The sequence below is a fragment of the Schistocerca nitens genome, chromosome 3 (assembly GCF_023898315.1).
Source record: "Schistocerca nitens isolate TAMUIC-IGC-003100 chromosome 3, iqSchNite1.1, whole genome shotgun sequence".
In the NCBI taxonomy this organism is placed as follows: Eukaryota; Metazoa; Arthropoda; class Insecta; order Orthoptera; family Acrididae; genus Schistocerca; species Schistocerca nitens.
Window position 1 is genome coordinate 986,266,768 of NC_064616.1, and position 1,153,433 is coordinate 987,420,200.

Sequence of the window (1,153,433 nt, forward strand, 5' to 3'; positions counted from 1 at the left end):
CTGAAATTAGGAGATGTTTGCGCGTCTGTGTGCTATGCAGCATGACCCAAGGCACATCTGGGTGGGTGTTTTGTGATAGTGTGATAAATATAACCCATGCCTAAATAAAATGTTCGAAAATAAATAGAGTGCAGTCATTCCTTACTCTCCCTAGCAGGCCAGAGCATGCTGAGTCGTTTTCCCTACCCACGTTGGTTTACGTCAGGAAAGGGACAACAGCGTCCTCTGCTGGTGGTACTGAGTACTAGACCTCATGGAGAACGTACTGTTTGCTGCCACCATGGATAACTGGACTTGAGCCATCAGTTGGTGTCACGGTGGCGTCCTCTGATGGCGACGAAATGTACTAGGACCGTTGGGGTCTGGAGCTCGTGGCGAACCCCCTAGGTGGCGCCATCTTAGATTACGGTACTTGCGTCACTACAGCGTCCTCTAGTGGCATCGATACGACCTAAGTTACTTGGGCTATGGACTCATTGGTGATTACACTTGGTGGTGCTGCTGCCTCTAATTGTTTAAATAAAGGTTGGTATATGATTTCGACTGTTGACGATTAACAAGCAGAGTATTTTAGTTGAATTATTATTTTGAGAATTTAAGAGTTGTTTGGCTATCTGGATGTAAATATATTGCATTCTTTATGAATGGTTCGCATGTCTGTAGGTTGTGCAATGTGTTATTTTTGACGGTTTACAATTAGGAAGAGTGTGTGTAGAGCCTTGTACATGAGTTATGTAGGTCTAGTTTTCTTATCTGTATGCTGTGGGGCATATCAGAGCATGAGTTCTGTGATAGATATACTCCATACATAAACAAATTGGCCCCAAATAAATAAAGTACACTCATTCCTCTCTCCATCAGCCTAGTCGGGGGCGTGTACTTCCACCACCCACACCTAGGAAGAGGTGGCGGTCTGGCGACCTAGGTTAGTGATTGTCATGAGCTCTGTTTGCAGCCATTTTCTTACGTTGGTAGCGGATACGCAAGTGACCCTTGTTTACTGGCAGAATACAAACTTGGCGCTGCTTCCTAGAGGAAAGTGGCAGTAAGGTGGCTGAGGTTAGTACAAGTGTCCTTTCTTTCCCACAATTTTCTTAGTTTGGTAGAGAAAGTGCATGTGACCTTTCATTACTGCCAGAATTCAAACTCGGCGCCCGTTCCTAGGAAGAGGTGGCGGTCTGGACCTTGAGAAGTAGTTGAAATTAGATAGTTGAACGCCTTTTCATACTTACATGAAATTGTAAATTGAATCATTTAATATGATTAAATTGAAATGCAGTTAAGTACTTAGGTAATTGAAAGGTTAGATGTGCAATGTGGGTGTTAGCATATTTACAGAAGACTATGTCAAGCGCATGTATGGAGGTGGTGGCTGAGGGTGTGTGATGTAACCGGTTGGACGCCCTCAGGGCGGTGGAGCAGTGCGTGTCCGGTTATAACCCACGTGCGTGGGAGAGAGAGCAGACGATCTTGTGTCAGTTAACTTAGCGAGAGCATTCTTTGTCGAGCAAGTCACGTGGTGGAGCAGTAGTTGTGTGACATCAGGGGAGCTTCCACTGTCCACAAACAACTTTGGTGTCAGCTGACGTAAGGCTGTGACTTAAGCGGTCGGACGGTTGCGGGCCGGTGAGGCGGTGCGAGAGAAAGCAGACGTCACAGTGGTGCCCACTGGTGCAGGCGATATGGAGTAAAATCTGGACCTTGTGTTGGTGGTGGACGCAGTGGGTACAGCTATCTTTCATAACGGTACATGTGTTATGTTCTGATGTAAGGGTGGGACCCTCTGCTGACGAGAATATGAAGTAACCCAGTTGGAGCCCGGATCTCATGGCGAACACACTGAAACGTCCCCTTTGAATAATTTTACAAGACTGTGCTTAAACTGACGCACAATATTTTTAGCGCAACGCAATCTGACTTTCAATAATCTCTACAAGAGAATGGCCCTGACTAACATTAACCTGTACTTTTCACAAATCACTTACCTCACAAAAATCTTGGTTACTCCCACTACTGCAATACAGCAAGCGCCACTACTGCCAGCTACATAAAAGATTCAAACTATGGAAGGCACTAACTACTGATAGGGATAGTTAGCAAATGAAAGATATTAATAGAGAACAAACAATGTATTTACCTTGATATCATCGTGTATATATATATATATATATATATATATATATATATATATATATAGAGAGAGAGAGAGAGAGAGAGAGAGAGAGAGAGAGAGAGAGAGAGAGAGAGAGCAGTTCATGACAAATTTCAAAACTCCGCCATCTCTCTCCCCACATCCACCACTGCTGGCGGCTCACCTCCAACTGCGCAACGCTACGCGCTGTTCACAGCCAGCTGCCTAACACTACAATGGCGAGTATTACAACAATGGAAAGCAGCCACAGACTGCACACAGCACAGCCAGTGATTTTCATACAGAGGTGGCGTTACCACTTAAAAAACCTAAACAGCCTACTTACATAGCCCCCATGCTCCCCACAAAAAATTTTACAAATTGTTTTTGGCACTGGGCAATACATATTTGTTAAAATTTTTCATAATCGTAATTACAATAACAAAGTAATCAAATGCACACACTTATTGATACAACGTTGGTCAAAAGCTAAAATTTTCTCACAGTCCATAAAGATAGTTCTGATCATTCATCATAATAGTAATTACAGTTTTTTTTTCACAAAGTCTCATTAGTAAAAGAATTGCACATGGAAGTAGTGGATTTCCATGCAGTCTTGAAGAAGTAGTGTTGTCCTTCCAACGGAAAGACAGTGCTGACTCGACATGCAGACAGGTAATGGGCCACAACAGAGTAAACCCACAGCAGAGTCAGTCGACGTTTTGAAGAACATTGGTAGGTAGGTCATCACATAGTAGACCCACTGTAGTCCTGGTAGAGATTACGGTACTGGTGGGCCACCAGAGGTGCAGACCCACTGTAGTCCTGGTAGAGATGGCCACCAGCCATCTGTTGTGACTGTGCAGGTGCACAATCACCATTGAAGGGTCTTGTAGATAATACAGCAAGTCCATAACCACCACTTGTGCACTCACAAATTGTTTGGAATTGTCCTTAGAACCAGCAGTGCTGTTATCCAGTCCCTTGCTGAATTATTAACACACATGCAAACACTAACAGTCCCTACTTCTCACATATTGTCCATATACTATGACCAACAGAAACGTGTGCAGTGAAAGGGAACTTACAAGTTACTTAATTTGATGACCTGGTGTCAATTACAATTTTATAACATAAGAATACAATTACAAAGGTACAAAATACATCATTAAAAACATAATAATACAGATAACATTTGTAGTAATATGAGCTTTACAAAAGAATCGAAATAACATATACATCAGTGTTACAGGAATTATGACATAAGTACATACATAAAAGATCACAATAATTATTGAAACATCACCTTCACATATGAGCAACAAAACAGAATAAATAACGTCTCAATATCTTTACACAGTAAATAACATAGTATTAGGAAAATTCTACAACATAGCTCTCATCAGCTAAACACATAAAGACAGGAAAAACACAAATATACAAGGGTACACAAACATATAGAGGGATGACACAAAAGGAAAGGACAGGGTTTGTTTTACTGCAGTATTTTGCATGGAGATCTCCCTTTGTTCATCATTATTCCCAAAAGTACTATCTAAGCCGGCTTTCTGTATTCTGTTCACATCCTCTTTCAAAATAGTTTTTCTCCACTGTACACTACCTTTTTTTTTTGGCCAAACCATTTTCTTATATCTTCTCAATGCATTTCTTCCAATTCATCATAGTTAGTTTCTTATATAGTCTACCCCCTCTTAAGCTAACTTAAATCTACTGAGCTCAGATGCTAAACTAAGGGACGAGGCAATGCAGCAGCACAAAACAATTAACACAAACAGCAATGATCAAAAATACAAATGGCGAAGCAAGCAGCATAAATTACAACTAATATAAGGCAATGAGCAGCAAACAAGAAAAATAAATCAGTAGGAAAACTGGCTTAACAGCGTAATACAAAGTCAAATTCAGTAACATTATGCCTGGCAAACAGCAGCAGAAAATGAAATACCTAAACATGACATAGCTCAAGCAGAAAAAATATTAGACTAAAAATGTCCATGTCTAATACCTATGTCACATCTTAACACTACAGTGATGCATCACGATAACTTACTCTACCAAAAAAAAATTACCAAGTAGTTGAAATGAAAATTATGTATGCAGTTACTGTTATTAATCCCTTCTTATTGTTCTTTCCATTCCAAGAGCTCCTTTTTTTTAAGAATGTGGATTACAAAATTATTATTTAATAGATCTGTTGACAGAAAGTGTTCACATTAGCAAATGCATTTTATTTTATAAAAGCAATGCTGCAACACAGCTGGAAACTAGATATCAAATGAAATAAGCAACTATGAAAAACAAAGCATAAAAATATCATTCAATAGTCATGTGACATTTCATAAGTTAGTAGAAATTCTCTCAACTCTCCTAGAAAGACACTTGTCCTAATCAGGTGTGCAGTTGTACGAATATTTCCCATCAATTCATAAGCATTTCAGTAAGTAGCACAAAATACGAGTAATCATATGTTTCCAAGTAATGAGCGTGTCGTATTTGCGATGCTTTCTACAAAGGAATGTCAATAGCGAGGTTAATGGCCTCTTTTTTTTTCACCTAACGGCTGTTTCTCCAGGTGGCTGGCACAGGTGGCCGCTCAAGACGCATTACGTCAAGGTCACTTACCTTTCTTACCGAAATATTTGCGACAACAGTTTCCACTACAGTGGCAGTCTCGTATAAAAATATTTCACAGGTCAAGAATTTGCGTTACAAATCTGTAGAAACAAAATCCTATTGATATAACAGTGTCCAAAAAGTTTTCATCGGCATTGTGATACATTCACGCATTTACATACATTTCATAACTCTTAAAGTACGATTCTTGGTTTCTAACAACCTGTTTCACAAACCAGAGTGAGTCCCTAACCACTACTCATTATTCCTTACCTTATTCGTCGACACTTCTTCAATATTTTATGATAACACATACATAGCATACTCAGATAACTCATATAGCATCAGCTTATTGATCATAAACATACCGCAACAGCATAATACACATAGTCATCGTAATAATATCATAACACCTCAGTCAACACTCAAAATCGTCGTAGCTTCCACCAATAATTTCAAAACCTAAAAAAAATTCTCTGCTCATTTCAATAGTGTCATCTACCTCAAATGTACTTCAAAAATCGTGATCCCATACCAAATACATCACTCAAAGCTCTCATAGTATCACAATGGTTCTGAAAAAATATGAACAGTTCACAAAGTACAAACAACATACAATTTCGTAAGTGTGAAGTTATCCAACGGTGTAATTACGTAAACGTCTGTCACTGATGTAGTAAAATAAATGTTTATCTCTCTCAGGTAAATAATCAGATAGCTGTGTAATTCTGTGTTAGAGAAATATGGTACCGATGTGTAAAGTTGTATAAGCAAATACCATATTGGCTAGGGCTCCTTGTGCTTGCCAAACACATGGTACACAAAGTAAGCGTGTACCCCCCTGAGGATTAATGTAATTATACCCTCAGGTGTTACAGATTACAGCAATGGAATGAAATGTATCACGGAAAACCTTCTTTGCAATTCAAAAATCTTGAAAAATAAATGGCTTAAGTACAAAATTAATCTCTCAAATGCGTGTCCTGTAGCGCTAAATGTGCGTCTTGCTGTAAGATAATTCTGTGGAAGTGTCGTAGTTATCGTCCTCTGTAAGCAAAGTTCTGCTGAAGTCAATGTACTTACCTCATCATAAACAAAAGTGAAATGCTTTGCGTATCGATATCTTAGTTATTACGCTTATTGTTGTGATGAAGAAAGTACTGTACTGTAACGTATTGTTGTGCTACGGAAAAGGCTGTGTCATTGTAGCTATACCACAAAAGTTGCTACTAAAACATGTTTTACTTTCCAGAATAATGCAGAAAAACTGTGCAGATATAAAACAGAAACACTGCAAAAGCAACATTGTAAATTGTCACTCACTAGTAGCGTCGTGATAAAACCGTGTAGTTGTCACCTAAATTAACCACTGTGTCGTCTGGTATCTCACAGAAAGTACTTTAAATCCAGAATGTATTTTCAAGTAAACCAAAATGTTGCATTAAAATTTCATTAGCAGTGCCAATATATGTTCTAAATATGTAAGCCTTATAGTCGTTACGTAATCGTGCAACTAACAAGCAAGAATGTACACAGACAATAACACTGTGTCGTCTGTTCCCAATAACAATGCATTCGTAATTTCTGTTTAAATAAGTTCTCTTGGTTCTTGATTGGATATCTAACTTCAAAACATTGTTACATGTTAACAGTCAGTGTGACAAAGCATACTAGAAATGTGAAGTGAAAAGTTTTATGGCAAAGACTAAGTTAAACAGCAGATTATCATTCAATAAACGGTTTTACATGTGAAGTGTGGTGCAATCCTTTACTCTTCATAGTACTCAGAGTTTGAACTTGAATGCAATTATCAAGTGGTATACCTCGGTAAAGAATACTGGAATTTTTCTCAAGGTTAGCGTCTATGTTATTTTTCTCTGAGCCAGCCGGCGCACGCCGCTGCCTGCGGTGCGAGTCATTGTCTGTCCCTTTGTTGGCGCGCGTCGTTATTGGGATTAGGAGACCTAGCTTCTACAAATTCACGTTGTCGAAAGTGCCCTGCTCTGTTTGAATCCCACCAGTTCTGATGAAATTCAGGTCTGTCGTTATGATTATCTCGTCTGTCGTCATGTCGGTAGATTTTATAATTTCTTTCTTGTCGGTCATGTGGTGGAGAATTTCTTCCTGAATCGTAACTGTGCGCTGAACTGTTGCGTCTGAAGTTATTCTGTCTCCCTTGATAATAATTGTTTTGGTTCCTATATTGTCTGTTTCTAATCTCTGTCACATTCATTACTACGGAAATGTGATCTTTCTCTGTAACTATTATTACTCTGCCAGTGGTTGTCATATGGGTGGTGTCTGTTCTGGTCACGATTTGCGTTGTAAGAATAGCCTTGTCGTGTCCAGTTATTGTTTCTGTCGTCACGCAATTGTGATGTATGTGACCTGTAGTGATTGTTTTCCTGTTTTCGCATCCGGCGACTGTCTGTGTCAATTTCTAATTCTTGTAGGAGTCCCTGAAAAGCTTCAATGTCGTCTTTGCAACGTCCTGCTAAAATAATATGTCGTAAATGTTCAGGCAATTTGAGTAAGCAAATGCGGATGAGTTCTGAGGGGCTGTATGGGTTTGAAAGATACTGATTCTTATGCAACATGTCTTCAAAATATTTCACAAGACTGGAAAATTCAGATTGTTCGAAATGTTTCATCATTATGATGCTATGTTTTACTCGGTCTTGTGTGGCTTGAGAGTTGAGACCAATATGTTGAGAGGAAGGCATGATAAAATTCTCCTTCACTGTGGCAATCGTGAATGACCGATCGCATTCTCACAGCTGGTTCATTCTCTAAATAGCCACACATAAATTCTAATCTATGCTCTAATGACCAGTTGGGAGGAAAACAATGAGAGAATTGATGGACCCACGCTTGTGGATGAATGTCGTTGCCAGAATTCTTAAACGTTTTGAATTTACGTGTAGTAATGAACAGCTTATAGTCAAAATCATCATGTCGGCGATTCGCATGTCGGTCATTGTTACGTCGTTTCGGCGGTTCCATTTCAAAATTCGGTGTGCCTTGCCAATTTCTTTCATAATTTCCGAAGTGTCCTGTGTTATTATTTTGTGGTTGTTCCGTATTTCTAAGTCCCTCTTCCCGTGTTGGAGCGCGAGTGTCCTCTGAAATATGTAATTTTTGTATTACTTGTGCCAACTGATCTTGTACTTCCGGGATTTCTCTTTTGTGTTGCGTATTAATTTGATTCTGATTTTGTTTGAATTTCTTAGTTTGTTCATACTCTTCTGTGTCAGTGATGGCTACAGGTCTTGCGTCATTCAGATCATCATCTACCTTTGTAGATAAGTTAGTGAACTGATCTGAAAGTTCGGCTACTTTCTCCGATAGTGTACTTATTTCCTCAGTGTGTTTTTCTGAACCAAGTTTCAGAGTATCTACTGTGTCCTTTAAGTTTTCCTGAGTTTTTGCAAGTTGTGTAACCGAATCGGTAGATGCAACTGAGTCAATTTTAGCTTGCAAGGTCTCATGATTTTCATGAACAATGGTTTGCAGTTCTTTTATGGCTGCTTCGTGATTCTGTAATGCATTTTCATGCCGCGAAAAAATGGGTTGAAAATGCTCACAAATTTGTGTTTTTACGTCATCACAGACTTTTTGACATTTCGATTCAATGTTATGTAACTCACTAGTTAAATCTTCACGTGTTTGTTCAAGTGTGGTGTCTAACTTTTGAAGCTTTTGCTGTGTTTGTCTCTGATTTTGTTCCATTGTGTCTAACTTTTTAAGATTTTGTTCCACTGTGTCTAACTTTTTAAGATTTTGTTCCACAGTGTCTAACTGTTGCTGTGTTTGTCTCTGGTGTTGTTCCATTGTGTCTAACTTTTCAAGCTTTTGTCCTATTTGTTGCATTAACTGTAATAACAATGCACTGGTGTCTGAAACATGTTCCTCAGTGCTTTTCGGCAGTGAATTTGCACCGGCAACATTCACATTTTGACAAGCGGAAAATGTGTCTTGACTCATTTGAGAGAACGGTGACAATCCAAAACCTGAGACTACAGTAGTTGCAATATTGTGTTCTGTCATTCCCGATTCCTGAGGCGAGCTGTTGCCGACCGATCGATCGATAATGCTTCCCTCTTCACTAATTGTTTCACTGTCCACGCCATTGTTTGCAGCCCGCTCCATTTCCCTATGCACAGTTGCCAAATTACTACTTTGAACGTCTGTTAATTCATTACACAGTGGTGTTGGCAAGCTACGCTCGTCGTCACTATTATTTCTCAGTTTACTTTGGAGCCTAGTGTTACGTTTTTCACACGCCATTATTGTCACAATATTTCATACGACAACACAGAAAAGCACAATTTGAAGAGCAAAAATAAGAGAACACATTAACATAGCACTGAAAATAATATCTAGTTAATTGCAGCTGCGAAATACTTGGTGCAAATCTACATGCATGCCACACCTGTTTTACTGTACAACAATGAAAGACTGCAACTACAAAGGAGATTCTCTCCACAATTACGCGCTAGCAATAAATAAAATCTACACTAATTACACAAACTACAAGAAAAAAAATCAGAAGATTCCAGTGAGGTATCCTAGGCTAAGGGTCGACATATGAAACGTCCCTTTTAACAATTATACACGACTGTCCTTTAACTGACGCACAATATTTTTAGCGCAACGCAATCTGACTTTCAATAATCTCTACAAGAGAATGGCCCTGACTAACATTAACCTGTACTTTTCACAAATCACTTACCTCACAAAAATCTTGGTTACTCCCACTACTGCAATACAGCAAGCGCCACTACTGCCAGCTACATAAAAGATTCAAACTATGGAAGGCACTAACTACTGATAGGGATAGTTAGCAAATGAAAGATATTAATAGAGAACAAACAATGTATTTACCTTGATATCAGTTCATGACAAATTTCAAAACTCCGCCATCTCTCTCCCCACATCCACCACTGCTGGCGGCTCACCTCCAACTGCGCAACGCTACGCGCTGTTCACAGCCAACTGCCCAACACTACAATGGCGAGTATTACAACAATGGAAAGCAGCCACAGACTGCACACAGCACAGCCAGTGATTTTCATACAGAGGTGGCGTTACCAATAAAAAAAGCTAAACAGCCTACTTACAACACCTGCATGATATTGTTCAAATAATAATAAAGAAAAGTTCGTTTTTCCCACCATTTTCGTAGGTGTGCCGCATTATTATGTTGGAATTTGAACTTCCCGCCATTTCCTGGGGGGGGGGGGGGAGGGTAGTTAGGTTAATGGAGGTAGGCCAAGTGTAGAATCTTACACCACATGGTGGATACACTGGGTGCAGCCATCTTGATTGGCATCACAGTCGCCATCTTGGATAACGTCACGGTGGCGTCCTTTACCGGTGGTGCTGTGTACGAAGTCAGTTGGAGTCCAGAGCCCGCATCTCGTGGTCGTGCGGTAGCGTTCTCGCTTCCCACGCCCGGGTTCCCGGGTTCGATTCCCGGCGGGGTCAGGGATTTTCTCTGCCTCGTGATGGCTGGGTGTTGTGTGCTGTCCTTAGGTTAGTTAGGTTTAAGTAGTTCTAAGTTCTGGGGGACTTATGACCACAGCAGTTGAGTCCCATAGTGCTCAGAGCCATTTTGGAGTCCAGACCTCATGGTGAATACACTGGTTGTCGCCATCTTGGATTACATCACAGATGTGAGCGCCCTCTGGTGGTGGCGATGTGTACTAAGTGAGTTGGAGTCCTGACCTTGTGGTAAACACACCTGCATGGAATTGTTTAAATAAAGTCTTATGTCCAAATCCTTTTCTCACAAATCCTTAGTAGGTGGTGGCAGTTTGGTGACTGAGTTTAGTAAAGTGTCTTTTCTTTCACGCCATTTTGTTAGCTTAGTAGACATATGGGAATTGAATTTTGTTTACCACAAAAATTACAAGTTGGTGGCAGTTCGTAGGAAGAGGTGGCGGTCGGGTGACGTAGGTTAGTGGAGGTAGGCCAAGTGAGCTATTTTCCTGCGATTTTCTTTGCCTAGTAGAGATAAGAGCTGCGTTGGACCATTATCTTGTTGGAATTTGAACTTATCGTGCGTTGGACCATTATCTTGATGGAATTTGAACTTATCGCGATTTTCTAGGGGGTTGGGGGTTAGGTTACTGGATGTAGCCCAGTTTGCCTATTTTCCCGCCATTTTCGTGGTGTGATGCATTATCCTGCTGGAATTTGAATTTCCTTCCAATTTTTTCTGGAAGGTTAGATTAGTGGAGGTAGCCCAGTTGACCTATCTTCCTGCCAAATTTCAAACTGCCCACCAAAATCCGCCATCTCGGATGACGTCATGCGCTGTTGCCAAGTCTACAGGCCGCCATCTTGGTTACATCTGGCAACAATGGAATGTGGGGTGGCATTGGTGTAGCCCCACTACTCACGATTTGTGTGGGTTTCCAAGTATGTTATGAATATGTAGATATGTAATTGTTTTGATTTTCCCAGTTGTGCTTTGACATCAGTGTGCATCGAAAAGCGAGGAAAATAAAAAATTGGAGATTTAGCATCTCTCAGTTCAGCAGCAAATATAAACTAAGGTCACTCAGCATTTCAGAAAAGTGATGAGCACCACAACAACTGTAGACTCAGAAGTTTTTCTCTTTGTGCCAGTGCCTTCAAACAAGCAATGAAAGCTCGGAAACTGGTAAGCGTCATATTTAGAGTAACAGAGATATGTGTTTCAACTTCCTAATATGGTCGTTTAGGTGTGTAAAATCGGATATTGAAGCTGATTTCGGGATCGGTAAAATAATTCGTGATTGGCGAATCATTTCTCATTGACATAGCTTAGAAATTAAATACTCATGTAACTCCAGAGTCTTGAGATGGTCGCAGCTCCAGCTACAGCTCTCACAGCGCTTTTTGTGCAAGTGTGCTTCGAATAGTAGTTTTATGGTATATTCAATTTGTGAAGCGAATTGTTATTTAATATTTCCTATGGCATATCTTGTGAAGCAGCAGCATTTCAAGAGTTTTGTGATATCTTCAAGATATGTGTGTGACAACATCTGCACATTGCTTGGACTCCAGATTTAATAACTCCTGACGCAATTCATGTTCAGTGACAAGGGGTATCCGTGTGCCACGAAGAAAGAAGGTGCGCCAGGGATCAGAATGTTGGGGTATTCCCCACGTGACAGGTAGTGCTTAGTGCTGCCATGCATCGGACCTTGGCGCGTGTCGCAAGACCAGTACATGGCTGCTTCCCGTGGGATCGATTGCGGTGGATAGAGTGCACACGAGAAAGTTTTTCAGATATGTTTAGTGCCATATGTGACTGTGTAATTACGTGGTTACTTTTGCTATCAGAATTTAAAAAAAGGTATCACAATTGCGTAACATCATCTACACTGCTTAAACACCAGCATCAATTTCGAGGTTTATTGCGATTTCAGAAACAAATAAAAAATATGCTTAAACAAATTCTTTAAACAATGACTTATTCAGGAGGATGACAGTTCAAACCACCATTCTGCTTTAGGTTTTGCATGATTGCCCTAAATCACTTCAGGCAAATTCAGGATGATGCCTTTGAAAGGGCACAGCCAACTTCCTTCCCAGAATCCGATATGAGCAATGATGTCGCTGTTTGGTCCCTCCCCCAAATCAGTCAACCAACCAATCCTTTATGGATGCTATATTAGCGTATCACCGTGAGGTCCTCCCAGTCCAGCAGCTTGACACAGACGGAGGGAATTTTCCGCCATTTTTCCTCGGGTCGCCATCTTGGATGATGTCACAGGAGGGTAAGGGGTTGGGAGGGGGCTAGGAGTTCCCTGAGGGGTCCCATATGCCAACTGGGGAAAACCCATGACGTAATCTGTGGGTTAGAGTAATTAATTCATCAATTAATTTATTTGTATAATTAATGTCAATTTGATATCAAAATTGTGCCAGAACCCCCTTTGTCTCACTGCTCCTGGGTCCCTCAGGGATACTGCACCTCCAGTCCCTCGTTCCCTCACCTTTGCGAATGTTCTGCAGTCTGCTACATCCATGTAGTTTGTACGATTCCTCTTATCGTGCATCTTCTCTATCTCATGTTGTTTTGTATTCTTGCACATCCCTTCTTCCACTGTATTCACAGTGTCTGCATTCCTTCTAATTCTGGGATATTCTGCACTACAGTAGAGCTTTGCCAGGCCCCATTGTGCATTTCTCTCATGGTGTCAGTGGTCATCTCGATCTTCTGGTCCCATCTTTCATGCATGCCTTCACATGATGCTGCATCTATACTCCTCTCTAATTGATCTCTAAGTGTCACCATCTTTACTCCCCAGCTTTCCCGTGTTTCTTGCTGTCTTTCCAAATCGTCGATTTTCTTCTGTAATCTAATTATAGCCTCATGAGTTAATGCTTCTCTTCTTTCACTCTCTTCTATTGCCTCCAGCGCCTTCCTTTTTAGCTGCCAGTGCCTTATTTTGTACTTCCTCCGTTATCCTATTCTTTTGTACTACCAGACTGCCCATTTTCGTGGTTTTTTCTTTAATTTCACGAATCTCGTCTCGTAAACTTTCCTTTGTAGCCTTATTTCATTCCTTATATTTATATTTTCCTATTTGATCGTCTCCCCCATTTCTTTATTTTCACTCCTCATGTCCTGATTTTCTTTCCTCGTCTCTATACTTTCCTGTCTGAGCTTCTCCCCCATGTATTTGTTTTCTGTCATCATTGCTCTTAAAATGTTAATTAGGTTGAATTCATTGCCTTCTGACTCACTACTTTTCTCAGGAAAAACTGCTCTGGGTTCTACTTCGTCGATCTCTACTGCATCCTCATTTGATTTGCTGATGCTTTCCTCCTGGTTAGTTCTAATTACCAGATGGGCATGATCTGTGGCGTTTTGTGGAGACTTCCTTCGTCTTCTCCTGCTCTACGATTCTTCCATTCTTATTTGCCAGCCTCATAGTTCTCCCTGTTTCCAACGCTTGTTGCGTCACTGTGTCTCTCCTGCTGCTCCTGGTCTCCGCAGCCTACCCATTCAGATCTAATTTGACCTTCGCGACTGATTTGAGTTTCATTCAGTTAATAAATCGTCTTAGTTTTTTTCTTCTTCAGAGTAGTGCGTGTGAGGTTCCTCCTAGGGCTTCACACTGGATTGAAAATCACACCACGCTGCATATGCACTAAGTTCACAATTCACGCATCCGAGAACAAGTATTGTAAATTCTGCTGCCGTGATGTTTACCACTCTATTTAGTGCAACAAAGTACGAAACATATGTCATGAAATATTCATCTCCCTTAAATCCCTTGATCGTAATTCTCCTCATGCTAGATTATGTTTTTACCTTGACTTAATGATACCAACAACAACTTCAGATTTCCCGATAATTCCTCGCTGACCACGAATCTGCGAACCGCAAAGCTTTTAACGTTCTCACGTCATATCACACTAAATGTTCCTTATGGCTCTCTGCCAACGATGCTTCTCTTCCAAACTACAGTGAAGAGCCAAAGAAGCTGGTACACCTGCCTAATATCGTGCAGGGCCCACGCGAGCACGAGGAAGTGCCGCAACACGACGTGGCATAGATTCGTCTAATATATGAAGTAGTGCTGGAGGGAATTGATGCCACGAATCCTACATGGCTGTTCATAAATCAGTAAGAGTGAGATGGGATGGTCAGTGGAAGTGTTTAAACTCAGAAGCGTGTTCCTGAGTGTGTGGTCACATTAATGTGAATTGAGCATGTGTGATGGAACGATTCCGCAGTCGTCTCTGCTCTGCTTACATACTTTTCTTTCAGTGATATGTGCCCACAACGCCACCAAGCGGCATTCAGTTGTGGGGAGGCAGTGTGTGCATGTGTGTGTGTGTGTGTGTGTGTGTGTGTGTGTGTGTGTGTGTGTGTGTGTGTGCCTTTGGATCGCAATACAGCAGTGTCTCTACTTGTTATTGATTAAAGAAACTCCAAAGGTATATATGTATATATCCCATTGGCTTCGAGATGGAATAAATTTAGAGAACCATTTTATGAAAAAAAAAGATTGACATCTGTAAAAAGAAGAGAATAGGCAATAATGCAATAAGAGTATGTCAGTAACATTTAATTGGTGAAAATCAGAAATATATAATTTTTTCTAAACAAGCATGAATGTGTGATTGCAGTTTACAAATTACTACATGCGATATTTCACTGAAGATCCAAAGAAGCTGGTAGACATACCTAATATCGTGTACGAGCCCCGCGAACATGCAGAACTGCCGCAACACGACGTGGCATGGACTCGACTGCATAAATCCGAAAGAGTACGAAGGGGTGGAGATCTCTTCTGAACAGCAAGTTGCAAGGTATCCCAGATATGCTCAATAATGTTCATGTCTCGGGAGTTTGATGGCCATTCGAAGTGTTTAAACTCAGAAGAGTGTACCTGGACCCACTCTGTTGTAATTCTGTACGTGTAGATTGTCACATTGTCCTGCTGGAATTGCCCAAATCCGTCGGAAACACAATGGACATGAATGGATGCGGGTGATCAGACAAGATGCTTATGAATGTCACCCGTCAGAGTCGAATCTAGACGTATCAGGGGTCCCATATCATTCCAACTGCACACGTCCCATGCCATTACAGAACCTCCACCCGCTTGAACATTCCCCTGCTGTCGTGCTGTCATCACTGGTACACAAGTGGGCCTTCGGCTCTGAAACCCCATATCGATGATGTGTCGTTGAATTGTTTGCACGCTGACACTTGTTGGTGGACCACCATTGGAATCTGCAGCTATCTGCAGTAGTGTTGGACTTCTGTAATGTTGAACGATTCTCTGGACGCGCGGGATTAGCCGAGCGCTTTAAGGCCAGTTCCCGCTAGGGCTGCCGCACGTCAAAACCGCGCGGCAGCGGCGTGGTTGCCATGGAAAAGGCCGGTTCCCAGTAGAGCGCAGCAGCGCATCCTGCGGCAACGGCAGCGGCAAGCGTTTTCCGCTTTCACACGGTGGCTCGCGGAATTGGCGTTCCCATCTGGAAGCGGCAGACGCTAGCATTAGCCAATGACGGACAGCCACTGAGATACGGGGTGGGACCCACTGAAACGCCCGGTGCGTTTGATTAACTATATCTTACACCTACATGAAGGAAAGACGAAGTTGGGTGAAGACATACCAATTTTTCATTTTCTGTACAATGTACTCTGTCACATATTTCATTATTCATGTTTTCTCATTTCACCACAAACAGATTTCTTCACTACCGTTCATAATTGTTCACTATCTCCTAACACATTGAAACAATGTACAACAAAAGAGATTATTCAGATAGTTAAGCGAGACAAAAATTTAAAATGTGATACGGTAGCAGGTACATGGAAACAGTAAGAACACAACAGCTTGGGGGAAGGGATGAAAGTGGAAGGCACCTGATAGAATTTCATACAGAGCATAATGTAATCATCACCAACACCTCGCTTAAGAATCGTGAAATAATAATACATATTTGGAACAAAGTTTTCGAAACCAGATTTTAAATTATAAGACATTTCCCGGCGCAGACGCAAACCTACAATACTTAAATGGTTATGAGCTGCAGTTTACAACTAAAGAGACAGTAAACGGTAGCAAATTAAGGAAATGGAAATTGAATAAGTCAAGACCCACAGTTTTTCGACAATCTTAAAGTTACCGTAATGCAACGACTGACTGAAACAGAGGAAGGAATCAGCTAGAATACGAATGGATATCTTTGAGAGAAGAAGTGGTGCATGCATCAGAGTATGTGAATGGGAAGAAGGTGCTGTAGAAATCGTTAGATAAAACGTGATATATTAAATTTTACAAGAGGGAAAAATATAGAAATGCAGCAAATAAAGTAGGCCACGGGAAATAGAAATGTCTAAACATGACGTTGACAGAAAGTCCAAAATTGCAACGCGATTTTGCACTTGGAAAACATAGGGGAATGAAAATGAGAAAGAACAAAGAAAACTTTGCTCAAAGGAGAAGCAACTGTCAAGAACTTATTTGGCAAGCCAGAACTAAGCAAATAAGAGAAGGCTAGAAAGTGGAAGGAATATGTAGAGAGGAGAGGGGAAGGGGTTGTACAAAGTAACACAAGTACAATGTTAGATTCCTGTGAGATGTCTGAACACACAAGGCAATACTGATCCTCCCACTTTGCTGAGTAGACACACTGAACAACTGCGAAACTGTGTTTATAGCATTTGCATGTTTTGACAATCTTAATTAAAACATTCTTTGAAGCTCTGGCGATGTCATCGATAAAACACAGGGCCACAAGATTATCTACAACTTGTACAGAAACCAAACTGCATTTCTAAGACTTCAATGACTTGAAAGGGAAGCAGTAATTGAGAGGGCAGAAGTAAAGAGAATATAAAATGAAGACTGTGAATAGCGGGAAAAACGTTCTGAAAAAGTAAATTTGTTCACATCGAATATAAATTCTAATGATTGGGTACTGTTTTACAAAGGTTTTTGTGTGGAGTGCGGTATTTGTGTGGAGTGCAGCCTTGTATGTAAGTGAAACGTGGGCAATGAACAGTTCAGTCAAGAAGACAATGGACACTTTCAAAACGTTGTGATCAATAAGAATGTTGAAGATTAGATATGAGGATCATGTAACTAAAGAAGAGGTAGAGAATTAAATAGAGGAGGAAGAGGAAATTATGGCGCAACTTTGACTTCAAGCGGTGTAAGTTGACAGGGCATATTATGAGGCGTCAAAGAGTGAGGACAAAGGGGTTGGGTGATAGTATTCTGATAATAATCATCTGTTGAAATGGTATTCTACTATTTTATCTATTATTGTAAGCAGTGAATTTACTCTTCCATGCACTCCTCCACAAAACATTTAAACCGAATCTGAAGTCAGCTGAACACCAAATCTTTCAACCACTATCTGACAACTATTGCATTCACGTTCAAGTTTCTATAACTATCACTGACTAGCCACACACACATACAGATATAACGAGAATAGAAATAAACAAACATTAGTTTTCAGCATATAATTCTTTAGGTTGGCAACATGTACATAAACAAACCAAACAGGAAGGGATATGAGGTGAACTCACTGTAGTTACGACTTCAAATCACTGTTTTCGGTAAAATGTCTACAGCTAATGACATAAGGAAAAAGAGCGAACATGAAAATGTGCTATGTTTCAGAATCTAAGTTTTAGTTCAACCTGCAGCATGTGACCAGGTGAGGGGAAACGCAGATGTCCGCCAGAAACTCGATTCACTGTAAGTAATCAGTTATTCACATAAAAAAAGATGTGAACTGTTTCATAATCTGCAAGTATCACATATCAAAACAAAACTGAATCATTCTACATCCCACCGAAGATGCCTTAAAGTAAAAGGCGAAACGCGTCTTGAACCAATAAAGTACACTGGATAAAGAAAAAAAAAGTTTGTTACTTACCAAAGGAAGTAATCAATAGCTGTAGATACTTAGAAAATTGCATCTTATGACAGACTAGCAAATTAGTTTCGGTTTAACTTCTCATTCCGCATGCTATTAAATGCCGTTTAAAAAAAATTCATCTATCTCTTCTGGAAAACTATAGTTACTTTCATATCTCGGTAGATAAACAGATTTTGAATATTTATCATGCAACAAAATACATGACTTTTTACAAGTTATCGTTTTGCAAAAAAAAAAAGTTTCGATTACTTGAACCTTTTACTAAATTTGCGGTTGATACAACCACATGGTTTACTACGAGAAGCCGGCCGGAGTGGCCGAGCGGTTAAAGGCGCTACAGTCTGGAACCGCACGACCGATACGGTCGCAGGTTCGAATCCTGCCTCGGGCATGGGTGTGTGTGATGTCCTTAGGTTAGTTAGGTTTAAGTAGTTCTAAGTTCTAGGGGACTTATGACCACAGCAGTTGAGTCCCATAGTGCTCAGAGCCATTTGAACCATTACTACGAGAAGGACAAAGTATCGGGAGCGTCGCGAGCGACCTGCGCGCGGTCACCGCACAGCCCGTCCGCCGACATATCATTCAATATCTCGGGAACGGTGATAGCTATCGTTCTGCTCTCAGCTTTAAAAACAATTTCGATATGTTGACTAAATTTCATACGCAATAATGTATTACCTAAAATGAACTGTACGCAAAGTCCACGCAATGCGTTTTTACCTCTGCACACTCATTAAAATTTCGTGTAAAGGCGTTTAGGCCGGTTCCCACCAGGGCTGTCGCGCGTCAAAACCGCGCGGTAGCGGCGTGGTTGCAATGGAAATGACATCAGCGGCGCGTCGCGGAGGGCTCTGCGTCGCGCTTTGACCATGTCGAATCGCTTCCGCTGCCGCGTGCCGCGCTCCAGGTCCGCGCCGCCAATCACAGAACGCGCTGAGCGTGACGTCAGGAACGGAACCGCGGGCCACACGAACTTTCGCCGAAGGGCTGGCGCGGACGCGGCGGCAGCTATGAAATCCTTATCATCCGATTCCAATGAAACTATTCGGTAGAAAAATCTGATTCTTGGGCATGTTACAGCCTGATATCTTCTCTAGATAAAGGACCGAATTTCTTTTCGTTATTCTTCGTGGTTACTTGCTGTATCGCATTTATGTAAACCTTTACAAGAAATTTTAATGAGTGTGCAGAGGTAAAAACGCATTGCGTGGACTTTGCGTACAGTTCATTTTAGGTAATACATTATTGCGTATGAAATTTAGTCAACATGTCGAAATTGTTTTTAAAGTTGAGAGCAGAACGATAGCTATCACCATTGTCGGGATGTTGTTGTTGTTGTGGTCTTCAGTCCTGAGACTGGTTTGATGCAGCTCTACATGCCTGTTCTCGAGATATTGAATGATATGTCGACAGACAGGCTGTGCGGTGACGGCGCGCGGGTCGCTCGCGACTCGACCGATACTTCGTCCTGCTCGTCGTAAATCATGTGGTTGTCTCAACTGCAAATTTCGTAAAAGGTTCAAGAAATCGAAACTTTTTTTTTTGCAAACAATAACTTGTAAAAAGTCATGTATTTCGTCGCATGGTAAATATCCAAAATCTGTTTATCTACTGAGATACGAAAGTAACTACAGTTTTTCAGAAGGGATAGATGAATTTTTTAAATGGCATTTAATAGCATGCGGAATGAGAAGTTAAACCGAGACTAATTTGCTGGTATGTCATTAGATGTAATTTGCTAAGTATCTACAGCTCTTGATTATTTCCTTTGGTAAGTGACAAACTTTTTTTCTTTATCCAGTGTACTTTATTGGTTCAAGACGCGTTTCGCCTTTTACTTTAAGGCATCTTCGGTGGAATCTAGAATGATACATACTTGCAGATTATAAAACAGTTCACATCTTTTTTTTACGTGAATAACTGATTACTTACAGTGAATCGAGTTTTCGGCGGACATCTGCGTTTCTCCTCACCTGGTCACATGCTGGAGGTTGAACTAAAACTTAGATTATGGAACAAGCACATTTTCATGCTCGCTCTCTTTTCTTCTGTCCCTAGCTGTAGACATTTTACCGAAAACAGTGATTTGAAGTCGTAACTACAGTGTGTTCACCTCATGTCCCTTAGTGTTTGGTTTGTTTATGTACATGTTGCCAACCTAAAGAATTATATGCTGAAAACTAATGTTTGTTTATTTCTGTTCTCCTATATCTGTATGTGTGTGTGGCTAGCCAGTGATCGTTATAAAAAGTTGAAAGTGAATGCAGTATGTATGAAGACAGCAACTGTTCTCGAAAGAACAGAATACTGTTGATGACCGTGCAGCTTTTCCCTGGAATAAATGATGACTAACTGAAACCCTCAGCTGCCGACAGGTATTGTTGATATACCTCAATGTGGACAGCTGAAAATGTGTACCCCGACCGGGAGTGGATGGGCAAATGTCTATAAGGTACATTACATTTGTAGAATTGTGGACAGTTGGGAATGTGAGTCTCACGGGAAGTGTGCAAGGGATAAGTTACTGCAGTCGCGCTATTCATCTGTGTCCTCGGTGGCTCAGATGGATAGAGCGTCTGCCATGTAAGCAGGAGATCCCAGGTTCGAGTCCCGGTCGCGGCACACATTTTCAGCTGTCCACATCGAGGTATATCAACAACACCTGTCGGCAGCTGAGGGTTTCAGTCATGGTGAATGCAGTAGTTGTCAGACAGTGGTTGAAAGATTTGGTGTTCAGCTGATTTCAGTTTTGGTTTAAATGTTTTGTGGAGGAGTGCATGGAAGAGTAAATTCACTGCTTACATTAATAGATAAAATAGTAGAATACCATTTCAACAACCTTTGCCCTCACTCTTTGACACCTCATAATATGTCCTGTCAACTTACCCCCCTTGTAGTCAAAGTTGAGCTGTAATTTCCTCTTCCTACTCTATTTAATTCCATACCTCTTCTTTAGTTACACGATCCTCATATCTAATCTTCAACATTCTTATTGATCACCACATTTTGAAAGCGTCCATGGTCTTCTTGACAGAACTGTTCATCGCCCACGTTTCACTTACATACAAGGCTGCACTCCACACAAAAACCTTTGTAAAACAGTACCCAATCATTAGAATTTATATTCGATGTGAACAAATTTACTTTTTCAGAACTTTTTTCCCGCTATTCACAGTCTTCATTTTATATTCTCTTTACTTCTGCCCTCTCAATTACTGCTTCCCTTTCAAGTCATTGAAGTCTTAGAAATTCAGTTTGGTTGCTGTACAAGGTGTAGATAATCTTGTGGCCCTGTGTTTTATCGATGACATCGCCAGAGCTTCAAAGAATGTTTTAATTAAGATTGTCAAAACATGCAAATGCTATAAACACAGTTTCGCAGTTGTTCAGTGTGTCTACTCAGCAAAGTGGGAGGATCAGTATTGCCTTGTGTGTTCAGACATCTCACAGGAATCTAACATTGTGCTTGTGTTACTTTGTACAACCCCTTCCCCTCTCCTCTATACATACTCTTTCCACTTTCTAGCCTTCTCTTATTTGCTTAGTTCTGGCTTGCCAAATAAGTTCTTGACAGTTGCTTCTCCTTTGAGCAAAGTTTTCTTTGTTCTTTCTCATTTTCATTCCCCTATGTTTTCCAAGAGCAAAATCGCGTTGCAATTTTGGACTTTCCGTCAACGTCATGTTTAGACATTTCTATTTCCCATGGCCTACTTTATTTGCTGCATTTTTATATTTTTCCCTCTTGTAAAATTTAATATATCACGTTTTATCTAACGATTTCTACTGTACCTTCTGCCTGTTCACATACTCTGCTGCATTCACCACTTCTTCTCTCAAAGATATCCATTCGTATTCTAGCGGATTCCTTCCTCTGTTTTCAGTCAGTCGTTGCATTACGGTAACTTTAAGATTGTCGAAAAACTGTGGGTCTTGACTTATTCAATTTCCATTTCCTTAATTTGCTACCGTTTACTGTCTCTTTAGTTGTAAATTGCAGCTCATAACCATTTAAGTATTGTAGGTTTGCGTCTGCGCCGGGAAATGTCTTATAATTTAAAATCTGGTTTCGAAAACTTTGTTCCAAATATGTATTATTATTTCACGATTCTTAAGCAAGGTGTTGGCGATGATTACATTACGCTCTGTTTGAAATTCTATCAGGTGCCTTCCACTTTCATCCCTTCCCCCAAGCTGTTGTGTTCTTACTGTTTCCCTGTACCTGCTACCGTATCACATTTTAAATTTTTGTCTCGCTTAACTATCTGAATAATCTCTTTTGTTGTACATTGTTTCAATGTGTTAGGAGATAGTGAACAATTATGAACGGTAGTCAAGAAATCTGTTTGTGGTGAAATGAGAAAACATGAATAATGAAATATGTGACAGAGTACATTGTACAGAAAATGAAAAATTGGTATGTCTTCACCCAACTTCGTCTTTCCTTCCTGTAGGTGTAAGATATAGCTAATCAAACGCACCGGGCGTTTCAGTGGGTCCCACCCCGTACCTCAGTGGCTGTCCGTCATTGGCTACAGCTAGCGTCTGCCGCTTCCAGATGGGAACGCCAATTCCGCAAGCCGCCGCGTCACAGCGGAAAACGCTTGCCGCTGCCATTGCCGCGCGACGCGCTGCCGCGCTCTAGTGGGAACCGGCCTGTAAGGTGCTGCAGTCATGGACTGTGCGGCTGGTCCCGGCGGAGGTTCTCCCTCGGTCGTGGGTGTGTGTGTTTGTCCTTAGGGTAATTTAGGTTAAGTAGTGTGTAAGCTTAGGGACTAATGACCTTAGCAGTTAAGTCCCATAAGATTTCACACACATTTGAAGATTTTGAACGATTCTCTTCAGTTGTCATCGGTCCCTTTTTCTGGTCGCAGCGATGTCGGAGATGTGATGTTTTACTGAATTCCTGATATTCACGGTACATGCGTGAAATGGTCATACGGGAAAATTGCTTTATCGCTATCTGGGACATGCTGTGTCTCATCGCTCGTGCACAACGCTCAAACTCATTTAAATCTTGATAGCTTGCCATTGCAGCAGCAGTAACCGATCTAACAACTCCGCCAGACACTTGTTGTCTTATATAGGGGTCGCCGACTGCAGAGCCGTATTCTACCTGTTTATATATCTCAGTATTTGAATATGCATGCCTCTGCCAGTTTCTTTGGCGCTTCAGTGTATAACACTAGCCGAAATCGGTATCTGTTAACTATCACTACACCACCCTTCCTCATCCTCTACTGTCTTTTTCTCTTAGAGAACCATGCACAGCTCTCACACTCCTCAGACAGACCATACTGTGTGCACGTTCCACAAATTACTTGTTTCCTTTGGCTACATGGTGAACTGTATCCCGTGAGATTGCACTGGCTAGATTCCGTGTGGCGCATCTTTTTAGTTCCTCATCAGTTTCCCTTGAATTCATAGAAATCAGGCTTCGTACTTTCACAGTCTATCCAGACTCGAAATATTGGTTATTGTGACATTGTACTGATGCATTGGGAATCTTTGTGCTTCTCAGCACCTACCACTAAATTCCAAGCTCCACTAACAGAATACAAACATCCACGGCCTGCGAACAACAGAAAAACAAACTAAAAGTTTCCATGATTGGTCTTGACCTTCCTCCACACTGAATTATTTACGGCAAGGTTATACATATAGAGCCCATTCACAATATTCACAACGCTGTTTGCAACGTAGGTGCATTGTCGGGCCGACCGCGGTGGCCGAGCCGTTCTAGGCCCTTCAGTCCGGAACCGTGCGACTACTACGGTCGCAGGTTCGAATCCTGCCTCGGGCATGGATGTGTGTGATGTCCTTAGGTTAGTTAGGTTTAAGTAGTTCTAAGTTCTAGGGGACTGATGACCTCAGATGTTAAGTCCCATAGTGCTCAGAGCCATTTGAACCATTTTTTTTTTGCATTGTCGGATGTGGGACAGAGCCCACAAAATCTTAAATTAGAATCTATAGGAAAGAATATGCATATTAGTAAATTGTGCCATATGTCACTACAAATACTACAATACGATCTGTTGTTTGTCATTTTAGTGACCAACACGTATATAAAAAGTGTAACTGAAATTACAGGTGTCCATAAATTGCGATAATTCTGCAATTAATTTGACTGACTGCTTCCCGGAGAACCGAAGCTCGATCCTGACACGGATTCCTCATATATGCAAAACACCTGTCGTACCGCGCGAGGTGGAGCAGTAGTTAGCATACTTGACTCGCATTCGGGTGGACGACGGTTCGAACCCGCGTCCGGCCATCCTGATTTAGGTTTGTCGCGATTTCCCTAAATCCCTTCAGACAAATGCCGCGATGGCTCCTTTGAAAGGGCACGGCTGACTTCTTTCCCCAACCTTCCCTAATACGATGGGGCCGATGACCTTGCTGTTTGCTCCCGTCCGATAAATTAACCAACCAACCAACACCAGTCGTGGTTATATTCCCAACCCCTCGAAACTAAATTGTATTCCCAGCCACTCCCTGAAGGCCTCCCCTTAAAATTTCAATTGCGGGCAAAGTTAATTGGATAACACGAAATCAGAAACGTGTGATTTGCGACTATTTAGGCTGGAACATAGCATTGGGACATTTAATTTGAGAGTTCACAATCATGTTTTAGGCAGCAAAAATTGCTTTCCATGTGTGTGAATGTGTGTGTGTGTGTGTGTGTGTGTGTGTGTGTGTGTGTGTGTGTGTGGAAATAACATTGTGATACTTGTTATAAACATTGAATTTTTTGTGTTCCTAGTGTATTTTTGCAGACGTGTTAGACGTGGAAAGAATACTATGCACTTAACAACCGTCATAGAACAATTCAGATGTGAAATATTCGGTCTGTTTTGCCTTGCACGAAGTATGATACATTAATCGAACTTTGGGTGTAACAAGTGTTGCTTTAGTTATAAGTTCATGGTGTAGCCATATGTCTCTGCGTGTGTGTATGTGTGTGTTTTGCTGGCACGTTTTAAATGTGGGAATACTTCAAGGTACAGCCTTTACATGATTTTTTGGATAAATACTTCTGAACATGACAGAAAAAGTTCAGACCGTTCGGATATTGTTCATATCAAAGACAACTAAAATACTACTTTGTCATTAGCTGTTTCATTTTAATACTACAGTGTTATCGGCTGAGGCAGAGAGAGGAACCAGGAGGGGAAGTGGGAGGATGAGGTGGATTGCCACATCATGATGACGTCACTGATAAGGTGGACGTGGTTTGTCATGTCATGTGTTTGATCCTGCACGATGGCAACCCACACTAGGGCTTGCACTTGTCATCAGTAATACAGCAAATTTCAAAACTGCATTTAACTCGAAAGTGCGCCTGACTTCCCAAATATACACCACTGACATGCAACTTTAATCTAGATTTGCAAATATTTCTGCCGTCTGTCAGACGTGTATTTCGATGGATAGATTGCAAAAGAGTTTTAAAAGTATTTATTCCATTCCTTTTCTGAGCGAATGTTTGGTTCACTAGGGTCAAGTGCAATGCATTTGTCCTTTGTATTGTATTTGCCATATGTCTATTACTCTCAAACTGCAATAGATTGTCAAAAAAAAAAAAACGGTTCAAATGGCTCTGAGCACTATGGGACTTAACTTCTGAGGTCATCAGTCCCCTAGAACTTAGAACTATTTAAACCTAACTAACCTAGGGACATCACACACATCCATGCCCGAGGCAGGATTCGAACCTGCGACCGTAGCGGTTGCGCGGTTCCAGACTGTAGCGCCTAGAACCGCTCAGCCACCCCGGCCGGCAATAGATTGTCCACACCAAATTTGATTAGTGAATATATGTGCTGTCAGTCTGTGGTTAATATTCCTAATTGCTTGAACAGATGCCAGTGAGATGTTCACGTGTGAACACCAGACGTATATTTAATTACTTCTCATGTGCAATGAATGCCTAAGTTAGGGTTTCCTCAGAATATTATCTCGCAGGATACCAGTGAACTAATATACACTGATCAGCCACTGACACACTATCGGTATAAAGCCGTCCGGGTGACAGCAGCGTCACCTGGCGAGGAATGACTGCTGGTCAGACACACACCTGGTGCATATAGTATCAGTGAGCGTGCTGTCTGTGTGCAGAATGGGGAAGTCGCGTGATCTATCTGAGTGTGACCGAGGGCAGATTGTGGTGGCCCGGAGGCTTGGAACGAGCATTTTGGAAACTGCACGAGTTGTCGGGTATTCGAGGAGTGCTGTTTTGAGTGTCTTCAACACGAGGCGAAACCGAGGTGAAATCACGTCCAGAGTGGTGGTATTGGGCGGCCACCCCTCATTACAGATGTCGGACGTCGTAGGCTGGGCAGACTGGTAAAACAGGACAGGCGCGAACTGTGGCGGAACTAACATCAGACTTTAATGCTGTGTGGACTTCAAGTGTGTCTGAATGCACAGTGCCCTGAACACTCTTAACGATGGGCCTCCACATTCGATGACCCATGCATGTGCCAACGTTACCACCACGATATCGGCAACTAGGACTGAAACAGATACGTGACAATTGGCACTGGACGTTGGCGCGGTGGCAGAGCGTTGCATAGGATTAACTCATTGACACCTGTACTGCATGGCGAAGATAAACTGGCGGCAGCTCCATTATGTTCTGGGGAACATTGACGTGGGCATTCATCGGTCCAGTGGAGCTCGTGCAAGGCACCGTGACGGCCAAGGAGCGCGCACACTGGTTGCGGTCCACATACATTCCTCGACGTTGAATATGTTTCCCGATGGCAGTGACACTTTTCAACAAGATAATGCGTCATGTTACAAGGCCAGAAGCGTGGTGGAGTGGTTCAAAGAACACAGCGGCGAGTTCCAAATGATGTGGCCCCTCCATATCACCAGATCTGAACCTGATAGAACACATCTGGCATGAGATTGAACGTGGCGTCAGAGCTCATCACCCTCCTCCCCGGAATTTTCGAGAGTTAGGTGACTTGCGTGTGCAGATGTGGTACCAGCGCCCTCCAGCGACCACTGCTTCCATGCCACGACACATCGGCCCTGGTATCCGTACCAAATGTGGGCATACCGGCTCTTAGAGAGGCGGTCATAATGTTCTGGCTGATCAGTGTATACAAGATATATTAACATACTGATTACTATGTCCCCAAAGTTGGTAAATATTCGTATAGCAGGATTAACTGAACCTAACGTTTCAACAGACTTACGAGGGGAGAGACGGGTAAAGTGGCCACGGAGGGCATATGGTTGTTGGAGTCTAAGGAGCCATAAGTTGCCTGATGTAAGGTAAGTGGTCACTGCGTTTATTCATTATTGAGAGGGAATGCCACTTACGCCGTTTTAATGAAATTTCATTGAAAGTTTCATATCTTGTCTCCATAATCCTGCTTTAGTTACTGAAATTTCGATTATGCTGTTAGACGGTATGCAGCTTTTGTGTGAAGGCGTCGATGCGGGCCGACGGGGAGAGCCGCGCCGACCGAGACAAGGCGACCGCGCGGCTACCGATCGTGCTCACCAACTCTGTACACAGTTTGACTTTTATTTGTGAAAAGTTTAATTCGAATCATATTTCACAATAAAATATATTTAGTTCTTTGTTAAAATTGTTTCTTCATCCCTTACTTCTGAGTTTAAAGCTAAGGGGCCACTATGTGAAAATTGAATCGTTGAAGTACTTGTTGTTGTTGTTGTGGTCTTCAGTCCAAAGATTGGTTTGATGCAGCTACACATACTATTCTATCCTGTGTACGCTTCTTCATCTCCGAGTAACTATTGCAACCTACGTCCTTCTGAATCTGTTTAGTGTATTCATACATTGGTCTCCCTCTACGATTTTTACCCTCTGTGCTTCCCTGCAGTACTAAATTTATGATCCTTTGATGCCTCAGAACGTGTCCTGCCAACCGATCCCTTCTTCTAGTCAAGTGCACAAACTCCTCTTTTCTGCAATTCTATTCAGTACCTCCTCCTTAGTTACGTGATGTACCTATCTAATCTTCAGCATTCTTCTGTAGCATCACATTTCGAACGCTTCTATTCTCTCCTGGTCTAAACTATTTATCGTCCATGTTTCACTTCCATACATGGCTACACTCCACACGAATATTTTCAGAAAAGACTTCCTGACGCTTGAATCTATACTCGATGTTAACAAATTTCTCTTTTTCAGAAACACTTTCCTTGCCATTGCTAGTCTACATTTTAAATCCTCTCTATTTCGACCATCATCGGTTATTTTGCTCCCCAAATAGCAAAACTCATCTACTACTTTAAGTATCTCATTTCCTAAAGTAATTCGCTCAGCATGACTTCTTCTGATGTGACTACATTCTGTTATCCTCGTTTTGCTTTTGTTGACGTTCATCTGATATCCTCCTTTCAAGACACTGTACATTCCGTTCAGCTGCTCTTCCAAGTCCTTTGCTGTCTCTGACAGAATTACAATGTCATCGGCAAACCTCAAAGTTTTTATTTCTTCTCCATGGATTTTAATTCCTAGTCCAAATTTTTCTTTTGTTTCCTTTACTGCTTGTTCAATACACAGATTGAATAACATCTGGCATAGGCTACAACCCTGTCTCACTCTCTTCTCAAACACTGCTTCCATTTCGTGCCCCTCGACTCTTATAACTGCCATCTGGTTTCTGTACAAATTGTAAATAGCCATTCGCTCCCTGTATTTGACCACTGTCACCTTCATAAATTGAAAGAGAGTAATCCAGTCAACATTGCCAAAACTTTCTCTAAGTCTTCAAATGCTACAGACGTGGCTTTGCCTTTCCTTAATTTATCTTCTAAGATAAGTCGTAGGGTCAGTATTGCCTTACGTGTTCCAACATTTCTATGAAATTCAAACTGATCTTCCCCGAGGTTGACTTATACCAGTTTTCCATTCGTCTGTAAAGAATTCGTGTTGGTATTTTGCATCCGTGACTTCTTAAACTGACAGTTCGGTAATTTTCACACCTGCAAACACCTGCTTTCTTTGGGATTGGAATTATTATACTGTTCTTGAAGTATGAAGGTATTTCGCCTACCTCTTACATCTTGCTCATCGGATAGTTGAGTTTTGTCAGGGCTGGCTCTCCCAAGACTATCAGTTGTTCTAATGGAATGTTGTCTACTCCCGGAGCCTTGTTCCGACTTAGATCTATCAGTGCTCTGTCAAATTCTTCACGCAGTATCGTATCTCCCATATCATCTTCATCTACGTCCGCTTCCATTTCCATAATACTGTCCTCAATTACATCACCCTTGTATAGACCCGCTATGTACTCCTTCCACCATTCTGCTTTCCCTTCTTTGTTTAGGACTGGTTTACCAACTGAGCTCTTGATATTTATACAGGTGGTTCTCTTTCGTCCAAAGTTCTCCTTGATTTTCCTATAGGCAATATCTATTTTACCCTTAGTGATATATGCTTCTACATCCTACCGCATTTTTATATTTTCTCCTTTCATCAGTTAAATTCAACATCATTTCTGTTTCCCAAGTATTTCTACTAGCCCTCTTGTTTTTACCTACTTGATACACTGCTGCCTTCACTATTTCATCTCTCAAAGCTACCCATACTTCTTCTACTGTATTTCTTTCCCCTGTTCTTGTCAATCTTTCTCTAATTCTCTCTCTGAAACTCTCTGCAACCTCTGCTTCTTTCAGTTTATCCAGGTCCCATCTCCTTAAAATCCTATCTTTTTGCAGTTTCTTCAGTTTTAATCTACAGTTCATAGTCAATAAATTGTGGTCAGAGTCCACATCTGCCCCTGGAAATGTCTTACGATTTAAAACCTGGTTCCTAAATCTCTCTCTTACCATTATATAATCTGTCTGAAACCTTCCAGTATCTCCAGGCCTCTTCCACGTATACAACCTTCTTTCCTGATTCTTGAACCAAGTGTTAGCTATGATTAAGTTATGCTCTGTGCAAAATTCTACCAGGCGGCTTCCTCTTTCATTCCTTACCCCTATTCCGTATTCAGCTACTACTTTTCCTTCCCTTCCTTTTCCTACTATCCAATCCCAGTGCCCCATGATTATTAAATTTTCATCTCCCTTCACTATCTGGATAATTTCTTTTATCTCATCATATATTTCTTCAATCTCTTCGTTATCTGTGGAGCTAGCTGGCATATAAGAGGTGCGACAATAAAGTAATGAGACTGATGTGAAAAAAAATGTTGCTTACCGTTTTAGTCAAGTTTAGTGTTGTCTCCTTCAAAGTAGTTTCCTTCTGATTGCACACACTTTTTCCGGCGCTTCTGCCATTGAGGGTAACATTTCTGGAACTCATCTTCTGTAATATCCTCCAAGACACTCGGCACAGCTTTTTGGACATCTTGTGTTGCTTGAAAATGCTGTTCCTTGACCGCCGTTTTGACTCTTGGAAATAGAAAAAAGTCGCACGGAGCGATATCTGGTGCATAAGGTGGCTGTGGTAGTACTGACATTTGTTTAGAGGTTAAAAATTGTTGTACTGACAGAGCATTATGGGATGCCGCCTTATCGTGATGCAAAATTCAATTATCAGCAATGTTGGCGTGGACACGAAGAACTCTTTTACGAAGTCTTTCTAAAATTTATTTGTAGTAATATTGGTTAACTGTTTGTCCAGAAGGCACCCATTCTTTATGAACAATTCCCTTGGAATCAAAGAAGCACACAAGCATGCATTTCACTTTTCTCTTTGACATGCGACCTTTTTTGAGTTTGGGTGATCCATTTGGCGTTTTGTACTGAAAAAACTAACTATCATCACCAGTGATAACACGGTTCTACGATTCTGGATTGATTTCCGTTTGCTCTAATAGATCGGCTGCCTCATTGTTCCGTGTTTCTCGCTGTTGTGGTGTGTGATTTTTGGGGACCATTTTTGCACAAATCTTTCTCATAACAAGATCTTCTGTTATTATTAGACGAACCGTTTCTCGATTGATGTTCAGTTCCTCTGCAATCATTTTCACGGATAATCTTCGATCAGATCCTACAAGTTCATGCACCCTGGCCAAGTTGACATCTATATGTGAGGTTGATGGTCGTCCACTGCGGTCTTCATCTTCAACATTCGTTCTGCCTTCACTAAACATTTTATGCCAACGAAAAACTTAAGCTCTTCACATAACCTCCTCTCCAAAAGTCTTCTGAAGCTTACCGTAAGTTGTAGCGTTTTCACCCAATTACACGCAAAAAGAAATGGCATACCGTTGCGCAGTATTATGCTGTTCCATTTCAGTCACAAACACGTGTTAACCTGTTACAGCACAACTCACGACTGAGCAATTGCATCTATGTGCCGCTTGGACTAGAAGCAGCTCATAGACCAGGGTCAAAGATATTGTGCTTATGCAAGCCTGTAGGGTTACCACATCTTGCAAAGAAAATCAGTCTCATTACTTTATTGTCGCACCTCGTAAACTTGTACTACTGTGGTTGGCGTGGGCTTCGTGTCTATCTTGACTACAATAATGCGTTCACTATGCTGTTCTTAGTAGCTTACCTGCGCTCCTATTTTTTTAATTCATTATTAAACCTACTCCTGCATTACCATGATTTGATATTGTATTTATAACCCTGTATTCACCTGACCAGAAATCTTGTTGCTCCTGCCACCGAACTTCACTAATCCCCACTATATCTAGCTTTCACCTGTCCAGTACTTAATCTGAACCTAAGGTGATAAAACTATTCGCCATCATGCGTCAGTAGGTGTGGATTATAATCACTGATTTCTATGCATTTCGATCGGTTGCTATTCAGCTCAAAAATAGGAATACTTTAGCCCGGCCACTTTGCCCAGGTTCCCCTATTTGGTTTTTCCGGTTTCGGTATTCTACTCTGTGCTGTGCAATACATTAGCAAGAGGCGGAATAATTTTAGCTTTGTAAGACTGGATTAGTAATGTTCTTTTTTTCTTCGAAATTTAAAGCACATTTCTAACATCTGTGGTATTCGGTGTAGAATTACGTTATTCAGATGCACTGACGGAAATGGTATGTTTTACACTATGGAGCAACAGTTTCACACTTAGCAAAATGTCTGGAGATATTCATCACATAACGGCTATTATATAATTAAACTTGCATTCCATTCGAAACTGATGTTCATCAACTCGAAGTGTGATCTCGAAGGGCATTTACATCCATTGTTGCATGGAAGCAAACAACCTTCAAATGAAATAATGAGTAATCGTGCTGTAATCGAGTTTCGAGTTCGCTCACACATCGAGCATCCTCTCCTTGAGCATGACAGTGCCAGACTAAACACAAACGCTGCAACGTCTGCAACAATTCGATGCCTTGAATTCACTGTCATCGATCATCTTCCATTCAGTCCCGATTTGGCCCCATACTATTTTCATCTGTTTCCAAACCTTAAAGAGAACCTTCGAGGACTTAACTTTAATAGTAATGAAGCGGTGCAAGCAGAGGTGAGATGGCTGTGTCAACAACTTCAAAAAACTTGTCTCTCGTTGGGAGAAATGTGTTCGTCGCCAGGGTACCTATGTTGAGAACTAAATATGTAGACATGAAGAATGAAGATTTAGAATGGTAATAACGTTTTTATTATTTAAAAAGCTTTAAGACTTTGCACTTAAAAAATTCTGAGGCATTACTTGTCAGTACGCCTTCGTACATGCCAATCATGGTTTATGGGTGACATAACAGACCAGTCAAAAATCTGTACATTCCCCAATATATTTCTTGTGTGGCGTCGTGCATTATCCTGCTGGAATATGTCATTTGGTACCCTGGTCATCAGTGCTATGACAGAAGCGTTTACTGTTTTTGTTACACACTGGCGAGCACTTAGCTTACCCTCTACAAGTTAACAAATCAGTCTTGTTGTCATATTCAGTAGCTCCCTTTACCATGACTCCAGAAGTTGAAGAGACATGGAACTCAGGAATCGCTATTCCCTGTGACCTTTCATCAGGTCGTCGGTGGACACGCTGGTTTCCAAAAATGGTTCAAATGGCTCTGAGCACTATGGGACTTAACATCTGAGGTCATCAGTCCCCTAGGACTTAGAACTACTTAAACCTAACTAACCTAAGGACATCACACACATCCATGCCCGAGACAGGATTCGAACCTGCGACCGCAGCAGTCGCGCGGTCCCGGGCTGAAGCGCCTAGAACCGCTCAGCCACCGCAGCCAGCGCTGGTTTCCACATGACCGCCACAAGCAGAAGCGAGAGTCATCGCTGAACACCACAAAATGCCACTCAATGCCCCAGTTGACTCTGGCCCTACGCGATGCAGGTCTCTGTTGTCTGTGGTGTAACGATAGTGGTGAACTCAACACAGGGCATATTGTCACTCTATCAGCGACCTGCGCTCGGATTGCAGCTGCTGACATCTGTCTATTCGCTGGAACCGGTAGAATAACCCTTCGGTCTTCCCGTGGTTGAGGTCTTTTGGTAGGATCTGTACATACTCTTGTTGAAACAGAGTTGCCCTGAATCCATATCGTCAAAAGTCATTCTGCGTTCACGGCACGGCAGCCAGCAGTCTATCAACGATTCGACCTTTCTCAAAGTCCAAAAGATGACGTTAAGAGATCTCCGCCTGGAACGTAGGACATGCTCTGTAGCAGTCGTGCACTTACGCCGTTCTGCTTTTGAGGAATAGCTTTTTCTGCATTGAAAGTATTGAAATTAAGCTCACGTAAGGATGAAATTTTAACCATGATGGCCCACAGAGACGGAAATACGGGAGTATCAGTTTTTTAGGGTTCGGTCAAGGTATTCGTGGTTCCGTCAGTTCAATTTAAATGTTCGAATCCATCGTGTCTGCTTACGAAATGAGACAAGACGTGGCCAGTTTCCAGGAGTACGAGTGGCGTGTAGGAAGATCGGGACAGCTTTGTCATGCGGCATCTACGCCGGCCCTTTCCTGCTGCGCGCTGGCTTGTCGCATTATAAATACGGGGGTACAGTAGCTAGCATAAGTTGCAGGTTTCTGCGCTGCCGTTCTAGGCACTGTGGTTCTTCAGAAAGTCGCCTGCATTTCCACGTATCTCACAAATTTGAAAGATAATATATACTAGCCACCAACTTTTAAGCGTGCTCTATACAAAGTATCTGTTACTACTTCAATAAATCAGTACACTCGGAACGTTTGCTGTCTATTTGTAATTTTTCCCGTTTTAAGCACATCCTAGATAGGCACGGTATTTTACGTTCACAACAATGATGAAACTTTATCAAAACTCTTCCGCCGAATAATCATCGTCCACTTGCATGCATGAGTTAGATATCTACCTGTTCCGTCTTCAGAAACTCTATGTCCACTGTCTGCTTGGTCTACCTGTACCTCTGTTTCTTTCGGACTGTAATTCACGATTTTCCTCGGTAGTCTTTAATCTCAACGCGTCTTGCCATCTAGTCTGTATGAACTTACGCTCATTAATAGCACACACGTTCTATCCATTTCGTGGGCTTTCATTTATTATTAAATCTATTCAGGAGCAGCCCTCAACTCTCCTCGTGAATCTCATCTCTATTGCCTGTATTTTGATGTCATATTTATTTTTATTTATGCAACTCTCGCTTCCTTACGACATTAATACTGTTTACAGAATCCTGATTCTTGTATCTTCCTGTGTTTCGTAGTTAAGTGTTCTGTTTCTTGTTCCACGTACTGCGTAACATCAATAAAGCTTCTAAACTATGCCATCGTCACTATCGCAGCTCGTCTCACAACGCAGGTATTAAACATGTGAAAACTAATCAATTATTTTATTGTTAAATACTCGGTAATTGCAGTCGTGAGACTCTGGACTCGTATTCGGGAGGACGGCGATTCAACCTCCGTCTGATCTTCCAGATTTAGGTTCTTCGTGGTTTCCTTAGATCGCTTAAGGTGAATACCGATATGTTTTCTTTGGAAGAGCACAGTCAGTTCCCATCGTGTTTCTAATGTCCTCGTAGTCGACAGGACGTTGAACCACAATTTTCTTCCGCTTTAGATTGCGTTTTCTTCACATTTGTTTTAGTCGATGCACTGCTAGCTGGAGCTAATCTTCACGTTGATCTATTATTAATGTACCTGCAAATAGTACTGTACTTAGTTTATTTACCGAATTCAGTTCACGGATGTAATTTTCTGATTTTCACTTTTTAAGAATGTCATCAATATAACTGTTAAAAACAATAGGTCAAAGAGAACAGCCTTTCTTCGCTCCTTGGTTGATTGTTACCTGGCCCATCCTTTTCTCCCCTGTATATATTACAACTTTTGTTTCGCAGTATACATTCTTGGGTTACTGTGTGAGAAGTGGTGGGTAGCCACTTTACTAGCTCGTTATTATCCATTACTTATTTCTGCAGGTGTATCAAAAGCATCCTCAAAATCTGTAAAATTAAGTTTGGATTCTAAGACTGAATACTGAGCGAACGTCTGCATCTAAATCCGCTTGGAACCGTTAAATACATATCAAGTACGAGACAAAACAGTACAACACAGTGTGTCGGTCATAAGGAATTAATAGAAATGTCTGCCATACAGAACGAAACCTTATCTTTCATAACCTAGATAGCAATACGAACCGAAGTCGAGACATTGCCTCATAGCTTTAGTTCATTGTTTCCTTTCTCTATCCATGTTCTCTAGAGCTTCCAGGGCGTCCATATCTTTCCTGACACTATAATACCATCTCAGCTTTTGTCTATGGAGAAGGCAAAGTAGCACCTTTTTTACCATTATTTTTGTCCTTCTCAGTACTTGTCCCATCCTTTCAATTCTCCTGCTCCCTGTCAGGGGTGTCAAGTGCAGCTCAGTGTACAGTGAATGGATTTCTGTATTTTTTCTACTTCCGATACTTCCGTGTTCAAACACTGGTCCAAAATTTATTCTTAACATATGGTTTTGAAAGGAAACATTTTTTCCCCCATAGTCTTGTTCAGTATTCATTTCTCGAACCCAAATGCTAACACCAATCGCATAATATTGTCCTGTAAATTCGGAGTCTAGATGTTCCACTTAACAGTTTACTGGCTAATAGTTTATTCATAGCAAAGATGCATCACTCTTAAGATTTTATAAGGATAATTATCGCCTTCCTTGTTACTATTCCAAGTAACAATACTTTCTAATACTGATGAAAATTAATGAATACCGATTCAGACTAATACATCTACAGTAGGACCTAAGGACGTACGGTATGTGACTTCACACTGACCGGCAAGAAAGTATCCTTCACATATGGACATCACGTCAGACAAGCGCTGTTTCTGAGGTATTGTGCTCTTCGCTGTTTCAGTTGTCCGCTGCAGTTCTTTACCAGTTCATGCATTTCAGGCAGCTGAAAACGAAGAGACGAGCATTGAAAGAAATAATAGAGTAAAAATAGGTTTGGATCATTTAGGATAGTCCATACCATATTCAAAACTGAAATGCCAAATTGCCTGAAAAGGAAATTCTAAGCAGTGTGTACTGCCAGTCATATTTTACTGGATTGAAACATCGGAAACTACAAAATTTAACAATGGACATCAGCGAGAAGTACCCTGCGGGTAACGTCTATATATATATTTGCTTAATTACATGCGCTGCAAATCCCTGTTAAGTGCGTGGCATGGGCTATTTTTTATTCTACAATAAGTATAACTTTATTCGCATTACAATGGTCGATGGGGTGTGGAATGAACAAGGGGTTTCTATGAGCTTTTACTTACCTGGTTTTATCTGCACGATAGTAGTAGAGCAACCTTTGTGTCACCCCACTTTCCATTGTTGCCAAATTTATTCAAGATGACGTTGCTGACATCATCCAAGATGGCGGCGTGTAGACTTGGCAACAGCGCATGACATCATCAAAGATGGCGGCTTTTGGCGGGAAAATAGGCCAATTGTGCTACGTCCACTAACCTAACCCCCAGAAAAAATGGTAGGAATTTTGAATTTTGGCGGGAAAATGGGTCAATTGGGCTATGTCCACTAACCTAACCCTCCAGAAAAAATTGGCGCCAAATTTGAATTCCAACAAGATAATGCATGCAAAACCTTACCTTTCTTTATTATTATTCATTATCATTTATTATTATTCATTATCATTCATTATCATTTATTATTATTTATTATTATTGGCCTACCTCCACTAGAAAATTCGCGCCAAATTCAAATTCCAGCACGACATTGTCTCGAAAACCGTACTTCTATTTTTTGTCATTTATTATCATTTATTATTATTATTTAGTCAAGATATCCGATTTTTGCGGTCAGAAAGCCATTTGCGTTACATCCATAACATAAATCTATCACAATTTAAAATCCCAACACCATAATCGATCACACGTACGAACTTTCTCGGTCACTTATCTTTTTCCACTGGTAACCTATCAAAATCGCGTCAAATAATAAAGTGCACTTATAGTAACCTAAGTCACGTCCTTTGATTTTGTATGGGGGAAAGGGATTGAAATCTTTATTTGAAGCAGTACGGTCATCACTTGTTCTCCAACACAATCAGTACACATCTTTGAGATGACAGCAATGCCCAATGCATTCGCCACGACGTCCGCGCTCCAACTGAATTAGTTCAAATCGTCACCACCGGCCAGGGCGCGGGCTGTGTCCTACGGTGGTGACGTGATGCAGCGCGCTGGGGCCGGCCCGCACTAGCCGCTGGACCGGCGATTGCTCCCACGTCATAAACATGTTTTCGCTGGACACGCTGGAACTTGCCGAGGTTGACGTCACAATGGTCCCTTGTCCGTGCACCACGTGTATTCGTCGCCTCCGCACGTTTCCCGCCAAAATTGTTTCCCTGCGAGCTGAATCACACAACGGTCGGCCGTTCGGCTTAGCACGTGGTTCGACAAAGAACGCCCTGCCACACTTTTGGCGCGAAAGTTGTTTTCCTGGGCACGTTCAAACCTGTCGACTGCGACCGTTCACCACCCACTACATGTCTTTGTACGACTGAGAACGCCGTGCTACACTTTTGGCCCCAAAGTTTGCTCAACAGTTGAATCCTCCATGACTGTACAAGAGCACGTTTGGTCGCCACAAGACCCCTCGCTAAGTTAATTCACTCTCTCTCAGGCCGCCCCACTTACGTCACACACCCTCGATCGCCCCCTCCATGCACGCGACAGACATAGTCTTCTGTAAATATGCTAACACCCACATCGCACATCTAACCTCTCAATTACCTAAGTACTTAATTCCATTTCAATTTTAATCATATTAAATAATTCAATTCACAATTTCATATACGTTTGCAAAGGTGTTCAAGTACCTGCTTTCAAATACTTTCAGAGGACCAGGCTGCAACCTCTTCCTAGGAACCCTCACCGAGTTTGAATTCTGTCAGTAAAGAAACTTCACTTGCGCTTTCGCTACCAACCTAAGAAAATTGCGAGTAAAGAAAGCGCACTTGTACTAACCTCATCCACCTGACCACCACATCCTCCTAGGATCAGGCGCCAAGTGTGAAATCTCCCAGTACACAAACCTCACTCGCATCTTCACTACCAACGTAGGAAAATTGCTGAAAACCAAACTTACCAAATCAAATGGTTCAAATGGCTCTGAGCACTATGGGACTCAACATCTGAGGTCATCAGTCCCCTAGAACTTAGAACTAGCTAAACCTACCTAACCTAAGGACATCACACACATCCATGCCCGAGGCAGGATTCGAACCTGCGACCGTAGCGCTCGCGCGGCTCCAGACTGAAGCGCCTAGAACCGATCGGCCACACCAAGCTTACCACCACCACCACTTCCTAGGGGGCCGATGGTGGAAGGACTCAGCCCGCACTAGGCTGATGGAAGGAGGAAGGAGTGTACTTTATTTATTTAGGGATGGAGTATATGTATCACAGAACACACGCTCTGATATGCCCCCACAGCATACAGACCTGCAAACTACCCCTACATAACTCATATATAAGGCTCTACACACACGCTTGCTAATTGTTAACCGTCCAAAAAGTCACTGCACAGCCTACAGACATGTGAAGCACACCTAAATAATTCAAAACATTCACGCCCATAGAACCGAACAACTCTTAATTTCTCTAAATATTAACCCATCTAAAATACCCTTCTCCCTAATCATCAACTTTTCAAAATCATACACCTGTCTTTATTTAAACAACTAGAGATAGACAGCACCACCACCCTCTGTATTCGCCACTCAGTCCACCAGTCCACGGTCCAGCTGACTTAGTACACGGGACACTCCCTCCCCCCCCCCCCTACATCAGAATATCTGAATAGTTTCACAGCCGGCCGAAGTGGCCGTGCGGTTCTAGGCGCTGCAGACTGGAACCGCGAGACCGCTACGGTGGCAGGTTCGAATCCTGCCTCGGGCATGGATGTGTGTGATGTCCTTAGGTTAGTTAGGTTTAACTAGTTGTAAGTTCTAGGGGACTAATGACCTCAGATGTTGAGTCCCATAGCGCTCAGAGCCAATAGTTTCACATATCTTTTTGAAACGTTTGCATGTCATAGGTTTGATATGTAAGGCTGACCTAATGCAGGTTCTGAACTCCAGTAGTGCACTACACTTGGCCACACAACCACACCCATCAAGATATTCATTCCAGTCCAGGCCTGTAACTCCTCTACAGATAAATTTGTCCAGTTATTTGTTGATTCACTTACAGTCTGACCAGACGGCGTTTTTGCGCAAAAACCGCTCATACTGCCCTGTGCTGCTCGGGGAAGTAAGGGAGGACTGCACCCTATTTATTTCGAGCGCTTTTATTTAGGCATGGAGTATATTTGTCACAAAACACCCGCACTGATCTGACTGTGGTCATGTGACACAGCCCACAAACATGTAAACAACTCCTAATTTCACCACACAATAGCAAACTGCTCTTAAATAATGCAGTACACAATATCTGTAGACGAGCTCTGTACTCTTAAACTCTCCAAATAACGCACAGCACAGTGCACAGACATGCTCGCAAAATACTGCAACAGACGCACCCAAACACCCTCACCCAGTACCCTGCCCCAGCTGCCAAAGCGACCAAAAGTCTCTTCTTGGCCTCCCCCAAACATGACCTCCTCACAATCCCATTCGCGCCTAACACCGGAGAAATTCATATCACCTATGCGCCTTAGATTGCGCTCCAAGGCAGGCCCAGGACGCGCGCTTGGGGTCCGCGGGAGGGGGGGGGGGGGAGGGTTCCAGAGCCTCCAGCCAAGTTCAGCTTCCGCGCGCTGGTGACAGACGACGAGAAAGGGCGCTCTCCTCTGACACATATGAAAGCTGCTTTGTTCTTCTCATGTATACCACCAGTGTCTCAGGTCTGGACCTGCCTTCACGTCTATTGTCAGAATAGTCCATAGCTCATTGACACACACGATTAACGCCGCCGCAAAAACACTTACTACTCGTCTGCAACCTAGATGGTGACGGAAAACCAATCACTCTGATCTGCGCTGAAGGGGCGTGTAATGATTTTCAGCACTCTATTTTTTCAAACAACTTATTTTAACAATACAGTATATCTATCACAAAACACCCACCCAGATGTGCCCTGGGCCATGTTGCACAGCCTACAGACACGCACCCAACTCATAATTTCAGTACACACAATGACAAACTGCTACTAAACAATTCTTCACGCAGATGTGTAGATACGCTCAGTACTCGTAAACTATCCAAACAACGCATAGCAGAGCCTGCAGATAGCAACAGCTGAGCAGACGTGCGCAGGTTCCCCGCACCGCACCACATGTCCACAGAATCAGGCCGCGAACAGCCCCTGCAGACACAGACGTCCGTCCAGGACCCCGATCCGTCACAACCCCGAGCCGTGACCACCAAACTGGGGTGAAAGTCAAATTTATATCAACGTAGCATAACTCCAAAGCGCAGCCTCCATACACGAGCCACATCATAGCAGCAGCACATGTCTTTACCTCCTATGACACAATAGCACACAGCATTGCTTCTGACACGACATTACAAGGCCCTTTAATTAAACATAGCTACACACCCCTGCTCTCATAGCCATCTAAAACCTTCTCAATATTATTTTTAGTTTACAACATTTTTTTAAAAAATGAGCTCTAATTTACTCCTCCCACCGCACCTAACCTCACACCCGTCCCACCACCAACATACGCAAACGTCCTCAACCCTATCTTGATGCTCATATATCACCCCACAAACCATGTCCATCAATCAATTTACCATTCTCACCCCCTCTTTTCGAATTACAAACGTAGCCTCTATCTAAACACCAATCAAGTCATCTTTCTCGAACTTTCGACAGTAAAATTAATTTTACAAATAGCTCGAAATACCAAACGCAATTAAAGAGTCAAACTTTTATACAGACCATCAAGCACATACCACACTCACACCAATATTCAAAGCCTGGTCCATATTTACCACCTCCAACTTGAATTACATATTATTACCATTGCCCCAACATTCAGCCAGCGCTCGATTTGGACCTATTTTTCCGCTCTTTACTGTTGTTACTAGCGGTCCAATATCACTATCTATAGATTGCATAAATTTCCACAGAAAAAATTTCGTCCAATTATCTATGTCATCAAGCTGCACCCTCTCACGATAGCATACAAACTCATCTTCTCTAGTCATTATATAACTTTTATCAGCGACACGCCTCAGTCGCTATCCCCGATAGTGAATACCCGACCAGCGTGCGTAAGGCCTGTGAAGACATCGCCGACGCGGGTTTGTGTACTGTAATCATCACCACATTTCAGTGAGCAACAAGGAAAGACGCGAATTCGCTCGTCCTCGATGTTCTAATGTCTCACTCCTTCCACCATACATTACACTTCATCCATTCAACATACACATTCATTGGTGCCGCCGTTTAGAGACTCCTATATCTGAACACATACCATCATTCAACAACTATCACTTGCTCTTATCTAATAACTCATCCATCAGGTCTGCGAGATGTTCCCTAAATAAATTCAAGGACCGTTTTTCAATACAGAGATGACGAATATTATCCAATGGCTGCCAGTTAAGTGCATTTAACGTTTCTGTTACATACTCTCGCCAGTCAAACGTGGCTACCACAGTTTGCACTGTCGTTCTCTGCATACGCTCCATGCCTCTCCGTGCCTCAACCTGTTAGGTCTCATACACGCGAGTGGTATTCGAGCTTATGTCTTCCAAACAGCTAATAGCACCCTGTTATCTAGCCAACCCACAATTGAGCGATTATGTTTTTTCCAAATTTATCTCTTCACATTATTACTCTCAAATACTTTGTCAGAAAAAAAAAAATTAGTACATCTTGAAAGACGACTTAGATTTTGATCCGATGACGGTATATGCCACCTGCGGCATAGTAGACGAAGTTATAACGGTTTTAAAGTCGTCCGCCAACAGATAACGTAGTGGCATAGCTACCAGAGCACCATCTGTATCTACCCTTCAATAGGGAATGCTCACAGCCAGAAGACGCAATACGGTCCAACCGTGTGAAGAAAGAAGGCAAGCGTGCCACAGAGATACTCTCGTGCATCCTACAGCAACTTCGAAAGGGGTCAAATTGTGGCCTTCGGAGTGTCAGGATGGTCCTTTCAGAGAAATGCTACACGAGTTGGACATGCTGCGTGCAACGATGCTCGTATCTGTGGTCACGTGAACATTTTCCCACTCGTAGATGAGGGTCTGGACGTCGACGCAGTACAGATGCCCGCCAGGATCGTCCTACTGTAAGGGTAACAGTGGCAGATCATGCAGCTGCCACAGCAAAGGTAACACGAACTGTTGTGAACCAGTTATTGGTACCGGCACGCACTCTACTAGAGCATCGACCTGCACGGCTAGATGACGCCGTCAGAGGATCACTTGGAAGGTGGACTGGCGCACCATGCTCTACAGTAGATTCTGCCTGCACACAAGTGATGGTCGTTCGCGCGTGCGACGTAGACCTGGTGAGCGCGTCACGTAGAACGCATTCTTCCGAAACACACTGGCCCCAAGCTACAACTCTCGTTCACCTTTGATGTCTGTGGAGAGGACACTAGCCAGCGCTCGGTACGTGCAGAATTTTGTTGCTCTCGTTCTTGCAACCGGAAGGTGATATGTTGTTCCGGCACGATAATGGTTCCCACGCGTTGCCCGTGAAACTCGACGCGCTCTGCTAGATGTACAGCAACTCCCACGGCCAGCATGACCTCCGGACTTGTCTCCAATCGAGCACATGTCGGATACGATGTGACGCGAAGTGACTCGTGCAACAGGTCAACCGACAACTCTTACAGAACTACGAGAACAGATCGAGCAGGCGTGGCATAACATATTCCACGAAAGTATTCGCCACCTGTACGACCGACCGGATGTCAGAGTCAGCGCCTGCAGTGGCGCCCGGGGAGGTTACACCACGTACTAATATGGATGTTTGAGCACGGGGCAATGGCTGATACCTCGGAACAGCTTGCGCTATAGCTCTGTAAATGTAATCATTTCAGGTACTCTGTATGTACTGTTGCAGCACTGACTCTTGCGTAAATTGAAAATGTATTAATTTTTCTTCTGGCTGTGTATTTGTATGGCGTGACCAGTTTCACTTACTGTCAAAGGATACTGCACTTTAATGTTTCTGCGGCTCGTGTTGATATTTTGTTGACATCCAACTCGTACTGAAAATTTTACCAGATACAGTTTCACCATAGCTTAAACTAACGCCTGTGATTACGACTAAGACCATCCGCTAAGTCATTAATGCATTGCGTGAACAGTAACGGACCTTTTATACTCTCCTGTAGCAGAATTGTTGTTGTTGTTGTGGTCTTCAGTCCTGAGACTGGTTTGATGCAGCTCTCCATGCTACTCTATCCTGTGCAAGCTCCTTCATCTCCCAGTACCTACTGCAACCTACATCCTTCTGAATCTGCTTAGTGTATTCATCTCTTGGTCTCCCTCTACGATTTTTACCCTCCACGCTGCCCTCCAATGCTAAATTTGTGATCCCTTGATGCCTCAAAACATGTCCTACCAACCGATCCCTTCTTCTAGTCAAGTTGTGCCACAAACTTCTCTTCTCCCCAATCCAATTCAATACCTCCTCATTAGTTACGTGATCTACCCACCTTATCTTCAGCATTCTTCTGTAGCACCACATTTCGAAAGCTTCTATTCTCTTCTTGTCCAAACTAGTTATCGTCCATGTTTCACTTCCATACATGGCTACACTCCATACAAATACTTTCAGAAACGACTTCCTGACACTTAAATCTATACTCGATTTTAACAACTTCCTCTTTTTCAGAAACGCTTTCCTTACCATTGCCAGTCTACATTTTATATCCTCTCTACTTCGACCATCATCAGTTATTTTACTCCCTAAACAGCAAAACTCCTTTACTACTTTAAGTGTCTCATTTCCTAATCCAATTCCCTCAGCATCACCAGACTTAATTCGAATACATTCCATTATCCTCGTTTTGCTTTTGTTGATGACATCTTATATCCTCCTTTCAAGACACTGTCCATTCCGTTCAACTGCTCTTCCAAGTCCTTTGCTGTCTCTGACAGAATTACAATGTCATCGGCGAACCTCAAAGTTTTTATTTCTTCTCCATGGATTTTAATACCTACTCCGAATTTTTCTTTTGTTTCCTTTACTGCTTGCTCAATATACAGATTGAATAACATCGGGGAGAGGCTACAACCCTGTCTCACTCCTTTCCCAACCACTGCTTCCCTTTCATGCCCCTCGACTCTTATAACTGCCATCTGGTTTCTGTACAAATTGTAAATAGCCTTTCGCTCCCTGTATTTTACCCCTGCCACCTTTAGAATGTGAAAGAGAGTATTCCAGTCAACATTGTCAAATGCTTTCTCTAAGTCTACAAATGCTAGAAACGTAGGTTTGCCTTTTCTTAATCTTTCTTCTAAGATAAGTCGTAAGGTTAGTATTGCCTCACGTGTTCCAACATTTCTACGGAATCCAAACTGATCTTCCCCGAGGTCCGCTTCTACCAGTTTTTCCATTCGTCTGTAAAGAATTCGCGTTAGTATTTTGCAGCTGTGACTTATTAAACTGATAGTTCGGTAATTTTCACATCTGTCAACACCTGATTTCTTTGGGATTGGAATTATTATATTCTTCTTGAAGTCTGAGGGTATTTCGCCTGTCTCATACATCTTGCTCACCAGATGGTAGAGTTTTGTCATGACTGGCTCTCCCAAGGCCATCAGTAGTTCTAATGGAATGTTGTCTACTCCCGGGGCCTTGTTTCGACTCAGGTCTTTCAGTGCTCTATCAAACTCTTCACGCAGTATCTTATCTCCCATTTCGTCTTCATCTACATCCTCTTCCATTTCCATAATATTGTCCTCAAGTACATCGCCCTTGTATAAACCCTCTATATACTCATTCCACCTTTCTGCCTTCCCTTCTTTGCTTAGAACTGGGTTGCCATCTGAGCTCTTGATATTCATACAAGTGGTTCTCTTCTCTCCAAAGGTCTCTTTAATTTTCCTGTTGGCAGTATCTATCTTACCCCTAGTGAGATAAGCCGCTACATCCTTACATTTGTCCTCTAGCCATCCCTGCTTAGCCATTTTGCACTTCCTGTCTATCTCATTTTTGAGACGTTTGTATTCCTTTTTGCCTGCTTCATTTACTGCATTTTTATATTTTCTCCTGTCATCATTTAAATTCAATATTTCTTCTGTTACCCAAGGTTTTCTATTAGCCCTCGTCTTTTTACCTACTTGATCATCTGCTGCCTTCACTACTTCATCCCTCAGAGCTACCCATTCTTCTTCTACTGTATTTCTTTCCCCCATTCCTGTCGATTGTTCCCTTATGCTCTCCCTGAAACTCTCTACAACCTCTCGTTCTTTCAGTTTATCGAGGTCCCATCTCCTTAAATTCCCACCTTTTTGCAGTTTCTTCAGTTTCAATCTGCAGTTCATAACCAATAGATTGTGGTCAGAGTCAACATCTGCCCCTGGAAATGTCTTACAATTTAAAACCTGGTTCCTAAATCTCTGTCTTACCATTATATAATCTATCTGATACCTTTTAGTATCTCCAGGATTCTTCCAGGTATACAACCTTCTTTTATGATTCTTGAACCAAGTTTTAGCTATGATTAAGTTATGCTCTGTGCAAAATTCTACAAGGCGGCTTCCTCTTTCATTTCTTGCCCCCAATCCATATTCACCTACTACGTTTCCTTCTCTCCCTTTTCCTACTGACGAATTCCAGTCACCCATGACTATTAAATTTTCGCCTCCCTTCACTACCTGAATAATTTCTTTTATCTCGTCATACATTTCATCAGTTTCTTCATCATCTGCAGAGCTAGTTGGCATATAAACTTGTACTACTGTAGTAGGCTTGGGCTTTGAGTCTATCTTGGCCACAATAATGCGTTCACTATGCTGTTTGTAGTAGCTAACCCGCACTCCTATTTTTTTATTCATCATTAAACCTACTCCTGCATTACCCCTATTTGATTTTGTATTTATAACCCTGTATTCACCTGACCAAAAGTCTTGTTCCTCCTGCCACCGAACTTCACTAATTCCCACTATATCTAACTTTAACCTATCCATTTCCCTTTTTAAATTTTCTAACCTACCTGCCAGATTAAGGGATCTGACATTCCACGCTCCGATCCGTAGAATGCCTGTTTTCTTTCTCCTGATAACGACGTCCTCTTGAGTAGTCCCCGCCCGGAGATCCGAATGGGGGACTATTTTACCTCCGGAATATTTTACCCAAGAGGACGCCATCATCATTTAATCATACAGTAAAGCTGCATGCCCTCGGGAAAAATTACGGCTGTAGTCTCCCCTTGCTTTCAGCCGTTCGCAGTACCAGCACAGCAAGGCCGTTTTGGTTAATGTTACAAGGCCAGATCAGTCAATCATCCAGACTGTTGCCCCTGCAACTACTGAAAAGGCTGCTGCCCCTCTTCAGGAACCACACGTTTGTCTGGCCTCTCAACAGATACCCCTCCGTTGTGGTTGCACCTACGGTACGGCTATCTGTATCGCTGAGGCACGCAAGCCTCCCCACCAACGGCAAGGTTCATGGTTCATGGGGGGGGGGGGGGGGGGGTGTAGCAGAATAGTAGTTGCTAAAGTAGTAGCAGTTTTATTCATTACAGTTTAAAAACAAAAAAACTTAAAAAAAAGTACGTAAAGGCATAAGGGTCGAAGCAAGGGAGTGGCGAGATAAGTCCCTGTCTGGACGCCGGAACAGAGGGTGCACGAGAGAGACGGGTTCAAAATTAGCCGGGAGAGGTACGTGAGTTCTCCTACCCGTTGTGTTCCTGCTTTCTGCCTTCGAAAAGAAACCTTTCCCTACGCCCGCGACGGTAAAAGCACGCTTTTGTCACAGTGCCATTTCTACAGTGTTAGTTTACCCGTGCAGCATCATAAAGAAACGACAACTACCGAAAAGGTGTTTATCGCTAACATGGCTTCTGTGACAACATTGCGCTTGATTGACGTAGCTGCTGACTTCACAGCTCTCATATGCTCGACAATGAAGACTTTACAGATACTTCGTTCGCTACAGTATTGTAGGATCTCAAAGGCATCTAATTTTTGTCAACTGAGGATTGGAACGAGACCCAGCAGTGGAGTAACAAGCAAATAAAGTAGACTGGATAGGTAATTTACTTGCCCCTCTAGTCAGTTTTAGATTAGATTAGATTAGTTTTTCGTTCCATAGATCCGTGCTGAGGAGATCCTCGTGGATGTGGAACATGTTAATTTTTTTTTAAATCTGAAATAACAATACTAATAGTATGAATATATACAATACATCATTTGTTTCTATTAAAAAATTCGTCAATGGAGTAGAAGGAGTTGGCCACTAGTAAGTCTTTCAGGCTCCTTTTAAACTGATCTTTATTTGTAACTGAATTTTTTATGTTTACTGGCAAATTATTGAAGATGAGTGTTCCTGAGTAGTGGACCCCTTTTTGAACTAAAGTAAGTGCTTTTAAGTCCTTGTGCAGATCATTTTTGTTCCTGGTATTGTATGTATGAACTGAGCTGTTTGTTGGAAAAAGAGATATATTATTTAGGACAAATTTCATTAATGAGTAAATATACTGAGAGGCAGTAGTTAGTATACCCAGTTCTTTGAAGAGGTTTCTACAGGATGTCCGTGAATTTACTCCACAAATAATACGTATTACACGCTTTTGGACTCTGAAAACTTTTGTTTGACTTGAAGAGTTACCCCAAAATATTATACCATATGACATTATGGAATGAAAGTAGGCAAAGTATGCAAGCTTTTTCATTTTTATGTCGCCTATGTCTGCTAACACTCGAATTGCAAATACAGATTTGTTAAGGCGTTTCTGCAGTTCTGTGGTGTGCTCTTCCCAACTGAATTTATTATCAAGTTGTAATCCCAGGAATTTAAGATTGTCAACCTCTTCTATCTGCTCTTCTTCGTATTTTATGCATATGCTGGGTGGAAACCTCTTGCAGGTTCTGAATTGCATATAGTGAGTCTTTTCGAAGTTTAATGTAGTGAGTTGGCTTTAAACCATTTATTAATATCCATGAAAATATCATTAGCAGATCTTTCTAGAACTACAATTGACATACTATTTATTGCAATACTTGTGTCATCTGCAAACAAAACGAACTCTGCTTCTGGCAGTGTAACTGATGAGAGATCATTAATGTACACAAGAAAAAGCAATGGCCCTAAGATGGCTCCTTGTGGGACACCGCATGTAATTTGTTCCCATTCTGATGATGACTGATGACTTAATTCACTAGTCCCTTGCACTGACACCCTTTGTTTCCTGTTAGTGAGGTATGACTTGAACCATTTTGCGGCACTGCCCGTGACACCATAGAATTCTAATTTACTTAAAAGGATGGTGTGGTTCACACAATCAAATGCCTTTGACAAATCACAGAAAATACCTGCTGCTTGTAATTTGTTATTTAATGAATTAAGTACATTTTCACTGTAGGTGTAAATAGCCTTCTCGACATCAGAACCCTTCAAAAATCCAAACTGTGTTCTTGATAATATGTTATTTGTGGTCAGATGTTTGAGCAGCTGCCTGTACATTACTTTTTCTAAAATTTTTGAGAATGCTGGCAAAAGTGAAATCGGTCTGTAGTTTGATGGTATCTCCTTATCCCCTTTCTTGAATAGAGGCTTAACATCTGCATATTTTAGCCAGTCAGGAAATGTCCCAGTTATAATTGACTGGTTACACAAGTAACTTAGAATTGTACTAAACTCACAAGAACATGCCTTAATTAACTTTGTTGATATTTCATCATACCCATTAGAGTGCTTTGTTTTTAAAGATTTTATTATGGAAGTTATTTCTTTTGGTGAAGTGAGTGATATATTCATGTACTTGAAGCTATTTGTGAAGGCTAGTTTAAGATATTCAAGGGCATTATTTAATGATCCTGAAAGTCCCATTCTATCAGTAACGGATATAAAGTACTTGTTAAATAGATTTGCCACACTATGCCCATCAGTTACTAATGTGTCATCTACCCTTAGTGCTATTTGCTCCTGTTCCTTTCTGGTTCTACCAGTCTGCTCTTTCACTATATCCCATATTGTTTTTATTTTGTTCCCTGACATTGCTATCTTCTTCTCGTAGTGCATTTGTTTAGACGTCTGAATTACTTTTTTTAATGTTTTACAGTATTCCTTGTATTTATCTAAATCATCAGCATTGGAGCTATTCTTGGTCGACAGGTACGTTTTCCTTTTTGTCTTACATGAAATTTTTATTCCTTGTGTAATCCATGGTTTTATTATAGACTTCTGTTTAATTTGAGTAACTTTTAGAGGAAAACAGTTTTCAAACATGGTACTGACATTGTTCATGAATGTGTTATATTTTTCATTCAGTACTTCTTCAGATCCTAAGATTCGGTTGGTACGATCTGCTGTGTAAATAAAAAAGAATTCAAGAATAAGCCTTCTGTGGCTGATTAATAATGCACTCAAAGACAAAAAATGACGACGCATCACGAAGGAATCATCTGAATGGGACGGAAACCAGTATATATAACGTGCGTGAACAAACAAACAAACAAATGGTTATAGTTTCAGAAAAAATGGCTGATTTATTCAAGAGAAAGAGCTCCACAATCTGAGCAAGTCACTAACACGCTGGTTCACCGCTGGCCCTTACGTAAGCAGTTATTCAGCTTGGCAGTGATTGTTTGAACTGCTGGATGTCCTCCTGAGGGATATCGTGCCAAACTCCGTCCAATTAGGGCGTTAGATTGTCAGAATTTTGAGCTGGTTGTGAGGCCCTGTCCATAATGCTCCAAATGTTCTCAATTGGGGAGAGATTCGGCTACGTTACTGGCGAAGGTAGAGTTTGGCAAACATGAAGACAAGCAGTCAAGCAGTAAAAACTCTCGCACTGTGTGGGTAGGTACTAAAAACTAAAACTAACTCCGTCTACAGGCCGCAAGCGACCCATCGGGACCATCCGACCGCCGTATCATCCTCAGGTGAGGATGCGGATAGGAGGGGCATGGGGTCAGCACACCGCTCTCCCGGTCGTTATGACGGTTTTCTTTGACCGGAGCCGCTACTATTCGGTCGAGTAGCTCCTCAATTGGCATCACGAGGCTGAGTGCACCCCGAAAAATGGCAACAGCACGTGGCGGCGGGATGGTGACCCATCCAAGCGCCGGCCACGCCCGACAGCGCTTAACTTCGGTGATCTCACGGGAACCGGTGTATCCACTGTGGCAAGGCCGTTGCCCGTGGGTAGGTACTATGTTTCTAAAATATAAGTCGAGGATGGATTGCCACGAAAGGAAACAAAATGAGGCGTAGAATATCATCGACGTACCACTGTGCTGCAAGCAACCAGATCAACCAAAGAATTTGTGCTGTGAGAAGTAATAGCACCCCAGACCATCACTCCTGGTTGCCAGGCCGTATTGTGAATAGCACTCAGGCTGGTATACCGGGGTTGTCCGAGGCGCCTCCACACATGCCTTCGATCATCATCGAGAATAGGAACCCTATTGACTGGAGTACAGTTGTCTTCAGTGACGAGTCCTGCTTCGAAATGAGCCCCATTGACAAGTAAAGACGTGTCTGGAGACTCCCCAGACCGCGGAGGAACAACAACCTGACAGTCTCTCATCATACGGTGTGACAACCAAGACTGAGGGTCTGGTGTGCCGTTTCATTTCGGAACGAGACACGTTTGGCTGTCATCCGTGGCACCCATACAGCACACAGGTATGTCGACGATATTCTGCGCCCCATTTTGTTGCCCTTCATGGCAAGCCATCCTGGGCTTACATTTCAGCAAGATAATGGCCGATCGCACAAGGCGAGTGCATGCGAAATAATAAAGACTTATGTCCAGCACAGGTCGAGTCCTCTCCCCGCCCTTTCCTAGGACTAGGAGGCGGTCGGGTGACTTAGGTTAGTGTAGGTAGCCCAAGTGCCCTTTCTTTCCTGCCATTTTCTTAGGTTAGTAGAGACAGCCCAAGCGACCTTTCTTTACTGCCAAAATTCATACTTCCTGCCAATCCCTAGGATGAGGTGGCGGTCAGATGACTTAGGTTAGTGGAGGTAGCCCAATTGACCTGTCTTCCCGCCAAAATGAATGACGTCATCGCCGCCATCTTCGCTCCCAGCTTCAGGTAGTGTTGGCTTCGGTCACACAGCTTGAGGTTGTTGCCAATGGGCATCACTGTGGGGGTCCGGACTGGGGTTTGTCGGGGACGGCCAGCTCGTCCCACGCATCCCCCGATCGGACTAAGACTGTGGTTGCCCGGGATACTGCCCGCATTGAGGCTGATCCCTCACCTATGGTAGAGTGGGAGGTCGTCTCAAGGTGTGGCAGGGGGCGAAAGACATTCCGGAGGGCTGAACGGAAGGCCTCTCCAGTTTGTCTGACGAACCGGTTTCAGGCTCTGTCTCAGGCTGATACTGATCTTCGGCCTGACATGGCTGCTTGTTCTGTTCCAGAGGTTGCCCCTCAGTCTGCAAGATCCGGGCGGTCGCAGAGGGTGGGCTTACTGGTAGTTGGGAGCTCCAACGTCAGGCGCGTAAAGGGGCCCCTTAGGGAAATGGCAGCAAGAGAGAGTAAGAAAACCAATGTGCACTCCGTGTGCATACCGGGGGGAGTCATTCCAGATGTGGAAAGGGTCCTTCCGGATGCCATGAAGGGTACAGGGTGCACCCGTCTGCAGGTGGTCGCTCATGTCGGCACCAATGATGTGTGTCGCTATGGATCGGAGGAAATCCTCTCTGGCTTCCGGCGGCTATCTAATTTGGTGAAGACTGCCAGTCTCGCTAGCGGGATGAAAGCAGAGCTCATCATCTGCAGCATCGTCGACAGGACTGACTGCGGACCTTTGGTACAGAGCCGAGTGGAGGGTCTGAATCAGAGGCTGAGACGGTTCTGCGACCGTGTGGGCTGCAGATTCCTCGACTTGCGCCATAGGGTGATGGGGTTTCGGGTTCCGCTGGATACGTCAGGAGTCCACTACACGCAACAAGCGGCTACACGGGTAGCAGGGGTTGTGTGGCGTGGGCTGGGCGGTTTTTCAGGTTAGATGGCCTTGGGCAAGTACAGAAAGGGCAACAGCCTCAACGGGTGTGGGGCAAAGTCAGGACATGCGGGGACCAAACAGCAATCGGTATTGTAATTGTCAACTGTCGAAGCTGCGCTGGTAAAGTACCGGAACTTCAAGCGCTGATAGAAAGCACCGAAGCTGAAATCGTTATAGTTACAGAAAGCTGGCTGAAGCCAGAGATAAAATCTGCCAAAATTTTTACAAAGGTACAGACGGTGTTTAGAAAGGATAGATTGCATGCAACCGGTGGTGGAGTATTCGTCGCTGTTAGTAGTAGTTTATCCTGTAGTGAAGTAGAAGTGGATAGTTCCTGTGAATTATTATGGGTGGATGTTACACTCAACAACCGAGCTAGGTTAATAATTGGCTCCTTTTACCGACCTCCCGACTCAGCAGCATTAGTGGCAAAACAACTGAGAGAAAATTTGGAATACATTTCACATAAATTTTCTCAGCATGTTATAGTCTTAGGTGGAGATTTCAATTTACCAGATATAGACTGGGACACTCAGATGTTTAGGGCGGGTGGTACGGACAGAGCATCGAGTGACATTATACTGAGTGCACTATCCGAAAATTACCTCGAGCAATTAAACAGAGAACCGACTCGTGGAGATAACATCTTGGATCTACTGATAACAAACAGACCCGAACTTTTCGACTCTGCATGTGCAGAACAGGGAATCGGTGATCATAAGGCCGTTGCATCATCCCTGACTATGGAAGTTAATAGGAATATAAAAAAAGGGAGGAAGGTTTATCTGTTTAGCAAGAGTAATAGAAGGCAGATTTCAGACTACCTAACAGATCAAAACGAAAATTTCTGTTCAGACACTGACAATGTTGAGTGTTTATGGAAAAAGTTCAAGGCAATCGTAAAATGCGTTTTAGACAGGTACGTGCCGAGTAAAACTGTGAGGGACGGGAAAAACCCACCGTGGTACAACAACAAAGTTAGGAAACTACTGCGAAAGCAAAGAGAGCTTCCCTCCAAGTTTAAACGCAGCCAAAACCTCTCAGACAAACAGAAGCTAAACGATGTCAATGTTAGCGTAAGAAGGCTATGCGTGAAGCGTTCAGTGAATTCGAAAGTAAAATTCTATGTACCGACTTGACAGAAAATCCTAGGAAGTTCTGGTCTTACGTTAAATCAGTAAGTGGCTCGAAAGAGCATATCCAGACACTCCGGGATGATGATGGCATTGAAAGAGAGGATGACACGCGTAAAGCTGAAATACTAAACACCTTTTTCCAAAGCTGTTTCACAGAGGAAGACCGCACTGCAGTTCCTTCTCTAAATCCTCACACAAACGAAAAAATGGCTGACATCGAAATAAGTGTCCAAGGAATAGAAAAGCAACTGGAATCACTCAACAGAGGAAAGTCCACTGGACCTGACGGGATACCAATTCGATTCTACACAGAGTAGGCGAAAGAACTTGCCCCCCTTCTAACAGCCGTGTACCGCAAGTCTCTAGAGGAACGGAGGATTCCAAATGATTGGAAAAGAGCACAGGTAGTCCCAGTCTTCAAGAAGGGTCGTCGAGCAGATGCGCAAAACTATAGACCTATATCTCTGACGTCGATCTGTTGTAGAATTTTAGAACATGTTTTTTGCTCGAGTACCATGTCATTTTTGGAAACCCAGAATCTACTATGTAGGAATCAACATGGATTCCGGAAACAGCGATCGTGTGAGACCCAACTCGCTTTATTTGTTCATGAGACCCAGAAAATATTAGATACAGGCTCCCAGGTAGATGCTATTTTTCTTGACTTCCGGAAGGCGTTCGATACAGTTCTGCACTGTCGCCTAATAAACAAAGTAAGAGCCTACGGAATATCAGACCAGCTGTGTGGCTGGATTGAAGAGTTTTTAGCAAACAGAACACAGCATGTTGTTATCAATGGAGAGACGTCTACAGACGTTAAAGTAACCTCTGGCGTGCCATAGGGGAGTGTTATGGGACCACTGCTTTTCACAATATATATAAATGACCTAGTAGATAGTGTCGGAAGTTCCATGCGGCTTTTCGCGGATGATGCTGTAGTATACAGAGAAGTTGCAGCATTAGAAAATTGCAGCGAAATGCAGGAAGATCTGCAGCGGATAGGCACTTTGTGCAGGGAGTGGCAACTGACCCTTAGCGTAGACAAATGTAATGTATTGCGAATACATAGAGAGATGGATCCTTTACTGTATGATTAAATGATAGCGGAACAAACACTGGTAGCAGTTACTTCTGTAAAACACCTGGGAGTATGCGTGCGGAACGATTTGAAGTGGAATGATCATATAAAATTAATTGTTGGTAAGGCGGGTACCAGGTTGAGATTCATTGGGAGAGTGCTTAGAAAATGTAGTCCATCAACAAAGGAGGTGGCTTACAAAACACTCGTTCGACCTATACTTGAGTATTGCTCATCAGTGTGGGATCCATACCAGATCGGATTGACGGAGGAGATAGAGTAGATCCAAAGAAGAGCGGCGCGTTTCGCCACAGGGTTATTTGGTAACCGTGATAGCGTTACGGAGATGTTTAGCAAACTCAAGTGGCAGACTCTGCAAGAGAGGCGCTCTGCATCGCGGTGTAGCTTGCTCGCCAGGTTTCGAGAGGTTGCGTTTCTGGATGAGGTATCGAATATATTGCTTCCCCCTAATTATACCTCCAGAGGAGATCACGAATGTAAAATTAGAGAGATTAGAGCGCGCATGGAGGCTTTCAGACAGTCGTTCTTCCCGCGAACCGTACGCGACTGGAACAGGAAAGGGAGGTAATGACAGTGGCACGTAAAGTGCCCTCCGCCACACACCGTTGGGTGGCTTGCGGAGTATAAATGTAGATGTAGATGTAGATCTTGGATACATCTGACAACAATGCAGAGTGGCTCAGAATGCAGGTTGTCCTATTACTTTGACAATGGCAGGAAAAGTTACAGAATTAGTGATGACAAGGGTGTTTGTTAGAACAAGGACTGAGAAGAAACGGATACGTAACACAAATCATATATAAGAAGATGACGATTCCAAATTTATGTAAATATTTCGTTCTACTACTTTTCGATCTCATGTTTGAGAAACTGGAGCATACGAATGAAATTTGAAACTATTTCGTAATAGTAAACTTTTTGCCTGTAGTAGGCCTAATAATTATTTGATTTTGGTATTTTGTGATTTGTATTCTATCGTGTTATTTATGTAAATGAGGAACATAAAAGAGACCATTTGTGCCAAAAGAGTCTTGCTGATTTGATGTGTTACAATGGCCACAATATTAAAGAGCTATTTCGTTTCATCTAGCAGATAGCGGTAAACAGACGTAATCAAATCGAGAAACCACACCAGTCTTAGGTACTATTCGCATTAACAGCTTTTTCAGTATAGGAATAACAACATTCTGATTTTTCATGTTGCAAAAAGTTTGACGAACTTCGATGAGGTAACAGATTCTTTCGCAGGAAGCAAAGCACACCGTGTAAAGCTGTAGCAAGATTAGAGAGAAGAAAATGCTGGGAACTAAGGATTGAAGAAACGTGTACTGTCTTGCTTGTCTCTTGTCTTTCCTGGTTTTATCTTCCCTACATTGAATTTTATGTCACAAGAAACAGAAAGTTATTAGCTAATAGGCAATAAAGAGAGAAAATTATCTTAAGATTTGTTATTCTTCTGGTCACAAATAGTCCCACCCATTATTAATTGTGAGTTTATTTTAAGGGGGTAGGATGTTAAACTGGCCGACTGGTAGCAGAAGATTTCCAGTGTCCTGAATATAGGTTTGACAGCTTCCATAACAAAGTATACACATCTGAATTCCATAGAGCGAAATACAGTGACGTGCGATAGAAGAATGCTTTGTGAAGGGGTGCAGCACTGCACTTTGAGCACACTTAATACCAAATAACATGTCTTACATTTCCTCCAATGTTTATGTTTCATGTATCAAAGTCTTCAGGCAGATGTGCTCTACAAAATAAACATATTTTTGAAAAATCTATTTAATTTTAATTTTTGACGTCCTATCTCAAACTCTCGATGGAGAAGGGGGGGGGGGGTGGCACAACTTCCAGGTTTTTGCCCCTGTTCAGAAATATCGTAGATCCGCGGCTGAAGTTTATTGTAGCATTGGTGAACTCACTCAACCAGGATAACATTTCGTGTTAGGGCTTCGCAAGTTTCGAAACCTCCGAGTGCACAATTATTTAGACCAGGTGCAGATAGGTGCTTATATGTCCATTAATTGTCACGTCTTCCGGGAGTGCAAGTGAGAGAATTCAGCGCTAAATAACTTGCTCAAATATTCTTTCCGTTATTGTGATGTTTCTGCCCTATAACTAGCGTTAAAAAGATGTCACCATCAACTTCCCTGCATTATGCAGCTCATGTAGACAGATTTGTTGAAAGTGAGGCTGGTTTCTACATTATTCTTTAACGTGCTCGAAGTATTTAAACTTAGGAAAGTAATTCAAAATGGTTCAAATGGCTCTGAGCACTATGGGACTTAACATCTGAGGTCATCAGTCCCCTAGAACTTAGAACTACTTGAACCTAACTAAGGACATCACATACATCCATGCCCGAGGCAGGATTCGAACCTGCGACCGTAGCAGTCGCGCAGTTCCAGACAAGCGCCTAGAACCGCCCGGCCACATCGGCCGGCCACAAGAATTCATCTTTTCACTATTTAAATAATGAAACACTGCATCAGTTACATATTTTTTCATCCAGAGCACGACGCTTTTCGAGAATTTATTCTCATTGTCAAGTTCAAATATTTACATTGGTATTTTTTGTAATGTTTGCGTGTGTGTTACTCTGCCTCTCTTGCCCTGCAGTCGTCTCTTTGTGTTTTTACTGCTACTTTAAAATCGGAAAATACAAATCTTGTGAATTTTTACTCATTAATGTTAGAAAACAGTATTTTTTTGGCTTCCTACTTACGGGTACTATGGCTCTTTGGTTGTTCAGAAATCCACACACACGCACACGCAAACCATCACTCACACTATTACCTAAAATCAAAATGTGGTATAAAGATATCATGACAATATAGTTTCCCAAAGAATTTGATACAGGCAGGAATGCTGCATTTTTCGTGAATTGTATTATTTACATCGTGTTGTCAATTATAACATCTATCCTAGCAATTATCTCCTGCTCTCTAAACTCCGTCCGAACAGGCCTTGGAAGGCCCACGGTACCGACCGTCCGCCGTGTCGTCCCCTCAGCCAAGGGGTGGATACGGAGGGGCATGTGGTGAGCACACAGCTCTCCCGACCGTTGTCAGTTTTCGTGACCGGAGCCGCGACTTCTCAGTCACGTAGCTCCTCAGTTCGCCTCACAAGGACTGAGTGCACCCCACAACAGTGTTCGGCAGAGCGGACGGTCACCCATCCAAGTGCTAGCTCAGCCCGACAGCGCTTAACATCGGTGATCTGACGGGAACCGGTGTCACCACAGCGCCAAGGCAGTTGGCATTTATATTATTTATTATACTTTATTTCCTGTTTGATACTATTTTGTTGCAAATATTGAAAGGAATGTATGGAAGACTGAGCATATTTATTGATTCGGTATAGTTGTTATATACAGGAGGAACATTTGAAAAAATTAATCGATTCACTACGTAGCTTTTCATTGGGATCTTTTTCTCCTTCCATTTTGTGCTGCATAAAAATTTCCAGCTTCTCCATTAAATACATTGTTTGTGATTTCTGGAAGAGATGGGTAATTTTACGATCTTCTCTGTTTGTGAATGAGTTTTCAGTGTTTTATGTGTGTCACTATGACTGATTTTGTGAATCGTTTGTGTTTGTAACGGTTGATGTGTTCAGTATATCTAGTAGGAAAATTCCTACCAGCCTGTCCTAAGTAGAAGGTTGATCCATTTATACGTGCGATTTTGTATATCCTTGAGTCTGAGAATTTACCTTTTTATTGTTTAACTTGTGAACTAATTTCTGGTTTAGTTTGTTGTTTGTGTTGAAAGCTACTTTCACTTTATGTGACCTAAGCAGGTTTGCTACTTTTTCGACAATGTTACTACAAAATGTATGCTGGCAATAATTTTGATTGCGTTATTAATTCCTTGAATTTCCTTATTTTTTGCTATTTCCGTATGCATTTTGTTTATTACTGAACTAGAGAACTCATTGGCCAATACAATTTGCTCAATAATGTCTAACTGCTTCTCTCTATTCTCCGTGTTCAAAGGCATTTTCTTTACTCTGTATACTATCTTTTTGTATACAGCTAATATAAATATTTGCACTTGATATTGAGAATAAACGCATCGTTTTATGCACGAAAAAGTACTTAACTGATACAGTGTTTAATTAGGTAAATCATGAATGACAAAATTGCAGGCTTTCTAAAAACAATGTTTACAGTAAATGAAAATTTTATCCCTTGTTAGCAATTTTTGCCTGTACAATTCGGTGTTAAACCAACCGAATAAGCAACCGTTAATTTACCATCACTTTGCTGGCTCCGTATGTGAGACTTATATAGCTGTGTCTCAAAAATCGTTCAAACCAGAGAGATCGTATCTACGATGTTTTCCCTTCAGAATGACTCGTACCATCACTCCTAAAGTATGTGTTTTCCAACATGAAATACACCTGAGGAGCTATGACCATTCGTTCATGTTGACTAACGTAAAACACATCTCCTAAGTGTTCATAGATGTTAAGGTAAGCACCTTAGAGCCCACATTTATTGGACATTTTTTCTTGTTTTTGTCCATACTACCACCTCTGAAAGTTACCAACCCCACACTCTTCGCAACACAAGAACCCGTACATGTATTCAACTGTCAGAAGTGTCAGACCGGTTTTCATTTATGACTTTCGACTCGTTCGTTTCCGGTACAGGGATCCTTACTTCAAGTTAATACATGTATCGTTCTCCACCGTCCTAGAAAGTCTGTAACATCATCACGGAATCACCCTGTGAACACGTACATTTACAGATGCCCGCGCCTATTAACTTTGACGCCCTGTAGTCTCGTTGGGTGACGTTTCCGGACATGGGTTCCTATTCAAAATACGATGTACTCACTCCCTTCTACAAGCCGTAGAAGTCTGTAGCGGGAATTTCCAACCACCCTGTATATACGCTGATTTTTAGGTGATGGCGTGGAAGAGTGATAATGCCTCAAAGCGGGTGTGATAATGCCACACGCTGTTGGAAAAACAGGTACCAACAGTACTTAGGATTTAACAGAAAGGCACAAAAATATATCATCCGTCAACAGTTGTGATAAAAGTAATGAACTGCGTTTCATCTACATGACGCCACAAAGGACGATTTTATGACGTCACAAGAACTGTCATAAACCGGCCCTCGTAGCCTTACTCGCTGATGTACTCTGGGACGATACCAGATGCGGATTTCTTTAAGTGGCAGAGGTCTGCACTGAAGGAACAACAGACACGAAGCTACGGGAAGATAACAATGACTGCTATGCTAATAATTGTGGTAACTCTTGGGAAGATTCTGAACATGAAAATCACAAATTCCTTTCAGCGTTCTCTGGTCGCTGTACTCCAGCAAACGCCGAACGTAGTAGTGATGATGGTCGGATTTTCACCTTATTTCTCAAATCGCAGCAGGAAAGACTTCCTCGTTCCCATATAATCGACTGGACGCATCCGGTTAACGGTTACTTAATAACCGGCTAGCACGTCTACCGTGCAGTAAGCACCGACTGGTGGCAGATTTGGATCAAATAAGTTTGGCAGGTAATAGCTGGAAAATATTCAAACTTTTCTTATTCGACATCGTGACTTTGTTACTTCAGTTCATGCTAGCTTCTGAAATAATAGTAATAATTTGCTCATATAAGGTGATCTCTCACAGAGAAAGTGAATTTTTGGTATCAGCCACTTTATAAATGTTTTATTTCGATATGCACTACGCGTTTCGAGATTTCATTCTCTTCTCAGGTGCTTTTTCTTACATACTTTTATCTATGACCGTTTAGTTGTGTTTTATTCCCAGACGCGGTGCTACATTTTACATTTTGATCCGTTCTTTTTTGTTTTAAAGCGAAGAACTAATCTCAAACCAATATTTTAAACAATGTAAGTCTACAACTAAAGTAATCCAGTGTATAATAGATGTATAACTGATGCACAGCGTGGTCAGAAACAGTCTGAAAAGCTTATAAGGGTGTTGCAGGTTAGGTTGTCCTGAGGAATAATTGTTAGAAAACGATACGATGCATTGCGCAGTTTCCGACCTAATTAGCATGAAGTCAGCCAGTCAGGGCATTAAATTCGAGCAGCCTGGCACAGACAGTGTCACTGAACGTGATCTTCGTTTGCTTTTCTCGAACCGCACACACGTAGCTTTTATCACATCCGGAAAAGGCACATTTTAGCTGGTAACGTGCATTGAAACACGTGGTAGCTCACGGACCCACAGATGTCTGTGCATTACCGAATTTAGTGCGTGAAAGTGCTTGATTTTGGGCGCTCAACGACCTGATTGGGTAACGTCAATGCTCAATAACTCAGGAAGAGTGCAAAGTATCGAATTTTTTCTTAACGATTATTTTCGAGCACAGCTATCCCGAACACCCTTTTATTCTTTTCGGACTGTTCCTGACCACCCTGTATACTACTGTATAATAGTTACCTGGTGCCGCAGTAACTCGCTTTGGCGTGCCCATGGTCATTGTTTTAGGTGCGCCAGTATTTCTCTCTCACTGTAGGAAAGTCTTGTTGGCGCTGAAGCTGTGAGGATCGGGCGCGAGTAGTGCATAAATATCTCAGCTGGTAAGAATATTTACTACGAAAAGGAAGTTTCTGGTTTCGAGTCTTGGACAGGTATACAAGTTTAATCTTCCAGGTAGTTTCAAAACAGCGCACACTGCTATGTGGAATGAAGGATTCATTGTGGAAATTTTATATTCAAACAGTCACATGCTTATCCACAACCACAGCATAATACATAAAATGAAATTTGCTAGTGATTTTTTGAAACCATAATCTTTTCTTAGTTATGGAGCAGCATCTCTGTATATCCCCAGTTTCAATCATTAACAATAATTTATACATAATGAAACTGCAAAGTTTCTGTCCAGTCATGAGTTTTTTATGATAGGATAATCTCTGACATGAGATGTGCATTAACGTTCTTTATTTCTCAACAGTAAAAAAGCAGATGGAGTTTTAGCACCTTTTCACACTATATATTAATGTGAAGTACACCAGTGCGCAAAAATTAAGGAGGAAAGTAAGTTTAGCATGACGTGTCACTGCCAAGTGACGTAACTCCCATGAGTAGTGTGGTAAGGGGGTTCCTGGGACACTTTTGATAACAAACTGATGTGCAAATTAATTAAATTGATCAATTAATTACCTGAAGAAGAAGATGAATACTGTTCAGCACATAATGACTCTGCAGCAGAATGGTATTAATATGCATTCTGCAAGTCATGCAGACTGATGTTTTTGTTATAACAGTTTGAGATTTTTGAAATTCAGAGTTAATTTTCCACCTCACAAGAGACGTCTGCTGCCAATCCAGAGGTTTAGGCAACTGGTCTAGTTCACAAATATGCCACCAGAGGCGCTTGAAATTGGCAGTAGCCAATAGAAATGCAGCATCCAATCACAATGGGAATATACGGTAGGCCCAGCAGCTGTGCAGCCTCAGTTGCAGTCAGTCAGGCACACGAAGTGCCAGCTGAGATCGCCCAGCGCTGGCCCAGCTGCAACAGCACCAGAATAGGAAGAGGCTGCGGAAGAGTAAGTACTCCTTGCTTAATGTCTGTGTTTACTGTCGTTGCTAGTATCGTTTGTAACAGTTTTTCTTCTTTGCTCGCCAGTGGGCCTGTCAGTACCTCCAGCAGCGACATGTCCCAGCCTGTGGGGACCTGTAGCGGTGGCAACATCCAGCGTACTGGGATACACAACAGTGGCAGCACCTTGGCATCCTGGAGCAAGGCAATGAGCTGTTATAGTCGGCTGAAGACAACCAGCCAGTCCCTGACTCGCAGAAGTGCACCGGGGGTCCGAAACAGCGTGACGCAGGTTCGTATTGGACCCTATCGTACGCGCCATTGCAGAATATTCCAGTGATACTGCATGGACAAAGTGAGGGTATAGTGGATGAGAAGATACCAATTACGCCTTGCACCCACTACTGTTCGCTTCAGTGTATAACTTAACAACTAGTGGTTCGAAACATTTACGTATTGGTATAGAAACATCCGCAGACAGAGACTGGCATGTTGTGATAGAGATCCAGAATGCAGCTAAAAGTGTGAAGATACAGTTTACAGAGGTGGAAAAAAAGCGCCTATGTCAAGCAACAGTTGGCCATCGAGTGTCATATGAGCTGTCTTCCTCCAGATATTTACTGTGCTGTTATAACTCTATCCATTACAAGAGTGTACAATGACTCTGCACTTTGTATGAAATTGGGCAACACATCTATTTAACTACAGCAATCCACTGTTATAAAATTGTTTGGTCTACAAATGGTGCTATCCATTGTGTTGGAAAGACTGAACAGATGGTTGCCTTGTGTTAAAGCCGTGTATAGGGACAGTGCAAAGTATCTCCATATGAACTGTGTACTTGTAGATGACTTCGAACAGTGGGTCAGTAAGCTGCCAACGGAAACTAATGCACTGCTAATAAGTTTGAGATAAATACATGCTAAATTCTGTGCTTACAAGAGGCTTTATTTTGTATATTCTGTACTGTTTGGATAACCATGTGTGTGTTTTTTCCTTATCTCTCATTATATTGCAAATACTGAAGATAATGGTGCATGTACTTCCACTGCAATTATGCGACAGCATAAAATTATGTCATGTAACTAAATTCTCTGTAAGATCCTACTGCTCGCAAGCACCTGACGTAGTTGGTATCACGGCAGGACATAGTGCTGATTATTTTCTACAAAAACCCATTGCAGGCCAGTCCATGACATAGTATCATGGCAGGGTGGATGACGCATCAAGGCTTTGATGTAAGCGACTGGAGCTGTGACGGCATACAAGAAGACTGGAAGAAGAGTAGAGTTCTCCTTCCTGACAATATCTGTGCAATAATTGCCGCGCAGGATTAGCCGAGCGGTCTAGGGCGCTGCAGTCATGGACTATGCGGCTGGTCCTGGTGGAGGATCGAGACCTCCCTCGGGCATGGGTGTGTGTGTTTGTCCTTAGGATAGTTCAGGTTAAGTAGTGTGTAAGCTTAGGGACTGATGACCTTAGCAGTTAAGTCCCATAAGATTTCACACACATTTTCTTGCAGTAATTGTAGGTCCATCCAACCATTGCAAGACAAATGTTCTCATGTCGCTGTAAAACACTACGATAGAGTCTGTTTTGAGCATGTATGTGTATTTTCAGAAACACTGTTTCAGCCCAAATACCAACTATTAAAGGAGATATTGTCGGGTGTAGATGGTGTGACATACACAGCATTCAGTGAGAACAGTGATATCCCTCCACTAGAAAAACAAAAAAAAAAAAAACAAAAAACAAAAAAAACACAATGTTCATATTTGAGGATGTTGCTGTGGAAAACCAAGATCAATTTTGACGATATTTCTGTTTTGGTCGCCTTATGGCTGCTGAATCTCAAAACAGCTGGCGAAGGATAATTGAAACCTAATTATAGCAATCAAACAGAACAATATGAATTTAAAACACATTCACAAGGCCCGTGTGGGAACCAATATGTCGTTCAATGAGTTTGTAAAGATATATGCAAATTGCTGGAATCACTCTCAGTATGGGTTTCTCATTAGTAGCAAAACAAGACAACTGAATGGTGGCGGATATAGATGGAGTTTCCTGGAGATCCTATAGGTAAGGCCATGGAAAGAGGTGGGTATATCAGTATACGCATCATCATGGATAAATTGACATGTATACCGGGTGCTCAGTCTGATAGGATGGGTGTGCATAGGCAAAACATTTTCTTGTACATGGGCGTGAAAATTAAAACTCTCAAACATGGATCTGGAGGTGTACGCAAGGAACTAGAGACGTAGTGTCATACCCTTCTGAGACTGAACAATACACTGAATGATTGGGTGAATGCAATTGAAAAGAAAGTAAATGGCTTACCAGTAACTGAAGGGGAGATAGTTGTTATTGAGAAGCGGACATTGTATGAACAGGTTAATGCAACTGAAAAGAAAGTAGGTGACTTAACTGACGTGAAAATAGCTGTTACTGAGAAGGGAAGAGTAGCATAAGAAGAAGAAGGAGAAGAAGAGGAAGAGAGGATATATAAAGCCTCACTCTGCACAGAAGTCCGATTAGTATACAACGAGATGTCGATTAAACATAAACTCATGGCTGTACAGAAGGCCGTTCTAAAGAAATTACAGTTGCTGAGGTTAGAACATTTGGATCGAAGAGCAGACACTGTGAGAAACCTTTAAACCAGTTACTGAATCTCTCGATGAACTCTCAGCGAAATTACACTACGACGACGATGACGCTATTGCCGGTTTCATTAACCGTCACATCGATACTAGGATAGACAAAACACTCGGTGTCAGTGGTGAAAAACCATACATGTTGGGCACGCAGCCCATAACTTTAAATGAAAAAACAATATAGGTGGCAGACAGGGAATTTCAGTGGTCTACTGAACCTTATTTTCCTAAGACCTACAAAAACTCTAAATTATTCGCCTAAAGATCAGGAAATGTGTCGTGAAATATTGCATTTGACTGATATGGATAAGAATGCGAAAAGCCAAAGCAATGTGAAATACAAATCCATTATAAAACCAATACTGGGTGACGAAAAAAATAGCAGTGGTGACGGTATGGACATTCAGCATAAAAGAGTAAGCAATCGACTCCCGCGGTATACATATTACGATGACCCCAATGAGCTAACAGACTGGCTATGAATGTTTATGGCATCACCTGCCGCTGGTAATACAACTTATTCAAATGAAGTTGTTTCAATATTTTCTGAGCTTAGAGAGAGAGGTATCATCGAATAAGTATGGGAACTGTAGTTCGAGAACTGCACAAACCAGCACGCAAAACGTGTCCTCGTAGGTATGTTACGATTAAAGGTTTGGTTGACCTGTGGGAGGAGGATCTTGTCGACATGAGGGAATATTTACGTGTGAATAATGGCTTCAAATATATTTTAACGGTCATTGATACTTATTCTAAATTTGTCTGGTTATTACCCATGAAAGCGAAAATGGGGAAGGATGTCGCACATGTGTTTGAGAGATTGCTACAGATGGGACAAATCGGAGCCTGTAATCTCTGACACAGTACTCGTTAAAGCCTGTGCTATGGTAAGTGAACGGGATTCACCTTATGAGAAAGGATTTTCGCATAGATATCGACCGCGTGTACCTGAATGGTGGCAAATCAGACTTACATCCACTCTGTAATAACAATGGTCCGTCAAGTAAGTCCGAAATGCAATCACATGTCAGGATGAATCAAAAGCATACCAGAAGATGCTACCAATGTGACAATAATATGGTCGCCAGCCTAATTAGGCATTAACTGAGTTTCTTCCCTGTACACGTTGGTATATATTCATGCAAAACAACAAGTTGTAACACTGCGTAATATTGTAGAATTTTATAACCAGAAAATCTATTGAATTGATAGTTTCACGTTCTGTACTGATATGGAAAATCATGAATACATAACACAACACTATAATGTATACTACAAAACTTTATACTGTCTATTAATCTGATTAAAATCGGGCATAGGTTACCCTAGAAATTGTACTTTCATGCCACGTACAAAATGTCAATTTTGATAAAGATAAAACACTAATAAATTTTGACTTTTATATTGACTTTAACTTTTGAAACTTCCTGGCAGATTAAAACTGTGTGCCCGACCGAGACTCGAACTCGGGACCTTTGCCTTTCGCGGGCAAGTGCCCTACCAACTGAGCTACCGAAGCACGACTCACGCCCGGTACTCACAGCTTTACTTCTGCCAGTATCTCGTCTCCTACCTTCCAAACTTTACAGAAGCTCTCCTGCGAACCTTGCAGAACTAGCACTCCTGAAAGAAAGGATATAGCGGAGACATGGCTTAGCCACAGCCTGGGGGATGTTTCCAGAATGAGATTTTCACTCTGCAGCGGAGTGTGCGCTGATATGAAACTTCCTGGCAGATTAAAACTGTGTGCCCGACCGAGACTCGAACTCGGGACCTTTGCCTTTCGCGGGCAAGTGCTCTACCAACTGAGCTACCGAAGCACGACTCACGCTCGGTACTCACAGCTTTACTTCTGCCAGTATCTCGTCTCCTACCTTCCAAACTTTACAGAAGCTCTCCTGCGAACCTTGCAGAACTAGCACTCCTGAAAGAAAGGATATAGCGGAGACATGGCTTAGCCACAGCCTGGGGGATGTTTCCAGAATGAGATTTTCACTCTGCAGCGGAGTGTGCGCTGATATGAAACTTCCTGGCAGATTAAAACTGTGTGCCCGACCGAGACTCGAACTCGGGACCTTTGCCTTTCGCGGGCAAGTGCTCTACCAACTGAGCTACCGAAGCACGACTCACGCCCGGTACTCACAGCTTTACTTCTGCCAGTATCTCGTCTCCTACCTTCCAAACTTTACAGAAGTGCCCGACCGAGACTCGAACTCGGGACCTTTGCCTTTCGCGGGCAAGTGCTCTACCAACTGAGCTACCGAAGCACGACTCACGCCCGGTACTCACAGCTTTACTTCTGCCAGTATCTCGTCTCCTACCTTCCAAACTTTACAGAAGTTTGGAAGGTAGGAGACGAGATACTGGCAGAAGTAAAGCTGTGAGTACCGGGCGTGAGTCGTGCTTCGGTAGCTCAGTTGGTAGAGCACTTGCCCGCGAAAGGCAAAGGTCCCGAGTTCGAGTCTCGGTCGGGCACACAGTTTTAATCTGCCAGGAAGTTTCATATCAGCGCACACTCCGCTGCAGAGTGAAAATCTCATTCTGGAAACATCCCCCAGGCTGTGGCTAAGCCATGTCTCCGCTATATCCTTTCTTTCAGGAGTGCTAGTTCTGCAAGGTTCGCAGGAGAGCTTCTGTAAAGTTTGGAAGGTAGGAGACGAGATACTGGCAGAAGTAAAGCTGTGAGTACCGGGCGTGAGTTGTGCTTCGGTAGCTCAGTTGGTAGAGCACTTGCCCGCGAAAGGCAAAGGTCCCGAGTTCGAGTCTCGGTCGGGCACACAGTTTTAATCTGCCAGGAAGTTTCATATCAGCGCACACTCCGCTGCAGAGTGAAAATCTCATTCTGGACTTTAACTTTTGCTGGTCAAACCAATTTAGAACACTTCAGAATTCAAATGAATGAAGGGGGGACCCTGAAACTGTTATGATCGCTGTATTTTAAAAAAAAATGATTACTGAATTTATTATTCATTCAAGATTTTCACTATATAAGTTACTACTCTTTTCATCTTATTTACTGCTCATTTAAATGCCTTTAAATCTGTCTCGAAATAATAAACTTCATTACTATATCAATACTAAAGTTATCTTTCGACTTCGTTAGACCTTCACTAGTCATTTACTGGTTCATTAACAAAAAATTTCTTTAAACACCATTCTAATATAGCTAGTTCTGCAAATAATTATTATTAACACAATTTTTAATTTTCATTTCGGGACACTCGGATTGCACAACGTTTGGAAGGGACCCTGTCTAGGTTAGTTGTGAGGATAATTAAATGATGGAAAAGTTCTGGTAAAATTTAGGTTATTGTTGCACCAAACAAACACAGTTCACTCTCTGATCCATACGAATACAGTACCAAAAGTTTCAACCTGCTAGTATCGATGCGGCGGTTGGCGGGCGGCAAGATGGTGAAGCACAGAGCACACATACAACCACAGCTATGGCACCTTAATTCTTCTTAGCGTCGCAGTTCTTTTCCATTTAGTGCCTATGGAATTTTGTCATGCTGTGTGGGCGTTGGAGCGGCATACCCGACGCTCAGTGAAGCTATGTCTTCCAGGAGAGCCTCCTCGCCCCAGAAGGTGTTGCTCAAACCAGTGCCAGACTCCAACCACTACTGTGCCTGTTGTGCCGTGCAGTGCCCGCGCGCATTTTCCCGCGCTCGCCTGCCATCCACCTTTTACCGCTCCTTGACAGGCCGGGTATTCACCCGAGGTTTTGCATTCTACATATCCTAACACATTGCCTACGTATGGACCAGACACACAGTTACAATTTTAAACATCTTACAACAGTTTCGACATTTGTTACATTTCAATTCTATTACAATATTACTTGACATTTGACATAAGCATTAATATTCACATTGAAACTTATTTACAGTTTTCTTAACATAATGGCACGAAACAAAAAGAAATGAAATCAGAACATCAATTACACAAGTTTATCGTAAAATCAGACGAAAAGAATTACTTATATGTACAGTCATGCTCAAAAGTATCCGATCTGAATTGCATTTCGCCTGATTCGAATGCAACCCACATAGCGCAGCTGTCTAGCAGGTCCTCTAATCGCCCCTCGGTACAGTTGTTTGACTATTGAAAATGGTTCCAACAAGTCACCACTAGGAAACACTACTCCGTATCGCAATAACTCAAGATGTAAAGTAATACCAAGGTACTACAAATATCAGGGAACATCTTATCACAGATAAGACGGCCCCTAAGGCTTGTAACCTCACATTTATTACAATAAATGACATACCTGAAATGTTACCCTCTCTCTATTACGCCAGATGGATAATTCACGTAGTAAGTTCGTCGTATTCATGATTTCCTCTTCAAAGTAACATACCGTACTGATTATTTAACACAAAATTACATTAAAAATTTAAGTTATTCACGAGCTGCTAGTTGAGAATATTTATGAACTTCAAATGACACGACGAACCGTCTCGTTCTGCATATGGATTCAAACCCAGGTCATGCAGACTAAGCAAAGACTTCGTGACTGACGAAAACTATCAGTCATTCCTGACTAGGCATACAGTGAGTGATATACCTCGATTTTAGACAGTATCAGTTAGCAAATATCAACTTTAAATTACATAACGTAATCATTTTTAACGGACGCGAATTCCTACTCAGTGTGCTACTTAACGAACTACGAGAGATGTTAAATATTGCTTCTTCACAAGTAACTTACTTGAAATGCCGTGAGGTAAAGCTTTGTGTTGGACAGGGATTCGAATCCAGAACCCAATTGGATTGTCATTGAAGCACAATCAACTGTGACATATCGGATTTTCTCGGCAGTAGCGAGATGTTTTAACTGAAATGACGAGACGAAACATTAAATTTTTCTTTCCCAGGACTCCAACCTGGCGCCTATCGCTGTTATATTCTAGAGAAAATGAACGTTAAAAATGGGTTGTTACACCAGCAGCGACATGTGAGCATGTTTGAACTAGAAATAATATGACGAAGAGTTCAGTGCTGACTGGGAATCGAACCCCACACATATCGTTGTTGACTGCACACAAAAAAACGTCAGCTACCGGATTTTTCTCCACCAACAGCTCGGAATAACACCCGTGAACTTACAGTGATCTCGCAGACAGTTCTGTGTCCCACTCGGACTCAAAAAAGTCAGATATCGTTAGTGTTGACAACGAATGAAAATACATTAAAAATCTAAATTATTATCCACCAGCAGATAGGTGTTCTCATGCTAGAGCTTGATAATACACAATGAAAGCTTTAGTGCCGGGCCAGGATTCGAACCCTTTCACGCGCAATATGTGGAGATGTTGAGGAATCTGCAACACGAAGGGATCAAATTCCGCGTTAAGGGCGGTCTGAGTTGCATTCCCAGTTCAGAACCAATTTTATCGACATACAGAAGCTCGAATAAAAGATGGAATAAGTGTCCTGTGACCCTACATAGCGTTTGTTTCGTCACTAGAAATAAATAACTAGCATAAGAAAGGTTACTGTTGATACAGTTTCTACGTGTCACGACTGCTAACTTTACTGTGGTTCAACCTAACGTCTAATTGGTAGAGAAGGAATATCATGTTTAACATGAATGTCAGACAACAATGCCATTATACCTTCTTCACTTGGCGTAGCCAGAAGAGAACAGAATCTGTCTCTCCTTATCAAAAACCATAAACCATAAGCAGAAGTTGGAATCGAACCCATACCATAGGTATATGAACCTAGCATCAATCCAAGAGACCACCAAATTCTACTCTGCATCACTCAGTTTTCTCTCATAATAATGTTGCGCCACACTGGATGAGAATTCTACCCAGTGCATACATTCGACTCTATTTTGTAATCACCGAAATAAAATCACGTAACTGACACTTACACAGAACTGCCAACAGTTTACGATGCAGAAATTTAAATAGGAAGTGTTCCTTTCGACTTGAGCTACTCTATTGCGCTATCTGTTTGTTGAAAACGCCGTGCAGTCAAGCGATAATAACTCAGATTATTCAATGGAAATGACAGGAATAATCAAGTGAACTTTGAGGCTTAATTCCGTGCACACCAGGAAGTAACTCGTCGATCACAGAGTTGCCAAACATACCTTGCCTTGTTGCCAAATCTCAGTTACATTACCAGCAGGAAGAAGACGAACCGATGTGATCCTACAGTGGGCTGGAAAGTGACCATAGCTGACGTCTCAAAGATGCGGCTACTACGGCCTGTAATACGTAATCCGTCTGATTCACATTTCTGTAACTGGGTTTAGGGACTGGAGCGAGTTTCTAATAATACTCAGAACTGACTGCAAACTAAGCTTCATAAATCAATAACTCTCGTAGTTGTTATTATATTTATTTCGTAAGTGTACTCAAAACTAAGAAACTCATTGACGAACGTTTTCGTGCCTCGCCGATATTCGAGCACAACAAACAAATATAAAAAAAAGAATGTGTGTGTGTGTGTGTGTGTGTGTGTGTGTGTGTGTGTGTGAGAGAGAGAGAGAGAGAGAGAGAGAGAGAGAGACAGAGAGAGAAAGAGAGAGAGAGAGAGAGATGAAAATAAATAGGAATGAGAGAGAGAGAGAGAGTAAAATATTGTTGCTAAGAAACTGAATCATGGTATGTAAAGAAATCTTTCATTAAAATGACACGTTCCACATCATTACGAAATGTCGCATTCATAATCTATAGAATAATTAATCTAATCTAATCATATAATCTTGCTGACTACTCACGAAGAGGCACGAATTACAGAAATTTTCGCCAATATCAGTAACCAAATCCAAACAGAAAATAAAAAAACAACAGTTTTTGTAATAAACCGGGATTCCTATAAAGACCCTTTCGTCCCTGTTAACTAACCACGAAAGATGTGTGATATACCTCCATTCAGAAGGAACAAAGTGGTCATGCATTTAAAGATGAAGCGCATGATGTGAAGTTCTGTGACGGAGATACGAACCCAACACGCAATCTGATTGTTAACTAAGTAAAATCAAATGTTACGTATCGGTTTTTCTTACCAGCAGCTAGATGCTTGAATCTAAAATAAGGATACAAATTTTTGTGCCTGAGCGATAGTCGAGCCGCACACCTACCGTCCTTCTTTCTCATCCCCGAACATAGCTTAAGTAACACTTGCTTACTCACCAACAGTAAGATGTGTGCGTGTTTGACCAGAAATAACGACACCTATTGCGATTGTTGGCAACACATGAACAGACATTAAAAATGCACTTTAATTTTCTCTAGCAGACTGGTATGCACATGATAGGGCTTGAATATTTTTGTACTATATCAGGATTCGGACCCACATACTTACCTTCGGAAGAGACCTAGAGAAGATTTCAGTCTTGGGAAAAGGAACGAAAATTTTGAGCTTGGATAGCTTAGAATGAAAATCTTTGTTTATTGCAAAGGAAAACAATTGCTTTTCTAAAACATTCTCTGCCATACACAACTTGAAACAGGTCACGTCGACCAAATTATGTGGAAGAACTGACAGCAACGTATATCGGAAGGCAGTAAGATCCTTGGGATTTTGGTTCAAATGGCTCTGAGCACTATGGGACTTACCATCTGAGGTCATCAGTCCCCTAGAACGTAAAACTACTTAACGATTCAGAAATTATGCTATGCTCGCATCAGTCCTATCAAACGATCGTCAGCAACCGCGATATATTATGAGGAAATATACAAATGCGGAGCAGCGGCGTTTGACATTTGAAAGTACACGGCATGCTGCACTAATTCCGTGAACAGAAGATGGTCTCTTCTACACACTGGAGTTTTCTACCAGGTGACGTTAGCAAAGCTTTTATTGTTCGTAGTTTCACTATTTTGGGTGTTAAAAAAAATAAGGACGAGAGGGAGAAAGGGAGAGACAAACACTGTTCTGTCAACAAAGACTCTGACACCGTTAAACTGTCGTACTTCAAGGGAATTAATCCTAGGAGTACTATATAGGGAGTTAGGACGTGTACAGGTGATATTTATAGACAGTCATTAGGCATTAATGAATTGTAGATGGTCTGAATTTCGTTGTGCAATCCACATATACTCTGCACAGTTGTGAATATCCACCTGCACGTTAGTGCGCTAATTTTCTAGTTGTGATAACTGGTTACCTAGTCAGTGACGGGTGGAGGAATAGACAGTCTTCTAACTAGTGAAACAGTGCTGTCAGAGCGTGTTCGTATTTCGAGACAGTTAGTAGGAGTCTATGACGTGGCGGGGGACATCTCTTATTCGTGAGAATACGGTAGGTAAGCGATACTCTGACGAAAGGGGAGTTGAGAGGTGAGCTATATACCGTTATTTTAAGTATTGTGGGCAAACATATCACAACCTCTCACTTACGTTTCGTGAAGTGACCACAGTGAGAAAATTATGGGCTAATACGAAGGTTTTTACCGAGAGAAGGTCCGTCTTTCATTTTCTCAATAGATTAGAGACGTCTTTCTTCAGTGAGTTTTGTGTGCTTATGGATGGATGTAGTGACATCATGATAGGTGAACTAAATTTACATCTACATCTATATGCATAGCCTGGCAGCCATCGTACGGTGCGTGGCGGAGGGTAACCTGTATCATTGCTAGTCATTTCCTTTCCTATTCCACTTGCAAATAAAACGAGGGAGAAAATGACTATCTTTATGCCTCCGTATGAGCACTAATTTCTCGTATCTTATCTCTGTGGTCCTTAGACGAAATGTACGTTGGTGGCAGTAGAATCCTTCTGCAGTTAGGTTCAAATGTCGGTTCTCAATAGTGTTCCTCGAAAAGTACGTCGCATTCCCTCTAGGAAATCCCACTTGAGTTGTCAAAGCATACACCCACTAATTTGGCGGAAGCCAATAGGAATGCTTCTACAGGCGTGTATTTTGAGGAAGAGCCATGTCTGCTGGCTCGTACACGTTTGACGGTGGCGGCAGTGTCTTCTGTTCACATGGGGACCGATGGCGGCGGAAGTGGCGCGGGGCAGGGGTGGGGGTGGAGACTTTGCGAGGGTGGAAAAGTTAGTGAAACTTCCTTCTGCCCCATAGACCGACAGGTCTCAGCAGGGTTAGTTTGGGAGCAATATTCCAGAATTAGTGACTTACTTCCACCAGCCTCGCAAGACAACTGACAGATGGAACGGGGTTAGCGTTGAGTATCTTCAACTATTTGACGACGGTTACCCCTCATTTTGGTGTCGGAGTAAGTGGCTATCCAGTATGTGGGAAGCCCAGAGAGGTCACAAAAGTGTCTGTAAAGGTTACCTGACGAGTGTAATCCGACTACATGAAAAACATTTCTCACCATGAAGAGGCAATCTCATGATCAATTTGATATCAGTGATGTGACAACAGGCGTGTGAAAGCGAGAGCGAGAATACCACGAATACTATTCACGCGTTGGAGCGGTAATCAGGCATTTTTTCATTTTGGTGAGATCTTTTAACGAAATTTCAGTCTCTCATCTACAGAGGGAGGGATGACCATAGGACCGGATTTATAAAGTGATACATAGTATAAACCATATATTTACGACTCCTCTACGCTGCTAACGTAAGAGAATTTGTAGGTGACGAGGCGTTTGGTTACTTCAAGAGAGTTCGAAAGTGAGGAGTTCTGTGACAAAGGCAAGCTTTTAGCACTCTCTCATGAGCCAAAAATGAGCTTAATAGCCTAGTACTGTGATGCAAGATGTAACAGATATTAAACTGATGAGAGCAGATTTTTTTTTTTTACCTGATGAGAGGATACGGAAATGTAGCTTACACAATACCAGATAATTATACATCCAAACCACACCTGCGTGTCTCGAAGTGTGCCGCTGTCGAAGGCAGGCGTGGTTGACCGGAAGCCACAGCTTAGCCTGTAACAATCGATTAGTTACAAAGAATGCTCCAGCCTGTCGCCTCTCGTCCACAGCCATGGGGCCAAGTCCCAGCAGCGGAGCCGTCAGGGTGACTGAGTAGCGAAGTAACCAGCATGCTGATTGAGTGATGACAGGAGCGGACGTGTATGTGAGAAGACTGAATATGGGGAGTGTTTCCACTGGACTATTATTCCCCCATGTAAATTGATCAGTTGACTGCTTCGTGGTCACAGTGATAATTTCTCTGGCGTGTGAGCGTCTGGTATTGCTGGAGATGTGCACACTACTGCCAGCATGGCCATTGCATGTTTGGACCTCTCTCGACTGACGCTGTGTGGCTTCCCAGCAATCGGTGGACAGCATGTGCTTTGGGATCGTAAGAGTGTGCGACTGAAATGAGTTTTTCGCCAGAAATATTTAGTGGAAACGTTGTGTTGGAGTAGGGTGCTTGTGTTCTCAAACGGCAGTGCACTGAAGACCTCGGATATATTTGCGGCGGAAATTTTTATTACTTGATTTGCAAAATGTTTGCGTCTGATTCTCAAACATTGCAGATATGTTTTGTTAGGAAGAAGAATCATTGTAAGGTGGTTGTGAGTGTTTTAAGCGATCTATTTGACTCCTGTGAATTGTCAAACAATTAATGTAATATAGTAGTCCCGCTGTTTTTGATATCGTAATTGCGTCAGCTTTCCCTTTGTATCCAGCCTTAGGCAATAGGAACACAGTATTCTGAGGAGGGACGAAAACCTCCATCTGTGTGATTGGACATGTTGACTCATGCATGTGCTCACACAAAAGAATGTAATCACTTGGGAGAATCGAAGACAGAAAGCGAGTCCAGAATTTCTTGATCAAAGGAATGCCGCCACCTGATGCTTTGTTCAGAGGCTGCAAGAACATGTGGAGGTCCCTTGGGTGGGTTGGCACATCATCTTGGTCTACATGTTTGAGGAGCAAGTGTAACAAAAGGAAATAGCCACTTTAGACAGAGCAGAGGTGGTTTCCCAGGTATCGAATCTCAAAGGACGCCGACTTGCAGTTAATTGTTGGTGGTATTTAGTGTCAAAAACGGCGGCAAAAAAACCGCAGTTTATTTAATTATTTGGTGTTTACAGTTATTATGTCGTGGGAAGTGTGGCAGGGGGTGCAGATGTGAGCTCTACCCAAGTGGTGGAGCCCTGTCTCCCACATACTGATTAAATAACGGATATGCACCAATATATTATTGATAATTATTTGAATTTTGTGTTGTGAAATCCTTCCTCTCCAGCACAGACTTAGGCTCTTTCCCACCCATTTCCAGATGGGGTGGGAAGGGGGAATCGGGTAGAGGAAGCGGTGGGCTGACAGATTTCCCATGAAGGGGAGAAGTGGCTCTGAACTAAACTGGGGAGAAACGACAAAAAAAGTGTCTCTTTTTCCAGAGGGCTGGGGGTCGAGGAGGGTGAGGAGGTGTGGGGGTTTCCCAGAGGCAGGTATTATCTAAAGGGGGCTATAATTCAACCCTCAGGGGGTCATAAATCAGTTAGCATTACAATAGATTTTAGGGAGGGGAAAGGTCATAATGTGCCCCTGGATGCATGCTTGCCCCTGAATTTATGGCATCTGCACAAACAAAATGTACCAAAACTCTCTTTGCCCAACTACTGACCTTGCTGGCGAGGGTACGGTTTGGGAAGAATTCAGACAAGCAGTAGAAACTCTTGCCGTGTGTAGGCAGATATTCTCTTGCTGGAATTTATGCCCAGGATGGCTTGCTATGAAGGGCAACAAAGTGGGGTGCAGAATATCGTCGACATACCGCTATCCTGTAAGGATAGGAATCGCACCCGAGAACATCACTCCTGGTTGTTGGGCCTTGGTGGACGACAGTCAGGTTGGTATCCCTCCACTGTCTGTGGCATCACCAGACACGTGTTCGACCAGGACTCTCATTGCCTGGAGTAGAATTGTCTTCAATGCTGACTCTCGCTTCGAACTGTGCCCCGATGACCAGCAAAAATGTGTCTGTAAACGCCTTGACTGTCTCCCACCATATGGCCCAGCAGCCAGGCGTCATGATCGCGGATGCCATTCGTTTTGACAGCAGGGCTGTGGTTGTCATTTGCGGCATCCTTACGACGACGATTTCTGCCCTTGTTTTATTGTCCTTCATGGCAAGCAATCCAAGGCTTACAGTTCAGGCCGCGCGGAGTGGCCGCACGGTTTGAGGCGTCGTGTCACGGACGGCGTGGCCACTTCCGCCGGAGGTTCGAGTCCTCCCTCGGGCATGGGTGTGTGTGTTCTTATTAGAATAAGTTAGTTTAAATAGTGTGTAAGTCTAGGGACCGATGACCTAAGCAGTCTGGTCCCTTAGGAATTCACACAAATTTTCTTACAGATCAGCAAGAAAATTCCTGCCTGCACACGACAATAGTTTCTACTGATTGTCTTAGTGCTTGCCAAACCATATCTTGGTTAACAAGGTCGCCGGATTTCTCCCCAGTTGAGAACGTTTGGGGCATTATGGGCGGGGCCCTCCAACCATCTCGGGATTTTGACGATCTAACCCCCCCCCCCCCCCCATGAACCATGAACCTTGCTATTGGTGGGGAGGCTTGCGTGCCTCAATGATACAGATAGCCGTATCGTAGGTGCAACCACAACGGAGGTTGAGAGGCCAGACAAACGCGTGGTTCCTGAAGAGGGGCAGCAGCCGTTTCAGTAGTTACAGGGGCAACAGTCTGGATGATTGACTGATCTGGCCTTGTAACATTAACCAAAACGGCCTTGCTGTGCTGGTGCTGCGAACGGCTGAAAGCAAGGGGAAACTACGGCCGTAATTTTTTCCCGAGGGCATGTAGCTTTACTGTATGATTAAATGATGATGGCGTCCTCTTGGGGCCCGCATCTCGTGGTCGTGCGGTAGCGTTCTCGCTTCCCACGCCCGGGTTCCCGGGTTCGATTCCCGGCGGGGTCAGGGATTTTCTCTGCCTCGTGATGGCTGGGTGTTGTGTGCTGTCCTTAGGTTCGTTAGGTTTAAGTAGTTCTAAGTTCTAGGGGACTTATGACCACAGTAGTTGAGTCCCATAGTGCTCAGAGCCATTTGAATCGTCCTCTTGGGTAAAATATTCCGGAGGTAAAATAGTCACCCATTTGGATCTCCGGGCGGGGACTACTCAAGAGGATGTCGTTATCAGGAGAAAGAAAACTGGCGTTCTACGGATCGGAGTGTGGAATGTCAGATCCCTTAATCGGGCAGGTAGGTTAGAAAATTTAAAAAGGGAAATGGATAGGTTAAAGTTAGATATAGTGGGAATTAGTGAAGTTCGGTGGCAGGAGGAACAAGACTTTTGGTCAGGTGAATACAGGGTTATAAATACAAAATCAAATAGGGGTAATGCAGGAGTAGGTTTAATAATGAACAAAAAGATAGGAGTGCGGGTTATCTACTACAAACAGCATAGTGAACGCATTATTGTGGCCAAGATAGACACAAAGCCCAAGCCTACTACAGTAGTACAAGTTTATACGCCAACTAGCTCTGCAGATGATGAAGAAACTGATGAAATGTATGACGAGATAAAAGAAATTATTCAGGTAGTGAAGGGAGACGAAAATTTAATAGTCATGGGTGACTGGAATTCGTCAGTAGGAAAAGGGAGAGAAGGAAACGTAGTAGGTGAATATGGATTGGGGGCAAGAAATGAAAGAGGAAGCCGCCTTGTAGAATTTTGCACAGAGCATAACTTAATCATAGCTAAAACTTGGTTCAAGAATCATAAAAGAAGGTTGTATACCTGGAAGAATCCTGGAGATACTAAAAGGTTAGAAAATTTAAAAAGGGAAATGGATAGGTTAAAGTTAGATATAGTGGGAATTAGTGAAGTTCGGTGGCAGGAGGAACAAGACTTTTGGTCAGGTGAATACAGGGTTATAAATACAAAATCAAACAGGGGTAATGCAGGAGTAGGTTTAATAATGAACAAAAAAATAGAAGTGCGGGTAAGCTACTACAAACAGCATAGTGAACGCATTATTGTGGCCAAGATAGACACGAAGCCCACGCCTGCTGAAGTAGCAGAAGTTTATATGCCAACTAGCTCTGTAGATGAAATTGATGAAATGTATGATGAGATAAAAGAAATTGTTCAGGTAGTGAAGGGAGACGAAAATTTAATAGTCATGGGTGACTGGAGCCGGCCGAAGTGGCCGTGCGGTTAAAGGCGCTGCAGTCTGGAACCGCAAGACCGCTACGGTCGCAGGTTCGAATCCTGCCTCGGGCATGGATGTTTGTGATGTCCTTAGGTTAGTTAGGTTTAACAAGTTCTAAGTTCTAGGGGACTAATGACCTCAGCAGTTGAGTCCCATAGTGCTCAGAGCCATTTGAACCATTTTTTTGGGTGACTGGAATTCGATGTTAGGAAAAGGGGGAGAAGGAAACAACGTAGGTGAATATGGATTGGGACTAAGAAATGAAAGAGGAAGCCGCCTGGTAGAATTTTGCACAGAGCATAAGTTAATCATAGCTAACACTTGGTTCAAGAATCATGAAAGAAGGTTGTATACATGGAAGAACACTGGAGATACTAGAAGGTTTCAGATAGACTACATAATGGTAAGACAGAGATTTAGGAACCAGGCTTTAAATTGTAAGTCATTTCCAGGGCAGATGTGGACTCTGACCGCAATCTATCGGTTATGAACTGTAGATTAAAACTGAAGAAAGGGTGGGAATTTAAGGAGATGGGACCTTGATAAACTGAAAGAACCAGAGTTTGTACAGAGTTTCAGAGAGAGATAAGGAAACAATTGACAGGAATGGGGGAAATAAATACAGTAGAAAAGGAATGGGTAGATTTGAGGGATGAAACAGTGAAGGCAGCAGAGGATCAAGTAGGTAAAAAGACGAGGGCTAGTAGAAATCCTTGGGTAACAGAAGAAATATCGAATTTAGGGTGAATTTAATTGATAAAAGGAGAAAATACAAAAATGCAGTAAATGAAGCAGGCAAAAAGGAATACAAACGTCTTAAAAATGAGATTGACAGGAAGTGCAAAAGGGCTAAGCAGGGATGGCTAGAGGACAAATGTAGGGGTGTAGAGACTCATCTCACTAGGGGTAACATAGACACTGCCTACAGGAAAATTAAAGAGACCTTTGGAGAAAAGAGAACCACTTGTATGAATATCAAGAGCTCAGATGGCAACCCAGTTCTAAGCAAAGAAGGGAAGGCAGAAAGGTGGAAGGAGTATATAGAGGGTTTATACAAGGGCGATGTACTTGAGGACAATATTATGGAAATGGAAGAGGATGTAGATGAAGACGAAATGGGAGATAAGATACTGCGTGAAGAGTTTGACAGAGCACTGAAAGACCTGAGTCGAAACAAGGCCCCGGGAGTAGACAACATTCCATTAGAACTACTGATGGCCTTTGGAGAGCCAGTCCTGACAAAATTCTACCATCTGGTGAGCAAGATGTATGAGACAGGCGAAATACCCCCCGACTTCAAGAAGAATATAATAATTCCAATCCCAAAGAAAGCAGGTGTTGACAGATGTGAAAATTACCGAACTATCAGTTTAATAAGTCACAGCTGCAAAATACTAACGCGAATTCTTTACAGACGAATGGAAAAACTGGTAGAAGCCGCCCTCGGGGAAGATCAGTTTGGATTCCGTAGAAATGATGGAACACTTGAGGCAATACTGACCCTACGACTTATCTTGGAAGCAAGATTAAGGAAAGGCAAACATACGTTTCTAGCAATTGTAGACATAGAAAAATATTTTGACAATGTTGAATGGAAAACTGTTTTTCAAATTCTGAATGTGCACGGGTAAAACACAGAGAGCGAAAGGCTATTTACAATTTGTACAGAAAGCAGCTGGCAGTTATAAGAGTCGAGGGACATGAAAGGGAAGCAGTAGTTGGGAAGGGAGTGAGACAGGGTTGTAGCCTCTCCCCGATGCTATTCAATCTGTATATTGAGCAAGCAGTAAAGGAAACAAAAGAAAAATTCGGAGTAGGTATTAAAATCCATGGAGACGAAATAAAAACTTTGAGGTTCGCCGATGACATTGTAATTCTGTCAGAGACAGCAAAGGACTTGGAAGAGCAGCTGAACGGAATGTACAGTGTCTTGAAAGGAGGATATCAGATGAACGTCAACAAAAGCAAAACGAGGATAATGGAATGTAGTCGAATTAAGTCGGGTGATGCTGAGGGAATTAGATTAGGAAATGAGACACTTAAAGTAGTAAAGGAGTTTTGCTATTTGGGGAGCAAAATAACAGATGATGGTCGAAGTAGGGAGGATATAAAATGCAGACTGGCAATGTCAAAGAAAGCGTTTCTGAAGAAGAGAAGTTTGTTAACATCGAGTATAGATTTAAGTGTCAGGAAGGCGTTTCTGAAAGTATTTGTATGGAGTGTAGCCATGTATGGAAGTGAAACATGGAAGATAAATAGTTTGGACAAGAAGATAATAGAAGCTTTCGAAATGTGGTGATACAGAAGAATGCTGAAGATTAGATGGGTAGATCACATAACTAATGAGGAGGTATTGAATAGAATTGGGGAGAACTTGACTAGAAGAAGGGATCGGTTAGTTGGACACGTTCTGAGGCATCAAGAGATCACCAATTTAGTATTGGGGGGCAGCGTGGAGGGTAAAAATCATAGAGGGAGACCAAGAGATGAATACACTAAGCAGATTCAGAAGGATGTAGGCTGCAGTAGGTACTGGGAGATGAAGCAGCTTGCGCAGGATAGAGTAACATGGAGAGCTGCATCAAACCAGTCTCAGGACTGAAGACCACAACAACAACATCCATCAGGAGGACATCCAACAACGCTACCAATCAATGCCATGCCGAATAACTGCTTGCATAAGAGCCAAAGGTTGATTAACACGTTACCGACTTGCTCAATTTGTTAAGCACTTTCTCTTGAATAAATCACACAATTTTTCTGAAATTGTAATCATTTATTTATCTACACAGACGCATCACATGCACCCATTTGCGTCACATTCGGACAATTCCTTCGTGGTGCGTCCTTTTTTTCTTAGAGTGTGTTAGTCATCCCCATTGTAGTGGGCTGTAACTGGTACCTGGCAGACATGTGACTGTCTTCCGCTGAAGGAAGCAAGTCATGCAATGAATTGGTGTGTATGTGACAGGCGGCTGTAAGATGCGGCGGCGTGGAGTCGTGACAGGATGGCGTTATCGTGTTTAGACGTGCTGACGACCGAAATGAAAATGAAGTTGTCTGCTTTGTTGGTTTATCAGAGCACATTGTTTAACACGTGTACAAGGAATGGTATACCACTCTCAGTCATGTAAAGAGATATAAGAACAGTGGTCGTAAGAAGTTTCTGGCCGACGGGGACCGGAGACGAGAATCACGCCTTGTCACGGATAACCGCCTTCAGACCTGACAGGAATTACTGCTCTCAGTGAATGCATATCTATCTCGACGAATTTTCGAACAAATGTTGCGGAGTAAACTGCACACATTTAACATTTGGAATAGAGTACCTCACAAGAAGCCATTGCTCGCACAGGTACGTAAAGCTGCACATCTTCTATTGGGAAAATGAACTAGAAACTACACAGTAACTGACTGGAATTGTTTACTGTGCTCCAAAGTGTCACAATTTTGCTTCTTTTCCAATCTTGCAAGGTGTCGAGCGCATCGACAGTCCAATCAGGTGTTTACCTTACAGTGAGTGGAGGGTGTAGTTCAGGTCGGAGGTGGTCCTGTGATGTTTTGGGTTTGTTATTATCATACTATGACCTGGGCAGATTCATTGAGATTCCTGTGAAGGGGCCGGCCGCGGTGGACAAGCGGTTCTAGGCGCTCCAGTCTGGAATCGCGCGACCGCTACGGTCACAGGTTCGAATCCTGCCTCGGGCATGGATGTGTGTGGTGTCCTTAGGTTAGTTAGGTTTAAGTAGTACTAAGTTCTAGGGGACTGATGACCTCAGGTGTTGAGTCCCATAGTGCTCAGAGCCATTTTTGAACCTGTGATGCTTGTTTCAACATTCTCGGTGATCGACTGTCGCCCTTTCTTCCGCACCTTGGTGGCGAGTATGCTGTGGACACTTCTGTCTTCCCAGACGGCAACAGGCCTGTTCACAGCGCTGCACGCATGCGTTCCTGGTCCGACGAACACCGAGGCACCTCGACTGACATGCACAGTCACCTAACATTAATGTCACAGAAAAGATTCGGACGGTTTGCAACAGCGTATGAAACATAGCAATGGGCATCCCCGCAATTTAGTAGCTCTAGGGGTCGAAACACCAAAGAGTAAATTCATCTAGATCTGGTATACGTGAAAAATCTTGTGGACCCTCCTGCTCGCCGAGCAGATCGAAGCTAGAGGTGGTGCTATACGGTATTAGCGTTATGTCTTCTGGGGATGTTCCCATTTTGCTTATGTTGTGTGATATCACAGCCTGATTTTGTGTACCATAGTAGGCAGTGCATAACGTTACTCGCTCACTTGTGCGATCAGTAAGCTGGTGCCCCGCTCCACCCGAGCTGCCGCACCTAATGGCTTATCGTTTGAAGGGAGGTGCGTTTGTAATGACTGTGGTTTATCACAGCCTATTTTTATCCGTTCTCGTTCAACTTTACAAGATGATAAACACTGACATTATGTCTCGTGTTCTTTTTCTCGTCGCATCGCATTCACTTTGTTCTCAGTAATATGTTGACTGCTTCTTTAAGTTGCGTGTTTTTGTACTGGACCATAATATGTCTGTGTCTGAGCACACTTTCAATATACTTTTGATAGAATATGATGACACACACACATGTTTAACACATCTCACACAAAATGAAAATGTTTACTCGTGCTATTGAAGATGGACGGAGTGCCCGATATTGCTTGAGCAAGACTGTACTTATATATTCATATTATGCAGATTCAGTCAATATTTTTATATAAAAATGACCTTCAATCACGAAGAAGGTGATTTACTACTTGATGAACAGTTTTAGATATTTCAAAAGTTCGATAACAGTTTAAATGCACCTGATCTATCTCTTCATTTGTTATTAGGCTTCACCTGCAATCGTACACTTATAAATTAGCTTTTATAGTTAATACGCTAGTTACACATGGGCTAATTTGCTCATAACAATGTAGTTACATTGGACTCTAGAGTGAGTGAAACTACCTACTACAGTATATCAATGAATGTACTGAGAGACGGGATACTGTATCTGAAATTCCGTATGAATATCAGTGTATGTGCGTCAATCTAAACTTCTCACAAATACGAATAAGATATATCTCGGAAGAGCTCTACTATGCGTCTAGTATGACGTTATGCTTACGTCTGTATAGGTACGATTCAAATGATACTTAGTATAGATACCAATTCGAATCACCGTAATAATATCTCAATACTACAGCAGTAAACAATGTCACAAGGTACTGATTGATTGTTTTATGTATTGCTAAGCTTTTATTTATCAAAAAAGTACTTATTTACGAGAAGAAATATGGAAAGTATAGTATATTTGCAAGAACCAATATGAGTATTGAATCAAAAATATACCAGGTGATCAAAAAGTCAGTATAAATTTGAAAACTTAATAAACCACTGAATAATGTAGATACACAGTTAAAAATTGACACACATGCTTGGAACGACATGGGGTTTTATTAGAACAAAAAAAACTATTGCTAGACGCGTGAAAGAGCTCTTGCGAGCTTCGTTTGGTGATGATCGTGTGCTCAGCCGCCACTTTCGTAATGCTTGGCCTCCCAGGTCCCCAGACCTCAGTCCGTGCGATTATCGGCTTTCGGGTTACCTGAAGTCGCAAGTGTATCGTGATCGACCGACATCTCTAGTGGTGCTGAAAGACAACATCCGACGCCAATGCCTCACCATAACTCCAGACATGCTTTACAGTGCTGTTCACAACATTATTCCTCTACTACAGCTATTGTTGAGGAATGATGGTGGACATATTGAGCATTTCCTGTAAAGAACATCATCTTTGCTTTGTCTTACTTTGTTATGCTAATTATTGTTATTCTGATCAGATGAAGCGCCATCTGTCGGACATTTTTTGAACTTTTGTATTTTTTTGGTTCTAATAAAACCCCATGTCATTCCAAACATGTGCGTCAATCTGTACCTCTATAGCTACATTATTCCGTGATTTATTCAGTTTTCAAATTTATACTGACTTTTTGATCACCCGGTACTCCTTGACTTAAATTTAATCCTACACAAACGTGACTTTATTGCAAGCAAAACTATTAACCTATTGAAAAGTCACGTCTATATCAATCATTATTTTTCTGATAAGCTGTCTAAAAATATATAACTCTTTCCTTTACCTACATTTTCTTGTCATATACTTGATAACATGAACCACTTTTCCAATGCATTCTAAATATCACTGGTTTATGTTGTTGAAAACTGATATACTTATTACAGAATGCGCATGATATGTAGTTTTTGCTGCTGCAGTTGGATTTCCTTTATGCTACATAGGTACTGCACATATTTTATTTCTCATTTAACTGATAATGCAAGGTTATTATGTCAACCCACACAATTCCATACTTCCGATAGCGATACTCACATATTTCTTACGGTACTACTATGTTAGGCACCAAAACAAAAGTATTGCTACTGTTATCATTAATATCGGAACGTCGCTGCTCTGTACTTCGCCTACGCGCCAGACAACATGCAACATCAAACTGTGATGCGTGTTGTCTCTCCCCCAGGAGCGCCTGAAAGGCTACGTTCGTTTCCTGCTCCACAACAAACACTATTCTGCAAGGTGGACAAATTCTACTTTCGTGTAATCAGGAAACTACTGTTGTAACGAAATATTATGTGATAGGAGTAATTTTATTTTAATATCGTGGTTGAACTCAAATCGCGTTGGATTAGTGGAACCCTCGGCATTTTTTCTATCCTAAACAACGATGCCAAAAGTTTCCGGCATCAAAGCGAGAGTGCTCCTTGGGATATATTTCTTTGAATGTAAGTGTAGGAACATCGCGTTACATTTGTCACAGTGAGTCAGCAATAGATATGACTGTGTTCTGATAGGACAGGATTTCAGAGTCCACGAAGACCAGTGTTCCTCCTGACATATCACGTCTCCCAAACATCTGTTAATAATGTTATTGCTAGCTCAACATGTCAGGGAAGTAGTGAATGCATAATTGCTCCTGTAGCACTAAGAAATTAAGTAACTGAAGACGCTGATCCCTATGGTTCACTGTAACAACCAATCGCCATACGTCCTTGTCAGCGAAATAAATTAAATGCACTGAAATGAAAAGAATGGGTGGATGGGGATGAAATCAATGAAGATGAAGTGATGTCAGTGCAAACTAGTTAAATATTGTAATGAATATGCAGTGCCAGATTGGATTTCTTGCCTACAGCAAGCATCCGCTTTAACCATTATGCTATCTGAGTATACCTCGAGGCCTGTCATATATTTTCATTGTTTCTGGCATTACCAAATAAAATGGAAACTCAGATTCCTGACTGGATGAGCACTTGCTGTCCCGACTGACATGAGTTCAGCTATGCTTATTCTGACATTGTTCAAGATTATTTATCTTTGTTCTACAAGAACTTGAAGATGTGGAAACTATGTAGTTGTCACTTCAAAGCTGGTAGTCACCACATGGCAATTCCTATAATAACAGCGTCAGTTGCCAGAAATAAAAATGCCGGACATCAGTTTAAGAGATCTTTATGATTTATTCGAGCATCTGATTCCGCATATAACTCAAGGTGACAAACGTTTCATCATATTTGGCAATATTGCGCAACATTACGGCGTAAGAGATTTTTACAAAAGAATGTCTACATTCAAGTACATTGAAACTGTGGTGTCACCGCCAGACACCACACTTGCTAGGTGGTAGCTTTAAATCGGCCGCGGTCCGTTAGTAGATGTCGGACCCGCGTGTCGCCACTGGCAGTGATCGCAGACCGAGCGCCACCACACGGCAGGTCTCGAGAGACGGACTAGCCTTACATAGGAGCTGCGGTGGTGTCAAGTTCCTAATCACCAGGCGAGGCGCCAATTTCCTGAATGAAATCCCAGGCCCGTCTTCAGTGTCAGTGAGGGCATATGACACCGTTGATGGTGCTCTATCCTTCAGATGGGGACGTGAAACCTGGCGGTCCCTCTGATGCTATTCTAGATGAGTAGGTTATGTGCTAGCACTGGGCTTCACATTCACCCTTCCTGCAACATTGTACGACAAAACCATGAGCCAGTATGTACAACCACTGCAGTCATCTAACCTCAACAAACACACTTAAAACTAATCACTCACCGTGAGGAAAAGAGCCAATGTGCGCAGGCTAAGAGAAGCCTTTCCGATTAGGAGCTGAACCTGCCACTCGTGGTCTCCCAGCTGACAGTGATGTATGCTCTTTGCTTACTTTCTGAACGTTACCACCAGAAGTTCTCTGACAGTGTATGTGGGAATCAGGGTTCGAGTTCCAGTCTGGCACAAAATTGTCATTACATTGCTGTTTCAGTATATCTACATGGTTTGCTCTAACATTATTTCATGTCAGTGCATCTTCACTGATTTGATCCCCATTGAACGCTTCAGTGCATTTATCCATTTCGTATTAGGGTGTTTCAAAATTACACCGACAAACTTCGAGGGGGTGTAGAATGTGGCTTAAGAAACAAAATGAGAATAGGACCTCGTGTCCTGGAACGTAATCCAACGATGGTACAGAGCGTCAAAGCTATGGACGCTGGAGCCTTCCGTTATGCCTCCCCAGGCGTGACGCTAGACAGTGGCCAGGTCGAGTCCTATATCTTTTGATATTCGGTGATCGCGACTGATTGTGAAACATATGCAGGTAGCTGACGCGCAGACAGGTCTTGTGTCTTACGAATGCGATGCTCTTTTGCCGTGGTGGCTGACGGTGCCGGACATGGGCTTCAATCCGCAGGGAACCTGTATACAGTCTCCGATGTTTGCAGTATAGTATAGAGGATGTAACAGACAGAGTCCTATAACGTCGAAATTACGGGGTCATACGCCGGCCTACGTAGCAGGCATCGTCGTCTACTCCGCTGGAATGTGCAGCAATCGGCCGCGTTACGCGAATAACGGCAGACATTCTGAGACGTCGGCGCCTTTACTAAATTTAAAGGACAGAAACCACGATTACAAGAAAACGGACAGGAACCATATATGTAGACACTGTGGCAATCATCAGACAACAAGGTCCAAGGAATGTACATTAGCATTTATTCTGTTGGTACATGAAATTAAACACCTTGTACAGAGTAAACAACAAGTGAAGCAAAGGTCAAAAACTAATCGTTGCATTTCGATAGAGACTTTTATCTTCACTCGTTTAATTTAGTTTATCGGACCGCTGGTATTCCCCGCAACAATGCTTTCACCACTTACGAATTAAATACAATTAGAGTAGGCCCTCAAAATGTGTGCCTAAAGCGTCGCAGAATGCCTGGCATCTGCGTCCATTGACTGCCGTACTCGCTCAAAGCTACTTGGCATGGTGCGAACAGTCTCACACTCTGCACGTAGCCTCGCCGCTAGAGCTTCTGCTGACTCTACCGGGGTTTCGTACACCACATTCTTCAGATGGCCACACGAGAAGATCTGGGTTCTGGCAGCTCGACTGAAGCGTGTGGGTGCCCCGTGGTGCTGGAACCACATACGTCGACCGACTGCAAGTGGCACCTCCTCCAGTAATACCGGCAGCACTTGCCAGATGAAGGTTGTATAGCTGTCGCATCTGAGTTGAGGGGGAAGCATGTAGTGGCCAATCACTTTATCCTGGACCGTGCCAACCCATACAGTGATGGTTAACTTTCCTTCGTGACCTCGTCCGTCGGTGGCGCGGGGGTTCGCCTCTGCCCACGCTTGGCAACTGTGGGCGTTGAACACATTCACAGGGGTGAAGGACGCCTCGTTCGAGAATAACATAGCTGGCGCAACGCTGCACGAACCACTGCCCGAACTCTACACGCAGAGCAAAATCGTGGGATAACAGGGCCCGTGTCTTTTAAAGATCTAATGGATGTCTTCCCTTCTCGTGCAGCACCCGCCAAAACACTGAGTGGGAGCTCTGCATTGCGTGTGTAACAGAACGGGTGCTTTCGAATGGATATGCGCTGTATTTCTCTAGTACGTCCTCCGCAAATCACGCGTGCATACGTTTCGCGCGCGACCTTTGTCGTGTAAACAGCCTGGGAAACCACCCGTTTCACAAAGACGCCGATCGATGGTCGCAAACGTAGAGTTTTGCAGCAGATTCCTATTGGGCTATCGTTGACCACAGATGCGTAACGCTGTGAGCCCACTGCCATTCGCCTCACCGTACGCAAAATGCACTTCGGGCTGCTCGGTCTACGTGAACGCTCCACGATGCGGCACTCGCACGAGACAAACGACGAGCGAGCGCCATGTTTCTGTTGCATATGTTTGTATTTCCCCGTTGTTAGCTGTCTCTACAGTGTCGGTGTGACAGCCGTGGCTGCGTTCAGCGCCATCTAACGTCCAGACTGCTGTCGGATACACTGTCCACATACGATGCCACGCCTACTGTTGGAGGGGAGGCCTACTGGTAGGCACCGACGCCTGCAGCATCGTTGGATGACGTTTCTGGACACGAGTTCGTATCCTAATTTTGTTCCTCAAGACACCTTCAGCATCCCTCGATGTTTGTCCGTGTAATTTTGAAACACCCTAAACGTAGACTTTCATCTGGAGTGAAAATCAGCACAGGCCCGTGTTAGGTTGCTTCCACAATGGCAGTGACAATGGTCATCAGAGACCGTCGCTCGATAACATTGGCCGACAGCGTGGTCACGGTGCGTCCAGTCTCTTTCGTCGGTTCTTAATGGGGTCAGGTTAGGTTAGGTTAGAATTTATTCTGAATATATATTAGGTTAGATTTTAACCTCATGGCATGGGATGGATACCACGACGCTTACGTGCTGGAGGAAAGTGCAGCATTGCGGCTTTTGTTTTTAGAAAGACTCCGAATGGATGTGAATGAGCAAAAGAACGTGGCGAGTGTTGTACACTCTGTCCTCAGTTATAGGAATAATCAGACAAGTCTTTCTAATATATGAGTAAGTGCGAGAAATGTTCTAGTAGAGATGATTCGTGATGACCTTGAAAAACAAGATTTCAAACACTCTTTCGCTGTATTTATTTAAAGTTGTGTGGATACAAGTCAGTTAACCTTCAATGACTGTCATATTGCATACATGTGAAAGACATGCATAAAATTTAGCATAAGATTCTTTGTACACCCGTGGCACTGAAAAGTGGAAGTACATTGACAGAAAAAAAAAATCGCAACACCAAAAAATAATTAATGGAGAGTAATGAAATTTCGGGAATTTGTCTAGACAACATATTCAAGTGATTACCACTACAAGATCACGTGTTAATGTAAACACGAGATAAGCCATTCTAAACGGGTAATGCTGGCACATTAATAACAGGCGTAACCACCAGAACGTTGAATGCAAGAAAGCGAACGTGCATGCATTGTGTTGAATAGATGCCAGATGTCGTTCAATTGGCTCTGAGCACTATGGGACTCAACTGCTGAGGTCATTAGTCCCCTAGAACTTAGAACTAGTTAAACCTAACTAACCTAAGGACATCACACACATCCATGCCCGAGGCAGGATTCGAACCTGCGACCGTAGCGGTCTTGCGGTTCCAGACTGCAGCGCCTTTAACCGCACGGCCACTTCGGCCGGCGCCAGATGTCGTATTGTGGGATGGAGTTCCGTGCGTGTTGCGCTTAGTCGATCAATACAGCGATGGTTTGTGGATGACGCTGAAGCTGTCGTTCGATGATATCTCATATGTGCTCGATTAGAGACAGATTTGGTGATCGAGCAGGCCACGGAAACTCTGTAGACTCTGTTGGGTTACAGCAGCGGCATGTGAGCGAGTGTTATCCTGTCGGAAAACACCCTCTGGAATGCTGTTCGTGAATGGCAGCCAACATGTCGAATCACCAGACTGATGTACAAATTTGCTGCCAGGGTGCGTGGAATAACCACTAGAGTGCTCCTGCTGTCATATGAAATCGCACCTCAGACCATAACTCCAGGTGTAGGTCCAGTGTGTCTAGCACACACGCTCGCTCGTTGCAAGACCTCAACTGGTCTCCTTCTAACCGACACGCCTATCACAGGCACCGCAGAACAGAACCAATTTTCATCAGAAAACACAAAAGACCCCCACCCTACCCCCCTATGAGCTCTCGCTTGACACCACTGAAGTCGCAAATGGCGGAAATTTTAGGTCAGTGGAATGCACACTAAAAGGTGTCTGGCTCAGAGATGTCCTTGAAGTAATCGATTTGTAACAGTTCGTTGTGTCACTGTGATCCCAACTGCTGCCCAACTTGGTAATGCAGATGTAATACCATGCGCACCGTACACGACATTTGCAAACCATTTCATTTAACGGAATCACCAACCTATTAGCATAAAAACGCCAGTAAGCAGTACATAGACAGCTAATGCCAACCTATCACATTCCCAAAAAAGGTCCACTACAGTAATTGTAAAGATAAGATTCGGCTACCTTCTCACTTTAACAAACTTTTTGCTGAGGTTCAAATTTCCAATAAAGATTTTGCCTACTTGTGGTTTCCAGGAAACCTGCGATTCAGTCCATAGATTCCGACCTATATCCCGAGTATGATATTTTCATCCTCAGGATGCCACAAAGTCACTTTCTTGGACTGAGCTTATCCGTTTCTGACATTCCATATTTTGGGTGAGATAACATCGGTCGATTTGCCTGACTGTATGGGTCAGCCGAGTACTGCTGGCAAGCAAGGTGGACTCAGCCCTTTTGAAACCAACTGAGTAATTTGATTTAGAAACAGCGGCGCCAGTTACGAATACTGACAATGGGCCGGAGAACAATGTCCTGACCACATGCCCCTCCATATACGCGTCCGGTAGTGCCTAAGTGCTGAGGATGACATAGCAGCCAGTCAGTACCATTGGGTCTTCACGGCCTTTTTAGATTGTGTACTTTTTTATTTGACTCCTGTAAATTTTTAAACAATTAATTCGATAGGATAGTGCAAATTGACTATTTCCCTCTATTTTTGACATCAAAATTCCTTCACCTCTCCCTTTGTCCCTGACATTAGCCAATAGGAATACAGTATTCTGATGAGTGATGAAAACTTCCATCTGTGTGTTTGAAGACATCAGTTCACATGCAAACAGGAAGTAGCGACTTGAGAGAGAGACGGTGACTGGAAGTGAGTCTGGAATTTCCCAATCAACAGAATGCCACCACGTGGTGCTTTGTTCAGGGCCACAGGATCAAAGGAGTTTGACATCCAGTGCGTGGTTGGTGGAATTCAGTATCGTGATCTGTAATTAGGACACTGGTCGGTTTTTGACCTCTGTGGCGGTGCCCAAAAGACGGCTAGTATAGCGTACTTCATTCCATTCCTCAGTGTTTGTAGTTATTACGTCATGGGAAGCGAGGGTGGGATATGCAGAAGTGAACTCTATCTAAGTGGGGAGCCCTGTCTCCCACAAACTGATTAAATAAAGAATATGCATCAACATATTATTGATGCATTATTTTTTCTACTAATTTTGAGATAGGGTGGGGAAGAGGAGTTGGGAGGGGAAGGGAGGGCGGGTGATTTCCAAGATGTGGAGGGTTTAGTTACTTTATTGATATAATTAATCAGTCAATTAATTTTATATCAAAATCATGCTTGTATTGGCGAGGGGTAAGGGTGGGATTGGGTAATTCCCATTGGGGTGGGGGAGGAGGAAAGGGTAGGGGACAGGGTGAGGAGTTTCTTAGAATGTGAATTGTCCACAGGGAGTCATAAATCAGTTAGCATTACAATTTGGTGATGGGTGTGGAGGCGGTGTAGTTTGGGGTTTCTCAGAAGGACAGATTATCCCAAGGGGGACATAAATCAATTAGCATAATAATAGTTTGTTATATGAAAAAGCAGTTAGTGGAAGAATGAATTAAGGTCATAAATCAGTCAGCTGTGACAATTTAATTAATTTGCATATCAATTTGATATCAAAAGTGTGCCAGAAAGAACTTTGCCCTACTACTCTCCCATACCATTTCTCTACACATCCTGATGTGTAGCGGTCCTGCTGTAGCGTTTTTGGTGAGGTTCAAATTTCCAATGAAGATTTTGCTTACTTATGGTTTCCAAGAAACCTGCGATTCAGTCTATAGATTCTGACCTATATCCCGAGTATGATATTTTCATCTTCAGGATGTCACAAAGTCACTCTTTCTTGGACTGAACTTATCAGTTTCTCACAATCCATATTTTGTGTGTGATAACATCGGTTGATTTGACTGAAGAAAACAATCTGATTTAAATTTCACTGATTGTTGTCCGAAGTCTCCATGTTCGGGCGATGATATCGGTTAAATATTAGTCAGAAGTGTTGGCAACTCTGAGGCCAAAAACATTTTCTGCTGTGTTCTTGCTGTTGACAAACGAAACATGTACCTTGCCAAAGTGGGATAGCTTGTATGCTCAGTGAAACACATAGCCATGATGCAACTAGAATGCAAGGATTTTATTGGAGAGGTCATACTAACTCATGGTTCCTAAAGAGGGGCAGCAGCTGTTTCACTACTAGCAGGGGTAACAGTCTGGATGAGTGACTGATTTGACCTTGTAATATTAGTCAATATGGCCTTGCTATGCTGGTATCGTGAACAACTGAGACCAAGAGGAAACTAACTACAGTTGTTATTTTTCTGTGGGGTATGCTTCTCCACTGCACTGTTCAATGAGGGTGGCTTCTTCTTGGATACAATATTCTGGATGTCAAACAGTCCGTCGTTCGAATCTACAGGTGAGTAATGCTTCAGAAGATGTCACCACCAGCAAAAACAAACCTAGCATTCTACAGGTCAGTGTATGGAATGTTAGATCACTTAGTTGGATAGGTGGCATAAAGAATTTAAAAATGGAAATGCAGGGGCTGAAGTTATAGATAGAGGGAATTAGTGAAATACGGTGGCAGTAAGAACAAGACTTCTGCTCAGGTGATTACAAGGTTTTAAATACAAAATTATATAGGGTAATGTAGGAGTAGGTCCATTATGAATAAGAAAATAGGAAAGTGGGAAAGCTAGTAAGAACGAAATACTGAATGCACTACCACAGGCTGGACAGACACAGAACTAACACCCATCACGTATGCCAGTTAGCTCCACAGACAATGGAAAGAATGAAAGACTTTGTGATGAGATAAAAAAAACTGTTCAGACAGTTAAAGTAGAGGAAAATATAATTGTGACTGGGGACTTCAATTCGACAGTAGGACAAGGAACAGAAGGAAAAATAGCAGGTGAACAGGAATGAAAGAGGAATCAATGTGGTTGTGTTTTGGGCAGAGTTTAATTTAATCATCACTAATTCATGATCTACAAAACGTGATAGATGGTTGTATACATGAAGGAGACCTGGAGCCACAGAAAGTTACCAAATAGGTTGCATAATTATAACATTGAATTTTCCGAAGCAGATTTTCAATTAAAAAACGTTTCCAAAGGCATATATGGACTCTGACCAAAATTTTTCTTCATGAACTGCAAATAAAAGTGAAAAAATTGTACTAAGATAGGAAATGAAGGAGGTGGGATCTGGATAATTTGAAAGAACCAGAGATTGTTGAGACTTTCAAATGAAGCGTTAGGTTGACTGAGACAGGAGTAAGGAACCCAACAGAAGAGGAATAGGTAGCCTTCAGGAATGAAATGGTGAAGGCAGCAGAGGCTCAAATAGGCAAAAAGACAAAGCCCAGAAGATATCCATGGATAAGGTACAACATAATGAATCTAATTTACGAAAGGAAAAAACTGCAACAAATGTAGCAGGCAAAAGAGAACACAAGCGTTTATAAAAAAAAAAAAAAAAAAAAAAGACTGGAAGGAAGTGCAAATTGTCAAAGCAGGAAAGACCAGACTAGAAATGCAAAGATGTTGAAGCACCTTTAACTAGGGGAACGATAGATGCCGCATATAGGTAATTTAAAGAGATGTTTAACGAAGCCGGCTGGGGTGGCCCAGCAGTTCTAGGCGCTACAGTCTGGAGCCGCGCGACCGCTACAGTCGCAGGTTCGAGTCCTACCTCGGGCATGGTTGTGTGTGATGGCCTTAGGTTAGTTAGGTTTAAGTAGTTCTAAGTTCTAGGGGACTGATGACCTCAGAAGTTAAGTCTCATAGTGCTCAGAGCCATTTGAACCATTTGTTTAACGAAAAGAGAAATATTTGTGTCAATATCAAGAGCTCAGATGACAAGCCAGTATTTAGCAATGAAGGGAAAGCTGAAAGGTCAAAGGAATATAAAGAAGTGCTATACAAGATAACTTGAAGGTAAATATTATAGAAAAGGAAGAAAAAGTAGATGAAGATGAGTTGGGAGATGTGATACTGTGAAAAAAAAAATTGACACAGTACTGTAGTAAGCGACATTCACTCAGTATTATTGACATCGTTAGGAGAGCCAGCCTTTAGAAAACTATACCACCTGGTCTGCTAGATGTATAAGACAGATAGAACAGTGTGAAACTTCAAGTAGAATATAATGATTCCAGCTCCAAAGAAGGGAATTGCTGACAAGTGGGAATATTACCAAACTATCAACGTAATAAGTCACGGTTGCAAAATACTGACATGAACTATTTACAGAAGAATGGAAAAACTAGAGGAAACCGACATAGGGAATGAATAGTTTGGGTTACAGAGAAATATGGGAACATGGGAGGCAATGCTCACCCAAAGACTTATCTTAGAAGATGAAATAAAGAAAGACATGGGTGGTTATACCATTTATAAAAATTTATAACTTTTGACAATATTGACTGGAATGCATTATTCGAAATTATGAAGGGAACAGAGATAAAATAGAAGGAGCAAAAGGTTATTTGTAACTTCTAAGGAAACCAGACTGAAGTTAAAAGAGTCCTAGGATATGAAAAGGAACCAGCAAATATGAAGGGAATGAGACATTTTTCTAACCAATGTTCGATGTTATTCAGTCTGTGCATTGATCTATCTGGGAATGAAACCAAGGAGATTTTTGGAAAGGGAGTTCAGGTTTAGGGGCAAGAAATAAGAGCTTTGAGGCTTATCAATGAAACTGAAATTTTGTCTGTGACGATAAAGTACTTGGGAGAGCAGTTGAATGGAATGTACAGTGTCTTGGATGGAGGTTATGAGATGAACATCACAAAAGTTAACTCAGGGTAATGGAATGAAGAAGAATTAAATCAGGTAAGTTATAGGGCAAAGTTCGTTCTGTGCCACTTTTTTTTTATATCAAACTGATATGAAAATTAATTAAATTGTGACAACTGATTGATTTATGACCTTAACCTAATGTTCTGCTAAGTGGTTTTCCATGTAACCCCCACTCCTCCTCGACCCTGGGGTGCCTTCACCTATTGTTCTGTTAGTAGTTTATGACTCCCTGGGATAATCCATCCTTCTTAGAAGCTCCCCTCCCCACATCCCCCTCTCCCTCCTCGCCACCCACCATCTGGAAATTGGTGGGAAAACAACTCACTCTGTGCTGGAGAAGAAGAGCCTCACGAGACAAAATTCAAATTAATGTCAATAATATATTGCCGCATACTCTTCATTTAATCAGTTAGCACAAGACAAGGCTCTTTCCTGGTTGAAATAACTCAAATGTGGTACCTCCACTCTTGTGATGTCACCTCATATCCTGTTGGTGGACACTGCTGTAGTTAGGTCAAAATCCTTACTGTGTCAGTCGCACAACCCATCAGTTCCCTGGAAATGCCAAGGCACTTTAGATTGATTGCTTGCCTCATTGGCAGGAAATATCTCATCAAATCGATTGACAGTGCGGAAATTGCAATCTGCAAGAAAAACACTTGTCATATATCTGAGGTATTGATTAAGCAAGCACCATGCTCCAACACCACAAACCACATCCGGTTAAAAAACCTGCCATTCACGTCTTTGTGTCGACCACAGGACAGATGTGCTGGGAACAGCAGTCGCACCAGCCGTCTCATGTATTCCCATACTTACAGGGCTGGCTCATGTGATGTGCAGACTGGAAATCGTGCTAATCCCTGAGCAAAGCGTCAGGTGACAGCAACCCTTTGCGCAGTTGCAGGTAAGAGGTGGTAGGAACATTAGCTTTCCAATGCTACAAATATCACACATGATGTCGTGCCCTGATTACAGTGATACAGATTGGCGGAGGAGTAACATATCACAATAAAAACATTGCCGATAAGATATTTCATGTAAAAATACAGCATCCAGCCACTGTTTAATGCGTTTTCATTTATGCCAATATGCATTTCGGGTTTGTACCTATCTTCAGCTGGCAAATTACATGGATCTTCAGTTACTACAGTAGTACAATCTCGACAGCATTTATACAAAGCAGTAATCCATAAATTTACAATATAACAAAGATAGAATAATGGTTACAATCCAAAATTAATAGATGAACTAAACTCTAAGATAAATCCCCACATAAACAAATACAATAACACAACAACATTAAAGAATACCACAACACAGCCAAAGGAAAAATACGTAAGCTTGCCATTTGTAGGAAAGCTGTCATATAAAATAGCAAACCTGTTCCGAGGAACAGATATCAAAATCAGCTACTATACAAATAACAAAATAAAGGACAAAGCTATCCATAACATTAAAAATAATACCAAACCGTACAATCAATCAGGAATATACAAACTTAACTGCAACTCATGTCCAAAAACATACATAGGCCAAACAGGGAGAAACTTCAGCATACGGTTTCGAGAACACATGGATGCTCTTCGTTTAAAAAACTTAAATAAACCCACATTCGCACAACATGTAGCAGAAGAAGAACATCAAGTAACAGACATATCCCATAACCTACAAGTTCTACACCTAGCCGACAAAGGAAAAAGAATGAACCTCCTAGAAGAAATCGAAATTTATTCACATAAACATGCATCCCCTTCTGACATACTTAACGACCAAACAGAGCTGCCAAACCGAATATTTCTGAAAAACTTCAACACTCTACTTATCAAACCACTTACTAAGCACAATCAAGAAATAACATAATCTAATATAAACCCAACAAATGCATGTAATAATATAAAACATAAAAATCTTAATTCTATCTTTGCTATATTGTAAATGTACGAATTACTGCTTTGTATAAATGTGTTATGTTAGTTTATTATCTTCAGTATTGCAAAAAAAATTGTATACATCGTACTTAGAATACTTCTATCACCCAAGTCAATGTTTAGAAAACAGTACCTTATCTTAGAACCTCAAAACTTTCGTAAAATATAACTCTGTCCATAGATAAACCGTTTGTATGTGAACAAAAACAGTCAGTCGACAACATGACGGATAACGCAGTGCGTCTGTGTAAAATGCGTGATAAAAAGTGTTTGTGTTGTTGCAAAAAAGAGGAAAAGCCAAGAAAAAACAAGGAGAGGAGAATGTAAGTAAAATGAACAACTGATAGTGCATAACTTTAAACTCGCGAAATGGAAGTAAATGATTGGAATCGTTGCTTTTGCACAGGCCTGCTGCAGCATCCAAACTGCTGTCGAGATTGTACTACTGTAGTAACTGAAGATCCATGTAATTTGCCAGCTGAAGATGGGTACAAACCCGAAATGTATATTGGCATAAATAAAAACGCATTAAAAAGTGGTTGGTTGCTTTATTGTTACATGAAATATCATTACCCACGGCCACGGAGCTCAACAGTCCAAATAAAATGGACAAATTGTTATTGACACTACCAAGCCAGGTACTAAGAGCTATATATGACTTCAGAAAGTACAAAATTAAGTTAGAAAGAACAATTCTTAGTATCAAGTTCAATAAAAAGTGTTTAAGTGCGAATGTAACTCCAAAATATGTCAAAGTGAACATCAACAGTCAAAGCAAAGCAGCGAAAATAGCTAAAGAAAGAATTGAAATTATATGGCTCCAATCTGAAATCCGAAACCAACACAGAAAGAAGCAGTTTTTAAACCACCAGTTATATAGATTACATTTAGAGCTAGGTAAACAACTTACTCCCACACAATTCAACCATGCATTACATTTTGTCAGTATAATAGCTATGAAAGAATAGCATAAAGTCAGATGTAGGCATAACAATAAGCTGAAAAAGCTTATGTCACAAATTCCAACGGTGAATGACAATGTACCTTCCACTAAGCATAAATTCTCCAAACGTCTAGTAAATTCAACTAACATCATCTTCAGTGATAAAGAAGTACGTTTGCTGAATAAAGGGCTTCAACATAATATCACCCCATCTCTGACTGAAAATAATATTAAAGAATTAATAGTAGGCACCGAAATAGCCTGTGATACTGCAAAACTAACTCAGAATGACCAGATTGCCATAGGCCACAAAGTTAACAATTTTATCACCAAACAAATAGAGAAAGCAAATAATAATAATAGTATAAAGCACCATGACAGTACAATACTTAAAAGTGTTAATAAGAAACTAAGTGACAATAAAGCTTTAGTAGTAAAAGCAGATAAAAGCAATGCTATTGTAGTAATGTATGATAGTGAATATGTAAGAAAAACCATTGAATTTTTCAGTAACAATAATATGGTAGAAATTCAGTCTGATCCCACTCTTAAGTTACAGACTAAACTTAAAAATATGATGAAAAAAAGTGATTTCCTCTTAAATGCAAAAGATATACATGAATCCACTGTTATGAACCCTTATTAGATTAGATTAGATTAATACTAGTTCCATGGATCATGAATACAATATTTCGTAATGATGTGGAACGAGTCAAATTTTCCAATACATGACATAATTAAGTTAATTTAACAACATACTTAAGTTAATATAACAACTTTTTTTATTTTTTGTGTTTTTTTTAAATTTTATTTTCATAATTTTTTTCTTAATTTATATCTAAAAATTCCTCTATGGAGTAGAAGAAGTTGTCATTCAGAAATTCTTTTAATTTCTTCTTAAATACTTGTTGGTTATCTGCCAGACTTTTGATACTATTTGGTAAGTGACCAAAGACTTTAGTGGCAGTATAATTCTCCCCTTTCTGTGCCAAAGTTAGATTTAATCTTGAATAGTGAAGATCATCCTTTCTCCTAGTATTGTAGTTATGCACACTGCTATTACTTTTGAATTGGGTTTGGTTGTTAATAACAAATTTCATAAGAGAGTATATATACTGAGAAGCTACTGTGAATATCCCAAGATCCTTAAATAAATGTCTGCAGGATGATCTTCTGTGGACTCCAGCTATTATTCTGATTACACGCTTTTGTGCAATAAATACTTTATTCCTCAGTGATGAATTACCCCAAAATATGATACCATATGAAAGCAATGAGTGAAAATAGGCGTAGGAAGCTAATTTACTAAGATGTTTACCACCAAAATTTGCAATGATCCTAATTGCATAAGTAGCTGAACTCAAACGTTTCAGCAGATCATCAATGTGTTTCTTCCAATTTAATCTCTCATCAATGGACACACCTAAAAGTTTGGAATATTCTACCTTAGCTATATGCTTCTGATTAAGGTCTATATTTATTAATGGCGTCATACCATTCACTGTACGGAACTGTATGTACTGTATCTTATCAAAATTCAGTGAGAGTCCGTTTCTATGCCATCGGTGTTTGCTAAAGTTATCGAGAGGGTTGTATATACAAGGTTACTGCAGCATTTAAATTCACATAATTTGCTGTCAAATGTACAGTTTGGTTTTAGAAATGGCTTAACAACTGAAAATGCTATAGTCTCTTTTCTCTGTGAGGTTTTGGACGGATTAAATAAAAGGTTGCGAACGTTAGGTGTTTTCTTTGATTTAACGAAGGCTTTTGACTGTGTTGACCACAAAATATTACTGCAGAAGTTGGAACATTATGGAGTAAGGGGAGTAGCTTACAATTGGTTCGCCTCCTACTTTAAGAACAGAAAGCAGAAGGTAATCCTCCGCAATATTGAGAGTGGTAATGATGTTCAGTCCCAATGGGGCACTGTTAAATGGGGCGTTCCCCAAGGGCCGGTGCTGGGGCCACTGCTGTTTCTTATTTATATAAATGATATGCCTTCTAGTATTACAGGTGATTCAAAAATATTTCTGTTTGCTGATGACACCACCTTGGTAGTGAAGGATCTTGTGTGTAATATTGAAACATTATCAAATAATGTAGTTCATGATACAAGTTCGTGGCTTGTGGAAAATAATTTGATGCTAAATCACAGTAAGACTCAGTTTTTACAGTTTCTAACTCACAATTCAACAAGAACTGACATTTTAATCAGACAGAATGGGCATGTTATAAGCGAGACGGAACAGTTCAAGTTCCTAGGCGTACGGATAGATAGTAAGCTGTTGTGGAAAGCCCATGTTCAGGATCTTGTTCAGAAACTAAATGCCGCTTTATTTACCATTAGAACAGTATCTGAAATAAGTGACATTTCAACACGAAAAGTAATATACTTCGCATATTTTCATACGCTTATGTCATATGGTATTATTTTTTGGGGTAATTCTTCTGATTCAAAAAGGGTATTTTTGGCTCAAAAACGGGCTGTTCGAGCTATGTATGGTGTAAGTTCGAAAACCTCTTGTCGACCCCTATTCAATAGTCTGGGAATTTTGACATTGCCCTCACAGTATGTATTTTCTTTAATGTCGTTTGTTGTTAGCAATATTAGCTTATTCCCAAGAGTTAGCAGCTTTCACTCAGTTAATACTAGGCAGAAATCAAATATGCATGTGGAATGCACTTCCTTGACTCTTGTGCAGAAAGGAGTGCAGTATTCTGCTGCATCCATTTTCAATAAGCTATCACAAGAACTCAAAAATCTTAGCAGTAGCCCAAACACTTTTAAGTCTAAACTGAAGAGTTTCCTCATGGCTCACTCCTTCTATTCTGTCGAGGAGCTCCTGGAAGAGCTAAAAAATTAAGCAAATTCCAGTGTTACATTCTCGATTTTCTTTATTTAAACTAACGACTTGTCGCCTGAATATGTTTCTTATATTTCATTTCATCTGTTTCTACAATCGTGTTATAATTTCATGTATTGACTCGTTCCATGACCATGGAGACTTCTCCTAAATGTGGTCCCACGGAACAATAAATAAATAAATAAATAAAAAATAAATAAATAAACAAGGAACCACTTAGCAATTTTCTGAAAGACAGTATTGACAATTTCATCAGTTAATTCTTGTTTGTCAGGTGTGATTACTATACTTTTATCATCAGCAAAGAGAACTAACTTTGCCTCTTCATGAATATAGAATGGCAAGTCATTAATATATATTAAGAACTACAAAGGACCCAAGACTGACCCTTGTGGAACCCCATTCTTGATAGTTCCCCAGTTTGAGGAATGCGCTGATCTTTACATATTATGAGAACTGCTTATTTCAGCTTTCTGCACTCGTCCAGTTAGGTACGAATTGAACCATTTGTGTACTGTCCCACTCATGCCACAATATTTGAGCTTGTCTAGCAGAATTTCATGATTTACACAATCAAAAGCCTTTGAGAGATCACAAAAAATCCCAATGGGTGGTGTTTGGTTATTCAGATCATTCAAAATTTGATTGGTGAAGGCATATATGGCATTTTCTGTTGAAAAACCTTTCTGGAAACCAAACTGACATTTTGTTAGTACTTCATTTTTACAGATATGTGAAGCTACTCTTGAATACATTACTTTCTCAAAAATTTTGGATAAAGCTGTTAGAAGGGAGATTGGACGGTAATATGCACCACATCTACGAGCACAACCCAAGACCCATAAAGTTAACTATCCCATACGTCCAATTGTTAATTTTCGGAGCAGCCCAACTTATAAAATCAGCAAGAAACTGAATGAGATCCTTAGCAACACATTCAAATTTGAAGAGACATACTCAGTAAAGAACAGTTATGAACTTATTAATTGTCTAAAGGAAATTCAGATTCCTGATACTGCTAGTTTTGCATCACTTGACATCACAAACCACTACACAAACATACCGGTCAAAGAAACAATAGAAATAATTAAAAACAATTTACTTAAACATAAAAATTTGGCATTATCAGAAATATATGAATTCATTGATCTATTAACACTTGTACTATCACACAACTATTTTTCTTTTAATAACAAAAAGGTACCAGCAGAAAGAGGGCCTGGCTATGGGTAGCTGCCTTGCCAGTTTCCTTGCAGATATTTTCATCAATAACTTAGAATGTAAATCGTTTAAAGAAAACCCCCAGATAGTAAACAAGATAATTTATTACAAAAGGTATGTTGATGATATAATAATCATATTTGATGGCACAGCAGAAGATATTGATAATCTTGCAAAAGAAATGAATAAAATGCATCAGAACATCATCTTCACTGTAGAACACCAAACAGAAGTAGGTTTGAATTTTCTGGATCTCTGCATAAGTAGCTCCAACAACAAACACAAATTTCAAGTATACAGGAAACCAACATACACAGATAATACAATTAATAAATCATCTTGCCACCTGGATAAACATAAGACGGCTTCATACAGAGCAATGATAAACAGAATGCACAAAATACCACTAGAACCAGCTGACCAAATAGAAGAACTAAACACCATCAAAGCAATTGCTTACAATAATGGTTACAATTCAAAATTAATAGATGAACTAAACTCTAAGATAAATCCCCACATAAACGAATACAATAACAAAACAACATTAAAGAATACCACAACACAGCCAAAGGAAAAATATGTAAGCTTGCCATCTGTAGGAAAGCTGTCATATAAAATAGCAAACCTGTTCCGAGGAACAGATATCAAAATCAGCTACTATACAAATAACAAAATAAAGGACAAAGCTATCCATAACATTAAAAATAATACCAAACCGTACAATCAATCAGGAACATACAAACTTAACTGCAACTCATGTCCAAAAACATACATAGGCCAAACAGGGAGAAACTTCAGCATACGGTTTCGAGAACACACGGATGCTCTTCGTTTAAAAAACTTAAATAAACCCACATTCGCACAACATGTAGCAGAAGAAGAACATCAAGTAACAGACATATCCCATAACCTACAAGTTCTACACCTAGCCGACAAAGGAAAAAGAATGAACCTCCTAGAAGAAATCGAAATTTATTCACATAAACATGCATCCCCTTCTGACATACTTAACGACCAAACAGAGCTGCCAAACCGAATATTTCTGAAAAACTTCAACACTCTACTTATCAAACCACTTACTAAGCACAATCAAGAAATAACATAATCTAATATAAACCCAACAAATGCATGTAATAATATAAAACATAAAAATCTTAATTCTATCTTTGCTATATTGTAAATGTACGAATTACTGCTTTGTATAAATGTGTTATGTTAGTTTATTATCTTCAATACAGCAAAAAAAAAATTGTATACATCGTACTTAGAATACTTCTATCACCCAAGTCAATGTTTAGAAAACAGTACCTTATCTTAGAACCTCAAAACTTTCGTAAAATATAACTCTGTCCATAGATAAACCGTTTGTTGCAAAAAAGAGGAAAAGCCAAGAAAAAACAAGGAGAGGAGAATGTAAGTAAAATGAACAACTGATGTGCATTACTTTAAACTCGCGAAATGGAAGTAAATGATTGGAATCTTTGCTTTTGCACAGGCCTGCTGCAGCATCCAAACTGCTGTCGAGATTGTACTACTGTAGTAACTGAAGATCCATGTAATTTGCCAGCTGAAGATGGGTGCAAACCCGAAATGCATATTGGCATAAATAAAAACGCATTAAAATGTGGCTGGTTGCTGTATTTTTACATGAAATATCATTATCCACGGCCACGGAGCTCAACAGTCCAAATTAAATGGACAAATTGTTATCGCCGATAAGAGCTTAAAAATTTAACAAAGATCACAAAAACACTGCCTCACATATATACCGCAAATAGATTCCATAAACCATGACCGAGTTAACGGCTCTGAACAGATACACGCTGCTAGTAAAATTACTCTCTACTGCACTTCACTGGGAACGTCACACGTCAGCTTCCCATGGTGTCCTCAAACTTTGTGCCCCAACTCACAAACAACTAGACAAGCAATCCTAGCGCCCCAGTGACATCGGTGGGAATTACTGACTGCAGATCACAGCACAAAGACTGACGTACATCCCGACAGTCACTTCACACAGACATATGTGTGACGTTGCAATAGTTAGAAGTAGCGCTGTAGAGCTCACCTCCCAACTAAGTATCGCTTTTTTGCCACTTTCTCACGGATCTTCCAGTCTTCGATATATAGCATTTGTATCCACACGACTTCCGCGAGCAAGGGATGTCCCAGCCAAGACACAGGCCCCTGCCTCATTCTTTCGAAATCCCATCAATTTCCGACAGCTCTGTTCCATTAGTTTACCACACCAGAAATGCGACAGTGTAATGTTGTCAGAGTCTTCATTGACAGCACAGTATCTTTCTCTCTCTCTCTCTCTCTCTCTCCTCGCTGACAGCACAGCGTCTCTCTCTGTCTGTCTGTCTTTCTCTCTCTCCCTCTCTCTCTCTCTCTCTCTCTTTCCCTCTCCCTCACTCTCTCTCTCTCTCTCTCTCTCTCTCTCTGCCTCTTTCTCTTCGTTATTTTTGTAACATCCAGCGGCGTAAAACTACAAACTACAAAAAGTTCGCAAACGTCACCTGGTAGGGATCTCAATAAGATTTTACCGCTTCTCTCCCTTCCGATATATCGGAAACAAGTAAAGTCAGCGTGTTGACATCGACAATTTGTGGTCATCCCATTAAATACGGCCAGTGACTAAATCGCTTCCACGGACTTGTGTAAAGTTTTGTCTCCTACACTAGACATTTTGTTTTTCTAACATGACTTTGAGGTCTGTGTCAGATGTCCATTGGCTCGCACAGAATGCTGGACATCACATAGTGTAAACTAAGCTGCTCCTATAACACACAGGAAAGTTGAATAAAAAACAGAGACGATGTTTCTTATTGACAAAAATGTCGAAGACATCGCAACATATGCAAAATGGAGGAGTTTGCGGCATTGTTAAGCGTTTCCAAGCAGCTGTCCGGAGGTGATGTCCTACACATTTAATCTTATCTTCCACAGTGACAGCATAGCAGATGTCTCGGTGATCAAGAACTTTCATTTCCCATATTGGTGGTGCATATTGCACCCAAGTATGTGATCACTGTTTCAGTGTCCGAGCTGGTCGTCATCCTGGCCTCCAAATCTTTCGACACCACGTCTTTTACTTTTATAGCTTACAATGCATAACAGAATGTGGAACAAATGGGTATTCTTCAGGACTTAAATCCATAGAGCATAGATAGTATGCACTGTCAGTTGTCAATCACACCGGTGGAAGAATGGAACGATTTTCATACACCCAGGCGACATGTAAGTTGCCTCATTCCTCCAAATTTTTGTCGTATGCACATCAATTTCACTTATTTCCATCAATTTCTGTAATTTTAGAAAGTTGTCCGTAATTTCAACGCATTTTACCCAATTACTCGAGGTCCAGACCACTACTCTAGACAAGATGTCACGTCACCTCACGTCATATAAGTACGAAACGGAATTTGCCTTGCCTTCAGCTACCTAGTTTCAACTACTTTTCAAGGTCATCCAAGTACACGCCAACCTCATGAGAAATAAATGCTCATAGATAATCATAAATAGGGAAATTCTTGGCGTTTGTATTAGGCTAGCGAATAAGACAAGTAAATAATCTCGTAAAAGGGCCTTATTAATTTACACATATACATTTACACACTGAAAACACCTCTTTCTTCATTGGACTCTTCTAAAACACTCCACATATTCTTGGTTGTACGATATCACCTCTTCTGCCGCACAGTCCTATAGAATTTCCGTACATAATTGTATGTTTACAACATCTGCAAACGAGTGATCATAAAATACTGTTATGACGTCGGCTTTAGGCTCTAAAAACGGTTGTTCTATTGTTAAGTGCACATCATCCAGTCCAGCACACTTAGAGACAAGGGAACCGTCCTTTTGAAGCAGATCCAGGTGAGAATGAGGCTTCGTAAACAGGTTTCTCATGCGTCCCTTAATGTAGTAACAGTGCTCCAGTCCATCCTTTTGGGCCAGAACTCCAACATATGGCCATTTACCACTGCTTTTCACAGTAAATGCAGATATTTCATATTCTCCAGTGATAGCCAGATTTCGCCACAAACCGTGTTTAAAGTGGTATTAAATTTTGTGTGCGCATTTGCAATAACTTATTCGTTTTTCAAATATTCCTCTTTTATGGCAATTGTCTAGGCTATATACTGCAGTTTTCTATTTTTGGCTTTGATCTCTTCTGTTTGTAGTTTTCTTTTTCGTACACACAACACATTAACTGCACTGAAAGCTGTAGTTTCTTTAATGGGGAATGGAGTAAGTTTGTGTGAGACTTTTACTTTTTTTCTTAGGACTTGTGGAATAGCATTGTTTGTGGATACCAGTTCTGATTCGGCGATTCTCTACCTCACGGTAGAGAATCTGTATTATACTTATATTGTCTTTGTTGGAGTCAGTGTTAAGAATCTCCACGTAGTGTACAGCTAGATAATTAAAACTGTATGCAGACAGTCCTCGATTAATAGGCTTCTCTCGGTCTTGAGAGTCTGGCGGACTTACTTGTACACCAGTCAATTTTCGGGTATTCTTCTTATTCCCAGCAGACAAACTGCAGAACACCACACAGCAGCTGTTCTGTAAGTTATTAGTCAGCAGACACAACACGGATGCGATTGGCATAGAGTACAATGGGTCACATCATAAATGCTGTTTGTTAGGGTTTAAAGCACTTAAACAGTTTTCACAGGGTCGAACACACGATGCATTCTGTAGCTTCATATTGTAGCCTCCAATCTGGTAATACCATACTGTTTAACCGAGGAGGACGTAAAAGTTTCTCGTTGTCTCATGTCTGGACACATGTCACTTTCTAGATTTGGTTGTATTTGCAAAGCAGTCGTAATCTCCTAGCCCGACTGTGCTATTTTGTCCGTGGGAGGGAGGGAGACTGCCCCTCGCTAGCACCACTCTATCGCGCTCCGCACAATCCCGCGGATACAACGCTACACTATTCCATCCAGCTATTGCGCTGTGCCAACCCGCCCGAAACCATGTCCGGGTACAGCGCTATACTCTACTGTGCGAATGCTGCGCTGTACCACCATGTCCGACCCTGCGTCATACTTACTGAGTGGATATTGCACTGTGCTATACTGTCGAAAAACGCGTCCAAGCACAGCGCTGTACTACACATCCCGGCTGTGCGTCGGTTCTATTCCATACATAAGGGTAGTATTCACGAGGGGCAGTCTCCCTCCCTCCCACTGACACCTTGCACACAAAATAGCGCAGCTGGGCTAGGAGTTTACAATTTAATTGCAAATACATCCAAACTTAGAGTGTATGACTGGAATATTACTGGAAGTGCAGCCATCTTGGATCTTTAGAGTATAAAAGGAGGCCTGACAGCCGCAACCGACCAGTCTTCTCTGGTAGTTAAAAACGTGAACACGAATTCCTCAAAGTGTTTAATATGCCTCAGCTATTAGGTGGAGGGTGAGACCAACCGGCGAACGCTTTCGTTTATGGTTACTACTGGAGAACCTGGACAACATGTATTGATCTTAGCCTATGCGTCCGTTGCTACTGACTGAGTCAGGTTGTGTCAGTCAGTAGCAACGTATGCATAGGCTAAGATCAATCGGGATACTTGTCGTGCACTGCATACTTTGCTGTGCGTTTTGGCACCATGTTATTTGAATAATTATGGCTAACAGCAAGGTGTGTGGTTTAAAAATGGGCGTGTCAGCCCGGAACTAGTAACCACTACAGATAAATTTTATATAAATGCAACTTAGAAGGACGAAATAAAAAACAATTTCCGACTTTCTCAGAAGGAGGAACAGTGGATAAAATCGGCAAGGAAGCATTGGAAGCCATTTCGAAGATCAAGTGGTTAAACCATACAAAATGGAATTAGCTGACGTTAAAATGGATATCATAATTGAGGGGCTGCCTGGAACATTGCAACAGCTACGTGTAGACGACTATTACTTTTGGGTTTGGACGTAACGTAAGATTTCGCCGGGATTTTTTAATAAAATCGATATGTGCGACTACCTAATATCAAACCACATCTGCATGAAAGGAAACCGTCAGGCAAGCAGCCTATACTTGAGTATTGCTCATCAGTGTGGGATCCGTACCAGATCGGGTTGACGGAGGAGATAGAGAAGATCCAAAGAAGAGCGGCGCGTTTCGTCACAGGGTTATTTGGTAACCGTGATAGCGTTACGGAAATGTTTAGCAAACTCAAGTGGCAGACTCTGCAAGAGAGGCGCTCTGCATCGCGGTGTAGCTTGCTCGCCAGGTTTCGAGAGGGTGCGTTTCTGGATGAGGTATCGAATATATTGCTTCCCCCTACTTATACCTCCCGAGGAGATCACGAATGTAAAATTAGAGAGATTCGAGCGCGCACGGAGGCTTCCAGACAGTCGTTCTTCCCGCGAACCATACGCGACTGGAACAGAAAAGGGAGGGAACGACAGTGGCACGTTAAGTGCCCTCCGCCACACACCGTTGGGTGGCTTGCGGAGTATAAATGTAGATGTAGAATGTGATTGTGGAGAATGATAAGGCAGTTGGAATAGATTGTCTGACGTGGATGACCTACAAATGAAGAGTAAAGACATATAATAAATTTATAAGTCGAATCATAATCCCAGTCGTGAACAAAGTTACCGGTAACCATCTTATAAATGCTACTACGAGAAACTTTTACGTCCTCCTTGGTTAAACAGCATGGTATTACCAGACTGAATAACAAAATGTATGGCTGTGTACACATCTGGTGTATGGTCTACCCCCAGTGCAGGGGACAAAACTTTACACAGCTCCGTGGAAGCAACTTTGTCACTGGTCGTCTGGTCTAATGGACCAATACATGTATATTTAATGGGATCACTACATTTGGACGATGTCAACATGCCGATGGTACTTGTTTCCAATGTATCAGAAGGGAGAGAGAAGTGGAAAAATCTTATTGAGGTCTCTACCAGGTGTTATTACCGAAGTTTTTTATAGTTCGTAGTTGTATGCCACTGGATAATCCGCCAGGTTAGCCGAGAGCGCTAATGCGGTGCTTCCTGGACTCGGGTAGGCGCGCCGGCCCCGGGTCGAATCCACCCAGCTGATTAACTGGATGTGGTTTTTAGGCGGTTTTCCACATCCCCCAAGGTGAATACCGGGCTGGTGCCCACGTCCCTCCTCAGTTACACGACTTGCAGACATTTGCAACACGGTCACACTATTTCATGATTTACAATAGACGCAGACAGCTGGGGTACACGTTCCAGGGGGTACCGGATGGCGACAGGAAGGGCATCTGGCCACCCCTTCAAACCCACATAGCCAAATCAGATTGTAACCACGCCGACCCTGCGCAACTGCGGGACAAAGGCGTAAGCAAACGAACAAGAAGTTTTACGCTGCTGGATGTTACAAAAATAACGAGGAGAGAGGGAAAGAGAGAGAGAGGAAGAAACTGTGCTGTCAGTGAAGACTTAAGACTCCATTACACTGTCGCATTTCTAGCGTGGTAATCATAGGAATAGAATAAAGGAGATTAGGACATGTACCGGAGTTTATTTATAGACTGTCATTCGGTATCGATGAATTTTAGGTCTTATGCTTCTGAATTTCTTTGTGCAGTCCGCTTATACTCTGCATGGTTGTGAATTTCCTCCTGTTAAGTTAGTGTGTTATTTTTCTCGTTGTGAGTCTATTTAGCAAGGACTAGATAGTCTCGTAACTAACGGAACAGTGCTGTCGGGAGGTGATGGGATCTCGAACGAGTTAGCAGGTGTCTGTGACTTGGGGGGAGATATCTCTTACTCTTGGAGGGTACGTAGATTTAAATGCTATATATCGAAAACCAGAAGATTCCTAAGAATACGACTGGTAAACGACGCTCTGACGAAGGAGGAGATGAGATGTAAGCTCCATATCGCTTCTTCTAAGTGTTGTAGGGAAACGCATTAAAACCTCACACATATGTCTCGCGATGTGACTGCAGTGGGAAAACCGGGGGATAATACGAAGATTTTTAGCGAGTGACAATCAGCAGCTGAAGCTCCGTCTTCTGTTTCCTCGATAAATAAAAGACCACAATCTTCTTTGAGTTTTTTGTTCCTAAGAGTTGTTGGGCCGACATCTTAATAGATACGTTTATATCTGCATCTATATGCATACCTCGGAAGCCATTGTACGTTGTGTGTACCACTACTAGCCATTTCCTTTCCGATTCCACTCGCAAGTAGAGAGAGGGAAAGAAACACTTTCTATACGCTTCCATATGAGCGAATTTTTTTTGTATCTTATCTTTGTGGTCCTTACGCGAAATGTATGTCGGCGATGGTAGGGTCCTTCTGCAGTCAGCTTCAAATGTCAGTTCTCAGAAGTGTTCCTCGAATATCCCTTCAGGGATTCCCATTTGAGGAGTGAAAGCTGACTGTAGGAAAAAAATTAATCACCATGCAAAGGGGCTCTGATGATCACATTAATTAATTATGCAATCAATTTCATATAATGACATGCCGCCGGGTGGGTGGAGGTGAGGGCGAATGTGCCACAGACGTGATTCGCGGTTTGGAGCGGTAATCGGGCGTTTTTTCGTTGTGGTGAGATCTTTTAACGAAATTTCAATCTCCCGCCTACACAGGGAGAGAGGGTCAACGTAGTAAAATCAACTATATTAAAGAATTTATAGAGCAATTCTTAGTATTATCCTGGTATTTACAACTCCTCTGTGCTGCTACTCTTACAAAAATGGCTCAAATGGCTCTGAGCACTATGGGACTTAACATCTATGGTCATCAGTCCCCTAGAACTTAGAACTACTTAAACCTAACGACATCACACAACACCAGTCATCATGAGGCAGAGAAAATCCCTGACCCCGCCGGGAATCGAACCCAGGAACCCGTGCGCGGGAAGGGAGAACGCTACCGCACGACCACGAGCTGCGGACAAGCTACTCTTACAGACTCTGTATGTGTCGAGGTATTTGGCTAGTTTACGAGACTTCGAATTTGAGGAGGCAACCTGTAAAAAAGGTAGAACATGCTCTCGGCCTTCTGTCTCGAGCCAAAAATGAGTTTAATATTTTTTAAACTGAGGAAAGTCTACGTTGTGGGTGGAGTTGCAGTTAGAAGCGTACGTCCAAGTCGTGCCTGCCTGTCTCGCAGTGTGCCACGGCCAGTGGCCGGGAGCGCGCTGAGACTTCAGTCAACCAGAAGCCGTTGCTTAGCCTCTGATAGCCGGTTAGTTACTGACCTGTCAGCTCTTGCCCGCAGCCACGGAGACAAGTCCCTGTGGCTGCGTCCTCTGCACGGCTGAGTAGCAAACTAGCAAGTGTGCTGTGATGAAAGCAGGTTCAAAAATGGCTCTGAGCACTATGGGACTTAACTTCTAAGGTCATCAGTCCCCTAGAACTTAGAACTACTTAAACCTAACTAACCTAAGGACATCACACACATCCATGCCCGAGGCAGGATTCGAACCTGCGACCGTAGCGGTCACGCGGTTCCAGACTGTAGCGCCTTTAACCGCTTGGCCACACCGGCCGGCATGAAAGCAGGTGAGAAGATTCAATATGGCGAGTGTTTCCCCCACGTAAATCGATCGGTTGACTGCTCGACGGTCGTGGTGACAGGCTGGTACGGCAGCGTGGCCAGTACAGGTGCGGGTACGGCTACCTGGTAGTCAGCGGATGGCGTGCTCTTCGCTATCACCAGTGCGAATGTGTGAGATCAGAAGATTTTTTGCTATATATATATTTGTGGGAAACGTTGAGCTGGAGAATGGTGCTTGTGTTTTTAAACGTCTCTGCATACAAGGCCCTCGGTATATGCCGAGTATTTTTGGAATTAATTATTTGATTTGATTTTGATGTCTAATCACATGGAGATGGACCGTGTCACTCTTTGTGATATGAACACCAGTCAGTAGTTCCCACCAATATCACTTGGGGCTCCGGGATCGCTCGCTAGTTGTCTACAGGCCTGTGCGAAAGGCTTTCAGATACGATGGGCAGCAGTGTGTTGTCGTGACAGTCCCAGTGAAGTGCAGTAAGGCAGTTATTTTTGTAGCCCCATGTGTCTCCGTGTATCTGCTCTGACCTGTTAGTGGGTGTGTGTTTTATAGACTCTATTTGCGGTATACGTGTTACTTGGAGGTTTTCTCTATCTATGTGGAATGTTTGGGTATTCAGTAGCGATGATTTTTTTTGTGATATGTTATTCCCACGGTCAACCTGTAGCACTATTGTCACAGTAGGACATCACATCTGTTTGTGTCAGCTGAAAGTTAGAGCTTCCTACCAAATCTTACCTGTCGGCAGAACTGCACAGAGGGTAGCTGTCATCTGACGCTTTGTTTGCGGATTAGTCGTGATCGGCAGATTTTTTTCGCCGGATGTGGCTTGTGATGGTGGAGCAGAGTTGTTGTGTAGCCAAGCGTCGGTGCATTGAAGACTTTGGATATATGACGAGTGTTTTTCCCACAGACTGCAATATTCCGCAGAGTCAATTAATTTGATGAGATATTTCCCACCAAATATGTAGACAATCAATCAGAGGTGCCTCAATATTTCCAGAGAACTGACGGGTCGTGGCCTCTATGCAGTGAGAATTTTGACGTAATTGCACCGGTACCCACCAACAGAATATGAGGTGACGTCATAAGTGTGGAGGTACCGTAACTGAATTATTTCCCACCACAGGGAAGCCTTGTCTCCCAGAAACTGATTAAATAAAGAATATGCAGAAATGTATTATTGACACTGATCTGAATTTGAATTTCGTGTCGTGAGATCCTTCCTCTCGAGCATAGATTGAGTCTTTTCCCACCAATTTCCAGATGGTGGGGGGGGGGGGGGGGAGGAGTGCAGAGGGATGGGGTGTGGTGTTTCTCATGATGGATAATCCTCAGGGGGCCATAAACCACTTAACAGAACAATAGGTTAAGGAGCTCCTGGGTCAAGGAGGGCTGGAGATTTCATGGAAAACCATATAGCAGAACAATAGGTTAAGGACATAAATTAATCAGCTGTCACAATTTAATTAATTTTCGTATCGGTTTGACATCAAAATGGCGTGGAACAAACTTTGCCTTACTGCTCAGGTAATGTTGAGTGTATTTCTTTAATAAATGAGCCATAACAAGTAGGCAGTAGAATATGTGATGATGCCCGATGTAGAGATGATTCAAAATGCTGAATGGCTGCAGCAAAGCACAGCATTTCTGAAAAAGAGAACTTTTTATCATTAAGTATTAATTTAAGTGTTAGGAAGTTTCTACTGAAGATATTTGCGTGGGGCATAGTCTTGTATGGAAGTGAAACGAGAACGACAAACAGCCTAGATAAGAAGGGAATAGAAAAAGCTCTTGGAATGTTGTGCCACATAAGAATGCTGAAGATTAGATGTGTAGGTAGAGTCACTTAGGAGCAGATATTGAATGTAATCGGGGAAAAAAAATGTGGCACAACCTGAGTAAAACACGTCACCAGTTGATACTACACGTCCTGTGGAATTAAAAAACCGTCAGTTTGGTAATAATTTCGTAATTGTGGGAAATTATTAAGTCGGGGGGGAGGGGGGGGGTGGAGTGTCTGTCGTTAATCAACACAACTGTGTTGAAGCAGGAAGCCTAGTGGCGTTGCGGATACGTGACACGTTATGCAAAGTGCGTAAGCGGAGAAGAGACGAATGGGTAATGACGCTAGCAATATTATAGTCCACAGATGGGGAAATCCACTGATATAAGCAACTTCGGCAAAGGGCAGGTTATTATGGACCGGCGCCTGGGAACGAAGTTCTCAGAAAAAGCGAGTCTCGTGTGCAGTTCACTGTTGTGAACATTCTGCGGAGTGATTAAAGGACGGTGAAACCACGTATTCGTGCCTCATCGCAGGACTTGGAAGTCAGAGGTTTACCCACTCCATAAAGTAGGCGACGATCCGTCACAGAGTACAGTGCTGGTGCAGCCAACAGTGTTTCGGAGCAAACCGTTCAGCGCACATTCTTCAATGCTTGTCTTGGCGCCAAACGATCCTCACGTGTTCCCAAAACGACATCGTCAATTACGACTGCAGTGAGAACGGTTTCATCAAGATGGGTCCGTAGATCAACGGAAATGTGTCACCTAGTTGGACGAATTGCTTTTCTTGTCGCAGCAGGTGGATGGTCGTGGCCCGATACACCGTCATCAAGGCGATCGGATGCTCGAAACGTAGACAGCACCAGCAGAGGCAATATACACTGAGGTGACAAAAGTCACGAGCCAGAGATATGCACGGCGGTAGCACTGCCTACGCAAGGTATGAAAGGGCAGTACACTGGCGGAGCTGTCAAGGAATGGTAGCTGGGGTTAGACACATGGAACATTCCATTTCGTAAAGCGTTAGCAAATAAAATATTCCGAGATCCACAGTGTCAAGAGCGTGCCGACAATATCAAATTTCAGGCTTTACCTCTAACCGTGGACAACGCGGTGGCAGACGGCCTTCACTTAACGACCGAGATCAGCGGCGTTTGCGTAGAGTTGTTAGTGCTAACAGAAGAGTAACAGTGTGAGAAATAACTGCAGAAATCAATGTGGGACGTAACACGAATGTAACCGTTAGGACAGTGAGGCGAAATCTGGCGTTAATGGGCTATGTCAGAAGACGACAGACGCGACTGCCTTTGTTAAAAGCACGACATCGCTTGCAGCATCTCTCCTGGAGTCGTGACCATTTCTATTGGAGCCCAGATGAGAGGAAAACCGTGACCTGGTCATATGAGTCCAGATTTCAGTTGGCAAGAGCTGATGGTAGGGTTTGAGTGCGCTCAGACCTGTCGAAGCCGTGATCCGAGATGTCAACAAGTGACTCTGCAAATTTTTGGTGGCTACAAGATGGCGTGGGCTGTGTTTACATGCAATGGACTGGGCAATGTTGTCCAACTGAACCTATCATTGACTAAAAATGGTTCAAATGGCTCTGAGCACTATGGGACTTAACATCTGAGGTCATCAGTCCCCTAGAACTTAGAACTACTTAAACCTAACTAACCTAAGCACATCACACACATCCATGTCCGAGGCAGGATTCGAACCTGCGACCGTAGCAGTCACGCGGTTCCGGAATGAAGCGCCTAGAACTGCACGGCCACCGCGGCCGGCGATCATTGACTGGAAATGGATATGTTCCGCTACTTGGAGACCATTTGCAGCCATTTATGGACTTTAGATTCTCAAACAACGATGGGATTTTTATGGATGACAATGCGCCAGGTCACAAGGCCTTCCATGGGACTTGTGGCTGTAGTCGAAGGCACCCTGACAACTGTGTGCTACGTGAAGATGACTGCGGACCACTTGTACCACTTGTATCTCTTCGTACTTGATGTCTTGCCCGACGACTATACCGTCTTCCAACAGGATTACAGTCCGTATAACAAGGCCACAACTGTACTACATAGAGTTGAAGTGCCCGGCAGTTAGCTCACGTTGGTATCTTCGCCACCAAGTTTTCCCGATCCAAACCCGATGGAACACATACGGGACACAATCGAGCGCCAGTTCCACGGCCACAAACCACCATTCCGTAATTTATGGGAATTGCGTGACTTGCGGGTCACCTGGCGCCAGATATCTCCAGAAAGCTACAAAGGGCTTGCTGAACCCGTGCCTCGCAAAGTCGCTGCTGTGTTGCGTTGTAGGTGGTCATAATATTTTCACTTATCAGTGCATGTCGCTAATGTTAATGTGTTTTAGAATTGTGAAACATGTTATGTAATGGGGTATTATAAAATTTTTGGAGAACGAATATCTCCTTTGTAGGATTCAGTATGCTATACGCAAAGAGAAGTCTTGCTGAACTCAGCTTGCTCTCTTCGTCCACGAGATACAGAGTAGTAGACAATGCCGCTCAGATCCTTCCTTGACTTCTGGAAGGCATTCGACACAGTCCCGCACTATCGCCTAGTGAACAAGGTACAAGATTACCTACTATCAGATCAGCTTTGTGACTGAATCTAAGACTTTCTTGCAGAAAGCACAACACGTAGTGTTTAACAGGACGTGAAAATGAAATGATGGTATGGCAGTGACGGCCGGGAGTCATCACCTGGAGTATCTCAGGCGCCGAGTTGCAAGCTTTTCAGTTGACGCCACATTGGGCGACGTAACATGTTGATGAGAATAAAATGAGGAGGACAGCACAACACCCAGTCGACGATTGGAGAAAATCCTCGACCCGGCCAGGAATCGAACCTGGGCCCGCTGCATGGCAGTCAGACGCCCTGATCACTCAGTTAAGAGGTCAAATGTTATTTTGGGAATACCCGAAAAGAATGGAGTGGGAGCGCTACTGTTCACGATACATGCATATGACAGCGGATACAGTCGGAAGCTCAAGGAGTCTGTTGGCGGTCGATGGTAGTGAATATAGGAAACTTACAACGCTAGAAAATTTTAGCGTAATGCAGGATGTCGTGCAGAGTACCGACGATCGTTGCAGCTTACCCTCAGTGTTAATAAATGTAACGCATTCCGCATAAGTAGGTGGAATGGCCCATTATTGTCTTATTACTCTACCGGTGACCAAGCGTTAGAATCAGTATCAACCGTGAAATTTCTACTAGTAACCGCCTAGAGAGATATAACATGGAACGACTACATAAAACTAGTCGTACGAAAACTAGATACTACGCTAAGGTTCTTTGCAAGGAATAAATGAATGTTTCGTCCTAACGGCGACTGTTGATAAATACAAATGAAACAGTTTACTAGTTACTTCGGAGTGACAGTGTAAAAATAAGGTGCATTGAAGAGCACAAGCAACAAGTAGCAGTAAGGTGTATCCTTTCGACTTCACTTTCCTTCAAAGGGCGAAAGATAAGCTGTCATGTACTTGGTCTGCTGCTGTGAAAAAGCCTCTGTGCTTACAAAGAATGTAACTAAACAGTTCTCCACCTAAAGACGTTGGTGTGAACCTTTGGAACCCATGGTGGTAAAATAAACGAGTGATTGACGCAGTAAACGGTTTTATTTATCATTGCAAGGATCCTAAGGAAACGTAGTTGACCTAGGAAAAAGGTACTTACAGAAATCTCATTCGACCGATTGTTGAATATTGCTCGTCGGTCTGAGCTCCTTACCAGTTGGGATCAATAGAGGAGAGAGTGAAAATCCCAAATAGAACGGAGAATTTTATCACCAGATCGTTTAGGGAGCGCGGAAGGGTGGGATGCTGATGAAACACCAGTGGCAGAGGCTACAAGACAGGTTTTGTACATAACGGAGAGTTTTATAGTTAATGTTCCTAGAGCTTAAATTCCAGGAACAGTCAGGTGAAGCATTATTTCCTCCCACATACCTCTCTCGAAATGATTACAACAAAACAACACAGCAACTGGAGCTCATACGGAGGTTTACTCACAATCGCTCTTTCCGAGGGTCATTCGTAAATGGAAAAGGAAAGGGGGAAATGAGTCGTAGCAGAAGTATCCTTCGCCATGCACCATCTGCATCTACATCTACATCTACATACAGACTCCGCAAGCCACCGTTCCCTGTACCTCTACTAGTCGCTTCCTTTACTGTTCGACTCGCAGAAACAGCGAGGGGAAGACTACTGTTTCTATATTTGCGAATGAGCCCTAAATTCTCGTATCGTAATAAGGGAAATAAGAGCTCGCACGGAAAGATATAGGTGTTCGTTTTTCCGTGCGCTGTTCCAGACTGGAATAATAGAGAATTCTCGTGAAGGTGGTTCGATGAATCCTCTGCCAGGCACTTTAAAGTGATTTGCGTAGTATTCGTGTAGATGTAGATCTTCGTGGCCCTGATGCGAAATGTACGTTGGCGGCAGTAGAATCGTTCTGCAGTCAACTTTCAATGCCAGTTCTCTAAAGTTTCTCAATATTGTTCCTCGAAAAGGACGTTGCCTTCCATCCAGGGATTACTATTTGAGTTCCCGAAGCACCTCCGTAGCACCTGCATGTTGTTCAAACCCGTAGGAACACTCGAGCAGTACTCGAGAACAGGTTGCACTAGCGTCTTATATACGGTCTCCTTTACAGATGAACAACTCTTTCCTAAAATTCTCCCAATAAACTGAAATCGATTAATCGCTTTGCCTACCAAAGTGTTCGTTCCATTTCGTGTCACTCTGCAACGTAACCCCGAGAAACTGGTTTGTTTTTCCTTCTCATCCGCATTCACTTACATTTTTCTGCGATTAGAGCCACCTACCATTCATCACACCAATTAGAAATTTTTGTCTAAGCCATCTCGTATCATCCTACACTCATTCATCTTCGACACGTTCCCGTACACCATTGCATCATCAGCAGAGTGCCCATCCTGCCAGCCAAATCACAAAAATAATAGTGGCCTTATCACACTTCCCTGGGGCACCTCTGACGATACCCGTGTCTCTGATGAACACTCGCCGTCGAGGATAACATACTGGCTTCTAGGGTGACTTGTGGAGCATAGATGTAAATGTAGCTGTAAATAAGATAAAATCTAACGGGGGGAGGAGCATTACATACGCTGTGTTGGTGTTGAAATCGTAATATCTCGTAGATCGGTGCGTTTCTCAGTGCATTTTGCAGTGTTGCTATGCGCTTGGCCTTCCCTCCCCTAGCAGAGACTGCGAGCCCGGGGCTGGGCGGAAGCAGCAGCGCCGGCCAGGCGGCAAGGTGAATCAGCCAATCTGCGGCAGGAAGCGCCCACGTTTATTAAACCCTGACCCAGCGGGATCGATTCAGGTTCCCCCTGGCGCGCATGCGACCGAGCCCCGGCCGTAGCTGCCCTCGTCACAATAAACATTCACGGCCGGCGCGCAATCTGCGCCCTCCTTTGTGTACACGAGTGAGCGCATTTGATTAACTCTCAGTCCGCATTAGAGGCTCGCCTCCTGTTGCGAAAAGATTATATTGGCTGAGTCGTATAAGACGTAACACCCCTTTCATTACCTGAATCGTGCAAGATATCGAAACACAGTTTTTTTAGACGGACGAAAGTGGTATGTGATGGATTGAGGTGATCCGAAAAACGAGCTCGATACATGCGTTGTGCAGCTCTACCGTTACGTACTGTGAAGCGCGAGATTCGAATGTGATACGATCTACAAACGGTACATCAGACACGATTCTTCATCAAAACTTGATTTACTAAGTCTTCTCTACATCTCGGAAGACTGTAATAGGAATTATGAAACACCCCATATATACGAAAATGGGTGCTGTTTATCTTGCACATAAGGATAACTATTACTCATATTTTGCAACTAAAATTTTATCTTTTTCCAACGAAACATGTTTTATCTGACTGAGATTGGCATTTTCCGTCGTCGTTAAGGAAAAAAAAGAAAAAGAGAGAAAATTATTTATTTAACGAAGAATATTTGTCACTGAGACACATGGTGGTGTTCCATGGCAACAGTTTTAGGTTATCTTATTATTTACGTTATTTATAAATACGGGGATCGGAAGAAAATTCAGAATTTAGCGTCCCGTGGAAAGTGTCTCCCACGCTTTACGCGTTTCCACTGGCTCTTTTACGCTGGAAAAATGCAGTAAGTTTACAAAAGAGATTGCCTAGAGAACACTCGGGTGTTGCATCTTAGGATATTTCTGACGTGTGCAGGACATATATCAAATAGTGCTAACAGGGAATGCTGAACTTCTACAAAGAACGGCACCGCAAATGACCACAGATCTGTTTAGACCACGGCAGTGCTCGAAGGAAATGCTGAAAACTTGAATTGGCAAACGGTTTAATGCAGCCTATTTACAAAGCTTAAAGATTCAGTATTAACTGAAGACTCTAGGAAATTACACACTCACACATGATTCACTCCTGTAGGGACTGCGAAGACAAGATTAGACTAACTTCAGTACGCACATAGGGATTTAATCCTTTCCAGCCCAAATTTTATGTCGCATTAGAAAAAAATAAATAAAACGTTATTCTTGACTTGTAAATTCTTCTAGCAACACATTAAACATGATTTCAATTTTTTTTAAATTGGGGAAATTTTTTTCTAATGTACATTATTCTGATGGCGCTGTCATCTAGTGATGTAGTTTACACAATGGAAAGCAATGGTGCCATGTGGAACCAATGGGCTTTCGTAGTTATTGCAGAATATCTAAAACCTATAAGGGGTCCAAACGGATCCACTAGGCTGGGAAAGGTTCGCCAGTCATTTTTTCCACGCTCCTTACGTGAATATAATCAGAGGAAAACCCTGATTTGCCATGTAGTTCAGAGTGGTTTGCAGAGTATCTATGTAGATGTAGAGGCGGACTGTATAGGCACTTGATCACCCTAAAAAAATAAAACATGTATCTGAAACGAAATAAAAACACACACACACACACGCGCGCGCGTGCGCGAACACGAATACGACTGGAGTGCCCTTACTGTCAGAAGCACACCAGCCACCAACCACCCCTCCTCAGCCAGCAGCGGATTTGGTGGGGACAGACCCCAACTCCAGGGGAGGTTAGGGAGCCTGGCATAATCCCCAATTCCGCATTTCTTCTTTTTTTTTACATGTACCGGCTGTTGTCACGTTATTGGGTCGTATGAATAAAAAAGAGAACATTCTCTGTAGAGCAAAAGAACATTCTCTGAGAAAGTTCTCAGTTTCGTATGAATAAAAAATTCGAAACATACAGTATTCTCCGACGAGGACTTCCTGTTCACTACCTTCCCTCCTTGAGAAGGTTCTCGGTGAGTCTTCTCTGCTGTGACCAGCACGGAACGCAGGCGTAATGTTATATTTCATTCAACTCGCTCAAACAGGCAAAGTATTCAGTGTACAAATATGGAACTGGCATCAATGCGTTCTGAATGAGTTTCACTACGTTTCGAGTTTACTTTTATGTCCGGGAACAAACTATTAAGACGATTACGGATTGTTTACGAAAATGCATTTTATTGCGATGTTACCGAATTTTCTGCATGTGGGAAACTTTTTTGTTACTGAAGTTGTGTGAACACATTATGCGAACGAAATCTTAAGATTACATGACATTTTCATCTACTCCAAACCGGACCTCTGTCAGAGTTTTCTAACACGAGATAATTTTGGTTAAATACGACGCATAATGGTCTGATCGTGTGTCAAGTACGGAAGCGGCCGCCCGTGCAGTTCGTTACTAGAAACAGATGGCTAGGTTTATAATAAACCAATTATTAATTTTTCTGATCCACCTACTTCTTTCTATCATAATAAAATATAATATTTATGCTGAAGACAAGATGATGAACATCCGAAAATGTCAGCGACACAGTTGTTTGGTGTATACCTAAGCCTTCTCGTACATCAGCCTGAAAACGTGGGTCTGCTAAATAACAACACAAATGTTTTAATTTTCACTTCGTTTGAAAGGTACCCCCCGCCCTTCTTTCAGGACTTTCTGGAAGGAAGTTCTGAAGGTAAATAAAGTTTTTATTGTTAAACCCGTGTAAACTTTTACAGCTTCTCTCTTCAGTATTTCTACGGGCTACGTAAACCTTATTTGCCTTCCAAACAGCACTCATTCTGCCATTACTACCAAAAAGTCGGTAAAACTTAACGTCAACAGAACGTATCTCGTAGTATGCTACAGAGCTCACTTCAAAAAACGGAGAATGGTCTCCGCCTGTGAGAACCTCCACTACCTTTATTGATATGAAATCGGATAATGTTCTTTGTTCTGAACAACTTCCCCCACCCTTTTACTCAACCTGAGAACCTTCTCGGCTGAAGTGTATTCCCCGACTGGCTTTATTCATTCGAACCTGAGAATGTTCTCTGAAATTTCGAGTGGAAACTACGTTCTCGCTTTCATTTATACGACCCATCCTTGCGAAATACCGCCGTTCCCTCTAGTACAGTGTCGGTTTCTACTAGGACTATTAATCTTCTCACTATATGTGAACGATTTGTAAGATGTTGACTCCAGCATAGTCATATTGTTTGCCTACGGTGCTTTTGTTTATAGGAAATGTTCGTCTCTGATCTATCGTAAGGAACGCCACAAAGAGTTCGACAAAATATCCAATTACAAGGGAAACTTCCCGTCGCCCCCCCCCCCCTTAGATTTATTGGTAAGCTGACCGGTTAAATAGCTCCTCAAAACCTGGACACAGATCAAGCATGAAAACAGGAAGAAGGTGTACAGAACTGGGGGAAAAAGAAGCAAAATATAAACAGTGAACGGTCCAAATTTAATATGTGCAATATTCGTCGTTGTGTGGGCACGTTATTAAACTGCGAAGGTGGAGATGTGGGTTCAAATCTCCCTCGTACCATTTTTTCCACATAATTACCAACTGTCCGTCCGGTCATTGACATGTCTGTTCGCTGTATTCAGCTTTGTTTATGTGTGGTGGTGTAATGTCAGTTTGCAACAGCGACGTGTAACGAAGGGACCTCCAAATGTACGTACCTCCTATTTGTTCTACCACGTACTACATTTTATGTCTCGTGCGTTCCGTTTTGGAAGTTTTAATTCCTGAATTCCTTCGTTGTAACATAATTCAACCCGTTTATTTGTTGTTTTCATATCTGTGAGAGGTCTATGCGGCGTCTAAGCTGCTCTCACTATTCACCACAGAATATGAGTCCTGTGGTAAGAACATATTACCGTCGCAGTAAATGCGGACGGACAGTTGGTAATTATGTGGAGAAAAGGGTACGAGAGAGATCTGAACCCAGATCTCTCCCTTTCCCAGCCTAACAACGTGACCACACAATCACCAAACGACGCTCGTTAACGTCGCTCGATGTTGCACATATTAAATTTGGACCGGTCGCTGTTTCTATTTTGCTTCTTTCTTCCACCGTTCAGTACACCTTCTTCCTGTTTTCATGCTTGATATGTGTTCAGCTTTTGATGGGCTATCCTATAGGTCAACTTACCACTAAATCTGAGAGGGTGCGACGGGGAGTTTCCCTTGTAAGTGCAATGATTGACCGGTCTTTTTAAAGGTGAATAAGTGGAAGAGAGTGACCGTAACAAAGAGAACGAACGCGATACGACAACAAGATTAGTGGTGAACATCTGGAATACGTCACTCCGCACAAATATTTATAGATAATACTGAGAAGCAATAAGAAGTGGGACGAATATGTAACAGCAGGAAAGGCTAATGGAAGAGGTTAATGGAAGACATATTTATTAGAAGGATTCAGAGAATATGCTGTGCTTCTGCGAGGAAACTCGCATACGCGACTCAAGTATGACGAATCAAGTACTTCAAAGGAAATCTTTGGAAGAAAGGTGATGTTGTCCTCGCGATTATTTAGAAAACCTGTTTTCGAGGAAGATTGTGCTGCAAATCTGCTTCAAGACAGATACACATTGATCGCTTCTGGTGATATGATCAAGCCATAACTGGTAAGCAGTAGGATATCACTGGGCATACAAGATGACTTTGACCTTGAGAGACAAGGTAAGGAATTCAACTGTCAAGTTAGAGACTTGGGCGACTTATATTCTTGGTCAACCCCACTCGATGCTGGCCACGCAATATAAAACTGGTAAGAAATAATATCACACAGTTCCTATCATATTTTTTAAAACACACCAGCCAGAGGCCAGTAAGGTTTTGACACGGTCATGCGCCTCTGTCCTCAGAGAGCTCCCACAGGACAATAGGCGGGCTGTGTGTGATAATGGGTGCCCAATGCTTCTACATGCTCTACAAGGCTCTTTATGAACCCTCTCTGCTGGAGTAAAAAATTATTCTCACTACCTTGTGTACATCTACATCTACATCTACATCTACATACATACTCCGCAATCCACCATACGGTACGAGGCGGAGGGTACCTCGTACCACAACTAGCATCTTCTCTCCCTGTTCCACTCCCAAACAGAACCAGGGAAAAATGACTGCCTATATGCCTCTGTACGAGCCCTAATAGTAGTTGAGAATTGGGAGACCTAGCGCATTTTTCATATAATCAAAAAATCACAATAAATCAAACATTTCTCGTAATTCACACACAAAAATCAGAAATAAATCGATTATTTTTACTTTTAAAAAATCTCGATTTTTTGCGCCAGCCAAGCCTGCACGAAAAATCGCAAAATAAAAGAAAACAAGGAAATTAATTAAAAATAACATCAAAAACCTTAAAAAGTCATCCATTTAATCAAAATTTGAAAAATTACCCTGCACAAGCCTGCATCAGCCTGAACGAGCCTGCACAAGTAAATATATAAGTAAAAGAACATCATTGATTCATTCATTGGATAAAAGTATATCATGCATTGGTTTACCAGTTTTCGTTTCTTTTAAACCTTTATATGTGAAGAAAATATTTTTTTCGTCATTCACTGCTTTCAGAGTATGTTTGTCAAATATCTTAACATATCTGTCTGGTAATGTAATTTTAAATTGTCCATCTAGGATACACTTAACTTTCTTACCGAAGTTAGTATCAGAAATTTCAAAGTTAGATGCTTTATACTTTCTATTAATCTCAAGTTCATTCAGTTTTATAAACTCATATGAGTTGTTTAACTTAGCGAACAATTGATTATTCATTTTTGTTTGTATTTATATAGGAAAAAATTTATTAAATATTTATTAACAAATTTCTTTCTTAATAAATGGAGGAAAAAAGTCCACTGTCAGTGAAGGTGTGTAATAAATGTGGTGAGACCAAGAGCTTGGACTATTTCTATAGAAATAAGAATACAAAAGATAAACGTTCCACTGCATGTAAAACTTGTTCAGATGAGATACATAAAGAATACTGCAGAAATAATAGAGAAAAAGTTCGAGCATATTTTCATAACTATGTAGACAGACATCCAGAAGGGTATGCAATCACGAATAATTAAAAGCAAAAAAGATACCATGAAAATAAGGAAAAATTGCTTGAGAAAGTTCCTTGTGAGTGTGGTAAATATATATGTAAAACATATCTCAAAAAACATCAACAAACACGTGTCCATATGGAGAGGCTCAAGAATATGGAGAAAATCAAGAATATGGAGAACACTAAAGTTATTGAATAATTATTGAATAAATTTTCCCCTAATAAATGGAGAGAAATCTGAGAGCTCAGAATCTCAACACTATGAGAGTTGTTGATCTTAGACCTCTAGCTAGGTCTCTTGGTATAAGAGGATATTATAAAATGACAAAAGATGAGTTAATCAGAATTATTGCTAGACATTATTATAATGTTAACCAAGTTAAGAAAGTAAATTTTGATACTCTACCATTTCTTGATGCAGATATAAAAGAAGAATATAAAGCAGAATCGAAAGATCTGAAGAATATATTTCCATTCTCTACAGATGTTTTTCTAGAGCCATCAAATAAAGATCTGAAGAATATATTTCTATTCTCTACAGATATATTTCAAACAACAGCAAAGAAGGAGTTGAAGGAAATATTCCCCTTCTCAACAAATGTATTTGAAAAGCCTAGAACAAGAAATACCAACAGGAGTTATTCTGTTGAGAAAGCTTTTTCAAACAGATTGCAAACCATCAATATTGAAAATACTAACAAGTTGATAGATCCAAGGTATTTCCTTACTTCTGTTGAAAAGGATGTGTTTCAATTAATAAAAGATAATTTAAAGATCCACAATGGCTTAAAAGTGAATATGCAATTATTCTGTGAATTTAAACTACCCAATAACAATAAAACTCAAACATTTAAATTTCAGTCATACAATCATACAATTACTCATGAGAAAGATATTAACAAAGTTTTAAAGAATTCAAAAAGAGAACTGTTACCAAAGCTAACAGAGTTTCAAGCAAGAGGATCAGGATGGACATTAGAAAGGGTTATTGGATTACAAATAGCAATTAACAGATATAATCCTCTAAGAGGATCATCTTATATTGAATTGCCAGAGGAAATAAAAAATAAAAAAGCATGTATTAATGTGAAAAATAGTGACCAAAAATGTTTTCTTTGGGCTATTAAATCAGCATTATATCCAGTACAAAAGGATCCACAAAGAGTGACCAAATATAAAAAAGTTGGACTTGAAATTGATGAAAAACTAAATAAATACCAGTATCCAATTAAAATAGAAGACATTAAAAGATAGAAAATGTTCTGAATATCTCATTTAATGTATATTCTTATAATGATTTCTATTCTGTCTACCCACTAAAAGTGACAGGAAATAAAAGAGATAAACATATTAACTTACTATATTTTAAAGAAAAAGACAATGGACATTATTGTTGGATTAAAGACTTACCGAAATTAACATCTATGCAGATTACAAAACACAATGGTAGGAAATTCATTGTGATATGTGTTTACTCCACTTCAATTCTGAAGAAAAATTGAAAAAACATGTTCCAGATTGCTTAGTAAATAAACCGGTTAAAATAGAACTACCATCTATAGGAGATACAATCACATTTGAAAATTACAAGAATAAAATGAAAGTTCCTTTTGTCATATATGCAGACTTTGAGAGCTTGTTAAATAAAATTGACAAATGTCAACCAAATCCAGATGAATCATATACAATGAAGTATCAGAAACATGAACAATGTGGATTCTGCTATTATATAAAGTATGCTAATGGACATTATAAAGATCTGGTTGTATATAGAGGGCCAGATGCAAAAAGCAAATTCATTGAGGTGATTAAGAAAGAAGTGGAGGTGATAGGTGATATTTATTCTGAAAAAGAACCAATGAAACCACTAACAACAGATGAAAGAAAAGCATATTCTAAGACAGAGATATGTCATATCTGTGAAGGTAAATTAAATGAATTACCTCCTTTATTGATGAGATTAAAACATTCTATAGAAAATAAAATAAAACACATTAATGGTCAATTGGAGTCATTAAGGAAAAGAAATATAGATGAAAGTAATGAGAAGGTACAAAGATATAAAAACTCATTAGAATATAATAATAAGCAATTAGCAGCTTTCAATGATAATGCAGAAGGTAATATCAAAAAAGTTCATGATCATAATCATTAACTGGTTTATTCAGAGGTGCTGCACATAGTTACTGTAACCTTCGTTATCAGTTACCAAGATTTGTCCCCATTTATCTCCACAATCTATCAGGATATGATTCACATTTATTTGTAAAAGAACTTGGATATGATGATAAACCTATAGATCTGATTCTAAATAATGAAGAAAAATACATAAGCTTTGGAAAATGTACTAAAAATATAAAGATGAAGTTCTTAGATTCATTCAGATTCATGGCTTCCTCTTTAGATAAACTCTCATCTAATTTGAAGAAAGATCAAATGGAAAATACCAAAAAGTTCTTTCCAGAAGGTAAAGTGGATCTGGTTATCAGAAAAGGTGTTTATCCATATGATTACATGGACAGTTGGAAAAGATTTGAAGAAACACAATTACCATCAAACACTGAATTCTATAGTAAACTAAACGACTGTGACATAAGTGATGAAGATTATGAACATGCGAAATTAGTTTGGGAAAAGTTTAATATAAAAAATCTTGGAGAATATCACGACTTGTATTTAAAAACTGATGTTCTATTACTAGCTGATGTATTTGAAAACTTTAGAGAAACATGCATGAAAGCATATAGTTTGGATCCAGCATGGTACTATACAGCACCGGCATTAAGTTGGGATGCAATGCTGAAAATGACTAAACATCCACATGATTTATTACATGATTATGATATGATATTGATGATTGAGAAAGGAATTAGAGGTGGAATATCACAATGCTGTAAGAGATATGTAAAAGCAAATAACAAATATATAAAAGATTTTGATAAAGAAAAGGACTCAAATTATTTAATGTATCTTGATGCTAATAATCTATATGGATGGGCAATTTCACAATATTTACCTTATGGTGAATTTGAATGGTTGAATTATCCTCAATTTCATGTAAACTATTGGAGAAAAAACATTATGAAAATGGAAGATAATTCTGAATATGGATACATTCTTGAAGTGGATTTAGAATATCCAGAAGAATTACATGATGAACATAAAGATCTTCCACTTGCTCCAGAAAATAAAATCATTCCAGGAACAAAAGAGTCAAAATTAATAACAACATTACACAACAAAACAAAATATGTGATACATTACAGAAATTTAAAACAGTATTTAAAACTGGGGATGAAGATGACAAAAATACATAGAATTCTCAAATTTAAACAGTCAGATTGGTTAAAGAAATACATAGATTTGAATACTCAAATGACAACTAAGGCAACAAATGATTTTGAAAAAGATTTCTATAAACTGATGAATAACTCAGTGTTTGGGAAAACGATGGAGAATATAAGGAACAGAGTGGATATAAAGTTAGTATCTGATGCTGAAGTATGTGATATATTAATAGCTAAACCGAATTTCAAGTCTAGAACAATATTCAATGAAAAATTGGTTGCAATACACATGCAGAAGATAAAAATACAGTTCAATAAGCCAATATATGTGGGTATGAGTATTTTAGACTTATCAAAAGAACTGATGTATGATTTCCATTACAATATTATGAAACCGAAGTATGGGGATAACATTGAACTGTGTTATCAGGATACTGACTCATTCATATATAACATAAAAACAGAAGATTTCAACAAAGATATGAAAGATATGGTTGAACTATTTGATACAAGTGACTATCCAAAAGATAATGAGTATGACATACCACAAGTTAATAAGAAAGTTTTGGGTAAGATGAAAGATGAATGTAGTGGAAAAATTATGACAGAATTTGTAGGGTTAAGAGCTAAAATGTATGCCTACAAAGTGGATGAAAAGAGAATAAAAAGTCAAAAGGTGTGAAAAAATGTATAGTAAAAAATAAAGTAACGTTAGACAATTATAAAGATTGCCTCTTCAATAATAAGGAGCAGTATAGATCAATGAATTTAATTAGAAGTGAGAAACATGAAATATATACTGTGGAAGTGAATAAAAAGGCTCTAGGCCCACATGATAATAAGAGAATTGTTTTAGAAAATAAAATAGATACCTTACCATATGGCCATTACAGAAATTCAACAACATGAATATTGAATAAAAAATAAAATAAAAAACTCCACTTCTCCAAATATTAGAAATAATAGAGGTAAATGGCTTATACTTTATCTGAAGTCAGTATCTCTATATCTCTGAGTAAATCTTGTAGTGTTTTATCATTTTTAATCTGAAAGTGATTGAACTTACAATCAATATAATCTAATGATTTTCTCATTCTCTCAAATAAATTAAAAGCATTTGGATCATATTTCTTCTCTAAAATAATTTCCATATGAGGGTATTTTGCTTTGAGACGATCAATACTTTTCTTGTAATTACTTCTTATAGTTCTTATGAAATAATATTCTCTCACAGGGTTTATACTGTTCTTTCTGATTATTGTATAAGTGTGATATTTAGCAGATTTTCTTGTTTTTGGTGCTACATCTTCTTTAACTCTATTGATTGTTGATTCTAGTTCTTCATTTTTTATCCTTAATTGATCCATATTTTTAGTTACTTTTAAAATCTTTCCATTTAAGTTATGTATATTGCTCTCATATATAGTTCTATATTCATTTGCAAAATAGTCAAGAATTATATCATTACATTTATCATAAAAATCAACTGATATCCAACTAGCAATTGCCAATATTAATTGTTTAGAAACATACTGACCAGTAATGATTTTTCTTATTTCATCCTTATTATCTCCAGAAACTTCATACATAAAGCCGGTGTTCACATCTGAGTGGCGGCTTTTATTTTCATAATATTCAACTAACTGCTTAGCAGAATCTAATAGCTTCCAATTTCTAAACCTTTTTCCAGCCTGTTGACACAATTTAGAAGCATCGAAGTATCCAGTGTTTTTATCTATAATCAATTTAAAATCACCAAACAAACCGTAATAATAATTATCTTTAATCTGTTCATAACAAACATCTCTAAGTGAAGACATCTTGATTTATATTTAAATAAAATTATTCAATACTCAAAAAGTTCTTTACAACAATGAAATAGAGAAAAATAAAATAGACAAGACAAAAGAATTACAATATAAAATTACTCTTATTAACCCAACTATTGTGAGAATTATCAAACCCCAACCACTTAACATATACTTTATCACCTTTCTTCTTCAATATTTTTTCAACAAGATATACATCTGGATAATTTGTCTTCTGTAATTCATATTCATAGAAGGAACCTTTTATCTCCTTACCACTGCTGTCTTTTAATTTATATGTAACTGGACTGGATAACACAACATCTGTTATTTCAAATATCTCTGTTAACCAGTTAGCAGTATATGCCTTCTCAAATATTCCTTTCAGTTTACTAATCCTCACTTTATCTCCAACTTTATACTTATTTTTCTCAAGGACTGTAACAACACTCTCCAGTTTGTAATTCTTATCAACTTCTTTTGGTTTCATTTTTATTGTCCTATGCTTTGTGTTGTTGTATTCATCAACCAATTTGGAGTCTAAATCAATCCACTTATAATTACCTTGAAGAGCAAATCTCTTCCACATTTTCTCTTTTAGTGTTCTGTTAAATCGTTCTGCAACTGATGCTTTCATCTCTGAAAAAGTAGAGTAATGATTAATACCATACTGCTTCACGAGTTTTTCAACATCTTTATTATAGAATTCTTTACCATTATCTGTTTGTAGATGTTTAGGATACCTTTCATTGAATATTCTTTGAAAAGCATCAGCTACATTTTTACCTCTCTTATCTGTAACTGGAATAGCCCATGTGTACTTTGAGAAAACATCGATTACAGTTAATAAATATTTATATCCTCTATTTATTTTTGAAATTCCTTTCAGTTTTCCAGAATCAATTTCTACTAAATCTGCTTGCCATAAATCATCAATACCGAGTGAAATAACCTCTCTTCTGGGAAAATTTTTCCTCATTGGTTTATGCAATTCATTTATAATTTCTTCACGAATATTAACAGTTCCAGAACCAACTTTACTTTGATCTAGACAAAAATTTTTTTAATGAATTTACTCTTTTTGCTTTGACATACTGTGCAAATACCTTCAATCCTGTGTCTTCCATTTTTAGTTGTTACTGTTTGAGGACGATGTGTCTCTGTATACTTCTTACACTTTAAACACCAAATGTGATCATTCATTTATATAGAAGAAAAAATACTAACGTTCCAAGCTATCTTCATGAATACAATGTTCTACTTTTCCAAATATGTATAACTTTACTCGAATAGGAACTATTGCATCTGTGATATTTACACACATAACATCATCAGTACAAGTAGTAATAGATACATTATCTATGTTTCTAGAGTCAACTGATTTGCTTAAATGTCCTTCATGATAAAACTTAAAATTCAAATCTATTTTTATTTATTCACCAATACTGCTATAAGCTCTTACAATAATTTTCATAATTTTAGTGTCATAATCAAACACATGATTCAATATATCACCTTTCTTTCTAAAAGTGAATTCAATAAACTGTTTGTCAATGATTTTATTATCTCATTTCTCAATCTGACTAATGTATGGTTGCAAATCTGTTTTTGTAAAGCAATCTGAGAAAGCTTTCTCAATTTCTTTCTTACTGTAGTAGTTACTAAACTGTGTAAAAAGACTTGTATATTCAGATTTTTGAACTAATTTCTCTATCTGTTTCTCTAAATATTGTTTTGTAACTGCATCATAGCCACTTATTGGATCAGCTATATTAACTATTCTTCTTCCCAGAAAATTGATATAACTCTTTGATTTCTTAAGAAGATCTGTAAAATACTTTTGAAACTAGAGAAAATTCTTTTCCACATCTCTGAGCTTGTCTAAATCAGGTAACATTATATCACTTGTCTCAGCTATCTTATTTCCAAAAATGTCCATTTAATATATTTAAAATTTCATCAAACTTATAACCATCAGAGAAGAGCATTAAAACTAGTAAACCTAAGTGTCCACAGATATATTCATCAAATTTTTGAATCCTTTCTACATTATAATACAACTCATCTGATCCTAAATATTTAACCAATTCTGTTGGAATATTTCCTCCAAATGAATCAAACACATACTTCTTGTTACTGCTTTTATAATAACAAATCCAGTGTGTGCCAACATGATCTGATGTATCTAAATTTACGATACCACATTCAATTTTATTTGGCTTTAATGGAAGTTCATCAATCATGAAAACACCTCTAAAGTTCTTAATTTTCAGTTCTTTTACTAATTTTTCTATATCAAAATTACTTAAAGCGTGTTTATAGTTCTCAATTATTTTTTGAAATTTTTTTTTAATCCCAGTACCTTTCTTCTTCTCCATCTCCAAATTATGTCTCTTTTGTTCTACCAATTCAGCATCTTCTTTCTTTTTCTTCTGAACTGCACTTGTAATTGCTGCAGCACCTCCTGCTAATGATCCTAATGCACCTAATGCCGCAAATAATAGTGGGAGAAAACCTCCTTCATGTTCATTTAAACCAGAACATTCTTTCTTTTGTTTCAAGTATTCAAAGATCTTTTTAATAACTGGAATACCTAATGTCAGAATAAGAGAGCCACCTTTTTTAATCTGATTAGACTTTTGTCTCTTCTGAACATCAGTTAAATAATTATCAAGGAAATCATATTTATTTAATTCATCTCTGGATAATTTTATCTTTACAGATTTTGGTTTAGTTTTACCTGCAGGAGTAATATTATAATCAATTGAAAATGACTTCATTTATATAGAAAAAAATTTATGTTATAGTCCCCAGCCATTATCATCCATTTCAATACCCATTCCTAATTTTCTTTTTCCATACATTATTCCTCTTACAGCAGTTGCTGCTATTTTCTCTTTCAAACCAGCATCTGGACTGTGCATTCTCTCTTTTGCTTTAAGTTGTAAAATTTTATCTGCTTCATGTCTATGTTCTAAATCTTTATGATCTCTGTATGCAATATCATGTTTCTTACAAGCCTCATCTAATGGATTGATTCCTTTATCCCCTCGTGCCAATCTTTCTTCTAACTTCGTAAAGGGACCACAATATGAATATCCTGGAATATGCATCTCAGGAAATGGTGCATTGTTTAAAACCCAGTTGACTAATCCTTTACCATATTTCTCTGATTTCCAGAATGTGTGTGGTAAATTATTCAAAAATCTGATTAAATATGGAATACCTTTAGGATTATTAATTATAAAGTCATTAAATTTGTTTGTCAACATTTTTGTTATTGCCACCTTTTCATCATGATAATTTTTATTTCCAGCTAATTCTTCTCCATGAATAACAGTTAATCGATCGATTAAATCTCTCACACCATTCATCCAAACATATTCAACAGGTTTCTCTGTATACTTTTTTATCAATCCTTCACCAGATCTTTTTGGGCTTGATTTGTTTCTCAGTTTCTGCCATATTGGTTTAATTAATTCATTATATTTATCACTTACACTGGATTTGGGTTTCTTGGAATCTGGGTCATTGTTTTGAAATATTGCATTAGTTAATAGTAAAATATCTTCATATGTATCTAAATCTTCTTCATAATATCCATCACCATTAACAGTATTTTGAGTTAAGAGATTCATTAAATCATCTGTTGCTTTGTAAACCTTCCCTTTGATTAAAATTGTGTCATTATTAAATTTAACTTGTGAATCGCCTATATAATGTTTTCCATTTTCAAATCGTAGCCCTAATACTCTGTCATTAAGAGCTCCAAGGTATTTTGATACTGTTGGACCAATATAGGTAGTTGGAGGCAATAATTTCTCTGTACTCATCTTTTGTTTTTCTTTTTGTTCTACACTTTACAGCATTTGTTCAAGTTGTTTCTGTTTTTGAGGTGATGGAGTAGAAACACTTGGAATGTCATCATCTTTAGGGAATAAACTTTTCTCAAATGATGTTTCAGTTGGTGTTGAAGGAATCGGAAATATATCATCATAATTTTCTTGATGATGATGATGGTAAGGAACCATCTGTTTTTCATCTTCTCTGTTTTCTTCAATTGCTTTCAACACATTATCACCTAAGCCCTCAATTCCTTCCATAACTTGTTGAATTGCATCAATAACAGGCTGATCTTCTTTTTTATATTTCTCATACTCTGTTCTCGGTTGTTTCTTCCATGTTCGAAAAGCTTCTTTCAACTCTTCTTTTTTCTTTCTATTTCTCTTTGCTTTCTTAACAATTTCAGGATCATAACCACTATGCTTACTAACCTCCTTAGAGTGATCGTATTTTGCGAACATTTATTAAGGAGAAAATATTGTCATTTCTGTCGATGTTTATTAATCATCTTAAACATACGTGTTTAATATTCACGTTGATGTTGATGTTCATGTTTGATGTTTATTAATCATCTTAAACATACGTGTTTAACATTCACGTTGATGTTGATGTTCATGTTTGATGTTTATGTTTACATAGCAAGAAATTTTTTATTCTATCCCTGTACTTTCCATCATTCGCTTTCCTTGTTAAATCTATTGTAATAAAACCAAAATCATCATTCCAACATTTACTACACATTTCTTTAAACTCATCAAATTTCAGATCTCCACCTACAAACTCGTGATAAATGTGATTCAAATTTGTGTCATCCTGTCGAAATATATTCAAGAAGTTGAGATTATCTCTCACTAATTGTTTTGGAATCTTGGAATATGTCTGAGCTAAATAAAAACAATCTATTCCTTTATGTCTACCTCTAGTAAAGTATTCTCTAACAATGTCCTGATTTTCAAGAATGAAATCGTCAAACAAAACAACTGAATTATCTTCACATTCATCTAGACTTATTGAATCTTCATTGTTATCAATGAAAGTAACAATTTTGTCATCAATTTTTTCTTCAATTTTATTACACTTTTTTATAAACTTTTGGTATTTTGGCTGATCCAAACTTTTAGAATAAACATACAAATGATTTATTTTATCCCAATTTAACCACCCTGGAGCTAATATATAGTTATCGATCATTAGAGTTGTTTTTCCACATCCACTTGGACCAATAATTGCACATCTTATTGAGTTAGGTAATAATTCCCATGCTTATTTTTCGTTTTCTTTTCTTTTAGGCGTATTTTCGGTTCCCAGTCAGTCATTTATTTAGATAAATTTTTCATCATTTAAATGAGTAGACTATTTCTATTGAATGGTAAGACCTCAGTATTGAGAAAACGATTAAATGTTCCATTAAGAGATCAGTTTAAACAAGTTGCATTAGTTGGCTTTTATTCAACATTTCTCACACCAAATGTTACAGCTAAAAATAATAAACTGTATTGTGATGGAGAGACTATTGTTATTCCAGAAGGGCAGTATAGTTTGAAAAAATTTGGAAAGATTTTTTCACATGAACAAACCTAATATAAGTATTAAACCAGATGAAGTTTTAAATAGAGTTGTTATTGAAAGTGATGTTAAATTATATATGGATGTAAAGGATGGTATTGGAAGTCTGTTAGGCTTTAGTAATTAGACTATTAATGCAAATGAAAAGACTGTTGCTACTGATGTTCCCAAAATTATTCCATTTGAACTGATTAATGTAAGCTTTAATTTAGCTGATGGTATGTTTGTTAAAAATGGTGATCATTTTCACAGAGAAACAAATATTATTGCTTCATTTAAGCCGAATGTTGAGTTTGGTGCTCCCATTATTTATGAACCGAGTCATCCATTATTTCTACCAATACATGATAAAGTTCAGGATATAGTAATAACTGTAACTGATGAGAATGAAGAAATAATCGATTTTAATGGAGCTGATGTGACAGTTATTTTAGAAATGAAATAAGAGTATTTTTAATCCTATATAAATGAACAGAATCGAGAGCTATCAGTTTCAGTCGTTTCCAGTAAACGAGAAGAGTAAGTTTAATCTGAATGTTCCCAACAAAGATGTGGAGATTAATATCAATATCGGTGATGGTTGGTTACATCCTAATCGAGCTCAGCTGTATATTAGTTTTGATGTTATTCATGAAGATGGAACAGATTTTTCTGAATATGGGGGTAAAACAAACGCAAAATTAATTGACAATTTTGTTACAAAGCTTTTTGATTTGATAACAATAAAGAAGGGGAATAATATCCTTTCTAGAATTGAGAGCCGGCCGCGGTGGTCTAGCGGTTCTGGCGCTGCAGTCCGGAACCGCGGGACTGCTACGGTCGCAGGTTCGAATCCTGCCTCGGGCATGGGTGTGTGTGATGTCCTTAGGTTAGTTAGGTTTAAGTAGTTCTAAGTTCTAGGGGACTTACGACCTAAGATGTTGAGTCCCATAGTGCTCAGAGCCATTTTTTTTAGAATTGAGAACCCTTTTATTTCCTCAACAGTTTTACTTCAGTTAACTTCATCTCTTTCTGATAAAATATCTTTGGAAGGTATTATAATGAACAATGGGAAAATAATTAGGAAGAAGAATGAAGTTCTATATCCATTAGAACTGCTTGGTGGATTCTTCAAGGATTATAAAGAAATGATGTGGGAAGGTGATTTAACTATATCTTTTACATGGAGTTCATCTGTAACTGATGCTCTTCTTAGATGGTCTAGTACAAATGCAGATGGAAGTGTAGTAGCTGGAACACTTCCAAAAGAAGGTAAAATAGTTGTGAAAAGTATGGAAATTAGAGTTCCAATCGTAAAATATGAACCTGAATATGAACTTGAATTAGAACAAGAAAGACTTAAAAATCCAAAGATTCCAATATCTTTTTATGATTTACAGACTCAAGAGGATGCTGGATTAAGTGGTAGCAAACATTTTGAATTAGACATCACAAATTATTATAATTCAATGGAATTTGATATGCCTTACTTCATATTTGTAGTATTTCAAACAGATAGAAAGAATAATCAGCTTAAAGATTCGTCACTATTTGATCATGTTAAACTGCAGAACATTTATCTGAAGAATGGAAGGAATGAAGTTTTTCCTCAGGAAATGTGGAATTTGAATCCACCAGATAACTTTATGAAAGCTTATGATGCATTTAGAGATTTTAAACGTGTTACACAGTTGAAGGGTAATATTGATGTTAATCCATATAATTTTATTACCAACTGTCCTATTTATGTTATAGATATGACCCGTAGAAAGAATGTATTAGCAACTCAGAAAACAACAATGAAGTTACGTGCTGTCTTTAATGATAAGATACCTGATAAAACATTAGCTTATATAGTTATGTATGGGAAAAGAAATTTGACATATGACTCACAACACAGAATTCTTACCGAAAATTTTTAATGAAATAAATGAATAAAAAATTAGAGAAAGTCGTTGATGTATTCACAGCATGTTTATATTTCATTGTGAAATATTTTAAGAAAGAAAAGTGTGATAAAAATGAAAAATTTTGAAATCTCAAGTTTAAGATAATGTTTCTTTTATTTTTTTCTTATTTTATTAGATAGCTCTTTTAATGTAGATTATGTTAGCACTTTGAATTTTTAAAATCGGTTGATATTTGTCTGAGAAATTAAAGAAGCAATTTTTACCCCTTGCCCCTGCGAGTTATGCAACCCTTCTTACTTCCGTGTATTGCAGGTAGCGGTTTTTCAGGGGCAATAGTGCTGTCCAAAAATGCAATCAGAATTTGTTTATCTCTAAAAATAAAAAAGTTATAACAAATTAAATTTTACATGCCTGACATGCCAACTGAAGTCGAGAGTTGTGTGGAATATCTTGACAGGTAGAAGTGTTTGTGGATCATGTTGAGTAGAATATCTTTACAGATAGAAATGCTCAGGCTCTAAGATCAAGTGTTTCCTGACTTACACAAGAGATGGCAGCACATACATACATATAGGGAAAATATAGGGGCACAACTCATACTTTTAATTTGATTATTTCTTTAATAAGTAAAATTAAAACCTTTCTCTTACTCAGAAGGTGTTCATTTTAATTCATACTAGGAAACTGATGTGTTATAAATACCATAAAAAGTCTATTACTTCTTAATTTTTGACTTAAATTTAGCACATTTTAGAAACAACTTCGTCAGTCGAATACCAACTATATATACAATGTCCGAGCTTCTTACTGTCAGTCAAACTCTGTATAGTGCGCTGACCGAAGGGAGTGGCCATTACTGGAGGTCATTAAAGCGTTATGTGCAGAGAGAGCTAGCCATTTGGCTAAAACCTTTCCACCCTCGCCTTTGTATGACTCATCATCACCCCCGGCGGGCTTGAAACCCGTCTTAAAGAGGAGTGCTCTGTTAACTCAGAGATGGTCTCCGTGCAGAGCTGACATACAGAGGGACAGAGACCTGAAACAGGGTATTTGGTGAGGATGTTTTGCTCCTCCATGCCATGTTGACATAAGGAGGGTCGATCCAATGAGTGACTCAATGATGTTCTTTTACTTGTGTATTTACTTGTGCAGGCTCGTTCAGGCTGATGCAGGCTTGTGCAGGGTAATTTTTCAAATTTTGATTAAATGGATGACTTTTTAAGGTTTTTGATGTTATTTTTAATTAATTTTCTTGTTTTCTTTTATTTTGCGATTTTTCGTGCAGGCTTGGCTGGCGCAAAAAATCGAGATTTTTTAAAAGTAAAAAATAATCGATTTATTTCTGATTTTTGTGTGTGAATTACGAGAAATGTTTGATTTATTGTGATTTTTTGATTATATGAAAAATGCGCTAGGTCTCCCAATTCTCAACTACTCCTAATCTCTCTTATCTTATCTTTGTGGTCTTTCCGCGAAATATAAGTTGGCGGCAGTAAAATTGTACTGCAGTCAACCTCAAATGCTGGTTCTCTGAATTTCTTCAGTAGTGATTCACGAAAAGATCGCCTCCTTTGCTCCAGAGACTCCCACCCGAGTTCCTGAAGCATTTCCGTAACACTCACGTGATGTTCGAGTATAATGACTTTTCTGGAGACTAGAAATCTACTCTGTAGGAATCAGCATGGGTTTCGAAAAATACGGTAGTGTGAAACCCAGCTCGCGCTATTCGTCCACGAGACGCAGAGGGCCATAGACACGGGTTCACTGGTAGATGCCGTATTTCTTGACTTCTGCAAGGCGTTCGATACAGTTCCCCACAGTCGTTTAATGAACAAAGTAAGAGCATATGGACTATCAGACCTATTGTGTGATTGGATTGAAGAGTTCCTAGATAACAGAACGCAGCATGTCATTCTCAATGGAGAGAAGTCTTCCGAAGTAAGAGTGATTTCAGGTGTGCCGCAGGGGAGTGTCATAGGACCGTTGCTATTCACAATATACATAAATGACCTTGTGGATGACATCGGAAGTTCACTGAGGCTTTTTGCAGATGATGCTGTGGTATATCGAGAGATTGTAACAATGGAAAATTGTACTGAAATGCAAGAGGATCTGCAGCGAATTGACGCATGGTGCATGGAATGGCAATTGAATCTCAATGTGGACAAGTGTAATGTGCTGCGAATACATAGAAAGATAGATCCCTTATCATTTAGCTACAATATAGCAGGTCAGCAACTGGAAGCAGTTAATTCCATAAATTATCTGGGAGTACGCATTAGGAGTGATTTAAAATGGAATGATCATATAAAGTTGATCGTCGGTAAAGCAGATGCCAGACTGAGATTCATTGGAAGAATCCTAAGGAAATGCAATCCGAAAACAAAGGAAGTAGGTTACAGTACGCTTGTTCGCCCACTGCTTGAATACTGCTCAGTAGTGTGGGATCCGTACCAGATAGGGTTGATAGAAGAGATAGAGAAGGTCCAACGGAGAGCAGCATGCTTCGTTACAGTATCATTTAGTAATTGCGGAGATGATAGATAAACTCCAGTGGAAGACTCTGCAGGAGAGACGCTCAGTAGCTCGGTACGGGCTTTTGTTAAAGTTTCTTCACCGAAGAGTCAAGCATTATATTGCTCCCTCCTACGTATATCTCGCGAAGAGACCATGAGGATAAAATCAGAGAGATTAGAGCCCACACAGAAGCATACCGACAATCCTTCTTTCCACGAACAATACGAGACTGGAATAGAAAGGAGAACCGATAGAGGTACTCAGAGTACCCTCCGCCACACACCGTCAGGTGGCTTGCGGAGTATGGATGCATATGAGATGCAGATGATCAAACCTACTAGTAACAAATCTAGCAGCCCGCCTCTGAATTGCTTCTATGTTCTCCCTCAATCTGACAAGATAGGGATCCCAAACGCTCGAGCAGTACTCAAGAATAGGTCGTATTAGTATTTTATAAGCGCTCTCCTTTACAGATGAACCACATCTTCCCAAAATTCTACCAATGAACCGAAGACGACTATCCGCCTTCCTCATAACTGCCATTACATGCTTGTCCCACTTCATATCGCTCTGCAATGTTATGCCCAAATGTTTAATCGACGTGACTGTGTCAAGCACTACACTACTAATGGAGTATTCAAACATCACGGAATTCTTTTTCCTATTCATCTGCATTAATTTACATTTATCTATATTTAGAGTTAGCTGTCATTCTTTACACCAATCACAAATTCTGTCCAAGTCATCTTGTATCCTCCTACAGTCACTCAACGACGACACCTTCCCGTACACAACAGCATCAGCAAACAGCCGCACATTGCTATCCACCCTATCCAAAAGATAATTTATGTTGATAGAAAACAACAGCGGACCTACAACACTTCCCTGGGGCACTCCAGATGATACCCTCACCTCCGATGAACACTCACCATCGAGGACAACGTACTGGGTTCTATTACTTAAGAAGTCTTCGAGCCACTCACATACTTGAGAACCAATCCCATATGCTCGTACCTTAGTTAGGAGTCTGCAGTGGGGCACCGAGTCAAACGCTTTCCGGAAGCCAAGGAATATGGCATCCGTCTGATACCCTTCATCCATGGTTCGCAAAATATCATGTGAAAAGAGGGCGAGTTGCGTTTCGCAGGAGCGATGCTTTCTAAAGCCGTGCTGATGCATGGACAGCAACTTCTCTGTCTCAAGGAAATTCATTATATTCGAACTGAGACTATGTTCGAGAATCCTGCAACAAACCGATGTTAAGGATATTGGTCTGTAATTTTGAGGATCCGTCCTTCTACCCTTCTTATATACAGGCGTTACCTGCGCTTTAAGTTGGGCAAGAGATTCGCGATAAATGCAAGGTAAGTAAGGAGCCAATGTAGTAGAGTACTCTCTGTAAAACCGAACTGGAATCCCATCAGGACCTGGCGATTTATTTATTTTCAACCCATTCAGCTGCTTCACAACTCCCGGGGATGTCTATCACTATGTCCTCCATACGGGAATCTGTACGAGACTCAAACGGCGGTATGTTTGTAGAATCCTCCTGCGTGAAAGATTTCTCAAATGCTAAATTTAAAATTTCAGCTTTCGTTTTGCTGTCTTCCGTTGCCAGGCCAGACTGATCAGTGAGTGACTGAATGGAAGCCTTCGACCCGCTTACCGATTTTACGCAAGACCAGAATTTCCTTGGGTGTCTTTTGCTAAGGTATGATGGTGGTAGTGATTGTATGCTTCGAGCATCGCTCTTTTTACAGCAGCACGAATCCCTATTAACTTCTGCCTTTCCTCATTCTCCCGATTTCCTTGTACCGCGAGTGCACCTGCCTTTGCTTCCTGAGGATTCTCCGAATTACGCTGTAACACCACGGGGGGTCTTTTCTGTCCGTAACCCACTTTTTCGGCACATACCTCTCCAATGCGTGATTTACAATGTGTTCAAAATTTTCCCATAATTCTTCCACGTCCATCGTACCGGAAGTAAATGAAGTCGATTCATTTAGTAAGTGGGATGCTAACAACTGATTATCTGCTCTTTCTAGTAAGAATACTCTCCTAGCCTTCTTGGCCGACTTTTTAACTTTCGTAACCATAGTCGTAATGACAACAACATGATCACTAATCCCAGTCTCAACACTGACACCGTCGATGAGGTCTGGTCTGTTCGTGGCTACCAGATCTAAAATATTTCCATTACGTGTTGGCTGTCGATTTAGCTGCTCAAGACAGTTTTCGGATAATGTGTTCGAAAGTAATTCACACGACGGCTTGTCTGTACCACCTGTAATGAATCCATAGACATCCCAGCCTGTACTAGGTAGGCTGAAGTCGCCTCCGACTAATATAGCATAATCCGGGTACTTCTGCGATACAGAATGTAGACTCCCTTTGAATGATTCTAGAACTGTCACGGTGAGACCTGGTGGTCGGTAATAACACCCCACAATTAGCTTTATTTCCCCTAGCCGTGTTAAACGTGTCCAGATAACTTCACAATCACACTCTGCTGCGACCTCAGTAGACACAATATTTTTGTCAACTGCAATGAAGACTCCACCTCCTACGGCGACTAATCTGTCTTTCCGATGCACGTTCCAGCCCTCACTAAATATTTCAGAACTTCCTATCTCAGGGTTCAGCCAGGTCTCAGTCCCGAGAACAATTTGCGCGCCACACGCTTCCAGGAGGAAAGTAAATTCAGGAACTTTATTCCGAACACTCTGAAAATTTACTGCTAATATCTTGATAGCTGAAGTGTCTATACACTGAGCGCGTCCTGATTTCCCTGCCTGGACTTCGACTGGTGAGTGTTCATCAAGACACCTCACTCTACTGCCTAGCCTAAAAAACCCCCATGTGCACGCCACAAGTACTCTGCTACCCAAGTAGCCGCTTCCTTTGTGTAGTGCACCCCTGACCTATCTAGGGGTGTCCTACAATTCCGCACCCAATAGCGCAAGTCTAGAAATCTGCAGCCAAGACCGTCACAGAGTCGACGAAACCTCTGGTTGAGACCCTCCACTCGGCTCCAAACCAAAGGACCCCGATCCACTCTGGGAACGATGCTGCAAATAGAGAGCTCAGCTTGCACCCCGCATGCGAGGCCAGCGGTCTTCACCAAATCCGCCAGCCGCCTGTACGAACTGAGGATCGCCTCAGAACCCGAGCGACAGGCATCATTGTTGCCGACGTGAGCAACTACTTGCAGACGACTGCATCCCGTACGCTCGATAGCCGCAGGCAAGGCCGCCTCCACATCTCGGATGAGGGCCCCTGGCAGACAAACCGAGTGCACTTTGGATTTCTTTCCAGCCCTGTACGCTATTTCCCTAAGGGGCTCCATCACCCGCCTAACGTTGGAGCTCCCGATAACCAGCAAGCCTTTGCCCCCGTGTGCCTGCTCGGGCCCTGCTGAAGGAGCGGCCACCTGCCCACTGACAGGATGAACGGGCGAGGCCAACCGGCCAGCCTCCACATTGACCCTCCGCCTCGAGCGACGCGAACGCGTTGCAGTCCGCCACTCACCCTGAGGTGAGGGCGGCCCCAACGCGCCGGGTACACTAGAAGGTGCCTCGGCGGCTGAGTCAGCGGACGCAGCAAGCGACACCTGGGGTGTCTCAAGCGACGCGCCAGATCCTCCGCCGTCGCTGCACCTCGAGGCAGCAGCCTGAAGGCGGCTGACCGTGGCCAACAGCACGCTCAGCTGCTCGCGAACCGCGGCCAGTTCCTCCTGCGCCCGGACACAGCACGCACATACCCTATCCATCCTACTGTTAATATCTAACGACTCCGCGAATTTATACTCTACGGCTATCAATAAGCAATATTACTCCTCTCAAATACGAGAATACGCAAGGATTTTCTGTAATTAAATACGCAAGCGCACAAACACTCGGAAAGAAATTAAGAATCAAACTACAAAAGAAATATGAAAGCTAAATATGCGACTCGCTGCTGCACTGATACTTCTCCAGCGGCTCACTGAGCTGTGTCAAAAGAGCACTGGCTTTCAACCATTATTATTGCCGTTATTACTATTTGTATTATTATTATTATTACTGTTATTACTGCTGTTCCTGTCACTATTATTATTATTACTATCGTTATTATTAGTAGTAGTAGTAGAAGTAGTATTGTGGGAGCGATGTGTAGTGTGATAGCTCCCGAGCTCTGAGCAACACCTGATGCTTACATAGACAGTTTCTGCACTAGTGGGCACCCGCAAAAGGTGTATTACTAAAATGTATACGTTATTCTTTGACATCGCCATCAGGTGCCCGGTTAGGAAGCTGCAGATACTGGTCAGAGCATGTATTGAGCCTCAAAGCATCATAAAAATTCTTGTTCTCGTTGAACCACGGGGGAAGAGAAGCAGTGTCAAATAGCACGCTTGAGATCAGGCGCCATCTTGTCTAAAAGAACATCACCACAAATAAGAATACTTGTTTCCTTTTGGTTGTAATAAGCGAAGAAACGTGGTTTTCGGCTGTGAATTTCGTTTCAGTGTGAGAAGTCATTCCAGTTTGAGACTTGCGAACAGCAACATCAACAGCGCCGATAGAATTAGCGGAGATGAAACACCATAATGGAAATGACGGTTTATCAGGGGCTAATAAGTGGCCCCGAATAGACTCCAGTGACCTGACAGGTATGTATTTAGGACGATTATCTTTTCTTTTTGTTTTCATGTTTGGGTGTGCTCGTTATATGTGCATTCTGATAGTTAACTCTCTCTTCTTCTTCTTCTTCTTCTGTTGCTGATGTGTCAGACGTGTGTAGACTCAGATATGTGCCCTGCAGCAACTACTGCATCACCTGTCAAGGTGATGGTGCGTTTGTCGCCCCAAATCAGTTTACCTATGATGTAACCACAGCACAGTCCACCATCATCACCACGGTATGGGCTGATGACTTCAGTTCATTTGGCAACGCAGCTGTGCCCTGGACCATCTCTCAATCATCGTGGGCCTTCGTTTTTCAGTGCACACGACGATAATATTGCAGTGGATCAGCAGGATATGATATTACAAGCCATTACTGGAAATAACGATGTTATGAGGGGTTTTTGGACTTATTCAGATGCTGCTAATTAGGTGAGTAAAACTAATAAAGATTCCTGCATACATCATTTTTTAATTATGGATTATTTATCAATATTTTTCTTTCTTTGCAGATGAGATGGAGGCCATATGTAGATTCAGGCTTGCACCTGCAATAACTCCATGAATGAACCCGACCGTGATGCATTCATTGTACCAGCCCAGTTCATCGACGCGCCTGCAGGCACCACCACAGTTGGGTCCATCATCGTCATCAGTGCGGTATAGGCTGGTTCATTTGCTGCACTCTGGACTGTCTTGCAATCGTCATGAATCTTTACACCAACAGACGTCTCTTCAATATTACTCTGGGCCTAACAGTAGCAGTACCTAAGACCTTTATGTTGCAGATCACGAAGTAAGTCCGGCAACTGCATTGGACTACTACTCCAGCGCCTATGAAGACAGTATCTCACAAGCCCACATTGATAACTTGAATGTGTGCTACCGAGGTCCTGCAACTTTTCTCAATGCCTGTCAAGGTGTTTTGGAAAGGATGCTCTCCAAAATTGTCAACTATCCGTGGTATCTTGCCATTAAGTGTAACACAGCTCTATTCCTCCTCCTCTATTCCACGTACCTCCCCCTCCCCCCTCCCCAAAAGAGGGCAGTGTTCCTGGCAACGAGAAGAGCATTGTCCAAATTTGGGGAAGAACTGGCATGATATCATGGGGATATGAGACGTTCAGAATTTTTGTCACGAGTGTCATACTCGACCATTTTTTTCCAACAGACAGGAAACAGGTTCGGATGAGGCACTCAGCTATGTACACCATCTTGACATATACTCACATGTCTATGATCCAATTAATGGGGGGTCCAGTTTCATTCCTCTTTCATAAGATATTTCACCTAGAAAAGCATGCATTAATGTCAAAACTCTAGATGATAACGATTTATATTGCTTTGCACGGTCGTTTCTAGCTAAGAAATTGTAGTATTCATCCTGAGCATACAAGTAAATATAAAACATCTCATCTCCACAAGCATTATAATTTCAAAGGCATCTCATTCCTTGTAAAACTCCAGCACTTACCAAAACTCTACATCTACAATTACATCTACATGGATACTCAGCAAATCACATTCAAGTGCCTGGCAGAAGGTTCATCGAACCACCTTCACAATTCTCTATTATTCCAATCTCGTATAGCGCGGAAAGAATGAACACCTATATTTTTCCGTAAGAGCTTTGATTTCCCTTATTTTATTGTTATGACGTCCCTTCTTATGTAGGTCGGTGTCAACAAAATATTTTCGCCTTCGGAGAAGAACGTTGGTGATTGGAATTTCGTGAGAAGATTCCGTCGCAACGAAAAACCCTTTCTTTTAATGATTTCCAGCCGAAATCCTGTATCATTTCTCTGACACTCTCTCCCATATTTTGCAATAATACAAAACGTTCTGCCCTTCTTTGAACTTTTTCGATGTTCTCCGTCAGTCCTATCTGGTAAGGATCCCACACGGTGCAGCAGTATTCTAAGACAGGACGGGCAAGCGTAGTGTAGGCAGTCTCCTTAGTAGGACTGTTACATTTTCTAAGTGTCCTGCCAATAAAACGCAGTCTTTGGTTAGCCTTCCCCACAACATTTTCTATGTGTTCCTTCCAATTTAAGTTGTTCGTAATTGTAATACCTAGGTATTTAGTTGAATTTACGGCTTTTGGATTAGACTGATTTATCGTGTAACCGAAGTTTAACGAGTTCCTTCTGGCATTCATGTGGGTGACCTCACATTTTTCGTTATTTAGGGTCAACTGCCACTTATCGCACCATTCAGATATCTTTTCTAAATCGTTTTGCAGTTTGTTTTGATCTTCTGATGACTTTATTAGTCATATGCAAACAACCGAAGACGGCTGCTCAGGTTGTCTCCAAAATCGTTTATATAGATAAGGAACAGCAAAGAGCCTATAACACTACCTTGGGGAACGCCAGAAATCACTTCTGTTTTACTCGATGACTTTCCGTCAATTACTACGAACTGTGACCTCTCTGACAGGAGATGACAAATCCAGTCACATAACTGAGGCGATATTCCATAAGCTCGCAATTTCACTACGAGCCACTTGTGTGGAACAGTGTGAAAAGCCTTCCGGAAATCCAGAAATACGGAATCGATCTGAAATCCCTTGTCAATAGCACTCAACACTTCATGTGAATAAAGAGCTAGTTGTGTTTCACAGGAACGATGTTTTCTAAACCCATGTTGACTGTGTGTCAATAGACCGTTTTCTTCGAGGTAATTCATAATGTTCGAACACAATATATGTCCTAAAATCCTGCTGAATATCGACGTTAACGATATGGGCCTGTAATTTAGTGGATTACTCCTACTACCTTTCTTGAATATTGGTGTGACCTGTGCAACTTTCCAGTCTTTGGGTACGGATCTTTCGTCGAGCGAACGGCTGTGTAATATTGTTAAGTATGGAGCTAATGCATCAGCATACTCCGAAAGGAACCTAACTGGTATACAGTCTGGACCAGAAGACTTGCTTTTATTAAATGACTTAAGTTGCTTCACTACTCCGAGGATATTTACTTCTACGTTACTCATGTTGAGAGCTGTTCTCGATTCGAATTCTGAAATATTTACTTCGTCTTCTTTTTTGAAGGCATTTCGGAAGGCTGTGTTTAGTAACTCTGCTTTGGCAGCATTGCCTTCGATAGTATCTCCACTGCTATCGCGCAGAAAAGGCATTGATTGTTTCTTGCCACTGACATATTTCACATACGATCAGAATCTCTTTGGATTTTCTGCCAGGTTTTAAGACAAAGTTTCGTTGTGGAACCTGTTATAGGCATCTCGCATTGAAGTCTGCGCTAAATTTCGAGCTTCTGTAAAAGCCGCCAATCTTGGGGATTTTGCGTGTGTTTAAATTTGGCATGTTTGTATCGTTCTGTGTTCTAACCGGTTTTGTGTATCAAGGAGGATCAGCTCCGTAAATTGTTAATTTATTTAGTATAAATCTCTCAATTGCTGTCGATACTATTTCTTTGAATTCAAGCCACATCTGGTCTACAATTATATTATTAATTTGGAATGAGTGGAGACTGTCTCTTAGGAAGGCTTCAAGTGAATTTTTATCTGCTTTTTTGAATAGGTATATTTTTCGCTTATTTTTCGAGGATTTGGGGATTACAATATTCAGTCTCGCTACGACAACTCTGTGTTCACTAATCCCTGAATCAGTTTGATGCTCGTTATTAACTCAAGATTATTTGTTGCTAAGAGGTCAAGTGTGTTTTCACAACCGTTTACTATTCGCGTGGGTTCATGAATTAACTGCTCGAAATAATTTTCAGAGAATGAGTTTAGCACAATTTCGGATGATATTTTATGCGTACCTCCGGAATTAAACCCGTATTTTCGCCAACATATCGAGAGTAAATTAAAGTCACCACCAACTATTATCAGTAGAGTCGAGTACGTGTTTGAAATCAAACTCAAGTTTTCTTTGAACCTTTCAGCAACTGTATCATCTGAATTGGGAGGTCGGTAAAATCCAATTATTATTTTATTCCGGTTGCCAACAATGACCTCTGCCCATACTAAGTCACAGGAAGAATCTACTTCAATTTCGTGACAAGATAAACTATTTCTGACAGCAACAAACACGCCACCGCTAACCGTGTTTAGGTTCTTCGCAAAAATTTCGGCTGAGCCTATATCCGGCTTTAGCCAGCTTTTAGTGCCTATAACGATTTGAGCATCAGTGCTTTCTATTAGCGCTTGGAGCTCTGGTACTTTCCTAACACAGCTACGACAATTTACAACTGTTATACCAGTGGTTCCTGTATCTATGTTCTTCCTGTGTTCAGCCTGCACCCCTTGTGACTGTTGCCTTCTTGTGTTTTTCCCGAGACCCTCTAACCTAAAAAACCGCCCAGTCCACGCCACACAGCCTCTGCTACCCGCATAGCCGGCTCCTGCGTATTGTGGACACCTGACCTATTCAGCGGAACCCGAAACCCAACCATTCTTTGGTGCAAGTCGAGGAATCTGCAGCCTACACGGTCGCAGAACCGTCTCTGATTCAGACCCTCCACTCGGCTCTGTACCAGAGGTCCTCAATCGGTCCTGTCGACTACGCTGCAAATGCTCTGCTTTCATCTTGCAAGCAAGACTGGCAGCCATTACCACTTCTGTTAGCCGCTCGAAACCAGAGAGAATCTCTTCTGATCCAAAGTGACACACATCATTGGTACCGACGTGAGCAACCACCTGCAGTTGGCTGCACCATGTGCTCTTCAGGGCATCCGGGAGGACCCATTCCACGTCTGGAATGACTCCACCAGGTATGTACGCGGAATGCACATTGGTTTTCTTACCCTTCTTGTCAGCCAAGTCCCTAAGGGGCCCCATAACGCGCCTAATGTTGGAGCTCCCAAGTACCAATAATCCCACCCTCTGCGATTGCCCGGTGATGACCGATCGGAGGACTCTGGCGTGCTGGTTGTCCGTTGGATCCCCAAGGCCGGCCCAGAACAGTGGTGCCCATCCACTGCAGCCTCAAGCTGTGTAACCGAAGCCATCACAGCCTGGCGCTGAGAGCGAAGTGTCACCAACTCGTCTTGCATCCGTACATAACAGTCGCAGTCCTTGTCCATACCAAAGACCGTGGAAAACTAAACTATGCGGATAAACAGACTATCGGCACGTGCTGCGCAACTCTACCCTAGACCCTGACGGAAACGCACGAACTGTGTCTAGTAATACGCAGATATTCGAAAACTTAACTACCGAAGCACTCAGGTGAAACTAAATAATTTGCCCCTGATTAGGAATTTGCAATATATCACAAAATCGGCAAACGAAAACGCGACAACTGTGGCTATTAGATATTAAATTTACATGCAGAAACTCAAGAAACTAAACTATTAAAGCACAGAGATGATACAATAAAATTCTCTCCTGGTTAGGAACCCGTAAATGACACAAAAGCGGTTACTTGGCAGAAACCTGATTATTCAGCTCATGTACATACCCTACACGTTGAAGATTGCAATCCAGAAGGTGACCACGAGCACACTGTGCAGAACAAACAAATTAATCGTAAAGTAGTTGCCAAATTATCTAGAAAGACATCTCATTGATTGCTTGATCCAGGAACTGATATGTGTGGCAATACCTACAGATGTAAAAAATTCTTAAAGAATGCTCACTACAAGGAGCGATGTTCCTTTGTCGTTCGAGAGCCTCCTAGCTTCTGTGATGCTTTGTGAAGGCAACCACTCTGCCTCTCATACAACTTCCACAAAAAGGCCTCTGCCATAGGCGGCAGCATATCAGGTTGTATGCTAGTATGACTCCAGTTGCAACAAAAAAAATGGTTCAAATGGCTCTGAGCGCTATGGGACTCAACATCTGAGGTCATCAGTCCCCTAGAACTTACAACTACTTGAACCTAACTAACCTGAGGACATCACACACATCCATGCCTGAGGCAGGATTATTTTCGTGGGTACTTGATGGGACTTATCACAACAATATCATCATGACATATTCACAGGAGAATGATGACCTGTACGAGCAGGCAATTAATTGTCATATTTGTGGGCTGCCTTTGGATAGAGAAGTGCAAACTCCACCTACAGTCCATTGTCATTTAATGGGGAAGTCATCCTTGACAATTTTGAGAAGTTCATTTATTTTTCCAAGAGAATCATGCCAAAAACAACTCACCCCTTACTGGATTCACTTCGTTTCATGCACATATCTGTCCAGAAATTTGCTGAGATGATGCATCAGGAGGACACAGATATCATATATCTCGATGATGCAAAGTTTCAGCTTAAGAATATCTGGATTCGATGGAGAGGCTCTAGGACATTGCTCAACATAGCTGCATTCTACAGTAGATGGGCGGTGCCATAACAGATGCAGAGTATGAGTGTGGATGAATGTTTGGCAGGAGTTTGGCATCCCTGATATAGGAGAACATGCAAGTCCATACATGAACTCCTACGTACACCTACACGCTGACATTTCCGAGAAGTTCCAGATTGTATACCTCGACACATACTATCTGGATACTGCCTTCTATTACACTGCACAAGGACTTTTGTGGAACACGATATTAAGAATGCCACATGTCAGTATCGAATTGCTGACCAGTTTTGACATGCTGCTATTCGTCAAACGTGGGATGTATGGGGGGGGGGGGGGGCTTTTCCAGTATGTGCACAGGCACGCCAAGGCGAATAACTCGCGAATTAGCTAGGAGAAGTACAGGCCATCTGACGATTCAAGTTATATTCTTTACGTGGATATAAATAACCTCTAGGTGTATGCTATGCAGCAAAGTTTACCGTTTGAAGGTTCAAATGGCTCTGAGCACTATGGGACTCAACTGCTGAGGTCATTAGTCCCCTAGAACTTAGAACTAGTTAAACCTAAATAACCTAAGGACATCACAAACATCCATGCCCGAGGCAGGATTCGAACCTGCGACTGTAGCGGTCTTGCGGTTCCAGACTGCAGCGCCTTTAACCGCACGGCCACTTCGGCCGGCTTACCGTTTGGAGGGTTCTGATGGCTGAATGAGTGGGAAAACGTCAGTCTGAAGGAAGAGATCCATGATGTGGCTGAAGGTGCTGGTGCAGTATAGGTTCTGGAGGTAGAACCTACCTGCACGACGCACACAGTGACTTTCTGCTATGTCTGGAGCACCTAGTCCCACGAAATGGTTCCATCCTGAAGCTGCTGATACCGCTGGGGAACAAGCAGCAACATTTTCTGCCCTACGGAAACCTCCATCAGTGACTATGGTTGGGGACGGAACTTGTTAGCATCACCCATGGAATCTCCTTCAAGCAATGTTGCTGGTTGAAGAAGTACATGGATGTAAACACCAAACAGAGGGCTGTAGCAATGTGTGACCTTAAAAAAAGATTTTTACAACTTACTGAATAGTTTAGTTTACGAAAAACTATGGAAAATGTTGGAAGATATCATGAATTCCATTTAGTTTGCCACTGGGGTTGGGTCGTTTTGGTGCAAGATATTACATCACTACACCAAATTTCAAATGGGTCAGCATCCTCAATGAAGGACTAGTCACTGCGGAGATGGACAAGGTTTCAGTGTAGTTTAAGGAACATGTATATATCGGTGTGTTCCTGACCTTTCCAAACTCCACATGTACTGCTTTCACTATGCAAGCCAAAATTCTCCCGCCTCAAGTAACTTTATATGGATACAGACAGTTTCATGTACCGGGTGGAAGGCTGTGATCGATGTGAAGTAATTAGGTACAAACTCGAAACATTTGACACGTCTAGATACGAAGCCGATAGTGCTTTTGGAATACACCTCAAAACCACGGAGGTTGTCAGCCTGACAAAAGATGAGGCAAATGGCTCGCAGATTTTGGAGTTTGTGGGTCTTAGTTGAAAGATGTATGCATACTATGTAGATGCAAGTGCCAGCAGAGGCAGGTTAAGGATGTGCATCATGTGGCCTGAAAGACTCCCACGGCGGAAGGCTGCAGGAGGTGTTGCTTGAGGGTGGTGGCGCTACTCCACATATGGTACGCCACGGTATCTTCCGATCAAGATGCCATGAGGTGTATATTGTACTGCAGGTGAAAACAGGGCTCTCACGTAATGATGACGAATGGTTCATCCATGGGGACTGGATCGGCACCCTCCCATACCCACACTAGTTGTTGGAGTGACTGAGTGTGTGGCTGTGTATTTATTTATTTTTAAGTAAATGATATGTATGTGTGAGTGCGTGTGGAGCAGTAGGATGAACCACTTGCTGTAATTGTGTGCGTGTGAGTATGCAAGCCGTTTGGAGTGGCCGCGCCGTTAGAGGCGCCATAACATGGATGGCGCGGCCCCTCCCGCCAAAGGTTCGAGTCCTCTCTCGGGCATGGCTGTGTGTGTTGTTCTTGGCGTAAGTTAGTTGGTTAAGCAGTGCGTAAGTCTAGGGACCGAAGACCTCAGCAGTTTGGTCCCTTAGGAATTCACACATATTTGAGTATGCAAGCCTCATTGCGCACTGTGTGTGCATATATATTGTGTGCACACTATGGGTGCATATATGTAGAGTGCACACTACATATCCATGTAAATATTGTATTCATATTTCTGTGTATGTGTGTGGTTGTTTCTTCACCAGATGCTGAGCTCCCGTTTCCCATGTATATATTGTATATGGAAAGATGTGACTGAAATATAAATAGAAAGAAACGATCAGAAATGAAAATACTGTATATAAAATGATGAAAGCAATCACAGAAAATGTAAATCCTGTAGATACACATATAAAGGGAAATGTAGTAAATAAACGAAACGTATATATGTGCGCGTAAGTGTACCGAAAAATTCCAAATTGTTGTATACAAGAAAACGGCTTCAAAAAAGACAGCGTGAATAACATATAGACATGTAAAAAAACATTGTTCATTAACAAATGATTGTAAATAAAAAATACACCATGTGTGCAACAAACAGCATTGCATAAATAATAAATTGTTAATAAACAACAGATGATTGTAAATAATGTATTGCAAAAAAGTACCTGTTCATAATAAACTGTTGGTTAATTCATAATACCATTCTTATTATTTCCAAACCCTGCCACTATTAAATTATTATTTGTAACAAGCCTGTATCTGAAACTTCCTGGCAGATTAAAACTGTGTGCCCGACCGAGACTCGAACTCGGGACCTTTGCCTTTCGCGGGCAAGTGCTCTACCATCTGAGCTACGGAAGCACGACTCACGGCCGGTACTCACAGCTTTACTTCTGCCAGTATCTCGTCTCCTACCTTCCAAACTTTACAGAAGCTCTCCTGCGAACCGTGCAGAACTAGCACTCCTGAAAGAAAGGATACTGTGGAGACATGGCTTAGCCAATGCCTGGGGGATGTTTCCATTCTGGAAGCCTGTATCTCTCTCCAAGATGGTCAGGCCTCAAAAGAAGGGGCCTACACAGTTGAGCAAGTTATAAAGGACGATAAGGGGGATGGGAGCTTGTATCTTATTGGTCCATGGGTTTCCCGCCATTTTAATATGCTCCCATTGGTCCAGCGGCTCCCTACATATTTTACATAACGTAGCCAGCATCGAGTTACGTCATGACGTTGAATATAAGACGTCTGAAAGACCTAAGTCGAAACAAGGCCCCGGGAGTAGACAACATTCCATTAGAACCACTGACAGCCTTGGGAGAGCCAGGCCTAACAAAACTCTACCATCTAGTGAGCAAGATGTATGAGACAGGTGAAATACCCTCAAACTTCAAGAAGAATATAATAATTCCAATCCCAAAGAAAGCAGGCGTTGACAGATGTGAAAATTACCGAACTATCAGTTTAATAAGCCACGGCTGCAAAATACTAACACGAATTCTTTACAGACGAATGGAAAAACTGGTATAAGCCGACCTCGGGGAAGATCGGTTTGAATTCCGTAGAAATGTTGGAACACGTGAGACAAAACTGACCCTACGATTTATCTTAGAAGAAAGATTAAGGAAAGGCAAACCTACGTTTCTGGCATTTGTAGACTTAGAGAAAGCTTTTGACAATGTTGACTGGAATATTCTCTTTCAAATTCCGAAGGTGTCAGGGGCAAAATACAGGGAGCGAAAGGCTATTTACAATTTGTACAGAAACCAGATGGTAATTATAAGAGTCGAGGGGCATGAAAGGGAAGCAGTGGTTGGGAAGGGAGTGAGACAGGGTTTTAGCATATCCCCGATGTTATTCAATCTGTATATTGAGCAAACGGAATGGACAGTGTCCTGAAAGGAGGATATAAGATGAACATCAACAAAAGCAAAACGAAGATAATGGAATGTAGTCGAATTAAATCGGGTGATGCTGCGGGAATTAGATTAGGAAATGAGACGCTTGAAGTAGTAAATGAGTTTTGCTATTTGGGGACCAAAATAACTTATGATGGTCGAAGTAGAGAGGATATAAAATGTAGACTGGCAATGGTAAGGAAAGAGTTTCTGAAGAAGGGAAATTTGTTAACATCGAGTATAGATTTAAGTGTCAGGAAGTCTTTTCTGAAAGTATTTGTATGGAGTGTAGCCATGTATGTAAGTGAAAGATGGACGATAAATAGTTTAGACAAGAAGAGAATAGAAGCTTTCGAAATGTGGTGCTACAGAAGAGTGCTGAAGATTAGATGGGTAGATCACACAACTAATGAGGAGGTGTTGAATAGATTTGGAGAGAAGAGGAGTTTGTGGCACAACTTGACTAGAAGAAGGGATCGGTTGGTAGGACATGTTCTGAGACATCGAGGGATCACCAATTTAGTATTGGAGGGCAGTGTGGAGGGAGACCAAGAGATGAATACACTAAGCAGATTCAGAAGGATGTAGGTTGCAGTAGGTACTGGGAGATGAAGAAGCTTGCACAGGGTAGAGTAGCATGGAGAGCTGCAGCAAACTAGCCTCTAGACTGAAGACCACAACAACAACAGCCAGCATCGATTTACGTCACGACCTTGAATATAAGTAGTCCACTTGCCTAAGGTGCATGGGGATTCCTCTGGATGGTGCTGAATTTAACTCGCACACCCTCTAAGGTGTGTGTGTTTGGGGGAGGGGGGGGGGGGGTTCTCCTGGATGACTTTGTATGCCTCACATATGCTGATGATACCATGGAGATGGAGGGATGGCTACGTTTATCTTATCTTACCTCTCAGAATCTAACATCACATATGCCTACTGATAACCAGTTACAGTGTTATCATGTGTCGCTAAACGTATACCTGTATAAAAACCTGCCCTTGATAACTACTGCCCTATGAGCGTAGTTGAAGGTAAATCAATTGGAGGAGTTAGACCCCTTAATAGGGTACTAAAAAATTATATTGTGTCCGCAACTTTCCTTTTTCTCGAAATTCGAGGATTCATTGTCAAAAATTTACAAAAAAATTGGTGCTGAAAGTATTGCACATCGCTGTCCACTACTTTATCCCATTGTTTGTGCAGCATACGAGTCCTACTGCGGAAGAACTGCACGTCTTTTCAAGATTGAAGCGATACAATTCTGCACTTGTTCGTATGATCGCATGTGCTGGTCAGCCAAGACATGTTACTTACGATATTATAGTATCGCTGGAAGTGATGTGTTATCCAACGTATACCTATCACAGAAGTGGCACTTGATAACTACTTATGGTCATTCCACTTCATATCTTCATACACTGTTGTTCCCATATGTTTGTTACTCCTGTAGTGACTCTGACCCTGTCGTCAAAGGACATCAAGCTTTTACGTTTCGTAGCTGTATATTTTCGTTTCAGATACTTTCCAGTTTACACCATGCTCATACTCTGTCTAGGCCTAATTCCAATTTTTATTGGACAGAAGTGCCTCAAAAATAACTGCATCACTGGCAAAAGGCCCGCTATTGCAACTAGTACTACCTCTAAGTCATTAAAATCAAACCTGCAATGACGCTGTTACAGTCCCTTGGGAAGAGCAAACATTACTCCTTTGACTATAGATGAGCCTTCCTCTAAGATAAATAAGATAATGTGCTGCGTCCTGCATGGTGTAATGACAAAGGGATTAAAAACAAATCAGTATAATTAATTGGAAAAGGAAGAAATGAAGATCAGGGTTTAACATACATTCAACGGTAGGATCATTAGATGCGGAATGTTGTTGTTGTGGTCTTCAGTCCTGAGACTGGTTTGATGCAGCTCTCCATGCTACTCTATCCTGTGCAAGCTTCTTCATCTCCCAGTACCTACTGCAACCTACGTCCTTCTGAATCTGCTTAGTGTATGCATCTCTTGGTCTCCCCCTACGATTTTTACCCTCCACGCTGCCCTCCAATACTAAATTGGTGATCCCTTGATGCCTCAGAACATGTCCTACCAACCGATCCCTTCTTCTGGTCAAGTTGTGCCACAAACTCCTCTTCTCCCCAATCCGATTCAGTACCTCCTCATTAGTTATGTGATCTACCCATCTAATCTTCAGCATTCTTCTGTAGCACCACATTTCGAAAGCTTCTACTCTCTTCTTGTCCAAACTATTTATCGTCCATGTTTCACTTCCATACATGGCTACACTCCATACAAATACTTTCAGAAAAGACTTCCTGACACTTAAATCTATACTCGATGTTAACAAATTTCTCTTCTTCAGAAACGCTTTCCTTGCCATTGCCAGTCTACATTTTATATCCTCTCTACTTCGACCATCATCGGTTATTTTGCTCCCCAAATAGCAAAACTCCTTTACGACTTTAAGTGTCTCATTTCCTAATCTAATACCCTCAACATCACCCGACTTACTTCGACTACATTCCATTATCCTCGTTTTGCTTTTGTTGATGTTCATCTTATATCCTCCCTTCAAGACACCATCCATTCCGTTCAACTGCTCTTCCAAGTCCTTTGCTGTCTCTGACAGAATTACAATGTCATCGGCGAACCTCAAAGTTTTTATTTCTTCTCCATGGATTTTAATACCTACTCCGAATTTTTCTTTTGTTTCCTTCACTGCTTGCTCAATATACAGATTGAATAACATCGGGGAGAGGCTACAACCCTGTCTTACTCCCTTCCCAACCACTGCTTCCCTTTCGTGTCCCTCGACTCTTATAACTGCCATCTGGTTTCTGTACAAATTGTAAATAGCCTTTCGCTCCCTGTATTTTACCCCTGCCACCTTTAGAATTTGAAAGAGAGTATTCCAGTCAACATTGTCAAAAGCTTTCTCTAAGTCTACAAATGCTAGAAACGTAGGTTTGCCTTTCCTTAATCTTTCTTCTAAGATAAGTCGTAAGGTCAGTATTGCCTCACGTGTTCCAGTATTTCTACGGAATACAAGACAGAATTGGGGGAGGATTGCGCAGAAAATTCGACGTTTCACTTCAAAGGAAACATCCCAGCATTCGCCTTAAGACCAGTCAGCTAAGTACAAAACCGGTGCAATAGGGGGTAAAATTCACGCAGTCGAAATTTTTGGTACAGTGGTAGAGGAGAGTGGCGCGAACAGCATACTAAAAATCCCGACCAGTGGTGTGTGGGCGGGAGAGTAGAGCTCAAAGGTCACTTTTTTCTGCTTTTATGAAATAATTAGAAAACCACTGCTTCTAGCGCAAATATTTCTCGTTACAAAATTAAAATACTCTAAATGTACTACAAAAAAGGTCGTTTTATTTTTCTGCAGACCAAATAGTTTCCACGTTTCAGGGGAGGGAATAACGGCAAATTAGTAAAAAGAGTCCTTTAATGTCATAAAATCAGTGTTTATTGTTAAATGAAGTGTGTTAAGAACAAATATTAAATACTGTATCTAAATGTAGTAGAGCCGTGTGAAGGGATAAAGTGTGTTCTGGGGATGTAACAGAGTGGTGGGGAGGAGGGAGGAGGGGGGGGGGGGGAGGAACGGTACTAGCGCGAAAGAAAGTATGTCACTGGGTGTGGTCATTCATTGCCCTTCTTCATATGTCAGCAGAGTGAACAATGAGGACGGGATTCCCCACGCTTTCCACACAGTTATGTCACAAGAAGCACTAAAGGGTGTTTCACAAAGTTATACCGACCCTCCGCTGTGCGGCTTACGAATCACTGGCCACAAATTGCTCAGACGTGCCAGGAGAATATTTATTTTTCTCAAAGTGCGTTAACGCTACATGCGATATAGATATGAGTTACTAATACTAACGTAAGAATAGTATATGGACAGAATGCACGCTCTTCTGCATTGCTAGAGGGGAAACTGATTCTTAGCCATTCTGTACGACAGCTGCCCACAGCATTTCCTGTCCAGTTCTTTTGTGTAATGGAAAAAATAACTCCACTGAGCTCGTGTTTATACAGTGGAGCTACACTGAAAAGCCAAAGAAACTGGTACACCTGCCTAATATCGTGTAGGGCCCCCTCTAGCACGCAGAAGTGCCGCAACACGACGTGGCATGGACTCGAATAATGTCTGAAGTAGTGCTGGAAGGAATTGACACATTGAATCCTGCAGGACTGTCCATAAATTCGTTAGAGTACGAGGGTGGATCTCTCTTCTGAACAGCACGTTGCAAGGCATCCCAGATAGGCTCAATAATGTTCCTGTCAGGGAGTTTGGTGACCAGTGGAAGTGTTTAAACTCGGGAGAGGGTTCCTGGAGCCACTGTAGAAATTCTGGACGTATGGAGTGTCACGTTGTCCTGCCTGAATTGCGCAAGTCCGTCGAAATGCTCAATGGATGTGAATGGATGCAGGTGATCAGACAGGATGCTTACTTACGTGTCACCTGTCAGACTCGTATCTAGATGAGTCAGGGGTCACATATCACTCCAGCTACACACGCCCCACACCATTACAGAGCCTCCACCAGCTTGAACAGTCCTCTGCTGACATGCAGGGTCCATGGAGTCATGACGTTGTCTCCATACCCGTACACGTCCAACCGCTCGATATAATTTGAAACGAGACTCGAGTGAGCAGACGAGATGTTTGCAGTCATCAACAGTCCCATGTCGGTGTTGGCGGGGCCAGGCAAGGCGTAAATCTGCGTGTCGTGGAGTGATCACGGGTACACGAGTGGAGCCTATGTCGAAGATGTTTCGTTGAATGGTTCGCACGCTGTCACTTGTTGATGACCCAGCATTGGAATATGCAGCAATTTGCGGAAGGGTTGAACTTCTGTCGTGTTGAACGATTCTCTTCAGTCGTCGGTGGTCCCGTTCTTGCAGGATCTTTTTCCGGCCGCAGCGATGTCGGAGATTGATATTTAACCGGATTTCTGATATTCGCGGTACACTCGTGAAATGGTCGTACGGGACAATCTCCACTTGATCGCTACCTCGAAGACGCTGTGTCCCATCGCTCGTACGCCGGATAAATACCACGTTCAAACTCACTTAAATCTTAGCCTGCCATTGCAGCAGCAGTTAACCGATGTAGCAACTGCGCCAGACACTTGTTGTCTTGAATAGGCGTTGCCGACCGTAGCGCCTTATTCTGCGTGCTTACATCTCTCTGTATTTGAATACGCAAGCCTATACCTGTTTCTTTAGCGCCTCAGTGTATTTTCACTTTATTAAGCGATTATTTATTTGCTATTGTTAAATAAGCTATTATGCAAATAGGCTCAACAGCTGTAATTGTCAACTGTCTGCTACACTGAAGGGCTTGTCCCAAGTGTAATGTGCTGTCACTATGTATCCAACAACATCGATTTAATTGTATCATTGGCTGGAATATTTTGCACAACATGAGGGTTCTCAGATGCTGCTCCTTATCCTCAATTCTCCCAACATTCGAAGAGGCCCAGGGACTTGAATTGCCGGCCGAAGTGGCCGTGCGGTTAAAGGCGCTGCAGTCTGGAACCGCAAGACCGCTACGGTCGCAGGTTCGAATCCTGCCTCGGGCATGGATGTTTGTGATGTCCTTAGGTTAGTTAGGTTTAACTAGTTCTAAGTTCTAGGGGACTAATGACCTCAGCAGTTGAGTCCCATAGTGCTCAGAGCCATTTGAACCATTTTTTTGACTTGAATTGCCTCTCTGTACAACAAAAGTAGAGCACATAGGTGTTATGCTTGCTGTTCAAGATCTGAACGTGATGAATCTCATTCCATGAGATATATTCACACTCACCTTGGAAGTCATAAGGTTGGTGTGTGGTAAGTGGCTCCTCTCAGTGTAGCCAACACTAAAAATACCGGCAATTCCCGAATCGAAGAGTTTTATGCAGTTTACCAGAACACAGCTAATGGTGAGAGAACTCCAGTTACTTTCTGGTCATTCATTTATTCAGCGCCAGATTACTGCAACGTAATTACACGGCTTTACGATGCGCGGAGTGGCCGCGTGGTTAGAGGCGCCATGTCACGGGTTGCGCCGCCACTCTCGCCAGAGGTTCGAGTCCTCCCTCGGGCACGGGCATGTATGTTGTTTGTAGCATAAGTTAGTCTAAGTAGGTTGTAAGTCTAGGTACCGATGTCCTCAGCAGTTTGGTCCCTTAGGAATTCACATACACATAGCTTTACAATACGCTGCCAACGATAGAAAGCAGCATGAGGCCACGTTTACCAATACAATCCCTTTCCTGACAACACTACGTAGGCCACTGGCAACATCACAGTTACATACTAAGTACTTCTCAGCCATTGTTTGTAGGAATGTATTTTAAATAAAAGCCCACTTAACAACGTCAAATAAGTACACACTTAATAAACTGAAAATGACTCCACTATACACTTTTACGACTTGAAAGAAGCGAGCAGATAATTTTTGAATTGGAACCCACGTTCGGAAACGTACCATTTCCGTGCTACAACCATTTGCAAACATGTTGGTAACGTCAGCACATTCACAAGTAATTTATTACGCGTGACTTAGGTCATCACTTGTTTTACAGTTCCACTCATTAATAAATAACGAGAGATGCGCAATTGCTCGTGTACTCGTTGGCGGGTTCTCTTGAGCAAGATGCAGTACGGCCCCTGCCAATTCTGGCGTGCGGCTGCTCACGGTGAGGGCACCCCTTTCTCCAAGTCGTTGCGTAAAGTAGGAGTAGGACGTTGTGGATAACGAGCTGCTCTTCCACTACCGTCAACTGCGGCATACAGAAGGACCGTGTCACCATTTCTGCAAACGTGTACTCAACCTCACAGACACGTGAATGAGGCTCGAGCCAGGTCAGAGAGGTAGGACAGACGTCAAATGATATCAGCCGATCCGGCGGAGGCAGCCCCCATCATTACTACCCTGCTGCATACCTACCTCGCAGACATGTTTTCAAGCGGCTGCAGCAAGGAAACGGTATATTTCCGGACTCGGGTTCCAATTCAAAATATTATGTACTCACCCCCCTCTACACGTCCTAGAAATTTGTAACGGGAGTTTCAGAACACCCTGTATAAAAATTAGCTCACTGAAGTTACTTTGTGTGCTTGTACAAGAAAACTGGGTAGAAAATAGTGAGGAGGTATAGTATGTCTGTAAACTGAGAAGCGAACAGCACTCGTGATACGGTCAGTCGCCTTTCCTGGAAGAATCAGTTTCCCCTCTAGCAGTGTAGAAATGTGAGCACTCTGTCCATATGCGGTTCTTGCGTTAGTGTTAGTAGTAAATCGTATCGGTTATTATTCCATGCCCTGAAACACAGAAATTATTAGTCGTCGAAAAAATGGCTTTTTATCAGGAAAATTAATATAGTTTAATTTTGTATTGGGAAATATTTTCACTAGAAGCGGCAGTTTTTCAGTTATTCAAGAAAAGCATAACAAAATGACCACCAGAGCCCACCCCCACACCACAGAGGTCGGGATTTTTAGCGTATTTTCCATGGCACTCCCTCCTACCGCTGCACAAAAGTTTGCGACCACCCGAACTTTTCCCCTAGTGTAACTTTGAACCTCTGTATATTGGAATCGGATAAAGATATCAATAAAACTGTCGAGTTTGTTCGAGATCAGGTTCTTACGAATACACCGTCAAATAACTTCAGCCGTGCTGTGCTTAGCAGTCTTGGAATCCTCGGCCAGGATTTGGTCCGCTGGTGACGGCGAAAATATAGTAAAAAATCCCTTTTTGTGGGGTTTTCCGAGGAGCAGCCTATGAACTAATACTGCCTTCGTAAGTTCTATCAAGCTCACCGTAGACTACTCAAATGAAAAAAAGAACCAACCTATTTGCTCCATTTGCCTAAGCAGGAGGAAGTGTGCGATATTCATACTTTGACCCTGTAGTGTAGGATAGTGACACTAATACGATCCTTCTGTTGGGTATACAAATGTTCCCTAGTCCAAGGGATGTCCAAAACATTTGACCCTACCTATTTACCACCAATAGAACCGGAGATATGAGCACCGGAATTGCCCATTTTTATGTGCGGAGTTTTGGAACATAATTAGGTGCGCATGCGGTCGCATTTATACCGAGAAAGCACAGATGTCGATAAATAATCTAAAATTTTCCAAAAATAATAAAAGTAATAAAAGTAGTACATTGAGAAAGACTAGATCTTATTTAAATCGGTATACGGCAGCTTTTTGAGGGTTATACAAATGTTTAACTAACACCTCGAAAAGAAAGCTGCGGCCATGAAACTTGCTGATCGTGTTAGTCCTCCTCTATCCACCCTTCAGTGCGACACACTTTTACAAACGATGGGTGACTTGGTAGAGATCTACGCTGCGGTAGTCTCTATTTCCTCTGTCTGTCCATCTTTTCAGAGATGGATGCGGGACTCGACTGTTCAGTACAGGATGTCAAGTGAAACACCTTTCAGCCGTCTAATTTCAGAACTGTTATTTTATTTGGCTACCAGTTTCGGTGATTTAATACGCCATCTTCAGGCCCCGTGAACGACGTGTAGAAGATTTCAGCCTCGGTATCTGCTGTCAGATGATGGTTGAAGTCCAAAGAAGTCACGTGTTTGACTGTGGACCGTAAAGTGTAAGTTGGAGCATTGTCTTGGAGCAAAAACAGCTCAGATCGGAGAGCTGCTCATGACGTTTCGTCTCGACCGCCTCCGGTAAGATACTCGCGATACGTCAGTAGTATGCTCGTGTGACTTTTTGCCCCTTTGTAGCATAATCTGTCAGCACCACAACATGGTAGTTCCAAAACATACTCAGCGCCACCTTGCCCAGCGACGGTTGGGTCTTGGCCTTTTTCAGTGGTGGTAAAGTCACATGTTTCCACTAATCTCGGGCTCCTAGCGACTTACTATATCTAGCACTCATCCATGCCGATTACGCAGATAAAAAAGTCATGTGGGTTGGGTTGGGACAGCTGCAACATTTCCGCGGCTGACTCGGTGTGCACGGCTTTTAGAATGGGTGACGGTAGTGGCGGAACCGAGCGGCCGCTGACCTTCGCAGTGTTCAGAATGTCGTGCGAAATGTTGGACACTAATTTTCACTTTTTCCAAAATCACCTCGATTGTAATACGTCACTTTTCGAACACAAGGGCCGCCACCTCTGGGATTCCCAGTTCTTCACGAAGAGTGCGTATGCCACTTCTTTCTTCGTCATTCGGACTTTTTTGCCAAATTGCAAGAGTCTGCGCCATTTCACCACTGCGTCATATGATGGTGCATTGATGTTTCCACTTCCACCGGCTCCTTGTCGTGAGCTGCAGCGTTTTCTCCCTCCAAATGGACTACAACATGTACCAGTGTAGTGGGACGCAAAACTGAAGCGTCACCCGTCCACCAGTGTCAGCCCAGTTTGCAGGTGAATATGAGTTTAATTTAGTGTTTTGTTTATGTATTTTGTAATATTTGTAATGTTTGTGAATTATCTAAAGTTTTGTATTTATTTTTATGTTTCATGTACGGAGAGGGCGGCGCAACGAACGGAGACAGCATCTTCACTGCCGGGACCAGAGAGAAAATTGCTGGCCACTATACGTCGCGCGTCGACAGCCAAAGAGCAACAGAAGATCCTGAAACCGAGTTGTTGCGTCGTGCTTCTAAAAACTGAAAAAATAAGAATTTGTAATGTTTCTACAACAATGACGTCATATAAAGTTTAATCATGTTGTAAATGTTCAGTCCTATCTTGTCAAGGGTCAGGTTCACGTCTAATGGTTCAAATGGCTCTGAGCACTATGGGACTCAACTGCTGTGGTCATAAGTCCCCTAGAACTTAGAACTACTTAAACCTAACTAACCTAAGGACATCACACACATCCATGCCCGAGGCAGGATTCGAACCTGCGACCGTAGCAGTCGCACGGTTCCGGACTGCGCGCCCAGAACCGCGAGACCACCGCGGCCGGCGTTCACGTCTATATGTAGTATATAGGAAGATAATAAACTAGTGTATACTACAAAAGTTTAAATACGTGTTCCGAGAATTTATTTACGAATATTATATTAAGGAGGAAGTATTACTGATTTATTTGACAAGATTATTAATTTTTGACAACGTTCATCGCGAGTTTGAGACTTAAAAGTTTATTCAATGTGGTTTTAATATTTATTAAAGCAGATAACTTGCATTAATATAATTAGTGAGAAGAAAAAAACGACATCTAAATTGGAAAATGTTTGCGCAAACCAATTGGACTGAGTGGCGTAATTCTGCGCATACGACTCAAAGGATGATGTTTTAATTACAGTTTCGTTCAAGAACCATTCAGAGACAATTTTAAAAAGAGTTTAAATAATTTTGAAGTGTTTTGTAACTGACGTTGGTGACGAAGTCTGCACATGGTCGTATGTCAAAAGAAAATCATTTATACAAAACTTACGTCGCTACACTACACCAGTACTGCACACATTTACCTGCAAGTAAACAAAAAAAACCATAACATGGGTTTTGTGTGGGGATAACTAAAACTTCACAACTAACCCTTGTATATGTGGACAGTAGCAGATTTAACTGCGCTGGTCGGGCCCCAGTTCTCAGATGGGAGGACCGGTAGTGGGTCGATGCAATCCCCACGTTACACACTTCCAGAGACGATTGTTTCAAAGTATTGCTAATGATGAAGTACTTAATAACTTTACAAAACAAAATGCATGAAAACTTTTATAAATATTTAACATCGGTAATTTCGATAAAAATTTATCACTATTCACATTTTCGATGTAGCTCCTATTTAACTCTAACAAGGGAACCTCCCCAACGCACCCCCCTCAGATTTAGTTATAAGTTGACACAGTGGATAGGCCTTGAAAAACCGAACACAGATCAATCGAGAAAACAGGAAGAAGTTGTGTCGAACTATAAAAAAATAAGCAAAATATACAAACTGAGTAGTCCACGCGAAGATAAGCAACATCATGGACTTTCCAAGATAAGGAGCGCCGTGGTCCCGTGGTTAGCGTGAGCAGCTGTGGAACGAAAGGTCGTTGGTTCAAGTCTCCCCTCAAGCGAAAAATATTTCTTTATTTTAGCAAAGTTATGATCTATCCATTCGTTCATTGACGTCTCTGTTCCCTGTAATAAGTTTAGTGTCTGTGTTTTGCGGCCGCACTGCAAAACCGTGCGATTAGTAGACGAAAGGACTTGCCTCTCCAATGGGAACCGAAAATTTTTGATCGCAAGGTCATAGGTCAACCGATTCCTCCACAGGAAAACACGTCTGTTATACTCTATACTACACTAGTGACGGCATGTGCGTCACATGAGAGGAATATGTTGTCGACCCACCTAACTTGTACACTTGGCGAATGGGTAAAAAGATTCTTCTACGTTGCCCGATTTAGGTTTTCTTGTGGATGTGATAATTACTCCCAAAAAAGTGATGAAAACATAAGAGTTTGTCACATAAACTGCAACAAATGAATCCAAAAGTCTCACACTCGCACACTTTTCGCTGTGCTCTGTCAAAACATATGTTTTTTATGTTTTCAAATTTTTCGTGTGTATACCGTCAAATCCTGCATATGTCCAAGCAAATCTGAACATGTCCTGGAATTTTGGAGAGCGAAGTTGATTATGTGTTAGTGACTGAACTTTGATAATTGACTGAAAATAAAAAATTAAACTTTTTCTTTGAAGGAAGACTTGAACCAAGAACCTCTTGTTCCGCAGCTGCTCACGCTAACCACGGGACCACAGCGCTCCTTTGTTCTGTCGGTCCTTGATGTTGCTTATCTTGCGCATGGACTACTCAGTTTGTATATTTTGCTTATTTTTTCATAGTTCCACACAACTTCTTTCTGTTTTCTCGATTGATCTGTGTTCAGTTTTTCAAGGTCTATCCACTGTGGCAACTTATAACTAAATCTGAGGGGGGGTGCGATGGGGAGGTTCCCTTGTAAGAAGAAAAAAAACGAAGCACCAATTATACGGATTGGATCTCTTCCTGAGGTGGATATCGTGCCAAATTATGTCCGATTGGCGCGTTAGATCGTCAAAATCCTAAGATGGTTGTAGGACCCTGCCCATAATGCTATAAAGGTGCTCAACTGGGATGAGATCCGGTGACTTTGCTGGCCAAGGTAGTATATGTGAAGCACGAAGACATGCAGCAGAAATTCTCGCATTGTGCGGGCCGCCATTATCTTGCTGAAACGTAAACCCACGATGGCTTGCCATGAAGGGCAACGAAACTGGGCGTAGAATATCGTCGACCTACCACTGTGCCGTAAGGGTGGCGTGGGTCACCATCAAAGAGGTCGTGCTATCAAACGAAACTCCTGGTTGTCGTGCCGTCGGCGGGCGATAATCTGGTTGGTATCCCACCGCTGTCTTGGATGTCGCCAGACACGTTTTTTGCCTGGAATCTCATTGACTGGAGTGGAATGCTCTTCAGTGATGAGTCCTGCCCCGATGATCAGTGAAGACGTCCCAGACAGTGGAGGGATACCAACCCGGCTGTCGCCCACCTCACGGCCTGTCAGCTGGGAGTGATGATCTGGGGTGTCATTTCTGTTCATAGCAGGACCGCTTTGTTGTCATCTGCACCCTTGCAGCACACCGGTACGTCGGCGATATTCTATGCCCCATTTTGTTGCCTTTCATGGAAAGCCATCCTGGGCTTACATTTCAGCAAGGTAATGCCCGCGCACTGCGAGAGTTTCTACTGCTTGTCTTCGTATTTGCCAAATCCTACCTCGGCCAGCATTGTCGCCGGATCCCTTCCCAATTGAGAACGTTTGGAGCATTACGGGCGGGACCCTCCAACCAGGGCGTGATTTTGACGATCTAACGCGCCAACTAGACAGAATTCGGCACGATTTCCCTGACAAGTGCATCCAACAATTCTTTCAATCTAATAACTGCTTACATAAACGTCAGAGATGGATCAGCGTGTTATTAACTTGCTCAGTTGGCGACGCTATTTCTCCTGAAAAAATAATCCAATTTTTCTGAAATATAAATAATTTGTTTGTACATGTAAATCACATTTACCAATTTTCATCCCATTCGGGTAATTCCTTCGTGATGCGTCGTTTTTTTGTATCTTAGAGTATATATTGAGATGCTTCTATAACTTACATGAATAAGGAATGATTCACGCTAAATGATAACAGCCAAACAGTTGCAGGATAAATATTTATTAAAATCCTTGACCACGGTTTCGGTATATCTAAATACACCTTCATCATAAGTAAAACTGTTTTATGTATCTCCACTGCAGGATGTGATTTTAGTGTATTTTATCATCATGAAGGCCCTCTGCTCCTTCTTCTGCCACCTTTGCTACTGGTCTCAATTATACTTGTGTTTCCACACTACGAATATGTGCATCGTCTTACTCTAACACAAAACCCTGCTGGTACGTCGTACTGAAACGTGAAAGTGAAAAATTGGTGCAAAATAATTCAGAACACCCACATTATGGTTTGTCATCCTAATTCCATGGAGTTTCTTTCCCATTTATGTACACAGTCATGGCATAGTTAACGTTTTTAAATTCACGAATCTTTTATAAAAATTAATTGATTATAGAAATGCATGAATCTGTTTTCTTGTTTTAGGAATAGGAGAATCAGAAATGGTTTCACTCTTATTTGACTAACGTAGAACCTCTGGTGCAGTCACAGGTTCTAAGCAATTTTACGTAACTTCTCCCAAACAATTACATCATATTCTTTAAATACACTCAAAAATCTGTTCAATACATTGTTATGTTTTTCCCAGTTCTCCTCAGCAGTTAACATGTCGTCAGCATAGATGGTCCATATTTTCATCAAAACATTTGTCAGAATACTGCTAAAGCCTCAAACAAATAACCCAAAGCAACGTTCATTCAGAAAAGGAAACTTAGAAGATTGTTGACAACGAACATAAAACAAAAATGCCGTAAATTTTCGACAGGAGGGATGCAACACAATATGCTAATAACTCGTTCTTAAATCAGCGGAGGACATAACTAACAGCACGAAATGTATGCAGAAGCTCATTTAACGTCAATGGTCTATCAGTTTTGCTAGTCAAACCGTATTTATCTGTCTTCAATCTATCACCAACTGAATACCATCTCCTTTCTTTGGAACTACCAACAAGAGATTATTATAGGAACTGGAAGCAGGATCGATTACACCTTGCTGCAACTGAAGCTGTACTCTTAGGTTCCTATCTAACTACACCATCGGAAATCGCAGTATATTCGGAAAAGGTGACCAAATATTTGTGAGAAATGGTTCAAATGGCTCTGAGTACTATGCGACTTAACTTCTGAGGTCATCAGTCGCCTAGAACTTAGAACTAGTTAAACCTAACTAACCTAAGGACATCACACACACCCATGCCCGAGGCAGGATTCGAACCTGCGAGCGTAGTGGTCGCTCGGTTCCAGACTGTAGCGCCTAGAACCGCACGGCCACTCCGGCCGGCATTTGTGAGAAGCAACGAATATAATGTTACTTCTAGTCGTTTCACTCAGAGCAATTTCATTTTACGTGTTTTAATCAGACAGGTCACAAAATCGTTGAAACTCATACCTGAGTAAGTGCACTGCTAGACCTATAAGTAAATAACATCGAATATCGAAGAACGCACTTTTATTTAATTAATAATCAGGTGACAGTACCTGTTACGAATACGAAGAGAAGAAAAAGTATTACATCAGGACGCTAATCTGATTCATTTGAGTCTGTAGCTCATCGTCCCTAGTCGCTAGACAACGATGAACACATACAATTCTCACCAATATTAACATTCACGTTCATGTGTTTGCGTCAAAACTTCAGTGCGCTGTTTCCTTAAAATACCACACTGACGTAACAATCAAAGTATAGTACGAAAACAACAAACTACGACGAAATCGATATGGCATCTCCAAAGATGTTGAATGCAATTGTCACATCGAGTGACATCATTTTCACGTCAGTTCCGAGTAAGCCATGCGTGTCACAAAAGCCTTCCATCGGTAATGCACGGATAGCATTCCGATAGGACAAAGATGGACGAGAGACACTAGCTTGTAGTTCCTGAACGATGCTGTAGGTATAGTTCTGTGTATGCAGCTTGGTGCTGATATATTCTTATCAGAGAAGACAGATGTGCAAAGGTGCTATGAAATAGGCTATTTTCCTGTGTTAAAAATATGATCCAGATTATTGTTATTTCGATGGATTATAACATTTGAAGAGCACTTACGGTCAACATTCTCACAAAAATCTGTTCTTTTTATGTAATTAAAGCTTAAAAATCATTAAATACCAATATCTGGTCACGTGATCGAAAACGCTCTGTTATTGTCTGATGCTCTGTTGACGTCGCAGGCTAGGAGTAAGACGAAACTGTACTTGTGTTACAGGAGCGTTAGCTGAAGTTACGAGGTTTTTACGTAATTTTACTGCAAACAGTTTAACTATTTTGTGATGTAAAAGGTAATTACAGCTTTTAAATAACAATAGAAAGGAATTTTGTGAACGCTGATAGTGGAAGCCTAACGAGAGTTGATGCGTTTATTCTGCACCCATTTAGAGCCGCTTTGCCCTGCTCCCTGCAACATTATTAAACTCGCTCAAAACTAAGGGACTGTAGAACTTTTGCAAATGAGTCCGTATATTATAACTAGATTGTCGACTATCAGTCATGAGCTACGACCCAAAGCACAACAAAATTATTCTTCGCAAAACTTGGTGCTGATTTCCTCTGTAGAAGACACTCAGCAGATAGACTCTGTCTGCCAGACATTTTGTGGTGCAACGGATAACGCATTCGTATGCCGTTAAAGAGGTCACATGTTCGAGTCCTGAAAGGGTTTCGTATATTTACAAGTTTTACATGAAATGCGAAAATAGCTTTAGCAAGAACTGATTGTAGCAGTTGTTTCGACTGTGGGATGTATTATACAGGGTGAGTCAGGAGGAAAGATACAGGGTTTGAGGGCTGATAGTATAAGTGATTCTGAACAAAAAATTTCATATGGACATATGCCGTATTGCGAATGCTTTCCGAATTAGAACCTACGTAATAATACATTGTTGCTTTTTTTCTGTGTTATTCAAACATCGTCATTGTTCACAACATGCGACGGTAGTGTAGAGGGAGCTGAGGCGAACAGTTTGATAGAGGGCGCTTGTGTTCCATCAGGTCGGGAAACTACAGGGTGATCAGAAATTCAGTATAAATTTGAAAACTGAATAAATCACGGAATATTGTAGATAGAGAGGTACAAATTGACACACATGCTTGGAATGACATGGGGTTTTACTAGAACCAAAAAAATACAAAAGTTCAAAAAATGTCCGACAGATGGCGCTTCATCTGATCAGAATAGCAATAATTAACATAACATAGTAAGACAAAGCAAAGATGATGTTCTTTACAGGAAATGCCCAATATGTCCACCATCATTCCTCAACAATAGCTGTAGTCGAGGAATAATGTTGTGAACAGCACTGTAAAGCATGTCCGGAGTTATGGTGAGGCATTGGCGTCGGATGTTGTCTTTCAGCATCCCTAGAGGTGTCGGTCGATCACGATACACTTGCGACTTCAGGTAACGCCAAAGCAAATAATCGCACGGACTGAGGTCTGGGGACCTGGGAGGCCAAGCATGACCAAAGTGGCGGCTGAGCACACAATCATCACCAAACGACGCGCGTAAGAGATCTTTCACGCGTCTAGCAATATGGGGTGCAGCGCCATCCTGCATAAACATCGTACGTTCCAGCAGGTGCTTATAAGCCAGGCTAGGGATGATGCGACTCTGTAACATATCGGCGTACCTCTCACCCGTCACGGTAGCAGTTTTGCTGTCCAGCGCGATCTGTCGGACATTTTGTGAACTTTGTTTCGTTTTTTTTTTGTTCTAATAAAACAACATGTCAATCCAAGCATGTGTGTCAATTTTTACCTCTCTATCTACATTATTCCGTGGTTTATTAAGTTTTCAAATTTATACTGACTTTTTGATCACCCGGTACTTCAAATTGGGCTACAAAAAGTACCTAAGCTACAGCGCAGGTTTTCAGTATCCTCGCGCTGTCTTTGGGCAAACTGTAAGCTCTCGAGAAACATGAATCGGTCCTTTTTTTGTAGGAAACTGAATGTAATTTTGTACAGCGACATGTATTCGCTGGAGAGTGCAGGTTTCGAGTGATTCAAGAAATCACAGAAAAGTGATGTTACATGTGTTCTAGCTCGGAGACCATTCGGAACATTGCATTTGCCCATATGAAGTTTTTTGTTCAGAATCACTGACGCTATCATCCCTCAATGTATACAGGGTGAGTCACCTAACGTTACCGCTGGATATATTTCGTAAACCACATCAAATACTGACGAACCGATTCCACAGACCGAACGTGAGGAGGGGGGCTAGTGTAATTGTTTAATACAAACCATACAAAAATGCACGGAAGTATGTTTTTTAATACAAACCTACGTTTTTTTAAATGGAACCACGTTAGTTTTGTTAGCACATCTGAACATATAAACAAATACGTATTCAGTGCCGTTTGTTGCATTGTAAAATGTTAATTACAGCCGGAGATATTGTAACCTAAAGTTGACGCTTGAAACCTCCGACGTTCAGTTGCGTGTTGTAACAAACACTGGCCACGGTCGGCGAGCAGCATCTGCAGGGACATGTTTACGATGACGACCGTGTTTACGAGTGTGTCTGTAGTGCACTGTTGTGGTTTGGTCTAGCTGTCGCAGTGTCCGCATGTAGCGCTTGCTACTATTGTTATTCTGCATTCGTCTCCGCACGCAGACCAACTGTAGTACACCGTGTTACCAGACGTCTGTGATAGTGTAGTGTTGTAGGAACTGTGACCACGGTGTATTGGAACTCTGAAAAGGCGGAGATGATACTCATCTATGGCGAGTGTCGACGAAATGCAGCTGAAGCCTGTAGGGTGTATGCAGAACGGTACCCGGACAGAGAGCATCCAACGTGCGCACATTGCAAAACATCTACCGCCAACTGTATGCAACAGGTATGGTCGTAGCACGCAAACGGGTCCGTAACAGGCCCGTCACAGGAGAAGCGGGTGCAGTTGGTGTGTTAGCTGCTGTTGCCATGAACCCACACAAGAATACACGGGACATTGCGAGAGCTGGTGGACTGAGTCAAAGTAGTGTCATGCGCATACTGCATCGTCACCGCTTTCACTCGTTTCATGTGTCGCTACATCAGCAATTACATGGTGATGACTTTAATCATCGAGTGCAATTCTGTCAATGGGCATTAACAGAGAATGCGTTGCAGTTCTACCTATTTACCGGTGAAGCGGGTTTCACATACCACGGGGCAGTGAATCTACGGAACATGCATTACTGGTCCGTGGACAATCCTCGCTGGCTCAAACAGGTAGAGCGACAGCGACCGTGGACTGTAAATGTATGGTGCAGAATCATTGGCGACCACCTTATTGGTCCTCACTTCATTGTAGGGGCCCAAACAGCTGCAACATACATCGCGTTTCTACAGAATGATCTGCTAACGTTGCTTGAAAATGTCCCACTGGAAACGCGTCGACATATCAGCATGATGGTGCACCTGCACATTCCGCAATTAACACTAGGCTGACCCTTGACAGGATGTTCGACGGGCGTTTCATAGGACGTGGAGGACGCATAAATTGGCCAGCCCGTTCTCCTGATCTTACACCTCTGGACTTCTTTCTGTGGGGTACGTTAAAGGAGAATGTGTACCGTGATGTGCCTACAACCGCAGAGGATATGAAACAACGTATTGTGGCAGCCTGCGGCGACATTACACCAAATGTACTGCGGCGTGTACGACATTCATTACGCCAGAGATTGCAATTGTGTGCAGCAAATGATGGCCACCACATTGAACATCTATTGGCCTGACATGTCGGGACACACTCTATTCCACTCCGTAATTGAAAACGGAAACCACGTGTGTACGTGTACCTCACCCCTCATGGTAATGTACAGTCTTAGACATAAAAACTGGCCGCCGGCCGGCCGCCACAGAGACTAAGTCCGAGTCGTTCACTTAAGGTGGCCAATAAAACTGGCCGCCCCTGACAACTCTAAGTCCGGCCATCTGCACAATCTGGCAACACCGTAAGATGCGGAAGTGTTAGGAGGAAATGTTGTCTACTTCCGATGTATGCTCGCACTGTGTGAGCCCGTGGTCTAGCGGTAATAGTCGCGCATTCTAAACTGATAGTCGCATATTCGCGTCCACATATATGTATACATTTTTTTTTTACTACATTTCGGCCCTCGTATAAAGTTATGAGTCTGATTGAACATCGAAGATAATTCGCTTGACATTCTACCCACCAGCAATAACAAGTATTCCAGAAACAATTCCGCAGGACAGCTCGTGGCTGCGTCGCGATCATAACAGCTTCCGCTCGAGCGTTTCCTCGCGCTGCAGCGGCTACCGGCCACCGGCCAGACGCCACCCGCCGCCTGAAATCCGGCGCCGCCTATGTGAACGCGGCGCGACGCGGTCAGTATATGTTTTAACTGTCATCTTCGAATTTGAAGTTCTAGTTATCATCTTGCAGTTAAGCATTGCATTTTGCATACTTGAAAATCATGAACTACGGTTAAGCATTGTAAAATTGAGTCGCAAGTGGAAGAAGGTGTAACATCTGCAACACAACGTTTACTTTTGGTATAACAGAGGGGTGAATGCAGAGGAGGCAACTAGAAAGATTTGAACTGTGTGTGGAGCGAGTGCTTTTGGGAAAAATACGCCAGAAAAAGATATTCTTGTTTCAACAAAGATCGTTCTGGCATGAATGATTTTCCACATTAAGGAAGTCTCGACTACTGATACATGTGATAGATTACCATTTCACCATCATGCGACATTTGCAATCAACAGGCAAAGTTCAGAAGTCTGGCGTAGGAGTACTGCATGCTCTAATTCGAAACAACAAAAATCATGGAGTGACTATTATTGAACGTCATCAGGTCGCTCATTGAGCATTCGTATGCAGTACTGTTGTTGGTGAGGTGTTATGATGCCTTTATCGTTAACTTCCTAAGAAGAAATGAAAGGCTGAGCCCCACCAAAAGACGTAAACTCGAGCAAAGAGTAGTGTGAACATAATATTTTACATCTGATAGCTCCAAAAGTGTGTTTTGGGCTACGAATTCTGCCCCACGGGATGTGTGCAACACAGCTGGAATTTGTTGCCAACAGTTAAGACACCTTTTGGTGGCAGTGTAAGGAAATCGAGCAACAAAACTACATCACCTGTGCTACTGCATGATGACGCACTCTGTTGATTTGAGAAACAAAACTGTCCAGTAGATTGATAGTAAAGTCGTCTCTCAGGCATTTGTATTGATAGGGAAGTCCTCTCTCAAGCACATGTCCCTCTCGTCATATATTCGTAAAAATTTACCTTTCCCGCTCTTGATCGATCAACCGTCAAGGCAATTCATTTCTAGACGAAAATACTCTTAAAACTACACTGGTTTAATGACATCGTTAGAACTAGTGGGTTTCTACGGGCGTAGAATTTGTAAACAACATTAGCATTGTCAGATTGTTTTAGATATCGTGAAAGAAAATTGTGCTCCTGATTAATTTCTCTTTGGCGGTTACTGATGCGTTTAGTAAACTAATGGAAAATTTAATTAAAATATTCACTGTACTAATACAAATTAAATTCAGCTTACTACAGTAACAACACGACGGCAGTCTATCTTAATAAAACATTAAGTGTCTATAAGATGATTGATCCTATTTTAACGCGAATTACTAGGATATTACCGACTTTTGACATCGAAAAGATCTGTATTTACTTCATTTCGTGTATCATTCGCAAGTATTATGAAAATGTGTCATTTCATAGATAAAATTATGTATTCACAACAACAAAAAATTGTAGGTAGAAAACAAAAGTTGCATTATGAATTTGGCAGTACCGTAAGGTTTTCGTTCTGACACTAACAAGGGGAGGCCGCCAATTGTGAAATTCAGATTCGATTCATACTGCGCATAATAAAAGCTCATGGCCAGAGGTGTAATGTGGCAAAGCACCAAGATGCACTTCTCAGCCGTTGTCGAGAAAATCGACAGTTAATAGAAACCGTTGCGGTGAAATACTCTCTACGAGGTATAACTTCCTATAGCGTCGTGGCGCAGCGGTAAGTGCTTGGGGTTCGCAAATCAAAGGTCGCCGGATCGAATTTCGCACCATGCAATTTCTTTTTTAGTATTTGTTTTTTGTTATTCAACTATATATATATATATATATATATATATATATATATATATATATATATATATATATACTCCTGGAAATGGAAAAAAGAACACATTGACACCGGTGTGTCAACCCACCATACTTGCTCCGGACACTGCGAGAGGGCTGTACAAGCAATGATCACACGCACCGCACAGCGGACACACCAGGAACCGCGGTGTTGGCTGTCGAATGGCGCTAGCTGCGCAGCATTTGTGCACCGCCGCCGTCAGTGTCAGCCAGTTTGCCGTGGCATACGGAGCTCCATCGCAGTCTTTAACACTGGTAGCATGCCGCGACAGCGTGGACGTGAACCGTATGTGCAGTTGACGGACTTTGAGCGAGGGCGTATAGTGGGCATGCGGGAGGCCGGGTGGACGTACCGCCGAATTGCTCAACACGTGGGGCGTGAGGTCTCCACAGTACATCGATGTTGTCGCCAGTGGTCGGCGGAAGGTGCACGTGCCCGTCGACCTGGGACCGGACCGCAGCGACGCACGGATGCACGCCAAGACCGTAGGATCCTACGCAGTGCCGTAGGGGACCGCACCGCGACTTCCCAGCAAATTAGGGACACTGTTGCTCCTGGGGTATCGGCGAGGACCATTCGCAACCGTCTCCATGAAGCTGGGCTACGGTCCCGCACACCGTTAGGCCGTCTTCCGCTCACACTGAATAGTGCACGGTACATCCAAACCGTCATCGAACCCATCGTTCTACCATTCCTAGACCGGTAAGGGAACTTGCTATTCCAACAGGACAATTCACGTCCGCATGTATCCCGTGCCACCCAACGTGCTCTAGAAGGTGTAAGTCAACTACCCTGGCCAGCAAGATCTCCGGATCTGTCCCCCATTGAGCATGTTTGGGACTGGATGAAGCGTCGTCTCACGCGGTCTGCACGTCCAGCACGAACGCTGGTCCAACTGAGGCGCCAGGTGGAAATGGCATGGCAAGCCGTTCCACAGGACTACATCCAGCATCTCTACGATCGTCTCCATGGGAAAATAGCAGCCTGCATTGCTGCGAAAGGTGGATATACACTGTACTAGTGTGGACATTGTGCATGCTCTGTTGCCTGTGTCTATGTGCCTGTGGTTCTGTCAGTGTGATCATGTGATGTATCTGACCCCAGGAATGTGTCAATAAAGTTTCCCCTTCCTGGGACAATGAATTCACGGTGTTCTTATTTCAATTTCCAGGAGTGTATATATATATATACACACACACATATATATATATATATATATATATATATATATATATATATATATATATATATATATATATATATCATGGGGTCTCTAATTCGAACGTTTGACTTACACTATACGTATTCGTTTCGGAATATCGTTTCTACGTCTTCCGTTAACTGCACATGTAAACATTATGAAGACAATTAATAACATTTGTGAAATACAACTTTGTTTGCAGAAAACATAATCATGTTCGAAGTCGCCAGTTTTTCCACGACAAACGACTTTCAACAACTTATTATATGCATAATTGTTGCAACTGATTGCCGGGAATTTTATTTATATATATATTAATTACAAATAACAAATACTAAAAAAAGAAAGTTGCATGGCGCGAGATTCGATCCGGCGACCTTCGGATTACGAACCCGAGCGCTTACCGCTGCGCCACGACGCTGTAGGAAGTTACAAATCGTAGAGAGTATTTCACCTCAACGGTTTCTTTTAACTGTCGATTTTCTCGACAACGGCTGAGAAGTGCATCTTGGTGCTTTGCCACATTACACCTCTGGTTATGAGCTTTTATTATGCGCAATATGAATCGAATCTGAATTTTACAATTGGCGGCCTCCCCTTGTAAGGGTTCCTGAAAGTAGCAAGACCAATTTTGCTCGAGCGTTGTCTTACGATTCCCTTATTGAGTTTGTATCTGCCTGCTTGTAGCTCTGCTACAAAAGAATTAAAAATCTGGCTTTCAGCGAGTCTCGAAAGGAGAACGAAAGCAGCTTGCACCTGGTAGCCAAGCACGTTACCTCAGAACTGGTTTTTTCCTAAAGTGGGAAGACATCCTTTTGAGGTTCAATTGTTGGCAAATGTCAGTCAGACATGTGCCGTTGGTCTAAACGTTTCGGTGTGTTGAATTTGTACCAATGATTTTTCTACAGGTTTTTTTCTGTTCCAAATAGAGAGTTGAAGTCTCCCATGAGTATTTTCACGTCATCTTGGTGAATTTTGCTCATAGTATTTTGAGTGTGTTCCAGAATTTTTCGACATTTTCGGTGTTTTTCTTATTTTCGATGTTGGTGGGGACATGTGCATTGATGATTTTATATTTCTTACTGGGGCTCTTAATGGGCATAGTCATTAGTCGGTTGTTGATGGGCAGGCCGCGGTGGCCGAGCGGTTCTAGGCGCTTCAGTCCGGAACCGCGCGACTGCTACGGTCGCAGGTTCGAATCCTGCTTCGGGCATGGATGTGTGTGATGTCCTTAGGTTAGTTAGGTTTAAGTTCTAGGGGACTGATGACCTCCACTGTTAAGTCCCATAGTGCTCAGAGCCATTTGAACCATTTCATTGTTGATGGGTGTGATTTCTTTGACAGAGTTGATGATAGATCTGTGTTCGAGAAATTCAGTGCCAAAGATTGGTACGCCTTTCGCTACCTTTTGTTGTATTTTGCTCTTGAAGATTCAATGGTTTCCGTAATGCAAGGATTCATTGTCAGTTAGTCGTGGTTCTTGAAGAGCAAGGGTGAGAATTTTTTGTCGGTCGATTTCTTATGTGAGATTATTTATTCTTCGTGTTTGGATCAATGTATCGATGTTTAGTTTTCAAGTGCATGTTTTCTGCTAGTAGGGAAATTTACCAGAGATCTTCGATATTCTCTGCCGTGCTAACCTGGACTCGCCAGAATCCGAAAATCCGACTGCCGCCTGTCGACAGGCGGGTTGTGTACCACCTGGGGTAATGTTGACATTGCTTGCATAGTTCATGTTTGTTTGTGTCTCATTGGTTTGGCCTGGGTGATTCCAGGACCGGACAGGACCATAGGGTGTTGAAGCCTTTGCAACCAAATATTTTCAGCTGAGCTCATTGAGCTGACAGACGGTGACCAGAGTAGCGGTGATTTTCACTCAGACGTGTCTGGATTTTGGGTTCAACGGATTGAGTAGCCGTTCAGGATTGTGTTAGTATTTGGTTCACCCCAAGTATTTGATTTCCTCGGTACCACCCATATGGGGGAGGGTTTCCCCTATCCGCCACACTGGATTATTATTATTATTATTATTATTATTATTGTCATTATGTAATCAGCAAATCCGATATGGTGTATCTTCGAACCACTGAAATAGATGTGTATTGTTCGATTCAGTATTTCCATCACATAAATATGGGTTATAATTACGTTACATTGCTGCTAGTAGACATATTTCTCACTTTATCTTAGACAGTTGCTACCTGTTACTCCATCATAGGAATTTATGTGCGCAGCATTGTTGCAATACAGTCGTTCAAAAAAATGGCTCTGAGCACTATGGGACTCAACTGCTGTGGTCATCAGTCCCCTAGACCTTAGAACTACTTAAACCCAACTAACCTAAGGACATCACACACAGCCATGCCCGAGGCAGGATTCGAACCTGCGACCGTAGCAGTCGCACGGTTCCGGACTGCGCGCCTAGAACCGCGAGACAACCGCGGCCGGCCTACAGTCGTTCAAATTATACGATTTCTGTAGTTTCATTTCGATACCAGATCGTTCTAATCGGATTCAGTCAGTCAGTCTTAATGTGGATATTCGACTACGACCCTCATCATATGATAGCCTGGGTAAACCACATTCTTAATCGGACTGTTGAATTTAGATCACTTATCTATGACAGGGCCTGAATTCTTAAACACTGTGGAAAATAATAATCCAATGTGCTTATTACAAACACGTTATTTAAATATAAATATATGAACTAACGAGATAACAGTTTATTTACAGGAGCAGAGACCCATCCATCATAGCAGAGCAGTGCGAGATTGGTTTCAGGGCCAAGAGAGGATAAAGCTGTTGCCGTTTGTTGCACGATCGCCGAACATCAGCCAGATAGAGAATATGTGGGTAGAAGTAACAAGGTCATTGCCATGTGGACCTACAAATGCAAGCGACCTTTGGACGAATATAGAAATCGTATGGTGGGAAGTAAACCATCACGCTACACTGTCGACAACTTAATGAAATCAATGCTCCTACGCCTGCGAGAAATCTTACGTAATGGCCGTTGGTCGTTTGGTTACTAAAAGTATAGTCCACAAAACCCACGTGGACAATTTTCTGATAATCGGTCAAGCTTTGCTTTGTCGCAGCTCTTTAGCACAAAAGTCCATTTACTTTCAGTCTCCTCCTTACAATTCTTGCAATGCAAGGTAATTGAAAAATCGAATCCACTCGACGCCAACTGAGGAATTGACTGGTGCATGTGTTGTTCAATACACAGTAGTTGTCACCCTCACTGGAATCAATGACTGTTTGTGCGTGTGTGTGTGTGTGTGTTTTCGTGTTCACGCACAATCTGAATCAATACTACTAACATTAGAGAGACAACCAACAATAAATATTGCATCAAATATGACTGTAAAGTATTTTAGTGCGATGAAACTGAATTTTTACCCAACCCACGTCCTGCGTATTACGTTAAGTAAGATGACTTAACTCCATAGTATCGTTGGCAGAGACAGTGCGCTCTTGTTGTCGAGGCTCGCGACAAGTACAGCGATTAGCAGTGCCCAATGCCGCCGCGCTTTGTTTATGCTGGCTGAGCGTGGACACTGCAGCAGACGCTTCGCCATAAACACAAGGAAATCACCTTGGCTCTGACAGCAGTGAGCGGATATCACTGCCTGCGTGGTTCAAATGGCTCTGAGCACTATGGGACTCAACTGCTGTGGTCATCAGTCCCCTAGAACTTAGAACTACTTAAACCTAACTAACCTAAGGACATCACACACATCCATGCCCGAGGCATTATTCGAACCTGCGACCGTAGCAGTCGCACGGTTCCGGACTGCGCGCCTAGAACCGCGAGACCACCGCGGTCACCCACTGCCTGCGTGTTCTTATAGTAACCAACGTGAGACTCTACTCACAGGTTCCATGGAGCAATTGCAACGGGTATCATGTCATTAGTCATCAGAATATCAACCAGTGATGAAATGTCCACTCTATTTGAATCCCACGAAAACAGGAACCTTATCAGAAAGGAATGTGAGGTGGTATTAAAATTTATCCAACATACAAAAATTAACTGCAGGGTTTTCATGTATGCAGTAGTAGCACACAAGGAAATATTATGTCTGGGAAGCGTATATTTCATTTCCTCTTCTCATAGTAACGCCCTTGTTTTAGTATGAAGTGAGAAAATAAACACGAAAAACTAAAGTTCCTGAGAAGTATTTAAGTCATTATCTCTTCTCATATCACAACGTTTGTTTTAGTATGAAGTAAAAAAATAAATAGTTTAGGGTTATGAAGCATAGTATGACACCAGATTCTTATCGTAGGCGCTATCGGAAACGCAAAAACAGGGAGCTGTCCATCCTTTTGTCCAACAGGCTGTTTCCTTTCATGCCTTACTCTCGCTAGGAGATTCTTATTTAAGGACTTGTGGGCATCAAGTTCTTCAGCAGAATAAGCCTTATCTTATTGTGCTAATTACGGTACGGAAAAAAATGCAACAAAGACGAGTTCCCCTGAAGCAGTGAGGATATTTGCACATGTCTGTATTCAGCAATGACTGCCAGCTGCCACAACACTTCACAGAAACCATGCGGCAGGCAACACAACTGTGCGTGCGCTTCAGACTTCATTCAGTAAGCCGTCAGGAGATGGATGGAAACGTCAAATTAACGTCGCTTTCCGAGGCGTACTCAATCCAGAATGAGGTGTTATTAAGGTAGCTGAGCGTTCTAGCAATTACACTATCATAATTCCAATATGAGTATCCCGACAGCCAAAAGAACCCGTTAGTGTGAAACCATCGGGAACTGCATTAATAGCAAACTGCAAGAACTTGAGGCAATACGTCGACTCTTTTCTTCGCTGGGTGACCTATTACTGTTATTTAGGATTCTCTGTGTCCTAGTCGTAATGCAAATGGAACTTCAGAGGCGCTTTCCGCTATTCTTGACAAACATCAGCAACTTGTAATCACTGCGAGTTACAACTGCGTGAAGATAATGGTTCAGGTTGTCAGTAGTTGTGGTGGTGTTATGCTGTCAAACTGCTTACAGTAACGTTAATGTTGGCGCACATAATTTAGCGCTGACTACCTACTTAAGTAAAGATAGTGTTGTAGCGTCGTCGCTTCTCTTTATTTATCCTCAGCTTGAGTAATACAATTTTACGAACATACTACACCATTCGCGAGCTGCTAATGATACAGTATGACTACAGAGGTCATCGTGCGGGTATTACATTAATTCTGCATTGAATTGCTTAGCAAATATTACCCTCAGCTATGCAGCTGGAATTACTCATTACACAGGTACTCTATGTTACATTTGGTTAAGTGACCAGTTCGCTGCAATCCTGCTTCTACTGTTCGTAAATACTACTATATACTTAAAAGATGGTTCAAATGGCTCTGAGCACTATGGGACTTAACTTCTGAGGTTATCAGTCCGCTAGAACTTAGAACTACTTAAACCTAACTAACCTAAGGACATGAGACACACCCATGCCCGAGACAGGATTCGAACCTGCGACCGTAGCGGTCACGCGGTTCCAGACTGTAGCGCCTAGAAACACTCGGCCACCCCGGCCGGCATACTTGTATGCTGACCATCCGTTATTTGACTAAATATGAACTACAATCTGATTCGCATATATATGACATGGGTTATCGCCGGCACAAAGCAATGACTAAGGGTTGGATGCCGTTGAAGTCCCGTTACATTGATGGCAAGACAAATGTTCGCAAATCTCCTGTGCTGCCTCAAAAAGCAATTGCATCTTAAATATCGAAGGACCGACGTCCACACTGCCACAGCGCGTTGATTAAATTTTGTGACGTCTGGGCTTCGAACCTGGACCTCCTGCTTACTAGACAGAAGTGCTGATCACTGCACTATTATTAATTTTTTTTATAGTTTGAGAAGACTTTCAGCACCAGGTAGGCGGAGGCAAAGAAGGCAGGTGTCGCAGATCCGAGGCCTCGCCGCAATGCTTCCCCCGTACCTGTCACTGAGCAACTGCATTAATCCCATGTATTCCATGTTTGCGCCTATATATTCCTTTAAATTGTAGAACAACATTGAAGTAGTAATTAAGGTAAAATAAATTACAGTTGCCGCCTCCAATGGCGTGCATTCCTTGTAGAAAATAACTTATAACAGTGAAAAAGGTGACGGAAAAATACATGACAAACATTCATTCTGAAATATATTCACAATTTAGGTTATTATGCACTGGATGCATATGAGGTCTGTAATGAAGACATATATTTATCAACAAATGAAAAACGTTTCGGAGCCGGAGGTGTTTTGCCAAATTAGAACAATTCTAATTTTAGGACCAACGTAAAAGAATATTCCGGGAATAAAAAAGTGAAAGAATAGTATTCTGCTTCTAATAAAAAAACTGTCCCCCTTTTAGTAGCTCACATAAAGCAATAGATAAAAAAATTGATAGCATTCCTTATATTTATTATTCTTCTTCAGCTTAAAATGTTCTTCTGCAATATAAAGCATGTACTCTTCTTAGTTCTAAGTTTTGCTTGTTACGACATAAAACCCAAACGATCGCAGATACCACGAATAACTGCTATTCGTAGCATTTATAGTCGGGTTGTAAAGCTTCCGTTACTGGTATATGACATTCTGCGGTTCTGTTGATAGTGCTAATTTCTTCCTAGTCCAGTTCCAAATTCTGATTCTATTTTTGCATAAGATGTGCGCTACAGTTTCTACCAGCCGACATTTGTGGCAGTATGGAGATAGTCTAATTTGATTTCGATAATCGTTCCGCTGTGGGTATGGTTTCGCACCATACCGCACTGACTCTAGTTGGCAGAATTTTATTGTTGATATTTTTCCTGACGTCCCTCCAGTTTGTTGTGGGTTATTATACCGGAATTGGTTTTGTGAAGACGATGTCTGGTAATATAATAATCATAGACGGTTCCAGTGCTGGTTTGTGCTGGTGGAAGTCTTATACAACTCCAATCGCCATAGTACTTTCGGACGTAATCTAGGCTGGCGTGCTACATTAACAGGAGCGTTCCAATCCCCAGGATCTAACGAGAGGAACATAAGTTTCGTGATGCCTGTCTTAGTGGCATGTATTAGTTTAAAAGCACATCTTCAATTCCAAGTCCTCCGGTTTGCCTCTGCAATGTCGCCGTGTGGAAGGATACTTTGAAGATATTTTGTTTCCACACATACCAAGAGGCTACAGCTAATAATTTATGTGCAGTGACCTGCGGTATCGGTAAGACTGCTGCGACAAGATATATTTTGCTAAGTATGTATGTATTTATAAACTGAACTTTCTGCAGTCGGTCTAACGATCGCATTTGGTTGTCCTTCAACAAGGTTCCGATGACATTAAGTTTGCGCTTCCAATTGTTCGTAACCATGCGCTTGGGATTCGCCCTTAACCACAATCCGAGTTCGAGTCTCCACTCGCTCGCGGATACATTGTATTCCCGCGATGGTTCGGACGATGACGGGCGTCTAGCACTGAAAACTTTCGATTACCCGTCGAGACCCAAATAATCATACAGGATGTTTCAGGAGGAATAGTAAATATTGTAGGAGGCGGTAGTATAGACAAACTGCAGAAAAAAGCCATATAACATGTGTCCAATTTTTATTGCGTACATATAGCTGGGTTCAACGCATTTTCGTTTCGTTTGTTGGTCCTTACGGCACCCTGTTGTCTACAGTTCCTTGAAAATGAGCTTCCAGCGTTATTGGAAGAGTTTCATTTGGCTACAATGATGCGTATGTTCCTTCAACATGACGGGGCTCCTGCACATTCTAGTCGTCAGGTGACACAGTATCCAAACCTAATATTTCCTGTAAGATGGATCAGTAGATATGGGCACTTTCTTGGCCTCAAGGTCGCTGGGCCTTATCGCTTTGGATTTTTGCCTGCGGGGATGGTTAAATGCGAAGTCTACAAAGGAAAAGTAAACCCAAGAGCCGATTTGATCGTTCGGATTATGAATAGTGCAGTCCTCATAAAAGAACGCAAAGACGACCTCAGAAGAACTACACGTGGTGTTATCAAGAGAACTCAAATGTGCATTGAAGTTGGTGGGGGAAGTTTTGAAAATCAACTCTGAACGTCCTCATTTGCCTTTGCTTTGAGTTTGTTAGGGTTACGTACTAACAGCTGTATCTCTGTACTCAATAAAAAGTGGACGCATTTATTTGGAATTTTTTATGCAATTCGTCTGTATTACCACCTGCTAAAATATCTATTGTTCCTCCTGAAACACCCTGTATATGGATATATGTGTGTGGTCTGTTCTTTCGGACATGTCCGAAAGAAAAGACACTACGAATCCGGGTTCGAACCTGGTCAGAGACAAATTTTCATCTGACGCCGTTGTTCTATTTTAATGCCCATGACAGCCTGGACATCTGTCTTTCAATCTTTAATTGTTTAACAAGGCTGTCTATTTCGATTCGTAGTGTCTGTTCTTTCGGAAATGTCCGAAAGAACAGACACACACACACATACACACACACATTTTTATCTTAAGTGCTATTCGGAAAATGTTCGGCAATTCAGTGATAGTGCCGGACTGGAGCTGCACCAGCCTACTCATTTCACTAGATATAGTTGTAATTTTCTGAACAATTCCTGTTTAAAAAATGACAGCGACAGTGCCTCTCATCGTTTACTTTGTCGGAAACCTGCTTCTTTCTGCCCTAGCCTATACTATAGCAATGAGTGATTGCTCACATTCTTGATACCTCACTGGACGTGCTACTGCAACTGTAGCCAAAGATTCAAATCCCGCTGGATAAGTATGTTTCAAGTCAGATGGTTTTGCTCCTCCCCTTTGTCACTGAAAACGATCACAACGAAATTAAGTATAGGTATCCTATGAAACCCTTGAGTTCATATTGCGGTGCTGTGAAAATGGAAAAAGTAGTTTTTCACAATTATCAGATGACAGATGGAATTTTTCAGATTCCACTTATTATGATTGCATTATTAACTGTTAGTTCACAGGCGCTTTTCTGCCGCTAATTGTAACTGTTATTTGAATGTTAGAACTGGAAGAATAGAAACATCAAATTTTCGCCATATGGAATGGTCGAATTCACCTTAAGTCTTCACGTTTCGAGCAAAGGCAGAATATCCGTCAGGAAAGCTGACAACAATAAACAAGGCCATGCCTGTCTTCTGGGGGATATGCCAATGACAGTGATCTCAATAACAATATTGTACAGCAAAGAGACATTGCCAACTCAACCACTGGAGAAGCTCCAAAATTGTGAATCGTGTCTGGTGAATACGCTATCAAGGTTTCGGTCCGATGAAGACAGTAAAACACAAATAATTGTCGCAGTATTAATTTATGACATTTAGTTTGCATTCAGTACATCGATGTATTACAAGTAATTGCATTCTAGCTCCAAAACCTAGTTACAGAATGTGAATAAGACTCATTGACATATAATGAGGGTCTTGCGGCCCTAGCCACCCGCAACTTTGAGACGAAGCTACAGTCACTTCTGAGGTCACTCACAGAACACATCAGCTGGTATCCTTCCTGGCAGTATAACTGATACTTGGCAACAGCGCAGAATATGTTTGGCAACTCTGTGACCGACGAGTTACTTCCTTGATGGCATAGAACTATCCTGCTAAATTCACTTGATATTATCGTGTCATTTCAATTGAATACTGTGAGTGATTTTCTCTTGAGATGTGACATAAGGAGATCAGTTAATGCTTTTGAGTCAACGAAAGTGGTTCCACATGGGAAATACAACTACCCTCGTATCTTATGTTGCGATTTATCTGTCATAGCGGCTACTGAGCCAGTAAGTACAGCAAAGGCCCGCACCTGTTCGCTAGCTCCTTGGTAAAGTGCTTGCCTGTCAGGTGCACGCTGCCTTTCTTCGCCTTTCAAGACTCGCTGAAAACCAGATTTTTAAGTTCTTTTGTAGCAGAACTACAAGCAGACAAATACAAATTCAGTGTGGGAATCGTAAGACAACGCTCTAGCAAAATTCGCCTTGCTACTTTTAGTAAACCTTAGTCTCAAAGCAAAAACCTTACGGTACTGCCAAACACATAATGCCACTCTTGTTTTCTGCCGACATATTTTTTGTTGTTGTGAATACGTAATTTTATCTATGAACTGCCACATTTTCACAATACTTGCGAAGCAAATCATGTGAAGTAACACTTCACCAACTTGTTGGGAAGGTGGAAAAAGCACTACCCTTTCTGGATGCTCTCTGTATCTTCCTGGATGTCGAGGGGGTTCTAGTAATACGATCTTCGAGTAAGTGGTTAGAGATGCAGAAGCTAGTGGTGAATGAACTCATAGATGAACTGAATGCGAGAGACTGCTCTTGAAAATAATAAGCAGACGATTTATTCACAGTAAGACTCAGAAAATTTGCTAGTACTGTTAAACCTATGTGCACTGAAGTTTATGGAAAAGTATTTAAAGACGAGCCCCACGAAAATTGCTGTAGTATTATTTATGGAGAAGCATGTCCAGCACACATACTGAGAAATTATGTTTCTCGATGAAACTGTAGAGAGACTTGTAGCGCATCTAGCGGTAGCCCTGGATGGAAAACTATTATGAAACCTCACATAAAGAATATGTTCTACTGCGAAAGATAATCGTATAAGCACTAGAAGCTGCTGTAGGGTAAACTGGGGTCTAAACCCAGTACGTACTGCATATACACCTCTGCAAAAAGACCAATGATAATTTGTTGGCCGACAATAAGAACAAAGTTGAACAGAAGGTGGCTGCTAGGGAGTCTGACGAACCACAGAGACTGCCGTGCTTTCACAAACAGATGGGATTAGCAGCCCTCTTAAGATGGATATTATGCTAGACGTGCCTCCAATACACCTGTGGCTTAAAATGGAGGCAGCGGCAGGGACATAAAGGCTAAAAATTGGGAATAACTTGATATAGTTAGAATATACGGAATCCCAAATCAGTATTGCTATGGCTGGGGAAATGCCGACTAAGTATACAATAGCTTATAGCTGTTTCAATAAATCTTGCCATGTAATAGTTGGAAGCAGGGAGCAGTGGAAGAACGAACCACAACACCGTGCAGGAGACGTAATATAGTGGTTTACTGACAGGTCGAAAACAGATGAAAGTACCAGGTCTGGTGTACTGCCTAGAATCTCTTTAGGGAAGATGGCCACAGTACTAACGGTATCTTCTATCAGCATGTGCACGGAGGAGAATTAGAGTAGACCCTACAAAAATCGTAACATCTACTTTTATTCAGGCAGCCAAGAAGCTCTGAAATATCTATCAGCCCCTGCAACTAGATCGAAGGTCGTTGCAGAATGCCATGAAGCATTTTCTTTCGGACATGTCCGAAAGAACAGACACCACACATATATCCATATGCAGGGTGTTTCAGGAGGAACAGTAGATATTTTAGCAGGTGGTAGTGTAGACGAATTGCATTAAAAATTCCATATAAATGCGTCCACTTTTTATTGCGTAAGCCTGCCGCGATGGTCTCGCGGTTCTAGGCGCGCAGTCCGGAACCGTGCGACTGTTACGGTCGCAGGTTCGAATCCTGCCTCGGGCATGGATGTGTGTGCTGTCCTTAGCTTAGTTAGGTTTAAGTAGTTCTAAGTTCTAGGGGACTAATGACCACAGCAGTTGAGTCCCATAGTGCTCAGAGCCATTTGAAACATTTTTTTTATTGAGTACAGAGATACAAGATTATCTATTCCTCCTGAAACATCCTGTATAATTACTCAGGTCTCGACGGGTCATCAAAAGTTTTCAGTGCTAACCACCCGTCATCGTCCGAAACCTCGTGGGAATACAGTGTGGCCTCGAGAGAGTAGAATAATGGACCGGGGGAATTTGCGTCTGACGAGGAGCGCGTGTAGATAGGTGCTGCAGTGAGGTTGGCTGCTGTGTCCCGACAGTGTCCACCGTCGGGGGTTCGAGTCATCCGTCTGGCATGGGTGTGTGTGTTGTCCATAGAGTAAGATAGTTTAAGTTAGATTAACCGATGAATTAAAGCTGCTTGGTCTCATAAGTTCTTACCACAAATTTGCAAAACTGTAAATCCAAAATATTGCATCTCGGTTCTTACAATATTGCATTAGGTGCGCCCTGGTTAGATGTAACTGAAGAGAGACTCAAACTCGGATTATGGTTAAAGGCGATTCCCAAGCGCATGGCCACGAACAATTGGGAGCGGAAACTAAATGTCATCGGAACCTTGTTGAAGGACAACGACATGCGATCGTTAGACCGACTGCAGAAAGTTCAGTTTATAAATACATACATACTTAGCAAAATATATGATGTCGCAGCAGTCTTACTGATACCGCAGGTCACTGCACATAAAATATTAGCTGTAGCCTCTTGGTATGTGTGTGCCCGCATCTCGTGGTCGTGCGGTAGCGTTCTCGCTTCCCACGCCCGGGTTCCCGGGTTCGATTCCCGGCGGGGTCAGGGATTTTCTCTGCCTCGTGATGGCTGGGTGTTGTGTACTGTCCTTAGGTTAGTTAGGTTTAAGTAGTTCTAAGTTCTAGAGGACTTATGACCACAGCAGTTGAGTCCCATAGTGCTCAGAGCCATTTGAACCATTCTTGGTATGTGTGGAAACAAAATATCTTCAAAGTATCCTTCCACATGGCGACATTGCAGAGGCAATGACTTGCTGAGGCAGAGGGCTTGGAATTGAAGACGTGCTTTTAAACTAATACATGCTACTAAGACAGGCGTCACGAAACTTCTGTTCCTATCGTTAGATCCTGGGGATAGGAACGCTCCTGTTAATGTAGCATGCCAGCCTAGATTACGTCCGAAAGTACTATGGCGATTGGAGCTGTATAAGACTTCCGCCGGCACAAACCAACACTAGAACCCTCTATGATTATTATATTACCAGACATCGTCTTCACAAACTAATTACGGTAAATTAACCTACAAAAGACTGGAGGAACGTCAGGAAAAATATCAACAGTAAAATTCTACCAACTAGAGTCAATGCCGTATGGTGCGACGTTGTAAACGAAACCATACCCACAGCCGAACGATTATGGAAAATCAAATTGAGACCATCTCCATACTGCCACAAATGTCGGCTGGTAGAAACTGTAGCGCTCACGTTCTTATGTGAAAATAGAATCAGAATTTGGAACTGGACTGAGAAGAAATTAGCACAGAACAGCAAGAAGTCAGATACCGATAACTGAAGCTTTACAATCCGACTAGAAATGTTGCCCGTCCGCAAAGAATAACAGTTATTCGTGACATCTGGGATCGTTTGGGTTTTATGTCGTAACAAGCAAAACTTAGAACTAAGAAGAGTACATGCTTTATATTGCAGAAGAACATTTTAAGCTGAAGAAGAATAATGAATATAAGGAATGCTATCAATTTTTTTATCTATTGCTTTATGTGAGCTACTAAAAGGGGGACAGTTTTTTTATTAGAAGCAGAATACTATTCTTTCACTTTTTTATTCCCGGAATATTCTTTTACGTTGGTCCTAAAATTAGAATTGTTCTAATTTGGCAAAACACCTCCGGCTCCGAAACGTTTTTCATTTGTTGATAAATATATGTCTTCATTACAGACCTCATATGCATCCAGTGCATAATAACCTAAATTGTGAATATATTTCAGAATGAATGTTTGTCATGTATTTTTCCGTCACCTTTTTCACTGTTATAAGTTATTTTCTACAAGGAATGCACGCCATTGGAGGCGGCAACTGTAATTTATTTTACCTTAATTACTACTTCAATGTTGTTCTACAATTTAAAGGAATATATAGGCGCAAACATGGAATACATGGGATTAATGCAGTTGCTCAGTGACAGGTACGGGGGAAGCATTGCGGCGAGGCCTCGGATCTGCGACACCTGCCTTCTTTGCCTCCGCCTACCTGGTGCTGAAAGTCTTCTCAAACTATAAAAAAAATTAATAATAGTGCAGTGATCAGCACTTCTGTCTAGTAAGCAGGAGGTCCAGGTTCGAAGCCCAGACGTCACAAAATTTAATCAACGCGCTGTGGCAGTGTGGACGTCGGTCCTTCGATATTTAAGATGCAATTGCTTTTTGAGGCAGCACAGGAGATTTGCGAACATTTGTCTTGCCATCAATGTAACGGGACTTCAACGGCATCCAACCCTTAGTCATTGCTTTGTGCCGGCGATAACCCATGTCATATATATGCGAATCAGATTGTAGTTCATATTTAGTCAAATAACGGATGGTCAGCATACAAGTATGCCGGCCGGGGTGGCCGAGTGTTTCTAGGCGCTACAGTCTGGAACCGCGTGACCGCTACGGTCGCAGGTTCGAATCCTGTCTCGGGCATGGGTGTGTCTCATGTCCTTAGGTTAGTTAGGTTTAAGTAGTTCTAAGTTCTAGCGGACTGATAACCTCAGAAGTTAAGTCCCATAGTGCTCAGAGCCATTTGAACCATCTTTTAAGTATATAGTAGTATTTACGAACAGTAGAAGCAGGATTGCAGCGAACTGGTCACTTAACCAAATGCAACATAGAGTACCTGTGTAATGAGTAATTCCAGCTGCATAGCTGAGGGTAATATTTGCTAAGCAATTCAATGCAGAATTAATGTAATACCCGCACGATGACCTCTGTAGTCATACTGTATCATTAGCAGCTCGCGAATGGTGTAGTATGTTCGTAAAATTGTATTACTCAAGCTGAGGATAAATAAAGAGAAGCGACGACGCTACAACACTATCTTTACTTAAGTAGGTAGTCAGCGCTAAATTATGTGCGCCAACATTAACGTTACTGTAAGCAGTTTGACAGCATAACACCACCACAACTACTGACAACCTGAACCATTATCTTCACGCAGTTGTAACTCGCAGTGATTACAAGTTGCTGATGTTTGTCAAGAATAGCGGAAAGCGCCTCTGAAGTTCCATTTGCATTACGACTAGGACACAGAGAATCCTAAATAACAGTAATAGGTCACCCAGCGAAGAAAAGAGTCGACGTATTGCCTCAAGTTCTTGCAGTTTGCTATTAATGCAGTTCCCGATGGTTTCACACTAACGGGTTCTTTTGGCTGTCGGGATACTCATATTGGAATTATGATAGTGTAATTGCTAGAACGCTCAGCTACCTTAATAACACCTCATTCTGGATTGAGTACGCCTCGGAAAGCGACGTTAATTTGACGTTTCCATCCATCTCCTGACGGCTTACTGAATGAAGTCTGAAGCGCACGCACAGTTGTGTTGCCTGCCGCATGGTTTCTGTGAAGTGTTGTGGCAGCTGGCAGTCATTGCTGAATACAGACATGTGCAAATATCCTCACTGCTTCAGGGGAACTCGTCTTTGTTGCATTTTTTTCCGTACCGTAATTAGCACAATAAGATAAGGCTTATTCTGCTGAAGAACTTGATGCCCACAAGTCCTTAAATAAGAATCTCCTAGCGAGAGTAAGGCATGAAAGGAAACAGCCTGTTGGACAAAAGGATGGACAGCTCCCTGTTTTTGCGTTTCCGATAGCGCCTACGATAAGAATCTGGTGTCATACTATGCTTCATAACCCTAAACTATTTATTTTTTTACTTCATACTAAAACAAACGTTGTGATATGAGAAGAGATAATGACTTAAATACTTCTCAGGAACTTTAGTTTTTCGTGTTTATTTTCTCACTTCATACTAAAACAAGGGCGTTACTATGAGAAGAGGAAATGAAATATACGCTTCCAAGACATAATATTTCCTTGTGTGCTACTACTGCATACATGAAAACCCTGCAGTTAATTTTTGTATGTTGGATAAATTTTAATACCACCTCACATTCCTTTCTGATAAGGTTCCTGTTTTCGTGGGATTCAAATAGAGTGGACATTTCATCACTGGTTGATATTCTGATGACTAATGACATGATACCCGTTGCAATTGCTCCATGGAACCTGTGAGTAGAGTCTCACGTTGGTTACTATAAGAACACGCAGGCAGTGGGTGGCCGCGGTGGTCTCGCGGTTCTAGGCGCGCAGTCCGGAACCGTGCGACTGCTACGGTCGCAGGTTCGAATAATGCCTCGGGCATGGATGTGTGTGATGTCCTTAGGTTAGTTAGGTTTAAGTAGTTCTAAGTTCTAGGGGACTGATGACCACAGCAGTTGAGTCCCATAGTGCTCAGAGCCATTTGAACCACGCAGGCAGTGATATCCGCTCACTGCTGTCAGAGCCAAGGTGATTTCCTTGCGTTTATGGCGAAGCGTCTGCTGCAGTGTCCACGCTCAGCCAGCATAAACAAAGCGCGGCGGCATTGGGCACTGCTAATCGCTGTACTTGTCGCGAGCCTCGACAACAAGAGCGCACTGTCTCTGCCAACGATACTATGGAGTTAAGTCATCTTACTTAACGTAATACGCAGGACGTGGGTTGGGTAAAAATTCAGTTTCATCGCATTAAAATACTTTACAGTCATATTTGATGCAATATTTATTGTTGGTTGTCTCTCTAATGTTAGTAGTATTGATTCAGATTGTGCGTGAACACGAAAACACACACACACACACACGCACAAACAGTCATTGATTCCAGTGAGGGTGACAACTACTGTGTATTGAACAACACATGCACCAGTCAATTCCTCAGTTGGCGTCGAGTGGATTCGATTTTTCAATTACCTTGCATTGCAAGAATTGTAAGGAGGAGACTGAAAGTAAATGGACTTTTGTGCTAAAGAGCTGCGACAAAGCAAAGCTTGACCGATTATCAGAAAATTGTCCACGTGGGTTTTGTGGACTATACTTTTAGTAACCAAACGACCAACGGCCATTACGTAAGATTTCTCGCAGGCGTAGGGGCATTGATTTCATTAAGTTGTCGACAGTGTAGCGTGATGGTTTACTTCCCACCATACGATTTCTATATTCGTCCAAAGGTCGCTTGCATTTGTAGGTCCACATGGCAATGACCTTGTTACTTCTACCAACATATTCTCTATCTGGCTGATGTTCGGCGATCGTGCAACAAACGGCAACAGCTTTATCCTCTCTTGGCCCTGAAACCAATCTCGCACTGCTCTGCTATGATGGATGGGGCTCTGCTCCTGTAAATAAACTGTTATCTCGTTAGTTCATATATTTATATTTAAATAACGTGTTTGTAATAAGCACATTGGATTATTATTTTCCACAGTGTTTAAGAATTCAGGCCCTGCCATAGATAAGTGATCTAGATTCAACAGTCCGATTAAGAATGTGGTTTACCCAGGCTATCATATGATGAGGGTCGTAGTCGAATATCCACATTAAGACTGACTGACTGAATCCGATTAGAACGATCTGGTATCGAAATGAAACTACAGAAATCGTATAATTTGAACGACTGTAGGCCGGCCGCGGTTGTCTCGCGGTTCTAGGCGCGCAGTCCGGAACCGTGCGACTGCTACGGTCGCAGGTTCGAATCCTGCCTCGGGCATGGCTGTGTGTGATGTCCTTAGGTTAGTTGGGTTTAAGTAGTTCTAAGGTCTAGGGGACTGATGACCACAGCAGTTGAGTCCCATAGTGCTCAGAGCCATTTTTTTGAACGACTGTATTGCAACAATGCTGCGCACATAAATTCCTATGATGGAGTAACAGGTAGCAACTGTCTAAGATAAAGTGAGAAATATGTCTACTAGCAGCAATGTAACGTAATTATAACCCATATTTATGTGATGGAAATACTGAATCGAACAATACACATCTATTTCAGTGGTTCGAAGATACACCATATCGGATTTGCTGATTACATAATGACAATAATAATAATAATAATAATAATAATAATCCAGTGTGGCGGATAGGGGAAACCCTCCCCCATATGGGTGGTACCGAGGAAATCAAATACTTGGGGTGAACCAAATACTAACACAATCCTGAACGGCTACTCAATCCGTTGAACCCAAAATCCAGACACGTCTGAGTGAAAATCACCGCTACTCTGGTCACCGTCTGTCAGCTCAATGAGCTCAGCTGAAAATATTTGGTTGCAAAGGCTTCAACACCCTATGGTCCTGTCCGGTCCTGGAATCACCCAGGCCAAACCAATGAGACACAAACAAACATGAACTATGCAAGCAATGTCAACATTACCCCAGGTGGTACACAACCCGCCTGTCGACAGGCGGCAGTCGGATTTTCGGATTCTGGCGAGTCCAGGTTAGCACGGCAGAGAATATCGAAGATCTCTGGTAAATTTCCCTACTAGCAGAAAACATGCACTTGAAAACTAAACATCGATACATTGATCCAAACACGAAGAATAAATAATCTCACATAAGAAATCGACCGACAAAAAATTCTCACCCTTGCTCTTCAAGAACCACGACTAACTGACAATGAATCCTTGCATTACGGAAACCATTGAATCTTCAAGAGCAAAATACAACAAAAGGTAGCGAAAGGCGTACCAATCTTTGGCACTGAATTTCTCGAACACAGATCTATCATCAACTCTGTCAAAGAAATCACACCCATCAACAATGAAATGGTTCAAATGGCTCTGAGCACTATGGGACTTAACAGTGGAGGTCATCAGTCCCCTAGAACTTAAACCTAACTAACCTAAGGACATCACACACATCCATGCCCGAAGCAGGATTCGAACCTGCGACCGTAGCAGTCGCGCGGTTCCGGACTGAAGCGCCTAGAACCGCTCGGCCACCGCGGCCTGCCCATCAACAACCGACTAATGACTATGCCCATTAAGAGCCCCAGTAAGAAATATAAAATCATCAATGCACATGTCCCCACCAACATCGAAAATAAGAAAAACACCGAAAATGTCGAAAAATTCTGGAACACACTCAAAATACTATGAGCAAAATTCACCAAGATGACGTGAAAATACTCATGGGAGACTTCAACTCTCTATTTGGAACAGAAAAAAACCTGTAGAAAAATCATTGGTACAAATTCAACACACCGAAACGTTTAGACCAACGGCACATGTCTGACTGACATTTGCCAACAATTGAACCTCAAAAGGATGTCTTCCCACTTTAGGAAAAAACCAGTTCTGAGGTAACGTGCTTGGCTACCAGGTGCAAGCTGCTTTCGTTCTCCTTTCGAGACTCGCTGAAAGCCAGATTTTTAATTCTTTTGTAGCAGAGCTACAAGCAGGCAGATACAAACTCAATAAGGGAATCGTAAGACAACGCTCGAGCAAAATTGGTCTTGCTACTTTCAGGAACCCTTACAAGGGGAGGCCGCCAATTGTAAAATTCAGATTCGATTCATATTGCGCATAATAAAAGCTCATAACCAGAGGTGTAATGTGGCAAAGCACCAAGATGCACTTCTCAGCCGTTGTCGAGAAAATCGACAGTTAAAAGAAACCGTTGAGGTGAAATACTCTCTACGATTTGTAACTTCCTACAGCGTCGTGGCGCAGCGGTAAGCGCTCGGGTTCGTAATCCGAAGGTCGCCGGATCGAATCTCGCGCCATGCAACTTTCTTTTTTTAGTATTTGTTATTTGTAATTAATATATATATATATATATATATAAATAAAATTCCCGGCAATCAGTTGCAACAATTATGCATATAATAAGTTGTTGAAAGTCGTTTGTCGTGGAAAAACTGGCGACTTCGAACATGATTATGTTTTCTGCAAACAAAGTTGTATTTCACAAATGTTATTAATTGTCTTCATAATGTTTACATGTGCAGTTAACGGAAGACGTAGAAACGATATTCCGAAACGAATACGTATAGTGTAAGTCAAACGTTCGAATTAGAGACCCCATGATATATATATATATATATATATATATATATATATATATATATATATATATACACACTCCTGGAAATTGAAATAAGAACACCGTGAATTCATTGTCCCAGGAAGGGGAAACTTTATTGACACATTCCTGGGGTCAGATACATCACATGATCACACTGACAGAACCACAGGCACATAGACACAGGCAACAGAGCATGCACAATGTCCGCACTAGTACAGTGTATATCCACCTTTCGCAGCAATGCAGGCTGCTATTTTCCCATGGAGACGATCGTAGAGATGCTGGATGTAGTCCTGTGGAACGGCTTGCCATGCCATTTCCACCTGGCGCCTCAGTTGGACCAGCGTTCGTGCTGGACGTGCAGACCGCGTGAGACGACGCTTCATCCAGTCCCAAACATGCTCAATGGGGGACAGATCCGGAGATCTTGCTGGCCAGGGTAGTTGACTTACACCTTCTAGAGCACGTTGGGTGGCACGGGATACATGCGGACGTGAATTGTCCTGTTGGAACAGCAAGTTCCCTTACCGGTCTAGGAATGGTAGAACGATGGGTTCGATGACGGTTTGGATGTACCGTGCACTATTCAGTGTGAGCGGAAGACGGCCTAACGGTGTGCGGGACCGTAGCCCAGCTTCATGGAGACGGTTGCGAATGGTCCTCGCCGATACCCCAGGAGCAACAGTGTCCCTAATTTGCTGGGAAGTCGCGGTGCGGTCCCCTACGGCACTGCGTAGGATCCTACGGTCTTGGCGTGCATCCGTGCGTCGCTGCGGTCCGGTCCCAGGTCGACGGGCACGTGCACCTTCCGCCGACCACTGGCGACAACATCGATGTACTGTGGAGACCTCACGCCCCACGTGTTGAGCAATTCGGCGGAACGTCCACCCGGCCTCCCGCATGCCCACTATACGCCCTCGCTCAAAGTCCGTCAACTGCACATACGGTTCACGTCCACGTGTCGCGGCATGCTACCAGTGTTAAAGACTGCGATGGAGCTCCGTATGCCACGGCAAACTGGCTGACACTGACGGCGGCGGTGCACAAATGCTGCGCAGCTAGCGCCATTCGACGGCCAACACCGCGGTTCCTGGTGTGTCCGCTGTGCGGTGCGTGTGATCATTGCTTGTACAGCCCTCTCGCAGTGTCCGGAGCAAGTATGGTGGGTTGACACACCGGTGTCAATGTTTTCTTTTTTCCATTTCCAGGAGTGTATATATATATATATATATATATATATATATATATATATATATATATATAGTTGAATAACAAAAAACAAATACTAAAAAAGAAATTGCATGGCGCGAAATTCGATCCGGCGACCTTTGATTTGCGAACCCCAAGCACTTACCGCTGCGCCACGACGCTATAGGAAGTTATACCTCGTAGAGAGTATTTCACCGCAACGGTTTCTATTAACTGTCGATTTTCTCGACAACGGCTGAGAAGTGCATCTTGGTGCTTTGCCACATTACACCTCTGGCCATGAGCTTTTATTATGCGCAGTATGAATCGAATCTGAATTTCACAATTGGCGGCCTCCCCTTGTTAGTGTCAGAACGAAAACCTTACGGTACTGCCAAATTCATAATGCAACTTTTGTTTTCTACCTACAATTTTTTGTTGTTGTGAATACATAATTTTATCTATGAAATGACACATTTTCATAATACTTGCGAATGATACACGAAATGAAGTAAATACAGATCTTTTCGATGTCAAAAGTCGGTAATATCCTAGTAATTCGCGTTAAAATAGGATCAATCATCTTATAGACACTTAATGTTTTATTAAGATAGACTGCCGTCGTGTTGTTACTGTAGTAAGCTGAATTTAATTTGTATTAGTACAGTGAATATTTTAATTAAATTTTCCATTAGTTTACTAAACGCATCAGTAACCGCCAAAGAGAAATTAATCAGGAGCACAATTTTCTTTCACGATATCTAAAACAATCTGACAATGCTAATGTTGTTTACAAATTCTACGCCCGTAGAAACCCACTAGTTCTAACGATGTCATTAAACCAGTGTAGTTTTAAGAGTATTTTCGTCTAGAAATGAATTGCCTTGACGGTTGATCGATCAAGAGCGGGAAAGGTAAATTTTTACGAATATATGACGAGAGGGACATGTGCTTGAGAGAGGACTTCCCTATCAATACAAATGCCTGAGAGACGACTTTACTATCAATCTACTGGACAGTTTTGTTTCTCAAATCAACAGAGTGCGTCATCATGCAGTAGCACAGGTGATGTAGTTTTGTTGCTCGATTTCCTTACACTGCCACCAAAAGGTGTCTTAACTGTTGGCAACAAATTCCAGCTGTGTTGCACACACCCCGTGGGGCAGAATTCGTAGCCCAAAACACACTTTTGGAGCTATCAGATGTAAAATATTATGTTCACACTACTCTTTGCTCGAGTTTACGTCTTTTGGTGGGGCTCAGCCTTTCATTTCTTCTTAGGAAGTTAACGATAAAGGCATCATAACACCTCACCAACAACAGTACTGCATACGAATGCTCAATGAGCGACCTGATGACGTTCAATAATAGTCACTCCATGATTTTTGTTGTTTCGAATTAGAGCATGCAGTACTCCTACGCCAGACTTCTGAACTTTGCCTGTTGATTGCAAATGTCGCATGATGGTGAAATGGTAATCTATCACATGTATCAGTAGTCGAGACTTCCTTAATGTGGAAAATCATTCATGCCAGAACGATCTTTGTTGAAACAAGAATATCTTTTTCTGGCGTATTTTTCCCAAAAGCACTCGCTCCACACACAGTTCAAATCTTTCTAGTTGCCTCCTCTGCATTCACCCCTCTGTTATACCAAAAGTAAACGTTGTGTTGCAGATGTTACACCTTCTTCCACTTGCGACTCAATTTTACAATGCTTAACCGTAGTTCATGATTTTCAAGTATGCAAAATGCAATGCTTAACTGCAAGATGATAACTAGAACTTCAAATTCGAAGATGACAGTTAAAACATATACTGACCGCGTCGCGCCGCGTTCACATAGGCGGCGCCGGATTTCAGGCGGCGGGTGGCGTCTGGCCGGTGGCCGGTAGCCGCTGCAGCGCGAGGAAACGCTCGAGCGGAAGCTGTTATGATCGCGACGCAGCCACGAGCTGTCCTGCGGAATTGTTTCTGGAATACTTGTTATTGCTGGTGGGTAGAATGTCAAGCGAATTATCTTCGATGTTCAATCAGACTCATAACTTTATACGAGGGCCGAAATGTAGTAAAAAAAAAAAGTATACATATATGTGGACGCGAACATGCGACTATCAGTTTAGAATGCGCGACTATTACCGCTAGACCACGGGCTCACACAGTGCGAGCATACATCGGAAGTAGACAACATTTCCTCCTAACACTTCCGCATCTTACGGTGTTGCCAGATTGTGCAGATGGCCGGACTTAAGAGTTGTCAGGGGCGGCCAGTTTTATTGGCCACCTTAAGTGAATGACTCGGACTTAGTCTCTGTGGCGGCCGGCCGGCGGCCATTTTTTATGTCTAAGACTGTACATGTGCGTCAGTGAAAAAGACCAGTAAAAAGGTGTTAGCATGTGGACGTAATGTGCTGTTCCAATCTCTTCTGTACCTAAGGTCCATCACCGTTCCCTTTGGATCCCTACGTAATTCGGTGCTCTCCGATAAACAAGATCGAACAGCGGAGGAGTGGTACTCAAGCGTCAACTTTAGGTTACAATATCTCCGGATGCAATTAACATTTTACAATGCAACAAACGGCACTGATTACGTATTTGTTTATATGTTCAGATGTGCTAACAAAACTAACGGGGTTCCATTTAAAAAAACGTAGGTTTGTGTTAAAAAACATACTTCCGTGCATTTTTTTATGGTTTGTATTAACCAATTACACTAGCCCCTCTCCTCACGTTCGGTCTGTGGAATCGATTCGTCAGTATTTGATGTGGTTTACGAAATATATCCAGCGGTAATGTTAGGTGACTCACCCTGTATACTTTTCCTCTTGACTCACCCTGTATATAGCTTCACATTAGTCTTAGTTTGAGAAACGGACAACAGAGAATAAATGCATTTACTTTGCTGAAAAACAATTCACGTTTTTGGAAAGCATTTCTAGTAGTGAAGATACCACCGTACGTCCACAGTACAACGTGTTGTATGACGATGAAGTTATACGGACAGGTATGAAGCGTGTACAACATTCATGTGACACAAACGTAAGGGCTGTGATGTTTGTGAGTTAGCGTCTGAAGCAGACTTACTTCATCTTTGTGTAAGATGGTGAAACTGCAGAAGTTTAACCAATAAGGATCCTAGCTAGACAGTACGAAGATAAAAACATTGTGTAAACACAATAATGTACTGTTTCTGACCGGTGTGGTGATTTGGTTTTCGTATGAGAGGACTGTCGAGCCGTTTTACAAATAAGTTAAAATGTGCCTTTGCTTTAGATTCGAACCAGCGATCTATGGACATCGTCTTATAAAATTCTACTGTTTAACGCACTAACAACTAGGCTACCGAATAAGTGAAGTGTAGTTATGTAAAACGACAATTTTCACTGGGAGTTGAATTTCGTTGAATGACGCTATCCTTCGTTGTAACAGTGGGGGAGCATATCTGGGAGATAAGTTAATGTTAACTTCACAGTGCAACACATTTTAAATTACGTTAGTGAACTTGTGCGTTGACGTAGTGGTTATTTGCCGGTACAGTGCAACCTCATTTTTCGCGTCTTTTCAAACTCATGGAACGCTGAAAAACAACTTTTCAGGAGTTTTTGTAGATGTATTTGTACAGTATGATACTACATACCATTTGTAATCCATTTTCCGAAACGTAAACTCCAAAACAAGACATCACTGTGAATTAGCGTTTTGGTAGCAGCAGCAGCGAGCTAGCCATAGGCGTCACAGCATCACATGACTCGACTGCAACGTTTCAGCGGGCATTCAAATTATTTGAATTTCATTTCCGTTTTTATAAAAGAATACTGAAATGGAAGAGGAAAAAAGTATGTTAGGAGCATAAAATGACATAATTCATCATTTAAGGCAGTTTCCAGAAAACAGTCAAATACCCTATTGCTTTCAGCATACTCTTGTATTGAGCTATGGGTTATGGTGAGGTAAAACACAGTGCTGCGCAGCTTAGAGTATTAATTAACTGCGACGATTTCAGGTCTGTAACGAGTCATTATGAACGGTAGCACTCAACCTGTTTTATACTGTGAGATTCTATCTCGATTCACTTTGGTCATAAATCAGTTTCTCAGTAGTTCATCTGAATCGTTGCCGAGCTGAACAAATCACACTCTCATTCATTTAACTATTCTTGACTTTTATGGAGCATTCTTGAACAATTTTCGGATAAATTCTTTATTATGTGATGGCACAGAATGTTGCTTGGTTCATATATGAATAATTGTATTCTCCGTTGTACTATAAATTGTGTCTTGAATAAAACTCTCCGAATTTATTTACATTTCCTAGCCACTGTTAAAGTGGTAGTTGAAGCAGAACAGTTCTACGTAATAGCCTTGCTCCTTGAATTCGTACATTTTGCAATTAAGCAGCTGTAGAAGCTCTGCTACGATCATTTGCCTTCAGTAAAAATGTTCTTTGGAGGTGCTTGAACAGTCAGCATTTATTTGTTCAGCAGCACAATTAGTTCAAGTTTCTCTGCATGATCTTTCAGGTTTTTAAAGGTAAGCTGTGTCAAGATCTTCGTAGAAGCCAACGATACCTCATGCTCCATTCAGTGTTAATTTTAATACATTATAATATCAGGCAGCGTGTACGAATTGGTTAAGTTAGCAGACTGGGTCACGTAGGCTAATTGCACATGCCTCTGTCTATAGCAAGAAGCATTTACATGTGTCGTAAGCCAGGTCATCAACTTATTGATAGGAAAGTTGATCGTTGAAGGTTATTTAAATGTTCATTTATGCCGATTGGTCAACACATTACGCAAAGTAAACTTTCCCCTTGTGAATTTATTCTTAAAATGTAGTCAGATAGCGTTTAATAAATATTTCATGGGTCAAAAACTGTCATGTTCTAAGAGGACATTTTGAACAAGGCAACTTTCTGTAGGCATTCTCTCATGTGCTCATTATTTACCAACACAGGAGGAGCTTACGAACTGTCTCAGTAAATGATACATTAGTTCTCCTTATGTCTGACTCCGCAGCTGATTGGTCAGCACGGCTGACTGCTATGCTTTTGTGGAAGAACTGATATGGAGTGCACTAAACTTCGTGAGGCCGACTCAGGAGTTATTCGACCGATTAGTAGCTGTTCCAAAGCAAAAAAACCGAGAAAGACCGGGAGAGCTGTGTGCTGACTACATGCTCCTCCGCACTGCATCTATATCTAAATCGATACCCCGCAATCCATAGTACGGCACATGGCCGAGTGCCCCGTACCACTACCATTCGTTTCTTTCCCCCTTCCTCTCGCAAACAGAGCGAGGGAAAAACGACTGTCTATAGGCCTCCGTATGAGCCCTAATTTCTCGTATCTTATCTTCGTGGTCCTTACGCGCAACGTATGCTTCAGGTGCTGGTTCTCTAAATTTTCTCATTGAAAAGAATGTCGCCCTCCCTCCAGGATCTCCCATTTGAGTTCCCGGAGCAGCTCCTTACCACTTATGTGTTGTTCAAACTCAACAGTAACAAATGTAGCAGCCCACGTCTACAATGCTTCGTCGTTTTCTTTTAATCCTACCTGGTACGCATACCACACGGTCGAGCAGTACTCAAGAGTAGGTCTCCTTTCCTAGAACTCTCCCAATAAATCGAAGTCGACCATTCGCCTTTCCTACCACAATCCTCACATGCTCGTTCCATTTCATATCGCTTTGCAAAGTTACGCTCAGATATTTAAACGACGTGACTGTGTCAAGCAGGACACCACTGATGCTGTATCCGTTACTCATCCCCATTAACATATATTTTTCTATAATTAGAGCTAGCTGCCATTCATCACACCAACTAGAAATTTTGTCTTAAGTCATCCTGTATCCTCCAGCAGTCCTCGGTTACAATAGTAGGTTTCAAAAACTCTTTCCTCTTGACTGCAGTGCAGGCAGTTGCGCAATTAATGCAATGTTTCTACCTTCCTCAGGTCACCGACCAGCGTTGTTCTAAGAAAGTATTCGTGACGAAAACATCGGTCTTAAGAACTGGACTGCTGTAACGTAAAAGTGTTTCCTGCGTATAACTGTCCTATTGCGTGCCATTTAGTTACCACTTCAACAGCAAAGTACGTATACTGAATGAATTTTTTCGGAAGTGTCCGAACTTGTGACAGGAGAGTGTTAGTGCGGACAACCTTGCCAAAGAAAACGTTTTGGCTTTAAGGATCAGTAAGTTTTATCCCACGTTTGTCTCATGTTGTAACGCAAAATAACTATCTTGGGTGTTCTAAAATAAAAAAAAGAGAATCACCTTACTTAGTTTAGAGCTATTTGCTTACTGTACGGAAAAAAACATTGCCCTAGCCACAATGCAGCCCGAGCGTGAATGCTCTTCGAGAGCACCTGGAAGCTGCCCTGACTGCTGTCAACAAATTGAAAGCTGTTGCGAGAGGTCGTGTTGGGCGGGCTACCGAGAAAGGGCGGTGTTATTCAATGCTAAATGTAAATGTCATGTGACTAGGGCCTCCCGTCGGGTAGACCGTTCGCCGGATGCAAGTCTTTCGATTTGACGCCACGTCGGCGACTTGCACGTCGATGGGGATCAAATGATAATGATTAGGACAACACAACACCCAGTCCCTGAGCGGAGAAAATCTCCGACCCAGCCGGGAATCGAGCCCGGGCCCTTTACCAGTGGTGTAAATGCACGTAACAGGAAAACATGGTGCCGAAGCCGTAACACGCGGACTATGGAGCAATGGAAGAAAGTCATTTGGTTCGATGAGTCTTGTTCAACACTACTTCCAACTTTCGACCGAGTTTACGTCTGGCTTACACCGTTCCAAGCGAGCGATGCAGATGTATTGCTGCAATGAGTGAAACATAGCGAGGTATCGGTGACAATATCGCAGCCATGTCGTGATATTCCACAAGCCTCTTGGTTACTCTGCAAGTTCGCATTACCGCCAAGGATGATGTGGTCATTTTGGCTGATCAGGCCCATCCCACGGTATAATGTTTACTCTCGAATGACGAAGATGTGTTCCAAGACGAGACGGCCGCCGCTCACACAGCTCGCATCGTCCACGACTCGTCTTGTGAACACGAGAATGAATTATCGCATCTCACCTCGCCACAGCATTCGCCATATATCAATATTATTGTTCCTCTGTGGTTTACTTTGGAGAGAAGGAAGCTGATCGATATCCACCTCCATCATTGTTACCTGAACTTACGACTCATTTGCAGGAAGAAATGGATACGATTCTCTTGAAAACCACACAGAACCTGTATGCACGAATTGCGAGACGACTGGAAGCTGCTTTGAATGCCAACGATTTCCCTACAGTGTATTGGGCATGGCAATGTGTTGTTATTCTGATCTTTCAGTGTTTTTGTTCATCACATCTATATCTTCAGTACACAAAATAAAGGGATGATTGCGTCATATCTCAAGGAGGGACCAGAAAAATTCAGTTCCGGGTAGGAACATGCAGACGAACTGTGGCCCAAGTTTAGAAGAATAGTTTACTAAGCGCTGTATAGATACACTGAAGAGCCAAAGAAACTGGTACACCTGTCTATTATCGTGTGGGGCCCCGCGAGCACGCATAAATGCCGCAACACGACGTGGCATGGGCTCGAATAATGTCTGAAGTAGTGCTGGAAGGAACTGACTCATTGAATCCTGCAGGACTGTCCATAAATTCGTTAGAGTACGAGGTTGGAGATCTCTTCTGAACAGCACGTTGCAAGGCATCCCAGATAGGCTCAATAATGTTCCTGTCAGGAGAGTTTGGTGGCCGGCGCAAGTGTTTAAACTCAGAAGAGTGTTCCTGGAGCCACTCCGTAGCAATTCTGGACGTATGGGGAGTCGCATTGCCCAAGCCCGTCGGAATGCACACTGCATACGAATGGATGCAAGTGATCAGAGTGGGTGCTTACGTACGTGTTACCTGCCAGAGTCGTATGTAGATGTATCGGGGGTCCCATATCACTCCAACTACACACACCCCACACCATTACAGAGTCTCCACCAGCTTGAACATTCCCCTGCTGACATGAAGGGTCCATAGAGTCATGAGGTTTTCTCCATACCCGTACACGTAAATCCGCTCGATACAATTTGACACGAGACTCGTCCGACCAGGCAACATGTTTCCAGTCATCAACAGTCCCATGTCGGGGTTGGCGGGACCAGGTGAAGCGTAAAGCTTTGTGTCGTGCTATCATCAAGAGTACACGAGTGGGCCTTCGGCTCCGAAAGCCCATATCGATGATGTTTCGTTGAATGGTCCGCACGCTGACACTTGTTGATGGCCCAGTACGGAAATCTGCAGTGATGTGAGGAAGCGTTGCACTTCTGTCACGTTGAACGATTCTCTTCTGTCGTCGTCGGTCCCGTTCTTGCAGATGCTTTTTCCGGCCGCAGCAGGGAAGACAATCAGGTAGAAGTACTGTTTCGTGACTTCTAAACAGCATTTGACTCAGTACCACACCAACATTTACAAACGAATGTACGATGATTTGTGGTACTAATCGAAATTTGTTTCTGGACTGAGCTTCCATGATAGGAAGGACTCAGCATGTTATCTTGGGTGCAGTCGTCGACAGATGCAGAGGTAACATTAAAGGGGCCCATGGCAAGTATGTTCGGATCCTTGCTCTTCATGTAATATATTAATGGCCTGATAGTAAACATTAATAGTATGTTCAGACTTTCTGCAGATGTTGTAGTTATCTACAATGAAGTACTGATTACAAAAGCTGCACCAATATTAAGAAAGTCTGGACGTGTAAAATTGTGCACTTCACAAAATGCAACAATGTATAAGGGATGTTCGGGCGTGAGCACAACTATTGCTCTGTTCCACAAGCCTGTGGCTGTGACAGGACTTGCAGCGCTTCCTTTTGAGATGTTTTTTCAGCGGAATAAACACATGGAGGTCGCAAGGCAGCATGTCTGGGCTATAGGATGGATGCTCAAGCTGCTCCGCCACCGCAACACTTTGTGTTAGTTAGTCTACAAATGAGGTTATCCACAAGACACTCGAGCAATCTATCCTAAAATTAAGTGAAAAAGGCCCATACCAAATAGATCTAACATGGGATATTGAGTGCATGCAGAGGGGCGACACAGACGGTCAAAGATTTGAATGAGCTACTGAATGTCGTCAGGGAAACACTGAAAAACTGAGCTGACAGACACTTAAAGATAGACGTCAATTATCCCGGAAAAGGTTCAAGAAACATATTAAGTGAGTTAGCGAGAAATATATTACAGTCCTCTACGTATCACTACCGTAGGGATCACGAAGACAAGATTAGAATAGTTACAGCGGGCACAGAGACCTTTAAGGAGCCGGTCTTCCGGCACTCCTCCCACGAATGGAACAAGAAGAAACCTTAATTCGTATTACATTGGGACGTTCCCTCTGTCATGAAATTCACTGTGGTTTGCAGTGTATGGCTGGCCGGTATGGCCGAGCGGTTCTAGGAGCTTCAGTCTGGAACCGCGCGACCGCTACGGTCGCAGGTTCGAATCCTGCCTCGGGCATGGATATGTGTGATGTCCTTAGGTTAGTTAGGTTTAAGTAGTTCTAAGTTGTATGGGACTGATGATCTCAGATGTTAAGTCCCATAGTGTTCAGAGCCATTTGAACCATTTTGCAGTGTATGGAATTAGAACTAGGTAACATTCAGAGAAAGAAACAATCAGTTCAGACCACTAGACTTAAATATGTAGTCCAAAAGCCTTGGAATCTCTTGGGGGAGGGGGGGGGGGGGGGGGGGGGGGAATGGAGGAGGATGGGAGTAATACTCGCAACGTAGTGGTTGATAAGGCCAAGTCAAGAGTCAACGGAAAGTCCATATCAACTTTACTCATTTGAACTTTTTGAAGCACTAATTTTTAATTTACTGTACTTCTTCAAACTCTGAGGAATCCAGACAACGGTGGCATTCACTTGTTATATGAAATAGAACGTTAAACCGAAAAATGTGTTTTAATAAAATGACTACAATATTAGATCATGTATACTTTATGTTTGCATTATCACGACCCACAGAATTCCTGTAAGAATCGTTCCACTAATTTTCACAAATTATTACGAAACCGAAAGAGGCTATAAGTTATTTTGAAAACAAGTTCTAAAGAAATAATGAAATTGTTTAACTTACAGTTTATATCCAGAGTTAAGTTCTAAAAAATTCTTCTCCTTTTGTTACAACTGAAAAAATCAGTTTATTATTTTCCCTACAAATAAACGCGGCCTTTGTTACGGACGCAGGCACGCTACATATTCATATCGAGAACAAAGAGCCAGTTGCGTGGCTGAAGCGAATAGTGTCCAAAGCAGCTAGGCTGTACTGACTAAAATTTCTCGGCTATGTCTCCCATTCCTTTTTGTTCTCGAGATCGAAGTACACAATTCTTTGAAGTTCTCGAGTCTGTCACTACTTCAGAGGTAGCGGCGCAATGACTTAACTACCAATCTGACAGTTACGATTTCTGTTTACGCGGTTACCCTCGATCCTATGAGGTGAATTGTAGCACGTTTCCCCGTTTTATGCCTCCATCATCCATGGGACATACATTTCCCATCAAGATATTGGCTTTCCAGTACCCGTAGCCAGAGAAAGGTCGCACACCTCTGTGGTGCTACGATATGTTGCTGGGTTTACGAACAATCTGAATCAACCAGACCCATTCTGTGAAGCTTGAATCGCAGGGTCTCACTTTGTCGTTACAATGATACATCGAGTACGTTGTGTAGAGGCAGTTTCCGCTGTTATAGTTTCTCGTTTGTGAGTAATAGTGATAGTGAAGATATTTATTGCGTTTCTCACGTTGTTTGCCACATATACTGCCTGAAAAAAATTATTACACCCTCTTAGCATTATCCTTCCTGCTGCAAGAACGGCAAAAGAACAAGTCTAGAAGCATTCTGCACGTACTGAGCGCTGGTTAGCGTACCATCCAGAAGCACCAAAGGTGAACAGGAGGTGAGCTTATCGTGGGGCCAGTGCGTCTGCGGTCTAGAAGACAGTTCTGTGTCGTGCACGCAAAGCACGCGGCCAGAATCTGAAGACCAGCCTCTGACAGTACAGTGGAGCCGTGCGCATCGGTGAGTGGAGAACAGGCTAGTAGTGTACGTGCTTGTAGTCCCACTAATAACTGATTCGCAACAGTTCGTGTTGACACATCTGGGCTCACGAGCCCTCTTATCTGTGCTGTGGTAGATGTAACGTCTGTCACTATTGCCCTTACAATATGAGGATTCTGGCAGGCATCTGTGCTGCACGGACATCAAGAACCTCACCTACAGTTTGGGAATGTCCGCGTGACCACTGATACTAGCATCGTTCCACAACTGACGCAGAAAGTCCAACCTGTGTGGCAGTTCTCCTAAAGGACCATCCCGCCACTTGCAAAGCCACAATTTGACCACTGTCAAACTTGCTCAGTTAGCTGTAGGAAACACGAGTGCATCTCTGTGGCACAGTTACCACTAGTGGAGCAAGAAAGCGTCACCCCACTCTCCATTGTTGCCAAATTTATTCGAGATGGCGGATCCGAGATGGCGTCGATAGATATGGCAATGTCGCAATGACGTCACGGTGGGAAGTTCAGATTTTGGCCGGAAGATAGGTCAATTGGGCCACCTCCACTAACATAACCCTCTCCCCTCCCCCCTACCCGCCCTCCGCCAGAAAATGGCGGGAAGTTCAAATTCCAGCAGGATAATGCAACACACCGCGGCTGCCTCCACTAACCTAAGAAAATGGCGGGAAAATAGGCCACTTGGGCTACCTCTACTAACCTAACTCATCCAACCGCCACTTCTTCCTAGGAATTCATGGGAAAAGGACTTAGCCTCTGCTGGATATAGTGGATGTAAGTCTTTATTTTGCAGGCAGTCTTTATTTAAACAATTCGAGGCAGTACTGCCATCGAGTGTGTTCACCACGAGGTCCAGAGTCCAACTGATTTAGTACACACTACCGCCACCAGAGGGCGCCATCGCCCCTCCCGTGACGTAATCCGAGATGGCGGTCTGGAGGAGGAAAAATGGCGGGAAAAGGACTCGGCCAGAGCTGGGTTACCGGATAGGATGGACGTAACTATTTTGCAGGCACTCTTTATTTAAACAATTTGAAGCAGTAGATCCGACCACCGTATCCACCACGAGGTCCGGAGTCCGACTGACGTAGTACACGGTACTGCTATCGGAGTGTGCTTTCGTCCCGTGGTGGTCTGGAATGGAAAAATGGCGGGAAATGACTCAGCCTGTGCCGGGCTGCTGGACAGAGGGAGGAGTGAACTTTACTTATTTTCGAGCAATTCATTTAGGGACGGATTTGACATAGTATATTTATTACACTGATGCAAAACATTCGCCCTGACGTGCTTCAGGTCACAATACACAGCATACAGACACGCAAACGACTGGTAAAGTACCGAAATAATCCAGTACATTGATGTGCAGAGACGCAAACAATTCCTAAATTGTCAAAATAATACATGTAAAGCGCTCTGCGGACACGCTTGCTAATCGTTGAGCACCGAAATAATGCATGTGTAACGCTATTCAGACATGCTCACAATGGTTAAACACCCGAAAATAATGCAGTGGACAAACAGTCAGCGCCAGCCGGACACAAACCAGAGCTGTGGCGCCGCTGACGATGGCAGCTGAAAGTCGAGCCTACAGTTAGAGTTCTTCGAGTGTTATACTGACGTCACATGTCTGTCTAAATAAGAGCCAAGTCACCCTTTGGGATGGGCGCACGTGGTCACTGCTGCTGGCGCGCTCCCTCTCCCTACCTGTGGTCCAGCGAAGATCTAATTGCCGAGAGACTCAACCTCGCAGACGATGCAAGAGTCCATTCCAGAACAGCACAGGCTGCAATGTTCCTACCGATCCTAATAGGACATGCGAGCTGCGTGTAGCCGTGCACGTGTGCTTACCTTCCGTGCGCGGCTGACGCATCGCCGCGGAGTGTTCGCGCCGTGACTGGTACCTGTTTACGAAATTAGCACAAAATAACAGCCATTACATTCTTCCCGTTGGTCCTAACGAGACATCACATGTTCCCTTCCAGGAGATCGTGACATCCTGCTGTCAACATACGTCTCAGAAACGTTAAACGTTCTCACCGCCGAAACGCTTCATCACGTCTGTGCACGCTCGCGAAAACACAGTTAATCATAAAAGCATTCTTGTTGTTTGGAAAGAGAGCACTATCGAAGCACAGACTGAGGGGGGGGGGGGGGGATGGTATAGAAATCAGAACAATTACGCTAACATAATTCGAAGCACTGTCCTACATAAAAGAAAACTGGCGGGAATTTTCGATTTGGCCAGTGTTATGGAGACACGCCCTTTACTTCAAGTAACGATTCGGGAGCAAATATATTATTTGGTAGGTTTTTTAAACTACTTTTGGCACACTTTAATGACTGCATTCCAACAAAGAAATTCAAAGTAGGGCTAACCAATCGAGTCCTGAAAACTTACATTCCAAAAAGACAAAATACGTGGTATACAGAATAGCTGACCACTCTGAAAAACCAAATTATGTTGTTGCACAATGTTTATTGTAGATTGAAAACTAATCAAGGAATGAATATAAAAAAACGATCATAGAAGTCAAAAAAGCTCACATCCCAGAAGTATTGAGAAATCCACCAACAAGTGCAAAGCTGCTTGGAAGCTAATAAATAGTGGTGCTGAAGATGAAAGAAGTGTTACAATTAATATCTCTCCCCAAATATTTAATGATAATTTTGTTAAATCAGTTGAAGAAATAGGAAGTAGTATTTCTAAACCCGAAATCAGTTCATCACGGGTACTGCCAAAAAATAGTTGTAGATCATCAACAAATACAAGTATCTTCAGTTTCTCTGGGGTCTCAGCAGATTTTGTATTAAGAATAGTGAAACAGTTAAAATCATCAGACAGTGTAGACATATATGACTTATCCTAATACATACTGAAGAAAGTCATAGGCAGGATAGTGTACCCCTTAACACAGTGTGTGAACAAATGTCTACCTGAAGAATTTTTCCTGATGAGCTTAAACTGTCTAGGGTAGTTCCAGTTAATAAAAACGGGGATAAAGACTCTGCCTCAAGTTACCGGCCAATTTCCATAGTCCCATCTTTTTCTGAAGTTCAGGAATGCACAATTTACAAACAATTATCTGATTACTTTGATAATATAGGAATTATTAGTGGATCTCAATATGGTTTTAGGAAAAACATGTCAACAACTGATGCAACAGATGCTCTTCTAAAATACAGCCATAAAATATTTGAGGGTAAAGACTTCGCTCAAGTCACTTTTTGTGACCTAAGCAAAGCCGGTGACTGTGTAAAACGTAAACTACTACTTGAAAAATTGGACTTTTATGGTGTTAAGATCATTTTTACAGAACTGTAAGAAAGCTGTCTGTGTTGGTAAATAATTGTCCAGTATAGAACTAGTTAAGGTAGGTGTCCCGCAGGGATCTGTACTGGGCCATTCCCTGTTCCTAATAATGATTAACGACCTGTCGTCACGTATTACATCAAAAACTGTATTATATGCAGATGATACAACTTTTCTGAACAGCAGTAATGACCACAATAGCCTTAAAACTTGTGCAGAGACAATTGCTCAAGCATCATACTGGTTTAAAGCAAATGTATTTTTGCTTGATGAAAATAAAACTCAGCAAATAGTATTTAGTCTAAAAGACAAGCCACCACCTGACGATCCTAGTTATGTTACGTTTTTAGGGGTATATTTGGATGACAGATTATCTTGGAGTCAACATATCAAGTATCTTAGTGGTAAGTTGTCTAGGGTAATCATCTGTTAAGGCGACTAATGGATTTTGTACCTAAAAATTATGTTAGAATATCCTATCTCTCATTCTTCCAAAGCATAATAACCTATGGTATCATTTTATGGGGAAACTCCAGTTGTGTGAGTGACATCCTTCTACTGCAGAAGAAAGCTATTAGGGTAATTACAGGCTCATCATATAAGGCACACTGTAAACCTTTGTTTTCTGAGCAAAAAATTATGACAGTAGTAAACCTATATATATATATATATATATATATATATATATATATATATATATATACCATGTCTTAATCTATATGAAAAAGAAGCTACCTGAAGCTAAACGCAGAGAAAATATACATTGCTACAACACTAGGATGAATAGATGTATTTATACTCCATTCCACAGACTCTCAAAATCACTGAACAGTTATGAACTAATGGGTCACACATTATTTAATAAACTTCCACTAGGTATGCAATATTTACGAGAGCAACCATCCAAACAAGCACTGTATGATTGGTTAGTTGCCAACCCATTCTACGACAAAAAGGATTTCATCAATTGTAATATTATACTGTAATAACAAACCGCTTACTCTTTTGCAACAGGAATTACACTATTGGCCATTAAAATTGCACGAAGAAGACGTGCTACAGACGCTAAATTTAACCGACAGGAAGAAGATGCCGTGATATGCAAATAATTAGCTTTTCAGAGCATTCACACAAGGTTGGCGCCGGTGGCGACACCTACAACGTGCTGACATGAGGAAAGTTTCCAACCGATTTCTCATACACAAACAGCAGTTGACCGGCGTTGCCTGGTGAAACGTTGTTGTGATGCCTCGTGTACGGAGGAGAAATGCGTACCACACGTTTCCGACTTTGATAAAAGTCGGATTGTAGCCTATCGCGATTGCGGTTTATCGTATCACGACATTGCTGCACGCGTTGGTCGAGATCCAATGACTGTTAGCAGAATATGGAATCGATGGGTTCAGAAGGGCAATACGGAACGCCGTGCTGGATCCCAATGGCCCCGTATCACTAGCAGTCGAGATGACAGGCATATTATCTGCATGGCTGTAACGGATCGTGCACCCACGTTTCGATCCCTGAGTCAACAGATGGGGACGTTTGCAAGACATCAACCATCTGCACGAACAGTTCGACGACGTTTGCAGCAGCATGGACTATCAGCTCGGAGACCACGGCTGCGGTTACCCTTGACGCTGCGTCACAGACATGAACGCCTACGATAATGTACTCAACGATGAGCCTGGGTGCACGAATGGCAAAACGTCATTTTTTGGATGAATCCAGGTTCTGTTTATAGCATCATGATGGTCGCATCCGTGTTTGGCGACATCGCGGTGAACACACATTGGAAGCGTGTATTCGTCATCTCCATACTGGCGTATCACCTGGCGTGATGGTATGGGGTGCAATTGGTTACACGTCTCGGTCACCTCTTGTTCGCGATGATGGCACTTTGAACAGTGGACGTTACATTTCAGATGTGTTACGACCTGTGACTCTTCCCTTCATTCGATCCCTACGAAACCCCACATTTCAGCAGGATAGTGCATGACCACATGTTGCAGGTCCTATACGGGCCTTTCTGGATACAGAAAATGCTCGACTGCTGCCCTGGCGAGCACATTCCCCAGATCTCTAACCAATTGAAAACCTCTGGTCAATGGTGGCTTAGCAACTGGCTCGTCACAATACACCAGTCACTATTCTTGATGAACTGTGGTATTGTGTTGATGCTGCATGGGCAGCTGTACCTGTACACGCCATCCAAGCTCTGTTTGACTCAATGCCCAGGCGTATCAAGGCTGTTATTATGGCCAGATGTGGTTGTTCTGGGTACTGGTTTCTCAGGATACATGCACCCAAACTGCGTGAAAATGTAATCACATGTCAGTTCTAGTATAATATATTTGTCCAATGAATACCCGCTTATCATCTGCATTTCATCTTGGTGAAGAAATTTTAATGGCCAGGAGTCTATATAGTAATATATGTATGACTTTGTAGGATTTCGCCAATCGTAATATTACACTGTAATAACAAACTTATTGTTCTATTGCAACATGAATGATATTGTATTATATGTTTGACTTTGTCTATTGCCTTGATGGCCTAACGACAGTAAAATTATTCTTTTCTATTCTATTCAATTCTATTCTATCCTATAGCTACTGGTCTGGAGATATCCTAATGCCACAGTGGTGGATGAGTGACGGCATCCACGACAGAGGTGGATGGTCTGCTTCAACTTTTCTTTGAACACTTGCTTTCTCAGAACTCTCTGTAGGTGCCTTACTTCCATCTTGTTTGAATCAGTTTGTAGAGACTCCTATGTCTAGGCGCAAGGGATGGCTTGTGAATGAATGGAGCATTATTATTGGCTCTTCTTGAATTTCCCCGCAGAAATACTCATGCCACAGGCGTGGAACACTGCCTGCCTTTTTTTTCGTCCTGCAGATGAGTCATTCAGTGGAAAAAAACTATTTTGTACACATCACCATATTGCACCAGTAATTAAACCTTGCAAAGTGGCCTACAGATTGTCACTGAGGGCGGGAGATTGAATATTAGAGCGTGAAACCGATCTCCAAACCAGCAATATATCACCACGTACCGTGTTGATGTAGTAAACATGCAATTCGTATCCTGCGCAATACAAAATCGCCCCATTTACATCATTCTTATAGCTATCGACCGCCAGACATTCGTACATATACCATGAAGACAGACAGCATAAGCACATGCACCGTAGGTGTACTCCTCGCTGCACTAGATATTTTCCCGCAAGGTCGGTCAGTTCAAAAAAATGGTTCAAATGGCTCTGAGCACTATGGGACTCAACTGCTGTGGTCATAAGTCCCCTAGAACTTAGAACTACTTAAACCTAACTAACCTAAGGACAGCACACAACACCAAGCCATCACGAGGCAGAGAAAATCCCTGACCCCGCCGGGAATCGAACCTGGGAACCCGGGCGTCGGAAGCGAGAATGCTACCGCACGACCACGAGATGCGGGCCCGGTCAGTTCAAAATGGTTCAAATGGCTCTGAGCACTATGGGACTTAACTTCTGAGGTCATCAGTCCCCTAGAACGTAGAACTACTTAAACCTAACTAACCTAAGGATGTCACACACATCCATGCCCGAGGCAGGATTCGAACCCGTGACCTTAGTGGTCGCGTGGTTCCAGACTGTAGCGCCTAGAACCGCTCGGCCACTCTGGCTGGCCAGTTGGGCAGTCATCCACTCCTGATGCATGACCAGAGCGCCCTCAGAGAACCCAAGGAACTCTCAGAACAGTTCTACAAATTCGGGTTTGGCTCCCCTCAGCACAAAAGCATTACTGCTTCTGGACCCAATCTGCTTGCTTGCTTGCTTTTAAACACCCATCACCAGACTCTGGGACTAGAAAAGCATACATAATTTCGTATGGTTTGCCAGAATATCATATCATTTTCGCGATTCCTCTCGATATCAATCACATAGCAGTATAACTTGCATAGCAGATTCGCTCATGCAACATAATTCCGAAGATATAGACTGGAAATTATTTCTCTAGAAACCCAAAACTTTAGCGAGGTGGAGCGTGCTGTAAACTACCAAGTAACTAGAAACGTATCCCGTCTGCAAAGACCTTTAGGTGAAAACTCGAAAAAAAAATAGGATTAACTGATATTTAGACTTGCGAATACCGATGTTGATGATGTAACAGATTCCAAATCGTCCCTATAATTTGCAAAGTCAGCTAAGGTGTTTCTCATGTCTAGAGAACCAGCAAATGTGTCTTCCACCTGTCTTTCACCTGCTAGATGCACACATCACAATCGATGTTTCCTCATCTAAATAAACGTGCAAAATCTGCAGAAGCGATCAATCAGACAATATACATGGGAGGGAATGATGTTCCAGCACATACACACCTCCATATTGGATGTTCTCAAGTTTCCACATGATCGCGAAAGCTGCCCAGCACATACTAAGTATTAGTTCGCTATTCGGCCGTCTAGCAGACGACACGGTTAAGTCAGCTACATTCCTGAATCCTAACAGGCCTTTCCATTCGGATGGCTCCTGCTGTTAACGAGAAATGTGAATCGTTCCCTCCACATGCCACCGGCGCTGCACAACAAGCACACATAGGCAGAAACATCATCCTAGGAAATCGGTCACATATATACAGGGTGATTCAAAAAGAATACCAAAACTTTAAAAATGTGTATTTAATGAAAGGAACATAATATAACCTTCTGTTATACATCATTACAAAGAGTATTTAAAAAGGTTTTTTTTCACTCAAAAACAAGTTCAGAGATGTTCAATATGGCCCCCTCCAGACATACGAGCAATATCAACCCGATACTCCAACTCGTTCCACACTCTCTGTAGCATATCAGGCGTAACAGTTTGGATAGCTGCTGTTATTTCTCGTTTCAAATCATCAATGGTGGCTGGGAGAGGTGGCCGAAACACCATATCCTTAACATACCTCCATAAGAAAAAATCGCAGGGGGTAAGATGAGGGCTTCTTGGAGGCCAGTGATGAAGTGCTCTGTCACGGGCTGCCTGGCGGCCGATCCATCGCCTTGGGTAGTTGACGTTCAGGTTTCATAACTAACCTTTTTCGTAGGACTCTCCATACAGTTGATTGTGGAATTTGCAGCTCTCTGCTAGCTCTGCAAGTCGATTTTCCTGGGCTGCGAACAAATGCTTGCTGGATGCGTGCTACATTTTCATCACTCGTTCTCGGCCGTCCAGAACTTTTCCCTTTGCACAAACACCCATTTTCTGTAAACTGTTTATACCAACGTTTAATACACCACCTATCAGGAGGTTTAACACCATACTTCGTTCGAAATGCACGCTGAACAACTGTCGTCGATTCACTTCTGCCGTACTCAATAACACAAAAAGCTTTCTGTTGAGCGGTCGCCATCTTAGCATCAACTGACGCTGACGCCTAGTCAACAGCGCCTCAAGCGAACAAATGTACAACTAAATGAAACTTTATAGCTCCCTTAATTCGCCGACAGATAGTGCTTAGCTCTGCCTTTTGTCGTTGCAGAGTTTTAAATTCCTAAAGTTGTGGTATTCTTTTTGAATCACCCTGTATTTGATTAGTATACTTACAATTAAAAGTTATGATTGCAGTACCTGTTGATTACATTCCACAATGAGCGAAGTATCGGAAATACACCCTGCTGCTGGCTGTGGCTCTGGAAGTAGAAATATCTGTACCATTCTTATGACTAGACATACTCTTCCCTTTGCTATCACAGTATTCTATATCAAATCCATCCCTTCCTTATGCCTGGATATAGTCACTACTTTGCAAATGTCGGAACACACAGACACATACTTTATAAGCCTGATGCTCAAGGCGAACCTATCACACATCCCCTACTACTAAGTATAATACTTGTACAGTAGCTGATTGCCATCGATACAAAATAATACTGACCGAAAATCAACGATGGTTAGACATGTCTCATAAGTGTTCTTTCGAGCGGTACCACTGTGTCTTAGAAAGAGAGACGTAATCGTCTTAGAAATCGCCAGATGTTAAAAAACTCAACCATATTACTGTCACTAGTAGTCTTAGTTCTACAGGTGCATACAAGTATCCATGTTAAAAGCAATACCGGCTTTATAAATCGAGGTATGGCATTACATACAAACAGCATGGTTTTTCCAGACAAATACCGTGACACTGAACACAGATGGTGATTGTAGGAGTGCACATTATCAGACCAGCAGTACAGTTACACGTTGCCGACGGTACACCCTCGTAATAAAATTACCGAATTTTGAAACTTCAAAAATGTTCAAATGTGTGTGAAATCTTATTGGACTTAACTTCTAAGGTCATCAGTCCCTAAGCTTACACACTGCTTAACCTAAATTATCCTAAGGACAAACACACACACACGCCCATGCCTGAGAAAGGACTCGAACCTCTGCCGGGACCAATTTTGAAACTGATTCGGCTAAGGAGGGGGGCATGAAACAAGGCATTTGCAACTCCCTGAGGCCAACACTAGATATTTCTCCAGTATTTGTAATGCATTCTGTCTCAATGCCATGTCAGAGGTTGAGTGACATATCGGCTAGGTTATAGGCGATGGTTGATTGAGAAGGGTCACAAACAGCTTGCAGATGGTGTGCTGATTGAGGTCGTAAGAAATGTACACTAGCTTTTCAGATCTCTAGTGCTACGCTTGCAGAAGTGATGCTGTCTGGGATTTGCAATCAAGTCTTTCCATTCAACCACATACCTGTGTTGTATCCAATGGAGAAGTCCTTTAATGATTACAGCCACTAGTGAATCATGTTTCTGGAGTATCATATCTCGAAACGAGTCACCTTTTGCGAACCTATCTGCTACAGCAAAATTCCATCATGGTTTTTGGTAGTCCATATGCATTTTGCAACTGCCCCTCAGACTCTGCGCCACCATCCCTGCAGCTCTGTGCATGTGATTGTTCTAATTTAAGTCGGAACTGAGCAGAAGTTGGAGAGGGCCATATCCACCAACTCCTGCAACCCGTGTAGAAACAGAGTCACCTGAGTTAGTGTGACAGGTCAATGTTTTGACCATTCAGTGGAAATGGTAACAAGTTGTCGTAGCTCTGCTAATAGTGTACGACATGTATGGTCAGTGCCAAACAGAGCCTGCTCCTGCAGCACTAGATAGTATAAAAGACACTACGCTCAGGTTGCTCTGGTCATGTGTCAGGAGTGGATGACTGCCCGACCTTGTGGGAAAATATCTAGTGCAGCGAGGAGTATACCTATGGTGCATGTGCGTATGCTGTCTGCCTTCACAGTATATGTACGAGTGTCTGGCGGTCGCTAGCTATACAAATGATGTAAAAGGGGCGATTCTGTATGGCACAGGATACGAACTGCAAGTTTACTACATTGACACATTATGCGGTGATATATTTCTGGGTTGGAGATCGGTTTCACCCTCTAATATTCAAGCTCCCGCCCTCAGTGGCAGAGCAGTGTAATTGAGTAAGAGTCTTTATGTATTTGATGATCTATAGGCCACTTTGCTAGGTTTAATTGTCGGTGCAATATGGTGATCTGTGTAAAATAATTTTTTGACACTGAAAGTATCGTCTGCAGAAAGGAAAACACAAGGCAGACAGTGCTTCCACACCTGCAGCATCAATAATTTGGCAGGTAAATTCAATAGGAGCCAATCATAATGCTCCACTCATTCACAAGACATCCCTTGTGCTATGACATAGCAGTCTCTACAAACTGCGAACAAGATGGAGGCAAGGTATCTATGGAGAGTTCTGAGGAAGTGTTCAAAGAGAAGTTGAAACAGACCATCCATCACTGGCAGGGATGCTGTCACTCATCTGCCACTGTGGCATTAGGACATTTGCAAACCAGTAGCTGTAGGATACTGAAAATTCCCACCAGTTTTCTCTTCTGTGGGACAGTGCTTCGAATTCTGTTTGCGTAGTTGTTCTGATTTCCTCCTCCCCTCCCCAGCCCCAATCTGTACTTAGACAGTTCTCCCTTTCCAAACAACAAGATTGCTTTTATGATTAACGGTGTTTTCATGAACATGCACAGATGTGAGGAAGGCTTTTAGCAGTGTGAACGTTTAACGTTTCTGAGACGTATGTTGACAGCAGGCCATCACGATTTCCAGGAAGGGAACACCTGATGCCTTGTTAGGAAAATCGGAAAGAATACAGTCAGTCATATTCTGGGCTCTTTTCGTAAACAGGTCCTGGTAGCTGCGCGAGCATTTTGTGGCGATGTGTCAGTCATGCTGGGTAGGCGAGCACACATACACGGCTAGACACAGCTTGCATGTCCCGTTAAGATCACTAGGAACAATGCAGTCTGTGCTTTTATGGAATGGGATTCTGCAACGTCTGCAAAGGTGAGTCAGTCACTCGGCAATTAGGTAATTGCTGGACTGCAGGTAGAGAGAGGGATCGCGGCAGCAATGGTGAGCATGTGCACCCATTCCAGAGGAAGACTTGGCTCTTATTTAAATAGACTACTCTAATTGTAGATGTGACTTTCACCTGCCATCAGCAGTGGTGTGACAGTGCTGGCATGTGTCCAACTGTCCCTGCAAAGCGCGTGCGCGCATTGGAACAGTTCGCTGATATGTTGCGTTTTTTACGTGCACTGAGTGTTTGTGCACTACATTATTTTCGGTTGTTTAAGCGTTGTGAGCGTATTTAAATAGCGTTACACATGCATTATTTCGGTGATCTACGATTACCAAGCATGTCTGCAGAGCGTTTTACAATATTTTGACGATTTAGGAATTGTTTGCGTCTCTGCACATCAGTGTACTGCATTATTTTGCTGATTTACGAGTAGTTTGCAGGTCTGTGGACTATTTACTGCAACCTCAAACATGTGATGGCTAGTGTTTTATACCAATGTAATAAAGAAACTACGTTAAATCCATGCCTAAATAAATTGTATGCATTATTTCGACAGTTTATAATTAGTGAACGTGTTTTTACATCAGTGTACTGCATTATTTCGGTAAGTCACGAGTTGTTTGTGTGTCTGTATGCTGTGTATTGTGACCCCAAGCACGGCAGGGTGAGTGTTTTGTATCCGTGTAATAAATATGCTACGTCAAATCTGAATTTGAACACCCCGCCATTTTCTGGTGATGGGGGAGGGAGGGGGGAGGGGAAAGGGAGGGTTTGTAGCTTAGTAGAGGTACCTCAATTGACCTATCTTCCCGCCAAAATTTGAACTTCCCACTATGACGTTACTGCGACTTTACCATATCTATCGCCCCCATCTTGGATCCGCCATGTTGAATATGTGGCAACAATGGAGAGTTGGATGATGCTCTCTTTGCTCCACTACAGTTGCCTGCATGCTTAGCATACCTGCGGCGCAATGAGTCTTCTGATTTTTTTCTTTATTGTTGTTTCAATTCCCCACAAAGAGGTCTGCCTGACAGTCGATGAAAACCTCTCTTCAGCCAAAGGTTACAAAATCTGCATTTAAAAGGTAGTTGCAATATATAGACGGCGACGATAACAGGTGACTTTGTAAAAAACACATTGGTGGACGAATTTACGATTATTACTTAGAAACAAGAGGCAATATACAAGATTCTTTAAAGTACACCTACATAGAAAATATTGACGGTTTTTAAAACTCGTTTGACGATTTTAGATCATAGTTAAAATTTAGTCATGGTGTAATGGTGATGCTACGTGATACATGAAAAAATTGTCATGATGAAGCTGCAGTGATGAATATGACTATGGGGCTCTGTAGAGCCGCAAGTAGCGACTGCAAGTCGGCAAAGTGGGTGAAAGGGGAAGGAGATAATGAAAAGATAGTGAGATGTGGATCATCATGATTAGTGTTGGAAAGAAGGGTATATCTTGAGACGGATTTCGTTGTTAGGTTGTAGCAGTTGGTTTAAACTCCTGCAGAAGAGGACAGACAAGGCATGAAGATACATGGAAGGTGGAATATGGACATAGTTGTGCAACAAGGTACCTGGATTCATTATTGGTGGGTGGGAAATGGGGAGGCCTCCTGGCTGTGAGCCTTCCATATTAAAGGGCAGACACAAACGGCGCTCTGGTACCTATGCCACTAGTCTGCCTGTTGGTGGACGACGTTGAAACCATTATCTTGTATTCCCCAGGTGACATATGCCGTCATTTACAAACATACCTACACAATAATGCCTTGATATTCTGACAGAACTATTATACAGAGCAGTTGTCAACCCAGTACAAGTAGAAGACATAAATTATGCCACCCAAACAAGTCTGCAACAAAATTATTTACAATTTGGAGGTACCCTTTATAAACAACTAGAAGGATTGGCAATGGGGTCCCCTCTCAGTCCCCTCTTAGCTGAAATATTCATGGACATTTTCGGAAAACAGTTCCTAGAAAATGACCCCCTTAGTAATAATATTAAATACTGGTACAGATATGTTGATGATGTACTGTGTATGTGGACAGGTACCAACAGACAACTGAACACATTACTAGAACATCTAAATTCACAACACAAAAACATACAGTTCACCATGGAGGTAGGAGAAAAATCCATTAACATTTTAGACCTTAACATAGATATCACCACAAATACATATACTTTCAAAAATTTACAGAGAACCCACAACAGACACAATAATACCCTCATGTTCACAAAACTCAATAACACACAAACATGCAGCCTTCCATTCCACAGTGCATCGCCTCACATCCATGCCAGAGTCAAATCAAAATTTATAAACAGAAGTAGACACATTTAAATACATTGCATATAAAAATGGCTATAACCCTGAATTAACTGACAAAATCCTGCGCAAGAAACAAAGAAGGAAAATCTTGCCCTACATTTATGTCCCCTCCGCAATAACAACCACACTAAAAACCAACTGCTGTACTATTCCATATCTAGGTAGGCTATCAGACAAACTAGTCAAAACACTGAAATCCCAAAACTATAAAACATCATTTCATGTAAGAGGCACTACAGCTAATTTCCTATTCAACAGCAACAGATAAACTAAACAACAGTGGTGTCTACAAAATAACCTGCACTGACTGCAATAAACTGTACGTTGGTCAAACGGGCTGGGCCATATCAAAAAGGCTGACTGAACATGAATGCAGCTGGAGATTAAATAAATCAGACTCCACCTTTGCTAAACATGTGCTCAAAGAAGGACACAAATATCTAACACACACAGAAGTGTTACATATAGCCAAAAAAGGCATAAAACTCAGCCTAATAGAAGCACTTGAAATTAACAAACACTTAGCCCTAAACCCCAAGCTGGTTCTAAATTTTCAATTGCAACTGAGCACATGACCACTCTTAAACTTTACACAATACAGTAAACCTGCTACTAATTACAAAAAGTGCCAATAGTAAACAAATTCAAACCCCAATACAATGTAATATCCCTTATGTGTTTACATTCCTAACTGTAAGTCAACTGTAACAATGTAATATTTGGTATTTATTAACGCACGATTTTTCTAATCAGAAAATGTAACACCCAAAGAAAGCATGCTGTTATACAATCAACAATTATTGTCCAGTACAACTGTTCACAACAAATACCAAAAAACTATTGTAATTTTGTAATAATATGTATTCTAAATAATTCTAATTGTTGTTATACATGGTATTGACAAACCACAAAATGTTATTTATTATGTGAAAGAAAAGTTGTACAGAACAAGAAGACAAAAGGCCCGTTTGACAATGCCAAAGAGAATTCCACAACTAAAGATTGTATGTAAGTGCGTTGTATCTTAGTCCAGAATGTTTGGTTCGTAACAATACAAGCTCCTTGTAAACAACAGCCAGTAGTTATCTGAAGATGGCCTAATAAGCCGAAAACTAGATCATACAAATAAAAGTCAGTAGAACAAAAAACCGCCCAAGTGTTATTCAACCCTTAAATTGTTGTTTATTTCTCCAATTTGCATGTAAAGTTACTTCAAACAATGTATCAACACAGCACAGAATACATCTTGTTCATAAAGAAATTGTATTTTTACGGATACAAATTCACACTGATACTACCATCTTTTAATTTATTAATTTGTTTCCGATTCCTAGCTTAACGTATTTCATTTAGAGTACGTGTTGATAACTGTTCAGTTTCGCATCAAAATTTGTACAACTTTGTAGGGATTGCATTTCAGTACAATAAATGTCTTTTTTTTTTAAGTGGTTCAGTGGTAAAAGGCCGAAATATGATTCCAGAGTTCTTGGTTTCGATACGCAGTCAGTATGAATAGTTTTATCAGTCACTTACCACTTCTTTCAACGGTGGCAATGTTGTAGACGCGAAAAATTCAGTTTGCACCACGGTTCAGAGCCTTTGTTAAATTGTAAGGATCCCTATAACTGTACGTGTATGTCACGTCATAAGATCGCGGAAGGCAAGAGCGTACCACTTCCAATAAGATCGTTCCTAATAAATCACTGTGTGTGCCATACCGGACTACGTGTTGACGATAGTTTTATCATACCCTACAATGAAAGGAAGTGGGGCAATTCTGACATTAAAAAACTGGGTGGGAAGTCTTATTTAGAATTGAAAGCTAGCCCATTTGTGCATTAAGAGACAGCTGGAAACAAACGGAAAGGGGTGCAACATCGAGAGCTGATAACTTTTACGAGAACAAGCAACAACTGTTCCCGTTCTGGTCTCGGGTGCCGCCGACACGGGCAGATCCTCAACGTGAAACGGGAGGCCCTATTCTCGGATGTGGTATCCGAATGCTCGACATGAGTTCTAGAGAGAACTTGCGAATTGTGTGTTGTGGCTGCTGCGACGCCGGCTGGACGGGCTGAAGGTCGGCGCACGGCATCGATCTCTGGCCGGCGGCGGCGCCACGCGCTGGGCCGCACGCGTCGCCAGTACTCGCCGCAGTTCATTACAAAATGGAAATGGTCGTGTGGCGTCAGTGGCCGCGAGTTCCGCCGCCAAGTGCAAGTCTTATTGAGTGCCACACCACATTGGGCGACTTGCGCGTCGACAATGGGAATAAAATGATGATGAGGACAACACAAAACCCAGTCCCTGAGGGGAGAAAATCTCCCACCCTAGCAGGGAACCGAAGCCGGGCCCCCGTGCGTGGCATTCAGCTAATGGGAATTCATGATCGTTTAACAATCTTGCATAGGGCCCCGCAATGGGGTAAGATGGAGCAGTTTCCCCCTCCTGGAACTTGCGAAAAAAATTCTAGCGTACTTTTGGGATTCTAAAAGAACCCTAGATTTTCACTAACCGAGCACGACACAAAAAAAAAAAATTACTTTAGCAATCGCTACATAATTTGCATTATTCGTTATCATACTATTGACGATAATTTCCCCCCCATGAACAACAACAACGAACCATGGACCTTGCCGTTGGTGGGGAGGCTTGCGTGCCTCAACGATACAGATAGCCGTACCGTAGGTGCAACCACAACGGAGGGGTATCTGTTGAGAGGCCAGACAAACGTGTGGTTCCTGAAGAGGGGCAGCAGCCTTTTGAGTAGTTGCAGGGGCAACAGTCTGGATGATTGACTGATCTGGCCTTGTAACGCTAACCAAAACAGCCTTGCTGTTGTGGTACTGGCAACGGCTGAAAGCAAGGGGAAACTACAGCCGTAATTTTTCCCGAGGGCATGCAGCTTTACTGTATAACAGAATTGGGGAGAAGAGGAGCTTGTGGCACAACTTGACTAGAAGAAGGGATCGGTTGGTAGGACATGTTCTGAGATATCGATGGATCACCAGTTTAGTATTGGAGGGCAGCGTGGAGGGTAAAAATCGTAGAGGGAGACCAAGAGATGAATACACTAAGCAGATTCAGAAAGATGTAGGCTGCAGTAGGTACTGGGAGATGAAGAAGCTTGCACAGGATAGAGTAGCATGGAGAGCTGCATCAAACCAGCCTCAGGACTGAAGACCACAACAACAACTACGACGATAATTTATGTGGTTTTCTTGGCATAGAGGCGGTTTCCAAGCAGTCAATGCGAATGCGAACCTTTAGAACACAGAGCCGAAGGAATTTTCAAACTTGATGAATAGCTCTTATTTACCTGCAGAAAAGCACCTAACGCGAATTTCGACGTCAATTCCGGTATCTGTCCCCAATTCCCACAAGGACAACGGTAGTTTACATCTTATCCATTGGCGAACAAAGCCCGTGATGGTTTACAGAAAGTATATTCCATTTCACATAGCAGAATGATTGAAGCAGACCCTGAAGCAAATGACCATGACACATTGTAAGTGTAGTTATGCATGCTTCATATTTGGATCCAAATGCAACAGTCGGAATAAGGAAATGCCGTTTTCTGGTCAAGGTAAGAGAAAAAGTCCGAAATTTCAAGTTCAAAGAGATGGTCTACCCTGAAGTTGCCACCTTCTATGAGGAGCAATGTGTGACAACATACAGAAACAGAATTATAAATTCTGCATCCTACTTTTCATCGCTACATATTATGTCATACCGTGGGTACCAGGACGGTCTAGATTCAAGCTGAGGATGATTTTCCACATTCATCTTGTCGAATGTTGGGACTGGGATATACTTTACACAAACAATCTAAAAAATAACATAGCTTAAAAACACATTTAGTAAAGCCTTTAATCATGCTAATAGACAATAAAAAGTAGAAGGCATGAAAATAATGCAATAAAATCACTAACATGATCAGATATGGAGCTTTCTAAGGAAAAATTAGCTGAACTTGAAAAAGTGTGTTTAAAAATTATTTCATGTTTCTTTGAGGGATATTAATGATATACTTTTCTAATTATTCTTATTGATATCCAACTGTATTTCCTCGGTCATTTCGATTTTTTTCCATTTCAGTTTTTTAATTTCAGGGACGACCTCAGATTATTAGTATATGAGTAAATCTACCTTTTGTGAATATTTTCTACCTTCATTTTCTAACTCGATGGACGCTCTGCATTTTATTATGTAGGGATGTGATTTACAATCATTATCTCAAAAAAATATATTATCCAGAATCTTATTAGTAATATAAAAGAAAATGCTTTGCACATTCTAATTAAATATGTTTACTTTTTAGGTCTCACAAGTGGAGAACTATTACTCCTATGAGACACAATGAGCGAAGTTTGTGTTGCAAGATCTAGGTCTTGAGACACGAGACTTTTCAGGTTCACGGAATCAGTAATATAAAAGAAATGGTAAGTTTAATTAATGTTTCCCCCTCTGGGATAAATTCCTGCGGACGCCATGAAGGCATGCGCCACAAAAGAGGAACGCTTTGCTTGCCAATTATGGCGGCAAGTTAGTGTTCCTAGTCGCGTACACCTTCCTGCCACTAAACAGGCACTAGCGGAGCATCGCCTATGTGTCGTAAAACGGATTCAAGACAAGCATGCTACGAAAATCGTCTCTATAAAACTTAAGGTTTTTCATAGCGGCATCCGTACATCTGCGTGCAGTCAATATTTTAACGTACATTCTTTTCTGTCAAAAGTCAGAACTTTTCTTTTTGTGCAGTTGGTGAGGCACCTATAATTCTAAAGATAAAACATATAGTTCTAAAGACAAAATATTGTAGTTTATTTATTTTCGTTGTTTGCTCGAGCGCTTCGTTTCAAAGCCAGCAGAGAAGACCAACCTTACGTTAGCGACATCTCTCAGCTTTTCGCCACTCTTTAGTTGCGACGCTTCATTGATAGACAGCGGTGTCAGTCAACGTGACCGTTCACAATTGATGAGGGGGCACTAACAGTAAGTCGCCAAAGTGACGTCAAATCGAAAGGCTTGCACCCGGCGAACGGTCTGCCCCACGGGAGGCCCTAGTCACACGACACAGGGGGCGCTGCACCGCGGAGGGGCGGCAGGGTGCGAAGTAATGAATAAGAGAGAGCGAATGCACGCGCCCTGTGATTGTTCTTTTAATTACTAACGGACAATAATGTATACGAATTTAATTTCCAAAGTAACTGATACGATAATAAGCATTCCAAACAATAAATGTGTCACCTCCATGAGATATCATACTGTACTAATACCGTGAGACACGCATATGACCTTCATCATGGTCTCATTCCGGTGACGAAGGGAGTCCACAAATTTCTTCATGTACGCTATATCCAGCTACAATGCCTCGGTGTTTATTGCTGTGTTTCACACACTGTCTCAAAAGTCTCAGACATTTTCTACCACATTAACAACGTGTTATTTAGGGAGCGATCGAGGCCTACGTGTTCGTCAAGTCAGGATACTTTGCGTGCAGACCAGTGAAAACGCCTGTTGTCATGTTGGAAGGCTGACGGCTATCAGTTCAACTAAATACTTGGGAATTAAAGTGACGAATAAGTTAAATAGGAACGATCACATAGATAATGTTGTAGAGAAAACGAACAAAATGCTAAGTTTTTTGGTAGAACACTTTTTTATTTTTTGTACTGTATTTTTTTATGTTTTGTTTTTTATTGGCTGTCTGGATGCGCTCATACAGCAAACTCAACAGTGGAATGTCATTTATGACGATACGAACGTAAGAACAACACAAAACCTATTCCCCTAGCAGAGAAAATCTCCGACTTGGGCAGAACACTTACACATAAACCTCCCGATGTCAAAGAGTTAGATCGATACCAAACGTTGTATATCGATAGAGTATCAACCAAAACACCAATACAGATTGTGCTATGCGCTGTCATCCAGCAGAACGTGCATAAACGGTAAGTAATAAGCACCACATGACCTACATAGCGCCGGCCGCGGTGGTCTCGCGGTTCTAGGCGCGCAGTCCGGAACCGTGCGACTGCTGCGGTCGCAGGTTCGAATCCTGCCTCGGGCATGGATGTGTGTGATGTCCTTAGGTTAGTTAGGTTTAAGTAGTTCTAAGTTCTAGGGGACTGATGACCACAGCAGTTGAGTCCCATAGTGCTCAGAGCCATTTGAACCATTTTGAACCTACATAGCACAGGAAAAGCATAATTGTGAGTATCTGTCTTGTGGAGCTCCAGCCGGGAAGTCGGTGGAGTGTTAGTCCGCGCGTACCGAGGGTACTAGGTTTGAGCCCTGGTCATGCCAGATTTTGTGCTCTGGTACGTGTGAAATCGTTCTATGGACAACATGTATCTCACCTGTAAAAGGGCTGTTGGGAGTGTTTAGATGTACGGCGGTGCTGCCATCTATGAGGGTAATCCCAAAAGTAAGGTCTCCTACTTTTTAATAAGTACATAGACCCGTTTATTTCTACAATGATTTATGTCAGTATACAGCTCGAACATGTAGCTATTTTTCGACATAATCACTATTTCTGTCGATGCTTTTTGTAGACACTGTGGCAGTTTTTGTATGCCCATGTCATACCAGCTGGCCGCCATGCTGTTTAGAAAGGTATGAATTTCTTCTTTCATCTCGTCGTCGGAGAAGCCAATTTAAGGACGTAACAGGAATAAAATCGCATTACTGTGTACTTTTTTATTTGCATTAGTTAACTGCAACTACCATCACTGACACAATGAACGTACCATTTGTACTGTATCTTACAAAATGTGCTCAAACTGACGGCCATCAACCTCAGCGCAAGCAAGACATCGGCGAACAAGATTCTGACGCACCATGACAAATGTCTCTGGCGTGTTTCGAATCACATCACAAGTAGATCAAATTCTGGCAACTAATTCCATCTCCGTATCCACTGGGGTCTCATACACTAATAACTTTAGATATCCCCATAGGAAATAATCAGGTGACCCAGCTGGACATGGAATAGGACCTCCCCCTCCAATCCAACGACCAGAAAATGCAGCACTGAGATGGTTGTAGACTTCCACACTGTCATGCTGTACCCACATCCTCTCACGAACAGTCAAGGGTACATTCTCCAGCAACTCAGGTAGAACTATTTGCACGAACCTCAAGTGCAGGTGGCCATTCAGACGGCCAGGTAGAAGATAAGGCCTAATGAGATTGCCGCCTTCAATCCCGCCCAAATATTCACAGCGAAACGTACTTGATGGTGTGACTGTACTACAGCGTGAGGGTTTTCCTCATCCTACACATGGCTATTCCTGCTGTTCGAAATGCCATTGCGATCAAATGAGGCCTCGTCAGTAAACAGCACTACTTGGAGGTAATCTGACCGCTCAATCCACTGTTGGAGCAACCTCTGAGACAATGTGACCCTCGGTGCAGAGTCAGTCACAGGACTGATACGGATGTCATTGTTGTTCGCGGGGTACTCGCCATGCTCGCGCCCATTTCAAGTGCAATACGACGAGCGCTTGTAGTGGGGTCCGCTGCAACACGTTCTACATCTACATCCTCATCTACATGGATACTCTGCAAATCACATTTAAGTCGCTGGCAGAGGGTTCATCGAACCACCTTCACAGTTCTCTATTATTTCAATCTCTTATAGCGCACGGAAAGAACGAACACCTGTATCTTTCCGTAAGAGCTCTGATTTCCCTTACTTTATGACGGTGATCGTTTCTCCCTATGCAGGTCGGTGTGTGAGTGGTCCTCGTGGTCCCTCGCTTCTTCTGTCTAATGAGCCAGTCTCCCGCATTCGTCGATCCAGAGAAATAAACACTCGTCGTGGCGGATAATACCTGTTAACAAATTGTTCCCTGTACAGCCTTTCAGCAGAGAGAGCATTGCAACGTACTTCACCATACCCAGTTCTGCGAAACTGTACCGATTCTACTCCATAGTCTCTGAATAGCACTGAGTAATAAATGGGCCTTTCGTTGATTCATAGCACCTTCTGTTATGGGGCACTGTAAATACTATACAACATAGCCATCTTAATGGGCAAGTAAGGTAAACAAAACCAGCATCATGACTTCCTAGTGATGAGGCTCGTCCTTGTTTCCTCGCAGGAAATAAAGAACGTACTTGTAAATAAAGAGCACAGTAGGCGTAAACTTTTATGCATGTTGTAAATAAGCTGGTAAGCAGTAGTGCTGGACAAAGCTTTAGACAAGTTGACTTTCAAATCTGCTGAAGCTAGCTTCTCCGACCCCAGGTTCCCTACCTGAAACTGTTCAGTGGAGCGTCCCGATGTGCTGTTACATTTTTCCACGCTCTTACGGAAACACCCTGTGGATGGAATTCCTGACCATCGTACTGATGTTTTCAGAAAACTATATCTAGACTCGAGTTGCCGTATAAGGACAGAAAATAAGAACACCCCTTTCTCCAGCATTCTGACAAGAGTCAGACAAGGATGCACTTTGTCACCATACTTGTTCGTATTACTCATAGATTTCATAACGAGGAAAACTGTGACAACTGTATCGTGGGCATACGTTGGACTCAGCAATCTAGGATTACGGATATGAATTTTGCTGATGATGTCGTTGTTCTAGCGGAAACACAGCAAACTTTGCAATTAATGAGTAATAAGGTGAATAAAATGGCCAAGTATTTATGGCTAAAAATAAATGGAGATAAGACAAACACAATGTGCATAAAAAGTGGAAGTGTATCTACTCAAATTACAGAGTAACTAAAGGAACTACAAGATGTTGACTGATTTCCATATTTCCGCAGCCTTACCTGCAATAACAGGGAGGTAGATGCAGACAGCACCAGCCGAATTGGGAAAGCTATGGCAGAAAAGTGAGGATGCGCTAGATGACGATCAGTTTGGATTTAGGAAAGGTAAAGGCACGAGAGAGGTAATTCTGACGTTGTGGTGAGTAATGGAAGCAAGACTAAAGAAAAATCAAGACACGTTCACAGGATTTGTCGACTTGAAAAAAGCTTTCGACAATGTAAAATGGTGCAAGATGTTCGAAATTCTGAAAAAAGTAGGCGTAAGCTATAGGGAGAGATGGATTGTGGTGTCACCGCTAGACACCACACTTGCTAGGTGGTAGCTTTAAATCGGCCGCGGTCCATTAGTACATGCCGGACCCGCGTGTCGCCACTGTGTGATCGCAGACCGAGCGCCACCACAAGGCAGGTCTCGAGAGACGTACTAGCACTCGCCCCAGTTGTACGACGACGTTGCTAGCGACTACACTGACGAAGCCTTTCTCTCATTTGCCGAGAGACAGTTAGAATAGCCTTCAGCTAAGTTAATGGCTACGACCTATATACCGCAAGGATAGGATAAACGCCAATGGTGGAGGAGTATTTATAGCAGTAAAGAATTCAATAATATCCAGTGAAGTTATTAGCGAATGCGAATGTGAAATAATCTGGATTAAGTTAAGTATCAAAGGTGGGTCAGATATGATAGTCGGATGCTTCTATAGACCACCTGCATCAGCAACCGTAGTAGTTGAGCGCCTCAGAGAGAACCTGCAGAACGTCGTGAAGAAGTTTCGTGATCATACTATTGTAATAGGGGGAGACTTAAATCTACCAGGTATAGAATGGGATAGTCACACAATCAGAACTGGAGCCAGGGACAGAGACTCTTGTGACATTATCCTGACTGCCTTGTCCGAGAATTACTTCGAGCAGATAGTTAGAGAACCAACTCGTGAAGCTAACGTTTTAGACCTCATAGCAACAAATAGACCGGAACTTTTCGACTCCGTGAATGTAGAAGAGGGTATCAGTGATCATAAGTCAGTGGTTGCATCAATGACTACAAGTGTAATAAGAAATGCCAAGAAAGGAAGGAAAATATATTTGCTTAACAAGAGTGATAGGGCACAAATCGCAGAATATCTGAGTGACCACCATCAAACGTTCATTTCTGAGGAAGAGGATGTGGAACAAAAATGGAAAAAATTCAGAAACATCGTCCAGTACGCCTTAGATAAGTTCGTACCGACTAAGGTCCAAAGCGAGGGGAAAGATCCACCGTGGTATAACAATCATGTACGAAAGGTACTACGGAAACAAAGAAAGCTTCATCATAGGTTTAAGAGTAGTCGAATCATAGCTGATAAGGAAAAGCTGAACGAAGCGAAAAAGAGCGTAAAGAGAGCAATGAGAGAAGCATCCAACGAATTCGAACATAAAACATTGGCAAACAATCTAAACAAGAACCCTAAAAAGTTTTGGTCATATGTAAAATCGGTAAGCGGATCTAAATCCCCTATTCAGTCACTCGTTGACCACGATGGCACCGAAACAGAGGACGACCGAAGAAAGGCAGAAATACTGAATTCAGTGTTCCGAAACTGTTTCACTGCGGAAAATCGTAACACGGTCCCTGACTTCAGCCGTCGCACGGACGCCAAAATGGAAAATATTGAAATAAACGATATCGGAATTGAAAAACAACTGCTATCACTTAGTAGCGGAAAAGCATCCGGACCAGACGAGATACCCGTAAGATTCTACAGTGATTATGCTAAAGAACTTGCCCCCTTTCTATCAGCAATTTATCGTAGATCTCTGGAAGAACGTAAAGTACCTAGCGACTGGAAGAAAGCGCAGGTCGTTCCCATTTTCAAGAAGGGTCATAAATCAGATGCGAATAATTATAGGCCTATTTCGCTTACGTCAATCTGTTGTAGAATAATGGAACATGTTTTATGTTCTCGTATTATGACGTTCTTAGATAATACAAATCTCCTTCATCATAACCAACATGGATTCCGCAAACAGAGATCATGTGAAACTCAGCTCGCCCTATTTGTCCAAGAAATTCACAGTGCCGTAGACACTGGCGAGCAGATTGATGCCGTATTCCTGGACTTCAGGAAGGCATTTGATACGGTTCCGCACTTACGTTTAGTGAAAAAAATACGAGCTTACGGAATATCGGACCAGGTTTGTGATTGGATTCAGGATTTCCTAGAAGAAAGAACACAACATGTCATTCTTAACGGTTCAAAATCTGCAGATGTAGAGGTAATTTCGGGAGTACCGCAAGGAAGCGTGATAGGACCCTTATTGTTTACAATATACATAAATGACTTAGTTGACAACATCGGTAGCTCCGTGAGGCTACTTGCAGATGACACGGTTGTCTACAAGAATGTAGCAACATCAGAAGACTCGTACGTACTCCAGGAAGACCTGCAGAGGATTAATGAATGGTGCGACAGCTGGCAGCTTTCCCTAAACGTAGATAAATGTAATATAATGCGCATACATAGGGGCAGAAATCCATTCCAGTACGATTATGCCATAGGTGGTAAATCATTGGAAGCGGTAACGACCGTAAAATACTTAGGAGTTACTATCCGGAGCGATCTGAAGTGGAATGATCACATAAAACAAATAGTGGGAAAAGCAGGCGCCAGGTTGAGATTCATAGGAAGAATTCTAAGAAAATGTGACTCATCGACGAAAGAAGTAGCTTACAAAACGCTTGTTCGTCCGATTCTTGAGTATTGCTCATCAGTATGGGACCCTTACCAGGTTGGATTAATAGAAGAGATAGACATGATCCAGCGAAAAGCAGCGCGATTCGTCATGGGGACACTTAGTCAGCGCGAGAGCGTTACGGAGATGCTGAACAAGCTCCAGTGGCGGACACTTCAAGAAAGGCGTTACGCAATACGGAGAGGTTTACTATCGAAATTACGAGAGAGCACATTCCGGGAAGAGATGGGCAACATATTACTACCGCCCACATATATCTCGCGTAATGATCACAACGAAAAGATCCGAGAAATTAGAGCAAATACGGAGACTTACAAGCAGTCGTTCTTCCCACGCACAATTCGTGAATGGAACAGGGAAGGGGGGATCAGATAGTGGTACAATAAGTACCCTCCGCCACACACCGTAAGGTGGCTCGCGGAGTATAGATGTAGATGTAGATGTAGACCTAGCAAGGCGCCATTAACCATTTGTAACGTTGCATGTACCTCAAGATAGAGTCTCACTTGTATCATCCAGAATGTTGTATACCAAAGGACAATATAAAAGTTAAGTGTTCTAGTAGCTACGTTCTTTTCTTTATCACATTCATTACGAATGCTGTTCCAGACTTAGCGCCAGACGGCGTGAGTTGACGCGTGCCCTTTCGGCCACTTCACTGTGGACTGGCTGCCTTAACAGTCCACTACATGGATAATATACAATATGTACGACAGTCAAGAGGGAATAATAAGAGTGGACGACCAAGAGCGAAATGCTCGTGTTAAAAAGGGTGTAAGACAAGGCTGTAGCCTTCGCCCCTACTCTTCAATCAGTACATCGAGGAAGCAACAATGGAAATAAAAGAAAGGTTCAGGAGTGGAATTAAAATTCAAGATGAAAGGATATCAATGATACGATTCGCTAATGACATTGCTATCGCGAGTGAAAGTGGAAAGAATTACATGATCTGCTCAACGGAATGAACAGTCCAGTGAGTATAGAGTATGGATTGAGAGTAAATCGAAGATAGACAAAGGTAATGAGAAGTACTAGAAATGAGAACAGCTAGAAACTTAACATCAGGATGGATGGTCACGAAGTAGATGAAGTTAAGGAATTCTGCTACCTAGGCAGTAAAATAACCAATGACGGACGGAGCAAGGATGACATCAAAAGCAGACTAGCAATGGCAAAAAGGACATACCTGTCCAAGAGAATATCGGCCATAATTTGAGGAAGAAATTTCTGAGAATGTATATCTGGAGTACGGCATTGTATGGTAGTGAAACATGGACTGTGGGAAAACCGGAACAGAAGAGAATCGAAGCATTTGAGATGTGGTGCTACGGACGAATGTGGAAAATTAGGTGGACTGATGAGGTATGGTATGAGGAGGTTCTGCGCAGAATCGGAAAGGAATATGTGGAAAACACTGATAAGGAGAAGGGACAGGATGATAGGACATCTGATAAGACATGAGGGGCCGGCCGCGGTGGTCGTGCGGTTCTAGCGCTGCAGTCCGGAACCGCGGGGCTGCTACGGTCGCAGGTTCGAATCCTGCCTCGGGCATGGATGTGTGTGATGTCCTTAGGTTAGTTAGGTTTAAGTAGTTCTAAGTTCTAGGGGACTGATGACCTAAGATGTTAAGTCCCATAGTGCTCAGAGCCATTTGAAGACATGAGGGAATGACTTCCATGATACGAGAGGGAGCTGTAGAGGGCAAAAACTGTAGAGGAAGACACAGACTGGAATACATCTTGCAAATAATTAAAGACATAGGTTGCAAGTGCTACTCTGAGATGAAGAGGTTAACACAGGAGAGAAATTAGTGGTGGGCCGCATCAAACCAGTCAGAAGACGGATGACCAAAAAGGCAAAAGAAAAAAAACTGCAGTCCGTATAGCAATTAACTCCGTCAGTATGTCCACAAAGCTTAGTTTGTTCGCCTCTGGCATCCTACCGATGGCCATTTAAGCACGTGAGACCTGGAAAAGTCAGTAAAGTCAGCACATACGTTCAATGTTTTTCACCGACGATGCTTGGGGCGAATTCTGAAGATCAGTTACCGCAACCACGTTTTAAATGATAAAGGGCTGAGAAGAAGTGGTGTACGCAGGCTGCACAGAATCTTTGGTGAAAGAAGACTGAAGCTCGTGGGGTATGTTCTACGTGTGAAAGATGGGAGAATATCCAAATCAGCACTTTTGTGGAAACAGATAGGTACAGATGTAGAGTGCGACCTCGCAAAACCCAGAAACGAAGTCTTCTAAAGGATCTTCGAGGCATGGACATAAACTGGGAGAAAGCTGAAAAACTGGCAGCTGATCGAGTTTGCCGGAGGAAACTTGTTGACCGATATGATACTTACGTTGGAGGAACTAAGTCAAAGTAATCATTTCCACAATTAACGTTAATATGTTAGAAGTGTCAAATTTTACAGCTATGTTTTCAGTATTATTTAATCTGACTTACAAGGGGAGGCCGCCAATTGTGAAATTCAGATTCGATTCATACTGCGCATAATAAAAGCTCATGGCCAGAGGTGTAATGTGGCAAAGCACCAAGATGCACTTCTCAGCCGTTGTCGAGAAAATCGACAGTAGAAAGAAACTGTTGCGTGAAATACTCTCTACGATTGATAATTTTCTACAGCGTCGTGGCGCAGCGGTAAGCGCTCGGGTAAGTAATCCAAAGGTCGCCGCATCGAATCTCGCGCCATGCAACATTTTTTTATTATTAGTTTTTTTGTAACTATTACTGAATTGCTTATGCATGTTGGTGAAGGCGGATCGCTCTCCAATTGTACCGCCTCCATTTTTCCGTTTGTTTAACAGGGTGTACCAAAGCTCTCACGTCCGCAATGATTTTCGACGATGTTATAAGTTGCGCTAGGGACCGCATCTACCTTCTTTCGAAGTTAGCAGGCAACTACGCTGTTATGCGGCGGCTCGTTTCGGCCCATTCAACATCTGTCCTTCAAGTGTAACGAGCGAGTAACGGAGTTTATATTTCATACCTGCCACAGCAAATTTGTGTTCGTGGGGTTTCTATTCTAATTCGAACGTTTGACTTACGCTATACGTATTCGTTTCGGAATATCGTTTCTAAAAAAATGGTTCAAATGGCTCTGAGCACTATGGGACTCAACTGCTGTGGTCATTAGTCCCCTAGAACTTAGAACTACTTAAACCTAACTAACCTAAGGACATCACACACATCCATGCCCGAGGCAGGATTCGAACCTGCGACCGTAGCAGTCGCACGGTTCCGGACTGCGCGCCTAGAACCGCGAGACCACCGCGGCCGGCAATATCGTTTCTACGTCTTCCGTTAACTATACGTGGTTAACATTATGAAGACAATTAATAACATTTGTGAAATACAACTTTGTTTGCGGAAAACATAATGATGTTCGAAGACGCCAGTTTTTCCACGACAAACGACTTTCAACAACTTATTATATGCATAATTGTTGCAACTGATTGCCGGGAATTATATATATATATATATATATATATATATATATATATATATATATATATATATATATATATATGTGTGTGTGTGTGTGTGTGTGTGTGTGTGTGTGTGTGTACACAAATTTGAATTGAAAAAAGAAATACTAAAAAAAAAAAAGAGGTTGCATGGCGGGAGATTCGATCCGGCGACCTTCGGATTACGAACCCGAGCGCTTACCGCTGCGCCACGACGCTGTAGTAAGTTATTAATCATAGAGAGTATTTCACGCAACAGTTTCTTTCTACTGTCGATTTTCTCGACAACGGCTGAGAAGTGCATCTTGATGCTTTGCCACATTACACCTCTGGCCATGAGCTTTTATTATGCGCAGTATGAATTGAATCTGAATTTCACAATTGGCGGCCTCCACTTGTTAGTTAGAAAAAATGACACTTTATAAAATTTCATTGCAATTACATTAAAAAATATGTTTTGGACATAATTAAATTTAATTCGTCTTAATATAAACTTATTATGTATAAAAACCTTCCCATTTTTCCAGCTGCGATGTGTCAGTTCGTTGGACATAATAGGACTTATATGCAAGGTAAATGTTGACTGTGTTTCAACTACAAAGACGGCTGCCAGCCGGCAGCAGTTGAAACACTGAGTGAGGCTTGCCCGACCACGCACTTCTGCTCGAATACTACACTCCTGGAAATTGAAATAAGAACACCGTGAATTCATTGTCCCAGGAAGGGGAAACTTTATTGACACATTCCTGGGGTCAGATACATCACATGATCACACTGACAGAATCACAGGCACATAGACACAGGCAACAGAGCATGCACAATGTCGGCACTAGTACAGTGTATATCCACCTTTCGCAGCAATGCAGGCTGCTATTCTCCCATGGAGACGATCGTAGAGATGCTGGATGTAGTCCTGTGGAACGGCTTGCCATGCCATTTCCACCTGGCGCCTCAGTTGGACCAGCGTTCGTGCCGGACGTGCAGACCGCGTGAGACGACGCTTCATCCAGTCCCAAACATGCTCAATGGGGGACAGATCCGGAGATCTTGCTGGCCAGGGTAGTTGACTTACACCTTCTAGAGCACGTTGGGTGGCACGGGATACATGCGGACGTGCATTGTCCTGTTGGTACAGCAAGTTCCCTTGCCGGTCTAGGAATGGTAGAACGATGGGTTCGATGACGGTTTGGATGTACCGTGCACTATTCAGTGTCCCCTCGACGATCACCAGTGGTATACGGCCAGTGTAGGAGATCGCTCCCCACACCATGATGCCGGGTGTTGGCCCTGTGTGCCTCGGTCGTATGCAGTTCTGATTGTGGCGCTCACCTGCACGGCGCCAAACACGCATACGACCATCATTGGCACCAACGCAGAAGCGACTCTCATCGCTGAAGACGACACGTCTCCATTCGTCCCTCCATTCACGCCTGTCGCGACACCACTGGAGGCGGGCTGCACGATGTTGGGGCGTGAGCGGAAGACGGCCTAACGGTGTGCGGGACCGTAGCCCAGCTTCATGGAGACGGTTGCGAATGGTCCTCGCCGATACCCCAGGAGCAACAGTGTCCCTAATTTGCTGGGAAGTGGCGGTGCGGTCCCCTACGGCACCGCGTAGGATCCTACGGTCTTGGCGTGCATCCGTGCGTCGCTGCGGTCCGGTCCCAGGTCGACGGGCACGTGCACCTTCCGCCGACCACTGGCGACAACATCGATGTACTGTGGAGACCTCACGCCCCACGTGTTGAGCAATTCGGCGGTACGTCCACCCGGCCTCCCGCATGCTCACTATACGCCCTCGCTCAAAGTCCGTCAACTGCACATACGGTTCACGTCCACGCTGTCGCGGCATGCTACCAGTGTTAAAGACTGCGATGGAGCTCCGTATGCCACGGCAAACTGGCTGACACTGACGGCGGCGGTGCACAAATGCTGCGCAGCTAGCGCCATTCGACGGCCAACACCGCGGTTCCTGGTGTGTCCGCTGTGCCGTGCGTGTGCTCATTGCTTGTACAGCCCTCTCGCAGTGTCCGGAGCAAGTATGGTGGGTCTGACACACCGGTGTCAATGTGTTCTTTTTTCCATTTCCAGAAGTGTATTCGTCATACTTATTTTCGAGAGGATCTGCTGGTGCTTTCTTTAAGCAAAATAGTCCTCGATTCTAATTCTCCATAGGAACAAGGAATTGCAAGAGCCACATACAATTCGATTAAACTCTCATCATGCTCTGTGTATTGGAGCCTTACTCCCCTTTGTCTATTTCATTTATTATCTATTTTCAGTGTAACAGCTAGTACGAGTAGCGAAAATCTTCGACAGTTTTAAAGAATAGTCACGCCGAACCAATTAAAAGCAGTAATATCTACAATGAACTTCTATCGAGGCTCACTTCGACTTCATTTTATTTCTTATTCACTCATTCCTTCTTCGGTTTTCTGTGACTGACATTCAACAATGTCTTTATTTTACCTGAAAAGGTATACTTTACCAAAAAACTGATTTTGAGAGCCGGCCGGAGTGGCCGAGATAGCCGGCACGGTAGCTCAGCGTGTTCGGTCAGAAGGTTAGCTACCCTCTGTAACAAAAAACTGAGTTAATCGATCAACGATTAATTTAAACGGGTGTCTTACAACGTCCGCCCCGAACAGATGCAACGAACGAAAACGAACAAAATGAGATTAAAAAAAAAAAGCGGTTCTAGGCTCTACAGTCTGGAACCGCACGACCGCTACGGTCGCAGGTTCGAATCCTGTCTCTGGCATGGATGTGTGTGATGTCCTTGGGTTAGTAAGGTTTAAGTAGTTCTAAGTTCTAGGGGACTGATGACCTCAGAAGTTAAGTCCCATAGTGCTCAGAGCCATTTTTTTTATTTTGAAAAGGTATCAGTATCACAGAGATCTGGAAAAGAATTACAGTCACCCATATTGACAGATCTCTACATTTCTTCTTTCGTGAGCAACAATCTCTGATATTAATCCGGGAAGGACAAAGATTCGGCTTAGAGTCATCGTCTACATTTACATCTATAAACTTCAAGTCATCTTACAGCATGTGGTGGATAGTACTTCTGGTAGCGTTATGATTTTACTCCTTTCCTGCTCAATTTGCGAAAGATGCTGGGGAGGGGGGAAGCAAGAGGTACGAGTTAAAAGTTTCTGTATGAGCTCTAGTTTGATTCTTCCATCGTGGTCATGGCTCCTCTTGGAACGCACGCTCTTCGAATATCAACAATAGTCCTATTCATAATGAACACTGCGCCTCTCACTGGAGTCTGATGAGCACCTCCATAATGCTCTCACGCTTACTGAGTGAAGCCATTAAGAAACGCACCGCTGTTGACTGTGTCTTCTCAGGACGGTTAACCCCCTTAAACCCCAACAACCCTTATTATTATCTTCATTGGACTTTCTCTATCAATTCTACCTACCTGATGAACAGTACTCAACAATTCGTCGACCAAGTGTTTCCTTAACTATTTCTTTCACTTGTGAATTACAGTTCTTTAGAGTTCTCCTTTTGATTCTTTAGCATCCGCTTTTCTCATAATTAGTTTTATGTGGCCGTTCCATTTTGGATCTGTCCAGTCAATCCCATATAGTTCCGGGTTATGACTGTTTCAAGCGATTTATCGCCAATATTCCAGTCCAACATAAATGAATCTTTCAGCCCATTTATAAGTAATAAGTTATATTTATTTGCTCTTAGCATCAACTGGCAGTACCTGCGCCAAGCATTTTCTGGCGTTATACCCAGCCTCATGGAGCTTCCTACGTTGCCCACCAGATCATTTGTACACGGTGATAAAAATGTTCTGTCTTTTGAGAGGTAGTAGCATGGATCAAGAAAAAAAAATTCCCGTTAAACATAGTCTCTAAAATGTATACCTTCATGTTTGCTATTGTTAAACGCGTATCTTCTACTGCGATCTCTTTGCTTTCCATGTTTTGAGAGACGGTAGTACGGACCAAAACAAGAAAAAGGATCTAGGTGATAATCTGAGCAGCTCCTTTAGATTGTTTGCAGATGACGCTGTAATTTACCGTCTAGTAAAATCATCAGACGATCAATTCCAATTACAAAATGATCTAGAGAGAATTTCTGTATAGTGTCAAAAGTGGCAATTGGCACTAAACAAAGAAAAGTGCAAGGTCATTCACATGGTTACTAAAAGAAATCCAATAAACTTTGGGTATACGATAAATCGCACAAATCTAAGTGCTGCCAGTTTGACTAAATACCTAGAAATTAAAATTACGAGCAACTTAAATTGGAATGACCACATAGATAATATTGTGGGGAAGGCGAAAGAAAGACTGCGCTTTGTTGGCAGAACACTTAGAAGATGCGACAAACCCACTAAAGAGACAGCCTACATTACACTTGTCCGTCCTCTGCTGGAATATTGCTGCGCGGTATGGGATCCTTGCTAGGTGTGATTGACGGAGGACATCAAGAAAGTGCAAAGAATGGCAGCTCGTTTCGTGTTATCGCGCTATAGGGGTGAGAGCGTCAGTAATATGATACACGAGTTGGGCTGGCAGCCACTGAACAAAGGAGGTTTTCTTTGCGGCGAGATCTATTTACGAAACTTCAATCACCAACTTACCCTTCCAAATGCGTAAATATTTTGTTGACACCCACCTACATAGAGAGAAATGATCATCATAATAAAATAAGAGAAATCAGAGTTCGAACGGAAAGATTTAGGTGTTCCTTTATCGCACGCGCCATTCGAGAGTGGAATGGTGGAGAAGTAGTATGAAAATGATTCGATGAACCCTCTGCCAGGCACTTAAGTGTGAATTACAAAGCAACCATGTAGATGTAAATGTGCAGACACTACACACCAAACCCCAACATTCTCATCATGCAGTGGTGTTTCGTGGAAGTTATGCGGATTCTCCGCTGCCCAGAACCTATGATTCTCTTGAGTTGACATAACCACTCAGGTGAAACTAGGCTTCATCAGACATGAAGAACAGACCCATGCCCAAGCCATTCATTGTAATCTCAGAAAACTGGAGGCACTGAGGAGCATCTGCTGGTTTTAATGCCTGAACAGCAGACACTCGGTAAGGAGGCATATGCAGGTCCAGGTAATCGTCCGCATGATACGCCGGTCTCTTGCGACAGGCAGCGGGTTGATTTGGTAGGAATATGAACCATTTTCTGGTGAACTGCAGTCACATTTTCTGGTGTGCGGGCACGTTACGGAATATGTTTTGACTTGTTCAAAAAAGATCCTGTCTGACGCTATTATCGGACCAAGCACTGCATGACACTCTTTGCTGACATTTTGACTCCATTAAAGTTCTCAGCAATCACCTGACCACATCCTTGTCACGTAACTTTCGACAACGAACACCCGCTGCTCCACTATGAGTACCATCAGCCCCTGTGCACTACTCCAGCCACCACTACGCTCTAAAACGATGTTGATCTTGTGGTGGGCGTACACGTGATGTGTGCGTCACGGGTGTGGTTATATGCATACATTCACGTCCAATCGTATCCACTCGTCCGGGCCACCTTTATTTGCCCCAGCTTGTAAATGTGACGATTACGCTCCGTTAAGAACAACATGTTGAAGTCTATCTGCTACAAAGTTATCTCTCGTAGACAGTTTTTGTATGTCGAGTAGGTTCAGTGTCACAGCGTTTGTTTATTCATGCTGGACAAGTATCATTTGTAATAACTCAAAAAGCTATTAAAATTACTGTACCAAACGGCGTTTCGACTACGACGTCTTTAGGCAGAATGCACAAATTTTCTCGTACAAGGAGAGGATAAGAAATTGGTTGTGTCATTTGTAAAGGAATCATCACGAAATCAGCCCTAAGCAATTTAGGGAACCACGAAAATTTATATCTGGAATGCCACTCCACAATGTCGTAACAACTGCGCCACCTCCCTCTGTAGTTTCACAGCTTCACATACGGGTAGTTCAGCACAACAAGTGTTTCTGAGTATAGAGCAAATCAACCCGATCACCAGCCCATGTGTTGGCGTTGTAGGTCGATAGTCAACGTGTCATTGAGTCAACTATGCTGCGTTCTTATGTAACCTTCGATGAGGAAAGAATTGGGTGGAACATAGCGTGTGATATTTGATGTGGTTATTGAGCATAAGTACATGGGTGATCTTGAGGTGTACGCTGAAACAAGCGTGAAGTACTGAATGACAGTGACAGAGGTTGGATGGTATAATAGAGATTTGATCTACAGAAAGGAAAGGATAGGGGACCCCGACTTCACCTAATACGACTGGCATGTAACAGCGGAAGATTCTGGTTGAAAAGAGGAAGCCTGACCAAAAGGCCATAGAATACGATATGAAGTATGCTGGGAAGGAGGGAAGGATATAGTTTTATAGCCTGAGACAATAGGGTTTCATTATTCAAGTTTATGGGTGTTATAAGATATAGAAAGATAGCAAGGAGTTGTGGGACGTGTAGGAATACGATTGGCAAGCAGAAAGGGACACTGGATGGGGAAAGCACGGAAGGAGAGGGAAAGGGACTGAGCAGGATCAAGTCTAGAACAATCTGCTCTAAAGCAGTGTTTGAGTTATGAAATATCTGAAGTTCCATAATACTTAGGTGATCTGCTTCTGTTGCAAATGGAGACAATTAAAGTCTCTTAGCCTCTTTAGATGTGGGGAGAGCTGAGGTTGGGGTGATGCATTTGATACCCTCAAACTGCGAGAGGTATTCCAGCGAGTAATAATAGAGACAATTAAATCAACAGTGCCTAATACATGCTGACAGCATGTTATGCTTTGGGACGGGTGGTATAAAGTTGATTGCTTCAACTGTTGACTTTTTTTTACATAATATCTCACTTAACAACTCAAATAAATACTCAGACTAATGTCTGAAATAGTGCTGGAGGGAATTGACACCATGAATCCAGCAGGGCTGCCCATAAATCCGTAAGAGCACGAGGCGGTGGAAATCTCTTCTGAACAGCACGTTGCAAGGCATCCCAGATATGCTCAATAACGTTCATGTCTGGGAGTTTGGTGGCCAGTGGAAATGTTTAGACTCAGAAGCGTGTTCCTGGAGGCATTCCCTAGCAATTCTGGACGTGTGGGGTTTCGCTTTGTCCTGCCTGAATTGTCCAAGTCCGTCGGAAAGCACAATGAATATGAATGGATGCAGGTATCAGACAGGATGCTTACGTACGTGTCACCTGTCAGAGTCGTATCTAGATGAGTTAGGGGTGCCATATCACCACTACTGCACACACCCGACATCATTACAGAGCCTCCAGCAGCTTGAACAGTCCTCTGCTGACACGCAGGGTCCATGGATTCATGAGGCTGTCTCCATATCCGTACATGTCCATCCACTCGATACAATTTGAAATGAGACTCGAGCGAGCAGGCAAGATGTTTCCAGTCATCAACAGTCCAATGTCAGAGTTGACAGGCCAAGGCGAGACATTATGTTGTGCAGTCATCAAGGGTACACGAGTGGGCCTTCGGCTCCGAAAGCCCATATCGATGATTTTTCGTTGGATGGTTCGCGCGCTGACACTTGTTGGTGGCCCAGCATTGAAATCTATAGCAATTTGCGGAAGGGTTGCACTTATGTCACGCTGAACGATTCTCTTCAATCGTCGTTGGTCCTGTTCTTGCAGGACGTTTTTCAGGCCGCAGCGATGTCGGAGATTTGATGTTTTACCAGATTCCTGATATTCACGATACACTTGCGAAATTGTCGTACTGGAAAATCCCCACTTCATTGCTACCTTTGAGACGCTGTGTCCCATCGCTTCTGTGCAAACTGTAACACCACATTCAGACTCACTTAAATCTTGATAATCTGCCTTTGTAGCAGCAGCAACCGACCTAGCAACTGCGCCAGACACTTGTTATCTTATTTAGGCGTTGCCGACCGCAGCGCCAAATTCTGCCTGTTTACATACCTCTGTATCTGAATACGGATGGCTATACCAGTTTCTTTGGTGCTTCAGTGTATAAACACGAGCTCAGTGAAGTTATTTTGTCTACTCACATAAGAGAACAGACGGAAACGACGAGGAGATGCAGTTTGTCTGTAAAATGAGAAACCATAAGCATTTGTGTTTTTGGAAGTTGCTTTTCCCAGGAGAACACTACAGCTGTTGTAGAGGATGACTAAGAATGAATTTACCCTGTAGCGTGTGCAACAGTGTGCAGAGATTTTCTGTCCATGTGGGTTTCTTGCATTAGTATCATTAGTAAGCCGTATCTGTATTCCATCTAGTTTTATTGCACTTTTGCCTCCCACATCCCTCACCACCCAGACATGTCTGCTCACTATGTCGCCGTGCTGTGGAGGGTCGGCACGACTTTGTGAAACACCTTGTAGTTGCTTCTTGTAATATAGTGGTGTTGATACAGGGGGGAATCACCTGTTCCTTTTCAGTTTGCAGATCTCTGAAGGAGGGAAGTGCAGTGACCTACCTTCGCTCGGAATTCTACCATCTACATGAGTGCAGTCCCTGACTCCTACAGAGCCAGGAAGGACGCAGTGGTGAGGACCTAGAGCGGTGCAGCTGGCAGCAGCAGCTTCCGTTCAGCTCGACTCGTCATTCCATAGACGATCGAAGACAGGTGTGCTGTCGCTCAACCTCCATAGCCTCCCCTCATAGTGGATTGCTGCAACTGACTCACGGGCTGGACTATGTACTGGGTAGTCGGTAATCAGCAACCAGCAAGCAGACATTTATTAAGAAGGGTGCGGTATTTATGTTTGTGTTTCGCGTGCGGTCTGCGGCGATGGGGGTGACAATGACATCATGTGTCCTGGTTTTTTCGCTGTAGTGACTTCAATCTTTCGCAACTTTATCTTTCAGAGGCTCTTTTCAGCTGGTTCGGCACCTGAATGCTATTGTTTTGTTGTACCCAGCCTAACTTACGAAACACTGCTTCGTCACTCGTATTTAATATTATATATTAAATAGAACTTCTGTACATTATTTATATACATTTTGCACTTTTTGAACTGTGGAAAATAAATCACCATCTTTAAAAAAACATTGTTATTCTCTTCTTTCGACATCAGCCCTCTTCATTATTCTGTAATACTTTCCAAATAATTGTTTTGTTGTAGCCCTTAAATTCAGTATGTATTTCATGCAAACCAGTTGGAGTACTAACAGACTTAGGAATGCTACCTGCAAACTCCGCTTGTATTGAATTTCTGTTTATAGGAGTAGTGGTTGGTTCAAATGGTTCTGACAAGGGAACCTCCCCTTCGCACCCCCCTCAGATTTAGTTATAAGTTGGCACAGTGGATAGGCCTTGAAAAACTGAACACACATCAATCGAGAAAACAGGAAGAAGTTGTGTGGAACTATGAAAAAATGAGCAAAATATACAAACTGAGTAGTCCATGTGCAAGATAGGCAGCATCAACGACAATGTAAGCACAGGAGCGTCGTGGTCCCGCGGTTAGTGTGAGTAGCTGCGGAACGAGAAGTCCTTGGTTCAAGTCTTCCCTAGAGCGAAAAGTTTAATTTTTTATTTTAAATTTATGTGACAAACTATTATGTTTTCATCAGTTTTTTGGGAGTGATTATCACATCCACAACAAAACCTAAATCGGGCAAGGTAGAAGAATTTTTTTACGCATTTGCCAAGTGTACAAGTTAGGTGGGTCGACAACAAATTCCTGTCATGTGACGCACATGCCGTCACCAGTGTCGTATAGAATATATCAGACGTGTTCTTCTGTGGAGGAATCGTTTGACCTTTGTTTTCGGTTCCCATTGGAGAGGCACGTCCTTTCGTCTACTAATCGCACGGTTTTGCGGTGCGGTCGCAAAACACAGACACTAAACTTATTACAGTGAACAGTGACGTCAATGAACGAACGGACAGATCATAACTTTGCTAAAATAAACAAAGTAAATTTCTCACTCGAGGGAAGTCTTGAACCTAGGACCTCTCGCTCCGTAGCATCTCACGCTAACCACGGGACCACGGCGCTATTGCGCATACGTTCTCCTTGATGTTGCCGATGTTGCACATGGACTACTCAGTTTGTATATTTTGCTTATTTTTTCATAGTTCCACACAACTTCTTCCTGTTTTCTCGATTGATCTTTGTTCAGTTTTTCATCGCCTATCCACTGTGCCACCTTATAACTAAATCTGAAGGGGGTGCGATGGGGAGGTTCCCTTGTGAGCACTATGGGACTTAACATCTGAGGTCATCAGTCCCCTAGAACTTAGAACTATTTAAACCCAACTAACCTAAGGACATGACACACATCCATGCTCGAGGCAGGATTCGAACCTGCGACCGTAGCAGTCGCGCGGTTCCAGACTGAAGCGCCTAGAACCGCTCGGCCACCGCGGCCGGCCATAGGAGTAGCACCAGCAGACTTAGGTATATGACAAATACAAACAATATTCGCCCATTTAACTTATCCTCGTTATTGTGATGTTCATGTTTCAATAGACAGCTGACAGTATCATTGAAGAGTTGTTTAACATATCTTGAACATAGAGCGAGTCTCTCCATGGCGATCCCTGCTACGTCGTACAGGCCACGCAGGTTGGACATTTTAAATATAAACATTGCGTTTGGTCTTGAGATGCTAACTTCAAACAAACATGTTGATGATGGACGCGTTGTTCCTGCAGAAGATATTGATTTTGCTCAGTTGCCATGTAATCTTCGCTGTATTTCATCTTGGTGCATACTTGATCCCACTCTATGTCATTGATCGGCACCTTTGTACCTTGCCAGACATTCTCTATTTCTACTATAGCTTCGAAGTACTAAATCAAAGTCAACAGACTTCGATCCGCTGGTAGTCAGTCGATAAGTAGGGTTGAACAACAGCAGTCTGTAACGACTTAGGCGAGGCTGGATGGTTGGTGCAGACGTTGGATGTAGTGGGAGCTCAGAGTCTGGAAGCAATTCCATGTCCTACTCGAGTATATTGGGCGATGCATCAGAGAGCTTGTCTACATGCTGATTTATGGGTGTCGGTGATGGATATAGCGGAAACTCAAAGTGTAGAAACAGTTCTCCATGCTGACTTATTTCCACTCCAGCGTGTTGGGGTCAGCATCAGTGAGCTTATCTGTGTGCTGGCCTGATTTCTGCTTATGCCACTACTACTGCTCAGATTATCAGGCACTACATCAGATATGTCAGGGAGCTGTTGAACTGAGGTAGAAATAAAAGAAAACCTCGAAAACACAAAAATACACATATACACACATGACAAATAGTAAACACTGACAGAGGGGAATGGTTTCATACTTACAGTTGACTGTATGGGTCTTTTTTCTCTTTTCTCTACCTGGAGGAGGTACATCTGTGATGACATTTCATCATAATGGTCAAGCTTTTACTATGGCGTACAGACCGCAAGTCGCTGGTCCAACACTTGTAAGTACAAGACTTTTACTCTACTTCTGCTAAGCTACAAATTGAAGCCTTAGAAAAGTGACTATGTGGACCATGATTGCTATAGGTTGGATACAAACCTCTGTAAAACCAATTTCAAAGTAAAATTCGTCGTTTCTGATGCAACATTCAAAAATCAATTTGCCGCATCCTCACTAGACGTTAGAGTGCATCAAACGATGATGCACGTAGGATGACGTGAAGTACGCCGTTTCCTTGTCACATCTTGGATATAAAATGAGTCGTTCATCTTCGTAGCTGCAGTGACTCTAAGTCAGTGACAACAAGTGATGAGGTTCTGTCAGCTCTATGCATACGTTTCTCTAGCCAGTTGGTTCACACTTATTCTGTAATGGAGAGAGAGATCAAGGTAAGCTAGGGTTCTGTTCTCTTCTTGTTCACGACGTTAGAGCAGCATACCGTTTAAGTTCGTGCGTCAAACACTGATGCCTTGCATTCGCCTGTTTCCAGCATGTAGTTCGTTTTCATTCCCGTTTTCATCGTGCTGGCTATTGAGAAGTGTATTGATAGTAGTCGGTATTTTTGCAAGAATAACTGCTAACAAACTGTGAAAAGCTGGTAGTTTGCCACAGACGATGGTTCAAGCCAAAAGCATGCTTGAAACGCCTACGTATTTGAGACGAAGTACCATCCTCGAGACTTACAGAGATCTGAAAGGTACACGATCAACAAATCAAGTGCTGTTTGTAACGACTGTGTGTGTACAGGACTTTCACCCTTCTTCTGTTAAGCTACATTACTGTAATCTTACATGGTGTTCATCAGAAATGATTTAAAAGTCCCTCAGGAACGTTTGTTGTCTATGTCTGTCATTTATGTATATTGAGATGTGGGACATTTACAATATTATATAACGAGCTGTGTTCTGTGAATTGCAGGGACTGCCCTACTGTGAAAAGCTGTATCAAACTCCTATGTAGGAGGGATGACTGCAGTTTTGTGTGTTCTGCAGACCACTACAGAACTGCTGCATTGATTTTACTTTAATATACAGACCTAGGGACTGTTGGATGCCGTTAACTCATCATCAACACGTTCGGTTTTGTGTGTTTTGCACTCATACATTGTGTGCATATGTGTGATTCATAGGAAGAGTTTTCATCTGAGTATATTTCACTCAAGAAAGACGAAAAATGATCTAACGATTCAAAAATGGCGCATTTCAGTTCTAGTCAACCTGTCAAGATCTTGTCCAATCCCTGTACCACAGAATAGTGACTCTGTACTGGGTGCGAAAAAAGGTGGACCAACACGCTAGTAAGCAGGCATGGCCAGTTTTCAAGAGCTATCATCGAGCTGATATATCTCTAGGATCAGGCAGGCGTTCAGTCTTATGTTCTTTCTAGAGACGGAATAACGTGCACATCATGAACTTTGTGTAGAGCTCAGTTCACTCCGTTCGTCGACAAGACCCAAATGCGATAGGTACTATGTCCCTTATTTTTGTTCGGTGTCAATATAGTTCCAAGATGTCATCACACGAGTAAACTACGGAATATCACCCGGGTTTTATGACTGAATTGAAGAATTCCTAGCAAATAGCACACAGTTCTTAACAGTGGTGGAACTAACTCTGTTCGTTCATGACCCTGGATGGCGTAACGTTTCTTCTACACCGATATCAAATTTCCACACCGAGGCATATCTACAGCGAAAATCAGTATGTTCGAGGAACGTGTGAAATTATCATGTTATTCCAAGCTAAAGACTTTCACGCTGTTTCCGCGAAGCTACAAGCCTTAGAAAAGCGACTATGTATACTATGCAAGCCTTTATGCAGCGCCTATGGAGTATGTCGTATGTCACTGCTAGTCATTTCCTTTCCTACTACATTCGCCTGTAAACTTTCACTTGAATACTTCGTGATGGAATCGGTGGTGTATTTGACTAGGCTGAGGTACTGGTTACCGCTGCTGGCCGGCAGACGCTACTGTCAGATACCGACTCTCTAGTCCAGACCGCACGATCCATAACTTCACTATTCTGACAGCGTCACGTCCCATTAGACAGATTCTTGGGAGCTCTATTCGCCTGCAGTCTCCACACCACGTTGCCATGTCAATGGGGTACGCTGTGGTCTGGCATCCGACACTGGCGACTGTTTTTTGTGTTGAAATGCCACACTTAAGAAAGCGACATATCATTTCTCTCGTAAGACGACGTCGTTTCGTCATATACATTTGTCGCCGCTGATGATCATTTTATAGGACGAATGTGAACATACACTGACCAGCCAGAACATTATCCGCCGGCCGGTGTGGCCGAGCGGTTCTAGGCGCTACAGTATGGAACCGCGCGACCGCTACGGTCGCAGGTTCGAATCCTGCTTCGGGCATGGATGTGTGTGATGTCCTCAGGTTAGCTAGGTTTAAGTAGTTGTACGTTCTAGGGTACTGATGACTTCAGAAGTTAAGTCCCATAGTGCTCAGAGCCAGAACATTATCATCACCGACCTACTATCCATATAAGCCCGTTCAAGCGATAGAAACGTCACCTACAGAGGAATGACTGCTAGCCTGATACACGCACGGTGCATACAGTGCATGTAAGCGTGCTGACCGTGTGTAGAATGGGGAAGGCGTGCGATCCATCTGAGTTAGACCGAGCGTAGATTGTGCTGGCCCAGAGGCTCGGCACGAACATTTCCGAAACTGCACGACTTGTCGGATGTTCGGGGAATCCTGTGGTGAATGTCTTCAACACGTGACGAAATCGAGATGAAAGTACGTCCAGACGTCGTGGGATTGGGCGGCCACTCGTCATTACAGATGTCGGACGTCGTAGGCTGGGCAGACTGGTAAAACAGGGCAGGCGGGTGATCTGTAGCGGAACTGACATCACACTTTAATGATGGCCAGAGTACACACAGTGCACCGGCCACTCATAACGAGAGACCTCCGCAGCCGGCGACCCACGCGTGTGCCAATGTTAACACTACGACTGAAATGGGCACGTGAGCATCGGCACTGGGCGTCGGTGCAGTGGCAGAGTGTTATGCGGTCTGATGAATCCCGATACCTTCTTCATCGTGGCGGTGGGAGGGCGCGAATCCGTCGTCTTCCAGGGGACCAGCTCTTTTATACCTATGCTGCGGGACGGGAACAAGCTGGCGGCGACTCCCTGATGCTCTAGGGAATGTTCTCATCGGCGTCCACGGGGCCAGTGGAGCTCGTGCAAGTCTCCACGATGGTCAAGGAGTATCGTACACTTGTTACAGACCACGTACAACAAGATAACGCGCCATGTCAAGAGGTCAGGAGTGTGATGGAATGGTTCGAGGAACACAGTGGCGAGTTCCGATTGATGTACTGGCCCCCAACTGGCCAGATCTAACACATCTGTGATTTGATTGAATGTGACGTCAGAGTTCGTTACCCCCCCCCCCCCTCCCCGGAATTCACAGGTATTAGGGGACTTGTGTGTACAGATGTGGCGCCATCTCCCTCCACCCACCTACTAAGGCTTCATTGCTTCCGAGCCACGACGCGTCGCCGCTGTTATCCGTACCAAAGGTGGACGTACTGGCTGTTAGATAGGTGGCCATAATGTTCTTGCTGATCAGTGTACCATAATTTCCCAACCGTAATTGGACTGAATTTCGTAAACAAGTGACATTTTGCAGCTCCAGAAACTTACGAATGGTTTGTGTCAGACAGAATCGATCTTTTATTTGACGTACGAGGTAGTAGTTTCACCCCCTTTAAGTTTGCGAGTGTAGCGTGTGGAACTTGCTAGCTGAATGTACCGGTATGACAGGCACTGGAAATAGATTTCCTACATTGGAATGTTAACAGAGTAGCATTATAGAATACTAAGAGGTCAGAAACTGAGCAGTTGTAAAATTACAAGTGTAAAATTGTGTAATCTTAGGAATACGTCTGAAAGCTGTGTCGTCTTACAGAGTGAGTAGGCTGTGTTGGGGAGACACAACCTGTATCGGACGAAAGGTGGCTTACGTCCACCGATCCTCCAGGCTGTATGAAGTGACAGCGACTGCTCTAAACACACAGGTGAAAGTAGCAGTGTATTGGAGGGCCCTGTAACGCTCCGAGCTTAGTTTGATGTGTTTAGCCAGCCTGAGATGATGACTCGCATCGTGGCGCAGCGAAGCACCGCGCTGCTGGAGCTTACGTGAGCCAGCGCACGGGACTCGAGCCGCAGAGCTTAAAAACAGATACAAAAGAATGCCTCTCCTATTCCTTTCCCCACTACACACGGCAGTGTCTACTGTTTGACAACCGTGCAGTCTGCAGCAGTGAGTCACACAGTGGCAAAGTTAGGACAGCAGACATACTATCCTTCATTTTAATCTTGGGACAAGCGGATTTTGCCTCGATTTTGAACTGGTGTGGAGATGGGAATCGTTTAAACTGTAATATGAGAGAGCTGGAGGGGAGACTGGTCGAGCACAGCACAAGCGCACTTGAATAAAATGTAGACTCCCAATTTTTGAATTGAAATATTCGATACTGTACGAGATATGTGCTGATCAAACTAATTTGTGACATCAGACAGTAGTTGCTTAAAGTACGGCAGGCAAGACGGAATTCTACGCTTGGAACTAGCGACCTGACTGCTATAAATAGCCTCACTGTCTCTACAGGATTGAACACTTTCTAGCAGGCAAATTACTTCCCTTTTTTCTAGCACCTCGGTTTCTGATGTCATAGATCTGCACCAGTATTCCAGCTCACCCATCTCGAATTCTATATTTAGCACAAGTGACCTACTTTCACTAGTACGACAATGTGCCACCTCAGATTTTTGTATTTCCCAGCACTTTATATCAGGACAACAGCCCTACTTCCAGAGTGACATCATAGGTGTAGTGAGGAAATTTGAATGGTCCACTAAAGTGTCAATTTCCCGCCAAAATTTGAATTTCCCGCCATTTTATACATTGAGCAATTGGCTATCCCAGAAATCTGGCAATGGCAAATGACATCATCATAAATCTGGAAACAATGCAGAATGGGCCCAAACTCCCTCTGTGTATCCGCTGATGTCTTCAACTTTTGGACATGGCCTACTAAAATGAAGAAAAGCAGACGGGACCATAGAACATGAAATCCACAGAAAGAAGACCAACACAGATATTACCTAAATGCAACAAGCTGTCATCATCCGACGCAATGTTTATTGTTCTAACGACTCTGGTACAAAGTTTATGTGTCATTTCTGACAAAGACAGCCTCCCATCTGAGCTGCAACATTTCAGAGATGTTTCACCAAAATGGGTACAGCGAAACGCACACGAGATGTGCACCGAAGTAAACGACTCATACAGCCATCCGAAAACAAGAGGCAGAGTAAGAGGAAGAGAAACTCTCCTTTATCCCCGATGACGGATCTCTCTCAGCCAAAATTATGAGGGTCCTCAAGAGAAACATTTTTCGACCACAAAGAGAAATGAAAGATATGCGTGGCTCGGTAAAGGGCAAACAACTGCAAATATCTGGTGCATATATAAGGGGCAGTCAAATGAAAACGAGACAGATCGAAAAGAGATAAATAAACTGTTTATTATTTTAAAAGTAATTGTCATATCTGTTAATATATTCGTGCTACTGTGAGACAATACGGTCAATGCCTTCATGGAAAAATGTTTGCTGTTGCCTGTGGAATCATGATGTACCGAGGCATGCACCCCTTCATCCAAAGCAATTCGACGGCCCCACATGTCTCGTCACGGGCTCCAAAAATATGAAAATCGCTTGAGTAGACATGGGTAAAGAGGATGTTTAAGGGCTTCTCAGTGAAACTTCAGCAGTGTACTCGAAACAATCTTGGCAACATAAGCTCTTGTCCACACTTCCCAGTTGTTAATTATGTGCGCAGTCTTAAAACTGCAACATAAATGAAAGGATATGCATCTTTTATGCCAACTGATGCACGGGTAGATGGCTGGTGAACCCACGACACACACACACACACACACACACACACACACACACACACACACAAAATAGAGCAACTGAGCTACTGAGCTAGAAGTTTACAATTACGTAAGTCATTTTAGTCTATATAAGACGCTTCTATAGCTCCAGTTGGTCAGTGTTCTGTGTTATCAACATACGAAAAAGTAAAAAATGACTGTCACCTTTGTTAGGAAATCATGGAATGGAATTTGTAAGAACTCCTAAGCACAATTCTGTATTTAAGATAGCCAAAGTTAGCACAGCCTACTTCTGCATCTACATTAACATGATTACTCTGCAATTCACAGTTAAGTGCCAAGCAGAGGGTTCATCGAACCATATTCAATCTGTGTCTCTGCTGTTCCACTCTCGAACAGCACACGGGAAAACCGAACATTTAAACCTTCCCGCGCGAGCTCTGATTTCTATTTTATTATGATGATCATTTCCCCCTATATATTTATCATTCGGAAGGGAACTCTGATGACTGAAATTTCAAGAAAATCCACACATGTATTCCACGTACTGCAGGTAATCTGACTTACAGTCTAAAGTGCACTGAAAATTTGCATCTTGGAATGCATAGCAATATGGTCAGGATGTAAAAGTTTTAGGGAAGGTGGAGTTGTTTCTCTCATCTTTTTACTCATTCTGGGTTCAATTGCCTCAATGGTGTAAAATCATCATTATTTATCTAAGCACTTCGTATTTCTAGGTAAGACTTAATGCACTCATGCATAACTTATCACTGAATCTTTTACTTCATTGACTTTATCCTACGAATGTGAGAATAATTTGTAACTCTTACCCACATAGAGGGAGATGACAAATCGTAATAAATTCTTACCGAATTTATAAACTTTACTTACACTTTGCGATGTCCAGCTTTCTGTGAGAGCCGATGGATCGAAAATTTTTAATGATGGTTTGGCACTTGACACAGACCTCAAAGTACGGTTGAAAAACAAAATGTATAGCATACACGGCTTTTTTTCGTAACGCAGAAAAACTGTGTATCAAAGTAATTATGAAAAAACGACACAGGAACCCTGCTTTGTGATTGACAGTGTGTGGGACAGGGTCCTCCCACAGTACAGGCGACAAAACTTTACACACCGACTTCGACCACTGTCCACCCGCTCCAGTGGAACAATAAGTGTATATTTGATATTATCACCACATATGCTCGATGTCAACACGGAGATGGCATTTGTTTACGATTCATCGGAAGAGAGGGATGCTGTAATATCGGGGTGATGTTAGCGTAGTAATTACAGTTCGTAGTTTTATTCTGTAAAAAGTAACCAGGAGACAGAGAGAAAGAGAGAGAGAGAGAGAGAGAGACCGTACTTTCAACGAAGTCTCTGAAGCCATTACATGATCGTATTTTTAATGTAACAATCATAAGAATATGATAAAGGAGATCAGGAGAAGTACAGAGTGATATTTATAGACCGTCATTTGATATCGATGAATTAATCGTGTTATGCTTCCGAATTCGTCTGTGCAGCCCGCCTATACTCTGTATGGTTGTCAATTTTCTTCTTTCCATCAGTGTGCTGTTTTTCTCGTTGTGATGGCTCTCTACTCAGTCAGTGACGGGATTCGCCACGATTTATTCTCTTGTGTCAATCTGCAAGTGTTTGGGAGGAGAGGGTATTCCCCCTGTAATTTTTTATCTCATGTGAAACGTCACCGTTTCCGGGCATACACCAAAAACGTAATGCTCTTATCTTTCTCCTCCTCGTTTCCAAGAAACGTGATCTCAAAAGCATGTGTGCCCTGAACCATCTCCACTCTCAGCGGAGGTGTGCTGTATTAAATTTTATATTATAGAAAACTAATCATAGCGAACCAGATCAAAAAATCAATTTTTATATATATTATCAGGTGAAATACACAACCCACAAAGAATTTTAGAGGCAATGACTTCATCAAGACGATGTACCATATGCTGCAACATCAAGAGTAGCAAGAAAGAAATATGTACTACTAGTGTGTTGGAAAAAATAAATAAATAATATTGTTCTTATCTTGAATAATGCTGGTCAACCTGTCAACTGACTATCATTCGTGATGGTGAGTGCAATTGCATTTCAGAAGCACAGAGCAGATGATCTTGACAGTTTTTGTTTGGATGTCAAGCGAGTAAGCGTGCTTGTGGTAAGCAAAACCATCGTGCAGTTCACATTTAACTGCTTTCAACTAACACACTATAGATTACACAATATCAAGGTAAGCCCTACCTCGTGGCACGTTGTTGTCTATTGATGATTTTAAACAAATAGGATAATAGGAGTTACCTGTAAACTGACCACCATTCTCCACAGACCATTATTCTCCACTGACCGTTATTCTCCATTGATTATCATTCCCCACACCGTAAACTGACCATCATTGACCCCATAATATTAACTGTTATATTTCAGGTGGGTAGAAGGTGGGCTTCAGAAGATGGCAAAAATAGCTATTGCTGTAGGTTTATCGATTTGAAAGGCCGCTAAAAAATTTTAAATACCTTTCGGCACACGGCAAATCAAATTAAATATTTCCAATCAGATCCACTTCTCAACCACTATATAAATTGGGATAGAAATTCCAAAAACAAGACACACCAGAGCGATAATGTTAAAGCGAACGTGTTTGTGGAAGCAGGAGGTGGAGAAGAACAAGAAGAAGAAGAAAAAGGAAAGAATGATTGTCATGATGTTTTCAACAATCACAAGCAAAAATCGACCTGAGTGAAATGGCAGAGCAATAAGTTTCCTTGTTGGCTTCGAAAGTTGTAGACAATAATTAACATGATAGTAAAATAATATATATTAAAGAAGAGCTTTGAGAAGCATCGATCATTGCTTGAAGTTGTGGAAAATGAAGTGAAAGGTTCAGTGATAAGTTGTGCATGAGTACATTAAGTCTTACGTAGAGAAACGAAGTGCTTAGATAAATAATGATGATTTTACACCATTGAGGCAATTGAACTAAGAATGAGTAAAAGATGAGAGAAACAACTCCATCTTCCAGAAAACTTTTACTTCCTGACCATATTGCTATGCATTCCAAGATGCAAATTTTCACTGCACATTACACTGTAAGTCAGATTACCTCCAGTACGTGGAATACATTTATGGATTCGACGACCAATTTTTGCACATCTATATTAATTAAACGTGTGGTACACATATTAAACTGTGTTTGCAAGGCATGTGACATCTTACATATTATGAGAAATAATACGTTTATTTTTTTATTTTTATTTTTATTTTTATTTTTTATTTTTTTATTTTTTTGAAGGGGTCTGTAATTATACTTGTGTACTGAAATATGCAGCCTGTGTGTGTCTGTGTGTGTGTGTGTCTGTGTGTGTGTGTGTGTGTGTGTGTGTGTGTGTGTGTGTGTGTGTTTGTGTGTGTGTGCAATTCAGAGGCAAATATCTTACGCCATTTTATGCCAACGTCTTTGAACGTAGGGCAATTCAAAGGGAATCTTATGTAATTTTTTTAATGTGGAAATACTGTAGCATAACTGAATGTAATGCAAAAAAATGTTGTGCTCTCATTGGCTCTAAAATTTTTACAGCCACCACCATCTAGCACGGCGTTAGACTGAAAAATATTTCCCACCAGCTCCATCTTGCATTATTTACAATGTACCTTCATCGTCTTTAATCTTTAAATTTAACATCATCTTTAATTTTTTAAATTTCCCTACCATCCGCCATCTTGAATTTTTAAATTTCTCAGCATCTTGATGCCGTCATTGCTCATGGCCTTTAAGCCAGCCCAGCCCATGCGTGTAGGCAACCCAAGGGCAAAGATCAAAGTCCTCCAGAATCGGCATAGCCAGTATTAAAAGTCTGAATTGATCTAATGTTCACGTGAGCGGATAATTTCAAATACAGTTACCGAAATTCATAGGGTAGTATTCCCAAAGATCATTTAAAAAAAAGAAAAGGGGTTTCAATTTTATTCATACAGACTGTTTAATGAAGGAAGCATGTCTTGATTTCATTCACACAGACCGTTGAAAAAACGGAAGGGGTTGGAACGCTTTCCCTTGTCAGATTGACCCAAGATTCGGACAAATATGGACCAGAAAGCATAACACGCACAACATTCGTCTCTAGAAATGTCTTCGGAACCTCGAAAAAGTAAAAATACACAAATATCGGCAGTAGAATACTTCCTCCAGCTAGCTGTTAGCCAAACAATCTAATAGACGATTACCATTAAACAGTAAAACCGAATCGTTTGTCGTACATCACTAGAGGAGACTCTTCGAAAAACGTCACCTTCGGAAATTGGAAACGCAACCGCTACTTCAACAAATGACGAATATTAAGAACCTTCCAAAATGGTGCGCTGCCAACGCGAAGACATAGTGAGTTCCGTGCACCTCGTGAAATTACTCAGCATTTCGCTCTTACAATCTGTCAGTGCTTTTATTACAGATTAACTGACTTTGCCACATTCACCACATTTATTGTTAACCGCATTTCCCTTCTGTGTCATGCATTCTATTAAAATCTTCCTATTAAATATTTTCCCATCTCAATTTCTCTGATTTCAAGAATAAACCTTTGAGTGTGGAAATTTTCAGCTCATCATGTAAGAACAAAGGAAGCATTCCCATGAAGCTATTCCAGAATATTTCACACACACACACCGACGAGAGCTGATCGCAGTCTCCTCGGAAAGATAAGATGTATCTTACGAAGTTATTGTATTATCTTCTAATCAAGCTACCTGCGTATAGCGTATCATCTCAGATGTGCAACTGGATTTGTGATCGCCCGACAGAAAGGTCACAGTTGGTAGTACAAGGGAAAGTCCCCTAGTGAAACTGAAATTATATCTGTAAGGTTCTCTGAGGAAGCGTCGTAGGAAATCTGCTGTTCTTGATCTATAAAAACCATTTAGAAGACAAAATGAATTGTGCCCCCTCCCCCGCAAGTTGTTTGAAAATGATATCATTGTTCAGCGTCTAGTAATAAAAACGAGTTACAAAATCATTCAGACAAGATATCTGTATGATGCAAAAAGTGGCAACAACAAAACGTCTAACGTTCTCCATATTAGTACTAAAAAAATTTAGGTTACAGCATAAATCACACAGAGTTAGTGCACAGATAAATACCTAGGGATTAAATTTACAAACTTAAATTAAAACCTTTAGGTCGCAACTTTTTTGCGGAAGACGACTCAAAGACCATATTTCACCGACAAATCACTCAGAAGGTGCAACAAATGTATTAAAAAGACTGCTGTCTCCACTCTTGCCCTTCCTCTTCTGAAGTATTATTGTTGGAGATTGTTGCGTGTGGAATCCTTAGGAATCAGTCCAAAGATAGATAAAGAGAAGGAGGGAGAAAAAGAGAGAAAGAGAGGTGGATATGATAAGCGATTGAGGGTGGAGGGTATTAAACCTTTTCTCTCTGGCGAGGTCTTTTCACTAAATTTCAATCATTAACTTTATCTCCTGAATACAAAACTGTTTTACCCCCTCCTACATACGAAGAAATGACCAGAGAAATCAGAGCAACCACTGAAGGATTTCGATAGTGAGAAATATTCTTGGGAGTTGCGTTGGATAGTAATGTCTAAACTGAGCAATATTTTTTAGGAGGTTGGTATTCATTATCTTCCATTCTGTTCTTTCTCATTCGTTACACATTGCGGTTTGATTATAACACATTTTCTCTAGCAAATTATTGACGATACTAGATGACACCTTCTGTTCGACCTTAAGTCTTCCAGCTGAGTTGATCTGGTTAGCCATGATTTCCTGTGCAGTAATCTCCGTAACATAAAATTTAATACCTGCATCACCACTCCTTGTTTCTCGGCGGAGGTAGCGGTGGACAGCTATTGGCTGGCGGTGCCCCAGTGATCAGCTGCTGAGGGCAGTACGATGGCATTATCCGAGCTTGTCAGACTCACTTGCACGCAGACTTAGATTATCCCACGCGTCTTAAAGAGCACTAGTTAAATAATTTTTACTGCAAGATGGTGGTCATCCACATCACAGAGATGCAGAGCCATTTGTACTCCTTGAGTACACATACATCTTCCGTGTTTTGAAATGTAGAGATACAACACGCATATTCGAGATTAAATCTCCTTGATTACGTATAGCCCTGAACTTGCATTTCTCCGAAATCATGTTTCTTGCTAGTATCGGAAACCGGAATATTATGTCGCTTCAACAAAATAGGACTTGTCGCTTTCTTGCCTATTGGAACACGCATGGAAACTGGTGGGAACCTTATGAGTCGACGTGTCACACGAAATGAGAAAGTCCTCAAATGCGCAGGAGCCGACTCTTTCCCTCTCCACCGTTTGCTGACTCTGCAGGCAGGTAGGGTTGTGAAAGTAGTAGTCTGTCAACATCATTCAGTGCTTGTCATATAGGACACATCCGCAACAAAAAATGTAAGTCTGACGCATACATATTGTTCTTAACGATCTCACATCTTTCACCTACTCATTCTTCTTCCTCTTGAAACGTTTCTGCTTATGTTCAAATGTGTGTGAATTCCTAAGAGACCCAGCTGCTGAGGTTATCGGTCCCTAGACTTACACACTACTTAAATTAACTTACGCTAAGTTCTTGCCCGAGGGAGGACTCGAACCTCTGGCGGGAGGAGCCACGCGATCCGTGACATGGCGCCTCTGACCACGCGGCCACTCCGCGCGGTTGCTGCTTATGTAATTCATTGACAAAGCCTCTTCCAATCTTTCCTCTTCTCCCACAGTCTATCTTTCAGGTATTTGTTGCACACGTTTCTGATTCACATTCCTCGTCATATCTATGAATACAACCAAATGCTTGCTGTAATTCAAACATGCTTTTCATTCAATACTGCAGAATCTGCTACCAGCTGTCATATGGTAATTCAAGCAGCTGCACGATTGAGCAGCAGAGGACCTGCAGCAGTTGAAGTACCAGTATTTGTCTGAGGAACTAGAAGAAGAATAATATCTCTTGGTAGAGCACATCATCGTCATTCACTTTGAGGCTAACCTGCTAATATGTCATGTTCGTAATAACAGATCAACCAGCACCCAAAACACATTCAATGAAGTGCAATATATGATCCTGAGTTGGTTCCTGTTGAGTCTGCATTTAGAAGTCGAATATACCATGGTGTGATAGCTATGGAAGACGGTATTTCTCGGACACTTATTTTCACGTTTCTTAGAACAGAGTTCATGTAATTAACCAGTCTCTTAAAATCCAATATTTCCTAGTCTGCAAGTTACTGATGTCCAAGTCAGATGAAGAATTAAGAGATGAATGGTGCTCGACTAAGCACATTCTTTAGCTGTTAAAGAAACTTGAGATTTTTCAGGAGAGAGATTCTGGATAAACGTTGAAGGAAATACACTGCATCTCATGTAAATGAAACAAGAAATTTTATGCAGGAGTATACATGACACTGCACGAACCGACAGTTTCACCTGCCTCATACATCTGGCTGACGAGATGGAAGAGTTTTGTCATGGCTGGCTCTCCCAAGGCTATCAGTTGTTCTAATGGAATGTTGTCTAATCCTGGGGCATTCTTTCGAGCTCTGTCAGATTCTTCACGCAGTATCATATCTCCCATTTTATCTTCATCTACGTCCTCTTCCATTTCCATAATATTGTCCTCAATTACATCACCCTTGTATAGACCCGCTGTGTACTCCTTCCATCATTCCGCTTTCCCTTTTTTGTTTAGGACTGCTTTTTCATATGAGCTCTTGATCTTTATACAGGTGGATCTCTTTCGTCCAAAGGTCTCTTTAATTTTCCTGTAGACAGTATCTATCTTACGCTTGCTTAGTGATATATGCTTCTACATCCTTACATGTGTCCTCTAGCCATGCCTGCTTAGCCATTTTGCACTTCCTGTCGATCTCATTTTTGATACGTTTGTATTCATTTCTGCCTGCTTCATTTACCGCATTTCTATTTTTTCTCCTTTCATCAATTAAATTCAATATCATTTCTGTTTCTCAAGGATTTCTACTAGCCCTCTTGTTTTTACCTGCTTGATCCACTGTTGCCTTCACTATTTCATCTCTCAAAGCTACCCATTCGTCATTTACTGTATTTCTTTCCCCTGTTCTTGTCAGTTTTTCTCTAATTCTCTCTCTGAACCTCTCTACAACCTTTGCTTCTTTCAGTTTATCCAGGTCCCATCTCCTTAAAATACTACCTTTTTGCAGTTTCTTCAGTTTTTATCTATAGTTCATAGCCAACTTATTGTGGTCAGAGTCCACATCTGCCCCTGGAAAAGTCTTACAGTTTAAAACTAGGTTCTTAAATCTCTCTCTTGCCATTATATAATCTATCTGACACCTTCCAGTGTCTTCAGGGCTCTTCCACTTATGCAGACTTCTTTCAACATTCTTAAACCAAGTGTTAGCTATGATTAAGTTATTCTATGTGAAAAATTCTACTTCCTCTTTCACTCCTTACCCCTATTCGGTATTCATCTGCTACGTTTCGTTCTCTCCCTTTTCCAACTATCGAATTCTAGTCCCCCATGACTATTAAATTGTCGTCTCCCTTAGGTATCTGAAAAAAAAATTTTTTTGGTTGTAGCTTTTCCGCTTTCCTATTTTGTTTTATTAAACCTACTCCTGCATTACCACCACTTGATTTTGTATTTATAGCCCTGTATTCTCCTGCCAGCGAAGTTTACTAATTCCTACTATATCTAACTTTAACTTATCTATTTAACCTTTTTAAATTTTCTACCCTACCTGCCGGATTAAGAGATCTGACATTCTACGCTCCTATCCATAAAATCACAGTTTTGTTTCTACTGATAACGACGTCTTCCTGAGTAGTCCTCGTCCGGAGATCCGAATGGGGGACCATTTTATCCCCAGAATATTTTACCCAAGAGGACGCCATCATCAGTCAACCTTATAGTAAAGCTGCATGCCCTCAGGAAAAATTACAGCTATAGTTTGCCCTTGCTTTCAGCCGTTCACAGTATCAGTACAGCAAGGCTGTTTTTGTTAATGTCACAAGGCCAGATCGGTCAATCATCCGGATTGTTACTCCTGCAACTACTGAAAAAGCTGCTGCCCCTCTTTGGGAACCACACGTTTATCTGGTCTGTCAATAGATACCTCTCCGTTGCGGTTGCACCTACGGTACGGCTATCTCTAGCTTCTCTATTAGCAGATACTGTAAGGGGGGCCACAGTCACACAAGGGGTGATACTTGTGATTATTGGGGCCAGGCAGACAGGTTTTCTTAAAGCCAAATTCCAGACAGATAACAAACAAGCAAAATAGAAGAAAAGAAACTTCATGCACAGCAAATATTGATAAAGCTAAGGGTGTATCAACTTACTTCAACAAAATTCAGGAGAATAAAAAATAAAGTAGATAAGCCGATAATGTGTTTAGATGATCTCAAAAATGAGAATGAGATTGATATACTTTCTCCGTCTGAGCTCCATGTAACTGTCGGGATGGAAAATGTCAGTATAAATGGGTTCAATTTAGCATGTTACACTTGTAGATCTAGTATGGGTAAAGGAGGAGTTGCCATTTTCATAAAACAAGAGTGTAAATACAGAAATGTTGGAGTAAACAAATTTTGTGTTGATCAGCACTTTGAGGTTATTTGCATGTGAAATTCAGCTAGATAATGTTGTGTTGATATTAGCAACAGTGTACAGGTCTCCACTAGGAGATTGGGAGCTATTCATAAAAAAGTTTGATTCCCTATTATTCTGTCTGTCAGACAAAAAGAAGAAGTTATTAATCTGTGGTGATTTCAATGTTAACTTTCTAAGCAATTCTGATAGGAAAAATGAACTAGAAGTGTTGTTAACAACATGTAACTTAGAATCAGTGATCAATTTCCCTACACGTATAGCTCAGGACAGTAGTACTCTAATAGATAATGTATTTGTACAGCAAGAGGATGTAGAACAAACACATGCTTTCACTGTGGTGAATGGATTATCTGACCATGATGTACAACTAATAAACTTACAATACCCAACAGGGTGTACACGTCAGAAACCATTAAGTAAAAGTATGAGGGTGCTCAACCCAGTATCTATAGATCACTTCGGAGAAAGTTTAGGAAATGTAAAGTGGGAAGATGTATATAACGAGCCAAATGCTAATGATAAATGCAGCATATTTCTTGATTAATTTACATCCCTCTTTGAGCATTGTTTTCCAAAGAAAATTACTAAATGTAACACCACAAACTTTTCAAAGATACCTTGGTTTACTACACGTATTAAAGTGTCTTCAGATATAAAAAGAAAACTTTATGACACAGCAAGAACCAGTAAAGGTCCCAAAGTAGTTTTACACTATAAAACTTATTGTAACATACTGAGAAAAGTTGCAAGGAAATCATGGAATATGTATGTTAGAGAAGAAATTAACAACTCCAGCAATAAAATCAAATCAATATGAATGTTGTTAGAAGGGAGACAGGAAAAGTAACCACTGAGGTAGGTAGTTTTACTGTTGAAGAGAATGAGACCATCTTAACGAACAGTACACAGGTATCCAATGTATTTAACAATCACTTCTTAAGTGTAGGAGAAAAAATTGGTGAGAATAGTTCAAAAGAAAAAGTCAGGCATTACATGGAAGAGTCAGTTTTGAAAAATTTTAGTCAGATCAAGTTTCATCTAACAACCTCTCGTGGAATAAGGAAAATTATTAAATCTTTGAAAAATAAATGTTCTGTTGGAGTAGATGATATCTCTAACAAGTTATTAAAACAATGTGGAGCATTTACAGCTGATGTTTTGAGTCACATATGTAATGCATCACTGACTCAGGGTATTTTTCCAAACAGGTTAAAATATGCCATTGTCAGGCCTCTCTACAAAAAGGGGGAAACCACAGGTGTCAATAATTACCGACCAGTATCCTTGCTTACAGCATTTTCAAAAATCTTTGAGAAAGTCATGTACTCAATAGTGGTTAGCCATCTCATCAGTAATGGGATACTTAGTAAATCACAGTCCGGATTTCAGAAATGCTGTTCCACTGAGATAGCAATATACAATTTCACTGTCCACATAATTGAGTCTTTAAATAGTAAAATGTCACCAGTAGGAATAATCTGTGACTTATCCAAAGCATTTGATTGTGTGAACCACGACATTATGTTAGAGAAATTACAATTCTATGGTATAAATGGAACAGCATCTGAGTGGTTTAAGTCATATCTACAGAAAAGGAAGCAAAAAAATCTCTTTATATGCTTCAAGTGATTAAAATGAGTTTGCCACTTCATCTAACTGGGATGAAATTACATTAGGTGTTCCACAAGGTTCGATCATGGGTTCTCTCCTGTTCTTGATATATGTGAATCACCTCCCTTCTTATGTGAAACAAGATGCTGAACTGACACTGTTTGCTCATGATACATGCATAATTATTAATCCAGTAAAAGGAAGTCCGATAGAAAATGATACAAATAAGGTCTTTGGAAAAATTATTAGTTGGTTTTCGCGCAAATGGGCTTGCTCTGAACTTTGAAAAAACACAATACATCCAATTTTATGCTGCAAAAAGTATAATTCCTTCAATAAACATACCACATCAAAAGAAGTCAGTAGCCAGGGTAGAGAATACTAAGTTATTGGGTGTACATATAGATGAGAATCTTAATTGGAAAATTCATATTTTGGATCTCCTAAAGCGACTAGGTTCAGCAACTTTTGCAATCAGAATAATTGCCAATTTTGAGGATGTAGTAATCAGTAAACTAACATTACTTGGCATACTTCCGCTCTCTGATGTCATACAGAATAATATTCTGAGGCAACTCAACACTTAGGTAAAAGGTATTCACTGCACAAAAGAAAGTAGTTAGAATAATGTGTAGGTTTCATAGTCGCACATCTTGTATGCATCTGGTTAAAAGGTTAGGAATTCTTACAATAGCTTCACAGTACATTTACTCAGTAATGAAATTTTTTCTCAACAACATGGACTAGTTTAAATATCAACAGCGACATTCATGATTGCAATACCAGAAAAAAGAAAGACAAACACTATCCTTTGCTTAACCTATCTTTGGCACAGAAAGAGGTAAAACATACTGGTATAAAACTGTTTTATAAATTACCAGATGAAATAAAATGTCTGACAGACAGCAGTAATAGTTTCAAAACCAAATTGAAATAATACCTCCTTGACAACTCCTTCTATACCATAGATGAATTTTTGAATATGAGTAAATAAATCTGGAGATATAATAGATGCATTTTTTGCCATTTAAGGGAATGGGATAGATAATAGAAATATTTCGGTATAACATTATAATGTAGAAAAAGAAAAGAAAAACCTTGTTTCCTGTGCGCATTTCTTGTGCATTTGACACGTTCCACATCATAACGGTTTATCCATGCTATTGATCAATGGAACACGTAACTAACTATCGCAGAGGCACGTAAACCTCCCCACCAACGGCAAGATCCGTGGGCCTTAGGGGTTGGGGGGGGGGGATTACAATCGTATTTTCCATATGTAAACAAATTAATTTTCGCAAACATACCGTTTCCTACCGAGCTGAAACATGTTAGCATTTTCGAAAAACCGGACGAAGACGGTTGTGTAAACGTCTTTGGCATCCATTATTATCGCTATGATGTCTGGTTGTGAATGACAAGAGAGATGCTGTAGAATTTTGAGTTTCACCGCTGTGTATGACAAAGAGCCGTCGTGAGAACGGCATAAATCAATTGATGATTCATCTTACTAATACAGATTTATCTCATTTCTATTACATAAAAAACTTGTCGATTGCAACACATAGTAGCATTACTCTCTCTCATCAACATATTGTAGTATGTGAACGTGATTTGCACTATTTTTTTCCAAAGAAAATTTAAATGCATACTCTGTTGACTGCGCACTGTTTATACCAGTCAACAGTGTCATGCGTAGAACCAACAACAAGTTTATAAAATTTACCAAGCTAAGCAATAAACTGACATTTGCAAATTTTGATATAGAATGATTGTTAGCACCTGTTGCTACTTGCTGTCGCAGCAGTGACTAGTGTTCATACATTTCCATAAACCATTACCATAGCCTTCTACGTATGACAAGGAATATTCTGAGTTTAAACTGTACAAAGGCAGTGACTGCAAGGAATGATCCCTGAACAGTTGTATGCAGTTGTTGCTGAAAGTGTGAATGAATTTTTATTGCAAAATAAAAACGGTAGAAATAAGCTCTGAAGAGGAATTAGCATTTAACTCGGCAGATGTCTACGATATTCGTTGGAAGACTTTTGAGGAAGCCGATTTTAAACACAGAGACCACTATCATTTCACCTGTGAGTACCGAGACACAGCACATCCCATTTGAAATGCCAACTACAGACCTTACCATACAGTCCCAATCGTATTCCACAATCTAAGCAATTACGATGGCTATTTCTTGACCACAAAAATTTACAGATAAAAGACAGCAGACGGTGAAGAAGAAGCTAAATGAAATCCAGGCCGCATTTCTTATCTACCATCGAATATGGAGAAATATAAACCTTTTACCAAAAGTATTGCAACATTGCGTCAATTTATCGATCTACTAAATTTACTGACGTGCTAACTTGGAAAGTGTGGATCATGCCTGCAATGAGACGAACTCAAGATAATGTGGACATATTTTTATGATGATTAACAGTTTCTTCTAGTATAGCAGTGGGTAACTTATCTATAAGAATAAGTGAACTATGAATCGTTTTTACTGGAAGATCATATACCTCCAACTGAAAAGTTAAAAAGTTTTTTTAACAGTTGAAATGGTAACAGAAGTCAAGTACCAAAGAACATGAAACATATGAAATGTATTCAAGCATACAACACATGGAAACTACGCCGATTAATATTTCAAAGTTGGCGTGCTGCTCCTTGCTGTCATGTTTGAAAACTTTCAGAGTTTATGTCTTAAGACAAATGAATTGAATCATGTATATTACATTGCTTCACCTGGATTCGCATGGGGTGTTCTGCTCAAAATTATTAAAGCAGAATTACAGCATATTAGCAATAACGAACAACTTCAGTTTGGTGAAAGAGGGATTGGTTGTTCATTGTTCTTTCAGAGCTGCCGTTGGAAACAGTAAATTCAAGACCAATTATGATGACAAAATCAATTAATATTACATCATATATCTTGATGTGAATAGCCTAGAAAGCTAGGAGATATTGCCCTATCGTTCGGTGTGCAATTTTGTATTCCCTTCTCCAGAGAGTGTTCAAATTCGGTGGTGGAGAATGTGCCAGACGGTTCCGACATTGAGTACAGTTTAGAAGTGGATTTCGAATATCGCAAGAGTATTCACGATGGTCATTCCATTCTGCCCTATTATGTGAAAAAAATGTCACCACCACTGACAGAAACTTAAAAATTTATATTCAAAAAATGGTTCAAATGACTCTGAGCACTATGGGACTTAACATCTGAGGTCATCAGTCCGCTAGAACTTAGAACTACTTAAACCTAACTGACCTAAGGACATCACACCCATCCATGCCCGAGGCAGGATTCGAACCTGCGACCGTAGCGGTCACGGGGTGCCAGACTGAAGCGCCTAGAACCGCTCGGCCACTGCCGCCGGCAATTTATTTTCAACCTTATATGATAAGGACTATGTAATTCACTACAAAAATCTGAAACTATGTTTGAAACAGGAAATTGTGTTAAGAAAGATTCATCCAGTTGTATCATTTAGGCTAATTCTCCGGATGAAGCAACACATTGAAATTAATGCACAAAAATTCATAAGTGAAAGTAAGGATTTCGAGAAGAACTTTTCAGACTAATGAATAACTGTGTGCCTGGGAAAACCATGTAAAAATTTGAAAGCAATAAAAATAGCGACATCCTGGGTAGCCAGATATGGAACAACTGCATTGATAACTGCCAAGCTACATTTTCAAAGGAGGAGTCATTTTTAACGAAAATGAAGTCGCCACTGGACCGGAAATGTTTAATGTTGTCTCTGATAAACCCATTGCAGTAAGAATGGCCATTTTGGATATTTCGAAAACCCTTCTTATTAACTTTCGTTGTGGACAAATCATGTAAAACTGTACTACAGAGATACCAGTGAGTTTATCTGTCACATTACAACTACAAATATCTACGACAATTTCACGAATTACGCCGATACAAGGTTTTGTATTCCACTGGTGAATAAAAAAGAGGTTGGATTAATGAAAGGCAAATTAAATGGTGTACCTGTTACAGAATCTGTTGGTCTGCCAGCAAAAATGTATGCTGTCAAGACCGAGCTTGGACTCATAAAGTGCAGCGAAAAGGATTCATTGATGCTAACACTAATCACGTGTACTTATCCCGTAAACTGACTCGTTCTAGATCATTTCGATAAAGAATTGTTCAAATGATATATGGAAGAAATAACGAACTAACTATAAATCAGTCTTCTGTTAATAGGTAACCATTGATGATTACCTGAAAATCTGTAAATAATATAAAATGTGTGTGTTTAAAAATGTAAATAATATAAATACCTGAAAAATGTGTATATGTGTGCGTGTGTGTGTGTGTGTGTGTGTGTGTGTGTGTGTGTGTGTGTGTGTGAGTGTGTGCGTGCGTGTGTGTGCGTATGTGTGAAAAATGTAAAATGTAGATTGTAATTGTAGACTGAAGCATGCGCTCGCTACCAACTTTGCAAGTGATGTGAATTCACATACCAATATGGAAATACTCTTTTCTAATCAACGAGATTAAATGCAAGAAACATATGTTTCCATTAACATTATTTCATCTGATTTCAAGTAAGATGTATACTTTTTGATGGAAGTTACATAATTGAGTTTGTTTCTGATCAATAAATTTCTGTTATAATTGCTACAACAGTGAGTTATAATTGCTCCAACAGTGAAAACGTAAAAATATTTAATGTAGAAATATTGTACAATTTAATCTCTGTATATATTTTGTTGTAGCTAGAATGTATGTAATACACTATGCAGAAAGTGTACATAAACTTTGTACGCAAAAACATGGAATATAAAAACACTGAATGTAGAAAAGTGTATGAAAATATAAGAATGATAATAATAATAAATTTTATATCTAGAGATGTTTTTGCTTTTCGTCTCCCTTTCTCTGTAATATCTGTTTGTGTTTACTGCAAGAGAGGCAGATGGAACTTGATATGCATTTTGTCTCTTAGCAGCCTGGTGGCTGTGTTATCAGACACCTCTGCCACTGAGATGTGGAGAGCTATTCCTTTCTCTCTCACACTAGGCCTCCACAAGATAGGTCTCCCTATCAAGTGGTTGCACCGATGTCCATAGTGTGTGTGTGTGTGTGTGTGTGTGTGTGTGTGTGGGCGCGCGTACGCAGTAATGAAAGGTAGATATTTCTTCACATGACACAAATTGATGCAAACACCTTTGACCATCCCACCAATTCAAGTGAAGCTTAAGTAATTTTGATGGAAATATTGCATTTTTTTTCACTTAGCGCCATTTTTACGCAATTCTAATGAACCTTATTTAATGTCGCATCTAGAGTCTGAATGGCTGGCTCTTTTTAATATTACACTGAAGTTGACTGGAAGGAGAGGAGGAGGAGCAAAGATGAAGGGAATAAAAAGCCCATCTGGGCTAGTTCTGACATCTTGGATTATTAAATTTCTCGCCAGCACCAACATCTTGCATTTTTCTAATTTCACATCATTGCCATTTGGGATTTTTGAATTTTCTGCCGCCACCATCTTAGATTTTTCTGCGACTGCTGCGCTGAAGAGAAGAGGAAAATTAAACTGTGGCCCAAGTAACTGGTAGCAATAATACTGGCTTGGTACCCATAAGCTCTCTGAGCAATGTCAGACCGTTTTAATTAACGCAAGAGAATATATTGTTCATGAGTAACTTACCTCACACATTTTTCTGTCATATTCAATAAACCAATGAAAAGCTGTATTAAAATATACATTACTCTACTACAGATGAATTTCAACTTACCGGCATAATCTCATGAAAATGTCTAATTTAATAAAACAAATACTATCAACAATACGTGCCATTCAAAACTTCACACATTAGTAACGGAGGATACACTTTGACTTTGATATAGTCTGTGTGAAGTCCTGTGTCCCACCGAAGAAAAAGCGTTTTGGTCTATCACGAAAGTATGTAAAACTGGCAGTGAAAATAGACAAAAGAAGGAATCCATCTAACGAATTATTTAGTGCTACAGGTATATCAAATTGTGTATTCATAGAAAACTAAAAAATATATCGCTATAAACAGAAAAATGTAAGTTTAAATAAGTGTGCAATGTCGCAATTTCTTACGTTTTTTACCTCTGGATCTAGGGGTATTAAACGAAAGTTGTGAGAAGACTTAATTTGGAGAAACTAAGATTTACCGGGTGATCAAAAAGTCAGTATAAATTTGAAAACTGAATAAATCACGGAATAATGTAGATAGAGAGGTACAAATTGACACACATCCTTGGAATGACATGGGTTTTATTAGAACCTAAAAAATACAAACGTTCAAAAAATGTCCGACAAATGGCGTTTCATCTGATCAGAATAGCAATAATTAGGATAACAAAGTAAGGCAAAGCAAAGATGATGTTCTTTACAGGAAATGCTCAATTTATCCACCACCATTCCTCACCAATTGCTGTAGTCGATGAATAATGTTGTGACCAGCACTGTAAAGCATGTCCGTAGTATGGTGAGGCATTGGCGTCGGATGTTCTCTTTCAGCATCCCTAGAGGTCACGATACACTTGCGACTTCAGGTAACCACAAAGACAATAATCGCGGCTGAGCACGCGATCATCACCAAACAACGCGCGCAAGAGATCTTACACGCGTCTAGCAATACTTTTTTTTTGTTCTAATAAAACCCCATGTCATTCCAAACATGTGTGTCAATTTTTACCTCTCTATCTACATTATTCCATGGTTTATTAACTTTTCAAATTTATACTGACTTTTTGATCACCCGGTAATTACTGATTTTCGATCTGGAAGCTTGTAGCTCTGTCAGAGAAGAAGTAAAAACATGACAAATTGTCTAAGTCTTAAGTGAGATTAGAAGCAAATGCTAATGTGTCTTCCCCTTCACAAAGTGACCGTGTTACCACTGAGTTACCAAGCCCGTCCTTCCTGCAGTATGCGCTCATTGCCAAGGTGACTGGTGAATTCTGACAGGAAGAACACCTTTGCTGAGCTTCAGCTTGGTAGCACTTGGGAATCTCGTGCTTCGAAGATGCTGTAACACTGGTGCCACCACATTGACTGTCGACCAAAACACCTGAGGTACAGGCTAATGAGTTTTATTCTCGTTTCTGTTACTATCATTTGGGTCAAAAGGATAGTTACGAATGTAATCTTGAAGCAAAACTGTCATTTGGTCTACAAAAACCGAAGGAATGTTGGTTTCTCCAGTACAGCTTTTTACATTTGCGGTAGTACAGTACCAGAAATTTTTTATGTAAACTCTTTATGTTACTTTGACCTCTCTCTGTCTTAAGATGTCTGAAAATTGAAATGCTCATTCATCAGGAGCTTTGAGGTTTTAGTACAAACCATCACCACCAGTTATATTTTAATTGTAAAAAGTAGTGACATTCTACATTCCTTTGGTTTTTATAGACCAAATGATAGTTTTGCTTAAAGATTACATGTTCAAGACATTACTGTCAGCGCTTTGTGTTCGTTGTTCCACATTACCATCACAACTACTACTTCCATGTTATCAGAAGCTGGATTTGAACTTGCACTGCGCTCACTTACTTGTTCCGTTTTCTTCGCGGTATTTTGAGCCTTATTTTTCGATTGTTACGTGAGATTTCCTTCCACAGTTCGCTGTTTTTGATTTGAAACTATATTTTATTCACAGCGAAACTGTATGTTATACACAGACTTTGAAATTTCATTGCGGACATTCATGTTTTGTAATCAGCATTAAGTTGTCTTTTCATTTGTGTTATTATCTATTTGAGGTGGTGGGAATGAAAACACACTACAAGAAAACTGTTTTTAAGTGTATAATATTACAAAGAATGTAATTTCTTAGTAATATTGAAAGTATTTGGTGATGCTTAAAAAGCGAATCATTTCCGGAAAGTGATAATTTTAGCTTGTAATAAACTTAAGATAGAAAACTAAGAAAAGGTATCATAGGTACTGAAGAAGAGAATCACCTAAATAACTTCCCCTCTTTTACTTATGATGTTTGAATTGCAGTTAGTGCATTTAACTATGCTTTTGACACAAACCATAGTTACAAAAACTAGCATAAAACTCATTAGCACATACTTTAGGTGTTTTGGTCCACAGTCAATGTGGTGGCACCAGTGCTACAGCATCATCGAAGCACGAGATTCACAAATACTATCAAGCTCAAGAAACACTGAAGCTCAGAAAAAGTGTTCTTCCTGTCAGTAGGCTAACGAGGAATCAACAACACTGTAGAATACGTTTGGCAACTGTGTGGCCATCGATTTACTTCCTGGTTATGTTTAGAACTATCCTGCTAAATTCACTTGATGTTTTCTTGCCATTTCCAATAAATAATCTAAACGATTCTGCCCTAAGTAATCATATTGTGTTATCAAAACTGTTGGTCCCAGGAAGGTTATTACATGCAAAATATACATCTAATCACGCAGTTTATCTGTGTTAGCTGTCACCTTGGCAATGAGCGCATACTGCAGGAGGGACGGGCTTGGTGACTAAGTGGTAACATGGTCATTTTGTGAAGGGGAAGACACTTTAGCTTTTGGTTCTAATCTCACTTAAAACCTAGACAATTTGTCATGTTTTTACCTCTTCTCTGACAGAGCTACAAGCTTTCAGATCGAAAATGAGTAAGTAAATCTTAGTTTCTCCAAGTTAAGTCTTCTCACAACCTTAGTTTAATACCACTAGATCTAAAGGAAAAAAATGTAATAAATTACGACATTGCACAATTGTTTAAACCTACATTTTTCTGTTTATAGAGACATAATTTTTAGTTTTCGCCTCTAATGAAGTCGTCTATGGGTCGTTTAACTCTAATGGTCTCTTCTTTCTTTTCCCCCATCATTATCCACTGAACGCAAGTTTCTCACGAAGGTTAAACTGTCGCAGTTCATCATATCTGCTAATAATCGGATATATAGAAGTGGACCATAGTGGTTACCATAAAAAGGTGCTTCATCAAAGCCTGTAGGTCTACTTAAATGTGGAAAATATTTCACGTGAAAACCATCATCATTCAAACGAGAAAACTATTTTCTGATGTTATATTTTCGATGCATGTACTTCATATACGGCACAAATGTTTCCAACTGCCTCTACTGCCTGCAGCTGTCCATTAAGCCCGAAGAAAAAAATGTCACGGATGTCAGAGTTCATCCGTTTCAAGCTCCGTTTGCTAACGCTTAAACAACGTTCCTCATAACCTTCAAGTCTGTCACATTCAAGAAGTCACGGAAGAACAAGTCTAGAACGTCAAATAAGTAATGACGATCACCCCATGGATCTGTCACGAACGCTCATTTGAAGCAAGAAAACTTCACAGGGACACAAGCCCTATTCTGAATAGTTTCCGAGATGGAACGCATTTAATGAACGTTTCTTTTCGGGTATGCCTCTTACCCGCCCAACCACTTTGACATTTTATTCTAGCCCAACTTACCTCGTTGCTTTCAAGCTGTATGCTCGGGTGGATAGATGAAGTCTGAGGTGTACAACGAAAGCTGAATACTCGAAACGAACCACTTGGTTGCATCATAGGCGTTGTTGCCCTCGTTAGGAAACGTGTAGACGCACTCAGACAAGCAACGCAGCATGTTCTCCCACGAGTGGACAAATGCACACAAGTTGACGGTGAGATATTCAAACATCTAATGTGAGCTGTATAACACACGTAATGTGATGTGTACGGCCACGAATATCTTTCTTCAGGGCTCCAAAAATATTGGAAGCGCACGGGGAGAGATCGGGACTCAATGCAGGTTATATCAGGACTCCGCAGCAAAATTTCTGCATCGTGGGCACCCCCCGACTACATTCCATTATCCTCGTTTTGCTTCTGTTGACGTTCATCTTATATCCTCCTTTCAAAACACTGTCCATTCCGTTCAACTGCTCTTCCAAGTCCTTTGCTGTCTCTGACAGAATTACAATGTCATCGGCGAACCTTAAAGTTTTTATTTATTCTCTATGGATTTTAATCCCCCCCATGAACCATGGACCTTGCCGTTGGTGGGGAGGCTTGCATGCCTCAGCGATACAGATGGCCGTACCGTAGGTGCAACCACAACGGAGGGGTATCTGTTGAGAGGCCAGACAAACATGTGGTTCCTGAAGAGGGGCAGCAGCCTTTTCAGTAGTTGCAGGGGCAACAGTCTGGATGATTGACTGATCTGGCCTTGTAACATTAACCAAAACGGCCTTGCTGTGATGGTACTGCGAACGGCTGAAAGCAAGGGGAAACTACAGCCGTAATTTTTCCCGAGGACATGCAGCTCTACTGTATGATTAAATGATGATGGCGTCCTCTTGGGTAAAATATTCCGGAGGTAAAATAGTCCCCCATTCGGATCTCCGGGCGGGGACTACTCAAGAGGACGTCGTTATCAGGAGAAAGAAAACTGGCGTTCTACGGATCGGAGCGTGGAATGTCAGATCACTTAATCGGGCAGGTAGGTTAGAAAATTTGAAAAGGGAAATGGATAGGTTAAAGTTAGATATAGTGGGAATTAGTGAAGTTCGGTGGCAGGAGGAACAAGACTTTTGGTCAGGTGATTACAGGGTTATAAATACAAAATCAAATAGGGGTAATGCAGGAGTAGGTTTAATAATGAATAAAAAAATAGGAGTGCGGGTTAGCTACTACAAACAGCATAGTGAACGCATTATTGTGGCCAAGATAGACACAAAGCCCATGCCTACTACAGTAGTACAAGTTTATATGCCAACTAGCTCTGCAGATGATGAAGAAATAGATGAAATGTATGACGAGATAAAAGAAATTATTCAGGTAGTGAAGGGAGACGAAAATTTAATAGTCATGGGTGACTGGAATTCATCAGTAGGAAAAGGGAGAGAAGGAAACATAGTAGGTGAATATGGATTGGGGGGAAGGAATGAAAGAGGAAGCCGCCTTGTAGAATTTTGCACAGAGCATAGCTTAATCATAGCTAACACTTGGTTCAAGAATCATGAAAGGAGGCTGTATACATGGAAGAAGCCTGGAGATACGGACAGGTTTCAGATAGATTATATAATGGTAAGACAGAGATTTAGGAACCAGGTTTTAAATTGTAAGACATTTCCTGGGGCAGATATGGATTCTGACCACAATCTATTGGTTATGAACTGCAGACTGAAACTGAAGAAACTGCAAAAAGGTGGGAATTTAAGGAGATGGGACCTGGATAAACTGAAAGAACCAGAGGTTGTAGAGAGTTTCAGGGAGAGCATAAGGGAACAATTTACAGGAATGGGGGAAAGAAATACAGTAGAAGAAGAATGGGTAGCTCTGAGGGATGAAGTGGTGAAGGCAGCAGACGATCAAGTAGGTAAAAAGACGAGGGCTAATAGAAATCCTTGTGTAACAGAAGAAATATTGAATTTAATTGATGAAAGGAGAAAATATAAAAATGCAGTAAATGAAGCAGGCAAAAAGGAATACAAACGTCTCAAAAATGAAATCGACAGGAAGTGCAAAATGGCTAAGCAGGGATGGCTAGAGGACAAATGTAAGGATGTAGAGGCTTGTCTCACTAGGGGTAAGATAGATACTGCCTACAGGAAAATTAAAGAGACCTTTGGAGAGAAGAGAACCACTTGTATGAATATCAAGAGCTCAGATGGCAACCCAGTTCTAAGCAAAGAAGGGAAGGCAGAAAGGTGGAAGGAGTATATAGAGGGTTTATACAAGGGCGATGTACTTGAGGACAATATTATGGAAATGGAAGAGGATGTAGATGAAGACGAAATGGGAGATAAGATACTGCGTGAAGAGTTTGACAGAGCACTGAAAGACCTGAGTCGAAACAAGGCCCCGGGAGTAGACAACATTCCATTAGAACTACTGATAGCCTCGGGAGAGCCAGTCATGACAAAACTCTACCATCTGGTGAGCACGATGTATGAGACAGGCGAAATACCCTCAGACTTCAAGAAGAACATAATAATTCCAATCCCAAAGAAAGCAGGTGTTGACAGATGTGAAAATTACCGAACTATCAGTTTAATAAGTCACAGCTGCAAAATACTAACGCGAATTCTTTACAGACGAATGGAAAAACTGGTAGAAGCCGACCTAGGGGAAGATCAGTTTGGATTCCGTAGAAATGTTGGAACACGTGAGGCAATACTGACCTTACGACTTATCTTGGAAGAAAGATTAAGAAAAGGCAAACCTACGTTTCTAGCATTTGTAGACTTAGAGAAAGCTTTTGACAATGTTGACTGGAATACTCTCTTTCAAATTCTGAAGGTGGCAGGGGTAAAATACAGGGAGCGAAAGGCTATTTACAATTTGTACAGAAACCAGATAGCAGTTATAAGAGTCGAGGGGCATGAAAGGGAAGCAGTGGTTGGGAAAGGAGTGAGACAGGGTTGTAGCCTCTCCCCGATGTTATTCAATCTGTATATTGAGCAAGCAGTAAAGGAAACAAAAGAAAAATTCGGAGTAGGTATTAAAATTCATGGAGAAGAAGTAAAAACTTTGAGGTTCGCCGATGACATTGTAATTCTGTCAGAGACAGCAAAGGACTTGGAAGAGCAGTTGAACGGAATGGACAGTGTCTTGAAAGGAGGATATAAGATGAACATCAACAAAAGCAAAACAAGGATAATGGAATGTGGTCGAATTAAGTCGGGTGATGCTAAGGGAATTAGATTAGGAAATGAGACACTTAAAGTAGTAAAGGAGTTTTGCTATTTAGGGAGTAAAATAACCGATGATGGTCGAAGTAGAGAGGATATAAAATGTAGACTGGCAATGGCAAGGAAAGCGTTTCTCAAGAAGAGAAATTTATTAACATCGAGTATAGATTTAGGTGTCAGGAAGTCGTTTCTGAAAGTGTTTGTATGGAGTGTAGCCATGTATGGAAGTGAGACATGGACGATAACTAGTTTGGACAAGAAGAGAATAGAAGCTCTCGAAATGTGGTGCTACAGAAGAATGCTGAAGATAAGGTGGGTAGATCACGTAACTAATGAGGAGGTATTGAATAGAATTGGGGAGAAGAGAAGTTTGTGGCACAACTTGACTAGAAGAAGGGATCGGTTGGTAGGACATGTTTTGAGGCATCAAGGGATCACAAATTTAGCATTGGAGGGCAGCGTGGAGGGTAAAAATCGTAGAGGGAGACCAAGAGATGAATACACTAAGCAGATTCAGAAGGATGTAGGTTGCAGTAGGTACTGGGAGATGAAGAAGCTTGCACAGGATAGAGTAGCATGGAGAGCTGCATCAAACCAGTCTCAGGACTGAAGACCACAACAACATGGATTTTAATACCTACTCGAATTTTTCTTTTGTTTCCTTTACTGCTTGCTCAATATACAGATTGAATAACTTGGGGGAGAGGCTACAACCCTGCCTCAATCCCTTCCCAACCACTGCTTCCCTTTCATGCCCCTCGACTCTTATAACTGCCATCTGGTTTCTGTACAAATTGTAAATAGCCTTCCGCTCCCTGTATTTTACCCCTGGCACCTTCAGAATGTGAAAGAGAGTATTCCAGTCAACATTGTCAAACGCTTTCTCTAAGTCTACAAATGTTAGAAACGTCTGTTTGCCTTTTCTTAATCTAGCTTCTAAGGTAAGTCGTAGGGTCAGTATTGCCTCACGTGTTCCAATATTTCTACGGAATCCAAACTGATCTTCCCAGAGGTCGGCTTCTACCAGTTTTTCCATTCGTCTGTAAAGAATTCGCGTTAGTATTTTGCAGCCTTGACTTATTAAACTGATAGTTCGGTAATTTTCAAATCTGTCAACACCTGCTTTCTTTGGGATTGGAATTGTTATATTCTTCTTGAAGTCTGAGGGTATTTTGCCTGTCTCATACATTTTGCTCACCAGATGGTAGAGTTTTGTCGGGACTGGCTCTCCCAAGGCTGTCAGTAGTTCTAATGGAATGTTGTCTACTCCCGGGGCCTTGTTTCGACTTAGGTCTTTCAGTGCTCTGTCAAACTCTTCACGCAGTATCATATCTCCCATTTCATCTTCATCTACATCCTCTTCCATTTCCATAATATTGTCCTCAAGTACATCGCAATTGTATAGACCCTCTATATACTCCTTTCACCTTTCTGCTTTTCCTTCTTTGCTTAGAACTGGATTTCCATTTGAGCTCTTCATATTGATACAAGTGGTTCTCTTTTCTCCAAAGGTCTCTTTAATTTTCCTGTAGGCAGTATCTATCTTACCCCTAGTGAGATAAGCCTCTACATCTTTACATTTGTCCTCTAGCCATCCCTGCTTAGCAATTTAGCGCTTCCTGTCGATCTCCTTTTTGAGACGTCTGTATTCCTTTTTGCCTGCTTCATTTACTGTATTTTTATATTTTCTCCTTTCATCAATTAAATTCAATATTTCTTCTGTTACCCAAGGATTTCTACTAGCCCTCGTCTTTTTACCTACTTGATTCTCTGCTCCCTTCACTACTTCATCCCTCAGAGCCACCCATTCTTCTTCTACTGTATTTCTTTCCCCCATTCTTGTCAATTGTTCCCTTATGCGCTTCCTCAAACTCTGTACAACCTCTGGTTTAGTCAGTTTATCCAGGTCCCAACTCCTCAATTTCCCACCTTTTTGCAATTTCTTCAGTTTGAATCTACAGTTCATATACAATAGATTGTGGTCAGAGTCCACATCTGCCCCCTGGAAAAGTCTTACAATTTAAAACCTAGTTCCTAAATCTCTGTCTTACCATTATATAATCTATCTGATATCTTCTAGTATCTCCATGCTTCTTCCACGTAAAGAACCTTGTTTCAAGATTCTTGAACCAAGTGTTAGCTATGATTAAGTTGTGCTCTGTGCAAAATTCTACCAGGTAGCGTCCTGTTTCATTTCGTATCCCCAATCCATATTCACTTACTACGTTTCCTTCTCTTCCTTTTCCTAGTATCTAATTCCAGTCTCCCTTCACTATCTGAATAGTTTCTTTTATCTCATCACACATTTCTTCAATTTCTTCGTCATCTGCAGAGCTAGTTGGCATATAAACTTGTACTACTGTAGGAGGCGTGGGATTCGTGTCTATCTTGGCCACAATAATGCGTTCACTTTGCTGTTTGTAGTAGCTTACCCGCACTCCTATTTTTTTATTCATTATTAAACCTACTCCTGCATTACCCCTATTTGATTTTGTATTTATAACCCTGTATTCACCTGACCATAAGTCTTGTTCCTCCTGCCACCAAACGTCGCTAATTCCCACTATATCCAACTTTAACCTATCCATTTCCCTTTTTAAATTTTCTAACCTACCTGCCCGATTAAGGGGTCTGACATTCCACGTTCCGATCCGTAGAACGCCAGTTTTCTTTCCCCTGATAACGACGTCCTCTTGAGTAGTCCCCACCCGGAGATCAGAATGGGGGACTATTTTACCTCCGGAATATTTTACCCAGGAGGACGCCATCATCATTTAACCATACAGTAAAGCTACAAGCCCTCGGGAAAAATTACGGCTGTAGTTTCCCCTTGCTTTCAGCCGTTCGCAGTACCATCACAGCAAGGCCGTTTTGGTTAATGTTACAAGGCCAGATCAGTCAATCATCCAGACTGTTGCCCCTGCAACTACTGAAAAGGCTGCTGCCCCTCTTCACTACTGAAAAGGCTGCTGCCCCTCTTCAGGAACCACACTTTTGTCTGGCCTCTCAACAGATACCCCTCCGTTGTGGTTGCACTTACGGTACGGCTATCTGTATCGCTGTGACACACAAGCCTCCCCACCAACGGCAAGGTCCTTGGTTCATGGGGGATATTTAATTTAATTAAACATATATCAAAGGAATAGAACAGAAATAAGCCAGTAGCGTAATGTCAAATGGTTCAAATGGCTCTGAGCACTATGCGACTTAACTTCTGAGGTCATCAGTCGCCTAGAACTTATAACCATTGCAAATAGGCAATTTCGGCTTCTATTGAAGACAATCGGGGTATACCACCAGTCTATCCTAGCATCAGTCGTAGGATATGGTGCGAGAGTCTTGGCTCATAGACCGCAGTGCTAGTGCTAGTGCTAGTGCTACTAAGATTAATTGGCGCCTACCGCACTACTCCAAAGGACGCTTTGTTAGTAATTCTAGGAATATCTTCTCTGGACTTGAAAATTAGGAAAAGGGCAGCCTTTTACTGGTCAAAGAAAGGCACTCAAATGGAAGTACGAACCATATACAAGTTAAACGCACCAAATAGATGAACAAACAGAGAACAAATTCTGTAGTGTTTGTAGTAGATTAGTAGCTGAGTAATTGGTTATAGGTTTTAACGTAGTTTTGCAGTAGTAAAAGTAGTTGCAGTTTTTCCTCTGTTTTCTTTTTTTAAAAATTAATTATCAGTAATAAATATTAAGACTTAACTTACAACTATCCAAGGCAAGGCCTGTTTTAGCGTTCCAGATAATAGTCTGTAATTATAAATAATAAATAAATCAATAAATAAATTCACCGGACCAAAAGGATATCGCCAACGCCTCCTTGGATCATTAACAGTGGTTCTATGCCACAGGAGATCATGGTGCTCTGGAGACAAATGAAGTCCTCCACTTGCTGCCTCAGGCCCTCGACGAAAATGCGGTGCTGACTCTCACGGATCCCCTAACAGCGGAGGACGTCGCTGGCACTCTCCGCAAAGGGGAGAGCAACAAATTGTCGAGACCAGATGATCTCCTGATAGAGTTATATTGTATATTTCATGATGTTTTGATGCCCCTATGAGTTACAATGTATCAAGAACTGATGACCCCTGTGGTGCAAATGCCACTTGCCTTTGTCGATGGTATCCTTACGTTGGTCCCCACGCCCTCTGCTGGAAGGAGAGCTGACCATTACTGGCCTCTTATTCTAGAGCCTTACGAGGATTCTGGCTGCCCACATTCGGAGTGACCTGCCCCAAGTCGTTTGTATGGATCAGACGTGCGTCAGTGGTAATAACAACATGCAGACAGCATTCAGTGATTACCGTGATTTCATGGCTCTTGCAGATGCATGTTGCATGTGTGCTGTCTTGGTGACTGTGAATTTTGAACATGCTTTCGATAAGGTACACTATGACTATCTTGAGAAGGTGTTGAGGCAGCTGGACTTACCCCAGACCTTCATTAATACCGTCATGTGTTTTCTGCAGGTTACAATTAATTGATGTAGAGTGGGCACAACCACTGTCGCCTACCCTTTGAGACGAGGTTGCCCCCTCTTGGTGGTTATGCATGCCATTGCCATGGAGCCGCTTTTACATGGACTATGATGCCGGCTGCTGGGACTTACGTTGAGAGATTATACCTTTGTCTGTCACACATACGTGGACGATCTGATATTGTTAGTGCATATGCCAGATGAAGTCCAAAGATCACTAGACTGGATTGACCAACACAGTGCTCCAGCTGGAAGCTGTGTGAACTTGGAGAAGTGCGGAGCGATGGTCATCGGCAGATGCCTCCCAGAATGGAGCTTGATCCCACACTCACTTCAGGATACAATAAAATGTTTGGGGGGTCATCTTTATGCGCGACAGTCAGTGGACAGCACACGTTACCTATACTCGTCTTCTACAAGGCATACATACAGATGTCTCCAGCCACTTCCTGCAGTCATTGAACATGGTCTAGCAGGTGGCTTATGACAACGTCTGGGATCCTCCATCGGCCCATGGTCCTCCCAATGCTGAAGACGATAGCGCGCACTCTACAAGCGCCTTTCGTTACTTCACCAGTGAGGGAATGATTATCAATGTGCAATACGATAAGCTCACCCTATCATAGAGCGTGGTCTCGCAATGGTCAGTGTGTGGGTCGGAGCAGCTGCTTTATATATCACCACGATGATGAACATGTGGACTCGACGATAGCGCAATTTCATGGGAACTCTGATCGAAGAACTGGCCCCTGCCTTTCACAAATCACCAGATGCAGTGGCGCATATTTCCCCGACGCTATCTCACCTTAAGGAGTTTTTTGTGGACTTCAGTTACGTCAATACCAACCAGCCGTTTGAGCAGCTGCAGAGGGTCGATGACATATATTGCCGGATGATGTGAGTCCGTCCCCGAAATCCGATTGAAAGCTATCTTCTCGCAGTTACACGGTCGGTGGTCTGGCGTTCAGTGTATGGCGCTCTCTTAGACTCAGATGCCAGAGCGGCCTAGTATTTGGTAGTCAACCACAAATATATGAATCGCCAGATACTGCGTTCCATACGTATGGCACACTATCAATTATGTCATCAACCTGATACGAATGAACACCTTCTGGAATGTGGGTCTGCCGTGGAGGTTGACGAGATTGGTGTTGGCCCTTATTTAGTACACGACTCCAACTGCAGTGACTCCGATATCGGTTCTTATCTCGGATACGGCGTTTTATCCACATGCTATTGTATCTTAACTGGAATGGTGTCAAGCACTTTATCGATTTTTAGACTCTCCTACTGGAACAATTCACTTGGTTCCGACGCCAACCGCGCTCCCGCCAATATTTTGCTATCTGGGTAGAATCTTGTCGGACCGTCTCCGCAACTGTAGTGCGCCGGGTTCTTTCATTTGTCTGTGTTCCAGACGTGTCGTCGTATGGTCGTGGATCTTCATTTTCGCTTCCCAAAATACTATTTGGTGGCAGATATTTTTAATCTCATTAGTCTGAAAATGAAATCATTTGCTTCCATCTTGATTACTTACACATGGAGTCAATAGATCTGCATCTATATTTTTACTCCGACAGCGACATTACAGTATGTAGCGTAGGGTATTATCGGTAGCGTTATCACCCCCCCCCCTCCACTTTCCAGTTTCATTCGTGAATGGTGTGTTGGAAGAGCGAATGTCCGTAAACGTAAGTACGGGATCTAATTCCTTTAATTATCTCTTCGTGGTCATTTAATGACATATATGTAACGGGAAATAATATACTGCGCAACTAGTCTCGGAAAGTACGATCTCGCAATTTTAAAAGAAAAGCTCTCCGTTCCACACAGCGGATTTCTGACAGCGTTTGCCACTGGAAGATTAGCATCTCCATAACGCTTTCACGCTATTTTAACGAATCCATGATGAAACGCGCTATTCTATTTAAGATCTTCTCCATCTTCTCTACTAATCTTGTCTTGAAATAGGAAGGAACGTTAAGGTTTTGTGTCTCGTCGAAGACGAGGTCGTTCGAAATGGAGCGTACGACAGAACGCTACTGGAGAAATTACTCAGCGTGTTCATTTAAGCAGGCGCCACGATCGAACAGGAAAGTTTCAAAGAACAGAAATCGAAGTCCACTATATATGATAAAAGTCAATGATTTTAATAAATCCCAATCTATCCAAACATTGTCAGACATATTGGTATTCGTTCTGCTTAGAGAGCTGAGTATGATGCAATTTGTTTGGTCCACGTGGACTGACAGTAGATTCTGGACCAAGCCGTAAAACGCAGTAAAATCGGTGAAGCATGATACCCACAAATTTGAATACACATAGAGTATTTGTTCTACTCAGTGAATTGAAATCTATTCGATTAACCAGTTTCCTAGTGGGAAGTCTTTACTGAAATCCACGTGGAAGTCGGTACTACACGGAAATACAAGTTCATCCTGAAAAGCCACATGGGAACCTAAATTACAACTACGATCATTAAAATTGAAAACAGAAGTTACAGATAATTCGCTGGAAGTCATCGATTTGCTGAAAGACCTGAAAATTTTTCACAGTGGTAAGCCAGTACAAACGACACTTGTTTCATAAAAACAAGGAAAATTTACTCAATATTCACTCCGTGAAACACATGTGTGTGGTCATTACCAATGAACATGGAAGCAAGTTCTGAATTTAACTAACGGATGTGCTGAAGGTATGTGTCCAGTATCAGACCTGGAACAAAGCACTAACAGCAAAGTCAGCATTATACAGACGCGGTCAACTGATTCGGCTCATATTTGGCTAGTCGCTAGACCTAAAACGAAACCGAAAAATTTACAAATTGAAAAAAGAACTACGGAATGCAACTGGGAATCGATCACAAGTTCTCTGCTTCCCAGCCAGCTGCCTCGGTCTCTACGCAAACGGTGGTTTCGTTTAACAGCGCATACCTTATGGGTACATAAGCAGCAGTCGAAAAAATTTCTTATTTTAGTTACTTTAGTGAAAGCTTAAAAAGCGCCAAAATGGCTGTTAACAGCCCGCCTCCTTCCGGAAACTGTAAATTACCGTACATATAAACAAAACAAGTTATCTTACACAATGACTCCAACAGTGCTGAAACAAAAGTTTAATAGAACCAAACACACATTTTTAAATGGAACAGTTACTATTTTCACTAAGGAAATGGGAGTGAAATTGTTGCTCGAAATTAATTAAAGCTAACTTTCAGAAGACTAACAAGTAGAATATCAAGTAATTGTGACATAAGTGTCACTCCATAATAAAAACAAAAAAAATTGTATTGTTATCGTACGAGGAGACTACATTTCTGTTTGATTGTTCTGTTCGTAATAATGGCTGATGGACCTAATTGTGAATCTTATCCAACGAGACTACCATATTCAGTGGTACGTTCCTGATGGACTTTAACGTTCAATAACGTCAGCATTAGTTCAGTGTAATAATTATATGAATGAAATCCGTACTTCGATGATACTATTGTATGATCTAAGTGTAGGATACCCAAATACATCATCCATGAAACCAATCAATTCACATTTATCTAGCCGTTGATATCGTAGGAGCAGTTGTTCTCTCCAGTTAACAATCATGATTAGCAGAATATTCCTTTGCCTTACCAAACTGCGAGCTTTTGCTTTTGAGCCGTTACTACTGAGTGCGGATCTGGTTGAAGATACTGCAAAGAAAACCGAAAAATTGAAAGTATGATTGTTCGCTATGGAAAAGGCACAAATGACAGCGCTGTTCTCTGACAAAAGAAATTATAAGGCAAATGTATAATACAGTTTACTATTGATGCGATGACAGTACACAGAATTTTACAGCATGTCCTGTAATTTGCATCGGTGATATCATGAAAGTCGTTGGACTGCTTTGGTGTGACGTCATAAGCGAGTGACTGAATGTAAGATAGCTCTCTAAGTTTTTATATGTTTTTAGGTTTCAGATACATATTTTAACGGGTTTTGTGATAATATTTACTATATAAGTGACTTATTATTGGTTTCTTCATTCACCTCTGCCTTTCTTGTGTTGTGTCCTGATATTTGTGAGTGTTTCGTATCGAGCAACTTAACCTCTTGCCTGTGTTTACATTCTGCGCTGACCAGTTGCAGCTGTAGCGGCGCATCGAAAGCTAAGTACTAATTAATTGTGTGTGTATAGTGGTTTATTTAGGAACTTTAGTAGTCTTTAGCTGGTGTTCTTGGTGTTTTCTGGTGAAATAAATTCAGAAGAACCTTTTGGGAACTGTTTTCAGTTTCGTTACTGCGTCATTAGACGTTTTATTCTCTTTCGGTATTAGTCTTTTGTTATATTTTCATTTGTTGTTGATTAATACTGTTAGTAATAATAGTTACTTCCCTTGTAGAGTAAGTTTGTGATTATTGTACTCAGGTTTTTAACATTTTCTTATTGAAGTAGCGGAACTTAGATAAAGTAGTTTTCTTCTGTAAAATTTTACCATGAGTGAGAAGTGTGGGCTTTGCCGTAGGTTCGTCAGTATTGGATTGCGATGTGAGACTTGTTCGAAGTATTTTCACTGGGGGGAATGCAGTGGGGAAGCCAGTGGGCATTCTGGTGAGATCCTCTCCTGGAACTGCAGGTTATATAGCAAGAGTAAGTTGATAGAGGAGCAGGAGCGTAAGATATGTGCCCTTCAGGTTCAAAATGGTTGAAATGGCTCTGAGCACTATGGGACTTAACTGCTGTGGTCATCAGTCCCCTAGAACTTAGAACTACTTAAACCTAGCTAACCTAAGGACATAACACACATCCATGCCCGAGGCAGGATTCGAACCTGCGACCGTAGCGGTCGCGCGGTTCCAGACTGTAGCGCCTAGAATCGCTCTGCCACTCCGGCCGGCTCCTTCAGGTGCAGTTGAAAAATGCACAGGAGGAGCTAGATAGGATGAGGATGGAGAAGGAGGTTGGGGAATGGGAGCTGGGTGTTGGTAAGAGATCTGCTAGGAGAAGGAGATTTTCAGATAATTTTACTATTGGTGTTTGCAATACATATGACCAACTGTCAGAGTCTAGTGGAGAGGAATCTCTAGTAGCTGTAGATGTAGGAAGTATGCAGCAGACCTCAGCAGTTGTGGTGGCTAGGACAGTTGCAAAGTCGAAGAGGAAGAAGAAGGTTCTGCTGTGAGGTAGTTCTCATGGCAGAGGTGTAGGCCAGCAGTTGCAGGAAGTGAGTACCAGGTCACCAGCATTGTGAAGCCTAAAGCAGGATTGGCTCAGGTGACTGTTAACATAGGGGGGTTATGTAGGGATTTTACTAAAGAGGATCAGGTAGTGATTGTGGGTGGGGCTGGTAATAGTACTAATAGGGATGGGGAGTATGACATAGGTGGTGACCTGGAAAAGATAGCCACTCAGACTGACAACACGAATGTGCATTTCGTGGAACTGTTTCAGCGTCACGATCGGCCTCATCTTAATACAGCCGTCAGGCGTAATAACATGAGACTTGGGGGTGCGCTGATTAAAGAAAGCATGAGTCACATTTCAGTGGTGTCGGTGGAGTCTATCAGCAGAACGGGTTTCACTAGACATGGCCTGCACCTCAACAGGTATGGGAAGGGGAGGTTGGCAAAGCTTATAGGTGACAGCATAGGTGGGGTGGTGGGATCACTCATGGGAAAATTCCTGCAGTAGTGGGTGTTAGAGCTGCACCTTTTTTAGACTGAAGTCAGCTGATAGGTATTCCTGCTTAAGGGAAGTCTCTCTAACAAAGGAACCACTTTTGACAAAGCTTAGGTATCCGAGTAATGAGGGAATTAGTATATTTCATCAAAATATACCAGGTATTAGAGATAAAGTTAGTGAACTGCTTATAGATGTTGACTCTGAAATTATTGGTATATCTGAACACTTCTTAAATAAGGAGGCAATTCTGAGGCTTCCTTTACCAGGATACAGGTTGGCTGGCAGCTTTTCTAGGAGCTCTTTGCGGTGTGGGGGGAGTAGCCATGTATGTGAAAAACGGCATCCCATTTGAGTCAATTGATGTTTCAAAGTACTGCACTGAAAAGGTGTTTGGATGTTGTGCAGGTGTGGTTAAATTTAATGAAGCTAAACTTCTAACTGTTGTTATTTATAGATCCCCAGACTCCGATTTCACAACATTTTTGCTAAAGCTAGAGGAGGTTCTTGGTTCACTTTATAGGAAATACAAAAAGTTAGTTATATGTGGTGACTTCAATATTAATTGTATAAGTGATTGTGCAAGGAAAAGGATGCTGGTAGTCCTCCTTAATTAATATAATCTTATACAAACTGTATTCTTTCCAACGAGAGTGCAAGGGAACGGAAATACGGAAGCGTCCGATCCCATCCGTCTGCTTTGACCCATGACGTCACAAATATGCCGGAAACGACCATAAACCACGATTCCAATATGGCGCACATAAAGTCGGTACGTACACGTTATAAGGACGAAAATACATCGAAAAACAAACACACACACTTTCCACAAAAAGCCTAATGACACCAACGGGACAAGGGCGGAAAATGGGGTGTTTTTGGGTGGGGGCAAACTAAATATAAACAAATTTAGACACCCACCCCCATACAAAACCACACAAAACGACGAAAAATACGACTTCACAAAACTCCCCAAATACCACTAAACACAATATCATCTGGAATCGGACACTTCCCTTGACCTATTAGCTCAAGAGCAGCTCCCGATCCCATAAATTAGGATATCAACGGCAGCAGAAAATGGTATAACAGGTGTAGGATTCGTTATGAATAGGAAGGTAGGGCAGAGGGTGTGTTACTGTGAACAGTTCAGTGGCCGGGTTGTTCTAATCAGAATCGACAGCAGACCAACACCGACAACGATAGTTCAGGTATACATGCCGACGTCGCAAGCTGAAGATGAACAGATAGAGAAAGTGTATGAGGATATTGAAAGGGTAATGCAGTATGTAAAGGGGGACAAAAATCTAATAGTCATGGGCGACTGGAATGCAGTTGTAGGGGAAGGAGTAGAAGAAAAGGTTACAGGAGAATATGGGCTTAGGACAAGGAATGAAAGAGGAGAAAGACTAATTGAGTTCTGTAACAAGTTTCAGCTAGTAATAGCGAATATCCTGTTCAAGAATTACAAGAGGAGAAGGAGGTATACTTGGAAAAGGCCGGGAGATACGGGAAGATTTCAATTAGATTACATCATGGTCAGACAGAGAATCCGAAATCAGATACTGGACTGTAAGGCGTACCCAGGAGCAGATATAGACTCAGATCACAATATAGTAGTGATGAAGAGTAGGCTGAAGTTCAAGACATTAGTCAGGAAGAATCAATACGCAAAGAAGTGGGATACGGAAGTACTAAGGAATGACGAGATACGTTTGAAGTTCTCTAACGCTATAGATACAGCAATGAGGAATAGCGCAGTAGGCAGTACAGTTGAAGAGGAATAGACATCTCTAAAAAGGGCCATCACAGAAGTTGGGAAGGAAAACATAGGTACAAAGAAGGGAGCTTCGAAGAAACCATGGGTAACAGAAGAAATACTTCAGTTGATTGATGAAAGGAGGAAGTACAAACATGTTCCGGGAAAATCAGGAATACAGAAATACAAGTCGCTGAGGAATTAAATAAATAGGAAGTGCAGGGAAGCTAAGACGAAATGGCTGCAGGAAAAATGTGAAGACATCGAAAAAGATATGATTGTCGGAAGGATAGGCTCAGCATACAGGAAAGTCAAAACAACCTTTGCTGACATTAAAAGCAACGGTGGTAACATTAAGAGTGCAACGGGAATTCCACTGTTAAATGCAGAGGAGAGAGCAGATAGGTGGAAAGAATACATTGACAGCCTCTATGAGGGTGAAGATTTGTCTGATGTGATAGAAGAAGAAACAGGAGTCGATTTAGAAGAGATAGAGGATCCAGTATTAGAATCGGAATTTAAAAGAGCTTTGGAGAACTTACGGTCAAATAAGGCAGAAGGGATAGATAACATTCCATCAAAATTTCTAAAATCATTGGGGGAAGTGGCAACAAAACGACTATTCACGTTGGTGTGTAGAATATATGAGTCTGGCGACATACCATCTGACTTTCGGAAAAGCATCATCCACACAATTCCGAAGAAGGCAAGAGCTGACAAGTGCGAGAATTATCGCACAATCAGCTTAACAGCTCATGCATCGAAGCTGCTTACAAGAATAATATACAGAAGAATGGAAAAGAAAATTGAGAATGCGCTAGGTGACGATCAGTTTGGCTTTAGGAAAAGTAAAGGGTCGAGAGAGGCAATTCTGACGTTACGGCTAATAATGGAAGCAAGGCTAAAGAAAAATCAAGACACTTTCATAGGATTTGTCGACCTGGAAAAAGTGTTCGACAATATAAAATGGTGCAAGCTGTTCGAGATTCTGAAAAAAGTGGGGGTAAGCTATAGGGTGAGACGGGTCATATACAATATGTACAACAACCAAGAGGGAATAATAAGAGTGGACGATCAAGAACGAAGTGCTCGTATTAAGAAGGGTGTAAGACAAGGCTGTAGCCTTTCGCCCCTACTCTTCAATCTGTGCATCGAGGAAGCAATGATGGAAATAAAAGAAAGGTTCAGGAGTGGAATTAAAATACAAGGTGAAAGGTTATCAATGATACGATTCGCTGATGACATTGCTATCCTGAGTGAAAGTGAAGAAGAATTAAATGATCTGCTGAACGGAATGAACAGTCTAATGAGTACACAGTATGGTTTGAGAGTAAATCGGAGAAAGACGAAGGTAATGAGAAGTAGTAGAAATGAGAACAGCGAGAAACTTAACATCAGGATTGATGGTCACGAAGTCAATGAAGTTAAGGAATTCTGCTACCTAGGCAGTAAAATAACCAATGACGGACGGAGCAAGGAGGACATCAAAAGCAGACTCGCTATGGCAAAGAAGGCATTTCTGTCCAAGAGAAGTCTACTAATATCAAATACGGGCCTTAATTTGAGGAAGAAATTTCTGAGGATGTACGTCTGGAGTACAGCATTGTATGGTAGTGAAACATGGACTGTGGGAAACCGGAACAGAAGAGAATCGAAGCATTTGAGATGTGGTGCTATAGACGAATGTTGAAAATTAGGTGGACTGATAAGGTAAGGAATGAGGAGGTTCTATGCAGAATCGGAGAGGAAAGGAATATGTGGAAAACACTGATAAGGAGAAGGGACAGAATGATAGGACATCTGCTAAGACATGAGGGAATGACTTCCATGGTACTAGAGGGAGCTGTAGAGGGCAAAAACTGTAGAGGAAGACAGAGATTGGAATACGTCAAGCAAATAATTGAGGACGTAGGTTGCAAGTGTTACTCTGAGATGAAGAGGTTAGCACAGGAAAGGAATTCGTGGCGGGCCGCATCAAACCAGTCAGTAGACTGATGACCAAAAAAAAAAAAAAAAAATTTGGATCCAACACTTCCCTTGGCCTATATAGCTCAAAAACATCTCCCGATACCAATATCAACATACATAGCCACACATTGGGATCGAACACTTCCCTTGACATGCACACTGTTAGTTTTATCCGTCATATCCATTCCTGAACAAAAACAACAATCGATTAATTTTACTAAAATTACCACACGATGTACAGCGAACAACACTAAATTAACCTTCACACAAAATCGTTAACTCACTGAAACGAATTCCACTACAAACACAGCCGACACTCGAACAATTCTGGATAATGAGCAAAAGCAAACTGAGCCCATTACACCACACAAACGAAAATCCTGAACATACCACAAGAAACCACAACAAACCACAACACAACGTCATCTACAAACACGCCACACTCTAAACCAAACTCCGCACCGTCATGACGTCACGGGTCAAAGCCGACGCGTGGTATCGGACGCTTCTGTCGACCCAAGGGAACAGTAGAACAACCATAGACAACATTTTTGTTCATTCCTCATTACTAGAAGGGCATTCTGTTAGCAAAAAGGTGAATGGCCTTTCAGATCATGATGCACAAATTTTAACCCTAAAAGATTTTTGTGCTGCAACACATGTTAAATATAGTTATCAACTTTTAGGGAAAGCTGATCCAGTTGCTGTAGAGACCTTTGTAAACCTTATCAAGGAACAAGAGTGGCAAGATGTTTATAGCACTGATACATTAGACGATAAATATAATGCTTTTCTCAAGACTTTTCTCGTGCTGTTTGAAAGATGCTTTCCGTTAGAACGTTCAAAACAGGGTACTAGCACAAACAGGCAGCCTGTGTGGCTGACTAGAGGGATAAGAATATCTTGTAGAATAAAGTGGCACTTATATCAAAACGTTAGAAACACTCAAAATCTAAATGCAGCAGCTCATTACAAACAGTATTGTAAGGTGCTTAAAAACGTTATTAGGAAGGTATGCAGATAGAATAGTTAAGTCTCAGGATAAAATTAAAACCATATGATCAGTCGTAAAGGAAGTGGCTGGTCTGCAGAGACAGGTCGAGGATATAGAATCAGTGTGTAGTGGGAATGTCCATGTTACTGATAAGTCACATATATGTACACTATTTAATAATCACTTTCTGAATATAGCAGGTGAACTAAATAGAAACCTAGTCCCAACAGGGAATCATATAGCGCTCTTAGAAAAAAGTGTTCCGAGACTGTTACCTGAAATGCTCCTCCATGATACTGACAAGAGGGAGATTGAGTTAGCAATTAAATCACTAAAGACCAAGAACTCTCATGGCTATGACGGGGTATCTAGCAGAATACTGAAGTACTGTTCTATGTATGTTATCCCAGTACATAGCCATATCTGTAACTTTTCCTTTAGGAGTGGTCGGCTTCCTGACCGATTAAAGTACTCGGTAGTGAAGCCACTTTATAAAAAGGGAGACAGGGATAATGTTGACAATTTTAGACCTATTTCTATGCCATCGGTGTTTGCTAAAGTTATAGAGAAGGTTGTATATACAAGGTTACTGGAGCACTTAAATTCACGTAATTTGCTGTCAAATGTACAGTTTGGTTTTAGAAATGGTCTAACAACTGAAAATGCTATATTCTCTTTTTTCTGTGAGGTTTCGGACGGATTAAATAAAAGGTTGCGAACGCTAGGTGTTTTCTTTGATTTAACGAAGGTTTTTGACTGTGTTGACCACACAATATTACTGCAGAAGTTGGACCATTATGGAGTAAGGGGAGTAGCTTACAATTGGTTCGCCTCTTACTTTAAGAACAGAAAGCAAAAGGTAATTCTCCGCAATATTGAGAGTGGTATTGATGTTCAGTCCCAATGGGGCACTGATAAGTGGGGCGTTCCCCAAGGGTCGGTGCTGGGGCCATTGCTGTTTCTTATTTATATTAATGATATGCCTTCTAGTATTACAGGTGATTCAAAAATATTTCTGTTTGCTGATGACACCAGCATGGTAGTGAAGGATCTTGTGTGTAATATTGAAACAGTATCAAATAATGTAGTTCATGAAATAAGTTCGTGGCTTGTGGAAAATAATTTGATGCTAAATCACAGTAAGACTCAGTTTTTACAGTTTCTAACTCACAATTCAACAAGAACCGATATTTTGATCAGACAGATTGGGCATGTTATAAGCGAGACGGAACAGTTCAAGTTCCTATGCGTTTGGATAGCCCATGTTCAGGATCTTGTTCAGAAACTAAATGCTGCTTTATTTTCCATTAGTACAGTATCTGAAATAAGTGACAGTTCAACACGAAAAGTAGTCAACTTCGCATATTTTCATACGCATATGTCGTATGGTATTATGTTTTGGGGTAATTCTTCTGATTCAAAAAGGGTGTTTTTGGATCGAAAACGGGCTGTTCGAGCTATATGTGGTGTAAGTTCGAGAACCTCTTGTCGACCGCTATTCAATAGTCTGGGACTTCTGACATTGCCCTCACAGTATATATTTTCTTTAATGTCGTTTGTTGTTAGCAATATTAGCCTATTCCCAAGAGTTAGCAGCTTTCACTCAGTTAATACTAGGCAGAAATCAAATCTGCCTGTGGAATGCACTTCCTTGACTCTTGTGCAGAAAGGAGTGCAGTATTCTGCTGCATCCATTTTCAATAAGCTGCCACAAGAACTAAAAAATCTTAGCAGTAGCCCAAACTCTTTTAAGTCTAAACTGAAGAGTTTCCTCATGGCTCACTCCTTCTATTCTGTCGAGAAGCTCCTGGAAGAGCTAAAAAATTAAGCAAATTCCAGTGTTACATTGTTGATTTTCTTTATTTAAACTTACGACTTGTCGCCTGAATATGTTTTTTATATTTCATTTTATCTGTTTCTACTATCGTGTTGTAATTTCATGTATCGACTCGTTCCATGACCATGGAGACTTCTCCTCAATTTGGTCCACGGAACAATAAATAAATAAATAAATAAATAAATAAGGACTTTTCGTTGGCCTTGTTCGTACTGTCGTTTGTTTCTTGCAGATGAGCTACACGAATTGATTGCCATTACGTAATTTGTCACATAACGAACCCCACTCATGTTGGTCGCAAAAATATCTGTGACACTGTGTCTCTCGTATATAGCCAAGCAATTAATAACCGGCAACGAAAAACTGTTGAGACGGCTGACATTCAGATAAATCACCGATGCTGTTCTTTATTCTGGCCCAGACTGCAATAAATTCACTAATTGACCCTGGCAGAGATAACTACAGCCAGAGGCACATTGTCTCTGCGCCAACTGCTTGATTGCTCTTGACTCACAATTCACATTAAATGATACGACCTCACAAATCACAAACGAAATGTCTGAGTGAACGTACTAATAAAAAGATAATGTAGAGGATCACCATTATCGTAAACAAAAGAGCCTTTAACGTTACAAGTCCTGGTTTAGCTTCGTTTCTGCTTCGTAAGGGATATGCATTTTCTTTGTACAGGAAGCTATACTGTCTAAAGTGCCTACACCTGGTGTTGTAGCGATTACTTCAGCGGGTACTGCACAAGAAAATGCTTCGTGGGTTCCACGCTAGGCACCAAGTTATGTAATGGTTACTTTTGCACGCCCCACGACGGGGAAAGAGACTGCTGAAGAAAAAGTAACAACAATGAAATTTGTAGTTTCGAACAGATTGTATGAAGGAAGAGAGAGAATCCACGTAAGCTCACCAGACAAAATATTAGTCACGGTACTTATCGTTCTGGAGTGCTTTAGAACTGGTACCACGTGGTCAAGTTACTCTCCACCGCTGACGCAAATAATAGCAGTGAAGTAGTGTGTTTGGGCCAGTCAGTCACGTTTAATCAGCACAGTAAGGTGGGTCCATGTGCAGGCTTGACAGAATGGAAGAAAGGAGCTACAGCGTTTCAACGTGCCCATGAACACATCCCCGATTTGTAGGTGTACACGCGCAGATTGTCCGGTGTAGAGTACCACCCACAGCCATGTAACACGGCATACGAATAGTTTGGTCATTTAGAGCAGCCAGTTGGTAGCTTCAGATCGTAGCGTGCCTGTGTTCTGTGCGTTGCGTTAAGTGAGTTGGTGTTTATATAGCAGCCTGATCGTTTCGCCTCAGAAGCGCGACAGTCCAGTAATTTTCTTTTTTGTTGGGGCTGTTTTTATATTTTCAATTACTCCTCACTACTTTGTTTCTATTTTTGAGATCTTATTCAGTTTTCTTACACAGCACGATATGGCTAGGGACTTTGCTTGTTGTGAACGGACACAAGGAGAGTTGGCTGGTGTCAGTAAACAGCTGGAGGCTGCGTTGAGCACGGTCGACAGGATTCTGGCTGCTGCTCAAAACTGCAGCGATACAAGGACGCCAGTGGAGAGACCTGTGACACCCTTGGTGCCGTTGGAATCCTCTGGTGACCTGGTAGTCACTGCAACGCCTGACTGGTTCGTCTTCATGTGAGAGTGAGTGGTGACGGCAACTAGTATCACATGCAGGGTGCAGCTAAAGCTGACTGTCTGTAGCATCCTACCTCTCGGTTCTCTGGTTTGGAGATAGTGGAAGGTTTAGACCAAAGGCTCAGACGACTCTGCGACGGTATTGGATGAGAATTTCTTGACCTCCGCTGTCAAGTGCAGAATTGTAGGACTCCCCTTACTAGTTTAGTCGTGCAATACACGCAGGAAGCGCCTACTAGCGTAGTGGGGTAAGTATGACGTACACGTTGGGGTTTCTTAACTTACAGAATCCTTGCCCCCTCCCCCTTGGGATCAGAGACGAATTGCTGCCAAAATCTAAGCTACATGAGCAGTAGGTTAATAATTGGCTTCTCTTACCGAACACCCGACTCAGCAGCATTAGCGGCAGAACAACTGAGAGAAAATCTGGAATACATTTCACATAAATTTCCTCAGCATGTTATAGTCTTAGATGGAGATTTCAACTTACCAGATATAGACTGGGACAATCAGATGTTTAGGACGGGTGGTAGGGACAGAGCATCGAGTGACATTATACTGAGTGCACTATCCGAAAATTACCTCGAGCAAATAAACAGAGGACCGACTCGTGGAGATAACATCTTGGACCTACTGATAACAAACCGAGCCGAACTTTTCGACTCTGTAAGCGCAGAACAGGGAATCAGTGATCATAAGGCCGTTGCAGCATCCCTGAATATGGACGTAAATAGGAATATAAAAAAAGGTGTAGGGAAGCAGCCTACTCACGCTGTAGTAAATTCACATCAGTCTTTCCATTGTGTGCCAGCCAGTCCGCTGTAACTAGCTCTGACGTCATAAATGTTGCACAATACTTTAAAAAATCAAGCAAATAACCTAAAACATTTCTAGCATGTCAGGATTAATACTAAATTAATGTGTATTGAATATCAGTTCGATAACTTTAACCATCTTCGAAATTTGGACGTTTTTCTGTAAAAATCATTGGCGCAACAGAAAAGAGCTAGAGACGTAAAAATTTATATTTAGGTTCATTTTTCATAATTATTTAATAAAAACAGTACTTTGGATTTCACAAATTAAAATTTTAGTGGAAATTCATGATTTTCTGGTTTTCGTCTTAAAACTTAAGGAAGCAAGATAGATTAAGTAGGCTAATAAATAAGGCTAGGATGTTTATATTTAAGTAGAATGGAGACTCGCTATCACCATAAGGATGTGAGAAGTTTCATTTGAACACCTATAAAACTATAGCGATAGCGTATCTCCAAAGGGCCAGTTCAGAGTTCGTCTACTACGTGCAGAGTAATTAAATTAATTCTCTCGCCCAAAATATTTAACTTAGCCACGTCAAAATTTTATTATCAATACTTACCTGCGTGCTGAATGCACATTTAAATTAAGAGCTTCATCGGCCATCAGCAAGAGAAGCTATGATTTATTCGGTAACTTAATGTGGTGCATTACTAGCCCAGCGGCTAGTCGGGAGAACCGATTTGATCAGGCGTTCCCTTAGCCGTCCGCACCGCGGCTTTATATATAAGAACGCTGCGCGAGGAAGCAAGGCCCCAGTTCTCTCCAGACGCTGAATAGCACGCCATATGTGTCGGGAGTCGCGTCGCGTCGGTATCATTGCTACAAACAGCCTCGGATGCCGTATTAAGTTACTCGGGATACGCGTAACCATGAAATCATTTTCAATTGAAGTGTTAATTCTGGGATGATTTTCATTATCTAGCTTCAGTTTGCGTATTGTCGTATTTTCACGTGCCGCCGCGGGACAAACATTCTACCATTATTTAGCGTGGCGTTTGATGAACCTAATCATCAAATTATGGCGAGCATTCATTTAAATATTCAATTTGGACAATTATAGTTGCATCAGCGCATTAGACTCTGAACTGCTCTGTTAGGTTGTGTGGATTCTTTTGTTTTTCATCTGTGACTTTCAGAATATACTCAACTATTTTAAAAAATCGTTTTTGATTATAAATCCCGGACAATCTCCTAATTCCTCAGAGCTATAAGCTGTAACTATAAGTGTATTCTCAGATGAAGTGGGCACTAGGACTTCTAATTACAGGCTTTACGTTTTGCTAATCACTTTCTGGTAGCCAATATTGTAGTTAGAGAGCCAGTGTTGAGAACGGCAAACAACAGCAAAAATAATAGGAACATTTTTAAGAACAATAATTTCACCCGCCGCCCCACAAAGGGAGCAAGTTTTATCTGTTTAGCAAGAGTAATCGGAGGCAGATTTCAGAATACCTCACAGATCGAAACGAAAATTTCTGTTCCGACACTGACAATGTTGAGTGTTTATGGAAAAAGTTCAAGGCAATCGAAATATGCGTTTTAGACAGGTACGTGCCGAGTAAAACTGTGAGGGACGGGAAAAACCCACCGTGGTTCAACGACAAAGTTAGGAAACTACTGCGAAAGCAAAGAGAGCTTCACTGCAAATTTAAACGCAGCCAAAACCTCTCAGACAAACAGAAGCTAAACAATGTCAAAGTTAGCGTAAGGAAGGCTATGCGTGAAGCGTTCAGTGGATACGAAAGTAAAATTCTATCTACTGACTTGACAGAAAATCCTAGGAAGTTCTGGTCTGACGTTAAATCAGTAAGTGGATCGAAACAGCATATCCAGACACTCTGGGATGATAATGGCATTGAAACAGAGGATGACACGCGTATAGCTGAAATACTAAACACCTTTTTCCAAAACTGTTTCACAGAGGAAGACAGGACTGCAGTTCCTTCTCTAAATCCTCGCACGAACGGAAAAATGGCTAACATCGAAATAAGTGTCCAAGCAATAGAAAAGCAACTGAAATCACTCAACAGAGGAAAGTCCACTGGACCCGACGGGATAACAATTCGATTCTACACAGAGTACGCGAAAGAACTTGCCCCCCTTCTAACAGCCGTATACCACAAGTCTGATTGGAAAAGAGCACAGGTAGTCCCAGTTTTCGAGAAGGGTTGTCGAGCAGATGCGCAAAACTATAGACCTGTATCTCTGACATCGATCTGTTGTAGAATTTTAGAACATGTTTTTTGCTCGCGTATCATGTCATTTCTGGAAACCCAGAATCTACTCTGTAGGAATCAACATGGATTCCGGAAACAGCGATCGTGTGTGACCCAACTCGCTTTATTTGTTCATGAGATCCAGAAAATATTAGATACAGGCTCCCAGGTAGATGCCATTTTCCTTGAGTTCCGGCAGGCGTTCGATCAAGTTCCGCACTGTCGCCTGATAAAAAAAGTAAGAGCCTAAGGAATATCAGACCAGCTGTGTGGTTGGATTGAAGTGTTTTTAGCAAACAGAACACAGCAGGTTGTTCTCAATGGAGAGACGTCTACAGACGTTAAAGTAACCTCTGGCGTGCCACAGGGGAATGTTATGGGACCATTGCTTTTCACAATATACACTCCCGGAAATTGAAATAAGAACACCGTGAATTCATTGTCCCAGGAAGGGGAAACTTTATTGACACATTCCTGGGGTCAGATACATCACATGATCACACTGACAGAACCACAGGCACATAGACACAGGCAACAGAGCATGCACAATGTCGGCACTAGTACAGTGTATATCCACCTTTCGCAGCAATGCAGGCTGCTATTCTCCCATGGAGACGATCGTAGAGCTGCTGGATGTAGTCCTGTGGAACGGCTTGCCATGCCATTTCCACCTGGCGCCTCAGTTGGACCAGCGTTCGTGCTGGACGTGCAGACCGCGTGAGACGACGCTTCATCCAGTCCCAAACATGCTCAATGGGGGACAGATCCGGAGATCTTGCTGGCCAGGGTAGTTGACTTACACCTTCTAGAGCACGTTGGGTGGCACGGGATACATGCGGACGTGCATTGTCCTGTTGGAACAGCAAGTTCCCTTGCCGGTCTAGGAATGGTAGAACGATGGGTTCGATGACGGTTTGGATGTACCGTGCACTATTCAGTGTCCCCTCGACGATCACCAGTGGTGTACGGCCAGTGTAGGAGATCGCTCCCCACACCATGATGCCGGGTGTTGGCCCTGTGTGCCTCGGTCGTATGCAGTCCTGATTGTGGCGCTCACCTGCACGGCGCCAAACACGCATACGACCATCATTGGCACCAAGGCAGAAGCGACTCTCATCGCTGAAGACGACACGTCTCCATTCGTCCCTCCATTCACGCCTGTCGCGACACCACTGGAGGCGGGCTGCACGATGTTGGGGCGTGAGCGGAAGACGGCCTAACGGTGTGCGGGACCGTAGCCCAGCTTCATGGAGACGGTTGCGAATGGTCCTCGCCGATACCCCAGGAGCAACAGTGTCCCTAATTTGCTGGGAAGTGGCGGTGCGGTCCCCTACGGCACCGCGTAGGATCCTACGGTCTTGGCGTGCATCCGTGCGTCGCTGCGGTCCGGTCCCAGGTCGACGGGCACGTGCACCTTCCGCCGACCACTGGCGACAACATCGATGTACTGTGGAGACCTCACGCCCCACGTGTTGAGCAATTCGGCGGTACGTCCACCCGGCCTCCCGCATGCCCACTATACGCCCTCGCTCAAAGTCCGTCAACTGCACATACGGTTCACGTCCACGCTGTCGCGGCATGCTACCAGTGTTAAAGACTGCGATGGAGCTCCGTATGCCACGGCAAACTGGCTGACACTGACGGCGGCGGTGCACAAATGCTGCGCAGCTAGCGCCATTCGACGGCCAACACCGCGGTTCCTGGTGTGTCCGCTGTGCCGTGCGTGTGATCATTGCTTGTACAGCCCTCTCGCAGTGTCCGGAGCAAGTATGGTGGGTCTGACACACCGGTGTCAATGTGTTCTTTTTTCCATTTCCAGGAGTGTATATAAATGACCGATTTTATTTATTTTTTATTTACACGTCAAGTTCCGTAGGACCAAATTGAGGAGCAAATCTCCAAGGTCATGGAACGTGTCAGTACATGAACTTACAACATAAAAGTAATAACAGATAAAAGTAAATGTTCATGAACCTGAAAAAAAAGTCAGTCCATAAGTTTAAGTAAACGCTATCAGGAATACAACAAGGATCAGCTTAATTTTTCAAGGAACTCCTCGACACAATTTAATGAGAGACCTGTGAAGAAACTCTTCAGTTTTGATTTGAAACCGCGTGGATTACTGCTAAGATTTTTGAATTCGAGTGGCAACTTATTGAAAATGGATGCAGCAGTATACTGCACACCTTTTTGCACAAGAGTTAAGGAAGTCCGATCCAAATGGAGGTTTTATTTCTGCCGAGTATTAATCGAGTGAATGCTGCTTGTTCTTGGGAATAAACTAATATTGGTAACAAAAATGGTTCAAATGGCTCTGAGCACTATGGGACTCAACTGCTGTGGTCATCAGTCCCCTAGAACTTAGAACTATTTAAACCTAACTAACCTAAGGACATCACACACATCCATGCCCGAGGCAGGATTCGAACCTGCGACCGGAGCAGCAGCGCGGCTCCGGACTGGAGCGCATAGAACCGCACGGCCACCGCGGCCGGCTATTGGTAACAAGAAACGACAATAAGGACCTAGTGGATAGTGTCGGAAGTTCTATGCGGCTTTTCGCGGATGATGCTGTTGTATACAGAGAAGTTGCAGCATTAGAAAATTGCAGCGAAATGCAGGAAGATCTATAGCGGATAGCCACTTGGTGCAGGGAGTGGCAACTGACCCTTAGCGTAGACAAATGTAATGTATTGCGAATATACAGAGAGAAGGATCCTTTACTGTATGATTATATGATAGCGGAACAAACACTGGTAGCAGTTACTTCTGTAAAATATCTGGGAGTATGCGTACGGAACGATATGAAGTGGAATGATCACATAAAATTAATTGTTGGTAAGGCGGGTGCCAGGTTGAGATTCATTGGGAGAGTCCTTAGAAAATGTAGTCCATCAACAAAGGAGGTGGCCTACAAAACACTCGTTCCACATATACTTGAGTATTGCTCATCAGTGTGGGATCCGTACCAGGTCGGGTTGACGGAGGAGATAGAGAAGATCCAAAGAAGAGCGGCGCGTTTCGTCACAGGGTTATTTGGTAACCGTGATAGCGTTACGGAGATGTTTAGCAAAGTCAAGTGACAGACTCTGCAAGAGAGGCGCTCTCCATCGCGGTGTAGCTTGCTGTACGGGTTTCGAGAGGGTGCCTCATCTGCAATCTGTACATACAACATAGATTCATTTTACCTCGTGTTAACGTAAGTGGCACCCTTTTGACTTCACAATATGGGTGAACTAAGTCTACAGGAATGGCCTAAACTTAACTGATTCTTCTAACCTACAGACATCATAATTAATCAATTTACAGATTTAATTGAATGAACATGCATTTTTTTTTACAGAATTGTAAATAATTCTTTCTTTTTCGGTGTCTCATGTCTGTAGTATGTTGTTTGTATGTTGTTCGGTACCTGAACAGTTAAAAATTTATTTCGTATATGCGTACAGTATATTTTTTTAAAAACATGCAAAGTTATTATTATTACGCAGGAAGAGGAATGAGGGTATAGGATATATGGGATCTTCGTGCGCATGATGATTTGTCGCCAAGGTGGTCCTGTGAACAAAAATCAAGCAGAGACACCAGCTCTCTCTTGTGCCTAATTCCTTGATTAGTATTTTAGTTATTCTGATGTCTTGCCGATCGTGGTTGTTACCCTTTTTTCCTTGTCCTTACTACAAAAACTTATTTTCGTGATTTAGTTCTTCTTCCAAATTTCTTCTTCAACTGGAAGCCAATGTGGTTTCATCTACATTTGTTTCCGTAATTGTGACTCGTTGGGCCTGATGAACAAAGAGAGCGATTAACCGTACAGTATTTGCTTTATTTAGATTACTTTTCTCTGCTGACATACATTGTTTCTTTTCGAAAGTCCTTCCTTCCTATGCAACACCACGTCATGTCCCGAGTCACTTCCGACTTTTCATAAGACTATTCTACCTTACTTAGCATCCTGTACCCTTCTTTCGGGTTGATCTCCGCTCTCGCACCCGCGCTGAGCTTTATCCCATCAACCACAAATAAAACACCAATCTCGCAACTGCGCGAAGCCCTCTGAACGCATTTTTCCCCAGTTCATGTCACCCTGACGATGAACTTCTTCACATAATTTTGCAGGTCACTCTGACCTTGCTGGTACGTACCAAATGCATAAAGAAACTCGGTATAGCTTCATGAAAAACCTGTTCGGTAACCCCTTGAACCAACACTCGTTGCGTTTTTCTCGTCTGTTTCATCGAACTCGCTCGTCAAGATGTTCGCCACAGACTCAGCTACCTAATCATTTTTCTGCTTTACTGTAACCGCTAATTTCTTTATTGAAACTTCCTGGCAGATTAAAACTACGTGCCCGTCCGAGACTCGAACTCGGGACCTTTGCCCTTCGCGGGCAAGTGCTCTACCAACTGAGCTACCGAAGCACGACTCACGCCCGGTACTCACAGCTTTACTTCCGCCAGTACCTCGTCTCCTACCTTCCAAACTTTCCAGAAGTAAAGCTGTGAGTACCGGGCGTGAGTCGTGCTTCGGTAGCTCAGTTGGTAGAGCACTTGCCCGCGAAAGGCAAAGGTCCCGAGTTCGAGTCTCGGTCGGGCACACAGTTTTAATCTGCCAGGAAGTTTCATATCAGCGCACACTCCGCTGCAGAGTGAAAATCTCATTCTGGAATTTGTTTATTGTTTGCCCAACATTCTGTACATTTACTGATGACTATAACGTCGCTTGAAACACAAATTACTGACTTATTATGGACAGAACTGTAGGTAATGTCTGCCTAAATGTACCACTTATTTACTAAACAACATATGCACAAGAACATACCACAACAATAATATTTCTAACATCTAAGTAACACTAACATTATTTACAAAAAACGGAACAACATGGTCTAATCCCTCATAGGGCTTCAACTGCGTGATGTGGTGCACTGCCAAGGACTTTCCGGTCTTTAGGCTCTCTAGCACCACGGCATTGGGATGGGGACTTCTTCGCACCCGCCCAGGGCCATGATACAGAGCGAAGAACTTTTTGCACACTTTCTTCTGTTTATTAGACAAGCGGTGAGATTTTACCAACACTTTGTCATTGATTGAATATTTCCCCACTACTGTCGACTTGTCCGATCTCACCTTACGCGAGTGTGCAGCCACCTGAACGCCTGGCGTACAATCTCCCTTTGTCTTAATGTTGGGCATGGGGGGAAAATCTACAAACTCCGAATTCTGTCCGGCGGATAGGTGTTCTTAAGCACTGTCACCGGGGGAAGAAGTGTGGTGCTATGGAGGATTTCACTGATGGCGTCCTCAAAGTCTTTAAGAAAGACGTCCCATGTTTCATGTCGTCTCGAACAGTACATGCGGCACATCGCTCCCATCTCCTTCATCGTTCGTTCGGCGGGGCTACAACTTGGTTTGTACCGAGAGATGTAAACAGGCTTGATATCGTTTTCCCGGAGTGTTGCCTGCCACTGTTCTCACCTGTATTGAGGACCGTTGTCAGATATAATCCGGTCGACACGCCCAACTTGCTTTGAAAACTCTCGCCGCAAAGCCTGACTGACACTGACACCCGTAGCCCTTTTCAAAGGTGTCAGCGTTACATACTTCGACGTCAGCTCAATTACTACCAGTATGTAGCAGTAGCCTCTCCTTGTCCTGTTTAGGGGGCCTATTAAGTCAGACGCAGCAGTCTCTCGTAGCTTTGTAGGGACAATTGGATACACTGGTGCCTGCATGGTGACCGTGCTAGTTTTCTCTTTCTGGTAAACCTTACAGTAACGCAGCACCGCCCGCATTCTCCTCTTCATGCTACGGAAGTGGCATACGCTCCGCAACTTAAAGAAACACTTCCGAGCGCCGAAGTGGGCATAGCTAAAATGCGTGTACCAGATAACCTTGTTGATCAGCTCTTCCGGCACAAATACTACCCATAGGGAGCTGTCGACGTTCCTCCGATAGAAAGTCACACTCTTGCGCATCAAGTAGTGGTGCCTAAGCCCTACTTGTGTCTTATCTCGGTATTTTTGTTTGATTGTCAACAGGTGCGAATCCTTATCCTGTTATTTCTGAATATCTTTCATCGAAACAGCCACGTAGTTCTCAAACGCCACCTTCTTCATGTAGTAGAGAGAAAACGGTTCGTCATCTCTCTCCCGTAGCTGGGTGTCATTTCCACCCATTGGCGATCGTGACAACATGTCAGCGATGACGTTTGATGACCCCGGTACATAAATGGTTGTAAAGTTAAATTCTTGTAACAATAAAATCCACCGGGCCAGTCGACCATGCGTGAGCTTTGATGTTTGGAGGAATTCGAGCGCTCGATGGTCTGTATACACGCGGGTTCTACGGCCAAACAAGAAGTAACGAAATTTTTACAATCCCCAAACTATCGCCAAAGCTTCCAGTTCCGTTACAGAATAGTTCTGCTCGCTCTTGCTGAGCACACGACTTCCGAAAGCTGTAGTTTTCTGTATCCTCTGACCATCCTGCAAATAGTCTTGAAAGATCATGACTCCGAGACCCGTCTTCACGGAGTGAGTGGCCATGCAGAAGTAATGTTCAAGATTGGGATGGGCGAGAATAGGAGCCTCAAGGAGTGCCTGCTTCAGACTCCTAAATTCCCCATCTGCTACCTCGTTCCACACAAAGCCGTGTTCTCCCCTGTCAGTGCACAGAGCCGGAGTGTGGCTAAATTCCCTATGTGTATGAATCGTTTAAAAACGCTAATTACTCCGAGGAGCCTACGTTAACTCTTCCGAGAGTTTGGAGCAGCCAATTGGGCTATTGCTTCCAATTTCTGAGGATTGGGGGTGATCCCTTGTGCCGAAATACGTGCCCTAGGAAGTCCACTTCCTTGGTTCCGACACACTATTTCTCGATGTTTGCCATGACGCCATGCTCTCGCAGTTTGTCCAGCAACATCCCTAACGCCTCGTTGTGCCGTCCCCAGGAACTTTCCCCTACCAAAATGTCATCTACATAGTACGTGACGCGCTCCTTCAACGTGTCATTCAGTATCGTTCCCAGACCGCGAATGAATGCAGCGGAAGATACAATTAGCCCGAAAGGTAAACGTCGGAACTGGTAACATCGGCCGAATGCTAGAAACGCTGTATATTTGCGACACTCTGGCGCCAACTCTGTTTGCCAAAAACTACTTCGCAAGTCGATCGAAGAAAAGATCGATACTCCGTCAAACTTTCGCAACAGCTCTTCTAGCGTCTCTGGTCTATCCGTTTCTGGAATGATTACGGTATTAATTTGACGGGAGTCTAGGACCAGGCGGATTTTTCCATTCTTTTTCTCTACTACATGCCAGGGGCTGTTGTACGTGGAAGTAGCCTCTTCTATTACTCCGTCTCTTAGCATCTCTTGAAGTTGGAGCGCCAGCTGTTTCCGATATACCAGCGGTATGTGATAGGTAGGTACACGGAAGGGAACATGCGTCCTAACTCTAAACGTATATTGAAACCCTTTTATGGCTCCCGGTTTCGGAAGAAATACCTCTGCATTTCTTCTTAGCACTGTCTCTAATTCTATTCTCTCTGCAGCGGCTATGTCTTCCAGTACCGCCACTTTTCCTTCTATTGCCTCATGGATTTCTGTCAGCATTTCGTCTCTATCCTGACAGCTCGTTTGTTATTGGTCCTGTACAGAGTGCGGTCGCACACTCTGACTCTGGTCTCCGGTAATCAGATTCAGACAATCCACTGGTAGTTCATGTTTCGTCATTTGTTCTGCGAACCTAATGCACGTTTCGCCCTTTCCTCCTAACGTCAGTATGCCTTGGCCCATATTGATTATAGTCTTTTGTTGGGTCATAAAATCAATCCCAATGATCATCTGAGCCGCGAGGTGTGGGACGATGAAAATATTTCCGCAGAGTACATACCCCTGACAACTAAACTCCAGTCTTGTCTGATGCTTAATTTCAGTGTGTTTCCCTCTGACAGCACCTCGGATTTTAATCTTATGGACCTTTTAGTGTCGGAGGTTTCAACATGTTGCATCTCTTAAGTAGGGTTTCCGAGATCGCTGAAATTTCGCTCCCGTTATCTACACTCCTGGAAATGGAAAAAAGAACACATTGACACCGGTGTGTCAGACCCACCATACTTGCTCCGGACACTGCGAGAGGGCTGTACAAGCAATGATCACACGCACGGCACAGCGGACACACCAGGAACCGCGGTGTTGGCCGTCGAATGGCGCTAGCTGCGCAGCATTTGTGCACCGCCGCCGTCAGTGTCAGCCAGTTTGCCGTGGCATACGGAGCTCCATCGCAGTCTTTAACACTGGTAGCATGCCGCGACAGCGTGGACGTGAACCGTATGTGCAGTTGACGGACTTTGAGCGAGGGCGTATAGTGGGCATGCGGGAGGCCGGGTGGACGTACCGCCGAATTGCTCAACACGTGGGGCGTGAGGTCTCCACAGTACATCGATGTTGTCGCCAGTGGTCGGCGGAAGGTGCACGTGCCCGTCGACCTGGGACCGGACCGCAGCGACACACGGATGCACGCCAAGACCGTAGGATCCTACGCAGTGCCGTAGGGGACCGCACCGCCACTTCCCAGCAAATTAGGGCACTGTTGCTCCTGGGGTATCGGCGAGGACCATTCGCAACCGTCTCCATGAAGCTGGGCTACGGTCCCGCACACCGTTAGGCCGTCTTCCGCTCACGCCCCAACATCGTGCAGCCCGCCTCCAGTGGTGTCGCGACAGGCGTGAATGGAGGGACGAATGGAGACGTGTCGTCTTCAGCGATGAGAGTCGCTTCTGCCTTGGTGCCAATGATGGTCGTATGCATGTTTGGCGCCGTGCAGGTGAGCGCCACAATCAGGACTGCATACGACCGAGGCACACAGGGCCAACACCCGGCATCATGGTGTGGGGAGCGATCTCCTACACTGGCCGTACACCACTGGTGATCGTCGAGGGGACACTGAATAGTGCACGGTACATCCAAACCGTCATCGAACCCATCGTTCTACCATTCCTAGACCGGCAAGGGAACTTGCTGTTCCAACAGGACAATGCACGTCCGCATGTATCCCGTGCCACCCAACGTGCTCTAGAAGGTGTAAGTCAACTACCCTGGCCAGCAAGATCTCCGGATCTGTCCCCCATTGAGCATGTTTGGGACTGGATGAAGCGTCGTCTCACGCGGTCTGCACGTCCAGCACGAACGCTGGTCCAACTGAGGCGCCAGGTGGAAATGGCATGGCAAGCCGTTCCACAGGACTACATCCAGCATCTCTACGATCGTCTCCATGGGAGAATAGCAGCCTGCATTGCTGCGAATGGTGGATATACACTGTACTAGTGCCGACATTGTGCATGCTCTGTTGCCTGTGTCTATGTGCCTGTGGTTCTGTCAGTGTTATCATGTGATGTATCTGACCCCAGGAATGTGTCAATAAAGTTTCCCCTTCCTGGGACAATGAATTCACGGTGTTCTTATTTCAATTTCCAGGAGTGTAGTATAGCCGTAGCTGTTATGTCACCTAGTTTAATCTTAATGACCGGGTGCAGATCTCGCGTAACACCTTCCTCCCTCTCTTCTAAGAGCGATTCCCTAATATCCTCATACTTGAGCATGTAGCTGTGACGGTTTCCGATACGTGGTGCGGGTTTTTGTGCCACCGTCCCCGCAACGCTGGCTAGTCATGGCTGTTCGGGCACCTCTTCTATCTGTGCACGCCCAGGATTTGGCTCCCTAATATCTATTGTCTGCGGATTGTTTTCTCCTCTTTTGTGAGATGCAAAGTTGGGTTGTGGGTGTCCTTGCGACCACGGCTGGTTGTTGCCTCACTTTTCTTTCCTCGGCCGGCCGGTGTGGCCGAGCGGTTCTAGGCGCTTCAGTCTAGAACCGCGCGACCGCTACGGTCGCAGGTTCGAATCCTGCCTCGGGCATGGATGTGTGTGATGTCCTTAGGTTAGTTAGGTTTAAGTAGTTCTAAGTTCTAGGGGACTGATGACCTCAGATGTTAAGTCCCATAGTGCTCAGAGCCATTTCTTTCCTCCATTTATTACCGTTATTCGTTTTTGCTTCCTGTTGACCGTTATGCGTTTGCCAGCTGTTACTACTATGCCATTGGTTCACCCGTTTTTGATCTGATTGTGCGTCTAAATTCTGTGACACAGCTTTCGTTTCTCTATCTCTTTTACGGTTACGCGCCAGCTCCTCGTTCAGCGCGAATTCGACTTCTTTCAGTATATTCCTGAAGCCCTCCACATCGTCTCCGCATTTACCTATCAGATTTTGTTGGTAACGTGTCGGCAGCTTCATGTATCAAATACGGATAATCTCGTTATGCGTATATGAGGTGTCTAGGAACTGATTTTTCTTGAACTTCTGGTCAAAGAATTTCACTGCGCTTTTTAATCCTGCAGTTTCTATGCCTTTAGCCACAATCATTTCGTGTTTTATTCTGGTCTGAGTACTTTGTGACCAGTATCGATTGAGAAATATTGACCGAAATTCTTCGAACGACTCGCAAGACTTCCCAAATTTAAGCATCGTTTCTGCCACCAACGCTTCTAAATATGCACATACGAAGTCGATTTGTTTCCGCTCTGGCCTTTGCGGTGGCAATGCTTCTGTGAATTGGGAGATAAAAGTTCGTAGGTGCATAACATTGTTCTCTCGATAGTGTTGGAATCTTCGTAGGCTTAATAAGTACTTTTCACGGTCGAACTGCTCCTCGTATCTTGGAGCACGTTCATTTCCATGACTCTGATGTATACAGTAATGTGTAGGCGGTGTACCGTCTCCTCCGTTCGTACCGGAATCTCCGCTCTGCGAGTTGCTCCGTTGCAGAGGTAAACAGTTCTCACGGCTGCTTCGTACTGACCTCGGCTCTGCAACTACGAGTGCCACCGTATCCTGCCCCATGACGACCTGTCTCGCTGCTTGGTTCGCAAGCGGGAGGTGGAGGACCTGACGGCTTCTGCCCGTGCTGCTTGCGCTGCCTCCGCTGTGTGCCTGGTTAGCGGCGTCACATTTCCCGCGCTCTTGTGATTGCACCGCTTCCCCAGTTATCTGCGTGCGAAGATTTTCGCGTTCTTGCTGCACGATCTGCGCGACCCTTTCGTCGATGGACTTTTCCATCTGCGCCACTCTCTCTTCAACTACTTCCTCGACATTAATCTGTAATGACTTTCCCGCAACTTTCGCCGGTTTGTCCAGGCGATGTTTCGGTTTACTCAGTTCCTTTTTTCCGACGGAGGTCGCCGTCTTAGTTTGCTCGCGAGCCTCTTGGGCAATCCGTTTCGCACCGCGTGCGACTTGTCTCGCCAGTACCGCGTCCTTTTTAACTTCACCTAACTCTTTCTTAATTTCTTGCGCGAAGGAAAGCATTTTTGTTTCCAAACCTGTACGCATCCTGTCTAATTTCTCATCGGTCTTTCTGTTTTGTGCGTCTAAATTTTTCTTGATATAATTCTTGTTTTCATCCATGTTCCTTATCAATTGCGCGAGCGACCACTCATTTACCGTCACAGTTCCTCCAGGACTTCGCGGTCTCCGCGAGTGCCTAGCTTTCTCTACCCGGTGATCGTTATGGTTAGATTCGTGTCTGGTTGGTCTTACAGTGCTAGCCCGACTTGTCCCAAACGCCGGAGGCCCACTGTAGGAACGTCTGGTTGGTACCGGACTATAATTCTCCTGCCGGTTCAAATTAATTTTACTACCACAGTACTCGAGTTCAACTTCAGATTCGTAGTTGTCTCCATCACCACTAGTATAACCATAACATCTGCTACCACAGTTATCCATGCTGGATCGTTCTGCCTGCATTTGCTCTTGCTCAAACGGAACCTCGTGAACGTCTGCGGAGACCAACATTTTATTTTCCTCACTATGGCCTTCCATATTTCTCTCACAAGCCTGCGTTCGCTCTACCGTCTTGGCTTGGCTACGCGTCCTCATGTACTAACGATTATTGCCCCAAAATAACAATTAACTACACAAAAATGCAGTAAAAAAACACAAATCAAATCACAAAAAAGTATTCAAATGAAACTTCCAGCAAAAGGCAAGAAGAAGAGAAAAAAAATTTCGACGATTTCGCGAAAACTACACTTATGCACGGTATAGGAAGCCCATGAAATGCGCCATTTTTCTGCCACCATCCCACCAACATTTCAACATAGTCGTAGGTTACTCTCTCGAATCAATACGTATACAAGAACATACAAACTACATTGTATATCAAATATCCTAAAAAACAAAAAAAAACAAAAATAAGATTCACCACGATTCAGCAACAACACAAGAAATTATTTATCTTATATCGCACAATTGCTGCGTCAAACCCTGTGCCTTATTCAGTAGTGAGTGTTTCCAACACCACAACAAACAGCCGAAATTAGGGTCGCCTTTAGCAAACATTTAGAAAATCCGATTGCGTCAAAAAATGCCTATTTATGAACAATACTGGCAGCGATCGCCATGTGTAAGCTTATTAGTCAGTCGCTGACATAGAAGATCACAAACCTTCTTTCCTTCCCGTCTGGGCAAGCTGTTCAGTGACTAGGGTACATGTAAAGCTTGCTGGTACAGGTTAAATGCTAGCTACAATGAAGTCGAAAATTCGATTGTAATACTGGAATTTAATTTTGAGATTTCCCATATTGACAAAAATTACAAAAATGTGAATTTTCTTCTACCACACACTCCTGAGAATGGCACATTAACTAATTTGCAGTTACGCGCCCCAATTACCGGCAGCTACGTTGACGAATACTCGGCACCTCGCAAGGATAACTACAAGATCAAGAATACTATGTAAGTTGTTGGAAGTGGTTAAGCGTTGGTGCAAATCTCGCTTCTGAGCACACAAAGAGCTCTAAGCGCAGAACTCTGCATGGAACGCGCGTTGGTGCACCGTTTTTGTGCCGCGCTGAATCTCGTCGTGTAGACCTAAAAAAATGCGAAATCCTACACCTGTAGTGAAGGCAATCACTCAGACTGGCCCTGTGTTGAAGATAGCGATAATTCGAATGGCTCTGCCGTCTCCGAATCACAGTACTCCCAGTCTGATGTAATCTCAATTGAAAGTTACTTCCACCCCACATGACAGCACAAATAGTGCAAGTTAGAAATCAGATGTCAACTTTCTTTTGTCAAAACCCGTAAATCGAATACGAGAAAAATCCCTCTCTGCACTATTCTGCACAGAGGAATAATTCGTGTCTTAGATCTCGCGGGATGCGTCCTAACTCGCCGACGTCCAAGTCGAAGTCCGCTCCCTTCGAAGACGATGGCCAAGACGCCGTCTCCAAGTCCGTACCGTTCGATGGCTGAAGGCGAAGTCCTCTTTCTCCACAATTCTCCCGTCTTCCACGCGTACGGGAACGCGGTGGAAGAATACTCAGTTTTGGCCAATGTCGTAGGCTCTAACATCACCGAAATCCGTCCAACGCCATTTTTAAGATTCTACCCAATGATAGTGTCGGCCATATCGCCCCTAGGCAAACAAAATTGCGGTCTTCGCCACGTGCTACCCAGCGCAGGTGGCTCCAAAGGCCGGCCTTCCCCCAGAGGCGCCGTACTCTGCCACGTTTCCGGTGACCGCTACCTACCGGCCACGGCGGCCCGGCTAGCTAAGGCCAACTGCAGACTTTATATTCCACAGTTCTTAACTTCGACACTTTTCATCAACGCTTTAAGCTAGTAACTTAATCATGCAGACATGCAGGGAATACTACTCGAGAGTGCCTCATACTCCTCATAATCATGACCTGATGCCCTTCCCAGTCCCTTTATTTTTAATACTAATGTTGGCAAGCTAACGTGTAAGTGCCCAAATCCTGGCACCTTACAGTAGCAACTATGACCGCGGGTTTTAGAGAGACAGTTAAGAAACGTACGAAATTATTTTCGCTAAGCAACAATGACTGGATACAAATTGCAGAGTGTCTGTGTAGTCAGCATCAAATATTCAGTGCTGAGGGGAAGATATGGAGCACAAATAGGAAAAAAATTATAAAGTATCGTTCAATATGTCTTAGACCGTTATGATGCAAGCAGTGTCTTATGGGATGGGAAACACCCACCGTGATTTTTTGGAGTTTCCATGGGACGAAACTGATGTCATCGGTCCCTAGGCCTTAACCTAACTTACGCTAAGGACAACACACACACCCATGCCCGATGGAGGACTCGAACCTCCGACGGGGGCCGCCTTAGGCCGCACGGCTATCGCGCGCGACATCGTGATTTAATAGCCTTGATAGAAAACTGATCCGTCAACAAAGAGAGCTGCATCTCAGGTTCAAGAGAAGTCAAACCAAGCTGACAAACAAAAACCGAACTAAGTGAAAATCAGCGTAAGGAGAGCAATGAGAGAAGCATTCAATGTCTTTCAAAGTAAAATTTTGCGAACTAATCCGTGTAAAAACCCTAAGAGGCTGTGGTTTTACGTAACATAAGTAAGCGATTTGAAACCATCTATTCATTCACTCGGAGTTGATACTGGCGCCGAACGGAAGATAAAGAGAAGGCCGAAGTACTGAATTCATTCTTCCGACCTTGTTTCACCGCGGAGGATTGTAATACAGTCTGTCCTTTCAATCATTGCACGAACGTCGAAATGGCAGATATTGACATAACCGATGGCGGAACAGAAAAGCAACTACAATCATTGAATAGTGGAAAGGCATCAGGTCCAGATGAGATACCTGTAAGATTCTATAAAGATTATGTGAAACAAATTGCTTATCTTCCAGCAGCAGTTTGCCGTAGATGGCTAGAGCAGCGAAAGGCACTTAGCGAGTGGAAAAAAGAGTGGATCATGCCAGTTTTCAAGAAGGGCCGTAGTTCAGATGCACACAATTATAGACCTATATCGTTATGTCAATCTGTTGTAGAATTGTGGAACGCGTTTTACGCTCAAGAATTTTCACGTTTCGGGGGAGAACGAAAATCTCCTCTATAAAAATCAATAGGGATTCTGCAAACAGAGATCAGAGATCTTTCGGGAAAAATCAAACTATTTTTATTCTTCTATTTTAACGACCTATGCTTCACTACCATTCAATTACTACGATATCATAAATATGTTTAAGCATAGTATTTTATAATACGCATGACCGGTGGTTTATTCTCAAATAGTAATATTTTAACTTAAGCTACGTTCTGAATTTAGTTCAAGACATTGAACAAGGCAGTAATGAAATAAGTGAACAACTAATTTTTTGTTATGTTCAGGGAATAATAAGAACATTTAGAAAACAAACTAACGATCTGATCCGGCATCGCAAGGGTAGCACGGTTAGACTACTTGTCTGGAGTAGAGGCATTAAATTGTATCCTCACGAATGAGTGTGCCTGTTAGTGAAAACCGAATCAAAATCTCTACAGTAGTTTCTGAGATTAGCCTCCAAGTACAGACAGGGAAACATGACAGGGGACTTTAATCTATGATCCTTAGTGATAGTGCTAGAAGCTGTACAAATTCTGTTCAAACTTGGCTGCTCTGTGGAGTTGCAGAGCCTGTTTATTACACCGTTTTTCCGCCAGATACCAGCCCCTCAGAGCTGACCGTCTCGTAGCTCCCATCATTGGCCCAAAATATCACTTCATACGCCAATTAAATATGAAACAGATAGCCATATACATATTCATTAGCATTGTAATTATAAATTCCTCGTGAATCAGTGTATCTATTAGCGAAACTCGTAGCAGAGTTCCTACAGTAATTCGTGCGATTAGCCCTCACATACAAACAGGATGCGGAGCGGTGACATTAATTTAGTAATATGTAGAGATATTAAAAAAGAAAAGAAAGAGATAACATTTTTGTCACTAATTTAAAATTAATTTACATTCGAGTGAACTTGTTAAAATCCGTAGTGAATTTCATAAAATAAATTTGCCACAAGTGATTAGCAGTTTGTGAAGTTTACAATCATAACTGACTACACAGTCCAATCACATCAACGTTACCACCGCCTATATACGAGGTGCATTCAAGTTCTAAGGCCTCCGATTTTTTTTCTAATTAACTACTCACCCGAAATCGATGAAACTGGCGTTACTTCTCGACGTAATCGCCCTGCAGACGTACACATTTTTCACAACGCTGACGCCATGATTCCATGGCAGCGGCGAAGGCTTCTTTAGGAGTCTGTTTTGACCACTGGAAAATCGCTGAGGCAATAGCAGCACGGCTGGTGAATGTGCGGCCACGGAGAGTGTCTTTCATTGTTGGAAAAAGTCAAAAGTCACTAGGGAGCATGAGGAATCAAAATGGTTCAAATGGCTCTGAGCACTATGGGACTTAACATCTATGGTCATCAGTCCCCTAGAACTTAGAACTACTTAAACCTAACTAACCTAAGGACAGCACACAACACCCAGTCATCACGAGGCATAGAAAATCCCTGACCCCGCCGGGAATCGAACCCGGGAACCCGGGCGTGGGAAGCGAGAACGCTACCGCACGACCACGAGCTGCGGACATGAGGAATCACTTCAAAGTTGTTATCACGAAGAAACTGTTGCGTAACGTTAGCTCGATGTGCGGGTGCGTTGTCTTGGTGAAACAGCACACGTGCAGCCCTTCCTGGACGCTTTTGTTGCTGTGCAGGAAGGAATTTGTTCTTCAAAACATTTTCATAGGATGCACCTGTTACCGTAGTGCCCTTTGGAACGCAATGGGTAAGGATTACGCCCTCGCTGTCCCAGAACATGGACACCATCATTTTTTTGGTGGTGGTGAATCTGTGTGCTTCCATTGAGCTGACTGGCGCTTTGTTTCTGGATTGAAAAATGGCATCCACGTCTCATCCATTGTCACAACCGACGAAAAGAAAGTCCCATTCATGCTGTCGTTGCGCGTCAACATTGCTTGGCAACATGCCACACGGGCAGCCATGTGGTCGTCCGTCAGCATTCGTGGCACCCACCTGGATGAGACTTTTCGCATTTTCAGGTCGTCATGCAGGATTGTGTGCACAGAACCCACAGAGATGCCAACTCTGGAGGCAATCTGTTCAACAGTCATTTGGCGATCCCCCAAAACAATTCTCTCCACTTTCTCGATCATGTCGTCAGACCGGCTTGTGCGAGCCCGAGGTTGTTTTGGTTTGTTGTCACACGATGTTCTGCCTTCATTAAACTGTCGCACCCACGAACGCACTTTCGACACATCCATAACTCCATCAACACATGTCTCCTTCAACTGTCGATGAATTTCAATTGGTTTCACACCACGCAAATTCAGAAAACGAATGATTGCAAAAAATGGTTCAAATGGCTCTGAGCACTATGGGACTCAACTGCTGTGGTCATAAGTCCCCTAGAACTTAGAACTACTTAAACCTAACTAACCTAAGCACAGCACACAACACCCAGCCATCACGAGGCAGAGAAAATCCCTGACCCCGCCGGGAATCGAACCCGGGAACCCGGGCGTGGGAAGCGAGAACGCTACCGCACGACCACGAGATGCGGGCAACGAATGATTGCACGCTGTTCAAGTAAGGAAAACGTCGCCATTTTAAGTATTTAAAACCGTTCTCATTCTCGCCGCTAGCGGTAAAATTCCATCTGCCGTACGGTGCTGCCATCTCTGGGATGTATTGACAATGAACGCGGCCTCATTTTAAAACAATGCACATGTTTCTATCTCTTTCCAGTCCGGAGAAAAAAAATCGGAGGCCTTAGAACTTGAATGCACCTCATACGACGTCAACGTGCAATAACCATTCACAGACAACTAACTGGTGGCTGCACTAACAGTCGAGGGTACATAAAGGCCGGCCGAAGTGGCCGAGCGGTTCTAGGCGCTACAGTCTGGAACCGCGCGACCGCTACGGTCGCAGGTTCGAATCCTGTCTCGGGCATGGATGTGTGTGATGTCCTTAGGTTAGTTAGGTTTAATTAGTTCTAAGTTCTAGGGAACTGATGACCTCAGTAGTTAAGTCCCATAGTGCTCAGAGGCTTTTTTTTTTTTTTTTTTTTTTTGGTACCTAAAGCGTGTCGGGTGGAGGGGGGTAAACAGTGCAGTCGTTGCCGTAAATCGGAAACGGAGCGATTTATTTGACGTCGAAAAGGGCACGATCATTGGCTTTCGGGCCAAGGGCGGAAGCATTTCCGACATGGCTAATTTTGTAAATCGTTCGTATGCCGCTGTGGTTAAAGCATACCGTATTAAACGCGCAAACAAGGTTGACACTCGGGGCGCTGACTGATGAGAGCTGCTGTAAATGGGAAATGCCTTTCCAGTCGCTCCCATCAGCCACCGCACCGAGAGTCAACTTTGTTTGCGGTTACAATACTTGGCAAAATGGCGCTACCTAAAATTGGCACCGAGGCAACTTGGAGCACCGCGGGCCACAGATGACAGATGTGGACGATGGTTGTAGAGATTTGTATGGAAAAATAGATGTGCAACTGTCGAGCAACTGACCGCCCCGATGAACCGAGGGGCTACCAACAGTGTCTCCTCGACGAACGTTCATTATGCGTCTCTGCAGCAGAAGCCTGGTCTATGCACCCGTGCTGACTGCGGCTTATCGGCGACGAAGGCTGGAATTTTCACCTCAACTGGACGTCTGCTGAGTGTCGACAGGTGGGCTTTTCAGTTTAATCGTGTGTTATGTCCCATCGAACGCATGGCGTTTACAGTGTGAAACGTCTCAGAGCAAACACCCTGCGACAGGAAGCATTCAGGCCAGAGGAGGGAGCTTTATGGTGCGGGGAATGTTTCCGTGGCATTGTCTCGGTGATCTGCTCGTTCTGGATGGTGCAGTGGATCAACACAAGAATACATCTATCCTTGGGGACCATGTCCTCTCCTGTATGCAGCTTGTTTTTCCTCGTCACGATGTCATTTAACAGCAGGACAATGCAACGTGTCACGCAGCTCGCATTGAACGTGTGTGGTTTGAAGAGCAACAAGATGAGTTTACCCTACTTTCTTGGCCACCAAACTCCCCGTATTTAAATTCCATCGAAAATCTGTGGTACCACTTCGATCGGGCTGTTCGCGCCACGGATACTCGCCGAGAAACTTAGCACAAGACCATAGCACTGGAGTCAACATGCCTAAATATCCCTGTCGATACCTCCCAGAATCTCACTGACTTTCCCTGTATGTCTCGCAGCGGTCTGAGCTGCAAAAGGTTGTTATTCAGGCATTTGACAAGGCGTCACATTAATGTGACTGGACAGTATATATTATTCAATTATTTCCAGCATATTGCAGAGGGCGTTCAAAAAGTTTTGCACAGTCGTCTCTAATTTTTTTATTTCTAGCAGGAGGAGAATGATTTTTTTTGTGAACATACTTGGAACATTTAGCTATACATTGAGACTACTCAATGTAGCCTCCATCAGCTGTGCCGCATCTGGCCCAACGTTCTTTCCGTGATGTAAATGCACTTTGGTAATATTCTGGGGATTGACATTTACACCATCGCTTGACACAGGAAATAAGGTCTTTCTCACTATCAACTGTTTTACCTCGCAAGTGGGCCTTCAGACGACCAAAGAGGTAAAAATCAGACGGAGCCAGTTCTGGACTATAGGGAGGATGAGGAACAATTTTCCAACCCATTTTCCTGATTTTCTCCTGCGTCATAAGGGTTGTATGGAGTTTGGCATTGACGTGTTGTAGTCTGATGAGCTGACCCTGAAGCTGTGGTCTGTGGGTCTTGATGGCACGTCGCAGCTTGTCCAGTGACAAACAGTAACGGTCCCAGTTAAATGTGGAGCCAGGTCCCAAAAAGTCAATGAAAATGACACCACACTGATCCCAGAAGAAGAAGGCCATCACCTTTCGGCCTGCTATTCGTGAAAGTCTTGGTTTCTTCTTCCGAGGGAACCCAGATGATGCCACTAAATGGACTGGGTTTTGCTCTCAGGATCGGACAATAACAATCATGTTTCATCCTGGGTAATGACGCCGTCAAAACACTGGTTCCACTCTTCAGTAAAGGTCTTCATGTGACCCTCGCACACATTCTTCCTCATAGTTTTCATTTCTCTTGTCAATAATCTAGGCACCCAACGTGCTCAGATTTTTCTGTACCCTAGTAACTGTACCAGTGATACCACACTCCCCAATGACAAATGAGTCATTTCATCAAGTTGTCGTGTCGTCACACATCTGTCATTTTGGAAGATTTGATCAGTGGTCTAGTTACTCACTGCCGTCGATGGTCTACCGCATCGTGGATTGTCCATTAGAGAGAGATCACCTTCTTTAAACCTCTGCAACCACCGCGGGATACTTCTGCGATCCACTGTGTCCTCCCCATAAACAGGGAGCAGTTTCCTGTGAATCGACGTGGCAGAGTCATCGCCGGTCTTGAAGAGGAGCTGCATCACCTCTAACATTCTGCGTGGTGTCTCTATTGTTCTATGTCGTGTCTCCCTACCACTTTCGCGCAACGACGCTCTGAGCGTGTTTTTTAGGGAATTGACTAGTTTGAACCTGGGACCTGTTGCTGGTAAGGAGACGCCAGACCACACATGACATGTAGAGTTCAGAAGAGTTCAGTGAGACTAGCGATGATATAACCAAATACTTAATGATTTCAGCGTCAGCTCCACTGCACTCCCTGTAAAAGAATCTTAATACTAACTAAGTTTATTGGAAGGGGTTCAAGGCCTTCCTATTTTTAGTTAGCTGGTAAAATAACGTCGAAAAAGCAGTTAAGTTTACCATTGGAAATTTTATTCTACTCACAAAACATTGTTTATAAACTGCACTATTGATAAAAGGAAATGTTTTAATACAGGATGATAAAAACCAACTTCGTTCAACAAAAATGTGAACGAATATTCCCTGAATGGGTTTCCAAGTTCTACAATGGATCGAAAGATGACCTATGCCATATCACATCTATAATCTAGGTTTAAATTAAGTTTCACAAAAGAGAAAACTATCAAAATGGTCTACAATGACCCTCAATTATCTTTAATTACTTATCTAACTTGTCGTAAATTACAGTGGCTGATGTGGCTTCTCAATAATTATAAAACAGAAAAATCATCGCGTTTCAGATTTTAACTTACGTAGCAAATGTGAATACCATGAGCTTCAATTGACGATCGACACTAGTATTACGTATAAAGGGGATGTAACAGATGAGACTTCTGCAGTTCTGAGTGAAGCCTTATGCTCTCAAAAATGCGGCATCGCGTGCGTTCATTACCTTGTCGGTGTTCGTCACGGGGTGGTGGCCGACGCAGCTCCATACAGCTCGCCGTCTCAGAAGCAACTCTCTCCTAACTTCTCCTTACTACAATTTACCGAAGTTGGTTTTAAAAAAAACTATCTGGCTGTGTTTTCATCTGACCAATCATTCGTGGTGGGGCAATGTTTTTTAAGTTTGCAACGTAACAGAGAAGCGAAAAAGTCTCACGCTAAAACTTGCAGCTGGTGTGGCCCTTTTAGTGTTATTGTAAGATCTATACTGTTCTTCTGGAGGGTTTTAGCTTTTAACATGGGCTGGGGGTGGTCCTGGTGGTTAGCTGGCCACGTGGGTGTCCGTCCCTTATCGTAGGGTCTTCTAGCTTAACACGGTTCTGCTCTCGGCTTCTGTTCTCGTTTCTCCCCTCGGAACTGCGTCTGTCTCACGGTGGGAAGGTATGACATGCATTTAGGCATTCTTGTGTTAGTCTGTGGTATTCCATTTGCTCACTCGTAACTCGTATTACTTTGGTTAATTTAATGTCACGATTTATTCGGAGCTATGTGACATACTACTGGATTTGCTTATCATGTCAGGGTTTTCATGGAAGGTGTTGGATTTGCCTGACACCTTACACTTACACACCGACCGTTGTCGCAACCTGACATCTACTTCAAGGCTCATTATGGCTCACCTGTAAATAAAAGAAAATACTTTTATATACAGACTTATAGCTAAGTGTTCCAAGTATGTTCACAAAAAGTTTCATTCTCCTCCTGCAAAAAAAAAGATACAAGAATTAGAGACGACAGTGCAAAACTTTTTGAACGCCCTTTGTACATGGTTTCTGGTATTTGAGTGTAGTACTAACGTGATTTCGTCACGATTATACAGTGCTTTCGTTTTAAGGGAAAGGATGATTAATTTTTAACGTCCCGTCGATGACGAGCCACTGGCTTTAGCTCGGATGAGAGATGATGAACGAAGGAGGTCGGTCGTGCCCTTTGCAGAGAACCATCCAGGCTTTCGCCTTAAGCGATTTAGCGAAATCACGGAAAACCTTGCACACTGGTCTCGCATTCCGGAGGACGACGGTTCAACCCCGCGTCCGGCCATCCTGATTTAGGTTTCCCGTGATTTCCCTAAATCGATTCAGGCAAATGCCAGGATGGTTCCTTTGACAGGGCACGGCCGACTTCCTTCTGCATCCTTCCCTAATCCGATGAGACCGATGACCTCGCTGTTTGGTCTCTTCCCCTCAAATCAACTCAGTCCCAACAGAAAACCTTAATCTTGATGCTCGGACGGTGATTTTTAACCATCTTCCTCCGAAATACTTGTCTGGTTTCTTGCCATTGCGCACCTGGCTCGCGAAAGTAATTTCATAATTATGAGCAGTTTGTAAGGTTATGTACACCGCAGTCAGTTCTTACAGTGAAGAAAGCGGACATATTTCAGTGACGTCGAGCTTCCAGAGTCTTGTATATTCAGTCATAATCATTTGCGATGCTCTGTTAAAATGTTTCTTACAGAATTTTTTTTTGTGAAATACGATGGCCGGCCGCGGTGGTCTAGCGGTTCTGGCGCTGCAGTCCGGAACCGCGGGACTGCTACGGTCGCAGGTTCGAATCCTGCCTCGGGCATGGATGTGTGTGATGTCCTTAGGTTAGTTAGGTTTAAGTAGTTCTAAGTTCTAGGGGACTTATGACCTAAGATGTTGAGTCCCATAGTGCTCAGAGCCATTTGAACCATTTTGAAATACGACGGCTGAAAAAAAAGTAAAGCAACCGGAAGCCACGGCTGGATGTTAATGAAATTTCGGACACGCACACACCATCGGAGGATTCGCGAGCGATTTGAGCTGCAATTCTTTCGGAAAAGGTAGAAAAGCCACCACTACGCATTAGGACCCTTCCAAGCTCTATCAGGTGAAGATAGAGCTGTTCAACACAAGAGGTCGCTGTTATCTCCGCGTCCTTCGCAATGATCACTCAATATCTAAAGTTGTTCAACATCCTATGTAAACACGAACACTAAGACGCTCCAGTGGCCGTCCCATCTGTCACAGAGAACTGCAACGCTCATTATTTACTGCCGATGGTGTGTACGTTTACAAAGTTACAGCAGCCCATGTCTTCTGCGTGCGTAACTTTTTTTTCTCAGGCAGCATGTATACAGGGCGTCCCAGGAGAAGTGGTCATTTTTCAGGGATATGATAGAAATTATCGTTCGGAGCAAAAAATTCTAGTAAACATGGGCTCTAAAACGCATACCTTCCCAGCTGTGAACAGCCGACCGGAGTGGCCGAGCGGTTCTAGGCGCTTCAGTCTGGAACCGCGTGACCGCTACGGTCGCAGGTTCGACTCGTGCCTCGGGCATGGATGTGTGTGATGTCCTTAGGTTAGTTAGGTTTAAGTAGTTCTAAGTTCTAGAACTGATGACCTCAGATGTTAAGTCCCATAGTGCTCAGAGCCATTTGAACCAGCTGTGAACACTTCATCATCTTTGATAATCTGGCCATAAACATGAGGATTGCTGGCGGACGACCTAAGGCTCGACGTTTACCACTAACGTGCAGTCCCCGCCCATCGGATCTAGCCCCCCACCCCCCACCCCTCCCCCGATCAGCCCCCTCAGGCCGAGCCTGTTCGTGTGTGGCAGTGTGGCATAAATCGGCGGATTTTCGTGATTTATCGCGGACGCAGGTCTCCCTTGCATACACACAAAGCCATAGGCCACAGGCGACAGATTTCAGCAGTTGCGACTGTGCTTCACACTCGAAAAGTATATATCTTAGAGAGAAAATATGGAAGATGCTAGGAAGAAAATTGCGGCAGTCGCTGACCGCTTAAGTCTTTGTAAAGTACAGTAATACGTAATACCTGTAAAATAATATAGCGTTCGTTTATACAACTAATCCCCCTTTTAGGCTTCTCTTTATGCGCTATCATTTGCCAAAACCTCGTTTCTATATCGCAAACCGTTTCTGAGATATGAGGTTTGTTACGAGTGTTTCATTCTAGCTTTATTGCTGGCACACTGCGACAGCAAATTTCCTCGAGATCATTGATAGATAGAGACCTCCTCAAAGGTCTAAAGAAAAATTCAATATGATAGCTAAATTTCATTCGCAGCAGTATATTTTCTAATATGCGCCAAACGCAAATCTACATCTACATCTACACTCCGCAAGCCACCCAACGGTGTGTGGCGGAGGCACTTTACATGCCACTGTCATTACCTCCCTTTCCTGTTCCAGTCGCGTATGGTTCGCGGGAAGAACGACTGTCTGGAAGCTCTCGTGCGCGCTCTAATCTCTCTAATTTTACATTCGTGATCTCCTCGGGAGGTATAAGTAGGGGGAAGCAATATATTCGATACCTCATCCAGTAGCGACTCCTATTTTTCAATGCAAACAATAACTATGACCATTAACGGAATGATAGGCACTTCATTATGAAGCTGTCACAGAAATTTGTAACTGTCACGAAAACCATTGTTTTACCGAATAGTTTCTTTAAAATGGTTTGAGAAAGATTGTGGGGTAGCCGACGTGAAAGTGCCGTTCTGCCCGAGTAACGCGTCAGCCACCGGCTCGCTCAAACTCACAGACTAGAATGAGGCCCTTCGCACAAATCCGCCCGTGCATGGCCAGCTTCTGAAACAAATCTCTTCTACTACAGGCTCTTTACTTTCCATGTTTTGGGAGGAGGTACTATGAACCAAAAAAAAAAAAAAGAAAAAATAATTTGTCTGGTAAACATGAGCTCTAAACAGCATAACCTAAGAGCTATCAGCACTCGATCAGGAGAAGAGATGTTTTGAAGAGATTTGTTTCACAGTATCGAAGATGAAGAAGTGATCATAGCTCTTCGGGTATGCATTTTAGAGCCCACGTTTACATTTTAGAGTCCGTATTTATAGGACTTTTTTTGCTTTGAATAATTGTTCCCGTCATATTCCTGAAATTGACTATTCCTCCTGGGACATCCTGTATGTGTACTGGTTCTGTTCTCTCGGCCTCTATGCGGGTTTTGGATAGCAAGGGCCCAATTTGCCGAGTTATTAGCAATTTTGTAACAGGTGACGCTCAGCATGCCGGCCGCTCTGCCAGGGTGTACAGAACCTCTTCCTCAGAGCGTTTGTGTGGGTTATCCAATGCAGTTTGTTGCATCGCGTTATTCCTCGGAGAAATTTTCAAGTGTGTTCACATCAATAATAAATACTTGAATCACGAGTATGTTGAAAGATGAGATGTACTGTTGCGCCTTTGCGGGTAAATTAGCCGCGTCCACACAGGACGCTCCACGTCACGCCACGCCGTGCGGCGCAGCGCGGAGTATTTGTAAGTGCGCAGCAATGTTCCAGTGTCCACACGCGCGTCTCAGTAACAATGGAAAACGCCATCCGAACCGAGCACGCACCAATGGACCACTTCATTTGGTATACCGACACAGCGCGGAACTTGTTCCTTGTTGCGCAGAGCGGAGATGTTTGACACACACAGATGCTGCGCCAAAGGTCTTTCCACGGTTTTACTCGGTGCGGTGCAGCGCGCCGCGGCTAGTGGTCACGCGGCTAGCTTTGTACTGTAATTATGTACAGGTTTGTTCCTTTTTAGCTATAGTGGTTTATTAACAACAAACTTCGTGAGGGAATAAATGTACTGTGAAACAGTAGTCGCCCGCATCTCGTGGTCGTGCGGTAGCGTTCTCGCTTCCCACGCCCGGGTTCCCGGGTTCGATTCCCGGCGGGGTCAGGGATTTTCTCTGCCTCGTGATGGCTGGGTGTTGTGTGATGTCCTTAGGTTAGTTAGGTTTAAGTAGTTCTAAGTTCTAGGGGACTGATGGCCATTGATGTTAAGTCCCATAGTGCTCAGAGCCATTTTTGAAACAGTAGTCAGAATGCCCAACTCCTTAAACAGATATCTACTAGATGATCGTGGGCTAGCACCACATATTATTCTTGCACCACGTTTTTGATCAATAAAGATTTTCTTTCTTAAATAAGAGGTATGCCAGAACTTTATCCCATATTACATTATTGAAAGATTTGCAATGATTCTAAGTGCAAATGTGACTGAATTAAGTTGTTTTAGGCGTTCCAAAGCGTGCTTTTTCCATGTTAAATTCTCATCAGTAAGGACACCTACGAATTTTTAAATTTCCCCTACATTTATTATTTCTTCAGCATATGTTACCCATACCAATGGTGTAGTACCGCTAGATGTACAGAACTGAATACGTTGTGTCTTTTTAAAACTCAGGGTGAGACCATTCGCAGAAAACCAGTCAATGACACTTTCAAGAACATTGTTTATCATTTCTTCTGTTTCTGTATGTTTGCTTCGATTGATTACAATACTAGTGCCATCTACAAAAAGAACTAATTCCGCTTCTTGTGTACTAAACGTAAGATAGTTTACATATACGGGGAACAATAGTGGACGTAAGATTGAGCCTCGGGGAGACCCATAATTAGGTGATTTTTTCTCAGTCATAATTACGCAAATAGACTCTCGGTCGGTCGGCTGTACTAAGCTCGTGGCCGCGTGCCATGTACGCTAAACGGCAAATTTGTATATTTTGATTTCCGAATATTAACTCAGTGTGAACAACAACTAACTCTCTACAGCTGTCATCATTCATTACAGTCCGAATGGATCCGAACCATTATGCCGGCCGAAGTGGCCACGCGGTTCTGGCGCTGCAGTCTGTAACCGCGAGACCGCTACGGTCGCAGGTTCGAATCCTGCCTCGGGCATGGATGTATGTGATGTCCTTAGGTTGGTTAGGTTTAACTAGTTCTAAGTTCTAGGGGACTAATGACCTCAGCAGTTGAGTCCCATAGTGCTCAGAGCCATTTTTGAACCGAACCATTATACAGTGTTCATACATTCACAGTCCTCCGGTAACACTTAAGAGTTTTCATTTCCGTTTCCGTACGCTAACATTTTGTTCCTTCGGTGCCGGGTGTGATGGATTCGACGAAGTAGTGTGCAAAGGCTGCCATCCACCGGCGAGACGGTAGCGAGTTTCACCAAAGCAACACGGAGTCACAGCCAGCAGCGTCGACGGAACGCATCTAAAAGCTAAGTACTTATTCCGTTTCCTGTAATTCCCACTCGTAGTACCTCTGCCTGCCACCGCTAGCTTTCCATGATGGACCAAGTCTTAAGAAAGAAACTTGTTACCACACGCCCTGCGGCGAAAGCAAGCCTCTGCACCATCTCTTGTCCATTTCTATTATGTGAATAGATAAAATAAGCTCACTGAGCACGTGTTTATACAGGCCCGTCAGAAACAGTGTGAAAGGCTTAAAAGACTATTAAAAGTTTTCCCTCGTCTTTCTTAAACATTATAGCTTCACATCTACACAATTATACTCGCATTCTAGCACATTAATATAAACTAGTTTTTATGTTGTTTATATAGGTCTTTTTTTCTTAAGACTTTCGTATAACTGTGAAATGTTCCTTAGGGAACTGCTAGACTTACATATATTTCAATGGGGTAGTCAGAAACAGTATGGAAAGTTTGTCAGTGTGTTGCCGTGAAGAAATATATATATATATATATATATATATATATATATATATATATATATATATATATATATATATTGCGCCGCTTCCGAGTTAATTATCACTGAAGTTAGCTAATGAGGCAGTTGCGCGTGCAAATTCGAGCTGCCCGCCAAACACAATTAGTGCCCTGTTGACCTCATTGCGTAGATGATAGCGCACGAGACTGCTCAGTCCTTGGCTCGAGTTCGAGCCCTACTGACGTCCCATCTCCAGTTCTTAGAACGCTTCCTTGTTCGGATTTAGGAAACCAAACGAACAACAAGTTTGGCGACATCGTCCCTGGCGGCCGGACTGGCTAACTTCAATGCTAACTCGGAAACCGCGAAACGTACCGACTTTTTTCTTAACAATTACTTCTCAGGACAACCTATCCTGCAAGTCCCTTGCAAGATTTTTAGGCTGTTTCTGTCCACATGACCACACTGTACAGTGGAGTTACAATTTAAGTGAATCTTAAGTGAGCTTTTATGTATAATATTTTCCTCTAACGTAATGGTCGAGAAACATTTAATTTGTAAGAGTGATGTCAGTATACTATCTAGTGTAGGCGGTAAAGCGACTGGAATGGTTAAGTGTGGCACCTTGCTGCCCTCTATCTAACTGTGTTGTAGTCACTTGGTATTGAATTAACGAATGGCCAGAAAGTTACAGGACTTCTCTGTTCATTAATCGTGTTACTGGCAGATTCAGGAATTGTAGGCACTTGTAGAGTGGGCTGCACTGAGAGGAGCCACTTATCATTCATCCACAGTATATCTTCCAAGATGGGTGTGAATATGTCTGATGGAATGGAAATGGTCTTATTCAAGTCTAGAATAGTAATTTGCTGTAACGCATTGATCGACATACGTTGAAATATCTAATGTTGCACAACACCTAGATAAATTACTTTTGTAGCAGATTGAGTCAGTTTGAGTCTCTAGTACTCTAGTAGTACCCAGTCTTCAGACCACAAGTGGCCCATCAGGACCATCCGACCGCCGTGTCATCCTCGGGTGAGGATGCAAGTATTATGGGTGTGTGGTCAGCAGACCGCTCTCCTAGTCGTGATGATGGTTTTCATGACCGGAGCCGCTACTATTCGGTCAAGCAGCTCCTCAGTTGGCATCACGAGGTTGAGTGCACCCCGAAAAATGGCAACAGCGCATGGCGGCTCGGATGGTCACCCATCCAAGTGCCGGCCACGCCCGACAGCACTTAACTTCGGTGATCTGACAGAACCGGTGTATCCACTGTGGCAAGGCCGTTGCTGTTTAAGTCTCTGCTGTGAAAAAATTTCCAGTCAGTGATAGTGAAGACAATGAAACCGACATTGCCGAATACTTTTTGACAGCCTGATACACTTAAGACAGGCTCTTTAGTGTGACAGGCAAGTGACAGCTGCAGCTGTTGAGCTTTTCAGCTTTTTTACATGAAAGCTCACTTAACTACTGCAAATAAGTACTCACGTAAGTTTTTAAGATGGCGCTCGAGTCTCACTGGGGGACTGGCTGTGCGAGTGCACGATAGAGACTCGGTCGCCGTCTCTAAAATGTTCATGACTGAAAATATCTCCACTACATAAGGACGAGCTCAGTGAAGTTATTTTGTTTATTCATATAGAACTCGACTGGGAAGGCTTGGTAGGTACAGTACGTCTGTAAACAGAAAGGTGATCCGTGCTCGCGGTGGAAGAAGTTGCTTATTAAGAAGAACACTACAGCTGCTGTACGTGATCACTAAGAATTAGTTTCCCCTGTAGCAGAGTAGAACAGTGTGCAGTGATTTATGTAACCTCTGGTTGTATGTTGTTGTGTTATTATTGTTAGTAGCTTGTATCTGCATTCCATACAGTGTTAACGCAACTTGCTGGTGATAAACTACCCACGGGCATGGAATAATTTTTACTGCTGCAGTCACTTTTTACTAATATTTTATTAGCACAATGCATTTCGGCAGCATGCTCCCATCATCAGGTGCATTATACAGTTAATTACACATCAGCTGATAGCTTATGTACATTAGCTGTGTGTGCCAGTGGGGTTAAGAATCGAAAAATAAACCTGCATGGAAGGATAAATCTGTTACAGTGTGTACATTATGTGAATAGCATGATTACGTAATATATTAATACGTTTACTTACATTTCTGTTGGCTATTTCATTTTCTGGCACTCAGAGCACAGTAACAGGCAAAAAACAATGGATAAATAGGCACATCTTGATGAGCTCAGCATAATAAAACAAATAGCTTCAGCAAATGGCTATGATGAAGTATTAATTGATAACCTTACACACAAAAGAAAAGAAAACAACAATAAACCATCTTCCATACATGAAATGGAAAAGAAACCCACGGCTTGCATACCTTTCACAGGCAAACTCTCCTACAAAATAGCAAACATTCTCAGACCATACGACATTAACATTGCCTTTACATCACACAACAAACTGCAACACACACTGAGACACAATATATACACACAGACGGATATACACTCACAATCAGGCATCTACAAAATAGTATGTAATACCTGCAGATCCCTCTATATAGGCCAAACTGGAAGAGACTTTCAAACAGGATGTAATGAACACATCAATGCTTACCACACTAACAATTACAATAGATCAGCAATAGCCACCCACATAAAAGACACAGACCACCCATTCCATGATATTGCGAATGACCTTAATATATTACATAAAAAGAATAAGGGAACCAAATGGACTTATATGAAGAATTGGAAATCTTCATTCATGGCACAGCACATGGAGATGTATTATTAAATGGTAAGCTTGAAGGTAATAATAACGTTAACTTGTTCAAAAACTCCTCCAACATTAAATGTTTATTTCATTGACAGAATAGTTTTCATTAAGTATCCATGTAACATTCTCCATATTGCCAATACATCTAGACAAAAGTCCTCATCTTCTCTACAGGTATATATTACTGTGTTTGAAATTGAAAGTAGTTTAGCTTAGATTTTATAACTCTTTGGAAAGATGTAAACAGATGTTTGTGAAAATGCTAAGTTGTGATTTACCTATTACTGTGCTCAGTGTGCCAGAAAATGAAATCGCCAACAGAAGTGTAAGTAAACGCATTAATAAATTACGTAATCATGCTATTCACGTAACGTACACACTGTAACAGATTTATCCTTCCACACAGGTTTATTTTTCGATTCTTAACCCCACTGGCACACACAGTTAATGTACACTCTTTGACATAAAACTTGACCGGCGGCCGGCCGCTGCAGAGGCTAAGTCCGCGCCGATCGCGACATGGGACAAATAAACTGACCGACTCGCTAATTCTCTAAGTCCGATTATCTGCACAATCTGGCAACACTGTAGACTGCGGAACTTCCTGGAGGAAGTCTTGTCCCATGATAGACAAACCCCAGGCTGCGGACGCCTATGGTCTAGCGGTAGCGTGCGTTGTTGCTGTTCACACTGTCTGTGGATCAAGAGCAGCTGGCACAAAGTATTTTTATAGCCTCTTCAGTCTGAATGCTGCAGATGTGAATGTAATGGTAGCGCAGATTCAATATATTTTACTTTCGGACACACCGATATCAAAATTTTATCCAGTAACGATTTGTATCCATGTATGGATTCATGAAGTATCTAACGTTGATCGCAATGATAGTTAAGGTCATCAGATTTAAACCAGAAAAATTTATCGTTTTGGAGGTTTCAGAGAACGGAAAGGAATTGATAACGCCGGTGTCAGAAAACGTCTGCAGTTAAATGCTATTGCAAAAATTTAGAAGAGAGGGACTATATTAATCAACACGTGCACTTCATAAACAACCTCCTGACACGTTAGACCTATATGACGAACAAAGCTCAAATTCGTATCGTTGACAATTGGTTTGAATCTTTTCAGGAACTATTTTACAGTGAAGCAACTTGGCATTTGCAAAGCAGACTTCCATGACATTAACATAATTTACTAAGTCGAAATTGCACGAAGATTGATGTGTAAAGGCATTCTTCAGATTTCGTATAAGGAATTTTTACTAGCAGTTTGCAACTCCATTAATTAAAATGGAAAATAAAAGACTGTATTCAGAGGCTTTCACCGATACTGGAACTGCAATCTTAAATAGCACTAGCATCGCAACGCACAAGGGGACCACTGAGCTATCGACACACTGGCGGCAACGGGCGGACTATAGTCATTGCGATATTGCCTGAGCCTCAAAACGCAACCTTAAACACACAAACAGGTATTACTTATGTAAAGAACGTCGTTGTTGGAGTCCAAAAATTAAATATACTCTCTAGGGGTCTCTTCTTACAGTGGATTATATCGTGTGAGACTTCGATGTGGAAAACGAATGTCAAGTGAATTCAGCGAGGTGATGCCGGGCTACACCCGGAAGTAAATACACTATCACAGTGTTGACAAATACTTGTTACGACGCTGCCAATTCTCGGCTCTCTTACGAGGCAGCTCTTTAGCGAAATGCTTGTCGTGATTGTCCGATACGGTTCTTCAGAGGGCAGACGCGCGCGCACGTTTGCTTTTTATGCGGCGTTCTCCCCTGATAGTTTCTGAAGTCGCTTTGTGGGCTACGTATACATTTGAGGCATTCAATTATCATTAATCCAGAATGATATTAGTTCCAGTTTCCGGCGTGGAAGAAGGCTGTTGACGCCGACATTATATCATTTCAACTTAGGGAAAGCAAAACGGATGATTCAGTGTTTCTCATTCAGCATAAAGCATGTGAGATAATTTTCCGTAACGTTCATAATCATCTCAAAATACATACGAAGTAAAAACACATCGGAAGCTTATTTGAATTGAATATAATGTAAGATATCAAACGCTTTGCATCTAGATGTCGAATGTGTCTACGTGCAATCTTTAGCAGCATTCATGTAGAATGTCACGATTACCACGAGAATGAAGAAATATGTTGGTAGGGATGGAAGCAAGAAGAGACGCAATCAACAAATATTCGATTCCTCATGGCATTCATTTCATTTGAGATGTAAGAAGAGGTAAAGCGGGATATTACTTCCGTTAACACGAGAGATATGCCGCACATATAGATAATGAGGAAGTCTGTGTCTTCATACGTTTCCTCCTCGAAATCTGTTCAAAATGGCTCTGAGCACTATGGGACTCAACTGCTGTGGTCATCAGACCCCTAGAACTTAGAACTACTTAAACCTAACTAACCTAAGGACATCACAAACATCCATGCCCGAGGCAGGATTCGAACCTGCGACCGTAGCAGTCGCACGGTTCCGGACTGCGCGCCTAGAACCGCGAGACCACCGCGGCCGGCTCGAAATCTGTATACTCTGTTATATACTAAGTAGACTGATTATTGTTTCCGTAATATTACCCTCTTGTTTGGCCCCTTAACGATGAACAGATTCCAAATGCATGTCTCTGCATGAAAGTAGGTGTTCGAGCCCTTCCTGCGTTGTTTTTTGTGTTTTTTGCGGGGATTTCATGAAGCAGACCAGTGTGCCTCCGCCCCTTGAGGGTTAGGTCTCAAAACTACCCTTGAGTCAGCTGCTGGTTAGAGTGTTGCAACTGTAAATGGAAGGCTTTGTTTGATATTCTTGTGCTGATGCTGTCTAAATAAATTTTTTGGGTAGTCGAGTGATGTGATCATGGTCAAGACTGACTGATATTTCTACATCACAGTTGCTGCCGCAGCGTTCCTGTTTCGTCAACACAAACACCACGTGACTGGGCACACTGCTCATGACGTCACATGCTGTGAGCAGCTGTTTCAACAGGGCGCAGTGTTTTTTCAACATGTTACTCAAGTAGTAAGTTAAATGGATTACATGAATATTATAAGTGGGACAGAAACCTTAATTAACCTTTTATTGCATATTTGTGGGCTGACTTAAATGAACAACAGCATCGTTCAATATCTTGCCTAATGGCTCTGAGCACTATGGGACTTAACATCTGACGTCATCAGTCCCCTAGAACTTAGAACTACTTAAACCTAACTAACCTAAGGACATCACACACATCCATGCCCGAGGCAGGATTCGAGCCTGCGACCGTAGCGGTCTGGCGGCTCCAGACTGTAGCGCCTAGAACCGCTCGGCCACCCCGGCCGGCTCTAGCCTAATGGTTATCGTTTCTTTCTTAATAGTGATTCTTGACAAAGCATTTCAACGAAGTTTATATTTTTGTGTGTCAGATAAATGAAAAAAGATATTCTTTTATTTTGTCAGTCTTTGTTTCTCAACTGAGTTGTAAATGGTTCTCTTTATAAAACGCGCGTCAACGTCACAAGGGCGACAGTCGCAATGCAGTCCCAGTGGAATCGAGAGAGTAGGGTGCGTGTGGTTGCGCTGATTTAGCAATGACTCGGCATCAGAAGCTGGAGCCGGCCGCGATGGCCGTGCGGTTCTGGGCGCTGCAGTCCGGAACCGCGGGACTGCTACGGTCGCAGGTTCGAATCCTGCCTCGGGCATGGATGTGTGTGATGTCCTTAGGTTAGTTAGGTTTAAGTAGTTCTAAGTTCTAGGGCACTGATGACCTAAGATGTTAAGTCCCATAGTGCTCAGAGCCATTTGAACCATTTTTTCAGAAGCTGGAGAAAAGTGTGGAGTACCGGCAAGAACAGCTAGACGCTGGTGGAAAGAATACCAGGAAAGGGGCTGTATAGGGTGGAAAAGAGGAAGTGACCGGCCCCGTGTGTCTATTGCAGCAAATGATCAACGTGTTTTGGAGAATATATGTGCTAATCCATTCCTCAGCTGCCGTTTCCTGAAAGAGATATCTCAGTTTTCCGGTAATGCAAAGACTGTTGCGAGGAGACTGAAAGACGCCGGATTATATTGTCGGAGAGCTGCTATAAAGCATAGACCAACTATCAGAGGATTGACCGCATGGCTTTTGCAGCACAATATATCGACTTTGACTGGAGTAGAGTAATCTTTTCGGATGAAAAAATATTTTCTTCCTCTAGCGACGCCCCTGTTCAGATGAGCACGAAATTTTCTCCATAAAGTTATTAGTTTATGCTGTTAGAAAAAAAATGGTTCAAATGGCTCTGAGCACTATGCGACTCAACTTCTGAGGTCATTAGTCGCCTAGAACTTAGAACTAATTAAACCTAACTAACCTACGGACATCACACACATCCATGCCCGAGGCAGGATTCGAACCTGCGACCGTAGCGGTCGCTCGGTTCCAGACTGTAGCGCCCAGAACCGCACGGCCACTCCGGCCGGCATGCTGTTAGAGACTTTACATTTGTAGTAGGCACAAAATAATAAACATAAACAGTTCCCAATATCACGATTTTAGTAGTTTATCCCTGATCTGGTATGTAAATGTGACCCCTGAATTTGTGAATATTTGCATTAACACGCAAATGTTTTTTTGCGTCAGGTATACCGCCCACGAGGACAACGCTTGCAGCCAATGTACCTTAACGAAAGACAAACAAGTGGACGGTTGCCTACAATAACATACTGAATTCCATTATGAAGCTCAGTGCTGAAACGCTGTACCCAGACGATGAAATATACCTTCTGCAGGTATGAAAAGAGGACGTGTGGAACAATTAAGAGTATTTCCGGTTTTTCCTACGATTTATTCATTACTTTGATAAGCTCTACTTCTTATCGAAGCGACTACTCTACTTTGTCAGTCGTATAATTTTTATTTCACCACCTTGCTTTGATATTAATGGCCGTGAAATATAGCTTTCCCGGGCATCATCTAAGCTTCTTCCTTAGTGCCTCGTTCCATAATTGTATGTGTAAGGAAGACGCCGTGTATAAGTAACTGATATATATAAATTTCATTTTCCTACTTACCTTTTCACTTCTTAGGCTTCTCTCCACAGCTACTTCTTATACTACTCTGCGATTTGTTTCTGTCTCCTTCTACCTTGTTTAGGTCAAAAAAATGGTTCAAATGGCTCTGAGCACTATGGGACTCAACTGCTGTGGTCATAAGTCCCCTAGAACTTAGAACTACTTAAACCTAACTAACCTAAGGACAGCACACAACACCCAGCCATCACGAGGCAGAGAAAATCCCTGACCCCGCCGGGAATCGAACCCGGGAACCCGGGCGTGGGAAGCGAGAACGCTACCGCACGACCACGAGATGCGGGCTGTTTAGGTCATTTCACACTATATTCAGTATCCTGTTACCTGTAGTCGGACCATACTTAATTTTTTCAGATCCAGTCTTTCACTTCCAACGAAAAGAGTACTCCACATCATTCATTTTGCAGCGTTTTTCTATATTTCTATCAATTGTATGTTTACTTGAAAGAATATTATTCGTAAACATAAATGGTTTCCTAGCGCTGTTATTCGCTTTATTATCTCTCTCATTCTAGTCCTGAAGTGACTGAAGTGTTGTATTTTTAATGCCATCAGTTTTTATTGCTGTGTTCATATGTTTTTTTACTTTTTCTCATTGCCATTACCATTTGTTGTTGTTCTTACATTCCAATGTTGTTATTACCTCGATTTTCGGATAATACCTGCAAAATGTTGTTCATTTTGTTTCTAAATCTGGAACTATCAGTAAATAGTTAACATATGTGATGTAGAGGATCTTTTTATAATTGAATTTAACTGTTCATGTTAACTGTTCCGTTGTTTGTATTGCTTCTGTAATATATATACACGGTGTTAAGGAAAGTGGTATTCCATACTTTGCGAGTCGATAGTATGGACTGAAACAAGACAAACTGCATATCGTAAGAGCTACACGTACTTCTTCAGTACAAGAGAAGTGTTCTAAGTAGAACAACAGATGTGTTTCACAGTGGTAAAGGTGAAGAAGTGCTCATTGCTCTTAAGATATTTATTTCAGACTCATTGCTCTTGTTTACTCGATATGTTTGCCTTGTTTCTGTCCATTCTATCAGCTCTCGAAATATGGATTACTTGTTTTTAATACCCTATATTCGAAGCAGATATGTAGACAAAGGACGTCCTCGCTTACTCATTTCCAGACGTTATATTCCTATTTTACTCCATTTGTATTGTTTATTGGGGCTCTGATGTATTCACAAATTGGAACTAATCATGCCAGTTTTTTTTATAATAGTAAAATTATACCTTCCATTTCGAACGGACGAATGGAAAAACTAGTAGAAGCCGACCTCGGGGAAGATCAGTTTGGATTCCGTAGAAATACTGGAACACGTGAGGCAATACTGACCTTACGACTTATCTTAGAAGAAAGATTAAGGAAAGGCAAACCTACGTTTCTAGCATTTGTAGACTTAGAGAAAGCTTTTGACAATGTTGACTGGAATACTCTCTTTCAAATTCTAAAGGTGGCAGGGGTAAAATACAGGGAGCGAAAGGCTATTTACAATTTGTACAGAAACCAGATGGCAGTTATAAGAGTCGAGGGACATGAAAGGGAAGCAGTGGTTGGGAAGGGAGTAAGACAGGGTTGTAGCCTCTCCCCGATGTTATTCAATCTCTATATTGAGCAAGCAGTAAAGGCAACAAAAGAAAAATTCGGAGTAGGTATTAAAATCCATGGAGAAGAAATAAAAACTTTGAGGTTCGCCGATGACATTGTAATTCTGTCAGAGACAGCAAAGGACTTGGAAGAGCAGTTGAACGGAATGGATGGTGTCTTGAAGGGAGGATATAAGATGAACATCAACAAAAACAAAACGAGGATAATGGAATGTAGTCGAATTAAGTCGGGTGATGCTGAGGGTATTAGATTAGGAAATGAGACACGTAAAGTAGTAAACGAGTTTTGCTATTTGGGGAGCAAAATAACTGATGGTGGTCGAAGTAGAGAGGATATAAAATGTAGACTGGCAGTGGTAAGGAAAGCGTTTCTGAAGAAGAGAAATTTGTTAACATCGAGTATAGATTTAAGTGTCAGGAAGTCATTTCTGAAAGTATTTGTATGGAGTGTAGCCATGTATGGAAGTGAAACATGGACGGTAAATAGTTTGGACAAGAAGAGAATAGAAGCTTTCGAAATGTGGTGCTACAGAAGAATGCTGAAGATTAGATGGGTAGATCACATAACTAATGAGGAGGTACTGAACAGGATTGGGGAGAAGAGGAGTTTGTGGCACAACTTGACCAGAAGAAGGGATCGGTTGGTAGGACATTCTGAGGCATCAAGGGATCACCAATTTAGTATTGGAGGGCAGCGTGGAGGGTAAAAATCGTAGAGGGAGACGAAGAGATGAATACACTAAGCAGATTCAGAAGGATGTAGGTTGCAGTAGGTACTGGGAAATGAAGAAGCTTGCACAGGATAGAGTAGCATGGAGAGCTGCATCAAACCAGTCTCTGGACTGAAGACCACAACAACAACAACAACAACATTTCGAACCATTCCTAAATCAATGAAGGAATTACTTCTTTATTCGGTTCATTTCTTCTCTTTTCACTAGCAGCACATACAAACCTGTAATTGATTTGGTTATTCTTACTTTGTTCCCGAATAGGCCTGCGCCAATAAACCGATCTACATTTCCTTTTATTAAAATTGTACGGTACTCGTACGTTTCTTGGAGGCATGCTGTACTTTTCACTGTTAACAGCATTGGCTGATTTTTCTTTTAGAGTTAAGCATAAGATGAAATATACTTTATAGTACTTTACTAACATTACAGTCATGATCTATAACATATCCCCCAAGGTATACATTCTTTTTCTCCAGGTCACTTCTCGTAACTTAGAATATAATTGCGCAGTAATGTCCACATGTAAAATTAAAATGTGTTCAACGTTTTGGTAAGTGTATTTCCTCACTTCCTGGCATGGGTGAATGATAACACATCTGTGAAACAGGAGAGGCGAGTTCTGTATCAACTAATCCCAGGTCGTTCGCGTTCGTTTCTGCAAGCCACTTTGACATTGGATGTGCGTAGTGACAGGGCTAGGAATCGGAGAGTGAACGTACTGGTGACGTAGTTTGAGGTTCCTGGTGTCTCAACCTAAAGACGTTCACCTGTCAGGAAATATCGTCCTTGAAAAGTGGGCAGGATGGTTTTCTCATTTTTTGAAATTGTGAGATAGCCGCATCAGCACGTTTCCAGGATAGTACACAGTTGTTCATGGGTTCGAGATTTGTTTCTCGTATATCTTTTTCTTTATTCCTCCTTTACATTCAATTTTGATATCAGCTGGCAACTGCCCGCATTGCCTTGATTAAAAATTATATGACAAAGAAGCAAATTATTTTCGTGCTTAATATTCCGTAGGTGCACGCAAATATATGAATGAGTTTACGATTTACAGATTTTATGATCTTAGTCATAACAGCAACGTTGCATGCACGAATTGTTCTTGAGCAATGAGCATTACATAAAGATACGTACTCGTAGTGGTATTTAGTTCTCACTAATAAGAGGGGAAGACTTATTTTATTAACATTCCGGAAATAGGCTATTTATCTCAACTGTAGGCGTTTACTCCGAGCGCGGGGAAGCGTTGACACGAGGTGTGAACAGGCGACGTCAGCGGCCACGGTCGCCTTCCGTAAATGCAACACATTGAGCGAACGAGCACGCGTAAAGTTCGTAGAGAATATCTCGCTATAAAACAGATTTGTTTCTTCTATATATCTTTGTCAGTGGAAAGATAGAAAAAAGAGTTCTATAGTGACGGCTAGCAATCGTTTTGAATAAGCGAAGCAGATTAGCTTTACAACCATGCAACCGAGTCTAACAGTTCAACAGACTGCTGCACTGTATTGAACAAATAACAAACCCCACATCGTCATTACCAAAGGATAGGAGGGCGGTATATTCTCAAAGAAGGGCTACCTGCGTGTTATAACTGGCGCCTTAAACTACACTCCTGGAAATTGAAATAAGAACACCGTGAATTCATTGTCCCAGGAAGGGGAAACTTTATTGACACATTCCTGGGGTCAGATACATCACATGATCACACTGACAGAACCACAGGCACATAGACACAGGCAACAGAGCATGCACAATGTCGGCACTAGTACAGTGTATATCCACCTTTCGCAGCAATGCAGGCTGCTATTCTCCCATGGAGACGATCGTAGAGATGCTGGATGTAGTCCTGTGGAACGGCTTGCCATGCCATTTCCACCTGGCGCCTCAGTTGGACCAGCGTTCGTGCTGGACGTGCAGACCGCGTGAGACGACGCTTCATCCAGTCCCAAACATGCTCAATGGGGGACAGATCCGGAGATCTTGCTGGCCAGGGTAGTTGACTTACACCTTCTAGAGCACGTTGGGTGGCACGGGATACATGCGGACGTGCATTGTCCTGTTGGAACAGCAAGTTCCCTTGCCGGTCTAGGAATGGTAGAACGATGGGTTCGATGACGGTTTGGATGTACCGTGCACTATTCAGTGTCCCCTCGACGATCACCAGTGGTGTACGGCCAGTGTAGGAGATCGCTCCCCACACCATGATGCCGGGTGTTGGCCCTGTGTGCCTCGGTCGTATGCAGTCCTGATTGTGGCGCTCACCTGCACGGCGCCAAACACGCATACGACCATCATTGGCACCAAGGCAGAAGCGACTCTCATCGCTGAAGACGACACGTCTCCATTCGTCCCTCCATTCACGCCTGTCGCGACACCACTGGAGGCGGGCTGCACGATGTTGGGGCGTGAGCGGAAGACGGCCTAACGGTGTGCGGGACCGTAGCCCAGCTTCATGGAGACGGTTGCGAATGGTCCTCGCCGATACCGCAGGAGCAACAGTGTCCCTAATTTGCTGGGAAGTGGCGGTGCGGTCCCCTACGGCACTGCGTAGGATCCTACGGTCTTGGCGTGCATCCGTGCGTCGCTGCGGTCCGGTCCCAGGTCGACGGGCACGTGCACCTTCCGCCGACCACTGGCGACAACATCGATGTACTGTGGAGACATCACGCCCCACGTGTTGAGCAATTCGGCGGTACGTCCACCCGGCCTCCCGCATGCCCACTATACGCCCTCGCTCAAAGTCCGTCAACTGCACATACGGTTCACGTCCACGCTGTCGCGGCATGCTACCAGTGTTAAAGACTGCGATGGAGCTCCGTATGCCACGGCAAACTGGCTGACACTGACGGTGGCGGTGCACAAATGCTGCGCAGCTAGCGCCATTCGACGGCCAACACCGCGGGTCCTGGTGTGTCCGCTGTGCCGTGCGTGTGATCATTGCTTGTACAGCCCTCTCGCAGTGTCCGGAGCAAGTATGGTGGGTCTGACACACCGGTGTCAATGTGTTCTTTTTTCCATTTCCAGGAGTGTATATTACCATTCGCTCTGTATTCTGATCTCCGTCCCAGCACCCTCACCTTGTCAGTGTAGGTTTTTGTCAACAGCTATCAGCAAAGTATTTTGGAATGTGGAATCCTCCGAATAATTTATAAACCTGTAGCTTAGACTAAACAGCCATTGCAGTTGTCGAATTTTTTCACAGTATGGAAATTAAGTATTCACAGTGTTAGAAGTATTGAATTTCTAAGTTAATGGATGATCATTTCTTTACAGGACCATAGCCCGATTCATATCAGATCCTTCCAGAACTGGATCCAAGGTCAGCAGAGAATAAAACTTCTTCCTTTCATGCCAAAATCACCAGACCTCAACCCCATTGAAAATATGTGGGCGGAGGTTACAAGGTCGTTACCACCTGGGTCAAGGTATTCAGAAACTCTGTGGGAAAATATAGAGAATACACGGTGGGAGATAAACGACCATCACAATCTCTAGAGGAATTTAGTCTTATCACTTCCCAGACGCCTTCGAGCTATTATAGGAAACGAGGGAGGTGGGTAGGGTACTGAAAGAAAAATAAAGGCCAAACCAGTTGCGAGGTCCTAAAGTGTTCTGAAAACCTACTAAAGCTAAATGGTCTCTGTGTATTCTCATTAAATGTGTCACTGCGTGATTCTTCCACATAGCAAATACTAATTAAATTCTTTACTCAAAGAAATAAACAAATGTATGCACAACGGATAAATGTTTGATTTAGTAGTATTAACCCCTAATTTGGTACACTGTTAATCAACCGACTGTGTAACTGGACCTGCATAATAACTCCTTCTTCATTCTGTAAGCTATTTCTTTTCTTCTGTCTTACTTTCATGTCTCAAAACATAATAACGGTATTACCAGTAACATACAGGATTAAATTGCCTAACAGCTGATCTGGTAACAACACATATAAACATATTTCTACTTCCTATGGTCTCTTACGAAGATAACCTTTTTATCAGCCACGGGAAGGAATGAAGGATAGCCCACAATGCTTGATTCATACCGTCACAGCCAGACACTATCACTCTTATTACAATTGGGCAAAGCAATGATCGTATCTTCACGCGGACTAGTACTAGAAAAATTCTCTAACTTCTTCAGTCACTGTCTTATCCCAAAAACACCTTTCACTTATTGACGTGCATCGATGTTAACTAAGTCTCGCGTGGTTGGAAAGTTCGCGCGGTCGCGATTATGAAATTTACGTTCCCCTCATATTCGTGCGCGGCACGTTACTGCAACTGAAAAAAACCCTCCACAAGTTACTTAGACTGATTTCTTATTATATCTCGGCACCATTAAATAATATACCATCCAAAACCTCCCCTCCAAAAGATACATAAATACACACACATAACTTTTCACAATACTTACAGTTCGTGTATAGCGTGAAAAGCATGGCTACACGAATTACTATTATGCTGTTTCCCCTTTATTTATTACAGGAAAGCGATCTCACTGATTCCCACGTATCTTTCAAATCCCGTTGTTCTAAAAATCAGCTTCACACGTAAATTTCACAAAAGGTGACTTCTTATTGTTTCATATTAAATTAGCATCCTTGCCTTTATCCATGAATTTCTGAAACTCATCAAATTACAAATTGAAACACATGCAAGCTACAAATATTTTCTTTGAAAACTATTTCTTTCAGATCAAAATTAAGAGCATTACTTTCTACCACGAATTTCTGTTAGCAGCTCGATTAGTTAAACAATCCTCGCTGGCTCAGACAGGTAGAGCGACAGCGACCGTGGACTGTATATGTATGGTGCGGAATCATTGGCGACCACCTCATTGGTCCTCACTTCATTGCAGGGGCCCAAACAGCTGCAACATACATCGCGTTTCTACCGAATGATCTGCCAACGTTGCTCGAAAATGTCCCACTGGAAACGCGTCGACGTATGTGGTTTCAGCATGATGGTGAACCTGCACATTCCGCAATTAACACTAGGCTGACCCTTGACAGGATGTTCGACGGGCGTTTCATAGGACGTGGAGGACGCATAAATTGGCCAGCCCGTTCTGCTGCGACATCTAGATGCAAGGCGTTTGATATCTTACATTATATTCAATTCAAATAAGCTTCCGATGTGTATTTACTTCGTATGTATTTTGAGATGATTATGAACGTTACGGAAAATTATCTCACATGCTTTATGCTGAATGAGAAACACTGAATCATCCGTTTTGCTTTCCCTAAGTCGAAATGATATAATGTCGGCGTCAACAGCCTTCTTCCACGCCGGAAACTGGAACTAATATCATTCTGGATTAATGATAATTGAATGCCTCAAATGTATACGTAGCCCACAAAGCGACTTCAGAAACTATCAGGGGAGAACGCTGCATAAAAAGCAAACGTGCGCGCGCGTCTGCCCTCAAACCATACAAAAATGCACGGAAGTATGTTTTTTAACACAAACCTACGTTTTTTTAAATGGAACCACGTTAGTTTTGTTATCACATCTGAACATATAAACAAATACGTAATCAGTGCCGTTTGTTGCATTGTAAAATGTTAATTACATCCGGAGATATTGTAACCTAAAGTTGACGCTTGAATATTAAACAATTACACTAGCCCCTCCCCTCACGTTCGGTCTTTGAAATCGGTTCGTCAGTGTTTGATGTGGTTTACGAAATATATCCAGCGGTAACGTTAGGTGACTCACCCTGTATATCTGAGGTTCAGGAAACCTTCTCTGAAAGTTATTGACAGCTTGTTTTCAGTAGACATATAGGTAAACCATGGGAGGGCTTTGTCGTCATCCGAATCACATAAATGGGAATAACAATCAGAGGGTTATTACTAAATTGTAGGAACATGGCCACATCACATAAAATTTGGAGAGCAGAATCTCTCGCGGTAGATTGGACGTCTGGATCCAATCATGAAATATTCAGGCTACGAAAACACGTTCTTCTTGCTGTCAGCGTAGTCCAGACTGCAACGTTGCAGGCATCCTTTGGCAACCCTGTTGGCATAACAATGATTTGCAGCTGTGGGACAAATGTATCCTTCTTTCATAGCCACTCTTCATGGGCATCGATACCAAATAGGGATGTGAAAACCCTTGCAAGTGAGAGAATGACTAAAATAATCGTAACAAGAACAACCATATAATGAATGAAGTTTATTGCAATGCAGAACGAGAATGGTTGTGAAAGCAAAAAATCTATAAAAACAGGTTGATCGTTGAGTTGGCACAATGCAAATATCTTCTTAGAATTTTGTTACTGAATTTAGTTCTGGATGATTGCAGCGTAAAAGGAAAAGTCGGTACTTCTCGCTTGTGTAATATAATATGAACCAGCTTGGGGTTTGTCTATCATGGGACAAGACTTTTTTTTTATTTATTTGGCCTTTGAGTGTGTACTCAATTTAGCCATCGGCAACACATAGCGACAATGTAGACATAATTGAATAAACAAATACAGAAATGCATATTTACAAGAATAAAAAGCTTAACTGTTACAGTTTTGTACATAATGTTTTAAAAATTGAATTGAATTTAATTGGAAAATAATTAAAAGTGTCTTGGCTTACAATTCACACCAATTCTGAGATATCTTCATCAGCAAGACATATTTATAATTTACGTACACCATTAAAACCTACATATTGTAACCAGTACTCTTGATGAAGTTAACTATCACTTTATATAGACGAACGTCTTTAGTACACAAAAGAGAAGAAGCTGATTGAGGAAGATGGTAGCCCATACTCAGCAATGTCTTGAGAAAGACCAACCGTTCACGGTCAAACTTGGGGCACATAAATAAGATGTGGTTGACATCAGCTTCCGACTCAGGATCACACTCACATGCTGGTGAACTGTAAACGTTGATCCGATGTAGATGTTGTGGGAAAGATGCATGATTGAAGCGGGGTCTTATGATGGTAGAAATCGTGGATCGGTCCAGATGTGTCCTCACGAACCACGGCTGTGAAGGAATCCGAGGTTGTAGCACTGCGTAATAACCGCCTATTGTCTGTTGAGAAACGTTCCACATTTCCTGCCATTGTTGTCTTGCGTGATCCTTGACTTCACGTAAGTAGTCTGTATAAGGAAGGTGCAGATCCAGGACAGTGCCTAAGGTTGCCGCTTGTTTGGCTAATGCATCAACTTCATCATTATTGAGGATACCAGAGTGGGAAGGTACCCACAACAAATGGATCGTCCGGCCCGTGCGTGTGCTGCGAATATATTCAGATATCACATCCAAGATATAACTGTTGGTTGTTTTGTTCCATCGACTGTATTGAATGTTTTTAAGAACGCTTTGCGAGTCAGATACTATCAATATCTTGGGGAAGGAAGTGCTAGAGACAAACTTAAGTGCTTCCAAAACTGCCACTGTCTCCGCCGTAAAAATAGAAGTGCTCGTAGGCAGTTTGAAGGTTTTGCGGATCTGGATCCGAGGGCAGAAAAAAGCGCATCCTGTACACTCTTCTTGCGGAATTTTGGAGCCATCGGTATATACACAGAGAAAACCCGGCCATTGTGCTTCAACGAGACGATTGAAGCCAACGTTGACATTACTACTGTCCAGCCAGGTCGTACTTAAATAATGGACTGGGATCTCGGAGCAGAGCGTTTGAAGATCATATTCAAAAACAGGTAGATGAGCTGAACGCCGTATAGAATGTATGACAGGTGACCAAGTGTCAAAGCTGGCACAAACGGCTGGCACTTTATTCCTTCTGTGGGATGCAATCCACAGTCGATAAATGCAGTCTCTACTTTGATAGACGGAACTGTCCATAATGGCCATGCCTCGAATGTAGAATTTGTCCGATAACATTTGGAGCCTAATGCTCGAGGGCATCTCCCCTGCTTCTATTAAAAGGGCGTTGGTGGGCGTCGATCAATGGCTCCAAGACAGGTACGAATGGCTCTATATTGAAGAGTATCTAATTTGGAGAGATGAATCTTTGACGCAGTGTGGTAGAATTGACAGCCATAGTCTAATCGAGATCGAATTATCCCTCGGTACATGGTGAGTAAAACACTGTGGTGCGCTCCCCACCAGACACGAGTGAGTGATCTGATTACATTTAAACCTTCTTCACACTTGGTAACGGTGGATCGGATGTGGGGCGCCCAGCTTAACCGAGAGTCAAAAACCATACACAGAAATCGAACGTGAGATTTTATTTGGAAGGTGTACTTGCCACAGGTAATGTGATCTTCAGTGTGGGCTGTCGTCGACTTGGAGAAGGGAACGACTGCTGATTTCTCAGCCGAGATCTCCAGCCCATTGATAGAGAGCCACTCATCGATGTGTGCGATGGTTGTGGTTAATGCCGTTTTGGCCTGAAGAGATGAAGCAGCAGTAGAATAACCACATATATCATCAGCATACTGTAGGAGTTTTGTGGGGGGAGTAAGTATGCGTTCTAGGTCGTGCGTATATAGAGTATACAGGAGAGGACTTAAAACTGCATCTTGCGGCAAGCCCTGGGAGACATAAAAAGGTCCGATCATGGTACCTTTGAAACGGACGTAGATCGTTCTTTGAGTAATCAGGGTACTGATACCGTAGATCATCCGTGAAGGAATTCCGAATCCTGCCACCTTGTCCAAGAGTATCGGTATTTGTACGTCATCATATGCACCCTTAACGTCAAGAAAAGCTGCCACTACTGTCTCTTTCTTTTGAAAGGCTGACGTGATATCCATATTAAGCAAAAACAGGTTATCCGTGGTCCCTTTGCCTTTTCTGAAGCCGTATTGACTCCGAGGCAACAAATTACTTTTTTCAAGCCACCATTCTAGTCTCCTTTCTACCATTCGTTCCAGTGTTTTTGCAACACACAACGACAAGGAAATAGGTCTATAATTAGTACCGACATTTGGATCTTTACCACTTTTGAGAATTGGAATTATTACTTGCGTCTTCCATGTTGACATGAGGTCTTTCTTCATCCAGTACAGATTAAAAAAGTTCAAGAGAAAGTCTTTCGCTTCTATAGGCAGGTGTGCAAGCACAGAGTAGTGTATATGATCAATGCCAGGGCAACTGTCGCTCGATACTTTAATAGCTTCGTTGAGTTCTTCTATAGAGAAAGGACGAAGGAGAACATGATAGCGGTCTTCTTCAGCAGGGAACCGATGGTTTAAAAATGGCACCGTGGGAGGAGCGATTGTATCTATGAATTCCTCTAACCAGGCCGTGGTAGCAGGAGGGGAGGAAGACAGTCTTCTTGTTCTAAAAGCTTTTATTTTATGCCAGATGCTTGCCATACTGGTTTCATTATTTAGGGACAGGCAAAATTGTTTCCAACTGTCCTTCTTGGTTTTCTTCAGGAATTTGTTAACTCGCGCATCCACTTTTTGCACAGCCAAGAAGTTGTCCAATGAAGGATTCTGACGATAGGTTTTCAAGGCGAGTCGTCGCTTCGCAACTTCCCGGGAGCATTCGGAATTCCACCAAGGAGGAGAACGGTGCTTCATTACTGTAAACTCTTTTTTCTTAAGGATGCTGATGACAGCTGCGACGTTCATAGCATTGAGTAAAACTGTGTAGGCATCTTCGTCCCGTAAGTCACGTCTCGTATTTGCGAGTGCCCGCCGAACCGTTTCCTTATAAGAGGCCCAATTGGCTTCCTTGATTTTCCACGTACTATTAGAGTAACAGATGTGCGTAGTATCGACGTTGATGTTAATGTGAAACTCTATTGGGAGATGATCGGATCCCATTGAATCCTTTTTAACGCACCAATTAGATATTTCAGTAAAGAAGAGGGTGCAAAAAGTTACATCAACTGCGGAGGGTCTACGGAGAGGTGAAGTTATCATAGTAGGAGAGCCATCGTTGAGTATCACTAGTATCTTCGATAAGGCTTATCAAGGTCCTGCCGTTCCAGTCTGTCACGTCTCCTCCCCACGCTACATGGTGGGCATTCACGTCTCCAGCTACGATAAAGGGAGGACGAAGCTGACTTATTAATTGTCTCCAGTCATCTTCCACGATACTGTGGTGGGGAGCGTTATACACCGAGACAACTGTAAAGGTTTTGTGGGCAGTTCGTATCTCCACAGCAACTAATTCAAGGTTGGTGACAGGTACGTGCAACTGGTGTGGTCGATGCGGCAGCGAAGTTTTTACCAGTATAGCTACGCCGCCCCACCCATCGAGACGGTCTTCCCTTACTATAGAATAATTTTGAAAGCGAACAGTTAGTTCGAATTTGAACCAAGTTTCACATAACAGAACGATATCAGGCTGACTTAGGGACAAGACTTCCTCCAGAAAGTGCCGCAGTCTACAGTGTTGCCAGATTGTGCTGATAATCGGACTTAGAGAATTAGCGAGTCGGTGAGTTTGTCCCATGTCGCGATCGGCGCGGACTTAGCCTCTGCAGCGGCCGGCCGCCGGTCAAGTTTTATGTCAAAGAGTGTACATAACCTATCAGCTGAGTTAGTTATTTAGTTAGTTAGTTACGTGTTCCATTGATTAATAGCACGAATAAACCGCTATGATGTGGAACGTGTCAAATGTACAAGAAATACGCACAGGAAACAAGTTTTTTTTACCTTATAGTGTTATACCTAAATATTTCTATTATCTTTGCCATTTCCTTAAATGGCACAAAATGCATATATTATATCTCCAGATTTAGTTACTCATATTCAAGAATTCATCTATGGTATAGAAGGAGTTGTCAAGGAGATATGATTTCAATTTGTTTTTGAAACTATTACTGCTGTCTGTCAGACATTTTATTTCATATGGTAATTAATCAAAAAGTTTTATAGCAGCATATTTTACCCCTTTCTGTGCCAAAGATAGGTTAAGTAAAGGATAGTGTAGGTCTTTCTTTTTTCTGGTATTGTAATCATGAATGTCGCTGTTGATTTTAAACTGGTCCATGTTGTTGAGAAAAAATTTCATTACTGAGTAAATGTACTGTGAAGCGGTTGTAAGAATTCCTAACCTTTTCAACAGATGCCTACAAGATGTGCGACTATGAGCCTCACACAATCTTCCAGCTACTTTCTTTTGAGCAGTGAATACCTTTTGCCTATGTGTTGAGTTGCCCCAGAATATTATTCCGTATGACATCAGAGAGTGGAAGTATGCAAAGTATGTTAGCTTACTAATTTCTACATCCTCAAAATTGGCAATTATTCTGATTGCAGAAGTTGCTGAACCTAGTCGCTTTAGAAGATCCAAAATATGACTTTTCCAATTAAGATTCTCATCTATATGTACACCCAAAAACTTAGTATGCTCTACACTGGCTACTGACTTCTTTTGATATGTTATGTTTATTGAAGGAATTATACTTTTTGCAGCATAAAATTGGATGTATTGTGTTTTTTCAAAGTTCAGAGCAAGCCCAATCGCGGAAAACCAATTAATAACTTCTCCAAAGACCTTATTTGTATCACTTTCTATCAGCTTTCTTTAACTGGATTAATAATTGTACTTGTGTCATCAGCAAACAGTGTCAGTGATGTATGAGTAACTGTATAATGCACCTGTTGATGGGAGCATGCTGCCAAAATGCATTGTGCTAATAAAATATTAGTAAAAAGTGACTGCAGCAGTATAAATTATTCCACATAATCTTATAATACAGTCGCAGACCTTAAACAACATCCATATAATATGGATAAATTTAAACCCACGGACATGTCAGTGGACTGCGTCGCTAGTGATTCATAAGGCGTGATGTGCAGGGTCGGTATCAGTTTGTGCCACACACTGTAGTTACTTATTGTGACGTAGTGGGGTAGACAGAGTGGGAGATCACGTGCTCGCTCTTCAGTTTGGCAGACGTACGAAGGAGGCAAGTTCGTGACCACAATCCGGCGACTTCTACGCTCCACCCCCTGTTCCATACTGTTACACCCCCAGAAAACAATCTCTCCCTTAATACGGCTCTACTGCACTTATATGTGGTACAGACATATAATATTTGTTCATTTAAAATAAACACTGATTTACACTATGTGATCAAAAGTATCCGGACGCCTGGCTGAAAATGACTTACAAGTTCGTGGCGCTCTTCAGCGGTGATGTTGGAAATCAGTATGGTGTTGGCCTTGATGACAGCTTCCACTCTCGCAGGCATACATTCAATCAGGTGCTGGAAGGTTTCTTGGGGAATGGCTGCACTGAGGAGAGGTACCGATGTCGGTCGGTGAGGCATGGCACGAAGGTGGCGTTCCAAAACATCCCAAAGGAGTTCTAGAGGATTCAGGTAAGCACTCTGTGCAGGCCAGTCCATTGATGATGATGAGGTTCCACACTCCTTGACAGAGCTTAGGGGACGATGTGGGAGACTCGCACAGCCGTACTAGGCAAGGTCCTAGCGGATGTGGATTGCCATTGCCTTCCTCCAACAGTAATGGGGATGAATGATAATGATGAGGACGACACAACACCACCCAGTTATCTCGAGGCAGGTGAAAACCCCTCACCCTTCCGGGAATCGAACCCAGGACCCCGTGCTCGGGAAGCCAGAACGCTACCGCGAGACCACGAGGTGTGGACGGTCAGTCCATTACAGGGATGTTATTGTCGTGTAACCACTCCGCCACAGGCCGTGCATTACGAAGAGATACTCGATCGTGTTGAAGGATGCAATTGCCATACCCGAATTGCTCTTCAACAGTGGGAAGCAAGAAGGTGCTTAAAACATCAATGTAGGCTGGTGCTGTGATAGTGACACGCAAAACAACAAGGGGTGCAAGCCCCCTCCATGAAAATCACGACCACACCATAACAGCACCGCCTCCGTATTTTACTGTTGGCACTAACATTCTGGCATTCTCCATGCCCACACCCTGCCATCGGATCGCCACACTGCGTACCGTGATCCGCCGCTCCATACAACGTTCTTCCACTGTTCAATCGTCCAGTGTTTACGCTCCTTAAACCAAGCGAGGCGTCGTTTGGCATTTACCGGCGTGGTGTGTGGCTTATGAGCAGCAGCTCGACCATGAAACCCAAGTTTTCTCACCTCCCGCCTAACTGTCATAGTGCTTGCAGTGGATCCTGATGCAGTTTGGAATTCACTGTTATTTATAATCCGTCTTGATTGCAAAAAATGTTTATTCACATGACCGGTTTCGGTTCCTCTAGAACCATCTTCAGAGCTATAACAGTGGACAAACCAGTGATTGCGGTTATCCCATCAAACATTGTCTGTTTTTGCAAAGTAGTCTGGAATTCCTGTGTGATGGTGTGGATAAATGTCTGCCTATTACACATTACAACCCTCTTCAAGTGTCGGTGGTCTCTTGTCAGTCAACAGATGACGTCGGCCTGTACTCTTTTGTGCCGTACATGTCCCTTCACGTTTCCACTTCACCATCACATCGGAAACAGTGGATCGAGGGATGTTTAGGAGTGGAAAAATCTCGTGTACAGACGTATGACCCAAGTGACACCCAATCGCCTGACCACGTTCGAAGTCCGTGAGTTCCGTGGAGCGCCCCATTCTGCTCTCTCACGATGTCCAATGACTACTGAGGTTGCTGATATGGGTACCTGGCGGTAGGTGGCAGCACGATGCACCTAATATGAAAAACGTATGTTTTTGGGTGGTCCGGATACTTTTGATCACGTAATGTATATCGTTAAAACTATACTTTAATGCAATATTGCAGTGTCTGTGTTATTCTTAATTACGATGCAATGCTATGAAATACATTAAATGTACTTGCGGCCAAAGGGAGGGGTGGGAGCAAAGTGGGCAGGGGTTGTAACACGAGGCCCGGCCACTATGTCCCGTTCCCACCCTCCAGGAACCGAGGAAAGCGTAGCGAACGTGGAGTAGAGATTCAATGAACATTCTTTATTTATTTATTTTCCTATTTCCTTTTCTTATTTTTTCGTGTTTAATTATTTTTCTTAACATTAATACCCTGAGAATATCAGGAAACAGGTGTCGCGAGAAGGAGGGCGCAGCAAGATGTCAGTCTCACAGACTATCGACATATAGCTTTTGCGAGAAGAACATTCTGATGACCAGATAATGTATCGGTTTTAAGTGTGGAAGAGGCGGGGATCAACTCTTCATGACAGGAACACCCCAGCTCTGGGGCGGGTTAAGGAAGACACTGCGAAGGAAACTGGAGAAAAATTGTCCGTATTTTGGATTGCGGACAACTGCACAATGGCGTTCATTAAGGAACTACCAAAAATCAATGGTACTTTTCTCGCCATCTGCAAACAAGTAGTCAGCTGGATGTCCACAAATCCACTTTACAGAGTTCGTCTTCGCTTGCGGGAAGTATCCTGCGTCCGGAAAGAGGAGCAGTTGAGTAGGTATTTGATGAGGACTTGTACGGGTGATTAGGGACAGCATTTGTCACACCAAACTCTTGCCGATCTGCACACCAGACTGTTTTCGTCTGTATCCAAAACATCACAGGCAACACACAGGTGAATCCTGCGAATGCGTGGCCGGCATACGTGTTTCCCATTGACAGTATGGTACCATGTAGAGTGGACGTCACTGTCAAATAAGGAGAGCACACCGACACGCTAGTCGACCTGCGGGCGTTTCCCCTCAACCACACTCGGTGACCTGTGTTGCGGAAGGAAACCATTGATCGCCTTCGAGGATGTCCAGTGCGCTGGCAGTATCACAGAACGGGCGTAGCTCAGTTCGAGGAAAACGTGGCGGAAGTAAAAGAATGGCAGCTGGACTTCCGAAAGCTGGATAGGTGCTGACAGAGAGTGTGGTGCAAGAGCCTTCAGGAAAAGGCTGGTAAGGCACGTAGGGCTACGGCGCGAGAACTCCATGTGACAACCAATGAAAAGGGCTACCGCCCTGTCTGGCACATGATACAGGTCTAAACCGCCATGTACCGAGGTATGGTGAAGGTCTCGTACAGCAAGCCGCGGCAAACAAACGAATCACATGCTGCTAGCATGCGGCTGGCCACGGATGGCTGAATAGAAGTGTCTGTGGCACGTGGGGGGTGCGTGACCCCAAATATACATTATCGTACTGTGTCCGTTGCAATAGATCGAGTGCCCGTAAACAGTGATCTAAGAGCCCAGCTCGTAGTTGGGAAAGTAGGCGTCGTCAGTTAAGGGCAATTGTTCGCCACAGATCACTTGCGAAATCGAGTCCTAAGCATCGGATAGTATCAGCTACACTGTCCGCAGGAAGCCTCGCAACTAAAGCTATTGCGCTAGATTCGCGGACGTTAAGGCAGCTGCCAGAAGCTCCGTCGTATGTGGTAACTCATGCCGGTGACTCCCTGATCTCGGCACTGCTACGAAGGACTTTGACGAGACCGTCTGCATAAGCATTGCAGCTGAATACATAGTCACCGAGAGACAGCCCAGAGAGGCGTTGTCGGAAGCCGCAGAGCAAAGGTTCCATGGTGAATGCATACAACAGTGCAGAGAGCGGGCAGCCTTGACGCACTGATCCACGGATCGAGATGGGAGGAGTGAGACGGCCATTGTAGAGTACACTAGACGTAGCGCCACGAAAGAGACGCATTACGACCTCGACGGTAGTATCAGGGTAGACCATATTGCGGAGCACCCCTTCTAGGTAGTCGTGATGACCCGATCGAACTGAGGCGTAGCGCCATATAACGATCCTGCCTTGGAGGCGGTTAAGTGAGAGATGTGTTGCAGAGCTGGAGAGTGACAGATGGTGACGAGAGACTGGATGCGCACGTAGTTTGTGTATCAGCCGATAGAGGACAGTATTGGATAGGGGACTGATTTAGTTTCGATTGTGCCCAGTAGAGTGCACTAAAGTAATAGAATGTTTTTCATAAGCTGTTATAGTATTTTCATAAAGTGTTATTATGTCTTTTTGTGTATGTAAAATGTTATAAATGTGTTTTAGCAGTCTGAATGATGCGTGAGTGTGGTTTAAGGTTAATATGAAGATAATTGTTTAACGAGTTATGTAGTGGTATTTAGTGTGGGAACATTTCGAAGAAGTATGGATATGGACAAAGGGGATTTTTCTAGAACAGATTTGTAAAGTAAGTTTATCGTAAAGGGAAAGTTAACTCAGGTATAAATAACAATAGTAAATAACTTTATGCATAAGCAAAACTTTAGCATATTAGATAATTAGGTCGGTAAAAAGTGCAGTCGTTAGGTTTACTATTTTGCGATTGGTTATTGATGAAAAGCGCGGATTGACGCGGGAGAATGTTGTTTTGCTATTGGCTGTTGAGTAAACTGACCAGTGGTAAAGCAAAATTCCTCGCGCGCCTTTCTCTGCTGGTAGAGAAGGCTTAGAGTATTCTAGAGGAGAGTCGCAGCCTAGCCATGAAAGGGATCTAGCAGTGTTTCATAAATTAAAAGTGTTAGAAAGTGACGGCATAATTATTCCGATGTGTGTGTAGAAATTTCGGAATTTTTAAGTGAGTTTTGTGACGAGATAAGACATACTGTATATTCCGCGTGGCGTATTGAGCAGGTCGGTGGCTAAAAACTGTGACTGCATTTGGTACCGACAGACTTAATATTTGGCGAGCATTCTCAATCAAAAACAATCAGTATTTTTGTAGCTATTACATTTTCGGGAAATACAACACCATAAACTTGCTAACGTGAGTGAAAGGGATTGTGAGTGACTGTGTTAAGACAAGCACGGGCTTGGCAGTGATACTTGTTCACCTAAGTTTCAGAATATATTAATCGAGAACAAAACGTAGATTAGTGTCTTAAATTGCAGCGTGGTTCACGTCGAAGTGCAGTAGGTTTCACTCGGCTTTCCTACTGATGATCTGCTGAGACAATGTTCACAGGTAGGTGCAGGTCCGTCGTAAAGGGATGGAAAGAACCGCGCCGCCGCAGAACGTCTGGCTGAAGTCAAGAACTGCCGAAAGTCCAGGCATACGACGAGCGTGAGCAAGAGCTATTAACCAATGGGCTGTCCGTGTACGATTCATGGCCAGGCTCAAACTTCCATGTGATGTCAACCTGTAGTCCTGAAAGTAAAATGCCTCGCCTGTATGGGAATATACATAATGGATGTATGAACACAGTTTTTAGGCACATGGTTGACGACAAATGGAAGTTTGGGTCTGATCGTAAGGCGACCACTCAGCGGGAAAAAACGGGTTCGAGATGTATTCTGGCACAAATTTTCATCGTCGGCATTCCATTCTACAGCTGATGTCTGTATTCGCAATAGCGAATACAGTTAATGAAAATATTTTGATGATATGCGATTTTTCCATTTACTACAATGTGGAAAATATTAGTTCTACAGAGAAAGCGAATAGGACCGTTTCTGTGGGAAATTTGATGTAGTTTAATTTTGTACTGGGAAGCGTAATCACAAGAATTAGCGATTTTCGAGTTATTCGAGAAAAACATAAAGAAGTGACCTTTAAAGCCCCGTGCTCCTTTCCGTACAACCCAACGCTCACACACCATCGGTCAGGACTTTTGGTATGTTGCTCATTACCACTGCGCAAAATTTTGGAACTACACAAATTTTTACCCAGATAGATCGTTTCTGGTCGTCGTTGAATGGGCTGCAAGGAAGTGCGATGCCACTAACCGAATGTACTGTAATATTTTTAGACCATGCGGCATCGGACGTCTGGAAAGCAGCTGTCGCGTGTAATAAGCCTGAATAGCTTTGCTATGTAGTTCAGACTACTACACGGAATTACTGAATAAATATTGGCGATGACGTACAAGAAATCGAATGTTAAATGAATTCTGATTTACATTAACAAAAATAACCTCTTTGAAGTGACTGAACAGAATGCACTAACTGGTGTACGTTAATCACGTCTAGCAGGCGAACAACATTTACGTAACACGATATAAACACACATATGATAAACACTTGAACTTGCTGTAAGTTAGATTGATCTACACCAACTGTCAGTAATGATTTTAATGTTACTGAATTTGCATTGTACTGAAGGTACAATTAGTACTGTGGTGGCAATAAATTCTTTGATTGAATAATCAATGAACACTATAGAACTGATGGTTACTAGAGATGTTAGAAACATTACTTTAGAATCGAATTGATAAATACATAAACTGGTTCGCTACAGATAAATGTACTTGTTATGGCGGCGGCATAAAATGCACTGTTCATAAAAACACTGTCGTGCGATAACTACTAGTTCGTTGCTTGTGCCGGCGTGAGCTCATCAATGGACCTCATATGGTAGTAAGATCACATTGCAACATTAGCTGCAGACACTGGTCACTTCATACCTTGCTGCTGGTCGCTACAGTCCGTCGTAAATTACGCAGACTTCCACAAGGTGTGCCATGTGCTTTTTGAGCGGGAACAGCAACTATATCGCTCACAAGCCGTCTCCGTCGAAATGTTGCATCCTGCAAGCCTTATTGTCCATTTGACTTGCTGACACACCATAAATCCAGTTCGTGTTTGTTGTAAGCTCACTTTTAACTGTCTATAAGCAACGTTACCGTACCGTACTTAAACCGTAACTTTCGCGCCGTGTAATCTCTGTTCTGCATCTGACCAGTTCCAGAACACATCTCTCTCTACTGCCAAATTCACGCACCAACCTGCATTGTCTGCGTTCTCGGGGATTTCCCTCACATTTAAACATTAATTTACACTATGCCAAGTTCTCTATTTACAAATGGACATACCATAACATTACCATATTCAATTACAGTCATTATATATATATATATATATATATATATATATATATATATATATATATATATTAAATTAATATTTTTACTATACGTAATAATATTATCCCAGTTTAATGCTTCTTTATTTCGTCGTCCAAGCACAGCACTATTCAGATACTGTCTTACTCGTAGCGCTATTTCATTTGAGTGCCGCCAGGCGGAAGCACCTGTGCTTTTGTTTGAGCAGCTCTCCAACAGATGACATGAGCGTTCACTTATTCAACTGCTGCGCCTTGGGTATGCTTTGTTGAGGCATTATAGAAGGAGTGTCCAAGTGGTAGGGAGTACAGGCATTATGGCAAACATCCAATTTAGTACATCGAGTTATCGTTCACTGAAGGTCCTGGCAAACGAGTGCTCCTTGCGACAGTGATAATGAAGTTCCAAGACATCAGTGGCAAAAGGCAGATTTGTCGTATTCTATTAGATTGTCACTGACAGTCATGCTTCTTGTTGGGATCATGCACACAAATTTCAAAGGTGGCACATCAGAGTACCGATTCAAGGAATGGGTGCAACCCGCTCAGAAACAAAGCACTGTGTCTCTGTGCAAGAGGGCCCCCACATAAGCGACTTCATGTTGTCTGTCGAATGTTCAGTTTTGCCGAAGATGGCTGACACCTTGCCCGAGCAAATAATTGAGCCGAGTATGAGGAACTTGTTGAATTTACAACTTGTGTACCCAGAGTTGTGGTCATCTGACTAGGTAGACATATTGTTAGGAGCAGAATTTTTTCCGTACTTCAGAAATTAAGGGCTATCTGCATAGGAGCTGATCATCCAGTGATTCAAGAGAGACAACTAGGTTGGGCCATATCTGGACCGTATCAAACTATAGATAATACCAGCTCATCACAAATATTTGAAGAAATTCTGGAGGAAGAGAATTATGTCAAGGCACAACGATGGAAGAAGAGGAACAGTACGAAGCACACTCTGTAGAATACACAACGAAATATTCCACATGTAGGTTCTTGTCTGCCTTCCATTTCGCAAAGAGACGATTCAGTTAGGTAATTCCTTCGACAATGGAGCAAACGCTTCTCTCAGACTGAACAGAGACGAGTGAAACAACCGTAGCTTAATGGAAGGTACGCTGAGTCAATGAGGCAATATGAAGACATTTGTGGGGAACTGTGTGTCAGAGGTACAGGAAAACACACCTGCCACGAATGGAATCATATATCTACAATGGAGAAACCAGATCATCTGTATTAGCGATAAGTGTCTCCTGCAGACCTGCAAGATAACAGCCTGTGGTGGGAAGGACCAGCGTGACTTAAAGAAGACGTTACTTCATGGCCTGTAACAGATACCTCTAACGATTCTGCATCTCAGGAATTGCGCGAAGGAAGAGCTAATGTCCTGTGTCACATGAGCAGAGCAATCCAAGATGATGGAGACATTAGTTGGCACTTCATTCCTATAGCATCAACACATTTGGCAGGCTATGCAGAGCGGGACTGAAATCTTTCAGATAGCATTGGCAGTGGACACCATATGTCCAACGTTCTAAGAGTGGACAATCTTGACTTGCCAAATTGCGGCTTGCCTGAACTCTCGTCCTCTCACACCAATATCTTGCGATTCTACTGATTCCCAAGTCCTCACCCAAGGTAATTACCTGACTGGAACCACAATCACATGCATCACTTAGCCAATTTTAGATACAGCCAAACTGAGCTTCTTCACATGATGGGAACAACTGCAGCAAAGGATCCAGAAGTTTTGACGGCACTGGTTATTTGAATACCTGCATAATCTACAGCAGATGGCCAATTGTACAGTCCCCAGTCAGAATCTGCAACCTGGTGCATTGGTCGTAGAAAGGGAGAACAACCTGCCACCCGTATATTGGAAGCTGACCATCATTGAAGAAGTACCCCCTGGGTGCAATGAAATGGTGTGACTAGCTACTATTCGCCAACCTCAAGCGGTTTTCACAAGACCAGTCTGCAATCTATGTCTTTTACCGAGTGAATTTATAAAAAGTGAACAATGTATGCCTATTTTATCTTATATGTTTTCTTTTCTGTGCCCTGTGTGTATCTTACAGCATATTCAGTGTATTTCGACATTTTTTAAGTTTCAGTGTATTTTTGTTTATATAAGTGTGATTTTCACGCAACGGCCTTGCCACAGTGGATACACCGGTTCCCGTGAGATCACCGAAGTTAAGCGCTGTCGGGCGTGGCCGGCGCTTGGATGGGTCACCATCCCGCCGCCACGTGCTGTTGCCATTTTTCGGGGTGCACTCAGCCTCGTGATGCCAATTGAGGAGCTACTCGACCGAATAGTAGCGGCTCCGGTCAAAGAAAACCGTCATAACGACCGGGAGAGCGGTGTGCTGACCCCATGCCCCTCCTATCCGCATCCTCACCTGAGGATGATACGGCGGTCGGATGGTCCCGATGGGTCGCTTGCGGCCTGTAGACGGAGTTAGTTTTTAGTTTTTTTTTATAAGTGTGATTTTCAGGCACCAGTTAAAAACTCTATGGACAGAATGCCTGGTTGAAAGACACTGTGATATGTTTATTTACTTATGTCATGGACAGAATGCCTGGTTGAAAGACACTGTGATATGTTTATTTACTTATGTCATTTTTCATGATTTAGCAGTATTTGTATTTCTTGTATTAGTTTGGAAAAAAATTAATATTTCTTTGGCGGGCAGTATGTTCGGTCGCTACTCTCTCCCAAGTCATGGAGAGAGCTGCCATCTCTGGAGGTACTAGCACCTGAGGCACAATGGTCAGCAGACCAGCCCTCTAAGGGCACCAATGGTACACTCACCACTACGAGGGTGAGAACAGTTGTGAACAGACTGTAGGTAGAGCGGCTCTCCTAAGCTCGTGACGGCGTGCATGTACGCTAAATGAAAATTTGTATTTTTTGATTTCTGAATGTTAGCTTAATGTTAATAATATGTAATGACCGATGTCGTCATTCATTACAATCTGAATGGATCCGAACCATTACACGAGGGGCGTTTGAAAAGTCCGTGCAAAGTCCGAGAGATGGCACCACCGGCGTGTATGGAGGTCATGTTTAGTTAGTAGCATCTTTGGAAAGAACGCACACAAAGTTTCAGCCTTATTGGTCTATTTCTTTGTGTTTGGCATTCGCGTGAATCAAGGAAGTCGAGTGATTGTCAAAAAACGGACGAAAAAGAATTTCGTGTGGTGATTAAACATTACTTCAGGAAAGGTAAAACGCCTCAGGACACTAAAGAGAAGCTTGATAAATATTACGGTGACTCTGCACCTTCGATTAGAACAGTTTATACGTGGTTTCAAAATTTTCGGAGTGGCCATAGTGGCACAAGTGATGCAGGACCTTCTGGACGCCCTGTGGAGGTTACGACTCCAGAAATCATTGATAAAATCCATGATATGGCGATGGATGACAGAAGAGTTAAGGTGCGTGAAATTGCTAGTATCTCGAATGAACGGGTACATAATATTTTGCATAAACATTTGGACATGAGAAAGCTATCCGCAAGATGGGTTCCGTGATTGCTCACGCTTGACCAAAAACGGAATCGTGTGAAGTGTTGCAAGATGGTTTGCAGCTGTTCAGAAAGAATCCGCGGTGTTTCGTCACTCTGGATGAAACATGGGTACATTATTATACTCCTGAGACCAAACAACAATCTAAACAATGGCTTACCAAGGAAGAATCTGCACCAAAAAAGGAGAAGACCATTCCTTCAGCCAGAAAGGTTATGGCGAATGTCTTTTGGGATTCGCAAGGGATAATCCTCATCGGCTGTCTGGAAAAGGGTAAAACTATTACAGATGAATATTATTCATCGTTATTGGACAGTTTAAAAACCGATCTGCAAGAAAAACGCCGGCGATTAGACTGCAAAAAAGTCCTTTTGCATCACGACATTGCACCAGCACACACCTCAGCAGTTGTGGTCTCAAAATTAATGGAAATAGGATTCCAACTCATTTCATATCCCCCCCCCCCCATTCTCCAGACTTGGCTCACTCGGACTACTATTTGTTCCCTAATTTGAAGAAATGACCAGTAGGACAAAGATTATATTCAAACGAGGAGGTGATTACAGCAACTAATAGCTATCAGCGCACACTCCGCTCCAGAGTGAAAATCTCATTCTGGGAACTAACAGCTATTTTGCAGACTTGGAGGATTCCTATTATTCGGAAGGGATCAACAAATTAGAACAGCGTTGGACGAAGTGTATAAGTCTAAAAGGAGACTATGTCGAAAAATAAAAATGTTTACCCCAAACACGTAAGTAGTTCTTATTTTTGCATGGACTTTTCAAACGCCCCTCGTACAGTCCTGTAGTCATGATCCTCTGGGAACGTTTACGGTTTACATTTCCGTCTGCGGACACTAACACTATTTGTTGTATAGAACTGAATATAGTGTGTTTTTTCAAGAGCCAACTTTCAGAGGATCATTTAATAATTCTTTGAAAAACATCATTAACAGTCTCTTCTGTAAATTTCTTTCTAACGGGATTCATTACAACACTAGTATCATCTGCAAAAAGTACCAATTCTATTTGATGAATGTTATGTGGAAGGTCATTCACCTACATATATGGAACAGGAGTGGACACAAAACTGAATCCTGTAGACTCCCTTCGTGATTTCTCTCCAGTCACCAAAATTTTCTCTCTTTTCAACTTTTCGCATCCTGTTTGCAAAGTATGATTCAAAACAGTTGTGTGTAAAACTGCGAAGTTCATAAAACTTAAGTTTTTCTTAAGAGAGTAACAATATCATCTACCCAGTCAAACGCATTGGAAAGGTCACAAAAAATACCAAATGGCGATATTTCATTATTTAACGCTTTTAATATTTGGTGAGTGAATGTGTAAATACGATAGGGTGCTGAAGAGTAATACCTCGAAAATTTTTATGCGAAACCTCTTAATGCTTTTCAAATAAAACAAACTTTATTAACTCTGTGCATCTTTATCATCTTTATTATTCATATCTACATTTTTACAGCCCTCTGTCGCTACAGGGCTCCGAAGTGTAGTGTGTAACATGGCGACGTATAACGTGACTACGTCGGTCCGTGAGAAACAGCGTGCTGTAATCGAGTTTCGAATTTAAATAGTTTATCCACACATGGAGTATCCTGACCTTCAGTGTGACAATGCCCGACCACGCACGAGCGCTGCGACATCGCAACAGTCTGACACATTGGGTTTACTGTCATCGAACATCCTCTATGCAGTCCCGATTTGGCCATACCCGATTTTTATCTGTTCCCAAAACTTAAAGAACACCTTCGAACACTTCACTTTGATAGTGATGAAGAGATGCAAACAGAGGTGGTGATGTGGTTCCCTCAACAAAGTCAAACATTGTACACTGGCGGTATAAACGAAGTCGTCTCTTGTTGAGAGAAGTATGTTCCTCGCCAAGTAATAACGTTGAGAAACAAGTACGTAGACAGGATGTAGAATGTTAATAAAATTCGTTTTATTTAAGAAGCTTTGAGAGGTTTCACGTATAAGTTTCGGAGGCATTACTTTTCAGCACGCCCTCGGAGGTTTCTCTGTCGAGCATCCGCTCTGAAATCCAAACTTTGATATGCTAAATAAATTGTTTCTCAAGTTATATAAAGGTCAATACGGCCTTTCGCGGCTGTAATAAATGTCATATTAAGACCAAACGCCTTTCGTTTTATTTGAAAACTTCTTCAGTGATAAGGGTTTTTTTGTCTCTCGTCATTCTTACCGTTCTTTTACACATATGTGTTAGATTTTTTGTTTACAGCACTTTCACTGACAAGGCCGTAAAACAAAGAAGTTGTTTCTACTTAAATGTGAGACTACTTTTGAGTACATTATGTCTTCGAAGATTTTGGTAAAAGACGTCAATAAGGCAACTGGACGAGAATTATTTGTTTGTCTTGTCACCTTTCATATAAAGAGGTTTAACAAAAGCACATTTTAATCTGCCTGGAAAAACTCCATGTGCCATTAATGCATTATATATGTATTATGTCAGAACAACTCTTCAGTATCCTGTTTGAAATTCCATCAACACCATATGAGCATACGTTTTTGAGCACTTTGAAATTTTATTAATTCCGGCGAAGGATGTTGTTGCCGCTTTTAGTTTCTTAAAGTTTTGTAGAATGACATTTTTAATATATTTTGTTGCTTCTGCAACTGAACCATATTTTTGCTGCTACTCTCAGAAAGTGAGGCAACCTGTGAATTATCAGTCACAAAATTGTCATCTAGTTTAATTGTTGTAGTATCTTGTACATTCCATGTAGTTTTAATCTTATTATATCCATTATTACATGCTGTCAGGAGGTGCATATTTCTCGACGTCTTAGCGACTTTCTTTACAATACTATAGTACCTGTTTGTACAGTTGCAATGGCGCAGTTATTTGTGATATGTCCTACAGAAAACATTGTCACTCACCTTGCGATAATTTCTTCTTCTGCAATTTGGTCCACACACCTTCCCAATTAAAGACGAATGATGTTCCTCTACTAGAAAACCTTTAGTAGAACCAGAAGCACTTTAGGAATCCAGCAGGTGCAACAAATGTTTTTCAGTGTCAGGTTAACTGAGCGATTAATTGAAAGGTATTTTGTCAGTGAACACTAATCATAAGTTCCAGTTTCAGCACTCACGCACAATCATAGTCACTCGTAATAACCAGCGTATGGTATCAAACCAAACCCAACACCAGAAAGGATTACAAAACTGATTATCTGTGACAGAATGCTCGCACAGTTATTACAAAATCTGAGATCAGTGTAATTGAGTAAGAGTCCTTCTGTATTTCACGATATGTATGGCACTTTGCGAGGTTTAGTTGTCGCTGCATTGTGGTGATCAGTCTAAAATAACCGCTGAAAGTCTCGTCTGCAGAAGGAAAAACCGGCGGACGGTGCTTCGATACCGGCGGCATCAGTAATTCGACGGGTAAATTCGATGAGAGCCAATCATAATGCTCGATTCATTCACATCCTTTGTGCTGGGATATAGGAGCCTCTACATAGTGGTGAGAACAACAGCATATGTTGAGAGCAGGAAGGCTATCACGTTAGCAGGCCTAGGAAGAGTGCATTCAATGTTATTTTCGTAAACAGATTCTGTTAGGGCAAGAATTTCCGTGCATACAAGCTGAGACATCAAGAATGCGAGCATTACCTATTTCTGGAACACTATACAATTCCCAAGAGGTCGACTTGGCTGTAAATTTTTACAAAGACATTTGACATAAGAATAACATTGAGAACGTTTTAAATGTTCCAGAATAAATAGAGTGCACTGCTTCCTTACTCTCTGCAGCAGCCCAGCGCAGGCTGAGGCATTTTCGCACCATTTTCCCCCTAGAGACCACCATCTCGAATTACGTCACAGGAGGGATGACAGCACCCTCTGGTGGCAGTATTGTGTACTAGGTCAGTTGGAGTCTAGACCTCATGGTGGAGACACTGCCTGCAAAATAAAAAATGTTCAGCACAGCAGCACAGGCAGAGTCGTTTTCCCGCCATTTACCCCCACCACACTGGATGACATCATGTGCTGTACAGGTTAGTACATGTTAGTACACATTAGTGCACATTAGTACAGATTTGTGCATATTAGTACACATTAGTACACGTTAGTGCACATTAGTTTCACTTAGCCTGACAATGTGGGTGGTAAGGAGACGTGGCGGTCGGTTGGGGATTGTGGTGAAGATTTTACCTATTTCCTTCCAAGTCCAGGTGGGCGTGGCACACACGAAAATTCATTCCAAGTCCATGGTAGCATTCTCTGGTGGTGTCAATATGTACTAGGCCTTGTGGTGAACACACTGTTTGCCGCCATCTTGGATTAAGGTACTTGCATCATCAGCTGATGTTACAGTAGCGCGCTCTGGCGGTGGCGCTGTGTACTAAGTCATTTGGAGTCCTGACCTCGTGGTGAACGCACTTTTTGCTGCCATCTCGGATTACGTCACAGATAAGAGCGCCCTCTGGTTGTGGCGATGTCAGTTTCAGTCTAGAACTCGTGGTGGAAACACTGGATGGCCCTACTCCATGAAAATTATTAAATAAAGACTTATGTCCAAGTCCTTTTCCCATGAATCCTTAGGAGGAGGTGACGGTCGGGTGACTGAGGTTAGTACAAGTGTCCTTTCTTTCGCGCAATTTTCTTAGCTACGTAGAGATATCCGAATTAACCTTTGTTTACCGCCAAAATTCAAACTTGGCGCGAGTTCATAGGAAGAAGCGGTCAGGTGACGTAGGTTAGTGGAGGTAGTCCAAGTGAACTATCTTCCCGTGATTTTCTTAGCTTAGTAGAGATAACCACGTTGTGATGCATTATCCTGTAGGAATTTGAACTTCCCACCATTTTTCTGGGGGAAGGGGCGTGGCACTTTCCTGCCAAAATTCAAACTTCCCACCAGGGGGGTGTGGCACTTGCGTCATCAGTGATGTCACGGACGTCATTTGGGGTTACCTACTTTGAAGGGGGGGTGCCTGTGACGTCATGGCCGCCATCTTGGGGGGTGTCATTTATTTATTTATTTATTTATTTATTTATTGTTCCATGGGACCAAATTAAGGAGAAGTCGCCATGGTCATGGAACGAGTCAATACATGAAATTATAACACGATATTAGAAACAGATAAAATGAAATATAAGAAACATATTCAGGCGACAATTCGTAAGATTAAATAAAAAAAATCAACAATGTAACACTGGAATTTGCTTAATTTTTTAGCTCTTCCAGGAGCTCCTCAACAGAATAGAAGGAGTGAGCCATGAGGAAACTCTTCAGTTTAGACTTAAAAGAGTTTGGGCTACTGCTAAAAGTTTTGAGTTCTTGTGATAGCTTATTGAAAATGGATGCAGCAGAATACTGCACTCCTTTCTGCACAAGAGTCAAGGAAGTGCATTCCACATGCAGATTTGATTTCTGCCTAGTATTAACTGAGTGAAAGCTGCTAACTCTTGGTAATAGGCTAATATTGCTAACAACAAACGACATTAAAAAAATATATACTGTGAGGGCAATGCCAGAATTCCCAGACTATTGAAAGGGGTCGACAAGATGTTCTCGAACTTACACCACATATAGCTCGAACAGCCCGTTTTTGAGCCAAAAATACCCTCATTGAATCAGAAGAATTACCCCAAAAAAAATACCATACGACATAAGCGTATGAAAAAATGTGAAGTAGACTACTTTTCGTGTTGAAGTGTCACTTATTTCAGATACTGTTCTAATGGTAAATAAAGCAGCATTTAGTTTCTGAACAAGATCCTGGACATGGGCTTTCCACAACAGCTTACTATCTATCCGAACGCCTAGGAACTTGAACTGTTCTGTCCCACTTATAATATGCCCATTGTGTCTGATCAAAATATCGGTTCTTGTTGAATTGTGAGTTAGAAACTGTAAAAACTGAGTCTTACTATGATTTAGCATCAAATTATTTTCCACAAGCCACGAACTTACTTCATGAACTACATTATTTGATACTGTTTCAATATTACACACAAGATCCTTCACTACCATGCTGGTGTCATCAGCAAACAGAAATATTTTTGAATCACCTGTAATACTAGAAGGCATATCATTTATATAAATAAGAAACAGCAATGGCCCCAGCACCGACCCTTGGGGAACGTCCCACTTATCAGTGCCCCATTGGGACTGAACATCAATACCACTCTCAATATTGCGGAGAATTACCTTTTGCTTTCTGTTCTTAAAGTAAGAGGCGAACCAATTGTAAGCTACTCCCCTTACTCCATAATGGTCCAACTTCTGCAGTAATATTTTGTGGTCAACACAGTCAAAAGCCTTCGTTAAATCAAAGAAAACACCTAGCGTTCGCAACCTTTTATTTAATCCGTCCGAAACCTCACAGAAAAAAAAGAGAATATAGCATTTTCAGTTGTTAGACCATTTCTAAAACCAAACTGTACATTTGACAGCAAATTACGTGAATTTAAGTGCTCCAGTAACCTTGTATATACAACCTTCTCTATAACTTTAGCAAACACCGATGGCGTAGAAATAGGTCTAAAATTGTCAACATTATCCCTGTCTCCCTTTTTATAAAGTGGCTTCACTACCGAGTACTTTAATCGGTCAGGAAACCGACCACTCCTAAAGGAAAAGTTACAGATATGGCTATGTACTGGGATAACATACATAGAACAGTACTTCAGTATTCTGCTAGATACCCCGTCATAGCCATGAGAGTTCTTGGTCTTTAGTGATTTAATTGCTAACTCAATCTCCCTCTTGTCAGTATCATGGAGGAGCATTTCAGGTAACAGTCTCGGAACACTTTTTTCTAAAAGCGCTATATGATTCCCTGTTGGGACTAGGTTTCTATTTAGTTCACCTGCTATATTCAGAAAGTGATTATTAAATACTGTACATATATGCGACTTATCAGTAACACGGACATTGCCACTATGCACTGATTCTATATCCTCGACCTGTCTCTGCAGACCAGCCACTTCCTTTACGACTGACCATATGCTTTTAATTTTATCCTGAGACTTAGTTGTTCTATCTGCATACCACATACTTTTTGCGTTCCTAATAACATTTTTAAGCACCTTACCATACTTTTTGTAATGGGCTGCTGCATTTAGATTTTTACTGTTTCTAACGTTTTGATATCATTGCCACTTTGCTCTACAAGATATTCTTATCCCTCTAGTCAGCAACACAGGTTGCCTGTTTGTGCTAGTACCCTGTTTTGAACGTTCTAACGGAAAGCAACTTTCAAAGAGCATGAGAAAAGCTTTATATTTATCGTCTACTGTATAAGCGCTATAAACATCTTGCCACTCTTGTTCCTTGATAAGGTTTACAAAGGTCTCTACAGCAACTGGATCAGCTTTCGTAAACAGCTGATGACTATATTTAACACGTGTTGCAGCACAAAAACCTTTTAGAGTTAAAATTTGTGCATCATGATCTGAAAAGCCATTCACCTTTTTGCTAACAGAATGCCCTTTTAGTAATGAGGAGTGAACAAAAATGTTGTCTATGGTTGTTCTACTGTTCCCTTGCACTCTCGTTGGAAAGAAAACGGTTTGCATAAGATTATATGAATTAAAGAGGTCTACCAGCATCCTCTTCCTTGAACAATCACTTATACAATTAATATTGAAGTCACCACATATAACTAACTTTTTGTATTTCCTATAAAGTGAACCAAGAACCTCCTCTAGCTTTAGCAACACCTGCACAACATTCAAACACCTTTTCAGTGCAGTACTTTGAAACATCAATTGACTCAAATGGGATGCCATTTTTCACATACATGGCTACTCCCCCACACTGCAAAGAGCTCCTCGAAAAGCTGCCAGCCAACCTGTATCCTGGTAAAGGAAGCCTCTGAATTATCTCCTTATTGAAGAAGTGTTCAGATATACCAATAATTTCAGAGTCAACATCTATAAGCAGTTCACTAACTTTATCTCTAATACCTGGTATATTTTGGTGAAATATACTAATTCCCTCATTACTCGGATACCTAAGCTTTGTCAAAAGTGGTTCCTTTGTTAGAGAGACTTCCCTTAATCAGGAATACCTATCAGCTGGCTTCAGTCTAAAAAAGGTGCAGCTCTAACACCCACTACTGCAGGAATTTTCCCATGAGTGATCCCACCACCCCGCCTATGCTGTCACCTATAAGCTTTGCCATGTCTGTGACATCACAGCCGCCATCTTGGATAATGGTACTTTGCGGTGACGTCCTGATCTGGGGTCACCTACTTTGGGGTGACGCTCTCCTTGGGGTTGGGTGACGTCATCAACGCCATCTTGGATTTGGGGTGACGCCCCTGTTGTCGCTCTACTCTTCTTATATCCACATCCGAACACGATCACGGCGGATATCCGAATTGTCCTTAGGCTTTGCAAAGCAATTCTCTTAGCTCACAAAATACTCGAGAAGAAATTGATGAAATTTACAAACATCAAAACAGCTCTCTCTTTAAATAGTAAAATTATGGTTAATTGTTCATTTTTATGACCCAAAAACTGGCTAGTTGCACTTTACAATTTCCCCTGAATATGATTCTCTCTCTCAGTACACAGTCCTCACGCCAACGAATACTCAGTTCATAGACACATAACAATATTCATTTATGTAATGATTCCCATTCACGCCATCATTCACACTAATAATTAAACAAATTAGAAGAATGTAATGGAAGTCAAATAATGGCAATAAATACAGTTTTTTTCCAAATTATACCGTTTTACCTACTTGATCATTTCATAGTCTGTAAGATGCTGACACCTTTCGGCCACAGCCAAAACTACTTGCAGCTAGCTACTGGATCCGAGCGCATCTGTCATGCGAGAAATGACATGTATGTAGTAGCTGTCTGCCTCCCACCGACTCTTCTATATGCGCGATGCAAGCAGCTACGCTTCAGAATGCAAGTAAAGTTAAATCTTGAGTTATTTTGGTCCCTATATCAATTTCCCTCTTCCTCTTACATGAAATTATCATTCCTTTAGTTATCCATTTGTTACTTGTTTCTTTAATGTACTGTACTTGTCAGGAAAGGTACTTTCAGATATTGACAGAATTTACTATGGAAAATACTGAATTTAACATTAGCATCTCTTGCTACACATACCTCGTCCCACACCGCCTCATTTAACTTATTCTTAAAACAATGTACCCTGTTCTAATTAATAAACCTCACTGCTTTATGGGAACATGCCTCTAAGCTCTAATATGCTACATTTTTTTTTCATTGGCTGTGGACCACGACGAGATAGTCCATTAAAATTTGGGTACACAATTGTATTTACCCTGAGCACTGTCTATAAAAATGTTGTCAATGAGGATCCTGCAATCTTGCTGCACATATGTTGGAAAACTTACCACGGAAATCAGATTGAAATAACACAATATTTATTGCAGCTAATTTTCCCTGACAAAATCTTTTAAGAAATCTGTTCAGAAATCTCAGAAAACTACTAACAGTTTCTTTTTGTCAGACAGGTAGCTCAATAATCCGTTCCGACTGCTCTGTAAATAGGTGAAAGTTTCCTAGAGGGAATCTGATGACAGTTACAACTTCAGGAGAAATATTGTGCACCAACATATTACATGATTCTGTGTTCTGATCTACGCAGAAATTATTTGTTTCAATGTTTTTGCCTTTGTGTTCAACCATTAGATATGCCGTAACTTCTCCTTTGTCCATATTAATTCTATAAGAAAACGTGTACTCTTTAATTCCTGATATTTAACTTCTCTGTCCCCCTAATGCTGTGATGAAGCAAATTAATTTCACTTTTCAGGAAACTGGTACACACTCTGCGGTCCTGTTGTGCTCAGATTTCTTTCAGAACTGATTGTCTATAACATGACTCCAACCCAAGAAACATGTCCCTCTGCCGCACGGTCTAAGGGCGCCTTGCCACGGTTCGCGCGGCTCCCCCCCCCCCCCCACCACCCCTTCCGTGGAAGGTTCGAATCCTGGGTTGGTTGTGTTGTGTTGGGGGAAGAGACCAAACAGCGAGGTCATCGGTCTCATTGGATTAGGGAAGGACGGGGAGAGAAATCGGCCGTGCCCTTTCAAATGAACCATCCCGGCATTTGCCTGGGGCGATTTAGGGACATCACGGAAAACTTAAATCAGGATGGCCCGACGCGGGACTGAACCGTCATCCTCCCGAATGTGAGTCCAGTGGGTTCGAGTCCTCCCTCGAGCATAGGTGTGTGTGTCGTCCTTAGCGTAAGTTAGTTTAAGTTACATTAAGTATAGTGTAAGCCTAGGGACCGATGATCTCAGCAGTTGGGAACTTAGCGCCACGTGTCTCTCTGACTCCAGGAATCACAAGGATTTTGCCTCGTGTTCTTGTGCCCCTCCTCAACTAATCTTTCCTTCGTCCCACATCTGAGGTGCAGGCTACAATTTGTATATCACCATCTCCCAATTGTAGCAACAGGTACAGCGCAGACATGAGACTTTGTTCCAGTCAAAAGCAATCCAATCAGCTCTCTGTTTACACGGCTGACACCTGTGTTAACCGAGGGCTGGTCATGGTGCTGCAGAAACCTCCACTAACCCCACATGAGTGTGTACTACTTCTACATCTGTTTCCTCACGATCATATTCAGCACTACATTCCAAATGCTAGCCAGGCTGTTTTCTGCTCGTCCTACTATGAGTACCTGATTTCATGAACATCTCTGCACAATGCCACTGTGTTCTCTGCCACGTGGCTAAGCTTCGCGCTAGGTTTTACAATGCTTATGACCCTGTAGTCTACACCTAGCGTTCCCTGTAGCGTATGGCCTACGCTCCTCCCATCACTGCTACAGTACTCTGTTCTTTCTACTTGATGTACCTACCGATTTGGCATTGAAATGCCTTCTTGTTTGCACCACGCAGAGATAATGTACAGGTCTCTTATTCCTTGTACGTTATTTCTGCTTCTATTCGTTCCGATCGTGTTTGTTACTGTTTTAGAGCGTGGTAAAGGTCTCCTGACAAATGTTGAAATAGACAGATTACAGAATTATTATGGCTTGATCATAAGAAGAAATGTTGTGAAGTTAGAAAACATGAAAAAATCTGTATGGGCTATCTTTTTCCATAAACTCTCCACAAATGAAAGTCCTCAGCACCGTCTTTGCCAAAATGATACTGACACTTGGTGTAAATACAGGAGAAACGCAACATACAACTACAAACATTCTCTATCAGCAGCAGTAATGACCGAAATTAAACCTACATTTAGAGGTCTTCGTAAAGATACTTTGTTGAAGAAGTGTCTTCCCGGAAAAACGCAAAATTTACGTTAATGTGTTAATTCTGTCATTGGGACCCTGTTACCGAAAACTATATTTGTTCAGATTGCAATATGGTGCAGTAAAATATTAGTGGTAAGTAACTCTCATCAATAACTACACTTAAATTGCAATACTAACCTTTAAATATATTTTTCTCAAAGTTACATTTTTTGATTTTCAGATACCATTATTTTCTAAGCTAATTGCGTTAGAAATATGAAATTTGACCAATTTATACTCAGGAGAGTAATAAGTTATCATAACTGAAGTGGGAAACACCAACCCAACAGAAACTGTTTCATAATAATGTATTACAAAAGTGAAATTTCGTTAGTGACAGAATAAAAAATTTTGTCTTCAAATCCATAAGAGATATTTTGTTCATTTTACTTGTAAATTCAGGCGCATATGTTGTATACATTCAGTAAAAATTTCATCGTCTGAACACATATAGTTCTTTTGAAAAGTGTACCTATTCAAAGGGTGAAATAGCATTGGCAGTATAGGGAAAGAAAGTGCCTCCCACCTCCCCTTAAAGTATTAACAGCTATAGCAATATAATGCATGAAATTAGATAATTATTACTTTGATTACCTCTCGTGGCTGTAGTGATGATAGTGATAGTGGTGATGTCCTTACCCACTTGTTCACTGGTGGGGGCTCTGTGGACTATCTTCTGGAATATGCATGGATGTGTCTCGAAAAGTTAAATTTTGTCTTAACGATAACTATCAGCCTTACTTTTCTCATTCCCCGTAGTTGAGGGTTATCGAAATTCTCTTATACTGTAAAGGAATATAAAATCCTGCATTTAATATTTTCCCCCTAATTTATCTTACTTACTGCTGATTAAGGGTTTGAGCAGACAAAGTCTAAGGTAATCAAAGTAATAAATGAAAAGCACCAGTTTCCTTTTGTTCTACAATATTGAAGAACAGAAGCAAACTGGTGCTTTTCATTTATTATTATAATGTTGTTCTACCAAGAACTGACGGAAGATTCTGTTAATACGGTAATCAAAGTCTTATTCACCCCCTCCCCCTCACAGGCTCACTAATTTACCTTGTTCCTGTAACTTGTAGGGAACCAGCTTACTCACGCCGTATAAAATTCACATCAGTCTTTCCATTGTGTGCCAGCCAGTCCGCTGTAACTAGCTCTGACGTCATAAATGTTGCGCAATACTTTAAAAATCAAGTAAATAACCTGAAACGTTTCTAGCATGTCAGGATTAATACTAAATCAATATGTGTTGAATAGCAGTTCAATAGCTTTAATCATTTTCGAAATTTGGACGTTTTTCTGTAAAAATCATTGGCGCAACAGAAAAGAGCTAGAAACTTAAAAATTTATATTTAAATTCCTTTTTCATAATAATTTAGTAGAAACAGTATTCTGGATCTCACAAACAGAAATTTTAGTTGAAATTCACGATTTTCTGGGTTTTGTCTTAGAAATTAAGGAAGCAAGATAGATTAACTAGGCTAATAAATAGGACTACGATCTTTAAATTTAAGTAGAACGGAGATCCGCTATAATCATAAAGATGTGAGAAGTTTCAACTGAATAACTATAAAACTGTAGCGATAGCGTATCTCCAAAGAGCAAGTTCAGAGCTCGTCTACTGCGTATAGTGTAATTAAATTAATTCTCTCGCCCAAAATATTTGACTTAGCCACGTCAGACTTTTATTATGATTACTTACCTGTGTGCTGATTGCACATTTAAATTGAGAGCTTCATCGGCCATCAGCAAAGGAAGCAATGATTTATTCGATAACTTAAAGTGGTGCATTACTAGCCCAGCGGCTAGTCGGGAGAGCAGATTTGATCAGGCGTTCCCTTAGCCGTCCGCACCGCGGCTTTATATGTAAGAACGCCGCAGGAAAGGAAGGCCCCAGTTCTCTCTTAGCGCACCACCTGTGCCGGGAGTCGCGTCGCGTCGGTATCATTGCTATAAACAGCCTCGGATGCCGTAATAAGTTACTCGGGATAAGCATAACCATGAAATCGTTTTCGAGTGAAATGTTAATTCTGGGATGACTTAAATGATCTATCTTCAGTCTGCGTATGTCGTATTTTCACGTGCCGCCGCGGGACAGACATTCTAGCATTATTTAGCGTGGCGTTTGATGAACGTTATCATCAAATTATGGCGAGCATTCACTTAAACATTTAGTTTGAACAGTTATAGTTGCATTAGCGCATTAGACTCTAAACTGCTCTGCTAGTTGGATTGTGTGGATCCTTTTTGGTCTGTGACTTTCAGAATATAGTGAACATTTTAGAGAAAATGGTTTTTGATTATGAATCCCAGACAATCTCCTAATTCCTCAGAGCTATAAGCTGTAGCTATAAATGTATTTCTCAGATGAAGTGGGCACTAGGAATTCTAATTACAGGCTTCACGTTTTGCTAATCACTTTCTGGTTGCCAATATTGTAGTTAGAGAGCCAGTGTTGAGAGCGGCACACAACAGCATTAAATAATAACAGGAACATTATATAACAAAAATTCCACCCGCCGCCCCACATATGGTGCATCGGCCAGGAAAAACAACACATTTAATAACAACTATTCCACCCGCCGCCCCACATATGGTGCATTGGCCGGGAGATGCATCTTTTCTATATTACAAAACATTTAATAACAAATATTACCACCCGCCGCCCCAAATATGGTGCATCGGCCGGGAAAAACAACACATTTAATAACGATTATTCCACCCATCGCCCCACATATGGTGCATCGGCCGGGAAATGCATCTTTTCTACATTACAAAACATTTAATAACAAATATTACCACCCGCCGCCCCACATATGGTGCATTGGCCGGGAAAGTAACTGAGTAAAAGTGAAAGTGATTTTTAAATTTCGGATTCGGAAGTGAAATGCGACACACAACTGAGTAATAGAACAGTGATAGTGTTACGTGTGCATGTGGACGACGCTATTGGATTACGACGCATCTGGATTGACGGAGCTGGCACTGAGTCTAGCGGCGCTGCCGGCATCGCGAGACGCCTGTTTTGCCTCACCGCAGTCATCCGCCGGAGCAACCGGAGCCGCGCCTGCAGTTGCGGGCCACGCAAACACACAGCAGCCATCGAAGTGCCATCTGCAGTTCAACGCGCTGTGTCGCATCAGTAATCCTGGTACGCCGCGCCGGCAACGCCATACATCGTGCAGAAGGAACTAAGTTAAGTGAAAAGCTGTTAAAATTTTTACTAACCTTCACTAAAAGACTGTCGGCGATGGAACCGCCAGAAGAAACTGAGGTTAAACTTAAATCAGAACCTATGTCTGTTGAGGGAACTATAAAACCAGACAACGGTTCAAGTGTAGATATGCATGAAAATAGTAATGTTAAAGTGAAATATGAAGTATTGCCTCCTGACAGTAGTGTGAAAAGGGGCAATGATTCAATAATAGAGACCCCTGTAGTAAAGCAGAAATCAGAAATGGTTAATTTATTGGATGATAGTTTATCTGATGAGTTAAAAACGAAACAGTCATCAGAAGTTTCATTTAGTTTTGATGATTCTGGTATTGGAGCTAGTTTTTCGTCACCTGAGTGTGATAAAAAGCCAGCTAGTGAGCAACCCAAAGATACTGGGGCTATTGATTTAAATGTGATATTACAAGCAATAGCTGCCAGTAATGCAAAAATGTCAGCCAGTAATGCTAAAATGACAGCTGAATTAAAGTATGAAACTGTGGCCAGACAAACTAATTTTAATAAATGATTTGTAGGGAAGCAGCCTACTCACGCCGTAGTAAATTCACATCAGTCTTTCCATTGTGTGCCAGCCAGTCCATTGTAACTAGCTCTGACGTCATAAATGTTACGCAATACTTTAAAAATCAAATAAATAACCTGAAATGTTTCTAGCATTTCAGGATTAATACTAAATTAATATGTGTTGAATATCAGTTCGATAACTTTAGCCATGTTCGAAATTTGGACGTTTTTCTGTAAAAATCATTGGCGCAACAGAAAAGAACTAGAGAATTAAAAATTTATAATTAAATTCATTTTTCATAATAATTTAATAAAAACAGTACTTTGGGTTTTCTCAAATTAAAATTTTAGTGGAAATTCATGATTTTCTGGTTTTCGTCTTAAAACTTAAGGAAGCAAGATAGATTAAGTAGGCTAATAAATAAGGCTTCGATGTTTATATTTAAGTAGAATGGAGATCCGCTATAACTATGAAGATGTGAAAAGTTTCATTTGAATACCTATAAAACTATAGCGATAGCGTATCTCCAAAGGGCCAGTTCAGAGCTCGTCTACTGCGTGCAGTGTAATTAAATTAATTCTCTCGCCCAAAATATTTAACTTAGCCACGTCAAAATTTTATTATCAATACTTACCTGCGTGCTGAATGCACATTAAATTAAGAGCTTCATCGGCCATCAGCAAAAGAAGCTATGATTTATTCAATAACTTAATGTGGTGCATTACTAGCCCAGCGGCTAGTCGGGAGAGCCGATTTGATCAGGCGTTCCCTTAGCCGTCCGCACCGCGGCTTTAGACACTCCTGGAAATTGGAATAAGAACACCGTGAATTCATTGTCCCAGGAAGGGGAAACTTTATTGACACATTCCTGGGGTCAGATACATCACATGATCACACTGACAGAACCACAGGCACATAGACACAGGCAACAGAGCATGCACAATGTCGGCACTAGTACAGTGTATATCCACCTTTCGCAGCAATGCAGGCTGCTATTCTCCCATGGAGACGATCGTAGAGCTGCTGGATGTAGTCCTGTGGAACGGCTTGCCATGCCATTTCCACCTGGCGCCTCAGTTGGACCAGCGTTCGTGCCGGACGTGCAGACCGCGTGAGACGACGCTTCATCCAGTCCCAAACATGCTCAATGGGGGACAGATCCGGAGATCTTGCTGGCCAGGGTAGTTGACTTACACCTCCTAGAGCACGTTGGGTGGCACGGGATACATGCGGACGTGCATTGTCCTGTTGGAACAGTTCCCTTGCCAGTCTAGGAATGGTAGAACGATGGGTTCGATGACGGTTTGGATGTACCGTGCACTATTCAGTGTCCCCTCGACGATCACCAGTGGTGTACGGCCAGTGTAGGAGATCGCTCCCCACACCATGATGCCGGGTGTTGGCCCTGTGTGCCTCGGTCGTATGCAGTCCTGACTGTGGCGCTCACCTGCACGGCGCCAAACACGCATACGACCATCATTGGCACCAAGGCAGAAGCGACTCTCATCGCTGAAGACGACACGTCTCCATTCGTCCCTCCATTCACGCCTGTCGCGACACCACTGGAGGCGGGCTGCACGATGTTGGGGCGTGAGCGGAAGACGGCCTAACGGTGTGCGGGACCGTAGCCCAGCTTCATGGAGACGGTTGCGAATGGTCCTCGCCGATACCCCAGGAGCAACAGTGTCCCTAATTTGCTGGGAAGTGGCGGTGCGGTCCCCTACGGCACTGCGTAAGATCCTACGGTCTTGGCGTGCATCCGTGCGTCGCTGCGGTCCGGTCCCAGGTCGACGGGCACGTGCACCTTCCGCCGACCACTGGCGACAACATCGATGTACTGTGGAGACCTCACGCCCCACGTGTTGAGCAATTCGGCGGTACGTCCACCAGGCCTCCCGCATGCCCACTATACGCCCTCGCTCAAAGTCCGTCAACTGCACATACGGTTCACGTCCACGCTGTCGCGGCATGCTACCAGTGTTAAAGACTGCGATGGAGCTCCGTATGCCACAGCAAACTGGCTGACACTGACGGCGGCGGTGCACAAATGCTACGCAGCTAGCGCCATTCGACGGCCAACACCGCGGTTCCTGGTGTGTCCGCTGTGCCGTGCGTGTGATCATTGCTTGTACAGCCCTCTCGCAGTGTCCGGAGCAAGTATGGTGGGTCTGACACACCGGTGTCAATGTGTTCTTTTTTCCATTTCCAGGAGTGTATATAAGAACGCTGCGCGAGGAAGGAAGGCCCCAGTTCTCTCCAGACGCTGAACAGCACGTCATCTTTGTCGGGAGTCGCATCGCGTCGGTATCATTGCTACAAACAGCCTCGGATGCCGTATTAAGTTACTCGGGATACGCGTAACCATGAAATCATTTTCAAGTGAAGTGTTAATTCTGGGATGATTTTCATTATCTAGCTTCAGTTTGCGTATTGTCGTGTTTTCACGTGCCGCCGCGGGAGAAACATTCTACCATTATTTAGCGTGGCGTTTGATGAACCTAATCATCAAATTATGGCGAGTTTTATTTAAATATTCAATTTGGACAATTATAGTCGCATCAGCGCATTAGACTCTGAACTGCTCTGTTAGTTAGGTTGTGTGGATTCTTTTGTTTTTCATCTGTGACTTTCAGAATATACTCAACTATTTTAGAAAATCGTTTTTGATTATAAATCCCGGACAATCTCCTAATTCCTCAGCTATAAGCTGTAACTATAAGTGTATTCTCAGATGAAGTGGGCACTAGGAATTCTAATTACAGGCTTCACGTTTTGCTAATCACTTTCTGGTAGCCAATATTGTAGTTAGAGAGCCAGTGTTGAGAACGGCAAACAACAGCAAAAATAATAGGAACATCTTTAAGAACAATAATTCCACTCGCCGCCGCACATATGGTTAATCGGCCGGGAAGTGTTTCTACATTCTACAAACTTTTATACAGTAAAAATTTTCCCTACCCGCCGCCCCACAGATTGAAGGTAATGGACAATACCTTCAAGGCTGGTTGCAATAAGTTGAAAGAGGATCTGGACAGTTTGAATTATAAAATTGATTACAATCATGAGGATATTAAGAAAAAGATTGCTCAACAATTTTCTGAAATGTATAAAACAGTATAAGTCGAAGTTGCTGAGGTTCGCAGAGACTTCCAAATGGAAGATGCGAAGCTGGAGCACAAGTTAACAGAAAAGATCGAGGCGGAGTCTGAACTGTGCTCAGATAGGTTTAAAGATGTTAATATAAAAGTAAATATATGTCAAGCAGAATTAGACGCAATCAAAACTAATACTACTCATATTGTGCAAAGAGTAGATAATGTTGAAATGAGAGTAGAAAATATTAGTACTAACATTGCTAACATTGAGAGTAAAGTAGCTTTAGTAACTTCTGGTAATGGTAGTATACAAGAAGTTGAAGCTGCAAACGCCGCATTTATCGGATGTCGGCAGTTCTTGCGGTTCGATCCAGATAAAAATACCCACCCGCTAGATTTCTGGAACGAGTTTGAAGATGTGATTCCACCATCTTGGTCTGAACGAGATAAAATCTCATTTATTAGAAGCCATTTAGCAGGTGACGCCATGCGTTGGTCAGCTGATGTTATGTTGAAGTGTAAAACATTAGCGGAATTTAAAACAGCTTTCATTAATGAGTATTGGTCTAGTAATAAGCAAAATGAAGTGTTGAGAGAATTTTGGAGTGGAAAAAGCTTCAATGTAGGCAAGGAATCTATTAAAGAGTTTTCTGTGTCATGGATCTCACGTTTGTCACATTTGGCCAAAAAGCTAAAACCTGAAATGATAATACTAGGTCTTGAAGCCAAACTGCCATGGTATTGGCAAACTAGAATTATATCTGCCCCTAGAGACAATCTGGATCGTTTCATTGAATATTTGGAACGTGTAGAGCGTGCCAATGAGGAGCAAGCACGTAATAACAGAAATGCTAATAACACTAGTAGTAATTTTAAGAACGAGCAGAATGGTAATGTAAACATCAGAACAGTAGGTGTTCGCCATCCTAAGAGAGGTAGGAATTGGAGAAATAATTATCAGAACTAACAATGGCATCCAAATGATAGTAATTTTGTTCCGAACAAAATTATGCAGGTAAACAACAGTGCGGAAAGCAATGCTGTGCCAGTTAACTATAATGGAAATAAAGGAAACAATAGTAGGCAGAGGCAGGAAAACTAGTTCCCGTCTATGAGGATACTGGCGCTCTCCAGGCGGTTACTTTTCCTAAGCCAGTAGTTACGGTAATTGGTAAGACAGATCAGAATACTCAGACTGAACATGTGGATGAAGGGTCGGTAGCATCTAAGGATACAACAGAAATATTAGATCACTCACAGTATTTGATAGATACCGTGTTAGAGACGCTTTCTAAGTGGGAAGAGAAAGAGAGGGCGCAGCAGTGTAGTGATAGGGAGGAGCTACAAAATACTGAATTGTCAGGTGAAGAAGCAGAAGAAATGCATGCTTATATTTACGATGAGGGTGATGTGCTCTTATCTAAAGTGCCTGTGCAGGAGGTTGATACTTTACTAATAGATTTAGGACAGGAGGTAAGTGAGAATGTAGAGGGTAGCGTGTTGGGGGTCGATGAACCCAGTAGCTGTGACCAGTTGTCACTTGAGAAGGAACCCGACGATAATAATGACAGTGGTTTAGCTGTAACTAGTGTTATGCCCGGTCTGGAGGCGCAGAATCGCTCAGACTACAGTAATTTGGGTCATCTTCAGCAAACTAAATGTAATGAAGTCGTGCGGTGTTTCGATTTGACATTAATAGACCGACTGGAAAAGGCAGCTGAAAAAGTAATTGAGGAAACCCCTACACACTTTGACCTAAATGTAATGAAGACAGATGTCGATCACTTTAGTTGGAGACAAATCCAAAAGGAACTATTGGATGAGTTTGAGGAACCACCTGTACACACTAGAATAAGCCACCCTATGATTATGGTGAATATGTTGGGTATCAATGTACGTTGTCTCTTAGACAGTGGAAGTGAGGCGAGTGCGATATCTCAGTCCTTCTTTGATGCATTACCTGGTAAAGACAAGCTTACAGTAATGAGGGTATCAGGACTAAGAATAATTGGTGCTACTGGCAAGGTGTCAAAAACAGTAAGGCAAGAAGCTTTGCTGCCCTTTGATATTAATGGTAATTTAATTGATCATCCATGCTTAATTATAAACAATCTCAGTATTGAGGTTTTAATTGGCATAGATTTCTTGTCAAAATATCAGAGTGTTGTTGACTTTGAAAGAAGCCAGTTAAAAATGGTCTTGCCGATAACCGGAGTAATTACGGTACCTTTTATTGATAAACATGTAGTAACTAATGATGAAACTTGGGAGCTGCCTATACGAGTTCTGAAAAATAGGAGATATTGGGACGAAGGTGTTAATCTTAGTAAAAGTAAGCTAAACACAGAAGAAGAAGAAGTAATTATTTTGGACAAAATAGAAGCTAAGTTGCAGGAAATCGATAAAATTTCAGCTAATGAGAAGGAAGAACTGAGACAGGTTTTAAAAAGGCATCATAAGATATTTTCAAATCGACCTGGGGTGGTCAAAGGTTATGAATGTCAATTAAAGGTGAAACCTGGCCAAGTGTTTTTCAGGAAGCCATACCAAATACATGTAGTTAGGAAGGAGGCGGTTCGAAAGGAGATACAGAGAATGCTAGAGTGGGGTGTGATTGAAAAAGCGGTCAGTGAGTTTAATAATCCTCTTGTTGTTGTACCAAAAAGAGACGGGAGTGTCAGATTGGTCTTGGACGCTCGTTGGTTGAATGAAATAGTGGTTAGGGAAAGTGATAGACCGCAGAACATGGACGAGTTATTGCAAAAGTTCCGGGGAGTAAAATTCTTAACTTCTATGGACATCACGTGTGGATATTGGAATTTGCCATTGGCGGAAAGTTCAAGGAAGTACACAGCTTTCTTGTACGAAGGAGTTTGTTACCAATAACGTGTGGTACCTTTCGGACTTAATATCTCTGTTTGTGCCTTCGTACGTGTGATGTGCCATGTTTTAGGACCAGCCTTAATTAATAAAATCACAGTCTACGTAGATGATCTGTTAATAGCAACTCCTACCTGGGAAGAACACAGTTTTATTAGAGGAAGTGTTAGAGGCTATTGAGAGAGCTGGCATGAAACTAAAGATTGAAAAGACAACAGAGTGCGTTAAAGAGGAAATAGGTTTCTTGGGATATATGATAAGTGGAAAAGGTATTCTGCCTGACCCAGGCAAGCTAGCAGTCATTGAAAAATTTGAGGCTCCCAGAAACAAGAAGCAGTTGAGATCGATGTTCGGACTTTTCGGCTTCTATAGGCGTTTTGTTAGTAATCAGGCTTTTAATGCGCCCTGTCTCCACCTCCTGCTGAAAACGAATACCCCTTGGGTTTGGACAGCAGAATGTCAACAGCCGTTTGAGGTGCTTAAACAATCTTTAATTAGTAGTCCTATTTTACATCATCCTGATTTTGAAAAACCATTCTGTATGTCTGTTGATGCTAGTGGCTATGGTATAGCTGTGGAGATATTCCAAGTAGAAATAGAGAACGAACAAGAAGTGCACAAGACTATAGCTTTCGCAAGTCGCTCTTTACAGGCAGCAGAGAGAAATTATGGCATCTCAGAACTGGAAGCATTGGCAATTGTATTTGGGGTACAGAAGTTTGAGCAGTATCTATTAGGTCACAAGATAATTGTTTACAGTGACCATAAGGCGTTGACCTTTTTAAAGACATGTAAGTTGAGGAATGATCGTTTGGTAAGATGGTCATTGTATAACCTTGAGGTTAGATATATTCAAGGGAAAGACATACTGGTAGCTGATGGGTTATCTAGAAGTTCGGAGCTATGTGATGACGCGGGAATTATAGCAACTGACCTAAGTGAAGTACGAATGTTTGCGTTGCACGAAGTAAAGGGAGAAAGTGCATTAAAGAGGGTGATTAAGAACTTGAGACGTGAGCAGAATGCAGATGACCAGCTGAAATTAGTAAAGAGCTATTTAGGAATACGAACTATCCTAAGGTTTCGCAATACTATTGTCTGCATAAATGTATTCTGTTTAGAAGGAAAAATGTAGGAGTTTCAGAGTGGAAGCTGTGCTTTCCCTCACAACATGTAGACTTACTAATCGACTATGTACACCTGAGGTATGGGCACTACGGTGCAAAGAAGTGCGTTGCCAAATTAAAAGAGAAGGTTGTGTTTGACAACATGTATCGCCGTGTTGCCAAGCGTCTAGCATCTTGTGTAGTGTGCCAGAAAGTCCGTGCTGCTAACACCAGAATACAAGGGGATATGCATTCAGTAGAGCCAACTGAAACCCTAAAATTACTGGCTTGTGATTTGTTTGGCCCTCTTCCTGCTTCGAGAGGTGGGTGCACCCATGTTTTTGTTGTTGTGGATGGATTTAGTAAATATGTTAAGCTATACCCAATTAAAAGAGCAAATGCAAAAACGTTGGTAGAAAAGTTGGAAAAAGATTTCTTCGTGAACGTTGGCGTTCCGAAGAATTTGCTGTCAGACAATGGGCCTCAATTTGCTTCTGATAGAGTTAAAGAATGTCTGGATAAGGCCGGAGTGAAACATCTGAAAATATCTGCGTATTTCCCCCAAGGAAATATGAGTGAACGTATTATGAGACAATTGAATAGGCTTTGCAGGACTTATTGTGCTCGGAAACACTCAAGTTGGGCAGAGCACATGAAGTATTTTGAGAATGTAATTAACAACTTAAGGCATGATGCGACTGGTTTTGCGCCTTGCGAATTGATGTTTGGCCAAGAACCGCACAATGTGATTGCAGATATGGTAGAATTCCCTATTCTAACGCAAATATCCACAGACGAGAAGAAGTTAAAGGCTAGGGCAAATATAAGAAAAAGAGCATTGGAAAGGAAGAAGCGGCATGACGCAAAAGCTGTACCCACCAGTTTTGAAATAGGTCAGTTGGTCCTTGCCAAAACCAAGGAAAAATCAAAGAAAATAAATGCAGAAACATAGAAATTCATGTTCGTATACCAAGGACCTTTCAGGATCATAGGAAAACCACATGCCAATGCATATAGGCTAGAGTACCCTAAGAGTAAAAAGCTATTAGGTCTCAGGAACGTGATCGACCTAAAGAAGTTCATAGGTAGTGAATGAATTCTGTAGGGAGGAGGTTGTTCTGTAACCTCTACACAGTGTGGCAGCTTTGCAGTCCAAGCTGTGTGAGATCTTCTTTCCTTTTCAGGTCTCACTCATTCTTCATCTTTCCTATCCACCATAGTTTCGACTTCTTCTTTGCAATACAAAAATTTTCCGTCATGGCTATCAAGCCATGAGTTCTGTAACCATTCTATCCACCGATTAGTGAAAAAAAAACTAATGTGACAAACCTAACAGAGACATAAACAACAGAGAAGTATGACGTAATTAAGATACAAATATATTTGAGTAACAATTATGTATAGAACCCTGGTAATATTATAAGTAAAAAGTTGTTGTTTTATTGGAAATGGTCCACCAACAGTAATTTAAAAAGATATACAAATTCGTGTACAAGCAGAATCTGAAGTGGCAGTGAAACCTATTGTATGCTGTAGAGCTAACTAATTAATAGTAAAAGAGATTGCTTAGTGTTATGAAAAATGTGCAGATAAGTTGTAAGAATGAACTCACCTTGTGTAGCAAGGAATGGCAGTGTAATAGAATTGAATAGAGTTTGTGGTTGAGACGTGAAGGACACGTCCTTGAAATATTTATAAGGTTGGAGCTGGCCGTTATTTGGTGTAGTGTGTGACAGGACACACCTACACGTATTGAGGTTATGAGTTGGAGGCGTGAATGCGACCATAGGTACCCTTACGTTAGATGAGACAGAGCAGCTCATGGTGTCCTATAGGGTTAAGGAATTTAGCATTACGCTCGTCCATAATTACTTAATGCACTTTAGTGGTAGGTCGAGAGAGACTAGCTGTGGTTTCAGCATCCGATCGAGTGGAAATGGATTGCCACGTGAGCAAACTGATCAGCTGCAATACACTATAGACATGAAACAAATGTGCTATCCTATGCGTTAAATGTTAATAGAGTGAGTGTTAAATAAGTACATACACTAGCAACATAACTGATTAACATAATGGCAGACGTGAAACATTTTTTATGTTGTTGTTGTGGTCTTCAGTCCTGAGACTGGTTTGATGCAGCTCTCCATGCTACTCTATCCTGTGCAAGCTTCTTCATCTCCCAGTACCTACTGCAACCTACATCCTTCTGAATCTGCTTAGTGTATGCATCTCTTGGTCTCCCCCTACGATTTTTACCCTCCACGCTGCCCTCCAATACTAAATTGGTGATCCCTTGATGCCTCAGAACATGTCCTACCAACCGATCCCTTCTTCTGGTCAAGTTGTGCCACAAACTCCTCTTCTCCCCAATCCGATTCAGTACCTCCTCATTAGTTATGTGATCTACCCATCTAATCTTCAGCATTCTTCTGTAGCACCACATTTCGAAAGCTTCTATTCTCTTCTTGTCCAAACTATTTATCGTCCATGTTTCACTTCCATACATGGCTACACTCCATACAAATACTTTCAGAAAAGACTTCCTGACACTTAAATCTATACTCGATGTTAACAAATTTCTCTTCTTCAGAAACGCTTTCCTTGCCATTGCCAGTCTACATTTTATATCCTCTCTACTTCGAGCATCATCGGTTATTTTGCTCCCCAAATAGCAAAACTCCTTTACTACTTTAAGTGTCTCATTTCCTAATCTAATACCCTTAACATCACCCGACTTACTTCGACTACATTCCATTATCCTCGTTTTGCTTTTGTTGATGTTCATCTTATATCCTCCTTTCAAGACACCATCCATTCCGTTCAACTGCTCTTCCAAGTCCTTTGCTGTCTCTGACAGAATTACAATGTCATCGGCGAACCTCAAAGTTTTTATTTCTTCTCCATGGATTTTAATACCTACTCCGAATTTTTCTTTTGTTTCCTTCACTGCTTGCTCAATATACAGATTGAATAACATCGGGGAGAGGCTACAACCCTGTCTTACTCCCTTCCCAACCACTGCTTCCCTTTCGTGTCCCTCGACTCTTATAACTGCCATCTGGTTTCTGTACAAATTGTAAATAGCCTTTCGCTCCCTGTATTTTACCCCTGCCACCTTTAGAATTTGAAAGAGTGTATTCCAGTCAACATTGTCAAAAGCTTTCTCTAAGTCTACAAATGCTAGAAACGTAGGTTTGCCTTTCCTTAATCTTTCTTCTAAGATAAGTCGTAAGGTCAGTATTGCCTCACGTGTTCCAGTATTTCTACGGAATCCAAACTGATCTTCCCCGAGGTCGGCTTCTACCAGTTTTTCCATTCGTCTGTAAAGAATTCGTGTTAGTATTTTGCAGCTGTGGCTTATTAAACTGATTGTTCGGTAATTCTCACATCTGTCAACACCTGCTTTCTTTGGGATTGGAATTATTATATTCTTCTTGAAGTCTGAGGGTATTTCGCCTGGTTCATACATCTTGCTCACCAGATGGTAGAGTTTTGTCAGGACTGGCTCTCCCAAGGCCGTCAGTAGTTCCAATGGAATGTTGTCTACTCCGGGGGCCTTGTTTCGACTCAGGTCTTTCAGTGCTCTGTCAAACTCTTCACGCAGTATAGTATCTCCCATTTGATCTTCATCTACATCCTCTTCCATTTCCATAATATTGTCCTCAAGTACATCGCCCTTGTATAGACCCTCTATATACTCCTTCCACCTTTCTGCTTTCCCTTCTTTGCTTAGAACTGGGTTTCCATCTGAGCTCTTTATGTTCATAGAAGTGGTTCTCTTATCTCCAAAGGTCTCTTTAATTTTCCTGTAGGCAGTATCTATCTTACCCCTAGTGAGATAAGCCTCTACATCCTTACATTTGTCCTCTAGCCATCCCTGCTTAGCCATTTTGCACATCCTGTCAATCTCATTTTTGAGACGTTTGTATTCCTTTTTGCCTGCTTCATTTACTGCATTTTTATATTTTCTCCTTTCATCAATTAAACTCAATATTTCTTCTGTTACCCAAGGATTTCTACTAGCCCTCGTCTTTTTACCTACTTTATCCTCTGCTGCCTTCACTACTTCATCCCTCAAAGCTACCCATTCTTCTTCTACTGTATTTCTTTCCCCCATTCCTGTCAATTGTTCCCTTATGCTCTCCCTGAAACTCTGTACAACCTCTGGTTCTTTCAGTTTATCCAGGTCCCATCTCCTTAAATTCCCACCTTTTTGCAGTTTCTTCAGTTTTAATCTACAAGTCATAACCAATAGATTGTGGTCAGAGTCCACATCTGCCCCTGGAAATGTCTTACAATTTAAAACCTGGTTCCTAAATCTCTGTCTTACCATTATATAATCTATCTGATACCTTTTAGTATCTCCAGGGTTCTTCCGTGTATACAACCTTCTATCATGATTCTTAAACCAAGTGTTAGCTATGATTAAGTTGTGCTCTGTGCAAAATTCTACCAGGCGGCTTCCTCTTTCATTTCTTAGCCCCAATCCATATTCACCTACTACGTTTCCTTCTCTCCCTTTTCCTACACTCGAATTCCAGTCACCCATGACTATTAAATTTTCGTCTCCCTTCACTATCTGAATAATTTCTTTTATTTCATCATACATTTCTTCAATTTCTTCGTCATCTGCAGAGCTAGTTGGCATATAAACTTGTACTACTGTAGTAGGTGTGGGCTTCGTATCTATCTTGGCCACAATAATGCGTTCACTAAGCTGTTTGTAGTAGCTTACCCGCGTTGCTATTTTCCTATTCATTATTAAACCTACTCCTGCATTACCCCTATTTGACTTTGTGTTTATAACCCTGTAGTCACCTGACCAGAAGTCTTGTTCCTCCCGCCACCGAACTTCACTAATTCCCACTATATCTAACTTTAACCTATCCATTTCCCTTTTCAAATTTTCTAACCTACCTGCCCGATTAAGGGACCTGACATTCCACGCTCCGATCCGTAGAACGCCAGTTTTCTTTCTCCTGATAACGACATCCTCTTGAGTAGTCCCCGCCCGGAGATCCGAATGGGGGACTATTTTACCTCCGGATTATTTTACCCAAGAGGACGCCATCATCATTTAATCATACAGTAAAGCTGCATGCCCTCGGGAAAAATTACGGCCGTAGTTTCCCCTTGCTTTCAGCCGTTCGCAGTACCAGCACAGCAAGGCCGTTTTGGTTATTGTTACAAGGCCAGATCAGTCAATCATCCAGACTGTTGCCCTTGCAACTGCTGAAAAGGCTGCTGCCCCTCTTCAGGAACCACACGTTTGTCTGGCCTCTCAACAGATACCCCTCCGTTGTGGTTGTACCTACGGTACGGCTATCTGTATCGCTGAGGCACGCAAGCCTCCCCACCAGCGGCATAAATACACTTCGATGAAGTAAGTACATAATTGCAGATGTGGAACTGACACAGCAGCAGAGGACCAATAAGTAGATTTAGTAGTCAACTAAACGTAGTGTGTTTTGAACACTCAGAACTGTACTATTACCACAAGTTACTCACATGTACAAAGAAGCTGAGAAGACAACTACTGTCAAATATACTCATACTATCTCTAAGAATAAGGTAATCAAAGATGAGTCAGCTAAATAAATAAAATACAGATTTGTCAGGAATGTACCGAGCATTGGTTCAGTGTTCCGGCCCAGAAATAATAAATTGAGATTAAATAGGATTTATGATTGTATGCCTTGAGCATAAATTTTCTCTAGTACGTGACTAACGGCGTTTGGAGCCATTTGTTTACCGATTTTATGACAGTTAAGTAACCGCGAGAGTAAAATTGAAAAAGTTCTGTTAACTTTGTTCCAATAACAAATTGAAAGATAAAATGTGTATATCCCCATTTCATTGTGACCCACCCTTAGATATTAAGTAAACAGAGTCTGAGGCACTCTTTTTGTTTGTTCTACAGGACAAACCAGATAATGGCAGCCTGGTAGCTGCGTGAAAGCGTGGAGTGACTTGGACACAACTCACAGTGACCCCTCCCCTTTCCCCATGTAATTTAGAGTGAACGTGAAGGACGCACTCCATAGCAACTTCCCCTCCTCTACCCTTGTGAATGGAAGTGTAGAACGCCAGCCAAAGCGGCTACAACCACGTGTGTAAAAATGAAATTGTCATGATTTGTGAAATTTTCTTTCAGGTTTAGAAAAGACTGCTAAGATATAATTATCTGTTTATGTATCATGAATAACTGTGTTATTTTTTTAAATTTGTGTATGTAAAAATGCATTTAATGGATTTAAGATTTTCATAATTTTACATATTTTATGTGTTTGTCTGTCTAAGGCAGTATGTATGCCAAAGTGTTTCATTGATTTTGTTTAAATTTTGAGTGATAATGTTGCTTATTAAGCAGTGAACATCCCAGCAAATTAAATAATTGAAGTAGGTAATAAGTTTACTTTTAATACTTCAATATGTTTACATTTAAATTTTAATTTTTCAAAGGGAGTTAAGCTGTACTCTTGCTTCCCTTTTTGTAATTATTTTTTTTCCATTTACATTAAAAAAAATTAAGTAGAAGGTGATGTAGGGAAGCAGCCTACTCACGCCGTATAAAATTCACATCAGTCTTTCCATTGTGTGCCAGCCAGTCCGCTGTAACTAGCTCTGACGTCATAAATGTTGCGCAATACTTTAAAAATCAAGTAAATAACCCGAAACGTTTCTAGCATGTCAGGATTAATACTAAATCAATATGTGTTGAATAGCAGTGCAATAACTTTAACCATTTCCGAAATTTGGACGTTTTTCTGTAAAAATCATTGGCGCAACAGAAAAGAGCTAGAAACTTAAAAATTTATATTTAGATTCCTTTTTCATAATAATTTAGTAGAAACAGTATTCTGGATCTCACAAATTGAAATTTAATTTGAAATTCACGATTTTCTGGTTTTTGTCTTAGAAATTAAGGAAGCAAGACAGATTAACTAGGCGAATAAATAAGACTACGATGTTTAAATTTAAGTAGAACGGAGATCCGCTATAATCATAAAGATGTGAGAAGTTTCAACTGAATAATGAGAGCTCGTCTACTGTGTATAGTGTAATTAAATTAATGCTCTTGCCCAAAATATTTGACTTAGTCACGTCAGACTTTTATTATGATTACTTACCTGTGTGCTGATTGCACATTTAAATTGAGAGCTTCATCGGCCATCAGCAAAGGAAGCAATGATTTATTCGATAACTTAAAGTGGTGCATTACTAGCCCAGCGGCTAGTCGGGAGAGCAGATTTGATCAGGCGTTCCCTTAGCCGTCCGCACCGCTGCTTCATATGTAAGAACGCTGCGCGAGCAAGGAAGGCCCCAGTTCTCTCTTAGCGCACCACCTGTGCCGGGAGTCGCGTCGCGTCGGTATCATTGCTATAAATAGCCTCGGATACCGCAATAAGTTACTCGGGATACGCATAACCATGAAATCGTTTTCGAGTGAAGTGTTAATTCTGGAATGACTTAAATGATCTATCTTCAGTTTGCGTATGTCGTATTTTCACATGCAGCCGCGGGACAGACATTCTAGCATTATTTAGCGTGGCGTTTGATGAACATTATCATCAAATTACGGCGAGCATTCACTTAAACATTTAGTTTGAATAGTTACAGTTGCATCAGCGCATTTGACTCTGAACTGCTCTGGTAGTTGGAGTGTGTGGATCCTTTTTGGTCTGTGACTTTCAGAATATAGTGAACATTTTAAAGTGAATGGTTTTTGATTATGAATCCCAGACAATCTCCTAATTCCTCAGCGCTATAAGCTGTAGCTATAAACGCATTTCTCAGATGAAGTGGGCACTAGGAATTTTAATTACAGGCTTCACGTTTTGCTAATCGCTTTCTGGTTTCCAATATTGTAGTTAGAGAGCCAGTGTTGAGAACGGCACACAAAAGCATTAAATAATAACAGGAACATTATATAACAATAATTCCACCCGCCGCCCGACAAACGCATTTGTTGAAATTACATCACTGTTAGGTCCGTATGTCGCTGATCAATGTAGTGAAGTATAAATATGTCTACTAACACTATTTTCAGAATCGCAGTACGGTACATTACATTACTTATTCATTATTACATATGCATTTAAATTTTAATTTGTCTTATTTAAACTGTGGCCTAAGTCAGTTGTCAAAGTCACTTAAATAATACAGTCAATGTATAATTAGACAATACTTTGAAGCTTGAAAAGTTATGACAACAATGAACCATGTCTTATTTTTATCGAGCCATGTCTAACTGAACCTCTGAACCAATGGAAAACGTGTAGTCACTAGGAAGTTAATTGTAAACCGTCGACAGTCGACATTAACTGTTTATTGTACGAAGAGGATTAACGTCAAAGTAACAATATCTGATTTACCCCCTAAGCGTGTTGGCTTAAAAGGATGGTAAAAGAAGTATCTACGGCTAGCAAGCGTCAGTAACACTTTATTAAAGAAGAAATGCGTAAAAGATAGATTTCTAATGAACTCTGGGGAAAACGATCTGAAATAACTTTCATCCACATATATGCCAAAAATCGTATTGAGTAATATAGTTTAAGTGAGTAGAGTAAACTTCACAGTTTTTTTTTTCGTTTACACTAAATTTATTAACGTAAGTTTTCTAATTACTACGTTGTACCTGTCCTTCGGTAATAAAATAATAGACGATCGTGGTAAGAATTTTGTTCCCTCTTAGGGTGTTGTAGAAAATGGCAACCATATCTGTGGTCATCCATCCTTATTAGGCATCCGCACCACTCTGTTAGCCGAGGTTGACCTAAATTGCACTGCATATAACGCAGGAAAAATTTAAACATAATCAAGTTTAATACTGCAGTGTTCTAATTCATCAAGAAGGACTGGGTCTAATAGTTTATCAGTCTTAAGCGAATGATGGAAAAAATTAGTTGTGGTGCCTATCAGGTAGTGTTGTAAAAATTAAAACACGCCACAAATTTCAGTTTATATCTGATAAACATGAAACTTCCTGGCAGATTAAAACTGTGTGCCCGACCGAGACTCGAACTCGGGACCTTTGCCTTTCGCGGGCAAGTGCTCTACCACCTGAGCTACCGAAGCACGACTCCCGGCCGGTCCTCACAGCTGTACTTCTGCCAGTACCTCGTCTCCTACCTTCCAAACTTTACAGAAGCTTCCACACGCCGATGGGAGGTTCGATTGTGAGTTTGAAGAGGATTCAGGACACACGTAACAGCTCAAGAGCGATGCAGTTAACGTGGCACGAATTCTTCAAACAACTTTTGACAACGCTAGAGAAGCTAATCGAAGCTTGAACACGTGGACGGATGCTGGAACTTTGTTAGCCGCGATGCGATCATTTTCATTTCTATGTTTCTCGGTTCTCTGGCAACCCGTGCTGCGTGAAGCGAATAACGCCTAAAATTATGTGCAAACGGAGGGACTTAACGTACATCAGCGCGCTCCGAAAATAATCGCCTTACAAACGGTACTGGAAGATGAAAGAGAGGAATTCATAGTCAAGGCTTTAGGTTACGCTTAAAGCTTCAGCGAAGAACTTGACATTTTCATTGAACCTGCAACACAAACTGGGAAAAGGCAAATTTATGGCGACGGAAGCAGAGAAGCTTGCCTATCGCACCAAGACAATTTAAAACGAAAAATGTTTTCTCCATTAGACAATGTAACTAATGAAATTCGAGAAAGGTTCCAGCAGCTCCAGAATTTGACCGGAAAATATGCCTTCCTATAGCCTGCAATAATATTGGGCGTCGATGATCAGGAATGCAACCTGGACCAAGCTCCTCAGGATATTGACAGAAGAGTTTAAGCTTGAGTGCGTGCGCCTTTGATCTTTCGTAAATGCAACAGACTGTAAGAAGTAGTTATTGGGTCTGGTCCACTGGGTTTATTCAAGTTTATTTTTGAGTCCAAACTTGAAGGAGGCTTACCTAACATAATTATAATGTTGAGATTATTCCTCACAGCTGCCTTAAGTATTGCCAGTAGTGGAAGAAACTTCTTTAAATTGAAACTGAGAAAAACTATTGAAGATTTACAAAGTCCACGTTGTAATTAACAAATCTAACTATTTTGGCAATCGAACAAGAGGCACAAATCAACGTTGACAAATGTACTGAAAAGTTTGTGTTGCAAAAATTATGCAGGATAAAATTTTGATTTAAGAAAAACGTTTTATTTTTAATCATCTTGAAATAGTGGCAGAGCATGACACATTTTTTTGCTTAATTGCGAAAATAGGGAGCGGCAGATTTAGGGTTCGCACCTGCTTGCACAAATCCACACTACGCCACTGCACAACGTAATAATTTTGAAAACTCGCAGTGTAGGTCTTAAATTTGCTTACATAAAGTGGCTTGTTTAGTGATAAAATGTCTTAGCATTACAGATGCGTGAAGAAAGACAGCTACTATTACCAAGCATCACGTTGAACTGTTACCAAACTGTAGGTTTACTACTGCTGAATATGTACTTCATTCACTGTGCTACAGTAATTAGTTTCCTTTCTATGAAACTCCTGAAAGTATTTCTCTTTAAGACAAAATTACATTTAGTGCTTTGTTAATGCTTCAGATGAAGACGATACAGATTCAGTGGAACACATATTAATTTACTTTGTTTCCAGTCCCTCGTATGTTACAAAAATGATTTTTGTTTTTACTGTATTACAAACGTGTGGCCTTAATATTTCTTTTGCCTTATCCTAGTGCATGTATAAAATATCCTTCATTATAGCGGCAATAGAAGCTTACATGAAAAATCCATGGAGCAGCAATAAGTAAAGAAAGCACATAGTCTGAATAGACAAACTGACTCGAATGTGCATAAAAAGAATGTTGTCTGTGAAACTGCGTTGTGTGTACTGCTGTTCTTATTGTAGTTATAGATGAATTCCACATACTCTCTAATATAACTAGCTTTTAGAGAAATTTCAGTTTATATTACAGACATTAACGCAGTAAAAATGTATAAGTGCTTTGGGTTATTGATATTTGTGAAAACGAAATCTTTTTGCAAATTAGCAAGAGCATCTTATTAATTTTATCACTTGCCTGAATTTTATAGTGGCAAACAAATTTCAGTTTTTGCAACTGATAAACAAGTGAAACATGCTCTCTTAAATTTATCAGGTACGCCAACTGACACAATGGGGCCTCAGATCTGATCATCTCACATGCAGCGGTTTCTTTCCTTTAGTCGTCCTTCATTTCAAATTTTACGCCGTAAACGTGTTAATAGGATGGGACAGGGGCCAAAGAAGTGGAAAAGCGCGGCAACATAAGGTCGACAACAAGGCAACGAGTTTAGTGCGTGTAACGTTGGCAGCCATCGGCGCGTTGGAGGGGTGCGACGGTAGCGCCTCTAGCGGGTTGGGGTTGTGGCAGGCAGCAAGCAGACGGGCCTGGCCGCTCGGCGTGGACGGAGCGGTAGTGTGTCGCGGTGTCGCCGCCGCCCAGCCAGCCAACCAGCGGACTCGGACTCTGTGCGCCTGCGTAAGTACCGCAGCTCAGCTGAGCGCCGCGCAGCACCAGCTGCTCACGCGCGCGCCAAGCAAATTCTTTCGCGAGTGCCATCGCTTCCTAGAACACGCAAAACAGTCACCAATGACTCATTTCTTTTTTCGCGGACTTCCCACTGCTAACGAAATAGCCGCGGTTACTTGCTCGAAATTTGCAGTCACATACACTGGAAACTTCTGCGGCAGTAAGTAGATTTACTTACACGCTGCATACACCCAATTTATCACCTGACAGGGTCATCAGGTTATACTTCTGCCACAATTATTAAATTGGGGAAACAATGTAATTCGTTTTTTGTATGCAGTACCTGGGTTTTTCCCGCACTCATCTGTGTAACACTAACGTAAGCCAGTTTTATCCTGCACTTTCCTTCAACTGAATGGTCTCAGTGGCTCTGAAATTTTACGCGACAGAAATTTTCAGTTGTCGCTCTACTTTCGGTATGCCGGACAGAGTAATATGACATTATCTGATGCTGATGTGCGATCTCTTGGTGTCGGTGCGTGATTTACGTTTGTGTTTAGGTTGTAAACAATTTTTCCTCTTCCCGTTACCGATTATAATAACGGGATCGGTGAGGACGTCGTCGTGCTTTGTGCATATCTTCCTGTGACAGTTATTTCAAAGTTTCATTTTTTTTTCGGTAACGCTTGCAAAGCATCGTCCAGTACTTACAGGAGAGTGATATTGTGCCTTCTCGAAATTGAGGTTGCGATATCAGTGAACTGTAACGTAGCCCAAGGTCTAGGTTTGATCGGAAGATGACAGTTCGATTGCGAATGGGCGAAACCAACGAGTGAGAGTGCGAAATAAAAGTTGTGGTACGAGACTGGTCTGTAGCGAAGTCCGCGGTCCATATTTAAGGCACTTTTTTTTTACAGGTAATTAAACCTACGAGATAAATTCATTAAAGCTGAATTATATATTAGATAAATTTCCGACGAGTATTTTGGTGCATACTACGTTCATTAAACATACATTAACTGTGGAAAATGAGAGGATAGGCACTACGGTCGCAGGTTCGAATCCTGCCTCGGGCATGGATGTGTGTGATGTCCTTAGGTTAGTTAGGTTTAAGTAGTTCTAAGCTCTAGGGGACTGATGACCTCAGATGCTAAGTCTCATAGTGCTCAGAGCCATTTGAACATTTGAGAGGATAGGAGATGCTACATAACTCCTATCGTGCACATGAATTAACAGATTTCGCCAAATGTATGGGTTGCTAAGTTGACGTCAGACTAGCAGTTGTGCCCACTGTGCACAGTTTAGATGGTTTCACGTCTGTGGTCCAGAATTTCGAATAACTCCGGCTGTGTTTCATAGAGCAACAGAGTGGATATCGTGTTTCGGCTATAATTACTCTGCTCCTTAGAAACTCAACTGACGGAATTAAAGTATGGTGTAAACAACATTGCAACAGCTCGTGACCGCTGACTGAAGGGGAGCACGCGTTCATCCCACGTCCTTGTTCCTGCAGATGTGGGCCTTGTCTTCCATCTCGTTGGTACTGTTTCGTAGTTATACGAGAAAAGAAATTTTGCAAATGTAAAGTGATTATTGGCTAGATTAAAATGTTCTAGTTTGGCATACATGTCACTGTAGACAGGATAACTACATTTTAAGAACTGACGCACATTTACATTCTTATATAGTTTTGTTAACGAGAGAGGGAGAAAATAACAGCCACATCCAAACTTCTCCGCAGTAATTCGAAGAAAACCGTTGTTCGCATAATCCACAACACGTTGTGTTCCGGTAGAGACAAAACGTGGCCAAAAACGCCTTGGACTTTTTCGGCATATATGTAGTTCGGGAAGTAGGCAGAATACGATCTGAATTTTAACTAAGGCATCATCAGGCTACTGTGTTTACAGGGACTGCAAAAGCTCTACCGTCATACTGATTTAGTTTTAATCCTCTTTCGGTTTTCCCTGGTGCGTTCCATAGATACCGATGTAGCTCCCAAAAGTCAGCGGGTGGTTTGAATGTAAAGGTAATGATTATATAGTCCACTAATTTCTTAATAAAGTGTTCTCTCACCGGAGACCATATGATATCTATGTGTATAACGTTTCGACGCTGTTTTTGGTTTTATAAAATACAATACTTTGGAGAAAAATTTGAAGTGTCGCTTATAGAAATGTTAAGGTGCAATTTTGCTGGAATTAAGCCACCACGCTTTCATTAGTTTGTGATATAACAACCAGATACAAGCGAAATTGTACCAATTTTCCGCGCTCCGCATCTAGCGACGATTTGTGGAAATATCAATAAATCAATCTAGTAAGTTTCTGTTAACCTGGCTTCTTTGTCATCCGTTCGCTATATACACTCATTGTGAATTTCACATTTTAAATAAATTAAAATATGTGCTTGTACTGAGTAAATCTCTGACCATTATCAGCTGGTAATATACCACCAGATAATTACGGACCAAATGACTGGTTTTTCAGATACATGAGGTACATGAAGTTAGCACTTCATTTTTATCGCAGTTAAATTACATCTTTCTATCAGCTAGTACCTGACGTTGCTGTTGTGTCTGACAAGCCTGAATAATGACAAGAAAATTAGTTTTGTCACATTTTATAGGTTATTTGGACACCCAGTAATCAATATCAACATGTTTTCTGTATCAAACAATTGCGTTATTGCATAGTTGCCGTTGCGAATGCAGCACTTGGCCCGCAACACTTATTCCCAAACAGCATTAAGAGTTTTTAGGTACTGATGCAACCGTAATAGAAGCAGCCGAGAGCTGCATGGTGTGGACTAGGTGATGTCCTCGCAACTGAAGTATGTTTTGTACCAATCTCTTAAGACAATCAGGTCTGAAATGCTGATATTCCTGTGAATTTAAGTTCACGGTAACTGTGCTTATATTCGATCATTCACAATTATTGGCTTTTATGACTGAAGCAAATCACTGTTTGTCTCGGACAAAACGCACCTAAGACAGAAAAGTGCTGAAGTGAAAATATGCATTTGAGTTAATAACTTCCCCTGCCTCTCCCCCTTCCTCCCCCCCCCCCCCCCCCCACACACACACACAACATACAAACGTGGTATGCATTTTAGGGCCTATGTTCACTAGACAGTTTTTTCTTGTTTTGTCCATACTACTTACTCCCAAAACATGGAAAGCAAAGACCTTGCAGTAGAAGAGAGTGGTTTCTCAGTATAGAGATGCAGCACACACTCGCATCGGACAAGCATGGGGAAGGATATTGACAGCATTCGTTTCATAACATCCACTTTGGTATTCATCTTAAGCAATTTCTGAAAACCAAGGAAAACATAAGTCTGACACACCAGTCGAATATTTGAACTCCGTCGCTAGCTCCCCACCGAACCCCCTCCCCCCCCCCCTCTTCTCCCCGAATGCGAGTTAACCACCTCTCCCATTCGGATGAAACTGCATTAGCAGTAAAATGCTGGTTCCGAACTTCCTCTCTGTACCCGTGCAGTATACTGGTAGCAACAATTACCCAGTTGCGATTGAGGTATTATGATAGGCTAGCCTTGGTGATACGATACAGACTCGTGCAACTCTGTAAGCACAGAAGAACTCTATTTCCTTCAAGCAAGCACAGTGGGTAATATGTGTATAACGCTGATCCTTTTCAGGACCCTTCGCCTGTTTTCAGCGCAGCTGTTAATTAATATTTGAAGTTTACGTACAATTTTGAAGAATATCTCTGAATTACTTTTTGCGGCACTACATGAATAACATAGTCCATAATATAAGGGGCAGTCAAATGAAAACGAGAGACAGAAACAAAATTAAGTAAACTGTTTATTATTTCAAAAGTAGCCGCCAGAACCCTTAATGCATTATATCACACTCTGAGACAAGACGGTCAATGTCTTCATTCAAAAATGTTTTCGGTTGCTGACGGAACCATGTTTGTACCCAGGCATGCACATCTTCGTCCGATGCACATCGACGGCCACTAATGTCTTTGTTCAGGGCTTCAAAAATGTGAAAATCGCATGGGGAGAGATTAGGATGTGTAAGGCCTTCTCAGCGAATCTTTTGCAGTGTAGTCGAAACAATCTGCACAACATGTGGGCGGGTCCACAACTGTCTCAATGGCGCACTGAAAATTCTGTTTTACTGGCGTTGAGTATTCGTCCGTGTAACCACAGAACACTATTCCGAGAAGTATATTATCCAGCGCACAGAACGTAATAACGCAAACTTCCCAGTAGCTGGCGACACGTGCACGACTTGCTTGCTTCTCATTAGGGCGCTGGGTGTTTGATTGGCTAATTTAATTACGAGCCAGAGTATGTCACGTTAACTAGCCAGTTGTGAGGGGAGAATGGGTGCCAATCTGCCTAAATGCGCTTATTATGAGGTTGCAGTGCTAATATGAAATCAATGGAAAATTTGGCTCATATACTCTGCCTATATTCACAGTTAGCTCTGGGGTGTAAATAAAAAAATTAGCATCTCAGCGCCCCTTCGTTTATGTCATGCTAACTACTGCAGAAGGTACAAAGTTACGCCAGTATTTGGTCTTCCTTAGAACTTTCGTGAAGGACACTTAAAAACAAAGACTGTTTCCCGACCCAGATATATGCGCTGATGACTAAAATTTTATCTTTGTTGTCATTGTGCGGGACGTCAGGAAAGCAGTACGATCTTAGATTCGTCACTGAAGTCTCTTTCACGAACCTTAAGCGTGGTCATAGAACGCAATAAACTTTTTTTTTTTATTTTTGTATATGTTTTACGGCTGTCACTAATATTGTGTGACACGTCACATTCCTGTGCTGATCGGGAAAATAATCTCTTACAACATGTCGACCCTCGACGGATCCTGCAAACCAGGACGGTACAGATAGATGAGCCGCAAATATTTCATCATACACGACCTGTAATTTTGTAGCAGCCTCCGAAGCGCCGCAGTTTATTCTTTAGGAGGACCCTTTTAGGAGGAGAAGGGTTCAAATCCCCGTCCGATCAAGATCCTGATTTGTTTCCCACGGTTTGTCCAAATCGCTTCAGATAATTGCCGACATTGCTCCTTCATCAAAGCTGTGCCAATTCCATCCTCCATTCTTGTCCCACTGCGGCCAATGACCTTCCTATCCACATGCTGCCCTTTGTCTCGCCAACAACTCATTCGACCTTAGCTGCTTCAGACGGTCACTCTTGTGTATTGGACGCGCATTGCTGAGTCGAGAGCTTTGCTGCCGATGTGCAACAAAGATATCCTACCTGCGAGAATTACGTAGTCAGCTTCCTACAGCACAGCGAGATTATAAAAGAGCAGACTTTTCTCAATTACATCAGTTACAATTTGATCCTGAAAGTTAAAACGTGATAGTTAAGTTGGTTTTAACAACGAAGTCATTAAAGACAGAGTTCAGGATTGGGAAATTTTTGGGGAGGTTTTGACGAAGGATCTACCACCGAATTTGTTTGAAGTAATTCAGGGATTCAGGGACATGACAACAGACAAAAATAAGATTAGCTTAATAGCTCGATTTTAAAATTCACTTTTAAGAAATTGTTCACGCAGGAGGATCATACAAACATACTGTCGGTCGGCCATTGCACAAACTCCCGTAGGAAGGACATAGTAATAAGCGAATAGAGTTGAAAACATATAAGTTGTCAGGTCCCGATGGAATCACAGTCAAGAGTTTACAAAGAGTGCTCTACGGTATTGGCCCCTTACTTAGCTTACATTTATCGCGAAACTCCCGCCAAGCGCATAGTCCCAAGCAACTGGAAAAAAGCGCAGGTGACTCGTGTATATGAGAAACGTAAAAGAACTGACCCCCAAAATTACAGACAGTATCCTTAAGATCGGTTTGCTGCAGAATTCTTGAATGTATTCTCAGTTCGAATAAAAAGTTCGTCGATACGGAAAAGCTCCTGTTCACAAATCAACATGGTTTTACAAAACATCGCTCGGGCGAAACTCAGTTTGCCCTTTTCTCGTTTTACATCCTGCGAACTATGGATGAAGAGCAACAGGCAGATCCCATTGTCCTAGATTTCAAAATGTTGAAATGTGTGTGTGAATTCCTAAGGGGCCAAACTGCTGAGGTCATCGGTCCCTAGACTCACACACACACACACACATACACACACACACATGCCCGAGGGAGGACTCGAACGTCCGGCGGGGCTGCGCAATCCGTGACATGGCGCCTCTAACCGCGCGACCACGCCGCGCGGCTCCTAGATTTCCGGAAAGCGTTTGACACTATGCCCCACTGCAGGCTGTTAACGAAGGTGCGAACATACGGAATAAGTTCCCAGATATGAGAGTGGTTCGAAGATCTCTTAAGTAATAGAACCCAGTACGTTGTCCTCGACGGCGAGTGTTGGTGCCTTAGGAAAGTGTGACAGGACCGTTGTTATTCTCTGTATTCATAAATGACCTGATGGACGGGAGGAGCAGCAATCTGCGACTGTTTGCTGATGATGCTGTCGTGTACAGGAGGACGCAAGATGACGTGTGATGAATGGTAGCTAGCTCTAAATGTAAGTTGATGCGGAAAAGTAGGAAAAATTCCGTAACGCTCGAGTTGAGCATTAGTGGTGCTTGACACAATCAGGTCGATGAAGCCTCTGCGTGTAACACTGCAAAGCGATATCAAATTGAGAGAGTTTTTGGAAAGTGTTGTTCCGCTGTAAAAGAGACCGCATATGGGACACTAGTGCGATGCATTCTCCAGTACTGCTCGTGTGTTTTGGATCCCCAGCTCGTCCTATTAAAGACAGCGAAGCAATTCAAAGGTGGCCTGCTAGATTTGTTGCCGACAGTTTCGATCGACACCCAAGTATTGTGGAGTAGCTTCGGGAATCCCTAAAGGGTATGCGACGTTCTTTCCGAAGAACACTATTGAGAAATTTAGAGAACCGGCATTTGAAGCTGACTGTATAACGATTCTAATGCCGCAACGTACATTTCGCGTAAGGATCGTGAACGTAAGCTAAAAGAAATTAGGGCTCATATGGAGGCATATAGGCAGTCGTTTTCCCGTCGCCCTATCTGCAAGTGGAACAGGACGGGGAATGACTAGCACTGGTTCAACATACCCTCGGCCACGTATCGTACGGTGGCTTGCGTAGTATGTAGGTAGATCTAGAGTTTTGAAAATTGATCTACCGTATTACAAGACCACGGTTTTACTAATACATTACGTCGATACAAACACTACACGTATGTTATAAAGGTGTGAAACCGCCTAATTTCGGAACACGTTCCTGCTCGATCACCACGGATTCCGATGAACTTTTGTGTGAATATTTGCAGTTGTCCCCAATGGAGATTGGTAAAGCTTGACGTTCGTCGAAGCAATACTGGCCGAGATATGGTCATCTGTTTGAATCCGTGAGCGACTTTGCCCAGAGCAAACGTGAATTTCCAGCGAATTTGAGCTGTTAAATCTCGGGCAATAATGCATAATCAAATACACTTTCTTGCGGTACAGGGTGTGTCTTTCTCATAAACCCAGTTAAGAGAGTTTTATAGAACACAGTTCTAGATGAGTTGACGTGGAATGACCGAAAGAAGTATTTGTTTCACATTCTGCGTGCACACTGTAGTTTATACTATCTGCTATCTACAAACAACTGAAATAAGTTGCCAATACATTGGAAGCAGTTCCCCGAAGGTGGATTTTCAGACCCTGAAACGAAGGTTAGGTGGTATTTCTAAGACTGTTATCTTTGTATTAAGCCCTTAAAAGCGACTTCTGCAGTGAAAAATAATTTTTTTGCTATTGCTTTTACAAAGCACGTGCTTTATCGACCATATGCCTGCCCCGTAAGTATCACTCATTTCAGACTAATGTGTTGTTTGTCTGTTCGATGCTGCTACTGATCCCCGCTATGTCATCGTAGATGTCTCGCCACCTGCTTCTGGGTCCTCCTCTTCCACGTGTTCCATATACACTGGTGTCTGAAACTTAAAGGTGAAATTAATTTTCGCACGTTTCACTGCCGAGTAATATAGCTCGATGAAACTTGGACCGTGCACAGCAAGAACCGCTAGGGTATAGTACAGAAGATACGCAATGAGGCGAATAGAAATGACGTATTCAAAGACAATAATTACATTGAAGTCACTACAATTTATGACGGTCCCTCGAATATTACAAAAGACAAAATACGGTTCTTAACAGGGTGTGTGATCGCCACGGACGGCAATGCAATGCAACGTTCTTCCTTGCTATCCACAATGCAGGTCAGCAGTTTTGTGATAGGGCGTTCCACCAGCCCAATGGTCGTTGGTGCACATGGTCGTGCTTCAGCGTGTTTCCCCAACACGTACCACACATGCGATCGATGCGACTTAAGTGAAAGACCATTCGCCAAATATCCTCTCGTTCCAAGAGCTCCTCCACCTGCTGTCAGGCATTGCCTTCCATCAAAATGAAATCAGGGTTAAATGCACTCTCGAAAAGATGCACATGTGGAAGTAGTCCACGATGAGTGTACCGTGTGCAAAGATTTGGTCAGTATGCCTCTACACACCACAACGAACATGAGTGACAGTGCTGGACGTAGCCTCATATGGCGAGAGGTGGGAACACGTAATGCAGCCAGGAACAGTATGGAACATGGCTGGTTTGGTCCAAGTGTTACGGTGTTGTGAGGCATAATGAAACATGGGTGTGCTGAACTCGAGGACTCCTGGAACGAAACGATATGGGCTGGCCTGCCCGTTCCCCAGTCTTGAATCGCATCGAGCAATTGTGGGAGGCACACTGAAGCACGTCCAACGACCATCCAGCGGTTGTGAACGACGCTGCTGGAGGAGAGGAACACCCTACCACAACAACTGCTGACCTACATTGCGGCCAACATGGGAGTGCGTTGCAGAGCGTGCCTCGATGTCCGCGGTGACCACCCTCCCTATTAACGACCATTTCCTGTCTTTTGTAGTGTCCCGGGGACAATCAAAAACCGCTGTTAACTTCGATGTTATTAACGTCTTCGAATGAAGGCGTCATTTCTGTTCGTCTCACTATGTATTTTTTTTTCATCATTTATCCTCAGTACAATACTGTAGTAATTTCTATGTATGGACCCAGTTTAGTCGAACTATGTTATTTGGCAGTGACACATCTTGCGAAAGTTGCTTTCGAAGTTTTGTAGACTAGTGTATTTTTCGAGGAAATGCTGTATTGCCGACCCTCGAGCATTGTAACCCTGACAGCACAGCTGCATCTTATTTTCTTAGACACCGTGACGACTTTAGGGACTTTGTCCAATTCACTTAGTTCATTTTTTCCAATCCTACATTCTCTAATATCTCTACTGATGTAAGGTCCAGAGTATTTTTTAAATATTTTTTTCCATTAAATATGACGTCCTTTCTTTCGGACATGCCCTGAGTTATTTCAGTGCCCCAGTGCATCAAAAGCCTGAAATTTCTTTAGGGAAGTATTTCCTTTGCGAATGTTAAAAGCATATGCTCGTCTTTCCTAAACTTTAGTGCTTCACATCCATACAATTATACCTACATTATAGCACATTAATAAAAACTAGTTTTCAAGTTGCTTATGAAAGTTTTTTTTATTTCTTAGGAGTTTCGTATAACTGTAAAGTGTTCATTTGGCAGCTGCTAGACCTGCATATACAGGGTGGTCCATTGATAGTGACCGGGACAAATATCTCACGAAATAAACATCAAACAAAAAAACTACAAAGAACGAAACTCATCTACCTTCAAGGGGGAAACCAGATGGCGCCATGGTTGGCCCGCTAGATGGCGCTGTCATAGGTCAAACGGATATCAACTGCGTTTTTTAAAAAATAGGAACCCCCATTTTTTATTACATATTCGTGTAGTACGTAAATAAACATGAATGTTTTAGTTGGATTACTCTTTTTAATTTGTGATAGATGGCGCTGTAATAGTCACAAACGTATAAGTACGTTGTATCACGTAACATTCCGCCAGTGCGGACGGTATTTGTTTCGTGCTACATTACCCGTGTTAAAATGGACCGTTTACCACTTGTGGAAAAGGTCAATATCGTGTTGATGTATGGCTATTGTGATCAAAATGCCCAACAGGCGTGTGCTATGTATGCTGCTCGGTATCCTGGACGACATCATTCCAGTGTCCGTGCCATTCGCCGGATAGTTACGTTATTTAAGGAAACAGGAAGTGTTCAGCCACATGTGAAACGTCAAACACGACCTGCAACAAATGATGATGGAGAAGTAGGTGTTTTAGCTGCTGTCGCGGCTAATCCGCACATAAGCATCAGGCAAATTGCGCGAGAATCGGGAATCTCAAAAACGACGGTGTTGAGAATGCTACATCAACATCGATTGCACCCGTACCATATTTCTATGCACTAGGAATTGCATGGCGACGACTTTGAACGTCGTGTACAGTTCTGCCACTGGGCACAAGAGAAATTATGGGACGATGACAGATGTTTTGCACGCGTTCTATTTAGCGACGAAGCGTCATTCACCAAGAGCGGTAACGTAAACCGGCATATATGCACTATTGGGCAACGGAAATCCACGATGGCTGCGACAAGTGGAACATCAGCGACCATGGCGGGTTAATGTATGGTGCGGCATTATGGGAGGAAGGATAATTGGCCCCCATTTTATCGATGGCAATCTAAATGGTGCAATGTATGCAGATTTCCTACGTAATGTTCTACCGATATTACTACAAGATGTTTCACTGCATGACAGAATGGCGATGTACTTCCAACATGATGAATGTCCAGCACATAGCTCGCGTGCGGTTGAAGCGGTGTTAAATAGCATATTTCGTGACAGGTGGATTGGTCGTTGAAGCACCATACCATGGCCGGCTCTGACGTCCCCTGATTTCTTTCTGTAGGGAAAGTTGAAGGATATTTGCCATCGTGATCCACCGACAACGCCTGACAACATGCGTCAGCGCATTGTCAACGCATGTGCGAACATACGGAAGGCGAACTACTCGCTGTTGAGAGGAATGTCATTACACGTATTGCCAAATGCATTGAAGTTGACGGACATCATTTTGAGCATTTATTGCATTAATGTGGTATTTGCAGGTAATCACGCTGTAACATCATGCGTTCCCAGAAATGATAAGTTCACAAAGGTACATGTATCACATTGGAACAACCGAAATAAAATGTTCAAACGTACCTACGTTCTGTATTTTAATTTACAAAACCTGCCTGTTACAAACTGTTCGTCTAAAATTGTGAGCGATATGTTTGTGACTATTACAGCGCCATCTATCACAAAGCGAAAAAAGTTGTCCAACTAAAACATTCATATTTCTTTACCTACTACACGAATATGTAACAAAAAATGGGGGTCCCTATTAAAAAAACGCAGTTGACATCCGTTTTACCTATGGCAGCGCCATCTTGTTTCCTCCTTGAAGCTAGAAAAGTTTCGTTGTCTGTAGTTTTTTCGTTTGACGCGTATTTCTTGAGATATTTGGCCCGGTCACGATCAATGTACCACCCTGTATTTCTACATGGTGATCAGAAACAGTCTGGAAAACTTGTAAGGGTGTTTTAGTGTAGGTTGTGCTGAGGGACAATTGTTAAGAAAAAAATTCGATACGTTGCATCGTTTCCGAGTTCATTAGAACTGAAGTTAGGCGATCAGGCTACTGTGTGCGCATATTCAAGCGGCCCGCCAGATACAGTTTGTGTAAGTTGTTCCCATAGCATAGATGAGACGTGGGCAACCTTTTGTGACCCGCAGGCCTGATACGCGTACTTACTTAAGCTCGCTGGCCGCCTCGCGACACGACTGAGCGCTTCTAGCGCATAAAGTCAAAACTGTAGCGTCCGTGACGTTAAATGGACATAGGGCAACGAATCGATACGAATGGTGTCCCTTTCCCAACACGCCGCAGTAACAAACTATGCCTCAAAACACGAGTTACCAGAGTATATTCATTTTATATTCACCTCAGATCCAAATGTGGGCATTTATTTATGCGTCGTGAACATTATTTCTTTACGTACGAATTTTGACAGTAGATGTCTTAAAAATTTTCTGTGCAAAATTCTGCAACGCCGGCAGTGAAGGAATAATGTTCACGACACGTAAATAAATATAAACATCTGAAATGGGATGCCAGGCATCTTGAAACGTCATCAGGGAAAAATAACCGGCTATAAAGGCAGCTGGTTGCAGTAAATTCATTACTTTCAGTTTGAACAGCTGCAGAGTTGTAATAGCAGCCGCGCGCTGTGGCCGGGCGGTTAGAGGTGCCATCTGTCTGCGCTGCCCCTCCCGCCGGAGGTTCGAGTCCTCCCTCGGGCATGGCTGTGTGTGTTGTTCTTAGCGTAAGTAGTGTGTGAGTCTAGGGACCGATGACCTACGCAGTTTGGCCCCTTAGGAATTCATACACATTTGAACACATTTTCTAGTAGCTCACAACAGACAACAAACATTATCTACTTATGATAATTCGGGAAAGAACAGTAAAACAAAATGCGGCAGTGAGATAGGAATCCCAGTAGGCAATCTATTGAGAGTATCTTCACCTTTTTTGGCCACAGACACGTCATTCTAGTGTTTGAAATTAAGCGTGTTAATATCCGCTAATACTATTAGCAAGCATTTTTAATTATTTGTCCGAAAGTATTTTTGATGATTGGCCTCACAGTCACGGATTGTTCCTGTAACACTAAATACATTAAGCCATCAATTCTTTGCTCATTATAAAAACTTCGAAAGTCTAAATCGCTTGAACCTAGCATACATCAGCTGTATTATACAGAAGCGGAACTGGAAAGATGCGAATTACAGAACGGCGAAATGTCAAACGAGTAATACTCGCCCTGACACGCTCAGTACATTTTGATAATAGTGAAAATATTTTGGTTGGCATCAGTAGTCTTTGTTATATTTCTAGTACGGACAATATAGTAATCTCCCTCATGTGGTACTTATACTCAAATATTGACGATAATATTGAACGTTTGAAGGCCCCATAACTTCCGCGTGACATTTCTATCACGGATGACAGGCACGAATTGTATATTGTTAGCGTATGCAATGACCGAAACTGCTCAAACCCCTGATTACAGACTATGGCCAATAGGAAAGCAGTACCCTATAGCGAGCTGTATACCTGTATCCTAAAATGTGTCCCGGAACGAGTGCAACCGTCCACCTCGCTCTAGAGGTCGGATTGCAACGAATCACGTGCTGGCCTGCGGAGCGCAGCTTGCCTAGGAATGGGAAAAACCGACCGCTTAAAACCGATACCGGTATTTTAGCTCTGAATAGCCGCTATTTTGCTATATTCGTTTGGTTTAGTTTATATCAGGTGATTTTTATTTTTTACTAATGTTGTTGTTGTGGTCTTCAGTCCTGAGACTGGTTTGATGCAGCTCTCCATGCTACTCTATCCTGTGCAAGCTTCTTCATCTCCCAGTACCTACTGCAACCTACATCCTTCTGAATCTGCTTAGTGTATTCATCTCTTGGTCTCCCTCTACGATTTTTACCCTTCACGCTGCCCTCCAATGCTAAATTTGTGGTCCGTTGATGCCTCAAAACATGTCCTACCAACCGATCCCTTCTTCTAGTCAAGTTGTGCCACAAACTTCTCTTCTCCCCAATCCTATTCAATACCTCCTCGCCGGCCGAAGTGGCCGTGCGGTTAAAGGCGCTGCAGTCTGGAACCGCAAGACCGCTACGGTCGCAGGTTCGAATCCTGCCTCGGGCATGGATGTTTGTGATGTCCTTAGGTTAGTTAGGTTTAAGTAGTTCTAAGTTCTAGGGGACTAATGACCTCAGCAGTTGAGTCCCATAGTGCTCAGAGCCATTTGAATACCTCCTCATTAGTTAGGTGATCTCACCTTATATTCAGCATTCTTCTGTAGCACCACATTTCAAAAGCTTCTATTCTCTTCTTGTCCAAACTGGTTATCGTCCATGTTTCACTTCCATACATGGCTACACTCCATACAAATACTTTCAGAAACGACTTCCTGACACTTAAATCTATACTCGATGTTAACAAATTTCTCTTCTTCAGAAACGATTTCCTTGCCATTGTCAGTCTACATTTTATATCCTCTCTACTTCGACCATCATCAGTTATTTTGCTCCCTAAATAGCAAAACTCCTTTACTACTTTAAGTGTCTCATTTCCTAATCTAATTCCCTCAGCATCACCAGACTTAATTTGACTACATTTCATTATCCTCGTTTTGCTTTTGTTGATGTTCGTCTTATATCCTCCTTTCAAGACACTGTCCATTCCGTTCAACTGCTCTTCCAAGTCCTTTGCTGTCTCTGACAGAATTACAATGTCATCGGCGAACCTCCAAGTTTTTACTTCTTCTCCACGGATTTTAATACCTACTCCGACTTTTTATTTTGTTTCCTTTACTGCTTGCTCAATATACAGATTGAATAACATCGGGGAGAGGCTACAACCCTGTCTCACTCCTTTCCCAACCACTGCTTCCCTTTCGTGCCCCTCGACTGTTATAACTGCCATCTGGTTTCTGTACAAATTGTAAATAGCCTTTCGCTCCCTGTATTTTACCCCTGCCACCTTCAGAATTTGAAAGAGAGTATTCCAGTTAACGTTGTCAAAAGCTTTCTCTAAGTCTACAAATGCTAGAAACGTAGGTTTGCCTTTTCTTAATCTTTCTTCTAAGATAATTCTTAAGGTTAGTATTGCCTCACGTGTTCCAACATTTCTACGGAATCCAAACTGATCTTCCCCGAGGTCCGCTTCTACCAGTTTTTCCATTCGTCTGTAAAGAATTCGTGTTAGTATTTTGCAGCTGTGACTTATTAAACTGATAGTTCGGTAATTTTCACATCTGTCAACACCTGCTTTCTTTGGGATTGGAATTATTATATTCTTCTTGAAGTCTGTGGGTATTTCGCCTGTCTCCTACATCTTGCTCGCCAGATGGTAGAGTTTTGTCATGACTGGCTCTCCCAAGGCCATAAGTAGATCTAATGGAATTTTGTCTACTCCCGGGGCCTTGTTTCGACTCAGGTCTTTCAGTGCTCTGTCAAACTCTTCACGCAGTATCTTATCTCCCATTTCATCTTCATCTACACCCTCTTCCATTTCCATAATATTGTCCTCAAGTACATCGCCCTTGTATAAACCCTCTATATACTCCTTCCACCTTTCTGCCTTCCCTTCTTTGCTTAGAACTGGGTTGCCATCTGAGCTCTTGATATTCATACAAGTGGTTCTCTTCTCTCCAAAGGTCTCTTTAATTTTCCTGTAGGCAGTATCTATCTTACCCCTAGTGAGACAAGACTCTACATCCTTACATTTGTTCTCTAGCCATCCCTGCTTAGCCATTTTGCACTTCCTGTCGATCTCATTTTTAAGACGTTTGTATTCCTTTTTGCCTGCTTCATTTACTGCATTTTTATATTTTCTCCTTTCATCAATTATATTCAATATTTCTTCTGTTACCCAAGGATTTCTATTAGCCCTCTTCTTTTTACCTACTTGATCCTCTGCTGCCTTCACTACTTCATCCCTCAGAGCCACCCATTCTTCTACTACTGTATTTCTTTCCCCCATTCCTGTCAATTGTTCGCTAATGCTCTTCCTGAAACTCTGTACAACCTCTGGTTTAGTCAGTTTATCCAGGTCCCATCTCCTGAAATTCCCACCTTTTTGCAGTTTCTTCAGTTTCAATCTGCAGTTCATAACCAATAGATTGTGGTCAGAATCCACATCTGCCCCTGGAAATGTCTTACAATTTAAAACCTGGTTCCTAAATCTCTGTCTTACCATTATATAATCTATCTGATACCTTTTAGTATCTCCAGGATTCTTCCAGGTATACAACCTTCTTTTATGATTCTTGAACCAAGTGTTAGCTATGATTAAGTTATGCTCTGTGCAAAATTCTACAAGGCGGCTTCCTCTTTCATTTCTTCCCCCCAATCCATATTCACCTACTATGTTTCCTTCTCTTCCTTTTCCTACTGATGAATTCCAGTCACCCATGACTATTAAATTTGCGTCTCCCTTCACTACCTGAATAATTTCTTTTATCTCGTCATACATTTCATCAATTTCTTCATCATCTGCAGAGCTAGTTGGCATATAAACTTGTACTACTGTAGTAGACATGGGCTTTGTGTCTATCTTGACCACAATAATGCGTTCACTATGCTGTTTGTAGTAGCTAACCCGCACTCCTATTTTTTTTATTCATTATTAAACCTACTCCTGCATTACCCCTATTTGATTTTGTATTTATAACCCTGTAATCACCTGACCAAAAGTCTTCTTCCTCCTGCCGCCGAACTTCACTAATTCCCACTATATCTAACTTTAACCTATCCATTTCCCTTTTTAAATTTTCTAACCTACCTGCCCGATTAAGGGATCTGACATTCCACGCTCCGATCCGTAGAATGCCAGTTTTCTTACTAATAACCTAGTAAAAATCACAATTTCAATTAGCAATAGCAGAAGTGCTAAAAATAGTAATTTTTATTTGAAAAATATTTTCATAGATTTGAAATACTAAGTTATTATAGACAAATGGGAAAATCAATCAGTTCTATTTTAATAACAATGCCGACAGAAACGAACAACAAACACTTGACATAAGAATTGATACAGCATTGCTGAGACAGTAATGCATCTTTTTCCACGTGGCATTGCCTGTTAGCTGGTATGCGTGTACATGCTGTGTATAGGACTTGCCCCATCTGGTATGTGCGGTGGAAAAATTTTGAAATTTGTGGTAAGATCTTATGGGACCAAACTACTGAGGTCATCGGCGCCTAAGCCTACACACTACTTAATCTAACTTAAACTAATGTACGCTATGGACAACAAACACACCCATGCCCGAAGGACGGGGAGAGCCGCATGGACCGTGACAAGGCGCCCAGACCGCGCGGCTACCCCACAAATTTGCGGTGGCTTCTCGCTGTTGTCAACGGATATAATTTGCGTTACAGTATGGTATCAGCCTTACTCAGGAAATATTTTACGAAGTGTGGTATCAATGACGTACACCGCTCCATTTGCTTTAAAAGATTAAAACCGAGAGGAGCCACAACAAAATTGCAGCATCATATAAAGAGAATGCTTAAAACTTACCCATTCTTTCACAGTTTACAATAAGAAGGGAAAATAGCTGTTCTGCTGCCTGTGTCCACATAATATACCTTCGTCTGCTTGTAGCCCTTGAAAACGAAAAATAGGTCTTCAACTTCATTTTTCACGCTTTAGCACTGACTATTCGAAATTCCGAGCAATGGTATGGTCCTCTATTACAACTTGATTTTTGAGCAGAGTTTCAAAAAATTAGAATCAATAGGAAGATACTGGTGATCTTTTGTGGTTTTCGGCCACTTATTGCTTTTCGAGGAAAGCACTGAAGAGCTGGCGGACTGTGTTTTCTTTTATTTGCCTATTTAATTTAATATTTTGATTCTATGTATCTTGAAACTGAGGGAGTCAATTTTCCAGTCTTTTGTACGATTTCGACTTTTATTACAGGAAATAACAGGGATAAAAAACAGAAAATGTGTTACTTAAGAAACCGGTCATTTTGAGCAGCTTAACAGTCAGGTTCAACTGGCGTTGAAAGAAAACGGTATATTTCTAGAATGAGATTTTCACTCGGCAGCGGAGTGTGCGCTGATATGAAACTTCCTGGCAAAGTTTGGAAGGTAGGAGACGAGATACTGGCAGAAGTAAAGCTGTGAGGACCGGGCGTGAGTCGTGTTTCGGTAGCTCAGATGGTAGAGCACTTGCCCGCGAAAGGCAAAGATACCGAGTTCGAGTCTCGGTCGGGCACACAGTTTTAATCTGCCAGGAAGTTTCAAAACGGTATAACCGAAAACCGGTTGTTTCAGCGATAACAGTCGATCACTACGGCTGCCCACCCGTGACGTAGCTGATAGTGCACGAGGCTGCTCAGCCTTCGGCTATCGTCCGACTGCTCAGCCTTCGGCTATCGTCCCATGTCCAGTTTTTGTATCGCTCTCTTGTTCGGTTTTAGGAAACCAAACGAAAAAGTCCTTTTGGCAACACCGTCTCTGGCGGACCACTTGAATTCCTGCGCGCAACGGCCTGATTGTCTAACTTCAGTGCTAATTAACTCGGAAACGGCGCAACGTGTCGAATTTATTTTCTTAAGAATTATTTCTTCGCACACCCCTACCCTCAAACACCCTTACAAGCTTTTCAGATTGTCTCTGATCACACTGTATATCTCTGTACTCCCTAAGTAATTCGAGTAATCAGCTTTGTTTACAGTTAATCCGTCTACGGCCAAGGGAGTAATTCTACCGCACACTGGAAAAATAATTTCAACAGTTCTACTGATTTGTTTAGTCTATTAAGATTCCAGACATTGTTTCCTGAGAGCATAAAAAGAGCTCATAAAATTTAAGAAAAATAATGTGATGTCTCCTCACATACATAAATCACGGCTGCGGTTTCGTTATAAGTATGCGCATCAAATGCTTGTTAGCCTCCCTTTACAAAAACCTAGTTTAGTTAAGAAATTACACAGGATGTTACCAGAGCAACACTTTCCGAACTTCCAAACAAAGTAAATCGTGTCATAAGTTTGCCGTGAGGATGAAACGCCTTGCACAGTGTCAAACAGGTGCATCTTGTTCTAAGTAGCGCAGAGTGCGGCCGGGTTCTCACTGATAGGCTTCTAGGAAAGCCCCACAGCGCCTTCTTCCCAGAGGCCGGGTGCCCGGGTTGCTCACTGGTAATGGAAGTCTACTGTCAGACACACCGCAGGCATCTGTATCTATGCGCTGCAAACAGCTGCGAAGTGTATGGCCAGGGGCACTTCGCATTGTACCACTAATTAGAGTTTCTTTTGACTCCATTCGCTATGGATCGCGGGAAGAATTAATTATTGCTTCAATGCCTATGTGCGCGCTGTAACTAATCTGATTCTCTCTCTACGACACATAGAGGTTTGTAGTATATTTCTACATGGCTCACTTAATGATGGCTCACACTATGGTGACAAAAGTCATGGGATACCTCCTAATATTGTGTAGGACCTCATTTTGCCCGGCGTAGTGCAGCAGCCCTATGTGGCAGATTAGATTAGATTAGATTACTTTCGTTCCATAGATCCGTGCTGAGGAGATCCTCGTGGATGTGGAACATGTCAATTTTTTTTAAGCTGAAATAACAAAACTGATAGTATGAGTATATACAATACATCATTTTTCAATAGTATGAGTATATACGATACATTATTTGTTTCTATTAAAAAATTCGTCAATGGAGTAGAAGGAGTTGGCCATTAGTAAGTCTTTCAGGCTTCTTTTAAACTGATCTTTATTTGCAACTAATTTTTTTATGCTTGCTGGCAAATTATTGAAGATGAGTGTTCCTGAGTAGTGGGCCCCTTTTTGAACTAAAGTAAGTGCTTTTAAGTCCTTGTGCCGATCACTTTTGTTCCTGGTATTGTATGTATGGACTGAGCTGTTTGTTGGAAAAGGAGATATATTATTTAGGACAAATTTCATTAAGGAGTAAATATACTGAGAGGCAGTAGTTGGTATACCCAGTTCTTTGAAGAGGTTTCTACAGGACGTCCGTGAATTTACTCCACAAATAATACGTATTACACGCTTTTGGACTCTGAAAACTTTTGTTTGACTTGGAGTTACCCCAAAATATTATACCATATGACATTATGGAAAGAAAGTAGGCAAAGTATGCAAGCTTTTTCATTTTTATGTCGCCTGTGTCTGCTAACACTCGAATTGCAAATACAGATTTGTTAAGGCGTTTCTGCAGTTCTGTGGTGTGCTCCTCCCAACTGAATTTATTATCAAGTTGTAATACCAGGAATTTAAGACTGTCAACCTCTTCTATCTGCTCTTCTTCATACTTTATGCATATGCTGGGTGGAAACCTCTTACAGGCTCTGAATTGCATACAGTGAGTCTTTTCGAAGTTTAACGTCATTGAGTTGGCTTTAAACCATTTATTAATATCCATGAAAATATCATTAGCAGATCTTTCTAGAACTACACTCGAAATATTATTTCTTGCAATACTTGTGACATCTGCAAACAAAACGAACTCCGCTTCTGGCAGTGTAACAGATGAGAGATCATTAATGTACACAAGAAAAAGCAATGGCCCTAATATGGATCCCTGTGGGACACCACATGTAATTTCTTCCCATTCTAATGATGACTGATGACTTAATTCACTAGTCCCTTGCACTGACACCCTTTGTTTCCTGTTAGCGAGGTATGACTTGAACCATTTTGCAGCACTGCCCGTGACACCATACAATTCTAATTTATTTAAAAGGGTGTTGTGGTTCACACAATCAAATGCCTTTGACAAATCACAGAAAATGCCTGCTGCTTGTAATTTGTAATTTAATGAATTCAGTACATTTTCACTGTAGGTGTAAATAGCCTTCTCGATATCAGAACCCTTCAAAAATCCAAACTGTGTTCTTGATAATATGTTATTTGTGGTCAGATGGTTGAGAAGCTGCCGGTACATTACTTTTCCTAAAATTTTTGAGAATGCTGGCAAAAGCGAAATCGGTCTGTAGTTTGATGGTATCTCTTTATTCCCTTTCTTGAATAGAGGCTTAACATCTGCATATTTTAGCCAGTCAGGAAATGTCCCAGTTATAATTGACTGGTTACACAGGTAACTTAGAATTGTACTACACTCACAAGAACATGCCTTAATTAACTTTGCTGATATTTCATCGTAACCACTAGAATACTTTGTTTTTAAAGATTTTATTATGGAAGTTATTTCTTTTGGTGAAGTGAGTGACATATTCATGTAACTGAAGCTATTTGTAAAGGCTAGTTTCAGATATTCAAGGGCATTATTTACTGATCCTGACAATCCCATTCTATCAGTAACGGATATAAAGTACTTGTTAAATAGATTTGCCACACTATGCCCATCGGTTACTAATAAGTCATCTACCCTTAATGCTATTTGCTCCTGTTCCTTTCTGGTTCTTCACTATATCCTATATTGTTTTTATTTTGTTCCCTGACATTGCTATCTTCTTCTCGTAGTGCATTTGTTTAGATGTCTGAATTACTTTTTTTTAATATTTTACAGTATTCCTTGCATTTAGCTAAATCATCGGCACTGGAGCTATTCTTGGTCGACGGATACATTTTCCTTTTTGTCTTACAGGAAATCTTTATTCCTCGTGTAATCCGTGGTTTTATTATAGACCAAACATCTTTCCAGTTCATATCTTTGAGCAGTTTTCTAAAACACTCAATTTTTGGTTGATTGACTACTCTCCTGTACTCAGATTGAGCAGTCTTGATAATCTGCTTAGAATTTACATCTAAAACAAGGAGCTGCATTCATCATCCGATAGCCCATTTATTACAGGTTACTGCATGGACTCAACAAGTCGTTGGAAGTCCCCTGCAAAAATACTGAGCTCCTATATAGCCGTCCATAACTGCGAAAGTGTTGCTAATGCAGGATGTCACTGGCCTCTCGATTATGACCCATAATGTTAGATGGGATTCATGTCGGCCGATCTGGGTGACCAAATCAGTCTCCCTAACTCTCCACAATATTATTCAAACGAATCGCGAACAACTGTGGCCCAGTGACATGACATCGTTGTTTGGGAACATGAAGTCCACGAATGGCTGCGAAAGGTCTTCCAGTTGCCGAATATAATCATCTCCAGTCAATGATCGGATCATTCCATGTAAAGACATCCCACACCATCATGGAGCGACACCAGCTTGCGCAGTGCCTCGTTGACAACCTGTTTCCATGGCTTCGTGGAGTTTGCACCAGATTCGAATCCTACAACAGCTCTTATGAACTGAAATCAGGACTCATCTGAGCAGGCCACGCTTGTAGAGTCGTCTAGGGTCCACCCGATAAGATGACGAGCCCAAAGAGGCGCTGTAGGCGCTGTCGTGCTGTCAGCAAAGGTGCTCGCTTCCGTCGTCTGCTGCCATCGCCCATTTCACCGTACTGTCCTAAGGGATACGTTCATCGTAGGTCCATATTGATTTCTGCAATCGCTGTCGGTCTTGTAAGTGAAGGCCGTCGCGCCACTGCGTTTTCGTGGTGAGAGGTAACGCCAGAAATTTGGTATTCTCGGCATACTCTTTGCTTGTGGCTCTCGGAATATTGAATTCCCATGCGTTTAGCTCCAACTACCATTCGACGTTGAAAGTCTTCGAGTCCCGTCATGCGGCCATAATCACATCGTGGATCACCTGAGATGTGTACGCGATACTACCGCCATCTGTCGCTATCCCATGGCTTCCGTCACCTCAGTGTATGGAACTTGTGTATGATTTCGCGGGGCTCTTGACGTCTATCTTCAAATGTCTGCCACGTCCTGTTTTTCAATATTCCCGTGAAACTGTCTACTGCGTCAAATTAATCAGTTACTATTGGTGCTGTCCTTTATTGTACACATGACATATCTCTAGTCAGAGGTATTGGTTTTGGGCCCCACACGCTTGAGCAAGAATATAGGACAGGTCGAACGAGTCCTTTGTAGACCAACTGCAGTTTCCCACTAACCTACCAATGAACTGAAATGTGCCACCTGCTTAACGTACGACACAGCCTGTGTGACCATTCCATTTCATATCCCTACAAATTTTCATATCCAGGTATTTCTTTGAGTTGACTGATTCCGTTTCTCTCATAGATTTTGTAGTAATAGGATTCCGCGTTTTTTTCGTTTTGTGAAGAGTGTAGTTTTACACGTATGAACATTTAAAGTGCATTCTCTGTCTACACACCACTTTGAAATGTTATTAAGATGGCTAAATATATTTTTTGTGTTCCACAGCTTTGATAAATTACAGAAATTACATCAGGTAACACTGTGGCTGCTGTTTAATATATTATTTAATGTGCTATCTGTTTCGGAAAAAGACCATTATCCAGGACCTGTTGTACACACCCGTTATAGGTATAGGAAAATTTCGGGTGAAGTGGATGTCTGAAAACTGTAGTAAAAATACGAGCATTACTCGTACATTTTTGTTAACAGCTAGAATTACACATATACGTCAAAAACACCATGTCAGAGACATAAAATTTATAAATTGTGTTTACCCATGCAGAGGTGGATGCATAGAGTGCCAATTACAGACAGCATCCAAGGAACACAAAATAAAACGGCAGTGTATCACGAACAACTGTTAGCGTTAAACGCCGCCAACCTCTGAATGCCGTAGTCATAATTCCAGTCAGTTGCCTCTCATGACCGGTACTGTCTTTGTAACAAGATATCCCGAAAATTGTCATTAGATATTTTTGTTTCCCATTTGATTTGTTAATTCAAAACGGAATTTGGTTCTTTAGATATATCTATCTACATTTCTCTGCCTGATGAAACGCCGGCCGCGGTGGTCTCGCGGTTCTAGGCGCGCAGTCCGGAACCGTGCGACTGCTACGGTCGCAGGTTCGAATCCTGCCTCGGGCATGGATGTTTGTGATGTCCTTAGGTTAGTTAGGTTTAAGTAGTTCTAAGTTCTAGGGGACTAATGACCACAGCAGTTGAGTCCCATAGTGCTCAGAGCCATTTGAACCATTTGAGCCTGATGAAAAATAATAACACTATTTACAGTTTTATGCACTACACGCTTTTCATCTCTTGAATGAATAGGTAATGTAGGCGGATTGCTTTTGTTGGGGTTACGATATTACTTGCAGTACGTGCTTATTTTTCTGCTGGTTTGTCCAATGTACTAGAAATGCAATCGTTGCACTACGCTTTAAATACGCCCGATCGTTGGTAGTGGGGTATCGGTTCTATATTGGACTGAATCGAAGTGAATTGTATTTTCAGTTGTAATGAACAGTAGGGATCGCCTTGTTCGTCACACAACACGCATTGAACGTGAGCGTGATAATGTTCACGTTAGTGGTGCATCAATATATTTCTTGTATATTACAAGTAGGAAACAGAGTTGTTCATCTAAATCTACATGAATATTGTGCAAATCACACTTCAGTTCTTGTCAGAGGGTGCAGGACGCCAGTTTCAAACTGTCCCTCTACCGTCTGGATCGCTAATAGCGTTTGGGAAAAATGAGCGTCTAAATCGTAACGCGCGAACTTTGATTGCTCTTATTTTATCACGATGGTCATTCCTCCCTATGTATCTGGGAAACAATAAACTATTTTAGCATTCTGAGGAGAAAGTTATTCTTAGAAATCTCGTGAAAATATTTCGACATAATGAAAAACGCCTTCCCATATCCGTGCATCTCAGCAGTTTTCCGAGGACGCAAAACGAGCCGCCCTTTTTAGAACTTTTCCAATATTTCTGTCACTCTTATCTGATAAATATCTCGCCCACACTACGCTGCTATACTCTATAAAAGGACGGAAAGCGTAGTATAGGTACGTACAACAAATCTACCAAAACTGCTAAGTGTTCCGCTGATAGAATGCAGTATTTGTTTCGTGTGTACACTCGCGTCACACATAACATCTAGCCTCGACATTCGGGCGTCATACACGGGAAATCTTCAAAAGGAGCAACCCTTTCCATGACTTTTAGCCGCTCAGTTCATAACAGAAACTTACAGTTGCTTGTACACAGCGAACTGGAAATGTGTCTCAGGAAGTGTTTTAAATTTTTCGACATACGCTTAGACACCTAAACGTCCAACTGAAAGTGGTCGAAACTGCAACTGTAATGTCTGAAATATATTTGACACTCAAAGGCGAAAATGTTGTCCTTCAAAAACTTCTACATGACTGTAAAATCTTTATAAGAAAACATTTGTGAAGTTGTTCATCAGCATGCAGTAGACTCCGAGGCAATAGTAATTTTTTGTTTTCACGATGATCTTGTTAACTGAATACAGGCTGAAGGGTACTGTGGAACATTCGTAGTTTGTGTTATTCTTTGATCTAAACTACGGTTCCTTGATTCATGTCTTAATTCCAGAGTCCTGTTTCTTTTGCTTGAATTATAACTGTCGTTTAACTAAGTGACATCCGTATGACAAGCTGGATAGTCAGACGTCTTTTACGATTTAATGACTGATGATTTAAGCGGATGCTGTCGGGCTATAGCGGCAGTTTAACGCCGGAGATAAAGGCTAAACATCAGACTCACAGAAACGAAGTTGAATACACACGGCAGTTCCTGGAATCAGCACGAGGAAGCAAGAGTGATGACACGAGTCTGAAAGACGAGGTCGGAAAATAAGAGAGGCGAGTTGTTAGGCGCTGAGTGAGAAAAGGTCTCGCTTGTAATCTCCACTGCTTCACACTCGCCTTTGCTAATGCCGTTCTTTCACGGGACGAAATAGCTAACGTTGACGTAGAGCTGTCATTTGTTTGACGACTTCACGTTCAGGAGCCATTGCCTCGAGTGAAATACAAAAAAAGTTCTGCGATATTTCACTAAAATGCTATGAAATGTTGAACCAATAACAGGCAAGAACGCTCTTACGTCACAAGCACGAACTGCGAGACGCAACAATGTATTTGTCGTTTTCAGGTGAAGCCCTTATTTCGTGGGTTTTGTAACTCGTACCCTATGAATATACGCTGTTTCTAAGCATCAGCACGTTGAAGATCTCTAGAAAACGTGTCGTTTTTGGTTCGACTTGTAACAAAATGACGGTAAACCTCATGTTGGTGGTTAAAGAATTTTTGTATTTAGTTATTTAGTGGTATACTTCGCTTGTTATGAAAGTACACCGTTTTAAGGCAACGCCACACTGAATATTCATCAAATACGCGTCATTCTTGGTAGGATTTACTATAATGAAATGTCAGTTAATAACATACCGGCGATTAAAGCTTGCAGAACATGGTAACATAAAATATAGGGTCGGTCGTTGCCGAAGGTTAGCGTTAGATAGCTAATAAAGGTGCAGAGTTGCGAAACAATGTGTAGCGGATTCAACGTACTTTTTTTCGCCTTTCCAGTTTCTATAAGGTTGTGGGACTTTCTCATTAAATTAACGAAAATATTTTCTGTAATATCCTATGTTATGTAAACATAAGTGCACTGTCTCTCTCAGGAGTGAGTGTGCCTGATTTTTTGAACATTTATAAGCTGATGTCCTTACTGACTGGACATGTAACTTCCCTTTTTGTCTTATGACATATCCGTGGAAAGTGAAATTCTTATTCATCTATATTACGGACAGAACAACATAACTAGCATATGGACAACGGAGGAAATGAGCGTTGTAATAGAGCTAACGTAGGAACTTTACGCACGTCCATCTTCGTAAACAAACTGGGTGGTTTTCAAGCCAGATACAGAATTAGGTTAGTTAATGATGAAGGAATGAGATTAGGAAATGATATGCTGTAATTGGCGAACGAGTTTTGCTAATTGAAATAATTGACGACGGCAGGAGTAAAGATATAAACTGAAGACTGGCAACAGGAAGCTAAAAACTAATATGTTACCATCTAAAGCAAGCTTTAATTTTAGGTAAGTCTTATCTGAAAGCATTTGTTTGGAGTGTAACCGAATACGGAAGTGAAGCATGGACAATTAACAATAGACTCGAGAAGAGAACAGAAGATTATGAAATTAAGCACTGCAGAAGAATGCCAAAGATTAGATGGGTAGATCGAATGACTAATGAAAACATACTGAATATAGGTGGGAAGCAGACGGGTTACGTTGACAGGACACATCCTGAGGGATCAAGGAATACTTAATTTGGTATTGGAGAGAGGAATGTGGAATAAAAATTGTAGAGGAAGAAAACACTAGAATACAGTAAGAACGTTCACATGGATGTAGGGTGAACTAGTTATGCAGATACGAAAAGAGCTGTACAACACAGTTTAGCATAAAGGATTGCAATATCCTAATTTTTAGACTAATAACTAGAAGAGCTTTCCTATTTTGCGCAGTATTTAACGAGCAATGGTTGCCCATTATGCTAAATCCCTGTTTTCTCCAAAGTCTCACATTCTTCTAGAAGCACTACCCACTTTGATTTAAATTTTTAAATTCAGTTTAATTTAATTCTTCGGATTCCATGAGACAAAGTGAGCCAAAGTTTTCTGATCATGGAACGAATCACTGAATCTATAGAAAACTGGTAAAAAGATTTAAAAAACAAAAGTAAAACAATACAAATGAAGCAATGAAAAACTTAAAATACGTATCACAAACAATAGGTAACGTCGGAAGGCTCTAAACTACTGCGAGAAACTCTTGTACGGAATGAAAGGAGTGTGCCACAAGGAAGCCTTTCAGTTTATAGTTAATCACTCAAATGTTTCACTTAATCAGGATATCAACTGAAAATAAAACCTGCAGAATACGCACATCTTTCTCTACAATGATTAAAGAAGTGCTATCTAGGGAAAAGTCGTTTTGCCGCCTAGTGTTCACTGAGAGAATGTGACAGGTCCTTTTGAGTGAGTTCAGTTATAAACCACAAATCCCAAGTAAGCATTTGTAGGGGGATGAATTCCGACACGCTTGAACAACGGCCTACACGAAGTTTGGCGGACTAACGTCGTTCCATAATACGTGGAATTTCATTACTCGCGTCAGAGAAGACGGACGACAAGCAATGTCTGCAGGTTAACGAATTGCAGTCTGTCACGCAATGCACTTCCGCCCAGGAGAATCACTTCGTGTACGAGCAATATGGGGTGGGATTACGTTCGTGAATTAATTATACAGTCCCTTATCGTAACTTGTTTGGAATTATACATTTCAAAATCTCAAAGCGAAAAAGGAGGAATATCTAATTATCTGGATAAAACGACATTCATTCTGTGTTTAGCAAAGCTGCTCTTTGTAGTTTTGTAAGTGATTTAGTTCTTGATTCTTACATCTTCCAACGGCATTTGTAAATTTAGTAACTTCTGTTAGGTGAAAATGTACGTAACAAGCGTGTTTAGAAACACACAACCCTGGAAACTGCTTCGCTGGATAAAAAGAAAAGAAAAGAAAAAGAGAGACGGGAGGTGTATAAGAGGAAGATGAAGTAATTCTCCATCAATGTCGCTTGCCAGCTACCCTTCCATTCCAGTATAGCTGCTGTATCTTACATCATCGACTAGATGCCTTACGTACCCATACTTTCTGCTTTCCATCAGGAGATGCTTTCATCCAAGCATTCCTTCAGCTACAGCAATGACTCGTGTCGTAATGTGTAATACCATTATGTCTCTTAGTTTGCTTATGTGCTTCATTAGGCATTTATCTCATTAATTCTTTTTCAGGCCATCATTCCTTATTCGATCACTGTGTTCGATCTTCAGTTAGTTTTACACCGAAGAGCCAAAGCAACTGGTGCACCCGCCTAATATCGTGTAGGGCCCCTGCTAGCAGGCACAAGTGCAGCAACACGATGTGGCATGGCTGGGATCTGAGCTCTATGAGACTTAACTTCTACATCACACAACACCCAGTCATCACGAGGCAGAGAAAATCAGAGTAGTACAGTTTGTTTAAAATCAAAGGTACACCTGAGACATTGTTGTATGATTCATTTGTCATTTGCAGTCGATCACTATTAAATTATGATGCTTACAGCGCCATTTATTGCTACATTTTGTAACTATTTATTTTTCTTCTGCGATACATTTTTCCTCCTTCTCTGAAAATATTCCGTCGCAATTTGACGTCATTCTGACCAATGGTGTTATTTGTACAGCGGTTTGAAAGTTTAATTATAATCACCCGTATATCTCACGGAGCATCATGGCAATAAGATAAGGGAAATTAGCGTACGTACAAAGCTAGGCATATGCTCATTTTTCCCGCTCATGACGCGAATGGAATAGGAAGAAAAATCATTATTATTAGTACAATGTATCCTCAGTCATATACTGTAAAGTGTCTTGCCTAGTATATTACAAGCGGCGATCAAAAGGTTTCCTTTTGAGGGCTCGCTTCAGTGTATATGCAAGTTGATGATTAGTGTTTTAGGGCGCACAACAACGAGGTTATCAGCGCCAGCGCAGCTGTGATGCGATGCGGGTATATAAGCACCAACATGTAGGAAAAGGGGTAGCGTGGTCTTCGAACGTAAACTTTTTGATCTCCTCTTACATTTAGATGAAAAACAGCAGAGGTGAATCTGTGACGGTAGCCAGGTATCGCCGAAGCCCAAAAGCCAGGCGGATTCGTGCCACTCGGCGAGACGCGCCTCCATAATGGCGACAAATCCCGCTGTGCCGGTCGTGAAGTCCGGTGAGCTCCAGTTCTCGCAGTCTACGGCCTTAACAGCCATCGTCTGTTGATTAGTGCTCGGAGTCAGACAGGGTTGCAGTACTGTTTATATCTACGTGACGAGAAATTTATTTAATCGCGGCGGCCTTTAGATCGGTATGTGTTCCGGCTCTGAAAGACGAGTATGGAATTCCCCAGTCGATATTGCCGCAGATTATGATCAGAGCTGCTCACCAACCAAGAGATCCGTTACAGGCAGTTTATAGGCAGGAGAAAACTCTGTAGCGCGCACACACACATACACACACACACACACACACACACACACACACTGACATCCCCCCCGCCACCCTCTCTCTCTCTCTCGCTCGCTTGACTGTCGTCAGGACCCCAGATCGAAAACGCCCGGCAGATTAACGACGGGGGCCGGTAGCCGGTCAGCCTGAATATGGATTTTCAGTGGTTTCGTCACATCCATTTAGGTAAAAACCGGGCTGGTACCCACGTTCCGCCTCAGGTAAACGTTATGCAGACATTTAGAAAACGTTCTAGACGCAGATGGGGTACACGAATTCTGTCCGGGGGCAAGTGGTGGCGTCAAGGAGGACATCGGCCACCAAATACCATTGACGTTGCCGGAATCCATATAACAGGGCAAAGGAAGAATTGCAGATGCTACAAGAGGCTTTGTGCCTTGCGGAGAATCTTCGTGTTAAATTACCGAGAGTCCGTGTCCGTAAATCACGGAATTTCCGTTAGTCTTTCTTGCTGAAAGCCAAAAGTGAAACAGGTGGATGCGTGGAGAGGGGGCAATTCCAATGGTGCAACATGTACATCCTCCGACACTCACAGTGAGGCGATAAGTCGAGTACACATGTGTACAGATTGACGAAATATTCGCACACTTTCATTTTACAGTACGATTCATTCTATATTAGCAACAGAAAACTGTCTGGAAGTAAATTTTGTCCTGTGCAAATTTTTGGTAGTAAATACGCAACAAAGAATGGCCATTCAACATCAGTATAATGACATGCACCGCGCGTGTATCCGTACACTACGGTATAACGGAGAGGTGGCGCAGACGTAAGGCGATGGACTCGCATTCGTGATAACGGCGGTCCAGCCAACCAGATTTAGGTTTACCGAGATTTCTCCAAAACCGCCTAAGGTAAATGCTGTGACGGTTCATTTGGAAAGGATACAGCTGATTTCCTTCCCTGTACCACCCTAACACGGCGTCCCTAATGACCTCGTTGTTGACTGTACGTTAAACCTTAATCCTCCTTCCTTCCAACGCTGCTGCGCATTTAGTGCAGTGGATTGAGTTTTTGGGCTAGCAAGTTGGATGCAGATGGTTCCAAGTTGGGTGTAGATATATTGTTTTATTTTATTATTTTCTTTGGCATGGTGTGGTATCTGCCTCCTTAATCGTTACGCATTAATTACGAATTACGGCAGATATCGTACAAAATATGTGTGAGTACCTAATACTAATAAACTAATAAAAAGATGTTATTCTTATTATTTCACTTTTAAATACATAATTTGCTGTTAAGCGTTCATTCTGCTCACTCACCACGCACCATATTCTTTCATCATTTCCAGTGCATTGTCAGCATTGCTTCCAACTTCTTCAGTTATATCCGTTCATCCAAAGTAAATAACGAAAAGTTGTAGACGAGTCTGGAATTTACCTGTAAAGCAGGTTGTTAGTCTACTGATGACATTAACCTCTAACTTATCATAATAAGCAAAAATGATAATATACATTAATAAAAAGCCCAGTGACAAGAAGGTATACCCGAAAGTGAATTCAAATGTAATGTTGGAAGTGGTGCACAAAGATACATTGTGGGTCGGAAAAATACACTTAAATGATCTGGCTGTGTGAGTCTTCAGCTTGAAGGGAGCTGCCTAGGAGCAGTATCACTTTAATAGTGGAGGCTAAGAGAAGAAGGAGTAAACCAAGAAAGAGGTAGTTGGAGCTGGTGTTTCTTATGCTGGACCGAAGCGTTTGAAGGACCGTTGTGTGTCAAAAGACAGCAGGATGAACGCTTGGATTAAAAATATATCTTTTAAAAAACGATTGTACTCCGATATGTGTGTGAGTATTAAGTAATTACATATGTCTTGTACAAGACCTACTGTAATTACTTGACAACGATTGAGAGGCCAGATACCACACCATGGCAACTAAAAAATAAAATAAAACAAATACTCGTACAACCGGAGTGGAATCCCCCACTCTAAGCTTCCTAACCAAAAAATCTACCCATTATTGGAAACTTCGTATTTAAAGTTGTTGTTTTATTTATTTTTTCGCCCTTCTTACTCTCACCAAAATGACCTTCATCTGTCCTAGCCTGTGGTTAGTAGACAAGTTTCCTAACGGAAGCAGTCCAATGACCCCTCTTGATTTCTCTGCAAACTTCGACACAATCAATGTGATCCCACATAAAAGGAAAGTCAAACTCTGGAAGGGGACGGAACACCAACAAATGTGAAAAAGAGAGTAAATCAAAGCAAACTTGATAAGGTGTTCCCAAGAATCAGTTGATAGTATGCTTTACAAACTGTTCAGTATCTCGTAGCAGGTTTGAAATGCTGTATCGGAGAAGCGAAAACAATCTCCCAATACAGCGAAATCAAAAAGTTTTAAAAAAACTCAAGGTAGGAATAAACAAAACAGAAAATCGTGGAAAGAACATTCATATTTTTCGTTTGGCATTGAAACAGTTGCAAATGCTGATTTGTTAAATAGTGTAAGAAGTAATGTGATCGAGATACTTAATTGTGCAGTGCGTAGAAAGTAATCTGGCTGTTCACACACATGCCATTTGGGTGGTGGGAAATGGCTCCAGTATGGTCGTAGGATAAAGGGCAAAATGGGATCAACCGTGTGATAAAAGCCACTTTCTTCCGATACCAGTTCCAATCTATTATCTGATTACCGCACACGAAAGTGTGTGCCACTCATTCGAAGATATGATATTTGTCACCGTGCAGGGTAAGGTGTAACAATCTTGAAGAAGCAGTGTTGTACCGAATGTCACGCACTAACGTGGCTTCGTTGCCATAGGCTATTGAATGGAGATACTTGTCGTTCGTGTGACTACAGTCCTGCGAAATTATTATTTTTTCCACGTCCATTTTCTTCCTATAATAACCGCAGGACGAAATGCTGGTACAGACATTACTGAGCTGGTAGTATGCAAGCAATCGTGAATTTTTCTTCGTCCTGTATGTACACCGTCCGTCAAAAAAAGTTCTGAGACAGATTTATTTTTCACGCTCCTGAGCGACGTTAGCGGGTAGCAGCTTGAACTAACAGCTGTAAACAACGGATGTGCATACGACCAGTCAGTTGTGAGCAGGCAGTGTTAAGTAGTGGATGTGCGGCCGCAATGTGTCAGTGTTGGACGTTCTACAAAGTGTATTGAAGAAAACTTGACTCTTGAACAAAAACAACGACGCATGAACGGTTGCTGCGACTTGATTGATACGCAAAATACGCACAATTCTTTTCTGAAAAACAAAAACATCGCGTGTAAAGAGACTGAGTGTTACCAATAAGAACCTACCACAAAACGACAAAGTGTACAAATTCACATGAAGGGTTATGCTCTGACGACGTAACCGACGTTAAAAACATTGTGACGCGCGAGTTGAATAAAATCCCAGAGAAGGACTTTTGTGGCTGTTTTACATGGTTATATGAGTAATCTGTGCGTTTGGTGGGGAGGGGGAGGGGTGGTGAGGAGACAGTGTAGAATATCTGAAACGTTAAAATCACCATCTTAAATTTTCTTTATTTTTTTATTAATCCAGTCTAGAACCTTTTTGGTCTGAACGGAGTGTATGTTGTCCGCGAGATGGGTGAACAGGGGGCACTGATTTTCAAGTTGCGACAAAGTGCAAATTTAGAGGAGATTGCTCAAAACCGGCCTTCATTTGGTTTTTGTTCTTTAAAAAATATAAAATAGAAAATAATCGTGTTTTAATATCACGTAATATTTGCTTCATAATGTTGTGTACCATTTACAATTTGCACGTAGAAAATGAGATTAAAATATATTATGAAGAAACTTATTTTCGAAAGTCATACGCTTCGAGAGTTTGTAAAATAGTTGGCAAACTTCTACCCCTTTTAAAAAATAATCAAGATAACACTAAATAAAGTCAGAAAAGGGTACTAAAAAAGAGAAAAAGTAATCCAGCTTCAAAGTACTTTTAATGTAACATCTACTAGGAGATATAGGGTGTTCCTGTAGGCATTCTTTCTGATAGTTTGGTTTTTCGGCATTTAAGAAAAAAACACTAACCTGCTTTTTCCCAGGAATTTCGTCTTTGAAAGAGTGTTCATTGTTATTTCTCTTTGACAATTGTATGACCGTTCTTCACGAGTCATTACATTTAAGCCCAAAGAAAGAAGCTTCCTTAGCAAGACAATAGTTAACCAACTGTTCTTTAAGATCTTTACCTTCTTTTTGTGTTTGCTGCTTCCTTGGGTGTACTGTACTTAATGGATTTTAACTGAACATCAAGATGAAACAATTTAATCATAAACATTTACCTTAAACCTTACTATTCGAGGACACATTTAGGATGAAAGGCTTACCTGACAATATTTAGGAGAAATAAACGAAAAACGTAGCACTATATAAAAACTTTTTCCATTGTCAAAACGTGTAATAGTGAAATGTTTAGTAACAAGTGAAGCGGGCGACTTACGCACTCCGCTGCAGACTGATAGAAGCCTAAAGTACTATTTCCACTTAGTCCCGCTAGAGTTCAAGAGCATGCAGAGCCAAGAGGTGGGAGGGGGGGGGGGAGTCCGTTTAGGGCACTTTCGCCTGCAGGTAAATGCATTTGGGTACCGCTACAGCTAAGAAATGTGTGTGTTCTCCACTTGCAGGCCAGGAAAAACTATCAGCGATTGTGAACTACATTCTACGTTGGTATTCGCTAAAAGAGAAAGTGAAATTTTACGAGGATGTAGCCACTAGTCCGATTACAACTTTACACACACATCGAACATTGTCAAGTAGGATAACGGTAGACATCAACATTCTTGGAATTTGTTGACAGTTGTGCGGAGTGGCATTTGGGTGGATATGGAATGTGTAGGCATTTCTGCGGAGCCCGATACACTTCAGGTATTTTTTGCTTTGACATACGATGACTTCACCAACTCACAACCAGTCTGTCGCCTCCCAAGCTAATCTTGCTTCTGGTTGCTTTCTACATCTACATCTACATCCATACTTCGCAAGCCACCTGACGGTCTGTGGCGGAGGGTACCCTGAGTACCTCTATCGGTTCTCCCTTCTATTCCAGTCTCGTATTGTTCGTGGAAAGAAGGATTGTCGGTATGCTTCTGTGTGGGCTCTAATCTCTCTGATTTTATCCTCATGGTCTCTTCGCGAGATATACGTAGGAGGGAGCAATATACTGCTGGACTCTTCGGTGAAGGTATGTTCTCGAAACTTTAACAAAAGACCGTACCGAGCTACTGAGCGTCTCTCATGCAGAGTCTTCCACTGGAGTTTATCTATCATCTCCGTAACGCTTTCGCGATTACTAAATGATCCTGTAACGAAGTGCGCTGCTCTCCGTTGGATCTTCTCTATCTCTTCTATCAACCCTATCTGGTACGGATCCCACACTGCTGAGCAGTATTCAAGCAGTGGGCGAACAAGCGTACTGTAACCTACTACCTTTGTTTTCGGATTGCATTTCCTTAGGATTCTTCCAATGAATCTCAGTCTGGCATCTGCTTTACCGACGATCAACTTTATATGATCATTCCATTTTAAATCACTCCTAATGCGTACTCCCAGATAATTTATGGAATTAACTGCTTCCAATTGCTGACCTGCTATTTTGTAGCTAAATGAAAGGGGATCTATCTTTCTATGTATTCGCAGCACATTACACTTGTCTACATTGAGATTCAATTGCCATTCCCTGCACCATGCGTCAATTCGCTGCAGATCCTCCTGCATTTCAGTACAATTTTCCATTGTTACAACCTCTCGATACACCACAGCATCATCTGCAAAAAGCCTCAGTGAACTTCCGATGTCATCCACCAGGTCATTTATGTATATTGTGAACAGCAACGGTCCCATGACACTCCCCTGTGGCACACCTGAAATCACTCTTACTTCGGAAGACTTCTCTCCATTGAGAATGACATGCTGCATTCTGTGATCTAGGAACTCCTCAATCCAATCACACAATTGGTCTGATAGTCCGTATGCTCTTACTTTGTTCATTAAACGTTTGTTAGCTTCTCCAACTGAAAAGCAGACTGTCAAATTGCAACCTAACCTAGACCTCGTCCGAAAATGCGCAAACCAGCGGGAAACTGGGAAAGACAAAATAATTTATCATAAAAAAGTGACCGGTTGTCGTTTTTCCAACCTTTCGTTGTATATTAAAACTCCTCACTGGGAACGTTATTTCGAAAAATTTTGCGACAAACGAAAATTTTTTTACTCTTCCTGGAGTAAAAATAGACGGGGAGAATTGCAGTAATTGGGGATGTTGTCTATTTCTCGTAGCACTGCGTGATGCGGTCATCGCCCGTCTGGATGTGTGGGCCAGGTTCAAGGCTGTAAGGCGTATGACGTGCTGCGACCCCTCAGAATAGACAGCCGCCGATGGCCACATATGCCAACAGTAAATTTAGTGCGCTCGGCCAACGCGAGGTTCTGCCAGAGACAGCAATGCTGGCCACGGATGGACAGCTCTCCCAATCTGTTGTTGGGAGCGCAGCACGCTCGAATGTTTCCACGTAACACATCGTGGGCGCAAGTTAGGCTAGTTCCCGTCATCAGTTGGTTCGAGGCTAACGATTTATCTTTAACTCTGGACAAGACTCACAACATAAAATTCAGTACTTCCCATAGAACTCCTCCAACTACGAAATAATTTACTCAGACACTGAAATACATGATGTAGGTTGTGTTGACTTTTAGGGATTGCAAATGGATCACAATCTCAGCTGAAAAATCCCCGCCCCAGAATTAATGAAACGCCCTTCGTTCAGCTACATTTGCAAAATGGTTCAAATGGCTCTGAGCACTATGGGACTTAACTTCTGAGGTCATCAGTCCCCTAGAACTTAGAACTACTTAAACCTCACTAACCTAAGGACATCACACACATCCATGCCCGAGGCAGGATTCGAACCTGCGACCGTAGCGGTCGCGCGGTTCCAGACTGTAGCGCCTAGAACCGCTCGGCCATTACGGCCAGCCCACATTTGCAATATGCATTGTTTTTTCTGTACATTATGTAAGTGAGAAGAAATTCATTTATTCCTCGTGTATCTGTTTTGCATTGAACTTGAATGTAATGTATTCCTTTGACTTCTTTCGACATCCCACGAACCTTTCACCACGAGATCCATAGAATATGGCTGCAGATTCTTGTATGACTCTCTGTTCAGCGTTAAAAACATTACATTTCAGTATAACATTTTATCCTTACTTGATTTCAGGTAGTCAGTATTTCTTCAGAACAATACCGTTCTTTAACAATCTTTTTGACTGGCTTGATTGTGGGTGTGTAGCGAAACATTATAAACGTAAAGGCCATTCTTATGTTTCCTTCTTAACTGTTTCTCACAAGTATTCAGTTTATTATATCTATATTATTTCAAATGAAAATACCATTTAACACCTTTTTTCTTTATTTCACAACTTTCTGTTTAACACGACCAAGCTTCACGAAACAGAGACCGTGCAAAATAAAATAAAAGACTTCTGTGAAACGTAGGCAGAAAACTGTTATCTTTTGTAATTATTTGCGTCTGATTATTATTGTGCTAACCTTTGAAGTGCTGTGTTCTTTCCGCCTGGAACGACACAACATTCCCCATAGTTACCAATATGCTTTTTATGAATACTAGTCGCAGAGAGAAGTGGAGCAGTGATTAAGTCACTGGACCACATTCTATCTGCGAATTGCTGTGACATCTTGGCAGAGGGTATCTTTTATTTTACCTCGAATTGTTTCTACCCTTTCCATTCGTGGACAAACCTCATATTCCAACTTTATTCACACAACCTCTGCAGGCTAGATATGCAGCGGATTGGACAATATTAGTAATTTCTGCACTGGAAGATTGTTCTTGGAGTTCTCTGACTAGTCTGTCGCCATATGCGCGGCGTTCTTTCTTTGAGCGCCTGTCAGTTAAGATTACTCAACAAATGTTATATCCTCTCGTCACTCAGACATCGGCGTGACCTGTTTAAGGAACCAACCTAGCCTTTATTTGGAGTGCTAACAGAAAGTAATGACAGTCTAATTCTAGGTAACCAAATGTCTATTTAACCGACAATTTCAACGGTAGAATCTACTCTGGTTAAAACAGATTGTGTTGGCATTAAAGGGTACTCAACTGATACAAATACATTGGTGTAACAATTTGTAGGGTTATGAAATGGGACGACCACATAGACTTACTCGTAGATAAAGCAGGTGGCAGACTGCAGCTTGTTCGTAGAATACTAGGAAAATGCAATCATTTTACAAAGGAGATTGCATACAAAAAACTCATGTGACCTATCCTAGAATATTGCTCAAGTGTTTGGGACGAGTACCAAACAGCACCAACAGGGGATATTGAATGGATAGAAAGAAGAGCAGTGCAGATTGTAACAGTTTTTTTCGGCCACGCAGATGCCGAAAGAACTGAATTGGTAGACGCCTGAAGATAGATACAAACTATGCCATGAAAGTGTATTTAGAATATTTCTAGAAGCAGCTTTAAGTGATGACTCCAGGAATATATTACGACCCTCTCATGCACCGCCCCCGCTGGCCTCACGAAGACAAAATTAGGCTGATTACAGTGCGCACAGAGACGTTTATGCAATCATTCTTGGCGTGCCATACGTGAATGGCACGGGGAAGTGCCCTAATAGCTGGTATAGTGGGACTTACCCTCTGCCTCGCACTTCACAGTGGTGTGCAGAGTATAGATATAGATGCAGACTACGACCAAAAATAAACCCATTTTAACTCAGGAAACACATTGTTTCACCGTCACATGAATAACGTTTCTCCTTGCAGTCCTACGTGTTGCAACAGCTTTCTGGGGATGTACTGCTTCTGGCTGCGGAAAAGGAAGCTGTTTGCGTTATTCACACCGAGAGCAAACAAGACTGGGGCCATTCGCACCAATCGTGTTTGTATACCTTCGATCCATTTTGGCAGTCCGTTCTGATACAGGTCTCCAAGTACTTTGCCCGCAGTCTTCTTTGTAGAGAAAGCGTAAATATCTTCTAATAAATCGCAGCGTGCCATTTTCTTTACTTACAACCAAGCCTGTGTGATCCTCCCGGTTCATCTCTTTACACACTGGTACTAACAAACATTTGTGTGGTGTTGTTGACTCTTTTTGTGATTTATTAATCCTGTAGTGTAGTTAAAGAATACCACGTTTCTTCATGTTTCGTGAAGAGCGCCGGCCGGTGTGGCCTGGCGGTTCTAGGTGTTTCAGTCTGGAACCGCGCGACCGCTACGGTCGCATGTTCGAATCCTGCCTCGGGCATGGATGTGTGTGATGTCCTTAGCTTAGTTAGGTTTAAGTAGTTCTAAGTTCTAGGGGACTGATGACCTCAGATGATAAGTCTCATAGTGCTCAGAGCCATTTGAACCATTTTTTCGTGAAGAGCGCAACTACTCGTTCTCCTACATTAGGAAGTACCTGTCAGTCTTTGCACCAGGATTGTTTTTTCTTTGAACAGGATGTTACTGTAGTTTTCACTGAGCAGAATTCCTTGGTAGATGACTACATCTTCTTCGAATATTTTGAGACTGCAGGTTCCCGCTGAGTCAATAATGCATGACGTGTACGATAATGGGCCTATTACACTTGCCTTCGGCACGCAGTTTTTATAGTAACTGTAGATTTCTCCGCACTCAGGTTTACATACAGCGTCCTGCCTATTAAGACGTCTTCGATCCAGTCGCAAGCGTGGCTTTCCTCAACGAAACTTTGTCTCGAAACCTGGCAGAAAATCCAAAGAGAGTCTGGTCGTATATGAAGTATGTTAGCGGCAAGAAACAATCAATGCCTTCTCAGTGCGATAGCAATGGAGATACTATCGAAGGCAATGCTGCCAAAGCAGAGTTACTAAACACAGCCTTCCGAAATGCCTTCACAAAAGAAGACGAAGTAAATATTCTAGAATTCGAATCGAGAACAGCTGCCAACAAGAGAAACGTAGAAGTAAATATCCTCGGAGTAGTGAAGCAACTTGAATCAGTTAATGAAAGCAAGTCTTATGGGCCAGCCTGTATATCAGTTAGGTTCCTTTCGGAGTATGCTGATGCATTAGCTCCATACTTAACAATCATATACAACCGTTCGCTCGACGAAAGATCCGTACCCAAAGACTGGAAAGTTGCACAGGTCACACCAATATTCAAGAAAGGTAGTAGGAGTAATCCACTAAACTACAGCCGGCCGTGGTGGCCAGGCGGTTAAAGGCGCTACAGTCTGGAACCGCGCGACCGCTACGGTCGCAGGTTCGAATCCTGCCTCGGGCATGGATGTGTGTGATGTCCTTAGGTTAGTTAGGTTTAAGTAGTTCTAAGTTCTAGGGGACTGATGACCTTAGAAGTTAAAGTCCCATAGTGCTCAGAGCCAACTCGACCACTAAACTACAGGCCCATATTGTTATCGTCGATATGCAGAAGGATTTTAGAACATATATTGTGTTCGAACATTATGAATTACCTCGAAGAAAACGGTCTATTAACACACAGTCAACATGGGTTTAGAAAACATCCTTCCTGTGAAACACAACTAGCTCTTTATTCACATGAAGTGTTGAGTGCCATTGACAAGGGATTTCAGATCGATTCCGTATTTCTCCCGGAAGGCTTTTGACACTGTACCACACAATCGGCTCGTAGTGGAATTGCGTGCTTATGGAATATCGTCTCAGTTATGTGACTGAATTTGTGATTTCCTGTTAGGGTTCACAGTTCGTAGTAACTGACGGAAAATCATCGAGTAAAACAGAAGTGATTTCTGGCGTTTCCCAAGGTAGTGTTACAGGCCCTTTGCTGTTCCTTATCTACGATTTTGGAGACAATCTGAGCAGCCGTCTCCGGTTTTTGCAGATGACGCTGTCGTTTATCGACTAATAAAGTCATCAGAAGATCAAAACAAACTGCAAAACGATTTAGAAAAGATATCTGAATGGTGCGAAAAGTGGCAGTTGACCCTAAATAACGACAAGTGTGAGGTCATCCACATGAGCGCTAAAAAGGAACTCGTTAAACTTCGGTTATACAATAAATCAGTCTACTCTAAAAGCCATAAATTCAGCTAAATAAATAGGTATTACAATTACGAACAACTTAAATTGGAAGGAACACAGAGAAAATGTTGTGAGGAAGGCTAACCAAAGACTACGTTTTATTGGCAGGACACTTAGAAAATGTAACAGACCTACTAAAGGAGACTGCCTACACTACGCTTGTCCGTCCTCTTTTAGAATACTGCTGCGCGGCGTGGGATCCTTGCCAGATAGGACTGACGGAGTACATCGAAAAAGTTCAGTGAAAGGCAGCACGTCTTGTATTATCGCGAAATATGGGAGAGAGTGTCACAGAAATGATACAGGATTTGGGCTGGAAATCATTAAAAGAAAGGCGTTTGTCGTTGCGACGGAATCTTCTCATTCAATTAAAATCACCAGCCTTCTCCTCCGAATGCGAAAATATTTTGTTGACACCGACCTAGATAGGGAGGAACGATCACCACGATAAAATAAGGGAAATCAGAGCTCGTACGGAAAGATATAGGTGTTCATTCTTTCCGCACGCTATACGGGATTGGAATAATAGAGAATTGTGAAGTTGGTTCGATGAACCCTCTGCCAGGCACTTGAATGTGATTTGCAGAGCATCCATGTAGATGTAGATGTAGATATCCAGTGGGATGTTTTCGGAACCCATCCTGGTTACCATGGATGAAGTTATTTTGTTCCATGTGGATCAGTTCCGGGAAGCTGGCTTCAAATCAGCGACAAACCATCCAGGTTTAGGTTTCCCATGGTTACGGCCGTCTCTTATAGAAAATTTCTGAATGGTTCTTTAAAAAAAGAACACTTACGGTTTACTTGTTCGCTCCGAGCTTGAACTCCGTGGCATGGGTGTGTGTGTTGTCCTTAGCGCAAGTTATTTTAAGTTAGGTTAAGTAGTGTGTAAGCTTAGGGACCGAAGACCTCAGCAGTTTGGTCCCATAAGACCTTACCACAAATTTCCAAATACTGAGTGAATATATTCTGATTGCGCGCGAACAGTTACGCTGCCCCAAGATGTATACACGACTTCTAACTGGAATACAGGTACTTGTCTTTTGTGTTAAACCCCTAGCATAAGATTATATTTCTTAATGAGGAGATTATGACACATTTCACGTTTTTAAATTAGGTCGATAACTATCTGACATACTGAAAAACAAATTTTTGTTGCCCTTAAAAGCCGCCATGTAAGCAACCTGTAACTGGGACTTCTCACTAGTGACCGTGAACCTGTTTAGGTGTCTAATAATATAGGTACCAAAGAAAATATACAGGATTCTTTCCTGTACGTGTGCAGGCAGACTTTCTCTACAGTCAGACCAAACTAACGGTGCTCGTCCTGTCTTCCATGCGACGCCCAGTTCAAATGGTTCAAATGGCTCTGAGCACTATGGGACTTAACAGCTATGGTCATCAGTCCCCTAGAACTTAGAACTACTTAAACCTAACTAACCTAAGGACAACACACAACACCCAGTCATCACGAGCGACGCCCAGTTTCGACGGAAATCGTCTGTATGTTTTCCGTTAGAAGCAAATTGATTTTTAAACGGGAGCTTTCCGTGCCCATTCGGTAGAGCAGTCCTAAACTGGTCTAGCACGTTATTTCTTTTGTCATCGCGTGTTATGAGGGACAGTAAAACGTAAAGGATAATCAGTACTGCAGCAGCTGCAGAGCATCATTTCTGCGTGTCGACATAGGCCAGGGCCGTGCTGCCACTGTTGGAGCACTGCCTTTTCTTCGGGTTTTGCCGTCCCTGTTAATACCTATCGATAAAACAAATATCGCACTAGAGTGATTTGGAACTGTTCTGTCGAATGGGCACGTAAAGGTCCTCTCTAAAAATCGTTTTGTTTGTAGCGGGAAACAAACCGTCGACACTGAGCATTGCACGAAAGACGTGACGTGCAGCAGCTGTTTAGGTCGACTTAAGGTGCACATTACAAGAACAAAATTGCAGATACAAGGCGAAACACCAGAGCAAATGCATCTGGCGACTCTCAGGGGGACACCCGGTATATTACTTTCTCAGTTTAGAACTTCAGTTGGGCTCGAACTTTTCGCTGACTATTGCGCTATCCATAAGAGAGGATTTTTTCGTAATTAAAATAACACCTAGCCACATCTTTATAAGTAGTGTCTGTGGTCGGGTTCGGTGATGCATGACTGCGCGGTGGTTGCCGGCTAGAAGGTAGCTGATTTGCCATCTCGTGGAGGAAGAAATTTTCATTGCCATTATTTGGCCAAGAGGAGGAGGAGAGATGGTAGCTTACAGTTCGTGGCCAACAGACTTTGAACCATTGTAATGGGTTAAATCTCTAACCTGTGAGAGCATGTGGTAGTTTTTGTGATCTATCGTTAAGATGGGGAGGAGTGGGCAACATACCGGCAACGGGTCCACCTTATCGCTTCTCACACCATCATAATTAATAATACAACCGTGACCAGCTCTACACTAACTCATCGACAGATCCACTTCAGACATAACATTCGCACTTCGCTGCTGAACTACTTCTCCCAGTGAACACTACACATGTTTACACGCTTTACACCTTTAGGAAATTACAAGCAGATCCAATAACTGGCATTTCGTTTTATGAAGCAAAGTAGCTTTGAATACAAGATTACTGCGTCACAAAAGAAGCAATCGTGCCATACAAATACGCGAAAATAAAAACCCCCGGGGATAAGATATATACTGTTAAATTGAATACAGTCGACGATAAATCAAATGGCACGTGACGATTCTGTGGTAGTATATAGGAAAATTGTGGTCTATCAATTTAAGAGATTACTTATAAAACGTTTGCAAGCACTATACTGGATTGCTGATCACGTATTTCAGGTCCGTAACCAAACCAACTTACTTCGGTTCCATGACCAGCCCAACAGTATTGAAAAATTAAAAGAAGAAAGCGCTGATAGTCACAGGCTTGTTTGACTCACGGGAAAATATAGAATTGCTGCAAAATTTGGACTGGAAAAAATTTGAAGACACAAACAGTATCACACTAGAACTTTTAAGAACTGTGAAATCTTGTTTAGATTTTCTGTGATGAGAAATGAATCTAGCAGATCGCAGATTCCTCCAGTAAGGGCACACCGTTTCATCCCGTTATCCGTGAACAAGTGAGCTACTTCTTAGTGTCTGATGACCTCTTTGAACCGGAACCTTAGTGTAACAGGACATCGTCAATGACTTCCCAGTTGCAATGATTCCGTCACATGTCTGCTGAAGCAACTGGCGAATGTGTGTCATGCACTTCATTGAACACTGCAGGTTGGGCAGGGGCACCAGTCTCGGATTGACTTAAGTGGGTCTGAAAACCTTGAACGTTCCCCGACGATGGCCAGTGTGTGAGTCGCTACCTGATAGCCTGGTTTCTGCGAAACTGGTCGACGTTACAAGATGAAACTTCCTCAAAGCAGGCATCGTGTGAATGACTTGTCATTGAGTTTAGAAGCAGTGGTGTCAGCTACAGATTTAGAATTTGAGTATTTTTCCGCTGTCACTCTGTACGAATGGTCGGCAGTTTGTTAAGCGAGGCAATGGTCAATTGGTGCGGCGCTGCTTGCCAGTTATGGTCCGTCCCTGACGACCTACACGGCCCGCGATCGAGACGACTTACCAGCGTTTTTCAGCCACACCTGGTCGCCGCACATTACTTGCTTCTAGTTGCTTTTCACTTGGGACATCGCGAGCTGCTGTTGCTCTTCCAATACAAATATCTTGCGAATAATAGTGTTACTTCCTGATACGTGTGTAGTTATAATGCAAGAAGGTGGTCTGAAAAGTTCTCGGCTTCGTCCGTAGGTCGCAGCAGTTAAGTGCGTGATTTTTTATCCAGAGGTTGGTACACGCTCCGTGTGAAATTGCAAGTCACTCCGCCCAGTAAGGGGCTGTGCGCAAGTGTCTGAATAAGGCACGTTGCGTGGATTCTCGGAAATGGAGAAAATTTAGCATTGTGCAGTGATAAATTTTTAAAAAGGTGCTCGACACCAACTGAAATTTCTTAGAGATTAATAAATGTGCACGGCATCTCTTCTTCAGTTTCCACCGGATGCTCTTGGAGGACGTCCGAAAAATGGAACCATACCAGAAATCGTCTAAAAAGTGCACAATATCATCGTGGAAGATCAGCGTTAAAAGGCACATGAAATTATCAAAATTATATAGACTATGTATGAAGAATTGTACGAACTAAACTTTGTGCAATATGGGTGCTGCGCCTGCCCTCTGCAGATGAGAAGTGGTTTCGCACGACAATTTCTGAACAGTGTTCGGTGCGTTTTCGTAAAAAGAAAGGTTTTTCTGCATTGGTATGTGACAATACTACAAACCAAAATCAAAACAAAAATCGAAATAATGGAACAAAGCCGGTACTTCAGCTCGAAGGCAGGCGAAGACGATGGTAACAGCGCGAAAAGTGGTGATGGTATCGGTGTTTCGGTCGATATTTTCGTATGCAAAAGAAATTCAGTTGATTAACTTCAAAAGATGAAACAATAACCGAGGAATATTATCCTATCCATCGGAACCGGATGTAAACGTTCGAGAGAAGAGTTTTGTAGAAGTAAAGTCACCTTTCATCAAGACAATGCAACTGCCTACAAAAGTGTCTTGACAGTGGCAACAGTGAGGAATGTGGGCCATGGAATGTTGGTGCAGCTGCCCTATTCCCTAGATCTGGCTCCCTTCAGACTTCCATCTCTTTCCAAAACCTAGTCTTTCTTGCTGGTCAGTGTTTCTCGTCCGGCCAAGAAACGACTGCAGTTGTAGACGAGTATTTTGCAGCATTCTGCAGAAAGAATAGAGGAATTGATAGTCACTGGAACACCACTGGATGAAGTTTGTTAAAGGTGATTTCGTTTAAAAATAAAAGGTTTCTTGAAAAAATTCTCTTTTCCACTGTCAGACAGGTAACTTACCAAACCACCCTCGTATTACGGGCACATGTCTGTTGACCAGTCCGAAGATATTTCTAGAAGGCGAGAACAGCAGATATTTTATTTCGTAACGCTTACCATTTGAGCAGAATTTGGTATAAACCTTGAAAGTGTGTTCATTCAGAATGAAGCGGTGGAGTGTGCTCTTTTTCAACCTTTCGTGACAGATTAAAGGGGCTCAGGCCCAGAATCTCGCATTTCACGGAATGTGTTGTGACCGACTCAGCTATCCAGCCGTATCTCACGACAGCTTGATTTCTGTCACTAAATCACTCGGTCTGGCACACAGGTCTAAGAGCCTGTAAACAGCGTACTCTGCTGCAAAGTGAAACATTTTCTCTGGAAACAACCCGTAGCATATTTCTTAGCAGTATCCTTTCTTCCAAGAGTGTCAGTCCAGCAAGGCGTGCAGGGGAGCCTCTGTGAGGTTTGGAAGGCAGAGGAGAGGTGCTGGCTGCGGGTCGTGTGATGTGACTAGATCGCCGGGTTTCCCGCGAAAGTCAAGATTCCGGGCTAGAGTCCCGGTCTGCCACACAGTTTTAATCTCTAGGGAAGGATACGGTGTATTCATTGTTTAAATGCGGTTAATCACTATGCTGAACCGTCCGCTCGAAACAAGAATGGGGGTTCGAACACTTGCGCTGAGAGACGTTTTGCGAGGCATGGGATTCTTGCAGAGATAAGCGTCTTTTCCCAGGTAGCATACAGGCCCATTAAGAATCTGTTCCCTTCTGGCAGTGTAGCATAGCATGCTGCAGCCTACGACCCGTTTCATTAGTAATTAGTTTTAATATATGTTGAAAGCTTGAAAAAACTGTAACCAGTCGGCTTTTTAACAATTTATATTGCCTCTATCAGATTCAGGCTGATTTGTTCATCATCAGACAAGGTCTACGTTAGGTTGGAGTGCGGCACTTTGGACGTGAGTTGGCAAAGCCAACGAATGTGAAAGCAAAAATCTACCTGAAGTGTCTAGGGCTCGGCATAAATGTCAACACATTCCACCTCCACCAAAATGCCACTCTTCACAACTGTCACAAACCACAAGAATGTTCGTGTCTACCATTATGCAACTTGACAGTTTCCGATTGTGTGTGTAAAGTTTTAATCGGACTAGTGGCCACAACATGGTAAAATTTCACTTTCTCTTTTAATGATTACCAACGCAGATTGTAGTTCACAATCACTGACAATATGTTCGGGCCTACAGGTAAGGTACACACACCTCTCTTAGCTGTGCAGGTGTCCAAATGCATTTACGGGTAGCATTTGCGGTGTTGCTCACAAACTTAAAGTCAGTGCTCCCCATTTTGCCACACACTTTTCTTTTCTTCAAAACGTGCTGCAGAAGGTCTTAAACACTTGATTTAGAGAGGTAGCTCGATTATGATTTGTGACACAACAACGGCCGTACAGCTGCTACTTAACACTGCTTGCTCACAACTGACTGGCCGAAGGATCATTGTTATTTACAGTTTTTAGTCCAAGCTGCCACCTAGTTACTGCGCTAACGTCGCTTATACGACAGTAAAAGAATCCGTCTCGGAATTTTTTGGACCAACGGTGTACAAACAAAGAAATTAACATTTTATGACGATATCATGGATTATTTAGTTGTTCATTAGTACGTCTGGTTGCGCTGTTCTCATACGTATGAAAATACAATGTACAGACTTTTTTTCCAAAGTCAAAGCTCACCTTTGCCTCACGCTCTTCAACAATTACTTCCGCAGTGTAACATCTCTGGTGGCAGATTGTATCGCTTACAAATTGAATCAACTAATGCACGCACAGCTGTTTCTGATTGTTACGGATGACTGTAGTGCTAAGAGACTGAGTGCTAGTGGCAGTACTTGGCCAGCTCATATCGCAGACTGTCCAAGTGGCAGCAGAGTGACGTCCCAGTTCGACGGCCCGATAACCATCGTCGGCGCCTCATGGCCCCACAAGAGATTACAAAGAGGTTCGGATCTGCTCATGTACGCTAGTTTACAACGTGGTTCTTACAAGGGAACCTCCCCATCGCACCCCCCTCAGATTTAGTTATAAGTTGGCACAGTGGATAGGCCTTGAAAAACTGAACACAGATCAATCTAGAAAACAGGAAGAAGTTACGTGGAACTATGAAAAAAATAAGCAAAATATACTAACTGAGTAGTCCATGCGCAAGATAGGCAACATTACGGATAAAGTGAGCTGAGGAGCGCTGTGGTCCCGTGGTTAGCGTGAGCAGCTCCCGAATGAGAGGTCCCTGGTTCAAGTCTTCCCTCGAGTGAAAAGTTTACTTTCTTTATTTTCGCAAAGTTATGATCCGTCCGTTCGTTCATTGACGTCTCTGTTCACTGTAATAAGTTTAGTGTATGTGTTTTGCGACCGCACCGCAAAACCGTGCGATTAGTAGACGAAAGGACGTGCCTCTCCAATGGGCACCGAAAACATTTGCTCGCAAGGTCATAGGTCAACCGATTCCTCCACAGGAAAACACGTCTGATATATTCTGTACGACCCTGGTGACGGCATGTGCGTCACCTGACAGGAATGTGTTGTCGACCCATCTAACTTGTACACTTGGCGAATGGGTAAAAAGATTCCTCTACCTTGCCCGATTTATGTTTTCTTGTCGATGTGATAATCACTCCCAAAAAAGTGATGAAAACATAAGAGTTTGTCACATAAACTGCAACAAATGATTGCAACAGTTTCACAGTCGCACAGTTTTCCCTGTGCTCTGTCAAAACATACGTTTTTAACGTTTTCAAATTTTTCCGTGTGTAGACCGTCAAATCCTGCATGTGTCCAAGTAAATCTGAACATGCCCTGGAATTTTGAAGAGCGAAGTTGATCATGTTTGAGTGCATGAACTTCGATAATTATCTGAAAATAAAAAATTAAACTTTTCACTCGAAGGCGGATTGAACCAGTGACCTTTCGTTCCGTAGCTGCTCACGCTAACCACGGGACCACGGCGCTCCGCATTTCACGCGTTTCTTGGTGTTGCCTATGTTCCGCACGGACTACTCAGTTTGTACATTTCGCTTATTTTTTTCATAGTTCTACACAACTTCTTCCTGTTTTCTCGATTGATCTGTGTTCAGTTTTTCAAGGCATATCCACTGTGCCAACTTATAACTAAAGCTGAGGGGGGTTCGATGGGGAGGTTCCCTTGTTAGAAACCATGCGACAAGTCAAACGGCTGGTGTCAAATTCCGATAAGGAAAATTTCTTCTATCACATAAATCCAAATCAGCTGTCTCCTACTAGGAAAACACTTGGATTTATAGATCTTGACTGTGCCCGCGTGTATAATTCGCAACATTATTGACATTCCCACATTTGCTTTGAAAACTGTTGAGGAGACACTCCAACGTATTTTCTACATATCTGTTCACCGCTCAGGCTTGTAAGCACATGTGGAAACAGATGAAATCTGGGACGAAGAGGTAATATGCAATGGCGTTTCTGGTAAAAATCACATTTTGAGGTATGCTGACAGGCATGATTAGAATTATTGATATATTATTGGTGCATAAACAATTCACACTAAAAAGTGCATATTTCCTCACGGAAATAAGGTAATATTATGGCGGTAGCGAGTATGGCCATAAAAGTACTCCTATTAAATGGTAAAAGAAAGGCGCGTCAGGAATAGCGACCCATAAAATGCGGGCACCAGAAGACAGCAGTAAGTAAGGAAAGTCGCTGTATTGGAGCTTCTAGCGTTACACAGGCGGTCATAGTTCGAGTAGCACAATCATTTCAGTTATGCGGGTAAGCAGTGTGCAGCTTGGCGTTATTGGACTTCATCTACACAATTTGACTCCGTGCACTTGTCACCTTATCAGTGACATGCTCGATTAATACAGATATATTCATGCGAGATAGTATTTACCACTACAGTACAATTACGTGACTACTAGTCTACAGTTCACACTTAGTGCCTGGTCAGGATTCATGGAACAACTTTGACACTATTTCTCTACCCTTCCACTAGAAGAGGGCGCGATGAAAACGAACACTTAAATCTCTCTGTGCGAGCTCTGATTTCTCTTATTTCATTATGATTATCATTTCTTCCTGTGTAGGTGCGCATCAACAAAATATTTTCTCATTCTGTGGAGACAGAGGGAGATTGAACTTTCCCGAAAAGATCTCAGCGCATCGAAAACGCCTTTGCTTTAATCGTTGCCGCCCTAGGTCGCTTATCATATCCGTGACACTCTCTCCCCTATTTCGCGATAACACAAAACGAGCTGTCCTTCTTTGGACTTTTCAATGTTGTCCATTAATCCTAATTGATAAGTATCCCATACCCTAGCAGAGGACGGACAAGCGTGGTATAGGTAGGCTCTTTAGCGGATTTGTTGTCTAAGTGTTCTGCCAGTAAAACGCAGTATGTGGTTCGCCTTCACCACAATATTACCTATTTGGTCGTCGCAATTGAAGTTGTTCGTACTTGTTATCTCTAGGTATTTACTTGAATTGACAGCCTTTAGATTTGTGCGATTTATCGTGTAACCGAAATTTAAGGGATTCCTTTTAGCACTCATGTGAATGACTTCGCACTTTCCATTTTTTAGAGTAAATTACAATACAGATATCTTGTCTAAATAATTCTGCAGTTGTTTTTGATCTGATGACTTTACTGGTCGGTAAATGTTAGCATCATCTGCAAACAGTCTCAGAGGGCTGCTCAGATTGTCTCCTAAGTCATTTATATAGATTAGCAACAGCAGAGGGCCTATAACACTTCCTTGGGAACGCCGGACATCACTTCCATTTTACTCGATGACTTTCCGTCAGTTACTACGAATAATGTGCCGATAAGCGTAGAGATATCATGCTGTGCGTTTACTACATCGTCTTCTCAATCATTTTACTCCTTCCTATTTAGCTTCAACTCTTACGCTACTATCTGAACAGCACAGCTGAAATATTCGTTCTCAACAAAGTAAAATCCTCTCTGTACCAATACGCAACACTGTCATGTTCCCTAAATCATTTTCCGTATCAAGAACCCTACTTTGGAACAATCTTCCTGAAAATAACAGAGAAATTAGAATCCTTTCAAACTTCAAAAGACAGCAAATGGGCCACCTTCTATCATAATAGCTATCTCTTCTTGCAGCTCACTCTCACCCACTACTTGTCCCTCCCCTTGTCTACAGAGTTCTGTATTGAAATTCTCTTCTTTCCTAGCAACCATTGTCACTTTCATTTCAATCCTCTCCCCTTTCGTTATCTGTTACGCTTCTTCCAATACCAAAAAGGGCTTAAATAGTGTAACTATTATTATTAATGCTCCATTATTTTTTATTATTGTTATTAGTGTTACTGTTATGATTATTATTGATAATTATTATTTTTATTAATATTACAAACTATTATCATTGTGATTGCTGTGTAATATTTTTGTATGCGGTTTTCCTGGTCAGATGTAATAAAGGGCCTTAAGGACCTAATATGGTCAGGCTAAATAAGCAATTAATACATAAATAAACAAATAACGAAATCGATGACAAAGCTGAAAAGGTACTGCATAGGCATGCAATTTCATTAGAAGCTGCTTGTGAGGAACGGCATCAAAAACCTTCTGGAAATCTAAAAATAGGGAATAAATTTGAGAGTCCTTGTCGCTAACAGTCATTACTTCCTGAAAAGAAAGGATTAGTTGTGTTTCACAAGAACGTTATTTTCTGGATCCGTGCTGACTGTGTGTCAATAGAACACTTTCTTGGAGGTAATTCATAACGTTCGAAAACAGTGTATGTTCCAAATTGCGGGCTTTCAAATAATAAAATGAAGTGGTGAGTGGCCCTCAACTACGTACCCTCTGACTCAGAGTTGAAATATTAAACGTTTCGGCTGGTTTCGTTGTCTATGGGCTGGGATACGTAGTTGCCGCATTACAAGCCAAATACTGCTGAGTATACAGTATACAATAAGAATATACACATAAATCGAATGGTCGAAGGCTCCTAGCACTCGGCAATTGCGAATAATGAATGCCATATAGAAATTTATAAATGAAAGATTACAGTTAAGTAAAATCTGCAGGTACTATTTTATCGATTTTGAATGATGAATACGATAGCAGAAGTACCTTTAAGAATGCCCTACATTACTGTAAAACACTTATTGGTGTCAATGGTCCAGCAATTAAATAAAATATAAGTTGAATAACGGGGAAACAATAGATTCCTACTTCAGGTAATTAGTTATGGACAACAACATAGCTCACGAGATATTCACTTCTAAACGCATACTACGTCTTCATTGCAGAAGCCACAGAAGTGCACTACGAAATATTTCTATCTTCCGCAAACTGCTCCACTCTCCAAGGCTTTCCTGCGACCGTGAGTCCATCTCGCCGTACTGTCCAGGACTCTCCTTGTCCTGTGCGACTGTCCCTCGCGCCACACTGTTCAGAACTGCCCCTCCATCACTTCTGTACGGTCTCTGGACGTGTCCTTTTTGGAAACGATCGCTGCGATTGGCTAGAGCGCTCCCGCCTTGTCTCCAAGCCAACGCACACACACAAACATAATGAAATACATTCGAAATACTGGATTTACATTTAAATAACTTTAATTAAATAAATATTCCTACTGCTGGACCATAAACACGCTGTAACACACATTATTAAATACATAAACAAATTGTTGTTGTTGTTGTGGTCTTCAGTCCAGAGACTGGTTTGATGCAGCTCTCCATGCTACTCTATCCTGTGCAAGCTTCTTCATCTTCCAGTACTTACTGCAACCTACATCCTTCCTAATCTGCTTAGTGTATTCATCTCTTGGTCTCCCTCTACGATTTTTACCCTCCACGCTGACCTCCAATGCTAAATTTGTGATCCCTTGATGCCTCAGAACGTGTCCTACCAACCGGTCCCTTCTTCTTGTCAAGTTGTGCCACAAACTCCTCTTCTCTCCAATTCTATTCAATACCTCCTCATTAGTTATGTGATCTACCCATCTAATCTTCAGCATTCTTCGGTAGCACCAAATTTCGAAAGCTTCTATTCTCTTCTTGTCCAGACTATTTGTCGTCCATGTTTCACTACCATACTCTCCATACAAATACTTTCAGAAACGACTTCCTGACACTTAAATCTATACTCGATGTTAACAAATTTCTCTTCTTCAGAAACGCTTTCCTTACCATTGCCAGTCTACATTTTATATCCTCTCTACTTCGACCATCATCAGTTATTTTGTCCCCCAAATAGCAAAACTCGTTTACTACTTTAAGTGTCTCATTTCCTAATCTAATTCCCTCAGCATCACCAGACTTAATTTGACTACATTTCATTATCCTCGTTTTGCTTTTGTTGATGTTCGTCTTATATCCTCCTTTCAAGACACTGTCCATTCCGTTCAACTGCTCTTCCAAGTCCTTTGCTGTCTCTGACAGAATTACAATGTCATCGGCGAACCTCAAAGTTTTTATATCTTCTCCATAGATTTTAATACCTGCTCCGAATTTTTGTTTTGTTTCGTTTACTACTTGCTCAATATACAGATTGAATAACATCGGGGAGAGGCTATAACCCTGTCTCACTCCCTTCCCAACCACTGCTTCCCTTTCGTGCCCCTCGACTGTTATAACTGCCATCTGGTTTCTGTACAAATTGTAAATAGTCTTTCGCTCCATGTATTTTACCCCTGCCACCTTTAGAATTTGAAAGAGAGTATTCCAGTCGATATTGTCAAAAGCTTTCTCTAAGTCTACAAATGCTAGAAACGTAGGTTTGCTCTTTCCTTAATCTTTCTTCTAAGATAAGTCGTAAGGTGAGTATTGTCTCACTTCTTCCAACATTTCTACGGAATCCAAACTGATCTTCCCCGAGGTCGGCTTCTACTAGTTTCTCCATTCTTCTGTAAAGGATTCGCGTTAGTATTTTGCAGCTGCGATTTATTAAACTGATAGTTCGGTAATTTTCACATCTGTCAACACCTGCTTTCTTTGGGATTGGAATTATTATCTTCTTCTTGAAGTCTAAGGGTATTTCGCCTGTCTCCTACATCTTGCTCGCCAGATGGTAGAGTTTTGTCAGGACTGGCTCTCCCAAGTCCGTCAGTAGTTCTAATGGAATGTTGTATACTCCCGGGGTCTTGTTTCGACTTAGGTCTTTCAGTGCTCTGTCAAACTCTTCACGCAGTATCGTATCTCTCATTTCATCTTCATCTGCATCCTCTTTCATTTCCATAATATTGTCCTCAAGTACATCGCCCTTGTATAGACCCTCTATATACTCCTTCCACCTTTCTGCCTTCCCTTCATTGCTTAGGACTGGGTTTCCATCTGAGCTCTTGATATTCATACAAGTGGCTCTCTTTTCTCCAAAGGTCTCTTTAATTTTCCTGTAGGCAGTATCTATCTTACCGCTAGTGAGATAAGCCTCTACATTCTTACATTTGTCCTCTAGCCATCCCTGATTAGACATTTTGCACTTCATGTCGATCTCATTTTTAAGACGTTTGTATTCCTTTTTGCCTGCTTCATTTACTGCATTTTTATATTTTCTCCTTTCATCAATTATATTCAATATTTCTTCTGTTACCCAAGGATTTCTACTAGCCCTCGTCTTTTTACCTACTTGATTCTCTGCTCCCTTCACTACTTCATCCCTCAGAGCCACCCATTCTTCTTCTACTGTATTTGTTTCCCCCATTCCTGTCAATTGTTCCCTTATGCTCTCCCTGAAACTCTGTACAACCTCTGGTTTAGTCAGTTTATCCAGGTCCCATCTCCTTAAATTCCCACCTTTTTGCAGTTTCTTCAGTGTTAATCTACAGTTCATAACCAATAGATTGTGGTCAAAGTCCACATCTGCCCCTGTAAATGTCTTACAATTTAAAACCTGGTTCCCAAATCTCTGTCTTACCATTATATAATCTATCTGATACCTACTAGTATCTCCAGGATTCTTCCAGGTATACAACCTTCTTTTATGAGTCTTGAACCAAGTGTTAGCTATGATTAAGTTATGCTCTGTGCAAACTTCTACCAGACGGCTTCCTCTTTCATTTCTTACTCCGAATCCATATTCACCTACTATGTTTCCTTCTCTTTCTTTTCCTATTCTCGAATTCCAGTCACCCATGACTATTAAATTTTCGTCTCCCTTCACTACTTGAATAATTTCTTTTATCTCATCATACATTTCATCAATTTCTTCATCTGGAGAGTTAGTTGGCATATAAACTTGTTCTACTGTAGTATGCATGGGCTTCGTGTCTATCTTGGCCACAATAATGCGTTCACTATGTTGTTTGTAGTAGCTTACCCGCACTTCTATTTTTTATTCATTATTAAACCTACTCCTGCATTACTCCTACTTGATTTTGTATTTATAACCCTGTATTCACCTGACCAAAAGTCTTGTTCCCCCTGCCACCGAACGTCACTAATTGTCGCTATGTCTAACTTCAACCTATCCATTTCCCTTTTTAAATTTTCTAACCTACCTGCGCGATTAAGGGATCTGACATTCTACGCTCCGATCCGTAGAACGCCAGTTTTCTTTCTTCTGATAACGACGTACTCTTGAGTAGTCCCTGCCCGGAGATCCGAATGGGGGACCATTTTACCTCCGGAATACTTTACCGAAGAGGACGCCATCATCATTTAACCATACTGTAAAGCTGGATGCTCTCGGGGAAAATTACGGCTGTAGTTTCCCCTTGCTTTCAACCGTTCGCAGTACCAGCACAGCAAGGCCGTTTTCGTTAGTGTTACAAGGCCAGATGAGTCAATCATCCAGACTGTTGCCCCTGCAACTACTGAAAAGGCTGCTGCCCCTCTTCAGGAACCATACGTTTGTCTGGCCTCTCAACAGATACCCCTCCGTTGTGGTTGTACCTACGATACGGCCATCTGCATCACTGAGGCACGCAAGCCTCCCCACCAACGGCAAGGTCCATGGTCCATGGGGGGGGATATGCAAATTAATTAAACATATATCAAAGGAATAGAACAGAAGTAAGCCATTAGCCTAATGTCTCTGTGCTTTCTAAAACACAGTAAATAATTGGCCAATTTCTTGATGAATAGTATATATCGGATATAAACAAAGTCATAGATGAATAAATATATTTATAAGCATGCTGCTACCGTTTTCTTATTTTTTTATTTTCTTATTTTTTTTTCGTGTAACTGTGGAGTACTTATGGCCTGACGCGATCGATAGTAATCGGCCACTTTGACCTCCAATAACTCATGAACTATTCAAGTTACATGCCTGTAATTTATACCAGTTTAGGTGTACACTAATAGACACGTCATTCGACAAAATCGGATGAACCGTTTAGATTTTGGAAATTCGTTTCTGGGTGTTACTTGCATAATTTATCGTTAGATACTAAACTTTAAACTAATAAAGATATTGAAATCTGATTACACCATGAGAATCGTCGTGCAGATAATGGTAATGTACATGTTTCTTTTTGAGGTATCACGATTCATCTGGCTACTATTAATTTCTATACGAACTGAGAAATGTCTGCCATTAAGGTTTCACAAAGTCCGCCATCTTTGGCACTCCCGGCATGTCTCCTTCATCGACACAGCGTCACCATGGGATTGCCAGCCATGCATCAGCTGGGCCCGTGCTGGGGCTACCCCTCTTGCTCAGCCAACGTTCGGCACCACGTGGTTATTGCCGGGTCCCGGCTTGCCGAGCGGCCCATGCGGCACGCCAACTCCGAACTTAGAATATTTTCAGGTCAACACAGCTCGCCCGTTACCTCACAAAATTCTTGTGCAAATCTACGTCAGTGATATGAGTCTGTAATTCAGTGAGGCGCTTCATTCTGGAACCGCGCGACCGCTACGGTCGCAGGTTCGAATCCTGCCTCGGGCATGGATGTGTGTGATGTCCTTAGGTTAGTTAGGTTTAAGTAGTTCTAAGTTCTAGGGGACTGATGACCTCAGATGTTAAGTCCCATAGTGCTCAGAGCCATTTGAATCAGTGGATTACTCCTCTTTCCTTTATGAGTACTGGTGTGACCTTCGCAATTTTCCAGTCCTTAGGTACGTATCTTTCTTCGAGCGATAGGTTGTATTCGATTGCTAGGTATGAAGCTATTATATCAGAATACTCAGGAAAGAATCTAACTGGTATACAGAAAGGTCCAGAAGACTTGCCTTTATTAAGTGATTTTAGTTGCTTCTCTACACCGATGATAGCAACGTTGTTCGTGCGACTTTGAATTGTTACATCACTCTATAGGAAGGGGCCATGATGTGCGTCCAGTGTGGGTTTGGTGAAAGAAACATTATGAAGTAGTGTTCCTTAACAAAACCACGTTCACTGATAACAAATCAAATACGGATTTCTTAATTCTGATATTGTAATATTTAGTCTGCTGTCGTACTGAAAACTGTTATTCCTGTAGAGAGGTGGCTGGTTATTTACCACAAATTTCATAACTGAACAGCCTTGGACACAATGCAGCTATCATGTAGTTAAAATAGGTAGTTTCAATCGCTTTAAAACAGGTTTTTATGGTATCTAGAGCAGTTTATCACACAACAATAACAACCACGTCATTCTTTTTAAACTAGTGTTATGACATTACTACAACCAAGGCGTCAGGGAAACCAATAAAAACTTTGTTGCTGGAAGAAGTTTCATCGACATTATTGAGTATAAATTGAGTATCTGGAACATAATCAGGTATTCTGTATACCGTAGCGTTTGTTTCCGTTTTCCACGCTTGATGAATCGATAACAGGGAACCGTTATCGCCAGCTATTGTGTTGCCTGCACTAATGAAAGCTCGCCATAAGCGAAATTTCGGCATGAAAAGCAGAAGCTAAACATAGAGTTTTAAATGTTTGGCAGCTCGTCGCTCTCTTACATATTTCTTATTTTATCCTTGGGAACGTTCACAGTCATATTCTTAGCGCAATCAGGCATACAGCTGCATAATCAAAAATCCGAGCTGCTGCAGGCGTGTAAATAGAAACTTGACAGTTAATGCGCCTGTAGGTAACACAATCTAAATTGTCTCATTCGCTATTTTGCGATTTAGTATTAGAGTAGGTGCAGTTTTGAGAATTGAAAATTAAAAAAATGTGTTCGAAGTAAGGTTTCTCGTAAAATGTTGTTTGCATCCAGTGGAACCTGATAGAACCGTTGCGCGTTAAAGCCTTTCGTTATACACATACCAAGGTACACAGAACGAGGCAAGGAGTCACTAGCTGTTAGAGCGTCATGGAATCGTGTTGAGGTGTGATGAAAAAAACTTTTTTAGCTAATTTATCCACAATCAATCGAAGAACAGTAGTCTATCACAACGGCCCAGCCACCAGATTTTGTAAATTGGGGAAGCAAACCTTTGCCGAGATGACTCCATTAAAAGAGAAACCGACGTCCCTAGGCTTGATAAGTCATCCAGGTTTATAAAAGGACTTACTATCTTACAAAAATATATATTGCTTCCGGAGATGGTGTTCAAAGGAATGAAATCTGACAACATATGACAGAGAGAAACAACACACGAGAAATTGCTATATGGCCTCTGTGTGAACAATATATAATACTTGCAACAGAATTTTTGAAATATGTGAGAAGACACTTAGTTGACAATAAACCAGAAATATTATCGGGCCTGGTACAGTTAACGAACAATTTCAACAGTTAGTCATGAATATGAAATGCTATTTTAATGTTAAACATCATCGTTTATAACTGCATTCTTGAGAAAATTGGAACAACTAAATAGCAGAAATTCCAGCTAGTAACTTTGACGGAGATGTAAAATTAAATTGTTAGTAAAGTAATAAACTACATGAATTACCTGCAGTAGCGACAGTAAAAGTGTCAGTAACAATACATAAGTAAATTTCATACTGAAACTTGCCTTTTGAACTTTTTTGTGTAGTGTGACCAACCAAAATTCACACTATTATCGACCAAAATTGTGTAAAGTTTTTTTTTCTGTGATTCATTTTCATTCATTCAGTATATTACATCACAGGGTAGTGTTGATAATTTACCACTCCTGTTTGGTAGTCGAAACATAGGTTGGGAGTCGTATCGCAGTAATTCCGATCAGTGCGAAATTGTCAACTGTATCGCCAGACTGCAAAATAGTGTACGGTACTAACGTTCAGTTGCATTGCAATAAGGAATTACAACGGCTGTCTACAGCATTCGTTGCGGCACGCGAACAACGAAACGGTCGTGTGAGGTGCGCTTGCGTGCGGCGAAAACAAGATGCAAAATAATTATTCTCCGGAGAAATCGCACTGATTGCAGCAACTGCCTGTTCCATTTAAGACACGCCAGAAGCGGTCAGAGTGGTAAACGCACTTCCAGTGACTCAGGATAAACCATTTTCTTTCATTTCTTCTGTTTTGAAGAGTTTTAATTGCAATATAATTGTCATGCTGTCAAATACAGAAAGCGTGCGCAAAGATTTCACAAAGATCTGGTGAAACATTTGCGTGTCTTGCGTAAGGAACTGTCTCGGCAAGCAGCCCAGAGTGGTTAGCGGAAACGGCGTTAAATTTAAACTTTGTTGGCTGCACTTTAGTGTGAAGCACATCTCTGCTTACTACGAATTCGCGTTTTTGATCTCTGCCACGCAACTGCGCAGGTGCTAGAGATCCTCTCGCCAAGAGAGCATCTGTTGCCTACAGGATCACTACTTCTCACGGACTTCCGAGTCCTGTCACTGTACAAGTGTTTACTCTTAATTTGCATCTTTCAAAGCGATATAAATTGGAAACGTAAAAGACTTGCCAATTTTCATTGAAGTCAGGCATCAAATTTCTGTAATATAATTACATGAAATTTCGTACGTTTTTATTACTCAAATCTCCCACAGAGCACTGATGCGCATGGTTCAAATGGTTCTGAGCACTATGGGACTTAACATCTGAGGTCATCAGTGCCCTAGAACTTAGAATTACTTAAACGTAACTAACCTAAGGACACCACACACATCCATGCCCGAGGCAGGATTCGAACCTGCGACCGTAGCAGTCGCGCGGTTCCGGATTGAAGCCGTAGAACCACTCGGCCACCGCGGCCGGCAATGATGCGCATGCACAGTCTGTTAAATATCATCTGGGGGGCGGGGTACAGAAACTGTTAACTGTCCCCCATAGCTGTGCAAAACTTTTAATAACAGCATCTTGGCAATATCTGGCAAGGTGATTCAATTCTATTTAACTGGTGTTGAAAAAATTTGCAGAACTTTTACAAACTGTTTTCGCAAGACACGCGTGTGAAACATCTACAAGAAACGAGCAAGGAGAAAACTGACTCAATTATTCAAACACTGAAGAGTGAAGACTAAAATGTGTAGAATGGATTGGAAAGCAGGCTTACGGATGTCAGTGCCCCGTGCTGCTGTATTGTCACTTGTGCGTCGTGTCAGACGCATTATGTTTTCAGGCGGATGAAAATACTATTCGCTAGAGCAGCTTTGCAGAAAAGAGGTAAATGGTTAGTGTAGTCTAGTGCAGGCCGATTTTTTTAATATTAGAGTTTCAAAACTTTTTGAGAAAGTCTTTCGAAACCATTCTGACGATGAGAAATTAACCAGTCACTACACAATCAGATCAAAAGTATCGGAACGTCCATTATTGGACATTAATATGGAGTGCGCCCACAATACTAGTTTATGACTGCTGGTGATACTGTCCGTGAGGTTTCCGAATGCCTATAGATGAATGGCAAGAATGGAGACTGGGGTATGAAGCGAAGTGTACGTTCTACCCGATCCAAAGGTGTTCCATTGAGTTCAGGCCGGCTGGTGTGGCCGAGCGGTTCTAGGCGCTTCAGTCTGAAACCGTGTGACCGCTACGGTCGCAGGTTCGAATCCTGCCTCGGGCATGGGTGTGTGTTATGTCCTTAAGTTAGTTAGGTTTAAGTAGTTCTAAAGTTCTAGGGGACTGATGACCTCAGATGTTAAGTCCCATAGTGCTCAGAGCCATTTGAGTTCAGGTCGAAACTCTGGGCAGGCTAGTCCATTTCAGGAATGCTATTGGCCACAGAACATTACCTCACAGATGTTACCTTATGACAGGGCTCAGTTCACGCCTGTAAAGTTGTCGTCTCTGGAATATTCCTGTACTCTGTGCCGTACACAATGCTGTAAAAAACCTGCATTTACCACACCATAGCCACGAAAAGCACCCCCATAAATTAACACCACGTCAAACTGTCGGCACTACACGTGATAGCAGTTAACGTTCTGTGGGCGTTCGCCAAACCCAAACCCTTCCACAGGGAATGGCGTGATTCGTCGCTCCAAATCGTTCGTTTCCAGTGACGTCGCCCATTACACCACTGTAGAAATGTATGGCTTATGAGTAGCTGCTCGACCAATGTACCCCATTCTTTTTAGCTCCCTAAGCACAGTTGGTAGCAGTTTGCAACTAACGAATGATTCCTTCCGCTGATTTTATGCGGTTTTTTACAGACGCCCTCCGAAATGCTCGACGATTCGTGTTCGTCAGTACACGAGATCTCCTTAGCTTTTGGTTTAGCTGTGGTTGTTCTTTCGCGTTTCTACCTCACTATCACATTACCAACAGTCGTAAAATTTTTGAAATTTTTGAAAACATACTCAGCGATCTTAAAATTTGTTAAAATTAAAATTTAAAGCAGTCTCGATCGCAATTCTTTTTATTGGCGCGAGTGACCGGTTTCGACTCTTTCACAGAGTCATCTTCAGACTCCAGAGCGGTGGACGGACACTGCGAGATGACCCTCGACGCTCGTCTAACTGCTCAAATTACACGAGCGCCGAGGGCCGACGAAACTCGTCTCGCAGTGTCCGCCCACCGCTCTGGAGTCTGAAGATGACTCTGTGAAAGAGTCGAAACCGGTCACTCGCCCCAATAAAAAAAATTGCGATCGAGACTGTTTTAAATTTTAATTTTAACCAACAGTCGAGTTGGGAAGCTTTTGAAGGGTTTTGTTAGTCGGGTGACATCCAGTAGCTAGTCCACGTTCGAGATCACTGACCGACCCATTCTGCTGTTGCTGCTCCTCTGCTGACGACGCTATACTGCCCGCCTCTCGTGACGTCTAGTGGTCGATTCCCCATTACGTAGTGGTGTCCGCATACTTTTGGTCAGAGAGCGTACGTATTGGCGGTATTTGCTCTCGCATTGTACTGCATAAAGTCACCGTAAGACTTTTCGTTAGCTCTCTACAGAAAGTTACAGTACATTGATTTTGTACCTATCATGTACGCCCCCGGTAGCTGAGTGGTCAGTGTGATAGCATGTCAACCCAAAGGGCCCGGGCTCGTTTGCCGACTGGGTCGGAGATTTTCTCCATTCAGGGACTGGGCGTTGTGTTATCATCATCTCATCCCCATCGACGCGCGAATCGCCGAAGTGGCGTCAAATCGAAAGACTTGCACCCGGCGAACCGTCTACCTGACGGGAGGCACTAGTCACACGACATTTTTATTTATACCTAAGTTACGATGTGGAAAGAGATCGATCTAATAATTCATGTCTGAGTAACTGTACACCACACTTCTGTTTTCCGATCATTCGGAAACTCGTGATTCAACAGATATTCATTTTCAGAACTCCAGCGTCGACTGTTCTGCGAGTTCACGTAACGCCATAAATGCAACCATGCTTCATGAGAGAAAGAGAGAGAGAGAGAGAGAGAGAGAGAGCATTTGAAGGCGAGTCTTTCCATTATGAACAGATTGAAAAAGCCAGTTGTAGTACTGACGGCGAACAACAGTATCTGAATTAGTGAGTCGGTGCATTACCGCTCCTTTGTAAGGCTTCTGTTTGATTTTGTGCACAGCTTTTTGAGCCCGTGCGACTGGCACATGAGTCTCAAGTGCTAAATGGCGCAACGATTTTCTTGGCCACCTTTTCAAGGTCGCTCCTAACTTGTCCAGTTCAGTTAAATCCGATGGGTCACCTTTTAACGTCCAAGAAACGGGTAGGTGTGTACGCATCAATCGGAGTCTTCTTCCTAACTCCACCACTTCCCCAGGGACGGAATATGGCTATCCCATATGTATACGTCTACAGTAAATCTCATGTTCAAGTATGAGAAAGTTTTCTAATTGTTTCCATAGTGTGTATCTGAGACGGGACGTGGATACCAACCAGATATTTACCTAAGTGGATGAGGAACACCGCCTAAAAACTATATTCAGGCTGGACGGTTCACCATCCCTCGTCGTTAATCAAACTGCAATCAGAATGTGCCTCCCCTGTATTGGTTCCCGTGCAACGACGGAGACAGAGCTTGCTTCGCACCTGAAACACTAAATATTCTTTAATAGAAACGTTTGATTGTGTGGAGCATGATATATCTTTGTGTAAATTGGAACATTTTAGAACAAGAGAAAAACCTTATTAACATTCTTTAATCTTTAGTAGAAAGATATTAGGGGGCTGTTCTCGCGTTCGTCCTCCACAACAAACACGGCACAAATTTGGATGTGACTGAGGTGCTATGAAGTAGAAACTGTTGCAGGTTCTAGGGCCAGTGTTCTTCTTAATGCACATCAACGATCTACCACTAAGAAAACATGTACATCTGTTCTCTGAAAATCACTGTGAAGTGCCTGGCAGAGGGTGCGTGTGAATGTACCAGTCATTAGCGCTTCTCCCCGTTCCATTCACGTATGGGGCGCGTGTGGACTGATTGCTTAAACGCCTCTGTGCGCTCTACAATTAGTCTGATCTCGTCTTCGCTATCCCGAGCGACACGTAAGAGGTTGTAGTGTATTCCTAGATTCATCACTTAAAGTTGGTTCTAGAAAGTTTCGAAGTAGACTATCACAGGGACGATTTGCGTCCATCTTCAAGCGTCTGTAGCTCAGTTTCTTCAACATCTTCATGAAACTCTCCCACGGCCCAAACAAACCTGTGACCATTCGTACTGCGCTTCTCTGTATTCGTTCAATATCTCCTGGTATCCTATTTGGTACAGGTCCGACACATTTCAGTAATATTCTAGGATGGACTGCACGAGTGATTTGTATGAAATCTCCTTTGTAGCTTGATTGAATGTCCCTAGTACTGTACCAACGATTGGCAGTCTATCACCTGCTTTACGCACAATTAACTTTTCTCATTTTACGAGGACCAAAGGAGCGATCTGTTTACTTGATAAAAAATGCAACAGCCTAGATCGCATAAATATGTCTTTGTTTAAGACGACTGGTTCCGGCAGATTTTGCTGTCGTCTGCAGGTTATAAAAAATCTTCTTCTTATGACACGGGTTCATTTTACATTGGAAATCACGCCAAGATGTCATGTGGACAAAGATAAGCACATTATAAAAGGTATGTCATAACTAAAATATTTGAAAATTACGTTTTCAAATATTTTAGTTAGTATAACAAACCTTTTATAATGTGCTGATTTTCATCCCCAGACAATTTGGCGTGAGGTCCAACGTAAAATGAACCCCTCTCATAAGAAAATGTAAGGATGTAGAGGTTTGTCTCACTAGGGGTCAGATAGATACTGCCTACAGGAAAATTAAAGAGACATTTGGAGAGAAGAGAACCACTTGTATGAATATCAAGAGCTCAGATGGCAACCCAGTTCTAAGCAAAGATGGGAAGGCAGAAAGTTGGAAGGAGTATATAGAGGGTTTATACAAGGGCGAAGTACTTGAGGACAATATTATGGAAATGGAAGAGGATGTAGATGAAATGAGAGACAAGATACTGCATGAAGAGTTTGACAGAGCAGTGAAAGGCCTGAGTCGAAACAAGGCCCCGGGAGTAGACAAAATTCCATTAGATCTACTTATGGCCTTGGGAGAGCCAGACATGACAAAACTCTACCATCTGGTGAGCAAGATGTATGAGACAGGCGAAATACCCTCAGACTTCAAGAAGAATATAATAATTTCTATCCCAAAGAAAGCAGGTGTTGACAGATGTGAAAATTACCGAACTATCAGTTTAATAAGTCACAGCTGCAAAATACTAACGCGAATTCTTTACAGACGAATGGAAAAACTGGTAGAAGCCGCCCTCGGGGAAGATCAGTTTGGATTCCGTAGAAATGTTGGAACACGTGAGGCAATACTAACCTTACGACTTATCATAGAAGAAAGATTAAGAAAAGGCAAACCTACGTTTCTAGCATTTGTAGACTTAGAGAAAGCTTTTGACAATGTTAACTGGAATACTCTCTTTCAAATTCTGAAGGTGGCAGGGGTAAAATACAGGGAGCGAAAGGCTATTTACAATTTGTACAGAAACCAGATGGCACTTATAAGAGTCGAGGGACATGGAAGGGAAGCAGTGGTTGGGAAGGGAGTGAGGCAGGGTTGTAGCCTCTCCCCGATGTTATTCAATCTGTATATTGAGCAAGCAGTAAAGGCAACAAAAGAAAAATTCGGAGTAGGCATTAAAATTCGTGGAGAAGAAGTAAAAACTTTGAGGTTCGCCGATGACATTGTAATTTTGTCAGAGACAGCAAAAGACTTGGAAGAGCAGTTGAACGGAATGGACAGTGTCTTGAAAGGAGGATATAAGATGAACATCAACAAAAGCAAAACGAGGATAATGGAATGTAGTCAAATTAAATCGGGTGATGCTGAGGGAATTCGATTAGGAAATGAGACACTTAAAGTAGTAAAGGAGTTTTGCTATTTAGGGAGTAAAATTACTGATGATGGTCGACGTAGAGGGGATATAAAATGTATACTGGCAATGGCAAGGAAATAGTTTCTGAAGAAGAGAAATTTGTTAACATCGAGTATAGATTTAAGTGTCAGGAAGTCGTTTCTGAAAGTATTTGTATGGAGTGTAGCCATGTATGGAAGTGAAACATGGACGATAACTAGTGTGGACAAGAAGAGAATAGAAGCTTTCGAAATGTGGTGCTACAGAAGAATGCTGAAGATAAGGTGGGTAGATCACGTAACTAATGAGGAGGTATTGAATAGGGTTGGTGAGAAGAGAAGTTTGTGGCACAACTTGACTAGAAGAAGGGATTGGTTGGTAGGACATTATTTTGAGGCATCAAGGGATCACAATTTTAGCATTGGAGGGCAGCGTGGAGGGTAAAAATCGTAGAGGGAGACCAAGAGATGAATACACTAAGCAGATTAGGAAGGATGTAGGTTGCAGTAGGTACTGGGAGATGAAGAAGCTTGCACAGGATAGAGTAGCATGGAGAGCTGCATCAAACCAGTCTCAGGACTGAAGACCACAACAACAACAACTCATAAGAAAAAGATTTTTTAAGACCTGAAGATGACAGCAAAGCCTGTCGAATGCGGTCGTCGTATATAGAGAAATATTTATGCGATCTGTCTGTTGAATGCTTCTTTTTTTAGCTACGAGTGAGACTATGAGATCGTTCCGTTTCATAAAAATGGTTCAAATGGCTCTGAGCACTATGGGACTTATCTTCTGAGGTCGTCAGTCCCCTAGGACTTAGAACTACTTAAACCTAAGTAACCTAAGGACATCACAAACATCCATGCCCGAGGCAGGATTCGAAACTGCGACCGTAGTGGTCGCGCGGTTCCAGACTGTAGCGTCTAGAACCGCTCGGCCACCCCGGCCGGCGCTCCGTTTCATAGCCTTGCAAATTGTTACATTCAGGAATTTCTATCAGCTGAACCGATTTCAACCACGCCTAACTGATATTTTACTCATATGATACAACGATTTTCGTTTTCTGAAATACATAATTACACATTCCTGAACATTTAAAGTAAGTTTCCAATCTTTGCACCACTTTGAAATTTTATCAAGATCTGTCTGAATATTCGTGCAGCTTTTTTCAAACAGTACATTCGTTATTGATAACTGTATTATCTGCAAAAAATATGAAGGTGCTGTTAATATGATCAGCAAGGTCATTAATATACAACATGAACAGCAAGGGTCCCAGCATACATCCTGTCGATGGCTCCCCATCCAAGATAGCATACTGCACCCTTCCTAGAATCCCGTCACAACTCTCGCTTGATACACCATATAAACGTACTTTCGATAAAGGTATGTCTGGTACTGCGTTCCGGAAGTCAAGAAACACTGTATCTATCTGACTGCCTTGATCCATGGCTCTCAGGGTATGTGAGAAAGTGTGCGTTGGGTTTCACATGATCGATATTTTCGGAAACCATACTGTTCGGCATGGAGGAGGTCATTCTGTTCCGTATAACTCTTCATTATATTTGAACTAAGAACATGTTCTGAGATTTCACAACAAATGTATGTCAAGGATATTGGACGCTAGTTTCATGGATCACTTCTGCTGCCCTTCTAGATAGGTGTGACCTGTACTTTCTTCCAATCGCTGGACACAGTTTTCTTGTTCGAAGACTCTTCGGTAGGACATATATTACGCTTAAAAGAGGGGCTAACTCACCCTCAAATTCAGTATAGAATCTGACAGAGATTCAATCATTTCCCGGATCTTTGTTCAATTTTAGCGATTTCAGCTGCGTCTCAACGTCACTGATACTAATATCATCAACAGTCATATTACATCCACTGATGAATAAAAGTATCCGCTTGATTTTGACATGCATTGCGCTCATTAACTACGCACATGCATGTCGTTTCTAGATGTTTTCTAATGTGATCTACTCAGCTTTCATTAAGCCAACGTCTCTGTCATCTTGTTATCCCTTGGAATCCTCAAAGAACGTCTTCGGTTCATCTATCTGGCTGCAGCTTCCGCCCACCTCATTTTGATTCTTATTACAAGCTCCCATTTCAGTCTATTGCTTATTTATTATTTGGTTTCCTCTGTCTGCCAGTAATTCCCAATATGCGTTACTCCGCTGTTCGCTGAGCAGTGCTTTGTTTTTTAATGGTTGTTGGCATTAAAAGTAACGTCTCAGGACCGTAAATATAATCGGTAATACACGCTGAATTTAAATTCTTCTATTCAGACTCATAGTTTGCTTAGTTTTGAAAGTCTCTTTCGCTTACCAAGAGTTTACCAGGGCGCTTTTACTCTTTATTTGTTACTTTCCTGTCCATGTAGTCGTTGCCCTAAATATTAAAGAAATATATGTGTGACTTCGTTGTTGATTTGTACTATTTTCTTTTCGATATGCTGGTATTAATAATAATAATAATAATAATAATATCGTCATCATCATCGTGTGGCCCTATAAAATATTCACGCATACACTGATCAGCCAGAATATCATGACCACAGGCCTACTATCGACATAAACCCGTCCAGGCGATAGCAGCGTCACCTGGCGAGGAATGACTGGTAGTCACACACATGTAGTATCAGTGAGGGTGCTGTCCGTGTGTAGAATGGGGAATGCGCTGGATCTATCTGAGTCTCACCGAGGACAGATTGTGATGGCCCGGAGGCTCGGCACGAGCATTTTGGAAACTGCACGACTTGTCGAGTGTTCGGGGAGTGCTGGGGTGCGTGTCTTCAACACGTGCCGACACCAATTTGAAACCACCTACAGAAGTAGTTGGGTTTGGTAGCCACCCCTCATTACAGATGTCGGACGTCTTACGCAGACTGGTAAAACATAACAGGCGGAACTAACATGAGACTTTACTGCTGGGTAGACTACAAGTGTGTCTGAACACACAGTGCACCGAACACTCTTAACGATGGGCCTGCGCAACCGACAAACCATTCGTGTGCCAATGTTAACACCACGACATCGGTAATTACGACTGTGATGAGTACGTGACCGTCGGCACTGGACGTTGTCACAGTGGCAGAGCGTTGAATGGTCTGATGAATTCCGACACCTTCTTCATCATGCCGATGGGAGGGCGCGAATCCATAGCCTTCCAGAGGATCACCTGTACTGCCGGCTCCATTATGCTCTGGGGAACATTCACGTGAGCACCCGTGGGTGCAGTGGAGCTCGTGCAAGGCACCATGACAGCCAGAGTATCGTTCACTGGTTGCAGACCACGTATATCCCTCCGTCACGATCATATTTCCCGCGGTTAGTGACATTTTTCAAGATAATGCGCCATGTCACAAAGCCAGGAGTGTGATGGAGTGGTTCGAGAAACACAGTGGCGAGTTCCAATTGATGTGCTGGCCTCCCATCTCGCCAGATTTTTGGACATTTCTGGTAAGGTTCTGTGGGATCAAACTACATTCGCATAATTGATTCGCCTAGGTGTGCAATGGATCCACCTTCCTCATTGCGGATGCACAAGTATGTCCGACCTCCTGCGGGAATCTCAGAGTAGCGAGCATGGAAGAAATGGACAGGGACTGCGGACAGGTGACGCACGGTGGGAATGTAGTCGTGGTAAGTTCTTATGGGACCAAACTGCTGAGTTCATCGGTCTCTAGGCTTACACATTAATTAAACTAACTTACGCTAAGGACTACACATACACCCATGCCCGAGGGAGGACTCGAACCTCCGACGGGGGAGCCGCGCGAACTGTGACAAGGCGCCCCAGACCGCACGGCTAGCCCGCGCGGCCATCTCGCCAGATCTGAACCCGATCGAACACATCTATGATGTGACTGAACGTGGCTTCAAAGCTCATCGCCCCCTTCCCGGACTTTATGGGAATCAGGTGAGTTGTGTGTGCACATCCCTCTGGCGACCTACCCAGGCCTCATTGCTTCCATGCAACGACGCGTCGCCGCTGTTAGCCGTGCCAAAGGTGGACATACCGGCTATTAGGTATGTGGTCACAATGTTTGGCTGATCAGTGTTTATTGCAACCCCCTGATCGGTGTATACATGCCGCGCGGTTTGAGACGCCATGTCACAGATGGCGCCTCCCTCCCGCCAGAGGTTCGAGTCCTCCCTCGGGCGTGTGTGTGTGTGTGTGTGTGTGTGTTGTTGTTGTTGTTGTTGTTGTTGTTGTTAGCATAAGTTAGTTTAAGTAGTGTGTAGGTACAGGGACCGATGACCTCAGCAGTTTGGTCCCTCAGGAATTCACACACATTATGGTGTATACATACATAATGAATTGTCAGGTTAATGTTTACAGTCGATAACCACATCGTGGCACTCGATGTTTCTTCAGCCATGTCGTTCACACCACTTTTAAAAGCGTGGAGTGAGCAACTCTCGACAGTATGTTATATTGTCTTCTCCTCTGCACCACAGTCACACTCACCAGCGTTACGCAGCAACAGAGGATATGTTGCAGTATGATGTTTTACCGACGTATTTCTAACGTGTAGACTTCTCCAACTGCACAGGAGTGCTCAGAGCCATTTGAACCACTAACCTTTAGAATATACGTATACACTGACGAGCCAAAACGTTATGACCACTGGCCACCGCGAGGTTACATGCCTCCTGGTGATGTTGCTGGCACGTGACGCAATAAGGAAAGAACGTTATCGGAAGAGACGAATGGGCAAACATTACGAGGGTACGGGCCGCAAATGCGGAAATCCACTGACATAAGCGGTTTTAACAAAGGATGCATTGTTGTGGCGCTGCGGCTCGAAACGAGAATCCCTGAAACAGCGAAGCCGGTCGCCTTTTGGCGTACTACTGTGGTGAGCGCCTGTGGACACTGCTTCGGGATGGTGAAATAACGAGAAGGCCATATAGTATTGGACACCACGTCTCATCACAAAACGTGGAGACCGGAGGATAGGCAGCGATCTGTGGCGGATCTGACGACAGAGTACAACACTGGTGCCGGCACAAGTGTTTCGGAACACATCGTTCAGAGATCATTGTTGAACATGGAGCTTCACATCACACGACCCTTACGTGTTCCTGTGTTGACCCAATGACATGGTCACTTTTGATTGCACTGGGCACATCGTCACTGAGTTTTCACCGTGGATCAATAGAAATGTGTCGTCTGTCGAATGAATCGAGTTTCTTCTTACACCAGGACAATGGTTGGGTCCTTACACGCCGTCATGCAGGCGAATGGCTACACGAAACATGCACCACGCCACAGATGCAGGCCGGTGACGCCAGAATTATGCTGTGGGGTATAATGAATTGGGCTTCCATGGGATCTGTGATGGGAATCGAAGGCATCATAAGTGAACTACGTGATCACTCTTGCGGACTACCGGTATCGCTTCATGGTTGAGGTCTGCCCCTACCGCTCCAGCGTGGAACCACGCGACCGCTACGGTCGCAGGTTCGAATCCTGCCTCGGGCACGGATGTGTGTGATGTCCTTAGGTTAGTTAGGTTTAAGTAGTTCTAAGTTCTAGGGGGCTGATGACCTCAGATGTTACGTCCCATAGTGCTCAGAGTCATTTGAACCATTTCAACCAACTGCCCCTGCGGCAATGACATCTTCCAGCAGGATAACTGTCCGTGTTGCGAGATCAAAATTTTACTACAGTGGTTTGAGGCCAGCAGATGTTCCTGCTCTGTACCCAATGGAACACATATCGGGCGCCAGGCTGCGAGCCCGTACCATCATCCCGTAATTTGCGGAAATACGTTGACCTGTGCGCAGGCATCTGGTGCCACGTACTTATAGAATCTCCACAAGGACTTGTAGAATCCATGTCGAGTAGAATCTCTGTTGTTCTGTGTTTCAAAATTGAACAACACATTATTAAACAGGCCGTAATAATGTTTTGGCTCATACGTGTGTGTATGCATTAAAGATGGCCGATTGTTCTGTTTCCAGATAATAATAATTCGATGTGTGTCAGCCACCTGATGCAAACTTTACGCGTGGACGCCACTTAGCGACTTGCGTGCTCCGAACCTAGTCCAGCTGTCTTACCGGTGAAAGGGGACCTATGATTTAAAGTGAATTCCGAGTCTCGTGGTGTTCCTGACGAATCTTCACGTCATTGAGAGATGAAAGCTACGTTAAAGGCAGACTGATATATTCTATGGGCAGTCCGGGACTCGATCCTACGACCTTCTCGTTTTCAGGCACGCGCTGCACCGCTACACCATCAGGCTCGACTATTTCCAGATGTTACAACTGTATTCGTAACATATGAGATATAGTGTGTGTGATTTATCAGATTCCAGTTAGTGGCTTAGCGAGAAACTACAACAAAACACACCAAATACGTCTTTGACGCAGAATTCTCCACAAAGCGAAACTTATTAGTGTAGAAAGAGCAGATAATTTAATACGTTACCTGGCTGGTCCTAGCCCGTGAACTGTACAAAATCAAAAGACATATGAATGAAATGTGCGCCTGTGGCAGTGTGGGCACTCCGAGACAAAGTCGTGGGACTGTACGGTCTAAGAAGATACAACGGTTCATGGTCGAAAGGCATTAAGAACGCTGAACCCCAAAGCAGCAGTGTCTGATGCGTCGACCTGCAGCAGCCTCAGCATCCAGGGAGGCGATAGAGGAGCCACGTGATAGCATGCTGCCATCGTGCGTGGGAGAGAACTGAGGTAGACGTTCAAAGAAGAAAATGGTCTTCGAGACTAACCATCACTTTAGTGATGCGTTCAGAGAAATGAGGATTCTGGCCGGCTGGGGTGGCCGAGCGGTTCTAGGCGCTACAGTCTGGAACCGCGCGACCGCTACGGTCGCAGGTTCGAATCCTGCCTCGGGCATGGATGTGTGTGATGTCCTTAGGTTAGTTAGGTTTAAGCAGTTGTAAGTTCTAGGGGACTGATGACCTTAGAAGTTAAGTCCCATAGTGCTCAGAGGCATTTGAACCATTTTTTTGAGGATTCTGATATTCATAGAGAATCGTGGAACTGATGACAAAGTGATGACGCTGCAGACGTGCCGTCCAAGGAATCAAGCAAACAATGACTCGTGCTTTTTGAGTGGATCCAGCAGCGAAAATAACTTTGTTACTTCCCCGAGGGAAATGTGACCCAAATGAAGGATAATGAAAAACGTGCAGCGATTACAGTCATAAAAGCAGTAGTAAAAACGTTAGTACTAGTAACTGGATGACTGGTTGTATGGTCAATACTAGCTTTGTATTGGTAGAAAATAGATTTCCTTCTTTTCTTTGTTTTCGCTTTTCTTTTTGTAGTGTCAGTTTTTTCTTACAACATTAGCACATAGCGAGTAATAATAATTGTACAATTTTGTACACAAATACTTTGGTTTTATGGCCTATTACAGCTATCCACATAATAGGCTGTAATTTTGAAGAATAAACGAATAAAAAAGTGATTCAAATCCATGTTCACCCATCAAAATATGTGTTTACGATTTGTCCATAATTCGAAACGAGCATGATCGATTTCCTCAGCCAACTTTCTCCTGTCGGAATTTTGGTTTGTCACTAATAACCCTGCCGGCCGCGGTGGTCTCGCGGTTCTAGGCGCGCAGTCCGGAACCGCGCGACTGCTACGGTCGCAGGTTCGAATCCTGCCTCGGGCATGGATGTGTGTGATGTCCTTAGGTTAGTTAGGTTTAACTAGTTCTAAGTTCTAGGGGACTGATGACCTAAGATGTTAAGTCCCATAGTGCTCAGAGCCACTAATAACCCTACCGTCAATATCCGTGGCTGAGGTCGATAACGCATTGCCGCTAGGTCTAGAGTATGGCCATTTCTAATCCTGGTGTGGAATGATTTTCATTGATGCTATTTGTTCGGCAGGGAGAAGTGGCGTCAGTGATAACACGTTCAGTTAAATTCCAGGCCTCGCTGCGGTTTCTCGTGTCTGGAATACTGCTGATGGTGATGCGCCCTATTGCTGTCCTATGCAAGCTCCAGTCGAAGGTGGTGACCTCGTATTACGAGATGTCACGTGTGCATCTGCATCGTATAATATTGATTACCTTTGCAAATATCTATTGTGATCTAGTTCCAGTTATTCGCTGACTTTCAAGCATTATACATAGATGGACTGCCTCCATAGGATCGATTACTCACTCGTCCGGGCTGGAATGTCTTTGTCTCATAACCTAAATTTATATTGCCCACAAGATAGTTCTGACAGGAACTTAATTTTGCTCGTAATTTGCTGATTTATTTGATATAAGAGACACTAAATACATTTTCTCGTGTAAATGTCTGTGAGTGAATCCAATACACACGACCAGTTCTCAGTTTTCCGTACACCCCAAAAAATATTAGCCGTTACTGCAATACAGAACGACACATAGTTGATTGTGATATAATAGGCTTTGTAGAGGATTTATCACACTTGCATAGGTGGTATTGTATCACTTTGATTACATCACGTATCGGAATGATTATGCTATTGCAGACGACGCGTGGTATCTGACTACCTCTGTGCATGCAGTCGAATGCGTGGAAAAGGCTACATTTTGACTGATATGCAATTAATTAATATGTCTATGTAAAAATATTTATTCGTGAACATACAGTAATGGAATATATTAACGGAACGTCATTTACATACAAAATAAAATTGAGTGCCACGTGTGCGAAAATTATTTTTACAATTTTATATTTGAGGAGAAAAGAATTTATTTTTATATTTAAATATAACCCATATTGTCTTATCCTTGAAAATCCAGTTCAACCAAGTAATTATAAATAATTATTCCAAACCAAAACAACAGGCATTCTGCGAGGAATACTTTTTACTATTGTATCCAACTTATTTATGTTTGAATCCCGTCTTCAGCCAACAACAGAGACAGTGACTTTTAACTCATGATTGATGGCGTAGATGCTGCTATCTTTAAACAGAACTGTGGTTTCGCCGTGCCCTCATGCGTGTGTACCATCACCACATGCTTGATAATTTTTCTTGGTGTTTCTAGGTTGACAAAATTTAGCCATATTGCAAGTAAGGTGTCTGGTTGGCTGCAGAAGAAACACGCAAGAAGATGACAGTGTTTCTTTAAATTGATGAGTTAATGCTCAACTACCGACTAATTCTCAAAAAGCGATGTAGTGTTCGATAGCGTAATCACGGGATGAAAATACACAGTTGAAGTGTATTCATGATATGTTGTCGAATAATGAAATTATTGGAGATCCGTGGTTTTATATGACGCAAAATGTTGAGAGTATAAAACAGCAACCACACACAATTTGATTTTTCTTTACTTCACACAACATACATATTTTTTTTATCAAAACAGGTGGACGTTGTTTTAACGGTAAGTTGAACCACAAGGAACATAAAAACAAATCTATCTGATAGTCATTTTGAGGCAACTCATCTGTAAATAACGTCTACATGTTTGATAAAAGGCTGTAATCCATTCTTTTTTTACGGAAGGGACATCTGAAGGTAGAAATAAACATTTCGGCCTTAGTTTTCCTACTCTCTATTATGGATCCTGTCTCGACCACAACTGTCTGGAATCTGGCGGAGTATGTGACACGGGCAGCCTTAACATACGAACAAAATTTCGTAGGTTTTTGAGGCAGTTCCTGTGATATTTTGCGACTATCGTTATTGAAGGCACCATGCGCTGCCTTTCTGACAGCCAACGCGTTTCCATAAACACTTGCCCATCTGCGGATGTGTGTTTTGTAGCTATTGTGTGGTTGGCGTTATTTAAGACGCCTTCTGATATTGTATACCAAGAGGGATCATTACCAAATTTAATTATTCTGGTAAGTACATGTTTTTGTAGAGCTCAGTTGACTGTTGGTTTGAACTTGAGCCGTATTTTCTCTACATGTTCACTGCCTCAATCGAATGTTTCTAGCTCCTGTCTGAGGAAAGAGATAACCTACTCCTTATCCACTTTATAGAACGCTAGTTTCAGGAAGGCGAACAATAGTTTTTCTCAAACGCACTCGGTACGTCCTCGCTGCCTACGTGTGCTGAAACCTAAAGAGTTGCAATAAAATGTCTTTACGCGAAGGGCGCGTCCCTGTGGAGCACAAAGTTGCTGCATCTGGCGTATGTCGCGACCATGTAGGCGAAGGACTGCGACGACGCAGATATTTATACCGCAATGGAGGCCGGCGTCGTTCCTTGTCCTTCGCAGGCGCAGCAAGCGTCTCACATCGCCGATGGCCGCCTTGTCTTCCAATAACGCTGAGCTTCTCAGGGAGTGGTTTCGCACCCAAACTGTGAGTGCGATTCCTTCCGTGAGTTCTGTCACTGAGTTAACAGTTCAGTTCCGCGAAATGTTTGGACGTATTGTGGTCCACTTTGGGTGGTGGCAGTGCTGACAGACGTTGATGCGGAAGTCCTGCGCGGCGAAAGGTTGGTTACCCTGAATCTCCTCCCACTGATCTCAAGAACTCTGATTATGAAAATTTACGTTTCACGTGGGAAGGTGCATGTTCATGTATTGCTGGAACCTTCTAAGGGAAAATTTTCTGTGGATTTCGCGTCTTTAGTATGAGTCATCAAAAACACAGAACGTGTTCAGTATTAGTACAAAACTGAAATTTGATGCTTACATAATCGCAGTACCTACGTAAAGAAGAAATGTAATCTACTATGTATTTCATCGAGGCCTGTATTTTGAGGGTTGCTACAGGCAATTCGATATAAATGAAACAGATCCCTGCATCAATCACTTATTTTATTCACATCACTACACGTTTTGACGGTTGATACAACAAACACCAGATGGAAAGTCACGTGAACAAGGGACTAAAACATTGTAGTTTTAAGAAATTTTTCATCCGAGGATGATGGTATGAGCCATCTAAAAGTGTTGCAGTATTAATAAAATACGTGACTGCTGCAGAACCTGTTTCATTTATATGATCTGTAGATGCTGCCTTTGTCGTGAGATTTGTCTTTCGGACTATCCTGTATATACGACAGGAGCTGAGTGTGTTAGGAGTGCTAACGGTGGATATATACATTTCGAGGTTTTCTTAGTAAATACACGCTATAAAACACATGCGATATCTGGACAATTGGTACACAAGTCCATCTTTCTTCGACTTAGTCGTTGTGACCACACGGAACTTCTTTTATGTGGCCATATCTGTAGGTTCTTTGACTGATCGGTGAGGTGGAACATGGGAACTGTAACTCGTGAAATATTAATTCACTTTCTTACATTAACGACTGAAATATTTACTTAACTTTGACACACTTCTTTGCCACAGAAGTACTGAATAATTTACAGCTGGCATTGACTAGAAAAGCGTCACTTGATGCGCTGAGTAACAAACTGTTCTCTTGAGGTACAATGTTCAATACTTACTAAGTTATATTTCATCAGAAACTTTAACGATTGTTCTGTCCTGCACGATGACGTGGACTGCTGTAGCGGAGGTCACGAAATGGGGTGAGCTCTTACGTGCTCCACACTATATTAACCCCGGGCCGGGTCGGGGATTTTCTCCGCCCGGGGACTTGTCCTCATCATCTCATCATTATCCGGATAGTGGCGAGACTGGAAATGGACAGATTGGAACTTGTACAGGGGCCGAGGACTACAATGAGAAGCGTCCCACACTCCAACATCTTCATCACGCTACGCTGAGAGGGGAGCTGGTCTTCCGGAGTGCTGCCCATCGGTTGTTGCGGATTGAGCGAGCCTCGCTAACGTCTGTGGTATCGATTCGCGTTGCATAATAGCTACAGTCCACATGAACAGGAATGATACGCCAAAACTTGAAGCCAACATGTAAGGAGGTGAGATAGAATTTAGGTCAACAGACACTAGGATGGCTTCGAAGTGGCATGACAAAGAGATGTATGTATGTTGATGACATGCCATTCATCTTCAATGAAATCAGCTGTGAAAACGGACCGCCAAACTAATACCGTAAAATGTGAACCGAATTATTTTTTGGATTACGTCGAGTCTGAGTTCAGTGGACAAATACGACATGCTACTCAGATCAGCGGAATGTGTGCGCCAAACACTGGATTAGTACAAGAGACTCTTTTTTCCCTCCTTAGACGTACGCAAACATGTAAGGAGATGCAGCATACGGAGAAAAAGAGAGAGAGAGAGAGAGAGAGAGAGAGAGAGATTCGCGTTACTGCTGTAAACAGTGTGATATGAGACAGTGTCTTGTGTCTCGTTTCGAAATATGTCACAGAAAAAAACTTTCAGAAATATACTTCTTTGTAACGTTATCTTGTTTTAGGACCTTCAGCAATAAAGAATGTTCGAAGCAGAATTTATTTTAAGAACTCATTGGTGGGAAAAATGCAGAAAAGCATGCGATGATAACGGCACTGCGCCATATCGTGGCCAGCCCGGCGGCCACTGTCGTGTGGAGTGTTCTACTGTTATGGCGCACTCAGCAGTGAAAGGATTCATTGTACCAAACAGTTCGTTGCTTCTACATTTCAGGGGCAATATCTCTTTTCTTCCTTCAACATTTTCTTTCGTAGATCGTAATTATAGGGCTTTCGTGAAATCTGAAGAGTAAGTTATTCTATGCGAAATTATTTTCCCTTTGTCACTCCAAATTCGAGATCTACGGCTTCAACTCAGTGAAATCAGCGGCCTCAACTCAATACCTTTTAGGTTTTTAAGGTGTCACACGACCGCTACGGTCGCAGGTTCGAATCCTGCCTCGGGCATGGATGTGTGTGATGTAATTATGTTAGTTAGGTTTAAGTAGTTCTAAGTTCTGATGACCTCCGATGTTAAGTCCCGTAGTGCTCAGAGCCATTTGAGCCATTTTTGAGGTGTCATGAAAATTTGTAACGTATATTTTGCTGTTGAATTCAAAATCTTTGTAATGCACAGAACGAATACAATAAAACGCAGTTGCGAATGAAAACTTGTTTATACTTAATTTTTTTTAATTTTTAGGAGCCGTTTACTATATCCTGCACTGTGGCTTGCGCCCTCGGTAGAAAATGTACAAATGTGTGTGAAATCTTATGGGACTTAACTGCTACGGTCATCAGCTTACACACTACTTAACCAAAATATCCTAAGGACAAACACACACACCCATGCCCGAAGTAGGACTCGAACCTCCGCCGGGACTGCCCTCGGTAGATTTTATTCTTTTATTTCCAAACACTATTCCACTATTAGCTGCGGGTTACACACAATACACAGGGTAGTCAGAAGCAGTATGAAAAGCCTGTAAGGGTGTTGCAGGGTAGAGTTAATTAGCATTGAAGTTAGCGAATCAGTCCCTTGCGCTGCGCAAATTCAAGCGACCCACCAGAGACGGTGTCGCCAAACGTGTGCTTCACTCGGTTTCCTAAAACCGAACAAGAGAGCGATACAAACATCGGCCATCAGACGGTAGTAAGGATGGGACCCGAGACAAAGGCTGGGCAGTCTCGTGCGCTATCATCTCCGCTATGAGAACAAGTGACACTAATTATATCCGGCAGGCTGCTTGAATCTGGGCGCGCGACAACCTGAAAGGCTAACTTCAAAGCTAACTAACTCGGAATCTCAGCACAACCTACCCTACAACACCCTTAGCTTTTCAGACTGTTTCTGATAACGCTGTATAACAGTACGTACAGCAGGACGAAGTGAGTTTAGATTGAAGATTTCGATTTCTCACAGTACTGAAATACAGAACTCGAGATGGCCTACACGATAATACACGAGATTTTCTAATTAGAAAATTCGAACCAAATGATTGTGTGTCTTATCAGCAGGAAATCACACGAGAACTCACAGCCCAGCGCAAAGTAAAACACAGCTGTCGTACTCGGCATAGGCGGGATTTGAACTGCCGCTCGGCCATCGTGATTAGGCTTCGTCTCCCAAATTCATTTAAGGAGGAAGATGAGGATAATACCAGAGCTGAGTGATTCGTCTATCCTAGTAAAACTAAATTAGGAATTAGAAAGAAGTGCCGCTAAGGTGTAATGAATGGCAGTCGTCTTTAAATGTGGATCCATTCAAGATAATTCCTTTAACAAAGAGAGAGAACCGATAGTATGCGATTACAAGATTATGGAGACATTTTGAGCACGTAACAACGTACAAGGCGCGTGAGAAAGGTAATGAGACTGACAACGCTGTGTTGTTCTGCTTGTATAGACCGGTGTTCATCTCTTCCTGAAGCTCAGTCTGAGTTTCAGTTCCATGCAGCCCTCACGCCTCCTTATGGAAAGAAGACCTCTCAGTATTTGCGGAAAGCGGGCCTCTCCGTATTCCTCGCCAAGAGCAGGAGCAGTATTGCTGTAGCTTTGATAAAACAGCTTTACAAGTAAATCCCTGCTCAGTCTGTCCAGACCCAAGCTAACTTTCTGCAGCCGTGTTGCACATTGATGCGTGTGTTTCAACTCCACGTCGTCATACGAGTACTGGCGCCTGACTGCAAGCCATGACACTACTACTATTAACAACGCGAATCCCTAGCGCGCCGCTCAATATCAAGTTGGCTATCTATACGATAAACAGTTTTCCGTCTAAGCCGGCTAAGGCAACGATATTTTAATTACAACAACCCTATATGTAGATGTAGTGAACTCGCAGTCTATTAGACACCACTTTCTTGTAATCTCTTTTCATTCAGGCATTCGCCTCAAGTGAAACAAAAAAAACCTACTTACTTGTACAGTATACTTCCAGGCCCACGTTCAGGATTTTCTTTCCGTAGTTCCTCATTAAGAAATAATCTCATTTCTGAACATTATCTGTTGGGGGCAGTAGTTAGGGTCCTGTCTAGATGTTGATAATCGTTTATATGGTTTTTATGGCGTTGCATCCGACATGCAAATATTTATTAATTTGATAGACCTTCATGACTTCATCCCGTCTTTTGTAGGAGTTCTGTGTTTGTCATGTACTTGTACATACAATGTGTGTCGCTTAAGAGGTAACGTCCGTATTGATTGGCGAACGAGGTATGGAAACGAAGTTTTCGGCAATGACAGTACACAGAGGAGAACGGAACACGTAATTTTTGATGATTAATACTCGTAACTCGTGTGTCAAGGGAGATAGTGAATGAAAAGGCGAGTACTGTGGAATAACGTTAATTAATACTGGCGCTGAAACGCTCTGCAGTGTGTCTGAGAACTGAGCTAAATTTGAGGCAAACATCGGCAAATGGGGCTCTAATGCCAAGCTGCGTCGCTATGTTGTAATTCTAAAAATAAGGACATAGACGTATGTGAAATATTTTTCCTAATCAACGTCCGATACCCTAAATATTAACATACAGTTCTGTTTCAAACAAACTCTAGCTCTGTCGTACAAAGAATGGCAAGAAGGGAAATACATCTCAGTAGCCTTGACCTATCCTACTGCTGCCTCGTACTGTAGCCCCGACTGAATCTGTTTATATGGCTACAGCAGGTTCCGGGCGTCGTACCTATAAATTTTTGCGTATTTCTCATATGCTTCTATCAGTTTGAAAGCCAAATTAACAAGCGATATATGAATGTATTTGTATTTTTAGTAGATTTTGAATGCCTTTAAAAAAGAATATACCGTTCCGTATACAAAAAACGCCACACTTGCAGAAATATCTCGGTTATTTAGAGTTAATAGGTGGAATTAAGTGTCCTTTCGATTACTATCGTTTGCCGAAAAGCCGTTTCGATGTCTTGAATTTTACAGGAAATAAATGAGGTGTTACATGAAAGACACTGTGTGCTTGACTCTTTGTATCAGTATGTTGTACTTTTTATTTTATCCACTACCTACTGCATGTTAATGTATGTAATTGTAATGGTTGTATCAACATAGTGGCTCCCTAATCGAGCATTAGTCCCCCACGCAGACAACAGTTTCACGCTTTTATAAATATTTAACTACCAGGTTACCGCTGTAATTCGCTTATTTCATCGCAATATTTTCGCAAATTAATAAGACCAGAAAAATTGAGGCTTATAGCCGTGAAGTGTTGAAACAGCTTGAAGTTTTTTGAGCTTTCTTAGAAAGTTGAAGCCCGTGGAAAGTAGGAAAGTGAAATTGGGTACATAGAGCAAGTTTATGCAGAGGTAGGAAGTATTTTTGCCACTGTGGGTGCAAGGCTTCCAGTCATGTCATTACAAGTAATGTTGTAACGATTTTTTACATGGTACTCATCATCTTAAAAATGGATGAACAGGATTCAACTGGGCTGTTAATGTTCCTACATGATGACAACTGAACGGGGCATGTTAAACTATTGGATAAGAGAAGAAAAGAAAATTGATTATACGCTATAATTACGTATTATAGTAATACGTATAGTAAATACAGGATATTTAAATCTTTTGTACAGTAGGGTACCAGTTGCCGAGCAGAAAGGAGATTTTTCTGTCATATCACGGAGCATAGAGACAAGAAGCGCTAATTTGTAAAGGACTTCGGCTTCTCGGTGGTTCGTGCACGAAATATTCCACAGCCTCTTGAACTGGAGACTTCAGAGTTGTCTAATTAGCTTGACATTTTGTAAATATTTGTGCGATGTGTTTGTAGTAAGAGATAGATCAAGTTCATTTGACAGAAAGTGCTTGCTTATTCAGTTGACATAAAAACAAAATTTGTCACAATGAGCCCATCTCGTTCTGTTTCGTTCTTTTCCGAACGATACAGTGCCAAATAATTAATTAGTGTGCCTAGCTGCAGTTCTCAGTCTGATACTATTTTTAGTGTGAGAAATACTTTTACTTTTATATAAGAAGTAATTCTTATTATAGCTGCCAGTTTCAGTAGATTAGCAAATACGGGTCATGAAATTCGTAGATAAACCGGTACGGTGACTATAGGTTGCATTATATGCAACGATATGATGAAGCTGATAGTTGTATCCTGACCCACAGCTGGCATGGAAACTTGCTGGCAGATTGAAGCGGTGTGACGGAAATGGTCTCGAACCTTTGCATTTCGTGGAAAAGTGCTCTACTGACTAAACCATCGAAGTACGCCTCACGAGCCTTCCTTATAGTTTCACTTCCGCCAGTACCTTATCTCCTACCTTACTAACTTTACAGAAATTCTACTATATATTTTACGAGACTAGCTCTCCCGGAAGAGAGGATATTGAGCAGACATGGTATTTTCACAGCTTGTTTCGAATTTGCCCCCAGGCTGTGGCTAAGCCGTTGCATCCCAGTATTCTTTCTTCCAGGAATGCAAATCCCGCAAGATATGCAGGGGAACTTCCGTGGTTTGGAAGGCAGGAGATGAGGTACTGGCGGAAGTGAAGTTGTGAGGGCAGGTTTTGAGTCGCGCTAGAGTATCTCAGTCAGTAGAGCTTTGCCCGCGAAAGGCAAGGTCACAGGTTCGAGTCCCTCTCCGGCACACAGTTTTAATCTGTCAGGGTATTCAGAACCAGAAGATTTCTTCTAGAGACAATTTTATTCAATCCTAGTGCAAACAAAGACTCGTTCAGTGATTGATCGTTGTCCGCTGTCCACATGAATCGAGTGTTGTAACTCGACTGGAAATAGGTCTCTATTTACGTAGTGCCCATTAGGTATTTTGTTGTTATTCTAGCGCGACGAGTGCTGAAGCATTGAAAGTGATCAGTGTTTTTGCTAATCACCGTGCTAGTTGTTTAACTCGTGTAGTACATGTTTCAAATCTCAATCGCCAGTCCTTTTTCTGTCCTGCCAGTAGCTCCCATATGGGCTTGTCGTTAGTTCGTGCAGTGAAAATGAGTGAAGTTAATTCATATTCCGCAGTAGCACATGGTCCTGGAGAAGCGTTATAAAGCAGCTAGAAACAGACGACTCAAAAGAAGAGAAGACGATAATAGTGCAGCTGCAGCCTGGGGTGGATCCCAGCGACCGGTTGGGAGGGCAGGGAAGCTTCGCGTTAAATGCCCCATTAGGGCAACGCACTATACATTACTTATAGTAGATTTGGACTTAAGTTGAACAACTGGCCGCTCATCACACTCAGCGATTGCTCTTCAGGCTGAATGCACCTACACCAGATATGACGCCTCTGGAAATTAGGCCCTACTTCTGTATCACATATGTCGTTGTTTTTTATCGTGGATTACGCAATAAAACGATCAAAAGCACTGGAAACCGTCACTGTTTTACCAGTCACCCGGTTAAATGTTTAACTCACGTAGCTCTTGTTTCGAATCTCAATGGAGAGTCGCTTTCCCTGTCCCACTAGTCACACGCGACCTGGTAGTTCTTAAGGGCTGTGAAAGATGTCCGTCACATGCTCAATAATGTTGTCAAACTGTCAGTATATTGACGGCCTGGCGGCTGTCCATATATTCACTGTCTGACGGCGCATATTGATGTATTGCCAGTACTAGAAATAATGACAAGCAGTATCGATGATACTCGGTATATTCTCCGTATTGTCAGTATGTCGTACTGAACGTGTGAGGTCAAGTATGACGGTTTGACAATATTCTCCTTGATAGAGCTTCATGAAACAGCTTTTTGTTCTGCAGTTAAGATCTGTTAATACTAAAGATATAAAAATGCGGCAAATGAAGCAATCGAAAGGGAATGTAGGCGCCTAAAAAATGAGATTGACTGAAAGTGCAAAGTGGCTAAGCAAGAATGACTTTTATAACTGATGATGGCCGAAATAGAGAGGGTATAAAATGATTGACAATGGCTAGAAAAGAGTCTCTGAAGAAGAGGAATTCTTTAGTATCTAATATGAATTTAAGTATAGGTAATCTTTTCTGAAGATATTTGTGTGGAGTGTAGCCTTGTATGGAAGTGAAACGCGGACTATAAGCAGTTCAGATAAGAATCGAACAGAAGTTTTTGAAATGTGGTGGAACAGAGTAACGCTGAAGATCAGATGGGCAGATCACGTAACTAATGAGACGAGGTACTGAATGGAATTGGTGCGAAAAGAATTTTGTGGCATAGCGTCACTAAAAGAAGAGAACGGTTAATAGGACACGTTCTGAGACATCAAGGAATCGTCAGTTTACTACTAGAGGGTAACGTGGGGTTAAAAATTGTAAATGGATCCCAAGAGTTCTATATGGTTTTGTAGCGTGATAAGTCATAAAACCTTTCTTCGGACTGAAGACCGCCATAACAACACCGATGTCTGCCGCGGACCCCAGTCGCAGGGTCGAGAAAGGTGGGGGGCGGGGGTGGGCCAGGGAGCGCAGCTGCAAGTTAGGGCAGAGGCTGTACGACAAACGTCACGCAACAGTCTTACGTACGGAAATGTTTCCCACAACTCGTGATTTACCTCCAGTGAGGTAACAACAAACCTGGAAGAATGCAAATAGCAATGAGACTTCCGTCTTAAGTATACGATGGGCAGTGTACTTGCGACGTTGCAGCATAAAAGTACTCTTGCAATCGTAAGCGACTGTAAAAAACACGGCTGCGTCCTATACCTTCCACGGAAGTGAGAAACCATACATAGCACAATGTTGACTTACAGTTTAAAGACTGAGATGAACAGAATATACAAGACAGTCGTGTACACGCACGAAATCTGCGGCCTGCTACGTCTGCGCAGTGTGTGCGGCTCGTGCACGTGCAGCCTTTCAGTCTGCTCGATTCGGCGAATAAGATGAAAGCGCAAGGAGGTGGGGAAGCCCGTCGGAGCTAGCAGCTGCCGCGCGCGGCCCAGCTGCGAGGCCACGCGCTCAGCTGACGTCAAGGTCGCGCGCGGCTCCCAGTCCCCACTTGCCCTCAGCCTTCCTTCAGGCTGCCTCCTCTACCACAGGTCTCAACTCTCCCAGTATGCTGGCAGCTGTGTGCCGCCGGGACACGTATGGCGATGTAATGTCTCACAAATAAAATTTACGCAGCAGTAAATAAGCGGAGCTGTATAACTAGTGAAGACTGGTCACAATGGCATCGACTTGGTAGATTACGACTACGACCGACATCGGCCGAAGAAGGCCGAGCTTGTCAAATCAGTATGTCATTACAATAGTGCGCTGTGAGAATGCAGCCGATCTCATCGCGCAAAGGTACTCACTACGGACGATAATCCGTGAAATGCACATCAGTTTGTCTTCTTCGGTAGAATCGGCCGACGTTCTCTCATACGAAATATAGACTATAAGAAACTTGACAAGTATAGTTCAAGAAAAAAGGAGTTTGTGGAACCCTGAAGATCAAAAATATAATAAAGTTAAAGGTTCAAATTTTCGAAACCCCATAACTGTCTCCCATTCCGATGCGTAAGTTTGAAATTTGGCTCAATGGTGCCTACAGTCTTCCACCGTAGTGGTGCAAAAGCGTGGTGCCCTACGCCGTCACTCCGGCGTTAAACAACAACGTGCCGACACGAGCGAAAAAAGACCACAGGTCAGAAGTTCGTTCGAGCCTTAAGGTGGGTTAACGACGTACATTGACACCAAATTTCAATACAATTCTGCCCAACGCCACCGTAGACGCGTCACACGGTGGGAACACACGTCTCACCCGTACTTTTGCTGCCTCTGCGATCGAGGTCAGCACCGCGACACCCAGCGTTCAAAGCACGCGGTTTTCTTATGGGAAACGTTTCAGACACACCGTCGCTCAGTAAAGGCCGCATAAAGGGCGTCAGTGAAACCATTCCTACCCTCGGGGCGTTGATTTGCACACATTTCTCTGTCAAATAGACAGTTTGTAGTGCGATGAGAAACATGGTATATGGAGTGGAAACACTAGGGATCGTTCAAAATCATTCGACGAAACTGGAACGTGATCCGAAACGAAAAGGGATCTCGCGCTTTTTCGGAACTTCTATTTTGCGCCCTGCTACGATGTGATCACAGGAGGTTTCTGCATTATCATACGCGCGAATAAAACGGGCAGCGGCTCGCTCTGAGACCCCACAAGCTTGGCAACACCTTCGGTGTCACCCCCGCACCTCTGTTGAGCACCGTAATGTACCTTTCTGAAGCTCCGACACCAGTTTAGTCTCGCTGCTGCTCTAACGGCTAACGGTAGGCAAATCGCGTGCAAGTGGTGTCAAAAGGTTGCCTAACCCTCACGCATTATAGCAGCCACGGTGCTGAATTTGTGTCGGGGTTTCCGAAACGTGTATTAAGGTACTCAACAAAAATGCGTCGATTGACAGAGTTGTTCGAAGTCGTCCTGAAGGATATAGTGCCAAATTCTGTCCAATTGCCGTATTAGATAATCAAAATACCGAGATGGTCGGATGGCCTTCCCTATAATGTTCCAAACGTTCTCAATTGGGGAGAGATGCTGCGTCCTTGCCGGCGAAGGTACGGCTTGGCAAGCACGAAGACAAGCAGTAGAAACACTCGTCGTGTGCGGGCGGGCGTTATCTTGCCGAAAAGTAAGCCCAGGATGGCTTGCCGCTAAGAACAACAAAATGGTGCGTAGAATATTATAGACGTGGTGTAAGGGTGCCGCAGATGACAATCGAAGGTGGCCTGCTAGGAAAATAAGTGGCACCCCAGACCGGCACTCCCGGTTGTCGGGTCGTCAGGTGGGCGACACACAGGTTCGCAGAGGGGCATGTCTTCGGCCTCGAATCTCATTGACTGGAGTAGAACTGTCTTCAGAGATAAGTGTCGCTTCCAACTGAGCACCGACGGCCAGCGAAGAGGTGTCTATAGACGCCCCGGACAGCGCTGGGATGCCAACCTGACTGTCGCCCGACAACCCAGAGTCACGGTCTGGCCTGCCATTTCTTTTCATAGCACGGCCCTTTTGGTTGTCATCTGCGGCATCGTGGCACGCAGACAAAATTCTACGCCCTATTTTGTTGCCCTTCACGGCAAGCCATCCTGGGCTTACATTTCAGCAAGATAATATCCATCCACACACGACGAGAGTTTCTGCTGCACGTCTTCTCGCTCGCCAAACCCTATCTTGGCCATCGAGATCGCCGCATCTCTCCCCAATGGCGTACGTCTGGAGCGTTATGGGCAGCGCACTCCTACCATCTCGGGAAGATCTAACGATGTCACTCAGGAGGACATCCGACAACTCACTCGATCGATGCCGAGCCGAATAACTGCTGGCCTAAGGGCCGTAGGTGGACCAGCGCGTTGTTCACGTGCTCAATTAGTGAAACTCTTTGTACCGAATAAATCATCCAAATTTTCTGTTTGTGTAGATCACATCTACCGATTCCCGTCACATTCCCACAATTCTTTCACGGTGCGTCATTTTTTTCATATTGTACGACGATGCCAATTTCATCAGCCATTACGACACTATAGACCTGCGGCTACCTTGCTCGCCGTATACACCTCCCGCTTGCGATACTTTCCGCTGCAGCAGTGGGCTGTGTCTACTTCGGCAATTCCCAATCGCTACATAGGAATCGTATTTACGGCTCTGCGCACACTGGCTGCCAAGTTGTAAGACTAAAACTGATGTGTCGGCAGAAGTGCCGACACCGTGTGGTTAGAGAAGACCGAAATGCACGCTATAAGCTCACGCAGGCTGGCGTGAGGTCTGAAACAGGATACGTAATGAATGCTATAAAGAAAAGTACGTAGCTTCTGGAATACTTAACTTTAATTCATAATTGTACAAAATCGCTCTTGATGATACAGAAGTATTATAGCAATTGAATACGGCGCCTTGCTAGGTCGTAGCAATTGACTTAGCTGAAGGCTATGCTAACTATCTTCTCGGCAAATGAGAAAGTCTTCGTCAGTGTCTGTTGCTAGCTACGTCGGCTGTACAACTGGGGCGAGTCCCAGGACGTCTCTCTAGACCTGCCGTGTGGTGGCGCTCGGTCTGCAATTACTAACAGTGGCGACACGCGGGTCCGACGTATACTACCGGACCGCGGCCGATTTAAAGGCTACCACCTAGCAAGTGTGGTGTCTGGCGGTGACACCACAAAAACACTGGGACGATATCGTATGACCAGTGTCAGCCGGCAGTTGTAATTTGCTTAGGTGAAAACAAACCTACCAAGGCATAAACAAATAGGACACTAAAATTACAAAGTGCTACTTAACGAATTTTTACACCAACTATGGCGTAAATTTTGTCCGTACACTGTGGACAGTACTCAGAACAGTATCATTCATCAATAGCGCTTCAGCACAATTCTAAAGTGTGCATCCACAAAAACGCTAAAAGCAAATGGAAGCTATCGTGGGCGGACGTGCCCGTGACCTCACCTCTAATGAAGCTGCCCCAATTTATTGCTGTATCAGTGCGAACAGTTCATCGTGTCTACAAGTTGTGATTTACCATTCGCAAACATGTAACACGGCGTAAGAACAGTGGTCGTAAAAATACCCCAACCGACAGGGACCAGAGACTACTGTTGCACTTCGTCAGTTACAGTCAGTATCAAACAAGAAAGAAACTGCTTCTGTCAGTGAATGTAGGTCCATCTCAGCCAATTTACAAGATAAAATTGCGAAGGAAGCTACATGAAATAGGCATTCGGAGTCAGGTACATCGCCAGAGGCACAAGAGACTTCACGTGTGCAGCGGGACAAACAATACAAGAACTAGACATCAGCTGACTGGAGGCGTGTATTGTGGTCCGACGACTCACTATTTTGGCTCTTTTTGAAGAGATGCGACGCATCGAGTGCACCGACGGGCCAATCAGACGTTTAGCCCACAGCGTGCAGAGGGCGCGCTTGTAGCCGGAGGTGATTTGTGATGTTTTGTGGTGCTGTGACCTGGGCCCACTAATGAAGGTTACATCTACATCTATACGCAGCAAGCTATCTTACGGTGTATGGCGGAGGGTACTTTGTGACCCTTTTAACGAGCTTTCCAGGGGCAGAGGGAGTTCCGTTTGGGAAAAATGAGAGATTTCCAGTTGCTGCATTTGCCTTACTACCAACGGAAACCTCTCGGGAACCTTAGTCGGAATAGAGGGATTGTGGAACTATATTAATTTTTTTGCTGTATTTATATGATCTCTAGCTGCCCAGCTATTTAGCCAATTACATTTTTATTCATTACATTTAGAGATTACATATTAATTCGTTATGTTTATAGTGAAATTTGAATGCATCTCACGCATTATTAATTACATTTACCACTTCAGACAACACAAGAATATAACCTTTCTTATCCTTATTATTTTTAACTCTAAAGATGTTAATAATTGACGCTCTTCAGTTTTACGGGTTTCGTCACTATAGATAAATAAGTAATAGGGCTAAGTATTAACACTGCACAAACTAAGTCAGTTATGTAAATGATGCAGATGGTTTATTCTTCCGGCACCAGTTAAATAGCGTACACATGTGGGGTAACTAGTAATGCTGTTGCCGTGTCTCGGTGTCGTCACATCTTGGAATTTAGATATTCTCAGTGTGATGACTGCCGTAGGCCGTAGTGAAATTTTCCGTACTGAATGGCGCGTATATTTTAAATTTACTCCTGGAACAATTATGTTCATCGTCCCAGCAAAGGTTTCTGTGTGTGTGTGTGTGTGTGTGTATACATGTGTGTGTGTGTGTGTGTGTGTGTGTGTGTGTGTGGGCGCGCGCTGTGTGAACAATTTTTTCTGTTCTTGCTGCGCGCAGAAAAACTCTGCTCTGCTCAGGACTTCTTTACAGTGGTGTTTTACGTCCCACTGAAATTGGGGTCATTAGAGCAGGGCAACTTGCTCGCTCTTAACAGGTAACGAGGAACGAACAACCTAGAACATCTGCATGAAGAACTTGGGGTAATCCAGGAAAAGTCTAAGCACGGATGACAAATGAAGACGTGACTCACAGCAATGTCTACTCGGCCTCGTGCCCTCACACTGGCACAGTGACTAGGGCAGAGTTCAAATCCCCGTCTAGCCATACATTTACATCTCTACTCCGCAAACCACGCTACGAGGTGAGGTGGAGGGTACTTTTGCCACCACTATCTGGTCATTTGGCGAGACGTTTGCCGGAGGAAGTAATACGTTGCCAGACTCTTCCCGGAACGTACACTCTTGGCATTTCAATGCTAAACCTCTCCACGATGCGCAGCGCCCGTATTGTAGCGCTTGCCACTGTGCAACGATCCCGTGACTAAGCGCGCCGCTCTTCGGTCGACCTTGTCTATATGTTCTGTATCCCCTTGACAAATCCGTGAAGCCACCGGAAGACACGGCCGGATACCGACGTTAACTTCGCACAGGTACTCACCATCGCTGGGTATCTAAACGATTACAGCTGCTATTGTCTGTGACAGGTAGAACGGTTACCAGAGAGCATTAGTGTTATTCGTGTTTAGTGTTGTAGGGTACATAACAGGCGTGAATAGCGTAAGATGCTGAGTGATCACTAGGAAGGACAAGAAGATGTCGCTTACTCTTATGAGACAACATTATCAGCACTTGACAGTTTAGAAGGGGCCTCGCTGTGGCTCTCCATTCTTCTAACTGGAAGAATACCTGTGAGGCATTCAGAAGTGACTGCAGACAGAGAACAAGTAATGGACTCCTCATTCCGCACCATTGGTAGGAGACTAGCAGCACCAGGATTCGGGAATTATCGTTGCATGCGCAGCTGCCGTTGACACCACAACACAAACGGAGTGGTGCTTTGACCGGGAAGCGTGGACTGATGATGAATGGCGTTCTATTCAAATGGTTCAAATGGCTCTGAGCACTATGGGACTTAACTGCTGAAGTCATCAGTCCCCTAGAACTTAGAACTACTTAAACCTAAGTAACCTAAGGACATTACACACATCCGTACCCGAGGCAGGATTCCAACCTGCGACCGTAGCGGTCGCGCGGTTCCAGACTGTAGCGCCTAGAACCGCTCGGCCACCCCGGGCGGCGTTCTGTTGTGTTCGGCGATGAATCTCAGTTGTGCTCTACCACGAATGACCATCGTCGGCGGGAACAGTGGCGACTTCGGGAGAGGTCCCATCCTTCCAATGTTTTGAGAAGTATAGTGGCGCCATTGTGAGGGGAGTCACTGAGGCTGATGGCACAACGGCACGTCACGAACGTATTGCGTCCTCGAGTGTTACCTCTTATGTGACACTATCGTAATGCCAATTTTCAACAGAAAACTGCTCGTCCACACACGGCATGTGTAGTTATGAACATTCTGCACGATTCTCAGGTACTCCCGTGGCCAGCAACATCTCCAGATCTGCCCTGAGAGAACATGTATGGGTCCAGCTCGGACGTCGACTCCGTCCAAATGTCAATACCTGGATATCAACGACCAGCTGCAACAGTCGTGGGCTACCTTGCTTCGGGAGAAGATACAACGGCTTTATGAAACCCTTCCCAAACGAAACACTGTATGCATCCAGACTAGAGGAGTTCGACGTCATACTGATGAGCGGGCTTGTACTGCCGTAAATTTGCCTCGAATTGTAACCATTGAGGAAACACCACGTAGTCTCTCAACCGGGAAAGTTTCATTTCGTTTTCTTCTTCCCTTCTGGGTGCTTCAGTTTTTTTGTCAGGCAAGGATCTCAGACTGTTGATTAGTACTGAAGAATTGGCCTTTCGTGGATGAGTTACATTTCCTTAAGAATCTCTCAGAAAATCTCAGCAAGGTCTTTGCTTTTCCTAAAGTTAGTTGCATGAGGTCTTTTCAATTTGGGTCGCGCTTGGTAGTTACTTCTGGTTTTCTTACGGTTGTTACGATTTCGAGTGATTTGTCGCCAATATTGTAATCGTACAGTAATGGATTTCTTCGATTATTTATGTGCACCACGTTAATTTTTTTAAAGTTTAGGATCAATTCCTGCAGATCTGCCTGGAATTGGCCACGCGCTTCTGGCGCTGCTCCCTTTCTGTAGACAGCAGCATTATCTGCAAACAGCATTATGAAGCTCCCAACGGCATCCATTAGATCATTTATGTACATTGTAAACAGTACTGTCTTGTCACACTTTCTCGGAGTACTTCTGAAGTTACCTTTACACCTGCCAGTTTTGTTCCGTTAAGCGCAACGTGTTAGTAGATATTGTGTGCAAAGATGTCTTGAATCCAGTCACAGGTCTGGTCCAATATGCGGTAAGCTCGTATTTTTTTTCACTAAACGAGAGTGCGAGACTGCCAGATGCCTTCCTGGAGTCAAGGAACACGGTATCAACCTGAGCGCGCATGTCTACAGCGCTGTCTTCTTCGAATACAGGTTCTCTGAATTCCTCCAACAAGGTTTCACGAGAACTACGGCGTCGTTTTTCCAATTAAGTTCTTCGCAGCATTTCTGTTTCACTTTAGTGTGAACTAAACCCTTTACGATCCTAGGTTCGCCTCTCTGCATTAGTTAGACGTCTGTCGTAATCCCCACGCTCACTGGATGACGACTCCACGCGATGGAACAACGCTAGATTTTGTCAGACTAGCGTCATATCTGCGATTTTCTTTACAGATGCATTGATCTTGACTCCTCGCAAAAAACATAAATTTCCATTCGCCTTCTCTGAGTCTGATTTTTGCGATCGACCGTTTTCATGCCGGTTCTCAGGAATAATACGATGTGATGTACTCAACGTATTCACCACTAATTTTGTAATATAATACTGTCGTGTTCTTTCTTTTCGTTGTAGGCATTTTCTTACGCTTTTCAATACTGAAAGTGGAAATTTGCCCCAATCTTTTTGCATTTCGTTACAATTGTACATCGAAGGTGCTTTAGTGTTGGTTTGTAGGAGAACTGAGGCTATTCTAGAAACGCTTACATGTTGACGAGTTACATATTTACACGGACAGAACTGTTGTACATTTATAAACGAAGACTTACAGGAAATGGGTGTATCCACCAACGACAAAAGAATTTGGAAACAAAATTCTTGTGACTGGATCTAGTTGATTCCGTCTATGACTAATAAGGACATACCTGTGGACTGTGATGATGCGCAATAGTACGTTGAACTTCTGTTTGTCAGCGGAAGTAGTCATCAAACTTCTTTTGTTGTATGTAAACCGCTTTATCGTCGTTTTAGCGCATCAAAATGTTGGTCTCTCCCTGTGTGGGGGTCACGAAATGTGCGGGCGTAAGGGCTGTCACTCCTTGACAAGTTTGGATTGGTCCTGGGGGCGTGCTCGGGTAGACGAAGTTGTTAAGACGACCACTCGCGATAAGCAGAAAATCCGGGTTCATGTCCCGGTACGGCACAAATTTTCGTGTGTCGCAAACAATTGACATCAATCAAGATTCGCAAAATGTGAATCCATTTTGTAATCTCAATTTTTATCAAAAAATCCGAAATTTTCATAGCCGTCATACGCGAATGATCATAAACTTCTGCCGATCTATCATATTTCTCCAAATAATCACTGTTACTCGGTTTCAACAAAAATGCTTAGAGCTACGGGATTCCTGACCTTGGACGTGGCCTGAATCACGCGTGAAACAACCCCCGCAGTACAAAGCGCGGGAAAGATCTAACACTAGCCAATCAGGTTCATATTTCGATCCATATAACCCAGTTCTTTCCCTGTTTGGACCAGTCGCCATTTCGAATCAACTGAAATAAAATTACATAACAAAACATTCCCAAAAACCAATAAAAACTAACTCTGTCTTTAATGGTCTCAAGGATTGGTGCAAGTTTTATGTTTCTACTATACCGAAACCTGGGTGTTTTACGGTTAGCATTTCTCCCCATGTATGCAAGGCTGCATTATCAGATTCCCACGCACACTCACACTTAGTTATTCATAGTTTCAGTGATTCCTACTTGACACACGTGCCGCAGTCATTCTTCGTTCATTCAGAGACCATAACATACCAAAGTAAAACTGTCAAACACACTGAAAAATTAATTTTTGGGAACTGAGAACGCAACATATTTTATACTGTGAAATAAAATATTGTTTTATCACCTGTTTTGGTGACTAACTATTGAGTCTGTCATCATTTTATGTATTTACAAAAGTATATTAAAGTTCCTGAATACTGAATGTAACAAGAAGTTACAAATTAAGTTTTTTAGGTAATTTTAAATATTTCCTAAATTATCTCAAATACGAATGTGAGACTCATAAAATAGTTACCTATTGCTATTTTGGAAGGTCCTCTAAAATTTAATGTCAGTTGCTGTAAGATAAATGTCTGTATTAATTCACAGGTTGGTGTGTAACGTAAGAGTCTGAACGATCTGTAAAGCATACACGTTAGCCTATGGCTGCAACAGCAAGAGAGCACAGGGTGGCAACTCGTTAGGCAGCCACTCAGACAAGTCTTACCGCTTCCTAAGCGTCAGTTCGTATCGCTACGCTACAGCCTGCTGAGCAACGTCAACTAGCGATCATTTACTACAACATACACAATTACTTTCAAAAATGTCATCAGAGCCGATTTATTGCAATTACCTGTACTTTTAATCGCTACACTGTTTCCTAAACAGCGATCGTTTTCCTCTATAAACCCATATTGTTAGTATGCTCCTATGCAAAGGGAGAATTGAGACACATGTAATATCGTTCACTGGAACCAAGTTCAGTAATTCTGGGCTTCAAAGGCTGCTATCAGCTCCCTGATTAGACATAGCCAAATAAATAAGAAATAAATATGTCAAAAATCCGCCTTAGTTGCGAAATGTCGCTGGTCTTTACCCTGGTTTCAGATAGAGTAATCTAGCCTTCTTCAGAAGCATAAAATAAACTAATACTTGCCAGAATAAGGCACGGTCAAACACGAAAAGGAACATTACTTAGCTGAGGAACAGTCCCGGCCCCACTTAGTGGAAAGCGGTCGGTTAGCCGCGGACGCTACGTTGGAACTGACTGTGGCACGCGGATATGTACCTAGCAAGACGGCGGATCACGGAAAATCAAAGGTGCCTGCCATTGGCTGTCTTTATGTTATGTACTGGGAAATGACCTATAATGTTAAGCCGTAAATTTGTGAGATAACAAATCACTAAGTAGATACAATCCCGATGAGCGTTTACTGTAAACCGAGACCTTAGTAACTGATAAGAAATTTACTTAGACATTAAGTTCAGCTTGTTAGATTAAAAACCACTTATGATCACAACTATGTTGTATGGCTCCGCACGATCTCATGCGGTGGGTGAACAAGGTTATAGGTCTGTGACGCGAGAACTTCTAAGGGTTAGGAGAAGGTGGAAATAAAATAATTTCAAGAATACATGAAGTAGTACTCAATTTATTAACGCGAAATTTGACTAACGTTGTTATGTTATGGCACTACATTACTACACATTTATGATTGACTGGGTGGGTAAAGCTTAGGGCATCATTTATGACTTTATGCACAGATGGTCAACGTTGTGTTTAGGAAACCTGTAATAACTTAACCAAACATACACTAACTATTAATATAATATGTACGACCGTCCACTATATGTAGTCACAAGGGTGGTGTGGAACAAAACTCTTAAGGGTAAAGGTTAAATATTACTTAGTAGTCGCCGGCCGGTGTGGCCGAGCGGTTCTAGGCGCTTCAGTTTGGAACCGCGCGACCACTACGGTCGCAGGTTCGAATCCTGCCACGGGCATGGATGTGTGTGATGTCCTTAGGTAAGTTAGGTTTAAGTAGTTCTAAGTTGTAGGGGACTGATGACCTCAGATGTTAAGTCCGATAGTGCTCAGAGCCATTTTGAACTTAGTAGTGGGTTCAAGACCCCTATGCATTTAAATAGGTTATGTCACCCTAATTGCCGAAAAACACACTCTAGTGTAACAGATATTAACTATTTACGGCATTGCTTATAAGGCTATTAACTACACTGCTGGCCACCGTAAATGCAACACCCTGAAGGAAGCATCCGAATCAAGTGATATTTACACCATGAGTTTGCAGCGATGAGATATGCAACTGATTAGAATTTCAGCGCAGACGCACATCACGCGCACCTGTGGCGCCACCTCATAGCGCCATTTAAGCCTTGGCTATTTCGACGAGTGTACGTGTGGCACGTGTGTTTACCTTGTGGTTGTTTCACAAGACGATCAGTTATGCCTCGTAAACAACAGCGAACATCTTTTGATCAAGTTTCCGAGTTCGACAGAGGAAGGATAGTGGCTTACCGAGATTGTGGATTATCATACAGAGAAATCGCTAGTCGTGTTGGACGAAACCAAACAACTGTAATGCGGATTTGTGACCGTTGGATGCAGGAGGGTACGACGGACCGACGTGGTCGATCGCATTCACCTCGGTGCACCACTGCACGTGCTGATAGGCAAATTGTGCGCATGGCAGTGACGATCGCTCAGTGACATCCCGAACCATAGCACAGCACATTGCGTCTGTAACGCATCATCCAGTGTCTGCGCGTACCATTCGACACCGTTTACAGCAGAGTGGTCTGTCCGCAAGACGTCCATTGCTTCGTCTACCATTGACGCAGAACCACAGACGTCTCCGTCGCCAATGGTGTGATGACAGACGGATGTGGACGGCAGAATGGAATGACGTTGTCTTTACTGACGAGGCACGCTTCTGTCTGCAGCACCACAATGGTCGGATTCGAGGGTGGAGACACTGTGGAGAGAGGATGCTGGACAGCTGCATTATGCACCGCCACACTGGTCTTGCACCGGGTATTATGGTATGGGGCGGTATTGGATATTACTCTCGCATGCCTCTAGTACGCATTGCCGGTACTTTAAATAGCCGGCGCTACATATCCGAGGTGCTGGAGCCAGTTGTCCTTCCTTACCTTCAGGGCTCGGCCAGAGCCATATTTCAACAGGATAACGCGCGACCACACGTGGCACGCATTGTCCAAAGGTTCTTCGTCAATAACCAGATTGAATTGCTTCCCTGACCGGCTCGCTCTCCGGATCTTTCGCCGATAGAAAACATGTGGTCCATGGTTGCTCAACGAGTGACCCAGATTACATCCCCAGCTGCCACACCAGATGATCTTTGGCAACGTGTGGAAGCTGCTTGGGCTGCTGTACCCCAGGAACACATCCAACGTCTCTTTGACTCAATGCCGAGACGTGTGGCAGCGGTGATCTCCAACAATGGCGGCTACTCTGGCTACTGATTCTGGCAGGAACCACATGTCACAGACGTCTGTAAACGTAATCATTTGATACTTGGTCAACATGTTATCTACAAAATAAATCTTGTTGTGCTACCTCTTGTCTTTCTTGGTGTTGCATTTACGGTGGCCAGCAGTGTATTTCGGATAAGGATTATTGTGAGCGTGGTGGAATTCTCACTTAGACTACCAAGAAATAAGGACCTAATATTTAAAGTAGGGTGTGTCAGGGCGTACAACGCCACTGCCAACACCCTTATATACTATTGTCCGACAAAGGTCAAGCCAATAATATGAACATTAGCTGTATTCTTCCCTTTTGAACGGGAACATAAATTAAGGATATGGTCTAATAGTGAGCAAAGTGTAAGTGTCTCACATAGGTTAATAGCATAAATGAGAACCGAATATTTAAAGTAGGGTGTGACTGGGCGTACAACGCCGCCGTCATCACACTTACGTACTGTTGGCCGACATAGGTCAAGCATTTACAAAATATAGTCTGCAAACTAACCTTTGATACGAATAATATCTCATAGGTTACATTGTATACAGCATCGCGGCCAACGCTATGGTTTCCATTAAAAAAGATTCTTTAGAGCAACCTAGCTCCATCACCTCCGAATCAGCAATCAGCAACGTGTCAACAGCAGTTACCAGTCGGGAGCTTGTAGCATTTACAGTAGTTTCTATCGTTCACTCACAATGAATGTGCTCCGCGAGTCCGTCTGCCATAATGCACCAAGCTTTAACGCGACGTCCGTGATTTTCATTTCTCTTTTTCGAGAGGTTTAGCTCTCGGCATTGTTTCTCTCTCTCTCTCTCTCTCTCTCTCTCTCTCTCTCTCTCTCTAGATGTTGGTTTTCGATTTTGTTGTTTTATTGAACTTTTGATGTGTTTGTTATGTGCACTACCTGACCTACAGCAGGAAGGTAGATGTCAAATTGTTGGTAAATGCTAGTAGACAAGTATAATGGTGTGGCAGGGCTACCTCAGTCTGTGTTTCCTTCGAGCTCACAATATGCTTTCACGCTTAACTTCTCTGAAGGCTTTTCACTTACTGTAGCTTTCTTCCATCCCTTTTTTACTGACGATACCATCGACCAGAGTCAGGTCTGTTCACCGATCTACTCTTGGGAGCTGGTTCGCGCTCGTGTTCCACGGAAGGAGACAGTACAAACTGCCCTCACCGACGTGTTTCACATTGCCAGGGTGTGTAGGGCACGACTAAACCCTCAAAATATATAAACATAAAGACGCAACTGTCAACCGTTTTCGAGAAAATCGAGTTTGAAAATTTTAGGCGTGCATGTATATTTTACACAGGCGCTACCATGCAAGGAGTCCGCAGCCGAGTAAGTGCTTAAGGTTCATAAGTCCCAGGTCTCTGGAGAGAATCTCGCTGCTGTTTTTCTTTTTTTTTTTTTTTCGTTCCCAGGTGATGAATACCGATTTATTATGAATGTGCAAACTATCAGTACCTAATGAATCATTTATTATTCTCATGACCTTTGTCTTGAAAATTCGGGTTTTTCACTACTATTTTGGTAATCGGTTCCCATTATAATCGTATACGCCGTTCGTTAAATGTGCCGTAAGTCGCAATAATTATTGTTTTCTTTGTTTCTACGATCAGTATCATCCTGATTCGTAGAGTTCTTCATAGGTTTCATATTACACTTGTCACAAATGTAGATACAATAACATAAATAAAATGACTATACCGATTTGATCGAAAATCCCCGAGTATCCTTTTTTATTTCCGATTTACTTGCGAAGTTTTTTCTCCTTTTTTCAAGATAAAGATTATGAAAATAATGAATGACTGGTTAGATATTGATAATTGGTACAGTCATAATAAATGTGTTGTTAGAATTACGTGGGAATGAAGAAAGAAGTACCGGCAGCGAGATTTGATCCAGAGACCTCATACTTACGAAATTAGTCGCGACTTGCTCGACTGTAGAGTGCTTGAATGCTAACGGCCATAGAAAGGCTATAAGCACGTCTAAAATTTTCGAACTCAACTTCCTCGAAAACGGCTGAGAGTTGCGTCTTCACGAGAAACTATTGTCAGCGAGTCTATTCTACGACCACTAAAATTTCTGTGGACATGTATCGCTTCACGGTAGCTAATTAAAGCCTTACACGGCAACTTTATTTTCTAAAACTGTTGCATTGATGAGAAATGACAATGAAATGAAACGTACATTTATTTTAATTGATGAGGTAAAGAACATGGGACAGCTAAGTATGACACATGGTATTTGTTGCGATTGATGTAGTCTTACGATGAATGTCTTTTCAGAAGAAATTTAAATTGGCCTGAGCATGTATTCCGTGACTATTTTATTCACACGTTAAACATGCAATGTTTCACTAAAGCATCAATGTCTTGTACCACTTTTTGACGACTATTTTCGAATCGACTGGTTCATTCTCAAGCCTGGTCTACTGGGGCTGCAATGATCTTAATGAAAACCATCTAAAATTGGCAATAATTTCACCATACAGTGACGGTAGATAAGTGCCCCAATATACGTACGCTAACTTCACAAATCGGAATGAAACTGAAGGAAAACATAGCGAAGAGTTGGCTGTTTTTTGTAGGATTCAGCTAGATCCAGGCTCTACCTAACCTTCATAACATAACTGATTCAAATGTTGTATTATCGAGAAATGTGATTGTGTGTAAACTGTCGTGTGTATATGCTACTCAGACCATTGCAAAGAACAGATACACTCGTCACAGTTTCATAAACGTTAGAAATCTTGCACAATGTTCTACTGATGGCCAAATTTCATTCTTCAGTTGTTACTAAAAGTGAATGATCTGATATGCTAACGGAGGAAATTTTCTCTTAATCTAAAAAAATACAAAAATGTTATGTAAAATGAAAAGGATCACAACGCAGAGAAACGATAAGACCTAGAAGTGTAGTCTACATCTACATGATTACTCCGCAATTCACAATTAAGTGCCTGACAGAGGGTTGATCGAACAACCTTAAGCTACTTCTCTACCCTTCCATTCTCGACTAGCGTGCGAGATAAACGAACACTCAAATCTTTCAGTGCGAGTTCCGGTTTATTTTATTTTATTACGATTTCTCCCTATGTGTATGGGCGCCAACAAAACATTTTCACACTCTGAGGAGAAAATTCGTGACTGAAATTTCATGAGAAGGTCCTGCCGCGGCGAGAAACGCCAGTGTTGTAATGACTGCCGCCCCAATTCTTGTATAATATTCGTGGCACTCTGTCCTCTATTTCGCGATAATACAAAACGAGCTGCCCTTCATTCAACTTTTTCCATGTCCTCCGTCAATACTACCGGTTGTTGAAATTTGTCCGAACGGATGACGACCAGAGATTAGGTGAACAAATAAAAACTGATAGATTGCTGGATAATGTAGCACAGCGAATTATCAGAACAGTAACTGCCGTTGCTGTAGTTTATTGCGATAGGTGGTGGGTGCGAAGAAATTTGAGGTCTGAGTCGAAGCGCAAGGCAGACGGAGCGTTGAAGCATACGCTGCGTACCAGCCAATGGGATAGCTGCAACATGCCTAGGCGATATCTCGCAGCGATCAGAGATAGAAAATCAATGGCGCCTACGTGACAGCGTGGCATGAGCAGGGCGAAGCACTGGTGCAAGTCGGACGCTCACGTTTTGGCCGACTGCCCGTAGCAGACTGTTTTTGATAAAAACGGTCAACAAGGCTGCTCTACTGGAGGTACCATTACCTGCCTGTCAACCAACCATCGCGTGGTGTGACGTTTCCTTCAGAATCCGCACTTTCTTTCCCTGCTATTTTTTTAGCGTTATAGCCAGTCACGTCCAGAGCCTAAGTGAAGTTTTATTTAAGAGACACGTACAGGAATGTGCTGTAGGTGGCCGCCTCGTTAATTACAGGACAGACCGAGCGCAGCTGACTTGCTGCACCGGTAAATGGCTGAATTCACTGTGAACGAACGTTGCAACCACAAGTGCTAAGCATGGCGATGCAGCTACTGTAGGCATCGAACTAAATGTTTTGTACTTTGTTATAACATAAGCAACCTACGGAAACTAACGAATACCTCAAAGAAAGTCACTTTGTCAGTTATAAGTTGTGACAAAGCAGGTTGACTCCCACTATTCTACTTTGTATGCACTCCTATTTCATGTATTAAGGTCTATATGAAATTTTCGCAAATTTACTTTTCAAAATTCCGATGTTAAAGTTCCTGATTTAATCACATGTTCTGCAAATTATAAAAATTGTAGAAACAAATTCCCCCCACAAAACTTCGCTATTCAGACCATTCAGTTTCTTCTCACGGTTGCAATGTGACAATTAGTTTCGTCGGAACTGATGGCAATCAAAAGTTGTTTCAGTTATAAAATGGTGTACATCGAGCCGCAGGGAAAATCTTACGAGCTAATTGGAGAATTCGGAAAGAAAGATCACGTCCATATTAAAAAGTTATTTTTTCCCTTTTCAACAAACTGTTTACGTTAATCGAAACTGAATTAGCTCGAAAGATGTTGTTAATTAAAGATTTCACCTGGTTTAAACTTTCAGTGCAAATTATAGCCAGACTACTGTATATTCCCGGGATCTGTTGACATACTTCCGAACACCTGATTTGTCTGAATCTGTTGGCACCCACATTAAAGAGCAAGAATAACTAATTAAAAGTTACTAAATTTTCAATAACTAAATTTTAGTGTACAAGACGTGTCTCATAGTCATAAACTGGGGACTCCCATTGCATAGGCATAATTTAGTACTGCATACTTTATTACATGCTGCTCATACCATGTATATATATAAATAAAATATAATAATAATCTTGTTAGCCAGTGAAAGACAAACATTCTTACCTATAGAATTAATAAACTATTATAGGTTAAAGAAGTTGAACAGTATCCGAGAGGGAGTCTTTATAAAACCAAAGTTGGCGCCATTTTGATTTGATTTGATTTTATAAGGGAAGCAAAAACAACATTGGTGAAGCCCGCTGCTGGCCGCACCGAAACAGAGTTTATTGTGCGGTATCGTTCGTAAAGCCAACCAGTGCCCTTGAACAGTGCAACGAGATCCTTTACCAGTGCTTTGACGGACACAATTTCTTCAGGTCTGATTGACCCGAATATTCTGTGTCTTTTACTCTCCAATGTATCGCATTCGAAGATCAAATGTGATTCGGTTTCCTCGCCCACACCACAGTCCTACATTTGGGGCCTTCTTCTATTATCCCCATTGTATGTAGGTGTTTTCTGAAGTTCCCACGGCCTGTCAATAGTCCAACTATGAGTTTAATTTCTCTCCTGTTCGAGCCCAGGATTGAGAGACTTCTCTTAGAACGTGGCTTCGGCATCAATATCTTGCCATGTTTTTGCTTTTGAACCTTAGCCCAGTATTCTACATGCTGTCTCCTTGTCCAGTCTCGTAGTTTTATTTTGATCATCGCCTTGGTGGTTGTCAGGACAGGTTCCGGTGAGTCAGCCTGCATTTCCCCGACCGTACCTATGTCTACCTCACTCAGTATTTTAGTTTGACAGCCTGGATCCCCCAGTGAGTTCCAGGTTGTGCCAGTCTTTAACGTGTGTGCTGCAGCTACTGCCTCCATCTTTACCCACAGGTGTAATGGGGGCATGTCCAGCACGGTTTCCAGCCCAGCAGTAGGTGCGCTGCTAGTTCCACCTGTAAGCCAATCTGTGCACATTAGCAAGCTCCTTAGCAGCTACGTGCTGTTCTACCTTTTTCCACCACACTGTAGCCCCATAGGCGATCGTAGGCCTTACTGTTGTGGTACATACTGTTGGGGCTTGAGCCCCAGCTCTCCTGGTACTCATTAGACTGCTTTCGCCTCGGAACAGGTGCTCCTTACGTGAGCGGTCCACGATAGTTTCTCGTCCGTGGTTACCCGTCCATATTTCACTGTCCCCTTCACTAGTAGAGTTTCATCGAGAAGCTTGAGATTCCAATATATGTGTTCGATCTGCTTCCTCGTAAATGGTAGGGTCTACTGTCTTCTTAGCACTGACTCTTGGGTCCTGTTTCCTGCACCTGTTTTGCACAATGTTCAATGCTCCTTGTGCCATAGCACTAACTGCACTTGAAAATTTAACAAGTATTACTATGACAAAATCGTCTGCGTACCCCTGGCAAAAGTCGTGTCAAGAGCTTAATTCTACAATGAGTTCGTTCACCACAAGGTTCCAAAGTAGAGGGGACAGACAGGACCCCTCCTTGCGGACAGGCTCTGGTGGTGTTGATTACCATTTTTCCTTGCATCATGGTGGATTCTACCTTTCTACCGCTAAGCATGGCTCTAATCCACCTGCAAATTGTGGTCTCCAAGCCATGCACCTCTGCTGCCTTAACCATCGATTGGAACATCGTGTTGCTAAATGCCCCTTCGATGTCCAAGAAGATGCAGAGGGCTATTTCCTGAAAGTGTAGTGCTTTCTCCACCTTCCCAACAAGTTGGTCGAGTGCAGTTTCACAACATTTTCCTGGTTGGTATACATGTTGGTTTATGTGTAGAGAGATCCTAGTTAAGCTCCTCTCCTTAACATGCAGTCTGGAACCGCGCGACCTCTACGGTCGCGGGTTCGAATCCTGCCTCGGGCATGGGTGTGTGTGATGTCCTTAGGTTAGTTAGGTTTAAGTAGTTCTAAGTTCTAGGGGCTGATGACCTCAGATGTTGTCCCATAGTGCTCAGAGCCATTTGAACCTAAAATGCACGTTGACCAGTTTTTCTAATATTTTAAGAAGAAACGAGGAGAGACTGATTGATCTCATATCCTTGGCACGATCAATTCTCCCTGGATGTGGAATGAAGACAACCTTTACTGGCCTCCAGACGTTAGGAATGATTCCTGCTGCTAGGCTAACCCTAAATAACCTCCATAGGAATCTTATTAAGTTTACTCCTGCTTGTTGCAGGAGAGCTGGAAAAATTCCATCTGGACCAAGTGACTTGAACGGTTGGAATGTTCCCACCGCCCACTGGATTTTACTATGGGCAACACATTCCCTGGCAGATTCCCAGTTCTCCCTTCCTACCTGAAAACCGATATCTCACAGGGATCTCGTCCTGGTCTATGTTGACTGCCAGAGTACATTGAGGGAAATGAGTCTTGAGGAGTCGCGCCATTTTAGTCAGTCTTACTTCAGTTTTCACTCAGGCTTGTTGCCGGTTGCATACAGTGCTAGTCTTGCCTCTGTCTTTGTTCAGTTTAGCCTCCGGACACATCACAGTTAAAATTTAGATTTGTTTCATCAAGACTGAGTGGTTATGCTTTATAGACAATCCGTTAAAATATGTGGTTTCGGTTTAGTTGAGAAATGTTGGTGATGTGTGCCGTATTTACTAAATTGTACGTAAAGCAATCTCTGATCACTTTTTCTGCGCTGTGTGCTCTTTTGGTTTCTGACGATATAACAGCTATTAAGCTCCGCATATGTCCGTACTAACTACCTGTTCATTAACATTAAAAACTGTAAGAGATCTTGTCATCACCGGTAGGATCTTAAGGACGCAATTAAAGATTGATGTACTTCCAACTCTGAACTTATAAAAGTAGCTTCTGGCTATTCATTTTAAGGATAGATCCTACAACAGCAATTTTAGGCGGTGATCCAACGAAACTGCGCACCTACCGTAGGCTTACATCGCAGCCGGTATGTTTAGTAAAATCAAAATACCCGCGGTATCGAGTAGGGATCAAACATGTAAGAGGCTGTACGATAGTAAATTTGAGGTCACAAGGACTAAACTGACTTTACAAACGAAAAGGCAGTCTTCACTCAGACGCCGTCTCATTCACGCTTCATCTGTCTCATTTTGTGGAATATTATCGCGAGTACTTTCAATCTTGCATTAACATACGCACTTGATGCGGCTTCGAATTAATACAGTGGTCTAAGAGCAGCGCACATCACTTGATGGTAGTTTACCCACATTCCAGTCAAGCTATCTGTTCTTGTATTTGCTTATACATTCAGGCTGAGGAGGAACTGAGCAGTTCTTGGTGGTAAATTGTAAGACACCGTTGGCTGTAGCAATACACAAGAATGCGCCCAAAAGTTCGTTCGTAACAGGAAGCTATTGCTGTGTGGGGTAGATTCTAAGAGATGGTATTGGATGTATTACAGTAGAACACTTCATAAAGCAGCAGTTATATTAACCGATGAATCAGCTACAGGAAATTCTACGCTCTATGACCGAAATAAGTTCCTTTTACGAAATGAATTCAGGCGAAAGCCATGATATTTTCTTCAGCAGAGTCACGGCAGATAGCCTAGTATTTCCTGTCCCTGCCATGTTTCAATCTTTTGCCTTTCATAAATATTCTAAAGAAATTCGAAATAATATTTAAGACCTGCAGAAGATATACGACGTAGTTTGGCTGCACCTGTTGTGCATAAAGTTCCTTGTAGTTGTTGACTAGTATATATTGACACCACGAAAAGAAGTGTCAGCACCTGTTTAGTTGAACATAAAAGGAACTACCGTCTGGGCGTCATGTCGAAAACATCGCACTATCATGAGCGCTTGTATAGAGAGGCTATTGAGATTTGTAAACACCGTAATAATTTTAACATAAAAGAGGAAGATGTCAAATTAGGTAAAATATGGATGTCAATTTTGTACCGACAGAATGACTATCGGTTACTGTCGGTCCAGAGTGTTGGCACTAGCAGAGATAGTCTCGTAGCCGACGTCACGTGATGGTCTGTGGTGCCCTCACCGAAGACTTACATTAGGGGAAAGTTTTACATACCGACCACGGCCTATCAGCCCGGAAGTTTTAATTGAAAATGGACAGGAATTTTGTGAAGGCTGATCGAGGAAACTTTCCGAAAGTTGATGCGTTTATGGTCTCGTCGTTCTTTAAAAACAATCCAGATTTTAATATTCGAGAAATAAGAGACTAGAAAACTACAGTGCACGGCGGCTATAGAGGGGGTGCTGTGACAAAGCAATACGTTTCAGAACTTTCTTAAAATGAAGGAATCTGGAACTGGATTGTTTGCTCGGACTACGCTGAAAAAGTTTTCTGTGGCAATAAAACACAGTGTAAAGTTTTTCATTCAGAAGATAATTTGATTGTTAATTTTTGAGGTTGCTTCCAGAACTACTTCTGTTTCCCAAGGAGCTCTTTTTTCAATTTTCACATTTTCAGACAGCGTGATAACTTTTTTGGGGAACTGCAGAGCATCATTGTGTTTGTCTTTAACAGCTTTATATATTGCAATTTTTCTCTTCCTCCAGGTCATTGATATAAACCGAGGGAAAATGACGTCTATAAAATATGCAATTGAAGCAGCAGAAGGTTAAAGTATCTGTTATTCCGTTGCATACCGAAGAGCTGCTGAAACACTACACTGAGGTGACAAAAGTGCAGGGATGGTGATATGCACATATACAGATGGCGGTAGTTTCGCGTACACAGGGTATAAAAGGGCAGCGCATTGGTCGAGCTGTCATTTGTACTCGGGTGACTCGTGTGAAAAGGTTTCCGACTTCATTATGGCCACAGATGGGAATTAACCGACTTTGAACGCGGAATGGTATTTGGAACTAGATGCGTCGGACATTGCAGTTCGTAAATCGTTAAGGACTTCAGTATTCCGAGATCCTTAGTGTTAGGAGCGTGCCGAGAATAGCAAATTTCAGGCGTTACCTCTCACCACGGACAACGCAGTGGCCGACGGCCTTTACCTAACGATCGAGAACAGTGGCGTTTGCCTAGAGTTGCCAGAGCTAACAGACGAGCAACACTGCGTGAAATAACTGCAGAAATCCACGTGGGACGTACGCGTTAGCACAGTGAGACAGAATTTGGCGTTAACGGGCTGCGGCAGCAGACGACCGACGCCACTGCCTCGGTCACAGGATGTCAACGCCTGCAGCGCCTCTGCTGGGCTCGTCACCATACGGTTGGACTCTAGAGATTGGAAAATCGTGGCTTGTTCAGATGAGTCCCGATTTCAGTTGGTGAGAGCTGATGCGAGGGGTCGAGTGTGGCGCAGACCTCAAGAAGCCACGGACCCGAGTTGTCAACAAGGGACTGAGCAAGCTGGTGGTGGCTCCATAATGGTATGGGCTGTGTTTACATGTTCATTGACTGGAAATAGTTGTGTTCGGCTACTTGGAGACCCTTCAGTCATTCGTGAACTTCATGTTCTCAAACGACGATGTAATTTTTACGGAAGACAATGTGCGTGTCTCTGGGCGGAAGTTGTTCGCGATTGGTTTGAAGAACATCCCGGGCAGTTCGAGTGAAGGAGTTGGCCACACAGATCGCCCGACATGAATTCCATCGAACATTTATGGGACATAATCGAGAGGTCAGCTATGGGGCGATACAGGGAGTATAGCTGAGTATTTCTGCAGGGGGCTTGAGTCGATGCCAAGTCGAGTTGCTGCGCTATGCCGGGCAAAAGGAGTTGCGAGACGATGTTAGGAGGTGTTCCGTGAGTTTTGTCATCTCAGTGCTTAAGCAGGACCAACTTTCATTTTATCGTAATGCTCTCATCTTACGGCACCTCCTCGTAGGTTTTTCTCTTTGTCAAAATCGTACAGCTTTACAACATGCTCAGTGGAGACAGTTGGAAGTGACATATTATTGTCTACGACGACATATTTGGGAAGAATAATGTGGTCAGAAAATTTGAAATGGTTTCTCAGATTCTTCAGAATAAGAGCTACGTCAGGCATGAAATTTAGTTTCTTAACACCACCCTTGTGATTCATCTCAAGTGTAAAGTGAAGTTAATAAATGAAGGTAGATATTAAAATGTAATTAATAGAGAATTTAAAGCTATTACACAACTGTATTACGAATAAAGTAAACATAGGAAGACAGTAGTATTAAGCGAAGAGAAAAGGAAAGACAGAAAAAGGAGAAAGGAAAAAAGGCCCAAGCGAGAATCTGTCTCGATAAAATGCACCGGAAGGCCAGCATGCTACCTATTCCGCTGTTAGCGACAACGTGTGAAGATCAAGTGTTAACTTACATCAAAATTACCGTCGCAAAAATACACACACGTAGTAACCACTTTGTCATTTGGATCTGTATGAGCGAGTTGCAATCATCTTCTCATTCGTTAGAACACTCAAAAACAGCTTTTCAGGCATTTTTATAGATCTCTTTGTACAGTATGGTGCTACACACCATTTATGACACATTTTCCGAAACGTAAATTCCAAAACAAGATATCACTGCGAATGAGCTTTACGACAGTAGGGACAGCGAACTAGTCAGTGACGTCACATGCATCACATGACTCCAGTGGAACGCTTTAGCGAGCTTTCAACGTATTTGAAATGCATTCACGATTTGTTTTAAATACTGAGACACGTGAGGGTAAAAAGTATGTTATGAGCATAAAATGGCATAATTAACGATTTCCAGAAAACAATCAAACAGCCGATTTTAAAAACACGCTAGAGTGTGCGTACAATCGTGAATTAGGGATGTGATGCGGAGATATGGGATATGAGGCAATGACACATTAACGTTGAGAAATACATATATTGAAGCATCGAAATTATGCATAAACAAAGCAAAACGTAACTCCGCGATCAGCTCCAGAGGGGCGGGATCCTCTGCCAAATGGCGTTGTTTGGATGCCGTATGGAGGAGCTTTCCAGGCCTTGAAACCATTACTTCTGTCTCAAGTAGTTCCTCAACTCACCTCACGAGGCTGGTGCACCTCTTTCCAGTCCTCCCACCACGGAAAAAATGCCTAGCAGTACTGGGAATTGAACCAGGTCCTCCGCATGGCAGTTCAGTTACGGAGGTGGACAGCAACTAAGCATCGACAGCCTAAAAAAATACTTGCATTCGGCTGACTGAGTGAAAAAAAAATTTACCTCTCCTCATAGAGCTAGTGATGTGGGGCGCTTCGCCTGAAAAGCTCAAGACACACGTTATGAGAATACGAGATCTGTTCTATGTCAGGGCGAAGCTTAAGAAAACTAGAGGATAGAAAAGTACCTTATTCCAAACAGGAGAACGGCATGACTAGCACAAACGGGTAAAAGCGGACAGGCGTCCAGGCAGGTACTCAGCGGCAGCGACCAGAACAACCCGTGTGAGAATGCGGTCTAGGATCGTCGGGATAGGAAGACGGCCGGCTCTGTCAGCAGCCAAGTGTGGAGCAGGCGGCCCTGGTAGACGTTGGCAAGCCTACCTGCTAATCAGCAGCGTCTCCACTTCTCAAAGACTCCCACGGACTGTCCCGACCCCTTCCTCCCCCATCTTAATCTCATTTGTTTCAGCCGTTGTACGTGCTCCAGCCAGTGGTGTATAGCGTTACAAACCAGGACTCTTTATTCATGCCGCTAAACACGTTGCCATCGGAATTCTGATGTTTGGCTGTCACATACTGCTTACCACGGCAAAGTTCCTTCTCCACAGCCAGGTTCGAATCTACTCGTATCTTCACTGTAGTTGATTTGTATTGCTGCAGTGCACGCTACCAGTATCCAGGTGGACAACTCGGGGCTTAATAGCTCACAGTCGTATGTGAGACGTCTCCCCTTCTCACGAGATGCCGTCGTGGAACTGAATCGTACCCAGTGCCTGTACCAGTGAATGGAATCCAGTCACGCGCAGCTAGAACCACTCACATATTAAATCACTTCACTCTTATGTTTATCAGCAGTCCTATCTTTAGTTAGCGTTAAACACGTCTAGTATAGGCTAAATTGTTCTCTATATTTTGGAAATTTATGTTTATTTAACTTTGGGGCAGGTGCCCTTCCTGTCGCTTAGCCGAGGAGAACTCACGAGCGTCACCTGTCTGTGAATTATGTAAACTTTGTTCTGCGTGTGATCGTATTTTAACGATGTGCGTACTGTACTTTCTGAGATGAAAAGTGGGGAATAACACAATATTTGCCCAAAAGGGCATGGGAAACCGTCTAAAGATCACTCCCTGTCCTGCCGGTACACCAGCCACGGTCGTTATACCGCCGCGTAGATTCGATCCTAGGCTGCCTGCCCTTGCTGTCTCGCAAGCCAAGGCGCTGCCCGTTACAAACAAGTCTACGTTTACTGCCACTTAAATACTTTGTCGTCTTTGCATAATATCAGACTTTCAATCCTGAAACATACAGTGCTCAAAAAATTTGATTGCATCACCAAGGAGTTGAGCGGCATAAACGAAAGTTGGCAGGCGTGTTTCTAGAACCGAAAGATAGTGAATTCAATTTTCGCACCAGTCACGTAGGAATTGCGCTAGTTGCGCGACTATGATGGTGCAAACCAAGTTTTCTTTAAATACACGCTATAACGGTCATGTAATAGGGCTGGATGATCCTTCTGCGATATTGCAGGAATGTAGCCACCGTACATGATTGCTGGCTGCGATAGTCGCGAGAACCTACGGTCGCAGGAAGTCCGGGATCCGGATGGCCATGTGGTGCCATCGAGAGGGCGCATGGCTCTGGCGCCTCGTACTGCATCTGCAGCAACAATTTGAGCAGCAACTGCCACCACAGTCACATAACGAACTGTCACTTCAAGGACTGCTCCGAACCAGGCGCTCTGTAGCGTGCATTACACTGACACCAAACCACAGCCATTAGCGACTTCAGTGGTGTCAATGAGAGGTCAGTGGAAACCAGGGTGGAAGTTTGTTTTGTTTCCTGATGAGAACTGGTTGTGCCTCGGTAGTGTGCTGGTTATAAGGAGGCCAGTTCAGGGCCTTACGAAGTAATGGTAGATCATCGAGCGACCGATTCATTTGTTCCTAACCGTACAGCAAGTAAGTGATCAACAATGACGCCCAAGTGGCATCCCCTCGTGATACACTCCTAAACGAATTCGTAAAAAATCACAGAACGTGGTGTGCTTGCTGTAGTCGAGCACATTCTTGATAACATAAGCTTAACTTGGTACAATGTACCAGATCTTTGCTATTATTGCAATAGATGCAGCGCTAAACTGCGCCCTACTTGAACGCACCTCAAAAGAGGTTTATAATAACACAAGTAATGGATCCTTCCACTACTAACCGTACATGTTGGCTCTCGTGATGTTTCGCGTTAAACTTGAGTTTCTGGACTCCGGGTTAGCCACATAGAGGGCAGTAGCGGTGCGGAAACCGAGAACGGCCGCACAGCTATCCAGAGTTGGATACTGTACCTGGCCAGGTGGCGCAATATCGCTAAGTGTCGCTGGAGTGCCGGCCAGAGTGGCCGTGCGGTTCTAGGCGCTACAGTCTGGAACCGAGCGATCGCTACGGTCGCAGGTTCGAATCCTGTCTCGGACATGGATGTGTGTGATGTCCTTAGGTTAGTTAGCTTTAATTAGTTCTAAGTTCTAGGCGACTGATGACCTCAGAAGTTAAGTCGCATAGTGCTCAGAGCCATTTGAACCATTTTTTTTTTTTTTTTTTTTTTTTTTTTTTTTTTTTTTTTTTTTTTTGTCGCTGGAGAAACGAACAGTCGTCGAGGCGTACTCGCTATACAGAATATGGACATAACGTCCCTCTCTCACCTTTCCCTGCATTCAGTGGGATTTCCGTCCAGAAAATGTATATAACTACACATTAAAACACACTTTTGGATCTATACTGTTTTCCTCCTTCTTTAGTCTTTGTTCCACAACGGTCCAAGATCGGCACGATTAATTTGAGGAGTGGCGGGATACCCTCCCTGTCGCCACCCTGCTACGGGATATGTCTGCTCCAACCGTCTATGTGTACTGTTATTCCTGTGAAAGTGTGCGAGCGTCTTTTTCTCAATGTTTACAAATCATGTAACTGAGGCGGGACTTGGGTATCAGCGGTCTATATAATGTATCTAAATATACAGAGAGGTCAGAAGCAGTCTGAAAATCTTGTAATGGTCTTGCAGGGTGGGTAGGCTGTGCTGAAAAATAATCGTTAACAAAAAAAAAAAAGAAAAGGATGCGTGGCGCTGTTTCCGAGTTAATTAGCACTGAAGTTAACCAATCGAGGCGTTGCGTGCGCAAATTGTGATGGCCCGCCAGATACAATTGGTGTCGGTTTCTCTCATAGCGCACGAAACTGCTGAGCCTTTGCCTCGGGTTCGATCCTTCCTACCTTACTGATTCCAATTTTCGTATCGCTCTCTTACTCGGTTTATAGAAACCAAACGAACATCACGTTTGACGATACCATCTCTGGCGGGCTGCTTGAATTTCCGCGCGCAGCGGCACACCCATTACATCTAATACAAAGTCATTTCTTAGCAGTTAAATGTATATTCAACAATGATAATTGTTACGAACGAAAACATTTGTAACAGAGCAAAGGCACACGCTCAACAAAATTAGCGTCTCGGTCCGTATGTGGCAACACATATTAGCTTCTCCTGCTTAGCCACGATGCCATCGGTTAGGTGTATCCCGTCGTGGTAATCCCCAGATCTAGTGGATTCTGGCATGCTTGGCCACAACGGCGTTTCTCAATGCCAGAGTATGGGAGTCCTGTTTTTATGAAGCTGCAGGCCCCTGTGCTATACCACTTCGTACATTTGCAAGAAATAATTTTCAGTAAGCAGTCTGGAGCGGCGTTTTACATTGTGGAGGGTACCGACTACTTCGGGTCTCCCAAGGACGCCGGACACACTACTGTCCACCCCTAGCGGAAATAAATATTCCTTTTATAGAGGGCTTCTCGGTGTTGATAAACAGTGACCATTAGTGGCACGTCCCATTATGATTTTAAAAATATATTGGAAAATTATAGTTATAGTGTTAAAAGGTGCCCAGTTTGCAGTTTGTTTCATGACCTGAGAAAGCTCTGTATCTTGGTACCATCTGGTTTACTAAGACGTTTATCCAAACTGAAAATAGTAAGAAATTTAACATCCTACAAGAAAGGACCAAGCCCTCTTTGTCGTGGATCGCAAAGGGGAGAAGTTATTGACAAAATACTTAAAAAGTGCCTGTTTCGTGGTTTTTCAGTTTCCAACAGGTAGCACAGGGTTCTCGAGCTCGAAAACTTGGAGTCTACCGTATAGATCACCTACGTACAACATAATTAAAGTTCACAGAATTCAGACCTTATGTAATAACCTTATGTAATATCACCCCCCTTCCCCCTTTTTTTCTGAGTATATTGCGAATAGTCCACACTACTCCAAAAAAGCTTGAATTCCAGAGTGGCACTCGTAGTTATAGGTTTGTCTTATTCTTTTTTATTGGCGACGTTATCTCTCTTACTTACCATTTATTTCTTATAATGGTAAGAACGGTGGAATATTTCAATCCATGTTTCTTTAAAAAATGTTTTAAAATACAGTTCTAGGAGACGTAGTATTTACCCTCCCTTTCCTGGGCTGTCTCTTTTAGTTAAGTCTATTGTTACAGGAGAGGGGTGTTCCCTCACGTTTTCTACCCAGTGCCTTCGTATTTCTCCTCGCAAGAACATTCTAGAAGCTTCCATGCCGTGGTACTACGGCCCCGCTTTGTGATTGAGGGACTGAAATGCTGCATCACGTTTCTGTAACGACTAAAAAATTCGTAAGTCATGCGACGCGGGAGATCTTTTCAACTGAATGTATACTGTGACGAAAAGAGGTTGTGACATGAACAACAGTAAAAGTAAAATAACGGGAAATGTAGCGTAGTCGAATTAAGTGAGCTATACTGGGGAAATTAGATTAGAAAATAATGCGTTAAAAGTACCAGAAGAGTTTTGCTATTTGGGAAGCAAACTGACGACGGCCGAAATAAATAGGATATAAAATGCAATGTGACAGTATAGTTGTCTGGAGTGTAGCCATACGCGGGAGTGAAATGTGTACAGCAAATAGTTCAGACAAAATGACAGTCGAAGCTTTTGAAATGTGGTGCTACAGAAGAATGCCGAAGATTTGATGAGTAGATATAAATAATAAAGAGGCACTGAATAAAATATGTGAGGAAACTAAACTCGTGGCGCAACTTGACTAAAACAAGGGATTAGTTTATATGACATATGGTGAGGCAGCAAGGAATACTTAATTAGGAAATGAAGGATGGCAGAGGGAGACCAAGGGCTAAATATGTTTAAATGCGAGTAATTTAAAGTAGTTACGCAGAGACGAGACTTGCACAGGAGAAACTAACGTCGAGAGCTACACCAAAGCAGCCTCCAGACTGAAGACAACAATAACAACAGCGTTCTGCTAACTTAACCTGCACATGGTGCATGCCCCAACAGTGTTGCCACATGTCCGAAATAAGAGTTGATGCGGCGATATGCTTGTCCCTTTCGCCATTTAGCCGTTTGTAGCATGGCGCGGAAGATCGTAAAAGCCGGCGATTGGTTTCGGTCATACTGCGAAGTGACTGGCCAATTACGGAGTTGTACCACTGCGTACGTGCAAGAGTGTTTAGTGAAAAAGGCTGATTTCCCGACGTCTAGGAAATTTGTCAGAGATGCAATCGAGAGATTATCGTAATAGTGTGGGTTTGTCGGTGTTTGTACCCGCTAGTGACTGAAAGCAGGGAGGAATTACGGAAGATGACAGTGCTGTCCATTCCTGGACACTTTTCGGGGGGGAAGTGATTTGAAATGCGACATCTGTTTCATATTTGCACGCCACAAATCCATTACTACTCTGCCTTCAAAGTTTCCCTGAACAGTCTCGACCGCAAGAAACCATTATATTTGTGGTTGCCGGTTTCGGTCGGTTACTGACCGAAACCAGTACCAACAAAAATAAAGGTTTCTTGCGGTCGAACTTTTTATGTTCATTTCATAGTACGTACAAAGAAAAACCGCCGTTCCCCACCAGAAATGTTCTCAAAAATAAAAAATAGAAACGTGTTGTGTACTGTAACGACTTACAGTTATATTTGTGTGTGTTGATACTAGATACCTAGAAACCTCATTCAAGGGATACTGCAAGCCAGAGAAAACTATTTTGTGATTTATAAGTGTTTTAATTATGCGCAAATTAGTATTTTGGTTGCTATTTCAGGCACCCGGCTGCTGTACAATCAAATTTTAGTGTTTATCATCATTTTAACGGGACCCAAAACGTTACTATCTTTGTGGCCTGAGAGGGAAAATAGTCGTTTACTCAGATGAAAATATAACTACTTGGAATGAACATTTCACAGTAGTCACACATCTGCACTGGCCAGAAAAGTTCCTGGGTTTTGGACACTATTGGAAACCTCTCCGACTGTCTGAATCATCAAAAACTGCTGTAACCTCCCCCTCACTTATCGACCTTAATGACAGTGAAAAATTAAACCGCGTTTACCAAATGGAAATTTGGGAAAAGCAATCGTCACCGAAGTTAATCTGTCGGTAAAGAGGGAGGAAGGGTTACATCTAAATGAAAGGAAAAATGCAAATGAAATTGGTGGAAATTAATTTTGAAAAAGGGTAAAGTTGACAAAGAAAGTAAATGTGCGGTCGTTACGGTAGCAATTAACTGACGTTAATTAGATATTTGAGATTTGGGGAAAATTACGGTCGCCAGTCCTATGGATAACTAGTACAATAACTGAAAAATAAAGGTTAATGCACCTATAATTAGCACTAAAAGCGTGGCAATTGAAGGTTCACATGTGTTGTGTGGAAACTGAATGTTTGTCAGAAGTAATAAATCTCGCTACACTCTGACTTAATTTAGCAAAAGAATTAATAAAACCGGAAAATTGAAAGTTAATTTAGTGACTGAAATTAATAGTGAACTTTGTTTCTGAAGCCCTACGAAATAAAATAAGGTTAGTCTTGGGCTACCTCAACAACCATCTCAAAAGCAACTTGAATCTATGCAGTTTAGAAATAAAAGATTTAACTTTGAACTTGAATTAAATGATTTTGAACAATTAAGAATAGTAAAATTTAGTACGTACCAAGCTGAGCTGCAGTCACAGATAAGCTAAAATATGGTAACAAAACTCATACTCTTAATTTTTGGTTGTGTAATCTAAATATAGTTCTGTGTGTTTATTGTAGCCAGCTATGAATACTTTAACTGAACTTTGAAATTAAAGCAGTGAAATGGAATGATATGACTTTAATGCTGGCGTTTGAATTTCAACGACACTCTGGTTCATTCCAGAAAAGGAAGGAACGCTGCTTGGTAATGCAATTGGGACAATGAGCAACAAAGGTTCATGCTAAGTTGCTGTATTTTAGTGATGCAAATGGAACAGTTTGAAAAGCTGAGGTCTGCCATACAGTTCTAGAACCTTACGCGTTTTCAGTCTTTCTTGTTGGTTGATTGAAGGTTTGAAGCCGTCGATCGAGGAGGTGGCGACAATCACTTATTGTCGGCCGTCGCTGTTGCAGAAGCTGGATGTTGGCGCACCTTCTTCTCGACACGGTCAACAGGCGAAACGGGCTCTTGATGTATGCCAGCTAATGTTTCCCGTCCGCGACACCGTGCCAAAAACTGTCATAGCAAGTCGAGAGCAATTACATGCTGCCAAACCCCGAAAGCGCGGCAACTCGCGGGAGCGTCACACAACACACTTGCTCCACCGCCCTACTCCAGCCAGACTCCGCTCTGCCCGCGCTCCACGCGGCGGAGTCAACACTCCTCAAGATCCTAAACACTTTGGTTCTCCACACGACCAATCGATGTAATCGTTCGATAGCATAGGTTTCCCTAGGCAAGACCCAGCGTAAAAATACAAATAATATCTACAAAACAAACCAATTATACATCGACATAAATTGATAAATATATATATACAAATTGTAAAACAATTACAATATATAAAGACTCAGAAATGTCATATCTTCAGGTAACAAAATAAGGAAAAAAGTTATAGTACAATAGATGGAAATAGGAGGATATGCATTTCCGGCATTACACTACTACTTATCAGGATATTTATTCGTTAATAAAATGTGTCATACAATATGTCTTTCTGTCAGAGAAACATCCCAGTTCACAGAATCAATGCCAGTAGTAAGAACCGTCTTCATAGAGTCTGAGTCACACACTTTTGTACAGAAATGTCTATTATTCAGTAACATTCATGTTCAATAGCTTGTCAACAACCATGGAAAATTTACCTACAGTCCTAATAAAGCACAGTTTAAGAGGAGCCAAAAGGATTTTTTGGTGACCAACCATTCCTACTAGATAGGTGAATTTCTTAGCGGAACGAACGAACTGATGTACTTGTTGTTAACTATACAACATTACTGCTGTGTAGTGTCTGCCTTGGCAGATCAGTGTGTGGTATCATCTGTTTAGGTTAACCTTTTTTTCGTTTTGACAATGCTCAGCTACAGTAGCATTCGAAGGGCTTATGCTCTTTGGAATGTATACATCCGAATGTTTTGGTAAGCTTTTTAATTAATGTATGAATGAAAATACTGTATAATTTATTTTACTTTTTCCACATCCGTGATTACTATATTACTTAGGGACTGTGCAAGGAACATTATTACATCATTTCATTTATTAATGTTTATTTTGTGTTTCTGACAAGTTCCTCATCCTCGAGGATCTCCTTTTATCGATATATGCAACGAATTACTAAAACACCGTGTCAGGTGCGGTATCGAACAAGTTTGGATATGTGGAGCGGATTTTATTGGCAGGAGTGGCTGGTAGTTGATATCTCCTACAACCAAAACCTTGTCTAGTCCATGCCTTAGACAGCTCATGGAGATTATACGTGCTTAGAGCCCGTGACGAAAGTTACGACGAATTAAATGGAGTTTACAAAAATCTGACTACTTAACAGTTTGTGTCGGTGACTTGTGACAGTCTTTAAAAAGAGTATATTAGCATCCTGTTTATGTTCAGGTTATTAGAGGCAGCTCAGGCAGCCTTTTTGGTCTCAGATTTTGTTAATTGATTGCCTGAAAGTCACTGGAAGGATTCCCCATTGGAAGAGGTTTTATGTGTGACGTCCGAACATTGCGGCTAGATGAGGCACACAGCGGGGGTATAAACATGGTTTCAGAGAAATTTATTACAGATAGGCGTGTGATGAGCTTTTCGGCTTATCGCGAGTTGATCGACTTTGAACGCGAGATGACAGCCGATGCAAAACGCAGCATATCGGAGATCACAGAAGATCTCGGGTTTCCGAAATAAACAATGTCCAGGGTAGATCTTCAGTACCAAAGAGACAGTGTTTTTATACGCGGAAAACGCCGTCAGGACGACCACAAGCGTTTGACAAATCTACATCTACACACATCAAAAAAAGTTTTGCATCACCTCGGTTCCGAGAGTTCCGGTACCTGTACAGAAAATTGGAATAGAGATCAACATAAACATCATTTCCGTCCTTTTTACTGCTCATAAAAACCACACATTGCATGTTGTACCACCATACAGCGAGACCTTCAGAGGTGGTGGTCCAGACGGCTGTACACACGGGTACCTCTAATATCCAGTAGCACGTCCTCTTGCATTGATGCGTGCCTGTATTCGTTGTGGCATACTAACCACATGTTCATCTAGGCATTGTTGGTCCAGATTGTCCCACTCCTCGAAGGCAATTGGCGTAGATCCCTCAGAGCGGTTGGTGGATCACGTTGTCCATAAACAACCATTTTCAATTGATCCCAGGCACGTTCGATAGGGTTCATGTCTGGAGAACATGTTGGCCAATCTAGTCGAGCGATGTGTTATCCTGAAGGAAGTCATTCACAAGATGTGCACGATTGGGGCTCGAATTGTCGTCCATGAAGACGAATGCCTCGCCAATATGCAGCCGATATGGTTGCACTATCGGTCGGAGGATGGCACTCACGTATCGTACAGCCGTTACGGCGCCTTCCATAACCACCAGCGGCGTACGTCGGCCCCACATAATGCCACCCCAAAACAGCAGGGAACCTTCACCTTGCTGCACTCCCTGGACAGTGAGTCTCCAACGGTTGTCTGGTTGAAGGTATATGCCACACTCATCGGTGAAGAGAAAGTGATGCCAATCCTGAGCGGTCTATTCGGCATGTTGTTGGACCCATCTGTACCACGCTGCATGGTGTCGTGGTTGCAAAGATGGAACTCGTCATGGACGTCGGTAGTGAAGTTGCGCATGATGCAGACTATTGCGTACAGTATGAGTCGTAACGCGACGTCCTGTTACTGCACGAAATCGTTATTCAGCATGGTGGCGTTGCTGTCAGGGTTCCTACGAGCCATAATCTCAAGGTAGCGGTCATCCACTGTAGTATTAACCCTTGGGCGGCCTGAGCGAGGCACGTCATCGACAGTTCCTGTCTCTCTGTATCTGCTCCATGTCCGAACAACATCGCTTTGGTTTACTCCGAGACGTCTGAACACTTCGCTTTTTGAGAGCCCTTCCTGGCACAAGTAACAATGCGGACGCGATGGAACCGCGGTATTGACCGTCTAGGCATGGTTGAACTACAGACAACGCGAGCCGTGTACCTCCATCCTGGTGGAATGACTGGAACTGATCATATGTCGGACCCCTCCGTCTAATAGGCACTGCTCATGCATGGTTGTTTTCATCTTTGGGTGGGTTTAGTGTCATCGCAGCCTGCCGCTGTGACCAAGCAGTTCTAGGCGCTTCGGTCCAGAACCGCGCGACTTCTACGGTCGCAGGTTCGAATCCTGGCCTTGGGCATGGATGTGTGTGATGTCCTTAGATTAGTTAGGTTTAAGTAGTTCTAAGTTTTAGGGGACTGTTGACCTCAGATGTTGAGTCCCCTATTGCTCAGAGCCATTTGAAGTGGCATCTCTGAACAGTCAAAGAGACTGTGTCTGTGACACAATATCCACAGTCAACGTCTGTCTTCAAGATTTCTGGGAACTGGAGTGATGCAAAACTTTTTTGATGTTTGTATATACACTACTGGCCATTAAAATTGCTACACCAAGAAGAAATACAGATGATAAACGCGTATTCATTAGACAAATATATTATACTAGAACTGACATGTGATTACATTTTCACGCAGTTTGGGTGCATAGATCCTGAGAAATCAGTACCCAGAACAACCACCTCTGGCCGTAATAACGGCCATGGTACGCCTGGGCATTGAGTCAGAGCTTGGATGACGTGTACAGGTACAGCTGGTCATGCAGCTTCAACACGGTACCATAGTTCATCAAGAGTAGTGACTGGCGTATTGTGACGAGCCAGTTGCTCGGCCACCAATGACCAGACGTTTTCAATTGGTGAGAGATCTGGAGAATGTGCTGGCCAGGGCAGCAGTCGAACATTTTCTGTATCCAGAAAGGCCCGTACAGGACCTGCAACATGCGGTCGTGCATTATCCTGCTGAAATGTAGGGTTTCGCAGGGATCGAATGAAGGGTAGAGCCACGGGTCGTAACACCTCTGAAATGTAACGTCCACTGTTGAAAGTGCCGTCAATGCCAACAAGAGGTGACCGAGACGAGTAACCAATGGCACCCCATACCATCACGCCGGGTGATACGCCAGTATGGCGATGACGAATACACGCTTCCAATGTGTGTTCACCGCGATGTCGCCAAACACGGATGCGACCATCGTGATGCTATAAACAGAACCTGGATTCATCCAAAAAATGACGTTTTGCCATTCGTGCACCCAGGTTCATCGTTGAGTACATTATCGTAGGCGTTCATATCTGTGACGCAGCGTCAAGGGTAACCGCAGCCATGGTCTCCGAGTTGATAGTCCATGCTGCTGCAAACGTCGTCGAACTGTTCGTGCAGATGGTTGTTGTCTTGCAAACATCCCCATCTGTTGACTCAGGGATCGAAACGTGGGTGCACGATCCGTTACAGCCATGCGGATAAGATGCCTGTCATCACGACTGCTAGTGATACGAGGCCGTTGGGATCCAGCACGGCGTTGCGTATTGCCCTCCTCAACCCACCGATTCCATATTCTGCTAGCAGTCATTGGATCTCGACCAACGCGAGCAGCAATGTCGCGATACGATAAACCGCAATCGCGATAGGCTACAATCCGACCGTTATCAAAGTCGGAAACGTGATGGTACGCATTTCTCCTCCTTACACAAGGCATCACAACAACGTTTCACCAGCAACGCCGGTCAACTGCTGTTTGTGTATGAGAAATCGGTTGGAAACTTTCCTCATGTCAGCACGTTGTAGGTGTCGCCACCACCGCCAACTTTGTGTGAATGCTCTGAAAAACTAATCATTTACACATAACAGCATCTTATTCCTGTCGGTTAAATTTCGCGTCTGTAGCACGTCACGTTCGTGGTGTAGCAATTTTAATGGCCAGTAGTGTACATACTCCGCAAGCCACCGTACGGTGTTCGGCGGAGGGTTTCCCGTGCCACCACTAGTCATTTTCCTCCCCGTTCCACTCATAAATAGAGCGACGCAACGACTGTCTACATGCGTCCGTACGAGCCGTATTTTCTCTCATCTTGGTCCTTACGCGTAATATACGTTGGCGGCAGTAGAATTGTTCTACAACCGGCTTTAAATGGCGGTTCCCGAAGCACTCCTTAACGGTAACAAATCTAGTAGCCCTCCTCTGAGGTGCTTCGATGTCTTCCTTCTACCCGACCTTGTGCGGATCCCAAATACTCGAGCGGTACTCAAGAGTGGGTTGTACTAGTGTCCTATTTCGGTCTCCGTTCAGATGAACCACACTTTTCTAAAATTCTCCCAAGAAACGGAAGTCTACTTTTCGCTGTCCCTACCATGAGTACATTCGTTACGTGCTTAAATGGACGTCACGTCACCTCCACAGAGCCACGCAGGGCGATGGAGCATCAACTATGAGTCAGATCACAGTCGGTTTGAATGTGGGGCGACAGAGACCCACTTCAGTCAGGATCGTGCGGAGCGAAATGTGCCGCAATGGACTCAGCAGCCGACGATTGACTTGTGCGCCCCGTGTTGACGCCTCGACACAGAGCACAAATACTAGTGTGAGCCCCCGCACATGTTTACTGAACCATACAAAGGTGGCAGTGTGTAGCATGGTTCGATGAATCCTGTCTTCAGATGTACTGGCCTACTTGACGCTTGAGTGTGGCGTATGCTCTACGAAGCTATAGATCCAGAGCGTCAATGGATGTGTCTCGTCAAGAGGTCGCTCAGTTAAGGTCTGGGGTGTATTCATTAGGCACCATTGCCCTGCTGTAGGAACCAATGACAGGTGCACGTTATGTGGACATTAAAAAAAAAAAGAAAAGTATCTACAAACCTTTCTGGCATTAGAGTACGAAGATGACGTTGCCATGTTTCATCCGGACAATTCCACACAATAGTGCCCTATGCCGGAATGAATTTTCACTCTGCAGCAGAGTTCACGCAGTTTTGAAATTTCCCTGACAGATTAAAACTGTGTGCCGAACCGGAATTCGATACTAGGAATTTTAACTTTCGCGGACAAGTGCTCTACCGATTGAGCTATCCAGGCATGACCAGGTTCGAGTCCCGGTCCGGCAGATAGTTTTAATCTGTCAGGAGGTTTCAAATCAGCGCACACTTTGCTGAAGAGTGATAGTTCATCCTGGAAATATTCCAGTAGGCTGTGGCTAAGCCGTGTCTACACAGTGTCCTTTCTTCCAGGAGTGGTAGTCCCGAAAAGTATGCGTGAGAACTTCTGTCAACTTTGGAAGATAGGAGATGAGGTACTAGTGGAAGTAAGGCTATGAGGGCTGGTCGTGAATCGTGTTTGAATAGCTCAGTTGGTGGAGCATTTTTCCGTGAAAGGCAAAGGCCCAGGTTCGAGTCCTGGTCTGGCACACAACGTTAATTGCTCTGTGATGTGCACGCAGGTGGATTGATGAAAACAGCAGTGAATTCACAATCATAACTTGACCCTCCAGATCACAAAATCGTAACCCAATTGAGCATTTACGGGATGCTGTCAATACCCGCGTGTGGTGGATGAATCGAGCACGTATTAGATATGAATCAATTATAAGCAGCATTTTCCGATGCGTGGATCAAAATCTCTCTAGAACAATTTCACAACCTTGCAGAGTCCACGCCTCGACATGCAGCTTCAGTTTTGGCTGCTCGCGGGGAGCGACTTCCGTGCAATTCCAAGACTTTTGACGACTCGGTGTATATGCTAAGGTTTCCACGGATGGCGTCGGTGGCACTTAAACAGGCTGATTGGCCGCCGTCCAACTGGTCTGCGTCTCAATCCCGACGTTTCGCATGGAGCTGTGCTGGGCGTCTTCAGAGCTCTGGTGTTCCTCCGACGGCTGTTATTCGCCAGACAACAACCGTCGCAGACTTGTGAAGCTCCCTGGCACAGACCCAGGCTAACGTCGGGCGTGGTATGCAGACCAGCTGGGCCGCGGTAAGCTCTTTTGTTCACATATTTGTATCAGCGCTGGTCGTACGTGAAATTAGTTCCGTGAATTTCGATGATGCAACTTTTTCAGGCAAAAGGGTATAAACTGAATTTTTCGAAAATCAGTGGCTGGCAAATATTTCTTGATTAGGCACAAATATTGTTCTTTATATACGTAAAAGGTCTGACGGATTGACTGAGAAGAAGTCTGCGACTCTTTGCTAATAGGATATAGGATGACTTTGACAGAATTTTTATTTGATGTGATGAATGGTAGGTTGCTATAAAAGTAGAAAAATGTACGTTAATGCAGATGATTAGGAAAAACAATCGTTGAATATTCGAACACAGTGTTAGTGATGCGTAGTCATGTCGATTAGACATGTAGGCGTAACGTTGAAAGCGACATGGAATGGAACTAGCACGTTAAGGCCAGTAGTAGGGTAGGCGAATGGTCGAGTTCGGTTCAGTGGGAGAATTCTAAGAGGTGTAGCTCAACTATAAAGGGGACCGCGTATCGAATACTAGTCCAACCCATTCTTGAGTACTGCTGGAGTGTTTGATAATCCCTCCAGCTCGGATTAAAAGAAGACATCGGAGCAATTCAGAGGCATGCTGCTGTATTTGTTGTCTCTAAGTTCGATCAGCACGCGAGTATTATGGAAATGTTCGATGGATTGAAATGGGAATCCCAGAACGGAAGGCTATGTTTTTTTTTTTTTTTTTCGCGAAACACTATTGCACTACGGCAATGAAGTGAAAGACTGCGTCTCTTACTAAATGTAGTCAGTGATAGTGATGCAATCCCGAAGTGAACACAATATATCAGACATTATGCATCAACATCTGTCAAATTTATGATAACACCATAACACCTACGAAAAATAAGCCAGCACGACACCCAGTGAATATCAACAAGAACAATTTATCCACTGTATGTGAAATATCGTTGTCACCTGGATCAGATCATGCAGAATAATGAAGGTACCACAGTTGAGACAAATATGTATTATGCTCGTACATTAACATATTAACATGCTGAATGAGATTTTCACTCTGCAGCGGAGTGTACGCTGATATGAAACTTTCTGGCAAATTAAAACTGTGTGCCGGACCGAGACTCGAACTCGGGACCTTTGCCTTTGAAAGGCAAAGGTCCCGAGTCCGAGTCTCGGTCCGGCACACAGGTTTAATTTGCCAGGAAGTTTCATATTAACATATACATGTAGAGTAAGATGTAACAATAATTGTCACATGTTTTAATGCAGATATGAGCTATCCCAAAAGTGTTATGACATAAACAGAACTGTCCACAACAAATATATTCCAAGTATACAATAGGCAATTAGTTACCATATGGAGCATATTATTACTGATACCTTTATAATCCACATTTGGCGCATCCACTCCTAACAACTTTTGTTCTCTGTAATAGGTGGCTTGTTAAAAAAGGCAGTCAGTCAGTAAATAATTACTAGCTTCGGTGTAATTAATTAAAAATATCTTTCCTTCAATATTTGAGAGTCGCAAGCGCGACGTTCTGAAAGCTTTTATACTAGTGAAAAAATTTTGAAAACCGGCATTTTCTGCTGGCCGCGGAACGATACTGCTGCCGTCAACGTATATTTGGCGTAAGGCCTGCAAGACAAGATAAGAGAAAATGAGTCTCGTACGGAGGCTCCTAAGTGGAACAGGAAAGGCAATGGCGAGTAGTGGTACAAGGTATTCTTTGCCATGCACCGTTTGGTAACTTTCGGAGTGTAGTGGTAGATATAGACGTGGTAAAAAGCGTGTAGTTGATTTTATAGCAGACTATAAACAGGAAATGGCGCGCTGGAGGCTAATTGCTTGTGACGCCAGACTTTCCGAGGAAGCGCGGTTCAGCGTACGCTGTGGCTTACCTGGAATTACTGGCCTCCTGTTATTACCTACAGCAAGTACTCGAACTCCCCACAACGTCGCTGGCCGCAGAAAGAGTGTAGAAGCTGTTCTGTATGAAACCTACTGCCGTACAGTGCGTAAAGTCCACGTTTCCCTGGCGGCAGTTACTCCGCCGCTGTCAGGTCTTAAAGGTAAAAATTGTCTTGTGTACGTCACTGCTTGTAATGATGTACGAATCTATTACAACAAGCTGTTAAATTTGTCATGCGGACTGAAAGGCAATGCTGCTTTAATTTTTTCGTCGTTGTGGATTTAATATATAACTCTCGTTCTGGAAATAGATACGGAAATTTGTAAAATTCCAATTTTGGCAGTTTTATTAGATTACCCCATTCGATCCGTTTGACCATACTGAGGACATCCTAGAGAATGTTTAACGTATCGCAAAAACAAACATTCATAAAAAATATTTATAAATGAACTTTGGCTCAAATGGCTCTGAGCACTATGGGACTCAACTGCTGAGGTCATTAGTCCCCTAGAACTTAGAACTAGTTAAACCTAACTAACCTAAGGACATCGCAAACATCCATGCCCGAGGCAGGATTCGAACCTGCGACCGTAGCGGTCTTGCGGTTCCAGACTGCAGCACCTTTAACCGCACGGCCACTTCGGCCGGCCTATAAATGAACTGATATGATAGTTTTCTTACCACAGATCCTTAATAACATAGTCCTCAAGGACTATCTAAAAGTGCCGGCCGCTGTGGCCGAGCGGTTCTAGGCGCTTCAGTCCGGAACTGCGTTGCTACTACGGTCACAAGTTCGAGTCCAGCCTCGGGCATGGATGTGTGTGATGTCCTAAGGTTTTTAAGTAGTGCTGAGTCTAGGGGACTGATGACCTCAGATGTCAAGTCCCATAGTGTTTAGAACCATTTGTGACGAATAAGGGTATTTACGCGAAGTGATGTAAGTACCTGGCGTATAAACAAAATAAAACGTTAACATGTAAAGGTAAGCGTGGCCATAAGAGTAAAACAGATAATCTGAATTCGTGGCTTCAAATACCGAACACAGAAAACGTGATCAGTTTTCAACAATTCAACAACAGTTGTTCAGAACAACGTGGGTGTAAACACACCTAGAGTAGTGAACAGCGACTTACAATCACAGTCTTTATTCCGTGTTAGGCAAATGCTTATTACAGTCTTTTGTAAACGAAAATAATGCGTCGACTGTTTCTCTCACCTGAAACAGTGGAGGAAACCAGTCGGTCCATGTGGCTATAAAATATGTCAGCTTTTCCAGAATGCATCGTCGTTCACTGTGCAGAAAAGGGGGGCGGGGGGAGTTAGCAGCACTGACAGCTTGCAAGTCGTTCCTGAATAGTTCAGTCAGTAAGACTGCTGCCTGCGGTGGGGAAGGTTGTGGCTTCGAGTCCCAGTTGAGCAGAAAATTTTAATTTATCAGAAAGTTTTAATTACTGCGTAATTTTGAATGGAACTCCCCAAGATAAAGGACGGGCAAAATTATAGGTGTTTCGCAGTAGCAGTTTGTTTACAAAACGCGTTTAATTGTTCAAAAGTGGCCGTTGCGTCACGTGTTTCTGTTTCCAGGTGGAATTAATCGATATGAACACTAAATGTTTATTCTTGTACCTATCATTTGTTTAACAAGATATGTGTTTCGCCATTGAGATTAACGTAGCGGTGCGGGGAGTGACTTAACCTGCAAAGAGGAATGTAACACGAACTGTTATGACGGTGGCATTCTCAGTATTTTACGAACATTACAAAACTAGTTTCGCGCAGGTACCACTAAAGTATCTACGGCCAGTCGACTTGTCTGGCGTAGCGATAATAAATTATACACAGAAACATTCCTCGTGAATCACACATGTTAGACAAAAGATTAGCCTTCCCATTCAGACAGAAAAATTTGGCGGGCAATTTAACTAATAATATGTATAGGTAGACAAGGCGAGGTCTGACGAATAAGCAGGAAGACCGTCATTATGAAAGGGTGTAATAGAAAAGTGATGGTACCGTATTTTAATCATTTGGTGTGGTCAGTACATTAACGCCAGTGACAGTGTGCAGTTGTGGGACACTTCACTTTATTAAATAAATAAACTGTCCGCTCTAGACTGAAATGGTTTGTACTTTGAAATCTACCTGCAAAGAAAAATGCAGGTAATCAAGACTGAAGAAAAGAAAAAACTCGTATTGTAAACAAAACGCTGGTATAAAACGCCTACAATTTTGCAGATACGCTAGTTCACGTGTAAGCTTATTTGTCCGTCGCTGACATAGAAGACCGCAAACCTTCTTTTCTTCCCGTCTGGGCAAGCTGTGCAGTGACTAGAGTACATGTAAAGCTTACTGGGACAGGGTAAATGCTAGTTACAATAAAGTACATAATTCGATTGTAATACTGGCATTTTAATTTGATATCACCCACAACCAACAAAATTTACAAAAACGTGAATTTCTTTGTCCACCGACACACTCCTGAGAATGGCACATTAACAATTTGCATTTATGCGCCCCTATTACCGGCAACTACGTTGATAAATACTCGGCACCTCGCAAGGATAACTACCAGATCAAGAATATTAGGCAAGTTGTTGGAAGTGGTTAAGCGTTGGTGAAAATCTCACTTCTGAGCACACAAAGAACTCTAACCGCAGAACTCTCCACGGAACACGCGTTGGTGCAGTGCAGCGATACAGACCGTATATCTCCCTTCGAAGACGATGGCCAAGACGCCGTCTCCAAGTCCGTACCGCTCGATGGCTGAAGGCGAAGTCCACTCTCTCCACAATTCCCAGTTTCGGCCAATGTGGAACGCTCTGTCATCGCCGAAATCCCTCCAACGGCATTTCTGAGATCTACCCAATGATCGAGTAGGTCATAACGCCCCTAGGCAAACGAACTTCCCGTCTTGGCCACGTGTTGCCCAGCACAGGTGGCTCCGGATGCCGGGCTATCCCCAGAAGCTCCGTATTGTGCCGCGTTTCCGGTGACCGCTACCTGCCGCCCACGGCGGCCCGGCGAGCTACGGCCAGCTGCAGACTTTACATTCCACAAGTCTCAACTTCCGACGCTTTTGACCAACGCTTAAAGTTAGTGGCTCAATCATGCAGACATGCAGGAAGTACTGCTCGAGAGTGCCTCATATTTATCATAATTCAATACAGTCATGATCTGATGCCCTTGCCAGTCCCTTTATTATTAATAATAATGTTGGTAAGCTGACTTGTAAGTGCCCACGTCCTGGCACCTTAGCCGGCCCTGGTGGCCGAGCGGTTCTAGGCGCTACAGTCTGGAACCGCGCCACCGCTACGGTCGCAGGTTCGAATCCTGCCTCGGGCATGGATGTGTGTGATGTCCTTAGGTTAGTTAGGTTTAAGCAGTTGTAAGTTCTAGGGGACTGATGACGTCAGAAGTTAAGTCCCATAGTGCTCAGAGCCATTTGAACCGTTTGAATCTGGCACCTTACACACAGTCAGGTAATTTATCACACTTCGAACGGCGAAGCTCCAGTCGGAGATACCCGTTCTCAGACTTTCTACCTCAGTCCAGAATGAGATTTTCACTCTGCAGCTGAGTGTGCGCTGATATGAAACATCCTGACAGATTAAAACTGTGTGCTGGACCGAGACACGAACTCCGGACCTTTGCCTTTCGCTTCTGTGAAGTTTGGAAGTTAGGAGACGAGGTACTGGCGGAAGTAAAGCTGTGAGGATGGGTCGTGAGTCGTGCTTGGGTAGCTCAGACGGTAGAGTACCTGCGAAAGGCAAAGGTCCCGAGTTCGAGTCTCGGTTCGGTACACAGTTTTAATCTGCCAGGAAGAAGTTTCTTCCTCAGTGTTTTCTTCGTGGTAGACCTTGAGAATGCTGATGAACACCGCCCTGTCCTTACTGCAGCGCGAGGCACTTGATACCTATGTCAAGCTACGATTCACCCTCGTTAAAGTTCTGATCTCGGTAATCGTGGAGCTATCGTTCGATTCGCTTGATTACCCAACCGTGAACGACTCGGGTTCGGGCGACACAGTCGTCAAGGTTACGCAGACGCGCTAACGTCGCTGACTTGCCGCTCGTCTTCCTCGGGCTACGCTGAGGTATGTGGACTGGTGCGTCAGTTTCCGCCGGAGTAATTGCTCAAAGGCAGCACGGCGTAGCATCATTTGGTGCTGTGTCTGGTATTACCTCACGTGGCGGCTTCCAGACACACTGGGCTGAGAAAAGTCAACTGATAGTGGTCGCCACGTAACCGAATGTTATAATACCACAATGCATTTCAGATAGTTGCCTTCATACGAACCGTCAGTGGAACGTCGTCACGTCGTCCGCTGCGAGGCCCACGAGAAAAACAGGCCGTGGAGCGTTCATCACAGCACGTGACGCTGCAGGTCTTAGAAGTGCCAGCAGTCCTCTCCGGCTGGTTTCAAAAATGGCTCTGAGCAATATGGGACTTAACATCTATGGTCATCAGTCCCCTAGAACTTAGAACTACTTAAACCTAACTAACCTAAGGACATCACACAACACCCAGTCATCACGAGGCAGAGAAAATCCCTGACCCCGCCGGGAATCGAACCCGGGAACCCGGGCTCTCCGGCTGGGAGCAAGTAACTATTTCAGACAACTTTAATAATATTCTTGACTGTGTGTTTAAATGTATGTAATTTCTCGATACGATACAACAAAATTGAATCTTTTAGTCGGTACCCGTTCAATTAGATATTGATTTCCCATGAGCCCTCCACGGAGCCGAGCGTTCGCGAAGCGAAGTTTGGTGGATAAGCCGACTAGTGTGACGTCAAAAGTTCGTTGCAGGGCCCGTATTTGTCTCGTTGGCCCCGGTCCACTGGCATAGCCAACTCGTGCGTTACTGTAATGGAATTTATGATTTCGTGACTTCTTAATTCCTTTTTTTGACTGCTTTCCTTAGGTTTTGTGACATACTGCAAAGATATCGTGAGGACCTCGGATTTTTTTTAAGTGTTCACCCACAAAAGATACTCAGTATATGAAAACGAAAAATTATTTCGGTTTTACAATCCTTCATCATGCGTACGTTACAATATAAACAGTTATTTTCATTGTAAATTGCTTCAACTGTGAAACAGTCAGCTCCATTGAAGGGAAAAATATTTTTGTTATCACGATATTGTTAATATTTGCAGTTATTTTCCCTCTGTTGCCGCTTAAGTTGCGCTTAGTCATACACATAAGGAAAAAATCTGTCTTTAACTAATGAATGTTTTATTTGTGTCTACCAAATATGTTTCGCCTATTCGTACTAGGCATCATCAGTTGTCTGTAACAAAAGGAAAGTTGTTTAATTATGCATTGTTTCTTGTACTACGCAGTTGGGTGAGGGACTTTTTATACAGTGGTGTGCAAAAGTTGAGGATGAAAGTAAATTTTGCATAACGTATTACTGCCAAGTAACGTGACTCGTTTGAACTTGGACCGTACGTAGAAAGAACTGCTGCATCTTAGACCAAAAAGCAACTGAAAGAAATACTAGTGATTAATGACAACCACATCAGCTGTATAATTACACATTTATTGTGCTGCGGGCAGTACCATTCTTAGAACGAAATACGCAATGAGACAAACAAAAATGGTTCAAATGGCTCTGAGTACTATGGGACTTAACTTCTGAGGTCATCAGTCCCCTAGAACTTAGAACTACTTAAACCTTACTAACCTAAGGACATCACACACATCCATGCTCGAGGCAGGATTCGAACCTGCGACCGTAGCGGTCGCGCGGTTCCAGGCTGAAGCGCCTAGAACCGCTCGGCCACCCCGGCCACAGAAGTGGCGCTTTTATTCAAAGTGAAGAGTTACGCTGAAGTCACAGCCATTTATGATGGACCCCTAGACGTTACAAAAGGCGGGACGCGGTTCATTATAGGGCGTGTGGTCACAATGGGCGGCGATGTATTCTTTACGACATGGTCTCGTGCTGACCACGAGATCGGTAAGAAGTTATTGTGGTAGGCCGTTCCATTCCTCCGCTGCATGCTGGTTGGTGCATGTGCGTGTGCTGCAATACGGCTCTCCAATGCACCCCACAGGTGTCGGACAGGAGAACGCGAAGGCCAGTCCAGTCGGCGAATATCCTCTTCTTCCAAGAGCTCCTCCGCCTGCCCATAAAAATACCGCCAGGACCGAATGCACACCTGAACAGACACACGTGGCGAAGGATTTCGGTGTCGTAACTGTTGCGTCTAGGAATCTGCCTATTCGGTTCGCTAGACAAACAATCAAACAACTCGTATTAATGAGTTTTATTACAAAAGACAATTACAATGCTTAACAAAGGGCGGCATACAAAATAGCCAGTGTAGATAAACACAAGTCTGTGTTACATAGAGATTCCTAACGTAGTAGCTAACGTTGACGCTGCTATACAAGTGGGCCGCCACTAGTCGGGCGCGGCGCTAATGTCCTCTTCAGCTAGGGGCCGTTGTCGTCCTGGAAGGGGGTCGGTCAACGTGCTATTGGCCGACTTCTTCTCACAGTCGTTCCCGACAGGCGTTTAATCGCTGCCATGTTCAAAGAGTTGAAGTCAGTACGACGATGCAGCATTATACCCCCCACATAACAACAGCTGGACCGCCAAAATCATCATGTTCGACAATGTTCCTGGGTGCATTATGTACTCTATACGGCCAGAGGGGAAACACGGGAGCTATGTTACTTAGCTGTGACACATCGTGTGAAAGTTACTTCCGTCGTTAAATTTTCAAAAAATGGTTCAAATGGCTCTGAGCACTATGGGACTCAACATCTTAGGTCATAAGGCCCCTAGAACTTAGAACTACGTAAACCTAACTAACCTAAGGACATCACACACACCCAAGCCCGAGGCAGGATTCGAACCTGCGACCGTAGCAGCCTCGCGGTTCCGGACTGCAGCGCCAGAACCGCACGGCCACAGCGGCCGGCGTCGTTAAATTTTGCTCACCAGTGTACGTGGTGCAGGTTTGCGGTGGAAATACGTGACAGCCAGTAACAATATCGTTAGTACATTGACGAAAAAAAATCGCAACACAAAGAAGGAGTTGTGTCATAAACGAAAGTTGGTAGGCACGTTTCTACCACTGAAATATGATGTCTATTCGAATTTCACGCCAGTCACATAAGAGTGGCGCCAGCAGCGCCACTATGAGGATGAGAATCAGGTGTGGTTTAAATACCCGCTGTAACGGTCTTTTGCGTTAGTTGCCTTTGAGATTTGACGTGGTAAGTTGACGTAAGTCGAGAATGCCTTTAAAAGCGACAAAGACGCCATTATCAACACCTCGCCGATTTTGAACGTGGTCGTGTAGTAGGGCTACGAGAAGTTGGTTGTTCCTTTTGCGATATTGCAGAAAGACTTGGCAGGAATGTAGCCACTGCGCACGATTGCTAGCAGCAGTGGCCACCAGAATGTACGGACGGCCGCGTGCCACTACCGAGAGGGAAGACCGTCGTGTTCGGCGTACAGCTCTGGCGCATCGTACAGCAACAGTCATACATCCAACTATTACAAGTCGGTTATTTCGAGGACAGCTCCGAGCCAGACGCCCTGTAGCGTGCATTCCACTGACCCCAAATCACCGCCATTTGCCACTTGAGTGATGTCAAGCGACATCTCAATTGCAGGGCAGGACGGAGGTCTGTTGAAAGCCGATTATGCCTCGAGGATAGTGACGGCCGTGTGTCGGTTACGAGCAGGTCAGCTGAGGGCTTGCGAGCAAATTGTCTGCGTGTTACGCACACTGCACCTACACCTGTAGTAATGGTCTGGGGTGCGATTTCGAATGACAGCAGGAGCACTTTCGTGATTATTCCGCGCACTGTGATTCCAAATTTCAACGTCAATCTGACGATTCGACCCGTTGTGCTGCCATTCGTGAACAGCGTGCCAGAGAGTGTTTTTCAACAGGATACCGGTCGTCCACATACCGCTGGTGTAACCCGAAGTTCTCTACAGTGTGTCGACATGGTGCCTTGGCCTGCTCGACCACCAGATCTGTCTCCAACCGAGCACATATGGAACATCATCGGACGACAACTCCGCCCGCCGTCATCCACAACCAGCATTATAGCCTGTGTATGGACCGACCAACTGCAGCAGGCACGGAACTCCATTCCACAACCGGCACCTGGACAATACAATGCATGCACTTTTGCATGCCTGGAGCACTGGTTATTAATGTAGCAGCGTTTCACATTTACAAAGGCTTATCTCGCGCTTAAATTTACCTGTCATTTTCCAAGGTTAATCACTTGAATATGTTACCTAGACAAATGTACTCCCGACATTTTATTACTCTACATTAATTATTTATTGTTGTTGAGGTATTTTTTGCCGATGTATTTGCAGCTGTAGTCCATTGATGATGGTGTCTATATTAACAATATTATTACTGCTTGTCAAGCATTTCCATCGCAGCTGTACGCCACTGATGATGATCTCTATATTAATAATATATTTACTGCCTGTCAAGCATTTCCATCGCAGACCTACAACACATGTAATAAGACGGTCATCCAACTCCCCATGACAAGAGACAATGTAGAATTAAAAATGTTCTGTATGTTATAGTTCACTGATTATGGGTAGCATGAACAGACGAAATATGTTTGAAAGCAAAAATAAGAGTCCGTTGCAAAAGACAGAATTATATATATGATAAAGTTCTGAAGTTTTGTTGTCCTTATTTGGCAATTACGAAAAAACTAGACGCGTTAAATAAAGCTAAAAGATCATTTCATTGCCTTGTAAATACCGTTTGTGTGTTTGTATGAATATACTTTCTCGAGAAAATAAACGTTGATTTGAAATGTTTGTGAGATACTTTTTGCAAGATCTAATAAAACCAAATTTATGTGTATTACGTTCTCAGAGATAGTGTGCTAGGTGATTTTTTGTCGTTGATCTATATAAATGATTTAGGACACAGTCTGGGCTACCCACTCCGACTCTTTGCAGATGATACCATAGTTTACTGTCTAGTGAAGTCGACGGAAGATCAAAACTAACTACAGAATTATTCAGAAACTATGTCCGAATGGTGTGAAAAGTGGCAGTTGACAATGGGTAATGAAAATTGTGAGGTATTCCCCATGAATACCAACACAGCCCCGTTGAGTTTCTGTCAACCTATAAAAGATACGCATTTAGAGATTGTAGGTTCAACTAAACATCTAAAGGTTACAGGAACGACTGTACAGAAAATGTTGTAGGGAAATCTAACCAAAGATGGCGTGTTATTGGCAGAACAATTAAGTCAAAGACTCCACTGAAGAAACTGCTTACACAACGCTTGCCCGTCTTGTTTTAGAGCAGCGGTTCTCAACGAATGTGCTGTGCGGCGAGATTAGTTGTGTGCCGCGATATTTCTGAGGGGTTGCGATATTGCTAATAAAAGTAACTGAAGTAATTTCGCAGAATATTCAGTTTTTTAAAAAGGACAACAGAATATATAATAATCTTCCAGGACTTGAACTAGGGTCATTTATTGGCTTACGCTTTACAAGTTTCAATTATTAATGAAGAACTTGATCCTGCCGCATCTTACACAATAGTTCAGTTCGTGGTGGAACTGAAGACAAGCAAACACGCATTTGCTGTTCAACTGAGAGAAGTCTCTCGCGTTTCTTGTTTGTCTACGTTCGTTAATGCCGAAAATCCCAGCTCGCACAAATGGAACAAGTGGAAAAATGCAATAGGGGATTAACTGTTTTTACTGCTATTACTGAGTACTCATTATTCGCTAACGTCCAAAACTAGATAGGTGGTAAATCACCATACTTTAGTTGAAATGTACAGTCTGTCTGATGTTCAGCGAGCTGCTCTTCTTTCTCCAGAGAAAGATCGGTGGTGGATTATGGAGACATGGCATAATGATTGCGCGTCCAGTTATATCTGTCGACAGTGATGGAGGGAGAATATTGTGCCATGTTATTTCCAGGAACCACGAAGTGATTTCAAACAAGTTCGTGGATTATGTCACCATGTGGATCTACCTCGAAAGTAAGAGGAATCACCTTAAGATTTTTATTTTCTACGTGTGATTTCCATATTAAGTTTTTTAAGGACTTGGTGATTTAATCGCTTGACTTCCCCCATTTTCTTCTTTTCCTTGTATATTCTCTTTCAGGTCATTTAAATGGCGGAAATGTCAGTCAGATAGGGCACCTTTGCACACGATTCCTCGAAATTTAACTGAGATGCCAAGTCCGGCTTTTCGGCGCTAAACATATTTAATAGCTCTTTTCTCAATTCAGAAATTCTTTCCAGAACTCTACCTTTTGACAACCATTGGATCTCAGTATACAGAACCAAAGTGTCATGCCGAGACCGCTTCATGGCACAGTTTGAGTGGTCTACTCTTTAGAGCCCCATACATAATGAAATTAATCCTTGTTAATGATTGAATCTAAAACACTTTTCAATTCTGTTGGAATAGTATTCACCACCAGAGCCTCACGATGTATGAAGCAATGTTTCAATGTATGGTCGGTAAATGTTGTTCTAGTCTTGCAACAAATCCTCTGAATCTTCTAGTCACTGCTGGTACACCGTTTGTGCAAGTAGAAAGACAACTTTTCCAGTACAGCCCTTTTTGTTCCAAGGTGCTGCATAGAGACTTATACACGTCGGAACCAGTACACGAAAGGAATTGCTCAGTAATCCAATCCTCATCAACGAATATTGTGTAACACAGTGACTGACTTTCTTATTTATATCAGATGAGTCGTCGAGCTTTAGTAACAATATACGACCGTCGCTTAGGTTTTCATGGACACTGCACTGGATATCTGAAAATATGTCTTCAATGCGCCGGGAACCGGTATCGTTTGACAGTGGAACTAAAGACATTTCCTTCTCGGCGCCATCACCTAACATCGATCACACTGTTTCGTTCCATGCAGAAAAAATTACCCCTCTGCAATAGTATGGGCTTGCATTTTTCTCTCCTATTGCGGCAGAATTATACCTAGCCATTTGTGCTTTCTCAGAATTAGTTGCTCTTCGTACCATAACTTTGGCTTGCTTTGCTGCCGATGAACTCAGTCGGTTAAAATGGGTCTTATCTTTCCCAGTTAAGTAATCATGTTTGCTATTGAAATGTCTTTTCAGTGTTCTAGGAACACGGATTCATTGCTCAGTTTTCCCCCACACACGGAACATTGTGGCAAGGGACAGTTTTTATATCCATTGAACGTAAAACCAGAGTTTAAATAATTTTAGTGGTATACAAATTCTTTTGGTACTTCCACTAGGTTGTACTGCTTTCACGGGACTTACAGTTGAAATCGGTTCATTCTCATTTTTGTTACTGTTATTTGTTTCTGTCACTGAGTCATCTTCAACTTTCTTCCTTTCAATCAAACATGTATCAATACTGAAAAATTAATACATTAACAGCACAATTCATGCAAGTGTGTAACTAAAAATCAGCCTCAAAATATGCCACAACACGTATCGCATTAGGACTGTGATTCTACGAACAAGTGACTAGTGAAGACAAGCTGTGCTCTCGTATTCATGCTGACTCGTACGTTAGCCCCCCTCTCACAGTTGCCAACTTATATGTCAGTGTGCCACAGATTGTATAGTGTGCCGTGAACAGAAAAGATTGAGGATCATTATCCTAGAGTACTGCTGCTTAGTATGGCATCTTCACCAGATAGGACTGGCAAAAGACATCGAAGGGGGACAGCTCGTTTTGTGTATCACGACGTTTCTTGTTGCGTCGAAACCATTTCACACAACTGCAGTATCTCAAAATCAGGGTTCACACGGAAAGATTTAGATGTTTATTTTTCCCACACGCTATTAAGATTGTACCACAGTACAGATTTAATTAACAAATCTATCTTGCACCCCTGCCAGGTACTGAAATGTGAACTGCAGTGTAATCATGTCGAAGTAGGTGTAGATGTCATCGCAGGAGACTCTCCCCCTGACCCCTAGAGTAACTAATTTGGCGTTAAACTCAAACCCTCATTCTTCCACATTAAGGAGGAGCTATTCCGTGCAGGATCTCTAAAAGGTAAGCTAACTAGGTCGAGTACAGCACTGAGCAGCGAGTTTGATGCCGGACAACAGCCAATGGCCGAAATGAGGGAAAGTAGGATTGACACTTAACTGGCTGGAGTGTGATCGCTTTTTCCACAGCACAAGGGAAAGAATGGGAAAGATTTTCAAAAATGATCATTATTTACGTTGACATGAAGTGAAGCGAGTACGTTGGGTCAGTTGCACGTAATGTAAATGCCACACTGAGATTCATTAGTAACATGCCTACGAACAAAACAAATGTACAACCCATGCTTTAATACTGCTCAAGCGTCTACGACCCATGTAAGGTCGAATTAACGAGCGACAGCAAGATGATACGAAGAAGGGCGACTCAAATGATCACATGCTCGTTTGCTTTTGCGAGAAAGTGTGATATAAACGTCGATAAATTTTATCGCGCAAGCACCTCAAAAAAGACACGGCACATCTCTTGATAAACTGCTTAGAGAATTCGAGAACCGCGGATGAAATCAGTCAAATGCAGCGAGCACTGAGAAACACACTGCTAAATGAACCCTTAATACACGGTATAATAAATAATACCCTCTATCACACACTTTAGTGATTCGTAGAGTATAGAAGTGGATGGTTACTGTATCCCTTTAGACGTTTTGTGGATTTCTGACTCTGAAATAAGAAGGGGAGGGTACGCGGCTGACTCGTGCGGAGGACCTGGGTTCAATTCCCGGTACTACCAGGGATTTTTCCTTCGTGGGAGGTCTGGAACGGGATGCACTCAGCCTCGTGATACCAGCTGAGGAGATGCTTGAATGAAAAGTAGCGGCTCCGAGGTGTGGGAAGTCGAGCCGCGTGCTGGCCCTATGCCCCTCCATACTGCATCAGCGTGTCTCCACATGGCAGAAGGTGACACCGCGGCAGGCCGGCATCGCGTGGTGCTCAGGGAGTGGTCGCGGAAGGAAAAAGAGCAGAGGAGGGAAAGCAGTAACTTGTAACCGTGTTGTATGACTTCGTGCCGCCGCGCGGGATTAGCCGAGCGGTCTTAGGCGCTACAGTCGTGGACTGTGCGACTGGTCCCGGCGGAGGTTAGAGTCCTCCCTCGGGCAGGCGTGTGTGTATTTGTCCTTAGGATGATTTAGGTTAAGTAGTGTGTAAGCTTAGGGACTGATGACCTTAGCAGTTAAGTCCCATAAGATTTCACACACATTTGAACATTTTGAACTTCGTGCCGGATGCTGTGACGATACAAGAGAGAGAGAGATGTACACTCCCATATAACTGTAATTCCCTCAAACTACATCACCGAAATACTTGGGGAGAAAAAGTTGGTCGATAGACAGTGTTGCTGTAGATTTCATCGGCACAGATGAACTTGTGGCGTATAAAGCGAGAATAATACTGAGAGAGGACAGTAAAGAGGGATAGCGGCTTCCTCCGTGTGATTCCTGCAGTCTCCTATTTTATAACAGTGCACCTGAAACTAAACACACAATAAAAGAAGCAGAGTAGTTTAGAGGCAGATTCAGAACTGTCTACCAAATTTACCGGCAGCATTTCGCAACGAGAAACTCTTCTCTCCTTAAGTGAGATCTCTAAGCTTGCGTCGTAATCTCATGTTTTATCAACTGACTGGTCACAAAAACGCTTTGATTTTCCACTGCACTTCACCTTTAGTGTAATCAGGAATGTGTCGCTAGAAAACTTCGTACCATACCTACGTTGCAGCTAAATATAACCATCTTATTTATATTCACCGAATTGGTATTCGTGACCTGCTTTCAGTGTTGTGACGCGCCCTGTTTCTTGTTGTTGCTTATGAGCATTATTTTTAATTCATGCATAGCTGAAGTGGGTTTCTACTTATTAAAACACCGAGTGGGTGCTTTCTAAGCTGTTGCTTATGTATTTGCGACGAATGTCTGGCCAGGATTCATTTCTACAAACATCAGATATGCATCTGTCCGGAAGTGCTATTCAGACCAAGAAAGTAGTGAGTTATGTACACTCTCTGTCAAAAAAAGTGAACATCGTACATCGTACACGTACACGTAGTCGGCGGGTTCGTAAACGCTTAGAGCTGCAGTTGCCTGCGACAGGTAGAACGGCACCCAGAGACACGAAGATGCTCGGTACTCGTCTGAGTCAGCGTTATCAGGACCTAGCAGAGTTTGAAAGAGACCTCACTGTAGGTCTACGTTTGGCAGGCTGGACGATTCATATTTGTGGGGCATTCGGATGCGACACTGATCGGATGTTAGGCTGCACGGACCCTGAGAGCAGGCCTACTCGTCTGGTTTCCGGCCGACGACGCCTGGACACCACAAGTGAGGATCGCCGCATTGTGCACCAACTGCTGACATCTGCGCCTGCCATACGAGTCTCCCTGCAACATTCTGTGTCATCCCGCACCACTGCAGCAGCAGCACACTAGCAAATGAGCGCACCATTCTTAGGCTGTTGTTAACACCACAACACAAGCGGTTGCATTCGGAGTGGTGCCGTGGACTGCTGAACAGTTGCCTCGAACTGTGTTCAACAATGAATCGCGGCTCTGCACTACACCGGATGGCCATCGGCAACATGGTGAGAGGTCCATTCTTCCAACGTTCTCGAGAGATAATGATAATGAGGGCATCCACTCGCTGAAAAATACTATCGGTAGTGCGGCGTGACATTCCAGATCGTGCGTTATCGACCAACGACATCCGTTCTTCCTCGAATCGCTTGTGCCACGCCTCGATCCTTGCAGCGGACATGCAATGCTCTTGGCACACTTGTGCCACTCTTTGATGAATTTCCGTTCTCCGCACTCATTACGCTGTGAGGAAACGTACTACATCTCTTTGCTCTTCTTCTGAAGCCTGTGTTTCTTTGTTTCCGGCACTTCTGAGTGCACTGGACTGTAGACACGTGCACGTGCTAGCTGTGTCGTCACGTGGGATCCTTTTAGCGGTCAGTTTGGAGCCTCAGCGCCTTTATAGGGACCACATCTCCTTCCCTAGACAATGGCATTACGATCGCTTCGGCGGTTTTCATTTTACAGCCTCCGGCGCGTTTCTTTTTGAATGATCCTAATAACATTGCATTCCCGCTCAACCCGTGAAGTTTTATTCTGTTCCCTCCTCCCCTTCCGTATGTTTACTTTTTTTGTCAGGCAGTGTAAATGGTAATATAAAACCCAGGGTTGACACTCTGTCCTGTAGTCGGTCGTTCTCTTCGATCCCTCCACAAGTGAGCGATTTACCAAGCAATTTCAACCAGTATTCTGAACGTCACGGTGTTGCTTAGTTCTGCTATGCAAAATGAACTGCTATGTTTATCAGCGGCAACAGTGTCAGTTACGTTGAATTTTTAAAAACTTGTTTTGGAACCCTTTTCTTGGACGAACACAGACCTAAAAACCGAAGCAAAAAAATTCTATGGAAATTTCAACGAAATTCTCATAAATCTTTAGTACTGAAATACAGGGTGATTATAATTAAAGTTGAACTTTCAAAACGCTGTAGAAATAACACCACTGGTAAGAATGACGTCAAATTGCAACGGAATATTATCGGAGAAGGGAAGGGGAAAAACGTATGGGAGAAGAAAAGAAAATAATGTGAAAATTGATCAATAGATGGCGCTGTATGTGTCAGAATAAATAAATGAAACAACCTGTCATGCGCACGACCCAATGAAGTTGGTATAAGCACGCCGGGTACGCGGCTTTTCCTCCTTTCGCGTCTGCGACGTTCGCCGTGACTGTCTCATTGCAGGATCGCGCTCTGCTTGTAAAACTGTATTACAAGAATGATGACTGTGCACACGTCGCTCTGCAGAAGTTCCGGACATTGAAGGGTTTGAAAAAACGCGTTGCTCCGATGACTCCTGTGGGTCTGGAGAAATTGACTCGGAAATTCGAAAAGATGGATTCTTTTGGTGTGCAACCTGGTAGAGGGAGGAAACAAATTGATTCGACGTCATTGGAAGCGGTGGCCACAGCAATGCAGGAGGAGACGAGTGGTGGTGTGTCAACGGGTAGTGCACGGAGAATTGGCCGTACATTGGACATACCCGTGAGCACGGTGCGTAAAATCCTACGAAACATCCTTCTTTGCTATCCGTTCAAAATTACCCATGTGCACGAGTTGCTTCCTGTTGACCTGCCAGCAAGAGAGACCTTTGGTTTAGAATTTCTTGCTCACATGGAAGTGGACATGATTGGTCGTGGCAGATTTTGTTGACAGGATATGTCAATACACAGAATTGTCGAATATTATGAACGGAAAATCCAGACGCAAATCAACCAGGACCACTTCATCGTGAAAAGGTCACCGTGTGGTGCGGGTTAACCCCATCGTTTATCATAGGGCCATGTTTTTTCGAAGAGACAGGTGCTTCCGGTCCTGTTACCTGAGTGTCTTTGGCGCAACCACGTCATTCCAGATCTCCAACAGCGTGGATGTGTGGAAGGGATCATTTTTATGCATGATGGCCCACCTCCGCACATTGCAAATCCAGTGAAGCAGCTGCTGCTAGAAAATTTCGGAAATGCTAGAATTATCAGCCGCCGTTTCCCTACAGCCTAGCTGTCGCGATCACTTGATCTTGATCTGTGTGACTTCTGGCTGTGGGGCTGTCTGAAAGATGTTGTGTTCAGTGTTCTGACTGCAAACTAAGCTGCATTGAAGGCACGCATTGTACAACACAGTCTGAACGTTAGCCCGGAAACACTTCCATCAGTTGTGCAACATGCTGTTTCTCGATTTCAACTTGTTGCCGAAAACGGTGGACAGCATATTGGACATGTTTTGCGCCAGTCACACGGAAATTAATAATTCGATTTGATTTTTATTGATGCTTTTTATGCGGTTTCTGGTCTCAGATCAATTAAAAACCGGCGTGATTGATGCTTTTTATACGTTTTTTGGCCTCAGGACGATTAAAAACGGATTTTTCTCATTCGATGGGATATGACCGTGCCGTGGTATGGATGGTCTTATGCAACTAACAGTATCACGCCTGTACACCCACGCACACTGAATAGTACAGTTTGTTTAACGTCAAACGTATACCTTAGGCATTGTTGTACTTTTCATTTGTCATTTGTCGTCGACCACTATTAAATTATGATGCTTACAGCGCCATCTATTGCTACATTTTGTAACTATTTATTTTTCTTCTGCCATTCGTTTTCCCCCTTCTCCGATGATATTCCCTTGCAATTTGACGTCATTCTGACAGTGGTGTTATTTCTACAGCTGCTTGAAAGTTCAACTTTAATTATAATCACACTGTACATTTAGAAATGTCGTTTATACAGAAATCATAATTTAGAAATGCAATTATCTTATCTAAGAAATAAACAATCAATGTAATTGGATGTTAAACATAACGCCAACGACAAGTACATAATATCCGAAATTAATATGCTGGTTAAAATTGTCATATAATTAGATACTTACATGAGTGTTATTGGCATTTCGTGATATTGACGTCTAGTAAGAAACCAATTTACGTATAAGGCAAGTTAAATGATATGAAAAAAACAGTCACGTTAAATAATATGAAACAATGTACACTACAGACAAATGTATTTTGACATATATTTTGTCTTCTATAATATAGATCGCGCTGATGATGGGTATTGCGCCTGGTTGCATATGGCATATTTCTGTAACATTTTTCTCCGATCCCAACTGCGTTGAAATCAGCTTTCCAGTCTGTATTTCGTAAACAAATATTTTCATTTATTAGTATTTACACGATGACTTTGCAGTCTCGACGTCTCTGTGAATATGGTACCAGTATCATCAGTGCCCGTTCCCATAATGGAGACTGTAAGTTGTATGTGTAAGTAGGCTGTTCAGGCCTTCTTATTGGTAACGCCACGTAGCGCTCTGTATGAAAATCACTGGCTGTGCTGTGTGCAGTCTGTGGCTAGTTTGCATTGTTGTCTGCCATTGTAGTGTTGGGCAGTTGGCTGTTAACAGCGCGTCGCGTTGCGCAGTTGGAGGTGAGCCGCCAGCAGTAGTGGATGTGGGGAGAGAGATGGCGGAGTTTTGAAATTTGTTAGACTGGATGTCATGAACTGCTATGTATATTATGAGTTTTCAACACTATTAAGGTAAATACATTGTTTGTTCTCTACTAAAAATCTTTCATTTGCTAACTATGCCTATCAGTAGTTAGTGCCTTCCGTAGTTTGAACCTTTTATTTAGCTGGCAGTAGTGGCGCTCGCTGTACTGCAGTAGTTCGAGTAACGAAGATTTTTGTGAGGTAAGTGATTTGTGAAAGGTATAGGTTAATGTTAGTCAGGGCCATTCTTTTGTAGGGATTGTTGAAAGTCAGATTGCGTTGCCTTAAAAATATTGTGTGTCAGTTTAAGCACAGTCTTGTATATTTGTTCAAATGGGACGTTTCATATGAGGGAGATATAGTTCACATGTAATGGCAAGAGACTTACGTAAAGCTCTAGAATAGGTATGCCCTAAAGATGTAGGTTAATATCTCCACTTAATATTACCCCGTTCTGTAGTTAAAATTTTAATAAAGCCTAAAGCTGTTTCATGAATACATAAAAATCACCGTCTGGAAACCTGGTGTGATTATTACTATTAACTTTTCCTGAATTTCTACCTTTAAGGCACAAGCATGCAAATGTTCCAAGAAATAAGGAAGCAAATAGGCAGAAAAGGTTGCAATTTGCAAATCAATATGTGACCAAGGACTCAGAGTTCAAATGGCTCTGACCACTATGGGACTTAACATCTATGGTCATCAGTCCCCTAGAACGTAGAAATACTTAAACCTAACTAACCTAAGGACATCACACAACACCCAGCCATAACGAGGCAGAGAAAATCCCTGACTCCGCCGGGAATCGAATCCGGGAACCCGGGCGTGGGAAGCGAGAACGCTACCACACGACCACGAGCTGCGGGCGGACTCAGAGTCCTGGAACAGAGTTATTTTCTCTGACGAGAGCAAGTTCAGCCTTTTCCATCTCGATGGACGTATTTTAGTGTGGAGAAGATGAATACCAAGTTGAAACCTACTAATATGGCCTGTACTGTAAAACATGGTGGTGGCGGTATCATTGTCTGGGGGTGTATGGCTGCGCCTGGTGTGGGGAAACTGGTGTTTATTGATGGAACTACGGATCACTATATGTATCTGGATATTTTAATGAGAAATTTGAAAGTCAGAGCTGAAAAACTGGGTTTGAATACTGAGTACCATTTCCAACAGGACAATGACACCAAACATATAGCATGCAATATACGTTTGTGGATTCTGTATAATACACCCCCCTCCCTCCCCCAAGCACACACACACACACACACACACACACACACACACACACACACACACACACACACCATCATACAAACACCACCTCAGTCCCCAAGACATGAACTCTATTCAACATTTGTGTGACGAGTTAGAAAGAAGAATCAGAAAACATATTTCCAGTAAAACACCACTGAAGGAAGTGATTGTTTAGGAATGGGGCAAGATTGACGCAAGAGTAACAAGAAAGCTAGTACAATCAATGCAGGGCAGGCTGAAGGCTGTTATTATAAGCAAGGGAATGAATACACGCTAATAGATGTATGCAGCTAAATCAAACAGTGCAACGTAAGTGAATGTGTGAATACTTATGACCATCCATTATCACAGTACAGCTAAGACTTTGATTTTCTTTTCGGAACAATATTAATGATTATTTATGTTTAAGTGTGGCTAAACGGAAATACATGGAGAATAGACCGAAATCGCTTAGGAGGCTATACATTTCGCCGATATTACACTCATTCACCGGTTGTGATCCATAGATCCTATAAAAAAAACCCACAAAAAACAAAAAAACACTACTTAAACCTAACTAACCTAAGGACGTCACAGACATCCATGCCCAAGGCAGGATTCGAAGCTGCGACCGTAGCGTTCGCGCCGTTCCAAACTGAAGCGCCTAGAACCGCTCGGCCACATCGGCCGGCCCTGTCCCAAAACGGAACATCCAAAGATGAGGGACGAATGAAGGTATACATTATCAAAAATATGCAAGTATTACAAACTTATTCTGAATGCTGTATTACCAACTGTCTATACCAAATAATACAGTCCGCTCACTCAACTAATCATGCACATGATGTATAGTCAGTATATATTTAGAAAGTTTATGACTGAACAGAACACTTAATTAGTAAATAAAAAAAGCTACTACTTTAAGAACCATAGAAAGAGAAGCTCTTTTACTCTTGTATTTTTATCTGCTGTTGATGTAACGCTACATACTTCATGAAACTCCAGAAACTATAGTAACTCGTGTCCAGTAAGAATTGCGCCATATTTTACTTTCATTATCCATTACAGAACTTACAGGGATTAGTATGCGCAGACATTTCTTGGCATTCCTAATTTCTTGTCTTGCATCGATGGAGAATGTGTTACGAAGTTCTGTGCCACAATTCAAGTTTAATTTAACCATAGATAATGATTAAAAGATGGTAAACTTCTTTCACGAAGTGGAAACCCAGCCCGTGATGGATTTCTGAGTTTAAAAATACCTAATCTTGACTCGTTTTGTGGTTTGTTACGGCTGTGATGCCGTGAAATGAACATAAATTATGTAGTTAGTCACTTTGAAATTAATTCTCAGGTCAGCGCATGAAAGCACTAATAGAACAAATTACGCGTCCTGGAGATCGATTTTGAAAGTCTAGAGCCCGTCACAGTGTGTCTTGCAACAAAACATTAAAGTCTTTTGCTTAAATTTCTTTCATAGTTTTCTTGAAAGGGGGGAAATCCATTAGTCTACGATAATAGATCCTGTGCGCTCTAAACACTATCACAACAATGTTGTTAATAATAGATATTGGTTAATTCTACGGTCAATAGACAGTAAACATTGAAGCTGCCATCTTGATATTGACACCAGTATTTCCTATACTGCTGCAAACAGCAACCTCCAGTGTCAGGAATGTTTAACTTGTGCACACCGCATCTGAAGATGATCTCGAGAATGCTCGAGAACTATTTAATGAAAATACACAAATATTTCATTGTTGATTTATCGCAGTTATCTGTATTTATATTCCATTTATATACCGTCAGCGTGTTCTACAATATCGATAACAGATTAATTTAATTTTGTGAATTTCCTTGCTAAATCTTCGCCGGAAGATGATTAGACAACTCGTCGAAATGTCTCATCAAGATTAAGCAGGCAGTCTGAAGCCAGTATTATCATCAGTGAAAGTTGCTGAGAAAGCGTGGTTTCTCATAAAGACGTTTACAATCCAGGACTTTATTTCCCTTTTCCGTCTGATTAGTGTCGACACGACGCTTCGAGAGACCTCAGTGTGCGCCTCGGAAAGGGAAGTAGACGGAACAGGAAACAAGGAGTGAGGCGAGTTATCAGTAGTAAGTTTGCACGCGCGGCAGCCTTGGACTGCGGCGGGGCTCCGTCCCCCAGCTGGCCAGACGGGCCGTTGCTGTTGCATTCCCCCCAGAGACCGTTGCTGTTGCAACCCCCCACCACTTCCGCCGCTGGCTCCCCTGCACGCGCTTTGATGGCAAGCTGAAAATTCTAGGCGGCCCCCGATGGCGTTGATATACAGCAAATTTTGTTTTATTACTATGGCGCGTATTGCGTAATAATGTACCTCGAGTGTCAAGTGTGTTGTACACAATATTTTCTTATATATGGCTTTCATAGTACTCGTCTTGTAAATGGATGGACGGGAATACTGTGCCGCTGTAAGATTTTTGGATTAATTTCCGTTGGTGGTACACTGTCCAAAATTAAGGCTGTAGGAAGTCTGCTTATGCTCCTTCATTTCGAACAGTTAAGGCAACCATCTTGTAATTATGCTGTGATTTTACTGTGTGATTACGATCAATAAAGTACATATACGAATGTGAGAGTGAAAAGTGACTTTAAAACGGTCAAAAACAGTGCAACACAGCACTCAACGAAATGAGAAACTCAACCATCATAACAGCCTGACGAAAAACAGGCAGTAAGTTATAGGCAATTGTCCGCATCTCGTGGTCGTGCGGTAGCGTTCTCGCTTCCCACGCCCGGGTTCCCGGGTTCGGTTCCCGGCGGGGTCAGGGATTTTCTCTGCCTCGTGATGGCTGGGTGTTGTGCGCTGTCCTTAGGTTAGTTAGGTTTAAGTAGTTCTAAGTTCTAGGGGACTGATGACCATAGCTGTTAAGTTCCATAGTGCTCAGAGCCATTTGAACCATTTTATAGGCAAAATATCGGCACAAAATATTTATAGAGCATGACAATCCAGGTTTTGCCAAGAAAAGCCCCATGTATGATTCCCGATTTCGATTACGATGTAGGGAGGTATACAGACCAAGACTTCAACGAACTGAGAAAAAGCCCAGAGATTAATTTAATTATTAGCATTTTTAACATAAGCATTTGATACTTGACAGTGAACGCCAGTGGCTCGAAACGCGTCGTAAATAAACCATTTTAAGCAACGGCAAACAAATATTCATCTGGTCAGACCAGAGATAATATACCACCAACATGGCAAATGATGTAATTAAGACGTCCGAGTTCTAGATGACCGAATTCAAACGTAGCGGTACTTCTCTTGAAGATGATCCACATGAAATACGTCGCAAAACCACAACCATAGCTGAAAACATTGATAAAGAAGTAATCGATGATCATTCATTGAAGGTGAAGGTGTGTGAGTTGACGCAATGATTATTAACTATGAGAAAGCTTTGTGGAAGATGGGTACTCAGTATGTTCAATTCTGCCCAAAAGCCAACGAGACAATGATATTTTTCTGAAAACTCCGTACCATAAAAAAGAAGAGATTTCGTACGCAGATTTGCTATTGCAAATGAGACACTGCTTCAATGCAAATGGGATTCTCGTAGTCTATTACCTTGTAAAGGACCAAAAATATATGGCGAAGGTTTCTGGAACCACTGGACTAAAAAAAGTGTGAAGAGACCGGAATTGACGAACGCCAAACTCAGGTCAGTGGCCCTGCTGCAAAGTTGCTTTAGCAGTGGGGAAATGGGGAATTTAATTATGAATTATGAGAGCTATATTAATCACTAAATTTGGAACCAGCTGACCTACACTCGTTCCCACATTTAAGGAAATTTATGTCTGAGAAAATTGTTGAGTCCAGCAGCTGCAGCTGAAGTACTTTGTGAACCTTTCAGAATCGCACTTTAGGGAGACAGTCTACTGATGGACAAAGTTAATTGACACAAAAGTGTGATATGCCTTAAAGTAATCTCGCGGTTCTAGGCGCGCAGTCCGGAACCGTGCGACTGCTACGGTCGCAGGTTCGAATCCTGCCTCGGGCATGGATGTGTGTGATGTCCTTAGGTTAGTTAGGTTTAAGTAGTTCTAAGTTCTAGGGGACTAATGACCACAGCAGTTGAGTCCCATAGTGCTCAGAGCCATTTGAACCATTTGAACCTTAAAGTAAGTGCTATTTTCACCTGTTAAAAGTCTCACTGCCAAGCCGGCAAATTTGACCGTGACTCCATCACATTCTCTACCAGCAAGTCTCGTCGCGTGTGCGAAGCTCGTGCATCTCGCGGTTGCGTAAGGAACTTTTTGCCCTACTTTTTGTCCCTCCCTGTGTTTCCTGTTATACCCGCCATTTTCAGACCCAGTTACACTGTGGGCACTATTCTGCCCTTCAGCTGTACTGTGCTCTACAGATGTGACACATTTATTTTAAACGAGTAATGAAAGATTTATGAAAGATGATAAAAAAGCATTGTAATAATTGAAAACGTAGACGTTTGCTATTTGGTTTGGTGTCTCAGTGGATAGTTGCCAAATAACAAATTCAATGGTCCGCGGTTCGATCCATGGTAGGGCCTCAGGTTTTTTTCTACACAATGAACGTTGTTTCAGTTCATTATCACGCCCTATTACAGTAAAGTACTCCTTTTTATTACATCACTTTTGTTGTAGCACACTATCACCCAAGGAAATTCCGCCACACCGAAAACCAGCGAACGTTGCGCGTAGAGCATAAGCTAAATGTAATTTTAGGCGCAAACAGCCTTCTGACGAGCTTATCGGTTCGAAACAGGAAACAGCGCAATTTGCTCTTAATAAAAAGCATTATTACTGGTGAATGATTACCGTTTTTACTTTTTTCTAAGAATTAACCTGTATTTGACACAGTAGCAGTCATCCAGAATGAGATTTTCAGTCTGCAGCGGAGTGTGCGCTGGTATGAAACATCCTGGCAGATTAAAACTGTGTGCCGGACCGAGACTCGAACTCGGCACCTTTGCCTTTCGCGGGCAAGTGCTCTACCAACTTTTTTTTTTCTTTAATCTCATTTTGTTCGTTTTTAGTTCGTTGCATCTGCTCGGGGCAGACGTCGCAAGACACCCGTTTCAGTTCGTTGTTGATCCATTAACCCAGTTTTTTTATTACAGAGGGCAGCTAACTCTCTGACCGAACACGCTGAGCTACCGTGCCGGCTTACCAACTGAGCTACCGAAGCACGACTCACGCCCCGTCCTCACAGCTTCACTTCTGCCAGTACCTCGCCTCCTACCTTCCAAACTTCTTCCGTATCAGTTTCTGATAAGCTCTTGCTTAACGTGCAAACAAACAGGGTTGTAGCCGTCAATAATGAGGCCACCACATATTTAAGAAAACACTGCGTATACTAGAACCACTTTTTCAGTCTGAAGTGTGACGCTGTGAATAACGTCTTTCGGAAATGTTATTGTTTGTTGCAGCAGTTAGTCACACTCGTGCACTAGGTATGGTCCGCCAAGGCGATTTAAGCGCTCATTCAGGCCGTGAAGCTGCAGATGGTAAGGTGACAGGACAAGTTAAGTGGGTCGGTTGTGTGGCTGGGGAAAGCGCCAGGGCAAATGATGGAACGGAGACGGCTAGAGATTTCTGCAAGGGAGCACTACAGAAGAGGGATTAGTTGTATTTGGCGGGATGGGTACATTTAACGACGGATATCGGTTCTGGGAGGAGTGGAGTGTCTGATCGTCGAGAGCGTGCCCAGCGGAAATGTTTGCTGGGCCCTAAATATCAATCATTCACTGCAGTTGCGGTACGATTCCAAAAATTAAGTTGCAAGCGCAATGCCTGTAAGTTTGGCTGCGGAAACAGAAAAAAAAAAAAAAACTTGGGCGAATCAGTGCCGATCACACCCTCTTCTCTGATGAACTGCTTGTCAGGAAATTGTTAATCATTAACAATTTATAACTTTCGCGGAGGATACGATATATTTGATCACCAGAAAAGCAAATATTTATGACCCGAATTATTATGTCGGGAATCAAAAGAAATGATAAAATCGAAGATCAGCGAGATTTCACGCGAATGATGCTTTTATATAAAGAAAATCGGCAATGCTAGAAAATTGCAGCGAAATGCAGGAAGACCTGCAGAGGATCGACACTTAGTGCTAGGTTTGGCAACTGATTCTCGAAATAATCAAATGTAACCTGTTGACCATAAATAGACGGAAACAGCTGTTATTGATTTATTACGCGATTACCGAGCTATCATTGGAAAGTCACACGATTGTATATGTGGGAGTATGCATACAGAGAGATTTAAAAAGGAGATACCAGACAATCATTGCAAGAAGACTCGTCTAGTCAACCAAAAAAGCAGGTAGCTACAAAATCCTGTTTCGACCGATCCTTGGGTCTGGGACCCTTAACTGGTAGAAATGATAGAGGAAAAAGAGAAGACCCATAGGAGAATAGTTACTAACGTCACGGTTTATTCATTAAACATAAAAGCGTCACGGACAGGATCATCTAACTCCAGTGGCCGATGCTACAAGGAAGATTGTAACTCTAATGTAAGATATAGGCATTACCTCTTTTATGTAACTTCGATGTTTTCTAAATTACGTTAACGGAATTAATTTGTGAATGTATTTTTGAGAGCTATGTTCGTTCAGAATGCAAATGTGTTGTATTGCATGTAAAACTTGTTCATCCGTAGGGAATGAAGGATTGTATAAAATGTAAAACCTGGAGAGCAGTCCCTTCGCCACAAAAAGCTTACGGCGGGAGTGTAAAACGTGGTTTGGTGCGAAGTACCGCAAGCAATCTCTGTGGCAGATATAGTCGGTGGCCGGCACCCGACCAGTTAACGTCCTGGGTGCTTAATGAGGCAAGAACTGTAGCAAGATTGGCTTAATTATGCCCCGGATATGGATTTATATTGGCTATTAGATAATGCCATTTACGTTTTTGCTCTGAATCGTAAAATTCCGACGCCAAGAAGACATTTTACACAGCACTTTACATCAAGAGACACGATTGCCCCTCGTCAACTTATGCATTAGTGCGACAAAAGATTATGATCATCTGTTTAATAGCTTGTTTGTCCGCCTTTGGAACGAAATACATCACTAATTCTGCGTATCAGAGATCCGACAGTTTGTCGGTAGGTTTGTGGAGGTTAGATGTCAACACACAGGTCATGTAATGTGCGTAAATAACGGGCCGCTGATTTGCTTGCGCGATGATGGCGTCGATAGCGACCAAGATGTGTTCCATAGGATTTACATCAGACGAATTTGGTCGGCGAGACATGAACGTGAGTTCACTTTAATGTAGCACGGTTGTGGCTCACTTATACTGCTGAAAGACGACATCGCCGTCGGGCAAGACACCGATACAGATGGTTCACTGCTGTCAGCGTGTCTTCAGATCCCAGCCAATGTCTCCATTAGCACACTGCTCCTCCCCCAGTCTGCGCCCGTGGCGTGCCGCACGTTTCGAGTAGGCGTTCACCTCGATGACGGCGTTTGTCAATACGACCGTCGACACGTTTACATCGATGGACGATCGAATCCCGACGGTCCCGTGCCCACTGCAATCGTAACTGACGATGTCGTTGGGTCAACGTGTGAAGCGGAGCTCCGTGTTCGACACTGTGCTCCGAAACACTTGTGCGTGCACCACTATTTTGCTCTTTCGGCCGAGGTGCTACAGATCACCATCTATCCTACTTTAAAGGGCACACAAGTCTCCGAACCCCACATTCTGTGAAGAGTAGTGGACGCCCAACCGTTTAGCGCCTAGTGGTAGTTTCACTGTCCATCTACCTCTTTCCCTAGACGCTCACGACGGTACATTCGACGAGCTTCGCCGTTTTCGGTATACTCGTTCACAGACTCTGCGTAATCATAATCTGCCCTTCGTCTAAGTCGCTTATCTCAATGGATTTCCCCATACCTTCGCTAGGGTGATCCTCCTCCGCTCACATAATTTTGTTAATGTGTCACGTGCCCGAACACCACCGCGCAGCATCCAGTGTCATAATGTTTTGGCTGATTAGTGTACTTTCGCCCTAGAAGATCGCCACAGCCACCAGCTTCAGAGCAAGTAATGTTTACTATTGTATTTACTTGTACGGACCAGTAATTTGCTGAACATATAAATAACTATCTTAGAGCCTGCTACTTGGCACGCGTAGTCTGTGTGATCTGCACAGATTTTTTTTTTTTCTGTAACAAAATTTTTATGTTGTTCACAAACTGCAACACCTTCTAAACTTTTCACGCTAATTAAGTCCATAGGAGCAGTGTACTTTCCGAGTGTACTTCTGACGAAAAAGCGATTCTGGTAGCAGGAGTCCAAGGTTTTTGTTAATCTTGCCATTTGCCTTCTCGTGGTGATGTTTGCATAGGAATTTTCATCCCCCAACACATATTTCCTCCCATGTAACCGAGAAAGGTAATACCAATTTTCAGAGATTTCGGTTTTAAAATTTTTTAATGTAATGAAATATTTTCTAAGTAATTTTCACCTCCTAAGGGTTTGAATTTCCTAAAACAGTGAAACACCTATTTTTTAATTTCTAACAGATAGGTCAAATACAGATTTTCATGAATTTAGCTTTGAAAACGTTTATTTAATTTCATAAGACTTTTCATCCCCTATTTCACTCACTTAAGGGGTTGAATTTCCAAAAACACTGAAACACATTTTTTTAATCTCTAAACGAGAAAGCAAAAGCCCAATTTCGTAGATCTACTTTTAAAAATGCTGAAATAGTTTCATACATCATTTCACTCCCTCTTTCACCCCCTTAGGGGTTGAATTTACAAAAAATTGCGATACATGTATCTTTTATTTCTAAGCGAGATTAGCTTTGAAAGTGCGTTCATAATGAAATATTTCATAAAATTCTGAAACATGTCTCTTTTTTTGTGGTCGAGAAACCAAATACCAATTTTCGTAGTACTGACTTCAAAATTGCCTTAATAGGGACATATTTTCAAAAATATTTCATCCCCTATTTCACCCCGTCAGGGCTGGAATTTCGAAAGTTCCTTTGTTCAACGAGTACTGCAGTGTAAGATTAACACCCTCTCCAAATTTCAACTGCCTATTCGTAGTAGCGATTTCGGCTGGGCGATGTGAGCCAGTGAGTCAGTCGGGACATTGCCTTGTATATATAGACATAATTGTTCCATTCTTAACTTTGTGTCGAGAACATTGATTTATCCTCAGTCACTGACCTATATAGGTTTCTCTACATAGCTTCTAGTGAACTATAGGATCATTATTGTTCCAAAACGTTTATTAACTTTCGTCGAGTAATAATTTTCTCGGCTGTTTGGTTAGTATTTTGTATGAAATGTTCCACGTGGTCAGAAAATGAATAGTTATAGTATTTCAAATGGATGAGTGCAAGGCAAAAGGCTTCGTTATAGTGACTGTTAAAAGCTTTCCTCAATAATAAAGGTAACAAAATAGAAATCTGATTATAAAAACCAAGTACAGGCCATAAAAGTTCAAAGGCCTACACAATCCTTATTTACTTTACACGTTTTCAATTGTGCTCCTATTCATATATTTATGTTTATGTGTGTATATCAGGGTGCCTTGTTAGAAGTGTTAGCCCTAAGCCTGCTATTTACAAGGTACTGAAAGTATTCGAGAAACATTTGTACAATAAAAGTCATAAATGGCAACAGCTCACTAAAACCATAACAGACTCAGGATCCCCCTTCTTTACTCATGCACGGTATAATGCAAAGACTTACAGGGTGTTTCAAAAATGACCGGTATATTTGAAACGGCAATAAAAACTAAACGAGCAGCGATAGAAATACACCGTTTGTTGCAATATGCTTGGGACAACAGTACATTTTCAGGCAGACAAACTTTCGAAATTACAGTAGTTACAATTTTCAACAACAGATGGCGCTGCGGTCTGGGAAACTCTATAGTACGATATTTTCCACATATCCACCATGCGTAGCAATAATATGGCGTAGTCTCTGAATGAAATTACCCGAAACCTTTGACAACGTGTCTGGCGGAATGGCTTCACATGCAGATGAGATGTACTGCTTCAGCTGTTCAATTGTTTCTGGATTCTGGCGGTACACCTGGTCTTTCAAGTGTCCCCACAGAAAGAAGTCACAGGGGTTCATGTCTGGCGAATAGGGAGGCCAATCCACGCCGCCTCCTGTATGTTTCGGATAGCCCAAAGCAATCACACGATCATCGAAATATTCATTCAGGAAATTAAAGACGTCGGCCGTGCGATGTGGCCCGGCACCATCTTGCATAAACCACGAGGTGTTCGCAGTGTCGTCTAAGGCAGTTTGTACCGCCACAAATTCACGAAGAATGTCCAGATAGCGTGATGCAGTAATCGTTTCGGATCTGAAAAATGGGCCAATGATTCCTTTGGAAGACATGGCGGCCCAGACCAGTACTTTTTGAGGATGCAGGGACGATGGGACTGCAACATGGGGCTTTTCGGTTCCCCATATGCGCCAGTTCTGTTTATTGACGAAGCCGTCCAGGTAAAAATAAGCTTCGTCAGTAAACCAAATGCTGCCCACATGCATATCGCCGTCATCAATCCTGTGCACTATATCGTTAGCGAATGTCTCTCGTGCAGCAATGGTAGCGGCGCTGAGGGGTTGCCGCGTGTTTGAATTTTGTATGGATAGAGGTGTAAACTCTGGCGCATGAGACGATACGTGGACGTTGGCGTCATTTGGACCGCAGCTGCAACACGGCGAACGGAAACCCGAGGCCGCTGTTGGATCACCTGCTGCACTAGCTGCGCGTTGCCCTCTGTGGTTGCCGTACGCGGTCGCCCTACCTTTCCAGCACGTTCATCCGTCACGTTCCCAGTCCGTTGAAATGTTTCAAACAGATCCTTTATTGTATCGCTTTTCGGTCCTTTGGTTACATTAAACCTCCGTTGAAAACTTCGTCTTGTTGCAACAACACTGTGTTCTAGGCGGTGGAATTCCAACACCAGAAAAATCCTCTGTTCTAAGGAATAAACCATGTTGTCTACAGCACACTTGCACGTTGTGAACAGCACACGCTTACAGCAGAAAGACGACGTACAGAATGGCGCACCCACAGACTGCGTTGTCTTCTATATCTTTCACATCACTTGCAGCGCCATCTGTTGTTGAAAATTGTAACTACTCTAATTTCGAAAGTTTGTCCGCCTGAAAATGTACTGTTGTCCCAAGCATATTGCAACAAACGGTGTATTTCTATCGCTGCTCGTTTAGTTTTTATTGCCGTTTCAAGTATACCGGTCATTTTTGAAACACCCTGTATATGGTTCCCAATAAAACAGATAGTGTCCATGTTAGTTAAGACAAGTTTGTTAACTGTTTTAATATTACTGTCTTTCAGTAGTAAAATACTAAAGCCATCTCATGTTCAATTTTTCTGTGATTATTCCATATTAATTAGTTCTTTATAATCATCATTATCTTTCATGCTTTAAGACAGACATTGTACGTTAGTGGGAGACAGTTTGTTCCCAATACATTTTAAGGCTTTATCTGTGTTACTCGTGGCTAGCCACTTTACCAATATGATAGGGCGTGCTGTTGTTTTCGTCCCTGGTTTACAAAACAGATTTATGTCCCAAGTAAAGTTACATACAACAGTTAGTTTACTTGATTAGCAATATATTTACTTCGGATTACTTTGCCCAATTAGGCTGCCGACCGTATTCATTTGCATGATCACAGATTTTACAATCTTTGACACCGGTGGTTCGATTACCGCTAAAGTAACTACTGCTCTCTTTCGATACATAGCCCCTGTGGAGACGAAACAAGTGTCTATAACACACGATCACGGCCAAACTTTAAATTCTTGTTGAAGGAGCAACATAATTGGGGACTTGCTGTCGTGGTAAAAACCGATAGTGCTACGTATGGCTTTTCTTGTAACAGGACTAGTGTTGTAAGACTTGCATGGCTGTATGGTTTTATGTTAAAATTCCGAGAGCGTACGTTCGTAGAAGGGTCAACCTATGTATTGCTTCCTCCTATATGTATCTCGCGAAAGGACAATGGTGGTAAAATTACAGATATTCGACATACTCAGAGCCATACCGACAGTCGTTCTTCTAGCGTACCGTTCGCTACTGGAATTGGACAGAGGGAAGAAGACAGTGGTACACAATTTACCCTCCGCCACACACCGTGAAGTGGTTTGCATATAATAGATGTACATGTTGACCTATACTTTCCATTCGTCTCAGGAACTGGAAACGGATACTCTTACGTCTTCGTATTAATTACTAATTACTTTGCGGTATCATGAAAGGGGAAAAAACAAACAACTGGTTGGGGCAGAGTAGGGTGATTCTGAAAAACGCAGGAATCGTGCTCAGCTGATGGCAGCCGGCCACGTTCCTGACACGGTAGCATTCAGTACTAACGCCATCGGAGTGTTGGACACAGCCTCACGCGCGCTGTCAAAGCGTGAGCTGCAATCGAAAACAGCCTGCGTCGCTCAGCTCGACAGCTTCGCATTACACTTGAGATTTCCAGCAGAAAGTTTAGACGGATTTTACGCAATCATCTACACTATCATTCTTACGAGAACCAAATTTTTCAGGCTGTTGAAGGAACACATTACGCGAGTCGAAAACGGTTCTCTGAAGGAATGCTGACTTTAATTAATGAAGACGAAAACACTGTAAACAACTTGAGGATGAGTAATGAGACCCATTTCCATTTATCCACTAACAACAGCATCACCTACCTCTCCATTCCACAAACGTTATTTCATCAGGGATCATATGTCCCACTTTTTTCGATGATGATCTAGGGAGTACGGTGAAAGTCACCTTACAGTGATTTGCAGATGTCATGCAAAACTTCTTTTTACTCCACAACTTTCTTGGTTAGAAGTGAACGAGGAGACAAATTTTTTCATCACAATAGAGCAACCTCCCATACGCAAAACTAAGCATTAGTGTTGTTAATGTTTTATTTCCAAATCACCTGATTTCTCATGCCTCCCCGTTCACTGGACTTGACGTGTGACTTTCTTGTGTGGTTACCAGAAGAGAGAAGCGTATCGGGATGAAGCAGCACACAGGAGGTCACTAAAAGAATGGCGGTTCAAATCCCACAGGCTGTGCTGCATAGTGTGATGCGCAACTTAGAGGGTCTCCGCCTGCACCTTACTCTGGTTATTTTTGAAACTTACTTACATTTACTTAATTTTCGTAAACACTTTTTAATGTAACTTTAGGTGTTAAAAATACAGTAGGAGAAAACTGATTTAACTTTTCCACAGCCTTTTGAAAAACACTTTTTACTCTGCCCTACCTTGTAGCCTACCGGGATACAATGTTATAAGAGCTGCAATTACAACAAGCGCCTCTTTGTTGCAGGTCGTAGGCCACGCCTCTTCAACCTTCGCGTGGGACAGGTGCTTCGTGTAACGGCCTCCAGAGCACTTGGTAAGAGTTCACTGGCGTACCTAATATGCTTACGCTTCGACACATTTGTGCAGATTACACACAATCCAGAGTTTTCACATGTCAGCCACATCAGAATAATACAACTTCAGTTATTTGCTAGCTCAGACTTAACAAAAAGTTTTGAGATATGTAACTTTAATAATATTTTCCCCGAATATTGGAAGACGCGCGTAGTTTATAGCTTGTGAACAATGTTCTTCGTTGATTTGTTCTTCCCTTGTGTAACTGCAGTTTTTCTTACAGAGATCCTCGTTCAGCTTGCTATTACTGAATTTGTGATTTCTCAGGTTTTCTCTGTGATGTCGCTAAATAGTATGCTTTCAGATGTTCAGCCGATTTGCCGATCCCATGATTATGCAGTAAGTACGCATAATAACATAGGTCATGGCACGGCAAGACAGGTGGATCGGTTGTCGAAATATCGTGTAGAACCGTGGATTCAAAAATTCGGCTCTACTCTCCGAAGCACGCGATTACTTACTGAATTTCCCGTGGAAGAACTATTCGTTGCATGAACTTCCCCCTATCAGCTCATAGGCGGTCTCTGCTGTACGAATATGGGGAAACGTTATGTCCTATCAGTCCTACCGCGAACAGTGCTTCCAAACTTAAAGCCAATGCATCTAAGAGTGAGTTTTATGTAAGTCGGTTACTTTGCAGAAGCAGAAATGAGAAGACTACTTGGTATCAGTCGACGTCTACAGCTATATCTACATCTACATAATTACTGTGCAATTCACAATTAAATGCCTGGCAGATGGTTCATCAAACCACCTTCAAGCTATTCCTCTTGTTTTATTATGATGATCATTTCTCCCTATGTAGGTGGGCGCCAATAAAACATTTTTGCACTCGGAGGAGAAAGTTGATGACTGAAATGCCATGAGATCATGTCGCAACGAAAAATGACTTTGTTTTAATGATTGCCACCTCAATTCACGTATTAAATTCGTCGACCTCTCTCCCCTATTTCGCGAAAACAGAAAACGGGTTGCCCTTCTTTGAACTTTTTCGATGTCCTCAAATGGTTCAAATGGCTCTGAGCACTATGGGACTCAACTGCTGAGGTCATTAGTCCCCTAGAACTTAGAACTAGTTAAACCTAACTAACCTAAGGACATCACAAACATCCATGCCCGAGGCAGGATTCGAACCTGCGACCGTAGCGGTCTTGCGGTACCAGACTGCAGCGCCTTTAACCGCACGGCCACTTCGGCCGGCTTCGATGTCCTCAATCAACCCTATCTGATGCGGATACGATAACGCGCAGCAGTACTCCAGAAGAGGGCGGACAAGCGTGATGTAAGCAGTCTCTTTAGGAGACCTGCTGCATTTCGGAAGTATTCTGCCAGTACAAAGCAGTCTTTGGTACGCTTTCCAGACAACATTATCTATATGATCGTCCCCATCTAAGTTATTCGTGATTGTAATCCCTAAGTATTTAGCTGAATCGCAGCCTTTAGATTTGTGTGATTTATCGTAAGTAATATAGCAACGTTCGCGTCACCCCAGTGACGTCATCCAACATGGCGGCCGTGATGTCGGCTGATTAGGCAAGTATCGATATACAAGATGGCGGCTGTGACGTCACCTGAAGACGCGAGTGATGTCTTCCAACATACGCGGCCGTGACGTCAGCTGATGACGCGAGTACCGTTATCCAAGATGGCGGCTTTTACCGGGAAAGTAACGCGCCCCCCTGGCAGGAAATTTGAATTTGTGCGGGAATTTGAATTATGTGCTTCTACAGGTCCCCCGCCCTCCCTTTTCGACTTTTTGCATGATGGTGCGTCATCCCCTTGCAAATTTGGGAATTTCGAATTTTGGGGGGAATTTTACTCTAAGAGCTTACTCCTGCAGCCGATTGGCGTTAGTATGGTGTTGCGCCCACTAGAGACTGCTCTTGATGTCATTCAATTCGAATGTAATTTGTTTAAATTTCTTATGTACCTATGGCTTAGTTTGGTATTACCACCACAAGAGGCTGAGATATCAGTGTTTGTTGAGCTGTTGGTGTTCAGTTAACGAGATGTTGGTGCCAGGCAGGGGGAGTTTTAATAGCAGTATTACATGCACTCATTCAGCCGAGGAGTGCATCGACAGATCACTGCATGAAGAATGGAAGCGAGAATTAATGCTTGAACATATGAAGAGAAAGAATACAATCCTGCAAATAAATGCTTTGCATTAAAGATACATTACACAATGCATGGAAACATCTGTCTCTGCTGTAATGGTCTGTCATTTCTAAAACCTATGTATAAGCTCCCACCACACAAGAGACAACTGCTTCCGATCCATCAGACCAAAGAACGGAGGTTGCTGGCGAATTCACCGCTAGAGGGCGCCACGAAAGGTCATGTGATGATGCAGTTCAGTCCATATGACACAGCATCATGATGATGTCAAGTGTTTCAATCAGCTGCACATCTGCCCCAGCCTCCTCATCCCCCTGGCGGTCTGGAGGGGAAAACTGGCAGGAAATGGAATCAGCCTGTTCTGGGCTGCTGGAGAGAGGAATGAGTGTACTTTATTTGTTTCTTGACAGTTTATTTAGCGACGTATTTCACCTAGTTTATTTATGACGCTGATACAAAACACTCATCCTGCCGGCAGTCTGGAGGACGAAAACTAGTGGGAAATGGAATCAGCCTGTTCTAGGCTGCTGGAGAGAGGAAGGAGTGTACTTCATTTAACTTTTTAACAATTTATTTAGCTACGGATGTCACCTAGTTTATTTATTACGCTGATGCAAAACATTCATCCTCACATGCTTGGAGTCACAATATATAGTTTACAAACCTGGAAACTACTCGTAAATGATGCATTACGCTGATAGGCAGAGACGCAACCAACTCGTAAATTACCGAAATAATCCAGTTCACAGTATACATACGGGAAAACTACTCGTAGATCAGCGAAATAATGTATGCATACACGCTCACAACACTTAAACACCCGAAAATAATTCAGTGCATAAACACTCAGTGCACGTAGAAAAAAAAACGCAACTTACCAGCGACTCGAACCCTGATTCTACTGGATGGAAAGCCTAAGTGCACCCCCCCCTAACACATGGAAACTGTCCAGATGCAGGAGAGGACGGTTACGTTAGTGTACTTCATTTATTATGCTCGGGAAACTGACGCAAATATCCATCCTAATTACGTAATTAATCACGAAGATCAGTAATAATTACACAACTATATGCATAGCGCTGCACAAGAACGGCTTAAAATCGCAAAAAAACTAACTATCCATACAACTGGTCGTATCCTGCTTGGAAAAAATGTCGCAATACCACTGTACACTGACGCAAATATCGATCCTAATTACATAATTAATCATAAAGATCGGTCCTAATTAACAACAATATGCACAGCGCTGCACAAGGACGGCCTAAAATCTCAATACATCGAAAAAACTGACTGTACCATACAACTGGTGTTATCCTGCTGGAAAAAAAATCGCAATTCCACTCCAAACTTAGGCAAATATCGATCCTGATTACATAATTAATGATAAACATCAGACCTAATTACACAACTATATGCATAGCGCTTTACAAGGACGGCAATATGTGGCAAAAACGGACGATACCATCCAACTGGTGTTATCCTGCTGGGATAAAAATCTCGCAATACCACAAGAAACCAGCGACAGAAACACTCAAACTCAACCCTACACCTACGAGCTAGGGGGGAAAAGGCTGGGGTGTAAGGTACAACCTTTATTATTTTTGGTGGGAAATATGTTCAACTGACTAGATGCTGGTGATGGACAGAGAAGAGTTTAAAAAAAAAAAATTGTATTACGTGCAAGCATATAGCATCTGCCCCTGTTAGACGTCAGTGTTCACCACACATGCCAGCTAAAAATCACCCTACAGCCCAACTAACCGAAGACAATACATTCTGTCGCAGCTGATGGAAAAAATGCATCACAGTTATAATTACACTCCGAAATTGTCGCGAAAAAAACCAGCACTCGTATTGAACGGGTCATAATGTATCACATGTACTGGGGAAAATCGTCTTCCTAAAAGACTGCAGTTAAACGTGTATTCTCCTCCATGTACAATCACAACCTACGGGATGGAGCTACTTAGCTGAAAGCCTCGCAGCCCATGCTAGCCACCACCCGGAACGATATAATTGCGCTTCGCCAATACAAAAGCAGGTATAGTTAACTAGAAGATAAAAGGACGGCTTTCCCCAAATGCAACTTGGTAGTCTAAAGTATAGTGGCGCAGCCAACTCTAATGGCTAGGAGGCGCCGCTGTCACAGACTAGACAGGTCCCCAGCGCCTCTCATTCTGGGGTGGAAAACACTTTTGTCTGTCGTCACGTAGGACACTTCAGCAGGGGCCGTTCTCTCTTAGGGGCCTCGACAGCTGTTCTATGGTCAATAACTTAACATCAACTAGACTCCTATTATAAAGCTAGTATTAAAAAAACGTTCACGATGATAATAAATCTCCTCTTTTCACGAAAACAGACAAAGTCCACTTTCATTTAGTTTTATGAGCAAAATCGGTATAGTTTTTCACATTCGACTACACTCGCATCTTATTATCTTCTGACGTCCAGCAAAGTGTATCTCCACCAATCACAAATGATCAGCAGAGAGACTCTTACCTCATCTGCAGAGACCTTCATGTTGAAACTCGAGAAAAGAAAATAGAGGAAACTGATATTTCCACTTGCGAATACCAATGTCGGTGACGTAACATATTCCAAATCACCCCTACAATTTACAAAGTCAAATAACGTCTTTCTCATGTCTAGAGAACCATCAAACACGGCTTCCGCCTGCTAGATGCACACATCACAATCGATCTTCTCTAAACTAAATAAACACACGAAATGTGAAGAAGCAGTCAACCGAACAATTTACGTGGGAGGTAATAATGGTCCAGTGCAAACACATGCCGATATTTAATCTTCTCAAATTTCCACATGATGACGAAAGCTGTCCAACACATACTAAGTATTAGTTTGCTAGTTGGCCACAGGCCACTGCCACGCCAAGCACGAATAGACAGAATCATCCTACTAAATCTTTCACACACACACACACACACACACACACACACACACACACACACACACACATATAGGGTGTTACAAAAAGGTACGGCAGTACTTTCAGGAAACATTCCTCACACACAAAGAAAGAAAATATGTTATGTGGACATGTGTCCGGAAACGCTTACTTTCCATGTTAGAGCTCATTTTATTACTTCTCTTCAAATCACATTAATCATGGAATGGAAACACACAGCAACAGAACGTACCAGCGTGACTTCAAACACTTTGTTACAGGAAATGTTCAAAATGTCCTCCGTTAGCGAGGATACATGCATCCACCCTCCGTCGCATGGAATCCCTGATGCGCTGATGCAGCCTGGGAGAATGGCGTACTGTATCACAGCCGTCCACAATACGAGCACGAAGAGTCTCTACATTTGGTGCCGGGGTTGCGTAGAAAAGAGCTTTCTAATGCCCCCATAAATGAAAGTCAAGAGGGCTGAGGTCAGGAGAGCGTGGAGGAAATGGAATTGGTCCGCCTCTACCAATCCATCGGTCACCGAATCTGTTGTTGAGAAGCGTACGAACACTTCGACTGAAATGTGCAGGAGCTTCATCGTGCATCAACCACATGTTGTGTCGTACTTGTAAAGGTACATGTTCTAGCAGCACAGGTAGAGTATCCCGTATGAAATCATGATAACGTGCTCCATTGAGCGTAGGTGGAAGAACGAAACTAAAATGAGCTCTAACATGGAAATTAAGCGTTTCCGGACACATGTCCACATAACATCTTTTCTTTATTTGTGTGTGAGAAATGTTTCCTGAAAGTTTGGCCGTACCTTTTTGTAACACCCTGTGTGTATTTGATCGCTATACTTACAATTAAATGTTAGGATTGTGGTTTCAGTTGAACGGCATTCGACAGTGAGACAAGTATCGGAAATACACCCTGCTAACGGCTGTGGCTCTGGAAATAGTAATATCTGTATCATTCTTATGACTTGACATACTGCTCTCTTTGCTATCGCACTATTCCACGTCAAATCCAAACCTACATTACGACTGGACATTTCCTTTGACACATATCGGAACACACACACATACTTTATAAGCGTGATGCTCAAGGCGAACCTATCACATATCCCTTACTACTAAGTATAATACTTTGTCAATAACTGATTGTCAGCGATGCGAAATAATACTGACCGAAAATCGATGATGTGTGGACATGTCTCAAAAGTTTTCTTGCGAGTGGTACCACGGTGTCCTAAAAAGAGAGGTGTAATCGTATTACAAACAGCGAGATGTTAAAACACACAACCATGTTACCATCACAAGCGATCTTGGTTCCACAGGTGCATACAAGTATCCATGTTAAAAGCTATTCCCGCTTTGTAAATTGAGGTATGGCATTACCTCTGAATGGTTTTCTTCCCAGAGAAATACCGTGACACTGAATAAAGACCTCGATCACCGGAGTGCATAGTATCAGACTGACAGTGCAGTTACTCATCGCCGACGGTACAACCTTGTAACAAAATTACCGAATTTTAAAAGTGATTCGACTAAGGAGCATGGTATGAAACTGGTATTTGACGATTTTCAGGAAGACAGAGAACCATCCGCCTTTAAACTTACAGGCATCTGCATTAGAGAATAACAGAGAATGGACAGGGTGATCAACTGAGATGGAGCTGTAACGAGGTACGATTTAATGGTAGACTGATGATGCATTCTAGAGAGGGAGAAGTTGCTGCAGGTCAATTTTTCGGCTGATCTGTCAGGGTGCATCAGTCGCGTGACATAGCCTGCATTCGACTCGTATACAATCATGTGTTCTGTATGTGATTTAGAGCACGGTCTACTTGCAATCGTTAACGACATCAGAGGACTTCCATCTCATGTGTGATGAAACGTGTGAGGCACTGCAAAATGGTTCTGAGCACTATGGGACTTGACTGCTGAGGTCATCAGTCCCCTAGAACTTAGAACTACTTAAACCTAACTAACTTAAGGACATCACACACATCCATGCCCGAGGTAGGACTCGAACCCGCGACCGTAGCGGTCGCGCGGCTCCAGACTGCAGCGCCCAGAGCTGCTCGGCCACACTGGCCGGCGAGGCACTGCAATCCCCGTGTATAGATTTGCCTGACAGATGTGCTGTTTGCAGAACTAGTGGTGGAATGACTTGTGATTTCAGATGTTGAACACTGCTGCTACGCGTTTATCTGTTTTCTTGTAAGAGGTATTCTCCGTTACTAATGATCGTTTTATATAGAACTGATACGGGCATAGTATAATTTCAGAACCATGATCGGATGTGAACAGTGGACGCTATACATCTCGGGAAAGCTGTATTGTGCTCGTATCACACAGAGCCGATGTTTTAAGGATGTGGTTTTTTCGTTTTACATTTCGATAAGATAGATTATCATAGAGAAACCGGGAAGAAGGATGTATGTCATGTGCTTGAAATATATTTTTTACAATCGAATATAAACGATGCTGTGTTCCATATGAATGATAGGTCGGAAACTCAAGAGATCTTACATTACAGCTCGTTTTAATTGTCGAACGTTGTAGCCTTAGGCGTACGTGTGTCTATGTTCTCTCTTACCAATACCTTCCAGGTAATGATCCAAGACTATGAAATAATACTTTAAAATTGATAGCTTGGTTGATTTGCGTAAAAATGCTTCGAACTCCATCCGTCTGGAGCTCCATCAGGCATAAAAATCACCCATTTCCTGTTCTTCTTAACCGTCTGCTATTACATCGCAACACTTTCAGATCTGTACATCGATAAGGAGTGCTAACCTCCTCGACATGGTCACATCTCAAGAAATCTTGTGCACTTGGATGGGTGAGGACTCGGCAAGCTCTATTCATTCACGAGACCTGGAATGTAGCGGTCTACTTCTGGTCAGCTGCAGATTAAACCGGTAATGGCGCTGCAGGATGGGTTGGTCAGTGAAGCGTTCAGTGAATTCGAAAGTAAAATTCTATGTACCGACTTAGCAGAAAATCCTAGGAAGTTCTGGTCTTACGTTAAATCAGTAAGTGGCTCGAAACAGCATATCTAGACACTCCGGGATGATGATGGCATTGAAACGGAGGATGACACGCGTAAAGCTGAAATACTAAACACCTTTTTCCAAAGCTGTTTCACAGAGGAAGACCGCACTGCAGTTCCTTCTCTAAATCCTCGCACAAACGAAAAAATGGCTGACATCGAAATAAGGGTCCAAGGAATAGAAAAGCAACTGGAATCACTCAACAGAGGAAAGTCCACTGGACCTGACGGGATACCAGTTCGTTTCTACACAGAGTACGCGAAAGAACTTGCCCCCCTTCTGACAGCCGTGTACCGCAAGTCTCTAGAGGAACGGAAGGTTCCAAATGATTGGAAAAGAGCACAGGTAGTCCCAGTCTTCAAGAAGGGTCGTCGAGCAGATGCGCAAAACTATAGACCTATATCTCTGACGTCGATCTGTTGTAGAATTTTAGAACATGTTTTTTGCTCGAGTATCATGTCGTTTTTGGAAACCCAGAATCTACTCTGTAGGAATCAACATGGATTCCGGAAACAACGATCGTGTGAGACCCAACTCGCTTTATTTGTTCATGAGACCCAGAAAATATTAGATACAGGCTCCAAGGTAGATGCTATTTTCCTTGACGTCCGGAAGGCGTTCGATACAGTTCCGCACTGTCGCCTGATAAACACAGTAAGAGCCTACGGAATATCAGACCAGCTGTGTGGCTGGATTGAAGAGTTTTTAGCAAACAGAACACAGCATGTTGTTATCAATGGAGAGACGTCTACAAACGTTAAAGTAACCTCTGGCGTGCCACAGGGGAGTGTTATGGGACCATTGCTTTTCACAATATATATAAATGACCTAGTAGATAGTGTCGGAAGTTCCATGCGGCTTTTCGCGGATGATGCTGTAGTATACAGAGAAGTTGCAGCATTAGAAAATTGTAGCGAAATGCAGGAAGATCTGCAGCGGATAGGCACTTGGTGCAGGGAGTGGCAACTGACCCTTAACATAGACAAATGTAATGTATTGCGAATACATAGAAAGAAGGATCCTTTATTGTATGATTATATGATAGCGGATCAAACACTGGTAGCAGTTACTTCTGTAAAATATCTGGGAGTATGCGTGCGGAACGATTTGAAGTGGAATGATCATATAAAATTAATTGTTGGTAAGGCGGGTACCAAGTTGAGATTCATTGGGAGAGTGCTTAGAAAATGTAGTCCATCAACAAAGGAGGTGGCTTACAAAACACTCGTTCGACCTATACTTGAGTATTGCTCATCAGTGTGGGATCCGTACCAGATCGGGTTGACGGAGGAGATAGAGAAGATCCAAAGAAGAGCGGCGCGTTTCGTCACAGGATTATTTGGTAACCGTGATAGCGTTACGGAGATGTTTAGCAAACTCAAGTGCCAGACTCTGCAAGAGAGGCGCTCTGCATCGCGGTGTAGTTTGCTCGCCAGGTTTCGAGAGGGTGCGTTTCTGGATGAGGTATCGAATGTATTGCTTCCCCCTACTTATACCTCCAGAGGAGATCACGAATGTAAAATTAGAGAGATTCGAGCGCGCACGGAGGCTTTCAGACAGTCGTTCTTCCCGCGAACCATACGCGACTGGAACAGAAAAGCGAGGTAATGACAGTGGCACGTAAAGTGCCCTCCGCCACACACCGTTGGGTGGCTTGCGGAGTATAAATGTAGATGTAGATGTAGAGTGTGAGGGGGTCTTTCAGCCTCTAATTTTATCCTAAGACTGCGAGAATGCTCTGTGACTCCCATCAGCATGGAGACAGATTGTAAATTAAGCACTATGCTCGAGGTGTTAGAAATATGTAGAGTGCTGTCTGGTACACTTTGATGATGTATGTGTTCGAGAATTAACAATGAATGGACGCACTGCACAGTCATCTATCTACATTCGCAATGATACTCGCAAAGTGGAGAAGGAGTTGTTTAGCCGTGATACTGAAATTGGGAAACATGTTGTTGCATGATTGGTCGGTGCTAAAATTACTATAAAATTGCTAAAATTGTTGGCACTAACAACTGCGATGGTTATTATTTCAGTACATCGACGGTGTCTTTTGCATCCCATCCTTCCACTGGCATGCTGTTGGTTACCACATAATGCCTGTTTGAGTTGGAAAAAGAGTTTTGTGGAGGGTAACACCTTCTGGGGATGGCTATCACCGAAACAGTGATCACGTACATGACAGCAGTATGAGGAATCAGTCGAAATGAAAAACAGAGCCATCAGCTATTCCGTCACTGTGACAGATGAGTTTAAATGTACAGCTCGTCAATCACCTTCGGACTGTAGTTTGGAAACCCTCCGCAACGCTGCAAAACTCTTCCAATTTCCTTATTTTGTAAATGACTTTTATTTAAAATCATCCAATGTGTGTGTGGTGTGTTATGGTAGCAGCAGTAAAAACATGATTTTACACCATGCAACACCTAGTTTTCTGCGAGAGGCCATGATTCAGAACATGCTAATGGCAGATTAGAACATGGCACAGACCTCAAAGTCATGGAGGAAAAACAAAATGTATGACAGTATACAAAGCGTGTTACAGCAGAAAAAAAAAAACGTTTCAAACAAGGAGACACGGTCACAGGGAGTGTCTCTTGCTACTTACAGTATAGTCCGCGGGATATGATCAGCCTCCTACAGTAGAGGTGATGTATCTTTAAACCGGTCTGTGCAGTGGATCAATACTTGTATATTTAATAGGATCGTCACATGTGTTCGATGCCGGCATGCATTTGTTTTCGATATATGGGAGGAGAGAGATGAGGTAAAAATCTTATCGAGTTCTCTATCGGATGAAGTTAGTGGAGCTTTCATAGTTCGTAATTTTTCTCTGTTGGATAGTACAGAATAACGAAGATAGCATGCTGGGGAGTTAGATGTGAATGGATGCGGATCTGTAGTACTTGTATGTAGATTGGGGACGCGACACAGTGCAGTAGCAAAAATCCTCGTCCTTCTCCCAGTTCCTGTTTCCATCGAATGGTCAAAACATAGTCCTGCCACAGTAACGTAGCTTAGCCTGTTTCTACATGGGTTGCAGAAGGTGGTAGGTATAGTTTTCTCCGACTCCTACTCAGTTCCAACTTAAATTGGAACGATCACATGTGTAAAACTGCAGAAATGGCAGCAGTTGCAAGATGCATGGGGACTACATGAAACGAGGTTGGAATTTTACTGTAGCAGATAGGTTCGAGAAAGGTGACTGACTTCTCCATAGGATCCAATGCAGGTATGTGCTTGAATGGGGAGACTTGATTCCAAATCCCAGGTAGCATTTCTACCGAAAGCATAGCACTAGAGATCTGAAAAGCTAGAGTATATTTCTTATGACCTCAATCAGCACACCATCTACTGTTTGTGATCTTTCTCAATCAACCATTGCCTCTAGCCCAGTCGATATATCACTGAACCTCTGACATATCATCGACACAGAATGTGTTACAAATACTGGAGAAATATCTAGCAGCGGTGGCGTGAGGGAGTTGCAAATACCAGTTTCACACCACTTTCCTTAGCCAAATCACTTTCTAAATTGGGTAATTTAATTACGAGGTTGCACTGTTGGCGACGTGTAACCACACTGTTGGTCTAATAACAAATACTCCAGTGATCACCGTCTGTCTGTATTGGCTCAAATGGCTCTGAGCACTACGGGACTTAACATCTGAGGTCATCAGTCCCCTAGAACTTAGAACTACTTAAACCTAACTAACCTAACGACATCACACACATCCACACCCGAGGCAGGATTTGAACCTGCAACCGTAGCAGTCGCGCGGTTCCAGACTGAAGCGCCTAGAACCGCTCGGCCACCGCGACCGGCCCGTCTGTATTCAGTGTCAGGGTATTTGTCTGATCGAAAAACCACCTCACGCAGAGGCAATGTCGTACCTCAATTTATAAAGCAATTAAAGCTTTTAACATGGATACTTGAATGCACCTGTAGAACCTAGACCGTTTGTGATGGTAATATTGTTGTGTTTTTTAACATCTGACGGTTTGTAAGACGATTACGCCTCTCTTCCTAAGATACAGTGGTACCACTCGCAATAAAACTTAAGCGACATGCCCACCAATCGTTGATTTTCGGTCAGTATTATTTCGTATCGCCAGCAATCAGTTATTGACGACGTGTAATACATAATAGTAGGGGATATGTGATAGGTTCGCCATGGGCATCAGGTTTACAAAGTATGTGTTTGTGTTCCAACATGTGCAAAAGAGATGACTATGGCCAGTCGTAAGGAAGATATGGATTTGACGCGGAATACTGTGATAGAAAAGGGAAGAGTATGTCAAGTCATGAGAATGATACAGATATTTCTATTTCCAGAGCCAAAGCCATCAACAGGGTGTATTTCTGATACTTCACTCATTGTCGAATGTCATTCAACTGAAACCGCATTCGTAACATTTAATTGTAAGTATAGCGGTCAGATATATATGTGACCGATTTCGTAGGATGATTCTGTCTATAGGGATCGTACGAATGGAGAGGGCTGTTGCAATCTAGGAATGTAGTTGACTTAACCATGTAGTCCTCTAGACGTCCGGATAGCGAACTAATATTTAGTATGTGTTGGACAGCTTTCGTGATAAAGTGGAATTTTGAGAAGATTCAATATGGATGTGTGTTTGCACTGGGCATTTATTCCCTCCCATGTAAATTTTTCTGTTGACTGCTTCTTCGCATTTCACGTCTTTATGTAGTTGAGAGAAGATCGATTGAGGTGTGTGCATCTAGCAGGTAGAAGACACGTTTGCTAGTTCTCTAGATATGAGAAACACCTTATTTCACTTTGTAAATTATAGGGGTGAATTGGAATCTGTTGCATCACCAACATCGGTATTCGCGAGTGGAAATATCAGTTTCCTCTATTTTCATTTTCGAGTTTCCACGTAAATGCCTTTGCAGACATGATAAGTTTCTCATTCGAACGTAAAAAACTATACCGATTTTGCTCATAAAACTAAATGAAACTGGACTTTGTCTGTTTTCAATAAAAGAGGACATTTATTATCTTCGCCAATGTTTTTTCCCATTTTGTTAATAGTTGCTTTATTATAGGAGTCCAGTTGATGTTAAATAATCCATCGCAGAACGGCGGGTGAGTCCTGTACAATACTGTGGCTCTCGTCCGGTACCTGCTGGAGCATCCTACGTGACGTTAAGCAAAACTGTTCTCCATCCCAGAACGAGAGGCGTTGGGGACCTGTCTAGTCTGTGACAGCGGTGCCTCCTAGCCATTAGGGTCGGCTGCGCCACTGTACTTTAGACGACCAAGATGCATTTGGGGAAAGCCAGCCTTCTTTCTCCTAGTTAACTATGCCTGTTGGAGAAGCGCCGTCATATCAAGGCGGTCCGTTGCCACCACGGGCCACGAGTCTGTCGGCGTAGTAGCTCCGTCCTGTAGGTTGATTTTCGTACATGGAGGAGAACACACGTTCAACTGCAGTCTTTTAGGACGACGATTTTCTCCTGCACAGGTAATGCAATCTGACCCATCCAATGCAAGTGCTGTTTTTTTTTTCGTGACAGTTTCGAAGTGTAATTATAACTGAGACGCATTTTTCCATCAGCAGTGATAGCGTGTATTGGCTTCGGTTGGCTGAGCTGAAGGGTGATTTTTTGTAGGCGTGTGTAGTGAACTCTGATGTCAAACAGTGAAAGATGCTATGTGCCTGCAGGTAATACACTTTTTTTAAACTCCTCTCTGTCCAACACCAGCATCCAGTCAGTTGAACATATTTCCCACCAAAAAGAATAAAGATTTTACCTTACACCCTAGCCTTTTTCCCCTAGCTTGTAGGTGTAGGGTAGAGTTTGAGTGTTTCTGTCGTTGGTCTCGAGTGGTATTGCGAGATTTTTACCCCAGCAGAATAACACCAGTTGGATGGTATCGTCAGTTTTTGCAGAGTATTGCCGTCCTAGTGAAGCACTATGAATGTAGTTGTGTAATTAGGTCCGATCTTTGTGATGAATTACGTAATTAAGATCGATATTTGCGTAAGTTTGGAGTGGTATTGCGATTTTTTTTTTCTCAGCAGGATAACATCACTTGTATGGTATAGTCAGTTTTTGCGCTATATTACGATTTTAGGCCGCCCTTGTGCAGCACTATGCATATAGTTGTGTAATTAGGACTGATCTTTGTGATTAATTATGTAATTAGGATCGATATTTGCGTCTGTTTCGAGTGGTATTGGGAAAGACCAGTTGTATGGTATAGTTAGTTTTCGCGATTTTAAGCAGTTCTTGTGCAGGACTATGCATATAATTGTGTAATTAGGCCCTTTCTTTGTGCTTAATTACCTAATTAGGATGGATATTTGCGTCAGTTTCCTGAGCAATTTAAATAAACTACACTAACGTAATCTTCCTCTCCCACATTTGCACAGTTTCCACGTGTTAGGGGGTGCAGTTATTCTTTCCATCCAGTCGACTCAGGGTTTGAGTCACTAATAAGTTGCGTTTCCTTTTACGTGCACTGAGTGTTATTTTGGGGTGTTCAAGCGTTGTGAGCGTGTCTGCATGCGTTATTTCGGTAGTCTGCGAGTAGTTTACACGTCTGTATGCTGTGTACCGGATTATTTCGGTAATTTACGAGTTGTTTGCGTCTCTGTACATCTGTGTACTGAATTATTTACAAATAGTTTACATTTCTGTAAACTGTATATTGTGACCCCAAGCATGTCAGGATGATTGTTTTGCATCATCGTAATAAAATAACTAGGTGAAATCCGTCGCTAAGCAAATTGTTACAAAAATAAATAAAGTACACTCCCTCCTCTCTCCAGTAGCCCAGAACCAGCTGATTCTTTTTCCTACCAGTTTTCTCCTCCAGACCGCAGGTGGGAGGGGGGAGGGGGGGCGTGGAGAGGAGGCTGGGGCAGACATACAGCTGAGAGAAACATGTGACGTCATCATGGTGCTGTGCTCCTAGTGCTCCTATGGACTGAACTGCACGATCTCGTGAACTATCGTGGCGCCCTCTAGCGGTGAATTCGGCAACAACCTCTGTTCTTTGGTCTGATGGATCGGAAGCAGTTGTCTCTTGTGTGGTGGGAGCTTATATGTAGGTTTTAGAAATGACAGGCAATTCCAGCAGAGACAGATGTTTCCATGGGTTGTGTAAAGCATCTTTAATGCAAAGCATTTACGTGCAGGACTGTATTCTTCCTCTTCATATGTTCAAGCATTAATGCTCGCTTCCATTCTTTATGCAGTGAGCTGTGGATGCACTCCTCGGCTGAATGAGTGCATGTAATACTGCTATTAAAACTCCCCCTGTTTGGCTCCAACATCTCGCTAACTGAACACCGACAACTCAACAAGCACTTATATCTCAGCCTTTTGTGGTGATAATACCAAACTAAGCCGCTACTGCTGTAGGTAGATAATAAATTTAAACAAATTATATTCGAATTGTATGACATCATGAGCAGTCTCTAGTGGTGCAACACCATACTAACCCCCTCAGCTGCAGGGGTAAGCTCTTAGAGCAAAATTCCCTCCAAAATTCGAAATTCCCGCCCATTTTCGAAGAGGGTTAGGCGCCATCATGCAAAAAGTCGAAAAGGGTGGGGCGGGGGACCCGTAGAAGCACATAATTCAAATTCCCGCAAAAATTCAAACTTCCTGCCAGGGGGGCGTGGCAGGCGGGGCGTGGCACTTTCCCGCCAAATGTCGCCATATTGGATCGCGTCTTCAGCTTACGCCACGGCCGCCAACTTGAATTACGTCACTGGGCACTGGGGTGACACGAAGGTTGCTATACTGCTATCGTATAACCGAAATTAGTCGATCCCTTTCAGTATTCATGTGGATGACTTTACACTTTTCATTATTTAGCCATTGCCACTTTTTGTGCCATACAGATACCTTGTCTAAATCATTTTGCAATTTTTTTTTGAGGTTCTAATGACTTTTCTAGATGGTGAATGACAGTATCTTCTGTAAGCAAATATCATCTGTAAAATTGGTGCTCTGATTGTCTTTTGAATCGTTCTTGTAGATCAGGAAAATAAGAGGGAGTATGAGACTTTCTTGGCTAACACCAGATATTACTTCTGTTTTACTCAATGACTTTCCATCAGTTTCTACGACCTGTAAACTTTCTGCCATAAAATCACGAGCCCAGTTGTATAAGTAAGACGATACTCCATTGGTATGCAATTTTATTAGAAGTCGTTTGTGAGGAGCGGTGTCGAAAGCTTTCTGGAAATCTAAAAGTATGCAATCAATTTGACATCCCCTGTCGATAGCACTCATTACTTCGTGAGAATAAAGAGATTCATGTGTTTCACAAGAACGATATTTTCTGTATCCGTGATGACTATTTGTTAGTAAATTGTTTCGTTATGTCTGAACACAATGTTTATTCTAAAATCCTACTGCGAATCAACGCAAGTGATATGGATTTGTACTTCAGTGGTTTACTGATATTTCCTTTCTTTCAATTGAAAAACGACTGAAACCTCAAGTTACGGAAAAATGTGGTGGTTGTGCTCTGGTGGGCATTGAGCCAAAAAGCGGTCCCCCTTCCAATGAGAAGGCTCTAGGAAGAAGTAGAAAGAATGCCACAACTGAATTTCAGTGCTACCGCTTCCTCGACGGAACTGCACTATGTAATCAAAAGTATCCGGAAGCCCCAAAAAACATCACTTACTGCCAGGTACTCCACATCAGCGACCTCAGCAGTCAGTAGACATCGTGAGAGAGCAGAAAGGGGCGCTACGCGCTCACAGACTTCGAACGTGGTCAGGTGATTGCGTGTCCCTTGTTTCATACGTCGCTACACGATTTTTCCACACTCCCAAACATCCCTATGTCCACTGTTTCCGATGTGATAGTGAAGTGGAAACGTGAAGGGACACGTATAGCTTAAAAGTGTACAGGCCGACCTCCTCTGAAGACTAACAGAAAAAAAATGGTTCAAATGGCTCTGAGCACTATGGGACTCAACTGCTGAGGTCATTAGTCCCCTAGAACTTAGAACTAGTTAAACCTAACTAACCTAAGGACATCACAAACATCCATGCCCGAGGCAGGATTCGAACCTGCGACCGTAGCGGTCTTGCGGTTCCAGACTGCAACGCCTTTAACCGCACGGCCACTTCGGCCGGCGAAGACTAACAGAGACCACCGATAGTTGAAGAGGGTCGTATTGTGTAATAGGCAGACATCTATCCACACCCTCACACAGGAATTTCAAACTGCATCAGAATCCACTGCAAGTACTATGACACTTAGGCGGGAGGTCATGGTCCAGCGGCTTGGTGTAAGGAGCGTAGACATTGGACGATTGAACAGTGGAAAAACGTTGTGTGGAGTGACGAATCAAAAAACGTTGTGTGGAGTGACGAATCACGCCGGCCGCGGTGGTCTCGCGGTTCTAGGCGCGCAGTCCGGAACCGTGCGACTGCTACGGTCGCAGGTTCGAATCGTGCCTCGGGCATGGATGTGTGTGCTGTCCTTAGGTTAGTTAGGTTTAAGTAGTTCTAAGTTCTAGGGGACTGATGACCACGGCAGTTGAGTCCCATAGTGCTCAGAGCCATTTGAACCATTTGACGAATCACGGTACACAATGTGGCAATCCGATGGCAGGGTGTGGGTATGGCGAATCCCCGGTGAACGTCATCTGCCAGCGTGTGTAGTGTTAACAGTAAAATTCGGAGGCGGTGGTGTTATGGTGTGGTGTGGTTGTGTTTTTCATGGCGGGGGCTTGCACCCCTTGATGTTTTGCGTGGCACTATCACAGCACAGGCCTACATTGATGTTTTAAGCACCTTCTTGCTTCCCACTGTTGAAGAGCAATTCGGGGATGGCGATTGCACCTTTCAACACGATCGAGCGCCTGTTCAAAATGCACGGCCTATGGCGGAGTGGTTACACGACAGTTACATCCCTGAAATGGACTGGCCTGCACAGAGTCCTGACCTGAATCCTATAGAACACATTTGGGATGTTTCAGAACGCCAACTTCGTGCCAGGCCTCACGACCGACATCGATACCTCTCCTCAGTGCAGCACTCCGTGAAGAATGGGCTACCATTTCCTAAGAAACCTTCCTGCACCTGACTGTATTGATTTAAGTGTCAGGAAGTCGTTTCTGAAAGTATTTGTATGGAGTGTAGCCATGTATGGAAGTGAAACATGGACGTTAAATAGTTTAGACAGGAAGAGAATAGAAGCTTTCGAAATGTGGTGCTACAGAAGAATGCTGAAGATTATATGGCTAGATCACATAACTAATGTGGAGGTATTGAATAGAATTGGGGAGAAGAGGAGTTTGTGGCACAACGTGACTAGAAGAAGGAATCGGTTGGTAGGACATGTTCTGAGGCATCAGGGGATCACAAATTTAGCATTGGAGGGCAGCGTGGAGGGTAAAAATCGTAGAGGGAGACCAAGAGATGAATACACTAAGCAGATTCAGAAGGATGTAGGCTGCAGTAGGTACTGGGTGATGAAGAAGTTTGCACAGGATAGAGTAGCATGGAGAGCTGCATCAAACCAGTCTCAGGACTGAAGACCACAACAACAACAATGGTTAAGTTTTATTTGCAATGTCATATCTCCACTGAGGCTGTCTGTTACTCCAATAAAACTTTTATTTGTCTTATCTCACTTATCCACTGTCATCGGGACACTACAGTGGCGAATACAGGGTGGGGGGGGGGGAATGAGGGTGTCTGGGTCTGCAGCCCCTCCCCCCATTACTATACCTGTTTCTTCTTGAACTGAAAATAGAGAGAGAGAGGAAAAAAAAAACATTCTTCGTAGCATAGCTGTGTGACTTAAGTCTCTAAAAATTTTCTGGCTATTGTAGTCGGTATTATAATAGATTCACACCTTCGTATACCCCAGAGAATATGGAGATGGCACGCTGATAAAACTATGACTTTAGCCTCCTCACATCTCTCCCCCCCCCCCCTTCCCCAAAGACCATAACTCCTGAATTTGACTCAGGACACTATATCCTTTATTGCACGTCCAGCCTTCTGATGGAAGGTTTGAGGGACTTTGGCCGTTCAGTTACGTAATAAAATGTAAAATGGAACACCTGCAGTCGTCTTTTCGATGTTATTTATTATATAGCTGCCAGTTTCGGTGATACCATACTCCAGCTTCATGCCTTAACTGACGCTGAGGGAGTTAACTCCAATCGTATACACAGCTCCATCAGTGGTCAACGTCTATGGACTGTTTTCTGTAGACTGTAACAACGATGTTGTGTCTCCAACCATCAACTGAGTCAGTTGGTAGTTAGTGGCTGGAGACACAACGTCGTTGTTACAGTCTACAGAAGCCAGTTCACAGATAGTGACCACTGATGGAATTGTGTATACCATTTGAGTTACACTTCAGCGTCAGTTAAGGCCTGAAGATGGTGTGCAGAATCACCGATACTGGTAGCTATATAATAAATAACATCGAAAGGACGGCTGCAGGTGTTCCATTTTACTACATATCTTTTGTTATTCTGTTCAGTGCACACACAGGTGAAACCTTCGATTTTCCCTAACGAAGTTAGTCCAAAAGCTATCTTTATTTGTGTTCATAACTCTGGCGCAATCCTTTTAGTATCGTGATATTGCATTTCATCAATCCCCCTGAAAACAAACTGAATAGTAACTGATGTTTCCTTGACAGGATCGAATGAGAAAGGCGCATGGGACGTTTTTGAATGTAAATCTATTCATGTAACAATGGAATGGTTTTAAAAAGTGTTTTTCTGCTTCAGCAACACTTCCTGTATTTTAGAAAGCAAGTTGGCACGATGTGTTTTGGCCGCGTGCTAGCATATTCAGCTTCCCAGATGTTACTACATTAATTCATCTTGTTGTGACCATCTAGACGCAATGTTTTTGCTAGGTGTGCCAGTGAGGTTTCGGGGCGACAGGTCTCACGTCTGGTCCATTCCTGGCACATTGAGCTCACAGACACAGTAAGATTGTGTTCCGTGAAAAGCTCTCTCTGTTGGCTAGAGACGAAGAGTGTTTCATAAACGTTACAATAGGCTCATTAATGTCTATCTGAAAGATACTTTCTCAACATTAACTATGCTGTACACATTAATACAACCAAACCAAACATTTATTCCGTGTTATCAATTGAATAAAATGTACGAGGGAAATCAAATGTATTACCTTGGCTCCCCTTTTGAGTTTTTGGTTCATGAGCTTGCCAGTATGGAACTCGCTGGGTGCACCTAACTAGCTCGCTCGTTATCCAAGTCCACAGATAGTCGTGATGGTTACAACACAGCAACAAAAGGAGTTTGCTTTCTCCGTTTCAACAAGTAGATTCATGTTTGTGTTTTAATACGGTGGATTTCAGTGATAACTGTGCGACGCGATTTTAGTCCAGAGTACGTCCTCAACGATGACTCTACATCTACATACATAACTGGCAAGCCACCGAGTGCTGTACGGCGGAAGGTACCATGTATCGCTACTAGTCATTTCCTTTCCTATTTCCTTCGCAAACGGAATATGCCTCCGTGCTAGCTCTAATTTCTCTTACCTTGTTTCCGCGGTCCTTACTCGAAATGTACGTTTTCGGCAGTAGAATTATTCAGCAGCCTGCTACAAATGCATCTTCCCTAAACTTTCTCAACAGTGTTTCGTGAAAAGAATGTCGTCTTACCTCCAGGGATTCTCATTCGAGTTCACAAAGCAACTACGTAACACTGGGCTGGTGATGGAACAAATCTGGCAGCACGCTTCTCAACTGGTTCCATGTCTTCCTTTAATCCGACCGTGTGAGAATCCCAAACACACGAGCTGTACTCGAGAATGGGTCGCACAAGTTTTCTGTGCACGGCCTCCTTTGCTACACTTTCCTCAAACTCTCCCAATAAACGGAAATCGAACATTCACCTTCCCTACTACCGCCCGAACGTGCTAATTCCATTACACATCGCTTTGCAACGTTACGCCTAGATATTTAATCGACGTTTGTCAAGCGTCACACTAGTAATACTGTATAGGAACGTTATAGGATTGTTTTTCCTACTTATCTGCATTAACTTACATTTTTATAGGTTTAGAGCGAGTTCCCATTCGTGACACCAGAAATTCTGTCTACCTGAACCTATATCCTTCCACTGTCACTCAGCGACGATAATTTCCCGTCATTACCAAACAGTGACAGATTGCTGCTCACCCTGTCCGTCAGATCGTTTACGTACACTGCGCAAAAGAGTGAAAGAATCACGTTTTTATAAACCTCACATTTTTCCCCATTGCGTCGCAGAAGTTCGAAATTTGCCTCAAAGGTGGCTACAACATTCCTCTGTAATGGTGCAAAGTGTGGCGCCCTGCCACGCCACCCTCGGAATCGGCGACGCTTCAAACAGTGTGGAAAAAAAGGCCAAAGCTCATAAACTCAGGTGAGGTGTAAAGTGGATTAATGGTTTCACATTGGCACAACATTTCTTCACAGTTCTGCACAACACCACAGTGGTCGTGCCAAACGTCAGCTCTCCACTGTCACCCACATTTCAGCCCTTCTTTTGATGACTTTGCTATGGAACTCAGAACCGCGGCGCCCAGCATGAAAATCACTCGGTCTGCTTTTGGATGACCGACAAAACATTTGAGACACACCGCCGCTCAGAATCGACACGGAAAGTCGTGAGGGGAAGGATAAAGGGCATCAGGGAAACCACTCCTTCCATTGGGTCGTCTGTTCAAACACATTTTGCTGTCGAAGGCGATCGTTTCCAACAGAACGCCGTTTCTTGACCACTTTTGACACTGCTGACACCTCCTAGACTTTTCAGTCTTTCTCTAAGGACGTCGTGGCGCTGCAGTCGTGTGTGATCAGATCCCTTTGGAGTGTAGCTCAACCGAAATTTTTACTCTCAGGTTGGAACAGATAGACCCCTTCAAAACCATTCGACGAAGTTTGAACGTGATTAATGTCTGTACGTTCATTTAGCCCTCCTGTTTCGCACCCTCCTGTAACACGATCACGATGGGGCACGACTTTGACACCCATCTGAATAACGAGCTAGTGCTTGCGCTTTCGAACTAGAATATCTCATTCGTACCACCAATCTATCCCAGTCTGGCAACACGCTCGATTCCACTCGCGCACAATTGTCGAACTCTTTAAAAACAAACCTGTTCAGTGAGAACCCTTGACCGATTCCGAAGTACCTGTGGGGAGGCGACCCTTTGACAGCCGCAGACTGCGTGTACCTGCTAGCAGGTGCTGAGCAGCAGCGCAGTTCCAGGCCGAGGCCCGCAGCTGCCTCGGAACTTGCTTTCCGCCATCGTATGTTTACGTCCCTGCCGCGGCGCTTAGCGCGTACGCGATTCTTTACTTCGTGTTAGCCTTCGCTAGTGCTTGCGCTTTCGAACTACAATGGCTCATTCGTACCGCCAATCTACTATCGAGATCTGCTTTAATAATGAATTTGCACGACCGAGGCACTCGAAATAGAACGATTTATACGTGAAGAAATTAAAACTGAACCACAAGATACGATTGGCATCCATTTCTCTATCCCAAGCAGTGTGGTGTGCCTTCAAGCTGATCGACGACACGGTGTGTGACAAGATCGTACGCGACCACAAAGATGGACTTAAACATCCAGACGGCCGGTTTGAGAACTAAGAGTATTCGAGCTACCATTTGAGGTTCGGGCCGAGGTCGTGGTTAACGCGCTACAACCCTATGGAAGGGTACTTAGTCACATAGCAGAAAAATGTGTGTGTGTGAAATCTTATGGGACTTAACTGCTAGGGTCATCAGTCCCTAAGCTTACACACTACTTAACCTAAATTATCCTAAGGACAAACACACACACCCATGCCCGAGGGAGGACTCGAACCTCCGCCGGGACCAGCCGTACAGTCCATGACTGCAGCGCCTGAGACCGCTCGGCTAATCCCACGCGGCCAGTCACATAGTAGAGAAATGGACAACCTTTACCGCGTACCCGGTACTTAATGGTATGCGACAAATACGGGTCCGCATCTCGTGGTCGTGCGGTAGCGTTCTCGCTTCCCACGCCCGGGTTCCCGGGTTCGATTCCCGGCGGGGTCAGGGATTTTCTCTGCCTCGTGATGACTGGGAGTTGTGTGATGTCCTTAGGTTAGTTAGCTTTAAGTAGTTCTAAGTTTTAGGGGACTGATGACCATAGATGTTAAGTCCCATAGTGCTCAGAGCCATTTGAACCATTTGACAAATACGGACAGAGCTATCAAAACATGTGCCGTCTTACCTCACAATTGTAGGCTGCAGAGCGATAGTCATTTACGACGGTCAGCCGAAAACTTGCTCAGGTTGTGGTCAAGAAGGCCACGTTCGCTCAACGTGTCTCCAAAGAAGAATTGCGCAGATATCGACAGGCGAATGTGTAGCAACACCTGTGGCAACGTCTCTCACTCTCACATCTACCAGTGTGTTCCGGAAGGCCGGCCGTTGTGGACGAGCGGTTCTAGGAGCTTTAGTCCGGAACCGCGTTGCTGCTACGGTCGCAGGTTCGAATCCTGCATCGGGCACGGATGTGTGTGATGTCCTTAGGTTAGTTAGGTTTAAGTAGTTCTAAGTTCTAGGGGACTGACGACCTCAGATGTTAAGTTCCACAGTGCTCAGAGCCATTTGAACCACTTTTTTGTTCCGGAAGGACGCCCGACAGCTCGACAGGCCAGTCGGAAAGCACGGTGGCTGCAGCGACGCCCCCCACCGAGCAGCACCGGCCGATACCACCAGCACAGAGATCGGATGAGCAAATGGTCATCGACAGTCGCACTTTGCCAACGGCTGCCTTCGTGTCCGACTGCAGTGGTGACAGAGACACCCACCCAAATTCGGATACGGAAACTCACACGCGTAAGCAACGGTCTCCGAAACTGCGCAAGAAACTCCGTCAGACGACTCCTTAATACGTATGCAGGGCGACGATCCAGAAACGACCGAGGAAGACGGCCTCGTTACGGAGGGTCCGGAGACTCCTGATCCAGAACATCACCGTCTCGACAGCAGCATACGACGAGAGCGACCTGAAAAAATTGACGACGCGCGGCAGCCAGCAGTCCACTGCCACTCCTAAGTATGAGAAGAGGAGCCAGAGAGAGACGGGGCTGGCGAGCCCCGGCCGACGGAAAACTTGTCCCGAGGAGACTCGGCAGGAACCACCGACAGTCGCAACAGGTGGCACGGCGCTCCTCTAAACTTCAACTTATAACCGACGTCAGCGGACAGGACGGGTTCACGTAACGTGCCAGTACACCAGCAGACAGTGTAAGCCCCCATGACCGATATACATGCGACGAAACGAAGCATATCGGCTCGCTTCTATCAATATCAATAATATACGGTCACAGATTAAGATGTCCTTACTGAAAGACATGCTACAAGCAGTGGACATCGACATCGTCCTCCTACAAGAAGTGTACGTCGATGTATTTCCTGTCATGTACGGGTACGTATCCTACGTATCACACGCCTCCGAAACTGGCAGCGGCATAGCAATACTTCTTAAAAAAGGCTTCACGGCAGAGGGTGTACTGCACCTACCGTCGGCACGGGGATTAGCAATGACAGTACTTGATGTACGACTCATCAACATCTATGCACCGTCCGGTACCGACAGGAAGCGAGAGAGTTCCCGCTTCTTCGCAGACGAAATTGCCCCGCTCCTCCGAGGTCGGCACGATCGATTAATCCTAGGCTGCAATTTTAATTGTGTACTTGCGCCGAAAGACCAATTTCCTCGATATGCCCCGTGTCCAGGATTACGAATTTTTGTGCAGATTGTGCATCTGGGAGCACGTCCGTGGCCTCCGTCCTGAATACACCGTACAATGAGTCATTCCGCTAGCCGTCTCGACCGAATATAGGTCACACGCAATCTTAACGTTGACGTCCTCGGAGCAGAGCTGCGGCCTACAGCGTATACCGACCATACAGCATTAATGTGTACATCTCCCTCCGGCGACAGCAGGTGTGGCGTAGCCGCGGTCCTCGGTAAACGAACGTCACTCACCTTCGGGGCCCAGTTTGTCGAGACGTCACCGAAGATGTTTGGAGATCTTGCGAACGACGCCTTCGGTCCTAGGTTGGTGGATGGGTTGCGCCAAACCGGCGATGCGCCGTGCAATGATGACACATGGTCGTGAGCGACGTCAGACGATGGACTTCTATTTCACGGTGCTACGGGAATGCGCCGAACAACTGCCTTCTCCGGAGGGGCAAGAGGCGGTTCGACGAGCAAAGGCCAAAATTATATCCATCGTGCGGCGCCACCTCGAAGGTACGGTAGTCAGGGCGCTGACACTAGATCGGGTTGCGGGAGAACACATCGTAAACGAAAACAAAAGACGACGAAGAGTCCTAGTACATGCCGTGGACACGATGATGGCAGACACCTAACATCGCAACAAGAAATAGATAATGCCTTTGTAGAACATTACACTCAACTTTACACCGCAGTCGATACCGATATGGCGGCTATTAACGAAGTCACGCTTACGATTTTCGACACCATTGATCCAGAGGCGGAAGCACAACTGATGGAGGAAATTGCAGAGGAGGGAGTGATGGAGGCCATTGGTAGGGGAGCGGTGAACAAATCGCCGGGACCAGGTGGCCTCCGTCTGGAATTCTACAGGACCTTTAGCTATGTGATCGCACCACGATGGACTACTATCTGCCGCGAATTAATGTCGCCTGACGTGCCCTTACCGTCGGCTTTTGCGGAGGGGCTGATCATCCCGATACATAAACCCTCGGGTGGTACACGGATACGGGACTACCGACCACTGTCGCTCCTTAACTGCGACTTTAAAATATTCACCAGATTATTAGCAGCACGCGTCCGAAGAGTATTGCGGCAAGTACTCTCACTTGATCAAACTTCGCTCGGCGGAGATAACAACATCCAGACGGCGCTTGTTGAATATCGCGATTTGATCGCCTTAGCAAAGACGTGCCGCCTCCGTGTAGCACTAGCGTCAATAGATTTTGATCAAGCCTTTGATAGAGTTAGCCACAACTATCTCGCAGAAGTTTTGACACACATGCGATTTCCACGGCCATTTATAGCTGTCGTGATGCGGCTGCTCAACAATGCCTCCTCCAAAGTGCTCGTCAATGGACGTACGACAAAATGTCTCGTGTTAGCGAGATCGGTCAGACAAGGATGTCCCTTATCCTCTCGACCCGTTACTTTGCGGCCTACGACAGCGCTTGATAGGACTGACTTTGCGAGGATACACTTTTACGTGCAAGTCATATGCGGATGACCTGCTGCTGATAGTGCGGAATGAAAACGAAATGAGTGTGGCTTTAGATTGGATACGCAATTATGGAACGGCCACAGGCAGCCGTATAAATATGGACAAGTCTGTAGCGATGAATATTGGTGTTGGACTGACGGAAGAATGTGTAGCACCCTTACGGCTCATTTATACCTCGAAATGCCTCGGTGTTGTTTTTACCAACGACGTATGTCGCACAGCAGGGTACAGCTATAAGAGACTACTACAGTCAGTTCGGACGGGCGTAATAGGGAACATCACACGGACATTAGACATGATCCAGCGGGTCTCGTACGTTAACACCTACCTGGCGTCACGAATTCCGGATTTTGTTGAAGTACTCCCAATGCCGGTGACGATAGCACGACGAATACTGGCGGCGTTTGGTTCCTTTGTGAGTGCAGGTCTACTGTTTAAAATAAGATACGACCCCTTTACCCTCCCTCTTAGTAGGGGCGGACTTGGTCTTGCGCTATGTTCGTGATCGAGCGGCGGCACTATATATCAGTACAATGTTAAAACTGTGGAGGCGACATCAGACCTGTCTGAGAGGGATCTTAATATAAGAACTAGCACCAGTTTCTCGATTGGCGCCAGCGGTGGTCCAGCACATTTCCCTGTCACTCCAGCATACTCGCACGTTTTTTATAGAGTACAGCTACGATCAGACGGCTCTGTCGGAAACCAGACCTGCAACGGCGCGTGACACATATCGGATACTAACGACCGGACAACCCAGCAATCCTATTGAGAGGAAGCATCCCCATATCAATTGGCAAGTAGTATGGCGATCGATACACCATGTTTCCTTAGACACGGAGAAACGTGCAACGTGGTACCTAACAGTTAATGGTAAAAATGTCACCCGCTCCAGACTCCTTGCGATTCATATGACAGATTCACCATTGTGCCCGCAGTGCCAAACTCTGGACAACGATGAACACCGCCTCATATGCGGCTCCTCGGCAGAAGTGTGGCGTTTGGCGACACAAATGATCGCTTTCTTTCTCCGAACGGGACAATACAACATTGAACCACGGATTCTATTCTTCCCGGACGGGACTTACTACCCACCCACCAAAACGAATGCCGTAACCTGGCTTCGAGGCCAGACGGTGTTCAATTTGTTCAGAGATGGCCCAAAGAATTTAATGGACTTTGGGACCTTTTTACAGGAACGACATCAAAAGATCGTGATCAATCCGAAATACCGGCAGTGTTTCTCTAACTTCCTATGGAGTGCGTTTCAAGAGCCCCCGCATAGCTGGAACTTCCAGGGTAGGAGAAGTTAAATTATCGATGCGAGGAAAGAATGAATGGAAGATAAAACTCGATGGATACCTTATACTTACGAGAAGACATACGCGGATGACAGTACAGGTGGGGTATTGGAAATACGATTCTCCATTGTGATGTGTTGGCTCTTTTTTATGTAATGCGAGAATAATGTTCAGTTTACTAGTTTCAAGCAATATAGAAATATTATTTGTGGTATGAAAAGGCAGTGATTGTTACCGAAATTTCACTTTACTTAGCTGTTATATGTGAACCTGGATTTGCTTCAATTTGTGATAGGTATTCATTGAAATTTGAAGCATAGTTGGAGAAGTATTTCTTTTTAAGGTAAAAAAAAAGGAACCGGTCATGGGTTGTGTCTGTACAGGTATATTTTCAAAGTGCTCAACAAAGGTTTGAGGGTAACGGTGTACGTAACTGACATTGCATTATTGGCCGCCAAGGTCATCTAATCTCACAATATGGAATTTTTTATGGTGGTTGTATGAAAAACCGCATCTGTGCCTCACTTTCCAACAACTTCGGCTGAACTGCGAAGCCGCATAGCAACAACAGTGAATGCGGGGACTCGAGACATGCTAGCAAAAGTGTGGTATGAGTTTGACTACTGTCTGAATGTTTGCCGTGTGGCCAGTGGAGGACACACTGAATGTTTGTGAAAGGGAAATGAAAACTAAGATCCTATACATAATCGTAAAAAGCACTCCCCGTTGATTTGTGCATGCGTGTAAAGTATACATCCTTCTAAAATGCACAAATAATTTGAACAGCAATACTTTGTTGTCCCACGCGTAAGTTAAAATTCAACCCCTTCATTCATGTAGAAGTTAGTCGTGTGAGATCAGATGAATATTTTAGAAACACCCTGTATTTCAAAAGTGTTCCACAACCAATAACCTATTCCACTGATGAAGAATATTGTGTAATAACTAGTACATGTTGAAAAATAATACAGATCGTTCATTGTAGTTTCTGTCGTAACGTTCGGATTTATGTACAAAATTTGCATCCATAGTAAAATATCGTGGCAGTGAATATCTCCTACCATTTACAGTTCCTAAAATATAAACATCTTTGAACATTTTGTGAGGTGATGTTTTGAGGTGATGTTTTTGTTTATATTTTAGTGCTCAGTAAACCAGAAATGGACCAGACAGTCAACAACACACTTGGTACTTCACCATCTCGACTGACTCTCACACACAACAAAAATGTGTGTTCTGAAAGGAATCTGTAAAACTCAAAATAAATCATGTGAATATGTACTGATAACTGAAAATTTGTGCCAGGACTCAAACTAGGATTCCTTGCTTATCGCTAGCAATCGCCTTAATCATTTAAAAACAATCAGAACCATTAGGCTGTTCGAGCTCTCCTCCAGACCTTTCTAAGGCTTTCATTTTCACTGATGTTTCCACTTATGACCAATATTCATAACATTGCAGGTTCAGCAGATCTGAAGAGTTTGCACTGGCGTAATTTCATGTCTTTCTGTCTCCACTGATGCATTAACATCATTTCAGTCTATTTAATTCATTTAATACAAGATTAATTATTGTAATAATAACACATATTCATCTCAATATGGCAGCATGCTGTCGGCAAGTGTCACGCTAACTAATTTCGCGAAATAAGCATAACGTGGGTAACAGACGCAGAAAAGTGTGAATTTTCTAAAGGTTCGTATTGTGTTCGGTATAATCATTCTAAATGTCCTAGAAATGAATTTTTCAGGTTTTCTGTAGTTCTGTATGTATCAGATCACGAACGAAACCGTGTAGGAAAACATAAGTTTCAGAAATTATTTGCCTTGGTGCTCTCAGCGATACTTCGACTTGGGACACTTACACCTTGGGAGATTTAACCTGCAACAGTCTTACTTCTTAAGGCATTTATATGAGTAGTGAAGCCACGCGGAATAGCCGCGCGGTCTTGCGCGTCCTGTCACGGTCCGAGTCCTCCCTCGGGCATGGGTGTGTGCGTTGTCCGTAGTTTGTGTACAGTGTAAGCTTAGGGACCGATGATCTAAGAACTTTGGATCCATAAGATCTTACCACAAATTTCATTTCAGTAACGAATTAGCTGCTGATTTTTTTCAGCAAGAAATTGTCTCCTGTCCACTTCTATCATTAATTCTATAGCTTTTTGTGTAAGACCTGATTTGAACCTGCAAGAAATGGTGCCTATAGAATCATTTTGGCGTATGGTGTAAGCGGAAGATCTATACAATAACGGATACTGAACGCGGAAATCGTAGAGGAAGCTAAAGCGACTGCTGGTGAAGTTTTCTCACTGTTGACCATTAAAATTGCAAAACTGAGACGTGTCTAACAAAATATTAGTTATTGTGCATATACAGTATAATAGGTATAACAGGCATTCGTACAGGGAGCGAAATGTAATACACCAAGCTGCCATCTCTTCAACTCTGCGCCAGTCGATGTGGGTGGCGAGTGGTGACGTGCCGTTTGAAGTTTTCTCTGCCTTTCGCCTTCTGGTGTTGCAATTTTAATATCCCGTAGTGTATTTTATGGAAAACGTTCATCCAGGTAGATTTTAACAGTAATGAGCTACGATTTACGTTTGGAGATTTGACATGTCATTCTGTAAAACGTCGGTCGGATGACACGACAAAATGCTTTGTCCAATAAGACGGCCTCTGAACTTATCGACACAAACTTTCAGCACGAAACGTTTCTCTAACTTCCTTGAACATAGCTTCATGGTTGCCGCTGGTATGGCTGTCAGGACTGCCACCTCTTATATTCTCAGCAAACATCTTGAATTTAGAAAGATTTTTGTCATCATAGAAGTGTAAAGAACCTATTGGGAAAAAAGTAGTGAGCAGCAGGTTTTCAGTATGTAAACGATGATGGAGATCTGGGTACTTAGGACTGTAAATCTACAATATGTCCTTTAGTATCACCGATTCTTAAACACTAATGTTCACACTGTGACATTGTGCAGATTCCTAACCGTATAACTGATTTTAGTGCTCTCAAGCAACGCGGATTCTAGTACGCACTGTATGAGCCGTAAGAGTCGCAATGTATTTTAATTGGCAATATTGTTGTTAGTTTTACATTGGATATGCACTGTTAACAACGACTATCGTTATAGCGCCGTATTTTGTCACGAGGTGGCGATGATTTCGTAATGATGATGATATCAACTTTCAGGGATCATGCGCAAGGGTGAATCTATCTATCTGAGGGTGTTGTGTCATGTCCTTAGGTTGTTGTTGTTGTGGTCTTCAGTCCTGAGACTGGTTTGATGCAGCTCTCCATGCTACTCTATCCTGTGCAAGCTTCTTCATCTCCCAGTACCTACTGCAACCTACATCCTTCTGAATCTGCTTAGTGTATTGATCTCTTGGTCTCCCTCTACGATTTTTACCTTCCACGCTGCCCTCCAATGCTAAAGTTGTGATCCCTTGATGCCTCAAAACATGTCCTACCAACCGATCCCTTCCTTTAGTCAAGTTGTGCCACAAACTTCTCTTCTCCCCAATCCTATTCAATACCTCCTCATTAGTTACGTGATCTACCCACCTTATCTTCAGCATTCTTCTGTAGCACCACATTTCGAAAGCTTCTATTCTCTTCTTGTCCAAACTAGTTATCGTCCATGTCTCACTTCCATACATGGCTACACTCCATACAAATACTTTCAGAAACGACTTCCTGACACCTAAATCTATACTCGATGTTAACAAATTTCTCTTCTTGAGAAACGCTTTCCTTGCCATTGCCAGTCTACATTTTATATCCTCTCTACTTCGACCATCATCGGTTATTTTACTCCCTAAATAGCAAAACTCCTTTACTACTTTAAGTGTCTCATTTCCTAATCTAATTCCCTCAGCATCACCCGACTTAATTTGACTACATTCCATTATCCTCGTTTTGCTTTTGTTGATGTTCATCTTATATCCTCCTTTCAAGACATTGTCCATTCCGTTCAACTGCTCTTCCAAGTCCTTTGCTGTCTCTGACAGAATTACAATGTCATCGGCGAACCTCAAAGTTTTTACTTCTTCTCCATGAATTTTAATACCTACTCCGAACTTTTCTTTTGTTTCCTTTACTGCTTGCTCAATATACAGATTGAATAACATCGGGGAGAGGTTACAACCCTGTCTCACTCCTTTCCCAACCACTGCTTCCCTTTCATGCCCCTCGACTCTTATAACTGCCATCTGGTTTCTGTACAAATTGTAAATAGCCTTTCGCTCCCTGTATTTTACCCCTGCCACCTTCAGAATTTGAAAGAGAGTATTCCAGTCAACATTGTCAAAAGCTTTCTCTAAGTCTACAAATGCTAGAAACGTAGGTTTGCCTTTTCTTAATCTTTCTTCCAAGATAAGTCGTAAGGTCAGTATTGCCTCACGTGATCCAACATTTCTACGGAATCCAAACTGATCTTCCCCGAGGTCGGCTTCTACCAGTTTTTCCATTCGTCTGTAAAGAATTCGCGTTAGTATTTTGCAGCTGTGACTTATTAAACTGATAGTTCGGTAATTTTCACATCTGTCAACACCTGCTTTCTTTGGGATTGGAATTATTATATTCTTCTTGAAGTCTGAGGGTATTTCACCTGTCTCATACATCGTGCTCACTAGATGGTAGAGTTTTGTCATGACTGGCTCTCCCGAGGCCATCAGTAGTTCTAGTGGAATGTTGTCTACTCCCGGGGCCTTGTTTCGACTCAGGTCTTTCAGTGCTCTGTCAAACTCTTCACGCAGTATCTTATCTCCCATTTCGTCTTCATCTACATCCTCTTCCATTTCCATAATATTGTCCTCGAGTACATCTCCCTTGTATAAACCCTCTATATACTCCTTCCACCTTTCTGCCTTCCCTTCTTTGCTTAGAACTGGGTTTCCATCTGAGCTCTTGATATTCATACAAGTGGTTCTCTTCTCTCCAAAGGTCTCTTTAATTTTCCTGTAGGCAGTATCTATCTTACCCCTAGTGAGACAAGCCTCTACATCCTTACATTTGTCCTCTAGCCATCCCTGCTTAGCCATTTTGCACTTCCTGTCGATTTCATTTTTGAGACGTTTGTATTCCTTTTTGCCTGCTTCATTTACTGCATTTTTATATTTTCTCCTTTCATCAATTAAATTCAATATTTCTTCTGTTACCCAAGGATTTCTATTAGCCCTCGTCTTTTTACCTACTTGATCCTCTGCTGCCTTCACCACTTCATCCCTCAGAGCTACCCATTCTTCTTCTACTGTATTTCTTTCCCCCATTCCTGTCAATTGTCCCCTTATGCTCTCCCTGAAACTCTCTACAACCTCTGGTTCTTTCAGTTAATCCAGGTCCCATCTCCTTAAATTCCCACCTTTTTGCAGTTTCTTCAGTTTCAATCTGCAGTTCATAACCAATAGATTGTGGTCAGAATCCACATCTGCCCCAGGAAATGTCTTACAATTTAAAACCTGGTTCCTAAATCTCTGTCTTACCATTATATAATCTATCTGAAACCTGTCAGTATCTCCTGGCTTATTCCATGTATACAGCCTCCTTTCATGATCCTTAGGTTAGTTAGGTTTAAGTATTTCTTAGTTCTAGGGGACTTATAACCATAGATGTTAACTCCCATAGTGCTAAGAGCCTATCTATCTGAGGTAAGGCACCCTGGTCCGGAAACGATCGAATCGAAAGTTATAAGCGAAGATCCTTCTGACACCTCTGACAATGGATCTCCTCTACTGCAAGCTCTTTGCTTTCCACATTTTTGGACCAAAATAAAAAAAGGCCTCTAAATATGGATTCTAATGTTCATAACTCAAGAGCGATGAGCACTGGTTCATCTTGGCTACTGTGAAACACATCTCTTCTACTGAACAAGTGCGCATAGCTCTTAAGATATGCCTCTTAGAGCCCAAGCTTACGAGACAGTTTTTGCTCGTTTTGGTCCATATTACCTCCTCCCGAAATACGGAGAGCATAGAGATTGCGGTAGCAGAGGCGGACTGTCGGAGGTATTAGAACGATTTTCGCTTATAACTTTCGACTCGTTCGTTTCCGGACCAGGGTCCCTTGTCTCCCACTGATACATTTATTCTTCTCCATTAGCCCGGGAAGTCGGTATAATCATCACTGAACCACCTTGTACAGTAAGTTGCATGAGAGCACGATGTTTTTATTATAATGTGAATGGGGTAATATTTTTACTCAGATGTGGTTTCATTTTATAAAACATTCCTGTGTTTTAACAATTATTTACAAAAAAAGAAAGTATTATGAAACTCCAGCCAGATTAAAACTGTAATCTGGATCGGGACTCGAACCCGTAACTTTGCCTTCGGCAGGCAAGTCTTACCGACTGAGCTATCCACGGACGACTCATAAGCCGCCCTCACAGCTCCAAAGAAGCTTTCCTGCATACTGTGTAGACTAACACTCTAGCCGAGCGTTGGTAAGAAAGGCAACGTTTCCAGTACGACACACAGTTTTAACCTGCAAGTATGTTTCGAAATAGCGCAGACTTCGCTGCAGAGTGAAATATTCATCCTAGAAAGCAACATTTTTGCTCTGAAAAGGTTTAATTGCTTTAGGGCAACATTTTGTGTCTTTTTAAACAGATGCAAAGAAGTATTTCATAACATTCAAGCAGCACCATTTGCACGAAAAATAAAACACTAAAATGATACTTTTCTCAAGGTATTAAAGCAAACTGCCATTCGTAGCACCAAGAGGAAATTCTCTCCAAGTATTCCTGGATACCCACAATCATTCAACAACGACACTTCGCGATACAGAACAGCGTATTCAGCGTCAGCGCTCTATTAAACATCTACGCGGAGAACGCCAGCAGTCCATATCACACTTCCCTGGGGTCTTCCTAACATTATCTTCGTCTCAAAAACTCTCGCATCTAGCGACATATTTGACAGTTTACTTCGTATGCTCGGACATTTGTAAAGTCTTCACCGCAGGACGTATGAAATTAACAGGTGCATGCATATAAGGGGCGATCAAAAAGTCCGAGTTCGAAGGCCAGACAGTCCAGAGTAGGTATGCCAATCAGACAAAACCGCCACGAGCATTGAGGCAACCATCCCACTGGCGCACCAAGACGAAGATAGCCGTTTGCTAAAACACCGTGTCCTGCTGCGTGAAGAAGTGCATCACACCTCGTCCGACGGGAATCGTCGATCCTCTGAGGCCTTTTCAAAGGGATCGAAGGCGCGATAATCGGTTGGGAAGACATCTTCAGTGTCTCCCACTCGAGTTGGCGCTAAATTCTGCTTTGTGATATGACGACGTGCGAAGCAGCAGCACTCCTTGTCGCGCACCATTTCACATCGGTGGTCTTCGACCGACATATTCTTAACTCTCCGACGGATGTCTACCGGTGTTTGTCCTTCAGCGGCCAAGAAAAGAATAACAACACCTTTGTCTTATTTGGACGTATTTGTCAATAACACCGCCGTATTTCATCGCACGCACGTCGGAAAGACACGAATCCACAATAACCGCTTGCCTCCATGTCGATGCTTATACACACGCATCGGAGTCGCGCTACGTTGTACATACGCCCTCAAACGGGAACTTTTTGATTACCCCACATACATTTCAGTTAAGAAAATATGTTCCTCTTGCTAGGTGGAAGTCTAGTAGACTTACTTGAGCAAGTTGGGAATTGTATTACAAACCTTGCGTAGAAGTGCATCCTGTGCCCTTGGAAGCAGCAAGGATAGTTTACTGGAATTCACAACGCAATGCTGTCGTTAGCCTCGGATCGGCGCGCAATTGTAACCATATAGGTAAGGTGGGAACGATGTTGGTGCAAGCCTGCTCACTTGCTTGTGCGTGTGAGAGCCTTTGGCCTTGCCTAGAAGAGCGATATGTGAGCGCCAGCAGATGGTGGAAACCACGCCTAGACGCTCGCTTCGTGCCTTTACTTTCTCCGTGAATCTAGACTCACTAGGTCGGGCAACAGCTACGTAAGGAAAAAAGGTCCTCTTTTTTTTAATTCCACGACGAAACTGTATAAAAGTTTCGAAAACAATACAATTTATAGTCAACGAAACGTCCTTAGTCTCGCTGTTAGTGTATTCTTCCGCTCGGTGTGTGACAAGAATCGCACACTTTGATAAACCACACTTATCGGAAATTATTTCCGTTGGAAACATATTGTGACATGGTTATTGCATGATTATGTAAACCGTGACATCCTTACTCACAAGTTACAATCTTATGCAGTATGGCCTTTGCAAGTTCCTTGTTTTGATCTTATCTGCATACCAGAAAATTGTCCCAGTCGTCTTACTGGAAAGGCGAATAATGAAATATGTGAAAACATCGATCAGTGATTTAAAGCAAATGAGTGTTATCAAATTTTGACAAGACTCAGTATATATCATTTTGTATTCCTCACGGAACTTCCCATGCTGTAAAAATACTCTACTCAAACAGTGAAGTATAAGAAGCAAATTGTTAGTTTTTTGAGACTACGGATACACAAGAATACTAATTGGAAAACCCACACCGTTAGTTCATCTACATTTACTGTTGTTTGATTTCTGCGTAGGTAATTTAATAATAAATATTCTATTCTGAGTATTTTCATTCACTAATTCACTTCTTTCCTCATCTCAGATACCTTTCTCGCGGGATCCATAGAATACGACTAGCTGAAACCCTGGAAGAGTTGGTTTGTCATTTCCTACCTCTGCCCTTTGTACTATTCGTTCAAGTTACGTTGCCTATTACAGAGTACTGTAACGAACCCTATTTAAGGGTAGAACTGTATAGATGATTATGGCGATGAGGGATGGAGTGTTACTTAATGCTGTCACACACCTTGTTCCTTTCAGAGAAGACGTTACAAGTTACCAGGAGGCCGGCCGCGGTGGTCTCGCGGTTCTAGGCGCGCAGTCCGGAACCGTGCGACTGCTACGGTCGCAGGTTCGAATCCTGCCTCGGGCATGGCTGTGTGTGATGTCCTTAGGTTAGTTAGGTTTAAGTAGTTCTAAGTTCTAGGGGACTGATGACCACAGCAGTTGAGTCCCATAGTGCTCAGAGCCATTTGAGCCATTTGAGTTACCAGGAGTGTTATGCACAAGGAAGTGACGAATCACCATTAACAGACTATTATGCACTCGCCAAATTAATTGCTGTTCAAAGGTTTGCCACATTATACGTACATATAATTTATTTTAATTTAATGATCATGACTCTGGAGTGATACTTCAAAATTTGTGCTAGAACGAAAACTCTGCTCTTGCGAGCAGGGGCCTTGCCGTTATGCGAGCGCTCATTCTTTACGGTCGTACAAGCTCAGCATTCAGAGGCAGACACAATTTCTGCGAGGCACTCGGTCAAAAGACTGATGTGAGTTGATCAATACTTAGTGCTAAAATTCGCGTGAGCGTGTGTAATGCGACGCAAAAGTGAGTGCAAGAAGGCCCCTTAGCACTGAGTGATTGGCATAAGAAGTGCTTGCAAAATCGCACATAAGTGAAAATGCATTTAAAAAATTTTATTTCTTGTCCAAAAAATTGTTTATGCATAACTGAAATGCAGGCATTTATTTAATATGCCGTTTCGTTCATAATTTTTGTCAGTTTAAGTTTATTTCGAAATTCATGCTGCTCCCACAATACTACAGAAATTTTGTAAACACTATTGGCCTGGCGCTTTAGTCATTTAATTCTATTCCGTGTAATTTGTTTTATATGTACTTGTATGAACTGAAGGGTGCTACTTCTGAATATTCTTGGTTGAAATTGCTCTGAGCACTATGGGACAACATCTGAGGTCATCAGTCCCCTAGAACTTAGAACTACTTAAACCTAACTAACCTAATGACATCACACACATCCGTGCCCGAGGCAGGATTCGAACCTGCGACCGTAGCGGTCGCGCGGTTCCAGACTGAAGCGCTTAGAACCGCAAGCCAGAATGTTAATAAGTGGAGGTGTGTGAGCTAACGGCCGAGTTGTGACACCCTGAAAATATTCTAAGTTCGGAGTTGGCGTGGCCGCACGGGCCGCTTGGCAAGTCGGGGCTCGTCAGCAACCACGTGGCGTCGAACTTTAGCCGGAGCAAGAGGGGTAGCAACAGCACGGGGACCAGGCCGACCGCGTGGCTGGTAATTCCACGTTGACGATGTGTCGACGACTGTGCTTTGCGTCGATGAAGGAGATTTTATGCTGGGAGTGCCAAATATGGCGGACTTTGAGAAACCATAATGGCAGACGTTTCACAGTTCATGTAGAAATTAATAAAAGCCAGAGGAATCATGATACCTTAAAAAGAAACACGAAAATTACCATTATTTGCACGACGATGCTGATGGTGTAATCAGATTTTCAATATCTTTATTAGTTTAAGGTTTGGTATCTGACCGTAAATTATACAAGTAAACCCAGTAACGAGTTCCCAAAATCTAAACGGTTCATCCGATTTTTTCGATCGACGTGTCTTTAGAAACCTATTAGTGTAAACCTAAATTGGTATGAATTACGGGCATGTAACTTGAATAGTACATGAGTTATTGGAGGTCAAAGTGGCCGATTACCACTAATCGCGTCAGGCCACAAGTACTCCACAGTTACACGAAAAAACGGTAGCAGCATGCTTATAAATATATTTATTCGTCTATACCTTTGTTTATATCCGATATATACTATTCGTGAAGAAATTGGTCAATTATTTACTGTGTTTTAGAAAGCACAGAGGCATTAGGGTACTGGCCTACTTTTGTTTCTATTCCTCTGATATATGTTTATTTAATCTGTTTATGTATTTAATAATGTGTGTTAGAGCATGTTTATGGTCCAGCCGTAGGAATATTTATTTAATTTCAAGTTATTTAAATGTAAATCCAGTATTTCGTATGTGTTTCAATACGTTTGTGAGTGTGCGTTGGCTTGGAGACATGGCGGGAGCGCTCTAGCCAGCGACAGCGCTCGTTACTACGGTAGGCGACTACCGAAGTCAATGGAGAGACTGGATGGAAGTGGGGGAGGAGCATCGGATGGCCCAGGACACGAAGGGTGCTGGACGGTACGGCGCGACGGGCGGTCGCAGGAAATACTGAGAGTGTTGAGTTTTGCGCGTGGTCGTGGTGCCGACTTGTGCACTTGTGAGATTTCTGTGACTTCTGCAGTGAAGATGTAGTATGCGTTTAGAAGTGAATATCTCGTGAGCTATGTTGTTGTTCATAACTAATTACGTGAAGCAGGAATCTGTTGTTTCCCTGTTATCTACTTATATTTAACTGCTGGACCATGGACACCAATAAGTGGTTTGCAGAAATAAACGGCATTCTTAAAAGTACTTCTGCTATCGAACTCATCTTTTAAAGTCGTTAAAATAGGACCTGCAAATTTTATTTAATTGTAATCTTTCATTTATAAATTTCTATGTTACATTCAGAATTCGCAATTGCTGAGTGGTAGGAGCATTCCACCATTCGATTCGTGTGTGTATTCACATTGTATACTGTAGACTCAGCAGTATTTGGCATGTAATGCGGCAACTACGTATCCCATCCCTTAGACAACGAAATCAGCCAAAACTTTTAATATTTCAAATCTGAGTCTGAGGGTACGTAGCTGAGGGCCGCCACATTTTATTTTATTTTATTTATTTATTTATTTTTAAACCCGCAGGATTCTCGCGTGCTCGCTATGCAGTCTTTCTCATTTGGTTTTGAGAAACGTATCCGGAAAGAAATTGATTTTTCCACAGCGTATGGTCTGACATTATAGCTTGATAACGAAATTGTTTTATTTTCGTTATTGCTTTAAGTTATTGTGATACTTCGCAAATAGGTAAAGCACCGGGCATATTTCGAAACGTTTGCAGTGATGACTGTAGTCACTGGCAAGCTTACTTGGGTGGGTTTTAGGTCGCAGATTGCTGCTTACGAAATATATCTAAACTGTTTTTAATGGGGGAACGCGAGTAATACTTCTTTCCATTCTGGAGAAAAAACGTGTGACATACTGGAGGTTGTCCGTGACGCTATTGCGGCCTTCTGTGCGGGGTGCGGAGCTGCCTCGTGTTTGTCAAACCGCAGCTGGAAACGAACAACTTACTGAAATGATATCGGGAGTCATAAGATGATGAGGCTGATCAGGTGGTTTTTTTTCATGTATGCTCCCTGATTTCAGGATGATGATGATGATGATGATGATGATGATGTTTGGTTTGTGGGGCGCTCAACTGCACGGTTATCAGCGCCCGTACAAATTCCCAACCTTTATTCAGTTCAAACTCGCTACATTCTTGAATGATGATGATATGATGAGGACAACACAAACACCCAGTCATCAGGAGGCAGGTGAAAATCCCTGACCCCGCCGGGAATGGAACCCGAGACCCCGTGCTCGGGAAGCGATAGCGCGACGGCGAGACCACGAGCTGCGGACTGATTTCTGGGAACTTTTTGATAGGCATAAGAGAGATCTGAAAGCTAAATCCCTGTTACTTCTAAATTAGCAGCTGGACGAAGCCGAGAAGAATACGCCGCGGTTTTCTGTACCATCGTGGCCTTCTTACTACATTTCTTCAGCAATATTGTTTACCCCTACGCAGCGTTAACCACCTAGCGCTACTCCATGGATGGAAACTGATCTCACTTCAAATCCAGCGACGTTTCTTCTGAATAATTCTCAGTGCAGCTAATAAGTACGTAACACACGTATACTAGAATGAAATTTTCACTCTGCAGCCGGCCGAAGTGGCCGTGCGGTTAAAGGCGCTGCAGTCTGGAACCGCAAGACCGCTGCGGTCGCAGGTTCGAATCCTGCCTCGCGCATGGATGTTTGTGATGTCCTTAGGTTAGTTAGGTTTAACTAGTTCTAAGTTCTAGGGGACTAATGACCTCAGCAGTTGAGTCCCATAGTGCTCAGAGCCATTTGAACCATTTTTTTTCACTCTGCAGCGGAGTTGCGCTGATATGAAACTTCCTGGCAGATTGGAAGTTGGGAGACGGGGCACTGGCGGAAGTAAAGCTGTGAGGACGGGTCGTGAGTCGTGCTCGGGAATATCTGTTAGTAGAGCAACGGTCCCGAGTTCGAGTTTCGGTCTGGCACACAGTTTTAATGTTCTAGGAAGTTTCACACCTATACTAGTTTGCGAGATTGAACAGTTGTCAAAATACTGTCCAAGGTTTATTAACTTGTGGCCATTATTTATTTGTGTACCAAACTGAATGAAGTACCATGCTAAGTGCTCTTACAAAAAGTAAACTTTTCATGGCGGCATTTTTAACGTCGTTCACACACTTTCAGCAGGTTATCTTACTGTAACGAGTAGCTTCTCAGTAGCAGAAATAGCAAGTCCTGCTGTGTCAGAGTCAACGGTCCTGCTGCTCCAAAATGTAGGAACTGTCTGGAACTGTCTGTAGAACTCGTATTGGGCCTCACGAGAAGCGACAGCCGATGTATGTTTGATATTTATAGCATTGTGCAGACGGATCGAGTACTTTCTTTAATTTTACAGTCTTTTGAGCCTTTAATAAGCCACAATAACGTCCTCTTCAGAAGAGCTCATGACTGCAATTGAAACTGAACCAGAAACGTCATTCGTCATCGCGTTTCGTACACTGAGGTGACAAGATATGGGATAGCGATATGCACATATGAAAATGGCGGTGGACTCGCGTACGCGAGGTATAAAAGGACAGTGTATTGGTGGAGCTGTCACTTGTACTCAGATGGTCCGTGTGGAAAGATTTCCGACGTGATTATGGCCGCACGGCGAGAATTAAGAGACTTAGAAGGCGGAATAGTGGTTGGAGCTAGGCGCACGGACATTCCACTTGGTAAATAGTTAAGGGATTCAGAGTGTCAAGAGTGTGCCTAACGACCGAGAGTAGCGGCGTTGACGTTGAATTGTCAGTGCTAACAGACAAGCAGAGATCAATGTGAGCCGTACGAAGAACGTCTCTGTTAGTACAGTGCAGCAAAATCTGGCGTGAGTGGGCTGTGGGTGCAGAGGACAGGCGCAGCACGATATCTCCATGTCGGTTGGATCCTGGCCGACTGGAAAATCGTCATCTGATCAGATCAGTCCCGATGTCGGTCGGTAAGAGCTGAGGATAGGGATCGAGGGTGGCGCCGGCCCCAAATAGCGTGCACCCAAGTAGTCGACAAGGCACTGTGCAAGCTGCTGGTGGCTCCATAATGGTGTGGGGTGTGGAATGGTCGGGGCCGTCTGATCCGATCACTGACTGGAAATGATTATGTTCGGCTACTTGGAGACCATCTGCAGCCATTCATAGACATCATATTCCCAAACGAATATGTCTTGTCCACGGGACACATTTGTTCGAGATTGGTTTGAAGAATATTCTGGACAGTTCGAGCAAATGATTTGACGACCCAGATCGCCCGACACGAATCCCATACTAAATTTATGGGGAGCAATCGAGAGATCAATTCGTGCGCAAAATCCAGCACCGGCAAAACTTTATAGAGACAGTATGGTTCAGTACCTCTGGACGGGACTTTGAACGACTTGCTGAGTCCATGCCATGTCAAGCTGCTACACTACGTCGGGCAGAACGATGTCCGACACCATATTAGGAAATATCTCGTGACTTTTGTCAGCTCTGTGTACATCGTAACATCCCAGTGGGAACACGTGTGTCGCGCTGAGAAGCGTCGTGTCGTGCGACATTTATTGCAGCCTGTCGTATCGCATATCTTATCGTCTTAGCGTGAACTGCGCCTTACAGTCGCAGAAAACGCCGCCGACTGCAAAATCTCGGGGAACACGCAGACTGATACATATGCGATCTTGGCAGCGTATCTCATGTATCTTTCTCCGTTTACAGTGTAGTTCTTCGAAAGGCGCCTAATGGGACGCAAACCGGGAGACCGCGAGAGGCTGACCGAGAAGCTGACATGTTTGGGTCGTCCTATGGGTGCCCCTCGTGTCGTTTTTCATCCTTGCTACCCGCTGCTTCATTCAATTTATCTAAATACGTAAGTCACTTACCGCGCCACCTCGACTGATCTGTTTTGCACCCACTTTTCTTTCAAGCGAGGAACAGGCTAGCAAGATAAAAGGAGGGCGCTGTAATCGTGAAACAGGCAACAACTGCAACTCACCACCATACGGATTCTGAAAGCCTTTGGTATCTAGTCAAATATTAGCACCCGTAACACAAAACTGCTGCAGGTCACGAGGAACTCGATTGGGGGCTGGAAAACAAAGGAAAGAATTTTAGTGTTTAGTACCGTCGACGATGAGGTCACTAGAGATGGAACACAAACCTAGACTGAGGAAGGATATAGACCGAAATCGGCGGTGTCCTTTTGAAAGGAACAGTGTCAGAATTTATCTTAATCGATTTAGGGGAACTACGGAAAACCTGGTCTGGATGGCCGGACAGTGATATGAAGCCCGGTAGACATGAATTTGCGCTCGATGGCATAGGAGATGTGTTTGGTGATGTTGATATCCAACAAATTTGAGGGTCAGCTCATCGAGTAGACTTCGCGATAAAGCTCCTCAAATCATTGGGCGCGATCTGAACGTTTCAGTAATGACAGCTATTATCACCGATAATACCACTTTCTGTGCACCATTTTCCCACTTCCCACTTCTCACTATCTCAAATTACTGCACTTGGTAGCCTCAGTAAATACAAATGACTCTGCAGCAGTAAGATAAGTCGATTATAGCAACCACTGCCGCATGTTTAGTTAGTCTTAAGGCCTCCACCCATTTTCCACAGAAATTGTACATAAACCCATAACTGTGATAAGAACTATATACGCATTGATTAACCTTTCAAAGATATCCTGACTTCGGGATAGCCTCAGTAAATCAATTACAAACTCTAGCTCCCTGTGGTACTATGGCCTAGCATAATAAATAGGAAGTCACCGTCACTATACCTCTCATTACCAGATTATTATTAGGTGATGCTCACTCTTAATATTATTGTTCATTGGCAAACATTAAAGATATTGAATTTAAAAGCCTAACTCAGAAGTAGTTAAAATCGAAAAATGTATACATAAGCAAGATCTCAAAGTAATCGAAACATTAACGAATCGCGCACAAATGTACTTAAAGTGCTAACAGTTAAATACAGATTGCCAGTAATGTAAGTTCCTGTGAGGCAGTATCAGCAGAATCATGCTGGCTTCAAACAATACTACCTTTAGAGTTGAAGAGAAACAGATCAAAGCGCAGGGTTTTTGGGAGTCCAACTAGAAACAGACCAATCGGAGGACTAGGCTCTCCCTACCTCGTTTTATTGTTTTTGTTATTTACGTGTATCGAAAGTTAATGCAGGCTGCAACAACAAGCATCGGACGCCTGTCTCGCGATACTTTATTCTGGGGCCTACGTTTTATTACAGTTAACAACCAAACACAAATTATTATAAATTATTCGCTTAGTCCTCGCCAGTCTTGCCCTTACACACCAGAAAATCAAAAGCCTTTGAAGCACTTATATGCACTGCCGCTGTGCTCAAAGCTTACAAATGTACTTAAAGTACTTGTAGTACAAACTTAATCTACAGGTTAACCGTCGTCACTCTGTAACCACAGGAACCCATCCAGCCAGTACTATTTTTCCTCGTCAAGACAACACAAGTGCACAGACTACAGCCTACCGCAAGTACAACACAACATTCATTCATTCCCGAGCGCCTGTACAGCCTGTCTAGCCACTAATAGAGATATACTCTGAGGTCTGAGACATACTCTCCTCGCAGCGGATTAAAGTTATCGAATGTGGTATTACGCCTTTTGAACCCACGCTGATAATAATCAGGAAACTTTCTGCATTTCTGAACCCAGCTGAGGTGGTAGTTAACTCTTCACTTCGAGTTCTTTCTTATGCGGCCAGTAAGGGCAATGCACTTTAACATGTGCTCTCGATAAAGGGATTTAAATTGCTTCCTCCGTGCGATGGAATGATAAACAAATAAAACTTCCATCGATTATGAATTAATGTGACAATATTTTCTAAAAATTCGTCACTTAAAAAGTTACGAACATTTTCAAACGCCAACAGTGCGCTCGAGACCGTGACATTCCCAATTTATGAAATCGTATGTTGCTCCTCAGTGACGTGAGACGCACGTGGCAGCTAGCAGTCGTATCCCCGTTACGTGTCATAGCAAATAGGCATTGAGACACTTTTGATGTTAACAACTGAAGGTGATTTCACAGCGTGGGGAATGATGCGCTGTGTATTGCGCTGCTTCTTGGAAGTATATGGCAGCAGCTCAAAGAAAACAAAGTGAACACTTGCGCCCTGCTGCCGGCTGCCGGCTGCCGAGTGATGTTCTGAGAATACAAAGAACCGCCGCCAGCGTACCGCGCTCAAAGGCTCATGAAGGTTTCTTCAGAAGCCTGAAGTGAAGACAAGTGCACAAACTACAGCCTACCACAAGTATAACACGACGTTCGTTCATTCTCGAGTGCCTGTACAGAGTACAACGAATTCTGCTATTGGCACTCGACGGAAAGCAATGGCTTTTTCCTTAGCTGTAATAAAACAGTAACACCGGCCAACAGCTTTTTTTTTTTTTACCCCTATGCTGAACTGGACTGCTGTTTCTGAAATTGTTACTAGATATTGAAACAGGGTTTTCGGAGGGTAACAGTACCCATATGAAAGTGTGTATTGCTATATTGTTACAAATACATATATATCCAGCGACCAAAGACCCACCAGACCACGCGTTGCATCCACGAACTGCATCCATTCCTTACGTTTTGTGCTCGGTTCCTCCAAGTGTCTTCAATCGCCATCGATGCCTCGGTCGTGTTATGGGGTGTCTGGTGTTTGGTTTCCCCTCAAGTCCCTGGCTATATGGCTTGTAAACTGGGCTCTTCCGCTCTTCAGCTTCTGTAGGATTGTTGGTTGTTCCATCAGGAGGTAGATTACCTCGTTCTTCCTCCTCCTCCATTCTCTTCCTCATTACTCTTCTTTCAGATATTAATAGTTTTTCTTTTTATCGTTTACTCATGCTCTTGGTTTGTGAAACATTCATTATTGCTGGACATACCTTCGTGTTAGACGAGGGCATATTGAAAAATAATGCCTTAGAATTTTTCATGTGAAAACCCTTAAAGCTTTTTAAATAACTCGAACTTCATTAACATTCTGTATCTTTATTCTTCGTGAAAAAAATGGTTCAAATGGCTCTAAGCACTGTGGGACTTAACGTCATCAGTCCCCTAGACTTAGAACTACTTAAACCTAACCTAAGGACATCACACACATCCGTGCCCGACGCACGATTCGAACCTGAGACCGTAGCAGCAGCGCGGTTCCGGACTGAAGCGCCTAGAACCGCTCGGTCACAGCGGCCGGCTATGCTTCACGTCTACATATTTATTTCCCAACATAGTCGCACTGGCCACGAACAAATTTCTCCCAACGAGAGACCAGTTTGTTGATACTGTCACTATAGAGTGTTTGACTTTTTTGACGGCGCTACAGCCTCACCTCTGCTTGCACCGTTTTACCCCTAACGAAATGGAGTCCTCGAAGTTGTTCTTTAAATTTCTACAACAGATCAAAGTTGGATGGGGTCAAGTCGGAACTGATTGGAGGATGATAGAGGACAGTGCATCCAAAGCGTCGGATTGTTGCAGATGTCGCAGCGCGTGTGTGTGGTCAGACATTGTCATGCTGAAGGAGATGGTGCTCCATGTGAAGACGAACTCTTCCAATTCGAAACGCAATTACAGTACGATGAACTCTTCCAGTTCGAAACTCGATTACAGCACGCTGCTTCCCACGCACCGACATAGTTACGTTATACACGGCCGCGTCACAGGTTACAGTTCGGAGACCTTTAGCGACAGAGGTTTGCAACCGGCATCAGCTAAGCGGGAAAGTCGACCGAGTAATATGCACGGCATACCTCAACTGATATTGAGAACAGAATAATAATTTTGGCGGCATTACTTTTCAACACGCCCTCATAGTCTGGGTATTTGCGTGCAGTGAGCTAAGCTGGCACAACACACACACACACACACACACACACACACACACAGAGTTGCTAACTGTAAGACTTGTTTGCTGTGTTAAACTTTTAACATCAGGTTATCTCCGTTAATGCGTATTTCTGTTACCCCTGCAAGCCGTTAGTTAGGCAACCTTCAACTGGGATTGGGTGCCATGAACCGATCCAGCGGTTTACTAATACATTCCTGGTGCCAATGACATATTTGCGAAGATGCTCCTCATGATCGTATTTTGTTTTGCAGTCGACGATGTGAAATTTGGCGAACGCATTAGGAAAATTTAGGAAGACGGGCTCTACCTGTTCACTTGCATCTAACAAGGACAACACACGCCAATCAGATTTTTTAAAAATTTTTATATGAATCGTACGTGAAGTACAAAACTCAAAAATAAGTCACCCAAAATAGGCGAAGCAGTTCCCAAAACGTCTGAAGGATATTGACTTTGATATCTTCTTCAGCACTCGTTGTCTCGACAGGCGGCCTGACTGCTCATCTACCATATGGGCGGTCTCTGTTCCGTTCGCATCCGACACAAATTTTTAAACGAATGTGCATGCCCCACGAGCATTTCAGTGAAGTGTAAAATACATAAAGATGGAAATAAAATCGGTAGCTTTCGAAAATGGTAATTCTCGGATCGCTCGTTCGAGTCTCGTTTCGGTCAATTTTTTATTCGTTTCGTTCTGCTGAGTTGGGATACCTATGTCATTTAATCCTAGAAGCCTAAACGAGGGAAATGTTACATTGTTAGTAAACCTTCGTAAATATTACTACTCCAAATTTATTCGAAGAAAGGTTATGCGTTAATTAATTACAGCTCTTAAATCTCCGATGGTATGCTACATATCAAATTAAGTACAAAATGTCCTGTTCTGTGCTCTACTGCAATCGCATATTTTAAGAGGATTTAGTAATCTAGGATTAAATACAACATTCGCTAAATATATGCCAATTAATTCATATCTAATTGTCATTTCCCTGAAAAATGTACGTCTTCTTATTTCTTGTTACATGTCGCACACAAAAACTGCCACACTGCTGTCCAGTTTTCATTAGAAATGTAAAGTCTTAATTACCGATATTTTATAAAGTATTGTTAATAATGACCGTTTAAATGAAATAAAAGATTATATTTAATTTTTTCACCTTTATGTATTCTCTTCTTCACGGAAACACTCGTAAAACGTGCACCTTTGTTTAAAAATTTACGTCACCCAGGAATCGAACCCAGCCCCCGACCCCACATGCCAGACGAGCACTTTACCGTAGAGTCACGCAGCCTGTCGAAAAATCGGTCTTACTGTAGGGTATTAAGATGGCCCGGAAAATTTCAGAGCCGATTTTCTCGCGAATTTTTGAGAAGTGCATCGAACTGCTTTTGCAGACCTGTATTTGAGTTCGGAACACCACTTACTGAAACCATAAAAAAATTACTAAAATCCGATTGACTTGTGGTGTGCTTGTGTTGCGCGGCGTGGAGTGCGCGGCCTGGGCCACGCTGGCGCGCCTTGCGCCTCAGCCGCGCGTTTCGTAAACGTTGGCGCAGCTCCAGCAGGCGGCGACGACCGCCACGCGCCGGGCTGCCTCTGCACCGCCGCGCCGGCTATATCTGCGTTCTCCGCCGCGCGTGGACGCAGCTGCGCCTCGCCTCTCTCTATTCCATTTTCGTCATACTCGACGAGCCCGGGCTCCTTATGACGTCGGCTCTGATAGGTGACGTAACTGGGACGAGCCGTGTGACGTCATACGTTTGCAAACCGAAATAAAACACAGCGCCGACACACTGTAGGAATCGACACCGATTCTGCAAACGACGATTCTGTGAAGGACAGCTTATTCTCCTCGTCCACGAGGCCCAGAATGTGGTATAGGTATGGCTATTAAAATTGCAAAACCGCGAAGGCAACGTGCAACGGACGTCAAATTGGCATGCTGCGTACTTCAAAATGGTTCAAATGGCTCTGAGCACTATGGGACTTAACATCTGTGGTCATCAGTCCCCTAGAACTTAGAACTACTTAAACCTAACTAACCTAAGGACATCACACACATTCATGCCCGAAGCAGGATTCGAACCTGAGACCGTAGCGGTCACGCGGTTCCAGACTGAAGCGCCTAGGTGCTGCGTACTACAGGCTGATTAGAATTTCAGCACAACGGCACAAAGTAGGTAGTAATGCTATCTACATTCTGGATAAAAGGAAAGTTTAATCGGAGGGTTTCTCATTCAGAAGTCGCACTGAATGTTGTTCATTTGTGTGCTATGCCTCATGTGATAGCAACAAACGTCTTCCTGCATTCGATGACAGGATCGTGGCGCTGGACGCCACGCTGGATCTCAGTGGCCCCTACTGAGCAGCGCCTGAGAGACAGTCATATTGTTCGTTCGGTCGGGAAGGATCGTACAGCCACGTCACGCTCCCTGAGCCAGCAACTGGATATGTTTGTAGCAAGAAAAGGATCCACACTGACTATCTGAGCACCTAATGGAGCACCACAGATTGTCAACAAGGCGAGCAGACAGAGGCGGTTCTGCACTCAGCAACAATAGTGAACAAAAAAATGTTCAAATGTGTGTGAAATCTTATGGGACTTAACTGCTAAGGTCATCAGTCCCTAAGCTTACACACTACTTAACCTAAATATCCTAAGGACAAACACACACACCCATGCCCGACGGAGGACTCGAACCTCCGCCGGGACCAGCCGCACAGCCCACGATTGCAGCGCCTCAGATCGCTCGGCGAACCCCGCGCGGCAATAGTGAACACAAGAGTAACACCGTGTCATATTTTCAGACGATTTCCGGTTAGACGCACACAACACGATGGACGTATACGTGTGTGGAAGCTCCTAGAAGAACAATAGTTGCCAAATTTCATCGTCACCGTCATGTAGGCCCAGCACCTGGCGTAATGGTAGAAGGTGCCTTGGCTACATAACACCATCACCTCTGGTTCGCATCCCTTGTAATTTGGGCAGTAGCTGTCACAGTTGTGAAGTGTTAACGTCAGTAGACGTGCCCTATCGTCGAGGTCTCCGTGACATCTTTCAACAAGATCATGTAAGAGCGCATGTTGCCCCTTCTGTCCTCACATAGCCCGATACAAAGGTTGCTAGACTGTTGCATAGGACAGTGCGATCGACAGATCTCCGAGTCAGTGAAAATATCTAGTCGTGGGCTGTTGACAGACAGGTACACAACCATTCGCCAACCAGTATGTGTGATAAACTCTGTCATAGTTGAAGCAGCATTAAATGAGGTACCATTATCTGTCATCTAAACTCTGTTCGACTCGATGCCCAACCTGCTTAGATTCATTGTTGTGTTCAGAAGTGACAGCTCTGTGTACCAAATTTTTCACTCTCTATACCCCTAAATCACTTGAAGATTTTATCATGTATTGTTTGCACTGTTCTATAACTAAAATTAAGTTCAGAGGAGAGTTCAATATTGATCTACACTTTTTTCCTATCATTCATGGTATGCCATTTGGCTCATATAGTGCAAGTATGTAGTACTTTGGTCTAACCGTAGGTAGCAGGACAATTACTAGAAGTGTAATTCCTTCACAGTATAGCCTATTTTTCCAACTGCTGTCATTACGTGAGCGGACAACAAGGAGTGTGATCATCAAGGACGGCGCTGGACGAGGTGGTTTTCGTGGAAGGAGGGTGTAAACACAGCGGATATTCACTGGCGGTTAGAGGAAGTGTGTAGAGCGTGCGACGTCACGGAAAAGTGTTGCCGCAACACGACGACGCTCGTCCCCACACGAGTCGCTAAACCACGGGCGCCATGGGGTTCCAGGTACTCCCCCACCCGCCGTCTTCTCCTGACTTGGTGCTTTCTGATTACCACTTATTCGGGTCTATGTTGAAACATATGTGCGGGCATCTTTTCGCAGGCTTCCAGGAACTACGGGCAGCTGTCCTGGGGTGGGTGCGAGACTCCAGATGTTCAGATGTGTGTGAATTCCTAAGGGACCAAACTGCTGAGGCCATCGGTCCCTAGACTTACACACTACTTAAATTAACTTATGCTAAGAATAACACACACACACCCATGCCCGAGGGAGGACCTGAACCTCCGGCGGGAGGATGATGGATGGAGAGGGTTGTATGGGCGCACGACGGCAAGGTCTTCAGCGCCCGCTCAGTAACAGAGTGAGATGGGTGTCAAGAAAATACTCAGAACAGGAAGATAAAACAGAACGTAAAATACAGATAACAAGGTTGGAAAAATATGTGCCTACCCACACCGAAGCGTGGGACGAAGTATGCCGTCAACAGTAAAACACGGACAACACAAAAAGAAAGTGGTAGAGGGAGCTAAAACAATATAGTAGATGGAAGTGGCTGGCTGACCGCAAGAAAAAAAGGGACGAGCCAGCCACTCTGCAATACACTAAAACCTCCAGCCTAAAAGATTAGGCCAGAGTCGAGACACATCACAAAACTTTAACACGCTAGACACACACGTCTCATCATTAGTTAAAATACAAGGCAGATCCCCACCAACTTGTGCTTCTGCCCTTGCATCACGGTATAAAATGCAGTCTGTTAAAATGTGGCGGACAGAGATGTGCGCACCACAAGCATCACGAAACGGGGACGCTCCCGCCGTAATAGAAAGCTATGTGTGAGAGGACAGTGCCCGATCCGAAGACGCGTGGGCGTCACTTCTTCCCTCCTGAGCAACTGGCAGGAGGAACGCCACGGCCGAGTTGTCGACTTCACCAACCGCAGTTTATTGGCCGTCCAGCCATTCTTCCTCCCACTACTCCGTGCACCTCTTGTGGAGTGCAGAAACGACAGACTGCAAGGGGAATAGGACACTGGGGTCATATCCTGCTCTCTGCAGGCCTCCTCGGCAGCCCGATCGGCCTGTCCATTGCCCCATATTCCTACATGACCAGGCACCCAGCAGAAGGATACCTCCTTACCCCGCCGTTGGAGCAAGTACAGCTGGTCATATATCAGCTGGACCATCTCCTCACTCGGGTGCAGGTTCTGCAATGAGTGTAAGGCACTAAGAGAATCAGAGCAGATGAGAAACCGATTGCCCCGAAGACGGTTCATCTGCTCCAGTGCCTTCAGGATCGCGTGGAGCTCCGCTGCGAAAACGGTATATTCATCAGGGAGGCGAATCCGGATACCGTGACCAGAGAACACTACAGAACAGCCCAGGAAATTCCCTTGTTTGGAGCCGTCAGTGTAAATGACGGTAAAACTGTGATGCACATCTAAAATGTTAAAAAACAGAGATTGGAATGTGAAATCTGGCGTACTACCTTTCTTAAAATTAGTCAAATCTAAAATAAGTCTGGGTCTCCGGAGGAGCCAAGGTGAAAATCTGTTCCAACCGCGACGGAAAACATGAAGACCAGCCATATCCATCGCAGCGAGGCAATCTTGTTCGCGAATCCCACGGGGCCTCGCTGCTCGGCCGTGCCAGAGGAAGCTGAGCAACGGTGTGGTATGCAGGGGTGTAAGGTGTGGACAAAGTGGCGGTTCACCAGCCTCTGCACAGAGGCTTGGTATGGGGCTGCTTCTGAATGCTCCAGTGGCCAACCTAAGCCCTTCATGGTGCACAACGTCCAACATGTTTAAGTAAGAAGGCCTCTCAGACCCACACACCGTGCACCCATAATCGAGCCGAGATCGCACAAATGCTCAGTAAAACTGGAGCAGACAAGTCCTGTGTGCTACCCATGTACTGTGGCTTAGACATTTTAAAATACTTAAAGCCTTAAGTGACCGTTGTTTCAGGTCTTTAAGGTGAAGTAACCACGTAAGTTTCGAGTAAAAAATGAGCCCCAGAAATCTCACTGTATCTTTAAAAGCGAGGACAGTGTCCCTCATCCTCAACTCAGGAAAGGTTAAAATCGAACGAGAACGGTGAAAAAGAACACACACTGACTTCTCGGTGGAAAACTTAAAACCACTCGTCTGCGCCCACTCATCCAAACGTCTAAGAGTAAGTTGCATCAGATGCGTTGTCGTTGCAAGGCTTGAAGAAGAGCAAAACAAAGAGAAATCATCCACAAACAAGGAACACTGGACAGGACTTTTCACTATGGAGGTAATGCTATTAATAGCTATGGCAAAGACAGTCACACTTAAAACGCTACCCTGAGGGACACCGTTCTCCTGCTCAAGGCGATCAGACAGGACGTCACCAATTCGGTGTCTAAAATATCGTGGCGAGAGGAAAGACTGAATAAAAAGACAACCACGAAAAGCCTATCGTGAAGCTGCTCCAGGATGAGACACCTCCAAGTAGTATAGTAGGCCTTCTCGATGTCAAAAAATACACCTAGAAGGTGATGACGGCGTAGGAAAGCTTGTTGTATAGCCGCCTCCAGGAGGGCAAGGTTATCGAAGGTGGAACGAAACCTCCTGAACCCACACTGAAAGCGACTAAGGAGTTGCTGGGATTCTAACATCCAGACAAGACAGCGGTTGACCATTCGCTCCAAGGTCTTTCCCATGCAACTAGTGAGGGCAACACTATGGTAGCTACTTGGGCATGTGCGGTCTTTCCCAAGTTTTAAAAAAGGAATTAAAACTACCTCACATCACGAGTCAGGAAAGTGAGCTGACGCCCAAATGGCATTAAAAAGCGCTAGGAGGATTTCTTTGTTGCCTTGTGAGGTGCCGTAGCATACTGTAATGAATCCTGTCGTGACCAGGGGATGTGTCACGAGCTGCAGACAATGCAGGATCCAGCTTCCACATGGAAAATGGGCAGTTATAAACTTCATTAGAGGTGGACTGAAAGTCCAGACTACACCTCTCAGCAACCGCTCTATGGCGCTGGAAACCTGTATCCTGACTGGTTGTTGCAGTAACCGTGGCAAAATACGCTGCCATAGTCTGGGCAATGTCTCACGGATCCGTGTGGAGAGTGCCGTTATTCATTACAGAAGCCATAGGGCACCTCCCTCCTCTCCCATAAATTCTCTTGATGGTCTCCCACACAATGGAACTTTTGGTGGAACGATTAATGGTGTTCAGGAGCTGTTGCCACAACCTCTTCTTGCTCTCTCGAATAATTCGGTGACATTTTGCCCTCGCCACCCGAAAGGCTGCAAGATTCTCAGCAGTCGGCCGACACTGGAACCAATGCAGAGCCGCACACCTGGTCCTGATGTATTTGGCACTCCACCAAGTGACAGGTTGCCTCTTCCGGTGACCTGCGGACTTTGGAATGGATGCTGCAGCGGCGTGGTGAACATTTTCGGTAATATGATCCACCCATGCCTCAACATTCGCACAGTGTTCGAACTGGGCCAACTGTCAAGTGTCCACTCGGCCCCACTGAGAACACATCGTGGTGGTCGTCTTTTGAGGCGCACGCCATCTGGCAGGTGAATCCAGATTGGGAAGTGATCACTTCTGTGCAAGTCAGTGGCCACTTCCCATTGAGCACTGGCGAAAGAGCTGGAGAGCAAAGCGAGAGATCAATGGCAGAGAATGACCCAGTCGCTGTGCAGAAGTGAGTGCTCTGTCCTGCATTGAGCAAGTAGGCACAGGATGACAGGATAAGCCTCTCAATTGCTCTATCCCTGGGACAGGTAATTGCAGAGCCCCAAAGCACATTGTGGGCATTAAAATCACCACAAATAATGAACGGGTGGGGGAGCTGTGTAAGAAGGTAGGTGAGGGCCGCTTCATCAAGTGCATCATGTGGTGGCAAGTAAATAGAACATACAGTCAATGGATGATGCACGTGCACGGACACAGTGACAGCTTGTAAAGTAATCGCAAGCGAGAGAGGCGAGGAGTGGTAGTCCGTCCTGACGAAAATACCTACGCGTCCTCTAGCTCTCTCTCCACGCAGGTCGTCCTTTTTGTGGAGTGTATAGCTTCGTAGATTATGGGAGTATGATGAATGGAAGTAAGTCTCCTGGAGACACGGACACAGTGGTCTACCCTGAGAGAGTAGACGAATTTCCTCCACCTGCGTCCTGAACCCCTGCAAGTTCCACTGGGAGTCATCTATGACGGGGGTAGCACCTTCATCCTGTCTCTCCGACAGGGTGGGGAGACTGCAGCAGGTGGAGGGGCAGTCGTGGGGCTAGATGATTGCCCCACACATACGTCATACTACATCAGCCCAGGGGAAGAGTCAGATGAAGCATAATGTAAAACGACATCTGCATGGTCAGACGGTTTACCACGTGATTTGACCAGCTGTTTCTGCTGTATAGGAGCTTTTTGCGGTTTGTTGGACTGGTGGAGCCGACGTGGAAGTGGTAAAGGCCGTACTGGGCTTCTGAACAGCCTCAGCTGTTGGAGGCGCGAGGGGCTGGCACAAGTTCGCCACTGTACCTTTGTCTGCCGTTCGAGGAGGGGCTACAGGCTCTCAAACACTGGCTGCGTTGTAAGTGCACTGACATCTGCAGGTGTTAGTGCCAACACTCGCCACCTTCGTGTGCTTAGAGACATCTGCTTTTGGAGAAGGCTTCTGAACCATTATTGCAAAAGATGTAGCAAATGTGGGAGGTTGAATCGACTTGTAGATCTTTTTGGCCTCACCATAGGGGATACGCTTGGTTGTTTTTATTTCCTGGACTTCGCGTTCCTCTAAAAATATTTGGCAGTTTGGTTTCCAGAGCAATTGATACATTTAGCTGGAGACGAGCAACCAACTCCTTCACGAGCAGCCTTACCGCAGTTGCCACAAGTAGCTTCGCCTTTACACCCTAACGTGGTATGTCCGAAACGCTGGCTTTTAAAACAGCTCATTGGGATTAGGAATAAGGCCTCACACTAAGGCTAAGCAAGCCAGCTTTAATATGTTCAGGAAGTTTCGTGCCACTGAAGGTCAGAAAAAAAAGGAGTCGGATTTGATAAGAGTGCCATCAACCCTCTTCATGATATGTTGTACCTCAACTATACCTTCCGGAGCCCACTCACGTTGCAGTTCTTCCGTGGGAATGTCGACTAGATCCCGGCATGTCACAACACCTTTGCTATAATTCAAGGTGCTGTGCAGTTCATTGTCTATGTCATATTTCCCAAGGCATTTAGCGGATTGGACGTTAGTTGCCAGCTGACAATAGGAAGTTTCTACTAGCAAGGTCGCATTACACAGGCGCTTACCGATTTTAAGGATCCAAAGATTCCCTCCAAACCCTTTTGTATATAGAACGGTGAAACCTTCTCGAAACAACCCTCCTTCCGTTTCACAATGAGAAACACGTTCTGATTACCAGAATGCATTATGTTACTAAAGACTGGACTTGTCAAATAAGCGCCGGAGTCAGGGGGACTGACTTCACGAGCCCTCTTGAGAGACTGGGTATTAGAACCTTCCAGCGGCGCACCCTTTTCCCTGGGAGGAGGAAAAGAGGATTTCGGAGGATCCACTGCGGTCCCACGAGCAGCTAGGGAAGTAAGTGTCCACTGAGACAGGGCCATACAACTGAGGTGCAGCAGGTTCCCCAGGGTGCGCCCGCTGACGGCTGCTCCACCTCAGCAGTCATGCAGCTATCAGCACGCAGCACACCTTGAGATTGAGGTTATTTTTATAGTCCATCCTCGCGATCCGGGCGGTCAAGCCAAGATCCCCAGTCCCTGAGACACACAACGTTCCACCGCCGCGCCACACAGTGGTCGCTGAAGTATGCCCAGAGCTTACTGTGACAGGGGACTGGTGGCGCTTACCAGTCCCCAGCTCAGGAACCCCGGGGTCGCCAAGCCCGTACCCAGCAAAGGAATGCCGAGCCCCTGGGGGCCTCAAACCGCGCCGCCACTCCGCACGACGATACTCTAGAGAGGAGGGTCTACAGAAGCCAAGAAGCCAAGTCAGCAGAATACGGTGGACGTGGCCGTACTTGCAACCTCATTTCAGCAGTAACACCCACAGTTTTCCGACTCGTATGGGGAGCAGCGGGCGTTGTCGTGTTGCAAGAGCACGTTTCGTGACGTTGCACATCCTCCACACACTACCACGACTCGCCTCTGAATATCCGCAGTGTCCTTGATGCTCACATTCAATTTTGTCCGCTCACGTAATGGCAGCAGTTGGGGAAAATGAGCTTAACACTTCTAGTGATTGTCCTGCCACCTACGGTTAGACCAAAGCAGTACATACTTGGAACAGTAATGAGTCAAATAGTGTATCATGAATTCTGGGAAAAATAAAGTGCAAATAAATATGGAACGTCTGTCGTATTTGCTATTCTTCCTGCTGTTACTACTTCAAAGGCTAGCCATGTAGATACCGGCACCTAGGTTAATAGGCCTTGCGTTGTGCCTTCACTTCCGGTTTACTTTCGATACAATTCCACGCTGTCGTCTAATTAATAATATACAAGCGTACGGAATATCGGACGAGCTTTTGTGACTAGACTGAAAAGTTTCTAGCAGATAAAACAAAGCATTTCATTCTTAATGGAGAGAAAGCTCACGATATAAAACTATCTTCTAGGTAAGTGTTTTAGACTTTTACTGTTCTCAATATACATAAATGATCTCATGGACAACGTTGGAAGACTGTTAGAGGGTGAAACCGTTGGATACAGAGAAGTCACAACAACACTGTAGCGAAATGCAGGAACGTCTGCAGTACGTCGAAGCTCGTGCAGGGATCGAAAGTTTACTCGCAGAATAAACAAATGTAATGTGTTTTGCAGAAATAAGAAAATCCGTTATTGTTTGATTAAACTGTTTCAAAGAAGTCGCTAAAAAAACGTCAAATCCGTTAAATGTCTGGGAGTGAGTGTACTGAGCGATTTGAAGTGGTACGACCACATAAAACAAACCTTACGAAAATAGAGAATATAGTCCATTCTCGGAGGACGTACCTTACAAAACTTTTTTTGGCCGAGACTTGAGTATTGTTCTTTAGATTACGGACATTACCAGACAGGACTGATCAAGGAAACACACAAACCAAAGGCGAGCAGCGCGTTCCGTGACGGATTCGTTTAGTGAGCACGGAAGTGTCATTGAGATTCTCGTACAACCATTGTGGCAGATTCTACAAGAGAGGCGTTGGCCATTTCACTGTGGCTTATTTTTCAAATTCCGAGAGCGAACTCAAGTAAAGGAGTAAACCAAGATTTTGCTTCCTCCTATATCTAACGTGAAGACCATGAACATGGAAACTTACCAAAGGTCGTTCTTCCCGCACACAAACTGTGACTGGAACACGAAAGGGGGAAGTGACTGTAGATCACGAAGTACCCTGCAGTGGCTTGCAAAGTGAAGATGGAGATATTTGCTTTACTTGTAACCTGCTCGAAAAAAGTTTTGCACTCTCTGCAAATCTGCGAACGTGAGTGTGATGATGATGACGCTGGTTTGTGGGGCGCTCAACATCGTGGTCATCAGCGCCCGTACAAGCTCCAAATCTTCCCATTTCCAGTCTCGTCACTTGTCAGATGATGGTGAGATGATGAGGACAACACAAACACCCAGTCCCCTGTCGGAGAAAATCCCCTAACCGGCCGGGAATACGTGAGTTTGCATCGATTAGACGGAAGAAGGGAATTAAAGGGAAAGCCTTATGAAAGAAAGAAAAATATTGTGAAATAAAAACAAAACAAAGAAACACTGAAGCGCCAAAGAAACTGGTATAGCCATGCGCATTCAGTTAGAGAGATATGTGAACAGGAACAGGCAGAATACGGGGCCGCGGTCGGCAACGCCTACGTAATACAACAAGTGTCTGGCGCAGTTGTGAGATCGGTTGCTGCTGCTGCAATGGCAGGTTATCAAGATTTAAGTGAGTTTGAACGTGGTGTTATAGTCGACGAACGAGCGATGGGATACGGCATCTCCGAGCTAGCGATGAAGTAGGGGTTTTCCCGTACGAGCATTTCACGAGTGTACCGTGAATATCATTAGTCCGGTAAAACATCAAATCTCAGACATTGCTACGGCCGGAAAAAGATTCTGCAAGAACAGGACCAACGACGACTGAAAAGAATCGTTCAACGTGACAGAGGTGCAACCCTTATTCAGATTGCTGCAGATTTCAATGCTGGGCCATCACGAAGCGTCGGCGTGCAAACTATTCAACGAAACATCATCGATACGGAATTTCGGAGCCGAAGGCCCACTCGTGTACCCTTGATGACTGCTCGACACAAAACTTTACGCCTCGCCTGGGCCCGTCAACACCGACATTTGACTGTTGATGACTGGAAACATGCTGCCTGATCGGAAGAGTCTCGTTTCAAATTGTATCGAGCGGATGGACGTGTACGGGTATGGAGACAACCTCATGAATCCATGGACCCTGCATATCAGCTGGGGAGTGTTCAAGCTGGTGGAGGCTCTTTAATGGTGTGGGGCGTGTGCAGTGGGAGTGATGAGACGCCTGATATCACTCCGACAGGTGACACGTACATGAGCATCCTGTCTGATCACTTGCAGCCATTCGTGTCTATTGCGCATTCCGATGGACTTGGACAATTACAGCGGGAAAATGCGACAACCCACACGTCCAGAATTGCTACAGAGTGACTCCAGGAACACTCTTCTGAGTTTAAACACTTCGTCTGGTCACCAAACTCCCCAGACGTGAACATTATTAAGCATATCTGGGAGGCCCTGCAACGTGCTGTTCAGAAGAGATCTCCACTCTCTTGCACCCTTACGGATTTATGGACAGCCCTACATTATTCATGGTGTCAATTGCCTCCAACACTACTTCAGACATTAGTCGAGTTCATGCCATGTCGTGTTGCGGCGCTTCTGTGTGCTCGGGGGGCCTACACGATATTGGGCCTGAGCACCAATTTCTGTCCTTGAAAAAAAAAAAAGTCTTACTGATTAGTGAAATCCATCTCAGCTGTATAATTACGCGTACATTGTGCTACGATCGATTTTGTTCTTAGAACTTTTTCAGGTTGCCTGTTTTAGTCTCTTCCGTTGAACTAGAAGGTCTGCGCTTTGTGCCCGGTCAGACAGACAGGAAATAACCTGCCTGACCAGCTGTGTTTTATTTTTTTTCTATAACAAAAGTGGCTAGTTAGCTATTATAACTGACATGTCAGGTGAAAACAGTCGCTTGACGTCCAGTGTTTCATCAGCTGCAAGTACGAGGACGTGCTGAAAATTAATGCCTTCGAACTTTTTTGTGAAAACTCTTAAAGCTTTTCAAATAAAACAAACATTATTAACATTCTACGTCTTCATCCTCCATGTCTACATATTTATTTCTCAAGATAGTCACCCTGGCGATGAATACTTTTCTCCCAACGGGAGACAAGTTTGTTGATACCATCACTGTAAAAATATTTTACCTTGTTGTCGGAGCCACAACCCCACCTGTGCTTGCAACGCTTCATCACTAACAAAGTAAGGTCTTCTCCAACTTTTGGGAACAGATAAAAATCGGCAGCGCTCGTGTATGGTCTGAAGGAGATGATGCTCCATGTGTGAACGAACTCTTAGAATTCGAAACTCGATTACAACCCTCTAGCGGCAGAGAGCTGCAAATATGTAGACATGAAGAATAAAGATGTAGAATATTAGAACATTCGTCTTGTTTAAAAAGCTTTAAGAGTTTCCACATTTTATTTTTGAGCACGCCCTCATATTCTGATACAGTTCTACATCAGGCGGCCAAGCCGGATGCAGGTGTACGCAAGCAGACGTCATACTTTTTCTGCCATGCAACCTACAGTTGGATTCATTTTTGTTCGGTTCCACGACGTTCTCGAGTTTGGCCAGCACTATCCCGCACATAAACTATACCGCGTCCTAAGGCATCCGTTTTACAAATGTTTGATGGACGATTAGGCGTACTGCCTCGCCTTACTGCCACTTGGTACGATGAAGTGTGACTCGTCACAGAAAGGAAAGTCCCTCTATTGATCTGCAGTCCGTAGTACTGGCGTGCCATCTGCGAACGTTCCCTGCAGTGAGTGCGTACAGGGCCGTGACACAACACAAGGGCACATATAACGCACTGGCGTGTCGTTCTGTCCCTCCCCCCCCCCCCCCCCCCACACACACACATTATTAAGCCAACAGTGGTTTTGTGGTGAGAATGCATTATATACTACAGATATCTGAAGCTACTGTGTTTAGCATCTTGACAGAAAAGGTTGTCTATACGAAAACTTTGTCCACTAAACGCGATAATGGAAGGAAAACCAAATCTAATATCACAGGGAAAATGAAATTCATGTGGACTTCTAAATCTACTGAAAAAACCGCAATCACAAAAGTGAATGCTGTACTTAGTATGTCAATAAATTCAGGGGAATAAATAAATGAGCACTGATCCTGTCAAAATTATGGTGAAATACGTTTGGTTAAAGTCAAACATATATTTTCGAAATTCCAAAATGCCTTTAGTTGATTGTGTTCCACAACTTTGCTAAGAAGTAGAAATGACAAAATTACACTACAGCTTTTGTTTTATTTGTTCCTAAAGTGCTATCGGTTTCGGTCGAATATGGTTCTCCAGCACCTAGCACTTATTGTACAGACGTCGTGGAGACAGGAAAATTTCAGGTAAGAAGCATGTTTCAAAACAGTAATAAAAATGCAAGCAATACAATATTTTTGACATTTTATTTTTTGACGTATATATTTAACTCATGCTGTTCACAAAAAGAGTGTAAGTATTGCTTGTATTTTTACTCTAGTTTTGAAACATTCTTTTCATCTGAAGTTTTCCTGTATCTATGACGTTTGTGTACACAAGTACTGGATAATGGTCTTTGTCTGAAACCGGTCACACATTAAAGATTACGTTAAAGGGTAACTTACGGTGTTACACAATGTTATTTTTACCATATATTTTTGACCCTGGCAAGTGGACCCTATTAATCAAATTTTCTTCAATAACGTGGCACAACTTAAAATATAGTAAGAAATACCTTAGTTTTAACACAAACGGTAAGAAGAGAGCTACGCAAACATAGACGTGTTACTGCCAAACCAGTTCCAATTAAAAAAGAAGAGGGTGTTTCACAGATACGAGGAGCACAAAGACTTAACCATCAAACAGCTATTTTCTACCGCAGGTTGCAACAATACCTGAGAAGGAGAGCAATCCAGCTTCAAGGCTGCAAAGGTTCGGTAAGGATTTGGGTGTCACACTGAAGGTAAAGTTAACTAGAGAGGTCTATGCAACTACGCTAGATGACTAGCTGAGCCAATGGCACAGACGTTTTTCCCTGATGGGGATTGCAGTTTGCAAAATGATAACACGTCTTCCCTGGCCCACGCATTTGCCAGGTTTGAAAATTATGGAGTAATGTGGTCTGCTGAAAAAATCTGGGCAGATACGCGTCTTTAGGGGAGTGAAGATGGCTGCCCTGCAGCTATATTGGGCGGGCGTTCGTACAAATTTTTCCAGTTACGCCACGGCTTGCACATCTTTAAACGATTACTTTTATCATTTACAATCATATGTCACTCACATCTGAAAATGCCCGCAGCTCGTGGTCTTGTGGCTAGCTGGATAACGGGTCCCGGGCTCGATTACCGGCGGTTCCATTACCAGCCGGGTTGAGGATTTTTTCTGCCTGGGGACTAGGTGATTGTGTGGCCTCATCATTTCATCATCATTCGTGAAAGTGACTAGATTGGACTGTGTAAAGTTTGGGACTATAGGCCGGCCGGAGTGGCCGTGCGGTTCTAGGCGCTACAGTCTGGAACCGCGCGACCGCTACGGTCGCAGGTTCGAATCCTGCCTCGGGCATGGATGTGTGTGATGTCCTTAGGTTAGTTAGGTTTAAGTAGTTCTAAGTTCTAGGCGACTGATGACCTCAGAAGTTAAGTCGCGTAGTGCTCAGAGCCATTTGAACCATTTGATTGGGGCTTTATACGGGCGCTGATGACCGCGCAGTTGAGCGACCCACAAACAGAACATCATCATCACATATGAAAATAAACTGTTTCGGTGTTTTAATAACGTACTACATATTGTCATAGCATCACATTTTACATTTCTTTTATGTATATCTAACCATTTTTTTAATATTTTAAAGCTCCTTTTTTGCACGTAATTAGAACCGCCCATCATTCACTCTTAGTCCATTGTGTATTTATATTCTTACTGAATATAAATTGCATTTTATAAGTAATAAATATTAGTTTATCGCGTAACTTCGGCACTTTTATGTAACTAAAGTGTGTATGTGTGTGTGTTCCTAAGGGACCAAACTGCTACGGTCATCGGCTCCTAGACTTACATACTACTTAAAGTAACTTATGCTAAGAACAACACACACACCCATGCCCGAGGGAGGACTAGAACCTCCGGCAGGAGCGGCCGCGCAATCCGCCACATGGCGCCTCAAACCGCGCGGCCTCTGCGGCGGCCTGTAACTAAAGCAAGTAGAGTTTTCATGCGCAAAGATTAATATATACAGGGGGTCCCATTTATCTTCACCACCCTAAATAACTTTTTGTCCAGATGAAAATTACAAAATGTTTCAAGCAAATGTTCTTTAGCTGTCAGGGGGACATCAATCAGCATGATTGCCTTCGTTGTAGCTGTGTTTTTTACAAAGATATGAACGCTTAGTGCAGGTACTCGGGGTAATGGAACACATCCACGTGCTGACATTGACAGAGGATAAATGTAAAGATAAGTAGAATGCACACCCGTCATTCGTCAACCACCGTCAGTTGAAGAGTTGTGTGAGTAGAATGTATACCAACAAAGAGAAGGTAGAAATGCTACTCATTTATAGGGAATGTAAGCAGAACAGCAATTACAATACTGTTTTCTTATGTACGGGTACATTTAGTACAGTAGTTTAGTCCTTTTAAATACTGTTGTGTAGAGTAGGCATACAGTAAAGGCTGTCCTTCCTACAAACTGCTTTGACATAACGTTTCTTTTATTGTTGTTGTTGTAGCTGTTGTTGTTGAAGGTAGGAGAAATGCTACGCATGCAGCGGAACTGTACAGAGAGCGATATCCTGACCAGAACCCACCTTCCCGACTGATGTTTTCTCGTTGCGACGCTTCAGGAAAAAAATGGTTCAAATGGCTCTGAGCACTATGGGACTTAACATCTATGGTCATCAGTCCCCTAGAACTTAGAACTACTTAAACCTAACTAACCTAAGGACAGCACACAACACCCAGCCATCACGAGGCAGAGAAAATCCCTGACCCAGCCGGGAATCGAACCCGGGAACCCGGGCGTGGGAAGCGAGAACGCTACCGCACGACCACGAGATGCGGGCGACGCTTCAGGAAACGGGAATTTTCAACCCACGACAAGCAATCGTCGTAGCAATCGCACAGACGAAGCTGCCGAAGTTACTGTTCTCGCTTCCGTTGCTATGAATCCACATGTGAGCACACGACAGTTGAACACGAGATTGGCATTCCTAAAACCAGTGTACATCGTATTCTTACACGTTACCGGTTCCATCCTTACCATGTACATGTACATCAAGAATTGCATGGGTATGGTTTCCAGAATCGTGTACAGTTCTGTCAGTGGCCACAGTTGCAAATCCTCGTCAACCGGAACTTCTTTTCCAGTGTTCTATTTACCGACGAATGTTCCATCTCACACAAAGGACAGATAAATACAAGGAACATGCATTATTGGACCAGAAACAACCCACGATGGCTTAGACAGGTGGAACAGCAGTGTCAATGGAGAGTTAACGTCGGGTGTGGGATGCTTGGTACCACAATTATTGGCCGTTATTTTATCAATGGTAGTCTAAACAGCACAGCATATGCCAACTTCCTCAGACGATTTCTTCCTCGTCTTCTGGATGAAGTGCCGCTAAGAACCAGAATGCTTATGTGGTATCAACACGATGGATGTCCAGAACATAATGCCGTGCGTGCACGTCGTGTTCTGAACCGAAGGTATCCTGCCAGATGGATTGATTGAGGAGGAACAGTTACTTGGCCTGCTAGGTCTCCTCATTTAAATCCTCTGGACTTTTTTCTTTGTGGATGCCTTAAAGACGTTGTCTATCGCGATATTCCAACAACTCCGGTGTACATGCAGGAACGTATCGTGCTTGCTTGTAATTCTCTTCAGCAGGCAACACTGGAAGCAGTAAATAATTCTTTCATTCAACAAGTGTACCAGTGTATCGGTGTCCAGGGTCACCACTTTGAGCACCTGTGAATTTTCTACTCCTTGGCAATGGTACAGGAGAGTCAAAGTCAACTTTGTGTTATGTTTTTGCTTGGTTTTCAGTTGTTTTCTGACAACTCCAACAAGTGTACGTGTTTATGATCCCGGGCTCAAAGTCAGTGTTGTGCTATGTAATTAATAACATTGTGTTTCAGTGAATGGTACGCTGTGATACATTTTTGAATAGGTCTTTAGGAGAGGAATTGAATTACCGAATAACAAATACAGGGTGCCCTTTAAAAAAGTCATACCGCTGTTCACATTGTCACATAGAAGAAGGGGGTAAATAGATGAATGACGAACACTAACTTCACTTAACGAAGGTTTATTCAGCTCTTCCACATACAAGAGCGCGGAGCAAACTGCCTCCTGCCAGAACACATACAGTATATATACAGCTACAGAACATTCCAGTAGAATGATTCTCGACATTTGTGGATACTTCTAGAATGTACTCGAACCGAATAGAGAAATTAAAATTGTTCAAACGAGGTGAGTTTTGAACTCACGACTCTCCATGCAACAGTTTAGTATTAAACCACTACCTCATAGGGCTACTCGGCTTCTTTTGCGACAATATCTTTGTAAAAAAACAAAGCTACAACGAAGGCAGTCATGGTGATTGATGTCCCTCTGACTGCTAAAGACCATTTGCTTGAAACATTTTGTAATTTGCATCTGGACAAACAGTTATTTAGGGTGGTCAACATAAATGGGAAACCCTGAATACATTTATCAGTATCAGAGGCAACAGTTTCCTATTATTGATAAATGCGAAACGTGTTTATGAATAACTGAAACATGTTTTGTATAAGTTCAACGAAGTACTGAAGCGATATTTGATACATTTTTGTTTGGCAGTTTTTATTTTACGGTTTTGTTGAGGAAATTTCGCTTTCTAGCGCTATGTAATAACTGTATTGTTTTCTTTAATTTCACTACATCATACCTCTGTTTCACGCTACAAATAAAACTTTTTCGAATAAAACCTAAATTAAATATTCACAATTTTAGTTTTGGTATAAATACTGTTTATTCTTAAGTAACAAACAGGAGGATAACTATACAGAAAAATGTTCCGTAGGTTGCCCAGCTCTTTAGATATCCTCACTCAGTTTCTAGTAGGTTCACCACTTCCGGTATTGAGGAGTTTATACATTCATAATGAAAAGTTAATCGTATTTTCAAATTACCCACGAATAGTCATTATGGACGTTCCTTTTGCGTTTATGTAGGAAGGTGGTTGCGTACATACTGCGAACTCGTTCGTCGTAGCCACTCTACCTCATCAGGGGCCGTGAAACCACGGCTTGTAAACAAACGCAGTACACCAGAGCTGAGTTCTTGTGAATGCACAGTTGTCCGTGTGCCTCGTAGTGCAACACAATGCCTGAGAACAGGCTCCCCATGTCAGATCGTACCAAAATTACCACACTGAAGGGACGAAACTTGAGACAAGTTGACGGACCGAATATTGTACGCGTTAATCAAAATGTTGTCTCCAGAGCGTGGAAAAAGTTCCAGGAAACACATTCAATAGTTGATCGACGTCGCGAAGGCCGTCCACACAAAACTCTACATCTACATCTACATCTACATCTATACTCCGCGAGCCACCTTACGGTGTGTGGCGGAGGGTACTTATTGTACCACTACCTGATCCCCCCTTCCCTGTTCCATTCACGAATTGTGCGTGGGAAGAACGACTGCTTGTAAGTCTCCGTATTTGCTCTAATTTCTCGGATCTTTTCGTTGTGATCATTACGCGAGATATATGTGGGCGGTAGTAATATGTTGCCCATCTCTTCCCGGAATGTGCACTCTCGTAATTTCGATAATAAACCTCTCCGTATTGCGTAACGCCTTTCTTGAAGTGTCCGCCACTGGAGCTTGTTCAGCATCTCCGTAACGCTCTCGCGCTGACTAAATGTCCCCATGACGAATCGCGCTGCTTTTCGCTGGATCATGTCTATCTCTTCTATTAATCCAACCTGGTAAGGGTCCCATACTGATGAGCAATACTCAAGAATCGGACGAACAAGCGTTTTGTAAGCTACTTCTTTCGTCGATGAGTCACATTTTCTTAGAATTCTTCCTATGAATCTCAACCTGGCGCCTGCTTTTCCCACTATTTGTTTTATGTGATCATTCCACTTCAGATCGCTCCGGATAGTAACTCCTAAGTATTTTACGGTCGTTACCGCATCCAATGATTTACCACCTATGGCATAATCGTACTGGAATGGATTTCTGCCCCTATGTATGCGCATTATATTACATTTATCTACGTTTAGGGAAAGCTGCCAGCTGTCGCACCATTCATTAATCCTCTGCAGGTCTTCCTGGAGTACGTACGAGTCTTCTGATGTTGCTACTTTCTTGTAGACAACCGTGTCATCTGCAAATAGCCTCACGGAGCTACCGATGTTGTCAACTAAGTCATTTATGTATATTGTAAACAATAAAGGTCCTATCACGCTTCCTTGCGGTACTCCCGAAATTACCTCTACATCTGCAGATTTTGAACCGTTAAGAATGACATGTTGTGTTCTTTCTTCTAGGAAATCCTGAATCCAATCACAAACCTGGTCCGATATTCCGTAAGCTCGTATTTTTTTCACTAAACGTAAGTGCGGAACCGTATCAAATGCCTTCCTGAAGTCCAGGAATACGGCATCAATCTGCTCGCCAGTGTCTACGGCACTGTGAATTTCTTGGACAAATAGGGCGAGCTGAGTTTCACATGATCTCTGTTTGCGGAATCCATGTTGGTTATGATGAAGGAGATTTGTATTATCTAAGAACGTCATAATACGAGAACATAAAACATGTTCCATTATTCTACAACAGATTGACGTAAGCGAAATAGGCCTATAATTATTCGCATCTGATTTATGACCCTTCTTGAAAATGGGAACGACCTGCGCTTTCTTCCAGTCGCTAGGTACTTTACGTTCTTCCAGAGATCTACGATAAATTGCTGATAGAAAGGGGGCAAGTTCTTTAGCATAATCACTGTAGAATCTTACGGGTATCTCGTCTGGTCCGGATGCTTTTCCGCTACTAAGTGATAGCAGTTGTTTTTCAATTCCGATATCGTTTATTTCAATATTTTCCATTTTGGCGTCCGTGCGACGGCTGAAGTCAGGGACCGTGTTACGATTTTCCGCAGTGAAACAGTTTCGGAACACTGAATTCAGTATTTCTGCCTTTCTTCGGTCGTCCTCTGTTTCGGTGCCATCGTGGTCAACGAGTGACTGAATAGGGGATTTAGATCCGCTTACCGATTTTACATATGACCAAAACTTTTTAGGGTTCTTGTTTAGATTGTTTGCCAATGTTTTATGTTCGAATTCGTTGAATGCTTCTCTCATTGCTCTCTTTACGCTCTTTTTCGCTTCGTTCAGCTTTTCCTTATCAGCTATGATTCGACTACTCTTAAACCTATGATGAAGCTTTCTTTGTTTCCGTAGTACCTTTCGTACATGATTGTTATACCACGGTGGATCTTTCCCCTCGCTTTGGACCTTAGTCGGTACGAACTTATCTAAGGCGTACTGGACGATGTTTCTGAATTTTTTCCATTTTTGTTCCACATCCTCTTCCTCAGAAATGAACGTTTGATGGTGGTCACTCAGATATTCTGCGATTTGTGCCCTATCACTCTTGTTAAGCAAATATATTTTCCTTCCTTTCTTGGCATTTCTTACTACACTTGTAGTCATTGATGCAACCGCTGACTTATGATCACTGATACCCTCTTCTACATTCACGGAGTCGAAAAGTTCCGGTCTATTTGTTGCTATGAGGTCTAAAACGTTAGCTTCACGAGTTGGTTCTCTAACTATCTGCTGGAAGTAATTCTCGGACAAGGCAGTCAGGATAATGTCACAAGAGTCTCTGTCCCTGGCTCCAGTTCTGATTGTGTGACTATCCCATTCTATACCTGGTAGATTGAAGTCTCCCCCTATTACAATAGTATGATCACGAAACTTCTTCACGACGTTCTGCAGGTTCTCTCTGAGGCGCTCAACTACTACGGTTGCTGATGCAGGTGGTCTATAGAAGCATCCGACTATCATATCTGACCCACCTTTGATACTTAACTTAACCCAGATTATTTCACATTCGCATTCGCTAATAACTTCACTGGATATTATTGAATTCTTTACTGCTATAAATACTCCTCCACCATTGGCGTTTATCCTATCCTTGCAGTATATATTCCATTCTGTGTCTAGGATTTCGTTACTGTTCACTTCCGGTTTTAACCAACTTTCCGTTCCTAATACTATATGCGCACTATTTCCTTCAATAAGCGATACTAATTCAGGAACCTTGCCCTGGATACTCCTGCAGTTTACCAATATTACGTTAACTTTTCCTGTTTTTGGTCTCTGAGGACGGACGTTCTTTATCAACGATGCTGATGTTCTCTCTGGTAAGCCGTCAGGTATTTTATCGTTTCGCCCAAGGGGGGGTCCCTCTAACCTAAAAAACCCCCGTGTGCACGCCACACGTACTCTGCTACCCTAGTAGCTGCTTCCGGTGTGTAGTGCACGCCTGACCTGTCTAGGGGGGCCCTACAGTTCTCCACCCAATAACGGAGGTCGATGAATTTGCAACCATTATAGTCGCAGAGTCTCAGGACCGGTATGTAACGATATCTGGACAGAAACACCCTACAAAGACGGTGACTACCCTGCGCCACACACCACAGGGGTTACCTTAAGTACCCAAACTGTGCGCAGCGGACTTCAAAATGAGAGGTTGTACAGCTAAAGACCTTTCAAGATTCCACCACTCCGTCCATATCTGAGGGGTGCTCGTGTAAGATGGGCTAGAGCACATGAACATTGGACACGAGAGCAATGGACTAAAACGCTGTTCACCGACGAAGTGCGAATGGGCTTGCACCCTGACGACAACTCTGTTCGCATATGGAGGAGAATAGGGGAACGCAATCATCCCTGAATGACTGTCGAACGTTACCAGCTCAATCGGATTCTGGGCAAGAATCATGTATGGCCGCCGCACACCACTCGTTCCAACTGAAGCAACATGAGTGCTGCAGTGTATGAAAACAACATTCTCCGACCTATAGTCAGTGGTTTTGCAGAGGTTGTAGAGGAAGGGTTCCCTACAGGATGATAACGCCCGATCTCATCGTGCTCCCAGTGTGTGTCGGTGTCCGACAAGCTCACCGGGTATGACTTGCATAGAGCATACACGGAGCTTCTCAAAAGAGCGATTTCTAGTCGTCAACATCCTCCATTGACGACTGAAGCTCTCAGGAATGCTCCCATTGAGGCGGATAATGTGTGTCAAGAGGCCTGCAATAAGTCGGTACTGTGCAAGACCCGTCGCATTCAAGAGTGCCTGAGGGTTCATAGAGGACCTACACGTTATTGAACAGTGCACTGAGTACACTATTTTATGTTTTTTGATGTTGTGGGACATTGAAACTTTTCTGTTTTTTCAAATAATGTTCCTTTTTTTAATTTCATAATCGGTTCAAAGAAGACATACCGTGTAGTTTTCCTTAGCGTAATATTCTGTATTATCAAAAAATACATTACTAGGCATCTGTCTCATTTGAAGATGCGAGAAACAATTATATGCTCAACTTTTTTTGATGAGTGTAGTAAGACACTTATTCCATACGTACATAAACCAAATGGTTTAAATGGCTGTAAGCACTATGAGACTCAACATCTGAGGTCATCAGTCCCCTAGACTTAGAACTACTTAAACGTAACTAACCTAAGTACATCACACACATTCGTGCCCGAGGCAGGATTCACACACATCCGTGTCCGAGGCAGGATTCGAATCTGCGATCGTAGTGGCAGCGCGGTTCCGGACTGAAGCGCCTAGAACCGCTCGGTCACAGAGGCCGGCTCTACAGAAACCAGTCGTTAAGCGGTAGCGAACAATAGGTATGCGACATATCTAATGTACAGCTAATATGGGTACGACCTGACCATAGCTATTAGGAAATCAATCGTAGTTTACGCTTACTTGTGGTAGTGTATGGTAGCTGACCGTAGTTTTATAACTGTAGTTGGCGATAATATGCCTTTCAGGACTGAAGTTCAGAGCCACAGCCAGTTGCCTCCTTCCTCCTTGGCTGGATGTGCCAGTGCTTTCTGTAGCTACGTCAGTGTTGCCATGCTGCTGCGTTTAAATCCTTCTTTCAGTGTAAACGGAAATCTTCGTTGTTTTTTAAAGTGTTCAACCTCTGTTAGAGATGATAGCTTTTGATGGAGCGAAGTTTGAATCCTTTCTTCTTCCTTTTCGTGGCCTTTATCCTATATCTTCACGAAGTCATGTATTAAGGAATCCTCTATGCATGGATACTTAAGTCTTATTTGATTTTATCAGAAATTCACAGATTTTTGAGGGAGAACACAAGGCATTTACATTACTAACGTATAAACACTCACATCACGCTAACAGTGGACAAAAAGCGTCTCAGAATGGAAGATTGTATTTGAATGTCTCGTGATGTACACGAAGATTAAGAAACTATGAGTTACACTGTGATATTTCATTAAGGTTAGGTTAGACTCAATAAGTTGTTCATTCCAAAAAAGGTTTGCAAAACGGACTTAAAAAATCACATTGTTGCACTTACGCTGCACCAAAGTCACGTATTACATAGCGTTCATGTTATGACACATGGTTAATAATAACATCTATTGGTTCTGCAAGGAAATTCATCATGTGGGGCGGCGGGTGGAATTTTATTGTTGCTGTTATATAAATGTTTGAATGTAGAAACACGGCATTTCCCGGCCGATTAATCATATGTGCGGCGGCGGGTGCAATTATTGTTGTTAAAAATGTTCCTATTATTTATGCTGTTAATTATGCTGTCTTTCGCCGTTCTCAACACTGGCTCTCTAGCTACAATATTGGCAACCAGAAAGTGATTAGCAAAACGTGAAGCCTGTAATTAGAATTCCTAGTGCCCACTTCATCTGAGAATACACTTATAGTTACAGCTTATAGCTCTGAGTATTAGGAGATTGTCCGGGATTTATAATCAAAAACGATTTTCTAAAATAGTTGAGTATATTCTGAAAGTCACAGATGAAAAACAAAAGAATCCACACAACCTAACTAACAGAGCAGTTCAGAGTCTAATGCGCTGATGCAACTATAACTGTCCAAATTAAAAGTTTAAATGAATGCCCGCCATAATTTGATGATAAGGTTCCATCAAACGTCACACTAAATAATTGGTAGAATGTCTGTCCCGCGGCGGCACGTGAAAATACGACAATACGCAAACTGAAGCTAGATAATGAAAATCATCCCAGAATTAACACTTCACTCGAAAATGATTTCATGGTTACGCGTATTTCGAGTAACTTACTACGGCATCCGAGGCCGTTTATAGCAATGATACCGACGCGACGCGACTCCTGACACAGATGGTGTATTATTCAGCGTCTGGAGAGAACTGGGGCCTTTTCCTCACGCAGCGTTCTTATATATAAAGCCGCGGTGCGGACGGCTAAGGGAACGCCTGATCAAATCGGCTCTCCCGACTAGCCGCTGGCCTAGTAATGCACCACATTAAGTTATTGAATAAATCATAGCTTCTTTTGCTGATGGCCGATGAAGCTCTCAATTTAAATGTGTATTCAACACACAGGTAAGTAATCATAATAAAAGTTTGACGTGGCTAAGTTAAATATTTTGGGCGAGAGAATTAATTTAATTACACTGCACGCAGTAGACGAGCTCTGAACTGGCCCTTTGGAGATACGCTATCGCTATAGTTTTATAGGTATTCAAATGAAACTTCTCACATCCTTATGGTGACAGCGGATCTCCATTCTACTTAAATATAAACATCCTAGCCTTATTTATTAGCCTACTTAATCTATCTTGCTTCCTTAAGTTTTGAGACGAAAACCAGAAAATCATGAATTTCCACTAAAATTTTAATTTGTGAAATCCAAAGTACTGTTTTTATTAAATTATTATGAAAGATGAATCTAATTATCAATTATTAAGTCTCTAGCTCTTTTCTGTTGCGCCAATGATTTTTACAGAAAAACGTCCAAATTTCGAAAATGGCTAAAGTTATCGAACTGCTATTCAACACACATTAATTTAGTATTACTCCTGACATGCTAGAAATGTTTTAGGTTATTTGCTTGATTTTTAAAGTATTGCGCAACATTTATGACGTCAGAGCTAGTTACAGCGGACTGGCTGGCACACAATGGAAAGACTGATGTGAATTTACTATGGCGTGAGTAGGCTGCTTCCCTACAATCAGGTAGAGTAGGAGTTGGTCGTCAATAAATCCTTCGAGCTCTTCTTAAACTAAACGTTATAAGTAGCTAAATATTATATCGTTGTTGGAAATCTATTGAAAATGTGTGTTCTCAAATAATGGCCACGTCATTGGTCCAAGGTGACTGACAAACTCCTTATGAAGGTCACTCTTACTACTGGCATTGATTCCATAAACTGCGCTGTTGGTTTGAAAGCGATTTATATTACTTACGATAAATATCTAGCTACTAATGACTCAATTCAAAACATTAAAGTTTGATTGACAACGGATTAAAAAAACAAATTAACTTTTCTTGAATGGCAACAAATTTTCTAGCATTTCCCCCTACATTGCAGTGATTAATCTAGTAGCCCTCTATCAGTGTAACATTCAAGTTTAAAAAATACAAAAAAACGCTTAACGTATGTCGAAGTTAATAACACAAAGAATATGTGTTGCAACACACAGGGCGAAGATGTGAAGGAATTCCACAAGCTCAGTTGAGAGTGTGCAAATGACGACGTCGACGAATGGCACAGCCCGAAAACTAAACGTGTCGACAGGTTAGATGTTTGTTTTCTTGCGACGTTAATAATGCTGGCGACCTTTACATCGTCACGAAAGTAGGCGAGGCGTTAGTAGGCTGCTATTGCGTGTTTCTCGATTTATTCGCAACATTTGCGAGCTACTAACGCGAAAACCGGCTGGAGGTAGTGCCTGGCAACGTTCCCAAGACTTTGTGGGTCAAGTGTCGGCTACAGCGAAATGCGCACTCCTTTAAGACGCTGGGACAGTACAGAAAGGCTCCAATCAGGCGCTAACCCCCACTCGGCTGCTTCTCCACAGCTTATTGTCCGTGCATCGAACCCTTCGCACACAAATTTATGGTGAAGTTTTGCCCATAAGACAAAATTATTATTGCTGAGAGGTAGGGTGTCTTAACTAGTACTAGGTACTTTTTTTTTTTAGTATTGGCCAGTGTAATCTTCTGTAAGAACTTGGAATAATTTTTTTTCCTTGAATACCTAGGAAATGCGGACGTACACTGGTGTTCACCTAACCAATTCGACGCATACTGACAGGGTGTGTAGGACACGGTTGGGTCTTGAACGCTACGATGACATCTTCGAAGGAAGCCCGGCAAACTCACAACAGCATTATTCAAGAATTTTCTAACCGACGTCTGGAAGCAATACGTGAGAGAAGAACAATTTCTTTTCAAACTTCCTGGCAGATTAAAACTGTGTGCCGGACCGAGCCTCGAACTCGGGACCTTCGCCTTTCGCGGGCAAGTGCTCTACCAGCAAGTTTCGCAGGAGAGCTTCTGTAAAGTTTGGAAGGTAGGAGACGAGGTATTGGCGGAAGTAAAGCTGTGAGGACGGGCCGTGAGTCGTGCTTGGGTAGCTCAGTTGGTAGAGCACTTGCTCGCGAAGGGCAAAGATCCCGAACTCGAATCTCGGTCCGGCACACAGTTTTAATCTGCCACGAAGTTTCATATCAGCGCACTCTCCGCTGCAGAGTGAAAATCTTATTCTGGGAACAATTTCTTTTGTTTCTCGATTCACGGTGAGGGCAAACGAACCGAGGTTTGTATGACGAAACTGTTCAAGATGGAGAGGCTCCGCTAGTGTGCAGTATTAAAGCGATTCCTCCGCAGGTTTGAGAGAACCTTAAAAAACGACTACAAAATTGCGCGTACATCATCGAACAAAATAGAGAGACAGCTTCTAGAGAAGATTGCATAAAAATTCGTTCAAACGTTCATCATTAGTTGTCCTCACCAATATTCGGTAATACGCTTAGATATGCGTGGTAAGCCGCGAAATTGTGTGATGACCGAGAATCGTTTACGAAAGTAAATCAGGTTATTTCTGCAATAGACACGTTGAAAACCCCATGAACATGCAAAAATTTTACGATCATTTCATATGCTGTATGTCGCAATAATTACTGTTCTCCATGTTCCTGCGATCAATATCATTCTCACTTCTGCAGTGCTCCATGGGTTACACATTATGCTTGTCACAAATTTAAATACAGTAACATAAATAAAATCACTGTACTGATTTGAATGAAAGTTCTTGTGTGTCCTGTTTCTATTTACAATCTCTTTGCTAAATTTTTGTCTCCTTTTTCTGGATAAAGATAATGAAAATATTTAAATGCGGACATTTTAGGTTTGGCTTCACCGTGACTGTTCCTGATATCGAATGAAAACACCAACTTTTCTATTGCCAGTCACTCTTTATTTATATTCACAACGCGTTTCGAAGGTTTAAATCTCCATCATCAGGTGGATTTACCTGTGTTAGTATGGGATATGTGTGTGTTGTGTTGCGATTTAGACGTAATTTGTGGAACTGTCTCGAGTGGTCACAGACTCCTGTCACTATCGTAACACATCGCATGTAAACTGTCATATTTGTAAACACCACTTTTGTTTACAAATATGACGGCTTACATGTAATATGTTACGATAGCGAAAGGAGCCTGTAACCACTGGAGACAGTCCCACAGATTACGTCAAAATCGAAACACAACACACACACATATGTCACATTGACACAGGTAAATCCACCTGATGATAGAGATTTAAACTTTCGAAACGCGTTGTGGGTATAAATAAAGATCGATCGGTAACAGTAAACTTGTTGTTTCATTCGATAATGAAAATAATAGATGAATAACCAAATCTTCGTAACATGCACAGTCATAATAAACCTGTTATTAGAATTACATCGGGATTAAAAAAAAAATACCAGCAGCAGATCGAGATCTCACGCTTATGAAACCAACCGCTTACTCGCTCGGTTGCGGCCTCCTTGAATACTAGTGACCACACAAAGTACATAAGCACACAAAAAATTTTCAAACTGGATTTCCTCCTCTTTACATAAACTGAAGCCGTAGTTATGCCCTACACACACTGTAAATATGAATCAGACCGGTGAGGGTACGTTCGTACTGTCCTCTTGTGAGCTCATTTTGACCTTTCTCTCAAAAGGGAAAATAAAAGCTGCTCCCGGCAGTCCATAATGTCGGCAGTTACCTACTTGAAGGAGACACTGTGATGGGAGGTACAAGGGCCTCATTATTGTCGTGTGCCAGAAGGATTCGCGAGGCAGCATGCGTTAACGCGAAGTGCAAACGTAGCCGTCGTGTCTCGCTGTCACAATCTGTTTCTTCAACCAGTTCCCTGTTCCTTGGTGAGATAACGGAAACGTCATGCCACTTTTCGCAACCTACTGAACGGTAAGGGCACAGACTAAAGCCCAATTTTGGGGAAACGTTATTTGCAGTTCGAATTCATCACTGGCCAGACATTAAAAGGTTGAAACCTTGACTGGAAAAGGAAAGGAAGGTAATGTACTCATAGAAATCCTCTCCTCCAATTCCTGTACTTACGGGAGAGGGGAGAGGAGAGGAGAGGAGGCGTGAGACCAACAATAGTCCAGTCTGGGACCGCTCAGTTTGATTCCTGGCGCCCCCTATGCCATTTGACACTCTTTTGTTTTTCACAGTTCGCATTGATATTCCGTGAAATGCAAATTCTATCAGCTTTCTCCAACTATGGTGGATGTGATGGCTGTGAAGATTTTAATCAATTGAGTGTCAGACCTCAAGCGATATTTCAATTGAAAGGGCCCTCTCTGTTTATTAGGTTTTCTGACATCTTTATTCCGATAGATTCCTTAATAACGCTGTCGCAGAAACTTGGCGTTTGCACCACGATATTGGTCTCACAGTATTTCATTTCGTGGTTATATTCGAGGCAGCGCTCGGTGACAGCTGATTTACTCGGATGTTTTAGTCAGGCGTGTACCTGACATTCCCTGCATCTCTCCTCCATTACTCTGGTAGTCTGCCCCACGTAAGACATGCTACATTCGTGTGGAATCCGCTATACACACGGGTTTTCGGAGACCTAGATCTTCTTTAACATTACAAAGAATACTTTTTATCTTAGTTGAAGGAAGCGAAATACAATGCATGCCATGTTTCCGCAGAAGTCTACCGATATTTCCAGAAATTTGGCCAGCATAAGGTAGATAAGCGGTTTTTGGCTACTCTTCCTAGGTCTCAAGTCTCCACCTCAGTCTCAGGAGTTCTCGCTTTTGAGTGCATCACCCACTCAATCTGATGATCTGAGTGCCCATTTCTTCGAAATACTAATCGTAGGTGTTGTAGTTCATTGGCGAGGCTCTCCTTGTTTGAAAGTGTTCGGGCTCTATGGACCAGATTCTTTAGCTCTGATTTTCTTTGTGCCGGATGGTGATAGCTCGAGGTGTGGAGATAGAGGTGAGTGAGCTAGGTTCTCTGATTACACCGGGACCCAGGCGATCCGCCCGTTCTTCTCTTAACTTACGTGCGAGGAAAGGCAGTTAGTCACCTTTTTCGAGTTTCATCCAGACTGTTGGAGTGCAAGCAGCGAGTACACCTAACAGCAAAACTCTCAGCACATGAAGAAGACGTCTGGGTCGGTCGTCGAAATACGGTGCATAACGTGGAAACAACTACTAGGCAGAACATCCGGAAGCAAACCATTAATAAATCTCGCCAAGAAAACTTGAGAAATCGTATTACTTTAAGTAAATTAGAAAAATATGGTGTCACAGGTAGTGCTGCAAAATGTTTCAAACCATATGTCGCAAACAGGAGACAAAGCGTGTCAGTACGAGAGACCAGTGAAGCAAGCTGTCACTCATCAGATTGGAAAATAAGAGGACGTGCTGTAAAGTAATTCCTACGATATTTTTGTGTGTAAACTCTTAACGCTATTTAAATATTAATATTCTACATCTTTATTATTCTTGTCTACATAGTTGCAGGCCTCTGCAGACAGAGGGCTCCGAATTTAAGCGTGTAACATGGTAGTGTGTAACGTAACTATGTCGGTGCGAGAGAAACAGCGTGCCGTAAATGAGTTTCCAAGTGGAACAGTTGGTCCACAGATGGAGCATCCTCTTCTCCCCTCTCCTCTCCTCTCCCCTCTCTCCTCTCCTCTCCCCTCTCTCCTCTCCTCTCCCCTCTCTCCTCTCCTCTCCCCTCTCTCCTCTCTTCTCCCCTCTCTCCTCTCCTCTCCCCTCTCCCCTCTCTCCTCTCCCCTCTCTCCTCTCCTCTCCCCTCTCTCCTCTCCTCTCCCCTCTCTCCTCTCCTCTCCCCTCTCCTCTCCCATCTCTCCTCTCCTCTCCTCTCCCCTCTCTCCTCTCCTCTCCCATCTCTCCTCTCCTCTCCTCTCCCCTCTCTCCTCTCCTCTCCCATCTCTCCTCTCCCCTCCCCTCTCTCCTCTCCTCTCCTCTCCCCACCCTCCTCACCTCACCTCTCGTCTCCTCTCCTCTCCTCTCCCATCTCTCCTCTACTCATAGAAATCCTCTCCTCCAATTCCTGTACTTACGGAGATTCGCCCAATATGCATACGGCTTGTTCGAGGGCGGCCGTAATATTTCGGTGTTTTAATGATACACTAAGTGATCAAAAGTATCCGGACACCTGGCTGAAAGTAACTTACAAGTTCGTGGCGTCTTCCATCGGTAATGCTGGAATTCAGTATGGTGTTGACCCACCCTTAGCCTTGAGGATAGCTTCCAATCCCGTAGGCATACGTTCAGTCAGGTGCTGGAAGGTTTTTAGGGGAATGGCAGCCCATTCTTCACGGAGTGCTGCACTGAGGAGAGGTATCGATGTCAGTCGGTGAGGCCTGGCACAAAGTCGGCGTTCTGAAACATCCCGAAGGTGTTCTATGGGATTCAGGTCAGGACTCTGTGCAGGTCCGTCCATTACAGGGTTGTTATTGCCGTGTAACCACTCCGACATAGGCCGTGCACTACGAACAGGTGCTCGACCGTGTTGAAAGATGCAATTGCCATCCCCGAATTCCACTTCAACAGTGGGAATCAAGAAGGTGCTTAAAACATCAATACAGGCCTGTGCTGTGATGGTGCCACGCAAAACATCGAGGGGCCAAGCCGCCTCCATGAAAAACACAACCACACCATAACACCACCGCCTCCGAATTTTACTGTTGGCACTACACATGCTGGCAGATGAGTTTCACCTGGCGTTCGCCATACCCACACCCTGCCAACGGATCGCCACATTGTGTACCGTGATTCGACACTCCACACAACGTTTTTGCACTGTTCAATCGTCCAATGTTTACGCTCCTTATACCAAGCGAGGCGTCGTTTGGCATTTACCGGCGTGATGTGTGGCTTATGAGGAGCCACTCGACCGTGAAATCCAAGTTTTATCACATCCCGCCTAAGTGTCATAGTAGTTGCAGTGGATCCTGATGCAGTTTGGAATTCCTGTGTGATGGTTTGGATAGATGTCTGCCTTTACACATTACGACCCTCTTCAACTGTCGGTGGTCTCTGTCAGTCAACAGATGAGGTCGGCCTGTACGCTTTTGAGCTGTATGTGTCCCTTCACGTTTCCACTTCACTATCACATAGGAAACAGTGGACATAGGGATGTTAGGAGTGTGGAAATCTCGCGTACAGACGTATGACATAAGTGACACCCAATCACCTGACCTTGTTCGAAGTCGTCGAGTTCCGTGGAGCGCCCCATTCTGCTCTCTCATGATGTCTAATGACTACTGATATGGAGTAATTGGCAGTAGGTTACAGCACACTGCACCTAATACGATAAATTTATGTTTTTTGGGGTGTCCAGAGACTTCTGATCACATGGTGTACGTCTGTCCGCGATGGATTGAGTCTACATTGGAGTTTGTTGAGAGTCTCTGTAACGCTTTCGCGCTAGCTAAACGATCCCGTGTCAAAACTCGCTGACCTTCTTTGGACCTACGGTATCTCCTCTATTAATCGTACTTAATAAGGGTTCCAAAGTGACGAGGAATAACCAAAAATCTGTGGCGTTATGTGATCAGCGTATATAGTAGACCAGTCAGTTACTAATGCGCTTCCTTGGCGTCTGTTCAGTAACTAACATTGCGTAGTGTTCCGTAGGTGTGTGTGGAAACGTGCAGCGACGTACAAGCCCCGACGATCATTTCGGGTGCATCGGGATAAGATCGGGAAGTGCAAGTCCTCGTTTATGTCTCACGAAACGACGCTAATATCAAGATCATGGAATTATATCGTTTGGTGATGTATATGGGGACTCAGGGAGTATAACGCTTTTTTTGTATGAGAGTGGGTCTTAATTTAACTTACTTGGTGATTTATGTAACCATGTTGAACAGCTACACAAAATTGTGAATTCATGTAAAGTTTTTTGTTGATTTTACGCTTATCGCTACGACTAACGTTTATTCGATGATTTAGAAGTGTGTGGGAGTACTGGTGACAGGAAGCCGCTATTATAAAGAAACAGAGACATCCATGAAGTGTGGCACTACCGAGTGGGTGATGATTTATGTTTAAGAGATCTGTATTTGACGCATGTTCACCTGAAGTACAGTCATCTGGATGCCGACCAAATGATCTAGATTTAGTGGGTGTCTTCTTCAATCAATGATTACGCTTACTAACGATGTTTGTGACTTACGATGTGTCACTAGATGACTAGAAAGTCCTCAGACGTTCATTAATGCCGCCTTCTTTCCCAGGAAACTATATAGAAGGAAACCACATAAATACGTGCATATTAGAGCAGGAATTTCGCACGCGTATACAGACTGTATAAAGGGGTCATTGGAGAGTCGTTGCACTAGATGAAAAGGAGATCGTCACATTACCGTCAAAAACTTATATGCGTTATAGACAATAACGAACAGTACTCTTCACGGGAATGAAATTTGTATCTCATGAAAAATATGAAAACTAAATATTTCAGTATTATAGTTTAGTTTTCGAATAATTCGTTCCGTTTGCTTCTGTTTCTAATCTTACGATTACCAAGAAACATTTTCGCCACCGCTCGTAAACGTCGTGAATCGTGGTGTGTATTTGCACTGGATGCGTAGAGGGGTATGTGGTAAGTTTATAAGATGCAGCTTGCTTCGTGTAAACCCATCTAGTGAACGGTAATACACGGGGCCTGGCGGTTTTCACGTTTATGTACCGTACACCGTGAAGCCAGGAAACATCCGGTTTCAAAACTTGGCGTCGCAGTTTAGCAAGAAATATTTGGGAGTTTATGCTGTTCTCTGTTTCAAATTTAATTTTTCGGAGCACACACAAATGTAAAGAAACCAGTTCTAGATTATGGAATTCCTGACTACCCTATTATTGAAACTGAAAGCGTAATCACGAGTAACTTTGGATAAGATTTGTCGTAAGCTTAGAGATTCATTTGAATGGCTGATAGGTTTCCTGAAAGGTTTTACTTTTTGTTCCCAAACTGTACGAAATAAACGAGACAATCAAATAATATTATGCGATATTATCCTGCTAATTATGATGTCTTGTAACAGTAGGAATCCGTAACTCTAGCTAAGGAAACTGAACACAGCGCGAGTTAGTGCAGCTAAAAACGTTGGTGTATCATTGGCGAGAGTAATAAAAACGTTGCCGTAACGGAGGTGAGCCTAATCCATTTCGGATCGCAGTACCTGGTACAACAGTCGACCCGAAGATAGCTTTGCGTAGATTTTACATTCTATAAGTAAATGCCTAATCGATGCCTTACTGCTTTCTCAGAAAAGTAACACACAAAAATAGATGTTTGTTACTTTCGCTGCTCATTTATCATAATTTTGCAACAGAAAATTTAATCTGACCACCGAAATAAGAATTTACAAATGCAAGAGGCAGAGGATTAGAGAATTTTCTTTCGTGTATGAATCACTACTCCGCATGCCTCCATACTTGGTGACCAACGCCACAACTACCCCCCAACCTTTCCCGTACCCTTCACGAACGGCGCGCGAAAAGAACGACCGGTGGTAAGCCTACGTGTGAGTATGACTGTCTCTGTTTTTACCTTCACGATCATTTGATGATATGTATATAAGAGGAAGCAGTACAGAGTGATCAGTAACAGTCTGAAAATCTTCTAAGGCTGATGAAGGGTGGGTTGCGCTGAGAAAAAGATTCGATACGTTGTATCGTTTCTAATTTAATTAGAATTGAAGTTAGCCAATCATGATGTTGTCACTAAAATCCAAGCTGCCTGGCAGATGCGGTGCTGCTAAACGTGTTCTTTGTTTGTTTAGCTGGAACCGAAAGAAAAGCAAGACGAGGTAACCCTTGGAAGTAGCGAGTTCGATCCGTGCTACTGTCCGGCATCCAATTTTTGTATCGTCCTCTCGTTTGGTTTGAGAAAACCAAATGAAGATCACGTTTAGCATTATCGTCTCCTGCATGCTTCTTGCACGTGCGACGGCTAAACTGGCTAATTTCTATGCTAATGAAATCAGAAACGGTACAGCTTTTCGAAATTTTTACTTAATTACTGTTTCTGAGCACAACCTACTCAGCAACACCCTCACAAACTTTTCAGTTTCTGATAACCCTGCGTACTGCTTGATGCTACTAGGAACGTCCTCTGACTTTTAGCAGTAAATCTGTATGTTTTGCGCGATGCCTGTCTTGTAGCGTCTGCTTCTAGAGATTCGTGAGCATCTCCGCAACGCATTTGCCCTTGCTAAACGAACCAGTGACGAATCGCGTTGCACTTCTATGGATTGTGTCTACCAGTCCTACTCGGTAAGGGTCCCTCGCTAAGTAGTAATACGCAAGTATCAGGGGAACGAGGTTCAAAATGGTTCAAATGGCTCTGAGCACTATGGGGCTTAACATCTGTGGTCATCAGTCCCCTAGAACTTAGAACTACTTAAACCTAACTAACCTAAGGACATCACACACATCCATACCCGAGGCAGGATTCGAACCTGCGACCGTAGCAGTCGCGCGGTTCCGGACTGCGCGCCTAGAACCGCTAGACCACCGAGGCCGGCAGTGCAACGAGGCTTCTGAAAGTTAACCTCCTTCAAGAGTGGACTACAGTTCCTGTGAATTCCTCGAATCAGAACCAATTAGCGGCATTCAGCTTCAAATGAGCGCCAGGACATCCAGATTTAGGATTTTATTACGCACCCCAAATGGCTGAAGGCAAATGGTGGGATAGTTTCTTTGAAAGTACATGGCAGATTTCCTTACCTAATCTACATCTACTGCTACAGCTACATATATACCTTACCAACAATTGTGAAGTATGTGACAGCGGGTGCGTAGCATGTTAGTGCATGTTATCGCTTCTTTTACTTGCAGTCGCGTTTGGAGCGCGGAACGAATGGCTGCTTAAAAGTGTGTGTGCGCGCTGCAATTAGTTTAATCTTGTATTCACGGTCCTTGCGGGAGCGACACGCAGGGAGCTGAAAACTATCTCTACATTCTTCATTTAATTCTGGTGCTTGGAACTTTCTAAGTAGGCTTTCGCGGGATAAATGACGTGTATGCTAAACAGTCTACCAATTCTAGTTTTTCAGTATTTAAATGACGCTCTCACGTGAGTCAAACAAACCTGTGACCATTCGTGCTACCCTTATTTGAGTACGTTTAATACTCATTTTGTTCCTATTTTGTACGGGTCCCACACACCTATAATATTCTCAGATGGGACGCACAAACGTTTGTAGACTGACTGCGTTTTCCCAGTATCCTGCCGAGATACGTAATCCTGTCGTGCCTTACCTACGACATCCTTTGTGATCATTCCATTTCATGTCAGTACTACGAGTTGACTGATTGCAGTTGTGATTCATTGATGTTGTATAGGTTTGAAGTTTTCTGCATTTTGTGAAGCGTATGCTCTCGGGTGATCTAGCCGTCGATGGGACGTTACGCCCCAATCTTCCTGTGTTTCAAAACAGGTCAAGGTCGCTTTCTACCGCTATGCCTCTCCTACCTCGTTGGCTGCTACGCAATGAAACAGTGGTTACACAGAACCTGCTGAAAGAAAAGAATATACTTTAAACTGCTGTTGTTGGCTGAAGATTTGTACATTCAGAGCTCTCGTGAGGGAGCAAAACATTTGCTGGCTAGCACTATTTCATGTTTTGAATGGTCGCATCCGTGTAAAAACGCCAGCACTAGAAAACAAACGCGCACCCAAAAAAATGACATCGATACTTTCCTATTTCATTTCCGCCTGGGCCGGTTTCGCAGCAAAAATCTCGCAAAACTTCACACACTTGAAATCACGCGGCTCTCTTCTAATCTTATCGTACTGCTCGTTGCTAGATGTAGATATTTCTCGGTATTTCTTCACCTCTGCATGAAGCAGTACCACGTCCAAACCAGATGTATCCATGGCAGGCTAACGGCAGCTGTCGCTGCACGTGTACACTACCGAGTTCTCCCCCAACGGCAGCTGTTCGCGCCGATCGCCTGGATAGCTACGAAGCGGCACTGGTTACACTACCGTAGAGAGCGTGACTCCATTGTTCTAAATAGACGCTGCGAGCTCGCGATAATACATCTATCGTGTACATTTTTCCAATCTAGCTATCTATATCATCACCGTTTTTAGCCGTGCCTTCTCAAAGTTGCAGTAAGCCATGCCTCACTAGTTTCGTCGCTGTGGCGTGTACACTAAATCCGTTCTCACACCGGACTTGTTTCTCATCACGAATCACGCCAGACATGGTGTCAGTCGTGGTTGTTGCAAACACTCCATATATAAAAAACACCAAACGAAACAACCCGAATCCATCTTAAATGACAATATTTATAATAGTACCATCTCTGTTTTCAGAAGCTGCCTATGTTATTATATTTGCAATGTACACACACACACATCTTAATATTTACCATAATTATTTAGTTATCATGACATCCCCCAAATGTACAAGGGATTGACCTAATTTACAAATATACCGTCACACCAACAGCTTGTACCCCCTGTCAGCTTGAAACTATACGTACATCAACTAATCACACGAACTGTACATCTATCGGGATATTTTAAAGCTTTAATCAATGTTATACGCGAACTTTTAGGCAGTTATTACATGTAAGAGATACAACGTTAACCTCCGCTTTGGAAAGTTTTCCGTCGTCCAATCACCCGGTCCACCCTCTCCCTCCCTTTCTGTTTTTCCTTTCTCTTTCTCTCCCTCTGCCTCCAGTTTTTCATTTCTATCTGTGAATCCCAACCAGAATTCTTATTAATATATAATTTTACCACTGTAGCCAACGTAATTAGTGTACTTAAAGTTTGCAACATGTCATGTGATTATATAAACGAGTATGAAGTTTAAGCTGTATAAACTTGACAAAATCGGATTTACCACCTGAAATATGTATTCCAACGTACATCTTCAACGCCTCAAGACAAAGATCTGCAAAATCCTTTAAAACTTATTCTGCAGTAGTGTTGTTATGAAGTATATTCTTAGTACTTTGTGATAATGTCTCTCTTCTGCTATATGATCATTGCACCTAATAGTTTCCAGGCGCTATATTTGTTTAAAAATATGACAGTAAACATGTGATGTGTTACGACAGTGAATGGAACTTGTGACCACTGGAAGTACTCCGTTTTATTTATTTTCTTTTTTAACGTTAGATATACGATTAGTTTTTTGTTAAAAACCCCGAAACCGTATTCTGAAATAGTGTTTTGTTTCTCCAGTAGACAGTGCCATTAGTTCCTCCAAAAAATCGTGCACAACACAAGAGGTTTAAACATTTGAAACGCGTCGTGGAGATAAGTAAACAGTGACTGGTAACAGTAAACTTGTTGCTTCATTTGATGTCACTAAAAGTTACGGTAACGCCTACCCTAAAATGTTCGCATTTAAAGTCCTCTCGAAGGACTAATCGTATATATGTTACTAACCGACATTTAACTAGAACAAATTGTACCAAGAACATTACATTGCTTATGGATGCTCAGTGTGCCGTTGCCGGGAAAAGGAACACTTTCATATTGCACAAGTTACAATAATTCTTTAACCACCGGTATGACGTTTCTCGTCATTTTATTACAACAAATCATACAATTAACGACGGATTTTCGAGGTATCTTCAGTTGTGTGATGCCAAGAAACGACATATATGCATTTGGGCTTCAACTGAAAACCAGTATGATGTCTCACTAGTCTGTACTGTAGAGTGATGGCGTCATATGACGTAGGTGGCGTTCTTACATCTCATTAGTCATTGTTCAAATGCACTCTTCAGAATATCTGTCGGTTTACATATTGCTCTGCATGTTCGGAAAGATTCACCAACGTGCTTTTTCCACGCTAAGACGTCAGAAACTCGGCACGCTCAACGCGCAACGTTGGAATTACGATCCGGAGTTCCACGCTGTGACGTCACCAGCTGCGCGTCCACGTGGGTTTCCACGTCCAGTGAGAGGACAGGTTTGGCTGCACGTGGGGCAGCAGCGGCAGCAGCAGGGGGTGGACAGGTGTGGCGGTCGGCGACCTTGGCCGGCTGCCTCGTTATATCCGCGCCTCTGCCGCTCTTTGTGCGGCTGCCAGCTGCCACCTTTCCACTATAATCACGCGCTGGCTGATATCATCGACCTTCCGCACCTTTTTGCATCAGCTGCTCGTGGTTTCACTGCCGTCGAATGGCCTATAGGCCAGCACTAAAAACTTGCTTTTTTCCCCTCCCTTCTTCTCCTGTATCGATACTCGCATTTAGTTTTGAGGTCCTCGATAACTTTATCTCGGAACTCTTCCATTTGGTCTGTGTTTGCATAGAAAAACAACAATATCAGAAATCGAATCGGCCTTGATGCAAAACACCATGTTATTTGATTACTTATTTGTTTTCCCAAACTAGTTTCGGCCACAAATATCGCCATCATCAGTGGGCTTTTTAAATCTAAAACATGCAGAAAATAGCATAGATATACAAACACAGTATCACAGTATAACATTTTTACTGTTCGTTTTCTGAATTTTTTTTTGTTATTTTTACTATCGAGTTGAGCCTCTATGGACTGCGTGGTAACAACCAAATTCATTTTAGTGTCTAGGTCTGGGTCTTGTTCTTGTTCCAGCTTTGACTTCCTGCAAGTATCTTCTGAGCCCACCAAGAAGTGCCTGTTTATGCTCTTCAGATAATGGTCCTCTCCGTCTTTTGGACGTTGATACCATTTTAAAATCCTGGTAGTTGTTCACCAATCTTCTAAATTTGTTCCTGTCAGTAATTTCTCTTTCTGAGATACCAGTCTGCCTAAGATGTTTTTCACGTTCTTCGAACCATCTTGACCTTGTTTACTTAGACTGGATGAAACTCCATATTCCTTTAGTTAGTCGGTCACCGTCCATCCTCATGAGATGACGTAAAATAACAATCGTCTCTTCTTAATGGATGCTGTGATAGGTTCTGTCTTCCTATACAAGTTCGCATTTGCTCTCATTCGCCATTGTCCATCAACCCATCTATTATCTAGGATTTTCCTTAATATCCTACGCCCTCGCTTTTCCAGCCGCTCAGCTTGACTTTGTCTATTCGTGGTCAAAGTTTCGGACGCATATAAGCTCTCAGGTTTTACAGCTGTATTATAATGTCGGAACTTGGCCCCTATACTCATAGGGTTTTTGTTACAGATATTCCTTGTCAGTTGGTATGCTTGATCTAACTTCCTCATCCTGGCTTTAATTGCTTCTTCTTCTAATCCATTCTCCCGATTGACTTCACCGAGATACCTGAAATTCTTAACTCGTCCGATTTTTCCCAGATTGGTGATCATCCATTCAGGTCCATCACAGATGTTCGTCATATATTTTATCTTTTGAATAGAGACCTGGAGTCCAACTTTTTCAGCAATTTCTGACAGTCTATTGATCTTGTTGACTGCTGACTATGTTGTTAGCAAAAATGGCCAGGTTATCCGCAAAGACCAAGCGGTCAATGTACACCCCTTTGTTCTTAGGACCAAGTCTGAACCGCTCTTCATTTGTTTCTTCTTCGGCTAACAACTTTCTGCACTCTCAAATGACCTTTTCGAAGACGTAGTTGAAAAGGAGTGGGGATAGTCCATCTCCTTGTCTTACGCCCGTTCTGATTGTAAAGGGTTCTGATATCTCACCCATAAATTTTATTTTTGACACTGTGTTAGTGAGAGTTTGTCTTATCAGCTTTCTTGATGTATCATCTATTTCAAACTCTTCCAAAATATTCATTAATACCTGTCGGTCGATGGAGTCATATGCCTTCTGGAAATCAACAAACACGACCACGTAGTTATTTCCTCCAGTTTTTTTTTTTTTTACCTGATCATGTTCACGTTAAACATCTTTTCTGGGCAAGACCGGCCCTTTCGGAAACCCTTTGGAGAGAATCTTATATGGAACAGATACTAATGAGATGCCCCTATAGTTATTGACAATCTTTTTATCGCCTTTTTTGTGTACAGGATGGATTAACACTGACTGCCATTTAGTTGGTATCATCCCAGTTCTCCAGATCTCCACAAAAAGTTGGACTAGTACATCTGTAAGTAGGCTGTTTAGGTTTTTATGTTGGTAACGCCATGTAGCGCTCTATATGAAAATCACTGACTGTGCTGTGTGCAGCCTGTGGCTCGTTTGCATTGTTGGAATTTGCTATTGTAGTGTTGGGCAGTTGGATGTGAACAGCGCGTAGCGCTGCGCAGTTGGAGGTGAGCCGCCAGCAGTGGTGGATGTGGGGAGAGAGATGGCAGAATTTTAAGAGCGGACGATCTGGACGTGTGTCCTCCAGAAAGAGTAAATTTGTAAGAATGGATGTCATGAACTGCTATATATATTATGACTTTTGAACACTATTAAGGTAAATACATTGTTTGTTCTCTATCAAAATCTTTCATTTGCTAACTATGCCTATCAGTAGTTAGTGCTTTCAGTAGTTAGAATCTTTTATTCAGCTGGCAGTATCGGCGCACACTGTATTGCAGTAGTTTGAGTAACGAAGAGTTTTTGTGAGGTAAGTGATTCATGAAAGGTATAGGTTATTGTTAGTCAGGGCCATTATTTTGTAGGGATTTTTGAAAGTCAGATTGCATTGCGCTAAAAATATTGTGTGTCAGTTTAAGCACAGTCATTTATAATTTTTCTAAGCGAATGTTTCACATCTTAAGTTCCATTATTTGCCAGCTTCAGTAGTTCCGCCACTATTGAATCCTCTCCAGCTGCCTTATTATTCTTAAGGTCGTTGATGATCTCTTTGATCTCCTCTTTACTAGGTGGAGATGAGTTGATAGTTTGTGGATCGGGGCACATACAGGGAATCTTTCTTTCTGTTAATCACTATTAAGTAGGTTTTCAAAATAACGAGACATGATGGTGCACTTTTCTTTTTTTGGTCAGGCCAAGCTTTCCATTTTTGTCTCTAAAACAAAGACTAGGGGCTTTGTATCCTTTCAAATTCGATTTGAACGTCTGATAGAAGTCTCTGGCATTGGTTTCCAGAAATCCTGATCGATCTGTTCTAACAGCTGTTTCTCATACAATCACTTAGCCCTTCGTAGAGCTCTGGTTGCATATTTTCGAACTTCACGGAATACATCAAAATCTTCAGGTCTCCTGGTCTAGTTTCATTTTTTCCATGCATTTGTTCTTTGGGCCACCACCTCATGTTTTCTGAAATAGAGTTTTCTATGGATATTTTCATACTACCTTATTTATTGTATATTATGGCATGTTTTTAACAATTATTCTCGCTGTTTGTCAGCCGGTGTGGCCGAACGGTTCTAGGCGCTACAGTCTGAAACCGCGCGACCGTTACGGTCGCAGGTTCGAATCCTGCCTCGAGCATGGATGTGTGTGGTGTCCTTAGGTTAGTTAGGTTTAAGTAGTTCTAAGTTCTAGGGGACTGATGACCTCAGCAGTTAACTCCCATAGTGCTCAGACCCATTTGAACCAGCCATTGCCGGCCGAAGTGGCCGTGCGGTTAAAGGCGCTGCAGTCTGGAACCGCAAGACCGCTACGGTCGCAGGTTCGAATCCTGCCTCGGGCATGGATGTTTGTGATGTCCTTAGGTTAGTTAGGTTTAACTAGTTCTAAGTTATAGGGGACTAATGACCTCAGCAGTTGAGTCCCATAGTGCTCAGAGCCATTTGAACCATTTTTGAACCAGCCATTCTCGCTATTTGCGGAGTATATTCTGTGCTTTTTTCTGTTGCCATTTTTTCATCAGCGTACAGCAAGTCATCCGCAACTGTGTGAGCGGTTGTTAGGAAAGAAATACTAAGAGGTGAACTTAGTATGACAGCAATATACACTTAGGGTTAAGGTAGTGTTGTGGAATCCAGTTTTGGTGTGTACTGGGCTGTTAATTAGTTATTCGTGTACTCACGTTCGTTGGACTGCATGTAGCTGATTCTGTACACAGAAAAAAAAACTTTTGCATTTCGTTCATGTTCAAGAACATTACGCAGTCTTGCTGTTCGTGTGTGTCGCGAGAGGTGTATCGCTTGTTGCGAGAAGACTATGAAAACTGAAGCGGGAATTACGACGACTTCTGTTCCTTATTTATGTCTCTGTGTGTGTTGGGGAAGTGGATCTTTTGCGTGTGTGTGCTTTCTGTCCTGTGTCCTTGGTCAGTTCTCTCAGAGCGGTAAAGAGTGGTGTTGTTGCAAAGTGTCGTGTTTTCATTTATTACATTTTTCCCTTCGACTATCGCCTTTTGTATGTAGTAATTTTCTTCTGTTGTCAGTTGTCGGTATAGACTCTTGCTGTTTTTCAGAATGTCTCGATCTTTTTTCGACATTAGTGGGGTTATGGTTTTTGGTCATTACATGTGCTGTCACTCTTTAGTGCTCTCCTGTGCTCTGTGTATAGTTTCTGCTTGTTTGTCCTATGTATTGGGCCTGACAGCAGTTGCGTGTCAGTATTCACCCACTGAACAATTTAGTTTAACAGCACGGAAATGCCGCGGATATATAGGGTGAGTCAGCTAACCCTACCTATGTTTTATGGAACCTGCAATGTTATACCTGACATTCATAAACCATGTTCGAGATTTTCGCATTCTCTCCCTCGCTAATCGTAATCTATTAGCCTCACGGAAAAAATGAACAGTACCTTTTTTAAGGAAATGTAATGTAGTTAAATTTTGTACCGCGATACGTTTTCGCTAGAGGCCGTAGTTTTCGAGTTATTCAAGACAAACGTACAAAAGTGACCTTCAAACACACACTCACTCCCACACAGCCTCCACCAGTCAGGATTTCCAGTGTCTTGTTCATGGCACTCGTTCCTACCACTGTACAACTGTTTGCGACTGAACGAATTACTTCCCACATTCAGCCTTTATTGGTCTTCATGGACTGGCCCTATTACGCCACTGGCTTGGTCGAACACTTAAAAATTGTAAAACTGACGTTTGCGTGAACATTTGCGTGAATTTTAACAGCATAAAATAAACAATTACATTGTTGTATTCGTCAGGCCTTCTGACTACGAAACTACTGTGCTTGCAAGGGTTAGTTTGGACCGAATCATCAACATAATTAGTTTTAGCTTAAAGTTTGCGAAATTCCGGTTTCGTTCATTACCCTCACGGCACGTTTAAATTAGTAATGTTGACAAAATGCCCAACTATGCTGGTGGCGTAATAGTCAGTCAATAGAGACCAAAAAATGTCGAATATCGGTAATAGCTCATGCAGTCGGAAATTTTTGCCCAGTGGTAACAGGGAGTGCCAAGAAAGCATACTAGAAATCCTCACAGATATGGAATGAGTGTGACATGGAGGTGTGTTTGAAGGTCACTTTTGTACATTTTTGCCGGCCGGTGTGGCCAAGCGGTTCCAGGCGCTTCAGTCCGGAACCGCGCGACCGCTACGATCGCAGGTTTGAATCCTACCTCGGGCATGGATGTGTGAGATGTCCTTAGGTTAGTTAGGTTTAAGTAGTTCTAAGTTCTAGGGGACTGATGACCTCAGATGTTAAGTCCCATAGTGCTCAGAGCCATTTCAACCATTTGTACATTTTTCTTTAACAACTTGAAAACCGTGGCACACAGCGAAAACGTATCCCAGTACAAAATTTAAAACCATAGAATGTCCTACAAAAAGGTCGTGTTCATTTTTTCTGTGGCACTAATTTCCGCATAGGGATACAAAATTGTGGATTGCATAAAACGACAACGGTAGAGGCAGCTCAGTCACCCTGTATAAACATGAATAGACTGCTATTAACGAAGAAAATCTTCTGCCTCATAAACGTGACCCAGAAAACCAAAGTAAGATGGCTACCTGACAATCTTGATGTTGCAAAGCGTCATTTTTGTACTCTGTTAATATACTGCCTAGTGCACCGTCGGTTGTTACTGTGGAATTTGCAAGAATGCAGATGACAGAAGTTTGTACCGTCAGAAACTCTGTTCTTCTCTACGAGCAGCAACCGGGCTGTATTGGTTAAGCTGACACAACAAATCAATGAATTACCTTGCCCGTGGAGAACTAGACAGAGATTTAGAAGTTAATTAGAATATGGCCAACAATCCAGTTCTCAGGCACTGTATTACGCTCTTACGGCACAATCCCAACTACCAGCACTAAATCCAACTCTCCACCCGCTTCCCCCTCCCCCATCCACTCTTGAATTGTTGTTTTTACTTAGTCTTCGTTATCATCACGGTTGCCACGAGCTTCCTTCGAGTAACTTGTCACCTCTTCATTGCCATTTACCGATATCAGAGACCTCCGAAAGCGATGACTGCAAATCTACTGAAACGTGTGAAGCGTTCATAAAACTCGATGTAACTGTTCGTTGTAAGCTTTAACCAAGCCATGTCTTACCGCTGACCAGTTATTTCCGCAGATTTCCGTTGTTTTCATGCTAAGCGTCCAATATGGGAAACACAGTATGCCCTTCTGCAACTACACTTTGCAACAGATGGATGGGATTTGGCTGAGGCGGCCTCCGCGTTGCATCATTCCGTGTTGTGGCTTCAGCTGTGGTAGTGGAACGTCTTGTCTGTCATAATTAGTATTCCTGCTAGCGGCTGCTTCCGCGAGTTAAGTAGAGCTGTCGAGGCGCTATCTTCCGGCACGTCCACACCCATTGCCTGCAGAGGATTTCACGCAAAATTCGAGGCACAGACCAAGATAACGCGTTATTGTCAACTAGCGTTGATGCACTTCATGAGTACACGAGACGCACATTTGATTTCAACTCGAGTCTTTATCAACCACACGAGCATGTGCTTCCCACCGTTGCACGCTTCGTGGCACTGCTTTTTCGCACAACTGTCGTCCGAAGTGCGACTCGAGAACGCCGAATCGATTTTACCGGTGCATTTCCACGTATTCGCATCGGGGAAGTGTTTGAGAAATTATGTACAGTTGGCCACAACAGATTAGTCCCACAACTCTATCTAGCCCGAAATCATCTTCACCTACATACACTACAGGATCAGAAGTATCCGGACACCTGGCTGAAAATAACTTACAAGTTCGTGGCGCCCTCTATAGGTTATGCTGGAATTCAGTATGGTGTTGGCCCACCCTTAGCCTTGATCACAGCTTCCACTCCCACAGGCATACGTTCAATCATATGCTGGAAGGTTTCTTGGGGAATGGCAGCCCATTCTTCACGGAGTGCTGCACTCAGGAGAGGTATTGATGTTGGTCGGTGAACGTGGCACGAAGTCGGCGTTCCAAAACATCCCAAACGTGTTCTATAGGATTCAGGTCAGGACTCTGTGCAGGCCCGTCCATTACAAGAATGTCATTGTCGTGTAACCACTCCGCCACAGGCCGTGCATTATGAACAGGTGCTCGATCGTGTTGAAAGATACAGCCGCCATCCCCGAATTGTTCTTCAACAGTGGGAAGCAAGAAGGTGCTTGAAACATCAATGTAGGCCTGTGCTGTGATAGTGCCACGCAAAACATCAAGGGGTGCAAGCCACCGCCATGAAAAACACGACCACACCATAACACCACCGCCTCCGAATTTTACTGTTGGCACTACACATGCTGGCAGATGACTTTCACCGGGCATTCGCCATACCCACACCCTGCCATCGGATCGCCACATTGTGTACCGTGATTCGACACTCCACACAACGTTTTTGCACTGTTCAATCGTCCAATGTTTACGCTCCTTATACCAAGCGAGGCGTCGTTTGGCATTTACCGGCGTGATGTGTGGCTTATGAGGAGCCACTCGACCGTGAAATCCAAGTTTTATCACATCCCGCCTAACTGTCATAGTACTTGCAGTGGATCCTGATGCAGTTTGGAATTCGTGTGTGATGGTTTGGATAGATGTCTGCCTTTACACATTACGACCCTCTTCAACTGTCGGTGGTCTCTGTCAGTCAACAGATGAGGTCGGCCTGTACGCTTTTGAGCTGTATGTGTCCCTTCACGTTTCCACTTCACTATCACATAGGAAACAGTGGACATAGGGATGTTAGGAGTGTGGCAATCTCGTGTACAGACGTATGACACAAGTGACACCCAATCACTTGACCTTGTTCGAAGTCGGTGAGTTCCGCGGAGCGCCCCATTCTGCTCTCTCACGATGTCTAATGACTACTGAGGTCGCTGATATGGAGTACCTGGCAGTGGGTACGAAAAACGTATGTTTTGGGGGGTGTCCGGATACTTACGATCACATAGTTTACATACAGGGGCTGGTCAAAAATATGGAAACACCGCGAGAAATGCATGTTCGGACGTAAATGCAGATGCTATCCAAGCCTGCAGGAATGTGACCACTATCGGCACCTGTGAAACGTCCTCAATATGTTGCGAGTGTCAGTCGTGGTCAGAAGAGTGTTCTGTGTAGTTGCGAGTGCATTATGTCTAAGCTAAGTGTATTCGAAAGTGGACACTTTGTTGGTGCTCGTACGGTGGGTGCTTCCGTAGTGTTTGGTGTCTCAGAGGCACCATAACGAAGATTTATGTCGCATAGAGGGAAGGAGGAAGAACGTGACCCGCTACGTCACAACGCGAGCGAAAGTGTGTCTTCAGTGATAGTGATGGGCTGTGACGTTAAGTAAGTGGGCGACAGCTGCAAAAGTCACTGCAGAATAGAATTCTGACAGCAGCAAGACAATATGTAGGAAGCTCCATTTTCAGGGAATTGCAGGGTGAGCTGGAATTTCAAAACCACTCATCTGTAATGCAAATGCTCCTAACAGAAAGAAAGTCATTTGGTCGGATGAGTTTTGGTGCATACTGTTCTCAACTTCTGGCCGAGATTACGTCCCAAGAATGGTTCGTTGATAACGTGGGTAGCAATATCGTGGTATTCAATGGACGCCGTGGGTACTCTGCAACGCTGCCTTACTGCCAAGGATTATATGACCATTTTGGCTGATCAGGTGCATCCCGTCGTACAGTGTTAGTTCCCCAGCGGTGATACTGTCACCCAAGACTACGGGGCCCGTAGTCGCACAGTTCACATTGTCCAGGATTGGTTATCTGAGCACGACGATGAATTGTCGCATCTTCCCTGGCCATCAGTCACCAGATCTCAATATTACTGAGCCTTTGTGGTCTATTTTGGAGACAAGATTGCGTGATCGCTACCCTCCATAATAGTTTCCTGAAATTGCCACTATTTTGCAGGTAAAATGGTATAAATTAACCGTTTAAAACGATACAGGACCTGTATTTATCCTCTCTGAGACGTCTGGTAGCTGTTTTCATTGCCAACGGTTTCGCTACGCCTTATTAGGCGTGCTAATGTGTTATGTTGTTGGTGCTTCCATATTTTCGTCCGTCCCCTGTACTGTGCAAGTCACTGTACACTACATGATGGAGGGTACATTCGTACCATTATTCTTTTTGATCCGCATTCTGAGTGAGGGAAAAATGACTTTCTATATACCTTTGTACGTATGCTAATCGTGCTTATCTTATAAATGTCGAAGCACAAATTCTGGATGTTCTGCAGTACTTTTATGCTTTTGCTTTATAAATATTAAGTTGTTCTAACAAGCAGTGACGGAAGAATCAGTTAACTCTTGGTTTATGCTCACGATCCGTATGCTGGGTATATTTGTTTGTTTATTTAAGTTGTGAAAATTATACCTAATCAGGTGTCGTACATATTTGACGTCGCAGAAGTAGGCATGTTAAACTAAATTTAGAAAAATAAAAATTACAGCAGAACAGATAAGAAAAACATACGCACAGTTTATGAAACTTCCTAGCAATTTAAAACTGTGTGCCGGACCGAGAAACGAACTCGGGACCTTTGCCTTTCGCGGGCAAGGGCTCTACCAATTGAGCTACCCAAGCACCACTCACGACCCGTCCTCACAGCTTCACTTCCGGCAGTACATCGTCTCCTACCTTCCAAAGATTACAGAAACTCTCCTGCGGAACTTGCAGAAACTAGCACTCGTGGTAGAAAGGTAGAGCACTTGCCCGCGAAAGGCAAAGGTCCCGAGTTCGAGTCTTGGTCCGGCACATAGTTTTAATTTGCCAGCAAGTTTCATATAAGCGCACACTACGTTGCAGAGTAAAAATTTCATTCTGGTATACACATTTTATATTCGTAAATGGTAAATACAGCAATAATATTAGAGAATACAGTAAGGGAGGTTTTTAATTATGAATGCTAACTGCAATAGGTATGGAGAAAAGAAAGGACGTGGAAGCGAAAGGTGAATATGACAACACGCAGTTAAATAATATAAGGGAGGAGGAGGTGGCGCGACTCATAGAGAAAGGAAAAGAGGAAGAAGCATAACTGGGACAAGACGGGAACACGGGCTTTGTTGTTTAACAGGGGGAAGTGATCATATACATCAATTCTGGGGAAGCGTTATGACGATGACAGGTGGAATTTCTTCAACTTTTTATTATAGGTTGCAGGACTTCGGACTCAGCGGAGAGTGCAGGGCAAATTGCTCCAGAGGCGGAAAGCAGCGATGGGGAAGATGTTTGCCAATGTTTTTGTTTTATGAATTGGCACAGCTAGGATACTAGGTAGCTGAGACCATGTGTTTATATTATGATTCCGCGAAAGATGTTTAATCTCTGAGGCGAGATACTGGCGTGAGCACTGAGCAGCCGCAGTGCCGTAACTTGTCTGGCCGCAACCATCCTAACTGGGTGTACGAAGCGCTCACATATCGACGAATGTTGCAGATGTAACGCACACAAGCGTTCATAGGTAGCTCTAACCGTCTTGTATTTTCACTACTTGTGCCATGTTGGATTCCGTCACAATATTAGAGGTTCCGTAGAATCAGTGATTGCACGAGTTTGCGTTTCATATCGTGTGGGAATACTTTCAAAAACTTCTGAGGTCATAGTGGCAACCGGAAGTCTTCCAGGGCATAGCGACCGTATTTTCTGCCCAATTTAAATGCTCATCCAAAATTACACACAAGTTTTTCAATGCTGTCTGGTGTGACACTGAGATACGATCAAGTTGAATGGGAGGCAACTGATTGAGGAATTCTGAACTTATTAATTTCTGATGGGATTCTAAGATTAGTTGCGACTTTTTTTTCATGTAGTTGAAGTCGCACGTTTTTCGCCCATGTTACCAATCAAGACAGATCACTCATCTGGGCAATCGCTGTATTTGTATCTTCAGGCCCTGCACTTAGGCAAAGCAGCAGGTTGTCGGCATAGAAATGATATTTACAGGACAGAACCGATGAAACGTTATTGAAATATAAGGAAAACAAAGATGGGACTGAGACTGACCGTTGCGGCACTCCTGAAAGAACACGTTCCCAGGACGATTTTTCAGTCGCACAGGTAATACTTTGCTGTCTATTTTTCAAGTAACTTACAGACCACTTCACGGCGCTATCTGAGAAATTCATCTGTCACATTTTTCTGAGCAGTATCAAAAGCTTTGCTCAAATATAGTCGAGTCAATATTGTGGCCTCACCATTGTCCATGGCATATTTCAGGTCATCGGTTACCGTGAATAGCGCTGTGTTTGTGCTATGTGTTGTTGTTGTGGTCCTCAGTCCTGAGACTCGTTTCATGCAGCTCTCCCTGCTACCCTATCCTGTGCAAGCTTCTTCATCTCCCAGTATTACTGCAACCCACATCCTGAATCTGCTTAGTGTATTCATCTCTTGGTCTCCCTCTACGATTTTTATCCTCCACGCTGCCCTCCAATGTTAAATTTGTGATCCCTTGATGCCTCAGAACATGTCCTACCAACCGATCCCTTCTTCTGGTCAAGTTGTGCCACAAACTCCTCTTCTCCCCAATCCTATTAAGTACCTCCTCATTAGTTATGTGATCTACCCATCTAATCTTCAGCATTCTTCTGTAGCACCACATTTCGAAAGCTTCTATTCTCTTCTTGTCCAAACTATTTACCGTCCATGTTTCACTTCCATACATGGCTACACTCCATACAAATACTTTCAGAAATGACTTCCTGACACTTAAATCTACAGTCGATGTTAACAAATTTCTCTTCTTCAGAAACGATTTCCTTGCCATTGCCAGTCTACTTCGACCATCATCAGTTATTTTGCTCCCCAAATAGCAAAACTCCTTTACTACTTTAAGTGTCTCATTTCCTAATCTAATATCCTCAACATCACCCGACTTAATTCGACTACATTCCATTATCCTCGTTTTGCTTTTGTTGATGTTCGTCTTATATCCTCCTTTAAAAGCACTGTCCATTTCGTTCAACTGCTCTTCCAAGTCCTTTGCTGTCTCTGATAGAATTACAGTGCCATCGGCGAACATCAAAGTTTTTATTTCTTCTCCATGGATTTTAATACCTACTCCGAATTTTTCTTTTGTTTCCTTTACTGCTTGCTCAATATACAGATTGAGTAACATCGAGGAGAGACTACAACACTGTCTCACTCCCTTCCTAACCACTGCTTCCCTTTCATGCCCCTCGACTCTCTATAACTGCCATCTGGTTTCTGTACAAATTGTAAATAGCCTTTCGCTCCCTGTATTTTACCCCTGCCACCTTTAGAATTTGAAAGAGAGTATTCCAGTCAACATTGTCAAAAGCTTTCTCTAAGTCTACAAATGCTAGAAACGTAGGTTTGCCTTTCCTTAATCTTTCTTCTAAGATAAGTCGTAAGGTCAGTATTGCCTCACGTGTTCCAATATTTCTACGGAATCCAAACTGATCTTCCTCGAGATCAGCTTCTACTAGTTTTTCGATTCGTCTGTAAAGAATTCGCGTTAGTATTTTGCAGCTGTGACTTATTGAACTGATAGTTCGGTAATTTTCACATCTGTCAACACCTGCTTTCTTTGGGATTGGAACTGTTATATTCTTCTTGAAGTCTGAGGGTATTTCGCCTGTCTCATACATCTTGCTCACCAGATGGTAGAGTTTTGTCAGGACTCGCTGTCCCAAGGCCATCAGTAGTTCTAATGGAATGTTGTCTACTCCCGGGGCCTTGTTTCGACTCAGGTCTTTCAGTTCTCTGTCAAACTCTTCACGCAGTATCGTATCTCCCATTTCATCTTCATCTACATCCTCTTCCATTTCCATAATATTGTCGTCAAGTACATAGCCCTTGTATAGACCCTCTATATACTCCTTCCACCTTTCTGCTTTCCCTTCTTTGCTTAGAACTGGGTTTCCATCTGAGCTCTTGATATTCATGCAAGTGGTCCTCCTTTCTCCAAAGGTCTCTTTAATTTTCCTGTAGGCATTATCAATCTTACCCTTAGTGAGATAAGCCTCTACATCCTTACATTTGTCCTCTAGCCATGCCTGTTTAGCCATTTTGCACTTCCTGTTGGTATCATTTTTGAGACGTTTGTGCCGGCCGAAGTGGCCGTGCGGTTAAAGGCGCTGCAGTCTGGAACCGCAAGACCGCTACGGTCGCAGGTTCGAATCCTGCCTCGGGCATGGATGTTTGTGATGTCCTTAGGTTAGTTAGGTTTAACTAGTTCTAAGTTCTAGGGGACTAATGACCTCAGCAGTTGAGTCCCATAGTGCTCAGAGCCATTTGAACCATTTGAGACGTTTGTATTCCTTTTTGCCTGCTTCATTTACTGCATTTTTATATTTTCTCCTTTCATCAATTAAATTCAATATTTCTTCTGTTACCCAAGGGTTTCTACCAGCCCTCGTCTTTTTACCTATTTGATCCTCCGCTGCCTTCACTATTTCATCTCTCAATGCTACCCATTCCTCTTCTACTGTATTTCTTTCCCCCATTCCTGTCAATTGTTCCCTTATTCTCTCCCTGAAACTCTGTACAACCTCTGGTTCTTTCAGTTTATCCAGGTCCCATCTCCTTAAATTCCCACCTTTTTGCAGTTTCTTCAGTTTTAATCTACAGTTCATAACCAATAGATTGTGGTCAGAGTCCACATCTGCCCCTGGAAATGTCCTACAATTTAAAACCTGGTTCCTAAATCTCTGTCTTAACATTATATAATCTATCTGATACATTCTAGTATCTCCAGGATTCTTCCATGTATACAACCCTCTTTCATGATTCGTGAACCAAGTGTTAGCTATGATTAAGTTATGCTCTGTGCAAACTTCTACCAGGCGGCTTCCTCTTTCATTTCGTAGCCCCAATCCATATTCACCTACTATGTTTCCTTCTCTCCCTTTCCCTACTCTCGAATTCCAGTCACCCATGACTATTAAATTTTCGTCTCCCTTCACTACCTGAATAATTTCTTTTATCTCATCATACATTTCATCAATTTCTTCGTCATCTGCAGAACTAGTTGGCATATAAACTTGTATTACTGTAGTAGGCGTGGGCTTCGTGTCGATCTTGGCGATGGTGCTATGGTGTTTTACGAAATCCGGATTGACATTTGTCAATCAAGTCTAATGTACCCAAGTGCTTAGTAATTTGGTCGTGAACAATATATTCCAGGGCTTTGGAAACAGCAGGTAATTTGGTGATTGGTTGGTAATCACAAGGCGATTGCGGGTTTTCGGTATTAGGAATAGGTCGGATTAGGCTTCCTTTTTTTTATTTCTTTTTATTTTATAGGGTTCTGATTGGAGGGTCCTTACACCCAACTACATAACACATCGTATATCTAGCAGAATATGGGGCAAAACATTTTACATGGAGGTAATAACTGTGCTTCTCTTCCATGAAGTGGGATGTATTCCATTCACAAGAGAAAAATTAAAAATGTCTTTTAAGAGAGGTATTAAGCTCTCGCCTGTATTCTTGATCATGGTTATACTAATACCGTCGTTGCCTATCGTTTCAGAAGAAATTCGCACTATTGCTTTTCTTGTTATATTGTTGCGTATTTTAGGCGGAAAGTGTCGTTGTTAGTTGTGTAGTTAGCAGAGTGTGGTGCGCGATAGTCTCTTGCCTCACAGGAGTTGAGTAGTGCAGGGAAATATTCGTTCAGTTCATCGGATATGCAATACGGGTAGCATAATAGTTGCACAATGCTACACTAGAATACAGAACAGGCTTTGCTAGAACATGGCTACGTCGTAGTTCTTCTACGTATTCTCATTTAAATTCCCTAGATTTTCTGTTATACTTCCGTATAGTCTATGCCGACCTGTTACCATGTTAGCAGCGCATGTCTAAAGTCTTTCGATGTCTGTTGTCATACCTACTTGATAAGGAATCCAGCGTCTTATGCGCGATTTCGACATCGCATTTTCCGAGGACCTTTCCAACAAATCTGTCTTCCATACGTACTCCCCAGTAATGATATTAGGTGAACGTCCTATTTCATACCGCTTCTTAGTATTACTCCTAAATACTTATATGATGTGATGTACTCAAATTGCTTACCACTAATCTTGTAATTAGATGCTGTCGGCTCCTTTGTCTTCTTCTCCATCTGTCAGTGGCCCCGTTGTTGATCGCTATCTGAGTTGAAATGCTGCACATATGCACTTCACAAATCACACTGTACGGTGTTGAAACAGGATACGTAGTATGACAAATTCATTGCCCCGCTACGTCCCTCTTATTCCACTGATGGAAGGCACGTCGGAAGAGCCTCGGTCTCTACACAAGATGTACATTGTACAGTCACATTAATGTGACCACTTGTCAAAAGCCTGAATAATCACCTTTTGCAGCGCGGATCGCTGCGAAACGTGCAGGAAGAGACTCAGTGAAAATGAAATGTCATGTGGCTAGGGCCTCCCGTCGGGTAGACCGTTCGACTGGTGGAGGTCTTTCGAGTTGACGCCACTTCGGCGACCTGCGCGTCGATGGGGATGAAATGATGACGATTAGGACAACACAACACCCAGTCCCTGAGTGGACAAAATCTCTGACCCAGCCGGGAATCGAACCCGGGCCCTTAGGATTGACATTCTGTCCCTCTGACCACTCAGCTACCGGGGGCGGACAAGAGACTCAGTGAGATTCTGGAAGGTACCGACAAGGATGTGAACCCATGCTAACTCAAGTACCGCGGCCAGCCTCGCTAGGTTGCCCAGCTGAAGGTCCATAGCGCGTCCAGCCCGATCGAGGTGCTCCCACGGATTCTCGATTGCTTTTAAATCCGGGTGGTTCGGTAGCCATGGGAGTCCGGTAAACTCATCCTGCTGTTCTTCAAATCTTGTACGTACACTGCGAGCTGTATGACACGTTACATTGCCCTGCTGGTAGGTACCATTGTGCAGAGTAAAAACAAACTACGTATAGGGGTGGAAATGGGCTCCAAGGATAGGTACATACTTGTGTTGGTCCATTGTGTCTTCCAGAATGACAAGATCACCCAGGGAATACCACGAAAACATCCCCCAGACGATAACGCTGCCTCCTCCAGCACGGAACCTTCCGACAGTTGTTGCGGATGTTTGCTTTCAAACGTTTCACGCCGCTCACGCCAACGCTATCGGTCCGATGGTGCATAAAACGTGATTCATCTGAAAAGGCCACCTGTCGGCACTCAGTGGACGTTCAGTTCCGGTACTGGTATGCAAATTTCGGACTTGGTCACCGGTGAACACAAGTCAGCACGGATGCTCGAACAAGGCGCCTGTTGCGGAGGCCCATAGCGGCAACGTTCGCTGATCGGTCGTTGCTAAGATACTCTTGGTAGCCCCCTCGGTTCATCTGGGCAGTCAGGTGGTCAACGGTCAATCCCCGCATCTGTGGCCGCTACTGCACTGCAGTTGGCACGGCGCCCGGTTTCATCATTTTGCCATGTACGGTATTCTTTAACCACGGCGGCATGCCAACAGTTTACAAACTTAGCCGTTTCGGAAACGCTTCCACCCTTTGCCCGAAAGCGAATGATCGTGTCCTTTTGGACGTCAGACAAATCGCTCAACTCCCGTATTTCGACAACGACTGCACTGTTTTCCGCTCCTCCCCCTGTCCCCCCTGCCGACGCGCTTTGTTTCTATATACCCTCCACTGCTAGTGCTGCCACCCACTGTGTATTGCAAGTGGACGTCGAACGTAGGTGGAGCTCACATTAATGTCACTGGACAGTGGTTGTCGGAGGAAGTAATATGTTTAGTGACTCATTTTGGAACACGAGCTCTTACAATTTTGGGGAAAAGCTCTCCGAGGGCTGCACGACTTTCTTCTAGCGTCGGCCAGTGGAGCTAGATGAGCAGTTCAGTGGCGTTTCCGCGTTTAGTAAACGAATGCATGACGAATTAAGCAGTTCCTGTTTGAATCTTTTATCTATCTTTCGTTACTAAAACTTTGTAAGATCCTAGACCAACGATGACACTCAAGAACAAGTCGAGTTCCCTAAGCAACCCCTTTCGGGCATGAAAGGTATTTTTAAGATTCCTTCAATAAATCTGAGTCTAGCAGTGATCCCCGTGAGATTTAAGTTGTCGTTTGATCTTAATATTTACATTACTAGTGTGAGAGAAACAGCTATTTTTTTCGCTGCTCTTGAAATGTACGATCTTAGCAATAAGTATGTATTTTCCTCGATATGAAACGCCTCTCTTCTAGCGTTTCCCAGTGCTGTTTGGTGAAAATTTCTACGAGTTTCTTTGTTAACCACAGTCATGACGAACGCATTGCTCTTCTTCAGAGCTTTTCTTTCTCGTAATTTAAATTAATTTCGTGAATCGGCCAGATGCTTTTGTGCATCTAGAGAGAGAGAGGGGGGGAGGGGGGAGATTGAGAGGGAGAGAGGGAAGGATGGAGAGTGGGTGGGAGGGGCGTAGTAGTTTGTGTGACAAGCTCAGAAACGTCGCAGAATGAAACGAGGAAGCTATGGGTGCAGAGAAAAGGCTTCAGTCTTTGAAATCCACTGTTATATCCAGTGCGAAATGTTATGCAACTCGGTACTTCGGCGCTCCATTCGGCTGTACCCTCTTAGTTAGATGATACTCATCTGTGTTCGTAGTGTGGTGGGAGGCAGCGACGCGCCGGCGCTGGGTCGCCCTATCTGCTCGCTACGTCGGTCGATTACCCGCTTTGTCGCGGTCTCAAAGCGCCTCATATGCTCTGCAAACACGGCTCTGCATTTTTTATTCTGTGTTTAACGCTGTCTCTGAAATACGTCTGGGAAAATTTATCAATTTAGTGCTGAGATATTTTGAAATTTGGAAAGAAAGTGTATAAGCTTTTTCATTTTTTGAAAAGAAAACGGCAATGTTTTTCGCTGAAACACATTGTTTGGTACCCATAGCTGTTTTCTGCTCGACTGCTGCGATAACATTATGTGAGACTACTTTCAGTAGCCTGTATGCTCGGTAACGTGCAGTGAAATGACGTGTCCCCGAAGTAAACCTTTTTGTTGCCAACCATCTTATTTTGAACTCTGATGTAGAACCTGTTGGCTTATAAACACACACATATATATATATATATATATATATATATATATATATATATATATATATATATATATATATATATACGAGGCCTGTTCAGAAAGTAAGCTCCGATTGATTGCCAAATTGAAACCACAGTGAACATCAGAAATGTTTTACTTGTAACAATTAGCTACACCTTTCAGCTACTTCTCTACGTAGTCGCCGTTCTGACTTAGACTTTTGTCATAGCGTTGTACCAACTTTTCAATAGCCTCATCATAGAAGGCAGCCGCCAGTGCTTTCCGCCAATTCTCCACGCTGGCCTACACCTCGTTGTCTGTGTCAAAATGTTGTCTTCAAAGACCGCGGTTCATGTGACCAGAGATGAAACTCAGGGGGAGACAATTGCGGACTGTATTGTGGGTAATCTCACATTTCCATTTGAAAACGATGCAGGAGCATCTTCATTGCCCCTGCAGAATGCGGCTGAGAATTGTCTTCAAGAAGAAACAGCACGACAGTTATGTAATGTTAGCTGCATAGCTTCAGGCGAAATTTCTCACCAGGCCCTCGTACTTGGCGGCAGACACTATTTTCTAGACATCTTTACGCACTCACTGCGAGCTCAGAAATGAGAAGAGCGACGTGATGCTAACTGGGGTTATACTAGAGACACTACCCAACACATCTGTGCAAAGCTTTATCGGATTTTCATAGTCGTTTCCATTTCGCGACCGATCGGAGCTTACTTTCTGAACGCCCCTCGTATATAGACTTCGATGACTTAGCGGATGACATTTTCCGCTTTCCCTGTATGCGATACAAATCTTAGATATGGTGGCTCCTGAAACACGTCGGCTACCTCGATTACGGAAGGACCCATCATACGACTACCAACAATGTTCCCACTTTTGAGTGCACTGAACTCCGAAATAACGCACTCAAAACTACATAAAACAGTTTTCTGACCACGATTGACAATTGCAGCGTGTTGAGGTTTTTGCACAGGTGCCGTTCGTGGTCAGCGACAACAGCGCCGTCCGCAGGATCGGCTAACATCTAAATTTACGTTCAAGCATGCGTTTCTCGTGGTGTTTCCACATTTCTGTCTATCCTCTGTATATCACAGGTGTCAAACATGCGCGTTTTCTCGAACCGGACCGGGAAGCAAATGCGAGTAAGTTACGAAGATATCAACAGAGTTTGGAGAAAAGACAGGGCAGTGTCTGGAAGTATTCGTGGTTTGTGAGACACGTGAAGCAGGAAGTGCCGAGGTTACACACCCCGGGCGCAGACAGCAGCGCCATTCAGGCTGGCTCTTGTGCCGCTGGAATACTTGGCTGACACACTGCCCGCCATTCCACATCTTAAGGCACCTCTCGCACAACTGCTTTACGCCTGGAAATGACTTCACTAGAGTTTTATATGTGTTGTTTATATGTCTTGTGTCGGATTCCGTAGATGAGTGGTTGTCGGCACGGTAGCTCAGCGTGCTCTGTCGGAGGGCTGTAAGCCCTCTGTTATAACAAACAGAGTGAATTATCCAATGATGAACTTGAAGGGGTGTCATGCACGGCTAAATGCCATGCAGAGGCGGGGGGGGGGGGGGCGGTTTCGATGCCCGGTCAGGTTGGAGATTTTACCCCCTCAGGGACTGGATGCTTTGTTTCGTCAACGTCGACCCTCAAGTCGCCGAAGTGACGGCTGAACAACACCAGCGGCGGTATCCTGGCCAATAATGCCATACGACCGACCACGATACATAGAAAGGCAGACCAACTGGCGGAAAAGGACTGGAAGTGGACAATTGCAGAAGATGTAGAGTGTCAAGTACTTCGGAACTGAACAGAGGAAAACAGAAGAAATGAGAAAGAGATCGGTGAACGTGGCAGAAGACAGAAGCATTCCTGCAAAGTGTTAAGAGCCTTGTGTGGAAAAAAGAAGTCCCACAAAAAATTACAGAAGTAATACATAGAAATTACTACATCCCAATACCGACCTATGCACCTGAAACATGGATAATGAAGAAAAGAGATGTAAGCAGATTACGGGCACAGTGAAATGAAGTTCCTCAGAAGTAGGATAGGAGTAATAAAGAGAGATAGAGATGAGGGATAAAAGGGTATGGCAAATAGTAAAACAAGAACCGTTCCAGAAGAGGATAGAAACATCACGGTTAAGATGGTACGGGCACCTAAAGAGATTGGAAAACAAGAGGATTCCCAGGAAGATACATGAAATGGAGATGCGAAGGAAACGACTAAGAGGAAAACCAAGGAATACATGGCTCACAGTTGTGGAGGAGTGTGTTGAAAAGACAGGCGAAGAGTGGGCGAGAGTGAATACAGAAAGATAGTGCGAAAACAGAACTAGATGGTGAGGGTTATTTTCCAAACAGACCCAGCGTGGGGCTGGAAACTGTTGTTGTTGTTGTTGTTGTTGTTGATGATGATGATGATGATGATGATGATGATGATGATGATCGTATTGTGTATCAAATATGTCTCGTAACATTTCTGAATCTCCGAAGTTGTGGAGAAATTTATTCACAACTGGACAAAAAGTTAAAACGTTGTAGAACACAATGGGAACAATACAGGTCGTACCTCAGGATTTAATGCTCCAAAGCGCCAACAAATCAATATTAGACAGCCGTAATTTGAGAAGTTATTATGAGCTGAAATGAAAGGTTGTGTTGTTATTGTTGTCTTGATTCGTTAGACCGGTTTGGTGCAGCTCACTGCCCTACCCCACCATATTCTAATCATCTCAGCATAAGAACTGCAACCTACTCTTAAACCAATGTGTTATAGTCTAGCCTTACCCTCTATCTACAATTTTTACCACTTACACTTCCCCTCTTATCAAATTAGGTACTCCTTGTTGCCTCAGGATGCAACTTTTCAGTGTATCCCCTCTTTTAGTGAAATTGTGTCATGTTGGTCCTTTCTCCCCCGTTAGGTTCAGTGCCTCCATCTGCCCATCTGATCTTCGAAATTCTTCTGTAGCACCAGATTTCTAAAGCTTCTGTCCTCCTCTTGTCTTTAGGTTTTACTTCGGTATAAAGTAATACTCTGGGCAAATACTTACAGAAAATACTTCTTAGCACTTAAATTAATATTAGTTGTCAACCTGTTTATCTTTTGTGAAATAGTTGTTACCATTGCAAGTCTGCATTTTATATCATTTTCACTTATATCCTCTTCACTTCTGCCATTGTCCGTTATTTTTGCTACCCAAATAGCAAACTCGTTAACGACTTGTAGTGTTCGTTTCCAAATCTGATTCCCTCTACATCACCTCATTTCATTCATGTACATTCCATTAACCTTGTTTAACTTTTGTTGTGTATCTTAATTTGTTTAACTTTCGTTGTTTACCTTATAACCTCTTCCAAGACACCATTCATCTTGTTCAACTGATCTATCAGGTCTCTTTCCATCTCTGGTAAAATTACAAATGAAGCTCACTTTTTCTCCGTGTTTGCTTCTTAATGTATAATTATGGAAATACGGTTCTGCATTGAGCAAACACAAATTCTCCTTGTTTAACAGTCGAACATGCTTCGGTGAACTTTCGCTATCTTCAACGAGTTAATTTATTTTCTGTGAAATATGTGTTATAATAAATGAAATCTAGCTCAAATATCACGACGCAGTACTCGTTCCTGCCCATATGAAATCGTTTCAAGACTTGAAAAGAAGGTAACTGCAGATCTAAGTATCATGCCCGCTACCTAATTGCTACCCAGAAATCGAATAATTAGAGATTCTGGTGCGTTGCGGATATGCTTGATTGCAGTTTTTTTAACCAATCAGTTGTCAGTCCCAGTATTTTACTTGCGTCGAAATAAATCGCCTACAATTACGTCTCTGTAAACGTTACGCTACGCTGCTCTCCATAGCATATTGCTCGAGAAATACGCGCGTCTAGGGAAATGGCTTTCATCCATTGCGTTGTGTGTGTGCGCGTGTGTGTGTGTGTGTGTGTGTGTGTGAGAGAGAGAGAGAGAGAGAGAGAGAGAGAGAGAAACCGTGAAAAGTATAATATATTTTTTGAGAGGGGAGACCATATCTGCATCGCAATGAAACACTTGTCGATGTTCGTAAGTGGGTACAGTCGCCACTTTTTCTCGTTCACAAAGAAATATTTATTGCAACATAACTGCAGTTAAATTTCGTGACAGCTTCCATTCTCTTGTCGAAGAATGATAGATAAAAGAGCGATTCGATCCCATGCGCACGTAGGTTGACTATGGTCTGAACACAGGCCGTGCATCACTTAGTCACTACGACAAAGCACAAATTACTCGTATTTCTTAAAGTATATCTTCAACCGATCGAAATCACAAAATTTTGGGATTCTCGGCAGCTGTATGTTTTCCGGGATTCATATGTACAAAATGACATATCACTATTTTCGAGTGTTGTCATAATCCAACCTGGTACAAGAGGGATCTTGATTCATTTTCAGTTTTTTTTTTCGAAAAGCGTAGTGACCTAATCCCTTTCACAAGAGTTACGCGACTGTCTGCGACTAGTTGTGCCGAAGCTCGTGGAAATCGTAGCGTCTCAGCATCTAAGGCCAAATCTTTGTCAAAATTCAACGCATACCCCACTTAAAAAAACACAGCAACAGAGTGGTACATAAACGAAGGCAACGCGGAAGTGAAGCGGAGCCGAAAACACCGCGCGTTTAGTTTTGGCTCGGCGGGCAGCCGCCTCCCTGCTTTAGGAAGCTCGGGAGCTATTGTTAGCCTTCGCTCCCGATTCTTATCTGCAGCTTAATTCGTGAACACGAGCGCTAAGAAGCTGTGGAATTTCAAGTGCCGTCCGTCTTGACGGCGTCAGAAATCCGGGTGTGCACGATCGAAAATTTATACACCTTCCGAGTATTCAGTCGGGGTGCACTCAGCCTCGTGATGCCAACTGAGGAGCTACTCGACCTAATAGTAGCGGCTCCGGTCAAAGAAAGCCATCATCACGACTGGGAGAGCGGTGTGCTGACCACACGCCCCTCCTATCCGCATCCTTAACTGAGGATGACACGGCGGTCGGATGGTCCCGATGGGCCACTTGTGGCCTGAAGAGGGAGTGCCGAATATTCATCACACCACACCTGGCTTCAACCAAGGAACATAAAACATCGGTCATTCTAACTGCTGATCCGTCGATTTATTCCTGCAGTTCAGGACTTCGGAAAAATTGGGGGAATCTTGTGTTCAAAAAGTAAATGATAAATAAACATGCGTACATCTATATGGTTACTCTCCAAGTCAGATTCATGTGCTTGGCATGGGGTGCAAGACACCACTTCGAAATTACTGCGGCGGGCCCGGTCGCTCTCTCAGCCAGTCCATCTACCTGGAAAGGTTTCACGTTGTCTGCCCCTTCACTCTGCGATGGTAGATACTGGTTTAGCCGATAAAAGCGGCGTTGACGAAAAGTCAGCTAAATACCTACCACGCAAAGGCCACGTAACTCCAGTCATGGGCAGCATCTGAAAGTTACTTAAAGTATCGGGCGTTCGGGATTCTTGCATTACTCTTTTGGAAAATGTCTAAAATTTCCTGTAAGCTGGTTTATCATCTTTAAAACACAGAAAATGGCTATCAAGTCCTTATTTAATATCCCGACACTAATGTTTAGTGCGACCTGATATTTTAAACACCCCTACACAGTCACTGACCCACGACAATTTGCGAGTTAACAGTCAGTCGTTCAGTTGTCTTCTTGTTCACAAGTGCTCGCCGTAATGTCTCACCAAACACACCACGCGGAGTTTATGTACGACTTGAAATGTTCCCAATGGAAATCCCCTAATTAATCACTCATAGAGCTCAAACTTTCTCAGAAATACTTCACACTGTAGTCGCTTTTCAACAAATTCATGAGAATCGATCAAGAGCGCAGATTTCTTCATTTTGATACATATTTTATCAGCGCGATTTAACATCGGTGTTTACTAGAAGATGGCTCCCGAGCGAATCTTCTGAGGCACAAAACCATGCTCAGACGCGTCGGATATTCTGCAGTCCTATTGGCCAGTATGTTAAATAGCAAACATGATAACCTCGGGCACTTCCATCCTCGCAGTATTTCTAATGTTAGCCTAGTACATTACCAAAAGTAATTTAGATTAGAAATATGATAATTCTGGAACTAAATGCAACTGAATAAAAACAAAATATGATTCCCTTCGCCGGCCGGTGTGGCCGTGCGGTTAAAGGCGCTTCAGTCTGGAACCGCGTGACCGCTACGGTCGCAGGTTCGAATCCTGCCTCGGGCATGGATGTGTGTGATGTCCTTAGGTTAGTTAGGTTTAATTAGTTCTAAGTTCTAGGCGACTGATGACCTCGGAAGTTAAGTCGCATAGTGCTCAGAGCCATTTGAACCATTTTTGATTCCCTTCCACAAGATAAATTACTATTAAATTTAATACTCAACGATCCTTCTGGCTGCCTTTTTACAAAATGAAGCTCACTCGGACATACGTTACAAATTTCCCTATTAGACATCAACTTTCTCACACTTACATTTACATAGTTTTGATATCACATTCTCACTTTACGTATGCCCTCCATTTACTCTTTCAGTCTCTCCTGAACACTCACACAACCAAAAAACGATGAAATAATAATTTCCCAAAGTATTTTTAATTACGTCAGAAATCTGTGGTAATGAAACTAAAGAAATTCCAGAAAATTAGATTATGTGAACCTATCCTTTTGGTTGTAGTTTCAGTTGATACTATAGATGAAGAATTTACAGTGCCTACTCGGTTTCACGATGCCAGCACGGTTTTTGTGTGTTTTAGGTAAAAATCTATGTCTCCGAAAATATTGAAGTTATTGACTTGAAATTTTAAGAGTGTGGTTGTATTATCCATAGAATTTGGTTACAAAGTATGAAGAAGATCGACTAATATTTTTATTAGTAGTTCTTCAGAGTCATAGAGGGTGCACGCTGCGTTAAGCACGTACAACGTCTCGCCCGACCCAGGGGGCAGCGTCTGACAACTCGTAATAATTTGCTACTTTAGACTCTATCTACCGCTCTACTCTGTAATAGTGCGATGGATAATGTAAGCAACTAAATCTTCCCGCATGAGTTCTGATTTCTCCTATTTTATAGTGACGGTCATTCAACCCTACGCTAATGGCAAGTAACAAAGTATTTTGGCATTCAAAGGAGCAAATTGTTAGATGAAATTTCGTGAAAATGTATCGCCGCATTGAGAAAGTCTTGATTTTCATCTCAACTCTCTTATCATTATCGTGACACTGTCTCCCTTACTTCGTGATAACACATAGTGAACCACCGTTCTTTGCACCTTTTTCATGTCTTCTGTCTGTCGTATAAGAATCCAATACTACACTTTATTACAGAACATCAACGACATGCGTAGTGTAAGCCGTTTCTTCAGTGAATCTGTTGCCCTTCGACGTGTTTTGGCAATGAAATGCAGTCTTTTCATCTCTTTCCCTACGACATTTTCTATAGGATCGTTCGATTTTAAATTCGCTAACTGCAGTTCCTTGATATCTTGAGTCTTGATTTGTGTCATTTGTAATGTAACCTAAATGTTACGGAATTCTTAGTACTTACGTAGAGGACCTCACTCTTTTTGTGGTTCAGGGTCAGTTGCCACTTTTTGTATCATTCAGCTACCGTGTCTAATTAATTTTGTAATTTGGTCTGTTCTGCTGTTGATTTCACTAGACGGTAAAAGGCGGTATGATTCCTAAGATTTTAAAACGACTTCTCAGATTGGTTTCTAAAGCGCCTATAACACTTCCTCAAAAAATGGTTCAAATGGCTCTGAGCACTATGGTACTTAACATCTATGGTCATCAGTCCGCTAGAACTTAGAACTACTTAAACCTAACTAACCTAAGGACATCACACAACACCCAGTCATCACGAGGCAGAGAAAATCCCTGACCCCGCCGGGAATCGAACTCGGGAACCCGGGCGTGGGAAGCGAGAACGCTACCGCACGACCACGAGCTGCGGACACACTTCCTCGAGGAACGCCAGATGTAGCTTGGGTTTCACTACACGAGTTTCCGTGAATTACTTCGCACTGTGATAATTCTGGCTCGAAATCATCCAGGAATTAATCGAGTATGTTCAGTGGAGGCTTAACACGTAGCGGCAGACAACAAAATTATGTAATTGAGTGAACCGTTTTTAATAATGCTCTCGTCTGCTGGAGGTAAGCGGTTGTTCGGGCAATCAGTCTCATATGTCATATAGCAGTGACACTTTATGCTTGTAAAAGTTTCTTACCAAATTTCTTTTCGGGAAAAGGTCCAAATGAACGTTGTTTTTGACGGCATGTATCCGTCACAATTTTCGACACACCTTGTGTACAGACAGCTGATAAATAAACCGGATGGAATACCTTTTATTTAGTAGCTTATTATGTGCAGAGTTGAATGTCATTGCTAAATGAAGTGATTTCAATAAATCATTTCTTGCAGATGCAAGATGGCTCATTAAAAAGGCCTAGGTTGATTGTCTGCCGCAAGCCTCTCTGGTGTTCGGTCTCTAAGGATCTGGATGTCGACGGGGTGTTAACCTCCAACAATTTTTCTCTTTATTGCTCGACAGGCAAACGGTTGCACTGATCGTTCTGTGTAAAGCTCACATTGAATAATATAAGTCTGACAGATGTAAATCACTTAAATGTGATATTACATGTATCGTTGTTAGTCAATAGAGTTGCGTAGAATCCTCGTCTTGAAAACCAGAACTTCGATCGTTAAAGTGGAAGAAAACCTTGTTCTGTAACGATATCTTCAAGAACAAACCCGTTTATGCGTCGTCAGCAAGGTCAGTTGATCGCATACTTGCAATGTAGTTGCATGTGTAATACGATAAAAAGACGGGAATGGGTACATACCAACATTATTTTACTACTTACATTGTAGACAGAGAATATAATTAGTCTTATAAGGTGGCATGCAGTTGCTCTATGTACGAAGAGACGATGTAGTTAATGCAGCTTCGGTACATCCAGAAGTATCAACAAGAAATATCGCCTATTTCAACATCTGCTGACACCAAATGCAGAGTTTTCAGAGTGATTCGTTTTCTTCACTCAGTATCGTATTGCATATCGAAAATGGGGCAATGAAAATCACCACTCCTTGAGAAATAGACTTTTTTTTCTGACAAGCCTCGTTTCATTGTTGACGCATGCAGTCGTCATATCAGGGTTTTGAGGACAAGACAGAATTCCCCCAAAGATTCGTGTACGCTGATGTAACGATGTGGCACACCGCTAGACACGTGGCTCTAGGCGCTCAGTCCGGAACCGCGCGACTGCTAGGGTCGCAGGTTCGAATCCTACCTCGGGCATGGATGTGTGTGATGTCCTTAGGTTAGTTAGGTTTAAGTAGTTCTAAGTTCTAGGGGACTGATGACCACAGATGTTAAGTCCCATAGTGCTCAGAGCCATTTGAACCATTTGAACCGCTAGACACAATATAGAGCAGAAGGAATTTTAATCTCTCACAGGCCGTCCTCATATGAGTTTAACATGATTTGCTCGAATCAATAGGGTAGACCACGGCCGCTTTCTTTACCCAACTTACCTAAATGAGTTAGTGCTCCTTCAGTGGTGACCAGGTTGTGGTAAACTCCAATCTCTCTTGCTTTCTTTCGACGTTCGTCCGTGAACGCTTCACTTCATGGAAACTAAATGTTAGGATTTAAAGACCATTGTGTGAAACACAGCTAGCTTCATTCGCACACGGTATCTCGCTAATGGTAGATGCACGCTATGGTACGATTCCGTTGAATTCATCACCGTTTCTATTAGTCAGAGAGCTATTACAACCGCTTGCTTCATACTGAAAGCTCTTTGTTCAGGCATTGACTTTCGCATAACAAAAGCTGGTTTTGATGTAACATTAAAATGCGTAAAATTATCCGCATTTTTGACACCAATCATTTTACTTTTATTTACTCGGTTATTTGTAATCATGTAATACAAGTTTTCGATTTTGGTTTTCTTTTTAGAAATCACGCCGATCGTTACTAACATTTATTGAACGTCAGAACCACCGTATATTCAGCGTGTTTCATTTTCAGTTTCAGCGTGTTCCATTTTCTATAGGCTTCCAGCAGAACTGGAAAAAAACTGAATGATGAACTCCTGTTCTGTACAGGAGGTCCTCGCAGCAGTTAAGAACTTCTCTCTGCAGTGTGTTATTTATTCCTATACTCGTAATTTTTTCGTATTTTATTAATTATTTTGTATGCAATTTTTCTAATCAGCACTCTATGTACTGCCTCGGTATATGCATGACCAAGTAACTTTGTCTCGCATGGTCTCTCGAAACTTAATTTAAAAAAGTCGCAATGAGGTAATAGATTTTGTGTGAGATAGATTCCATGAGCTGCTCCCACCACGCCCTGTATCAAAAGCACTGCTCCACTTACTTTCTGTTCCTTTTCAAAAAACAACCTTTTTGAAACATTCGAGGTATCTCAGTCGTAGTAGGAGGTCAAAGTACCTCATTTCAGGTAATTAGTTTTACATAAAAGGCATTATTTTAATGAAGATTAGTTAATGAAGACACCAATAAGAATACATATTAACTTATAAAAGACATTGCCTTGACAAATTCCACTCCATGTTAGCACTTCCAAACTCAAATGCTATCGTTTAATGTGCAATGTTCTATTAATTTTTTGTTTTGCAGTTTTATACGAGATTTTGCTTTTGTATATTTTTAGCCCTCTGACGTCCTGACAAACGGGTTCAGTCAACGTATAATAATCTTCATTTGCATCAAAACAGAGTCGCTACCCTACAGGGTTTCTCATTTGAATTATAATGCACTGAATCCTGTCGAAAGTAATTTTAAAATTATGTAAAATATCAATTCAGCTAAAAGTTGTGACGTCATTAGATGTATGGCTCTGTTGGCGCCTTGACAATAATGTCATAACCTTCAAAAGAAGCTGCCGCACATGAAGGTGGAAAATGTCTGACTGACAGCATCACCGGAAAGTTGCACACACTGTGTATTATTCGGGATGGACCAGTATGTTCATTTGAAATTATTTTTATGATGGCAGCACTGATGTCAGGCGTGTTTTCGTCTACATGTTTTTATTTGCGTTGTAAGTGAAAGAAAGGAAGGTTAAGCTTTTCTTGTTAATCAGTATACAAGAGAAGTCTTAGGTGTCCCGCTCTGAGCGAAAACGACCATGCCTACAAAGAAAAGTATAGTGAGAGAAGGCATTTCCTAAGCAGCGACTGCTAAAATTAAGTTTTTGAGGACAGTCGCAAGTCACTCTCAGTAGGTATTATTTGCCGGTTTCGCTCTATAATATTATAAAAGCATCGACAGAATCTCTGGTAAATATACGACATTGTGTGAAAATATGGAATCTTACAGTGACATGAACGAACATATTCCATTTACAGTATGATAACTTTTGTTTAAAGTACTGCACTTCAAACCTAAGTTAGCACACTGTAAATGGAATATTTTTGTTAATGTCATGTTGTCACACTTTGTTGTTTATTTTACAGTGTGAACTCCAGAGAGTGTGATGAGGCTCTTGTAACATTATAGAGCGAACTCAGCCAATAAAGCCTACTGGGGGCGATTTGTGACTGTTCTGAAAAACTTAAAGATAAGTATATCCAAGGCAGTTACGAATAAAGGAAACTATGAAAGTTTATTCGTGAGGGCACGATTACTTTCCATAAATAAGCGTTATCCAGATCTGAAGGGGAATAGTTAGAGGCAGACTCGCTAGGACGAGTAACACTACCGCGTCGTCGTCTAAGAACCGAGATACGATCGTACGGGCTATCTTCACAGATATGCGATTGGCTCGATCAATTTTTTACTAGTAGAACCCAGTAAATTACAGCGAATGTTCGACAAAAACGAAAGTAACATCGAGTGTGCCCCAAAGAAACTTAATGGGACGTATAGTGTTGTCAATATTTAAACCGTTTACCATATAATAACGAAGATTAAGATTTAACGTCCCATCGACGACGAAGCCACTGTAAGCGAAGCATAACTGGGCACTGGGGAAGGAAATCGGCCGTGTCCTTTCCTAACGAACCGTCCTGGCATTTGTGGTATGTTATTTAAGAAAAGCACAAATCTGGATGGCCGGACCTGGATTTGAGCCACCGCCCTTCCTAATGCGAGTCCCGTATCTTCACACTGCACCACCATCCTCGATTTATTACGAGGGCGTTCTGGAAAGTAAGACCTCCTATTACAGGTTTTAAAATAAAACACGTTATTAACTTTGTTATTCGTGTCTACATATTTATTTCTCAACGTAGTCAACCTGGTGACGACGAAAGAACAGTTTGTTGATATCGTCACTATAGAATTTTTGACTCCGTTGGCGGCGACGCAACCTCACCTCTGCTTGCACCACTTCATCGCTATCAAAGTGAAGTCCTCGAAGGTGTGCGTTACGTTTTGAAACAGATGAAAATCGGATAGGGCGAAGTCGGGACTGTATGGCGGGTGATCGATGGCAGTGAAGTCGAGGTGTTAGATTGCTTCAGATGTCACAGCTCAGGGGGTGCACTATGTGTGGACCAACTCGATTACAGCACGCTGTCTCTCACGCACCGAGATAATTACGTTACATACCACCGTGTTACACGCTACAATTCGGAACCCTCTAGCGGCGGAGAGGTGCAAATATATGGACATGAAAAATGAAGATGTAAAATGTTAATAACTTTTGTTATATTTAGAAAGCTATAATAGTTTTCACATAAAAAAATCGGAGGCACTACTTTCCAACACACCAGCAGCTCTGCAGACTGATCGCTAACAATGCTGTTGTCTACAGAAAAGCATCGTCGTTCGATGATAGTAAGAAAATGCACGAAGATTTGAGATGGGGGAGGGGGGGGGGCATGGGGTCAGCACACCGCTCTCCAGGCCGTTGTCGGCTTTCTCAGCTGCTACTCACTCAAGTAGCTCCTCAGTTGGCATCACGAGGCCGGTGCACTCAATTCCAGTCCTCTTACCAAGGAAAAAAACCCTGGTAGTATCGGGCATCGAACCTCGGCCCTCCGCATACGCATAGCAGCCACAGACTCTTACCACTTTTTTCTTTTTCTTTCTGCGACATCTCAAATTCCTCCGATGAAAACCACCGTTCCCCCCCCCCCCCCCCCCCCCCAGATGGTGGTCAGTCTCCTGACTGAACACGCTGAGCTACCGTGTCGTCACCATTGCGCTATGGAAGCGTACACATGAGAGAACCCACAGCTTCATACAAACTAGTGACTGAGACATACGTAGGAGTAAGTTACGAAACATCATTTCTCTTTCTTGAGGCCGAGATGTTTTTGTCCGCGTATTTGAGCCTATTCAGGAGGAGTATGATTACCAACAGCTTTCGAGAAACCTCAGAATTCGCAAAATCTGTAACATGCCGAGTATAAAGAAAATGGCTCTGAGCACTATGGGACTTAACATCTATGGTTATCAGTCCCCTAGAACTTAGAACTACTTGAACCTAACTAACCTAAGGACACCACACAACACCCAGTCATCACGAGGCAGAGAAAATCCCTGACCCCGCCGGGAATCGAACCCGGGAACCCGGGCGCGGGAAGCGAGAACGCTACCGCACGACCACGAGCTGCGGACTGCCGAGTATACACGGTGTTTCTGTAAGAGCGTGCAAAAATGTAGCAGGACATAGAGAATGCTCCACTGAACAATTTGAGGTAGCCTGGGGTCGAAGGAGCCAGCTTAAGGAGACATGGAACTAAACTTGTCTACTGCTTTGTCTAGCATTACTGTTTTCCATGTTATTTACAACTAACATGCGTACGAATTTACACGTACTGTGCTGTTCATTTACAGGTACATCCTTTATTTCCTGCAAGGAAACAAGGACGACGAGCCTGATTAGTGGGAAGTCATGATGCAAATTTTGTTTACTTTACTTGTCCATACTGTTCTATCGTATTAATATTGTCCCACGACAGAACGTGCTATGAATCGACGATAGACACGACACATTCATTACTCAGTGCTACTCAGACACGTACAGTACAATACGATGGAGGAGTACTGGTACAATATTTCCTGGTCCTGGATTGGAAGGGGAGGTCCAATTCCGTGGCCTGAAAGCTCACCTGACCTAAAAACCCTCCATTATTTCCTGAGGGGGGAAGGGTATGAGACCCCAGTGGATAAAGAGACGGAATTAGTTGGCAGAATTCTAGCTGCCTGTGATGTGATTCGAAACACACCAGGGATATTTGTCAGTGTGCGTCAGAATCTTTTTCTCTGGTGTCATGCTTGCATTAAGGTTGATTGTCGTCAGTATCAGCACATTTTGAGAGAGACAGTGCAAATGGTACGTTCGTTGTGTCAGTGATGTTATTTGCAACTGTAACTAATGTGATTTTATTCCTATAATCTCCTTAAGCTCGCTTATCTGACTCCAGGTTCCCTACCTCAAATTGTTCAGTGAAGCATCCTCTATGTCCTGTTAAATTTTTGCACGCCCTTACGGAAACTTACTGTTTACTGACGCCTGATGTTGGATGTTATTCGATGACTTATGAAAAGTGGTAAAACATACTTCACAACAGTATTTATTACGCTTCGTAGAACGTCTTTCACCATTGTACGGAAAGGTTTACTTGATTCTTCAGGTCCCATTTTCAGTAAATCTCCAGCAGAAATGAAAAATAAATGATAAATGCAGCTTACTAACCTTAAATTTTATGCCCGCTTTTAGTACGTTTTTACTTTCTGTGCAAGGAATTCCTTGCCATAGAATAGAACCTTCTGCTGTATTCAGTGAAGCATAAGTATGAAGTAAAAGTGTCTTGAACTGCAAAGTCGGTTTGAACACCACTATGCTTTACTAGGCACGGTTCTACTGGAGGTTCTATGCCCTTACCTCCCTCCGACGTTTGAACTGACTTACCCAGATAGTTACAGGGGAGCACACAGTTCAATATATACACCGAACTAACTTAGCTGTTTAAAAATGCTTTTCACACACTGACATTTCCAGTAACAGCCACATTGTTCTCGGGCTTTCATCGACAAAATAACAGCATCGATAGTTAACTACTCCGTTTTCCTACTGTCACCTATATAGATGCAAAATATGTTCAAAAAATATGCCAGAGTTTTTCGATTAACCAGGCTCTTAAGTGAAAAAGCTTAGTGTCAGTATTTGACGTGACTCGAGCTGCAGCGCTACGTGTTACGCCTGATGATTAGGCAAAGCACAATGCAGCCGAAAGGAATAACATTTCACTTTGAATTGGTGCGGACCTTGCCTTCTCATGTTGATGCTCTTATGTAAAAGTATTAGCTTATAACTTACACTGAGGTGACAAAAGTCACGGGGTACCTCCTACAGTCGTGTCGGACCTCAATTTGTTCGATTTAGTGCAACATCTCGATGTGGGATGGACTCGACAAGTCGTCGGAAGTCCCCTACAGAAATATCGAGCCGTGCTGCCTCTACAGCCGTCCGTAATTGCGAAAGTGTTGTCTGTGCAGGAAGTTGTCCTCACGATTATGTCCCATAAGAGATCAGTGGCATTTATGTCGGACGATCTGGGTGACAGTATCATTCTCTCGAACTGTCAAGAATGTTCTTCAAACCAGTCGGTGAAATGCTTAGGAACGTGACGTCCACGAATGGCTGCAAATAGTCTCCAAGTAGACGAACATAACAATTTCCAGTCAACAATCAGTTCAAAGGATCCAGCCCACTGCCCACACCATTGTGGAGCCACCAGAAGCTTGCACAGTGTGCCTTGGGTCTGGAGTCTGCGCCACTCTCAAACCCTGCCATCAACTCTTAGCAGCTGAAATCGGGACTCATCTGATCAGACCACCGTTCTGCAGTCGTCTAGCGGTCCAGAAGCAGCGCTGCAGGCGATCTTGTGCTGCTAGCAAAGGCACTCGCGTCGGTCGTCTGCTGGCATAGCCCATAAACACCAGATTTTACCGCTCTGTCCTAACTGATACGTCCCACATTGATTTCAGCGCACTGGTGCTTGTCTGTCAGCACTGACAGTTCTACGGAAACTCCGCTGCTCTCGGTCGTTAAGTAAAGGCTGTCGGCCACTGCGTTGTCTCCGGTGAAAGATAATGCATGAAATTTGATGTTATCGGCACACTATTGATTCTGTGGATCTCGAAATACACTCCTGGAAATGGAAAAAAGAACACATTGACACCGGTGTGTCAGACCCACCATACTTGCTCCGGACACTGCGAGAGGGCTGTACAAGCAATGATCACACGCACGGCACAGCGGACACACCAGGAACCGCGGTGTTGGCCGTCGAATGGCGCTAGCTGCGCAGCATTTGTGCACCGCCGCCGTCAGTGTCAGCCAGTTTGCCGTGGCATACGGAGCTCCATCGCAGTTTTTAACACTGGTAGCATGCCGCGACAGCGTGGACGTGAACCGTATGTGCAGTTGACGGACTTTGAGCGAGGGCGTATAGTGGGCAAGCGGGAGGCCGGGTGGACGTACCACCGAATTGCTCAACACGTGGGGCGTGAGGTCTCCACAGTACATCGATGTTGTCGCCAGTGGTCGGCGGAAGGTGCACGTGCCCGTCGACCTGGGACCGGACCGCAGCGACGCACGGATGCACGCCAAGACCGTAGGATCCTACGCAGTGCCGTAGGGGACCGCACCGCCACTTCCCAGCAAATTAGGGACACTGTTGCTCCTGGGGTATCGGCGAGGACCATTCGCAACCGTCTCCATGAAGCTGGGCTACGGTCCCGCACACCGTTAGGCCGTCTTCCGCTCACGCCCCAACATCGTGCAGCCCGCCTCCAGTGGTGTCGCGACAGGCGTGAATGGAGGGACGAATGGAGACGTGTCGTCTTCAGCGATGAGAGTCGCTTCTGCCTTGGTGCCAATGATGGTCGTATGCGTGTTTGGCGCCGTGCAGGTGAGCGCCACAATCAGGACTGCATACGACCGAGGCACACAGGGCCAACACCCGGCATCATAGTGTGGGGAGCGATCTCCTACACTGGCCGTACACCACTGGTGATCGTCGAGGGGACACTGAATAGTGCACGGTACATCCAAACCGTCATCGAACCCATCGTTCTACCATTCCTAGACCGGCAAGGGAACTTGCTGTTCCAACAGGACAATGCACGTCCGCATGTATCCCGTGCCACCCAACGTGCTCTAGAAGGTGTAAGTCAACTACCCTGGCCAGCAAGATCTCCGGATCTGTCCCCCATTGAGCATGTTTGGGACTGGATGAAGCGTCGTCTCACGCGGTCTGCACGTCCAGCACGAACGCTGGTCCAACTGAGGCGCCAGGTGGAAATGGCATGGCAAGCCGTTCCACAGGACTACATCCAGCATCTCTACGATCGTCTCCATGGGAGAATAGCAGCCTGCATTGCTGCGAAAGGTGGATATACACTGTACTAGTGCCGACATTGTGCATGCTCTGTTGCCTGTGTCTATGTGCCTGTGGTTCTGTCAGTGTGATCATGTGATGTATCTGACCCCAGGAATGTGTGAATAAAGTTTCCCCTTCCTGGGACAATGAATTCACGGTGTTCTTATTTCAATTTCCAGGAGTGTATGAAATTCCCTAACGATTTCCGAAGTGGAATGTCCCATGCGTCTAACTCCAACCACCATTTCGCGTTCAGAGTCTGTCAATTTCCGTCGCGTGGCCATAATCGCGCCGGAAACGAATCACCTGAGTACAAAACACAGCTCCACCAATGCACTGCCCTTTTTTACCTTGTGTACGCGCTACTACCTGAGCATATCGCAATCCCATCACTTTTGTCACCTCACTATATTTTATATTAATTTAAGGATCAAGGTGTAATTGTTTAGTTTACACTATTCTGTCTTTTAGTGTGAGATACGGTAGTGTCTTAGAAAAAATTGCTCCAACGATCACTACGGTTGGCTTTTGTCGTTAATGCTGCAAGTGTCATAGTCGTTTCAGTATCACAAGACAGCACACAGACAATATAAAACAAGATTAAGATACGACGGCACATCACATACACGACAGAGTTAGTAGAACCCGCGCTGTAGCAAGGTCTACATCTATGCTCCTCGAGGCAAGCTACCACCTTGACTACATCCGACTTCACCATCTTCATCTACACTCCTCGAGCCACTTTACGGCGTGTGGCTGAGGATATTTCTAGTTACAACTCGACTCCTCCCCCCACCCATACCTCCATTCTTCCTTTCTGTTGGCAAATAACGCGCGAGCAGAATGACAGAATGATGTCGGTAAGCTTCGGCGTGATTTTCAGTATATCCGATTTTTCCGGCGCGATTACTGCGCGAGATGTGTGTGTGGGGAAGTAATGTGTGGCTTGATTCTTCTTGGAACTCGAGCTCTCGGAATTCTACCAGTACACCTCTTCGTGATGCACAACGTCTCTCTCGTTGCGTCTGCCACTGCATTTTGATCAGCTTCTTCGTAACTCTCCAGCGTTTATTAAACAAGTCTATGACGTTACGCTCTGTTCTTCTCTGGATGTTATCTTTCTTCTGTAGCATTCCTTCCTGTTAAGGTGCAAAGATTGACCGACAGTACTAAAATCGTTCTACGAGTGTTTAACAAGCCCCTTGTTTCTTGCGTGAATTCGTTGCACTTCAGGAAACTTGGGATGGTTACTCGACCAGGATATTGCGGCTTTTGTTGTTTCCAACGATTTACCACCAATGTAATCGAACAGAAGGGGATATTTCCTCCTATTTACGCGCTTACATTTATTTACGTTTAGGATGAGCTACCACGCTCTCCATCAAGCGTCGATCATCTAAAAGACTCTCTGCATTTCGGTACTGTTTTTTCGGCGTTACAACTTTCCTATACACAACGGAGTGCGCCTACAGCCTCACTGACGTCTTTACGTTATTCACTAGATAATTTGTCTTCTACCCAACTCAGCGCACACGGCTGAACGAATAGTTCACTTTCAAACCCAAAAGCCTATATAACATTCCTAAAAGCCATGTACAGTATCCGTTTCCCAGCTGTTATTTCTTAAGAGTTACGTTGACTTACTTTTGGCGGCACGAGGTACATTAAAAGTAAGGAGTATGCCCAAGAATTTTTGAGGTTGTCTATTTTAGGTTACGATCCACAGCTTGGATAAGATATTTTTATGTATACAACCCAAACCTGCTAAAAAGTTCATTATGCTACAAATAGTTTCGACTGTTTGTCATCATCTGAGCGAGATCTTTTCACGAAATTTCATTCTCCGAATGCGAAAATAATTCGTTGACTCCCATCTACACAGGGAAAAAGGACCGTCGTGATAAGATAAGAGAAATCAGAGTTTGTAGCGTCCCTTCCCTTACATTTTAATTTGATTATGCGGCGATCAGACTTGGGTATAGGATGGTTAACGGGGAGAACATATTTCGTTTCTAAAGGAATTTGATCCTTTTGCCTAATACGAAAAACGCGTCTCTTTAAATTATGAATATTAAACTTGCTGATTTTTAAGTGGAAAAACGTTGCTTTCAAAGGACAACAGTACAGATCATTTTATTTCGATTATTCACCTTTTGCACGGAACACATTTCCTAACAATGCCTAGATCCAATTATGCTCCTATTAACAGTTAAATGTATTCCACTTCCACACTGGAGTTTGCCATTGCTGTACTGCTTTTAAGGATTAATCCTTCAGGTTATAATTGTCCACGGCAGCCTCTCTACAGGGTGTTTTAAGACTCGACGACAAAACTTCAGGAATGGGTTCCTCATACAACAAGAAGAAAAAAAGTTCTAGTAAAACTGGGCTCTGAAATGCATACCTTAAGAGCTAGGAGCACTCGTTTGATAGAAGAGACGTGTTTCACAAAAGGGAAGATCCGCAAATGCTCATAGCTGTTAAAGTATACATTTTAGAGCCCATATTTACTGGGCACTTTTTCCTTATTTCGGTCTATACTACCTCCTCCCAAAATATGCAAAGCAAAGAACTTGCAGTAAACAAGATTTGTTTCACAGTATCGAAGATGATGTGCTCATACGTTTTAAAATACATGTTTTTGAGCCAATGTTTAACTAGACTTTTTTCCTTCTTGTTATATGAGGAATCCGTTCCTGATATTTTGCCGTCGAGTTCTGTAACACTGTATAATTCTTCAAACAGTAATACGTTCCGCCAACGGAACTTACTAACTGGTCAGACTATACTGTTTTGTCCACTGACTTCATTTACAGGGTGAAGCAAAACTCCACCGACAGACTTTCAGAGGTTGTTCAAGTAGATCTTCTGAGTATTTAGGTTCACAGAATCGACTGCCTCCGGCGGCTCGTTACAAAGTTATTGGATTTCATTTGTTTTCTTACTTACATTTATCTTTTTATATGTATTGCAGTGACGTCACCTGCACAGCAGACGATATACACTATGTGCCTTGTTTGGGCTCAATTCGCTTATGGCACTTGCTGTCGACAAGAGTAATGCTTACCTCTCTGTCGCTACTTGCAAACTATTGGTACTACAGAAAAAATGAACAGACCCTTTTGTAGGAAGTTTAATGCAATTAAATTTTGTAGCAGGTTACGCTTTCGCTAGAGGCTGTAGTTTTAGAGTTATACAAGAGAAACGTACAAAAGTGATATTCAGACACACCTTCACTCCCACACTGAGCCCCCAGCAGTCAGGATTTCCTGTGTGTTGTTCATGGCACTCCCTCCTACCACTCTACAAACATTTGCGGCTGCACGAATTACTTCCCACGGTCAACCTCTTTTGGTCTTCATGTAGAACTTACGTTTGTGTAAATTTTACCTACCAATTTTGAGAAATTAAGAGCATAAAATAATCAGTTACATCGGGCAACAATGCAGAGTGGCCCCGTTCCGCTGTTGCCCTAGTACTTGTATATTGGTACCTAAGAGCGCGCCCGTTTTAGAATTCAATGTTGTGTCAAAAAATTTCAAAGCAATCGGTCAAGAATTTTCGGAGATTAACGATTTTTAACAAACCAACATTTTCATTTTATAACGTTTCTCTTTTTATTACATACATACTGGATGACGTTCTATTAGGTATGTAGGAACACTTGAAAATTTGAATGCAACGCTGTGTCAAAATTTCAAAACAATCCATCAAGAACTTCCGGCGATCTGAAATTTTGGAGAAACGAATATCTATGTTTGTATATATATTTACATATATATAGGCATTGCATCTATTACTAATCCCAAATCTCCGAAAGTGTTTGACCTTATGCTTTAAAATTTTGATACAACGTTGCATCGGAAGACGCGTGTGTTTTATGTCCTATCTTTTAACATGTTATATATAATTTTTCATAATTTAAATAATAGGAAAAAGTATATATATATATATATATATATATATATATATATATATTTCGTAAAGTCCACCTCTGACGTTGCGGGTTGTATAAACCGGCAGAGGTAGGGGCACCTGAATCACCCTGTATAGAGACAGCCTTTTTAAATGCGCATGAATGCAAAATAATGCCCATAGTATAGAAAAAGTACACGTTAGTAGTGAGTGTATGGAGCGACACATTGTGTAGTAAGAATACGAAGAAGCGGCGTAAAGATTTGTTGGAAGAGACCTGTGAACATGCGGTACATCTGCAAACGAAACCGCACACAAGACGCCAGTGCCGGCCGCGGTGGTCTCGCGGTTCTAGGCGCGCAGTCCGGAACCGTGCGGCTGCTACGGTCGCAGCTTCGAATCCTGCCTTGGGCATGGATGTGTGTCATGTCCTTAGGTTAGTTAGGTTTAAGTAGTTCTAAGTTCTAGGGGACTGACGACCACAGCAGTTGAGTCCCATAGTGCTCAGAGCCATTTGAACCATTTTGAACAAGACGCCAGTGACACCAATTTTGAGTACTGTTACTGCATTCCGAACTCTTGTCAAACATGCGTGCTAGCAAGAATCTATCTTATTCAGTGAAGTGTTGCTAGGATTATAATAGGTCCGTATAACCCATGCGAAAGCGGAAACGATATATTCAGGGACCTTAAATGGGAATTCTTGCAAGGAAGTCGCTGTTATTCCCACGAAGTACTGTTAAGTTACTGCCATTCGTGGAAGACAGAGAACATTCTGCTAATAACATCATAAGTTCCGCAATAAGTAATGACAGATTAGGGCGCGTACATGTGCATGCAGACAGTATTTTTTTTCGGCTCGTAAAAGTCCATGCAGGCAATAATTTTTTTCCTCACTCAATACGCGAATGCAGTAGTACAAAAATTCTGTAATACTGGTATGAAGTACCCTCCGCAAAGCATTGTACTGTGGCTTGCGTAGTATGTAAAGGCATATAGTCGTAAAATTGGCTTCATCATGAAAAGAATGGATGGCATAGTTCAAAAATGGTTCAAATGGCTCGGAGCACTATGGGACTTAACATCTATGGTCATCAGTCCCCTAGAACTTAGAACTACTTAAACCTAACTAACCTAAGGACATCACACAACACCCAGCCATCACGAGGCAGAGAAAATCCCTGACCCCGCCGGGAATCGAACCCGGGAACCCGGGCGTGGGAAGCGAGAACGCTACCGCACGACCACGAGATGCGGGCGGATGGCGTAGTGGAATAGGGTCAATGTACGTGATGACAGATTAGGTTAGACTTACTTCTTTCCCATATATCCACACTGAGGGGATCTTCAAGAATTTAAAACATATTATACTGCATATTTACAAGAAAATAGGTGTGTTAATGTCTCTTCCACAGATTCGTCTGGAATAAGTCATAAAATCTGAAACATTTTCATTTAAGGAATAAAAACAAACTTCTCACAAAACATGTGACTGTATATTACACTGAGGTGCATATGATAATTCTTAAACAGTACCCAAGAATCATCAAAGAGAAAAGCAATTTACAAAGGTTATTAAACTTATCGCATTACTGCAATGAATATTTGCAGATGTGACTTTTCGTGCTTTCCCGAAGGATCTGTTACAAATACGCTTCTCGGGTTTGCTGCCAGATCGTATTGAGTAGCTCGCACAATACTTCGTCGATGCAACTGCTCGACATCATCAGATAGTGATAGGTGCTGCAAGGCGCGACTGTTGCAAGGCGCGACTGCTGCAAGGCGCGACTGCTGCAAGGCACGACTGCTGCTGCAAGGTGTGACTGTAGCAGTGACAGCAGCAGCTGCCACCACCTGATGATGTCGAGCAGTTGCATCGATGAGATATTGTGCGAGTTACGCAATACGATCCGGCAGCAAACCCGAGAAGCGTATTTGCAATATTTCAGAGATTTCATGTTTATGTAACACTTACGTGATTTGATATGATTAATAACAAGCAAACATCAGTCGGTTCCGCTAAGAAATTCGCCATTGGAGTACAAGGAGTTGGCCACCAATACTTCCTTTAAGCTCTTCTTTAGCTGAACTTACTAGTAATTAAATCTTTTATGACTGCCAATTTATTGAAAATGTGTGTCCCTGACTAATGGAGATCCTCCTGGACCAAAGAATGTGATTTTAAATCATTGTGATGATTATTGTTTCTAGTATTAGTTTTATAAACTGAGATGTTGGTTTGAAAAAGAGATTCATTATTTATGACAGATTTAATTAAGGAATAAATATAATTGGAAGCTGTAGTTAGTATCCCCAGTGCCAAGAACTGGCTTTTGCAATACATTGGAGTTCAGCAAAGAAGGTTTAAGATTAAAAATCTGATCAACGAACGATCTGACCTTCAGATTTATCTGGTGAATATTCTTGAATGGTATTTACCTGAGTATGTTGTTATGTCAGAGAAATTTAGAGAAGGTAGTCTGAAGATGTGTAGCTCTTCATAATCTGAGCTCAAACCGTGACATCTTTTCAATGGCGTAATACGCACATTGTTTCGTGAAAATACTGCAGATATGGGGACGCTTCCCACACAGATGGTACAGTTTGAAATCTAATCTTTCGTGTATCGGCACAGTAATGCTCTTTATTACAAACGAAGGTCGATTGCATCGTGGTTTGGTGAAAAGGATGATAATTTGAGTTGAACTCCAGGCAAACGTAAGACTTCTTCGAGGAGAGCCACACGTTTATTAACAAATGGTGATACTACTTACCTGGTTTACGATGCTCCATATCGTGATGAAATACATGCAATTTCCTTGCTGTCAATAAAACTTTGTTATTTGCATTACAAGTATTTTCGATAACTAATGAAAAAGAAAAAAATATGATAAAGGTACTTTCAGATTTCTTTTTGGCTAGTGAGACTGATTCCATTAATTACATCTAATCAAATAATAAATGAGCCAGATAAAGAAAGAAACAGTTCAAAAAAAATGGTTCAAATGGCTCTGAGCACTATGGGACTTAACATCTATGGTCATCAGTCCCCTAGAACTTACAACTACTTAAACCTAACTAACCTAAGGACAGCACACAACACCCAGCCATCACGAGGCAGAGAAAATCCCTGACCCCGCCGGGAATCGAACCCGGGAACCCGGGCGTGGGAAGCGAGAACGCTACCGCACGACCACGAGATGCGGGCAAAGAAACAGTTCGGTTTCTGTTTTTTTTTCCTGTAATATGCTACCAACACGTTATTTGTAAAATTAGTGAGTGTTTTTGTAGAGATCTTACTGAAATTCTGCGCGGCCATGCGTTCGAATAACACTCCTATCAAGTTAAAATAAGGCATGATTTTAGTTACTAATTTTTCCATTTTGACCGAGAAGCTATATTCTTATAGGCCATTAAATACTACACTACAGGCCATTAAAATTGCTACACTAAGAAGAAATGCAGATGATAAAGGGGTATTCATTTGACGAATATATTATACTAGAACTGACTTGTGATTACATTTTCACGCAATTTGGGTGCATAGATCCTGAGAAATCAGTACTCAGAACAACCACCTTTGGCCGTAATAACGGCCTTGATACGCTTGGGCATTGAGTCAAACAGAGCTTGGCTAGCGTGTACAGGTACAGGTGCCCATGCAGCTTAAACACGATACCACAGTTCATCAAGAGTAGTGACTGGCGTATTGTGACGAGCCAGTTGCTAGGCCACCATTGACCAGACGTTTTCAATTGGTGAGAGATCTGGAGAATGTGCTGGCCAGGGCAGCAGTCGAACATTTTCTGTATCCATAAAGGCCCGTACAGGACCTGCAACACGCGGCCGTGCATTATCCTGCTGAAATGTAGGGTTTCGCAGGGATCGAATAAAAGGTACAGCCACGGGTCGTAACACATCTGAAATGTAACGTCCACTGTTCAAAGTGACGTCAGTGCGAGACGTGTAACCAATGGCACCTCATACCATCACGCCGGGTGATACGCCAGTATGGCGATGACGAATACACGCTTCCAATGTGTGTTCACCGCGATGTCGCCAAACACAGATGCGACCATCATGATGCTGTAAACAGAACCTGGATTCATCCGAAAAAATGACGTTTTGCCATTCGTGCACCCAGGTTCATCGTTGCGTACACCATCGCAGGCGCTCGTGTCTTGTGACGCAGCGTCAAGGATAAACGCAGCCACTGTCTCCGAGCTGATAGTCCATGCTGCTGCAAACGTCGTCGAACTGTTCGTGCAGATGGTTGCTGTCTTGCAAACGTCCCCATCTGTTGACTCAGGGATCGAGACGTGGCTGCACGATCCGCTACAGCCATGCGGATAAGATGCCTGTCATCTCGACTGCTAGTGATACGAGGCCGTTGGGATCGAGCACGGCGTTCCGTATTACCCTCCTGAACCCACCGATTCCATATTCTGCTAACAGTCATTGGATCTCGACGAACGCGAGCAGCAATGTCGCGATACGATACGCCGCAATCGCGATAGTCTACAATCCGACCTTTATCAAGGTCGGAAACGTGATGGTACGCATTTCTCCTCCTTACACGAGGCATCACAACGCCGTTTCACCAGGCAACGCCGGTCAACTGCTGTTTGTGTATGAGAAATCGGTTGGAAACTTTCCTCTTGTCAGCACGTTGTAGGTGTCACCACCGGCGCCAATCGTGTGTGAATACTCCGAAAAGCTAATCTCACAGCATCTTCTTCCTGTCGCTTAAATTTCGATTCTGTAGCACGTCATCTTCGTGGTGTAGCAATTTTAATGGCCAGTAGTGTATATTTCACGAATAGTTTACATAGTGATTAACATAGAAGAGAAGCAAATAAAACTGGAAAATTCCCTTACAGTACCTGCGGAGACGCGTAAAATATTTCTCTTATCGCACGTTACTCTTATCTCGTACAGTTTCAACGCCCATCATATCGAGGGGAAACAGCTGCTTGTGCATACTACGTGCATTACTGTTATCACGTTTCCGTGTTCTGTGCATTGAGTCAACAATGTTTCAGACTATACTTTCATATTTGCTTGTCAGGGAAGTCGCTTTCCGAAGCATCGTTTAAAGAACGAATGATGACACAGTGGGACGATTTGCGTGACCAGCTTACAGCCTTACAGCTGAAGTGCCTCGAGTCCCCCCGCGCCCTTCCTCTCTCGATCTCTCTCTCTCTGTCTGTACCTCTTCCTCTTCCTCCCACCTTCTCCACTCCATCACGGGATAGGTGAGTCATGGCTCACATCGACTTTTGAAGGGGGAAATCCACTCTTGTCGGCTCTGCGGCTGTTTGCAGCTCGAGGTCACTCGTACGATGATAGCACTACTGCACACTAGCCGACCAGGATATTATTGCACTTGGCCTCCCGTGGCCGTTATGCGGAATATGCGGTGACGTTATGTTAAACAAGTACAGTTGTGATCAAGGAAAACGCATCGTACTTTGAATGCTTTGAGAACAGTTGAGCATATACTATCAAGTTGTTGAGCGTGTCCTTGTTAAATATGGGGATAAAAACTCACGATAAGCGACCTCAGTCCCAGATGCAGCAATATTGTGGTCGACTCATATGTTCTCGCGGTTTATTTTCGTTTATTAAGTGCCATTGGTTAACTCTGTTTTTGCGCTGTGTCGCGGATCATGTGACCAGATAGCAAAGCATGGAAATTTCGTAGAGCAGGTGAAAACACACAGAGATATACACTGATCAGTAACGACTTCGTGGCGACCCCTGTAATTGCACGCTGGCATACCTTCGCCCTTGTGATGTAGTCTACAAACCGTTGATACCTGACAGGGAATGAGATGGTACCCTGGGTCGAGATATGGATTCGCAGCTTACGTAGCGTATGATATGGTAGTATGTGAAGTGGTACTCAATATCACTGGGACAATGCACGACGGATAACGGTGTCAGGATATCAAAAATATATCGCCATGCTCCTTAGCCCACTGTGGTGCCAAAGTCGTCGAAGGGGGTGGGGATGGATGGTTCATGATAGGATCTGATGATAATAATTACTTTGACGTACACTATAAACACTTCAGTCTCATTTTAATATCAATATTTAGTGTTTCGGAATCATCATCTGCGCACCTACCAATTATACGAGGACGTCCGGCCGGGGTGGTCGAGCGGTTCTAGGCGCTACAGTCTGGAACCGCGCTACCGCTACGGTCGCAGGTTCGAATCCTGCCTCGGGCATGGATGTGTGTGATGTCTTTAGGCTATTCAGGTTTAAGTAGTTCTAAGTTCTAGCGGACTGATGACCTCAGAAGTTAAGTCCCATAGTGCTCAGAGCCATTTGAACCATTTTTATACGAGGACGTGCTTAAAACGTAATGCCTTCGAATTTTTTATGTGAAACCTCTTAAAGCGTTTTAAATAATACCAACTATATTAAAATTTTATGTCTTTATTCTTCGTGTTTACGTATTTATTTCACAGCATAGCCACTCTGGCGACAAACACGTCTCCCAACTAGAGGCCAGTTTGTTGATACCGTCACTGTACAACATTGACTTTGTTGACCGAGCCTCTGCTTGCACTGCTGCGTCACTGTCAATGTGAAATCCTCGAAGGTGTTCTTCAAGCGTTGGAAACAGATGAAAATTGGATGGTACCAAGTCGGGACTGTATGGAGACGATTTTTACAGATTTCTCAGCGCTCGTGTGTGGCCTGGTATTGCCATCCTGAAGGAGCTTTCGTTTTTCTATGGATTTCATTCGTGGGCACATTTTCTGTGGCTAGAAACTTGACAACAGCACATTCTTTTTCACCCATCGACATAGTTACGTTCCACATCGCCTTGTTACACATTACAATTCAGGGTCCTCTGTCGGCAGCTGATTGCAACTTGCATCAGCAAAGCATGACATGTAATACCTCAAATGGTATTGGGAGCAGAATAAAGAGTTCGGTGGTATTACTCTTCAGCACGCCCTCGTGATTAGTTTGTCTGATAATATTTGACATAAGCGTGATGCTATTCCTGTTTTTGGGTATGCCAGCTAGTAGTAGAGAGTAAAATTTGGTTCATTTTGCTTAGAAATTGACGGAGAGTCACAATACATTATTCTGAACGGTCGCATGTCTCATATGAAGAAAAATAACCTGTAAGTTACCTCTGGAAAGAATATACGTAGAATTTCTTGCACATAGCGTAATGAAAAAAATAAAATAAAAAACAAGGCTTAAATTTAAACAGATTGTTGTCACACTGGAGTGGTTGGAGCTGCCAAAGATAATTATTGTGCTGAGATTAAAAACTTAAAAAAATACGTAAGAGAAATTTCACCACCTAATCGTGCTGGAACCACCAGTAACAACAGAGACATCTCACTTGCAATCAGATTGTTAAGCAGCAGGCGTTCTCCTGTGAGTCAATACGTTCTGAGATAAGGGCTTTAGAGCCATAACTTCTCTCACTGTCAGATCCTGCCGAGGAAGAGAGTGAGTTGCTTCGAAAGATCGAATTTCAACTCAAGCATGGCGCGGGTTGAATAGCGAGAAAATTTTATGCAGGTTGTGGTTAGTTTTTAAGTCCATCCATATACACCTATATCATCGTACGTCTAAAACCTGTACTTAAAGGGTGGGGAATTTCTATGACTGGAATACCTCCAACTGGGAGAAGACATTCGTAAAGACGGGCTCGATGTACTGGTTTGTAAAATGAAATTGTAAGTTTAATCGGAGGCATTATTTCTGATAAAGCCCATTAATTGAGATGGCATTGTAAAATTTTACAAAAAACCTTGCAGTTACCTGCAGAGGGAAAATATAAAAGACGAAACATTGAAGGAAATGTTAATGCAACGTCTTTAGTTAGTTTTAATGCATATATCAAGAGAAAGACCCGTCGGAAGCAGTTTTACATATGCATGAGGGAGAGTTCTCTCGTAAAGGCGTATGATGCAACACATCCGACCTTGACACAACGAGGCAGTGAACCTTGTTGAAACTGGCACATATTAGCACACTGAATACTTTGCTGACCTTAGTTGTTGCCTGCACTCATGCCCTAGTAACTGCTGCATAAACATCGCGTTTGGAAGGCAGCGCTTTCCAATAAGTACTTGATGGGAGTCGTGGCGAACAATCCTTAGAAAAGTCGTGGGTGATGCAGACACTCTACAGCGTCTACTCTCCTAAGTGTATTCATTTGTTCTGTTTCTGTAACTTAAGGAAATTAATTGTTTAGTGTTATTAAATTCCCCTTTAGTCCTTTATTTGGCACTGCTTTAAATTTTTGAGAAAAAGTTTCTGTAATGTTCTGTTCAAGTAATTAGGGATTTCGGAATGTAATGTTGAATGTATATAAAATTAATTTGATTTGTTTAAAAAGTAAAGCATGTTGCCTGTAAGCAATAAATCCTTCTAGTGTCTAAAACAGCATTTTATTTGTATGTAAATGAGTTTGACTGTACCTTTGTATATTTTAAAAAGTGAATTTCCAAAATCTGCCCTCTTTCGCGATCGAATTCAAAGACACGACAGTTCAGAGTTTTCGTGCATCCCACCGTCCATTAGTAACAAAACACAACACTCAAAGATGGGCGCTAGCAATTAAGCGCAGCTAGCAGGTGAAAGGAGCAATACTGCCAGTGCTTCGAGACTCTTAGTGCTCGTACAACGACTACTGGAAATCTGCTCTGCATTGTCAGTTAAAAGTTTAATCATGACCCGTTTAAAAACGACCGTACTTCTTTCTGTCTAGAGAAGGTAAAATTTCATATGAAGGAACCTAGTATGGTATGACTAAAGAAATTTGTTACACTTTTACGCACATTTACGAGGACCTTATACACTCCTGGAAATTGAAATAAGAACACCGTGAATTCATTGTCCCAGGAAGGGGAAACTTTATTCACACATTCCTGGGGTCAGATACATCACATGATCACACTGACAGAACCACAGGCACATAGACACAGGCAACAGAGCATGCACAATGTCGGCACTAGTACAGTGTATATCCACCTTTCGCAGCAATGCAGGCTGCTATTCTCCCATGGAGACGATCGTAGAGATGCTGGATGTAGTCCTGTGGAACGGCTTGCCATGCCATTTCCACCTGGCGCCTCAGTTGGACCAGCGTTCGTGCTGGACGTGCAGACCGCGTGAGACGACGCTTCATCCAGTCCCAAACATGCTCAATGGGGGACAGATCCGGAGATCTTGCTGGCCAGGGTAGTTGACTTACACCTTCTAGAGCACGTTGGGTGGCACGGGATACATGCGGACGTGCATTGTCCTGTTGGAACAGCAAGTTCCCTTGCCGGTCTAGGAATGGTAGAACGATGGGTTCGATGACGGTTTGGATGTACCGTGCACTATTCAGTGTCCCCTCGACGATCACCAGTGGTGTACGGCCAGTGTAGGAGATCGCTCCCCACACCATGATGCCGGGTGTTGGCCCTGTGTGCCTCGGTCGTATGCAATCCTGATTGTGGCGCTCACCTGCACGGCGCCAAACACGCATACGACCATCATTGGCACCAAGGCAGAAGCGACTCTCATCGCTGAAGACGACACGTCTCCATTCGTCCCTCCATTCACGCCTGTCGCGTCACCACTGGAGGCGGGCTGCACGATGTTGGGGCGTGAGCGGAAGACGGCCTAACGGTGTGCGGGACCGTAGCCCAGCTTCATGGAGACGGTTGCGAATGGTCCTCGCCGATACCCCAGGAGCAACAGTGTCCCTAATTTGCTGGGAAGTGGCGGTGCGGTCCCCTACGGCACTGCGTAGGATCCTACGGTCTTGGCGTGCATCCGTGCGTCGCTGCGGTCCGGTCCCAGGTCGACGGGCACGTGCACCTTCCGCCGACCACTGGCGACAACATCGATGTACTGTGGAGACCTCACGCCCCACGTGTTGAGCAATTCGGTGGTACGTCCACCCGGCCTCCCGCTTGCCCACTATACGCCCTCGCTCAAAGTCCGTCAACTGCACATACGGTTCACGTCCACGCTGTCGCGGCATGCTACCAGTGTTAAAAACTGCGATGGAGCTCCGTATGCCACGGCAAACTGGCTGACACTGACGGCGGCGGTGCACAAATGCTGCGCAGCTAGCGCCATTCGACGGCCAACACCGCGGTTCCTGGTGTGTCCGCTGTGCCGTGCGTGTGATCATTGCTTGTACAGCCCTCTCGCAGTGTCCGGAGCAAGTATGGTGGGTCTGACACACCGGTGTCAATGTGTTCTTTTTTCCATTTCCAGGAGTGTATTTCTAAAACAGGTATAGAGTTACAAAAGATTTCAGACACTCGTGCAACAGTGTTCCCAATCAGTCATTCGCTTAAGAAATTAAAATAAAATTCTCTCAGTATTTCGGAAGGTTGAGTGATAAAATTATTATTTCTTAATATTTGTCTAAAGCAGTCGTCGTAAAACAGCGGCCTGAATCAAATACCCGCGCGGCCCGCGGTTCTCAGCCGTATTTTAAAATAATAAGCGTCTAGGAATTAACAAATAAATCCCAACGCGTCATCTAACTTTATGAGTTTCTTAAGAGTGTCGTTTCCTGCTCAGTAACAAACGAAAATACAACTTGTATCTATTATGGATGTGGAACTCTGCAACTGTGATGAATAAAGGTTTCCAGAAATAACTGCAGCCAGTCGAATTTTGTTTTATTCTTCAGTTTTATTTTCCATAACGGGAAACAAAAATTGAGGAATAAAACAAACGGCAGTAATCTCTGGAAACCCTTAAACATAAATACCTTTAGAGACAGCAATATTTTAATTGACTTTAATGAATTCGGTCGTGACGTACGTAACACTGGCCACTTACCTCAGGGACAAAGGGGTAAGTAGCGTGGCCACTGCGGGGTTACGAGATGTCAGAGGGGTAATCTTTCATTGTTTGTCTTCAAGTAATGAAAAATGACAGGCTTGCGCAACTCGCATTGATCGTCTGCTACGGTATACATTTTCACACGAGATTAACATAGACTGGTGAATGCACATTACAGTGATGGTCATCTTCAAATTGGGTACGTATTTGTAGCAAGCAATATGGAATTAAATTAGGGCTGTTGTATTAAAACGCAATGAGTAGAAGAAAAACTACATTGGAAACATTTAGTAAACAGCTCTGATCGTGTCTCATATTGAATAATGCATTTAAATATAAGTACGACTGTGTTGTGTGATGTCCTTAGGTTAGTTAGGTTTAAGTAGTTGTAAGTTCTAGGGGACTGATGACCATAAATGTTAAGTCCCATAGTGCTCAGAGCCATTTGAACCATTTTTGAAGATCTTTGTTTGGAAAGTTGGTTAGAGGGAAATTAGAAGACAGACTGGAACACCATGGTCTGGCGAATGAAAGAGATTCCATTCTGAAAGGAGGAAACAAATTTGGGCAGAAAGGAAGGCCACCCATCAAAAGCGACACTGACAGATTGTAGCTCGCGTGGTCCTGTTGGGCCCATATGTGAATAATAAAAAAAAATAATAATATAAATGCCATTATTGTTATTAATCATTCACCTGCTCATCAGGCAACGCAACAACACTGCGTCAGGCAACTAGTGTCAAAACTTTGGGGTGTTGAGGCAGGTAGCTACCTGAAATAGAGAACAGATGAAACAAAGTTTCCCAACTTCTAACGATCATTACTTTGGGGCCGGAACAAACTTATCGCACCCTTACTAAAGCAAGTCTATTGGGGACTCATAACATAGTAATTTGTATAGGTTACCAATCTAACTATAAATAAAAATGTAAATGAAAGTATTCGACAAATTACTTTGAAATATAGACACAACGTTGCGTTCTAGTACAGGCGAATGTTTAGGTACGTTTCTATTCTATATATAACTTTTCCTATTATTTAAATTATGAAAAATTATATATAACATGTTAAAAAATAGGACATAAAACACAAGCGTCTTCCGATGCAATGTTGGATTAAAAAATTTAAAGCATAAAGTCAAACACTTTCGGAAATTTGCGATTAATAATAGTTACAATACCGATATATATAAATATATATACAAACATAGATCTTCGTTTCTCCAGAATGTCAGATCGCCGGAAGTTCTTAATGGATTGTTTTGAAATTTTGACACAGCGTTGCATTCAAATTCTCAAGTGTTCCTACATACCTAATAGAACGTCATCCAGTATGTATGTAATAAAAAGAGAAACGTTATAAAATGAAGATGTTGGTTTGTCAAAAATCGTTAATCTCCGAAAATTCTTGACTGATTGCTTTGAAATTTTTTGACACAACATTCAATTCTAAAACAGGCGCGCTTTTAGGTACCAATATACAAGTACTAGGGCAACAGCGGAACGGGGCCACTCTGCATTGTTGCCAGATAAATCCAAGATGGCGGCGATGACGTCGTCCAAGTTGGTGGGAAGTTTGAATTCCGGCATGAAGAAGATCATTTGGGCTACCTCCACTAACCTAACACCCTCCCCTCCCCCTGAAAAATGGCAGGAAGTCTCCGAGCTGATAGTCCATGCTGCTGGAAACATCGTCGAACTGTTCGTGCAGATGGTTGTTGTCTTGCAAACGTCCCCATTTGTTGACTCAGGGATCGAGACGTGGTTGCACGATCTGTGACAGCCATGCAGATAAGATGCCTGTCATCTCGACTGCTAGTGATACGACGCTGTTGGGATCCAGCACGGCGTTCTGTATTACCCTCCTCAACCGACCGATTCCATATTCTGGTAACAGTCATTGGATCTCGACCAACGCGAGCAGCAATGTTGCGACACGATAAACTGCAATCGCGATAGGGTACAATCCGACCTTTATCAAGGTCGGAAACGTGATGGTACATATTTCTCCTCCTTACACGAGGCATCACAACAACGTTTCACCATGCAACGCCGGTGAACTGCTGTTTGTGTATGAGATATCGGTTGGAAACTTTCCTCATGCCAGCAGGTTGGAGGTGTCGCCACCGGCGCCAGCCATGTGTGAATACTCTGAAAAGCTGATCATTTGCATATCACAGTTCTTCCTGTCGGTTAAATTTCGCGTCTATAGCACATCATCTTCATGGTGTAGCAATTTTAATGGCCAGTAGTGTACGCATGTTCTTGTAATCCCCGGCTCTGGAGATGTTTGTAGGAAAGCGAGTAGGTTCGGAGCAGAAATAGTAGCGCGTTTGTGCCGAGGGGAAACGATCTCGAATTTGCAGGAGAGGTCTGACATCGACTTTGGTCCGCTGAGGATGCTCTTATGTCGTGACATATAGGCTGTGTGAGAGTAGGCGTACAATAATTTTTTCGGGTGCTGTACAGATATAAAAGATAACTGCTCTGTTTGTGTAAAAATGTGTATATATTGAATTGTAAAGTTACTGTGGCTTACATTGTGTAAAATGTGTATATATTGCGTTGTAAAGTTAGTATGGTTTATGACATGGCATGAGTAGAAAAGGTGACTATGCGCCCTATTGTAAGACTATTTCCGTATTTGACGACATGTATCGTAGTTTGTATGATTTGTCAGTGCAATATGGCGATCTGTGTATAATAACCGCTGAAAATCTCGTGTGCAGAAGGAAGAAAAGAAAGGCGGACAGTGCTTCGATATCGGTGGTATCAGTTATCGGAGGGTAAATTCGATAAGAGCCAATGATTATGCTCGATTCTTTCACATCCTTTGTGCTGGGATATAGCGGTGAGGGCCTTTGTGTATGTTGAGAGCAGGAAGGGTCTCATGTTAGCTGCCCTGGGACGAGTGAATTGGATATTATTTTCGTAAACAGATTCTGTTAGGGCAAGAATTTCCGTGCATACAACTGAGAGATCAAGAAAGCGAACGTTAACTATTCCTGGTACAATATACAACTGCCGAGAGATCGACTCGGTTCTTATTTTTTTTACAAAGCCATGCTACGTAAGAATAACATTGGGAACGTTTCAGATGGCGAGTCGCCATGCAGACGTTTCGCGGCGAAGCGAGAGCCACGCTGGGTAGTTGAGTTCGGTTAAACGGGTGTGTCATGTCGCGCTATGAGCAATGCGCACTGTGCTATTCTGTCATTTGCAGTAAGACACGTGCTGCTCGGAGGTGTCTCGTGTGAGCGCGTCTTGCGATTCTGTGACGTCAGTGACTGTATACCCGAAAATAGAGGCAGGCGACTTTGTCCTGCGTTCGGCGGGGCTCGCGGCTGTGCGCGCCCCTTGGAGCACCTGCGCTCCCGCGGTGTCTAGGTGAATACGTATTTGGATAGCAATTTCTCATGTCCCTAGTATGAATCAGATGTCGACGTTTCATGCTTACGGGACCTGGGCAGGGGTCTGTGCGCGGTTTGACGGCTGGCAGCCGCGTCACTTTGTGCTCTAGTTGACAGGGTGTGGGGGATGGCAGTGCTTGTGCGCATTGATTGAAGTATTTTGCGAGCAAGCCTGTAGGCTGTGCCATGCGCTATTTGGAAAGGTTACGAGTACTGAGTGTGTCTACAGATCATTATTTAGGAGTAGTCTGCAGGTTTGTACTGAAATTATTTCGGAAAATTAGGAGTTGTTTGCGTGTCTGGAGTGTTATTTATAAGTAGATTACAGGTCTGTTGGCTGCGAGGCCGGCCCAAGTGGCCGTGCGGTTAAAGGCGCTGCAGTCTGGAACCGCAAGACCGCTACGGTCGCAGGTTCGAATCCTGCCTCGGGCATGGATGTTTGTCATATCCTTAGGTTAGTTAGGTTTAAGTAGTTCTAAGTTCTAGGGGACTAATGACCTCAGCAGTTGAGTCCCATAGTGCTCAGAGCCATTTGAACCATTTTGTTGGCTGCGTGAGATGGCCCCAAGCATGTCAGAGCATTAGTTTTGTGTCAGTGTGATAAATATACTCCATCCCTAAATAAATTGTTTTAAATTAAGAGAATGCAGTCGTTCCTTACTCTATACAGCAACCCAGAGCAGACTGAGTCATTTTCGCGCCATTTCGCCCTCCAGACCACCATCTTTGGTTACGTCACATGAGGGAAGACAGCACCATCTGGTGGCAGTGCTGTGCACTAGGTCAGTTGGAGTCTAGATCTCGTGGTGGAGAAACTGCCTGCAAAATAAAGACTTGTGTCCAGAGTCGCTTTCCCGCCATTCCCCCCACCATCTTGGATTACGTCACAAAACAGACGACAGTACCCTCTGCTGGTGGTACTGAGTACTAGGTCTCGTGGTGAACACATTGTATGCCACCATCTTGAATAACGGTACTTGCGTCATCACCTGACGTCACGACAGCACCCTCTGGCGGTGGCGATATGTACTAAGTTAGTTGGAGTCCAGATGTGGTGGTGAACACACTGGGTACCACCACCTCGGATTACGGTACTTGCGTTATCACCTGATGTCGTGAGAGTGCCCTCTGGTGGTGGCGATGTGTACTAAGTCAGTTGGAGTCCTGACCTCATGATGAACACATCTGCATGAAATTGGTAAAATAATAAAGACTTATGTCGAAGTCCTTTTTCCAATGAATCCTTAGGAGGACATGGCGGTCAGGTGACTGAGGTTAGTACAAGTGTACTTTCTCTCACGCCATTTTCTTAGCTTAGTAGAGATATGCGAATTGACCTTTGTTTACCGCCAAAATTCAGACTTGGTGCCAATTCATGGAAGTAGGTGGTTGTCAGGTGACTTAGGTTAGTGGAGGTAGGCCAAGTGGCCTATCTTCCTGCGATTTTCTTTGCTTAGTATAGATAACAGTGGTGTGATAAATTATCGTGTTGGAATGGAAACTTGGCGCCAGTTGGCAGGAGGAAGTGGAAGTCGGGTGACTTAGGTTAGTGGAGGTAGCCCAAGTGAACTATCTTCCAGCGTTTTTCGTTGCTTATTAGAGATGACGGGTGTGTGGTGCATTATCCTCTTGGAATTTGAATTTGCCGCCATTTTTCATGAGGAGAGCAGGGGGTTAGGTTAGTGGAGGTAGCCCAATTGACCTTCTCTCCGCCAAAATCCGCCATCTTGAATGACGTCAAAGCTGCCATCTTGGATGATGTCATGCGCAGTTGCCTAGTCTCCACACCACCATCTTGGATGATGTCATCGCCGCCATCTTGGATTTATCTGGCAACAATGCAGAGTGGTCCCATACCACTGTTGCCCCAATACTTATAGAGGTTTAACATTGTTGCCAAAAATCTCTAAATGTACCTTTTCGATTTACTTCAAATTCTTACACATTTCTATAACCGTTTAGACACATATAGACTACATACTTTTAAATACATACACACACACACACATTATATATATATATATATATATATATATATATATATATATATATATATATATATATTCTTTAGCTGTCAGCGGGACATCAATCTGCGTAATTGCCTTCATTGTGGCTTTGTATTTTACAAAAATGTGAACTGCGGTATGTCTTTTTTAAATGGCACCCTGTATTTATATTCGGTTATTCATTTCATCTCCTAAAGACCTATTCAAAAATAAATCACAATGTACCATTCACTGAAACACAACGTTATTAATTACATAACACAACGTTGACTTTCAGCCTGGGATGACAAAGTTGTCCACTTGTTGGGGTTGTCAGAAAACAACTGAAAACCAAGCAAAAACATAACACAAAGTTGACTTTGACTCTCCTGCACCTGGGGGACTGATGACCTTAGCTGTTTAGTCCCCCTTAAACATCCCAACAACCACCACCATCTCCTGTACCATTGCCCAGGAGTAGAAAATTCAAAGGTGCTCAAAGTGGTGACTCTGGACACCGATCACTGGTGTACTCCTTGAATGAAAGAATTATTTACTGCTTCCAGTGTCGCCTGCTGAAGAGAATTACAAGCATGCACGATACGTTCCTGCATGTCCTCCGTAGATGTTGGAATATCGCGATAGACAACGTCTTTAATATATCCGAAAGAAAAAAGTCCAGAGGATTTAAATCAGGAGACCTAACAGGACAAGTAACTGTTCCTCCCCGACCAATCCATCTGGCAGGATACCTTCGGTTCAGAACACGATGGGCGCTCAGAGCATTATGTGCTGGACATCCATCGTGCTGATACCAGCGGCACTTCTTCCAGAAGAAGAGGAAGAATTAGTCTGAGGAAGTTGGCATACGCTGTGCGTTTTGACTACCATTGATAAAATAACGGCCAATAATTGTGGTACCAAGCATCCCACACCCAACATTAACTCTCCATTGACACTGATGTTCCACCTGTCTAAGCCATCGAGGGTTGTTTCTGGACCAATAATGCATGTTCCTTGTATTTACCTGTCCTTTATTTGAGAAGGAACATTCATCGGTAAATAGAACATTGGAAAAGAAGTTCCGGTTGGTGAGGATTTGCCGCTGTGCCCACTGACAGAACTTTACACGACTCTGGAAACCATTCCCATGCAATTCTTGATGTAAATGTACATGGTAAGGAAGAAACCGATGACGTGTAAGAATACGATGTACAGTGGTTTTAAGAATGCCAATCTCGTGTTCAAGCTGTCGTGTGCTCACATGTGTATTCATAGCAACGGAAGCGAGAACAGTAACTTCGGCAGCTTCGTCTGTGCGAGTGCTACGACGATTGCTTGTCTACATCTACATCCATACTCCGCAAGCCACGTGACGGTGTGTGGCGGGTGGTACATTGAGTATCTCTATCGGTTCTCCCTTCTATTCCAGTCTCGTATTGTTCGTGGAAAGAAGGATTGTCGGTATGCCTCTGTGTGGGCTGTAATCTCTCTGATTTTATCCTCATAGTCTCTTCGCGAGATATACGTAGGAGGGAACAATATACTGCTTGACTCCTCGGTGCTAGGCGCTTCAGTCCGGCACCGCGCGACCTCTACGGTCGCAGGTTCGAATCCTGCCTCGGGCATGGATGTGTGTGATGTCCTTAGGTTAGTTAGGTTTAAGTAGTTCTAAATTATAGGTGACTGATGACCTCAGAAGTTAAGTCCCATACTGCTCAGAGCCATTTGAACCAGCCATTTGACTCCTCGGTGAAGGTATGTTCTCGAAACTTCAACAAAAGCCCGTACCGAGCTACTGAGCGTCTCTCCTGCAGAGTCTTCCACTGGAGTGTATCTATCATCTCCGTAATGCTTTCGCGATTACTAAATGATCCTGTAACGAAACGCGCTGCTCTCCGTTGGATCTTCTCTATCTCTTCTATCAACTCTATCTGGTACGGACCCCACACTGCTGAGCAGTATTCAAGCAGTGGGCGAACAAGTGTACTGTAACCTACTTCCTTTGTTTTCGGATTGCATTTCCTTAGGATTCTTCCAATGAATCTCAGTCTGGCATCTGCTTTACCGACTATCAACTTTATATGATCATTCCATTTTAAATCACTCAATCACGTTGGTTGAAACTTCCCGTTTGCTGATGCGTCGCAACAAGAGGAGAAAACATCCGTCGGGAAGGTGGGTTTTTTGTCAGGGTATAGCCCTCTCTACAGTTCCGCTGCATGCGTACCATTTCGCCTATCTTCAACAACAGCAGCTACAACAATACCAATAAAAGAAACGTTATGTCAAAGCAGTTTGTAGGAAGGAGAGCCTTAACTGTATGCTTACTCTACCAACAGTATTTAAAAGGACTAAACTACTGTACTAAATGTACCCGTACATAAGAAAACAGTATTTTAATTGCTGTTCTGCTAACTTACATTCCCTATAAATGAGTAGCATTTCTACCTTCTCTTCGTTGGTATACATTCTACTCACACAACTCTTCAACTGACGGTGGTTGACGAATGACGGGTGTGCATTCTACACATGTTTACATTTGTCGTCTGTCAATGTCAGCTCGTCGAGGTTTTCCATTACCCCGAGTACCTGCACTAAGCGTTCATATCTTTGTAAAAAACAAAGCTACAACGAAGGCAATCATGCTGATTGATGTTCCCCTGACAGCTAAAGAACATTTGCTTGAACAGTTTGTAATTTGCATCTGGATAACAGTTATTTAGTGTGGTCAAGATAAATGGGAAACCCTGTATATACCGGGTGATCAAAAAGTCAGTATAAATTTGAAAACTAAATAAACCACGGAATAATGTAGATAGAGAGGTAAAAATTGACACACATGCTTGGAATGACATGGGGTTTCATTAGAACAAAAAAAAAAACAAAGTTCACAAAATGTCCGACAGGTGGCGCTGTACAGCAAAACGTCAGTGACGGCGCATGACAATCGTGTATAAAAGGAACTGTAATGAGAGAGAGAATCAGATGCGCCAGCAGTCGCAGCATGTTGACGTTACCTGAAAAGGCACTTTTAGTGAAGCTGTATTATCAGAATGGGCAATGTGCTAGTTCAGCGCGTGGTCAGCCGCCATTTTCGTCATGCTTGGCCTCCCAGGTCCCCAGACCTCAGTCCGTGCGATTATTGGCTTTGGGGTTACCTGAAGTCGCAAGTGTATCGTGATGGACCATCTCTAGGGATGCTGAAAGACGACATCCGACGCCAATGCCTCACCATAACTCCGGACATGCTTTACAGTGCTGTTCACAACACTATTCCTAGACTAAAGCTATTGTTGAGGAATGATGGTGGACATATGGAGCATTTCCTGTAAAGAACATCATCTTCGCTTTGTCTTACTTTGTTACGCTAATTATTGCTATTCTGATCAGACGAAGCGCCATCTGTCGGACATTTTTTGAACTTTTGTATTTTTTGGTTCTAATAAAACCCCATGTCATTCCAAGCATGTGTTTCAATTTTTACCTCTCTATCTACATTATTCCGTGATTTATTCAGTTTTCAAATTTATACTGACTTCTTGATCACCGGGTATATATTAAGAAATATGTTGTCCATACGTTTCTAAACGCTTGCAGAATACAATGGTGGAAACGTTGTTAACAAACAGGGAAGTTGTATTATGGCTTATGGGTTTGTGATTAGATTACTGCTGCGGAACCTGAATTTGCAATGACAATAAACAAGGCTCAAGGTCAGAGAGAGGGGAAAATGGAGATGGATTGAGGAGTGGGAAGAAATTGACATAGAAAACTGGAAGGAGAGGGAGGGAGGGAGGAGAAGATGGACAGAGAAAGGGGAGGAGGTCATGAACAGAGAGAGGGGGAGGAGAAGAGATGGACAAAGAATGGGGGAGAGATAAGGACGTATATCAGTTCCCGTCTATAATAGAAATGTGTGCTTTTCTCTTTTACTTGTTTTCTGTTTAAGGAGACTGGTCCACAGCAAAGTGTGCCCAGGTGCAGTTAGTTAATGATACGATCGGTCCATACGCGGCCCGAGGTGCCGCTCCACAAAGTCAGTATTGCCCGTTGAGCAAAACAGCTTGACGACCACTGTTCTAAAGCGTATTTTTCTTAAAAGGTGACGTTAAAATGTAGTCAGTAAATTCAGTGTGAAAGTTTACTCCTAACTTCAGGCATACTGTCTTTCTAGCGTAGTCCAAAACCTTATTACTATCGTCTATACTGTATACAAGATGGCTAAAAAGTCAGAGAATGGTGACACCAGAGAAATAGTTGGCTATCGTAAATGAAGTAGGATTCGGGGCAGATGATAGAGAACTACATGTGTTCTCCGCCACGTTACATCTACATTGTCTGATAAAAAGTATCTGGACACCTATAAATGGACATTAATAGAGGATATGTTCACTCTTCTTCTTTATGATGGCTCGAACTGTGGAGACACTTTCAGTTAGGTGTCAATGTCATGTGGAGGAATGACAGCCCATTCTTCCGCTCGAGCCGAAACCGGAGAAGGTAGTAGTGTCGGACGCTGGGGCTAGGGCAAAGCCGACGTTCTCACTCGTCCCAAACGTGTTCCACTGGGCTTAAGTCGGACCCTGGGCAGGCCACTCCATTTCAGGAATATTATTGTCAGCGTACTATCGCCTTACAGATACTTCTTTATGACAGGGTGCACTGTCATGCTAATAAACTCACCGTCTCCGAACTGTGCATCTTCTGTACGCAGTACAGAATGGTGTAAAGTGTGTTCCGCATCTAGTATTTTCTTAGATGTAATAAGAGGACCACACCCTATCTACGAAAAACATCCCCACACCGTAAAACTACCTTTTCCATACTTCACTGTTGGCACGACACACGATGGTAGGTGACGTTTTCCAGGCGTTCGCCAAGCACAAAAACTTTCATTGGACTGCCACAGGGTATACAGAGATTCATAGATGGTTTCCAGTCATCCACAGTCCAGTGACGTAGCTCTTTACACGACTACAGAAATGTGTAGCTTATGAGGAGCAGCTCGACCACTGTGCCTCGTTTTGAACTCTTTGTGCTAGCAACAAAGCTGCTACCACTTTGTAAGTCACGAGTGATTCATCCGATATTTTAGAACAACCCTCCGCAATATTTGACCGTCTCTAACCGTCACTCCGTGAAGTCTGCTTGGTGGTCGTTCCTTCATGTTTCCATTTCACAATCACATTAGCAGCAGTCGAATTGGCGCAGCTTTAGAAGTGTCGAAATGTGACTTATGGAACGACCAGCCTACGTTCGTAGTAACTAAACTCCTTTCTGCTGTTACTGCTTCTCCACGGACCACACACCTTTCCCCGCCTCTTTTTGTACTGGCGGTTACGTCTCTTGACATCTTGTTGACAATTACGCATTACATAAACGTGTCCCGATATTTTTGATCTGATAGCGTATACTCTGCAAATTATTGTGAAATGTGTAGCAAAGCATACTTGTGTTAGACTATATAAAATTTCTACTCGTTTCATTCGCGAATCGAGCATAGCAAAAAGACTGCTTTTACGCCTCTGCGCGCGCAGCTGTTTGCTTCATTTTATCTGTGACAGCTCTATACGACGGGAGAATATTCCTGAAAACCTATTCGTGATCATTTCTCAGCAGTTTCGCCCGAGATGTACGGCGTCTTTCGTCGACCCGTCATTTAAGATTGTTCATCATATCTCTTATACGCTCTGCAATGCCAAATAAATCTGCGACTGTTCGCACCGCCCTTCTTTCTACCCGTTCAATGTCCTCTGTTAGGCAGACCTGATAAACGTCGCTTACGCTGGAGCGGTATTGAAATATGGGCCGTATGACTATTGCATGCAAACACTATTGTATACAAACTCCAATTTTCCAGTATCCTACAAGTAAATAGTGGTCTGTTATTAGCGTTAACTATAAACAACTTCATAGCTCGAAAAGCTCCCAAATATTTGTAAGACATTACTCACTCAAGTTGTGAACTTTTATCGAGGATACCGTGCTCTTACGTGCAGTAAAGTGCACGAATTTGCAAGTTGTCAGTCTTACTACGAGGCTGATATTTTGTCCAGATGTCGATGGGTATTACTGCAAAGAAGAGTCGCATCGCCTTCTTTCCAGGGGGGCACTCGCCCTCGCCTCCCCACCGGGAGAAGGATTATTCATCTATCTAATCGGGATGGGATTTGGTCCTCGGCGTGCGATCGCCCCTTTCTACTCAGTTTATGAGTTGTGTCTAACGTGTATCTGTTGAGTCTAGGTGACCAGTGGCGGCTTGTAGCACACGTAAGTGAGGGGTACTGCTCCAGATCTTTTGTCTTTTTTTGTTAAAAATTGTGTAAAAGGAAACAAATTATTCAGAAACTTGATAAAATCGTAAAAGAACAAAATCAAACATGTTTTACTTACTTTAAGTTAAATTGTTACAGTTAAAGATTCATATGTTCATTTGAAATTAAAAGTCATTCTTATTGTTTTAATTTGTGTGGAAAGACCAATAACTTTGTCCTTGATTTCTGGACAGCAGCTGAGGAAACTTTTCTCCAGTGAACGCACAGCAAGCGCATTTAGGATTTCCAAATTTATAGTGGTTTTCAGAAAAGTTTTTATTCTTTTTAGTGTTGAACAGGAGAGTTCTGTGTCTGACATACTTATGGTAACTGAAGAGAATTTTTGTCAGTTTCGTAATTACACTAAGAAAATCATGTAGGTTATTTTCCAAGATAATTTTCAGCAGCTCATTTACTTGCGGTATTCGTGTATATGAGTACAATAGTACAATACTTTAGTTCAGTATCAAGCTTTTCTTTGTTAATCGTGAGAGGACCTTCTGTGGTCAGTACTCTCTTCTGTAGGATGTTCATTCTTAAAACTAGTGAAGCATTTCTTGTTGAACAATTTAGCAGCTACTGAGTGTTTTGTGGAAGAATATCTGTCCATTGTATCAACACAAATACAGTCACACACTTCCTTGGTTCCTGCCATGAGTGTCTTTGAAGGATTCTCACAGTACTTTAAGATTCTTAATTCTAAAAAAGTAGCTTTCAAATTAGATTTAAAGATACAAATTTTTCTACATTGCGTTTCGTTGTAAATTATTTAAAGGTGAAGGAAAATCTGTTGAGAAGGCTCTAACCAAAACTTGAAATTATCATAATTCCGGTATTTTATAATTTTTGTTTCTTCTGAATTGGTTGATCTGCATTTGATGTTGACCAAATTTCAGTAAGGCAGTTTTTTAAAGGCTGAAAATTTTCCATGAACTGTGTTTAATACTGACGTCCTAATGCTTCTAGAAAACTGACACATGTTGTGATCTTGAGAAAAGTTTGGAATAACCAAGATATTAAGAGAAAAATAGTGATGCATTTTATATAATATCTGCTGCAGTTGTCATTACATTAAGTTGATGTGCGTAACAGTGAATGAAATGAGCGCTACCACAAACTGCTTTTACTTTTGCTTGAACTGCTGCTTTTTTTGCCTCTCATGAGATTTGCACTATCAAATGTCTGAGCTATCATTTTTTGTCCATTTCCTTCAAGGATTATGTTTAGTTGTTCTAACATATGTTTTGATGTGCCACGTGCAGTCCGATTTTCTGGAATAAAAAAAAACACGCTCAAATATTCCTCCATTCTATACGTACTACAGGAAAAGGACGATTTGGGTGTGTTCTGAACCATATCTTGGCATCAGCCGTGACAACTACGAAGGAAATCTTTCTGATTTCCATACTTATGTCCTCATTGTAAGGGCACTCAAGTATATCATTCTGCATGGCCTTAGAGACACCACTGAAGACTGCAGTTATTCTTCACCCGTGAATCTGATGCAGATGCAAAATTTACTAATGTTCTAAACACCCCTTCATTTAATGAAACCTTCATGTCCAAGTAAGGGAGTCTGAGTTTCAGCGAAAGAAAATGCGAACTGTTGTTCTGGACAAAAACCCATGTTCCTTTTAACCTTTATATGCTCTTTGATTGAAAGTATTTTTGCCTCACTAAGTTTCTCCTTCACACTTATGGTTCCTAAAAGTGGCAGTGGAACTACGTTATCAATGTTCATTAACGTCTTACGTTTTCACTTATTTTTTCATTTGGCTATATTTCTAAAACCGTCTTTTCTCCACATTACATCACCTTGTAGGGATTAGGTAGAATGGAGATACGCTATAATAACAAAGATGTGAGAAGTTTCCAAAAGGTAGCTATAAAACTATTGCTGTAGCGTCTCTCCAAAGGGCAAGTTCAGAGCTCATCTATTGCGTGCAGTGCAACTAAAATAATTCTCCTGCCAAAAGTATTTAACCTAGCCACATCAGAATATTATGCATACTTACCTGTGTGCTGATAGTACAAGTAAATTGAGAGCTTCATCGGCCTTCAGCGAATGAAGCAATTAATTCTTTAGCAACTTGAAGTGGTGCTCTACTAGCCCCAGTGGCTAGTCAGGAAGGCAAATTTTGTCGGCTGCGCCTTCGGTAGTCCGCACCGCGGCTATAGGAATAAGAGCCCTGCGAGTTGTATTCAGGCCCCAGTTCTCTTCTAGATTTCTATCAGCGCGCACTCCGTGTCGGAAGCCGCGTCGCGTTTGTGCAGTTGCAAAGATCAGCCTCGGATGCCGTATTACGTAACTTGAACAACGAGTTCGCATTGGGGTAAAGTGTTAATTGCGGACTTGAGTGATTTATTACGTCGTATTTTCACGTCTCGCCGCAGGAAAGACCTTCCACCATTGCTAGCGTGGCGTTTGATGAGTTTTAACATGAAATCTTGGCGAGCATTCACTTTGAACATTTACATCGATAACGGTTATTTTATAGTTTCGTTATCTAGGGATAATAGGATCCGCGCAATAGACTCTAAACAGCTCTGATTGTACAAGAGCTGATAGTAGCATTGTTTGGGTAAACTTTTGTCTGGAACTTAAGGCTTTATCGTTTTCAGAATATAGTGAAAATTGTTATAGTAAACTGCATTTCTTATGACTCCCAGACATCATCCTAAATCCTCAGCAAAATGAACTTTAGTGATCAATAACTATTTCTCCATCAGAGTGGGCACAGTGAACTTAAATTACAGGCATCACGTTTTTGCTAACCACTTCCTGGTTGCCGACACTAGTTAGAGAGCCTGTGTTGAGAACGGCAACACTAGTAAATTTTCCACCCGTCGCCCCACAACCTCACTACAGAAAATACGGAAACCAAAACAGTGCATTTTTGCTTCACAGCCGCAAAGCTAACTTTCCGGTTGGTACCATCCAGAATTAAAACTACGATTATATTTCTTTTTGTGTCTTACACCTGGCTGAGATATGTCACGTATTGAACGACCTCTTTTGTCTTAGCTGTAGCTTTTTCATGGAAGAACAGCTGTGAAAAGTTAAGATATCGAAGTTCATTTAGTCACAGACCTCATTTCTTTGAGGCAAAGGCCATCTTAAAGTTTTCTGTAAAATGAAAGAACCGAAAAAATGAATCAAGTAGAATAGCTGGAGTTAGCATAACAAACTAATCCTGCACTATTTTAATCCAGAATATAGTATGTGGCTTTTAAGCACAACACACGGAGTCCTCAGCATCACATCCCCAGCAGCACGAGGTGATGCATCATAAATCTTCTGTCCAGCCGGATAAACGTAATTCATCCCCACCATTGGGGCGACATCCCTATTTTCGGTGCCGACCGTTTATCGGAGCATTATGTGAGTCGTCATAGCCTTTTACCGCCGTCGGTAGGATTCGTAAACTGTATCCAATCACATATGGCGCCAACAGGAGGGGACTAGCCGTTTTCTGAATGTGCAATACGCCAACATGCATAAACCGAGTACGTTGTCGTCCTTAAACGATCGAACCCACGAGCCGTCTCACACCTGGGACACCCCAGCTGTCGAGCTGATTGTGAAATATGCTTCCTAGATAGTTCGCAGAGTAAGTTACGTATTTCGGATGACAACGTATGAGCTCATGTTGCTTTGTAAGTGTATCCAATTATCCATCACAGACAATAAACCTCGCGAAACCATGTACTGTGTCGAGTGTCCAGCGATCCAGTTGACCGCATACGTCTTACATTTGGGAAAGAACGTAGGGTCTGGTAAAAAAAAAAAAAAAAAAAAGGTGCGTCCGATTTCACCTCTGTGTTGATGGTGTGCCGAAGGAAGACCAATATTCGACGCGTCAGCATCCAGACGTCCCTCGCCGCGCTGCACATTAAGCCATGTCCAAAAATCCCCATGTTACGCAAAGGGGAGAATCGTACATACTAATGGCGTTCAGCCGGTTCCGTGTGACAACTTTACAGTTGATGAGGATATACCACGTCCATCGCACTGCCGTTGACAGTAGTAGTCAATGAACTGCACGCCAGGTATGCTGCCACGCTCTCGATGGATGTTTGATTTCCATGACGTTGCGGCGGTGATGACTCATCAGGCGTTGATGGATCTCCTGAGTCGTTGGCCTTCTCATGGAAGATACTTCCGGACGAACAACCATATTCAACAAAAAATGAGGCTTCACATGTGAAAGACAATGCGAGATGTTGCCCATCTCTATCAGAGGTTCGAACGACGGCGGAAGAAGTTGTTCTACGTTGTTCTGAGTGGTGTTAGAAACACCTTTGAAGACTGGGTTCCACGTGTTTCGTCACATATGAATCTAATTTAGATGCGAGGATGTTACCACATTCCTTTTACCGGACAGAATAAGAAGCCTGATATGAAAATAATACCATCTGCTAAGTTGTTAATGTATAATATGATCACATATTACGCATCGATGGAGCTCTTATTAGATTACTTCAGTGTCTATGTTTGACTCTCCATCCAGGGTAACGTGCTGCATCCTGTCCAAGAACTTTCGATACGACGTCAAACCTGGTTAGACATCCCATGAAAGAATGTATTGTGTTTAGAAGACGCTTCAGTAAATGTATGGGTTTACAGAGGATTAGTGAATTTTGCATCTAAATTAGATTCACATTTGAAGAATCACGTGGCAACCAGTGCAGTCTTCCGAGGTGTTTGTAAGACCACTCAGAATTACGTACTTGAGTACCTGCTACAAATATACCTTGAGGATACAGGGACGGAAATTAGAAAAGCTTTTTCTGTAGCTGTCATGGCTGATGACAACATATGCTTCGGAATACACTCTAATGGTCCTGTAGGCTTTATCAAAGGCATTTTGGACGTTGCAGAAACACCGCGTCAGCTCGGTTTCCTATTTATGGCATCGAGGATATAATGCGAGAAGAGTGTGAGCTGAATTTCGCGTAATCGAAGTTTCCTAATTAATTCGTATGCCCTCTAGTCGTGAACCAGAGTTTAGAGATAAATGAGCAGTAACAGTAAGAGAAAGGAAAAAGAAATGACCCAACTTAAGACGACACGCGACTGTGAGACTTTCACATAATGAGTGGAGAAATTAGAGTCTAGACATCGATAACACAGACCAGCGATTCTCAACCTGTGGGGCGCTAGCGTGATCAAACTAAATGAGAGACGCTAGCTTACAGAAAAGAAAAAAAATATGAATTCAAATATTTATTAATTTACTGATAAGAAAGCAAAGTAAAATACATTACGACGTAATACGAAATTAAAATTCACATTTACACTGATACAGTGTTTACCAATTGTGCTGTATAATATAAAAATAAAAAAATAAAAAAAAACTACAAGTAAGTGCCATATTTAAAGATTATTCTCCCTCTACAATGTGTATTCACGAACCGATGTTACTTGTGTGTGTAGTTTTTGCCAAATCAACTGATAGGTACGAGGTGCGCACGGCCGCGAATTATCGGCACTTTTAGACAAACAATAAAACATTCCCTCGCTCACGTCGTCACGTCGAGCTACTTGCCCTCTCCAGCCCGCACTCCCGTGAGGTAATCAATCAACTTTCCGCCCGCTACCTGTAAGACACTGAGTAATAGAGAGCCTTCGATTCTAGTTTTGCCAATATAGAGGATAGGTGTTGCGAAATAACAATAAATTTACTTATGCTGTAGAGTCAAAATAATTCATCATGTAGGGACTCCCTCTTAACAGTCGTCAGGTGCATTTTCATTGGTGTTTCGGAAGACATTTGTAATTTATTTCTTGCGATGTGTAGCTGCAGTCAGCGCAAACAACCAGTGCTCATCATATCTTTCACGCGACACCCATTGCTGATAGAGTCGATTTGATTCCGTTACAAACAAAATTATTTTTAAAGCGAAATTTTACATTTCCATTCGTTATAGCGGCCCAAAATTAGTCTAGTGCTGTATCTGTTTCATCGACATTTACGAGGGACATTTCATAAATAACGCTCTGATTGGTATTACTGTGGATTGTTCGATGCAACAATGAAAATAAAGTCAGATGAAGTTGTGAACTTGAGGAAGAAGCGCGTGTCTTCGGTTTTTTCGTTGTGTGGCATATACTCTTGAAGATCGCAGTGCGACTTACGAGGAAGTCTCCGAAGCCACGTGAATTCTTCCAACATCGGTATTCCGTATACTGACAAACGAGTTGAAGAAGAGAAGCAGAAACCCCTGGACACTGCAACCTTGCTCAAATGGCGATTCGACCGAGAAGGTAAAGGATTCTTGTGTCGAATTGTCGCTGTTGATGAAACATGGGTTAGAGCCTTTGAAGCGGAGTTTAAATCCCAGTCCAATGAGTGGAGAGCTTCAGATCCTCCAAGTAAAAAAAAAATCGACGTGCTCAACCAAAGCTGAAGCAAATGATTATTTTTGCTTATGATCGCCAAGGGAACATCATGTCAGACAGTCCCATGTGTCGCACAGATAACAAAATGGTAGATATCGAAATAGATGACAGAGGGATAGAAAAACACTTAAAATCGCTAAAAAGAGGAAAGGCCGCTGGACCTGATGGGATACCAGTTCGATTTTACCCAGAGTACGCGAAGGAACTTGCCCCTCTTCTTGCAGCGGTGTACCGTAGGTCTCTAGAAGAGCGTAGCGTTCCAAAAGATTGGAATAAGGCACAGGTCATCCCCCTTTCAAGAAGAGACGTCGAACAGATGTGCAGAACTATAGACCAATATCTCCGACGTCTATCAGTTGTAGAATTTTGGAACACGTAGTATGTTCGAGTATAATGACTTTTCTGGAGACTACAAATCTACTCTGTAGGAATCAGCATGGGTTTCGAAAAAGACGGTCGTGTGAAACCCAGCTCGCGCTATTCGTCCACGAGACTCAGAGGGCCATAGACACGGGTTCCCAGACAGAAGCCGTGTTTCTTGACTTCCGCAAGGCGCTTGATACAGTTCCCCACAGTCGTTTAATCAACAAAGTAAGAGCATATGGACTCTCAGACCAGTTGTGTGATTGGATTGAAGAGTTCCTAGACAACAGAACGCAGCATGTCATTCTCAGTGGAGAGAAGTCTTCCGAAGTAAGGGTGATTTCAGTTGTGCCGCAGGGGAGTGTCGTAGGACCGTCACTATTCACAATATATATGACCCTGTGGATAACATCGGAAGGCCGGCCGTAGTGGCCGTGCGGATCTGGGCGCTACAGTCTGGAGCCGAGCGACCGCTACGGTCGCAGGTTCGAATCCTGCCTCGGGCATGGATGTGTGTGATGTCCTTAGGTTAGTTAGGTTTAATTAGTTCTAAGTTCTAGGCGACTGATGACGTCAGAAGTTAGGTCGCGTAGTGCTCAGAGCCATTTGAACATCGGAAGTTCCCCGAGGCTTTTTGCGGATGATAATGTATATCGAAAGGTTGTAACAATGGAAAATTGTACTGAAATGCAGGAGGATCTGCAACGAATTGACGCATCACATGGTGCAGGGAATGGCAATTGAATGTGTAATGTGCTGCGAATACACAATCGTCGCTAAGGCAGATGCCAGACAGATTCATTGGAAGAATCCTAAGGAAATGCAGTCCGAAAACAAAAGAGTTGGTTACAGTACACTTGTTCGCCTACTGCTTGAATACTGCTCACCGGTAAGGGATTCGTACCAGATAGGGTTGACATCAGCAAAAGCAAAACGAGGATAATGGAATGTAGTCGAATTAAATCGGGTGATGCTGCGGGAATTAGATTAGGAAATGAGACGCTTGAAGTAGTAAACGAGTTTTGCTATTTGGGGGACAAAATAACTGATGATGGTCGAAGTAGAGAGGATATAAAATGTAGACTGGCAATGGCAAGGAAAGCGTGTCTGAAGAAGAGAAATTTGCTAACACCGAGTATATAAAGTGTCAGGAAGTCGTTTCTGAAAGTATTTGTATGGAGTGTAGCCATGTATGGAAGTAAAACGTGCACGATAAATAGTTTAGAGAAGAAGAGAATAGAAGCTTTCGAAATGTGGTGCTACAGAAGAATGCTGAAGATTAGATGGGTAGACCACATAACTAATGAGGAGGTATTGAATAGAATTGGAGAGAAGAGAAATTTGAGGCACAACTTGACTAGAAGAAGGGATCGGTTGGTAGGGCATATTCTGAGGCATCAAGGGATCACCAATTTAGTATTGGAAGGCAGCGTGGAGGGTAAAAATCGTAGGGGGAGACCAAGAGATGAATACACTAAACAGATTCAGAAGGGTGTAGGTTGCAGTAGGTACTGGGAGATGAAGCTTGCACAGGACAGAGCAGCATGGAGAGCTGCATAAAATCAGTCTCTGGACTGAAGGCCAGAACAAGGGTTGATGGAAGAGAGAGAAGATCCAACGGAGAGCAGCGCGCTTCGTTACAGGATCATTCAGTAATCGCGAAAGTGTTACGGAGATGACAGATAAACTCCAGTGGAAGACTCTGCAAGAGAGACGCTCAGTAGCTCGGTACGAGCTTTTGTTGAAGTTTCGAGGAGTCCAGCAGTGTATTACTCCCTTCTACGTATATCTCGCGAAGAGACCGTATGGATAAAATCAGAGAGATTAGAGCCCACACAGAGGCATACCGACGATCTTTCTTTCCACGAACAATGCGAGACTGGAATAGAAGGGAGAACCGAAAGAGGTACTCAAGCTGCCCGCCCCTAGACACTGTCGGGTAGCTTGCGGGGTGTGGATGTAGATGTAGATGTAGACGGAGCAAGTGCCACGGCAGTGTATTATCGTAACTTCAAGTAAAACCTGACCTCAGCTGTTCGAGGCTGGGCCACTCATTCTGCAGTCTTGTAGCCGAAAAGCTGCGCGAATACGGATAAGAAGTGTTGACACATCTTCCCTACAGCCCGGACGATGGTCCACCAGACTTCGCATTGTTCCCTAAGTTGAAAAACCCTATGTTTGGACGTCGTTATCTTTCTCTGGAAGAGCTTTCTATCACTGTTACCCGAGTCATTCGACAGATGAACAGAAGTGGTGTCCAGGAATAGTGGAGCTTCCGAGACGTTTGATCCGCTCATAGAAAAGCAGAGGGACTATATTGACGGACTGTAAAGAGACTGAAGAAATATAAACGTGTACGCAAAAAATTAGTGTGCAGTATTTATGAAATGTAAAATAAGAAGAATAAACAGTACTCGAGCAGCGACAGAACCGTCTGGCCCGTGCTGAATTCTACCACCTTGCAGCAGCGCTGCTAAGTCGCTGCTGGGGTACGTGTTAGCTTTGGGTTTTGCTGTCCGTGCTAATACATATCAATAAAATAAGTATTGCACTATACTAATTTGGAACTGTTCTATCGAATGAACACGTAAAATTGGGCCAAGTCCGTATCGTGGTGGATTACGTATCCACTGAAGGGGAAGCGACTGAGCAGAGAGACATCTGCAGAGGCAACAGTGGCGCCTCACGGCTCGACGGAGGCGGCGTCGATACGAGAGGCGTCTGGCCGGCGTGGCGCCCGCTAAGAATAACACGCCGTCCGCCAGCGCGTCTCTTTCTCTCCATATCCTCATCTACGTGCTGCACGATGCACGACGGACGGTACAGTGTACCACAGCTAGTCATCCACTTCGCTGGAAAGTCCTGGCAGATTGCTACTGTGTTCCAGACCGGGAATCTAACCTGGAACCTTGCCTTTCGCGGACAATGCGCTTACCGACTGAGCTATCTGGGTACGACTCGTCCTCACTGCTATACTTGCGCCTGTACAGCTTCTCTACTTTCCAAACTTCACGGAAGTTCTTCATTCGTAGCTGGACTAGTGTTCGTGGAAATACTTTTATCGCGGAAAAGTAGCTTAACGACAACCTAGGGGACATTTTCGAGAGTTACTCTGCAGCGGAGTGTGCGCTGTTATGAAACTTAATGGCAGACTGAAAGGGATTTGAACTCGGAATCTTGCCTGACTGCTTTTCTGTTTTACTCTGAAATGAAGCGAGGGAATATCGCTGCCCGTATGCGTCTGCCAGAGCCCTAAGCTCTCTTATTTGAACACCTTCATTCCGTGAAATGAACGTTGGAGGCAATAGGATCGTTTTAAGGTTTGTAGCAAAAGCGGTTCTTCAGGGGCGTTACCCGGTACCATCATCCTCACACCTCCAAGAATTCTCATCTCAGCATATTTCAGGAAAACGCTGTTTTCGTAAAATATACAAAAAATGTTTGTCACGATTACAAATGAGAAAAATTGTAGCAACAAGCAAGCAGAATAGAAAGACAGCTGCAGCATCGGAATTGCAGTCGCTGTTTTTAACGAAGTACTAGCTGGAGATTAAATATTTATTACGCCAATGGAAGATGGGCAAAATCCCAAACGCTTGTTGGTATAAATAAAATACATAATAAAAATCAGTGGTTGATGTATTTCTTAAAATAATAGAATCCACAGCCACCGAGCTCAAAAAACCAGTAAAATCGATGAATTAATGTAAATGCAGATAATTCATCGTCCAACGTGTGAGCTCTTTCGCTAAGAGCATATTAATTTGGAATTTGCTCTGCTTCGTGCCAGAATACTCACCTTCCCTGAACGTTTTCTGTGGGTGTTCGATGTGCAGGAAGGAGAAGTGGGGGGGGGGGGGGGGGGGAGATAAAACGACGAGAAGCAAATGTTGGCTGTCATCCTTCTTCCGGATTCTCCATCTCGATGCAAACTATACTATTGCAGTATTCAGTTGGTACTTACCAGTCTCAAAATGCTTTGTCTATTCCACTTATGGATTCTATTAACGGACCTTTACACTCTGCAGAATAACTGTATGCAGGTCGTGACTCCAGCTCGGATACTCTCTTTTAATGCCCATATCAGCTGAACAACCAATAAACCCTACGGATGAGTGCAAGTTTGGTTCTGGAGACCGCCATTATATTAGTTTACATCGCAGTTGCCTTCCCAAGGATGGAAGTCCAGTTAACTAAGCAGCTGAACCTCTTCGATTCAGGGTAAAACCTCGAGCTTTCGACGATTATCTTCTTCATCGTCTTCGTGAGGAGCTACTGTCAAAACTGCTGCTGTGGTGGCCTTACATAGCCTAAAGATGGCTTCTGATTGTTCAGTAATTACTTCATACTGTCGCAGATGGTGTCAACGTCTGCGCTGGTGGCGTCGTCGCTCCCGCCGTAGCATTTTTCCCTTCTGCGGCGCTACATCCAGCAAAACAGGCATAGTCCTCAGAAGACTAAGTATCATATCTTGTTTTACGACCTAAGAAAATAATGGAGATGCTATGTCCCTGGGGTTTACAACAACCCTTGTGAGTGCAGAAGCAATTGCACTGGCCAGTCCATCCGCACCGTTTCTGACCGCTGTGGAGAACATCAACGGCATATTAAAAAATCGAGAATGAGAGAAAGCTGCAGTTGCTGGGCACAGTCCCACAAACAAAATAATGTTTGACGAAACAAAAGTTTTGTCCCCTACTCTTACATTCTGGGATACTGTAGTTAAAGGAGCTGTAATGTGCGACAAAGTCTTCAACCGTGACAGCGGATATAATATTAGCGGTGCATGGAAGCGAGCTCTCGATGCGGAGAAAAGCCAGAGATGTTAGTGGCAATGTTTACGCTATGGCGGGAGCGGTGGCGGTGGCGATGGCGCCACCAGCACACACTTTTGACAGCATGACGTAATTACCGACCAATCAAAAGCCGTCTTCGGGATATGTAAGGACACGACAGCAGCAGTTTTGACAGTCAGTTGCTCCTGAAGAAGACGCTGGAGGTAATCGTGAAAGGATCGAGGTTTTACCCCTGAACTGACACGGCGTAAAATTCCGATAATGTTTTACACAACAGTTTCCTAGCATAAGACTCAGTTGAACTTCAGTTTGGCAAGGAGGAGGGAGGTACTGCTAGATTGAGGCTGGATAGCTTTCGTCTTGGATCGCCATCGTCATTAGTAATATATGCTCAGCTGTTGACTGAGACCGCCGACAGTTGGAATTCCAAACTGCGGCAGGTGATAAAACTTAGATTTCATGGTTGAGCGGCTGCTCATAAGCCACACATCACGCCGGTAAATGCCAAACGACGTCTCGCTTGGTGTAAAGAGCGTAAAAATTGGACGATTGAACAGTGTAAAAACGTTGTGTGGAGTGACGAATCACGGTACACAATGTGGCGATCCGATGGCAGGGTGTGGGTATGGCGAATGCCCGGTGAACGTCATCTGCCAACGTGTGTAGCGGCAACAGAAATTCGGAGGCGGTGGTGTTATGGTGTGGTCGCGTTTTTCATGGCGGTGGCTTGCACCCCTTGATCTTTTGCGTGGCACTATCAAAGCACAGGCCTGCATCGATGTTTTAAGCACCTTCTCACGTCACACTGTTGAAGGGCAATTCGGGGATGCCAATTGCATCTTTCAACACGATCGAGCACCTGTTCGTAATACACGGCCTATGGCGGAGTGGTTATACGACAATAACGCCCCTGTAATGGTCTGGCCGACACAAAGTCCTGGCCTGAATCCTAGAACACCTTTGGGATGTTTTGGAAGGCCGCCTTCGTGCCAGGCCTCACCGACCGACATCGATACCTCTTTTCAGTGCAGTACTCCGTGAAGAATGGGCTGCCTTTCCCCAAGAAACCTTCCAGCACCTGATTGAACGTATGCCTGCGAGAGTGGAAGCTGTCATCAAGGCTAAGGGTGGGCCAACACCATATTGAATCCCAGCATTATCGATGAAGGGCGCCACGATTTTGGAAGTCATTTTCAGCCAGGTGTCCGAATACTTTTGATCACAGTGTACGAGTGTGAATCACATAATTTGATTTTTACATTATTTCAAATATAAGTGGACATGACAAAGATTTTAAAAATCTGAAGGTTTTAATGTAAACGTATCTTTCTTTTCTCGTTGTAGAGTCTGACGGTTGCCAATGTATGGCTGAAACCAGCAACGATTGTAAGCGTGTTCTCTGGATGTATCTGAAAGAAATAAAAACAGTTGTGCATATATAGTTTCGTGTAATATTTAGCAGAGAATCCGTCCTTCATTCCTCAGCATCCCCAACACACTTCTACATAAAGAATTTCCATACGTCTCAGACGATTCCACCTAGTGTGTGTGCTGCTGTAAAAAAAGAATACACTATAAGGAAGATTAAAGCTCCACGTCTCGCATCCACCTAAGGCAGTAGAGGCCGACACGTTCTCAGTGGGATAAGAAAGAGAAAAGAAATGGGCTGTAGCCCTACTTAATGAGTCAGACCTCTCTCATTCTGAAGTTACTTAAGACAAACACGAAAGACCTCAATAACGATAAGCGGACTGGGAGCCCTCAGAATAGAAGTGGTTTAATATCTATGCCAACTCGCTTAGTCCCCTGCTAGTGGCTCCGGAAATGAGTTACTTAATTCACTAAAGCTTAAATGATACCAGAATCGTGGTTCCCTGAATGTCGAATCATTAATGGTGGCTGCGTTCCTTGCCGGTGAAACACATTGAAAGTTAGTGTTTTATTTACTAGTGACCTCTGAGGCTGCTATGACGAAATCCTTTTCCAGATCCTTTAATGGGAGGGTCTCGTGAGCACAGGCAGTATCCTCCCTGCCTCACGCCCTCTTCTGTCCTTTTCGTCGCATTAGCCTTAAATACTGCTTCTCTCACACAGTTAAAGATAAATCCATATATTAATGCAAGTAGTAACCCCACTGCAAATGATACAGTTTCATCACAAATATCCATTTGGGACCTTGATAAGATTTCAAAAAAGTGGAAATATTTGCAACATTCCTTAAATGTTGAGAAATGTAAAATCATGCACTCGGCAAGACGCTAAAACGCTGTATCTTACGACTACGATATAAACGAGTCAAAACTGGAATCAGTCAACTCATGCAAATACACTGTTCTGCAAAACTTAAGAACGAGACAGATAAAGTAACATAACATATTAATAACTCGAGAGGAAAGAATCAAAGTACGGAAGCATGTTGGCACATATCTCCCAGTTGTGCACAGGATGCTGAGCGTCGCGAGGCGTGAGGTCAGCGTGGGGCTGGCCCCGAAACACGAAGCACTTGAAGGAACGGGAAAAGACAACTTGTGTCAATTAGCGATCCGTTACGGTGCAATGCGCTGGTGTTATTCATTACAGCATCGTCCGGAGACGACATTTGGGCGATTTCGCACTGGAAGAAGGATGTGGTGTAATGAGTGGAACGCAGGAGTTTCGTACTGCTCAGAGCATTGTTTCACGTGCATGGGGAGAGTTCCCAACCACGGGCACTATTGCCCAAAAGAGGACGACCCCGGTAACTACTGCAGCAGATGACCGCTACGCTGTGCAACACGTCAAACAGCGGGCGCAGTTGCAACCACATTTAACGGGACTGCGAAGCACACACTGGCACGGCGGCTGTATAGAGGTGATCTTTGCCCGACAACCAGTACGTTTTGTTCCGTTGACACCTACACATCGGCGGAACCGTTCAGCATAGGGACTGGACGAGCGAGGAGAGAGGTCGGATGACAGCAGATTCAGTGCGTCAGATGTCGACAGGTGGGAACACGTAATGCACGCAGGAACACGTGCGTCTTTTCAGGGGTGCGTTCGGCCCTGACTTCATTTTTATGGGGGACAATGCGCAGAAGGAGCAGCTCTTGGAACGAGAGGATATTCGGCGAATACACTACCATTTGCCACTTACCAGCCTCGTAGCCAGCGTGGAAGCATGTTGCAGAGCATGCATTACCGTACGTGGATATCACAAATCCTGTTGAGAACCATGTCCCGCCTTTTGTAATGTCCAGGGGAACCTCATAACTCGCGGTGACTTCGGTGTAGTTATAATCTTTGAATAAAGGTGTCATATTTATTCGTCTACTTGCCAATTTCTGTCAGATACCTTCTATACCGTACTGTAACAGTTCTTTCCATGTATGGTCCAGGTTACATCAAGCTATGTTACTTGGCAGTGACCCATCAGGCGAAAATCACTTTAGTCCGTAAGTTTTGTACAGCAGTGCGTGAGGGTAACAGCTTGTGGGGAGTGACCACGTAGACTGAATCGTAGGAATAAGTAAGTCTCACTTCGGTTCATTACTAGGAAGTTGGGGAAGATGCAGTCGATCTACAAAGGAGATAGCTTGTCAGACGCACACGCGACCCGTGCTAGAATACAGCTCGACTGTGGACCATACCAAACAGATCTAACAGTGGTACTGAACGTAAACAAAGAAGCACAACGCGACTGGTGACAAGTTTGTTTGATTACAGTAAATGTTGCGCACGCAGGCGTTTAAGGAGTCATACTTGTCGCGTTCCATGCCCAAGTGTAACGGAAAGAAAGCCTAATAGGCGAGACAATGAACCTGACAGTGGATTGCTGAGAATAGAGTAGATTAATGAAAGACATAGATAAAATTCAAAGAAAAACCTTGTGCTTCATCACAGAATGCGTTAATATAGATACCGTTTGCGCTTAATTCTCGCCGGCCGCTGTAGCCGAACGGTTCTAGGCGCTTCAGTCTGGAATCGCTCGACCGCCACGGTTGCAGGTTCGAATCCTGCCTCTGGCATGGATGTGTGTGATGTCCTTAGGTTAGTTACGTTTAAGTAGTTCTAAGTTCTAGGGGACTGGTGACCTCAGATGTTAAGTCCCATAGTGCTCAGAGCCATTTGAACCATTTTTGAGCTTAATTCTCGATCTTTACCGCTTGTAGATTTCCTGTGGATTTCGTTTTATTAAAAGAGATTATCTTCCACTGCGAATACCAGAGCTTCAAAAGACACTGTAGCCATGCTGCATTACTGAATAATGATGCATATGAAATTTAGAAACGGCCAGGTACTGAGTCAGTCGTTACATTTAAAGTATAATTTATCATAATACAATCTGTGTCCCACTTATTAACTTCTGCTCTGCAGAAACGTTTCATCTGCTTAAGTTGCACTCGTTTCACGGGGAGGGGGTGTTAAGAAAAGCAATCACAACGTGGGTCTTGCCACCTTTTGCGGCGGAGTGTACATACTGTAGGAGAGTGGACCCTCCACCCAATCCTATTCCATTGCAGATAATGTACAGGGAAGACAATAGACTATATCACTAAATATGCCCGAATTCCTCATAATCTTACCAGTGTCTTCATTACAGGACATGAGCGTTTCTTCGCTTTTGTTGGCTCTCTTTCATTGCAGCGTCCATCGCTGAAGTTTGTAGTTTTCTGTGACGCTCTCACGCTCACTGAACACAGTTCTTCTTTGACTCTTATGTATGCCTTTCATTAATCCAACTTGGTAACAGTTCCAAACTGATGATTAATTGCGGAAAAATATAACTTGTTTCCGGATATTGCAGACACAGAGCATATTTGAAGCTCGAAAACTGTGATAGCAGAATGACTATAGCGGTTCAAGCCCACAGTTCAAGCGGCAGCCGCTAGTCAGCGCTGCTGTCCTCGAAAAATCCAAGCTAATGCTGGCAGGCAGTTTAAAAAATACAAATTGGTGGTGGCAGAAAATTCAAAAAACATTCAACATAACGGTGGCAGGAAACTGTAAAAATTTAAGCTGTCAGAACTAGCCCAGGTGTGCTGAATTTAAAATGAATAGATTTAAAAATCCTAGATGCCGATGTCTAAAATATCTGCGTCTACATCTATATACATACAACGCAAGCCACCATAAGGTGCATGGCAGGGAGTGCCTTGTATCACTACTAGTCATTTCATTTCCTTTCCAGTCGCAAATGGAAAAGTGACTATTATACGCCTCCATACAGCCCTAATTTCTCTTTAGCATATCATGGTGGTCCTCAAGCAAATATATATTGGCGGCAGTACAACTGTTAAGCAGTCAGCCACAAATGCCGGTTCTCTGAATTTGTTTTCAATAGCGTTGTGTAGAAAGAACATAGTTTTCCCTCCAGGTACTCACATGAGTTCACAAAGCATCTGTAATACTAGTCTTTTCATCGAAACTATCGATAACAAATCTAGCCTCCTGCCTCTGTATTTGTTCAATGTCTTCTTTTAATACGACGTGGTGCGGATCCCAAACACTCGAGCAGTACTCAATAATGTGTCGCACTAGTGTTCTATTCGCGGTTTCCTTTTAAAACTCCCCTAATAAACTGAAGTCTACGATTTGCCTTCCCTACTACCGTACTTACATGTTCGTTCCATTTCATATCCCTTTGATTTGTCACGCCTAGATATTTAATCAAAATGACTGTCAGGAAGTACACTGCTAATGGTGTATTCGTACGTCATGGGATCGTTTTTCCTTCGTCTGCATTAACTAACATTTTTCTACATTTGGAGGAAGCTGTCATTCATCACACCAAGTATAAATTTTGTCTAAGTCATCTTGTATCCTCCTGCAGTCACTCAGCATCATTAGCAAGCAGCCGCAGATTGTTTCTCACCCTGTCCATCGGATCATTTAAGTACCGGGTAGTTATAATTGAAGTGCAACTACTCGTGGAGGTCCAGTGCATTAATGCGGAACCGATTATGGCTGGAAAAAAAAAAGTTCCACTTTTAGCCAACAAGTGCAAATCTGGCATTGTATACAATTTGTATTACGGTATGTTATCCATGCTGCCATTTGACAAGCCGTAACGAGAGTGAACAGTATGGCTATCCCGAAGAGAGACCGTGCGCTGTTAGTGTAACTATTGTATGTGAATGACAGGAATTACAATTCTGCATTGTTGCATTGAGAGTATCGCCGTCTGAAAGGTCGGAGGAGAGGCCTGGTGTCATTAAATGGTTTAAAGGAATGATAATGAAGTTCGGAAACACGAATGAGCTCGTTATGACATCTGGAAGAGGAAGATTTACGACGGTGGGAGTTACGGACAAGTTGGCTGTTGTTGTAACTGACCGTGCAGCACTTGCTCCACGTAGTCTTGCACAGTGCACGAGAATTGTCCGTCCCATTGACAACAATACAGAAAGTTCACACTGGTGCCCGCACAAGATCAGATGGCGCAGTAACTAAAACTGCACGATCCGCGGCAACAGTCTGAATTCGCTCTTGGCATTCTGGCACGGATCGAAGTTGATGACATGTGGCCAGGCAATATTCTGCCAAGTGACGAGGCACATTTCACACAAAAGGGTGCCGTGAATTCACAGAATTGACGAATTTGGGAGCCTGTTAATCCGCGTGTTGTACACAAAGAGTCGTCGCACTCGGCATATGTGACTGTGTGGTGTGGATTCATGAGCATCTTTAACTCGGTTCTTCTTCGAAGAGAATACTTCGAGAGGGCCTGTCAGATGTGCCGTGATGTCTGCACGTTATTAAAACCTTGTACAACATGTGATTCCTGCTTTGGAAGACAGCAGCTGTGTGGAAGCCGCTGTTTTTATGCAAGATGAGTCAATACCTCATGTCATTCGCCTAGTGAAAGATTTGCTTAATGCAGTCTTCCACGAACGTGAGATCCCCAGATCTGCAAGATCACCTGATCTGAGTCCATGTGACTTTCGGCACTGGGGATATCTAAAAGAACGCGTATCCCAGGGACACGTTCGGTCTACCTGATCTGAAGGAGCAACTTGCTCAGATTCCACCAGAATTGCCGCGAGCAACTGTGGATCACGTTCTCCGGATGCAGCGTCTCGTCGACGTCTCTGATCTCATATTGATGAGACTGTGTAAGCGACATTTAACTAAAACATCAACATTTTGCCTTTCTCACTTGCTTGGCCTTTTCTGCTCAAGTCCAGTTCCTAATTCGTTATACATTTATAGAAATAACTGTACGTCTTTCTTGCATTCAAAGTGCCAGATTTGCACCTGATGGCCAAAACTGGGACTATCGCTTTCCAGCGAAAATCCGTTTCGCATTAACGCATTAGCATATCTACCAAGTATCGCTGCCATACGATAATTACAGTTCACAATGGATCTCTGTGGGTAGCTTCATTTTGATTACAACCAGCCCTTAGATAAAGAATAGGAACGGTCCTATCACACTTCCCTGGGGGCACTCCTGAGTACCCTTGTTTGTGATCAATACTCGCCATCGGGACAACGCACTGGAGTCTATTACTTAAGTCTTGAAGCCACGCAAATATTTTAGCACCTCTTCTGTATGATCGTACCTACGTTAAAAGTCCACAGTGGGACACTGTCAAATGTTTTCTGAAGCTAGGGTAGTATGGAATCTCTCTTGCCCTTCATCGTTCGCTGGAAAATGAGTAAAGGACAATATTAGTTTCGTGCGAGTCATGATTTCTAAGACCGTGCTGGCGTGTAGATAGGAAGTTTATTATATTGAAACTGAGAATATGTTCAAGAATTTTGCACCAAACTGATGTTAATGATATTAGTCTAATTTTTGCGGGTCCGTGCTTTTACTCTTATATACATTAGTCAACTGCGCCTTTTTTTCCGTAGTCGCTTGGGACTTTGCTCCGGGGGAGAGATTTGCGATACAAGCAAGCTAAGTAAGGTGTCAGTGGCGTAGGGTACTCTCAGTGCGCCGGTCAGTGTGGCCGTGCGGTTCTAGGCGCTTCAGTCTGGAACCGCGTGACCGCTACGGTTGCAGGTTCGAATCCTGCCTCGGGCATGGATGTGTGTGATGTCCTTAGGTTAGTTAGGTTTAAGTAGTTCTAAGTTCTAGGGGACTGATGACCACAGATGTTAAGTCCCATAGTGCTCAGAGCCATTTGAACCATTTGAACCATACTCTCAGTGAAACCGAACTGGGATTCCATCCGTACCCGGCGACGTATTTGTTTTAAGTTCTTTGAGGTGCTTTGTAGGTCAGGGACGCTTATTACTATGTCCACCATACGGGAGACTACGACGATTGTGCGACGGTATCTTTGTACCATCCTCCTGCGTGAATGATTGCTTAAACGCGAGATTTAAAACTTAGGATTTCTTTTTGCTATCTTCTACTGTTACACCAGACTGGTCACCAAGTGACTGGATAGAAACCTACTACCCGCTTAGCGATTTTACGTAGGACAAAAATTTTCTCGGCTTCTCGGCAAAATCATCTGCTAAGGTATGACAGTGGAGTCTTTCGAGGCGGCACGACTGGGTAAAATCTTCTCAGGTTTCAAGCCGCGTCAATTCCAATAAAATTCTCGAGCTTTCGATGGCTAGCTCCGCCATTGAAAGCTCGAAAATTTTATTGGAATTGACGCGGCTTGAAACCCGAGAAGATTTTATCCACGGTGGTGGGTGTTCGTTTCGCGCATCAGTCTGTTTACAGACACATGAATTTCTAATAACTTTTGCCTGACGTCGCTTGCACATTCTTTTTTGAACTGAGCGTGCAGTAGTCTCTGCTTCAACAATTTTTCGAATTTCGTTTTTAAACAACGTCGGGTCTTTTCCGTCCGTAATCTAGTTCCTCGGCACATACTTCTCCATTGTGAGAATTCGAGTCAGTCCTAGAACCAGTTCGAGGACATTGATGCTACAAGTGGAGAATAATGATCTCAACTATGAGGGTCAGGTAGACGATCGCAAAAAAAAAAAGATAAATAAAAGCGGAAAAATTTGAACAAAATTTCCACTTCGGATAATGAATGGCAGCTATTTGTAAATATGGATGACTTCGAGATAACGTCTTATATAAAGAGACTGACACGATATTATCTGACTACAGATTAGTTATAAACTTATGAAGTTTTTCACAGCCTTTACGTAGTTAGAATTTTACAACCATTAAATAACAAAATAGTGCCTGTTGGTATTTTCTTCTATCTATGCCATTTGATTGAATCATATTTTCCTAGATAAACTGAAGTTTTATGGGATTGATAGAATAGCCAATCAATGAATAATATATCTTACCTAAAGAACGCACTCAGTTGTACTTAGAAAGGGGATGCCACGACGTTGGGGTCACAGATTTACTTCCAACTCAATACGCCTTTTGTAGGCCGTGCAAGTAGAAAGGTGCACAATTCTGTCCGAGAAAATCGCAAGGGAAATAATGCGGCTTGTGTATCGTGCCTAGGGGTCGGACGTTAGAATTCATGGTGATCAAGTGATTAACGTTCGAGCTTCGTAAGACAGATCTGTATGAGGCGACAGTTCGACTGTCGCTCAAACTCATAAATCTTGTTTTCATCACTGGTCACATTTAGTTTGACATTTGAGAGATAATATAATGAAAAAAGTATTTCTATGAAGTTTGAATTCATGTTTTCCATGTCTGTATGAAAAATATCATCCTGCAACGTGTGATGTCGAGGACATCTCTGACTAGTAATTGTCCATTACTCTTGTGCTCTGGCACATTGTGACTTACTACATTACTATTTGTGAATAACATTCGCAGTATTATTTACCGAAGTTTGACTATTTTTCCAAGCCTGTCCGTCCTTGAAAATTTACTTACAAATAGTAAATAGTCAAATAACATGAAATTCACTACAACTTAATGAAAATGCACGTGGGGTTTTTCATTATATTACCTCTCAGATGTCATACAAATTAAATAAAGCGACCTGTGACGAAAAAAATATAGATTAGAAAGTAAATGGTAGAGGGGTTCTTTTTTATCTCATTTTTTTCGTTGCATTTATTCGGGGCGGACGTATCATGACACCTGTTCAAGTTCATCATTGATCCGTTCATGTAGTTTTGTTACAGACGGCAGCTTACGCTCCTTGTTTTCCTTTTTTCTTTTTGTCGATCTCAGTTTGTTCGTCGTTGTTCGGTGTATTTGTTCGGGGCGGATGTTCCGTGACATGTTCAGGTTCATCGTTGATCGGTTCAACCAGTTTTTTTTATTACAGGGAGCAGCTAACCCTCTGACGTAATACGCTGAGCTACCGTGCCGCCATGTCTAATAAAAATTCTCTTGCAGCAGACAAAATGGCAAACAGTATTCTCAAAAGCACAACTGACTGGTTTTCTTCCAATGGTCTCACCCAAATTTTTTTTAAAAGACATTGTATTCACTACTGGACATCTAGGTTTACTACACCAATGTGAGGAAATAAGTATGGTGCAAACTTCAAATTTCTTAGATTTACATATTTATGAGAATTTAAACTGGTAAAAGCACATTTTGTAACTCCTAAAACAACTTAGTTCAGCCACATTTGCACTTAGAATCACTGCAAATCTAGGGGGAGAGAAAAGTAATTTGACATACAAGGGATATTCGGAAAGTAACTTCCGATCGGTCAAGAAATGGAAACCACTGAAAATCTAGTAAAGCTTTGCACCTATGTGTTCGACAGTGTCTCTAGTATATCTGTTGGTTGCATCACTTGGCTCTCTTCAGTTCTGAGCGCATGGTGAGCATATAAAGATGCATAGAAAATAGTGTCTTCCGCCAAGTGTGCAAGTGTGAGGTCCAGGTGAGAGATTTCGCCCGATGTTATGCAGCCCACATTACAGAAATGTTATACGGTTCCTAATTCGTGACAATTCTCGGTCGCAATCTGCAGGGGCAATGAAAATGCCCCTGCAGCGTTTTCTATGGGTAGTGTGATCACCCGCGCTACAGCCGGTAATTGGCTCCCTCTGCATGTCTTCTCTACTCACATTAACTACTGGCTATGAAGACAGCGAGCTATAGATGAGCGTAGAGAATTGGTGGAAAGCACAGGCGGCTGCCTTCTATGACGAGGGTATTGGAAAGTTGGTGTAACGGTGCGACAGATGTCCATGACTACTCCTTCACAGTATATTAATTCCCTCACGAAGTTCGTGGTTAATAATCCACTGCAGTTCAAAAAGGAACAATGATATACATAATTACATTTCCAGAAGGATAACTGACATCCATTGCTCCATCATTAAGGTTGTCTTTAGCATGAAAAGGGGTGCACAGTGCCACAACTGAATTTTTTGATAACTGACCCAGTGATATAAAATGTCTGACAGAAAGCAATGAAAAACTCTAAAACTGAAAAAGTTTCTCCTTGACATCTCTTCCGTGGAATAATTTCTGTTATTTTAATGTGTAGAAGGTGGTGGATAGTTATTACTAACTCACACCTGTAGATTTAATATTAAAAACACTTTTATGTTCAGCATGTAACCATATTCAGAAATTAATTTGCAATATGAATGTAAAATGACTCGTTCCACAACTTTACGATTTATTGTGCAAGTGATCCGTGGAACATGAAACTAACTAAGAAGTGACATGAAATTTGCTGAACGCTTGGATTTACTGGAACAGTTCCGCGAATGTGCAGCAGATCTTTGAAGGAAATCGTAAAGAAGACACTAGTGCGGCCAATTGCGTAGTACCGTTCCTGCAGGCTTTATCTGTGGATGACAGACACGGAACGAATTCAGAGAAAAGCTGCTAGGATTGTAGCACGTGGGGAAAGTCCGTACGAAACTAACAGGCTTAGAGTACTGAAACTCGAATCCTTGATAAAAAAGCGACTACACTAGTGAAACCATTTTTAACGGATTCTGTTACGGCATCGTTCAAGAAACTTGGACGTTGTCCTAAATAGCTTGACGTCTGTCTTCACCACTTACGCGTGTCTCGAATGGTTTTTGACGACGCGGTATGCGAGATCATTGCTCCTCCGAGGAAGAGGCTATTTCAGATTATGTTTATCTGTCTGAAGCTTTCGACTGGTTATGGGACGTTTTCAGAATTGCATATTCACAACACAGCTCTTTTTTTTCCTAGTTTATTATCAATTAACTTTGGAGTCGACGTCTCCGATGAACGATACTGATCAGCGCTGGAACTGTCTTTGGTTCTTATGGCAGAATGTCCTTCCTCATGTCAGAGTCAGTCCCTGCTGTGGCGTAAAGATATAACAATCCTGTTAATCGCTCAGCTTAAAGTAATTGCTTCTCGCCATGTAACCTTTGCTTGTATGGTAGAGTCTTTTACGCAAAATAAAAGGTTAAATACAAATAGAATACGAATTATCAACATCAAGAACGTTGATCTCCACCGTTTCAAGTAACCCTGCTACTTGTGTGCCCCGGGAGAATGTGTTAAAACCGTTTATGTTCATGACTTAGCAGATAGCATTAGTTGCAATCTTTAATTTCTGCAAATGGCGCAGTTAGCTATAATGAAATTCTGTCCTGATGAACTGTAGTAATATCCAGTTAGATACCGATAAACTATCAGACTGGTATCAAGGCTAGCTCTTATGGTAGAAAAATTCAAATGCAGTTAACGAAATGTAAAATCGAAATTTCATTTAACTACAGGATTGAATAACAATGAGATTATCAGTTCATACAATTACCTCGGTTGAACAGTGTATATAGACGTGAAGAGAAACGACGCCACAGACGTAGTTGTAAAGGCTACAGTTCGTAGGTAGGATACGGAGAAACTGCACTTCCTCTACGATAGACACTGCATACAGGACACTTCTATGACACGTGAGTACTGCCCGAGTTAATGGGATTCCTATCAGGAGTAATAGCGGACATAGTGCGTCTGCAGAGCATGGAGGTGACGGGCTGGTTTGAGTGGAGCAACAGTGCTGAAGAATCGTAACTGGTAGGCACTCCGAGAAGGAACCTCACTAATCACCTTTAAGGCCAAACTATATACCTTATTCAGCCTCCCACGCATGCAGGCAAGAGATCATACCGAGAACGTTAGGTAAATAATAGCTTGCAAACATGGAAAGAAGTAGTCATTACATCTGTGAACTGAACCGTGAGAAACCGAAATATATAGAATATAAAAAAGCATCCACTGCCTACGCCTACCATACGGCAGGGATTACCCCGTAAAGCCCTGGTTTTTAGTGCTGTCCGGGATTGCAAAATTGTTAGTGGTTTGAGAATTTTACGACTGTCGGGGATTTCTTCAGTTTTAGACCTATACCTGTTTGTTCGACATCGCGTGTCGAAACAATCTCTTCCCATCTTTTCACTTAGCCATATAGCAACACCACAGGAACAATGTGTGTGTTGTTTTAATGTGTGAAGTAACTCGTCTACACGTTCTTGAACATTTAATCGCTATTTGTTTTTTGTCTCATCGTTTAACAGTGGACAAGAAAGTGTGTTTAATATTAACCTACAACAGAAATACAAATTTTTGAAGTGGTGTAACGACATTAAGAGTGTGCATGTTTATTGCACACCATATACTAGAGACGCTTCTGTTGCTAGGAAGAGTGATATTAATGACCACGTGAAAACAGAATATAGCAGTGCTATTAACGCTACTGCTTCATCAAACAAGAAATTGGTTTAAAGCCAAAGATTGGAATACCAGATGTGATATAAAGTTATTAAGTTTCAGTGGGTACATTTACGTACTGAAATTGCCTGGTCTTACGTAGAAGAGAGTGCACAAGAAATACTAAAACGTTCGAAAAATACTAATGACCTATTTTATGAAATTACATTGGTGAACCAAGTAAGTCAAAACATGGGTACTGTTATATCCGTACTATAACACGACAAATATTCCGTGATAACCAAATTTGACCTTCTGTCCCTCAAAACAAAACTGAAGTCCGACTACACAACACTTCGCTGGCTGTAGCGCCAAGGAGAAATCAAAGTCACTAGTAGAGAATACAAGTCCAAACCACTGCCAATCAGTCGATATTGACGCGTCGCAAGTTTCCAGCCGGGGAGGCCACAGTACGGTTCGGTCGTCGTGAATCGTGCAACCGGGTAGTGACGCAGTCATCAGCGAAGATTGAACTGGTTAAACGTTTTTTTTTTTCTTGCTTTATTGAATTTCAATTCCCCCCGAAGGGGGCGGGCTGGCAGCAGCTTAGTATGCCGCTCTTCAGCCTTTTAAACGGGCTTTTTTTTTTTTCTTTCTTTATTGTGATTTTAAACACCTTATATAAAGGCGGGCTGTCAGCAACACAATACGCCGCTCTTCAGCCTTGAGTTTGACAACAATTAGTACATAAAGGTGGCACAGAGTAGACAGTAAAAAACGGTGGGCAAAAAATGTAGACACTAAAAATCGAAAAAACATGGAGCCGTTCACGCTGGACGAGAAACATCACTAACACTGGGCGACACGGTGCACAGAACATGGATGATGGCGACGGCACGTGAACGGTGGTGGCGTGACGGCGAACAACACTACGCACAAACGAAGGCACACACACGAAACACTGACGGCGATGATCTCCGGCGCGCGAATGTTCACTGAGCGTGTACGAGTCCGGGGACCTGCCAAGAGAGGAGGTGGAGGAGGAGAAAGGGGAAGGGGAATGGGAGAGGGGAGAGCAGAGATGCCATGGGCAAAGGAGAGAGGGGGAGGGAGGAAGGGGGAGGGGAAGCCCGAGGGAGAGGGGAGGAGGGAGGGTGGAAAGGAAAGAGAAGGGAAGGGAAGGGAGGGAGGGAGGGTGCCGAAAGGAAAGGACACAGGAGGTGGGGGGGGGAGGATCAAAGTTGATAGGAGGGGTAGATGCAGGGGAGGAGGACATCATCAGGGAGGGGGAGCTGGCGGAAGCCACCTTGGGAGAGGGTAAGGAGGGTTGAGAGATGGAGACCGGGTGGGACGTGGGAATACAGGCGCGGCAGCGGGCGGGGGTGGGAGAGGATCGGGGAGACGAGCGGGTGAGGAGGGTCGAGTTTACGGGAGGTGTACAGGATCCGTATCCTTTCAAGGAAAAGGAGGAGGTGGGGGAAGGGGATGAGATCGTACAGGATCCGCGTGGGGGAGGGGAGACAGATGCGATAGGCGAGGCGGAGAGCATGGCGTTCAAGGATTTGGAGGGATTTATAAAAGGGAGGGGGGGGTGGAGATCCAAGCCGGATGGGCATAACAAAGGATAGGGCGGATGAAGGATTTATAGGTGTGGAGGATGGTGGAGGGGTCCAGACCCCACGTACGGCCGGAGAGGAGCTTGAGGAGACTGAGTTGGGACCGTGCCTTGGCTTGGATTGTCCGGAGGTGGGGAGTCCAGGAGAGGCGACGGTCGAGGGTGACGCCAAGGTACTTAAGGGTGGGAGTGAGGGTGATAGGACGGCCATAGATGGTGATGTAGAAATCAAGGAGACGGAAGGAAGGGGTGGTTTTGCCTACAATGATCGCCTGGGTTTTGGAGGGATTGACCTTGAGCAACCACTGGTTGCACCAAGCGGTGAACCGGTCAAGATGGGATTGGAGAAGGAATTGGGAGCGCTGCAGGGTGGGGGCAAGGGCAAGGGCAAGGGCAAGGAAGGCGGTGTCATCGGCAAACTGGAGAAGGTGGACGGGGGCTGACGGCGGCGGCATGTCCGCCGTGTACAAAAGGTACAGAATGGGGGAGAGGACGGAGCCTTGGGGCACACCGGCAGAGGGGAAAAAGGTGTAGGAATCCGTGTTATGGATGGTGACATAGGAAGGACGGCGGGAGAGAAAGGAGCCGATCAGACGGACGTAGTTAATGGGAAGGGCGAAGGTTTGGAGCTTGAAGAGGAGACCGGAATGCCATACGCGGTCATATGCACGTTCGAGGTCCAGGGAGAGGAAGATTGCGGAGCGACGGGAATTTAACTGGTCGGAAAGGAGATAAGTGAGGTGAAGGAGAAGGTCGTCGGAAGAGAAGGACGGCCGAAAGTCACACTGGGTAAGGGGAAGGAGGCGGTGCTGGCGGAGATGCTGGTGGATGCGGCGGGTGAGGATGGATTCCAGGACCTTGCTGAAGACCGAGGTAAGGCAGATGGGGCGGTAGGAGGAGACGGCGGACGGCGGTTTGCCGGGTTTAAGGAACATGAGGATACGGGAGGTTTTCCACAGGTCGGGGTAGTAACCGGTGGACAGGACTACATTGTAGAGCCTGGCCAGGGTGGAGAGGAAAGAGACAGGAGCTTCACGAAGGTGACGGTAGGTGACACGATCGTGACCAGGAGCGGTGTTGCGTTTTGTGCGGAGTGTAGCAATGAGATCCTGTGTAGTGATAGGGGCATTGAGTTCCGTGTGTGCAATGTTGTCCAAGTACTGGAAACCAGGAGCGAGGGGAGGGACAGTGGTGTCAGTTCGATCGCGGATATCTGGGAAGAGGGAGTAATCGAACTGGGGATCATCAGGGATGGAAAACACATCGGACAGGTAGGAGGCAAAGTGATTGGCCTTACTAAGGGCGTCAGGGAAGGGGTGATCATCGTGGAGAAGAGGATAGTAGGGGGAGGGCTTAGTTCCGGTAAGGCGACGGAAGGCGGTCCAGAACTTCGACGAGTTTATAGGGAGGGTAGCAGTTAAACGGGTGCATGTCTGTCGCCAGTCCCGGCGTTTCTTAGCCGCGAGCAAATTTCGAATGGGTCGCTGTAGTTGCCGGTGGCGTCGTAGGGTGTCCGGGTCACGCGTGTGGAGGAAGGCGGTGGCAAGGTAGGACGGTGGGGGTGGATGGCAACAGTAGGGACGTGGGCCTCCACGGCCTCAGACAAGGTCTGCTGGAGAAAGGAGGCGGCATGGGAGACATCATCGGGACGGCGGTAGGCGAGAGGGTGGCTGTCGACCTGAGTGGAGAGGGTATCCCGGTAGGCATTCCAGTCGGCTTAAACGGGCTCAGGGAGCTCGCTTAAATCCGCAGGTCCGGCCAATCAGAGTGTCGGTAGATGGCGCCCTTATACGGTTGCTCACTCTGGTGGCAAGGGCAGCGCCGCCAGGGTAATCCGTATCGATAGTGGTGTGTACGCTGCCGCCAACCCCTTGACGCCGCGTTCACTTGCGCCAGTTGTTGACATCGTGTGCCGCGCGTGTTGTAGCACGCCGCGCCGAGTTGGCGGCTGCTGTGCGGCGGCCGGTACGACAGGTACGTTGTGGTTAGAGTTCTGAAAAGTACTAGATATGCGGAAGAGAAGGGAAAAGCAATTTCAAGGTATTTCATAAGACTGTATTTCTAAACTGGTTGAGTTTGCAGTGTCTTTGCCCGGAACATCTGCTCCAGTAGAGAGAGTTGTTTATAAATATGGGGAACGTTTGGTCTGCAGAAAGCGGTAGACTATTAGTATCTACCGTTAATTCAGAATTTTCTTGTTGTGAATTTTATTATTTAATTAAAGCAAACAAGCAATTTATGAAAGAAGTAATGTGTGGTGAAAATTACAATTGAATAAGCAAAATTTAATGTTTCACTAAAATATGTCAAGAGTTGCACAAAAAAATTACATGGTAAGCTTTCATCTGCCACGCTATTAACTGATACAGGCCTATAGACATCAATTACGGCGGCAATACACATCTTCGTTACTAGATGATGAAAGAAATTCTGATAGCAGTTATCTTCACCTGAGTTTGCTAAAATTGCTTGATCGGCTGCGAATAAGAGGGTATTCACTGTCTTCTGCTGTCTTAACTGAATTCCAGAAAGTACCTCCGCTTTTTTAATACTGGTCGAGTAAACTTATCGTCGACATAGAAAGTGAACAATCCCGGTGGTAGACTGCAGCCTTTCTAACACACTGATTTTTTTGTGGGGTTATTAATGTCATCAGTGTTGTAGATTAAAATAGTGGTGATATATCTGTACATGCATCTTACAACTTGGAAATACGGAAGCGTCCGATCCCGCCCGTCTGCTTTGACCCATGACGTCACAAATATAGCTGAAACGACCATAAACCACAATTCCAATATGGCGCATATAAAGTCGGCACGTACACATTATGAGGACGAAAATACATCGAGAAACAAACACACACACTTTCCACAAAAAGCCTAATGACACTAACGGGACAAGCGCGTGAAATGGGGTGTTTTTCGGTGTGGGCAAACTTAATATAAACAAATTTAGACACCAACCCCCATACAAAACGACGAAAAAAACCGACATCGCAAAACTCCCCAAATGCCACTAAACACAATATCATCTGGAATCGGACACTTCCCTTGACCTATATAGCTCAACAGCAGCTCCCGATCCCATAAATTAGGGTCAAACACTTCCCTTGGTCTGTATAGCTCAAAAACATCTCCCGATACCAATATCAACATACACAGCCACACATTGGGATCGAACACTTCCTTTGACCTGCGCACTGTTAATTTTATCCGTCATATCCATTCCTGAACAAAAACAACAACCGATTAATTTGACTAAAATTACCACACGATGTACAGCGAACAACACTAAATTAACCTTCACACAAAATCGTTAACTCACTGAAACGAATTCCACTACAAAACAGATCCGACACTCAGAGCCCATTACACCACACAAACGAAAACCCTGAACATACCACCAGAGAGCACAACAAACCACAACACGACAACATCTACAAACACGCCACACTCACAAACCAAACTCCGCGCCGTCATGACGTCACACACAACACCCTTACGTCACGGGTCAAAGCCGACGCGAGGGATCGGACGCTTCTGTCGACCCTACAACTTCTATGACATGATTTTGAGAGCGCTTGCCAGTAACCATTACCCACAGTTTTGGTCCTATAGCTCAGTCACACGCTTGTTGTTGTTGTTGTGGTCTTCAGTCCTGAGACTGGTTTGATGCAGCTCTCCATGCTACCCTACCCTGTGCAAGCTTCTTCATCTCCCAGTACCTACTGCAACCTACATCCTTCTGAATCTGCTTAGTGTATGCATCTCTTGGTCTCCCCCTACGATTTTTACCCTCCACGCTGCCCTCCAATACTAAATTGGTGATCCCTTGATGCCTCAGAACATGTCCTACCAACCGATCCCTTCTTCTGGTCAAGTTGTGCCACAAACTCCTCTTCTCCCCAATCCGATTCAGTACCTCCTCATTAGTCATGTGATCTACCCATCTAATCTTCAGCATTCTTCTGTAGCACCACATTTCGAAAGCTTCTATTCTCTTCTTGTCCAAACTATTTATCGTCCATGTTTCACTTCCATACATGGCTACACTCCATACAAATACTTTCAGAAAAGACTTCCTGACACTTAAATCTATACTCGATGTTAACAAATTTCTCTTCTTCAGAAACGCTTTCCTTGCCATTGCCAGTCTACATTTTATATCCTCTCTACTTCGACCATCATCGGTTATTTTGCTCCCCAAATAGCAAAACTCCTTTACTACTTTAAGTGTCTCATTTCCTAATCTAATACCCTCAACATCACCCGACTTACTTCGACTACATTCCATTATCCTCGTTTTGCTTTTGTTGATGTTCATCTTATATCCTCCCTTCAAGACACCATCCATTCCGTTCAACTGCTCTTCCAAGTCCTTTGCTGTCTCTGACAGAATTACAATGTCATCGGCGAACCTCAAAGTTTTTATTTCTTCTCCATGGATTTTAATACCTACTCCGAATTTTTCTTTTGTTTCCTTCACTGCTTGCTCAATATACAGATTGAATAACATCGGGGAGAGGCTACAACCCTGTCTTACTCCCTTCCCAACCACTGCTTCCCTTTCGTGTCCCTCGACTCTTATAACTGCCATCTGGTTTCTGTACAAATTGTAAATAGCCTTTCGCTCCCTGTATTTTACCCCTGCCACCTTTAGAATTTGAAAGAGAGTATTCCAGTCAACATTGTCAAAAGCTTTCTCTAAGTCTACAAATGCTAGAAACGTAGGTTTGCCTTTCCTTAATCTTTCTTCTAAGATAAGTCGTAAGGTCAGTATTGCCTCACGTGTTCCAGTATTTCTACGGAATCCAAACTGATCTTCCCCGAGGTCGGCTTCTACCAGTTTTTCCATTCGTCTGTAAAGAATTCGTGTTAGTATTTTGCAGCTGTGGCTTATTAAACTGATTGTTCGGTAATTCTCACATCTGTCAACACCTGCTTTCTTTGGGATTGGAATTATTATATTCTTCTTGAAGTCTGAGGGTATTTCGCCTGTTTCATACATCTTGCTCACCAGATGGTAGAGTTTTGTCAGGACTGGCTCTCCCAAGGCCGTCAGTAGTTCCAATGGAATGTTGTCTACTCCCGGGGCCTTGTTTCGACTCAGGTCTTTCAGTGCTCTGTCAAACTCTTCACGCAGTATAGTATCTCCCATTTGATCTTCATCTACATCCTCTTCCATTTCCATAATATTGTCCTCAAGTACATCGCCCTTGTATAGACCCTCTATATACTCCTTCCACCTTTCTGCTTTCCCTTCTTTGCTTAGAACTGGGTTTCCATCTGAGCTCTTGATGTTCATAGAAGTGGTTCTCTTATCTCCAAAGGTCTCTTTAATTTTCCTGTAGGCAGTATCTATCTTACCCCTAGTGAGATAAGCCTCTACATCCTTACATTTGTCCTCTAGCCATCCCTGCTTAGCCACTTTGCACCTCCTGTCAATCTCATTTTTGAGACGTTTGTATTCCTTTTTGCCTGCTTCATTTACTGCGTTTTTATATTTTCTCCTTTCATCAATTAAACTCAATATTTCTTCTGTTACCCAAGGATTTCTACTAGCCCTCGTCTTTTTACCTACTTTATCCTCTGCTGCCTTCACTACTTCATCCCTCAAAGCTACCCATTCTTCTTCTACTGTATTTCTTTCCCCCATTCCTGTCAATTGTTCCCTTATGCTCTCCCTGAAACTCTGTACAACCTCTGGTTCTTTCAGTTTATCCAGGTCCCATCTCCTTAAATTCCCACCTTTTTGCAGTTTCTTCAGTTTTAATCTACAGGTCATAACCAATAGATTGTGGTCAGAGTCCACATCTGCCCCTGGAAATGTCTTACAATTTAAAACCTGGTTCCTAAATCTCTGTCTTACCATTATATAATCTATCTGATACCTTTTAGTATCTCCAGGGTTCTTCCATGTATACAACCTTCTATCATGATTCTTAAACCAAGTGTTAGCTATGATTAAGTTGTGCTCTGTGCAAAATTCTACCAGGCGGCTTCCTCTTTCATTTCTTAGCCTCAATCCATATTCACCTACTACGTTTCCTTCTCTCCCTTTTCCTACACTCGAATTCCAGTCACCCATGACTTAAATTTTCGTCTCCCTTCACTATCTGAATAATTTCTTTTATTTCATCATACATTTCTTCAATTTCTTCGTCATCTGCAGAGCTAGTTGGCATATAAACTTGTACTACTGTAGTAGGTGTGGGCTTCGTATCTATCTTGGCCACAATAATGCGTTCACTAAGCTGTTTGTAGTAGCTTACCCGCGTTGCTATTTTCCTATTCATTATTAAACCTACTCCTGCATTACCCCTATTTGACTTTGTGTTTATAACCCTGTAGTCACCTGACCATAAGTCTTGTTCCTCCCGCCACCGAACTTCACTAATTCCCACTATATCTAACTTAAACCTATCCATTTCCCTTTTCAAATTTTCTAACCTACCTGCCCGATTATGGGATCTGACATTCCACGCTCCGATCCGTAGAACGCCAGTTTTCTTTCTCCTGATAACGACATCCTCTTGAGTAGTCCCCGCCCGGAGATCCGAATGGGGGACTATTTTACCTCCGGAATATTTTACCCAAGAGGACGCCAGCATCATTTAATCATACAGTAAAGCTGCATGCCCTCGGGAAAAATTACGGCCGTAGTTTCCCCTTGCTTTCAGCCGTTCGCAGTACCAGCACAGCAAGGCCGTTTTGGTTATTGTTACAAGGCCAGATCAGTCAATCATCCAGACTGTTGCCCTTGCAACTACTGAAATGGCTGCTGCCCCTCTTCAGGAACCACACGTTTGTCTGGCCTCTCAACAGATACCCCTCCGTTGTGGTTGTACCTACGGTACGGCTATCTGTATCGCTGAGGCACGCAAGCCTCCCCACCAACGGCAAGGTCCATGGTTCATGGGGGTGGGGGGGGGGGGTCACACGCTTCTGTATGAACAATGGTGGTAGTGGTGGTGGTAAGTTCCTATGGGACCAAACTGCTGACGTCATCGGTCCCTGGGCTTACACACTACTTAATCTAACTTAAACTAACTGACGCTAAGGACAACACACCCATGCCTAAGGGAGGACTCGAAGCTCCGACGGGGGGAGCCGTGTATGAACAATGAATGTAATTTATATTTCGAAGTAACGCTCTCGGTGCTTCTCGATCCGTTGTTCTGTGCCGATACAGCGTCGATAGACGAACGACATTTGTGGATCCATTTTGGTCTTCGTCCAAAAATAAATCTCAAATGTTTTTTAGTCGCGCTGTAATTAATGTGGCGTACAGCTTTAATCCACTGCTTCATAAAATTTCTTAGTAGTTGTGCATACTGCACATACGAATTATATTTCCTCTAAATATATTTAAAATGTTACCAGTATATATTCTTAACCGTACGTGTTACAGCTGGTTCATGCGTTGACTGATTCTTCCGTCACGTCATAGTCCAACAACATAATCAAAATTGAAAAGCGCAACATCGTGTATGGCTTTTCATTCACAATTAATCCATGTCATATTTCGTCATTTACTACAGTTAATAAAAAAATTGGCTACTGATGTGTTAGTTTCCTAAGACGAGTCCTTGCTGATGTTAAAGAATCCAAACTGGCGTCAGTGACATTGAATATGCTGAGGATTGACTTTGTTAGTTGTGTCATAGACACTTTCTACCTATAAACTCTCAATATTTGATGGAAGTTAATCGTTAATCAACAAGTTCACGATTTCAACAAAAAAATGTTCAAATGTGTGTGAAATCTTATGGGACTTAACTGCTGAGGTCATCAGTCCCTAAGCTTACACACTACTTAACCTAAATTATCCTAAGGACAAACACACACACACACACACACACACACACACACACACACACACACACACACACACACACACACGCCCGAGGGAGGATTCGAACCTCCACCGGGACGTCACGATTTCACACCTAAATGATAGTAACTGAGAAGTCCATTGCACAGGACGTAAAGAATATCGTGAAATGGGGTGAAGTTGGGCAGAAAGTTTATAAAAACATTGTGTTAAATAACTACACATTGGTGATGAAAATTTGTCTCTTAGTTAATATGTTTACTGTTCGAAAGTTCTTAGTTGGTGGCAGTGCCTAAATGCACAGTATTATGAATATCTGAATACCAACGGTTTTTAGGACGGATTCTTTTTAACTTTTTTAATGAGCTAAAAGTTTTATTCGCGTGACTAACATAACTTACGGGTCTACGTCTTATATGTATCGAGCAGTGACCCTTAACAATGAGAATTAAGCACAAAAGCGAGCTCCTCGCCAACCCGTGAAGGCCCGCCGTGTCATCCTGTCTTGCGTTGTCGTGTGAAGATGGTATGACGGGCACGTGGTCAGCACACTGCTCTCCCGACCGTTTTGCGGACATTCCACACCGTTAAGCTGCTACTACTACTCGGTCAAATAGCTCCTCAGTCGTGATCACGTGGCTGAGAGTGGCTTCCATTGTTGGAAAAAGCAAAAAGCCAAAAGTCACTAGGAGCCAGGTCAGGTGAGTAGGGAGCGTGAGGAATCACTTCAAAGTTATCACGAAGAAACTGTTGCGTAACGTTAGCTCGATGTGCGGGTGCGTTGTCTCGGTGAAACAGCACCCGCGCAGCCCTTCCCGGACGTTTTTGTTGCAGTGCAGGAAGGAATTTGTTCTTCAAAACATTTTCGTAGGATGCACCTGTTACCATAGTGCCCTTTGGAACGCAGTGGGTAAGGATTATGCCCTCGCTGTCCCAGAACATGGACACCATCATTTTTTCAGCACTGGCGGTTACCCGAAACTTTTTTGGTGGCGGTGAATCTGTGTGCTTCCATTGAGCTGACTGGCGCTTTGTTTCTGGATTGAAAAATGGCATCCACGTCTCATCCATTGTCACAACCGACGAAAAGAAAGTCCCATTCGTGCTGTCGTTGCGCGTCAACATTGCTCGGCAACATGCCACACGGGCAGCCGTGTGGTCGTCCGTCAGCATTCGTGGCACCCACCTGGATGACACTTTTCGCATTTTCAGGTCGTCATGCAGGATTGTGTGCACAGAACACACTGAAATTCCAACTCTGGAGGCGATCTGTTCAACAGTCCTTCGGCGATCCCCCAAAACAATTCCCTCCACTTTCTCGATCGTGTAGTCAGACTGGCTTGTGCGAGCCCGAGGTTGTTTCGGTTTGTTGTCACACGATGTTCTGCCTTCATTAAACTATCGCACCCACGAACGCACTTTCGGCACGTCCATAACTCCATCACCACATGTCTCCTTCAACTGTCTATGTATTTCAATTGGTTTCACACCACGCAAATTCACAAAGCGAATGATTGCACGCTGTTCAAGTAAGGAAAACGTCGCCATTTTAAGTATTTAAAACAGTTCTCATTCTCGCCGCTGGCGGTAAAATTCCATCTGCCGTAGGGTGCTGCCATCTCTAGGACGTATTGACAATGAACGCGGCCTCATTTTAAAACAATGCGCATGTTTCTATCTCTTTCCAGTCCGGAGAAAAAAATCGGAGGCCTTAGAACTTGAATGCACCTCGTAATGGTGGGCTAAGGAAGTCATTGTTGCAAGTGTCTGTATGTTAACTTCCGAATTTATCTAGATCGCAGTTCTTGGTTCAAATGGCTCTGAGCACTGTGGGACTAACTGCTGAGGTCACGAGTCCCCTTGAACTTAGAATTACTTAAACCTAACTAACCTGAGGACATCACACACATCCATGCCCGAGGCAGGATTCGAACCTGCGACCCTAGCGGCCACTCCGGCTGGCAGATTGCAGTTCTGTTTGTTGCATCTTATAGCTGAGATCATAAGAGTTGTCATTGTGAAGATGCCGCGTATGTACACACGCAAATCGCGTGAATTGAGGAAACGTAGCCTGAATGTTTTGGACCTGTGTTTCACAGGAATTTTGGGAGGAAAAATAAGCATTAACAAGAGTAACCGAGTCTATAAAATTTCGAAAGGGACCTTGATAAAGAGGACTCATATGTCGTTATGGTAAAAGATAACGGTCAGCTAGCTTTTAGTGCCAAAAAAACAGTTTCTCTTTTTGGAATATCATTAAGCAAATTTGTCATCTAATATTTTGGTTCTTAAACTTTTCTGTGTGTTACTCTGAAATTAGTATTAGTTTAATTATAATCCAGCTTTATTTTTAATTTGTTGGTAAAATTTCAGAATAATTAAAGTCACCCTATAGTCATGAACAATCCACAGGTATCATACAACAGATAATCGATCAAATTCACCGAAGCAGTTTCACAGTGTGTTAGAGCAAAACGTAATAAAGACCTAAAATTTTGTTACTGCAGCTCAGTACCCATACTCTGAAAGAAAAATCAATATATTTCTTTTATCGGAGTCAGAAACATTTAAGTTTAAACACCAAAACAGATCTACTTCAAACCATTTGACGTTCCATGCATTAGTGATCAGAGGACAGAATGTGTCGTGTGGCCGGCCAGAGTTTTTTGCTGGAGACGCGTGGGCGTCCAGCTGACGGTGCGCAGGGCGTCGCCAAGCTGGCGTGCCGAGTCCACAGGCCCTCTGCCTATAATTGCTTTCATCACAAACAACGCACGCATGGAATTCCCTGCGAGGATAGGCACCGTGGCAAACTATTCCCCAAGTTCCAGGCACTGCCTGCGATCACAGCTCGTATAATTGCGTCGGAGCCCACCGAGTTGCGCCATCCGATATATATGGGACGTGGGAATCGCAGCATCTGGCTTTTCATCCACGAAATCCTCTCCTTATTTGTTTAATTAGAAATTTCTTTACTGATCAGTCGTCATATACCTTCATCTAGGATTTTAAATTTTAAGGTGTGTGGCCGTGCTTCCTCAATACGATTAGTAAAGCACAGTTTCAACAAAGTTGCGAAATTCTCAGTATGTGTCTATTTATGTCCTTTGAAAATACATTGGTGTGCAAAACTTAAAGGCAAAAGTAACTTCGCATGACGTCACTGTCAAGCAACGTAGCTCGATAAGATATGGACCACACACAGAAAGAACTGCTACAGTTCAGTACAGAAGATAACCGAAGGAAATACGTAATGCAACGAACAGAAATGATAGTAATTTAGAAACAATTATTCCGAAGTCAGCGCGAGTATCTTCTCGTTCAAAGGGCAAGGAGGGCGACGCTGTTAATAGTATCGTACAGCGTGTTTGACACGTTTTGAGAAGGGATTGGCAGTCGACCCTAAATATAAAAAAAAAATGCAACGTGCTGTGCATAAACAGGCGGATTAAAACCATTATTGCTTAATTACATAATTTGATAGCCCCAAAGATTAGATACGTACAGATTTGCAGATAGGACGATTTAAGACCGAAATACAGCAAAAAATTAGTTGTAGGAAAGGCAGATGCCAGATTGTGATCCGCAGGTAGAATTCTAAGGTAACGTGTTTCATTCACGAGGGAGGTAGCTTACGAAAGATCTGACTTGAAGTGCAACATACCAGTTTACGAGACAGGGAGGTGCCAGAGCCTGTTCGATTCCACAAATTGGACTAACGACCATTTATCTGGCAAACTGGCCTGCCCGAGTTCGCTTTTAAAGAGGTTTCCCACCTGGAAATCTCCGTCTGATCCCCAGTCTCCGACTCACAAAAGATGATGCATAATTAGTTAAATGAAAGACTCAAAGACTGCCTACAAGACCTTACTCACGTAGGTGAAGTAACGACTGTTGTCGTAGGAAGGCATTATCTTAGTAAGTTAAAGAAATATAAGTGCTGCCCGTTCATTATTAAGAATGCATACAATCACTGTTCGCTTCAATAACGTAACTGCGCCTAAGGAACTACCTAATTAACAGCGCAGATATCGTCCGAATTACTTCTCTTGCAGACAGCGTTAATTCTTTGACCGAAAGATGCTTTCACCTTTATTGTGTTTTCTGACATTCGCTCACAGCATCGGAAAAGACGAAGTCTATGATGGAAAACCACAATAAATTATTCACTCAGTTTCAAAGTACCATACCTCACAGAGTACTCTGCAAGTAATCCACTCAACTAGCATGTCAACAGACACATGAAACTGTCATGTAGTCTGACCAGCGGTGTCAGTAGCGAGGGTGCAGCACAAAGGCAGGGATGCCAGGTACCAGCTGCGACTAACCTTAAGCCGAGACAGCCAACGTTGACGTGGGCGGGGCATCCGGGCACACGGCCGATCTGATTGACGTGGCGTTATTTGACTCCCAAACCACACAGTTTCAAAAAATGGTTCAAATGGCTCTGAGCACTATGGGACTCAACATCTTAGGTCATAAGTCCCCTAGAACTTAGAACTACTTAAACCTAACTAACCTAAGAACATCACACACACCCATGCCCGAGGCAGGATTCGAACCTGCGACCGTAGCAATCCCGCGAAACCACACAGTTTCTTTACAAAAATGGACGCGCGTAAAGTAGCTGCGTTAACTCTGTTACCGATTGTCGAAGAAGAACAGAAAAAGTCGCGAAGAAAATTCTGGACTCTCCGATGGCTCTGGTAGAAGAACACTACATAACGCTGTACACTATCCGAGATAAATACTAGTGGAAGTTATTGGCTAACTCAACTGATTTTCAGTTCAAAGACGGTTTTAAATTGAATATAGTTAAGACAGAGGGTCTAATGTCAGTTTGAACTTGCATAATATCCATATCCTCAATGTTGCTTTGACTACCAACACTCTGTAATATCTTACTACACCACTTAGATTTCAAGATGGAGAATTGTATTGTAATTTCATTCGAATGGAAGTGGAAATTTTTTCGAATGTGCTCTCCATTACTGAAAAAAAATATTTACCAGCAAGATACAAATATGAGCCAGTCCATAAACCCATAAATAAGTACATACAAGCCGGCCAAAGTGGCCGTGCGGTTCTAGGCGCTACAGTCTGGAGCCGAGCAACCGCTACGGTCGCAGGTTCGAATCCTGCCTCGGGCATGGATGTGTGTGATGTCCTTAGATTAGTTAGGTTTAATTTGTTGTAAGTTCTAGGCGACTGATGATCTCCGAAGTCCCATACTGCTCAGAGCCATTTGAACCATTAAGACACTCCACACTTACAGAACTGCTACAGAGTGGCTCCAGGAACACACTTCTGAGTGTCCCCCCAGGGGGTCCACAACTCTTTTGTGGATACGTGTGTAGCGAGCACCGGACCCCGATCTAATGTGGCCCTCCTTCCTTTCCGGGCTGCATACCCTCCCTTTCCGCATCCTTCCCCGTCCCCCTTCTTCGCCCACCCCTCACCCCTCACCCCTGGCTCTTTCCTTCCCTTTCTCCTCCTCTGGGAGTATGGTTTGTGCCTACGTCCGGAGACGGACGCTCGAAACTGGTACAAATTCCTTGCTTTCTACACTTGCAAGTCTTCGTCCTTCCACTGTCCTTCTCTTTTCCTTCCCTCTTCTCTTTGCCCTTTTCCCTGCTGCGGCGTTTGAGACCCCTATTCTTTCCTTTCCCTTTCTCTTTTTTCCTCCCTGTGCGTGTCTGAAGGCCGACCCACGCACTTCCGTGCGTAGCCGGTGACGGGGTAACGCGTAATTCCCCGCCCCGGGTAGACAGGTAGGACACGTACGTACCCCCTGGTACCGGCCAGGCCCAGGGAGGGGTGATGACCCGAGCTGATACCTTCCGAAAGTGCCGATTGGTCCCTCCGTCCGTTTGTCGGGGGGTGTGACCTGAGGTGTGAACAATCACCTAAGGCGGGAGTGCCCTCAGAGAGGGCCCCCACAAGGGAGGAGCGCGCCATCGGAGACGCCGGTAATCATGGGGATTCTTCTGCAATGGTTTCCTCACCTTCCACTATGTCTGCTCACAAGCGTAAGTTCACTGAGTCTCAGCCACAGACAGTTCTTCCATCGTTGCCACAGTTCCTTGTTGTTTCTCGGTCTGACGAAGGTCAAGACTTCTCCACAGTCAACCCTTTCATTATTCAGAAAGGTGTAGACGCAATTGCAGGTCATGTAAAGTCTTGTTCCAGATTACGGACTGGCACCCTGTTGTTAGAAACAGTCAGTGCCCTCCAGGCACAAAAATTGCTGCGTACCTCACTACTACACACCTTCCCTGTTCGGGTGGAACCGCACCGTACTTTAAATTCCTCGCGTGGAGTCGTTTATACACGCTCCCTCGATGGATTGTCTGACGAAGAAATTCAGCACTACCTGTCTGACCAGGGCGTAACGGCTGTTCATAGTTATGAAAAGGGTTGACACGAACATCATTCCAACCCGCACTGTCTTCTTGACATTTGACAAAGTTCAACTCCCATCGAAAATCAAAGCAGGCTATGAGATAATTTCCGTTCGCCCTTACGTCCCAAACCCTACGCGTTGCTATCGGTGTCAGCGGTTCAATTACACCAGCCAGTCCTGTTCCAATCCGGCCAAATGTGTTACGTGTGGCAAGGATGCCCATGAGGATGCTTGTCCACCTCCATCCCCTCGCTGCATCAACTGTATGGGTGACCACGCTGCTTCCTCTCGAGATTGTCCCGTTTTTAAAGACGAAAAGCTCATCCAGGAAATTAGAGTAAAGGAAAAGGTGTCGACCTTTGCTGCTCGAAAATTATTCGCTAGTCGACGGCCCACCGTGCCTCAGACAGGAAAATACAGCACTGTCCTTGCTTCTCCTCGGCCAACAAAGGAGGCGGCCACGCAGACTTGCGACCTCACCTTTAGTGCCACGGTCGTCAGATCGGCCAGCGCAAAGATCGCCCGTTCAACCTCACCACTTTCGCCTGCCCACTGTCTGGCTCACCCTTCGTCGAGTAGCGCTAAATCTCGAGCCCAAAAGTCAGACACCAAGACTTCGAAAAAAGAGCATACTCGTGAAGAGTTTTTACGTACCGCAACTTCCCTAAACATCATACTTCTCTAAACATCATACTTCCAAGAAGGCTACAAAGAAACCCAGTTCCTCTCCTTCTCCGCCAAGGCGTGTCCCATCTACGGCACCACCTGGCGGAAATCGCCCTCGGCCGTCTTCTGTGTCGCCGAGGCGCACTGCTGGCGGCCGATCAACCGGCCGATCGCTGGTGGCAGGAGCTGCTCCTGACCAACCTATGGATCAGGATCTTCTGCCTTCGGCTGAATGCCATTCCATGCTGTCGGTCGCAAGCTCTGAGCAGTCGTTGAGTTGACAGCGACCTTGGTCACATTCCTCCATTTTCTGTTCACCCTATGTCCATTATCCACTGGAATATCCGCGGTATTCGAGCCAATCGGGATGAATTGTCGATCCTCTTACGATCCTACTCGCCGGTCATCTTCTGTCTTCAGGAAACAAAGCTGCGTCCCCATGACCGCTTTGTTCTCCCTCATTTTCAGTCCGTCCGATATGATCTCCCCTCTGTTGAAGGCACTCCAGCACATGGAGGACTCATGATTCTTCTCCATGAAACTCTCCATTATCACCCAATCCATTTAAACACTTCCTTCCAAGCTGTCGCCGTCCGTCTTTCCTTTTCCGGATACACGTTCTCTCTTTGTACTGTATACATTCCATCGTCCACACCAATGGCACGAGCTGATCTCCTTCATCTTCTTGGTCAGCTTCCACCCCCATATTTGCTGGTTGGGGACTTCAATGCCCACCACCCGCTTTGGGGATCTCCACATCCTTGTCCACGTGGCTCACTATTGCTAGACGTCTTCCACCAAGCAGATCCAGTTTGCCTCAACACTGGGGTCCCTACATTTTTGTCTGCCTCCACGACAAGTTTATCTCATTTGGACCTTGCGGTCGGTACTGTTCCGCTAGCTCGGCGCTTCGAATGGTTCGCCCTTGATGATACACACTCGAGTGACCACTTTCCGTGTGTCCTTAGACCGCAGCCTCAACTGCCCTACATGCGCCCGCGACGCTGGAAGTTTGCCCAAGCTGATTGGACACTTTTTTCGTCTCTAGCGACATTCGATGACCGTCACTCTCCCAGCGTCGACGATGAGGTCACACATATTACCGACGTTATTCTTACAGCTGCGGAACATTCAATACCACGCACCTCCGAATTGCCCCGGCGCCCCCCAGTTCCTTGGTGGAACGAGGCATGCCGTGATGCAATACGTGAGCGGCGACGTGCTCTCCGCGTTTTCCGCCGCCATTCTACTTTGGCCAACTGTATCTGCTACAAGCAGTTCCGAGCGCGATGCCGTCGTGTCGTCCGCGATAGCAAGAAGGCAAGCTGGAAATTCTTTATTAGCTCATTTAACACCTTCACTCCCTCATCGGAAGTTTGGAGTCGGCTTCGACGGTTCTCAGGCGCGTCTAGTTTCTCCCCGGTATCTGGGCTCACTGTCGCGCATGACACATTAGTGGACCCCGTCGCAATTTCTAACTCGTTGGGTCAGCACTTTGCTGAGATTTCGAGCTCTTCAAATTACCCGCCAGCGTTTCTCCCGAAGAAACGTGCAGCGGAAGTGCGACCTCTTGCTTTCTCCTCTCAAAATCGCGAAAGCTACAATACTGTTTTCTCCATGCGGGAACTCCAACATGCACTCTCTTCTTCTCGCTCCTCCGCCCCAGGACCGGATGGTATCCACGTCCAAATGTTGCTGCATTTATCAACCCATAGTCTGCGTTACCTCCTTCGCCTTTATAATCGAATTTGGACCGACAGTACTTTTCCCAGACGATGGCGGGAAGCTATAGTCGTTCCTGTTCCGAAACCTGGAAAGGACAAACATCTCCCCTCTAGCTATCGCCCCATTTCTCTCACGAGTAGTGTCTGTAAGGTTTTGGAGCGTATGGTGAATTACCGTTTAGCGTGGTGGCTGGAATCCCGCAGTCTTTTAACACCTGCCCAATGCGGATTCCGAAAGCATCGTTCTGCAGTTGACCATCTTGTTGCTCTCTCCACTTATATCATGAACAATTTTCTCCGGAAACGCCAAACAGTAGCAATATTTTTTTATCTGTACAGAGCATACGATACCTGTTGGAGGACAGGCATCCTCCGCACACTGTTCTCTTGGGGCTTTCGAGGTCGGCTGCCCCTTTTTCTTCGCGAATTTATGGCAGAGCGCACATTTAGGGTGCGGGTGAACACTACTCTCTCCCGTACTTTCTCCCAAGAAAACGGGGTACCACAGGGCTCCGTGCTGAGTGTTGTACTGTTTGCCATTGCCATCAATCCAATTATGGATTGTCTCCTTCCTGATGTCTCGGGCTCCCTCTTTGTGGACGATTTTGCGATCTACTACAGCTCTCAGCGGACCAGCCTTCTTGAACGACGTCTTCAAGGATGTCTCGATCGCCTCCACTCTTGGAGCATCGAAACCGGCTTCCGTTTTTCTCCCAGTAAGACCGTTTGTGTTAATTTTTGGCGACGTAAGGAGTTTCTTCCGCTCTCCTTACATCCAGGTCCTGTCAACATTCCGTTTTCAAACGTCGCTAAATTCTAGGGTCTTATGTTTGACAGAAAACTGTGCTGGTCCTCCCACGTTTCCTATCTTTCGGCTCGCTGTCTGCGATCCCTTAACACCCTCCGTGTCCTGAATGGTACCTCCTGGGGGGCGGACCGAGTGGTCCTTCTCCGCCTCTATCGCGCCTTAGTGCGCTCGAAATTGGACTATGGAAGCATAGTCTACTCCTCTGCTCGGCCGTCTATTCTTCGGCGTCTCGACTCTATCCACCACCGTGGATTACGTTTAGTGTCTGGAGCTTTTTACGCCAGCCCTGTGGCAAGCCTTTATGCTGAGACTGCTGAACCTCCGCTGTCCAATCGGCGAGCAGTCCTTCTGAGTCGTTATGTTAGCCGTCTGTCTTCCATGCCTGCTAATCCAGCCCATGACTCTTTTTTCGACGCCTCCTTTGATGTAGGGTATGCAGGCCGCCCCTCCTCCCTACTACCACCGGGAGTCCGCTTCCGTCAACTGCTCCATTCTCTTTCCTTCCGCTTTCCTAAAACCTTCTTGACAACTTGGGGTACAGCACCGCCTTGGCTCCGTCCCCGGATCTGCGTGCTCCGTGACCTTTGTCGATTTCCCAAGGATGGTACCCCTTCACTTGTTTATCGTCGGGCATTTGCTGCTCTCTGTGCACAAATGACGGACGCCACATTTATTTACACCGACGGCTCGAAAACATCATTAGGTGTAGGGAGTGCCTATATTGTTGGCGACACCCAAAATCCCTTTCGGCTTACCGACCAGTGTCCGGTTTATACTGCGGAGCTTTACGCTGTTCTCCAGGCTGTCCACTACATCCGCCGCCATCAGCGGATTCAGTACGTTATCTGCTCAGATTCTCTCAGCCCTCTCCTCAGTCTCGAAGCTCTTTACCCTGTGAACCCTCTGGTCCACCGGGTTCAGGACTGTCTGCGCTTGCTCCACCTGGGGGGCGTCTCGGTGGCGTTCCTCTGGCTCCCGGGACACGTTGGTATCTGTGGAAATGAGGCGGCCGATATTGCAGCCAAGGCTGCAGTCTCTCTTCCTCGGCCAGCTATTCAATCGATTCCCTTCCCCGATCTACGGAGCGTTTTATGTCGACGTGTTGTTCATTTATGGCACACGCATTGGTCGACACTTACCCATAATAAATTGCGGGACGTGAAAGCTCTTCCTTGTGCTTGGACCTCTTCCTCCCGAACGCGTCGTCGGGAGGGGGTAATTTTAACTAGACTCCGGATAGGGCACTGTCTTTTTAGCCATCGACATCTTTTAAGCGGCGATCCTCCCCCACTCTGTCACCACTGCTCTCAGCTGTGGACGGTAAGACACCTTTTAATTGAGTGCCCCTATTTTAATCCGTTACGCTCCCGTCTACAGCTATCGCCTGATATATCGTCGATTTTAGCAGATGACACGCGCTCGGCCGACCGCGTTCTCAAGTTTATTAGTGCCAGTGAAATGACGTCAGTCATCTGAAGCTTTTTTTGGGGACAACCAACCCCTTTCTGTAGTAGATTTTTAAGCCTTCCTTCTGCTTTTAGTTTCTCCAATTTTATGACTTTCGTTCCCATTGCTGCTGGTTTTCAATTTCGGTTTTTTACTGTTTCGTAAGTCACGGACCGGGCGCTAATGACCATAGCAGTTTTGCGCCCTAAAACCAAACCAAAAAAAAAACAACTTCTGAGTGTAAACACTTCCGCTGATCACCAAAATCCCCAGACATGAACATTATTGTGCGTATCAAGGTGCCTTGCAACTTGTTGCTCCGAAGAGATTTCCACCCCCTCGTACTCTTACGGATTTATGGACAGCCCTGCAGGATTCACGGTGTCAGTTCCGTCCAGCACTACTTCAGACATTAGTCGAGTCCATGCCACGTCGTGTTGCGGCACTTCCGCGTTCTCGCGGAGGCACTACACAGTATTAGGCAGGTGTACCAGTTTCTTTGGTTCTTCAGTGTATATTTTACAGAAAGTTTCATAATAGCAAAAATTTCAAATGTGTAGCTTGTGTTCACTTACAGACAGACTGACAGCCACGTTAAGATTTCTGGCGGCTGGGGAAATATTCTTGTTGTTGGCCTTCGCAACTAGAGTTGCAGCAAATATCTAATTTACAATAAATAATATCGTCTTTTGAGCTAATTTTTCCATAAAGTAAGACAGACCCGGAATTTATTAGTGACTCGTAAATGGTGAACACTGTTTAAAGAGTGTATCTACAGATGTAATTATTTCATATTTAATATGAAAATTTTACTAAAATGATGCGATTTTTATAGATCACTATGCCTTACATCGAAACTGTATACTTCTGTAGCATACAAGTTATAATACTAAGTGCCGCGCTGAGTGACCGCGTGGTTTGAGGCGCCATATCATGGATTGTGCGGCCCTCCCGACGGTGGTCAGTGTGTTGTTCTTAGCGTAAGTTGGTTACGTAGTGTGTAAGTCTCGGGACCGATGGCCTCAGCAGTTTGGTCCCTTAGAAATTCACACACACATAATACGCTAGTACCTACCGATAAATAGTTTCCTGTCACTTTATTGTAAAAAATAGCAACCAAAACGACGCATTTTCGAGAGATTCTCAATTTTCTGATGCTTTGAAAAAGATTAGATTCATACCACGTACTCTGTGAGAAAGAAAACCCACCAAATACACTGTTTAACGCCATACAATATGGCGGCTCTTATGTTCTGCTTCTGGCATACAACGATTTCGCATCTCATGTGCCACGTTCCTCTCCATGCCGCAAAACATCTGACATGACATTCTTTCTTTCACGCTCCGCAGTGCAGTGCAACGTGGAATTCCACGCTGTGACTTACCCGTTCCTCGTCCCGTGCGTTATCACGTGCACTGAGAGGACGGCCTAAGGGTGATGGTTTCGGTTTCCGCTTAATAGGTCAGGGGCTGCTTGGAATGGACTCGGCGATTTTTTCGGTTGGGTTGGTCTCGGGAAAATACAGAAAGGGCGTCAGCCTCAGTGGGATGAGGATAAACACAGAACAAGGGTAGACCTAGTAACTATCAGTATTGTAGTTGTAATTATCATAGCTGTGTTGGCGAAGAACCAAAAAATGGTTCAAATGGCTCTGAGTACTATGGGACTCAACTGCTGAGGTCATTAGTCCCCTAGAACTTAGAACTAGTTAAACCTAACTAACCTAAGGACATCACAAACATCCATGCCCGAGGCAGGATTCGAACCTGCGACCGTAGCGGTCTTGCGGTTCCAGACTGCAGCGCCTTTAACCGCGCGGCCACTTCGGCCGGCGAAGAACCAAAGCTCCACGCGCTAATACACACATAAAAAATGTTTTGCATCACCTCGGTTCCGGGAGTTCAAGAACCTGTACAGAAAATTGGAATAGAGATCAACATAAGCATCATTTCCGCCCTTTTTATTGCTCATGAAACCCATATATTGCATGTTTACCACCATACAGCGAGCCCTTCGGAGGTGGTGCTCCAGATTTCTGTACACACCAGTACCTCTAATACCCAGTCGCTCATCCTCTTGCACTGATGCATGCCTGTATTCGTCGTGGCATACTATCCACAAGTTCATCAAGGCACTGTTGGTCCAGATTGTTCCACTCCTCAACGACGATTCGGCGTAGATCCCTCAGCGGTTGATGGGTCACATCGTCCGTAAACAGCCCTTTTCAATCTATCAGAGGCATGTTCGATAGGGTTCATGGCTGGGGAACATGCTGGCCACTCTAGTCGAGCGATGTCGATATCCTGAATGAAGTCATTCACAAGATGTGCACGATGGGGTTGTGAATTGTCGTCCAAGAAGACGAATGCCTCGCCAATATGCTGCAGACATGGTTGCACTATCGGTTGGAGGATGGCATTCACGTATCGTACAGCCGTTACGGCGCCTACCATGACCACCAGCGGAGTACGTTGGCACCACATAACGCCACCCCAAAAAGTCAGGGAACCTCCACCTTGCGGGAATCTCTGGACAGTGTGTCTAGGCGCTGCAGTCTGGAACCGCGTGACCGCTACGGTCGCAAGTTCGAATCTTGTCTTGGGCATGGATGTATGTGATGTCCTTAGGTTAGTTAGGTTTAATTAGTTATAAGTTCTAGGCGACTGATGACCTCAGAAGTTAAGTCGCATAGTGCTCAGAGCCATTTGAACCATCTGAATCTTCATAGGAATACCTTCATAGCAGTGGTAATATTAGCGATGACAGTACCACTAAAGCGGAGTTAGAGAACATTTTCCAAAATTCCTTCGCCACAGAAGACGAAGTAAATATTTCAGAATTCGAATCAGGGATAGCCGCCAGCATGAGTAACTTACTAGTAGACATCTTCGGTGTAGTGAAACAGCTTTGATCACTTAATAAAGGCACGTTTCCCGGTCCAGATAGCATACCAATTACATTCCTTTCAGAGTATGTTAATGTAACAGCTCCATGCCTACAAATCATATACAACCGCTCGCTCGACGAAAGATCTGTACCTCAAGCCTGGAAAGATGCGCGGGTCACAATAGTACTCAAGAAAGGAAATAGAAGGAAATCTGATGAATTACAGGCCCGTATCACTGATTTGGGTTTGCAGAAGGATTTTGAAACATACACTCCTGGAAATTGAAATAAGAACACCGTGAATTCATTGTCCCAGGAAGGGGAAACTTTATTGACACATTCCTGTGGTCAGATACATCACATGATCACACTGACAGAACCACAGGCACATACACACAGGCAACAGAGCATGCACAATGTCGGCACTAGTACAGTGTATATCCACCTTTCGCAGCAATGCAGGCTGCTATTCTCCCATGGAGACGATCGTAGAGATGCTGGATGTAGTCTTGTGGAACGGCTTGCCATGCCATTTCCACCTGGCGCCTCAGTTGGACCAGCGTTCGTGCTGGATGTGCAGACCGCGTGAGACGACGCTTCATCCAGTCCCAAACATGCTCAATGGAGGACAGATCCGGAGATCTTGCTGGCCAGGGTAGTTGACGTACACCTTCTAGAGCACGTTGGGTGGCACGGGATACATGCGGACGTGCATTGTCCTGTTGGAACAGCAAGTTCCCTTGCCGGTCTAGGAATGGTAGAACGATGGGTTCGATGACGGTTTGGATGTACCGTGCACTATTCAGTGTCCCCTCGACGATCACCAGTGGTGTACGGCCAGTGTAGGAGATCGCTCCCCACACCATGATGCCGGGTGTTGGCCCTGTGTGCCTCGGTCGTATGCAGTCCTGGGAAGACTTCGATTTATAGTGTATAGAGATAACAATGTGTAGAGATATGAAGTATAACGACCACATATTGTCAGATGGAGGTATATCAAAAGGCAGGCTACGATTCAGTGGTGTGGTAATGGGAAAAGGCATTTCATCTACAAAAGAGATCGCATACAAAATACTTGTATGGACCATACTTGAATACTGTTAAAGTGCACGGCACTCCTATCATATAGGACTTAACGGGGGACGTCGAGAATATGCAAAGAAGAGCGATGCGAATGATCAAGATTGTTACAGAAATCTTGATTAATTTGAAGACATACATTAGAAGATAAACGTCGTGCATCCCCAAAAAATCTGCTCAGGAAACCTCAATAACCTATTTTCACGGTAAAAACCAAAAATATTGGCCACCCCCTTAGTATCTATCCCTTAGTGATCGTGCAGATAAATTTAGACAAATAACAGTTAGCACAGAGGCGATAAAGAACTCATTCTTTCCACGCTTCACCCGGAAATGGAACGGGAAGAAACCATAATGGTATAATAAAAAGTACCCTCTGCCGCGCGCTTCATTTTTATGCAGAGTAACGCGTGGGTGTTGACTAATGGGCTATTTCCCCTTTCTGGAGTGTGCGTTCCAGCAGTTAAGTGGGATATGAGAAGAATGTAACCAGACTACAAATGTTTCTGCTCTCGGAAGAGTCGTCCCCGGAGCGAAAGAAACAGCCTACTTGTAGCTGGCGCCGCCCACAGACAGGAAGGGATGCTCCGTCGGAGTCTCGTAATTTAATTTCGGAGCAACCGTGTGCCTGCTGTCACATCCCGTGAATATTTCCGCAAAGTATTCCAGACGTCGCGAAGTGAAAGCAGCCACGTGCAAACGATACCACCGACAGACCACCCCTTTCCCACTGCAATTACCAGAATATCTCATTCTGATAACGGCTTGTAGTATGTAAGAATTTAACGAGAGATTATTTTCTTTCTTAAAAAATTCTCATTTTTTCAAGCCTTTGAGGTTCTAGTGTTGCACTGTAGTACAGTTTTGTATTTTTTAAATAAATACATCAGAAATGTAGAGAGGGCACAAAAATAAAAAAAGCGAACTGCAAGCCCGATTGTATAACACAGAGGTATTGACAAGAAAGATTACTGCTCGACAGGCAAGTAAAATGGAAACGCCACCTACTAACCGTGCAACAGATAGCCCACAGCTGCAACGTACTAACACTTCGAACACTCACGCTGTCCTTTACATTATACCATCCTTGTTGCCCGGATATCTACCCCAACAAAGTTCTATCACTTCCTCCAAATATTTGAACGCCGTGCACTCCGCTTAGCCTTCTCCACCTGTATATCTTCCTCTCACACAGATTCTTCACTCTCTCATCAAATTCCCGCCCGTCCTCACCCACAATGAACACTTTCATATATCCAACATCGTGAGCGATCTGACTCCGAGAACCACATTTACCTCTAATCCTCGTATGCTGCCTGGCTGATACCAAAAAATTAAACCAGCCCAACACCCACACAAGACTCATATGGGAGAGAGGTTGGCTGACAGCAGGACAAGCATATCAATCTTCCGCCTAACTTCAACTCACTCCCTGTCTGGAAGAACAAAATCCGCATGGGTATTTAAAAGATTGTCACCCAATATCAGAGATCCCATATCCATCTCCATTTTTCCTATTACTTCCCTCTTCAGGAAATGGTCCAGCTCACGTATCAGTTCCCCAATCCATTTCGGTTTCCTCCCTTGTCCCTACCTACCATCGTCACCACACTGGACACCATCTGATCTCGTCATTTATGCCCACATCACACTATTCTACAGAGCTTCTAATGTTTCCTCACATTCCTATATCCTTTCCTATTTGAGGTGCCTCCAACTTCAGTGAAAGTACAGTTAATTTTTTTAAAGATATTTCTCCTTTCGGTTTCATCTTTTTATTTGAAAATTCGTGTTTCTAATACCACAAATCAAAATCACACTTTTAAGTGTGAAAAAGGCGTGTGAATCTTTCAGCTTTAATTACACCATCTGGCAAAAGAAGCGAAACACCGAGAAAACACGGTCAAATGTCAATGTAGCTTTGAACACCTAATCACCATCGAAGGATATATACACAAGTGACGGGGTACCTCCCAATATCGTGCCGGACCTCCTTTTGCCCGGCGTAGTGCAGCAACCCGACTCGGCATGGACTCTACAAGTCGTTGGAAGTCCCTTGCAGAAATATTGAGCCATGCTGCCTCTGTTGCCGGTGCAGGATTTTGTGTACGAACTGACCTATCGATTATGTCGCATGTGGGACGATGTGGATGGCCCAACCGTTCGCTCGAATTGTCCAGAATGTTCAACCGAATCGCGAACAATTGTGGCCCAGTGGCGCGCCACATCATCATCCATTAAAATTCCATCGTCGTCTGGGAACATGGCTGCAAATGGTCTCCAGGTAGCCTAACATAACCATTTCGTCAATCATCGGTTCAGTTGGACCAGAGGACCCAGTTGCTTCCATGTAAATACAGTCCACACCATTATGGAGCCATAATCAGCTTGCACAGTGCCTTGTTGACAACTTGGGTCCACGGCTCCGTGCAGTCTTGGCCACACTCGAACGTTACCACCAGTTCTTACCAACTGACTCTGACCGGGCCACGGTTTTCGAGGGTCCAGGCGATAAGGTCACGAGCGCAGGGGAGGCGCTGCAGGCGATGTCGCATCGGTAGTCTGCTGCCATAATCCATTAACACCAGATTTCGCCGTACTGACCGTAGTATACGTTCGTCGTACTTCCCACATTGGTTTCTGCGGTTTCTTGTCTGTTAGCACTGACAACTCTACGAAACGCCGCTGCTCTTCGTCGTTAAGTGAAGGCCGTCGGCCACTGCGTTGTCCACGGTCGAAGGTAATGCCTGAAATTTGGTATTCTCGGCACCCTCTCGATACTGTGGATCTCGAAATATCTAATACTCTAACGATTTCTGAAATGGAATACCCCAGGCGTCTAGCTCCAATTACCATTCTACGTTAAGTCTGCGGCCTTAATCACGCTGTAAATCTTTTCACACGAATCACCTGAGTACAAATGACAGCTTCCGTGACTTCCGTCACCTCAGTGTGTGTGATTATAGTTGCAATTCAGTGTCAAAGAATGCATTGGTGTTGTTCGTGTTTAGTGATGTTACCAGGCCTGGTGGGGTGTATAAGGAGAGTGAACAGCGTCAGATGTTGAGCAATCACTTTGAAGGGCACGGAGATGTCGCGTACACGCATGAGACAGCGTTGTCAGCACTTTGCAGTGTTTTAGATGGATCTCCATTTGGCCAGCTGGCCGAATCGTGCAATATCCAGCTTTGTGCGACATGCAAATGTCGGACTGCGTGGGAATGTGAAGGCATTTCTACTCCTCGTGAAGGCTCCGATTGACCACCACAAGGGACAATCGCCGTATTGTACACCAAATACGTTGTAACCACATCTGTGCCTGCCATCAGAGAACAAATAATGGATTCCCTGCAACATTCTTTGTCACCGTGCACCGTGCGTCGAAGATTAGCAGCACCTGGACCAGGCAGTTACCATCCCTCGCATAGGCGACCGTTATCACCACGACACAAACGGCTGCATTTGCAGTGGTGGCGTGACCGGAAAGCATGGACTGCTGATGAATGGCGTCTCATTGTTTTATAACGATTAATCACAATTCTGCACTACTACTAGTGACCATCGCCGATGAGTATGGCGGCAACTTGGGGAGAGCTCCCATTTTTCCAATGTTTTGGAGATGCTGAGCGCTGTTACTGCCAGCGTCATGGTGTGTGGAGCCATCGGATGTAATTTCAGGTCACGTCTGGTGTTGGCTGAGGGAACTCTGACGACATACTGGTACGTCACAGACATCTTGCGTCCTCGTGCGTTACCTCTCATGTAACAGCTTCGTAGTGCCAGTTTCTAATAGGACAGTAATCGCCAGTACTGATACGTGTCTCTGTGACACTGGCCAGCAAGAGCCGTACTTCTGTCCCCGATTAAATACAGGTGGAACTCCGTCCCACTGCTGGTATCCAGGATATGAAGGAGCAGACAAGTTGCCTCAGAAGAGGATACCACAGCTTTGTGCATACATCCAAACCAGAGGGGATGCAACTTGATTATTATTATTATTATTATTATTATTATTATTATTATTTCTTTCCTTTCTCAGACCTTAGGTCTGGTTCGAAATGAAAGTGACGCGGACCTGGATCAAGCGTGACTTCCTTTTAACTGTACGGTATATGTTATTTTGCGTTTAGGAACTTTCGGGTAATTGAACATGTATCAATAATTACGGATTTCTGTAGTTGTATATATATGTTTGGATGTAGCTGTATTGCGTTGATGTACTGGTGGATATTGTGTGGTATGACTCCTGTAGTTGATAGTATAATTGGTATAATGTCAGCTTTATCCTGATGCCACATGTCCTTGACTTCCTCAGCCAGTTGGATGTATTTTTCAGTTTTTTCTCCTGTTTTCTTCTGTATATTTGTTGTATTGGGTATGGACATTTCGATTAGTTGTGTTAATTTCTTCTTTTTATTGGTGAGTATGATGTCAGGTTTGTTATGTGGCGTTGTTTTATCTGTTATAATGGTTCTGTTCCAGTATAATTTGTATTCATCATTCTCCAGTACATTTTGTGGTGCATACTTGTATGTGGGAACGTGTTGTTTTAAAAGTTTATGTTGTAAGGCAAGCTGTTGATGTATTATTTTTGCGACATTGTCATGTCTTCTGCGGTATTCTGTATTTGCTAGTATTGTACATCCGCTTGTGATGTGATCTACTGTTTCTATTTGTTGTTTGCAAAGTCTGCATTTATCTGTTGTGGTATTGGGATCTTTAATAATATGCTTGCTGTAATATCTGGTGTTTGTTTGATCCTGTATTGCAATCGTGAATCCTTCCGTCTCACTGTATATATTGCCTTTTCTTAGCCATGTGTTGGATGCGTCTTCATCGATGTGTGGCTGTGTTAGATGATACGGGTGCTTGCCATGTAGTGTTTTCTTTTTCCAATTTATTTTCTTCGTGTCTGTTGATGTTATGTGATCTAAAGGGTTGTAGAAGTGGTTATGAAATTGCAATGGTGTAGCCGATGTATTTATATGAGTGATTGCTTTGTGTATTTTGCTAGTTTCTGCTCGTTCTATAAAGAATTTTCTTAAATTGTCTACCTGTCCATAATGTAGGTTTTTTATGTCGATAAATCCTCTTCCTCCTTCCTTTCTGCTTAATGTGAATCTTTCTGTTGCTGAATGTATGTGATGTATTCTATGTTTGTGGCATTGTGATCGTGTAAGTGTATTGAGCGCTTCTAGGTCTGTGTTACTCCATTTCACTACTCCAAATGCGTAGGTCAATATTGGTATAGCATAAGTATTTATAGCTTTTGTCTTGTTTCTTGCTGTCAATTCTGTTTTCAGTATTTTTGTTAGTCTTTGTCTATATTTTTCTTTTAGTTCTTCTTTAATATTTGTATTATCTGTTCCTATTTTTTGTCTGTATCCTAGATATTTATAGGCATCTGTTTTTTCCATCGCTTCTATGCAGTCGCTGTGGTTATCCAATATGTAATCTTCCTGTTTAGTGTGTTTTCCCTTGACTATGCTATTTTTCTTACATTTGTCTGTTCCAAAAGCCATATTTATATCATTGCTGAATACTTCTGTTATCTTTAGTAATTGGTTGAGTTGTTGATTTGTTGCTGCCAGTAGTTTTAGATCATCCATGTATAGCAAATGTGTGATTTTGTGTGGGTATGTTCCAGTAATATTGTATCCATAATTTGTATTATTTAGCATGTTGGATAGTGGGTTCAGGGCAAGGCAGAACCAGAAAGGACTTAATGAGTCTCCTTGGTATATTCCACGCTTAATCTGTATTGGCTGTGATGTGATATTATTTGAATTTGTTTGGATATTAAGTGTGGTTTTCCAATTTTTCATTACTATGTTTAGGAACTGTATCAATTTAGGATCTACTTTGTATATTTCCAATATTTGTAGTAACCATGAGTGGGGTACACTATCAAAAGCTTTTTGGTAATCGATGTATGCGTAGTGTAGCGACCTTTGTTTAGTTTTAGCTTGATATGTCACCTCTGCATCTATTATCAGTTCCTCTTTACATCCTCGTGCTCCTTTGCAACAGCCTTTTTGTTCTTCATTTATAATTTTGTTCTGTGTTGTATGTGTCTTTATTTCTGTGTAATGACTGAAGTTAATATTTTGTATATTGTTGGTAGGCATGTTATGGGGCGATATTTAGCTGGGTTTGGTGTGTCTGCTTGATCTTTAGGTTTCAGATAACTTATTCCATGTGTAAGTGTATCAGGGAATGTGTATGGGTCTGCAATGTAACTGTTACATAATTAAGATATGAATGTGTTGAGGTGAACTTCTTTAGCCAGAAATTTGCTATTTTATCTTTTCCAGGGGCTTTCCAATTGTGAGTAGAATTAATAGCTTGGGTGACTTCATGTTGCAAAATTATCACTTCAGGCATTTGTGGTATCATCTTGTATGTGTCTGTTTCTGCTTGTATCCACCGTGCATGCCTGTTACGTTGTACCGGGTTTGACCATATGTTGCTCCAAAAGTGTTCCATGTCTGTTATGTTTGGTGGATTGTCTATTTTAATGTGTGTATATCTATTGTCTGGTAAAATTTCTTTTGGTTTGCGTTGAATGTTTGGTTTTGTTTCCTTCTATTTTCACTTTTTTTGTATCTTCTAAGTCGTTTGGCCAATGCTTGTAATTTCTGCTTCTTCTCATCTAATTGCTCTATCGCTTCTTGTTGTGAGATTTTACCTAACGTTTTTCGTTTTTTTTCTGACATTTCATTTCTTATAAATTGTGTTAGCTGTCCGATGTCCTTTCTCAGTTTTTCTATTCTGATCTGTAGCCTGTGTTGCCAAGCTGGTTTTGTGGGTTTATTCTGTGTGTTGGTTGGTTCTGATCTCTGCCTAGTGTGTATATTTAGTGTAGTGAGTGCTCCTATATAAACCAGTAGTTGTAACTCTTCCATAGTTGTATATTCATTTATTTTGTTGTGTATGATTGTGTTGATAGTTTTTATTGTTGTTTCGACTTGTGGGTTACTTGGCAGTCTATGCAAGAATGGTGTAATGTCTGTATTTGTGTCTTTGTATTCTATATATGTCAGTTGAAATTTTTCTTCTATATCTAACATGTGTGTCACTTCGTGTTCTATTTGTGCTTGTTCTGGTGGCTGTCTTAAGATTTCGTTTTCCTCTGATTGATTGATGCGTGTTGTTCTTTGTTTGTTTGCTCTGGGATGTTTGAGTCCATTACTGTATTTTCTTCTTCTGCTAATTGCACATTATTTTGTTCCAGTATTTGTTGTACTTGTTGTTTGATGTTTTCTAATTCTGACTGGGGTATCCTGTTATTTTTGATTATTACACGGATCTGATCAGCTAGTCGTTGTTCTGTTAAAAATTTTAATTCCGGGTATGTGGTAATAAATGTTGTGTATACTTGTGATCTGTATCCAGTTGTGTTGGTTCCTAGGTTTGTTGCTTGGTAATAACAGAACATGAGGTGTCGATTAACTTCATCTGACCATCTCATCCTCTGTCTTTGTTTTCCTTCTAGGGTGGTTGCAGGAAGCATATCCTGCAAAACACCTCTATTAGGATTTAAATCATTTTCCAGTTGGCTAGCAGTGTCATTACCATTGTGGGCGGGCATAGGGTTCAAGCGTCGTCCCCGACCATGACGGCGCTTGTCCGAGGCTTCTTTAGTTCTGTCCTGAACCAAGTAATCACACTAAAAGGGGGGTTAGCCCTATTAGTGGTTTGTTCTTTCCGTCGCCTTTTACGACTGGCAGAACATACCGGAGGCCTATTCTTTTTCCCGGGCCTCCACGGGAATTATTATTATTATTTCTTTACTTTCTCAGACGTAAAGTCTGGTTAAAAATGGAAAGTGACGCGGACCTTGAACCAGCGTCACTTCCTTTTAACTGTACGGTATATGTTATATTGCATTTAGGAACTTTCGGGTAATTGAACATGTATCAATAATTACAGATTTCTGTAGTTGTATATATAAGTTTGGATGTAGCTGTATTGCATTGATGTACTGGTGGATATTGTGTGGTATGACTCCTGTAGTTGATAGTGTAATTGGTATGATGTCAACTTTATCCTGATGCCACATGTCTTTGACTTCCTCAGCCAGTTGGATGTATTTTTCAATTTTTTCTTCTGTTGTCTTTTGTATATTTGTTGTATTGGGTATGGATATTTCGATTAGTTGTGTTAATTTCTTCTTTTTATTGGTGAGTATGATGTCAGGTTTGTTATGTGGTGTTGTTTTATCTGTTATAATGGTTCTGTTCCAGTATAATTTGTATTCATCATTCTCCAGTACATTTTTTGGTGCATACTTGTCTGTGGGAACGTGTTGTTTTATAAGTTTATGTTGTAAGGCAAGCTGTTGATGTATTATTTTTGCTACATTGTCATGTCTTCTGGGGTATTCTGTATTTGCTAGTATTGTACATCCGCTTTTGATGTGATCTAGTGTTTCTATTTGTTGTTTGCAAAGTCTGCATTTATCTGTTGTGGATCTTTAATAATATGTTTGCTGTAATATCTGGTGTTTATTGTTTGATCCTGTATTGCAATCATTAATCCTTCCGTCTCACTGTATATATTGCCTTTTCTTAGCCATGTGTTGGATGCGTCTTGATCGATGTGTGGCTGTGTTAGGTGATACGGGTGCTTGCCATGTAGTGCCTTCCCCTTCCAATTTACTTTCTTCGTATCTGTTGATGTTATGTGATCTAAAGGGTTGTAGAAGTGGTTATGAAATTGCAGTGGTGTAGCCGATGTGTTTATATGAGTGATTGCTTTGTGTATTTTGCTAGTTTCTGCTCGTTCTATTATTATTATTATTATTATTATTATTATTTATGGTGGAGGGCGCTAAACAGCTAGGTCATCAGCGCACTGCAACTTCATACTGATAAGTTGGCTCATACTGCAAAGTTCTTTGTAAATTTCACTCGATTTTGTAATCAGTCAAATAACATCATACACCCACTCAGTCCTTGAATTTCATTTCATTTCCACTTTCCTTTCTGAGTGCTTCACTTTGTCAGGCAGTGTATTTATTTACTGTAAAGGTTTTAGTCTCAACAGCGATGTGCTTTTACTGTTGTATCCCATATGAGTCGAGGGTGCTGAAAAGAATAAAACTGAAGAGTAGGGTAGCGGGGTGGGGGTGGGGGAGACTAAATCATAAAACATGTAGCAGATTTTTGAAATTCTGAAATTATTACGGCGATACGTGGGTACACTGATCAACGATTAGCAGTGTGGCCGTCCAGTTTCGCCATAAGGGCACTTTAAGCTTTTAATCTATAGACAGTGTCATTACACCTAGCAGTCTTTAGCACATTGTTGTTAACGTAAATTGAAGTACCCGTGAAGACGTGGTTCCGTGTCTGTACTTGAGCGAGCAGAGATATAAGGCAATCTCCAGGCAATTGCAGTGACAGTATCACCGCTTTTGTGGTTGCACGGCAGCAATCTCTGATCTGTCGGAGCTCACAAATAAATGCTCGGACTGCAAGGCAGCTTCTCCTGTCGCAGCATGCAGAGAGTAAATTGCATTACATACAAGTGACATGACGTTGTTGCTGTTGTTGCTGTTGTTGCTGTTGTTGTTGTTGTTGCTGTGGCGGTATTAGCTGCTTTATGCTACCTCGATACTGCCATGTGTAGAGGAGGAGCCGTGGGAAGTGCCATCAGCGAATAGCGGAGAGTCATACTTACCTCGTACAGTGTGGTACAGGACAGGCTGTTGTGTCCAGCTTATTAGACAGAGGTGGCTAGTAACAATACAGTTAATCACAACACTCTGACTAAATAATACTCTATTAATTACAACAAAACTCATCTTTGCAGTTCAGAACACACTAAATGAACCGTGATTACTGAGTGGCGAATTGATAAAAGTCCAGAATGGCTGTACTGCGGCTTCACTACAGTCGCTAGAAAACACAAGTTCGTAGACACTTGTTGACACCGAGCGAGGTGGCACAGTAGTTAGCAAACTGGACTCGCATTTGGGAGGACGAATGTTCAAACCCGCGCCCGGCCATCCTGAATTAGGTTTACCTCGATTTCCGTAAATCGCTTCAGACAAATGCCGGGATGGTTCCTTTGAAAGGGCGCGGCCGATTTCATTCCCCGTCCTTCCCTCATCCGATGGGACCGATGACCTCGCTGACTGGTGCCCAACCAACCAGTCGACCAACACTTGTTGATAGCGTTGCCGCGTAGGCACAGTTCACAGGAGAGAGAAGCCTCTTCACTTCCCGACGGTTGACACGGACTGTCCCGGCGAGTAGGCAGCACGACGATGTTACGCCGACAGGAACTTCCTGGAGTGGGCGAGATCCGACCTCGAACAGAACTGCCCTGCGGGCCTCTGGCGCCGCTATTTCAGGTCAGAGACGCGGAGGTGGCGCCTTGGAACTGCACGGGGCACTGCGTCTTCCTGGCACCTAGTTGTCGCCTCGTCGCTGTGCAGTATCCCTGCAGTCGTCGATACTTCCTGCGCCGCTCTCGATTCTCTACAATGTCACAACATAAAGAGAGATAAACATATCCAGTGGTTTCCATAAATTAAAGCAAAATCACAGAAAGAGCACTAAGTCATCGAAACATAAAATAATTGACATGAAATATGGCTTTGTTATTACACAATAATACCATATACAAACTTGTAACCTTGGAATCCGTTTGCATAACACGGTTACAGGTAAACTGCCCATGGTAAAGGAAGTAAGACTAGACGGAGAGAGAGATTAGATTTTTTGTATACTTCTGGGCGAAGGGGTGTAACTGAAGGGAAGGGAAGTTTAAAAAAAAAAATGGTTCAAATGGCTCTGAGCACTATGGGACTAAACATGTGGTCATCAGTCCCCTAGAACTTGGAACTACGTAAACCTAACTAACCTAAGGACATCACACACATCCATGCCCGAGGCAGGGTTCGAACCTGCGACCGTAGCGGTCACGCGGTTCCAGACTGTAGCGCCTAGGACCGCACGGCCACACCGGCCGACGAAGGGAAGTTATGCTGACAATAGACCGGAAAGCATGTAGGGGTGTATAGAGTGGAAGCGAGCAGTGGAAGCTTTGAAAGGCAAAATATGTCTCTGTATGAGGGGTAATAAAAGCGATTCTACTCTCATTTCTGTGTTATTAAATAATTGCTAGTGGTTTGTATAACACCTGCTGTAATTGCTGTGTAATGATTACTAAGCCAGAAACATTATTACGCAGTCTGTTAGAAAAAAATACTGGACCCAGTATCAAACTCTCTAACTAGAGTATTCTAACACAAAACGATATAGCTACCCAAATTATCACCGAACCGCCGCCAAGTTTTGCTCTTGGGACGTAAATTCGACCAGAATATGGAAACAGTATGAAAAAAACTCATCTGACCGAATTACATTCTTCTGTTACTGCACAGTCCAGGTTTTATGACTTCAGCATCACGTTTTCTTGTTGCTAGAATTTTCATCACTGATGGCTAGTATTGGAATTCTAACTCGCCCTACAATTCCCTGGGTTCTGGAACTCAGTTCGTCTTATAGGAGTTCGTGAGTGCGACGTTCAGATCTGCAGTGACTTTTGCTGCTGGCGTCCTCTTACTTTTCGTCTCATTCATTTCCAATGACTGTCTGTCACAATCACACCACACACAAATTCGTCTGCGTTGTGAATTAGCAGATGGTGCTATCCCGCACTCCCTCTGTGCGGTATAAATCTTCGATATGGTGCCTCTCGAAGCACCAAACACTTCGGCTGCCTTGGTTACGGAAGCACCAACCGTATGACCTCCTACAATTTGTCCACATTCGAATTCGCTTAGCTCCGACATACTGTACGCACAACTGCACAGTACAATGTCCTGACACTAGCAATGTATTATGGCTATTTCACAGGTGCCGTTCGTGATCAAATACAACTGTGCAACCTGCAGGCTTGCCTGGCATTTGCATTTACGAGGATTTGCTGAAAAGTAATGCATCCAAAATTTTTAAGTGAAAACTCTTAATGCTTTTTAAATAAAAAAAACGGTATTAACATCCTAAATCTTTATTCCATACTTCTTTATTCTTCATGTGTACATATCTGCAGCACTCTGCCGCTAGACAGCTCCGAATCGTAGCGGATAGCATGGTGGCGTGTAACGTAGCTATGTCGGCGCTTGAGGAAAAGCGTGCTATAGCCGAGTTTAGAGTTCAAAGAGTTTGTCCACACATGGGGCACCCACTCCTTCAACATGACAATATCAGACCACAAACGAGCGCTGACATATTTGCAACAGCCCAACACCTTGTGTTCACGGTCATCCATCATCCTCCATACAGCGCCGACTTGCCCCGTACGATTTTCATCTGTTTCTAAAACTTGAAGTGCACCTTCGACGACTTCACTTTGCAAGCAGAGGTGAGGTTTTTGCTCCGTCAACAGTGTCGAAGATTCTGTAGAGACGGTATTAACAAATTGGTCTCTAGTTGGGCGGTAAGTGTTATTCTCCAGGGTGACTATGTGAGAAATAAATGTGTAGAAAGGAAGAATAAAGTTACAGAATGTTAATGTTTTTTTAAATTTAAAAAGCTTTAAAAGTTTTTACATAAAATATTTCGGTTTCATCACTTTTCAGCACGCCCTATATTCAGGCATGCATTTCTCGCGGTATTTTCATATTTTTGTACAGCTCCTGAATCTTCGTTCAATACTGCTTAGCTGAGTTGCCCAGTTACTGGGTAGAGTTTTGCGTGACAATACTTAGTTCGAGATCTCGATTCCGGGTGTGGGTTTATTATCAATTACACCTTCTAATTTTGATCCACCCAATAATGCTGTAGAATACAGAGTTTCTTAAACGATACATATCATATAGCTAACGTTCAACATAAGTTATTGGTCAGACATGTCACAAAAATTCATGCATAGTAATAATCAGTTATAATTAATTACCTATCATAAGGTAGAAATAACTACAGTACTTTTATCAGGTTCGATTCCATATGGAACTGGTGTGCTCAGTGACTACTTATTTAAAGATGAGAAAATTTACAGCAATCAGTCCCTAATAATATTTATTGCAGATCTGCATTTCAATAGCTGTGTGGCTATCATCAATGCGACGAGATGAAAATCAAATCATTCTCATCACTGGTCTATGCGAATAGCGCTTACTAGACTATCAATGTGAGTATTTCATTTCATGCTCTGTGAACTGAAACTCTGACACGGATAGTCTAGTTGGCGCTATTCTTATACACAAGCGATAATGATGATTTGACTCCCATCTTACTTTACTCATGATAGCAGCACAGTGTCTGAAATCTAGATCTGCAATAGAGAGATTATTTGCGACTGACTGCTGTACATTTTCTCAATTTTAACTACGGAACTTAATGAATGTGGAGATGTTAAAACTACATGTTACATTCAGTAACATCGGACAGTTGACTGAAAGCTGAAAACATAATTAGTCGTTACTTGATGATGATGATTATTGTGGTGATGGTAAAATAACCAATTTTAGTAATTACGTGGGAAGCGGGTTGCTATCGCTATTGGTGAAGTAATAAAGAAATGTAAACTGGCATAGAATTGGTAAAAACTGTACTTCTTAATAATCGACTGCACTAACGACAGGGAGGTGTAATGGAAACTTGCTGCCGAAGTAATACGAAAGAATATACTTAGACGATCTTGTTTGTTCGGTTGCAAGGGAACTACCTAGGATAAAAGAAGTAGACAGACCAAGAAGAAGAGGAATTGGGTCAGCATTTTTTTTTTTTTTTTTTTTTTTTTGGGGGGGGGGGAAGGGTTATAACTGAAGAAAGTGGAACTGCTGACAATCGGAAAGAATGGAGTGTTGTTGTATGTGGAACACAACAGAGTAAACGTTTAAAAGCAAAGTCTTAAAAAGTGGAACAATAAAAACTGATTAATCTGCCTTTTTCTCGCATCGGCGTAGGGTCAGCATGGTTTTTAACGGATTCGGCACGGTTAATTTGAGGGGTGGGTGGATGCCCTTCCTGTCGCCACCCTATTATCCTGTGGGAGGGAATGTGTGCTCCAGCTGTCTGCTTGTGGTGTTATTCATGTGAAAGTGAGCGAAAGTTTTCTAAATGTTTGTAAATCGTGTAAGTGAGGCGTGACTTGGGTACCAGCCCTGTATTCACCTAGTCGTATGTGGGAAACCATATCCAGGCTGGCCGACAGTATCATTCATTCTGTTATAGGTCCGCCCATATGTTGCCAAGGTTATTTCGACTACTCTGCGAAAGTTCCTCTGGGAAGCCCTTACTCAACCTCCCTCTCACCATGCGATTTCCATAGTTTTGGAGCCCTGAAGAACGACATTCCAACCGTTGATTTACATCGGACGAAGAGATTTACGTCTGAGTAAAACTATGATTATGTAGGCAACCACAAATATTTTTCCAAGAAGACACTGACCGTCTTGTCTCATAGTAGGATAAATGTATTAAGTTATGATGGTCATTTTTGACATAATAAGCAGTTCACTTACTTTTCCATCTGTTTCGTTTTCATGTGACTGTTCGTTACACATTTTTACTACCACAAATATCATTGTTTAGAAGACATTGAAAAAGAACGTGATCTGGTGGACCGACCTCATCACATTGATATCCGTGTTTTTTGGCGCTTTTATGTTAATAGAGCAAGCTACCGACTACGTGTCGTTATCAAATTGATCGTGCTTTAACTAAGACTCATTTTCAGCACCGTGTCTCTTTCACAAATTTCTGGGAACAGTTCGTAAACATGACTACCAGCGTCCTTATTGTCCCTTTCCTATAGCCACGTACTGGTACTGGTTCTCTAGGACTTGAGTGAACTTCCTTCGTGATTTTATTTCCAATTTTTTCAATGGCCTGCTTTCCTCAACCAGTAACATGGAACTCTGCATCTGACAGTTATATGCTCTGAATGCATTTCCAAAATTACTAAAAGAGCTTCTATTTGTGTTGTACCAAACGCTCTTGGTAACCTTAGAAGCAAACGTCGCCTAGTACCTCTCATGTGTGCTTTCAGATGATGGTAGCGCAACTGCTTGACACATACGATTGCTGCGAATCCCACAGTGCCAATAAAGATGGAGCTATGGTATAACCTAGTTGACACCAATGGTAATTTACAATTCCAACCTGCGCTAAATAATGCATGTATTAACATCCTTTTTCAGTGACTTTACCGAGGTGAGCCGAGAAAGCTATTTTTTTGTCTAAGTACATTCCTATATACCTGACTCTTGCGGATCGAAATTCCTCTGAATGTGATGCTAGGATTTGTAGTTTTTGACAGACTATCGTTGAAGAGTAAAAAGGTTGTCTCACGGGCAGCACCTGTGAGTTTTTTGTTTACGCAACATCTCTACATAAGCGATACAATACTTGTTGCTTTCGCTTCGGTCTTTGTCCTCGAGTGTACTGAGATAGCTACCAAAATGTCGTGTGCATATTCGACGACACAGTTTTTATCATTCCCCTCATCCAGCACGGCTAACAAGGGTTCGATGGATAAATTAGCAGCAGATGGAAATTTGAGGGTAGCCATTAGTTATGTTTCATTACGTGTAGCTGTCCAGCGTGCCACTCAACAGCTCGATCTCTGCAGTAGTCTACCGGAATGCTGCAAAGGAATTTCGGGGTTCAGAGTTCTTTTGACGCGGTGAACATCGCAGGCGACCACAAACTGAGAAACACGCGGACTTTTAAATTATACTTCTATTACAGTGCGAGGGGTGACGGTGGTAAGATACTGGTGGAGCGTCATTCGAATTGGCTTTCGGGCAACCAGATTTAGGTTTCCCTAAATCATTAAGCCGACTATCGACATTGTTTCTTCAAATGACTGACCAACTTCTTTGCCAATTTTTGCCTCGTCCGAGCGTATGTTACATCCAAAACGATCCTGCCGTCGACGGGACATTGAACTGTAACCTTCTTTCCGATGCTCATTGTGTATCACTGTGAGCTTAGAGCGAGCATATACACCCCGAAAGTAGTCTGATCAGAAGTTCTTTCGCCACAGCCTGTTTGAACGTTCCTGGTCACATTAAATATGTCCTTTCCCACGTACGGATAAAGGGATAGTTACAAGCGATTTTCGTAATAATGGTGGTTGTTAAGAAAGAATGAGTGCCTTGGGAAAAATACATTTGTTGAGCGTGCGGATGCGCATAACATTTTGTCTGCTTGCATTGCGTTGTTATCGGGCAGCCAGTTCCCAGGACGCATCATTCACTTAGATTACTTTTCCTTTCTTTTCTGATTCGCTCACAAGCTTCAAATTCACTGTGGCGCTGTATATTGCTTCAGTTCTGATTGTCGTCCGACCTTCTGCGAAGGAGAATGGGGTAAGGAAGTTCTCAGTGAAACTAGTGTATTTACTTTTCATCCGTTTTGCACCACTTATTATTATTATTATTGTTATTATTATTATTATTATTCTTTACTTTCTCAGACGTTAAGTCTGGTTAAAAATGGAAAGTGACGCGGACCTTGATCAAGCGTCACTTCCTTTTAACTGTATGGTATGTGTTATATTGCATTTAGGAACTTTCGGGTAATTGAACATGTATCAATAATTACTGATTTCTGTAGTTGTATGTATAAGTTTGGATGTAGCTGTATTGCATTGATGTACTGGTGGATATTGTGTGGTATGACTCCTGTAGTTGATAGTATAATTGGTATAATGTCAACTTTATCCTGATGCCACATATCCTTGACTTCCTCAGCCAGTTGGATGTATTTTTCAATTTTTTCTTCTGTTTTCTTCTGTATATTTGTTGTATTGGGTATGGATATTTCGATTAGTTGTGTTAATTTCTTCTTTATATTGGTGAGTATGATGTCAAGTTTGTTATGTGGTGTTGTTTTATCTGTTATAATGGTTCTGTTCCAGTATAATTTGAATTCATCATTCTCCAGTACACTTTGTGGTGCATACTTGTATGTGGGAACGTGTTGTTTTATAAGTTTATGTTGTAAGGCAAGCTGTTGATGTATTATTTTTGCTACATTGTCATGTCTTCTGGGGTATTCTGTATTTGCTAGTATTGTACATCCGCTTGTGATGTGATCTACTGTTTCTATTTGTTGTTTGCAAAGTCTGCATTTATCTGTTGTGGTATTGGGATCTTTAATAATATGTTTGCTGTAATATCTGGTGTTTATTGTTTGATCCTGTATTGCAATCATGAATCCTTCCATCTCACTGTATATATTGCCTTTTCTTAGCCATGTGTTGGATGCGTCTTGATCGATGTGTGGCTGTGTTAAATGATACGGGTGCTTGCCATGTAGTGTTTTCTTTTTCCAATTTATTTTCTTCGTGTCTGTTGATGTTATGTGATCTAAAGGGTTGTAGAAGTGGTTATGAAATTGCAGTGGTGTAGCCGATGTATTTATATGAGTGATTGCTTTGTGTATTTTGCAAGTTTCTGCTCGTTCTATAAAGAATTTTCGTAAATTGTCTACCTGTCCATAATGTAGGTTTTTTATGTCGATAAATCCCCTTCCTCCTTCCTTTCTGCTTAATGTGAATCTTTCTGTTGCTGAATGTATGTGATGTATTCTATGTTTGTGGCATTGTGATCGTGTAAGTGTATTGAGCGCTTCTAGGTCTGTGTTGTTCCATTTCACTACTCCAAATGAGTAGGTCAATATTGGTATAGCATAAGTATTTATAGCTTTTATCTTGTTTCTTGCTGTCAATTCTGTTTTCAGTATTTTTTTTAGTCTTTGTCTATATTTTTCTTTTAGTTCTTCTTTAATATTTGTATTATCTATTCCTATTTTTTGTCTGTATCCTAGATATTTATAGGCATCTGTTTTTTCCATCGCTTCTATGCAGTCGCTGTGGTTATCCAATATGTAATCTTCCTGTTTAGTGTGTTTTCCCTTGACTATGCTATTTTTCTTACATTTGTCTGTTCCAAAAGCCATATTTATATCATTGCTGAATACTTCTGTTATCTTTAGTAATTGGTTGAGTTGTTGATTTGTTGCTGCCAGTAGTTTCAGATCATCCATGTATAGCAAATGTGTGATTTTGTGTGGGTATGTTCCAGTAATATTGTATCCATAATTTGTATTATTTAGCATGTTGGATAGTGGGTTCAGGGCAAGGCAGAACCAGAAAGGACTTAATGAGTCTCCTTGGTATATTCCACGCTTAATCTGTATTGGCTGTGATGTGATATTATTTGAATTTGTTTGGATATTAAGTGTGGTTTTCCAATTTTTCATTACTATGTTTAGGAACTGTATCAATTTAGGATCTACTTTGTATATTTCCAATATTTGTAGTAACCATGAGTGGGGTACACTATCAAAAGCTTTTTGGTAATCAATGTATGCATAGTGTAGTGACCTTTGTTTAGTTTCAGCTTGATATGTCACCTCTGCATCTATTATCAGTTGCTCTTTACATCCTCGTGCTCCTTTGCAGCAGCCTTTTTGTTCTTCATTTATAATTTTGTTCTGTGTTGTATGTGTCATTAATTTCTGTTTAATGACTGGAGTTAATATTTTGTATATTGTTGGTAGGCATGTTATGGGGCGATATTTAGCTGGGTTTGGTGTGTCTGCTTGATCTTTAGGTTTCAGATAACTTATTCCATGTGTAAGTGTATCAGGGAATGTGTATGGGTCTGCAACGTAACTGTTAAATAATTTAGTTAGATGTGAATGTGTTGAGGTGAATTTCTTTAGCCAGAAATTTGCTATTTTATCTTTTCCAGGGGCTTTCCAGTTGTGTGTAGAATTAATTGCTTGTGTGACTTCATGTTGCAAAATTATCACTTCAGGCATTTGTGGTATCATCTTGTATGTGTCTGTTTCTGCTTGTATCCACCGTGCATGCCTGTTATGTTGTACCGGGTTTGACCATATGTTGCTCCAGAAGTTTTCCATGTCTGTTATGTTTGGTGGATTGTCTATTTTAATGTGTGTGTGATCTATTGTCTGGTAAAATTTCTTTTGGTTTGCGTTGAATGTTTGGTTTTGTTTCCTTCTATTTTCACTTTTTTTGTATCTTCTAAGTCGTTTGGCCAATGCTTGTAATTTCTGTTTCTTTTCATCTAATTGCTCTATCGCTTCTTGTTGTGAGATTTTACCTAACGTTTTTCGGTTTTTTTCTTACATTTCATTTCTTATAAATTGTGTTAGCTGTCCGATGTCCTTTCTCAGTTTTTCTATTCTGATCTGTAGCCTGTGTTGCCATGCTGGTTTTGTGGGTTTCTTCTGTGTGTTGGTTGGTTCTGATCTTTGCCTAGTGTGTATATTTAGTGTAGTGAGTGCTCCTATATAAACCGGTAGTTGTAACTCTTCCATAGTTGTATATTCATTTATTTTGTTGTGTATGATTGTGTTGATAGTTTTTATTGTTGTTTCGACTTGTGGGTTATTTGGCGGTCTTTGCAAGAATAGTCTAATGTCTGTATTTGTGTCTTTGTATTCTATACATGTCAGCTGAAATTTTTCTTCTATATCTAACATGTGTGTCACTTCGTGTTCTATTTGTGCTTGTTCTGGTGGCTGTCTTAAGATTTCGTTTTCCTCTGATTGATTGATGCGTGTTGTTCTTTGTTTGTTTGCTCTGGGATGTTCGAGTCCATTACTGTATTTTCTTCTTCTGCTAATTGCACATTATTTTGTTCCTGTATTTGTTGTACTTGTTGTTTGATGTTTTCTAATTCTGACTGGGGTATCCTGTTATTTTTTATTATTACACGGATCTGATCAGCTAGTCGTTCTGTTAAAAATTTTAATTCCGGGTATGTGGTAATAAATGTTGTGTATACTTGTGATCTGTATCCAGTTGTGTTGGTTCCTAGGTTTGTTGCTTGGTAATAACAGAACATGAGGTGTCGATTAACTTCATCTGACCATCTCATCCTCTGTCTTTGTTTTCCTTCTAGGGTGGTTGCAGGAAGCATATCCTGCAAAACACCTCTATTTGGATTTAAATCATTTTCCAGTTGGCTAGCAGTGTCATTACCATTGTGGGCGGGCATAGGGTTCAAGCGTCGTCCCCGACCATGACGGCGCTTGTCCGAGGCTTCTTTAGTTCTGTACTGAACCAACTAATAACACTAAAAGGGGGGTTAGCCCTATTAGTGGTTTGTTCTTTCCGTCGCCTTTTACGACTGGCAGAACATACCGGAGGCCTATTCTTTTCCCGGGCCTCCACGGGGTTTATTATTATTATTATTATTATTATTATTATTATTATTATTATTATTAATTAGTTATTTATTTTCATTTCATTAGAGCTGACTCAGACCACGTTAAGCCTTGTTCCATTTCGCAGTGAGCTTCGTTTTCTTCTGCACCATTAAGCGCAACTGTTTGCGGAAAAGATCTCTGTGGAAAGCGTCTAATGACAGGCCGTCTTCTTTGGCGCTTGTGAACCAGGACATTCCTTCGCAGATCATTTCTTTGAGATTTCTACTTTACTGTAGACTAATTTCTCGGATTTATGTTGATGACTGCCGTTCTTATAATCGGCTGCAAGTATTCTTTGATGACTAAGCACACTTTCTTCTCTGGGTCTGCCAGGAGTTATTTGTGGCTACTAAGGAAGAGGATTTCGGCTGCATACAAAGCTACCGATTTCATCTATAGAAAAAATTACATAGAAGTCTTTAAATAGTTTTGCGGTTGCAAAAAGTCTCCTTGTCATTCCACGCTCACTTTTAAATTTACTGATTTAGCCTGCTAACTGTAGAAGTTCGTACAAATTTCAAAGATTGTCGTGTTCCTTGGCTTCCTCTCGTATAGGGAATGGAATAAAGTTTCGCCACAAAAATACTTTCTTTAGGCGGTTTATCGCCAGTTGAAATTCACCACAAATTGGTGAAAGTATATGTATAATGAAGATCGTCCCCAGAATCTGAGTTGGGAAGGGGTGGTGGGGATAAGTCTTGTTATTTTCGGGGAAGGGGGGAGGGATCAACGAAAAGTAGTACAGTTTCTTAAAAAATAAATCTCAAAGCTACCGAAAAACTGTTTATTAATCACGAAATACACGAACACTTTCTCTTTGTAATACTACCTGTAATGTACTTAAATGGTATAGTCTGTAAGAGATATGTAGGGGAGAGTGTACCTAGGAGCACTCGATGCTTTTTGGTCGGTACTTTAGCCTAGCGACTGATCTTAGAATCACGTGAACGAATGCATGCTACAGACCGCCATAAGCAGTTTCTGAGATTTTCTATAGTTTTTGTTGTTGCTAGACATGAGATTGCGTTTTGTGCAGCAAAACTCTAAATATGAGTTTTACGCATGTAAGTAATGTATAATATGTTAAAGCTGTTTGGAATATCTTATTAATTCTCAAATTTAAGTAAAATTCTATACTTTTTAAAACTAGTTACATAAATTGTGGACGCTAAAACCATGCTTCGTCGATCGTGTACCATCTTGTACCTTAAAACAGAAGTTCTTCTACGATGAAACATGGGATATTTGCAAATTCACTGAGTTTCCGTTGGTGCTGAGCCACAGTCATGCACCATACTCTTTAAAAGAGTGAACCACCGTTTCACTGTGTATTACTATATTTACCTTCTGTACTATCTAGATTTCAGCTTCTATGTCATTATCAAGTATAATGCTAAAAGTTATTAGATGACGAAGATGATGTTTGGTTTGTGGAGCCCTCAACTCGCGGTCATCAGCGCCCGCTAAAAGTTATTAGAGCATTTCTATGTCATATCTGTTAAAACAGTCCAAAGCAGGTAAACAAGACCAGCCAAGTCTTGTTTACCTGCTTTAGACTACCTTAACAGATATGACATAATAATGGTCTAAGAGCTTTTAGCATTGTATTTGATAATGGCATAAAAGCCGAAATTTACACAGTCAAATATGTCTTGAACATGGAAAACTGTCAGTTTCCTACAACTTCTGTTTCAAAATGTATTAAACTTGTAACTGGTTTGTGAGAATACTTCTGCTTAATTCGATTTCACTTACTGTTTATTGATTTGTATTAGAGAAATAATGTAGCAGATTGACGACTAAATACGGAATTTAAAAGATTTTCTCGATTGCAAAGCTTTTAAATTTCAGTCTAATATTTGTTGGTAGGTACATGACCATGATGTACCTTGGAACGTGTTCTTCAGTTTGGAAAAAAGTTAATTTTCCGGAGTAATTTTTGAATTTTACAAAAAGACTGCAGCGCACTTACACTATTTTGCTGTCAGGCATGTAACGTTTGGAACATGCGAATACTTTATATATTGTACATTCTGAGTAGCTGTAGACATTGGTTGGTAAGACGAAAAATAAGGAAGGAAGATCAGAGTTTAACGTCCCGTCGACAACCTGGTGACTAGAGGCGGAGCAGAAACACAGAATTAGAGAGTATGAGGAAGGAAATCGGTCGTGCCCTTTCAAAGAACTGTTGCATTTTACTCAAGATATTTAGGGAAATCACGAAAACCCTAAATCTGAGTGGCCAGACAGGATTTGAACCGTCGTCCTTCCGAAAATGAATCCAGTGTGCTGACCACTGCGCCATCTCGCTCGGTCGTAACACGATAAAAAACATGCCTAATTGAAGGTACGACGATATTGACAGCGTTTAGTGCCCAAAGATATGGGTTCTTTTGGTTCGCAAGATGATGAGCGGCGAACGGAGAAATAGTCCACTCTTTCACGACTAACTGCTCTGAGGACACTCGCTGCTAGTCAGTATCCATTGCTCGTTCTGCTTTTCTTCAAACTGATATTGCCCGTGTGGCGGCACAGGCAGCGAGCTTGGTTTGCAATTATCATTTTTTTTTTCTAAGGGGGTGGCAGGCAGTTGCCCTCCCCTGCCCCTCGTGGGTACGCACATGACTCTGTTCCTTCATTTGCAACAGTTGAAAAATGGGCAACTGAATTCAGACATGGTTGCACAGCTCTGGAGGATGAGTCACAGAAAGGACGTCCTAAACCTGCAAAATACGAGAAAGTGCACAATACGGTTCTAGACGGTCACCGATTTTACCATGTTCTTGATCCATGTTAGTTACTGAAGACTTCAAATATCGGTTTCTTACCTCTAAAATTTTGAGCCTAAAGGTTCGACGCGTCCTCCATACGTAGTCCAGTCTGTTCCTCCCGCCTTCCCCTGCAGGGCACGTAGTGCTGTGTGCATCAAGCCAAAGCAAGTTTCCTTACACCGCAGGCAGGGGAACGAGATGCCTTGGAGTAATGGAAACATTCATTCTGGTAAAGGGCTTATCAAACGCTCTGAAGCGTATGCATCTCTCTTCGTGATATTTTTCCAATATTGTTGTAATTCTTATTGATGTGGATACGCCGGCCGTTGTGACCGAGCGGTTCTAGGCGCTTCAGTCTGGAACCGCGCGACCGCTACGGTCGCAGGTTCGAATCCTGCCTCGGGCATGGATGTGTGTGATGTCCTAAGGTTATTAAATGAAACAAAAAGTTCACTGTTACCAGTCACTGTTTTATATATTTCCACGACGCGTTTCGAAGGTTTAAACCTCCATCATCGATGATGGAGGTTTAAACCTTCGAAACGCGTCGTGGGAATAAATAAAACGGTGACTGGTAACAGTGAACTTGGTGTTTCATTTAATGTCAGTAACAGTCACGGTAAAGTCTAACCTAAAAATGTTCGCATTTAAAGTCCTAAGGTTAGTTAGGTTTAAGTAGTTCTAAGTTCTAGGGGACTGATGACCTCAGATGTTAAGTCCCATAGTGCTCAGTCATTTGAACCATTTTTGATGTGGCTACATATCTTCCTGATGGAGCGTTTTGTTACTTGGATTTATGTTCCTAGAACACAGTCAATAAAAAATCACTACGCACAACTGTGTATGGCATAAAATAAATTTTTGTTATTCGGAATGAAGATCATAGTTCATAATTTTTAAGGTAAAAGCAAGCATATTATTTTATTCCCAATTCAGAAGCTGTGTTAGGCCGCTGGTAGATCGATGGGACGACGAGAACACTTTCCGTATTTGAAATCTATCATTACTCTGGCAGACGGCGCAAGAGTGGCGATTTCTCAAGATTCATGCCATCACACTTGTTGGACAAGTTGGATAGTGTCAGACTACAAATTAATTTATCCAGAGTTCGAGCCCCTGGCGTTCCTGTGTCGTTCTTTCCTGTAGCTTGTCGCTTCTTTCACCTCTGCAGAAACTGTTGCACAATGCTTCGGATAAGTAGAAGGTAGATCAGGGCATGCCACTTCCACCAGGAAATTTGGAAATTGCTGTTAAGTTCCTATAGGATCAAACCGCTGAGGTCATCGGTCCCTAGACTTACACACTAGTTAATCTAACTTAAACTGAGGACAACACACACACACACACACACACACACACACACACACACACACACACACACACACACACACACACACACACACGCACCCATTCCCGAGGGAGGACTCGAACCTCCGACGGGTGGAGCCTCGCGAGCCGTGGCAAGGCTACCCCGCGGGGCTTCCACCAGGATCTTGCCAAGTAAAACGCTGCGTTGTCCAAACCAGTATCTTCAGGTAAAGTAGAACTTTACTTATCTATTTATTTATTTTGCCTGACAACTATCGCTTTTAAGGTGTAGATGCTCCGCAGACGAGTAAAGAGGCAGAAGCTACTTCAGACTAGATTGGCTGTTGCTTGAAATCAATCAAACCGGTTAGCTTAGGTACAGCGAGTGAAATATATGTCGGTAAACACCTGCAGGAAAGGGACTTCTCAAACAGTATCCTGACGCATCAACGCTGCTATTCCATAATAACTGCAGAAGCGCAAACATAGGAAAGAGACGCACTCATAGGAGGTGAATCGACTCGATTGCGGTTTATCCCCCTATCAGACTCACTCGACCAGCCGTATATCATAGAGCTAAGTTGACTGAGTATAATAAGTATTTAGCGGAATCAGATTTTTCTAATTATTTAAGGATAGCTTAAAAGATTTTGATGGGCGACTGGCTGGGCATGTTTACTCGTAGGTTTTTTAGCGGTCCTCAGACGACTACAATACTCGCACTGTGCCGTGTTGACTCCGGCCTCCCACGGACAACTCTACACGGACAGTTACCTGACTGGAGACAGCTATGTCGAGAACACGGTCGCAGCAGTGATTTGCACATCTGCATAGCTTAAGGCCCGATTTCCGTGTTCGCTCGGCTGACTTATTCACTCTGTAATGAATACCCACGAGCTACAAAGAAACGTACTTCTGGAGAATCCTAGAAGAGGAAGCAGTGGAGGTTTTCTATTTTATTGACGGTCTCAGTTACGTCATAACTGGCTATTACTCTTCCCTTTAAGTCAGCGACGTTAACCGCGGCTTGCACATTATTACCGTGTAGCGAGCATTCCACAAACAGCTCAACCGCAGGATCCGGAGTAGAAGGCGTGTGGACATTTCAACCAGGTTGCGCCACTCAGTGCAAGCATTTTTTTTCCTCCTTGGTAGCGTTACCGTGGAATTTGCAATTAAGGATTGTTTGCTACAGAAAAAGTGCTGAAGAATCTTTTATTATGTTGGCATCTGGTGTAAATATCACATTAGTAATACATCTTATAATATTAGTACATACAGAACTCTAGTAGCTAGTAACACTTATACACGCTATAATGTCTTAAAGAGTTAATAAATACAGGGTGTTTATTTTAACTTAAGACGACTAAATATCTCGAAAGCGACGTATCGTAAGAAAAAAAAAACGATTTAGGTGCCGATGAAGATACTGTCCCTTAAAAAAGAAACATGTTTTAAAAACCTCTATGGTACGTGACCTGCTTTACCATATTTGTTTTGTAAGGGCTTCCTGCCAAAGTGTTTTACATTGGTGCATAGCTATTTCGCTCAACGTTAACCAGCACAAAACAATATATTTTAAGCCCTCGTTTTTGTCTTGCAGGGGGATTTAGAAGAGTGGTCGTTCCCTGTCTTGGGCCGGCAGACTGTTTTCCTAAATCCGTGCTTATATTTGAAGAGGGGCTGATTTTCTCCAGAATATGATCTAGGGTCCTGCAACAGACGAACATTCCCGATATTGGTCTGTAATTGGGTGCATCCGTTCCTCAATCCTTCCTGAATACAGAAGTGATCTGCTGTCTTTTCATGTCACGCGGGATTGTTCGCGGCGCAAGAGATTCTACATACAAATCGGCACGCAAGGAGGCTAATTCCATCGTCGTATTCAATGCAAAATCAAATAGTGTTCCATTGGGGCCTGGTGTCCTGTTGCATGTCAGTAGTTTTAATTTTTTCACTACTGAGCATCTCATTTCAGTGTGTCTTATTTGACTGTGCGGCAGTCAAAAATTGGAATGTTAGTATTCTCGTATGTCAATATTTCAGCTTTGTCTACTGTCTTCAGTTACAACACCAGGCTCATGCTGGAGACACTGGATGAAAGATTTGAAACCGTTCATTGATTACGTATGTTCAAGACTTTCCTAAAATTTTCTGAAGATGACAGTAATTACATCAGTCAGTGACTTGTTCATAGCCTGTATAATAAAAAATGTTTCTTATTTGACAAAGCCGGCTGGAATACCATTTGTCAGGAACAATTATAGAGTCAGTCTGATTTGTGCCACAACCTGGAGGGACTCTAATTTTTCTAAATTTTTCTTGGGTGGGGTCATATAAGACTTTCCAAAAGACATCGTCAGCTTCGGGTTTTGAAATGATTTGTAATGTAATTTGTTTTATTTCTCTGTCTTTATAGATACATATGAACAAAACCCATAAGATCTTACCACAAATTTCCAAATTTTCGTGAACAAAATTTCATTTTTTTTCTATATGAGTCCTTCCGTTTTTGTTTACAACACATTAGGCTAGTGCTTGCTATTGCAAGAGAGACGGCAGCAGCTTCTATTATTTATTTATTGCCTTATTTATTTATATACTTACTTAATTTTCCTTCAGTAAGTACCGCCGTATAGACCGCTGAAAGGTACCTGCAGTGACGTCATCTCTTCTTGTTAAACACATTAATTGACTGATGTATCATTAAAATAACAAAATCAGCATAATTGCTGCAGAAACAGTCGTCTGTTTCTTTCTCTTTTCTTGCATGTGAACAGCATGCAACGTCATGTAGAGGTGGTGTCTTGGCAGAACGGGGCTAAAAATGATGCCGCAAGCAGTTGTCAGCAGTGTTGGTTGATAAATTTTGTGAAACCTAAATTTGCGTGACGTAACGGCCTGAATGCATATCTAAGACTTAACGTTGAATAGATATGAGTCTGTCTTTGGAAATGGTTCTGCCTGACCAAACGATGCAATTCAGAGGGTGAAAATAGAGTGGGGGAACCGGTCTGTGTTACTTCCTCCATTACGAATAATGCCGGAAGGCGACTTCATCCACAGATATTTTATCATCTTACTTCAGATTTCACGGTGGGTGCATTGGAAAATTGTAGCTAAAGGAAGGATTCCTTTCTTGGAATGCCGCTTCTCTTGCCCTTTAGACCTATAAGAAGCAAAAATGACATCGACTCGGATGAAGTCAAGACCTTGAAAACCGGAAGAAATGTCATACGCTTCTATTACGGCTATAGTTTCCACAGGAAGAAAATAAAACTTAGCTTTTCTGAGCTGTTGAAACATTTTGGAGGTACATTTGTGGAGAGAAACAGGCAATTCCAACGTTTTCTTGCTCAGATATTCTGGAAACGTCGGTGTAAGTGTACAAATAATCGTTTGCTTGGTATACTTGGATCGTTATATCAGGATAGAAGAGTGGTCTTTCTGTTGGCGGAGTGCTGACTGTACGTTTGCCCTTCGTGCGAGAGGACCGACAGTTGCACATACTGACAGGACGCCTTATAGCCGTGAGGATTTCTGTGGACAGGCGATTCCATGCTTCGTGTCTAATCACCAAAGCTTGGGAGGCTGCGTTGCGAATAGCATTCCGGTGAATCAAGTCGAAGAATTCCAGCTACGTTAGCAGAGGATAATTTGAACTAGACAGTATTTGAAGTAAGAACTCAGCAGCCTGTAGCTGGTATAGTGAATGGCGTCTGTTTCAGGGAGCGAGGGATGTCCAGCATGGAGATCGACCTGGACGACATCCTGGAGGAGCTGGGCCACTTCGGGAAGTACCAGATCCTCTCCTTCGTGCTGATGGGCTTCCCGACGCTCTTCCTCGCTGCCACCAGCACCAGCTTCGTCTTCACTGCTGCTGAGCTTAACTACAGGTAAGACCTCGTAGTTCATGTCTTAGCATCAAAGCTTACCCACACATATGAAGACCTGTGTGCAGATGAAAATATATTCGTCTCAGTGCGCAGAATACAAGCACCTTTTTTTCTGTCTACGCCAGTGTGCATCTGCTGTTGGGACAGTACTAATTTTGTAGACCCCTGTAGGTATTGTCGTAATTCCCTAGCAATTCTGAGCTCGTAGTGTCTATACATGGGTGTTCCATAGATTTACCATTCTTCACGACAAACGCTATTACAGATCTCAGTGAATTTTGTAGCGTGGTACTCAGATGGACCATAAACTAACATTGTTTCTAGAACAGCACATTGTAGAACACATTCATCTATGAAGAAAACAATATGCTGTGGCATTTCTGTTACCAGTTTTTACGAGCTTCCACTTACTGGTGTATCGGGTTACTAAGTAATTCGCCTCCTTACTTCTATACTAATACCTAGGTCGTTCGCTTTTTCTGTGAAATTTGCACAACTGTACGCGATCTTCGCTGTCTCGCCCTTTTCTCTTCTTTGTTTACATTTGACTAAGTACTCAAAGCCATCAACGTGCGTACTACACAGCCACTACGTTACTGCACTTGGCTTCCCGTGCCCGCTATCGGAAACAAGCGGTGACCTTACAGTGAAGAAGTACTGTGGTGACTAGGGAAAATGCATCACACTGTCAGCGCTTTCAAGAGAGCTGTACATATGCTATGAAGTGATTCGACGGCTCATCGTGAAATATCACGATAAAAACTCAAGGTAAGCCGAGCGAAGCGCCCTCGCTCTCAGGTGCAATAGTACTGGGGCCGACTAATACACTTAAATCAGTAAATATAAAGTAACTGCACAATCTTACATACAACCACCCTCCACCAACCTACTTGCGCTCGCTCGCTCTCTCTCTCTCTCTCTCTCTCTCTCTCTCTCGCGTGTGTATATATATATATATATATATATATATATAGTGTGTGTGTGTGTTTTAAAATATTCGTCGAAGTGGACATAGAATGCAAAACAAATTAAACGTGACTTGCACTTTAAGGGTATTCAAATGAGCAAAAAATGTGCAAAGTATGCACTTTTGGGGGGGGGGGACTCAAAAGACATAAAAAGGATCTGATTGAGTATTATGATTGATCATACTTTGAACTTTATTTGAGGGTCTCATCTAAAAAAAAATAGCGCCCGTAATTATGGTTTGATGAAGGGCCTGCGTCTTTGAAGTTAAAAGACTTCGTGCAGTGTAGCCTCGCAGGAGTTATCTGAAATCCAAAATGGGTATCGTCAGTGAATTTGTGGGAGCTGATACGTAGCCACAATGCACTAGCCTTAAAGGATTTGGTGCTAACGAGAACTGTGAGTTCGATTTGTCGGGGTTTGTTTCACAATAAACGTCATATACAGGGTGGTCCATTGATCGCGAACGAGCGTGGACAACAGTCTAGAAACCGCACTCAAGCTGATGGTGTATCGTGTATCAGACCATCGGCAGTTAATGCGCCGCGCGGCTTGATCGTGGTCTGACTGACGCTGCCTCGCGCTAGCGCGCCAAGCGTTACTCTGCAGGCCTGAGCAAGATCATTATCTGGACATGCACCATTAACATAAAATTTCTGTACTTAGAATAATACCAAGTTGCTGGTCCCGACAACCAAACGCGGAACTGAAAGCCATAAACATTTCCTCGTTCGGCCCGCTGACGTATTCGCTCGCCACGGTTGCCAAGGACAGGCTAAACCAATAGGATATCTGGCCACGCCTGATTCCATTCATTTCATGAAAATTTCATTACATTCTTATATAAGGGATGATCAAACACTTTCTTTCGAAGGCCGTTAAGTCCAGAATCGGTATGCCAATAAAGCGAAATAGCTGTGAGCATTGAGGTAATCATCCCACCAACGAATGAGGTTGAAGAAACCTATTTGGTAAAACATCGTGTCCTGTTGAATTGCAGGCCCATATCACTGAAGTCGATTTGCAGTAGCGCTTTGGAACATATACTGTATTCGAATATTATGAAGAACATCGAAGAAAACGATTTATTGACACGTAGTCAGCGCGGATTCAGGAAATATCGTTCTTGTGAAACACAACTAGCTCTTTATACTCACAAAGTAATGAGTGCTATCGACAGGGGATGTCAAATTGATCCCATATTTTTAGATTTCCAGAAGGCTTTAGACACCGTTCCTCACAAGCGTCTTCTAACCAAACTGTATGCCTATGGAATATCGCCTCAGTTGTGAGACTGCATTCGTGGTTTCCTGTCAGAAAGGTCACAGATCGTAGTAATGGACGGAAAGTCATAGAGCAAAACAGAAATAATATCCGGCGTTCCCCAAGGAAGTGTTATAGGCCCTATATTTTTCCTGATCTATATTAACGACATAGGAGACAATCTCAGTAGCCGTCTTACATTGTTTGCAGATGATGCTGTCATTTAGCATCTTGTAAAGTCATCAGATGACCAAAACGAATTGCAAAATGATTTAGATAAGATATTTGCATGGTGCGAAAAGTCAGTTGAACCTGAATAAAGAAAAGTGTCAAGTTATTCACATGACTATTAAAAGAAATCCGCTAAATTTCGATTAAGCGATAAGTCACACAAATCTGAAAGCTGTAAACTCAACAAAATAGTTACGGATTACAATTACAAATACCCTAAATTGGTACGACCACATACATAATGTTGTGGGTAGAGCAAACCAAAGACTGCGATTCATTGGCAGAAGACTTAGAAGGTGCAACAGGTCTACTAAAGAGACTGCTTACACCACGCTCGTCCGCCCTATTCTGGTTTATTGCTGTGCGGTGTGGGATTCGCATCAGATGAGACTGACGGATAACATCGAAAAAGTACAAAGAAGGGCAGTTCGTTTTATATTATCGCGAAGTAGGGGAGACAGTGCCACAGACATGGCACGTGAACTGGAGTGGCACTCATTAAAACAAAAGCGTTTTTCGTTGCGACGGGATCGTCTCATAAAATTTCAATCACCGGTTTTCTCCTCCGATTTCGAAAACATTGTGTTGGCACCCACCTACATAGGGAGAAATGATCATCACGAGAAAATAAGAGAAATCAGGACTCGCACAGGAAAATGTAAGTGCTGGTTTTTCCCGCACACCGTTAGGGAGTGGCAGCTTGGAGGTGGTTCATTGAACCCTCTGCCAGGCACTGTATTGTGAATAGCAGAGTAATCACGTAGACGTAGATGTAGATGTTGGCGATAGAAGTCCGTAACTGACTGCTGCACACTCTCGTGTGACAGGAAGCGTGAACCCTTCAAAGATTTTTCTGAGGGACCGGAGGCATGACAATTGCATGGGGTGAGACTAGCACTAGAGGGCGGAGGCTGAAGCTTCCCCACGGATGAGGCTGGCCGGCGTCTTGTGTCGAACCGCGACCAGCACGGTTCTTCGCGCACCATTCCACAATGGTACTTTTCGACAGATATGTTGCCCCACAAACATTCTTCATTATCCAGTGGATGTCTACCTGTGTTTGTCCTTCGGCACCCGAGAAAAGAATAACACAACTTTGGTCTTTTTTGGATGCATCTGGTAATGACGTCGCAATATATCACGTTTCTGCATTTACCGCACTCACCTCGGAAAGATTCGAATGCCACATTAATCCATCGTGTACATGTCGGTGTTTATACATTGAAGCGTCAAAGAAACTTCAATAGGCATGCGTATTCAAATACAGAGATATGTAAACAGGCAGAATACGGCGCTGAGGTCGACTATGGCTATATAAGACAGCAATGTTCTGGCGCAGCTGTTAGATCGGTTACTGTTGCTACCGTGGCAGGTTATCAAGATTTGAACGTAGTGTTATAGTCGGCGCACGAGCGATGGGACGCAGCATCCCTGAGGTAGCGATGAAGTGGGGATTTTTCCGTACGACCATTTCACGAATGTACCGTGAATATCAGGAATACGGTAAAACATCAAATCTCTGACATTGCTGCGGCCGGGAAAATGTCCTACAAGAACGGGACCAGCGACGACTGAAGAGAATGGTTCAACATGACAGAAGTGCAGCAGATTTCAGTGGTGGATCATCAAGTGTCAGCGCGCGAACTATTAAACGAAACATCATCGACATGGGCTTTCGGAGCCGAAGGCCCACTCGTGTACCCTTGAAGACTGCACGACGTAAAGATTTACACGTCGCCTGGGCCCGTCAACACCGACATTGGACTGTTGTTGCCTGGTCAGACGAGTCTCGTTTCAAATTGTAACTAGCGGATGGACGTGAATGGGTATGGAGAAAACCTCACGAATCCATGGATCCTGCGTGTCAGCAGGGCACTGTTCAAGCTGGTGGAGGCTCTGTAATGGTGTGGAGCGTGTGCAGTTGGAGTGATATGGCCCCCCTGATACGTCTAGAAAGGATTCTTCACAGGTGACACGTACATAAGCATCCTGTCTGATACCTGCATCCATTCACGGCCATTGTGCATTCCAACGGACTTGGGCAATCCCAGCAGAACAATGCGACACCATCAACGTTCAGAATTGCTACATAGTGACTCCAGGAACACTCTTCTGAGTTTAAACTCTTCCGCTGGTCACCAAACACCCGAGGCATGAACATTATTGAGCATATATGGGGATGCCTTGTAACGTGCTGTTCAGAAGAGACCTCCACCCCCTTGTACTCTTACGGATTTATGGACAGCCCTGCAGGATTCGTGGTGTCCGTTCCCTCCAGTACTAGTTCAGACATTAATCGTGTTGCGGCACTTCTGCGTGCTCGCGGGAGCCGCACACCATATTAGCCAGGTGTACCAGTTTCTTTGGCTCTTCAGTGTATCACCGCATCGGAGTCGCGCTACGTTACATATACGCTGCAGCCTTCAAACAGAAAGTTTTAGATCGCCGTTTGGACATAAAGTCGTTGAGCCGTTGTCCTCCATGAGACGCGTTCCTCAGGTGGTAGTATTCCGCGGGAGAACATCTGCTAGTACTGCTCATATGCTGTAAGTGGAAACTTCAGTGACAGAGTGAGGCCTGTATGTCATCTGCGTTAGCGTTAATGGTTAAGGCAGCTGCTCGCAAAAAGCAAGGTTCGAGTCACGGTGTTTTAGATTTTTTTTTTTCCCCAGCAGATTCGTTACAGTGGAGGTTCGGTATTTCGTAGGCCGTTGTGGCCGAGCAGTTCTAGGCGCTTCAGTCTGGAACCGCGCGACCGCTACGGTCGCAGGTTCAAATCCTGCCTCGGGCATGGATGTGTGTGATGTCCTTAGATTCGTTAGGTTTAAGTAGTTGTAAGTTCTCGGGGACTGATGACCTCAGATGTTAAGTCCTATAGTGCTCAGAGCCAGGTGAACCATTTTTTCGGTATTTCAGAACGGTTTTCGCTGATTTCATTTCTTGTCAGTGTCATGTCTTGCCATTGCATCTTCACTGTTTTTCATTCCACTGATTTCATTTCCTTTCAATGAGTTAAATTCAGATAATACACTGAAGACAATTACTCACGTTAGGCCAAAGAGTGTGTGCTGTGACAAGAAGTGAGCGCGGTTTGATATTACGTATACCGTCACAGACAGATCACACCCTGATGGCGGTTAATGGCGCCGCATTATGGCAGAGTTCGCTGGCCGTGCAACCTCACTGAATATACCAAAGTCAACACAAACACCACCTGCGGACTTTGGAAGGATCGTAGACTACACATACGCTCGCATCGACGCCGTTAGCGTTTCACATTGTGGGGCGGCGGTTTATTGTAAATATTGTTGTTGCTGTATAAAGGTTTGAATGTAAAATCAGTTCCTATTATTTAGAATGTTATTAATGCTGTCTTTCGCCGTTCTCAACACTGGCTCTCTATTTACTTTTTAGCATCCAGAAAGTGATTTAACAAAACGTGAAGCCTGTAATTAGAATTCCTAGTGCCCACTTCATCTGAGAATACAATTATAGCTGCAGCTTATAGCTCTGAGGAATTAGGAGATTGTCCGGGATTTACAATCAAAAACGATATTCCAAAATAGTTGAGTATATTCTGAAAGTCACTGATAATAAAAAAAACACAAGTATCCATACAACCTAACTAACAGAGCAGTTCAGAGTCTAATGCGCTGATGCAACTATAAATGTCCGAATTAAACGTTGAAATGAATGCTCGCCATAATTTGATGAGAATATTTCATCAAACGCCACGCTAAATAATTGGTAGAATGTCTGTCCCGCGACGGCACGTGAAAATACGACAATACGCAAACTGAAGCTAGATAATGAAAATCACTTGAAATGATTTCATAGTTCCGCGTATCTCTAGTAACTTAATACGGCACCCGAGGCTGTTTGTAGCAGTGATACCGATGCGACGCGACTCCCGACACAGATGGCGTGTTATTCAGCGTCTGGAGAGAACTGGGGCCTCGCTTCCTCGCGCAGCGTTCTTATATATAAAGCGGCGGTGCGGACGGCTAAGGGAACGCCTGATCAAATCGGCTCTCCCGACTAGCCGCTGGGCTAGTAACGCACCACTTCAAGTTACATAATAAGTTATAGCTTCTTTTGCTGATGGTCGATGAAGCTCTTAATTTAAATGTGCATTCAGCACGCAGGTAAGTATTGATAATAAATTTTTGACGTGGCTAAGTTAAATATTTTGGGCGAGAGAATTAATTAAATTACACTGCACGCAGTAGATGAGCTCTGAACTGGCCCTTTTGAGATCCGCTATCGCTATACTTTTATAGGTATTCAAATGAAACTTTTCACATCTTCATAGTCATAGCGGATCTCCAACCTATTTAAATCTAAACATCGTAGCATTATTTATTAGCCTACTTAATCTATCTTGCTTCCTTCAGTTTTGAGACGAAAACCACAAAATCATGAATTTCCACTAAAATCTTAATTTGTGAAATCCAAAGTACTGTTTTTATTAAATCATTATGAAAGATGAATCTAAATATAAATTTTGAAGTCTCTAGCTCTTTTCTGTTGCGCCAATGATTTTTACAGAGAAACGTCCAAATTTCGGAAATGGCTTAAGTTATCGAACTGATATTCAACACACATTAGTTGAGTATTACTTCTGACATGCTAGAAAAGTTTTAGGTTCTTTTCTTGATTTTTAAAGTATTGCGCAACATTTATGACGTCAGAGCTAGTTACAGCGGACTTGCTGGCACACAATGGAAAAACTGATGTGAATTTACTACCGGGTGAGTAGGCTGCTTCCCTACATCACCCTCTACTTAAATTTTTTTTGTTTATGAATGTTAATGAATGAGAAAAAAAATTAATTAAAAAAGGGAAGCAAGAGTACAGCTTAACTTCCTATGAAAATTAAAATTGAAATATAAACATATAGAAACATTAAAAGAAAACTGATTACCTACATTAATTATTTAAATTGTGGGCATGTTCACTGCCTCTTAAGCAACATTATTACGCAAAATTCAAGCAAAATCAATGAAACACTTTGGCATACATATTGCCTTAGACAACAAACACATACAATATGAAAATTATGAAACTCTTAACTCCATTAAATACATTTTTACATACACAAATTCAAAGAAAATAACATGATGCATAAACAGATGATTATCTCTTAGCAGTCTTTTCTAAACCTGAAAAAAAATTTTCACAAATAATTTTTACACACGTGGTTGTAGCCGCTTTGGCTGGCGTCCTACACTTCCATTCACAAGGGTAGAGGAGGGGAATTGCTATGGTGTGCGTCCTTCACGTTCACTCTAAATTACATGGGGAAGGGGGAGGGGTCACTGTGAGTTGTGTCCAAGTCACTCCACGCTTTCATGCAGCTACCAGGCTGCCATTATCTGGTTTGTCCTGTAGAACAAACAAAAAGAGTGCCTCAGACTCTGTTCACTTAATATCTAAGGGTGGGTCACAATGAAATGGGGATATATACATTTTAGCTTTCAATATTTTGCTGGAACAAAGTTAACAGAAATTTTTCAATTTTACTCTTGCGGTTACTTAACTGTCATAAAATCGGTAAATAAATGGCTAAAAACGCCTTTAGTCACGTACTAGAGAAAATTTATGCTCTTAAGGCATACAGTCATAAATCCTATTTAATCTGAATTTATTATTTCTGGCCGGAACACTGAACCAATGCTCCGTACATTCCTGATACATTTATATTTCATTTACTAAGCTGACTCATCTTCGATTACCTTATTCTTAGAGATAGTACGAGTATATTTGATTAGTAGTTGTTTTCTCAGCTCCTTTGTACATGTGAGTAACTTTTGGTAATAGTACAGTTCTGAGTGTTCGAAACACACTACGTTTAGTTGACTCCTAAATCCACTTATTGGTCCTCTGCTGCTGTGTTAGTTCCACATCTGAAATTAGTTACTTACTTTGAAGTGTATTTATGCTGAGCTAAAATAATGTTTCACGTCTGTCATTATGTTATTCAATTATGTTGCTAGTGTATGTACTTATTTAACACTCACTCTATTAACATTTAAAGCATAGGATAGCACATTTATTTCGTATCCATAGTGTATTGCAGCTGATCAGTTTGCTCACGTGGCAATCCATTTCCACTCGATCGGACGCTGAAACCACAGGTAGTCTCTCTCGACCTACCACTACAATGCATCAAGTAATTATGGACGAGCGTAATGCTAGATTCCTTAAACCTATAGGACACCATGAGCTGCTCTGTCTCATCTAACATAAGGGTACCTATGGTCGCATTCACGCCTCCAACTCATAACCTCAATACGTGTAGGTGTATCCTGTCACACACTACACCAAATAACGGCCAGCTCCAACCTTATAAATATTTCAAAGACGCGTCCTTCACGCCTCAACCACAAACACTGTCCAATTCTATTACACTGCTATTCCTTGCTACACAAGGTGAGTTTATTCTTACAAATTATCTGCATATTTTTCATAACACTAATCGATCTCTTTTACTATTAATTAGTTAGCTCCAATGCATACACTAGGTTTCACTACCACTTCAGATCCTGCCTGTACATGAATTTGTACATCTTTTTAAAATATTATTGTGGAACCATTACCAATAAAACAACACTTTGTACTTACTATATTACCAGGGTTCTATACATAATTATTACTCAAATACATTTGTATCTTAATTACGTCATACTTCTCTATTGTTTATGTCACTGTTAGGTTTGTCACATTAGGTATTTTTCTTCACTAATCGGTGGATAGAATGGTTACATAATTCATGGATTGATATTCATACCGGAAATTTAATGTTGGAAAGAAGAGGTCGAAATTTTTGGGGACAGGAAAGATGAACGAGTGAGACCTGAAACGGGAAAGATGATCTCACACAGCTGGGACTGCACAGCTGCCACACTGTGTAGAGGTTACAGAACAACCTCCTCCCTACAGCATTCATTCACTACCTATGAATTTCTTTAGGTCGATCACGTTCCTGAGACCTAATAGCTTCTTACTTTTAGGGTACTCTAGCCTATATGCATTGGCATGTGGTTTTCCTATGATCCTGAAAGGTCCTTGGTATACGAACATGAATTTCTATGTTTCTGCATTTACTTTCTTTGATTTTTCTTTGGTTTTGACAAGGACTAATTGACCTATTTCAAAGCTAGTAGGTACAGCTTTTGCGTCATGACGCTTCTTCCTTTCCAACGCTCTTTTTCTCATATTTGCCCTAGCCTTTAGTTTCTTCTTGTCTGTGGATATTTGCGTTAGAATAGGGAATTCTACCATATCTGCAATCACATTGTGCGGTTCTTGGCCAAACATCAATTCGCAAGGTGCAAAACCAGTGGCATCATGTCTTAAGTTGTTAATTACATTCTCAAAATACTTAATGTGCTCTGCCCAACTTGAGTGTTTCCGAGCACAATAAGTTCTGCAAAGCCTATTCAATTCTCTCATAATACGTTCACTCATATTTCCTTGGGGGAAATACGCAGATATTTTCAGATGTTTCACGCCGGCCTTATCTAGACATTCCTTAAATCTATCATAAGTAAATTGAGGCCCATTGTCTGACAGCAAATTCTTCGGAACGCCAACGTTCATGAAGAAATCTTTTTCCAACTTTTCAACCAATGTTTTTGCATTTGCTCTTTTAATTGGGTATAGCTTAACATATTTACTGAATCCATCCACAACAACAAAAACATGGGTGCAACCACCTCTCGAAACAGGAAGAGGGCCAAACAAATCACAAGCCAGTAATTCTAGGGTTTCAGTTGGCTCTACTGAATGCATATCCCCTTGTATTCTGGTGTTAGCAGCACGGACTTTCTGGCACACTACACAAGATGCTAGACGCTTGGCCACCCGGCGGTACATGTTGTCAAACACAACCTTCTCTCTTAATTTTGCAATGCACTTCTTTGCACCGTAGTGCCCATACCTCAGGTGTACATAGTCGATAAGTAAGTCTACATGTTGTGAGGGAAAGCACAGCTTCCACTCAGAAACACCTACCTTTTTCCTACTAAACAGAATACCTTTATGCAAACAATAGTATTGCGAAACCTTAGGATACTTCGCATTTCCTAAATAGCTCTTCACTAATTTCAGTTGGTCATCTGCATTCTGCTCACGTCTCAAGTTCTTAATCACTCTCTTTAATGCACTTTCTTCCTTTACTTCGTGCAATGCAAACATTCGAACTTCATTTTGCTTGTTACTAGACCAATACTCATTAATGAAAGCTGCTTTAAACTCCGCTAATGTTTTACACTTCAACTTAACATCAGCTGACCAACGCATGGCGTCACCTGCTAAATGGCTTCTAATAAATGAGATTTTCTCTCGTTCAGACCAAGTTTGTGGAATCACATGTTCAAAATCGTTCCAGAAACTTAGCGGTTGGATATTTTTATCTGGATCGAACCGCAAGAACTGCCGACACCCGATAAAAGCGGCGTTTGCAGCTACAACTTGTTGTACACTACCATTACCAGAAGTTACTGAAGCTACTTTACTCTCAATGTTAGCAATGTTAGTACTTATATTTTCTACTTTCATTTCAACATTATCTACTCTTTGTACAATATGAGTAGTATCAGTTTTGATTGCATTTACTTCTGCTTGACATATGTTTACTTTTATACTAACATCTTTAAATCTATCTGAGCACAGTTCAGATTCCGCCTCGATCTTTTCTGTTAACTTGTGCTCCAGCTTCGCATCTTCCATTTGGAAGTCTTTGCGAACCTCAGCAACTTCGGATTTAACTGTTTTATACATTTCAGAAAACTGTTGAGCAACCTTTTTCTTAATATCCTCATAATTGTAATCAATTTTACAATTCAAACTGTCTAGATCCTCTTTCAACTTATTGCAACCAGCCTTGAAGGTATCGTCCATTACCTCCAATCGTTTATTAAAATTTGTTTGGCTGGCCACAATCTCAGACTTTAATTCAGCATTACTGTTTTTGACCTGTTCGCTTATTTCAGACTTTAATTCAGCATTACTGGCAGCTATTGCTTGTAATATAACATTTAAATCAACAGCCCCAGTATCTTTGGGTTGCTCACTAGCTGGCTTTTTATCACACTTAGGTGACGAAAAACTAGCTCCAATACAAGAATCATCAAAACTAAATGAAACTTCTGATTGATCAGTTATATCTAACTTCTCCTTCTTAAACTCTACCATCTCTGATGACTGTTTCATTTTTAATTCATCAGAGAAACTATCATCCAATAAATTAACAATTTCTGCTTTCCGCTTTACTACAGGGGTCTCTATTATTGAATCATTGCCCCTTCCTACACTACTGTCAGGAGACAATACTTCATATTTCACCTTAACATTACTACTTTCATGCATATTTACACTTGAATCGTTGTCTGAATTTACAGTTCCCTCAACAGACGTAGGTTCTAATTTAAGTTTAAACTCGGTTTCTTTTGGCGGTTCCATCGCCGACAGTCTTTTAGTGCAGGTTAGTAAAATTTTTAACAGCTTTTCACTTAACTTAGTTCCTTCTGCACGACGTATGGCGTTGCCGGCGCGGCGTACCAGGATTACTGATGCGACGTGGCACGTTGAACTGCAGACGGCACTCCGACGGCTGTTGTGTGTTTGCGTGGCCCGTAACTGCAGGCGTGGTTCCGGCTGCTCCGGCGGACGACTGCGGAGCGGCGAAACTGGCTACTCGCGATGACGGCAGCACCGCTAGACTCAGTGCCAGCTCCGTGAATCCAGATGCGTTGTTAATCCAATTGCGTCGTCCACATGCGCACGTAACACTTTCACTGTTCTATTACTCAGCTGCGTGTCGCATTCCACTCGCGAATCCGAATAGTTAAAAATCACTTTCACTTAGTTGATTTCCCGGCCGATGCACCATATGTGGGGCGGCGGTTTATTGTAAATATTGTTGTTGCTGTATAAAGGTTTGAATGTAAAATCAGTTCCTATTATTTAGAATGTTATTAATGCTGTCTTTCGCCGTTCTCAACACTGGCTCTCTATTTACTTTTTAGCATCCAGAAAGTGATTTAACAAAACGTGAAGCCTGTAATTAGAATTCCTAGTGCCCACTTCATCTGAGAATACAATTATAGCTGCAGCTTATAGCTCTGAGGAATTAGGAGATTGTCCGGGATTTACAATCAAAAACGATATTCCAAAATAGTTGAGTATATTCTGAAAGTCACTGATAATAAAAAAAACACAAGTATCCATACAACCTAACTAACAGAGCAGTTCAGAGTCTAATGCGCTGATGCAACTATAAATGTCCGAATTAAACGCTGAAATGAATGCTCGCCATAATTTGATGAGAATATTTCATCAAACGCCACGCTAAATAATTGGTAGAATGTCTGTCCCGCGACGGCACGTGAAAATACGACAATACGCAAACTGAAGCTAGATAATGAAAATCACTTGAAATGATTTCATGGTTCCGCGTATCTCTAGTAACTTAATACGGCACCCGAGGCTGTTTGTAGCAGTGATACCGATGCGACGCGACTCCCGACACAGATGGCGTGTTATTCAGCGTCTGGAGAGAACTGGGGCATTGCTTCCTCGCGCAGCGTTCTTATATATAAAGCGGCGGTGCGGACGGCTAAGGGAACGCCTGATCAAATCGGCTCTCCCGACTAGAGATGGGCAAAACTGTTCTTTTCAGAGATTGGATCAGAACTGTTCACTCCCTGAAATGAATTAGCTCTTTTTCATGACTCACCACTCATTTACAATAGAAAATAAATGGCAGGCACATTGCCCTTTAAACTTGGTTTATTCCAGTACTATACCTGTATTTTGATCTTATTTGATCCTATTTTGAAGTAACACAGATAATGAGTGAGAATTTTGTATTGTTTATTGAAATTTCCACGATATGACAAAGTTTTTGATTATTGATTTATTTTGCACTATCGTGTTTTTTGGGTGATCGGAAAATGTTGTAACTTGATATTTACATTAACAATATATTTGGCTATAATGTATTAAAATTTCATTAACCTCATACAAATACATCGCAAGCCATATATTTTTAAAGTGAACGTTTCCTTCCGAAGACGCCTAAAATCGCAAAATCCGTACCAGAATAAGAAAAAAAAATATAAATTTGACTGTAAAACGAAAGTGCTGCATATAGCCTTACGCAGAATAAAACAAGGAAAATATTGGTGTATCACATTTTGCGATACGTTTATCGGTTCGCTCGTAATTAAAGCGTAAATTCGAGTGTCCATAATAAAAATCCTATGGTAAGAGGAGTCATCAGGAACCTAATCTAATCAGTTTAAACAAATAAAAATAAAATAAAAACGATTGATGTATACATAACATAATAATGTAATATACATAGCGGTATTACTACGAAGAACAATATCCAGTGGGGACGAACTCCGATGCAGAGGCGCTGAGTCGAGCAGGTCGAGCCGCGAGCTGTATTACTGCATGAGCTGAGACCGCAGAGAGCAGAGTGACACCTGAGTCGCTTTGCTCAACGCTCTGGCTAGAGTCGAGACGGTGGGGTGAGCGTTGAGCGGGCGAGTTCCGAGGGTGGGGGGAGCGGTAAACTCACCCGCTCCGAGACAAATCGTCCGTTCCCTTGCGAGCAGGTTTTTGCAAGTAGTTCCTATGTTATCCGCTAGGTGGCTCTCTGTCCTGTTGCTCGCATCAACTGCCCAGAGGGCAGGACGTGCGACTGAAACAATCGCCGACAGAGTGCGATGCGAAGTTACGCTGCGCCAGACACTGCACACGGCAGACGACGCACAGAGACGGCACGGCATATGTGAAACACAAAATCCAATGGGGCACTGCACAATGCAGGCAGCCAAGGTAGAAGCAGGGCAGAGGCCGGCGCTGGCTGTGTTGTGTGGCGTGCACTGTGCTCTGACCAGCAGAGGCGCTGCTGATATGCTCCGTCTCTCTCTCTCTCTCTCTCTCTCTCTCTCTCTCTCTCTCTCTCTGCCGTGGGAAACGTTTGGAGCTACCGTTCTTTTTTTCTGAATCACTGATTGTTCACTCCTTTGAAAGATTCAACTCTATGAATTAGTTAAAGAGCGGATCCCCCATCTCTACTCCCGACTAGCCGCTGGGCTAGTAACGCACCACTTCAAGTTACATAATAAATTATAGCTTCTTTTGCTGATGGTCGATGAAGCTCTTAATTTAAATGTGCATTCAGCACACAGGTAAGTATTGATAATAAATTTTTGATGTGGCTAAGTTAAATATTTTGGGCGAGAGAATTAATTAAATTACACTGCACGCAGTAGATGAGCTCTGAACTGGCCCTTTTGAGATCCGCTATCGCTATACTTTTATAGGTATTCAAATGAAACTTTTCACATCTTCATAGTCATAGCGGATCTCCAACCTATTTAAATCTAAACATCGTAGCCTTATTTATTAGCCTACTTAATCTATCTTGCTTCCTTCAGTTTTGAGACGAAAACCACAAAATCATGAATTTCCACTAAAATCTTAATTTGTGAAATCCAAAGTACTGTTTTTATTAAATCATTATGAAAGATGAATCTAAATATAAATTTTGAAGTCTCTAGCTCTTTTCTGTTGCGCCAATGATTTTTACAGAGAAACGTCCAAATTTCGGAAATGGCTTAAGTTATCGAACTGATATTCAACACACATTAGTTTAGTATTACTTCTGACATGCTAGAAAAGTTTTAGGTTCTTTTCTTGATTTTTAAAGTATTGCGCAACATTTATGACGTCAGAGCTAGTTACAGCGGACTTGCTGGTACACAATGGAAAGACTGATGTGAATTTACTACCGCGTGAGTAGGCTGGTTCCCTACGACATGTAAGAATCGTTTGGTGCGTAATAGAAGGTGTCATATGTCTTAGTTCTACGTGAAAGTGGCGATGCGCTCTTTGACTTGAAGAATCACAGTCTTACAAGGAAACATAACCAACTTGACCCCATATTTTAAGGAGAAAATAACACTAACGAGGTATCAGCCCTAGCAATCGATTTCACCCGAAGAACTGGGCCATAATTCTGATAATACGCGGTTATGACCTTCGTGATGACCGGTTGTTTGTCACTCTCTCCACCCCACTGCAGCTGCCCAGTGTTTAATTGTGTCAAATTGCGTGGTTTCTAACTTCTAGCTGGTGCTAGAGATCTCTTGCCTTTGAACATCTTTATCCTGCGATTCACAAATCCAGCGTAAATGAATAAACGAATTAGTTTGTCATTAGAGAAGCATCATTGCGCTATTTAATTGTAAACATCGCATTTGTGCGTTTTTTCTTTGGATTTTAAAGCTGGCACTGTTAAAGTGATGCACATTTTCGAGAGATGCTCTATTCTTCAGCTGATTGGTATGTTTAATTTAAACATAAAAAATAATTCATTTTATAATAATTTTGAGGTGTTTATATAGTTGCGGGATATCAATACGAGAATATTGGTAAAATAGTATTGAACATATTTGTGCATGACGTTGAATATGCGTTCTCGAACAAGTTATCAAAACATGTTGGGCAGATGTGTCCATGTCCCTCGTCTTCAACATACCGCGACTAGAAGGGCTCTGGTTGTCATTCTGCTGTGCAGTACTACCCGATTGGGCATTACGCGGTTGCAAAGGGGCGGAGCGAGTGGCGAACATCTTGGGCGCGCCGAAGTTCAAAAGCTCTTTTAGGTCATAATCAGGGGCGGCTTCTGGGGTAGTGCCCCTGTGCCGTGGCACCACTTGTGTGAGAGGAAAAAAAAAAGAGAAAACTATCCGAATTATGTTCTCTGATTTGAAGAGACGTGTTACGCCGCGCGCTCTCTCGCGGTAGTTATCTGAAGCTTGTAGCTAACTCCAGACTAACACCGTATGCTCTCATAAGCACTGTGAAGCTAGGCTCAAATGGCTCTGAGCACTATGCGACTTAACTTCTAAGGTCATCAGTCGCCTAGAACTTAGAACTAATTAAACCTAACTAACCTAAGGACATCACACACATCCATGCCCGAGGCAGGATTCGAACCTGCGACCGTAGCGGTCGCTCGGTTCCAGGCTGTAGCGCCTAGAACCGCACGGCCACTCCGGCCGGCTGAAGCTAGGCTGTCGGTATCTACTGTGCAGGATTTTTACGGTGAGGGGAAGAGCCAAGGTTTCTCTCACTCAGATCTTTACGATCCACCCGTCAGAGAGCAGTGAAGTGTAGAACCGACTACAGGCTCTCTAGAACCTACAGAAGCACGATTCTGCCATCTAGGGACCATGTTAGAACACATTCTGGTTCAAACTTCCTATAGTCCAATGTTAGTTTTTCTGCAATTTAATGCTAATGCATTCGGAAACTCAGATTAATCTAAATGGCTATATATAATTTGAATATAATTATACCATTAGATTCTGAAAGTAAGTCGCATTATTTCAGTATCTGTATATTTCACAACAGGAGGGCTGTTGGTACAGAACAAAAATATGACGTATTCACCACGTGTGGAACACCTGTTATGAAAACAACAGTGTCCTATTCCTGTTTAAGTTCGTCACGTTCGTGTACTACAGTTCTGTCCAAACACATCGTAGTTCACTGTGAGGTAAGGTAATTAAAACAGTGCAGCTGTGTGCAGATAGTTTTCTTACGTGAAAATTCAGTTTACTGTGAAAGTTACAAATATGAATAAACTAAGTGAATTATTAAAAACGTCATTTAGTGACAGGACTCTCAATAAAAAAATCAGATAAAAATATTAGCAAGGCAACTCCAGAACCCGAATGTGCAGCAGCAAACAAAAAATCGGTGCTGCAAGTCCAAATGCAGAAATTTACCAAAAGAAGAAATGTATCTGTCGATGTGAAGAAAAGTATGCTGTTTTTTGTTTGCCTTTTGTGTTGTTTGGGAAGAGACATTCATTGGTGTAAGACAGGAATAACTGGTATTTGGCATATACGGTCTAAAATGAAAGTACATGAAATGTCTAAGCGACACATAATGTTCTGAGTCTTTCATATCTTGGCAAAACGAACGTTCAGCTGAAATTTGATTCTCAATATAGACATACAATGCACAGCAACAACAAACAAGTAGAAAAAACAGGTATATACTCAATTTAACTGTACACTGTATTCGGTGCTGTGGCGCTTTGGAACTGGCTGTCAGGGGCCACGATGCATCTGAAGGCTCTCAAAATGTTTTTTGTGAGCTAAATCAGTTAAAGGGGACAACACCCTGCCTATCTAACCCATGTTAATTTAGGTAAGTATTTGACCCATTTCTGAGAAACTGTTTGATGCAGGACCTTAATATTTTTACTGTATGTTTCATGATGCTAATAGTCAACTGATCTAAAAACTACTTTATCCATTTTATAGTTTTTAAGAAATACTTTTTAAATGTAATAAATATTAAGTTTTTTCTGCAGAAAATATTTTTTGTGATCTTTCTGATGGGGAATATTAATGAATGTAGTACCAGAGGTGGCTTTTTATGTTATGCAGAGTCTCTGAAAATTTCATTTATCTCTGATAGTTTCTGATATCGCCGTTCCAGAAGAACAATGACATAATTGTCAATGACTAGTTTACAGGAGACGTAGAAAACCAAATGACATTTTTAAAAACTTTATAAAACGGTAAAATTATCTATAGAATTGAAAGTTGGCCTAGTTGTGGCACTAAGTGTTCTCTACAAAATACCAAAATTATTTCTTTCAAACAGAATCCTATTCACCCCCTTGCAACCCGTTAAGTAAATGTGTGATTGTTCTTCCGACATCGTTATCGAAATTAACAAATACGACTAGAGAAGGTGTGCGGGGGAAAAAAGGAAATTATCTCTAAACCATAATTTTTTGTTCACTCTTACACTTTCATTGTTTTACTGTCTTCTTTTTTATTATTTGCATCTTATAACCGACATAAAATAATATAATAAGTGAAATAAATAATTTCCAAATGACATAAAAGCAACAAATTATATTTATGTGGAAAGAGAATCATAGAAGGCCTTGTAATATTTAGGAATGATGTTGCTGTTAACCAAATTGTTTAAATCTTGAATTGTATTTCCTGAGAGGGTCATTTTTGTAGTATAAGCAGGTTTCAGATCCAAATTACTCCCAGCTACATTCCCTTTTAAACGCCCTTTCTCCCTTTGAACTGAACTTGTCCCCACTCTGACTGTTTGTAGCTGTTCTTATACTGAAACACATCACTTCCGTTTTCACATGAAAATAATTTAATTTCGGACACTTTGAAAATACTCCCGTCAACGTCCTTGGCCACTTACGGAGCCATGTCATCATGCAAAGCTTTAATATCATTGAATCTGAAAAACCCGTTTCTCTAAGGTGTAGCGGATTTCCCTTCTTTTTTGCATTTGATCGGGAACATAAATTGGCCCTGACTTCTTAGCACTCTTAACTGCTTTCTCAGTGATGCTGTGAACTGCGTCCCCCTCTTTCTGGGTGTCACCACCAATCAAATACTTGTGCGTAATGGACCGAACATCCATCCTTTGTACTGCATACAAATACGTTGCAATCATGTATCTGAAATAGAGGAGAATGAACATTTTAATCAATGTGATTTTTACAATAGAAACGTTTTGTTACATGATTTCTGCGAATCACAGTCTGAGTTTATGGTACTTACTTGTCCATCTGTTGCCCTCCACAACTGTCAGAGTAAAATACGACATCCGTCCCAAGAAGGTTCTTGGATAACTCTTCAAGATATTGTAAGACAGAAGTTGCTATTTCTACCACACTTCGGTTTCCAATGCCCTGGTGCCAAAAAAAAGGTAGTTGTGTTGTTTACCCCTTTTTTTTTCGGGCCATGACATTTTTACCCGTTCGTGATGTATAACTTTTCTCACTGTTTCTCAACGTTTCGGTTTTTACTCTGCCCCAGTTGCTAACATTTAGTGTTCTTTTTTAGGCTTTTTAATGGGAATTTTTTCCTTATGGACGACTGGTTTTTCACTTGAATTAGACGCAGTGTGGGGCGGCGGGTGGAATTATTGTTAATGTTCCTATTATTTATTTAATGCTGTTGTTTGCCGCTCTCAACACTGGCTCTCTAACTACAATATTGGCAACCAGAAAGTGATTAGCAAGACGTGAAGCCTGTAATTAGAATGCCTAGTGCCCACTTCATCTGAGAAATACATTTATAGCTACAGCTTATAGCTCTGAGGAATTAAGAGATTTTCTGGGATTCATAATCAAAAACAATTCTCTCTAAAATGTTCACTATATTCTGAAAGTCACAGACCAAAAACCATTCACACAATCCAACTACCAGAGCAATTTAGTCTAATGCGCTGATGCAACTATAACTGTTCAAATTAAATGTTTTAAGTGAATGCTCGCCATAATTTGATGATAATGTTCATCAAACGCCACGCTAAATAATGGTAGAATGTCTGTCCCGCAGCGGCACGTGAAAATACGACATACGCAAACTGAAGCTAGATAATTAGTCATCCCAGAATTAACACTTCACTCGAAAACGATTTCATGGTTACGCGTATCCCGAGTAACTTATTACTGCATCCGAGGCTGTTTATAGCAATGATACCGACGCCTGATCAAATCTGCTGTCCCGACTAGCCGCTGGGCTAGTAATGCACCACTGTAAGTTATCGAATAAATCATTGCTTCCTTTGCTGATGGCCGATGAAGCTCTCAATTTAAATGTGCAATCAGCACACAGGTAAGTAATCATAATAAAAGTCTGACGTGGCTAAGTCAAATATTTTGGGCGAGATAATTAATTTAATTACACTACACGCAGTAGACGAGCTCTGAACTTGCCCTTTGGAGATACGCTGTGGCTATAGCTTTATAGTTATTCTGTTGAAACTTCTCACATTTTTTATGATTATAGCGGATCTCCCTTCTACGTAAATTTAAACATCCTAGCTTTATTTATTCGCCTACTTAATCTATCTTGCTTCCTTAATTTCTAAGACAAAAACCAGAAAATCATGAATTTGAACTAAAATTTTAATTTGTGAGATCCAGAATACTGTTTCTACTAAATTATTATGCAAAAGGAATCTAAATATACATTTTTAAGTTTCTAGCTCTTTTCTGTTGTGCCAATGATTTTTACAGAAAAACATCGAAATTTCGAAAATGGTTAAAGTTATTGAACTGATATCCAACACATATTGATTTTGTATTACTCCTGACATGCTAGAAACGTTTCAGGTTATTTACTTCATTTTAAAGTATTGCGCAATATTTATGACGTCAGAGCTAGTTACCGCAGACTAGGCTGGCTCACAATGGAAAGACTGATGTGAATTTTATAAGGCGTGAGTATGCTGCTTCCCTACAGCAGTATTCATAACTTGTGTAGTTATTTCACTGGATACGTTACTACACTCACCAAATTGAAACACGCAACTGACAATTACGATAATGTTCTTCACAACCCAAGTCACAACAATCGATATTTCCACAAAGGCGCAACTACCCTCTGGCAGCACTATATATAACTACAGTTCCGACGATCTTTCACAGCATGCGCTACCGTTTTCGGAGATGACTGGTGCAATAACCTCGATGTAGTGAATTTTCCAGTTGCGTCATTGTTCTTCCGGAACTGCGATATAATTGGGTATATGTACTGAAAATTTTAGTTTGCGGGAAATTGACTTTAAAGAAAAAACTTCTGAAATTTGTTACTTACAGCTGATTAAAACTGTCCTGCTGCATATGATGGCCCTTCTTTAGCAGGTCTTCCAGCTTATTTTTAACCTTCCTGGATGTTTGTCTTGCCTTCTTGGCCATATTAGATGCAGACCTGTCTGCATCGGCTGTCCTCATTTTATCGTAATGTTGCAGCCCACTGATCATATTTTCACCAGTATTAATTCCCAGTTTTTCCAGTACCCAACACTTTCCAATATTACCATGACTGAATGTAATGACAGCATCATGAACTCCTAGTTTCACTGTATGCATGCCTACAAATACGGGTTTAGGAAGGCGGTTCCAAATTATGCTGTTTAAACATTCATTTGGGTTCTGTATCTGCCCATGCAGACATTTCCTTAGAAGGTCAGGAAGGGCCAAATCTCTGAAAATAGGTTTAATTGCTGTAATTAGAGCAGCAGAAGAGAATGCTGGTGAGACTAAGGTTCTCCAGTTGCCTGAGCCCTATTGTACACTCCTGGAAATTGAAAAAAGAACACCGTGAATTCATTGTCCCAGGAAGGGGAAACTTTATTGACACATTCCTGGGGTCAGATACATCACATGATCACACTGACACAACCACAGGCACATACACACAGGCAACAGAGCATGCACAATGTCGGCACTAGTACAGTGTATATCCACCTTTCGCAGCAATGCAGGCTGCTATTCTCCCATGGAGACGATCGTAGAGATGCTGGATGTAGTCCTGTGGAACGGCTTGCCATGCCATTTCCACCTGGCGCCTCAGTTGGACCAGCGTTCGTGCTGGACGTGCAGACCGCGTGAGACGACGCTTCATCCAGTCCCAAACATGCTCAATGGGGGACAGATCCGGAGATCTTGCTGGCCAGGGTAGTTGACTTACACCTTCTAGAGCACGTTGGGTGGCACGGGATACATGCGGACGTGCATTGTCCTGTTGGAACAGCAAGTTCCCTTGCCGGTCTAGGAATGGTAGAACGATGGGTTCGATGACGGTTTGGATGTACCGTGCACTATTCAGTGTCCCCTCGACGATCACCAGTGGTGTACGGCCAGTGTAGGAGATCGCTCCCCACACCATGATGCCGGGTGTTGGCCCTGTGTGCCTCGGTCGTATGCAGTCCTGATTGTGGCGCTCACCTGCACGGCGCCAAACACGCATACGACCATCATTGGCATCAAGGCAGAAGCGACTCTCATCGCTGAAGACGACACGTCTCCATTCGTCCCTCCATTCACGCCTGTCGCGACACCACTGGAGGCGGGCTGCACGATGTTGGGGCATGAGCGGAAGACGGCCTAACGGTGTGCGGGACCGTAGCCCAGCTTCATGGAGACGGTTGCGAATGGTCCTCGCCGATACCGCAGGAGCAACAGTGTCCCTAATTTGCTGGGAAGTGGCGGTGCGGTCCCCTACGGCACTGCGTAGGATCCTACGGACTTGGCGTGCATCCGTGCGTCGCTGCGGTCCGGTCCCAGGTCGACGGGCACGTGCAGCTTCCGCCGACCACTAGCGACAACATCGATGTACTGTGGAGACCTCACGCCCCACGTGTTGAGCAATTCGGCGGTACGTCCACCCGGCCTCCCGCATGCCCACTATACGCCCTCGCTCAAAGTCCGTCAACTGCACATACGGTTCACGTCCACGCTGTCGCGGCATGCTACCAGTGTTAAAGACTGCGATGGAGCTCCGTATGCCACGGCAAACTGGCTGACACTGACGGCGGCGGTGCACAAATGCTGCGCAGCTAGCGCCATTCGACGGCCAACACCGCGGTTCCTGGTGTGTCCGCTGTGCCGTGCGTGTGATCATTGCTTGTACAGCCCTTCGCAGTGTCCGGAGCAAGTATGGTGGGTCTGACACACCGGTGTCAATGTGTTCTTTTTTCCATTTCCAGGAGTGTATTTCCACCACGAGTTTTCTCCTGATGGACACTATCCATGACGGTTTATCATCAGCAGAGGATTTTGTGGCAGAATATGGCCCAAAGGTTTTCTATTTCAGTTTTAGTTAACCGACCCTGTCCGGTCAACAATTTTCCATCTTCTATTTTTTTTTTTTTACTCTCATATCAACAGTTAGTTTTCTCAGCCTTGTTCCCAAACGTTTTTGTACATGGCCTACACATTCTGTTTTGCTAATAATGGCATCTCCATATGGCTTAGAGTTCACCACATTGTTGTATGCCTTACTGCCACCGTCGCCCAAATATTTGGTGTACTGTACGCCTCTTGTTTCTACAGAGCGATGAAATATTTGTTGTACTCCACGAACTTCCATACCACTACTCGTTCCTTTAAAATTAGCCACACAGTTGTGTTCTTTATGTTCATTGACTTTACGGCATTTCAATATTCAGACATTATCTCCACACCTAACACTTTACCGGTGTCTACACTCGTGGCAGTCTCTACTCCATACAGAGAAGTATGTCCTCTTTTCTGCTAACTTCCGTCAAGTGCAACTGCAATATCTGAACATCCATCATTTTCTTCCAGCGCTTCCCCAGCAGCCAGTTTCATGCTTTCCTCACTGACCTCACATACAGCTTTCTCTACTATTCTAGTCAGTTTTTCAAATTTATTTGCTGGTTGGTGTAAGTTCATCACTGAACAAAATGTTCTTGATTTCATAAGGGCCACTTGCATCTGGTTTTGAAGAACTCATAAATGAAATCACAGCTGAGCATTTAGTGCAAATTAAATCCAAAGCAATTGCTAGGCCTTTTCTCCCACTGGCACTCCCACAAATTTTCACACTCTGTGACTCACTACACTGTCTACATTGTACAAATTTAGAAATTACATCTGATAATATTCTCAAATTTATAATAATGTTACTGCACACCTTTTCACTTACAGTAATTTCGTTGTAACTCTCTTGAAATAGTGAGAGCTTAATCATCTTGTGGTGCAGTTCTTTTTGTTGTGTCCGTGCTTGCTAAGAAAATGGGACGAGAAGTTCCGCCTTATGCAAGACACCTTTTTTTTTTGTTTCAGCAGTTTTGTGCTATCGTCAGTGGGTTCACTTCTTATTTTTAACTGTAAAGTGGTTGTTACATATTAACATTTGTGTTGTTTACAACCTTATGTAGAAGTTGCATTTATAACTTAATTGGCGAAAAGTGGGTGTAAGCATTAGTCAACATACTTTACATGATGTTATTGTCCATTTATCATGGTAGCTATTCTGCTACACAATATACAACTTGACATTTTCAAACAGCAAAACGTAATTTATTTTTATGTTTGTTATGCCTTCACGAACGGAAATAAGACTGTATCGCGTTTTCTGTCTGTAACTTACAGTTTTGAAGTTGTGGTGCGTTCTCTTGTGTTGCTGGCGAAGTAAACAGGCCTACTTCTTAGCTTATGGTCGCGTGGCAATGCACTTTTCCGATTACTCAAAACATAGGCGGAGTTTTCGCTGCCATTACGTGTTGTTGCGGCTGTATGGTGTTCATTTGTTTCGTGGCCTGTTTCGCTGGGTGAGGCGTGCGAGTTTGAATTTTATTTGGCGTCAGTGGTGTGTGGTTTGTGTCGGTTTGCGTAATGTTCCCAAACAACAGTGGACTTTTCATGGACGACAATGCACCAAGTCTTCGGGCCACAGTTCGCGATTGGTTTGAGGAAGATTCTGGACAATTCGAGTGAATGGTTTGACCAGCCAGATCGCTGGACATGAATCCCATTTTTGGAAAATAATCGAGAGGTCATAATCCTGCACTGGTAACACTTCCGCAGTTACGGATGACTTTTGGAGCAGCATGGTTCAGTTTTTCTGCAGGGGGCTTCCAACGACACGTTGAGTCAATGCCAAGTAGAGCTGCTGCACTGCGCCGGGCAAAATGTGGTCCGATACGATATTAGGAGGTATCGTATTACTTTGGTGACAGGGTAAGCCAGCTCCGTTTCCTCAGTGGTGTTATTCACACTTACCCCGTGGGATAACTTCTGGCTGCAGAGTTCGCAAATCATAGGTGCACACATTAGTGACAACGAAAGTTTGAGTCAGGCCTGGAGCCTAATGCGTTAGGCGACAGGCCGCGAAAAGCAGGAAATGCAGGTTCCATTCCCGATCTGGTACAAACTGTCATTTGCCACAACTTAATAGCGTCAGTGTTCTCTACGCTGCAAAATCGGGATATGACCGGACTAAGACAGGAAAATGGCATAGGTCTTTTGCACGACACTGCAGTGGAAGGATTTTAACAGCACTGACTTTCTAGCCGGCAGTTACAGACTTTCTCGTCCAAGAAACGCTCGTGCATTGAGTTGAAAAAGTGGTCGAATAACGACTCTATACATTTTTGTTGTAATGTTGTAACTTCGGTTTTGTGACCCTTTCTTTTATTTCAAGATTTTACCTTTCTTATGGGTGCTGAACCGTGTGTCTGTAGTAGTTGAGAGTAGTATCGTGCCTTGCCAGATCCAGAAAAAGAACATAATCACGTTTCAAAATTAATTTTGTATTTATTTAGGAAATGGGGGGCAGCCTGAATGCCAGTACTTCTTCCTATCAACAGTTTTATGCTACATTTAACAAAACCAGAAGTACTTTACTATATGGCAGTGGCTGTGTTATTCAGAATTGCAATACACGCATGCATGTCCGAAGGAACATAGCATCCTAAATCGGAATAACACAAGTACTGCAATGTCGTATTTATCCGCCGACACCGGGCAAGGGACTTTCAAGTAAAATGTCTCCCCTGTACAGGAATATACATAATGGGTGTAAGAGTACAGGTTGTGGAAATTAGGGTCTGGTCGCGAGCAGCACAGCCAAATAGTAGGACGATCGCTTGCAATAAGCGCGAAATCCGGCTTCGAGTCCCGGCCCGGCAATGATTTTCACTGTCGTCATTCCATTATACAGCTGATGGCAGTCCATATTCGCAATTGCGAATGCATTTAATGTAGAAGTTCATTAGGTCATTTTGAAGCTGATGCCGAAAGTGGCACACGTCAGTTCAGCAGCTTGCAGTCTAGGGCTTTACAATAACCAAGACAAGCAAGCTTCTTCGTTTATTCTGCGATAACAAATTTAATCTTCAGACTTTCTCCAATGTTCGTCTTCATCATACATTCGACATCCTCTTCTAGACTTTCCCATGCATTACTCTCTTTAGCGACATGCATCACTCTCCTTCCAGCATATTTTGTAACATCGGCCCGCCTCGCATTGAATGGCGGTCTCGCTCATTCCTTACCCCTTGGAATACAGCAAACAACTTCTTTCGTCCATCTGCTACCGATTGTCCTGGCTACAAATCTCACCCATATCCACATCATTTTCATTGCAGTCAGAAATACTTACTCTATTTTTTTCTCTGGACTAACAGCTCACTTTTCCCTCCCCTCTGCCCCCGTCACCACAACTCTCAGCTGTAAGTCAGATCTGGTAATACATACTGATGATAAACTTTCCTGTTCAGACACGGCAGAAGCTTAGTTTTGAAAACACTATTGAACCTGTCTAAAGCACTCCAGACCACTTTTACTCTTCTGTTTATTTTTTCCTCTCCATCCACTCTATCCTACAAAAGCTTAAGAAATGGTTAAATCATTGGTGATCTGCACTATTTTCTTCGCCATATGTTGGTTATGTATTTCTATAGGCGTATTACAACTGTAACCGATTTGCAAGCCTGCTTTCAAACGTGCTTAGTTAAGTTCCTCCATGCGACGTTGAAGTTCGCTATAGTCTTCGGCAAAACTAAAACTTATCTACTATGTTTCATTAGCGTGAATTCCTTTTTCGTATTCCCATTCAAGGTTCTGTAAGCTTCCTATAGAACTGCTGATAATGGCTGTGGTGATATCAATCTTCTTGCGTGACTCCTCTTTACGTTGTAGTCTTTTGTGTGCTGTATTGTTGTAGCCGCGTTACGAAGAGTTCAGCATTATTATATTTACAGATCGAACACGAATAATTGTTTCTACTGGATAAACAAAGATTTTGTGATTTAAACGGTACTATTACGTTAAGTTTTCTAATTTCATTGTTTTCCCGACTTCACTCACTTCCTGTCAGTCTCATACCGTTTCACAGGGTTACGTCGTTTTTCGTTTCTGTGTCACTGTCTTATAAGGAAGCCGTTACAGAAACTCGTCGCATTTTTCTCTGTCACAGTGATATGACATACCACAGCATGGTCACTGGCCTTCGAGCGTATCATGTCATGAGGCGGTTGTGGCTTCCATTTATCTGGCTGACGTGAAAGGAAGCGTGAAATACAGTTGTGGTTTCTGTTTATCTAGATCTACACAGCGGAAGAGGATGATGTGGACTACATCCCAACATCTCCTGCAACTGGCATAGCGTCTACAAGAAAACAGTTCTCTGTATCTGTCTGAAAGAGGAAGGCGCAATGGATGTTTCCCAGCCGCATCTACATCTCTGTGACTACTCTGCTATTCATACTTAAATGCTTGCTAGAGGGTCCACAGAACCATTTTCAGACTATTTCTCGTGTGTTCGTCTCTTGATATCTCGTGCAAAAAATGAACACTCAAATTTTTCCACGCTATCTCTGACTTCTCTTATCTTTTTACCATGGTTTTTTCCCTACATTCGAAGGAGAAAGATGGTGGCTGAAATTTCGTGAAAATACCTTACCGCAACGAAAAACGCCTTCGTTTTAATGGTTTGCCGGCCGGTGTGGTCCAGCGGTTCTAGGCGCTTCAGTCTGGAACCGAAAGACCGCTACGGTCGCAGATTCGGATCCTGCCTCGGGCATGGACGTGTGTGATATCCTTAGGTTAGTTAGGTTTAAGTAGCTCTAAGTTTTAGGGGACTGATGACCTCAGATGTTAAGTCCCATAGTGCTCAGTTATTTGAACCATTTAATGGTTTCCGCCTCAACTCGCTTGTCATATCCGTTACACTCTCTCTCCTATTTCACGATAATGTAAAATGAGATGCCGTCATTTGAATTTTTCCAATGTCCACCGTCAATCTCATCTGGTAAGGATCCCATACCGCGCAGCAGTACTGCAGAAGTGGATGGACAACCATAGTGTAGGCAGTCTTTGTAGTAGATCTGATGCACTTTTCAAGAATTCAGTCAATAAAACGCAGTCGTTCCTTCGCCCTCCCAAAACGTTTTCTTTGTGACGGTTCCAATGAACCATGCACCTTGCCGTTGGTGGGAAGGCTTGCGTGCCTCAGCGATACAGATAGCCCTACCGTAGGTGCAACCACAATGGAGGGGTATCTGTTGAAAAATGAAATGTTGTGTGACGAGGACCTCCCGTCAGGTAGACCGTTTTTTGTTTTTGTTTATTATTAATCGGAAGCCCCTTAGGAAAATGGAACTACAAAAAAAAAAAAAAAAAAAAAAATTAAAAATTAAAAAAAAAAAACAAAAAACCTAAGTGCCGCCGCCACTTTTCATCCTATAACCAAAAAATCTGATCCACTTCAGGCGTTGGCTCCTGACTAAACCTACCCCAGAGAGCTGCCTGTATACCAGGGGAAATATGGGAAATCAAGGTTAGGGCCACCCTTACAAACAAAACAAAATCTTCCTTTTTCTGAATTTTATTGTTTTTATTGTTTTTTTCTTTAGTTTTGTTGTGTAATTGATCAGAGGCCTTCTGCGTCCCGCTGGTAATATGTTGAGTCACGTCTTCTCGAAATTGATGTGTTCCGTTAAATTATTCATAAATGTTCATTGGTTCAAACAGGAAACCTTCTCTCTTGGCTTAAAACATTCCAGCTGCGAGGCGGGTCGTGGAAAGCACTCCCAAGGAAGTTCGAGAAAAATTGTCTGTATTTTGGGTGACGGACAACGACATAATGACGGTCATTGAGGTACGTCCAAAAATCGACGGTCATTGAGGTACGTCCAAAAATCGACGGTCATTGAGGTACGTCCAAAAATCGACGGTCATTGAGGTACGTCCAAAAATCGACGGTCATTGAGGTACGTCCAAAAATCGACGGTCATTGAGGTACGTCCAAAAATCGACGGTCATTGAGGTACGTCCAAAAATCGACGGTCATTGAGGTACGTCCAAAAATCGACGGTCATTGAGGTACGTCCAAAAATCGACGGTCATTGAGGTACGTCCAAAAATCGACGGTCATTGAGGTACGTCCAAAAATCGACGGTCATTGAGGTACGTCCAAAAATCGACGGTCATTGAGGTACGTCCAAAAATCGACGGTCATTGAGGTACGTCCAAAAATCGACGGTCATTGAGGTACGTCCAAAAATCGACGGTCATTGAGGTACGTCCAAAAATCGACGGTCATTGAGGTACGTCCAAAAATCGACGGTCATTGAGGTACGTCCAAAAATCGACGGTCATTGAGGTATGTCCAAAGATTGAGTAGAGTCTACAGTTGGTACAAATAGGTAGTGAATGGTATGTCCGCGAATCTAATTCACAGCATTGGTCTTTGTCTAAGGAAAAGTCACGTTCCGGAAATAATAATGAAAGGGGAGTAATCCGATCCGGAATGTCCCGCGTTAGAAAAGCCACAATACGACGAATCACGTGCCAAACCTCCGCCGCCGGTCCGCAAACAAACCGATGTTCGTCATTGTCTGGCACTCCACACGTGGAACAAGAGGTGATTGCGCGAGGTGGATACGATGAAGGCGAAATTGGTTGATTTGCTTACCATTGACAGTTAGGTACCAGACAGATTGGACATTCGTGTCAAGGTAACAGGCGAACACCGTGCGCCATACATGACGCCAGTCAACCTGGGGGAACTTTTGTTCAATCGGGTTAGGTGGACGACCTAATTGGAGGACATTGTATACTGATTTTGTCTTGAGTAAAAGCTGTCTTGGTAAGGTGAGGCGTAGATAACTGAGTTCAAGAAAGAAGTATCGTATATAATGGAACTGGGCCGGAACATCAGAGATCACTGGGGCTGACAGTGAGACCGGCGTATATGCCGACAGGAGGAGACCAGTGAGGCTCGTTGGGCAACGTGTCCATACCGTCATCTGGGAGCTGACAAATAGGGCGCGAGCTCTATCCGACACGTGAAACAACCTATCCCACCTCGTTCACGGGGAAGAGTAAGGGTTGCATAGTTAACTTGGAACAACAGCCCAGAGCTGACGAAAGAAGCCATCGCTGCCAACATGCGACGTGCCACAGTAAGCGGGAAAGGTAGAACTTGTGCTATATGGGGAACTCGAGATGCGATAGATAGACATATCGAGCTCGTTGGAGAATATCTAGGGATCGAAGGCGATGGTCCATAAGACCTGCTCTGATCATTAAAAGGAGGCGTCGGCAGTTGATGGTGGCTGAACGCCGGAGATCAGATGAAAAATCTGTTCCCAAACAGCGAATGGTATCAACGGTGGTGAGAGGTGTAACGCACTCCACGGGAAGTCCCGTGCCAATGAACATAACTTTTGACTTACGTATGTTTAAAGAGCTACTTGACGCCTCACCATAAGTCGCTACCCACGTCAAAACAGCTCGAACCTCGTCGGCATGACGTAAACAGATGACTACATCGTCAGCATAGGCCGTGCAACAGAATCGGTATCGATGTATGGTCAACCCTACCAAACGTTGTCTTAGTCCACATAGCAAGGATTCCAAGGAAAAGGCGTACAAAATCGCTGATAGAGGGCAACCTTGACGTACGGATCGACCTATTTTTATCGGAGGAGTGAGTCTGCCATTGTACATAATCCTGGATGAGGCACCCCGCAGAAGGCGCATCACTACCGTGATAACGGCGACTGGGAAACCCATATGGTGGAGAACGGCCGTAAGGAACGAATAGTCAACCCTATCAAAAGCTTGACTAAAGTCCAAAGACGCAAGTGCCCCAGAGAGGCGTTGTGCCTGGGTAACGGCGATCATATCCCTGTAGCGGCGTAAAGCCGTGCGGATATTATTATCCCCTCCCAAAAATGCTTGGTCTGGCGACACAACATATCGGGCAACGTTTTTAAGTCGTGCCGCCAAAAGGCGAGTGAAGATTTTCATATCACTGTTAAGGAGGGTGATGGGCCGATAATCACTGATATTGTTGCCACCATGCGGTTTATGTACAGGAATAATAATTCCTTCCATGAAAGCGTCCGGCACAGGTACTTCCGGAGACATCAGTTCCCAACAGATGGAGGTGAAGGTGGACTCTAACAAATCACGGAAGGTGCGATAAAATTCGAGGGGAAGACCGTCGGGTCCTGGGGAGCGATTGATGGTTCCTGCCCGGATCGCATCGCATCGCGTTGACGGTACTCTGCCAGTTAGTGTTACAGCTCCGACGTGACCATCAGAGTATTTGAACTTAAGTCCATTGGCATGGCGGCGAATAGGGATTTTCTCTGCCTCGTGATGGCTGGGTGTTGTGTGATGTCCTTAGGTTAGTTAGGTTTAAGTAGTTCTAAGTTCTAGGGGACAGATGACCATCGATGTTTAGTCCCATAGTGCTCAGAGCCATTTGCACCATGGCGGCGAATAACATCTTCACACACCTCGGTGTTTGTCATTTTAATATAAACGACACTCACTACTCGTGATCGAAAAATGGATTCCGAGAACGTGGTTAGGATCTAAACGAACTTCACGTAGGAACGTTTCAACTTCATGTGCACGTGGTCGCGCATGTTCAGCTGGGAAGAAACTTTAAGGGTCGCACGGCGGTTAGCGCTCGACATGTTGTTCACGGTGGACGGACACACGCCTTCAAGCTACGACGCGGAAGTAAACAAACCCGGCAGCGGGGCACTGGCCGGCGCGCGGGGCCGTGCGCACGCTGCCACGGCTGAGAGCCGACTGAACCGTTCGTCTGGTGCAAGTCTTTCCATTTGACGCCACTTCGGCGACTTGTGCGTCGATGGGGATGAAATTATGATGATTAGGACAACACAACACCTAGTCCCTGAGCAGAGAAAAATCTCCGACACAGCCGGGAATCGAATCCGGGCCTTTTGGATTGACGGTCTGTCGCGCTGACCACTTTTTTTTGTGTTTTTTTTTTTTGTTTTGTTCTTTATCGATCGTTGTGTTTGGTCGTTGCGGACGTCGCGAGACATCCTGTTCAAGTTCGGTGGTTGATCCTTCCACTCAGTTTTTTATTAGAGGCCAACCGGCACTCTGACCGAACACGCTGAGCTACCGTGCCGGCTAAACCACTCAGCTACCGGGGGCTGTGGAGAGGCCAGACAAACGTGTGGTTCCTGAAGAGGGGCAGCAACCTTTTCAGTAGTTGCAGGGGCAACAGTCTCCATGATTGACTGATCTGGCCTTGTAACACTAACCAAAACGGCCTTGCTGTGCTGGTACTGCGAACGACTGAAAGCAAGGGGAAACTACAGCTGTAATTTTTCCCGAGGGCATGCAGCTTTACTGTATGGTTAAATGATGATGGAGTCCTCTTGGGTAAAATATTCCGGAGGTAAAATGGTCCCCCATTCGGATCTCCGGGCGGGGACTACTCAAGAGGTTGTCGTTATCAGGAGAACGAAAACTGGCGTTCTACGGATCGGAGTGTGGAATGTCAGATCCCTTAATCGGGCAGGTGGGTTAGAAAATTTAAAAAGGGAAATGGATAGGTTAAAGTTAGATGTAGTGAGAATTAGTGACGTTCGGTGGCAGGAGGAACAAGACTTCTGGTCAGGTGACTACAGGGTTATAAATACAAAATCAAGTAGGAGTAATGCAGGAGTAGGTTTAATAATGAATAAAAAATAGAAGTGCGGGTAAGCTACTACAAACAACATAGTGAACGCATTATTGTGGCCAAGATAGACACGAAGCCCACGCCTACTAAAGTAGTAGAAGTTTATATAACGACTAGCTCCGCAGATGACTAAGAGATTGATTAAATATATGATGAGATAATAGAAATTTTTCAGATAGTGAAGGCAGACGAAAATTTAATAGTCATGGGTGACTGGAATTCGATAGTAGGAGAATGAAGACAATGAAACGTAGTAGGTGAGTATGGAATGGGGGTAAGGAATGAAAGAGGAAGCCGCCTGGTAGAATTTTGCGCAGAGCATAACTTAATCATAGCTAACACTTGGTTCAAGAATCATAAAAGAAGGCTGTATACATCGAAGAAGCCTGGAGATACTGAAAGGTTTCCGATATATTATATAATGGTAAGACAGAGATTTAGGAACTAGGTTTTAAATTGTAAGACATTTCCAGGGGCAGATGTGGACTCTGACCACTATCTATTGCTTATAAACTGTAGATTAAAACTGAAGATTCTGCAAAATGGTGGGAATTTGAGGAGATGGGACCTAGATAAACTGACAGAACCAGAGGTTGTAGAGGGTTTCAGGAAGAGCATCAGGGAACGATTGATAAGAATGGGGAAAGACATAAAGAAGAAGAATGGGTAGCTGGGTAGCTTTAAGAGATGAAATACTGAAGGCAGCAGATGATAAAGTAGGTAAAAAGACGAGGGGTAATAGAAATCATTGGGTAACAGAAGAGATACTGAATTTAATTGATGAAAGGAGAAAATATAAAAATGCAGTAAATGAAGCAGGCAAAAAGGAATACAAATGTCTCAAAAATGAAATCTACAGGAAGTGCAAAATGGCTAAGCAGGGATGGCTAGAGGACAAATGTAAGGATGTAGAGGCATATATCACTAGGGGTAAGATAGATACTGCCTACAGGAAAATTAAAGAGACCTTTGGAGAAAAGAGAACCACTTGCATGAATATCAAGAGCTCAGATGGAGACCCAGTTCTAAGCAAAGAAGGGAAAGCAGAAAGGTGGAAGGAGTATATAGAGGGTCTACACAAGGGCGATGTTCTTGAGGACAATATTATGGAAATGGAAGAGGATGTAGATGAAGCTGAAATGGGAGATATGATACTGCGTGAAGAGTTTGACAGAGCACTGAAAGACCTAAGTCGAAACAAGGCCCCGGGAGTAGACAACATTCCATTAGAACTACTGACAGCCTTGGGAGAGCCAGTCCTGACAAAACTTTACCATCTGGTGAGCAAGATGTATGAGGCAGGCGAAATACCCTCAGACTTCAAGAAGAATGTAATAATTCCAATCCCAAAGAAAGCAGATGTTGACAGATGTGAAAATTACCGAACTATAAGTTTAATAAGCCACGGCTGCAAAATAATAACACGAATTCTTTACAGACGAATGGATAAACTGGTAGAAGTCGACCACGGGGAAGATCAGTCTGGATTTCGTAGAAATGATGGAACACGTAAGGCAATACTGACCCTACGACTTACGTTAGAAAATAGATTAAGAAAAGGCAAATCTACGTTTCTAGCAATTGTAGACTTAGATAAAGCTTTTGACAATGTTGACTGGAATACTCTTTTTCAAATTCTGAAGGTGGCAGGGATAAAATACAGGGAGCGAAAGGCTATTTACAATTTGTACAGGAACCAGATGGCAGTTATAAGAGTTGAGGGCATGAAACGGAAGCAGTGGTTGGGAAAGGAGCGATACGGGGTTGTAGTCTCTCTCCGATGTTATTCAATCTGTATATTGAGCAAGTAGTAAACGAAACAAAACAAAAATTCGGAGCAGGTATTAAAATCTATGGAGAAGATATAAAAACTTTGAGGTTCGCCGATGACATTGTAATTCTGTCAGACAGCAAAGGACTTGGAAGAGCAGTTGAACGGAATGGACAGTGTCTTGAAAGGAGGATATAAGATGAACATCAACAAAAGCAAAACGAGGATAATGGAATGTAGTCGAATTAAATCGGGTGATGCTGCGGGAATTAGATTAGGAAATGAGACGCTTGAAGTAGTAAATGAGTTTTGCTATTTGGGGAGCAAAATAACTGATGAGGGTCGAAGTAGAGAGGATATAAAATGTAGACTGGCAATGGCAAGGAAAGCGTTTCTGAAGAAGAGAAATTTGTTAACATCGCGTATAGATTTGTCAGCAAGTCTTTTCTGAAAGTATTTGTATGGAGTGTAGCCATGTATGGAAGTGAAACGTGGACGATAAATAGTTTGGACAAGAAGAGAATAGAAGCTTTCGAAGTGTGGTGCTACAGAAGAATGCTGAAGATTAGATGGGTAGATCACATAACTAATGAGGAGGTATTGACTAGAATTGAGGAGAAGAGGAGTTTGTGGCACAACTTGAGTAGAAGAAAGGATCGGTTGGTAGGACATGTTCTGAGGCACGAAGGGATCACTAATTTAGTATTGGAGAGCAGCGCGGAGGATAAAACTCGTAGAGGGAGGCCAAGAGATGAATACACTAAGCAGATTCAGAAGGATGTAGGTTGCAGTAGGTACTGGGAGATGAAGCAGCTTGTACAGGATAGAGTAGCATGGAGAGCTGCCTCAAACCAGTCTCTGGACTGAAGACCACAACAACAACAATTGTAATCCCTAAGTATTTAGTTGAATCGACAACCTTTACTTAAATTTGTGTGATTATCATGTAACCGAAATTTAACGGATTTTTTGTTGCACCCATGTGGAATATCTTTTGTTGCAGGGTCAATCGTCACGTTTTGCGACATCTTATGTAAATAATTCTGGAATTCGTACTGATCTTCTAATGAGTTTATTAGACGGTAAAGACCGTATCATCTGCAGACAATCTAAGAGGGCTGCTCGTATTGTCTCCTACATCTTTTATATAGATTAGGAACAGCAGAGGGTCTGCAATAGTTTCTTGGGGAATGCCAGATACAGCTTCTGTTTTACTCAAAGATTGTCCTTCAGGTACTACTATGTGTGACGTTTCTGACGGGGAATCACGAATTCAGTCGCACAACTGCGACGATGCTCCGTAGGCACGCAATTTGATTAGAAGACGCCTGTGAGGATCGGTGTCAATAGCCTTCTGCAAATCTAGAATTACGGAATCAACTTGAGATCACCTGTCGACAACACTCATTGTTAAAAACGTCTTATGGCGCCCGTAAAGCTTGTCAGTGGACAGAAATCCGTGAACTTTGACACGCTTTAAAAATACGAATGTTACAGCAGCACGCAGCGAAAATTACGAAAAAGTTTGAGTTATACAATAATTTCTGAAGTCTTTTGATGTTGTCCTCGATCTTTTTCTCTGCGGCATTACTGGCCCAAAAGCCATCTGTACTGTGCTTTCATTTGCTGGTCTTGGTCCGCTCCTTCCTGCTGCTCCTGCCAGTGTCAAGATCACCACTGCGGATGTGTCACTAACCTGTCGCTCCTTCTGGTAAGGGTATCCACCGAATTTTCCCATGTGTGTTGTTTGAATTTATTTGTCCCGTACTTTATCCGTCCATTTAATTTTTAACCTTCTTCGGTATCACTACATTCCGAAGGCTTCGTTTCTTTTTCTGTCGTTTTCGATGGTATGTGTTTCACTTCCGTACAGACGTTAACTTTTAGAAACTTGTTCCTAAATGTCATTTAAATGTCTGGTAGTTGTAGAGTCTTTTATTGAAGAATACTTTGTCTATACCAACCTACGTAGAGGCTTCAGAAATTAATTTACCCTCGTCATCATACTCTGGGGCCATTGGGCAACGAGGGTGGTGAGTTTTGAGAACAGAGTACGTGGGGTGGTTTTCTGCAGAGAGTTGTGGTGCGGAACGTGCTCCAAAGCCGAAGAACCCGAGGTAGAGCAACTTGCAAATTGCACTCAGATTGACCGTGAAATTGTGGCGGTATACGGACCACATGCAATGTCGCGTCCCTGTGACCATCTCCTCCTTCCCCCTCGCTTTCTGTCCATCTCATCGTTCTCCCTCATCTCTCCACGTTATCACACTCCTCCCAAAAGGAGGCTCGTGGTTCTTACCCCTGGAATATTTCTTTCCACATTGTAAATAATGTGTGTACCGAATTTGATTCAAATCCTTCCACGGGTTTAGGATGGGCTTCCTACCCGTGACTTTTCTCGCATACACACGTCAGCTATATTTCACGCATATTTACTATATCTCACGCGTATTTGTACACACATTTCACCTGTACGTTTAGCGAATTTCGCCTTGCAGTTTAATTTCCACGCAGCTTATTGTTAGTGACATCGTATCTCCTGAACCATGTGCTGTACTACAGGTGTATCCAGCGGTGTATGTGCCTACTGTCTGCCAAATGTGTAATGAGTAGACAATAAGGTAAAACACCATGCATTATTGCAGCGGTTCCTCACGCGTCTCATGAACTCTGTCGTACAATGATGTTTTTTTTTAGGCACATTTAACAGCACATGGAGATACCGTCTGCGAAATGTGTTGAGAATAGATTCCGTAGTATATAAGTAATAATTAAAACCAAGTGCTCCATTTCTCAGTTTTACTGCATGAACAGCGAAAATGTTTTTAAGCGACAAAATTTTTACCTTTCGTCATTTTGTGCGGGTCGTCCGCGTGAGAAAGTTTGTTGAAGATTTGAAATAATGTGTATACTTTGCTGCAAGTCTCTAAATGCTCTTTCTCAAATACTGGATGCTCTGCTTTTTCACTCCCACCCCCACCTCTTTAGTAGACGGATGGTTCTTACCGTCACAGTGATTCTTTACAGACAGTAAATGATATGTGTACCAAGTTTGGTTGGAATCGGTCCAGTGGATTAGGAGATGTGGAACACACACAGACATGTACATACATACGTACATCCATTTTTATAATTGGTATGGATGCTACTTAAATTCCTTTTGAAAGTGCAGTTATCGACGAATCGGAAGGCACTGGATGTGAAACATGTTGCTAGAGCGCTATAGACCGCAGATTGAATCGACTTGATCTCTGAGTCAGTATCACAGAACAAGGAGAAAACGGCATACCTCCCACAGCCATTCGCCGGCTCGACATTCGGTGCTGTGAAGGTCACAGGAGTTCAACTACACCACGACGTGGATCGTTCACGGCTATCGAGCAGTATTCGTCTTCAGTTCCTGCGAACTGTTGCGACCTCCACAAAGTATGTGCGAACGTGATGAGGTAATAAGTCCCTCCTGGTGCGGACAAACTGTTTTTGAGACGATCGTCCATTTAGCTGTGTTAAGCTGCATCCACGTGGGCTTCACGTGTCACTGTCGTCTGCTCCCGAAAGAAAGGAGGGAAGGAAGGGGGCAGAGTTGGGATCTTACGATTCGGCAATAACTTTCTCATAACTGGTACCACATCTGCAAGCAGGGTGTTTAAAAAAGTGTCACATATTCCTACAAGAGATAGTACTGGTCGAATCCAGAAGAAAAGGGCCTATGAAGATGCGAACCTACTACGGTGTCGTAGCAGGCGGAGAGGTGATACTCCGACGTGGCGCGTCCCAGGTGGCGGATAGGGGGGTCCTCACCGGTTTACCGGCGGACTTGAGCGAAATAAAATAGCTCTCGCGGACCAAACACTAAACAACCTCTACGGCTAACAACCGCAGTTGTAACTCGGAGCTTGCTCCATACAAGGTTGACTACCTTTGAAAGTCAAACGTGGAAGGAAATCTTTCAAGGAATAATCCACCGCTTGGCAATAACCAAGGAAGACTGCACTCGGATACGGTGGGCAGTCACCTGAAAGATAACTTGGATGAGTCGGAGCATCTGAAAATACCCAAAACGGACAGACGACCAAAACTCAAGACAGGACAAATAAACTACATTGCGACACACAATATAAATTCCCTCATACAACCAGGCAAACTCAAAATTCTGACGGATGAAATGGATCGCAAGGGGATTCTCATAACCGGACTTCAAGAAATGAGAAATACTGATCAGGAGCCGATAGAATCACAAGGATATAGGATTTATAAGGGAATACCAGGGAAAAGAGTCATGAAACAGTGTCCACAATTTGGAACAGGATTCGTGGTGAGTCTGAAAATAATAGAGTCCATAATAGAATTTAAAGCACAATCTCCCAGGCTCTCAACATTAACTCTAAAAGCTGCAAATAAAATGTACACAATAATGTGCCCATGCCCCGACAAATGAGAAAAATAATAAAAAAGAACACAGAGAAGAGGTAGAAAAATTTTGGGAGCTCTTAGATCAAACGACGAATAACATTAATAAAAATCACATCAAAATTTTAATTGGAGACTTCAATGCCCAGTTAGGAAGGGAAAAGAGATATAGAGACATAATAGGGAAATGGACAGCACAAAGAAGAACAAACAAAAATGGCATAAGACTAGTGGAATTTTGCAGAAACCATGACATGATCTCAAAGTCGACGTATTTTAAGAGAAGACCAAGTAAACTAAAAACTTGGAAACATCCAGACTGGAAAAAAGGAGAATGGCAACTGGACCATGTCTGCATGGATAAGAATTACCACAAGGAAATTTACAATGTGAAAGTACTGAGAGGGACAGATACCGGATCAGATCATTACATGATAAAAATTAAAATTAAATTAACCCCATTAGCAAAGAAAAAATCCCACCAGAAGAAGAAGAAGAGAACCTATGACCCTCATAAACTGATACAAAATGAGGATTATGAAGCACAAACCAGGGATATAAAAATAACAGATGATCTGGAAGAAATAATTCCCAAATTGAAACAAATAGCTGAACAAGTTGCCCCTATAAATCCAAGGAAAAAACACCAGTGGTGGAACGATGAATGTGATGAAGCAGTGTTGGATCGACACCAAGCCTGGTTAAGGCATCAAAATGAAAAAACAGAAAAATCATATTTGGAACTCACAAAACAAAGGAAGACAACACAAAAAATAATGAGAGTTAAACGTCAGTACCAAAAAGATATACTTCTAATGATAGAAACAAATAGTGAAAAAACAAACTCAAGAGACTATTACAAAATATTTGGCAGACAATTACAAAGATATGATCCTCCAACATTAATGTTAAAAGATAAAGATAATAACCTAGCCCATAGCAATAGTAAAAATACAGAAATTCTAGCAGAAACATTTAACAAGTTACTAAATTGTGAAGATCCCCCAGAACTTCTTCAGATAAACACAGAAACCCCAATTAAAACACCAGCAGAAAATATAAATCCACCTACGATTAATGAGGTCTACAGAGCTTTGAAAGAACTCAAAAACTACAAAGCAAGTGGAGAAGATCAAACGTTTGCCGAACTTTGGAAATATGCAGCAGAACCAGTAAAGATAGCATTACACCAATGCATAGTAAAAATCTGGAATGAAGAGAAATTACCAGAAAATTGGACTACTGCTATAATACATCCGTTACATAAGAAAGGGGAAAAATCAAATCCAGACAACTATAGAGGAATTTCCCTTTTGGACTGCACGTATAAGATCATGTCAAGAATACTATACAACCGCTGTAAAGATCAACTAGAACTGGAACTGGGAGAATATCAAGGAGGATTTAGATCCTGGAGAAGCTGCCCAGAACAGATAATCACCTTGAAGTTAGTTATGGATGTCTACAAAAGAAGGCAAAAACAACTAGTCATAACCTTTGTAGATTTCAAAAAGGCATATGATTGCATCCATAGATCTTCAATGATGAAAATATTAAGGAATTTTGGACTTCATCCTAAATTAATAAAAATGATACAGTTAACCTTAACAAACACCAAATCCAAAGTAAAATTTAGAGGAGAAATATCTGAACCATTTACGATTAAAACAGGGTTGAGACAGGGAGATTGTTTATCACCATTGCTATTCAATTGTGCTCTTGAATATGTAATGAGAGAATGGTACAAGGAAAATCCTATGAATATTAAAATTGGAACTAAGAAAGATAAAATAAACCTAAATTGCTTGGGATTTGCTGATGACCTAGCATTACTAGCTAATAATATTCAGGAAGCCACGAAACAAATAACAAGCTTACAAAATATAGCACAAAAATTAGGAATCCAGATATCATTTGAAAAGACTGAAATAATGGTAACGGATCCACTTGTAATAGATCACATCACAGTGAATAATAGGGAAATTAAAATAGTGAAACAATTTAAATACCTGGGTGAAATTATAACACATAAATTGGACGAGAAACCTGCATGGCGAGCAAGAACTAATAAAATGATAAAAGCTCAAAAACTAACATGGTCTACGTACAATAAAAAATGTCTATCAATTAAAACAAAATTAAAACATTACAAGACGGTGGTTCAACCAGAGGTTACATACGGAAGTGAAACTCTTTTTAAAGTCACCCAGAAAAACAGAATTGACAAAATTTTAATAGTAGAGAGAAGAATTGTTAGAACATGCATAAATAAGAAATATCAAAAAGCTGGGCAATGGCGGATAGTTCCAAATGAAGTGGTATACAGAGAACTGGAGCCCATCACTGATACTATACGAAAGAAAAGGATCTCTTTTTGTGGTCACATTCTGAGGACACCAGAAACCAGATTATCAAGAAAAATTATTGAGAAACTCTGGAAATTGAAACAACAAGGAGGATGGCTTAAGGAAATAAGAGAGGATATGGAAGAACTGGAAATAACTCTGGATGATGTGCAGAACAAAACGCCAAATTTAAAGAAGTTGAGAGACACAGAAATAAGATTTAAACCAAAAATTGACAAACGACATACAATGAAAAGGGTATTTACAGATAAGGAACGACGAAAAGCATCGGAACGAATGAAGAGATACTGGGCCACTCTGAAGGGGAAAATACCAAAGAAGAGGACCAGAAATGATTGACTGAAGTGGTCCAATGAGGCCGTAAAAGCAGAAGAAGAAGAAGAAGAAGAAGAAGAAGAAGCGTCCAGAAACCAATAATTGTGGAGATACGGTTCAGTCTGTCCCCTCTTTCTCATCTGTCTGTTACGCAGAAGTATACACTGTAGACAGTGCTGCAAGTTACCATAACAGGGTGTATACGACCCGGGACAACCGGGAGATCCGGGAAAAACCCAGGAATTTTTTCATCCGGGAGAAAACCGGGAAAAAACCCGGGAATTTTTTAGAATTCCGGGAATTATTCGTTATTTTAGGTTTCAGTTAAATTTTTGTAATCTTGACTGGTAAGAATCGATACTCTAACAAAGGATATTACTCTATCCCGCTACTGCAGAATAATACTACAACAATAAAACGTGAACGAGAAAAAAATATGAAAATAAAACATAAACTGCAACAAAACACAGCGCTCATAAAAACGTTTGCTAACAGCAAAATGTGTCAAAGGTGGTAGGGAGACTATGCAGTGGTTCATAACAACAAAATGTCTGCGATGAGCGTGACGTCACAACTGTTTAACTAGATTCATTATAGCAGTTACGAGCGGGCTCATGCGCATGCGCAATTGACTGGCGGGGCAAACCGATGTATCTGACCCGAATGACAATTGCGGGGGGAGAAGAGGCGCCAAATTCATATTCTTGAGAAGAAAAAAATCATGTTTCACAAACTGCCTAGCATCCAGCGCACGTTGGTCTACCGATTACTTATGATTTTGAAACGCATCCCTGTTGTGTTTTGAACACACTCTGTAAGTTTATTTCTGAATGAATCCTAAGTTAATTTTTGCCTCTGAGCACTATGGGACTTAACATCTAAGGTCATCAGTCCCCTAGAACTTAGAACTAGTTAAACCTAACTAACCTAAGGACATCACACACATCCATGCCCGAGGCAGGATTCGAACCTGCGACCGTAGCAGTCACGCGGTTCCGGACTGAAGCGCCTAGAACCGCTAGACCACCGCGGCGGGCTAAGTTAATTTTTGAATGCGTGCTTAGTGTAAGTGATGTCTGTCAGGGGAATCCTCGTCACATCTATAAATAAACTTTCCTGCAAGCAAAAGGGGACCGCGGAGTAAAGCCGAAAGAGTGAACGCCAACCGCTGTCTGATTATGTGGTTGATTGGATTTGGAATGATCAGCTTTTATAATTACTAGCGAAACCCATAGAGTCAGACTACCAGAGTGGAAATAAACGACTAACAGGAATAACAGGTAAGAAAGATTACGTATTATCTTCTCGGTGTATCCAAGAAAATGAAATTTTGTCAGAAAATTTTTGGCCAGATCGCTACACTAGTAAGGGCCAGTTGTACAGTCCCCGTCCAGCAGCCGCTTCTATTCTGGAAGTAGCACGGAAAGTGGTTTGTACGAACATAACAACGCCTAACCGGAGAATAATCAGGGATAACTAAACCGGTGATTCTGGCAGGGTTAGTGTAGTTAACCGGCGACTACATTTTGACAAAGGCAGGAATAGTTCCAGAATTAGCCATGACAAGATTGTTTGTTAGAACGAGGAAGGAGAAGAAACGGGGACATCACACCTATTATGGAAGAATATGACGATTCCAAATTTAAGTAAATATCTCTTACTACTACTTTTCGATCTCATGCTCGAGAAACTGGGGCGTATGAAAGAAATGCGAAACTATTTTCTAACATTAAACTATTTGCTTGTAGTAGGCCTAATAGGCATTTTATGTTGGTCTTCGTGAATTATATTCTGTCGTGTTGTAAAAAAGACCATTTGTGCCAAAACAGTCTCGTTTATTTGGTGTGTGTTACAATTTCTGCAGTGTTAGGAAGACCTATTTTGTTTTATCTATCTGACAGTGACAAAATAAACGTAATCAGATCGAGAAACCACACCAGTCATGGGTACTATTTGTATTAACAGCTTACGCAGTATTAGACAACGATATTTCGACCTCTTTTCTTTTATGACATAACGTAAGATCTTTTAATGTTTTACACACACGAACATACGGGCTTCCTGAGTCATCGTAGCTGCCAAAGCGCGGTGGCACCTGTTATCTGGCGCCCTCTGACGACTACTGAAACGAACCTATTTCTAACAGGTCGCGGGAAAATATTGCGAGTGGTGGTTTGAAAAACGTTACTTTCAAAGTAAATTTCCTTTTGCGCAAGTGGAACTATGTGTGAGAATGTACGATGAATTCCTTAAATCACCTAGCGTTTGATGACGAGCCATTAGAAGTATTTCGAGCCCAGATCAGACAATAGTGTCGTTATTATGAGCAAATTGATGTAGTGCTACGGGAAGCTCTCGCTCCTCTGCGGTAGCTAATTTATTTGTGGAAAACATTGAGAACAAGTCACTGGACTCGGCTAAAAATTTTACTGGCACATTTGTGTGATGTATCGTAAAGTGTAACACGGGCAAGAAAAATCAACATTATATGTGAAAGCTTAGCTTCTGTTGCAGCTTATTAACCTTAGAGACCAATGCTATACGTGAAAGCTTTGCTTTTCTTGTATCAACACTATGTATATTAATTTAAAACATTAACTTTTCCTGTTTGTGTATCCGCGCTACTTAAGTGATGCTATTGCCGGACTACATCACGTGTCCTACGCTCTGAATATCCGCTGTCATCGGCTAGCGGGATGACATGAGCAATGACTCGCTTGCAAAAGCGTATCGCAATCTCGATTACATGGTTCGGAAAGTAACATGCGGTGTTTGGTGGGATTCGAATTTATACTTTCGTGATACGAAAATATACAGCGTACATATTGCTGCAAAATAATAATAATAATAATAATAATAATAATAATAATAATAATAATAATAATAATAATAATAATAATAAGAAGAATAATAAAAACGCAATGTAACATATACCGTACAGTTGAAAGGAAGTCACGCTTGATCAAGGTCCGCGTCACTTTCATTTCGAACCAGACCTAAGGTCTGAGAAAGGAAAGAAATAATAATAATAATAATAATAATAATAATAATAATAATAATAATAATAATAATAATAATAATAAAAAGGTTAGGTAAAATCTCACAACAAGAAGCGACAGAGCAATTAGACGAAAAGAAGCAGAAATTACAAGCATTAGCCAAACGACTCAGAAGATACAAAAAAAGTGAAAATAGAAGGAAACAAAACCAAACATTCAACACAAACCAAAAGAAATTTTACCAGACAATAGATAACACACACATTAAAATAAACAATCCACCAAACATAACAGACATGGAACACTTCTGGAGCAACATATGGTCAAACCCGGTACAACATAACAGGCATGCACGGTGGATACAAACAGAAACAGACACATACAAGATGATACCACAAATGCCTGAAGTGAAAATTTTGCAACATGAAGTCACCCAAGCAATTAATTCTACTCACAATTGGAAAGCCCCTGGAAATGATAAAATAGCAAATTTCTGGTTAAAGAAGTTCACCTCAACACATTCACATCTAACTAAATTATTTAACAGTTACATTGCAGACCCATACACATTCCCTGATACACTTACACATGGAATAACTTATCTGAAACCTAAAGATCAAGCAGACACAGCGAACCCAGCTAAATATCGCCCCATAACATGCCTACCAACAATATACAAAATATTAACTTCAATCATTAAACAGAAATTAATGACGCATACAACACAGAACAAAATTATAAATGAAGAACAAAAAGGCTGTTGCAAAAGAGCACGAGGATGTAAAGAGCAACTGATAATAGATGCAGAGGTGACATATCAAGCTAAAACTAAACAAAGGTCGCTACACTACGCATACATTGATTACCAAAAAGCTTTTGATAGTGTACCCCACTCATGGTTACTACAAATATTGGAAATATACAAAATAGATCCTAAATTGATACAGTTCCTAAACATAGTAATGAAAAATTGGAAAACCACACTTAATATCCAAATAAATTCAAATAATATCACATCACAGCCAATACAGATTAAGCGTGGAATATACCAAGGAGACTCATTAAGTCCTTTCTGGTTCTGCCTTGCTCTGAACCCACTATCCAACATGCTGAATAATACAAATTATGGATACAATATTACTGGAACATACCCACACAAAATCACACATTTGCTATACATGGATGATCTAAAACTACTGGCAGCAACAAATCAACAACTCAACCAATTACTAAAGATAACAGAAGTATTCAGCAATGATATAAGTATGGCTTTTGGAACAGACAAATGTAAGAAAAATAGCATAGTCAAGGGAAAACACACTAAACAAGAAGATTACATGTTGGATAACCACAGCGACTGCATAGAAGCGATGGAAAAAACAGATGCCTATAAATATCTAGGATACAGACAAAAAATAGGAATAGATAATACAAATATTAAAGAAGAACTAAAAGAAAAATATAGACAAAGACTAACAAAAATACTGAAAACAGAATTGACAGCAAGAAACAAGACAAAAGCTATAAATAGTTATGCCATACCAATATTGACCTACTCATTTGGAGTAGTGAAATGGAGTAACACAGACCTAGAAGCACTCAATACACTTACACGCTCACAATGCCACAAATATAGAATACATCACATACATTCAGCAACAGAAAGATTCACATTAAGCAGAAAGGAAGGAGGAAGGGGATTTATCGATATAAAAAACCTACATTATGGACAGGTAGACAATTTAAGAAAATTCTTTATAGAACGAGCAGAAACTAGCAAAATACACAAAGCAATCACTCATATAAATACATCGGCTACACCACTACAATTTCATAACCACCTCTACAACCCTTTAGACCACATAACATCAACAGATACGAAGAAAGTAAATTGGAAAAAGAAAACACTTCATGGCAAGCACCCGTATCATCTAACACAGCCACACATCGATCAAGACGCATCCAACACATGGCTAAGAAAAGGCAATATATACAGTGAGACAGAAGGATTCATGATTGCAATACAGGATCAAACAATAAACACCAGGTATTACAGCAAGCATATTATTAAAGATCCTAATACCACAACAGATAAATGCAGACTTTGTAAACAACAAATAGAAACAGTAGATCACATCACAAGCGGATGTACAATACTAGCAAATACAGAATACCCCAGAAGACATGACAATGTCGCAAAAATAATACATCAACAGCTTGCCTTACAACATAAACTTATAAAACAACACGTTCCTACATACAAGTATGCACCACAAAATGTACTGGAGAATGATGAATACAAATTATACTGGAACAGAACCATTATAACAGATAAAACAACACCACATAACAAACCTGACATCATACTCACCAATAAAAAGAAGAAATTAACACAATTAATCGAAATATCCATACCCAATACAACAAATATACAAAAGAAAACAGGAGAAAAAATTGAAAAATACATCCAACTGGCTGAGGAAGTCAAAGACATGTGGCATCAGGATAAAGTTGACATCATACCAATTATACTATCAACTACAGGAGTCATACCACACAATATCCACCAATACATCAATGCAATACAGCTACATCCAAACATATATATACAATTACAGAAATCCGTAATTATTGATACATGTTCAATTACCCGAAAGTTCCTAAATGCAATATAACATGTACCGTACAGCAAAAAGGAAGTGACGCTTGATAAAGGTCCGCGTCACTCCATTCTTAACCAGACTTCTAAAAAGTCTGAGAAAGTAAAGAAATAATAATAATAATACCCGTGGAGGCCCGGGAAAAGAATAGGCCTCCGGTATGTTCTGCCAGTCGTAAAAGGCGACGAAAAGAACAAACCACTAATAGGGCTAACCCCCCTTTAGTGTGATTAGTTGGTTCAGGACAGAACTAAAGAAGCCTCGGACAAGCGCCGTCATGGTCGGGGACGACGCTTGAACCCTATGCCCGCCCACAATGGTAACGACACTGCTAGCCAACTGGAAAATGATTTAAATCCAAATAGAGGTGTTTTGCAGGATATGCTTCCTGCAACCACCCTAGAAGGAAAACAAAGACAGAAGATGAGATGGTCAGATGAAGTTAATCGACACCTCATGTTCTGTTATTACCAAGCAACAAACCTAGGAACCAACACAACTGGATACAGATCACAAGTATACACAACATTTATTACCAGATACCCAGAATTAAAATTTTTAATCAGAACAACGACTAGCTGATCAGATCCGTGTAATAATCAAAAATAACAGGATACCCCAGTCAGAATTAGAAAACATCAAACAACAAGTACAACAAATACTGGAACAAAATAATGTGCAATCAGAAGAAGAAGAAAATACAGTAATGGACTCAAACATCCCAGAGCAAACAAACAAAGAACAACACGCACCAATTAAACAATCAGAGGAAAACGAAATCTTAAGACAGCCACCAGAACAAGCACAAATAGAACACGAAGTGACACACATGTTAGATATAGAAGAAAAATTTCAGCTGACATATATAGAATACAAAGACACAAATACAGACATAAGACCATTCTTGCATAGACCACCAAATAACCCACAAGTCGAAACAACAATAACAACTATCAACACAATCATACACAACAAAATAAATGAAAACACAACTATGGAAGAGTTACAACTACTGGTTTATATAGGAGCACTCACTACACTAAATATACACACTAGACAGAGATCAGAACCAACCAACACACAGAAGAAACCCACAAAACCAGCATGGCAACACAGGCTACAGGTCAGAATAGAAAAACTGAGAAAAGACATCGGACTTGGACAGGTAGACAATTTAACAAAATTCTTTATAGAACGAGCAGAAACTAGCAAAATACACAAAGCAATCACTCATATAAATACATCGGCTACACCACTACAATTTCATAACCACCTCTACAACACTTTAGACCACATAACATCAACAGATACGAAGAAAGTAAATTGGAAAAAGAAAACACTTCATGGCAAGCACCCGTATCATCTAACACAGCCACACATCGATCAAGACGCATCCAACACATGGCTAAGAAAAGGCAATATATACAGTGAGACAGAAGGATTCATGATTGCAATACAGGATCAAACAATAAACACCAGGTATTACAGCAAACATATTATTAAAGATCCCAATACCACAACAGATAAATGCAGACTTTGTAAATAACAAATAGAAACAGTAGATCACATCACAAGCGGATGTACAATACTAGCAAATACAGAATACCCCAAAAGACATGACAATGTCGCAAAAATAATACATCAACAGCTTGCCTTACAACATAAACTTTTAAAACAACAAGTTCCTACATACAAGTATGCACCACAAAATGTACTGGAGAATGATGAATACAAATTATACTGGAACAGAACCATTATAACAGATAAAACAACGCCACATAACAAACCTGACATCATACTCACCAATAAAAAGAAGAAATTAACACAACTAATCGAAATATCCATACCCAATACAACAAATATACAAAATAAAACAGGAGAAAAAATTGAAAAATACATCCAACTGGCTGAGGAAGTCAAAGACATGTGGCATCAGGATAAAGTTGACATTATACCAATCATACTATCAACGACAGGAGTCATACCACACAATATCCACCAGTACATCAATGCAATACAGCTACATCCAAACACATATATACAACTACAGAAATCCGTAATTATTGATACATGTTCAATTGCCCGAAAGTTCCTAAATGCAATATAACACATACCGTGCAGTTAATAGGAAGTGACGCTTGATCAAGGTCCGCGTCACTTTCCTTTCTCAACCAGACTTAACGTCTGAGAAAGTAAAGAAATAATAATAATAATAATAATAATAATAATAAACCCCGTGGAGGCCCGGGAAAAGAATAGGCCTCCGGTATGTTCTGCCAGTCGTAAAAGGCGACGAAAAGAACAAACCACTAATAGGGCTAACCCCCCCTTTTAGTGTGATTACTTGGTTCAGGACAGAACTAAAGAAGCCTCGGACAAGCGCCGTCATGGTCGGGGACGGCGCTTGAACCCTATGCCCGCCCACAATGGTAATGACACTGCTAGCCAACTGGAAAATGATTTAAATCCAAATAGAGGTGTTTTGCAGGATATGTTTCCTGCAACCACCCTAGAAGGAAAACAAAGACAGAGGATGAGATGGTCAGATGAAGTTAATCGACACCTCATGTTCTGTTATTACCAAGCAACAAACCTAGGAACCAACACAACTGGATACAGATCACAAGTATACACAACATTTATTACCAGATACCCAGAATTAAAATTTTTAACAGAACAACGTCTAGCTGATCAGATTCGTGTAATAATAAAAAATAACAGGATACCCCAGTCAGAATTAGAAAACATCAAACAACAAGTACAACAAATACTGGAACAAAATAATGTGCAATTAGAAGAAGAAGAAAATACAGTAATGGACTCGAACATCCCAGAGCAAACAAACAAAGAACAACACGCATCAATCAATCAGAGGAAAACGAAATCTTAAGACAGCCACCAGCACAAGCACAAATAGAACACGAAGTGACACACATGTTAGATATAGAAGAAAAATTTCAGTTGACATATATAGATTACAAAGACACAAATACAGACATTACACCATTCTTGCATAGACTGCCAAGTAACCCACAAGTCGAAACAACAAAAACTATCAACACAATCATACACAACAAAATAAATGAATACACAACTATGGAAGAGTTACAACTACTGGTTTATGTAGGAGCACTCACTACACTAAATATACACACTAGACAGATATCAGAACCAACCAACACACAGAAGAAACCCACAAAACCAGCATGGCAACACAGGCTACAGATCAGAATAGAAAAACTGAGAAAAGACATCGGACAGTTAACACAATTTATAAGAAATGAAATATCAGACAAAAAACAAAAAAGGTTAGGTAAAATCTCACAACAAGAAGCAATAGAGCAATTAGATGAAAAGAAGCAAAAATTACAAGCTTTGGCGAAACGACTTAGAAGATACAAAAAAAGTGAAAATAGAAGGAAACAAAACCAAACATTCAACACAAACCAAAAGAAATTTTACCAAACAATAGATAACACACACATAAAAATAGACAATCCACCAAACATAAGAGACATGGAACACTTCTGGAGCAGCATATGGTCAAACCCGGTACAACATAACAGGCATGCACGGTGGATACAAGCAGAAACAGATACATACAAGATGATACCACAAATGCCTGAAGTGATAATTTTGCAACATGAAGTCACCCGAGCAATTAATTCTACGCACAATTGGAAAGCCCCTGGAAATGATAAAATAGCAAATTACTGGCTAAAGAAATTCACCTCAACACATTCACATCTAACTAAATTATTTAACAGTTACGTTGCAGACCCATACATATTCCCTGATACACTTACACATGGAATAACTTATCTGAAACCTAAAGATCAAGCAGACACAGCAAACCCAGCTAAATATCGCCCCATAACATGCCTACCAACAATATACAAAATATTAACTTCAGTCATTACACAGAAATTAATGACACATACAACACAGAACAAAATTATAAATGAAGAACAAAAAGGCTGCTGCAAAGGAGCGCGAGGATGTAAAGAGCAACTGATAATAGATGCAGAGGTGACATATCAAGCTAAAACTAAACAAAGGTCGCTACACTACGCATACATTGATTACCAAAAAGCTTTTGATAGTGTACCCCACTCATGGTTACTACAGATATAGGAAATATACAAAGTAGATCCTAAATTGATACAGTTCCTAAACATAGTAATGAAAAACTGGAAAACCACACTTAATATCCAAACAAATTCAGATAATATCACATCACAGCCAATACAGATTAAGCGTGGAATATACCAAGGAGACTCATTAAGTCCTTTCTGGTTCTGCCTTGCTCTGAACCCACTATCCAACATGCTAAATAATACAAATTATGGATACAATATTACTGGAACATACCCACACAAAATCACACATTTGCTATACATGGATGATCTAAAACTACTGGCAGCAACAAATCAACAACTCAACCAATTACTAAAGATAACAGAAGTATTCAGCAATGATATAAATATGGCTTTTGGAACAGACAAATGTAAGAAAAATAGCATAGTCAAGGGAAAACACATTAAACAAGAAGATTACATATTGGATAACCACAGCGACTGCATAGAAGCGATGGAAAAAACGGATGCCTATAAATATCTAGGATACAGACAAAAAATAGGAATAGATAATACAAATATTAAAGAAGACCTGAAAGAAAAATATAGACAAAGACTAACAAAAATACTGAAAACAGAATTGACAGCAAGAAACAAGACCAAAGCTATAAATACTTATGCCATACCAATATTGACCTACTCATTTGGAGTAGTGAAATGGAGTAACACAGACCTAGAAGCACTCAATACACTTACACGATCACAATGCCATAAATATAGAATACATCACATACATTCAGCAACAGAAAGATTCACATTAAGCAGAAAGGAAGGAGGAAGGGGATTTATCGATATAAAAAACCTACATTATGGACAGGTAGACAATTTAAGAAAATTCTTTCTAGAACGAGCAGAAACTAGCAAAATACACAAAGCAATCACTCATATAAATACATCGGCTACACCACTACAATTTCATAACCACCTCTACAACCCGTTAGACCACATAACATCAACAGATACGAAGAAAGTAAATTGGAAAAAGAAAACACTTCATGGCAAGCACCCGTATCATCTAACACAGCCACACATCGATCAAGACGCATCCAACACATGGCTAAGAAAAGGCAATATACACTCCTGGAAATGGAAAAAAGAACACATTGACACCGGTGTGTCAGACCCACCATACTTGCTCCGGACACTGCGAGAGGGCTGTACAAGCAATGATCACACGCACGGCACAGCGGACACACCAGGAACCGCGGTGTTGGCCGTCGAATGGCGCTAGCTGCGCAGCATTTGTGCACCGCCGCCGTCAGTGTCAGCCACTTTGCCGTGGCATACGGAGCTCCATCGCAGTCTTTAACACTGGTAGCATGCCGCGACAGTGTGGACGTGAACCGTATGTGCAGTTGACGGACTTTGAGCGAGGGCGTATAGTGGGCATGCGGGAGGCCGGGTGGACGTACCGCCGAATTGCTCAACACGTGGGGCGTGAGGTCTCCACAGTACATCGATGTTGTCGCCAGTGGTCGGCGGAAGGTGCACGTGCCCGTCGACCTGGGACCGGACCGCAGCGACGCACGGATGCACGCCAAGACCGTAGGATCCTACGCAGTGCAGTAGGGGACCGCACCGCCACTTCCCAGCAAATTAGGGACACTGTTGCTCCTGGGGTATCGGCGAGGACCATTCGCAACCGTCTCCATGAAGCTGGGCTACGGTCCCGCACACCGTTAGGCCGTCTTCCGCTCACGCCCCAACATCGTGCAGCCCGCCTCCAGTGGTGTCGCGACAGGCGTGAATGGAGGGACGAATGGAGACGTGTCGTCTTCAGCGATGAGAGTCGCTTCTGCCTTGGTGCCATTGATGGTCGTATGCGTGTTTGGCGCCGTGCAGGTGAGCGCCACAATCAGGACTGCATACGACCGAGGCACACAGGGCCAACACCCGGCATCATGGTGTGGGGAGCGATCTCCTACACTGGCCGTACACCACTGGTGATCGTCGAGGGGACACTGAATAGTGCACGGTACATCCAAACCGTCATCGAACCCATCGTTCTACCATTCCTAGACTGGCAAGGGAACTGTTCCAACAGGACAATGCACGTCCGCATGTATCCCGTGCCACCCAACGTGCTCTAGAAGGTGTAAGTCAACTACCCTGGCCAGCAAGATCTCCGGATCTGTCCCCCATTGAGCATGTTTGGGACTGGATGAAGCGTCGTCTCACGCGGTCTGCACGTCCAGCACGAACGCTGGTCCAACTGAGGCGCCAGGTGGAAATGGCATGGCAAGCCGTTCCACAGGACTACATCCAGCATCTCTACGATCGTCTCCATGGGAGAATAGCAGCCTGCATTGCTGCGAAAGGTGGATATACACTGTACTAGTGCCGACATTGTGCATGCTCTGTTGCCTGTGTGTATGTGCCTGTGGTTGTGTCAGTGTGATCATGTGATGTATCTGACCCCAGGAATGTGTCAATAAAGTTTCCCCTTCCTGGGACAATGAATTCACGGTGTTCTTATTTCAATTTCCAGGAGTGTATACAGTGAGACGGAAGGATTCACGATTGCAATACAGGATCAAACAATAAACACCAGATATTACAGTAAACATATTATTAAAGATCCCAATACCACAACAGATAAATGCAGACTTTGCAAACAACAAATAGAAACAATAGATCACATCACAAGCGGATGTACAATACTAGCAAATACAGAATACCCCAGAAGACATGACAATGTAGCAAAAATAATACATCAACAGCTTGCCTTACAACATAAACTTATAAAACAACACGTTCCCACATAAAAGTATGCACCACAAAATGTACTGGAGAATGATGAATACAAATTATACTGGAACAGAACCATTATAACAGATAAAACAACACCACATAACAAACCTGACATCATACTCACCAATAAAAAGAAGAATTAACACAAGTAATCAAAATATCCATACCCAATACAACAAATATACAAAAGAAAACAGGAGAAAAAATTGAAAAATACATCCAACTGTCTGAGGAAGTCAAGGACATGTGGCATCAGGATAAAGTTGACATTATTCCAATTATACTATCAACTACAGGAGTCATACCACACAATATCCACCAGTACATCAATGCCATACAGCTACATCCAAACTTATATATACAACTACAGAAATCCGTAATTATTGATACATGTTCAATTACCCGAAAGTTCCAAAATGCAGTATAACATATACCGTACAGTTAAAAGGAAGTCATGCTTGATCAAGGTCCGCGTCACTTTCCATTTTTGACCAGACATAACGTCTGATAAAAGAAAGAAAGAAATAATAATAATCTTTCCAAAAGGGGTTTTCTTCCCTGAGTTTCGTTTTTTAAGTGCCGGGAAACTCTTCGCCCATGTATAAAAACATAACCATTCAAAGAATTGATAAGTTTTAAATCTCCGAGGGAAAATATACTGTCACTTAATAACACGAAAAAAGTGTGTTTTCATCCGGGAGGAAGTGTATTTTTAACCGGGAAATCCGGGAAAAATCCGGGAATTTGTTTTCCTTGTCCACGTATACACCCTGCATAAATCTGAAACATCCTTCAGCCTTTGAATTACGCACTCTTTCAAATACATCTGGCTCCATTGGGATCGCGTCACAGGGTGAGGGGGGGGGGGGGGGAGGGGGAGAGGGAGAGTTACAGGCAGCGTTACAGGGCATTTACTGTTCACGAAGTACATAAATGGTCTGATGGATAACGTGGGTCTGAGAGACTACTACTGGACGATGTTGCTGTGCATACATTTTTTTTTTTCATCCGGTATTGTCCTATCCGTCTGAATGTTCGTCGCGATAAATATAGGTGCTCGTAACTCGTGATGCATTAATGAATTCAAATTTATGAGGTCCTTTCGGTCTGTTACTTCTCTATTTCGGGCAGTCAACTCAAGTGCATTTTGTAACAGCTGCAGAAAATGTTTCACTTGTCGGAAGAGATACTCACACAAAGACGAACACTTTGTCGTAAAGACGAAAAATTTGATTTAATTTATTAACGGAACTAGCGGTCGTACAATAAAAATGCTGTCACGCTTTCGTCATCTCGATGAAACCACCGAGCAAGGTGGCGCAGCGGTCAGCACACTGGACGCGCATCCGCGAGAACGACGGTTCAAATCCGCGCCCGCCCCTGCTCATTTAGCTTTTCCGTGAGTTCCCTGAGTCGGTTCAGGCAAATGGCGAGGTGCTTGCTTTGAAAGCACACGGGCGATTTCCTTCCCCATGCTCGAATCAGTTTGTGCTCCGTCCCGAATGACCTCGATGTCAGCCCTAATCTTCTTTCCTTCCTGGCTTCGTCGATGAAGTTTTCAACGCGCGACTCGACGATCATTTTTAATTTTAAACAGTTAAACACGTTTTCTAAGCAAATGGCTAGTGAGAAACGCTTACAGTCTCGCAGACACCCTACGTTCGTGTCTCTTTTTTCACGTTTTCAAAGGTAAGGTCCTAGTCGGAGATCTCGTTGTCATACCACAGTTTTAAAATAAGTTAAAAGTATTTTTCTTTCGCATATCACCTTCCTCGACGAAAACCCGTGGACTCGGGGCATATGCTTTATCTGACAACTTTTGTTGGTATATTATCATTATTCCTCGGCTGACGTAACTTCCCAATGTCCAGCGAGGAGATATCGACTTATCAGAAATAAAATCGCTGACAGTAAGAGGTTAAGCACGCAGAAGCATTGGTCTGATGTAGAAAAAATTTCGTGCTCTCGCGTACCACGAGTGGGTACATACATTGATAAGCCAAAACATGGTGACCACTGCTCACTGCGACGTCGGATGGCGCCTGGTGGCGGTGCGAGCACGTGACGCGGTAACAGAAGTATGTAGGCGGAACAGGCACGGATGGGGGGGACCACCCCAACGAAAATATGGGCTGCAAATGGGGAAATCCATTGAGATAAACGACTTTGACAAAGGACAGATTATTGTTACGCAGAGTCTGTGAACGAGTATCTCGAAAACGGCGAAGCTGGTCTCATGTTCACGTGCTACTGTCGTGAGCATCTAGGAGAAGAGGTATAAGGACTGTGAAACTACCACTAGTCTCTAAATGATTGGACGTCCACGACTCTTCACGGAACGTGGGGTTCGGAGGCTTGTCCGCTCTTTAAAGCAGCATAGCTGGTGATCTGTGGCATCTCTGCTGAAAAGGCACAACGCTGGTGCACACACTATTGTTTCAGAGCACACCGTTCATCGTCCGTTGTTGAACACGGAGCTCTGCATCAGACCATCCCAAGTGTTCACGTGTTGACCCAACGGAATTGTCAATTAAGATTGCAGTGGGCACGGGACCATACGGCGTCGGGTGAATAACATTTTTGCTACACTAGGTCGATGGTCGTCTCCACAAGCGCCGTCATCGAAGTGAATGACGCAGCCTGATGGGAGCAGTATTACGCTGTGGGAGACATTCTCGCCGGCTTCGGTGGCCGAGCGGTTCTAGGCGCTACAGTCTGGAACCGCGCGACCGCTACGGTCGCAGCTTCCAATCCTGCCTCGGACATGGATGTGTGTGACGTCCGTTGGTTAGTTAGGTTTAAGTAGTTCCAAGTTATAGGGGACTGATGACCTCAGATGTTAAGTCCCTTAGTGCTCAGACCCTCTAAGGCTGTTCGCATCAGCGCATCGCGCAGTGCAGACTGCAGAAAACGTCTTCACTATGTTGACGACGGTGCAGACCCCCACTCCTCTATTTTGCGGAATAACGCTGTCTCTTTCCTTAAGCTTATCTCGCTCGCAGTGCCTGTCTCGACCTTTCCATAACTTCGCCTCTGTTTCTTCGTCATTATCAAATGATTATGTGCAGCGGACGGAGAGCTTACTTTCGTGGGACAAGCTTTTTTTTATTTGCATTTATGCTACTCAGATCTAGAAAAAGATATCGTCTAACAGCAATTCTTAGAGTATTTTTAAATTAGTCTAGATTTCGTACAAGACAAAGCAAAAAAAAACTTCACATATACATGTGGAACCATGTGCTTCTCCGTTCAGCTTAGGAAATTCTTCCTCCGACAAATTCTTGTAGAATTCGAGCAAACCTTTGGTATTTTAAAATAAATCCGCTCGGTGATCATTGGTTAGCAATCGATTAGTTCGAAATGTAAATCGGGAGACGCACTTCAGTTGCTATCGAAAATGCCTTTACAAACACATTATGTATTGGCTAGAAGTTAGTAATTTCCTGTAACAAAAACAAAACCAAATGCTAATAAATGAAAGCAATGTATAATGTTGCTTTGAAGTAGTAAAAGGCTATATGTCTTAATAAACAGGTACTGTGGGCTATAGTATTTAATGTAATGATACACCTGAACATTTATCGGAATCGACTTTTATTTTGTTGTTAGTGATCTACCGGTCTTCACCTGGAATAGATAGCTAAACTCATTTTCAACTCATTGTAACACCTCGATGTATTTTTCAAAGCGCACTTCTTCCCGTACAAATGCTGTCAAACAAACCCATAGTACCATACTGAATAAAGCACTTTTCAAAATGCGCATGCCTTATTAAGGTAAAATTTATACATCGCTTACGTAGCTCAGGAAAGTGTTGCGTACTTTTCTCCGAAATATTGTTTTTGAGGAGCTGAAGTTCACGTTGGAGAGCTTTTATTTTGGAGTTTCAGACTAAAAAAATTAAGGAGGGCCATAATGTCTCCTAAAAATCCTAAATTAGCTACCCATTCAGGGCCATGCTTTGTCCTCCAAAAGCTGAGCCATGGAGTGGCTTCGTCGAAAAACCCAGGAAATTTATTTTCCTTTGCTCAGCGAGCGTATCTCAGCATGGTAGGGGATACCTGGATATTCCCTGTCAAATAAAATCAAAACTCCTTTGGCCTGACGATGAACGAGCCCGTGAAAACGAATATAGTTCTCGATACTCACCACTAAGTTCATCACGCTTTGAAGATCGATAACTTTTGCAGAAAGCGCCTCTTGGTGTGCAAAACAGTGACTTACTTGACTTAGTTGCTGTCGTTCCCTCTGGAACATAGGGCCGTGACGAAATTCCTCCAACTGGTACGATTTCTAGCAAGTCTCTTCACTTCACTCCAGGTTTTCCCATCCTCCCGCCCTCTCTCGATCGTCCTTTCCCAGGTCTGTTAAGGACGACCACGTTTTCGAACTCGTTGAGGGTTCCAGTCCAATGCCACCTTTCAACAGCTCCTTCTGGTTATTCATTTCCCTGGCCACTTGTTTCAGCTTGCTACTCTCCCTCAAGGTGCGTGTATTCCAAAAGCAATTTTTTTTCCTTTTCATGCCAACAAAGTTAATGGAGAGAGAAGTGCAGTAGCTTTTTGGTCATTCATTAATTCACCATCAATTGACTAAAACGCAATTAGACAGCTTTACATTACACCGTCAACGATATACAGTAGGAGGGTGCCACATTAACCAATCCAATCCCTTTTCCACCAAAACTACGCAGGTCACTGACATCACATTCAGAAATTAAACACACGGGAACGACATAAAATCTCGCTTAACAACTGCTAATAAGTACTCATTCCAGAAACTGGAAGTATCCAAGCTACAGTATATAAACTCGTACTAAGTTATTTTGTCTATCCACGTCAGAGAACCGAATATGAAATGCTGGGAAGGTAAGCCAGTATGTAAACTGAAAATCAGCAGCGATCGCAGTGGAGGAAGTCAGATTTCTCAGAAGAACGTTACAGCTGCCATACACGGTGATTATTAGTAACTCATTTATGCTTCCATGTAGCGTTACACACACGCACACGCACACGCACACGCACACGCACACGCACACACACGCACACGCACACGCACACGCACCTGTCCACCTTGTTAAACCCCAGAACACAGCCGGCCGGAGTGGCCGTGCGGTTCTAGGCGCTACAGTCTGGAGCCGAGCGACCGCTACGGTCGCAGGTTCGAATCCTGCCTAGGGCATGGATGTGTGTGATTTCCTTAGGTTAGTTAGGTTAGTTAGGTTTAAGTAGTTCTAAGTTCTAGGGGACTGATGACGTCAGAAGTTAAGTCCCATAACACAATTTATCCCTTAGGATGGCTCTACTGCACTTAGGCGTGGTACACACATTTAATGTTTGTTTTTAACTCACCTCATTTGAAGTTACGCATTAATTTTATACCGTCAGAACAATATTTTTAATAACCTGCGATTTTTCCATCCCCTGCAGCGCGGAAACAACCAGTCCTAGAGAAAAATGAGTAACTGTTGTGTAGGAAATTCAATGTAGCTTAATTTTAAAAAAGTTAATTTTAAATCGCTCCACCCCAATGCTCACACCCTACCGGTCAGGATTTTTTGCATGTTGTTCAGGAGACACACTCTTGCCGACTGCACGGCATTTTTCCACAAATCGATATTTTTTATTTTTTTATTTTTTATTTTTTTAATTTTTTTATTTTTTTTCCTTCGTGGACAGGACTATGAAGTATAGGGCGGGAGAGGCTGTTTGGCGACGTGAGAGCAGCAGCGTGGAAGCGGGCAATCACCTTGAGCGGCTCCGAACAATGGCAACTCAAAGTGTGAGGACGTGCGCCGCCTCCAAACGATATTGTCCTTGCTCAAGGCGCTCCTTATTACTACCACACTTGAGCTCATTCAGGCCCGCCAGCGTCGGCGTTACGTAACGTTTATGCGCCATATCGAATGTCAGGGGGTTCGGTCTCCACTCCTCAGTAACGGACCTGTCGCAATCGGAAGTCTTCAGTTTTCGTGAGGTACGTTATACATTTTAACCGAACGCAGATTCTACGAGATCGACGTTCCTCCACGACATGTGATAAAAGGTAGCATATTATACCCGGTAAGCTAGCTACTACAGGCCTTCCCAAATATACCCAGAACGATTAAATATATGGTGTACCGAATTTCCTCACGTACTTAATAATGTTTATAGCTGCCGAACAATGACACCGACATTTTTATTTTTATTCTTTCTTTCTGTGGCACTGCAACGAGATTTAAAAGAAGACTTCAATCACATAACACGAAATGAACTTTATCAAATAGTAATAAGACAACAGCGCCGCACACCGTTGTCCATCTGTCAGGAGAAGAGGTCCCGCTACTGCACCAAATGTAAGTAGTAACTTAATTACAAACAACCGGAAATGTGAAATATGAAACACCGCCTGCCTATTAAAAATTTGAGGAAACCAAACATCAAAGGTCATCAGTTTCTTATGCAGCCTTCCGGACGAAATCTGTATACCCCATCTGTCTGCGTCTGTAGTTAATTGTATGTGCAAGAGTGAGAATGTTTTCTAACTGTTTGCGTAGCGTGTATCTGAGGCGGGTCGTAGGTACCAATCAGTATTTACCTAATGGGATGTAGAAAAAGGCCGACCAGCCCGCTCACCGACCCTCGTCGATTTCGATCCGAATCAGCCTCGTCCACCTGAGCTCCGGAAGCGGCGTGTTAAAGCGCTCAACTATCCGGGCGGGTGTCAATGAACATTAACAGCAACGTAAGAGACATACAACTAACATTTTAGTCTCGATAGCACACAATTCATATGTTGACAGTATACAGCTTCAGTGTGAGAGTCGGTCAGCCGTTCTGTGAATACTGAATTCCAGCGATTTCATTCTCTCCACACTTCGCTTCACGAACAGTCTCGTCGGAAGGAATTTAAGACATTGTTACAGTTCTTCGACTGGTGTTTACAAAAACTCTAAGTTGCGGTGTTATCTTTAAGATATTTTTAACGGATGAATCATCGTGTGCAAACCGTTTGAAAAATCAATCTATGCAATACGCCCTGCAGGTCAGTTGAGAATCCACGCAGGCTGTCTCAATGTGGAGCGGGGTCTTCAGGATCGCATCACTGGTCCTTGCTTTATTGACTGGACTCTGAATAGCGACAAGTATCTACAGCTCCCAACAGACATGTTACCGCAGCTATTGGAAGACATCCCTATGGACATAAGGCAGCCGAAGTTGTACCAACATGACGGTTGTCCCACACATTCTGCATAGACATTTGTAGACTTTAACTGAATATTTGGAGATCACTGGATCAGTCATTCGAGAAACACTAAGTGGTCTGCACTCTCACCAGACTTAACATCTCTGGACTTTATCTGTTTGCAACTAGTGATCTCCAAGAAAACACTAACGACTCCCAAAGACATTAAATGCCGTGTAACACGGGTCTGTGCTACGATAACGCACGATAAAATTTAATGGGCAATATTGTCCGCCCAAAATCTCGTTGTGGCGTATCCATGTGAAAACATTATGAAAGTGTATATATGTGTGTATGTATGTAAAATACACGTATCTCTTACTTTCTTACGTCTCAAAGGGATTGGGGTGGGGCTGGAAGTGAAAAATAAGTGCCCAGTATTTGAGAATGAAAGCACTTAGTAACCTGCAACAAACGTTACACATAATATCAAACCTTTGCGAGACTTCTTTCTCGCTAACAATGCCCACAAAATGATGAAAGGAAACTTTATCGCTTACTATATTTTCGCCGTTAATGCTGTAAAACTGCCACACCACACATGTTTCAGTTTATTAGTTCTTTACTATTAACTGTGCAATACACATGCAGACAATATTCACACGTACCGCTGAATGTACCTGCAAAATTATATCATTGTACGACAAAAATGGCTCTCAGCACTATGGAACTTAACAGCTATGGTCACCAGTCCCCTAGAACTTAGAACTACTTAAACCTAACTAACCTAAGGACAGCACACAACACCCAGTCATCACGAGGCAGAGAAAATCCCTGACCCCGCCGGGAATCGAACCGGGGAACCCGGGCGCAGGAAGCGAGAACGCTACCGCACGACCACGAGCTGCGGACAGAGACGGAGAGGAGCTGCTGGAGAGAGACGGCGAGGACGAGGAGAGGGGCTCATAGAAGAGTGGAATAAATACATGTCCGGGCAATGCCGAATAGTCAGCTAGTTATACAGGGTGTACGGGAACACTTTAAATTATTTATTGCACAAGAAGCAAACATTCTACAGATGTCATACATATTGCATTTTGAAGAGAAAACTCTGAAAGATTTTTTACAAACATTGTATGTGCGAACCATGAGTGACCCTGCAGACGTCAGTAGGGTAATCGAAGTCTTTCTGTACCCATCCCAGCATTGCATCGTCGGCTGTGGCAGTCGCTTCCGTATTCTCTCCCGCAGCTCTGCTACATCACTTGGTAGAGGCGGTACGTAGACCCGATCTTTAATGTGTCTCAAAGAAAAGTCACACGAGTGAGATCTGGTGACCGGGGAGGCCATTTCATGAAACAGTTGTTCCCTCCGACACATGGAAGCTCGCTCCTCACCTGAACTCGCCATGTTTGCGACTAGCACTGACTATAGGCAAATTACCAAACTACGCTGTGGTGGTATACATGAAAAGAAATTCAGGGTTTCTCTTCAAATGTCAACAGTTTCAGTGGAAGCTTCGTATCCCTAAAGTGGACAAACAGAGATATCCCAAAAGGCCTACCCTTTACTGGTGACTTGGTACTATTTGCTGCCGGCCGGAGTGGCCGAGCGGTTCTAGTCGCTACAGTCTGGAGCCGCGTGACTGCTGCGGTCGCAGGTTCGAATCCTGCCTCGGGCATGGATGTGTGTGATGTCCTTAGGTTAGTTAGGTTTAAGTAGTTCTAAGTTCTAGGGGACTGATGACCTCAGAAGTTAAGTCCCATAGTGCTCAGAGCCATTTGAACCTTTTTTTTTTTTACTATTTGCCGATCACTGCTCACACTAGACGAACATCAGTCATTTCGGCTGACAGCAGAGCTGTTCCACTAAATTATTGAAGCTTTTCCATGTTAGGTGCGAAAAAATGAGTTAACATCTCTCCATTATGAAAAAGATATTAAACTAAGGAAGACAATAAAATGATAAAAATAGTCATCACAGACTTTGGGCATCCCATTTCCGACTTGCAGGCATTATACTGCGAAAGTGTGTTCTAGAATGACAATCGTGTTTAAGTACTAAAAGTAAAGTAGTATGAGAGTGATGTTTGATACTCCGAAGGATATGTTCAGCTGCCGTATTAGAATGGTTTATTCCCGCACAATAGCATCATTCCTTTGTGAAGCGTGAGAAATGTTTCGTAAGTAGTCTGTATGTTTTGACAGTAGGTGACTATGATGAGAGCATGTGCAGTTTTGTGTCGTATTTGTGTTGCTGATGGCAGCGGGAGAGGGGGTGAAACCAACGCCGGTATGAAGCATCGAGGTGGCCGCCGACATGAACCTCTCCATCGAGCAACAGTGCCTCATACCCTCACTCCGTCAGACTCTGCGGAGAGCTTCAGGATATTGACGTCAAGTCTATTAATCAGGACGTTTACGCCATCATGTATCCTCCTCCTACCCACCAAATACTGGTGGTCAATATTTCTCCCACTACCAGAATGCGAACTAGCTACCTCTGAATCTCGCGCCGGTGCACAAGCAACCTTGGCTATTGTGGCTCAGTGATTACCCACTACTTAACCTAATTATCCTAAGGATAAACACACACACACACACACACACACACACACACGCCCGAGGGAGGACTCTAACCTCCGCCGGGATCATCCGCACAGTCTAAGACTGCAGCACCTTAGACCGCTCCGCTAATCCCGCACGGCGAAAATAATATACCTATCCTCATTAATCATTTGGAACAATAGGTGTTTCTATTCTTCAGTGAAATTGTAATGCGAAAGAAAACTTCGCTCTTCCAGTATACACCACCTGACAAAAATGAGACATTCAGAGGGGGAGGGGGAAAATATTGTTTCAGTGATTACAAAATCGAGCCAAATTTTCAGACAACTGGGCAGTATTAGTCCTCTTGTAAGTATGACGTTGCTCCTCCTGTGAGCTGGATGTACGCACTGATTGGGTTGAGAAGGGCGCCCCGAAGCCATTGTGACATGTGGTGAGGCAAGCTGGCCCACTACTGCTCTAACTGGACTTTGCTATGCTGGATACTGGCACTGGGATGGAGTTGTAGTCTGAGTTAGTCCCACACGTGTTGTATCGGGGGACGAATCTGGGGATCTTGTTGGCCACCAGAGTACCTCAACATCACGCAGACAGTTCAAAGAGTCACGCGCCGTATGTGGACGAGCATTGTCGTGTTGATAATTGGCCCCACGATACTGTCGTGAGAGGACTTTAGGATATTAGAACGCAGGATGTCCGTCGTATCGTCAAATTTCGCTGAATCACTACCAGCTGCGAACTAAAATCATACCCGTGGCTCCCCTCACCATGACGCCAGCAGTAACACCACTGTGCCCGCCTCCAACTCGGCGACGTACAGAGGTGCGGTTCGTTGTAGAACACAATGCGACGCCACTCGACAGTAGTCCATGCCGCCCAGCACAGCCGTTTGTGTTGTGATGCTAACAGTAGCCTACGCATCGGACGGAAACTCCCTAGTCCAGCTGCTGCTAGTCTTCGATCAATGGTGCGGGATGACTCAGAATGTTGCGAGGAGTCTATTACTCGTTCTCGGATGGCAGACGAAGATGCGAGAGTTTACGATGTGCTCGATACAAACTACGGCGATTCTCCTGGTCATACGTTGTCGACCAGAAACTTGACGAAAAGTATGTCAGCCCCCACTTTCCCAGTCAGTCTAACATCGGGGCAATGTCACATTCCAATGCCCTAAAATCTGGATATTGCACGATGCGACTTGCTGGCGAAATGGATGGGCCCTCTTTCAAACTTCGTCGTGTGCTGATAATGCTGTCTCACAAGAGTACGTGGCATCTCCGTGTTCTTTAGTGATCACTCAACATCTGGCACTATTGACGGCTCCTTATATCGGGTGGTCTATTGATTGTGGCCGGGCCAAATATCTCACGAAATAAGCGTCAAACGAAAAAAACTACAAAGAACGGAACTTGTCTGGCTTGAAGGGGGAAACCAGATGGCGCTATGGTTGGCCCGCTAGATGGCGCTACCGTAGGTTAAACGGATATCAACTGCGTTTTTTAAAATAAGAAGCCCCATTTTTTATTACATATTCGCGCAGTACGTGAAGAAATATGAATGTTTTAGTTGGACCACTTTTTTCGCTTTGTGATAGATGGCGCTGTAATAGTCACAAACATATGGCTCACAATTTTAGACGAACAGTTGGTAACAGGTAGGTTTTTAAATTAAAATACAGAACGTAGGCACGTTTGAACATTTTATTTCGGTTGTTCCAATGTGAGACATGTACCTTTGTGAACTTACCATTTCTGAGAACGCATGCTGTTACAGCGTGATTACCTGTAAATACCACATTAATGCAATAAATGCTCAAAATTATGTCCGTCAACCTCAATGCATTTGGCAATACGTGTAACGACATTCCTCTCAACAGCGAGTAGTTCGCCTTCCGTAATGTTCGCACATGCATTGACAATGCGCTGACGCATGTTGTCAGGCGTTGTCGGTGGATGACGATAGCAAATATCCAACTTTCCCCACAGAAAGAAATCCGTGGACGTCAGATCCAGTGAACGCGCGGGCCATGGTATGGTGCTCAGACGACCAATCCACCTGTCATGAAATATGCTATTCAATACCACTTCAGCTGGACATCCATCATGTCTGAAGTACATCGCCATTTTGTCATGCAGTGAAACGTCTTGTAGTAACATCGGTAGAACATTACGTAGGAAATCAGCATACATTGCACCATTTAGATTTCATCGATAAAATGGGGGCCAATTATCCTTCCTTCCATAATGCCGCACCATACATTAACTCGTCAAGGCTGCTGATGTTCCGCTTGTCGCAGCCATCGTGGATTTTCCGTTGCCCAGTAGTGCATATTACGCCCTCTATAGGATCATGACGCACGAACGCGAGATGGAGGGTGTGAAAACGAATCTTGATTCGAAATAATATATCCTGAGGGCGGAAGACAGTGGTCGTAACAGTGTTTTGGAGAGGTTTCGTTAGTGTATGATCAGGAAGGATGTCGGCTATATGTGCTGTGGCAAGCGCTCTGCTCTCCTGTCTTAAAGATCCGTTAACACATGTCTGCAGAATGACAAAGTATTACCAGCTTCAGTGAAAGCTATGAAAATTAAAAAGGTGTGCAAAAATGTGTGTCAGATCTTCGTCCATCTACATCAGGGGTGGCCACGCCTTTCAGCAGGGGGCCAAATTTTTGAGAGGGTATTTCACCGTGTGCCGCATTACCTAGTTCTGTTTTGTGAACGAAACAAACAAGAAATATTACTTTATGTTTTAAAGAAATTAAAACAAATCAGAGGAAAGAACATTTATTATAAAGTTTAATGAAATAAAATGTTAGTGGGATGTCTGGCTTTGTTTGAGCGAACTAAATGAGATAATGTTCATGTCAACTGAAGCTGATGCTGCACGCAAAGGGTTTTCCAGATGAATCCAGTAATTCGTGTTCTATTTTGTGATTTGATGTTATTCACCCGACTAAAAAGCTATTGTTACATGTATTTCTAAGTAATAAAATCATTTTAAAAGCATGTTTTAAAACGCTGGATATTTCTTCTTATCCAAATATGTTTTATAGAACTCTTCAAAACCAACCTGATTACATTTCTCTTTTAACTGGGCGTCACATTGCTGTATTCCATTTGTAAATCTCTCGGGAGTGAACTCGTGGTTGCGGAGAATGGCGTAGCGAATGTAGAAAAAAGCAGACGATATTTCTTAAAATCTTCAAATCGGTTTTCGAATTCGTATTTCGAGTCAGGTATCAAAGAAGCGTATTTAATCGCTGCCGCCTGTGTGACATCCTATTGCTTTGACAGTGTAGGAAACTCTGTGTTTCTTGTTCGTAATTGTTGTTCCCAAAGCCCAAGTTCATTTGGAATGCAAAAATAAGGTCATTCATGACATTAATCAGCTGATCTTTTCCTTGTAGAAGGGTATTAACATCATCCAGGTGGCAGGTTATATCGATCAAGAACGCAAAGTAGGAAAGCCATTCTTTATCTTCGAACTCCGGTAGTTTCTTTGACTTGTTTTCAAAGAATGATTGTATTTCTTGCTTCAAATGAAACACCCTTTTCAACATTGTCGCAACATTTGGAGCATCTTATTTCTGTATAATATGAAATGTTATAATGCTTTGAATCCAAAGAATTCAGAAAGTCTCGGAACTGACGGTATTTTTTGAAATTTGTGGCAAGGTCTTATGGGACCAAACTGCTGAGGTCATCGGTCCCTAAGCTTACGCACTAGTTAATGTAAGGGCAACACACACACACCGTAGCCCGAGGGAGGACTCGAACCTCCGACGGGGGAGCCGCCCGGGCCGCGACAAGGCGCCCAAGACCGCACGGTTACCTCGCGCGGCTCAACTGACGGTGATTCAGAGCTCTCCACTTAGTAAAGATCAATGTTTTGAAATTACCTTCATAACATGGTCCATTTGAGGGACTTGTCACATAAATTTTCTTGGTGGATAGTGCAATGAACGATTAGCATCGACATATTGCCCACTTTGCTGGTCTCGTTTTCAATCAGCTGAACTAAACCCTCACGTTTCCCAGCTATTGCTGGAGCACCATCCGTCGTTAGCCCAGATAGGTTGTTAGTTTTAACGAAAAGCGACTTAATGTCGATATAACTGCTTCCAACAACTCTCGTGAGTTCGTGATATCCTTAAGTGGATACAATGCCTCTAATTCTTCTGTTTTATTAAAATGGGCATCAACACCTCTGACATAAATCGCCACTTGGGCAGTATCCGCCTTATCTTTGCATTCATCCAAAGCTAGGGCATACGCGATTTTTTAAATTATCTTCAATTTGTCTTCCAATGTCGTCCACACGTCTAGTGATAGTTTCACGAGACAGTCTTATTTTTGAGAAATTCTTTTTGTTTTCTGGAAACACGATTTCAAAAAAAAAATAAAAATGGTTCAAATGGCTCTGAGCACTATGGGACTTAACATCTGAGGTCATCAGTCCCCTAGAACTTAGGACTACTTAAACCTAACTAACCTAAGGACATCACACACATCCATGCCCGAGGCAGGATCCGAACCTGCGACCGTAGCGGTCGCGCGGTTCCAGACTGAAGCGCCTATGACCGCTCGGCCACACCGGCCGGCGGAAACACGATTTCAGCGACCGTCCCTAAGCATTCCGTAACCGTTTCGCCTTCTGAATATGGTTTTGATTTTTTTTTCCAATATCAGAGCTACTGCACAACTCACTTTCACATAGCATGTTGACTCTGAGTTCCTTCTTGTAAATATCTGCTGTTGCGCACAGTTTATTTTTTTAAGTCGTTTACCTGGTCTTGTCGAAATTCTCCCTTGTACTTATCAAACGTAACTGCATCTTTAGTCTCGTAATGCCGTTTTTAACTGAGACAGATTCATTGCATATTAGACATACCGGTTTTGTTTTATATGCCAAAAAAAGTTTACAGTCCACTTGTCTTGAAAAGATCTCAATTCCTATGTAACTCTCCTCTTCTTAGGTTCTATTTGTTTATTGGCTGACGCCATACCAAGTTTGTCTTGAACTGAAACAAATCTTTTCCATAAGTTTGAAACTGACAGAGACCACACGTTCATTGGAGTTTTATAATTTTTTTATATATGTATGGTACGTGAAGTTCTGAAGTTCAGAATCAAATATCAGCCGTCTAAAGTAGTTTCATGCAACTCTAAAAAATTCCGTATGGAAGGTACTTTAAAGTTCCCCGAAGTTGCTTAACACCGTAAAGCAGGTCGATTATTTTGAGGGGCTGTGTGGCTCTGCGGTAAGATGCCCAACTGCCACATAGGCAGCCTTCGCTTTCCAGGTCTGGAAACAGAGGTTTATGTTCCACAGGCATTTCCGTGAAGCGTAGGGTACGTGAAGATGGAAAAAATTAATTTGCAATGTTTTTCTCTTTTTAAACAACCTTTTATATGTAAAGAGGATCGCTGATTAGAGATTTATATCTGCAATGAATACTGGAATTTTGCGTGTGTTACGCAATTAGAAATAAGACGTGTATTTTTCATAAAACTGACAAACATCTGCTAATTAGTATATATTTATATGACGCAGGTATTAGAACTGAACGGAAAAAATTAAAAAAGATGTGACCCAAACTAGACTCGAACCAACACTCCAGAAATTACCAGTTTCGAGAGCTTTTTTTTCTTTTTTCTACAATCCTTATGTATTTCACGCTTCATGGAAATGCTTGTAGAACATGAAATTATGTTAAGAAATATATATCGCCCATGCATCCACCTGGCAATCGAACCCTGGCTCTCCACGTGGAAGGCTGGTACTGTACCACAAAGCTACACTGCTCGTCAAGTTACCAGTCTCATTTAAGTATTATACGCGCTTGGCAAACTTCATAGTCTGTCTCGTCGAGAATTTTTGACAGTAGTATTCAACTGGTTTAGGTAATTGATACTTTCGTTCTGAACATCATGTATCATAGATATAAAGAATTATCTATGCTGCACTTACTCTAGTAGCCTTACTTTAAAATTTCAACCCCCATTTAGACTTCTTTTGTTATGATTGTTTCTTAAAACTATTCTACGTTTCAAGTCGATAACACTACTAGTTGCTGTAAATAAGAGCGAAAGACAGGTGGATGAAGTTGCACTAGGAGGGAGCCTTTTCTACCTTTGTAATGCGGAAGCTTTAAACGTCATCAGTAAAAATACGTTATTACAATTAAGTATTTATTTGTTTTGCACTACTAAACGTAAACGAAGGTACTGAGGGAGGAACCATTGCTAATGTCGACTGGTGTACTATTCACCGTAACTGAATACATAAGGTAAATGCGAGTCTACTAAAATTACAGATAAGCATAACAGATTAATTGTAAAACGATAAAAGCTAGGTTTACTTACTTGAAGTGATGATAGATCTATAGCAGTCGAATGTGCACCAAGTATACACGCGAAGGGCCGTAACTTTACGGCCGATAGTGTTGTGAGTTTGCAGTAAAATGAGCACGGAATGTATTGGCTGCATCTGGCACTCGTCTAACTCGCACAGCGCGACGAACGTATCCGGCTGCGCAATCCTTACTTCTCGTCGTTGGTTACATAACGCCGAGGCGAACTATATTTTCTTCAAGATGGCACGTGGGCATTTCAAAATAAATCCAACATATTGACTTTTTTCAAACAGGAATACAGACCGAAATCTAACGATAGTTGAATCAGTGAAGTGAGATTTTCCTGTTATAATTGGATATGACACGAAAGACGCTTGATGGAGTGCTCTTTTGGGGGTTTTACGTAAAATAGAGGTTAATTTTTTATTTTTTTTTTCATGTGAAACAGCTCCGCGGGACGCGCCCAGCGGGTTGGCCACCACTGATTTACAGTAAATTTAGGTGTAAGAATTCGCGCTTTATATCAGGAGCTTCTTAATTCGTTTCAAAATTGGGACATGTAGACGTCCGAAACGTGTTGCCTCGCCCTCGGACAGTAGCACAAAATACTGAAAGACAACCCGATGAAATATGGGCGAATATAATGCCCGGCATCATCCAGGCCATAGGCGTGAATGCATTTGGATGTACAGCGGATATATGGACCGATACATACCGAAAAATGTGTTACCTATTTATTACTGTGCACTTTATCAAGATGAGGAGCTGTGAAATACGGGGCTGGTGATATCTCAGTTTCCTGAGAATAAAAAAATCTGCAGACTTGATTAACATTGAGGAAACATTATTCAAATTGTTAGGAGTAAATCTTCAACATTTTAATAAGGTTTCATTTGTCACTGTCCAAGGCGCTAATACATGCAAGCATTGGAGTACTTTCAGTACTCTACACGCATTACTCATGTTTTGGATACAGTCCTGAAACACATTTTCCATCAGTATTATTTGATAAACGAGGTTGCAGGGATTTATTCCACGACTTATTCTGCCAAAGATATTCTCCATTTCATGAAAAACTACTGACATGAATTCTACACAGCAAGTTTGCAGCAAGAAACGGAGAGTAGGTGGAACAGCTTGTTTCGAATGGTACAGCCTCTAGTTAGGCACCTTCTGGATAGTGGCGTCTGTGAAAAACTTACTAGCTATGACAGCAACACTGCACGAGAATTCGTGACATTTTTAGGGCCATTCAGGGATCCAGTCGTAGTGTTGGACGGCAAGAAGTTACCAACAATTCACTTTGTTTGTTGTGGGTGCACAGACGGAAATGTAAGTCATGATATAGGGCTCGTAGATGTAGAGGTACATTTAAATTACTTTAGACGGAGTTTTCTTGGTTAATGAACGCTACATGTTCAGCAAACGAAAGTGGCCGAGAGGTTCTAGGCGCTACAGTCTGAAACAGCGCGACAGCTACGGTCGCAGGTTCGAATCCTGCCTCAGGCATGGATGTGTGTGATGTCCTTAGGTTAGTTAGGTTTAAGTAGTTCTAAGTTCTAGGGGTCTGATGACCTGAGAAGTTGAGTCCCATAGTGCTCAGAGCCATTTGAACCATTTGAAAGTGGTACTCAGTTGCAAAATGCCAGTTTCAGTGTCTCTAGTACTTTGGCAGTACAATACACGCTGGTGAGCCCCTGTTAGAGGCTTAAAACGTATAATGTTTACTGTGATTAAGTCAGTACTGTTTGGTTGGTTTTTGGGGAAGGAGACCAGACAGCGCGGTCGTCGGTCTCATCGGATTAGGGAAGGACGGGGAAGGAAGTCGGCCGTGCCCTTTGAAAGTAACCATCCCGGCATTTGTCTGGAGCGATTTAGGGAAATCACGGAAAACCTAAATCAGGACGGCCGGACGCGGGATTGAACCGTCGTCCTCCCGAATGCGAGTCCAGTGTCTAACCACTGCGCCACCTCGCTCGGTGTACTGGATGAAGAAAGAAAGAAATTAGCACTGTAAAGGAACTTTTTTGTCGCAAAATGCGTAAAGACGTGATTGAAGAAATGGCAGCTATCCAGTAAACTGTTGCAGGAGAGCCCTGCTTCAGATAGTATTCAGAATGGAAGGCCCGATTTATTTCTGCGGCTTTGATGCGAGTCTTAAGTCGGACACAACTACAAATCGATATTGGCAAAACTGCAAAATAAAAACGGTAGTGATTCTTGGCGCCACTTTCCTGAACGCAATGTCGTGTGGTGTTGATTATAGCGTTCTGCAAATTGAGCTTTGTATTCGCTCGAGGCCACCGCACTCAGGCGTGGCTTGCCCTCGAAGGGTGCAGGCCATGGCGGAACGGGGCTTCGCGGGGAGGGAAGAGGCGCGCTGTCGCGGCCATTTTAGTGGCAGCTGTGTGCGTCTGCACTGCCACCAGCTGATGGGACTCCATTCCTATCAGTTTAGTTACGCTGTATACAGGGAGGTAGTGTCTAATCGCATCATTGTGGTCCATGCTAGAAAATAGCTTGCTTTATGCGATAACGAAAATTTGGAAACAGTCCGTAGTTTCACAAGAAAATTATGCAATTATCAATATTTTTAATTACGGTCGGTCTCGTAAAGAAAAATCATATTGTTGTTTTTATATCATTTATTGGTTAAAAAGTACATATGTGAACTTGACCGACAAAGAAATCAGAAATCTAACAGGAACGTAATTGTCTCCAATTTATTCCCTGTTAGCGTAATTACAATGAACCGACTCGTTTCGGATCAAGTCTGCTTCATCCGTCCGAGATATGGTTCCATGCCGCACTGAAATCTCTTTTGAGGCTGGAACAGAAAACATTTTTCTCTCCAAGTTAGACAGCCTGGGAAAGACATTACTGCAACGCTTTCAGGTCTCGAGCGGATTATTTTCGCCCCACTATCCACTTGGGTTGCATATAAGTCAACTTCATCGCTAGACTGAGTGTGACGTGACTCACAAAAATGTGTGTGAAATCTTATGGGACTTAAGTGCTAAGGTCATAACCCCGTAGGCTTACACACTACTTAACCTAAATTATCCTAAGGACAAACACACACACCCATGCCCGAGGGAGGACTCGAACCTCCGTCGGGACCAGCCGGGCGTGACTCACAGTCTAGTAACTCCGAAAACAGAGATTTCACTTGTTTTGGCCGCTTAGCGCGCCAGACATTCATTCAAGGCCCTAAACAAATACATGCACACAGATAGATGTTACAGCCAACTCACAATTTTTTTCTAGTTGTCAGGAAGTACTATTTCATCACATATCTGAAGCACACTGCTTAGCTATCATCGCTATCAGAAACGGACTGGTTTCCAGTAATCTGATGGCTGACCACAGAAATATTACTATTCTGTGCAACGTCCGAATTTCGACTTCCTCATCTATGAGACAGAGACACTGCTCTCTCAGCACTCGTAGTGTGTATAGTTAATAGACGATAATAGGACAGTTAATGGTTTAAATGGCTCTGAGCACTATGGGACTTAACATATGAGGTCATCAGTCCCCTAGAACTTGGAACTACGTAAACCTAACTAACCTAAGTACATCACGCACATCCATGCCCGAGGCAGGATTCGAACCTGCGACCGTAGCGGTCGCTCGGCTCCAGACTGTAGCGCCTAGAACCTCACGGACACTCCGGCCGGCGCAGAAACGCAAACAACTCCTAATTTACTGAAATAATTTCAGTACAGACATGCAGACTCTTCCTAAATAATGCAGTACACAGATGTGCGGACACGAAATCAACTCATATACTGCCCAAATAATACTTAGTGAAGCCTAAAGATCTGCCCACAAAATAATACAACAGACATGACAACCCCCTGTCCATTAGACCGCACAGGAGGATACCGACAGAAACCGCAAAGTGACACGGCCATCAGCTGTCAAACCATGCACATATGGTTGCATGCATGAGTGGCAACATCCATTTCATACTTGGTACCTGAGAAATTCCTCTCGGAATACGTAATCACCTATGCGCCGTTGATTCTGTGATCGGATACGAGCGAAGACTTATTTACAGACAGTAGACGCTCCAAGCTGGGCCACGCACACGGGTTCGTCAATACCGTTCCTCTAACTGCAGACCAGCGAAGACGCTACACAAATCGGTTCCAGAACAGCACAAGCTGCTTTCTCCTTAACGATTCTAACGGACCATGGGTGACGTGTGGCTGACGCATTGCCACGCGTAGGTACTTACCACCACAAGTGCATCTAGCAATGTTCTCAATGTTATACTGAAGCAACATTGCTATCTAAAATAATAAGCAAGTCGAACTCTTGTAAATAACATATTATCCCAGAAATACTTAATGTGCACTTTTCTAAGAGTTTTTGTGTTGTCTCAGCTTGCATGCACAGAAATTCTTGCCCTAACACGTGATACCCCACTCCATCACCTGTTACCCTTCCTGCTTTTAACATATCAAACGTTACCACCACTATGTAGAGGCTCCTATATCTCAGCACAAAGGATGTGACTGAATCGAGCATTATGATTGGCTCTCATCGAACTTACACGCCGAATTACTGATGTTGTTGGTATCGAAGCACCACCCACCTCTTCTTTCTTTCTGCAGACGGGACCTTCAGCGGTAAAATTATTTTGCACAGATCGCTAAATTGCATTGACATTTAAACCCACATAGTTGTTTACTTATTATCAAATACATATGAGAGTTACAAGAATATTGGGAGCCAGGAGTATATTTACCAGTCTAACTACAATTAAATATTACGATTGCTGCTAAAATCTGACACCAATCGATGTACAGGTAATATCTCCTCTTGACGGTTGTGCTTCTGCAATGAATCTCAATGCTGTGTTGGCAGAAGAGCCAACACCGTATTGCTAGAGGAGGCCGAAATGCACGCGTTTAAATACACGCAGACTGGCGTGAGGTACTGAATATAAACTGGTAATGGCGCCTTGCTAGGTCGTAGCAAATGACGTAGCTGAAGGCTAAGTTAACTATCGTCTCGGCAAATGAGAGCGTATTGGTCAGTGTAGCTTCGCTAGCAAAGTCGGCTGTACAACTGGGGCGAGTGCTAGGAAGTCTCTCTAGACCTGCCGTGTGGCGGCGCTCGGTCTGCAATCACTGACAGTGGCGACACGCGGGTCCGACGTATACTAATGGACCGCGGCCGATTTAAATGCTACCACCTAGCGAGTGTGGTGTCTGGCGGTGACACCACACTCAATATCTATAGCACACAGAATTTTCCACATAAAAAATCTCGCTCATACCCTCAGAATTATCAATGTGCTGAATGTACACATCCCTCACAATAGGATACACAGTCATTCTCTCTAGTCATGCCACAACATAAACCACAGTAACTTTACAATGCAATATATACACATCTTCCACAACATAAGCCACAGTAACTTTACAATGCAATATATACACATTTTACACAAACAGTGAAGATATTTCATATCTGTACAGCACCCGAAAAAATTATCATATGCCTACAATCACACCGACTTTGTCACAATGCTCCTCAGTCCTAGGGTAGCACCGCTCCCCTTTTCTTTCTTTCTACAGACTTGACATTCAACGGCAATAAACTATTTTACACTCGTTGCCATATTTCACCAACAATTAAACCTCGCAAAGTGCCATACCTATTGTCAAATACGGAAAGACACCAACTCAATTACACTGTCCTCTGACTAGGGCGAGGAGCTTAAAAATTAGTGCATGAAACCAATCACCAACTCAGCAATATATCCCCGCGTACTGTGTCGGTGTAGTAAACATACAATTATATTGATTGGCGACTCCATAGTGTCCTGTGCACGACGACCAGATAATGGGTATACTTGAAAAGAGAGACAGCATTGGTCGTATATTGTTATTATCGCAAAATCGATTTTCTGTCACTGAGTGACCATCTTCAGTGCTGTATTATATAACTTAAATTAGTAAGCACTGGTGTCAATAAGCTTATTGACACCAGTGCTTACTAATTTAAGTTACATAATACAGCACTGAGGATGGTCACTCAGTGACAGAAAATCGATTTTGCGATAATAACAATATACGACCAATGCTGTCTCTCTTTTCAAACATGCAATTTGTATCCTACGCCATACAAAATCAACCCTTTTACATCAGAAAACCCTCAATGAATCGAAGTCACTCTCACAACTGATGTGCAAAGACAGTCTCGTTTCCCCCTCAGTACAAACGTGCTACTGTCTCTGGTCCCGAACTACCTACCTACCTACCTACCTACCTACCTACCTACTTGCACTTCTACGCCCATCTCGAGACTCTGGGATTACACGAACACAAGTATTTCTACATCGTTTGCCATAGTATTATATCATTTTCGCGGTACTTCTCGAAATCAACCACATAGCAGTCACCTCCTGATCGCTCACGCAACATAATTCGGAAGATATAGACTGGAAATTATTTCTCTAGAAACCCAAAACTTTAGCTAGGTGGAGCTTGCTCTAGACTACTGAGCTGGCCGGAGCGGCCGAGCGGTTAAAGGCGCTACAGTCTGGAACCGCACGACCGCTACGGTCGCAGGTTCGAATCCTGCCTCGGGCATGGATGTGTGTGATGTCCTTAGGTTAGTTAGGTTTAAGTAGTTCTAAGTTCTAGGGGACTGATGACCACAGCGGTTGAGTCCCATAGTGCTCAGAGCCATTTGAACCATTTGAACCATAGACTACTGAGTAACTAGAAACAAACAGATGAAAAATAATATTTCCTCCTGTGAATACCGGTCTCGATGATGTAACAAATTCCAAATCATCCCTATCATTGGCAACCCAACTATAGTCTTTCCCATGTCTAGAAAACAGGAAAATGTGTCTTCCACATGCCAGATGTACACACCACAATCGACATTCTCTCAACTAAATAAAGGCGCGAAATGTGCAGAAGCAGTCAACCGAACAATTTACATGGTTGGGAATGACAGTCCAGTGCAAACGCACGTACATATACAATCTTCTCAAATTTCCACTTGATCATGAAAGCCGCCCATCTCATGATCACGTCTCAATTGAACATCATTCGACAATGAGCGAAGTATCGGAAATACACTCTGCTGTTCGTACTGGCACTGGAAATATAAATATCACTACCTTTCTAATGACTCAATATACCTTTGCTATCACAGTACTCCAAGTCAAACCCACACTCTCCTTACGACTGGACATAGACATTTCCTGTACACAATCACATACTAAATAAACCTGATGCTCAAACGCGGACCTATCACGCATCCTCTGCTACTGATTATAATACTTCAATAGCTGATTGCCTACAATACGAAATAATACTGAGACAATATTAGCCATGGGTGGACATGTCTCGTAAGTTTCTTTCTTCTGAGTCCTACCACTGTGTCATAGAGAGTTGTAATCGTCCAGATGTTAAAGAAACTCGATCGCAACAACTAGTTTGTTACTGTCACAAGCGGTCTTTGTTCTACATGTGCACACAAGTATCCATCTTAAAAGCTATACCCGCTTTACAAATCGAGGTACAACATTACCTCTGAATGAGCTGGTTTTTTCCAGACAAATACTGTGACGGTGATCGTAGGAATGTCTGTTATCAGACCAAAATGTAGCCCACAATGCAACCTCATGATAAAATTTCCACATTTTGAAACTGATTCAGCTAAGGAACGTGGTATGTAAGTGGTATTTACGACCCACTCACACCGCCTCAGCTAGATAAATCTATAGTATTTGCAGCGCATTCTATCTCGAGACCATAACAGAGGATCCATGATATACCCAGTGAGTTACAGGCGATGACTGATTGAGAAGGAACACAAACAGTAGTAGTAGTAGTAGTAGATGATGTGCCATTGACGTCATAAGAAAATGTACACTAGCTTCTCAGATCACTAGTGTTAAGCGATCGGCTAGAAATGAGGTCTGGGATTTGGAAACAGGTCTTTCCATTCAAGCACATACCTGCGTTGGATCCTATTGACAATTCCTTTAATGATTACAACAACTACTCTGTCATATTTTTGGCACTCTCATATCTCTTAACGAATCATCTTCCTCGAACCTGTCTGCTACAGTAAAATTACAATCTGGTTTTAGCCAGTCCCTAGACATCCTGCAGCTGCGCCCATTTATACAGCTTCGCGCATGTAGTCTGAGAAAACCATACCCACCACCTTCTGCAACCCGTGTAGAAACAGAGCGACATGAGTTAGTGCGACAGGAGCATGTTTTGACCATTCGATGGACATGCGCACATTGTGGTGCATTCCCAAACTACATACAAGTACTACAGATCCACGTCCATTCAAATCTATCACCCCCCCCCCCAACATGCTGTCATTGTTATTCTCTACTCCCAAAAAGAGAAAAATACACTAACTTCATCTGATATAGAAGTCACCTAGGCGCCATTGCTCGCGAGATGACGCATAGCAGCTGTGTGGTCCAGTGCAGAGTAAGAGATTTCAGAATGCTTCCAGAGAATAGCGAAGTGTGCAAATTTCCTAACGGTATAACCAGTCCCTCACTGAATTCACACCTTAAACTGCTCCTGCTACTACCGCCTTTTCCCCCCAGGGGGTCAACAACTCTTTTGTGGATACGTGCGTGGCGAGCACGGGGCCCCGAGCCATTGCAGCCTTCTTTCTCTCCAGGGCTGCATTTCCTTTCCCTTCCCCTCCTTTCCCCTCCTTGCTCCTTTCCCCTTGCCCTCTCCTCTCCCTCTCTTTGTGTCCTTGCTTATGTTGGCCCCCGCTATCCTCCTGGTTCTGTTGGTTTTACAATTCGGCTTTGTTGCATAATCATCTCCTCCTTTTGGCATTCCTTGGTCCCCCTCCGGGGTTTGACCTCCATTAAAAAATTTCTCCTCTGTAGTGTGAGCCATTTGGGGAAGAGCACCTTACCTAGTGTCTCCGACGTGCGCCCTCCCAGTAAATTCCACCTTTTCTTTCACGTCGTTGTCTGATACTAGGGTGCATAGCCAGCACGGTAGCCAGCCCGTGTGGTGGGGTCGCTCTGTACCCTTTTGGTTGAGCCCCCTGAACACACAGGGATCACACTTCTGATACCTGAGCTGTGACCTCCTCATGCATGCCTTGGAGTGGTTGCTCGTCATCCTGGAGCATCGGAACTCACGGCAATGGCCGCCGTGCCAGACGGCCCTTGCTGTGGCTGGGTGGCGCCGTGAGGAGAGCCCCTGATCGGAGTGGGTGGTATCAGGGCGGGCGCTATGCAAATGAAACGCATACGGGTCCAGAACTCTGGCCGTTCTTCTGCGGCCGTCTCTCTGCGTGGAACTGATTCTTCAAGTGCTGCTTCTCTTGCCCCTTCGGCCTTCCCTTCCATGGCTACCCCCTGGGAAGAGGGTCAGGCCCGTCGGCTAGGGGCGAAACCTTTCCCCCGTTATCTCGTTTGCACCAGGACTGATGGAGATACTTTCACCAATACCAAACCTTTATTCTTTGTGGAACACATTGAAGACAAGTTTGACGAAGTGGACTCCCTGAGCAAGATGCGGTCGGGTTCGTTGCTGATAAAAACTGCTTCAGCTGCCCAATCTGCGGCCCTTCGTGCCTGTACCCATCTTGGCGCAATTCCTGTGTCCATTACCACCCTCCCCCCCCACCAGTCTCTAAATATGGTACAAGATGTGATTTTTCACAGGGCCCTCATCCTTCAAACTGATGAGGAACTTTGGGACAATCTCGGACAGCGGGGTGTTAACTTTGTTCAGCGTGTTCAGAAGGGTCCTAAAGACAATCGTATTGATACTGGTGCCTTTATCCTGGCCTTTGAAGGGGATACCCTCCCTGAGAAAGTTAAGATTATTGTCTACTGATGTGATGTGAAGCCGTACATCCCACCTCCTATGAGGTGTTGTAAGTGCTTGCGTTTTGGACACCTGTCTTCCCGCTGCTCACAGGCCCCTCTATGTGGTGACTGTGGACGTCCACTCCATGAGGGGAGTCCCTGTGTTCCCCCTCCTGTGTGTGTAAATTGTCATGGTAGTCATTTTCCACGTTCACCAGATCGCCCAGTATATAAGAAGGAAAAGAAGATACAGGAGTATAAGTCCCTCGATCGTTTAACCTACACAGAGGCCCGTAAGAAATATACACGTCTTCACCCTGTGTCCATGACATCTAGTTACGCCTTGGTTACATCTTCACCCCTTCCTCCCCCTTCCTTACCCCCATCCCGGACCCCTCTCCTCCCCCCCTCCCCTGCGGCTCCCACACCTTCTCCTCTGGGCGCTGCTCCCCCTCACCAGCCGGAGAAGTGTCCCACTCCTTCGGCGTCTGCCGGTCGAGGGCGCCTCTCCCGGGATGCCCCTTCCCGGCACCTTCCAGGCCAAAGGTCTGCTGCCGCACGACGACCGCGAGAGCCGCGTTCTGTCGGCCCCCAGGTCGCCTGGTCTCTCTCTGTTCCTGATCTTGCTGCAGCTGGCTCCTTTATGCCACACAGCCCTCCTCGATCTCAGCCTGAAAAGAAGAAGAAACATAACTCCCGAAACAAAGAGCCTCTGGTGTCACCGGAGGTCTCTTCCCCGACTTCACAACCGGATTCTGACCTGTAGTTCATGGATGTCGCCCCCTCCTTGTCGGTGACTGGTGGGGACCCGGCGGTATAACTGTGTTTAGCGTGTTCAGCCCGCATTTAAACCATCGTTCTGTGGTTCCCCAAAGGAATTGTAATGGATACTATCGTCACCTTCCGGAATTGAAATCCCTTCTTTCGTCTTACTCTGCAGCTTGTGTGGTTCCCCAGGAATCTCATTTTACTGATGCTCACTCACCGACCCTCCGTGCGTTCCGTGTTTTCTGTCGAAATCGGGTCGGACCCCTGCGGGCTTCTGGTGGCGTTTGTACGTTGGTCCGTACAGACATTGCTAGCACGTGGATTCCTCTTCAAACTACATTGGAAGCGGTTGCTGTTAGGGTCCACTTAGACTCTGCGGTCACCGTTTACAATCTTTATCTCCCTCCTGACAGGACTCTTACACCTGCTGCCTTAACTGCCCTTCTTCAGCAACTTACTCCTCCTTGGGGATTTTAATGCTCATCATCCCTTGTGGGGCAGTGCTTTTCCATCTAGACGAGGTCTTCTTATAGACCAATTTATTGCAGACCACGACCTGTGCCTTCTTAATGATGGCGCCCCTACTCATTTCAGTGCCGGTCTTGGTACCTTTGCCGGCCGGTGTGGCCGTGCGGTCAAAGGCGCTTCAGTCTGGAACCGCGTGACCGCTACGGTCGCAGGTTCGAATCCTGCCTCGGGCATGGATGTGTGTGATGTCCTTAGGTTAGTTAGGTTTAATTAGTTCTAAGTTCTAGGCGACTGATGACCTCAGAAGTTAAGTCGCATAGTGCTCAGAGCCATTTGAACCATTTGGTACCTTTTCTGCCATTGATCTTTCTCTTTCTTCTCCCTCTCTCCTCCCTTCATTACACTGGTCGCCACATGATGACCTTTGTGATAGCGACCATTTCCCGTTGATTATCTCGCTCCCTTCCCGCTCCCCGATGGACAGGTTACCTCGTTGGTCTTTCCAACGTACCGATTGGCCTCTATACACAGCACAGGTCGTGTTTTCTCCCTCTTTGTCGGGATGAATTGATGACGTCCTACGTGCCGTGTCTGACGCGATTGTCCGCGCTGCTAGCCTTGCTGTCCCGCGCTCATCTGGGCCATTTCGTCGCCGGCAAGTCCCATGGTGGAGTACAGCCATTGCCAATGCCATTGCCATTCCCATCCGTGATCGCCGTCGAGCTTTGCAACACTTTAAGAGGCACCCATCCGTAGCCAGCCTTACTACCTTTAAACGCCTCCGCGCTAAAGCCCGTTATTTAATCAAACAGAGCAAGCGGATATGTTGGGAACGATTCGTTTCTTCCCTTGGTTCTACTGTCCGTCTGTCACGGGTATGGGCTACACTTCGCTCTTTCCAAAGTTGCCATCAGCAGTCCACCCTCCCAGGCTTTCACCTCCCAGATGGCCTTTGTACGGACCCATTAGTTATTGCATAACATCTTGCGACCCATTTTGCAGTGGCATCAGCGTCAGCCTATCCGGATGCTTTCCTTCACCAAAAACAGCGGGCTGAAACTTCCACCTTATGTTTCACCCCTTGTGCATCAGAATCTTACAACGAACCTTTTACTGAATGGGAATTTCTTTCTGCTCTATCTTCTCATGATACGGCCCCTGGCCCAGATTCCATTCATAACCAACTGCTTCAACATCTCAGTGCTCCACAACGGCAACATCGTCTTCGGGTGTTTAACCGTATCTGGCTCCAGGGTGACTTCCCTTCTCAGTGGAGGGATAGCATCGTGGTTCCTGTCCTTAAGCCTGGTAAGAACCCCCTATCTGTTCACAGCTATTGGCCAATTAGTTTGACCAATGTTGTTTGTAAGTTACTTGAACGGATGGTAAACCGTCGGCTCAATTGGGTCCTCAAATCTCGGGATCTATTGTCCCCTTACCAGTGTGGCTTTAGAGAGGGACGGTCTCCAATCAATCATTTACTTCGCTTGGAATCCGCAGTTCGGCAGGCTTTTTCCCAGCGCCGCCATTTGGTTGCAGTGTTTTTTGACCTTCGCAAGGTCTATGACACGGCCTGGCGCCATCACATCTTACTTACCCTTCATCAGTGGGGTCTTCGGGGCCCACTCCCGATTTTTATCCGCCAGTTCCTGTTCCATCGGTCATTCAGAGTTCGAGTTGGTACTGTTTTTAGTTCTCCACGGACCCAGGAGACGGGCATCCCACAGCGTTCTGTCTTGAGTGTCCTTTTCCTCATTGCTATCGATGGACTTGTGGCCTCTGTCGGTCCCTTGGTCGCCCCTGCCCTGTATGTGGATGATTTCTGCATTTTGGTTAGTTACTCTTCGATGGCATCTGCAGAGCGGCAGCTCCAGGGAGGTATACGGCGTGCCTCTGCATGGACCCTCTCACATGGGTTTCAATTCTCTCCTCTAAAATCTCGGGTGGTCCACTTCTGTCGCCGTACTACGATCCACCCTGATCCAGAGCTCTATCTCGCTGCACAACGATTGCCTGTGGTCCCACATTTTCGTTTCCTGGGTCTTCTTTTCGATAACAAGCCCACTTGGCTGCCCCATATCAGACTCCTGAAGGTAGGATGTTTCCGTAAACTCAATGTCCTTCGCTTCCTTGCCCACTCCTCTTGGGGTGCGGACCGTTCCCTCCTCCTCAGTCTTTATCGTGCTCTAGTTCTGTCTCGCTTGGACTATGGTTGTCAAGTTTATGGTTCAGCTGCTCCTTCCACACTGCACGTGCTGGATCCAGTCCACCATCATGGTATCCGTTTGGCCACCGGTGCCTTCCCTACTAGCCCTGTTGATAGTCTCCTGGTTGAAGCTGGGATCCCCCCCCCCTTTCTGTTCGGCGGTCCCAGCTTCTGGTGTCTTATGCACTCGCTATCCGTTCCTCTCCCACTCATCCTTCCTATTCTGTCCTGCTCCCAGACCATGGACGTCGCCCACCCGACTACCGCCCACGGGCGGGTTTACCGGTTGGGCTCCGCCTTGCGTCTCTTTTCCGTGATTTTCAGCTTCCTTCTTTGTCCTGTCTTCCTCGCTCCCTCCCCTCCATCCCCCCTTGGTTCGTTCCTCGGCCTCGAATTCGGATGGATCTCCGCCGAGGTCCGAAACATTCCATCCCCCCGGTGGTGTTCCATTCCTTTTTCCGCCAAATTTTATGGGAGTTTCGGGATGCTGTTGATTTTTACACTGATGGCTCTAAATCTACTGATCATGTTGGGTATGCCTTCACGTCCTCTGTTGGAACGGAAAATCATCTGCTGCCACCTACATGTGGTGTCTTTACTGCAGAATCGATGGCAATTTCCCAGGCCCTTACCTTTATTAAACAGTCCCAACACAACCGCGTTTTGTTATGTACGGACTCGATGAGTAGGCTTCTTGCTATTGACCGGTGTTTTTCGCGCCATCCCTTGGTCTCTGCCATCCGTGACCATCTTGCTGATATTCACCGTGCTGCTTGTTCCATTGACTTCCTTTGGGTCCCTGGCCATGTGGGTATCCTGGGTAATGAGCTCGCTGATCGTTTGGCTGGGGGAGCAGTCACTTACCCCCCGTTTTCTGTAACCCCTCCTGCAGCGGATTTACGGCTTCACATCAAATCCCACTTCGCACAGTCATGGGCCAATTCTTGGGAGGCTAATCCCCTATCTAATAAACTTCGTGCGATTAAGGTGACACCATGCCCGTGGCGTTCTTCCTTTCGCCTCTCCCGAAAGGACTCGACCACACTGTGTCGTCTCCGCATTGGCCATACCAGGCTGACCCATGGTTTTGTTTTGCGTGATGATCCAGCCCCACTTTGTGGTTGTGGAGCCTTCCAGTCAGTAGCCCACATTTTGGTTGAATGCCCCCTTCTTTTGGCTCTGCGTGCTAAGTACAGACTCCCCCACACTTTACCTTTGATGTTGGCTGACGATTCCCGGATGGTCTCTCTGGTTCTCGGTTTCCTCCGGGAAAGTGATTTTTATTCTCGGTTTTAAGGTTTTTAATCTCTCTCTGGTGTTGGGGCAGGGCGGTGAGTGTTTGGGTGTCTCCCGCTGTAAGCCGTGTTTGGAGATTCCCGATTCATCTCCCTGACCGAGATCCTCTTTTCTTCCCCTTTCACTCTGTTTTTACCTTTTTTTTGGATTGATTAGTCTCCTTTTCCCATACGTATTTCTACATTCTAGCGGTTGCACCTTTTAAGTCACAGGTGGTCTTGCCTATGCTGCTTCAGCATAGCGTTTGGTTTGTTCTCTTGCCGACTTCCCTCATTTTGTTTTTTTACCATTGACAACATGACTGCCCTTTTACGTTTTTACCTTTTTCCCTTTTCTTGTTCTGACTCTCCTGAGATGTCCCATTAGCGGAATGGACCATATATGAAACAAGGGACTGATGATCTTGCTGTTTGGTCCCTTAAACCTCAAACAAACCGCCTGTTGGCAGAGCAGTTCTAGGTGCTTCAGTTTGGAACCGTGCAACCGCTGCGATCGCAGGTTCGAATCCTCCCTCGGGCATGGATGTGTGTGATGTCCTTAGGTTAGTTAGGCTTCAGTAGTTTTAAGTTCTAGGAGAATGATGACCAGATGTTAAGTCCCATAGTACTCTGAGCCATTTGAGCCATTTAAACCACCACCTGTGTGGCACGATCCTATTAAATATACGGACACTGCAGACGCCATTTTATATTTGATCACCTGTACTCTAGGCGAATGATCGTATCCCACATACTGTATTAAATTGCATGAGACGCTCCCTCTGGTCCTGTTTAGTTGTTTGAAACACCGTTTTCTAACACGCTTTTCTACATTAAGTATTTAGTTTTTCTGCCACGACTTCGAGGCGTGTGCCATTTCTAAATTGACATTAAGAAGTTCTGATCCACGAACTTTCACAGGAAACTGCATGTTGCACGATGTAAATCATTTTCTTATGGCAGATAGCATAACACTCCACACAGTGGCTTATTTTAAATAAGACAGCTACAACATAATCAACCTGGAAGAGTTTTATCCCATTGGTGTAGGTTTCCAAACTACAGTCTGAAAGTGATTCACGAACTCTACATTTAGACTCATCTCTCACACTGACGGAATAGTTGATGGCTCTGCGTTCCCTTTTGACTGATTCCTCATATTACACTCACGTACAAGATTAGTGTTTCGGTGCTATCCACCGCAGAAGGTGCTGTCCATCCACCAAAACTCTCCCCCCCCCCCCCCCCCCCCCACTCAAACAAACGAGATCAGTCAATCATATGTGGTAACCAGGAGCATGCCATTGCACGGAAGTGATGGAAAGACATCATCTATGTACTCTAATAATAAGCGTCACAGTTGATAGCATGTACAATTTTAGCAATTTTACAGTAACTTTAACACTGACCAATGATGTGACAGCATGTTTCTCCAATTTCAGTATTATAGCTAAACCACCCTTTCTCCACTCTGCAAGTATCATTGCGAACATGGATAGATGACTGTGCAGTACGTCCATTCAGTGTTAATTCACGAACACATAAATAATCAAAGTATACCAGGCAGCGCTCCACATATTTCTATCACATCCAGCATAGTGTTTTAATTTACGATCTATCTCTCAGCGTATGTATCTCTCGCTCTCTTAGGGTAAAATTAGAGTGTGGAAGACCCTCCCCACACTGCCATTCAACAACAACCCGCCCTGCAGCACCGTTAGCGAATTAATCTGCAACCGATCAGAAGTATACCGCTACACTTCAGGTCTCGTGAGTGAATAGAGCTTTACGACTCCTCACCCGTCCAAGTGCACAAGATTTCTCGAGATGCGCCCATGTCGAGGAGGTTAGCACTTCTTATCGATGTATAGTAACAGATTTCAAAGTGTCGTCATGTAATAGCGGACGGTTAAGAAGAACAAGAAACAGACGATTTTTATACGTGATGGATCTCCAGACAAATGGAGTTCCACGCATTTTTACGTAAATCAACAAAGGTATCAACTCTAAAGTATTGTTCTAGAGTTTAGGATCGGTACCTAGAAGGTATTGGTAAAAGAGAACATAAACACATGTACACCTAAGGCTACAACTTAAAACGGGCTATAATGTTAGATCGCTTGCGTTTCCAACCTATTAGTCATATGGAATGTAGCGCTGTTAATATTCCAGTGTAAGAAATATATTTCAAGCGCAGGACATACATCTTTCTTACTGATTTCTCTACTAGGAAACAGATAAAATCATAGCAACAGCGTCCGACATGAGGTTGCAGCATGGGCTATGTGTTGGTCTGATAGTAGACATTCCTACGATCACCGTCACGGTATTTGTCTGGAAAAAACCACCTCATTCAGAGGTAATGTTGTACCTCGATTTGTAAAGTGGGTATAGCTTTTAACATGGATACTTGCGTCCACCTGTAGAACCAAGACCGCTTGTGACAGTAACATTCAGTAGTTGTTATCAGACATGTCCACCCATGGCTAATATTGCGTCAGTATTATTTCGTATCATAGGCAATCAGCTATTGACGAAGTATTGTAATTAGTTGGGGGGATGCGTGATAGGTACGCGTTTGAGCATCAGGTTTATGAAGTATGTGTTTGTGTAAAGGAAATGAATATGTCCAGTCATAAGGAGGGTATGGATTTCACTTGGAGTACTGTGATAGCAAAGGTATATTGAGTCATAAGAAAGGTAGTGATATTTATATTTCCAGAGCCACTACTGACAGCAGGGTGTATTTCCGTTACTTCACTCATTGTCGAGTGACGTTCAATTGAGATCTTGAACATAAGATGGGTGGCTTTCGTGATCAAGTGGAAATTTGAGAAGATTGTATATTGAGGTGCAGCCGGCCGCGGTGGCCGAGCGGTTGTAGGCGCTTCAGTCGGGAAACGCGTGACTGCTACGGTCGCAGGTTCGAATCCTGCCTCAGGCGTGGATGTGTGTGATGTTCGTAGGTTAGTTAGGTTTAAGTAGTTCAAAGCTCTAGGGGACTGATGACCTCAGATGTTAAGTCCCATAATGCTCAGAGCCATTTGAACCATTATTGAGGTGCTTTTGCGCTGGACCGTTATTCCCTCCCATGTAAATTGTTCGGTTGACCGCTTCTGCACGTTTCGCACCTTTATTTAGTTGAGAGAAGATCGATTGTGGCGTGTGCACCTGGCATGTGGAAGACACGTTTGCCTGTTCTCTACACATGGGAAAGAACTTACTTGGCTTGTAAATGTGTGAAATCTTATGGGAATTAACTGCTAAGGTCATCAGTCCCTAAGCTTACACACTACTTAACCTAAATTATCCGAAGGACAAACACACACACACACACACACACACACACACACACACACACACACACACACACACACACACCCATGCCTGAGGGAGGACTCGAACATCCGCCAGGACCAACTGCACAGTAGTTGCCTTGTAAATTATAGGGATAATTTGGAATCTTTTACATCAAATAGATCCGTATTAGCGGGAGGAAATATCATTTTTCATCTCTTTGTTTCTAGTTACTCAGTGATCTAGAGCATGAACCACCTAGCTAAATTTTCAGGTTTGTAGAGAAATAATTTCCAGTCTATTTCTTCGGAATCATGTTGCGTGAGCAATCAGGAGGCTACTGCTGTGTGCTAGATATCGAGAAGTACCGTGAAAATGATATATTATGGCAAACGATGTGTAAATACTTGTGTTTGTGTAATTCCAGAGTCTCGAGATGGGTGCACAAACGTAAGCAAGCAGATAGGTCTGGACCAGAAACAGTAGCGCATTTGTACTGAGGGAAAACGAGACTGCTTTTGCACATGAGTTCTGAGAGTGACTTCGATTCACTAAGTGCCTTCTGATGTAAAAGGATTGATTTTGTATGGTGTCACCGCCAGACACCACACTTGCTAGGTGGTAGCCTTTAAATCGGCTGCGGTCCGTTAGTATACGTCGGACCCGCGTGTCGCCACTGTCAGTGATTGCAGACCGAGCGCCGCCACACGGCAGGTCTAGAGAGACGTCCTTGCACTCGCCCCAGTTGTACAGCCGACTTCGCCAGAGATGGATCAATGACAAATACGCTCTCATTTGCCGAGACGATAGTTAGCATAGCCTTCAGCTACATCATTTGCTACGACCTAGCAAGGCGCCATTACCAGTTTATATTGAGATTGTAATTAATGTATCATCAAGAACGATGTTCTGCAATTATGGATTAAAGTTAAGTATTACAAGAGCTCCCTACTTTATTTCTTAGACTCAACTCCTTTAACTGTTCCAGACCTCACGCCAGCCTGCATGAGCTTAAAAGCGTGCATTTCGGCCTCCTCTAGCAACACTGTGTTGGCTCTTCTGCCAACACATCAGTGTAGGATACAAATTGTATGTTCACTACACCGACACAGTATGCGGTGATATATTGCTGAGTTGGAGATTGGTTTCATGCACTAATTTTTAAGCTCCTCGCCCTAGTCAGAGGACAGTGTAATTGAGTTGGTGTCTTTCCGTATTTGACAATAGGTATGGCACTTTGCGAGGTTTAATTGTTGGTGAAATATGGCAACGAGTGTAAAATAGTTTATTGCCGTTGAATGTCAAGTCTGTAGAAAGAAAGAAAAGGGGAGCGGTGCTACCCTAGGACTGAGGAGCATTGTGACAAAGTCGGTGTGATTGTAGGCATATGATAATTTTTTCGGGTGCTGTACAGATATGAAATATCTTCACTGTTTGTGTAAAATGTGTATATATTGCATTGTAAAGTTACTGTGGCTTATGTTGTGGAAGATGTGTATATATTGCATTGTAAAGTTACTGTGGTTTATGTTGTGGCATGACTAGAGAGAATGACTGTGTATCCTATTGTGAGGGATGTGTACATTCAGCACATTGATAATTCTGAGGGTATGAGCGAGATTTTTTATGTGGAAAATTCTGTGTGCTATAGATATTGAGTGTGGTGTCACCGCCAGACACCACACTCGCTAGGTGGTAGCATTTAAATCGGCCGCGGTCCATTAGTATACGTCGGACCCGCGTGTCGCCACTGTCAGTGATTGCAGACCGAGCGCCGCCACACGGCAGGTCTAGAGAGACTTCCTAGCACTCGCCCCAGTTGTACAGCCGACTTTGCTAGCGAAGCTACACTGACCAATACGCTCTCATTTGCCGAGACGATAGTTAACTTAGCCTTCAGCTACGTCATTTGCTACGACCTAGCAAGGCGCCATTACCAGTTTATATTCAGTACCTCACGCCAGTCTGCGTGTATTTAAACGCGTGCATTTCGGCCTCCTCTAGCAATACGGTGTTGGCTCTTCTGCCAACACAGCATTGAGATTCATTGCAGAAGCACAACCGTCAAGAGGAGATATTACCTGTACATCGATTGGTGTCAGATTTTAGCAGCAATCGTAATATTTAATTGTAGTTAGACTGGTAAATATACTCCTGGCTCCCAATATTCTTGTAACTCTCATATGTATTTGATAATAAGTAAACAACTATGTGGCTTTAAATGTCAATGCAATTTAGCGATCTGTGCAAAATAATTTTACCGCTGAAAGTCCCGTCTGCAGAAAGAAAGAAGAGGTGGGTGGTGCTTCGATACCAACAACATCAGTAATTCGGCGTGTAAGTTCGATGAGAGCCAATCATAATGCTCGATTCAGTCACATCCTTTGTGCTGAGATATAGGAGCCTCTACATAGTGGTGGTAACGTTTGATATGTTAAAAGCAGGAAGGGTACCAGGTGATGGACTGGGGTATCACGTGTTAGGGCAAGAATTTCTGTGCATGCAAGCTGAGACAACACAATAACTCTTAGAAAAGTGCACATTAAGTATTTCTGGGACAATATGTTATTTACAAGAGTTCGACTTGGTTATTATTTTAGATAGCAATGTTGCTTCAGTATAACATTGAGAACGTTGCTAGATGCACTTGCGATGGTAAGAAGCTACGTGTGGCAATGCGTCAGGCACACGTCAGGCATAGAATCGCTCAGGAGAAAGCAGCTTGTGCTATTCTGGAACAGATTTCTACAGCGTCTTTGCTGGACCACAGTTAGAGGGAGGGTAGCGATAAACCTATGTGCACAGCCCATGTTGGAGCGTCTGTACTCTATAAATAAGTCTTCGCTCCCATCTTATCGCGTCATCAATGGTGCCTAGGTAATTAAGTATTCTGAGAGGAACTTCTCCGGTACAAATATGAAAGGGATGTCGCCGCCTCATGCGTGCGTGCACCTGTGTGTGGTCTGCGGCTGATGGCCGCGGCACTTTGCAGAGCTATTAGTATCATACTGTGCGGTCTACACCGACATCTACATTTATACTCCGCAAACCACCCAACGGTGTGTGGCGGAGGGCACTTTACGTGCCACTGTCATTACCTCCCTTTTCTGTTCCAGTTCCGCACTGTCGCCTGATAAACAAAGTAAGAGCCTACGGAGTATCAGACCAGCTGTGTGGCTGGATTGAAGAGTTTTTAGCAAACAGAACACAGCATGTTGTTACCAATGGAGAGACGTCTACAGACGTTAAAGTAACCTCTGGCGTGCCACAGGGGAGTGTTATGGGACCATTGCTTTTCACAATATATATAAATGACCTAGTAGATAGTGTCGGAAGTTCCATGCGGCTTTTCGCGGATGATGCTGTAGTATACAGAGAAGTTGCAGCATTAGAAAATTGTAGCGTAATGCAGGAAGATCTGCAGCAGATAGGCACTTGGTGCTGGGAGTGGCAACTGACCCTTAACATAGACAAATGTAATGTATTGCGAATACATAGAAAGAAGGATCCTTTATTGTGTGTTTATATGATAGCGGAACAAACACTGGTAGCAGTTACTTCTGTAAAATATGTGGGAGTATGCATGCGAAACGATTTGAAGTGGAATGATCATATAAAATTAATTGTTGGTAAGGCGGGTACCAGGTTGAGATTCATTGGGAGAGTCCTTAGAAAATTCAGACCATCAACAAAGGAGGTGGCTTACAAAACAGTCGTTCGACCTATACTTGAGTATTGCTCATCAGTTTGGGATCCGTACCAGATCCGGTTAATGGAGGAGATAGAGAAGATCCAAAGAAGAGCGATGCGTTTCGTCACAGGGTTATTTGGTAACAGTGATAGCATTACGGAGATGTTTAGCAAACTCAAGTGGCAGACTCTGCAAGAGTCGCTCTGCATTGCGGTGTAGCTTGCTCACCAGGTTTCGAGAGGGTGCATTTCTGGATGAGGTATCGAATATGTTGCTTCCCCCTACTTATATCTCCTGCGGAGATCACGAATGTAAAATTAGGTGGGCTGTCTAGTAGACAGGGGGCGGCAGGTGGTGTCTGCATACATTGTTTGCGTGTCTGTTGTATTATTTTGCGAGCAGGTCTGTAGACTGCGCTATGCGTTATTTGGGCAGTATATGAGTTGATTTCATGTCTGCACATCTGTGTACTGCATTATTTAGGAAGAGTCTGTCTCTACTGAAATTATTTCAGTACATTAGGAGTTGCTTGCGTTCCTGCTGACTGTGTATTGTGACCCCTAAGCACATCAGGGAGAGTGTTTTGTGTCAGTGTGACAAATATACTCCATGCCTAAATAAAATGTTCCAAAATAAATGGAGTGCACTGCTTCCTTGCTCTCCCCAGCGCAGCCCGAGTCATTTTCGCGCAATTTTCCCCCTACAGACGACCATCTGGGATTAGGTCACAGGACGGATGACAGTACCCTTTGGTGGCAGTAATGTGTACTAGGTTGGTTGGAGTCTTGATTTCATGGTGGAGACATTGCTTGCAAATCAAAGACTCATGCCCATCATAGGCAGAGTCGTTTTCACACCATTTCCCCTCCACCATCTTGGATGATGTCATGCACTGTGCACATTAGTACATGTTAGCGCACATTAGTACATTTTAGTACACGTTAGTGTAAGTTAGCCCTACAACATGGGTTGGTAAGATGTGGCGGTCGGTTGAGGATCATGGTGGAGACTTTAACTGTTTACTTCCAAGTCCACGTGGTCGTGGCATTCACGAATTCAAACTTCCTAGGTGTTACAGTAGATCATTTATGGTACCCTATTAGTGGGGAGAAGCCAGTTTCCCACCAAAATTCAAAATCCCCGTGCTAAAAGTAGTAAAGGGGGAATCGGTGCTTGCCCGTAAATTCCATCCAAAGATCATAATAACCACCAAAGGTACTATATACCATCAAAATTTGAGTTTCCAAAGATCGTAATACAATAATATATACCGCCAACATGGGTTGGTAGGGGGATGTGGCGGTTGGTTGAGAATCGTGGTGGAGACTTTAACTATTTCCTTCTAAGTCCAGGTGGGCGTGGCACTCGCGAAAATTCATTCCAACTCCAGGTGGGCGGGGCACTCACGAAAATCTGACAAAATTCAAACTTCCCGCCATTTTATGGGGGAGGGGAGGGAAGGAGAGTTGTTTGGTTAGTGGAGGTAGCCCAAGTGACCTATCTTCCGGCGATTTTCTTAGGTTAGTAGAGATAACTGTGGTGTGATGCATTATCCTTTTGGAATTTGATCTTCCTGCCTGGGAGGAGGGCATGGCACTTTCCCGCCAAAATTCAAACTTGCCGCCACGGGGGCGTGGCAGGGTGTGTGGCACTTGTTCCATCAGTGACATCACAGATGTCATCTGGGGTGACCTACTTCGCAGTCATGTCCTTGATTTACTTTGGGGCGACGTCCTGGTCTGGGGTGACGTACTTCGGGACGACACCGGCCTTGTCCCACTACTGAAGCACGCGAGTTTATAACACTCCTGTCTGCTACTGCTATACCATAACCTCGAAACTGGAGGCAATTTGCAAAACAGAATTATTTTGTTAGAGTAATAATGGTATAAAGCAACAGATCAGTGTTACCCTCTGAGAGGAATTTTGTTATGTTGACCGTGTTGTACCTAAAGGAGGTGGCTTATCGGAAGTGAAAGTCAGAATTATGTAAATATTTGAACAGTAACAAACAAAATTTTGCCTAGCTATACTGTTTATAGAATAAGGGAAACGTTCGCCAGCCTAATTAGGAAAGAGAAAGATTAACGTTCTCGTTTAAGGAAGTAGATATAAGTAACTATAACGGATCAACACAACCTATACTTTGTCACACGCGAATGCAGTGAACTCTGACACATACATATGTTTACGGTAAGATTGGAACTAACAGAGCAGCAGAAACGATTTGCAAAATTATAACAGATACCGAAACACACTATTACTTTCAGGGCTTACACAAAGTGAATGGTCTTTATAACATTACTATTAATATGCACTTCTAATACACAAGAGAGACAAACACTTAGCAAACATGAGTATATAACGTTTCACAACTGCAGCTTTCTCACTTTTAGTACAGCGAAACACAATGTTGACAAAATTGCAAGAAACTGACTCACCTTTTAGAATTTACTACAGACAACAATGTGATCATTTACTTTATAAGCCTCAGTCTTAAGAACTTTTAATTTTGAAGTTAGCAACAGCACTTTAATAAGCAGTTTTAATAGGAATATTTTCAGCAAGCATCATTAACTTTAACCCACTCTCTTGCCACATTAACTTTAACTTTTTTTTTACTATGTTCAAGAGGCATCAATTAGCAAAACTCTAGGCTTTAATTTCTTTCAGTAAGGACATTCGGAAGTCACTTTAGTTCAAACGGAGAGGAACCTGAGAGGTGTTATGATGAGGAGAAAAATCAAGGTTGGTATATAAATTCAGATATAAATTACCTTATATTTGAACACACTAACACATTCATTAAGCTGATCCTTCACTGTACATCATTATAGCATTCCGATGCAATGATTGCGCAATGTGGTGGCAACTGCATGTTGGTAGGTGGAATCGCAGACAGAATTGCTGGACTCTGTCATTTCTTGGTGGCGACGACAGATACAAATTCCAGAATAGTTCCAGCTATTTATCCATCCATCCGAGGCATTGGAAAGTAGCAGAAAAGCCTCTGTCGGAACCAGCACAATATGCATCTTTTACATGGCAGTGCACAGTTTAGAAGCTCGTCCCCGACTCGTAGCTCGTCCACGACTGACTATCAGTTCCACCTTTTCCACCTAGGCCAACCACAATTTGCGCGTGCTACACAGTTCCGTTCCCGAGGGGAACCACTACACCTTTTACATACAAACTAACTAAGAACCCTAAGTGAGGATCAGCAGTTTACATGACAGTAACCAAATGCATTAAATAAAACAAAACATTTACACCTATTGACATCTCTACAAAAAAAATTATTCACACAAAATTACAATTATATACAGTAAATTTTGTTCCCTCCAAATGGGACAAAGCATTTAAACGAGAGACATGACATCAAAGTTTTAACAAAGAAAGGAGTATACAGTTTTGTGTTATCTATTCAAACAAACACATTTACAGAAGCACAGCAATGTAACATTAAATGAAACAAAAGCAAAATAAATCAGCACAGCATTAGAGCTATGGTGTTACAAGTTCCAACTGATATAACTTAGTGTGGCAAGTTTCTGTCTCACTTCTTCTACAAGTAGAATGTACTCGTCGTGCTGTCAGTGGAGAAGATATAAGCGTGCCAGTGTTCGTCCCAACCGATACAACTTTGATTGTTTGGGATGACAAAGTCCCATCTGACACGTGGAGCTTAATTTTTTATTATTGTATTATTTTTCTTGTAAGTAAAGATAAATAAAATTGAATATTTGTATAATTATTAGTTTCCATTAATAAAATCTTATCACATTAACAAGCATTAGGATTTAAAAGTGGAAAACACTTACCGCATAAACTGTTCATTTTAGAAAGGAAAAAAAGAAGAAAATTTGCTCTTATAAATTGACTGAAAAAACAAACGTAGAGGTAAGTGACACGTGAAAATTATTGAAATTCTTGAATAGCACGTAGAGGAAAGGTTAATACAACAATTTGTACTTTTATAACAACATTTTTGTAAATATTCTTTACAGTTCATTGTGACAAAAATTGGCTAGCACCATATCAAAAAATAACTATTGTAGATTGAGAGACAACTGAATAATGAGGTAATAAAACTTTGACGTATATTTACACAAAACTCGTGAAATGTTAGTTGACTCCTTGTCATTCCAAATGGTCGAAGTGCTGTTCGTAGCCGCGTGGTTAGAGGCGCCATGTTGGTGATAGCGCGGCCTCTCCCGCCGGAGGTTCGAGTCCTCCCTCAGGCATGGATGTGTGTGTTGTTCTTAGCATAAATTAGTTTAAGTAGTGTGTAAGTCTAGGACCGATAACCTCAGCAGTTTGGTCCCTTACGAATTTATTTCAGAGTGCTGTTCTTACAAATTTCTAAGAGCTTTCACTTTCAATTCAGTACCTCCCCACGACCAAGACTACAACAGAGTCAGTCTGACGAAAGTTTTACAGAAATATTCAAGGATCAGATGCGTTAAATGCAGATCGTAACACTCGCATTACGTGATCGTCTACTGCTGCTAGATAAGGGCATGCAAAATTCATATCGTGCGTAGTTCTTGTGTTGCATGGTTGTATGGTCGTATGCAGCGACGAATGATACATATGTGGTTATAATGGGTTGACTATGTATCAAAATCGCGACAAACAAATATTTCAGCATCGTTGTGTTATTGAAATAAGAGTTACGCGGAGTATTGTCTGAACAGCACGGTGCTTTATTAGGTGTGGTCCTGTTGATCTCAGACAGTTACGAACTGGACTATGACTGGCTGGTGATAGAGCCGCAAACGATATGTAGGTTGAAATTTACTCAAAGCTCGAAGCCATACACAAACATAATTTAGTTGAACACACATATTTTTTTAAAGTATTTACACTCGGTTCTCGTATGTAACTGCTGATTCATTGTCTCATACCTCTCCTACTCACTGGATGGGATAGAATGAAGAACAGGAACTTCTTAGAGGACGTCCACCAATATCGTGTGGCGGTTTTCTTTAAAATCTGGGCCACCCTCCACCTTTCTGAGATGTGATGGAACACCTCCCCTCCCCCCCCCCCCCCTCTCATTTGGGATTTACCCCCGTAGTTGCGTGAAAGGACGTAAAATGAAAAAAAAAATGTGTTAAACATTGATTAAAACATTTATAAAAACATGTTTTACTTATAAAGTGCATTATACAGTGTTTCTAACACGTAATTAAAACAATATTTTAAACATGCCAACGGCGAATAGTACTCAGTCGGTCGGGCAGAGACAGAGGGACAAAAAGGCTCCTTCAAAACATTATTAACATTTTGACGGATTCCTAAAACACTGACCTTTTATTGGTATATTACATACAGTAAGTATCATTGAACGTTTACTTACACTGCAGATAAAAAACAACAAACAGTTTTTACCTTTTTCCTTTGTTTGAATCGTGTGATTAAGTAGCTTTTCAGTCTTTTGATTTATATGATCATGCAGCAAATTCTTTTCGGTGAACTTCAAGTTAGCTTTCTTCCACAAACGATTAACTTCTTGCTCGCACGTGTGTTCGGACTTGACGGTATGCCCCTTAACATACGCATTCTAAAAGTTTTGATATAATTCCGTGTTGAACACAATAACATCGACTTCATATGCGTTACGGAATATCACAACGGACTGACGAAAACGCAGTGATTTCGACCGGCGCAGTAGAAGACTCCCGGAATGAAATCTAACATTTGTGCGGCACTTGTTTCAAATCGGGGAATGCCGGGTATACACACGTGATTTATATACAACAAAATGTTGTTACCATAATGTATATTCTCTGAATTAAAAAGTTTACGTGAGATTTTCATTCCGCCCTCTTTAAATGAGACTTCGTGAGATTTTTCCCTCACCCCTCCCCTGTTCTCAGCACACGTAATTAGCGGCCGTCCCCTAAATACAGCAGAAAACAGGATATCCTCGCAACTGTAGAGAGGTAGAAAGATGTAGAAGCGAAGTAGCACGCTTTCTTTGTTGTGAGAAACATGTAGTAATTCTACCGTTGATATAGATTATAGCTGTGACATGCAGCTGTGCAACCGAACATAACAAGACAATGGGATTTGTGTGTCCGTGCGTAATGGATACTTATTCATAATTTATTCAGTATTACTTTACTGTACTTACGTGGACGGAAGTACTTCTATCACAACTATAGTGTGCGGCCTACTCTACGATATGAAGGAATGTCGTACTTAATAACGTGTAGGACCACCTTTTGTTACTATTAAAAAGTTTAGTCTTTCAAGAACAGATGTTTGGGATTTAACGTTCTGCCGACGAGGTGTCATTGGAGCCGGAGTTGCTGCAGTGGAACGCCGATGTGTACAATGGACCATATCCCAGGAAGTTCTTGTATCCAAACACGTTTTTTTTTTCTAGTTTTGACCAATAGTTTAACGGGCGATCAAAATTTTTTCGTTCGAAGGCCATACAGTACAGGATGAGTATGCCAGTCAGACAGAATCGCCATGAGCATTGATGCATTCATCCCACCGACGCGCCAGGCTGAAGATACCCATTCGGTAAAACAGTGTCCTGCTGCCTGAAGTAGTCACTAACTTCCGGCTGTACATCCTAGTCCAACAAGATACACGTTCTTCATTCTCTGATGTCTAGCGGTGTTTTCCTTCGACAGCCAAGAACAGACTAACAGTACGGTGGTCCTGTTTGGACGCATTTGGTAACAAGTCAGCATACTCGAGGTTTCCGCATTTACCTCGCGGAACCACGATTACAATTCGATGCATATAATGGCGTCGTGCCACGTAGAACGCTTTCAGCTGTGTTCCTGAAGAACATTGGCGGAACTGTTCTACACTGAGATCACAGAAGTCATCCTAATATCGTGTTCGACCTGGCGTAGTGCAGCAACTCGACGTGGCATGGACTCAACAAGTAGTTGCAAGCTCCCTGCAGAAATATTGGGACATGCTGCCTCTGTGGCTGTCCGTTTCCGGTGCAGGACTATGTGCACGAAGTGACCTCTCGATTCGATCGGATTTATGTCGGGCGATCTGAATGGCCAAATCATTCGCTCGATCTGTACAGAATGTTCTTCAAACCAATCGCGAATTGTGGCTCGGTGACATAGAGCATTGTCATCCATAAAACTTCCACGGTTGAATAGCTGTAAATGGTCTTCAAGTAGCCGAATATTATAATTTCCAGTCGGTGATCGGTTCAGTTGGACCAGAGGACCCAATCGATTCCGTGTAAACAGAGCCTACACCGTTATGGAGAGCTTGCACAGTGCCTTGTTGATAGCTCGAGCCCGTGGCCTCATGGGGTGTGCGCCACACTCGAACCGTGCCATCAGCTCTTACCATCTGAAATCGGGACTCGTCTGACTGGGCCACGGTTTTCCAGTCGTCTAGGGTCCAACCGAGCCCAGGAGAGCCACTGCAGACGATGTCGCGCGGCTAGCAAAGGTACTCGGTCTGACGTCTGCTGCCATAGCCCATTAACGCCAGATTTCGTCGCACTGTCCTAACGGATACGGTCGTCGTACGTTGCACATTAATTTCTGTGCTTATTTTACGCACTGTTCCTCGTCTGTTAGCACTGACAACTCTACACAAACGCTGCTGCTCTCGCTCCTTAAGTGAAGGCCATCTGCCACTGCGTTGTCCGTGATGAGAGATGATGCCTAAAATGTGGTATTCTCAATACATTCTTCACCTGGGGATTTCGGAATATTGAATTCCCAAAAGATTTTCGCAATGGAATGTCTCGCACCAACTACGATTCCGTTTTCAAAGTCCGTGAATTCCCAACGTGCGGCCGTAATCACTTCGGAAATGTTTTCACATCAACCACAAATGACACCTGCTACAATGCACCTCGTGTAAGCGACACTACCGCCATCTGTGTACATCGCTATGACAAAGATTTGTGAAGCCTCAGTGTATAGCTCTGTGGTCAGTGGCGTCCTCAGTCATTGGTCAGGGGAAAGAGGGGGGGGGGGGGGGAGATTCTAAAATTGCAGTTTCTTATGTAAATGATTTGGTCTGTTTAGAGACGTGTCATGGATCAAGAACTAAATTTTGTAGGTGACACAAGAAACATTATATCCCAGATAAATGATGGTTGTCCACTCATTTTTAGAAGTATGTGAGAATTCTGTAATGAATACTAACTCTGTACTCCAGATTCCAGGGGGAATGTACGGCAAGTGCCTTTCCTTGGCCTACTTGCGGACACCTATCACTGTGACAGAAGATAAGCGAGGAATCACAGTGGGTGTGTTAATAGGTTTTATTCTAGCGGAGTGTGAAATCTAAATATACCTTAGGTAAAAGATCGAAATTTCTTGAAACATGACACAACAATGCAGTTGTAGTGTCCGTTTTAGTCTCTGTATGGAGAATATGGAGATTGAATTCAAATACATTCATAGCGTTTCCTACTCTGCCAGTATTTGAATGAACACGGTAGCGAAACCTTGCCCGGTCGTCGTCTGCACCAGCTGCCCCACGCTGCGCCAAACTTTAACTGCGCTGCACAGCACGTCCAGTGTGGATGTTAAACTGCGGAACAACGAGCAGTTCCACGCTGTGTCGGTGCATCAAAGGAAATGGCTGGTTCGTGCGCACTATGTTTGGACGGCGTTTTTCGTTCTCTATTTTTACTGTTGCGTGCGCATGCACATTGGAGCATACCTAGCTGCGCACCTACGAACACTGCTCCATTGTGTGTTCTGCGCTCGTGTGGGTCATACTGCACGACGCGGCTTAAGTCGTCGTACCGCCCAAAATGACACAATTTGACATTTTTACTTTCATGTAAATTATGAAAATATGGATGTTGATGCTTAATTTGGTGTTGATTTTATTGAAACATTCGATTATTTACTATTTTAAATAAATATTTGAAAATAATCATGCAATGACATTTCCGAGAATTTTGTTTTTCATCATTTCGCATATTGGCAATTTTCTCTGGAACTATATAGTCTAGAAGGCTGTGGTTTCTTTTGTTTCGTACAGAACTGCCGTTTGATAAGTTGCTTACACTGGCGGTACTTCGCAGTAAACTCTTAGAACTGTACATTTGTTTGTGTTTCACAACAACAGTTATCCACTAGCCACGTTTTAGTTACTGTGTTTCCTGTGATAGTTTTCGTCATGACTAAACCAAAATGAGTGCTTAAAAAATACGAAACAAAGGAAACATATACTACAGAACAAATAGAGCAGCAGTAAAAAGAGTGGTTAGCGCCGGAGGGCGTGATAATTTGGTTGTAAATAGTGACAGTCCTTCTACCCCTCAGAGTGCTTCCAAGTAAAAACTGCTGGGTAATGATGTAAAATACAACGCAGCTTCAGACAGTGAAACAAAGTGCAATATCATTATTAATCTCCATATACTTATTCAGCTTTGTGTGAAACACTGTGTTGTATATGTGGAGGGGAAATTGAAATTTCTGAAAATCTATCTCAACGCAATGGTCTGGTGTGCACTTTACAAATAATGTGTTTGAACTGTGAAAGCGAAAAGACTTTTAAGACTTCAAAAATAAGTGTAAAGAATGGACTTTTTGACACTAATATAAGATACTTCTGTGGACTTAGATGCATAGGAAAAGGCCATTACGCTGGTAAGGTTCATTGTGGCTTGTTGAACCTCCCTAGTCCCCCTACAAAATCTATCAAATAAAACTCCATAGTAAGAAGTAGTGTCAAGGCGTGTGCTATGGAGTCAATGACTACAGCAGCAGAGCTGACTGTAGCAGAAAATGGTAGTTCTGACATAGCAATATCATTCGGTGGATCCTAGCAAAAAAGAGGTTTCCAGTCACAGAATTCATGTGAATCTATTATCGGCATCGACAATGGGAAAGTGTTGGATGTTGATGTGTTGACCATGTACTGTCAGTGTTGTAGGAAAGCAGGCAAGAGTACTGGAAAGCAAACTAAGCATGAAATGAATTGTCAGAGAAACTATGAAGGAACTAGTGGAGGGATGGAGGTTGCTTCTGCAGTGAAAATGTTCCAACGTTCCCAGCATGACCGTGCTGTTCGCTACACGGGTTTTCTTGGGGGTGGAGACTCACGATCGTATAAGGCAGTGGTGGAGAGTAAACCCTATGGTTATTTGTCAATTACAAAACTAGAGTGCATTAATCATGTGCAAAAGAGGATGGGCACGAGACTACGTAGACTCAAACAGCAGTTGGGAAGTACCAAGTTATTTGATGGTCTAAGTATAAGACGTCGACTGACTGTTAAACAAACTGATCAGAATACACAATATTATGGTATGGCTATTAGAAGTAACGGAAATAATTTAGATGGTGTGGAGAGAGCTGTTTGGGCAATTTATTTTCACAAGCTGTCTACAGATGCTGAACCAATACACAACCTGTGTTCCACTGAATGGTATGAATACTTGAAGGCAAAAGAGGTGGGTAAGGGAGACACTTTCTCGCACAAAATTACTGTACCAAATGCTGTTATGCTTGCCATGAAACCTGTTTCAGGATCTTGCCCAGCCAGAGCTGTTGAAGAAATGTCTCGAGGGCAAAACACAAAATGGAAACGAATCATTTAACAATCTTATATGGTCAAAGATACCAAAAAATGTTTGTTGGAAGGTCAGTCTTTGAACTTGGTGTTTTGGATGCTGTTCTTACTTTTAATGATGGCTATTCTGGAAGACTACAGGTTTTGGAATATCTTGGCATTCATAAAGGCTACAACACCACTAAAAGTGTGATGGACTTGGACCAACTGTGAATCATGAAGGAGGGCATCACTGGGTGAGGAAGATGGAGGAGACGAGGACTACCATCCAGGAGGATTCTAACATATATTTTTACGTATCAGTTGGCTGTATATTAATTTTTTTTAAAACGCAATTTTCTCAACATGACATTTTTCAGTTTAAAAGCCCCGTTTCCTCAAACTTCTGAATCTACATCAATGAATTATTTACCACATAACACAGATAGTACAATGATGTTGTAGCTCTATTTCAGTAGTATTTACTGTACTAGTTGAAATTCAAGAAATTAAAATTGTGAAAATTTACACCAAAAAATTATATGTTTAGGGAAAAAATCATAACTTTTCCAGTTGTTGTTGTTGTTTTAAAGTAATTGTAGAGCAATACAGTCACAAAACATGAGGGAACGTGAGGGAACATGTGATAAAAACACCACATTTATATACTCAACAGTTCCTGAAAAAACGGGGCATTTGTATAGCCAATTTAACATTGTGGAGATAGGGCGGTACGACTTCCCTTAAGGCCTCTGAACCGTGTAAATTATACCTTAGCATTGTGCATTTCCGTTAGTGTTTCCCGTACTTCGACAAACTCGAGTTTGGGGGACTGTTTCCGAACGTGGAACTCCGTGGTAAGCTGTCCTCTTTCAGACAACACACAAAATTATGTGGCGTATTGAACTTTAAAATTTCATTGTCAGGGTGTGAATGAAGTCCTATACTTCTTGGCAGAGCGTAGGGTAACGACGCGCCGTACTAGGCAAGGTCCTAATGTAGGGGTTTGCCGTTGCCTTCCTCCGACCGTAAATGGGGATTGATGATGATGATGATGATGATGATGACGACACAACACCCAGTCATTTCGGTACAGGTGAAAAGCCCGGGCCCCGCCGGGAATCGAACCTGGGACCCCGTGCTCGGGAAGCGAGAAAACGAGCTGCGGACCTAATATATTTAGAACAATGTTAATACTACGGCAGCAATTTTTATGCCCTTCGTCATCTAATCTCCTATGACTTAAACAATTGGGAAAAGATTAGAACGGTTCTCGTGAAAATGAAGACAGTAACCAGCAGATGGTATTTACTCCACTTATTTGTATAGTGTGTTTAAAATTGCTTGATAGTTGACGTCTGTTACATAGCCCTACAGTGTTGCCTCTTCGACTACCACTCGGTTAAGGTGGCACGCAAGCACGGCGGGTCACTCCCCAAGTGCTGAAATGCTGTTCATTTAATGTTTGAAGCTGCTGCCGTCAGGTAAGGCGCGAACGCGAGATGCTCTGTCCACAGCTGATTTTAAAAGACCAATGACTGAACTGCGGCCGGCCGAAGGGGCCGAGCCGCTCTAGGCGCTACACTCTGGAACCGCGCGACCGCTGCGGTCGCAGGTTCGAATCCTGCCTCGGGCATGGGTGTTTGTGATGTCCTTAGGTTAGTTAGGTTTAAGTAGTTCTAAGTTCTAGGGGACTGATCACCACAGGAGTTAAGTCCCATAGTGCTCAGAGCCATTTGAACCATTTTTTGAACTGAACTGCGGCGGACAACGCGTTTGACAGCCCTGCATTTACAATTGTGTCCTAACCTAACCACAACCTCTTGATGTGCAATGTATCCAAGAAAACGGCGGTCAGCAACCTGCGGCAGGACTATTAATCACGCTCGCTTTGCTCACAGGTGGCCTGTAAGAGCAAAGTCAAGACAGAAAAAGTTTAGTTTCGGCGCTAAAAGCGAATTTTAACTTCTCGCCTTATCTACGCGACTTGACGCGATACCGACCGATGAGCCGCCCTCGTTGGAAGTGATGTACAGGTTACAGGCGACACAAGCAGATTCCATAAGAAAAAATGATACGAAGAAAAATAAGAGCAAATAAAAAAAGTCAAGATGACGAAAATGATGTAACAAAAGATTAAAAGTAAACCATAGATAAAAACTACCTCACTGAATATAATAAGTCATTTTGGTAAAGATTATAAAAAAAGAAAAAATGTTATCGCCTGGCGTTATTCGAACACCGCGGCATCCGGCATCGTGAGCTGTGACGTCACCACCACGCTACGGAAGACCTTCGCATTCTGCTAATATATTTATTTATCTAGAGAACCAGTTGCAACGATAATTTTCTACCTTCAAAAAATTAGGTTTTACGCTATGTCGTATGAAGTAGGCCGATCTCTGCAATGGCGATTGAATATGTGAAGGCGAATCATGTGTCTTGCGCGGAAGAATCCAGCAGTCTTTGGCTAGCGGTGTGCACGAAATGTGCGTATTTTGTGTGTGTGTGTGTGTGTGTGTGTGTGTGTGTGTGTGTGATAAAATGCGAGGTAAAAGAGCCGGTCTCAAGATTCGGGATCCAGACGCAACAAGGAAGGAAAAAAAAGAAAGAAAACCAGGCACGTAATTGGAAGTTAATTGACCATTTGCTGTGGCAGTTTGACAACGACGAACAATTCAGGAGCGACGCTGAACGCCTCTGATTGGAGGAAGCACCTCCAACGTGTGAAGTGTCAACTGTCAAGTAACTTTAATCAGACTGTGTTTGAATAAATTTCCCACGAGAGTCAAACAACACAGGATTCTACTGCTATTGCAGTGCACATTCCATAAAGTACCTCTACAGTTTCTGGTGCTTTAATTTGAACTGGCGTTACAATAATTTATATCACTATGTCATTTTTGTGCCCCATACTCAAACTGTTGTGAAACGAAGTGTAGTGTAACAGTGTGCTGTCGTCGATGCTACAAGAAATTACCTGTGAAATGAAGTGTAGTGAAACAGCTCTGTATGTACTTTTATTATACAGGGCTTCTATAAACGAGTCATTCATTTCGAACACATGAACAAAACCGTATTCTCAACGAGTTTGCATTGTGCTCACCAGTTAGCGTTATGAATGCGGTGCCTTGTCAGAATGACGACCAATCAAGAAAAGAATTGTGTGTTGAAATACTGTATACGAATTGTTTATCTGTACAGAAGCGCAGTGTGTGTTCAGAAGAAAAAAAATGGTTCAAATGGCTCTGAGCACTATGGGACTCAACTGCTGAGATCATAAGTCCCCTAGAACTTAGAACTACTTAAACCTAACTAACCTAAGGACATCACACACATCCATGCCCGAGGCGGGATTCGAACCTGCGACCGTAGCGGTCGCGCGGCTCCGGACTGTAGCGCCTAGAACCGCTCGGCCACTTAGGCCGGCTCAGAGAACGTATCAGTGATGCTGTGATCACCATTGACAGGATGTTGCTACATAACTTGACTGTCGCTTGGATATGTGTCGTGTGACCAGAGGTAAGGAAGGAAGATTGGGTTTAACGTCTCGTCGACATCGAGGTCATTAGAGACGGGGCACAAGCTCGAATTATTTCAAGGATGGGCGAGGAAATCGGCCGCGCCCTTTAAAAGCAAACATCCTGTCATTTGCTTGGAGCGATTTAGGGAAATCACGGAAAACCTAAATCTGCATGGCTCGACGCGGGTTTCAACCAACGTCCTCCCGAATGCGAGTTCGAGCTTGTGCCCCATCTCTAATGACCTCGATGTCGATGACCTCGATGTCGATGACCTCGATGTCGACGAGACGTTAAACCCAATCTTCCTTCCTTACCGCTGGTCACACGACACATATCCAAGCGATAGTCAAGTTATGTAGCAACATACTGTCAATGGTAATCACAGCATCACTGATACGTTCTCTGAGCCGGCCGAAGTGGCCGAGCGGTTCTAGGCGCTACAGTCCGGAACCGCGCGCCTGCTTCGGTCGCAGGTTCGAATCCTGCCTCGGGCATGGATGTGTGTGATGTCCTTAGGTTAGTTAGGTTTAAGTAGTTGTAAGTTCTAGGGGACTGATGACCTCAGATGTTAAGTCCCATAGTGCATAGTGCTCAGAGCCTTTTGAACCATTTTGAACCGAATGCGAGTTCAGTGTGCTAACCAGTGCACCACCTCGTTCGATGTGACCAGAGGGCCACTCATAGAAAATCTGTAGAGTGCAAAATGCAACATGGTGAGTTTACGGTTGTGTCCATGTACCAGTCAAATTTGTACATGTAACACCTTGGAAACGATTGAATCATTTATAGTAGCCCTGCTTTTTTAATACTCTACTTATGTTTGTGAAGTGGTAAGTAGCAGAGACTTCATATTAAAGTCCTTCTCCTTCTGATCACAGATGGGGGAGTGGAAACGATAAAGGCTTTTATGTCTTTGTACGAGCTGTAATTGTTCTCCAGTAAAGAGACAGTTTTGATACAGCTCTCCAAGGTAACATATCCTCTACGAGTCTTTTAATAGTTCCTGCAACCTACATCCATTTGAACCTGCTTACTGTATTCAGACCCTGATCTAAGTCTAAAATTTTGAGCTCCCACTCTTTTCCCTATTACCATGTTCACTATTTCTTGATGCCTCCGGATGTCCGATCATCTAGTCCTTCCCTTTTCACCTCTTATCAGATGTACCCATCGAATCTTCAGCATTCTTTTGTAGCATCACGTTTCAAGAGCTTCCATTGTCATCTAATGTATGCTACTTTCATTTTCTCATTTCCCTCAGCATCGCCTGATTTTATTCGTCTACGTTCCACTGGCAGAGCCCTTTGCTGTCTCTGATAGTGTGACACAATTATCGACAGACCTTCGAACTTTTATTTCTTCTCTCTGATCTTTAATCCATTTTCCAAATTTCTCCTCTTCACTTTACTTATTGTTTCGCATTGTTGGCTGGGACACTCCGAGGGTTAACTTCAGCCTCCCAATCGGGAAGAGTTTTTTCCCTGCGCGATCAATCGCACCTTTGCTTAGTAGATTTTTGTCTTTAAGTGTAGGCCTATCTGTTGAGTGAAGGCGGCTGTAACATGTGTATTCGGAGTCGTGTGATGTCATGTTTGACTTGTGTGGTGAAGAGAGAATGGACAGGGTGAAACACGGCGCCAGCACATGGCCTACTCCTCTTGACTAACGCAAATCTTCGTCTGCCGAGAAAATACTGACGATGAAAATTCCTTCCGCTATTTTAACTGCTGCCTGGGAGTCGAGCGTCACAGCACAGGCGTGCGTTCGTGACATAGCTGCGGAGCCGGGCAACTCTATGTGCAGATGGAACAACAGTGCGTGTCTGCTACCAACTTATGTTCCGCAACTACAGCACTGCCTCTTCCATGTCCTAGGATGATTAGGCCTATAATTACTTTAGTGCGGATTTTGTGGAAGTTGCAAGTGCGGTTTATGTTTTATACACAATGATCAACGTTGCCAGTAGCTTATTCTAAATCTCAATGTTAGTAAACTCATTTTATTTTTACGGTTTTACGGAAGTGATACTTGAATGGAATAAGAATATTCCTATAGCCTGATCACACATATAAAAGTTGCTTACAAGATCAGTATTGATCATACTACGCAGACTGTGAGGCCGGCATTAATATCCTTGACAACACTGATTCTGTGGGTACAGGCCGTGGTCCACGGCAAGTTAAAGTGCTCACCACTTCGTCTCCTACTACGGGAGATATTCACAGCTAGACTGAAAATGCGGAGATAGTTAATTTTTAACCGAAGGCTTGTTTCGACAAGCTAAACCTAGGTTACATTTGAAAATGAGCCAATCAGACGTTATGACCTCTGTAGATGTCTCCTGCAGTAGGAGACGAAGCGACGAGCACTGAAACATGCCTCGGATAAAGGCCCAGTGCCCATAAAATCAGTGTCACAGAAGACCAGTATTAACATTGTCTATGTTTAATAATATTGAGTAAATGCAGTTATGTTACATGTGGAATACCTATGTCTTGAATGTCATGATGGACAAGGGTGCCCATACGATAGTCTGTCGGGAGATTCTAGACCAGGGGGTTTGGAGTATTTTTAATATTTTTGAAGACGAATAATGACCTGCAAGTAGCCAAAAAAACTTTCCAGTTCCGACCCTGTTAAAAACCTGGGCAATACCGACTTTTAAATCACTTTCTTTAAAGTAAAATTCCTGACTACACTACATATCTTCCTTTCCCTTGTCCTCAGGTATGTGCGCGCTTGCATGGCGAGGATGTTTCAGTGAGACTTCCTGACGTTGACCTCAGCAACATTTTGTGTCATAATTGTGTTCCATATTCCTCGTGGATTCCAGTTCCGTGTCTTCATTTCACTGGAATAAAAAGACAGGCCTTTAAATAGTCACCACATTGATACACACAACAAAGCTCCACAGTATCGTCCGATGGGATTATTCCACGATTCCATTATAAGTAACTGAGAAATGCACCATTTTAAGAAAACAGTTCTGTTTTCCTATACTTTAAAAACCTCTAAATCCCAGTTTCATGAGGTGTTTGAATGGCGGTGCACACATGGCAGACCATTTTTCCACAAGAGCTGAAACCAGAGAAGGTAAGATGTTGGACGCTGAGGTCGATGATTTAACTCATTTCAAAGGTGTTCCATTGGGTTCAGGTCGGGACTCTGGGCATGTCAGTCCATTTCAGGAATGTTATTTTCCACAAATCATTGCCTCACAGATGCTGCTTTATGATAGGGTGCGTTATCATTTGCTGTATGCACTACATAAGGCTGTAAAACGTGTTCGTACTCTTCTGCACTTAGTGTTTTGTTAAGCGCAACAAGGGGATCACACCTTAACCACGAAAAACATCCCCATACCATTACACCATCCCAGCTGTACTTCACAGTTGGCACTACACATGATGGCACGCAACGTTCTCTAGGCATCCGCCAAACCCTCACTCCCATCGGATTTCCACAAAGTGTAGTGTTGATTCGTCGCGCCATATCACTCGTTTCCAGTCATCCAGTCTTTACATTACCTCAAGCGTTGCTTAGCATTGCCGTAAGAAATGTGTGGCTTATGAGGTTCTGCTCGACAATTAAACCCCATTCTTTTAACTCGTTTTGTACAGTCAGTGTAATAACTGGAACGCTGGTAGCAATGTGGAACTCTTGAGTAATTCTTTCCACTGAATGTATGTGATTTTTGATAGCCACCCTCAGCGGTCCCTGTCAGTCAGTATAAGAGGCCTCGGTTTAGCTGTGGTTGTCAACATTGGCAGCTTCAGAAGGCTTGAAATGCCCCTAACGGATTTGTTACTCAGGTGACGTTCACTGAGCAGTTACAATTGAAGTCACTGCGCTATCCTGGCCGACCCCTTCTGATGTTCCTGCTTCTCTTCAGACTACACGATACTCCCCACCTGCTCTTATACTGGTGAGTCCACATCTCGTGACATCTAAGGGTCAATTATGCATTACATAGAGGTGTTAGGATACTTCTGATCAGATAGTGTGTTTACTGTTGGTAAACCTCCAACTGACTTCTGATTTCTCCGATATTCTGTCATCGTCATCCTACGAGATGTATGTGGGAGGAAGTTACCTGTTTCTTCACTCTACATGGAGGATACACTCTTGCAGTTTCAATGGTAAACCTCTCAATGATGTGCAATGCCTCTCCTGTAGCCTCTGCCACTGGACACTGATCAGCATATATGTGAGACTCTCCCATTTGAGAAACGAACCTGTGATGTACGTGCTGATCTTCGTTAGAACTTCTCTCTCTGTTCTGCTAATCCTACGTGAGCAGGCTTTCTCTTCAGAAAAAAGAAATTGAGACGGTTCACAACGAATTCGACGGCACGTAGCTTAAGATCGCAGGGAAGTAAACATAAAGAGGACATCCCAGTCAGACTCGTTGTGAACTTCACAGGTAGCCTAGCACATAAGGTGTGCAATGCCAATACGACCAATAAAACGTATGCATTAATAATTCAGTGTGATTAGTTGCTAATGTAGACACATAGCTGTATACAAAAAGTAGCTTTTTCCTGTTATATTTCATCAAAATGAGTTCTACTTTCAGCAAAAGTAAAAATTTTAATGTACGATGATGCAGTCAGTGGTTTACACATCTGCAGGTGTTACGTTCCTGACTGCGATGGCAGCCCTGTGGGGGCAGATTTCAGTCCCCACTGGTTGCAGAACGCAGTGCCAGTGGACACCCGTGGAGACCTGCTGAAGCCTGCACACTGCCGACGTTACATTCGCAACAGTTCTGTGGTAGCTGACATCTTCAACAGCACGTGCCCTGCCTCGCTTTTCACCAACACCACGGAGCGGTGTGACGAATGGGTGTATGAAGGATTTGAAACATCCATCCAGAGTGAGGTGATAAAAACATACATCTGGTGTCACAGTTGTAGTCCAGTAATTAAATTTAATATAACACTCACCTCTTACAGTAAATCAAATAGTAATTAGAAAATTTATCTAAATAGAGATTTGCTCTGTGGGTATTCCTCTAACTAAACAGATAATAATATGAGAGGGGAAAAAAGACGTAAATTAATACATGGTAGAAAATAACGAAACAAAAACCAAAATGTTGAATTCCGTGTTCAAATGCTCATTCGTAAAAGAAAATCGAGTAATGTTGCATCATTCAGTAACCGTAGTGCTCCAAAGATGGCTGACTGTAATCAGTACTGGTGGTGAAACTTACTGGCAGATTAAAACTGTGTGCCGAACCGAGACTCAAACTCCATCCCAAGTTTGAGTAGTAAGTCGAGCACACAGTTTTAATCTGCCAGGAAGTTTCGTATCGGCGCACACTCAGCTGCAGAGTGAAAATTTCATTCTGGAGTACTGCTGTGTTAGAAAGTAGCTTAAATCACTAAAACTCAGCAGGACCTCAGGGACTGACTGACTACCTGTCGAGTTCTGTACAGAATCTGTGAGTAAATTAGTTCTGCTCTTGAGCATAATTTAGCACAGGTCTCTTGAGCAGAGACATGCTCTGCTTCACTGGGAAAGGTGATAGATTAAACCCATCTACAAAACAGAAAGTGGGATTGTTCCACAGAACTACCATCATACATCAATCCCATCTATTTGTGGTAGAATCCAATAACATACACAGATTAAAAACAGTATTATGTAAATTAAATAAAATAATCTGTACATGGGTATCAGTTTGGATATTGAGAACATTGATTATGTGATACTGAACATGTGCTATTGACATGACATGTGACTGAAAGTTGTTAGCAGACACTGAGGTAATGTCTGGCGAGGTCCAAGAGACTGTAGCAGTACCGCTGCTGTTCTTGTAATACATTAATGACTTTGCACATTAATATTAGTTTCAGTATCAGGCTTTTGGCAGATGATGCGGTTATCTGTGAGGATCTGCCATCTGGTGAAAATTAGGTTTTGACAAAATACCAGCTTGGAGCTAAGCTTTGCAACTAATTTTCAGTGTAGACGAGTGTAAAGTGTGTGCTTCATGGAATATAAACAGATGATACCCCTTGACTATTGGAGTAGTGAGATAGAGTTAATGTCAATTGTGCTGTGCAAATATTTGGGAATTACAATGTGTGGGGAGCATTTACAGACTTGATTGTGTCATGAAAGAATGTGCTCATGACAGATACTTAAAAAAAAAAAATGCTGTATATCGTAAAAGAACCTACTTACAAGATTATAAGGCAGAAATGTATTCAGTGCCCCATGTATCTATCCTATGGGGTTCATGCAGATCCCATCAAGCAGTCATTCTTCCTGCAGTCCATAATGGCATGAAACAGAGAGAAACCTTAACATATGGCACAAAAAGATATTTCCTCTGCTACACTTTTACAGTGGTTTACATTGTATTTATGTGTTGTTGTATGTGCAATTATGATATGAAAACATTATCTAAACACACATACTCATTCATGATAGTTTCCAAGCAACAATTACCTTAAACTGCTCAAATGTGAATTATGTAGACAGTTCATGTTCAAAAATGCCACTGCTAATTTAAACTCAGTTTCAAGATCCAGCAGATACATCCTTTGTTTCCAATCAGAGTTAGTATGTACACACACACTCATTCCTGGCGGTTTAGAATCTTAATTTTGGAAACTTTTGAGGGTAGACAATATGCTTACATTATGTTATTACTGTGAGAAGCAACAGTGATGATTATAAGTAGGCCTCCATTTAACAATATGTAGATAACCATTACCTGTTACTATTTCCATTGGACATATCTGAATGTTTAGCCACCAGCAAAAGATAAACAGTTGCCACAAGATACATCAGAAGAGGCAAGAGTTTTCTCAGGATACATGAATTTTTGTAACTCTTATATTAATTTATAACTGAATTGCAAACTGACTGTAGAAAATCATCTTTAATCTGATTGAGAACATGTCTTCAAATTAAATAAGTAACACTATTTCTTATTGTATAACAGCTGTGCCAACTAATTTTATTATATTTTTTTTTCCAGTGGGATATAACATGTGATGAAGAATTGTGGAAACTTGGAATGGTTGGCACTGTCAATAATTTTGGTTATCTGTTGGGCCTACCAGTATTTGGTTATATCTCAGACAGGTACAAGTCTCCAGACAATGCTCTTGAAATACTGAATTTTTTGAAAAATTGCCAATTTTCTAACAGATAATAAATTTCTTCTTTACAGATTTGGCCGAAAGAAAGTCTTCATGTATGGTATGGGCCTTACAAGTATCCTGGGTTTTGCAAGAGCATATGCAAATAATTATATGACATACTTGGTTCTTGAGTTCCTAGCCATGTTTGTTATGGGTGGAAACTTTTCATCTATTTTTATACTTGGTATGTACTTCTAAATGAAGCACTACTTGGCTATAATGTGACACTTTTCTGTTAAATAAGTCAAATGTCTAATGTATACATATAATGAAATTAACTTCAGTATGATGATTATTAACAATGAGCATTGAGCCTAAAATTTAATATTTTTTCAACTCACCCATCATGATTTAAAAAAATTGCTTTAAATTGGAAGCATGTAAAAATAAAAACATCTCACTATCATTAGCCTTCCCTCTTTACCATCAAATACCACACTGCTGCATTACTAAAAAATAATACCCATTGAAGCATCCAGCATGTAGGATTATTTGCAAAATTTGAAACTTGTATTTGAATAGACAGCCTATTCTTCAACACATTAATGCATCTAAATTTTTAAGTTTTTTCTTTAATGTTGATCATGAAAATTCCTTTCCTGAAATGTATAAAAATCAGAATGTCCTATGAGCAAAAAGTCAGCATTAAAAAATAAATACAATGGGCCATTTACTTTTGATACTGTACATTATGTATCTCACCATGACATACAGTCTCTATAGGTTGAACCTTCATACTGAGCAGGACGTAAATCCTATAATATTAGGAGGATAGTTGACAAGCCAAAAACTGAGTATTTTAGGAGACAGCTCAGATTTATGAACTGGAGGAATGTTTACATCGTAGTAGACATTAATGATAAACATACATATTTATTTTATATGTCTGAATTATATAATGTCCATCCCATATTTGCCACCAATAACATTGCTGTAATTTTCTATCAAATGCAAATTTTTACACAGTTGTCACATTTTTTGAACATTAACAGATATTGGGGACACTGTTGTTCTCCACGGGAACATACAATATATTCACCTTATGTGGAAGAATTTACCTTCATTCAATGTGACTAGATGTATGGGAAAAGTTCAGTCTTTGTTATATGGGACTTGCATTCACACATTTCTGTGGCAACTGCAATGTTGTTTTAGATTATATATCTATCAACCAGGAGCTGATGTGCTCGTTACAGGCAATACTGCAAAATATTGAAAGTTATACAGACAGCTCAGGAAATGTGTTACAAAAAGCAGATCGTCACATCAAGCAATAAAAAAATATAATGTAGGATATAGTGTGGGGGCAACTAGTAGAACCAGGCAGGATGAGCAGAAGGTGACTTTAAGAATAAATAACTTATTGGTAACAGAGATTTGGAGTGTGGCAATATTCTTATACACTCCTGGAAATTGAAATAAGAACACCGTGAATTCATTGTCCCAGGAAGGGGAAACTTTATTGACACATTCCTGGGGTCAGATACATCACATGATCACACTGACAGAACCACAGGCACATAGACACAGGCAACGGAGCATGCACAATGTCGGCACTAGTACAGTGTATATCCACCTTTCGCAGCAATGCAGGCTGCTATTCTCCCATGGAGACGATCGTAGAGATGCTGGATGTAGTCCTGTGGAACGGCTTGCCATGCCATTTCCACCTCGCGCCTCAGTTGGACCAGCGTTCGTGCTGGACGTGCAGACCGCGTGAGACGACGCTTCATCCAGTCCCAAACATGCTCAATGGGGGACAGATCCGGAGATCTTGCTGGCCAGGGTAGTTGACTTACACCTTCTAGAGCACGTTGGGTGGCACGGGATACATGCGGACGTGCATTGTCCTGTTGGAACAGCAAGTTCCCTTGCCGGCCTAGGAATGGTAGAACGATGGGTTCGATGACGGTTTGGATGTACCGTGCACTATTCAGTGTCCCCTCAACGATCACCAGTGGTGTACGGCCATTGTAGGAGATCGCTCCCTACACCATGATGCCGGGTGTTGGCCCTGTGTGCCTCGGTCGTATGCAGTCCTGATTGTGGCGCTCACCTGCACAGCGCCAAACACGCATACGACCATCATTGGCACCAAGGCAGAAGCGACTCTCATCGCTGAAGACGACACGTCTCCATTCGTCCCTCCATTCACGCCTGTCGCGACACCACTGGAGGCGGGCTGCACGATGTTGGGGCGTGAGCGGAAGACGGCCTAACGGTGTGCGGGACCGTAGCCCAGCTTCATGGAGACGGTTGCGAATGGTCCTCGCCGATACCCCAGGAGCAACAGTGTCCCTAATTTGCTGGGAAGTGGCGGTGCGGTCCCCTACGGCACTGCGTAGGATCCTACGGTCTTGGCGTGCATCCGTGCGTCGCTGCGGTCCGGTCCCAGGTCGACGGGCACGTGCACCTTCCGCCGACCACTGGCGACAACATCGATGTACTGTGGAGACCTCACGCCCCACGTGTTGAGCAATTCGGCGGTACGTCCACCCGGCCTCCCGCATGCCCACTATACGCCCTCGCTCAAAGTCCGTCAACTGCACATACGGTTCACGTCCACGCTGTCGCGGCATGCTACCAGTGTTAAAGACTGCGATGGAGCTCCGTATGCCACGGCAAACTGGCCGACACTGACGGCGGCGGTGCACAAATGCTGCGCAGCTAGCGCCATTCGACGGCCAACACCGCGGTTCCTGGTGTGTCCGCTGTGCCGTGCGTGTGATCATTGCTTGTACAGCCCTCTCGCAGTGTCCGGAGCAAGTATGGTGGGTCTGACACACCGGTGTCAATGTGTTCTTTTTTCCATTTCCAGGAGTGTATGTTGTTGATACACTGTGCCAGATTCAGTAAATAATAACCTCATACATCTTAGACCATCAAATCCAAAAAACTTCAGTGGTATGGGGTGACACTCATTTCACCAGAAGAAGTAATATCCATCATTAAACCTTTAAAATCAAAACATTTTACAGTTGGTTGAAATGATGAATTTTCGCCATAATGCAAGAAAGGAATAGGAAAACACACCAAATTTAATGTGATTTCACTTTCTCCAGTGTTCTCAAAAAATTTAGAACACTTTATTTGCAAGTGACTTCTTAACCATCTTATTACAATTAATGTATTTATCAAGTCACAGTTTGTACTTCTGAGGAGTTAGTGAGGAAGTTATTTGTGTATTAGTGCATAGTGAGCCATCAGTGGTGTTTCATTATGTCAATTGTTTTATACATTTAATATATTATTATAGAATTGCTTGAAACCAATTCAATACCAATAAACTTTGAAATAACCAACTATATGTTGTTTTGAGCCTGTAAGAGGTTTATGCCCAGCCTATGCATAAAATATAAGGACATGAAAACAGAATAGAATTATTCTGAAAGTTATAGGAATTATAGCTTCATAGTAATTTCAGTTCATTCATTCATTTATTTATTGGTCCATTTGATTCATTACATACTTAAACAGTACATTGAATATAGGACAAGTCAAAATTGCGAAAGGGGAAGAAACACAAACACAAACACAAACACAAACACAAACACAAACACAAACACAAACACAAACACAAACACACACACACACACACACACACACACACAGAGAGAGAGAGAGAGAGAGAGAGAGAGAGAGAGAGAGAGAGAGCATGACAAAATTAATTACAGATAACAATCGTAAATTACATATAAGTGACAAATATAGCTATTTGAATTTAACCATTATTACATAGTCATTGTTTACAAGGCTATTTTTGTCATTTAAAAATTCTTTTACAGAGTAAAAACATTTTTCCACTATAAATAACTTAGGATTGTTTTTTAAAAAAAATTATGTTGCTGCGATTTTAAATCACTGGGTAGGCTGTTATATAGCTGAACTGTTATCTGTGATACACTTTTTTGGTACAGTGCTGTTCTACACTGTGACATGTGGATATTATTTGTGTTTCTTGTGTTGTGAGTGTGTATATGCTTATTTTGTTGAAGATGTCCAGTTTGGTTTAAAAGATACTCATTTACGAACAGGATACACTCATATATGTAAAGGCTGGATGAAATGTGGTCTACATGTTTCCAGTTTTCTTAGGTTGCAGATAACCCTGATTGCTCTTTTCTGCATCCTAAAGATCTTTATGCTGGTCTCTGTATTTCCCCAGAAGATTAGCCCATATCGAAGTAGTGCATGGAAGTATGCATAATACGCCTGAATAACTGTTGACTTGCTTGCACTTTTATTTAACACACACAGAGCATAACAATCTTTTGAAAGTTTTTTCTCAAGTTCTTTCATATGACAGTCCCATTTTAAATTATCTTGAACCCATAGGCCTAGAACCTTAGTGTCAGTAACAGAGTTCAGTAACATATGTTCAAGGAATGGTACTGTAACAAACTTTTGCACATGTGGAGAAGAGTGGAAATTCATAAAGACAGTTTTTTCTTTATTTATTATTATTATTTTTTTTAAACCAGCTAGTAATTTGGGACATTACAATATCTATTGCTACTTCCAATGAGATTTTGCCAGCAGCTGTTATTAATATGCTGGTGTCACCAGCAAATAAGATTAGTTTTCTCAATTTAATAAAGTCATTTATATTGTCAATACAAAGGAGGAACAGTAGAGGTCCTAGGACAGAACCTTGCGGCACTCCATACTTTATTGTTGATTTACTGGAGACGTGTTGTTGTGATAATATTTCCTTGTACTGAAATGTCATCATGCCTTAAAACCACCACTTGCTGCCTGTTTTCTAGATAAGATCTTATCCACTGATTTGGGATTCCTCGGACACCTTTTTGATCTAATTTGTGAATGAGGAAGTCATGGTCAATTATGTCGAAAGCTTTTGAAAGGTCCACAAAGATACCAATAACATCTTTTCTGTCATTCACTGCTTTAAGCACAGCTTCTATGTACTCATACATTGCTGTTGTTGTAGACTTTGATTTACTGAATCCATGTTGATTTTCTGAGAGTAATGAATTAGTAGTCTATTGTAGAAAATTTTCTCAAATATTTTGGAGAAAACACAGAGTTGGGATACTGGATGATAATTATTTTACATTTTCAGAATCCCCCTTTTTGAACAGTGGATTTACTTTAGCTGTTTTTAGGCTATTCAGAAAGATTCCAGTTGATAAGGATATATATTAGAAGTTTTAATACATTATCAGATGACTTTTTAAAGACATAGTCTGGCACACCATCCAGTCCACATGAATATTTGTTTTTGAGTGAGCTTATTGTTTGTTTCACCTCTGTTTCCATGATTGTTTGAAGGAACATAGACCTAACACTAGCATTTAAATAATTTGGTAGGTATGTAGGTCCATTGTCATACTGATTTTCGATTAACTGCTTCGCTCTATTAGTAAAGTACATGTTAAACCTTTCAGCTACCTCTTTTGGATCTGAGTGTCAGTTATTTTCAATCTGAAGAGGATATTTTGTGAAGTTGACTGTTCTGTACCAGTTTCTGCACTAATAACCTTCCATACAGCTTTCATTTCATTGTTTGCATTTGAGATGTACTCATCATTTTTTCGTTTTTTGGCTTCTTTTATTACCTTGCTGAATATTTGGTTGTATTTTTTTACATTATTTCTGAGTTCTGGAGTAGTATTTCTGTGCTTGCTTAATAAAACAGTGAAGAATTTTTTTCTTTCTACTGGAAGTTATAATGCCTTTCGTTACCCAACATTTATCTTTTACTATCTTAATCCTCCTTTTTTTCATTAGAAATGCTATGTGAAAGTAGTGAAAATATACATTGTGGAAACTGTCGAACATGCTATTTACCTCAGTTTTACTAAAGACATAGCTCCATGTTTCCCTTGACAGCATAAAATTAAACACTCTAATGTTGTCATCACTGAAGTCTTTTGTTCAACTATTTTAGCTTTTGGTCCACACTCAGTGTCTGATTTCAGTGCAATAGACAGGAGCTAAGCTTCATGGTCACTGTAACCCATATTTATAACATTAGTGCTATAATTTAGGTCACATAGTCTTATAAAAACTTGGTCAACTGCAGTTTTACTGTCAGCAGTAATTCTAGTTGGGGAATTGACTGTGTGCTTAAAACTAAAACTGTTGACTATATTTAACATTTCATTTCTATGACTTGAATCTTCTAAAAAATCTACATTTACATCTCCACAAATAACCACTTTCTTTCTCTCACACTTTATAAAATTTAGCAGCCTTTCAAAATTTTTAATGAAAACTTCCCAGTCCCCAGACCTATATAGTATTACAACCAAAATATTAACATCTGTCAAATCAACAACACACAGCTCAATGGCTTTGTCTCTTGCCAAGCTTTGATAATTTGCTACTGCAGTAAATTTTAAATAATCTTTTACAAAAATAGCTGCTCCACCACATTTACTATTGCTTCTACAATAATAACTGGCAAGCTTGTAACCCGGAATCACAGTAGACATAATCTGGTCTTTGTCTAACCAGCGTTCAAGATTTATTAATTCAAACTGAAATAACTTATTTTCTAGAGATTGAACATTGTGGTGTAAGAGTTTTAACACATTAGTATACTTATTAGCAGATGTATTTACCCATGATTGACTGTTTATCTTGCAATTTCCCTTGTTCACTGTTTTTTGTGCGATATTTGAGTCCTTGTCATTTGATGTGAGTGCAGGTAACTCGGACACTGATGCAGTGGCCTTCAGCTTACATGTTGCTTGCTTCCTCTTGTTAATAAAAAATCCTTGTGGTGATTTGGCTGCTTTGTACCACATAACTGCTAAAATTCACAAACAAATTATTATTTCCATTGGAGATTTAGCTAGACATAGTTACATTATAATGAAAAAGGCTGATGTAGTTTGTTTAGTTTAATTCCAGAATTTCATATTGTACAATACTGAATGGTAAGTTATCGTGCTATGCTAAGGTTTTCAGCATCACAAAAAGTGCTTGCAGTGAGCATTAAAAAATGGCCTTTCAAAACCTCAACAGACAAACTGTTCTAATGCTAGAAGATCAATAAAAACCTGCAGATAGGCTTGGGTATATTAATCACTCTTTCTCAGTTCTTATATTCCCCAGTGAAGTTTATTATGGATGAAAATAACAACTCATTTTGTTCAATATTTCTAATTGGCACTTCAAATCTGATATGACAATGTAAATATATTTTAATCTTTATTTTCAAATGTAGGTATGGAGCTCATGGGACCAAAACGCAGAGCTGTGGCTGGTATAGTCATCAATGCATTTGACTCCTTGGGTCCAGCAATATTGGGTTTAGCGGCTTGGTGGCTGAAGGACTGGAAGAAACTAATTTTGGCACTTTATGTACCATCCCTTTTATTCATAGCCTATTATTGGTAAGTGTTTCAAGAGCTAGGAACAATCGTGCAACAATTTGTAGCAATAATAAAATTAAAACAACAATACTGCATGTTTGTAGTAAATTTTTTAATATTCCTAAAAGCTGCAGGTCTTCTGAGAATTGCCTTCTATCTGATGCATGTTACGGATTCCTATGGTACTTCCGTTGTACTTGAATTATGTTGTGATCAGATATTTTTATTTTTGCTTTAGTATTTAAATTTTGCTCTCTTGCACAAGTACAGCAAAAATCCATAAACGAAATGTTCATCTTATATTGAATTATTAATATAAGCTAATATTTGTAGTAATTAGCTAAATGTTTATTTTACTTATTATGATATTTCCACAGCTATTGAACACAAAATTTGCAACTTTGGACATTTCTTCACTAGACTTCAGCTGCTCCGGCTTAATGATTTAAATATATTTGTAAATTTTGTTATCAAGTTTATCCTCCCTCTAGCTCTTTGCAATAATAAATAATAAATTTCAGGATGAGCGTACAAATGATTTAAGACAGGGAGGGGGAGCAATTCATTTTCATGGTGAATGCCAAAATAGTTTTAAAGTTTCATGACAAATGGTTCTAGGCACATTTGCTAGACATTCCAGCTCTCTTCAAATTGATATTGAACTGATTATGTCTGTCTTGCAGTGTTCTTTAGGGAGACAGCTACCCCGATGTCCCCTCCCCTCCCCTCCCCATTCCTGCACCCCCTCCCCCCAACCAATCCTGCTGGGTATATTCATGAATTATGTGCTGAAATTAAATCATTGTTCACCATTAACTTTTCTCCAAGTTTCTATTCAAAAACTTTTTCATCACTTTTTCTGAGCTCTGCTGGGCTAAAATGTACAGTTTCATGACGATGTTGTAATTAAACGTGTATAGTGTGCCATATAGAACGGGAAATTATTTGAATATTTGATATAGTCTAACTATCAGTGGGTGTTCTTTCACTCTGGGATGTAGAGAGAATATTTCTAATCTTTCGGAAACATTATTACAGTGGGAGAAATGTGGGCTTAAAGGTATGCTGTTAATTGCTGGCACCAAATTACTACTGTTCTTCAAAACCTTTGTGTATTACTTGTTTACCAGTACACAGAGCACAACTATCACATGTGTTGATAGTCTCCAGCTTTTCTCCCTTTATATTGCATACAGATCTTTGTAAATGTCCACATGTAGATAATTTTTTCCTGCTGCATTGAATGCTACATATTTCCAGGCTTCATCAAAACAAATTATCCCTTTAAAAAGGTGGAGGGAGGGCTGGGCAGAGGGGGGAGGGGGGGCAGGGAGGGTGCATGAATCCACAGAATACAATGTCACTTGTGATAAGACTCCTACTGCTGAAGAAACTGCATGCCCTACTCAAGAATAATTCACTGAAAATCACAACTTTTGCTGGATCTGCACAACTTTTACTGGATACACATAAGTGAAATTGTAGGAACAAGCTGAGTGTGGTCATGCATAACCATTTATCTGTGACTGGCAGAACAATCTTTCATTTGCAATCCTGTTGACAAAAGTAGAAAATATTTCTTAAGCGTCCTTGTGGTGGTTGACATCACTATTGGTGGGTAGATCTGACCTGTAATAGAAGCAATATTTGGTTCCAGTATGTGAGCATCATCTAGGTGACAATTACTCGAAACTTTGAAGTGCCTGTCAGAAATAGTGTGTGTTGACTTGCGCTTTATGGCGATTACGCTGTGTAACTATTGACTATGTATGCAGCACAGAAGAAATCTTAATGGCTAATACAATGAGAAGTAACCATGCCACACATGTTACAGATGTAGCTAGGTGGTTGTGAAAATTTGTCTTCTGTGTTACCGATTAAACAAATAGAAACGCTTTTCATCTGCACAAAAATATCTTTATTATTTATTTATTTATTTATTTATTAACATCGAAGAGTGGCCCATCACCTTAGTAATAATAGTGGGTCATTCGCTACTACAAAAGACAATTTTCAGAGTTTTAGTACTTTCCTTGCTTTTGTATAATTAAATTGTTAATTAAAAAAGAAAAAAAACAAAAGATCCATGAAGTACAACTTGGGAATGGAATGGAAAAAAAAAACAAATTTGACTTTATTCTTAAGAAGAAAACAGTACATGAAAGGAAAGATTTAGATAGCAAAAGTGGTGCCTTTACCAAGCTATTTCGACTGGGAGGGCTTCAGTAACAACTTTGAGCCTGTGTCACCTGAATTAGCATATTTTATTCTACTATAGCTACTACTATATGTATGTTTATTGTGACATTAACTCTACATGGTTTGTGTGTAAGGTAGACAGTACTATTTGCTACTACAATTGCTTCCTCCACTTAACCATGACATAAGCAGGAGAGGTGCCTCGGGAGGTGACCTCCAGCCTCGTCTCCCTGAAGGGTGCTTCTTATCTGTTGTGCACCTGTATTTGTGTACTTACATCTTATTATACTGCATATGTATGATTATGCACAATTTTATGAAGTTCACATGTTTTACAGTTTGCATCTTATATCAAAAGTTACACACTTACATGATTGAAAATAATGATCCAAAGAGCTAAATAATTACTTGTTTTACTTGTACAAAGAGGAAATGTCATTTGTTTATTTCTATTAGTAACTTATTTCTAAATTCCATGTATGTATTACTTGTAGTATTGTTACCTGGGGCTGGAGAAGCCATCTTAAGGAGATATGGAAGTAAACTTGTCAATTGCTTTGTCTAGCAGTACTGTCTTCCATATACAATTAACATGCATATAAGTTTACATGTACTGAGCTGTTCATTTACATGTACATTCTTTTTTTCCTGCAAGGGAACAAGGGGATGAAAAGCCTGATAACTAGGAAGTCATAATGCAAATTTTGTTTACTTTACTGGTCCATAAGGTGGCCCTGTTATATTGTATTTACTTTGTCCCACGAGAGAACGTGCTGTGAATCAGTGACAGACCCCTCATTACTCAGTACTATTCAGAGAAGTACAATACAATGGAGCAGTACCAGTACAGTTTTGCAGAACTCACTGACATGTACCTTGTGTACGGGGAAGTACGTTACATTGCTGTTGCTGCGGAAAGGCTGTATAGGGAATGATTTCCTAACAGGCATCATCCGTCATCACGAGTGTTTATTTCTCTCAACCGATGAATGCGGGAGACTGGTTCATTGTAAAAAAGAAACGAGGGACCTGGTAACGTGAGGACTGCTCACACACCTGCTTTTGAAGAGCACTAGCACTCAGTCTTCAGTCCACAACTGGCCCATCGGGACCATACAACCACCTTGTCGTCCTCAGCCGAGGAAATGGATAGGAGGGGCATGTGGTCAGGACATCAATCTCCCGGTTGTGATGATGGTTTTCTTTGACCGGTGCTGCCACTATTCGGTCGAGTAATTCCTCAATTGTCATCACGAGGCTGTGTGCACCCCAAAAAATGGCAACAGCGCATGGCAGCATGGATGGTCACCCATCCCAGTGCCAGGTATGCCAGACAGTGCTTAACTTTGGTAACCTGACGGGAACCAGTGTCTCCACTGCAGCAAGACCATTGCCTGATTTTGAAGAGGAGGTGCTGGAACACATTGCAGCAGACCCCACTGGAAGTACTTATCGCATTGCATGTGAAGTGGGTGCTGTACATACTAGCATGTGCCGAGTACTCCACGAACAACAATTACACCCATATCACCCACAAAAAGTCCATGCAGTGCTTGTGACTGATTTGCACCAAGAGTCGCATTGTGTCAGTGGTTGCTCCGATAATGGATTCATTGACCAGATTTCCTCTAAATCATACTGTTTACTGACAAGAACTCATTTAATGACGATGGTATTTTGAACAGCAGGGATAGCCATGTGTGGGATGAGGAAAGCCATCACACTATCAAGAACATTTTGCTGCGAATATCTAGGCCGACATTGTAGGTGACAATCTCATTTGGCCATATCTTCTACCTGTTCATCTGAATGGCCACCTGTACTTGAGGTTTGTGCAGAGAGCTCCATCTGAGTTGTTGGAGAACGTACTCTTGGCTGTTTGTAAGAGGACGTGGATACAAGATGATGTTGCACCACCTCATTTCAGTGTGGATGTCCGTAACCATCTCAGCACTGTATTTCCTGGTCACTGGAGTGGAAAGGGAGGTTCTATTCCATGGCCTGCAAAGTCACCTGACCTGAATCCTCTTCTTTATTTCCTATGGGGATATCTAAATTTACTTGTGTTTGAGACCCCAGTGGATAAACATATGAAATTAGTTACCAGAATTGTGGCTGCCTGTGATGTGATTCAGAACATACCAAGGATATCTGTGAGGGTGCATCAGAATCTTGTTCGCTGATGTCACGCTTGCATTGAGGTTGATGACTATCAGTTTCAGCACATTTTCTAAGATACAGTACAAATGGTACCTTCATTGTGTCGAAGATGGAATTTGCAGTTAACTGTAACTAATGTAAATAAAAAAGTACACAGTAATCTGATTTTATTCCTTTTATCTCCTTAAGCTGGCTTCTCCAACCCCAGGATCCCTGCCTCAAATTGTTCAGAGGAGGATCCTCTATGTGTGCCACATTTGAGTGATATGTGTTTGGGGGATCCATGTTGCCCATGTTAACACATATCATGTTGGCTAAGGCCAAAGCAATGCAGGTGTGTAGGGTAAGGGCCATGGCCCCTCAGGAAATGTACCATACCACAACTTGGGTTAATGTAATGACAGCCCAACCTCCTCCTTCAGTTCACTCAAATAGAAGGTACCATATTCAACAATCAACAGTGCAGTATCTGTAAGCACACTGAGTGCCAACCCAAGATAAGTAGACTTGTAGCAAAGCAGGATGGCTAGAGCATTGTGACAGGTCTTTGCCTCACATGAAAGACTGCTTTACAGTTAATTTCTGAAATATCAGTGGAGCAAGTCAGTACCTAATACCAATCACCAACTGATCACTTAATTTATTTATTTATTCTCTGCCCATGTGCTCTAGCTGATAATTTTCAGCTGAGAGCTTAGTGTGCATTATTTTAAAATAAATGTTCATAAAAGGAAACAGGGTTACATTTTGCAGGTACATGCAAGCTATTACATATTTTCTATTACAACTTAACAGCTAATATTTAATTTCATATTTAATACTCACTCCTGTAGTACATACATTTCTCTGTATGACATACTTTTAAACAATTTTTAAACAAACATATTTGCTTTACTTCCTTAACTGACTTTGATAGTTTGTTGAAAAAAAACCTTTTGCTTGCTTAATTGGGAGCACTCTTTGCCAGTTTGAGATTTCTCTGTCTTGTGTAATACTTTTCCATTCCTCTAGTTGCTTCGTCATGCTTTTCTTTAATATTTTGATATACACACAGTGACTGCACTATCATAATATTATGGAGTACAAACGTTTTTCTACAAGTTTGCTTAGGTGGAATTCTTGCTATACATCTTGCTGCTCTTTTCTGAATTTTGAATATTCTTTTAAGTAGCTAATTTGGGCACTTGCCCATGTGTGAATTGAGAAGGGTAGATGTGGGAACACAACTACATAGTACATTGTCCTGAGAAATTTATCATACCCAACTTCTGCTGTTCTGTGCCTGAGGAAAATCTGCATCTTTTTGGATAATACTTCTATGTGCTCCCCACCCCTCCCCCCAAATTCAGTAGGAAACCTTCAAGAGACATTATTAAGGTTTTAATACAGTATTTATGTGGGAGTTTGATTAATGCACAAGAAATATAAATATAGACACAGAAAAAGATATTTCCCCCAAGGAAAAAGAGTAGAGTGTTTTGATCCAGCGTGTCTTCCTAGTCAGTCTGTCAATATGCAATTATACAAGGAAAATGTCTGCATCAGTATCCTCCTTCATATGAAGTTCATGCCAAACTGCTCACATATTTCTTTCCTTCTAAATAATTCAAAGGTGTCTTACATACATTGCCAATAGTGATGAGATACATCACCAAATGCAATAGTTTTAGAGTCATATTTTACTCTGAAAAATGAATTTTCCTGATCACCACAATAACTTGGTGCTAAGGGTTATCTATCAATGACAAAAATATTTAATTTGTGATAGAAAACATAGGAACAGTATTCACTTATAAATTATCACTAACTGCCCCTTTTCTTAATGAACTTATTAGAGACAGAGCACCAGCTCATTTTTGACAAGAAAATGGAAAGGAACTAACAGTGACTTTGTTGTGGAAACCACTCTGATATTATTTTAAAGTGTTTCGATGAATTGCAATAAACTTCTCAGGTTTGTTAAACAAGTGTATGCAAACAGGTCCTTTCATTACAGGACCTCAGTTCTTAGATACCATCTGAACTGCTTCACCAAAAGAAATATAATTCACTGACAGGTTAATACAGTAAAGCAGCAATAGTATTTTGACTAAGTAATTGTAATTGCTGAAGATCTATGATATGCTGGTCAGATAATCTCTGAATTTCACTAGCAACAGCAGTTCTCCTTATTTCACTTATTTTACTTTATTTTGATTCAGTTGAATCCCTGTGTGTGTTTCAGTTCCATAATGAGGGAACCAGCTTTCATTCCCTGTCACATCACTCATCTAAACACTGTCACCTCCATTTTGAAATCTGTGAAAAAGACTTTGGTTGAAGGTTCTTCTCTCAACTTTGTGGTCTTCAGTCAATAAGCACTGGACCCAGTGGGTACAATCTTTTTGATAACCCAAGCTTTCCTTCTTGTGGACCAGACTCATCTTTGAAGTGTCTCATCAACCTTCTACCATTGCTGGAGCCCATACACACATCCCCAATATTGAAATTGAACTCTGGGATGAATGTCAGCAGCACATTTTTCCTCTATAACAACAAATTCCATGAGGACATACTGTCAAAATGAAAAATTGAAATTCATCATTTTGGAAATATGAACTGTAGTCCTGTGATAGAAGGTGATGCTTTCATGTGTCCACACACAATGGAAAATCTTTTGACTATGGTTATGGATTTGTTTTTAGTACATTGTCAGAATTACTGTTGTAACAAAGGGCGGCTCTTGACTGGCTGTTGTTGTTGTCTTTAGTCCAAAGACTGATCTGATGCAGCTCTCCACTGTATTCTATCCTGCACAAGCCTCATCATCTCCAAAAAACGACCACAACCTCCATGCACTTGAACCTGCTTACTGCATCATCCTTTACCTCCCTGTACAATTTTTACTACCCACATTTCCCTCCAATAATTAACTGATGAATTCTTGATATCTCAGAATGTGTCCTGTTGGCCGATCCCATCTTTCAGTCATTATGCCACAAATTTCTTTTCGCCACAATTACATTCAGTACTTCTTCATTAGTTACACAATCTACCCATCTATTCTTCAGCATTCTTCTTTAACACCACATTTCAAAACCTTCTATTCTCTTCTTTATGCTGCTTATTGCCCATGTTTCACTTCGCTGCAAGGCTACACTCCAGGCTATGAGGGTCGTTCACTAAGTAATGCCCCACATTTTCTTTAAAAAGCCATTAATATACATAGACAAATGTCCTTGTTGGTGCTTCACATTTGATGTTTGTTCTGTGTGCTGGTGAAGTTTCGAACTGTTCTTGCAAATGGCAGAGCCATAGTACAGCATGAAAATGGTGTCTGCATACAACTCACGTTACAAGCAGCATGCTATTATTGAATTCTTGTGTGCAGAAAAAGAAACTGTGGTGAACATCTATAAACATTTGTGTGTGGAGTATGGTGATTCTACAGTTGATAGGATTACAGTTGCTTGATGGGCAAAGAAAGTTACAGCTTCAGAAAATGCAGAAACAGAGCTCCATGATCAGCCATGCTTGGGACATCCTGTCACAGCCACTGCTCCGTACATGCTAATCGTGTGGATGCCATTACTCATGCCAACTGGTGCATCACAAATTGACAATTGGCTCTACAGTTGTTGGTCAGCATTGGAAGTGCATCTGCAATAATAGACACTCTCAGATATTCAAAGAGGTGCTCACGATGGGTTCTACGACTGCTCACAGTGGGCCCCAAGATTCAAAGAAAGGCCATTTCATCTAAAACATTGGAGCATTTTGACAACATGGGGAAAACTCTCTGAAGATGATGAGAGTGTCAGTCACACAGTGAAACCATGGCTACGCTTACAGGACAAGAGCTTTTACTAGCAGGGAATACATTCTCTTCCTCAATGTTGATGTACGACCATAGAACGTGATGGAGACTGTAGAAAAACGGGACAAGACATGTTGTTGTATATCATCGCCAAATTCTCACTCTTCTACATGTACATCTACACGGTTACTCTGCAGTTCAGCCTTAAGTGCCTGGCAGAGGGTTCATCAAACCATTTTTATGCTACTTCTCCACCATTCCACTTTCGAATGGTGGATGGGAAAAAGGAACACCTAAATCTTTCTGTTCGAGCACTGATTTCTCTTATTTTATTATGATGATCATTTCTTCCTATGTAAGTGGGTGTCAACAAAATATTTTCACATTCGGAAGAGAAAGTTGGTGATTGAAATTTCGTAAATAGATCTCGCTGTAAAGAAAAGCACCTTTGTTTCAGTGACTGCCATTCCAACTCGCATACCATAGCAGTGACACTCTCACCCCTATTGCACCATAACACGAAATGAGCTGCCCTTCTTTGCACTTTTTTGATGTCCTCCGTCAATCCTACCTGGTAATGATCCAACACCGTGCAGCAATATTCCAACAGAGGATGGACAAGTGTAATGTAGGCAGTCTCTTAACAATAAATATGTTCTGAGGAAAAAAAACTGTGGGGCATTACTTATTGAATGACCCTCATGCCTTCAGAAGACTTCTTAACACATACATCTGCATTGAATGTTAACAAAGCCCTCCTCTCCAGAAATTCTTTCCATGCTATAGTCAGTCTGTGTTTTATATCCTCTCAACTTTGTCAATCACTGATTATTTTACTGTCTAAACAGCAAAACCCTTCTACTACTTTCAGTGCCTCATTTCCTAACTCAATACTCTCAGAATAAACAGATTTAATATGATTACAGGTCATCACCCTTGAGTTGCTTCTGTTGATGTTCATCTTATCACTACACTATCCATTCCATTCCGTTCAAATGCTCTTTCAAGTTTTTTACTGTCTCTGAAAGAATTATGATGTCATCAGCAAATCTCTAAGATTTTATTTCTTCTCTGTGAACTTAAATTACTGTTCCAAGTTTCTCCTTGGTTTCTGATATTGTTTGCTAACTGTAGAGATTCAATAACACTGGACACAGGCTACAACCCTGGCTCACTCCCTTCTCAACCACCGTGTCCCTTTCATGCCCTTTACCTCTCATAACTCCCATCTGGTTTCCTTACAAGTTGTATATAAACTTTTGCTCCATGTATTTTAACCTTGCTGGTTTTAGAATTTCAAAGAGTGTGTTTCAGTCAACAAAGTCAAAATCTTTATCCAAATCTACCCATACTGTAAATTTAGGTTTGCCTTTAACATATCTTCTAAGACAAGACATAGGGTCAGAATTCCTCACATGTTTCAACATTTCTCCAGAAACCAAACTCATGTTCCCCAAGGTCAGCTTCTACCAGTTTTTCCATTCTTATGTTAATAATTTGTGTTAGTGTTTTGCAAACATGACTTATTAAACTGATAGTTTGGTAATATTCACATCTGTCAGCACCTACTTTCTTTGGTATTGGAATTATTTCATTCTTTTTTACATCTGTAGGTATTTTACCTGTCTCATACATCTTGCACATTGGGTTGAATAGTCTTCTCATGGCTGACTCCCAGAGGTATACGTAGTTCTGACTGAATGTCTTTTACTTGCTGGATCTCGTGGCAACTTGGGTCTTTAAGTGCTCTGTCAAATATCTCCCCTCTCATATACTACTTCTTCCCTTTCTATAATATTGTCTTCATTTTCATTTCCCTTGTACAGGCCCTCTACATATTCCTCCCACCTATCAGCTTCTCCTTCTTCACTTAGTATTGGTTTTTCATTTCAACTCTTGGTGTTCTTACAGATACTTTTCTTTTCTCCAAGGGTCTCATTAATTTTCTTATAGGCAGTATCTACTTTTCTTCTAGTTACACATGCTCCTATAGATTTGCATCTTCCTCTAGCCATTCCTGCTTAACCATTTTGTGTTTTCTGTCAGTGTCAATTTTTTAGATCTATGTATTCCCTTTCACCTGGTTTATTTGCTGCATTTTCACATTTTCTCCTTTCATCAATTAAGTTCAATATCTCCTGTGATATTCAAGGGTACCTACTAGGCCTTGTCTTTTTACCGATTTGATCCTCTGCTACCTTCACTATTTCATCTCTCAAAGCTACCCATTTGTCTTCTGCCATATTCCTTCCCCCTGTTTCAATTAACTGCTACCTACACTGAGGTGACAAAACTCATGAGATATCTAATAATATCATGTGAGACCTCCTTTTTCCCAGTGTAGTGCAGCAATTTGAAGTGGCATGGACTCAAGTCATTGGACATCCCCTGCAGAAATATTGAGCCATGTTGTTTTTGTAGCCATCCATAACTGTGAAAGTGTTACTGATGCAGGATTTTGTGCACAAACTGACTTCTCGATTATAACCCATAAATGTTCAATGGGATTCATGGTGGCCAAACCATTCACTCGAATTGTCCAGAATGTTGTTCAAACTAATTGTGAACAATTGTGTGCTGGTGACATGACATCATTGTTTGGGAACATGAAGTCCCTAAATGGCTGCAAATGCTCTCCAAGTAGCCAAACATAACCATTTCCAGACAATGATCTGGACCAGAGGAGTCAGTCCATTCCATGTAAACACAGCCCACACCATTATAGAGCTACAACCAGCTGCACAGTGCCTTGTTGTCAGCCTGAGTTTTTGTGCCACACTCGTACCCTACTATCAGCTCTTACCGACTGAAATCGGGATTCATCTGACCAGGATCCATTTTTCCTGTCATCTAGTCCAACCCATTAGGTCACAAGCTCAGGAGAGGCTGGTTAACAAAGGCACTAATGTCGGTCATCTGCTGCCCTAGCTCGTTAATACCAAATTTCACCGCACTTTCCTAATGGATGCATTTGTCGTACATCTCACTTTGATTGCTGTGGTTATTTCATACAGTTTTGCTTCTCTGTTAGCACTGGCAGCTCCGTGCAAACACCACTGCTCTGTCATTAAGTGAAGGCCGTCAGCTATTGCATTGCCCATAGTGAGAGGTAATGCTGGAAATTTGGTATTCTCAACACACTCTAGACACTGTGGATTTCAGAATATTGAATTCCATAACTATTTCCAAAATGAGATATCCCATGTGTCTAGCTCCAACTATCATTCCACATTCAAAGTATGCTAATTTCCTTCATGAGGCCATAATTACATCAGAAACATTTTCACATGAATCATCTGAGTACAAATGACAGCTCCACCAATGCACTGCCATTTCATATCTTGTGTATCTGATACCACAGCCAGTGTGTTTGTGCATATTGCTATCCCAAGACTTTTTCACCTCAATGTAATTCTCCCTTCGAAGCTCTCAACAATCTCTGGTTCTTTCTTCTTATTTGGGTCCCATCTCCTTAATTTAATTCCATTTAACAATTTCTTCAGTTTTGATTTGCAGTTCACAACCAATAAATTATGATCAGAGTCCACATCATCCCCTGGGGATGTCTTGCAGTTTAAAATCCGGTTCCAAAGTCTCTGTCTTACCAGTCTGAAACCTTCCAGTGTTTCCAGGTGTCTACAATATACATAATCTTCTTTCGTGATTCTTAAAGCAAATGTCAACAGTGATTAAACTGTGCTCTGTGCAAAATTTTATTAGGTGGCCCCCTCTTTCATTCATCTGGGTAGTCTCACCATTATATTAATAATTCTGTTGAAGGAGCTGTCATGGCTTTCATTTGAACTGATTTGGGGAAACAATGATAAAGCTCAAGTAGGACAGCCAAATGAGGATTTTAACCCTGTTCCTCCTAAATATGAGACCAACACTTTATACACTGAGCAACTTCATTCTACAACACACCACACCATACTCAAATTGTGATATATTCTTCACTTTCTGTGTCTTTCAGATGTTGTTTATAATTAATGATAGACAGTCTTTCAGCTCATTGACAAAGACTAGGTTGACAACTCTCACCATTCATCATTTGAAAAGGTTGTTGCAGGAATCTGTCCGCTGGCTGATGGCACAAGGAAGAATGAAGGAAGCTGGAGACATTGTGAAGGCTGCAGCAAAAACTAATGGTGTTATTTTATCTGAAGGTGCACTCAAGAAATTTGATGTCGCTCAAAAGCCACAGCGTAAAGAGGTGATTTTCTCATCATCATTCTCATTATGTGCATGTGGTTCTCTGACTGCAAGAGTTGAAATTTTGCTGAATATCTGTGCTGCTTCATTCAAGAATGTTGTGGACTATAAACAGTAATTACTTCTATCATGATGGCAAATTAATGTGTGTTGCTGAATGACTGTAACCTGATAACGATTTTTCGGGGTATGGTATCGCAGATAGAAGTAAATACTTTGAAGCTGGTGTGATCAGGGAAACCACATGCACTCGTTTCCATGTTAATGCAAACATTTGCTATATTGTCTTGTTAAAAGTGTTCACATATGCTTGTTGCAGAAGGTGAAGGTGATGGACAAATACACGTTTGCTGTGAAGAGAGAGAACTTCCGTCGACACCTTCCCTACAGACAGCTGTGTTACAGGTCTTCCGATCACATGTACTTCTCCCCAGGCTTCTCAACTGCTGTTACTGCTGGTTTGTTTTCCTAACTCCGCTGTAAATATTCATGTCCTTTTATAATTTGAATGTTTCTTAACTTAGTCAATCTCTTAACTAAAGTGAATAACAACCATTACTTCACTTGATTTCCTCGCTTCATTCATTTCATGTTGTATATTTTTGCATCTCACTGTCAGCAACATCATACAGACAATGAAATTTACTGTTGACTATTTCTACTACGTTAATAGTCTTGAGACTAAAAGAGTGATTAATGCATTTAAGTTCCCTTGTCTATTAATTTTTCAGGATTACAAATACTTTTGTCTATACTGGTCTGTCTTTGAACTCGGTGTCATTGGCTGGAAATAAATATGAGAATTTTGTGCTGTCAAGCCTTGTGGAGCAGCCTGCTTGCATCCTGACATACTTTATGATGGATAGTATAGGCCGTAAAGCAACACTCTGCAGTACTCTTGTATTCAGTGGAACAGCTTGTTTTGCTTGCTTGTTAGTGCCAAATGGTGAGTCCTGAACATAAGTTTATACATACAGATTTTACAGCTCTTTTTTAACCTTTGCCAATTTCACAGATGAAAAATAATGCTAGATAAAAACATAAAACTGGCTTTTTATATTTTTGTAAAAAGAAGTATGAGATCCTCAGAATGTTTATGATCAGTTTTAACTGGGCAGAAGTATTAAAAATAAGGGTAAGCTATAATATAGATAAAAACCACACTAGGATAAAGACCTCTGAATCTTACTTTTTTGAAAGCATAGTCTCATTCACTGTAACTAGTGAGGACAAAAAATGAGGAGATAGGTCCAGATGACAAAGGGCATGTAGGTCAGCCAGAGCTTGATAGATCATTGCAAGTAAATAGGTGGGTGGGTGAGAAAGTAGGTAGGTTGTGGGAGGTTAGTTACTGGCTGAGAGGTATAGGCATCATGTGCACTGGATATGAATGTGGCACATGTGACCTCATTCCAGTTGCAAGCAAGTGGAGTTGTGCACAGAAGAACTGTGACATGGAGGCATAGATTGGGAGCAGGAGATAAAACAGAGGAAGTTGGAGAGAGGGTCAGTCACTGTCATTACAATTGCAGTGCTTATCTTTCTGTCTCCAAATATCACTATCCTCAATTTTGTTTATCATGTTGAATTTATGTGCAATTAAGTATTTCTTTGAGTTAAAGGAATCAGAAGTGGTCATGTGTCCATCTATAATTGTCATTTTCACCTGGATATCATATTATGATGCTGACATTTTCATTACACACTCTTAATGAAACCTGCTTTGTCAGTTTAGTTCAGTTAATAAAATAAATGTATGCTGCAGTGTTTTAAGATGAGAGCAGGAAGGATTGATATCGCTCACAGAAAACAAATAAAAATCAAATCTGTAATTGGCTATTCCAAACACATTTCAGCAAAGAAAGTTTCTTAGTTTATTTAGAAATGTAAATGGCAGTATGAAGCTGAGTGTGAAATAGTTGAAAACAGACACACGCAGCACATTTGAGAACTGCCATTCTTTCTCAAACATACTAAATAGTCTATCCAAAGACTTAATGATTGATTTCTCCCTTGCTCCTCATTGTAGTTTCCACCTGCTTCTCCAGTATTAGTTTGAGAGTTAAGGCAGTGAGATGAGAAAGTGCAGCAGTAGGCCATGGACATAGTACAATAGCATATTTTGTTCTTTCTCCTCATTTTAAAAAGCTGCCACATTATTCATATGATATCTGTAATTGTGTGCTCAATGTTGGCAATACAGCTATATACATTGAATAATCCTAATTGATGCTGTTTCCATCTTGTTCCCACATTATTCTGAAGATTTGAAAATAATTTCATTTACTGTCACACAAGTATTAAGTTCTGGAAACACTCTGTACACGTGAACTTTCTGACAGTGTATTGTGGTGCACAATCAGTGTGAAATTAGATTTATATTTTGTAACTGGATGGATGAGACAGCGTACAAGTTGGAGGAAAGCAAAGGGATACAAACTCGATTAGGACTGTGTCTGGCACTATGCATAATCAAACCAACTTTCTGGCTGATAATGTTTTATTTGTGTGTGTAGACATGGTGTGAGCAATTTATTTTTAGACTTACTGCTATAAGTAATTTTGTCTTTCTTCTATTTTAACATGATTGTAAACTGTTCTTGAATTTCCTGATGTTAAAAGTGCATTTTGCCAGGAATTTTGAGTATTCTTGGCCTCTAGGCTGTCTGCTTGAAGTAAATGTTTTGGCCATCCAGTCTTATCTGCTGCAGGCTTTCTTTCTTGCCTTCATATTGCAAATTATTACATAAAGTGTGGTTAATATGTGACAAAGTAATTAATCATAAATTTCAATTCACTCACTGAAAAGAGTTAACTCTTTATGTTTCAGATCTGACTTGGGTTACAACAATGCTGTTTATGATGGCAAAGTTTGCCATAACTGTGTCATTCTGTGCACTTTATTCCTTCACAGCTGAAATATTTCCAACTCAACTGCGGAACTCTTTACTTGGTACATGTTCTATGATTGGTCGTCTTGGGTCACTAGCAGCAACACAGACTTCAACACTGGTAAGAAATATAGTCAGTTCTCTTCCGTTCATTTTCCTGTTTCTGCAGTAAAATATTTAATAAATAAAGTCCATGTTTCTGCTAGAAAAAAAACTTAGCAGATAATAACTTTGATGTCAACAAGAAATTAAACTCTAAACTTCTGTCTTCCTCTCACTATATTGTATGTACATTTTTCTTTGTATCTCTGAAACTTAAAAAAAAAGAGCTGAATGGAATACAGCTAATGGAAGGAATAAAGATAACAACTCACCATAAGTTTAGGCATTGGCTTGAAACTGTTGCTCTACTTGTAACTGTTAGGGAGTTAGATACGTATACAAGTAGGAAGGTGGCTGAGGGAAGTATTCTGCACTAAGGGGGGGGGGGGGATACTTTACAAATGTTGCTGGATTTTTCCCTCTATGTGCTGTCATCTTAACACTAGGAAGACAATAAGTTGCTGCACATGCATGACACAGTTGTTACTTGGTTAATTTCCATCATTCCAATGTAAATGCTGTGCGCCCAGTAAGCAAAGTACTACAGCTTTTGAAGAAAATACATTTGTCTGCCACTATGACAGAATCATCGCAGACACCAGCAAATAGAAAACATTTGGAAATTAATGGACGAACCAAGACAACAGTGCTAAGAAAAAAAATGGTTCAAATGGCTCTGAGCACTATGGGACTTAACATCTTAGGATCAGTGCTAAGATAAAATTTTAACAGCAGCTCATACGAACAAAAATTGGAGATGACAAACTGTAATGAAGTGTACATGTACCACTATTTTACCTGTGCTCGTATCAGTTCAATGGGGCTGTAATGGCCATTGTACAGTAGTAATCTAGTAACATGGTGCCCACATCATTTTGTTATCTTGTCTGTTTCACAAGGACAGTTGGCAAGTTTGCGGATATTGACAGCTGCAACTTTAGTCATGTCTGACAAGGTGTGGTAGATCTCATTGCATGGTAACCAGTTAATAATATGAGGTTTCCAGGGTGCATAGCAGGAGCTTTGTTGGTTTCTACTAAGTGAATGCTAGCTTGTCCATCACAGTAGTCAAACTTAGGGGAGGTATGGTTATAATTGGTTTAAAAAAAAATTCACAACTGTGCACATCTTATTACAGTAGTTACCTCACAAGCTTACTGTGAGGACACACCCCAAACCCCTCTTAAAATTTTCAGACTGCCAAGCCTATCGTTTATTTTTATCACACTGATCATGTATGGTTCTGGCTGACATATATTTTGGCAGTGTAAGACCCAAGATGTTTCACTGTCTCAAATCTCTTGCATTATTTTTTGTAGGTGCAAGATCACTCCTCTCCATAAGTAATTTTCTTGAATCAATCATCTCAAGATGATTGAAGCAATTAGCCTCTAATATTTGTAATGTCTTGCATTGACTGCCATTAGTAACCACAGCCTCTTCCAAATGCAGAACTAAGATTTATGCAGCTATGTATTCAGCTTTAGAATTGATATCAAATATTGTGCATTGGAAAATGTTTTAGTAAAATTGACTAAGTTGACCACTTTCCCCTTACAATTTCATCACTTTTGTGGTGTTTTAAAAAATCTTTTCCACTAGCTTTAATAATACATGTTCCATTAGGTGGATATCTACTGCATGGTTTTCGGCCTATACCACACACTTTATTTGCTCTCACTTGACAGTTGGCAGTGATGGGGCAGGTATCACATGGGAGCGTATCATGTGCTTGTGACACTTTATTCAAGAAATTATGCACATAGAACTTTGTTGCTACTGATTATGGATTGAAGGAGGCTAAACTCTGATGTCATCAGTCTCCTATTAACCTCCCACCCACAGGATGGAATCAGTGTACACCATGTGGCATCTGGAGTAAATTCTATGAGCAAGATTTCAAAATATCTGCATAATGTGTATCTCAGGTGGGACATGGATAACAATCTGGTATTCATCTAATGGAATGTAGGAAAACACCTGAATCCACATGCAGGTTGCTCTGCACACTGTTGTTAATTTGCTTGACAGATCTGAACCTGTGCCATTGTGCCTCTCTGTCCTGCAAGAGGGTGCTTTATGAACATGGCAATCCAGGTGTGTATACCATTGTAGTTCTAGCTTGCTTGCATAGCACTTGGCTTTTATTCTTTCTCATTATTCTTTCTCATTACTCATTACTCATGATGAATACAATAAGAATAACGGTAGCCTTCGTTTGGGTGCAGAACAGACTGAAATGCAGAACAATATTGGCAGTAGCATCACATGGTGTACTGTCAGCTGCTACTGTGCACCTCTCCACAGCCTACCTTCTTAACTGTACAGGATTCTAACACAAACCTGGTACCAATATCTTTTCCCTCCTTCCCTGATCCATTCACGAATGGCATTAGGTGAGAATGACTATCACTAGTGCTCTGTATGAGCTTTAGTTTTGCTGATTTTCTGATTGTGATCTTTTTCCAAGGTTTGTGTAGAAGGAGGTAATATGTTGCCCAACACATCATGGAACATACTCAGAATTTCAATAATAAACCTGTCCACAGTGCACAACACTTCTCTTGTAAGTATTTGACACTGGAGCTTGTTGACTTCTGTAATACTCTCAAACCAAGTAAATCATCTCGCATTGAAATATGCTACTCTTCATTGGATCTTCTTGAGCTTTTCTATTAGTCCAACATGGTAAAGATTCCAGACTGCTGAATAAAACTTGAGAATCAGCTGGAAGAGCATTTTAGAAGTCATTTTTTCCCAGATGAATTACAGTTCCTCAAAATTCTTCCAATGAATCTCTGCCTGGCATCTGGTTTTCCTACCATTGGTTTTATCTAGTCACTCCACTTTAGGTCTCTTCAGCTGATTACTCCTAGGTATTAGATTAGATGTTCTTTTCATTCCATGAGATCTGTAGTGAGGTGATCCTCCAAAATGAAGAACATGTCAAAAATGGTTCAAATGGCTCTGAGCACTATGGGACTCAACTGCTGAGGTCATTAGTCCCCTAGAACTTAGAACTAGTTAAACCTAACTAACCTAAGGACATCACAAACATCCATGCCCGTGGCAGGATTCGAACCTGCGACCGTAGCGGTCTTGCGGTTCCAGACTGCAGCGCCTTTAACCACACGGCCACTTCGGCCGGCGAAGAACATGTCAGGAAACAAAAATACACAATAAATATTTACAATGTAGAGCAGATATTCTAATGTACCTTCCACAGATCCCAAATGAAATAATCCTCATGGATGTGGAGCACATACAAAAATCTAACACATTTTTATTCAAAAGATAACTACAAACTTGTTACAAAGCATATAAATGTCCTATACACTGAAGTACATATGATAATTCTTTTACCATTGTAGCCATGCATCATCAAATAGAAAAAAAAAAAAACATTTATTTACAATAATTTCATCACTGCATTGAATCTATACAGAAGTCAGACTCTACAAAGTGCTCACATTATGTGATATTACGTATTAGTAGCACATGTACATCAGTTGGTTCTGCCAAGAAATTCATCAATGGAGTAAGAGTTGGCCACCAATAAAGCCTCCTCTTCAACTGAACTTTAACAGTAGTTAAATTTTTTTATGGCTGCTGGCAAGTTGTTGAAAATCTGTGTTCCAAAATAATAGATGCATTTCTGGAGTGATATCAGTGACTTTAAATCTTTGTGAATATTATTCTTATTCCTAGTTCTGATTCCATGAACTGTGCTGTTGATTTGAAAGAGAGATGTGTTCTGAATGACAGATTTCATTGAGGAATAAATATATAGGAATTAGTAGTTAGTATCCCTAGTTTCCTAAACAGGTCTCTGCAGGACATTCTTGGGCTCACATCACACACAATTCTTATTACATGTGTAAGAACTCAGGAAAATTGGGCTTGGCTTCATGAGATACCCTGAAAAATAATCCTGTGTGATAATATCGAATGAAAGTAAGCAAAGTGTGCTAGCTTTTTATTTTTATATCACATATGCCCACTGCAAATAGAAGTTTGTTCATCCCAGTGGAATTTGTTTTGAAGGTGTATTTACAAGACTGTAACACTTTCAACTTCTTATATCTGGTTGTCATCATGTTTTAGACACATACTGGTGGAAATCCTCTAACTAATTTTGAACTTCATATATTGCATTTTTTCAAATTTTAGTGACAAAGAATTAGCTAGGAATGATATATTTACCTACATGAAAATTTCATTAGAGGATCTTTCTAAGATTATACTCAGTTTTCTGTTCATTACAATGTTTTTCTCATTTGCAAACTGATGAAGCTTTACTGATGAAAGGTCATTGATACACACAAGAAAAAATAAGGGCTCTAAAATGGAATCTTGTAGGACATCACATGTAATAAGTTACCAGTTGGATGGTGCCTGATAGCTTAATACAATCACCTTTCTATTGACAATACTTGTTTTCTGTCAGATGTATAGGATTTCAACCATTTTGCAGAATTTCCAATTTCATCTTAATATTTTAGTTTACTTGAAAAAATATTGTGGTTTACCTAGTCAAATACCTCTTACAGATCACAAAATATGCCTGAGCTTGTAATTTACTGTCTAATGAATTAATTAAATTCTATCTGTATGTTTATATAGCCTTCTCAATACTGGAACGCTTTAGAAATTCAAGCTGTGACTTTAACAGTATATTATTTACTGTCAGATGGTGAAGAAGTTGGTTGTACATTACCTTTTCAAAAATTTTCAAATATGTTGGAAAAATTAAATTGATTGGAAATGCTATGGTATTCCTTCATCACCTTTCTTAAACTAAGGTTTGACTTCAGCATATCTCCAGTATTCAGGAAATGTTCCAAAATTATTTATTGCACAGATAATTTAATATGTTACTAAACTCAGAAGCACACTCTTCAGTTAATTTTGTTGATATTTTATTATAACCGCTAGGAGTATTTTGTTTTTAAAGATTTTATAGTGAACATTACTTCTACTGGAATAGTGATGAGCATATTAATGTTACTGAAGTTGTTTTGTACTGACTGGTCTGAGATATTCCATTGTGGCATTTACTGAGCCATACAACCACATAGTTTCAGTAACAATTATGAAATGCTTCTTAAAAAGTTTTGCGATACTTCACACATCTGTTACCAATGTCTCATTTACTCTTAATGCTATCTGCTCTTACTCACATCTGATTCTGCCAGTATCCTCCTACACTGTTTCCCACACCGTCTTTATTTTGTTATCTGATGTGGTTATATTTTCCTTATAATGCATTTGCTTTGATGTCCATATTATTCTCATTAATATTTTGCAGTACGTCTTATAATGATCTATAGCTGTTGCTGACTGACAGATATAGTTCTTTTGTGTTACAAGATACCTTGTTTAATCTGGGTTAGTTTTGGGAGAAAACAGTTTCAAAATAAGGTAAAGACATAATTAATAAACATGTTGTATTTTTCATTTGTGCTGTGAGAACTGATACATCACTCTGATTAACATTGTTGAGGAGTATCCTAAAACAATCACTTTTTGCTTACTGACTACCCTATTTAATTCAGTTTTAGTACATTTTATATCTGGTTCAGTATTAACATTTAACAAATGGAACAGCATATCATGGTTTACAAAGACACTGACTACTGATTTTGTAGTATAATGTTGTTCATTAGACCTTCCTATAAAGATATTATCAATAGCTGTTTTTGAACAATTGGTTACCCTACTTTGGAAATTTACAGCAAAAATTAGGTTGAATGATAGTGCTGCCGACAGTAATAAATTTTTACTTGAAGAGTTTCTAAGATAAACTATATTATAATTAAGAGAAACCACTATTTCTTTGTTTCTTGCTGTTGTATAGGCCAATAAAGCTTCCAGGTTATTTATGAACAGATTAAAATTACCTACAGGAGGTCAGTACACACTTACTATTATGAATGAATGATTTATTATGAAATTCTTCTGTCACACTTGCTTCCATATGCTGCTCTTGACAAAATTTATGAATGTCTATGTTCTTAAGTTTATGTCAATTCCTGATTAATGTGATGACAACCCCTCCTTTCTCCATTTCTGCTGTACAAAAGGGAGATGCTAACGTAAATCCTGTAACACTAAATACATCTCTACCAGCTGTCACATGATGTTCAGATAAGTACAGTCTATCAATGGAGTTTGATGACTCTGCTTCAACAATGCAGATAAGTAGTTAGCAGTGTTCAATATTGTAGTTCACTAATTTTATTTCTTGTCCTCAAACACTTTGATGAAATAAAGATACAACAATAGTTTTATTGAACAGTAGTGCATCTCTTAACCCTTTTAAGTGGAATATGTTAGATTTATTTACATTTAAGATGAACTGCCATTCTGTGCACTAATTATCAATCCTCTGTACGTATTCCTGCATTTCACTACAGTTTCTGGCATTGCAACCTTCGTATACAGAACAGCATTATCCACAAATAGTCTTACCTAGACACCACTGTTATCCTCTAGATCATAACAGTGTTGATACAAAGTTAAAACTCGTGTTATTGTAATAATTATTTCCATTGCTGCTGCTTCAAACATTGCTGAAATCCTTACATTAAATGTATAACATAATGAAAATTTCTAAAAGGAATCCTTATTATATGCAAGAGAAGATATTACCATAACCCATTCAGGTAAAGCAAATGAATATATGCATAACAAGATAAACATAGTATACTTATACAATTTAAGTTTTGTTTTGAAAACTGTGTGTGTGTGTGTGTGTGTGTGTGTGTGTGTGTGTGTGTGTACACTATTTTTATCTATTTTTACATCTATTCATTTATTTTATGTAAATAAATTTGGACCTTACTATCTTCTCTTGCATCTAACCAGGCATCCTTTTAGAAATTTTCATTACTTACACAGTTCATGTAAGGGTTTCAGCTGTGTTTGAGATAAAAGCAACCTTAACAACAACAACAACAACAACAACAATAATAATAATACAGCAGTAACAGTGAAATAATTACTACAGTATTGTCAGACCTCTCAGTGAAATCAGCACATTTCTCAGTATATAACTTTGGTATCGACTGAGCATAATTTTGTACTAGCAAATTATGGCAGCTGTAATGGAAGGATCAAATTGCATTAAAATGGGAAAGACCAATTAAGAGCAAGCACAGGAAATAGAAGATAAAAACACTTCAGGTGTGGAGCTGTTGAGAGAGATGTTGCCAGCTGGACAGAGATTTTGAAGCTACTTCAGTGATATTCTACATAATTTGAAAAACAGACTGACAAAGCTTTTAAATCTCATGAGACCTTCCTTTTTGAATTTTAGAATTCACATCTGCTAGTTTTCTTCCTATGATTTTACAACATAGCAATATATTTCTACATTGACACTATACAGTATGTGACAGGGTGTACATAATGTGCCAGAACTATTCTACCCTCTTTATAATCGACTAGTGGCTGGTATAAGGGAAGAAAGACTCTCAAAATCTCTCTTCATAAGCCTAATTTCTCTAATTTTACCACTGTGGTGATTATGTGAGATGTTTAATTGGAGGAAATGCTAGTTCCTTGATTCGTTTTGGAACATGAGCTCTTGGAATATTGCAACTAAGGTTATCTGCCATGTAAAACATCTTTCTTGTAGCACCTGCAACTGCAGTTTCTTGGCATGTTTATGGTACTCTCAACTTGATTACATGAACCTATGGTGAAGTGCACATGTTTTCCTTAATTATTATCTTTCTGTTCTGTTTGTTCAACTCTGTAAAGACTCCAGGCCATTAAACAATAATCAAAGTAGTGTTTTATAAGTGACCTTTTTTTGTAAGTGAAATACAGTTCCTTAGGACGATTTCAGTAAATATGAGTCTAACATCTACTTTCCATATATTTAGATTTATAGGATTGTTTCACCTGAAATCATTCTCAAAAAAACTGTTCTAAGTACTTAACAGACTTCAAGATTGTGATTGATTCCAGTGAGGTACCACTGATCACATTTTCAAATAACATCATATCTTTTTGTCTATTTATGTGCATTGCATAATGTTTATTTATGTTGAATGTCTGCTGTCAGTCTTTGAAACTGACACTGATCATTTCTGCCTTTTCTAATAATTTCCCTATAATCTCATCATCTTTTACACAACTGTCTCACCTGTGCAAAGACTTCCTACCGAACTAGCCTTATGCAACATTTACGTAAGGTGATGCCTTCTCATTAAGAAAAATGGTCTGAGGTCTGTCTTCTAGAAAGTCTTTATAATATTGCATACCAGTATCTGTGTGGATATTCTGCATGCAAGTATTTTATTTACTAATCAACTGAGTAGAAGTTTATTCAAGGATTTCTGGAAAGTAATGCCAAGACTAGATAATCCATATCAAGTCTGTTTAGAAAATAACTTTATTTTTTAAAAGTTTATTATTATTATTATTATTTTTTTTTAGATTATTGGTTCTTTTCCCCCTCAAATTACTCCCCTTTGCTATTCACACACTTTTCCCAGTGGTGTTTCCATTTTGCAAAGAAGTCCTGAATAGTTTCATTTGAGCTGCCATTTAACGTCTGTGACATTTGTTTCAGTGTCATCAGTACTCTGAAAATGGCATTCTATCAGCACTGATTTTAATTTGGAAATAAGAAGAAATTGCTAGGAACTAAGTCGCTTGAGTAAGGAGGCTGCAAGAGGACTGCAATCTTATTTTTGGCAGAAAACTGATAAACCTGTGTGTGTAGGAAAATTTTTGTACTGCAAGAACCAGGAGATGTTTTGTCACAACTCTGGTCTCTCTTTCACAGATTTTTTCATGTAACTGTAGAAAAATGCCTTGATAGTGCACATACTTCACTGTTTCACCTCGAGGTAATAATTCAAGATGAACAATTCCATTAAAGTCATAAAAAAAAAGAGCATCACTTTAACATTGGATTGAGACTTACATGCTCTTTTGCAGCATGGGAATCCTTTGCCAACCCATTCTGATGACTGAACTTTAGTCTCAATGTCATAGCCATAAACCCAGCTTTTGTCTCCTGTTGTTGTAATCCTTTCCCTGAATATTACATTGTCATTGACTTCTTCAAGGATTTCCCAACAAATGTCCACTCAATTTTCTTTCTGTTGTTCTGTCATCAACCAAGCAACAAATTTCTCTGCAACTTGACACATATCCAGTTTTTCTGTAAACTATTATGGCATGACCCAGCCTAGATGGCAGCCTCTTTTGCAATTTCTGTGACAGTTGTTTGGGGATTTGCTAGCACCAGATTGTTGATTTTCTGGATGTGTGAGACATGGATTGATGTGTGTGGCCTTCCTTGTCTGAGGATCATCTTCAATTGAATGACAACCACTTTTAAATCCTGAAAATCATTTGCAACATTGTGTGTGACCCAGAGCATTATTTCCATAAGTTTGTTTCAAAAGCTGACGTTTTCCCCATTATCTAGTTTGCACCAGGACTGATGGAGATACTTTCACCAATACCAAACCCTTATTCTTTGTGGAACACATTGAAGACAAGTTTGGCGAAGTGGACTCCCTGAGCAAGATGCAGTCGGGTTCGTTGCTGATCAAAACTGCTTCAGCTGCCCAATCTGTGGCCCTTCGTGCCTGTACCCATCTTGGCACAATTCCTGTGTCAATTACCCCCCACCAGTCTCTAAATATGGTACAAGGTGTGATTTTTCACAGGGACCTCATCTTTCAAACTGATGAGGAACTTTGGGACAATCTCAGACGGCGGGGTGTTCACTTCGTTCGGCGTGTTAAGAAGGGTCCTAAAGACAATCACATTGATACTGGTGCCTTTATCCTGGCCTTTGAAGGGGATACCCTCCCTGAGAAAGTTAAGATTATGGTCTATTGATGTGATGTGAAGCCGTACATCCCACCTCCTATGAGGTGTTGTAAGTGCTTGCGTTTTGGACACCTGTCTTCCCGCTGCTCACAGGCCCCTCTATGTGGTGACTGTGGACGTCCACTCCATGAGGGGAGTCCCTGTGTTCCCCCTCCTGTGTGTGTAAATTGTCATGGTAGTCATTCTCCACGTTCACCAGATTGCCCAGTATATAAGAAGGAAAAGAAGATAAAGGAGTACAAGTCCCTCGATCGTTTAACCTACACAGAGGCCCGTAAGAAATATACACGTCTTCACCCTGTGTCCATGACATCTAGTTACGCCTTGGTTACATCTTCACCCCTTCCTCCCCCTTCCTTACCCCAATCCCGGACCCCTCTCCTCCCCCCCCCTCCCCTGCGGCTCCCACACCTTCTCTGGGCGCTGCTCCCCCTCCCCAGCCGGAGAAGTGTCCCACTCCTTCGGCATCTGCCAGTCGAGGGCGCCTCTCCCGGGATGCCCCTTCCCGGCACCTTCCAGGCCAAAGGTCTGCTGCCGCACGACGACCGCGAGAGCCGCGGTCTGTCGGCCCCCAGGTCGCCCGGTCTCTCTCTGTTCCTGATCTTGCTGCAGCTGACTCCTTTATGCCACACAGCCCTTCTCGATCTCAGCCTGAAAACAAGAAGAAACATAAGTCCCGGGACAAAGAGCCTCTGGTGTCACCGGAGGTCCCTTCCCAGACTTCGCAACCGGATTCCGACCTGTCGTTCATGGATGTCGCCCCCTTCTTGTTGGTGACGGGTGGGGACCCGGCGGTATGACTTATACCCCGGCGGTAGCGTGTTCAGCCCCCATTTAAATCATTACTATCGTCACCTTCCGGAATTGAAATCCCTTCTTTTGTCTTACTCTGCAGCTTGTGTGGTTCTCCAGGAATCTCATTTTACTGATGCCCACTCACCGACCCTCCGTGGGTTCAGTGTTTCCTTTCGAAATCGGGGTTGGACCCCTGCGGGCTTCTGGTGGTGTTTGTACATTGGTCCATACAGACATTGCTAGCACGTGGATTCCTCTTCAGACTACATTGGAAGCGGTTGCTGTTAGGGTCCACTTAGACTCTGCGGTCACCGTTTACAATCTTTATCTCCTCCTGACAGGACTCTTACACCAGCTGCCTTAACTGCCCTTCTTCAGCAACTTCCTCCTCCCTTCCTCCTCCTTGGGGATTTTAATGCTCATCATCCCTTGTGGGGCAGTGCTTTTCCATCTAGACGAGGTCTTCTTGTAGGCCAATTTATTGCAGACCACGACTTGTGCCTTCTTAATGATGGCGCCCCTGCTCATTTCAGTGCCGGTCATGGTACCTTTTCTGCCATTGATCTTTCTCTTTCTTCTCCCTCTCTCCTCCCTTCATTACACTGGTCGCCACATGATGACATTTGTGATAGCGACCATTTCCCGTTCATTATCTCGCTCCCTTCCCGCTCCCCGATGGAGAGGTTACCTCGTTGGTCTTTCCAACGTGCCGATTGGCCTCTATACACTGCACAGGTCGTGTATTCTCCCTCTTTGTCGGGTTGTATTGATGACGTCCTACGTGACGTGTCTGACGCGATTGTTCACGCTGCTAACCTTGCTGTCCCGCACTCATCTGGACCATTTCATCGCCAGCAAGTCCCATGGTGGAGTACAGCCATTGCCAATGCCATTGCCATTCCCATCCGTGATCACCGTCGAGCTTTGCAACACTTTAAGAGGCACCCATCCGTAGCCAGCCTTACTACCTTTAAACGCCTCCGCGCTAAAGCCCGTTATTTAATCAAACAGAGCAAGTGGATATGTTGGGATCGATTTGTTTCTTCCCTTGGTTCTACTGTCCCTCTGTCACGGGTATGGGCTACACTTTGCTCTCTCCAAGGTTGCCATCGGCAGTCCACCCTCCCTGGCCTTCACCTCCCAGATGGCCTTTCTACGGACCCATTATTCTTGCAGAACATCTTGCAACCCATTTTGCAGTTGCATCAGCATCAGCCTCCTATCCGGATGCTTTCCTTCACCAGAAACAACAGGCTGAACTTCCACCTTATGTTTCACCTCTTGTGCGTCAGAATCTTACAACGAACGTTTTACAGAATGGGAATTTCTTTCTGCTCTACCTTCTTCTCATGATACGGCCCCTGTCCCAGATTCCATTCATAACCAACTGCTTCAACATCTCAGTGCTCCACAACGGCAACATCTTCTTCGGGTGTTGAACCGTATCTGGCTCCAGGGTGACTTCCCTTCTCAGTGGAGGGATAGCATCGTGGTTCCTGTCCTTAAGCCTGGTAAGAACCCCCTATCTGTTCACAGCTATTGGCCAATTAGTTTGACCAATGTTGTTTGTAAGTTACTTGAACGGATGGTAAACCGTCGGCTCAATTGGGTCCTCAAATCTCGGGATCTATTGTCCCCTTACCAGTGTGGCTTTAGAGAGGGACGGTCTCCAATCAATCATTTACTTCGCTTGGAATCCGCAGTTCGGCAGGCTTTTTCCCAGCGCCGCCATTTGGTTGCAGTGTTTTTTGACCTTCGCAAGGTCTATGACACGGCCTGGTGCCATCACATCTTACTTACCCTTCATCAGTGGGGTCTTCGGGGCCCACTCCCGATTTTTATCCGCCAGTTCCTGTTCCATCATTCATTCAGAGTTCAAGTTGGTACTGTTTTTAGTTCTCCACAGACCCAGGAAACGGGCATCCCACAGGGTTCTGTCTTGAGTGTCCTTCTTTTCCTGATTGCTATCGATGGACTTGTGGCCTCTGTCGGTCCTTTGGTCGCCCCTGCGTGTATGTGGATGATTTCTGCATTTTGGTTAGTTACTCTTCAGTGGCATCTGCAGAGCGGCAGCTCCAGGGAGGTATACGGCTTGCCTCTGCATGGACCCTCTCACATGGGTTTCAATTCTCTCCTCTAAAATCACGGGTGGTCCACTTCTGTCGCCGTACTACGATCCACCCTGATCCAGAGCTCTATCTCGCTGCACAACGATTGCCTGTGGTCCCACAGTTTCGTTTCCTGGGTCTTCTTTTTGACAACAAGCTCACTTGGCTGCCCCATATCAGACATCTGAAGGTAGGATGTTTCCATAAACTCAATGTCCTTCACTTCCTTGCCCACTCCTCTTAAGGTGCGGACCGTTCCCTCCTCCTCCGTCTTTATCGTGCTCTAGTTCTGTCTCGCTTGGACTATGGTTGTCAAGTTTATGGTTCAGCTGCTCCTTCCACACTGCATGTGCTCTATCCAGTCCACCATCGTGGTATCCGTTTGGCCACCGGCGCCTTCCCTACTAGCCCTGTTGATAGTCTCCTGGTTGAAGCTGGGATCTCCCCCCCCCCCCCCCCCCCCTTTCTGTTCGGCGGTCCCAGCTTCTGGTGTCTTATGCACTCGCTATCCGTTCCTCTCCCACTCATCCTTCCTATTATATCCTGTTCCCAGACCATGGACGTCGCCCACCCGACTCCCGCCCCGGGCGGGTTTACCGGTTGGGCTCCGCCTTGCGTCTCTTTTCCGTGATTTTCAGCTTCCTTCTTTGTCCTGTCTTCCTTGCTCCCCCCCCCCCCTCCATCCCCCCTTGGTTCGTTCCTCAGCCTCGAATTCGGATGGATCTCCGCCGAGGTCCGAAAGATTCTATCCCCCCGGTGGTGTTCCGTTCCTTTTTCCGCCAAATTTTATGGGAGTTTCGGGATGCTGTTGTTTTTTACACTGATGGCTCTAAATCTGCTGATCATGTTGGGTATGCCTTCATGTCCTCTGTTGGAATGGAAAATCATCTGCTGCCACCTACATGTGGGGTGTTTACTGCAGAATCGATGGCAATTTCCCAGGCCCTTACCTTTATTAAACAGTCCCAACACAACCGCGTTTTGTTATGTACGGACTTGATGAGTGGCCTTTTTGCTGTTGACAGGTGTTTTTTGCGCCATCCCTTGGTCTTTGCCATTCGTGACCATCTTGCTGATATTCACCGTGCTGCTTGTTGCATTGACTTCCTTTGGGTCCCTGGCCATGTGGGTATCCCGGGTAATGAGCTCGCTGATCGTTTGGCTGGGGGAGCAGTCACTTACCCCCCATTTTCTGTAACCCCTCCTGCAGTGGATTTACGGCTTCACATAAAATCCCACTTCGCACAGTCATGGGCCAATTCTTGGGAGGCTACTCTCCTGTCTAATAAACTTCGTGCGATTAAGGTGACACCAGGCCCGGAGCGTTCTTCCTTTCGCCTCTCCCGAAAGGACTCGACCACACTGTGTCGTCTCCACATTGGCCATACCAGGCTGACCCATGGTTTTCTTTTGCGTGATGAGCCACCCCCACTTTGTGGTTGTGGAGCCTTCCAGTCAGTAGCCCACATTTTGGTTGAATGCCCCCTTCTTTTGGCTCTGCGTGCTAAGTACAGACTCCCCCACACTTTACCTTTGATGTTGGCTGACGATTCCCAGATGGTCTCTCTGGTTCTCGGTTTCCTCCAGGAAAGTGGTTTTTATTATCAGTTTTAAGGTATTTAATCTCACTCAGGTATTGGGGCAGGGCAGTGAGTATTGGGGTGTCTCCCACTGTAAGCCGTGTTCGGAGATTCCTGATTCACCTCCCTGACCAAAATCCTCTTTTCTTCCCCTTTCACTCTGTTTTTACCTTTTTTTTGGATTGGTTAGTCTCCTTTTCCCATACATATTTCTACATTCTAGCGGTTGCACCTTTTAAGTCACAGGTGGTCTTGCCTATGCTGCTTCAGCATAGCGTTGGGTTCGTTCTCTTTTGACTTCCCTTGTTTTATTTTTACCATTGACACCATGACTGCCCCTTTATGTTTTTAGCCTTTTCGCTTTTATTGTTCTGACTTTCCTGAGATGTCACATTAGCGGAATGGACCACATTTGAAACAAGGGACTGATGACATTGCTGTTTGGTCCCTTAAACCTCAAACAACCAACCAAAATGTTTGGCTATTTTCTGAACAGATCTCACACTTGGGAAGTGTCAGAGGAAAACCTGGGGTACAAAACCACATCCCTTACCAACCTGTATGATGTGCTGTCTGAAACAGACATTCCACTTCAGTCAGTGCGATACACTTCTGTTCGAAATTATTTTCCATTCCATGTCAGCTCAAAGCATATGCAGAAGGGTCATGATCTATAGATTGTTGCTGATAAAAAAAAAATACGGCATATAAAATACACCCTGGAGAACTGTGGCAGAGGATAGAATGAAGAACCACATTCTCTCAGTGTGCATGAGTTGAGGGCTTACGCTGAAGAGGTCACCTCAGCAACAACTGGCAGCACAGAGTGCAACCAGCTCCAAATTTTGTCCCTGGTAGAAAAAATGATGCCTGTCCCTTGGATGATGAAGTCATGACTTATCTCTTCTGACAATTGGCAAAGGAGATGAAAACAACTAACTTTCCTTTTTACTGAAACTCTCAATCTCAAGCAGTGTTCCTGGAAATGACCATGGACCATTTGTTTTTGAGCTGAGTTGAAAGGTTGAAGCATAAACAGCAGAGACCAACAACTGCAGGGTCCCCCTTTGGGACAGTCTCATGATGGATATATGTTAGACTTGTTGGCAACAAACAAATCCAACCTCTTTGATGCTATTCATATAGAGATTAGGAACAGTGTCCACAATGTAGTTTTGGTGGCAGCTTGTACTGGTACCAAAATAGATGTGTTATACATTAGTGTAGTGTCTGTATTTGACAGTGTGTATAAAGTTCTATGTAGATGTCTGAAGTAACAGACACTGCTGATGATTTTTAGCCATATTAAGCCATGAAATTTATTCACAAGTTGCAAATATGGTACAAACATAGCTATCCAATTTACTGAAAACAAATGAAAATTTGTGCCAGATCACGACTCAAACCTGGATTCCCTGCTTCACATGCATGCATGGCTGAAGGAAAATTGCATCAAAATTTACAAATACTATCGAACACAGACAGTGCACTAATGTATTTCATGCGAAGTCAAGCTAATCTGATGAAAGAACTATATAAATCTGTCCCTGTGTAGGAATCGCATCATTGTGCGAGCACTATGTGTAGCAGACACTGGGCCATATGGAATTTTGGATTTGTTTGTGAAGCATGCTCAGATAACTGTCATTGTTCAGGCAACCACTTGCATAAAATGGGAAATCTTGCACTTGCATAAAATGGGAAATCTTGGTTTGAGTCCTGGTCCAGCACAAATTTTCATTTGTTTTTGGTAAATTCTATACCCGTTGTAGTACCATACTCGCAATTTGCAAAAGCATTTTGTGATCAAATACATAAGGTTAAAATTTAAGCAGGAAAGTCAGGATATTTTACAACGTTAACGAATAGATTATAAATATGAATGTGCAGAAATAAAATACAGCAATGGCATGTACAAACCGACATAGTCTTTCAATGATAATGGCTATTTATACATCATGTTTATGATAACAGTTCAGAAATATGAGCTGCTTGTGATGTTACATTATCAGGCATTTAAAAATTTGTCATCTGAGTGGAAAGAGTGATCCAGGAAAAAAATGTTAAAATTTAAATTTGGGAAGGAATTCTTGATTTCATAGCCTTTTGACCTCTGTGGTAAGTGAATTGAAAATGCTTGTGAATTTCTGTACGAATGAAAATTTCTTTTCAATCTTCAGCAACTTCTGGTAGCCAGTTGTGGTTTTATATACATAATGCTACATGGAGATTTTTCTTTGCGAACATGTTCTCGACGATTCTGTACTAAAAAAAAATCAGTACACCTCTCTGGAGGTTCCATATTCACACAAGATTTATTACTGTGTCAGTGCGTACTGTAATGGTCCACCTGGTCGTCGTTGATATCGCTAATTGCTGTAAACGCACTATTTCACTCCAATTTACGGAGCTTGTTAGCACTTGATGTTAGGTTGGCGCCATTACAATGTATTGTATCGTAGTAATCGCTGCTGCTTGCTGGATCGCTGCTGTGTCTCGATGCTGATGCTGGCTCTAAATCTGGTTGTCTAGGGTTAAAAAACATGAGGTCCCGTGTTTTTCATGTGCTTTTGATGACAAAGAACGAGCGAAACCAACACGTATGTAAACATCAAATATTTATTACTTTAGTGGCCATATTAATTCCACTGTCCACCAAAGACCATAACACAACACAAAGTAGTACTTCCTTTACATGTTCTTTGCCTTGTTTTGCCAAACAATAACACAGAAACACACTTCACCAAAGTGACATTCCGACTGCCCTACTGCCTCCGACTGTTCCCTCGACCCTTCTTGCTGCTTGTATTTATAACATTGTCAAAGAACTACTAAAAAGAGATATAGTTTATAAGTCACATGTACATCTGTTGTTATAATTTGTGCAGAAAAGTTATTAATTTGCATCGAGTGACATAATTTAACATGTTATTAAAATGACAGACAGATTTGTTGACTTGACAGAATAATTCTTTGTTACAAAAAGGTCGTTTTTTAGAAGTTTGTCAATTGACTTCTCTAATTTGCATAAATAAGTAAGTAACGTGAATTATGAAGAATTACATTGGTTTTCGTCTAAAATAGGATTGATTACGTGAATACTGAGTGAAAACGCTCCTAGTGAACAAATAGGTTTCACTGGGTGATTTTTATTTAAGGAGATCCAAAATACCTAAGTTGGCCACTATTTTTCGTACTTCATATTAATTATTTAAGATAAACTTAGTGTTTTTCATGATGACATTTGCTGTATCAGTGATCAAGTGATATAAACTTTTGTGTGGGTCAGTTATTCAGTATAATTTAATGGGTTGACTGTTTATGGAGACATGTTGTGCAATCATTGTTAACATACACAATAACTTTTCTATAATCATAAATACTCGTTAAACTGGTTGAATTTGGAAGGGATCGCATACTTCATTAAAGTAAAGCCTTTAATATGTTCCGTTACAATACGGAGTACACGAAATGATTACATTTGCAGATCAATAGTACAAGTAGTTCCGAGGTTCCAGGTATCGATCCATGCCGAAATAACCGTGTCGGTACACGGTATAGCAACAGTGCAGGCATTGACTCTGGCATTCAGTTGAACATACAGATGGCAAGTACTGTCCCGGGTTACACTGTGCCATACCTACTCAACCTGTCGACACGGTTCCGTAAGAGTTGTCGGTCGACGAGATACGTAAGTCACTTCTCGCCCCATCGTATCCCACACGTACTTGATTGGAAACGAGTTCTGAGATCGTGCTGGCCAGGGAAGTTGCTGCACATTTTGCAGAGCACATCGAATTTAATGGGCAGTGTACGGGTGAGCACTATCCTGTCGGAACAACAAATCACCTTCCTGTTACGAGAAAAGCAAAAGAACGGGCCTAACAAGGTTCTGCACGGGCCAAATGCCGGTTAGCCTCCCCTAGGGAAACAGAAAAGGTGAACAAGAGTTGTAGCTTATCACACACCAGAGCAAAAGGCCAGGGGGTGGGCCAGCAGGTCTCGGACGAATGCACTCTAAGAGACATCACTCGTCAGGTCTACATCTTACACACAAATGACCGTCACTTACGTGCAGGCAGAGTCTGCTTCACTGTTGAAGACCGTGGCATACCATTCCATCTTTCAAGTGATCCTCTGACAGCACCAGTCAAGTCATGCACATCAGTGCTGTAGTGTGAAAGGAAGACGGGCTAGAGATGTGAGTGCCTGTGGTCACAGTGCTAAAAACTAATTCATAACAGTCTGTGTTGACACAGCTGGGCTCACAAGCACTCTTATCTGTAGCTGTACAATCTGACACTGCTGCCCTTACAATACAATGATCCTGGTTGGAATTTGTGTGGTGTGGATGTCCAGAACCTTGTTACAGGTGCGGGAATGCTCTCACGACCACCGGTACCGGCACCATTTCACATCTAACGCAGCATATCCGTCTCATGTGGTGATTCACCAAAAAGATCGTCCCGCCACTCGGAAGGCCACAATTTGCCCCTTTCAAATTCATTCAGTTGGCTGTAGGAAGCACAGGACCATCTCTGTGGCACGGTTGCCTGCTGGCTTCACCTATTTGCACCACACTCAGCCTTCTGGATGTGATCATTCCCTGTTAATGGGAAGAGACAGATGGCGCCCTGGTAGCTATGCCACAACACTATCTGTTGGTGGATCACGTTGAAATTCTTATCATTCAATCTACTATATCCGAGGTGGCATATGCCTTAGTCAGATGAAAACTGACATTGTCTTTCCGAGTGTACTAACTTTCTTTTTCCGGCAGTATGTATAAGTAATCTGTTTCCTGGTGATGTCTGTGATTTCTTTTTCATCCAGATTCCACTTTCATAATTTGGTCTTAAGATTTTTATGAGAATTTTTCTTTTCTGTTTTCGAGTGATTTTGATCTGCCTCAAATTGGCACGGTTTCAGTTGCATAAAGAGCTTATATATAATATCATCATTTTTCCCTTTTGTGATACAGATTTTTTGTCACATGTTTCTGCTGAGTTTGTATGCTCTTTCTAGTTTTGGAATTTTGCTTTTGTTAGGCTCCTGATTTGGCCACACACTCTCAAAACTTTCTCCTAGATACCTGAATTTGTGTAGATTTTTCCAAATGTGTAATTGCAAGTTCATTGTTGACTCTTGATCTGGTCCATTCCATATAATCTCTCTTCTAATATGAAATTCACAGCTTAGCTTATCCACTATTTTCTGTAGTTTCTCTGTGGACTAGCTTGCCTCTGGTTTATTACTGGAGAAGATTACAATGTCATCAGAAAATGCTGGAAAATGAATTTGAAGTTTTGGAAACTTCTGGCAGTTTTTATACTTTTAATTTCATTATGCCATTTCCTGGTCATTTTTTCCAGAACTAATAAACTGAATAGTAATGATGATGATCCATCTGCTTGCCTTACCCCTGTTTTGATTTCAAATGGTTCAGAAAGTTATCCAAAAAATTTAATTATGAATGTGGTATTGGGCAGAGTTTGTACAGCAGTCAGTTCCCTTCTTTTTTTTTAGACATTATTTTCTTTTTGAGAGCACCAATAATACAAAAAAAAAACAGTTGATAAAATTACAAGAGAGTGACCATTCTATTAATTTAATTTTTACTTAGTTCTTTAAAACAGTTGTCAGCATGTGTGAGTTTGTTATATGTGAAATTCAAATCTCATTGAGAACACCTCTGATATGTACCTGGACTGGTATGTGTGATCCCTCAACTGTAAAGACTGACTTTGAAATTTTGATGACAACAGTGTAAATCAGGATTATGTTGCAGACCTACCACTTTTCCACTTTCTACTTGGCAAAATATAAAAATAATCAAGGCAGAGTGTGACTGATGTTTATTTAAACTTTATCTGTATTCCAGCTCTTATTGTAAAGTTAGTGCAAGTATTGTGTTCTGCTCAGTCAACAATGAGACATATTTAAGATACAACACTGTGTGTGTGTGTGTGTGGGGGGGGGGGGGGGGGGAACAAACAAAAGAGAGAGAGAGAGAGAGAGAGAGAGAGAGAGAGAGAGAGAGAGAGAGAGAGAGGAGGAGAAGAATAAAACATCCAGAAGGGAAAAAAAGAAACAAAATGAATCTTCATGTGTTTAGAGAGTATATCATGTTACAGCAGTGATTACAAAATGGAGTTGAATTTATAAAGAAATTATCAGTAGGATAGTGCACCACCTCTGGGCTGGATGTATGCACTGATTTGCCTAGGAAGGGTGTCATAAAGCTATTTTATCCTGAAGCAAGCCAGCCTGCAACTCCTGTAATTGATGCCTGACGTCCTGAATACTGGTGGTGAGACAGAGTTGATATCTGAACTGTTCCCAGACATTCTATTGGGAACAGATCCAGGGATTTTGCTGACCACATGAGTACCTCCTGTAAAGTGGCACCTCGATACTATCACACGAGAGGTAACACACGATCCAGGATCTCCAAGACGTACCACTGTAGCGTCAGAGTTCCCTCAATCACTAACAGCTGACACATGAAGTCATATCCAGTGGCTCCACACAACGTGACACAAAGAGTAACACTGCTTGCTTCTCCAAAATATTACAAGAATGGGACCTCTTCCCAGGTAATTGTTATACCTGATGACTGTGGACAGCTGGGGTGTTGCAGAACCAAGAGTCATTGCTGAAAACAATGTGATGCAATCAGTAGTCTATGACTCCCAGAATGGAATTATATCAAATGCAGCTGTTTGTATTGTTGTGTTAACTGCAGCCTATGTATGGAATGGTAATTCCCTCGTCCTGTGGTTGCTATTTTCTGACCAGCGGTACAGGATGATGCAGTGTGTTGCGAGGGGTCCATTACTACTTCTTTGATGGCAGGCACGTATGTGAAAGGATTATAACGTGCTTGATGCACAGTACGGCAATCTTTCCTTGTGACGGTCAGACTTGGATGACCAGAACCTTCACATTGTGTATGTCTGCTTTCGTGTTCCCATGCAGTCCAACATTAGGCCATTGCCACATCTGAATGCACCACAACTCTGGATATTGCATGATTTCACCAGCTGGGCAGTGAGGCTCCTTTCAAACACTGTCAGATGCTGATAATGCTGTCTCACATGTGTATGCAGCATATCCATATCCATTAGAGTGATCATTCAACATATGACATTGTTCGTGGCCCATTATACATCCTATGAGGCCTGGTAGCAGCACTAAACACAGACAACACCAATGCACTCTGGTGGCTTTCCTGTCATAGGGAATTGGAACTGTAATCATTTATGCACCTGTCAATGATGTGCATATGCAAAGCTATACTGACATCTGACATTGTCTTCTGGGTGCTTAACGTTTTTTTGTTAGGGAGTATATTTTGTTTTGGAGTGCACAGGCTATTTTTGTACTAAATTTACAGAACTATGTTTGTTGTGTACTTTATTTACAACTGATTTCTGTCTTTTATGGATTCATCTTCAGGCTCTTAAACACAGTTATCAAAATGAAACACAACCACAGTTATATCTTACCACTGTACCACAGTATTCTCTAATGTAGTAAATTTAAGACATTATCCAGTGCAATGGAAGCAACAAGGTCCCCAATAACTTCTTCAACTTTAAGAAAGTGTTAGATCAAATTAATTGCTCAAGGAAATTCATGTTTCAGTAATGGTGAATTTGTCCATGGTGTTTACATCAGTATTTGGTTGCTCTTGTTCATACTGATCCTCAATATGAAATTATTAACTGTATAGTAACATATTCACAGAAAGACACATTTCTCATAAATATCATGACCTTGGTTTACTCTAACAAATTAATTCCTGTTTAATATGGTACTGGATACTCACTGGTGGAATATTATTAATTTAAGGAGTGAAGGTAACAACTCAAGAAATAGGTTACGCGGTGGGTTATTGATAGACAATAAACAAGACTGCAAATGCTGACTTTGGAAGAATCTTTCATCACAGCTAATAAACGAGGGTCTCGGTCTTCCCTTTGTGCCTATCAATGACTCAGTACCTCAACTGTTTGGTAAATTGCTACTGTTACTCCTTAAATTATGTAACTCCTTTTGCGTGTAATTATTGAGACTGTGTCTACCTTCTTGACATTAACCAAGAATGTGTTCACTCCCGTTTGGTAATCTCAGACTTGATATGTGACACACACACACACACACACACACACACACACACACACACACACACACACACACTCTGAACCTCTATTTAAGTAGTGAACAGCATTGCACTGTAAATTTGTTGGAATATAGGCATGTGATAAAGACATTAAGAGTTATTAAACACAGTCAGCAGGAAGATAATAAGTTTAGGGGTTCATATCCTGTAGACAAGATGATCATTATAGATGAAGCCCAAACTCAGCTTGGTGAGGGATAAGAAGTAAATTAGTTGTCCTTTTTAAAGGAATCATCCTGGCACTAGCCTTATGTGAAATAAGAAAATCATGGAAAACCTACATCTGTATGGCAAGATGGGGATGTTAACTGCTATCCTCTCAAAGTTCTTATCACTGTAGTTGTCACCACAACTTTGGGAGGGGAAGGGAATGGAGGGATGGGGATCACTGTACAAAGAGATAATACACTAGCAGTGAGGTGGTGTGTGTGTGTGTGTGTGTGTGTGTGTGTGTGTGTGTGTGTGTGTGTGTGCCAGTTGGTTGTACGGAATCAGTGCTACATTGTATGTCTACTTGGAGATGTGGCAGGATGGCAGGAATAAGCTATCATCTTTGGACATATCCATGGGCACAACATGAAGGAAGTTGCTCAGTCTGTTGGTGGATCTGTGTGAACTGTTCAACATGTGCACAGTAAATGTTGTACCTCTTGCAGCCACATAACAAGATGTATGAGAAACAATTGTAAAAGGATTGTAACTAATGGGGACCAGAGATGAGTGTCACATCTTTTCAGTGCCAGTCAGTTTCAAATGTAACAGAAAATGGTGCCATCAGTGATTGCAGGTTCATCTCAGCCAATTTTTGAGTGAACATTGTGAAGAGAACTGCATGCAATTGACATTTGGAGTTGAGTACCTTCAAAATATCATTGCTAACACTGGCACATAAAGCTCCACATGTTCAGTGAGCCAAACGACACAGAAACTGGACAGTAGCTGACTATAGGCATGTAATGTAGTCCTCGAAGTCACTGTTATGCCTCTTTTGAAAGTTGTGAAGTGCACCGACACCCCAGTAAGGCATTAACCTGTAGTGTGTTAAGGGCTTGTAGAGACCAGAGGTAGTTCTGTAATGCTCTGGCCTTCATTCAGGATACCATAAACATGAACCAGGATGTTTATTTCAGTGTCCTAGGTGACAAACATTTATACTTTCTTCTACATCATAATGATGAGTACACTGTGGATACTCCTGTGTTCCAAGATGGCAATATCCATATTCACAGGATTGCGCATGCGCACACACACACACACACACACACACACACACACACACACACACTCCTGGTTTCACAAACACTCAGGTACCCTATACCACCTCAGCTTTCCCACAAAATCACCTGATCATAATTCATAAGAAAATACTGGAACTATATAGAACAGCTGCAGAATATAGTAATCAACATTCCTACAGTTTGGTAGCTCCACAGGATTTAACCATCGATGAGTGGCTTCAACTTATCAAGGCAAGGTGGTTACATGGTATTAGTGTAATGTTTCCAGGGGGGACTAATGCTTTTTGTATTGTGTTTAGGTCTTGTTCACTGCCATGTACATTTATCAAATACAAGAACAATTTCTTTGATAGTTTAGTTGGAAGAAGTAACTGGGTAGAAGGAACTGGACTGTCTGCAGAGAACCATGTTTTAAGTCACATACTAAGATTTTACAGGGCAAGAATAAGTGGAGTGTGGCTGAAAAGTATCAGAATTTAGATTTCAGCTCTACTTTTTGGAGAGTCAAGTACATGGTGGGATCAGCCACAAACTTTTTCAGAGCTATAAAAATCTTTAAGAAGTCTTTCCAAGTAGGTAATGCTTACAAACATTTATTTAATTGTTTTTCCTAAAAAAATCAATAGAATCAGTTATAAGCTTTAAAAATACGTAGAAAAATCAGCTTTAAATCCCAAGACAACTGGTTTTTACAAAACTGATTCTCATCTCAAATACTGTCAGAATTGCTACACATTAAAGAAAAATGTGATTTCAAATTATTTCAAATACTCTGAAGTAGAAAAAGCTCACACCAAAAATATACAGTAAAATTTTAAATAATATCCTTAAGGTAACTACAATACATCACTGTCAATACAGTCTTCTTTTTTATATTAACCAATACCCATTCTTTCAAATCAATTTTTAACATATTACCAAACTTTTTCTTGTGATTTGAAATGTGATTTAATGTATAGTGTCTTGGAGTTGGTTAGAAATGCATTTTGTGGAAAACCCCTGTGAAGTTCAACAAAAAATCTTTCCCTAAGTTTGCCCCACCAAAATAATGTGAAAACCTGTACTTACTCAGGAATGATTTATTAATAAGGGGTTGGACCCTCATTTGCCTTCTGGGAATACTGGCATATAATGATTGTATAATTTTCAGTAGAATGTTATGCCACTGTTCAATCAGAGGCTCTTCTAACTCCTGTAGTGACAAGGGAGACAGAAATCTGCTCTGGAATCTGCGCTCAAATACCACCCACAAGGGTTCAATAATGTTGAAGTCCAGGGAATATACTGGCAGGGAAGGCGTATGCTTCTCATACTAAGATTGTACTGTCCAGGCTCTGTGAATGGGTGCATTATCATCCTGAAATATGGAATCATTGTTGGGGAACAACATTTGAATCATGGGATCCACCTGATCACCTATAATTTTCACATAATCATTGGCTGTTACCACGGCCTTTGAGAGTAATGACGGGACCAGCGGAATACCATGATATGGCTGCTCACGGCCTCACACTTCCACATCTATGCTTAATCGTTGGAATCAAGCAATCCGGGTTGTAGGGTTCTTTTGGCGTTCTCCAGACATAAACCTGGCTCGATACTGGAAATAACTAAAACATTGATTTGTTGGTTCATATGATGTGTTCCCACTGATCAGCCAACCAGGATTTACGCTCTTGACGCCATGCTTTGTGCTTCTTTGCATTGGTTTTCATTGCTAATGGTTTTGGTATAGCAGCTCATGCATGAATGAATATTCACTTTATGGAGTTCTCAGTAGACAGTGTCGATAGATACAAGGTTTCGAAGATGGCTATTGAGCTGTACACTCACTTTAGCCACCATACCATAGTTTTGTGTTGTTTTAGCACAATTCGTGTTAGCGTATTATGATCTCTGTCATTTAGTTTTGATTTACGCCCATTATTACCTTTACATGATGATGTCTTTCCATGTTTTGTATAGGCTGTCATGACTGTTGAAACAGTTGCTCTTGAAACATTCAGTAAGTTGGCAGTCTTGATTACTGATGCTCTAGCTAATCAGGCCGCCACAATCTGCCCTCTTTGGAACTCTGTTAGGTCTTTCAGTGCACATCGACCTCAGCCTCCAAATGCAAATACGAAGTGTGACACTACTCATAAACAACCTGCACTGATGACTAGTCCATACTGAACATGTACAGTCCAGTGCAACACGTGCCTTACCTGCATTGTCGAACATCAAACACAAACATTATTTTGCCAATCTCCTTTATTTTAGGAATGCCCATGCCTATACTTCATCAGTCCAAAGAGTTTCAAGACTGGTTTAATAAAAATAAAAGTGTCACGTGATGACGGCCTCCCATCAGGTAGACCGTTCGCCTGGTGGAAGTCTTTTGATTTGATGCCACTTTGGTGACTTGCGTGTCGATGGGGATGAAATCACTGGTTTAATAAAAAAAATAGAGAAATGTTAAGACCATGGGTTTAATGCTTCAGGTGTTCTATTGTGTGTCCTTACTTGAGTAAAATTTATATATTTATTGTTCCGTGGGACCAAATTAAGGAGAAGTCTCCATGGTCATGGAACAAGTCAATACATGAAATTATAACACGATAGTAGAAACAGATAAAATGAAATATAAAAAACATATTCAGGCGACAAGTCGTAAGTTTAAATAAAGAAAATCATTAATGTAACACTGGAATTTGCTTAATTTTTCAGCTCTTCCAGGAGCTCCTCAACAGAATAGGAGGAGTGAGCCATGAGGAAACTCTTGAGTTTAGACTTAAAAGTAGTTGGGCTACTGCTAAGATGATTTCTGCCTAGTATTAACTGAGTGAAAGCTGCTAACTCTTGTGAATAAGCTAATATTGCTAACAACAAATGACATTAAAGAAAATATATACTGTGAGGGCAATGTCAGAATTCCCAGACTATTGAATAGTGGTCGACAGGAGGTTCTCAAACTTACACCACATATGACTCGAACAGCCCATTTTTGAGCCAAAAATACCCTTTTTGAATCAGAAGAATTACCCAAAAAAATAATACGATACAACATAAGTGTACGAAAATATGCAAAGTAGACTACTTTTCGTGTTGAACTGTCACTTATTTCAGATACTGTTCTAATGGAAAATAAAGCAGCATTTAGTTTCTGAACAAGATCCTGAACATGGGCTATCCAAACGCATAGGAACTTGTACTGTTCAGTCTCGCTTATAATATGCCCATTCTGTCTGATCAAAATATCGGTTCTTGTTGAATTGTGAGTTAGAAACTGTAATAACCGAGTCTTACTGTGATTTAGCATCAAATTATTTTCAAGCCATGAACTTATTTGATGAACTAAATTGTTTGATACTGTTTCAATATTACACACAAGATCCTTCACTACCAATCTGGTGTCATCAGCAAACAGAAATATTTTTGAATCACCTGTAATACTAGAAGGCATATCATTTATATAAATAAGAAACAGCAATGGCCCCAGCACCGACCCTTGGGGAATGCCCCACTTAAGTGCCCATTGGGACTGAACATCACTACCACTCTCAATATTGCGGAGAATTAACTTCTGCTTTCTGTTCTTAAAGTAAGAGGCGAACCAGTTGTAAGCTACTCCCCTTACTCCATAATGGTCCAACTTCTGCAGTAATATTTTGTTGTTAACACAGTCAAAAGCCTTCGTTAAATCAAAGAAAACACCTAGCGTTCGCAACCTTTTATTTAATCCGTCCAAAACCTCACAGAGAAGAGAATACAGCATTTTCAGTTGTTAAACCTTTTTTAAAACCAAACTGTACATTTGACACCAAATTATGTGAATTTAAATGCTCCAGCAACCTTGTATATACAACCTTCTTGATATTTTTTAACAAACACTGATGGCATAGAAATAGGTCTAAAATTGTCAACATTATCCCTGTCTCCCATTTTATAAAGTGGCTTCACTACTGAGTACTTTAATCAGTCAGGAAACCGACCACTCCTAAAGGAAAAGTTACAGATATGGCTAAGTACTGGGCTAACATACATAGAACAATACTTCAGTATTCTGCTAGATACCCCATCATATCCATGAGAATTCTTGTGCTTTAGTGATTTAATTATTAACTCAATCTCCCTCTTGTCAGTATCATGGAGGAGCATTTCAGGTAACAGTCTCGGAACACTTTTTTCTAAGAGCGCTATATGATTCCCTGTTGGGACTAGGATTCTGTTTAGTTCACCTGCTGTATTCAGAAAGGGATTATTAAATACTGTACATATATGCGACTTATCAGTAACACGGACATTCCCACTACGCAATGATTCTATATCCTCGACCTCTCTCTGCAGACCTGCCACTTCCTTTACGACTGACCATATGGTTTTAATTTTATCCTGAGACTTAGTTGTTCTATCTGCATACCACATACTTTTTGCCTTCCTAATAACATTTTTAAGCACCTTACAATACCGTTTGTAATGGGCTGCTGCATTTAGATTTTGACTGTTTCTAACGTTTTGATATAACTGCCACTTTGTTCTACAAGATATTCTTATCCCTCTAGTCAGCCACCCAGGCTGCCTGTTTGTGCTAGTACCCTGTTTTGAATGTTTTAATGGAAAGCAACTTACAAAGAGCACGAGAGAAGTCTTGAGGAAAGCATTATATTTATCGTCTACTGTATCAGTACTATAAACATCTTGCTACTCTTGCTCCTTGATAAGGTTTACAAAGGTCTCTACAGCAACTGGATCAGCTTTCCTAAACAGTTGATAACTATATTTAACATGTGTTGCAGCACAAAAATCTTTTAGAGTTAAAATTTGTGCATCTTGATCTGAAAGGCCATTCACATTTTTACTAACAGAATGCCCTTCTAGTAATGAGGAATGAACAAAAATGTTGTCTATGGTTGTTCTACTGTTCCCTTGCACTCTCGTTGGAAAGATTACAGTTTGCATAAGATTATATGAATTAAGGAGATCTACCAGCATCCTATTCCTTGCACAATCACTTATACAATTAATATTGAAGTCACCACATATAACTAGCTTATATGCTAGGAATATAATCAGTCTCTGAACATTCCGGACAAACGGTGTGTGCTTCAGCAAGAAATACAGCATCATCTTCAGTGTGCCTCTTGATGCTTCATCACTGTTCTCTTTAGTTGACTTTATCTTAAGCAGTGTGTGTGCAGCTGTAATTTTGTGATCTATTACTCTGAGGATGGAATCAGTGAAGGAATCTGTCTGCAATCAAACTTCCTGGTAATATTTAGACTACTGAATACCAAAACTATAGTTTGGCACAATTTAAAACTTTAAAATGTGATTTAAAAGTTGATTTTATCTCATGATTTTTAATGAGGCTGTTAAAACATTCATTTGGAGTGTAGATTTCTAATGCGGGCAGTGTTTTGATAGGATATGCGTAGCCAAATCTCTTTTTTCTTTGATTTTTCTTTTTATTTCTACTGCCTACATCATGATTCCATACCATGTTGAAACCATATATTAACTGGATTACTGTAACTTGATGTTTTGTGGACATATGTTGCCAATACAGTTATCCAAGTAATTGTTGTATTCCTCAAATTTGACATTATGGCTACACACACTAACTTTGTAAATCATTTAGTTCAACTTTGCTAAACCTCCCTTTACTGCATGGGGATTTCCAATAGGACAACATTTGTCCTTCATTATTCTAGTTAATTTAGGTGATCTTCAACCCACTTTTTTCCTGCATGTTAAAGTACCTCAGTTTAGTTTCTAGGTTCATACTGCTAACTTTTTATAATTGTCTTCAAAGCTACAGAATCTTCACCAGGTTTTTTTTAATGCATTAGTCCATATTTTATTATTGTCATACCAGATAATTTCAGCCCACTGCTAGAACCAAAACTATATTTTTGTTACACATATACTTTTTTTTTCTTTCCACTTCTGTTTACGTGCACAGTCAGTTTCCTATTAGCCTATCCTTTGTTATACACTTAATTTTACCCAAAAAATCTCACTGTTGTCAATTTTATGTTTTAACTAGTTTTCTATCTAGTTTTCCAATTGCCACACAAATGGCATAACTCATTCAAAATCTGAATATTGAAAACATTCATTGCATCAATGCTGATTTCATCTAATGTTGAAGTGTGTCCACACTTTAACCAGGTACTGTAATGTATACACAAATTACTGTTTGTTTCTTCACTATTCCTCTTCTCAGATTCCTCTGCTGCCTCTTTTCATACTGTCTCCAGATATGCTAGTGAAGGTGGCTTTGTCTTCTTTTGTAGTATGGATGTTGTGGGTGGTGTAATGATATACATGATAGTGCTAAATAAGGTTTTTCTTCTTCCTGAATCTTACTTAGATGTCCCATTCATTCCATACAGTAGTGTTAAATTGCTCAGGGGTTCACTACTCATTGGAGGTTGCTGCCCAGGTAGCAAACAAAGTGGGATTCATTCGAGATCGTTTTAGATTAGATGAGACACTGTCCAGTACAGGTAATGATAACAGGAGGAGGCCCAAGGTACTTATGTAAGACCTAAAGAAATACCCTCACAGATAAGACTGTTAAATTCCTAGTAATCAGCTGCCAAAGTATTAGCAACGAAGTGCTAGAGTTTGAAGCACACCTAAAATGCAGTGGCACTAACATAATACTACATAGAAATCCAGCTAAAACCTAAAATTAACAACAGTGAGATTTTTTGGGTAAAGTTAAGTGTGTAACATAAAGATAGACTAATAGGAAACTGAGGTGGTGTAATCACTAGACGAGAAACTCAAATCCACTGAGGTACAAACTGAAGTTGCATGTGTTTTTGTTTAGTCAAGACCTAGTATCAAGGGTGCATATAAATAACTGGGTCCTTCTGTTAACCACCAGAATCAGTGCCACATGTAACCAAAAACTGTAGAGATAACCTCAGTTCACTAGTATGTTTGTCCCTCATTATCACTGTAGTCATTGGACAAGACTTTAATCATACAATAATCAGTTGAGATAATTACAGTTTTGTAAACAGTGAATGTAACAAGACAACCTGAAAACATTACTGAATGCCTTCTCTGAAATGTACTGAGAATAAAAAGTTCAGAAACCCACTCATTGTCAATATATATTGAATCTAATAGCCCAAATAGACCTGACATATTTTATGTCCACAATGGAATTTTTATCAGTACTCTTGAGGCAGTTGTAGCAACAGTTATTACCAAAGAACAAAGAGCAACTGAGGTAAGTAGAAAGATTAACATGTTAAGTAAAATAGATAAGAGGTGGTAGTGTTCTGGGGTGGTGCCAGCACCTGTTGTTATAATATGATTTCAGAGTTTTTAACAAGCCAAGTCTCTTTTACACTCACACAAGGACCAGCAGATCTCTCACAAATACTGCCCACTGTAAGGTATATGTCAGTAAGGTATGCTTTTTGATAAATGATGTAATGTCAAGTGGAGGTTTGAGTATTATGTCCTCTTAATTCCACTTTGAATGCAAGCTCTTTGCAACAAAATAACGTACAACACTTGACACACTTCAGAACTTAATTTCTAGTAATGTTGCAATGTTTGTGTTCTAGAATTTCACTAATTGATGGCTGTTTAGTTCAGTGAGATGTTTACTCACTCAGAGTGGAAACTTCTAATACATCAATCACCATGTGGTATTCCATGCAAGTGGCACATAAAAACATATCAAAATCTCATGTATGTTAATAATATAACAGTCACTTTGTACCTCCTTTAAGTATCACTCAAATAGTCAGTTCCATAAATCTTCACTAACATAAATGTTGTGTCATGTATGATACAATAATTCTTGAAACAGTCATCTGAAACACACAATCTTTTCCACCCATGAACAACTAACCTGAATGTTAACTTTGTACTAACAAACCAAATCAGATGCCTCATGCAGACTGAATGTGCTAATCTGTGATACCTCAAAAAATGCTTACTGGTGCGGAAAGAAATGACTTTCTTACAGGATGCATTAGACTAGAGGTGAATGTACCTGTCATTTAACCCAAAATTTTAACTTTCCCAATTAGCATTTCAAATCAATTCTACAGTAGATGATGGTTCTCCAGATAAGCTGAATAAATTTGAAACCTCTATTCAAATACCAGAGCTATGGTTTTATAAATGGATCTGCTTGTAGACTTTCTCTTTTGAATCAGCCTAGTCTGGGTACACTATATCTCAGAGCATTACAGTTATAAACTTTAAAGTTGGTACAGTTTCTTCATTTTTTATTCAGAATATGATGCTGAATTTTCTAATTTATAAGTTAAACCAAACAAGTGGTTAAACCAAACAAGTGGTTAATGTGTACAGTTTTCTTAGAAAATGATTAAGATATTTAAACAGTGACCTCAAGATGGTAATTTAACACCCAGTTATGCAATGCTATTAATATTCCAAGTTTGTAACTTCCATTTTTATTGGAATTTAAATTTTTTAAAAACTATATTTTCTTGAAAACTACTGAATTAATTCTTGTCAAACCCAGGATATATTATTTTCAGATAAAATGGAACATATTAAGCCACATTTTGATATAGGTTCATTGCAATGATTTTAGTGACACACAGTTGTGCATTCACTACCCACTAATACAGGACTACAGCACATGCTGGCTCCAGCAGGGAGGAGGGGCAATTTTCCCTTTAATGGCACTCAAGGTCCATCTGCATATGGGTAATGAGTAAAAAGCAGTAATTGGTTCCCCACAGCATCAAATCTGAAGGAAGCAATGGAAACAATTTGCTGTGGCCAAGATTATGTAGGGGAACTGTAGTTCAAATTTAGATGAATAATTGACCAAGCATGGGATAGATCTGTATCTAGTAAAACAGTTCATGATGGGAGGGATTCTCCATAGTGTACAGTTGTCACTAGCTAAGTGTCATTTACACTTGCGTAACAGGGGCCTGCAGATCACTCAAACAGATAAACTAAAAATAGCATAATATAAATTACCTGTAACCATCAGTCTGCTGAAATCAATGGAATTTCAGCTACACCTACTACAAAATACTACGTATTGTAAGGTGTATTTCAAGGTATGCTTTTTGATAATTGATACAAAATCCGTTCTTCCAAAGGAGCCATAACTACTGCATAATAGTATAGATAGATATATGCTAAATGAAATGTGCTTCGACTTTCAAAAGGGCAATGCTTGAAGCTGTCAGCAAGTATCATAATAAAATTTGAACAAGAAACCTCTCACAAAACCCAAATAAATTCTGGTCATATGTAAAGCCTATCAATGGCTCCAAAGTTAGTGTCCAGACACTCATAGCTGATACAGAAACTGAGACTGAGGATAGCAGAGCAAAAGTATAAATGCTTAGCTCCACTTTCACATGTCCCTTTACAAAGAAACATCAAGAAGTACTGCCCCAGTTTAATTCTTGCACAACTGCAAAAATGAGTGGTATAAATATTAGTGTGAGCAGTGCTGAGAAACAGCTGAAATCAATGAGACTGAACTAAGCTCCAGAGGCCAATACAATTCCTACCAGATTATCTGTAGAATTCTTGGATGAGTTAGCCTCTTTCTTAACCATAGCATATTGTATATCCTTTGAACAATAACCTGAGCACTGTAGATGGAAGAAAGCACAGGTCAGACCCAATTACAAGCACTGGTAGCAGAAGTGATCTATGAAACTACTATCCAATATCACAGATGTCCAACTGTTGTAGAATCTTAGAACATGTTATGAGCTCAAAAATTATTAGCTAATTTGAACACAGTGACCTTCTCCATGCCCACCACTATCACGAACTCCAAAAACATCTCTAATTTTAAACACAACTCGCAATCCTTCCACCTGATATTCTGAACTCTGTGGATCAAGGCAAACTGATGGATACACAATTTTTGGCTTCTGTATAGCTTTTTGGCTTAGTACCATATGATCACTATGGGCATACAATGAAATTTGTGACTGGGTTGAAGATTTCTTGGCCCAGAGCACACAGTAGTAAACAAAATCTTTCTGATGGTATGAAATTGTCAGTAAATAGAGTGCAAAGATAAACGGGTAATAAAGACACGACAGGACGAAATGTGAACTCAAAAAATAAGACAAGTGAAAGTGAATCTAGATTATCTGTGTGTTTTAACAAGAGAAATGTTTCTTCAAAGTGTACTATAAAACCAACGGAACGAGGGCACCTGGAGAACAACAAATATGAAGTCTGTGTATTAGGTGATAGTCGTGCAAAGGGTGTGGCACAAATAATAAATGATCGGCAGTCCCAATTTAGAGTAACAGGCATTGTCAAACCTGCTGCTCCCCTTAATGAAATAGAAAATAATTGTGAAAACTTAGTTAAGATTGGAACATGCTGTGTGCTAATAGGTGGAGCAAATGACATATACAAAACTGAAAGCCAACTAGCGACAAGGGCACTTCAAACAACTCTAAAAAAGCTGTCAGATCTAAATTTAAAGGTTCTCGTTGTAAGTGTGCCACATAGATATGATCTAATCAAGGAATCATGTGTAAACAAAGAAATAATGTCAACAAATAATAAATTTAGGAAGATCTGCTGTGCTTTTAAGAGTGTAACTTTTGTGGATGCAAACAGCTCAGAGAGAGATCATTTCACGAGGCATGGACAGCACAGGAACTATTATGGAAAAAAGATGATGGGTGAAAAGTTACTAGAAGAAATAAGCCATATATCAATAGAAAAGTTCCCTAAAATCCCACTCCAAATGAGGGCAGAAGCAGAAGAAATGAAAACCTTAACAACAGCAACATTTACTGAAGCACTAAAACCATCAACATCTGCTATAGTGAATATTAAAATGTCACCAGCTGCCACACCTAGTACAAACAATCAATCAGCAGCATCCATTCCAAGTAGGAAAAGCAACAGAAACAAGAAACCTGTGATAAAAAAGGAGTTTTGGTATCCGGCCTTAATGAAAACTCCAAGTTAACAGTGTTAAATGAAAGGAGAAATACCATCAGTGCTCACACCCCTGTTCTAAAGATTATGACTCTAAATGTGCAGTGCCTCAAGAACAAATATTGTGAACCTGAAATAGCAGTAAGTAACACACAACCTAATGTCTTGTGTATTACTGAACACTGGTGTAAGGACCATGAAATTAGTAGTATTCATATTAATCCATTTAAACTGGCAAATCATTATAGTAGGAAAATTGAAAAAGGTGGTGGAGTCGGTATTTACCTTAGACAAGAGTTAGAATTTAAAGAGAGATGTGAAGCAGAGAACTTAAGTATTGAAAAGTTTTTTGAAGCAGGTGCTGTCCAGCTATATGGCCTGATGAAAAAAAGTCATAGTCATAACAGTGTATAGGTCACCATGTGGAAACATAGAAGTCTTTTTTGATAAATTAGAATTGTTGCTAAATACTTTTTACAAAAAAGAAACTGTGATTATTCTTTGTGGTGGTTTCAGTAGTAATCTTCTAGTTGAAAGTCAACAAAAAAGGCAATTTTTGGACATATTAAAGAGTTTCAACAAGTCACCACACACAAACAATTGAACTAGAATAACAAACACCTCCAATAGCCTCATAGATAACCTTTTCTCAAATATGCCAATGACTGACATAGACGTAACAAACATAGATTTAGGATTGTCTGAGCATAATGCTCTCACCATTGAAATCCCTTTAAGGTCAAAGGAAGATAAAGGTGTAAATAATATTTACAAAAGAAACTTCTCTGTGGACAGCTGTCATCAGTTCATAAGTATCTTAGAAAATGAAAATTGGTTAGATGTTATGAAACAAACAAGTACAGATTAGGCATATAGTGTATTAGCATTGATTTATATGATTAACTTTGAGATGTGTTTTCCAAAGAAACTGACCAGAATCAAGTCTACTGGACACACAAAGTCAAGTTCTTGGATGTCCCTTGACATTAAGAAATCATGTGAAAACATGAAAAAACTGAATTCAGAGTTGAGGGAGTGTGCCAATACTGATTTTATAGAATATTTAAAAAGGTATAGGAAAATATGCTGCAGAGTAATTGCAAATGCAAAGTTACTAAGTAATGATTTGGAAATAAAACAGTACAGAAATAAACCGAAAATAGCATGGGAAATTGTGAGAAAAGAAACCAGGGTACCTATCAAAGATAAGGAAATTATTCTAAAAGAGGAGGAGAATAAAATGGTAGATAAATATACCATCCCTGATTATATAAATAATTACTTTTTAAATGTACCCCAGACATTAAGCAGGAATTTTGGGGAGCAGATTAAGATGGAAGCACCCAAGGCTGCCAGCAGTATGATGGCAATTCCAACAAACGAAAAGGAAGTTTTAAAAGTGATTAAAAGTCTCAAGTCCAAGATGTCAGCTGGAGTAGATGAGGTGCCAATAATACTAGTAAAGAAAATAGCTAATCAAATAGCGAAACCATTGGCGCACATAGCACACTTGTCAATGGCTGAGGGTGTGTTTCCACAGAAACTGAAAATTTCTAAAGTCGTTCCCCTGTTGAAAAAGGGTGATAAGCTTAAAATAGAAAACTACAGACCTGTCTCACTTCTCCCAACTTTCTCTTAGGTTTTAGAGATATTAATGAAATACAGAGCCACACGTTATCTTAATATCCACAATATGATAAACAGTAATCAGCATGGATTTCAAGCTGGGAGACGTACTGAAACAGCTGTACTGAAATACACAAAAGAAATAATCAGTAAATTGGAAGAGGGGAAAAAGAGTAGTTGGGATAAATCTAGATTTGTCAAAAGCCTTTGACACTGTTGACCACAGAATACTTTTGGAAAAGCTTGAAGCTATAGGTATCAGAGGAACGGTAAAAAAGTGGGTTGAGTCATATCTGGAAAAAGAGGATGCAGGTGGCTGAAATTACAGCACCAAATATTAACAAAAAATTAAACTAAGATCAGATCCAAGGGAGGTCACAGTAGGAGTACCTTAAGGAAGTGTATTAGGCCCCTTGCTGTTCTTCATTTGCATTAATGATATTCAGTTGTCAGAGAGAAAAGCTATAATCATGTTATTTGCTGATGATACTAGTTTAATAGTTAGTGATATGAAGCAGTCATTGCACAGTACTGTGGACCATGTCCTACAAGATATACAGTCCATTGCATCCTATGGGATAGTATTCTGGGGAAAAACAAATTGTCATCTAAATGAGATTTTCAAATTACAAAAACGCGCAATTCGGATAATGACCCAGAGCCCACCTCAAACGCATTGTAGGCCCCTTTTTAAAGCACTGAAAATTTTAACAATTTTGAAGTGTCTGTTGGTGATCAAAAGAAATCAGGACAAAATGAAAACCAATACAGACTACCATAATTACGATACACAGCAGTGTAAAGATCTCCACTTACAAGCTGTAATAAGGACCTGAAATCAGAAACATGTATGTAATCAAGGCATAAAACTTCTTAATGCACTCCCAAAACATATCAAAGAGCTCAAAAATGAGGATAAATTTAAAACTATTATAAAGAATCACATGCTTGACAAATGTTATTACAGTGTAAGTGAATTTCTATGCTCAAATGTATTAGAATATAAAGAACCACATGCTTGACAAATGTTATTACAGCATAACTGAATATCTCTGCACAACTGTATAAGAATATATGTTTAACTTAATGTGCCAAATGAAATTACATCAGTGAGTATGTCTGTCAAACACATAAGAAGATAAAGAACCACATGCTTAACAAATGTCACTACAATATAAGTGAATAGATCTGCTCAACTGTATAAGAATATATGATATCATAAATGTGACAAATGAAATCACAACATCAAGGAATAGGTCTGTCAAGCACATAAGAAATTATGTTATAAAAACACTTATTAGTTGGATGTTGTATTAAACATAAGATAGATTCATATGAATTCAGCATAGATAAAAATATTGTAAAGATATTTTTTAGTTGTTAAAATGTATCGTGATAAATCCTGTATCACAAATGTGATCATTGGGATGATAATAAATAAATAAAAGTATGTTACCTTGTATGGAAAGTCATCAACAGAAGTAAAAGTAACTTCAGGTGTGTCCCCCTGCACTTATGTTAAGATCTTTACTGTTTATGTTGTATATTAAATACCTGACATACTAAACTAATAGTAACCTCAGATTTTCTCAGGTGAAGTACTATCTGAAAAATGCTGTACAAATATCCATTCAGATCATGACAAAATTTCAAAGATGCAGAGATTAGCAACTTACTTTGTATGTTCATAAGTGCAAAATTGAGCACTTTATAAAACACAAAAACTTTGTATCTTATGACTGCAACATTAGAGAGCACCAATCACACTGTCAACTGGTACAGTTACCTGTGTGTAATAATTTGTGATGATATGAAATGGAATGGTCATAAAGGCTTAATTGTAGGTAAAGCAGATGGATTGATTGATATGATACTGGGAAAATGCAAGTCATTATACAAAAAAGATTGCTTACAAACTACTTGTGCATCTCACCCTAGAATACTGTTCATTTGTGGGACACATACCGAACAGTACTAACTGGTGATAATGAATGTACACATTTAAGCAGTCATTCTTTTCCCACACCATATGCAAATGGAACAGGAAGAACTTCTAATATGTGACAGAATGGGACATAACCCCTTATCATGCCCTTCATAGTGGTGGGCAGAGTATGGATGTTGATGTGTGCATGTGCATGCTCACACTCAATACCCTAACCGTATTCTGAATGGTTATCTTTCTTTCATCAATTATTTGAAAAACTTAAATGAAACTGCAAAAGTATGTTGAGAATTCTAATAGAGCTTTAACATGAAGCATTGTTTATTAAATTTAAGACATGAGTTAGAGGTTGAATTCACCAACAATATTTAGTCAGGGTAGTCCTAACATATTATATTGTAAAACAAAAGAATAAAAAAACAGTTATTTATATTATTGTAATTTTGGGGACAGCCTATTTCCATACCTCGTAATACCTTTACATACCAAATACACACACCAAAAAAGTTTTCATCACTCAGGTTCCCAGAACTCCTGAAGATAGGCGTTGACTGTGGATATTGTATCACAGACACAGTTGCTTTGACTGTTCAGAGATGTCACTAAACCCACCCAAAGACGTAAACAATCATGCATGAACAGCACCCTTTAGATAAAGGGGGTCCGGCAGCTGATCAGTTCCAGTCATTCCACCAGGAAGGAGGTACACGGCTCATGTTGCCTATAGTTCATCCATGCGTAGACAGTCAATACTGTGGTTCGATCGTGACTGCATTGTTACTTTGTGCAAGGAAGGGCTCTCAACAAGGGAAGTGTCTAGGCATCTCAGAGTGAACCAAAGTGATGTTATTCAGATGTGGAGGAGATACAGAGAGAGACAGGAACTGTCAATGGCATGCCTCACTGTGGCTGCCCAAGGGCTACTACTGCAGTGGATGACCGCTACATATGGATTATGGCTTGGAGGAACCCTGACAGTAACACCACCACCACGTTGAATAATGCTTTTCGTGTAGTCACAGGACATCATATTATGACTCAAACTGTGTAATAGGCTGCATGATGTGCAACTTCACTCCAGACGTCCATGGCGAGGTCCATCTTTGCAAACACGACACCGTGCAGCGCGGTACAGATGGGCCCAAAGCATGCCAAATGGACCGCTCAGGATTGGCATCATGTTCCCTTCACCTATGAGTGTCGCAAATTCCTTCAACCAGACAATTATCAGCGACATGTTTGGAGGCAACCCGGTCAGGCTGAATGCCGTAGACACACTTTCCAGTGATTCAGCAAGGTGGAGGTTCCCACATGTTTTGAGGTGGCATTATGTGGGGCCAACATATGCCACTGGTGGTCATGGAAGGCACCATAGTGGCTGTAGGATACGTGAATGCCATCCTCCGACTGATAGGGTAACCATATCGGCAGTATATTGGTGAGGCATGCATCAATGCAAGAGGACATGCTACTGGGTATTAGAGGTACTGGTGTGTACAGCAATCTGACCCACACCTCTGAAGGTCTCACTGTATGGTGGTCCAACATGAAATGTGTGGTTGTCATGAGCAATAAAAAGGGGAAAAATGACATTTATGTTGATCTTTATTCCAATTTTCTGTACAGGTTCTGGAACTCTCAGAACTGAGGTGATGCAAAACTTTTTTAATGTGTGTATAAATTATGAAGTAAATTATTCTATTTTGATGGATATATGTATGTTGTACCATGGAATGCAAATTATATATACATTTTGAGGTTGAAGCTCTTTTCTTCCGTGTTTGCTTTAACACTATGTATGTTTTTGGATAGGGTCCGCCTTTAGAAAAACACAATTTTGTTTTTTAACCCAAACATGTTTCACTGCAGTTGCAGCATCTTCAGTGGGCTTTTATTTTTCATCTGTTAAAGATAAAGTGTGTTCTTTGCTGTTTGTATACATGTAGCTATTAGTTTTTAAATTGTAATTACAGATATTTGAAAAAACACAAAAATTATGATTTCATATCTTCTCCCACATCGTGTGTTTTTTCTGATGTGTTGTGTTTCTACAGTGACCGTTTTGTTGCACAGTTTGTCATCTGCAACCACTTATACCTTAAAGTACATAAATTGTATAAGCCAAAATTACGATTTGAAAACTTGTTATTTCTATACCTGAAATTATTTCATTCTATGTGTGTGTCTATTTACATAATGTTTCACTTACATTTTCCTTGTAATCATCTTCACCACTGTCAGACACTATATATTGAATTGCCAATGTCACTGTCACTGTAACGGTTTCACTGATTTACCAACTGTAAAAACAAACATGGTGGGTAGTGGAACAATTGAAGATGTAAAAAACAAGATGGCAGACATTGAAGGTGTTCATGGCAGTTGTTGTAAATCTTTCAGAGGTGGCGCGCGCGCGCGCGTGTGTGTGTGTGTGTGTGTGTGTGTGTGTGTGTGTGTGTGTGTGTGTGTGTGTGTGTGTGTGTGTGTGTGTGGTGGGGTTAGAGCTCTATTGGTTGGAGCCATATTGGAAGGCAAACAAGTGATAAATGAATACACACAGCTCTCTGCAATGGCACTATGTTCTCTGCCCTCAAGGAATTATGAGACAAGACCAACCCATAGAGCTCTCACCCCCCCCCCCCCCCCCCCCCATGATCCCAGCACAAACACACGCACACACATACACGCAAAGAAGGAAAAAATCAGACACCTCTGAAAGATTCAGAAATGCCATGAACACCTTCAACTGTTCCACTGTCAGCCATCTTGTTTTTACACCTTCAATTGTTCCACTGCCTGCCATGTTTGTTTTTACAGTTGGTAAAGCAGTGACACAGTTATAGTGACAGTGATAATGGTAACTCAATATACAGTGTTTGACAGTGGTGAATATGATTACAAGGAAAATGTAAGTGAAACATTATGTAAATAGACACACACATAGAATCGTAATTTTGGCTTATACAATTTATGTATTTTAAGGTATAAGTGGTTGCAGATGACAAACTGTGCAACAAAACAGTCACTGTAGAAACACAACACATCAGAGAAAACACACCATGTGGGAAAAAGATATGAAATCATAATTTATGTGTTTTTTCAAATATCTGTAATTACGATTTAAAAACTAATAGCTACATGTATACAAACAGCAAAGAACACTCTTTATCTTTAACAGATGAAAAATAAAAGCCCACTGAAGATACTGCAACTGCAGTGAAACATATTTGGGTTAAGAAACAAAATTGTGTTTTGCTAAAGGTGGACCCAATCCAAATATATATCAATTATGAAAATCAAATAATTTTTAAAATTAGTTTTTACGATAATTGGTATTTTCAAATCTGAAACTTTGTTTTCCAGGCTCGCTACATGGAGTCACTGCCACTGATCTTGTATGGTTCTATGACTGTTGCATCTGGACTACTGGCACTGCTGTTTCCAGAAACAAAAAACACTAAAATGCCAGACACAGTGGAAGATGCAGAGAACTTTGGTCGTAAACCAAGCAGAAAGTTTTCATCTCTAGTTAAAAGCGAGACTTGCAATGTGAAAGGCTCTGCAGATGCAGCAGCTTAGATGAAAAGGAGACTAATAAGTACCTGATGACACATGATCTCTTAACATGAAGTGTTCCACTGTGTAGTGCTGTGAGAAAATACTTGATGGGAATCAAGATAAATCTTTTTCCTGAAGCACCTCTATTTTTATTATGATGAACTAAATGATGCTACGTTTCTGTGATGGGTGCCTTTAATTCCTCATTTGTGGTAAAATAGTGAAACACTGTACTGATAAAGGGCATTAATTTATATAAATGTTTGTGGTGTTGTGAAGTATTTGTCTTGAACTGTGATTGTGGAAGTCCCATATGTGACGTGAAGTGTAATGTTTAATTTTTAACAAAAATACATTACTAAAATGAAAATTAATGTAGTTGTGCAGCATGATAATTTGCAACAGAAGTGACTGGTGTTTCAGGTTATATTTTCATGTGAATAGATGGCATTATTTGCAATGAACAAACAAAACATATATTTTAATGAAAAGACTTTTATATAACTGTTAATTTGTGTGCAAATGAAGTTTTTGTATTACGAAATACCTACAAATCACTTTATAATGTGTGTGCTACCAGCTGTGTTGTACTGTAAGACATGATTTTTTATAAATATGTATACAATTAGCAATTTTTAAAAATGTCAGTTTTTATTTGACAATCATTTTGTGAATTGTATGTTTCCTTATTCCTCTACTGAAACATTTTGTAAGTAGAGCAGTACAAAATATGTAAGGAAATGTGAAATAAATGTGAGCAACACAGTTAATGACTGTGTTGTTAAAAATAAAGACTTACAATGAGGTTATTATTTCTCTGTTTCAAAACTTGAAATATAGCATGGGGAACCTCAAGTTAATAGAAACTAATAAAATTTATTCCACATTATTTTGTAATACACAGAAGTTGATACTCAAATAATCTTTGACTGTGATGGAGTACATTCAACAGAAACTTCAAGCTGAGGAATGGAGTTGGCATAGAATTTCCAATCACTTCACTGTGCAGTAATGACCAGAGTTAAATTCTGTGCCTCTTCACAGTGTCTCAAGGAGTGAAGGCATAACTCAGTGAGACAACAGGCATCACAAATGGTGCAGTTATTCATGTTTTTATACAGGAGTAGGCTACATGCCCACAATGAACTCCATATGGTCTCTTCTGCCACATATCTTTTTAGCAGTTAAAACAAAACATATCACACTGCATGCAGTAAATAAACAGTTTCATTTAACTGTTTTAAATTTCAGCTTAAATGAGTTGGGTTCATCTCATTATTACCCAGTACATACTTTCAGAGTGACATATCATCATATTATTCCAGCAGATTTGCACTGATCCTAATTTAAGTGTAACTACATAAAGACCCAGTTTCTGTAACCACATTTTCATCTTTGCTCAAAAATCTATTAACTTACTCTTGGTAAATCATTATTTGTGTTTAGCAGTGTAATAGTGATAGCTTCTGGTTTTGATTGTGATGGTGGTCTACTTTTTCCACTGGAGTGAGTGTAGAGGTGTGGGTATGGCGGAAGTGAATGACTGAAGCTAATCAGACATATGTAGGACATGCAGTATGGGTAGGAAGATAGCTGAACAGGAAAAGGAAGTATATGTCCTTTATGCTGAATTAGGTAAGCCATGAAAAGATCTAGACAGGTTGAGGAGGGAGAGGGGTAAAAAGAGGTGTGAAATGCTGACAGACAACAGGCGGGAACATGCATAGTACTTAATCAGACTGCTCTGTGCCAAATGTGGAAATGAAGTTGGGCCTGTTTATTCAGTTTGAAATGGATAAGCCTCAGCCAGATACAGGCCACAATTAACATTCAATAAATTCTGAAAGTAAAAATTTAGTGAAGTTGGCAAAGAGAAAGACAGTTTTGTTGTTGGGTACATGACAGAGGTGTTGTGCAACAGTTCCAGTAAGAACTAGGATTAGAATATGATATCACGAATTTTCAACCTAGTCTTTGCATGAAACTTCCTGGCAGATTAAAACTGTGTGTTGGACCGAGACTTGAAATCGGGACCTTTGCCTTTCGCTGGCAAGTGCTCTACCAAATGAGCTAGAGCACTTGCCCACGAAAGGCAAAGGTCCCAAGTTCGAGTCTCGGTCCAGCACACAGTTTTAATCTCCCACGAAGTTTCATATTAGCGCACACTCCGCTGTAGAGTGAAAATTTCATTCTAGTCTTTGCATGGCTCACAAAGTGACAGAGGATATAGAATCACTGTGAAAAGATTTCACAAAGCACGAAACTTGGCTTATAGTGTGGTGGTGGTGGTGGTGGTGGTGGTGGTGGTGGTGGTGGTGGTGGTGGTGGGGGGGGGGGGGGATAATACTGACAGATATTCTAAGTACACTGTGATGAGTGATATCGTAAAGATAGAATCACCATTAAACCACAACAGTGTTGAGTTTGCATATGTTATGCGCCACAATGTCTGACATCATTTGAACTCTTGAAACTCTACTGAGCGAGGTGGCGCAGTGGTTAGCGCACTGGACTCGCATTTGGGAGGGCGACGGTTCAATCCCGTGTCCGGCACCTGATTTAGGTTTTCCGTGATTTCCCTAAATCGCTCCAGGCAAATGCTGGGATGGTTCCTTTGAAAGGGCACGGCCGACTTCCTTCCCCGTCCGTCCCTAATCCAATGAGACCGATGACCTCGCTGTTTGGTCTCTCCCCCTAAACAATCCAATCAAATCTTGAAACTCTAGAAACAGTTGTTTATGCTGGACATAGGGCTACATTTTGGCATAGTAACAATTGAGTCTGTCTCAGTTGGGATTACACTTAGCATCAGCTTTGCGTCAGTGACAAAGGGAAGGAAAAAACTGATAGGACTGATAGCAAAAAAGTCATGTGGTTGGGGGACAACTATGTAGTGAGTGATAAAATACCAGTGATTGCAGATGTCATGGAAGTACCTATTTTAAGGTAAGGAGAGAAGAAATAAACAAAATTGTGAGGGAGGTTATAACTGAACATTATTCTAACCAACTTTGTTCATGTCAAAGTCAGTCAGTTGAAAAATTTTCAGAAATTTTCTTCCTGTGGGCTATAACTTTTGTCAGTGCAAAATGTCAGCTTTACTTATTGCAGCAGAATACTTGAGTTCTGATAAGGACCACTAATCAACCATGTATTTGTGCTGAATTAATCATGAAGTCTAGGGGACAAAAATGTGCTTGTTGAAGATCATGTGACTACTTGTAAAGGATAGCATCTTACTTCTATAGATCATATATGGAGAAAGGGAGGAGTTGCCACATATATCAGAAATTACATGTTGATAAATTTTGCTCATAGCAGCATCTGGAAGTATGCCCCAAAATAAGTAGAAATTTCATGATAAATCTGTTTTAATAGTACCTGTAGAAGGAAAACTTCCAGCAAAAATTTAATGTAGATGTAAATTATGTTCAGTATCTATTAATATATTTAAAAGTAAAAAAAGAAACAAAATAGTGGTTAGGGATAGTTTTAATACAGTTTTCTTTAAAAATTATTGTATTAATATTATCACTCAATTCAGTTTGGACTAAATTTTCCAACTGTGGTAGCTAACTGCTTCAGAGGAGACATAGATAATATCTTTATAAGCAAATGTAATGAGCAAAATCAGATAACAAAACCAATAGTCAATAAATAGCCTTTCAGACCATGACAGGCAGTTCTTATGTGAAGTATTAATACTGATCGGAATATAATATCTACTAATCCCGTGTTCAGGAGAGTACCTGGTTAACAGGTCCAGAATTGAGTATTTAAGAAACTCCTCAAAGGCATGAACTAGATAGATGTTACAGTACATGTGAGCTGAATGAAAAAAAATAATAATAATAATAATTATTGATGTTGGTTTCTTATTCGAAAACTGCTTAGCTCTTTGCAAGGAATACTGTAGAACATTAAAGAAAGTAACAAAGCCATTGGTGAAAATTCTTTATGAGAAGAGGCTAGTCACATCAAGTGCTGAAATAAAGACAACATGAAATACAGGGAAGGAGGAGACTGGTAAAATAAAATCATAGAACGAGAAAGTCCAGTTAGCTTTAAGAGTGGATGATATTTTGATCACATACATATATTGTCTCATAAAGCTCTTTAACAAACACATTACTGTTAAATGATAAGATAGGATTGATTTGATTATGCAGGGCTGTGAAATTAAATTTTTGCAGGCCGGGGTGGCCAAGCGGTTCTAGGCTCTACAGTCTTGGAACCATGTGACCGCTACGGTCGCAGGTTCGAATCCTGCCTCAGGCATGGATGTGTGTGATGTCCTTATGTTGGTTAGGTTTAAGTAGTTCTAAATTCTAGGGGACTGATGACCTTAGAAGTTAAATCCCATAGTGCTCAGAGCCACTTGAACCATTTGAAATTAAATTTTTGTTCAAGGCTTTTAATCCTGAAGGGTGATTTTTATTAATTTCTGGCCTCTGTTGAAGAATGTGAGGTCAAGTATTGTCACATTTGTACAATATTAAGACTTTTAACTTATTAATAAAGACACTTACAGCTATTTAGTAACCTGTAAACTGTTTACAAATACATGCCATAAACAAAATCACACAGCACTCATTTGTTCATAGACCTAATCACAATTGAAGTTAAACATTTTCCAAGTCTTACAGAGACACTGCAATTTTTCACTACCCCTTCCTCTTCATACTGACATCTTGTCTGCAAGATTTTTTTCTGTGCTTTACTCCACGTTATCTCTTTTTAGAGACCAGCAGTAGTCAGCCATCATTCCTTCATCCCACCTGCTTTGATAACATTATTCTATGTCACTCATGTCTTGATGAGCCCCTACTCCCTGTTCTTCACTAACATCTCCAACATTGTCAGGGGAAAAGTCAAGATCACTATGAAGAAAATGTGTTTTAAGGCTCATATCGCATCCTAATTTTTTTGGAGCTATCAACATATTTTCCACCATGGCTTTGAAATCTGGGTGTTTCCTATTCCCTAAGAAACTGTCAAGCACATTCTTAAACCCTGGCTGAGCCAGTCATTCTTCTTGTATTAGTACATTTTCGAATACTTCATCCTTCATCAAACTTGTAATGTTCAGTCCCATAAATATTCCTTCTTTAAATTTAGACAGAAAAGAAAATTTGGAACTTATATACTTACATTGTACTATCTTTAGGCAATGCTTTGTTTGACAAACTTTTCCATGATCCCCAGTTTAATATGAAGAGTTAGCAGGATGAGTTTGCCTTGTTCCACCAGAGATTCTTTTATCACATTTATCTCTCCAGGATAAATTGTTGTTCTGGAAGGCCATTTTATTCTTCTCCAATGTCATGACTATCCCAGAGGCACAGGAAACAAGGAACCTTCATAAAGCCTGACTGTTGTCCCAGCATCATTCCTATTACTTTCAGGTCTCCACATACAACCCATTGGCTCTGGCACTAAACCATTATATTGATTTCAATAACTTTCAATAACTTCAGTAGCATGATTATATCCATCACTCTACCAGAAAAGGTAGTAACTGCCATAAATTAATCAATCTGAAAAATTCTAATGGTTATGATAAAATACCAATAGTATGGCATTGAGGCTTCTTTTGTTAGAGGTTATGAGTAGCCTCCATTCATTCATGTTGTACATGACACCAGTCAATGTTCTTACAATAAACAAGAGAGCCTTCTGTAGTGAAATACTCACAAAATTCCTATTCTCTTCATCAGAACCAGTAGAATGTACCCAGAGGAAGCAAATGTTTTTCCTTTAATCGAGAGACCCAGATCTCTTACCATGTCATTCAGTTCTTCTTCTGTAAACTGCTCTGCCTGTCCATTTGTAGGTTTGGAGTCATAATCAGAATCTGAAGTTAAACTTGATGATGTCGAAGATACTAAAGCAGTGGTTGCTTGAGGCATGGGCATGTTAGGACCACATAGTATGGGTCTTCTGGCTGATGTTAGCTTTGAATAAATGATTCCCTTCATACTGTTTTGCTATACCTGCCAACTTTTGCCATACAAAAATAGCAGTCATCTGCTTGTTTTCTTGTTCACTCCATGCCATTGGAATCCCAAATGGTAAGGATTTCTGCTTCCTTTCTGTCCATTTCTTCAAACTTGCAATGCATGTATGACAGACAGTATGTGGCGCAAAAGTTTCGTCCTGATCTCGTAATTTTATATTGAAATAAGATTGTATACTTTTTTGACAAATGAGGTTATGTTCTCTCTCCTGCTTTTGAGAGTTAGAGAGCCACAAATGTAACAAAACATATCAGGATCACTCACACACGATCTTGATGAAGTTGACATTATTAGGTTGATCTGAAATAACATGGTAATGTTGACACACACATTTTCACTTCACATTTATAGTACTAAAATGACTGTGATGAATTTGTGTACTTGTAAACAACTCAGGAAGTTCCAATCTTTTCATTATCAATCGTGTTGAATCATTTTATGATCTACTGCAGTACATATTATGCAGGAACCTTAAAAATAGGAAACTTTAAGAATAATGTAAGAACTGTGAGTTTTAGAAGAAAATAGAATACATTTTAGTAAAGAGCATTAAAATGCCACTGTAGTTGACCCACTTTCATGAAGAGCACCAAAACATCACAGCCCTGTATATCATCATCCTACCCTGGAATACTTTCGACCAGACTTTACAAATAACTTCAGTAGCATGATTATATCCATCACTCCACCAGAAAAAGTAGTAACTGCCATAAATTAATCAATTTGAAAAATTCTAATGATTATGATAAAATACCAACAGACTTAATCAAAGAACATTCTTTTGATTTTAACATGTTACGTTATTTACAAAGCAGTCATTTACCAGTGGAACATTTCCCAGTCATGTGAAATATGCAAAGGCTAAGCCTTTGGCCTTCTGGCCAGTTCAGTTTTGCATTGCTGTAATATCAGTGATGCAGTTCTCAACAACATTGATTGTACAACCCTGCAGATTACCTTTACACAGGTGAATCTGAAATGAAATGTCACAAGTACCTGCTCATATGTCACATGTGCACAAACGAACAAAACATGTCAGCACAGACATGAATATTCACACAAATTCATTGGTCACAGAATTTGATAAATTCTCATTAATTACTACCCCACTGTAATACAAATGTGGCAGGCTTATTGACTTGATATACAATCCATGTGCCTTCAAGGAAGTGTTGGCAAAGGGAAAAGGAAAGATTGGAATTTAATGTTCTGTTGACGAAGTGGTCATTATAAGTAAAGTGTGTCTTGGATCGGGGGAAGTATGTGGAAGAAGATGAGTCATGTATTTTTCTAGGAAACCATCCTGGTAGTTACCGTAAGTTATTCATGGAAATCTGGATGAACAGATAAGAATTTGAACTGCTGCCTATGGAATGTGAGTCCAGTGTGGTTACCACTGCACCATATTGCTCAGTGGAAGTGTTAGCAGTTAATTTTTAAATTTTTCATATATTCACTGTACAGTAGAAACAATCTGGCATTATCAAATTAGTTTTATGAATATTGAAATGTTATCTCAAATATTATTTTTGGCTATTGCTACTGCTCCTTGTTATCATCAATTAATCTATGTTTGAGAGTAACAGAGATATTTAGAAGTACAACACTAGAAGGAAAAGTGATCTGCATTACTCTTTAATGAATCTAACTTTGTCACTGAAATGAGTGAAATATGCAGTTCATTATCAATCATGTTGAATCATTTTATGATCTACTGCAGTACATATTATGCTTTTTGATAATCTACATATGGAAATAAAATGTCTGACAGATAGCAGAAATGTTCTCAAAAGCAGATTAAAGGGCTTGGCTTATTCCTTAACAACTCCTTCTACACAATGGAGGAATTCTTGAGTATATAAATATAATTAAAAAACTGTAAATGGCCAACATGCCACCATATAAATATTATTATTTTTTATTTAGTTATACATAAGTGTCCTATGTTTGTTCTGTACACACATATCACATCATAAAATTTACTGCGATTTTAATCCATGGAACAAATAACTAATCAACCAGCTAACTAATTAACCAACTAACACCATCATCTACTTCCTTCTACTTTTATTTTATTGTGACAATCAGAAAACATTTAAAAAGGCAGTTGCACCCAGGCAGTGGTCATCATTTGACTATCTAAATGTGCATGCTGCAAGCAGTTATGTAGGGCCTCCATTATGATGGCATCATAATATACTTATGTTGACAGTGTAATGATGACATATGATAGTAAACTCGGGAGCTTTGCCTTTCACGGGCAAGTGCTCTACTGACTGAGCTACCCAATCATAACTCACGAGCTGTCCTCACAGCTTTACTTCTGCCAGTGCCTTATATCCTACCTTCCCAACTTCACAGAAGCTCTCCTGTGAAGCTTCGAAGACTAGCACTCCTGGAAGAAAGGATAGTGTGGAGACATGACTTGGGGATGTTTCCAGGATGAAATTTTTACACTGCAGTGGAGTGTGCACTTGATTTGATTTGATTTCATTTGATTTATTTCGTGTTGCATAGGTCCAACTGTGTTGGATACACAAGGACGTGGAACGAGTCAGTTTTTTACAAATACAATCTGATAATCTTATAGCATATACAGAAATTTGAGTACATAATTATATAAAAATTTATACAGTAAATTCTTTGGGCAGCAAAACAGAAAAAGAAAATACATATTTTCTTAGAATCATTAAAACACTACAGAAAACAGATACAGAGCACACACAGATACAGAGCTCAGGTTAAATAAAATTCTTAGTGGCATTATGTCAACTTGTATTATATAATATTAAAATATTACAATTTATTTAGTTAAAACTTCATCTAGACTGTAAAAAGCTTTTTCTAGTAGAAATACTTTTAGTGCTTTCTTAAACTCACTCTTGTTATGAATTTTTGTCTTTATTTCGGGAGGTAGAGCATTGAAGAGTTTTGCTCCAGTGTAGTGGACACCCTTTTGTGCCAAGCTCAAATTTCTGAGTTCACTGTGTATGTCATTCTTCCTCCGTGTGTTATGCTCATGATAATTACTGTTTGGTTGAAATATATCTATATTTTTACAAACAAAACACATGAGAGAAAAAATATATTGGCATGTAGTTGTGTATATTTTAAGATTACAAAAACTATTTCTACAAGAGTCTCTAGGGCGCAATCCACATATAATTCTTAAAGCTCGCTTCTGTGCAATGAACACTTTCCTTGCTAATGGTTGGTTGCCCCAAACAATAATTCCGTACTCAATGAGAGAATGAAAATAGCCATAATATTCCACTTTTGCAGTGTTAGGTTCAACACATGTAGTGACAACCCGTAAAGCATAGGTAGCAGAGCTAAGCCTCTTACAGAGATCAATAATATGTGAAGACCAGTTCATTTTATTGTCAATGTGCACTCCCAGAATTTTGTTGTTTCCATTCTAATTATTGGTTGATTACCACATGTCACACTTATCTCTCTCTCCTTTTCTGTTTTTGTACAGAATTGAATAAAGCTGATCTTACTGGAATTTAATGAGAGACCATTCACCTTGAACCAATTAACCATATCTGAGAGTATGTGATTAATGAGTTCCTCAAGATTGTTGTCTGTTCTACTGCTCATACAAATTGTGGTATCATCAGCAAATAATGTAAATTTACACGGCAGGCTTGTACATGATGGTAGATCATTTATAAAAATCAGGAATAATAATGGCCCAAGAATTGAGCCCTGGGGCACTCCACATGTACTGGAACTCCATTCAGAATCTGAGGAAGTGTCACATACTCCACCTGAGCTATTCAACACAACTTTTTGTTTTCTGTCTTGGAGGTACGACTGTAGCCAATTGCCTGCAACACCACTTTTTCCTACTAATTTTGCTTTTTGCAAGAGAATCTGGTGATGAACACAGTCAAACGCTTTGGATAAATCACAGAAGACACCAAGTGCTAGCATTTTTCATTAAGGGTTTCTAGGACTTCATTTGCAAGTGCGTAGACTGCGTCTTCTGTTGAACGGTCCTTTTGAAAGCCAAATTGGCTCTTGCTGAGAACTCCATTCTTCATGAGATGATCAGTAATTCTTACATGTATTAGCTTTTCTAGAATTTTGGAGAAAGCTGTCAGCAGAGAGATAGGTCGATAGTTAGTTAGTTCAGCCTTATCGCCCTTTTTGTACAGGGGCTTCACAATGGCATACTTAAGTCTACTGGGAACAACACCTTTCTGAAGGGAAGCATTGAAAATATGACAGAGAATGTCCCTTATCCACACACAAGAATATTTCAATAAATTACTAGATATATTATCAACCCCTGCAGAATTCGTACTTTTTAGAGACATGATGATTTTTTGAATTTCTTCTACAGTGACAGGATTAAGGTGCATTTCTGAAATTGTGTTTGAATATACAGCTTGACAAAGAGTTACAGCTTCATCAACATCGGGCTTGCAACCAATCTGTTGAGTTACTGATAGGAAGTGTTTATTAAAAATCTCAGCCACTGTTTTGGGGTTATCTACTAGGATACCTTCATATCTGATATTATTTATATCTTCTTTACTTGTTGTATCTCTTCCTGTTTCTTTTTTTACAATGCTCCAAATTGCTTTTATTTTATTATTAGAATTATCTATTTTCTTCTCATAATAAAGGGCTTTTGATTGCTTCAAAATTTTACACTATATTCTATAGTGTTCCCATTTTTCTACATCTTTACAGAATCTTATTGCAGCATAAGTTTCCCTTTTGGTTTTACATGACTTTTTTATACCTTTTGTAATCCAAGGCTTGCTTACAGAATTGGAAGCACTGTTTCTGACCCATTTCTTGGGAAATATTTCTTCAAAAAGAGCACAGAATTCATTTATAAAACAGTTAAATTTAGTATCAACATCATCATGGCTATATACTAAAGACCAATCCATCTTTTTTGAACAGATTAACGTCATTAATAGTGAGAATTTGTCAATCATGATCTGAAAGCCCACTTATAACCTGCCTGACAATATAATTCTGATGTCTATTTACATCTACAAAAATGTTGTATATCATAGTTTGGCACTCGGATGTAATTCTTGTTGGGAAGTTTATTACTGATGTCAGATTGTGTAAGGTCATCACAATCTCAAAGTCTATTTTATTCTTATTTTCTGTCAAAAAGTTTATATTGAAATCACCTAATACTACAATATCCTTCGCTTTTGAAAGTAACCATGACAGAAGGAGTTCCATTGAATGCAGAAAAGTTTTTATGTCACCTGAAGGAGCCCTGTAGATATAAAACTTCGTGGCAGATTAAAACTGTGTGATAAACTGTGACTCAGACTCAGGAACTCTCAAGTCTTGGTCTGGCACACAGTTTTAATTTGACAGGAAGTTTCATATCAGTGCACACTCTGTTGCAGAGAAAATTTCAGCCTATGTTGCTCTTCACATGATGCACATATCAACAGTCTGGTGATCACCACATTGGTAACTACATTTTAAAATGTTTTTGTGATTATTGCTGCAAGACAATACAAGATGATAATACTTAGTCATGCAATCTCTGTTGACAATCTCGTTTATACACTCTTTCTATTGAGATAGTATCCTTCCTTAACCTCAATAGAATCTGAACTAACTTTATGATTCCAGCAACAAATGGCAATATTTTTTTACCTAAATTTACTGTTCCAGTAGCAAATGGGAATATAACACATTGAACTGGGATAATAATCCACTGAGCATGCATTCTTTAATTTATTATAGATGTATTGCATCGAAAAAGGAAGTGTCTAAGTGATTGGCTCAGATATATAATGCTAATATTGATCTTCTGATTAGCAAAAACAACACTGCAGTGACCACTTTTGTGTTTCTGGAGTGCAGGGTGAATACGCTGATTTTCTTCATTAGGATTCCAAAGAGTGTCTAGAATCAACTACCAAGCAACATTTGGGCTGCCAAAAAGAGGGAAGAGCTGGATGCTACTCCTGGAGTCTGGACTGCTACAAGGGACTCTGGTTGGTTGATTGGTTGGTCAGTTGGGGAAATTTTGGAAATTTATGGTAAGTTTCTATGGGACCAAACTGCTGAGGTCATCGATCCCTAGGCTTACACACTACTTAATGTAACGTAAACTAACTTACACTAAGGACAACACACACACACACACACACACACACACACACACACACACACACTCATGCCCAAGGGAGGACTCGAACCTCCAGTGTGGGGAGCTGGATGAACCCTGGTAAGCTGCCTCATACAACATGACTACCCTGCACAGCTTCAGTTGAGGATTAAGGCCCCAAACAGCAAGGTTATAAATCCCTTATTCCAAGGGTAGTTCATCTGGAGTTAGTGATGCCTGCCAGGAATGTGTTCTGATGATCAAAGTACAAAGGAACGGTAAAACTGAAGTATTGAAGACAATACTGATGTCAAATTTGAGACATAAGTATACGGATTGGGCTGATACATAGGTCAGAGTAGACTAGGTGTCTCATTCATGGCAAGAGAGATCCCACACCCACATTCAATCCATACCACCAACCCAATTAATGGCAAAGACAGTAACAGAGCAAGCAATGCATTCTAGTTGGGAGATTCAGAACGGTAGAAAGTGAGAATTCTAAAAATGTAATAGACATCAGGTGGACCACAATAATGAAAACACAATGAGAGAAATAAATAACTCAGAAGATGGGTATCTCCAGGGCTCTGCATGCAATAAAAGCTATCCCATCCACATCTCAGTAGCTCACCATATGTTGTTCCATCTCAGACTGAGCAGAGGCTTTATTTGAACCTGAAAATCTGCAAGTGGGATCATTAAAATAAATGCAATGCAAATAATCACTTCTCAAGTCAAATGATTGGACTGTTCATTTCCTGGAATACCCACATGACTTGGGACCCAGAGAATAACAAGTGAGCATACAATGTGAATAAGGTCAGAGAGAATGTAATGAATAGCGGATATCACGCAGTGACAAGAGTAACAACAGTCATTTGTGGTCTGGAGACTACTCATTGAACCACTGCAAATAAAACTTGGTCCAGGGAGCTTCATTTAATAAAATGTAGTGCTCTGTTAATGGCTAAAATTTTGTCATAAGAATGCTACATGGTCCCAGCAATGAATGTTGTTCCTGGCCAATAGGAGGTGTAAATGCATGTCCTGCCCTATCCATTAGTGTATATGAGGGCAGTATCCTGATAATATTGGAGAAATGAAAGGGATAAATACCAAAAAGTCAGTGATGTTACTGAAACATTATGAACGAGGAACATATCAATCCTAATTCAAGGTATGGGTGCCAACCAAGGGGGGAGAGGGGGGTTGCAGGAAAACAGGGAGTACACTCTAAGGAGTTTAGGCAGAGGTCCTGCCAGAGGACTGTGAAGTGCATTCCAACTGGTGATTCCACCTAAGGATGGGTTTCAGCAGCTCAATACCCCTCGTACGCAAAAAGAATGTCGTAAGTTGGATGATGACATTGTCAGGAGGTGATTGCAAAAGTGAGCAACAGTTACTACCATCAGAGCTGAAGAGGGAAGATTCCCACTTCAGCAATGAGACTATCTATTGGAGAAACGAAAGGGATAAATACCAAAAAGTCAGTGATGTTACTGAAACATTATGAACGAGGAACATATCAATCCTAATTCAAGGTATGGGTACCCACCAAGGGGAGAGAGGGGGGTTGCAGGAAAACAGGGAGTACACTCTAAGGAGTTTAGGCAGAGGTCCTGCCAGAGGACTGTGAAGTGCATTCCAACTGGTGATTCCACCTAAGGATGGGTTTCAGCAGCTCAATACCCCTCGTACGCAAAAAGAATGTCGTAAGTTGGATGATGACATTGTCAGGTGGTGATTGCAAAAGTGAGCAACAGTTACTACCATCAGAGCTGAAGAGGGAAGATTACCACTTCAGCAATGAGACTATCTAAAGGACTAGTCCTGAAGGTGCCAGAGACTAGTTGATTGCCACGATGATGGACTGGGTCTAACAACTTCAAAGCTGAAGGTGCCACTGAGTCATAAACCTGGCAACCATAGTCCAGTTGGGATGAGACCTGGACACCATAAAGGAGTAGCACAATATAAGAGTCATAAACCTGGCAACTATAGTCCAGTTGGGGATGAGACCAGGATCCCATAAAGGACAATCTGCACTCAAAGACACATAGACAACAAAGTAGAGAGTGTTAAGTTTCCACATGCATGTAGTCTCTAGTTGACAAATATGAGGCAGCCAGGTCAGCTTTCTATCAAAGAGAAGGCCAAGGAAATGAGATTGTGCAAGCATTGGGTACTGAAGTAGAGTTCTGAGTCAGGATGGGCCATGCTAAGATGACAGAAATGTATGCTCCACGTTTTTCCAGGTGACAACTGGGAAAAATGGGAAAGGGTCCAAGCAGAGGACCTTTGGAACCACCTTGGACTTAGCATTCAGCTGAGGTTACAAAGTGGGAGCCATACAAAATTCAAAAATCATTGACTTACAGGACAGGCCTGACAGACTCCGTGGCCCATTGATGGCATTGAGGAAGAGTGTGACACTCAGCATGGAGCCCTGTGGGTTGCTCTTCTCTTGGAGCCTTTGAGAGTTGGGTAAAGAAACAACTCTATTCTGGAACAACCATTAGGAGAAAAACTGATGAATAAAAAACAGTAGGGGGCCTTGAAAGCCCCAGTAGTGCTACCAAGTGTTGTCATATGCCCTGTGTAGGTCAAAGAAGAGTGCAATGAGGCTTTGGCCTTTAGATAAAGCCTATCACATTGCAGTTTTCAACCTAACCAGATGATTGGTTGTGGATCTTCCCTCCCAGAAACAACATTGATGGGGTGACAAAAGGCCCTGAGATTTGAGAGCCCAGCATAATCTGCAGGCAACCATCCTTTCAAGCAGTTGCAGAGCATGTTGGTGAGGCTAATCTGTCTGTAGCTGTTGATACGTGTTGGGTTTTTGCTTGGCTGAAGGACTGGGATGATACTGTCTTAACACTGTGAAGGGAGGACACTTCCTAGCTAAATACAGTTAAAGACCCTGAGTATATGTAGCCTTTGAGTAACATTCAGATGTCGGATCATTTGATCGTGAACTGAATCAGTACCTGAGGCCGTATCATGAGACGAGGCAAGAGTCTGAAGCGTTCCAAGTCAGTGAAAGGTTAATTATATTATTTGGCTTAGCAGGGAGTGAAAGAAAGCTGATGTCTTCAGCTTATTGATTCTATCTTAGAATAAGAGCTGGGTAAGAAGCAAAGTGGGTCACATGGTGTTCAAGAAAGAATTGACATGTTGGTATGAAGACTACTCTAAAGGATGAGATCCAGAACAGTTGTTGCTCTCTGGTGGCCCAGAAGACTATGGAGCTTGGCCCACACTCGAGAGGAAGAGGCTCACATTCCTAAGAGGGAAATGTAGCACTCCCAGTATTCCTCCTCACTGCACTTAATTAGATAGCAAGCCCTAGCACGAAGTTGTTTAAAAGTGAGGAGTTCAGCTGATGAAGGATGCCATTGGAGATGTTGCAGGGCCCTACAATGATCCTAAATAGCGGTTTTTCTTCAAAATAATCTTTATATGGTTGCATACAAGTTGCTGACAAGAATAATATAGAGAAGAATGGAAAAGAAAATTAAGGATGTGTTCGAAGAGGATCAGTTTGGCTTTAGGAAAGGTTAAGGCACCAGAGAGACAATTCTGACACTGTGGTTGATAATGGAAGCAAGAGTAAAGAAAAATCAAGACATGTTCATAGGATCTGTTGACCTGGAAAAAGCATTTGGCAGTATAAAATGGTGCAAGATGCTAGAAATTCTGAGAAAAACAGGGGTAAGTTATAGGGAGAGATGTGTAATACACAATATGTACAAGAGCCAAGAGGGAATAATAAGAGTGCATGACCAAGAACAAAGTGCTCTGATTATTTATTTATTTTTATCCAAAATCAACAGATTACAAAAAAAAATGTTTTTTTCGGTCCCAGTCTTCTGGATAAGCCAGAGCCTTACTTACCAGAGTTACATATTATTGGCTGGCATTTTTATCTGTGCAACTTTTTCTAGATTTAGTTGAGAGAACAATGTTGCATATATAGACTATACATAAAAACAAATTGTTATTGCAATACTTAGATTAAGGAATCTACAGTTTGTGACACAGTCTAAGGTCTGAGATTACATATATTTTTAGATAGATGGTCTTCCATCATACAAGTGTACTAAATCTAGAAAGTCATCTATTGAATATACAGGATTGTTTAGGAGCCATAATTTTAATTTCTTTTTTAGTTTTGTAATGGGTAATTTGGAGATATTAGGATGGAAGCAATTCAGTAGTTTTATGCCTGCGTAGGGAGATTTTCTCATAAAGTGTTGTTCCTTGAGAGATTAAAAACGGTGTAAGACAGGGATGTAGTCTTTTGCCCCTACTGTTCAATCAGTACATTGAAGAAGCAATGATGGAAATAAAAGAAGGGTTCAGGATAAGAATTAAAATTCAGTGTGAAAGGATATCAATGGTATGATTTGCTGATGACATTGCTATCCTGAGTGACAATGAAAAGGAATTACAGGATCTGCTGAATGGAATGAACAGTCTAATGACACAGAATATACACTCCTGGAAATTGAAATAAGAACACCGTGAATTCATTGTCCCAGGAAGTGGAAACTTTATTGACACATTCCTGGGGTCAGATACATCACATGATCACACTGACAGAACCACAGGCACATAGACACAGGCAACAGAGCATGCACAATGTCGGCACTAGTACAGTGTATATCCACCTTTCGCAGCAATGCAGGCTGCTATTCTCCCATGGAGACGATCGTAGAGATGCTGGATGTAGTCCTGTGGAACGGCTTGCCATGCCATTTCCACCTGGCGCCTCAGTTGGACCAGCGTTCGTGCTGGACGTGCAGACCACGTGAGACGACGCTTCATCCAGTCCCAAACATGCTCAATGGGGGACAGATCCGGAGATCTTGCTGGCCAGGGTAGTTGACTTACACCTTCTAGAGCACGTTGGGTGGCACGGGATACATGCGGACGTGCATTGTCCTGTTGGAACAGCAAGTTCCCTTGCCGGTCTAGGAATGGTAGAACGATGGGTTCGATGACGGTTTGGATGTACCGTGCACTATTCAGTGTCCCCTCGACGACCACCAGTGGTGTACGGCCAGTGTAGGAGATTGCTCCCCACACCATGATGCCGGGTGTTGGCCCTGTGTGCCTCGGTCGTATGCAGTCCTGATTGTGGCGCTCACCTGCACGGCGCCAAACACGCATACGACCATCATTGGCACCAAGGCAGAAGCGACTCTCATCGCTGAAGACGACACGTCTCCATTCGTCCCTCCATTCACGCCTGTCGCGACACCACTGGAGGCGGGCTGCACGATGTTGGGGCGTGAGCGGAAGACGGCCTAACGGTGTGCGGGACCGTAGCCCAGCTTCATGGAGACGGTTGCGAATGGTCCTCGCCAATACCCCAGGAGCAACAGTGTCCCTAATTTGCTGGGAAGTGGCGGTGCGGTCCCCTACGGCACTGCGTAGGATCCTATGGTCTTGGCGTGCGTCCGTGCATCGCTGCGGTCCGGTCCCAGGTCGACGGGCACGTGCACCTTCCGCCGACCACTGGCAACAACATCGATGTACTGTGGAGACCTCACGCCCCACGTGTTGAGCAATTCGGCGGTACGTCCACCCGGCCTCCCGCATGCCCACTATACGCCCTCGCTCAAAGTCCGTCAACTGCACATACGGTTCACGTCCACGCTGTCGCGGCATGCTACCAGTGTTAAAGACTGCGATGGAGCTCTGTATGCCATGGCAAACTGGCTGACACTGACGGCGGCGGTGCACAAATGCTGCGCAGCTAGCGCCATTCGACGGCCAACACTGCGGTTCCTGGTGTGTCTGCTGTGCCGTGCGTGTGATCATTGCTTGTACAGCCCTCTCGCAGTGTCCGGAGCAAGTATGGTGGGTCTGACACACCGGTGTCAATGTGTTCTTTTTTCCATTTCCAGGAGTGTATATTGAGAGTAAATCTAAGAAAGACAAAAGTAATGAGAAGTAACGAAAATGAGAGCAGAAAGAAACTGACCATCAGGACTGATAGTCATGAAGTAAACGAAGTTAAGGAATTCTACTACCTAGGCAGCAAAATAACCTGAGGTGGATGTTCACATCAGTTACACCAAACAACACCTTCTTAACAGTAGTTCATTTATTCACCACTTTACACAAGCAAGGCTTACAAGGAACTGGGTATGACGGAAGAGAGCAAAGATAATATCATAGCTTAGCATCCAACGACAATGCTCGGTACCACCCCCCCCCCCCCCGTCGAGCAGTTCGGAGTACTCTTGAGAGGCCGGGGAGGGGGTGACCAAGGCGTCGGCAGAAGTGGCCGCGGGAGCTGGACCACAGTCATCTCAACAGCGTCGTCGGGGAGCTGCGTGGGTAGATGACGTGAAGGAAGGTTCAGCCACCGAACCGGGAAGTCGATGAAGTGCGCCGGGCATCGTACTGGGCATGCCGGTCGTGCGATGACAGGTAGGCCGGCAGTTTGTGAGTGGAATGTAGTGGCGACGACAATATCTCCAGTGGTTGTGGCGAACACACGAAGCCTGTCCAGGTCGACGTCGGGCGAGAGGGGAACACCTTTCACCAGGTAGTAGGGGATGGCAGAAGTTGTGTCATGAGCACCAGATGAAGGGAAACACATGAAAAACAGTGTATAATCGTGTAGTATTATAGAGATGTCATTGATTACGTACTGGGGAACAGGCACAAACACCTCGAGCGAGGGCAGGTTCAAGATGGGGGGGCGTGAGAAACCTCGACAGGGCGAGGCAGGCGATGGAGGAGAGGTCGAAGGGACCGGCGAAGGGCCTGGCGGCGAGGGCGTGATAGTAGGTAAGCTCAACGTGGGGAGCACGGGGTCACTCGACGGAGTGCGTGAGGCTGGAGTAGGGGGCGAGGTCAGAGGAGAGCTCGACGATTGGAGCTGGAAGTCACTCGATTAAGTGTGTAAGTCCGACCTGGAGGGAATGGTCGGCGCGTCGTGAGCCATGACAGTGAGTGGCGTGGTTGTGGTCTGAAGGGGGGTAGAAGAAGGCTCGACATGAGCAGGCTTAAGTCTGTTGCCAGCGACTGTGACAGCTGAATCTTTCATCTGGATGTCATAGGTGATGGCTGAGCGCAAGAGAACTCAGTACGGGCCGGTATATGAAGGTTGGAGGGGAGCACGAACAGTGTCATCTCGGAGCATGACATACTCGCAATTGCCCAGAGATTTCGGGACGTGAACCTTAGGGCGGGAATGTCTGGTGGGTGGAGTGATGTGGAGGTTGATGAAGTGGCGTCTGACACGGTCCATGAATGAAGGTAAGTCAGACTGAGGGAGAGAAGCAGAAGGGCTCATGAGTTCGTTACTTTCCGGGTGATATGCTGTGGTATGGATGCGCTGGATGCCGCAAATGTTACAAATCTCGTTGAACAGGGCCGACTCAAATTGTTTGCCCTGGTCAGTCGTGATGATAGCTGGACATCCGAACCGCGATACCATGACTCGACGAAAGCTCGAGCAACAGTTTCTGCCATAATATTGGGGAGGGGGACAGCCTCGACCCAGCGAGTCGTTTAGTCGATAGATGAGAGAACTAAACGAGAGCCATTAGAGGGGGGTAGAGGGCAGACAATGTCAATATGAATATGCTGGAAACGCCCAGGAGGGATCGAAAAGGCGCCGAGGGAGGAGGGGGGGGGGTGAACTGTGCTTGTGTACTTTGCATCATTGGCACGCGACACAGGAGCGTGCCAATTGCTTGCAATCCTTGTTGACATTTCTCCACACAAAGTGCTCCGCTACGAGGTGGTTGGACGCCCGAACACCAGGGAACACCAGGGTGGGCTAAATTATGCAATGTGTTGATGACAGCTCGACAGAGTGTGGTTGGGATGAGGGGGCGTAATGTCCCGTACTGTCATCGCACCAGATCACACCAGAAGTGCCAGGGAAGGTGGTGCAGACGAAGTGTAGTGAAGAGGTAGAGTCTGAGATCAGGTTTTGTGTTTCCTCGCGGCGGGTTGGAGGTTAGGCAGTTCAGAGATGTCTAACAGCGAATGGACGGCGTCGACTCGTGAAAGGAAATCAGCAACTATATTGTCAGCACCCTTTATGTGTCTGACATCGGCGGTGAACTGAGATATGAAGTCCATGTATCTGAAGTGGCGAGGAGGCGGGTCAGCTGGCGGGTTTGTAATGGCCGCAGCCAGGGGTTTGTGGTGTGTTAAAACATAGAAAGGGCGTCCCTCAATGCTTGATCGCTTCGTAGATCGCGAGCAACTCCCTGTCAAATGCGGAATATTTCTGTTGTGCGTTGGTGAGCTTGCACGAGAAGAACTGCAGAGGCAAGTCTGGCTGTCGATAGTGTGGCTAAGGACAGCGCCGATGGCAGTATTGCTCGCGTCTGTGGTGATGAAAAGCTGCGCATTGGGATGAGGATGCGCGATGGTGCAGGCCTCGGCAAGAAGAATTTTGAGGGCGGTGAAAGAGTCAGTCATAGCAGGGGTCCACGGAACGGGCAGAGATCCAGAAGTGTGCGTGCCTGCCGAGGCGTCCGTCAGTGGAGCCTGAATCTCTGCAGCCTGGGGTAGATGTCAGCGATAATAATTAACCGTCCCCAGAAAGCGCCGGAGCTCTTTGAATGACACAGGTCTGGGTAGGTTTAGTATTGTTTGTACCTTCTCAACGGGCGGTGAAATGCCTTCGGCAGAGACCCGAAAACTAAGAAAAGTGTCAGCAGGTTGATGTAACTGCGAAATTTGTCCTGGTTGGTCTCGATGTCTGCTGCTGCGAGAGTGTTCATAACAGTTTGCACATGTCGGATGTTGTCATCGACGGAGGAGCTGAACACAAGAATGTCATCAAGATATGCAAAGCAGAATTTTAGGTCGAATAGCACTTCGTTGATGAAGCGTTGCCAGGTCTGTGTTGCGTTTTTCAGACCGAAGGGCATGAATCGAAACTGAAATAACCTGATTGGGGTGGTGATTGCTGACTTCTCGATGACTTCAGGTGCCATGGGGATCTGGTGGTAGGCCCGTTTGCAATCAATGACAGAGAACGTTGTTGCACCTGTGAGGGAACTGGTAAAGTCGGCAATGTTGGGTACGGAGTAGGTGTCCGTAATTGTTCGTGCGTTTAGTCGGCAGTAGTCTCCACACATGCGCCAGGACCCGTCTTTCTTGGGTGTCATATGAGTGAGAGTAGACTAGCTACTGGCAGAGGGTTCAATGACACTGGAGCTTATGAGTTCAGCAATCTGCTTTTTAAGATCGGAGAGGCGCTCTGGACAAAGTCGACGTGGTTTACTGGAGATCGGGGGTCCTGGCGTGAGGCGAAGTTTGTGAACCATGCCGTTGGTGATGACGGAAATGTTGCTGGCAGCACGGGAGGCGGTTTGTTTACAATGTGAGTGCGGGCGAGGCATGGTCGTGGTGTTAGGAGCCACTCGGCGGATCCGACAGGAGCCGAGGCGGCAAAGTGTCCCAGGAGTCAACGTGACTAGATGGCCGCCGGCCCGAAGCAGTGTCACCATGGTCGGGTGAGCTCCGTAGAGCTCGTGAGCCGTTAGTGAGTCCATTGTCCGAGGGCGCAGCCTGTGGCAGCACAGTCACAGGCGAAGCTCTAGGCGTGAGTGCACTGTTTGTGTTGTCAGTGACCGTCGCACCGCGGCGCGCAGGAGCCGAATTTGCATAGTTTGAGGTGTTGATCGCGAGGGGAGGGGTAGGAGCTGTCAGTTCGGGAACACTTGACGCTCATCGCGTATGCGCACTCGTGTCCGGCCGAGTGTCAAATGCTGCCGTGTTAGGGGGGTGTGGCCCTGTGGAACTGTCAGCACTCGTTATGGCAGACTTGATAGCACAGTTGCGACGGGTAGCGTGAGGTAAGCACACAGAGGCTCGATTGATGGGACTACAAGCAGATTCGGCGCACTTACTGACCTTGCTTTGTCCTTGTTGCAGTGTCTGTAATTCCTTTGCTCCGTCGGCGAGCTGGAGCTGAGTTTCGTGGAGCTGGCGGGAGAGCTCAAAGTTTTCCTTGCGTAGGTGAGCGACGTTTTCAAGCATGTACGGAAGAGATGAGCCCAGACCGATGTGTCACGGGAGGGGGGTTGCTCGATGGAGCACAGGGGAAGTGAGCCTTGGACGGGTGATGAGATATGGTGTACGCACTAGGTCTGGTGAAAGTTTGTGGTGTCACAAGAAGTTAATGCATAGTATAGGTTCCTCAATATCGCACACTAAAAAAGTTCACTTGAGTTTGCAGTTTGCGGCGAGTGAGACGACGTGGGAGGTTGAAGCCAAGCATTGTAGTTTAGTTGAATTCACAGCTTGCAGTGAAGTATGATGAGGGCGGATGTTCAACGACACTAAGGACGTAGGCAGCAGCGACATTGGCGCCTGTGTCCATTAGGAAAAAGTATCCCGATGAAATGTCTTTAATATAAAGTCGTCCATAATTATTCGTTTGTTCCCGGACAGAATGGAGCACTGGGGGGTGCCTGTCATGTTGTGTGCAGGAGGTGGCACCCGGACCTACCTGATATTGGCGTTTGGGAAGTAGCAGTGTGGCCTGCAGTTCCATGTCGCCTCACCAAACCGTGTGTGGAAGTAACAGTATGGGTAGTGCGGTTGCATTTCCTTTGGAAAGTTCGTTGCCAGAGGCGGTGGCCGAGGTTCGGTGGCCGCAGCAGGTTCAGTTGCAGGAGGGGGCGTGACCGTGGGCGGAGCCAGTGACGTCCCAGCTGCTTGTTTACAGCTTCCCGGAGCGAGCGAAACAGTCGGTACAGTGCGGCCCCTGCCGCATCTGGCCACGGGACGACGAGCCTGAACCTGAGACTTGCCAGGTAGGCAGAGGCTGGCGAAATAGAGCAGTGATGCATCATGTAGTTTGTCAGCAATTGTCAATCGTTGCTCGACAGGTTTGGGAGACCTCTGAGCCAGAGCAAAGCGGATGTGAGCAGATAGTTTATCTGACCAGATGGCGAGGAGAGCTGTGTCAGAAAGAAGATCGTCACTGACCAGGGCCCATAGCTGTCTCCAGAGTTGGGAAGGTTTGTCGGTGCCTAGTTGCTCAACATGGAGCACTTGCCTTATTGCTGTCTCAGTTGAGCGCGCAAGCCGACGTAGAACATTCTTTTTGGCTAGAGTGTACCGGGTAGCTGAGTCCGGGGCATCGACCAGGTCAGCAATCGAGTCCTCCTGGTCGTGCAGGTGGGTGATAAGGCACAGAAATCTGGTTGACTCGTTGAGTTTGTAATGGTCGTCCACAATTTTGAACCAGGTTGTTGCCCTTTCGGGATTAAACGGTGGCAATGTCGGTAAGCGTTGTAGAATGTTCGGAAGAACAGGTTGAGTTGAATTCGTCGGGGCACTGCCTGAAACGAGCTGTTGTTGCTGCAGTATTCCTGGAGAGTGTGCCTCCAGGGGATGTGACGACGACGGCTGGTCGGGTGGCAGCGTGAAGGTGACGCATTGTGGTTGAGTGTGATCGGTCGTGATGCAGAAGGCCGACGTGGGTGAGACACCGTAATGTGTCGATTGCGGTTGCAGAAGCTCAACACGTTGCGAGTGTGTTCAGATTGACGCGTCGTGGAAGACCGACGCGGATGAGGCACCGAGATGCGCTGAGAACAGTAGCGGAAGCTCAACTGGAGGTGGCACGGGGGCGACAGGTGAGAAAAAGTTCAAAGTTTGAAAACGTGTGCTAGTCCATGGAAAGCTCAACGTACGATCAGAGCCAGAACCACCTGTGTTGCAGGGAGGCTGTGGAGGTGCGGGCTGTCCAGCAGTACAGTGTGGAAAATGACAAGTGTCAGACGGAATGTGTGAATGTTCACTATTCATAGTCACTCCACTCAAAATGGTGTGTGGATAAGGTGAATGTCGTGGCACAAAATGCTGAGGCTTAGCAGTGGGATGGAGATGGAAGTCAGGCACAGATAAAAAGCTACTGTTCCTGTTGCAGGCCGAGGTATTGAAGCAGGAAGGTATGTGCTGATGCTGAACCGAGGCAGGCGCAGGTGTGGTTGGATGCTGAGGAGGTTGACCTGTGAACAAAGCAGTTTCAACCATGTGGCAGGAATCCACGTGGTACTGCACGGATTGCGGTGTGGCAAATCGTTGTCCTGGCAGTTGTAGGTTGTCCGACGAAGCATTTGCAAAAATCGGCATTGGTCCCGCACTGCACGGAGATCCGTATGAGGTAACTGCACCGTCTATGAGGGAGGGCACATGTGGTGGGAACAAAGGCATCTGATAGCCGGAGTCATGCACACTCCTAACCTCACTTATTGTTGCAGGCTCAAAAATGTTTGGTGAAATTGGCATAAACGGCCAGTGAGAGGCATTGTGTTGCAGTACTGGTGGGTGTACATCGCTCTTATGTACTTTTGAAAACTTAAGTGAAATTATTAAGATTGTGGTGACCATTGACCACCAATAACTGCCACCTGCAAAGTGCAGAGTAAACAGTCTTTGGGGACTTGTTGATCTTTGGCTCAGTCTTGTGTACTTATGTTATGTTGTTCGTGTTGTGGTTTTCTGTACTGTTTTCCTTGTGTTTTGTGTGATCATACGAACCTTAATAAAAGTGCCTGATCTTAATAAGATGGAGTTTTCTGTGTGCAGGCAGTCTTTATAGCCAGAAAACCCACAAGATCATTTTTATTCCTTAGGTCTATCTGCTAATTAAGTATTGTACCTTGATATGTAATCATTCTGGGTGGTTATAATTAAAGTGCAGCTACTAACAGAGGTCCAGTGCAGACTGTAGAGATTGTATGACAGTGAAACTTAATATGAAACTTGTTCGGGGACAAACATTGACCGTGAATCTAGATAAATTCGATTCTTTTGCCATTATGTATAACCATGAGTACATTAATGAAACACTTGAATTTTGTGGGTCAAATAAATGTTATAAAATTAGAGCTCAGCCTACAGGTTCTTTCCAAAGAACCTAAAAAGAAAAAATAGGTAACATACAAATTATAATTAATGAAGATTAAAGTTTAGGTATATTAATAATAATATTTATGTTTTCCAAGAAAAATGTATAATTAGAAAAACCAGTGAGTTAGTTGGCAACTGCAATGATATCCAGATTTCACATAATACTACTTCATGCACTTTTGGTTTGGTAAATCTGTATACAAATGTGTCATTAGATGGGGCTACTGAGTTAGGAAAAACTTTCTGCAATGTAAGAAATTGAATATCTCACGAATTATGGAAATAACTGAACTCTAAACACTAGTTTTGGTTTGTAAGCAGGCTAAGGCTTCTATCCAGTTATTCTTTGACCAGTCTGATGTGGCGGTAAAAGACACCAAAAGGAAAGTCAAAGTTTTAAATTTCTCATTTAAGAAGCTGTCCATGCAGGAGAATCCTACAAAAATACCATCATTTGACCATCACACTGGCTGCTTAAGTAGGATATAGTAACAGGCATCGATGGTGTAGAGAAACAACTGAAAGAGTTGAAAACAAACAGGTCTGGATGGAGTCCCAATTAGGCTTTAGAAAGAGTACTCTATGGCACTGGCCCCCTGCTTAGCTTGGATTTATCATAAACCTTTCAACCAGTGCAATGTCTCAAGCAACCAGAAGAAGGTGCAGGTTACTCCTACAGGGTGTTTCAAAAATGACCGGTATATTTGAAACGGCAATAAAAACTAAACGAGCAGCGATAGAAATACACCGTTTGTTGCAATATGCTTGGGACAACAGTACATTTTCAGGCGGACAAACTTTCGAAATTACAGTAGTTACAATTTTCAACAACAGATGGCGCTGCAAGTGATGTGAAAGATATAGAAGACAACGCAGTCTGTGGGTGCGCCATTCTGTACGTCGTCTTTCTGCTGTAAGCGTGTGCTGTTCACAACGTGCAAGTGTGCTGTAGACAACATGGTTTATTCCTTAGAACAGAGGATTTTTCTGGTGTTGGAATTCCACCGCCTAGAACACAGTGTTGTTGCAACAAGACAAAGTTTTCAACGGAGGTTTAATGTAACCAAAGGACCGAAAAGCGATGCAATCAAGGATCTGTTTGAAAAATTTCAACGGACTGGGAACGTGACGGATGAACGTGCTGGAAAGGTAGGGCGACCGCGTACGGCAACCACAGAGGGCAACGCGCAGCTAGTGCAGCAGGTGATCCAACAGCGGCCTCGGGTTTCCGTTCGCCGTGTTGCAGCTGCGGTCCAAATGATGCCAACGTCCACGTATCGTCTCATGCGCCAGAGTTTACACCTCTATCCATACAAAATTCAAACGCGGCAACCCCTCAGCGCCGCTACCATTGCTGCACGAGAGACATTCGCTAACGATATAGTGCACAGGATTGATGACGGCGATATGCATGTGGGCAGCATTTGGTTTACTGACGAAGCTTATTTTTACCTGGACGGCTTCGTCAATAAACAGAACTGGCGCATATGGGGAACCGAAAAGCCCCATGTCGCAGTCCCATCGTCCCTGCTTCCTCAAAAAGTACTGGTCTGGGCCGCCATTTCTTCCAAAGGAATCATTGGCCCATTTTTCAGATCCGAAACGATTACTGCATCACGCTATCTGGACATTCTTCATGAATTTGTGGCGGTACAAACTGCCTTAGACGACACTGCGAACACCTCGTGGTTTATGCAAGATGGTGCCTGGCCACATCGCACGGCCGACGTCTTTAATTTCCTGAATGAATATTTCGATGATCGTGTGATTGCTTTGGGCTATCCGAAACATACAGGAGGCGGCGTGGATTGGCCTCCCTATTCGCCAGACATGAACCCCTGTGACTTCTTTCTGTGGGGACACTTGAAAGACCAGGTGTACCGCCAGAATCCAGAAACAATTGAACAGCTGAAGCAGTACATCTCATCTGCATGTGAAGCCATTCCGCCAGACACGTTGTCAAAGGTTTCGGGTAATTTCATTCAGAGACTACGCCATATTATTGCTACGCATGGTGGATATGTGGAAAATATCATACTATAGAGTTTCCCAGACCGCAGCGCCATCTGTTGTTGAAAATTGTAACTACTGTAATTCCGAAAGTTTGTCTGCCTGAAAATGTACTGTTGTCCCAAGCATATTGCAACAAACGGTGTATTTCTATCGCTGCTTGTTTAGTTTTTATTGCCGTTTCAAACATACCGGTCATTTTTGAAACACCCTGTATATACAAGAAGAGTGAAAGAATGGACCCACAGACCTACAGATCAATTTGCTTAATACTAGTCTGCTGCAGAACCTATTCTCAGCCTGAATGTAACATAAATTTCCTTAAAATGGGAAAGCTTCCATTCACAAATCAGCACGGTTTTACGAGGCATCACTTGCGCAAAACTCAGCTTGCCCTTTTCTCACACGATACTCTGTAAACTACGGATGAAGGGCAGCAGGTAGATTTCATAGTCCTAGAATTACTGAAAGCATTTGACATGGTGTCCAACTGCAGGCTAAATGAATATACAGGATACATTTCCAGATAAGTGAGTGGCTCCAAGACTTCTTAAGTAACAGAACCCAGTACATTGTCCTTGCTGGAAAGTGTTCTTCAGAGACAAGTGTATCATCAGGGGTGCCCCATGGAACTATGATAGGACTGACATTATTTTCTGTGTATATAAATGATCTGGCAGACAGGGTGGGCAGCAGCCTGCAGCTGGTCACTGATGGGGCTGCAGTATATGGGAAGGTGTCATCTCTCAATGATGGTAAGAGGAGACAAGACGATTTAGGCAAAATTTCAAGTTGGTGTGATGACTGGTACCTAGCTCTAAATGTAGAAAAATGCAGAAGAGTAGGAAAAACAAACTTGTAATGTTCAAATACAGCATTAGTAGTGTACTGCTTGGCACAGTCATTTTGATTAAATATTGAGGCTACACATTGCAAAGTGATATGAAATAGAAAGAGCATGTAAGAATTGTAGTAGGGCAGGCAAATGGTTGACTTCAGTTTATTGGGAGAATTTTAGGAAAAAGCAGTTCATCTGTAAAGGAGACCACATACAGGACACCAGTGCAACCCAGCTCTAGTGTTTGGGAACCACACCAGTTAGGATTAAAGGATGACTTCAAAGAAATTCAGAGGTAGGCTGCTAGACATGTTATCAGTAGGTTTGAACAACAACAGGCAAGTATTATGGAGATGCTTTGGAAACTCAAATGGGAATTCCTGGAGGGAAGGCGATGTTCTTTCTGAGGAACAGGATTGAGAAAATTTAGAGAACTGGCATTCCAAGTTGACTGCAGAACGATTCTACTGCCAGCAATGTACATTTCGTGTAAGGAGCATAAAGATAAGAGAAACTAGGGCTCACGCAGGGGCATATAGATAGTCGTTTTTCCCTCACTCTGTTTATGAATGGAACAGGATAGGAAATTGTAACGTTGTATGGACAAAATATCAGAAGTAACATCAACCAAATTTTATTCTGCTTCCACATGAAGGGATCCACAGTAACACTGAATGAAATATAGAACAGTACACAAAGACTGACAATTATAGAACGCATCAATATACAGTCACATAGGTGAGCATACAATAAGCAAGCAAATGTGAGGCCTAGGGCCCAACATGTCAGTCTTATATTGGGCTGATGTGCACATGGCACAGCACTTGCTACATTATTTGCCCACATTGTGAGGCAGCTTCTCTAGGCCAGCTGTGGAGGCACTTATATTGAGTGCCATTTGATCGTGTGCACTCACACTATAAGGTTACAACAATCCTTCTCCCTTGGGGAAAAGTGTTCACTGTCGGTATGTCCACATCTTCAATGGTAGTTGATGCCTCTGGAGCAGGTGTCATGCTGTCACAAGAGAGCATAGTCTGAAATAGGTTGGGAATGGACAGGTGTGGTGCCTACTCCCCAGTGGGAGGCTGTAATGGAGCACTGGTGGCGATGGTGCTGTATTCGTGTCCACATTTTGGCAGGCACTCAGTGATGGAGGCAGCAGAGAAGATGGTAGTGGCAGTGGTGACAGGGGTTGCAGATATGGTGCCAGAGCCAGGGGAGGTGTGATGCCGTGGGGGTGGAACAAACGGTTGATGTGGCCACAGGTGTTGAGAGCTCTCCAGTGCACTTTTGGTCACATGCGGACAGAGTTGGTCATTGTGTCGTGGCATCGAGCCATCGTAGGTGTCCACAATGCAGAGACAGTGGTCTCAGCAGAAATGAATGACCACTGGTATCCACTTAGTGCACCTGCCAAACCCACAGGCCCAGACGGCTCAGCCCGTACGAGATTGCTGCGAGGTGTGTGGTGGCAGGTGGCTGGGCATTGGCTGAGGTGATGAATCAGTATATGGGGCTGGCAGTCATGAAGCAGCTCTGCTATGCTACAGTTGCTGATTGAGGTGAACCTATATTAACTCAAGCAGAAGATTGACTGGTATACTTTTTATCAGGGTTTTAACGTATGCTTCTCCGTTGGACTGGGGATCAAAGGGAGGGCTACAACATTCTAGATGCCACTTTTTGTATAAAAACCTTCAAACTCTTGAGACAGAAACTGTAGGTTGCTGTCCATCACAAGTGTAACAAGTGTATACAGCAACCCTTCCAAGGAAATAAATCTAAGTGTGCCATGACCATGGCCACCATGGGCATGGATGGACAACAAACTGCAAAAGGAAATTTTGAAACAGCATCAGCTACTACAAGCAAAGAGGAGTTAACAGAGCAGCAAAATCAGCAGGTATATGGTCTCAGGAGTGCTGGGTGGTGAGCTACAGGGAAAGAGAGACCTATGGTGCCACTTGATGGGTGACACACTTGACATACTGCAGGCAGGCTGTCACAATGCACATGATCTCATTGTCAATACTCAGGCAAAACACATAGCTGTGGGCCAGAAATTTTGTGTGAGAAACACCCCAATGGTCTAGATGGAGAAGGCACACAGCATCGCAGTGCAACATGGACAAGATCACAATCCTGGGTGCCAACTCTTCAATAGCCAACAGTAGCACACCATAAAGAACTGAGAGGTGGTGGTGGAGAGCATAATAACTACACAAAGGATCTGTCACTCGGTCCTGAGGTGTATCCAGCCAGCCACAGTGTACAAATTGAACAACCTGACATAAGAGAAGATCAGCTGTGACAGCCACAGAAACCTGAGAAATGGTAATGAGAAAAACATCCATGGTCTTTTGGACTCCAATGTCTAAATGGAAACACTACAGTTAATTCCGATCAAATGCTAGATCGGAGCCACTTGGAAAATGAGAAAGAGCATCTGCATCAGTGCAGCATGCTGTGGGATGGAAATGAATCTCATAGCTACAGTGTGACAAAAAAAGAGCCCAGTGTTGAAGGCAATGGGCCACTTTGTCTGATAAGGATGCCAAAGGACTGAAGAGAGAAATCAGTGGTTTGTGATCAGTAAGCAAATGAAACTTATGTATAGGAAAACATGAAATTTTTTGAGCACATACACAATAGCAATGAATTCTTTTTCTATCTGTGAGTAGCACTACTGGACATGATTCAGAGTTTTGGAAGTGTATGCAATAGGGTATTTGGAACTGTCCTCATATTTGTGCATGAGAATGGCCCCAAGGCTGTACTGAGAGATGTCTGTGGCCAATGCAAGATGTTGAACTGGTTGTAAGGTAACCAAACAAGGTACCAAATCTAATTTTGAAATCAATAGGGTAAAAGGATGCTCACAGGTGGGTGACCAGTGAAAAGGAACACCTTTGCATAAGAGAGCATGAAGTGGGCAATGTGGCTGCACCAGGAAGAAATTTTTGGTAGGAGGCAGTCTTTCTGAGAAAAGCTTGAAGCTCTTTGACACTGGTAGGTCACAGCAAAGCTATAATGGCATCAACATGACGGTATAAAGGCTCGATGCCAGTGTGTGAGATTGTGATTTTCCAAAGTTACATTTGAAATTGGCAGCCTGTAAGAGTGTGAATAAGGCACAAAGGTTCCACAAATGTTTATCTGTTGAAGAACCTGAGACCACAGTATCATCCAGCTATGGGTGAGCACGAGATTTTGAAGGTTGAGTCCTCCAAATTCTTGGGTCTGCATATAGATAGCAAAATGAAGTGGCACCACCATATTCAAGATCTGTGCAAAAGGCTAAGCTCAGCAACGTTTGCCTTCAGAATAATTTCAGACACTAGGGTAATAAGCATAATAAAAACTGCACATTTTGGCTATTTTCACCAACTTATGGGCTATGGTATAATATTTTGGGGAAATCAACCAATAGCAAAAAAAGTGTTCCATGCACAGAAGCGAGCAATAAGAATTATGTGTGGAGTACATCCTAGGCACTTGTGCAGGGATCTTGTTTAGAGCTCTACAAATCCTTACAACACCTGCCCAATACATTTTTTCCCTGATGTGCTTTGTTTAAAAAAATAGCAACTTATTCAAAATCAGTAGCTCATACCACAGTTATATCACCCGAAGGAAACTGGATATCCATTATGAGCTAAAAACGAAAAGCATGGTCCAGAAGGGGGTTTTATACAGTGGCACCAAGATTTTTAATGCCCTCCCACCGCACATTAAAGAACTGGTTGGAAACATGCCAAAGTTTAAAGAAAATCTGAAGTAGTTCCTTTTAGATGAATCTTGTTACAGTATTGGTGAATTTCTTAGCAAAACTGCATAGAATCTCTTGTTTGTGCTTAAACCTTACTGTGTGACCTCTACAATTGATTAATCATACTTTGTAACTACAGTGTAACTTAATACAATACCCAAATTTATGTATGTCTGTATATGTATAACTTAAGAACATTACCCAAATTTATGTATGACTGTATATTCTTTCAGATGTCCTGTATCTTAACTAATATGTAAGGGTATATGCTAAACTTCACAGTTTCTTTAATCTAATGATAAGATCAATGTATCTGAGCACAAAACAATAATCTGTAAAACAACCTTGACTCGTTCTATATCCAGGGATATGTTCCCATATGGATCTATGGAACACGAAATAAATAAATAGTTAATGCACCGTGGCACAGAGGCTATCAGTTGCTTCAGAAATCATTGCAGGTGCTAGCGGTGTCAAATGATGTGCTGATACTGATATAACCTGAAGGGCGGTATTCACTATGAGGACATGTTTGGAATCATCATCCAAAAGTAGTTGTAAGTAGGCTTCTGACAAGTGTATTTTGGAAAAATATTGGTTCCTGAAAAGCAGTGCTAAGAGTTCATTTGGGTGGGGTAAAGGATAGATATCAATAATAGACTGTGAATTTACAGACACCTTAAAATCACCACAGAGTCAAAGGTTACCATTAGGCTTTTTAGCAATTACCAGTGGAGTAGACCATTCAATAGAGGAGACAGACATGATAACACTCAAAGATGTAAGCCAATCTAGTTCCAATTTGACTGGCTTGTGTAAAGTTACTTGGGGCTTGCCATCATTTTCACTGTGATGTTATCCTTGAAATTGGTAGTTCATCCTAAACTTTCCAAAAACAAAGAGGAATGTTCTGAGCAGAGTGTGTCCAGTTTTTGGTAGGGAACGTGATCTGATACCAGATGCCCTAGGTCAGAAACAGAAAGCCCAAAAATTTTGAAGGTGTCTAACCCAAATATGTTTTCAGTGTTGGCACCATCCACTGTAGAAAAGTCAAAAGCCAAACAACTGCTTTGTACACTATGGAAGTAGAAAACTGTCCCAATATGGGTCTTTATTGTAACTCATCAACCAATGAGATTAGGGGAAAATGTCTGTGATCCAACATCCACATAGGTTTGAGAATTTAACAGTCACTGCTGCACCCACATCCACTTGCATTTTTTACATTTTGTCCTTCACAAGTACGTCAGTGTAGAGAGCTACCAGCACTATGGCACTATCCCATGTGGTGTGGAGACTGTTGTTGCATGACTGTGACATTTTCTTCCCCCTGTGAGCTAACCGGCGCCACCTGAGGAGGAGAGGATATAATAGTGGCTTGTATTGTAGCATTTTGGTCTACAATCACCAGCATATGAGTCTTGGTGGGCCTCAGTAACAAACTGGCTATGATGGCTAAGCCCCTGAAGTTTAACATATCAGGCTCTGTATGACTGTTTTGGCTTCTTATGATAATGGTAGAACTCAGTAAAAATGAGTATGTTTGCAATGGTGATTAGAGAGCAACTGACACATTTCATCAAAAGAGAGACTGGCAAGTTCCTGAAGAGCAGCTCGCTGCCATGAAAGGTGATAAGTGCAAGGAGAAATCTATGACAAAAATAAATCCTTACATGATTTGGAGTCAGAGACTCCTAAAGCTTGAAAATGTTGCTGAAGGTGTTTCTCATATGGGTCCCAATCTTCCACAGAATCATCATACAATAGAAACAGTGTAGGTTCAGTCAATGATGGTGGAACCTGGCACATCAACGAGGCTGCCACATTGTTTAGTGCCACAGGTAGTAATTATGAGGTTGTTAAAAAATAATTGATTATAAAAAGTATGGAAGCAACACAATAATTTTAATACATGATGAAATTTGCGATATACAAAAATTACATCAGTTATTTAATAATATAAACCCATCTTTAAAATTTACCATTAAAGCTGAAAACAATAGGGGGATTAATTCCTTGAGCCCAAGAGGAGAAAAATAGAATGGGAAGCAACAGTTAAATATTTACAGAAAACTGACAACTACTGATACAATAACAAATAAATACTTCCATTTAATGTATTTGCAACTGTGAATGTGGTCAACAATCAGCTTCAGAGTGGAATGACGACAACGAAAATTCATGCTGGACTGGGACTAGAACCTCGATTTCCCACTTATCGCAAGCAGTCATCTTACCATTTGGCTACCCACGCACAACTTCAAGCGCTGATAGAAAGCACCGAAGCTGAAATCGTTATAGGTACAGAAAGCTGGCTGAAGCCAGAGATAAATTCTGCCGAAATTTTTACAAAGGCACAGACGGTGTTTAGAAAGGATAGATTGCATACAACCGTTGGTGGCGTGTTTATCACTGTTAGTAGTAGTTTATCCTGTAGTGAAATAGAAGTGGATAGTTCCGGTGAATTATTATGGGTGGAGGTTATACTCAACAACTGAGCTAGGTTAATAATTGGCTCCTTTTACCGACCTCCTGAGTCAGCAGCATTAGTGGCAGAACAACTGAGAGAAAATCTGGAATACATTTCACATAAATTTCCTCAGCATGTTATAGTCTTAGGTGGAGATTTCTATTTACCAGATATAGACTGGGACACTCAGATGTTTAGGACGGGTGGTAGGGACAGAGCATCGAGTGACATTATACTGAGTGCACTATCCGAAAATTACCTCAAGCAATTAAACAGGGAACTGACTCGTGGAGATAACATCTTGGACCCTCTGATAACAAACAGATCCAAACTTTTCGACTCTGTAAGCGCAGAACAGGGAATCAGTGATCATAAGGCCGTTGCAGCACCCCTGATTATGGAAGTAAATAGGAATATAAAAAAGGGGAGGAAGTTTTATCTGTTTAGCAAGAGTAATAGGAGGCAGATTACAGACTACGTAACAGTTCAAAACTAAAATTTCTCTTCCGACACTGACAATATTGAGTGTTTATGGAAAAAGTTCAAGGCAATTGTAAAATGCGTTTTAGACAGGTACGTACTGAGTAAAAGTTAAGAAACTACCATAAGCTGGGGTGAGGTTGATCCACTTGTTGGGCTCCATTTACACTGTAGGTCTGTACCAGCTATTTAAATTAAAGCAACATTGGAAAACTTATAATTGCATAATGCCTAAGGAATGTAGGAATGATCTTTTAGTTTCTGAAATAAAATAAGTTGAATACATTTTGAGAAACATACACTGAAATTTTTGGAACAATTTGACCCGGGATTGGGGAGACATTCGTCGATGTTGTGAATTCTGCGCTTGTAGGTGACTCTTTTGTTCTGGAATAATGTCACTCAAGTCCAGGTATGTTTGGATGACTGTAGAAAGATAACTGAAAGAAAATATCATTTACAAGTATCCCAAATTATTATTTTATTACACAAAATACAAAATTAATTGCAAATAATCTCAAAACTAACTTCAGAAAGAAAAAAGAAAAAGAAAGAAATAATAACTCAAGTAAAATGATGAAGTTATCTTATTGAAATAGAACAATAGTTACAAAGTTCAAGGTAACTCATTTTCACTTGGCCTTTATCATTCTATTTATATAAAAGAATTTAATTCTGGTACACTAAAGTATCCTCTTTTACTCAACAATATAGGAGGTGCTATTTTTCTGATTATGTCCTCCCAGTCATATTCCACAAAATCTTCTTTAGCAGGCCATTTCCATCTTCTCCCAAACTTCATCATACAGCTAACAGTAGGTCCTCCTGTGTTGTTATCAGGAAGTTTCTCAATAATCCCTGGATACTCCTCTCCATTGCAATTAACAGTCACAAAGTCACCCTTTTTCAATTCTTTCTTCTGTTCTAATGCGAAACAAGATGTTTTAGGTGTAGCTATTTCAGTTTCTGAATCACCGAAGGTCTCACTCAGGTCATCAGGTTCCAATTCCATTTCTTCAAGTTTGGTTGAATTGTCACTATCACTACCATTAGTCAAGAATACAGTTTTCTTTGGATGTCCAGACTTCTTCTTTGTCTTTACTGTCTCAATCTCTTTACTCAAATCATCAACAGTAATGCTCTGTCCAGCAGACACACTTAGCTTCTTTCTCTTTTGCTTGCCAGGAATATTAACTCCTTAAATATCTTTACGTTTATCTTGTAGGTATTGTAGATATGAATCTCCTACTGTTTGCATGCCAACCTGTTGCTGCCTCTCAAATTTGCTCAGGAGTTCTTGTTTATTTATGGAGTATTTACTACATTTCCTGAAACCTGAAATGAGATTTTGCTTCACTGTTGGTAAGATTGTTTCAATTAACTTCTTTAAAAGAGGAGGAAAAGTGTTTTGAGGAATTCCAGATATTCGGCTACCACTCTCAGTATCTCTCCACTCTTGGCGAATGTCTCGCCATGCCAATTTCAATGGTCGAAACACAGCACCATCCAGTGGCTGTGTTACATTTGTTGAATTTGGTGACAGACATATGTAGCGAACATTAAATTCTTCACAAGTTTTAAGGACTTTTTCACTTATATGGGAAGCGAGATTATCACCTATCATCGCTTTTGCCCATCTTGACTTTTTTTAGTCTTGGAACCATCACCTTCATAAACCAATCTTCAAATGTGGTATTGTCAAACAACCTACTACTTGTCCTGTTGTAATAACTGTTTTTGGGTCCATTTAGTGTCCAAGTATCCCACAGATGTTCGGCTTTGTACACAACATAGGGGAGCATCAGTTCACCACTTGCACTGCCTGCGAACATCACTGAAACAGATGTTTCTGTTGTATTGCAAACTTGCTCTACATATTTAGCTCCTCTGCGACAAATGACACGTCTTGCACCTGGATCATCTCGTAGATTGGTTTCATCGTAATTCCATACGTGTGTAGGTGGAATATTGTCAACTTGTTTTGCCAGATTGTTTTGGTATTCTTCAAGCACTTCTTTGCTGACAGCAGCTCTAACTCTTTTTATATTTGAAGAGACACGAGCTGTCAGAGTAGGATGGCGCTTTAAAAATGGTGTAACCCAATCTGGCCCTGGCATACCATTCTTAAATTTGGGGACACTTTTGCCTGTTTCCAATAAGAAAAATTTGACACAGAATTTGAAGTCTGTTTTAGTCACAGGAAATCCAAATTCTGCAAGTTTCAAGATATTGCTCTTGAAACCCTCCTCCTCCTCTTGCGTAAACACCCTTGGCCCTCCAATAACAGAGCTTCCTACACCCTTTAATTTATTTATAATGGTACTGCAAGGTATTCCATATTTCTCTGCAACTGCACGATGTGTGAAGCACTTGCATTTGATGTCTTCCAGGCATTTTTGTAAAGTGTCAGATAAATAGTCCACATATGAACGAGATACAAGCTCAGGTTTGTGTTTTCTGGGCATTGTGAACTGAAAGGTGAAAAATGTAATACATATAAGGCACTTCAGGTTCAGAAAGTCAGTTAAATTTTATTTTACTCACATCAGTTTTATTTTGCTCATGTCAAATGTCAACAATTTGATATTAATTGAACAATGGGGTGACATTGTTCCGGCACCAAAGTCATCCCTCTCTAAGCTCAAAATTGCCTCTTTGACATACATCTCAATTATTCGAAAAATGTGAGCACTCAGCATTAAAATGCAAACTGCAACTTAATAAGCACAATATTAAGCATCAAATGCTTGCTTACGAGTTGTTTTGTCCATTGTCTTGTGGGTCACAGATATAAAAGTTCCCAGACGATTTTTTCGCTACAAAATTATCCATCCAAAACAAACTAGTGCTGCCTCTAGTGGAATTTTCCAGAACTTAAAACTCTGGTTCCTATGTTGACAACATGCATTCTACAACAGGTGCCAACTATGAAGATCATAATTTCCCCACTAGTTGTGCCAGGTAAGCAATTAATAACAAATTATCCACATTGGAACAATGTTACCCTGCAGGACCAATCTCACCCCGGTTTATGGTACTGTGAAAGCAAAGAGAGCTTCACTGCACAGCCAAAACCTCTCAGACAAACAGAAGTTCGTCAGCAGTGCGCGAGTAGCAGCAAGTGGCTAATTTAGCGTTCATATTAAGTGTTGCAGTCAAGTTGAAAAGTTGTTTGACTGTTCTTAGTGCACTTCTTTAGTTAAATCTGTCAAATCATTGTGTAGTTTCATAATTAGCAGGGGCATATTTGCGTTTTAATACCTGTGACGTGTAAAGTCTCATAGTCGTCTATCATTTGTTTATTTCTTTCAAATAGTCTTTGTATGTTACTGACAGAACAGTTACCCTTCTGCCACGGAGCAGCGTGTCAGCAGTGCGCAAGTAGCAGCATTACTGCATTTACTAGGCAGTCTTATATTTTAATAACCATTTAAATTTTGTGTCGAATTGTTTGAGCTCTCTGTAGATTAGTTCAGATGTTCTTCGCACAACAGTATTTACCATGGATAGGGACTGCAACTGCTGTGTTCGGATGCGGGCTGAGTTGGCATCCCTTCGCTCCCAGCTTCAGGCAGTGTTGGCTTCGGTCACACAGCTCGAGGCTGTTGCCAATGGGCATCACTGTGGGGGTCCAGATGGGGGTTTGGGGACGGCCAGCTCGTCCCACGCATCCCCCAATCGGACTACGGCTGCGGCTGCCCAGGATACTACCCACATTGAGGCTGACCCCTCACCCATGGTAGAGTGGGAGGTCGTCTCGAGGTGTGGCAGGGGGCGAAAGACATTCTGGAGGGCTAAACGGAAGGCCTCTCCAGTTTGCCTGATGAACCGGTTTCAGGCTCTGTCTCCGGCTGATACTGATCTTCGGCTGGACATGGCTGTTTGTCCTGTTCCAGAGGTTGCCCCTCTGTCTGCAAGATCTAGGCGGTCGCAGAGGGTGGGCTTACTGGTAGTTGGGAACTCCAATGTCAGGTGCGTAATGGGACCCCTTAGGGATATGGCTGCAAGGGAGGGGAAGAAAACCAATGTGCACGCCGTGTGCATACCAGGGGGAGTCATTCCAGATGTGGAAAGGGTCCTTCCAGATGCCATGAAGGGTATAGGGTGCACTCATCTGGAGGTAGTCGCTCATGTCGGCACCAATGATGTTTGTCGCTATGGATCGGAGGAAATCCTATCTGGTTTCTGACAGCTATCTGATTTGGTGAAGACTGCCAGTCTCACTAGTGGGATGAAAACAGAGCTCACCATCTGCAGCATTGTCGACAGGACTGACTACGGACCTTTGGTACAGAGCCGAGTGGAGGGTCTGAATCAGAGGCTGAGACGGTTCTGTGTCCATATGAGCTGCAGATTCCCCGACTTGTGCCATAGGGTGGTTGGGTTTTGGGTTCCGCTGGATAAGTCAGGATTCCACTACACACAGCAGGCGGCTACACGGGTAGCAGGGGTTGTGTGGCGTGGATTGGGTGGTTTTTTAGGTTAGATGGCCTCCGGCAAGTACAGAAAGGGCAACAGCCTCAAAGGGTGTGGGGAAAAGTCAGGACATGTGGGGACCAAGCAGCAATCGGTACTGTAATTGTAAACTGTCGAAGCTGCGTTGGTAAAGTACCAGAACTTCAAGCACTGATAGAAAGCACCAAAGCTGAAATCGTTATAGTTACAGAAAGCTGGCTGAAGCCAGAGATAAAGTCTGCCGAAATTTTTACAAAGGTACAGATGGTGTTTAGAAAGGATAGATTGCATGCAACCGGTGGTGGAGTATTCGTCGCTGTTAGTAGTAGTTTATCCTGTAGTGAAATAGAAGTGGATAGTTCCTGTGAATTATTATGGGTGGAGGTTATACTCAACAACCGAGCTAGGTTAATAATTGGCTCCTTTTACCGACCTCCTGAGTCAGCAGCATTAGTGGCAGAACAACTGAGAGAAAATCTGGAATACATTTCACATATTTTCCTCAGCATGTTATAGTCTTAGGTGGAGATTTCTATTTACCAGATATAGACTGGGACACTCAGATGTTTAGGACGGGTGGTACAGACAGAGCATTGAGTGACTTTGTAATGAGTGCACTATCCGAAAATTACCTCAAACAATTAAACAGAGAACTGACTCATAGAGATAACATAGAAATATAAAAAGAGGGAGAAAAGTTTATCTGTTTAGCAAGAGTAATAGGAGGCAGATTTCACACTACCTAACAGATCAAAACAATAATTTCTTTTCTGACACTGACAGTGTAGAATGATTATGGAAAAAGTCCAAGAATCGTAAAATGCGTTTTAGACAGGTATGTGCTGAGTAAAACTGTGAGGGACTGGAAAAACCCACTGTGGTTCAACAACAAACTTAGGAAACTACTGCAAAAGCAAGGGGAGATTCACTGCAACTATAAACGCAACCAATACCTCTCAGACAAGCAGAAGCTAAACGATGTCAAAGTTAGCGTAAGGAGGGCTACGTGTGAAACATTCAGTGAATTCGAAAGTAAAATTCTATGCACCGACTTGACAGAAAATCCTAGGAAGTTCTGCTCTTACGTTAAATCAGTAAGTGGATCGAAACTGCATATCCAGACACTCTGTAATGATTATGGCATTGAAACAGAGGGTGACACACGTAAAGATGAAATACTAAACACCTTTTTCCAAAGCTGTTTCACAGAGGAAGACCGCACTGCAGTTCCTTCTCTAAATCCTCGCATGAACGAAAAAATTGCTGACATCGAAATAAGTGTCCAAGGAATAGAAAAGCTACTGAAATCACTCAACAGAGGAAAGTCCACTGGACCTGACGGGATACCAATTCGATTCTACACAGAGTACGCGAAAGAACTTTCCCCCCTTCTAACAGCCGTGTACTGCAAATCTCTAGAAGAACGGAAGGTTCCAAATGATTGGAATAGAACACAGGAAGTTCCAGTTTTCAAGAAGGGTTGTTGAGCAGATGCGCAAAACTATAGGCCTTTATCTCTGACATCGATCTGTTGTAGAATTTTAGAACATGTTTTTTGCTCACATATCATGTCATTTCTGGAAACCCAGAATATACTATGTAGGAATCAACATGGATTCCGGAAACAGCAACCTTGTGAGACCCAACTCGATTTATTTGTTCATGAGACCCAGAAAATATTAAATACAGGCTCCCAGGTAGATGCCATTTTCCTTGACTTCCGGAAGGCATTTGATATAGTTCCGCACTGGCTCCCGATAAACAAAGTAAGAGCCTACAGAATATGAGACCAGCTGTGTGACTGGATAGAAGAGTTTATAGCAAACAGAAAACAGCATGTTGTTCTCAATGGAGAGACGTCTACAGACATTAAAGTAACCTCCGGCGTGTCACAAGAGAGTGTTATGGGACCATTGCTTTTCACAATATATACAGGGTGTTACAAAAAGGTATGGCCTAACTTTCAGGAAACATTCCTCACACACAAATAAAGAAAAGATGTTATGTGGACATGTGTCCGGCAACACTTAATTTCCATGTTAGAGCTCATTTTAGTTTCGTCAGTATGTGCTGTACTTCCTCGATTCACCGCCATTTGGCCCAATTGAAGGAAGGTAATGTTGACTTCACACCATCAACACAGATTTTCTGTGAACGTTTGGGCAGGCATTGTTGGTGATGTCTTGATTGGGCCCCATGTTCTTCCACCTACGCTCAATGGAGCACATTATCAGGATTTCATACAAGATACTCTACCTGTGCTGCTAGAACATGTGCCTTTACAAGTACGACACAACATGTGGTTCATACACAATGGAACTCCTGCAGATTTTGGTCGAAGTGTTCGTACACTTCTCAACAACAGATTCGGTAACCGATGGATTGGTAGAGGCGGAGCAATTCCATGGCCTCCACGCTCTCCTGACCTCAACCCTCTTGAATTTCATTTATGGGGGCATTTGAAAGCTCTTATCTATGCAACCCCGGTACCAAATGTAGAGACTCTTTGTGCTCGTATTGTGGACGGCTGTGATACAATACGCCATTCTCCAGGGCTGCATCAGCGCATCAAGGATTCCATGCAACAGAGGGTGGATGCATGTATCATCGCTAACGGAGGATATTTTGAACATTTCCCGTAACAAACTGTTTGAAGTCACGCTGCTACGTTCTGTTGCTGTGTGTTTCCATTCCATGGTTAATGTGATTTGAAGAGAACTAATAAAATGAGCTCTAACATGGAAAGTAAGCATTTCCAGACACATGTCCACATAACATATTTTCTTTCTTTGTGTGTAAGGAATGTTTACTGAAAGTTTGGCCGTGCCTTTTTGTAACACCCTGTATAAATGACCTAGTAGATAGTGTCGGAAATTCCATGTGGCTTTTCGCAGATGATGCTGTATTATACAAAGAAGTTGCAGCATTAGAAAATTGCAGCGAAATGCAGAAAGATCTGCTTATGGATAGGCACTTGGTGCAGGGAGTGGCAACTGACCCTTAACATAGACGAATGTAATGTATTGCAAATACATAGAAAGAAGGAACCTTTATTGTATGATTATATGATAGTGGAACAAACACTGGTAGCAGTTACTTCTGTAATATATGTGGGAGTATGCGTGTGGAATGATTTGAAGTGGAATGATCATATAAAATTAATTGTTGGTAAGGCAGGTGCCAGGTTGAGATTCATTGGGAAAGTCCTTAGAAAATGTAGTCCTTCAACAAAGGAGGTGGCTTACAAAACACTCATTCGACCTATACTTGTGTATTGCTCATCAGTGTGGGATCCGTACCAGGTCAGGTTGACAGAGGAGATAGAGAAGATCCAAAGAAAAGTGATGCATTTCGTCACAGGGTTATTTGGTAAGTGTGATAGCATTACGGAGATGTTTAGCAAACTCAAGTGGCAGACTCTGTAAGAGAGGCACTCTGCATCGCAGTGTAGCTTGCTGTCCAGGTTTCCAGAGTTCTGGAAGAGGTATCGGTATATTGCTTCCCCCTACTTATACCTCCCGAGGAGATCACAAATGTAAAACTAGACAGATGCGAGTGTGCACGGAGGCTTTCCAGCAGTCATTCTTCCCATGAAACATACACGACTGGAACAGGAAAGGCAGGTAATGACAGTGGCACACAAAGTGCCCTCTGCCACACACCATTGGGTGGCTTGCAGAGTATAAATGTAAATGTAGATTTAGATGTAGACAACTTACACACAGACCCAAACTTCCACATGTCGTGAACCATGCATCTACAACCTGTACTCATACATCCATAACGTATATTCCCATACAGGTCAGAGGTTTTACTTGAAAGGTGCTTGCCTGGTGTCAGCAGAAAAATATGATATTGCAGTGCTTGTGGTATTCTGAATTATGATGCAAAGTTCACAGTTATAAATATGTTAAATGTATTTCAACTGTAGTTGTCACATTGCCTGTTCCTTTGGACATGTATGCAGGCACTGCAATATTGAATTTATCCACTGACACCAAGCACGTGACTTTCCTGTAAAATGTCTCACCTGTACAGGGATGTAGATAGTGGATGTACAAGTACAGGCTGCAGATGCATGCTTGACAAGATATGGAAGTTTAGGTGTGGCTGTCAGCCATGCCCAGATAGCCAAATGGTAAGTGGGAAGTCCTAGTCTGGCACAAATTTTCATTGTTGTCATTCCATTCTACAGCTGATGGTTCTTCATATTCATAATAGTAAATACATTAAATGCGTTTCAAAATAGCTGTAGTCACTGCAGTGCATGTTCTTTTGGAAATTCACACACATGCACTGCATATCATAATAAAAACTTCTATCACCCAGTCAAGTATAAGTATTGCTTTCCTGTTATTGTATGTTAGACAGAATTATTAGGCTACCACTGTCAGACTAAAATGTCGAAACAGAACAGAATAGCTTGAGATATATTGCTGTTAGAAATGGAAATGACCACCAATAGTGATCAAGTTACATAGTAAAAGAAATGAAAACTAAGGAGAAGGCAGATAAATATGAAAATACTTTGAAAAAGATAAATGATAGACTAAAACCCAATTATGCTGTTCTGCCACATTGTGAGAAAGTTTCAAATGAGATTAAACAGCTGTTTAAGAAAAATTGTATCATAGTGTCATTTCAGACTGACAGTAGTTTGGGAAAAACTACAGCATGATTTTGAACATAAGTCAATTTAAGACCAGTGTGGGATATACAGAATCAATTGTCTGCAATGTGATAAAATTTATATTGGTCAGTCAGGTAGGAAATTAAGAACAAGAGTCAAAGAATATATTTACCCTAGTAATACATCTGCTTTAGGCACACACCTGAAACCATATAATCATACCTCAGGGAATATCTGTGACCAGACAGAATTACTACAGAAAGAGGATAAAAGTGTTAGTTTGAACTTGGAAGACACTGAGATTTTTGCTAGTATGATTCCACATCCATTTGCAGTACTTAATGAGCAGACAGACCAAAGGAATAAAACAACTTCATTCAAGTTTCTGAAAGTATATAAATGTCCTGTAAGATTGTAGCCATGAGAGAAGGATATAAAAGATAGAATTGTCATGTGACAGTTTGCAATTCTAAATTAATGATTAGGCTATTTCCCTGCCCCCCCCCCCCCCTACCCTCCCACCTCATTGCCCATTGCACTGACAGCTTATTCTTATTTAAGTAAGATATTTTTCTAAGTCTCAGTTTACTTGAACTGTAAATGTGCTTCTTAGCTAACACTTCATTATCAGAGGTACTTTTGAGCTGTGTATGTATATTTTATTCTGTGTTAGTGTAGTTTTGGTAATCTAGATTGTGTAATAACAAATATTTGTGATAGTGTTTTTCAGAGATATATAAGATGCCTGCTAGGATTTAGCCATGGGAACATAAGTAAAGTATCTCTGTCATTTGAAACTTTAAATCATTTATTATTTTTTGGCTATGTTATATAACTCCTCACCCTTTAGCTCTTTATACTTTCATGTTATTGTAACTTCAATAAGATGGTGTTTATCAGTATGAACTTATGAATGGCTAGATACTTCGCACATACAACTGATGTGAGCTCTTCCACCACTTCAATACTGCATTTCCACCGAAATCCAGGAAACTCGGAAACAAACACACAAACTCATGGGTAACAAAGGGGATAAGGATTTCCAGTCAAAAAAAGCGTGACTTAAAAAATCACATGAAACACCATGAAGTTGTTGATCAGTTTAGGTCATATTGTAACACCTATTTTGTAATCTAGAGAAAAGTAATCCAACAAGCAAAAAAATTATACAATGATAAATTTATAATGGAATCTAACAATAAAATGAAAGGCTTGTGGACAGATGTAAAAAATGAAGCAAACAGTAAGCAGCATGTTATAAACAAAACATTAAAACTAAACCTAAATGATGAAGTCACATCAAATCCCCAAAAAATAGTAAATCGTTTTAATGACTATTTTAGCAAAATAGCAGGAAACCTTATAAAGAAAAACTGCCACAGACCAAATACTCGACACCAAACACTAACAGAAATCATACCAGTACAGGCATCAATGTTTCTTCACAAAGCCTCCAATACTGAAGTACTTACAGCTATAAAAGGACTAAAGAATAAGTACTCCAGTGGCAGTGACAACATTCCTGATTTAATTGTAAAGAAATGTGGAGAATCCATTGTAGAATCCCTAACCCACATAATAAATGCATCTTTTACAAATGGAGTTTTCCCTGACCTACTAAAGACTTCTAAAATTACCCCACTTCACTAAAAGGACCCTAAAAATGATGTAGCTAATTACAGGCCCATAGCACAACTCAGCTCATTCTCACAAATATTTGAAAAATTATTTTACACCAGATTGGAAGACTTTACTAATAAACTATCCTTATTAACAAAACACCAGCATGGTTTTAGAAAGCAAAAGACAACTACCACAGCTATTTATGAGTATCTCAACAAAACCTTAAAAGCACTGGATAATAAGGAAATCACTACTGCTATCTTTTTATATTAACCATAGTCTTTGATTTAATTGACCATACCATACTCCTTAAGAAGTTAGCAAATAAAGGTATAAGAGGAATTGCAAACAAATGGTTAGAATCTTACCTGTCAAACAGATTTCAAAAAGTTGAAATTAATTTTGAAAAAAAGAATACAACCACCCATCAATCTACTGTCCACTCCTCTGACACAATGCCTATTACATATGGTGTGCCACAAGGCTCAATCCTGGGACCCATACTGTTTCTGCTATACATTGATGATATAAGCACGAAGCTTGCTACAGGACATACCACACTATCTGCCAATGACATGAACATACTAATAACAGGTACTGATACAGTGGACCACAACCATAAATTAAACCGCTTATGTCATCACTCAGCAAATGGTTCAACGAGAACAAACTGATTATAAATATAAAGAAAACAACCTACATCAACTTTAGACTTTCATCCCAAAAACAAGAAATGCCCAATGTGATTCTAAATAACCAAGAGCTTACGTGTGTGGACTCTGTCAAGTTTTTTGGCATATGGCTTGAAGAAAATCTTAAGTGGGAGACTCACTATTATATATTTTAAGGATACTCAAAAACTCAGTCACAAAATCTGTTCTCATATATGTATATTATGCTTACTTCCACTCTACATTGCAGTATGGAATCATATTTTGGGGGAACTCACCTGGAGGTAGATATATTTTCAAAATGCAAAAAAAGGCAATATGCATATCATGTAACCTAAGACATAATGAATCATCAGACAACACTTCAGAACAAATAGCATTATGACACTGTCCTCTGCTTACATTTATAATATCGTCTCATTTTTCAAGTCATACCTGTTAAACAATGACTGCACATTAAAATTCAATGGAGATATTCATAACTATGCAACAAGGCAACATAGCCCCCACATACTGTGAAGAAATAATGGGCATCATTAGCTCTCTAAAACCCTTTAATTCAGCTGGGCATGATGGCCTAAATACTAATGTTTTAAAAGCCTGTAGCCAAAATGTCTCTGTACTTCAGTCTGCAGCAGTCATCAATATAATAGAATCAGGCACTTTTCTAGACAGACTAAAAATAGTACAGGTAACACACATTTTTAAGAAAGGTGACAACAACAAAATAGAAAACTACAGACCAGTCTCAATCCCTCCTGTCTTTTCCAAAATAGTTGAGAAAGTTATATACAACAGGATGATAAACTTTCTTAACAAACACAAGCTGATATTCGAAAATCAAAATGGATTCCTAAAAGATAAATCAACTAGCACTGCAGCTGCTCAACTAATTGAAGAGGTGTTAGGGGGTATCAAAAGCAAGGAACATGTGTATACCTAGACCTGGAAAAAGCCTATGATTGTGTGAACGTTGACATCGTATTAGACAAGCTATGGAACATGGGCATTAGAGGTGCTGCTTATGACCTAATAAAGTGTTATATGAGCAATAGAAAACAGTTCATTCTACTTAAAACGGAAAGTGGTGTCTACAAATCAGATATCACGTGCATAAAATATGGCGTGCCCCAGGGCTCGGTGTTGGGCCCCCTTCTGTTCTTGATCTATGTAAATGATATTAAATACTGTACTATAAATTCCACAATTGTTCTGTATGCCAATGACACGTCCATTGTATGTAAAAAGGAATCATATAATGAACTAGAGGCTGAGTGCAATAATGTGACAAAAGAAATTGTTCAGTTTTTTAATGAAAGCCACTTAAATGTAAGCACCAGTAAAACATGTTTGATGGAGTTTAACAAAAGTAGTTTGAATAATGAAATTAAATTATACATGGGCAACGAATTGGTAAAGAAAGAGCCTGGTGTAAAATTCCTTGGCATAACAATCCAAAGCAACCTGAAATGGGACACACATATTGACTCCCTAGCAACTAAGTTGTCAAAAAATATATTTGCAATCAGTACTATTAGCAAGTTCTGTAGAGACACCGTAGTCCTAAAGACTGCATACCATGCTCTTTTCTCCTCCCACTTGAACTACGGTATTGAAATTTGGGGGGCAACAACCAAAGCTAATCTAGATAAGCTACTCATTCTTCAAAAAAGGGGTGTGAGAATAATCTGTGGAGCAAAATATAGGGAATCTTGTCGCAACTTGTTTCCAAAAACAGAGATGTTAACTGTCATAAACACATACATTCTAAAAGCCATATTGCTTGTGAAAATACTGCACCCAAACACTTATTCAGATTTCCACCAGTACAATACTAGAAATAAAGAAAGATTTTACATTGGCAGCCCCAGAACAGCACTTTACGAAAAGGGGCCTCAGTACGCAGGTATAAAATTAGCTAATGCACTGCCTACTTGTAGTCATGGCTCTTCCTACAATTAAACTGAAAGGTCAGCTTAAGAAATTTTTAGTAAAACACCCTTTCTACACATTAGAAGAGTACCATACTGATATGAAGAACAACAAATGCTTTGTGAAATTATGTGAAAGAAATCAGTAAACATCTTATTGTAATTTTGTTGTAAATTAATGTTGTATTCAGAAGAATGTGTCTTGTGTATTGTACAAATAACGTTAATCATTACTGTTCCTTTGTACATGTGCAGTGTACCATTCGATGTTGAATAAAGCTATTATTATTATTATTATTTCTTTACTTTCTCAGACGTTAAGTCTGGTTGAGAATGGAAAGTGACGCGGACCTTGATCAAGCGTCACTTCCTATTAACTGTACGGTATGTGTTATATAGCATTTAGGAACTTTCGGGTAATTGAACACGTGTCAATAATTACGGATTTCTGTAGCTGTATATATGTGTTTGGATGTAGCTGTATTGCATTGATGTACTGGTGGATATTGTGTGGTATGACTCCTGTAGTTGATACTATAATTGGTATGATGTCAACTTTATCCTGATGCCACATGTCTTTGACTTCCTCAGCCAGTTGGATGTATTTTTCAATTTTTTCTCCTGTTTTCTTTTGTATATTTGTTGTATTGGGTATGGATATTTCGATTAGTTGTGTTAATTTCTTCTTTTTATTGGTGAGTATGATGTCAGGTTTGTTATGTGGCGTTGTTTTATCTGTTATAATGGTTCTGTTCCAGTATAATTTGTATTCATCATTCTCCAGTACATTTTGTGGTGCATACTTGTATGTAGGAACGTGTTGTTTTAAAAGTTTATGTTGTAAGGCAAGCTGTTGATGTATTATTTTTGCGACATTGTCATGTCTTCTGGGGTATTCTGTATTTGCTAGTATTGTACATCCGCTTGTGATGTGATCTACTGTTTCTATTTGTTGTTTACGAAGTCTGCATTTATCTGTTGTGGTATTGGGATCTTTAATAATATGCTTGCTGTAATACCTGGTGTTTATTGTTTGATCCTGTATTGCAATCATGAATCCTTCTGTCTCACTGTATATATTGCCTTTTCTTAGCCATGTGTTGGATGCATCTTGATCGATGTGTGGCTGTGTTAGATGATACGGGTGCTTGCCATGAAGTGTTTTCTTTTTCCAATTTACTTTCTTCGTATCTGTTGATGTTATGTGGTCTAAAGGGTTGTAGAGGTGGTTATGAAATTGTAGTGGTGTAGCCGATGTATTTATATGAGTGATTGCTTTGTGTATTTTGCTAGTTTCTGCTCGTTCTATAAAGAATTTTCTTAAATTGTCTACCTGTCCATAATGTAGGTTTTTTATATCGATAAATCCCCTTCCTCCTTCCTTTCAGCTTAATGTGAATCTTTCTGTTGCTGAATGTATGTGATGTATTCTATATTTATGGCATTGTGATCGTGTAAGTGTATTGAGTGCTTCTAGGTCTGTGTTACTCCATTTCACTACTCCAAATGAGTAGGTCAATATTGGTATGGCATAAGTATTTATAGCTCTGGTCTTGTTTCTTGCTGTCAATTCTGTTTTCAGTATTTTTGTTAGTCTTTGTCTATATTTTTCTTTTAGTTCTTCTTTAATATTTGTATTATCTATTCCTATTTTTTGTCTGTATCCTAGATATTTATAGGCATCCGTTTTTTCCATCGCTTCTATGCAGTCGCTGTGGTTATCCAATATGTAATCTTCTTGTTTAGTGTGTTTTCCCTTGACTATGCTATTTTTCTTACATTTGTCTGTTCCAAAAGCCATACTTATATCATTGCTGAATACTTCGGTTATCTTTAGTAATTGGTTGAGTTGTTGATTTGTTGCTGCCAGTAGTTTTAGATCATCCATGTATAGCAAATGTGTGATTTTGTGTGGGTATGTTCCAGTAATATTGTATCCATAATTTGTATTATTTAGCATGTTGGATAGTGGGTTCAGAGCAAGGCAGAACCAGAAAGGACTTAATGAGTCTCCTTGGTATATTCCACGCTTAATCTGTATTGGCTGTGATGTGATATTATTTGAATTTGTTTGGATATTAAGTGTGGTTTTCCAATTTTTCATTATTATGTTTAGGAACTGTATCAATTTAGGATCTACTTTGTATATTTCCAATATTTGTAGTAACCATGAGTGGGGTACACTATCAAAAGCTTTTTGGTAATCAATGTATGCGTAGTGTAGCGACCTTTGTTTAGTTTTAGCTTGATATGTCACCTCTGCATCTATTATCAGTTGCTCTTTACATCCTCGTGCTCCTTTGCAACAGCCTTTTTGTTCTTCATTTATAATTTTGTTCTGTGTTGTATGTGTCATTAATTTCTGTTTAATGATTGAAGTTAATATTTTGTATATTGTTGGTAGGCATGTTATGGGGCGATATTTAGCTGGGTTCGCTGTGTCTGCTTGATTATTATTATTATTATTATTATTATTATTATTATTATTATTATCATCATCATTAAATTGCCTTTGCATTTTAGTTATTGTGGGATATTGTCCTATGTAATTTAAATTCGCCGTTAGTATTTGGGCTTCATGGTCACTGTAACCTGTGCTGATGACTTCGATTGAGTGGTTTAGTTTGTCTGTGTTTATGAAAATCTGATCTAGAGCTGTTTTTGAATTTTTTGTGATCCTGGTTGGTGTGTTTACAGTTGGGGATAGGTTGAATGAATTTGTAATATTCAACAATTCATCTTTGTTTTTCCAGGTGTGAGCAAGTCAATATTAAAATCTACACTTATTAATAGATTTTTGTTTAGTGAGTGAATTTTTGTGAGTAGTACTTAGGGAGTGTTTGAAAGGATGTTCCCATCAGGGGCTCTATATACATTCAGTATCAATAGGTTATTGTCTGTTTAGATAATTAAGGAGAATTCAAAGTCTGTTTCTATTTGCATATTATTGTACTTTGTGAGGCTTTTGTATCTTAAATTTTTTTGTCATAGATTGCTGTACCACCTCCCTTACTTTTGTTCTGACAAGAATAACCAGCTAAAGTAAATTTGCCAAGTGGCGTTTTTTAAATTTTGTCTTCTGTTAACCAGTGTTCAGTAATACAGAGAACATCTGTTACTTTGTTTTTTGGAAGAGATCTATTTCTAGTAACTTATTAAACATTGACTGCACATTATGGTGTAATATTTTAAAGGATAATAGTGACTGTTATCCAATGGAATGATTTTTGACACCACTCACCAGGTTTTCTTGTAGTTTTGGTTCATGAAGATTTTGATCTGCGTCTGTTTTCCTTTGGTTTGCTGCTAACAGGGGGCTACTGGTGTTCTTGCCCATAAAAAAATCCTGGCTGTAGGCTGGAGGTCTGCGTTTTCGTGTTGAGGATCTTGTCACAGTTTCCAGTGGTACTGATTTGGAGTGTGGCTCCACATTTTTTGCTGTTTCCACTTGGATGTCATGGGCTGACTGATTTGTGGCACTTGACAAGATTTTTGCATAGGATGTTGGTGGTGACTTGGTGCTGACTGAGGATACCTCCTTCTTTTCTAAAACTGTTTCTGATGTTTCCTTGATGATCCTGACTGCATATTCACTTTTGTTGTTGTTACTGATGGCTCTTCAGCTCCTGGCGTTGTTGTTGGTTCAGCTGCAGTGTTGCTCATTCTTCTGAGATTGTCCACCAAATTAGCTTCATTGGACCACAAATATGTTTGATGTCCTGGTGTAACACTTTTATGGCACTTCTTGTTACCAGTGGACTTTTGATGGCATTCAGCAGATTAACACACAGTTTCTTTTTCCCATTTTTATGTAAGTGAAGCCCATGCCTAGTGAAGTCTTTCCATTGGAGGAAGCTATTTACATCTAAAACTCTGATGTGTTCACTGTAAGATGCCTTCTGCATCAAGTAACTGTTCATTTGGTAGATTTTGCACTTTTCATTTGGTTGTCATATCTATATGGTATTGGGCATAGAATTAGTTGTGTGTGCCTAGTTTTTGCTATGGTTTCATCTAGTGATGTCATAAAACCACGTTTTGATCCATTAATATCGTTTGCACGAGCTAAGACGACAACATAATCATTTTGTCCTAGACTAGACATTTTGTTTTGTATATTGCATGTTGTTTCTTGGAATGTAGCATTTGGCTTTATCAAAGATGTCTATGAAATATACTGGATTATTATATGCTGTGCATGTCTATGAAATATACAGGATTATTTTACTATTACATTTGTATTGGCTGTTTCTAATTTACTATACAACATTTGTATTTACTGTTTTGTTAAAGATAGCTAACTTCCTCATTACAAAATAATGTAAAATCAGTTTATTAAAAATTACTTGCAAATATGTTCTATTGACCTGTCCAATATCATATGTACAACTGTACAATTCTATGATTTGTATTAACTGTTTTGTTTAAGATAGATAATTTCTTTGTTACAAAATAATATAAAAATCAATTTGTAAAAATTACTTGTAAATAGCTCTCTTGACCTGTCCAATATCATATGTACAGCTGTACAATATTATAATTGCCTGGATCAATAAAAATACAATACAATACAATACAGCTCTTACATCTGTGCTTATGGACGTTCTGTTCACACATTTGTACAAAAGGCTATAAGATTACCTTCAAATATGCTGCATCTTATGTGAAAATACATAAATGTATTGCTTTCCTGTTTTTGTGTTTTTTAGCCTTATTGCATTAATTTTTATGTGCACTTGAAATGTACCAAGTTGAGGTTTAACCCACGTGTTATGTTTTCTGCTCCCAAAATAAATGATTTTTTTTCAATTTTTGTGCTATATACAATGCACAGGCACCCGCAATACACCATATGTACGAGACTATATAAACTGTAAAATTATAGCTCAGTTGGTTAATGTTACAGTCCTGATTATAATAATGAAGTGAGTTTTTTCTGAAAACCTTAATAATTAAAAGATACAGATAATTAAAGTTATGACAATGCTATGTAATGGAATAACTCTGTGATCTAATCTGTAGCAGAGGAATTATTGCTACCAGTAATTAGAAAGTAGGCACTTCCAAGTTCTGGAGAACATATTTGGAATTAGCTTAAAGTACTTAAGAGAAACCTGACATCAAAAGTTTGGGCTCTCCAAATTTCAGTCACCTATTTTGCTTTGTGGCGTAGAGTGCCATAAATATCGATATTTGTTCTGTGCGCAAGTGTGCTATCTTTGAGGAGAGGGCTTTGGGGCAGGATGTTGGACGCTAACGGCAGTTAGCCTCCGGACTTGAATCTGTGTAGAAGCTAAGTGTGAATAAATTTGCATATGAGAGAATTCTAGTTGTTTACCTACAACTATACCATATTCCCTCACTGGTGACCCCGTTTTTGTGTAATACGCGTCCGAGTTACCGCCCGAAGGTTATTTACGCGCCTACCGCGTCGGGTTTCTCCGCGATCGTGAGGGCCTTTGTTCAGCTCCAGACAATGGCCTTTCAGCATTCACCACCGCCCGGATTCCAGCAACATCTCTCCAGCACTCCTGCGGTCGTAGTGGACATGCCGCAAGAATCTTCGGAATCCTTCAGCCAGAACATGCAGTGGAATTCATCGAGTGCCGCCAGTATCTTCCAACCGCCAACGGTCGTGGACTCTGGCTTTGTTAGCCTGGACCTTCCCACGTGTTCTCCACAGAGTGTTGGTCGGAACATTCAAACTCCTGTGTCGAACACACAATTCAATACAGTTCATGGCGTCGAGCGAGGTTTTGCTACTTTGGAAAATCCAGTAGCAAATTCAAACTGAAATCAGCTCCCGCCACATGTGTATCTTTCCGCGCCGGCTAGTCAAAAGGTGTTCAATGCTCGCCAAACAGCAAATATCACACCGAAAGTGCATCCTAGTGGACGTGTGTGGGATCATTGTGTTGCTTCTAATCAGGTCAACAATTCTGTGCTGGACAGTAATTACTCCGACATCTACAACCAGCCCCACCACTCACGGTCGAGTGAATACCGTGTGCATAATGGACATTCACCGGCGTACTTAAGCACTTGTGGCTTCTCTCCGAGCTACCACGTCAATGAGAATGCACATTTTGACTACGATCCTCACACCGTTCGAGCGTCCGTCGCTTCTCAGCCGCCTCCCCGGCGTCAAGTGAATTTCGCGATTCCCGCATTATGGGACGCCAATAATTCGGACTCGCAATCTTCTGCATGCTCTACTTCCGTCCGAAGTAATAGGCGCACCTCCGCAGTGACTGCTGTGCCCAATCTGCTGAAATTACCAGACTTCAATCCCGCTCACCCTGAGTTGTGGTTTAACCTGGTTGAGCAAACATTCAATGTCTGTGCTTTGGACGACGATGCACGCTTCGCCTGCCTCATGAACCATCTTCATGACCGCGTCGATTTAATTTTCGATCTGGTCAAAGCACCCCCCCCCCCCCTCCTAGCAGGGAGCAGGGAAGTATGCTGTGGCAAAACAGACGATACTGGAGCGCGTCTTTAAAACCAGGAGAGAAAATGTGCGACAGCTCATCTACGGAGAGCGTCTCGGCGACAGGTCTCTGTCCCAGCTGTGGCGGTGCATCCGTCTTCTCGTCGATGAGCAAGTTATGCCTGATGACACGCTCGCAGAAATCTGGACTGAAAAGCTGCCTTTGCCTGTCCAGACTGCAATCTCTGCGTATGAAGATAGGCCAGTAAATGAAAGTTTACGCGCCGCCGACAGAGCATACTCCGCCAGGCAACGTGAGCTCCGTGCACTGCATTCTAGACGTGACCGCACTAAGACGCTTTCTGACGCCACGCCCTTGTCTGGTGCTGCTAATAACAAGTTTGTTGAACTAGCCGCCCTGCCTGCACCTTCAACTCCCCGCAACGACAGTGCATCGGCCTCTGTGGAAGACTCTGGGGCGCATACTCCGTCACCGAGTAACTACCCACAGGAGCACAGGCCCGCCCAACCTTACTGTTTCTTCCACACGAGATTTGGGGAGCAAACTCGCAAATGCCAGTCACCGTGTTCTTACCCAAACTCCAACCGCAGGTAGGCTACGGTGCCACCTCCTGCAATGTAAACAATGGGCACCATCCCACGTTGCACTCCGTTTCGCACAATAACAGTAAGTGTGGTCGAGTCTATGTTCGCGATTTATGATCAGGTGTATGTTTTCTGGTAGACACTGGCGCAGATGTCCCTTTGATGCCGGTTCACCTAGCAACCAATAAAGTGCAACCACACAAAACAGTACTTCGTGCAGTGAACTTGTCTACCCTACACTGTTCGGGTTCCACCTTGTATACAGTGAAACTTTCGCCCGAGTGCAAGCTGGAGTGGATGTTTCTAGTGTCAACAATTGAAGAACCTACTCTCGGAATTGATTTCCTCAAGCACTATCAGTTGTCACTATATTTTGTGCAAAATACTGTGTTTTACCCCTCCCTTAACAAACATATTCCTTTCGCTTCGCCGAGTGACAGTTCGGCTAACACCAAACATGTGTGCTGTGCTAAGAAGTGTGTAAACCTATCCTTGGAGCTGCAATCTAGGACAAACAAATGGCTAGTGGAGTGCGCCAAGTCTTCGAAGTTACGAATGGAACGTAAGGAAATGCTACTGCATCTCCGCGACATACACCACGAGTTGGCCTCCACACAACAACGCCTCGCGGCACTACAAGCAGATGACTCATCGGCTACAGACAACGTCAGTCCATGCCAATCTGGTGTTCCTATGCCCGCGCACGATAACGACAATGTTGTAAACTCTGTAAACTGTGTCAGCACCCCCTTTTGTAATGATAGGGTATGCCCGAGTGCTCATGCTCCTTGCGTTCCGAATGGACAATTAACTTGCCAAGCTCGTGGCAATGAACTACGGCCATCTGCTGTCTGGCCACGCCCACTCGTGTCTACAGCACTCGTAGTGGCACTGCCCGCTACTAAGAACCAGTGTACCAACCTCGCCCATGTTAACACGTGTGCAGCCTTTACGCAGCCTACGAGCGGGTGGCACACCTGTACTTCTGTGCCCTCAGCGCCACAGCTTGGACCGTCCGCCACTGCCTGCTCACTTCACGGACATCTGACAGTCGTGCCGCGCCATGTATTGCAGTAGTCACTAACGGCACAGTTCATCGGTTACGTCTAAACGATGGGCCGCCCATATCGCAACGTCCACGCCGCCTCAAGCCGGAATTTATGAAATTTGCAAAAGAACAATTGGACGATCTGTTACAAAAGGGAATAATTGAAGCTTCTTCTGGTTGCCGGGCTTGTCCTACCCTGTTTGACCAAAAGAAAGACGGTACTTGGCGTATGGTCGGAGACTATAGACGTTTAAATGCCCGCACCATCATTGATAAATATCCGGTCCCACACATCGCAGACTTCAATCATGCGCTCACAGGTGCAAAGTACTTCTCTGTTTTGGACTGTAAGCACGCATTTCATCAGATTCCTATGGCTCCGGAGGATATTGAAAAGACTGCCATAACCACTCCCTTTGGGCTGTTCCAATACAAATTTATGCTGTTTGGGTTGAAAAACGACCCCCAAACGTGGCAGCGTTTCATCAATCAAACTTTATCCCATCTAGACTTTTGTTTGATATACATGGACGACATATTGATTTTTGCTTCTACTTTGGAACAGAGTGAGGAGCGTGTTGAAGTTGTGACAGATATTTTAGCAGCCGCTGGTATTGAACTGAACAATAAAAAGACTCAATTGCACCAGTCATCCGTCACATTCCTAAGTTATGTTGTGTCATCGGATGGTCTGACACCACCACAGGACAAGATCAAGCCTGTTCTCGAGATACTATGCCCTCAGGTTCATCGGAACAGTTAATTATTACTGGAAACATTTTCCAGCCGCTTCTGCGGTGCAGGCTCCTCTCACAGATGCTCTCGCTGGCCCACAAACTTCTGGCACCTGCCAGGTACCATGGACACCAGACATGGACAAGGCATTTAATGAACTCAAACAGCTGTTGGCCTCCGCTGTCACTATTGCTCACCCACGGGCGGACGCCACAATGTTTATCACTACTGACGCTAGTGACAATGCTATCGGCGCAGTACTGAGTCAGACATACAACGATGTTACGACCCCCTTGCAGTTTTTCTCAAAAAAGCTAAACAACATGCAGAAGAAATACTCAGCATTCGACAGAGAATTACTTGCAGTTTGCAAGGCCATAAGACACTTCAGGACTGATGTTGAGGGACGAGATTTCTATGTGCTCACTGATCACAAGCCGTTGGTTCCTGCCATAAAAAATCCTGCAGCTGATCCGCCCCCACGACGCTTTCGTCACATCGATTACATCTTGCAATTTACAAATGACATTCGCTACATCCGAGGAGCGGACAATGTGGTCGCTGATTTTCTCTCGCGTGTTGGTGCTGTCACGACCTTAATTGACTTAACGGACCTACCTCAGTTGCAATCGGCAGACCCTGATACCATGCAGTTAATTTCAGACCACAGCTCCTCTCTCCAACTGGTACGCTCTACTTTCGCTGGCATCTCTGACTTAGTGTGGTGTGATGAATCGACTGGTACGTTGCGGCCATTCATTCCTAAGCCCCTTCAACGCCAGGTCTTTGACAAACTACACACATTAGCACACCCGGTGTCAAAGCTTCCACCCGTCTGGTAACTGAACGGTTTGTGTGGAGAGACATGCGGCATGACTGTCAGTCTTGGGCAAGGGCATGCATGGTGTGCCAACAGAACAAAGTTTCCAGGCACACTTCTCCGCCCCTTGGCTGTTTTGCCCAACCGCCAGGCCGGTTTCACCATGTTCATGTCGACCTCGTAGGCCCTTTGCCCCCCTCCGAGGGTTTCCGTTACTTGTTTACAGCTATTGACAGGATGACTCGGTGGGCTGAGGCTGTGTCTATTCCGAACATTACCTCCGAGACAGTAAGTCGAACATTCTTAGATTCGTGGATCTCTAGATTTGGCTCACCTGTTTACCTCACCACTGACCAGGGGCGACAATTCGAGTCTTCAGTTTTCTCTGACTTATGTAAAATGTGTGGTATTGTCAAAATTCATACTTCTGCATACCAACCCCAAAGCAATGGGCTTGTCGAGCGATGGCATCGCACCTTAAAGTCTGCCCTGCGTTGCCATGACTCACTATGGACAGAGTCACTGCCCTTCGTGCTCCTTGGCCTTCGTGCAACTTTCAAGGAAGACCTCAAGGGTTCCGTAGCCGAGTTTGTGTATGGCCAACCTCTGGTTTTGCCTGGAGAATTAGTCACTCCCACCCCACTTCCACGGCCCTCTGAACTCCCTTCACTTCTCGAGCGGGTGCGCTTGCACTGCAGCAAAATTCAGCCGCCACCTCTAGCTGCTCATACACCTCCGCGTGTGTACGTGCCGCGCACGCTAGACTCTTGTGAGTACGTGTTTCTCAGAGATGACTCAGTCAAAACCCCCTTCAGTCGCCCTACACAGGTCCTTACAAGGTCGTCAAACTCTCTGAGAATAAATTGGATCTCCTAATAAAAGACTCTGTAACCACGGTCTCACTCAACCGAGTGAAACCAGCTTTCATTGAGCCTCAGGTGAACCTTCCTGATTCTGCCCCTATTTCTCCCACTCCTGCTTCGAGCGGCCATCCGTCTTCCCACCCCATGCATTTGGGTATTGATTCTCCACAGCATGCTTCTCTGCCGAGCACTGCTCCTTCTCCGCGTTCATCTAATTCGAGGGGCCAATCTTTTCAGGGCTTCACTCCTCACAGCCCTCGCAGTCGAACTGCCAACCACTCGGATTCTACCATTGTGTTACCATCTTCGTGTGACAGCTATTTGTCACGCCGTTCAATCCACGCTGGCTCCTCGTTGCCTTCGGTCACGCTCCCTCGTCTGTCAACTGATCGCCCGAGGTTGTCTCATGCGCAGTCCAGTGCACCTGCCAGCCCCATCTTAGCAGATGCTTTCCCCTGCCGTGGCTTTTCCACACCTCCCTGCCTCCCTACCATTGCTCGTACAGGGGCCATCCAAGAATTCACAACACATGTGCACCCTGATGACATACATAAATTATCTGTTGTCATAGATGGCGATACGGTGTGTGTGGTACTCGCGTGTGACAATACTGAGGGAGGAAGTGCAGAATCTCGTGTGGTGTGCCTTTTAAATTGAGCAGAAGTGCTGTGTGTGGCAATTTGCATGCCTTTGTTAGGCCTTCTGGCAAGGTGATTCTCCATCTGCCGGCTGACGAAGTGACACCTCCACTCCAGGATGGGACGTCGTCTTCAGCCCCCGGCGTCCCTTGCTGACTTCACCGTCGACATACCGGGTTTCACCCCCCGGTCTCCTACCAGTCGACCGCTTCCACCTGACGCAGAAGAACTGTGCGTTACCTTCCTAACTTCTCACCCCCCCCCCCCCCCCCCCCCATTCACAGGGACGTACTCCATACTGGGCGGGGGGCTATGTGGCATACAGCGCCATAAATATCGATATTTGTTCTGTGCGCAAGTGTGCTATCTTTGAGGAGAGGGCTTTGGGGCAGGATGTTGGACGCTAAAGGCAGTTAGCCTCCGGACTTGTATCTGTGTAGAAGCTAAGTGTGAATAAATTTGCATATGAGAGAATTCTAGTTGTTTACCTACAACTATACCATATTCCCTCAGCTTTAATGGCTACAATATTTTGAAATTAGACAATATATCTTTGTTGCTGTATTTTTTTCTGAATCAGACAACATCTTTCACTACTTAAGCCAGTCAGTAATTAAGATTTCAAATAATTTGGAATCATAAAATGTTTATTTCATAAATAAGGGCTTTCAGAAACTGTGTAATAATAATGTTCCATAGGCATTACGGAAGCACTCAGTACCTCTTTCTGCTTTGACCCATGTCATCATCAAGATGGCAGACACCCCTACTACCACCATATATAATATGTTGACTGTAATACCACTACATACACACGCAAACAAAAATAAAAATGCTTTGAAGATATTTCACTTCACTAACAAAATGAAACTAACAGGACAAACGCTGGAAGTGGGAGGTTTAGGGTGGGTACAAGCTAAATATGCCATGCCAAAATAAATATTATTGACAAAATCAAAGACCAAAAATTCTCAACATACAGAATAATGCTACAACAACAAAAACCACAGGAATTGTTCATTCACTTGACCTACATAGCTCAAAAGAAGCCATTAGTACCTAGAACCAAAAAATACATAAAAAATCATGGTATTGCAAAGCTCTCATAACCTACATAGCTCAAACTAAATCAGCAATACCAAAACTCCACAGGAAAATCGAAAACCCAAAATACTAGATTTGCTTGACCAATTAAAACACAAATGAAGAAACTATACATCAAAACAAACAAACAGAAAATAACGTAATTTTTGAGACCATTTCTCTTCACGTACAGTGCTTTTTTTCTATTACTTAAAAATGAATATGAATGGTCACAACCGCAAGAAACTTCTTTTTTCATGAGGATACTGGTTTTGGTCTGTTTAAGACCATCTACAGACCTCACACCATGATGGTAGATAGTGGCTGTGGACTACCAATAAAAATGTATAACACTGAAGTTAAGTAAGTCATAATTTGTGAAAACAAAAATTTATTTTCTCAGACACATAATTAATGAAGAAGGGTACAACCTGACTGGAAAAAGTGAGGGCTACTGCTGATTTCCCAGCAGCTAGAAACAATAACTACCCCCATGAACCATGGACCTTGCCGTTGGTGGGGAGGCTTGCGTGCCTCTGCGATACAGATGGCCGTACCGTAGGTGCAACCACAACGGAGGGGTATCTGTTGAGAGGCCAGACGAACGTGTGGTTCCTGAAGAGGGGCAGCAGCCTTTTCAGTAGTTGCAGGGGCAACAGTCTTGATAATCGACTGATGTGGCCTTGCAACACTAACCAAAACCGCCTTACTGTGCTGGTACTGTGAACGGCTAAAAGCAAGGGGAAACTACACCCTTAATTTTTCCTGAGGGCATGCAGCTTTACTATATGGTTAAATGATGATGGCACCCTCTTGGGTAAAATATTCCGAAGGTAAAATAGTCCCCCATTCGGATCTCTGTGCGGGGACTACTCAAAAGGACCTCGTTATCACGAGAAAGAAAACTGGCGTTCCACGGATCGGAGCGTGGAATGTCAGATCCCTTAATCGGGCAGGTAGGTTAGAAAATTTAAAAAGGGAAATGGATAGGTTGAAGTTAGATATAGTGGGAATTAGTGAAGTTCGGTGGCAGGAGGAACAAGACTTTTGGTCAGGTGAATACAGGGTTATAAATACACAATCAAATAGGGGTAATGCAGGAGTAGGTTTAATAATGAATAAAAAAATAGGAGTGCGGGTAAGCTACTACAAACAGCATAGTGAATGCATTATTGTGGCTAAGATAGACACGAAGCCCATGCCTACTACAGTAGTACAAGTTTATATGCCAACTAGCTCTGCAGATGATGAAGAAATTGATGAAATGTATGATGAGATACAAGAAATTATTCAGATAGTGAAGGGATACGAAAATTTAATAGTCATGGGTGACTGGAATTCGAGAGTAGGAAAAGGGAGAGAAGGAAACATAGTGGGTGAATATGGATTGGGGGAGAGAGATGAAAGAGGAAGCTATCTGGTAGAATTTTGCACAGAGCATAACTTAATCATAGCTAACACTTCGTTCAAGATTCATAAAAGAAGGTTGTATACATAGCAGAATCCTGGAGATACTAGAAGGTATCAGGTAGATTATACAATGGTAAGACAGAGATTTAGGAAACAGGTTTTAAATTGTAAGACATTTCCCGGGGCAGATGTGGACTTTGACCACAATCTATTGGTTATTTTTTATTTATTTATTGATTTATTTAACCTGGCAAGATTAGGGCCATGAGGCCCTGTCTTACATCTAACCAGGCATTCTACTTATTTTACATTCATATGTTTTAGTAGGCATGTTAAACTACATCTAGTACAAAAAGTGAAATAAACAATTAGAAAGGTACACCTGGAAAAATACATACATATAGAGTTTATATTTGTAAATCATAAGTACTGTTATAATTAGACATTATTGAAGAGACAGATTTTATATAGGACTGCTGGCAGCAGGGAGTATGAGGGAGACTCATGGTGAAGGGAGGAGAAGAATAGAGAGACATGATGAAACATAATTAAGGAAATATAAAGGAAAAGAAGATTGCGTGGCTAATAGAGATAGATGAAGAGGAAGGCATCTCAGGAGCAAGATAGGATACGCTAGCTTTGCTACTTGACAGATGAGAGGATTGGCCTTGTACATTAATTTTGTGGAGAACTTTATGAGGATGATAGTAGGAAATGCTTCAACTTCTTCTTGAAAGCAGCAGGAGATTGAATTTTGCGCAAGGTAAGGGGCAATTTGTTCCAGAGGCGGACAGCGGCAACTGAGAAGGAGTTTGCAAAAGTTTTTGTTTTGTGAGTGGGCACAGTTAGGATACCAAATAAGAGTGACCTCGTGTTTTAATGATGATGGCCTGGCAGGTTTTTAATCTCTGAAGCAAGGTACTGGGGTGCTTGCGCGACGAGGAGTTGGTGAAGTAGACATAGAGTGTGGTAGTCACGCAATTTGTCCGGCCGCAGCCACCCTAGCTCGGAGTATGAAGCACTAACATGATCATATCGGTGAATGTTGCAGGTGTAACGCACACAGGCATTCATGGTTAGCTCTAGCCGTCTTTTGTTTTCACTACTCATGCCTTGTTGAATCACGTCACAATAGTGGAGGTTCGGTAGAATGAGTGCTTGCACGAGCTGGCGTTTCAAGTCCTGTGGAAACATGTTCCGAAACTTTATGAGAGCATAGAGACAAGCAGACGTCTTTCAGCACACTGCGACTGTATTCTCCGCCCAGTTGAGATGCTCATCCAAAGTTACACCCAAGTTCTTCACTGTTTTCTGATATGGTAATGGAGTACCGTCGAGCAGAATAGGAGGTAGCCGTTCGCGGAAATCTGAACTTATTAATTTCTGATGGGCTATTAAGATTACTTGCATCTTTTTTGCATTTAGTTTAAGCCCCAGGTTTTTCGCCCATGTCACTACTGAGGACAGATCATCATTCATCTGAGCGATTGCAGTGTTTACATCTTCAGGTCTGACGCTTAGGTAGAGCTGGAGGTCGTCGGCATAGAAATGATATTTACAGGAGGACAGAACCGACGAAATATCGTTGACATATAAACAAAACAAAAGTGGTCCTAAGACTGATCCTTGTGGCGCTCCCGAGGAAACATGTTTCCAGGAAGATTTTTCATTTACGCAGACAACACATTGCTGTCTGTCTTTTAAGTAGCTTTCAAACCATCTCATTGCACTGTCAGAGAAATTAAGCTGTTGCATTTTTCTGAGCAATATGTCAAAGTTAACAGTGTCAAAAGCTTTGTTGAAGTCCAGTAGCATCAATATTGTTGCCTTTCGATTGTCGATGGCATATTTCAGGTCATCAGTTACTTTAATTAGAGCAGTGTTTGTGCTGTGATGTTTACGGAAACCGGGTTGAAATTTGTCATATAGGCTGAATTCATGCAAGTGTTCAGTGATTTGGTCATGAACAATATATTCAAGTGCTTTGGAAACAGCAGGCAGTATGCTAATTGGTCGGTAATCACTAGGCAGTTGCGGGTTTTCGATCTTAGGGATGGGTCGAATTATGCTTCTTTTCCATGCAGTGGGGTATATTACGTTCACGAGGGAAAAATTAAATATGTCAGTTAAGACAGGTACTAAGATATCGGCAACATTCTTAATCATGGTTATACCGATACTGTCGTTGCCTATTGCATCAGAAGAGATTCTCATTACTGCTTTTCTTGCCGTATTTGTTGTTACATGTGTTAGATGGAAGGTATCGTTGTTAGTTATCCTGTTTGGGGATTCTTGTGGACGGTAACTATCAGCCGTGCGGGTATTCAGAGGTGCAGAGAAGAATTCATTTAATTCGTTAGCTGACACATGAAAAGTAGTTTCCGATTTTGCCTTTCCGACCCCTAAGCTACGGAGATTCTTCCATAGAGTTGTAGGCGTCAGATCGCTGCATACAAGGGAGCGAGCGTGCCTGATTTTATCATTGCGAATGCATTTTTTCACTCTGCTCCGTAGCTTTCTATATTCTTCGAAACGCTCGGGTTTCGGATCTGCCTTGAAACGCCTATGGGCAGCATCCCTATTAGTCATCATTTGACGTAATTCAGCTGTCAGCCATGGAGCAGGAGATTTTCTTACATGGATTATGCACACAGGTGCATGTTTGTCATAGAGGGCAGTGAGTTTATCACCAAGTTCATTAATTTTGCCGTCGATTAGAGGTTCTCTGATTATTTGATGCCATGAGATTTCTGAGCAATCGGCTGTTAGAGTGTCAAGGTCAATACGTTTCATGTTCCTACAAGTTATGTAACGCGATTTGATCCTTGGGGGGCTGCACAGAGTAGGCCAGGAATATTACATCATGTGCTGAGAGGCCAGGGGCCGATGTTTGACCAACATGTCTTACTTTGTCAGTCTGTTTCGTTGCGATTACGTCTATAAGAGTATGACTGTGTGCCATATGGTGTGTAGGTTGTAATGGAAGAATGTTCATGCTATTGCAACTAAACAGTCTTCTTAGGTTTATTGGGGAGGGAGTGTCTCTTAGCAGGTCTATGTTCAAGTCACCCATTACGATGACATGTTCGTATTGACACTGAAGCGAATGTAATTCCGACTGGAAGGAACTCATTGAGCTTATTTTTGGCGGCTGGTACACGACGCCAGTCAAGAATTTCTGACTTTGTATATTTATTTCAATGAACATGAATTCAGCCTCTTTTTCTTCAGCAGGATTTGACGTACATAAGACTTTCGCTTTGAGATCTGTTCGTATATACGCGCCGACCCAACCACCTCGCTTTTTTGATCTGTCTGCCCTGAGAAATGTGTACCCTGGGAGATGAATAGATGCAGAGGATATGTGTGATTTCAACCACGTTTCGGATAAGAGGATTACGTGATAGTTTAGTTGGTTGAAGAGGAGGCTAAGTTCTTCATAATGTGCAGATAAAGACTGGATGTTGCAGTGAGCTGCTAAAAGCTCTGACGGGTTCCGCTGAGCAGCCTGGAGTAGGGTGGCAGACTGGTTTGTCCCTTTGTTAGGCACTACCTGCCGCGAGGGGCACTGGCCGCTGCTTCCGCCAGGTGACATAACACAGGGGTGTCCGAGATTTTGCGCGCCCTGTTTGAGACTCCGCGAGTGCCGAAAGAAAGGCGACTGCAAGAGATTTCTTGAGGTTGCGGGAGTATAGAAAATGGATTAGTGGTATTCGGTGCAAGGAGAATATGACCAAAATAGTGACGGCTGTGTGTCACTGTGTATCCTATGTCGTAAGAGGAGAAATGTAATTAGCGTATTTGAAACAGCTTAGGGTGGAAATAAGGGAAAGGGGAGTGATTTAAGAGGCCGATGCTGCCAGCAGAGAGAAGTAAGCTTAATAATTAATAGATTATCGTAGGAAGCTAGAATTAAATTGAAATTTACTAAAGTGATACTGGTGGAGATTATCGTAGGAAGCTACAATTAGATTGAAATTTGATAAAGTGATACTGATAGCGATTTTTGTTATGAACAATTTAAACCGAAGAGATGGGTGATTAATGAACTAAAGGAGAGACTAATAATTGCAATAGAACTACAGTATTACAAAATGGAAGAGAATAAACTGAGAAAATGAAAAAAAAAAGTATTAGCAGTAACTGAAATTAAGTAATGGTAAGAGCTACAGACACAAAAAAATAGTAAAAAGTTAATACAGTTACAAAAACAATTAGTTGAAGGTACAAATATGGGTATAATTAAAAAGTTAATACAATTACAAGACTATATCTGAGTATAGGGCTGTTACAATTTGCAAATGGTGTTAAGTTTGCACTTTTGGCTCGAGTTGCTTCACTTAATACTATTCAGTTCTGTCATGTTTGTGACTGTCTTCTTTCCAGCTGCTGTCTTAATGATTACTCTGCCATCCTGAGTCCACACATTCTGAAGACCGAAATAGGATATGGCACTGTTTAAAATCTTTAGCTGTTCATGTGTCAGATCTTCCCTTATTGTAAGCCCTGTCCTTGCTAACTTCCTCTTCTGAGTAAAGATCTCTGCCCTTTTTCGGTATGAGACAAATTTAATTACACTCCTGGAAATTGAAATAAGAACACCGTGAATTCATTGTCCCAGGAAGGGGAAACTTTATTGACACATTCCTGGGGTCAGATACATCACATGATCACACTGACAGAACCACAGGCACATAGACACAGGCAACAGAGCATACACAATGTCGGCACTAGTACAGTGTATATCCACCTTTCGCAGCAATGCAGGCTGCTATTCTCCCATGGAGACGATCGTAGAGATGCTGGATGTAGTCCTGTGGAACGGCTTGCCATGCCATTTCCACCTGGCGCCTCAGTTGGACCAGCGTTCGTGCTGGACGTGCAGACCGCGTGAGACGACGCTTCATCCAGTCCCAAACATGCTCAATGGGGGACAGATCCGGAGATCTTGCTGGCCAGGGTAGTTGACTTACACCTTCTAGAGCACGTTGGGTGGCACGGGATACATGCGGACGTGCATTGTCCTGTTGGAACAGCAAGTTCCCTTGCCGGTCTAGGAATGGTAGAACGATGGGTTCGATGACGGTTTGGATGTACCGTGCACTATTCAGTGTCCCCTCGACGATCACCAGTGGTGTACGGCCAGTGTAGGAGATCGCTCCCCACACCATGATGCCGGGTGTTGGCCCTGTGTGCCTCAGTCGTATGCAGTCCTGATTGTGGCGCTCACCTGCACGGCGCCAAACACGCATACGACCATCATTGGCACCAAGGCAGAAGCGACTCTCATCGCTGAAGATGACACGTCTCCATTCGTCCCTCCATTCACACCTGTCGCGACACCACTGGAGGCGGGCTGCACGATGTTGGGGCATGAGCGGAAGACGGCCTAACGGTGTGCGGGACCGTAGCCCAGCTTCATGGAGACGGTTGCGAATGGTCCTCGCCGATACCCTAGGAGCAACAGTGTCCCTAATTTGCTGGGAAGTGGCGGTGCGGTCCCCTACGGCACTGCGTAGGATCCTACGGTCTTGGCGTGCATCCGTGCGTCGCTGCGGTCCGGTCCCAGGTCGACGGGCACGTGCACCTTCCGCCGACCACTGGCGACAACATCGATGTACTGTGGAGACCTCGCGCCCCACGTGTTGAGCAATTCGGCGGTACGTCCACCCGGCCTCCCGCATGCCCACTATACGCCCTCGCTCAAAGTCCGTCAACTGCACATACGGTTCACGTCCACGCTGTCGCGGCATGCTACCAGTGTTAAAGACTGCGATGGAGCTCCGTATGCCACGGCAAACTGGCTGGCACTGACGGCGGCGGTGCACAAATGCTGCGCAGCTAGCGCCATTCGACGGCCAACACCGCGGTTCCTGGTGTGTCCGCTGTGCCGTGCGTGTGATCATTGCTTGTACAGCCCTCTCGCAGTGTCCGGAGCAAGTATGGTGGGTCTGACACACCAGTGTCAATGTGTTCTTTTTTCCATTTCCAGGAGTGTATTATTGGACAAGGTTTGGTAGCACCTGGTAGTTTTCGTCTCACCCGATGGCTCCTGTCAATGTCTGCCTTGGTCACTTCAACGCCTAATTTTTCACGCGCAACCTGTATAAGCAGGTTGTCTGTGTCTTCTTCCTTATTTTCTGCTACTCCAAACAGTCGTAGACTATTTCGCCTTTGGTACTGTTCTAACTCGTCTGTTGCTGCAGATAGTTTCACTTCCAACTCTCGTGCCTTTTTCTCGTATTCAGACACAGACTATTTTAGTGCTGTAATTTCGGCAGTATTGGCCTCAACAGTTTCATGCATGTTGGCCAATACTGTTGCCGTTACAGTATCTGATATAGTGCCTGCTATCAGATCGAGACTGTTTCTATCGCGAAGCGCAGCGTTTACCTCAGAGCGGACCAGCTCCGCTATACCGGGAGCCGCGGCCGCACCTACCACCAAGAGCAGACCCGCCGCACCTGCTGCTTCCACGCTGCTGGACGCGCTGCTGTTGACTCTTCTGTTTACCATTTTCTCGAAGATACTGGCGGAGCACAGAAAAAAAGTAGCACTACTGCACAGAACACTGTTGTTTACACGATTTCCACTTGTACTAGACAACACCACCTGCGAGAACACCTCCGAATTCAACTAAATTTCGCGAGCCGAACTTAACACGTGTTACATTCCAGCTGCCATGACACTGTTATGAACTGTAGATTAAAACTGAAGAAACTGCAAAAAGGTGGGAATTTAAGGAGATGGGACCTGGAGAAACTGACTAAACCAGAGGTTGTACAGAGTATCAGGGAGAGCATAAGGGAACAATTGACAGGAATGGGGGAAAGAAATACAGTAGAAGAAGAATGGGTAGCTCTGAGGGATGAAGTAGTGAAAGCAGCAGATGATCAAGTAGGTAAAAAGACGAGGGCTAGTAGAAATCCTTGGGTAATAGAAGAAATATTCAATATAATTGATGAAAGGAGAAAATATAAAAGTGCAGTAAATGAAGCAGGCAAAAAGGAATACAAACGTCTCAAAAATGAGATCGACAGGAAGTGCAAAACGGCTAAGCAGGGATGGCTAGAGGACAAATGTAAGGATGTAGAAGCTTGTCTCACTAGGGGTAAGATAGATACTAACTACAGGAAAATTAAAGAGACCTTTGGAGAAAAGAGAACCACTTGTATGAATATCAAGAGCTCAGATGGAAACCCAGTTCTAAGCAACGAAAGGAAAGCAGAAAGGTGGACGGAGTATATAGAGGGTCTACACAAGGGCGATGTACTTGAGGACAATATTATGGAAATGGAAGAGGATGTAGATGAAGATGAAATGGGAGATACGATACAGCGTGAAGAGTTTGACAGAGCACTGGAAGACCTGAGTCGAAACAAGGCCACGGGAGTAGACAACATTCGATTAGAACTACTGACGGCCTTGGGAGAGCCAGTCATGACAAAACTCTACCATCTGGTGAGCAAGATGTATGAGACAGGCGAAATACCCTGACTTCAAGAAGAATATAATAATTCCAATCCCAAAGAAAGCAGGTGTTGACAGATGTGAAAATTACCGAACTATCAGTTTAATAAGTCACAGGTGCAAAATACTAACACAAATTTTTTACAGGTGAATGGAAAAACTGGTAGAAGCCGACCTCGGCAAAGATCAGTTTGGATTCCGCAGAAATGTTGGAACACGTGATGCAATACTGACCCTACGACTTACCTTAGAAAATAGATTAAGGAAAGGCAAACCTACGTTTCTAGCATTTGTAGACTTAGAGAAATCTTTTGACAATGTTGACTGGAATACTCTCTTTCAAATTCTAAAAGTGGCGGGGGTAAAATACAGGGAGCGAAAGGCTATTTACAATTTGTACAGAAACTAGATGGCAGTTATAAGAGTCGAGGGGCATGAAAGGGAAGCAGCGGTTGGGAAGGGAGTGAGACAGGGCTGTAGCCTGTCCCTGATGTTATTCAATCTGTATATTGAGCAAGCAGTAAAGGAAACAAAAGAAAAGTTCGGAGTAGGTATTAAAGTCCATGGAGGAGAAATAAAAAATTGAGGTTTGCCGATGACATTGTAATTCTGTCAGAGACAGCAAAGGACTTGGAAGAGCAGTTGAACGGAATGGACAGTGTCTTGAAAGGAGGATATAAGATGAACATCAACAAAAGCAAAATGAGGATAATGGAATGTAGTCGAATTAAGTCGGGTGATGCTGAGGGAATTAGATTAGGAAATGAGACACTTAAAGTAGTAAAGGAGTTTTGCTATTTGGGGAGCAAAATAATGGATGATGGTTGTAATGGTCCACCTGGTCATCGTTGATATCGCTAATTGCTGTAAACGTACTATTTCACTCCAATTTACGGAGCTTGTTAGCACTTGATGTTAGGTTGGCGCCATTACAATGTATTGTATTGTAGTAATCGCTGCTGCTTGCTGGATCGCTGCTGTGTCTCGATGCTGATGCTGGCTCTAAATCTGGTTGTCTAGGGTTAAAAAACATGAGGTCCCGTGTTTTTCATGTGCTTTTGATGATAAAGAACGAGCGAAACCAACACGTATGTAAACATCAAATATTTATTACTTTAGTGTCCATATTAATTCCACTGTCCACCAAAGACCATAACACAACACAAAGTAGTACTTCCTTTACATGTTCTTTGCCTTGTTTTGCCAAACAATAACACAGAAACACACTTCACCAAAGTGACATTCCGACTGCCCTGACTGCCTCCGACTGGTCTCTCGACCCTTCTCGCTGCTTGTATTTATAACATTGTCAAAGAACTACTAAAAAGAGATATAGTTTATAAGTCACATGTACATCTGTTATCATAATTTGTGCAGAAAAGTTATTAATTTGCATCGAGTGACATAATTTAACATGTTATTAAAATGACAGACAGGTTTGTTGACTTGACAGAATAATTCTTTGTTACAAAAAGGTCGTTTTTTAGAAGTTTGTCAATTGACTTCTCTAATTTGCATAAATAAGTAAGTAACGTGAATTATGAAGAATTACATTGGTTTTCGTCTAAAATAGGATTGATTACGTGAATACTGAGTGAAAACGCTCCTAGTGAACAAATAGGTTTCACTGGGTGATTTTTATTTAAGGAGATCCAAAATACCTAAGTTGGCCACTATTTTTCGTACTTCATATTAATTATTTAACATAAACTTAGTGTTTTTCATGATGACATTTGCTGTATCAGTGATCAAGTGATATAAACTTTTGTGTGGGTTAGTTATTCAGTATAATTTAATGGGTTGACTGTTTATGGAGACATGTTGTGCAATCATTGTTAACATACACAATAACTTTTCTATAATCATAAATACTCGTTAAACTGGTTGAATTTGGAAGGGATCGCATACTTCATTAAAGTAAAGCCTTTAATATGTTCCGTTACAATACCCCCCTCGGGTAATATCATTTACAGAATGTTAATGATATTAGCCGACTAGGACAAATGTGTCAATTACTATGCATAATGTGTATGTATACAACAACCGTTACACCGTTTCAAAATGACTTTTTTCTGCAAATATTTTAGTTGTGTTGTTTGAAATGCACTTTGTGTTATGTCAATCAGTATGACAGCATAATAAAAATATTTAGTAATACATGAAAGTAAAAAAAAATGTTAATCTTTGCTCCCAGTGAGCCACATGGAAAATGATCAAAAACAGACACAAATATATCACATGCGATTTTAAGATATATAAAAAATTTATATGTAAATTATTTCAAAGTCATTTCTCATTGAGTCACAGATTAATCAAGATAATAGAAGGAACATAAATATATTACATAGATGGACAGGACAGATGTCCATAGCAAAATTTTGCAACTGTCTGCTCGTTTTGAGCCACATAAAGGAAATGAAAACAAAGAACATAATTATAAGTATGGACATGATATATAAACACAAACACTAGAGAAGTCACATGTATGAATATAATATGCATTTAAAAAAGAAACGAAATATTTAAAAAACTTGTCTCCCATTGAGACACATAGTCAAGACAGTACAAGAACATATGAATACCAAAATTGCACACTTAATTTGGTCACAACATAACACAAACATCAAACTTGGTGAACATCTGATTAGCTGTAGAAAATTGTCCACAAATCTTATGTCTAAGAAAACAATAGTAACAAAATGATGGGTCTTGCACAACAATTTTTTCATTGTCTTTTATATTTGGTGCAAGTATGTCCCATATTCAACAATACAAAAAGAAAATAATAAATATTTGTCACCTCTTTGGGTGCATGGTTAAACTTGCCCCTTGCAAGTAAAGAAGATGTCTCCAAATTTAATATTCAATGGTGACAATAAAAATATAAAAACATTCTCTCAGAAATCTGGAACTTTTCCAGGGTCTGTAGTATGAGTGGTAGTTGCTACTTGACACATCCAGTAAAAATCTTTGCTGATCACATGCTTTACGGAAAATGGGTAAGTGACTGTATTCAAAGAGGGAAATGTGCTTAATCATGTTTATATGATTTCAATTCAGTGATGTTTCTTAATCCAAATAACCTTCTTGATCTGGGAAAGATAAGTCTACACGCATTAGGATGTGGGCTTTCTTTTATTTCAAAAGGACAAATGTCAATGTTTACTTTAATATATGGATAACCTAGCTCAACATCTTTGTCTATTTCAGTATTTTCAAACAACAGATCATTTTCAATTTCTTTAGTTCCTAAGTCTAATGTCTCTTTCCTACATTTAGCCACATCCCTCTCTGTTTGCAAAGCATTGACATTTAAACATAAACCTTTGTTTTCATCTGTTCCTCTTAACACTGTGTTGCCACTCAACAAATTATTGTTTTCACCTCATTTTTTATAAAGTCCGCTACGGATTCTTATCCACCATATAGGATACAAGGTTGCACTTACCTTTGCTAATTCTTTCCAAAAGGCATCTTTGTTGATACAGTTTCCATAGTTGTTCCACAAAACTTCTAAAAACTTTTCCCCTTTTTCTTGAAAACACACATTTACATTCCATCCCTTTATATTTTCTTTAATATTATTATTATTAGTACCATTCTCATAGATTAGCGTTTCATAGTTCCCAATAGGCAATAGCTTGTCCTCAGATACACATTCCCTAGTCTGAATTTCACTTAAATTAACCTCATTATTACCCATGTTTGTCACATCACTTACCTTTACCACATCACTTTTCAATTCTACAAATACTTTTATTTCTTCCTCCACACTCTCATCAATAACATCACTTGATTTAGGATCATTATTTAAATGTCCCTCTATTACTTCTCCCTCCTCCTCAACAACAACCCCGTCTGCAGTTTCCCCCCTATGTATCTGAATCTCAGCAATTGAGTCTTTGGCTCCATTAAACACTTCGTCATCCCCCTTCTTATCAAATAAACCCCCCAAAATAGATCCTACTTGTGGTGTGTCTGACTTGTTATTCACACCAGTATCTTTTTCAGCCCAACTATGGAACTCTGCAATACTTTCAACTTCTGCACTTTCACTAACTACCTGTGCTTGAACACAGTTTTTATTAACTGTATCACTTTTACTCATAGTACCCCAAAACCTTTTATTAAATTCTAATTTATTCATTCTAACAACTTCAGTATTTTCATGGTAATTACTCTTTACATTGTATCCTCTCCTTTTCCAGTTTCGGTTATGTGTTGTCCTGTCATAATATTGTCTAGCCCCAAAACTACGGACATCTAGTGGGACTGTCCACCGTTTCCCGGCTGGTTTCCTCGGTCTGTCCGTTTGTAGCTGTTGTTTTGTTCACTAGTTTCAATAAACCCCCTTCTATCTTGTTCTCTTCCCCAATACCTATTTCTATCATTCCTGTTATCTCTCCTCCATCCTCCCTCCCTCCATCTCTTATCTCCCCTATTTGGAGCATTATTTCCAGAATTTTCAAAGTCTCTCCTCCAATAATAATCTCTATTTACATTCCTATTCCACCCCCCATACTGGTTGTTGCCAGAGCCAAAACTTTGGTTATTTTCTCTCTCCAAGGCCCTATCTAATCTATCTACAAATTTCAGGAACTCTTCCATTGAATCGTCTGGTCCATGGACCAATTCCCACTGCAGTCTCTCTGGTAATCTTCTTTTTAAAACATCAATTTGTGTCATAATATCAAAAGAGTTATTCAAGTGAGCAAGTTTTTTCAATTGATCTCTGCAAAATTTTTGCATTCCCCCTACTTTCCCTCTATACACTGGTCCATTTAGAAATTCTGACTTTAATCTGGCTTGTATGGATTGTGACCAAAATTTGCAAATAAATTTAGCTTCAAACTCTTCAAAAGTATTCCAAGAATCATTATTCTCATTTGCCCAGGATATGGCCTCCCCTTCTAGAAACCGTTTTACTAACTTAATTTTTATGTTGTCTGACATTCCTACAACAAACATATCCTTACATTGGTGAATAAAGTCAATAGGGTGCAGATTTTCACCAGGAAAGCATTTCACTTGGATGTGCCCATACATTGTATTTTGATTGTAAAACATTTGTTTTGACATTAATGCATCTTCCAATTGTGTATATTTAGTGTGTATATTTTCTACTTTTGTATCTACATTAGTGGTGTACAGGTTGTATTCTTGTTTAAGGTTTTCTGATGTTTTGTCTATTCTCTGATCTAATCTTTCAACTTCAGTATCTACTCTGTTGTAGATGACAGCAATGCTGTCTGTGTTCGCTTGTATGTTTTCATTTAAATTTTCAACTTTAACTTGAAATTCTTTTCTGAAGTGTATCAACTGTTCGCTAGTGTTCTTACTGAGGGTAGTTTTAATTTCCTCACACTTCTCATTGAGATGAGTACTTAATAGATCAAAATCCAAACTTAACTTATCCAGTCTATCTGTGTTTTCTTTAAGTTTCAAACTTACTTGTTCATTTGATTGTTTAAAATCCAAACGTAACTTATCCAGTCTATCTGTGCTTTCTTCACTTGATTGTTTGAGTTGCGAGCTTATTTGAGTTGCAAACTCTGCTAGCCACTCTGTTAAGTTTAATTGTTCACCACCCCCTGGTTCAATTTTTACATTTCCTACGATCTCACCCCTCTCAGGTAGAGACATGTTAACAATTAATTATTTTAAATGACAACAACAACAAAATACCTTGCTTTATGTCTATGCTATGATGTCGTGGTCGGTGTTCTTGTTGGCTTTCTTCACTTATATTCGGTTTTATTGAAGCTGAAGTCTTGATTGATGAAATCCATTGACATAATCCAGACGTTAATCTTCCGAGCGGTGTGATGATAGTTTTTCGTAGTCGCACAAACACAATTTATTTATTTATTTTTGACATATTTTCACTGTTGACACACTGCACAAATAAACTTTTTTTTTTTTTTTTTTTTGGAATGCTAAGCACTTACGAAATTTATCGCTGCACTACTATCATCGATGCACTTAAACATCCCGGACGAGCCCCCACTTTTGTAACGGTCCGCCTAAGTCATTGATATCTTGCTAATTGCTGTAAACGCACTATTTCACTCCAATTTACGGAGCTTGTTAGCACTTGATGTTAGGTTGGCGCCATTACAATGTATTGTATTGTAGTAATCGCTGCTGCTTGCTGGATCGCTGCTGTGTCTCGATGCTGATGCTGGCTCTAAATCTGGTTGTCTAGGGTTAAAAAACATGAGGTCCCGTGTTTTTCATGTGCTTTTGATGACAAAGAACGAGCGAAACCAACACGTATGTAAACATCAAATATTTATTACTTTAGTGTCCATATTAATTCCACTGTCCACCAAAGACCATAACACAACACAAAGTAGTACTTCCTTTACATGTTCTTTGCCTTGTTTTGCCAAACAATAACACAGAAACACACTTCACCAAAGTGACATTCCGACTGCCCTGACTGCCTCCGACTGGTCTCTCGACCCTTCTCGCTGCTTGTATTTATAACATTGTCAAAGAACTACTAAAAAGAGATATAGTTTATAAGTCACATGTACATCTGTTATCATAATTTGTGCAGAAAAGTTATTAATTTGCATCGAGTGACATAATTTAACATGTTATTAAAATGACAGATAGGTTTGTTGACTTGACAGAATAATTCTTTGTTACAAAAAGGTCGTTTTTTAGAAGTTTGTCAATTGACTTCTCTAATTTGCATAAATAAGTAAGTAACGTGAATTATGAAGAATTACATTGGTTTTCGTCTAAAATAGGATTGATTACGTGAATACTGAGTGAAAACGCTCCTAGTGAACAAATAGGTTTCACTGGGTGATTTTTATTTAAGGAGATCCAAAATACCTAAGTTGGCCACTATTTTTCGTACTTCATATTAATTATTTAACATAAACTTAGTGTTTTTCATGATGACATTTGCTGTATCAGTGATCAAGTGATATAAACTTTTGTGTGGGTTAGTTATTCAGTATAATTTAATGGGTTGACTGTTTATGGAGACATGTTGTGCAATCATTGTTAACATACACAATAACTTTTCTATAATCATAAATACTCATTAAACTGGTTGAATTTGGAAGGGATCGCATACTTCATTAAAGTAAAGCCTTTAATATGTTCCGTTACATGGTCAAAGTAGAGAGGATATAAAATGCAGACTGTCAATGGCAAGGAAAGCGTTTCTGAAGAAGAGAATATTTTGTTAACATAAAGTATAGATTTAAGTGTCAGGAAGTCGTTTCTGAAAGTATTTGTATGGAGTGTAGCCATGTATGGAAGTGAAACATGGACGATAAATACTTTAGACTAGAAGAGAATAGAAGCTTTCGAAATGTGGTGCTACAGAAGAATGCTGAAGATTAGATGGGTAGATCACATAACTGATGAGGAGGTATTGAATAGAATTGGGGAGAAGAGGAGTTTGTGGCACAACTTGACAAGAAGAAGGGACCAGTTGGTAGGACATGTTCAGAGGCCTAGAGGGATCACAAATTTAGCATTGGAGGGCAGAGTGGAGGGTAAAAATCATAAAGGGAGACCAAGAGATGAGTACACTAAGCAGATTCAGAAGGATGTGGGTTGCAGTAAGTACTGGGAGATGAAGAAGCTTGCACAGGATAGATTAGCATGGAGTGCTGCATCAAAGCAGTCTCAGGACTGAAGACAACAACAACAACAGAAACAATAAAGAACTTATAAGCTATGTTTGGCCTGTTTGGATATTACTGAAAATTTGTAATAGATCAATCATTCAATCATCCATGTCTAGGCAACTTATTGAAGGAGAATGTAGCGTGGAATTGGACCAAAGAATCTACATCTACATCTACATCTATACTCTGCTAGCCACTGTGAGGTGCATGGGAGATGGTACGTCCCATAATGCCAGTTATCAGGGTTTCCTCCTGTTCCATTTACGTATGGAGCATGAAAAGAACAATTTTTTGAATGCTTCTGCACATGCAATAATTATTCTAATCTTATCCTCATTATCCCTGTGTGAGTGTTACATAAGGTGTTGTAGTATAGCCCTAGAGTAATCGTTTAAAGCCATTTCTTGAAACTTTGTTAATAGACTTTCTCAGGATAGTTTATGTCTGTCTTCAAGAGTCTGCATTTCAGTATCTCTGTGACACTCTTCAATTGATTAAACAAACCTGTGATCATTCATGCTGCCCCCCTCTGTGTACATTCGATACCCCCTATTAGTCCTATCTGGTACAGGTCCCACACACTTGATCAATATTCTAGGATGGGTTGCAAGAGTGGTTTGTAAGCAATCCCTTTTGTAGACTGATTGCAGTTCCCCAGTATTCTGCCAATAAACCAAAGTCTATGACTTGCTTTATCCTTGACTGAACCTATGTGATCATTAAATTTCATATACCTACTGATATTGTAGCCATATAGGATACTACGTTTTTTTGTTTTGTGAATTGCAAAATTTTACATTTCTGAACATTTAGAGCAAGTTGCCAATCTCTGCACCATATTGAAATCTTACCAAGATCTGGCTAAATACTTACGCAGATTCTCTCAGATAAAACTCCATTATAGATACCTGCATCATCTGCATAAAGCCTGATTTTACTATTAATATAGTCTCCGTGGTCATTAAGATCCAACACGAACAGAAAGGGTCCCAACACATTTCCCTGGAATGCACCCAAAGTTACTTCCACATCTGATAATGAATGTCCAAACAAGATAACATGCTGTGCCCTCCCTACTAAAAACTCCTCTATCCAGTCACAAATTTCACTTGATACCCAATATGATCATACTTTTGACAATAAGTGTAGGTGCAGTACTGAGTTAAATGCTTTTTGGAAATGAACAAACTCTTCCTCTACCTGGCTGCCTTGATTCAAAGCTTTCACTATGTCATGTGAGAAAAGTGTGAGTTGGGTTTCATATGATTTATGTTTTCGAAAACCATGCTGAATGGCATTGAGGAGTTCATTCTGTTCGAGATACCTCATTATGTTTGAGCTTAGAATATATTCTAAGATGCTACAACAAAGTGATACCAAGGATATTGGCTGGTAGTTTTGTGGATCAGTCACAAATTTAGTATAGAATCTGACTGGGATTCCATGGGGCCCTGGAACTTTGTTCAATTTTATTGATTTCGGGTGTTACCCAACACCACTGACACTAATACTTATTTCATTAATCTTTGCAGTGGTACAAGGATTAAATTAGGGCAATTATCCTGGGTTTTCCTTTGTAAAAGAACATTTGAAAATGGAGTTAAGCATTTCGGCATTTGCTTTGCTACACTTAATTTCCCTGTCTCATTTGCTAGGGGATGGACACTAACTTTGGTGCCACTAACAGCCTATACATATGACCAGCAATTTCTTTGGATTTTGTGAAATGTCATTTGACAATACTCTGCTACGGTAGTCATCGTTGGCATTGCGCATTGCTCTCTTGACAGCCAAACATGTTTCACTCAACGTCTCTCTATCAATAGCCCTATGCTTTGTTTTCACCTATTATGCAGTAATCTCTATTTCCTTAGAAGTTTCTTTACAATGACTGTATACCATGGAGGTTCCCTCCCATTGTGAACTGTACTACTGGGTACATATCTATCCAGTGTGTGATCAATTATTCTTTTAAACTTGAGACAGAGTTCCTCTACATGCTCCTGACCTGTGCTGAAAGTTTCAAGTTCCTCACTGTGATATGAAATTACTGATTTTTAATCTAGTTTATTTAAACATGTATGTCTTTCTGCTTGTTTTAGTTGTCCTTTGTACTTTGGTAATCATTGATACTGATACTTTGTAGGAAGTACCAGAAAGTAGTTATATGTGGTGACTTCAATATTAATTTTGTATATGATTCTGCAAGAAAAACGATGTTGGTAGACCTCCTAAATTCATATGATCTGATGCAAACTGTGTTTTTTCCAACTAGGGTGCAGGGGAACAGTAGCACAGTCATCGACAATATTTTTCTCCATTCTTTATTACTAGATGGGCTTTCTGTTAGTAAAAGGGTGAATGGCCTTTCAGACCATGATGCACAAATTTGAACACTAAAAGGTTTTTGTACTCAAACCGATGTCATATTTAATTACAAACTATGTAGGAAAGTTAATCCAACACCAATAGAGAGTTTTTTAAAACTTGTCAAGGAACAAGAGTGGCAAGATGTTTATAGTGCCAATAATGATAAATACAATGCTTTCCATAACACATTTCTCATGCTCTTTGAGAGTTGCTTTCCATTAGAACATTCTAAATGGAGTACTAGCAGTAAGCCTGGTTGACTGACTAGTGGGATAAGGATATTATGTAGAACAATGCGGGAATTATATCAAAATGTTAGAAGTAGTCACAATCAAGCTACAGTAGCCTGTTACAAACAGTATTGTAAGGTGCTTAAAACTGTTATTAGCAAGGCAAAAAGTATGGGGTATGCAAATAGAATAGCTAATTCACAGGATAAAATTAAAGCCATATGGTCAGTTGTGAAGGAAGTTTCTGGTCAGCAGCACAAGGTTGAAGATATAAAGTCAGTTTGCAGTAATAATATTTCTGTTACTGATAAATCAGATATATGTACAGTATTTAACAATCATTTTCTGAGAATTGCTGGTGAATGAAATAAAAATTTAGTTTCTACAAGAAATCATATAAATTTCTTAGCAAATGCCTTTCCGAGATTGACGTCTGAAATACACCTCTGTGATACAGACAAGAGGAAGATTGAGTCAATAATTAAATCACTGAAGACCAAGGACTCTCATGGTTATTATGGAGTGTCTAGTAGAATATTAAAGTACTGTGCTGCACATGTTAGCCTTGTATTTAGACACATTTGTAATTTTTCCTTTAGAAATGGTCAGTTTCCTGAGCGATTAAAGTACTCTGTAGTAAAGCTGCTTTATAAAAAGGGAGAAAGGGATAATTTAGATAATTTTATACCTATTTCTATGCCACCAGTGTTTGCAAAAGTTATCGAAAAGGCTGTGTATGTAAGGTTAATTGATCATTTTATATCACACGATTTGCTATCAAATGTACAGTTCGGCTTTAGAAATCGTTTGACAACTGAAAATGCTATATTCTCTTTTCTCTGTGAGGTACTGGATGGGCTAAACAAAAAGTTTCAAACACTTGGCATATTTTTTGATTTAACAAAGCATTTGACTGTATTGATCTCACAATATTGCTCCAGAAGTTGGACCATTGCGGAATAAGGGGAGTAGCTCATAATTGGTTCACCTCTTACTTTAGCAACAGGCAGCAAAAGGCCGTTATTCACAATGTTGATAATAGCTGTGATGTGCGATCTGAGTGGGGTACTGTCAAGTGGGGGGTGCCGCAGGGATCAGTGTTGGGGCCGCTCCTGTTCCTTATTTATATAAATGATATGCCCTCTAGTATTATGGGTAACTCTAAAATATTTCTGTTTGCTGATGACACTAGCTTGGTAGTAAAGGATGTTGTGTGCAACATTGACTCAGTTTCAAGTAGTGCAGTACATGACATAAGTTCATGGCTTGTAGAAAATAAACTAACGTTAAATCACAGTAAGACTTAGTATTTACAGTTTCTAACACACAATTCAACAAAACCTGACGTTTTAATCTCTCAGAACGGGCATATGATTAGTGAAACTGAACAGTTCAAATTTCTAGGTGTTCAGATAGACAATGAGCTGTCGTGGAGAGCCCACATTCACAATCTTGTTCAAAGACTTAATACTGCCATTTTCACTATTTGAACTGTATCAAAAGTGAGTGATACTTCAACACGTAAATTAGCCTACTTTGCTTATTTTCATTCACTTATGTCATATGGTATTATGTTTTGGGGTAGCTCTCCCCATTCTAGAAGGATATTTTTGGCTCAGAAACGGGCAGTTTGGGCAATAAGTGGTGTGAGTTCACGAACCTCTTGTCAACTTCTGTTCACGAGTCTGGGTATTTTGACATTGGCCTCTCAATATGTATATTCCTTATTATCGTTTCTTGTTGCCAATATTAGTTTATTTCCAAGAATAAGCAACTTTCACTCTGTTAATACTTGGCTGAAATCAAACCTCCATTTGGATCGGACTTCCTTAACTCTTGTGCAAAAAGGTGTGCAGTATACTGCTGCATCCATTTTCAGTAAGCTGCCACTTGAATTCAAAAATCTTAGCAGTAATCCACGCGCTTTCAAATCGAAACTGAAGAGTTTCCTCATGGGTCACTCCTTCTATTCTGTCGAGGAGTTCCTTGAAAAATTAAGCTGATTCTTATTGTATTGCTTATAGCGTTTACTTAAACTTATGGACTGACCTTTTTTCAGGTTCACGAACATTTATTTTTATCTGTTATTACTTTTATGTTGTAAGTTCATGTCCTGACGTGTTCCATGACCTTGGAGATTTGCTCCTCAATTTGGTCCTGTGGAACTTGATGTGTAAATTAGTAAATAAACTACATCATGATCACTGATACCAGTTTTGAGGTGGACATCCTCAAAGAGGTCAGATCTATTTCTTGCCATTAGATCCAATATATTTCCATCATGAGTAGGGTTCCTAACTATATGTTCTAGGTATTTTTCAGAGAAAGCATGTAGTAAAGTTTCACAGGATGTCATATCGTGCCCACCACTCACAAAACTGTAATTTTCCCAATTAATTGTTGGATTATTAAAGTCTCCACCAATGATTACAGTATGATTGGGGAACTTACGTACAAGTGAACTGAGGTTTTCTCTGAAGTTTTCTGTTACGTCAGATGAGTCTGGTGAGCAATATATGGATCTAATTATCTTTTTATGCCCATCACTGATACTGAGTCTTAGCCAAAAAAATTTCACATGCAGCTTCAATTTCTATTTTGGTGGATTTGAGTTTTTTGCCTACTGAGACAAATACACCATCTCCATTTTCCATTTGCCTATCCTTTTGATATACACTTACATTTTCCCCAAAAATCTTACTGCTATCAATTTCAGGTTTCAACTAGATTTCTGTACCTAGTATTAAGTGAGCTTCACTGCTTTTCATGAGTACTTCAAACGTGGGCACTTTGGCAAATGCTTTGGCAGTTTACTATTAGGATTTTAATATTCTCACCTGTGGGAGGCATTTATTTCCATCTTACACTGATACTTCTGGGTTTCCTACAGCTATTGTTTTTAGGATTGGGTGGATAGTCACACAGTTAGCTACCTAAGTAGTAGCCTCTGATGTGTAGTGCACACCTTACCTATTTAGGGGCACCCTACATTTCTCAGCTGTATGGCATATGTCCAGGGGAAGTCACAGCGTAGCATGTCAAAGAACTTTCAAAGTCTCTGGTTCAGTCCTTCCACTTGACTCAGCTTTCAGTATGTAATGTGAGAAAAGTGCGAGCTGGGTTTCACGTGACTGATGTTTTCAAAAACCGTGCAGTTTGGCCTTGAGGAGGCCATTCTGTTCAAGGTATCTCATTTGTCTGAGCTCAGAATATTTTCTAAAATTCTAAAACAAATCGATGTCAATGATATTGGACAGTAGTTTTATGGATTACTTCTACTACCCTTCTTGTAGACGGGTGGGACATGTGCCTTTTTCCGAGAACTGGGTACGGTTTTTGTTTGAGGGATCTACGATAGATTATAGTGAATGTGAAGAAGCTTTCAAAAGTTTAAAGAAAGAGTGAGCAGAAAGTAAAATTCTGCATCATCTTGAGCTTTCATTACATTTTTGTATGAGTACAGACTCAAGTCTTGTGGTTTGTGAGTAGAAATTTTTCAGTCGGTTGAAACAGACACTGGAGTGGACCATAGAACAATAGCTTTCTCAAGCAGGACTTCACATGCTCATGAAGAGTGTTATTATATTTCAAAATTGGAGGCACTAACCATAATTTTTGGATTTCAAATATTAGAATGACATTAGGTTGGTGCATAAGTTCGTAGCATATTTGTTTTCCATGATGGTATTAAGGTTGCTACGTTTTTTTTTTTTTTCAATTCTAATTTTAATTTGTAGTTGACTGTTCCTATATGGGTTTATATATTGTCATTTGGAAATAGTGACTGGAACTGTGGACACTAGAAAATGGAGTGCCAAGTAGAGAAATTGGAACACATGACGTATTCCTCTGTTTGATTTTAATAGAGAGGTGACAGCAGCAGAGGCAGCCAGAAACATTTGCACCATGTATGGAGATAAAGTCAGTGGACAGTGCTTGCAAGAAAATGGTTTTCTCATTTTAAGGAGGATAATTTTGACATTAGTGACTCTCTCATTCATGAAGACCTTCGGTGTTTGTTGAAGACTGTTTAAATGTATTAAACCACAATGACCCAGGTCAGTGTACTCAATAACTGGCAAATGCAATGAGCTGTGGCCTTTCCACCAGCATGAAACATTTACGTGCAATGGGTAAGGTTCAATAATTGGGTGTATGGTGTAACGTCACAGCTATTTGCACGGCTCCAGAGTTTTGTAGTAAGTTTTATTCTGTTAGGTCCAGCTGTATTGGAGGCTGGCAATGAAGCCTACAGCCCTGGCCACTGTGTAGTCGGCTGCTGGCACCGTAATGCCATCTGTCGCGGTGTGCAGACCGTTAGAACTGCACTGTGTGGAGCATACTAAGATCACTTATTCATCTCACCTGAGAAACTAAAGAACTATGATAAATATGATCTGTTTGTTTTCAAATTTGATATAGGAACTTTTATACTTTAGAAGAACAGTGTGTAACATTTTCATGAGGATATATTTAATTATTTGAAAATACTAACAGGACTCTCAGTGTGCACAAGTTATTTTTAAAGAATTTTAATTCTAAACTTTTAATAATTTTTCTTTCGTAAGGAAAATAATAGTTTAAAAGTTGATATTTATATTTTGTTTTAGGGTGGGAGTAGATGAGAGTGAATGTGAGTATCCATGTGGGGACATACGTAATTAGCAAGTGTTCATAACCAGGATGTCCTGAAAACGGCGAATCCCCCTAACTGGTGGATGATGTTTGTCCAGGAGCGTTTGCTTTTGTAATAAGTCAGCCAAAGAGATAGAAAGAGGACACTTAGTTCTAAAGTATATTTCAAGTATAGTTTTCTTTTGATTTTCGTTTCATTTGGTTTTGTGGAACATTTTATGAAATTTTGCAATATGAAATGACGTAGATGCATCTGCGAATGCTGATTGGAGTAAAGCAGTTTGCACCAGAAATTGATCATGAAAGGTTAATTGCATTGGATTGGATTGGATTTGGTTCAACCAATGAGAGAGAAGTTTGTTCCACACAATCGGATGAGTTATATGCACTGTGAGTGACGGCATTCAATCAGTCGTGGACTCGCAGTCGGACGAGAAGGACATGTCATAGGTGTCCGAAAAAATTATCCGTAAGATGAAGAAATGATGGTTAAATCGCACTCGGTTATATCACCAACCTAGCAGATACGATTATGGACATTTCGGAGAAGTTTTGAGAGGTTTTGGAATGTTGGTTGCAGAATAAACTGCATGTGAAACTATCGGCCTTTGTGAATATTCTGCATGGCGTGTTCCGTATGCATGTACAGAACATTTTGGTGAGCATCTTCTTTTGAAGGATCCACTGAAAAAGACCGAATGTGAACTCATTTTGTAGCAGTGTGTTGCCTGTGTGAATCTCGTAATATTTCAGGTTGGACTTAGCACATTTCTGGCTGTCTTACGTGTGATATAAGCTGCACGAACTAGTAGTAGATGTACTACCAATGTAAATGTGGGCTTCGTGACACAATAAATGAAAAGGACCATAATAAAACATCAGTATCTACAAACAAACATTTTCAATGAAGGGAGGAAGCACCCACTTTGCCCGTTATTAACAGAGATTTACAGGTTTATCTTGTTATTGGAGTTACACGTACTTTGTAATCGTAAGTCGTAAGTATGGACGGTGGTTTTCTTCAATGCTGCCTTCGCATCATCTACATAGTACCTATGAATGCAGAGCAACAGGTGGTGAATGGACATTATACTGAGGCAGGTGGACATTAAATAAATCGCAAAACGAGACCTGCGAACCCCACCCTGTCACAATGGGTACCGCATGCTCTAAGTCAAAATTGCAGAAGTCCCGTACCACTGCTCATAATGAGAAATGGCGTCTTTATGCTAACACAAGGAGATGAAAGTGATGGTTGAGCCCAAAAAAGCAGCAACTCCTCATAGAAAACCCGCATGCATCCACAAAAGATAATGTTACATGTATGGTGGAACAGCAACAATGAGAAAAAACACTACACAGAAGTGTAGTTGAAAAGTCATTCTGCACCCAACTTATTCACATGATCTTGTGGCCTCAGACTTCCAACTTTTCTGTTCTCTATCAAACAACCTTCAATGAACTTCCTTTCTGGATGAAATGCACACTAAAAATGGCTTGGTGAGTTCTTTGCCTCAAAACCATATGATTTCTACAGTCACAGAATCAAAACGTTATCCCAGTCCTGGCAGAATGTAGTAAAAAGTAAAGGAAAATATATTACTGAAGACATTTTGAAAAAAATTAGACTTCTGCTGGATGTTCGCGTTGTTCTATCATGATATTTCAGTGACATAAATCACTGTCTTCTTCAGGTGCTACCCGAGAATGGTCCTTGGGTGGATCAAGTGCAGTATTTATGCCTGTGAGGTGCTGAGTGCTCCATAGTCAGTCTGTGCCGCATTGGGTGTTCCCTTCGCAGGCTGCACCCACCAGACACAGCACCCATGGTCCTCTCTGATCTTTGGTCACGGACGGCAGTCGGAACACCAGTGACCAGAGAGACCCATGGGAGCTGCGTCTGGTGGGTGTGAACCATGAAGGGAACACCTGATGTGGAGCGGACTGACTACAGAGAACCCAGCACCCTACAGACATAAATACAGGACTCTATCCACCCGGTGACCATTCTTGGGTAACATCTGAAGAAGACAGTGAGTTATGCCATCAAAATATCATGCGAGAATGACGCAAACATCTGACAGAAGTCTCATTTTTTTCAAAATGTCAACAGGTCACCGGGAAAGCCTGCAGAATTATATTATTGATGATTAAAGTTCTCCCATAATGCTATTAACTTATGCACGAACCTAATATTTGTTGCGGCACAGAACTATAGTGTATACAGACTATAAAACTCTGACTTTTCTACAGCAGTGTAGATTGAAACACCTACATTAATGAGGTGGACCTTATATCTTTAACAGTTTGATCTTAAAATCCACTACATGAAAGGGAAATATTATAGTGCCTGTTCTTTCCAGCATGACAACAGAAAGAGGTGTGAGGTAATGGGTGGTGCCCTGAAAATATTTTTATTTTGGAGTTGGTATGGCCGCACGGGCCAGTCGGCAAGCCAGGGCTCGTCAGCAACCACGTGGTGCCGAACAGTAGCCATAGAAAGTGGTGTAGCCAAAGTACATGGTCCAGGCTGACCATGTGGCTCGTAATTCCATGTTAACGCTATGTCGAGGAAGGTGTTTTGTGTCGATGAAGGAGACTTGTATGCCAGGAGTGCCAAAGATGGCGTACTTTGTGAAACCATAATGGCAGACATTTCATAGTCCATGTAGAAATTAACAGTAGCCAGAGGAATCATGATACCTCAAAAAGAAACATGGACATTAATATTATTTGCAGGATAATCCTGATGGTGTAATCAGATTTTCAATATCTGTATTATTTTAAAGTTTAGTGTCTGACTGTAAATTATACAAGTAACACCCAGCAATGAATTTCCAAAATCTAAATGGTTCATCCAATTTTGTTGAATAATGTGTCTGTAGAAAGCTATTAGTATAAACCTAAATTGGTATGAATTACAGGCATGTAATCTGAATAGTACATGAGTTATTGGATGTCAAAGTAGCCAATTACTATTGATCGCATCAGGGTATAAGTACTCCACGGTTTCATAAAAAAATGGTAGCAGCATGATTATAAATATATATTTATTCATCTGTGTCTTTTTATATACCTGATATATACTATTCATGAAGAAATTGGTTAAATATTTAGTGTGTTTTATAAAGCACAGAGACATTAGGCTACTGACCTACTTTTGCTTCTGTTCCTCTGATATATGTTTATTTAATTTGTTTATGTATTTAATAATGTATGTTAGAGCATGTTTATGGTTCAGCTGTAGGAATAGTTATTTAATTTCAAGTAATTTAAATGTAAATCCAATATTTCATATGTCTTTCAATACATTTGTAAGTGTGTGTTGGCTTGGAGACATGGCTGGAGCACTCTAGCCAATCACAGTACTCGTTACTATGGTAGGCAACTACCAAAGTCAATGGAGAGACAGTGTGGAAGTGGGGGAGGAGCATCAGGTCGCACAGGACGTGACAGAGTTCTGGACAGGAAGGTGCAATGGAGCGTCACATGAAATACTTGGAGAATGTTGAGAAGTTTGTGTGTGGTCGCAGGAGATAGAAATATTTCATAGTGCCAACTTGTGCACTTGTGAGATTTCTGTGGCCTCTGCAGTGAAGACGTAGTATGCATATAGAAGTGAATATCTCGCAAGCTATGTTGTTTTTTGTAACTAATTACGTGAAGTAGGAATCTATTGTTTCCCTGTTGCTCAACTTATATTTTATTTAATTGCTGGGCCATCAACACCAATAAGTGTTTTGCAGTAATAAACGGCATTCTTAAAGGTACTTCTGCTATTGTACTCATCATTTAAAGTTGTTAAAAATAGTACCTGCAGATTTTATTTACTTGCAATCTTTCATTTATAAATTTCTATGTTACATTCAAAATTTACATTTGTCCACTTTGGCTTGTAATGTGACAACTACATATCCCTCCCCCTAGACAATGAAACCAGCCAAAACTTTTAATATTTCAACTCTGAGTCTGAGGGTACATATTTGAGGGCCACATTTTTATTTGAAAGCCTGCAGAGGGAATGAAAATAGTAATGAGAACAATGGGGGTCAACTTAGAGTATATTATTGGTAAGAAATAAAAGATGAAAAACTAAATAGGAGAATGTGCAAGCAAATTAGAAGGCAGCAGAATGAAGATCCAAATTCAAGAATCGTAAAACAACATCACTATTCAGAATGGGAGTCAAAAGTGAAACAATAGTGTACAGGACATTGGGGGTGTAGTCGAGGCAAAAAACTATAGACAGGAATGGAAACTGTGCTTCCTGGAACAACATGTGACCAATCTAACTGATCACCTTCATGAAAGTTATGATCATTATGGTATTACGAAAATTGTTATAAAAATACAGAAAAAAAACTGGTATACTATCAAAAGATCTAATGCATTCAGTTCTTCCTAATGAACCAAAAGAATTAATTGTCATGGATTTACTAGGAGCTCTCTTCTCATCTAGAAGAGGTTTTAAGCATATATGTGGTCTGTTCAAAAAAATTCCAGAACTGTCCACAAAATTTTCGACACTTACCTTTTACTTATTGTGCATGGTATCCTTCAAAATACTCTCCTCCACAATTGATACACCAATTGTAATGCCATTTCCACTTGCAGAAGCAATCTTAGTAGGCCTCTTGGTGTGTCACGTGAAGCACTATCTGTGAATTTTCTTTTATCTCGTCTATTGTTGCAAATCATCATCCTTTCAATGGGGTTTTCAACTATGGAAATAAAAAAGGTCTGCAGGGGCCAAGCCTGGAGATTATGGAGGATGGTGCAGCACAGTGATTTGGCTTTTGTGTAATAGTCATGCACCAACAGGGATGAATGTGCAGGTGCTTTATCATGATGCAAGAGCCATGAATTATCTCACCACATTTCAGGCTGTTCCCTTCTTACATTTTTCATAGGCATTGCAACCCAACCTGATAGTACCATCAATTAACAGTTTGTCTCTGTGGCATGAATTCATGATGAACTAATTCTTCAATTTCAAAGAAAAGTGTTAGCATGGCTTTGACATTTTTTTGGTCTTGGAGAACCTTTCACAATCCATTGTGATCACTGAACCCTTGTCTCAACATCATAACCATAGACCTACTTCTCATCACCAGTTAAGATTGTCTTAAGGAACATCTCGTTCTCATTTGTGTGATCCAAAAGCTAGTCACAGGTTGTGAGGCAAAGGTCTTTCTATTCTTGAGTCATGAGTCATGGAACAATCTTTGTGGCAGCACAATTCATTCGAAGATATTGTGTCAGGATTTCATGACATGATCCAACTGATGATGATGATGATGATGTTTGGTTTGTGGGGCACTCAATTGCGCAGTTATCAGCGCCCGTACGATTTCCCAACCTTTGCTCAGTCCAACCTCACCACCTTCAGGAATGATGATGAAATGATGAGGACAACAAAAACACCCAGTCATCTCGTGGCAGGTGAAAATCCCTGACCACGATGATCCAACTGAAATGTAAAATTCTTCTGCAATCTCTCGAACTGTCAGTCTTTGATTGGCATGTACAATTTTGTTGGTGTTCCTGAATGAGCATCATCTGTAGACATCGAAGTGCGTCTTGAACAAGGGTCATCTTTAACTACCATCTTGGGATTTTTGAACCATTTGAATCGATCATAACTGTAAGGTTGAGCTAGATAGTAGGGGATTCCATTTTTATTTTATTTCAAAAGGTTTATTTCATTTTCTTGTTACGGTCAAACTTTAGCCAGTAGCTTCAGCTGCCTGTAATTTTCTCATCCAAAGATCTGGTAGAAGCACATCAGCACCGAGGTGGGCAATCTCGATCACGCACCTCCCTCATGCGCTCACGAGGTAATGCCACTTAGGCAAAGCTGACCAGGCCACGCTTCAGAACTTTCCGTTCTGCCCCCGTGGTTTTCTCGGGTCCTGACCAGTTTGGGCAGAGGAAGCCGCTTGGCCCTGCTGGAGGTACCCTGCTGCCCGACAGCCAAAATGCTCTTTCTGCCACGTGCCCTGTAGCTATGAACATTATCTTCTCTTCCCGGTGCTGCAGCGCCGAAGACTTTGTTTCCATAGCTACCATGCCATTCGGTCTTGTCCGAATGGTAGCTACCACTTTTCTTTAACTTTGCGTAAGTTTGCTGTGAACTATGTTTCACCCACAACTATGTCGTGGCTCACCCTCACCTCCACAGGCCTGACTCATTCGCTTCTGTCAGTTTGTCTGCCAATAAATGGCCGCATTTCGAGAAAAGAACAATGTCTTTCAATACGCCTTGGCCGCTTCCAAAAGAGCCATTCCTGCACTAACTGGTGTCAGAATTGCGATCTGTTCCCACCGTTCAGTCCGTAGGATGGCCATTTCCATTGGTTCATGTTTGGCACTGTGTGGTCGGTCAATATTCACCACTGTTATTCTGCTACGAGCCGAGTCTGAGTGCTGCAGTGTACCAGGTGCGACGCCACACAAGATGCTGCATCTGCACGTACCAGCACCCGGTGCAAAATCCACAGCCTGTCTCTCACAGTGCACCACACCAACACGTGCATGCTGAGTCCACCGAGATGCGCTCCACAGCGTACTTGCATACGGCACGTGCTACGGCCCCATTTGACGGTAACAGCCGGCCCAGCTTCTCAGAAGCCACCCGACAACACTGAGCCGGGCACCGAGACACGATGAAAATGCGCGAGGCATCCGTGCCGCTCCTGTGGCTACACAAATTGCACGTGCACGCTATTCACAGTCAGCACAGCTTCCCTGCTGCTGCCGCCACACACCTGCCACCCCACATTCGCCACCGGTTTGGGTCCTGGCATCAATGCCCAGGGCGCATACTTCCAGCACTTTGCAGCCAGCCACCACGCTGCCCACATTGCTGCTATGTGAGTACCGTACGCGTACGGCCCTCAGCCGCTGCACTGCCACCATCACCGTCTCTTCTGTACTGTGAGTGTTTAAGGGCTCTGTAACACCCTGTGCCATCATATCACATCTGCAAGATTTCCGAAATCGTTGGTGCACAAAATCTTTTTACCTTGATGGGAGTTTGTTTTTATTGCAAGACCCAGCACAGACACAAAAGCAGCATTTAGGCCTTGTAATAAAAGCTTCAAACCATTGGATTCTGATGGGCCTGGTGATGTCCATTGTTTACTACTGGTACTAAGCGACTTTAGGCCCCAGGTGCATACACAGTAGTAGTTACACAATTAGCACTTGTGTTGCCAAAACCGATAGGATGTTGTGTGACATGCCGGATTGTGGAACTAAAGGAATGAACTTTTTCTACCTTCTCTTTCTTTTCTTTTTAGTCTCTTTGCATACTCTTTCCAGACCATTTATTCTTTTTCTATCCATGCCTTCTGTTTTTTGTAAATGGTAGTTCCTTGACTGGTTAACTCAATGCATGAAGCTACACTGAAACAGAATTGATCTGTTCTAGATTAGATTAGATTAGATTAGATTAATACTAGTTCCATGGATCATGAATACGATATTTCGTAATGATGTGGAACAAGTCGAATTTTCCAATACATGACATAATTAGGTTAATTTAACAACATACTTAAGTTAATATAACAACTTTATTTTATTGTGTTTTTTTGTTTTTCTTTATTTTTTATTTTTATTTTTTTAATTTTTTAAAATATTTTTTGTTTTTTTTCTTAATTTATATCTAAAAATTCCTCTATGGAGTAGAAGGAGTTGTCATTCAGAAATTCTTTTAATTTCTTCTTAAATACTTGTTGGTTATCTGTCAGACTTTTGATACTATTTGGTAAGTGACCAAAGACTTTAGTGCCAGTATAATTCACCCCTTTCTGTGCCAAAGTTAGATTTAATCTTGAATAGTGAAGATCATCCTTTCTCCTAGTATTGTAGTTATGCACACTGCTATTACTTTTGAATTGGGTTTGGTTGTTAATAACAAATTTCATAAGAGAGTATATATACTGAGAAGCTACTGTGAATATCCCTAGATCCTTAAATAAATGTCTGCAGGATGATCTTGGGTGGACTCCAGCTATTATTCTGATTACACGCTTTTGTGCAATAAATACTTTACTCCTCAGTGATGAATTACCCCAAAATATGATGCCATATGAAAGCAATGAGTGAAAATAGGCGAAGTAAGCTAATTTACTAAGATGTTTATCACCAAAATTTGCAATGACCCTTAATGCATAAGTAGCTGAACTCAAACGTTTCAGCAGATCATCAATGTGTTTCTTCCAATTTAATCTCTCATCAATGGACACACCTAAAAATTTGCAATATTCTACCTTAGCTATATGCTTCTGATTAAGGTCTATATTTATTAATGGCATCATACCATTCACTGTACGGAACTGTATGTACTGTGTCTTATCAAAATTCAGTGAGAGTCCGTTTACAAGGAACCACTTAGTAATTTTCTGAAAGACAGTATTGACAATTTCATCAGTTAATTCTTGTTTGTCAGGTGTGATTACTATACTTGTATCATTAGCAAAGAGAACTAACTTTTCCTCTTCATGAATATAGAATGGCAAGTCATTAATATATAATAAGAACAACAAAGGACCCAAGACTGACCCTTGTGGAACCCCATTCTTGATAGTTCCCCAGTTTGAGGAATGTGCTGATCTTTGCATGTTACAAGAACTACTTATTTCTACTTTCTGCACTCTTCCAGTTAGGTACGAATTAAACCATTTGTGCACTGTCCCACTCATGCCACAATACTTGAGCTTGTCTAGCAGAATTTCATGATTTACACAATCAAAAGTCTGCCCCTGTAAGTTTATAATAGAGGATATGATGACTTCTCACTATTATCCCCAAGAGGGTAGTGATGTTTTGTTGATATGAAGTGATGTATGAGCTTGTTTTATTGAGGTTATTGGTGAGCAGGCAAAAGGTCCTGTGTGTGTTGTTTTAAGTGATGTTAAATGGTCTGTTTTATGCTGCCACCCCAGAAGTCAGCGCAGAACCATTAACCATGATTCACTTTACCACAATGTCTTTTTAGCCATCTAAATCGTGGCCTAAGTTCCTAGTGAACACTTACTATAAGAAGAAACTGCATGGTGCAAACACGTGGACTGGCACAGCTGTCACCTTGCGATAAGCCAGTCATGTGCCCAAACACTACCACTTCTATCCCTCTTCTTTGTCTGGTCTGTCATAAATTAAGTCTAATTTTCATTTGATTTATAAGTCATTTATTGCAAGTTTTGAGTCACAATGTACTGCGAGTATTATGTAGAGTATAAGTATTAAGTGGTTGTAAGTAACCATTAATAGTTTTAGGAGAAAGATCGCCCAAGTCCACACCTATTTGTATTGTGTGAAAGGTTTAGATATTTCTGAAGATTTTGAGGTGCTTAAAGGTATCATCTCACAGCTACTGTATAAGTATTTGTTATTTGATGATATTAAGCTGTTTGTATTTTTCGGCTTTGTTGCAGAATTTTTGTATTATACTATATTTCATTTTTAGATCTCCTTTATTGACAATCATTTTGTTTTGCCTTTCGAAAGAATGCATCAAGTTTACCTTACCAACATTTTTCTACAATGCTATTCTTTACAAGCGTATGTCGTTGAATGTTTCTTTTTGTTGTCAAACCTAGAATGTGGAGCCCTTCCTTGCAGTGTCTATTGTATTTGTCTTTTATTGTTCAATAGATTGTGATACTTTGGATTTTCATCTAACTTATGGAACTAATACTCCACTGTACCACTGCTTTGCAGATGAGCTAAGCCTACTGTCATTTTACAAGCATTTGTGTCCCTGTTTTCTTTCAAGCTGTCACAAAGATTAGAAATGATTGCGAGTTTCTCATTCTCATGACCGCTACAATATGCATTTTCATGGAAATTCTTGCTACGTGACAGACCCCTGTTTGTTTATTCAAACAAATACACCCATGACGTAATATGATTGAAGCACCTACTGAAATAAGCACTAGATTGTTGATGATTATCACCAATGATGTGGCATCATCTCCCAAGTGCAGTAACACGTTATCTTGTTGAAAACTTAGTTAGCAAGAGATTTCCACCCTAATGAATAAAAGTTTTATTGTACAATGTCACAGTAGCCCCCACCCCCTTTTTTTTGTATCTCACCCTGTTACTTCATGGTTTTTGAGAATTTTGTAGTAGTTAACCCCATGAGATGTAATTGCCCCTATGGCGACAGAGCACAGTTCCTCCCTCACCCATGCATTGCACTGGGTTACTACCAATGCTTTGAGTTGCTCGTCTACTTGTTCCAGCCTCAATCATTACTTCGTACCTCCCTCTTTCACGGCCGTGTGCATTACATGATGCGGTTAGTCTCCGCAGAGTGCCCAGTTGATCAGTTTATTCTCTCAGTTTTTGTTTTCATAAATTGGTCGCATACCTATCTCTTTCATCTGTACTTTATTGACACATCACAACAAGGCTCACCTTCACCTGCACCCTGGTTGGTAGCCAATGCTACTCAGACATGGTACCTCCCCCCAGAACGTGATCCCAATAATACCCAATCCCTTATTCTTTAACGTGAGCATCCTTCCGGTTCACCGTGGGTGAGCCGTTCGGTATAAATGGCCAATATGTCGGGCTACCCTGATGCTGCAATCACAGACAGCTGTCCACGATTATACCCAGAAAAAACTCTGCATTAACATAATTTTCCCATTGGTCAAATCCCTTTTCTTCCTAAGCTCCAACATCCATTACTAAAGCTTCCAATTCTGCAGCCACTTACAAAACCACAAGATCTCGCCGGTAGACGCCGCCAGCTGTGCTTCAAAAAACGTTTGCTTCAAGATCGCCTCAGCAAGCACACACCACCTCCCTTACCCTCCCCCCCCCCTCCCCTCTCTCGCCATTTCTCGCCCCTTGTGCTTACCTCCCCGCTCTTTCCCCTCATGCAAGACAAGCGTTATGATTCAGATATACCCCCTCCATCACCCACTAGAGAGAAGAGCCATTAAAGTTTGTCGATGTCTCACTTCCCCACCAGACAAGCCACATGCTCTTCTCCTGTCAGTCAGAACTATATTTACAAACAATGCGTGCTCTTCTGTTGCACCAAACCACATCCTAGCTGGGAATCTTTTTGTATTTTGTGAACTGATTATAAACTCACTGCGTTCTTTCATTTCCTTTATATGAAGTTTTATGAATAGGATGAGAATATTGTTAGCTGGTTTGTCACTGTGGACACACATTTTAATTATCTTTTGTAGAGTTTGCCTGTGTGTTCTCCATGCCTAAAACTTTGTTTTACATGCTTAGTTTATGCCATATGACAGTCCCCTGATTTCATCCTTAATTCCAGTGTTTTGCCAGTATAAGAGAAGGCATTGTACTTTGTATTTTAACATTGGTTAATACAGATAAGGTTCGCATCATGTGTGTTTTATGGTACTCCATCTCTTGAACGTTGTACTTGAATCCTCCATTCTACAGAAATGTGTTAATATTTCATAGCCTGAGCAACTTTGTACCACTGCTATCCTCAGAAATAGTCAGATGACATAGAAAGATTTTACTAAGGTTGGAAGGTACTTAATCCAATTCTAACCAAGCCAGGTGTTAATGTTCTGCAGTACGTCAATTTAATATGATTTTTACCCAAATATTTTGATTGCCATAGAATTAAGTATTTTGTTATAATAGCAGATTTTTCCCTCAGACTAACAGAAACCGTGATAGTTCATCCCCATTTTGTGAAGCGTTATGGCATCATTTTAACTTCATTTGTCTTAAGACTTGATTATATGGACAGTGATGATTTCAACTATTACAGGAGATATTATATTGTAATTTGAATAATTAATATTTTATTATTTTTTAACCTCACAAAATTTGATAAACTTGACTACATGTTAGTCGCCTCCCACTTACACTAAATGAAATATTGTAACAGATCCCTCCCATAGTATTAAGGCCCCTACTAGGGCAAACCATCTTTCTGGAGAGTGACTGATGCCATTTTGTAAACAATGTTTGTCACCACTTCTCTGAAAGGGGGAAGGAATGTACATGGTGGCAGCCAGTCTAGGAATATTTTAGGGAATTGGTTTAAAAAATTTATTTCAAAGGCCCAGTCAGATCTTTACAAGTGTTCTCCCCAAGTAAATTACTCCCTGCCTACGTGACACAAGTCACTTGTCTTTCAAAACTGAGGCAGTTCTGTCCAGTTAAAGCTGCTGACAAGAGATGCCTTCAGCCCTCTGCTGAAACTGCTAGCAGATTCACCCCCTTGGTTTTTGTCAATACCGTGCACAGGATACCAATCATGTGTGTGGACACTGCAGTGTTCTGCGGTGCAGAACACAGTCTTTTTTCTCTCTTGTAATGCAGACTTTGAGCAGAACAGACATCTTCTTGGAAGGCAGAGCCTCTGGCTCTGCTTTTCATGACTGGCCACCAATGTAAGTTAACATAAACCACTTCCCCTTCCGTTGTCCATTTGAATTAATTGTTCGACCTCCTAGACTGGCCTAAACCTGGTAACTTCTGATCCTAGGTGCACCACTTGTATACCATATCCGGAAATATATTCTTGTTATTGTACTTAATTTCCTGTTTTGTCATTTAACGGCAGCCCTGGGTGCCCACTCTCTAATTTTGACCACTCGACCTCCTGCACCCTGTCGTCACAAGGCATATATAACAACCGCCTCACCCCTTTCCCATATCCTGTATACATTTACAATTGGTGTCAGAAGTACCCGTATACTCTACATAATACCTAGTACAACTTAAGCACTATCACTAAATGCAGATGTTTTGCTCCTTTAGCTCTGCCACCTCGAAATTCGCAAACTGTGCTACACAATATTCTACTCTATACAGCACTGAACAATAACTAACAGACATACAACAATGAAACTTTTGGTGGTTACACATTAAACACAGATGTGTATAGGGATACCAACTGTATTTCACTCCAGCACAACATTGGTGTGAAGCTATGAATGATCTGGAATTCTTTGAACAGATTTTTCCAAACATGTAAAGTTGTACCCTATTAAGAAGGTCAGTAAAAAGACAACAGTAAAAAAACTAGAAACTGGGTACTTTCACAATATGGGGTCCCAAAATCACTGTTGTCAGACAATGGAGCACTATTTGTCTCAGAAAGGTGTGTGCAGTATATGAGTATGCTCAAAATTAACCACATAAAAATTTCTATGAATATTCCACAGGGCAACACCACTGAAAAAGTGGTGGATGAAAACAGTAGACTGTATGTAACACATTGCAGTAAAAACATTCTGCATGGGCTAACCTTATTCAAAATTTTGGAAACATCATCAACAACTTATGGAATGTGTGTACTGGTTCTACCCCTTGCGATTTGATGTTTAGAGGGAAAACTAGTAATATTATTGGTGAAGAATTCTTCCAGCAATAAGTGAGATAGCTTAGAATGAAAAAATCAGGTTAGCCAGGGAACTGATAAAGAAAAAGGCCATATAAAGTAAATGGTGGCATGACAGAAGTATTCAATCAACTAGTTTTAAAATTGGGAACTTGGTGTTAACTAAAACAAAAGAAAACTCCAGTAGAGTAAATGAAGAGTTAAAGATGTGTTTACATGTATATCATGGACCATTCAAAATTGTTCGGGGCAGTCATGACAATGCGTATGAATTGACTTATATGAGATCTAATAGGTTTTTTGGCCTGAAAAATATAATTGATTTGAAGCCGTATGCAGTCTCTGTGAGGTGTCTGATTAACAACCCGCATCAAACTGGAATTTTTACAAATTTAGGAAATCTACACTTTGGTGGGAGAATGAAAAATCTTTCAGAAAGAAAATACATAAATTAGGTAAGGAATGTGCTCATCTGTGTCAGACACATCATGTGCTAGTAGTGCCTTCTCTAGCTAGGTGTTAACATTTTTCTTTTCTGGTGCACTCAGATCTACTTTTGTCCTGACTTTGGTTCTGCTCCCAATCTACTCTTCAATGCTTTCTACTCTGAGGTCAATCCTAAAATTTTGGTTACATTCTTTACTTAATAAGGGCTTGGTCTTCAAAAAGGGTTCTGGTCGCATATGCAGGATAGGTCTGTATGGTAGAAACTAGGATTCTGTTCCAGATTTTATACTGAAATCACTAAGTATGTCTAGCTGATGGATTGTTGTTTCTTCACAGACATCTTCTTCATTGTATAACTACAATCATTCTTTCCCTTATTTAGGAAATGATTAGTATATCCAAACCACTAAGAGTGTCTAACCAGCTGATGATCATCACTTCACATGCATCTTCATCATTAAATACAGTTGCTAACAAAGTTGTGGGGACTCCTTGCATCTTACCTATTGTATTTAGTATTGGAATTTTCCTTCAAATAACAGCTGGTTAAACATTTCTTTCAAGTTGTTACTTGACTTATAGCTGAACCTGAAACTTTAAAATAAATAAATATGCACATGGAGAAAAGACGAGCTACTACACCAGGTGAAGGGAGTGGAGTATCTTGAAATTTTAAAACAAAGTTGACGTTAAATGTTTCATGTCATCATTGTTTGCACACTTGGTGTCAAGCTCCAACTGAAGTAGCCATACTCAGAAACAAACAGAGCTGAGTAAGACTGAAAAGAGAGAGCTAATATTTGTATAGAGTATTTTAATATCCTGCAAAAATTTAAAGAATATTACTTAGTAGAAAATAAAATAAAAAGAAGTTAAGGTACTAAGTTTGTTACCTATTAAATATTAAGGCCTAAACACTATTTGGTTCTCTTTGTTACAAAATCTAGAGACTACATTTAAAAGACAAAGAGCATTTAGCAATAGAAAAAGTTGTGTCAACAGGTGGAACTTCTGAAAAGATATTACTGATAATAGAATGAAATTCTGTACAAGGTTTGATGAAATTTATAATGAAATATCTCATTTTGCAGTTTGCATATCTGTGATTATTAAATACAGGATAGCAATAATAATGAATTTATTTCAGCTAAAAGTGCAGTGCAAAATAAGAGGTAAATGAGAGTATAAGAAAATGTTAGTTGCCAGAAAATATTGAGGAACCCTAAATATGAGATCTAAGGAAATGTTTATAGCAGGAGTAGGAAAAGGTTTTTAAAATGTGTAATTTGGTACCAACTGTGATGTATATAAAACTGAGAAAGTCATTGGTTTAGTTTAAGGATACAGGGTACTTTTCCAGCTCAATATTATGTAAAAATCAACACCTATTTCTTTCAGGCACTGTTTATAATGTATATGTTTTAAAGATTTTTTGTTGATATCAGGTAATGCAGTACACTTTCTAAAGAAATTAGAAGTATTTTGAACATTTTTGAATATGCTTAGGGTTATTAAAAAAATTACAAAGAAATTGATGCATTTTTTTCCAAAATGCTTCCTCAAATTGAGGTAACATTTAATCCAATGTTATATCTTTGAAGGAGACCAATTTTTACCAGATATGCATGACATGATGGCCGAGGTACTATACTTATTTAATTCCACCTATTATGTCTATTCCAAGGATAAAAGATATCACATCTTACATTTTAATGTTTATAATTTTTTCCTAATAAAAATGTTAATTTTTCTATAATTTAGTTGATTCTGCAATAAAGCTTAGGCCCACTACATAAGTATGGACTATAGCAAGTTACAGAACAAATTAGAGTAATGATTTATAAACTTTAGGAAATATTTGTACCTGAATTCTGGAAAGTACAACTTGCAGGAAATTGCGAATGAAGATATGAGTCCAATTAAACTGTGCCTCAGAACATTCCTGGAGCCTAGTCTTCATCCTGCAGCATTTCTTCATCTTCAGGCATCCTCTTAGCATTCCTTTTAGCACTTCTTGCTTATTTGGTAACGTGAAGAGCAAATCTTTCAGCATCATGCATCCATTGTCTGTCACACGTAAGCAATTAATCTTCCGTATTAGAGCCACATTTTAAACCTAAATTTCTCAAGACTTCCAACCTTCCTGTCACTGCATCATTGAAACATATCACTGCATCTAGTACACCAACTTTTAATGTGTTTAGTCCTACCAAAACATTCTTGGGTAATCTTTCCCTTTTGCAATGGTGGAAACTTTTGTTTGTATTCTGAGTGCCCACATGAAGACATTTACTAACCAAAACAGGGTCACTCAGGTCTCTAAAAATTGGTTTTATTTCATTTATAACAGGCTCAGGTAGAGAATGCTTATGATGGTGTATTTGACCACTTTATTTTGCTTTTTGTTAACCACACCAAGAATCTGCTCCTTTAAGGCGAGATCCGTGAACAGGGTGGTCATCTGTGGACAACTTATGAAAGTGGGTGGCCCATACAGCTTTTCTCATTGCTGTAACAGCATTCTGAGGTGCAGTTCATCTAATGGCCAGTCCATAATAACTCTGAAGAATGTCTATTTTAGTTTCTGTCAATCTGCCTCGGCTAGACTGAGATTTTCCATCAGATAGAAAATTTCCTTTCATTTCTCTTTGTAGATTCCTCAATCTAGCATCCATCCTCTTTTCCACACATTCACAACACCCCAATTTTGTTACCAAGGTATCACCATAAACATTGAACTCATTAATTTTATTGAAAGCTTTAGAGTCCACATCACTTAGGTACTTTGTATATCTAACATTATAAATGGGCACTGACATTTTAAATATTTTTAGAGCTTCATCACACTCCATACCTCCACTGTAGCCATCATAATTCTTAGAACACTGATGTTCAATATGTCCTTCATTGTTACCATGGCAAATGTGGCAGTACTTAGATAAGCACTCAACATCAACAACTTTTCCATTCTCCAGAGAAGTAGCACTTACAACACCATTCAAGGAACAATGTCTTCGACATTGCCATGTCCCATCAAGTGCAACAGCAATGTCCATAGTTCCACTAATATTTGCAGTTTCTTCTACTGCACATTTCATAGATGCTTTAGACATGTGGGTATTACATAGTGAACTGTAATAACACACTTTTGCAGTTGAATGAACATTTATTTTACAGCAAATACAAGAGAAGCTGTCAAACATGGCATGCAGCCAGACATAGACAAAGTGAACTAAAAGTAAAGTCAAAGAACATCGATTCAAAGACATGGCGCCTCACACCATAGGCGCCACAGCGCCTCCCCCCCCCCCCCCCCTCCCCCTGGCAGTTTGGAGTACAGGGGTGAAGCTAGCTCATGTCAACACAAAATCCTCATGCCACCACAGCAAATGAAGGCAGAATCACGCGCACAAAGTGGGCACCTCGGAAGATGCACGAGACAGCTGTGCAGACGGTGGAGAGTCATCGGAGGTCACATCAGTGGCTGCAGCAGGCGAGGTGCTGGTGAAGGCAGGCTGGCTGGGGCAGCAGAACATGGTTCAGAGATGGACGACGCAGGTTTCAATAGGTGCACTGAAACCGTAGTCGGTCGTCCACTGAGTACTATCACAAGACACGGTGTGGTTCGGAGTATGGTGGTTGCAGGGGTGCTCGAACAGAGTCATCTCATAGCATGACGAATTCGCACGATGCGAGGTCTTTGTGTACAAACACTGGCAGCGCGGTGTGGAATGAGCGTGACACGGGGGTGGGTGAAGGTGAGTGATGTGCAAATGTACTCATTCTACAAGGACCGGAAGGTCAATTGCAATGGTCGGGGATGTGTCCTCAACAAATTCAGCTGGCAGGATGAGAGGTTCTCTGTGCAAAACCTCTGCCAGTGAAGCATTCAGGTCTTCCTTGTGGGCGGAGCCGGTGCTAAATGAGACACAAGGAAGAGCCTCAGACCAAAGCCCATCATGGCACATGAGTGCAGCTTTAAGAGTTCTGTGCCATTGCTCCACCAAGCCCAAGGGGGGAGAGGGCAGTGGGCGGGGGGCGGGAGAGGGGGGGAGGGGGGGCGCTGTCGGTGGGTGCCGGGGGGCCGCGGGCAGGGGCGCAGGGGCAGGGGGGCAAGGGCAGGGGCAGGGGCAACCAGTGATCCAGCGAGCCAGCCAGCAGCAGCAGCGGCAGCCTTCCCAGCAGCCCCTGCAGTCGCCCTCCCGCCGGTGGCAGTGGAGTGGGGCTTCGGCCCCAGTCAGCGTCTTTTTTTCTGTCTTCGTCCTTAAGTTCCTTGTCTTCTTCTTTCACTTTGTCCAGTCCTGTCCTGTTTTTTAACCCTTCTAATCATGACTACACCCACCACCACTATCACCACCACCACCACCGTCTATACCTCACCGTCAGCTGCCGCCACCACAATTACGTGGTGTGCCCAGTCACCCCCCCTCATTCCAGCCGCCCACTTCTCACCCTCCCCTCTCCTGCACTCTTCATCACCCCATCCCCGGCTCCTTCCCCCTTAGCCTCCTCCTCCTCTGATCCCCCATCCCGATCCACGCATCTACCCTCCTCCGAAATACTTCCACGATTATTCCCATGGCGACTGGAGTGCCTACCAGGATACCCTCTCTACCCAGGTCGATAGCCACCCCCTCACCTACCACCACCCTGGTGATGTTACTCATGCTGCCTCCTTTCTCCAGCAGACCTCGTCTGAGGCCGTGGAGGCCCACGTCCCTACCGTCGTCATCCACCTGCACTGTCCCACTTTACCCCCACAGTCCGTCCTCCTCCTCCGTGAATCCCGCTGTCTCTACCGTGCCTTCCTTCACATGCATGACCTGGGCACACTACGATGCCACCAGCAACTACAACAGCACGTCAGAAACTTGCTCGTGGCTAAGAAATGCCAGGACTGGCGACAGACATCCACCCGTCTTAATGCTACACTTCCTATCAACTCGTACAAGTACTGGTCTGCCTTCTGCCGCCTTACCAGATCTAACCCCCCCACCCCCCACTTCTACCCTCTCCTTCATGTTCATGATGACTAACCCTTCCCTGACAACCTCAGTAATGCCAATCACTTTGCTCCTACCTTTCTGATATGTTTACCCTCCCTGATGATCCCCAGTTTGTTTACTCCCTCTTCCCGGATGTCCATGATCGAACTGACACCTCTATCCCTCCACTCGCTCCTGGCTTTCATTACTTGGACAACATTACACACAATGAACTCAATGCCCCCATCACCAATCTGGATATCATCACTACACTCCGCACGAATCTCAACACCGCTCCTGGTCTCGATCGTGTCACATATCGCCACCTCTGTGAAGCTTCCGCCACTTTCCTCTCCACCCTGGCTAGGCTATATAATGTGGTCTTGTCCACCGGCTACTACCCTGACCTGTGGAAAACCTCCCATATCCTGATGTTCCTCAAACACGATAAACCACCATCCGCTGTCTCCTCCTACCGTCCCATCAGCCTTACCTCGGTCTTCAGCAAGGTCCTGGAATCCATCCTTACCCAACGTATCCATCAGCATCTCCGCCAGCACCGCCTCCTTCCCACTACCCAGTGTGGCTTTAGACTGTCCTTCTCTGCTGATGACCTTCTCCTTCACCTCACCCATCTCCTCTCCGAACAACTCAACTCCCGTCGGTCTGCCATCTTCCTCTCCCTCGACCTTGAGCATGCTTACGACCGTGTATGGCATTCCTGTCTCCCCTTCAAGCTCCAAACCTTTGCCCTACCTATCAACTACGTCCGTCTGATCGAGCCCTTTCTGTCCCAGCGTCCTTCCTATGTCACCATCCATAACACGGATTCCTACACCTTCTACCCCTCCTCCGGTGTGCCCCAAGGTTCCGTTCTCTCCCCTCTTCTGTACCTTCTGTATAAGGCAGACATGCTGCTGCCTCCACCCCCCATCCACTTTCTCCAGTACGCCAATGACACCACCTTCCTTGCCCTCGCCCCCACCCTGCATTGGTCCCAACAGCTACTCAAATCCCATCTTGACAGATTCACCACTTGGTGCAACCAGTGGTTGCGCAAGGTCAATCCTTCCAAGACCCAGGTGATCATTGTAGGCAAAACCACCCCTTCCTTCCATCTCCTCAACTTCTATATCACCATTTATGGACGTCCTATCACTCTCACCCCCACCCTCAAGTACCATGGCATCAGCCCTGACCATCGCCTCTCCTGGACCCCCGATCTCCAGACAATCCAAGCCAAGGCACGCGCCCACCTCCCTCTCCTCAAGCTCCTTTCTGGCCACACATGGGGTCTGGACCCCTCCACCATTCCCCACACTTATAAATCCCTCATCTGCCATATCCTCTGCTACGCCCACCCTGCATGGATCTCTGCCCCTCCAACCCCTTACAAATTCCTTCAAATCCTAGAATGCCATGCGCTACGCCTCGCCTGTCGCATCCGTCTCCCCCATGCAGATCCTGTATGACATTATTCTGTTTCCCCACCTCCTCCTTTTCCTCGAACAGATACGGATCCTCTACACCTCTCGTAAACTTGATCCCCCGCACCGGCTTGTCTCTTCCATCCTCTCCCACCCCCCAACCGCTGCCGTGCCTGTATTCCCACATCCCACCTGCTCTCCATCTCTCCACTCTCCACACCCTCCCCCAAGGTGGATTTCACCAACTCCCCCTCCCTGATGATGCCCTCATCCGCTCCATCTACCCCTCCTACCAATTTTGATCCTCTCCTTCCACACCCTGTGTTTTTTCCTAAGGGCACCCTCTCTCCCTTCTCTCCCTCCTCCCTTCCTCCTCCCCCCTCCTCCCCCCAGGCTTCCCCTACCCCCCTACCTTCTTTCCTCCCCCTCCCATCTCCTCTGCCACTGGCATCTACACCCTCCCCTCTTCCTCCTCCCCCACCTTTTCCTCTTTTGGCAGGTCCCCAGACACGTACATGTCAAGTGAACAAACGCGCCGGAGATCATGGCCATCAGTTCTTTGTGTGCCGTCGTGTTAATGCTTCATTGTTTCACCGCCCACACTCCATTGTTCACATGTGTCATTTCTGCCATCAGTGTTTGTGTACAAGTGCTGAACGTTTTTTATTTTACTACACCTGTGAACAGCACCGTGTTTTTTACTCATGTGTCTACTGTTTTTTGTCTACCATTATGTTTTGTTTTTCTGTATCTTCCTTGTTTCTATTTGAACTACCTGTGGCCAAAGAGTGGCATAATATTGCTGCTGCCGGCCCACCTTTGTATAAGGTGTTAAAATAACAATAAAGAAAAAAAACAAAAAAAGAAACACACCATATGTCTGTTGGTGCAGCCGACAAAACAGCAAAAGCCCAATGAGCATCAATGCAAAATTAATCACAATAATGTCATTCATATCACCAATCTATTTATCTCCCCGCACTCCCCCACCCCCCACCCACCACCCCACCTCCCCAGTCGGCGGTTTACAAAATACTTTGTTCAAGCTGTAAAGCATGTTACGTAGGTCAGACTGGACGAAAAATTGAAACTAGATTTGCTGAACATGTCGCCGATGACAGAGAGCGGCTGATAGGTCAAATTTTGCAGCCCACATTATAAATGTTGTTGTTGTTGTTGTCTTCAGTCCTGAGACTGGTTTGATGCAGCTCTCCATGCTACTCTATCCTGTGCAAGCTTCTTCACCTCCCAGTACCTACTGAAGCCTACATCCTTCTGAATCTGCTTAGTGTATTCATCTCTTGGTCTCCCTCTACGATTTTTACCCTCCACGCTGCCCTCCAATACTAAATTGGTGATCCCTCGATGTCTCAGAACATGTCCTACCAACCGATCCCTTCTTCTACTCAAGTTGTGCCATAAGCTCCTCTTCTCCCCAATTCTGTTCAATACCTCCTCATTAGTTATGTGATCTACCCATCTAATCTTCAGCATTCTTCTGTAGCACCACATTTCGAAAGCTTCTATTCTCTTCTTGTCTAAACTATTTATCGTCCACGTTTCACTTCCATACATGGCTACACTCCATACAAATACTTTCAGAAACGACTTCCTGACACTTAAATCTACACTCGATGTTAACAAATTTTTATTCTTCAGAAACGCTTTCCTTGCCATTGCCAGTCTACATTTTATATCCTCTCTACTTCGACCATCATCAGTTATTAGTGGACATGAATGTCCTCGAACTGAGGCGCATTTGATGTTACTACATAGAGCAGAAAAGGGAAATTATCTGGATTCGCTAGAAGATATCGAGATCTTTTGTCGTCATAGATCAACTAGTGTGTGCCTTCTCAATGAGCAGGTGAATGTGAGGGGAGTTCATTTTTGGGAGCTCTTTGCTGAGCATTTGCTTGATGGAAATGGAAATGATAGGACAAGGAAAGACAAGAGGGGGTTGGAGGAGGGAAGAATGAAAATGGGTAGGGGAGATAAATATATTGGTGATATGAATGACTCCCTTTAATTGGGCTTTTGCCGTTTTGTCAGCTGTACCAACAGACATATGGTGTCCTGCTTATTCTTCTTCTTCTTTTTTCCCTTTATTGTATTTCAATTCCCCATCGGGGCAGGCGGGCAGGAGCATAGGCGTTGCCCTTCAGCTGAAAGACATAGAACAAACAATAAAAGACATTTAAAAATATACAAAGGAGAAAAAATGGTGAACATAGATGTAAAAAAAAAGGGAACATCATGGAAGGTAATGACAAAAAAAGAGGTGACTGTAAAATGGAGATAAAAACTGTAAAATAGTAGCGCACACAAAAAACCACACACTGGGACAATTAAAAGAACACAAGGCACAGTATGACTGGAGCATAAAAGTATCGACGGATGGCATAGCACACATCAAACACTGACAGTGACACTAAGTACAATACCAGCACATAATTAAAATCATACCTCTCTATGCACAGGGGAAACAGCACTAAACACAACACTGACGTTGGACACTGCTGATGATCAAAACGGAGGATCTGCCAGGCGCAAGGAAATGAGGGAGACTGGAAGAAGGGAGGGAGGGAGGGGAAGAGAGGGGGGAGATGGGCGGGGGGCACGCTGAAGAGGGCCAGGTAGGGAGGGATGTGGGAAGGAAAGAGGCAAGGATGGGGTGCTGGGTCTCAGAGGGGGGGGGGAGGAGGAAAAGCCGTTCTGGGAGAAGGAGGGGAGAGGAAAGAGGGGCCCCTGGGGAGGGGGGGAACAGGGCCATGTTATAGTTGGAAGGAAGGGTAGATGTCACGGCGAAGTTCATCATCCGGGAGGGGGAGGTGCTGGAAATTGCCCTGATAAGGGAGATGGAGGGTGTGGAGGTGGAGAGAGGGAGGGATACAGCGATAGAGGCGCGGCAACGGGCAGGGGGTGGAGAGGAAGGAGGAAACCAGAGGGTGGGGGCGATCGAGCCTGCGGACAGTGTAAAGGATGCAGAGATGTTGGAGGAACAGGAGTAGGTGGGGGAAAGGGATGAGTTCATACAGGAGCCGTGTGGGGGAAGGAAGGCGGATACGGAAGGCAAGGTGGAGCGCATGGCGTTCGAGGATTTGGAGGGCCTTGTAAAAGTGGGTGGGTGCAGAGATCCAGGCAACGCTGGCATAACAGGGGATAGGACAGGTGAGGGATTTGTAGGTGTGGAGGTTGGTAGAAGGATGCAATCCCCATGTCCGGCCAGACAGGAGATTCAGAAGGTGGAGGTGGGAATGGGCTTTCTGCTGGACGGTCTGGAGGTGAGAGTTTGTAACCTCCCCCTCACTTATCGACCTTAATGACAGTGAAAAATTAAACCGCGTGTACCTAATGGGAAATTTGGGAAAGCAATCGTCACCGAAGTTAATCTGTCGGTAAAGAGGGAGGAAAGGGTTACATCTAAATGAAAGGAAAAATGCAAATGAAACTAGTGGAAATTAATTTTGAAAAGGGGTAAAGTTAATAAAGAAAGTAAATGTGCGGCCATTACGTCAACAATTAACTAGCGGTAATTAGATATTTGAGATTTGGGGGAAATCACGGTCGCCAGTCCTAAGGACAATTACTATAGTAACTGAAAAAGAAAGGTTATTACACATATAATTAGCACTAGAAGCGTGGCAACTGAAGGTTGACACGTGTAGTGTGAAAACTGAAAGTTTGTCAGAAGTAATAAATTTCGCTACACTCTGACTTAATTTAGCAAAAGAATTAATAAAACCGGAAAATCGAAAGTTAATTTAGTGACTGAAGTTAATAGTGAGCTTTCTTTCTGAAGCACATCGAAATCCAGCAGAATACGGTTAGTCTTGGACTACCTCAACAATCATTTCAAAAGCAACTTGACTCTACGCAATTTAGAAACAAGAGATTTAACTTTGAACTTGAATTAAATGATTCTGAATAATTAACAATAATAAAATTTAGTACGTACCAAGCTGAGCTGCAGTCACAGGTAAGCTAAAATATGCTAACAAAACTCGCACTCTTAATTTGTGCTTGTGTAATCTAACTATTGTAGCCAGCTATGCTTTAACTGCACTTGGAAACTAAAGTAATGAAATGCAATGATAGTACTTTAATGCTGGCGTCTGAATTTCAACGACACTCGGTTTCATTTCGGAAAAGGAAGGGACCCTGCTTGGTAATGCAATTGGGACAATGAGCAACAAAGGTTCATGCTGAGTTGCTGTAATTTTGCGAGGCAAATGGAACAATTTGAAAAGCTGAGGTCTGCCATACAGTTCTGAAACTTTACGTGCTTTTAGTCTTCCTTGTTAGTTGATTGAAGGTTTGAAGCCGTCGATCGAGGAGGTGGCGACGGTCACTCATTGTCGGCCGTCGCTGTTGCAGAAGCTGGATGTTGGCGCGCCTTCTTCTCGACACGGTCACCAAACGAAACGGGCTATTGACGTGCGCCGGCTAATGCTTCCCGTCCGCGACACCGTGCCAGAAACTAACATAGCAAGTCGAGCGCAATTACATGCTGCTAAACCCCGAAAGCGCGGCAACTCGCGGGAGCGTCACACCACACACCTGCTCCACTCGCTACTCCAGCCAGACTCCAACTGCCCTGCCCGCGCTCCACGCGGCAGAGTTAACACTACCAAAGATCCTACACACTTTGATTCTTCACACGACCTATCGATGTAATCGTTCGATAGCAGTTTTCCCTAGGCAAGACCCAGCGTAAAAATACAAATAATATTTACGAAACAAACCAATTATACACCGACATAAATGCATATATATATATATATATATATATATATATATATATACAAATAGTAAAACAATTACAATATATAAAGGCACAGAAATGTCATATATTCAGGTAACAAATTAAGGAAAAAACTTACAGTACAATAGATGGAAATAGGAGGATATGCATTTCCGGCGTTACACGTGCCCCACATTGTCTGAGGATGTTCGTGTAACCTAAACAGACTCAGAAAATCTCCCAAAAAATAAACAGCGGAAATGCATATGCTCAAAACATCATCAAAATTTAGCATTCGTCTAATTAAGCATAAATCAATTTTTTAGACCATAAAATTTGAGTGGAGACAGTCCTAATCTTATTCCACCCTGTCATCTTGCACAAAATAAAACAGGTTGACGACATATTAAAATTCATAGAAAGCATAGAAAATGGTTTAGCTATTCTAAAAATCTAAATTCCTAGCAGTATCAAGAAATGGAATACTATTTACAAAATTAATCAGATTACATGGTCATAGAAAACAGGTATATCAAAATACGCAAATTAATAATTAATCACATAGAATACGTATTTTATATAAACTTTTCATAATTAATATTCTCGTGATGAGTGTGCACTTGACGCTAAACAAGAAAATAATATACAGCAGATCGACAAAAACATAAATGTTGACAACAGAATTCTTTCATATCAGCTGTCCGGGAAGAAAAACAACTCCGCCTTCCGTACTCGCAAGTACAAAGAATGCCGACAGCGACCCAAGAGCCGACAGCGGCTCCACCTTGCCAGTATTGTTGCGCCCGCCTGTGCGGCACGCTTGATCTCACTCGCCTGTGTAGCGGCATTTCCAGAACGTCCGTTTCACTGAATTCTTTAGGAAAACTCACTCCCGAGTAATCTCAAGGAGTCCCTTAATACTATCACAGTGGATAACTCAACACTGTCCATCATCACATGCATGTACTAGCCTGAAACTTACAACAGCGTCTAAGTACATCGGCAATGACTAGTAAAACACACATTCATGAAATCTGACAGCTAGTTACAAAATCATATTTACATTCCTTAATCTACTGTGACTCAGCTGAAAACTTAAACTAGCAGCTTGGATTTTTCAATTGGTTAAAACGTCTAATCAAAAATTAATTACTTGTTAATTACAAGTTCTTTAATGACCTCTAGGTCAGGCAAAAGCATCGCAACATGGCACATCCTTAAATCTTACACTCTATATTACATACTGTACAAATTACCCATTCTGTGGTATTAATCAATCCTAGGTTGGTACAATTTCAAGTCTACAATATTCCGTATACCTAATCGTTTTCCAGAGCTTGGATACTCTAAGCAATAAGCATTTGTGTAAGGTATACCAATGACTTTATATGGTCCGTTATACGCAAACTTAAATTTAGAGATTTCATTGTCTATCTCGCTCGATTTCTCGTGAGCTTTTACAAGAACTAAGTCTCCGATTGCAAACTTAGCAAAACGCGCTTTAGCGTCATGACGACGTATGCGAGCATCGGCTTTTAGCTTCATTACTTCTCGCCAACGATCTTTTTTCACGCCAATACTAATGTCAATCCGTGGAGGGAATTTGATTATCTCTTCCAATTCACTTTCTACACTTTTGTCAATGCCGAAATTCCTCACGTTACGGCAGTTCAAACTCATACCTACATCAATACCATTCGACCAGTTAACAATGTGTATAAGCTGGTATTGCCTATGCACACCGTCTCCTGCCTCGTCAAAACTAACTACTATTGTTTTATCTTGTGACGTACATGTCAAAGTTTTGCTTTCGCAATTAATCACTGCACGGTACTTCAATAGCCAATCTAACCCAATAATTACTTCCGTAGTTAAGTCTGGCACGACGACAAACTCTTGTTCAAATCGTGCCCCACATATCTCGAAGTTGACAAAAATCTGTTTTGTGACCGGTTTACTGGCCTTCCCAGTAGCACCGATAATTTTCACTCCTGTTACTGGCATAACTACGATGCCAGGTCTGTCTTTCAGTAACTCAAATATTTTCCCAGATACAGCACTCAATTCTGCACCGGTGTCAATCAACACGTTTAGTTGTAGGTCGTGCATATTAACAGACACTACTATCTGTCTACACTTGTCCTCGACTGTTTCTTTATTTTCCCACAGTAAATCCTCGTCTATATCCAGGTCATTCCAGAAAAAACCATCCGGCTTTGATCCCAAATCCGGCTTATCTGGCGGCTTTTTTAGCCTCTGTTCACATACAGTCTTAATTTCAACACGTTTGTCCTGAGGCTTAGTCTGTAGCTTCGCCTCCAATACCGAAACCTTTTCCTCTAACTCGTCAACTAGTGAGTGTTGCCCTGCTATCATTTCACTAATTGTCACCTTCGTTGATTCCTCTTTAGCCAGATTGATCTCATCTGCCAATCTACCTGGAGAAATGTGCCCAGTAGTATCTGCAATTACTTCCTCTAGATCTGCGCAACCCACACTGTTATCGTCTGACCGTATAACGTCAGCTCTAACCTCATACACGCTGTAATCTACGTGCTTTTCTATCAATCGTGTCCGGCTATCACTAAAATTCTCGTAATCTTTCTCCTTAATACTTTCGCAATGTTTAAACTGGAGTTTTGCGTCGGATGGGTCGGCTACTTCTCCCACTATAACTTTCGGTAAAGTCTGCGGGTTAGGGCCAGAACTTTCCGTTACTACTTCAACAGCCAACTCCTGCGGGACGAAACACGACGAATCTTGCTCGTGCTCCCCATTTACATCAACTATTTCTAGTAAAGTCTGCCGGTTAGGGCCAGAACTTCCTATCACTTCACAAATACTATCTTCCTGTGGGACGAAACGCGGCAAATCCTGCCCGCGCTCCCCATAAACGCTTCTCCCATACAGACCCCTATAATCTCTTAGTTCGTCGTATAAGCGACCGAACTGCCTTAACCAGACCGCATCCCTCTCTGCATCCCCTCGCTCGATGACGGACGTTTTATCCGACATCTGATCTTCTCTCAACACTTGCGAATCATTCTTAAACTCAATCTCCAGTTCCGCTGTGGGTATTACAGCTACCACTTTATAATCGATTTCCGGAACACTACTTAAATTGTTCTCACTGACAGTGAATGTACTTCCTACCGCCGTGTATACAGCTGATTTACTACCTGTGGGCGCACTCCTTTCTCCTAACACTGGCACACTCTCCCGCCGTTGATTATTCCACACGGAATTTTCATAACGACGACACCTGGGTTTTCTACTGTTATTGGGCCGCCAAAATTTCTCCACGCCCGGTCGGCCCCTCACCGGCGCGGCTAATGGTTTCCCTGTCTCGTCCCAGCAGATACGCTCCCCGGATGCTGCTGAGGCGGCTGATCACACACTCTGGCGTTATTACTATTCTGCGAAGCCCGTATCACGCTAGTATGATACTGGTTTCCGTCATTCCTGTTATTATTTGCAGTGTATCGATTGTCATTACGGCCCGAACCACTATTGTTATTGCTGCCAAGATTGCGGTATGCATTATTCCCATAGTTATGATTGTTGTGGTTGCTGTGGTACCCGTTGTTGTTACCACGGCCTCTACCAGTATCGCGATTATTGCGCCAATTGTCCTCGTCCTCAACTCTTTCCAGGAAATGATTGATTGTCCTGTAATTGCTTCCTACGTAGCGTTTTGTATCATCTGGAAGCTTCTTGTAGAGTTCCCAGACTATTTCGGATTCCGTGCGGCGATCACGCAAATATTCCAACTTGCGGATCCAGCCCTCAAAAAACTCCTTCATCGAGCCGCGCGAATTCGCATCGAAAGGCCTCGATACGACAAATTCGCGCCAGACACTTTGCTGTTTTTGCTCTGACCAGTATTCAGCCAGAAACAAATTTTTAAACTCGTCAAAGGTCAGGTTCGTAATGTTGAGGTTTAAGCCCCAACGCTTGGCATCACCAGCCAACACATCAATAACCGCATTAATTTTTCTCTCATTAGTCCATGATCTGGGTAAAACTCTTTCACAGTTTTTAATGAAATCCGTCGCGTGTATACCGCCTTTTTTCAAGGGGTCGAACCGCTCCTCTTTCGTCAACAATTCCGAACTATGTGCACAGATTGGCACATAGCTCTGTTTTTCTTCAAGTTTCTTTTCTAATTCCGACACTCTCGTAATCACTTGGCAAGTGGTTGTCGCAAGCGTTTCCACTTCCCTCTTTTTCTCTTCGCAGGTATTAGCCTGCTTCCTCACTTTGGTATCTACTTCGGATACTAAAACCTTTAAAGTTTCCACCTTCTGTTGATCGTCTTTTCTCACTAATTGAATTTGTTCCGTCACCTTATTCTCGATGATTGGAGCAACTGCGTCTCCTACACTTTTCTCGATTCTGCTAATTTCGGAATTAAAACGCGTATTTATGCTCGCAATTTCCGCCTGAACGCCTATCATTTCCTGTTTAAGATTACCGATTTCGGTATTAATCACAACAATATCTTCTTTGATTTTATCAACTTTTGTGTTAACAACTCCAACATTGTTGTTAACAACATTAATAGCTTTGTTCTGATTGTCTAGCTTCCTGTCAATTTTTTCAGACTGAGCTTTAATTTCTGCCGATTGAGTTTCTATCTTGCTAGACTGAGCCTTGATTTCGTTAATCAAAACATTCAATAAATCAGTTAAATTCCCGGAAACTACCGGTTTTACTTCCGTAGCGGCTTCCTCTTTAATTGTCCCCCCGCATTCGTCATCAAGGGATTCCGATTTGATTTTCACTTCCGATTCCGAAACATTTTCTAATGTTTGGAAGTCCATTTCTGCTCTTTGTTGCGTCTCGGCGGACGCGTCTTTCATGCTAGCCGCCTGCCCCTGAACAATGGGTACCGCGGTGCGTGTTTCCCACTGTTCGACCGATTGTTCCATACCCAAGTCTACCAAATTTTGGTAATTGTTGCCTTCACGCATTTTAATAATATTCAATATAAATAACAAATCTCAAATCTAATTAGGATTCCTCAGACTAATATTCTCGCTGACGTATCGACCATTTCGTAACCAGTACTTTGTTACGAGATTTGCACAATGCAAAATTCGTGTCCAGAACAACCTCAAATTTGAAGATTGTCCTGTCACCAGGTCGCCACGTGTAACCTCCCCCTCACTTATCGACCTTAATGACAGTGAAAAATTAAACTGCGTGTACCTAATGGGAAATTTGGGAAAGCAATCGTCACCGAAGTTAATCTGTCGGTAAAGAGGGAGGAAAGGGTTACATCTAAATGAAAGGAAAAATGCAAATGAAACTGGTGGAAATTAATTTTGAAAAGGGGTAAAGTTAATAAAGAAAGTAAATGTGCGGCCATTACGTCAACAATTAACTAGCGGTAATTAGATATTTGAGATTTGGGGGAAATCACGGTCGCCAGTCCTAAGGACAATTACTATAGTAACTGAAAAAGAAAGGTTATTACACATATAATTAGCACTAGAAGCGTGGCAACTGAAGGTTGACACGTGTAGTGTGAAAACTGAAAGTTTGTCAGAAGTAATAAATTTCGCTACACTCTGACTTAATTTAGCAAAAGAATTAATAAAACCGGAAAATCGAAAGTTAATTTAGTGACTGAAGTTAATAGTGAGCTTTCTTTCTGAAGCACATCGAAATCCAGCAGAATACGGTTAGTCTTGGACTACCTCAACAATCATTTCAAAAGCAACTTGACTCTACGCAATTTAGAAACAAGAGATTTAACTTTGAACTTGAATTAAATGATTCTGAATAATTAACAATAATAAAATTTAGTACGTACCAAGCTGAGCTGCAGTCACAGGTAAGCTAAAATATGCTAACAAAACTCGCACTCTTAATTTGTGCTTGTGTAATCTAACTATTGTAGCCAGCTATGCTTTAACTGCACTTGGAAACTAAAGTAATGAAATGCAATGATAGTACTTTAATGCTGGCGTCTGAATTTCAACGACACTCGGTTTCATTTCGGAAAAGGAAGGGACCCTGCTTGGTAATGCAATTGGGACAATGAGCAACAAAGGTTCATGCTGAGTTGCTGTAATTTTGCGAGGCAAATGGAACAATTTGAAAAGCTGAGGTCTGCCATACAGTTCTGAAACTTTACGTGCTTTTAGTCTTCCTTGTTAGTTGATTGAAGGTTTGAAGCCGTCGATCGAGGAGGTGGCGACGGTCACTCATTGTCGGCCGTCGCTGTTGCAGAAGCTGGATGTTGGCGCGCCTTCTTCTCGACACGGTCACCAAACGAAACGGGCTATTGACGTGCGCCGGCTAATGCTTCCCGTCCGCGACACCGTGCCAGAAACTAACATAGCAAGTCGAGCGCAATTACATGCTGCTAAACCCCGAAAGCGCGGCAACTCGCGGGAGCGTCACACCACACACCTGCTCCACTCGCTACTCCAGCCAGACTCCAACTGCCCTGCCCGCGCTCCACGCGGCAGAGTTAACACTACCAAAGATCCTACACACTTTGATTCTTCACACGACCTATCGATGTAATCGTTCGATAGCAGTTTTCCCTAGGCAAGACCCAGCGTAAAAATACAAATAATATTTACGAAACAAACCAATTATACACCGACATAAATGCATACATACATATATATATATATATATATATATATATATATATATATATATATATATATATATATACACATACAAATAATAAAACAATTACAATATATAAAGGCACAGAAATGTCATATATTCAGGTAACAAATTAAGGAAAAAACTTACAGTACAATAGATGGAAATAGGAGGATATGCATTTCCGGCGTTACAAGTTCCAGTTGAGGTGTCGGTCGAGGGTGAGGCCGATGTATCTCAGGTTGGGGCTGAGCTGGATGGGATGACCATAAAGGGAGAAGTAGAAATCGTGGAGGCGAAAGGAGCGGGTAGTGCAGCCTATGATGATTGCCTGGGTTTTGGAGAGGTTGAGACGGAGGAACCACTGGTTACACCAAGTGGTGAACTGGTTAAGGTGGGTTTGGAGGGTACGTTGGGATTGCTGAAGGGTAGGATAGAGAGCCAGGAAGGCGGTGTCATCAGCATACTGGAGAAGGTGGACAGGTGGGGGTGCCTTGGGCATATCAGCCGTATACAGGAGATAAAGGAGAGGGGAGAGGACATAGCCCTTCTCCACCTATGTGATTGCTGCTGATCTCAACATCCACAGCCATGACCCTGCCACCATTCAGTGGTGGCATCAGTTCCTTGCCACCCTCCATGGTGACCTTGTTTCTCTCCCACAGCACACCCGTCCTGAAGGTAACTCCACCCCCGATGTTATCCTCTCTTCCCCCAATCTCCTTGGTCGCATCGCTGTTGATGTCTTCGATCCCGTTGGTAGTGACCATCTCCCTGTCCTTCTCACCATCTCCTCTACCCGTCCCGCCCCTGCAGCCACCCGCCCAGCTGCCCCTCCAAAGTCTGTCCATGACTACCCCCGTGCCAATTGGCATGCCTACCAGGAATCCATTGCCTTGCAGGTCGAAAGCCAGCCCCTCACCTTTCACCATCCTGATGACATCACCCATGCCTCTTCCTTCCTTCAGAAACCATCACCGACACTGTGGAGGCTCATGTTCCTACCAAACTCATCCACCCTCACCGCCCTACGCTTCCTCCACAGGCCGTCCTTCTTCTGGGTGAATCCAGCAGGCTCTACCGCTCCTTCATCCGCACCCATGACCGGGATACTCTCACCTGCCACCAGCAATTACAGCGACACATCCAGAATCTCCTTACAGCAAAGAAATGCCGGGACTGGTGCCAGACATGCACAAGTCTCAACTCCATCCTCCCTGTCAACTCCTCCAAGCACTGGTCAGCCTTCCACCGCCCTACTGGTAGCCATCCCACCCCACATTACCCCATCCTCCATGACGATTGACCCTTTCCTGACAACCTCAGTAAGGCTAACCATTTTGCTTCCCACCTATCCGAGGTCTTTTCCATTCCTGACGATCCCCATTTTGATTACTCCCTCTTCCCCACCACCGTCCTTGACCTCACTGACACCTCTGTCGCCCCGCTCGCCCCTAGCTTCCAGTACTTGGATAGGTTAACCCCCTCAGACATCAACACTCCCATCACCGCACAAGACATCACACTCGTCCTCCGCTCCAAACGCAACACAGCCCCTGGTCTTGATGGCGTCACCTACCACCACGTCAAAGAATCCCCCCCATCCTTCCTGTCTGTCCTTGCTACCCTGTACAATGTCCTCCTCTCCACTGGACCTGTGGAAGACTTCCCGTGTTCTGCTGTTCCCTAAACCTAACAAACCCCCCCTGATACCTCTTCCTATTGTCCCATCTGCCTCACTTCCATGTTCAGTAAGGTCTTCGAGGCCATCCTCTCTCACCGTATTCACCGCCACCTTAATCAGTACCACCTCCTTCCCCTTACCCAATGTGGCTTCCGGCCTTCCTTCTCCGCCGATGACCAGCTCCTTAACCTTACCAGTCTTCTTTCCCTCCAACTTAACTCCCGTTGCTCCGCTATCTTTGTTTCCCTTGATCTCCAGAACGCCTATGACCGTGTGTGGCATCCCGGGCTCCTCTTCAAACTCCAGACCTATGCTCTTCCCATCAACTTCATCCGTCTAGTTGCTTCCTTCCTCTCCCATCGTCCCTCCTATGTGACTATTCACAATTCCAACTCCCGCTCTTTCTATCCCTCTGCCGGCATGCCCCAAGGTTCTGTCCTTTCCCCTCTCCTCTTTCTCCTGTACACTGCTGATATGCCCAAACCTCCCCAACCTGTTCATCTTCTCCAGTTTTCTGCTGACACCGCCTTCCTAGCCCATTATCCTACCCTTCAACGGTCCCTACGTACCCTCCAAACCCACTTTGACCAATTCACCGCTTGGTGCAACCAGTGGTTCATCCGTATCAATCCCTCCAAGACCCAGGCAATCATCATAGGCCGCACCACCTGCTCCTTCCGCCTCCATGATTTCTACCTCACCATTTATGGCCGTCCTATCCACCTCACTCCTACCCTCAAATACCTTGGCCTCACACTCGACCGTCACCTTACCTGGACCCCCCAATCTCCTTACCATCCAAAACAAAGCTCACAACTGCCTCCGCCTCCTGAAACGCCTGTCCGGCCGGACGTGGGGTCTGCATCCTTCCACCATCCTTCACACCTACAAATCCTTGATCTGCCCCATCCTCTATTATGCCAGCATAGCTTGGATTTCCTCTCCTCCCAGGTTCTATAAAGCCCTCCAAATCCTCGAACGCAATGTGCTCCGCCTCGCCTTCCACATCCACCTTCCGTCCCCCACGCGCATCCTCTATGACCTCATCCCCTTCCCCCACCTTCTCCTTTTCCTTGAACACATCCGCACACTATATATTGTCTGCTGCCTTGATCCTTGATCCCCCTCATCCCCTGGTGTCTCCCTTTGTCTCCACCCCCAACCAGTCGCCGCGCCTTTATTGTTATGTCCCACCCTCTCTCCATCTCCACACCCTCCTTCTCCTTTCCCAACGCAACTTCCACCATCTACCCCTCCCGGATGATGAGCTTCGCCCTGACATCTACCCTTCCTACCAACTCTAACCCCATCTTCCTGCCTCCTCCTCAGGGCTCTCTCTCCTCTCCCTCCCTCCTCCTGAGCAGCTTCCCCCTCCTACTCCCCCTCTCTCTCTTCTGCCCCCTTTCAGTGTCTCTGCACTCCCTCCTGCCCTGTCTTCCCTCTTCATCTCCCACTCCACTTGTCTCCTGCCTCTTCATGTACCCGCTGACGCCCCTACTCTCTTCATCCCGTCGCTTCCCCTGCCGCCCCTTGCTCTCCCCTCCTTTCCACCCTCTCTGACATTTCCCTCGCCAGGTCCCACATTGCAGTTTTATTCTTCGTCATGTGTGCTACAAGTGGGTTTTAAGTGTGTTGTTCTGGAGTGTTTTTAATACTGTGGCCAACTTTTAACCTGTACATGTCCATTCAGTGTCTTCTCCGTGTTTTAAGAATTGCCAACTGTGTTTTTAACTTTCTGGTGACTTTTTTAACTGACCCCATGAACGTCTCCATGTCAGTCTATTTTTACCTCCATTTTCTCCCATTACTCTGCTTTATTTTCCCCTTTTTTATTGCCTTATGTATGTAACATTTTATTCTTATTGTCCTGTCACTCAGCTGAAGAGCGGCGGATTGTGCCGCTGACAGCCCAGAATGAAATCACAATAAAGGAAAAAAATATTGACAAAATCTTTGTCAATATATCCATTTTTTTGTAAATATTTTAGGTTTTTTATCATTATATTTTACCTTACTTTGTATGTCATTTCTTCTTCTCATTTTTAATTTAGCTGTATCTGGCTGTTGATAAACTTTCCGGGATGTGAGGTTGTGGTCCAAGAACCTTTCTGCTCCTTACGTTTCGTCCAGGACTGCGCTGGACTTCCTCAGAGGTGCTGCTCTGCTGAGTCTTGCCGACTGACTGGTTGGGTGTCTGAGAGCGACTTATATATTGTGAGAAAGGGGGGCGTGGTTTAGGTGACACGTGATGAGCAGTGATAATCCATAGCAAAGATAAGGTTGACTATCGATTACCACCTTGTCGAAGATAAAAATTGTTAGCAATTTTGTAGAGCCACTGTCCATATATCGCTAAGTTTTATAGCCTCCTCTTTCCTATTAAAATTATCGTGATGTTTATAAATTTCAATAGCTTCTCTATATAGCCGTCGATAGTAATTTAACGTTGTAGATAAAACTTCGGTATCTGAAAACTTCACTTGGTGGTTGCCTGGTTGAAGAGCATGTTCCGCTACAGCTGATTTTTCTATTTTTCTAAGTTGACAAAGACTTTTATGCTCTTTCAGTCGCGTGTTTACGCTTCTTTTGGTAGTACCAATATAAACTTTACCACAGGTACATGGAATTTTATACACACCACATGTCGACAGGGGAGGGCGTTTATCCTTCACAGATCGTAGTACTTGACTTATTTTCTTTGTTGGTTTAAAGACAGGTTTCATGTCATGTTTTCATAAAATCTTACCGATCCGATCTGTTACTTTTTTAATAAAAGGGAGAACTACTGTATTTTTCTGTCGTTGTGTTTCATTCTTTTGGTCTTCTATTCCTTGGACGCAAAATTCTATATATCTCTTTTTCTTGAGTAGCCGTTTTTTTCAAAAGCCTGATTCAGATGTTTCACTTCAGCATCCAAATGTTCAGGTGTACATATCCGTTCCGCTTGATCGACAAGACTTTTTATGACTCCCCTTTTTTGTTGTGGATGATGATTAAAATTTTTATGCAAATATCTGTCCGTATGTGTTGCCTTCCGAAAAACTTTATATTCCAAGCTTCTATCGGACCGTCTCATAACTGAGACATCCAAGAAAGATATTCTGTTATCCTTTTCTATTTCCATGGTAAACTGTATTTTTGGGTGAATTTTATTTAGATAATCAAAGAAATCGTCCAAGGCCTTTCTGCCATGGGACCAAATCACAAATGTGTCATCTACATATCGATACCAACGAGATGGTTTGTTATTAGCTTTGTCTAGGGCTGATTGTTCAAATTTCTCCATGTAAAGATTGGCAATCGCAGGGCCTAATGGATTACCCATTGCCACTCCATCAAGTTGTTCATAAAATTCATTATCCCACTGAAACTGACTTGATGTAAGACAATGTCTGAAAAGAACAGTCAAATCTTCTGGAAAAATATCCGCTATGAACATCATAACTTCGTTAACAAGAATCACTGTGAATAAGGACACAATGTCAAAACTTACAAGAATATCTTCAGGGGCCAGAGTTAGTCCCTCTAGTTTTTCAATAAAATGACGCGAGTCTTTTATATATGAGTCAGTTTTTCCAATAAATGGTTGTAAACAAGTTGTTAAATATCTTGCTATTTCATAAGTGGGAGAATTGATGGCACTGACTATGGGTCTTAGAGGAAAATCTATTTTATGAATTTTAGGTACATCATATAATCGAGGACACATAGCTTCACTTTTCAACAAAGTTCTTTTATCTTCTTTTCAGATAGAGGTAGATGACTTAATCAAATTATTTGTTTTCCTAAGTACACTGGCTGTAGGATCCCTCGCTAGCTGTATCTTTTCGTATAGAGGTCAGGTTTGCTTTGCAGCGCCCCCTTATGGTTTCTCGTTGTCATAGTCAATTCTCAATGTATCACATTAAGTTTGACCTCAGCTTAAGACAGCGTTACTACTCAGGTCACATATTCGTTGAAAGGTAAATTTGTATGTGCATTTTAAATGGTTTAATGCGTCTATATACATTTAACTGGTTTTACATATACATTTATTCATTTGGTCACTGTTATTAATTATTTTTATTTTTATTCTTGTATTTGTAGCACCAATGATGGCTGTTAATCAGTTGAAATCGATCTGCAAAAGTAGATAAATAAAACATGATTTTGCAACAGGTTGCTGCTTATTTGGTAATTTTAGATAGTGAAAGGACGCCCCTCCAATTCGTTCCTGAACGAAAAACCACAAAAAGCTCGTGGTCAAAAGCTGACCATTTACACTGACTCCTGGTTAGTTTTTTTGAAAAGAAATGGAGCGGCTGTGTGGCGTTCACGGTGTGCTGTTGCAAGACTGACTTGCTAGCATCAGTAGTGATAGAAATACAGACCTCGGCGTTGGGGTGAACGAGAGTGACTGCTTTCATGATGGCCAATGTCAGATTGTCGAAAGCATCAAACAAGGGCTGAGTCCAGTCCAACTTTTGCTTCCCCATGCTATTTTTACTGGAGAGGGCATTGGTAAGGGGCAACTGGACAGAGGCAACTCGGGGGATATGGTGTCGATAAAAGTTTGCCATACCCAGAAAGTGCCAGAGTTGCACATAACTCTCAGGAAGAGGCAGTGTGAGAAGGATTTCAACACAAGAATCCGTCGGTCAGAGGCCATTGGCCGAGACCATATGACCAAGGAATGTAACTAATGTTGAGCAGAGGTGCGATCTGTCATAATTGATAATCACATTGTTTGCTGTGAGAGCCATATAAACTGAGTCAAGATGAAATTTGTGTTCTTCGGCAGATGAGGAAAAGATAAGTGTGTCATCTAGACAGGCAAAAGCCAAAGGCAGAGGTTGCAAAATTGAACCAATGCAGCATTGCCACATCTGTGCAGCATTTTTCAAGCTGTAAGACATGTAGCAGTATTAAAACAAACTGAAGGGTGTAATGATGGCCGTCTTTGGAATATCAGGTGGGTGTATGGCAATTTGGTGGTATGCCTTTGAACAGTCTAAGACAGAGAAGAACTTTGAGCCATGCAATAACTGAGTGAAATCCTGGATATGAGGGATGGCATAGTTATCAATTATTGTCCTAACATTAAGGGACCTGTAGTTTCGACACCTGTGTAGTGAGCTGTCCTTCTTAGGCACGAGGTGGATAGGTGAAGACCAGTTGCTGTCTGATGGTCAGAGCACTCCTGAAGCCAATAAATTCTGAACAATTTCTTATGCTCATAGCAATTTGCAAGCGTTCAGATGTCGAGGTTTATGATGTACAGGTGAGCCATCCATGGTGCAGATTCTGTGACAACTGCCAATGCTGATTGCCAAAACCCGTGAAGGGAGGCAGGCAGGAGGGTAATGGAGTGGGAGGGGGGACACGAGCGATGGCGGTTCACTGACCTCGCCAGACCAGAATGGCGTGGGTGGTGCGTTGGTGGCAGATAACGACTGAGGGCGTGGGACAGCAGCCACGCGATTCAAGGGATCCCGTGAAGTGAGAACACGTGCATCCATGCTGGGATGGAGTGATGTGGACAGGGCAATGGAGGCAGACAACGACGGAGGGCATGGCGGGGCAGCCACACAGTGCGAGGGATCCCGCGGAGTGGGAACATACACGTCCTGTAGATTCAACTGTGTCAGTGTGGAACAGGAAACAGGGGATGGTAAGCTCGACCAAGGACTGATGCTGAATGAAGATGCAGTAGAAGCAGCTGATTAATCTGAAAGAACTGGCGCTGTAGACAGACTGAGAGTAGTACTCTGTGCGTGAACCAATTCAGCCGAGGCAGCAGCAATGCGTGTGCGTAACTCCTTGTTATGTGTGCAGAGCCCTTCGATCTGTGTGCAGACGTCTGCCATGTCAGAGAGACGTGCAGTAATACCTTCTAGCAGAGATGCACAAGTGGAAAGCATAGCCAAGGAGGTGTAGAGCAGAGTCACGCTCAACTCGTTCGAGCTAGGAACTATAGAACCAGACGTGTGGCAGAGTGTGGCTGCCTGCAGATCTGGCGAAAATTCATAGTAGTGTAGAAAGTCCAACCTGATCACAAGCTTATGTACATTGGTGATGTGGAAAATCCAAGGAAAGGTCACGACCGGTGAGAAGTGAAGCGACATCTTGATGGAGCTCAGGACCGTGATAGGAGAGTGATTTGCAGCTATCAGAGCGAGGTTATCAGGAGAAAGTGTGTTGCTTGCTAGCTTGGCCAGGATAATGCTGACATCGGCGCCAGTGTCGACTAGAATGTAAGTGCCCAATGACAGGTCCGCAGCATAGAGGCGTCACACTGCTGGAGCAAGCGGTGAGGCATTGGAAGGTAGGCGCTGTTGACGATCGTGATGGATTGTGGCGCCTAAATACACCTACCGGAATCATTTGGGTATGCACAGGGCACACGGCAGTTGCAAGTGGCATCCCCATAGGTTGCATGGTACCAGCACAGAGGGTAAGCTTGGAGGCGAGGTGGTGCTGAGAGGGCGGGGGACGTAGCTGACTGCCTCTTTGCCTGAGACTGCTCGGATTGCTACTCGGGCGAGGTCGGCTGCTGTCGGGAGGTTGCAGGCAGTACCTCCTGTAGGCCGCCAGGAGGCAGCTCCTGGTAGGCCACTGAGCTGCTGAGGTGTGTGGTGACCCCTACTGGCAGGGCGTGGAACCCAAGTTGCAGGGGTGACAACTGAAGGAAAAGGCGATGTCATCCATGACAGACAGTGTCAGTGACGAATGATTCTGTAGGCCCGGTCGGCAATCGAGAGGGTCCACTACAAGAGATAGTAGGTGAAGTTGTATGTCCGACAGAAGCTTGACCGTCCACAAGGTCCACAGCGTGGTGCCTGGCAGAGCTTGGTCATCAATTAATGCATGAAGGCGCTGCCTAAGGTGCAAAGGTGTGCAGTCATCAAGGTACTCATCATAGATGATGTGGTGGGTAGCCTCTGCTGGAGGACGAGAAAGGTATTCAATGAGTAATGTTTTTGCTGTTAAATACTTGGGTGAGGCTGGTGGTGAGAGAAGCATATCATTGATGAGATATGGATGAGCATGGAGGTGGCTCACCAGGCAGACGAAATGTGCATTGTCATCCAAAATCCCGTTGATATCCAGTAAATGATCTACCAATGCAAACCAAGTCTTAGCATTGTCCTTTTGCAATGCTGGCAGCTCAGGAAATCTATGCGGTAACACATGTTGATGCAGTACAAGGAGGCAAAGATCTGTATGAGTGGTGTAGGAAGCCCCTGACGCTGGAAGTGCAGTAGCAGTGGATGATGCGTTGCTCGAGGTCTGCGTGGAGGGGGCAGCCACAGGCAGCACATGTTGTGGAGTGAGCCGTTGCAACCAACAGCACGATGTGTCCCGACTGCAGGCCTGGAGGTGGGTGCGGTGTAGTGCCGTTGCAACAGTGGGTAGAAGTTGGTTGCAATGCAACCGAGGGGGCCTGATCCAGAAACCCATGCAGATGAAATGGCCAGCGCCATTACGAGAGTGAGCAGAAGGCGAGCATGGTGTGATGACCGGGGTTGCATGACATCAGGCATATAAGAATATGCAACCTGGTGTATGTGAACATTCGAGTGCTTCACATGGTTATCTTTCACAATGTCACTAAGTGGTGTGCACTGTCTGTGCAGGGTTGTTGCTGCATAGTAACATTTGACGGTGGCCATGTTGGGAGGGAAATGGTTAAGTGGCCGCCGGCATGGCTGTGGCCAGGTAATTGTTCACTTTTAACCAAATGTACGAGGTGTGGCTAGAAAAAAACAGGACTAGTACTGGTGAAACAATAAAACGAATGCAATAAGGCTGAAAGTCGCGTGGCCTGTCACGTGGCTCTCGCTCCGCCTACTGCTCGAGTTTCATCTGCCTCCTGCTTTCAGTCTGCCTGTGGCGTCTGTTTTAAGTAGTTGACGTTTTGTCTGTGCGTCGGAAAATGTTGAGTGTACAGAAAGAACAGCGTGTTAACATCAAATTTTGTTTCAAACTAGGAAAATCTGCAAGTGAAGCGTTTGTAATGTTACAACAAGTGTACGGCAATGATTGTTTATCGCGAACACAAGTGTTTGAGTGGTTTAAACGATTTAAAGATGGCCGCGAACACACCAGTGATGACACTCGCACTGGCAGACCATTGTCAGCAAAAACTGATGCAAACATTGAAAAAATCGGTAAACTTGTTCGACAAGATCGCCGTTTAACAATCAGAGCAGTGTCTGAGTTAACAGGAGTTTCCAGGATGTCAGAACAAATCATTCTTCGGCGTTCCTTCTGTTCAATTGTGAGACACTTTGGAACCATTTTTGAACACACTTTGTTCATGTTTTAACTTTCATGAAGAATCTGCCTAACACTTTCCTTGTCAACTCCTGTTAACTCCGAAACTGCTCTGATTGTTAAACGGCGATCTTGTCGAACAAGTTTACCGATTTTTTCAATGTTTGCATCAGTTTTTGCTGACAATGATCTGCCAGTGCGACTGTCATCACTGGTGTCTTCGCGGCCATCTTTAAATCGTTTAAACCACTCAAAAACTTGTGTTCGCGATAAACAATCATAGCCGTACACGTGTTGTAACATTACAAACGTTTCACTTGCAGATTTTCCTAGTTTGAAACAAAATTTGATGTTAACACGCTGTTCTTTCTGTACACTCAACATTTTCCGACGCACAGACAAAACGTCAACTACTTAAAACAGACGCCACGGGCAGACTGAGTGCAGGAGGCAGATGAAACTCGAGCAGTAGGCGGAGCGAGAGTCACGTGACAGGCCACGCGACTTTCAGCCTTATTGCATTCGTTTTATTGTTTCACCAGTACTAGTCTGGTTTTTTGCTAGCCAAACCTCGTACATCCGAAACACTAGTAAAAGTGCAAGCACAGTTAATAGGGTGTGAGGCACTGGCACAAAACGACACTGTTGGATCCATTGTTTCAAGGATACTGTGGACCGGCACACATAGTTTGTTAATGATCAAAACAAGCACAGAATCATTCCTGAACACACCATGACAATGTCGGGGTCATGGTGTAGAACCATAACAACACGCTTCTGCAGTTAAAAGAACATTTACTTTACCAGAGAAAAAAGCAAATACAAGAGAAGCTGTCAAACATGGCATGCAGGGAGACACAGGCAAAGTGAACTGAAAGTAAAGCCAAAGAACATCAGCTGAAAGGCATGGGGCTTCACGCCAGAGGCGCCAAAGAGAAAACTGTCAAGGTCCTCAATAGCATTTTTTTTATACTTGCTTTCACTTATTGGGAGGAGGAGAAATTATGCACAAGGTTCGAAGTCATTTTCAAGGCAGATTTATTGCAGAACAACTAATTTTGCCACTAAATCCTTCCTGCTACTTTGTTATTCAGTTATTTCCAGACAGCCAACACCATCATATAGTATACATTTTGCCACTTCCTTTATCAAAGAAGATAAGATGCCCACATCATCAACAACAAATCCACTAGAAACAGCATAATTGATAACACAAAAATTTGAATCACCAGGAGGCGTGCCATGTTGGAGTTTCTTCCCTGAAGAACTGATACATAGGTTACTTTCAACAGTGTGGCTTGCTTTGTTTTATTGAATTTTTTGATGTGTGGCATAGTTCGTATTTGTTGCACACTAAAGGATATATATTTCCACAAATATATGTAGCACTTGGGCAACAAACATTCAGTAGGCCAAACACCTGAACATATTGCTTCAGCAAAACAAAAGTAAATACTAGCAAATACAATCATTTACAGACACTAGAAACCTGCAGTGTTAACAATATACACAATGTATCATATGTATAATCACTGGAAACCGAAAGTTCACAGTTCTTTTTGAAACAATAGAGGGTTCTGTAACAGAATCAAAGGGGACGTGGCAGCATACATGACGGTAACTTTAAAATTTGGTATATATATACGTCATTTTACATTTGAAACCCTATAATGTATATATTAATGTAACCAGGAAAGACTATAGAATTTAATAAAGCCACAAAAAATTTCCATTTTTCCACTTTTTATAAGTACTCTGTATCCTTAACGTGAAAATAAGTTCAGTTTTTTGTATGAAATTCCACCTTTTCACTAAGTGTGGGTCTTGTTAGAAGCCATTCTGGACATTTTTTGTGATTAAGCAAAGCAGGGGATCTGATATTTAATTAATGAGGTATATGAAGCAGTAATGTGTTAATTACTGAAGGGAGATATGGTAATGAATAAATGAGAAATGAGGGATATGAATTGACAAAGTAAAGGAATAAACAGCAAAGGATTAAGGACTCTGTCTCTGTAGTAGTTTCTTTTGTGAATTTCCTTCCTTAGTCAACATTCTTGTAATGAAAAGAACAAATGAAGACAAGAAGCAACCAAACATTGAGGTGAGTAATGTGATAGTTCCGAAGAACAATAAATCACTAGTAACTTTTTACCATAATGTTCAGGCTATAACCAGTAAGATTGCTATATTAGAACTACTTCTGCTTGATCAGCTGAAGGATATTTCAGTCTTATGTGTGAGTGAATGTTGATTAAAAGAAAACCAAGCTTGTACTGCTAGAATAACAAGATTTGAAATTGTTTGTAGCTTCTGTAGAGAGAATTTTATAGGTGGAGGAACATGCATATATGTTAAGCAAGGAATTGAATGCAAAGAAATTAAGTTCATTAACATAAATGACATTGGAAATGTGTTTGAATATTGTGTTTGCAAACTTAAAGAACACAAAATTATCATTGTGTGCATGTACCGTCCCACATCGGGTAACTTCATGGCATTTTTGGAAAGTATAGAAAGTATCTTTGATAAATTAAGTACTTTTAAAGGAAATGTTATTGTAGTTGGAGATTTCAAAGTAAATTTCAAAATAATCTGTCAAAACATATCAAAACTAAATAATTTGTTATATTCAAATAATTTATCACCAAATGTCCATGAACTCCTTGATCAAATATTTTTTGATGTGCAAACACTTGATCATAATGTAGAAGTGACTGACGCTTGATTCTTTGATAATGAACCAATAAAATTTGGTTTAAATAATGTACTCAGCTCAAATTCTAGGAAAAGTAAGAATACTTCTAATGAAGATTTATAAATGAGGACAACATTACAATTCTTAATTCTTTGTTAAGAAATTCAAACTGGGATTTGGATAATTATGACAATGCAGATATGACATTTGAGTCGTTTTTGCTTGTTACAAACATAATTATCAAACTGCATTCCCTCTTAACAAAAGTAAAGTAAAAACCAGAACTAAGGCTTGGATAACACAGGGGATAAGAAAATCTTGAGCGCAATTTAAGAAGTTAATTAAATTAGCTAGATAAAATACAGCTCCAATACACTGTGTAAACTGTTACAAAAAAGTGCACAAGAAAATTAGTACAAAAAAATGAAATCATTTTAATTGAATCTACTGTGGGTTCTGGGTGAAACATTGTAAATTCACTAAACAAACACTGTTTTTAGCCTTGTTTCACAATTTATTATTAATGGTATTGCACTGCCTAGGTTTCGGGTTATAATTCCATTTACAAGTACATTATTGATTCCCAAAGATGATAATGCACAGATAAACATGATGACAAAGCAAAGATAATAATCTCAACTTCTTTAGGTATCGATCCATAGCTTAATATACAATTATGTCAATGACAATTTTTTAACAAATGACAACCATTAATACACATTCACCAATTATACTACAATGACCAGAGTAAAGTTATGCATCAGCCAAGATATTTTTAACTTCGATGGACTGGGGCCCAAAGTTTTGCTTCTATCCTGGGGTGTGATCTCATCTAAAAGAGGTGAATAATTGAACTGGGTTCGCTCATTTAATAATAGGTGTGGGGATATACACATATGTTTTTTAATTTCTAAAATTTCTAATTGGTTGAGTTTTGCCCCCTTTTCCTCTGTGTGTAGGACTTGTACATCTATGTATTTGTGGTATTTGTTCAGGCAACGATCTGCAAAGGCTGAATCAGGTTTCTTCAATCTCCAGCTTATGTGGTGTTCTTTAAACCTGGTACAGATTAACCTCCGCATCTGTCCAATGTGCAAGACTGACACTCACAGCACGTGATTTTGTTGGCCCCACTTTTTGTGATAGTTGGTTGCTTGTCTTGTGCATTGAACAAGAAACTACCTGTTGTCTGAGGGAAATAGAATGAGGTGAATGTTCAGGTTGGTTACACCAAACAACACCCATTTAGCAGTACTTCATTTATTCACCTAAAAACATGCAAGGCCCACAAAGAACTGACATGGCAGAAGAGCCCAAAGACAATGCTCAGAGTCCAAAGACGATGCTCAGAGTTCAAAGACAAAGCCCCCCCCCCCCCCCCCCGCAGTACGGAGGTCTCTTGAGAGGCCGGGAGGGGGGGGGTGACTAAGGCATCAGCAGGGGTGGTCCGCGGGCTGCGGGAGCTGGACCACGGTCAGCTCGACAGCGTCATCAGTGGGCGGTGTGGGTAGATGTCGTGAAGAAAGGTTCGGCCACAAAACCTGGAAGTCATTGAAGCAAGCAGGGCATTGTACTGGGCGTGCTGGTCATGCAGCGACAGGTAGGCTGGCGGTTTGTGGGTGGAACGGAGCGACGATGATGATGTCTCCAGTGGGCGTGGCGAACACATGAAGAATGTCCACGTCAACGTCGGGCGGGAGGGGAACACATTTCACCAGATGGCAGGGAGTGGTGGAGGTTGTGTCATGAGCACTGGATGAAGAGAAACAGATGACGAACAGTGTATAATTGTGCAGTATTATTGAGATGTTGTGGATTATGTCCGGGGGTATAGGCACAAACACATAGAGCGAGGGCACGTTCAAGATGAGGGGGCGTGAAAAACCTCGACAGGGCGAGGCAGGCGACGGTGGAGAGGTCTAAGGGACCGGCGAAGCGCCCGGCGGTAAGGGTGTGATCGTAGGTAAGCTCGACATGGGGAGCATGTGGTCACTCGATGGAGTGTGTGAGACTGGAGTAGAGGGTGAGGTCGGAGGAGAGCTCGACGATTGGAGATGGAAGTCACTCGATCGAGTCTGTAAGTCCGACGTGGAGGTAGGAGGGGAGCATGGACAGTGTCATCTCGGAGCATGACGTACTTGCAATTGTCCAAAGATTTTGGGATGTGAACCTTAGGGTGGGAATGGCTGGTGGGCGGAGGGATATGGAGGTTGATGAAGTGGCATCTGACGCGGTCCACGAAGGAAGGTAAGTCGGGCTGAGGGAGAGAAGCGGAAGGGCTCACAAGTTCGCCAGGGAGAACAATGTTCTGGCTACATACAAACTCGGGTATTGTGCCTTTGAGGTCTTCCTTATAGATTCCACGAATGTCAAGCAGCACAAGGGGAAGGGCTTCCATCCATAGAGAGTCATGGCGTCAAAGAGCCGGACACAATGGACCTGAAAAGGGCAGTATGAGTAGTTTGTGCTATAAAGATGGTGTTGGCAGTGAGTGAAATAATTCATGTATTATAATAGTTCATTCCTAATGCTCAAGGTAAGCCTCTGCTTTAACATAAAATTTCATGTAATGTTAGGTTATTAACACATTTGTAGTTTAAAACCAAAATCTTCACTGAAAGCTTAACTGGATACAAATGTCCGTGAAATATATGTACTATCAGAATATTGTAATGTCTACGTTGAGAAGAAGGGTACTGAAATGTAAAGTTAATTGTACTCTCTTTTACGATTATATTAGTGTTTGTCTTTTGAAATTTTGTAAGATAATGTAAAAAGGTGGCCAGTGAAGGTTATCAGGTAAAATGAAATTAGGACAGCACATTAGAAAACTACTTCAAAGTATTCAATGATATTTTTGTTTCCATGTTTCTAAAGTGATCATAGTGTTTCTCTTTTTTATTTATAACCAAATATGACTAACTTTTATGGGCCATTGAATTCTCCAGTGAGCCCTTTGTCACTGAATTATCCAGTCAGCCCTTTGTCAATGGCTGGCGTGTTGGGGGGGGGGGGGGGCGGCCGGGTGGGGGGGAGCGATGAAATATGGCAAACTGGGGATTAACCCATCTGTTTGCTGCTCCTGAGAATAGCTAATTTTTTTCGATTTTTCATGCTATATGTAACGCACATGCACATGTAATATCCATACATACAGGAATATGTAAAACTGTTATTTATGAAAGACCTCTTGTAAAATTAGAACTCAGTTGGTTAAAATTACATTCCTGATCACAATAATGTGTTTTGTTTTTCTGGAAAACTCAATAATTAAAATTATGGCAATATCATTTAGTGGAATAACTACACTACCATTTCATCCTGTTGCTGAAGAGCCTTCAAAATTCTAATATAGTGCCACAGCTGCACCTCAGAAAGTTTCCAGTTTAGTTTTCTATTGGAAGGACTGTCCAGAAAATACTTAAATTCACCAGAAATCCAAGGATACTTGCCTTGCTGTGAGAACACGGTTTCAGGACTTTCCTGGGTGTGGAAGCACGATTCTGATTGCAGTTCTTGCATCCAAATTGTTGGTCAAAGACAGTGGACTTGATTCCAGTCTCTACATTCGTGGCACAATTACGCCTTTTCAGTGACTGGCCAAAGAAAGTGCACCGAGGGAAGACACTGAGGTTTGAAGGGAACCGAGGGGTATTTCTGGTAATGGACTCCACGAGACTCGTGGAGACTTCACACTGGATGACAATCTCAGGACAACCGCAACTTTGATAAGCAGTTTTGGACTCCAGCCTTATGCCAAGTCATGGGAGCTCGATTTAGTGGATCTTGGGACTTAGATAAATTTCTCGTGACTGCGTCTGAGAGGACGGGTACGTCCCACGTGTGCAACCACAATAGCCTTCTGCACCTCAACCAGTACTAGGGACTCTGCAGGACAACGCCCAGCGACATCGTGCAGATTAATTGCGGACACAGTAAGTCCACATTGCAATGTGAATGATCGATGAGAGGAATTTCAGCTGTCTTAGGAGAGAGGGTTTCATTGCTATATTATAGCTTCTACTAATCTCTTTCATGTGTTTCATGTAACTGCTTTTATACTTCTTCCTCTTCCTGTCATATTAAATTTGGGGGAAACTTTAACTAACCATCTCTCATGTATCGGCTTTGACATTGCCAGTAATTCATTGAGATCATTCTGATTTGATGATTTTCTTCTTCTTTTGTTCACAGAGATGTTGTGTAGTCAGTTCACATCCTTTTTTCTTTTCCTCGAATATCTCGAAGATACCATATCACAGTTGAACTAAATTGCTACTTCTGACAGTAATTTAACATTAATTTGGCCATTATTTTCTAGTAATACACCTGAGGTGACCGTAAGCTGTCTTTCTAAATAAATTGCGTTGCTAGGTCAATGTCTAAAAATTATAATTGTCATGTGTTATACATGCATTAATAAATGTATGGTATTGGAAGGTCAAACTCTATGATTCAAGCATTGACATCACTGTTATAACTAAACTACCAATGCCCTCCAAACATAAACTCTTAAGAGAGGCCCCCTGATGAATTTAGCATTTAAATTAAGATTTCCTGCAGGCACCAAGTCATACTGATAATCACGCTTAGTGGTTTCATGGGGATATGCTACTGCTGGCAACTGAGTTTATTTGCCCATCCCTGGAGGTTTGCAGCCAGTTGCCAGTTGCATTTTCGAATAAGCCTGACTGATGACACTTGTGTCACTTAACGAAACTTACAGAACAGCTGCTGTGTGATGGTAACTAGAAGATCTACATGGCTATAGGATGTTAGAAGTGGAAGTGGTTCATGGCAGCAGACAGTGATTTGATGTACACAACTCATATGGAAAGTATAAGCTGCAAGTGAAGTCTTGGCGGCACTTAACTGAGGCTAGGAGCGTGACGGTGTCTGTGCTTGCATGTATGTGGCAGTGGTATGACTGTCTGCTTTGGGAAATACCACAAAAGTGATTCGGCACTGCTGCTTCCGCATGATAATGTGCTCTCGTGCAGTTTAGTGATTCGGCAACTCGTGTTGCCCGAAGTATGTGAATGCGCACAGATGGCAGGCCAGCTTCTTTCTTATTGCGGAATCTCATCGCACAGTCACACATTTTGCAGGACCCAGCCTTGCCGTCAGTGTGCGTACCGGTACTTTTGGGACTTTCAGCTTTAATTAAGGCAGTCAACATGGAGGGATAGATGGCATGCAAATAATGTTATATGTTTGTTAACATGATCAAAAGTGAAGTTTGGTAAGCGAGCATTTTTATGGATTCTGTGGAAGTTGAATAAATGTCTTTTAAGCTTATTTTCTGTTGTTAACTTTTGAGGAGTATTAATCAATGGCATTTTTGTGGTTATTTTGGCTGTTTGTCAAGCAGCGTTTTCTCAGTCTGTCTAGATTTTTTTCTGTTTGGGATTTTGAATATACAGTGTCAAACTAACGTTTTTGGTATTATGCATAAAAATACCTGTATTGAATATTTTTCCATATTTGTTACATACACTGGATTTAAACACTTGAAGACAACATTTCAGATCATTAAATCAAAAAGGTAGTATCTCTATTTATGTTAATAGTATAAAAATTGTCTTTGCATCTGATAGTGAAATATCCTTACTTTTAGATATCAGAGTAACATACACTGCCAGTGAGCTTGTAACTCTCAGTTGGTGGGAATTTTGAATTTTGGCATGAATTCAGAATTTTCGCTGTACAATTCAATTGTCAATTTAGAGGACGTAATATTAACGGAAGTTGTTGATGGAAATTGTTTATAAAATGCGAATAGGTGGTAGAAATTGAAAAAAAAAAAAAAACAATTCAGAGTATGGGAAATCAGCGAATTATGCTTTGAGAAGGACATAATTTGCATTTCGTAGGACACAGATACTCTTGTTTAACTTCGATCGCTTATCACTTAATATAGTGCGATCGCAAAGTCATTAAGATGCTTTGCGGCACGCTGCCAGGCTCGAGTGCAGTACTGGAGCATTACTGCGAGGGGTAGCCATGCGGTCTGAGGTGACTTGCCACGGTTTGTGCGGCTCCCCCCGTTGGAGGTTCAAGTCCTGCCTTGGGCACGGGTGTGTGTGTGTTGCCTTTAGCATAAGTTAGTTTAGGTTAGATTAAGTAGTGCGTAAGCCTGGCGACTGATAACCTGAACAGCTTGGTCCCATAGGAGCTTACTACAAATCTGTCTCAGAATTCTTCCCCCCCTCCTCATCCCCACAGATGCAATATTTTCCTCAAACACCTGCACCGAGCCTGCTCGAAGAAAAGAAAGGCAAGTTGTAACTCGCTGGTATGGCACTCTGAATTCCTATTGGTCCCCTGCAAAATAGAGGGTGGAGTCTGAAGCTATATAAAACCCAACTCCCACCACACTCATCATCAGTCTTTGACAGTGCCTAGTTTCGCCAGTGTGACTCCTGCAACACGAAACGGTCAGCCAACAGTGATGCCAGCGGTAGTGGTGGTGGGAAACGGCTGGGTCACTGCCATGTAAGTGTTTATATAAAAAAAAAAATGAGTTCAAATTGTGACAGTTATAAAATTTCGCAGCAAAGTATTCAAATTTTTCGAGATTCTGATACATTTTCATAACAAGTGGTTATAAAAGGTCCTTTTTTTTTACTATTGCAGTATTCATTCCCGAAATTTTGGTAGAACTAGAATGCCAACTGGAAGCTGAAAGTCTCCAGTGAGTAGAGGAGGTTGTGCTACCATCAAGTAACTATATCTCAAAATTCTGTGTGTGATAGTTTACATGTTCAGAAAGCATCCCTTAAAGTATTAAAATTGTAACAAGTGCTTACAACATTTCTACTGTTCTTCTAGCATCAGAGCAGCAGCAGCTGGAAGATGAAAGTTCCCAGCAAGCGGAAGAGCTTGTGCTTCAATTATGCAAGTACATCTTAAATTCTGTGTGATAATTCACATATTCAAGAAACAGCTACTGATGTATTCAAATCGTAACAAGTGCTTATAAGACTCTGATGTCGCTGTTGCAGCAGTAGAGCATTACAGCTGATGGACACTGAGCTGCTGCAGGAGGCTGAAATGTAGGGAGAACCTAAGTACACTTGTAATATATTACTGTTAGACTTTTTCTTTCATCGTATACAGTTGTGTGAGGCATATATTATTCATTGTTGTAGATGCTGCTACAGATCAAGAGGAAAATAAAATTCTAGTAGGGGTATGCATTGAGAATGATGACCAGGAGTCATCACTTCCATCCGGTATGAACTTTTATTTATTTATTTAATTTTTTCATAGTTACATATAATCAATATCTTGCAGTAGTAAAATTCAGTACAAGTTATTTGTTCTTGTCATTGTTTCCTATAATCAGTACCTTGTTGTAGACCACTTCTGTGGGATTGATTGATCGCTCCACAACAGCATCAATTCCAGAGAGTGGGAGCGTGCGTTGGTGTTGCTGAAAGGTGGTGCAATCTCTCCCTTCAGGAACAGGAGGTGGAGATATTTGACTAGGTGGGAGAACTACCAGAAAGATCGACTGAACTGCTCAGTCCTGGGATTCATATAATTATTATTCTGGAATGTTGATGTACCTAATTGTTGTTGTTTTTTTACAGCATATATTTAAAAATCTCGAGCATTGTGCTTAATTTTTTTTCCATTATTCGTACGTTACAGAGGTGACATCGACACTGCCACGACAACAGCTCGCTGTGGCACGTGCACCTAGAGTGGTGGTCGTGATTGCAGGTACCGGACACACATCCGAGCAGCGTGCACTGTGCACCGCTGTGCAAAGTGCCACTCCACTCATTGCCACGTGAGGGGTGGCGGCAGCTGCCGCAGTGCCGGCCTCCGCGACACCGCATACCCTCTGGCATCCGTGGGTGTTTCAGTCAGAGCAACGATCTCCCACACCCGGGCTGACAGTGGTGAAGGCTCAAATATGCAGCAGCATCAACGAGCGCTCTCGCAACAGCCTGAGTGCTCTCACGGGAGCCTATCACTGCCGCCTCTTTCTACTCGGGGTCCAGCTGTTCACCCTCACTGGCGAGAAAGGTGTGCGTGTCTCGGCACATACCCCTCCCACCTGTAGGTGCCTCCTCCCCGGCGCCCTCATCCACTGGGTGGATGCAGTCATTCCCTAGTTGTAGTATTAATGATAAAGAACCTGTAGCTAGCAGTAGTGCTCTATTCCATCCTGACAATGAAGGACATCAGATTAGCGGCATCATGGCCCCTCTAGAATATTTGGCAGTTGCTAGCGCCTTTGAGGAGCATATCTTGTTTACTAGAAATGAGAATCTTGCTGGGGAGTATCGTGACCCAGTAAGGTTTCTAGGAGCGTGGCTCCCAGTGCTGGTGGCAGAGCTCTTCAAAACCCTAGATGATCTGAGACATAATGCCATTAAATGTAATGCAGTTCTCTGCTGCAAGCTGACTCACCCACCCAAACAGCAGGGTGCTGCTGAGAAGAATACTTTGCACTACATCTGGGGTGATAATGAGGTTATATCTTGGAGTATATCAATCACCGAGTGGTCTCATGAATCCACCTGGTTTTCTGAGAAGGAAGTAAGAGGGTCAGCTAAAGAATTCAGCCAAATACCACACCTCAACATCCTTGCCCTAAGAAATAAATTAGCTATAGAGGACTGCGATCTGGTTTACCAGACTGAAGGGTCTGAAAACAAATGGGCAAAATTCTATGATACTATGCTAAGACACTTTGACAGATGCTGCCCTGTTAAGAAAATACAAAGAGTGTTCACCCATAACCAAAGTGCAAAAACCAACAGACTGATACTTCCAGCAAATATGATGAAACTCAGGCAAAACATCCAGGACCTGGATGTGTTACACAAGTCAACAAACCTGCAGGTTTTTATGGCCAAGTACAACGAAGCCAAGAAAATCTTTAAGAAAGAGCTTTCAAATCTAAGAAAACAGATATCCAGCAGTGAAATAGCTCAATCAGACAATATAGCCAAGACCTCATGGAGAATTGTAAATCAATTTCGCAAAGCCACACTGAAGCCAAAAACTGAAATTGTAAATATAAGACATGAAGGAAACACAATTAAAGATCCTAATAAAGTCTGCAATGTTTTCAATAAATACTTTATATCTGCAGCTGTTAGTCCAGTTAATAACACAATTGTGAGTAGTGAGGTAAAGCTCTGTCCCTTTGAAGAGCCACCTTTTGAATTCAAACAAGTAAGTTAAAAAGAAATAGGCAGGATAATAAATAACCTAAAGAATAAGTTCTCATCTGGATGGGATGGTTTGAGCAGTATCGTGATTAAAAAATTTAATAAGGAATTAGTTAAAATAATCACCCACCTGGTAAACTGCAGTATCAGAGAACATACATTTCCAAATGTATTGAAATGGAGCACAGTTAAACCAGTGCATAAAAAAGGACCCAAGGAAGAGGTTTCAAATTTTAGGCCCATATCATTAATACCTGTCTTCAGCAAAGTATTTGAAGTTGTGCTGCTGACACAACTTAGTGATTATTTCTTGAAAAATAAGTTCCTAACAGAGACACAACATGGATTCCGAAAAGATCATAGTACTATCATAGCAATTACGGAATTTCTTCACAAAACGTATGGTGCCCTTGATCAAGGAATGCAAACAGCTGGCATATTTCTAGACCTTACTAAAGCCTTTGACTCGGTAAACCATGAGTTAATTTTAAGTAAACTTGAGTCATACAATGTAAATGCTGCATCCATGCAATTTCTGGCTACATATTTATTTAACCGCAAGCAGTGTACAAAGCTGACTTACAAAATCAATAATCAGATCATTAATTTCCAGTCCAAATATGAGACAGTCACACAAGGTGTACCACAGGGCTCAATTTTGGGCGCTTTCCTTTTCCTAGTGTACATAAATGATATAGAGCAACCTTTCAACACACCTATGCAGACGATACCTCACTGTTATTTCTTGGTACACAAAATGATGAGTTAACGATGGTAGCAACTGAGGGACTATGTCAAATAACTACTTATTTCCAAGATCAAGGTTTGAAAGTTAATATCAGTAAATCTCAGTTATTGCCATTTAAACTTACAAACTCACACCAAACCTCTATCAGTAACATAGGTGGAATTGAAGTAGTGGACACAGAAGGCTGCAGATTTCTAGGTATTCACGTAGATGAAAATCTAAGATGGGTAAACCATATCAAATTTTTATGCAATAAAATCAGCAGTTCATTACATCTAATCAGCCTGTTATCAAAAGTAGTCCCACATCAGACATTAAAAACAATTTATTATGGAACCATTTTTGGACAGATTAATTACGGGATAGAGATATAGGGTTGTGCTGCCGACATATATATGAACAGAATATTAACCCTACAGAAATGAGCAATCAGAATTATCCATGGATTAGGGTATAAAGATTAATGCAGGGAAACAGGGAAATCTTTGTTCATCATAAATACCTCACAGTCTACTCACTGTATCTTTACAAATTAATTATATTTTTTGTGACACATCAAAACAAAGCAACAAAGTGCTCTGATATGCATACCTATAATACAAGAAATAAAGACTGCTACTACAGACAAAGAACAAAATTAAAAACAACAGACCATAGTCCAAGCAGAAGTGGTCAAATATGGTACAACAGATTACCGAGCTCTATAAGGTGCCACAAAGGGGAACTTATTCAAAGTGAAACTGAAATATTTATTGATTGACAAGTGTTTATATTCTTTAAGTGAATATTAATATTAAACTAAAATAAATTATTGTATATATATAGTTGTGTAAAACCTGAATATTTGTAATAGGTACGATGTAACACCCAATATTGTGCCTTATTAGGTACAATGGTACATCTGTATCATGTATATGTGATCACATATATATATATGACTGTAGTAAACTTGTAAAAAAATGCTATGACGTTTGCAAAAGACACCAGTTGGTGTCTCCATGCAAAAAATACAATAAATAAATAAACATTAATGTCTATGATCCATTAAATGGATTGTCCAGTTATATCAAACTCTCTGATGATATTAAGAAGAAGTGAGGTTTCATTAACATTCAAAATAAAAAGGATAACACTTGTTTTGCATGGTCAATCCTGGCTTGCAAAAGAAATTGCACAAAAGGTCTGCAGCACACATCTTGATACAGAATAGGTCTTAACATTCCTGGATGTTAAAACTTGGATGGTACTGAGTTCCCTGTAAAGACTCAGGACATACCAAAATTTGAGGCACAAAATCCCAGAATATTGGTTCACATTTATGGCCTCAAGAAGAAGCAGAAAAGCAAGCAAGATGTGCAGGACAAACATCCACTCCACTTTTGAAATATGCAGATGAGCATGATCTTCATGTAAACATGCTGCTCTACTCTGAAGGTGATAAGCAGCATTACTTTGGATCAAAGACAAGTCCTGCCTTCTTTACAGCCAATTGTCAAAACGTAAAGATATGAAACAGATTTGCTTCAGGTGTCTAAATACCTTTTCAATAGAAAAGTATTTAAAAAGGCATTCGAAGGACTGTGAATCCGAGGAACCGGTATGTGTTCTTATACCTACAGAAGAAAGCAAGTTCATTAAATTCAAAAATCCTCACCACCAGAAACAACGTCCATTTGTTGTATACACAGATTTCAAATGTCTCCTTGCCCCTATCACTTGCTGCGAAGGGAAGCCCTTACCCTCACATATCACCTTCATGCAAAAACACATAGCGTATGCGGCGGTGTACCAACTTGCTTGTTCATACGATTCAAGTCTTAACCTCTATGAATCTTATGTCAGGGATAATCCTGCAGTTTGGTTGTTGTCTGAGCTTGAAAAACTTTCATGGGATGTTGATAGGCTTTACAGCACCAACATCCCCATGACCGAATTGGAGGAGGATAAAAAATTGCCATATTTGTGGGATATTAGATAGAAAAGCTGAAATTCCCCATAGAGATCATTGTCATCTTACGAGGAAGTTCCACAGTGCAGCTCACAACGCTTGCAATTTGTAGTACCAGTTACCGTGACACACACTTGTATTCTTCCATAATTTCAGTGGGTAAGAAACTCACTTTCTTATTAATCAACTGGTTAATTTTGATTGGGAATAAAATCAGGTCAGTGTCCTGCTTGAGAGCATTGAAAAGTATATTTCATTCTACAAATGGAAGACATCAAAAATTACGCTCTGCTTTCTTGACACACTATGTTTTATGCAGGCACCACTCCAGAAACTTGTTGGAACTCTACCTTGGGAGGATATGCATATTATCCAATCTACATATCCTGATGAGGAAAAGTTTCAGCTTGTGACTAGGAAAGGAGTTTTCCGTTATGAGTATCTGGATAGGAAGGCGAAACTCAACAAAACTAAGCTACCTGACATATCTGCAATACCAGTACTCTCACAGGCGATGCCATAACTAGTGCAGATTAAGATCATGCTGTGAATGTGTGGCAGGAATTCAACATTCCAAATTTTGGTTGAATACACAAGACTATATGTGGAAACTGACATGTGCCTGCTCACAGATGTTTTTGGAAAGTTCCCGAGTGCATGCACGGCCACATACTCTCTGGACCCTGCCGTTTATTACACGGCACCTGGGTTGTCATTTTTGTTATCCCCAGCAGTGTCTCAGCTTAGGGATGGAGCTAGGTAGAATCACCCAGGCTATCTCCTTCAATCAGTCCTACTAGTTGAAGAGTACAGACGACGGGCATGACTAGTGATTTATAAAAAGATTTTTACGAATTGCTGAATAATTCCAATTTTTGTAAAACTTGCAGGGTATAAGAAATGAACATGATATTTTGATTAGGACCAAATGGGATGGGCTGTGGAGTGTAAGAAAGGGCATCAGCAGACCAAATTTTAAGCAGGTCACTATTTTCAATGAGAACTTCATTGATGTGGAGATATTGAAGGTTTCAGTAGAGTTAACAAAACCAATCTATTTGGGTATGTGTATACTGGACATCTCCAAACTCCACGTCTACCACTATCACTATGAATTTGCTAAAAATCATTTTGTGGAGACAAAGTTACTTTATATGGATACAGATAGCTTCACCTATTAGGTGAAGAACTGAGATCCATATGAAGTAATTAGGTGCCACAGTAATGCATTTAGCACATCAGGATATACAGCCGATAATCATTACAGTATTGTTCCTGAGAACAAGAAGGCTATCGGCTTAATGAAAGATGAGGAGGCAGATGGATTGCTGATTGTGGACTTTGTGGGTCTAAGATCCAAAATATGTGCATAATGTACAATAGATGGAGCCACCCAAAGGCAAGCTAAGGGTGTGCGACAAGCGTCATCACATGTTCGCACGGCAAAGATTACTTACAGTGCCTGTACGGTGGCATTTGTGGTGCTCTGCTGCAACCACCGCATTTGGTACAGCAAACGAGTATTCAATTGTAAGGTCACCAGGTGTACACTGTGCTGCAATCTAAAGTCGGCTTGTCACCTCATGACCATAAAACAACCATTTGTGATGATGTGATCGAAACCCTCCCATACTCACAGTATTTACTTGAAGCGGAAGATGAGGTGGGAGACTCCAATGGTGTGAATGAGAGAGAGTGAGTGAGTGATTGGCTGAGTGAGAGCTTATACCTAATAGCACGGCTATTTTATCATAGTTTAAATATTGTATGTGTAATGTGTGGTATGCCTGTATGTGTGAGTAATTATGTGTGTCTGTGTGAGTACTTATGAGTATGTTTAAGTGTGGATGTCTGTATAAATATGTATGCCTGTACGTAAATATATATATATTTTTTTTACACAGCATCTGGGTTGTCATTACTGTAATCCCCAGCAGTGTCTCAACTTATGGATGGAGCTAAGTGGGACAGTTTTATATATAGCACATTTTTAACTTTTTAATAATTTTTATAATTTTTCTCTGGCACATACCACTCATATATTCATGCCTAGATATTATGCTACTTATTCAGAAAAAAAAACCAAACAGAATATATTTACACACAGGCATACAATTTCTCAACTGTTAAAAGTCTCCAGGCTGCTGCAGTCTCCACTTTACCATATATATAAACAGGTATTCATTGGACAAATATATTATACTAGAACTGACATGTGATTACATTTTCACGCAATTTGAGTGCACAGATTCTGAGAAATCAGTAGCCAGAACAACCACCTCTGGCCATAATAACGGCCTTGATATGCCCGAGCATTGAGTCAAAACAGAGCTTGGATGGCGTGTACAGGTACAGCTGCCCATGCAGCTTCAACACGATACCACAGTTCATCAAGAGTAGTGACTGGTGTATTGTGACGAGCCAGTTGCTCGGCCACCGTTGACCAGACGTTTTCAGTTGGCGAGAGATCTGGAGAATGTGCTGGCCAGGGCAGCAGTCGAACATTTTCTGTATCCAGAAAGGCCCGTACAGGACCTGCAACATGCGGTCATACATTATCCTGCTGAAATGTAGGGTCTCACAGGGATCGAATGAAGGGTAGAGCCGACAGTGCGAACAAGAGGTGACTGAGACGTGTAACCAAAGGCACCCCATACCATCACGTCGGGTGATATGCCAGTATGGCGATGACGAATACAAACTTCCAATGTGCGTTCACCGCGATGTCACCAAACATGGATGCAACCATCATGATGCTGTAAACAGAACCTGGATTCATCCAAACAAATGACATTTTGCCATTTGTGCACCCAAGTTCATCGTTGAGTACACCATCGCAGGTGCTCCTGTCTGTGATGCAGTGTCAAGGGTATCCGCAGCCATGGTCTCTGAGCTGATAGTCCATGCTGCTGCAAACATCGTCGAACTGTTCATGCAGATGGTTGTTGTCTTGCAAACGTCCCCATCTGTAGACTCAGGGATCAAGACATGGCTGCACAATCCGTTACAGCCATGCGGATAAGATGCCTGTCATCTTGACTGCTAGTGATACAAGGCTGTTGGGATCCAGCACGGCATTCTGTATAACCCTCCTGAACCCACCAATTCCATATTCTGCTAACAGTCATTGGATCTCGACCAACGCGAGCAGCAATGTCTCGATACAATAAACTGCAATCGCGATAGGCTACAATCTGACCTTTATCAAAGTCAGAAACGTGATGGTACGCATTTCTCCTCCTTACACGAGTTATCACAACAATGTTTCACCAGGCAATGCCGGTCAACTGCTGTTTGTGTATGAGAAATCGGTTGGAAACTTTCCTCATGTCAGCACGTTGTAGGTGTACCACCGGTGCCAACCTTGTGTGAATGTTCTGAAAAGCTAATCATTAGCATATCACAGCATCTTCTTCCTGTCAGTTAAATTTCGCATCTGTAGCACGCCATCTTCATGGTGTAGCAATTTTAATGGCCAGCAGTGTATATACAGTAAAACCGAGCAAGGTAGCACAGTGGTTAACACACTGGACTCACGTTCAGGTGGGTCACTGTTCAATCTCACGATTCGTCATCCTGATTTAGGTTTTCCATGATTTTCCTAAATCGCTCCAGGCAAATTCTGGGATGGTTCCTTTGAAAGGCCATGGCTGACTTCCTTCCCCATCCTTACCTAATCCGATGAGACCGGTGACCTCGCTGTTTGGTCTCTTCTCCCAAACAACCCAACCCATATATATGGTAAAGTAGAGACTGTAGCAGGCCTGGAGAATTTTAACAGTTGAGAAATTATTGCTTATCTGACATTTCAGATTTGTGAAATGTACAACAGAGATAGTGGTACATCTTATTATATGTCCCCATCCCAGGGGACAACTAATCATTGCAAAATAATTGAGTTAGAGTCGGTGTCTGTATGGGTGAAGTTGTTGATGATGTTAAACATTATTTTAGAAGTGATTTTGTGTGGTCTGCTAATGCAGAGGCTATATATACAGATTAAAAAATTGAATTAAAATCATCAAAAAATGCTAAATAATTGTAAATGAAAGAAAAAAAATAGTTTACCATATTTCTAGCTTTTGAATTTCATGGGAGTGTGTGAGTGCATGTGTAAGTAGGTTATTTTTAATTTTCACCTACCACTAGCTGTCCAAATCATACTAGTTTTAAGTGTGAGTTCCACCCAGTTAATTTTAGTGCAGCTCTTTGGGATGAACATTTAGAGCCATAAACTTCATTGTATTATTAAATTATTTCAGCTGCTTGAGATGAAAAATGTTTACAGCTACCCAGTTCAAAATATAAATTAAGTCTTCTGTTTGGGTGGAATTTCACTATTAACGGCATTAGTGTATGAAAAACTATACCTCTGCAATAGCTGCAAACAGTACTGCAATGTAAAGTGAAAAATTTTTTTAAATCAGTCCTATTATTTTTAAAACCAAAAACTGTAAATAAAAAAGATTCAAACAGTAACAGGAACTATGAATTTAAAATCAGTATTATTTCATGTATCGTAAAAACAGCAAGATTTGTGGATGTAAAGCTATATTCATACTGTGTGTATTTATGTCTGAATAAAAAATTGTTATTCATTACTATACGTCTTTGTTGTTATTTCACAAATCCCTACCCTTCAAATGTATATAAAGGCTGTGCAAGATGCACAAGATACTAGTCTAAAGCATGAGGGAGGTGCTGTTTAAGATGGAGGAAAACAAAATCTATGTATTGGTTGCATGGGATTTCTCCTATCGTGCTGCACATATAGGATTTTGGGAACAGACAACGTATGATCATGTGTGCTTCCAAAGACATATAGCAAACATGGCAGAAATTATATCTCCTGTGCTTGAAGAAAACCGCAGACATAGTATCTGGTTAAAACAGTGCACTATCAAAACCGGAACAGGGTTGAAAGAAGAAAGAAGGTTGTGAAGTAAAAATTCATTTATTTCTCATCCAACTTCAAAGTAATTTTACATTTTCATAAGCAGACACAGTAACAATATTTTCACAAATATTGTTCTTCCTGAGTTGATGGAGAGTAGGACACCTGCAGAATTCCAGGTCATGAATAGCGGCAAATTTGAAGATTCCTTCCCCTGCATGTGTCCCATATTTGTAGCTTCACAGATTTTCCTCCAACATTCACTATTTTTGATTCAAACTCAACACTAATTGTGTGACTACTTTCATCCTTAAATTTACATTATATAAACACGACTTTTCTGACCCAGCACTGTCGATAACTAAAAAATTTAAACAAGAAATCATACGACTCTGACATCGTCCAACACACATTTATTACGGCTTTGCGGCAAAATTCACTCTGACGCATTCATCTCTCCAGAACTGTGTTTGATTTCTCATCCAACAACACTCCACATACATCAGACACTACACTTCCCTTTCCAGTGACCTAAGGACAGGCATAACCATCACCCTTCCTCCCTCTTCAAAAAGACTGCTGCCCCCAGCAGGCTCCCAATACTCGACAACACATACAAAATACAATGCCTAATTAATGTACACAAACCCAATTGATACATAAAAAAAGACTACAAATACTCTACTAATTTCTAGAACGCAAAGCATATGGTACTTCATGTTGTACTCTATCTTCCTGGTTTCCTCTGTGAGTAGCACCTTTTTTCACTCTCTCTTTCTTCCTCTTTCCTTCCTGTGACACGCCTGGAATCACATCCGGGCAACCCTTAAATGGTCGTAATCACCCAACGTGTACTATTGTCATTCTAGTTGGCAGCTGAAGCTTAACATTAATGGGAGATGTGGTTTCAACAACCTGGTATGGCCTTTGATACCGGAACTTCTTTGTTTTCCCTTTTTGTGTATAGGGGCTGGACAGCATTACCCATTGTCCCACCCTATACTGCGGTAAACTTTCTTTCCGCTTTACTGCATCTTCCTGCCTTTCCAAAGCCTATGTATTCACCTTTTTCCAAACATCCTGAATTGTCCTAGCGAACTGACATACAGATTCACCAGTCCTTCCTTTCTGTAGCTACACTAAATCAAACGGTGATGGCATTTTTCGCCTGTACACTACCTCATATGAAGACAAACCGGTATTTGTAAGGACTTTTGCATTGTATGCACATACAATATGCTTCAAATACTCGTCCCACTGATGGTGATGAGAATCCACATAAAAACTCAGCATCTTCCCGATTGTTCTGTGTACCCGTTCTATCCTACTGTTGGCCTGTAGATGCAATGCGCTAGTCCTCAACTTCTTTACGTTCAACAATTGACATAGTTCCTTCATTAAATCTGACATGAAGTTGGTCCCTTGGCCAGTAATTACTGTCTCCGGTACACCATACTTCAAAATCAAGTTGTTTACTAACGCTTGAGCAACCATCTACCTGTTGATTTGGCATAGCCACCATCTCCACATACCTTGAAAAATGGTCTATTGTTGTCAGAACGTATCTGTTCCCCGATGGAGTTTGCCTAAAAGATCCTAAGACATCAATCCCCAGGAAAGAGAATGGACATGTTGCTTCCAGTAATCATTGTAGCTGTATCTGTTTCTGACTCAAATCTACTCTCAGTGCACATGGTATGCAATTCTTGACAAACTGATCCACATCTCCCTTCCTACCTCTCCACCAATACTTCTCCACCACTCTCCTGTTCGTTGCTCTACACCTACCATGACTGGATAACACATGATCATGTGCTTCCTTTAGAACCTCATCCCTCAACTTCACTTGTACTACTACCCTTGGCCCTAACTTCATTTCCCTACACAGAAGACCGTCGTACACATTAAAGTGTGGCTGTGTCTGATACAATTTACAATCGTTGTCCGCGTCCTGTAATTTTTGCCATGCTGCTATGTCATAAACTATGACTTATACTTTTGCCACCTTCCTACTTAGTGCATCCGCATTACCGTGCTTCTTCTGCTTCTCCCAGGCTTGTGTACCACCTCGTAGTCGAATTCGCTAAGCCTCACAGCCCATTGAGCGAGTTTAGTGGATGGATCCTTCAACCCCAACAACCACTTCAGCGTAGCTTGATCTGTCACTACCCGAAATCTTCTCCCATATAAATAACATTTAAAATATGTGATTCCATAGATTACACTAAGCATCTCTCTCTCTGTTGTTGAGTAATTCTTCTCTGCTGCATTAAACTGCCTAGACACATAGGCTACATGATGTTCTTTGACATCAATTTCGTGACTAACAACACACCCTAATGCTCTATTCGATGCATCACAGGCTAGTACAAACTCCTTTTGAAAAACTGGAAACACAAGAACGGGACTTGATGTTAACACTTCTTTAAGTTTGTCAAACACTTTCTGACACTTTTCTGTCCACTCAAATTTCACACCCTTCCATAACAATCACGTCAATGGCTGTGCTAAATCTGCAAAACCCTTCACGAACTTTCAATAGAAATTGCAAATTACGATGAATGACTGCACTTCCTTAACTGTTTTCGGTCCCGAAAATCCCTTACAGCCTGTACCAACCTTGGATCTGTTCCCACTCCGTCCTTACTGATAATAAGACCCAAATATTTTACTTCTTCTAACGTGAAATGACACTTCTCCAGGCTCAATGTCAAACGAGCTGCTCTTAACCTCATAAAGACTTCCCTTACCCACTGTCTGTGTTGCTCCATACTAACTGAAAACACTATAATGTCATCCAAATAGACAAGACACTGCCGTGGTTTCAAAACCTCAATACACTGTCTAGCAACCTCTGAAACGTTGCTGGAGCATTTTCAAACCGAATGACATTCTAATGTACTGGTAATGGCATCCAGGTGTAGAGAAAGCAGATTTTGGACAATCCTCTGGAGCCACCTCTAACTGATGATAACCACTTGTGAAATCCATCGTAGAAAAGTACTGACACTGTCCTAAGTGATCCAAAGTCTTCGATATGTTTGGAATGGGGTATGCGTCTGTTACTGTCTTATTATTGAGGTATCGGTTGTCACAACAGGCCCTGTATTTCTTAGTTCCATCTGCAGATTATTTAGGCACAACAACAATACCTGCTCCCAGGCAACTATTACTATGCTCTATAATACTGTCCGCAAGCTTGTTAATCAGTGAAATCCTCCACCATCGGCTGCAAATACCTCAGTATTCTGTATGGTTTATGGTAAACCGGTGCTTCATTCCCTGTTGGTATCCTGTGTGGAACTAATGGAGTTGCTGGTAACGGCCCTTGTGGAAAAAACAAATCTTTAAATTCCCACAATAATTCTTCCATATGCTCTCTTTCTTCTCCTTTCAAATGCTTAATTTTGTCAGACAATGCAGTTCTATTGGCAGTTAGTGGTTGATCGCTTTGCCTACCTCTCGAACACCAGTCTTCATCATCTGGCACATCCAAATTTGCTACTAAAACTCCTTTCCTCAAATTCGCATCTACTGTGCCAAAATTATACACATTCACGGTAACTACTCACCCATCGTTTCCCTCCTGTACGCGTACAGCACTACGTTTCACAAAACAACCCAATGACCTCAAATCTTTGTTATCCTTCAATGGTTCAATAACACATACTGTACCCACAAGTAGATTGGACTCCACACTTACCCAAAGCAACTTCCCGGTGCCACTAGACACGCACTCATGTGAATTAAGCCTTAATGCTAATGTACATGGTACAATTGGTTTTTTCATTACATTGAACACCCCTGCCGCTCTGCATTGACAACAGTTTCCCCTAGAGCAAATAACATTCCACCAAGTTTCACAGTTCGTTGTCCAAGGTCAATTTTGGCATGATGTGGATGCAAGAAATCTACTCGTAGTATCATGTCGTAGCCCTCGCTCACCCATGGTACTACCTACATGCATGCATTAAATTTGACTTTGTCTATGCGAAAGTGAACTGTCATCGACCCCAGAGGTATGACCTCATTATCCCCCACTCCACGCAACCTATAACATGGTGGGTATAACTTTCTTCCTCCCATTATATTCTTAGTAGCCACTGACACTTGCGCCCCTGTGTCCAACAAAATCTTAAACTTTTTAGTTCCTACAGATCCTACCACTGAACATTCCACCTGCACATACGTATTCGTAGCATTGAAATTAAACTGGAGCTCCTTTAGGTGTGTCGTGGGCCCCCTCTGTCGTTTAATGCTTGTCCATCTCTCCTATCTTCATTCTCCATCCTCCACACTGCTGATTTCCACCCCTTCCTCTATTCCTTGGTGACTGGGTACATTTCCTCTGCACATGTCCTGCACCACCACACTTATAACATTTTATAGCCGTTGCAAATACGGTTTGCCTTTCTCGTACTACTGTTACCATGTCTATTTCCTCACACTGAATTGCCAGCTGAATGGCCGAATACAAATCTTTCGGAGTCCCGTCACACACTTTCCGATACATATGCACCTGCAACCCTCTCAAAAATACATCTAGTGCCCTTTGCTCAGCCTCCTGCAATAGAACACTATTCACTTCATTGCTCTGACCCAACTCGTAATTGTACTCATTAGTTTCCCTTATCCTGTCCGCAAATTTCTCCTGCGTCTCCCCCTGTCTCTTTGTCATTGTACTTAACCTCTCCCTAAAGTACCGAACCCTGTTCTGTTTCTTGTACCTTTGTAAAATCCCTTCCTTTAACTTCTTAAGCCATCCTGCCTTCCTTAATGCCTCAGAACACCTTACATTTGTTTTCGCTTCACCCGTTAGTCTAATCTTGGCTACTCTGTATCATCATGCTCAGTAACATCATACTGAAATTAACACAAAGGTAAGTAAACACCACAAAACAATGTTACTCCCTGAACATACTAACACTTATTCTGACAACAAAAAATACTATGCCCACGCAAACATCTAAAATGTGGCTTGGCAAGCTGTACCAACAAGATAAAAAACATCCAACACTCGAAAGAACAATTTTGACAGCACTCACCATATCTTGTGACTGTACTGCAGGCGGTGGGCTCAAACGTCATACTGGACAGACGATGACCGCTATTCTGACACCAAATGTAGTGCATGGGTGCCAGGAGGTGCCGTATTAAAACTCGTCTGAGCTTTTCAAATGATTTATTTTTTCCATTGCAGAGCTTCGTTGACCTCGGTCCACATCACAGGCCCCGCATTGCTGAGATAGTACCCCCAGAAGCCTGTGAAATGCACTGTGTCGAGCCAGCCTTGTACGCCAGCTACAGAGTTCCAGTTATGTCAGGATGGCTGTACTAGCAGCTGACTCAGCAGCCACCATCCCCGTTCATTCTGCACTCCTCTGCCGGGAGCCGTAGCTGGCCGCACTGCTGCTTCTTCCTCAGCTGGCATATCTGGGAATGCAGTAGTAAATGACCGCTCCCGTTCCGGCGTCTGAACCTGCGGTCCTCGCCTTGTAAGTCTCCGGCATGTGTTGGGAGCCGAGACAACTGTTTGCGGTAGTGACCCAAAAAGTGGTCCACCCTGGCTGGCTGCAGACCCTACATCGGCCTCAGAGGGTCGAACCAATGACACGCTGTGGACTGGAATGCTGTCGCTCCATCTGTCACCATGTGTCGCCGGTAGTGTGACTTGCCCCGCCATCCAGGAGAGCTGCCACACTTGGATGAATCTTGTTAGAAAACCACACCTATTTATACTCGGCTTCGCGGCTCTGTTTCGCTAATGCATCGCTCCGAGTCACGTACGCCCAACACCACAGTTGCTCCAGTGGGCCCCTCCTTCCTATAGCTTGCGACGTGCGAACCGCTGCATTTATGCTTTTCAGGGGTCGATGGCCTCTGTGGCCTCCACTCCACTTCGCAACCGCTGGTCAGCGTAACTTACTGCAATCCAGCCCACACCTGGCTGTAACTTGTGATCAGAATATCGCACAAAACTAATTTTCCCTATTCTAAATGGTGGTGCCGCTACACTACATATGTTGTGTCTTTTAATGACCTTAATAGATAACAGGTTTTATTAAGCTTTTGTGACAGTGCCTAAATATGTGGTTTCCAGTTTAGAGTGTTACTGAAGGTAAGTCCAAGAAATTTGTTGTCCTGCCTGTTTGTATTGTTATATTTGCCAATAACTATAACTGCATTGAAGATTTTGTCTAGTGTGGAAGTTCATACTTAAGAGTTTTTTTTTAGTATGTATGAGTAACCTATTTGCTTCCAACCAAGACTGTAATTGACAAGTAGTTTCATTGACTGCATCTTGCAAAGTGTCACCTCTACTGGTTATCAGGATATCCGTGTTTTCAACATAATTTGTTGTATGTTGTGTATCTGACCTGCAGTGCCTGGGTGTCTTTGAGTTTCTTATTTCTACATATTGCTTTCTTTCACTGAGGTAGCTAGGGAACCAATTGTAAGCTACACCTCTAATCCCATACTACCTTCGCAGGAGAGCTTCTGTAAAGTTTGGAAGGTAGGAGACGAGGTACTGGCAGAAGTAAAGCTGTGTGAACGGGGCATGAGTCATGCTCAGTTGGTAGAGCACTTGCCCGTGAAAGGCAAAGGTCGTGAGTTCGAGTCTCGGCCCGGCACACAGTTTTAATCTGCCAGGAAGTTTCATTTCTAATCTAATTGACATACAGTATTCAAGTATTTTTGAGAAGGCAGATAGTACAGCAATTGGCTTATAGTTTGGTATGTCCGTTTTCTCTCCCTACTTGTAGAGAGGTATAATTCTAGCAAGTTTTAGCTGGTTTGAAAACATTCCCTCTAGAAATAAGGTATTTGTGATATTTGACAGTGGTCCACTGATGTAATTTGAACACTTGTGAAGTAAGAAGCAGGGTATCATATCATGCCCTGCAGAATAAATCTTTTTAACTCTTTTTTTAATAATATCTTCAATTTCATATGGTGTTGTAGGAGATAGGAAGAAGGAGTTCAGAGGAACATTGTTTCTGAGAAGAGAGTGTGCAGTATTTGGAGAGTTAGTCAGGAGATTTGTGGGAAGAGAGTACAGCATTTGAAGAGTTGGTTAGGAGATCTGTGGAAATTGCTGAAGAATAGCTGTTGAATTTATTGGCAGTTTCATGGGCATTTTCAGTCTTTTGTCCTTCTATATTTAGTGTGATTTTATCCTCTATCCTTACAAGTATAGCTATCACACCCAACAGACAAGGATTAACTGGTGAAATTGTAAACAATGTTTTTCAGAAAATCACTAAGTGGTTCTCTGCAAATGGGCTTTCATTAAACTTTGACAAAGCACAGCACATACAGTTCCAAACAGTAAATGGAATGACACCATTATTAAATATAGACTTCGATTAGAAATCGGTAGATTAGATTAGATTAGATTTACTTTCATTCCAATTGATCCGTAGTGAGGAGGTCCTCCAGGATGTGGAACATGTCAGAAAAACAACAATACATGACAAATATTTACAATTAAAACAAATAAGCTAATGTACCATTCCACAGGTCCCAAGTGGAATGATCGTCATTTTTAATGAACACTAAGAGTAATTTTACAAATACTAATGCACTGAATTTAAAATAAAAAAGTTTTTATTTATTTATAAGGTAATACAACTACTGTAATACTTATTTACAATGAACACATTACTGCACTGAAATGGTGCAGAAGTTAGATTATACTAACACACACACACACACACACACACACAAATTTTCAATGAACACATTACTGCACTGAAATTGTGCAGAAGTTATATTGTACTTATATACAAATCAGTTGGTTTTACTAAGAAATTCATCAATGGAGTAGAAGGAGTTGGCCACCAATAAATCCTTTAGGCTTCTCTTAAACTGAATTTCATTGGTTGTTAAGGTAGAATATTCAAAATTTCTAGGTGTATGCATTGATGAGGGGTTGAACTGGAAAAAACACACTGAAGATCTGCTGAAACATTTGAGTTCAGCTACTTATGCTATTATGGTCACTGCAAATTTTGGCGATATACATCTCAGTAAATTAGCCTACCATGCCCATTTTCATTCTCTGCTTTTGTATGGCATCATATTCTGGGGTAACTTATCATTGAGCAAAAGAGTGTTCATTGCACAAAAGCGTGTAATCAGAATAATTGCTGGAGCTCATCCAAGATCATCCTGCAGACACTTACTTAAAGACCTAGAGATCTTCACTGTAGCCTCACAATATGCATATTCACTTATAAAATTTGTTATTAACAATCCGAACGAATTCAAAAGTAATAGCAGTGTACATGGCTACAACACTAGGAGAAAGGATGATCTTCACTACTGAAGGTTAAATCTAACTTTGGCTCAGAAGGGGGTAAATTATGCTGACACAAAAGTCTTTGCTCACTTACCTAATAGCATCAAAAGTCTGACAGATAGCCATAAAGCATTTAAAAGGAAATTAAAAGAATTTCTTAATGGCAACTCCTTCTACTCATTAGATGAATTTTTGGATATCGTAAGTGGATAATTTTCCCAACACCCCCTCTCCCCGCCCCCCCACAAAAAAAGAAAAATTAAGAATATTAAGTCTCATGTAATATTTTGTGTAATGTAATATCTTGTGTAGACACCTTTTATTAACCTGACACATTCCACATCATGGAACAAGTACTAATCTAATCTAATCTAACTTTCTACTAGTCTGTTCATTTACTACACCCCAGACAATCTTACATTTGTTAGAAGAGCACATAATTGTCTTATCATTATAGGCTCTTTTACTCCATTTGATAACTCTCCTGTATGTCATTTTTTAATTTTTATAGTATACCTTGAACTCTTTGGATTTGCTGCTGTCCAATTTGCTAAGTCCGTGCAGCAGCCTCATTTTTCAGGTGAAGTTTTAATAACTTTTGTGACCCAAGCATGCTGTTTTTTCTAAGTGATAGTTTCCGTTTTCTCAGGAAATGGCTATTCTACATCTACATCTACAACCATACTCCACAAGCCACCTGACGGTGTGTGGTGGAAGGTACCCTGAGTACCTCTATCGGTTCTCGCTTCTATTCCAGTCTCGTATTGTTCGTGGAAAGGAGGATTGTCGGTATGCATCTGTGTGGGCTCTAATATCTCTGATTTTATCCTCATGGTCTCTTCACGAGATATACGTAGGAGGGAGCAATATACTGCTTGACTCTTCGGTGAAGGTATGTTCTCTAAACTTTGACAAAAGCCCGTACTGAGCTACTGAGCGTCTCTCCTGCAGAGTCTTCCACTGGAGTTTATCTATCATCTCCGTAACGCTTTCGCAATTACTAAATGATCCTGTGGGCAAACAAGCATACTGTAACCGACTTACTTTGTTTTCGGATTGCATTTCCTTAGGATTCTTCCAATTAATCTCAGTCTGGCATCTGCTTTACTGACGATCAACTTTATATGATCATTCCATTTTAAATCACTCCTAATGCGTACTCCCAGATAATTTATGGAATTAACTGAATTAACTGCTTCCAGTTGCTGACGTGCTATTTTGTAGCTAAATGATAAGGGAACTATCTTTCTATGTATTCGCAGCACATTACACTTGTCTACATTGAGATTCAATTGCCCTTCCCTGCACCATGCGTCAATTCGCTGCAGATCCACCTGCATTTCAGTACAATTTTCCATTGTTACAACCTCTCGATACACCACAGCATCATCTGAAAAAAGCCTCAGTGAACTTCCGATGTCATCCACAAGATCATTTATGTATATTGTGAATAGCAACGGTCCTATGACACTCCCCTGCGGCACACCTGAAATCACTCTTACTTCGGAAGACTTCTCTCCATTGAGAATGACATGCTGTGTTCTGTTATCTAGGAACTCTTCAATCCAATCACACAATTGGTCTGATACTCCATATGCTCATACTTTGTTCATTAAATGACTGTGGGGAAGTGTATCGAACGCCTTGCGGAAGTCAAGAAACACGGCATCCACCTGTGAACCCATGTCTATGGCCCTCTGAGTCTCGTGGACAAATAGCGCGAGCTGGGTTTCACACGACTGTCTTTTTTGAATCCCATGCTGATTCCTACAGAGTAGATTTCTAGTCTCCATAAAAGTCATTATACTCGAACATACTACGTGTTCCAAAATTCTACAACTGATCGACGTTAGAGATATAGGTCTATAGTTCTGCACATCTGTTCGACGTCCCTTCTTGAAAACGGGTCTGACCTGTGCCCTTTTCCAATCCTTTGGAACGCTACGCTCTTCTGGAGACCTACGGTACACCGCTGCAAGAAGGGGGGCAAGTTCCTTCATGTACTCTGTGTAAAATCGAACTGGTATCCCATCAGGTCCAGTGGCCTTTCCTCTTTTGAGCGATTGTAATTGTTTCTCTATCCCTCTGTCGTCTATTTCGATATCTACCATTTTGTCATCTGTGCGACAATCTAGAGAAGGAACTACAGTGCAGTCTTCGTCTGTGAAACAGCTTTGGAAAAAGACATTTAGTATTTCGGCCTTTAGTCTGTCATTCTCTGTTTCAGTACCATTTTGGTCACAGAGTGTCTGGAGATTTTTTATTGATCCACCTACAGCTTTGACATAAGACCAAAATTTCTTACGATTTTCTGTCACGTCGGTACATAGAACTTTACTTTCGAATTCATTGAACGTCTCTCACATAGCCCTCCTCACACTACATTTCGCTTCGCGTAATTTTTGTTTGTCTGCAAGGCTTTGGCTATGTTTATGTTTGCTGTGAAGTCCCCTTTGCTTCTGCAGCAGTTTTCTAAGTCGGTTGTTGTACCATGGTGGCTCTTTTCCATCTCTTACAATCTTGGTTGGCACATACTCATCTAACGCATATTGTACGATGGTTTTGAACTTTGTCCACTGATCCTCAACACTAGCTGAACTTGAGACAAAACTATTGTGTTGAGCCATCAGGTACTCTGTAATCTGCTTTTTGTCACTTTTGCTAAACAGAAAAGTCTTCCCACCTTTCTTAATATTTCTATTTGTGGCTGAAATCATCGATGCAGTAATCGCTTTATGATCACTGATTCCCTGTTCTGCGTTAAATGTTTCAAATAGTTCGGGTCTGTTTGTCACCAGAAGGTCTAATATGTTATCTCCACGAGTTGGTTCTCTGTTTAACTGCTCAAGGTAGTTTTCAGATGAAGCACTTAAAAAAATTTCACTGGATTCTTTGTCCCTACCACCCGTGATGAACATTTCAGTCTCCCAGTCTATATGCTGCAAATTAAAATCTCCATCCAGAACTATAACATGGTGTGGAAATCTACTCAAAATATGTTCCAAATTATCCTTCAGATGCTCAGCCACAACAGCTGCTGAGCCAGGGGGCCTATAGAGACATCCAATTACCATGTCTGAGCCTGCTTTAACCGTGACCTTCACCCAAATTATTTCACATTTCGGATCTCCGTCAATTTCCTTCTATACTATTGCACTTCTTATCACTATAAACACGCCTCCCCTTCACTGTCCAGCCTGTCTGTGCAGTATACATTCCAATCTGAGTTTAAGATTTCATTACTGTTTACGTCTGGTTTCAGCCAACTTTCTGTCCCTAGTACTACGTGTATGGGCGTTGTGAACATTTATTAATGAGAGCAGTTCTGGGACCTTTCTATAGACGCTACTGCAGTTTACTATTAGCAGATTAATATTGTTATTCCCTGTTGCATTTTGCTTACTCCTACCTTTCCGCATCTCAGGAGGCATCTTGTCGGGCCTAGGGAGGGAATTCTCTAACCTAAAAAACCCACATGTGCACTCCACACGTACTCCACTACCCTTGTAGCCGCTTCTGGCATGTAGTATTAAAGTAATATTCAAAAATGTGCAAAAATTTGTCATATTTTTCATTTGTAGTTGAAGAAGTAAATACGGTTTGCAAGTCTTATTTCTTTAAGCCAAGTACAAGTTATTTATGTTACTGTCACTATAACGTCTACACTTAATAACTGTTTTTCCTGTTGGGAGTACATTGAGTGGTGGATTAAAATGTTGAGAACAGCACATATTATTATATTTTTTGACTTATTGTGACATGCTTTCTCTAGCAGTAGTGAAAAGTTTCTGAGGAACTGTACTTTCACAGTTTTTGCCATTTTCAACTATGTTTAGCACTTCAGATTCATTAGAAAGTAGAATATTGTCTTGTTCCTGGGATCTGAATGTGCTATATTTTTTTAGGAAACATAGAATCAGACTCATAATTTTTATAGTTCATTTCATCCAAACCTGATGACACCAACTGATCATTGCTCAAACAAATACCCAATAAGAACTCATTGTTTTGATCATGTACTTGTTTTTGAGGCTGCAACTGTTTTTGAAGATCTTTAATTATTTCACTTATCAGTTCTAAATCTAAGTTGTACTGATGTCCAGTTTCCACGATACAAAAAGCTCATTGCCAGGTCATAGTTTCACCCATATATTTAATGTTGACTCCTGTACCCTTTTCATGTAGGCAGAAGTTGCACTGTTCACACATCAGTCCTCTCATCATCTTTTTGAAACTTCCTATGCTTAATACTATATGAAATCTCATTTTTATCACATGTATTTACGTTTTCAGTATTATGGTAGCTGTTAAAGACATGACTGCTGAGACAACCATTTGGAAGTTCAGAGACTATTAAAAACAGACCAAGGGACAAACTTTATGTCCAGTCTTATGGTAAAGGTATGTCAGCTATGGAAAATAAAGAAAGGGAGAACAATACCATTTCATCCTAAGCGTAATGGCAGGGTTGAAGGCATTCATAAAACATTTGTTAAAATGTTGTCTTATTATGTGAATAGCTCACACTCAGACTGGGACAGACTATTCACATTTGTGATTTCTTTGTACAATGCCAGGATACATGAAGCACCAGGGTTGAGTCCCTTTGAAGTTGTTTACAGTTGCAAAATGAACCCCCCTCCCCAATTTGCAATTTGAGATAAAGAAGTCGTCATCTGTGATTAAGTCTAGTGAAATGAAGCTTCTGGCAAAATGATTAAAGTTTATTTGGAAGAGAGTTCAGCAAAATGATGCAGCTGTGACATGGAGATATGTAGGGTCCCCCTGAATAGGTCAGGCATGCACTATACGCAGGAAGTGCTACAAGGGTAGCGGAGTATGTGTGGAGTGCACATGTGGGTTTTTTAGGTTAGAGAATTCCCTCCCTAGGCCCGACAAGACGCCTCCTGAGACGCGGCACGGTAGGTATAGGCAAAATGCAACAGGGAATAACAATATTAATCTGCTAATAGTAAACTGCAGGAGCGTCTATAGAAAGGTCCCAGAACTGCTCTCATTAACTGCTCTAGGGACAGAAAGTTGGCTGAAACCAGATGTAAACAGTAATGAAATTCTAAACTCAGATTAGAATGTATACTGCAGAGACAGGCTGGACAGTGAAGGGGGAGGCGTGTTTACAGCGATAAGAAGTGCAATAGTATAGAAGGAAATTGGCGGAGATCCGAAATGTGAAATAATTTGGGTGAAGGTCACGGTTAAAGCAGGCTCAGACATGGTAATTGGATGTCTCTATAGGCCCCCTGGCTCAGCAGCTGTTGTGGCAGAGCACCTGAAGGATAATTTGGAAAATATTTCGAGTAGATTTCCCCACCATGTTATAGTTCTGGGTGGAGATTTTAATTTGCAGCATATAGACTGGGAGACTCAAACGTTAATGACGGGTGGCAGGGATAAAGAATCCAGTGAAAGTTTTTTAAGTGCTTTATCTGAAAACTACCTTGAGCAGTTAAACAGAGAACCGACTCATGGAGATAACATATTAGACATTTTGGTGACAAACAGACCCGAACTATTTGAGACTGTTAACGCAGAACAGGGAATCAGTGATCATAAAGCAGTTACTGCATCAATGATTTCAGCCGTAAATATAATATTAAAAAAGATAGGAAGATTTTTCTGTTTATCAAAAGTGACAAAAAGCAGATTTCAGAGTACCTGATGGCTCAACACAAAAGTTTAGTCTCAAGTACAGATAGTGTTGAGGATCAGTGGACAAAGTTCAAATCATTGTACAATATGTGTTAGATGAGTATGTGCCAACCAAGATTGTAAGAGATGGAAAAGAGCCACCGTGGTACAACAACCGACTTAGAAAACTGCTGCGGAAGCAAAAGGAACTTCACAGCAAACATAAACATAGCCAAAGCCTTGCAGACAAACAAAAATTACGCGAAGCGAAATGTAGTGTGAGGAGGGCGCTGTGAGAGGCGTTCGATGAATTCAAAAGTAAAGTTCTATGTACCGACGTGACAGAAAATCGTAAGAAATTTTGGTCTTATGTCAAAGCTGTAGGTGGATCAATAAAAAATCTCCAGACACTCTGTGACCAAAATGATACTGAAACAGAGAATGACAGACTAAAGGCCGTAATACTAAATGTCTTTTTCCAAAGCTGTTTCACAGAGGAAGACTGCACTATAGTTCCTTCTCTAGATTGTCGCACAGATGACAAAATGGTAGATATCGCAATAGATGACAGAGGGATAGAGAAAATATTACAATCGCTCAAAAGAGGAAAGGCCACTGGACCTGATGGGATACCAGTTCGATTTTACACAGAGTACGCGATGGAACTTGCCCCCATTCTTGCAGCGGTGTACCGTAGGTCTCTAGAAGAGCGTAGCGTTCCAAAGGATTGGAAAAGGGCACAGGTCATACCCGTTTTCAAGAAGGGACGTCGAACAGATGTGCAGAACTATAGACCTATATCTCTAACGTCAATCAGTTGTAGAATTTTGGAACACGTAGTATGTTCGAGTATAATGACTTTTATGGAGACTAGAAATCTACTCTGTAGGAATCAGCATGGGTTTCGAATAAGACGGTCGTGTGAAACACAGCTCACGCTATTTGTCCACGAGACTCAGAGGACCATAGACACGGGTTCACAGGTAGATGCCGTGTTTCTTGACTTCCACAAGGCGTTCGATACAGTTCCCCACAGTCATTTAATGAACTAAGTATGAGCATATGGACTATTAGACCAATTGTATGATTGGACTGAAGAGTTCCTAGATAACAGAATGCAGCATGTCATTCTCAATGGAGAGAAGTCTTCCGAAGTAAGAGTGATTTCAGGTGTGCCGCAGGGGAGTGTCATAGGACCGTTGCTATTCACAATATACATAAATGACCTTGTGGATGACATTGGAAGTTCACTGAGGCTTTTTGCTGAAGTTGCTGTGGCAAATCGAAAGGTTGTAACAATGGAAAATTGTACTGAAATGCAGGAGTATCTGCAGCTAATTGACGCATGGTGCAGGGAATGGCAATTGAATCTCAATGTAGACAAGTGTAATGTGCTGTGAATACATAGAAAGAAAGATCCCTTATCATTTAGCTACAATATAGCACGTCAGCAACTGGAAGTGTAGTTAATTCCATAAATTATCTGGGAGTACGCATTAGGAGTGATTTAAAATGGAATGATCATATAAAGTTGATCGTCGGTAAAGCAGATGCCAGACTGAGATTCATTGGAAGAATCCTAAGGAAATGCAATCTGAAAACAAAGTAAGTAGGTTACAGTACACTTGATTGCCCACTGCTTGAATACTGCTCAGCAGTGTGGGATCCGTACCAGATAGGGTTGATAGAAGAGATAGAGAGGATCCAACGGAGAGCAACGCACTTCGTTACAGGATTATTTAGTAATCGCGAAAGCGTTATAGAGATGATAGATAAACTCCAGTGGAAGCCTTTGCAGGAGAGACGCTCAGTAGCTTGGTACGGGCTTTTGTTGAAGTTTCGAGAACATACCTTCACCAAGGAGTCAAGCAGTATATTGCTCCCTCCTACGTATATCTCGCGAAGAGACCATGAGGATAAAATCAGAGAGTTTATAGCCCACACAGACGCATACTGACAATCCTCCTTTCCACGAACAATACGAGGCTGGAATAGAAGGGAGAACCAATAGAGGTACTCAAGGTACCCTCCGCCACACACCGTCAGGTGGCTTGCAGAGTATGGATGTAGATGTAGATGTAGAGGCTACAGCTCCATAGTTGAAAGAATGCTAGGTTACCAGTATACCAAGTCGGAGATTATATAATGTCACGATAAGCTGCCATAAAACCAGGCATAACTAAGAAATTTATGTGGCCCTGGGAGGGATAATTTCAAATATTGCGTTTCATGTCACCTACCAATGCCAAATTACAGCTCCCAGATGGGAAGACTGTAGTCCATTTTGATTATTTAACCAAATGTAAAGATCGAGACATACAATCTCCTGTAGCAGATCCATTGAAACTCAGAAAGAATCATTTGGTGCAAAAGTAGTGTGCACTACAACTATTACACAGCAGACAATGAGTTCTGAGCACTATAATTTACATACCATGCCTCCATACAATTTAATGTCTGGGGCAGGGTTTCCCAAATCGTATTTCATGGAGCACTGGTGTTCCACAAGAAGTGAATAAGTGCTTAATAATATGGCATTTTTTCAACATTTTTTCTTATTTTTAAAAAATTTTATTCTGATTTTTGTGTTATTAGTTGTAATTTAGAATTGGACTAATGACTGAGTAAAATGAGTCTTTCCCATTGTTTCAGAATTTTATTAACCTTAAAAATAAATGAGATGTTCTGTCCAAGTACCAAGACTCGCAAAATATTCCATCAGAGGAAAAGTTTGTTAACCCATGGTCTAGGGATTGAGAACAAATTTTATTACAAGTCATAGGTGTGAGGTAGAGTTATTATTATCTATGCCAGTCTATTATTTTGACATTTTCAAGATTCTGTTGTGATTTTGCCTCAGTCAGGCCCTCATAACTAGAATATTTTTCTTAATTGTTGCATTTCTGCCATTCTTGTAAAGTTGCCTTTATGCCTTATAGGTATTTTATGCATAAAACATTTTAGTTTGACAGCACTTCTGCCTCTACAAAACTTCTTCTCCATTGCATTGTTGCTATGGACAACAGCCTGTCTGTTACGAACATCTGGACTTTGTAAATCAATGCCAGAAACAAAGCTGGCACCTTTTGCCCACTGTGTGCCACTCTCACATTCTAATGTGGTTGCATCTGAGCTCCACATGACTAGCAGGTACCTCTGCTACTGATGCACCACTACTTTTACTTTTGTATGTTACAGTCTCTCTGTTAACCAGTATGCCCTATTCAGCCTGATTTCACTCTCTTACTTATTCCTCTATATTTCATTATATGCCTCTACTAGTGAATGGTTTTGTCATATAGTTTGCATTATTTTGCTATGTTGGGACATTGTTGCTACATAGTTTTCACTGTTGCATGGTATAATGATGTTATGTTCAAAGTTTACAGAACATGAAAACTTATGTTAAAAAAGCACAGATCACTTGCCATCATCATGGAGAATGCCACCACATTGTTTTGAAGGAATCTGCAGAAATAGGATCTCACTCTCTGCTGAACTGAACCACCTACTGTTCAACTGCCACTGAATAAGTGAAACTCAACCCAGCTTCACGTGCCCGGCATCTGAGTAGACACTGCTGGTGCAATTCAGAATCTTTTGTGGACTCTGTTTCTCCTTAGAACATGGTGAATACAGTTTGTCTCATACATGGCAAATTAAACTGGTCCTCGGCTGATAGTCAAACTGATGCAATCCTTGTTCTGTGGCATTAGAATCAGATAGTTATACATCATCCCACACCCCTTTCTAGTTTCACCTGTGTTCCCATCAGAATTTCACTTCACATACACTCTGAGTAAAAGACTTCTATTCAAAACATTTATTGCCATATCCTGCAAGCTCAATTCTGGTTGTCCACTCAGCTGAAAGAAACTTTAAATGCCTCATCAAATCATTCCTGCTATTCATGCCAGAATTTAACTTCTCTCTCGGGACACATCCTGCCTTATCAGCTCTCCCAGATACCAAAAACACTGAATTGTTCAAGTCCTTGGATTAGTTGATAGCACAGTAGCACCAACAAATTTCACTAGATTGAGCTGCTGCCCATATGATGGCATTCAAGCATATCTTACAAGAAATAACTGTTCCCACAGTGATTCTAACCCTGCTGGATATTCTGATAGTGAGTGTGATGTTTCATACGCAATTTATGCAGTGAAATAAATACAGCCTCTCCAGCTGACCACATCCCTTGGCTAAGTTCTTTTGCAAAAGTTATTTATGACTTTTATTTTTCTAATGTCATGAAGTGTAATTTTATAATCTGGCTTAGAGTTGTTTCCTGAATTAGAACTACTACTTTGTATTTCTCTTACAAACTGCTTAGTTCTGTGAATTCAGACAGTAGTCTTTTATTATGTGCTAATTTGTTCATTTGATATTTTTTATTGTCACTGGTTATTTTTATGATCTTTCTTATTTAGCTTTTGTGATCATGTAAAATTAGGTTGAAAGAATAACCCTTCTGGTGTTTGTTGTAAATTATTTATTATTTGTTTATAAGAAGCATCAATGCAATAAGAAGCATCATGTTTTGTATTTGTACATTTGTACTTCTGGGTTAAATCTATTTAATTTCAAACATCATTCTGGTTGATGCTCAGAAAGATATAATCAGGCAGTTGACATGATGCCTTACACACATTAATATACTTTTCAGTTGTACAATTTTTCTTTGGTCAGTTAAGTAGTTAGACTGTTAGTCAGAGGATGTAACTTATGTGGCTAACAAACTCAAAATGAATTTTACTTGCAATGCTTGCATCCCCATGATTAAGTTAAAGCAAACTGTTGTGTTTCAAAATTCTGTTCTGCGACTTTGACCTGTCCTGTCATGAGGCCAGCAGCCAATTTGTGCCACCCTAATGGTTACCCAGGCCCCATGTAACGATGTTGCACACAGTATGCCCATCATCATTCTTTTCTTTTTTTTTTTAAAAAAAAAGGGTAACTGTCTGCAGTCTGATGAAGAGGCCTCTCAATGCCATGTGGCCCCTACTCTATCACAAATTAGATTGCGTCTGTTATCTCTTCTAATAATGATAGAAGTCAATCATTCATTTCCATTATTATTAGAGAATATTAAAAGAAAAACTGACCTGTAAGCATGTGTTGATTATTTTTGAGTTATATCCTAATCCTTGTCATTCGAGTGTTTCAGTTGCTTGTACTCCTCAAAGCTGTCTCTGAAACCAGCTTTGACTATATTTGTAGTGCCACCACTGTCACAGTACTGTGTCAACAACTGTAATCATTGCACATTGTCATAACAATTATATTCACACCCCAAGAGTTTAATTTTTAAATGCAATATAAGTATTGTACTGTTAATAAAAATGAAATATTGTTATTGCCTAGAATTATGGCCCCATTGAGACTGTGAAACTGATGCGTGGTGAACTCTTTCAGGGAGAGGAGTGGAGTTGTACAAGGTGGCCCCAGACCATAAGTAATTTTCATTATTTAAATTTTACAAAGAGGCTGCTTTTTTTGTCCATCACCCTCCAGCTGTTCCAACTATAATTGACCACTTCCTGCAAGAATAATTTGAATCGCCTTCGGTAAAGCCACCTTACCAAACATGTTGCTGGTTCCCCAGACTTGTAAGACTGAGGTCTCTTGGAGCTGTGGCTGAAAAACATCGCTCTCTTCTGTTCCACCACCTGGAGCAGATGCTTATTGTCTTATTTCCTTCACCTTTGTATTTGCCATTCTCTTTTAAGATGGCTTTGGGGCTACTACAGTTATCTTCTGTCACCCCCAGGCAATCCTTGCCATGTAATTATATAATACCCCCCACCCCAAGTGCTAATAAACAGATACAGTTTATTTATCGAAACCTCAGTACTATATATTAACTAAAAACCTGCACCTCTTTCCAATCCAGACTATACCTACAAACGGGTGCAAATCAGTCCTGGTTGCAGATGATACAAGCACTGACGTGAAACTACACCCACATCTTTATTCTGAGAACCACTGTGAAATGCATGGCAGAGAGAGAGCAAATGAGCATTACTAGTGATGAAGCAAATACTTTTTTGTGAAAGTTACTGACTGATTTTGCATAAAAGGGATAGCTTTAAAGTTTGGAAAAAAAAGTAGCTCATCCAGTTTTCTACTATCAAAAATATCGCATCTCCTATTAACATACTACATCAACAAGAAGTAATAAACACGCTAGAAACTTCTAAGTCCTTAGAAATGTATGGTGATGAAAACTTAAACTGTAAAATCCATGTAACTGACCTGTTAAAATGTTAAATGTGGCTACTTTTGACATTAGAATAATAGCTAACTTTGGAGATATAAAACTTGGTTAAGTTAATATATTTTGAATATTTTAATTCACCGATGTCTTGCAAGATAAAATAAAGTAACTCCTCACTTATGTAAAAAGTACTCATTGTACAAAATAAGTAATTAGAATTATGTCCAGAATTTACACTTGACCATCTTCCTGCAGACGTCTCTTTATGCAACTGGGAATATTAACCACAGCCCCACATTACATTTATACACTTTTGAAATTTGTTATAAACAATTCATCAGTGTTTGAGGGTAGCAGTGATATTAACTGCCATAACATTAGAAGGAAAAATGATCTGATACACCCTTTAATGAATCTGACTTTTAAAACTCTTTGAAAATCTACACATGAAAATAAATGTCTGACAGACAATAGCAGTGTTTCCAAATGTAGAGTAAAGATATTTCTCCTTGACAACTATTTCTATACTGCAGAACAATTCTGGGGTAGAAATAAATAGTTGAGTATAGAGAAAAGGCCTGTCAATGGAGAGCATGTAGGTACATAAATATTTTTCAACTTTATTTTTTAAAATATATGTACTGTGGTTTTTGTAATTAAAAAGAAAAGGGCAAAGAAGGATGGGGCACACACTGAGAAAGCTCGACAGAGCAATTAAGAAGGATGCATTTCAATGGGACCCTCAGGGACCAAGGAAGAGAAAGAGGCCCAGAGCTACATGGAAGAGGATGGTGGAAGGGGAAGCAAGGATGGTTGGCAAGTTCAGGTTGGAATTGAGGGAAATGAGCAAAGACAGATGTGGATGATGAGTTCTCCTGGATGCCATATAACCCAAAAGAGGCCAGAGAAATGAAGTTAAGTCTATGTTTTTTCCGTTGACACATTATTGTGACCTGTGGAACATGTGTAACTAACTAAACGTAAATTGGTTCACTTGATTTTTTAAAAATAAAAAGCAGTCCAGGTCAAAATAAATTTTTATTTTTAATTCTGGTTATCAGTCTATAAGACCATCTTCAGATCATGCCTCCAGATGACATGAGAAACCAGTGTATAGACCCGCTGCATAGTGCAGACTTTTACCTTCTGTGAACTGCTCCAGAACTGGGCACTTCTTGGCAGGTATGCCAGTACTACATACTGACTCTGTGCACTGTCTGCCCTGGAGCTGGTCCAGAATTGTCAGTCTAACAGCAGCTCCTTGCTCTGCCTCCTTACATCATCTGGAGACTTGGACTGAGGATGGTCGCATAGATGGAAACCAGTAACCAGAATTAAAAATTAAATTTTATTGCGATTTGGACTACTTTTTAATAAAATATTAAGTATGACTGCTGTGTTCCAAAATGATATCAACAATTATTAAATTATTAAACAATTGTTTCCCTGTGTGTTGAGGATTTATTGGGTTCTTGTTTGTATATACACTGTGAATACCAAGCTCACATATCCTATTACGTCCTCTTTTGAGACTATTAAGAGTCCTGTTGGTCATAGGTATTACCTCCAGCATCACTACTATGATGTGCTTGCAGCATCAAGAAAATAAAAATCAATACATTTTAAAAACGTACCAACAAGTGTGGCTGGTTCACTATCAAAGCAGAATCTGTTAAATACCTCATTAGGGCAATGGTGCATAGACATCTATTAGGCACTAAGGAAATTTCATTAAATGTAAATTACAGATAAATGGAAAAATTATGCCAGAAAACTGGAAAGACAGGATGACATGAATAGTAGAAAGGAGAATAGGTGGGAAATAGAAACACAGGAAAGGAATGATTTACTTGGGGGGCTTGTTTTTAAACAGCTAACATTTTTCTTAATGGCAATGAATGAGACTGGGAAGGTCATTTATTAGAATAATAATCTTTATTTCTGTAATTTAATAATACTTTTACACTGTAATATATTTGTTAGTTTCCTAATTATAACTTATATAGTGAAGAAAACAATTTTCTTTCTTAATTTATGGGTACTAGTAGTGCCAATGAATCATCAGCAAACTACCTCTAAAATTACAAAAATAAAATATGGTAAGTGCTCATAACAGTGCATAGACCTGCTTATGTCAGTGATATGCTAGAAACAGAGTAGCCACAGCTCAACATATATCTTTAATCAAATCATCATACTGTTCAGGTGTCAAATCATTGAGCACCTCACAAAACTTTAACTCTGTCAGCATACTTAGAGTGCGTACAGCTTAAAACATTTCTTTAATCCAATCATAATATTGTTCAGGGGTTAAATGATTGAGAACCTCACAAAACTTTAACTCTGGCTGCATGCAGCTTCTTGAACACAAGTTTATAATGAAGCCTGGACCATGTAAGTGTCCATTTCCTGGCAAAACCTCAACGTAGACTCTGAAACTGGGTATATAACGGCATGCAATAGAGCTCTCAAAATATCCACCAGAGCATATTGCACAAAATTGCACGCTTCGAAGATACTCTATAAGACACCATGGTAAAGAGGTCACAGGTAATCTGAAAGAAAAAAGCACATTTAAAGATGCATATCAATGTAATGTACCACTTAATACATAAGCTGAATCTTAAAAAAAATCTTACTTCCAGGAGATGAAGTTTTAAGTACAGTTAATAGACGCTTTTAAAAGTGTGTGTGTGTGTGTGTGTGTGTGTGTGTGTGTGTGTGGGAGGGGGGGGGGAGGCAGTGGCAAATTATGACTAGTTTTTGGAATGATTAGTTTCTCCCTCAGGAAAGAAAGGTTGGTGAAGGCTCGAAAGGAGGGGCAGTTCATTCAGAATCAAGGATGACAGGGATTCACATGTTGCATGGACAACAAGAAATGGACCCATTTCAGTCTGGGGTGTGAGTGACCTGTCCCTTCTGTCTAATCTCTCCCAACCTGTATGTTTTTTATCCTTAAAGGAGAACTTGTGGTGAACCAGATAGATCCACACATGATATCCTGTCATGCAGTTGTAAGGTGTGCCACAGAAGTCAGCAGATGCAGCTACAAATTTGACAACAATCGGAGGTTGCCACTCGTGGATGTACATGCAGCCTCTTGTCTGCACACTCCACCATCTGGATAACAGCTTTTAGAGATGGGCTCAGCCAGCTCTAACTCAGTTACATGTTTACCTTGCATATGTGTCATCAGACTGTTACTGTGAGACACTCCTTATAATAAGTTGTTTTTTAGACTTAATAAAGTTCAGTGTGTCAGTCATTGTGTGGTATTCTCTTATGGGACACATTGGCAAAGGGTAGGGTCATATCTTCACATGTTTTTCATTGCACAGTTGCTTTTTGTATTTTGTTATAGCGTCGATTCTCTGACTCAAACATTGGTGCAGCAACAGAACGACCTCATAGCAGCCAGGCAACAGGCTTTGCCAGCATTGCTATCCAAAAATTCATCTCCAGTTCCATTTCCTCCTCAATTCATGCTGTTAAATAGGGCAGCAGAAGATTGGGAGGTGTACAAATACCACCCATCGCAGCATTTTCATGCTTTCCATATTACAGGTGCAGAGATATGTAATGGACTATTTTTGACATGGATTTACCCCTACCTTTTGTCAGGTGTTGCAGCTATTGGACCCATTGTAGGAACCTTCCTCATTGTTGTTTGACACCTTATGTTCATTGTTGTCTTTCTATTATCAGTGCCTCACAGATGTCATGGCCACTAGGGTTGAATTTTACCAGTGCAAGAAGCAGCCCCATCAGTCTTATTGTGCCTGAGTCATGATCCTCCGTGGCATTAATCACAAGTGTTATTTTGTCACAACTAAATCCAAAGAGTCATATGCAGATGCCATAGTTCACAATATAATCATCTGCTCCGTCCCAGATAAGGAATCCCAACAATGGGTCCTGCAGCTAGAGAACCCTTCCTTCGAAGAGGTTTTGTCAACTGCTCAGTCATATGAAGCCTCACAAGCTGCTGGTCAGCATCTGGAAGCCTCGTGCAAAGTTGTGACACTGAAAGTTGGGCCAGCTGTGTCCAACTGCATCTGGAAACAATGACATTGTGGTGGTACAATCCATCCAGTCCGGCACCTCCTACGAAGTACTGTAGTGTTCCAGCCACCACTTCCTGTTTCTGTCCTGTGTGTCATGTTACTCCAAAGATGGCAGATCAGAGTGTCCACATTGTTAGGCCATCTGTTCTAAGTGTCAGGAAAAAGGTCACATTACAGTAGTCTGCCACTCAGCTGCACAGAAAACAGCATCAGAGGCCATGGATATGGATATTCAGGAAGTGTTGTCATCAAGTCAAGTTCCTAATCAAGATTCCAACAAGCTTTTTCTTGACATTTTGGTTCTCCTGTTACAGCTGCACTTCGGCTCTTTGCAATTGTCACCAGTAACAGGCATCTCATGGTTACAGTAAACAGCACATCCCCTTGTGTAGCCAATACATGAAGGATGTCAATCAGTGACTCAACCTATTACGTTTATTGTCATCTATGACACTAGTTCAGTAAACCTTTCATGTCTTTAGCTTTTTGGTCACAGACTCCATACAGTTGGAATCTGCCAAGGTGCCCTGTCACTCTTTGGAATCTCTGTGCTCAGAATTTCAGGATACCTTTGAGGAAGTCCTAGGGTGTGCCACAGACTTTCAAGCCTACATAACTTCAAAGAAGTTGGCGCTTCCCAGATTTTTTCATTTTTGGCAGATTTCCCTAGCCCTCCACTCCAAAGTAAAAGTGAAGATGGACCAGTTCACCTCTCTCAGCGTTGTGGTTCACATTTACTCTAGTAAATGGGTCACACCACTTCCCATTTTTAAGAAATCCTCTGGGAAAATGCATCTTTGGGGGTGATTTTAAGGTTACCATGAATTCACTGTATGTGGTCAACACTTAGGAATTGCCATATCCTGACAAACTATTCACATGTATAGCAGGAGGTAATTCTTCTCAAAATTTTCTCTTTCCAAAGCATATCACTAGTTACCCCTGGATGATGAGTACAAGCAATCATTGTCATTAACATGCCATTCGACCTTCATCAATACCAACAGTTGATGTGTGGGGTGGCAAGTGCTCCTGCAATTTTCGGCGACCTGTGTGTCAATGGGGATGAAATGATGATGATTAGGACAACACAACACCCAGTCCCTTAGTGGAGAAAATCTCCGACCCAGCCGGGAATAGAACCCGAGCCCTTAAGATTGACAGTCTGTCGCGCTGACCACTCAGCTACCGGGGGCGGACTTCACACTGCTTTAACTGCCAGGATGGCATCATCATTATAGGATATACTATGAGAGACCACCTGCACAACTTATGGGCCCTATTTCAAAACCTCTGGACTGTGGGTCTCCAATGCAATCTGCATAAGTCCATGTTTTTCAAGTATCTCTTGATTATCAGGGCCTCCTCAGCTCAAGGCAGGGTGTCTGACCCATGAAAAGTCTTTTCAGGGCCAATACGGACCTACCACATACCTCGTGATTGTGCGAACTGCAGGCTTTTTAAAGTAAAATTGCCTATTATCACTGGTTCATTACTGGGCCATCCACCATCATGCAGATACTGCATCTCTTTCTCCACAAAGATGCTCCCCCTGTCTGGTCTCTAGCATGCGACCAGGCCTCCACCGTGCTGAAGGAATGCTTCCAGTAGCACTGTGTCTATCTATCTTTGATCTCAACAAACCATTGATTTTGGCCACGGGCACATCACAGCATGAGCACAGTCCTTGCCAATTGGAATGCAGACAGCCAAAACTCTGAGCCCAACACTGGTTCAATACTCTCAGGTTGAGAAAGAAGCTCTGGCCATTGTGTATGTGGTCACAAAATTTCAACTAATTGTGAACCACAAGCCCTTAATTTCATTATTTAGTCTGTGCACCTGGGTCCCTGAAGAGGCAGGCCACATGTTGCAGCAGTGGGTTTTGTTCCTCTCCAAATACAACTATGACATTCATTTTCCCACCTCAGGATGACACGTCAATGTGCACGCCTTATCCCCACTGCCCGTAGGCCCGGACCCTGATTTTGATTAGGAGGACCTCAAGTGTTTCAATTCATAAGTCTCCTCCTGCCAAGCAGTAGACGGTTTTCTGATCACTAGAGCCATCCACAGTCAGGTACTCTGCCTCATCCGACAGGGTTGGCCTTCTTGTCCTCCAGGCCACTGGTCTGATCCACTTTGCAACTACTTCGTTTTGTGCCGTTGTCTCGCAGTCTCAGAGGGGGTCCTCCTTATCTCCACAGACGACACAGTTCCTCGAGTGGCCACTCTCAGCAGTTTTTGGAGAGACGTTTTACAGCTCTTACAGGAGGGGCTTAGGAGTGCTTCCTACACCGAAACATTGGCTTGCAGATATGTTTACTGGCCTGGTGTTGACCAAAAGCTGGAACAAATGGTTGCCACACGTCCACCATGTGCTAGTCAACAGGCAGTTCCCAGGTCACTGATCTCTCCATAGCCTCCAGCAACCCAGCCCTGGGAATGCATCCATGTTGATTTTGTGGGTACATTTCTGAATGTGTTCTGGTAGGTACTCAATGATGCATTTTCACAATTACCATGTGAGGTCTGGTGCCCTCAGCCACTAATGAGGTCATTATTCAAGCTCTCTCCAAAATTTTTCCTGTGGAAGGTCTTCCAGTTACCCGCGTTTCAGAAAATGGGCCACAGTTCCTATCTCGGAAATTTCGCGATTTCTTTCTGCAGTCAGGCATTCGACACATTCTCTCCCCCCCCTTTCACCCACACTCTAGCAGGAAAGCTCAGCACGTGGTTTGACCCTTGAGACCCAGCGGAAAAATACATCTGCAAGACTTCCCCACCAAAGAAGCATTAAATTTTTTTCCAACAACCTACTGGACTACTCGTATCGCTTCCGGTAGCCCAGCGGAGCCTCTGCACACTCACCGGCTGAGGACACTGCTCCATCTCCTACATCCTGGATCTCCCCCCCACCCCCCACCGAGCATGTTCTGGCATACTGGGTTTTACACTGGGGCGTGGTTTTGGTCATTGCCACCATTGGAAACTGGCAGTAATCATGCACCAGAATGGCTGCCGCATGTACATCCTAATGGCCAGAGGTCTGGGAGGTCAAGTGCCATCAAAATCAGCTCTGAGTCTAAATAACCAACACTACCCCCTCCCCCAGTCCTGGCCACAACACCACCTTCACCAGTACCCCGGTCGCTGGGCACCACCTACCCTCACGGGTTCTGGCCTCCTGTTCCACCAGTGGCAAAACTTTCGCCCAAAGAGCCTACACCTTCACAGACTCTGGCAAGAGCTTTGGTGGAACAGTCCAGCCGTAGCACGTATCCGTCACTGGTTCGATGTCACAGGAGCAGCCTCAGCTCGTTGTGGTGTCACTTTCACCCTCCACACTGCCGCTCAACGTCGCCGTGGATCTCGACTCGGACTGCTCGTTTCTGGTTTTGTCATCTCGTGCTCTGACAGGAGGCAGGGGGGAGAGGCCAGCTCTCCTTATGCTGGCCACTTTCCCCCTCGTATCCCCGGGTCTTTGGCCTTCAGCAGTTGCTCGCTGCTAGCTCGTCCTGTCTGCGCAGCCTCCAAATCGCAGTTGTCCGTAATTCAACTCGGGGATCAGCGACACTCTCGATGGGCGAGGGGTGTAGCTGACCCACGTAAATACGCACTCGAGATCGGGGCACGCAGTCGTAAGGTGCGCCACCGAAGTTACGAGATGTAGCTAGAAGTCTGACGATTGTCAGGGAGTGTCACTCACGAATGTGTGTACAGGCTCTCATCCACACATTCTACCAGCTGTCTGAAAGTTTTTCAGAGACAGGTCCACCAAGCTCTAACTCAGTTGCATATTTACCTCTGCATGTGTGTTATCACATTGCTATTGTGAGCCACTCTGTGGCTAGTGTACCCATTATAATAAATTGATTTCTAGATTTAATAAAGTTTGTTATGTCAGCCATCATGTGGTATTATCTTGTAGGATTAGAACAGAACTAACGGTTCCAAAAACAAGGCACACTTTTTTTCCTTTTTATGAGTGTCTACTGGCTGAATGGAAATAGGAGCTCTCCTCCTGAAAGTAGGTACCTGACAGATATTTTGTGTCCTCGTAATTTTACAGGATCGTGGCCTTCCGGTAGTAACAAAGACACACGTAGTAGTTTTGAAAAGCAGTCTTTTAACAATCACGAACCCCTAATTTTGTGAAAGTGGGTTGATAAACTTAGTAAAAACGTAATAAATTACACAGTCAGTAACATGAAACCTCAACTCTCAACATAGTCCCCACATCAACAGATTACCTCTTCATTTAACACAAATTTATTACTTCCAAGCAACTTTTTTATGTTCGAAACAGGAAAAAATACATTGGATATCTAAAGCACGGGTTTGGCAAGAACCTACTTTGAAGCCAAGGTTTTGCACTTTTGCCATTATAATGGATGATGTTTGACAATCTGAACCACTGTGATACAAAAGTAGATTTTTAAATGCTACTCTTGGTTGCTTCTGCCTGGGAGTTTGACTTAAATTTTCCTAACCAAAGTTTTGAAAAGTACTCTCCCGAGCATTTTGATAGGGAGTTTATAAACACAACTCCTAATAGTGCACTGAAATTTTTCATAGGCAGAACTTCCTTTATGATAATATGCACTACCTTCTAAATGAACCTTAATTGACTACCTGGAATGTGCCAAATAAGTAGTGTTTGTGCAGTCATCTTTAACTCCATTTATTTAGTTGGTTTTGAGCATTAGTACAGACAAACTCACTCAACTCAGTTAATATCTGGGATCTAGTTCTCAGTTTTCAAAATATGAATGTTTTATCACCATATACTGTTACTACTCATCTTAGATGATCTTTCTCCAAAATGTGTGATATCAGTTACTTACACTAGATTCCAAAACACAGCTGTGCATTGCATTATGTCTGAAAAATGTGAACAAAACAATTTCAACAGTCTTACTTACCACAAACATGTTGCCATCCTATCATATGAAAGTGTAAGGAAGAAAAACCAGTTATTCTTCTTTTCATTGAGTAGGTGGTTGGTACAGAAGCAATAACAGCTTGATATATTAATAATAATTTCTTAAATGTAATAGAAAATATAGGGGCAAACAATTTAAGAGAACAATGAATGTTTCCTGATCAATCACCTTCCTTAAAACAAAATCATATGGTTGTCTCACTCATTTCTCCTTCTGAAACTGAGAAAATTACATAATCTTTCAAAAATAATAGGTCACCTGGATTTTCTAGGGTTTCCAACACAGAGCTATATACTTGATATCATGTAATGAGCGTTGTCTTTACTGAAGTATGTAGCACATTACTAACTCAGGACTTTGGTCCACAGAAATTGAAATATGCCATTGTTAAAATCCCAGTATGACACAGGAGAGATGTCAATATCTACTAACCCATTTCACTACTGACATCATTTGCCAAAATTTTTGAGGAGGTGATGTATTCGACAACAGTATTCTGTCTAAATAACAGTAACATTCTTTGTAAATCAATTGGATTTCAGAAGAGTTACTCGACTGAGAATATCATTTACACATTCACTCACCAAATTTTAGAAGTGTAGCGGCACTACCATTCGGGATAGGAAAAGTCAGTTTTGGTGCAATATTTCTGAGCGTGCAAGTTACAGCCAAGCGAGGGCCTCTTTACAGTGAGTTACGCTCACCAGCAGCTGCGAAGTAAAACAGAAGCCACAGGGGCGTAGAACTGCCGGAAAAAGTACACACAGCAGTTTGCACGGCTCAAGTCACAGGCAGAAGGGACCCGTTGGCCAACCTAAGCGTTACGAGTACCTGACACAGAGTGGCGCATTTAACAAAACAGAGGCACACAGCAGCATATAAATAGGTGCCGGTTCACTAACAAGGCATTCAAGTGTGGCAGCCCTCCTGGAGGGTGGCGCGTGTCACACCACTGGCTACACACAGGAGCAGATGGGGTGCCAGCGTTCCAGTCCACGGCGGGTCACTGGTTTCACCCTCTGAGGCTGACACGGAGTCTGCAGCTATCCAGCGGTGGGCCACGCCACAGCTCGCTACAGTGGGCAGACTTGTCGGCTGCCGACACACGCTGGAGGCATCCCGAGGCGAGGGCAGCAGATTCGGACGCAGCATCGCAGGCATTTGTTGTCGCCCTCGATCTGAACCACGACAGTGAAGAAGCGCGCAGCGAGCTGCCTGTGGCTCCCGGCGAGCGGCACTGAGGCAGCAGGGGCGAAGACCACCGAGTCGAATGTCAGCGCATCCTGATGTCGCGGCCGTACGAGGCCATCACACGGCAGTGCGTGGACGAGTCTCTGAGGCAGCCATTCCACACCGAAGTGTTTCGCAGACAGCCGAGTAGTGTCCTCAGCATCGCGGGACCCGGTGACGCACACTGAGGGGAACGTGGCACTGTACTTGGAAACAATAAATCACTAGGAAAGCTCGAACGAGTCTTAATACGGTACCTTCTTTCTCTTCCCGCTACATTTGGTGTTGCCGTTACATTCGGTGTCAGAAATTCCGATTACATTTGGTGTCAGAATAGCTGGACGTCGTCTGTACAGCACGATGTTCGAGCCCACCACCTGCATTACAGTCACGAGATGTGGTGAGTTTTGACCAGTTTTATTTTGAGTGTTGGACGTTTTTTTTCTTTTTTTGTGTTTTTGAGTACGGCTCGTGGCAGGCCATTGTAGATGTTTTGCGTGGGCGTAGTATTTTTTGCTGTCAGAGTAAGTGTTAGTGTATTTGGGGCAGTAAAGATGTTGTTTTTTGTGGCATTTGATTACTTTTGTATTGGTATGAGTATGATGTTACTGAGTATGATTACACTGAGGTGTAGAGAGTCGGGTTATTTCTGTACTTAACTGTTTTGTTTTGGAATTAACGAGGAACGAAAGCGAAATGATGGCAGAGTTGTGAACGCAAGCTGTGTTGGAACCAGAAGCAGTAAAGATTTTGTTAAAAAAGGTAGCACAGTTGACAGTGGACAATACATAGTTGAGGAGTGAATTAACGTCTATAATTGAGCAGGTAACCACATCAGATCAGTCGTTGTTGCCTAGGATGCAGCAGCAGGACATTGATCCAGCTGCTGCGAGTTTGATTATACTGTTTTCTGGCAAGGCATCTGAGGATGTGCGTTCATTTGTGGAGGACTTGGAAACTTCAGCTGTGATGAATGGTTGGTCAGATGCACAGTTGTTACATGTAGCCAAGATTAGATAATCAGTGAAGTGAAGACATATGTAAGGTTTTCTGAGGCCTTAAGGAAGGCAGAAGAGTTTAAGCAGTTGAAGGAGGAGCTAGTACAAAGGTACAAGAAACAGAACAGCACTCCTTACTTTAGGGAGAGGTTGAGTACAATGACAAAGAGACAGGGGGAGACAGTAGAGAAATTTGCAGACAGAAAAAGATAAATTAATGAGTACACTTACGAGTTGGGTCAGAGTGATGAAGCAAATAGTGATCTGTTGCAGGAGGCCTAGCAAAGGGGACTTGATGTATTTTTGAGGGGATTACAAGCGCATATATTGCAGAAAGTCCATGAAGTGTGACTCTGAAAGATTTGTATTCGGCCATTCAGCTGGGAATCCAATATGAGGAAATAGACGTGGTAATGGGGGTATGTGATAGATAAACAGTGTTTACAGCGGGTATAAAATGTTAAGAGTGTGGTAGTACGGGACATGTGCAGAGGAAATGTACCCAGTCCCCAAAGAATAGAGGAACAGGTGGAAATCAACAGTGTGGAGGATGGAGAAGTGGAGTTAGCAGAGGTGGACAATTGTTAAACAACAGAGGAGGCCCAAGGCCTACCTAAAGGAGCTACCGTTTAATTTAAATGCTACAAATACATATGCAGAGGTGGAATATTCAGTGGTAGGTTCCATAGGAAATAAAAAGTTTAAGATTTTGTTGGTCACAGGGGTGCAAGCATCAGTAGCTACTAAGAGTTTAATGGGACGAAGACAGTTAGGCCCACCACGTTATAGGCTGTGTGGATTGGGGGCTAAGGAGGTCACACCATTGGGGTCAGTGACAGTTGACTTTTGCATAGGGAAAGTCAAATTTGATGCATGCATGGATGTAGTAGTACCATGGGTAAGTGAGGGCTATGACATGATCCTAGGAGTAGATTTCTTGCATCAACATCGTGCCAAAATTGGCCTTGGACAACGAACTGTGGAACTTGGGTAATGTTATGTCAGCTAGCGGAAACTGTTGTCAATGCAAAGCTGTTGCAAGGGGCGTTCAACATAATTAACAAACCAATTGAACCACGTACACCAGCATTAAGGCTTAATTCACATGAGTGTGTGTCTGGTGGCCATAGGAAATTGCTTTGGGTAAGTGTGGGGTCGAATCTACCTGTGGGTACAGTATGTGTTATTGAGCCATTGGAGGATAATGAAGTTTTGAGTCCTTTGGGTTGTTTTGTGAAACATAGTATTTTACGTGTACAGGAGGGGAATGACGAGCGAGTAGTTCCCATGAATGTGGATAATTTTAGCGCTGTAGACGTGAGTTTGAGAAAAGGAGTTTTAGTAGCAAATTTGGATGTGCCAGATGATGAAAACTGGTGTTCAAGAGGTAGGAAATGCAATCAACCACTAAATGCCAGTAGAACTGAAATGTGTGACAAAATTAAGCATTTGAAAGAAGGGGAAAGAGAGCATATGGAAAAATTATTGTGGGAATTTAAGGATTTGTTTTTCCACAAGGCCCATTGCCAACAACTTCATTAGTTCATAATAGGATACCAACAGGGAATGAAGCACCAGTTTACCATAAACCATACAGAATACCAAGGTATTTGCAGCTGATTGTGGAGGATTTCACTGATTAACAAGCTTGCGGACAGTATTGTAGAGCATAGTAATAGTTGCTGGGGAGCGGGCATTGTCGTTGTGCCTATAAAATCTATGGATGGAACTAAGAACTACAGGTTCTGTTGTGACTACCAATACCTCAATAATAAGACAGTAACAGACGCATACCCCATTCCAAACATATCGAAGACTTTGGATCACTTAGGACAGTGCGAGTACTTTTCTACAATGGATTTCACAAGTGGTTATCATCAGTTAGAGGTGGCCCCAGAGGATCATCCAAAAACTGCGTTGTCTACTCCTGGAGTACATCAGAATACCATTTGGTTTGAAAAATGCTCCAGCACTGTTTCAGAGGTTGCTAGACAGTATGTTCACGGGTTTGAAACCACGGCAGTGTCTTGTCTATTTGGATGACATTATAGTGTTTTCAGGTAGTATGGATCAACATAGACAGCAGGTAAGGGAAATCTTTATGAGGTTAAGAGTAGCTCGTATGGCGTTGAGCCTGGAGAAGTGTCATTTCACATTAGAAGAAGTAAAATGTTTGGGTCATATTATCAGTAAGGACGAGTGTGAACAGATCCAAGGTTGGTACAGGCTGTAAGGGATTTTCGGGACCGAAAACAGTTAAGGAAGTGCTGCCATTCATCATAATTTGCAATTTCTATCGAAAGTTCATGAAGGGTTTTGCAGATTTAGCACAGCCATTGGCGTGATTGTTACGGAAGGGTGTGAACTTTGAGTGGACAGAAAAGTGTCAGGAAGCGTCTGACAAACTTAAAGAAGTGTTAACATCAAGTCCCGTTCTTGTGTTTCCAGATTTTCAAAAGGAGTTTATACTAGCCTGTGATGCATTGAATCAAGCATTAGGGTGTGTTCTTAGTCAGGAAACTGATGGGAAAGAACATCCTGTAGCCTATGCATCTAGGCAGCTTAATGCAGCAGAAAGGAATTACTCAACTACAGAGAGGGAGATGATTAGTGTAATCTATGGAATCACATATTTTAAATGTTATTTATATGGAAGAAGATTTCAGGTAATGACAGATCATGCTGAGTGGGAGTGGTTGTTGGGGTTGAAGGACCTGTCAACTAGACTCGCTAGATGGGCTGGGAGGCTTAGTGAATTCGACCACGAGGTGAAGAAGCACAGTAATGTGGATGCACTAAGTAGGAAGGTGGAAAAAGTAGAAGTCATAGGTTATGACCTATTGGTATGGCAAGAATTATGGGACACAGACAGCAATTGCAAATTGTATTGAACACAGTCGCAATTTAATATGTACGACGGTCTTCTGTGCAGGGAAACAAAGTTAGGAGCAAGGGTAGTAGTGCCAGCGAAACTGAGGGATGAGGTTTTAAAGGAAGCACATGATCATGTGTTATCTGGTCATGGAAGGTGTAGAGTAATGAATAGGAGAGTGGTGGAGAGGTATTGGTGGAGAGGTAGGAAAGTAGATGTGGATCAGTATGTTCAGAATTGTATACCATGTGCGCTGAGAGCAGATCTGAGTCGGAAACAGATACAGCTACAACGATTGCCAGAACCGACATGTCCATTCTCTATGTTGTGGATTGACGTCTCAGGACCTTTCAGGCAAACACCATCAGGGAACAGATTTGTTCTGACAATAATAGACCATTTTTCAAGGTATGTGGAGATGGTGACTATGCCAAATCAACAGGCAGCAATGGTCGCGCAAGTGTTAGTAAACAACTGGATTTTGAAGTATGGTGTACTGGAGACAATAATTACTGACCAAAGAACCAACTTCATGTTGGATTTAATGAAGGAACTGTGTAAATTGCTGAACGTAAAGAAGTTGAAGATGAGTGCGTTGCATCCATAGTCCAACAGAAGTACTGAACGGGTACATAGAACAATCGGGAAGATGCTGAGTTTTTATGTGGATTCTCATCACCATCAGTTGGACGAGTATTTGAAGCATATTGTATGCGCATATAATGCAGAAATCCATAGAAATAACGGTTTGTCTCCGTATGAGGTAGTGTATGGGCAAAAAATGGCGTCACCGTTTGATTTGGTTAGGCTACAGAAAGGAAGGTCCAGTGAATCTGTACATCAGTTCGTGAGAACAATTCGGGATGTCTGGAAACATGTGCAAAAGGCGAATTTGAAGGCTTTGGAAAGGCAGGAAGACACAGTGAAGTGGAAAGGAAGTTTACCGGAGTATAGATTAGGGCAATGGGTAATGCTATCCACCTCCTATACGCCAAAAGAGAAAACAAAGAAGTTCCTTACAAGGTATCAAGAGCCATACCGAATAGTTGAAACCATATCCCCCATTAATGTTAAGCTTCAGCTGCCTACTAGAACAACAATAGCACATATTGGGCAGTTGCGGCCATTTAAGGGTTACCCGGAAGTGATTCCAGGTGTGTCACAGGAAGGAAAGAGGAAGAAAGTGAGAGTGAAGAGAGGTGCTAAGCACAGAGAAGATAGAGTACAGCATGAAGTACCATATGCTTTGCAATCCAGAAAGTAGTAGAGTATTTGTAGATTTTTTTGTTTTCTTGTTATGTATAATTGGGTTTGTGTAGATTAATTAGGCATTGTATTTTCGTATATGTATTTTCGAGTGTGGTGAGCCTGCTAGGGACAGCAGTCTTTGTGAAGAGGGAGAAAGGGTGATAGTGATCCTGTCCTCAGGTCACTGAAAAGGGAAGCGTTGAGCAAGTTGGTAGAAGTAAAGAACTGAGGAGGTATTGCTGATCTCAGCAGTTAACAGCCAGTGTGCCGAGATGACAAGGGAGGAATTACGGAGCTGCCATAGAGGGAAGGTAACGGTATGTCCAGCCAGGGTGATAAGCACCAATCCAGACATGTACACGGTGCAGTTACTTTTAGCCATGAGGGATGAAATAGACTGTCCAAGGGACATCGTGGAGCCAAAATTGAGCTTGCAATGGGTCGGGATGCACTGGATCTTCTCCACCTACAAGAATTTGTTAGTAGCAGTAAGTTGTTTTGAGCGGGTAGTATTGGCAGAAGCAAAACATATAGAGCTCGAGGGGAGCAGAATTTTAATCAATGGAACTGCGTGTAACATAACAGGACCAACCTTCCATCTGCCAGCGTCAATTTCAGGAGTCGTGCAATTGAATGTGACACAGCCACAGCTGTAGTGGCCAGAAGCAACTTTGGCCAAGGCAGAATGTGACCTTGTTAAATCAAACTCTGGAATTGGGTCTGTTGAGATCCGTAAACCAGTTCATTTTAGAGCAAGAGGGGCACATATCAGCCGAACAGCTTGTGCAGTATGTCGCTTAGTATAAGGAAAGGCAACGGCACTCTTAACAGCCATTGTGGCAGAACAGGTGAGTGGAAACCTTGAGAATATTTCATGTAAGTTTCCTGGTCATGTTATAGTTTTAGGTGGAGATTTTCACTTAGGTGCTATAGACTGGGAGATATGAGCAACTAGGGTGGATAACAGGGAAAGAGAATCATGCAAAATTGTTCTAAGTGGTTCATCCAAAGTTACCTTGAGCAGTTAATCAGACAACTGATGCAATGAGAAAAAGACCCAAACTTTTCAACACAGTTAGCATAGGAAAGGGAACCAGTCATCACAAGGCCATTACAGCATCACTGAATATAGTTATAAATGAGAATACAGAGAAAGGTAGGAGATCTTTCTGCTTAGCAAGAGCGACAAGAAACAAATTTTACATTACTTGAGTGGTAAGCACGAAAATTTCATCTCCAGTACTAACAATGTTGCATATCAATGGGCAAAGTTCATGATTATTATACAATATGCTTTAGATAGATACTAGCTGAGGAAAAAAATTAAATGAACCAAAAATTGATTTAAGTAGAGCCATGTGTGAAGCATTCAATAAATTTGAAAGTAAAATTCGGTCCACCAAATTGACAGAAAATTCTAAAAAGTTTTAGTCTGATGTTAAAACAGTAAACGGATTTAAGCCATCTGTCCAGACAGTCCTTGACCATAATGGCACTGAAATGGAGGAAAACAGAGAAAAGGCAGAATGACTAAATGTCTTTTACCGAAAGTGTTTCACACAGGAAGGTCGCACTGTAATGACTACAGTGGCACACACAGCAAGAAAGGCATTCTCCAATTGCTGTGATTTACTGTTAAAGTTCTGAGAGGGTATATTCCTAGAAGAGTCAAAAAATGTATTTCTTTCTCCTACCTATGAAGATGGTCAAGATAAAATTAGGGAGAGTCAAGTGCACATGGAAGTTTATCAGCATTTTTTCTTCCTGCAAACTATTTCCAATTGGAACAGGAAAGGTTGAAGTGACAATGGTGCTCAAAGTGTCCTCAAAGACACATCACAAGGCAGCTTACATAGTACACAGGGTGAAGAAAAAAATTCTGCACTTGGTGTTTGGTATGCGATTCCTTATCCCAGTTCTAGACAAAAGTGTATCTAGCAACACCTAGTCCCACCAGTTGGTTTAATAGAAATGAGAGTTTAAAAAAACAAGGCTATGGAAACACTGTAACTGCATACAGCATGGCCAAAAACAGATAGCACAAGCTCCATGCTGTGCTAGAGCTGTCCCATTAGCTCAGTGAGGTGAGGCAATGTCATGGGCAACAGATATGCAGACGGGCCAAAGTTCGTGTTGTGTTCCCGCCAAACTTTTTTTTCAGTTAAAGCATCAAATTGTATATCATTTACACCTCCACAATACAGTATCATGTATATTTTTTTCTGTTACTGCTAGATTTATTTAAGAATGAAGACATAACATGAACTTATTACAGACATAAATGACCACTTTGTTTCGTTCGTGACACACATAATGCCAGCAGAAATAATAGTCAATAAAGTAGCATCATCTATGTCCAATGATGTACAAAAAATACAATACATAGGATACACTAGACTGCATATTATGATACATACAATAATTCCATTCTGTACATTTGACATCTGGATTTATCTTCACAGAGCTAGTACGTAACTGTACAAGCAACATTCCAAAGTGTGGCAGTGCACCATCATGCTAAAATCATAGCTGTTGCTGAACACCAAGTGGAAGGTTTTCTAGTGCATCAGACAAAGTATTCCAAAGAAACATATGAGCTGCTCGGGGGAACACAATGGTAAGCCCCATCGCCGTGTATTTTGCGGTAGATGGCTAATGATACCACCTGTGGGATGCACAATGCAGTAAACTTACTAGTAGTTCCAAATTCACTCAACAGATGTCAGGGCAGAGCTTAATGGTAAGTGCCACTGTCCGTCTGTTGCAGAAACATAATGGTAAGTGACAGAGAGAATGGTGGCAAGTAAAAACACCTCCAAGATTATGGCAACAGTGAAACTGGCAGAAGACAAGGAATATACTTCCAATGATACTAATATCTTCAAGAGGGATCCAGAATACATTCCTAATGATTCATATGACTCAGAGGTATGTTATTTTGTAAATATACTGTCTTTAGTATGTTTCACGAACATAATGGTAAGTGCATGTACATACCATTATGTTCCTGAAGTACATTAATTTTGAGGTTATTTCAGAATGGCTACATTTTTTTGGCTAAGTGGTGTGTGAATGCGCATTTCTCGTATATATTGTTACATGTAATAATAATAATGGTATCGGTAATAGTAGTTTTTATTGTTACACAGGTTAATAGTGAATCAGATCATATTGCCCAAAACAACAAACAGTGTATCGCTCCGGCAGAAACCATTCAGGAAGGGGCCCTCGAACAGACAACGAGCTCATCTCGGCAAAGGCTGACAGTTGATTCTCAATGCAAAATTAAACAGAAGAGGCTTAATTTGGGCGAAGAGTATGTTTCTTGTACAGGAGCAACTGTAAGTAAAACAGCTGTGGGACCTAATTGCCAGTGCCCTTGTAAATGTTTTGAAAAAGCAGGAGATTTGAATGTGATGAAACTATTCAAAACATTTTGGGAAGTAGGTGATTTTAACATTCAAAATGCATACTTATTTGGTGCAATGAAATCTAATACTGTTGAAACATCACCGAAAAGCAGCTGGAGAAAATTCCTGGAGAAACTGTACTATTTCCTACAGTGTAAAAGTTAGTGGCAGTGATATAAAAGTATGCAAGAAAGCTTTTCTTGCCATTCATGGTCTACATAAGAATTGTGGTCGTGTCGAAAATATACAGAAGAAAATCGCATCCGGATCGACCACGCCACCCCAGGACAAATGGGGCAAGCATACCGTACGTCCGTATGCTTACTCTGAAACTAGTGTTAACCATATCAGGGAACACATCGACAAAATACCGAAATACGAGAGTCATTACAGAAGCTCAAACAGTCGTGCCAGATTGTACCTGGGCACAGATGCAACAATCGTCACCTGTTATGAGCACTATAAGAATGTTTTCTGCAAGGAGTTGTCCTATGAGCCTGTACCTGCAGACAAGTACAGGTGAATTTTCACTGAAGAGTATAACATAGGAGTAAAGTCACCAAAGAATGATACGAGGTGCGGCTAGCAAAAAACCGGACTGATGCTGGAAAAAACATTTATTTACAATTATTTACAGTTTCATGTTATCTCCTTCAATGTACTCTCCTCCTCGGTCTCTACACCGCTCCATACGAATTTTCCACTGTTCATAGCAATGCTGCAGATCATTTTCGGTAAGTCCATACATTACTTCCGTCGCTTTTTCTTTTACTGCTTCAACAGTCTCAAATCTAGTTCCTTTCAAAGCTGACTTGACTTTAGGGAAAAGAAAAAAGTCACAGGGGGCCAAATCAGGTGAGTAGGGTGGATGATCTAAGATGGGATGTTGTGTTTTGCCAAAAACGTCTTCACTGACAACGCACTGTGAGCTGGGGCTTTGTCTTGGTGAAGGATCCATGACTTTTTTCTCCACAAATCGTTCCGTTTTCTCCGTACTCGCTCACGTAGGGTAGCCAGGACACTAATGTAGTAATGCTGATTCACTGTTTGTCCCTCTGGTACCCAATCAATGTGCACAATTCCTTTGATGACAAAAAAAACAATCATCATGGCCTTGAATTTCGATTTTGACATTCGTGCTTTTTTTTGTCGTGGAGAACCAGGAGTTTTCCAATGCATCGATTGGCGTTTAGTTTCGGGATCGTAAGTAAAAAAACCACGATTCATCACAAGTAATAACATTTTGTAAGAAGGTGGGATCACTTACAATGTTTTCCAGGATGTCAGAACAAATCATTCTTCAGCGTTCCTTCTGTTCAATTGTGAGACACTTTGGAACCATTTTTGAACACACTTTGTTCATGTTGAAACTTTCATGAAGAATCTGCCTAACACTTTCCTTGTCAACTCCTGTTAATTCAGACACTGCTCTGATTGTTAAACGGCGATCTTGTCGAACAAGTTTACCGATTTTTTCAATGTTTGCATCAGTTTTTGCTGACAATGGTCTGCCAGTGCGAGTGTCATCACTGGTGTCTTCGCGGCCATCTTTAAATCGTTTAAACCACTCAAACACTTGTGTTCGTGATAAACAATCATCGCCGTGCACTTGTTGTAACATTACAAACGTTTCACTTGCAGATTTTCCTAGTTTGAAACAAAATTTGATGTTAACACGCTGTTCTTTCTGTACACTCAACATTTTCCGACGCACAGACAAAACGTCAACTACTTAAAACAGACGCCACGGGCAGACTGAGTGCAGGAGGCAGATGAAACTCGAGCAGTAGGCGGAGCGAGAGTCACGTGACAGGCCACGCGACTTTCAGCCTTATTGCATTCGTTTTACTGTTTCACCAGTACTAGTCCGGTTTTTTTCTAGCCACACCTCGTATGTGTAAGACTTGTGACATGCTCATAGTGCAAATTGAGAGCACTGATGCCCCCCAACTGAAAGTAAGTCTGGAGCATCAGTTGGAATTACACCAATGTCGGGCAGAAACAGGGCAAGCTAACATTTCCATCCACACAAGATGAGCAGAAGCAGACAGTAATGTACATGTTGTGACTTTTGACTTGCAGCAGACTCTCCCAGTTCCTAAGTTAAGTTGTGTTCCAGCTTTTTACAAAAGGAAGATTTGGTTGTATAATCTCAATGTTCATGATTATGTCAAGAAGAAAGGGCGCTGTTTTTTGTGAAATGAGACTACTACTGGCCATGGAACAGAGGAAATTTTGAGCTGCCTTTTACGTTACTTTGCAAAATCTGATAACTGCTGTGGCCAAAATATTTGTTTTATTCTTATGCTGAATAGTGACAGTCAGAAATTAAGAATGACAACTGACTAGATTTTTAAATCTAAGATGACTCCAATTTCTGTGCAGAATACAATGTACTAAAGAGGCATCTGCAAAGATTTTCAAACGGAGAAAAATTTTTGCTTAACTCTCGTTCAGAACATCTTCTTTCATACGCAGTCTATTATTTGGTTCCTGTTGATCATTGTCAAAGAAAGCAGCAGTGTAAGTAACAACAAATAGCAGTCCCTTGCCATTGTTTCGCTAATGAGACAATTCCTCTCTTCTTTTTATTGTAAGCGGCGGTAGAGTGCACAAAAGCAAGCCATACCGCGAGCGGCAACAGGTTGTATACACTCATTATCTGAATGCAACAAACAGTGCATGACAAGGTATGATCATGCATTTTCAGCTTAGAGTGACATAAACACCTATAACAAAGAGAACGACACTTATCAGATCAAAGCAAAATAAGCAATCTATTCAAACCAGACGAAGCACGTGAAAAAGGAAGGGAACCCGTATAAATACAGACAGAGCGCCTGACGCATAGCAATGGCTACCTGGTAAAGTTGAACTGCTAAGCTTGCGACTTGAACCAAACTACTGTAGCTGTATCTTCATCCATTCAACCTAAACTGTGTCTCATGTTACGATGGACGAACTTTGTTTCGATTTGGAGGTGCAGTCTAAAACTTTTCTCTCCCCTTGAAATTCGAGTCTCAAATTTCAGGTGCAGCTTAGATTTGGGAAAATTTTTTTTCCTTGATTTCGAGTCTCGTTTTTCAGGTGCAGCTTAGATTTGAGTGCGGCTTAGATTCGAGTAAATATGGTAGCTGAATGTCTTTAAACTAGTACAAGCAATTACATGTTGTCAGAAAAGATAACATGTTCTTTAGAAATATAGAAATATGAGCTCTCAGATGAGGTATGTCAGGCTATCTCAATTCTACGTTCCTACTTGATGTCTCACTTGAATTCATCCCATTTTTTTCCTACTGACATTTGATCTGTCTGAACAAGTTATAAGCGGCACGTAAGACAGACAGTTTGCACTGTGGGTGGTGGCACAGTTAACACAATATTTTAGGCCATTGCAAAGAGGGGAGACATGAAGAGGAAATACACTACCAGCACCAAAATGCACCAGAGAAATCTACTACCAGCATTGCCAGCACAACCTACAATGTTTAGCTTCGCCATGCAGTTATAATACAACTACTGCTAGGTTGTGGCAGGAATGGAAAAAAATGCAAGTTAATGTGAAGTGTTATGGACTGAGCCAATATGTGACAAATAAGCCCAGCTGCCACCTTTTCTTGTGTCATTTACAACTTAGTTTCATCTTTTTGCATGTATTGCTGATGCACTGTATTCAGCAACAATATTGATTGCCAATCTTTTAAATGGAAACACCGAGTCTCGAAGAATATGCTTGATCAGAATCAAGGGAACATTGCTTATTTCCAGCTAGTGAGCTGTTATTGGTTGGTAACTTGTTACACCACACAACAGCCAGTGCAGCTACCACACCACACTGATACACGTAAAATGAGCTTACTTGCTGGATGTGGAAGAGGGAGAGTGGCCCTTCAACAACGGGAGTGCAGGTAGGGGTGGAAGCATTCTGCGAAGTGCTGATAATATACTTTTTGTGCAGATGATTTGCTATGGCAGGGATGTCACACAGAAATAGAACAAGGTTTCCATGATAGCACATTTGAAAGACTTTCATGTTCAAATCTGGCATGATATAGTTGCAAAAACTACATACACTGTTGATCGTAAAAATTAGCATCAGTGATAGAAGGCATGAAGCAAAACTATAGAGCCTGAGCTTTCTTTTAAATTTATATTTCACACATTGTACAGAAATTCACTGAGCCAACTTCTAATAAGCTTCGCAATGATGCGAAATGTGTCAGGTTAATAAAAGGTGTATATACAAAATATTACATTACACAAAATATTACATGACTTTCTTTTGGGTTGGGGGTGGGAAATTACCCACTTACTACATCCAAAAATTAATCTAATGGGTAGAAGGAGTTGTCATTCAGAAATTCTTTTAATTTCCTTTTAAATGCTATATGGCTATCTGTCAGACTTTTGATGCTATTAGGTAAGTGACCAATTTTGCGGCAGCATAATTTACCGCCTTCTGAGCCTAACTTAGATTTAACCTTGAGTAGTGAAGATCATCCTTTCTCCTAGTGTTGTAGCCATATACACTGATATTACTTTTGAATTTGTTCGGATTGTTAATAACAAATTTCATAAGTGAATATATATATTGTGAGACTACAGTGAAGATCCCTAACTCTTTAAAGAAGTGTCTGCAGGATGATCTTGCATGAACTCCTGCAATTATTCTGATTACACATTTTTGTGCGATGAACACTCTTTTACTCACTGATGAGTTACTCCAGAATATGATGACATACGAAAGCAGGGAATGAAAATAGGCATGGTAGTCTAATTTACTGAGATGTATAGCGCCAAAATTAGAAATGACCCTAATAGCATAAGTAGCTGAACTCAAATGTTTCAGCAGATCCCCAGTGTGTTTTTTCCAGTTCAACCCCTCATCAATGCATACACCTAGAAATTTTGAATATTCCACCTTAGCTACCGATTTCTGATCAAAGTCTATATTTATTAATGGTGTCATTCCATTTACTGTGTGGAACTGTATATACTGTGTTTTGTCAAAGTTTAATGAGAGCACATTTGCAGAGAACCACTTAATGATTTTCTGAAAAACATCCTTTTACAATTTCATCAGTTAATTCTTGCCTTTTGGGTGTGATAGCTATACTTGTATCATCAGCAAAAAGTACCAGCTTTGCATCTTTGTGAATATAGAATGGCAAGTCATTAATATATATTAAGAACAGCAGAGGACCAAAGACAGAACCTTGTGCCACCCCATTCTTGATTGTTTTCCAGTTTGAGAAATCACCAGTTTTTTTCACAGTCAGTGAACTGCTTATTTCAACTTTGTGCGCTCTTCCAGTTAGGTATGATTTAAACTATTTGAGTGCTGTCCCATTCATACCACACTAATTGAGCTTATCTAGAAGTATTCAATGACTTACACAATCAAAAGACTTAGAGAGATCACAAAATATCCCAACGGGTGACTTCCGGTTACTCAGAGCATTTAATATTTCATTAATGAAAGTATATACAGCACTTTCCGTTGAAAAACTCCTTCTGGAAACCAATCTGACATTTTGTTAAAACTTTATTTTTAGCTACTCTACAATACATTACTTTCTTCAAGAATTTTGGATAAGGCAGTCAGAAGAGAGATTGGGCAGTAGTTGTTGACAGACATATCCCCTTTTTTATGCAGTGGTTTAACAATGGCATACTTCATTCTATCTGGGAAAATACCCTGCTCAGAAAGCTATTACATAAATGGTTAAGAATCGCACTTATCTCTTGGGAACAAGCTTTTATTATCTTGCTGGAAATGCCATCATTTCCATGTGAGCTTTTATTCTTGAGAGAGTTTATTATCTTCCTAATTTCAGAAGCAGAGGTGGGAATTTCAATTGTATCAAATTGTGTGGGTAAGGCCTCTTCCATTAACTGCCTTTCTTCTTCTAATGAACATTTAGATCCTATTTGCCCTACAACATTTAAAAAATGACCATTCAAAACGTTTTTGACTTCTGGCTTGTTGTTTGACAAGTTTCCATTCGCTTTGATGGTAATGCTGTCATCCTGTACTCTCGGTTGCCCTGTCTCCCTTGTAATAATATGCCAAATTGTTTTGATTTTGTTATCAGAGGTATTAATCTCAGACATGATGCACATGCTTCTAGACTTTTTAACAACCTTTCTTAATGTAGCACAGTAGTTTTTATAATATTTGGCTGTTTCTGTGTCATTACCCTTTCTTGTTGTTAGATACAGTTCCCTTTTGTGGTTACAAGATATTTTTACTCTTTTAGTAAGCCAAGGTTTTTTGCATGGTTTCTTATAATTAGATTTAACTGCTTTCTTGGGGAAACAGTTTTCAAATTATCTTACAAGTGTATCATGAAATAAGTTATATTTTAAATTAGCATTGGGTTCCTTGTACACCTCATTGTAGTCTAACTGCTGAAGATTTCCCCTGAAATTTCTAATTGTTGAGTCTTTAATTGAACGCACAACTTTGCAGGGTAGTTTTGAATTACTGAATGGAGCTATGTCATATACTGTAACTAGCTGAACACCATGATCAGAAAGGCCATTCTCAACACGGCAAGAATTTATGTTTTTAAACTTATCTTGGTCTACAAAAGTGTTATCTATCAATGTGCTGCTGTCCTTTACTACCCAATTAGGAAAATTAATGACAGATGTCAAATTGAGAGAACCGAGCAAGTCTTCCAGGTCATTCTTCCTATTACACTCTTTCAGTGAATCACCATTGAAGTCCCCAAAAATAATAATTTGCTTACCCCTATCTGACAGATAGCACAACAAGGCATCCAATTTTTCCATGAATAAATGAAAGTTTCCTGAAGAGGACATATATACTGTGACCATTATAAAAGAGCCCTCCTTCAGTTTAAGTTGACAGGCAGGTGCTTCTATATGTTGCTCTAGACAACACTTTTTTGTATCCAAGCCTTTTACACAGTGATAACTTTTGACATATATGACAACTCCTCCTCTCACTTTATTCTCTCTACTCATATGTGCAGCTAGTTGATAACCACTGATATTTACCTTTTCCATATCAGACACAATGTGATGCTCAGACAGGCATAGCATATCTATTACATTGTCAGATTCAATGTCATCTCAACAAACCAGGAGCTCATCTACTTTATTCTTCAAACCCGGAATATTTTGGTGAAAAATGATAACATCATTTTTTACTTTACGTTTGTGAGAATCTACTTTTTTTCTTTAATCGATCAATATTTTGGTTAAATATGGTAACATTATTATTTACTTTCCTGTTGTGAGAATCTTGTGAGTTTTGAACCTCTTTAGCACCTGCCTGCCTGAACTTTTCATTGGACACTGATATTAGTCTAAAAAAGAGGTATGTCCATGAGTACTAGTGTCCCCCCTTATGGATTTCGCTAACAACCCTGCCAGTTTACCCTTCCCTTTCCTATTGAGTTGTAGGCCATTCCTTGTGAAATCCCCCGTATCAATAGCCTCGACAGGAACCAATCCAATGTCTGACAGAGTGGCCAGCGCACGCAACTGATCCGACTCCATATTTACCCTCCTGACAGAGAGGTGCAACGGGGGCTGATCATGCCACATTAAAGCAGGCACCAGCCCAATGGTGGTATGGGTTGTTGCAAAGGCTATTTTCACCAGGTCACACTCAATACTGTAGCCCTGATCCCTATTAATACCGTTTCCCACTCCACTCCCTATCTTCACATGTTCCTGCTTTGAGGAGAAACCCTTGCACAAGGAACCTGTATCCTCTAACATGCACTTGGCTTGAAAAAGTTTGTGACCTGGTACCTGTCACCTAATGTTCCATGCAAAATCTGGCCCACACCTCTTCCATGGCTGCTACCTAGCAACAGAACTGTCCTCTTACTTTCTACTTTTTTGAAACAGTTGGTTTCGTAGTGAGATTCTACTGCATCTTAACTACATCTATTTTATTGGCGCCTCTTGCTTACTTACTGTGGTAGCAAGACAAATCTATTGATTGTAACCATTGGGAAGCTGTCAGACACTGTTTCTGAAAGCTGTTGGGCACCAGAATTTCAAGATTTAAAACTGATGCACGGCTAATGTTTAGTAATTGTACAAGTTAACATTCCACGTGAAATATGAATATTCTGTAGTATTATTTATTTTTATTCTGTGCATTGCATAAATTTTTGAATACTATGTCTGCATGCTTCCTTCATGGTTTTCAAATTATATAGTACACAGTCAATGTTCATTGTGTGACCTCCTGTTGGTTACATTTTTTGATACTTATTTATGCATGGTATTAGTTGCCAATGTTGTTTTTCTCACCACTACTGGTCCCCATGTGCATTCAGATTGGCATTAAGTATGTATGACTTGTTTTTGACACCTTATTTCCCCACTGCTGTGTGGTTAGTTCTTGTACTTATTTCTAAGCATTGATGTAACAGCTGACTATTTTTCGTACATAGTGGTGACAAACGTTATGGGATACAGATATGCACATACACAGATGGCATTAGTAACACATACACAAGTATAAAATGGCTGTGCATTGCAGAGCTGTCATTTATAATCAGATGATGCACTTGAAAAGGGTTCTGAAATGATTATGGCCACACGACAAGAATTAATGGACTTTCTTCTACATCTACATGATTACTCTGCAATTCACATTTAAGTGCTTGGCAGAGGGTTCATTGGACCACAATCTTACTATCTCTCTACCATTCCACTCCCGAACAGCGCGCGGGTAAAATGAACACCTAAACCTTTCTGTTCGAGCTCTGATTTCTCTTATTTTATCTTGATGATCATTCCTACCTATGTAGGTTGGGCTCAACAAAATATTTTCACATTCGGAAGAGAAAGTTGGTGACTGAAATTTTGTAAATAGATCTCGCCGCGACGAAAAACGTCTTTGCTTTAATCACTTCCGTCCCAACTCGCGTATCATATCTGCCACGTATCTGAACGTGGAATGGTAGCTGGGGTAGATGCACTGGACATCCCATTTTGGGAATCATTAGAATACCAAATTTTGGGCATTATTTCTCACCACAGCCTTCACTTAATGACCGAGAGCAGCGCTGTTTGTGTAGAGTTGCCAGTGCTACCAGACAAGCAATACTATGTGAGATAACCACAGAAATCATTGTGGGACATATGATGAAGGTATCCACTAGTACAGTGTGGCAAAATCTGGCATTAATGGGCTATGGTAGCAGACAACTGACACAAGTGCCTTTGCTAACAGTACGACACCACCTGACACTTCTCTCCTCATCCATATTGCTTGGACCGTAGATGACTGGAAAACTGTGGCCTGGTCAGATGGGTCCTGCTTTCAGTTGGCAAGAGATGGTAGTAGGGTTCAAGTGTAGCACAGAACCAAAGAAGCCACATACCCGAGTTGTCGATAGAGCACTGTGCAAGCTGGTGGTGGCTCCATAATAATGTGGGCTGTGTTCAATGGAACGGACTGAGACCTCTGGTCAAAGTGAACCAATCATTGACTGGAAATGGTTCTGTTTGGCTACTTGGAGACCATTTTCAGCCATTCATGGACTTCATGTTCCCAAACAATGATAGAATTTTTATTGATGACAATGTGCCCTGTCACTGGGCTACAGTTGTTTGCAATTGGTTTGAAGAATATTGTGGACAGTTTGAGTGAATGATTTGGCCTCCCAGACCACCTGACATGAATCCTATCAAACATTTATGGGAGATAATCAAGAGGTCAGTTTGTGCACAAAATCCTGCACCAGAAACACTTTCACAATTATGGACGGCTATAGAGGCAGCATGTTTCAATATTTCTGCAAGAAACTTCCAACGACTTGTTGGGTCCAAGCCACATGGAGCTGCTGCACTAAGCTGGGCAAACGGAGGTGCAACACAGTAATAGGAGGTATTCCGTGAATTTTTCACCACAGCGTATAACTGTTCTGTGGTATTTCATGCCGTAATTCCTTATAACATGGCTATGACTTGATGATGTTGCATGGAATTGTGTCAACAAATTAAATTGTAACCAAGACTTTCCACAGACAATCAAGTGTCAATTCTGAATGGTTGCCTACCTCGTAGATGGAAGCATATATGTACCAAGTGAAGTACAAATTTTTTCATAGGAACACAGTTTTCTGTTCAGTCAATCTACAAAGATGATACTGCAAGAAACAATGCAAGCAAGTAAGCAAGCAAATGTATAAAGGGCTATACTTCAGAAGAAAAATAAGTGATCATGGAAGAAAGTTTGATAGAATTGTGCACAAGTATATTGTAGCTCTAGAAAAAATATGCAAGAAATTACCTGTAGTCAACCACAGTTCGGGCAGCAAGTTCTTTGAGAGATGGAACTTTGTCCTTCTGAGGTCTATCTGGTATCACAAAATAGCGTGAAGTGAATGGATTATTTGACAAATCCAAAGCAAATTCATGTAATGGAAATAAATTGTATGGAAAAATTCGCATCATGTTGTTGGAGGCCGTTAGAACACTGAAAAATAAGAACAAGAAGATATTATCAGTTAACAAAGTGACTAATTTTATACCATCAACAACAATTTCTCTCCTGTTCTTATCTAATTAAGTATGATAAGAAATACATATAAGAGTAACTTGTGTGCCATATTTATGTAACTTTCATGAAAGTTCATTAGAAGATATATTTCATCTGGTGCAACAGACTATGACAGTGAAATTGTAAGTACTAGGATTTATTCTGCTCTGTGGGTAGAGAGTATATTTGCACATATGGTATCACCTCCTAAGTCTGCAAGAAGAGCTATGATCAATCAATCAATCAATCAAATTTTATTGTCGTTCAGCTCATAAAGCAATAGACAACGTCAAGGTAACTTACATTTTTAACGTTAATTACTAAATACAATTTAGTTTGGATTACATAAGGCCATCCACTAGATACAGTGTTGAAAGACAGTATTTTCAGTTTCAAAAAATTCATCTACTGTGTAGAAAGGATTATTTACTAGTATTCTGTACAACTTAGCTTTGAAGATATTGACAGGTAACTCTTTTAAATCTATACTTAACTTATTGTACAACTTAAGTCCAAAAACTAAATATGAATTCTGTAACTTGGATAGTTTTTGATATGGTACATCTAAACATGATTTGTTTCTGGTGTTATGGCTATGTACATCCCTTCTTAATGATATACACTCCTGGAAATTGAAATAAGAACACCGTGAATTCATTGTCCCAGGAAGGGGAAACTTTATTGACACATTCCTGGGGTCAGATACATCACATGATCACACTGACAGAACCACAGGCACATAGACACAGGCAACAGAGCATGCACAATGTCGGCACTAGTACAGTGTATATCCACCTTTCGCAGCAATGCAGGCTGCTATTCTCCCATGGAGACGATCGTAGAGATGCTGGATGTAGTCCTGTGGAACGGCTTGCCATGCCATTTCCACCTGGCGCCTTAGTTGGACCAGCGTTCGTGCTGGACGTGCAGACCGCGTGAGACGACGCTTCATCCAGTCCCAACCATGCTCAATGGGGGACAGATCCGGAGATCTTGCTGGCCAGGGTAGTTGACTTACACCTTCTAGAGCACGTTGGGTGGCACGGGATACATGCGGACGTGCATTGTCCTGTTGGAACAGCAAGTTCCCTTGCCGGTCTAGGAATGGTAGAACGATGGGTTCGATGACGGTTTGGATGTACCGTGCACTATTCAGTGTCCCCTCGACGATCACCAGTGGTGTACGGCCAGTGTAGGAGATCGCTCCCCACACCATGATGCAGGGTGTTGGCCCTGTGTGCCTCGGTCGTATGCAGTCCTGATTGTGGCGCTCACCTGCACGGCGCCAAACACGCATACGACCATCATTGGCACCAAGGCAGAAGCGACTCTCATCGCTGAAGACGACACGTCTCCATTCGTCCCTCCATTCACGCCTGTCGCGACACCACTGGAGGCGTGCTGCACGATGTTGGGGCGTGAGCGGAAGACGGCCTAACGGTGTGCGGGACCATAGCCCAGCTTCATGGAGACGGTTGCGAATGGTCCTCGCCGATACCCCAGGAGCAACAGTGTCCCTAATTTGCTGGGAAGTGGCGGTGCAGTCCCCTGCGGCACTGCGTAGGATCCTACGCTCTTGGCGTGCATCCGTGCGTCGCTGCGGTCCGGTCCCAGGTCGACGGGCACGTGCACCTTCCGCCGACCACTGGCGACAACATCGATGTACTGTGGAGACCTCATGCCCCACGTGTTGAGCAATTCGGCGGTACGTCCACCCGGCCTCCCGCATGCCCACTATACGCCCTCGCTCAAAGTCC

General features: G+C 42.2%; 1 protein-coding gene across 1 annotated transcript; it reads left to right on the plus strand.

Moving 5' to 3' along the window:
* The first annotated feature begins 395,526 nt into the window (after positions 1–395,526).
* Positions 395,527–958,081, plus strand: LOC126249052 (organic cation transporter protein-like). Its single transcript, XM_049950685.1, has 12 exons — positions 395,527–395,649; positions 553,386–553,454; positions 779,543–779,710; positions 890,242–890,491; positions 892,605–892,711; positions 892,800–892,954; positions 899,966–900,134; positions 912,328–912,481; positions 912,778–912,938; positions 913,212–913,426; positions 915,311–915,492; positions 957,095–958,081. The coding sequence occupies exons 3-12, from the start codon at positions 779,553–779,555 to the stop codon at positions 957,308–957,310; spliced, it is 1,767 nt and encodes a 588-aa protein (XP_049806642.1). The 5' UTR covers positions 395,527–395,649; positions 553,386–553,454; positions 779,543–779,552; the 3' UTR covers positions 957,311–958,081.
* Positions 958,082–1,153,433: the final 195,352 nt, after the last annotated feature.

Bases quoted from the DNA above. Each gene is read 5' to 3' on its own strand.
- LOC126249052 (XM_049950685.1), top strand. From the start codon at position 779,553: ATGTCCAGCATGGAGATCGACCTGGACGACATCCTGGAGGAGCTGGGC. The intron at 892,712-892,799 runs GTACAAGTCTCC...TCTTCTTTACAG, and splicing joins TTTGGTTATATCTCAGACAG to ATTTGGCCGAAAGAAAGTCT. The intron at 913,427-915,310 runs GTGAGTCCTGAA...TTTATGTTTCAG, and splicing joins TTGCTTGTTAGTGCCAAATG to ATCTGACTTGGGTTACAACA.